Below are 904795 nucleotides of genomic sequence, written 5' to 3'. Positions count from 1 at the left end.
CTTGACTTCTATTTCCAACTTGATATGTGGACATTTTCTTTTAATATGTAATTAGACTTGGTAATGTAGCTGTCCTGTTGACAGAGCAAACTCTCCTAACAGTCAGAGTGGCCAACTTCCAGATGTCAGAAGAGTTCACAGTGTAATTCCAGCTGTGGTGGTGTGTGTGTTTGTAGTGACTAGGAAAACCTCAGCAAGCATTATCTCCTAACAACTCCATGATTGGTGGGGAAGGTGTTGAAAGATCTGACTTCATTTGCATGTTCTTTCTTGCACAGAGGGAAATGAAGGCATATCTATGCCTCTACCACTGTGCTGCAGGAACAGATGGTTATGTTTCCTCGATGTCTTTGGTAGAGAAGGGATGGGTGGCCATGAACTTGTGACAAGTGGATCTTAACATTTACAAAGAAACAATAATGCATCCTAACAAATTAGATTCTGCAGATTTCCACTTGTCCCAGTTGTTTGTTCATTGATAATTGCTGGTCAAGTCTTTTCCACAATGATCCACGAAGAGACACCTAAGTGTCTTTCATCTACCAGATTTACAGTGACCTCCCCAGAATGATAAAAAAGACATGGATAGGAAAAGACATTCTACACATATTGCTACTGTCCATCCATCCCACAATAGCCTTTAATTTCTCACTCTTCTTTAAATAAATTGGTATTTCTTATTCCAGAAAATGATTTATCTTCCTGTTTTTCTCTACTAGGTTGAATGGCATCATTATCAAGAGGATGAATGCCAGCTGCTTGACTTCCAGGATGAATGATTTTGGGAAAGTTGCATAATTAAGCCTCTTTTGCAAATGGTATTACTAATAGTATCTACCCTCAAAGAATATTTCTGGAGATGAAATGAAAGTATGCATATATATCTCACATGTGGGCTCTGTTCACTGAATGTTAGTTATCAACATTTATTATTGTTACGATCATTATCAACAAACCTGAAGTCACTGGAGCTAATTCAAAAATTTATTTATAGAACTGTGCAATTGGTAATAAAATATAAAAACATAAGTATGATAACCAGAAAATAATCTCAGAAAGACAAGGAGAAATCTTTTTTTTTTATTATCGTACTTCTCTTTTCAATGGCCTCAATGTTAGGGACAGGTGATATTAGAGAGGGTAAGACAAGTGAGAGGAAAGGAAAGGAAGAGGGAAAAAATTAAAAAGGAGATGAGAAAGTTGAAAGGAAATTCCACATGTAGGGAATAAGAAAGAAGAGGTGAAAGAACATAATTATAAAGCCACATTCTTATCACTTCCTTCCCAAACCAGCAGCTTCTCTGACAGTTTCAGTTAATGAGACGTTAGATTCCTGTTCATACATTTTTGAAATTTTCCTGAATACTTTCCTACTGCTAGGATTTTAACTGTGTCACTGCCAAACTTGAAAACCCTTCTAGCTAGCCAAAGCCCATCTAACCTTGACTCTATTCAAAGTGCTCTGACTTCTTAGACTCCACAGGTCAAGGTTGGTTAATAGAATACATTTCAGATACTCTCATCCATTGCCTGGTAATGGCCACTAACATTGCTAAGTTGAAAAGATTTCCAAGTCCATGTCTGGGTTCAACAGGAAAGAATAACTCATCTTATACCTATCGCAAGCATGAGAATTGAAAGTAAAGCTTTGAAGGTTATGTGTTGCTGACCCTCTTGTGAGCTTTACCATGGATATGGTTGCTTTAGCTGCTTATGAATTCCATGTCTTGCCTTGAGTTCACTCTGTACAAGATTATTTCACCTACACCCAAAACTTTTTGAGGAATTCAAAGGAAAGGTTTTTTTTCTCTTTTATTAACAATTCCACATGAACACTTTACATGCTGTAAACGCTTGGTAATTATGTGTTGAGTGATTGACATTCAGGAGCAGAAATAAGGTGTGTGAGTGAACAGAGGCAGGCCACAAGACATTTCTTTTTCTCTAGAAATTTTGCCCTCTAAACACCCAGAATGCAAGCCCCCACCAATTCCTGTGGTGCTTTTCAAAGAAAGATAGTCAAACATTTTCCATACATGTGAAGAAGGATGTGTCTAGCACAGTCTGCAGAAGATTGGTTTTTGAAATACAGAATTATTCAATTTGTATAGTTCAGTATCATTATCTCTGTCCTGTAAAACATTAGAAAGGGCAAGCTGGAAACAGCAGACTTATTGAATGGAAACACATGTCTACTCATCGCCACAGGAATTACATTAAAAAGGGTGTTCAAAGCCAGTGTACACAAGGGTTTAGAGTTGAAAAATATCACAGCTAGGTTGGAAAGAGTGATTATTTCCAGTGCTGCTATTCAACTTTCCTTTTCCCCATTGCTGCCCTCACTGGGTTCATGAAAAAGCCACAAAACACCTGACAGGGAAGGGAGTGCTGTTAGTAAGTATGAACAATTATGGCAACTTCAGGAAGGTCTGGACATAGCGAAGGGACAGGCTCAGTGTTGGGCTATACAGAGTGAGGAAGTATTTGTGTGTGTGTGTTAGAAGATGTAGATGGTATCAGTTTAATTGCCTCAATTTCTCAAGACTTGCTAATTTAGAGCAACCCAGAAAGGGGCAGAGGTACTCGCCCATCACATGAGCGCCAAGCTGTTGCTTGAGTTGTGCTGACAAGAGCTCATGGCCAGAGGAACATGGCTGTCCACACTGAAGGACATGAAACAGATTAACATCCGACTGACTTGACCAAGGTTTGCCAGTCTGAGCTTGTTGATATTTCAGGCCAGATGAGTCTTTTTTAGAGTTAGGGGCTATTCTGTGTAATGTAGGATGCTTGGCACATCTTTGGCCTCTACCTATACAACACTGGTAGCACACACTCTTTTTTTTTTTTTTTTTTTTTTTTTTGTGGCCAATGAACTCAGGGCTTTTCATTCTGGCTACATCCCTTGTCTTATTGATTGATTGATTGATTGATTGAAATAAACAAATGAAGTTTCATGAAGTTTCCTGGGCTGGATGTCTTCCTTTTCTTATTGCTGAGACAAAATTCTCAACACCCAGTGTTAAAGGAGGAAAGGTTTATTGGTCTTGCAGTTCATAGAGGTTTCCATTCATAGTTTGGCTGGCTCCAAGCCAGGGTGACATCACAGAGGAGAAATAGTTCATGGCAAAGCAGGCCAGGCAGAAGGCATCAAGCAAGCAACAAGACTGCAGCAGTCCTTTTGTTCCTTATATTCGTATCCAGGCTGCCTGCCCATAGCCATCACTGATCCAAGCATTACACAGCCTAGATTCAACTACCTCCAAAAAGCCCCAGCTATGATCACATGCGGTTTTGGGGGGACATCCAGACACAGCCAAAACACTGGGTTTGATCTTGTGATCCTCCTGTCTCAGCTTCTAAGAGTGCTGGGTTTAGAGGAGCATGCCACCACACCCAACTTAGCAGCACCCACTCTTAATTTTGACAAACAAGTTGACTCTAGTTATTGCCAAATGTCCACTGAGGTCAAAATCACCTTAAGAATCATTGGACCAGATATTTCTCCTTTAGTTCCTTAAGGTTGAAAGAGACATCCAATCAACACAGGACCCCTTGGTGATAAAGCTTCACAAATTACATGTACATGAGAACCTTGCATTCTGTCACTCAACCCAGCCTGAAGAGAAATTTGTATCTGTCCCAAGTCATAATTGTGTTAAACATTTTTTAGTGTATTAAATACTTTCAAAGAATATAGGATTTTAATTTTGAAACATATCAGTTTACATTAATCAGAGTGTTTTTATGTAGACAAATATATATATAAACACACAGTATAACCATAAATTACAGAAAATCTGACAGTATTACTAAATTGGAAATAACTCTATATAATAAATGAAAACACAAAAATATATTATAGAATAAGTATGCCCCTTACCAAATACTTTTTGGATTGTTATAAATTAGAAAAAAGGAGAAATACATGCAGTGGGAGTTAGACATAGAGTACATTCTACCTGTCAAAATAAACTAGTACAAAGAGATTTATAAATAATGTTGCTCAATGTTGTTATTAATCTGGATTTACTAACATCTTAACTGAGAAAGATGAGGAAAAACTAATAAAATCCCCGTAGGCATTAACTAAATGACAAAATAATGTTGAAGATACACTGTGTCTCAAGATTTCAGTCAAAAGCTTTATAATTTTCATTACTGGGCACTCCTATTTGTTTACAAGTTGGCTACTACTCATTAACCTACTAGATAGATGTGGTGTGAACAGAGAACAAAGACAGACAAATGACTTTAAGGAAGCTTTCCAATTCACTGATGCATTTCCTCCATATAAAGATGAGCATTTAATCAGATTGTTTTTGCCAAGTAAATTCACTATTAATTTGACAGGACTAAGGTTTGAATAAAGGTTGTAATAAGTGTAGTTCTTATCATCGGGTGGTAAAAAAGAGAAACACACCAAGTTGCCTCGCCATTATACTTAGATCATTTAACTAAGTAGTAATTCTATTCAATTCAGTCATGATATTGTTCTTTCCCACTCTAAAAGCAAGAGTTTTTCTATCCAACTTAAATTTTTTCTCAAACTCCTGACAGCTCCCTTGGCTAATAGTTTAAAGTATTTCATTCTTTCTCATGGCAGAAGAAAGGCTTCCTACTTCATTTGATAAAATAGTGACTTCTTTTATTCTTAATGTGTTTGGTATTTTGCTTGATAACCATGTATCAGCAATAAAAATCAATCCTGGGCTGAATTGGCATTCTGTTTACACTTCTGCTTACTGTAAAAGGTCATTTCTTATTGTGGAAATCTCTCCCATGTCCATTGGTATCTGTGGAGGATTGGTCCCAAAACCCTCCAGTCCAAGTTGCAGATACCCAAAAGTTCCTTTCTATAAAATGGAAATATTATTTTCACAGAACCTATGCATCCTCTTGTGTACATCAAATCATCTCTAGTTTACTTATAATACCTAAAACAATGTAAATGCTACATATATAGTTGTTATACTGTGTTTTAAAGAAATGATGTGAAGAAAAAAGTGTACATGTTCAATACAGATGCAATTCTTTTTAATATTTCTGAACTCTAGTTTGTTGAATCTGTGGACACAGAACCCACTTATACTGAGGGCTGACTATACTGGCCTATGAAAGCACTCATGAGGTCTGCTATATGTCCAAAATGTAGCCAGTCAAAATTTTATCCAAATCAGGCACTACTATACTCTTGAAAACATGAAGTATTGTAGTTTACTAATTGAAATGAAAGTCTTGCATGAGTTTATACCTGCAGTCAAGTGACAGGAGCTGCAAACAAATATTTCCAATTTAACTCAAAGGATACAGCTCTATAACCCACCAGAGGCAGTGAGTTCCTTGCACTGTGTTACTGCATTTTGGACACAAATTCTGTTAGCATTTAGCTCATTGTATTGTCACCATTTATTTTCGTATCTTTCTCCCCATAACAGACTATTATTAGGAACCCCTTAAACATTACTGGAAACCTCTGCAGTAGGCTCCAGTCTCCTGCCCAGTGTATGGTTCAAGGCTGAAGAAAAACCTAAAAGACAGAAATAAGAGACAAAGAAACCAGGGAGCCAGGATGGCCAATGATGTTGCAAGCAGCAAAGGTGCTGGTCTGTCCAAGGCTTGTAAAGGACAAGACAAAGCATTCTTGAATTAGGAACAGAATAGACAAAACATATGGTTGCAATTAGAACATTGTCCTTCTAGTTAAGAAGTTTTAGTTGTGAGAATGGAATTTGGGTGTGAGTTATTCTGATCTTGGCATGTAGGCCATGGCCAGACTCATTTCTATAAACAAGCCAATTGAGGGGTTAACTCTTTACAGCCTGCGTTGCTTACAGCCTGCTTTGGGGATAATCAATATTGCAGTCTCCTGAAGACTATGAACTACTTGAAGGTAATAAATACAACTTAGTCATTGGTGTAGCTCTTCCAGCCTCTCTTCATACTACTTGGAATATAGTAGAAATACAATAATTTGTCCAGTGTCCATCTTCTCTCCTAGACTGTAAATAGGGGCCGGATGTTGATAATAACATTTGCCTACATGATGCTTAAAATGTATCATATTTAAATGTGTTGGTGAGAAAAATGTAAACTTTATATGGAATCACAAAAACCTGAATTGCCAAAGCTATCTTGAGCAAAAAAGAACAAAGCCAGAGTAATTATGCTGCTTGACTTCAAAGCATACTATAAACCAGTAGTAATCAAAACAGCATGGTGTTACACAAAAACAGACACACAGACCCGTGGAACAGAACAGACAATTTAGAAGTAAAGTCATGCATTTAGTTCCAATTGATTTTTGACCAAGGTGCTAAAAACAAGCATTAGAGAAAGGACAGGTTTTTTTTTTTTTTTTACCAATAAATGGTGCTAGGTCTAAATAATAACACTATATATGATAGGGTTGGTATTCAGAATATACAAGCACTGAAAAATCTTAGTAACAAACAACTTGATTAAAAAATGGGCAATAGTTTTAAAGAGACATTTCTCAAAGGAAGACATACAAATGTCTGTAGTACATTAAAAATTCTTATTATCAGTAATCACCAAGGAAATGTAAAGCAAAACCACAGTGAGATATCACCCCACCGCAGTAAAAATGGCTGGTATAAAGCAAGACTACAGATAAGTGCTGGGGAGACGTGGAGGCAAGGGAACCTTTGAACACTGTTTTGGGGAGTTCTAGTACAGCCATCATGGAAAACAGTATGGAGGTTCCTAACAAAATTAAATATAGAACTGCCATATGATCCAGCAATCCATGTTGGGTATATATCCAAAGGGAATGAAATCAGTATGTTGAAGACATCTGCACTCCCATATTCACTGAAGCACCATTAATGATAACCAAAAAAAGGAAATAAATTAAGTGTTCATAAACTGATCAATGGATAAAGAACATGTACCTATACTCAGCAAACTATTATTCAGCCATAATAATCCTGTCATTTGCAGTAACATGGATGGAATGGGAGATAATTCTGCTAAATGAAATAAGACAGATACACAAGTACTCCATGATTTCACTCATAGGTAGAATCTAGAAAAAGTTGATTTAATTAAAGTTGAGAGCAGAATAGTTACCAGAAGCCAGAGAGAGTATGAGGGAGTGTGGGAGAGGAATGAAAAAGATTAATCAATGTATATTCAGTTACAGTTCAATAGGAGCAAGAAGTTCTGGTGTGCCATTGTACACAGGGTATTTGTATATAACAATAACATGCTGTTCATTATGAAAAGCTATGGGAAAGGAGTTTTGAAAATTTTTACCATGAATAAATGATAAATATTTGAGAAGATAACTGTTTAATCTGATTTAAATATGCAATGTATACATGTATTAGAACATGGCATGTTAACCCATTAATATGTACATTTTAATGTTTTAATATGTATGTTAAAAATAAATTTTAAAAGACAATAAAATTAAACTTAAGTTTAAGCTAAAAAATGTTTTAAGAGTCCCATGGAGGACAATGTGTTGGTGAAATTATATCCTACATAATATTCAGACCATCATATGAAGTATGTATAAGTACAATCTCATTTTAGAACAGAGAAAGCTGATAAGAGATTAAGTAATCTGCCCAAACTGATTCAGCTGTGAAGTGACAGAGCTAGGGCTTGAGGCCAGGCAGTTGGGCTCAGAAGCAAGTATTTATCATTATGCTTTATTATACTACACATCAGGGTCCTCAACAGTATGTAGTGAATGGATACAAGAAGGAAAGAAGAAAAAAATGAATGAGGAAAGGAGCAAATTCACAAGGAATATAATATTTTAAAAAGTTTTTTGAGTAGCTGAGTAGAATCTAATTGCTACTGCCACACCAAAGGAAAGAAAGAAAGCTTCTACATGCCACAGTTTATAGTATCTAAATGGTTATAGTTTTAATAGTTATTAAAGTAGTAATCTTGAATAATTCTCTGTGGCACATATACAAAGTAAACAATCACAATATAATTAATTTAATGAACTTAATATAATATTAAGGGAAAACAAAAGTGAATATGAAGCAGCACATATCAGCACTATCCAATAGAAATATTATGAGAAGGTATAAGTCACATTTGTAATTTTAAATATATTAGAAGCCACATTTAATAAGAGTTGAACAAATTAGTGAATTTCAATAATTTAACCCAAAGTAGCTAATGTTATTTAACATGCAATAAAAATAAAAATTATATAATATTTTATATTTTAAAAATAATGAATAAATGAAATCTATAGTAAATCTTGGTATGTCTCAAAAAAAGACTATTCAAATTTCAAAAGCTTAGTCTCCTATATGTCCATTGACAGATGAATGAATAAAGAAAATTTGGTATTTACACATAATAGAATACTACTCAGCCATAAAGAAGGATAATTTTGTATCATTTGTAGGAAAATGGATCCATATTGAAATCATACTATTAAGTGAAAAGGTGTGGCTTCTTTTGTATGAGAAACCCAAAGCATAAAAAATTTAAAGAGCAAAATAAAACATAGACAATAGAAAATAGGGATTTAGATCCTTAGTAAATGGGAAGGGGATCTAGAGATGGGAAAGGCGGAGAGGGAAAGGGAAATACAAATAATTAAGATGTGTTATATACAAATGTACACATACCAATTCCCTGTAATGACTGTAATCATTTTGTACTACAAATTTGTACTAATAAAAATTATAAATAAGCATCATGCGCTTAGTTGCCATAGGTGGTTAGTGGCTATAATCTTGGACAGGACAGTTATATAGCATGATTCCCATTAAACGCAACTGGTTAGCTCTCTGTTTCTGTTTCCATATAAAAAGTGTTGGCAGGAAACACACTTATATGTTTCTTAAAACTTATCTTCAGATTGAAAAGATTACAGTGTTTTTTTACAGAGCTATTACAATTAAAATACAACATCTTAAAGCAAACAGGATGCAGAAAAAGCAATGGCAAGAAGGAACTTTTTAGCTGTAAATGCATACTTAAAAGAAAGAAGGTATCAAATCAACATTTGTTGACTGTAAACCACAAAGAACTAGAAAAAGAACAGCAAAGTAAACTGGCAGACAGAAGAAAATAAAAAGATGAGAGTAGAGATAAACAAAAATAGGAAATAAAAACAATAGAGAAAAAGCAATAAAGCCAACAAGTGATTCTTAGAACAGATATGTAAAACTGATAGACTTTTAATCTGATTCATTCAGGAAGAGAGGGGAAAGAAGAGAGAACGGAGATTGAAGTTACTCAAGTAAGAAAGCAGGAGAACATTACTACTTATTTTACTGAAATAAAAAGAATTAAAAGAGAATGCCATGAATAACTGTACACCAAACAAGCTAGATAACTCAGGTGAAATGTAAATATTCCTAGAAAGATACATGCAAGATACTAAAACTGGCTGATGAAGAAATAGAAAATCTGAATGTACAAGTTTTAAGTTGTAAGAAGATTGAGTCAATAATCAGAAACCATCCACAAAGAAAAACTTGGAATTAGATGCCTTCACTGTTGAATTTGACAAGCAATTTAGAAAGAATTAATTATAATTATTCTCAGACTCTTCAAAGAATTGAAGAGGAGGGAATACTTCATAGCTTCAAATGAGGACAGCATTACTCAGACTCCAATGTCAGACAAAGATAATATAAAAAACCAAGAAACAAACTACAGGCTAATTTCCCTTCCATGTATTAGTCCAAAAATTCTCAACAAAATACCAGCAAACAAAATTCAATAGTATATTAAGAAGGGAGTTTCTTCCTGATATACAAGCATGGTTATACATACAAAAATTGATAGGTGTAATATGTTACAATGACAGAATGAAAAAAACCACATGATCATTTCAAATTGATTCAGACAAAGTGTTTGGTAAAGTTCAATACCTGTTCATGATGAAAGCATTCAGTGCAATAAGAGTAGAAAAGAACTCCCTTCCATAAAATGAAGACCATATGAAAAACCTGTAATTGACTCTATACTCAGTGGTGAAAAACGGAATCTTTTCTCCATGGCTGCATTTGCCACTTCTGTTCAATATAGCACAGGAAGTCTAGTCAGAGCAATTAGGCAAGGAAAAAAATCCCATATATTTGAAAGAAAAAAAGTAATCTCTACTTTCAGACGTGGTTTTATACAAAGAAAATCCTAATGATTCTTCAGGGAAAAAAACCTGTTAGTGCAAATAAATCAATTCAGGAAAGGTGTAGGATACAAAATCAGCCAAGACACTGGATGCATTTCTATGCATTAGTAGTGAACAATCCAAATGGGAAATTAAAAAAAAATGATGTTTACCATAATCTCCAGAAAGGCATTTAGGAATGAGTTAACCATGGAGACAAAAGGCTTGCACACTGAGAACTCAACATTGCTGAAGGAGGGCTGGGGATTTAGCTCAGTGGCACCACACCTGCCTCACTAGTACAAGGTCCTGAGTTCAATCCCCAGTACCAACAATAAAAACATTGCTGAAAGAAAATTAATGAATACATAAACAAATGGAGAACATTCCATGTTCATGAATTGGGATAATAATATTCTGAATGGACTCATGAACAATAGTGTCAAGATGAAAGTATTAGCCAATACAATCTACAAAGTCCATGCTATTCTTTTTTTCCTGTGCTATTCTTATGAAAATCATAATAGAGAGTTTTGGAGAAAAGGAACTCTCATCTTAAAATTCATATGGAATTTCCAGGGACTCCAAATAGCCAATAGGAGGAAGGGTTCAATAAAATAAAAAGCTGGTTCTTCTGGGAAAAAATTTAATAAAACTGATAAGCTTCTATTAAGACTATTAAAATGGAAGAATACAGAAGAACAATATTGGAAATGAAATTGGAGATATTATTACAAATATTGCTGATATTAAAAAAGATATGAAATACTATAAAAATCTTATGCTGAGAAATTTGAAAAATTAGAATAAATTAATTTCTCAGAACCCACAAAATATACAAACTCAACCAAGATGAAATATATACTCTCAATAGTTTTATAACAACAAATTGAAATTATAGTTTAAAACCACAAAAATGAAATTTCCAGATCTTGATTGTTTCACTGGAGAATTCATTGAATGATTTGGAGAAAAGTACCAATTTTATACAGTCTGTTTCAGAAAATAGATTAGAAAGAATCACTCCCCAAATCATTTTATCTGCTAAAACCAGATAAAGACAGTAAAATATAAAAAGTTGTAAACAAATCTCCCTCAAAGGTTTAGATATAAAAATACTTCAGGAAATATTTGCAATTTATAATCATTTCTTACAACTGCATGTGAATCTATAATTGTCCCCAAATGTTTCATTTAAAATAAATAGAAATCTTCTATTCAGCATTGTCATAATCAGAACAATGAAAAAAGAAAAAGAAATAAAAGGCATCCAAATTGGAAAGGAAGACGTTACATAGTCTATTTGCTGATGACAAAATCATTCATACAGAAAACTGCAGACTCTAAGAAAAAAATATTTAGAACTAATAAGTGAATTCAGTAAAGTTTCAGGATAGAAAATTAATACACAACAATCAATTACATTTTTATGTACTGAAAGCAAATTATCTGCAAAAGAATTAAGAATAAGTCTAATTTATAACAGCATCAAAAAGACAACTGGGCATGGTGGCAAATGCCTGTAATCTCAGCATTCTGGAATGCAGAGGAGGATTATAAATTTTAGCCCAGCCTGGCCCATTTAAGGACTTAGCAAGAGTCTATCAAGAAGAAAAAGAAAGAAAGAAGAAAGAAAGGAAGCAAGCAAGCATGCAAGCAAGCAAGCAAGCAAGCAAGCAAACCAGATAGACAGAGGAAATAAATTAAGTCTGTACCTTATCCTATATATAAAAATTAACTCCAATAGATTAAATACTTAAATATAAGGTCTCAGGCCAGATATCTAAATGTAAGGTAAGCTCCTAGAAGATGTACATGGGGCAAAGTTCCTTGATGTTGGTGGTGACAACGTTATTTTAGGTACAACACCAAAAGCATAGGCAACAAAAGCAAAAGTAAGTAGCCAGGATTCTATGAAACAAAAACCTTCCCACATGGCGATGGGAACAAACAACAAAATGAAAAGACAACCTGTGCAATTGAGGAATATATTTGTAACCATATATCTAATAAGGGGTTCATATCTGGAAGGTATAGGAAACAAAGACAAAAGACCTGCAAAAAAGATAATAAAACTAAACAAAATGAAAACAACACCCCAAACCAACCAAACAAAAACCCAATTGATAAATAGGCATGAGACCTGAATAAACATTTTTTTCTAAGGAAGACACATGAATGGCCAACCAATATTTGAAAAATGCTTAGTATTGTTAATCAAAAAAGTTCAGGACCACGATTATTTTATTATTATTACCTTATAGCTATTAGGATAGTTATTCTAAACAATTAAAATGATTGCAAGTATTGGGGAGGTCATGGAGAAAAACAACCCTTACATATTGTATAGGAATACAAATTAGTACAACCATTATGAAAACAACATGGAAGCTTCTCAGAAATGAAAATTAGGGACATTCAAGATGACAGAATAGAAATGCCCAGCACTCCCCTCCTCCTCCACAAAGGAACACCACAGTAATAGGTGAATACCTGAATTTTGAGGTGAGTAACTATGGGAAAACACAGTAAACCAAGAGAGAAATAGAAACCTTCTAAGATTTAGAGATCTGGGATGACATCTAGAAAGATAAACAAAACACCAGGACAACTGCTATCCTGGCTTCTCTGCTGAAAGAGGGAGAGACTGTGCTTTGCAAAATGTAAAAGGGAGATTCCTAGCAAACTTTAAGTGTCGAAGCTGACAATCCTAGCTGCTGAAAAGTTTCACAGTGCTCAAAGCCTTGCAGTCCAGTCATGTAATCAATTTGAAATCTGAAAGGTACCTTTATTCTGGGAAAGGACTTCATATTATATTGCAGCAAACCCACAGGGTGCTGAAGCTGATTTTGGCTGGTCTAGGGTCAGAAACCCCTGCAGATTCCCACCTCTGGGATCCACGGACATTTCTCTGTACTAGCTCAGGGGTAGGTACCTTGGGAACTGAACATAACCCAGCAGAGTGAATATAACCCAAGCCAGCCGGGTGCTCTGCCCTGTAGGGGACAGGAATTGTAACATGGAGGAGAACAGAAGGCACTGCCTTTAAGCATCAGAGGTCAGGGTGATTTTATTCTTAAACCAGATGTATGTGCATCAATTTATAATAGATAGATCTTGGGAACAGCATATATGTCCATCAACAGATGAATGGCTGAGGAAAATGTAGTATTTACACACAATGGAATACTATACTACTCTGCCATAAAGATAAATTTGGATTCCTAGATAAATGGACGCAGCTTCCGAATATAATGTTAAGTGAAATAAGGCAGACACATAAATTTAAATATTGCATGGTTTCTTCATATGAGAAACTCAAAGTATATACTGTGTATATAAATGAGAAGCAAAATAGAAGACAGATAAATAAGAAGTGGGAAGATATTCAGATGATTCCCCAATTACCTATTCTATTGTTTCAAAAATATTTTAAATATATATGCTAATTCATTTAATTTATACTACTAGTTTCTCTTAGTTTGTTGAAAAGAAAGTTTTTGTTAATACCTGTTTATTTTCTTCTTTGTAACAGCATTTTTTGTCAATGTCTTGTACTCTCAGTAACTACTTTGAAGATAATAAGTGGTATATTAACTATTGTTATTCTCTTATTATTTTCTTATGAAATTTTGTATTATTTGTTCATTGAAAAGGATGCCCATAAGTGTGCACATGGATTCAGACCTGCACCAGAACTGCAGACAGGCACCTGTATGGTTCCCTTTACCTCTCTCCCGAGGACATGGTTGGGTGCCTGTCACTGACACACTGAAAGGGAAAGCTATGACACCTGATGCTGTGCCACCCATGGAAACCTGCTGAGGGGCCTTGAGCAACACCATACTCTCAGGCATCACTCACCTACTCCCATGTACACAAGGCCAAAGGGGCTGAGAGGAACTTTGCTTGGCTCCAGCAGTTCCCATGCTCCTGGGCATGACATACAACTGAAGGGGTTAGGAGAAAAGCCACAGCTTTAGCTACAGGCATGGGCTACCACCAATGGCAGAGAGGAACACTGAAATACCACTGCCACCACACCTATTCAGTTCCTGCTACCACCTTGTCCCTGCATGAGGGGTGGGTGTGAGTACCAGAGAGTACTGTGATTCCTGACACTTCCTCTTCCCCTGCATCCTCTGGGTCTCCACTATGGCCTAGTTGGAGGACAAGTACATCAGGGCCCTTACTCCTATTGTAGGAGTAGTGACACAGTGAATATCTCATAGCCAGTTATGTGCATTACACTTGCTTGAGCCTCCACAGTGTTTCCTTCTTAGGTGCTCCACAAAGACAGTGGGTCTCTTCTGCCCCACCACAGTATATAATATGCCCAAACTTGTTATGCCTCAAAAAGTTGTGAGGAGATGACATTATGATGTCTAGTTGAACAAAATCAACAATGCATAATAAAATAATACCCCAGGACATGTCTTCAGAAGAGGATAGGCCAACCTCATAAAAAGTAGTAGAAATATAATTGATACATCAGATCCCAATGGAAGAATAGAAGAAATAAAGTAGCATGATTTCTCCAAAAGAACACAATTACTTTCTAGCAAGAGATCCCAAAGAAATTGAAATGGATGAAATGTCTGATAGAGAATTTAAAAATAGTAAGTATAAAAAGGCTCAACAGATTCAAACAGATAAATTACTTTAGGAGGATAATGTAGGATATGAATATCAAATTCAATAGAGATTTTGCAAAAGAATGAAATACAAATCTTGAAAATAAAGACATTAATAAGAAAGCAAAAATTGAATGGAAAGCCTCAACAAGTGGAAGAAAGAATATATGAATTTAAAGAAAGGTCTTTTGAAAAAATCAGATAGATAGACAGCAGATTTCTCAGCAGAAACCCTACAAGCTAGGAGGGAATGAAATGACATATTCTGAGTCCTGAAAAAAAAATAACTACCAACCAAGAATGCTATACCTAGCAAGGATACTCTTCAGAAATAAAGGAAAAATAAAGACCTCTCAAAATAAGTAAAAACTGATGGAATTCATGAACACTAGACCAGCCTTGAAGATGCTTAAGGGAATCCTATCACCAGGAGCAAAAGGAGTTAATTACCAGCATGAAAACATGTGAAAGCATAAATCTTACTAGAAGAGCAGATACACAGAAGATACTAGAAGGAAAATAGGATAAAATGAAACATTATCAAAAATGTTTCATTAAGATACAAAAATGAATGAGAGGAAGAACAAAGAATATTCAAAGCAATAAGAAAATCAACAAAATCATGGGAGATAAATCCTTACCTTACATACTAAGTGTTGTGTATGACAAACCCAGAGACAACATCACACTAAATGTGAAAAAGCTGAAAACACTGCCTCAAAGTTTTGTAACAAGACAAGAGTATCCACTCTCATCCTTCTTGTTCACTATAGTACTGGGAGTTCTAGAGCAATAAGGAAGATGAAGAAATAAAAGGTAGGGCCGGGGATTTTGCTCAGTGGTTCCACTGCCTGCCTTGAAAGCGCAAGGTCTCGAGTTCGATCCCTGGTACCAAACAACAAAAAACAAAACAGAACAAAAAAACTAAAAGGTATATACAGATAGGAAGAGACAAAGTCCAATTATCCCTCTTTGCTAATGAGATGATTCTATATGTAGTAAAACCTAAAGACTACACCAAAAGACTCCTAGAACTGATATACAAGTTCAGAAAAGTCCATATATATAAACCAGTAGCTCTTTTACATACTAATAATATACTTGCTAAGAAAAAATCATGAAAGCAAGTCCATTCACTATAATTACAAAAACAAAACAAAAAGGAGAACACACAAACTCTTCTATGGATGAATTTAATCAAGGAAGTGAAAGAAGGCTACAATGAAAGTTATGAAACACCGATTAAAGAAATTGAAGAAAAATAGAAGGACCTCCCATGTATATAGTTTGGAAGAATCAATCTTGTTAAAATAGTCGTCTTACTTAAGGCCATTTGCAGATTCAATGCAATTTCTATTAAAATACCAATGATAGTCTTTGCAGAACTAGAAAAAACCCTAAAGTTTATATAGAAGAAAAAGACCCCAAATAGTCAAAACAACCTTGAGCAAAAGAACAAAGCTGGAGGCATTACGATACTTCAATTCAAAATATACAACAGAACTTTACTAACCAAAATAACATGTTACTGGCAAAAATGCAACACACAGACCAACAGAAGAGAGTAGAGTTCAGAAATAAACACAGGTATCTATAATGAACTGGACTTCAAGAAATGTGCCATAAAACATACACTGGACCTCTTTAATAAAGCATGCTGGCCGGAGATTTAGCTCAGTGGTCCCGGCGCCTGCTTCACAAGTGCAAGGACCCGAGTTCGATCCTCGGTACCAAAAAAACAAAAAAACAAAAAAACAAAACAAGCATGCTGGGAAACCTGGATAGCCACATGCAGAAGATGTAAAATCTATACTTATCTCTTGCTCTGCACAAGAATCAAGTCAAAATGGATCAAAGGCTAAATCTAAGACTTGAAACTACCTAACTAGTAGAAGAAAGTATAAGGGAAATACTTCATGATATTGGTACAGATAATGATTTTCTAGATAGAACTCTAGAATCATAGGAAACAAAAGCAAAACTTTACAAATGAGATTACATCAGACTAAAAATCTTCTGCATAGCAAAAGAAAATAATCAACAGAGTGAAGGGACATTCCACAGAATGGGAGAAAATATTTGCCAACTATCCATCTGACAGGGCATTAATATCCTGAAACTATAAGGAACATAAAATCTTAACAAAAAACCACCAAATATTCCAATAAAAATGGTCACATAGCAAGGCATGGTGTCATGCACCATGTAATCTAGCTACTTAGGAGTTAAGAGTTAAGGCAGGAGGATTGGGAATTTGAGGGGCCAGCCCGGAGAACATAGATCCATTGTTAAAACAAACAACAACAACAACCCCCCCCCCGCAAAAAACCCCAAACTAAACCAAAACAATAAACCCCACAAAGTTTCAAATTATTTGAATACACATTTTTCAAAAGAGGAAATAATTTTATATGGAAAATAATGCTGAATATCATTAGCCATCAGGGAGATGCAAATCACTATAATGAGACATCATCTCATCCCAGTTTTAATAGTTATTATATATGCAAACAATATTGGTGAGGCTATGGAAAAAAGAGAATTCTTTTATATTTTGGGTTGGTATGTAAAATAGTCACTCTGGAGAATAGTATGGAGATTCCTCAAAAATCTAAAAACAGATCTAGCACAGGATCAAGCTATTCCATGTCTGGGTATATATCTAAAGAAAATGAAATCAGCATACCACATATATCTATATGCCTATGTTTACTGCAGCCCTATTCACAAATAGCTATGATACAGAATCAGCCCAAATGCCCATTGACAAATGGATAAAGAAAATGTGACATATACATATATATTCCATATAGATCTATGTCCACATATGTCCATATATCATATAAATATATATAATATCCTTATACATGTATCAGTCAGCCATTAAGATGCATGAAAATCTCATTTGCATCAAAATGAATGGAACTAAAGAACATTATGTTAAATGAAATAAACTAGACCCTAGAAGACAAATATAATGTATTTTCTCTTATATGCAGAGGCTAAAAACAAAGTTAACCTGAATGTAGAATAAGGATTAATAGAATTTTAAAAAATTGTATTGGGCTGAGCTTGGCTAAAGGGTCATTGGGTTTGATCACTGCACACCATATGCATGTATGGAAATGTCAAACTGAACTTGCTTAATATAGATAAGATAAAAATAAGGATCCAACAGCTTGGACCTCATCCTACTAAAATGCTTTTGCACACAAAAAAATCACCAACAGAGTGAAGAGACAACCCACAGAGTGGAAAAAATTTTAGCCAGTAGCCCCTCAGATAAAGGACTATCTAGAAGATACAAAGAATTGAAAAAATCAGAACCCCCAAATTTAAAGACCCAATCCAAAAATGGGTTTCTGAAATGAACAGACACTTCTCAGATAGAATACAAACAGCAAATAAAAATAAGAAAAAATGTACAACATCACTGGTCATCTGAGAGATGCAAATTAAAACAACGCTGAGATTCCATCTCACTTCAGAAAGAATAGCTGCTATCAATAAATGCTAGCAAGGATGTGGAGAAAAAGAAACCCTGTTCCATCGTTGGTGGGAGTGCAGACTGGTACAACAAATTGTGGAAACCAGTTCGGAGATTCTTCAAAAAACTAGGATTAGAAGTTCCATTTGACCCAGCTATTCTCCTGGTGGATATCTTACCAAAAGAATTAAAAGAAACATACCACAGCAATATATGTGGACCCATGCTTATAGAGACACAGTTTGTAATAGCTAAATCTTGGAAACAACTCAAATGCCCATCAACTGATGAATGGATAAAAAAGATGTGGGTTTTTTTTTATACAATGAAGTACCACTCAGCCATAAAGAAAGATAACCTTAAAACATTTATAGCTAAATGAATGCAACTTGAGATTGTACTCTTAAGTGAAATAAATCATACACATATGTGTAAATATTGCATTGTCTCTCTTGTGTGAGAAACCTGAAAGGGTAAATAAGGACCAAAATGTATAATAGATAATATGAAATAGGAAGAAACTGTTCAAAAGGAAAAGGAAAATGTGAACGGGGAGGGGGGAAAAAGGAAGGGCAAATAAAAAAACAAGAAAAGAAGGGAAAAAGTAGAAACAAGCGTTTGTAAATAACAAGGGGAGGGAAGGTTAAGTGGGGAGCGGACTGCAAGAAAAAGAGGAATCAAGATATACCATGTACAGGTACAAATTCCCTGTGAAGAATGTGATTGTTATGTATATTTAACTTGTACCAATAAAAATAATTAAAAAATAAGAAAACAAAAATTGAAATATCATGTGATCCAGCAATCTCACTTCTGGGTATATATCCAGATGAAATAAAATTAGGATATTGAATAGATATCTGTACTCCCATGGTCATTGCAGCATTCTTTATTCACAATAGCCAAGTTATGGAAATAACCTAAGTATCCATTAGCAGATGAATGGATAAAGAAAATGTGGGGACCCTCCACACACACTTGGAGGGAGGGACAGAGAAAGGGAAGGAGGAAAGGAGAAAAGGATCAACAGATTATTTAGCTTTAAAAATGAAGGAAATCTTGCCATTTGTGACAAGGATGAATCTGGAGGACATTATGCTAAATGAGAAAAACCAGACAAAGAAAGACAAATAAAAATGGTCTCACTTATACATATAATCTTGAAAAAAGTTGAATAGAAGCAAAGAGGAAAACAGTATTTGCCAGGGCCTGGGGAATGGGGGAAAGGGGAGAGGTTAGTTAAATACTATTAACTGTCTCTTATACGATGAATAATTTCTGGAGAAATGATGTACAGTGTGGTGACTATGGTTAATAACAATGTATTACTTTCTTGTAACTTGCTGAGGAAGTAGCTTTTACATTTTATTATTGAGAAAGAAAAGGGGTGACTATGTGAAGTGATGCATGTTGATTAGCTTGACTGTAGTTCATGATATACATATATATCAAAATCATGTTGTACACCTTAAATATATACATCTTTGTCTGTCATTTATGACTCAATAATCTAAGAAAAATAACTGGTAAATATATTTTTCAAAAAAAGATGAAACTTCATGAAAAAGGAGAGAAAATGGGGAGATAATGGGAAGAAAATCATCCAATGTTGCCCAACATTTCCAAAGAGAAAGAGCCCATGAATACCACTAACATTTGACCAAGTAGAGAGTCTCTCCCAAGACTAATATGTACTCTATTCTCAATTGTCTTTGAAATGCCCCAGGTTTTACAATAATGATACTATGATAAGGAAATTCACGGGCAAGTTATTAAAAGAGAAATCCAAAAACAGCATGAATCAGATTCTTATTGCCATAATTGTAAATATAGTAATCCATTTGATGCCACATTTTGGGATAAGTTAAAGAGCTCATTGAGCTGCATACAAGGAAGCACTTGAGTTTATAGAAGTTTCTATTAAGACCTGAATATTTCTGGATATTTTACATACCTGTTCCCCCACTGATTTAATCACATGTAGGGACCAAAACAAAATAAAAAAATAGGTATAAAGCCACTCTGCTATGACTATATGATTGCTCATTACTACAAGAATGTTCTTAGACTTGAGGACAGGAGTACTCATTGTCTTGGTGGCCTTTGAGTCACTGTCTCCTGCCCTTTGAGTTTGAGGGACATGAGTATCACAAAGTCAGTAAAAATCCCAGAAAACAAAACAAAACCCTGAAGCAGAAGTGGGAGAAGGCACATCTAAGTGCAACATAGTTAAAGTTTAACCAATTGGAAACTAAACCTTTTAGTGATTCCTAGGCTAAAGAGTCATCCTTCCATTTAGCTATAAATGTCTCTAGTTTCTCATTCTTTATGGCTGAGTAGAACTCCATTTTATAAAAAAACCCCACATCTTCTTTATCTAGTTTCCAGTTGATGGGCACTTGGGCTGTTTCCAAGCTTTAGCGATTACAAACTGTGTCGCAATAAACATGGGTACACATATATCTCTGTGGTATGATTCTTTTAATTCTTTTGGGAAGATACCCAGCAGGAGAATAGCTGGGTCAAATGGGACCTCTAGCCCTAGTTCTTTGAGTATCTCCGTAGTGATTTCCACAGTGGTTGCACCAGTCTGCACTCCCACCAACAATGGAGAAGGGTTCCTTAAGTGAAATAAATAGGACACACATGTGTAAATACCGAATAGTTTCTCTAGTGTGAGAAACTGAAAGTGTAAATAAGAGCTAAAATGAATAATTCACATTTGAAATAGGAAAAGGTCCAAAGGTGTAGGGGTGGTGGGGTGGGGGGAAGGGGAAAGGGAAGAAGGGAAAGGAAAAATTATGAGAAAAGAAAACAAAATGGAAATGAAATCTATATAAATAGGGAAGGGTGGAGGGGGTGAAGGGTACACGGGTAATGCGGAAAAAAGTAAGAACCAAGATACATCATGTACAGGTACAAGCACCCAATGATAAATATAAACGTATTGTATACCTAAAATGTACCAATAAAAGAATTTAAAAAAAAAAGAGTCATCCTTCCCTGGAAACATGAGAAGTGCAGCCATTTCAGCTGTGAAAGCAAAGACCTTTGGAAAGCATTTTTAATGAGATCTGTATTTACAAAGTATATAGAATTCAGGAATAAAAGCTTAAAAAGAAAAAATCTAAATCTTCCAAGGTTCCACAGTGAAGCAAAAAACAATATCAAATAAACATTCAGTTCAACAATACAGAAAGAACAGCAAAACTATTGACAATAAGTTTTAAAGGGTTAAGATTAAAGTAGAAATCAATGACAAAGCACAAAAGGAGACTTGAGAGAAAACTACAAGATGTATGGAAAAGAACCAAGAAAATAGACTAAATTTTCACTAGTTTGAACTTAAGAGAGACAACTTTAGAAGTAGAGAAAGCTTATAATTAAATTTGAAGATTTTTAAATTATGAAAATTTTCTGAATAAAGTTCATGTCTATTTAAAAATCTAGGTTAAATGAATGAGTAAAGCGGAGTCAGTTAACAAAGCTGATTTAAGAGCAGCATACTCACAGAGTCCAAAAGCATACAAAAAAATCTACACCCTAAAAAGAAACAGAAAAAAAAATATTACATTAGAGCATCTATAAAACTATTTTATATGTCTCAGAGCATATATAAAGATAGTGCTATATGGGACTATGTCCTCCTCAGTATTCATATATTAAATACTTAACCTCTAATTCAATTAAATTTGGAGATTTGGCCTTTGAGAAGCATTCAAGATTTAAGGGCGGCACTAATCCATTAGGACTGGTGACTTTATAAGAGACACCAGAAGCTCTTTATTCTCTTCATCTTCCCTTTCTTCGATCAATGTCCATCTGTATCATGTAAAGATACAGTGAGAAGACAACTGCTCAACTAGGAAAAAAGCCCTCATCAGAAACTGAATCATCTTGTACCTTGATTGTGGACTTCTCAGCTCCAGAACTGTGAGAAATACAGTACATTTGTTGTTTAAGCCATTCAGTCTTGGTATTTTGCTATGGCAACCTGAGCCAACTAGTACAAATGAAAACCAGCACAATTCATTCTTATCCAAATAACAAAATATTAATTCCAAAACCTGCTAATTACCCAAAGTTATGGACTAATCTCCTTATGTTTTTAAAACCCAAAGATGGGCTGGGACTGTAATTCAGTGGTACAATGCTTGCCTTGGAATGCAATCCCCTGAACCACAAAAATAAAAAAAAGAAAAACAAAAAAACTCCCCAAAACCTCAAACAAAATAAAAACCCCCAAAGAAATATTGTCAAATGAATTCAGTAAAACATTCAAAGAATTAACATGACATTGTAGTGTTTATGTGAGAGTAAGAATGATTCACAGTGGTAATTTTTCTGATCTAATACGAATATGAATGGGATAGAAAAGGGATTGAAATTTATTCTGTAAAAGGTCAATAATATGTTAGCCTTTATTAGAAAAATAGCTTTGGTTCCAAGTACTAAACTCTGCTACTGTAGCACAAAAGCAGCCTTAGATAATATGTAATTGAATGGGTATGGCTGTGTTCTAAGATAACTATATAAACAACCTCTGGGTCTAGGAGAAATAAAGGATTTCATATACTTAGATGTTAAAGAGAGATTTGGTAATACTGAACATATGATATTGTAAATAGGAATCTAAGCAAAATGATGAATAGAATCAATTTCATACAAAACAGTTTTCTTTTACCGGGAAACATAAGAAAAGTCATTAAAGTTAGGAGAAAAGTTACTGACTACTAGTATTGTTATTATTCAGTTTTGCTCTAGAGGTCTTAGTCAAACCTGTAAGACAAAAATAAAGAACAACTGCTCTGATAGAAAAGTCAGCTTTAACACTTTTCTATTCTAAAATGCAAGAAAATCTAATGAAAGATGATTAGCACAAACACAGATTTGAATTGTGCAGTTAGATAAAAGATAAATATACAGAATATCAATAGTATTCTTCTTTATAAAAATTGAAATGAAAAGGTTCCCAAGCAACATCATTCTTCTAAACAACAACTCAGCCTGGCTAGTGACAGGCCTCAGGGAAAGGAAGCATAGACTGCTGTGAGAGGGTGTTAGGGATGAGAGGTGGTGGGATGCATAAAGAAACAACAATTAAATTGCACTGAAGAATGTAAAGAAGCCATCAGTGAAGGGAAATCTATTTGGTTTCCCTGGATGGAAGATTTGGTCAGTGTAAGGATGCTTAGTCTCTGATAAAATCAGAAAAGCATGATATTTACCAGTAAAATCATTCATTATCCAACAAGTAATTACTCTAGTCACTCTTCCAGAAGCTTGGCTTCATAAAAGAATAACATGGCCAAAGTTCCTGTCCTTGTAAGGATTACTTTCTAGTTAGGCAACAGAAGTATATAAACCCCAACAATGTTTTAGGAGGAAGGGAAGAGTGATCAATAGTTTAGGAGCAGTCAAAGGGAACACTGGATTGCAATTTTAAGTAGAAGGGTTGTACTGAGGAGGTGACATTTAAGATAAAGCCTGGAGACAGTGAAGGAAGGAACCATGAGGACATTTGGAAATCACTACCATGGCTCTAAGGGATGAAGAATTAGAATAAGGAACACAGGTAAGCATTCCGAATCCATTCAGGTCATGGAGGCAGCCAAGACAGCACAACTAACAACACACATGAAAGCAGACTTCCAGAACTTCTTCAAAGACCCAAGAACAATGGGATAGGTGTGTTTAAAGCAAGGGCAAATACTTTGATGAGGAATAATGTTACCTAGGAAAGAAAAAATTTGGTTATATGTAAACTATAGTAGTGAAGCTCAGAAACAGAGCACCCACAATACTTGGGACAAATATTTAAGAAATTTGTTTCTAACCAGATTATTTTCTATCTTTGAAGACAATAGCACAACAATCTTAGATTGAAAGTTCAGAAAGGATACTACATGTGAATCAGTCCTGAAACAACACACACACACACACACACACACACACAAACATACACAACTACAAATGAAGTAAAACCTGGAAATGAATTTGTCATGGTGTAAGAGTAATTAGCATAGAAATAAATAAATAGGGATTTTATATAATTGTTGATGTAGTAAAAATAGAAAGCTAAATTAAAAATAAATCTCGAAAGAAAAGATTTTTAATATTTAAAAAATCATCTAATTTATAGCCACTGAAGGCAATGGGTACAGAAAAAGTATAAAAGTATACTTAATGACTCATCTATTCAGAGCTAGACAATTTCTTTTTATTTTCATTGTTGCAAAATTTCTAACAATGGCTTCTTTTTGTATTAAAACTCACCATTAAGGGGTAGGATGGAAGTCTGAGGAGTTATAGTATGTCTTAACATTTTCTTTATGAAAATTTCAGTCATTTTCTAGAAGTCATATAAACACCCATGACTATACAACAGATTTAATACAACCAAATATTTCAGTGTTTTTATTTCCCCTTGCACTGGTAATTATGATAGATTATGTGCTGTGTATTCACTACTGTTTTTCTAGTACATTTACTAAGTGAGTTAGAAGTACAGGAATTTTTACAAATCATAAACAACAGAAATAATGTTCAATATTTAGGTATGGTTTATTATCAGTGCAAAGGTCCACTGGAAAAACAAATAGAAGGTAGGACTGCGAGAACTGGCTGCTGGTACTGTTTTTTCCTTCTGAGTTCAACCCATATAAAAGGTGTGGCTAACACCTATACAAGAAACATCTATAAAAACAGCAGTCTATAAGCATCTATAAAAATAGCAATAAACAGAAGATGTCTGGATGAGGTTTGCTTTTTTAAACTCATGAGACCAAAAAGCAGTTGTCTCTGAATAGTTGTAGGTAAAAGATCAAGGGATGGAGTTTTTCAAATTCTACCGGTTTTCAAGGAAACACTTCTTTGGGGAAAAGCAGCTTCATACTGAACAGAAGCAAACTTCTGACAGTCTTTTAACAAATAAAGAGAGACGTTAGGTCGAGTTCATATAGAAAAGAACATCACTTGGAAAAGTATAATTTATACAGTCATCCCTTGGTTTCTGCTGGGGGGTTGGTTCTAGGAACTCACATGGATACCACAATCCTCAAATGCTCACATCTCTTATATGACCTGTGCAATCCTCCTTTATACTTTAAATCATACCTAGCTGACTTACAATATCTAACAAGAAGGAAATGCTATGTAAATAGGTGTTATACTGTGTTGCTTTGGGAATAATGGCAAGAATTTTAAAAGTTTGTAAATGCTTGGTACAAATGTAAATTTTTTCTACCTATTTTTGATCTGTGGTTGTTTGAATTAGTGGATGTGGAACTCATGGATGTGGAGGGCCAGACAAATGCACCTTAAAAAGGAGTGCTATTCCTGATTCTATAAATGACAATTAAATCATTTTAATACGTGAAAAGCGGCATTTATTTTGAGATATCTGGATCTGAAAAACAGAACCCTATATTATGAGATTTGCAAGCCTCAAGACTCATCCTAGGAAATTTGAGAGCATTGCAGCAGAAATGAGAAGGCCAGATTTAGTCTGGCTCTTCCTGGTGTTGGTTACAGTGCCTTTCAGAGTCCTGGTTTCTTTGTCCCTCTCACTATTTTTCAGAGATCCCTCAGAACTCCACTGAGCACATATCAATGCACAGTATTGGAGAACAGCCCGGGGTGGTGTCCAAGTAATTTTAGTTCATTCTTGATTTTCCCACAGGGTGGCTGTGATACTGTGGGTATTCCTCTAATCTCTGCTTTTCAGTGTTCCCTTCTGCAAAGAGGGCCATAATTCCTATTTTATAGGCATAGGTGGAATAAAAATATGCATATTTCATGTTCTATATTCTGATATTTAGAGGCTCAGTAATTTAATCTTCTTCTCTTTTTTATCTGAAGGAAAATGTTCTTTAAAAACCAATAATAATAAAAGTTGGCTTATTATTATGTGAGTCATTTAGCTATTACCTACAGTATTCAGGAGATACATATTATTCTCATAGTACTGATCAGGAAACTGAGACTGGAAGGGAAAAGCAACTTGTTCAAATAGCAAATAGAAGTACACAATTTCTGTTATATGCCATGTCTAATTTATTCCCAAGCTCAACTTTTAATCACTATCATTTAATGCCTTTATAATTATCTACATATGTAAGATGTTTTACATACACTATATATTTTACCTAAAAATCACCCTATTACAATAAAGCCTTAATTTTCCTTTCCTGGTTTTAATTGAAGTGACTAGTTTAGTGACACGTAAGGATGGTTCCTTAGAGAGTTAGAACAATCATAAGCCTCCAAGGAATCAGTAAATGGTGAAGTTTGTCAAAAGGTAAAATATTACAAAGGCAGTTGCTATTAGTTTTTAAATAATTGCCAGATCCTAGTTCTGTCAGCATAAAGCTTCATATATATTCTGTCTAATTTGATGGGTGTGAACTTCAAAAAGAGATTGAATCTTTTTAGTTTTTATCTCAAAGATAATTAGTATTGAAATATAGAGGAGGGGAATAAATCATGAATGCTGTTATTTCAAAGACATTTCCTTCTACTTGATCTGATTTGCTAGATATCTTGATTCATAAAGTAAAATCCTGTCTGTATGCAACTTTTGTATATTTTGCTCAGAAAAACCATTCTAATATTTTAGCCTTTTGATGGTAATTTCCAAAGTCCCATCTCCTCTTATTTGGCAATGATGGCTTCTAATCTCATGAGTATAAACAACAAATAAGAGAATGTGGTAAAATTGAGAACTACAGGAGGTCAAAGATGAAGTGAGAGATTTTTTTCCTCTATAAGCCTGAGAGAAAGTGAGTTCAGTTCTGCTTGCCACAGTGAAAGCCCAGCAGCCACTCTAGGTTTTTCTTGTGGCTTCGTTATGTGAGCTGAAGCGCTCACTGGCCTAGAAATGACATTGAGAAACTGTATGTCTCTGTTTGTTAGTTTCAAATGTGATATTACCCAGTATAGCAATTCTCACATCTGGGTAGTGCTTAGATAAGTGAAATAAACATCTGTTTATAAAACCCCAAATTTACCTTAAAGGCCTAAATTTTTTAGTGGAAAGCCCTACCTCTAGCAAAATTTCTACTTGTGTTCATGTCCAGAAGCTCTCCAGAGGGGCCAAGTGGATTTCTCACTTGTGGCTTTCTAAAGAATTATTCCTGACACCATTCGTGTATTTGTTTCTACCAATCAATATCAATAATAAAACACTTAATTGAATAATGTCCTTATTTTGTCAGTCCTGTTGGATTCACAAGCCACGTACAAAGTGCTTTTATTTGGGTTCTATAGTAGTCAAGGAAAGGAAAGGGCCTATATTTCTTTGGAAAAATTTCCATCTTTTCCAAACCGCAGACTCTCACTGCATATCTTTTAATAAAACATTTCTAAACCTGACCAAACTGCTGGAAAGAAATTTGTAATGAAAGGTTGCCTTTGTATCACTTCCCATTTTTTACCTCATTACTATGACAAAAAGTGTATTAGTGTCTGAACATTTCATCAGTTCTGAGAACTGTAGCTGTAGGCAGTTCATAAAATGGAAATTGGTGACTCTTTTGTCTTATTTGCATGTTTGCCACACCCACATTTGTTTAATTTGCATTGCAAATTACCACTCACTTTTTATGTGCACTTGGTATATTGGGAGGGGGTGAAGGAGCTTGGGGGGCCATGAGAGAATTGCTTTCCTATGTTTCCCAACTGATTTGGGTGTTTTGTTTTTTTTCTGCAATAGAAGAAAACTAAAACACTGCAAAATATTAAATTATTCTAAAATAATATCTTATATACCCTTGTCCACTGTCATTGGCATTTATAGATTATCTCCCAAAATTCATTCTAGGGCTGCACTGAATGAATTATCTCCCTGTATGGTTCAGTAGCAGAATCATTGCCTAGTAGCCTACTTGAAGTATTTGTGTGGAAAAAAATTTCATCATTCAAGGTGAAATTGACCTGGGAGATTATGGTGGCAACTCTAAACAACTCATTTTGTTTTCTTTTCCTTGTGTTAGACTCTATGCAAATAGGTAGGGACCACAAAGACCTGCACAACTATTTCTTAACACAAAGTGCTGTTTTGGCTCAGCAAAGATTCTTCTGTAGGACAGCAAACAATCATCTTGACATCTGGACTATTTTCTATGTGAGATAGGCCTTGTGAAAGTGTTCAAGTCTCCTTTAAAAAAAGCACATATATCCAAACACAAACATTGACATTAACTGTCCTGATGGCCTGGGAAGGGATGTTAACTGATTCATAGGCCAGTCGATGGGACTGTAGCAGGCACCAAATCCACGTTCTCTTAAGAACAGATCTCCTTTGCTTGTTCTCAAGGGTAGACCAAGAGCTTCTCTGTTAGAACATAGATGACAGTGACTCACCTTTCTGTCAACAAGGGAGTTCTGAGCACCTTGGAATTACCATGGCAGATGAGAACAGAATTGATATATGCTAATAAATATCAAAAAAAGTGGTGACCAATCCTGTGATTTTTCACTTCAGCAAACCTTCAAAAGGGAGGATAATCCACCAAAGTAAGGTCTTCTTTAAACATCATGAGTGGACTAATCACACTGAGGGGATTGGATCAGGTGCTCATGTTTTGGATAGATATGAACCTAGTATTTATGTTGATATTTGGAAAATAATTTTAAAATAGAGTCTATTCTGGATCCTTCCCCAGTCTACCTCTGTCCCTTCATGAAGGCAGAAAACTTATTTAACAGTTGGTCTACATTTACTGGAGGACTGAGACTCTGGTGTACCCAAGGTCACCGCAGGAAATACAGATGATCCTCAAAGGAATTACATCATGGTGGAAAAGGAAAAGCCTTACACTCAGTGATAATTAATGAACAATTATGTTTTATGAATATTTTAGGAGATCACTAGATTCTGAAGCAGCCAAAAATATTTCACAGAGTAGAAGGAATTAAGCTTTAAAGTAAAATAGAATTTAAGAAGGCATTTTATCCATCTGTCTCTTTTTATACTTAGCTGGTTACACTCTTATGTTTCTACATGTTTCTCTCTCCTCATGGAAAAGGAAACCTCAAACTTTGTGAGCATCAGAATCATCTGGGGAGTGAGCACATTAGAAGAGCAGACTTGGCATTCTCTCTATCATTCTATGCTTTCTTATATCCAGAAACAGGTCAGAGTCTTTCCATGGGTTATTTCCTCTTTAGAAGATAGTCAGAGATTGTACAGAGTAAAAATTTGTCCTCTGGTGAACATTTAGAAATATTAGTTTATCTCATTCACAACCATGGCATTGGAAATGGAACTAGGATTTAGATAAAGATGGGGACTCTGGGTTGGTAACTTGGGCAGCCTGCACAGAGCTGGAGAAGGGCTGCTGCTGAGAGCAAGGGAACATGAGCTAACTGTGGACAGTTGGAACAGGGAGCCAGGGGGAAGAAGGAGGGGAATTTGGTAAACAAGTCCACCCTGGGAGTGTGAACACTGTAGGATTTGGATCCTGTAGGCTTTGGATCCTGATTCTGTCACACTCGTACCATGAGAATCTGCAGATTCCTCAGCTTCTCTGAACATGACATTGATATAAGCAATATTCAATCACAAGAGTCATCATGCATGTTAAATAATTTAACATCTATCAGACTTAGTTGGAATAAAGTCAATCAGACTTTGTGCATTTATTTTAAAAACAACAACTATTCCATATCATTGCTTATATTCATTGTCTTAATGTTTTTAAATGGCATCTATTGCATATATTTTTGACTTGTGATATTATAAAAATTTTCTAAATGGAGGAAATTAAGAATTGATCTAAGTATATAAAGTGTTGGAAATGTTAATTAGCTTGATTTCAATAATCATTTCACAACTTATGTGTATCTCAAAACACAATGGTTTATACCTTAAATGTATATGATTTTGTTAATTATACTCAGTAAAAAATTTTAAAATTTAAATAAAAATGAGTATAATTTCTTGGGGTTTATACTGAAAGATCTTGGTTCTTAGGAATCTACATTTTGAAAGCATTCCTGGTACCTGTGACACCGATGAAAACTGAGCTACAATTTGGAAAATGGTGCATATACTCTGAGGATTTTCATGCTGCAAATACAATATCTTATTCTTTTGGGAGTCTCCAGTAGCAAGTACAGTGCATGGCACACTGCAGGTGGCCAATAAACATGTGGTGGATGAATGAAAAGATCAACCTTATACTAGCATTTCTCAACCTCAATACCGTCGACATTTTGGACTAAGTCATTCTTTGTTGTGGGAACTATCCTGATCACGGTAGGATGTTTAGGAGCTTCACTGATCTCCACCCACTAGATGCTAGAAGTATTTGTCAGTTGTGACAACCCATAACGTCACCAGGCATTATCAAGTGTCACCTGTGGGCCAAGTCACTTTGTTTGAACCAGTTTCATAGACTGATGCAGTAGCATAAGGAAAGACCTCTAGTGCATTGTGTGACACCTAATATACATTAAATAAACATTTATACCATCACTTAAAACACTGCTATTGCTGAAAACCATTTTGTATGTTGAATTTTAAAAATGACCTTCAGATGAATTAGAGAAAGCTGAGATTGGAGTTTTAACAGAGAGGATGGTCCTGCAGCCTTCTTTTAAGGCTACATAATTATTTGCTCCTTCAGAATAGTTATCTGAGTATAGGGATAAGAAAAAAATTTAATTTGATTTTAAGCATCCTTAGTGGAAATCTGGCCCTTAATTAAAAAAAATGTTATGTGTTATAATTTATCAGTGTGATTCCCATTAAATCTGTGAGAAGTCAATGAATAAATCCATACTCAAGACTTGAAAATGTAACCTTGGATGAGATCCACTTGTTATATTCATGAGTATTTATAATGATTGCCTGTACATGGACACATTTCTCTCTTCTCTCTCAAGAAATTTAAAGCCACAAATATTTAGCAAAAGGAACTCACTTTGTCAAGAAATCAAATAGGAAAATGAGATTTTAAAAAGTGCCAAAAATGTTCTCTGCACTCTGTTATTTAAACATGTAGCTACTCTGACCTTCAACCAAACAATGGACTTTCCCTGTGGTCAAGTAACTGGAATTAAGTAACTGTGTGCTCTTCTGCATCTTTGGAGAAGCCCAGAATTAGCAATCTCACAGAAGTGCACATGAGTTGGTAATATTTCATACTGAATTCTTCCTTGTACCTGGGATTCAAAGTGATAAATTGGAACTTTGGTAAGATAGATAAAATCAATACTCAACAGAGAATTTAACCTGCATTCTGCCCACATTGTACCACAAGTGTAGCAAAGCAACAGTGATGTCAGTGGCTACAATACCGCTAAACAATACACAATCCTACTACAAGCACTGTCACTACCACTACACTCTTCTACTTCACAACTTTTATTACTACACAGTCAAAGCAACCACCATTACTACTATGTTGCCATGACAGCAAGGGACACAGTGATAACAACTATATCACTATTACTCTTCCTCCTCTTCTTCTTCCTCCTTTCCTTCCTCTACTTCTAGAAAAGTAGAGTTTACCATATTTTATGAACTTCACAACAATCCTTTGAGATAAGTCATATAAAGCCATCTTTCAAAACAGAACCTTAGAGTCTGATTAATGTGCTCATTGAATGCAGTTTTTGGTGACAAGGGGTGCATTCATGGCGGACCTCTGGATTCCTGGTTCAGTGACACGCTGCCGAAAATGGACTCAATAGTCTATAAACAGGTCCCTCTATTGCTGTCAGAAGTATGCATACTTGTATTATGTGGGCTCAGGCCAGCATGGCCTAACAGCGACACAGAACTTAATGTTCAAATGTATCCTCATCCTCCAGGTTCCCATGGGGATGGCTGGCTGGAGCTGAGCCTCAAGCCAACAGGTGATGATTGAATTTGACCAATAGGTCAAGGTTGAGATCAGAATCCTCAGCATCAAGACTGACTATGAAGTAGAATATTTTTAATTAAAATTTGCCCGCTTTTTTGAGGTTCAAAAACGATGACTTTGGAAACATTAAGTTAGATATCCTTCAATATAGTAACGTAAGACTGAGGAAGGATTAAGTGAGAAGAATGAATTCAGACCTGTTTGTAAATAGCAGAATTGTGAATGACAACAATGTGCAGTAACAGTTGTGTATAATGGCCAAAAACAGGATGACATTTATATGCCCATCACAAAGGACTCATTAAATAAAACCATGAAACCTCCCTAAAACATCATACTGTACAGCCACTAAAATGATGTGTAATTCTATATCAACACAGGATAACATTCATTTGACAGAATATGCCAAGATGTGGCACCTTGGTGCATAAACTTAATTCTTTCTATGATTCTAGTTGTAAACTGAACTGGATGATAAATGAGTCAAATTTGCCCATGAGGTCAACATTGAACCTAACCATTGAACTTGATTTCATTCTTATCCAATTTGGTTTGTGACCAGAATCATGGAAAGAATTAAGTTCATGAACTGAGGTATCACTGTATAGCATAATCCATTAAAAAATATCCTCAATCTCCTCATTTCTCCAAGTTTATAAGAGACAATGAAAACCAAAATATAAATCATTGTTAGCTCTTAGAAGTGGGATTAAACTTCATTTTTTGTTTTCATATAAATTTCAAATAAGCAGAAAAATATAAAGCAGTCTCTAATTTGGAGAAAATTAAGATGCAGAGGACTACACATGCACACACACACACATATATAATAGTGATATAGAATTTGAAATTATTTTCCATCTCAAGTTTGTAAATTGTGTGTTGATTTAATTTGCATGCCATGGTAGAAAACCAGGCCTCTTCTTTTAAAAAACCCAAATCTATCTTGTCAGGAATGTTATTTGTTAGCTTTGATTCTGAATAACTGGTGGTTTCTCACTAAAGACCAATTCTCCCTGAAGGAGACGGGCTAAACCAGCAGGTGCAAAAGGACTCCTCATAAGTTAGAACAGAGCTCATGTGAATGTCACCAGAGTAAGTGCCAAGCTTCAAAGAGAATGACCTTGAAGAAAATAATGCTTATTTGAACATATACTTTCTAAATTACAAGCTAGGAAAAGTATTATTATATTCTGTGTCATATAAGTGACAAAGAAAGAATAGTCTATGCCATTTTTAGTATTAGCTTTATGTAATTTTCAAATTAAATCCTTCCCATCTTTGGTTTTGCCTCTCAGACCTGATTTGCCTTGCTGATCCATTTTACTCCATCCTTTTCTTCTTTGAGAAAAGTGCATCCAGGGCTCATCCTTTCCTAGAGGCCTGGAGGCATTTTAATAGCACCAGTCAACAAATGAGCTTAATTGATTCTGTTGGCCCTCATTTACGCAGGGATAGGCAGGAGCTGCTGTCTCAGTTCTCTTCTGCCAATTATCATTTTTGGAAGAATGCATTTCCACCTGATATTATTTGTGGAAGGAATATTCATCTTTATATTATTCAATGTATATTGATCATTAGACTACAAGCATCCCCAAAAGGCAGGTTTCCCAAACTCTCCTTGTATTTTTGCTAGAACACCATTTTGTAATTTATGGTAGCTTCTTTCCAAATAGTTTGCATGGTTTTCAAATACTTTCTCACCCCCTCCAGACCACCCCCTCCACCCTGCTAGTGTGTGAGAAAGAAGGAAAATATATATTTATAAGAGGATTAAGATCTAGCCTGAGGTTGATATCAAACTGCGGTCCAACAGGAAAGCAAAACACTTTTCTGAGATGCCTTGACAGGTTTGTTGCTCTGGCCATTTTCTCAGGCTGCCAGGACTCAACTAGTTAGTGTCCTTGCTAGGTCAGTGCAAACACATTTCTCAAAACACTGCCCAGTGCTGGAGATGTTATCCTGTCCAACCTGTTCCAACACAAACACAGAGCTTCTCATCTTCGGCCTGTTTCTTGCTGTCCCACCACGTCCCTTGCCATTAACACCACTTGGGTCACCTTCCCAAATGGCTCTTGCCACCTTTTCGCTTCTCAAACACCAATACCTCCTGCTCAACACTTTTAGTTAATAACCTTGCTGTTTCCTTATCTGAGAGAATTAAAGCAGCAGCAAGAAAACTTCCATAAACCCTGCCTCCCTGTCCACATTGACTCACCTTAAGGCAGGTGGACCAACACACTCTGTCTTCCTTCTTGCCACTGTAGGGAAACTATCTTAAGTTGCTTCTCAAAGGCATGACCTCTGCATGTGCACAAGAACCCACCTCTCCCCCATGCTCCAACACACGTGACTTAACTGTCTTCCCCCATGCCTATATCATCAGTTCTTCCCACTCGACTAGATTGTTCCCAGCTGTGTGGGAAACAGGGCTTTTTCTGCCACCTTCCCACAGTTTTCCTTGATTTTCTTTCTCTTTGCAGTTAAAGCTTCTTTTTTCTGCTTCCCTTTAGCAAATGTCTAAGAATTGTGTAGGCTAATGGTCTCCACTCCTCTTTTGAATTTAACCAACTAGTTTTTATCTTGAATTTTATCTAGGCCTTTTAACTGAAACTAACCAGCTAACTACCATACACTTCCCCTTTTTTCCTCCCAGATGCTTGGCTGCACACATGACTACTTGCTGTTAGTCTGGAGATAGAACCTGAAAATTAAGTTGATTCTATGCCTGATGATTTTTTTTGCCCTAGGGGGAGGGGTACCCTAAAACTTCTTTTTTTTCAGTTTTTATTTTATATTAGCATATATTTGCATTACACACTGATTATACTTCTTGTGGGGAGTTGGTACATGTGTACAACATTATCAATTATTTTTCTCATCCCCTATACCTCCCTCTTTCTTCTTCCTTCTATCTCTTAGTTCCCTTTCCATGTGAGAAAGAGCTCCCTATTTCCTATTCTCTATCTTTTATTTTGCTTTTCATTTATATTTTGGGTTTCTCATATAAGAGAAACCATGCATTATGTAGGTTTGTGTGTCTGATTTATTTCACTTAACATTATGGTCTTAAGGTGCATCCATTTTCTTACAAATGACTCAAGCTTATCCTTCTCTATGGCAAGGTGGTAGTATTTCATTGTGTATAAACACCATATTTTCTTTATTCATCTATTGATGGGCATATAGGCCACTTCCAAGAGTTAGCTATTATGAATTGTGCTGCTATAAACATAGATATGCATGTATCACTGTAATATGATGTCGTTAAATCTTTCAGGAAGATACTAGAAGAGGAATAGCTGGGTAAAATGGAATTTCTAGTTTTAGTTTTTGAAGACTCTCCATGCTGATTTCTGTAGTGGTTTTATTAGTTTACATTCCCATCAACAATGTAGAGTTTCTTTTTCCCTGCAGGCTCTCCCACATTTGATATTATTTGATTTCTTAATAATATCCATTCTTTCTGGAGTAAGACGGAATCTCAATGTTGTTTTAACTTTCATTTTTCTGTGGCCAGCACTGTTGAAAAACTTTTCACATATTTATCAATCATTTGTAGTTGTTCTTCTGAGAAGTTTCTCTTTATTTCAGGTGCCCATTTTTGATTGATTCTTCTATTTTGGAGGGTCTAATTGTTTTCAGTTCTTTATTAGATATTAGCCCTCAGTTTGAGGCATGGCTGGCAATGTTTTTTTTCCCATTCTGTAGTTTGTCTCTTCTGCTGTTTGTTCTGTCTGCTCTGCTGTTTGTCACCCTGCTGGTTGTTTCCTTTGATGCTCTGAAGAATTTAATTTGATATAATCCCATTTGTTGATTCTTGGTACTATTTCTTGTGCAAATTGGGGTTCTTTTCAGAAAGTCCTTGCCTATGCCTGTCTTCAAGACTTTTACTATTTTATCTTCCAGCAAGTTAAATGTTTGTTTTAATATTTAGATCTTTGGTCCATTTCAATTTTAATTTAGTGCAAGGTGAAAGATATGGGTCTAGAGTCAATCCTCTGCATGTAGACAGTCAATTTTCCTAGAATAATTTATTAAAGATACTTCCTTTCCTCTCATGTGTGTTTTTGGCTCCTTCTGTCAAAGATTAAATAGCTGAATATGTCTGAATTATCCTTTGTTCCATTCCATTGATCCTCATGTCTGTTTTTGTGCCAGTATCATGCTATTTTTAGTACTGTAGGTTTGTAATATAACTTGAAATCCTCTTGCTTTGCTCTTATTACCCAAGATTGCTTTTGCTCTTCTGGGTCCTTCTGGTTCCATATGAATTTTAGATTGCTTTCTCCAGTTCTGTGAAGAATGTTGGTGGTATTTTGATTGGGATTGCATTAAATTTGGATATCAGTTTTGGAAGTGTGCCCATTTTGATTATACCAGTTCTGCCTATCCAGGAACAAGCGATATCTTTCCATTTTCTGATGGTGATCTTCTTTTTTCAGATTACTGTAGTTTTTATTGTAGAGGTCTTTCACTTCCTTGGTTAGGTTAATTCCTAAGTATTTAAGTTTTCTTGATGCTATTGTAAATGGTATAGGTTCCTTAATTTCTTTATTAGTGAGTTTGTTATTGGTGTAGAGGAATACTATTAATTTTTGTGTGTTGATTTTGTATCCTGTTACATTGCTGAGTTTGGTCATTAATTCTAGGTGTCTTTTGGTTTAATTTTTTGGGTCTTCTATGTAGAGAATCATGTTGTCTGAAAATAATAATAATTTGACATCTTCTTTTCCTGTACATATCCCTTTTATTTCTTTGTCTTGCCTGATTGCTCTGGCTAATGTTTCAAGTACTATATTGAATAGGAGTGGTGATAGTGAATATCCTTGTCTAATTTCTTATTTTAGAAGATAAGCTTTAGCTTCTCTCCAAGTAATATGATGCTAGCAGTAGGGTTGTTATAAATGGCTTTTATCAGGTTGAGATAAGTTTCTTCTATACCTATTTTCTTTAGGTTTTTTAAAAATCATGAATGGATGTTGGATTTTGGAAAAGGCTTTTTCTGTATCTATTGAGATGATCATGTGATTTTTCCTCCTTCCTTCTGTTTATATGATATATTACATTTCTTGATTTACATATGTTGAACCATCCTTATATCCATGAAGTGACGTCTACTTAGTCATACTGTTTGATATTGTCGATAATTTGTTGTATTCTGTTTGCGAGTATCTTGCTGAGGATTTTGCATCTCTGTTCATTAGGACACTTGGTCTGTAGTTTTCATTTTTTGGTTGGATCCTTGTTGGGTTTTGGAAGCAAAGTAATGCTAGCTTTCAGAGATGACTTTGGGAGTAGTCCTTCCCTTTTAATTTCATTAAAGTGTTTGGGGAATATTGGCATTAGATCTTCCCTAAAGGTCTTGTAGAGTTTGGCAATGAATCCATCAGGATCAGGGCTTTTCTTAGTTGATAGATTTTTTTTTCAATTACTGCTTTAATATCATTGCCTGTCATTGGATTATTTGTGGTTTTTATATCTTGGTTCAGTTTTTATAATTAATATGTATCTAGGAATCTACCCATATTTTAAGTAGTTGCTGATAATCTTCTGATTTTGGCAGTGTCCACTGTGGTTTTGCCTTTTGTATTTCTAAGTGCACTAATTTGGGTCTTTCTTTCCCTTTTTTGGTAGGTTGGCTGGTTTTGTTTACTTTGTTTATTCTTTCAAAGAACCAGGTCTTAGATTCTTTGATTTCTTGCATTGTTTTTGAAGTCTCAATTTCACTGATTTCTGTTCTGATCTTCATAATTTCCTTCCTTGGACTAGCTTCAGCTTTGAATTATTCTTGTTTTTGTAGGATCTTGAGGTGTATCATTTTAGGTTATTTATTTAGGCTACTCTGTTTTTCTGATGTGGGCATTCACATCCCTCTTAAAACTGATTTCATTAGGTTCTAGTGTGTTGTACTGGCATTATTATTTAATTCTAGGTACTTTCTTATTTCCTCCTTCATTTCTCCTGTGACCCATTGATTATTCAAGAGTATACTCTTTATTGTTTGCATAATTTCTGTGATTTGTTTTGCCCTTGATTGTCTGATAATATGCGTGGTATAATTTTGATTCTTTTGCATTTACATAAGCATAGTTTATTTGTTTCATGTGCTCCTGAAAAGAATGTGTTTTCTGTTGTTGCAGGCAACACTACATAGATATCTATTAAATCCATTTTTTAGAAAGTGTGGTTCAACTCTGATATTTGTTTGTTGTTTTTTTTCCAGTTGAACTTTCTATTTGTGATAGTGGAGTATTGAGGTCCCCCATTATAACATATTGGTGTTTTATGAACTTTTGCATCCACTAAAGTTTGTTTTATGAATTTGGATGTGCCACTGTTTGGTGCATATGTTTATAATTGTTATCTCTTCCTGTTTAACTGTTCTTTTGACCAATTGTTCTTTTAATCTTCTTTGCCTCTTCTGATAAGTTTTGGCTTAAAGTCCAGTTTGTCTGAAGATGGTGTAGCTACTCTTGATTGTTTTGGGGTTCTGTTATGGTTTCCTATCCTTGTATTTTCAGTCTATGAATTTCCCTGTGGGTTAAATGTGTTTCTTGTATACAAAATGCCATTGGATTTTGTTTCTTGATCTATTCTACCTACCTTTTGATTGGGAAATTGAGACAATTTACATTGAAAGTTATTGCTGAGAGGTATTGACTTATTCTTGTTGCTGGATTATTTTCCTGTTGCTGATTCCCTTTCTTTCCTTTTACTTAACTGTTCATGCTTTATGGTATGTTCATTTTATTGGACCTTTTGGCACTGTTAACTTCATTTCTTGGCTGGAAGTTGTTTTCTTCTCAGGTTAGAAATGCTTCATAACATGGCCTTTATGGCTTAGGTTGAGAAGCCTGCTGTAATTCTGATGGGTTTTCCTTCAAAAGTAATTTATCACTTTTCTCTAACAGTTTTTAAGATTCTGTTCTTGTGATGGACTTCTGGGATTTTGATTATGATATGCTGTGGAGAGATTTTTTTCTGATAGTTGCTATTCGGGATTCTACATGCCTCATTTAACTATATTTTAAATTCTTTTCTGATATTTGGAAATTTTGCTATTATTTTCGTAAACAGGTTTTTTAATGCCATTTTTTCCTGTCCTCTGATTTTTCACCAATTCCAATTAATCTTAGATTAGTCTTCTTTGCTAATCATCTAGCAGCTAGTCTTGCTAATCATCTAAGAGCTAATCTTTTTTGCTAGTCATCTAACAGCTGTTGGATCCAATTTTCATGTTCTTTTAGGTATCTTTTAAGGTATCTCTTTTTAAGGTATTTTTCGCTAAGTTGTCAGTGACAATAGCCCTGTCTTGTAGTTCTGACGCTGTCTTCACATCTCCTGAATTTCTGCTTGGAACCTTTTTTCATTCTTTTCTATACTGGACATTCATGTTTTATATCATTTTATTTAGCTCAGTTATCTCTGTATTAGTGTTTTCTGTAGACTTGCTAATCATTTTGTTTATTAGGTCCATTATCTATTTGGTTATGTCTTCTTTGAACTCACCAAGCATTTTATTGATCGTTTAAAATATTCCCTTCTGTTATTCTTTTGAATAATTCTGCTGTTTGGTTTTTTTATTTCCTCTTTCTTGATGCCCCATGGATGAGTTTTGGTGGAGTTGGAAGTTTTTGGAGGCATTCTGATAGCTTGTCTTTTCATTTGCTTGTTTCTTTGTGCTGAAGCATATAGAAAACTTTGTTGCTAGAATGGAGATCTCTTCAGTTAGTGTCTGCTTTTTAGTGTTGTACTCTGGGCATGGCTATCCATAGGGTTTTACCTTTGTTCCAGAATCTAACCACCTCTGTTTATTTGTGAGGATAAGCTGCAGTGTTTTTGACTTAGTACCCAGTTCTCCAGAAATGGGCTGCCACATTGCTTATGACACCAAAATAATCCAGATATTGGTATACAGAGAAAACTAATTGCTAGCAACACCTATGTCACCTAGCTAAAGTAACAAAATCAGCAAAAATAATAGTGTCAATGACAGACTGTATATTGACATACTCTAATAACCAATAATGTATCACCCTTAACCATAAAAAGAGATCTACTGTTATTGTATAAGCACTTAGACAAACCAAATACTGATTTACAGTAAAAATTTACTAAATGGAATGACTTTATTTCCACTAAAACAGAATAGTATTCAACAGTAATAGCATAGAGTTAACTATCTTAAAATTCATAAAGCTTAATGGTTACACTAGTAAAGGTAAAGGGTTTGGGAAACTGGAGAATGAGAGAAATAAGATTTGAAGTATTAATCAATGGAAGATGAGAAAGAGAGAGAAGAATGAGCTGCAGGATCCTATTGAAGAGTAAAAGGAAATTAATAGTATTAGATAACAGTATCAGAAAACAATGAAGAAAAAGAAGAAAAAGAAAGAAAAAACAAAAAGCAAAATAAAGGAAAGCAAAATATTAGAAGAGAAATAAGTTAAAAGGAGAAAAGATAGGAGAAATCCCCCCCAGCTCCCCCAAAAAACTAGTGAAGGAAAAATAAAGTGAAAAAAATTGAGCCCATTAAAAAAAATTCACTGGTTTCTTTACAGAATCTGTAGACTTGGAATCCAGCAATTAATGATTTTCTCAATATAGATTTATGTCCTGTGGGTCTGTGAGGTACCCTCCCTGGTCCAGGGGCCACTCTGGACACCACAGATGGCCAATGATTCAAGCTGAAGCATGTCCTTGCCTTCACTGGTGAATGGGAAAAGAAACCAGTCCTGTGGCATCTGCTGCATGTAGGCTATGGGGCAGGAGTTCAAGCAGATTGTTGGACTTAATGCCAACACCTTCAGATCCAGTCTCTTTAAAAGCCACACTTGCCAGATCTAGTTTCTTACTTTAGCAGGTAGAGCTCATGTCCTTCCTGGCCCGAGATTAAACTTCTCAAGAGATCTGTGTCCAGCCTGTGCATTCTCTGGGTCTGTCTTCTGTCACCCAGTCAGTGCGGGAGGGTAATACTGGAAGCCCCGAAATGGAGTTGTTCTGCATCTCAGTTTTACACAATGCCTTCCCAACATAGAGGCTGATTAAATTGCCTCTCTGGCAATATGGGATATACTGTACTAGGGTTTTTCTCCAACTCTAGTAAAACCTCATGCTGTTTTTGTAGTTTGCAATAGCCATGGACTTTTCTTGAGGCTAGTGCTGCAGCCAGGTCCATTAGTTCTCCCTGGACCTGCCAACTCTCCAGGGCTTACCTTTTCTCCTGGGATTTTGGCCACTTCTGCGATCAGATTGGCTGGTTGGTTGGCATCAGTGCTGCCTGGTGCCACGGGGAAACAGAACACAGTGGGCTTGGAGTTAGTGGTTGGCTGTGGTCAGGGTGAAGAATCCATGGGTGTAAAATCCATGGACATATAGTTGCCCCTTGGTGAATACAGTGTGGGGAGTGCCTAATAATTCTTTACGGTAATGCTTCTAAAAGGGTTCAGGAACCAGAGACAGAGAATCCTAAATGATTATATAGTGGTAAGCTGGGAAGAGTTAAACCACTCAAATACCTTGACTGGGTCAATGGTTTTGAATCTGGGGCAACTTTCCCTGCAGGGGACATTTGGCAATGTTTGAAGATATATTTGGTTGTACAACTTGGAGGGAGCAGTACTATAGGCATCTGGTTGATACAGTGCAGGGATATTATTAAATAGCCTACAATGCATAGGGAGCTCTAGTAAAGAATTATCTGGCTCTAAATAACCATAGTGGAGAGGGTTGGAACCTTCAGTCAGGCTAGGTGGTCCCAGCCCTTGGATGACTTCTCATGTCTTGGTCCAAACAAGAAGCTTGGTAAACATTTACAGAGGGAGAACAAAAGGTAAGAACCAAAGAGAACATTGTTTTAGGAGTAATTATACTGACCTCTGGGCTCAGCTCTGCCTTTAATTATATGTCCTTGATTGTATTGTTTATTTATTCTATTTGATTATATTACTTATTCATTCTATTTGGATTATTATGGACTGAAGTCTTTTTCTCAAATTCCTATGAAGTCCCCAATGTGACTATGTTTGCAGATAGGGTCTTTGAAGAAGTAATTATGGTTAAATGAAGTCATAAAGTGAGGTTCTAGCTGATAGAACCTTTGGAAAGTACATGAAGAGTCCTCTCACAGAGAGGAAAAACCACGTGAGGCCACAGTGAGAAGGTGCCACCTGCAAACTAGACTGAAAGGCTTCACTGCAAAGCAACCCTGCTGGCTCCCTGACCTTGGACTGGCAAGCTTTAGAGCTGTGAGAAAATGAAGTCTGCTGCTTAAGCCCTGTAGTCTGGGGTGTTTGTGATGGCACCCCAAGGCAGACTTTAAGTGGACTTTACTGTTCATGCTGCCCAAACTGCTCCGCTTTCCTCTCAGAACATCTTCTTGGTTCCTTTTTGGGAATCACCATTACTCTTGCATCACTGCCTGGATCTCTTTTAGAGTAGACTTCACCTTCTGATTCAGATGGGTGATCTATGGCCTGGGCTTAGTCAATCAGAGCACCCTGTTCCCTTGTCCACAGTAAGTAAAACCAAGCCAGTAGAAGTTATGAGTGTTCATTGCATCTACCCAGCTTAGACAATGTGATCCTGAAGCTGTCAGATGTCTTCTCATGACAGCTTAATACTGAAGAAAGTACTAAGGGAGGGAGAATAACTGAGTCCTTGCAATGTTTAAACCTCTACATCTAGCTTTACATGATGGGCAGGTGGAAAGGAGTCACAGGCATTTTTATTTATAAGAGTGAATAAATTTTCCATATCCACTTAAGTCTGTTTTATTCTTTTACACTTGCAACAAAGCAAATACCACTTCTAATTTCCTTGAATATAAAATAGGAAGGCAGATTTGCCTTACAACTAAGAAACTGTTGGATGCCCCAGACTAAATCATATAGAAGAGCAGATAGTTAACTGATAATGATGATCACATGCAAATTGAAACTTTTTCCTCAAAGAGCTACTGATCATGAATCAAATTTCAGGAATATTGTGTGGATCACAAGTCACCCTAAGACTTCCTTCTGGTGAAGTTTAAATTTGAAACATAAGGGTATTTATTACATTGCAAGACACTGAAGTTCTGGTAGTACAGCAAGAAGACAGGGAGGTGAAGAAATGTAACTGTAAGCTAGTCTTTAATGCATGCAGGCTAGCTGGCTTTGCTGATGAAATCAGGCATTACATACATGTCATGATAAACCCAGTGTAAAAGGAGGGGTTATAGTTCCTAGGAGAAGACAGTCATAATTCAGAGGTAGTAAAAAAAAAATAACACTAGGGCCATAAGGAGATTTTCTTCGAATGTCTACATACATTCCATGTAACCTAATTTAGGCAATGTCATGAGTCAGAACAGATCCCCATCAGATCTGGCATGCTTGTCATAACATGGCATTTGAATAGAAGACATGCCTTCCCAAGAGAAATTCCCGCTAAGGAGCTGTGTTGCTTAATGGGGTTTAAAGATTCCAGTTAAATTTCAGGGCTTGTTTGCATGAAATTTACATTAGAAAAAGCAACTGTTGGCTGAGCTCCCTTTAAAGGGAAATAGGCTTTCTCCAGGCAAGGATTCAAAGGGGTTGGCCTCCACTGCTGTCATTAGCTGACAAGGGTAATATTCACTTTATGAGAGAAAGGAGGCAAGCCTTGGGTTTAATGTGGAATTACAGATAGAGTTTTCTAGAAGCTACCAAAGTTTAAGTTACTTCAGAAGTGACTTGGGATTATTTCTGACAGTGGTTGCATTCATGGTGTCACTGAGATGATGGGCCATCAGATTCTCATGGGATTTGGAAATGGGACACAGAGGTAGCTCGGTTAGTATGTGGTCATTGTTTTTTTTTTTTTTTCTTGAATTTGGAACCTGTAAATTTTAACAGAGATAAGCTAAGCAGGTCTCAATCTTTTATCACAATTTGCTTTGAAGCCTTTGGAACAGGCTCTAAATAAGTGAGGGACCCAGTAAGCATAAAAACTCTAGCCCATGCTTTCCAGGGAAGATTCTTTAACAGGCGATGATTTCAAAACTAATCAGTATTAGGAGAAAAGAGTAAAACTAATAATCTCACCCACTTCATTTCAAAATTTCATCTTTACATTTTCTTCATCTAGGCTAGACATTTTCAAATGATAGTCACTTCTTCAGGAAATAGTGTTTGAAATGTAATGTAGAGAAATTAATAAAAATTTACCCAAGTGGGGACCTGGTCCCTAGGTCACCAGTTGTGCTGAAAACACCGAATCAGCCCTCTGCAGACAGGCAGGTCAGCGGACGCAGTCCTGAGGTTGTCAGTGGCACTGAAAACACTGAATCAGCCCATGCCCTGGCAGCATTCCACTGCCCCCCCACCCCCGGTCCTTAGGCCTTGTCTCTGTACAGCTACCTGGTTCCACACTACAAAGATGCAGAGGACACTGGACCACCAGACCACTGTACTGGAGCTAATCAAGTTCTCAGCACTTAAAGAATTCCTGCCCAGAGGTAGGGGCTTCTGAGCCACCATCCCACTGCTCCTGGTCCAGAGGAAGGGGCTTCCAGGCCGCCAACTGACCTGCCACTCCCAGCCCAGAGGAACGGGCCTTCAGACTACCATCCCTACCACTGCTCTCGGCCCCTGGCCCACCTCTCCCAGCTCAGAGGAGGTGAACCGCGCAGGTGCCAACATCACCACCCCCCTGCCCTCCTGCACAGCCAGTAGAAATGAGAAAACATGTAAATAAGTCTCAAAACCAGACTTACAGATCACCTACAGCAACCCCAAAGGGAAATGAGATGGAACACTCTGATACTCAGCCACCTGGACCCACTGAACTGGCAACAAAAGGGAATCTGGAAAAAATGAAATCAGAAATAATTTCTCAGATAAAGGAGAAATTGTGCTCTTAGTGCAAGACATGATCAATAAATCTAGAGAGGAGCTCAGGAACATGATGGAATCCCAACATAGGAAACAAATGGAATCCATAAAACAGATGCAAATAGATTTCCAGGACATGAAAAACTCCATTGAAAGTCTACACAGCAGAATGAGCCAATGTGAGGACAGAATTTCAGATATAGAAGATAAGATTATAATTAATGACCAGGAAAAGAAAAATTGTTTCAAAATTATAAGGGAATACAAGAAATCAATCCAGCAGCTGCTAGATGATGCAAAGAAGAATAACATAAGACTGATCGGAGTCAATGAAGAAACAGGAGAGAGTGCAGATGACATAAAAAAACTCTTCAAAGAAGTAATGGCAGAAAACGTCCCAAGCAGGGGAAAAGAGCTTGACATACAGATAAGTGAGGCATAGAGGATTCCAAATAGCCTTGATCAAAAAAAATCTACACATAGGCATATAATTGTTAAGATTCCAGAAACTCAACAGAAGAACAAAGTTCTACAAGCAGTTAGAGAAAAGAAACAAACCACATACAAAGGAAAGCCCATCAGAATCACAGCAGACTTCACAACACAAACCATCAAGGCAAGAAGAGCTTGGAAGTGGGGGACCTCAACACCCCACTGTCACAAATAGATCAAATAGACAAAAATAAGTAATGAAATACTAGAACTCAATCAAACTCTTGAACAAATGAACTTAACAGATGTTTACAGACTCTTCCACCCCACAAAATCAGAATACACATTCTTCTCAGCTGCACATGGGTCATTCTCAAAAATAGACCACATACTCACACATAGAACATGTTTAAGTAAGTGCAAAGGAATTGAAGTTATCCCCTCTATATTATCAGACCATAGTGTGATGAAATTGGAGATCCATAGCAAAAGAAACTCAAAAAATTTCATAAACACATGGAAAGTGAACAACACACTTCTCAATAACCAATGGGTCACAGAGGAAATTAAAGAAGAAATCAGACAGTTCCTTCAATTAAATGACAATGACAATGCAACATATCAGAATCTATGGGACACAATGAAAGCAGTCTTACAAGAGAAATTCATAGCAGTGAATACGCATATTAGGAAAACAGAATGAGCCCAATTAAACAACCTGATGCTGAACCTCAAGTTTCTAGAAAAACAAGAGCAGAACAAACCCAGAGCTCATACAAGGGAGGAAATTATAAAGATCAGAGGAGAAATCAATGCAATGGAAACTAAGAAAATGATACAAAAAAAATCAGTGAAGGCAAGAGTTGGTTCTTTGAAAGAATCAACAAAATTGACAAACCCTTAGCCAACCTTACCAGAAAAAGGAAAGAAAAGGCCCAAATCCATGCAATTAGGAATGAAAAGGGTGAAATTACAATAGACCCAGCAGAAATCCAGAGGATCATCAATACCTTCTTCCAGAACCTATATGCCAAGAAGATAGAAAACACAGAAGAAATGGACAAATTCCTAGATACATATGAATTACCAAAGTTGAATGAAGACCTAAATATTCTAAATGACCCAATATCAACCAATGAAATTGAAAACATAATTAAAAACTTACCAACTAAGAAAAGCCCAGGCCCTGATGGCTTCACTGCTGAATTCTACAAGACATTTAGAGAGGAACTACTGCCGCTGCTGTTTCAATTCTTCAATGAAATTGAAAGGGAAGCAAAATTCATTCCTGGAAGCAAGCATCACCTTGATCCCCAAAGCAGAGAAAGACCCAACCGAAAAGGAGAACTATAGGCCAATCTCACTAATGAACATAGATGCAAAAATCCTTAATAAGATACTGGCAAATAGAATGCAGAAGATTATCAAGAAGATCATACATCCTGATCAAGTGGGATTCATCCCAGGGATGCAAGGATGGTTCAACATATGCAAATCAATCAATGTAATACATTAGATCAATAGAGCCAAGAACAAAAATCACTTGATTATCTCCATAGACACAGAAAAAGCATTTGACAAAATCCAACATGCATTTATGATAAAAACCCTACAAAAAATGGGAATAGATGGTCTCTACCTCAAACTGATAGAAGCCATCTATGAAAAACAGCCAATATCATACTAAATGGGCAAAAACTGAAATCCTTCACACTAAAATCAAGGACAAGAAAAGGATGTCCACTATCACCACTCTTGTTCAATATAGTTCTGGAAACATTAGCCACAGCAATTAGGCAAGAGAAAGAATTAAAAGGAATAAATGTAGGTAATGAAGAAGTCAAATTGTCATTATTTGCAGATGACATGATACTCTATATAGAAGACCCCAAGAACTCCACCAAAAGTCTTCTAGACTTCATAACCAAATTCAGTCAAGTAGCTGGTTACAAGGTCAACACACAAAAATCAATAGCTTTCCTCTACACAAATGACAGACTCACTGAGAGAGAAATAGGGCAAATAATTCCTTTCACAATAGCATCCAAAAAACTGAAATACCTAGGAATCATCCTAACTAACGGAATCAAAGACCTCTTCTCTGAAAACTATGGCACTCTGAAAAGAGAGATTGAAGAGGATATCAGAAAATGGACATCCCCTGCTCCTGGATAGGAAGGATTAATATAGTGAAAATGGCCATACTTCCAAAACTGCTATATAGATTTAATGCAATTCCAATTGAGATCCCAGCAGCATACTTCATAGACCTTGAGAAAACAATCCAAAAATTCATTTGGAACAAGAAGAGACCCAGAATAGCAAAAGCAATTCTGGGTAACAGAGACATGGCAGGGGGTATCACAATCCCCAACCTGCAAACATACTACAAAGCTACTGTGATAACAACAGCATGGTACTGGCAAAGAAACAGACTTGAGGACCAGTGGAACAGATTAGAAGATACAGAAACATGCCAGACACACTCAGCCATCTCATCTTCAATAAAGGAGCCAAACACCCTCACTGGAGGAAAGATAGCCTCTTTAATAAATGGTGCTAGATAAATTGGCTTTCAGATTGCCAAAGATTAAAACTAGACCCATATCTCTTGCCATGAACTAAACTAAAATCAAAATGGATTAAAGATCTAAATATTAAAATAGAAATTCTGAACCAGTTGGAACAGAGCTTAGGTAGAACTCTTGAAGACATCGGTGTAGGAATATATTTTATGAACAAAACCTCAGTTGCCTGTGAACTAGCACAAACAATCAACAAATGGGATCTCTTCTTATTAAAAAGCTTCTGCACAGGGCCAGGGATTTAGCTCAGTGGTTTCACCACCTGCTGCGCAAGCGCAAGGACCCGACTTCAATCCCCAGTACCCCCCCAAAAATGCTTCTGCACAGCAAGAGAAACCAGCAGTGTGAAGAGACAACCCACAATGTGGGAAAAAATCTTCACCTGCTTTTCCTCAGGCAAAGGTCTACTATCTCGAATCTATAAAGAAAAAAAGATCAGACCTCCCAAATTTAAAGACCCAATCCAAAAATGGGCATCTGAAATGAACATATACTTCTCAGACAAAGAAGTAGAAATAGCAAATAAATACATGAAAAAATGTTCAACATTACTGGTCACAGGTGATCCTTGGATTGAGTCAGTATTCAAGTAATTTATTATTCCTATGGACACATTTTTCAAAGTTTACTTTGCAGTTAAGTACTGAGACAAAGATATTTTTTTCACATCAGGAAAAATTTGTGAATGAAATGAAACCTCTCATTAGTGACTATTTTCTAAATTCTTGTGAAGCTTGACAGCAGATCATTTAGACTTTGTGCTTAACACAACTTCCTTTGCCTTCTTTACTTACCTACTGGTATCTCTTTTACATCCCTGGTTAGATATACTTCTTAAAGGCCATTTTAGAGACAGTGCTGGTCAGACCTTCTGGAAGAAAACATAGGTACGGTAGAGGAGAAAGAAGTAGCCCCAGGCAGCCAGGCGTAGCTAGAACCTTCATAACTAGATAAAGTGAGGCACTCCCTGTATCCCTTACTCAGTGTGACAGGTAAGGAGGAAGTATTTTTGTTGTAAAGATATGGTTTAGCTCTGAGGGTTTCAGGATGACTGAACATTTTTTGGTTGACAGTGTAACCACTTTACAACTAGCCAGAATAGCTGTGGTCAGCCTCTTAGGTATATGTAAATGGTGGTGGCAGCTTGGCCACTGGTGCCCATATTTAGTAAATTAGCCTGGGTTGGTCCCAGTGGCATTTGAATGGCAGCTACCAGTCTCTCTTGGGATGAGAAATCTGTTTCAAACACAGGTAATTTCACCCCAAGGCTATTTTTAGAAATACTTTTAGTATATGTGTTGCCGAAGCAAGGACAATTTTCAGAAATACTTAAGCGAGGGTTTATTAATCAGCAGTCTTGTTTTTGTTGGAAATGAAAGACATCCAATTCAGTCTGGGTTAAACATAAAAAATCCTTAGGAAGTCACAGATCAACTGGCTTACAGAATAGGTGAATTCAGGGTATCTGCTGTCATCAGTCTCAGCTTAGCTTTGCTTTCTTCTGTGTGACTTTTTTTGTTTCCAATAGGCCTTTTTGTCATGGTGACTCCAGGATTATATTCCACATACAACCACCAGTTCTAGCAAAAAGGGAACTTCCCCATTCCCAGTAGTTCCAGCAGTATTCCTGAGGTGGATTCACAAAGGCTTTATTTGGATAATGGTTAATAAACTCACTGGGCAGACAGAAAATATGTTCTTTCCTAGAATCAGGTGTGTGTGTGTGTGTGTGTGTGTGCGTGTGTGTGTGTGTGTGTGTGTGTGTGTGTGTGTGTGTGTGTGTGTGTGAGAGAGAGAGAGAGAGAGAGAGAGAGAGAGGTCATCAGCCCCAAGGGGAATCCCCAGACAGAGTGAAGAAATACTGACTTCTTAAGGGAGAAGCAAATGCTATTACAAGAAGAGAGGCTAGGTAGGCAAAACCATTGTATTCTGGTATTTGCCACAAGGAGACCCCTGCAAAGTATGCCCTTCCCATTTAGGTACATAAGAGCTGGTAAGCATCCAGATGAGACATAAATGCTCACATATCTTCATTCATGCCCAAAGGTTACCTAAATGTGGATTGGTCAGTTGGGACTTCTTAAATTGACCAGGATGAGGCTAGATTGGAAGGGACTCTGCAAAAGGAAGGGAGACAAATCACCTTTATGGAGCACCTATCAAATAGCTATCAATTTCACATATGGTTTATTCTCTTTTTATGATGCTTCTCCAAGGCAACTCTTACTATTCTCACTTAATATGGAGACAAATGACAATAATAATAATTATAATAATAATGCAACAAAAATCTGTTCATGGTTACACAGCTAATGAGAATTTAGTTCTCGTCTTCAACTTAATATATTATGTTCAGGTTTATGTGACTGTATAAATTGGCAACTCAGCTGTCTCATGTTTGGTGGTCAGGGTTGGTCACAGCCTGAGACTGAAATGGATTATTGTTCTTGATATATTTTATGTGAGTTGGTTATTTGTGTCTCTTAGACCACTTGGGCTGCTAGCAAAAACACCATAGGTGATGTAGTTTGAACAACAGACATTTATTTGTCATAGTCTTGGAGGCTGAGAAATCAAAGATCAAGGTTCCATTGTGCTTGGATTCTTGGTGAGGGGCCTTTTCTTGATTTTCAGATAGCCACCTTCTTATTGTATCCTCAAAGCGTGGAGAGCAAGTAACCTCTAGTCAGTTCCTTTTCCCCCTCCTTTTTTCAGTTTTTTGAGACAAGGCCTCATTATGCTGTCCAGGGTGAACTTGATCCCACTTTGCAGCCCAGGCTGGGCTCCAACTTGCAATCCTCCTACCTCAGCCTCCTGAGTTCTGGGATTTCAGGTGTGTATCACCACATCTGGCCAGTTCCTCTTCTTAGGGATAACTAATACCATCATGGAAACTCTCTTCTCATGACCTCATCAAAACCTAGTGCTTTTCCAAAGCCTTACCTCTAAATGCCAATGAATTGAGGGATAGAGTGCTGAGAGAAGAATACAGCAAATATGCAGGACAAAACCTTATCTTCCCCTTCCATCCTACCTCTCCTTAATTCCTGGTCATTTATTCTCTTATCCTTTCCCCTGTCCTACATACTTGCCTGCCTTATTTCTCTTTGTCAAACCATGAAAGGATTTTCTTTTGGAAAAATATATCTCTCATATTCTCTCTCTTCTTCCCTCCCTCTGGACCTCTGAATTCAGGCATCCTTTGGCAGTCCTGCTGTGTCAACTAAGAAAAGAGAGTACAAGGTCCAGAGGCTGTCTTTGTTCCTATCTCCTTTGATACTCACACCTTGTAGCCAGTGGAGGCATAGGGCTCATCCTCTCCTTTACTCATATTAATACATCTTAAGATTTTTGAACCAGTAATAATTATGAGTAGGATCCACAATTAACTTCCCCAAATAAAGAAGGAGGGCACAAAGCCACCCAACCTCAATTTGATATAAAGCTCTATTTGGCACTGATTGAGAGTAACAAGCTTAAGAAGTTAGCTGGCTGGGCTGAGCAGATTAATAACTTGCCTTGAGTTATTGACTGAGCTTCATCTAGAAATAAATCCTGCCTGATCTCTTGGTACAAGCCATGAGATTATTTCATCCAGTCTCGAGGCAAGGATTTTTTGCCTTGTATTTGAGCAGCAAAATGACTCTGACTAAGGCATATTTTTTGTGTATCTCAGAGTTTGGCGAATTTATGAATTAGGACCACAGGAGAAAGACAGCTTGCTCACTATCCTAGAAATTTTATTATCAAACAGTGTATGATTAAGCTAGAGCCATGGTTCTCAGGCTGTGAGCAGTTTTCCTGTCCTTCCTCTCCTCATGAGGAGAGATTTTTGATCATCACAACTAAGAGGAAGGAGTGCTACTGCCATATAGTGAATGGGTAGAGACCAGGAATGCTAAAACATTCTACAATGCACAAGACATCCTCACAACAAAGAGTTACCTTCCTCAAAATGCTTACAGTGCTGAGGTTAAAAAATCACAAGGACAGCTATAAGTAACCAAAGGTGATACCCAGCCTTCCAGTCAGGTAGACTATTTTCTTGTACTTAACATAGGCAATGCCCCTCTTTGGCAGAGACTGTTGCTGAAGAACTTATTTTTTGGGTTACTTTTTGATTGCTGCTGTAGTGAATTACCATGAACTCAGTGGCTTGCATACTACAGCTTTATTATCTGAAGGTCAGAAATATCTCTATATCATTTCTGGAAGAAATAAAGGAGAAACTGTTGCTTGCCTTTCTTGGATTCTAAAAGCTGTCAACATTCTTTGGCTTGTGGCTCTCTTCCATCCTCAGGGTGAGTAATCTCATCACTCACTTACTTATATCACATCTTTCTTCAACAGCTCTCCTGATTTCATCTTGTAAGGATCCTTGTGATGACATTGAGTCTACCTGGATAGTCCAGGTCGTGACTGTCTCAGGATATTTAACTTAATCACATCTGTGAAATTGCTTTTGGCATATAAAGGTCACATTGCATGGGTTTTGGGGACAGGACACGGACATCTTTGAGGGACCATAATTTTACCTCCTACTAACAGTCCTCTTCCTCTGCTAGAAGAACCCATAGCCTTGCCCTGTTTTCTGTAACATCTCATTTTTCAAAATCTGCTGTACTATTAGAATCCTGTTGCTAAAGAAAAATAAAAATCAGTTCTAGAAAATAAAAGGAAACAACAGCGCTCATCAACCTAGAAGAAAGACTGTTTTCTTAGGAAGTTCCTGGCCACTTGCTGAAGTGACTACCCTAATTCCACATAAAGATAAATACATGAATAGATACAATTTTAAGATCCCAAGAAGATAAGAAAGTTGAGCTATTCTTTTGGGCCATCCTCATCCTCATCCTCATTTCTTCTCCTTCTCCTCCTCTTTCTTCCCTCTTCCTCCTCTTTCTCTTCTTTTTCTCCTTCTCCTTCTCCTTCTCCTTCTCCCTCTTCTCTTCCTTCTTTGTGGTACTAGAGATTGAACCCAGAGCAATTGTACTGAGCTATAAGCTGGCCCTTTTATATTTATATTTATATTTATATTTTTATTTTTATTTTGAGACAAGGTCTTCCTAAGTCTCCAAGTTTCCTAGACTGGGCTTGAATTTGCTATCTTATCTTAATTTCTCAGAGTGCTACTGCACCTGGCTTATTTCTTCTTTATGTGCATAGATTAGCATTAAATGAAGTCTTATTTTTTAAATGTGAATTTCTCATCTTTGTACCCTCAACCCCATTTAGCCCAGATTTCTAGGAATACCACTACCATTGTGGGTCTAGATCTATGTCAGTATCTAACTCATTCTTGCTTGATGCTGGACCTGAAGCTTATACTGAAACTAAATTTCTTATGGATTTGGTATTTATTGCATTGTTTGGATATTTTCATAAGTACATTGTGCTTTGGAGTGTAAAAGTGGGTACCAAAGAAATATTACACATTCTCCCACATTTTAAGGAACTTAAAATGCATTTAACCCCACCTAAAGGTTTGGAAATTAGACAAAGAAAGTTCAAAGATATTGAGTGACTATTTATGAAGATATGGAGTGATTATCTTGAAAGAAAACACTAAGTTAGAAAGTTACACACACACATATTTTTCTTATACTGAGGACCCAGAAGGGATTTTCCATGATCTTTCCCATTGGGCTGTCTTTTCTCAGATATTTCCCTAATAGCATGGCTTCAATTTTCCCCAGCTCTAAAAAATTACATCTCTACCTAGATGAGACATTGTGCAAAGAAAACAAAAGTAATTCCTCCTCTAGTTGAGCCTTTGAGTCCTAATATTTCTCATCTGGCTTCTCCCTAGAGAGGGAACACAATGTGTGACCTCAGTGTGGACCCCACTTTAGCCCCTTTCAAGCAGTAGAAACTTTGGAACAAATTTTTACTTACTCTCTCCTAAGTTCAGCTCTCTTATTTGTAAAAGTGGTTAGTTAGGGTCCAACTAATTCACTTTATAAAGACAAAAAAGTAAATTAAAATAAAAATGATGGATGTATAATGGGTGATGGATGACTAAAATCATTCCTTCCCATTATCCCCTGATTATCAGACACCCTACTTCCACATGGACATTTCTGACACACTGCAGTTATCTTCTAGGTGTCTTGGTCACTGTCTCTTTACTGGGAAGACATACCTGACACCTGCAACTTGAAGGAAGAGAGGTTTACTTTGTCTCATGTTTTCAGTCCATGGTTGGCTGTGTCCAAGGCAAGAAGGCATTGTGGGAGGGTCTGGCAGAGGGGAAGCTGTTCATGTCATGGCAGCCAAGAAGAAGAGAGAGGGAAGGGAGGACCTGGGGAAGCAGATAGACTATTTTAGGTCCCTTCCCCAGTGGCCTGCCGCTAACTAGGCACCACCTCCTACCAGCATATTCAGCTATGGATATATTCATCAGTGGATTAATCCATCAGTGAGTACAGCACCCCCATGATTCAATTATCTCCACAAAGCCCCATCTATGAACACATGAGTCTTTTGGGGGACATTTTAGATCTAATCCATATCATATTCTTTATCTCCCTCATGGCCCAGAAGGAGCTTAACATGTGGACAAGTTACAGTTCTCCACTCTTTATAGTTCATATTTGGAATAACTTTTTTCAATGACTTTTGTCCTATAACTGGATGCTATAAAAGCCTCTGCTTTTTTATTGCCTGAATGAGTATCTTCTGGAAAGTGCTGACTCTGCAGTTTTAAAAACCAGTTACTAAAGGAATAATTTTTCACCTTGGCAACAATCCCCTCATTTATAGAGAGCACACAGTGCTGGCCACACCACCAATTGGGAGCTTTAAAAACTCACCACTCCATTCTCATAACTTCCATTTGGAATCTTTTTCCTGAGAGGAAGAAATGGTATCAATGATTTGATCAACTTCATGCTTCTAAAAAATTTGAATCTTGACATTTTCACTTTATGTTTCAGTATTTATGTTATTTTGAGTTGGTGGGCAATTAGAGCTTGAGATATGAAGTTAAGGAGAGATAAATTTGAATACCAGCTCTACAAATTCTTTACTGTGAGGCTTTGAGCAGGATGCTTAACCTTTCTGCAGAGTGGGGATTGCAAGAGAACCTCTCTAATAGGATTATTATGAGGCATCTCATAATACTTAATATAGTGCCTAGTATATGCATTATTGTCATTGCCATTATTACTATTACCATTATTATTTATTATTACCATACTTACGTACTTCATTGTCTTATAATCAGGATAAATTTAGCTGTGAAATGTACAGTGTTTAGCATAGAGTAGGGCACAGTAAGTTCTTAGTAAATGACAAATTTATTATTTTAAAGTTTTATAGATATTAACATATCTAATCCTTATAGTAACCCTTAGTATTGATTCTATTTTCCCATTTAATAGATGGATTCACTGAAAACTACATGATGAATATCTTGTTCAAAGTCACATAGGTATTAAGGTGGCAAAGCTGGTAGCTAAACCCAGGCAATTATTATGCTGATGGCCATTTTATATCATTCAGATACAAGATTTTAGTCCATCTAACATCTGTCACAAAAATGCCTTGGTGTGTCATTCAAGTCATGGCCATACCAAAAAAAACAGTTAAATTATCTACAGTAACGCCAGATAAATGAGATTATAAAAATATTTCTGGGTTTCATATGTTCTTCTTCTTCCAAGGCAGGCTACAATCTAGACAAGATAGGAAGTAAAAATCCTTAATAACTGTGCCTCCAGTATGAGTCAGCCACAGATTAAACATGGTTGGCAATGGATGAGACACTGCTGATTTTAGCAGACATATTTGCTAGTGAGATTGACTGAAGCTTTTAATTGTTCTTCTGGCAATTTAAAAAATTAATTAACAGCAGCCTCACCCCCTTAAGAAGAAAATAGGCCTTGCCAAGGAAAACATGGTTAAGAAACACAGCTTCTAATATGAAGCTGAAACACAAGATTATGTGATGCTGCTGACCAAACCTGCTCGAGTCAGGAGAGATGGAGAGAATTCGCAGGGTCAGTGGAAGTCAGCAGGTGGATGACTGAGTTCACAGCCTAGACACTGTTTCTTGGAAAGACCTCTCCTGGCTTAAGGCAGTTTTCTCTGTGTATATCCACTGCATTTCCCAGGCAGTGGTGAGCAGTGAGCAGCCACAATGGATGGATTCAACCCTATTAATCCTTTTTTTTCCCTCCAGAAACTGTTTATTGGGCTACAAAATCTTGTCACAAATTTTTAAAGACTACCTTCTGTGATTAAGGGGATTAACAGTAAGAAAATAACAATGATAAAAATTTAAAAACAAGCAAACAAAAAACCCTCAGCCCACAACCATAGTATCAAACCTGGACATTATCTTTTCAATCACAGAGAAAATAACTGAAATTGCATATAAAGTAATAATAATGAGAACATTGTACGTATTCCCTATCTATGATTTAGCCTTTGCTAAACAATGCTCAGAGGAAACTTTTATACTTTTTCATATATAAATACATACATACAAAGAAAATATAAAAAGAACAAAAGCAAATAATTTTAAGTAATGACAAGTAGAAACTGAATCAAAGCAATCAATTTAAAACGGAAAAAGTACTGTATCTCAAAACATTTTCAATTTTCCAAAAAGTCATGTCTCCGAAAATCCAAAAACACAAATTTTTTAAAGAAACTAATGAATTTAAATAGTGTAACATTTTTATGTTTACAGGAAACACTATTTAAAAAGGAACTTGTTTACTTCATGAAAATATTCTGACTGCTACATTTACCAAAACTACATGAATAAATCAAAGTACTGTGACTACATGCACACATCTGAATCACTGATATTTTCATTTTATAATTACAGACTAAAGTTAATTCTTACCTTTTTGCTATTTGATTTTCAAGATGTTTAATTTTTTCTAATAACTCTTTCTCAACAACTTCTCTCTCCAATTTAAATTCTTTTAGGGCAGTCTGAATAGCTTCATCTTTTTCACAATTAAGGTTCTGAATTAACTGTTCTCTCTCTTGCTCATAGCTCATAACCAATTTCTCTTTGTCTTTCTCCAAGTTTTGTATAATTGCTTCATATTTCTCTTGTTGGGTGAATTTTTCATCTTTTTGCTTTTCAAGAACACACAATTCTGAATCCAATTTATTCTGCGGTTCAACTATTTGTTCTTTTAGGTTTTTTCCTATTTCAAATGCTTGGTGATGCAAAGATGTTACTCTGTCTAATTCAGCTTTAAGTTTGCCGGATTCTTCTTCGTGTCTACTAATTAACTCTGAAATGCACTGATCCTTTTCAATTGTCATTAAAGTTCTTAGCTCTGCTAAGGCCACCTGATAATTTTCATTATTATCATGAATCTTTTGGTTTAATTGACTTATCTCTGTTCTCAAGTTCTCCGTTTCTTTTTCAAGAAGAGATTTCAATGTTTCTTTCTGCTGCATTCTGCTTTCTTCCAGCAACATTTTTATTTCATCAGTTTCTGCTTCCTTCAATGCAAGCTCAACCTCTAACTTACACCTCATGTCTGACAAATCAGAAATCTTGAGTTTTAATTCCTGCAGCTGCTGTTCTTTTTCATGGATAGCTATGGCCTGAGATTCTTGTAGCTGATCAATTCTTTGTTGATTTTCCTGTTTTAATTTCTCCTAAGAAATTTTGTGGTCTGTCATAACTTTCTCAAACTCCTGTGTGTGCCTGACATGCAATGTGTCCTCTAATTCCTTTAGGTGGCTTTGCTCTAAACACTGAAGTTCTGCCCTCAATACCTCGATCTTCTCATCATTTTCAACATGAAGCTTTTTCAAGTCTTCTAACACAACCTCTCGTGACTGCTTCAGTTCACTAATTTCGCAAAAGGCATCCATGAGTCAAGCATCCCCTCAGTCGGCTTCTTCCCCATGGACAGAAAATGCAGCAGGAATTACAACTACTACCTCACCGATAACTCCCCCTCCACTCATTGTTCAGGGTCCCTTGTGTCCTGCAGTTTGTCCCTTAGAAGAATTATCTCCAGATAGCATTGATGCACATACATCTGATTTTGAAACTATACTCCATCCAAACATTGAACAAACTATTCACCAAGTTTCTTTAGACTTAGTTTCATTAGCAGAAAGTCCTGAGTCAGATTTTATTTCTGCGGTGAATGAGTTTGTGATAGAAGAAAACTTATCATCTCCTAATCCTATAAGTGATCCCCAAAGTCCAGAAATGATGGTGGAATCATTTTATTCATCAGTTATCAATGCGATAGATAGTAGACGTATGCAAGATACAAATACAAGTGGTAAAGAGGATTTTGGAGATCATGCTTCTCTGAGTGTCCAGTTGGAAAAACGTAGAGTTGTTGCCCAAGATTCTCATTTCAGTATACAAACCATTAAGGAAGATCTTTGCCATTTCAAAACATTTGTACAAAAAGAACAATGTGACTTCTCAAATTCTTTAAAATGTACAGCGATAGAAATAAGCATTATTGAAAAAGTAAAATGTTCCCTGGAAATAACACTTAAAGAAAAGCATCAAAAAGAACTACAGTCTTTGAAAACTGAATATGAAGGTAAAATTAATGTATTAATTAAGGAGAGTGAAGAAAATGAAAACAAAATTAAAAAACTGAAAGGAGACTTGGTATATTTTGAGGAAGTATTACAAAATAAAGATAATGAATTTGCTTTGGTTAAACATGAAAAAGAAGCTGTCATCTCCCTGCAGAATGAAAAGGATCAGAAGTTGTTGGAGATGGAAAACACAATGCACACTCAAAACCCTATTATTCTTTTTTTTTTTTTTTTTGGTACCGGGGATCGAACTTGGGACCTTGTGCTTGCGAGGCAGGCGCCGGAACCACTGAGCTAAATCCCTGGCCCAAAACCCTATTATTCTTAAGGGATATTATTTATTAAGCAGTTAACATGAATTGGTGTCTTTCCAAACTCTTCTCATTGAGTTTTTATAGCAGCCACTAAAGGAGGTAGTACTGTTTCACTATTTTACAGATGAAGAAATTGTGTCAGAACAGCTTGAATTGCAAGCCCTATGTCTTTAATATATTTTAAATTTATTTTTCCATTAGCATATTTTCCTATTTAAATTGTTTCTATTGACATATAATATTTGTTCATATTTATGAAGTACAGTATGTTATTTTGATTCACCTATTTATGGGTAGTGATCAACTCGGGCTTAATCAGCATATCCATAACCCTAAACTTATAATTACTTTATGGTGAGTACATTCAAAATCCCCTCTCTGAAGTATTTTGAGATATGCATTAGAATATGTATTATTGTGAATTATATTCTGGTTTGCCATAGAACACCAGAATTTATTTCTCCTATCTAATTATAGTATTATACCCATTGACCAACTTCTCTTACCGGCCTTCTCTTTTCCCCAGGCTCAGGAAATCACTCTTCTACTCTCAAATTCTATGAAATCAGTTTTTCAGAATGCAGCAGAGTCAGGATACAAACCCAGGTGTACACAACACATAGCAGAGTCAGGATGGAAGCCCAGATCTGCTTAACTCTGTTACCCAATGGTCTTATGAGGCATGATCAGAATATAGAATGAAAAGTTAAATGAAAAAATAGTACAGTGAAAGACATATTGCCATGAATCCCTCTCCTCCTCCTCAGTTTGAACACACTTACCCTTTATTCTTGCCACTCTTTGAAGCATTTTCAAATTCCTCTTTTTTGTCTTTATGAGGTACAATAAAAAATTCTGGTGAATGCTACTGTCCAGTGCCATCCAATGGAATGACAGGCTTATAAAAACATTATTATGTGTCATGTCCTTCTCTACCTATTCACCAGATCTGGCATTGTTAACTTCTAGATCTTCCCCAAAGTCAACATGACCATGAAAGGTAAACATTTTGAGTTGGCTCAGGACATCAAGGCAGCCATGACAGGACGACTAAAGACACTCGCAAAAGAGGACTTTAGACGTTGGAAAATGGCAAGAAGGATGGGATAATAAAGGAGAGGGAAAATTTTGAAGCTCATTAATGGCAATGTGCTTTTTACTGTAACAAATTTTAAAAAACCTTAAAACATTAATCATACTGTTCAATTAGACCTTATATTCCTCGGCTACAGGGCAGCCAAGTATAGAAAGAAACAGACCAGAAGTATTTTGGTCAGATCAGAGATCTAAGGGAAGGCACCTTGGTTTCCTCATTTCTTCAAGGAGGTGTTTATGTACAAAATATTGATTCTTAGTCTTTTTGTCTTTTATCAGATGTTCTGAGGAACCAAATATCATAATGTAAGTGAACATGTTATATTAGAGGGTTATAAACAGGGTTATATTTGAGGTGACTCATCTAACTTTCCATTACGTATTAGAACAAAATATTTAAGCCTATATGAACAATACAAAAACCAAATGGGGAAGGTATGTAGATTGATTCTTGGTACTTACCATTCCAGAATAATGGTACTTAGGTTAAGACAGCTGATTTTTTATCAACTTACTGTACCTAACACCAGTTATTTTCCAACTTTGGTGTGCACCAGAGTCATTCAGGGGGCCTTGCCAAAATGCAGATTGCTGGGTTCTAGAACAGAGTTCTGTATCAGGAAGTTTGGGGTGGGGGCCCAGGAATCTGCATTTCTAGTTAGTTTTTCGGTCATGCTGACTTAGCTGGCAGGGGGGCCACACATTGGAAACCACTCATCCAGAGACTATAGAATTTTTTAGGTAAGGCTTGATTGAAAGACTAATATCATGGACATACAAACTGCTTCCCATCTCCGTGTTCTCATACATGCAGAATTTTCTTCAACTTTGGGCTCTGCAATAAAGCCTACTTCACTATAATAGTAACAGTATTTTTAAAGCAGTATCAGATTCCATTTCATCACACTACATTTTTTAGGGGACAAGAAGATTTAAGGTTAATGTTCCTTCCCTACCCTGAAATACAATGGCTAAGAAGGACTGAGGGATGAATTCTCCAAAGACAAATGAAAGAATCTGATTCTTGGTGGGACTGGGTTGAAATACATGTGGAAAATATTAACAAAATGTTCCTACAATTTTCCAACATGCTGAGATCCCTTTATGAAGCAGTATTGAGGCCAGAGAGAGTCCTTGCCTTCCCAGTTCTTTTGGAATATGAATACTTTTAGGAGACATTCTTGGCTCCTTTCAGATTCTAGCTATGTGTAAGTAGAGTCTTGCTCTACTCTCCTCAGTTATTAATTAGATAGTATACACTCAGGATAAATTTCATCTCTTTCTACTTACACAGTTCCATAGCATGAAGAAAAAAAGACATCTTAAGAAATGACAAGATGACCATTTTTAACCCTGAAGTTGCAGCCATGATGACCTACTAGAGGCTGAGTATAAAGGGAACTCATTGCATAGATCTGAATAATTATTCAGGCAACAGATATCCTTGTCTTGAATATCATGTACTTGTTTACAGTGCATCTTACTGGTGTGCCTGTGAGCTCTGTTAGTGTGGGAGCAGATTACACAGGGACATGAATACTAGGAGAAAGACAGTCAGGTCCCTGGAGGTCATTCTGGAAGATTATTACTACATAGTATGAAACTATGTCCAAGATGAACACTTAGCTAGCTCAGGATGGTAGGCACAGGATGCTTTTGATGGTTTTGGTTTTATGGATGTGTGCAGTCCTACATACATGCACATGTACATGCTCTTTCTGAAAGGACATCTAACAAATGAATAACAGAGATGTCCTCTGCAGTGGGCATTAGGGAACAAAGGCTGTTGGGTAGAAAGGTAATGACTTTTATATTTCATTTTGTATACTCTGATGGATGTATTCACATTTAGCCAATGTTTAGTGAAAAAAAAAGAACTAAAAAATACCCTTCATCTTACTTTGTTAAAAAAAATAAATCCGAGTACTAGAGCTAAAACTTCAGGACATACCCTAGAAACAGTTATTCAAACTTGAACCTAACATATATCCATGCTTTAAAAAAGCAAGCTAGTGTTAGAATTTGCTCCTGCTTCTTTTTTCCTTAAGATTAATAACTCACTATAAGTTAGACAGTATGTTTTATGTATAAAGTAGTCTTCCAAAGCAATGGCTTACTTGAAGAGTTAATATCTTTGTGGTAATGCACAGAAATTTGGAAGTTGAAGTTGGAAGTGCAGGAAAATACGTGGTGTCATCAATAGCAAATGTGTTCAGTAGGCAGAAATAACAAAGAAACATAATGAGCTCCATATTTCACTTTTAGAGGAACAACTTCTTTTATGTCACCGAAGGTATTTAAAATGCTCCCAGTTGATACTGCTTTTGTCTTGAGACAAAGCAGCCTATGATTACAAAATGGCAAAGTTGTTTGCAAACAAGGAACAAACTTTGTTCCCTGAAATGATTCACTGAAAGTTTAGAGTGTTTTCTTTCAAAGAAAAAGTGAGACTTTTAAAAATTAGCTAAGACAATTAGTTAGCAGAAACAATAACAGTTCATTATTTAGGACTGAAGGTTTAGAATCAAATGGGGCTCATGTAGATCACTAGAGAAAAGTGGAAAACAGCAAATGTTTTCTCCACTTGTGATCACTCACAGCCAAGCAGACGTACCCATGTATCACCAATGATTGTGGTGAGCAAAGTTTTTTAAATTTGCCAATTCATGGTGTGATCGATATGCAGCTCAGGACACATGTGATTCACAAGGATAACATCCAGACCAGTCAGTTCCCTTTCCATAAAATAAGTCCATAGAAGACATGCCTGGAATTCTCAGCAATATCAAATTACTGTGGTTGCTAAAACTTACTTTCCCTGCCCATACTTACCATGACACAAACTTTTTAAGGCAGTTTATGAAGGCATCAGTCACTGGGTCAGATTTTGAATATTTCTAAGCTAGAACACAGTTGGTGTTTTGTGCCAACCAGTGTATGGTTGAAAGTGCTTGTTTCCTAGGTATTTTTTCCAAGTTGAGATGTATTTCCTTAAAAGATCTCGAAATCTTAATCTCTGGTTCCTGTGAGTATGGTCTTGTTTGGAAATAAGATCTTTGCATATGCCATAAAGTTGATATGAGATGACTCACATTAAAGTGGGACCAAAATTCAATGACTGGTTATAAAGTGAGGGACACTGAAGGCCAGAGAAGGCACAGAGTAGAAGGCCATTTGAAGATGGAGGCAGAGTTCGAGGGACACAACTGTGAGCCAAAGATCACCTAGGATTTCCTGTAATTCCTAGAAGAGCAGAAGAGGCTAAGAAGGACTCTTTCCTTCTAAAGCCTTCAGAGAGCTATGACTTGCTGTTACCTTAATTTTCGACTTACAGCTTCCAGAACTATGAGACAATATATTATTGCTGTTTTGAAATTTAGTTTGTGGTTCTTTGTTACAGCAGCCCTAGATAACTAATCCATACATCAATAATTGTGGAGTCTATGGAAAAATGATTTTAAGGATTGATAGGTATTGGTAATAACAGATTTCTTTAGCCAAAAATTTTAACAAGGAGGAAATCACGGATTTTATTTAAAAAATGTTTAGGGTTTGTGACATAAAATTAGCTAAATACCTTCTTCCTAGAAGGTAGGTTGAAGATATCAGGCACCTTAACTCATTGATTATCACAACAACTCCATGAAGTTGGGTAATATTACTCTCTCCAATTTTGAGATGAAGAAACTGAGGGGCAGAATGCTTAAGTGACTTGTATCACTGATGGGAGCTGTGGAACTATGATTCAAAGCCAGGCAGTTGTGCCCAGAACTTGGACTGTCCTAACATATAAAGAGCACCAAGAACATGTCAATTCTCCCTAAGTAGCAGCAAAAGCTGTTCATATGCTGAAGATCCATAGGATATGTGTGCAATGGAAAATGACCACCAACCTGGACACTCTCCAGCTGGGAGTATTTCAGGATTCAAGCAGTTTAGGAGCTTAAGGAAAATTAACTGATGTCATTATCATTGGCTTCCGGGGGTGGCAGACACATTCAAAGAACTGAATAATAAAATTATTTTTATGAGTAAATAGTCCCCCTTGGAATCATTCTCTTTTTATCCTTCAGGACTTGAGATTAGGACAGAGGCACATATTGGCTAGTGACAAATACAGTCTGACAAAAGCCTAAGGAAAATCTACCCCAGCAAATGGAAGAAGGAGTAAAATTAATGAGCTGTGAGACATGAAGGGGAGCTGTGAAGAAATGGCTGTGAGTCATGGCATGTTGTCAGAAAGGTGGGTTTGTCTTTTTGAAAAAAACAAATGGCATCAAAGGAGTCAGGGACCTTGACACAGAACCAAGGGATACAGTTATGGGAAAAGAAAAATGAGAAATGGCCAGTCCCAAGCACTTCAAAAATTCACGCTTTCAGAGAAAAAGTGGGTGGACCACTGCAGAGGAGGCAGAGATAATGCTTTTGGTGTCAGAAGATCAAAGTCTGCTTTCCTATAGATGACTTTGCTTCTTATTTCATTCAGAACATAAGAGCAATTAAACAACAATTCCCTTCTACTTCCCCCACCAAACCCACTGCCCTGTACCCATTCATTTTCCTTCCTTCTGAGTACCTGGAATAAACTATTCCTTCTTGTATTTTGTCCCTCTGCTGTTGCTCACAGTGGTATTCCTGCTTATCCCTTCTGGGAATTTCCTTCTCTTTCTCTTTTGTATTATTAATGTTTTATTCTTTGTAGGATAAATTATTACTATGAGGAATTTTTTCCCTCCTTAAAATGTAACTCCCTCCAGCCACAACTGCAAACTGCCTTTCTTTCCCCTTTATAGGAAAATTGAAGAATTATTTAGACCCCCCTTTCCACTTCTTTACCTCCCATCTATCTTGAAAACACTCCAATCATGCTTTTATTTGGATCATTCCACCGAATTATTCTTGTCAAGTTGGCAATGACTCTGTCTTGCCAAATCTACTGATTCCCTCTCTGTCCTCATCTTGTTCGATCTCTCAGCACATTGACATCACTTATCACTCCTTTAAAACCTTTGCACTGGTTTTCCAGGGTACCAAACTCACTTGTATTTTTCTTCTATATCCCTGGAAGCTCCTCAATTTCCTTTGTTTCCTTCTTTTCTCTCTGACCTCTAATGTTAGGGGCTTGGAACTCTTTTCTTCTCTCTACATTTTTCTTTAAGAAAGCGACTCATCTGTGTCATGTCTATAAGTTTTTCCCCCCACATTTGTGTCTGTAGTGCTGACCTCTTCCTTGAGAAATAAGCTCATATACAGAATTGATTCCTTAATACTCTTTAGCTGTCCAATAGAAATCCTGTGCACATCTTAGGTAAAACAGAGCTTTTATTTTTATTCATTCTGTACCACCAGACCTGCTCATGCAGGTTGGGTTCTCTGGAAGTAGATATGGACTTGCAATTAGGTATGCAGAATACTTATTAGAGATCAGTATCTGTGGATGGTGAGGGTGAGAAACAGGGTAAAGAAGAGGGAGAATTTGTGAGGATTTAGACCAACAAAGTCTTGAATCTCTCCATGGAGAGCTCTGGAGTGCATATGACCTACTAGATTTGTTTCAGGTTGTGTACAAACAGCCAGGTCCCCTGCATCCATCACTGAATGTGGGCTTTCCTGGGAACAGTGAGGTCTTGGATGTGGTAGTGCTGTACAGCTGAGCAAACCACAAAGGCACCTGTAGTTGGAGGCTGTATCTCTGATTCCACGTCTTTGTCATCACTACAGCCACTTTGGGTCACTTAACTATTTTCCAGAGCATATCACCTCTGTGCCTTACTTTAACATGCAGTACTTTCTGAGTCCAAGTATTGTGCTAACTTTGGTTTTCACCCTAAGCTCCAAGTATTCATTGAATAACTTTAGGACAATTTTTTTCCCTTCTTTATGTTCATAATCTCTGCAATGCTACTGCCTATTGTGTTCTAATTGAAAGACATATTTAAGGGACCATTTATGACACTGGACCTATGTGATTTTGAAGGTCATTATGTTTAGAAATATTCAGTCTATATATAAAAATAAGCAGAAAATAAATCCAAGAAATTAATGATATACAGGAGTCTCTATCAGTATCTTAAACTAGAAATGATGAAGATCTTTCAGTTTAGGTTTTCCTCAATGATACTTGGTTTTTCAATGTAAAGCATTTGAAAAACATGGTGGAGATTTGTATGTAAGATGATTCTCTATTTTCTGAATGCTGAATTTAGGGAAAAATACCCTATCTCATGTTCAGTCACACGCTTTAAGTCTATACAAAAGCAGATAGATAGCACTGTCATAATGGTTAAAGTAAATCTTATTTTATATACTACAGTCAATACTTGCAGGCCCAAACAACAAAACTGTTTTTCTTCAAAGCATCTTGAGAAAATCTTCCATTCTGTCTCTCCTGTACTTCATTTTCTACATAAACCTCCTTTTGAAAACACAAGCACCTCATGGTAAAAGTGACAGACCTTTAATTCCAGGCACAAACTTTGGATTCCATTACCTATAGGTTCAAGAAACCAATTTCATATGATATAACCCAATTTTACAGAATCTGGCCTGTCCTCCTCTCTCCTGGGATCGGTTTCCTCACTCAGGATATTCATATTATCTTCTCAAATCAAGAAGTAATAATGAGAGTGCTTGGGGGCACTCTTGACTGTAGCACATGTCTCTGAAGCCCCCATGGAGTGCATCTGACTCCAGTAAGATTTATGGCTATTTCTGCCACTTCACAATTTTTCAAGACCTTAGAAATTGATGAATATAGATTTGAGTCATGGAAATGTCACCTAGACATGTCCTTGATTAGTAAGTTTTATTTTCAAAAGTTCAACCAATGGAAACCTTTTAAAGCTATTCTTTACTTTTTGAAGCTTTCCATCAAAAGAGATAATGTTGCTACTTGTGTTTAATTACTGCCCTTTTGCCAAATTCATTTGGCTTGCTATTATGAAGAACGTAAAAGTAGCACCATGAAGAGGAAAAGGTAATGTAGTCATACTTTATCCCATGACCCACCAAGCTGGCTTGAGATTACATGGACCCTGGCCTGGCATGACTCAGGACACTGCTATATCATCTTTTTTCTACACAACTTATCCCCCACTTAAATCCTTTCCATAATATCTTTTGGTCTAAAATATTAAAAACCTCAGTAATTATTACAAAGCAATAGCAAGACAAGGAGTATCTTATTACTTATTGCTATCTTTTATGTCTCAGGATATATTTAAGTGATTTATCTAGATTATATCCTGGTGAGATGGATATAGTGATTAACTCCATTTTCCAGATGAGGAAGCTGAGGCTTAAAGAAGCTGAGGGACTTCGTAGACAAAGCTGTTCAAGTGGAGGGCTTGGTGAAATTTATGCTTTTAGCCTCTTTTTATACCACCCCATTTTCAGCTAAAATGTACCTAGTAGATTCTCTAATGTTACTGACTCGTTTTCAGGACACAGAAGAAATGTCCAGAGAAGTAAGTGACTCATGTGAAGTTATACACTATCTGACCCTGGATTATAGTCTTGATTCTTCTCATTTAAGTCTGATGGTCCTGCCTTCAGCATGATTAGAGTTCTGGAGGATAAAGGACTCATCACTCTGACTGACTTTAGACTCAAAGGAAACTGATTTGAAATTGTAATGTGCAGCCAGAGAAAGAGAGGAGAGAGGGAGAGAGGGAGAGAGGGAGAAAAAGAAATGGTTAGCTCCAGTTACTTTTAGTTCATCCCCATCATGCCAAGTTGGCAATCTTTAGCCTATACAAAGTGCTTTCATTGACTTAATGTCTATTGTTTGGGTAAGACTCAGGAGGAAATCTTTTTTATTCAATTATCTTCCAAGGCTTTGCTCTAAATTTATTCCACATGCTTGTTTGGAAAGTGAGACCAACAGGGTCACTATGATATATTTTGAGTTATTTTGCATGCTGCATCTTAATGTTTATTATGCAAGGATGCACAAAATGTTCTTTTTCCATTCAAACTTCACCTTATCATTTATCTATCTATCTGCCTATCTACCTACATATCTTTTAAAATCTATTATCTAATCTGCAGTTATGTTTGTCTTTCTGTAATAACCAAATAAGAAGAGAAATTCATACACCAAAACAAGCATGATAAAATAACAGCTTCTCTTGCAGAGCAAAGAAATGACTTTTTGTGTACTCTGGTTCAACTATTTTGTAGGCTTTTTCTGAAGCATTGTATTGAACTTGATGCAGAATTTCAGAACAATTTCTAAGATTGACTGCCGAACCTACAAATTAGTAAAATTAACAGGAACAGTTACTCCATGCAGTGGTGGCAAAAGAGAGGCAATTGAGCAAAGTATGCCACAGACTTTCATCTACAAAACTCTTGGAACAGATTGCCTGGCTGAAGTTTTGATTCTTATTTACCATGGTATTAATGCATACTATTTTTTCATGGATGGAAAACAAATGATTGTGTTGAAGAATAATTTGCCACCTCTCCTAGCAGAGTTTGACAGAACTATTCAAAGCTATGTGATCAATGAATTATTTATAAGCTACAATGCTAACATCTCACAGCAATGCTATTGTTAAGGGTCTGTCAGCCTTTCCAATAGGTCCTGCCCCTTTTCCTGCCCCAAGCATGGATCACTTGCCCATTCTAAATTGTAACAAGTGGAAACTTGGTGGAAGGAATGACATTTTATTTAAAAATCAACAATGTCTCTGTAGATAGCAAAGAAAATTGCCCTTGCCCCAGTCACATTTAAATTCTCAGGGACACAAAATTTGGAGGTAGGGGAGTTAGAATGAGAATATATTTTATCAAAATAAGGACCAAGATGGTTTATTATCGAGGAGATGATACAATATGTTTTTATATAAGATTTAAGATAAAATGAATACAGTCATGGTGTGTGGACCAAATGAATGGTTTGATGAGCTCATGCACTATCTTTTTCACATTTATTGGGGTCATTGTCCCCTGTCAGAGCCAGATCTATCCCTAGAAGATCCCTAAATGGCATATCCTAACATTTCTATTTTAAATTACCCTAAACTGCCCAGCATATTACTTGTAAATTGCAGCTCTATTACAGCCCCCTTTGCTGCTGAACCTTGCTTAGCCACCCACACCTAACTTCTCTTCTTTTCAGTGCAATAGTTTTATCGAGAATGCATCTCACTACCCCCATTTTATAAGAAAAACAAACAAGTTTCTAATAGTAATAGCCAGATCTGGAAGCAGTGTCTAAATCCTACTTCAAATCAGTTTAACAGCTGTTTCAGGCTCTGTGGAAACAGTGGGAGAGCAAGGTATTTCTACAGTCTTCAATTAGCTCACCAGGCCACCACTAAATATCTGCATTTTTAAGCACCTATTTTTTTAAAGCATAAAGTGCCTAGTCCAAGCCCCCAAAATCACCTTGCTCAATAAAATAGGAAGAAATAGGATTTGGACAGACAGGCTGTGATTTGGAAACTTGATTTAAAAAAATAGTCACTGTGCCTTAGAGTGAATTGATTTCCCCCACTGCCTCCAATTCCTAGTAAGTCCATACCATACCTTAAACAATCAACATCTCCTACTTGGACTATTGCAATAGCATCTTAACTCAGAGGGGCCCAAGCATGGAATTCTTGAGGGTCTTTGAATTTTGATGGAAAAAAATTCTTCATTTTTCCCAGCCCCTGACTGAAATTGAGCAGTTTCTTTAACTACTCCTATAAGTAGCAAACTATTACTCTAAGTAGAATCTGTGTCTTGTTACCAAGAGAAATCATAGAAAATTTTGTTCATAACAGAGGCTGAAAGATATCTTGAAATGATACTTACGCTCATCAAGTCTTTGAAATGATGGTAAAGTCACCACTAGATTCTGTTATTTAATGGCTTTATAAAGAAATGTATATTCCCAAGTGGCAGTTCCTCTGAATATTTTATAATCATCTGTACATTTTTTGGGTAAAATTATACCCATTTTCCAGAGAAAGGGCCAGATGCCAAAGGAGCACAAAAGGTACTTACTTACTGGTACTGTTCTTACTGGTTTCCACACTTTTACTGCACTCTGTAGTGTGTACTCAATGCAATTCTCTCAGTGATTCTTGTCAGAGATTCACCATATCATACTCTCCCCAGCTTCTACCCTGGACGGGGCTGAAATCTATAGAGTCCTTGCCTTGCTATAGACAAGATCCTGTGTGGTCTGCCCTTACCTTCTCTAACTTCTCACATCTCATCTGCCGCATCTCCCCTCAGTTGTCACTCCACTTGGGACCTTTAGGCTGATCTGTCTGCCTTTCCTTTGCAGTGGCTTTTCACTCTGGATTGAAATCGTGTCCAGCTTATCCTCTTGGTGCCATCACTACTCTGCTCAAAGTCACTGCATTAAAGGAACTTCACCTTATTTAAAATATTACTCCAGTCACTTTTTCCTCAATTTGCCTATTTTCTTTATTGTTTTTTTACCATCAACATATAACATTGATCTCTTTCACTCGATATCAAAGACTCAAGATGTATAAAAAATGAGTAAGTATTACACAAGGAAATGAACAGACAGTAAATGTACAGGTAAGACACAGCAATGGGAGGCCCAGGTGCCAAGTCAAAGAGTATTCAAGGCTACTTGCTATTTCCCCGGGGACTCCTCCTGCCACAGAGAAAATTAAGGTGATTTGCATGGTTTGACAATAGGTTAGGTAATTTTACCCTGGTCCTCAGCAAGGGGAATTCTGGGACTTCTGAGCAAAATCAGCATATAGGCTGAGAGAATGAGGCCTGAGGTTATTGAACTGGGGCTACTATATAATCTCTCAAAAGGCCCATGTTTCTCAACTGCAAAATGGAGATAAGAACACTACCTCATCCCCAGGGAAGTGTAAGGGTAAAATGAAATAAGGCAAGTAAAGCATTTAGCCCAGTGCCCAATATGTGGTGAGTGCTCAGTAATGGTTGTTGTCACTTTTATTGTTTTCATTATAGGACTACATCATCTGTCTTCACTGCTGTAAAGCTTTAGCTAGGACCGCTTTACTTGGGTGCCCACAAAAGTCTTTTCAGGACTTGTGAGTCCCCTTAAATTAAATGCCAGTATTTTTTGACATAAGAATATCTAGGTTTTTCTAGAAATAAAAGGCTGATGAACTCCTCTCCTATTGCCCCACTACCACCACACCACTGAGGTCTGGCGTTAAGAGGAATATCTAGGTGAGTCTTAGAGAACGACATGGAAATTGATGCAGAAATCCACTGTATCAACAAAGATGATTCTCAGTTTAACTCAGAGACTAGGAAAAATTCTTGTCGGCATTGGAGCAAATATAGAATACAGAGGTAAATATTTGTGAACTTAAAAGAGAAAATGCTAGAGTTCAGAGGAATTTCCACCATGGAGGCTTAGAACAATGATCTTTCCTCCTTGCTTGGTAAAGGATCACTCATGGCTGCTACTGAGTGTTGGTGATGGGAACTAATTATTATAAAAATCTAAGAAGCAACAGTAGTGCTTGAATTTTGGTGTGCATAAAAATTCTCTCTGTGTTAAAATGTCTCGAGATTCTGGTTCAGCATGTGAGACTCAAAAATCTCTTTAAAAATAAGTACATTAAGGAATTCTGAGACAGGTGATGCAAGGTCCAATTTTAAAAGGATGGGTTAAAAAGAAAGCTATTAAAATACAAGTCTCTCAGTATATCTCTTCCTAGCTCACCAACTTATCAGGTTTGAAGACCGTAAGGCTATAGGGTTGACTCTTTACATAGCAATTGAGGTAAATTTTATGAAGTATCTTTTGCATCTAAAGTGTTGGAGACCTGTGTAGTAATGAGAGGCTAACTAACCCTTACAAATCTTTGTCATTTCCTCCCTGGGGACCTGGCTCAAATCTCCTGTATTTTCTTTCATTCATAGCTTTTTTGTTTGTTTGTTTTGCTATAGGGGATTGAACTTCACACTGGGCTACATTCCCAGCTCCTTTTGTTTTTTTTCATTTAAAAAAATTTGGGACAAGGTCTTGCTATGTCACTAAGTTCAACCAGTGATTCTCCTACTTTAGCTTCCTCAAATGCTGTGATTACAGGGGTGTGCCACTATGACCAGGTGTCATCCTCCCATCCAATTTTTTATCCTGGCATACCTTTTGCTCTGTCTAGGAAACCCCAGGTAGGTTCTGAGTTGTCTCCTAGAATCATGGATTTGAAGGAAGACCAACTCTGAAAATGCAATCAAAGAAGCAAAATAATGTGTGGTAGATTATTATTTAACAGAAAATCACTTGCTCTCCTCCTTCAACCTCCACAGGGGTAGGGTATTTATATTGGCTATGGCTTAGTGATTTATTTCACTCATGGAAAATGGAAAGCAGTTAGAGTTTGCAAGTTCCATGTTTATTTGGCAACTGTTTTTACATTTGTATTCATTTCTCTATAGATTAGTTTTCTGTGTTTGCTACCACAAATTTTATAAATTTGATCTTTAAAAAAACAGAAATTTTCTCATTTTTTTTCAGGTTAGAAATATAAAAGCAAGGTGTCAACAGGCTGTATTCCCTCAAAGCCTCTAAGAACAAATCACTCCTTATCTCTTCTACCTTCCTGTGGCTCAGGGGTCACTTGGCTTGTGGTTGCCTAACTCCAATTTTTGTTTCCTTACTCACATGGCCTTCTCCCTTGTGACACTTTCTACTCTATGTTTTATAAGGACCTCTGGTCATTGGATTTAGGGCCCATCTGAATTACAAATGATAATTTCATCTTTGCATCCTGAAATTAATTTCATCTAAAAGGCCTTGTCTTAGTCAACTTGGGCTCCTATGATAAAATACTACACTCTGGGTACTTACACAGTTTTTCTCTCATAGTTCTAGAGCTCAGGAAGTCCAAGATCAAGATTCTAGCAGGTACTAAGTCTGGTGAGGTCTTTTCACTGATTCACATATAGTCACCTTCTTCTGTTCTCACATGATGGACAGAGAAATGGGTCTGGTCTGTTCTTTTTGTTATTGGACACCAACACCATCACTGGAACTCTACTATCATTTAAACCAAACTGTATCTCAAAGACTCAACCTTCAAGTACCATCATACTAGGAATTAGGGCTTCTACATCTGAATTTTGTGGAACATAAATATTCAGCAGGCCTTTTTTCCAAATAAGGTTACCTTTATAGCTTTCAGGAATTAGGAATGGACATGTCATTTTGGTGCCTACCATTTACCTCACTGTGTTCTATAAACTTCTGACTTCTACAATGGGAAGAATGTACCCCAGTTCTTCAGTCTAAGCCTGTACTGACTAAAACTCAAGCCATAGCCTGAAGCAGAGCACACAGTTGATTTGCCAAATTTAAGCAAAAGTGTGAGCTTACTACTTCACAAAGTTATGAGGAGCCTACTGATTCCTTTCTGGTGACAGGACTGTATAAACTATAGCACTGATGTAGCAGCAGGTAAGATGTGATTGTTTTATGGAAGTTATTAGGGAAGCTGGTTTTGGGTTGCTGTAAGAGATAATTTACCCCCAGACTCACTTTAGAACATTCATCCTGCCCGGGAACTCACATACAATGATATGGCTGCCAATTTGAAGAGAGTTGGGGAGAGAGAAGTGATTTTAGTGTTCCTTCCTCAATAAAGTAACCCACAATTGCAAGTGGTGATGACTCCTTTGGGTGTTTTACATTTTTATTTCCAGCAAAAAAAGACTTTTTGGAATCTGGTGAAATGTACCTTGCTATGGAACACCTTTAGCTGAATATATACCATACCTGGTTCAGCAATAAGAAAGGAGTTATTAGTCAGTTTAGGGGAGGTAATGGATGAGACTGAAAAACAAGTTTGCCACCAAGCACAGAGAAGACAAAATATAGGAACAGTGCCGGCACTCAGTATGGGAATAAAATTAGCCTCACTCACAACCCATGGTGTTTGCACATGGATAAACTTAAATACATTTTCTCATTTTCACAGCAACTTGTACAAGTAGCTGTTGCTGAGTTTCTGAACTGAATAAAGAGTCAGTTTTGGTTCAACGTTGTGTATCCAATGCCTGGTGTCAAGCCTGCTACTGAAGTATGTGCTCAATAAGTATTACATGACACAGGGGTACTGGAATGATTCTCTTAAAATGCAGGACAGATAATATCATTCCTTTGCTCAAAGCCTTTCAATGGCTCCCATTTCACTGAGGGATAAACTAAAAATCCTTTCAGTGCTTTTCAAAGCTTTGCATGGTCTGACTCTGAGCTCATATTCTAATCTCATTCACTCACTTTTACTCTACATCTCTCTCATTCTTCCCAATTTTCACAGTTCTCCTGCTTCTCAAACTCCACAACATAATCTTGTCTCTGGTCCTCTGCACTTCCCAGTCACTCTGTCTATATGGTTCTTCCCCTAGATATCTGCATGGCTAATTTCCCCATATCTTTATGATCTCACTCAGATGTTTTCCTTTCTTTTAGGCCGTGACCTCCATATATAAATTGCAATGTCCATCTCATCTCTTAACACTTCTTGCTTCCACTCATGTTTTAAATTTTTCCTTTGCTCTTACTCCAATCTAACAATTGATGTTGATATATTTCTTTCTTTCTTTCTCTCTAGCCAAGATATAAACTCCCTCATCAGAAGAGATTCTTATGGCTTTTCTTTATTGTTATATCTTAAAATAGTGCCTGGCTCAAAGTAGTTATGCTATAAATATTCATTAAATGAATGAAAACGTGACAGTTTGTGCCACACATTGGGTGATTCCATTGACAAAAAAGTTCACCTTGGCTATGAATGCTATTGTCACAACTTAGGACCAGAAATTTCTCTGCAAAACTCACCTGAAAGGCATGCTAGTGTTAACAGAGGTCCAAGGTGTGCAGGAGATAATTCTTCAAGTTATTTGTGATTATCTAACCTCTACAGGTGGGATACACTATGCTAATGTGCAGGAGAAAGGTAGCTAGCATGGCTGACTCAGTACTACAGATCAGTATACAACTTTGTACTGGTCAATAGGAAACAGCCAGATGCATGTTGTGATTTATTAAGCATGTCTTCATAATTAAGGTAAAATAGTTGGTGCAGTAGATTTTCCCTGCCTACTGCCTGAGTCTTACAAGGAAAAAATTAGTGAGAAATTAGCTTCTCAGTTTCTGATGAACTGGTTTGAGGGAGGGACTGGTAAAAAGCTTATTCTTTTCTGGCAGAGAGAAGTAGAGTTACCTCATAGTTCTAAGCTTTGGGACAGATTGTACCTGCATATTCTCCATTTTAACCAGCCATTAGAGTTAATCCCTAAAAACTAACGCTAGCTTTTTGGGCTCTCTCTTGGATTGAAAATATGAGGGTTCAAGTCAGTTGTTTAAAACTGTCATTAATATAGGATTCTTCATAAACAAACCAATCCTTAGGAGAAGGAAACTGGAACCTTGTAGATCTTGATGAGTGTACTCTATGCTGGATGCAGGCACAAGAGAAGAGAGGAGGGCACTGAGACGCTAGCTTTGTCTTTGTCTTTTTCTGTTATATACACATCCAGATAGTCATTGAATAGGCTTTCTTGAAGGTTGGGATTAAAGAATAATTAAATCTGGTAAAATAAATGAAAGAGCTAGAGAGAACTCAAATACACTGTAAACAAAAGTAATCTTAAAGTGATAAAAATACAGGTGTATAAAATGAGCAGGGATGTTGCATACAAAAGGAATATTCCACCATATTATATCTTGGGGCATAGACAGGTGGTTGGAACCTGGGGAAATGAAAAAGCTTATAGTTAGTGAATATTGGCAGTGCATAGGCAATGTGAATTATACACATTATTTAATATAATTCTCATGGTAACTTTGTTAAGTAGCCCATGTCATCCCATTTTATCGATAACCATCAGAGGGTTTGTGTTAGTTACTTTTCACTGCTGAGACAAAATACCCGACACTCAAAGTTAAAAGAGGAAATGTTTTTTGGCTTTCAGTTTGTAGAGGTTTTAGTCCATAATCAGCTGGCTCCAAGGCAGGGATGTCAAACAGACATCACAGAAGAGAAACAACATGGTAACAAGGGCAAAAGCAACAAGGGATGTTAACAGTCTCTTTCTGCTCCTTTCATCTTATTCAGACTACCGGGATTAGGGCGGTGCCAAACCAATCACTCACATGTAGTGGTTTAGTAATCACATGGCCTTAATCCTAGGATCGCACATTCCAGATTTAGCTACCTTTGAAAAAGACTGCATGAGGCTTTGGGGGGACATCTAGACACAAGTCACAGCAGGGTTTATATAGCATGGTTTTATATATAATGATTAAGTTAACAGAAATCTTTAACAAATAGAAAATAGTTTCATAAAAAGTTAGGTAGCTGGTTTGAATTCAGAGTTGGAAGATATAGAGCCATAGTATGCACCTGAATCTTTCTCTTCTTAAGTTCTTTTTGCTTTACCCCATTACTACATTGGCAGTGTGAGAGAATTGAATTGAATACACCTCAAAAATATAATACTATGTACAAAATTGCTCATTTTAAAACTCATTCACCAAAGGTAGCATTACTGGAAAACTTAAAGTTTCAAAAAGCATTTCTGGATAAATTTATTTCTTACCTATATCTTTATGCATACTTTATTTGACTCTCCATCCAAATAATATTCCACACAATATTTTCTATCTCCAAGCCTTTTGGTGGGCACTGTTCTTATCACATAAGATGCTTCAATTCTCATATACAAGAATACATATTTTCCAAACTCAGAAAATGTTTCCTTTCTTTGAAACTATCTTATATTTACTCAGAAAATTTATACTCCATGTTGGGGAAAAAAACTTATTCTGATTTATTTCTATATATCACAGTAAGCATTGGGAACATGGTAACAAAATGGCAGTATGAAAACAGATCACAGTGCTACATCCAATAAGACCTAAAAGCCAGATCTGCTTTTAAAGAAAGATTTCAGTAATATCCTATATCAGCACCTCAGAGAGCATTCATGCCTACTGAAATCCCAGTAGGACAGAAACCACTGGCATTCCTTTGCATAACATCTGTGCATACCCTTCCAAAGATGCTCTCATTTGCTATTTAACAGACACAAGTACAATATACAAGACAATTTACAAAGTTGGAATACTTTACCTTATATTCATTGAGCAATATTTTGGCTGTCAAGGCTCTTGTCAACACATGATATGGAATTCAGAGGAATGCTCTTCTCCCAAAAGCAGAAAAGGAATCTTTGTAGACTGGAATTACAAATGCATAGAAAACAGAGGAGCTGGGTTACAGTTCTGGGTATATCACTCTAGAAAAGTCAATTTAAATAAGTGTCAATGTCCTCATTTGTAAACAAATCAATTGTATTTTCTCTGCCTACATTGTAGGATAATTTTGACAATCATTTAAGAACATATAAATGTACTGATCACTACACAACTATAGTTAAAATTTTTTGCTAAAGTGACAAAAATCTGTAGCTTTTGTTGGGACCATTTTAATTCTATAAAACCCAGTATAGACTGACAATCAATTCAGCAGGCAGCTTTAATTATATGACAGAAGATATTTATCACTAATTATATATCTTTTAAGTAAGTTATTGTCTTATTTATAAAGTTGCCTATCTACTAGTAGTACTATGAGGTTAAAATTTTCAAAAGTTCTTTTTTAAGGATTTAAATACATCACAGACAAGCTGAGGGGGAAAATAATTCCATGTTCAATGTGGTTATTGCTCCTTAGGGTCAGCATTTAAGACTCTGACTTGAAAACCTTAACAGAAGATGAAATTATGCTAACTAAGGTAATGGGAATTTATGCAGCTAAGTGGAAGAATTGTGTGTGTGTGTGTGTGTGTTTGTGTAGGGGATGCTTCCTGGAGCAGCTCCTCATTCTGGTAAAAAATACATACAGAAAATGACAAAAGTTTTCTACTCTATGAAAATATCTTTAAAAGGCCTATTTCCCTCTCTGCTTGGGGAATAGAGAAAGCTGTTTTGAAGACTCTGAAGGATTTCTCAGAGGTCTGAAGTCAACAGATGCTCCACTGCACCCTCGCTCTCATGCATAAATCTTCATTTCCAAGCATGTACACCCTCTGCAATGCTCTTTGGGACTTACTTTCCCTTTTAAGCCTGCCTGCCTGAAGACAACTATGCATTTTGTACAGAAAGTATCATTCCTCTGTACTGCTCCTTCACTGTTGCTTCTCCCATGGAAAGGGGAATATTAATGTTATCGGTCAGATTCTAGGGTACTTTAGGGCAAATTTATTCATGGATTGGTCACTGAAAATTAAGAGGTTATACATATGGTTTTGAAGTACCAAAACTCTTAAAGTTTAACACTAAATTAGACTTTGAATGAACTAAAGAAATATTTAAATCTTCAAACCTTCTTCTAATATTTACCTCAGATCTACAGAACTGTATCCTTCTTAATAGTAACATATTGATCGGTAAGCAGTAATTTTCTTGTTTTTCTTTCTATCCCCTGATAACTGACTTTGATTTTTTCCTTTATTTATACCTTTAGATCTGAGATCTTATTACTGCCCAATATAAACAAGTCCCTATATGTGAAAGGTGGATAAAAATAATTCTTTACTTATGTAGAATTTCATACTTTTGAAGTTTTATTATTGAGTGGCAAAGACTTTATTCTTCTATCTTTGAAGTATTAAATACTGAGCCATCTCAGTACTCTATTTCTACCTGTTCTGCCATAAAAACATGAACACTGATAGTTTTGGGCTTAGAAAATTAATAGAAGTGGGTTGGGGACTTATCATTTTGGAATTTACAAATTCATGGGAACACCTTCCTCTCTGAGTCTCAGGGGGTAGGACTTCACTTGGTTCTCATGGCAGAAGATATAACACGTAAGTACATTCTGCCAGTCTTCTTTTAGGAAATGACTAGTAGGGAGGGGGCATATGTAATTTAATAGAAACACAATTGGCTATAGCTCTCTCTCTACTCCTCTCTCTTCTTGAACTTGCTCTTAAGACAATTCAGTAGGCTTGGAGCCTGAGATTCTGAATTTCTAACCAGCTCTCAGAAGAAGCAGATTCTCGTCTGGGTGCCACCCACAAGGACAGCTGTAAACTACCATGCTTCAGTCCAGCCTGCCAGGTGAGTGCAGTCATCTGGTAGGGTAGTAGGTATAGTCAGCCCTCTGTCTCTCTTCAGCTTCTCTCTCTTGCATGAAGCTTTCTCTTCCCCAAAGCTCTCTGTGGAGCAGGTGACTGTGAAAGCAGGTAGAATATTCTGTTGTTATGGTTTAGAAAGAGAATTTCTCCCAAAAGTCACATGTGTTGAGAGGTGGGGCTTTGGGAAGATGATTGGATCACAGGGGCACTAGCTAAATGTGTTAGGGGGTAAAGCTTAGTTGGAAAAGGTGCGTCAGTGGGGGTGTGCATTTGGAGGGTATATCTCTCTCCTCCACTCCTCTGTTTCCTCTCTGATACCTGGCTGCCATGAGGAGAGAAACTTTCTTCTGCTGCACCTTTCCACCATGTCATTTCTGCCTTGGGGCCAGCCAACCATGGACTAATCCCCTCAAATTGTGAGTCAAATTAAACCTCTCCTCCTTTAAGCTCTGGGTTTCAGATAGCTTGTCCCAGTGACAGGAAAGCTGAGTAATAAATTTGACACAAGTAGTACATTTATTCTTCAAAGTGTTACCAGTATTTTTACCAAAAGTCTTATTAATTTTCTTAATAAAAGAGCAATGGTGAAATACTCTCCAGAAGATGGTGGCTGGTGGCCAGAAGGGTGCAACTGTCACCTTTATTCTGTGCCCCTCAACTTGTGTTTAAGTATCTTAGGATATCCAGTCTCTATGAAAGCCATCATAAATTAGCCTGATGATGATTTTGGAGTCTCCTGTGCAGGGAATAGTAAGAACCTTTTAAAATTAATGACACCTGAATTAAAATAACAAATGGAAACTAAACAAAGCTGCAGAGGTTCATTAGCCTGTGCAACAAGGCAGGCAGGCAGGGAGATGGAGAGTTATTTGAATTGGGTCAAGGAACAAAGCAGGTTTTGTTAAATGTCTGTTCCTTGGTATTAGTAATAATTCTGATTTGTATTCTTTTATGGGATGGTTCTTCCATAAACACTACTGAATATTTCCTATGTGAATATTTCACACTACATGATGTACTGTGGGGATAACAAAGATAAACAAGACAAGTGCTTGCTTTCCAGAGATCTAAATGTATGCCAGAGCTAACATATTAGCAACTAGATTTGAAAGGATTCATTAGAGGCCATTTATGTATGTGTCCAACAAATATTCATTAAGCCATTACCATGTGACAGGCAAAGTGGTGATGCTATAAATGTAATCCTTCCTTCCATGGAGCAACGTTAAACAGCCAGTTACATCATTAACCAATGCAATGACAAATTAATATAAGTGCCATGAAAGCTAGATGGGCTACAAGGAAGCAATCAGAGACCTAGTTGACAATGAGATCAGAGAGAATTTCTCTGAGGAAGGGACATTTCTTCAGAGATTCTAAAGGATGAAGAGGAGTTTTCTAAGTAAAGAGAGAGGAAGAACAGTTTAGGAAGAAAGTATAGTCTGTGCTAAGGCCTGGAGGCAGAATATTTTCAGGCACTCAAAGCAAGCTAGGATGGCCAGATGATCCCAAGGGTCAGGGCGTGGGGGAAGAGAGAGAGAGAGAGAGAGAGAGAGAGAGAGAGAGAGAGAGAGAGAGAGAGAGAGAGAGAGAGAGAGGAGTAATATAAGGCTGGACAAGAAGGCAGGGGAAAGCTCATCTTAAAACCCCCTGTTGGACTCTTTACAGAGTCTGTATTTTCTTCTAAATGCAGTGAGAAAGCCCTAATCCAATTTGCATTTTGAGGAGCTGGCTACAACTAAAGTTACCTTTGGAAACAAATTGGGAGTTGGAGGTATAGCTTAGTGGTAGAATCTTGCCTAGCATGCACAAGGCCTTGAGTTTCATCCTAGCAACACACACACGTACACATAAATACACACACACACACACACACACACACACACACTTGGTCAGAATGTTTCATTCATTTATTTGACAATTTTCTACTAATTACCTCTAACATGCTGGACCCTGGAGATACAAAAGCCCCCTCACTTCCTCATCTCTTCTTTTTCTCCCTGTTTTCCTGAGATGCTAAGTTGCTTCTGTGTTCCGGGCACCCTGCCCAAGGCTTGCAGATATTTCTTTTGGATGGAGGCCTTTTATATACACACACCCTTTGTTGGAGCCAATCCACTTTTCATTAACATCTTTACTGGGATATCATGAGATGGTGCCTCCTACACATGCTTATCTCTACTATTAATAACCAACAACTCCATTGTTTTTCTCTATATTCTAAAGTGCCCTGAAATGATATAGCTTAAGGTAAAATTTTACAGTAAGTCTTCTAGCAAAAAAAGTAGGTTTTAGAGATGACCTAAAATCTTGCTATTCTTTTGGGTAAGAGCAATGTTGGGGAATTTGAGTTTTCACCCCTATTTCTCTATTTATAAATTGTCGCTTTGGGAAGAATGTTTATTGTTCTCATGTATAAAGTGGAGGCATTGAATTAGATGATCTCTAAATCTCTACTCAACTATAAGTTTATTTTGGGAAAGTGAATAGGAGATTTGGAATCAAAGGAATGGGTACTTCTGATCATGTGAGCCAAGTTACTTGATACTTCTGAAACAGATTCCTCATTTGAAAGTGAAGACATAAATGCTACCATCTAGAATTATAAACCCAACACTGAAAATAATGCCTGGCACTAATAGGAAGAAAAAAACTATTTTGTAATGAAAAAATATGTTTCTCCCTTGTGAAGACTAAAGGACATTAAACGTGTCAAAGAAATTTGAAAACTATATAACTCTGTCCAATACTAGTTTATATACTCATTATGAACTCAATTTGTATTATTAAAAATAGCTAGTTTTCCTGAGTTCTGGGCTGAGCATGGCTTTTTATCCAGCATTATTTGTTAAAATGATGATGTATCTCTAAATTCTCTAGCATACTATAAAACAGTAGAAAGTGATGCTGGAAAAAAAATGAGAGTGTGTGCCCTTTAAGAGCTATTAAACTTCCCATCAGAAAGCCAGAAACTCAGAGGGAGTCCAAAATAGCAACTTCTGCATAACCAGGCAAATAATGAGCTACATTTAAGAGCTGGCAATCCATTCTTAACATGCCTACAAAATAAACTAAACAGGGAAAGAAAAGCAGCCTTGGCTGACACTTCCCTGTAAGATAACTTTTTTCATCATCTTTAACACTTCTAATTTCCAGGCAACAGTTGCTTAATATGGGCTTGCAGGTTCCATATGAGAATGACAAGTACTTTAAAGCATGAAAGTTGCCTTGACTGCAGAGTTTTCATCTCTGGTTGAAATTTCCTTGAAATGATGCTTTGATTTCAGCCAGTCAGTGTTATCTAAATGCTAGGATGGCTGTTCATTCTCATCCCCAGCCCTCATTCTACCATTCTACTTTCCCAACCCTGCTTTCCTATTCTTGAGAGGGTTGCAGGAGGAACCAGCTGTGGTTCAGTTTGGCTTTGAAGTTCAGTAGACTTCCCATGTTTCCCATGAATGATTTTTCTCATTGAGAGTTACTTTGAGCTTGAGGTAGGGTTCAATGTTTTCAGAAGACTAAAAAAAAATTCCCTCAGGAGTGTGATATAAAGAAAGAACATTGCCTTCTTATTTCTGCTCCAGTTCATCCATCTAGAAGGCAGGCCAGTGGGAAGGCTGGAACAAAGGCTAGGGTAAATTAGCACACTGGTTCCAATATTCACTATTTATATATTGTGCCAGGAGTACTGCGGGTGGCCCCACAGAGCGAGAAAAGACAAAGATGCCTATGAGTAAAAAGGACATGGTAGACAAAACAAAGCTTTTTCCTCAGCAGATATTTTATTAGTAAGAATAGCAGCAATACCAGTAACAACAAGGCAACTGTCATCTGAGTGCCTACTATGTACCAGGTATACAACCTCCATCATATATGTTGACTAATTTATTCTTAAAAAAACTATGTGATATTCAGAGTGGAAGAAATGGAGATGAAGGGAGGTTCAGTCATTTGTCTAAAGTTATTTAATTAAGATCACAGACCTGGGATTCAAACCTATGTTTATCATAGTTGATACCCTTTCCATTTCATCATGTGATAGAGTATCAAGAAAGATAAAAAAATAAAAAGAATAGAAGGAAAACAATAGAAACAAAGTTTTGTAAATGGTGAGGGGAAGAAGGATTGAAGAAAAGAAGGGGAATGGGAAAGAATTAAGATATATTATGTACATGTACAAATTCCCTACGATGCATATGATCATTATGTATGTCAAAAATGCATGAATAATATTATTTTTAAAAAAAGAAAAAGAAAAGGGGGAAAAAAGAAAGATCTTGTGACCAGTAATTATGTCAGCTAGAATGAATTAGAAATGCCCAGTAGATTAATAAAGTACAGTTCTGTGTGTTCTGAGAGGGTGAGAGACTTGGATTTTTTTGATTTGATCTTTCAAGATGTTCCAGTTCCTCAAACCAGGAAATGATTAAAATAATTTTGTACATTTAGCTATCTGCACAACAATGTAAGTTATAAAAACTCATCACACTGGGCCAGGGGTTTAGCTCAGTGGTTCTGCCACCTGCCTCGCAAGCGGAAGGACCCGAGTTTGATTCCCGGTGCCAAAACAACAAAAAGAACAAAACAAAACAAAACAAAAAAAATACTGCTTTTGGGCAGGGAATTTAGCTCAGTAGATTCACTGCCTGCTGCGCAAGCGCAAGGGCCCGAGTTCGATCTCTGGTACCAAAAATAAATAAATAAATAAATAAATAAATAAATAAATAAAAAACTCATCACACTTTTGCTTGGAGCACACATAGGTAAGTACAGACACACACAGACACACGCACACACACACACCCCCATCTACTTTTACTAGTCTTCCATTAAAAAAATGCTTGTGTGCCCCAAAAGTGGAAAGAACGTAATCTTAGTAATAAGCTAGTTCTTTAAATGGAGAAGTGTGACTTTTTGAAAAAAAATTTTAATTTGTCTCCTATAGAAGGTGACATCATTACACTATGATGTCATCAAATCCTATGGGGCTTGATTTCACTTCCCACAGATGCTTACTATGGACAGTTAATTGTATTTGTTAATAAATTTATTTTACTCAACCTTTCATAAGCTTAACTAGATACTATTATTCTATAGGTTGAGGTAAAGCTTAAGGCATCATTTTTTTTTTTTTTTGGTACAGGGATCGAACTTGGGTCCTTGCGCTTGCCAGGTAGGTGGTGCCACCGAGCTAAATCCTCAGTTTAAGGCATCTTTTTTTTGGGGGGGGGTACTGGGGCTCGAACTCAGGACCTTGTGCCTGCAAGGCAGGCGGTGGAACCACTGAACTAAATCCCTGGCCCCTTAAGGCATCTTTTTAATGTGTCTACATCTCTAACTTTCAGCACAGTGTCTGAAATAAAAAATTCACTGAGGACAATACTGAGGCAAAGAGACAATGAAAGAGTTATTTATTTGAGGTTTTTCTGAGTTTAGCAGAAAAATAAGAATCGTGATGGAGGTGGGGCGTACACATATTTATCTTTAGGCTGTATTTGACCTAACCTTTTCCAGTTCCACCTCTGTATCCAGATCTATTCCATCAACTCTTCAAGCAGATGAAAGTTAAGGATTCTCAATGGTGATGTGGCACAGTCTCTGGGCAGGTGGGGATTTCAGCCACCACCCGTTTTTCACATTTGTTTCACATTTTCTGAGTAAATATAAGAGTTTCAAAGAAAGGAAATATTTTCTGAGTTTGGAAAATATGTATTCTTGTATATGAGAATTGAAGCATCTTATGTGATAAGAACAGTGCCCACCAAAAGGCTTGGGGATAGAAAATATTGTGTGGAATATTATTTGGATGGAGAGTCAAATAAAACATACATAGTTAAAGTTGTAGGTAAGAAGTACATTTATCCAGAAACGCTTCTTGAAACTGTGAGCTTTCTAGTGATGACATCTAGGAATTTTGTAGTTATGTTAAATGATGAATGGTTTGAATGTTCAACAATTTACATATAATAGATTCTTTTTTTGTTTCTTTTTCTCTTAGAGTTCCTCAAACTATGATCAACATACAATTATAGAGCTGTATACACAAAATCATGAACTTGAATTTTGGGTATTTTTTGCAAACTTTTCATGCATTTTTGATCAGTTAAAATTTTCTGAGATCCACACATCATGACTTTAAATGATGTATCTTTTTCCTTCCAATAAAAAATTTACACCATGAATCACTGAGCTTAAATAAAATTGGACTTGGAACTTTACTCATAAGTAGAGGAGCTATTGATACTTGGTTTGGGTGACCCAGCAAGCTCAGGAAACAATTATGAAATTCAGTCTAAGAATTTGAAAGAAATGAGAAAAGAAACTTTAAATTTGTATCTATGGTGGTGTATTAGTCAGCTCTGGCCACAATAATGCCTTATAATTACTCTCAGGCTCAGTGGCTTAAAGTAACAATTAGTTATGCTCATGCACTTGGGTCAGTGGGTCAGGTGATCTAGGATATGATCATCTGGGAAGCTGAGCTTGCCCCCAGGCTTTGGGTAGGACTCAGATTTTTTTTTGTAGACCAAGGTGAAAGAGCAAGAGGAATTATTTGGAGTAAGTGCTTTTCTTGCAAGACAGTAAGCCCACTCATGAAAGCACAATTCTAGTTTATAATTGTATAATACTCACTAACTCACTCCGTATCATCAAAACAGGTCACAGGGCCAAATAGAAAGTTGAGAATTGAGAAAAACATTCCAACTGTCACAAGGTCATGGAAAAGGTTGGATATATAATTCTACTGCAGATGGGTAATAATTTATGCTACCCCAGGGAACATGTACAAATATATCACGGGAAGAAGGATTTTGGAAGATAAAATGAACAGAATTATGGTTGGTGGGGTAAGTTCTCCAGTTTGCTGGAGAACATCATTCTCCAAGGCAGTGATTTGATTTTTTTCCATTAAATTTTACTTGTATTCCTAGATCTGGGTTCTGGTGGCCACTTCACCACTCACTTCGCCATAGCCAACATATGGCATATAGGTAGACAGGGAATAGAGATTCACTAGCACACCATGGAAGTCCCAATTCTTTCTAATTACTATGATATAGCTCCAAAATAGAGCACTGAGAACTCAAGATAAGTTTCTTTATACAACTGGGCATCAGTTTCTGTATTGGTGAAACAGGTTTATTAATAGTGTATATTTTATAGGATTATTGAGAATGATAAGACACTGGAGCTAAAGCACTTGCTGTAAGTCTCAATAAATGCATTTCTTCTTAGAAATACTAGAACAACTTTCAGGAAGTATATCCAATACATGGATAATAGAGGATGAATGTGAACCTTACATAGCAAAGTCAGGATGATGGAAGGAGGAAGAATATCTGAATAGTAATTTAAGTGATATTGTCTGAGAATAGAGCAAAAGTGGATGCTAGAATACAGGATCTCAGTTTAGCGTGGCAGGTAAATATTAGCAGCTCCCCATTTCTGCAGTGCATCACTATTTTTTTGTTAGTCTCATGGTTACTTCAGGGAACATTTGCTGAACATGTTGTCAGAGACTTCTTTGAAGAACGAATAGCATTTGGAAGCACTGTTCATTGGATCTCCCAACTCCATACTTTATTTTGCTATGCCCTGAGCTTCCATTAGAATCTTGGAATGTGTTTCTCTGAATTTAGAAGCATCACTCTGGGAAATCACACACCTCTCTGGACATAGATGCCTCTTAGGAAATATCAGAGCTTTTTTAGATTTTGAAAAATTTTGAACGAATGCTAGCTGGGAGTTTTATGAAGTGACAATATCACAGACCATGTGCTACTATCACAGGAGCAATTATTGTCATTTGAAATAAAAATCAGGAATACAGGTAAACTTCGTATTTTGTTAAATCTCAAAAGGGATGCTATGGACTCTTCGCATATCTACCTTCCAATTCTGATGTGTACAATTACTGTGTACAATTAATTTTTGTTTCAACAAAGTGCTTATATTATAATAATTTCAATCAGATAGAAAGTTTTGATGGGTGAGGTTTAGGAAGCCCTGTAGCACAGAGATAACTTGCTGTAGTAAGAAGAGACTAATCATGACATGAAAGTCAGTATCAAGAAAAATCTCAAGCTTCTTGGACTATTCAAGAACTTTGGTTGAATTTATTATAGAGGTTAACCAAAGGGTTAATCAAGGAATTAATTTCTTCTAAAACAGTCTGCACTTGGTTGGAGGACAATCAACGGAGAGTATAAGACTATGGTTGTTTTGTCAGACACCAAGAAGATCCTATTGTAACACAATTTTATTGTAATTACTAGATTTATTGTTGCCTCAATCTCTTAATGCTGTAATGTGGGGGTCACAATTTCTGGTACTTAAGTTTGAGAATGACTAACTTAGTCCCATAGTACCTTATTCTTCAAATGCTATTGGGGACAGAAGGTCAGTGTTTACTGAATGAGTGGGAATCGAACATCTTTGTGCTCATCTCAGTTTCTCAGGATGGTTTTGGGATTCAAAGAAGCACAGAAACATCTGAGAGATGGCAAGTTTGTAATCTTCTCATATTAGAAAGTTGGGAAGGAGTAATGACAGGAAATCAAATGGTCTAAAAACCATATAGAATAATATGCAGCTAACAAAATTTTCTATATGCAAGGGTGTGAAGGGGTAGAATACCAGTGATTGAATACATATGTGTTGAACAAATCAATCAGTCAATGAATAAATAGCCTTTATCATATATTGTGGGCTGAATATGTATCACTTATGCTGTTTAAGGAGGAAGACATCATTGTGCCAATTTGTCCATTATACATTTTAAAACTAGTAATAAAATAATGTGCCCAATATGAGCAAGTAAGCGGTACAGTGGGATTTGAGCTCCGATCTATCTAATGACCAAAGCACAATTATTATATTTTAGGACAAAAACTATAGGTCTATTTATTACAGATGAGCCAAAATTTATCCTTTAAAAAGATCAAACATGGTTATGTCCTTCTCTGACTAAAACTCTGGATTATGTTTCCATTTTTCAGAGAATGAGGCTCAAACTCCTGACCTGAATGAGATGCTTCATATAATCCTGCCTCTGTCTGACTCTGGCTCTTCATCTTTTTGCATTGGAGTCTTTTTTGTTTTTCTAACCAAGAAAGTTTATGCTGGCCCATCTGTCTAGAATGTTCTTTCTCCAAATTATTCCAGATATCTACACTAGTACTACCTTTTAGGAAGATACTCAGTGGTTAATTTAATTATATGTTTTATTTCCTGACATCATTGTCTTATTTACTCATTGAAATTAGTGTTTCTATATTGTTTATTGTCTCTCACCTTCAGTATGTGAGTTCCAAAAATCTTCTCAGTGTTATTACCATAGTCATAGTCCCTAAAACAATACCTGACACATAGTAGGTAGTCAACTGATAGTTGTTAAATGAGTGAACAAATTCTTTCTTTGAGGCAAAGACTGAGTACTGTGTATCATTATGAAAATAGTTCTTTTGTCTGGAAGACTGATGATATCTTGCAGGGTAAGGAGGTGAAAAATAATATCTGGGTGAAATGTTGTCATTTTATAAAAGCACAAGATTGATCAAGAAACATAACCCCCCAGGCTGTAAGAACAAGGCAGCAAAAAGATGAAGTTGAAATGCAGAATTGAAAAGGTTGAAAATTTGTGGTCATATTCTCACTGGTCAGGTTAAATTTCATGACCTCAAAATGGTGCAGGTAAAAATGAATTTTGGCCAAAGTTAGCTGATGACAAATTTGGCCACAGGGTTACAAGGCAGGGACAATTTAAATGTAAACAACCTTCCACAGTGAGGACAGCATCCTAAATGTGAGTGTGATTCCAATGCAACATTCTAAAGGGCTACACCAACTTTGGCCAGACACAGGGCTTTACATGTCTCAGGCTAGGCTGGAACCACTGTGGTATTCAGCATATGTCACCTGACCATCAATCTGTGAACTTTCAGCACTACCAAGCTTTAGAAGATGACAAATCAATTCCCACCTAGCTTCCCATCCCAAGGTTAAGGCATCTCTGAGGAACCATCTCCAAGCATCTGATATAGTTTGGAATTTAACAGTTATTGTTTTAGGTTAGAAGTATAATCTAATGAAGTGTGCAGTAATATCCTGCAGTGAGCACCTGAACGTTAATCTGCCTGGAACAGGGGAATGGATCTCAGCTGACCTTGTCATCTATATTAAATTTAACACTCCCAGTGAACACATTTCAAGCAGCCCACCTCAAATGGATGGGATCTATTTCGATTTTCATTCTTCCTCCTAATCATTTAATACAGTCAAGTAACTCAAGGGGCCTTGGTACAAATCAGCAGTGCTGCTCCCTGTTCCCAGCTAAGGGCCAGTGTATGACATAGCTAGAAACTGACCTTCATACAACACCTCTCTATTCCTACGACTGATCCCAATTCCAGGAGGTAACGGAGAAAGCCAACAGTTTATTCTCCCCCAAGTGATACCTCTCCCCCCAGCCCATGGAGCCCTGACAGATGTAGGAGCTGTGAGAGATGGGGACTGGCAACATCTGCTTTCTTTCGTAATTAGAGCCAAACTGCTCTGGGAAGTAATTTAGTGCTGTGGGGCAACATTATGCAGTAGTTTCTGGTTCCATATTTTGTACAGCATAGTGAGTAAGACATAATTCAACAGTGATCATTTTCCAAGAGGAGGTGGTTACTGCCAAGAGGTAAGAAATAGGATTTCTTTTCTCAAGATCCAGGCATGAGTTCTACTTCTGCAGTCTTTTGCAATCCCCATTTGAAATGTTCAGCTTAGCTATTTTTATACCACACCAAAGGAAAGATTAGATAATTATTTAACTAACATTTTTTCAGAGAGAGTTGAACAGTCCAGGCCTCAGAAAAGGAGCTTCTTATATCAGCTCTATTGAGAACCATGTATAGTAGTATTCCCCATATGTTGAAGGATACATTCCAAGACTCCCTGTGGATGCCTGAAACCACAGATAGTAGCAAATCCCATATATGTTATATGCGTTTTCCTATACACACATATCTGGAGATAAATTTTCACCTTCTCTTTTAGAGAAACAACTTTACAGCTTCCTTTTGGCATATCCAAATTGCCAACATCACTACTCTTGTGCTTTGGGGCCATGACTAAGTGTTGTAAGGGTTACTTGAGCTGTGTGATGATAATCTGATAACCAAGAGGGCCCCTAAGTGGCTATTGTACAGGTAGTGTAAACATGTGGATACATTAGACAAAGGTATGATTCACATACTGGGTGGATTGGAGGTACAGTGGGAGAGTTCATCAATTTAAAACACATAAACTGTTTATTTCTGGAATATTTCATTTGATATTTTTTGACTGCTATTGATGAAAGCTAACTGAAACCATGGGAAGTAAAACTATGAACAAGGGCAGGGCTATAATATTAATATAGAAAATGCAATGGACAACTTTGGGCAAAATACTCCATTTAGATTTTGAAGGTATATGATATTCTTTTTATACAAATCAGAGTAAAATAGATTGACTAAAAGTACTTCTTTTCTCCTGATATAATTAACATAGTTTTACTCTCGTGAAACAACTCAAAAAGACAGCAAAAATATGGCAAAATGTCACCTCCTGTGCTAGATATCACTGCTAAGTCTCACAAAACACAGCATGTTACAGATGAAAAGACTCAGAGAGGCTAAGTGACTGGCCAAAGTCCAACAGTTGCTCTGTGGCAGCATTAGGACTTAAAGTGCAGTCTTTTTCACTTTAAAATCTCAGTTGTTCTCCCAACATCCATCTACTTTCAATCTTTGGGGTTCCCCCTTCTAGCAGAGGTCAACTCCCTAAACCAGTAAGCTGTGTCCAGGGGCTCTGAAGTAACCTTCTGAGATATGACCACTTGGTGCATCAGTCATTAGAGTGCTTCGAGGATCATCTCTGTACGTTGTGGATGCACATGAGAATGGCTGTCATGTCCATTCTAGTCACCATTTTATTCATTATTTTGTGCCTTGGAAGTAGTAAGTGCTTAATAAGTAGGTAAATGCATAAATAAATAAACAGATAAATAAAGAGTCCATACATATAGAGTTTAAATTATCTTCCTAAACAGGTAGAAGTTAGATGATCACATCTAGGGAAGCCACACATCAACAGCAAGAAGAAATCAAGGCTATCCCCAATACAGAGACTTTGCTCTGGCTGTCTCCATTGCTTGGAAATTTTTTTCTACAAATCCTTGACTGCTTGGTTCCTTCTCTGCCTTTATTTTATTATTTTTATTTTTTTCTGGTACCAGGGATCCAATTCAGGACCTTCTGCTTGCCAGGCTGGCGCAGTGCCACTAAACTAAATCCCCCACCCCTCTGCCTTTAGACTATATCATCACTGTCATCGCCTCAGAGATGCTTTCTTCACTCCTATCTGGAGATTACTTCAAATCTAGCCACAGTTTGTCTCTTACTCTGATTTATTGTTTTGATAGAGCTCACCATGAAGACTATCTGGGTTATTCATTCATATATTTGTTTCTTTCTTTGCATATTGTTCATTACACACCTTTAGAATGCCAGTTGGCATCCTGGTTGTTTTCACTACCATATCCCTTGTACCTAGAGACACAACAGGCCCTTAATAATTGTTTCTTAAATAATGAGTAAAACCAAGGAAAATGGGCTCAAGCCAGAACTTCAGAGGTGAAGGTCCAAGAGAAGGGTTGAGGTCTATGATGCTGAAGATTAATTAATACAACAGTGAATAGCTGACCCATCTAAAGCTTACCTACATGGTTTTCTTGAAGTTGGGGAACCTGCACTTATCCTATACCTTTCTTAGAATTAGCTTCCACACTTGCACAGATTTTGCATGAGCTGAACTATTCTTATCATTTGGATCTTCAAATTACTCTTTAGTAATTGAACACAAAAGTGTGATAGAATAGACGCTGTATTTCTCTTTACTTCAATTCCATGGCTAAGACACTCAATTGATCTTTAGTTAAAGAGAAATTGGAAGTATTTCTTAGGAGACACAATGTGTTCTTGTCCCTGGACTTCAGGAAGGCACCATGTGCCCGGATTGCTCCATCTAGGATCATCATTCTTTCTGGTCATTGTTACTATTCCGGATCCTTTTGGTTTTCTTTAAGATAAATTTGCATTTATGCTGGACCATCACTCCCATGTGACATAGGAAGAAACAGAGGTCTGAGGTTCCCATGTGATAGAGGAAGAAATGGAAGAAGGCCTGGCCCACAGTGACACAGCTGGAAAGTGACATTGGAGGAATATGGATCAAGGTTAATCTGACTTTAGGTGTCACCTTTTTCTACATCCACATGTAATGGGAAGCTTATGCTTGCCCAAGGCTGCTCTTTGTGTCTTAGCCACAGTGACAACCAGAAACTAGGGTGTCGTCACCCAGCTTTACTCTATTTTTTTTCTTTTTGAAAATACAAGAGGAAGGGGGGAGGGGGGAGGATAGTGAAGGGAATTAAAATAAAAGGAAGCAAGTTGGTTTATGTACACGTACCCACTCCCCAAGATGACTGTGAAATGCATGTACTGAAAACATGTACTAATAAAAAATACAATTGTAGGGGATTCTTTTTTTTCCATTAGCCTTAAGCTTCCTAACAGCAGAGGCATTTATATATGGAAAACTGTGTAGCAAGGATGCCGTGTGTGTGTGTCCGTGTGTGTATGTGTGTAGCGTTAAATGACTAAAAGGCCCCAACGTTTAATAGTCCAAAGGTAGTTTGATAACTTTCTGCTGGTGTGAGTCACCCCAGAGCACTCCAAAATCAGCAGCTGGCTCCCCATGGAAGGGGCCCACTCTTGTCATTTCCACACCTTGTTCCCCACCCAGATGGATGGCTTCATCTTCCACTTCTGCCACCAAGCTGCCTTTCTTCCCACAGGATTCCATAACTGAGCCTGATCAAAGTAAATCTGATGCAGGCTGGCTGGGCTGTCTCATTTTAGTGCAGGAAATACCACTGTCCATCATTGTTCAGGTTTTTTCTGGGAAGGGCTGCAGGTTCAGAGGACAGTCTGTCATTTTCTAAAAGGCACATTCTGCTCTTCAAGGCAAGAAGGCAGATTTGTCCGAACTCAGACTACACTTGCAATAATTTTTCTGAATTTTAACAGGTTACAAAAAAATGAGAATGTGTCAATAGCATATCACTCACACAAAGTGAATTGATAATAATAATTGCCAGGGGTAGAACTATCATTACTGTCATTTATCAAACAGTTATTAAATGCCATATTGCACTTAACATTACCTCTCTTCATTCTTGGATCAGTTCTCTGAAGTATTGCTGTTATCTTCATTTTCCAGAGACTCAGAGATGTTAAGGAATATGACCAAAGCCACAGCTAGTAAGTTGTAGAAGTAGACTTGAACTCTGTAGAACTTCTGCTTTTAGGAAGTTTAAGGCTAATAATTCTTTAATGGGGGCTTTTTTGCTTCCTCAGGGTCATTTGACAATGTCTGGAGACATTTAAAAAATTAATTCTTTATTTTTATTTTTTATTAATATGTAATAATTGCACATATTTATAGGCTACAATGTGATACAACACATACTGATCAATCTGCATAATTAACATTCCCTATCCTTACCATTTCACTATGTTTGGAGCCTTTTTCTAGTTCTTCATGAAATACATAATAGGTTATTGTGAACCATAATCTTCCCACTGTGCTGTGAAACACACAGCTATTCTTCCTATCTAACTGTGTTTTGGTGCCCATTTTCTTTTTTTTTTTTTGGTACCGGGGATCAAACTCGGGTCCTTGAGCTTGCACAGCAGGCGGCGAAACCACTGAGCTAAATCCTCAGTCCTTGGGGTCCATTTTCTAATCTTGCTCTATTCCCCTTTACTTGCCTCTAGTAATCAGTCTACATGCAATTTGGCTTTTATTTTAGTTTCCACATGTAAGAGAGGGCATGTGGTAATTCTTCTTCAATTTCTGACTTATTTCCCTTAACACAATATCCTCCAGTTCTGTCCACTTTTCAACAAATGACAGAATTTTACTCTTTTTGTACCAGAATAATATTTCGTTGTGTATATATACACCATGTTTTCTTTATCCATTCATCCATTGGTGGGCACCTAGGTTGATTCCATGTTATGGGTATTGTGAATAATGCTGCAATAAATATAATAGTACAAATATTTCTTTGCCAATTTTATTTCCTTTGGATATATACCCAGAAATGGGATAGATGGTATTATGGCTTATATCTAGATGTCCCTCCGAAGCCTCATGAGCTCACAGGTGGGGAATTTGGGAGGTGACTGGATGAGTGTATATTCTATCCTGGGTGTGTGATACTGGATTATCCCACTGATGGGTGTATAGCTAGGTGTGATGTTGGGAGATGATTCCTGGTGGGAAGGGATGGGTTACCTGTGGGTGTTACCTGGAATGGTATATAACCTTCCTTCTAGCTTCATCTCTCTACACTGCCTTTTGCCTGCCATGCATGAACAAGCCTCCTCTACCATGCTCCTCTGTCATATTGCCCTGCCTTGGAGGCAGCTATGGACTGAAACGTCTACAAACTCTGAGCCAAAGTAAATCTCTCTTCCCTTAACTTGTGGGTATTGCGTATTTTGCCCCAGCAATGAGAAAGTAACTAAGACAGATGAATCATATGGTCGATTGATTATTAGCGTTTTGAAGAACCTCCCTACTGTCCTCCATGATAACTACTAATTTACTGTACAATCACACAAGCAGTGCCCGAGTGTTCCCTTTCCTGCACATTCTCATCAACGTTTGTTATTTCTTTGTCTTGTTTGATAACAGCCATTCTAACTGGGGTGGGATGATGTCATTCTACTTCTGATTTACATTTCCTTAATGGCTAATGATATTGAGCATTTTTAATGTATTTGTTGAGTATTAGTATTTACTTTTTGAGAAATAACTATATAATTTGCTCATTGTTAAATGTTTTTTGTTGAGTTTGTTGAGTTCCTCATATATTGTGTTCCTTGTACAGTAATACGAGTTCCTCATATATTAATCCTTGGCCAGATGAGTAGTTTATAGTCATTTTCTCTCATTTTTAAAAGTTTTCTTTTCATTCTGCTGATTGCTTTCTTTGTTGTGCAGAGCTGCTTAGTTTGATGTATTTCCATTTGTCTATTTATGCTTTTGATGCTTGAACTTTGGGAACTTTGTTATAAAAGCATTGGTTGTGCTGATATCTTGACCTTTCCACCATGTTTTTTTCTTAGTATTTCATAGTTTCATGTCATATATTTAGGTTGGATCCATTTTGATATGAATTTTGTATAGAATGAGAAATAGGAGCCAAGTTTCAGTTTTCCATATGTGAATATTAAGTGTGTTCACCACTACTTATTGAAGAGACTCTCCTTTCTTGAGTGTATGTTTTTGGCATCTTTGTTAAGAATAAATTGATTGGAGCTGTGTGGGTGTATTTCTAGGATCTCTATTCTGTTCTATTGATCCCTGTGTCAGTTTTTATGCCAGTACCATGTTGTTTTGGCTACATTGACTCTAGTATATCTTGAAATCAGACATTATGATCCATCTTGCTTTGTTCTTTTTGCTTAAGATTATTTTGGCTGTTTGAGACCTCTTGTGCTTGCATATGAAATTTAGATTTTTTTTCCTGATTCTGTGAAGAATGCCACTCTATTTTGTTGAGGATTGCAATGAGTCTGAAAATTTCTTTGGATGGCATGGATGTTTTAACAATATTAATTTTTCCAACTTATGAACATGAGAGATCTTTCCAATTTTCTTGTTTTAGTCACTTTTTAAAAATTGGTGCTTTGTAATTTTCATGGTACAATTTTTTACTTCCTTAGTTAAATTTATTCCTAGTTTCATTTTTGAAGATATAGTGAGTGGAACTTCTTTCATGATTTCTTTCTCAGCAAGTTTATTATTGGTATATAACAATACTATTAATATTTGAATATTGATTTTATATTGGGCTACTTCACTCCATTTCTATTTGTATGTTCTTTATTTTTTTCTTTTGCTTGACTGCTCTGGCTAAAACTTCCCATATATTGTGAATAAGAGTAGCAAGAATGGACATCTTGTGTTTTCTAGATCTTAGAGGAAAGAAATGCTTTCAGTTTTTCTTCATTCAGTATGATGTTGGCTATGGTTTTGTCATTTATAGCATTTATTATGTTAGGTGGATTTCGTCTGTAGTTAATTTGTTCAGTTTTTTAAAATCATAAAGTGATGTAGAATTTTATCAACCCCCTTTTCTGCATCTATTGAGATAATCATGAGTTTTATTCTTTATTCTGCTGATGTGATACTTTACATTTGTTGATTTGCATTAGTTGAATCATTCTTGCATCCATGGGATGAAACCAGGGTGAGTAATCTTTTTTTTGTACTGGGGATCAAACTCGGGACCTTGTGCTTGTGAGGCAGGTGGCAGAACCACTGAGCTAAATCCTTGGCCCATGATGAGTAATCTTTTTGATGTTCTGTTGGATCTGTTGGATTCAGTTTGCTAGAGTTTTGTTAGGATTTTTGCATCTGTGTTCCTCAGGGAGATTGGTCAACAGTTTTATTTTTTCTTGTTTGTCCTTGTCTTGCTATCAGGGCAATACTAACTTCATAGCATGAGTTTGGAAGAATCTCTCCCATTTAAATTTTCTGGAACAGTGGTTGAGAGGAGCTAGCTATTCCTTGAAAGTTTGGGAGATTTCAGCAGTAAAGCCATCTGGCCTTTGGTGTTTCTGTGTTAGGAAAATTTTTACTACTAATTCAATCTCCTTACTCATTATTTTACAAAAGTTTTAGATCTATAAAGAATTTGTAAAGGTAATACAGACAGTCACCACATCCAGTTTGCCCGAATGTTAGCATCTCTCATGTTAATAATCAGTATAGTACATTCATAGAAATGAAGGGAGTGATATTAATAAAGTATTACAAATTCTCTGCTTTTTTCAGATTGAGTTACTTCTACCTGATCTCCTTTTTCTTTTCTGGGAACTCATCTAGGACAAATATTCTTTTCATCTGTCTCCTTAGGCTTCTCTTGGCCATGACAGTTTTTCAGGTTTTCCCTGTGTTTTGATGACCTTGACAATGTTGATGAGTACTGGTACAGATGTTTTGTAGAATGTCCCTCAATTTGGATTTGTCTGATGCTCTTCCCACAATTAGATTTGGGTTATCAGTTCTGGAAGGAAGACCATGGAAGTAAAGTGCTGTTCTCATCACATCATATCAAGGGCACATACTGTCAACACAACTTATCATTGCTGATGTTGCCCTTGATCACTTCTCTGAGGTTACATTTATCAGGTCTTTCTACTGGAAAATTACTATTTTTATCCCTTCTTTCCATACTGCACACTTTGGAAGGAAGTCACTATGTGTCACTCACACATATTACATATCACCTACTTGATAGCTGAGTGTCTACATAAATTATTTGGAATTATTTTGAACTGAGGTTTATCTATTATCTCGATTTATTTAATTATTCAATCATTTGTTTATATTAGTATGGACTCATGAATACTTATTTTATACTTCGTATTATGATTGAACGTTAATTTGTTATTCAAATTGCATCGCTTTGGTCATTGGGAATTTTTTCAATTGGCTCCTGTGTCCCTTTGATGTGTTGATTGATTTTATGAGGTTGTGTATTTTGATAACTTCTTTCTTTCTGACACTATAAGATGTACAAAACTCATCTTGCATATTCCATACACTCCCATAAAATCAGCTAGCTCTCTGAAAACGTATTCAATCATCATGTTTTGGGGAAGATACTACGGGAATTTTCTGGGTAAGGACAGGTACACTGTAGGACACCTCCCGGCTCTGAGCAAAGAATTATCTGGATGAAACTGTCATTCTTGAGAAAACTTGCTCTGTTCTCAGATACAAGTTAAAATGTGTCACCTTGGTAATTACTATCTAGTTTTTATCCAATTTTTTTTGGCAAAAATGTAGGAAAAGTGGATACACAATCCAGGGACATCATACCATGTTCTACTCAGAGTTAAAATCATCAGCCTAAATGACTTAAGATTCTTTTTTAATTTGTGTGAATGTTTGTCTCTACTTGCAGGAAGTAGGAATCATAATTGACAAAAGAGGAAGGGTTTTTAAAGTAATGAATATAAGACAGAAGGAGTGTTGAGCAAAACTATGGATTCAACCTTTTCTAAATTAACATTAAAAGTGGACAAGTCCCATTATGTTTACCTCTTTACCTCCTAGCAAACTCTCTTTGCTATGAAGTGGTAAAATTGCTTTCCAATCCTTTTCTGTAGAAGGATATTTTAGAATACACCCTGGAGAAATTATGTGGCTCAAAAATATAACACAGTCCATGGTGAGAGGAGCTGATCTGTAGCTTTTCTCTGTCTTCCCTTGATTAAGTGTACTTTTATACTGAACAACCATGACTGCCTTGTTTTTGTTGTCACAAGTCTCTGATACTTGTTCACATCCCTTTTTTGTTTGTAATTGATTTTCACATTAAAATAATTTTCAGCAAGTAGAGCTTGTATGTTTTCTATGCATTCATTCTGTTTTGGGAAAAGAATATGTAATTTATCCTTCTTACTTTTACTACTCCTGAGAGAACATGCAAATTCTTGTAAACAAGAGAATAAAAGAACAAACCTATGAATGAAGACAAAGCTAGGTCATTCAGAGAAAGTCAGTGCTTATGATATATGCTAATTCAATCTCTGGGACATCCAAGCATGTCCTTAGTGGACTGAGACAGATTCAGAGAGAGTGAATTACCATCTAATGTGGATTTGCTTTCTCCTGACCCTCACTCAACACACATAGTGATTCATGGTTGGGAGGCAGCCATGTGCAGGGGAAAGGCAGTGGGATTTGATAAATATCTAGTACTGGCTCAGTCAGTGCCTGATTGTGTGGCCCAGGTCCAGTCACTTAATCTCTTTGAGTTCCTGGATGCTTATTCATATAAGGAGGTTAATGTTAGCTACTTTATAGAGTTGTGAGGAGTAATGAAATGGTGAATATAAAGTACTACTCACAGTGCTACATATTGTAGATGTTACACTGATCAGATACACCTCTCTATACACACAAGTACACTGACAGGATAATTAAGAGAGAAACATTTAAGAGAGAAAGAGTGACGCTCAGACAAGGTATTCACTGCTGTTGATCTTGGTTTCTTTATTTATAAATGCTAAAGTGGGAAAAGATGATTTTTAAATTTTCAGAGTTGCTAAAATCCTAAAATTCTATGATTTTATTAAATATGCATTGAAATAATGAACATTAGCTACTTATCACACCCACACTACTACTACTACTACTACTACTACTACTACTACTACAGGGATGTCTATAGGTCATAGATTTTACCCATTCTTATGGTGCCTCCAAATGAAGTGCTCAGGGAAAATGCCCAAATTCCCTACTGATCCTCTCTCTTTGTAATTCATTTTTTGTCTTTCTCTATTCAGGAGACTTGAGGATGAAGATCTGGGAAAGGGCAAAGAAGGGCAGTCCAGGAAGGCTCAGTTGAAAAAGGAGTATTTAGTGAGAGGTTCTTTTGATCTTCACAGTGAAGACATGGAAAAAATGAAGGGGAGGTTTGTGGAGAGCTGGTGGGGTGGTGTATGTGGGAGGGGTAAGCAGTAGGCAAATGAGAGCTCTGTGGAGTTCCAGGCATAAGGAGGGAAGAAGAAATGGGACGCAATAAATGTTGAAAGTTTCTTGTTGGAGCTTTTGAATTGTCTTAAGTATTTCAATTTAATATGGAAGAACCTTTTGAGCTTTCAAGCCACCTATGGAATGGTCTGCTCTGTTTCCACTTGGATATCTAATGAGCATATTAACATAACCCATCCCAAACCAAATCCCAAATCTTTTCCCCAGGACAGCTTTTTTCACCATTTTTTCTAAGTTACTTGAGGGCAATTTGATCCTTTGAATGGCTCAGGCAAAGTCTTAGAGTCCACTTTACTGTAATTTTTCTTCCATACTCATATATATACAATATGAAATTGTGGTCAGTGTTATTGTCAAATAACCAAGCAGAATCCTATCTTTTTGCATCCCTTGCATGCTACCACCTTGTCCAAATCATCCTAACCTCTTGCCTGCAAGACTGCAAGAGCTCCTGGTTGTTTTCCCTGTTTGTACCCTGGGGCACCAGCCAGAGTGTGAGGGTTAACATATGACTCAGTGACTATCATCTCACTGCTCAAAACCTTTCAATAGCTCCTTATTCCATGCACAGTGTGATGGTTGCTTTTATGTGACAATACAGTATATGGGATTATATCAAACTCAAAAGTTTCTGCACAGCAAAGGAAATGGTCAACAGAGGAAAGAGACAATGTATGGATTGGGAAAATATATTTGCGAACCATACCTGTGATAAGGAGTTAATACTCAAAACATAATGAACATATAGAACTCAATATTAAGAAAACAAATAACAGCTGGAAAAATGAACAATGTACCTAAATGGCAAATAAGTATATGAAAAAGATGTTCAGCATCACTAACCATTAGGGAAAGGCAAATTAAAATCATAATGAGATATAACTTTATATCTGTTAAAATAGTTATTATAAAAAAAGATGAAAGAAAACAAGTATTAGTAAAGATTTTATGGAAAGCTAAGTTAGTATAGCAACAATGGAAAACAATATGTAAGTTCCTCTAAAATAAAATCAGAACTACCATGACCCAGAAATCCTGCTACAGGGTACTGTGGTACCTCGGTTCAGTTCACAAACTCAATTCTTTCCATAATTCTGGTTGTAAGCTGAACTGGCAGAGAACTGAAACAAAGTTCCTCATAAGGTCAACATTGAACCTAACCATTGAAATTTGATTTGGTTCTTGTCCAACTCGTTTTTGACCTGAGTGATGGAAAGAATCGAGACTCAGATACCACTCGCTGTACATATCCAAAGGAAATGAAGTCGGTATCTTGAAGATATATTTGCACCATCATGTTTATTGCAGAATTATTCATAATACCCAAGATATGGAATCAATCTAAGTGTACATAAAGAGATAGATGATAAAGAAAATATATTATATACACAATGGGATATTATTCAGTCTTCAAGGGAAGGAAATCCTGTCATTTAAAAATATGTTCTTATTTTTAATTGACACATAGTAATTGTACATATTTAAGGGGAACAGTGTGACATTTCCACTCATACATACAATGTTCAATAATCAGACCTGATAACTGGCATATTTGTCACCTCAGACATATATCACTTTTTGTGATATATGTCAAACCCCTTCTCTGCTAGCTAGAAAATCCTGTTATTTGTGACAACATGAATGGAAGGACATCATGTTAAGTGAAATAAACCGATACAGAAAGACAAATCCTGCATGATTTCACTTGTATGCAGACTAAAAAATTAATCAAAGTTAGCTTGGCATGGAGACTCATGCCTATAATCCTAGGACTTTGGGAGGCCAAGGCAGGGGAACTGCACTGGGCAATTTAGTGACATAGAAACCACACTGTTTTCTAAGTAAGTAAGTAAGTAAATAAACAAATGGCTTATGTAGTTCAGTGTAAAGACCCTGAGTTCAATCCCTAGTACCACAAGAAAAAGAAAAAAAATAGAGAAAAAATGTCAAACTCATAGAAACAGAATAAAATATGGATTAATTACTAAAAGTCTGGGGGATAGAGCAGCTGGGGAGATAGTGGTCAAAGGACACAAAATTTCAACTAGGCAAAAGTAATAAGTTTAATAGATCTACAACATCATAATAAGTATAGATAATAACAATATAGTGTAGTGATGGTGAACCTTTTAGAGCTTTCAATGATACAAACAGCCTGCTGTGGCATGTGTGGCACAGATTTGCCACCAATGATATCTAATAGCGCACACTCAAAAATTGCTAAAAGAGTGATATTAAGTGTTCTTATCATTAAAAAAAGATAACTATGTGAGGTAAAGCATGTGCGAAATAGTTTAATTTAGCCATTCCACAATATACACATTCATCAAAGCATCATGTTGTACACCCTAGATACATATACAAATTTTCATGCTGATTACAAAAATGGTGTCATCCTGACCAGGTCAAGGAGTACTCACATATTGTCATGCACAACATCATGACATTTGGTCAGTGAGGGACTGAATACATGATGGTGGTCCTCTAAAAGTGTTTGACCTAGCAACTCCATAGTCATCTTGGTTTGTGGAAGGACCTTGATGTTCACACATAACAAAATTGCCAGATAATGCATTTCTCAGGATGTATTCACTATTAAGCAACAAATGATTATATTTAGGAAGACATGATTCTGGTGCGTCAGTGAATATTTTTGGGTAGGTTTAACACTTTAGTGGGTAAACTGAGTAAAGCAAGTTGCCCCTATTAATGTGGGTGGGTTTCATTCAATCAGTTGAAGGCCTGAATAAAATACCTTCCCCCAAATAAGTCAGAAATCTTCCTACCTGGCTCTTTGAGCTTGGATGTTTGCTTTTATTTTCTTGGTTTTTTTCATTTTGTTTGTTTTCCTATCTTAGGGCTTGAGTTGAAATATCAACTTTCCCTGGGTGTTGAGCCTGCTGATCTCAAACTGGACCTGAAGTATTTTGGGGGTTTTCTTGGCTCTCCAGCCTGCTGGTGGCAGATCTTGGGACTTGTCAGCTTCCATAATCATATAACTCAGTTCTTGCTCTCTCTCTCTCTCTCTCTCTCTCTCTCTCTCTCTCTCTCTCTCTCTCTCTGTCTGTCTTTTTCTCTCTCACACACACATACACACGCTGTCTGTTTCTCTGGCGAACTCTACCTCTTATGCAAATTAAATGTAAGATTGTTGCAATGGTGTCAAAGGCCCTTATCTTCACCTTTCTAACTGCTCATTCCTTTGGTCCAAGAGGCGGTAAACTTCCCTGTACACAGACCTGATTTTATGATTAGAATATGAGTGGGACACCGCCTCACCCTCACTACCCACTTATGTGTTGTCTGTGGCTGCTTTCCTACCATAATGGTAGAGGTGAGTGGTGAGACGGAGACTGTATGGTGCTCAAAACTGAAAAGCTTTTACTCTGGTTCTTTATAGAAAGAGACTGTTGAGCTTTGCTAGAGGATCATACTGGCTGCTTGGCAGTTTTCTGTACCTCTATGCCTAGAGCTCCTTCTTCCACCTCAGTGCCTTTGCACTTGCTGTTCCCGCCATCTAGGAAGTTTTTCCCTCTTATATCTGCGTGACTCATTCCTTCACCTCTGTGGTAGGTATGGTAGGGTGTCAACAACTTTAATGGCTTGGGAGCTACCTGAGGAATTGGTAGATCACACTGCTGGCTATGTCTGGGTAGATCATGGAGGTGTGGTCTTGGTGTCTATGTTTGGCCCCTTGCCCCTTCCTCTCTGGCACTCTCCCCCATCAGCTCCCCAGGTGCCATGAATTAAGCATCTGGTGCTCCACTATGCCTTTCCTGCATGATTTTCTGCCTCAGAGCCAGCCAACTATGACTGAATCTGTTGAAATTGTGTGCTAAATTAAACCGCTCCTCCTTTAAGTTGTGAGTGTTAGGTATTGTCAGCCAGCAATGAGAAAGCTGACAGATACAACCTCCTTCAGGTTTGGGTCCAAAGTCACCATGTTAGAGAAGTCCTCTACTCTCAGTACTCCCAAGTCCTCTTTCTCGCTGTTTTTCTCGGTATTGCTGATCATGTCTCTCCTATTACATATTTTACTTATTTTGATTATTATCTGTATTTCCCCACTCAGTGCAAATTCCTGAGACTTTGTTTGTTAACATGTCATTGTACGTAGAGTAGTAGCTAGCACAGAAATGTGGAATGATTGAAGAAATCCATCATAACCTCTTTCTAGACAATTTCACTGTGCTTCTTGAACAAGATGTCATGGGCTGAAGCCCACAAATACAGGTTCACTAGGGCTTTACATGTTTATCTAGCCATGTTACTTTACATGGAATCACATTAATGTAACAGAAGTCAAACAAAATATAATAGAAGCATATACCATTTCCTCGAGACTTTAAACAAGGAGCAGATGCTTTGGTCACCACAAAATTTCCCTTTACTCTTTTTGTGACAAATCTCCCACTCTCATAAGCATGTGAGTTCCTTTGCTTACTCCCTTGCTCTTTGACTTTCCCTGAAATGACCATATTTGCTTTCTCTGGTCTTATTATCTTCTGATCCCCTTCTATTTGCTCAGACCATCTCAATCTAATCCTTTAATTCCATTTAGCAAATAGGAATGAAAAGAATGAAAAAGAGAGATCAACCTCTGGCATAGAGGTTGTGGATAAAAATAAGTTCACCTAGGAATTTTAAACACCTCCCAAGAGCCTGCTGGGCAATTTTGAACCTCTGCTCCTCCTCACTGAAGCATACATTCCTGGGTTTACATGGTGGGAATGAATGGGGGTTGTGGGGGATTTTGTGAACTTTCTCTGAGATCTTCCATTATATTCTTATTTAACTACCTGTGCAGTATGAACCAACATATTTTTGTACCTCTTTCCTGAATGCACTATCACACTCCTATATATTGATGTAAATACAGATAAAGATTTAGTTGATACATACAATCATCCCTTGGTATGTAAGGCTGGTTGGTTGCAGGGCCCCTCAAAGACACCAAGATCTGCAGAGACTCTAGTCCCTTATATAAAGTGTGATAATATTTGCATATAACATATGGACATCTTCTGGTTAGATGTGGCGACACAATACTTGACACCAACAGCTTAAAGGAGGAGAGGTTTAATTTGGCTCATGGTTTCAGGAAATTTGACCAATGATTGGGTGACTCCAAGGCAAAAATATCATGGCAGAAGAGTATGGTGGAGCAAAGATACTTAGTTCATGGCAGTCAGAAAGTAGAGCAGGGGAACAGTGCCGAGAGGAAAGGACAGGGAACAGATATAATACATGACTTAATTACTTCCCTCCTCACTGAGACAAAATACCCAACACTCACAATTTAAAGGAAGAGAGGTTCAAGTTTCAATCCATGTTCAGTTGGTTCCAAGGAAGGATGACATGGCAGAGGAGCGTGGAAGAGGAGAGTTCCTCATGGCATGGCAGTCAGGAAGCAGAGAGAAGGGGAGGAGCCTAGAAGGGACATGAACCCTTCCTGGCCATTCTCTCAGTGACCTACCTCTTCTGACCAGACCCTACCTCCCAACAACAAGTCAACTCTACTGCTCCCATAATCCAATTTTCTTCCCCCAAAACCCCCCACATCTGAGCACATGAGGCTCTTGGGGGATACCTAGACATAAACCATAATATGCTGCCCCAAAGACTCATGCACATCCCTTTATGTGAAATGCATTTAGTCACCTCCAGGAGTTGCCAAAGCCCTAACAGTTTCAGCATTGCCAAAACGTTCAAGTTCAAAATCTCCACTGAGACTTACCACAAATTCTTAGCTGTGAACCTATGTAGAAATCAAAAGAAAGTTAAACATTGCTAACATACAAAGACACAGGGAGGAGGAATAGGGGGATAGATAGCAAGACTAAAACCCAGAGAGCAAACATTAAATCCTGTAGTTTCATATCAGCACCCAGGGCAAGCGGTGATAAGATGTGAACTCCAAAGGGATTGGGCAGTCCCTATCCTATACTGTTGGCTACAGTTGCAGCTCTCATAGCTTATCTCCTGGGTTGGCTTTGCTCACTCCTTGCAGCTTTCCTCAAATGTTCCGTATTCCTCGCTTCTCTGTCTTTCTGAAGTCTTTTGATCCAACTCTGCCTCCTATGAATATATCAACTATAGTGCCCCCTGCAACCAACCACCTTCCAAAAGCCCTATGAATGCATGAAGCTCTTGGGGGGACATCTGGGACATCTAGCTATAAACCAGAAAACTACCCAAGGTCATGCCTCTGTGACCCACACAGATACACCCAGAAGTGTGCCCCACCAATCCCCTAGGCAACTTCCAAGCCAATCAAGTTGACCTAATGAAGCTTAACTCCCCTATCATCTCATGCAAATCACCTCTGTAATCTATGGATTACTTATACATAATCATCTCTAGATTACTTATAATATCTAATGCAATATGAGTGCCATGGAAAATAGTTGTTACAGTGTATTATTTAGGGAATAATGATGAGAGAATCTGTACAAGTTCAGTGTAGTCATAATCTTTCTTAATATTCTCTGTCTATAGTTTGTTGAATATGGATGCAAAACACACAGATATGGAGGGCTTACTGCATATATGTATATGTCTATATATGTATATGTGTATGTATATGTATATATGTATCCTCAAATATTGATCAGCTTGTGTGATGAATCTATACTGTCAGTAGTAGAAAACACATTCCAACTTCCCATGTGCTTCTTTTGGTCCTTGTTGATTTATTTTAAGAAACTTGACTAAAATTGGTTTAAGCAAAAAGAAATTTGTTGGCTTACACAAGTAAGTATGTGAGATGACCAAGGTTCTAACTAACTAAAATAACCCCCAGTTTCTTCTGAACTATCCCGGGGAGACTAACCAAGTTCTAGGTAATAAATGCTGTGGGTGTCCTGTCCATATTTTCCTTTAGCTTTATTTCAGAAAAGCAAGTCTTAGCACCTGTGTCTCTTTTCAATAGGTCACCTTTTGGTACCTGAAACATCTATTGTGTTGAGGCTTAGGGCAGGCCAGAAGCACCAGTGAATCAACACCCCTTGGAGCATCCCTCAACCAGAGACTGGCAGGCTTGGGGTACTCTTGTGTATTGGCCTGACTCCTTGGTTTACCATCCTCTTCTGGGCTGACACTGAGGCTCTGGTTCTGCACAGGCTCCCAGAGTTCCCCAGCAAGATTATGGTTCCATTCTCTTCAACTGGAACCTGCTCGATAACACAAACTTTATTGCTGTCTTATCTTTTCCCTCCTTCCCTACCCATGTTTCCTGAAATCAATTCTTAAATAAACCATTTAGACTCAAGTCTTTGTCTCTGGGTCTACTTCTGGGAGATTCTTCTTGACTGGATGTGTCACAAACTTTATCTGAGTGGACAAATTGGGATCACTTTTCCAGCTCTGTACCAGCCACTGAGACTAAAAGGACTATATGTTTTCTAGTTAATTTCTTTCCCCATGGGGCCAAGGTTCCAAGGGACTAAGGGTAGGGGTGATGATGGTTCCTAAAGAACATCAAGGAAATCCTATGTAGCCCAGAAAACAAAACCAACAGTTTGTAACAATGGTCACCATTTCCTATGTCTGCCAAATCTTCATTGTGTGCATCTATTTGCAAGTTCATATTTTGGGTGTCATTTATCACATCTAAGGGCCAGAGAAGATTTCTTTAGTGCAGATTAACTAGATTAAGGTTGGTAGACTATGACCTACTGGCCAAATCCAGATGCTCACTATTTTGTATAAATAAAGTTTTATTTGAACCTAGCTATGCCCCTTTATCTATCATCTTTGCCTGTGTTAATGCTATAACCTTGAGTAGTTACAACAGAGACCTTATAACCCACAAAACCTGAGACATTTATTCTCTGCCGCTTTACAGAAAGGTTTTGCCAACTCCTGACCTAAACAGTGACCACTTTGATTTCTAGAAGTTGTCTCTTAGTTTCTAAGGCAGCACATGAAGAATTGGTATTCTTAGCTCTTTGCACTGCATTTCTGTTCCTCTATAGCTACCTATATCTGAGGGGTAGCACTGGAGCAAATGGCAGTTAATTTACTAAATCAAACTTGCCATACATCCTTAAGCAAAACTATGCATTGAATCACATAACCCTCCAGGAAATCTTTTCAGCAACTCAGTACGCATGGTACTGCTAATGGAATACACTTAATACAAAATGCAACTCTAGCTCTTCAAAACAGAGTTGTCACAAGTATGATTAATTCATTGAAATTGCTGATTTTTGGCCAGAAATAATGAGTTACTAAGTGGCCAATATTGGTGGGTTACCAACCAAAGTGAAAACCCCAGGTGTGCAAAAATTAACCTGTTTATTTAATCTAGTTCTTTTCAGGATCTTTTTGGTCTAATTGAGAGATTTTTGCTAAGCTACTTCTGGGTTAAAAGTTAATGCCATTCAAAAGATACCCTACAACCATTCTGAAGTTCTCTGATCAGTCCTGGTTTTAAATGTTCAGGGGCCAACATAATTCCCATAAGATGTCACTGGAGAGCCAAGTCCAGAACTTTGTCCTTTGCTGGAGTTTTTTTGGTCTGGAACTTGTCTTGCCTGAGACTGGGATGTGCTACCTTGTCTCTGATGGCACTTGACCTTTCATGGCTTGTGGTCATTGGATTCTAGTTCCTCTATTCTCTGAGATGTTTAAGATTCTGATCATCAGACCCTCAGGTTATTCTCCATCCTCTGTATCCTTGCCTCTAGCTTTATTCAGATTGTTCAGCCCAACCTCAGTCTATCTGGGATTTTCTTAGAGGGTTGATTACTATCCCTTACCATGGAAGATATGAATTACTCTTCCCTAATACCTTGCTTCCAGCTCTATAAGACTACTAATGTCTGAAGTTTGAAACAGAATAGACAAATTATCAATCCTCTCTCTTCCATGATCCCTAAATTGAGAGTTTCCTCTCTCCATCACCAGGATGTGGGAGATAGAGTAAATGGCTCCTGTACTGTCTCTTGTCTCTTCTTATCCAAATTATTTTCTGCATCTCCATCTTAGAGGATATTTTATAGATTCTAGGGAAAGTCAGGAAACATCTTTTTTGCTTACTCTATCATTTGGAGGTCAAGGTGGCTACTTTGTTCTTAGCAGTAAGCTCTCTCTTCTGCAATGGTGTTAATCCATTTGGTTGCCAAAGGGCAACAGTCAGCAGCTATGGAGGTAGGAAGTAGCTCTTCAGCAAACACTCTGAAATGTTCTTCTGCCATATGGTGTAATAGGGTGTTGCTGACATCCAGAAAAGGCAAAGGGTTGTCTTTAGTGGTAATTATAGTCATAATTTCTTGCAAGTCTTATGCTAAGCTTTTTGTAAACATTATCTTATCTATTTTTGACAAATCCCTTTAGGATAGGTGTACTTATAATCTCTATGGGGGTGGGAGATAACTTTAAGAAGATTGAGTGAGCTCATTTAAACAAGACCACATAACCTCTAAATGGCAGAGATGGGGCTTAATGCCTAGTTTCTGGCTTTCTCACAGGTGTTCTACTTACTTAGTGGCACTCTCTCCTCAGTGATACTAAGATCTCTCTCTCTCTCTCTCCCTCCCTCCCCCAGCTTTTGCAAAGAGACTTTGGGGTTTTCTGCAAGACCTGCAGATGGTTCTCCCTGATGTAAGAATAGCATCTCTTTCAATTGTGGGATTCATATATGTCTGCATTTTAAACCACCAATTAATCAGTGGTGATAATAGCATCCATCTTTACGGACCTGGATGTGGTGCTTTCCAGGTAGAAAGTTCCCAAGTGATGCACGACCGAAGAAGCCAGGCATCACCAGAAGGAGAACTTCACCTCTTACAGACTGTGTCTCACTCTTGATATTGTCAAAGCTTGGAAGCATTCCTTTAGTAAAATAAATGCATTTGGTTAAAATGACTACAAAACCATCATCTCATAATAGGTAAATCAGTGATCTTCAAATATTTCATCTTCCTTCCATCCACCCACACATTCACTCAATGTTCAGTGAATTCCTGCTGTATATATGGTTCAGTCACATTGCCTTAGGAAAGGTTTCATTTGATTAGGTGAGGAAATGTAAAGAACTAGTTTTAAAGTAATATGATAAATTCAAAAGCAACATGATATGAATAAAGGGCTATGTGAGGGAACCAAGGAAAAGAGAAACTATTGTTTGTGGACATTCTCATGGAAAAGTTAGAGAAGGCAATGTTCCCAGAAAAAGCTGACAAACTAGTATAGAAGTTAAAAACATGAGTGTGGTCAACTCTCCAAAAATGTCTCTACTCTCATCCCTGGGGCTTGTTAACTTATGTGGCAAAGGGCTTTTTGCATGTGAATCAATTAAGTCTTAAATTTATCTTGGATTATCCAGGTGAGCTCAATATAATAAAAAATATTCTTTAAAAGGAAGCCAAGAAGGTCAAAGTCAGACAAAGTGATGCAATAATGACAGCAGAATCAGACAGAGGAAGAGAGAAGAATGGGGAGAGAAAGGAAGGACAGGCAGAGGGCAGGAGGGAGAGAGAGAGGGAGGGAGGGGAGGGAGAGAAAATTTGTTGAGATGGAATGCTGCTGGCTTTCAAAACAGAAGAAAGGGCTACAAACTAGGAAACACAAATAGTCCCAGAAGGTATAAAAGTCAAGGAAACAGACTTTCTTTTAGAACTTCAAAAGGAAGGCAGCTGTGATGATGGCTAAGGTAGAGTGTCAACTTGATTGGCTTTGAGATTTGGCCCAGAGGATTGGTGGCACAAAATTCTGGGTGTCATGGAAGCGTGATCTTGGGGGTCTATATGTGGTCCCTCCTTCCTTCCAATCTGGCATTATTCCTCTGCTCTGCTTTCTGGATGCCATAAAATAAGCCACTTTGCTTCACCATGCCTTTCTGCCATGATGTTTCTGCTTTGGAGCTAGCTGATCATAGACTCAATCCTCGGAAACTGTGAGTCACACTCAACCGCTTCTCCTTTAAGTTGAGATGTTCTGTATTATGGCCAGCAAAAGAAGAGCTGACTAATGCAGAAGCCCTACTGACACCTCGATTATGGCCCACTGAAATTTTATATTCCTGACTTTTAGAACTGTAAGATCCTAAATTTACATTGCTTTAAGGTACTAAGTTTGTGGTGATTTTTCATAGTATTGACAGGAAACTAATACAAGTACTTTGGAGTTATAGTGCCTTAGTTTGAATTCTGACTCCACCACTTCTGGGACATACAATCCTGATATATGCATATGTACTTCACTGAGCTCCATTTTGGCAAGCCCAAGAGAGTCCTTCTTAGCTTAATTATAGTGCCACGTCATAGAGTTGTTGATCTCTGTAGTGCTGGACATAGGATGTGAATTTAACAAATATAAACTAATAAGGTGACCGCAGACTAAAGCATTGAAGGCTCAATAGGCACATTCTAGTCATCGAGAAGAATATATTTAAGTCATTCCTGGGCACAGTGAAGACTTTGTGATGGCTACAATAGTCATGCTGGGTGGGAAGAAGGCAGTTACTAGACTGAAGTAGTGAGAGAGCAACAGAATATGAATACATTGAACATAATCTTAAAGGGTTTCACCTTTATTCTATTGGCTATGAAGCCATGAGTGACCCTTAAGTGAGGGAAGTCTTGATGATTAGGGTTATTAAAAGATATGGTTCTTTTGCTGGTAAACAGTAAAGGAATGGAGAAGTTTTGAGTGCAAGAAATAAGAATGTCAGATGTTCTTCAGTCTTACAGTGATCATCATCATCATCATCATCATCATCATCATCATCATCAAAAGCAAATATTTCTTAAGGGTGTATATTGTACCTGGCTCAGTCTTACTGGTTTTCCAAGGTTGTCTAATTTAATAATCTTAACAAACTTATTATTCAGTATATTATTAGCCTCAATAGGCAGAAGGAATATGTGTACTTCAGACAAATTAAGAGATTTTCCCAAGGTTTGGCAAGTAAGTAGATTAATCCATTGATGAGTCTATGGCCAAATGTGCTGCTAGGAAGGGGGGCAGTGGGGCCTGGTTGGAGGAAGATCACTGGGGCATGACATGGAAAGGTAAGCTCTTATCCCAGGCTCCTTTCTTCTCTCTGTGTTTCCTGGCAGCCATGGAGTGAGCAGCCTTCTTCTTCCATGCCCTCATGCCATTCCATTTCTGCTTTGGAGTCAACCAACCATGGACCAAATCCTCTACTAACAAACATTATTTTCTTCCCCCATGTTGGCTGGTTTACAACACTAACCTGCAACTAACTTCATGATGTCACTTCATAAGAGCATGGTCTCATCTTAAAATAACTAATAAACACCTACCTGAATGGTAGATATGACCCAAAGAATCTATCATCTCAGACATTCAGATCTATTTTTGTATGCTGATCTCAGCCTTTTCCTGAGATCTGAGCATTCTATTTCTAAACATTTTCATCAGTTTTGAAATAAGAGGGAGTTACCTATTGATTAGCATGCCAGAGCATCCAAAGTGACTTTCCCCTTTTAACAGTCCTGTTGCTGAGACTCAATATCTCACACTCACAACTTAAATGATGAGAGATTTATCTGGGCTCATGGTTGTCAGAGGATTTTTCCAAATACATCGGGCTTTTATGGAACACTTTAGATCTAAAACATAACACCTCTATTCTGGGCTTTTGCTAGCGTTCATTTCTTCCCATCTCCACTATTGCCCCTCTGTTTTGGGCTCCATCATGTTTCTCTTGGATTGGGATCATTGCCTTGTAATGGGCGTAACTGCTTCTACCCTTCTGTGTTTGCTCCTATCATCTATTTTCAATAAAACAGCCAGAGTGATTTTATTAAAGGAAATCAGATCGTATCATTCTGTTCAATACCCTTCCATGGCTGGGATCTCAGTTGGAGTAAAAATCTAAGCTACTATTTATCCACAGTCCCCAAGTAATTGGTTTCCATTCTAACCTTCTCTCTCCCTTTGCTTTTCCTCATTCATTTTGCTGATGACATATAGCTCTTTCTTGTCTCTTTGATCTTTCTCAGATTTACCAGGCATGCACTGACTTTGGGCTTTGGCATCTGCTACTTACTCTGTCTGGAATGCCCTCCTTTCAGGTACTGTCATTGTTAGTACCATCATTTCATCAGGGTTTTTTCTTAAGAATCACCCTATGAGGCCATGTGCATCCACTTGACCTAAAACTTCAACTCCCATCAACTGTTGTTGCACGTTGTTCTTTCTTGCTTCCAGTTATACTTTACTTATTTATTGTTTGCCACTCATTTCTCCTATTAAAAAATAACTCTACAAGGGTAGGAATCTTGATCTGTTTTTTCAATTTTGAACCCTCACTGTCTTGAAGAGTACCTAATGATAAAATGTTGCTAAAAATGGCCGAAGCATGAATAAGTGTATGGGCAAACATTTAACAGAAAAACGGACACAGAGTCAAGAGAAGAGCTGAAGACTTGTGTGAGAGACTTTTCATGAAAGGTATTGGACTAGCCTGGGAAGGAGCTGACTTTATAGAGTCGAGGAAGATAAAACATGTATGAAATATTACATAGAAACTAAAAACAAGAGAGGTTGTGATACATATACTAACATGGAACAATCTATAAGATATACAGTGAAGTAAATTTGAAAATCCTTTCAAATGTTAAAAGCAGAAAAGCCCTTGTACCTCATGGAATATATAAAACCAAAATCCAGCCTATAAACCCATGGGTTGCTGACTGACCTGGTATTTGCATAGTTTGGAGGTAGGCAGTAGCATTAGGAAGAGTGCAAGGGGCTTTAGGCTTTCCTTTACACATTCTATTGCTTGAATAATTTTTTTCAGGGAATATGTTCCTGAAATGCATAGGTAAAAGTGTGGCAAAAATAAATGAATTGGAGAAACTTGGAGTGAAATAGGGATTCAAGGAATATTTGTTGAATAAAGGAATGAGTTTTAATTGAATGAATATTTCAGTGTTCAAGTGAATAAATGAATTTATGGATTCGTGTATTTCCAGTTCACTTCTTGTGCTTTGTGTAGAGGCAAGGATATAGTTGGAGAACTTCTAGGGCTCCCATAATAGGCCCTGATATTATGTCCTATAAAACTCACAGTCCACAACCCTCACATCTTGTTCATTATTATCCATTGTTACAACATCAGTACTGGAATATCTGTTAAAACATCAGAGTTTTGGAATAAAGCCAATTTTACCTAATCTGTAAGTCTTTAGTTTGGATCATTTTTTGGCTAAATATACTACTGGAAAGCTTAAAATGATATTTAGTTATTTCTACATTTGATGCCAACCTTAAGTGGGGCATGGGGCCATGAATATTTATTCACATAAAATCTAATTGTCAAGGCATGAGCTGCTTTGTAGGCTCAATATATCAAGCCTTTTGTAGAATAAGCATTTTAAATATTTTTTAGATTTTGCAAAAATCTATTGTTCAATGGCCTCTTTGCAAAGAAGCAAAACAAAATACATGCACATCTGTGTCCTTGTGGAAAGAGGAGACCGTGCTCACCTTTGCTTTCAAATGCTATTTATTTAATAAGACTGTAAATTTTAAGTGGACCTCAACAGTAGTGTCTAAAGCACTCATTATTGTTTAGAATACCCCCCAATCAAGCTTTAGTACTTGTCCCATGTGGTTTCACAAAATAGCCTATTTATCATCATCAATATAAATCTCATTAAAAACACACATTAGGCCTCCATCTGTACCTTGTGTTCTGGTGCTATTCCAAAAAAATTTGGTGAAAAAGAAGGCAAAAACATAAGCTTGAGATGTTTTTTCAAAGTCTCTACTGAGATTTCTTTAAATACGTGTACTATTTTATACTCCTACATATCGATTTTTTTCTGTTTATAAAAGGTTTCACTTTCTGCTCAATTGATTTTCTAATTTGATTTTTCAAAAAAGTGTTTGTAGCTCACATTTCACCATTTTAAGCTAGAGTTGCCATTGTCACATGGGAATTTCTTGGGGCTTTAATTGAGGTTAGATTTAACTGCGTTGAACACTATTTAAAATAAATATGAGATCATGGCTATTTGGCATTGACTATCCATGAGAAAATATTCTACTATAATATGTAAACTACTCAATATTTTCTTATTATACTAAAAAGTGTGAATTAAATTATAACATAATGAGAAACTGGCAGTTTGAAATCATTCCAAAGGTGGCAAATCTTCACCAGTGAATGAAGTTTTTCAGGTGTTGTGAAAAACTTCAGAGTGGTTTGTGCCTTGAAGCTTTCTTCCAGTAACCAAAAAAAAAAAAAAGGGCCCCAAACTAACATGAATAGCTAAGCATTTCATCTTTGAAGCAGCTTATTGAATTAATAAGACAAGTCAATTAATGTACTGCTCTGTTGCTTTGGGATAAAACAAGAAAATGAAAAAATGTGGAGCTGTTTACCATACTGGGATCAAGCAACTAGAAAGACTGAATAAAATATTTTCCTTTCTCCAAGTCTCCTGCAGTGGATTCAATTGTATACCTCCCAATTCTATATGCTGAAGCCCTTTCCCCAGCGTGATGGCTCCCCTCAGTCCCTCCCTGTCTTCCCCTCTACGTGTAGGCTCTGGGTCCTGTTGATAGGGAAAATAATAGAATAGGGGCCTCATTAGGTCTCCCGACTGGAAAGAGTTAAAAACAAACTTTACTAGGGAGATTCCCCTGGGAAATAGGTCAAGGACTGGGATAGTGCAAGAGAGAACCAGATAAAGAAAGGCACCAAATGGCCTTGGGACTTGCACCAAGAGACCAAAAAAAAAAAGAGCTAACAGGCAGGAGACAGAGAGAAAGCCAACTGCACAAACGATAAGCCACTCCACCTCCAATGGAATATAGAGAACACAGAGTGGGCAGGGGGACTAACTTTAAGGCAGTATGTCCTCACACTTATGCACTAATATATATAAATGCATGTGTATTCACTCTAGAGTCACTATATTATTCACTCTAGGCCTATTATAGAGTACAATAGATAGCCACATGCCCCCTCACTAACTAAGTTAACCATGAATAAGACACCCCCTTGCCAAGTATATACTTACCCCAAAGATAAGGCCTTAAAAGGACAAGTAAACAAACAGAGAGAAGCTGCACGTAGAGCATGGGAAGAAATGATGTTAGGCAGCCAATCCAGTTATCGCAAACCTTAGTTAGGGGAGAAGGGTCTCTACTCCCTTATAAAAGCAGCCAGGATCAAAGGCTCACCATCTGTCCATCTTTCTGGAGCCCCCTACTCTGATTCTTCCTTATCAGGGTAGCTATCTATCTTCTCCTTCCCCTCCTTCCTTTTCCTCTTTAAAAACAAAGTGTCTCTGTTTTGTTAAACTTTGTCTCTTTAATTTTTTATTGGGACTGAGTTTACAATCCTGGTGGGCTGTTTGGACATCAGAACAGCAGTGCTCATCCCCCAGCTGTGATACCCAGCAAATGAGGACACAGCAAGGAGGTGGCACGTACAAGCCAAGGACTGAGTCCTCATCGGGAACTGAATTGGCCAGCGTCTTGATCTAGGATTTTCCAGTGTCCAGAACTGTGAGGGAATACAGTTTTCTCTTTTTTAAGCTAACCAGACTGTGGTTTCGCCTCATGCATTCTGGGTGTAGTAATACAGCTTCCAGCTGTCTTCTGTGTACAGTCCTTGGGAGAGCATAATGCCTGGCATGGGCTGGGTATTCCTTTACTTTTCCTTCCTGAGGACAGAACTGGACTCTCTTCCTAGGCTTCCTTTCAGGTAGGTGAGACTATCAGTCAGAGATCTGCTTCCTGGCATATGGACAGGTGTTTTTCATGCCACATCTATACTTGTCCCTCTACACCTCTAGAATGGCTTCTATGCTTGCTTTTCATTCCTTGCTTGCAAGCAGAGGCTCAGTGTAAGATCCTGGCCCAGAAATGGCAGAGCCTTCAAGACATTTTTAGCTTAGAATCCATGGATCTCTTTGTTTATGAGTGAAATTCAAGAAACTCTTGAGGAAAACAATACAACGGTGTTTTCAGAAAATGTAAATGTAGCATTTTTTCCTACTACGAATTTAGGCAAATAACCACCATGACATTGGCATCACTCATGGCTGCCATGTAGACAAGTTACAGATACTTCATATCAGTAGTTGCAGATGTTTGCAAATATTTTTACACTCAAGACTGCTTTAAAATTATGAGTTATGAAACCTCCCACTGGATTTTGTCATTTAATGTTTTCAGAAAGAAGCATATATATCACTATCTCTCAAATTTTTTAAAAATATTTGATTACTGAGTTTCAGTGCAATTTTCTTTAAATTCTATGTGTTTTATTTTATGCACTTTGAGACTATTTTCCTGAAAAGGAGGTGGATAGATTTCAGCAGACTGCCTCCCAAAAGCTTATGACAGAAAGAGGTTAAGAAGCTTGGTGGCAGATGGAAAGAACTTGTGACAGTGTGATACTAGGGAAAAAGAAGTATTTGTTGGGCTGACCGACTGAAAACTTGAAAGTGTTAGTCATGGATGTTAGTCTTCCCAAGGAGAAATGTCCTCACCTTCTAAGGCAAGGAGTGGTAAACCTTTTCTTTAAAGTACAGGTAGTAAATATTTTGGGCTTTGTGGGTCCCACAGTCTCTGTTTCAACTATTCAGTTTGGCTATGGCAGTGTGAAAGCAAACAAAGATGATACATAAATGAATATACACCTTCTTGGAGACAATGCTGAATGGCAATCTGAAGTAATTCTGCTACATGATTTGTTTCAGTTTACCTGTACATTGTCTTAAATTTTTTAAATTAATTTCAAATGTTTAAAAATAGTGAGATTTCACTGAAAAAGTAAATACGATGACAATACAGAATATTTTTATAGCGTTACCATCAGCTACATCATAGGGACAGGGCTTTTTTACACTTGGAAAACTTGTTCTTCTGTTTAGTTACAGTCTACCATTTCTAAACATCTTATATATGACTATGTTGGCCACATATTATGGTTTAGATCTGACTGTTTCCCCAAAATCTTGTGTTTGGAAGATGAGTGGATCGTGGGGTGCTAGACCCAACAGTGGATCCATTCATTGCTGAGTTCCAGAGCTGAATGTGCTGTTAGGAGATAGGGACTGTTTGGAGTTGAGTCACTGGAGGTGTGACTTAGAAAAATGTATTCTTGTCCTGGCTCCTCTCTTTCCTCTCTGGTCCTGGCTGCTATATGATGAAGAGTTTCCCTCTGCCAGATCCTTCTACGTGTGGTTTCTGCCTTGGAGTCATCCAACCATGGACTGAAACCATGAACCAAAATAAACTTTTCCTTCTCAAATTGCAGGTGTCAGGTATTTGGTCCCAATGATGAGAAAATGACTAAAACAGACTCAGACAACATGTAATTAAAAGTATTCACCCTGTAGAAATTCAAGCTTTGGTCCCTATGTGAAGCATTTGTTCAGAAAAATATTTTATACTCTGCACTGTTCTTCTCAAACTTGCAAGTAAGTGGCATGTTCTCAGATGCAAGCAATCTGTTCTGTCATGAACTCTATCAGAGGTCTTCAAATTGTGCTTGTACACCAAATCTTACCTGCTGCTTTTGTAATTTTGCAAATCCACTGTTCTGGAATATAGCCCTGTCCATTTGCTTATGAATTGTCTATGGCTTCTTACATACTCTAGTGGCTGAGTTCACTAGTCTAAATAATATCTGGTCCTTTCCAGAAAATGTTTGCTTACCTATGATGTACATGTTTGGTGTAAGAATTTATATACATAGACAGGTGCTAAGCTATCACTGATTTTTATTTTTACCTTTTCATTCAGATGTTTCACATCATTGTGACATCCAACTACTTCTTTGTAGTCCACTACACAATCAGCCTGTCCCCTGGGAGAGAAGCACTTCAGTAGGAGGGAACAATGTGGATAGATATCATTGTCATGTGCTACTTGTTCACTGAAATACCTTTGCCTTCATGTGGATTTGAATCATGATAATTTTTTAGTTAAAATTGTTTCTTTAAAGAGTCATTAAGAGAAACATTTTATATCATCTTATTACATAAATGTTACCTTGTTGGAGAACAAAATTATTACTTGATTTTTCAGCAAATCCCTACTTACTTCCAACCTCATTCAGCTATATAGTGTAATAGAAACTATGATGGAAGAAAATAGCTAATGGCTGGGGAGCATTAGACCATTTTAAACATCACTATTGCAGCTAATATTCTTGAAACATGCTTACAGTATTATGTTCATTTTATGCCTCCAGCCTGAAGGAAAAAAGATCCAGTTCATAGGGTCAGAAAAAAACACTTAACATTGGTAAGGTATCTGTCAAGGTTTCCTCCTAGGAAAAAGTTAGTCTGTTTAGACACACAAAAATGTTTTAAAATCTTTTCTTTCACCCCTGTTTTTTCCCTAATTCCACTCAACCATCCCCGGCTTGTTAAAATAAGATTTTTTAAACTCTGAATTACTTATGTAGAACACATTCTCAGTCTTCCTACAGGCTGGAGAAAGAACATTTTGTTGATCTTCATGCACTGTGGGTCTAATCCAAAGAAAATACACGTATCATACCCTATAATATTCCATACCATGGAAATGTTCTATATAAAGGGGTATCTATATAAAGGGTTAGCATGCATGAGTCTGTATGTTTGATCACCAGCACCACAAAAACAAACAAAAAGAATAATTATAAGGGATTAACAAGAGTAATAAGAAGAGGGATTACATGGTTCAACCTTATTAAGACATGGTGTGAAGAACCCTGAAATCAGAGACCTGATACATCATCACAGCTTTTTTGTCAAGAAGTCCTGGTGACCCCGGTGAACCTCTGCTGACCTGTCTTCTATAACGGTGGGCCTCACCATCCACTATCTGAATGCTGACCTCCAGTATAGTTAAGACTTTGAAGGTGCCAAAATGAGATAAAAGAGTGATCTTAAGGAATTCTACAAAGTCAGCGGTTCTTTAATTGGCTGAAAAGGAAGCTCCTAGGATTCTTATTGGAATTATTTTTTCTACTTTGCTTTCAAAAGTTTCTGCTAAAGCCTCAAAAAGTTCCAGTTGGCCAAAGATGGGGGCAATGTGAACATCACTTAGGATAATAAGCACAAAAGAGTAAAAGAGATCAACTATGTTTAATTCTATAAAATAATAATGACCCTAAAATTCCTTGGTCACTTTGGAATTTGCTGAGGAAACACTTCAATATTTTGAAAGCTTATAAACCAAGAGAATGAACATTTATCATGCCTTCTGATAGAATATGTACCTCTAGATAATGATATGGTAAAATTTCTCTTTCAAAAAGTATCTAGCTAAAGAACAAAGAAGGAGTGATAGCATTTAAAATATTACCATTTGCAACCGATATAAAATTTGTGTATTTCAGCAATGATCCTCAACTGATAACATCATGAAAAGAGACAAGATGAAGTCTTACCTAAATAAACAAAGAATAAACCTGTGTAAATCCGTACAAATATCTAGATCTACCTACTAACTTACAGGAAATTCTAGAGACAAGAGAAGATTGCAAATAAAACCAAGGAGATGTAATTCACAAAATGCTGACTTTATGAAAACTGGATAAAGATAACTCACTTCTAAAGAAAATTTTCAAGGAAATTTTTAAAAAATGAGAGACAGAAGAAAACCAATACATTAAAAAAGATATAAAGGACATATCAGCCAATGATAATGTAAAGAAATTGTTTGGATTCTGACTCAAGCAACTTACTGAAAAATAAGGCAATCAGGTTATTGCAAGTATCACTGACTTGATAGTTGCTCTACTGATGACTTTTTGTCAATTATTTGTTTTGATAATTGCATTATGGTTTAAAAAATCTTATAGTCTGATATATTTACAGATTATTAGATTTGCTTTAAGATAATCTGGGGTGGGAGGATGTAGCAATGGGTAAAACATGATAGACTGAGGGCTAGTACTTGTTGAAGATGAGTGATGGGTACAAAAATATTCTCTGTGTAATTCTATCTACTTTTGTTTATGTTTGAAACTTTCCATAATAAAATGGTTGAAAAAAAGAAGTAAGAGTTCTGGCATGAAACAAGTAATGAAAGTAGAAACCCTCACTTACGTTCAAAGGCTTTGTTCTTAGAGCTACAGTGTAAGGGCAGAGTGTGGAGTAAGGGCCAAACTGCATCACTTCTCTACCAAATGGTTAAATTAAATTTGATCAGTCCACTCTGAAAGCCACACAACTTTAAAGCTGTCTCAGTAAAATCCATGTGACAGACACACGTCATTGAAATCTGTTAAAAATCTCAGAGTTTGTTTTAAAAAGCCCCAAAGTAATAAACACCATTTTCTTGCAAATTGAAAGACTATCCTCAAATAGACTTTCAGCCTATCTTTGGTTCCTTTAATAGTGTGCTTTACTGACTCAAATCTATGACTATTTTGTAGATAAAATCTTGACAAAATGTGAAGTGCTCAATTAGAAAGCTGGAATTCACTTTAAAGTGATAATTATATGAAATATATATATGATAAAGTGATAATTATATTTATATATATTTATATATATTTATATATATTTATATTATTTATATATTTATATATATTTTTATATATAAAATATATAATTTATATATATAAAGAGATAATTATATGTTCAAATTAAAATATTTGATAGAAAACAGTTTTTTTACTTCCAGTTGTGGAATTTCTAGTGCTTCGGTTTTCAAATGGAATTATCATGGAAAAATATGACATGTCATTAATCCTACTATAGCATTTAATTTTTTTCTATGGTATTCAGAAGAACAAGAAGAAGGGCATTTTAACATAAAATACCTTCTCCTCTCTTTGGTACTGTGGTCAATGTTTAAACTGAATAATTTTTTTTTATATTAAATTCTTTTATTGGCACATTTTAGGTACACAACACAACTATATTTCTCATTGGGAATTGTACCTTTACATGATGCATCTTGGTTCTTATTTTTTCCCCATTCCCAGCCCTCCCTTCACCCCCTCCACCCTTCCCTATTTACAAAGACTTTATTTCCATTTTTTCCATTTCTCATCATTTTTCCTTTTCCTTCTTTCCTTTCCCCTGCCCCTCCCAATACCCCTACCCCTTTGGACCTTTTCTTCCTTTTTTGCATTATCGATTATTCATTCTAATCATTGGTACATTTTAGGTATACAATATAATGACATTCATCATTGGAAATTTGCAACTTTACATAGTCTCTCTTGGTTCTTATTTTTCACCCTTGCCCAGCCCTCCCTTCAACCCCTCCAGTCCTCCCTATTTACAAAGATTTTGTTCCTATTTTTCCATTTTCTCCTATTAATCCCATTCCCTTCTATCCTTTCCCCTAGTCCTCCCACTTCTTTCCCCTTTGCCCCTTTTCTTCCTATTTCACATTACCTATTATACCTTTTAGTCCTTATTTACACTTTCAGTTTCTCACACCAGAGAAACTATTTGGTATTTATACATGTGTGTCCTATTTATTTCACTTAAGAGTATTGCCTCAATGTGCATCCACTTAGCTATAAATGTCTCTAATTTCCCATTTTTTATGGCTGAGTAGTACCCCATTTTATAAAAAACCCACATTTTCTTTATCCAGTCTCCAGTTGATGGGCATTTGGGCTGTTTCCAAGTTTTAGCTATCACAAACTGTGCTGCTATGAACATGGGCGCACATATGTCACTGTGGTATGATTCTTTTAATTCTTTGGGGAAGATCCCCAGCAGTGGAATAGCTGGGTCAAATGGGACTTTCAGTCCTAGTTCTTTGAGGTATCTCCATACTGATTTCCACAGGGGTTGCACCAGTCTACACTCCCACCAGCAGTGGAGCAGGGTTCCTCTTTCCCCGTAGACCCGCCAGAATTTGATATTGGTTGATTTCAGGATAGTGGTCATTCTTTCTGGAGTGAGGTGGAATCTCAGCATTGTTTTCATTTGCATCTCTCAAATGACCAAGGATGTTGAACATTTTTTCATGTATTTATTTACTATTTCTACTTTTTTGTCTGAGAAATGTCTGTTCATTTCAGATGTCCATTTTTGGATTGGGTCTTTAAATTTGGGAGGTCTGATTTTTTTAAGTTCTTTATAGATTTGAGATAGTAGACTTTTGTCTGAGGAAGAGCAGGTGAAGATTTTTTCCCACATTGTGGGTTGTCTCTTCACACTGCTGATGGTTTCTCTTGCTGTGCAGAAGGTTTTTAACAAGAAGAGATCCCACTTGTTGATTGTTTGTGCTAGTTCACGGGCTACTGAGGTTTTGTTCATAAAATCCTTTCCTACACCGATGTCTTCAAGGGTTCTACCTAAACTCTGTTCCAACTGGTTCAGAGTTTCTATTTTAACATTTAGATCTTTAATCCATTTTGATTTTAGTTTAGTGAATGGTGAGAGATATAGGTCTAGTTTTAATCTTTGGCAAGTTGAAGCCCAATTTTTCCAGCACCATTTATTAAAGAGGGTATCTTTCCTCCAGTGAGGGGGTTTGGCTCCTTTATCAAAGATGAGATGGCTGAGTGTGTCTGGCATTGTTTCTGCATCTTCTAATCTGTTCCACTGGTCCTCAGGTCTGTTTCTTTGCCAGTACCATGCTGTTGTTATCACAGTAGCTTTGTAGTATAGTTGCAAGTTGGGGATTGTGATACCCCCTGCCATGTCTCTGTTACCCAGAATTGCTTTTGCTATTCTGGGTCTCTTCTTGTTCCAAGTGAATTTTTGGATTGTTTTCTCAAGGTCCGTGAAGTATGCTGCTGGGATTTCAATTGGAATTGCATTAAATCTATATGGAAGTTTTGGAAGTATGGCCATTTTCACTATATTAATCCTTCCCACCCAGGAGCAGGGGATGTCTGTCCATTTTCTGATATCATCTTCAATCTCTCTTTTCAGAGTGCCATAGTTTTCAGAGAAGAGGTCTTTGATTTCTTTCATTAGATTGATTCCTAGGTATTTCAGTTTTCTGGATGCTATTGTGAAAGGAATTATTTGTCCTATCTCTCTCTCAGTGAGTCTGTCATTCGTGTAGAGGAAAACTATTGATTTTTGTGGGTTGACCTTGTAAGCAGCTACTTGACTGAATTTGGTTATGAAGTCTAGAAGACTTTTGGTGGAGTTCTTGGGGTCTTCTATATAGAGTATCATGTCATCTGCAAATAATGACAATTTGGCTTCTTTATTTCCTATCTTTATTCATTTTATTTCTTTCTCTTGTCTAATTGCCATGGCTAATGTTTCCAGAACTATATTGACCAAGAGTGGTGATAGTGGACATCCTTGTCTTGTTCCTGATTTTCGTGTGAAGGATTTCAGTTTTGGACCATTTAGTATGATATTGGCTGTTGGTTTTTCATAGATGGCTTCTATCAGTTTGAGGTAGAGACCATCTATTCCAATTTTTTGTAGGGTTTTTATCATAAATGCATGTTGGATTTTGTCAAATGCTTTTTCTGTGTCTATGGAGATAATCATATGGTTTTTGTCCTTGGCTCTATTGATATAGTGTATCACATCGATTCATTTGTGTATGTTGAACCATCCCTGCATCATGGGGATGAATCCCACTTGATCAGGGTGTATGATCTTCTTGATGATCTTCTGCATTCTCTTTGCCATTATCTTATTAAGGATTTTTGCATCTATGTTCATTAGTGAGATTGGCCTATAGTTCTGCTTTCTGCTTGGGTCTGTCTCTGCTTTGGAGATCAAGGTGATGATTGCTTCCAGGAATGAATTTGGGAGTATTGCTTCCCTTTCAATTTCATTGAAGAGTTTAAACAGTAGTGGCAGTAGTTCCTCTTTAAATGTCTTGTCGAATTCAGCAGTGAAGCCATCAGGGCATGGGCTTTTCTTAGTTGGTAAGTTTTAATTACATTTTCAATTTCATTGGTTGATATTGGGTTGTTCAGAATTTTTAGGTCTTCTTCGTTCAACTTTGGTAATTCATATGTATCTAGGAATCCGTCCATTTCTTCTGTGTTGTCCATCTTATTGGCGTATAGGTTCTGGAAGTAGGTATTGATGATCTTCTGAATTTCTGCTGGGTCTCTTGTAATTTCACCCTTTTCATTCCTAATTGCATGGATTTGGGCCTTTTCTTTCCTTTTTCTGATAAGGTTGGCTAAGGGTTTGTCAATTTTGTTGATTCTTTCAAAGAACCAACTCTTGGCTTCATTGATTTTTTTGTATCGTCTCTTAGTCTCCATTGCATTGATTTCTCTTCTGATCTTTATAATTTCCTCCCTTGTATGAGCTCTGGGGTTGTCCTGCTCTTCTTTTTCTAGAAGCTTGAGGTTCAGCATCAAGTTAATTGGGCTCGCTCTGTTGTCTTAATATGCATATTCACTGCTATGAATTTCCCTTGTAAGACTGCTTTCATTGTGTCCACTAGATTCCGATATGTTGTACTGACATTGTCATTTAATTGAAGGAACTGTCTGATTTCTTCTTTAATTTCCTCTCTGACCCATTGGTTATTCCGAAGTGTGTTGTTCAATTTCCATGTGTTTATGAAATTTTTTGAGTTTCTTTTGCTATGGATCTCCAATTTCATCGCACTATGGTCTGATAATGTACAGGGGATAACTTCAATTCCTTTGCACTTACTTAAACATGTTCTATGTGTGAGTATGTGGTCTGTTTAGGAGAATGACCCATGTGTAGCTGAGAAGAACATGTATTCTGATTCTGTGGGGTGGAAGACTCTGTAAACATCTATTAAATTTATTTGTTCAAGAGTTCACTTGAGTTCTAGTATTTCATTACTTATTTTTTGTCTAGTTGATCTATTTGTGACAGTGGGGTGTTGAGATCCCCCACTACAATTGTATTAGTGCATATATGACTTTTCATGTCCGTTAGTATTTGTTTTATATAGTTGGGTGCACTAGTGTTTGGTCCATAGATATTTATAATTGTCATCTCTTCCTCTTCGATTGTTCCCTTTACAAGGATGTAGTGTCCTTCTTCATCTCTCTTAATCAGTGTTGGTTTGAAATCTACTTGATCTGCAAAGAGGATAGCTACTCCTGCTTTTTTCAGGTTCCTGTCGCATGGAGTATTGATTTCCACCCTTTAACTTTCAGTCTGTGAGTTTCATTTTGAATTAAGTGTGTTTCTTGTATGCAGCATATTGTTGGATATGGAATGGATCTTGACCCATTCTGCCAGTCTATTTCTTTTGATTGGTGAATTGAGGCCATTAACGTTGATGGATATAACTGAAATGTATTGACTTGTCATTGCCATGACTTTTTCTTTTTGTTGGGTTCTCCCCCTTTACATTTAATTTCTTGTCATGCCAGATGGGTTCATTCTGCTTTGCTTCCTGGGGTTGTGATCCTCAATACTTGTTCCTAGGATACTGTGTAAAATTCTTTGGAGTGCTGGTTTGGTATTCATGATGTTCCTAAGGTGCTCTTTTTCATGAAAGTATCTTTTTTCTCCATCAATTTTGTAAGATAATTTTGCAGGGTACATCAATCTGGGTTGCAGGGTGTTTTCTTTTAGGGCTTGGAATATGTCACTCCAAGCTCTTCTTGCCTTGATGGTTTGTGTTGAGAAGTCTGCTGTGATTCTGATGGGCTTTCCTTTGTATTTGATTTGTTTCTTTTCTCTAACTGCTTGTAGAACTTTGTTCTTCTGTTGAGTTTCTGCAATCTTAATAATTGTATGCCTATGTGTAGATTTTTTTTGCTCAAGGCTATTTGGAGTCCTATATGCCTCACTTATCTGTATGTCAAGCTCTTTTCCCCTGCTTGAGAAGTTTTCTGCCATTATTTCTGTGAAGAGATTTTTTTATGTCATCTCCACTGTCTCCTGTTTCTTCATTGACTCCAATCAGTCTTATGTTATTCTTCTTTGCATCATCTAGCAGCTTCTGGATTGATTTCTCATGTTCCCTTATAATTTTGCAGCAGTTTTTCTTTTCCTGGTCACTAATTGCAATCTTATCTTCTATATCTGAAATTCTGTCCTCACACTGGCTCATTCTGCTATGTAGACTTTCAATGGAGTTTTTCATCTCCTGGAAATCTATTTGCATCTGTTTTATGGATTCCATTTTTTTCTTCTGTTGGGATTCCATCATGTTCCTGAGCTCCTCTCTAGATTTATTAATCATGTCTTGCACTAAGGGCACAATTTCTCCTGTTATCTGAGAAATTATTTCTGATTTCATTTTTTCCAGATCCCCTTTTGTTGCTAGCTCAGTGGGTCCAGGTGGTTGAGTATCAGAGGGTTCCATCTCATTTCCCTTTGGGGTTGCTGTAGGTGATCTGGAAGTCTGGTTTTGAGACTTAATAATGTGTTTTCTCATTTCGACTTGGGGGGGGGGGACTGTTGGTGCCTGCACGGATTACCTCCTCTGAGCTGGGAGCGGTGGGACAGGGACTGGGAGCAGTGGTAGGGATGATGGCCCAAAAGCCCTTTCCTCTCTGCTGGGAGCAGTGGGACGTTGGCTCAGAAGCCCCTACCTCTGGGCCGGGAGTGGTGGGACTCAGTACAGTGGTCTTGGTCTGGTGTCCTCTGTGTCTTTGTAGTGTGGAACCAGCTGGCTGTACAGAGGAGTGGGGTGTGTGTGTGTGTGTGTGTGTGTGTGTGTGTGTCCAGTGGATTGTTGCCTGGGCGCTGGCTGATTCGAGGTGTTCCGCATGAGTCGGGACCTCTGTAGGGCGTGCACAGACCTGCCTGTCTGCAGGGTGCTGATTCGGCATGTTGAATAATTTTCTTATCAAAATTCCATCCCGTGAATGGCAATGTCCACCAGAGGATTCAGAGAGCATTCCTGGTGTGATATTGGCGGTGACCAGCATGCTGGGATGTTACTTTTAGGAAAGTCTGGGCTGTATTGCTCACCTCTTTTATGTTACTCTGGGGACATATTTTATTTTTCAAAAGAATACCAATGAAAATTAAAGATGTTCAGAATTTTGGACTCTCCTTGAAACCACTAGAGAACACCTTGTGTGTGCCAAAACTTGGATTAGGAATCAGTGTCTTAGTCCTGGTTTTCAGCCCTCAGCACTTATAAGGGGCCAATTAATGAAAAGAAAAATGGAAAAGATTCTGCTGTTGTTAGTGACTCCAGCAGCACACTGTGCTTCTGTAATTTTGCAAGCACTCAGCTACTTCTGTTTGCATTTGAAGCCATCCTCATGGCTTGAGGCCCTCTTAGCTGCTGTTCTAAATGAAAAAAAAAGTAAGTATAAAAATTTTTTGAGGAACAAAAACATCTAGCCCTGATAACTCTTCCTAAGTAGCACAGAAGTTTTTTTTCCTTTCCTTCCAAATCCTTTACCTGGAAACATCAGTACTGAACTTCTCTTCCTTGAGAAATTCATTATTGAACTTCAAGGACATCTGCAAATTCAAAGAAATGCTGTGCACCCTAACCATAGGTACTCAGCAGCAAACTGCAAATCCTCCAAGTGTTTCTAAGCTCCCTGCATGAGACAGCATTCTGTATTGCTGTCTTAAGAGCAGAATTTGAGGCCCTGGAGAGGAAGGTGTAGGGAGCAACTGACACAGCTAGAATTGTCCTTGAAGCAGTCTCTAAGTGGTAGCACTTTGGAACTTCAGTAAGTTGAGGGGTGAAATAATTGTATGTTTTAATTTTTGCCTTGTAGAAGCCTGTAGTCCTCAACAATTTCAATACTTACCTTTGAAGGCCATATGGAAATCATGGCAGGAACTGTGGGTTGTCACAGCAGTTGTGGGGTTCTAGTACTACTGGGGAAAATGCAATATGTTCTAAAGTGAATGATACATTTCTGCTCAAGGGAGAATCAGTTGCTGAGCCACTGAATTGTTCATCTTTCATTGAACATGAATATAAGTGCAAGACCTACTTATAATGATATGAACCCTGAAATGAATTCGGTTTGCAAAGAATAATTTTAAAAATCAACCAATACTTGATATACTATAAATTTTATCCTTTAAATATATAGTTTGATAGTATCAAGTATATTTGCAAGATGGTGCCAATATTACACTCTCTAATTCTATAATTTTTTCATCTCCCCCAAACAAACAATTTGCAGTCATTCCTCACCTCCCTGTCTCTTGAGGTACTAGAAATTAATCCACTTCCTATCTCTAGAGACTTGTTACTCCTAGGCATTTTATATAAATGGAATGCAATAATATGTGATCCTTTGCATGGCTTTTTTCACTCAGCATGATGTTGTTTTCTTTTGGCAATGTGTGTGTCTTTTATTTCTCTGCTTATCTTATAATAATACCTGAATACAAGTGGTAAGAGCAGGTATCTTTGCTTCGTTCATTTCCACATTTCTTTTAAACTTTAAAAGAACATCTAATCATTCTTTTTCTTTGTATATGCTTTTATTGGTACATTTTAGGTGTACAATATAATGGCATTCATCATTGGAAATTTGCACCTTTACATAATCTCTCTTGGTTCTTATTTTTCCCTTTCCCCTGCCCTTCCTTCAACCCCTCCATCCCTCCCTATTTACAAAGACTTTGTTTCCATTTTTTCATTTTCTCATATTAATTCCATTCCCTTCTTTCCTTTCCCCTAACCCTCCCACTTCTCCTTCCCCTTTGCCCCTTTTCTTCCTATTTCACATTATCTATTATACCTTTTAGTCCTTATTTACACTTTCAGTTTCTCACACTAGAGAAACTATTCCGTATTTACATGTGTGTGTCCTATTTATTTCACTTAAGAGTAGTGCCCCAATGTACATCTATTTGGCAATGAATGTCTCTAATTTCTCATTTTTGATGGCTGAGTAGTACTCCATTTTATTAAAAAAACACATTTTCTTTATCCAGTCTTCAGTTGATGGACATTTGGGCTGTTTCTAAGTTTTAGCTATTAAAAACTGCACTGCTATGAACATGGGTGCACATATATCACTGTGGTATGATTCTTTTAATTCTTTGGGGAAGATCCCTAGCAGTGGAATAGCTGCATCAAATGGAACTTCTAGTCCTAGTTCTTTGAGGTATCTCCATACTGATTTCAACAGTGGCTGCACCAGTCTACACTCCCACCAGCAGTGGAGCAGGGTTCCTCTTTCCCCACAGCCCCGCCAGCATTTGTTATTGGTTGATTTCATGATAGCAGCCATTCTTTCTGGAGTGAAGTGGAATCAGCATTGTTTTCATTTGCATCTCTCAAATGACCAGTGATGTTGAACATTTTTTCATATGTTTATTTGCCATTTCTAATTCTTTGTGTGAGAAATGTCTGTTCATTTCAGATGCCCATTTTTGGATTGGGTCTTTAAATTTAGGAGGTCTGATTTTTTTAAGTTCTTTATAGATTTGACATAGTAGACCTTTGTCTGAGGGACCGCTGGTGAAAATTTTTTCCCAGATTGTGTGTTGTCTCTTCCCATTGCTGGTGGTTTCTCTTGCTGTGCAGAAGCTTTTTAATAAGAAGAGATCCCACTTGTTGATTGTTTGTGCTAGTTCACGGGCAACGGAGGTTTTGTTTATAAAATCTTTTCCTACACCGATGTCTTCAAGAGTTCTACCTAATCTCTGTTCCAGATAGTTCAGCCCTTCTGTTTTTATATTTAGATCTTTAATCCATTTCCATTTTAGTTTAGTGCATGGTGAGAGATATAGGTCTACTTTTAGTTTTTGGCAAGTTGAAACCCAATTTCTCCAGCAGCATTTATTAAAGAGGCTATCTTTCTTCCAGTGAGGGTGCTTGGCTCCTTTGTCAAAAATGAGGTGGTTGGGTGGCTGGCGTTATTTCTGCATCTTCTAATCTGTTCCACTTGTCCTCAGGTCTGTTTCTTTGCCAGTACCATGCTGTTTTTATTGCAGTAGCTTTGTAGCATAGTTTCAAGTTGTGGGTTATAATACCCGCTGCCATGTCTCTGATACTTAGAATTGCTTTTGATATTCTGGGTCTCTTCTTGTTCCAAATGAAGTTTTGATTGTTTTCTCAAGGTCCATAAAGTATGCTTCTGGGATTTCAATTGGGATTACATTGAATCTATATAGCAGTTTTGAAAGTATGGCCATTTTCACTATGTTGATCCTTCCTACCCAGGAGCAGGGAATGTCTGTCCATTTTCTTATATCATCTTCAATCTCTCTTTTCAGAGTGCCATAGTTTTCAGAGAAGAGGTCTTTGATTTATTTTGTTAGGTTGATTCCTGGATATTTCAGTTTTTTGGATGCTATTGTGAAAGGAATTATTTGCTCTCTTTCTCTCTCAGTGAGTCTGTCATTGGTGTAGAAGAAAGCTATTGATTTTTGTGTGTTAACCTTGTAACCAGCTACTTGACTGAATTTGGTTATTAAGTCTAGAAGACTTTTGGTGGAGTTCTTGGGGTCTTCTATATAGAGTATCATGTCCTCTGCAAATAATGACAATTTGACTTCTTCATTTCCTATCTTTATTCCTTTTATTTCTTTCTCTTGTCTAATTGCCATGGCTAATGTTTCCAGAACTATATTGACCAAGAGTGGTGATAGTGGACATCCTTGTCTTGTTCCTGATTTTCGTGTGAAGGATTTCAGTTTTGGACCATTTAGTATGATATTGGCTGTTGGTTTTTCATAGATGGCTTCTATCAGTTTGAGGTAGAGACCATCTATTCCAATTTTTTGTAGGGTTTTTATCATAAATGCATGTTGGATTTTGTCAAATGCTTTTTCTGCATCTATGGTGATAATCATGTGGTTTTTGTCCTTGGCTCTATTGATATAGTGTATTACATTGATTGATTTGTTTATATTGAACCATCCCTGCATCATGGGGATGAATCCCACTTGATCAGGGTGTATGATCTTCTTGATGATCTTCTGCATTCTGTTTGCCATTATCTTATTAAGGAATTTTGCATCTATGTTTATTAGTGAGATTGGCCTATGGTTCTCTTTTTCATTTGAGTCTTTCTCTGCTTTGGGGATCAAGGTGATGCTTGCTTCCAGGAATGAATTTGGAAGTATTGCTTCCCTTTCAATTTCATTGAAGAGTTTAAACAGTAGTGGCAGTAGTTTCTCTTTAAATGTCTTGTAGAATTCAGCTGTGAAGCCATCAGGACCTGGGCTTTTCTTGGTTGGTATTAATTATATTTTCAGTTTCATTGATTGATATTGGGTCATTTAGAATTTTTAGGTCTTCTTCATTCAACTTTGGTAATTCATATGTATCTAGGAATCTGTCCATTTCTTCTGTGTTTTCTATCTTATTGGTATATAGGTTCTGGAAGTAGGTATTGATGATCCTCTGGATTTCTGCTGGGTCTGTTGTAATTTCACCCTTTTCATTCCTAATTGCATGGATTTGGGCCTTTTCTTTCCTTTTTCTGATAAGGCTGGCTAAGGGTTTGTCAATTTTGTTGATTCTTTTGAAAAACCAACTCTTGGCTTCATTGATATTTTGTATTGTTTTCTTAGTCTCCATTGCATTGATTTCTGCCCTGATCTTTATAATTTCCTCCCTCGTATGAGCTTTGGGTTTTTCCTGCTCTTTTCTTTCTAGAAGCTTGAGTTTCAGCATCAGGTTGTTTAATTGGGCTCACTCTGTTTTCCTAATGTGAGTATTCACTGCTATGAATTTCCCTCATAAGACTGCTTTCATTGTGTGCCCTAGATTCTGATATGTTGTGTTGTCATTGTCATTTATTTGAAGGAATTGTCTGATTTCTTCTTTAACTTCCTCTGTGACCCATTGGTTATTCAGAAGTGTGTTGTTCAATTTCCATGTGTTTATGAAGTTTTTGCAGTTTCTTTTGCTATGGATCTCCAATTTCATTGCACTATGGTCTGCTGATATACAGGTTATAACTTTAATTTCTTTGCACTTACCTAAATATGTTCTGTGAGTGAGTATGTGGTCTATTTTGGAGAATGATCCATGTGCAGGTGAAAAGAATGTGTATTCTAATTTTGTGGAGTGAAACACTCTGTAAACATCTGTTAAGTTCATTTGTTCAAGAGTTTGATTGAGTTCTAGTATTTCATTGCTTGTTTTTTGTCTAATTGATCTAACTATTTGTGACAATGGAGTATTAAGGTCCTCTCACTACTATTGTATTAGTGCTTATATGGTTTTTCATGTCCATTAGTATTTGTTTTATATAGTTGGGTGCACTAGTGTTTGGTGCATAGATATTTATGATTGTCATCTCTTCCTCCTGGATTATTCCCTTTACAAGCATATAGTGTCCTTCTTTGTCTCTCTTAATCAGTGTGGGTTTGAAATCCACTTGGTCTGCAAATAGGATAGCTACTCCTGCTTTTTTTTGGGTTCCCGTCACATGGAGTATTGTTTTCCACCCTTTAACTTTCAGTGTATGAGTTTCTTTTTGAATTAAGTGTGTTTCTTGTATGCAGCATATTGTTGGATTTTGCTTCTTGACCCATTCTGCCAGTCTATTTCTTTGGATTGTTGATTTGAGACCATTAACATTGATGGTTATAACTGATATGTATTGAGTTATCATTGTCATGACTTTTTCTTTTTGTTTGGTCCTCCTCCTTTGCTTTTAATTTCTTGTCGTGCCCAGTGGATTCATTCTGCTTTGGTTCCTGGGGTTATGATCCTTGTTGTCTTTTCCTAGGATTTTATCTAAAATTTTTTGGAGTGCTCATTTGGTATTCATGAAATTCCTAAGGTGCTCTTTGTCATGAAAGTATCTCATTTCACCATCAGTTTTAATAGATAGTTTTGCAGGTTACATCAATCTGGGTTGGAGGCTGTTTTCATTTAGGGCTTATAATACTTCACTCCAAGCTCTTCTTGCCTTGATGGTTTGTGTTGAGAAGTCTGCTATGATTCTGATGGGCTTTCCTTTATATGTGGTTTGTTTCTTTTCTCTAACTGCTTGTAGAACTTTGTTCTTCTTTTGGGTTTCTGGAATCTTAACAATTATATGCCTATATGTAGATTTCTTTTTGATCAAAGCTAGTTGAAGTCCTATATGCCTCACTTATGTATATGTCAGGTTCTTTTCCCCTGCTTGGGAAGTTTTCTGCAATCACTTCTGTGAACAGTTTTTCTATGTCATCTCCACTCTCTCCTGTTTCTTCATTGACTCCAATTAGCCTTATGTTCTTTTTTGCATCTTCTAGCAGCTGCTGGATTGATTTCTCATGGTCCCTTACAATTTTAAAGAATTTTTTTCTTTTCCTGGTCACTAATTGGAATCTTATCTTCTATATCTGAAATTCTGTCTTCACATTGGCCCATTCTGCTGCAATAGACTTTCAATGGAGTTTTTAATCTCCTGGAAGTCTGTTTGCATCTGTTTTGTGGATTCAATTTGTTTCCTATGTTGGCATTCCATCATGTTCCGCTAGTCTATTTTTTTTTAATCTGTATCCTCTCTAGATTTATTAATCGTGTCTTGCACTATGGACACAATCTCTGCTGTTATGTGAGAAATTATTTCTGATTTGATTTTTTCCAGGTCCTCTTTTGTTGGTTGTTTGGGGAGTCCAGGTTGTTGAGTATCAGAGTATTCCATCTCGTTTTCCTTTGGGGTTGCTGTAGGTGATCTGGAAGTCTGGTTCTGAGGCTTGTTTACCTGTCTTCTCATTTCAATGGCAGAGGGTGGGGGAGGTGTTCCTGGTGCCCGCAAGGCTCCCTTCCTCTTTACTGGGAGCTGTGGAAGCCTCCTCCTGGCTGCTAGCTGTGGCACCCTGACCTTGAAATCTCCTCTGGGCTGGGAGAAGTGGCTTGCCAACCCAGAGACCTCTTCCATCCTGGGAGCTGTGGCATGCCTCCCTGGAAGCCTCCTCCAGGCTGGAAGCTGCACCACATCTACTCAGAAGCCTCCTCCTGGCTGGGAGCTGTGGCATGCTGACCTCTAATTCTCCTCTGGGCTGGGAGACATGGCACACCAACCCAGAGGCCTCTTCCATGCTTGTAACTGTTCAGTATAATGTTTTAAAGTTTATTCATATTGTATCATGTGTCAGCACCTCATTCCTGTTTGTGGGTGACTAAAATTACCCCCTATGGATATGTCACATTTTCCTTTCTTCATTTATTGTTTGAAAGGTGTTTGTGCTAGCATAATTGCTGATATATACTAAAATAAAGAATGAAACTACCAAATAAACTACCATTGAGAAAAACACTGTACTGCTTTTGTTCTGAATTTAATTAAGAATTAGTCATCATTTTAGGAAATTACATTATCAAGAGTACCATGACTTGTGGATTTGAGTCACCAGTAAACTAACTTGTCTTAGTCTGGATATATAGATGTTAGACTTTAGGGCAAGCCTGCAGTGAAGTCACCTGGTGGAGAGGTGCCCCTCTTACACAGGGCCCATCATTCCTTGGTGGCATCTGTGTACACACATAAGTGGTCTGAGCCTCTTGGTGTTTGGGGCAAGTGATGTGCACATTGGTGTTGGATCTGGGTAAATTTGCCATGATGATAAATTAACTAACAATGGCCATTGCACGTTTGATTTACTGGTGCTTATACCTGCCTAATAATTTTACCAGCATAAGAAAAAGAAAACTTACAACAGTATGAAGGAATGCCTGATGCATACTTTAGATAGCCCTGGAAAGAGTGTTGAGACTCTAAGTAATATGTTAAAATGGGAATGTGAGATTGAGTTGAGAGATTTTTGCCTAGAAGAATTTTCATTAAATATATATCCTACTATTCACATATATGTTATTGGGTTAAAAAATCTAATATATAATTATTTAATATCTATAACTTGATAAAGCATTATTTATAAAGGTATCAGAGACATCTCTGACTAAAACATTCAGTCACCTGCTTATTTTTACATTTTTTAAATAACTTCATGCCTTCAATCATTTTGTAATTTGGGGCAATTTATTTTTGGCCATTTTGTTTTTGATCTGCTTCCCTGTTATCAAACTTTTGGCTGGTTTATTCTTACAGTTATAGTTGTATAAGATTAAATACTTCTGAAATTTCCTTGCCATTTTTTCATAACAAAGAAATGTTGATTTATCATAAATTGCTCTGAGTCCAAGTCATTTCCATCATCATCTTCCTATTGATGTTACTGACTGTTAGAGATGGAGTTGGCTTGCCCCACGTACCCCCTCCTAACTTACTCTGGAGAAACAGAAGTCTCTGAAACTGGGGAGAGGACCTATTTTTGCTGGTGAGTAAGGCTTTGTGGGCAGGTAAGAGACATCTGTAGGTCCAGCCAAGCAGCCTGGCTCTAGGCAGTTTGGGTTGCTCTTCAGAGTTTAAGAGTTTTCTGTGTCATAAGAATCTGACATTAGAGAATATCTGTAATTCCATTTTCATTATATCAATAAGAAACCCAGCTCAGAGACGCACAAATCCTGAGAAGGGAATATGGCTTAGGATGAATTTTTCTGTAGCTCTCCTAGCAGTTCTTCTGGGCTGAGCTTGAATATTTTGAATGACAAGGAACTCACTGCGTAATGAAGAAAGCCTGCTGAATGGTTTATTCTTACATTAAATAGAAACATGCTTAGTTATAAACTCTGTGCACTCTTTAGAAACGATTTAATTCCTCTTCTAATGATAGGCCTTTTAATATTTAAATGCAATTCTCTTTTAATATTTAAATCCACTTGTTCTCTTTCCATGAATCTAAACATCATGTCCTTAAACTGTTTCTAATTATCTCAATGCTTTTGTGGGCCTATTTACTTCAACATGTTTCCATTATGCAAGGTGGTCAACTACCACTTGGATAGTAGATCATCTGCAAAATCAGTCTATATGAAATATCAACATTCTCTTTCACATGGCTGATAATAAGGAATTGTGCAAAGGGTGGGGATTTAGCTCAGTGGTGCCACTGACTGCCTCACAAGCACAAGGTCCCGAGTTCGATCCCTGGTACAAAAAAAAAAAATTGTGCAAAACAGGGTGAGGAAAGAAGCCAGGATTCTGCTACTGAAAATCTTTCTCAAGGATACGATTAGCCCATGAATTAGAAACATATGATTATGGCTATCACTATGGCTATGAGCCCACATAATTTTTCTTTACCACTATCCAGTCTTCTGCATAATATTAACAGGTGTCAGCAACCTTTTCTTGTATGGGGTCAGACAATAAATATTTCAACTTTCAGAGCTTTTGCAACTATTCAACTGCTATAGGAGTGCAAAACAGCTAGGGCTGATTTGTGAACAAGTGGCTGTATTTGAATCAAACTTGCTAAAGTGTAAAGCCAATCTATTATACTAATTATTTTTAAAAAATACTTTAGCCTTGTTAAAAACAAAAACCACAAAATATAAATAAGGTGCAAATTAAAAGACAGATAATGGAAGCAGGGAGATAAATCTTTCTCAAATAAGAAGGGGATCAAGGGATGTAGAGAGGGAGGGTAGAGAGGAGGGGAACAGGATAAAAAACAGAATTAAGATATGTTATGTAAATGTATCAACTCCATTATATAATCATTATGTATTGCAAACATATACTAATAAAAAAATTTTAAAATAAGTTCAATGAAGAGGTGTCTGGTATGATTTTTTTCTTAGTGAATCCAAGTGGGTTACTGGTAATTACTATTCCCCTAGTGATTCACAAAAATTTCCTTAATAAACAAACAGCTGTCAAATCTTGCCCTGGGTTGATGTCAGGCCCACTGGATTATAGTTTTCAGGAACCACTTCTTTTTAGTAATTGAAACTATATTTAACCAATTCCAACTCCTAGGACCTCTCCCAGGTCACTCAAAATTAGTGGCAATGTCTGGGCATTTAGCTCAATGGTTTCACTGTCTTCTGCGCAAGCGCAAGGACCCGAGTTTGATCCCTGGTACCAAAAAAAAAAAAAAAAAAAAAAAAAAAGAAATTAACTGGCATTGGTGTGGCAATTTTAGGATTACTGTTTTTCTTTGGTATTGGAATTATAATTCCTCTCACGCAGGGAATAATGTGCTGGAACCTGCTCTCCCTGGCCCATGGAAGCTGACTGTATGCGTCTCTCCTCAACTCTATTTTGGTCTCTAGAAATCGGCTGTGGTGGGAGTATTTATACCACAGATACCAATCAGCAGGACAGATCAGAGCCCCTGCCCCTTCACTGTACCCAGGATAAGTGAATCATTGAGGACTGCTAGCTGCTTTCTTACAAATCTCTTCCCCATCTTGACTTTACTTTTCTCTTAACAATATTCCTTCCAGGCATTTTAGCCAAAAGAAATTTTTATTGACACAGAAAACAGAAACAACACAACTTGAAAAAACAAAACAAAACTGACTTCTCTGTAGCCCACAAGTTACTGGATTGAGACAGGAAGTTTGTTTCTTCCTTGTTTTTTCTTGCTTTGAACACAGCTACATAAAACTTTTTAGGTTGGTCTTAGTATTTCTGGAAAGCCATAAGTCACTGGGAGAACTTAACTGTACTAACTGTACTTTTAGTAGTCTCTGTCACTCTCCTATATAGTTTTTCTGATTTGCCTTTGCTAAGTCTTTTGCCTATGTCTTCTGAACTGGTTCTTTGGCTAACTCACCATTTTCCCACATTGTGATCCTTTGCTGTTGCCTTGCAGGATGCCAATTCTAATAACAAATTTGAGAAGTTTAAGAGACTCCCTAAGTTAGGACTGACAATCAGAGATTTTTACTCAATGCACTTAACTTACTAGGATATCATATTTGCTTTACCATTTGGTAAAAGAACACGTGACAAATTTGAAGCCACCTCATTAGTAATTTGAACTTTGTTCACTGACAATAAACCTGGTTCCCACCATAGTAGACTGAATCCAATGAAACTAAAGCCCTCTCACTCACTTACCTCCGAGATGTGCAGCAGTCATTGATGGTCATGGATAATTAGGTGCACTGGATAGCAATCAATGGAGGTAGCTCAGACCTGATCCTACGTTACTAGCTTCTCTTTGAAAGAAACGGCATCACTCGCCATTCTGTCCTCAGGCTGTGCCAAGGTAAGTGTCCTGGATAGGTTCCTAACCAGTATAAAAACCTTTCTGTTCCCAGCAATTCTACTTATATTCTCTTCAGTCTCCTGCCTATTTTGGAAAAAGTGATCTTCTTTTTATTTTTTATTGGTACCGGGGATCAAACTCGGGACCTTGTGCTTGTGAGACAAGCAATGGAACCACTGAAGCTAAATCCCCAGCCCAACAGTGATCCTCTTTAAAATACTGCCTTGGGTGCACCCTTCTATAGAAGACACAAGGACAAAGATTTCACTGCAAAGAGTTTTTTGAGAGATGAATTCAGGAAATAATGGTAAGGAAGACAGGAGATAAAGGAAACCAGTAAGTAAGGTGTAGGTTTCTGAGCAGGCTATGGATTTGATTAACTATGCCTCACTTGGGACTTTTTGAAGACTGAACAAAATTGTACTATTCAATATGATAGCCACTGGTCACATGTAGCTTGAATTAAAATTTTAAAATTAAACAAAAGTAAAAGCCAGTTCTTACACCACAGTTACAGTATGTAGTGTTCAACAGCAGCTTGTGCCAAATGGCTACCATTTTGACAGTTGCAAAATGTTCCACTGTATAGCTCAGGTGTAGAACACCCCCTTGGAGTTGCCCATCCGGGAGCAAAAAAACCTGGAGAATTTATACATTAATCTCACCTGTCAGTGGTCAGTGACTGCTCTCCTCATTTGTTATCACATATCTCATTCTCTCTATACAGATACAAGAACATACAGGATAGGGATGGACAAAATAGTGTCTGCAGGAAATATAAATCAGTTGTGCCACTCCCTGTTTGCAAAACCCTTTTAATGGATCCCTACTACACTCCCAATGGAACCTAAACTCTTTATCATGGCCTACATGACCTCGTGATCTCATGATCTGACTTCAAGATTACTTCCCCAATCTTCTGCCTCTTGGCTCTCCATTACTCTGCTTTGGTATCAAACCGAGAGGCTTTCCCTAGGTTTTGCAAACCCATCCAGTTCTTCCTTGATGAGGGCCTTGGCACATACTGCTCTGTCTCCCTGTTACAACCCCACCTCCTCACCCTCTACACACTGCCACCCTAGGTCTCTGCATGGCCACTCCCTGCTGTCCTCTAATTCTCAAACTCAATGTTCTCTGAACGCAAGACCTAAAGTTAGTGTTTTCCTACTATTATGTACTTTCTTGGCTCCTTTTGAAATGCTTATATCATGACTTGTGATCATTTATTCATTTCTATTTCCATCTATTACCTCTAGAACTGCTTCTGACACACAGTGAGTACTGAACAGATATTTTTTTCTTGGATGAATAAGTGAATGAATGAATGAATGAATGGAGGCAATATTTACCAATAAGATGGGGGTAAGATAGGACATGAAAGGTTATACTTCTGTAGAAATATAAGGAGGACATGTGAATGTTCTTGGCCAATTAGCCTAAATGACTAGCATCTGCTAGTCACTCACACATAAGTAGAGTGACCATGACATTGTGTGTAGCTGCTGATAATCATCTTACACACCAGATGCCTCAGGTCATTAGTAATTCATGTCTGGAAAAACTGGATACCAGAAGGGTGAGTTCTCCAACATGCAACTGCCTGCCCATGTCAGTAGCACTCAAGTGTGTGTTATACTGGTTTTTTTTCCCCCAGTGGTTTAAAAACACTGGTAATGGTGCTAACAGATGGAGAACTGTACAAACTCATCAAAGATCTTAGACTTCAGGCATTCGTGAAATAAGATTTTGGCTGTTTATCCAAATGTGTTTGCCTTGATAGGATAGAGCTGACACAGGGAGTTTCTAGGTGACGCCGTAGTCACAGCAATCTGAGAATAATAATAAAGACTGTTATTTATGGCTTTATATTTCTAAAACAGTTACACTATTTCTTCAGTCCTCCCATAACCATTATACTTTGTATAATGATCTCTATTTTCAGACATGAATGCTGAAAGATTGCAAGCTTTTCTAACAAGTCAAAGTTAAAAGCAAAGACACAGGGACTTGACCATTTAGGGGAATTCTTTGGCTTACAGTTCTTGGACTCTTTTAGGGTATATGCAGTGTCTTTTGAGCCTCAGATAGGAAAGGGAGAGTACTGGTGGTCTGCAACTTCCAGGATCTCTACCCTCACCATGGTATGCTTAGGCATCACAGGTAGCCCTGCTTAACTAACTTGTGTGGCATGGCTAGCTCCTATAGAAATATATGCCTTTTATGACATGTTTTAGAACTTCACCTGAACGAGTTATAATTTAAAATTTTATTCACAGTTTACTAATAGCAAGAAGCCACTTTCAACACATACTGCATGGCCACATATTCATATGCCTTGATGTAATTGTTTAGAAACAGTGTCTCATGAAGCATCTGGAGGACCTTGTGCTTTCGAGGCAGGCACTGGAACCACTGAACTAAATCCCTAGCTCTGAGGTTTTCTTTAAGATATGAACATGAGTCTCTTCTTGAGTTATAGCTTTTCTAAGTAGGTGGGAATTGGTGTTGGAAAACTATCACTGGGTCTATGAATATGGTCAATTGACTGGCATCCTGGTTTTTGGGATTGGTGATTGGTTATTCTATTTAAATAATGAAGCAAGGTATTCAAATAAACATGCAGAAATTTAATATTTCAAAAAAAGAGTGGGTTACCTAAATAAATAAGTAAGTAAGTAAATAAATAAATAAATAAGGGCCAGTATGGACTATAATGTGAGCATGTTCATGACATGCACTGGAATATCTCTGAGCTTGTAAAAAAGGGGAAATCTCTGGCCTACTGAACCTAAATTATCTAATAGGGAATTTATTGTAGTGGTGTGTGTGTGTAATTTACCCTGAAGTATGAGCTTGATTCTGTTTGATCGCTTTTATGTTACTCCCATGAATCCCAAGAAATTAGATTCTATCACTGTTGCCACTTGTCTCAACTTCCCATATTCCTTAGTGGTGACTTTTATCATTTTTTTGGATTTTTAAAATAAATTGAGATGGCTTGAGTCCTACAATTTACTAAACACCAACTTGGTTCTGAGGAGCAAACCTTATTAGCTTTGGAAATGGGACTGTTAAGCTTAATTAAAAATGAAAGCCTTACTGAGACATGATATTTAACCTTCCAGGAAGGAATGCATAGCCTATTCAAGTGAGGAATGTGGTAGATCTCCTCATATAAACAATTTTATTCTCTCCAAAAGTTTTTGTACCAGTGCCAATGGCAAGGTGACACTACATATTGTGCTATGAAATCACTACATTGTGAAAGTTACACTGCATTCTATGGTGAAAAGATGTTGAATTGTGTATTGATGAAATAATTTTTCAACACTAAATAATATAATAAAGATCCAAGTAGTAAACTTCTTAGTGTGCTTTTAAAATCCATTAAGAGAAAATCTATTCTCCCCCAAAGTCAACAAATTTACTTTACTCTACTTAAAATTCTCTACCTTAAAAAATGAACCGTATTTCCCTTTTTACCAGGAGATCTTTGGATAAAGCTCTTTGCATTTGCTCTAATTATGTTACAACATTATTCACTGTACTGCATCAATATTAGTCATACCAGACTGAGTTCTTTATTACCAGAAATAAGTAGTATAAATTTTTGCACTATAAATGTTCAGATTCAATAGGCAGATGGTAGCTACTGAATTCCTCAAACTACAGCAAGTTAAATTAAAACACAATTTGATGGTTCACACATTTGTGTAAAGGATTTGGATATATCCAAATTGAATTTAATGACATTTACAAATATTTGGACTGTCTTATTGGATGGTTGTTTCATTCTGCTGTGGGCTTTCTTCCCTTGTTTCTTTTTCTAGGTCTTTCAAGGGAGGTGATTGCATGAATTGATCAATGGGAAGTGAGCTCACAGATGTAGCCCTTTACATTATTTCTTTTATTGACTTACAGCTTCTGCTTACAGGACAGGAAAAGGTGTGAGTACCACATACTGTGAGTTATGTGCAGTGTCTGTATGTGTAAGGCCTTAGGAAAGAGAGCAGTCTTCTTCCTTCTCATGGGGTTTTCATTTGGGATTAATGCTTTTAAAAGATGACTCCAAGAAATATTAATCTCATAGTAAAGTCCATGTATTCAGAAAATTTTGGACAATAATAGGGCTTACAGCCCTTTAACTGGAAGTAGTTAATCTAATTTTAAGAATCTGAGGAAATTTTTTGTAAAAATCTAGATTTCTGGTTGTCTTAAAAAATTGAAGATATGACACTGCAATGACTGTATCCTCACCTGGAAATAAATTCTTGTAGTTTCTCATTACACTTAGCATGTACTTTTCATTAGCATCGTGACCCCCCATGTGCATAAATGCATAGACTCTGGGGGCTTTTTACTTGACCCTCTTATTGTAGTCTTTCTTAAAGATATAGTACATATATCTTTTGGTATATTAATTCTCCCAGCAAACATTTCTATTTTGTTTTGTTTAAAAATTTTACAAATCACATGTGATAGTAGAATTTTTCCCTGCACGTTTTGAGATATACTGTTTTAGACAACTCTTTGGGTTTATGATTTTAATTTTAATCCAAAGTTCACAGATGGAATTTGTAATATATTTCTTGATATATGGGTCTTGGCTGCAAATTCAGAAAATTTTGATTTTCTCATATGAATTTTATGCTACCTTCTTGGCACATATTTATGAAAGTAGAAGCCTAGATTTTACAATCAAGATTCTATTTCCATCTCTGGATGCTTTCAAAGGCCTTCAAAATACAGAATCAATTTTTCTGGTTAGGGTGTTTACACATTCAATCAGACTTCAGGTTATCTTAGGAGAGATGAAGGAGTCTCTCAATTTTACCTGAGGTTTAATATTTAAAAAGTCCAGACTTTGGGACCTCATTTTGCTGCTGATCTAATAAGAGGCCCTAGCAATGCACATACCAGAGAACAGGTTTTGGAGAAAAAGATATACTTGTAAGTGATATGATAAGTGATAGGAATGTAAAGTACCATTATAATTTCCCCTTGAAAACAAGAACTTAAGACATCGTCTTATAAGCATCAGCTGAGTAAGTAAAAAAAAAAAAGCAATGGATTATTTTTTTTTGGAGGGGTGAACCCCATATGTATCATCTCAATGAAACCTGTGGAAGCCCAATAATAGGATTGGACATTTAATTTTGCTGGCTGAGGACACTGAAGTTACGGTAATGAACTTACAGTTTTCAAAATATTAGGATTTGAAATAGCAGCTATGGTGGAAGCAAAGACCTTGTGCAAGAAGTTCTGGTTAAATGCAAGTTTCTGAACAGAGTCTTTCCTGGATTTGATTAAAGCAATTCAGAAAGAACAAATGGCAAATAAATAGGACAAGTAGGTTTAGAAAGAAGTTATTTACCACTTTAATAGGGCTGTCCAACATTTGGTCACATTGATCATTCTGAGACCTAATTGCTTTCATAGCCTTCCTATCTCACCAGAAGAGATCTGAATACTCTAGGAAAAAGCAAATCAAACATAGAAAGAGGTGCCATGGTAAGACTTGTTGCTACAGCACTATGTCATTAACGAAGCCAGACTTTGGATTTAATCAGAGGACATTTCTGCAGTCTAGGACAGCTATACAAAGCCCTAAGACATTGTATTTACAGGACTTATTAATATAGGATCTACATCCTACCATAACTCTGCCAGAGTCTTAATAGCATGGTGGAGCAGTTCCCTCAAGAATCCTCATTTTCTTATCTGTGGAAAAGCTAGTAGTTCTAAAAATATTTTCCTGGAAGAGGTTAGAATGGTTATTATATATCAATTGAATATAAAGTATGGGTATGTAAGCCAAGCTTGCATGCTAATATTGCACATGGTAGAAAACAAGAAAAGAGGATGATGTGCTTCCTTGGGCCATTTGGTAGAAACTAAAGGAAGCTCTGATTCAGTGTCTTGATGTCTCAGATTCCAGGAGTCCACCTGCAGCTGGCCTTCCAGTGTCCACACCATGTTGAATTCTCACAAGGTCACGTATCTTCCTCATCAAAGGAAAAAGAAACAATGAACAGAACAAAACTGACAAAACATCCAGAACTAAAAGGGCTACACCAGCCTTCTCACATTGTGGTATTGTTCATTTCTTGAAGAGAATATATAATATTTCAAAATATTATATGTACATATATTTCAAATGGTACAAAGGAACTGTAGATCCAAATTAGAAGATAGCCAATCATTCTTCATGATCCCAAAAGCTTCACTGAGAAAATGCTTTCGTAAACCACTTCCCACGGTGTCACCAAAAACTCTTGAGTCTTCTTGCTATGGGGATGTTTCGTTACACACAGTAATCGCACTGATTATCTGGTAACCAGTCAAAGTGCAAATAAGTATTCCATTTGGCTTGTCAATGTATAAGATGTTTTAAATTCTCAAAATGTACTTTCCACAGGTTGTTTTTTTTTCTTTGCTATATAACAAATGCTTCTGTTAGGTTCTTGGGTGAATCTGAAATCAAAGAAAGAAAGACATTTCAGGGATAAAAGTACAAAATGACACAAAAGGTGTAACTATGCAGAAAATGAAGATACCTTGAATTTTTAAGATGTTGCTTCTTTCAGATGATCTGAAGTCAAAAATCTTAAAGTTTAGAGTAGTAATTCTCAAGTGGTGATTGAGGTACATGAATAGGCCCTATATTTTCATCCATGCATTAAATTAATTTTTGCCAAAACTGAGGAGAAAGATTCTTAGAGCAACATCTATCTAGAACTGGCTTCATGGGCATGTATCCTATCTGTCTTAAAAAGGGTCTGTACTTGGTTCAATGCCCTGCCATTGCTGTCTTGAACTTATTAATAATTTTTAGTAAGTTATCTTCATTTTCATTTCATATTGCACTCTGTGAATTTTGTAGTCATTTCGTGTTCATATGATGAGAATTTGAAGTGAGTATGTCCTCATATGGCTTTATTTATTTAGACTATTGTAAGACTTTAAGAAATGGCAAAAATGTCACTTCTCAGGTTAGACCACATCTGTGTAGGACAAAGGATACTTTTGTAAGGTTAGAAGCAGTTCTGCTCAATGACACAGTACTAGTGTGATCAAGAGCATTGTAGAGTACTCTTTATTCACTGCAGTGTGGATCCAAAGACTCAATCATTCAGGTTGCATCATGGACCAAGCTGCTCATGGTTTAGAGCATAAATGGTGATTCAAGTGGAAGTATGGCCTCTACTCAAGAGTTCTAGGAAATACAGTGCTTTCTTTATTATCTCTTAATTCTTTTTAGAAATTGAGTGTTCTGAGTATAGAGATAGAAGCCCATTTAAAGTTTTTGGGGCTAAGCAGGAATTATAGTAAGAGTTGATGTTCAAAAGTTGTTTAGCCCAGGAACCGAGTGTATGAGCATCTCTGTACATTCAACTTTCTTATCTTTGCCTTAAAAATAATAGGTCCTTCCAAACCTTAGTTGACTACATTCCAGTGGTCATCACTTTTGGATTACACTGTCTTCTTTTTCACCAAATGGAGAAAGTGAAACTTACTAAACTGTATTGAAATTGTCTTTCTTTTATCTCTGTTCCATCAATTTCTGCCCACCCTAGGCCCTCTTCTGATTGAAAGACCAAGAGCTCCCTCATGTCCACTATCACATCCTCAGGATATTCATACACTGAATCTAGACAGTAGAGACTTGAACATATTTACTGATGAAAGAAATGAATGAGTTCACTTAGATCCAGGGGTAATTTTGGCAGTATAGACTGGTTTGTTTTTCTTTCTACAATTCTCTAAATCTATCAATATTTGCTGTGTTTTTAAATGTCTCTTCCTTATTTTTAAATTCTTTTTCTTTTTCAATAGCAATTGATACTATCTTTTTAGATCTCTCTTTCTTAGCATTTCAGGATTGCAAAGTTATAGGTGCATAGAACATTTGAGACCTTGTAGAATTTTGAGTGAAGAAGCTGGGATATGTCAAAGCTGGTATTTTGCCCTTTCAGCAACATTAAAAACATCAGGGTGATTAGAATAGGTTTGTGCCATCAGAGTCATCATCAGGGAGGAGAGACCTAGGAAAATATGGACAAATTGTGATAGATATGTGTTGGACAATTACATAAAACTGATTTGACCAGACAGCTATTCTGATTAACTGGCAATCTGACATCTGCTAACTCCACCTTTTAGGAAATGGAATTTGAGCTTACATTGTGCACTTATTGTTGATTTTCTCACTTGCCTGAGAAATGTTCGTGTCTCATCCCTGAAGCAAATCCAAAGATATTAGATAGCTTCCAAGGTATCATACCACAATATCAGAACACAATATGTTCTGCTATTTTAATCTGATAATTTTTCTTTTCAAGTGACTTTGACTTTTTTCATCTCATCCCCTTATTCTTGTTCCTAAATAGCTGATGTTCAATTTTTCAAAGGAATTATTGCATCATTGTCAAATAACTTATTTTCTCTGAACCTTGAGGAAGTCTTTCCAAATTTAGCTATTATTTCTGAGTATGCAAGGTACACATGTGCTCTTGAAGACATGGGATAGATCCTCCTCAGCTTTTCAAATTCTCTATTTGATATATTATTTTAAAGAAAAAAGCAAATTGGTATTGAAAAATATAGGGAAACATGAGTAGTCAGTACTGAGCTAGCCTTGCTACTCACTACCAACAAAATAATTGAATGGTCAAGCAGAGATGGGGTTTAAAATTCAGCCATGAATCTTCACCCAGAGAAACTTAGCTTCTCCCTAGGAAGGTGTATAATACTGGCTTTATTCTACTTTAGACTGGGTTTTGGAAATTTTTGCAAAAATGACCATTCCTTTCTCCAGGGTGGCATGGAGGAGTTTGCCTCTTCTTTTTAATGTTTATTCTTCAATATTTTCCTTTGCCTAATTCCTCTCTTTTCTTATTCTTTTTTCAGGTTACATTGTCATCTAGATCCAACATCTCCAACAGTTTCCTTTGATAGAGGCTTATTACCCAGGCCAGGCTACATTTCAGGGTATCTGACAGTTTAGATGAAAAACTGAATTTCTACTCTCCACCCTCCTTAAAAATGATATTTTAAGTTAGATCACACATTGAAGCATCTATTGTTTATCTACATTTGGAAGATTCCTGAGAATTTTTTCTTTGGATGATGTTTTTGAAAGTAATATACCAAATAGAAAGGTTTTGAAAAATCTTTTATTTTACAGGGAAAGAGAATGAAGTCCTAGGAAGCTTTCTGGCAATTATTTTTACCTTGGAGTTAGTTAAAAAAATAACAGTATGAAAGAAACTCTCAATTGTCATTTTAACAATCTGGGTGTGTTTATTCAGCCTTTTAATTTTTTCTTTCTCTGTTTTTTTCTGAGAGTACCCTTTTGAATCAGTCTTCCACATATGAACAAAAAGAGATGGTTTTCTTTGTTTTTTCTTTGTAGCACTTCAAGAACAGAACAATAAAAATATATGACTCAATAATTAAAGTACATCTGTGAACTAAACTATTCTTAAAGTTAAATTGCTAGAGTCAATATTTGAAGTGTGTAGGCATACATGTGTTTTGATAGGAAAGTATACATGGTAGTGCAAGAAAAACTAATATAAAGCCTACTCCCAAAGCCTATGATTTAAGAAATGGTGTTAGCCTGCCAACGGTATGAGTGGATGCCTCCTCTATGCATCATCTGGAATTAATTCATGCCTTTTATGTCTAATAGTCATTATATTGTAAACTTCTTGGGAAAATTGGGTGAAAAATATATGTCAGGACTAGTGTTTGAGTCCTCTCAAGGATTAAGAGTATGCTCTTTTCCTTCTCTTTTCCTTCTCTAACTTGAGAATTCTTAGGTGACAAATGCACTGGCTGTAGAGCTGTCTCTTATTTCCTCACTTGAAACAGATGCACATGTCATAATGGGTACATCCTCTGCTCACACTGACTCCACATAATTTATTCCTCTTGTACACTCAACTCCCTGGGTTGCACTCAGTCCACCCAGGGTAGTAGCCAACAACGCATCTACTCTCTATTGCTGTGATCAGATTCTGTACAACACTTATGTGATGCTGGAAAATGACTTGGGTGTGTTTATAACATGCCCAATGGTTTTAAAATAGAATCTACAGAGGGCAAATAATAAAAAGCAACATAGGTCACAGAAAAGTAGCATGGAAAATTTCTGGATTTGTTCATTTTTGGGCTTGTTTTTGTTTCTTTATTTCTGAGTTTATGGTCTACCTTCTAAAGAGTCTTCTAGTTGGTACTCTTAGACTATCCCAGATTTAAATCTTGAAATAATTTAATGTACATTAATTTTCTTTAGTGAGTTTTAGATCTGGAGACACCTTCAGAAAAAGATGATCAGTTACTGATTGGAATAGGGAATGGAGATTTGATAGAGAACACATCACCAACATGTTTAAAACAATGGTGGTTGGGTTCCAAGTATATTGGCCATAATTATGAATAGCTTAATAAAATAAACTGATTTGTGAGGAAATCTTCAAATTATTTGGTAAAATCATTTTCAGGCAATAACCAAAGGAAATCTGATATCATTTACTAGCTAATTAAAATTGGTTTCTGTGGGTAAGTGGCACAAGCTAATTTCTGAGTTCTGACTTCTATAGATGTTTCACTGAAGTGAAATATAACAATCCACCCTGAGAGACTGAGGCACTTGCAGATATATACATGTTAACAAGCCAGGGTGCCTCAGAAATCTTTCTTGGCTGCAGGCCAGGGAGATATGGCCATTTGCTGTCTAGTGTGGTCAAAATATAGGCAACTAAATTGAACATTAAACTGTTTCCACTAATTTTGCATGTGGAAAAATGTGTTTTATGTAGTGTTAGGTGGTATTATTTTTATTTTTTGTATCACAAAGCTTTAATAACTAATTTTATTTATTGAAAAAATTATACCAAAAAGAAAGATCAGGTAAGATTCATGATACAGGAATTGGAATCAAAGAAGCTCTTTTATATTTCAGTCACTTTTTGTGTAAACTAAAATTCAAGATCCTGAGATTTGTAACTGGTGAAGAGTGCTTTAAAAAAATGTCCAGCAAATCAAAACATACACACACATATACCCACATATTGCAGAGCTGATATTCAGGTGGTACACACACATATAACCATACTAATTGTTAAAATGTTGTATTAGTGGATAAATAGTAGCTGCCTTAAGTGTCCCACAGTCCTCCCTACCCCTACCTCCTTTATTATTCCTAGAGCGTCCAGTCTCTGTAGGGTTAATAACTGGCCTAGCTGGGCCTCTGCATCCTGGCCCACCATCACGGCAACCATTCTGATGGGTTATACAGCCTTATCCTACAGGCTGTTGTATATTTTGAAGATCACTGCTGATTTAACCAGAGAAATAAAGCAATGCTTATATACTTCACAGAAACATTTTCACTTCTGTAAAAGATCACCAATGATTTCCTTTAAAGAAATTTTAGAAAATGCTGTACTCGTGTGCAGACACTTCCAGCAAACCATCTGGGTGGATTAGGCAAGACTCTTACTTAATGATCATTCTGAGCACCATAGATGTTGGATTTATTTATGAATCTGCTCAGTACAGAAAAGCTAAGTTCAATTTCTAATTTACTCATGGATGGACCCTGATCTGCACTGGTAAGAATGTTTTCTTCTAGGAAAATTCTTTCTCCTTTCCCATTCACAGCTTCTCTAGATAATGCTTGCACAACACCAAGATGAATAATACAGTCTGTAACAGGCACAAGACATTTGAAGTGAGGGAACTTACTCTTGTGGTCTTGATTTTGTTGCCAGTAGCACACATCCATCCAGAATTATCAGGAAGTGTCTTGCATTCTTCTCCCTCTAGGCAGGGCTCCATCTCACACCACCATTTCCCGATCACTATGGAAGCTGTGCAAAAACAGGACACAACTCTGTTTTCAACTCATTCAAACAAATCTGGACACAGATGCTATGTCTCATGCAGGTTTTAATGTTCTTTGAAGTACACTAGCTCCACTTTCATCTTCCATGACTGCGTAAGAAAATGTTATTAAGAAAAATAGAGTTTCAGTCTCACAATGCAAATGTAATCATCTGGTTTCATGAAGCAACGTCTTGTCCAAAATCGAGTTATAGGATGAAAACATGTGAAGTGGGGAAACTTTCTTTTGGGTTTTCAGGAACTTTTGCATCAGTTTTTGTAGATCAGGGATTTTATGTTATTTCTGTTTAGTGAAAAGGACAAAGAAGCTCAGTGCTCTTCAGAAGGACTGAGGCATTTTCTTCAGAATGTCTAGTCTATCCACCCAGCATTAGAGTTTATCCCTTAGCTTTGGGCCTTGGAGAATTTCAAAGGCCTACCAAAAAGAAAAATGCATTGACTGAAAGTATAAAAGCAACACTGCAAAGTAAAAATCAAGAGAATTGATAAATGAAAATATTTCTTTACAGTCAAAGTGTAGTTAATATGGGTTGTAGTTTCTTTTTCATGTTTAATGTGGTATGGGTGGAACTACTACAATTTGAGCCTTCCCTTAAGCAGCACTGCTTTCCAGGGTGATATTAAGGATGAACACATTTGAAAAATGGCAGAGTTTAGTGTATTTACAGCACACTTTTCTTTTTTTATTTATTTACAAAATTTCACCACATAATAATTACCTTTTTAAAAAAATCTGTATTGGTCCAATAAAGACCATAAGGGTAACTTCTTCAGCCTATAAAAGATGCCTTAGTACCAGTGGTCCCAGGTTTGTTTCTGCAAATTAAAATCTGACTGCAAAGCCCATATATAGTTTCTAGATATAATGAGATACAGTCATTTTGAAGCACAACAATCTAATTAGATTGGCAGGCAACAATGGAGGACCAAAGCAGTCTCTCAACCTCTATATGAGGTGTACGTGAGCCTTCCAGTTACTTCCTGCTAGCTGTACTCCCCCTGTACAAAGGAGTCACCAGGTCATCCCATGATGCCAAATGTGGCTCCTCTGGAAAAACAATGGGACCAGTCAGGAGGTGAGTAAGACATGGTATAGCACACTTTTCTTGATAATCAGATTTTATAAAACCAGTGACTGGAGTCACTCTATACAAATCAAGAAGCTCTACATCGTCTTTAATCTCCTGAATGAAAAATTATTTCCACAAGTATTCATTTCTGCAGCTACTCAAAGTGTTAACTCTTCAGAAATCTACTGGGGCCATTCCATTTGGAATCCTCAAAATGGCAGCCAGTGTATATTCTATGATACTTTCCTATTGGCAGTCTTGATGGTGATGCTGGAATCTAGCTCTTTAGGTACTTACCCCTCACCCTCCCTTTCTAAATATGAATGTCCTCCATGAAGTTTGAGTCTTATAGTGATAAAAAATGACAACTTTTAATGTCACAGAGAATTAATATTAAGGTGGAATGGGGTAAACCCTGCAGTTAAGCAAGAATACTTTAAAATTCTCTGTCCATCTTGCATTCATTAAAGGGAGCAGACTGCTAGCTTAAAAGCAGAATGGTTTACATATCCAGACATCTTCCTGCATGTAAGTTTTCCTTTTTCTGTACTTCTTTACTTCAATCTTTCCCTTCCTTAGCACTTCGTGCTCCCTACTCTTTGCTTTAAGTAAAATTACTATGCTGGATTATATAGGCAAAGACACGTGTACTCTTTTATGTCAATTTAGGAACATTTTCAGTGGTAATTTTGCCATATTTAATTTTATTTCATAAGTGAAACAAACCAAAATGTGTAAAATTCCACTTCATTGGACATGGTAAGCAAGTATAGGAGGTAAAATTTTGTAAAGAGTTCCTTTCATGTGTAACATATATGATACTTGTATGGAACACACAGCAATATCAAAAGACACAAATCCTCTACCATGTACAAAATGATTATGAGAGTTTTACTTTTTTTCAACATTAGGGCTCTGTCTCTGAGTATGGAGTAGGATAAGATTCTCGTCACGGATAAAAGATCTTATTTATGTGAATGAATAGGTGACAATATTAAATAAGAGAAGCAAGTGTTTTGGTCTTTGGAAAGACAGTATTGAGAGGGAATTAAAAAATAGTAAAGCTTCTGGCAACGTGAGATAAAAAAAAAATTCAGGATTTGGTGTTGTTTATTGAAAACCTATAAACTGCAGCACCCTTTTGGCTGGTGCTTAATCAGAATAGTCTTGTCACATTTACTACCAATTCTGATGCTTATCCCTTAAAACCTACTTAGTATTTTAGTATTGCTGCCCTGAATCTAAACCATCAGGGATGGGAACCCTCTGATCTTTGCTCTGAGGGGAAAGAGGCTTTCCCAATAACTCTTTAATTTAGCACGTTGTCACTGTTTTTTCAGGGAGGCGTTACAGTAATAAGCGCCAGCCATTGGGGTCAGCCTTCATATTTTTTGCCTCTTTCTAAAGATCTCTGATCTTTCTCCTCCTTTGAGCTGCTCTTTGCCCTCTTGAAACTAACCTACTTTATTATAAGCTAACAAAGCAGTTTCCTTTCCTCTTAGGCATTAATATCTCCTAAATGAAAATCGAGTCAGTATTGAAAAGAAAAAAAAAGACTCCAAACCACATATGACATTTAATTCAAAATTGTAAAGATTCACTGGGTCATAGGGGGAAAAAGGCTTTCTAAGAATAAAAGTTTCCCCAGACCTGCTTATAATATCTAAAAATTCCTATTACAGTTTCTTCTTTTAAACTTAGTTTAATGATTTGGCACTACTCTGCTTTTTAGAATTGAGTTTATTCTCCCACTATTGCTTTTCTAAAGATGCTATTAGATCAACTTTGCTTCAGATTTATGCATTGCACAATCATCATAGCTCTTTATGTTTTAGATCAACCAAGTATTTAGCTTTCTTATAAACTCATATTTACTGGAGTATCTTTTAAATGATTCATAAAGAATTTCACAGTTCCCTCCTCTTTTTCCAAACTGGAAGCTAGTTAAAACCTTCAGATTATTGGAAGAGAAATGATTTGTTAGATTTCATAAAATGCGTTAACATCAATGTTCTTTCACTGATTTTATAATTTCTCTCGTGGAAATGTAGTAAGAAAAGTGTAAATATAAATCGTTCTTAAATATCTCAAATTATAAGTCAATGAAATAATAAAAGTTGTTGACTAACATTTATTGAATGTCTCTGATGTATTTAGGTATTTTAGATGTATTACTTCAATCTGCACAGATCCCTATAAAATTATTATTATTATTAAGAGTTTACTTTAAGGATGAGGAAACTAAAGCCCAACAGGTTAAATTTTTCAGTACAGGAATTAACACTAGAATGCAGGCTAACTTAACTGCAAAGCCTGTTTTGCACTGTTACAATGCTAAGTTATTCTAGTTTTGTGTTCAGTATTCAGCGAACTTAAAAAATATTATTGGCTGCTGAGCAAATTGATTCTCTCTGCTGTAGGACTATTGAAAATAAATTTCATGTCAAACTTAAATACTTACAGAAAATAAAAACATGTAGTTGCTTGAGAAATTAATTTTTAAAAATTGAGTAAGAGTCAGTTTATCACACTTGCTTTTTTTCCTAGTTAGAGCGACACATTGCTTGATTCCATTAGTTATAGCATTTTAATAGCTATTCCTACAAGTGAACAATTTTGAGAACCATAAGAAACTTGTGAAGCGATGCATAACTGCTACAAGGACTAAGAACTCAATTAAATATCAGCCATAGGAAACAACTTTTTCTTATCCATAGTGGTTATGAGAGAAGATCTTTAAGGTTCCTTTTAGCCCTGGAATTCTGGGATTTGTTCTACGAATGCATGTGTAGGAAATATCTGGTCTTCAACCCTTTCAAGAACATTCATCTTTCCATGAGAGATTCTTAAAATCACTAAAGTCACTTTAATCATGAGTCTTGATTTCTCCCTTGCACCAAGTCATATTGCTATACAGCAAAAGACAGACTGTAAGAGAAGAATCAACTCATCTTTTGTCATAAATTGTAAAGAGGGCAGAAAGCCTTATTTTTTAAATTATTACTGTTGCTCACTTACCGGGCATTTTCCAATGGAAATGCAGCAAGATACTAGTAATAAGCAATGGGTATAATAAATACAGCAAGTAAACATTATATTGATCAAGACTTACAGTCTTGTTTTATCATTTCAATGGACAATGCTTGAGTCTCACATTAGCAAATGTTTATCAAAGCATTTCTTGATTTACCAAGAGTGCTCAAAAGAAGTGCATGATATAGCCCCTGCCCTCCATGGTTACGATTTATTTAAGTTTCTCTACAGGGGCGCTGTTGACATTCTGGCATGAATAACAATAATAAAGAATAAGTGAGCAAAATGATCCTCTAGTAAGCAAATATGTTCCTGTGTGAAAGAGCAGGGTCATACTGGGGAGCAGAAAGAAGAAAACCTTAGGAAGATTGAGAAAAATCTTGAAATTAAGAAGCTTTGCAGTTTGTTTTTGAGAGAATGGTTAGTCACTGAAAAGTCTATCCAGAGCCAATGAGCAAAAGGAAGACATGATTAAAGGATGCTTGGGAAAGATGCATTTGGTAGTGGTATGTGAGACAAAGGAAGAAGCAAGTTGCATAAATGTCGGTGAAGTGCCACTGCATTCAAATAGAGAAGTTGTGAGGTCTGGATTTGGGGTTCCTGCAGTAGAACTGCAAGATAGAGCTGAAAATGACACCAGGAATATGGAGGAAACACTGAGGCCAGAAATTGAACCATTTCAAGTATAACTCTCCTGGCACCAGACTCATGCGTCTGTTACCTAGGCCTATGCAGGCAGAGTTCACACTATGCTCATCTCTGAGTGGCACAGATGGCTCAACACAGGGTCCTAACTCATGAATAAATGAATGAATGAATAAAAAAGAAACAGTGAAGGGTTGTGAGGATTACATGAAAAAAATGCATTCAAAGCACAAGGTAGAATGAGGTATTCGGTAAATGTTCGATAAATATTAGTATCATCATCTTCATTTGTGTTATCATTTTTATAAATCTAAAGAAAAAATTCCTCTACACATAAAAGGCAATTCTTCACAAAGTTAGAGTAAACCATTGTTCTTCGATATTCTGCCAAACTCTCAGCTTGCTTCTATGACTGATAAGAGTTTGAGCATAAATTAAATAGTTGAACATATGAATGCATTCATGTTCCCAGAAGTAGGTTATCAGTACATCAATCAAGACAAATTTCAGACCTTATTTTGGTACAAGCTGTCATACAATCTAATGCAATGATGAGGACTCCATTAGAGGCACAGGACAGCTCTGCAGTTTTGATATGTGCACAGGTTCTTAAAACAGCTGCTACAGTGCTTTTCTTCAAAGGACCTGCAGTGACTTCCTGTGTATTATTGTTTTCATTAAAGTAAACAAAAAGGCATTGAATACAGTTCCTGTCGTTATCCTAACTTCTTTCCTATGACACACATTTAAAAATACCTTCCAGTTTGGAAGTATCATGCATCAGTTAAGTCTTTAAGTTTTATGATATGTGATAAAAGATACGTGATATATGACATGTATGTTTTAGAGGGTAACATCTTAATGTTACCACTTATTACTAGTATGGCTTTGGAAAATTGCTTAGTTTGAAACTCAATTTCCTTAATTATAAATGGAATTATAAAAACCACAACTAGATATTGTGAATTGTAGATAAGAGACTTAGCACAATGACTAATAAACTTGTATTCAATATATAGTGCTTACTATTCTTATCTATGCATCCATTATCCATCTGTTTATGCATCCATCTAACTACCTTTATCCAGAGTTAAAATCTTACTTTCCATTCAAGTTTATATTAATTATGGGATGCATACATTTATTATTTTTTTACAGTTTAGGTTGTATTTCTCTCTAGGATCTGCAACGTATCTCCGAGACATACATGGAATTAATGGCTGATGATAGGATTTACTCACATTGCCTTCCTTCTACAAGTTCTATTCTAGCACTTTTCAAATAGAGGCAGTTTTACTTTCATAGGGGTATAACTAACAGCAAGGACTGTGAAACAGGTAGGATTTAAACTGAGAATGTAAGTGTGACACAATTTCTGTGAGAGGTAGTTTTCTTTGAAGATATTTGGAGAAAAATGTTGTCTTTCAGGCATTCAAAAACTATTCATTAACTCCTGTGCTGAACATAAAACAGAGACACGGTTCCCATCTTACAGCCACCCAAAAATCTCACGTGGGGGCTATACATTGTATGTAAAGACAAGTAATATACAATGACAGATTTAGATGCATAAAAAATATAACATCCTATAAGGGAAAATAATAAGTGGATCTGATTTAGATTATTGGAGTGGTAGTTGTAAGAGGATTTTTTATTAATAAAGTAACTTGAACACTAAGAAGTTTAAATTATTTCATACTACAGAGGGTTCAACACAGGGGTTCTAGAGACTTTTGGTAACTCAGGGGAGCAGTCCAAATTCTTGCCAATAGTATGAGTTTTCTTAGCCAGGTGTGGTGGTGATCCTGTAATCCCAGAACTCTGAGAGGCTAAAGCAAGAGGATTGTAAACTTGAGCCTAGCTTGGGCAACTTAGCTATTTAGGGAGACCATGTCTCAAAATAATAAAATAAAATAAAATAAAATAAAATAAAATATTGTATATAAAGAACTGGGGATGTAGCTCAGTGTGTAAAGACCCTGAGTTCAATCTCCAATACTACAAAACAAACAAACAAAAATTCTTGGGCAGGAAACCAGCACCAGAGTCTGAATTTACTATGCACTCTGTGTGTTAACTCTATCAAGTTTACTTATAGGCCCAAATACCAGACATTGGTCAGCTTTCACTGGATGGATGGTTTTATTTCAGAATTAAATCCAGCTAAATGTGTTTCTGGATTTGTGCAGGTACATGATTTGCAATAAATGGCTCAGAGGAATACAAAGAACTATGTATACTAAATACATTTCCTACTGTATATCCCCTGTATCTTCAAGTTTAACATTCTGCATTCAAAGTATTTAACAGTAAGCCTAAAGTTTACTGTCAATGAAAATTTTTAATTTTGCTGAGGCACAAACCTTTCCAACATTCTTCATTTTGCCAATAATGGAATATATTACATTTTTCTTTCCCAATTCTAAAAGTAATACATATTCTTTTTCTAACATTCAGGGAATACAAATAGATATCAAAAGGGGAATAAACATTATGCATGACCCTATTTGATAGAGGCACAGTGTTATATTTGGGTATGTTTTCTTACAACTTTAGAAATGACTCCTTGGAGGAACATATTGGTATAAAAGAATTTTCTCAATTTTAAAAAAGAATTCATGAGGATACTATTAGATTCCATAGTATCATTTTTGCTAAAATTGCTACAGATTTACCATAATCAAATAATGTCAGTTAAGTACTCTTTCCTCTTTTCATATGTAAAGTATCACTTGCATAGCTATTGATATATTAAAATATCACTTTTGGTTTATTCTGCTTTGCAACTGATCTCAAATATTAAATTATGCCCAGAAAATTTCTGGCATTGAGTTCATTTGCAGAGCTAGCATTCACAGTGTTGGCAGTAATGGGAAAGTGGTACACTGATTGTAAGGTCTTTCATTTTAATCTCACTTCCACTAGAGAAGATTGATATAAATAAAATTTAAATAGAAAACACATTTCAGATGCCAGCAGTGAAAAAGACTTTGTCAGCCTAATGAAAAGGTATCAATTTTCTCTACTTTATTCAATAAATTGTGAGCCATTTTCTAAATGGATTAGATTAAAGGAAAGTTCAAACTCCCAGGGAGATGCTCTTGGCACTGATGGAGACTTTAGACAAGGCAGAAAGAACAGGGCACGAAAACCTCTTAGGCCACTTTAGATCTATAAAAATTGATACCAATGAGGACAGAAGTGTCTCTCACCTTAGGTTCACCTATTGCCCAAGAAGCCAAATCCTGGAGAATTGAATGAGACACACTGTTCCTCTTATTTTATTAGGATGTCTTGGGTGGCTGAATGAATTACAACTGAGAACATGGAAACATTGGGAGGGCTGAGGTCTGGATAAAGTCTCCTGGCTCTCAGCTACACATGCCTGTCTCACAGACACTTGTGAATGTGTTAACACAGACATTTGATAAAAGAAGAGAACAACATGTTATAATACTATTGTGTTCATGTAGTCTCTGGAGGAGACTGGTGCCTTTGGGTTTGTTGTAATTAATTTATCTTCAGAAAACATACTTTGATTTTCATGTGAAGATAAAATGTATAAGCCATGATCACAGAGCACTCAGATCTAATTTGATGTGTGTGTGTTTGAAATAGCACAATGATTTGTGGCTTGGTCATTTCTGTGACTTGACAAGAAGCACCTCATATCTCTTTGGAAGGACTATACATTTGTCCGTTAACTCCTTGAGGAGAAAAAAGCAACAGTCAGTCCATTTCTTTTTTTTTTTTTTCTACACAAAGCCATGTACTTAACAAGGTCACTTATTTTTTAGTATTTCATTTTTGATTAACATATATTAATCACACATGTAAATAAGCTCACAGTCTCATAGTAACTACTCTCTTTTTTTTTTTTTTTTTTTGCTTTGCTATGTCTGGGCTGTTTAGTAGTGTTTAGTTTTACTTATCAGAAAATATTTATAGGTCCTTGGCTGTAGTTCTTCTAACTGTTTAATACAGTATAGGCAGTTTGAGCTGTATAAAATCATACCCGAGGTTTCACCTATGGATTTAAAAGTAAATGAGGAAATGAGTTATCCATGGTTACACTGAATACTTAATCTCAATAATACCAAATACTTACTTTAAACAATCAGAATAAATGCATAGAAAGTGCCAATAAACAAAAAAAGAAAGCTTACAATAGTGGGACATTGCAAATTATTTTGTTCTTGTCAATAATGGCATCAAAAAAAAAATCCAAAGGAGAACAGGAATATAAATGTAGGAATGTTTTATTTCTGCAAAAAGTTTAGAATCATAGTTCCACTGCCTTGAGCCACACATCACCAACTTTTCCAGCTGAATTTCATGGCTATCAGTTAGCCAAATTGAGAGCAAGATGTAGTGCTTTACCAAAATTCAACAGTAAGACCTAGCCACAACACTACGTATCTGGTGGCCAAGGCTACTTTGAAGATGGGAGAGTTGCAGTAGTCATGGTGGCTTGAAAACTTAACCAGCAGTAGTGACTTAGTAATGCTGATTAACTTTTAATTTGTGTATTTATATACCTTTATGTAGGGTGATACTAATTTTTCATTTTCAGATTGCAAAAAAGCAGATATGCTTCTCATCTGCAAATCTCTCCACAATCACCCCTTTGAAAAGTGACTTTTCTTCTCCTCTCATGGGTCTCTTTCCCAAGCCCATGTAACTGGTTTTTGTTATATTCCTTGATTGGCCAATAAGACCTTAGCATATGCACATAAGAAAAGGTTTGAAAGTGCTTTTTGGAGTTCTAAGCAGACCACAACAAAGGGTAATGAGGATCAGAGAGTAGTTATCCTACTGTGGGCCTTCCTGGATTAGTCTGCCAACCATCAGACATGTGACTGTGGCCATCCTAGACCAGAAGAAACCGTCCAGGCAACACACTGAATCATGAAAAACAATTGTTTTGTTCCGTTAAGCAATTCCGTATAAGATGTGTTATGCATCCAAATACAAGTGAGAAGATATCCTTTCAAAATGAATATGCAAAGAAAACATAGATGTCTGGAAATAGTAAACAAAACCCAAACAGTCACATCAATAATAGACTCAAATAGCAAAACACTGGATGTATGCATATAATTTAGTACACTGGATTATTATTAAAAGTTCTACTTTAGTATTTATATTTTTGTAGGATATTTAATTTCAATCAAATTTAAATATGACATTTATCAACTATTGCTTCTCAAAGCACTGATGTCAGAATTAAGCAATTAATGGCTGGGCATTTTTAGGGTTTTTTTTTTTTTTTGGTACCGGGGATTGAACTCGGGACCTTGCGCTTGAGAGGCAGGCGCTGGAACCACTGAGCTAAATCCCCGGCCCTGACTGGGCATTTTTAAATGGCATCTTGATCACTAGCTACTCACTTACTGGTTAAAGAAGATACTTTTCTTTTCTAATCATGGTGACCCTAAGAAATTATAAACCTAATTAACACAAGGGGCAAAAATCTGCAAACTGGTATGCAGATTCTGTTTTATTATCTTTCATGGTGATTTTTGATAATTGAAATCACTTGCCAATGTTTACAAATAAGATTTTACATTAAAATTTAGATTTTGGGTTTGGTAAAAGAATGAAGAATCTAGTCACATTGGAGCTGCATGTCCTAATCCTAATTGAGCATTGCTTTTTTGTTTGAACGAGGTTGACGTTGTCCAGTTTGCCACAGTCTCCACCTCTCTTTAATGTCCCCGGCACTCATTCATCCCATAGATGCACAGACACTTCTTGCAAGGTGCTTTAGTGTCCCAAATCTGGCTCAGTGCTGCCTCTGACACATTACTCCAATTGACTGGAATGAAACCTGAACAGCTTCTCTTGCTTAATCCAGCCAATCTGAATGGCATCCCATTCTCTGAACCCTTATTACTGCTTTGCAACTTCTTACAGGTGGCTCTCACTGACTACACTGCTCTGTCATTAGACCACTGGGTATAGACCCCTCACTTCTTACAACCTCAACCCAAATGTTTTCTCTCATTGAGAATTTGTAGTAAAGGAAATGAGCAATACCTGATCTAACAAGTTAGATGGAAGAACACTGGCAGACATCACACAAAAGCCATCTATCAACACTCCACAGCTAAATTCTCAAAGCTTTCTAGAAAAAAAAAATCTATAAATAACTGGAATCTTTTTGATACTTCTAGTTGAGTTATTCAACTAGAGTAGTTATTCACTACTACATTTATCCTGCAACATGAGTAAACAAATTGCACTGTGCCTAAACTGTCTAAAGGCTTTTGTTACTCTTCTGTCCTTTGGGAGTCTACTTTGTGTCTCTGTTCCTTGACTTGGTCTACCACTGACTCTTATGTAGGAAAAAGCAATTTGCATGAGAAATAACTAAAAAGCAGGACAAAACTAAAGATTTTCTTGACCATTTCTGCATTTGATCAAATTTAACTTTTCTTCTTTTATGTCTTTATGGTATTATGTTCTCATTTCTTCATATATTTTAACTGTTTTGTTCTCTGACTACCTTCACACTAAACTTCTGGAGGCAGGGGATTGTACATTTACAGTTGTGTGTTTAAGGTGCCAAGCAGAGTCCCTTAAAGAGAATTTGTGGCCAGAACTCTAAGCTACAGAAAAGCCATTCCCTGACCACTTCCCCAGTGATACTTCCTGTTCCAGAAGCTAGAGATAAAAATAATTTCATTGCAGCTGAGGTCAGACATATGATCCAATTCTGGTCTCTGAGAGTAAGCAAAGGTCTGCTAAAGAGGGTGCTCTGGAAAAGATTTTGATTTTCTCAGAAAAATGAAGTTACTGTGGGCTTGGTCCTCAATCCTCCTGCTTCCAGTATTGAATGTATCTGTGAAAGGGTTACAAGCTGTGATCAAGTAATATGGCAAGGGTGTAAAGTTTTTAAATTATTATATTAAAAGATATTGCCATTACTCTCTCAAAATACTCTGACTTGCTTTGAATACACTTATCCCATGGATCTTGCTATTTTCTGAAGCAGTTTACAGTTCTGTCAAAGAAAAGCATCATAGATTTCTGTCAAATAAAAGCATCCTCATCCACCTTATTCAGTGGATCTGTTCTTCCCTAAAGTCAAAATGGCCATGAATGGTAAACATTTTGAATCAGTTCAGGATATTAAAGCAGCCATGACAACACAACTAGAGGTACTCATGAAAAAGGACTTCTAGAACTCCTTCAGAAAGTGGCAACATCCATGGGATAAGTGTGTTGGAAGCAAGAAAGAGTATTTTGAAGGGGTGTGTCTTTTACTGTAATACATTTATTGAAAATTTTAAATATTCACTGAATATTTTGATGATGCTACATAAATGCCATCTGTAACTACTATAGCCATCATAAAGGAAAGCTCAGTAAAATGCCAGCACTTAATGTTATTGAGCCCATATTAACTATCAATACCTCTGCAATTCTTGTTATACAAGAAAAATCAACTCCTATTTTTTCAGTACTGCAGTTGGGCATCCTGCTACTTGTTGCCTAATTGAATCCTATGTGGCACTAAAGACATTCAGTAAACATTTGAGGATCCACTGAATAAATGAATGAATCCAGATGTTCAATGGCAACAAGGCCAGATCACTGCCATTTTCTCCCCACTTAGTATGAATATTCACAATGATTCAGGAAGGATTTTCTTTTACATTAAAATTCAGTTGAGTGGTTGCCAATGCTGAGAGTGGCTTTCTATCCTTATTATTTGCATCTCCACTCTGCATGCACAATCACATTGTCCTCAGCATACCAGATGCAGAAGAAGCAGAGCTGGCCCGGCTGTATGTAAATTAGGCATTTTCCTGAAACACTTCGGGGTCAGTGGTGATGTTGGGTTTTCTTAATTACAATCCAGATCTGCTCATGATGGATAATACTAATTGCTATGGTCTAGAGAAGCTAAATTCAATTTTGCTAAGCTATTAAGATTCATTTGGATGTCTCAGTATGAATGTGGCAGAAGAGGAAAACAGGAATTGCTGTCTCGGTGAAGAATTTCCTGAGGCTTGCTGTAGCACATAGAAGAATCTGGGAGAGAGCTGCAAAGCAACCATCAATAGTAAAGGGGAAAATAGCAACTAAAGGGAAGGCTGCTAATGTGTGCTGTTTGTTTACAGTTCTTTTCTGTCCTGCCAGTGGCAGGTTGAAATCTACTTCTACTTGAGGTTGAGCCACAAGGAAAGAGACTGAAAACTCTTTGTGAATTCATATTATTTGCAGAGAAGACAGGTCTTAGGAAATTCTTTTTCCTTCCTTATGTTCTGAATTTTCAAGCTGGCTCTAGCCCAAGTGGCAAGCTCAAAAAAGATTTTCATTTCACTTTCTGAGATGACAACTTTTCTCAAAGAAAAACACAAACATCATATAGCCTTATGGTAAATTCTGAGTAAAGAAAAGTTGCTTTATATTATAGGAGTTTTTTGGGCTATAAGATTTTTTTCTCTGCAAGAAGGAATGCAGCAACATTCCTTTTTTCAAGGATGAATCTTATTATGCAACTCATCTTGAGTAATGTTCTCTCTCAATTCAGAAAGGCAACTCATATAAAATATTTAAGTCCATGTTTTAGATGGAATGTTTATGTCTCTCCTCATCTCCCAAAATCCTGCCCTTGAAAACCTAACCTGCAATGTGAATGTTGGGAGGTGGGGCCCTTGGAAAGCAATTAAGTCATGAGAGTAGAACCTTCATGAATAGGAGGAGTGCCCCTACAGAAGAGACCACAGAGAGACTTTTCTGCTCTCTGCCATTTGAGGATACAATAAGAGATTGGCAGTCAGCAAACCAGAAAATGCCCTTACCAACTATGTTAGTACTATGTCCCAGTCTTCCAGCCTCTAGAACTGTGAAAATAAATTTCTGTTGTTTATAAGCCACAGTAATTCACTATAGCTTCCCAGACTAAGCAAGGCAGCCCCTTGTACAAACAAATCATTTCTGAAATGCATCCTACTAGGCAATGTAGTTGATACAAAACTATGACATCAGCATTAGCAATTATCTTAGTCCATTTGGATTCTAAAACAAAATATTGACTGGATAGTTTATAAACTACAGAATTTTGTTTTTCACAATTCTGGAGACTTGGAAGTCGAAGATTAAAGCACTGGTACATTCATTATTTGGTGAGGGTGTCTATCCTAGCTCACAGATGGCATCTTCTTTTTTTTTTTTTTTGTATTAAATTCTTTTCTTGGTACATTGTAGGTATACAACACAATTACATTTCTCATTGGGAATTGTACCTTTATATAATGCATCTTGGTTCTTATGTTTTCGCCATTCCTAGCCCTCCCTTCACCCCCTCCACCCTTCCCTATTTACAAAGACTTTATTTCCATTTTTTCCATTTCTCATCATTTTTTCCTTTCCCTTCTTTCCTTTCCCCTGCCCCTCCCACTACTCCTACCCCTTTGGACCTTTTCTTCCTATTTTACATTATCGATTATTCATTCTAATCATTGGTACATTTTAGGTATACAACATAATGACATTCATCATTGGAAATTTGCACCTTTCCATAGTCTCTCTTGGTTCTTATTTTTCACCTTTGCCCAGCCCTCCCTTTAACCCCTCCAGTCCTCCCTATTTACAAAGATTTTGTTTCTATTTTTCCATTTTCTCCTATTAATCCCATTCCCTTCTATCCTTTCCCCTAGCCCTCCCACTTCCTTCCCCTTTGCCCCTTTTCTTCCTATTTCACATGACCTGTTATACATTTAGTCCTTATTTACACTTTCCATTTCTCACACCAGAGAAACTATTCGGTATTTACACATCTGTGTCCTCTTTATTTCACTTAAGAGTATGGCCTCAATGTGCATCCACTTAGCTATAAATGTCTCTAATTTCTCATTTTTTATGGTTGAGTAGTACTCCATTTTATAAAAAAACCACATCTTCTTTATCCGGTCTCCAGTTGATGGGCATTTGGGCTGTTTCCAAGTTTTAGCTATCACAAACTGCGCTGCTATGAACATGGGTGCACATATATCACTGCATCTTCTTATTGTGTCTTCATATGGCAGAAGGGGACATGGTGGCTCCTCGAGGCCTCTTTTATAAGGGCACTAATTCCATCCAGAAGGCTCCTCCCACAGTCCAATCATCTCCAAGACTCATATTTCCTAATATCAGCGCTTTGCTGATTTTTAAATAGATGAACTTGGCGAGGGGGCACATTTAGAGCACAGCAGCCCTTTCTACCTTGTATTTTAGACCAAAGAGCTCACCGTCTGGATATATGTAGATCCATGTGGCAACTGTATTATTTGAAAATGGAGGAATGACATATTTAAAGTGGAATTTAGACTTTTCATTTGTGTTAACTGTTAAAATAATTGCCCAAGAGACAGGCTTTATGAATAAATAAAAATTAATCTGGAAACAGTTTTGCACTTATCTGCCATACTGGCTTCCCCAGCAATAATTCTTCTTCCCTCTAACAGGAGTACTTGGGTTTACCTTTGGGGAAACAACTTGTTCTCACTTTCAGTTCTTGTGGCCATGTGACCTAGTCCCAGCCTCTTTGAATTTTCCTTCTGCCCCTTGTCTTGGTAATTGGATCACATGTGAAAGAAACCAGTCAAAGAATCAGTTTTGAGACCTGGATTGGCTATTTTTGGAAGCAGCAGCTCTTTTTTTTCTGAGGTCGCTAAACTGGTAAACTGTAAATTTGAGCATCCATGGTCCCCAGAGAGTGGTCTGCTTGAGAGTTAAGTTAGCACACCAGAAAGCACAGTCAAGAGATGGTTTCCAAAAGATTAATTCTTGAGCTCTGCTGGACTATCAGATTCTAGGGGTATTTGAAGCTAAATTGACATTTGAATTTTTTATTTGAAAGCTAATAGATTTTCTGTTTTATTTAAAGTAATTTAGCACCTTCACAACTAACAATGGAAAGAGGTCTGATTAATATAATCATTACAAGATTTTGATGCAAATAATAATATACATTGTGGATTTTGAGAGCTTGTCATCTGAAACAAATTGATTTATTTCTTTATTACTCACTTCCCCATAGACAAACATCTGTTGTATAAATTTCTTCAATGGCAAATCATTAAAGTGTTGTTATCAAAAGTGGAATCACTGGAATCAGAAATTCCAATCCTGCTTCTCCTGTGTGATCCTGTGTAAAGCATTAACTTCTTTTTGCCTCTGTTTCTTATATCCCTAAAATGGGAGTACGTACCTTGCTTAAAGAAGTATATGATTAAGAGATTAATATACCATAAAATCCAAGATCAATGTCTGGTAAAGTAAGTACTCAATAATCTGCCACTGTTATTATTACTGTACAAGTAGTCATTAGTAATTAGTAATCAATAACCATTAGCTGACTTTATCCAAATATATTCCAGTAGAGTTCAGTTTAACACAAATGTACTACATTCTTGGTACTATGTTGGGGCCAAAGACAAATTGAATACATTTCAGTGCATGCCTTTAAGGAGCAAATAGTATAATTTAATTTGCAATCAATGTGTTCAGTTCAATGATAAAATGTTCCATACTTTGAAATCATAACAGTTGTGGAGCACTTACTGGGGGCCAGGCACTGTAATAAATTGCACTGGCTCTGTAATTTAAATCCTGCTAAATGTCCTGATTGTAGGTATGAATACTGTCCTTTTTTAGGAAGAAGGAAACCAAAACAAAGGAAAGCCACATAACTACCCATGTTCACACAATAAGAATCAGGTATCAGCCAAAGTAAACCATCTCCAGACATGACCAGAGAGTGGAAAAGTGATGCCTGTGAGAAGTGCTGAAGGACAAGCAGGAACTTGCAAAGTTGGCAAAGTAGATATGGGTCATTTTACTGGAGGTAAAGGGTGTGCACAATCCATAGGTGTGACCTAGAATGTCATATCCCAGCCAATATCAATGGTTAGGCATTTTGGGAGGATCAATAGGTTTGTCTGTAAGTCAGTCTGGTAGGTGAGATTGACATATATTAGGTATTGTAGTATTTGATCAGAATCTTCCTAATTAACGAGGCTCTACACAAATGTGATTGCTGTGGCAAACCAAAATGCAATGAGGATTGTGGAAATGATCCCTTCTGACTGGGAGCAGTTCTCTCCTATCTCAGGCCATATTGTTTCTCCATCAGATGAATTTCCCCTCCTGGGTCATGGTTCTGCACTTATAATGTGCAACTGAGTAGTTGGTGCTGTACATGAATTAATTCCCTCGACAGGAGCAAGTGGTCTGTCCTCATCAAATCCTTTCTTCTGTGCAGATCTCTGTCAGATGATGCCTGGGGGGATGGTGGTTCACTATTTGGATTGTTTATGTAGCTACAGGTCACACAGCTTTTCTCTGAACCCATGTCACAAAAGAAACTGTGGATTCTTGGTTTATAAACAAGGAATCTGGGCAAAAGAAATTCCATAAACCATAAATGAAGCCAAGATCTCCACCTGAGTTTCAAAACACAGGGTAGTTTCACTTCTATGCTACAAATAGAAAACTGATACAATTTGCTCAATGGTCAGACAAAAACAAATACAACAAAAAAGTTACCAATTCTAGATGGATACTGTCATCCTCCTAATGTGAAGTTCTTAGCATGCTTTAAAAAACTGGAGATGAACACGATTTAGAGAGTTATTAAATACAGCATATGATAGTACCAAACTGAGATTGCTTTCTTAAATACTTCAGAAGATACTGAAGGGAATTGAGAAAGGAGCAATTTATCTACTCTTGTCTTCACTGTTATTTAGGGCTACCTCTATTATTAGCTCAAACAATGCTATTTATTATCAGTGGCATTAATAGGAATAGTAGGAATGACCGCTATACCCTGAACACAGTGATGCACTTCTTTTGTGTCTTACGGTACTCTTTTCATTGCCTCTCCTAGGAGCAAGAGAAAGAAAGAGCTAGTGTTCTTCTTTGATGCCGCACAATATCCAAGATCACTTTTATTCAGATCAAATTTAAGAACTAGAAAAAAAATTTTAAGAACTAGACATACTAATTGAAAAGATACAGAAACGAAAATGTCAAATATGAAAGAGCTACACCATTCAGAGCTCAAGTTTTCCAGCTGGCATTCACAAAAAATGTAGAAACTCAGGCTAACATTTCTTGAAGGACAGGTCTGTTTCAAAAGTGTTTCCATGATGAAAAGCACCAGACTGAGAAGCCATCAGTCTAGTATTTTAAGACACATTTAATCTCAGAATTTCGAAGACAGCTACGAGTAACTGAATGTCCAGGAAAAAATATTAAGCAATCACATTTTATCAGTAATGACCAATAAAAGAAAAAGCTAACCTCAGCCCTAAATTCTATTATGAAGGTAGGTTGAGCAACTCCAATATTGCTTAAAGGACTGATGGCCTTGAATGCTCTGCATTCTGAGGGCAATAAATTTCAGAGATGAAAGACAAAAGAGTATGCTATTGCAAGGAGGCATAGAAGCACTCTTTCAAGTGAACAGAGACCAAACCATATCTGTTTTTACTGATCAAAGTGAAACTGTGAATTGTACTGGGGAATTAAGAACCAGTGCTGGTGGCAAATAATACTTGGTTCCTACATATTTTAAACTCCTTAGGCTATTACATTTTATGTCACTCACAAAGTCAGTGCAGGTTTCAAGAGTAGCTCATGTCCATAGTTTGAGGCTTCATTAGGAAAGGAGAAGTTGATAACGTTTGTTGAGAAAACATTAAATGCTTCATACACGGTGCTTTGTCTAATGCTTGCAGCAACCTTGGGAAGGTTATTACTGTCCACATTTTATAGAGAGGAAAAAGAAGGCTCAGATGTTCATTAATTAGGTTAAGATAGTGAATGGCAGGGTTTGAGGTTCAGGCTTTTATGAGTCCCATATTTTGGTCTTTCTAATTCTGCTGTTAATTCTATATATCCTAGAATTTGCTCTCTGGTCTTCTGGTACCTATGCTCTAATTTTCCTTTAGGAAACTGGTCTACCCAAAGTGTTAGCAGATGCTTCACATGGAGCTAACTCAAACCCTTGGAAGTAGATGTGGTCACATGACCAAGCTTGTCCAATCAGATCTCTCCATATTTTTGTAGTTTAAAGACCATGGCAAAATAAAATTTAGCTACCCCTTCCATTGTACAGTACCATTTTTCTTCTCTTGAGCCTGGGATGGCCTTAGGGACTTACTTGTCCATTAGATTGCATTCAAAGGGACATTTAGGATTTTTAAAAATAGATAATTAAATGACTTTCAGTTTTCACTCATGCTTTTTGGAAACTTTCCTCTGGGAATCCTAAGCCATCCTGGAAGAAGTCTAACTACCCTGAGACTATCATACTAGAAAGCATATAACAGGTGGATGCCACAGTTGATAATTCTAGCCAACCTCTTCAATCCTGGGTAAATGTACCATCTCAGACCTTTCAGACCAGTCCAACTACCAGATGAGTTCCATGAGACAGCTCTCTCAGTGCCATGAGGAACAGAAGAATTACTCTGCCAAATCTCATACAAATTACTAATAAAATCATGAGATGTGATGAAATGGTTGCTTTAAGCCACTGAGTTTTGGAGGTCTCGTGTAGCAATTAACAACTGGACCAATCTCTTTGGCCACAAGGACTGATTGAAAAATGGGCTTGTGACGTGAGCCAGTCAATGATTTCCAGTTCTAGGATTTTTGCTAATGATATTGAGAAAAAAGTTTCTTTCTTTTTATTGCTGATTTGGTGAAATATAAAACAGGGATTGATGGAGGTATTTTTATTACTATTTGTGCCCAACTTGTTTGAGATGGAAGCTAATATAGAACAAAGGAAAGATGGGGTGGGGAGAGAGAAAGAGAGAGACATACCTACTGATGTCTGAAGACAGCCATTGCCTGGGTCTTTTATTTTATAGCCAAAATTTTTTTTTAAATCAGTTGAAGTTTGTTTCTTGCCACTGAAGAAATTTCAACCAAGTAAAAACTATATTAAGTGGACAAAGGTGAAATGAGATGAAAAATATAAACAATGAAATGAAGCCTCTCTATGCACATATAATTGTACATATGGACTTAATTAATTATATCAAAGATATTGTTTCACAGTTGGAGTCATACAAGAACAACAAAAAAGGAAAAACTGAAAGTCATATATGAAAACATTTTTCCAGAGCTATATGAAAGGCTTTCAATTCAAGGTCATTTTTTTCTTTTCCAAGTGTACTTCTATAAGTGACTAAATATTTATATCACCCAGAATTCACATATTAAAATCCTTGACCTTCAAGATGATAGCATTAGGAAGTGGGACTTTTGGGAGGCAATCAGGCCATGAATATGAAGTCCTCATGAAGGGATTAGTGCCCTTACAAAAGAGACTCCAGGGAGATCGATCCCTTGGCCTCTCACTGGGTGATTGGAGTAAGAAGATGGCTACCTCTGAGGAAGCTACTCCTCACCAGATGCTGAATCTCCTGGTACCTTGACCTTGAACTTCCCAGCTTCTAGAACTGTGGAAAATAAATTATTATTGTTGATAACCCTCCCAGTTTAGGGTATTTTATCCTAGTAGCCCCAACGGACTAAGACATCTTCCAAATAAACACATGTACAGATACATTATTTGATCAAAAGTTATCGGGGAAGAAAACAAACAGAATAATATGATGGTCAAAACCATTAGTTCAGTGTAAAATGAGAACCATACTTGTTTTGCTCCTTCACAGATTGGTTATTTCTTGTTTGTTTTGAGTCTGGGTCTTCCTGTGTTTCCCAGATTGGACTTCAAACTCCTGCAAGCAGTTCACTTGCCTTGGCCTCCAGAGCAGTGTGCCATGTGTCACGGAGGCTGACTTTTCAAAACAAAATTAAATAAATTAACATTTTGGGATACAATAGAATCAGGAAAGTAAAGCCATGTTAGGGCTCACAGTTTTGGGGGACTCACTTGGCTATACAAGTCTACCAACTAGGCAGAACTCTGTGTAGCAGAAAAGGTGGACATGATTCCTCAAGTTGATGCCAAACATGCCCAATGCAATTTTGTCAAATACAGGGGTTATTAGTCACATGTGGCTATTTACATTTAAATTAATTAAAATAAAGTGCAATTACCATTCAGCTCCTCAATCACACCAGCCACATTTCCAGGGTAAAACAGCTACATGTTAGTGGGTACAACATTGGACAATGCAGAAGGGAATATTTCCATCACTGCAGAAAGTATCGTTGGACAGCACTGGTCTAATAGTATATCTGTTATTTCACCTTTTGGCATCTATTAGCCATTATGTGGTACAAACCCACCTGCTCCTACCCTAGCAGCACTCTCCTCTCTAAAGGAGTTGGCAGCGTTGGCCTCCACATTCCTTCTCTTAAGTTTACCACTGTGGAGATACCCAGATGAATGTAGAATGGAATCAAATGCAGACTTGGCTTCTGATCCCATGTCTGCCACTGATGGCGGTGAGAACTCCAGCCAATCAAGCCATAATCCCAAGCCCAGAGTCTCATCTGTAGAGTGGGTCTGCCACTGATGTCACACAGGTGTTGGTGGAAGTGTACAGGGATCATCTATGCTTTGTGCAACGGTTGAGATTGACAAAATTCTAAAATGGTGAAATTATTTTCTAAAGAGGAATTCCCCAAGATTAAAATTTAAAAGATAACAATATAATCAAGATCATGAACTCTAAAAGCAGATAGAATAGTTTCTGTTTCTTTATTTAAATCTCACTTTTAGTCATTTACTAGTCATAAGATCTTGGTAAAATATTAAGCCCTTTTAACCTTATTTTCTTCCTAAATTGATGCCCACCTAATAGTGATGGTGTGCTAAGTAAAGAAGGTAATGTGTTCCTAAGTATTAGGAATGTTGCACAGGACTGGACTAAGAACTACCCTTCTTAGCCTTGGCCTCCCTCTTGCAAGGGCTTCAGTCAACACATAAGCCAGATGGTTATAGAAGCAGATCTGTACTTTGTATGGACGTTAGGTAGAGAGAACTGCCGAAACCTATGGACAGGAGCATCTAATTGTTTTTAAGAAGTATATTTTTCTAAGCCAGCTGTGCATTAATCTTCATATTGATAAATTACTTACGACTTTTAAAAGCTTATAAATTATGCTTTTAAAAGAGTATAAGTTTTTTAAAGCATCTCAGCTCTTCTTTGTGAGGAACAAATCTAAGTCTAAAATGATGAAAGGAATAGAATCAATATGTGATAAATCAATAGGCCTATTCATGGATGAGCTCCTCTTTGGGCACATGAGGTGATTAAGCAAGTGGTTAAGAACTTCAACTGTGCTTGGCAAGGTTTAGATTTAAGAGAACTTAATCAAGTTGTTCAGCGTTCTGTAAACCTTGGTGTTCTTATTCATTAAATAGGAATAATCATAGTGCTTCAACCTCAGAGGGGTATTGAGGGATTATATAGAAATATGGCTATTATAGCTAATATAGAAAGACCTGAGGACCTGTCATATGTAAATACTATATCCATATGCAAACATATCCATACACAAATACTATACTTGCAAATACTGTATAGATATGTAAATGTATGTGCACTATGTGCAAATACATTTGCACCTGTATAAATGCATATGAACTATATACATATGTAAATATGTGATCAATGATAAGTGATAATGACCATTACTGATATTATGTAGAACAACTCTTGCTGTTACAAGCATTTAATTAAATATTAGATATCACTCATTATCTACTGTAATTTTAAAATATATATTTGGTTTTAATTTGAATAAATAAATGATATCGAGAGTTATAATAAAGACAGATAAGTAATTTCAGTAGATTAAGTTTATCTATGTTAACTAAGAGTACCAGAAAAATGTTAAAAGATCATAAGCTTGGTGAATATTAATCTGTATTTAATTAATACTTTTAAAACTTAAAGCTATGTGGAAATCTTTCTTACCAAATCACTTTCAATATTTACTTTGTATGAAATTACTTGGCGTTATATCACAGCATGAAACACTCATATTTACCCAGCTCACATCGCATTGCCTCAATTCAATTAAATTCAGGTTTTTATTGTTCTGATGTAAGAAAAAATGGTTACCTTTTCCAGTGTATTTCTAACGAAGGTCTAGAAGGAATTAGTTATTTCAGCTCATCTCCTGGCAGAAATATATGATTGGAAACCCACTGAAGCTATGAAGATAATTAACTTAATAACATTTTGTGGCAACTGCATTTGGTAATAGTATTGTTTTCACATCTATTTCTTCATGTTTAAATTTATCATAGCAAGATGCTGAGCCTTATTTCCATATTTATTGCCACTCAGATATTTATACTATATGTTTATTTAAAAAACAGCAATTCATATAATCTTGCATGTGCAAAGCAAATGAAATACGATCACAAAAGATATGAGTTTGTTCCCCTTTCAGGGACAAAAAAATAGCTAGCATAGTGGAAAGATACATTTGCATTTGAATCTTCTTAATACACTCTGGAAAATCAATACTATAGATACCTGACCTTCCTCTTGTTCTTTTGAATAATCAAGAACAGGCTGAAATCAAAAGGTATAAAATCTTAAGGATTGGAACGAGCTCACTGGTTTATATCAGGAGGCAAATTTCCAACATACATAAAAAGTATCTGTTTTTTGTATTTTAATTTTTGTTGTGTCCACTTTTTTCTTTACTGTGTAAAATGATACAGTGGGAAGAACATTGAATTGGGCAACAAAATTCCCCAGGGTAAGTCTGTACTCTGTTGCTAATTAATGTGTCACTTTGTTAGTCTTATTAACCTTTTCTGAGTCTCAGTTTTCCTAAAAAGTATGCAATCTCTAAGTTTAAAATACAATATAAAATTTAGTAATACTGTGTCAACAGCTGTGGGCATAGATGGCTGAAACATGCAACTGGGAAATGTGATTACGTTGCACGTGGTCAATCAGGAGTGGCATAGGATGGATGCAAGTCATTCTTCAGGGGACAGACCAGCGAAGTCATGCTTCCTGTACCACAAGGTGGTAGGAACCAGGCTGAATTATCACTTCAGAATTTTCCACTTTCTGCAGTTTGAGCACTGGGGACACAGTGTGGCCAAAGCACTCTCCATTATCTTCCTGGAATTACTCGGAATTCAGTGGTGTAAGTTTAAGGGGACAGAAGAAGTCTAGCTACTACCTTTAATCAAATTTGTTTGCCTAAGCTCATTACCTACCTGGTAACCATGTAACCTAAATTAAAAGGCATGCTAATGTATTTAACTTTTTTATATAATATTTCTCCATCATTTTATTTGTACATATTTATGAGGTATAGTGAGATATTTGATACATGTATATAGCGAGTAATGATCAAATCAAATCAAATCAAAGTACTTAGCATTTCCATCTTCTTCAATGTCTGTTTTGTACTTTGGTTATTGAGATAGGGTCTCTATGTAGCTCAGGTTGGCCTTGAACTCACAGTCCTCCTGCCTCAGCTTCCTGAGTCCTGGAATTACAAGCAGGTACCACCAGGCCCAGCTCCCTTAAATATTTTTTAAGTTTTGTGATTAACACATGGTTCATAACTCTTTGACTTGCTAAACACTTTTTTAAACACTAGACATTTTGGTCAAACACTTGAAAGGATTAAATGATTCTGTCCCTGCAGATATTTCAGAACCGGTACATCCTCCAAAATGTTGCCACCATTTGAACAGTATAAATGTTTTAGGGTGCACTCTGCCATATCCTCAGGAGGTAGTCCTCCCTTGTTCCCTTTAGCACACTCTGGCCTTCGGGATCTGCTTGATACAATGTGATTCTTCTTACCTTTTCTTCCTTCTAGCAAATTCTCTTCTTAACATTGCACCCCCGCCCCAATTTTACAATCTGGCAGTGTTTTCCTGCTGCTTTGGTTTTTGAGTAGATATTCACCTCTCATATAGCAGGAATAATTTGTATTCCTTGATCATAATTTGATCCCATTGAAGGGATATTTTATACCTGTGTACCATATGACGTGGTTGAAACCACTATCCTTGGGATTTGCTATCCTCCTAGAGACTTTTTCTTTTCTAGGTATTGATACATTTGTCGATGCAGAGACAGGGGACCATTGTTCTTACTAGCTGAACTGTCAAAAGGTTGGAGGATAAATTTGTAGGGACTAGGAAAGTATTGATAAAAACAATTTACACTGTGTAGAAGATTTCTTTTTCCACTGGTGAGACTGAGTCAGAGGTGAGGACATAATATTGGCGATGACGGAGACAGCTGTAGCTCTCTTGCACCTGGGCTCCTGAGCGGATGAGGTGAGGCTAATCAAATCAGCTGGAGGTCCTAGTGCACTCACTGCAGGAGTAGTGTGGCTGTCATGCTTGGATCCTGGTTGCAGCCCTAGGTGAGAGGCTCCAGTGTCTAGGGAGGCCCCTCACAGTGCTGTGGCAGGCAAGAGCATACTGTCTGCTCTGGGAACAATTTGTGCTTGGAGCAATTCAGGTTAGGATGCTGGGAGCCCTGCTGGTTTTCAAAACAAAGGCCTTGCCAGCAGCTTCTCTGCTCAATCTGGGGAGCTGGACAAGGGCAACTTGGAGTTGTAGGAAAGATCCTTCTGCAGTAATGCCTATGGCAGACTAAGGGAGATACAAACTCCATGGCTGGAAAGATCTATTGTTTGCTTTTTATTTACTTGTACACAAATTAAACAAAAATGTGGTTATTAATCTTTTCTTGTCCCTTCACTACAGATTTATGCTTTAAATATGTAACTCTCAAAAGTATCAATTAAATATACACTAAAATTCATTTATGTACATTGCATTCCTTTTTTAGTCTAAGTGATAAAATTTTTGTACGAATTATATGATGATGATAATTAAGGTCTTTGTTATCATCATGATGATCACCATTTTTTTAACTTAATAATTCTTTCAGCTTTGAACATTTAGTTCAAATAGAAAAACAAATCAATGAGGGCTGTTTTGCTGGATCCCTTTCCAGAATATGTATTTTCAGAAAATGTTGCCTCTAAATGGAAACATATAAAGTTGACATAAGAAATCTTGCCTCCCAGGAATGATTCTTGGAATGATTTTTTTTTAAACCTCTGAGGTAAAATTTACTTAACACAAACTCACCCTTTCAACCATTTAAAAGTACACAATACAGTAGCTTTCAGTATATTCACAAGACATGACCCTCCCAGTCTAGTCCTAGAACATTTTCACAATCCCCACAGAAAACTCTGTACCCATTAAGCACCGTATTTCCCTGGTAACCATTTGTCTTCTTTCTACATGGCTTCACTGTTCTGGATATTTTATATAAATGAAGCCATACAATACATGGCCTTTTCCATCTGGCTTCTTTCACAATGAATGTTTTTAAACTTCATATTACAGCATGTATCAAGATCTCATTCTTTGCTGAATAATATTTCATTGCATGGATACATTCTATGCTATCTATCTACCCACTGAAGAACATTTAATTTGTTTCCACAATTTAACTACAATGAATAATGTTGTTGTGCATAACTGTGTAAGAATGTTGGTTTGAACACAGGTTTTAATTCTTTTGAGTCTTGGAATGAGTTTTAGGCTTATTTGTATGTTTTCTGTTGGGAAAAACTCTAGATGTGGTCGAGACTACTTAAGACTACATGAAAGGTTTTGCATATTTCGCTGTATCAAGAGAGATGCTTTATTTGAGAAAGGGATATGGTAGATGGAAGTGCACAGGAATAGAGGAGTAAGGAAGGGAGAATCAATTACACAGGTAAAGGAACCCAGGACCTCTGAAGAAGGCTTGATTTATCCTTAATTTGCTGTTCTAACAGTGTTTAGCAAGCATCTACTTGCCTCTGATTACTACTAGTATGACTACCTACATTTATCTGTGTTTCCAGGAGCATGTTCATTTTCTACCCAGTTATTCAGTGTTTAGTAATCCATCAACTATTGAACATGATTAGGATATTGATGTTAAATTCAAAATATTTGGTTATAGTATCCCAAAGTCTGGAAACAAGTATTTTGCTTTATTCTGTGTGTCTAAAGTACAATAAGAAGACTCAAATTTATTTTTCCTAATAGAAAATAAAAGGAGTATTTAAAGCCTAACCTAGAAAATGAAGTTAAAAAAAGGATTACTGTGAGGGTCAGGTTACAAAATGTATTTAAATTATTTAGAACATTGCTTTTAGTCAACAATTGTGATGGTTAAGCTTGATTGTTAACTTGATTGGATTAAGAGATTCCTGGAGAGATGGATGAATCACAGTGGTGCTATATTCATGATTGGATTAAGTGGGAACTGGCTATCAGGAGGAAGGTCAATTGGGGCATCCTTTAGAGGGTCTGTTTCTCATGGCACTCTTACTCTTCCCCTGCTTTCTGGTTCCTGGCTACCATGAAATGAACAGCTTTGCTTTGCCATACCCTTCTGCTATGATCTTTCTGCATTGGAGCCAAGTAACCATAGACTGAATCCTCTAAAACTATGAGTCAAATTACATCTCTCTACCTTTAAATTGCTGATATTAGGTATTTGTTCAAGCAATGTGAAAGCTGACCAATTCAACCATTATATCATTATTATGACTCATTCAATATATAATAGCAAAAGTGAGGTTTTAAAAAGTTAATCAAAGAATGCCATCACTTGCTTAAAGTTCTTCAGTGCTTTTGCATTTTTCTGAATCAGAAAAGAATGCCCTCAGGCACTGCCTGAATGATTTGGGTTTTAACTTTCTTTTTGGTACCGGGGAGCGAACTCTGGACCTTGTGCTTTCCAGGTGGGTGCCTGAACCACTGAGCTAAATCCCCGGCCCTGGGTTTTAACGTTCCATATGCTTGTAAACCACATTTTTTGATAGATTTGTCTTTCTAATCATACTTCTCTATTTTGTGTCTATACATTTTTTTTTTCTTTTGTCTAGTTCCTTCTCTTGTGGAACTTGGCTTCCATACTAATTTCTCATAGATATGTCTCTTGCTGAAGAAGAACCTTCCTGTTACTTTCTATTTCTACTACTTTTCACTAAAGTCAAATTATGGCCTAATTGTAACATGCAATTATTTTATCTACTTACTTCTTGTTTAATTTTGTCTATCCTCCCAACTTTCTTGAAGAGACCTGCTCATCCTACTCACTCTTATAATTTTTGTATTTTTCATACTCTAAATTTTTGATATATATATATATATTTATTAAATACTGTACTCTCTAAAGTAAATATCCAAATAGCTTTTGCATTTCTGGAAAGCAGAGTTAAATGAGTATTTTATAAGTATTATTTTATAAAATATTGTGGGACTGCAAAACTTTGTAATCATAAAACTCCCCTAACCCCAATTGTGATTGAATGTGAGTTAATGGTTAAAGATGCTTGTTAGTTCTGGGCCACAAGATAAAGTCTGTAACAAACATAAAGTTCCTAAGTGAATTACCCATCTCCTTGTTTGTCCGAAACCGATGTTTCGGACATAGCTATCTATAAGACAATCTGCAAACATCTTTTGACCATCAACATTTTTTCTCTTTTCTGTAAGTTCTGCTTGCTAACTTCCCCTGCAACCCCCTATAAAAACAGCCTCAGACTCTGAGCCAGTTGCCTCCCTAAGCTACTTTGCTTTGAGAGTGCTGTCTGGCCAGACTAATAAAGGTCTGTTTTACTTTCCAACTTGTCCGGTGTGTTCCTTCCCGGGTGTTCTTCGCTGCAGTCAGCTCCTCAGAGCATTTGGTAAGGCCCTTGGTCTTACAAATATAATGATGGATATTATAATTTCTCTTATTTTAATCACATTTTAAAACTATTTCTTTGCATATTTTATGCCTCTTCATTCCTTAAAGGATTTGAAATGAATTCTAACAAGCTTTGGTCATGGCTTGAAATCACTTAAGACATGTTTTTAATTTTGCGGTATTTATTTTATATAGTAATTCAAGTTTAAGTAGAGTCAGAAAAATTAAGAATAAAAATATCTAAATTATTTGGAGAATCCCAGCTTCCTAGAGACATTTTCCTTCTTTTGGCAGCCGAATCCCAATTCTCTTTAGAAAATCATCCCATTCCTACTCTCCAACCATGACCTTGTGCTTTTGTCTTGGCCATGCAAATCAAGCTCTTCTTGTTGTGGTGATTACTTAAAATAGGAGTTCGCAAACTTTTCTTTCTGTGACAGCCTACATAGTTAAGTACTTTGGCCTTGTAGGCCACGTGCTGTCTGTCTTATGTGCTCAACTTTCTCATTATATTCTGAAAGCAGCACAGACAATAGACTAACAAACGGGCATGGCTGTGCTCCAATACAACTTTATTTAAACTGGCAGTGGACAGCATTGGTCTGTGGGTTACTGGATTCTGGCTTAATGTACTGCTTCTAGCAGAATTCTGGTTACTGATGTGCAACAAGTTCAGAAACTTAATGGATTTAGAACATTCTATAGTAATTTGACAGAGTAATTTTATGCCAGTGAAGTCTAATAATAAGGAATTTGAACTTATATTTTGTAAGTCTTCCTTTTCATTCCATTTTCATGTTAATTTATTTTTTATTATATTTTAGCAATGTAGTGGTTCATGACAGACTGGATATTAAAAAATAATAATGAAAAGGTCCTGCATGTTGGAGAGCTGAAAAGCATAATATGGCATAAGCTCAGCCAATCAGCCCAGGTCAAGCTGATCCCAACACTTGTCTTCAGAGACATGCTTTCCCACTGGCACTTAAACCCAGGAAAACATGAGCTTGGAGCTGTCTGAGGTCACCTCAAAGAACGAAGGAAAGAAGCCAATATATTGAAGGGCACAACCAAGAGACAGGATAGTTTGAGCAGAAATGACACCCTTCGAGATTATGCTGTAAAAAACCTGTAGCTTACTCCTTAATGTTTACTTGGTATTTCTCCAACTAAAATGTTTGTCTCTCACCTTCACTCATATATAAGCCCAAAACTCCCTCCCACCTATCTCTGACACTTATAACCAAGAGAATTCTAATAAACATACATTTTTTCTTCCTTTTACTTCCACTGTCTTATTTACCAGAAATATCACCTCCTTTATTCAGACATATATTTCCACAACTAAAAAGGAATGGCTTTTACCAAATAATAATTCCTTAGTTCTCTTAGAATTAAAATACATTTTATTTCTATTTTTTTATGGTTAAGTCAAAGGTATTTATGTTTTAAACTTAAAATATTAATTGAGGATTAATTTAGTTTCAGTATGTATTTAAGAGAAACAAGGAAAGAAAGAAAGAAGAAAGGAAGAGAAGGCAAGCTCCAAACAATAGACAAAAATACACAAAATATCCCCTTTCCTGAAAATTCAAGGTTCAGTTAAATCATGACATTGCCAAAATATATTAAAATGATTTGAATGTGTCCATAAAGAGTACTTTAAAAATTAAAATATAAAGAGTTTCCATGGAAAATACTGCCCCGGATTTTTGTTATTCATGTCACTTTGGCCCTGACATATAAAACAAGTAGCTTAGTATAAATGAAAATTCTGCACCTCAAAAGATATTTTAATACTCAGGCTATCTGATGAGTGTTAGATGTCTTTGACTATTTCTACAGTTCCATTTCAATAATGTGCAGTTGACTACTTTAGCCTATATGAGGATACAGAGAAAAGATTGTTGCAAAAGTAGAAGAGAGAAAATTTACTTCCAGGCTCTAGCCAATACATGTCAAAAATCCCTTTTGCTAGAGACAGGCTTTCAAGGCTTCTTTTCCCAGCAAGTGTTAAAAATTCTCTCCCCAAAGTCCCTGGAGATCACTTCAGTCAATCTCTCTGGCAGCCTCCCCTCTTGCTTCAGAGATTTCCTTCTGTATGGTGGGCACTAAAATAGTTTTCTTTCCCCACCAGAAAATAAAAGCCCTGCAAAAAATGTTTGTCAGAATTTTTATGATTCAAAATAGTTTCTTTTCTAATTCACCACTTGAATCATCTTTCAAAGGAAAATTGGCTGTAATAATCATATTTTCAGTGAGGATTAGACTTGGCATTCTTTTTTTTTTTGGTACCGGGGATCGAACTCAGGTCCTTGCACTTGCAAGGCAGGCGACAGAACCACTGAGCTAAATCTCTGGCCCTAGACTTGGCATTCTTCAAAAAGAAATTTCTTTAGAGATGTGCAGCTATGTGGGCCCACTGAGTCAAAACATGTTTTCTAATTTCATATTCATATTTGCACAGGCATTGTTCTCAGGCCTTACCACCGATGTCACCACCCTGTGACATGTGGATTCAATGATTACAAAGTAATAATCATTACTATAGAGGACTCCTTCCTCTCTAGTACTCTAGGACTCTAGATACTTTTCATATTTTTGATTCTCACCACCGTCCCATGAAGTAGACGGTATACTTGTACCCATTTTATTGATGAGTAAAGAGTGGCACAGAGAAATTATGTATACAGGGTCATACAACAACAAATAATTGCTGAGCCAGGATCAAACTCTGATCCAGAATGTCTTGACTGTCTCATAGTACTAAGCACTGAATGTCAGGCCAGTGTTGGTGAACAGTGCCCTTGCTACCAAGCAAAGGATTGGAAATTGAAGTCATCTATCCTCACAGAGTAGCATCAGATCCAAATGGATCCTTTAGAAAAGTTCAAAGCAATTAAATAGCTGCCAATAAGGAATTATTATTTGATATTGCTGACTCAGGAGCATTTACCTGCATCCATAGCACCACACCCTAGTGGGAGCTATTCTTTCTTCTGAGCTACAGCTATTTCTTCTGACATGCTTGCCTCTCCATTCTTTCTCTGCACATAGTTAGAGCCCTCTTAAAAAAAACTCATTTTGACTGTGTCACTCCCCTATTTGGAAGGCTTTATTTACTGTTTTCTAAATACTCCAAGGATGAAGTAGAAGAAGAAGAAGAATCTTCTTCTGAGTGTGGAAGGTCCTTTGTGAGAAGCCTTGTCCACCTTCCCCAGCTCCATGCCAGTTTGCTTTCCACCCAGCACATGCTCTCTACTTTCATTTTTTTGGGGAAAGAACCATGTTCAAAAACTGGCTCAGCACATTAGCACAGGCTGCTTCTTCTGCCACCAATACTCCACTTCTGCCAGGGTTGCAACCACCCTGTTGCTTCCACCCACCAGCTGAGTTACTACATATTTCTACTTAGCCCTTCCTTAGTTCTTAGCTTGGCCAGAAGGACTTTCTTGATACTTCCCAATCCCAGATCATATTAGACTCCTCTAATGTATACAAGCATAGCCACATCTTACACCTCTCTTTTTTACAGTATTCTTACCCTTACAGTCACTTGATTAATACTACCTGCACCCCTTTCTATAGCTTTAGTTTCTATAATACTTATGGTCTGCCACATTCCTGACTGTAGTTATTGAATGAATGAATGGATATATGTTAATGAATTAAAACTGTGTTACTTTTAAGAGACTTAGAGATGACAAAGGACCTAGAAAATATTGTGAAAGTTTGATTACTTGCTAGAGCACTGGAAAAGTTTACTTAAGGACACTGACAACTGGAAGATGAGTGTTACTATAAAAATAGCTAATATATACCTCCTGCTTACTACAGTACAAAACATTGTTCTAAACACAACAAAGTGGCCTTTTTGGGATTTTGTTTGCCCATTTTTTTAAATGAAGGCTAAATCAAAGATCTCTCTTCCCTAATCTGGAAACAGATTCAGGAAGCAATAGCATCAACATTAGCAGTAGTATTGTAGGTGGTAATGTGATGATGATGATGATGATGATGATGATGATGATGATGATGATGATGTGTTGTGGTGATGCCATCTCATATGTGTGTTCTTTACATGTAATATAATCCTATGTAGTCCTAACAACATTCTGTGAGATATCTAAAATTATTCACACTATACACCATACAGTTAAAGAAACAAGAGGGACTGAGGAATGGACTCAGAAGGGTAAAGTAACTGTCTAAATATAAATAGGTAATAAGGGCAGATCCAGGACTTGCACTGACCTAGTCTGATGATTGAGAGCCCTCATTTTTTACCACTGTGCTTGACAACATCTTTTCCAGTTATCTACTGTTTTAAATTTAGTGGCTCAAAACTACAACACGATCTTGCTTCCAAGCTTTCCTGAGGTTGTAGCCAGGTGAAAGAGAAGGGCAAGTCATCTGAAGCTCCCACTGTGGTGGGCATCCAACATGGCCTGCTTGCAGGACTGGCAGTTGGTGCTGCTATGGGGTGGGCTGCCTATTAAGTACCTACACACATCTTCAGAATTATTGGGCTTCTGACATCAAGGTTGGATTTTGACAGGGGTCTCCCAATGGGAGCATTCTAATATATTGAAGGAAATGACAAGGCTTCTTATGACCTAGCCAGGTCAAGGGGAAGCAGAATTAAATTCAAACACTTGATAAGAACTTCAGCATCTATACACACAGAGGGAAAGCATTGATATACCCCATTTAGGCAACTATCCATCACAGAATTGTATTTCTTTTGTTAATTTATCCACACTTTGTACTGATTCTCTGTAATGCACATGATGCTGGGTAAGGAGAAAGGCCTTGCTACTCTCCTTGCATGTCCCACAGGGAATGACTTCAAGCTTCCTTTACATAAATAGTAGACACAGGGTATTTGATTTGAGAAGGTCTGTTGCTTGTTTTTATTTGCTCCAGGGAAAGAAGGTTCACTATCATTCTATTTCAAGAGGCAAGTAGGAAAATCCTGCAGAATAAACAGGAGCACTTCAAAGGATGTCTCTTAAACCTCTGTCCACAGAGATCACTTTCCCCTTTAAGCCTGTGAAGGAAGTTTGTTTGGCACTGACTAACTTGCTTTAATGTAAATTCCTTCCTTGGTTTCCTTTCTTTCTTGATCCATCTGTGAGCTATGGGAGCAAGTGTCTTTGGACCCTCACAATCAAACCTGAGTTGCTTTAGATATCTGTCTTCGGGCTATGCCTCCAGCAAGTTGGGCTCTGGATGGGATTTGAAGTATGCGCCTTAATGCAAAATGATCGAGAATGGTAGTTGGCAAGTGAGTTGAAATATTCAGTGGAGAAATTAGGGTCAAGTTCAAATATGCACCATGTATATATTGCAGTGTAACTTAAAACAACTAAATGTACATTTGTTTGCCAATTTTTAAGTGTAAGGCCAAGGAATTTTCTTTGTTTTTTTTTTGGTACCAGGGATAGAACTCAGGTCCTTGCGCTTGTGCAGCAGGCGGCGAAACCATTGAGCTAAATCCCTGGGCCCCCCAAGGAGTTTTCTTGTTAAGAGTTCATATATCAAGGTCTCAAGTAGTCAGTCATTCTTGCATAAATCACATTTACTATGCAATGCATTTGATGCCTTGTTTTGATTTCTTTGAAGTTAAAAAGAGCAAAATGAGAGTTTAAGGGGGAGCACAGAATACTTCCATTTGTTTTCAAAATGATTTTGTACTCCTGAAAAATTGATGTTTCTGTATTACCTAAGATTCCCAGAGTATTTAACTATTTTTTCTTCTCCTTCTCATATTTTATTAATTTATGTAATATTTAACAAATTATGTATTTTGATACCAGGTGCCCAGATAATACATGTTAGGAAACCATGTATCTTGCTAAGTATAAATACAATTCTTGAGAACAGAAATAGTACTTAGATGACCTAGAAAGAAGACTCCTCAAAAAGTCGCACAGCCTGGGGGTCTCCATGGGGTTATTACAGAGAAGCGTAGGGCATCATTAGTCTGGTGTTTTGGTTGGAAATCTGTTAAAGAGCTTTCACTGTGTTCTTTCATTTTTCACTTTGTTATCACTTAATTTCATAGAAAACTACATTGTCTACTGTCAAGAAGAGAATCCAGACTTTCAACATGATTATTTTGGTAAAGTTCTATTAAATCCAAGCCTAGTTTAGTAAAAAAAAATACATATCATTTTAAAGGCATGTTCTATAGGCCAGGCACTGTTATAAGTGCTTTACATGCTTAATCTAATTTTATCTTTTATAACAGCCCTATGAGGTAGTATTTCAAATATGACTTGCAATGGGCTGCTAGTGCAAAAATAGTAGGGACTGAGAATAAAGTTTAATTTTCTGGTAAGCAAAATGACTTGGAAAACAGTACAGGTCTTGTGTCATGAGGTATTCACCAACCATCTGTGACTTTCACTTTCAATATTAATGCATGGTCCAGGATGACTATTGGAGACCTCACAACTGTTTTCTGGCAGCAAGTGATGGAAGTAAGGAAATTTCTCTAGAAGATTAACATAGGTCTAGAACTTACAGGCTATGCTTGTTGGTCAGGAAGACTGTGCTATACGTGTTCCACTGTGTAATTTGGTACTTAGTATACTATCTGGATTCTCTTATGGAGGATAAAGATATTGGGGATCAAACAGCTGAGCAGGAGCCACATTTCTCCTTCCTATCTCTGCTTTAAAAAGGAGGGAGGAGAGGCTTATTAAGGTCAAGATATTGATTTCTAAAGTAGCAAATGACAGGTCTGAAGTGTTATATTTAACTCTTATAACCAGACCTAGTGAATTGGTATTATCAGTCCTTATATTCAGGAAACTTGGAGAGGTTAAACTCATAAACACATAGCTAATAAGACCACAGACTGGAGAATGATCCTGGTTTAGCACCTTCCAAACTGGAAGCTCCTAGCCAATCTGCCTCTCAGACTCACTTGGTACTGTGAGGGCAGAGTCAGCATGGATTCCTGATGCTGCCCCAGGGAGTGGACCTTGGTATAGGAAAACAACACACACTTACTAAAACCATGTTTCATCACCCTAAAATCTGCTTTCATACTTGCTGATCACTCATTGGCCAAAATTTGCCAAATAATAAAAATTACCTAAGCTTATTCATTAAAACAAAAGAATCCTCCCATTCATTAGGATGGTTACTATTAAAAAGAAAAACTGCAGAAAAATAATTTTGATGTGGATGTGGAGAAACTGGAACCATTGTGCACAGTTGGTGGGAAAGTAAAAAATGGTACAGCTTCTGTAGAAAACAATATGAAGGTTCTTCAAACAATTAAAAATAGAAGTGCTATATGATCCAGAAATTCTATTTCTCAGAATATATCCAAGGGGATTTAAAGCAAGGACTTAAAGAGACATTTGTATCCCCATGTTCATTACAGCATAATTCACAATAGCCAGCAGGTAGAAGCAACCCCAAGTATCAATCAGCAAATGTTTAAACAAAATACACCCCGCAAACACATAATGGTGTATTGTTCAGCCATAAAAAGGAAAGAAATTCTAACACATGCTACAACAGGTATTAAACTAGAGAACATTCTACTAAGTGAAATGAGGCAGACACACAAAGATAAATACCAAATTATTCCACTTATATTTGAATACCTGTCGTAGTCAAGTTTATAGACATAGAAAGTAGAATTGTGTTTGCTGAGGGGCAGGGGAAAATGAAAGAAGCTGTTTAATGACGTATAGATTTAGTCTTGAAAGAGGACAAGAGTTCTGGAGCCTGCCAACAATAAGAATATATATACTTAGCACTGTCCAGTGAACTGTACATTTGAAAATGGTGAAGATTACACATTTTATGGTATGTGTGTTTTGCAGTTAATAATAATAAGAATAAAATTTCTAGTTATTCTTCAAGATTATACTTAGTAAGTCTAGGGTGGATCCAAAAATATACGTATTAAAAACTGTCCTAGCTTTCCTGATGATTGGGTTAATGTGAGAAGTTTACCATTTACATAACTTAAATCAGTGCTTTGTCTTTTAATATTGAGTGCATAGAGATCTTAAGGTTGAAAATGTCTTCCTACATTACATTTTTTGGTGTTTCCTTACAACAGAAAGAAAAAAATGAAACTACAAAATATTGCTTATCCTTGATATTCTGGGTTTTTTTCCTACAAAATAAACATGAAAACATCACAATGAAACATTCATTCAAAGTGCAAAGTTACTTATCTTGAACTTTCAGGATTAAAAATTCATCCATAAAAAAGTCAGGACTGAAAAATTACAATAAAACAACAGAGAATTTGAGCATATTCTCTTTCCTAATTCATCCCTTGTTTTTTTTCTTCCATTTGTGGAGAAATCAGATGAATTCAGGGGGAAATGAAGGAATGCAGGCTGAGAAGTGGCTCACTCAGAAACTTTCTCTGTATTCTGGCTTCCTTGGAATTTGCTCCCCTAACTCGTAGAAAAGAAAGCCTTGGTCATAGAGAAACCTCCACTGAGTATTTTGAAAAACATTAATGTAAAGAAACTAATGGCCTTAGAAAAGGGCCAATGGAAAGCAATGCTTCTTAACTTATAGAGGCTCAATTACAATAGAAAAGAGAGTTCTTACAAAGCTCTTAGTCTTTATATGGAGCAATTATAACTAGGGACCCATGTAGACCAGTCTTCTGTTATAGGGTTGCAATGTTGAGAACAAAAAATATCTCATCCTCTAATTTCTATTTTCATTTCTGGATGCATGTTTTAATTCTGTGTTTAGGGTTGATAGTGTATTGATGTGGAAGGGCATAGAGACTAAGTGAATAAAAATACATACATTGAGAGTGTGTTCTCAAATATTTTTGATGTAGATTATCAGCATAAATTGATATAGACCAGAACTTCTTTAGGCTTCAGAATCAGCTGGAATGCTTGCTAAAATGCATACTGCTAGGACACACATTCAGAGATATTGATTAGGCAGGGCTAGAGAGGGTCCTGGGAACTTGCATTTTTTAAGTTTCCCAGGTGGTGCTGACATGGCTTATCCAAAAGACAACCACCTGTACAACACCAAACCAGTTAGAAAGCCAGTCTAGAATGCTGGGAATCACACACTTTTAGTCAAAGGGTCTTTGTATAAACATAGATGTTGTTGAGGATCCTTGGTAATTTACCTATTGATATATATGGACATTTACTGAGTAGAAATCAAGACAGACAAATATTAAAAATATTTCATCTAAATATAATCATAATAATCTCTACATGTGAGCATAAATAACATGTTTAAATGAAAAATAATTATGTTTTCTAAGACAAAAATCAACAGTAGCAAAGACAGTGGCTGCTGGTTGTGATATTTAGACTTCTCTAATGTGTGGCTTAATGTAAAGAAACAAACTGAATTCCGCAATCTGTTGTGATATGTTATTTTGTTTGAAGTGTACAAAAAAACCTGTCCTCGTGCAGATATTTAGGAGGAAGATGGAGAAATCTATATGATATTATAGTAGTAAGATAATTGTGAATATTCTTTTTTGATATTAAAAACTCAGAGTATCAGTTTATTGAAGTTTAATTGCAGTGTAGCATTGGCATCAAACAATGAACTTTTCACACTAAGATATTTGAAAATCCACTGGTCTATTTTGTACTTTGAATGATATTATATCGATGCAAGATTTTATAATATCAGGAATTATTCACTGAAAATTATTAGTTCAGAGAGTCATGAATGTTGACATATTTCATTGTATAATATAAAAAAGGGCTTTTTAAAAATCTTGCTACACATCATAGAAAAGTCTTCAATATTAAGAATCTCAATCTAAAGTTTTCCAAAATTTTAATTTTTCACTTGAAAGCTTGAGCTTTATTACTGGTAACAAATGGCAATCTCACTTTGTTTGTTTTTCTTTTCATGATTTATATTTTATTTCATTAATATTTTCTTTTTAACTTTATTGGGATATTTTAGGTATACATTACTACGATCACATTCATCATTGAGAATTTGTACTTATACATGATATATCTTAGTTTATGTTTTCTCCCATTCCCCTTTCTTCCCTTCTACTCCTCCACCCCTCCATATTTACAAAAGCTTTGCTTCTCTTTTTTTCCTTCTTTTCTCATATTTTTTCTTTTCCTTCTTTCCTTTCCCCCACTCCCCCTACTTCCCTTTCCCCTTTGAACCATTGCTTCCTATTTTGCATTACCTATTATACATTTTGATCTTCATCTACACTTTCAGTTTCTCATACTGGAGAGATAATTCAATATTTAACCATGTATGTCCTTTTTATTTCACTTAAAAGTATGGCCTCAATGTGCATCCATTTAGCTATAAATGTCTCTAGTTTCTCATTCTTTATGGCTGAGTAGTACTCCATTTTATTTTTTAAAAAACACATCTTTATCCAGTCACCAGTTGATGGGCACTTGGGCTGTTTCCAATATTTAGGTATTATAAACTGTGCCACTCTAAACATGGTTGTGCATATATCACTGTGGCATGATGCTTTTTATTATTTTGGGAAGATATCCAGCAGGGGAATAGCTGGGTCAAATAAGACTTCTAATTCTAGTGTTTTGAGGAATCTCCACACTAATTTCCACAATGGTTGTATCAGTCTACACTCCCACCAACAGTGGAGAAGTGCTCCTTCTCCCTCACAATCCAGCCAGCATTTGTTATTGGTTGATTTCTTGATAGCAGCCATTCTTTCTAGAGTGAGATAGAATCTCAGTGTTTTCATTTGCATCTCTTGAATGACCAGTGATGAACATTTTTTTATATGTTTATTTGCTGTTTCTACTTCTTCATCTGAGAAATGTCTGTTCATTTCAGATGACCATTTTTGGATTGGGTCTTTAAATTTGGGGGGGGCATAATGATGTTTTGAAGTTCTTTATATATTCTAGATAGTAGACCTTTGTCTGAGAAACAGCTAATGAAATTTTTTTTTTCCCCACCTTGTGGGTTGTATCTTCACTCTGTTGGTAGTTTCTCTTGCTGTTGAGAAGCTTTTTATTAAGATGGGATCCCAGTTGTTGATTCTTTGTGCTAATTCCCATGTGATTGAGGTTTTGTTCATGAAGTCTTTTCCTACACCAATGTCTTCAAGAGGTCTACCTACCCTATCTTCTGGCAGGTTTAGTGTTTCTGTTTTAATATTTAGATCTTTGATCTACTTTGATTTTAGTTTAGTACATGGTGAGAGATATGGGTGTGCTTTTGATGTTTGGGAAGTTGAAAACCAATTTTTACAGACTATTAAGGAGGCTATCTTTTCTCCAGTGAGGCTGTTTGGCTCCTTTGTCAAAGATGAGGTGGCTGAGTATGTCTGGACTTGTTTCTTCATCTTCTAATCTATTCCAGTGATCTTTGGGTCTAGTTCTTTGCCAGTACCATGCTATATTTATCACAGTAGCTTTATAGTATAGTTTCAAATTGGGGTTTTTTGTTTGTTTTTTAGAAAACACCTGGCAAATATCCAATCTGAATACCTACCATTTATCAATTTTTGATTAAAGTAAACATGGTGTTCCACTGTCTAATTTGTTATTTTATCAATTATAATACAGGTGCCTCACATTTTGTCACTTGAAATATTTGTGTGCTCAAGGGTCTAGATTAAGCAAAATTAATATTTTTCATCAAATTATTAGTGAGATTCTCAAGAAAATGGGCATTGTTTTATTTTATTGCAAGTATGTAGATGGGAACAATACGATGGGCAGTATGTTTTGGTACCATTGTCTTGATTTCCTCTAAGGGAATGGCAGTTCTAGCCATCGCTGCCTTTGCACCACAAATGTCAATACCACGGGGGAAATAAAAGAATATTTTATTATTTTTTGAAAACAAATTTGAACAAGCAGACCTTCTACAAGAATCTTGGAAACCACCAGGGCACATGGACAACACTTAAGGAGCTGCTATTCTAGAAAACAACGTAATGCAGATCTTGAAAATCACATTGCAAATGGCCTGCAGTTGTATTTTCTTTGGTTATCACATGGATTAAAAATTCAATTGAATTAGCTGTAAACACTTAATAAGCAGGAGATTCCATTTTGAAGTCTGGACTCTTCTTTTTAGCTCATAGAATGTAATGTATTGGCTCTTCATTCCTTCATGGTAATAATCAGCATTCGCTACCCTTTTCATGAGGCAGGCTCCATCTAAATTGCTGAAATTCCATTTACTTGATTTCATTCATTACTTGTATCTTTTGTTATAGTTTGAGTCTGGAGTATTTCCAAAAGTACTCTGTATTAAATATTTGGTCTCCAGCCTGTGGTGATACTGGGAGGTGGTAGAAACATCAGGAGCTAGTGACTAGGGAAAGAAGTTAGGTCACTGGGGGCTTGCCCTTGAACAGGATATTGGGACTATGGCCCCACCTTCTTATTCTATTTCTCAGGCCCCATGAGTTGAGCAGCCTTCTCTACCACACTCTTCACCATGATGTACTGTGCTGCCAGACCCACTGCAACAGGGCCAAGCAACAATGGACTGAAACCTCTGAAGCTGTGAGCAAAAATAAATCTCTTCTTCTTTTTTTTTTTTTTTTTTTGGTACCAGGGGTCAAACTCAGGACCTTTTGCTTGCCAGGCAGGCACAGTGCCACTGAGCTAACTCTCTGACCTCTAAGGAATTTTTCACAGAGATGGAAAGCTAACATACTTTCTTTGGTACGAAACAATTTGAGTCTGAAAATTCTGGTATTATACTCATACCTTCTTACTTAACTGCTTTGAAACTTGCCAAATTTGGTACTTGACACATTTTGACAAGAAAATTTTGTCCTAGTAGTCATCATTTGCTTGATACTCTCTGCAAGCTAGAACTTGTCTGGTGTCAATTGCCTTGTGACTCACTCCCTTTCCAGCCATAACAATTTGTTTTGTACTTGTCATTTTTGGTACTTGTTATGCCATCTGGGACCAATTAACAACAAGTACCGAGGCATCACTGGAAATAAAATGATGAAAATCAAACACTTTGAGTTACACGTACAGGAATTAAAATCCTAACTCTTCTGTCCACTAACAATGTGGTTTTGAAGTTAGCTCAATCTTCCTTAAACTCAGTTTTCTTATACTCCAAATAGAGATATAGTAAGAAACTTGTGAGGATTAATGTGGATTATTAAAGTACTTAGCTCAGAGCCTGTCACCTCTATAAGTACAAAATAAACATTAACTTTGTTAGTGATGGCAATGATAACAAAGCCATGTACTCTATGTTCACAGAATCTTTATGAAGTGTGTGATCCCATTTTAGAGATAAGGAAAACAAGGCACAGGAACGTCAAACAAGTTTCCCTGGATCACACAATCAAAAACAGTAATACCCCTAATATCACCACTAGTGATGTGTTGAAAGCTTGGTCCCCAGAACATGATCAGAGTTAGTCAAACCTTTAAGGAGTAAGACCTCACTGGAGGAAGTCATTGGAAGGGGATATTGGGACCTTATGTCCTTCTTTCTCTTTTTGCCTTTTGGTTGGCATAAAGTGAGCAGTTTCCTCTGTCACATGCTTCCATTATGACATGCTACTTTGTCACAGGCCCAAAAGCAACAGAGCCAACTGACCGTGATGTGAAACATCTGAAACCATGAACCAAAATAAACTTTTATTTCTTATAAGGCAGTTTCTCTCAGGTATTTTGTTACAATAGCAGAAGTCTACTTACCACAAATGTATTCCCTACATTGTTCTCCAGAATAGCAGATGAGATAACAGAGCCATGTAGCGTATTGCTCTCTCCATGTTGCTGATATTATGTAATTATCTCATGTTCTTCAATTCATTTTGTCTTTATAAAACCCCGTGATGGAGGTAATTTATTGCCATATACACATGGAACAAATGAGGCACCTGGAATTTAAGGAATTTGCTCCAGATCAACAGTAGAGCTTGGATATGAACATAGGGCTCCAAAGTTTTGTTCTGAGCCCCAAGTACTGTCTTCCATGAACAATGCCAATAGGTGATGAAAAATGGCTACATCATCTCTATGGGTCACTGTGATTACAGTAGCTTGTGGGTGGGCAATGATAAGAGGAAATCTAACCTACTTATCCAGGCCGTTGGCTGTCACATCACACAGATGCTTCTGTGGAAATCATCCAATGTGCACCAATAAAAAGAACAACCAGAAACATCCACAACATTCTAAATGTTTCAATAAAATGAATTTATAATTTATCTCACCACCCTTTTTGGTAGAGAAAACAGTTTGACACTGACAGAAATGTCAACATTTATAGAAATAAACACACAATTCCACCTTCACAAATATGCCACAATTTTTGAATCATATAACAAAGCATAATTAACTGGTTTTGAAAAATTAAAAGACTATGAACATGGTTATTTTCTCTTTTGTCAAAGCTAGAGGTTTTAAATAATGAAGGACATTCATAGTATGTTTAAATAAATAAAAGATCTTGTTGCTTTCTGGCTGTAATTAGAGCCACCTGAACTCTGCTATAAAGTACTATCAAATTTCCTAAAGCCTTTCCTGACAATATAATATCTGGGATTTAACTCAAATTTCTAGGCAACTGACATTTTCTCTTATTTGCAATTAAATTCTGAAGTTTTCAAACACTGTCTGACCCATCCTAACATTTCCATTTTTCACAAGTTTCAGAATCACTTTGAGAATGACCTTCTTGGGTTAATTGGGTCCCAAAGGGTCTATCCTTTCTGCTATTATATTTCATTTAGTCCTTAGTTTACTGTCAAAATCTAATGGAAACAAAACAACATAATCGAATCATATTTAGTTTTAAACAGTTTCAAAAATAAGCATAACAAAATTACATAGGTGACACCAAAATGGTTCAGAAATGTCGTGGAATGCACTGATCAAGAGGAGAAAATGCCAAGCAGTCAGATTGAAAGTGGCTTAGTCATTTTGCCAAATGTTCCCAGGTCAAGCCATCTGGGTAATTAACTCAATCCTTACCTTTTTATGAGAATTATTGGGGTGTTAACAATATCAAACAAGGGTTCATTACACAGACTGAGAGGTTATCATTGTTAAAAGCTTTGTCAGGTGACATGTATTGGATAAGCATAATGCATTATCTCTTACAACTACCATATAAAAAGTATGTAAGCTTCCCCATTTTATAGAAAACCAAGGCTTAGGAAGACTAACAAACTTTCTATAAATACAGAGATAGTAAATGGTAGGTTTGAGATTTGAACTCAAGTCTGTTTGATCTCATAAACCAGGCTTTGCTGATTTTGGAGGCATTGTTCAGATCAAGGGCCGCAAATGGAGAGGCCCAGAACCATGCAGGTGCCCTGAACTTGTGAACACGGTCATGTGACCACAGGGAGTTCCCAGGTGCCCCCACACAGGAAAAATTGGAAATTGCATGCTCTATCTGACTGCTTTTAAACCTAAAGATCTGAAAAACACCATGCAGGAAAATAAAAATAGTCACTTTGCTCTCTCAGTTTTCTAGTTTGCTGCTCTCATGTAGAACAAAATCATGCAAAAACAGTCCCACCAACATGGGTTTCTTGTGTCATTTTCAGATTGTTTAGGCAGCTGAAATTCGTTTTAAGGAAATTATCAATGAAGGACATAAATATTTTTGAAAATGGGTTAAACTTTCTTGTAAAAAGTAATGTTTAGAATGAAGTCAGTGATTCCAAGAACTCTTGAATACTTGCAAAAGTTTTTATTATAGAAAGATACACACTTTAATATTAAAATCTCCCAGGAATTATAGTTCAAAGTGCTAAACAATGATGAGCTACCCTGAGGCAAGTATCCAGTGAAGAGATTTGAGTAACTGGGTATCCAGATTTAATTGACTTGATATAGTATTCTTCATCAGGGATACACAAAGCCTTTTTTTTTTGTATATCCTTTTATTGGTACATTTTAGGTGTATAATATAATGACATTTATCATTGGAAATATGCACCTTTACATACTCTCTTGGTTCTTATTTTTCCCCCTTCCCCTGACCTCCCTTCAACCCCTCCATCCCTCCCTATTTACAAAGACATTGTTTCTTTTTTTTCATTTTCTCATATTAATTCCATTCCCTTCTTTTCTTTCCCCTACCCTTCCCCTTCCCCTTCCCCTTTACCCCATTTCTTCCTATTTCACAATTATCTATTATAACTTTTAGTCCTTATTTACACTTTCAGTTTCTCACACCAGAGAAACTATTCAGTATTTACACATGTGTGTCCTATTTATTTCACTTAAGAGTATTGCCTCAATGTGCATCCATTTAGCAATAAATGTCTCTAATTTCTCATTTTTGATGGCTGATCAGTACTCCATTTTAGAAAAAAAACACATTTTCTTTATCCAGCCTCCAGTTGATGGGCATTTGGGCTGCTTCCAAGTTTTAGCTATTACAAACTGTGCTTAAAAAACCCAAAAAACAAACTGTGCTGCTATGAACATGGGTGCACATATATCACTGTGGTATGATTCTTTTAAATCTTTGGGGAAGATCCCCAGCAGTGGAATAGCGGGTTCAAATGGGACTTCCAGTCCTAGTTCTTTGAGGTACCTCCATACTGATTTCCACAGTGGTTGCACCAGTCTACACTCCCACCAGCAGTGGAGCAGGGTTCTTCTTTCCCCACAGCCCCACCAACATTTGTTATTGGTTGATTTTATGATAGCAGCCATTTTTTCTGGAGTGAGGTGGAATCTTAGCATTGTTTTCATTTGCATCTCTCGAATGACCAGTGATGTTGAATATTTTTTTCATATGTTTATTTGCCATTTCTACTTCTTTGTGTGAGAAATCTCTGTTCATTTCAGATGCCCATTTTTGGATTGGGTCTTTAAATTTGGGAGCTCTGATCTTTTTAAGTTCTTTATAGATTCTAGATAGTAGACCTTTGTCTGAGGGACAGCTGGTGAAAATTTTTTCCCAGATTGTGTGTTGTCTCTTCACACTGCTGGTGGTTTCTCTTGCTGTCCAGAAACTTTTTAGTAAGAAGAGATCCCACTTGTTGATTGTTTGTGCTAGTTCATGGACAACTGAGGTTTTGTTCAGAAAATCTTTTCCTACACCAATGTCTTCAAGAGTTCTACCTAACCTTTGTTCCAGCCCACAGTCTTTCATTGTAACTGAAATTTACTTGCTTTTATTGAAATGTCAAGAGAAAGGGAAGAATTAAGATGTCTTACATGCATTCTGGTAAAGCATGATGACTGGGTTTTCAAATTGCATGGAGCAGCCTAGTAAAATTCCATCAAGTACAGTAGGCTTTTTTTTTTTTTTTTGGTACCAGGGATCGAACTCGGGTCCTTGCGCTTGCAGAGCAGGCGGTGAAACCACTGAGCTAAATCCCCGGCCCAAGTACACTAGGCTTATCTAAATCCTGACTTTGTCAGTAGGGGCAAAAAATGGATTAACTGATTTTTTTTACTAATTCTCTAAGGAAGTCAGTGGCAAAGTGGAAAAAACATTTAGAATTATTTAGGGAACTTACATAAGTAATGTAGATGGGGTATGTGACTTAACACAAACAAGTAGTTATTTTGAAAACAACTGGCTGGAAATTAGTTAAACATCTGGCAAAATCTGTGGGCAGGTTGATGGCATTTATTTTTCTCTCACAGTTGGCTTTATTATAATAAGGTATTATAGTTGACCACCAAAAGAAATTGTGCAGCCTGTAAGCTTACCTGTTGAAATCATCAAGAAGAGGAAAGACACAGTTATTTGTGTCTTTAGCAGCTGGGGAGGCTGGAGGCTGTAGTCACCACTGAGCTCTTTCGTGTCTGCTTTGCTTGAACAGATATGGTCACAGACACCTCCTTGAAATTCCAATAATTTCCCTTCCTATGCCAGAGCACATGTTGCCATGGAAGGTAATCAAGGCCTGGGTTAAAATAGCCCTAGTTATGATTCTGGCCTTGGAATTAAACCTTAGCAAGCAAATTGTTTTCTTTTTCCCTGAGAAGATTTTTAAATCCAATTTATTTGAGATTTCTATTTAAATTGAAAATTCTGTAGCATCTCATGCAAAGTGAAATCAATCTCTTTAGAAATAGCGGGGAGGAGAAGGAAGAAGGGAAAAATGTGGGCCAAGTGTATGTAGATTAAAACTTGCTTCTTCAAAGCTTTTGAAATATGACAAACTACCTCTGTCTGTAAGATTAATGATGGATCCTGGGAAAGAAGCCCTCTGTTTAACTGCTTTCCTGGTTGCCTAATAAGCATCTCAGACTTAATATGTCTAAACCCAAACTCTTCATTCTGCTTCTGCCTAACTCTTTCAACCCTTGGCTTTACTCATTCAGAAAATGGAACCCACAATTTAGCTACTTAAGCCAACCCTTGGAAATCATCTCTGACTCCTCTCTTCATCTTACTCCCCAAATTCCATTCATAGGACTTTATCTCTATAGCATGCCCCAAATTAATCCTATTTGTCCAAGACCCTGGAATAGCCTCCTATCTGATCCTCTTGCATCTGTTCTTACTCTGGAGATTTCATTACCTGTTTAGTAGTCACAGTGATCTTTCTAGAACCCCACTGTCCAAAATAGGAGCCACTAGACATATGGAACTTCTAAGCCCTAAAAAGGTATTTCTTAAGAAGATGTATAAAATATGCACTGCATTAAAAAATTTAATATAAAGAAAAAAGAAGGTAAAATATCTTATTAATAATTTTTATATTGATTATACGGTAAAATGACAGTCTTTCAAAAGCATTTAGATTAAGAAAATTTATAAATTAACCCCACTTGCATTCTGCTCTTTATTTAAATACAAATACTACAAAATTTAAAATTATAGGCATGGCCTGGCCCTCCTCCTGTGTTCCTCTGTAAACTCCAGGGTCCAGTGTTGCTGGCCTTTTGTCTGGTTTTTAGAACCACAAAAGGCATAGTCCTCCTAAAATCTTTGCTCTTGCTGTTCTCTGTGCTCTGAAAGCTTCTGTGCCAGGCATTCACCTGTCAGGGCCCAAGAGAGTCTTTTTTCAGAGAGGTTTTCTCCAAAGCAGCTCAGCTAAAGTGAACCCCTGACTTCTCTAGCCACATCATCCTGTCTCCCCTTCTTCATAGCAATCAGAATTTCCTAACATCTTACTCTTCATTTGTTTCCTGCCTCTTCCTCTACTTCCACCAACTGCAGCTGGGACAAAAGTCCCGCTAGGGGAGAGGGGAGGGTGAGATCCACATAGCTTCACAATTGGAGGCTACAACTAAGCACATAGCATGTGTGCAGCAAATATTTACTGAGTGGCTCACTGAACAATGGGCTTAGCAATCAATGGAATATTACAGAGATCAGGGTATGAATTGTCTGTGATTGATTTCCTGGTACATGGTTTCAATTGACTAGTTTTGAAAGATATCAGTTGAGCCCTTTTGCTCATGAAGCCAAAATTATTTGTCTCATTACAGAAAATGTACAAGGGGTGAATGAAAAATAGTCTGTTTAAATTTAAAAACATTACAGTGAAAGACAAACTGTCTTTAATTCCCCTCAAAATACTCCCACCTACTTTGAATACACTTTTCCCATTGTTCTCACCACCTTCTGCAGCAGTTCTGGAAGTCCTCTTTCCTGCTTGTTTTTACAAGGTGTGATCAAATATGGTGAATATAGCTGAGTACTGGCCAATGGAAGAGCAGATTTGTGAAAACATCAGGGTGTGCCTATATCCACCTTATTCACTAAATCTGGCACAGTTCAACTTCTGGCTCTTCTCCGAAGTCAAAATGACCATGAAAGATAAACACTTTTAATTGAGTCAAGACACTGAGGTAGCCAGGAGAGCACAAATAAAGACACTCACAAAAAGAGGACTTCCAGAACTGCTTCAGAAAGTGGTAACAACCATAGAATAGGTGTATTTGAAACAAGGGAGAGTATTCTGAAGGGGATTAATGGCAAAATGTCTTTTACTATAATACACTTTTAAAATTTAAACATTCAATATTTTTAATATATTGCGCATCAATGGTTGCAATATGTACTTATCATATCTATAGTTTGAAAAGTTATACAAGATTCTTTATGAGCTGGGCCTTGGCTTCATTAACTCAACAGTGCAAGAATAGGACTATCTCTGGGATCTGTCAAGTCCAGGGCCTTAGCCCACCACAACAGGATCTAGTTAATTTCCATTCTTCTAGTCCCTTGTGTCAGCTCAAATCCAGAAGGATTTTCTGCTTGCAGTGGAAGCAGGGCTTCCAGGAGCTCTCAGAGCTGTAAGCCTCCAGAAATCTCAGAGAAACTCTGTGCTAAGAAATCTAATTGTCAGTAGCTGTTGCTTCATATAGAAAATAAAGAATGCATAAGTTTTGTAAGAATTCCTATAACTGTCCAAGTGGACCATATACCCACCCTTGATCCTGGCCTGCCAGGCCAGAAGAAAGTGGTGTTTCATTGGGCTCAAAACAAGGTTAACTGTCAGCCTGTTAAGTGACATATCTGCAGACAGTTCTACCAAAAGGTAGAGAGTAGGGGAAGGGCTTTTCCTGAAAAAAAATCGGGATTTTGTTACCAGGAGAAGCAGGAAACAATAGCTGTGGGGAGAATCTGGTGGATTTCTGCTACCTCGTCCTTTACAATTCATTTGAAATGTCATCTTCTTTTGTCTGTTTTCACTGACTCCTTATCCACTGTTCATAGTGATTTCTTTACCCATCCTGTCCCCTGAAGTCCCTTGTTTTTCCTCTTCATCAGGACTGGCCATACCACAGGGTAATAATTGCTCTGCTTGCCTGTCTCCTGAGGTGGCCCCCTCCTCCTCCTCTTCCTCCTCTTCCTCCCTTCTTCCCCTCTCCTCCTCCTCCCCTTCCCCCCTTTTCCTTTTCTTCTTTCTTTCTTTCTTTCCTTTTTTTTTTTTTTGCTGTACTGTGGATTGAACCTAGAGACTTCACACTGAGCTTTTTCTCAACACTTTCTTCAATTTTTAATTTTGAGATAGGGTCTTTATAAGTTGCTAAGTTGCTAAGTTGCCCAGGCTGGGCCTGAACTTTCAGCCCTGCCCTCAACCTTTCTTTTGTGTGTCTGCAGGATTCAAATGCAGCACTTAGTATGCAGGAGGTGTTCAATAAATACTGATGAATAGATGCTAGACTCACTCTTTTCTTGAGTACAGGATAACTGTAGAAAAGTTGCATTTTAGGAATATTACTCTGGTAATGACTTATAGGGTAAATCTGGGAAGACTGAAGCTGATAGTCACTATCTTCTGGAGTGAAATCAAGAGAGAGGAGAAGCTGGAACACATCCAGAAATTCTCTTTTTATATGAATGATCTAGAAACAAATTTCTAAATAATAATAATAAAATCAATATATTTAGTATTAATATTAATTTAAAAATTTATTATTGGTGGAGGTGGTATTGCAAACTGAAACCATTTATTATTTGTATGGGAGCTACATTTTGAGAGCCACTAATTTAGGTCAAATATCTCATTTTTCAAAAGATATAATCCAGGCCCAGAGAAGAAAAAGACTTCTCTCAAATAAAATTAGCTAATATTACAGCTGAAAATGAGGCAAATGATAATTTGAGGGCTCTTCCCTAAAGTGGAGATATGTGTGTTTGTATAAGCACATGGGTGAGTATGAGTGTGTGTGTGTGTCTGTGTGTGTGTGTGTGTGTCTTCAACCTATGAAGCATCTATTACCCCATATGGAGGTTATAATGCTGCCTCTCAGTCCCTATGATTTCAATGAACTTGATATTGTGCCATGTGCAGAGACTATTATATGAAATAAAACCTGCAAATACTTTCAAAATTGGCCTAAAGTCTCTGATTGAGCATGTTCATTTTCCAGAAACTATCTTACAAATATATTCTCATGTTATACCAAGTTATCAAGTGGAGATCTTTATTCCAGCATTGTTTTAATAATAGCAAAAGCACCTAAAATTCCATCAGAAAAGACTGTTTAATTGGATTAGTAGACACATAATTTTAGTCTTCTTTACACTAAAACTTCATTACATGATTTAAAAACATTTGTCTTTTAATGGAATCTTATGTAACCATTTCAATAAAAAGAGACATGTATTGACATCCCTCAAAATCTTGCTGAACTCTCACTTGAAACACTGTTAAAAACCTTAAGACCTAAGAAATGAGAAAAGAAGAGATATAAAAAATGTCTAGAGCTGTCATGTATATAGAGTAGCTAACTATGTATGCACGAACATATACCTACCACACATGAAATAAGTGTGTGTATGAAATTGCCATTTGGTATATATGTCAGTACATATGTGAGTATTAAGAAACTATGTAGAGCTAAATGTTTAATGAAATTAAACATTTTTTTGAAACCTCCTACATTACTGAAGTGTAAAATTAGTCATTTGCCTATATGACATGTATGTACACTTTCCTGGAAACAGTTCAATCATATTAACATTTTTTGATTACTTGTACACTTGCATGTTACAGTTCTGGTTGTTCTTATGTTAATTTTTTAAAAAGTGATGTTTGAAAGTGGAACAGACATTGAAAACAACTTGTAATAAGATCTTACAGTCTATAGGTTCAATCGACACAAATTTATATTTATCCATTTATTTCATAGATTATAAACTCCCATGACACAGAGATGATTCCATTATGAGGAAAAGGTGAGTCATTCAGCTTTTAGAAACTTATGAAAAGTGATATTCATTGAAAAAGAACTTCAGACTCTGAGCCCGACTAAAAGTAATCTTTACTTGTACTTTTTTCTTACTTCATTTTATGTCACAGAAGTTGCTGAATGTTTTATCTCAAACAAATTGCTGAAAGTCTTCCAGATCTCTCATTTAGGAAAAGCCTGCTGACTTTCTTGCTAGGAACATGAGCAGACCAAATAAATATGCACAGGTGTGTTGAGCACATTATAAGCATCACTGAGAATTCTTCTCAACTCCTCTGTCAACTTGCCACATCATGTTCCGATTTGTTAAACAAAGAGAGTGGCAAAGTTGAGAATACCTAATGAGGCAGCCAGTGCTTCTGCTGCCACCTCTGAGAATTTGAGAGTCACAGAGAATACGTTTGCTCATACCTCCAGCATCAGTCTTGGTCTCTGATCTTACTCTGCACTAAAATTTCACTCAATCATTTAAAACCTCTTACCTTTTTCTGGTGGGTAAAACACAAGATCCAAGTTTCTTGTAAATAGATGAATGATCCCATCACTGATGGTCCATACTCCTTATTCTAAACTCAAACTAAAATGACAAAGAGATACTTTTACAAATCCAACTAGAGGATTTGTTTATCTTACAAAGAAATGGTAAGAGTCTTTGGAAAACTGGTTGTGTTTTCTAAAATTAAAAAACATATATATTCTTTGACCTAGAAATTTCACTTAGCTTTTTATCCAACAGAAATACATATATATATATATATATATATTTGCTCAGAGATGCATACGTATAAAAATGTCTATGAAAGTATTTTTCATAATAGGCCCAAACTAGAAGGCATTTGAATACCTAGCAAAAGTAGAATAAAAGAAGTGGTACATTTATCCTAAACACCACTAGCAACAAAAACCAATTATTTTATGTAACACTATGGATGAATTTTACAAATTAAGTTTTCAAAAATACATAAAAGAGCATATACTGTAGAATTTTGCTGTTTAATTTGCAATACAAAAAAAGAAGACTAGTATGCAGTGTCAGAAGTCAGGCTGGTAGATATCCTCGGGGGAGAGTGGAAGTTCAAAGAAGCATAAGGGACTTTCTGGGATTTTTTTTTTCTTAAATTCTTTAATTGGTACATTTTAGGTATACAACACAGTTACATTTTTCATTGGGAACTTGTACCTTTACATAATGCATCTTGGTTCTTATTTTTTCCCCATTCCTAGCGCTCCCTTCCCTATTTACCAAGTCTTTATTTCCATTTTTTCCATTTCTCATCATTTTTCCTTTCCCTTCTTTCCTTTCCCTTGCCCCTCCCACTACCCCTACCCCTTTGGACCTTTTCTTCCTATTTTACGTTATCGATTATTCATTCTAATCATTGATACATTTTAGGTATACAATATAATGACAACCATCATTGGAAATTTGCAACTTTACATAGTCTCTCTTGGTTCTTATTTTTCACCCTTGCCCAGGCTGCCCTCCAACCCCTCCATTCCTCCCTATTTACAAAGATTTTGTTCCTATTTTTCCATTCTCTCATATTAATTCCATTCCCTTCTTTCCTTACCCCTACCCCTCCCACTTCACCTTCCTCTTTGTCCCTTTTCTTCCTATTTCACATTACCTATTATACGTTTTAGTCCTTATTTACACTTTCAGTTTCTCACACCAGAGAAACTATTTGGTATTTATACATGTGTGTCCTATTTATTTCACTTAAGAGTATCGCCTCAATGTGCATCCACTTAGCTATAAATGTCTCAAATTCTCATTTTTATGTCTGACTAGTACTCCATTTTATAAAAAAACAAACAAAGAAAAAAACAACAACAAAAAACCCACATTTTCTTTATCCAGTCTTTATCCAGTCTCCAGTTGATGGGCATTTGGGCTGTTTCCAAGTTTTAGCTATTACAAACTGTGCTGCTATGAACATGGGTGCACACGTATCACTGTGGTATGATTCTTTTAATTCTTTGGGGAAGATCCCCAGTGGAGGAATAGCGGGTTCAAATAGGACTTCCAGTCCTAGTTCTTTGAGGTATCTCCATACTGATTTCCACAGTGCTTGCACCAGTCTACACTCCCACCAGCAGTGGAGCAGGGTTCCTCTTTCCCCACAGCCCCACCAGCATTTGTTATTGGTTGATTTCATGATAGCAGCCATTCTTTCTGGAGTGAGGTGGAATCTCAGCATTGTTTTCATTTGCATCTCTTGAATGACCAGTGATGTTGAACATTTTTTCATGTATTTATTTGCTGTTTCTACTTCTTTGTGTGAGAAATGTCTGTTCATTTCAGATGCCCATTTTTGGATTGGGTCTTTAAATTTGGGAGGTCTGATCTTTTTAAGTTCTTTATAGATTCGAGATAGTAGACCTTTGTCTGAGGAAGAGCAGGTGAAGATTTTTTCCCACATTGTGGGTTGTCTCTTCACACTCCTGGTGGTTTCTCTTGCTGTGCAGAAGCCTTTTAATAAGAAGAGATCCCACTTGTTGATTGTTTTTGCTAGTTCACGGGCAACTGAGCTTTTGTTCATAAAATCTTTTCCTACAACAATGTCTTCAAGAGCTCTACCTAACCTCTGTTCCAACTGGTTCAGTGTTTCTATTTTAATATTTAGATCTTTAATCCATTTCCATTTTAGTTTAGAGCATGGCAAGAGATATACGTCTAATTTTAATCTTTGGCAAGTTGAAACCCAATTTGTCCAGCACCATTTATTAAAGAGGCTATCTTTCCTCTAGTGAGGGCGTTTAGCACCTTTACCGAAGATGAGATGGCTGAGTGTGTCTGGTGTTGTTTCTGCATCTTCTAATCTGTTCCACTGGTCCTCAAGTCTGTTTCTTTGCCAGTACCATGCTGTTGTTATCACAGTAGCTTTGTAGTAGAGTTGCAAGTTGGGGATTGTGATACCCCCTGCCATGTCTCTGTTACCCAGAATTGCTTTTGCTATTCTGGGTCTCTTCTTGTTCCAAATGAATTTTTGGATTGTTTTCTCAAGTTCTGTGAAGTATGCTGCTAGGATCTCAATTGGAATTGCATTAAATCTACATAGCAGTTTTGGAAGTATGGCCATTTTCACTATATTAATCCTTCCTATCCAGGAGCAGGGGATGTCTGTCTATTTTCTGATATCCTCTTCAATCTCTCTTTTCAAGTGCTATAGTTTTCAGAGAAGAGGTCTTTGATTTCTTTCATTAGGTTGATTCCTAGGTATTTCAGTTTTCTGGATGTTATTGTGAAAGGAATTGTTTGCCCTATTTCTCTCTCAGTGAGTCTGTTGTTCGTGTAGAGGAAAGCTATTGATTTTTGTGTGTTGACCTTGTAACCAGCTACTTGACTGAATTTGGTTATTAAGTCTAGAAGACTTTTGGTGGAGTTCTTGGGGTCTTCTATATAGAGTATCATGTCATCTGTAAATAATGACAATTTGACTTCTTCATTTCCTATCTTTATTCCTTTTATTTCTTTCTCTTGTCTAATTGCCGTGGCTAATGTTTCCAGAACTATATTGAACAAGAGTGGTGATAGTGGACATCCTTGTCTTGTTTTTGATTTTAATGTGAAGGATTTCAGTTTTGACCATTTAGTATGATATCAGCTGTTGGTTTTTCATAGATGGCTTTTGTCAGTTTGAGGTAGAGACCAACTATTCCAATTTTTTCTAGGGTTTCTATCATAAATGCATAATGGATTTTGTCAAATGCTTTTTCTGTGTCTATGGAGATAATCATATGGTTTTTGTCCTTGGCTATATTGATATAGTGTATTACATTGATGGATTTGCACATATTGAAGCATCCCTGCATCCCTGGGATAAATTGCCCTTGAATAGGATGCATGATCTTCTTGATGATCTTCTGCATTGTATTTGCCAGTATCTTATTAAGGATTTTTGCATCTATGTTCATTAGTGAGATTGGCCTATAGTTCTCCTTTTTGATTGGGTCTTTCTCTGCTTTGGGGATCAAGGTGGTGCTTGCTTCCAGGAATGAATTTGGGAGTATTGCTTCCCTTTCAATTTCATTGAAGAGTTTAAACAGCAGTGGCAGTAATTCCTATCTAAATGTCTTGTAGAATTCATCAGTAAAGCCATCAAGCCCAGGCTTTTGTTAGTTGATAAGCTTTTTATTATGTTTTCAATTTCATTGGTTGATATTGGGTTGTTTAGAATTTTTAGGTCTTCTTCGTTCAACTTTGTTAGTTCTTATATATCTAGGAATCTGTCCACTTCTGTGTTTTCTATCTCATTGACGTATATGTTCTGGAAGTAGGTATTGATGATCCTCTGGATTTCTGCTGGGTCTGTTGTAATTTCACCCTTTTCATTCCTATTTGCATGGATTTGGACCTTTTCCTTCCTTTTTCTGATAAGGTTGGCTAAGGGTTTGTCAATTTTGTTGATCCTTCCAAAGAACCAACTCTTAGGTTCATTGATTTTCTGTATCGTTCTCTTAGTCTCCATTGCATTGATTTCTCCTCTGATCTTTATAATTTCCTCCCTTGTATGAGCTTTGGGTTTGTCCTGTTCTTCTTTTTCTAGAAGCTTGAGGTTCAGCATCAGGTTGTTTAGTTGAGCTTGTTCTGTTTTCCTAATATGCATATTCACTGCTATGAATTTCCCTTTTAAAAATGCTTTCATTGTGTCCCATAGATTCTGATATTTTGTATTGTCATTGTTGTTTAATTGAAGGAAATGTCTGATTTCTTCTTTAATTTCCTCTGAGACCTACTGGTTATTCAGAAGTGTGTTGTTCAATTTCCACGTGATTATGAAATTTTTCCAATTTCTTTTGCTATGGATCTCCAATTTCAACACACTATGGTCTGATAATATACAGGGGATAACTTCAATTCCTTTGCACTTACTTAAAAATGTTGTATGCATGAGTATGTGGTCTATTTTGGAGAATGATCATGTGCAGCTGAGAAGAATGTGTATTCTGATTTTATGGGGTGGAAGACTCTGTAAACATCTGTTAAGTTCATTTGTTCAAGAGTTCGATTGAGTTCTAGTATTTCATTACTTATTTTTTGTCTAGTTGATCTGTCTATTTGTGACAGTGGGGTGTTGAGGTCCCCCACTACAATTGTATTAGTGCATATATGACTTTTCATGTCCATTAGTATTTGTTTTATATAGTTGGGTGCACTAGTGTTTGGTGCATAGATATTTATGATTGTCATCTCTTCCTCTTGGATTGTCCCCTTTACAGGCATGTAATGTCCTTCTTTGTCTCTCTTAATCAGTGTTGGTTTGAAATCTACTTGATCTGCAAAGAGGATAGCTACTCCTGCTATTTTTCAAGTTCTCATCGCATGGAGTATTGTTTTCCACCCTTTAACTTTCAGTCTGTGAGTTTCATTTTGAATTAAGTGTGTTTCTTGAATGTAGCATATTGCTGGATTTTGCTTCGAGACCCATTCTGCCAGTCTATTTCTTTATATTAGTGAATTGGGACCATTAACATTGATGGTTATATCTGAAATGTACTGACTTATCATTGCCATGACTTTTTCTTTTTGTTGGGTTCTCCCCCTTTACATTTAATTTCTTGTCATGCCAGATGGGTTCATTCTGCTTTGCTTCCTGGGGTTGTGATCCTCAATGTCTGTTCCTAGGATATTGTGTAAAATGTTTTGGAGTGCTGTTTTGGTATTCCTGAAGTTTCTAAGGTGCTTTTTGTCATGAAAGTATCTAATTTTTCCATCAATTTTGAAAGATAGTTTTGCAGGGCGCATGAATCTGTGTTGGAGGCTGTTTTCTTTTAGGGCTTGGAACATTTCACTCCAAGCTCTTCTTGCCTTGATGGTTTGTGTTGAGAAGTCTGCTGTGATTCTGATGGGCTTTCCTTTGTATATGATTTTTTTCTTTTCTCTAACTGCTTGTAGAACTTTGTTCTTCTGTTGAGTTTCTGGAATCTTAACAATTATATGCCTATGAGAAAATTTTTTTAATCAAGGCTATTTGGAGTCCTATATGCCTCACTTATCTGTATGACAAGTTCTTTTCCCCTGCTTGGGAAGTTTTCTGCCATTACTTCTGTGAAGAGTTTTTTTTATGTCATCTGCAGTCTCTCCTGTTTCTTCTTTGACTCCAATCAGTCTTATGTTATTCTTCTTTGCATCATCTAGCAGCTGCTGGATTGGTTTCTCATGTTCCTTTATAATTTTGAAGCAATTTTTTTTTCCTGGTCACTAATTGCAATCCTATCTTCTGTATCTGAAATTCTGTCCTCACACTGGCTCATTCTGCTGTGTAGACTTTCAGTGGAGTTTTTCATCTCCTGGAAATCTCTTTGCATCTGTTTTATGGATTCCATTTGTTTCCTATGTTGGGATTCCATCATGTTCCTCAGCTCCTCTCTAGATTTATTAATCATGTCTTTCACTATGAGCACAATCTCTGCTGTTATTTGTGAAATTGTTTCTGATTTCATTTTTTCCAGATCCTCTTTTGTTGCCATTTCAGTGGGTCCAGGTGGTGAGTATAAGAGTGTTCCATCTCATTTCCCTTTGGGGTTACTGTAGGTGATCTGAAAGTCTAGTTTTGAGACTTATTTATGTGTCTTGTCATTTCAACTGGTGGTGGTGGGGGGTGCTCGGCTCACCTCTTCTGAGCTGGGAGAAGTGGGACGGGCCAGGAGCAGCGGGAGGGATGGTGGCCCAAAATCCCTTTCCTCTGGGCTGAGAGTGGTGGGAGGGATGGTGGCCAGGAAGCCCCTTCCTCTGGACCAGGAGCAGTGGTACAGTGTCTCAGAAGCCCCTTCCTCTAGGCCGGGAGTGGCGGGCTGCATGGTGGCCCAGAAGCCCCTTCATCTGGACCAGGAGCAGTGGGATGGTGGCTCAGAAGCCTCTGGGATGTTAATGCTCTGTTCCATCATCTAGGTGTCAGACACATGAGCGGATTCACTTTGTGTAAATTCCAGGACTGTTTTATATACTACTACAGTATACATTAATAAATATCACAAAATAACATTAGGTATTGTGATAGACAGCTTATTTCATCTTACTACCAATATTAGAGATAGAAATGATAACTAATATCAGTATAGTATTTTAAAACATTTGGCTTCTGTGAATTTGAAAGCATGCATATTAGAAAACAATCTACTAAAGGTTTAATTTTAGTAAGACCTCAGATCATTACATATATTTTAGCCTCAACTGTTGAATAAGCTACAGATACCTGACTGTGAGGTTATTTTAAGTCAATTTGAAAAAAATATATATTTATTGGACTTCTGTTGGCATTTGAAACTATTCATTATTACTCCGTAATATGAGATAAATAAGAATGGAATAAAATCTAAGAAATTTAAACCTAATTTTTCGTACCATTTTGTATCACCCCCAATTCAGGGCCTGTCCTCTCCATTTTCAAAGACTAGTTGAGTTCCATGCTTTCCAGGAGTAATCTTTGTGACAAACAGGATGGGCCCCAAGGCCTTTTCTCACTATTGAATGGCTGCAGGTTTCAGAAGACTACAGCTATTTCAGACTTAACAGCTTAAGGTCAGGCCTCTTGAAATGAGAAGCCAGCATTTAAAAAGTGGCTCTGAGAGTGAGACCAGAATCTTTTCACCCCTGACCCTGAGAAAGAAAAATTTTCAATTCTAACATCTAGGGTGAACTCCAAGAACTGGAAACTCTTTGATAAGGAAGTAGGACCTCAGCTAATCAGTTCAGCAGATCTCATCTCAGCTGTGAGAAACTCTCCACCTTTCTTATATCCAATAGGAAAAACACAGCTATACTGAAAAAACTAGCCAAATTAATCCAATAAACAAAACTTTGAATCCCAGAAATCAGAGTTATCTTTGCCACATTGATTACCTTTCTTATGCTACATTTTTCCTGCTTTACTAGAGACTATATTGTAAGTGATGATTTATTAGGCTCACTTTGTTTTAGTCTCTTGTATGTCTTTCTGTGGCAGTCTCCTGTCTAAATCTGCTTCTTATGGATAAGTAATAGAAATGCTTGGGAATACAGTTAAGGAGATAATTTTCAGGGACCTGAAACCAAGACTCAGGACTTGTAATACTGCAGTGGAAATGTGGCCTTTTGACAATCACTGCTCTGCAGAATATGCATTTAACTATCTCATGTTACTGGAGACTGAGTCTTCACTGTGATTCCATATGTTACCAAACTTGACCCTGCTGCTTTCTAACAGTCGACTTCCAAATCTTCTGGATGCAGGTCAAGTCCTGACATCTAGAGGGTTGCTCCTAGGGGTAGAATAACCAACTTCCATAGTTTTCAATAATGGAGCACAGCTGTGGAAATCAACACTTAAGGCAGAGCTTCACATTCTCAAATGGATGAGTGGACAAGTGCTACATTTCTATTGCAACCCCTGTTCCTGGCACCTTCAGAGAGAGAAGCATCCAGTGCAGTGGTGAAAACAGAGACTCTGGGAGCATATACACTTATATCCTGAGTAATTTAAGTAATCTTGGTTTGGTCACTTAATTTCTCTAGGCTTTGCTTCATTTGTCTATACACAGAATGAATAATAACTATGTACTAATATTATAGATAGAAAACAGCTTTGTAAATTGTTCAGGAAATGCTTTGGCACTTAAAGTGTAGTGAAGGCTTGACACATTATTTAAAGTGATATACTTTCTCATAAATGTACCATTTAATACTCTAAACTAATTTACTTAGCTCATGGTGACCTTCTTCTCCTTCAAGATTTTCTGCTTCAAAAAATATTTTTCTAGTACATTTCATGTTTTAGGCACTTAGCCCCTGAGAATGTAGCGTAGAACAAGTTAGAAGAGGTTGCACCTAATGTGAAGATTATCTATCAGTGGAGAAGAGGTAAAGAGTAAAAAAGTATATAAATAAATAAATTTGTTACAAATTATGATAGAGAAAGAAAAACAATGCCACCAGTAATGCTATTTGACAGAATAATTAGGGATGGGGAATGAGTACGATAATGAAGTAGGGAGGCTATTCAGAAGTCTGTTGTGAGCATGTAGCAAATTGGTAATCCAAGTAGTCACACTGGGAATGATATTTTATTTGAATGAAGCTACTTACTTGTACCAGGCCTAGCACAGCAGGTTGCAAAACTTGAGGATCACTCTCTCAGGTACTCATTTCTCCTTTGACCAGTTCTAGTTGAGCAGGAGGCAAACCAAACAACAAGACTGCTGCCATCTGATGGCAAGTTGTAGTTTGCAAACAATGCTACCTATTAATAAAATAACTAAATAAATGATAAATGTAAAATGCAAGAATTAATGGCTTGGATTGTCTGTCATTAAAACATGTTATAATCATCATCATAATAAATCCTGTTCATACCCTTTTACATTTCCAAAAACTTAGGATTTTATTTCCTAGAATCCCATTCCCTATATGCTTTCTAGTTAAATACAGTCAAAAAGAGGAATTTAAGTGATATTTGGAAGGTAGAAGATAAATAGAAACCATTATTTTCCATTGGATGTTTCAAGTAGGTGGTTCAGGTCAACATTTCCCAGAGCTACTGAGGATTCCCAAGTAGCTGAGATAAGGGGCAGTGGTTTGTTTTATCACCCACGGGTTCTTGAGAAAATCAATCACTTTGATCTTGAAAGCAGCTGGGACCACTGGCTATGATGTGTTTGTGATTACTTCATGGTTTCTTGAAAGTGGTCTCCTAACCATTTCCTTACTTCTTCTACCTTAGCCCTCATGTCAGTTTGTAATTGCTATATTAAAAGTTCAACTAATAAAACATCTAGACTGGCTTTTATTTTTCTGTTCAAATGTAGACTAATGTACTATTCCTCATTTCTTCTTTAGTCAAAGAAATTCATTAGAAAAGTAGAAATTCTTGCGACTAATAGTTACCACTTACTGAAGACTTCTGGTGTTCCAAGCTTTGAACTGAAATATGTATTGCATTTTTTAAAAATGAAGATTATTGTGTATTTACATGCAATTATAGGAAAGAATATAAAGGGATCTCATGTACTAATTACCTAATTTCTGCCCATAGTTAATATTTTGTACCCTATCTCAGACAAGATTTTAACATTACAATCTGCTGATCTTACTCAGATATCCCCAGTTTTACTCATGTGTGTGTATTTAATTTGTTCCATGTTGTAGGCTTGTGTATGCACCACCATAGTCAAGTTACCAATTCCATCAGCAAGGACTCTACATTTACTTTTTTTTAAATTAAATTCTTTTATTGGTACATTGTAGGTATACAACACAGTTACATTTCTCATTGGGAATTGTACCTTTACATAATGCATCTTGGTTCTTATTTTTTCCCCATTCCTAGCTCTCCCTTCACCCCCTCCACTCTTCCCTATTTACAAAGACTTTATTTCCATTTTTTCCATTTCTCATCATTTTTTCCTTTCCCTTCTTTCCTTTCCCCTGCCCCTCCCACTACTCCTACCCCTTTGGACCTTTTCTTCCTATTTTACATTATCGATTATTCATTCTAATCATTGGTACATTTTAGGTATACAATATAATGACATTCATCATTGGAAATTTGCACCTTTACATAGTCTCTCTTGGTTCTTATTTTTCACCCTTGCCCAGCCCTCCCTTCAACCCCTCCAGTCCTCCCTATTTACAAAGATTTTGTTCCTATTTTTCCACTTTCTCATATTAATCCCATTCCCTTCTATCCTTTCCCCTAGCCCTCCCACTTCCTTCCCCTTTGCCCCTTTTCTTCCTATTTCACATTACCTATTATACATTTAGTCCTTATTTACACTTTCAGTTTCTCACACCAGTGAAACTATCTGGTATTTATACATGTGTGTCCTATTTATTTCACTTAAGAGTATTGCCTCAATGTGCATCCACTTAGCTATAAATGTCTCTAATTTCTCATTTTTTATGGTTGAGTAGTACTCCATTTTATAAAAAAACCACATTTTCTTTATCCAGTCTCCAGTTGATGGGTATTTGGGCTGTTTCCAAGTTTTAGCTATTACAAACTGTGCTGCTATGAACATGGTTGCACATATATTACTGTGGTATGATTCTTTTAATTCTTTGGGGAAGATCCCCAAGTGGAGGAATAGCGGGTTCAAATGGGACTTCCAGTCCTAGTTCTTTGAGGTATCTCCATACTGATTTCCACAGTGGTTGCACAGTCTACACTCCCACCAGCAGTGGAGCAGGGTTCCTCTTTCCCCACAGCCCCACCAGCATTTGTTATTGGTTGATTTCATGATAGCAGCCATTCTTTCTGGAGTGAGGTGGAATCTCAGCATTGTTTTCATTTGCATCTCTTGAATGACCAGTGATGTTGAACATTTTTTCATGTATTTATTTGCTGTTTCTACTTCTTTGTGTGAGAAATGTCTGTTCATTTCAGATGTCCATTTTTGGATTGGGTCTTTAAATTTGGGAGGTCTGATCTTTTTAAGTTCTTTATAGATTCGAGATAGTAGACCTTTGTCTGAGGAAGAGCAGGTGAAGATTTTTTCCCACATTGTGGGTTGTCTCTTCACACTCCTGGTGGTTTCTCTTGCTGTGCAGAAACTACATTTACTTTTAAAGTTCAATCTGTAGAGTGTATCTTAATTTTCTAGATAAAAATCTGACACTTAGACAGCTTTAGTCACTGGTCAAAGGCTTTTCAGTTAATAAGGATCACAACCAGAAACTGGATATAACTTTACTAAGATCAAAGCCAGTGGCCCAGCCAGTAGTTGAGTGGAGCCACTGAAACTCCCAGTGTCTCACTGAACATTTCTGACTTTTCAAGAGAAAAAATAAGAGAAGAATTGTTGAATGTGAGGAATCAACGATGGATAAAGTATATTTTTCTATGAATGGATAAGGAACCTCCTCTAAGGGTTCCCTATTAAATTCCTTCTTTCAACATCCTATAATGTTAAAACAAAGCCTACAAATACATGTATACTGAACATAGTTTTCTCTCAGAACAACTAAGCCCTTTCTGTCTCTCATCTTAACAACTGCCTGAGAAGGAACCTCAGTTTATATCTTTGTGGCACATTAATTTCTTCTTTCTTTTCTCTGACTTTCGAGTGGAACAACTGCTTTGACAAGGAATCGTTTGACACAATGTGGAATTCATTTCTTACTAAAAATGATGTAACTATTGATGAGTTGGCAGTTTTTAAAGTCATGCAGGCAGCAAACATATGTCTTTTTTAGAACCCAGATTGAAAGTTAATGGAAAAATGCTGGTAATGTAGGCTCTGAGTGGGATGACAATAGCCAGTGAAGGAAGAAGTCTCATAAATCTCAACAGTATTGCCAGTTCCCGGCTACTGATAGTAATAGGGGTCTAGGAGAGCACAAATACTGTAATTGAAATTCACTGATAATCTAAAAACTTCATTTTATCCAATTGTTTCAGTGCCCTCCTGGGCCAAACTCTTGACAGGAATGGATAGCAAGTAGTCAATGTGACTGATCTGTGTTTCATTTTCTCCTTCCATTCTTGGCACAACCTAGCAGTGGAGGTGCTCACCTTGGGGACAAGAAAAATTCAGGAAGTAGAGCCTGTCACTTAGAAGGCTGGAGAGCAGCCTAGCTCATATTTTGCTAATAGAGAACCCCAATTTAGACTTTTGATGATGTCTCTATGTAAAGTTTTGAACACATAGTATCAGAATCACGATGTAGGACTGGAAGACAAATATGTTCTTCATGAGCATTTCAATTTTTATGCCATTTTTGGATTGACACCTTCCTACTTTAGGTCCCACGAATGAATATTTCATCTCTTACTATTATGGTGTGAATAACATAGTTACACTCTTTATCTCATTTTAAGTTAAAAGCTTAAATTTATCAAATATAAGTCATTAAAATATAAATGTCTTTTGAGAGACTTAAATTCTTTTATTGTTACATTTTAGGTATATAATAAGTTTACATTTATCATTGGGTGCTTGTACCTGTATGTGATGTATTTTTGACCCAGGTATTCCCCTGCTGGGTATCTTCCCAAAAGAATTAAAAGAATCATACCACAGTGATATATGTTCACCCATGTTCATAGAGGCACAATTTGTAATAGCTAAAGGTTGGAAACAGCCCAAGTGTCCATCAACTGGAAACTGGATATGATAATTTGAAATGGGAAGAAAAGGTCCAAAGGGGTAGGGGAAGTGACAGGGGAAGGGGAAAGGAAAGGAGGGAAAGGAAAAATTATGAGAAAAGGAAAAAACGTAAACAAAGTCTTTGTAAATAGGGAAGGGGGGAGGGGATGAAGGGAGCTCAGGAAATGGGGAAAAAATAAGTCCTTAAAAATGTTTTCTAAAAATTGGTGTCATTGTCTCTTTTGTGCTGCTATAAAATAATATCACTGGCTAGTTAATTGATAAAAAGTAGAAATTTATTTTCTCATAGTTCTAGATACTCAGAAGTCTAAGATCAAGGCACTGGCATCTACAAGGACTTTCTTACTATTTCCTCTGGAAAGAAGGAATGATGGGTCTTAAAAATACTTAAAAACAAACAAACAAACAAAGAAAAAAGTTCTGAGAAACAATAATAAGAAGAAAGGGCCCCTAGCTTGCTCTTTCACATGGAGCCCTCATGACATAACAACACCTCACTAGGTCCCACCTCCCAACACTGTTGCATTGAACATTAAATTTTCAATACATGAATTTTGTGGGACAATTTAAACAATAGCAATCTGTTTCAGAATCTCTTAAGTTTTAACATACCAAAATCTTCCAAAAGTGGAAGTGGCTTGTGGCATTGACTTTAGAGGGATTGGATAATGATATAGTGATATCACAGTAAGATAAAGTTATCTTTACAAAAGACAGAGGCTGCTCATTAAACTTTATTATAATATGTATAATATCTCAACTTTTCCCAATTTTTGGGTCAGTGACAAAGATTCTCCTATTGCCCAACTCAACACAGATATTCCTGAACTGATTTTTAACTGGGTCTGACTTCTACACTTCTGGTTTGACTCTGCATTGTCTTGTCTCTGCAGCAAGAATCCTTGGCATCTAATCAGGCTTTTCAACCTGTACCGTCTCCCAAGTGGTGTCTGATCTCCTGACCTACCTTCAGTAATAATCTTGTTGGACTGGTTTCGCCAGAATCTCCCCCTATATCTGATGTTTTCTTTTGGTAATTTTCTATTCACAGACTCCCATTTTGCTCCTTGGCTATACATTCCCACTTGCCCATACTGTGTGGGGGGTTGAGCCCAGTCTCTCTTGCTTACTGCAAGAAACCATTACAGTGGTCTCTACTCCTGTTGTCATGACTACCCTTGAATAATGTCTTTGGTACCATCTTCAACAAGTGTCATGTTTCCTTAATATCATCTACCCATAACCATGGTCTTAATATGATCATTCCTGGTCATTAAGCTAGTATTAAAATAAAAAGATTGAAATTAAGAAATGCAAGGGTCCAGGAAGACTTGAAAAATATAAATAGTTTGGCTGACATTATTCATCATCAGGATAAATTAGTAGTTCAACATTAGGACTGGAGTGATAGATAACTGGAGAAACTGAAGGGTTCATATTGGAACCTAATATTTCAAACAGTGTCCAAGGGATGTTGTCTTTTATAAGTCATCTACTTTCTCTCAACATCAGAAAGATGGCAATGGTAATGTTTATATTTTGGGGTTGCTATAATTTAAGAGCAAAGATATTTATTGTATAGTTAGGATAGGCTGGGTTATACCATGAGAACAAACAATCTTCAAATCTCAACATCTTAAAACAAAGGTTTATTTCTCACTTGCATGGCCACTGTAGGTTTGTTGGGGTTTCTCTTGTATGTCGCTGCTGTTTCTACTTTGGGAATTACAGACACAGAACAGCCACCATCTGAAACATCCTAGAAGCTTTCTGTATGGATTCAGATCAGCAAGTAAAGCTTTATGGAGCAGTGAAGCACAGCACTCCATTCACACCTTACCCAATGCCAAGAATGTCAGAAAATGCAAAAAGCTATCCTGTGCCCAGAAGTACAGGGAGTAGCAGGTAGTTCAAGTGCAGAGCTTGAGACATTCAACAAATGGTTATAACTACCATACCACTTATACAACACAATAAACTTTCAATGGACTGAACATTGCCTGTGCTTTGATGTATCTATGGCTGAGAGACTTCTTGCTATCCCCCTCCTCCTTCAATATATTATCTTCTTCTTTTAGTAATAAACTTCTCTAATTTTAGCTAGATATATAATTTCCTGGCAAAAAGACAATATTTTCTATCTATGGGTACTCTTATGACTAAGTTAGAGCATATGAAAAGTATTGGAAGTAAATGGTTGTCCTTATAGGAAAAGCCACATTCTTCTGTCTTTCTTCTTTTCTGGTGGTAGGAATACAAATCTGGTGGCTTGAACTGCAGGAGCCACCTTATCCCATGAAGTACCTTTGGAATAGCATTCACAAATGGTGAAGACAGATGGGCCACCATCGTAGTCCTGGAATATGTGCATCTAAATTTTAACTTGAGACATTAACTTCTAAGTTATTTAAATAATGGCTACTTTGGATTGCACTGCTCTTTTGGCTTTCTATTGACAAGAATTGGACAGGGCTAGCAATTTACCCACAGGAGCATCATTTAGAATACATTTGGATGCAAGTAATACAATATAGAAATCAATAATTGCTTAAGTACTAAAAACACTTAGATGTGGATGGGTCCATTGTTTTGATGATCAATAAATTCAGACTTTTTTCATCTTTCTAATTGCGATCATCAGCAGGTTGGGCTTGGCCACTGTGGTTACAAGATGACCACTGCAAGCTTGTTATCCCTCACAGTACTCAAGGCATGAAGAAAACAGAGGCTCCCTGTCCTGTTTTTATCAGGATTCAATAACCTCTACAGAAGTTTATCATTACTCTCTACTCCTCTCCCCTACCACTTTCACCATAATGGACGTTTTTTTTTTTTTTTCTCATTACCTAGAAGAAGCTATGAGCCCACCCCTAAACCAATCACTGACAAAGGGGACTGGGACTACTTTATATGGCTTAAGATGTCATAACTCATTTCTGGGGCTTCCCTTTCCCAAGCATGTTGCTTCTGAAATAAAATCAGGCTTCCACATGTCAAAGAAGGGAGTAAATTGTCTGCTTCTGCAGTTAAAGTATCTCTTTGATTATTCCTTTCTTTCTACACTTAGCAAGTCTTGTAGTCCCATGTTTGATGAGTATATGGAAGTGCCACATGATAGGATAGAGAGAAAGGATATTACTTTTCTGCCTCTCATTCAACCTTCAATTTATTCCTAGCAGCAGACATTGGCTGCATTGCTTTTGGAACAAATTCTGTAATGTTACTGATCTCACTAAGGAGCTCCCATCACTTGGGTGACAGCATCTATGCACACCTTGACTGTTCTACAAAGCTCCCCACTCTAGGATTCTAGCTTTTGGCAGCTGCATATCTCATCCCACTCTCTTCTCTCATCAAAGGGACTTCCTACTATTCTCTACAAATCATCTCTTTCCCACATTGAAGATTTCATTGCTCTCCAGTATATTTTATCAGACTGGCTCCTTCTTGTTCACTTAGCTCTCACTTCCAGTGTACCTTGCTGGAGAGATGATCCTTGACCATTCAGTCTAAAGGAGGGCCCTCTGCTCTACCTCATTATCCCATTACCGGGGTTTGTTTTCCTTCAGATAATCTTATGTTATGCATTTATAATTTTTAGATTCATATTCACTATTCTGTCTCATCAGAGTACAAGGTGAACAAAAGTTTCAATCTTGTTTTCTTTATATATTTCCAGCAAATAGACTAGTACCTGGCATGTAATAGTAGGTGCTCAACAAATGAACAAAACTGAGTGGTGGTGGTATTCTTAGATTATCCCTGCTTGACTAAAGGAAGTGGCAAGAAATCAATTTTCCTTTCCTTATCAAAATGAAATAACATCCTACTTCATCAAGAGTGGGCTGACTCAAATCTATATAGGGTCAGGTAAAAGATAGTTATTTTAAAATAAAGTGAAAAGTATAAACCTATTCACTCACTTAATGAATGGTACTGTTTTGTCACTACAGTAATGGGACTGAATTTGTCTTAAACCTGATAATCTTTTTTATCTGGGTAAGAGTTTGCATCTTATTCAAGATGGCTGAGCAAAAGGCACTAAATTTGTTATTAAGCTGTGGTCTGTGTCTCAGGAGAAATGAAACAAGGAGAAATAAGCTGAATGCCACTATCTTCCTCCAATAAAACAAAAATAATAAAAATACTTAATTTTAACTTCACCCAGTTTCAAATGGCAGAACTTGTTCTTGAATATCTGGACATGCTCAATTTAGAACTCAGGACATAGACTCAAGATTCAATGTGGAGATGAAAAGAGAATTTACATGTGACAAAGATGGAGTAGAAAATCAACACAGTTCAACAGGGAAAGATAGCTGGGGCAGATCTAGAGAGAAAACCAAGCTGATTATATAACTACAATTACATTTGCATGTCAACAAAAAAGGCTAAAAAGAAGAACTGATGAAAATGAAACCTTTTGATATATACCTTGTGTCTGCTTGAGTTGCAAGTGGGTTGCTTCAACTCTGAGATGAAATGGTGTTTTTTATTTTAAATTATGCTCCAGGAAATAGATGCTTGCTAAATAACTTCTTTAACTTTTCTCTGGCATCTATTGATTATATCCATAGAAATTAAAAGGAGAAGGCAATTAAGTTTAAAATTTAATGGCGTTCTGCTGCTGTTAATTTACTGGCTGACTTGATCAATGCGTCACCCTGGATAGAAATCTATGCCCCCACCATGTGGCAGAAAACTCTATGATGCCCTTTCAGCTAAAATTATAATAATCATGAGTAACCAGAGAACTAAGAATTAGGTATCACACTAAGATGTGTGAGTATTACCACAGTTGCCTGTGACAATTTGGTCCATATATTTTAAAGAGGCCGCTGAAATGGAAACTAACAAAGCTTTGAAGTTGTTTTGTTTACCTTAGTACTTTCCAAATTTGGAATTCACTAAATGGCACATATACCATACTCACAACAAAAGGTAAATTTCTTCACCAATGAGAGCTAAAATATATATGTGCAAAGGAATTTCATTTTGCTTGTCAGGCAATGAAATGGAGCATTGTGTCTTAATTTAATCTGGGAAATGCCTGATTACTCTCAAAGGAGATTATGCCACTGAACATAAGACATTAGCAGACTAGGTAAACCTAAGGCTTAATCAGTTTATTCTATAACAATGAGCTCTCCTCATGAAATGTTTTAAAATAAAACTTGTGGTAATTAGTTATAATTATAATTAACTAGAATATCCTCCTTCCCGTAGAATGTTATCTGGGATCAGTTAGCTATTAACTTTACCTAATTTTTACTTCTTTGAAATTATAGTTTCTAAAAAATTAAGTGTGGGTATATATTTATAAATACTTGCAAAAGAGAAAAATACAAAGAAAAGCAAAAATATTTTCTTTATAACCTTTCTTCCCTTATTTCTTGTCATTGTGTGGAGAATTTTCCCATAATATTAAGAATCATATATTTTAACAGTCAAAATTTATTCTATCTTATCACTACCTCATTGCCTTGCAATCCATTGCTTCTGCCACACCTTCTTTGAAAAATAAACCATGGTTCTAAGAGGTGATTGCTTCTTTTCCTCAAAGTCATTAATGTGTTGTCCATTAACAGCCAAAAGTGCTTCCAGAAAGCTGAATGTGAACTGAGAAGAGGACCAGAATGTGAGCAGAGAGGGACATATCTACTGCCTTGTGCTGAGACACAGGACAGTGTATCTGGGATTCCACCCTGATGAGGAAGGGTATGTAGGGGTCACCCTCCAGGCCACAAATCTCTCCTGAGAACAGAATACCACACCCAGGCCAGGTTTTCTTGGCTTTTGACATCATGAGGATATGCCAGAAGCTATGTACACTGTTTAGCACTAGAGTTTCCATTGTTAGGGAAACTGATCAAAGCCCCAGTCCCTCTTCAAGCTGTCACTCCCACTAAGATTCAGTGATTCCAAGCAGCTGGAAACAGATTGGATGCTGGTAGGGAAAAAAGATAAAATTGTATCACAGCCAGTCCTACTTGCTAAAAACCTTTGCATGAGATTTGTACATATGAGCAGTGTAATTGGTCTGAGCTCTTTCAGACCATCCTGGATAAGTGATTTATACTCTTTATCATCCCTAACTTGAGCCCTGACAGCAGTTATTCTTTATCTATTTATATCTTGGACTTTAGAGAAAGATTTCACTTTAAGATGTGTTCTACTTTTGCATATAGTTCTTTCTAAAAATTTCTTTTTCTAGTATAGTAATCCTCCAACTGTGGTCCCCAGACCAGCTGCAGCTTACAGACCTTAGAAATTTGCTACAAATGCAAGTGATTGGGCCCCAGCTCAGGTCTGTGGATTGAACCTCTGGCAGGGGAGAGATTGGAGGCAGCAACCTGTGTAACAAGCTGCTCCAGGATCCTTGGCATTGTGTGGGTGAATATTTATTCTCTCTTCCTTTGGGCTACAGTCTGGGGAAAGGTGAAGAGGGTGCTTTAAATCTGGGACACAAAGAAGAGTAGGCAAACATACTCCCAGAGATTTTGCCTCTGAACACAATATCTAAAAATACAGTTCACATGCTTTTATTAGGACAGGTATGCTCCTGCTGGTACCTAAAAGTCTCTTTTCCCTGGACTTGAGTGATGGTGTTAAAAACATAAAATTCCTAGGGGCCAGAGATTTAGCTCAGTGGCACCATGCCTGCCTCACAAGCACAAGGTCCTGAGTTTGATCCCCATTACCACCAAAAAAACCAAATCCCTCTATTCCTCATGAATCAAAATTCCTCATGAATCAACCAGAACCCCCAAGAAGTGGGTATTGAGAGGAAAAATAAAATCTGCCAAGGGCAGGGATGACTTCAGTATCAGATGCTCTGAGAAGGGAGGGATGCTCTAAAGCTTTCTTCCAAAGTTGGAATTCTGAGCTTTGGAAATGTACATTTTGTCCCATCCTCTCTTTACTGGACTCATTCCACTGAATATTTACTGTAGGGAGGAAAGACACATACACACACACACAGATAAATAGCCCCCCCCATGCACACACATGTGCACGCTCACACATACACGTGTCATTCTTCCTTTTCTTCTGAGATGAAAAGAAGCTATTTCTTACACTCACTGAGAGATTGATTGTTGAAACAATCTTAAAATGACTCTTTCAGTGACGATGGCAATTATATATCTCTCAAGGTCCAGTAAAGGGCCTGAGTGTGTTTTCCTTGCTTTTTCCTAAATAATAGAACAGCGGTTAGGTTACTCTGTGAAACTGAACAAACTAACGAATATTGAAAGCAAAACATACATTTAAGGATAATAAGCGCATCCTCCTTACTTTCCAGAGCTTCAGTTATCTCTGATTACACATGAAGAGTTTACTTTTTCAATAGCTCTGATTTCACTGGGAACATTATTTCATGAGCATTTGACTGGGCATCTTAAAATGAATGTTTTATGTAGGCAAATAGGGAATTAGGGGAAAAGCAGCAATAAGATTTCTTTGCATTGATCTTATCACTCATTCCAAAGATGAGATAATTGTATCAATTGCTAAGGCATACATTCAGCTCCCATAAAACTAGTATTAGTTCCATTTATTTTAGCCTCAGAACCAGGATTTAGTTATATTTACTCAATTCTCAGAACCTATATTTTGTAAAAACAAACATTTATGTTTGAATCATTTCTTACTTCTCCTAGTGCATTAAAAGATCAAGAGAACAAAAATATTATGCCTTTGAAATGAATTGCTACATAAAAATTTTGTTTCTTTTTACCATACAGATTCTGAACTGAAGATCAAAGTATAATAAGAAATTTTCAATAATTTCAAGTTCTCCTATTATTGCAAAGTATTTTTATATTTTTATTTTTAAATGGTGTTAATGCTTATTGTCCAACAGGTGAAGAAATTAATACTTGCAGTATATACTGTGGTGTACACTTAGATTCATCTTCCCCCACCTTAGGAAAAGATAGACATTCTCTCAGCTCCTGGAATGGCTATGAGCTCCCTGGGAATTGTTCCCAGCCTGGAGAGAGCTTTCTCACTCAGAAGGAACCCCTTTCCATGGTGTGTCTTGCATTCAAAAACCAGCACATGCGGGGACATAATGGCCTGGATTTCTTGTCAGAGAGAACAGCTCCGAAGGGCTATCCTTTTGCGCTCCTCTGAGGTTCTGCTGTGAGTGCATCTCAGCCCAACTTCTTCTTCCCACCCCTGACTCCTTGGCCCCCCTCTCCCACAGATGTTGATCCCAAGGAAGTTACTCAGTAAGGCTCCTGCAAAAATATCTGTTTTAGTCTGTTTCTCAGAGAATCTGCCCCAAATATAGAATTTGATTTATGCTCAGGTTTATCCTTTTCTAAAGGAATAAGCTATGGAGGTAAACAATTGAAAATAAAAATTTCTAATAATGAGTTTCTTATCCAAGCAGTGATCTTCATATGAAGTTGTATTTTAATACATAAGACATCTCGAAATAAAACAGTAGTTGTCTCAGTGGAATTCATTCCCTGTTGCAAATCTGCTGAGTCTGTTTGGGAAGAGCAGGGTGAATGATAATAATAATATTGGGTTCTGAGTTGATGATTTGGGGGATACCTCTTGACTCCCTAAGCTCTTCTAGAAATTACAAAATAGTAGGCAGGTAAACGATCCCTGTAAAAAGCAAGCTATCATGCTGGCTTACCAAATATTCATGTACTAATTCATAAAATATGCTGTCATAGTAGAACAAGATCAGATGATTAAAATGCTTAGTGATTAATCTCCTTACCTGAGTGATATAAGCTATTTCAAAACATGGTTTATGAGACAAAATCATCAGAATCACCCAAGACACCTGCTTAAAATGTAGATTCTTGGACCTCATATGTACAATCTAAAAAAGTTAAAAGCATAATATAGAAAGTGGAATTGGGGTTACTAGAGGGTGAGGATAGGAATATTAGAAGGAGGTTAGTCAAAAAAAAAATCCAGTGAGATAAAAGGAATAAGTTCAAGAGATCTATTGTGAAATATGGTGACTGTTATATCACTGAGAGTAAATTTCTTATAATAAAAACATGGTAAGTTTGTGAGGTGATGCATTTTAACTGTTTCACAATGTATACATATTTCAAAACAACATGATATACACGATAAATATATATAAATCTTGGCAGTTAAAAGATGAATACCAAGAAAACTACAGATTGTTGGTTCCTATCCCAGAATCTCAGGGGTTGACCTTGGGGACAGAGCATTTTAAGTAAATATTTAAAAAAAATAATTATTACACAAATTATACTGAAGAGTTGCAGAGTAGAGTAGTTGTAGGGACTCAGGAAGGGAGACAAAGTTCTGAGATAGCAAGTAATATGGACCAGCAGACACAAAAACAGAAATTGTCAAGAAGAGCTCAGGTAAGGATGGATGGATAAACTGGTTTTTACATAGAATTTAAATAGTTCAAGATTTCCAGCTAGAAGCTCAGGACTGGGGTTGGAGATATGGAGTCCTGTATTAATCCAGCGGTGAGGCTGAAAAAAGCAAGATACAGGACATATATATATGCAGAGCCTTCAGCTTCCAAGTTCACAGCTCTGGGGCAAGGCTGTTTGAAATAGTTGACCCTGAGATCTAAGACAGCAGGAAGGACATCAAGGCCACTAGGTACTGATAGACTGGTGAAATAGAGGGGTCAAAAGGCTCACAATCATAGTACAATGAAATTCAGTAGAAGCAACTGAAAGGATGCAGTGAAAAGAACAAAGTTTAAAGACAGGCAAGAACATTTGAGAAATTCAATACATATTGTGACCCTATTTCTCGTAAAGACAATGCTAGCAAACCTGGAAAAGTAGCCACTATCCTCCTATAATACCTGTTGACTACAGCAGATCTCATATTTTGGAGTTGCAGAATGTTCATTTAACAACACAGGAACCCTTGCTGCTACTATCAATGTACAAATTGATAAAGGTGCCCTATTGGTACAGAACATCTATTAACCTGCTTCAACTTCCAAGGGATATGCAAAAAATTAATTTCACATTTCATTCCCTCCCTGTAAGCCTTTATTTACTCAGATACCCCTGAGAGTGAAGTTTGGATTTCCAGCTGAGTGTCAAGGTGAGAGTCCACATAAGCTACTGCTTCGTTATCAATAAAAAGCATGCCAAGGATTATAGGGAACATGAATGGCTTGACTACAACATAAACCTGTAGCTTATTGTCATTTGAATCATGAGGTTGATGAATAACATCCCAGGAATAATGAATATTCAGTCTGACAAATAGTTCTTACAATTTTGGCATATTTCTGTTTGTCAAATTATTCCTATGCCAGATGCTTACACAAAATCTGTTGCTGGTTGCCAAATGGCCTAGCTACACATTTTCTCATTAGATGGGATTGATATTCCATGCAGAGAATGTATTAACCATAATTAAGGACCAAGAGATTCTTATTTTCATTCTGTACCTGCAATGCCTGTTGCCTCTCCACACCTTCTCTTACCTGCAGGTTCAAGGCTACTTCTAGCCCATGCTTCACATCTTGTGACTCCAGAATACTGCTGAGCTGCTGAAGACAGCATTACAGCTTGCATTTTGATCAGAACAAGAGGGAAAGTTGGCTTGAAGAAGAGTTGCATCTATAACATGCACCATTTCTGTCCTTTTTGAAACACGTTGCATTTTCTGATTGCAGACATTTTTACAACCTAATACAGGACCTGTCAGTACCCCGTGCAAATTATATAAGGGCAATGAATCTGCAATGGCTCCCTTGTCAAGACAGAGAGTTTGGAGCATTACCTCTGACCCACTCAAATCCCATCATTTTTACAAAGAATTAAAATATCTTGAGTCTAAAATTCAAGTTAGCAAGTGCTTATGTCTCTAGAGTTTAATCCATTTCTTTTCAATCTTAGTGAAATAAAGCAATGCCATAGCAATAAGGAAGAAAAAAGGTCTGAGTATCTAGCTTTGTGTAGCGTTTCAAATGAATACATGTTATCATTCAAAAAGGCAAGTAGATGAGCCCATGATTGACAACTATAGCATTCAACACTTACAATTCCCTCTTCAGGGATATTCAGAATTGATTGAAAAAGAATGCAGTGTTTAGGAACTACTCAGGGGTACTTTCAATAAAATGCTTTAAATAATGATTGTCCAAAGCTTGCTAGACACTTTGTAAATGTCAGAAACACATTAAATATGTTAAATGGGCATGTTCAATATCTAGAAAACAACACAAGTGATTTGCAATCAATTTCACACATGCTCAGGAATGTCTCCCTGATGGAAGACAAAAACGGCCTTTTTGACCGGGGCATACCAATCCCAAGTTTTCATTTTGGTATGGTATTTAAATTCACATGTCTGTTCAACACTCGGTGTGGCACATTTTCTGGCGTTGGGTGAGGGTAAGATACATGCTGTGAGGCTGACTAAAAGCCTCATATCCAATATGTCTTCTGTGGCTGAATATGTATATTAGTCAACTTTTCTGTTATTGGGACAAAATACCCTATACCTACAGCTTAAACGACAGGTTGAATTTGGCTCACATTTTGGGGGGGTTCACTCTACGGCCAGCTGGATCCAAGGAAGAAGCAGCATGATAGAGGGGCATGGCAGAGGAAAGCTGCTAACCTCATGGCAGGCAGGAAACGGAGGGCAAAGGAAGGAGCCAGAGACAAGAACATACACTTCCAGATCAAGCCCCCAGTGACACACCTATAATCAAGCCCTACCTCCCCAAAGCATACAGTATTCAGCTACTGAACTCTTCAAATAATTAATCCACTGATCTGATGGCTACAATGCCCCCGTGATCTAATCACCTTCTACACAAGAGACTTTAGAGAGACATTTTAGACCTAAGCTTTGACAGTAAGAATTGTAGTAGACATGTCAAAGGTGGAGTTAAGGAGAGGGCAACTCAGCCACTTAAGGTTAAGTTCCCACTCCTGACAACCACTTTGTGTCTTTCAAGGTCCTCATGTGCCCTCCTCTTCCCCATCTCCACTCTACCATTGTAGAGACATTGAAGGCCCTTGGGCCCTTCATTTCCTCTGAGCTCATCAGTTCTTCATGTGGTCTCTCATTCTTTCTTGGTGACCATTTGAACTGGTCCCTCGTAAGTCATCTGCATTCCTTCTCCATTACCCTTTTACTACGTGTCCATATATGACCTGGAGAACTGTGATAAAGAAATTACACTAAGCTCAGCTTTCATCATAAAATGTGTGGTTTGCAACCTCAGTTAGGCTTCGAGAACTATCTTTTAACCCATTCATTTGTATCATCTACTCCTTTCTTCACTTTGGAATGGTCATTGTCTGTTCCAAACCTCCTCCTCTCTCTTCAAGTCTGTGCAACCTTTTCTCTTAGCTCAGGCCTGTGTCCCCTGTTTCATGGAGAGTGAGATCTGTCAGCATGGCCTGTGTCCTTTCCGTCTGGTATCTTTATATGTCTTCATACCTGTGCACACCCCCACTTCTGCTTTTCTTGTTTTAGAGGTAGAGTTTTAGTCCTTTTTTCAAAGTCAATACTTCTGTGCTTAGAGCATCTTAAGTACTCAATACATGCTTGCTGACAGTACAGATAAGGAGAGAAAGTAAAAGGAATATGATTTGGGGGATAAAGATCCAGTGACCTTCATTTTCTTTGTGATGTTTGAGTCTCTCCAGTGCCATCTATTCTTCCCTGTTTGAGGCATCATTCAATTGGTCATTTACTTTCTCCTGTATTCTACTGACAGCTTCCCTTTGGTTTTAGAAATATGTTTTATATTTCACTCTTTAGGTATCTGTCAATTTTTTTCTTCCTCATAATCAACCTTCAGATATATTCATTTAGCAAACACTTATGGAGGCCTGAAGGACTATGAGACATGGTGGTACAAAGAGTTGCCTAGGCTTACAGTATTCTTTCTGTGTTGTCTAGTGAATGCCTGAGAAGGATGGCCAGATACAATTTTTCATTTACATTTGGAAAGGGCCTCCTCCTTAGATTAGATATTGACACAATAGACATTACCTGCGTTACTCTACTTGTTACCCTCCACATTCTGAAAAGACAGCTTAATAGCAATAGAGTTAAGGGCCTAGATTCTGAAGCTAGACTGACTAATTTAAAATGTTTGGCTCCATTACTTGTGTTTCCTTAGGAAAGTTGTATAACTTTTCTGTCACTCAGTCTTTCTGTAAATGGTGGTAACCAAGAAACCTATCTATAAGATTGCTGTTTTAAGTGAGCTAATATGTACAGAACACAGAACTCTGCTTGGTATGTAGTGTTACATAATCCTTATTATTATCTAGTATTGTCCTCATGACTTCCCTGAAATTCACCAAGGTCAACAATGAATTTCAAATTTCCTAAATGAATAGATCCTCCTCTTTTAGTCCCTTCTTACATTTAGCACTTCTTAGAAATCTACTTCTTTGGTTTCCATATTCCCTCATCTCTGGATTCTTTTCACTCTTCTCTGGTTGTTGTTTTTCCCTATGTCCACTTTGTGGGGTCTCCTACTTACATGCACTGTGCCCTGGGGATTTGCCCATAAGTGCTCTTGAACTTCAGACTCTGTGAAGTAGAATTCATCCTCAAGGCCTTACCTACTAACAATGACTAGTTGAATTCATACATTTAATGAAGGTATCGCTGCTGATTTCAGGCTACATGTTCAACTTTCTTCTCAATACTGCTACTACATGTCCCAATGCTACCCCCACACAACATGTTGAAAAGTCATTCTAATTTCTTCATTGTAAATTCACTTTGGTTTCTTATTCCCTTAGTTGGCTGAACCACCACCGGCCTCCAAGTACAAACTAGAAACCAGGAAAATCATTCATTTTATCATTGAAGTTCATGAATAATGAATTACTATAGCATCCTATACAGTGAAAGCTTACCCATGGTTACATGATTGTTGGATTTTTCGAGCACATCTCTCCTTTTCATCATCAGGACTACAGTTTTAGCTCCTACTCTTATTATTCTTTGCCTGGATCATGGCAATCCTATTTTCCCTGTCTCCAGTTTTGTCCTGGAAAACTCATCTTCTATGAGTTTGTTGGTCCATACTGTGTCTGGCATCAGGGGCTTCAAACTCAAAGATCAAGTTCTAAGCAAGTTATGTGGGTGGGGGAAATCATCTAGGATAAGAAAGGAAATACCATCTCTTTTGCTTTTCTTGAAATTCACGAACATTTTGGCCTTTCACTTTTTTTTACTTTTGGTCCAGACATAAGTACAGAGAAATATTTCCTTACTGCAAAAAAAGTGCTATAATAATAAATGGCCATATAAGTTGGGCTCTGTGTTGGCAAGGAACTAGGCAGTAGTAGGATTATGACTCCTGGAGAGCTGTGTCCAGTCCAAATGGGGCATCACTCCTCAGCTCTGGTCAATAGAGACTATGTGTGATATAGACTTGAAAATGTTGGATCTTTCAGAAGTTTTTGTTTGTTTGTTTTACAGATTGTATTTTAGTGATTTTTAAATATAAGAATAGCATTAAAAATTTAATATATAAGCCAAACACCACATGTGTAAGCTAGATATTTTTTCAGAAAGTCATCAATTTATAATTTCTTTCTAAAACACAAATGTGGTCATGTAATTTATCTATTCAGAAGACATTAAAATATCCCTTTCCCTACAGAACGCTGCCCAAGATTCTGAACACTGTTCAAGATTCTGAACATTGCCCAAGATTCCGAACGCTGTTCAAGATTTTAAACACAATGGGTAAGATTTCCTGAGTTCTAGTCCTTATGTCTCCCTTTTCAATCTCTCAAGGCTCAAAAAATCTTTCACTTCTCCAGGAGTTCATATTCTGGAAATGTTGAAAGGAGTCTCATTTCCTATGTACACAGCCCATATTTTGCTTTTGGGCTATTATGGCATTCCTCTAATGGTAGTGTTATGGTTTATTATCTAAAATGTTCTTAAATCTCATGTGTTCAGAAGTGGGGTTTTTGGAAGGTAATCAGATCATGAAGTTTTTACACTCATGAACTCCATTGAGGAGTTCATAGCTAAATGTGCTATTAGGAGATGGGGCCTTGTTGGAAGAATTGTAGCACTGAGGGCATGCCTGAAAAGAGTATATATTCCTCCCCAACTCTTTCCTTTGTTCTCTGCTTCTTGGTTGACATGGGTTGAGCTGGCTTTTCGTTACTATGTTCTTCTACCTTGGTTCTGCCTTGCAATGGGGTCATTGGCAACTGTGAGCCAAGCAAATCTCTCCTCCTTTAAGTTATGAGTGCTGGGTATTTTATCCTAGTGGCAGGACAGGAATTGATAACTTTCTAACTTCTGTTCAACCCTTTGCATCTTAGGGTATCGCCTCCCACAAAAAGCCTTTTATGACTCTTCTCTGTGGCTCATTCTTTCCCTGTATTTCCTTCACTATCTTGGGGCCATACGACTTTCTTTCCCACAACAAACTCTAGACCTTTGAAGGTAAACACTTGCGACACTTATACCTTAGCCCTGAGCCTGTCCTAGTGGGGTCACAGAGTAACTAGCCAAGAAAGTTGTTGTCGTCATTATTGTAAATGGCATGGATGGAAGCTGGGTAAAATAACAAGTGACTCAACTTCGTATATCACTATCTGGCCGCTTTTCTACTAATCATCCAAGTCTCAGAATGAGTAAAAGCTCACAGAACCATTCCAATCTAGTTATTTTTTTTTAATATCAGGTCTGTAAGTGAGGTTGATTCTCACTTTACAAAGAAAATAAAAACTCAAGAGGTATTATTCAGGTTATACAATTACAGAGAACTTACTAAATTCCCTCTGCCTTTCATATCTACTTTTCTTTTCACAACATAAGAGGTACTTGAAATGTAGTTCAAAGTTTCAGCGGGTAGAATTCAGTGCATCTGTGACTTTAAATGGGGAAAAGTTACATCTTTCCTTTCATTAACCTTTAAGTGAAATTTAGCATCTCCTTCAAATTATGTAAGAAGGCAACAAACCACATTAGAATAAGCAGTAGCTATGACTGTCAAAAATAGAAATCATAATACTCTTCATATAATGATATAGTCATTGTGCAGTCATTGAAATATTGTTTATGTTCTTCATTATTTCAAAACCTTAGCTGCTATTAGACTCACTAATGGATCTTGTTATTTACTGTATTAATAAAGAAGCATACACACACATTCTCTTATAAATTTACATGTAAAGTATTTTTGAAAGCTGGATTTAAATATGATTTTCTTAGTTCCCTATGTATTTCATTTTATGTCTTTAAAAACATTATTCTGAGATAGTGTTTGTAGGCCTTATAATAACACTGTGACGCTCCATGGAGGAAACAGTTTAAGCAGCCCTGAGAATTCCTTCCCCTTTGGTCCTTTCTTCAGAAATGCACACTGGGGATAGTGATATCTGCTACACACCCGTAACTCTGTCTGGCAGAAATGCTCCCACCCTCTGCAGTCACATCTCAGCTCTACTCCTTAATAATACTGAATGTGTGCATGTGGACAAATCATGTATGTGCCTTACTTGCCTCATTTGTACCTATCCTATAGGACAGTCGCAAGAATAACCAAGTTAATATATTTAAAATGCTTAGTAAGTTATGTTAAAATGCTGGTAAGTTGTGTTACATATGTTGATTCTTTTGGTTACTCCTTATAGAATTCTTTCTTTTTAAGGTAGGACATAGCTTCAGAATCCTTCTCAACACTGGAATTGCAATTGCCCCTAACAATTGACTAGAATTGACTTAGGAGATGGAAAATATTTGACAGCCTTTTCAGTATGTGGGCTTGGGCATGTCTCTCTAAGATTCTGAGTTACAGCCGTCTCTGTAAATTTAGATGCCTTTAAAAAAAACTTCAACTATCCTATACACACACCTAGGTATTGTCTACATCTTTGGAATGAACTTTGGCTTGCTAATGATCATATCAGACACTAGAGAACTTAGAAGCAATGGTCAGAGGAGTCTGGAACAAGGGTGTTTTCTGTAGACAAGAGACTCTCTGAGGGAAGTAGTGGGCCCAGGGGAAGTGAAATAGCATGGAGAATCTAGTAAGCAAATCTAGAAAATATAGGGAAGGAAATGAGCAGGGGTTAGGTGGACTGGCCCACAGTTTAGTTGTTAGTTTGTGGTTCAGTTCTGCCTTTGGCGATCACTAGTTGGATGAACTTGAGCAAGTCATTTCTCAGTTTCCCTCCTTACAGAATAATGTTACCACTAATCTTACAAAGCTGCCAGGATGTGTGTTGGGGCTGGGAAAGATAAATGCCTACAACAGTACATGGCATATTTATGGATGTTAAACAAATGCTAATTTCCTTTCCTTTACTCACTTTTTTTTTTCAGCATGGATCCTCATTCCAATATAATGCAAATTCTTTCAACAGTCCTTATTCAAACAGTGACAGCAAATGATCCAACACTACCAAAGAGAATCTGATTTTTCAACTTTCACAATCATACAAACATAGAAACCTAATGGGCAGATAATTGATGCCCCTAAGGTACAGAACAGTGATCACAGCCAAGAAGTCACCAGAGTGACAACGACCTCTCCTTTCTGCTGAGTCCACTTCACTAAAGATGACCTCATTAAGCAGCAATTGTATTCAGATTATTTGGCTGTGTGAAAATGACACTTTGTTTCACTTGTGCTTCAGATGCAGATGAGCTAGTGCATCTAATTAACTGTATGTGGCAGTGAACCATTCATCACAGTGATGGAGCCACTGTGTCACCTCAAAAAGGGAAGTTAACCACTATGTCTTTTCTGGGAGTGATAGGTCTGAGATGAAAGCTGACTTTGTGATTCTTTTTGGACATAAGTCTTCTATCCATCTAGTAGAAATTGGGTACTGAAGTGTGTAATTCAAGTCCTTTTAATTTTCAGTCTTTAATGACAGGCATATATAAATGATTTGTTCTTATAATTGAATGTGCTGCTGGTGAGCTTGTAGCTAATCCCTAAGTCAAGGTAATGGCAGGAATTTATGTGAGGTTCAGATGGAGGGGAAGGACCTGAGCTTCTTACTGGCATCTTCTGCACTCATTTCCCTATTCTTTAGCCAGGGATCGGCTAACTTTCTGGACAGGAACAGATATAATTTTTGGCTTTGTGGGCCATCTATTTTCTATCATGACTATTCATGCCTGTTGTTGTAGTGTAAAAGAAGTCATGGGCAATGCACAGATAAATAAGTGTGGATGTATTCCAATAAACTTTAAAGAAACAAGAAGTGGGCTAGACTGGGTATGCAGGCTATAGTTTCCAAACTTCCGCTTTAGGCTAGTGGTTCAGAGAGTGTGGTATTAGCATTGGAAAATCATTTAGAAATGCAATTTTTTTGGTCCTAGTCCTACACCTACTGAATTAAAAAAACCTTGGGGACAAAATCCAGAAATCAGTCAATCTCTCTTTTCTGTCTGTCTATCTGTCTGCCTGCCTGTCTGTCTTTTTTGTACTAGAAATTGAATACACACCCTTTGCACTGAGCTGTATCCACGTCTTTTTCTTTAAATATTTTATTAAAATTTTGAGACATGTCTTAAGAAGCTCTCTAGGTGATTCTGATGCATACAAATTAATGTTAAGAATCACTGATCCAGGCCAAGGAGCTATACTTCTCACCCAAGCAGGAGAATTACTTGCTACCCAGTTTACAGCTAGAACTCAGTTCAAAAAAATTTTCATGCTCCACGTTAATTTCAATGTCTGCAATTGAATCAGTATATATTTGTTCAATATAAATTATCCATGGTGAATTCCTCAGAGAAAATTAGTTTGCTCATACTTCATTGCATAGATCATTTGTTCATTTGTTGAATGATTAAAATAATAATCTTGTAAAGCAGATAATCCCTCAGTGCTAGTTTCTACAAAGGTATATATCCTACCATTACACAAATCTGTATCAAACTGTGAACTATTAGAAGACTTTCTTCTAAATGGATTAGAGTGGTTGATGACACTTTCTTAAAATGCAAAATGAAAATGGCAGAAATAGAAAATGTACCATACATAATCTGCAGAGCAGATGCCACAGTAAATTAGCTCAATTTGCAGAAAAACAAATAAAATGCTCAAAATGCAAAGTTTATAAAATACAAAGTTCCTTACATATGTAAATATCAGAATGAACACAGATTATGGGCTACCAACATCAAGATAACTTTTCACACTCCTTTTAAATTTCTGAACTATTACTGATAAGTTAAATAAATTTATCCCTTAACAAAACAACCCTGTAAAGTAGGTACTACTGTTGGTAGTTTATATATAAGAAAATGTGACATTCAGAATACATAAGACTAACACCTGAAATTATAGAGTTTGGAAATGGTAAAGGAAAAAGAGGTAGTAGCAACAGCATTTTATATTACACATATATTTCTGAAAATATTTTAAGGGAGTTATAGTGCAATTTTCTGTGTTGAAGGTGTGGACTCTCTTCCACGGTGTACCACCATTATGAAAAGCCCAGGCAACGGCCCATTTCCCACTCTCCTTTGAGTTAGCCAACTGCACATCAATAGAAATAACACATCACACAGGATGAGAGAGCAAAGAAAGCAAACAGAGAATTATTTCTAGGGTGTAACACTGGATGTGATCATTGCCAAGTAGAAGTTGTGGTGGGAAAAATTAGACCAATAGTCCTCTGAGTGATTAAGGAAACTATGTTGTCCAGATAACAAATTTAGATTTAAAAAAACATTTCACTCTGGACCCCTAACTTTATATTTATATTTACAAGGCAAAGCCACAAAATGGAACAATTGAGACTCCGTGAAAAAAAATCACCACATGGAGGAGAGCCATCTGCCACTCTAGTGCACCTGAAGCAGTTTTCCTGTGAATGGGGAGTGAATTTCTATTGAATTTCTATTTCAGTTTTTAGGAAAGCTTACCTGTGAGGTATTTAATCCATTTTTCTCCAGGTACTAACATCTATTTCTGATTTCAGTCAGACTAGCTGAGTATTGATGCCAGTGCTGGGTCATTTTGAGTACACGATCTCTGGAATTACTTGCACTGAATTGTGAGCCGCCATCAGCTCACAATGAGAAATGTTGGCAAAGCATTCCATGAATCTTGTGCATCTGCAGTACAGATTCCTCTCCTTCTCTTCTTCTTTGCCTCCCTCCCCCCCGCCCCTTTCTTTAGGCAGCATGCACAGGACTTGGGTGTTGGGCTGTGATGAGACTATTACTAGTTTACACACCATCTTCTTTACCTAAACCTAGAGATATTTCTCTCTAGTGCAGTACCAGGAGTAGCTGTTTCTCTCCTAAGCAACTGTCTAGATAAACCTGGGAACATTCTTAGCCTTATAACCAATCTTGTTTCCCTCTTTGCACTGCCTGTTAGAAAGCTTAATGTCAAATTAGTGGTACACTGCTGGCATTTCTATAGCTCCCGATGGTGTCTTCTTAGCATGCAAGTTCCCTTCATGCCTTCTTTAAGCCCCCTACCTCCTCCATCCTGGCTTCATTCATGTCTATATTGCATTTTATCTTGACCTTGCTGTGTGGAATGCATTCATACAAGTTACCTTTAATCTTTTGGGAACATTTATAAGTGAAAAGTGAAACAACTTTCAGCACCACCTAGGGTTACCTAATGGAGTGGGCAGAATCTGGACAGCAGATGTGGACTTGGGTCTATCTGCCAAAGAGAGCCCAGATGTCACAAAGAAGAGCACCTGACTCCCTGAACGCCAGGGATTATTAATGCTCAATGGCTGCTGTTCATTTCTAAAGCTCTATGATGATTGAATCTCAGCTTTTCACAGAGACATCTGTTAGTTCCACGTGTAAGCTAAATTCAAATCAGAGCCCAAGTGTTGGAATGGACTCTGAGTCATCCTTTAATTTACTCTGTTTTGAACATTAACACCTGGTTTGCCTCACCTGCCTGGGGACTGTTACTAGATGATCAATTAATGAACATTTGCTCAAATTTAAACATCAGCCTGCAGCTTAAGAAAGTAATTTGGCCCCGACTTACTTTTGTAAATTTTTTCTCTATTATTCTCCAAGGTATGAGCCAAACTAATTGGTGTCTTTGGAACATTCCTTGTGATTTCCATCCCTTCTGTCCCTTTTTTCCCTATTAACTTCACCCAATTCAAGAACACTAACTAACATTTATCAGACACTCACATTCTAGGTATTTGCAAATCACTTTACTTATTAACTTATTTTATCCTTCCATTAATCAAATCAGGTAGGTATTATTATTAATATTATTCTCACTTTACACATAAGGAATGGAGGGCAGAAGATAAGAGCTGAATTCCTTTCATGTCCACAGTGTGTTTTATCTTTATCTTGCTGTGTTGGAAATACACTTATAAGTCACCTTTAATGCATTAAGAAACATTTACAAATAAAAAATTAAAGAACAGAGATAATTCTGTTTCCAGAACAAGCTAAAATTTCAGGCCATTCTTTCATATTCTCTGGTCTTACACCCTTGGTTCTCAACACTGGCTACATCTTAGTTTCCTTATGAAGTGCTTAAAAATGTAAATATCGGCCAGGGATTTAGCTTGGTGGTTGGTGGTTTCACTACCTGCCTTGCAAGCACAAGGGCCTGAGTTCAATCCCCGTACAAAAAAAAAAATGTAAATATCTCGGCCCCACCCTAGCCCAATTAAATAAAAAAGGAGTGTGGCAGTGTGGCTAAGATCCTCATATTTTTAGGATCCTCCCTAGGTGATTCTAATGTGCAGCCTGGGAGGAGATTCACCATACTCTCCCATGCTCCTACCTTGAAGTGCTTCCTCTCTCTCTTTCTCTCTCTCTCTCTCTCTCTCTCTCTGTTAGGACATCTTAGTTCCAGTGTTTCTCTTTCCATCAATACAGTTAACCCTTTCCTTACCATAGTGATCCCTGGTGCAACACTCAAAAGTCTCTTCAAGAACCTTGGAACATTGTTCTTGACCTTTTAAGTATGTTCAGCACAGGGCTTCACAGTTATGTAGCTGGTAAGATACTAGAGTTTCCCTTGGGAGGCTCTTGCCCTTCCATAATTTTACTTTCAATTTTTGCCAGTGAAATTGTACTATAACTCTGCTGACCTAAATATTAGAGCATTGACCTACAAGTCAAAATTGACCTGTAACATTCCTGGCACTTTTGGGGTTTGTATTTGTTCAAAATAAGGGCCCAAGAACAATGAAGGGTAGTTATAAATTAGAATCAATTTAATCAGTATGCTAGGTAATAATGCAGCCACAGGTCTAATCATGCCGTTTATGTGCACAAACCCTTTCCATGACCACCTCTGTTGGTCTTGTACAGAATTTCAATGCCTCACCAAAGTTGCCAGGAGGCTGCATGAGCTTGGTCTCCATGACCACTCCAGTCCCAACTCTTTTCAGATCATGCCACACTCTACCCAAGCACAATGAACCTCTTCCTGTTTTGTGGATTCACCATGCTCCCTACTGTTGACTCAGTACTTTTGCATATGCTATTCTTCCCGTCCTTGATGTTCAATTCCACCTTCTTAACTTGTCAATTGAAGTTCCAGTTTGATTATTACTTCAGCTGGGAAACCATCTCTTCCCACTCTTTCCTTTATGGTTTAATACTTTTACCTCTGCTCTTGGCACCCAGAACTCATTCTCATAACTGGTCATGTCCCACAGTTTTGAAATCACTCATTACCTCCCATCTGTCCTTGACCTCACACTTTCTGAAGCAGGAACTGTGTGCAATCTCTGATATTCAGCATGAAAGAGGATGAGAGAGGATTATGTAGGCACACATCTGTAATCCCAGCACTCCGGGAGGCCAAGGCAAGTAGACTGCAAGTGTGAGACCAGCATGGGCAATTTAGTGTCTTAGTGAGACCCTGTCTCAAAAAATAATAATAGTAAAGAATGAGTATCTGTAAAATGAATGTTCTGACATGGACATTTGTTGAATCTTTTATGTATCATTTTTGGTTTAGACAGGGGGTGGTATTAGACACATTTCTCTTGAATCTCACAGATCCTTCAAGACAAATTCCCCAAAGATGACAACTTTCAGACAAATGGTGTTAAATCTGAAACGTATACCAAAATTCTGTCAGTCAGTTAGCAGACTGGGGAAGTAATCTTTAGATTTGCTCCATTTGAATAATTACTGGGTATATTGAACAATTCTACTTTGATCAAAAGTTGTATGTACATTCATCCTGTTTTGTGTTTGGTTTCCACCTAGAACATCAGGAACAGTTAGAGATAGACTATGTCTGCTCAAGGTCTTCTTTTTTGTTTTCAACATAATGAAAGAAAAGTTCTCAGATTAAGAACACAAGAAAGGACATAAATAATGTCAAGCTCTTCACTCTACTTTCAGATGCTTTAAAGCAGGGGATCTGAAGATGTTCTATGGTCAGTTCTGATTATGCTCAAGTTCTTCTAAGTAGCATTCAAGAGGATGCTTACACTACCTCTATTTCTTGTAACAGATCCGAGATAGAAGAGGCTCTACTGAGATAGAAAGGATGAATCTTGTTCACACTGGTCCTTTAATTGCTTTAAAAAGCACCACCACACCAGCCTCCAAGTTACCACATCACAATACCAGCGACATAAAAGTAACACAAAGTAAACACTTGAGTGTATTAATTTCAGATTATAGAAATGCTCAAAAGTGTTCATTGCCAATTTAATTTTGTTTATAGAGATTATTGCTTTTATGTATTTACAAGATACCTGAGTTTTGATTGATCCCATGTGGAACAAACCTTCATCTTTCCCACAATGTCCCCTTGAGAAAAATTAGAGTATATATTTCAGTTGAGTCTGTAGAAAAATATTCTCTCATTGGATAGTCTCACTGACTCTCTAATGTGGTATTCTTTTCATTTGCTGTTGGCAGATGAGGAAACTGTAGTCCCAGGAGAATAACATGCCGAAGGACATATTACTCATAAGTGGCAAAACTAGGGCAGAAATCCAGGGCTCTGTATGCTCCCAGCTGCTGAGATTCTATATTGGCCCAGGAAGCTCCCAGTGTCTATTTGAAAATGAATTCAGTCTCAGCACCTTATATGAGTATGCCTTTCAGATTGCTGAAGCCAACAGTGTGACCTTGTGCAAGTCTTTTCTCATATCAAGGCCCAGATTTTTCAGTGAAATGGAAAAATAATCATATTACTTTTCTTATGCATTGTTATTTAAAAATTAAATATTACAATAGCAGTAACATTTTCTTTGAGTGTCTGACACATAGTCAAGGCCCAACACCTCTTAGTTCCTATAGTTATAATTTTTCCATAAGGGATGCTGAAGACAGTAGAGAATTTCTACAGTATACATGTCACTCACCCAAGGAAAGGTTGCATTCCTATAAATTTAGATTGACCCGCATGTGCTTAGAAGTTATTATTCATGATCTCTGTTATTATCTATACATTAATCTCTCTTTGTACTGGGTAACTCTTCTCACCAATGCTATCCAGTGAAACAAACATAAACCCTCTTAATAGTGACTCAAGGGGAAAGGAATATTATTGTGAGGATATAGGAGAGTCATGGAATCCAATGGCAGAGATTGCTCTTTAGTAGGCCTCTAGAGTGTGTGAAATTCAGATGGACACATAGATGAAGAAATACAGTATGAAAAAGTGGTGTTCATCCTATTACCAAGTCCTTCCCCTTAAAATCTTTAAGTGCATGGGTTTGGAAAATGTTATAAGAAAGCCACATGTACACTTGAGAAGATGGAGAAACATCATTAAGTTTTTCAAACTATTCATATGTATAAATTTCTACACAGGTCCTAGAAGGGAACACTCACTTTACTACTTTGTTACATGAAGTTATCACAAACTTCTACACAGAAACATACCAATATCCTCAGCATCTTCTAATGCTGTGGCAGAAGGACAAGGCTATAGATTTTTCTAGCATTGTGAAGTAATTCACAAGCCATGCTCTTTATTCATAAGGACAGGACATTAATAACACAGTACCCTGAAATCTTGCTTTATCTAGGCTGGGGCCTAGTTAGAGGGATGAAGAGCTGACTCCTTAGATTTAAACAACAGTTTTTCTCCATTCTGGAAAAAAATGGAATTGATTAAAAGTGCTCTCATATCAGAGGAGACCAGGTCTGTAAAAACACCTGAGCTCTATGGAGATAAATGGGAACCAATGACTTTGGGACTATATTTGGGAAATTTCTTCACTGGGATTTGGGATTATGTGTAACCAAATTTATGTCAGCTAGATAACTGACAAGGATTTGGGGTGTCCTGTACCATGACCAGCCCCCCCCCATCCCACATGTGCTGCCCACCCCCTATATGTGGTGACAGATATTTGTGCCTCCCAATTTGCTATGTAGCCCAAATGACTACATGCATGGATTTAACAATGGGATTTGATATATTTAGATCCCTGTATATGCACTAATTATAATTTCAAATACAGTTTTACCATGGAAATGAGATCAGAACTCTCAGATTCCCTACATGATATCTAAGTTTATGAATATGAGACTGATGAGAAAATTCATGGGATTAAATATCTAAGAACTGTTACTAAATAAAATCACTGCAAAAATGCATATAATTTGTATTGTTTTCCAAACATTCAGTTTCACTACAAAATTTCCTAGTTTTCATCTTCCCTTTTGGGGAGTCAAATGGAGAACAGCGGTGAACTAACTGAGTTTGTAAGCTGTTTGTCACTGAGTAGGCTTACTTCATACGAATGAGATGCAATTTGTCTCTTCTCCCTCCTTAAGACTGGCTATTGCCAAATTTTTCATCTCTGCCTATTTGATAAATGACACATTGCATTTCAATGTTTAATTTACATTTCTTTATTTGGATGACATTGAACATTTTTTCCATGTTTATCAGCTATGATTGTTTTTTTTTTAGTGAATTATTTAAAATACTGCCTTAAAACAGGCTCAACCATTCTATTACCATATCATATGATATCATTTGGATTTATGAAGTTTTACCTATGTTTATCTATAGGCCTCTGTGTGTCTAGATATTTTCTGTGAGGACAGGCAGGAATCTGATAACAAGTGTTCCTTCAGGCAGTTATGATATGAGAAGGTTGGTGGGAAGGGGAAGACATGGGGAGTTACTTTGCTTTTATTCTTTGCTTGCTGAGTTTTGTATGCACACACTTCTTTGTTAAAAGTTTTTATTGACAATAACTGTACATGTTTGTGGGGTACGATGTAATGTTTCAATGTATATTTACAGTGTAGAATATATGCATACATTTCTATTTACATCAGATTAAATATATTACTTTTATACTGGAGAGTACTTTTAAAAAAAAGTTAATTTTCTTATTGGCTTGAGAGGAGGAAGAAATTACTATGTGAGCCAGGTGCTATGTATTTTCACTGTCTAGGAATCAGGGAGGTAGCATCAATGTGCCAGAGCCCTCTGTGATAATAAGAAATAGTGCAGCCTCCGGGAATCTGGGACATCCCATCCAAAGGCATACAAATTGAAATTTTCCAGTTCTCTGTTATCCTAGGGAACAGGTTTGATTTTGATTTTTGTTTGGGTGCTGTCAATTGGAAATTGCTGCTCTTGTGAGGCAGAGAAAAGAGGAGGAAGACGTCCACTATTAGATAAAAAAGAACACATAACAACCGAATTTCTACTTTTTTCATTATGAGAAGGAATGGATACAGAGACAGACTTTCTACTAGATGTTATCAGAAGCTCTTTCTGTTCCTCTGTATCTTTCCTCTCCTTCTGCTTAGGAATGCAGGCATGGATCCTAAACATACCTGGTCAGATTTAGGTGCCAAGCCAGGACCACATGCTGTTTCAAAAGAGAATTTACATATAATTAAAAATTATGCCTGAAAAAAATCACCATTTTATTAATGCTGCTGTAGAAGACTCCCTTCTAATAAGAATAATCTTCTTTCAGAAATGCTAGATTTCCTTTCCCAGGAAGCCAGCTGAGCCCAGCATCCTATCTATTAAGCAAGCTGGAGTCTGTTTTGAAAGAATAAGGCAACTTTTAAAAATGGGAGAGAAGGGACTGTAGACCACTATTGTGGCATGTGCCCCTATCTGCCACAACAATTAATTACCATGGTACCCCATTGCGTGGTGACGACAAGTAACAAATGGCAGAACGAAACAGGCCATCTTCTCTCTCCCCTAAAATGCTTAATATATGTGAATAAAAACAAGGACTCAAGCCTTTTCATACTATGTTTATTCTGGAAGGTCTCTAAATGCAGTTGAGCCTGCCATGTCAGAGAGATACTATAAAGCACATTACTACTGGGATCACTTGTGCACATTTGGCCAGCAGGTCTTAGGAAAAGCCCTGAGCGTTGGGTGCGAGAACTGTCAGTTGAGCTTAGAAGACCTAAAAGTCATTCCTGAAAAACAAAAACAAAACTAAAAACAAACCGCTCTATGTACTCTATAGCTTCATGACCCAAAGTAAAAATATTTGAGAAATACTATAAGTTCTATCAGTTACTTGTCTGCCAAACTTCTCAGAGCCTTTGGTATGCTATCATGCTTTGGAAGGCTAAGAAGGAGCTATTGAAGGCAATGTTTCTTATACAAAACTCATTCTGTTTTTGGTATGGGGAATTGAACTCGGGGCCTTGCACTTGCCAGGCAGGTGCTGTGCTGCTGAGCTACATTCCCAGCCCATAAAACTCATATTATTCTGTGGGAAACTGTTGCTGAAGTCCAAATTTCATTCTATTTTCAGAACTTTTCCTCTACCATGGCTATCTCTAGGGAGTATGATGATCCACAAAAATTTATCATGCTTTTTCCAAAGGCTCAATCTTGAGAAAGCTTTTACAGAGATTCTGATTCTGGAATCTTACATAGCTAAATTTAAAAAATTAAAATCTATGAGATAAATTGTATTTTCTTAATTGTTGTAAACTGCGAGACTGAATACAAAGAGTTCCTTGGTGAAATGAATCAAGCCACTTTATGGGTAGATGTGCTGATGCTCCTTGTAAGTGACTACTGATTGATCTCCCTTTCACTGCTTTTTTTCTCTTATCCTCTCCTGCCCTGCTCTCTGTGTGTCCCCGCCTCCCACTCCCTGTCTCTTCTCACTGTCTGGCTTCCTGGGTGTGAATCTTTGTGTAACTCTTTTGCTCTCATTCTAGTGGCTTAAATGCAATGACCCAGTAGCAATATAGTACGGGGTTTTTCCTCATGAAAATAATGAGGAATATGATGATATTTTCATTATATTAACTAATACCTTTTGAGAACTGAAATTTTAATTGGCATGAAAGACCTGTAAGCTCACTTCTTTACACTACTCACTGTGATTGGTGATTCAGTGTACGAAGTCAAGAATGCCAAGGAAAAATTGCTAGAGATCCGTCACTGAAATGGTCATCACTCAGCCAGAAAGAAATGGAAGACTTAGGAACTTATTATGTAGATTTGTACTAATTAGAGTGAGGATAAAATGCACAGTGTATTAAAGATTTCCCCCACTAACCAAGAGTTGATATTTTTCCCACATATCTGTCCAAGTTAAAAATAGATATACATTACAGACAATAAATTTGAAATAGAGAAAATTGCATGAAAATGTCACTGTAAAACTGACATTTTAGTCCCATCCACCCTGCTTCATGCTTTAAAAATAAAACTCCAACTATTCTAGAAAACTGAAAGTATTGTTTACAAAAATGCTTCTAATTACTCTGTGACAATGACCTTGGAAAGCTCGAAAAAGAAGAGGCAGGTATTGCTCAAAATGCTAGATGCTTCTCTAAGTACATGGTTGGATTTTCTTCCCTGCTCCCCCCAGATATTTTGCATCTTACAAGAAAACCTTTGGAATTTAAAGTGTGTTTATGTCAGATACTCCTTTGCTTGTACTTGATAAATGGGGCCCTGTGGACTTTCATAGCCTACTCTAACTTTCTGAGTACACCATTGCTGATTGCATGATTTTCAGTCAATCATCAAATCTCTCTGTACCTCAGTTTCCTGATAAATAAAATGGAACTAATAGGAGTATATACCTTAAAGGACGGGGTTAGAATTAAGCGAATGTACAGACTTGGAAGATTGGTGTACAATAAGCCTTAAGAAAAAGTTAACCATTATTATTATCATTATCATTACTATTAGTTATATAATAGTATTAGTTACATTCTATTCATTCAAAAATTTGTGATTGGTACTATCTTTAATTTATAGATCAATTAAAATCATTGGGCATTTAGCTCAGTGGCGCCATGCCTGCCTCTCAAGCACAAGGTCCTGAGTTTGATCCCCGGTACCAGAAAAAAAAATCATAAAACATAACTTCACAACTGCCCTAGAAATTTATTTTCATTGCTGTGTATCATTTTCTTGAAAAAAATTCCTACCTTAAATAGATATGTTTGAATTCATCATTCTTATGTTTATAAATATTTATCTGATTTTAACTTTCAGTCCCTGAGAAGTAATTGTAGGCAATTAAAAAAAAGAACGTTTCTGACACAGTACTCCTTCATCTTACCAATTTGCAGGCCTAAGAAGATCCTATCAGCTAATTTATCATCTGGCTTTCTCCGACATAACCCCGTCCTAAACCTTGGTGACCTTATCATTCATGCAGAGGGCTCTTTCCAGTGTTCCCACACCTAGGTGCTGTACCTCATTCTGTCTCGTGAGTTCCCCTTCCTCTCTGCCTCGCCACTCTTGCCCATCGCGTTGATTGGGCAGCAGAGTAGGATGTGGTGGCCTAAGGTTCTGAGGAAGAAAGTGCTAAAGGGAGCGGAAGCAGCACTGTGCTGGCCTGGAGGCAGCAAGGAGCAACAGCCCTAGCTCAGGCAGGGCTGGTCTGAGGCCCTGAGAGGAGAGGCAGTCCTGACTAGGGACGACAGGGCAACTGCTTGAGAGAGCCAGGAAGTCACTGAGAGGAGAGGCGGAGGAGGTGGGTGGTTCTGTGAGGAGTTGAAGATACTGAGTAGAGTCCACAAACCACGGCCAAATGCAGCCAGCTTCCTCTTACACTGGGGAATTAAGAACAGCTGCTATACTTAACACTTGTATAGTTAAGTTTATTTAAATGAGTACCTCCAGGGTACCTTTGATTCTGAGGTAAACAGAGATGAAGGCCACAGCCACATTGCTCCTCAGGGTCCACGGGTCAAACTGCAGGAGGAGACCTGGATGGAGTAGGGATACGGAAATATCCCTCTTCATTATACTGTCTTTGACATGCTTGTATCACTCATAGTTATTACAGTGGAATAGACATTAATTACCCATTCACTGATTCACCCTGATGTATTTTTAAATATTTCATTTCAGAGGTGTTGCTTATATGGTAGATCAAACAATAAAAATGTAAGACACTGAAAAAAAAATGAACATTATATTTTTAGTTGGTCTCAATCAAAGATACCTTGTATGGAGCCCAACTGACTTGTAGAATAAGTAATAATTAGAGTGTTACAACATTTCTGCTAGAAGAGTACCAGGTGCAGGTACATGGTATAATGATTTTTATAAATATAAATGACTTTCAGAATTTAAGTTGGTGAATATATATTTTATTGTTTTATCAGGTAATAGAATGCCATTTAAAAATAAATAGCCACTACTTAAACATTTCTCTAAATGTATACTTTTGGATACATTGCTAAAATTTTTATCCTAAAATTTTGTGCCATTTTACATAATATGGTGTGAGATTTTGAATCTTAAAGCAATTCAATATATGTTTCTTTTAAAAGCATAGCTATTCCTCTGTCTTTGAAAACACTACAGAAGTCAACTTACCTAGAATTTTGGAGGAAAGCAAATAATAATTGGAATACTTGTCATTGGAAATGCACAAGATAAGACAGACTATGTTTAGGACAAATGGAGTATATGTATGTATGCACTGTCAGCAGCTGTCATGTAGAAAGGCTGGTGTTTTTTGTGTAGGAAATTAAGGTAAGAGAATACAGAAAGAGTGCAATTGTGCCCAAATAGAAAAGGGAGTTAAATAAATGGTAGTGTATTTACCCTGAAAATCCTATCCAACCATTAATAATAATTTTTTAAGAATACTAATTAACTTGGAAATATTTACCATGTATTAAGTGATATAAGCCATCAATAAACCAGTACTACAGCATTTTGGTTGATATGGAACCAAACTGCAAAAAAATGCCTCTGTGTAAACACTGTCCATACTTATTGATAAGATAATAAACTTAGTGAGCACTGGAGGCATTGTGCAAAACACATCATATACATGATTTTCATGTTTTTTACCACAGCCTTATTAAGTAGAAGTGATATTCTCATTTTACAGATGATGAAACTGAGGTTAGGAAGCACCTGTGCCTTGTCCAAAGACATTTTATTAATAGGTACAGATGAAAGTCCTCTCACTGTGTCCAGTTTTTCAATCCATGATTTTAATAGTTATGTTGAAATTGTTAATTTATCTTCATACTTTATCTTTATTTTGCATGTAGCTATCTAGGCCACAAAAAAAATGTTGATCATAGCAACGTGTAGCCATGCCCATACATAGCAACATATTTAAGTTGGAAGAATGTTCTGTTATCAGAAAAATAAACAATCAGCATGAAACTGATAAATATGCTTTATTGGCTTTTGTTTGGAAGATAGAGGCTATAATCTTCTTATTTGAATCAACTACATCTATGAGTACAGAATTTTCAAAATCAAATAAAATTGTTCTAAGAATAAAATATTACTATTATGTGGCTCAACTTCTACTATAAACTTGGGGCCATGTGCCATTTCCCTTTTGCCAGCATTGATAATCCATTGCTGTCTGTGTCTTGAATCCAAAATCTGAAGGCAATCCTATTTCTAGATCATTAGAGATAAAAATGAACTGGAGACAAAATGGAGATTTATAGTTAACAGCCTCAGTGCTTTCTTTGGCAAAGAGCAAGACAAACCATCATGGTTTTATGTTTCATAATGCTTGTTGGCTTCTAGGGCCAAGACTTCCCTCCTGCAAGGGAGTAAAATGGCTTTTCTAGTCCATCTGCCTGCCTTCCCTGCCTTAGTGGTGACTCATGGTGTGACTTTGATGTAGAACAAGCAAATAATCTTCATGTAACTTTCTCAGCCTCAACATTATTGAGATTTGAGTTGGGTAATTCTTTGTGGAGATGGTAGGTGGGTTGTCCTGAACGTTGTGGGATGTTCAGTAGCATTCCTGGCCTCTACTCACTAGATACCAGTAGCACTCCCTCAGTTTGATGAGCTTGACAAATGTTTAGATTTCAAATGTCTCCAGATGTCACCAAATTTCATCTAGGAGAAACTTCTCCAGTGGAAAACCACAGCTCACAATGTATTCCCACACTTGGCTTTTCACACCCTTTTAAAAATAGCTTGACCTTCCTGTGCAGCAGAACGGACAGCTGTGCCTGCCACGTGAGCTCGTCCCTCTGGCTGTGGTTGACTGGGTAAAGGTTGACGTGTTAAGCCAAGGTGAGCCAATGGCATTCCATCTTCTCAGAAAATGTATTTATGACACAGTACCTGAATCAAATATATCTGGGGCCTGAAGTTGCACTATAATGCCAAGTGAGAGTCATACCATGGAGATAAAAACTTTACACCTGTCTCTAATTCATAAGAACAAAGAAAATGAGATGACAGCTGGCTAAAGAATTTAAGAATCCCATGAATTTGGCTGAATTTCCCATAAATGGTTGAGTAGGATTTCTCTATTTTCTTAAAATAACTGCTGCTTTATTTGCCCTAGCTTGAATGTGCTTCTCTTTCTAATCATCTTAGTTCATAATGAAAATACATAACACAAGATAATCTAGAAAGCATCCTTGCTCAAATATGCTTCCCTCCTAGAAGAAGGAGAATGGAGACTCTCCTGGGCCAAGAGTCTTAGGTCCTAAGGTCTGCTTTGTGGCCCAGTGCAAATGAATTATTTCTCTGAATTCCAATTTCCTCACTGAAGAACTTGAAGATGAAATCACACCCACTTCTAAGTTATGATAAAGATGGAGATAGAGATTTTTAGTTCCTTTGAACCATGAGCTAGTTCACTTTTTGACACTGGTGCATAAAATTGCCTTAAAAGTGATGGCCAAGATTTGATAATAAAGTCCGTCATTCTGGGTTCGAGTCAGTTGATCTATGACTTGCCAACCATGAGAGCAAAGGGACACTATTTAACTCTCTTCAGCCTCTCAGATTCTTTATGTTTGAGATGGGAGGGAAAGCATATCTCCTGGAGTAATCCCCAATGATACCTCTTGCTGATCATCAAGTGCTGGCGTCCCATCCCCACACTAAATAGAGTTGACTGGAGTAACAATGCAATGGTGTAGAAATCATGAGGTGTAACTTATGAGGCTTGAAATGCAGGACATTTTGTGGGGTTTGTATTGTTTTCTGGAACTATTCACTTTGAGGAAAGCCAATCATCACATTTTAAGTACACCAAATTCCTTGGTCCATGTGGCAAAGAACACAGGCCACCTGCCAATATCGATGTGAATGAGCCATCCTGAAATTATTCTCCAGCACCAGCCAGACCTTTGGGTTTTGACTGCATCTATATGAGACCCTGAGTCAGAGCCTCCCAGATAAGCTAGATTTTTGATCAACATAAACTGTGAGATAATATTTGCTGGTAAGTTTGGGGGTGATTTTCTATCAGATAACTAATATATTGCTTTATAGGATTGTTTACAGGCTTAGATAAAATAATACTTGAGATATATTCAGCACACAGCCTGGCACATGGTTTATCCAAAGCACCCAGAGTGGTACCTGTCATATAATGAGAGCTCATTAAACACCTTTTGAATGAATGTGAAGTATTGTTATCTTTACTATTACTATCTTCATTATATATAGCTTAAATCTAAAATCACTTCCCAATGGGATGGACCTTCAAATTTTTCAACTCAAAAAATTTCTCTCTCTAAAAAATGTTGAAATTGAGATATTTAAAAGCTAAAAAGTCAGATGTTTGAGTCCATTTTGTGCTGATATAACAGAATACTTCCGACTTGGTAACTTGCAATAAACAGAAACTTGTTGGCATACAGTTTTAGGGGTTGTCAAGTTCAAGATCAAGCAAGACAACAGCACCGCTGAGAGTCTTGTAGCTGCATTGTCCCTTGCAGAAGGCTCAAGGGCAAGGTGAAAGAGGTGAGCTCAGCCTTCTCTATGGCATTGATCTCACTCACGAGGGTGGAACCCTCATGGCTCAGTCACCTCCCAACACTGCCATCATGGCACATTAATTTTAATGAGTTTTAAAGGGTTCATTCATATTTAGCACTTGAGAAACAAGAATTTGAAGTTTTTGCTGAAGGCTAGCATGTATGACCTTCTAGTACTCTGGTTGTACCTTGTGCTTTACCCTGAACTGTATTTACTTTGAATAAGAAAACACTGCATGCATCATGAGCATGTAAAGCCAGGTACTCACCATCAACACAGGAAGGCCGGTTTCTGGTTGTTCCAGCGACTTTCCCAGGTAGACAGGAGCACTTCACTGTTTGTGACCGCTCCTCTATGCGATTCTTGTTACAACATCTGTGTGCTGCTATCACTTCACATGTCCCTCCTTCTGGCAAGACAGAAAGAAAAGGAACATTATTAGAAATAATGCAGTGGGCATTTAGGCCTGTGGAAGTATATGTAGAGTACCTAGTAAAAAGGATAGAGATTAGACAAATAGTTCCCAGGAAGGATAATTATTGAGGGGCTGTCTTGTGTAGGGATGATCTTGGAGAAGACAAACACTACCATGCTATCCTCCCAAAGCAGCAGAAGATACCAATGAATAGCCTAAAAGATGCGACCGTCCTGGACTGTATATATCAAGAGGCAAAAAAGCAGTGTATGCCTACACAAAAAGCACCACAAAAAGATATTATCTGATCTAAATTTGTGATATTTTGAGAGCTTTCATCTGTGATATCTTGGCATGGAAGATTCTCTGAAGTCCAATAATGACAACCTATATCCCAGTGATATAAACCCCACAGTGGCAAGAAAAATGCCTAAAAATCAGTTCTCCCTCCCACTGTCTGTCCACACTCAAGGTAACTAATCTGAAAATCTAGGCAGAGGTCAGTTGTCAGATGCAGATCACACCTACAAATGAAAGAAAGAGTTGCTAGAGAAAATGAGTTTTAAACATTGTCTCAAATTGTGGGCTCAGGTGTATGACTGCATACATTGTTGTAGTTCCTTTGCACACTCATCAACACTTATTAGCAACCTCTACTACAACCCACACAAGTGAGCTGCTGCGTTGGGGTCAATGCTGCTAAGCACTCAGGTAGGGATTTCCGATCTGAAGAAAATCTGCTTGGCTAGGTCTCCAGGGATACAAACGATAGCTGCATGTGGCCAGAAGCCAAGCATGAACTTCCCAGAATCAAGACTTGAATTTAGAGAGAATGATTTTCATTTGACCAAAATGGGCCCCAAACATTTATGATTCTTGGCATTTAGAAGTCAGTTGGCAGAAACTCAGCAAACGTGTTAAACAGCCACTATATACAAGTTACTGTGTTATAAACTGTAAGGGATATGACTGCTATTCATGTGCACAGAGGTATATATGGAGATTCAAGAAACTCTGGGAAGGAGGTAAGGAGGGAGGGAGAAGAACAGAAGACTTAAAACAGCCTCATCCCATTCCCTGAGAACTCACGGTACAGTTCAGTGGTTTTCCATGCAGAGGGAGCAGCTGGGATTTTGCTGTGTCTTCCCAACAATATTTGGTAGGTTTGGGACCATGTTTTATTGTTATCAGTGGCAGTGGTGGGTGGCATCTTGTGGGTAGAGAGCAAGGGATGATAATTGAACATCTCATGATGCTAGGAAAACCTTACCCAGCATAGAAGGATCTGGCTCAAATTTCAAAAATATTGAGACTCAAAAATTCTGGTCTCTTACAAAAGACATTTTCTTCCTATTTCACAATATCAATTGGGGAAAGGAAAGAAGGGAAAAGAAAAAATATGAGAAAAGGAAAAGCATGGAAACAAAGTCTTTGTAAATAGAGAAGCATGGAGGGCGTGAAGGGAGGGCAGGGCAATGGGGAAAAAATAAGAACCAAGATACATCATGTAAAGGTACAAGATCCCAATGAGGAATGTAACTGTACTGTGTACCTAAAATGCACCAATAAACTAAATGGAAAAAAATTCTGGTCTCTTACAAAAGAAACATGTCCAAGAGTCTCTGATTTCAGGTAGACTAATTCTGTCTCTCAATCTGACAGAAGAGTGTGACTTTCAGATTAGTTTGGTTTGGTTTGGATCTCAGCTCCTTTATTTACTGAGTGCCTTACTTTCTTATTCTGTAAAATAGGACTAATAATAGCATCTGTAGCATAGGGCTGCTTAGGTATAAACTGAGGGAACACATGGACAGGGTCTTACCAAGTCTGACAAATGATTAAGAGTCTCTAACATGCTACCTATGACAGCTATATCAGTCATAGCAAGTATTTCTTTGTAGATGCTATTCAGGAACTTGGCAAATATGATTTCTCCTGGAACATTCTTACCTACCTCCAATTCCCTCACTCCAACATACACACACACACACACACACACACACACACACAAATAAATTTGTCCAGTTACCTCCCTCTTGAGCTCAATGTAAAGGTTAGTTCCTTAGAGAATGTTCTCTCCCTTCTAACTTCCTTCATTCTGTCAACCCCAGCATATGTCCTTGTACTTAGCTGATCATGTCTATGCCCACAGCCAAACTGTAAGGTTGCTCAGGATGAGGGTCATGGGTGTTCTCACAGCCTTACCATCAACCACTGCTGTAGGAGCTCCACAATGCTTGGTGGAATTACTAGATGAATTAACTAAAATGAATACAGCCAGATAAGCACCAAGTGCTGTGGAGATACATGGAATGGGAGACCCCTCCTTTCTGAAGAATCAGGATGGTTTCTTAGTCGACAGATGGGGTTTTAATGGTTACTGAAAAAGGGAACAGATTTCACTAATATGAGAGTCTGAAGCACTTTAAAAAAACTTTTTCTTTTTGGTACTGGGGATCGAACTCGGGACCTTGTGCTTGTGAGGCAGGCAGCAGAACCACTGAGCTAAATCCCTGGCCCAAAGACTTTTATTTTTGAATAGTTTTAGAATTTCAGAAAATGTTTGAAGATAGTACTGAGAGTCCCCAAGTATGCCACGCTCCATTATTTACTATTTTAATTTCTTGGCATTAAAATATTTAGTATGGTACATCTGTTACAAATGAATTTATATTTATTCATTATTATGAATTAAACTGTAGGTGTTGGTCAACTTTCTTTAGTTTTTATCTTTTTCTGTTCTAGGAGCTCATCAAAAGTACCACAATACATTCAGTTGTCTGATATTCTTAGGCTTCTTTTGGCTATAGCATATTCTCAAACATTCCTTGCTTTTTCTTGCTTTTTGATGATTTTTACAGTTTGGGGGAATACTGGTAGAGTATTCTGTAAAATGACTTCCAATTGGAATTTGTCTTTTTTCAGGAGTAGACTGAGGTTATGTGCTTTTGGAGGACGACCATAGAGAAAAAAATCTTATTTTACATAATATCACATAATATTACATTTCAGATAGTATCAAAGGTACATACTATTCATGAGGCTTATCCCTGTTGACGTTGATCTTGGACAACTGGCTGGCATAGTACTTGTTCAATTTCTTCATTATAAAGTCACTTTTCTCCTGCTGTTTTCAACAGTGTACTCTTTGGAAGGAAGTTACCTTGTGCAGCCAACATTGAAGGGGTGAGAAATTATACTCTACCTTTTCCAGACTGTAGTATCTCCTAAAATTATTTAGAGCTCTTCTGCATGAAAGATGTTTCCTTTTCTTCATCTTTTCACTTATTCATTTATTTATATCAATATGAACTTGTGGATATTTATCTTATATCTTAAATTATAATCCAACAGTAGATTAACGTTGTTGTTCAAAAGGTTCCAGCTTTGACTATTTTATGATCTCCTTCAGTTAGTTTCCATGTCCCTTTGCCACACCCTAATCATTGTGGGTTGGTTCTGTTACTAGCACTTAATTTTTGGCCCTTTAAGATGCTCCAGACTCATCTTCTTATGCATTTCCTGGTCCTATTCTAGAATCAGTCATTCTTTACAATGGTGGTCAGTGAATTAAAAAGATATTCCAGAGTAGATGAAACTGAAGTTTCTTGCACATGTGAGAGAGAATTAAATTGGAGAGCGTTTCCTTCTCCAGGGATAATACTCACAATTGCAAGGAAGGCTGAATAATGATTTCAGAGCCAAAGACTGGTATGACTTGGGTCTTGCTATTGGGCCACCACACTGGCAGGTATGCATAGGAGAGTTTGGAGAAGTGCAGAGTAGCAAATAAGAAGAAATAAATGGCCATCAAAAAATGCTGAGCAGGAAGTAAGAAGGCTTGAACTTGGGTTGTAGGAGAATACCTCATTATGTCCATACACACAGCACTGGGATTAGAGTTAATGGGAAAAGACTAATCACATATTACACTCTAACCCAGACACTTGCAAACAAGTTTCTTTAGCTTGTCATTGTCAGGTACAATTGTCTTCAGTCAAATCAGTAATAGCTAGTTCTACACTTCATGAAAATATTATTAATTTTAAAGTCATCACTTGGCTGTAATACAAGACTAGAGCAACCTTTATGATTGAAAATATCACAAGGCATGTGAAAGTTCCTATAACACATTTTGAATGTTATTTGACATATGGTCAAGCCAGTAAATGCAATGGCAGATATTGCAGATCACCTGAGTTCTTGTAGCACACTGACACATAAGGACACCCAGATAGCCACTGGGGAACGGAAGGTTGTTCCTCATGGCATAAGCCACATGAACATTTTTGTGCTATTCTCAGAGCCTACTTCCATTTACTCAGCTCTCATCTGGGTGCTGGACACTATGCCTAGCACTTTACCTACATCAATTACAAATGTCCCCATGACTTTATAAGACATTGCCTTCACTTGTAGATGAAAAGCAGTGGCTCAGAAACATTGAATAACTTGCCCAGGGTCACACAAGTATAACTCTGATATATTAGATTCCAAAACTTTCTGATCTTGTCACAAGTGATCATTCCTTGTTGATGGAAAACTTATGAAAAGAAATCTGGCATGTTGCTTAGGAATGGTTATCAAAGCTAAGTATCCAAGCTGCTCTTTTCCCTACCAGAGTGTCTCTGACCTCATATGCTACCCCTTTCTTCTTGTTTCCTCCAGGGACAATGGTCACCCTGCTGGCCATTGCTGTAACATGCCAGACACAATCCCTTCCTAAGGCTTTGGTATTACCTGGGACACTCTGGCTCACTCTCTAAATTCTTCATCTTTGCATAAATATTACTTCATCAGAGGCACAGTTGGTCATTCTATTTAAATACAGTGGACCCTCAAGTTATGACTGACCTGACATATGAACAACTTGGATTAATTAGGTTAATGGAAGATTCATCTGCCTCTTGTTATCTATGACATATACCCAGGTAAACATCCAGCTCTTAGCTGCATTGACTTACAACCAACTTGAGCTACAACCAGCCCTCGGGAATTGATTAAGTTTGTAAGTCAAGGGCCCACTGTAAATCGTAAGTTCCTCAGCTGACACTTAAGAACTCCCTTACTTTGGTCTCCATATCCCGCCCCCCCTTTCCAGCGCACTTAATTTAAAATGTAGCATGTAATTTACTCATTTACTATACTTATTGTCTGTGTGTCCTGTATTGGAATGTAAACTCCTCAAGAACAGAGATTTCTATGGTTTCATATATTAAATGATGTCTTCCATTTTATAAAGATTTAAAAAGGCTTTTAACAGACACTTCATTTAATCTTCAATACTGTTTAAAGATAGAAATGGAACTGTTTTTATCATTCACATTTTCTAGTAAGCATGTACATTTAGAGCAAGTACATAGCAATATAGTTAATGTTGATAATAGTATTAAATGAGTTAAGCATTTATTACATTTTCCCATGTGCATAACACCATAGTAAATATATTGTAAACCTTAGACTCATTTTAATTTTTATTAGTACATATTTATAATAAATAATGTTTACAATCCTCATGTGGAGTTGGTACATGTACATAACATCTCTTAATTCCTTTTTTCATCTCCTTTCCCTCCTCTCCCTACTCCCTCCCTCCATGTCTTGATTCCCTTCCTCTTTGAGAAAGATCCTACTATCTGTCTTTTATTTTGCTTTTTATTTATAGTTTTGGTTTCTTCTACAAGAGAAAGCATGTGATATTTAAGCTTATGTGTCTGATTTATTTCACTTAACATTATGGTCTCAAAGTGTGTCTATTTTCCTACAAATGAGTCAAGCTTATCTTTATGGTAGAGTTCTACTCCATTCTGTGTAAATACTATATTTTCTTTATGCATTAATCTGTTCATGGACATATAATCTGCTTCCAATATTTACCTTTATGAATTGTGAGACAGAACACTCAACACCTAAAGTTAAAGGAGGAAAGGTTTATTTTGGCTCGCAGTTTTTAGAGGGTTCACTCCATAATTGGCTGACTCCAAGATAGAGTGGTATCACAGAGAGGAATTGCAGAGGAGAATAAATAGTTCATGGCACAGAAGGCAAAGGGAGGAAGCAGCAAAAGCAGCAAGCAGTGAAGAAGTAGTGGCAGCAGCACCAGCAGCAGTAGCAGTCTGCCTCTCCATTTTTTTTTTTTTTTTTTGTGGTATTGGAGATCAAACTCAGGACTTTACGCTTGCCAGGCAGGTGTGGTGCCACTGAGCTACATCCCTGGCCTTGGCCTCTCCTTTTTATCCCTTCCAGGCTACCCCTCCCCTTTGGATGGTGACACCCACACCCAGGCTAGGCCTTCCCATAATCCATACCCAAAACTATGCCAAACCAATCAACGGACTAATTTAATAATCACATATCCTTAATCCCAGCACCACACACTTAATCCCAGCATCACACACCCTAGATTGAGCCACCTCTGAAAAGCCTCACCTATGATTTCATAAGACTTTGAGGGGATACCTAGATATAAGCCTTAAAACATAGTATTGCAGGGGCTGGAGATTTAGCTCAGTGGTTTCGCCGCCTGCTGCGCAAGCGCGCAAGGAACCGAGTTCGATCCCCGGTACCAAAAAAAACAAACAAAAAACCCCATAGTATTGCACTAGTTTGCATTACTAACAAAAACATCAAAGTGTTACTTTTCTACTGCAGCCTCATCAGCATTTGTTATTATTTGATTTTTTGATGATGACCATTCTTGTTGGCATAAGATGGAATGTCAATGTTGTTTTAATTTGCATTTCTTAATGGCCAGAAATATTAAGCATTTCTTCATGTATTTATTGGCCATTTGCACTTCTTTTTCCATGAAGTATGCATTTCACTTTCCCATTTTTTAAATTGGGTCTTTTATTTTGGGGGTTTAAGTTTTCGAGTTCTTTATATAGTCTAGATATTAGCCCAGCCCAATGAGATTATAATTATACTCACTTTATAGAAGCAACATCTGAGACCAACAATGACTTAAAGATGATCAAAACATATACAGTGAATATTTCAATAAAATAGTTACAATGAAAGGTATATTTCTAATAATCTGTCTTTCTCTCTCTCTCTCTGTATTTATTTTTTATTTTTTTGAGACAAGATCTCACTATGCAGTTCAGGCTGGCCTTGTACTCAGTTTGTAGGTCAGGCTAGCCTGGAACTCATGGTAATCCTCCTGACTCAACCTCCTGAGTGCTGGGATTACAGGCCTATGCCACCATGCCTGGCCTCCCACTAATCTCTTGCAAAAAACTCTCCCTTGCCTCAAAACACTTATCCAATTGTTCTTGCCACTTTTTGAAGCAGTTTACACTTTATGATTCTGGCAATTTCTGTCAAATAAAAACATTATGGTGTGTCCTCCTCCCACCTTATTCACTGGATCTGATACCATATGAATTCTGGCTCTTCCTCCAAATCAAAATGACCACAAAAGAAAATTTTTTGAATCCATTTAGAGCACTGGGGCAGTCACAATAAAAGAACTAAAGACATTCACAAAAAATGACTTCCAGAACTTCTTCAGAGAGCAGCAAAAATAAGAGGATAAGTGTGTTCAAAGTGAGAGGGAGTATTTTGAGTGGTATTAGTGGCAATATGTCTTTTACCATAATGAATTAAAAGAACTTAACATTCACTGTATTTTTGATCATACCTTGTTAAAATCTTACCCACATTTTACCTACCAAGTCCCTGGCAACATCGAGAGTAGACCTAAGATCCTCTGACCCCATATATATTGCTTGTTTCCCATCTTGCCCTGGTAAAATGTGCTACCATTTTTCCAGAAAGGGGAGGAGAGCTCAGTGACTGGAAATTGAGAAGTGACCTATTTTTAATAAAACTCTGTATATAACAAAGTCAGTGACCCTAGGCTACATCATCCTTAGACTCACAGGTGATAGATTTGAACACAGGAATGCAGGAAGGTTTTGCTCTAAATAAAAAGATCTTTTGGTGTTGATAACTATGGCTTCAGTTACACCTGCTGCTTGGGTACACGGATGCATGGTCCTCACCAGGTCCACACATGGAGGGGAGCCTCCCAGGGCCCAACATTTTGAAGGTCTGATTGATTCATCAAACTGACATCTCTTAATTCCAAAGGTTTATATTTTTTAGTGACCTAGCCACTGTCAATCAGAACAATTTAATTTTTCAATCTAGCCTGTGACCATGGCTTCTGTTGACAAAATGAAAATATTTTGACAAAATGAAAATATTTCCTTGACAGGAAAAGGCTCATTGATAAGTGTAATCCTTTGTTCTTAGGTTATGCTTTGTGGGGCTCTGTGGATTACTTGAGGGGCCTCAGTTATCTTCAGTGGAGGAAAATTCACTGATATTCTAGTTATTTATTTTTAACGTGCAGTATAATTGTTTATTCTTCAAAGTGATCCCTCTGCTAGAAAAAAATGAAAACTGTACTTATCTGATTATCTGCTCTATAAATCTACTATTAAATTACAAATATTTGATGGATAGGCATGGGATGTAACTGGCAAGGTTAGATGTCTAGTATAGTACAGAAGCTTATAAAACATACCCCCCCCCCAGACTGTTTCTGTATTTTTTACCTCTTGGCTATATCTGGAGCCCATATTTACTTTTTCCCACTCAAAATACAGTGAGAAATTGGTCAAATTCAGTGAAAATAAAATTCCAGATTCCTATTTTAATCACAAGAGAGTATTTCTAAAGACTCTAGAAGTTACTGTAATTACTTATTTACTATTGTGCTTATCATCTGGCTGCTTGGAAACAGAGAGGAAACCAAAACTTGCCCCCAATAAAAAGGAAGAGTTAGGTTTGTCATAACCCTTTCTGGAAACTAACAATCTGTACCCTTTAATCTATTTTACTTGTGTTTTAAGGATTACTTAGTAAACCACCCTTTCAAACCTAAGAAACTATTCTTTCAAAATCATAGCAGTAATATTAGTCAAATAATGCATTGCAGGCCTCTTATTTGGCATCAATGCCAATCTATTCCTAAATTTTATCTCAATCTAAGTCAAAATGATTTTAAGATGATCTATGCCTTCTCAAAGCAGAGCTGTTTAAGGGCTCAGAAAACTGAGCCTTTCTTTTTTGCTTATAGATTATCTGGAAAATAGCTGCTTCTGGATTTCACCCAGCATCTACCTATCTAGCAAATAAGACAGATGAGGTACCTATTATAAATAATGGTAGAAGATGTGGCAGGAAGAACACCAATATGAATTTTGTCTGTGCTATTCAGATTTTCCAGATTATTAGTCCTGTCATCACTTTGTAAAAAACACATCTAAGATAATATATCAGTAAGAAATTAGCCTTATAGCCTTTGCCTAGATCTACACAGCATCCTATTGTTGTTTTCTGATTAGGACATACATCAAGTAATTATTTGACTAATGTAGGCAAATAGGAAAAAGTTAGATGTGCTAGTTGCACAACAAATACTAGTTCTCACTCTCCATCAAGTCTCCAAAATAGTCCCCTTGCATCTCTTTCCTTGTACCTATGTTTGTACAGGTGGAAGGGAAAGTTCACTGTAAGGAAGCTCCACCGGGCATCATTCTGATTCCCCATTTACTCTTTCTCTTGGGTTTGTCAGAGACCTGAGTACATTATCAAACTTACTTTTAACAGGAAAAGTAAGTTTCTAATATCCGGGAAGGATTAAAAAGACAGCATTTCAAGATTATTTCTGGCAGCAGCAACTCTTGCTGAAGTGGAGAAGTTAAAAAAATGACAAGCCCAATATGCTCCTAGCAATGATCCCTCCTTCCCAGCTCAATGCATCACTGTCTCACCCTATACAATTGCAGAAATACAAGGAAGATGAATTGCTAAGGATGATGTTTCTTTTAAAAAGGCTCTCCTCTGATGACAATTACGTACTTTGATAGAAAGAGAAGGATGAAGTTAGGAAAGATTGCCAGGTTCATGGCCAGAAACTGAAGGTTGGCATCATAAACCAGAGTTCTTCCTCAGACTGGATATACAATAAACACACTTTATGCAAACCAACTGGATCATTCTGGGCAACAGATCGGGTCACTTGTCTACAATGAGCACCTGTGAGAAGTTGCTAGTGTCTAGTCCTCCTCTGCCAAGGAATTGGACTTTTAGTAGTATATTTTGGTGTTGAGTTCATGTCCAAGGCTAAACATAGACAAGCAATTAAAAGTTATCACAACAGCAGGTTTTCTGGGAAAGAAGAAACTATGCTAGGGGAGTTCATATGTTGAAATGTAGATAATTGCCTTAAAAATAAAACAAAAAGGAACATAAGTCTGAGCCCCATATTTGCCCTGTATTGCATATGTACTTGGCGAATGCACATGCATGTGCATGTGTGCCTGTGTGCCTGTGTGCTTGTGTGTGTATGTTCCTGTATTCATCATTCAGGTTTTCCGGTGACCTTCCTGAACCATCTTGCAAATTACATTCTCTTGTTATGTGATTTTTCACCTCACACAATTCTTCCAAATGATATTCATATTGCATGATTTATAATTTTTAAATACTATCTCACTGTTTCCAAAAAAAGGAAAGAAGAGCAATTGTTCTGTTTCACCAGTGTTCTCCCAGTACTAACCTTGGAATCTGGTACATGTTTGGTCCATAAATATTTGTTGAATGAAAGTTTTCTTCATGGACTAACTTTTTACCATTGTGGTAGTTGAACTCAATTGTGTCAACTGGATTGGCTTGGGGTCAGCTAGGGGATTGGTAAGACAGACTTCTGATTGTGTCTAGAGGCATGACTTTGGGCCTATATCTGGTCTCTTACTCCTTTATCTCTGGCACTGTTTTCCTGATCTGTTTCCTGGCTGCCATGAACTAAGCACCTTTCTGTCATGATGTTTCTGCCTTAGAAACTGTGTCCCAGCTAACCATGGACTGAATCTCCTGAAATTGTGAGCCAAATTAAATCTCTCCTCCTTTAAATTACAAATGTTGGGTATTGTGTCCAAGTTAAAAGAACACTGATCAATACAACCCTCATTTCATATCCTCCTAGAAAACTTAACTTTGTGTTTATAGCATGACTCCTAAGTGGAAGTTTTGGTTCATTTCCTGGTCACCTTGTTTGGCTAGACCCTGCATCATAGCAGCTAGCACATCTTGGTTACTTCACTATCTCTAGTGCATTCAGTCACAGTAGAAACTGATACATCCATTAAATGACTGAATGATTACATGACTGTATGATGGAAAGAAGAAAGCAGGGGAAGAAGCAGAGGAAGGAAGAAAGAAGAGATAGAACATAGAAAAACAAAAGAATAGAAAGAACAATAGGAGAAGAAAGATTGACTATAAATTATTACTCTTTATGGAACATTTCCTGAGTATTCATTATGTGTTCTCTTTTGAAGAGGAACTTGAATGATAAATGTGTCTTGTGAAAAGAAGTGACCTTCCAATGCTCCTTCTAGAAAAATTAATTTAAAACTTTGGTTTTTGGGTGAACCCAAAACATATAAAAGAAAAGCTCTGCATTCCAAGTGAAATAATGTAAAAAAGAAATACCAATTAACATAGCTGTAAGAAAACATTAGTTCTTATTAATAGTCAAGAAAGGATCTATGTTTATATCTAAAGGCAAATTTTGGAGGAAAGGAATAAAACATAAATTAAGGAATGTAAAGAGTAGCATGACTATTGGTATTTTTGCATTGTGGCTTTGTTGCAAGTGATTCCTTTCTTTAAAAGCTATAATATGTAAGAAAAAGTACAGACTTTTTGAGGTTCATTTTTATAGAACTTCTTAATCAAGACCTTAAAAATAGCTCTCTTGGAATCTATTGTAGCGGATGTCAGAAATGCATATTTAAGACTGTGTTAAAAATGCTTTATTGACCCAATGGACTGGAAAGAAGCTCTAAGCATCTTTGTCTGTAAATCATTGACAAGATAGACACTAATGGATCTTTAAGCATGTTTTGGTCGAACAGGGAAAAATGGCTGCTTGATTTGTTTATGCTTGATATTAAACAAATAAGCACTTTCTTCTAGGGCTCTGGGGTATGTAGAAGATAGACAAATGTGGAAAAAGAAAAGAATTCTGGACAGGACAGGCATGTTTGAGGCAATATAACATAATAGGTAACAGCATATCTTCAAGAAGCTGGCTGCCAAGATTCAAGTACTGGATCTCCTGTTTCCTATTATTTTTCACCCCACACTTTAGGTTTTCATCTTTAAAATGTGCATGATATTATCAACTGTATAGGGTTGTTCTGAAGATGAGATTGGTATGTGATTTAAGTAAGTATAGGTCAAGGGAGTATGATAATGCTTGATTCGGGGTAGGCATTACAAATCTCTGATGTTACTAACACTATTGGAATTATTATCTTTGACTAAATCTGGATTATTGGATTATTCCTCTTTTCATCAACATGGACTATTACTCACACCTATCATTCTACTCTTATCTCAGGCACATGACTGAGTCAGCTACATTTAGATATTAATATCCACCTGAATAAGATTGCTAAACATAAGGTATTATTACAATCAACACAATTCTTACCCAGGTGTCTTTTTTATTTTTTAAAAGAAGTAAATAGAATCTACATTAGATATGTTGAAACTCCATTTCAGAAATCAATTTTTAATAAGTGCTCTACTGACATGGAAATAAATTTTTCTCAAAGATGCACAAATAAGATTATAAGAAAACATCTTTAATTTTTTTCTGCCTTTCAATACTTGAGAACATTTATTCCTTTTCAACAAGGAGGACTCAGAACTAGGGATGGCAATCTCAGTAATTGGTTGGACATCAAATTGCTTGTTAAAATAAGGGTGAGAATATAACATAGCCATCTTCCTATCTCTGGCCTCACATATGCTTATCTGATCTATACTTGCCTTCAATACATTGCCAAAAATTGCAATCTTAGAAATGACTTACTGCCAAACATGGAAGACATCCAAAGGCTGGATAGCTGCTAAACAACTAGAGGGGAAGCTTCTACTTCCAAGTGTGGCGTTCACTCTAGAAATCCATGTATGTCTCTGGAAGCTGAATCACAGCATAAGTGATCTAAAATAAATAAATTGTTTTCTACTACTGTGATTAGGACATGAAATGAAATGAGGCTTAGAAAATAGCTATGACTGCTGTTCAGCTCTAAACGGAACCACTTTCAGTCTAAATCTTCATAAGATCTTCCTTAGCCTTATATTAAATGAAGCTATTTGGTCCAGCAAAGCAATGGTCAGACTTTCCTTCTTCATTGTGGAAAGCCAGACATCATATGAAAATTTCTAGAACAAGATCAGTGATTTTATTTTATATAATCAACTTTTCTGGCTTTATTAATTTTCCTAGAATTATATGAAATGCTGACATGATAGTTTGAATATACTAATATTGAAATGATAGCTCAAATAATCAGCATCATTTGGATTACTACTGGTATGTGGATAATTGAGCGCAATTTGTAATCTCTAAGTCTAGGCCCTTTTTAAATAAATCTCTATCATAAGAGATGTTGTGAGCATTTTATATCACATATGAAAAATAATACATCAAGCAGCACACAGCAGGCGTATAATAATTAGCCATAATTCTTGCCATTATTGATATAAAAAAATTAAACCCAACTTCAAAGACACTGCTGGAGGGGGGGGATATCTGACATGAGTTCTGGTGGAAGGACAGAATTAAGAAACATAGAAAGTAGGTACATTTCCCTTCCTGGGTCCAGGACCCTCCTGTTAAAGGCCCAAATGTCTAAACTATTTGTGCAGTGGTAAACATCTAATGTGCTGGATTCATGTTTCATCTACTGAACTCTTCATTTTTGTTCTTTGTTTCTTTAAGACACGTATTTAATGGCATACAAATGTGAATACAAGTTAAGAAGGAAGGCCAACAATAATTAAAAACTTTAAACATCTCTTTAAATATAATTCTTCTATTTTCCTTCCTGGTAAGAATGATAGATGTTAAGAGAAACATGAAAAGTGAATGACAAGTATCTTTTTGGAAACATTAAAGTGCAGCCAACAAAATAAAGAAAACAGTGTGATTATACCAAATCTATCACCTCTAAACCATAACTACATTATGACATATTTTTCTCTCCAGCTAAATGGAAAATATGCCTATAGGAGAACATGGCTAAGTTTGTTCAAGTGCAAAGACAAGGTTAAAACAAAATTTGAGATGACAGGGGAAAAGTGACTATAAAACATCAATTCCCCAAAAGAGGCATGCTCAGTTTAGGACTAATACCCATTGGTGAGTCCTCTTGCTGAGTCACAAAGTGGATCTTAAATTGCAAGTCCTTTTTGTGGTACTCGTGGGGAGACCACATACAAATCCATAGACATTATGTTTTATTTTCATTTATGGGGTTGATAACTAGCAAACTCCTAAGTGAATTATTAAAGATTTTGCAAATCTGTGATACAAACACTAACATTAATATTTTTCAAGTGTTTACCAAACGTGTCTACCAAATTCTACATGTAAGGGTTTTGTGAGGAAGTGTGGACCCTATAGTGTTAATGGCTGAGATTTTTTAAGTCTCAGAGGGTACATGCCTGGTAAGATGGGTAAGAGCATATTGTTTGAGATTAGATTTTGGAGCCAGTCTTACTAGGCTTTAACACTGTGTCCATTCTTAATTAGCCTTAGGAAGATCATTTAAATTTTCTTGTCTTAGTTTTCTCATCTGTGAAGTGTAGAAAATACTAGAACTATATGAGATTTATTGTGAGTATACAAGTATGAACACAGGCAAGGCACTTAGAATGGTGGAGAAAGATTAAAAACAATGCAAATATTTGCTGTTGATATTGTTGTTAGTGTTATTACTAGCCATCAGTGCTGCATGACTGTCTCTTCTCCTCTAGGGCGTGTGGCATTTCTTTGCCCCATTTTGGGAGGAAGAGCTATGTGACTGTGGCTAGTCAACTAGTGTTAATGGAAATGACATATTATCATCATGCTGAGATTTACATTCCTGTGTAAGACCCTCTGCAGTCTCTTCCTGCTTGTGTGCTGGCCAGCAATATTTTAGATCAGTGGTCTGCAAGCTTTTTCTGGAAAGGTCCAGATTGTAAATACTTTTAGCTTTGTGTGTCATCTGTTAGGGGAAGCTACCAAACTCTACTGTTGTATCTTGAAAGTAGCTATAAACCATGCATAAACAAATGAGTATCACTGTATGTTAATAAAAATTTTTTATGGAAACAGAAACTTGAGTTTCAAGTAATTTTGATATGTCGTAAATAATCTCTTTTGGATTCTTCTCAGCCATTTACAAATTTAAAGATGTTTCTAAGTTTTTGAGCCATACAGATCCGATGGTGAGCCCAATTCTGCCTATAGGCCATCATTTGCTGCTCTCTATTTCAGATTATGCCTTCTCCAGGAGTTCTTGTCCCTGAATAACTCCTAAAAAAACAGAAACATTGCTACATCACAGTAGGTATGATGTATGGTCAAGCAATAAATCTTTGCTGTTTTAAGCCAATGAAACATGTTTTTTTCTTGTTGCTGCAACAGCCTTACCCATGTACTCTATTAATTTTTAAGATGATGAGAGTGAAAGAGGTGCTTTAGAGTTTTAACAGTGCTTAAGTAACTTAACAAATATATTTAATTAAAATGTTGATGACGGGGTGCAGACATCTCTAAGGCTTTTGTCTAGTAAAATATAGTCTTTCAAATCTTTGCCCTCTGTGAAAAACTAAACTAACTAAACAATTCTGCTCAATTTCTGACTCTACACAGGTACCTCGTCTAAGCCAGTAGTCTGGCCTTTGTCATCTTGGTATTTTATTGGTTTGGCTGAGAGGCAATAATAAAAGTATATATTTATATTGTGAGATTGTGCTTCACATCCACAGCCAGAAAACACACATTTAAGGGAAAAGAAGTCAAACAGAAACTCTGATTTGTGTTACACATTGCAGAAGTCATTAACTATGACTCAGGTAGAAAAACTTATTACTTCTCTTTTTGACAGTGATGACAATTTAATAGTATTTGACTCCACTGAGTTGCATACAGCATCCAGAGGCATTGAAAGAGACTGTTTATCAAGATGATAAACAAGGTTTCATTTCCTCCCTGGCTGCACGGATGTGATCAGAAGTCTAAGATCATCTGAATTCACTTAGCCTGGCCATCAGGCAGACACTGAGCTACTGGGGACCATCTGTGCTTGAGATGAGCTCCCTTTAATGGACCCCTTCTGAGCTTTTCTGCAGAAACAGAGGCACATCTGCATAAGCGCAGGCACACAGGGGCACTTAGGGTGGACTTGGGGTCAGATGGAAGAATGTTAGTTACATTAGGAGCCCTGCTTTCTGAGAATCCCATATGCACTAATTTCAAAATGTAGAGCTAGTTTTGCCTGCTGGGTGGGGTACCTATTTTAAAGCAGGTTGGTGGTTAAATTGAACCAGACACAATCCTATCTCAAATGCCATTTCCTCAGGTAAGCCTCCCCTCCCCTCCTGATTAGATCAGTTACACCCCTGTTCCTATCATTTGAAACTCTCAAGTGCACAGGAACTACATTTCAGCATATTTACAGCTACAATTCTATATGTGTTTATGCAATATTGTTTTTTATGACTGTCTGTTTCCTCTAAGAAAGGAAAAAGCCTGATAAAGTAGTGGCCATGTCTGTGTTCATAGATCATGTTATCTTAGGTGCCCAGCACAATGCCTGACTATGGGAATCACTGTTGCCAACATAAGATAATGTCCCTTGGTATTCATGTGGAATTGGTTCCAGAATCCCTAAGGACACTAAAATCTGCAGATGCTCAATTCCTTATATAACATGGTTATCCTCTTATACATTGTAAATCATATCTAGTTACTTATAATGCTAATGAAATGTAAATGCCATGTAAATAGCAGTTATACTGTATTGTTTAGGAAATAATGTTAAGAAAAAATTCTGCTCATATTCTATATGGATGCATTTTAAAAATACTGGTCCCAATTTGGTAGAATCTATGGATGCAGAACCCATAAATACAGAAGGCTGACTCTACTTACTCTTTTTCCACATGGCTAGAACACTCATATGCCTAGGCATTCAAAAATACTTTTCTGTGCTCCTCAGAGCTATGGATGAATACCTGAAAATTGTTATCAATGGGATAACATAAAATTCTGCTGAGGTTATTCAATAAGACTGCATTTTTGACACAGTTACTTTCCCTAACTATTTACCACTTTTGCTTCTCCCTGTCTGAAATTCAGGCTGGATGGCTGGAGCTAAAGTAGCAATTTTCTGTCAATGAGAGAAACAAGACCAAAGAAAAAGGCAGAGAAGTACAAACTTTAACCCTGATAGGATTGGGCCACCAAGCAATGTCAGCAACCCTCAACCTGTAAATATTCTATTGCATGAGAAAAAATAAACTGCCTATCAATTTATTTAATCCATCATTCCAGTGGGAGTTCCTATTAAATACAATCAGTACAATCTGACACACTGGCACATATTAAAATGAAGGGGGGTGCTTTGGAGATCTACTCAGAGAATCAAGACAGAGGGAGTAAAGTCCTTTCTTTCAAAGTAGAAAGTAATAAATGTCTTTTAAGTGTAAGAAGCATTGCTGAGGGATTCTGAGGAATCACAAGACACTACTTTCATAGTAATGCATCAGTGAAGACATGTTGGAGTAAAAGTATTTGACCCAAATCCTTGAAGCCCATCAAATATGATGAGTTCAGTGATGGTGGAGATGGATATTTTATGTAGGAAGAAAGTTAGGCAAATGTTCAAGGATGAACTTGTCACTTTCAAAATGAGGTTATATTATATTGCAAAGATGATACAATGTCACTCTCATGATTATTCATCTACAGCTATATCACTTTGTGTCTTTAATCACTTTCTCATTGCTGGACAAAATACCCAAAACTCTGACCTTAAAGAAGGAAATCCTTACTCAAGTCATGGTTTTAGAGGCTTCAGTCCATAGCTGGCTGGCTCCAAAGCAAAAATGGTATGGTGGAAGGGCCTGGGCAAAGAAAACCTCATGTCATGGTAGCCAGGAAGAAGAGCACAAATGGAGATGTCAGGGTGGGTTGGGGGGAATACACCCTTTCAGATCATATTCCTTGTGACCTGCCTCCAACCAGGCCTCTCCTAACAGCACATTTAGCTATGGCTCCATCAACAAATTAATGAACTGATAGAATACAGTGCCCCCATGATCCAATCAACTTCCAAAAGCCGAACCTCTGAACACATGAGTCTTTGGGGGAATATTTCAAATCTAAATCACAACATCTTGTAAATATGCATTAAACAGATTCTCCATTGCTGACATTGAAAAAGTAAGCTGTAACACTTTGCAGATATGTGCATGTGGCAAGCAACTACAGGTAGCCTTTAAGAGCCCCATTGACCCTGGCCAACAGCCAGGAAGAAAATAAGGATGTCAGTCATAAATTTACAAGGAGAAGAATTCCAACAATCATGAGAGGAAGCTTGGAAGTGTACACTTTATTTCCTTAGGTGGGCATCTGATAAGTTCACGGCCTGACCCCAAACTTGGATTGCAGCCTGGAAATACCACAAGCAGAAGACTTCTTTAAATCATGTGCAGACTCTGACCTGGAGGCATTATGAACTGACAAATGTGTATTGTTTTTAGCTGCTAGGTCTGTGGTAATTTGTTATGTAGATAACTAATACAGTGCTTACCCAAATCTGGGTGTCGGTAATACCATTTTTATTTGTTGTATTTCTCCCAAAATATTTAGTTAGGGATGAGTTAGGGAACTTCTGTGTAAAAACATTCAGTAAGTTAGATATTTAAGTCTAGTTACCCAAGGCATCTTCCAAGAATAAATAGTTTTTATATGATTTTTATAACTATACAAACAGATTTCACAAGTCTGTTCAAGGATGAAAAGAATTTATAACTGCTACTTTACTCAGCCTAACTCTTTTTCTGTAGGGTTTACTGGGTTTCAAGAGTGGTCAGTTGTATATCAGGTTTGGAGTAAGTAGCGGAAAAAAACCAAATATTTGTTGCAAATCTCCCTCATGCAGACTTATTTTCTAGGAATGCATTGTGGTGTTGTGATTATCCAGAGGGTGCTTGGGTAGAATATGGGCTTCACGTTTTATAACTGGCAAATTTCAACCCATCAAGATTCCTGAAACTAAATTTTGTTGTCTGTGAAATAGGAATAAAGATGGTTATCACTGTATATATTTAAAACCCCTAGTTATTGTTTGTCTATGTCTTATTCCCTCTTCTGGTTGAAAGAATATCCAGTTTCCTTTGGAAAGAGATCCCCTCACTTTCAATCTAGCCAGTGTGTATGAACAAGGGCTCCATGGGTGGGAGTGAGACTTGTACATGGCCAAACAGCATGATCTTTCCCCAGCCACAAAGAGTGTTTCTAAGATGGTCTTCTGATCCAGGTTGGTGTAATAAGACTAAACCTGAGGGGTATGTAGAAATATGGGTTAAAAGAAGCTTTGTTTCTGTTCATCTTGAGAATGTGAGGTGACCTTTGGAGGGATTCTGTGTGAGACTGAGCTGACAAAGAGAAAAGTGATGGAGGAGACTGAGCCTTGTGAATCCTTTGAGCTTCTAGATTTAGTGCTGGTAGTTCTATCGCTGAAATTTTCACTTAAGTGTACATATAAAGTCTTTTCCTAATATTTTATTTGCTTAATACATTTGGAATTAGGCCTTGAGTAGTTATGAAGGTTGATTCTCATAAAGCATTTAACATAATGCCTAAAATGTTGTTGTTTCTATTATTGTTACTAATATTATATGCATTGTTATAAAATGATTGAAATTTTATTATGGTAGCATGTATATGGGCTGTAAGAATTATTAACTATCTCTAAATTTATTGAGAGCAACTGTGAAAAATAATTGGAGAGCGATTTCCTAAGACTTCTACTACAGGCAAAGTCCTAAGAGCCCAACATATTGATTCCTAGCAATTGATAGTTAAACAATCAGTTGAACTGACTCACAGTTAACTGCATGGTTAGTCTCTGTTGTTAGTAAGAAATTCAAGATAGCAGACACAGGAAATGACTGGCAAGATACTACAGTGAAGTCCCGGGGGCTCTATCATCTGCTAAAAATGGGTTCATATTTCCTCTCTAAAACTCAAAGGTCATGTAATGTGGGTGTATGTCTTAAACTCTGAGCTTTGTAAAAGGGGGTTATAAGAGCACTTTCTTCATAATTGTGAAGAATCAATAGAGTAATAAACATGAACTGTTTAGTCCAGCCTGACTCAGATGATCAAATTTTGTAGTCATTATCACTTTTGATGCTTTAGTTATATTGACTGTCATGAATAAACTAATTTAACTCTAAAGCGATATGAATTAGACCTTTACATTTTTATGGCCAAAAATATCTATTAACTATCATTTCAGAAATTTAGAGGCAATGTGTAGAAATGAGTAATTTGGACATTAATTTGGCTAGATTAAATGAGAGAGAAAATTCCTACCTAATCTAAAAGAATGCAAAATTTAAAACATTAAATTTACTTCTGTAGGTAAGTCATAATTAAGGGATGAGCAACTCTGCAGTGAGATGCCTAGAAGAAAATAAACATTATTTCTTGGGTGGATGTCAGTTTGTCAGCCAGCACTTGATGAGTGATAATCTGATGAGGAGAATATTGTTATGAAAGTTTTGAGTTCCCTGAAGAAACATTCGTGTAAGTTAATGACTATAATGAAATAACACTAGGGAAAAGCTGAACAGAAAGCACATACATTTAAAGCTAAGGCTAAAATTTCCTTCTTCACAGCAAATTATATTCAGGTTAATGGGGTTAAGGTGGGAAGTGGAGCAATTGAGGAGACCCAGTTGGCTTGGATTAAGCTTCCACTGCAGTCAATAATGCATGAAAGTCACTTGGAGAGAGGCTGTTCTGTGCAGTGACTGGAAATGTGAGGTCTTCGTGAAAAGTTTTAGAGAAAAAATACCTTCCTCTTTTTTTCCACTTAAGGTTTGCTTGGTAAATAAAGAGGTTTTTCCCTGCATAAAATGATAAGTAGTTCAGTACAGCTGGAGATTATAGTGCTAGGGTCAAATGAGGAGAAGGTGATGTTAGAAAAGACAATAAGGGAAGGAGTGAAAGATAATCTGGTATCAATTCACAGTGGAGCTTTAAATACATCTTAAAATATTATCAGTGTATTCAAAGGGCAATGAGCAGCTTTAGAAAGATTTTAACAGGTAAAACAATATGATTAAAGCATCATTTTAACAAAATTTCTTAAATTTCTTTGGAAAATTGTTACCCCTTCCCTAGGCATATAACCAAGTATAATGAGTGTATCTATCCAAAAAGCATACAAATATATTCACAGAATCTTTATTCATTACAGTTTCAAACTGGAAGTAACTCAGATGTTCATCAACAGCAGAACTAAATTGAAATGTTTTTATATCATAATAATGTACAGCAATGAAATGAAAGCCATCTACTGCTACATGCAACAAAATCAACAAAAAAAGCCAGATACCAAAGAGAATATAGTATATAAATGAATTTTAATAAAAGAGTTTTTTTTTTTTTTAAAAAAAGACCAATCCAAAATTAGAAGTTAGGACAGTGGTTTCCTTATGTATTAGTCAGCTTTGTCATTGATGCCACAAATTACCCAACACCAACAATTTAAAGTAATAGAGCTTTATTTGGCTCCCAGTTCCCACTCAGACACCCTCAGAAGTGTACTTTACTAATCCCTGAGTGACTCCAAAGCCAATCAAGTTGACAATCCAGTTTAACTATCACAGCTTGGAAGAGGTAGTAGTGACTGGGAGGGTTCCCAGGGATACTTCCATATTGGTGATAATTTTGAGGCTCTTTGTGTGGGTTATATTGTCATGAGTCCGGTTAATGAAAAATCACTAAAATGTGTACTTATGACTTGAATGATTTTCTCAATGTACATTATATTGCAACTTTAAAAAGATTATTTGAAAATGAAGCAAACAACAGGGTTCCTACCTATAAGATCCCCAGCTCAATAGGGTTGTCACTCCAAATTTTAAAATGAACAAAAACAAAATCTTCATTTATAACAAAGAAGTATAAAGTAAATTGAAAAATATTTTTCTCCAGTAAGCCAAACAATAAAGAAGGCTAATATCCAAAGTTGGTGAGGATATGTAGAAACAGACAAATTTAAACACACCTGAAGGGAATATCAACTGAAATTTTAAAATATGATTTGGACCAGACACTTTCACTATTGTTCAAACCTTTAAAGAACTACTAACTCATTCATACTTAAGTATTCCAAAAATAAAAGAAGAAGCAATTCTTTCAAACATATTCTAGGAAGATAGCATTACCCCAACACCAAAAGCAGATAAAGACATAACAACAAAATAAAGAAAGCTACAGATTCATATTGTTGATAAACATAGCCCTGAATAAAACACTATGAAATTAAATGTAAAAGCATATTAAAATTATTCACCATGATCAAATGAGAGTCATCTAAAGGAATGAAAGTATGGTGCAACATCAATAGATAAATAACTGTAAATCAGCAAAACTGTATGATCTTCTCAAGAGATTCTTTCAACAAATTCAATGCAAAACCATCTCTACATGGTAAAAATACTGAACAAATTAGGAACAGAGAAAACATAACACAACAAAAGCTGTTTGTAATAAGTCAATAGGTAATATTGTACTGAATGAGGAAAAACTGAAAGCTTTCTCTGGAACAAGACAAGAATACCCACTTTCACCACTTTTATTAAAGTAGTGCTGGAAGTCCTAGCCAGAGGAATTAGGTACGAGAAAGGAATAACAGACACCCAAATTGGAAAATAGAAGTCAAATTGTCACTGTTCACAGATGACAAGATCTTACATATAGAAAACCCCAAAGACTCCACCAAAAATGAATAGAACAAGTGGATTTAGTTGTATGATACAAAATTAATATACAAAAGTCAGTAGCATTGCTATCTGCCAATAGGGAATCATTTGAAATTGAAACCAAGAAAGCAACCCTACCAACAATGGCCATCAAAACATTAAATATCTAGGAATAAGCTTAAAAAAAGAAGCGTGAGATCTCTAGAATTAAAATTATCAAGCACCGATGAAAGAAATTAAAGAGAGCATAGGAAATTTTAAAAGACATCCTGTGTTCATGGATTGGAAGAATCAATATTGTTAAAATGTCTATACTATCCAAAACAATCTATAGATTCAATGCAAACTCTATTAAAATACTAATGAAATTCAAAGAACTAAGAAAAAAATCCTAAAATTTATATGTTACTACAAAATCTTGAGCAAAAGGAACAAGAAAGCATTCTGCTACCTGACTACAAAACATACTACAAAGCAGTAATAATCAAAACAGCACATAAATGCAGATGCAGAGACCAATAGAATAGAATAGAGAGCCTAGGAAAGAGCCAAACATGTATAGCCACTTGATTTGAGACAAAGATGATACGGATATGCACTGGGTAAAGCATAGTCTTCTCAGGAAATGATGTTGGGAAAAAATGGATTATCCCATGCAGAAGAAAATTAGCTCCCCCATCTTTCATCAGTTACAGAAACCAACTCAAAATGGATTAAAGACTTAAATGTAAGGCCTGAAACTATAAAACTACTAAAAAAATAAGGAAATTCTTTGAAACATTGGAACGGGCAAGAATTTTTTTGGACATAACCACAAAAATACAATAAACAAAGGCAAAGAAGACAAATGGGATATCAAATTAAGAAGCTTTTGTACAGCAAAAGGAATAATCAACAGAGTGAAGAGAAAGAATGAGAAGTGACAGCACCTACAGAATGGGAGAAAATATTTGTAGGTTACTTGTGTACATCTGACAGAGGATTAATATCTAGAATATGTAAGCTATTTCAAAAACTCAATAGCCAAAAAACCCTGATAAATCAATTTTAAAAATGATCAGTAAAACTGTAAAGATAATCTTCAAGAATCTTCAAAACACACATGATATTTATATTGCATGTATATATATTCAAAGGGAGTGAAATGAGTATGTCAAAGGCATATTCACACTGCCATGTTCATTGCAGCACTAATCACAATAGCCAGAAAATGGAAACAACCTAAATGTCCATCAATTAATGAATGGAATTCTAAAATGCAGTGTATATATACACAATGGAATACTATTTGGCGTTAAAAAGAACGAAATTCTGTGATTTGTAATAGTATGGATATTACTGGAGATCACTGTGTAATAGCTGTTGTTTTAACTTGAGTAAGAAATGCCCAGCTTATAGGCTTGGCCATAGTTCTGGGTATAACTGAATCCTGGATGTGCATGGCACCAAACAATAAGCTTGTACCCTGAATGGAATAAAAATGTAGAGAAGGAAATCTCACTTCTCTTTCTTCAGAGGAGCTTCAGCCTTTGCCATTGCCTCAGACATCCATCTCCTGGCTTCCAGCTCAGACTCTTCAGCTCCCACCTATCAGGTTTCTGAAACGGACTTGCACAGGACTCTTCAGTGGGCTCCAGACCTGTGGGCCTTTTGTACTCATCCAGACCTGACTCTGCAGGTGCCCATTACAAGCTTACCTTATAAATCTATATACACGTACCTCCGAATATATATCTTATATTAAGCCCATTTCTCCAGTGAGCACTGACTGATATACTACATTAAACAAAATAAGCGAGGCTCAGAAAGACAAGAATTCCATGACCTCATTTATATGTGGAACTTAAAAAGTTGATCCCATAGTGTTGAAAACAGAACAGTGGTTCCCAGATTCTGGAGTGATTAAGGCTGGGGACGTATGGGGAGAAGTTAGTTAGTGGGTACTCAATTATGGTTAGGAGTAAGAAGTTCTGGTGTTCTATTGCACACTAGGGTTATGACTTGTAACAAAAACATACAGTTCATTTTAAAAGGTGGAAGAAAGAACTTTGAAATATTTCATTTCTAAAAATGATAAATGCCTGAGAATATAGATATATTTAACCTGATTTAAACATTATACAATGTATATATGCTTCAAATATCATGATTCCACTAATATGTACAACGTTTATGCTTTTATATAACTTTTTATTTGAAAAAAAATGTAGGTTTTGCCAACTAGCACACAATTATCCTTTAAGAGGACAACTTTGTATTTTCAAAGGTTATGCTTATAAGTTGACATCCTAGAAAACATACCTGGACAATCTCTATTCTGTATCAAGGGAAACTTGTATAATGTTGTGAAATATAGATATATTTACTTACATTTTTATTTTAAAAATGTATTTAATTAAAGTGTAATAACAAAAATATAATTTGGCAGTATTTACCAATATTTTATTCAGCATGCCCTTTGACTCAGCGATACTAATTCTAAAAGCCTCTTCTAATGAGATCCTTGCAAATGCATACAGAGCTGGATGTACCAGATATTCAGTGTAGCCTTGTTCATAGCAGACAGAAAAATGTGATGGTTACTAAAGGTGATATAAGAAATGAATACAATATTTGTCGTCAGTCATGAAGAAGCCAGGCTAATAAAAAGTTTTTTTTATGTGGCCACAGTTTCCTCTGGTAAAAACCAAAAACCAAAAGCATGGGCTTAGAAAGTCTTGTCAAGTACTTACCGTATTTAATTGTAAATGGGGTCATTTATAAATCTGTGCAAAGCAAGTCAGACTCACACAAGTCTATACAAGGAACACTGATGGAAAGTAGAGATTGTCTAGGTGTGTTTTCCAGAATATTAACCTACAAGCATAACCTTTGAAAAGACTGAATTGTCCATAGAAACGTAGGCCATGTACTAGTTGGCAAATTCCACTGTTTGATTTTTAATTAAAAGGTTACTGTACTTTTAACCCATAGTCAGAGGTAGTTTTCTTATTTTATGTAAACACATTTCACAAGAAAAGTACAAATAAAAGAACTTGCATCATACTTCACTAATTTTCACACAAAATTCTTTTCCAAACCATCCATGCACAATGACTCTCTTGGGCCAGTTTCCCAGATAAATACCATTCACAATGCCAAAAATTACAACCTATTTGTGTATGAAACAGTTTTGAAGTAAAACTAGGCACTGATGGGTAATTACACAGAGATCTCTCTTCTACTGCGTAGAATTGTTGGGTAATTATTAAGGTTTAGAAAAACCATTCAAAAGGCCCCTTCTGCTACTAAAGCTTATATTCAAAAGCCACTCAATGGTCATGAACTCCTGAAAAAGAAGAATGTCTTTTGAAGAGTGATTTGGTCCAGTACAGCTGGCAGTTTCAGAGTTTTGAACCCAAAGGTGTCCAAAGCAATTTAGCACAGTAAAGATCCACTGGACAAATTATCCAAATCTGTAGATACTGGTGATTTGTTAGGGACAGCAGGTAAACAGGAGTCTGGTGGTAAGATCCAAAGAGAAATTCATAGGTATAATAATGAGGTAAATACAACAAAAGAGAAGTAATAGAGATAAATCTTAGATATAACATATTAGAGGAAAAAAGAAGTACAGATCTAAAAGAGGCTTGATTTAAAATGAAGATATTTTAAAAATGAGAGAGGCTTATGCCAGTGGCTTCAGAATAAAGCCTCAAGCCTCTCTGTGAAGTGGTTACTAAAATTGCTAATATGTTTTTGAGTTTCACTAGTATAAGTTTATTGTCTACAGCAAACAGTTTAGAGTATAACCATATTTTCTCTTTAAATCCATACTACCTTCTTACAAATGTAAAATTTAAACCTAGTGATTGTAATATGCGGTCTTTCAGGGCCACGTCCCTCACAAACTCCTTTAAGGTTCATTATTTTTCTGCATGGCTATGGTAGCTAGTTTTCTTACTGTACTTTTTTGTAATTTGTGTTGACAAGAAGAGTTTTACTTTTCTTTCTAAAAATAATGTTACACTGAATACTGAATTTGTTTTTAAAAACTTTATAGAATATGCTTATTATGAGATTAGTGTTTAACATTCATAAATTAATATGAGGATATGTTACCTAAACTTCACGAATTTTATGTTTAATGATATAGTGAGAAAGAGTTAAAAAGTTTTAATGAATATAGTGTATTTTCTATGAAAATCTAGAGCTGAATGGAGTGTATAGTATTGATGACCTTTCAATGCCAAGGTTTCAGAAAACAACCATATATTTTTTCAGTTAAAAAAATAAAGGCTGTTTCTGTTTGTTTGTTGTCACTATTAGAAACTGTGTACTCCTGAATACCCCATAAGAAATTTCTTGACTAGTGCAGAGAATTCTTTCAAATGATATCCTGAGAGGAGAAAGAAGAGTTACTAAATGAGAACAAAATCTGAAAAAACAGATCCACCTAATACATCCTCCTGTTTTTATCTCCTCAGCACCTATCATGGTACCTGACCTGATACAGAGTTCTCAGTAAATGTTTGTTGAAGGTTGAACAAAAAATAAACTCATGCCAAGATTTTCCATTGAAATTACTTCTGCGGTACACTAGCATAAATTTCCATGCACATAAGTTGCCTGGATAGCACTATGTAATATTTAAAAGCCATAAATAAATGCACATTAGGCTTTATACACATATTTAATCAACAGCACCAAAAACAAGCTTTTATATAACTGGAGAACTCCCAATGTCACTGAACAGTGCAACAATTTCTCAGTTTCTAGAAAAGTCTCCTTTTGAAAACTGAACTGCAGACTATGATTTTTGAGTCTAACATGGAGAATGCCAGATCTATGAGAAACTTAAATATCACTGGAAGTGTAACGTCTAGATTTATAGTCCCAGCATTTTTAGGTCTGCTTTCAGTCAACAGGAAACAGCTTTTTGAGGGTGTAGATTTGTCATTCATTCCATAACACTCTTCTAGTACTTTAGGGCTTCATTCTTCAAAAAATGTCTCTCTATAGATGCCAATAAAGTAATATTGAGGCTCAGAGTACATGAATTTAATTTATGGCTTTACAAAGACAATTGGGAGCATACTAGCAATCTAGATGTAGGGCAAGAGTATGTATTTCCATATCAAACCAATATATACACAAGAGAGTGATCTTTCTTTCTAACCTAAAGAATCTTGCAAATTGATCTCATGGGAACTTTTTCCTAGGACCTAATTCTCATGTATATATTTCAGAAATGAATCAAAGGGAAATGGAATCATCTCAAACAAAATAAACATTTGGGAGGCAAGGCTCTGGATACACATATTTCAACAGACTCTAGACTCACTAGCTACAGAGAAGACATCCAAGAGGCCAACAGAGAAGAAAGCCACAGTCTGCAAAATGAATTCATCTGCTACACAGCTGGCCTTCTGCAGGCAACTCTGTGGGGGAGGGCAAAGAATTCCCTCCAGGAGATGGTTCTTAGAAATATGGTGGTAGTAAAATATATTGATAGCCAGGCCATTCTCACCCAGGATTGTCAGGTAGATTATGTGCATAACATCTTACATGCGTCCTCAGTGCAGGTGAAAAGGAACTGATTGTTGGATGTGGACTTTTCAAATATGTGCTCTTGGTGCCTGACACCTAAGAGATTAGAGATGAAGAAAACTATAACTAATTGCCCACCCATCACCACATATCATCAAAGAACTAACCTCATCTGAGACAGGTGATCAGGAATGTTGGTTCTGGAGTCAGACCACTAGGTTCGAGTTTCAGCTTTGTTTGTTGTTAGTTGTCTGACTTTGGACACTTTACTGAAAAACTCTTGAGTTTTTGCCTCCTCATATGAAAAGCAATGATTACAATAGTGCCTACCTAGTGTTATTGCCAGAAAACATTCTTCATATTGTGAGGACTCATAACACACTGTCTTATTTATAGTAAAGGTCAGCAAAGTTTTTCTTTGAAGGGCCAAAAATAAATGTTTGAGGCTTTGGGGGCCATGTGAACTGTCAGAGCTATTCAACATGCCTTGTGGCACAAACGTGGCCACAGATGTTATGTAAATAAGTGGGTAACTGTGCTTCAATAGGACTTTTTATAACAGGAGGAGAGCTCAATTTGGCTCATAGGCTGTAAATTACACTGGTTTGTAGACATGCTTGATAATTATATTATGAATAAGCCCAATCATAGTAAATATTTAACATTGCTTACAATATGCCATAATCAACACTAAGTGTTTCACATAGCTTAATTTATTCAGTTTTCAACTTCTGAGTTAGGAACAGGCACTATCTCCATATTAACAAGATGAATCAGGCTCAGAAACCTTAACCTACGCAAAGCAACACTGCTAATAAGCCAAAAAGTAAGAATTTGAATTCAGGTCCTTAGGCTTTCAATTCTATTTTCTAAGCCACTCATTATGACTTCATTACCTACTAATAGCTTGGCTTAGTGAGGACTTTAGGATTTAAACAACACGGTTGCTTGTATAGTTACTAGATTTTCTTTAAATAACAAGATTTTCCTATCTATGGGAAATGATTCAAAGAAGAGTTATTCTCCCATTCCTCACAACAGCCTAGAAACTTGCATTATCTCATTTAATCCTTAATTCCAATGGGAAAACTCAGAAAGGTATTTCATTTCTGTTAGACAGGTAAGGAACTTGAAGTTCAAAGATGTTAACTGTCTGGTCCAAGGTCACATCATTCATAAATTATAGAGCTAAGATAGAATCCCAAGATATCAGATTCCCAGCTTTAAATGTCGAGGCCTTAAACTCTGCACTGAAATATCCCCTTTCCACTCAGAAATGTTATATAATTGATAGAGGCCGAGGACTTGGGCCTTAAAAGCCTACATCTTGATTAATTTTAAAGACCCCTGCAGGAGGGTTAACAGGTCAAAGACTAGTAGAAAGACCACAAGACAAATGAAAGATAAAGTTTGGAACAAAGTGAAGGTCAAGGAAAAAGATCCTTGAATTAAGGTAGAGTTTCTCAAACACTCACTGTGTAGCGCTTGTATATTAGTCAGTTTTCCCTTCACTGGGACGCAAAACCCAACACCTATGATTTAAAGGTGGAAGGAAAGATTGGGATTCAGTCCTTGTTTGGCTAGCTCCAAAGCAGAAACATCATGGCAAAAAGCATGGCAGAGTAAAGATGCTTAGTTCAAAGTGGCAGAGAAGAACAGAGGAAGAGTGTCAGCAGGAAGAGGGTTCAGGGACCATGTATAATACTCAAGCTCATCTCTTCATGACCCACCGAGAAACAACCAAAAATGTGCTCCACCAATCCCCTGGGCGCCCCCTAAGCTAATCAAATCCACCCTAACTGCCACGTCTTGGTATTATCCAAAAATGTATAGATATTTGGTCTGTTTTTCCAAAGATCTTCAGTTATACTGGACTGAGGTGGAGCTAAAAGCAGAAACTTCTCTCTTGACTATACATAGAATCAAGGGCTTTTATATATTAAAATACAAAAAATGATCTAGAGTAATGATTTCAAATGTGACTACAAATTTGAACCACTTATATATTTAAAGTACTTAGCACAGTCTAATATATAGAGAATATTTAAAAATATTCATTAAGAATACTAAGAATAATAAAACAGACTTTATAACTCTAATAGTGAGTTGAACCAAGGAAAATGATTCATAGTGGTCCTTGGAAATCATATATAAATTAATCTGATATTGAATTTTCTGAGACACTCAAGGTGATTTGGCTTATTTATGTATAGAACATACGGAACATAACTTCCTTAAGGTTAAAGACAACATCTGATTCATCTCCATTTATTTTGCTCAGTGACTTGTACAGAGTGAAGATGTCAATATATACTTTTTGAATTGACTCCAAATCATAGTTAAGTCATGACCTATGATTCTAATCAACTATATTTTAATCAAAGTAGGTATAGTATTGAGTCTCAAGGTAATAGAAATTCCCTACAGGTATTGTCATATAATAACATCATTCTAGATTATGATGCACAATAGAAACCAGTCTTGTTTGGAACAAAAGTAAGCCCTTACCCTTGATGAGAAGAGCTGTTCAGCCAGCTGAGTGACAAACAGGAAGTAAGAAAGCTGTTTGGAAGGATTAGAGTTTGGGTAGAAACACAGAAAAAAATCTGGCAGAATTATATGCAAAGAGAAGAATCTTTCTATACAAAGATTTTGTTGAGATAAGATCAGCACCAGATAAATTTATACTCAAATACAATTATTCTAAAATGTGATTAGCCTATGGGGACTTGAAGATTCCATCACCAGGACAGAAGTGTATTTGGAGAATGCTTTTCTCTTACTTTTACACTGGAGGATGATTTGCAGGCAGGGAGATAAAAGATGTTGAAAGTAATGTGATCCATAAAGAATGTATAGAGACAGAGTGTCTGAGATCACTGAGATAATATGAAAAGGCTAAGCTGGAGTTCCTGGTAGGGATGGGGCCATCTATCTCACAAGAAACCATAAGAAGTAACTTAACCAGGAAACCTGGAAAGAAGCAGCTTTCATCAGTACAAAATCAGGTGAATGTTAGTGTGATGCAGGCACAGTGTGGCAAGTTTTAGAGACACATAGTGTGGGGTGACAGGATGTGAAATGGTTATAGGTGTTTCTAAGAATCAGTTTATACATACTCGAAGAGCCAGTGTATTGTAATAAGTATTGATCTGCTAAAATCTTTGCAATCAGTAACATCTCACCTTAAATTATACCTCTGCATTTGATTGTATGCAGTAGAGATATTTTTCTTCTTATCAGTACATAGAGGCAGTAGTAAAAGGCAGGTGAAGTGGTTAACTTCCTCAGAACCTATTTCTCCCCAGCCTCCTCTTCTTTGCAGAAACAACCATGTTTAGCTCTACTCTATCCATTTAATTACTGTGCAAGCAGACAGGTTCAGAAAATATGACTCTGCCTCACACCCCCTGGCCTCAGTGGATGGCTCATGACTGGGCAATGGACCCAAACTGGGCCCAAAGGGATTGGTATTCCCATATCCATCTGACAAGTGTCTTAAATAACAGGATATAGTCATAGAAGTTGTGGACAGCTATGTTTAACATGTGGGTTGAGGTGCAGTATTGAGAATAACACCATGTTCCATCTATTTTTAAGTCTCAGATGCCTCCTGCCCTAAGGTTCTAGGAGACACTGTATTTCCTTGTAATAAATTTCCTTCTTGAGTTTTATTCTTGCCCAAGTGGGTTTCTATTCCTGTCAAATAAAAGCCTGAACTAATACAGAAATGGATCTAGCTGTTTGCAAGATCCATTCCCTTTTACTTGTGAGGAAGAGGCCTAACAAAATGAATGTTTTCTAGGCAGAGTGACCCAAGTTTTCAGTTTGATTACTGATAAGCATTTCCCTCACACTGGAGTTAGATTTGAAAATGTGGTCTAAAATTAAGATTGGCATATCTGGTCTTCCAGATGGTGACTTGTATCTTGAAGGAAAATGAAATGACTTCCGTCTCTCAGGGTAGCTCTGACATCAACATTTATTACACAGCCAACTAGAGTGTGCTGGTGGCTGCTGGGTAAAACACGCTCAAAAGGCATTGTTTGTCAAGGCCTTCGATGAGACAAACAAAGCTGATATATGGATGGGGGTATAATAAAAAGTGTAGAAGGGTGAGAGCTGATAACCTGGATTTAAATCTTCCTTTTCTTTAAATAGCTTGAGTCACTCTCCCTGTTCCTATTTGGACGAAGCCAACAGAATGATTTAAAATTCAGAATATACTTTTGGAGTTAACTAGACACATTCAAATCTCACTCCTGCCACTGCTAATTGCATGACTTTAACTCAGTTACTCATGTTCTCTGAGCCTCAGTTTTCTCCTCTGCACAAAGAAAATTACACTATGTTTCTGTTTCACAGGATTATAGTAAAAATATCTCAAGGGCTGGGAACATACTCCAATATAGTTACCATTCTTAAGCCAGATCAATCTAGATTTTAATTTATAAATAAATTAATTAATGTAGTAATTCATTTCAGGAGTATTTTTCCCCCTATGGCTATTCCATGCCAGGCCCCATTTTAGGGTTTAAAATTGTATCAGTCAAAAGAAGTGACACCTAGGTCTTCACCTTGCCTTTGATTCTGGAATATCAGAGACATTCAACAAAGGTGACAAAGGATCAAATTTCAGGCTTTGCAGACAACATCCTGAAAGGTCCTGACTGACCAGTAGAGGCCTCTCTGTTGGCCACCATTTTAAATGCAATGGTCCTATGCACATTTCTTCACACACCTGTATAAAGGTTTAGCCATCTGGGCAATTTTCTACTGGTCACAATTTACAGGACTATGATCTGGATCTTCACAGTAGTCTTGTATTCAATAAATGGCAGTGAAGGTGACCTTTCATCCCAGCATGGCTGCACCTGTGGGACCCGTGAAGTTCTGGCGACGAGGCACAGACCAGGTACAGACCAGGTACAAAGGGATCAGGTGTCAGTATCTCTGAAGAGAGACAAAGTGTCATGGAAAACTCTGGGACAACCATTATTTTCAATCCTTACACTGCCTTTTCTATAGAGCAGCAGGGGCAGAAGCTGTCTGTGTTTAAGAAAACTACCAGATATTGGTGATTGTTGGAGAAACAGGATGTGGGAAAAGCATGCAGATTCCTCAGTACCTGGCAGAAGCTGGCTGGACAGCTGAAGGAAGAGTGGTCGGAGTGACCCAGCCTCGCAGAGTGGCTGGTGTGACAGTTGCAGGGAGAGTAGCTGAAGAAAAGGGTGCAGTACTGGGCCATGAGGTGGGCTACTACATCTGATTGAATGACTGTACCGACCCACTGGCTACAAGAATTAAGTTTCTTACTGATGGAATGCTGGTCAGAGAAATGATGGTTGATCCTTTGTTAACAAAATATAGTGTCATCGTGTTGGACGAAGCCCATGAGAGGATCTTGTACACTGACATTGCCATTGGCTTGCTCAAGAAGATTCAGAAAAAGTGGGGAGATCTTCGACTGACTGTGGCTTCAGCCACTCTAGATGCAGAGAAATTTCTTCAGGATTTCTTCAGGATTTCTTTAATCAGAATGAAACCAGTGACCCAACCAGGGATATTTGTGTGATCCTTACAGTGGAAGGGCAAACATTTCCAGTGAACATCTTTTATCTGCAAAGTCCTATTCCAGATTATATCAAATCAGCTGCGGAAACTGTGGTGAAAATTCACCAGATAAAGAGGGAGATGCAGACATATTAGCCTTCCTTACTGTCCAGGAAGAAGTAGAAACTGTTGCGTCTATGCTGATTGAGCAGGCCCGAGCGCTACCTTGCACTGGGACGAAGAAACACCTCTGAGTGCTCCCTATTATGCAGGACTGCCTTCGTTTGAGCAAATGAAAGTGTTTGAGAGGGTATCACACAGTGTGAGGAAGGTGATAGTGGCCACCAAAGTGGCAGAAACCTCCATTACAATCAGTGGCATTGTGTATGTGATTGACTGTGGCTTTGGGAAGCTTTGAGCCTACAATCTCAGGACAGCTATTGAGTGCTTGTTGGTGGTACCCGTGCCCCAGGCATCAGCCAACCAGCGAGCAGAACGTGGTGGGCTCAACTGCTCGGGAAAGCGTTATCACCTTTATACAGAGGAAGCCTTTGACAAGTTGCCTCAGTCCACTGTTCCTGAGATGCAGCACAGCGATTTGGCCCCTGTTATGCTGCAGCTGAAAGCCCTAGGAATTGACAATGTCCTCAAGTTCCACTTCATGTTGCCCCTTCCAGCACAGTCAATGGTTCAAGCTTTGGAGTTACTCAATTCTTGGGAGGTCTGGACAAAGACTGTCACCTTACTGAATCCCTTGGTATGAGAATAGCAGAGTTTCCTTTGAATCTCATGTTTGCCAAAATGCTGCTTGAATCAGAAAATTTTGGCTGTTCTCAAGAAATTCTGAGCATTGCAGCCATGATGCAGATCCAGAATATCTTTGTGATCCCTTCAAACCAGAAGTCTCAGGCAATCCAAATGCACCGATAATTTGCTGTGGAGAATGATCACCTCACCATGCTCAACATGCATGAGGTGTTTAACAAACACAATAAAAACTCCCAATGGTGTTAGGAACATTTCCTGAATTACAAGGGTCTTGTCAGAGTTTCGACCATGAGAGAACAGTTGAAAAAGCTGCTTGTCAAGTTTCAGGTACCCAAGAAGTCTAGTGAAGGTGATCCAGATCCAGTCCTGAGGTGTGTTGTTTCTGGATTCTTTGCAAATGCAGAATGAAAACGGTTTCATTCTACTGGAGCTTATAGGACCATCCGTGACGATCATGAGCTGCACATCCACCCGGCATCAGTCCTGTACACAGAGAAGCCATTTCGCTGGGTTGTCTACAATGAAGTTATACAGACCTCTAAGTATTACATGGGAGATGTGACTGCCATCAAATCTGCTTGGCCATTGGAGCCAGCTCCGCACTTTTATCAATAAGGAATGCACCTGTCCCTGCAAGCCGAGAGGGCCAAGGTCCAGGACCAGTGAGCAAGTGCAGGTGTGGCTGCTGGGGCTGCTTGGTGTCCCCTGCTCCATGCTGCCCTGGCTAAACTGGCACAGCTCGTGTGGAACCTGCAGAAGCCCCGGAATGGGTGCAGCCGGCTCATCGACCCCTTTCTTCCTGCTCTCCTCAGCATTTGCAGTCCTTGCTGGGATCCCAGAGGAGCCTGTGTGGACAGGCGTCCTGCACTGCACCCAGGTAGAGTGCGAGTGGGCTGGGCCGTGCTCTTGGCTCACTGACCCAGCATGCCACTTCAACAGGTGCACTGGGCTGCCCAGTTCCAGGAAGGAGGAGGAAAGTTAGCCTCTCTGAGAGCCAACTTGCGAGATGCACAGTGTGGGTGGAGACAGGGTGAGCTGGGCTGGCTTTGCGTTCCCTGCTGTAGCTATGGCTGTGTTGGCCAATGCCAGGCACACACAGCATGTATCTTCGAAGGCAGGAGGCCTTGGAAACGCTGGAGATTTCTGCCAAGATCATGAAGGATGAAGTCTGTCAGGCACAAGGGCTCCCAAACCAAGCAGCTTCTGTGTCCTCTGCCCCGTCCCTGCCTATCTGCAGCCAGTAGACTTTCAAAGGACTGGTGGCCCACGGGAAGGATTGCACTCTGTCCTGATTCACCAAGGATCTGTCCTTCCCAAGTGGACTTAGCATTCTGAGTACAATGCAGTGTTCTGGTGCCACTAGCTGAGCACTGGTGAAAGCTTTTCCACTCTGACCCCATGGGGGGGGGGTGCCTTCTTAGCAGGAATTCACTCCAGTTTAGATGCTCTAAACTTCTGCAGCTCAGGACCATAACTCAGTCATACAGTATTTGTCTTTTGTTTGTTGGCCTGCGTTCTTGCAAGAACACACAGGGCAGCCCTTCCAGCAGGCACCGATTTGCCCCAGGGCTGCTTTGCTGCCATGATGATTACATTTCAGCACATGATGAGGCAAATTCTTCCCTTCACTCTTTCAGTGACATTCATTTTAAATATAAGTAGCTTGAAAGTTTATTTTTGTACTTGTTTTAGTTTGGATGTGCCGCTTTTGGCACCAAACCTGTATGTTATTTTTATTTTCATTTTATAAACACGTAAATAGCAGTGATAACTTCTTAATAATAGTAAACCTTTATACCTAAGAAAAATGTATCCCCCCCCAAAGAAATGGCAGTGAAAACTTGCAATTTAAAACTGGCAGGATACATTAACTGTGAACTTTACATATTCGGGGATCATCTTTTTCTCCACTGAGATTGAAGTCAAACAAATCCTTTTCTATTTTCAGTGGGAGGTTTGCCTGAGGACAGATTGGGGGCCCTGCACACTGGCTTCCTTTATAAACTTCAATAGTTTTTCAAATAAATTTCGTATTTTCCAGCAGAATCCTGGGCTCAGCTTCTTGTTGAGGGCTATTCTTTTGCTCCTTTCACTTCTTTTTTAAAAAACACCAATTTCATCAGTGCTGAATTTATTTTTTCTATCTGATTGGTTGTGCTATTTCATTTTATTAATTCAGTCTTTGTTATGTGTAGGTTTTTGCAGTTTATTCCCAAACTGTATTTTGCCAATTCAACTTTCACTGGCCTCTATCTTTTCATTAGTCCCTCTTTTTGGGGGATTAATGTAAGAGCCAGCATCAAATTATGTTGAGATTGAAAACAAGATGAGAGTAAGTAATGGTAATCCCTAAGAAACTGAATATCCCTACAGAACAGAAGCTGTAAAAGTGGGATTGGCCTAGGGAGGCCTCTATCTGACAATGCTGCATTATGCCCTGAAATTTCTTCACCTGCAATTTCGAATCACTTGCAGGTTCCCATAGGAGGCTATATGTCATGTGATTAGTGATTAGTACAAGTGGCATTTTGAACGCATGCCTAGAGAAGTACCAAAGATTGGTAGCTCATCTTCCAACTCACTTGGCTGTCTTCATCAAAGTGCTCATTAGCTCAGGGTTTGGGCCTCTATGCTGTCAGTTTCCAGGAGTCTGGATCAACACTCATGATTCTTTTGTCTTTTACTGTACATTTTCAACTGTCACTCAAACATTATGTTGCCACCAGGGTCAAGAGGAGCCCCAAGAATGCAAGGTTAAGTTTTCTGGAGATTCCTGGTGAGTTAGCCACCCCAAAACAGCAAACACTATCCTTGTCATACTTAAAAAACAAAACAAATACATGATAACTACCTTCTGTAATCCTTTATATGCTTACTTTCAACCTGTAGAGTTATCCTTACTGAATTATAGATTATTATACTAATTTCTCTTTGTGGTTAGAGAGAGGAAAAAAACTAATATAAAATAGCTAAAGGTAGGAAAAGGCAAAACAATAGTTAGGAAGGTTATACACCAAAATATCTTCTTTGAGCCAGAAGAGTCAATCAAATGATGATCACTACTTAAATTGATAGATTATTTTTTCCCCTTCCACTGGACAAAGTTAGCCTTCATGAGCCCTCATTGCCAGAAATAAGAGCTTCCTGGAAGGTATCTTGGCACTGGGTAAAAAGGAGTAAAGGTTGTTGTTAAGCATCAATTCTCAGCTCATCTGGCCTTTTTTTCTGGTACTCTCAATTATGGGCCCTATATCATTAAAATAAAAATTTAAAAAGCAGAAAATGCAAAGGATGTTTAACAAAAAAATCAAAACAGCTCTTCTCCAATTTTCTAAGGGTACCGTAGTTTTGTGGCTTTTATATGTGGTTTCATAATGAAATTTAGAATTCTTCTTTTAACATTACTTTTTTTTTCTGTCATGTGAGTAATAAAAGAATTCATTCATCATATTTGTATTATCTCTTTCCTTAAGTAGTCAATGATTCATTTTGATTTTTTTGCAATAAAATGTCAGTCATTTCTTTCACTTTAGTTAAATTCAGGCTGCAAGATGTTTTTAAAATTATGAATATTATGTATTTTGAAACAAATATCTAAATATTCATTGAGTCCTTACAGTGTTTTGAACACATATAGGTGGTCTTGTTTTCTATTATCTTAGGAAGGATTTCTCTTGTCTTTTGAAGGTGTGACAGTTATATCTTGATAAGAAACCTGGATTTATTCCTAATAAGAACATGCAATGTACACACAATTATAAAAAAGGGAGCTCTTGTTTAACAAGAAGAGTATTTGAGGGGTAATGTAAGAGCCAGCACCAAATTACACTGAGATTGAAAACAACATGAGAGTGGGTGATGGTAATCCCTAAGAAACTGAGTATTCCTATAGAACAAAAGCTGTAAAAGTAGGATTGGCCCAGTGAGGAAGATCATTCAGAAACAGGAAGCATAATGTTGTCTTTGAACTGCGATTACTGTGGTTTATAACCAATGCAGTGTCATGGTTGATAGCACTAATTTTAAATTTTCAGTCTCTTAAATATTTTCCTAATTTTAATGATTTAAAAAAATAGAAATATATAAATATATACTATAATATATATACTATATACTGTGCATAATATATATTATATATAAATATATATATACACACTATATAGTATATCAGTATATATCACTCTCCCCTTACACACATGTCCTGGATGTAACATGGAATAATTCAGAAAGAAAATAGCAGGATAGAAATATGGATATAAATGATGAATTCAAAATATAGTCTTGCATGATGCTGTCTTGCTTCAAAATAGTACCTAACTCCATGGATTTGTTGCCACCCCCCTTGGATCTAGATGAGGATGAGCTGGAAAAGATATTGGTGGAAAGATGAAATGGGAATTTATTTTATATTCTCTTTCCTCTTTGACCTGTGCAAATAAGTAAATTTAAAAATAATGCTGAGGAATTGAAGGAGGACATGAGAAAGATAATCTAGAATCACCATGTTTTTCTTTTGTTCCTCTCCATTATGAAAAACATTACAAATTTCAAGCTGGTCTGTGGCTAGTGGATAGCCTGTGTGATGGCTAATTGTGATTTTCAACTTGACTGGATTAAGAGATGCCTAGAAAATTATTAAAGCACATTTTAGGGTGTGTCTGTGAGGGTGTGCAAAGATTACTGATATGTGGGTCAGCAAACTGAGGGGAAAGAACGACTCTTGTTGTGGGTGGTATCATTCGATATGACTCCTGCTGGAGTGAAAGAACAAAGAAGTTGACTCGCATTTAAAAAGCTCCATTCTGCTTTACCAGACTCATCTTCGGCTATTTCCATTGCCTTTGGACTCCAACTTCTTTAGCCTTTTAACACAGACTAACTGTAGCTGCTCTCCAGGGAGTCTCCAGACCTTTAGTCTCTGACTGGTGTTGCCTCCTTGATCCTTGTTGTTTTATGGCTCCATCTTCTCTTGAGAGGCAACTGGAACCTCTGGCTCTTGATTGTGCAGACAGCTATTGTGGAGTCTCCTGACTCTGACCCTTTATAAGCTTACCTAATAAATTTCCTTGTATAATTTTACATACATACATACATACATACATACATTCTACGCATTCTGTTCCTGTGGAAAACCCTATTACAGCCTGAGATTTCAGGTAGCTGTTTGATGTTCTGTATGATGAAGTTCCTCTTTTCTTAGAGTAGGTCAGTTCTGTGGACCAGAGATATATAAGATCTTTTAGGCCCATTAACAATTATTCTGTGGTCTAGTGGCATTATAGTTATGATCTCAAAGATGATCTTTCAATGGGAACTGAGAAATACTCTCTTTCCTGGACCAAACTCTGCACTGCTTAGCACTTCCCTTCTTTACAAATTCTAAGAATAATGAGTGATCAGAGAAAATCTATTTTAATCTAATGTTAATTCACTAGGTTTACCTCATAAATTTAGTTTTTGAGAGATTATGATACAGTAGTAAAATTGAGCATATTTCAAAGACTGTACAAATTGTCTGTAACTTAGGGGGATTCTTAGGTTTTTTGCTCGAGGATGTGGACAAAATGAAAATTCCAGGCAATTAACTGGCAGAATTGCATGTATATTTACACATAGAATGGGTTATTTTTCATTGTAATTAGCTTTTAGGGCATTACTCAGGATTCAAATAAATGTATGGGAATATGTACATATAAATAAACTGTTTGCATTTGAGTTAATTTGCTTTACTACTAGATATAGGCAGCAGCTAAATGAGCCATTAATGTTGAACATTAGTTTATGACAATAGAACCACCCCTCAATGTTTTTCTGTCTCCATCCTACAATCTGCCTTATTTGCATTTTATATTCCATTTTTAACCTTGGCTGAACACAAGAGTTATCTGTGAAATTTATAAGAAATAAAAAATAAGCAATTAGATGCATGGATCCTATCACAGTGAGCCTAATATTTTATCTAGGGCATGCTTGGTTTAGATTTCTTTAAAATATTCTCAGGTGATTTAATGAATGAGGTAGTGCATCATTCTTATGGTTTAGATCTAAATTGTCCTCAAATATCCTATGTATTGGAAGGTGATTGGATCATGGGGCCACTAAAGCTGACTTGCTGTTAAGAGGTGGGGCCTGGCTGGAGTTGGGTCACTTGGGAGCATGACCTGGAAAGGTATATTCTTGTCCCCAGCCCTTCTCTTCTCTCTCTGCTTCCTGGCTGCCATAGTTTGAACACCTTTTCTTCCCCAGTGACCCACTGCCATCTTGTTTCTGCCTTGGAGCCAGCTGACTGTGGTCTGAAACCATGGGCCAAAATAAACCTGTCTTCCATTACATTGTGGGTGTTAGATATTTTTGTCCTAGCAATGAGAAAGTTACTAGGACAACTAGTGAATTGCCATATGAGTTTCACCAGATTTTAGGATCATCATTTTGATGAACATTGCTCTTCCAGCCCTGTCTCCTTACCTACAGGTGACTTGTGTTGACCTTGAGTGCTAATGCTTCGCCCAATCAGACTTTGAAGGACATTGAAAACTGGTACTAATCCAGAGGGGAAAAAAGTTTATTGATCTGATTTTTCTTTCTTTTTGCCCCATTTTAATAACACTACTGAAGCATTATTAAAGCTTATTTTTTATTTTTTTATTGTAATTAGCTTTTAGGGCATCACTAGAGATGGTTTTACACACTTTGCAAGATAGCTGTAAGGGGGTGCTAAGTGGATGAGAATTACTGCAGAATAGCATGGGTCATTTATGGAATTCTGATTTTCTGTGGGGGAACTAGATCACATTGCTTTCTGAGAACTTTCTGTTCCAGAAATACCCACATATAGCTTCATATGTGACTAAAAAAGTACACAACAGCACCATTTGTGTGCTGTTCAAGGTCCAAAGTGCTTATGTGATGCAATTCACTAAATCCTTACAATTACCTTGTAAAGGAGATAACATCACCATAACAAGATGAAGTTAACTTCAGGTTAACTAGAAGCTTTGATTGTGTCACAGTCAGTGCCTGCTGTGTAATCATTGACAGAGAAATAGAATACAAATGCCTCTCAACATTATCAGGCTTTTGAGATAGGATTCCTGGCTTTTCATTCTAATCTTGGTTCTAATAATAAGCATAGGATCTATTTATTGAGCCTAAACTATTCACCAGGCGCTTTCCTAAACACATCATATTCATTAATTCCTTTAATCTCCACAAATCCAAGATGAGTGAAATTACACTTTTTGATCTATAGAAGAGAAAATTTGGGGTTAGAAAACTTAAATAATTTGTCCAAAATTGGGCTTGAACTGCTTGAACTTGAAACCTCTGTTGTGAAGCTCTGCCCTATACTGTTTGCCTGAGGAAAAGGGTTAAGTTCATATGCATCTACTACTTACGGGGCTTCATGGTTCTTCATGGAGTGAAGTTCCTGTCTCAACTCTAGATATTTCTACTTAAGAACCAACACTACCTTGTGTAATGGTTGAAACAGACACTTGGTTGAAGCATATTCTAGGAGAACCATGAACTGCCATTTTACACACATTTCATAGTGCCCTCTGTCCCTTCTGGAAGTCAGGATTTCAAGAAATTTCATTTTATGTTCACCTCTGTGATAATTCTATCAGGTTTAGCCACCACTGTATGAGATAAGAAAGGACACTCACCCATGTTTATTTGAAGGGCCCTTTCAAATATGAGTCCTCCCCATCTGTGATTTTTTTTGGTCAACATCCCTTCTCTCCTTTTATGGTCAAAATGTCTTGTCTCACATATTCTGTGGTTTCAACATCCAAGACACGTCTTGTCTTCTGAAATTTGGAATTTCCAAAAATACCTAAGGTATGGACATACCTTCATGATGGCCATGATGCTTGCACTAGAAGTCACATATGACTTGGTTTAAACTCCTCTGAGTAGCAATATTGATTCATAAACAGCAATAGGTAGAGTGGCCCCCAGTGGGATTGACATTCAGACAAATAGACATTCAAAACCTAGATCTATCATTGACTATCTGTGTGAGTTTATGAAAGCTATTGAGACTCTTAGGAATGAACCTTAGTTTTCTCCTCTCCAAAAGGAAGCTCAGCATACTTCACTGAATAGTTCATAAGACAACGCATACAAAATCTTAAACACAGTGCTTCTTAGTGTATATGAGCTGTTCCAATTAAGACAATGTACTTATTATACCTTGCCTACCTTCACCCTCAACAAAGGATTCTTTCAGCTATATGATCAAAGCCAAGTGCATTAGCTCCTTTATAGGAAAGCAGATTTTCATCCCAAATAAAGGACCCATGCAGCAGACTCCACAGGCTGATGTCTGAGTTCAAATCTCTCTTTCGCTAACTTCCAGGGAGTATGACCTTTGATAAATTATACAACATTTTTGTGCTTAACTTTCTCATTTATAAAATGAGGATAAATATAGTATCCACATCATAGGGATATTGTAAAGATTTAAAAGTTTATGTGAGAGTTAAAATATTAGAAGGCCTAAGAAGCATGTCTGACACACACTAAGCAGTATTGCAGTGTGAGATGTGCTGGTGGTTATTTCAGTAATATCCCCTACTAGGAATCACTAAAAGTGCTTGTGCAGATTAACTAGCCTCTTTCTGAGAAATCCTTACACAGCAAGTCTTATTGGAAGCTCAGGGATGTGTAAGGATGTGTACAATAAATAAATAGTACAGAATATTCTTAAAGACAGCTCCCCTCATCCTAATTATGGATTTAAAGCTGTATCTGGAGACAGAAACACAGCCTATAATTGCACTTAACTCTGAGTTCACTTTTTCTTGACACTGCCCCTAACCCCAGAGGGTAAATTTCTCAGCTTTTCCCTGTGAACAATTACTCTCAAACATACTGTGCAATCTTCATTTCTGAGCCTGCTAACCTCTAGCAGCTCATGCTTTCAAGCCACCCAAATTCATCAGCTGCAAACAGTGTTTCATGGCATGTTGAGCAGACGGAGGCAATGTGACCCCTGAGCCTCTGCAGAGTAGGGACATGGATATAAATGTTGGCCCCATTATAACCTTGAAAAATTCAGTGTGGCTGCCTGTCTCTAAGTTTGGGACCCTATAAAGGAAAAAGCTGTAATTTGCATTCCAGTTGGATGTACTGGCAGATTTCATTGGTTATTCTAGGCAAGCAAATGAGCCAGTGCATAATTGTTTACTTTAAAAAGAACCTAGATGGGTCTTCTAAAATAATAAAGCAGAAGGCATTTTAAAAATTGCAAAAGTTTTTCTTATCTCTGTTTCTTTCAATACCTTCTCAGCAAATGGGTTCTGGAACAAATGGTATTTTGTAGTTGTTTTGGGTAGGACAATAAAGCCTAAAGACCAAGAGTATGTGGTTTGGACTCAGAATTCCCATTTTTTAATCAACTAGGTATTAGGCCTTAGAAAAGTTACCAGCTTCCATTGGGACTTGTTTCATTACTATCAAGTAGTGGTGACCTTATCTACCCCATAACATTTGCTCCAAAAACTCAAGAAATAACATAGAAATTATATAATGCCACCCATGGATAGCTGGGCTCATTTTCTCTACTTTGAAGTTGCTTCCTTTCCATTGCCACAGGAGCAAATCTCATTATCCACTAAGATTCAAATCCTTCCTTCTTCTCACTCTTCTCAAATTAACATGACGAGCACCTACTATGTGTCAGGCACGTATTCCAACACCAACTCTCAAGCTTGGTAATAACATAAGCCAGGGATTAAGTAGAAATTATAAACTAGTGAAAAAAGTAATATCAGGAATTCTTTGTTAGCTAATTAATGATACTATCCAAAATAGAAAAGAGTTTGTTTCAAACAATTTTTGACCCAGAACAGTTGAACTGTATTAGAAAGAGTCCGCAGGGCAGGCTTTACATTATTCAAATGGAGAAGCAAACTGATTTGGGATTAAAGTGGTTTAAAATCACTTATATCCTCATTTTATTCCTCATTATTTACTGACATATACCCTATGTTTGATTTCAAAGTTAAGTGCATTTGAAATTACACACGTGTAGATTCTACTTCCTACATGTATTGTCTCTTACCTGGTGATCACCCACCATTCACTTGCCTCCCTGATTTTTGGCCCCATCTGCTTATAGAAAAGCTCTCAGACAGCTTACTATAATGTAATCCCTCCTTACAAATGCCCTGTGGCTGTGCATTCACTACAGAAATGATTTACCTGCACTGATATTCTATTCCCGTAAGGAAGTAAAACTCTGTTTTGTTCTGGGTTTTTTTGCAAACAAATAAAAGTCTGATTTTACCTATGTTGTCTTGATCCTAAAATGTCATTTGTTGCTCATCATTTTGTGAGAGTTCTGCTCCTTGCTCCAGGTTCACCCCAAATGCTGCCATGTCTACCATGAAAAGTTTGCCTATCTCCAGCAGAGGTAATAATGGTGTCTGTATTATTACAGTATTTGTGTAGACTTCCATGAGAGTTGGTACCCCAGCCACCAAGCAGTTAATTGAGGCTTGTGAATGGCCAGGGAAGAAACCACATTTCCATCCTCCCCAGAAACCAGCACAGAAGTTTGCACACTGAAAATATTTCCAACAGGTATATGTTAAATTAAAGCCACAAACTTTATACCAGTAAAATCTAGCCCAGTGTTATAATTTGATTTGTTTCCTCCACTGGATAGCTATTCTATTATTTAAAATCATTTAGTGCTAAACTGGGAACTGGCCAGACTGGTTAGTAAATGAATGACATAATGTTAATACACAGTTTATTGATTTTAGAATTATACACTGGCTCTGTGAACTCAAGTAAATTCATTACCCTTTTAGACACACAATGTCATCTGTAAAATGGGAATAAAATACACCTCAGAGATTTCTGCATCACAAGTTATATTAGTCACTTTCTTATCATGGAAACAAAATACCTGACAGCTACAATTTAAAAGAGGAGAGGTTTATTTGAGCTCATAGTTTCAGTGGGTTCAGTCCATGGTTAACTGGCTCTAAGGTAGAAACTGCATGATGGAAGGGCATGGGAAGAGCAAAGCTCTTCACCACATGGCAGCCAGGAAGCAGAGCAGAAGGGAGGAGGCAGAAAGAAGAATACACCCTTCTAGATCATATGACCCATCCCCTTTGGCCAGGCCCCCCCTCCAAACATGAGACTCAGGGGACATTTTAGATCTAAACCATAACACAATTATATAATGTGCAAAATCATTTATACAATGGGTTACAAGTAGTACATGCTGTGACATACAGGTTCTCTCTTGCTCTTTTATTCTCCTCATTCTCTGTCCATCTATTGTGGTACATTTAACCCTGTTTCTTCTTGTCCAAAACTTCTTGTCCAATACATATGGACTTCCCTCTTATATAATAATTCTTTAAGTATTAGAAGAGTATCACAAGATCAGTCATCATATGACAGAAATTAATTTGAGTTTTTGGCAAGATGGTATTTTGCCTTCTTCTCTTGCATAATATTGTAGCACACTAATTCATCATAATAGAAAAGATATAACAATTATTTCTAGTGAATATTAAACTTAGTGATTTGAAAGCTTCTCATTGGCTCTTTCTAATATACAATAAATAATTGATATTAATAAATTTTAGTTTTCATTAGAGTATAATAAGACTTTTTTTCACAGTTGCAGTATGTTGACAGCATGCTAATGTATGGTTCAGTGATTTCTATTTCTGTATAAAATGTGAACATTTCCATATGAATCAGTGATTTTAGCATTGTTGTATCTTCATGTGAGGCCAAGCTGTGAATTTAAATAGAAGCATATGTCATACTTATGTATATAGACAGTATTTCAAGTGACTAACTATGACAATATTAGGGGTACCAATTTGAAATTTTCAACCCACAGAGTGAGCATTTGTGATTGTTACAAAAAACAAAAAGGCCATACTAAATGATACAGCCATTGAATAGTTAATATGGTAGTTTTTTTTCCTTCTACCCTGGCCCCTTTACCTGTAAATGGGTGACAAGTGAAGTTGCCATCTCATTCTGTGAACAAACCTTGATTAGGTATGCCAAAAACAGTACATGGATGCCAGTACTGTCACATATTATGGCCATCACTAGGCAAACAGCCTCATAGATAAGATAAACACCTATCTTCTGCTAACTATTTAAATTGTCAGTCACAAAAGCCTTGCATTTATTGAAGTGATTGCTCAAAAAGGCAGTGATTAGTGGTGTATCAAAGGGTTGGCCAAATGTGGGGCTCTATGAAGAGATGTAGAATAAACATTATCTGCCAAGTCACCATGACATTTAGCATTAGCAGGTATGGAACTGAAGTACTATTAAAGTTAGTTATTTATTCTCGTTTTTCAAGAGGGGAGATCTCTACCAATATTGCAATCCTAGCTGAAAATAATAAAGTGGTAAACACTGATCCTGATAAACATAAATTATGACCTAAAATCCACCACTGTGTAATGGTGAACCCACAAACCTATGTAATGTAAGAACTTATAAGAAAGGAAAGATTTGTATTTTCTTATTCAATTTATTCATGTTTTCTTACTATGTCTCATATCAAGGTCCTCACTGATAGATTCTACACCATGGCTCCTTATGACAATAGAAAGTCAGTTCCTGGGATGGAAAAATTTATCTCCCTTGACATTAAAATAAAGGTTAGCCCCTACCATTATTTACTATTCTAAATACTAACGACACAGTATTTAGTGGTTGTCTTTTTTTTTTCTTGGTACTGGGAATCAAACCTAGGAGTATTCTACCTCTGAACTACATATTCAACCCCTTTTATTGTTTTGTTTTCAGACAAGGTCTCACTAAATTGTCTAGAATGGCTGTGAACTTGCAGTTTTCCTGCCTCAGCCTTCTGAGTGTCTGGGATTACAGGTTATGGGTCACCATGCCCAGCTTGGTGGATGTCTTAGTTTTCTAATGGCTGTTGTAACAAGTTTGTGAAAACTTGGGGGCTTAAAACACCACAAATTCATTGTTTTAGTTCTGTATTTCAGAAATTTGGCATGAGTTTTATTAAGCTAAAATCAAGAGATTAGAAGGGTTATGTACCTTCCTGGAAGGTTTTCCTGTTTCCTTGCCTTTTCTGCCCTTTGAGACTCCCCATATTACTTAGCTTATGGCCTACAGCCAGCAAGGGAAGGTTGAGTCCTTCCTTCACCACATCACTCTAGTATTCTCTTCTGCCCCCTTTTCATTTTCAAGGATCTTTGTCAGTGATGGAGAAACTTTGAGACACAAGTGCCCAAACTGCAACCCCTAACCCACTTATTTATTGCAAAGTGCCAATACTGTAATTAAAACTGAGGTTTTAATTTAGAAAAAACAACTCATACATTAACATTTTTTGTCCTAAAAGAAAAACAAATAACATGCGTGCCATTGGTTTGCCTCCCCTGCTCTAGGCCAATCCATACAAGCCAGGATAATCTCCCTATATTAAAGTCAACTGACCAACAACCTTAATTATATCTGTGCTTCTGCTTAACATTTGTTTTCCATGTAAAATTAAATATCCATAGATTCTGGGAATTAGGAGGTAGATGTTTCTGAGGGAGTCAGTGGCGAATCCCAGAGTTATCAGAATCTGCCCTATAATTTCTGATAAATGTGGTTTTAAAGATATTTGTCTTTTGGTACAGAACATATGGGAAGAACTTCACATACTTGCCAACCAATTCATGCAAGAAAAAGGCTTTTTGTTGAAGTGGTGAGACCTAGACATTTGCTAGTGGTGGATTAGCCATAATCTTAACAGAAGAGGATACTCAATTACTTCCATTCATTGAAGTCACTTATGCTTTAGACAGGATTAAATCTCTTAGGCAGATTGAGGTCTAGAAGCAGAAAATCAATTCAGAACACTCAGTGGATGATGAGAATTTAAAATATCAGTCATGAGAGAATTATTGTCATCTCCATCATGCTAATGTAACCATAACAATATTGTTAAAACATGCCACAAAAGCTCTGTAATTTTGAAGACGGTATGATTTTTAAAAGAGAGGCAGGGTTCATTTACCAGCTTTCACTCCAGGTGATGAGGAAGAAGAGGAGACTAGAAATTATGGAGGAGAGAAGAGGCCAATCAGGACAGAACTTAGGTGAGTCCAAGTTGTGCAGTGCTTATTAAGAAAACACCTTAACTAGAAGGTCATTAAGATGAGATAGCTCCAATATCTTAAACTGAAAACAAAGAAAAGTCCAAAATAAATAGCAAAATGAAACTTCAGCTCAGTCATTCAAAAACCACCAACTGAATTCTCACTAGGAATTTCCACTGTAATCAATCAAATATATTTTCTTTGTCCTGATTCTGGAAACATCTTGCAGTACTTTTCTTCTCCCTCTTTCCCTATGGAAGGCTTAGGAGTTTAAGTCTGATGTTGTTGGATTCATGAAGTCCTGTCTGCTCAAATAAACAGAATATATTTTATGTGACTAATTTTATCTTTTAATCGAGGGGGTAATGAGACATCCATATAATGGAATATTACTCAACCATCCAAAATGGAGTGATATGATCCAGCATCTGATAGAGTCCCCCAGCCCTGGCTCCTCATCCTCAGGTAAGCTCCTTGCTCTCCCTCAGCTTCAATGTCTTGGTTAAGATTTGGAGATCATGATTAGAAGTGGGACCCTGTCTCAGGTTGACTAAAGTATTAGTGAGGTAACTGATATAAATATCTTAGTACCTGTATTTGGTATTATAATTTTGAATATTATTATTACCTTATGGAGAACAGAAAGATATCTAGGTTTTAAAAGTAAGAATATTTAAAACACAGAACAGTTCCATTTCTCCATAAAAGCAATTTAAAATTATATACACAGTATTTATATAAGCATAGAAAGATGTCTGAAAGCACTCATACCCAATTGTTAATTTTTTTTTTTTTTGGTACTGGGGATTGAACTTGGGACCTTGCACTTGCGAGGTAGGCGGCAGAACCACTGAGCTGAATCCCTGGCCCTATACCCAATTGTTAACAGTGATTTTAGGAGTAAGATTGGATACAGGTATCTCTAACTTCTACTACTGTGATAAGAGTAAACAGCTCTGTTGAATAGTGACTCCCTGAAAAAAAACAACACCAAAACAATCTGCCAACAAGACAATTTATTTAACAAATACATAATATTTGGTGGGGACTGCAGCAAACCATATGAACCAACATGTAAATGTATCTAAGTATTTTTTTGTGTGTAGCATTTGAAGACTTTCATAAACTTTTCTCAGTGAATCATCTTTTAAAGATAAATCCTTTCTCTGATTTCCAAGAACCTTAATCTAACATAAAGAAGTCATCTCCCTCATAGCTGATAACTTGGGAACCCAAGCACATGTATCAAGGAATCCACAGGCTCAAGAACATTTACATCCCCAGGTAGGACCTAAACATGCTGTCATCCCATCTTCTGGCTACATGCTGTAAAACAAATAACAACAGGAACTTGGAAAGAATGAGATTGCTAACATCTCCTGTGTACGTAGAAGTGTAGTCTCAGCAACACTTCTCTAACTAACCAATTGCTTATTTAAAGGCAATTTTCCACATGGCTGGGTTAACAGGGAAACACTACATTTACTAGTGTGGGAATATCTATTTTTACAACAGAAGGGCTAGAAACCATCTAGAATAAATGTTCATGTAGTGTTTTTAGGAATTAAACAATAAAATGAAACAAAAAATGACTGATGGTTCTCTATGAGCCAAGTGTGCTCCACCTGCATCCAATCCTAGTTATCTTCCAAGAACAAACAGACCCTGCACCTTCGCTGCAGGCATCTATCAATAAAAAATGATAACAAATATATACATAATGAGCACTTGGTTTGCTTCAAGATGGATAAGGTCATACCAGAGTAAGTTGCTGAGAAGAAATCTTTCTCGGTCAATCTGCCCGTTTAGAAGATTTACCTTCTTTCAGTTGTACAAATAGTTACTGAATTCTTGTGTGTTCTGTACACTTCTGGGAGACATTGAAGAAACAAATGTTATGCATACAAGTTTTGTCTCCTGAGGTCTGACAATGTTACTGATCAGAGGATGCACATACACCTCATCTTTATCTCTTTGTGATACAGGGCTCAGTTGTCATCCCCACAGATTTTGCTCACAAGGAAGCTAGGCTGGAAGCTCAATTATGAAACACCTGGTAGTAGAAAGACTGGGGTCCAAATACTACTTGTGACCATGCCTGAGAATGGACTGTTAATCTAAACACCTAAATTTTCAAAAACACTTTACCTGTAAAATAGCTTTAAGGGTAAAATGAGATTACACAATAATACACTTAGCAAAATATCCATATGTATGTTCAAATATGTAATATTCCACATTACTGTTTATAAACTGTTTTAGTATTAGAATTAAATGAGACAATGTGTATAAGGAGTTCATCTCAACATTCAACTATCAATTTTGGAATGATCTTGTACTTTAGCTTGCTGCCTCCACATATTTCCTTTCCTGCAGCTGAAAGAAAGAACCAAATATCTGTGCACCCCACCTTGTGTCACATGCTAAATCTGAACTTTGTACCTTTCTACTCATAATCACCCGTTGGGGCAAGTTTCAGTGATCCAGATATAAAAAGTGAGGCTCAGAAGCAGGGCTTTGCCTGGGTGAGCAAGAGTCTGCAACCCAGAAGTCCCTGGCAAGTGTTTCACACTCAGTCACCCTGACTCAGTGCGCTGACCTTGCCCAAGCACTGGGCTTGGAAATGCACTGTAGGACCTCCTTCTACAATGGTACCTTTCCATCTAACCTTCGGCTAAGATGGAAGTAGTCTAGATCTGCGCTGTCTGAGAAAGTGCCCATACCCAGGTGTGGCTCTTGCTATCAGTGCTTGAAATGTGGCTAGTATAACTGAAGAGCTGAATGTGAAATTTTAAATGTTATTTCTAAGTTTCTATTTTTAAATTTTTATTTATTTATTTTCCCCACATCATCTATTAGTGCATATTTGTTGTATAGATTAATGAATTTCATTTCTGCAGGATAACATACTTTAATTATTCTCCCTCCTGAACCCCTTTTCTTCTCCTCTCCCTTAGCTTCACATTTGGTGGGGGCTGGGGGGTCTCAATGTGTTTTGGTCATATCCTTTTAAATGGTCACATGCAGTTTCTGGCTACCCATTTGGACAGCAGCTTGATAACATCCTTAGCCACACTCATGGAGCCATTGCTTAAACACCATGAATGGCAGGTTGCTCATCACCTTACAAACAGCCTATTCCATTGCTTTCTATCTCTGAACATTAGAAAACCCATTATGATGTTAAACTACCATCTGTTTCTCCCTAACTTTTACTTACTTGGTCTGAATGTTTCCCTGGAGCCACATAAAGCATGCTCAATCAATTTCATAAAACAGTATGTGCCCATATTCTTTACTATGTGCAAATGTTGACAGTTAGGAAGCATTCTAAGCTTGGGATTTTTATGAGGCTACTGTGGGGATTCAGCACCCTGTGTGATGATGGGATGGTGGTGATAATAATCATTCCTATATGTCAGGCACTTACTATGTGCCCAGTATTAGTAGATAGGTTTCCCATTTATTGTCTCATGTACTAACCATAATAACCCAGTATCCATAACCAACTTTATGAAAGTGGAACTAAGACAGATGGAAGGTTAAGAAATGGGCAATAGTCATGCTTCTCTGAAGATATGAAGCCAGAATTTGAAACTGAGTGGTTTGACCTTAACACCTATTTTCATAGTTGTGCTCCATTCTGATTGCCGAAGACCAGAGTCAAAGAAACCCCCAAATAGCACCATATTGACCAGGGGCTAGGAGTTCAGAAGTCCCACACTCAGTAAGAGAGAACTGCAAGAGAGATTCTCATAGACCCAGGCTACCAGATCCTTACACTTCCTGCAGAGCCCTGATCTGGTGAGCAAATAACATGTATCAGATGCCCACAATGACAGGAATAGGAAAACAGGTTCTTGCCCAGAGATTTCAACCCCAGATGCCTGTGGGGTCACGAAAATCACAGAAAGGACCAAAGTGTGTTGGTTCTTTAAATACACTATTTTTATTGGTTCATGTTCATTTTTTCTGGGAATATGCAGTTCTTTCAAACTGCCTTTTCATTTCTGATTTTTTTTCGAGTAGTATCAGTGTAATCAATGCTCCAGTGCCCCTTACCTATATCACAAGAGGATATGTTAAGTAATGGCAGTGGCTGTCACTTGCCCCATTTTGCAGGGGCAATAGAGAGTTGAGGAGACTAAGGCAAAGTGAAAGGTATATGCTGTGTCTAATGGGGCAACAGCTATTCAGTGCTGGCTGGCCCAGAGTACATGGGAAGACAGGAAGTTTGCCACCAGAGTATCTAAATTTTCAAGAGAAGTATGAAATCTATGTCTTCTATGAAAACTACTGTACTTTTAAAAGACTAAAAATTAATTCAAATTGAAATATCACTCTGTTCTAAAAGTATTACAGAATACTACATTGGATGTTGGAATGATAAGAGGAAATAGTGCAAATAAAATGTGAAGTTTAGTTAAAAAAAAAAAGTCTAATAAAAAGCCAGGTCAGTGATGTAGGGCTATAATACTAACACTGAGGGAGGCTGAGGTGGGAGGATTGTGAGTTTAAGGCCATTCTGGGAAAATCTCAAATGAGAGAGAGAGGGAGAGGGAGAAGGAGAGAACCAGGACTGTAGCTCAGTGGTAGAATATCCCTGGTTTAATCCTCAATACCATCAAAGCAGTAAGGAAAGAAGGAAGGAAGGGAGGGAGGGAGGAGCTGGATAAAGGATCCCATGACCCAAACTCACAGGTCAGTTAGTACATATGTAGCCCACAATCTACTAATATTCTGATTCAGTCCAAATACATTTAATGACCAGAAAGCTGGTGCCTGGAGATCAAAAATACATTGCTTAAAGTCATACAAAGCAATCACAAAATTTTGTCTAAATGCTCCATTTGTTATTGCTCAGGCCAGGGCTGATTAATTCTAGAATTGCAATAGAACTTTCTCTTTCTTAGTTCATACTGGAATAAAGCAAACCTTCTGGCTTTTGCTTGTGAAGTTCATCACAGTGGTAAGACATTGTATGACTGCAATGCTGTGTGACCTCACTGTTGATGAAGATGCTTCTTCTTCTTCTTCCTTCCCCTCTGACCTCCTCCCCTATTCTCTATTAAGAGCTGGATTTTTCTCTTCATTGCCTTTTTCTGAATATTTAGAGTTTTCTTCTGTTGTTCCCTACTTCCCCACAGCCACTGTGGCATGAAAATCAGATTATACAGCAAATAGTGGTTATGAATACAAAGCAATGTGCTTATCCATAAAACTAGTTCAGAAACACCTGATCCATTAAAGCATCAAAACCTTTTCAAACCATCAAATAAGAATTATTTCTAGAGCACTCATGGCACAGTGGCCATATGATGTGTTTGTGCAGCAGAGCATGAAATGGTAAGATGAGGATGCCCTGTAATGGCTAATAAGACATATAAGGTGTGATTGACAAATACAGTGAATGCTTAAATTTAAAAAAATTATTAAGTAAAAGACACATTGCCCTTAACCCCTCCCCTCAGTACTCTCCCTTGCTTCAAACACACTCATCCCATTGACCTACGTTGTCCTAGCCACTTTCTGAAGCAATTCTGAAAGTTGTCTTTCCTGAATGTATTTAGTTACACTGCTGTGGCTGCCTCAATGTCTTGAATCTATTCAAAATGTTTACCTTTCATGGTCATTTTGACTTTGGGGAAGAGCCAGAAGCCAGAAATTACATGGTGCCAGATCCAGTGAATAAGATGGATGAGAACACACTGTAATGTTTATGTACCTGCCTTTCTATTGGATGACACTCAGGAGCAGTGGTCACCACGTCTTGATCACACATTATAAAGATATGGGTGAGAGAAGACTTCTAGAACTGCTTCAGAGAGCAGAAGGAATGATGGGATGACTGTGTGTGAAGTGCATGTGTGGGTATTTTGAGGGGGATTAATGGCAATGGGTCTTTCACTGTAATAAATTTTTGAAAATTTAAACATTCACTAAAGATTACTAAATATATTAGAAGAGAAATCTGGAAGGTTATGTCTGTCCTTCCCTAAGAAACAGACAAGGAAGCCCATTTTCACAATGTGACTCTAAGGATCTTAGAGTACTAGAGGAGGCTGAAAGAAAGGAAAGTTATAGACTTCTTGTTAGTCCACAGATAAAGCAAAATCCACTGAAGTTTGGGTGAGTTGCATGTGGGAGACAAAAGAGCGACAAGTCAGCGCCTGTGATGAAACCAGCAGAGAAGTGTGACAAATCTGTGGAGTGGGTTTTTTTCTGCTTTGGGAATGATTCAAGGACAGGGAATGGAGTAATCTCTGTTGCAAATGGGCACAATTTTATGGGGACAGAGATGCATTTTCCAAGTGTGGTGTTTTACTACTGGGGCAATTCGGCCACCTTGCTCTTTGACTCTGAGTTAGATGTGATCTGAACAGAAGACTGAGGGAGATTCTGAGGGCAGCCGTGCACCCTCTGAAGGTCATCCCGAGCAGAGGTTGTAAGAGACAGATGGGACTCCAGGTGGCCCTCACTGTCCCCTGTTCCATTTCCAGATCTCTCTCCCAATTTCAGGCTTAGGTGGTTGTCAGGGTCTCTAGGCTACCACCAGAGTCTAGGACTACAGCCTTCCAGATTTCTCCTCTAGCTTTCCTTTGCCATCTCGTGGTGTCAGAGACACACATGTCTGCTTTTCTGTTGTGCCATGACAGCTCCTCCTGTCCATTTAATACCTGTGCTTACAAAATGTTTGGAGACTTTTCTTAGATCTCTTAGCTGCTTCAGACCCTCACTTCCCCAGCTTCCTCTGTAATTGTGCAGTCCCATTCCTTTTCTTTTTTTTTTTTTTTGTACCAGGAATCAAACTCAGGGCCTCGTCCTTTCCAGGCAGGTGTGGCACCCCTGAGCTCCATCCCCAGCCCTGCAGTCCAATTCTAATTGAACATTTTGTTGCTTAATGCTGTTAGGATTCCTTCTTCAGTGGGAGAGACTGAATGTGAGGTCCCCAAACAGAAAGTATTGTTGAGCTGAAGACAAATTAAGAGGACATAGATGAAACAGAGCTCCCTGCCTTCCCTCTGTGTACCTGAAAATAGGGAAAAGTTTTACAAAGACAAAAGGTATCCACCCTACCCACCTCTACCAGGAAGAATGGAGGTTAACCACAGCAGACAGTGCTAACCTAGAGAGGAAGGATACCAGAGGGATCTATGTGAACACACCTACTCAGTAGCCTTTACCACCATTTCTTTTTAGTTCTTTTTTTTTTTTTGGTACCGCGGATTGAACTCGGAACTTTGTGCTTGCCAGGCAGGTGGCAGCACCACCGAGCTAAATCCCCGGCCCCAATTAGCCTTTTCTTCAAGCCCTCCCCCTACACTGCCTCTCACAGAGCTCAAAGTCCTTTTCCTCTGTCATTTTTTAAAAAATTTGCTGTTCCTTGTTGAACATGCTGTATAAGCTGGAATCAAAATCACCTCTTTGAGAATTACTCATTCTTTGGGTGTCTCCTGTGTATATAAGAAATCTGCATGTAGATAAGTTCCTGTTTTCCTCTTGTTAGTCTGTCTTTTGTAATTACATCCTTTCCAACTAGGCACCTATAGGTGGGGACTACATGGAGATAAACCCCTGTGTCTAGTGAATCTGGTTGATGCACTAAGCAACTGTCTCACATGACATTTTCCCAACTTTATCTGATCCCAGTGGCCCCTTGGTTGTTTACTGAAAACAGATTCTCAGGACCCATGCCAGGCTCAGTGGATTGAAAAGTTTAGGACAGGGGCTGAGATCCTGCACTTTTAACCAACCCTGGTGACTCTTGCCATTAGATCCCTTTGGCTACCATTGCTTTCCCACAGCTATTCTTACCTTGGGTGCACACTGGACCCACCAGGGCACTAGCAATAACAGTGTCTCCAGAGATGCACATTTAGTTGCTCTGGAGCATCAGGAATTTAAAGAGCTCTTGGTGTGATGTCACTGTTCAGCTAAGGGTGGGAGGCCCTACTCTACTAGAGTACAGGTGAGCCATCTATTACAAGAGGATACTTTTCTTCTACTTCACTAACAAAATGTGTCAGCTCTATATGTTCCAGCGTAGGAATTTTGTCATAGAATTTCAAAGTCAATATTTCAACTATAAGAGTTCTTGGTGGTCTTTAAGCCCACCTCACATTTCTGCTCTCTGGTTTGAATACTGAGACCAGAGAAGTGAAGTGGCTAGTCCAACATCACACAGCTAGTTATTAGAAGACCCAGCATGGAGCTCTCTCTGACAAAGATAAGCATCCTTTTATCTTATCTACACTTAATTGGTTCTGAAATAAATGTTCCTACATGTAATTGACTCTGTTCTGAAGATGTATCCTGCTGCTTTTCTTTTAAAAAGAAATTTAAACTACATCCAATAAACTAACAGGAAGTATAATTATGCACTTGTTTTATAGGAGCAGTTTAGCAAATTTTACTTGACATAAGAAACATCTTGGGCCCTTTAAAAAAATGCCAGATCTTGGAAGGCTCATTCAGGAAATCTGAGTGTGTGTGTGTTGGGGTGGAGGTTGGAATCTGTGATTGTAATCCATTCATAAGAAGGTATCTCTTCCCTCACCCCTCATAATTTTGGTACAAACAGTCCAGGGACCATACCTGGAGAAGCTCTGTCCTGTCATTTGATCCTTAACACAGGTGTTGCATCTTGCTCCTAACATATAGAATGCAATATTCAGTACTGAGCTTTTCCAAATCTGTCCAGAATGTTAAACTCTCAGCTCTTCTAGGTCAGGGATTACATACACAGATCCTAACACAGTGCTCAAATGAGAAAAGCCATTTTAACCACTTACTGAGTATATATTGATTGTTTTATGTCTGTAGTCTTGCTTTCCATATTTTTGCCCATCCTAGTTTTTCAGCAGATGTTTTAGGGAAATTAGTGTACGTGTGTGTGGCTAATAGGTACATAAAATATCAATTATTTTGCATATGCATGGTTCAGTTTATGTCAGAGTTATCAAGTTGAGACCCTATACAGGTCAGAGGAGTATTACTAACTAATCCAGTAGACTGGCTTGTGAGTTCATAGAGAGTAGTGGAGGCTGTGTCAAACTTTACAGGTCATGAGTGTCTAAAAATAACTATTGTGAAGTACATATCACAGCTCCTATAATCTCAGCATTTGGGAAGTAAGGCAGGAGGATTGGAAGTTAAAGGTGAGTCTGGGAAAGAGTGAGACTGTCTCAAAAACAAAAAAAAACAGTTGTTAATTAGCTCAGAACTATTATGGTGGCATGGGAACATGGACAGGGAGGTACTGATCTTTTGGTCATCCTTTTTTACCCTCTCCCTCATACAGGAAAAGCTTATGATCTGGATTAGGGGAAGTAATCTAAGACTGGAGGCCAATTCCAGTGCTCCACCTGTTTTGACAAATAGAGTTTTCTATTTTATTTTTAAATTAGTTTCATTGGTACATTTTAGGTATACTATATAATGACATTCATCACTGGAAATTTGCACCTTTACATAATCTCTCTTGGTTCTTATGTTTTCCCCATTCCTGTGCCCTCCTTTCAACCCCTCCATCCCTCCCTATTTACAAAGACTTTGTTTCCATTGTTTCATTTTCTCATAATAATTCCATTCCCTTCTTTCCTTCCCCTACCCCTCCCACTTCCCCTTTGCCCCTTTTTTTTCTATTTCACATTATCTATTATACCTTTTAGTCCTTATTTACACTTTCAGTTTCTCACAGTAGACTATTTGGTATTTACACAAGTGTGTCCTATTTAGTTCGCTTAAGACTATGGCCCCAATGTACATCCATTTAGCTATAAATGTCTCTAATTTCTCATTTTTTATGACTGAGTAGTACTCCATTTTATAAAAAAAACCCCCACATTTTCTTTATCCAGTCTCCATTTGATGGGCGTTTGGTCTGCGTCCAAGTTTTAGCTATTACAAATTGTGCTGCTATGATCATGGGTGCACATATATCACTGTGGTGTGATTCTTGTAATTCTTTGGGGAAGATACCTAGCAAGGGAATAGCTGGGTCAAATGGGACTTCCAGTCCTAGTTCTTTGAGGTATCTCCATACTGATTTCTACAGTAGTTGCACCAGTCTACACTCCCACCAGCAGTGGAGCAGGGTTCCTCTTTCCCCACAGCCCCACCAACATTTGTTATTGGTTGATTTCATGATAGCAGCCATTCTTTCTGGAGTGAGGTGTAATCTCAGTGTTGTTTTCATTTGCATCTCTTGAATAACCAGTGATGTTGAACATTTTGTCACATGTTTATTTGCTATTTCTACTTCTTTTTGTGAGAAAAGTCTGTTCATTTCAGATGCCCATTTTTGGATTGGGTCTTTAAATTTGGGAGGTCTGATTTTTTAAAGTTCTTTATAGATTCGAGATAGTAGACAATTGTCTGAGGAATGGCAGTTTAAAATTTTTTCTTACATTGTGGGTTGTCTCTTCACACTGTTGGTGGTTTCTCTTGCTGTGCAGAAGCTTTTTAGTAAGAAGAGATCCTGCTTGTTGATTGTTTGTGCTAGTTCACAGGCAACTGAGGATTCGTTCATAAAATCTTTTCCTAAACCAATGTCTTCAAGAGTTCTACCTAATCTATGCTCCAGGTGGTTCAGCATTTCTATTTTAATATTTAGATCTTTAATCCATTTCGAGTTTAGTTTATTGCATGGTGAGAGATATAGGTCTAGTTTTAATCTCTGTGAAGTTGAAACCCAAGTTTTCCAGCACCAGTTATTAAAGAGGCTATCTTTCCTCCAGTGAAGGTGTTTAGCTCCTTTGTCAAAGATGAGGTGGCTGAATATGTCTGGAGTTGTTTCTGCATCTTCTAATCTGTTCCACTGGCCCTCAGGTCTGTTTCTTTGCCAGTACCATGCTGTTTTAATCACAGTGGCTTTGTAGTATAGTTTCAAGGTGGGTGTTGTGATACCCCCTGCCATGTCTCTGTTACCTAGAATTGCTTTTGCCATCCCAGTTCTCTTCTTGTTCCAAATGAATTTTTGGATTGTTTTCTCAAGGTCCATGAAGTATGCCACTGGGATTTCAATTGGGATTGTATTGAATCTATATAGCAGTTTTGGAAGTATGGCCATTTTCACTATATTAATCCTTCCTACCCAGGAGCAGGTGATGTCTTTCCATTTTCTTATATCCTCTTCAATCTCTCTTTTCAGAGTGCTATAGTTTTCAGAAAAAAGGTCTTTGATTTCTTTTGTTAGGTTGATTGCTAGGTATTTCAGTTTTTTGGATGCTATCGTGAAAGGAATTGTTTGCCCTATTTCTCTCTCAGTGAGTCTGTCATTGGTGTAGAGGAAAGCTATTGATTTTTGTGTGTTGACCTTGTATCCAGCTACTTTACTAAATTTGGTTATCAAGTGTAAAAGACTTTTGGTGGAGTTCTTGGCATCTTCTATATAGAGCAGCATGGCATCTGCAAATAATGACAATTTGACTTTTTCATTTCCTATCTTTATTTCTCTTATTTCTTTCTCTTGTCTAATTCCTGTGGCTAATGTTTCCAAGACTATATTGAACAGGAGTGGTGATAGCGAACAGCTTTGTCTTGTTCTTGATTTTAGTGTGAAGGATTTCAGTTTCTGACCATTTAGTATGATATTGACTGTTGGTTTTTCATAGATGGCTTTTATCAACTTGAAGTAGAGACAATCTATTTCAAATTTTTGTAGGGTTTTTATCATAAATGCATGTTGGATTTTGTCGAATGCTTTTTCTGCATCTATTGAGATGATCATATGGTTTTTGTCCTTGGCTCTATTGATACAGTGTATTACATTGATTGATTTGTATATGTTGAACCATCCCTGCATCCCTGGGATGAATCCCACTTGGTCAGGGTGTATGATCTTCTTGATGATCTTCTGCATTCTGTTTGCCAGTATCTTATTAAGGATTTTTGCATCTATGTTCATTAGAGAGATTGGCCTATAGTCCTCTTTTTTGGTTGGGTATTTCTCTGCTTTGGGGATGAAAGTGATACTTGCTTCCCTTTCAATTTCACTGAAGAGTTTAAACAATAGTGGCAGTAGTTGCTCTCTAAATGTCTTGTAGAATTCAGCAGTGAAGCCATCAGGACCCAGGCTTTTCTTAGTTAGTAAGTTTTTAATTACATTTTCAATTTCAATGGTTGATATTGGCTTGTTTAGAATTTTTAGGTCTTCTTCTTTCAACTTTGGTAATTCATACTTATCTAGGAATCTGTCCATTTCTTCTGTGTTTTCCATCCTATTGGTGTATAGGTTTTTGGAAGTAGGTATTGATAATTCTCTGGATTTCTGCTGGATCTGTTGTAATTTCACTCTTCTCATTCCTAGTTGCATGGATTTGGGCCTTTTCTTTCCTTTTTCTGATAAGGTTGGCCAAGGGTTTGTCCATTTTTTTATTCTTTTGAAGAACCAACTCTTGGCTTCTTTAATTTTTGTATTGTTCTCTTAGTCTCCATTGAACTGATTTCTGCTCTGATCTTTATTGATGATCCTCTGGATTTCTGCTGGGTCTGTTGTAATTTCACCCTTTTCATTCCTAATTGCATGGATTTGGGCCTTTTCTTTCCTTTTTCTGATAAGGTTAGCTAAGGGTTTGCCAATTTTTTTATTCTTTTGAAGAATCAACTCTTGGCTTCATTAATTTTTTGTATTGTTCTCTTAGTCTCCATTGAATTGATTTCTGCTCTGATCTTCATAATTTCCTCCCTTGTATGAACATTGGGTTTGTCATTCTCTTCTTTTTCTAGGAGCTTGAGGTTCAGCATCAGGTTGTTTAATTGGGCTTGCTCTGTTTTCCTAATATGCATATTCACTGCTATGAATTTCCCTCGTAAGACTGCTTTCATTGTGTCCCATAGATTCCAATATGTTGTACTGTCATTTTCAATTAATTGTAGGAACTGTCTGATTTCTTCTTTAATTTCCTCTGTGACCCATTGGTTATTCAGAAGTGTGTTGTTCAATTTCCATGTGTTTATGAAATTCTTGTGGTTTCTTTTGCTATTGAACTCCAATTTCATCACACTATGGTCTGATAATATACAGGGGATAACTTCAATTCCTTTGCACTTCCTTAAACATGTTCTATGAGTGAGTATGTGGTCTATTTTGGGGAACGACCCATGTGCAGCTGAAAAGAATGTGTGTTCTGATTTTGTGGGGTGAAACACTCTGTAAACATCTGTTAAGTTCATTTGTTCAAGAGTTTGATTGAGTTCTAGTATTTCATTACTTATTTTTAGTCTAGTTGATCTCTCTATTTTTAACAGTGGAGTATTGAGGTCCCCCACTACTATTGTATTAGTGGTTATTTGATTTTTCATGTCTGTTAGTATTTGTTTTATATAGTTGGGTGCACTAGTGTTTGGTGCATATATGTTTATGATTGTCATCTCTTCCTCTTGGATCATTCCCATTACAAGGATGTAGTGTCCTTCTTTGTCTCTCTTAATCAGTGTGGGTTTGAAATCCACTTGGTCTGCAAATAGGATAGCTACTCCTGCTTTTTTTTGGGTTCCTGTCACATGGAGTATTGTTTTCCACCCTTCATCTTTCAATCTATGAGTTTCTTTTTGAATTAAGTATGTTTCTTGTATATAGCATATTGTTGGATCTTTCTTCTTGACCCATTCTGCCAGTCTACTTCTTTAGATTGGTGAATTGAGACCATTAACATTGATGGTTATAACTGATATATATTGACTTATCATTGCCATGACTTTTCCGTTTTGTTGGATTCTCCCCCTTTGCATTTAATTTCTTGTCATGCCCAATGAGTTCATCTTTCTGGCCTTCCTGGGGTTGTAATCCTCATTTTCTTTTCCTAGGATATTGTCTAAAACTTTTTGGAGTTCTGGTTTTGTATTCACAAAGTTCCTAAGATGCTCTTTGTCATGAAAGTATGTTATTTCTCCATCAATTTGGAAAGACAGTTTTGCAGGGTACGTCAATCTGGGTTGGAGGCTGTTTTCCTTTAGGGATTGGAATACATCACTCCAAGCTCTTCTTGCCTTGAGGGTTTGCATTGAGAAGTCTGCTGTGATTCTGATGGGCTTTCCTTTGTATGTGATTTGTTTCTTTTCTCTAACTTCTTGTAGAATTTTGTTCTTCTTTTGGGTTTCTGGAATATTAACTATTATATGCCTATTTGTAGATTTGTTTTTTTTGATCAAGGCTAGTTGGAGTCCTATATGCCTCACCTATCTGTATGTCAAGTTCTTTTCCCCTGCTTGGGAAGTTTTCTGCCATCACTTCTGTGAGCAGTTTTTGTTTTTTCTAGTCTGCCCTCTCTCCTGTTTCTTCATTCACTCCGATCAGTCTTATGTTATTCTTGTTTGCATTGTCTAGAAGCTGCTGGATTGATTTCTCATGGTCCTTTGCTCAAATAGAGTTTTCTTGAACATAGCCACACCTGTTTATTTACACATTATGTTGCTTTCTCCCTATGACTACAGAGTTAACTATTTGTGACAGAGAGCTTTGGCCTCCTAAGCCTAGAATATTTACTATTTGTCCCTTTACAGATAAAATTTGATTGTCCCTAATTTAAATTTTGTGAATGTGTGATAAATGTTAAAATGTCAGTTCAAAATTTTTTTTTAAATCCCATATCTACATAAATTAAATATGCAAATGAAACATGTACATGAACCAATTCCCCAAGATGAAAGTAATTTTTTCTGTTATTTTAGTTTTTATTAGTATTTTTTTTTTTTTGTACCGGGGATCGAACTCAGGTCCTTGTGCTTGCGCAGCAGGCGGTGAAACCACTGAGCTAAATCCCCAGCCCTATTAGTAAATTTTTGCAGTACATAATGACTACATTTATCACAGGGAGTTGGTACATGTACATAACACAATTCAATTCTTTTTCATTCCCTACCCCTTCCATTCCTCTCTGCTCCTTCCAACTCTTGGTCTCTTTCCCATTTTCAAAAGCTCTATTTTCCATTTTTTTCTTCAGTTCTTATTTTTTCCATCTCCTTTCCCTCCTCTCTTCCCCTTCCCTTTACTTCCTGTTCCCATCCCCATTTAAAAAGATCTTCCTATTTCCTATTATCTACCTTTTACTTTGCTTTTCATTTATATTTGGATTTTCTCATATAGAAGAGGTCATAATATAGTTAAGCTTGTTTGTTTTATTTATTTCACTTAATATTGTGGCCTCAAGGTACATCCATTTACCTTCAGATGCCTCAAGTTTATCCTTCTTTATGGCAGAGTAGTATTCTATTGTGTATAAATACATATTTTAAAAATCCATTCATCTGTTGATGGGCATGTAGCCTATTTCCAAGATTTAGTGATTATAAATTTTTCTGCTATAAACATGGGTATGCATATATCACTGTAATATGACGACTTTAACTATTTTGGGAAAATATCTAGAAGGAGAATAGCTAGGTCAAATGGAATTTCTATTTTTAGCTTTTTGAGGAATCTTCATACAGGTTTCCACAGTGGTTATACAAGTTTATATTACCACCAACAATGTAGAAATATTCCTTTCTTCCCTACAGGCTTCCCAGTATTTTTTATTTTTTGATTTCTTGGTGGTAACCATTCAGGACCTAATTCTCTGCTGAATTCTACAAGAACTTCAGAGAAAGTCCAGCACCAATACCCCTCAAACTCTTTAATGCAATTGAAAGGCAAAGAGTACTCTCAAAATCATTCTTGTAAGCTACCATGACCCTGATTCCAAAACCAGACAAGGATCCAACCAAAAAGATAATTATAGGACAATCTCTCTAATGAACATAGATACAAAAATCATCAATAAGATATTGGCAAACAATGCAACAAATCATCAAAAAGACCATACCCCATGACCAAGTAGACTTCATCCCAGGGGTGCAAGAATAGTTCAACATGCAAATCAATAAATAAAATCCACCACATAATCAGAAGTGAAGATAAAAATTACATTTAATATATATCACAAACATATACCAACTATTAAAAAAAGAATCTCACACTGAAGAACTAAACAGCCATTACACTTTACTCTCTTGTCTATGTGGGTGGGATATGATTCCACAGAGTATAGCAGAAATGGCATACTTATTTCTGTAGCACCTTTCATAACAGAATATCATATCCTGAAAAATAGGCACTTAAGCACTGTGATAGTTCAAAAAATTTTCAACAATTAGAAACTACTTTGGTGATGGAAAAATACTAAAAAGCAGGCACAAATGACTTCAGATTTGCAGGCACCAAAGGCTAATTAAAATTCTAAAACTTGAAAAAACCCTCAAAGAAGAAGTAAAGTCTACATAACAGACCCTGTGGAAAAATACATCTCAAATTTCATGATGCCTTTGGGAAATTAGCAAAATTTTCTAGATACATGGGGAATAATGCTGAAAAAGTTTCCAGAAAAAAAAAATGTATCAGTTTTCCTACAAAGAAGCAAGAAGCAAATTGATATCAGTCTTTTACTAAAGGTTTTGACTTAGAAAATCTAGTTTATTTTAGAAGCAAAGTCTTCCTGAATGTTTATCAACCGGGCTTTAAAATTATTAAAAGGCATTTCTGGGCTGGGAATTTAGCTCAGTGGTGCCAACATCTGCCCAGCAAGCACAAGGTCTTGAGTTCAATCCCTGGTACCAAAAAACAAACAAACAAACAAACAAAAAACAAAAATAAAAAAGGCATTTCTATTGCTTCTGTCCAAAACCTTTATTTTTATATGATCTTTCTACAGTGATTTTTCAAACCATGCTACTTTTCATGAAGGATCGTGATACTTGTAGCTGTGAAGAGATTGTAGTAATTCATTCTTACATTTAATGTTGAGTTTTAAAAATTGCTTTCAGATATTTTTTGGATGGAAGAGGGAGAGAAGAAAGAAAGGAGCTTGGGCTGAAATATTTCAGAACTGTAACAAGATGGAAAACTTTCATAATTCACTGGGGTTTCAGGAGCAAACTTAAACTTAACTAATAGCTCAGGGGGTGAAAAAGCCTGATTTGAGTCTTATAGCCTAAATGCCCCTTCTTCTAACCTTTCAAATGCATCTGCAGGAATAAAACTAGAAAAACAGGTCTCAGGGAATTCACAAACAGTATTCCATACCCCAAATTTCCAACTCAAGAAAGCATATGAATCCGATGAAATATACTTTGTTTTTTAAGAAGCCCAAGCAATTCGGTAGTAGAAGGTAATTTGGATATATGCTATTTCTTAATATGTACTCCAGCTTAGAATTTAGGATGTATTCATAATCATCAAGTAAAAGGATAAACAAAAATAAAAATAATGCTAGTTAGTATAGACTCACTACATACTCAGCTCTGCAGAGAGCACTTTACATACATTATCTCCTTTAATTCTTACGAGGGCTCATTTCAAGGCTAGAGAGGTTAAGTTACTTGCTCCCAATAACATAGACAGCGAGCAGATGAGGCCAGAAGCCAAAGCACCTGCTGTTAGCACATTCACTTTACACTAACACCCTGAAAAGAGTCTGCTTTACAGAAAAGCCCTGAAAACACCAAGGAATTGGCATCGTGTAATTAGTAAATGACAGCCTCAGAAACTAAAACAGGTCTCCTGATTTGAGCAGCTTTTCCGTAATGCCGTCTCATTCCACACCTGAAAATCTCACACCCAGTTATTTCAAATGGAGAGGGATCCAGAGAAAGTCTTCACTGCAGCAAAGCTGCTCAGAGTCATTACCAGGGCTGAGTTGCAGAGAAAGCTACAAGGAGAGGCCCAAAAGTGAACCCTTTCAGTAGGCAGATCATGAGAGCCTGTTACTGGAATATTCACTGTGATTAGAAAGTAATCTGTTGCCTCCACTGTTAAAAAAAGGTATGTCAATATTAGGGATTTCAGAGAGGGAAACAGAGAACTGCAGTCTTGTGAATCCGAGGGGGACCCAGTGCTGGACCTGATATTATAAAGAAGGCTTTACGCAGTCATTCATTTATACATTAGGGCTGCAGCGAGCAGTGGCAGAGTAACAGAATCTCAGGGTCTGAAATAGGTACCGTCTGATCTATCACAAAATAAGATTGCTAAGCACCATTCTAGACAAATGTTAACAGTGAGGGATAGGAGGTATGATGGTGTTATCTCACAGGGAAACCATTTCCAGCAGGATCTGAAGCAGGAAGTAAGATTTCCCACAGCAACACCAGAATAAAAATTTGGCTGAGGTAGGAGCATTGCAAGTTTGAGCCTAGCCTGAGGAACTTAGTAACTTAATGAGAACTTGTCTTAAAATTTAAAAAAAGTAAAAAGGGCTGGGATATAGCTCAGCATGAAGGACTTGGGTTTAATCCCAGTACCACACACATACACACAAAATTCATAATAGGCAAATTATGACAGACTATATGCCCATCAAGAAATGAATAGATAAAGGAAATGAAACATATATACACAGTGGAGTACTACTCAGCCATAAAGAAGGATACATTTGAATCATTTTTTAGGAAAATGGATGGATCTTAAGACCACAAGCGTTAGTGAAAAAAACCAGCTATAGAGTTAAATATCTCATTTTTTATAGCAGAAACTGAAATATAGATAATTTAAAGAGCTAAATAAAAGAGATATAGTAGGAAACAGGAGGTAGACTTTTTGGAAATTGGAAGGGAATCTGGAAGAAGAGGGAGAGGAGAAAGTAAGGGGGGAGTAAAATGAGCCAGATGCAATATGTACCAATTTCCCAAAATGAATACAATTATTATGCATCATAAACATAAACTACTAAAAAATTTTTAAAGAGCCCACTAAACCCTATTCAGTAAAAAGGAAATTCTGGAGGATATCTGGTCTCAGTAGGTCTAGAGAGAACAGGGAGAGGAAATACACAGGACTTGTGGTATCATTCAAGGCTATTAATAGGAAATTAGACAACTAGTATTTGAAGAGTATGTTAAAGTGAAGAAAACCTTTCACAAAAACTCCACTGTGGAGATAATACTTTCTGCAAAACATTAAGAACATTTCAGAGAAATATGATGTATAATAGTAACTGTGACTCAAGAGATGGACAGCACAAAGCAGGTACCAGGAGATAAGAGCAGGATTCTCTAACACAGGAGACAGAACCAGTGTAAAGAAACTTCCCAAGGTAAGGAAGAGAACTAGTCCTCCTGCAGAAAGCTCAGAGACACTTGGAAGTGACCTAATGCACATTTTGAATCCTGATACTCCCTCATTCCATCAGCCCTCCAGTTTTACCAGTTGCCTGTCTTCATCCCAGCATGGTAATTGTTTTTTTCAGATGTGCCTTTAATCACAGCATTATGGGAGCCTGAGGCGAGTGGACTGCAAGTTTCAGCCCAGCAGGGCAACTTAGTGTCTTAGTGAGACCCTGTCTCAAAATAAAAAAGGGCTTGGGATGTAGCTTTGTGCGAAGGTCCTGAGTTCAATCCCCAGTACCACAAACAAACAAAGATTTTTCTCTCGTGAGAGGGAAAGAAGTTGGGAAGCTCTGGGTATTTCTCATTATTTAAGACTACAGAACAAGCCTGGTCAGGAAATATAAATTTATGCAAGCTACTTTGTGTCTTGAAATCTCCAAGACTGCTTTGGCATTTAAATGAGTTAACATAAATAATTAAACTCTGTGTACAACAATAGTCAAACAAAAGGCTCAGAAAAATGTTAGCAAGCATTTTCAATCAACCCTTCTGTTATCTTCGTAACAACATTGAGTTAAAGGACTCTTTTAAGTACTGTTCCATGGAAAAGATACTTGAGCTGGTAGTTCCCTTTGTGTCTATGGCAGTTACGATTTGGGGGCTCAGGGAAGGGAAATGTCAAGTAAATAGCATTCTCCATTGAATACTAACATACCAAACCTGATTCCATCTGGGTGGATGGCTCACTCCTCTAATGATTCTAAATGTTTTATCTTCTCAATTCAACAAAACTAATTCACATGCAGTTGGTGAGGTTCCAAGGAAACTGTGTATAAAGAATATTGGCTAAATAGCCATCCAATCCTTCTAGAAAATTCCTAGGCAACATTGCAATTGGCTAGTACAGCCAGGCATATAACTTAACAACTTGGTTTTTGGGGGGTCAGTCTTTTCGTTGTGCCCGAGAGAGCGCATATTCCATGAGGAAGCGTCCTCTCTATATCTTCTGATTCACACTTTCCTGTCACCCCCTCAAAAATGTAATATAAATTTCTAACAGCATACATCTGATTTTCCAGAATCCTCATTTAAACAACAAAATTCACCACTACACGTTGCAAATGCAACACTTTTAGTGCAGGCTTGTTTTTTACTTTTAGCTGTAAGATTATTTTTTCCAGGCAGGAGCAAAAGCTTGAATGAGATGGTGTCTGTCTGCATTAACGAAATGGTGGAATGTGCTCTCCTGGGTCTCCTTGTCAAACTGAAATGTCACTCCACTGTTCTTATCAACAGATTGTGGATTTCTCACGTTTTTCCTTGACTTCTTATACTCTTAGTGTGGTTAATCCCTTTTCTATTTTCCTTGAGTCAGAGGATTTTCCTGTGTAAAAGAGCAGTTCTCTTTTTATATTCATGGTTATCTTTGGACGCTGCATCTTAGCAAAGAAGCAGGGGAAACAGTAATGGCTGGGAGCCGTGGGCCAGTGGGATACACATAGCAGTGGACCTGTCCTCCTCCCAGATTTCGACTTCCAGGCCTCATTGCCTCGACCAGGCAGAGATTGTCTCTAGTCCAGTTGCTCACTTTGTTCCAATCCCTGGGGACTTCTGCCTTGATGACAATTCTGTGGGGGGTTTAGCCGAAAGCAGGGTGTTTCCAGAGATTAATAATGGGTCTGGTCCAAAATGATGCTGTATTCTAGGCCTTGGATGCAGACTGTTAGCAAAGGCTGGCATTTATTAGTCTCCATCTGATACCAACCTTCAGGAACGAAGCCCTAGATTTTACTTTTTTTAACTTGACGGCTGTCAAGGAACTTAAATCAATTTATTTATCACTCTTGTAGTCAGTGCCTAAGAGCACAAGTCCTGGTGTTGGTTATTCTGTGTTACCTTCACCTCTCTGTATCCATGAAATAGAAATAATAAAAGAACCTAACTCTGGGATATTTGAAAATTAAATAATAATGTAAAACAATACAGTGTCTAGCAGCTGAAGTCTCTATAGACATTTTTAACTACCCTGTCCTTCTGTTACTAGGTGGGTAAAGCTCAACTAAAACCCAGAAGCAGAAACTAAGTATCCTAGCACAAACCACACAGAGATGGGCAAAATCAGGGCTAGAATCCAGGTTCTTTGCTATCCAGTTCAATCTGATCAATTTAGTGGAACAAGAATAGTTAACTGCAATGCTAATGAATCAGTCCTAAAAAATACTTCATGTTACAGTTGGTTCACACATGTACTTTTCCTCTAGGATTCCTTGATGAGACTAAAGGAAGGCACTTAGAGACAGGTAGATTTGAGCTTGTGATTTATTTCCACAAATGCATAATTTTGACCGTGTATCCCCAAACTTCATAAAGGTTATGTGGTACATAAGTGCAAATGACACCCAAACAATATTTAACTTTTCATTTCTTAAGTATTTAGTTCAAGTACCTTAGTAGACATTTTTATATGAATAATTTCTCAGCTATTTAAAAATAACATATGATCTGAAACATAAATATTATAAAACATGTCACATTTTATATATATTAATAATATAAATATATGAAGTATTATCAAATATAATAAAAATATATCATGAAAATATACAGCTCAAGAGGCTTAGGCACTAGGATAACAAGTTCTAGGCCAAAGTGGGAAACTTCATGAGACCCTGTCTTAAAATAAAAATAAAAAAGGGCTGAGGATGTAGCTAAGTACAAAGGCCCTAAATTCAATCCCCAGTACCACCTAAAAAATATTTATATATATATACACACACACACATATATATATATATACACACATATATATATATATATATAATAAAATGTTGCTACACAACTTCTTAATGTTGGAAACAGATCAGGCAGCAGCAATTTATTTCTTGTTCTACATTTATTTTTGCATTGTAGAAGATACTAATGACATCAATTGCTAAAAACATCATAAAAATTATGTGGCAAAAAGCACAAGGATATGGAATTTGAAAATTAAATTATCTTAAACTAGGAGGTGGCTCAGTGCCTAACAGATGCTGAGTATCAGTGAGTCTTCTAGGAAATTTAGTCTCCTGTGGGCTTCTGTGAAAGCATTATATTTCCCAGGGGTGACCTGGCACACAGTTTGAGAACCACAGGAATAGTGTCAACCTCCTTATCTTTACCTGTAAGCCTGGAAAATTACTATTACATATAACATTTGTAAGGAAAAATTCAAGAGTAAAACTACCAAGCACAGAACATTCAGCCTCAGTCTGTAGTGTGGATAATAATCATGACTTCCTGTTTGTTTGTTTTTTTAATGTAAATTATTGGATCCCTATCTCTAGAAACTATGACTCAGTAAGGTTGGAAAGTGTCCTAGGAACCTGCATTTTAAATCTCATCAGGAATTTTATATGTAGGTAGTCTGAAGGCTACACTTGCAGAAAAGCTGTTTAAGATGTAATATTTATTTATTTGGGATATATTAAAATGCCAGCATTTTAGGAAAGAGCGCTAACCTATGATATTTTCTTCTGAATGTGTAATAAATACAAAAACTCAAAGTTATTCCAGTGTCTTACTAAGTAAGTTTCTTTTATCTAATTCCTTAAGTAATCAATCTATAGATTCTCTCCTGCCCCTACACAGGCCATTGAAAGGACTCTGTTAAAGCAACTAACCTATAGGAAATTTAATCTTTGAAAAAAATGGTTTTGAGAGGAAAGAAAAAGATACTTGATGTGTGTGAAGAATCTGCTATTACATCTTAAAGGCTGCACTGTATAAAGTGAAATTATTGTTATTAAATTCCCACAGATTACAAGGTAGCAGCAACTCATATTGTAAAGGCCAGATTGGGCCTTTGTGATGTCTAACTTGCTAAGCTCAGGGAAGGAGAATTTGCCTCTTGAAGGATATTTGCCTACAGCGTAATACCAGTAATGGAAATAATATCAGATCATATAAAGTTGAGGCTTTTATTCTCCACAGAACTGAGAAATGATGAGAGAAGCACTCTGGGAATTTTCCTCTTAGATTAAATATTTGAATCATGACTGTCTGAGACAATCACATTCAGCTTCAAAATTACTTTGCTATCTCAAGCATGCTGAGAATAAAAGACTCTTTCGGTATCACAATTAAGACATAAAAATCTTATTTTCTGTGGGATTTGTACAGTTAAGAAAAGAGAAAAAATATCTAAGTGGTACTTAATGTTTTAGTTAAATTTAACCAGCTCCATTTTCCAGCAAAGATACAGGATAAACAAGTTCACAAACTTTCCCAACTCACTAAAGTTACTTTGGCAAAGCTCTCATCAGTTCTAAGCAAAATCAGACAAGAGAAAAAAAGCAAAAGCTCACTGGGCAAAACCAATTTGTTGTTCTTCATTAAGGCGGCAAACCTTAGGTTTTCTAGCACCTTCTCCTGTTCACTAAAAGCTGGCTTGGGTCTCACATTTCACTGATAACTCACGGAGGCCTTGGGGGATGGGGCAGATCTTTGTGGGTTTAATTCTCCATATCTTATTTTTGCCAGAGTTAGTGATCATTTGCAATGGAGGCCACACAGGAAAAAATAGTGAAATGGATAAGGAAACAGAACACCCATGTGTAGTTCGGCTATTCTATTCATATTTTGCTGGCCTTAGGGAAGGATAATTGCCAGCTGAAGATGCAATTTCTTCAGCAAATCCCCTCCCCTAAATGTGCTCCCACACAACTGCCAAGTCCCAATGCCACCAGCTCCAAAACCACCGTGGTGGTCCAGGCCTTTTTGAAGACTGTAGTTTTAGTCAACTGTATTTTCAGTCAACTGTATTTTCACTCTACATATCCCTGTTTTCCCTGTTAAGCTCCAGGCAAACCTAGTGACTGGATTTTTTAGTGTGTACTCTAGTCCTCTATCTCTGTGACTTCTCTTATTCTAGAAGGCTAGTTCACTCTTTCTGAACGTCTATGTATCAACATCAAGCCCATGAGTTAATGCTATCTCTTCTAGCAAGGCTTCCTTATCTTTCAGTGCCTCCACTGCAGAAATACCTGTTTTCTTTTCTTTTGCTCTACATAAAAGCCATCAATTATACTCTTATTATTCTAAATATAACCACACTTTTGCAATGGTATGACTCAGCTAAAATACTACTATGTTTCTGAATATTTAGTTACCACTTTTGTTCTAAACATACCTCTACCAAATATGGCACCAAAAATAGCTTTTAATAAAGAGACTTTTTGAACATTTTCTTCCCATTTCCCAATATCTGTTATATATTTTGGTCCTTATTTGCACTTTCAGTCTCTCACGCTAGAGAAATAATGCAGTATGTAAGCATGTGTGTCTAATTTATTTTACTTAAAGCATACAGGGGAAAGGAAGGTGGAGAAAAGGAAGGAAGGGACAAGAAAAAAAAGAATGGAAGGAAAAACATGAAAACAAAACTTTGGTAAATAAAGATGGGAAGAGGGGTTGAAGGGAGGGAAGGGGAATGGGAACAAAGAAGCCTCAAGATATATCATGTATAGGTATAAATTCCCTATGATGAATGTTACCATTATGTATGTCTAAAATGTACCAAAAATATAAAGGCAAAAAAGAGAAAAAAATAAAGAGCTTTTTCAGTAATAAAAATGTCCTTTATTTCTCTTGTGGTGTATAAAATATCTTCAGAGAATGAATGAGCCTTACTTTTGCTGTTCTCTGTCAAACTTAGTTGGCCATTTTCATCCACATTGCCATAATCATTGTTTTTTAACTTTTACTTTATTAGTACATTTTGAAGTACATAGTGATTAAATTCATTATGGAGAGTTCAAACATGTACATAACACATCTTACTTTATTCCCTTTCGCTTCACTTCCTCCCTACTCCCTCCAACTCTTGGTCCCCTTGCCTTTTCCAAAAGATACATCTCATTGTTTCCTATTAGCTGTCTTTTAATTTGCTCTTTAATTTATTTATACTGTGGGTTTCTCATATAAGAGAAACCATATGATATTTAAGCTTTATGTCCGATTTATTTCACTTAACAGTATGGTCTCTAGATGTATCCATTTTCCTATGAATAACTCCAATTTATCCTTTATAGGAAAGCAGTACTCCATTGTATATAAATACCACATTTCCTTTATTCATTCATCCTTTGATAGATATGTAGGCTACTTCCAAGATTTAGCTATTATGAGTCACGTTGCTATAAACATGGGTGTGCCTATATCACTGTAACATATCTTCAACTCTTTTGGGAAGATACCTTAGAAGGGAAATAGCTGGGTTGAATGGAATTTCTAGTTTTAGTTTTTGAGGAATCCCTATACTGATTTTTATAATAGTTGTAGTAGTTTACATTCCCACCAACAATTTTTCCTACAGTCTCACCAGCATTTGTTATTATTTTATTTCATCTTGCTAGCCATTCTTTCTGAACTATGATAGGATCTCAGTGCTGTTTTAATTTGCTTTTTTTCTAAAGTTAAGAGCTATAGGATTATTTTTAAATTGTAATCATGACTTATATTGAGCCCTTTTCTTTAATAATGCAAGTCTCTCTTTCTTCATGGCTATATTTTCTGTGGAAAAAATGTTAAAATGATAGAATAATGAGTCACATAATAAAATTTTGGTATACTTTGTAGACAATTACAGTTTTTTAATGCTGTGTTCAGAATGCAGTGCATTTTTAAACAGTGAGAAGAAAAAAGAAGGCCAACTCTGGTAGATTTATCTTTTCTGCACCTCTTTACATGGCCAACCTCCCCCATTATCATTTTCCATCCTTCTCATCACACTGATGTCTGTGTTGTCCGTAAGACTTGCTATAGCCAGTAGGATGTAGGTGGGATTGACAGTGCACTTCTTCTAGTCCAAGTTCTCTGGAGGTATTGTATAATTGCTTTGAATATGATTATGCTACTCTTATGAAAAGAGTCTCCCATAAGTTGCTTCCATTCAGCCTGAGCCCCAGAATGTGAGGCACGTACATCTTAGTCCATTTGCGGTTGCTATGAGAAAATATTTGAGGCTGAGTAATTTATAAGCAAGACAGGTTTATTTAGCTTAAAGGCTTATTTGTTTCTGGAGACTGTAAGTCCAAGTTTTGGCAGCCATATCTGGTAAGGGCACATGCTCCTCCATGCATGGCAGAGAAGGAGGGCAAGCAGGCCTGTGCTGAAGAAGGAAGGGAATGAGAAGCTGATGCATTTAGTAGTAATTAATCCAATCCTATGAAAGTCAGAGCTCATGCACAGCCACAAAACAGGATTGACCTATTCTTGAGGCCTCTACCCATGACCCCAAAACCTTCTACTAGGCCCCACTTCTCAAAACTGCCACCTTGCAATATTAAGCTGATGTTTTTGCCAGAACAAGCCATTTTCAAACCATAGCATTGGTCCAGACTTGAATCCAACCACAGCCCAAACAAGCCTAACTGAGATCAACAAAACTCCAGGAAAATCACCGACTCATGAGTAAGTAATAAAAGATATTGTTAGGTCAATAAGTTTTAGGGTAATTTGTTATACAACAGTAATGTAGCAATAGCTGAGTAATACAATTATCAGACCTCAAGAAGTGGAAATGTGAAACTTTCTTCATATTAGCTTATACATAAATTAGCCTTGTAGAGGTTTTGGACTCAGAAGGCAAAGTTTTAAATCCTGAGTCAATTATTTAAAATCCCTGTAGACCAAGTTTTGTCATCTATGAAAAATGGACAATAATACTTCACAAGTTTCTGGTGAGAACTGAGAAACTTATGTACCTAAAATGGCCCATTACAAAGGGCTTAACATAAAATGTAGTATGTAATAAAAAATGGTAGCTATATGTATTTGTTTCATTAGAAATAAATTTATTGAACATTTACAGTTAACAAAAGCACTAATACTAACTGAATTGTAGCAGAGAAACTACAGAGCACATTTTTGGTTCAGAGTTAGAAATCACTTATAAAACAAAACCACCTGCAAGGCAACATATTCAGTATTGACTGTAGAACATAGCCAAGGGCAACTGCTTTGGAATTCAACACAGGTTTGGAACAGGGATTTATTTTTTGAACACCGATCAGCACTGACCATATCAAAAAGGCTGTGTGAAATTTGATGGATGAGTTCCATTACTTAGGTATAAATTAAGGCATGGCCTCATCCAAGTGTTGTTAACAACAAGCACTAAAGATCCATAACAGGTAGCACTGAACTCACTAGGGAGAAGAGTTTTTAACATAAACTTGTACAGCAAAAAAACAAATAACCACATCACTAAATGAACTCCAAGCTAAAGAACCTTAAGCTCTGTGCTTGAACACAGGCTAATCTAATCTGACAGAAACCCACTAAGTGATTAGAAAACTCAACCATGTGGTCTTCAGTGAGCTAATGAAATTGGTTGGGGACTTAGTATCTCAGATATGCCACGCTGCTCTTTTTTTAGACAGAAAAACAAAGCAAATAGAAAACAATGTGAAATTTAGGTGGATGTGTATCTCACTTACAAAGCAAGGATTCCCTTAGAAGTGACAATGTGCCCATCCTTGTGTCTTTCAGATACAACTTCATGATTCCTTAAAAAATATAATAGTTAAACCTCATCAGGGGGCTGGATATTATAAGTGTTCCTAACACTAACACACACATATACACAATAAACGAAGCAAAAAAAACGACAAAGGGATACAGAACACTTTTGGAAATGTTAGATACTACCTGAATTGTGGTGATAGTAACATGATTATGAATATTTGTGTGTCCAAACTCAACAAATTTTATACATTAATTATGAGCAGTTTTGGTATACCACTGCAGGTTTGGATATAGTAATTATACCTCAATAAAGCCGGGGGGAGAGTCATACTTCAACTAATCTAAACTGTCAAACACTAGAAGACATAGAATCACCTGGAAAGACTGTTTAAAATGCACATTCTGTTCAGTTGCTAGGTATTCTGATTCGGCAGTGAGGAGTGCACAGTAGGGCTTTACTTTTTACCCTCATACCTGCCAGGTGATTCTCAGGCCATATGAGTATCATACTTTCAGAACTATTGAACTAAGCTTAACAGGCAGTCACAAATTGTGGTCTGTGGCCAGCCATTTATTTTCTCACTTTATTTGATGGTTTAAAAAAGTAGAAATGTTCCTGTCAGGTATTCAGGCTCCTGGATTTTCTTAAAAGTTAAGAAGACAGGATAATTCTGCATGATAAGAGTGCACTGAAGTGAATAGTGGCTGAAAAGGTTGAGAGGATCCTGAAAGCATGAAAGTAAGAGACTAAAGAAGGGACTGAGAACATCAGGTCAGAGTCAAGATGTTCAGGATACTGAATTCTAGTGCACATGGCATCATAATAATCATAGCCAGCATTTAATCAGAGGTCAGCACGCAAGGACCTCTGATAGATCCTTTGCCTACAATGCCTTCATATGAAACAGCTTTACTGTTGCTGGACACAATAGCTGACATGTGCAACTTAAAGGAGAGGAGGTTTTATTTGGCTTACCTTTTTTTTTGATTCCCTTTGTTTTTTGGTACCAGGGATCGAACTCGGGTCATTGCGCTTGCGCAGGAGGCGGTGAAACCACTGAGCTAAATCCCTGGCCCTTGTCTTACCTTTTAAGGGGATTCAATCTATGGTAGATTGGCTCCAAAGCAGAAACTTCATGGTAGAAGGGCGTGATGGACTAAAGCTGCTTAATTTGTGGCAGCTTGAAAGTAGAGCAGGGAAAGAACACCAGAGAGGATGGGAAGGACCAGATGTAGACCCGAAGACCACATTTTCATGACTCACCCAGACATATCCAGAAGTGTGCTCTTCCCTTGAGCAGATCCCAGGGGCAATCAAGTTGATACTCTACCCTAACCATCACAACCTCTAACCCTCAAAATAGCCCAACAAAGCTGATATTATGTTCTTTATTGTAAAATCAGAAAGTCTGTGATCAGAGTAATTAAATATTTTACCCAAGGCCACACAGCTGGGAAAGGATAGTGCTGAACTTCAACCTGATATTGGTCTGGCTCCAAGGCTTCCCTTTGTCAATGGTCCAGCACTTTTCCAACTCAATATTAAGGAGGAATATAAGTGTAGAACAAATTCTCCGAGAAGTGGGTTCTGATGTAGTAATTACAAAAACAGTTTACACATCAAAGCCTGGCAAAGCAGCTAAAGAATTTTTCAGAAATAAATTTCCTATGTCACTAGAAACATCATGGGACTTTCTTCCTTTCTAAGGACACCTTTATTTGAACAAATAATTCAAAGACAAATTGATATTTATCCTAGCTTTTGCCACTATCCATCATTTATCCAATAATTTTTCTGAATCAATGGAAATTCTTGTAGCAAGTGGACTCACTGACCAACCAAACTTGGAATATTATCTTAGGTGTTTTCTGATGCTGTTATGTGGGAATATGAGTGAATAAAAATATATCTTACATTTTGTAAGGCATTCTGTAATTTCAAAAAATTAGTTCCCTTTGTGCCCATAGCCATTGGAATAGCTTGGAAATCTGTTATTTGGCACCCAAGTCAATTGTAATTTAACTAAAATAGGTAAAAATATTCTTTATAAAATCATACATATAGTTATGCATATAGAAAATTGAATCTCATTGTCATTTCTCAGGGTTCAAAATGGGCAGTAGTAGAAAAATGCAGAAAGCGTAGGCTTCTAGACTTGATATTCCCATCCCTGGAAAACAAAGTAATTATTACATTTTAAACCTGTAGCTCTCTGCTTATTAAATAAAGGAGTTGGTAATATCTCTTACAGTTTTTCAGCTCAAAACTCCATCAATCTATAAGAATTATTAGCTTATTATAAGGGGAGAAAGAAAAAGCACACAAAACTCTCTTATAAGTCAAAGGTACGCGCCTAAAACCGCTATGCAATCATGTTTCTTGTGAAAAACCATCAGAGTCACATGACAATGGCCTATGTATGGTCCCTCCTTGTGACAAGTTGCTAAGGTTCACTAATACAAGTTGAGTGTCTCTTACCTGAAATGCTAAGGACAAGAAGTGCTCTGGACTTGGGAGATTTCCTGATTTTGTAATTGCATGTATGTACTACATGGCGAAATATCTTGGAAGAGATGGGCCCCAAATTTAAAAACAAGTATAATTTGTGTTTCATATACACCTTAGGTGCATAGCATGATAGTAATTTTATACAATATTTTTATAAAAATAATTTTGTGCTTGAAACAAAATTTTCATGGTATGGAATTTTCCACTTGTGATCTCAGATTGGAACTCAAAATGTTTCAGATTTGGGGGCATTTTGGAGTTTGGATTAGTGATGCTGAATATATAGAGGATCGTACTTTTCTCCTTCTTTGATGTTAGGTGTGCTCAAAGGGCTAGTTCCAGCCAATGAAATGTGATCTTTATCACATGTGACACCTTTAGGTCAAAATATTGAATTCTGGGGCTCAATTTCCCAACACACTTTTTTCTCCATCCATTAGAAGTTACATCACCAAGATGGCAGGTCCTCCTTGATATGGTCCCTGTATAGCTGAGCATCTCACTGACTACAGGAGACACATATATAAGTTGGACATACAGCATGAATAAGACACAGAGCATGAGTGTCAAAATCTTGTGACCTCAGCCTTGCTTTCTTATCAGAAAAAATCAAAGTGTGGCGCATGATGTAACAGTATGGGTATCCCTTGGGAACTTGTTTAAAATATAAAATTTCAGGTCTATCCTGTGTTAGGGGCTTGCTTTTAACAAAGTCACCGGGTGATCTATATACACAAAAATGCTGGAGAAACACTGAGAGTCTGTTCTGATTTATTCAGTACTTAAATAACTCTGTTCAATGCAGATATATTTACATAATCTAGCTTTCCTTAGCAATCTCTATTTGAGGATCTTCTTCAACATATTCTAAAGCTGTCTCACAAATCTGACAAATGTAACAAAGAAATAATTGAAATATGTTATGTCAGCACTGCATCAACTTCCACACACTAATAAAATTTTTTTCTTTTCTTATCTTAATGAGTTAATAGAGGGAATCACATATAAAAGCAGCCCTTCTCATACAAATTTCTTTTTTTAGTATATGTATACAGTGTGAAATCAAGCTCCTTAACAAATCCATCACTTCACAGTTTCCATTGTGTATGTGTGCGCATGGATTGGTGTGTGTGCTGAGAATATTTAAGATCTATTGTTTTAGAAAGTTTTAAGTATGCAATAAATTATTACTAATTACAGAATCCATGATGCACTGGGCCTTCAGAACTTGCTCATGTTTTAACTGGAAGTTTATACCCTTACACTGAAATCTCCCGTTTCCCAACCTCTTGATCCTTGGTAACCACCCTACTATTATGTTTCTTTGACTTTGACTCAGAGTCTATGTATAAATGAGGTCACATAAGATTTGTCTTTTTTGTGGCTGACTTATTTTATTAGTCAAATATGCTAGAGGTGATTTCATAATATTCTCCACGTTCATTCATTTTTTTGCAAGTGGCAGGATTTCCTTCTTTTGTAATTCAAATAATGTTTCATTGTGTATATAATCACATTTTATTTATTAATTTACTATCAGGGGACACTTCAGTTAATTCCATATCTTGTCTACTGTAAATAACGCTGTATGGAATGTGAGAGTACAGATACCTAAGCTACTGATTTGGTGTTTTGTGGATATATAGCTAAAAGTGGGATTGCTGAATCATAAAGTAATTTTATTTTTAATTTCTTGAGGAAGGAACCTCCATACTATTCTCCATAATGACGGCATTAACTTGCATTCCCTCCAACAGTAGGAAGGAGATCCCTTTTTTCTCTACATTCTCACCCACACTTACCTTATAATTATTTAATAGTAGTCACTCTAATGGATATGAAGGGAAATCTCATTGAAATATCTCATTGTATAACCTTGATGATGAGTGATATTGAGCACAATTTTATACACCTGTTGGCCGTTTGTGTTTCTTCCTTTTGCCAATTTTTAAATTCTTTTTTATTGGTATTGAATTGTATAAATTCTTCATGTTTTGGATATTAATCAAATATCTTCTTCCATTCTGTAGGTTTGGGGCTATCTTCTCCCATGGTTTAGGGTATTATTTCATATTCTTTTCTTTTTTCTTTTGTTGTGCAGAAGCTTTCAAGTTTCATCTGCTTATTTGGCTTTATTGCCTATGCTTTAGGTATCAAATAAAAAAATTCTTGCCGAAACCAATGTCTTGGAGCTTTCCTCCATGTTTTTGTCTAGGCCTTTTATAAATTCAGGTCTTACATTTAGATTTTTAGTGCATTTTGAGTTGATTTTTGTATATGGTGTATGATACAGATGCAATTTTATTATTATTATTTCTAGCAAGTGAACATTTGGTTTCTCTATATATTCTGGTCATAGGTTATATGCATTGTAAATATGGTCTGTTAAGGACTACTTTTCATTTTAATGATGTCATTTAAAGTTCTAAATTTTGATGGAATCTCATTTATCAATTTTTTTCTTTTATACATCATGTATTTGTATCCTAGGTAGTTCTTGCCTACCCTGAATTCATAAACATTTTCCCTTACAATTTCTTCTTAAAGTTTTATACTTTTAGGCTTTCTTATTTACGTTCATAGATCCCTTCAAGTTATTTTCATGTATGGAAAAAAAGGGTTGAGGTTAAGTTTTTTTATATGGATACCAGGTGTTCTAGTGCCGTTTGCTGAAAACACTATCTCCTCCTTGGCTCTTGAATTGAGTTTATATTCTATAAAATGCTAATGTTAAATAATCTTTCAAAACTCAGTAGACCATATATGTGTGGTTCTAGTTCTAGATTCTCTGTTTTATTCAAATGATCTATATGTCTTTCCTTACACCAACACTGCCTTGATTACTGTAGCTTTAGAAGAAGTCTTAAAATTAGGTGCTAAACATCTTCCAACACTGTTTTTGTTTTTGTTTTTGTTTTTAACTTTTCTAGGTCCTTTGTACTCCTACATAACTTTTAAATTTCAATATCCAATTCTTTACTTATAGCAAGTATACACAGACCTGAATTTTCATATATACCTTGTGTTTTCTAATCCTGCTAAATTCAAGTAGAAGTTCTAGGGGCTCCTAGAGATTTCTTAGGGTTTTCTCAACACAATTTATTGAACTGACTATCTCTTCTCCATTGTGTATTCTCAGTGCCCTCCTTTCTTGCAGATTAGTTGACTATAAATACTCAGGTTTATTTCTGGGCATTGTATCTATGGATCTATTTTGGGCCCATAGCTTTGTAATATAACTTGAAATCAGGGCATATTATGCCTCCACCTTTGTTCTTCTTATTAGTTTGCTTTGGTTATTCAGTCTTGTGGTTCTGTATGAAGCAGACAAATTTTTTAATCATCACTTTGAAGATGAGCGATTTTTGACTCCAAATTATCACAATGAACATGTCTCTCTGTAAGAAAGGGGGATGAGCTTTAGTGCCCAACTTATATTGTAATTTTTAAAAATGTACAGTTACCTCATTTATTTATTAAATAAGTATTTCTCTAGTACTTACTATGTGCCTACATTATTATTTTATGGTGGTAAAGTTCACAGAACATAGAAACCACCATTTGAAGTGAAATTCAGTGACATGACTATTTTCATAGCACCATGAAACCATTACCACTGTTTAGTTTAAGAACATTTTCATTAATTCAAAAAAAAACTCTACACTTTTAAACAATTATTCTTCATCCTTCCATCTCTATTGCCCTTGGCAAACACTAGTCTATTTTCTGTCTCTGTGGACTTCATGTCTTTATCCTAGATATTCCACAGAAATGGAATCATATAATAGGTAGCCTTTGTGATTAGCTTTTTTTTAGTGAGCACTATGATATTTAGGTTCATTCATCTTATACAATGCATCTACTTAAACTGTTTTCTGACTGAACATTAATCAGGTGATTAATTATCAGGTGATTTTTATTGTTTTCAACTTTTGGCCATTGTGAGTGGTGTTGTTATGAGCATTCTTTTCAAGTTTTATCAGAATACTTGCTGTCGATTCTTTAAGGAGTAGACAATTATTTTTAAACTGTGAGAAAAACACACAGGAAATATAAAAATCTGCTAAAGAAGGGCTACTTTAGCATCTAGATCTATATTAGGATGTAATCTGTAGCTTCTTTTTGGTTAATTACCAAAAATGCACGGGCAAAGCCAATTTTATATAAAAGAGAATTACACCAACTCACTACATAAATGGTACTGATAGATGGGCCAGAGAATACACTGCCATTCTTTGAACCCCTGGATCCAGCTCTGCCTGCAGTTATATACACTGGGATACTTCAGAGACTTGAATTTGTGTATGAACATGTGTGTGTGTGTGTGTATACATATATATATATTTACATATATATATAGAAGTGTATATATATTTACTTAGCTTGAATCAGTATATTATCATCTATAGCTTAAAAAGTCAAAGCTAATGCAAATTTTAACACAAAACAGGTAAATTAACATGTTTGTATAATTCTGAATTAATGAGGAATGAGAAACCTACCAGACTTTCCAACTCTGGGCTCAGAAACTTCACAAACATGATAGAGATTATCCAAACACAGCCACAAACTATCAGTGATTCACCTGTTCCCAACTTTACCCATATAAAACTACTCTGAAATTATAGGGTTAACCAGTAGCTGGAACTCAGAACCTGTGCCTGGAGTTTACAGAAGTCCAGAGGTCAACACATGTGGTAGACAGCATTAAAAGAAAATGACACAGCAAAGGCACCGAGTTTTCTATGATTAATGCAAAAAGGCTCTGGTATTGAAGAACTATGGCTCCTGTGCTGCAAGGCCAGTCCCCAAGCTGTCCTGAAGCATTACCACATAAGTGACAGAATGTCTTAGAATGGCTGTACTGGCACAGATGATCTGAAAGGGACAAACTTTGGAAGCACAGGCACCAAAACCAATAGATTTATCAATAAGAGTGACTATAAACAAGAGTGTGTTCTACCTCTCTAAGGAGAACTCTGATGAAGTGACTAAGGATGAAAATATCATTAGAGTGTTAGTAATATCATGAGGTTATACTTTTTCCATTTTGCACATAGCTTAGAATCAACCTCCCATTTGACTTTTTTCTTGACTTTTATTTCATTACATACCATCAGTCCTCTGGTTTTATCACTAATCTGCTTTCTTCTTAGTTTTCAAGCTGTTATGGTTTACATCTAGATGTCCCCTAAGAGTATCATGTGCTTATAGATGGGGTTTGAGGAGATAATTGTGTCCTGGGGGTGTGATACTCATTAGTGGATTAGTCCACTGATAAATTTATAGCTAGATGTTATGTTGAGAACTCAAGCATGATTGGAGGAGGTGTATCACTGAGAGTGTGGACTGGAAGGGTGTATCTATCTCTTCCTTCTGACTGCCATGCTATGAGTGTTTCTCCTCCACCATGCCACCCTTCTGTGGAGCCAGCTAATCTTGGACTGAAACTTCTATAAACTGTGAGTCAAAATAAATCTTTCCTCCTTTAACTTGTGAGTGTTGGGTATTTTGTCCCAGTGACAAGAAAGTAACAAAGACATAAGCCATTGTTTCCTGTCATTTAGTTCTAACTTCAAATTCATGTTCATCTCTTTCTGCTTTTTAGAGACACAAGGCTATGTATTCATTCATTAAATGTAAGGAGTTTATTCTCTAAAATGAGTTTAAAAATGAAGAACATATAGATCTCAAGTTATATATGAATAGATGCTCAGTCAAAGTGAATTCCAGAATAAAGTACACATTAAATCCAAATAGGCACTGTATCTAGGCTTCAAGTTAGTCTGCTAGCTTGTGCAACTTCCAGGAAAATGCTGTAAACAATTTGTAATAATCCACCATGTATTTGTTTTTCCTGCTCAGAAAACATCCAAAATGCTTAGAGTAGCTTCCTGGCCCAGCAGACACTCCTCAGCAATTTTAGCTCAAGAGGCTTTACAACTGTGTAATAACTAGTTTTCCCAAACACAAATCTGAAACTAAATAGAATCATCAAGAGGAAGAGACTGTCCTCCAGAAACTGGGGCGGGAATTGCCGTGTTCAATAAAAATTGCTTCTTACCCAAAATCAAAAGCAATTTTGTAAAATTGGTAATTTCAGCACTCCACATAGCCCAATCCAGGGACTGGGGAAAGTAACCATGAGAACAGCACAAAATCCTAGTTGATCACCAACAGCTGATTCATGAAAAGTACTTGGAAAATATAAAAGGGTGACTAGCTTTCCAATTGAGCAAGATGGGAAACACGAGATCCTTCATCCTACCAAAAGGTAACATCTTTTTTATAACAATGGATTCTAGATCAATATCAATCAAGATGAAGAGTGAACATGTCCTTGAAGATACCATATTTAGGTTAACACCCCTATAATCAATTAATCTCAATACTAAGCCACCTCCCTTTAAAACTTTCCTTATTTTATAAGATGCTAGGCATCTTATAATAATTAAAGGATTTTGAATGTGTCTGGTGTGTAGAACATCTGTTTATTTCTCCTGATAGAGTCTGATAATGGAGTATGACAGCTTATGTCTTGCTTTAATTCAGCCATTTGAAAAACTTTCTTCAATTAAAAAGCCTTATTATTTATGGGAGGTTGAAGAATTTTGTGAATTTTGTTTAATTATAAAGAAATAATAGTGAATTATGCAATGGGTAATTAATGCAACTAAGGTTGAGTAGTTATTTTGTGCCTAGAACTGAGCCAAAGATTTATATGAATTAATTCATTTAATATTTTCAAGAAGCCTATGAAGTTAATACTGGCCTGAGCATTTTATTGGTAAAGTAATTAAAACTTGGGCTGGGCATGTAGCTCAGTGGCACAATATCTGCCTGGCAAACTCGAGGTCCTGAGTTCAATCCCTGGTAACAAAAAAAAAAAAGAGAGAGAGGATTAAGGTTTAGAGATGTTTAGTATTTTGATCATAATTTCATGCTTCTGATAAGTGCTGAGGCTCTTACTTGAATTTGTCTAATGTTGAAAAGCCTTACTTCCTAACTCATACATACTTCCTAATTCACAGAGAATTGTCTCTCTTCATTTGTATACCAGCTGTGTGAAGAGACAACCTACAATGTGGGAAAAAATCTTCACCTGCCCTTCCTCAGACAAAGGTCTACTATCTCGAATCTATAAAGAACTTAAAAAGATCAGACCTCCCAAATTTAAAGACCCAATCCAAAAATGGGCATTTGAAATGAACAGACATTTCTCAGACAAAGAAGTAGAAATAGCAAATAAATACATGAAAAAATGTTCAACATCACTGGTCATTGAAGAGATGCAAATGAAAACAACGCTGAGATTCCATCTCACTCCAGAAAGAATGGCTGCTATCATGAAATCAATCAGTAACAAATGCTGGTGGGGCTGTGGGGAAAGAGGAACCCTGCTCCCCTGCTGGTGGAAGTGTAGACTGGTGCAACCACTGTGGAAATCAGTATGGAGATACCTCAAAGAGCTAGGACTGGAAGTCCCATTTGACCCTGCTATTCCACTGCTGGGGATCTTCCCCAAAGCATTAAAAGAATCATACCACAGTGATATATGTGTGCCCATGTTCATAGCAGCACAGTTTGTGATAACTAAAAACTGGAAACAGCCCAAATGCCCATCAACTGGAGACTGGATAAAGAAAATGTGGGTTTTTTTTTTATAAAGTGGAGAACTACTCAGCCATAAAAAATGAGAAATTAGGGACATTTATAGCTAAGTAGTTTTAAGCATTTGTAAAATATATTTTTTGCTAAAACTAAATGATCAGATTTGAAAATGGGAAGAAAGTGTTCAAATGGGAATGAGAACAAGGGAAGGGGAGAGAGGAAGGAAGGAGAGAAGGGAGGAAGGGAGGGAGGGAGAAGAAAAACGTGAAAATAGAAGAATAGAATGGAAACAAAGCTTTTGTACATAGGGAGGGGAAGTGGCTTGAGGGGGAGGGGAATGGAAGAAAAAAGGCAGGATGTACCATGTACAGGTGCAAATTCCCTATGATGAGTGTTATCGGTATGTATGCCTAAAATGTACTAATGTTTTGGTATAAAAAATTTTTTTTGAAATACTCTTTCTGTTAATATCTAAATACATCCAAGAGAGGCAGCACTTTGGCAATGAAATTTAGTTTTAGAACTTGGAAATCCTGTATTTAAAGTAATATGGTTGAATGCTTTATAGAGGATTTTGGGTATATTTCTTTTGGGGCTTATATCTGGATGTCTCCCCAAAATCTCATGTGCTCATAGGTGGGGCTTTTGGAAGGTGACTGAGCTAGGGCTATGTGATATTCATCACTGGATTAGTCCACTGATGGTTTTCTAGCTGGGTGTAATGTTGAGAGGGAAAGTCTGTCCGCATAGCCTTGGAGAGGGTATAGCATTCCTCCTCCCTTGATGGCTTCTGCTTCCTGTTTCTTGCTGCCATGTCTCTTTCTCCTCTGCCACGCCGCCTACCTTGGAGTCAGCTGACTATGGACTGAAACCTCTACAAACTGTGAACCAAAATAAACCTGTCCTCCTTTAACTTGTAAGTATAGGGCATTTTGTCACAGTAATAAGAAAGTAACTAAGAAAATCACATAATATCTCTCAATCTCTGTTTCTTCATGTTTTCCAAGGAAATAATAATTCTTTCTCTCCAGTACTGTGAGGATTAATGGGATAGTGTTCAGAGAAATCTCTGGTATTATTTTTATCAAATAATAAGGACATTTTAAAATCTAGTTTTATTTTCTTCTGCCATTATTACTCTTTACTTAAAGGTTTTATACCCTTTCAAACATCAGATTTTGATTTTAATGGCTAAAGGGCAACACAGGACACACAGGACCATGCAGGGCAACAGAAAAGATATATTGAAGGTACACCCATAGACAAACAGCCCTATGATTGATGGGAATGTACTGATCATTTGAATGGTAAATACTAACATGGCAGTGTTAGGACAAATGAACCTAGCCATTTCCCCATTGTTCTTTTTCTATGCATTCTGTTACAATTCCTCCCCACCTAAGCTTAATTTACAAAGATAATTATCAATGGAATAAATCAAAGGCTGCCGTAAACAAAGCTAATTTGAAAAAAACTACAAATATTTTGGAGTTTCAAACGTGTGATAACAGAAAAACTTCGATTGGTTTTATTTAGCAATAACATCAGTCAAAAGCATAACCTGCATACTGTATCACCACTCTGGAAATTTCAATTTCTTGTTTCTCATTTGAAAACAAGAAAACAAATAGCTTCAGAAAAACACAGTTGGGACTCAGTGAATTCCACTAAGTTTTAAAAATTTATTTTCTCTTTGAATTGCCAATTTCTTAGATTCTCAGATATGTTTACTTGTTCTGAATCCATTTTGAATACTCTCCTAAAATGGCTAAGACTAAGTAATGTTCCCATCTCTGCCCTGTAATGAGCCTCACATGTAACAGCTCCCAGTCACAGAGGAGCGGCTGAGGATTGGGGATCTGGGTTCAAATTAGTGATTTATCACAAGCAAGCTCTATGTCATTGGGAAGATTCTTTAGCCACTGTCAAATCATAGATTCTTCACTCACACAAAAACAAAGCAGGCTTAGAAGAGCTTGAGAGTTACAAGAACTGAGTAATGGATGAGAAATGGAACACATGCGGTTATTACAATTAACACAACTACAGATCTTGAAATTTCAACGGTTCTTCTGAAAGCCCACTGTCATTGCAGCTTCTGTGGAGTTGGAGGAGATTTCCTAGGTTACCCATAGCTTTCTCCTTGACTTTATGGGCCATGAAAACTGTGTAAAGAAGATTTAATTGATTTGGAACATAATGCTTGCACAGCAATGACAGTGCTCAGTAGAATCACTGTCATAACTGCTAATGCACACATGCACTATTTTCTTGGTACCTAGAACTGCCCTAAAATCGTTACATAGATTTGCATAGTGCCCACATTATAGCAACCCTAAGAGGCAGATACATTACCACCATTAATTTATAGAGAAGAAAGAAATTGATGAGCCCTGAAGTCACACAGTCAGTATGGGGGTGGGGGGTCTAAGAACCAAACTCTGACTGACTCCTTTTTTGTTTTTCTTGTACTGGGGATTGAACCCAGGGCCTTTTCATTGAGCTAAATCTACATCCTCTTTTAAGTTGAGATATGTTCTTTCTAAGTTACCCAGGTTTGGCTCAACCTTGGGATCCTCCTTTTTAGCTTCCCAGAGTGCTATGATTACAGATGGGCACCATCATGCATAGCTCTGAACCTGTGTGTAACCACAGTGCTAAACAGGGAATTATATGTGTTTCATGCTTTTTCCCCCTTAAAATTCATGACACAGATATCTAGGGCCATTAAGTTATTTTCCTAGGGCTGCATGTCTAGTTAGGGTCAAAGATTCCTGACCAGACCCTTGTATCCACAATTGCCATGATTCGCAAGCTTTTGGATTTTGTGACTCGTTAGGTTATAGATAGAGTGCATACACCTACACGGCTCCCTGGCTGGTGTCAGCTGGAGCAGTGCTGATTCTAACAGCTAGATCAGTGGTGGTGAACCTGTGGCACACATGCCACAGCCAACTGTTTGTTATCATTGCAAGCTCTAAAAGGTTTGCTATCACTGAGCTAGACCATGATATTCTCCTTATGAAGATAAATACAGAATACAAATACGTATTATACAAAGCTACTCTGTGTGATGACAGTGACAAAGAAAGACCATTCTCTAATCATGTCTGCATACAGACAATACCAAGGACTTGGTTCAAACTCTAAAAGTAACCAAACCTCCCTTTATCTTGTCTAATGAAGTACTGTTATTTCTTTATTAATTATTGTGTTAGCAGCACTGTTTTTCCCATCTACTTATTAAAATTGAAAAATATCAATCATAGAATTGTTCTTACTTTCTGAAATTACCCAATCCAGAGCAAAACCACCCAAATTGCCTGACAAGCCAAATCCTATGAGAGACCCTTCCCCATACCTCCTGTGACTCCCAATCCTTTCCAGGCATGCTGCCCCTTCTGGTACCAGTCAGAAAATCCAACGATTATTGGCAACCATTGTGTTTCTGGTATTCTTCGGCATTCTTTGGCTGTTATGTAATTTTCAAATACAATTTAAATGAAGTTTCTTCAGATTACCACTACTGCCTATGGCCAGAATTTCTAAAAGAAAATGTATTTATCAGCAAAACATATTGAGAAAATAATCTCAAAACCAAACAGCAAACAAAACAAAACCTATAAAACTATGTATGGTCAATATTCACAATTTAGCTTTATGAAAAAATTTCTATGTTGTTCTTATTTTTCTTTATTTTGGTATAGTGAGATCTTTGAGACAGCCTTGCTTTAGGAATTCTAAAGTTTATATAGTTTGGAAATGACAGATTCTTTAAGAAAAATACAAAATAAAGTGAGAACATTGATGTTTACTGATAATAAATGCAAGAATTCATGGGGTCTTGGATACATAGATACTCTCTCTCTTTTTTGCTATCTCTTTCGGTATTTTATCAGAAACGGTCAGATGAAAAAGATTTCTGATTGCAATCTGGCTTCTCTTTCTCAGTCAGAACACAGGGGCCAGGGCATGCAGAGGGCCCAGAGTTTCATTGTTTCATAGTAAATCCAAGTGCTGTAAACATTGACTCCAGTAAACATTAACTTATGTTGGTTCTGAGAATTATTTTTCAAGAAATGAATTACAACTAATCTCATAGGTTAAAAAGTAAATAAGAATTTGTATTGTTAGGTTCCTCTCATTGTCATCCTGTTGACTATTCTTCCCCCTTCCCTTTCACTTTAAGACGACTATATGCATTTCAGCCTTGAAAGATAATTTTGAGGTTAGAAACTATCTAGTTACACATATAAGGATGTTCACTTTGTTTTGGACAGAAAATTGTTGATCACTGACCTGAAATTAACACTGATGCTCTTCCTTTTGTCATAAAACTCAGAATTTTATTTTGTTTGGTTTGGGTTCTAACCCCCTTAATTTTTCTTTGCAATTGTGTTGGCTCCTATTTCCTAGCTCCTCAACCCATTCCCTAGCTCTGGTCACTTCAACCTATTCATTTCACTGAATTTTGTACAGCTGGCTGGGTCTGCAGGTGGCAGCTAATGTATTGGACAGTTGGCTGCATAAATCCTGCTTCATGTCATCTGGAGAAAGCAGTATTTTCTGGGAACAGGGTCATTTCACCTGGACTTAAAGCATGTGGGCCTGGGTATACCAAAGCTGGGTTGACAATGAGAGATGATTCTTGGCAAAGTCACACCAGAATTTTATGTAAGATTAAGTTTTCAAAACATCTTTTAAAATAAGCACCGGTAACTCTTCCCAGTAATTATGACCATAGAAAACAGCCAATGCTAATTTTCCTGAGGACAGTTTGTTGTATGGGGAGGAACTTGATGCTTAATGGTTGCCTAAAGTTTGTCTTTATGTGAATTTGCTTGAGCAAGATATGTGGTCTTTCCAAAAGTGGGGTTCCTAGTAAAATGGAGACAACTGCACTGACATTTTACAAGTTTGAGAATTAATTGACGTAATGACTCTGATTTTCTTGAATGAAGTATGTGTCTTTCAGAGTATCTGATCATTTTGAGAGGAATAATACAATTTGCACAAAGCCAGAAAATCTTAATGAAGTGTTAATTTTATTCAAGAATTGAGTTTTAAATACTTTAAGTAGCACATTTCAAAACTATTTTATATTAAAATAGTTATTATGGAGGTTAAAACAAAATATGTATGCTTTCTATGAAGATATTTTTAGTATAAGACCTTAGAAAAGGTGTACTTAAGTAGGTAATTTTTAACTTATAGCTCCAGACCCATGAAACTAGAAGCTTTCTTAGCAATTAGGAATACTTTGGTATAAAATATAACTATGTAAAATTTTGTATTTATAAAGTGATCTGTGAGATTTTGGAACAATCTTCACGTACATAGAGCTATGGAAAAAGATCTATTTCGGAATGTAGAGAGCTGAAATGCATGAGAACTTATTTTAAAATGCAAATAAATCTTTATGAATGATATTAGCCAGAGAGATAAGAAAGGGATTTTCATATTTAAGACCTTTCAGAAAACCTTAGATATTGCAGTTGGCTAGAATATCCTTTTAAACAGCAAACAATTATCCTACTGTGGATAATTTTCACTGCCTCAAAGTCCAGATGGAGATAAGTGAATTGTCAGAGAGAATAAAACTGAGAAGGTAAGGTGGGAGGAGGTGATAGGAATGGAGAAGGGAAGAGAGAGGAGGGTCTTGGTCAGAAGAAGGTAAGTCAGAAATAATGGTTTCCAGATAGTTAAATACTTAGCTTGTAACCTGAAAAGTCCTAGCATTTTAAAGTTTTAGTCTTGTCTTATTATAGGCCATTCTTATCTAATGATTCTTACACAAAGCAGAGTGATTAAAAAACATCCTTAGTGGGCCAGGGATTTAGCTCAGTGGTTCTCCCACCTGCCTCACAAGCGCAAGTTCCTGAGTTTGATCCCAGGTAGTCCCCCAATCATTAGTACTTGCTTTTTTATATATTTAAAACTTCTATTCACTGATTTATTAACATGCTTTTCCTTTCCTCTTTCTTTTTCTCTACATCGAGGGAAATATTAATTAAAACTATCTCAAAGGAGGAGCCAATAGCTAACTTATTGAGCACTTATTATGTGCCAGGCAAATGCCTATCTAGTCTTACAATTAATCTATAAAGTAGGTGCTTTCATGATGTCCATTTTATAGGTATAACCAAGAAAAGTAATAAGAATAGTACCTAATGTAGAGGGTTTCCTATGGCCCAGATGATGTTCTAAGATTTTTCTGTGTGTTAAATTCATACACCTCAATAACACTACGAAGTAGGCAATATTTATGCCTTATTTGATAGAAAAGGAGACCTAAGCAAAGATATGTCCATGGACTTGCCCTTCTCATACAGCTAGAATAGGCAGATCAGATATGTGGACCCTGACAGTTTGGCTTTGGAGCCCATACTGGTAACTGTAGTCTGTATGGCCCCAAGGGAGAAGAAAGGCTAGAACTTCTACTCAAAGCTGTAGGCACAGCTAAAGGGCCAGGCCTTCTTCAGCTTCTTCCTTGTACCGTTTTTGTTTCTTTGGGAAGAGGGGGGCTAATCTGACAGGAGACTCTGGGAGCAAGATCGCTTCCTTGGCTTCCCCTCAAGGACCAGGGCATACGCTGCCTCTGCTCATGAGGCTGCTCTGTGGAGCAACCTAGAGTTTTAGGAGAACATTAACAGGCTCTGCACCCTGACTTTCATCAGTCAGAAAGCTGATTACAAAAGTGAGAGAAAAGCTTTAAAGCTAAAAAGGAGACAAGGACAGGTAGTGCCAGGGAGCACCCCCTGGCCCTCAGTGGAGGGAGCTTCACTGAGGCCTCTGTTAGAGGCCAGCAGCAGAAAGTGAATCCCTAGCCAGCCCCTCCAGTGGAATCTAGGATCAGGCAGGAGATCCTGATCAAGTCCCATCAGCTCTTGCCCCTGGCTAAATATGCAGTCTGCAGCCACTACTATTCACTGCTCCAAGAGAAGGAGGAGGATAACTAGTGAGTCTGAAGATAGGAATACTCTGGACCTACACTGCCTGTCCTTCCAGCTCACAGGGAAACACACAAAGAAGCCAGACTGTGGCCACATCCTCGAGACTTTTTCTCAAATTAGCCATGACAGTAAAAGAAAGCAAAAATATTATTTCAATCTTCATTTGTGTCACTTATACCATCTTTAAACTGACTTGGATTTTACCGGGGAAAGAAAAAGGGCTGGATTAGTTATTGTGCTTGACTCCCATCTCAGATGGCAAAATGTATGGTTAAATTTTAACAATGGAAGGATTTGTTTAGCTCTGTTACACACATACACACACACACACACACTCACACACTCAAATTGCAAATGAAGTATTCAGGTAAAATCATTTTAGAAGAAACACTGTTTCAGTAGTGTTCTCATTACTTGCCTTATCAAAGCTAACAACCATTGTAGTGTTACTATGAAAATAACCAATTATTTTTATGATAATGAAGACTTTAAATAGCTCAGTAGGATAAATTAGATCTGAACCATGGCTTAGCTATTTTTTTCCATCTTTGGAATACTAAAATGGAATGAAAGATTTAATCCTTCTAATGTAGAAACATCTCTTTTGAACTTCAAAGAAAAAAAAAAACAAACTCCTCATGCTATTTTGAGGCTGATGAATTAATTTTTGGATGGGGTTATGAAAAAGTGATTTTTACCTAGGAGACAAAGTCCAGAATAAATTTAACTTAGCCCAAGTCCTTAATGGTAAAATTGTAGGCATTAGTAATATGTGTCTATGTGACAATATTGGACAAAACTTGAGCAATAAACCATTAGGGGAGAGTTTAGATGGAACCTTTAGGGCAGAGTTTCTCAACCTGGAATTAGTGAGCTTTGGGACCTGATAGTTGGGGATGATTACTATCCTGTGTAATGTAAGGTGCATCCTTAGCTTCACCCCATGAGATTTCAGCAGCTCCCTCAACCCCTGGGTCCTTGATTAGGACAAGCATGCTCTCAGACATTGCCGAATGTCCCCCAGGTAGGTATGGGAAGGGAGGGGGTGAAATAGCCCCAACTGAGATTTACTGTTCTAGAGATTTGGAGATAGCTCACTTACATTACTGGTGATTACTGTAGTGATTTCCCATTACATTTGTTGAATTAGTTCAATGTTAGCTTGAAAGAAAGTCACATACAGTAAACTGGATTCTCCTAGTATAAAAGTTAAACCAAAGAATTAAATCCCTTTATGGGATTAAACAATTTTATAGCTATTTTTCATATGTCCTTAAAGTCCTTAAAGTGAACCAAATTTTAATTTCAGTGCTCCCAACAGGACCTAAGATACATCAAATAATTTCTAAAAGACATATGTTAAGGAGAAAGGGAAAAGGAAGATAAAGAATAATTTCTAAAGAAAATGCTATATTGGCCGGGGATTTAGCTCACTGATTCTGCCGCCTGCCTTGCAAGAGCAAGGTCTCGAGTTTGATCCCTGGTACCAAAAAAAGAAAAAAACAAACAAAGAAAGAAAATACTGTATTAGATATCCACATTGGAGTAATTTCTTTAAAAAGTGGACATTTATTAGTGTAACAAATTTTGTTTCTAGCCATGAATTTAAATATTGGGATTCATTTATTTTGTTAGTAGATACATTGCATGGTGCATCTTTATTGAAGATCATCACTGAAAGGCTTAAATTCCATTAATTCTCAGGCAAATAAGCCTACTTAGAACAGATGACCTTAAAATCTTTTAAGTAATTACAAGGGGAGAACTAGGTTTCATGTAAAACACATTTCTCAAACAGTTCAATAAAGATTTATCCTCTCCTGTAATTCCTAATGGAAACTAGGAACAAAAAGCAAATTAACACTAAAGGAGAAAGAAAAATGTAATGAGAAATCAAAACAGTAGCGCTTTAGATGGAAAGTCAGGAGAGTTGCAGCCTAGTCAGGGCTGTACCAATATGTCATTCTGTTGTTATGGGCATCCTTTGTTTAGCAGTACAACTGTCAGACTCAATGAGTTTAAAAATCCCTTAGACCTCCATGATTTATGATTCTATAAATGAATGTCTGCCAGCATATTATCTTCATTTAAGTGTAGAGGCTTCCAATACCTACAAGTAATGACCCAAGGATATTTATATGAGGGAATGTGGTTCCAGAACTCCTCACCCAAATACTCAGATTCAAAGATGCTCAAGCTCCTTCTGTAAAATGGCAAAGCATTTGTGTGTAACCTACAAACAACTTCTTGTGCTTTAAATCAATCATTAGTAGATCAGTTTTAATACCTAATAAAATGCTATATAAGTAGTTGTTACGCTCCACTTCTATGGGAATGATGACAAGAAATTACTTTGTATATGTTTAGTACAGGTGCAATTTAAAAAAATGTTTTCAAACTGCATTGGTTGAATCCGAGGATACAGAACCTGAGGATATGGAAGCCCAACCATATTTTTCACAAAATGCAATCATCAAAAATTGCTCTTGGTAGTCAGAGAGGAAGAAACATACAGTACATCCTGTTGTCCAAGGGGAATGATCTGCCTTGGTATTGGAGGTCTTATCACTGAGAAGTGCTCAATTGATCAATGATCAATGTGTCTGTGCCTTTGTGTTTGTGTGTGAGTATAAAAATTTCTCTTACTGACAAATTGGTTGGTGACATCTCCTGTAAACCTAGCTGAACAACTTAATTCATCCATATCCTCAACTAGAGATGACTTCAGGGCTGTAGCCAAGCAGGTGCAAAGGAGCCCAGGTTGAGTGCTGAATGCTCTGTGATCCTCATATTGATGCCAAGCACATTGCAAGCCCTTGGGTCCCAGCCCTGTTGTAAGGGGATTTCCTGGCTCCCAGGTACATATTTGGGTCTGTAGTCTCCAGCAAGTTTCCTTATACCTGGAAAACTACAACACTAAATGGTAAATCAAAATTGAAAAGAAAAAAATCATGATGAATCAAAAGGAAGACAAAGAGAGGGTTCAAGGGGAAAGATGAAGTTTTACATTTTCGTAATGCTGAAAGTACTTTTTTCTTATTTTCTGAATAAAAAGAATCCTATTTTCCTTTTGTGCTGGGCTGTATGAGTAAGTTAACTGACCCTATAATCAATATATGTATTGGATATTTACAATGTCGTAGGCATTGTGCTAGGTACAACAGACCTGACAATGAATGAAACAAAATCTATTCCTGGCTTTGGGGAGTTGTCAATGACTTTATCAATACCTGCTTTCAATCCCTGGTACTCTTTCTAGACTACAGAGATATTCCCTATGTGTTAGTGAGGAATTAGCAAAATCAGTTTATGTTAGCTTGAATCATTAGCTTACTAAGTATTCTAGTTTTCATTTCTGGGTGTCCCTTCTAGTGGCAGGCATGTACACCTTCTCCCCTAGTGGACTGAGGAGTGGCCATGTGACTTGTTTTAGCCCACAAAATGTGTACTTGAGGAGCTAGGACAGCTCACTAGGTCTTTTTCCTTCTGCTGAAGTGACTGACAATTTTCTAAGGAGAATTGATTCCATTAGTGTGAGTCCCAGGGAGGAAGGTATTGGAGATAAAGTTACAGCTGACATATATCCTAAGTGAGAAGCAAACTTTTGTTGTGGCAAGTGACTGAGATAGGAGTTGGTTGTTATTGCAGCATACTGTAATCTTTTCTCATTCATTCACCAATCGATGACATTTTGGGGATAGGAATCTATAGAATACCCAGAGAAGTAACACAAAGGATGAAATCTATTAATACATAATGTCCATCACTATATCCAGAAAATAAAATCTTTTTAATGGGTCACTAGAACTCTTTTCTCTACTATTCAACTTCTCATTCATCATTTCTCTATCCATTCCCTTATCCAGTCCCTAAGCTCATCATCAAATTGCTTATACTCTTCAATTAATATGTATCTAGTTTGGCTTGGCTGGCACTGACTATTTAAATATTAAGTTTGTTCTGGATCACCAGCACTGAAGTGAAAAAAATAAAGTGAGAAGTAACGGAGGTATAAGACTATACTTCCATCAATCAATACACTCTAGATATTTTCATTCATTAACTATGCTGTCTTCTTTCTTTGTATCTTAGAAAAGTGGATCAAGAAGTAACCAAAGCCACTGAATTTAAATATTGATACATAGTTTTACTTCAGTGGCTCATTCCATGAATGTCTATTGAGACCTAATATATGTGGGCACTGTTGAAAACACTAAATCCCCCAGTACCTTAATACAGCATGAGGAATGGAGTGCATCATCAATAAATATTCACTTAAACAATGGGACACCAGTGAAGTTGGTATGGACCCAAACCACTTCGTATCTTTTCTAGATCTATCCCTTTTCCTTGTCCAAAAGGAAATATCAATAAAGGAGAGAGAGAAAATCCAAACCTTTGTGGTTAGTGACTTAAAGGGCAGAACATTATGAAAACTCTAAACAGTGTTATAAACTGATTATATACTAGACTTAAATCTATAGTAACATGAAGCAGCATTGGTGAAGAATTAGTTCTGTTTCCCTTCTGCTTGAGTATATATCCTGAGATATTTGTGGTCAGCTGAATTTTCCAAACCACTGCAATTTTATTTAACAAATTTGATCATTCCTAAAGGAGGGAGTTCTTGCTGGTGGAGTGAACCTCCACTCCCAGGTATTGTTGGATTTTTTAACTTGACAACTCAGTTCATAAAATGCATACTTAAAATAAACCATTTCAATATGTGCATTAGTATAGTTATGGAACAAAATAGTCCTTACTCAGCTTAGATTAGTGAATCCCTCGTTTAATTACAACTGGAAAGGTTAGAAACTTTTTATCATACACACATATTCTCTGGGAATTATCTGGCTTTGAAATATAATTAATCATCCTCTGTCATGCTTTCATTATTTGCAGTGCTCTCCAGAGCCCTTGCTTTCATCTGTCTTCATTCATATTCCTCTGGCTTTCCTCTTCACTGTTACCACAAGACCTCAGGTGAATTTTGTCGACTGCTCAGAAATGACAGGATATTGTTAAACTCATTTGTCAACTCACATTATCAGCTCACAAACACAAGATCTCTGCATATGTTTAGCCTTTTCCATATACAGAAATTGAAGTATTAACATGGATGGCATCTGTCAATGTTGACAAAAATTAAATTTCAAGACTCCTGTAAATAATAAAGCAGTCATATAAAGATTATTCCTCTGGAGCAGAAACTACCAGTAAACATGATTTGCATACTGTGCCTACAGCTGTTTCAACAGGCGCTGTTTGTTGCGCTTCATTAAAATGATTTGATTTATCAGATTCTAGGATAGTTGAAAGATTGTATATAGAACTATTAAAGAAAGTTTAGCAAAATTTTTGATGTTAGAGCTATATCTATGTGGCATAAAAAGAATAAAGGGAATTGATTAATGTATCTTTGGGAGACATCATCAGGGTTCAAAGACTTGGAAATCCATCATTATTTCAATTCTGAAACAATATTCTGTCCCAGAAAAGCCCCTGACATGTTCCAGGCAGAGCTGGGAGGACATAGGAGGGCTCACATATTCATTCAGGACTCCAGGTAACCTAATGTGGTGGTCTTCCATCCCAGCCGGACAGGACCACATCAAGGATATGTTCACCAGTCCAGGAACTTTTTAACTTGTCCCTAACAAGTTTTGTCTGAAACTGATTTGATAGTTCTACAGTTCCCTTATAGTACAGTTTAGGGCTTATACCATCACCTTCCTGTTAGAAATCAAAAATTTTTCTTGCTCAGTGAGACCAGCTAGTGGTACATGGGCTGGCATTCTCTCCTCCAGGAGAAACACAGCTAACTTTTCTTATAAAAATAATTATAATCTATTTTTTAATGATTTCTAGAGAATAATTTTAAGATTTCTTTTTATGCAATTCCTTTTCATCTGAGAATAAAGCCTTTTTAATGTCTCACTGATGATTTTTTAATGTATTTTATTCTTTTTTCCCTTATTCAATGTTGACATGTACATCTCATAATTAGTATCTTTATAAACATCCCAAGACACAAGAGTAACCAGAAAACATCAAACTTTAGTCAAATTTTAAAGCAATAGAATTGAGCGTTCCTTTAAATATTGTTTGAGGCATTTTAGTGCTGAAATTGCTCATTTTACTTTGTGCTTATGGGGCCAGGCTGAACTTCTTGCATCACAGGCCATACATTCAACAAGAACATTTAAGAGTTTGAACATAAAAGCACCTGCTAAATGTGTCCACAAATGAGGCATTGCTATATGCACAAGAGTGACTCTCATTGATTGACCAGCAGACCCCACAAATAGTGATCTTTGAGTATGTGTAGACATACAAACATATGCATGGTAGAGCGATGCTTTCTTTCAAAAATGAGTCCCATCAAAAGAAAAATTTGCCAGCCCTCTTTATCTTTTTCAGTGATTTGTGATTGACAACAACTTTTGGAATATGTGTAGCAGGAGATCAGAGTATAAGAGATTAGCAAGTGACAGGAATGATTATGTATTGGTGGCCTGCTTGGCTGTAACTTTACTGAAAAAGGCAGCTATCAAGTCCCTGTATGAATAGGCATCCTAATAACTCTCAGCTCTGAGCGTATGATCAGCCCCTCAAGGACAGGAGCAGGTGTTCCTATTTGCATTTTATCAAGAAATGTACACTTGCTGACTCACCTACATAGCAATGACTGCTGCCTAATTGGAGCAGGTGTTCAATACAGAGGGCAGTTTCCTGCTTCCTAGGCAAAGAAACAAACATCAAGATGAACACCAAAATCCTAAGTCCTAGGGAAATAAAACAGAAGTCCTACCCAGGGGCACTTGGACATTTACTTTAGGCAGTGTAACGAGGGTGGTGGTTTTGATTTAGTGTTAAAGAAAAATTTCCTCCTCATAGCTATACATGAATCTGTAGTCAAACTTTGCAGAATATTTGTTATTACTTTAAGTTAAAATTCATACCCCATGGACTTCTATGAAAACTGACTTTAATCCCAGGGCCTGACAGTCTAGGCCCATCAGAGCAGTCCATGCCCAATCGTAGTAATTCATTGAGGCAAAAGACCTAAATCCACTTAGTGCTAAACAGAATAGACTATTTTCATGAGAGTTATATACAATTGTCTAGCTTGTATACTGCAGAAAGGCATTACATCTGAAGGGCATAATTCCCATTAAAATATTATCATAAACTAGGGATTTTGGTGCATTCTTGTAAGCCCAACACTAAGGGAAGTTGAGGCAGAAAGACTGTAAGTTCAAGCCTAGCTTGCACAACTTAGTAACTTAGTGAGACCCTGACTCAAAACAAAAATTTTTTAAAAAGGCTGGAGATGTAGAGGACATAGGTTCAATCTCTAGTGCCACCAGAAAAAAATAGACCTTCATTAATTTGACACATTTTATTATTTTGTCATAAAATCGCCAATCCCAAAATAGGTGATTTATATATTTACTTGAATAAATCTTTTTTTTTGGTACCAGGGTTCAAACTCAGGACCTTCATGCTTGTGAGGCAGGCATGGCACCACTGAGCTAAATCCCCAGCCTTAATAAATTCTTAGGGAAGATCATGGCAAGATGTCTTATTCCAAGAAAATTGGTGCATTACGACAATTTTGTAACAGAAAGTAAAAACCATTGTTCTAATAAATTTTATGTAGATCCTTATGCTTTGACTTAAGAAGGATACACATATTTAAGAATTAAGATACCACATAATTAGCATCATAAAAGATAGCATGTGATTCTAAGCCAGGAGCTTCAAAAGCAGATTCTGGGATGTAAAACAATGCTACACTTTTAAAACTATTTGATTTCAAATGTGCAGATTCTGGAATGTAAGACAATACTCTAAAAAGTACCTGCTTTCAAAAGTATTTGTTTAGTAATAATTTGGTATAATGTTATAAGGGACATTAATGAAGTATGTTGTAAGCAATATGATGAGCAACCATATTTACCACCAAAAGCAAATTTTAAAAAATGAGGTGTTTTTAAAAAAAATATACAGTGAAAACTACATAAATTTCAAAATCTACTACCTTTAAAATTGACTCCTCCAGAATAGAAAACATTAGACTCATTCAAATATAAATATCATGATTATATCATTTATGATTAACAAAATTTTAAAATGTAATTTGAAAAACTTCAATGAACATTAGCTACTTCAATAATGTAAACTATAGACTTGAAATTTACCAAGAAACACAGTCATGTATTACTGAGATATTGTACATGAGAAATTAAAACATACATAGTTCCTTGATATTTGGAGTGTTTTGTTGAAGTACTAAAATATCCCTAGGAATAATTCACCAGAAAACTTTCCAGATATTTTTGTTTAAAAACATTTAGAACATATTTAATTTAATTGGTATTGGTCACTACTCAGAACTGCAGCTTCTCAAAATTAAAGTGAAAAGTATTAAAGTCTTCATCATCCCCTGAAAGACAGCAGAGGCCATGATTTGATTGTTGGTACAAACAAAATTTGAAGCTATCATATTTTTATATCCCTGAAAAAAAGTGTGATTATTTTATAAATAGTTAACATAAGTGACTTTGAGTTCTTAATTTATATTATTAAAATGTACATATTCTACTATATTCTAATAATCTGACATGTATAATTTTGTGGAGTGCTTCATATGCTTCAATAAGAACGATTGATAAATAAATCACCTGCTCTGAAAATTTCCTTAAGAAGGGACACCCTTTTTTAATCTGAACAAATATGCCATCTGGTCTGGCAATAGACTCGAGTACTGGGGAAGCTTCTGTCCTCCTTCCTACTGACATGAGAGAGAATCTGTGATGCCCGGAGGTGCTGGAATCACCAACCTGCAGTGGTCGCACCAAGGAAGTGGAGTATGAAAATTAGGAGAAACACAGTCCCGGTGATATGATTTGAGGATTATATTGAGTCATCTTCCTGATTTGTTCAATTTGCTGGGCTGCTACATTTTTCTTTATTTTATTATATATTTTTGCTTGATAAATTTTAGGTGGCAATTTCTTCCACTGCTAACCAAACAATTCTCAAGTATACAAACTCCAAGGAAAGTATTCATTCATAGAGAGCCATTTCTAAGGGCCAGGGGGAAAGACAGTGCAGTACTTAGGTGAACTTGTCTTTGGGTCTCCCCAGTGTAAATGTTCTGGACTTCTCTCCACATTGGTATGTAATGGTTAATGACATGGCTTTGTCATGGGAATAATACGGGTTCAAATGCTTTTGGGCCTCTTACTAATGCTATGGTAGGATCCATGTGAGGGTTAACTGAGGTAATTTAGGTATAGTATTTTGGTTTTAGAAGGTGACCAATAAATGATAACCATGGTTACTTATCTTCCTTCCTCTGTCAAGGGTGTATCTTTTTGTATACTGTGATTATTTCACTTTTGAATTTTACATTCATCATTATATTCCATAAGTGTTTCTTGAGTATGAAATATATACTTTGTATGTTCTAGACTGAGAATTCAGGGGTGAGCAGTATAAACATAGCAGTTTCCCTACTTTCACAGAGTTTATGTCAAGGTGGGTAAAAATGAATAAACAAACAAGTAAACTGTTGAAGAATGAGAAGCAGTAAGACAATAAAACAAGGGTGAGGAATTCAGAATGCCAGGAACAAGGGTCACCTTCCACTGGGAGGACTTTGGAATTTAGGTGTAAGTAATGAGGAAGAATTACCCTGTCTTGAGAGCATTTCAGGTCAAAGTTACAGGAGCTGGAGCTGAAAGCAGGTTGACACTCTAGGGCTGAAGCAAGACTCCTTGGTAGAAACACACAGGAAGCAAGGTGACAAAGACTAGAGTAGTAGGCAGGAAAATCATGAGAGCCATGTAGGATAAAGTACTAAATTAAGATACTATTCTAGTACAACCAGTGTTTTCCAACTACCTTATGCTTTTAGGAGTGTGTATGTGTGTGAGTGTGGCAGGGGGAGAAGAGGAGGGGAGGGGAAGCAAGAAGGAAGAGAGAAAAAACAGAAAACAGAAGAAGGGGAGGGAGTGAGAGAAAATATGAATGAATTGGGGGCAGGTGCTGTTGCTTACAACTGCAGTAGCACTCTATTTTTCTGTGACCTTGACAAGCATAGGTTCAAAAACATTGGAAAATTATCCATTGTCTTTTTTTTTTCTTTTTGAGGGGTGATGAAAACAACACAGCTATTGTGGAAGCCGGAGTGAATCTGTGTAGTTTTACATGAACAAACTGGCCAATAAGAAGCTTTTCTTTTTGAGCTGGTTATAAAGTCATCTACTTACTATACTATCCATTCTGATTAACGGGTTTGTGCAAGAGACAGCAAATTCACTTGGAAAGGTAGGTGTGAGGGTAGGGAAACATTAGTAGAAGTACTCATGGTTTTTATAATTCATGAATGTAAGTAGCTCTTTAAAAAAAACTAAAATAAAAGAGCAGTCTAGGGATGGTAGCATTTTAATGAAGACAGAATGCAACAGGTAAAGCAGAATTCGGGATGTCAAGCAGTATATGCAAGACAATTACCTCAGGAATAAACACTTCTGGGTGACTGAATTCTCAAACTATTATTGTTTTGTAAGTCATAGATTTTAGTACCTAAATGTTCCATCATTTTGAAGTTGATTTTCAAATTTAGAAGTCAATTTCCATTCGTAGCATATGATTAGTACTATGCTTGTTATATGAAGAAATTATTACACAATTTAATTCACTACTTGGCAATGATACTGAATTCTATTGAAAATATATAATTATTGTGAAATATATGTTAAAGCTAAAATAGTCATATTAGAACCAATGAAGTGACCAGGGCAATTATGAGTCTCTGGTACACTGATTAGCCATTTCTTATGCATCTCTATGTAGCCTCAGCCCTGACCTCAGCCTCACCTCTCACACAGAATTCACCCCTCATTATGTCTTTCCAATCTTTGGATGCCTCTCTCCCATGAAATCTTAAATCCTCCAGATAAAACTAATATCTAAGTCAAGAAAGAACTGTGGGGCACGCTTCGGATCTCCAGCCCTAGCTAGGTACACGGTCGTATGCCTGTATGATCCCAACACTCAGGAAGGCTGAGGGAGGAGGATCACCAGTTAGAGCTCTGTCATAAGATTTAACAAAACCTTGTCACAAAATTTAAAATAGGGGAGGGTGTATGTCTTGGGTCCTCTGTACTTAAACAAAACAAAACAAACAACAAAGAGCCAAAAACAAACAACGAAATTCCTATCCTTTCAATAACTTTTCCCTATACCGTTAAATAAAAGTAAAAAACATATTATAGAGACAAAATATAACTATTCCTCCAGGGAAAAAATAAAGGCAACATTTTAGCAAAGAGAAAAAAAAGAAAAAAATAAAACTTGACAAAGTGTTACATCTAGTAAATTTGAGAAAACATATTATTCATATGTGGAGGTGATTGTTACTCCTGAATGTTGTAGATGTTAATGATCCAAATCTCATATTGTTGAAACTGTAGAATTTGGAGCTACTCTGTATAGAAATATATGACCACTCTAGACTGGCAATGGGATACTAATACAATACATTCAAACTGTCTTATTTTTAATTCTAATGTTGGGCAAACATTTTTATGCAAGCTGACACAAGTAATACCCAACTTTTGAATATAGTGAAGTACAAATAAATAGACTAAGTAAGTTTTTTCATCATTTTACTACAAAATGGTCTTTAGTCTAACAAAATATGGAATGAGAAATAATAATTTTAGGCACATTGCATTTTGCTGGGCAATGCATTAAACTCCTATCATACATTATCTCAATTACATTACTATTCTTAGGATTTTACTGATCAAGAAACAGAAGTCCATAGAATTGAAATGGCTTTTGAGAGTCATGTGCTGAGCCCAATATTTGGCTAATTCTTATTGGATCCAAAGAGTGCTTTGTAAAACCACCAAAGAATGCTCTCTTGCATTTGAAAAAGATGAAAGAAAATGTTTTAAGCATTTGCACCATAAAAAGTGGTAATCTACAATAATAATGATAGTTTTTGTGGAGACATAATTATACCCTAATTTAAACCTTCCACAATGTATACATACATAATAAAGTGATAAAAAAAAAGAAAACTAAGCCAAAAGTGTTTTTGGACATAACATGAAATGAGGTTGGTGTTAGAATATGTACACTGTATAGAAAGGTCTACTGTACCTCATTCCACTCCTGCCCTTGTGGAATAAACACCAAGCACCAAGGACAGCAACCCAGTTGGTCTGACTATTATCTGGCTGGAAAGAACCTGGGGGAAAAATGACTCTGCCTGGGACAGATTTCCACATGAAATGTTCCACAAATAAGATGCAGCTTGTCTGGGGTCTGGATCAATACAGATATGGACCTCATATTTGTATGAGACCAAATTTAAACCATCTGGTCAAAATATATTTTTTGCAACATGTAATTTAAATGTAAACACACAAAACCACAAGTGGATGTTTGAATTTAAAACGAATGTTTATGCATGTATGAAAACTAAACTAGGCAAACTCTTTGGGTTGGTATCCAAAACTTGGATATTTCAAAGTTAATAGCAGCCTGATAATTATTGTCATTTAATTAAAATTTTGCAAGGTCAAACCCAAAGAGAGACTTGTTATTTTCCCATAGGCACTAAGCTCACTAAGGGAGGGAGAAATACCCACCTGGTTAAGAGGAGGTACAAAAGTATAATGTGATATTACTTTAAAGAAATATAGCTACCTATATATAGACCATGAAAATCTCTCACTAGATGATTATCAGGTACCATTTTTGTAGTCTTCTTTTAGAAGCTGGATTATCTGTGAAACTGAAATTTCATAGATTATATTTTCTCTGTGAAAACAATATCGAACATCTAACCTTTGTAGGAAGTCATGTGCATTTCTTCTTTTAAACCATCAAATAGCTTTAATTAGTAACTTGTCCTTATTCATTTTGTTGAAACTTTAAATCCACACTTCAACACACAGAATATTATTCTATGAGCTCTGTTATTCATTTAATACTCGGAATTACTTTATATGATTATTATCAACATTTAACATGAAGAAATGAAGTATGGAGCCAACTCAAAATTTGCACCTACAGTTCCCACATCTAGAAAATCAAGGAGCAGAGTGTGAACCAGCCTTTTACCTCCTGAGTTTGTGATCTTAATAACTCACAGCTGCCTCTCAGTATTATATATTTTCTCCTTCCAATATTCACATATTCATTATAATTATAAAGTAGCTGTGCCAGGCATGGTGGTCCATGCCTATAATCCCAGCACTTTTAGAGCCTGAAGCAGGAGAATGCAAGTTTGAGCCCAGGCTCCACAACTTAGGGACTTAGCAAGACACTGTCTTGGAAAAAAAAAAAAAAAAAGAACTGGGGATATAGCTTAGTGGGAATGCCCTAGGTTCCTAGATTCAATTCCCAGTAAAATAAACAAACAAAGCAAAGAAACAAACCAAAAAGGCAAAACCTTCTGACCCCTTCAGATCCTCACTCACACTCAAGACTTATTGTACTTACTTACTTTGACTAGGAAATTTATTAGGGTCTTCCTAACAGAAACTCTTAAAGTTCTCCAGTGTTCATCACATCCTTCTAGAAAATTTTTTTCTTGGAATTTTTCTTTTCCCTAAGACATAGTTATAGTTTGAATTATGCCCTCTTCTCCAAAGATTTGGTGAACTCCAAACACATGGTACCTGTGCATGTGACTTTACTTGGAAATAAAGTCTTTGCTGATGTAATCAATTTAAGATCAGTTCTTTAGGCTGTGATCCAATACGGCTATACCAAGAAACATTGGGAAAAGACACAAACACCATCATTTGACATAGACAGACACTAGGTTATGCCTTTCCAAGCCAAGGGACACCAAGGACAGATCATTATCACTGGATGTTAAAAAGGCAAGAAAGGCTTCTGCCCAGAGTCTCACAGGGACCATGGCTCTGCCAACACAATGATTTTAGACTTTCAGCCTCCAGAACTCTTGGGAAATAATGTGTGTGTGTGTGTGTGTGTGTGTGTGTGTGTGTGTGTGTGTTTGTGTGTGCATGCAAAGTCATTACATTTGTGTTACTTCATTTTTGGAATCCTAAGATCTAATATAATCTTTCATATTTTATTTTTACTGCAAGAATGTACAGTAAAAGGTAAAATGCAGAAATCCTGATGGAGTAGCTACTATGTGTTTTACTTGGTGATGTTTTTCTTGCCTAGCCCCAGCACACAAAACCAATGAAAAAAACCAACCAACCTACCACAGAAACCTTCCTTGGCCAATATACTTTCTGGTAACTTCACTTTTACTTCTTACCAACTGATGAAATAATTAATTTTGCAACCCAAAGGAATTTTATTTACTTCTTTCTCCATGTTAAAACTCTAACATTTCCAAGTCACTCTTTCCCTTCTCTTAGTAATTTTTTTGTATTCTTAAACAATTTTTTGTAATCTGAAATAATGTTATACTGAATTTATTCTAGTTCCTGGCTATCACAGAAGTAATTATCACTGTATCATTAGCGCAAATTCTGGGAACAATGTATTATGTTCGAACTTTATGGCCATCTCAATATTTGGAAGGACGGAGGACACACTGTAGATCCAAAATACACACCTCATGCAGATTACTTAGAAAAAAAGATATATATGTTGGAAAAATTGGTCACAGTACAAAGATAAAATGATTGCCAGAAATACCTTTTTACTCTGTTCAAATATAAAGAAAACTTCAAAAGAGGATTTTTATCTGTGGAAAGAAATTTGCATGTATTGACTTGGGCTTTAACAAATAAAACACTATAGTATTTGAATTTTGGATAGTTTACTCTAAATGCAAGCTTCTTCACATATGCTCATAACAGGCATATATCATTTAAATCACACAGCTATTGAATATTTTCTACTTTAATATGCGACAGAATGAAAATACGGTTAGAATACTTCCACATGCTTTTAGATACTTTCATTTTGCCATATTTAAATATCCAATTTCAGATTTCTATCATTTTGAAATAGCTCTGCCTTACTCTTTGTGGGCAAAACTATTACTGTGCACTTCAATTTTCGACTAATGTAATGTCTACCTTTGTTAAACAGGCACCATACTGAAGGTGCAGCCCTAATATTTGAAATTCTAGTAAGTATATTTCCAGTACAACACAAGAAAATAATCTTTTGTCTTTTTATTTTTCTCTTAAAATTTTTTGTTTTATTTTGTTTTGAGATAAGGGGAAGAACTGTGTTTGTTTTTAACTGCTTTTCAAATACATGTCCCAAATCAATTACTTTTTGTAAGAACTTTTCCTCTTTAGGATATTATCTTGAATTCTTCTTAAGAATTTTCATAGCAATGAAAGTTGTATCAAAATGTATTTCCTTGTCCCCTCTTTCAAAAATAAACAGGCCATTTTGAACTATTATGTTAGGGTCCTCCTTTCCAAAATTTCTCTCCATTATATGCTACCGTTTGGAGGGATCTTCATTAAAGCTATGAATTTGATCAAAAGCATTGTGGTTCTAGAAGCATAGTGTGAGAAAACAAATGCTTGTTTCTTGACAGAAGTAACATAATTCTATGGCCTGAACCTGTCTCCTAAAGTTCTCCTGTTGGTAACTTAATCCCCAATGCAACAGTGATTGAAGGGGGAATTGTTATTGGGATAATTAGGTCATTACAGCTCTGACCTCCTCAATGGATTAAGGTCATCATCTTAAAGTAAATTATCACAGGAATGGATTCTTGATGAAAAGTTGACTTCAGCCCTATCCTCCTCCCTCTCAAACATGGCTGTGCTGTCCTGCCCCTTCCACCAAAGAATGATGCAGTACAAAGTCCTTGCTCAGCTCCTAGGCCCTCAGTCTTGGACTTCTCAGCATCCAGAATTACCAGGTCTCAGGTACTCTGTTATAGCAGCACAGAATGGACTGAGATAGAAATAATCTGGAAATACTTGTGTGTATAGCTCATTCTACAGTAGAAGTACTTTCACTCAATATGTCTCATCAGATTCTTACAATAATTCCAATATAGAAGTGGTCAATATTTACTGAGCATTTACTATATACTAGGTACCTTACCAGCTATTTTGAAGGCAATATGTAGCTAGCACAACTGTCTTATGATGTAGATTAATAACACTTTTTCCATTTTCAAAATTAGAAAACTGAAGTACAAAGGTGGAAGTGGTTTATCAAAGAACATATAAACCAATGAGTAGTAGAGCTGAGAGAGAATTTAGGTACTTTGAGTCAGGAATATATTTTGAGTCTGAATTATTGTTTCCACTTTTATAAATGCAGAAACTGAGTCTTACAGAGGATTATTTTCCTTACTGGTTTATACAGATAAGGTAGCACATGTCTGAGTGAAGCTGACAATTTTGGTTCCTTAGACTTCTGGTCAGGTGGCCTTTCCTGCAGGCTAGACTACTTTCTCTGTCCCATTCATTCAAAAGTATGTATTGGCCTCTTCTATCCACCAGATATTGTTCTAAATGCTGGGATACAACAGTAAAAACATAGGCAAAGTCTCTTTTCTCTTGGAATTTTCATTTTCATGTGTGAGGGTAAATGAGTAAGTGAACAGATCTTCAAAGAAAATAGAGTGATGTATAAGTGGATGGAAAGCACATTGTCTATCAGCTTTCAGTACATGAACTCTGTTCCTTCCTCAGGAAGTTAACTGTCATTTGGAAATTATCTATGTGAAGAGGTCATGGTGACTTGATTGGAGAGACTAGGGATTCTTTGAGGGGGAAGAGCCATCTAGGACATGTGTATAGTGTTTGATATGTAAGTACTACTCAATACATATTCACTTAATTTAAGTGTCTTTCTAGGGAACTCTTGTATTTTCTATACCAGTTGGGCTGACCTAGAAATAAAGATCTCTCTCTCTCTCTCTCTCTCTCTCTCTCTCTCTCTCTTTCTCTCTCTCTCGTATTGTTATTAATGACTTAAGGCTTAATGTAATTATTACTTTGGCCTTTCAAATCCCAGCTAAAAATATTTATCTCTTTACATTATGGTAAAAGAAAGCATGTGATCTTTGGCTGTGGTCATTGGATAGATCTTACATAGGTTTAAATTTGTATTAACTAAATATGTATCCAAAGAGAAATTATGGTGTAAGTTCTGAATACTTCTTGTTTATTGTAAAAAAAAAAGATAAAATACTTCTCGTGAACAAAAAGTGAACTAGGATAAAATGAACTAGGACTACAATGCTGAGCAAACCAATGAGCTAAGAGAATACAAATATAAATGAACTAAAACTATAAAGCTGAATAAACTTACTATTAAAAGTCTGTAAAATATGTACATTTATTGGACACTATTATTCTGAAACATAACCTCTCTTGAATTGGCTTGGGCAGTTCAGTGATGTTTTTTCTTGCTTTTTCATCTATGAGGCAGCTGTCAATCATCTCACAGACTTCTGACAGTTTTGGGGACTTGCTGAGTTTCCAATGCAAGTGTTCTTTCAGTTGTGACCCCATTATTGTAAATAGTTCAGATGGTGCTCTCTGATTTAAAAAAATCCATCTCTCCAGTGCAGAGGTGTATTCCTCTGCTTTACCTTGCCTGGCCCTAGCCAGGGTGCCACATTGCCCCTCACCTCACCATCAGGTGGACTTGCTTGAGATTACCATTCATATTTGGACTTTTACTGAGCTTCACTTAAATTCCCCTTTTACTGAATTCTTTAGTTTTACTTCTCTTGAGCTTTAAGGAAATTCCTGTTCAGTGAGATATTTTTCATCCTCTTCTTTTAATGTAGTGACTCAAAGTTTGTGCGAGTAAATTTAAGCTGAAGGGGACAGTACACACCTATAAAAAGAAGGAGGAGGCTTTTGATGGGAGGCTGTGAAATGGTGTCTAGCATAAATTAAGGGAAGACAGGTGCAGAACAATTTATACAGTAGGGTAAATTTTATGTAAGGAGGATGAAAATAAAAATACATATTAATTTGGCTTGTATTTCTTAGAAGAATTAGTGGGAGGAAGATAGTAAAAGTGACTATTTATAGAGCAAGGAACAAAATGCATGGGCTAGGATTAGGATTTAAAAGTTTCATTGACTATCTTTCAATATTATTTTGATACTTTCTTTAAGTAAGATGTTATAAATTTTGGTGGTACTGACAGAAATTCACACATGACATATTATCCCACAGGTATATATCCAAAAATGTGCATGTAACAATTGGAGAAAACCAGGGGTAGGGAGTAGTTAAAGGAAGAGAAGTTACCTCCTCATCTGTCTAAACTGATAGAAAATGACTATGGCTAAAGGCAGAGAAAAAAATCTTTAAGTCTAAAACATTTTTATCTTCTGAAGTTGTCAGAAATTATAACTATATTGACTACAAAAGGCATTAAAAATAGAAAGATCTTTTTGAGTAAAAAATAAATAATTGGAAAAATGCTGGACCTATTGAGCTTGTTGTAATAGCTGCTTAAATTGTTTCAAAAGTAGATAAAAATATCAATTCACAAGGAGGAAAGCAAAGTAAATATATAGAAGGTATATAGAAATACTCTAAATAGAGAAGATCCCAAAGTCTGCAAAAAATAGAATATCACAAAACCCCCTAACATCAGAAGAGGAAATTGTTGTAGAATTTCTAATTCATTAAATAATTTCTGAAAGTGACCAGTAATATTGATTACACCACCATAGTCAATCATAAATACAAATAAAAGGAAATATATAAAATTGAATTTCTAATACAAAATAATTGTCAAGAGAATTGCCTATTAGAGTCACTAGTATAATGTTTGAAAGATAAAGATAATTATGCTACATGTCAGATTTATGGAATCAGAGTCTCCAGAAATAGGTTTGGGGGATAGGGGACCCATCATTTAATTTATTATAAATTTTTCCAAGGACTCAGGATGAGAATCCAGAATTGAATGTGACTGCTCTGCAGACTAAAGAAGAAAGTTCTGTGCCAATTCTCGGCTTGCTTATCAGATTAAAAGTAAGCTAGTTATGATTTAAGTGGTACTCACAATCTTAGCCAAAGAAGAGGAATACCCTGTTGGAATGGGTATTTACAGTACTTTGATCACTATGTATGACACCCTGCCAGATCCCACAGGATTTCACCCTTCCTACCTACCCTGGGCCATTTTTGGCCATCATCCTGGTTACTGTCCAAGCTCTAGCAACATGACTTGCCTTGAGTTTCTTGGATGTATTTTGCCACCTTCTGCCTCAGTGCTCCAGCACATGCTGTTCCATCTAAGTAGAAGGCCCACACCTTTCCCTCTGTGGCTTGGTTAACTCTTTTTCATACTTCCTGGAACACAGTATCTGATACTCACAACTTAAAGGAGGAGAGGTTTAATTTGGTATACCACGGTTATGGTATTCAGTCCATGGCTGGCTGGCTCCAAGGCAGAGTCATCATGATGGAAGGGCATGATGGAACAAAGCTGCTCAACCCATGGAAGCCAGGAAGTGGAGAGAAAAGGTAGGAGTCAGGCAAGGAACATTTACCTTCTGAGGGCACACACCCAGGGATACACCTCCTCCAATCAGGTCCCATTTTCTAATAGTACACTTAGCTATGAAGTAAGTCATTGGTAGAGCAATCCACTGATAAATATAGCGCCCCCATGATCCAATTGTCTTCCACCTCTAAAAACATTGAGTCTTTTGAGGGACATTCTAAATCTAAACCCTTTGGGTTGGGGTTTCAGTTCAATAAGAGAAGCCTTCTTGACCTCTCCAGTTAGGTCATTTCCTAACCAAACCCTCCAATATCACTATACCTTCCAACTTTATATGCTATTCATTACTGTCAAGTTTTTCCACTTGGTTCATTGATCAGTTTTCCCCAGTGTTTGAGTTTATTCACCACTATATGCCAAGCACTGAGGACAGGGTTTAGACATGGGAAGTATTCAATAAATATTAGGTATATTAACATAAAGTCAAGCAGATAGATAACTTGTTTGTTGAAATGAGAAGTGCATCTATCTAGACAAGAAGTCAATTCAACAGGGACCTAAGAGCCAGTTACTTGAAAGCCAATGGGGGAGATCTCTTGTAAGTAAATGCCTTTTGGAGTCCTTAAAAATCACTTGGTACCTCATATTCTTCGTAAAGATAATCTGAATAAATTATTTTTATATTCCTGTGGCTGCTTAACATGAACACACCTGGATAGATTTTTATTAACTTTCAAGGGTACATTTGGGATTATATAACCTAAAGAGAGATTTTGAAGCATATGTGACAGAAATTCATTTAGAGGTCTCTTGGGAACAATTCAGCCCAACAGGGAATAATTCTCCAGAGAGGCTAAAACTGAAATTCACAAAGATATATAAGGGGAGAAACATGTCACATGTTTTAAAAGGCAGCAGATAGAATGGGAGGCATGGGTGTCAACTATGAAGCTAAACAAAATCAGAAGGGTGTGGGACCAAGATTGCTGGTACTGCTTTGTGGCAGTCACACAGGCCTGGCTAAGAAGTCACTATGTACCTTTACTAACTCCAACAAGCAATAATGGGGCTCATGCTCCAAAAAGGACCAATTTAACATCTTATCAATATACAATCAGACCCCTTGAAGTTGCATAGCATGATCTTTTTCATCTACACTGATTTTTATTGCAAAAATAATGCATGTCTTCCCAGCTCAAAATTGGAACAATGGAGAAGTCTAGGGAATAAAACTGGAAAGTCTTTCTTTTCCATCCCTCTCTGTGGGGGTAAACGCTCTTGACAAGTTTGTTTGTATCTTTTCTTTCTACACACATGTACGATACACTCATATGATGTACACCGTACACACACACACACACACCACTGTGCCATGTTGCCTCTTAAACTTTTAAAAAGTCTATTTTTAATTTAAAAATACATCTTAGAACTTATAACCAAGATAAAAGCACTGAATTTCCTAACAGGAAATATGGAAAAGAATTGCTTTAAAAAGCTACCAACCCACTGCCTCCTAACTTTAGGATTTAAAATCATCATTGGCAATAAAGGAGACAATTTCCTTCTGTTCCACAAATGTTGTAGAATCTGATTCAAAAGCCCTAAATAATTAATTCTTTCCATATTATTAACTTTAAAATACATTATATTTACATTTCATTTTACAGCTTACTGGGCCCTTTCATTTTGTGACAAATTTATAGGATTAGAGAACTCAGGGGAGAAAATAATGGCTTAGAGAAGGTAAGCGGGCTGGATGAAGATACACAGTAACTAAATGGGAGACACAGGATTGAAACTTAGAATGGCTGATTCTAAATTGAGGTTCTCTCCTATAAATTTATGCTATCTAATAGAATAACCAGTAGATTTATGTGGCTCCTGTACCCACGAAGTGTGATTGTATGACTCAGGAACTATATTTTCAATTTCATTTAAGTTAAATGTCAATTAAAATTGGAAATAGCATGAAATATTTTTTTTCTCTAGGTGTGACCCAATTGTTTTCCCAGAACTGCATTTTTTGTACTGCTGAAAATTTAGTTTCAGAATATTGTTTTTCAAAAATCACACTGGATTTTGAAGAGTTTGTAGAAAAATATAAACACAAAACATCCAATTAATAAATTTTTATATCAATTACATCTTGAGATCTTATTTTGGATATATTGGGATAAAGAAAATTGTAGTTACAGTTCATTTAACCTTTCAAAACACTGCTATGTGAAAAAAAATTTTAAATTGCATATAGTGTTTATTTTACTTATAGTGGGCAGTATTTTTTGAATTATAATCTCCTATGAATTCCTTGGCCACTGTAAGAATTGTTGTTCTTTAGTGCATAATTTGATGCTTCACAATATTCTGAAGTATTTCTTAAAATAAAGAGGACCTAGGCCTGTGTCAGATCAGAGGCAATTTTGTTAACTGCTCAGCACATGTTTTAGTAATGTTCCTCTGAGTACATTTTACTGCAAATGAACAAAATATCCTAAATCTTAATCAATAACTTTGCAGAGAGATTCTGTGTGCTTTGATCAGGTTTTGTTCTTCATGTTTTTGACAAGGTTTGCATTTCTCCCTGACCTCGTTCATAAGGGGCTAGAAGGAGCAGTCTCTTTGTGGGCCTCAAAATAAAATGAAAAGGGCCTTTCCCACCATGATTCTTGACCTGAAAATTACTCTTTACTTTCCCCCATAGCCTCGAAAAACCAGTTTCTTTACCCTGACTTCCAATCCTGCTGAAAGGCCTAAGAAACTAAATAGGATTGCAAGATACCATGCTAGATCCTGTCAAATGAAAGACACCATGCCAACTCTTATTATATGAAGTATCTCATTTAATCTTCATGGAGACACAAGGTTGCAGATGCCACTATGAGTCATGGGTCTGGCCAGGGTTAAATAGCCTGCCCGTGATCACAAACCTGAAAGGAAGAAAGGATGGATTTTGAGAGCTTGTTTGTCTGATCCTGACATGATATCTACAATGGTGTTACCTGCGAGACAATCATTTGCAGTAGAGGTTCTCAATCTGGGAGCTTGGGTGAAGGTCAGAAAGTATACGATGTTACTGGATGATGAGATCCTGACGTTATTGTACTAAGTTGTCAGCATAGGACTATTCCCTCAGGAGAGGGTCTATCAAATTCATTATACTATTGAAGTACCCCATCAACCATGACTGGTTAAACAACTATGATTTACAAAGAAGTAAATCTTCTACTGAACTTTATTTTTAGTTCCCAGATAGAAGCTGTTAGTACCAACCTGAAACATTTAAAATAGAGAGAGAGAGAAAGTCATCCTTTCACGTGAACAATTTAAAGAAGGTGCACAATTGAACCAGTCTTTTTGGGAATTCCTGGGAAAAATGAAGGGAGGTAATCAACAAAATTCTTAAGATAACCTGCAAATGGGAGTGAAGAAGTGATTGTTTTTCCTACCAGATTGCATAAGACCAGAAAGAGTAGAGGAAAAAGATTATAAAACACTTACATGATACCCAAACCACAGGCATATGAGAATCTCGAGTTTTGGAACAGTTCTGAGATGACGTATGAGAAATGAACAAAAGAAGATCAAGCAGAAAAGCCATCAAGAAGATGTACAGAAAGGAGGACAGAACCTTGGTCCTTTAAATCTCTGGGTAGGTGAGATTAAATAACTGCACATAACTATAAAGAATTATACATACAGATATTAAATGACTGTGGTCTAAGTATGCTTAAAGGATAGAGTATACAACATTTGATGTACATGTGTGGGGAAAAAACAGAAGTGATGTGTAAGGTCGATTTGGTTGGGAGAAAAGATGGTGATGAAAGTATATGACAAGAATGAAAATTGAGGCCATCTCTTCATAAATGTATAAATTTAGCTCTAAAATTTTTTCAAAGTAAACTTATAGGAATGCTTTCCTGAAATTGTTAGAATCCGTAAAGTGTTACAAGCCAACTTCTTTAAGGATCTCAAAGAGCTTTTCCTCCAAGTATCAAGTTCCTACCCCAGTGTACTCCTTTTTTTCCTCTTCATTCTTGCTGGGTCTTTCTCCAGGCAGGCTGGCTTCCTTGAGTCATCTCAGACATATCATATCCATCCTCTTGTGTGCAAATATAGCTCAATTGTCTAATTTCCCTTTCAAATCCCACTCAGATGAAGGGCCTTCTCCTCTCAAACACCTTCTGAAAAATGCTCAAATCCTTCCTTCTTCACCTCCCTCCAGAATGGTTTTTGCAACCTTGTATATAACCCTGTGGTTTAATTATTTTATGAACTGGTATAAAATTATTTCATGTATGCAGCTACTTCCCCTATATTTGTATGGGAAAATATTGTATGCCTGGTATCATATTACATTTGCACTAGAATATGAGTTTTATGGCAGCTGACCAACAATTCTCTAAATAAGTAGGTATTTGTTTGGAAGGAAGTATATAACTTGTGGTTTTAAGGGTATAAACATCATTTTGGTTCATAATACAGTATCTTTTTTCTTTATTATCATTCACTAAACACGCACATATACAAAAATTAAAATTATTCAAAGAAAAGCAATGCAAGGGAAAAAACTACCATAATATTCAAACATAACAATTCAACCAGAGCAAAACTGAAAAGTGCTTAAACATTTTTCCATATAATTAAAAAAAATTTCAAGCATTAACAAGACATCAAAGGATGTGATTTGTTTTCGAAAGATTTTCAAAACTAACATTGAACAAATAGTGGTCTGAAAAAAAAATTCGAATTAGCTAGTAGACTCCACATAGGCCAATTTTTAAAAAAATTTAAATTTCAATACAGTCATGTGACACGTGATGGAAATATAATCTGAGAAACATGTTATTAGGCAATTTCATCCATGTGTATCCCAAAATACCACAAAAGAGGGCCAACTTCTAAGTGCAAACTGAGAAGGTATATGTCAATCATCTGTGATGGGCCCTTGATATTATCCAAATACGCAGTTAAACATGAGATACATGAGGCTACCACTGGAATAGCAGCATACTGTTTTATAGTAAACTCTTTTATGTAAGTAGGATTATGCCCTAAAGGATGAAAAGCACAGCATGTTATGGTAAGTACCTAAAACAGTAACAGTCATTTATAGCACTATCGAATACTGTGTACTGTACATAGTTGTATTTCTTCTGGAAACACACCCTTCTCTCCTTTGATTTCAGTGACTCTTCCTTCCCCACCCACTGATGAGCTCCAGTCTAGTCTCTATCTACATCTCTTCCTATAGTTTTAAACACAATCTATATACAGATTCTTTCCAGATTCCAGCCTGTAACTCTGATCTCTCCCCTTCCCTCCTGCCACTCCTACCCCTTTGAACCTTTTCTTCATATTTCAAATTATCAATTATTCACTTTAATCATTTTAATCCTTAATTACACTTTCAGTTTCTCACACTAGATAAACTATTTGGTATTTACACATGTGTGTCCTATTTATTTCACTTAAGAGTATGGCCTCAACATGCATCCATTTAGATATAAATGTCTCTAGTTTCTTGTTCTTTATGGCTGAGTAGTACTCCATTGTATAAAAAAACCCACATCTTCTTTATCCAGTTTCCAGTTGATGGGCACTTGGGCTGTTTCCAAACTTTAGCAATTACAAACTGTCCTGCTACAAACATGGGTGCACATATATCACTGTGGTATGATTCTTTTAATTCTTTGGGGAAGATACCCAGCAGGGGGATAGCTGGGTCAAATGTGACCTCTAGCCCTAGTTCTTTGAGGTATCTCCTCATTGATTTCCACAGCAGTTGCACCAGTCTGCACTCCCACCAAAAATGGAGAAGGGTTCCTTTCTCCCCACACCCCTGCCAGCATTTGTTATTAGATGATTTCTAAATAGCAGCCATTCTTTCTGGGGTGAGGTGGAATCTCAGTGTTGTTTTTATCTGCATCTCTCAAATAACCAGTGACGTTGAACATTTTTTCATATATTTATTTGCTGCTTTTATTTATTCATCTGAGAAATGTCTGTTCATTTCAGATGCCGATTTTTGAATTGGGTCTTTGAATTTGTGGGGTCTGATTTTTTCAGTTCTTTATATATTCTAGATAGTAGCCCTTTGTCTGAGGTACAGCTGCTGAAAATTTTTTCACACAGTGTAGATTGTCGCTTAGCTCTGTTGGTGGTTTCTCTTGCGGTGCAGAAGCTTTTTTTTGTGTACTGGGGATCAAACTTGGGACCTTGTGCTTGCAAGGCAGGTGGCAGAACCACTGAGCTAAATCCCTGGCCCTAGTGCAGAAGCTTTTTAATGAGATGAGATCCCAGTTGTTGATTCTTTGTGCTAGTTCCCATGCTACTGAGGTTTTGTTCATAAAGTCTTTTCCTATCCCAATGTCTTCATGAGTTCTACCTAACTTATCTTCCAGCGAATTTAGTGTTTGTGTCTTAATATTTAGATCTTTAATCCACCTCGATCTTAATACAGTATCTTAATATTCCTCGGACATGATTCACATTACTTTATAGGGAATGAATAGGTTATGTTGGCTTTGTACGCCTTTAGTGTATGGAGTATATATCCTTCCATGCCCCAGCTCTCTCTTTTTACAAAATAACTTATTTTCACCAGATTCTTTCAACAGTCATGCTTAAAGTGGTTAGAAGTGTGCTTCTGAAGGTAGATAAACTTTGGTCAAAATCAGTCTCTACCTTTTGATTGGGTATTTAGTCTTGGGCAAAGCTCTAGGACTGTTGTTTTAAAATGAGATCAGCAATACTGCCCACCTCATAGTGTTACTGAAAATTTGTGGACGTTAAATGAGACCATGCCCATAAAGAGTTTGACAAGCCACTAGCCTTGTAAAAAGTACTCTATATTATATAAGGAGCTACAACATTATTCTCAAAAGTACCTCCCAGATCCACTAATTGCTCTTCCTACATTGCTGGTTGTGTCTAATGCTAAGTAGACAACATCTTATAATTCATCATGACTCTGGTTTTAAGTATCTCTTATTCTATTAAAGTAATAAAGAAAACTTCAAAGAGAACTAAAGTTATTTCAGTTCAATAATTATATATTGATCCAAGAGTCCTGTCAGATCCAGAACTAACATTTTTAAAAAAATTTCTATGGGCCAGTTCCTGTTGTAATCCTTTTACATCCCTCATTTTTATTTTGATGTTTGCGATGACCCTAAGACTGTTAATTTCTCCATTCTACAGATTAAAAAAAACTTAACAGGCTGACATAAAATATATAAGGACTTACAGCTCTTAAATTGAAAGTGAGTTAGATCTTGAAAAATAAATTTGTTTTAGAAAAAAAGATTAAAATCTATTTTGAGTTGCAGTTCAGATTTACCTATTTGTAGTTGACAATATGAGTAATTTCTTCTTTTAAATTATTTCCCACATGTGGATCAAGGGTTACAAATTAATAGTTAAACACATTGGGGGAGTGCTTTCTTTTTAAAGCACCAATATAGATATAAATTAAATAAATTAGATATACCTTTGACTTATGTGCAAAGAAGAGAATTGGTACAATATTAAAGAGTTTTTAACTACTGGATAGTCAAGTAATTAGGAAACTGTCAAAGCTTGTTATGTTATCTTGTAGCAGTTGGTGTTCAGAGTATTTCTTGCTGCTCCTGGTCTGAATGGGATGTCGTTAATATGCGGCTTTAGTCAACAAAGGTTCAAAGGAGACAATTTAATTATGACTCAGTAACTTCTTAATTTTCAATTATTATGACACAGGGGAACTGCCCTTGAGAAAGGGCAGTTAAAAGACATTTTACAAGTTGCATAAAATTGTAGAAATAGACAAATTTGAGTGAGAATAATGTTCACTGTGTTTCTTCAGTGCTGCAGTAAGGCAATAGAGTCTCTGCTGTGCCCTATGTATTGACATGTATACACACATACATATGTGATGTACTAACATGGTATAAGTTGAACAACAGTAAAGATTATTCCATAGATCACTAACACTAATGTTGTGGTCTGTTAACAGGACTTTCTGGCAGAATGCTTGAATGGAAAAATAATTGAGAAATATTGGGCTAAATTAAGCTAAAGAAGTACTTTTTTTCCTGTGGAATTTCTGAGAAAGACAAGTAATGTGTAAAATACAGGGAGCTAGTGCTAAATTATTTGACCAGAGAAGCTTTATATTTCTCCATGATACTAGAGTTCAGTGGAATATTCCCCTGATTATGTTGGCAAAATAGATGAAAATCTGTAGCTTGGAGTCAAGATATGTAGTGGTTCTAGTTCTAGCACTTATTATTATTTTTTTATCACGGGCAATCCACTGATTCACTCATTCATTTATTCATCTCTACCTACATGATTCAACTCAAACTTAACCTGAGAAAAATGGAATTATTCCCTTTACTCCACGAAATCTTTTCTTTACCTGTCTTTCTGCTCAGTCTTAATAGTGCCATCACTCACTCAGTTGCTCAAGAACCAAAGATAAACTCTTAATTTCTTTTTCCCTCATCATCTACAGTTTATTCATCTGAGAAATTTGAAGGCTCAACTTCTCAAATATATCTCATATCCAATCATTATTTTCTGTTTTCACTGCTACCACCCAGATTTTCCATAATCACATCATCTAAACTATTGGAATAGAATGTTCTGAATGTTCTCCCTGCTTCAACTTTTGTCCATCTTTTATGAACATCCAGAGAGGTGTCTATTTATATTAATAAATTAGCTCATACCAAGTATCTTCTAAAAGGCTTTCTATGGCTTTCACAAACACCAAAATAAGTTTCTGAGTGAGTATAAATATAACTATGAAGGACATGCAGTAAAGCTTCTACAAAGGAACAGTGCCTTTCCAGTACTACCTACATTCACAACCTTGGAATAAGATGATTTTTTAAAAAAATAGGACACAAAAAACATTAACCATCAAAAAAAGATTAATAAATTGAACTACAGTAAAATGAAGAGCTTCTAGTCATCAAAATACACTATTAAAAATGAACTACAACTCACATAGTGGGCTTTTATAAACAATGGGAGAAGATTCAAAGTAATATATATGTATATATATGTATGGAATGTATATAAATAATATCCATAAAGCAATACAAATAGCTGAGACAATGCAATAGAATACATATTGGCTAGATACATGAACCAGCTCCTTAAAAATGTACTGTTTTTTTTTACTATGGTAATGATTATACACTTTGTGAAAATTCACTGTGCTCCAATTTATGGTATGTGGTTTCCACTTTAATAAACATTATAAAAGTTTACATATCCAAATACCTCAAGACATGAGCTAACTTCCTTGGAGACTGAAGTAACTTGGCCTAGTTTCAATACTTAGTTATTGCTACAACGATCTTCACAAAACTAGTCATTTTTTTTCTTTGAAAAGATAGGCATATTTCATTTTTCCCCTACAGGGTAGTACAAGCTGAACATTTTTGAATAACAATTGCATGATTATATAAAACCCTAGCTCCCCCTTATCATGAAGCAGTCATTAATAAGTCATTGAATCTGCCCATACAGTAGCATTTATACAGATGGAAGCCTCACTGTTGCGTTTTGCATAAAATGAATAAACAAAGAATCAAAGAGCAAGGAATATTAATATTTTAAGTATGATATTTAATTTGAAAAGCAGAACAGGGAGACATTAGCATTGAAAGCAGAGAGGGAAAAATGTCTGGATGAGAAATGGAGGGTAGACGTCATTAAAAATGTGGGCTAGGTAAGAATACAAATAAAAGGAATTCTGGTCTTACTTGACAAACAGCTGCACTAACTGGGTGCAAATAGTGACATCATCTTTTATGGGCCATTCTTCAAGAAGCAGAGTCAATGAGATGGAAGTTTCCCAGAGTCAATCTGCATTTTATGTGCCTTATTTCTGTATTTGCTGACTCCTTTGGATTCTTGATAAATAGGAGCCAAGGGTAGCGTCGCCTTAGGAAAGCCCCTTCAAAAACTCTGTGTTTTTCTTGATACTTGTGGCAAGGTTAGGGGTCATATATGGACCCAGAACAAAGGTTTTCAAAGCAGAAGGAGAAGCAGCAGGTGTGGAAGAGTTATTACTTCCCAGAGCATATTTGTCTGTTTCTGCTAACTTTGGATCTGAAAAAGCCATGAACTTTCAGCCACACAAGAGAGGGGGGTATGATCCATGACCATCTAGCAAAGTATGAACTGAATAAGGCTTCAGAACCCAAGAAGAGGGCTCTGCTCACAGGGCTCTCCATGGGCTCATGCACAGTGACTGTGAAAATGCCAGCTGAAAAATAGGGTTGCAATCATTTTAGGGTTCACAAAAACTTAAAAGAAAAAAAAAACAGCCCCAGCCAGGTGAATAAAAACTCCATCATAAAAAAAAGTCCTGAAGATGTGAGAAGGGAGCCTGGAGACATTTCAAATGTCCTTCATTCCAGCAAATAAGCAGATATAATTAGATTTCACAAATAGGCCTGGCTTCAGGGCACAGTGAGGGAAGGATAAACACTCCTAATTGCAAGTTTTTACGTTGGGCAACACAGTCTGGGAAACATCCACAATTGAAATAATTCCCTTGGATATATTTTTAAAACATTTAAAATGCATATGGAAACACCAGGAGATATCTTCAAAGCCACCAAAAGAAAGGATCCAAAACCGAGGTCCTTGGGACTGAAGATGTGCTAAGATAATGCTCACAGGTTGTTCCACTGGCCAGGTCCATGGTTCTGGACTTGTAGTGACAGAAAGTGGTGCTTAATGCTTCCTACCCCCAAAAAGTCCTAGGAAAAATTCTCATTGCCCCAGTGTGATTTTCACGTACTATCACTTCAACCCAAAATGAAACGCATCTGTTTGCTCATGGAGCAGTGTGGGGAATAGCAAAGGTCAGAGCAATACAGCTGCCATTAAAACAAAGTAGCTCAATTAGGTTTTCATAGTTGGTAGGTGAGGAATGAAGGGCAAAGAGGAGGCTGCGTCTCGTGTAATGGGGTGATAATAGGGGCCTAATTTGGGCTGCTCCATTCCACTTTGGCTTGTGTCATTTTTTCTATTACACACAGCTTTTCAGGAAGGTGATAATTCAATTCAAGAGTAAGGAAAAATAAAAGGAAAGTAAATTAACTTTGGATTGAGACTTGGCAAGTAGGTTCTTCACTTGAGCATGCAGAGCCCCCCCCCCCAAATATGAAAGTAGATCACATTTAAATCTGAGTCAGAGAACTGACTGTTCTCTAGCATTTTTCTTTGCACCATGCTTGACTGCGCAGACCTGGCCCTGCTGCTGCTGAGTTTTCCCCTACTGGAAATACAAGGAACCTCTATTCTAACAGCACCAAGAATAGGCTTGTTAAAAGCAGGTTGCCAAGGGGCCTGACTTTCCTGCTAAGATGGTCTCCTTGAAAAGTTACACCAGTACAAAGACTAGAGAGCACATCTGTAGTGGATTAATTAGTGGTCAACTTGTAACGCCCAGCTGAACTGAATCAGTGTGGTCTGGGTGTGGAGGATCCACCTGAGGATTATTGTCAATAGCCATAAAAACAGAACTGGAGGGGAAGATCCATCATGGCCTGTTGATTTTCTAGGAGAAGCTTGCTGTGGGTGGTTTTCCTAAAGGGAAGTAGGCTGTTCTTGTCTGAGGAAGAGCTTGGGGCCTCACTGTCACTGGGAATGGGTGCTGTTTTCTTTTTGTTTTGTTTTTTTTGTATTAAATTCTTTTATTGGTACATTGTAGGTATACAACACAATTACATTTCTCATTGGGAATTGTACCTTTACATAATGCATCTTGGTTCTTATTTTTTCCCCATTCCCAGCCCTCCCTTCACGCCCTCCACCCTTCCCTATTTACAAAGACTTTATTTCCATTTTTTCCATTTCTCATCATTTTTCCTTTCCCTTCTTTCCTTTCCTCTGCCCCTCCCACTCCCCCTACCCCTTTGGACCTTTTCTTCCTATTTTACATTATCGATTATTCATTCTAATCATTGGTACATTTTAGGTATACAATATAATGACATTCATCATTGGAAATTTGGCTGCTGTTTTCGTCAGGGGAGCTCTGATCTTCACCATGAGCATCACTTCCTTGCTTCAATGTGGATCCCTCAGCTAGGTGGCACAAATCCTTCATCTCACTGGCATAGGTTTTCTGGCTTCCACCACTGGCCTTTGGGTCTTCCAGGTGCAGGTCCTCAATATGGACAAGCATGAGACATTGCTGTGGGCTCTAGGCCACTGGCTGAACTCTTGGAGGACATTGCCTTGAACTCTAAGCCTTGAGCCGGACTTGTGCGGGACATTGCTGTGGAATCCAGGCCCTCAGCTGGATTCTTAGGGCCCATAGTGTGTGGTAAATCTCTTGCACTTCTTTGCATTTGACTTTTGGGGTAATTGTCATAAAATGATCCCATACACTGTGTTCCGTAGTAAGTGTATTCATTTGCCAAAACCCTGAATACAACAGCATCTCCACTTTTCCTCACTACCTCTTCTTTTTTCTTACCCTGGAGTTAATGCTCAATGCTTTAACTGCTTTATACTGTATTATGTTTAGAGCACTTTATGCTTAGCCCCTAATAGTCCACAGGTAGGATCCAGGAAGATAACAACAATTACCTCACAGTAGTGCAATACCAGTCCCAAGAAAGTAGGTGCACAGATAATATTTGCTGAATGAAATTCAAAAGATGAATTTTGCAATTCTCAATTTTCTTGAGTTTTCTTGTCTTTTTTCCTACTACTGGTTTCTCATTAATCTTTCTTAGTATCTGCAGATGTGTCCAATGTGGCCCACAAGCTATTTGCCCTCTTTTTTCAATGTTATGATAAAACTATATAAAAAGGAAGTCTTGTGAAGTATGCTCAAGACAATTCCTTTTCATTCAATGGAGCCCAGGGAAACCAAATGGCTATACACTCCTGAGGGTCTTTAATTCCTTTGTCTACTCTCTTGAGTGTTCAATCTGCAGCTTCTGCTGGCTCTCTTGTCTCCCCTAAATATTCTCCTAATTTGACCTCTTTCAAACCCAGAGCTGCAACCATGGGAACTGGAGTTCTTCACATCTCTCTTTCTAGGCAAGAACTCCGTGAAGAGCTCAGTGAGACCCATATAAACAATTTCTTCTTAGATGGCCCATTTGGACCTCACACTCTGTTTCCAAAAATAGACTCATTAATACACTTGTCATCCTACTCTGATGCTGGTCTATTATTTTGTGCCGTATATTTCAGACTCATAAATTTGGCTTTACTCCTAATATTCAACATTCACCTATTCTTGTTTCATCCCTTTGCTTTCACTTTCTAGGTTGAAAAAGTTAATGCAAATCCCATGCTATCGTTTTACCCTGACTCACAATACCATGACACACTGAGAAATATCATTTCAGTTTTTATAATTCAAAACACAAAATCTACATAAATTGTACTTGATTGATAAATCTCAAATAATTTTTATTCAGTGATTCCTCTTACTCCTGATTTTTGTGCCACATATTTATTGAAGAAACTGGGTATTCAGAACATTTTTCATATAAAGTCACTAATTTCCTGTAATTATTTTTACTGTATGTTAATTTCTTCTAGTATAATATATTGGTTATTTTTATTTTTGAGGTTTATAGTAAAATCTATAGACATTAAAATCACACCTTCAAGAAATTATATATATGCACATTAAATATAGGCAGGATCAGATCAATATTTATAACATTTTAATCCATCTAGAGAGTTCCTGTTTGCTCTGACTAGGTAAACACTATTCTGATTTCTATCAGCATAGATTGATTTTTAACTATTCTTGTAAATGGAATTATATAGTATAACACTTTTGTGCCTTCTTTCATTCAATAGAGTGTTTTTGAGTTTTATCCTATATTATTGAATGTATTTCTACTTTTTCTTTTTTTCTTTTTATTGTACGGTTTTCTATTGTATAAACATTTTACTGTATAATTCATTGACCTATTCCCCTGTTGGTGGACATTTGAGTAGGTTTTGATTTTGTATACCTCTCATAATGGTGCTAAAGCAATCCTTGTACAATCTTTTTGTCTTTTATTTATTTATTTTTTGGTACCGAGGATCGAACTTGGGACCTTGCACTTGAGAGGCAGGCAGCAAAACCACTGAGCTAAATCCCCGGCCCTTGTACAATCTTTTTGAAGACATATATTCTTCTAGCCTATATCAGTAGGGTTTTACGCATTTTTCAGAGATTGCCAAACAATTTTCTAAAGATGTTCTATGATTGAATGCCATTTGATATTTTCACCAGCAAAGATTGAGAGTTCTAGTTTTTCCATATTATTTTTTAATATTTAAGAATGTAAATTTAATCATTTGAATACATCCTTGGAGTACATAATATTTACATGCATTTTAGAGAGTAGGTACATGGATTTAACATTTTCTTTCCCTTCCCTTCCTCACTCACCACCCTCCCTCAGTTCTAGATCCTCTTACCCCATCTCATCATCATTACTAATACTATTATCATCAGGCATTGTAGCAGGCTGTGGCTGATGATCACTGTCAGTTTGAGGCCAGCTTGGGCTACATAGTGAGATTAAGGCCAGTTTGAACTGGATAGTCCAGAACCTGTCTCCAACCCCCCCATCCTCTAAAATATTATTGTTTTTAAAATATTATCATTACTTAGTACATATTTGCAGCAGATGAAGATTACATTCATTGTGGGTAATTTGTACACATATATGACATGGTACCAGGGATCGAACTCAGAACTTTGTGCTTGTGAGGCAGGCACTAGAACCACTGAGCTAAATCCCCAGCCCTTACTGCGATTTTAAAACAAAGAAAAGCCTTCATTTGTAACAATGTGGATTAAATGAGGTCATTAGGTGAAATATGTGAGGCATAGACAAAGATTTATCGTTATTTGTTTTTAGCATTTAAAACTGACAGCTTTACAGAAGCAGAGAGAGGTTAGTGACTGTTGCCATGTGTCGGGGTGGGGAAGTTGAGATATGTTAAAGAAAGCCCAGTGTTTCTCTTGAGTACAAAAAATTGGCATAAATCCTACAGTGACTACAGTGAATAATGCAATGCCGCACTGAATTACAATTTGCTAAGTTTTCAGTCTTCTCCCATATATCCAAAAGATAATTGTGTTAGGTGATACAAATGCTACCTAGGAAGAATGTGATAATAATTTCACAGTATAAACATAACAACATTGTACTGTGCACTTTCAATATATGATTTTGCTATTTTTGTTTCATGAAATCAATTAAATTTAGCAAAAATAATGACTATGGTTTCATGTATGTCCAAAGAGTCTCTCCTTTCTTCAATTTTTACAAATGCAATTTAGTTTGCACTTTATTTCTGAAAGTATTTATATTTGATTCACTGAAAATGTAAAATGGTTTTTTATCATTTGTAAACAATTGACATTATCACATTCTGACTGACAGTTGTTATATATGTGTTCAAAAAACTTTCTACAATTTAAAAGCACTGAAGCTTTTTTTCTGATTTAATTAACATGTTTTCGAGTTGTATCCATTTTTCAACAAACATCTTTAATTTATCTTTTATAGCCAACTAATATTATGTCATGTATAGATAACATATTTTCTTCATCTATTTGTTAATGAGTCTGTATAATGAAAGAGAGATAGCTCTTCGGCAAATGGGAAGGGGATCAGGAGATCAAGAGTGGGAGGAGGAGGCAGAAGAAGGGGATGTAGTTTTTCCATATTATTACCAATGCTTAATATTATCAGTCTTTTAAATTCTAGCCATTCTGATAGATGTGTACTACTAGCATTTTTAATTTACAGAGCCCTGAAAAAGATCAAGAATCACTTAACAACTTTCAAAAGTGTTAAGGCGTAAGCCAGAACTCATTCTTCAAAGTGATATTTTCTGAAATCAATAAAAGTTTAGTTAAGGATGGTGAAGCTTAAAAACAGACAGAAAGAGATCCACATTTTAGAATATTTTGGCTGATGTGGACATCCATACAGATTCAATATAGTGTACCCCTGCGAGGTCAAGGTTCAGAGTTTGTAGCCTCAGTCATTCGCAGATTTTTCCTTAGAATTTAACTAATAATTATTCCTGGAAACCCCTGCAATTTCACATAAACCACAATTTTCCTCAGCAATTTTTTTTTGTGTGTGTGTAGCCAAAAAAAAAGTAGCCAATCCGAGAGCGTTATCCAGTTCTTGTTGCTGATTGGCTGCTGCCCTGTAACCCATGTGGGCAGATGCACCAACATGCCTGCATCAGTTTGCTGTACTGCTTTTAGCTATCTCCAGTGTCCTCGGTTTTGTTCTTCTTAAAGCCCTGAGATCCCTAGGATGTCGCCAAAATGCCCTGCATCTTCAAAGGTTTATTAGTACAGTATTTTCTTAAATTAAATTACATAACTGCAGGAAACATAACATATTTAGGGTTTAAACTATAAAACTAGGCATTTATAGGCATTTTTCTGACCATATCTGAAATTTGTGGTTTTTCACAATTCACAGAACACAACCCTTGTGAATTTCAGGGGTCCACAGTATCAAAAGCCTAATGACAACCTGGTCAATGTGGATAGCAACACATAGAGCACTAGGCATTCTCCCTAGCACAAAACTTCAGATCTAGACCTCTGTTTTAAGTCAATACAGCCTTTTATTTATTCCATCGACCCAACTTAACTTGACTGGCTATACAAAACTGTACCGCCATGTATCTGGGAGGAATCACGTACTCAGTGAATATTTTGTAAATTGTACAGCCATCCAGTGTGTAAAAGGAAGGCAAGTGCACATGAAAACACCAGGGTGCTCTTACAGCCAGGAGTGATCACCCTTTCCCCAGTCCTCCTTTGTAGTATGGGATGGGCTTTGGGAACAGATGATCTGAGAGAGGAAGTAATATTTTCCTAAGTACTTAACAATATGCCAGGCATGTGCTCAGACCTTTCGTGCAGTCTTAAATCTAAAATACTTCAGGGTAATTTTATTGCTCCATTTTACTGAGAATTGTGGCTCACGGGCATTTGGGAGATTTTACTCCTAGTGTCCAGGTCAAAATACTTCCAAGAATATAGCATGCCATGGAGTTGTATCTTATGAGAAGGACGGAGAATTTATTAAAGATTATATAAAAATTATGAAAAATAATCTAAAAATCCTTAGAATCTCCCAGAAGTTGCACATACATGGCCTGGTGTAGACAACCCTAAGCAGTATTACATAGTTGTAGGACAGCTTGAGAATCCCTAAATTAAAAACAACCCCCGCCCCCAATCATGCAGATTCAGGGCCATCTCTGTGTTTTGTGACTATTCTCAGACCTCTCATGGGGAACAGGCACAGCAGAACAGTCTCAAACCCTGCTACTTGTGTGCAGGGTTACTCATTTACTATAAGTATTACTTTTCCTATAATCATAGAGCTCATTACCTACACTGTTCTCATGAGTTTATACATAGAATTACAGCTTCAAGGAAAAAGGTCATCCTCCAAAATGAGCCCCAAAGTAAAATATACATTCAACATGATTCCTTGGTATTCCTATTGTATTATGAACAAAACAAATCTGGGGATATTTAAGATATGTGAATAAAGTACTAGTATGTGGCAGGACAAGAAAGGAAACCCAGTTCAGCTAATTGCAAGTTTAACGTTGAAGGCCCTTTGTGTGAATCATCTGACCAATGATTTAACCAGGGCAAACCTAGAACTTGATATACTCTGGATCTTCTCACTGAAATAAAAGGTGGGGGAACTTACTCTCAACATCACTGGGTACACTGGGCATATGCTTGACTCACAGGGGAATGAAAGCTATTTCTCCCCTCCACAGACAAGCTGCTTTACGAGTGTTTCTCTCAGCTGTGATTCTGCTCTGAAACTTGGGATGAGCAGCACAGGAATGTTCTCTGGTTTATATCCAGGTTGTGAACTCCATCAGCCTGTTCCCTCTATATGCCCTTCCCTCGCACTCAAGAAAGCACATCAGAACACAAAGTAGGTGAGATGACGTTATCTGAGGAATCTTGAAAATTCTTAGTTTTGTATTAGGAAGTGAGGTAGTCATTGTCTTTTAACTGTTGTTACTGGTTTTAGAGATTATTTTTTGTGACATATCCATGACTTATCAGAATGTTGAGAGTCTCTAGTTTTATAAAATATAGCACCCATTCCTATGACAGTGATACTCCATTTGGACTTTAAACAGGCAAACATGAGTCCTTTGAGATAAACTAAAGAAGAAAGAATAGGTTCAGATTTCTTAAGTTCAAGTCTCAGCTCTATTTTGGACAACTCTCAGACTTTGAAAAACATAAACTTTTTAAGCCTCACTTGCCTCATCTGTAAAATGAGGATGATATGCCTACTGACCAAGGCTACAGTGAAGACAATAAAATACATGCAACATGCTCACGGTGCCTAACATATAGAAAGTGTTAGATATGTGGAATAAGATAATAGAGGATAAACCATAAACAATTAGGGAGCAAAGGTTGACAAAACCTTCCATTTTATGTCATTAAGAAACAGTTTTTCCACATTGAAAAGGCAGCCTATGTATTGGAAACACTTTAAAATACTTTTCACTGCCCCGACACACCAAGGAGTAGTTGAAATTAGGAGAAGAAAATTGAGTAATCTCAGATGAGTGGTTTTAAAGTTTCACAAGATAGAGTCAGAAGAGATTTCTGTACAGGGAGATGCCCACAGCTTTGCTTTATGTTATCCCAGGAGAGGGTACATAACCTAGTCTCCAAGATAATGAGTGTTGGAGCTAGAGGAGAAGTGTATGATTCCCAGTTGTACAATTTACGTGCTGTGTAATCCTACATAAGTCATTGAACTCTAAAATGGGTGTACTAGCTACATACAGTAAGTCCCCGATTTATGAATGCTTGAGTTACGAAATTTCACAGATAGGAACGGACCTCACATTATGACTATTCCTAATGTGAACAAATCACAAAAGTAGCTTATGTGTGTGCCAGACATTGTCACAGTTATGCTGCTATGTGCTCACTGTACAGTGCTGCACAATGGTGTACAGTAGTCCAGTGTAGTTGGGGACTAACTGCATTTGTGTGTGTGTGTTTGGTTATTTTATACTTTACGTTGTATATTTGTGTCAGAGGTATATAAAACTTGCTTTATTGGACTTATGAATAAGTCTGACTTATGAACGTTCTCTTGGAGCAAGAGTTCTCCTGGAACTCGTTCGTAAGTCAGGGACTTACTATACTCCATAAGATAGTTAGTTGGGAGGATTGTGCACAAATATGTGTACTAAAAACAGGGCCTGATCCACAGTATTTGATACCTGGTGTCCATGATTATGATCTTCAGAAATGGAAACAAAAACAGACCAAAGTGATTCCACTCCCTTCTGTAGATCAGAAATAATTGATAATTTATCCTAAGAAATCAAAGAAGTAGAACAATGGTGCCACAATTACATCCACTATGTGAAGTGGTGTGAGCAAGACAAAAACATCCCATTGAAGAAAACATGCAAATTCATCCACTCCAACAGAGCCTTCACATCTAATAAAAGGCCCCCATGCCTTTTCTGAATTTTAAAACTGTTCACAGATGCTGAATGAACAATGGCCAATATCATTAAAGAATCTGCATATGAAATCTAAAGTTGATTGCAATTCACCTACAGTGCTTTAAATAGAATCAAATGTCACAACTGCATTCTTCTGATCTTCCTTTTACAATAGTAGTATATGCTTCATTAGGATGTTTGATATGGAAATTGGTGCCCAGAAAAATCAAAACATCTTAAATAACTGATTTTAGAGCTTGAGATCACAGCAGGTTTTTAGCATTCTTGATTTTAAAAACACTAAAAATAAAATCTTAATACTGTATGAAGATAATCTCAAGGGCAACGTGGTGTAATGAAAATCTCACTGAATCAGAAAATAAGGATTCTAATCTTATATCATTTGTTTTTGTGCAACTTTAAGTTCTTTTGTAAAGAATAAGGCAATCAATTAATATCCATTCTTACTTTTACTCTCCCCAAGAGCCATATTTTACTTATCTATAAAACCTTAATTAAAATATTTACCATACCTATCATATAGGCCTGTTGTATGAATCAAAGTGAACAATGCACTGTATGTAAAAATTTAGTGTATATCCTATAAACCATTCTATGAGAAATTATATGGATTTTCTTTTTTTCTCAAAATAAAAGAAGACAGTTTATTTGAAGATGTGGAAGGAGGAAAAGAGATGATGAACAGGTACTTTGGATGAGTGGGGAGAATTCAAAAGTGAATTGCTCCTGTATGGATTTCTTTTCCATAGAAATATTACAAAAAATAAGAAATAAGTTAAATATTATCATCACATTCATCAACACCATCATAACTACAATTTATTAAATATCCCACCATTTCATTCTTTAGTGTGTCCATAATAGTGATACAGTTATTATAACTATTTACTTATCAGAATATTGAAGATCAGAGAGGATAGGCTAATTGAGCAACAACAAAAAACAGATATGAGCCAAGATCTGAAGTTAGAAGTATACTATTGAAATTTCTTTCCGATTTCTAATACAACTTAAGCAAAGTGAATCTCCACCTGTATTAATTACTTTCCTGTCACTAAAACAAAATACCTGATATACACAACTTAAATGAAGAGAGGTTTATTTTTGCTCATAGTTTCAAAGGGCTCAGTCCACTTTTGGCTGGTCCAAGGTAGAAACAACATGGTAGAAGGGCATGGTGGAGGAAAGCTGCTTAACCTATGGTGTCCAGGATGCAGAGAAAGAAGGAGCTAAGGATAAGAAGACACACTTCCAGGACCGGGGATTTAGCTCAGTGGTTTCTCCGCCTGCTGCGCAAGCGCAAGGACCCAAGTGCAATCCCCGGTACCAAAAAAAAAAGAATACACGCTTCCAGGTCATGTCTCCAGTGATCCACCTCTTCCAACAAGTTCCCACCCCCTAATAGCACATTCAGCTAGGAACTCATCAGTAGATCAAACCACTGATGAGCATGGCGCCCCCATAATCCAATCACCTTCCAAAAGCCCCACCCTCTGAACACATGAGATTTTGGGGGGACTTTTTAGATCTAAACCATAACACTATCTTTGTAATTCTTTCCAATCATAAAAACTTGTAATCCATATTTTAAACGCATGAGGGTGAAATAGTTTGGGTTTCCTTTCCTTTGCACCAAAATCTTTCTAGCCAACCTACTATTCAGAAAAGTGGAAAAAAATAATCAAGAGTCTACTCAATGCATCATCAATTCCTTTAAAATTGGAGATAGGATTGCTCTGTAATGATATGAGGCTTCACATTTATATCATGCTTCTCTTTAACTATTATGTTATCCTGCCTTCAAGTCACTCTTTATCCTAATTCACTTGCCAAGGTTTAATCATCAAGACATAGAATACTGAGACTGCCTTACAAGGAAGCACAAAAGAAGGTATCACTAACTTTGTAACTTACAGAGTGATTACCAGCTAAGGTTGTTAAAAGGATCAATGGTATTGAAAGAATGAGTTGTGGTGAGCAGAATATTAATCATTGAAAAATGTGATGGAAAATTACAGTACTGTAAAGGTCATTGCTGCAAGATGTCATAGTTCCTCCTTCTGAAAGTTTATTTTTTATGTTCGATTATTGTTTTTTCTTCTCCATCACTCTGTTTTCTCAAGTGGTTCTGTCATAATCGTAATGACAACAAATAGCAAAATCCACCAAAGGGAAAACATATCATTTACATTGTTATTGTTATACAACTTTACATCCTCTGTAGAAGCCTATATAGGAGAATTTGGGAACACTAGAATGCTGTACAACACCACCTTTGGCACATTACTTAAAATGCAAAATCCTACAGTTGTACATCATTAAAACTACTAATTGAAATTCTGTCAAAGTTCAGTAAAGAAAACGTTATGGTTCTCTAGGTGGCATTCATTTCCTCATTGTCATACATACTGTGTAATAAAGACTGTGCTGTGTAATACTTCCAACCCTAGCTAATAACTGGGAATGAACCGTGTGCAAAGCCCACAATATACTTAATTTTACATACAAAATCAAAATCATTTCCTTGACAGTTGTAGACTTTTGAGATTTCTATTTAAAATAGGCAATTTCCCATTGAGAAAATGTTTTGAATTTGGCTTTCAGGAGGGAGAATATAGAAAAGGGGAAGAATTGTTTTTCTTCTCTAACTTTCTGTAATAGTGACTTGTTATTATGTCCATTTCTTTCATTGGATTATCAGATTTAAAGAGGTAGGGTCAACATTTGATTCATCTCTTTGTGTTCTACAGTATGTAGTGTAAAATGTTAAAGCAAACAGATATGCCTTGATAAAAAAGACATTTATAGCTAAATAGATGCACATTGAGGCAATACTTTTAAGTGAAATAAATAGGACACACATGTGTAAATACTGAATAGTTTCTCTAGTGTGAGAAACTGAAAGTGTAAATAAGGACTAAAATGTATAATACATAATGTGAAATAGGAAGAAAAGGGGCAAAGGGGAAGGAGAAGTAGGGGGGTGGGGGAAAGAAAAGAGGGGAATAGAATTAATATGAGAAAAAGAAAAAATGGAAACAAAGTCTTTGTAGATAGGGAAGGGTGGAGGAGTTGAAGGGAGGGCATGGCAATGGGGAAAAAATAAGAACCAAGATGGATTATGTAAAGGTGCAAATTTCCAATGATGAATGTCATTATATTGTATACCTTGAATGTACCAATAAAAGTTTTAAAAATGGATGATGTGGGAGTAAAAGGAGAACACAGGATTACACAACTGGACTCCTGCACAACATCTGTAGCATATAAAGTCAGGGCTACTTGTCTGTGGTCCATAAGTGCCATAACAACTGTCTAAAGAATAGATACTCAATCACTCCCCAATACTCTCATGCAATACAATTTCTCACCACAGGGTCCAAAAGTTTAAATTTTCATAAAAGTTCCTTGCTTAAAATATTTTTCAGCAAGTCTGGCTCTGGTCTATAGAATGATATTTAGGAAATTTTGTGTTTAAGGGGAGGCTTTTATTCTAGGACAGACGTGCCCAATTAGTTTCACTTCATGAGCTTACTCTGACTAGCAGTGGCCATTGAGGACCCAGATACTCAAATTTGTTTATGAACTGGCAGTGTCCTCAGGACACTGTTAGGACTCGTTAGGAAAACTGTGTCTCAGGCCTTGTAGCAGATGTGCTGAACCAAAACTCATATCTGAACATGATACTTAGTGACTTGTATGCACATGGAAGTCTGGAAGTACTGGTCCAGAATAGTTTGGTTCTGGACAGGTTTATGGATAGATAGCAACATTGTCAGTAACAACATCATGTAAATGCTGGTTAGAAATGCAGGATCTTAGGTTCCACTGCAGACTTATTGAATGGGAATCTATAGGCCGTAGGGCTCAGGAATGTGTTTTAACAAGCTCTCATGATGATATTTAGGTTTGCTAAAGTTTGAGAATCTGAGAATCACTAGTCTGAAGCATTGAGCTGAGAAGAGCTGCAGGGGTTCACCTGGGCTTACTCTGAAAGGGTGATTTATCAATGAATACTGTTCACCCAGGTGCAAAACAGCATGATGGCACTCCTGTTACATATTTACTATCTCTGCTGTGGGAAACCTGACTCATGGCTAGGACGCATTAGAACACAATACACAGGACTTTTGGAGAAACCAAAATTGCAAACAGGAAGAGATCTAAAAGGTAAGCAACAGTAACAAATGAGGATAGTAGTGAAACAAAGTGTAGATAAAACAAGTGTTAAATATATTGGTAGTTGTTGAAACTGAGTGGTGAGTAATGGTAAATCATTATGCTAGTCTTTTTACTTTGCAGTACAGCAGTCCCCCCTTACCTGTAGAGGAAACATTCCAAAATGCTCAGTAGATGCCTATAACTGCAAATAGTACTAAACTCTATGTGTACCATGATTTTCCTATAAATTCATACCTATGCATCTGGCAAGATGGGACAGTTTGGCAATTGTGATATGCTTACTGTATGGGTGATTACAAAATTATTTCTAAGTGATTATAACAAAATGTATTGGCCTAAAATTTGTCAGAGATATAGTTTGTTGAAAAAAGGAGAGGTTTATCATCCCTTTTAATAAAAAGAAAAAAAACAAGCTGTGTCTCGCTCCAAATACATAGGAACTGTCTGGAAGTCTAATATAGAACATTAGTGCTTACCTTAGAGAAGGGGGCAAGGAAGATGTCTACTTTTGGGAGGATGCCCATCAGTTTTAATTAGTACAGATTTGTACCCTTCTTTTTAGCTTTTATGTTTTGTAATACATGGGACACAGTCCCAACCAATGAAATATAAATGGGTGTCATTAGGAAAACTCTTAGTAAGCTTGCTTATGGGATCAGTTTTGAGTGGCCCCTGCCTTTTTTCTCTGCCCTCTTCTTTCACAATTTGGAACCTGGACAAATACTGAGAAAGGGAAAGCCTCTGTGGAAATTTTTGAGCTTAGTTTCATGTTTAGAAATGGCACAAAAGAAAGGCAGAAGAAGCTGGGTCCCAATAAAGGTGTATATGCTCCATTGGCCTTGAATATTTCTCTTTCAAGATTCTTATACTAATTAGATTGTGCCCTTAACATTTAAGTCAATATTTTGTAAGTTTCTGTCACTTACCACCAAACAATTTCCAGCCAAAGCATTACTGAATCATCCAGGTATGTGGATATATATGAGGTACTTTGTACATCTTGTTCATATGCATTCCCAGCCTTAGCACACTGCCTTGCACATAATTTTCTGAAAGAGTAAATGAATCTATAAAAGAGTAATGTACATAGTTATCTTTAGATTGTAGGATGGATGATTTTAATTTCCTTATGTATACTTGCCTATATTCCTTGAATATTTAACATTGGAAAGAAAACCAATAAAGCTATTTTTAGAATTACTAAAACTGTACAAACTTGATGAAGTGGAACTGTGTACCACAGATTTCAATACACTGCAAATCAAACCGTTCTCTCCCTCTCCCTCCTACCACAAACTATTTAAAATATAGAATAAAATCCTTATAAAACTCAATATATAAGATAAGTATTAGTCTGATTTCCCATCAGAATTATAAAGGAGGTTTACTAGACAATTATATTATGTATTTATAAAGAAAAACCAAGAAACTGGTTTCTTTTACATTGATGGATGTCTTAACACAAACCATAAAATTTAATAAAAAAAAAAGCAATCTTTGTTTTCTACTGCTAAGAATTCATGTATGATGTACAGTATTTCAGTTCAGAGGACATATTTATCAAATCTCTTGGAGAAACTTTCTACACAAATCAACTGCAAATCTTTTGTTTTTTGTTTTTTGTTTTTTGTGTTTTTTTTGCTTAAATTTTTTTATTGGTACATTTTAGGTATACAGTACGTTTAGATTCATCATTGCGTGCTTGTACCTGTACATGATGTATCTTGGTTCTTATTTTTTCCCCGCTACCTGTGCGATCCTCACCCTTCCACCCCTCCCTATTTACATACTTCGTTGACTGGAAACCTTTTGGGGGCACAACATCAACTTTTGCGACATTTAGGAAGTGACGTTGCATTAATACTTTCATACCAGTGGCCTTGATAAGGGGATTTGACAATGTTTGGAGACATTGTGGATTGTTACAACTGGGGAATACCAACAGTATCTACTGGGTAGGGGCAGGGACACTGCTAAGCAAGCCCAGGGTGTTTCCCACAACAAGGAACTACTCACCCCAAAATGTTAATGCTACTGCTATGGTTTAGATCTAAAATTTCCCCACCAAGTGTCATGTTTGGAAGGTGATTGGATCATTGTGGTGCTATGTTCACCAGTAGATTCATTCATTGATGAGTTCCATAGCTGAATGTGCTGTTACGGGGTGGGGCCTGGTTGGAGGTGGGTCATGGAGAGAGGGACCTAGAAAGGTGTATTCTAGTCCCCAGCTTCTCTATTCCCACTCTGCTTCTTGGCTGCCATGGGTGGAGCAGCTCTCCTCTGCCATGCTATCCCTCTGTGTTATTTCTGCCTCAAAGCCAGGAGATCCTAAATTGAAAGCATGAGCCCAAATGAACTTCTCTTTCATTAAGTTGCAAGTATTGGGCATTTTGTCCCAGTGACAAGAAAGTAGCTAAGACACCTACCAGTGTTGAGAAACCTTGCTTTGCACTATTTTCTTCCACTTCTCTTGTGTAGACTGTAGCTATCTTTACAAATGGTTTGGCTATTTTGACTTTTTGGTTTTTGTAAATTGGACTATTAAAAATAATTGGCTAACACAATTTCAAAGTGTCAGCCCCCGCCCTGCCCCAGCCTTAGAATTTTATTAGTAAATATATAGACACTTTATTTTAAAGAATGTCTTTGTTTGACAAATGCTGAGTCTAATACTAAGTACTGCACAGTACCTCATTACTAGACAGTATGTTGGCCATGAATTTACAGAAGTGAGTGGGGCGATAACGTCCTTTAGTTCAGTTACTCACTGACTAGAGCAACAGCAAAAGGTTTTAGCTCCTGAGAGGCAACAGGCCCTGACAGAGGTCACATTTTGGGGCAGTCCATATTTGTGACTTTTTCTGCTGACCACTGGTATGGCCCATTATCCATTCCCTACTTCTGCTTATCATATAAACAGCATGCTCCTGCTTCCTGCTCTTTGCCCTGTTTACTTTTATGCTTGAAATACCCTTTCTTTAAATCTCTTCACTGCTGGCTCTTTTGTGCCACTCAGGTCTCTGCTCAAATGTCATCTCCCCAGAGAGGATATTATGGATCACCCTGACTGTTGTCACCTTTCAACTTTCTCTATCCTGTTCTTCCATTTCAAATCCTTTGTTTGAAATTATCTTGCTTTCCTGTTTAGTGTTTTTCACTCCAACAGTGGCTTTTAATGACTTTTGGGGGAAAAGACCTGTCATCTCTCAAGGCCGGGGATGATGTGATATTCCCGGACACAGGTTTCTTACTTAAAAGCCTCTTTCCTTCCTTTTTCTTCCGGCCACACTATTCCTTCTCAGCTGCATCACCAGAGCATACTCTCTCTGACTCTACGTAGAACACTCTGTTTCTCCCTTTCTTGGCTAATAACTACCCAACCTCCAACGCTTATCTTCAAATGTGTCTTTTTCCACTAACCATTGATATAGCCCTTTACACTTCTCCCCAAGATTACTTACACTTTTCAATTATTTGCTTCTTTTGGTTGCTTTCTCTTTTGCTTAAGCCCTCTAATGACAAAATCGCCTTCCAATTCACTGCCATCATTCCAGAGCTGGCCATAATTCCTTCCTTATAAGTGTACAATATATTCAGGACTGAATATATGTATCAGGACTGAGACTGATTTTTAAAAATAAAATCCAATTAAACATATAATTGAAACTTTATCTTGACTGTTTTCCCAAGAAATCTTAGTTTTATAGAGCCCCACATCATGCTTGTGAAATTTGTGTGGTCTACATTAATTCTGCAACAATAACAAAATGATGCGAAAAAAAAAGTCCTTTGCTAAAGGAGTAGTTTCTAGAGACAATAACTACACAAGAGAGGAAAATAAAAAGAGAATGCAAAAATAACTATTAATAATATAATCAGATTAAATCAGAATATAATGAAATATCTGACTAAGTCTAGACATATACACACACACTCACCCTCACAGAGCTATATGGTAAAAAATAAAGTGCAAACACCAAAACCTTTCACTTCTTTTGTGAGATCTTGATGGTAAGATTTATGGATGCTGTATCTATGTGGGCTCCCAAAGTTTTCCCAATGGAAAATATTGCTTCCTACAGCAATTCAGGCAAAGTCTTAGAGCAGGCTAAGCAGGCCATGTACTGTCCTTGAGGATATTAGTTGCAGAACGATTTTTGCAAACCACACTGTGAAGCTCACATTGATCTGCCGGCAGTGTTTGATTCTGCAGGCAGAAATGAACCTTGGCTTTCTCTTGGATGTACTGGCATCCCACACTATTTTTTTTTCTTCTATTAATTTACTGTTTTTCTCTGAAACCACTAAGAGAAATATTGGAGGAGGTTCAGAGAATTTTCTTCTTCTAATCCCTCATTTAACAAAACTTTCCTTGTAGTTACTTTTAATCTTTTGTACTTCCTCATGAAAACCAGCATCCTATACTTTATGTTCATAATCTGGATTTATGAAATTTATGGTCTGAAGGTGGAATCAAAAATGCATTTGTGTGTGGACTGAATGGGCTGCTTTGAAGCCACCCCAAGTGTAAAATAGAGAAGATAATCCATTTCAAGTCCTGCCAACTCCCACAGTTCTCAGTATGACTTGCACTAATTTTTTATTTCTTTGGCTGCTAATCTTCTGTGTCCCTACTTTATGTCTAGGAAGCTGTTCAGGACATATCATGGCATCCTAGCAAAGCCGCATGAATTTAATGAAAGCTGGTCTGGCTTAGGGACAATAATAAACTAGAAAAAAATGTAGATATAAGAGAGTTTTTAGACACTATCCTTTTTTGACACAGACAGTGAAACCGAGACCCAAGGATTTAATTAGAAGTTTGAATAAGATATACAGCTGGGAATAAGGCTAGAATATTCTTCTTGGCCTTACACTGTTACCTCCCAGTTTAGCCCTCCATCTTCTCTGTGTTTCTCTAGCAGTTTCCCCACTAGTCTCTCTGCTTGCATTTTTATATACTCCAATCTGTTTCTTGATAGTACCAACAAGCATTTTAAGTCATAATTCACAGCACTTTAGTCTTGTGCATCAATGTCTTAATGCACACAGTACAACACAGTCTCTCGACAACAGTCTGTAAGGTCTCGTATGATATGGCCTCTTCTTTTCTCCAAGCATGTCTCACATCACTTTCTCTTCATCACTCACTAGACTTCAGTCATTCTTGCCATTTAGTCATTCAAATATATCCAGATATTACTTTCTCTTGCTTTTCCCTCTGATTAAAATGCTCTTGTTTTCTGTTTTGCACGCTTACATACTTTTTCTTCTAGATCTTAGCTCATCACCTTCTTTAGAGGTCTTTATACTTAAAATGAGGCTTTTCCCATTAGAAATATATGTGGGCTTTCTTTACTCCATAGCATGTAGCATAGTTTGTAATTATTTATTTCTATGTTACAGACTTTCATTCTCTCCCCCCAACTAAAATATAATCTCTATGTTTAGCACAGAACTGGGAGAAAGACCATTAGTTTATCATTGTAGAATAATGAATGGGACTAATTCAAAACTCTGATCCTCCAACCCAATACACATGTGAAGGTATAAAGATGAAATATTAAAAGAACTGAAATTTTAATACTTTAGCCCATATAATACTTGTTAAATACAAAGATTTAATACTTCACTAGATCATTGCTTGGCCTGATTTTAAGGTTATCTTTGGCTTGAAAATATTTAGAATGTCCTTACAATGCATGAAAAACAAAAGCTACTGAAATGTTTTACTGAGAATCCAAGGTCCTATTTGAATCTTTTATTCTGTAGATGAAGAAACTAGAGCTTAGGCAGATGAATTACCACAAGTGGCCCAAAACCTGTTCACTCTCTTAACCGAACACCTAAGCTTTTAAAAAGAATTCAGTTTCTCAAAAATAGAACAAAAATGATATCTTGCCTAATTTACATTGAATGTTGTATTCTGTTGATTGCATTCCCACACACTGAGTTGAATAGCCACATTCTTACCTACTGCCATTTTTTTGTGCGACTATAACAGGACATGCCCCAGGTTACATGTTTCATGGCTTTTATCTCATTTTGTCCCTGTATTTTAATCTTTGAAGAGATAAGGAAACTGAGGTGTTAGAAGCTAATCAGGTAGGGCCACCCAGGTAGGAAAAGGCCAGACAAGAGAATGCTCAGATAGGTGCTGAAGTTTCATGCTTGCTACCACCCTGCCTTCCTACTTGGAGTTCTGAGAGTCATTGGCCAGGATATTGTGTTTAATTATAAAACAGCAGCTTTTACCAACTGAGAATATGGCTCTTTTATGTAAAGTGATTTTTATCTTTGGCAGAAAGCAATTGCAATACAAAGTCATGTTTCACTTTGCTTGGAGCTTGGATCTCTATATACATCTCTGTAAGTCAATAGGATTAAGGAAGGAGAGCTTCCCCCTAAGCATTTGGTGCTCAGTGCAAAGGGCTGTACACTTGGAAATCACTTAACTGCATTTCAATCATGTCACTGAAACCCTCTGGCTGGCATCACAACCTTGTTTCTCAGGTAAATAAGCTTATTGCATATATTTTAATGTATGTGTGTGTAAAAGAGATAGAGAGGCAGAGACAGAGAAACAGAGAAAGATAAAGACATAAACAGAGAAAGGTGGAAAATAACAGTCAAAATATAGGTAGCTATTATCCAAATGTCTCCATCACCCCAATTATCTGAACTATTAACTCTTTGGAAACTTAAAGGTATTTTCCAAAAACCCCTTGCTTGTGGTAGAGATCAGAGTGCTGCTCATAGGTTAGAGCAAAATGTGGACTCTATCCCTTGTCCAAACTTTTAAAAAGAATATATGACCTTTATTTTATTTGACTTTTAGATTGTAAATTGTTTTCCTACACAACATCTACTCTTTCTACTTTTTGGAAAAACAGCCTAGTTTTACTATAAAACTAATCCTTGTGGCATCCTGTTATGTGGGTTGGCCGAATTGATATGGCTCCCGAGCCTGGCTAATTAAAGGTAACAACTGGGGACCACAAAGCTGGTTATTGGATGTGAATGTGACAAGGAAGGCCTAGAATCCTTGACCCCAGAACTACTGTGGGTACAGCTGGGGAGCAGGAGCTCTGTGTTTCACTGGAATTTCTGAAGTACTGGGAAAGAGCCCTGATGTAATGATTAGTGGCCACCTCCTTGGGAAATCTTTCCTGAAAATGAAACCAATTTAGAAGAAAACACCACCAGGAGATGGGAAGGGAAAAAAGGGTAAGAGGAGATAAGATGTGGTATGTATCCTGTCATGTCTCAAACCATCTATATTCTTGTATGCTTCAGTTACTTAACCCAACATATTACATTTCGTTTTTTTTTTTTTTTGCTTAAGGAGCAATTTATTTGTGCTCCTGTCATTTTCTGCAAAGACTTGACTAATTTATATTGGAAATCAATGTTTTTAAGAAGTTTTCAATAGAAACAATAAATTCAGTTATCATTTTATCTCAGTGAGCTAAATTTCTAAAAAGCTCAAAATGCTAATTGATCCATCCCTAGTTTGCTTCATAAAATTTTAAATTGAGAGTTGATTTTTCCTATGGTTTAATCCATTTTCCCTCTCATCACTGCTAGTGGCTTAGTCTGCCAGACTCCAGGAAGTGAAGCTTCTTGTGACATTATCTTTTGTGCTCCCATCCAGAAGATCAGCTCTAATGCAGGAAGCTCCAGGCCAGGAGGAAGAGGATGGATGGTTGGAGGGGTCTTTTGGTAATCCCAGGTTAGATCATCATCCTTGGCACACAGATAACCTGGTTCTTGTGATAAATCCTTTATTCTCACAAGGAGCCATTCCAAAGTGACTGGGCCCTCCAGGGGAATCAGTGCTGCCCCAAATATCAAGACCCTTGAGAATACAATGTGAATTGTGTAGCATTTGGTCCACAAAAACTACATATTTTCTAATTCCACAATAAGCAAAGTGAGAGAATTTGTAATATTCTTTCATCTTACTGGATGCAAACACATCAAATATAACGAGTCATCACAAAAACATATAATCATGCAGCATTTCCAAACCCTGTGTTCTGGCATAGGTTAACCCTGTCACAAGGTCCCGCCACAGCTCTAGAAGGTGACTACAACTTATTTTAAGCAGGGGATTAGAGAAGTTAAGGAAATAGCCTGAGAATGGGATAGAGCAAGATTGAAATCTTCTGCCAGAATCCAGAGGATTGGGCCATCTCAACTCCATGGCACAATAATAGACTACACTTGGCTCTGCTTCGCCTGCAGCACAGGGAAAGGGGCACAATCTTCCCAGGGTCAGTGTAGGAATTATTTTACCAAGTGCAATTCTCAGCAACAGTCTCCAGCATGACTTTTGGCTGTGTTAAAACAGGCTATTTCTAGTAGCACTAGGAATATGCAGATCATTGTCTAGAAATGCCTCAAAGTGTTTGTTCCAGTCAGCAGCAACATTGTTACCCACAACTTTGAGAGAAAGGCCAAATCTCAGATTCCACCTTACACCTATTGAATTAGAAGGTGTATCTTTAACAAAGCCCCCCAAATAATTTGCATGCATATTAAAATTTGGGACAGGTTAGTCTTGAGCAGAGTATCAAAGTGTGGTCCTTGGATAGGCAGCATTGGCAAGGGCATGTATTACAGGGGTGGAAAAAAAAGGAAAGGAAAGAAGAGAAGAGAAGAAATTTGGCAAAGAAGGGAAAAGAGAAAGAAAGAAACATCTGCATGAGTTGGAAATTCTTATCTGGCGGATGTAATGGAGTATCAGGACTAATGTTAGTTCAATCAGGCAAGACAGCTTAGGTGTAATGTGTTAGTGTCAGCTACTCTGAAAGTTTACATCTTTTTAAATCATCATGTTAACCCAACTGAGTAGTTTATTTCTACCAGCAGAAAAGAACAGGGAGGACGTGAATTAAGTGACTTTAGCAGCCCCTATAGCACATGCATGAGGAAAACTTGAAAATGTCAGTCAGGCAAAAGGTGGATATTTTTATGTTTCTGGAAGAAAATCAAAGGGCTTCATTTGACCCTCTTCTCCTGGTGTCAAAGTGTCTGGCCTCTACCCATGACTCATTCATTCTTGTCCTTTCTTTTCCTTTCACCTTTCATTTCCTTCATCATATTTTCTCCCAGTGGGGGAAATGATGATAATACCCATCACAGAGAGGTCAGATATTTCAGGGACTAATATCTAGCTGACAATTGAGCCACCCACCTCCTTCCTCCACTTCTCAGCTCCCACAATGGGTAGAATCATGAAGGCCAGGCATTTCTGGTCTCTGGTTTGTATCTGCTATACCTCAAAATGTCAAATTTTAGGCAATATCTTAAAATAGTCTTTCTACCTTTCAACTCTGATGGTGCTCTCTCCCCTCTTATTTTCTCATCTCCAGAGGAAGGTATTCATTTTTAGAATATTATTTTTCAGAGCCAAAACTTCAATCCTTTTTACAGAATAAGGAAGACTCATAATGATAGTCAAAAACCTCAGAACTTTATTTTGGGGGCTGGCATTATAAAAAGAGTATGATAGTATGATTCTGAAAACACACCTCACCTCTTCACACCTCTTAAACAGAGTCAGACAAATAAAGAACAAATAAAATGCACTTTCTGAGTGGCCAGTGGCATGGAACAACTGCTCTTCTAATGAGCTCATGATAAATAAAACACCAGAATTAAGTTATTTTTTCTAGTACATATTTCCATTTGCATCTAGCAGGTCTTAATATTATGTGACAGTTGCCTTGCAGAGATCTGTCATGTGTTCATAAACTTACCCTTAAGGACTACTTATATCAAGAAATAAGAGGAGTTAAAGAAAATGCACTCAAAGGAAAAGGAAAGCTCAAACTGAAAAATTACAACAAAGAGTATCAAGTTGGTATCTTTTATTACGCTTAAATATTTAAAAAGGAAATCCTTCAAACAACATGTGCAAAGTAGAACAAAATTTCCAGGAGTAGATAAATAAATCTTAATGTAATGTATAATTTTTTCATAAAGAAAAGTCCCTGACAATTTCCCACATAAATTCACTTACATCACCAATAAAAAGAATTTTTACCTATAGATAGGGTGGGATTGTTGTCATGACTACTAGGTACACAGGCATGGGGAACCTCAAGATACACCTGAAATTTTGGCTTCACATTTGATTTTTGTTACAATCATGTGAGTTTCTTGAGGTTTTGAATCTCAGTCTCCTTGACTGAAATGGTGACAACATATTCACCGTGGCCTAAGACTGTTTTGATTGAACAAATTTATGCATCCGTGTTTAGCATTTAAATATGCATTCAGTATGTCTTTAATTTTATATATAATAATAATATAAAATAATATATATTTATGTGTATATATTATGTGTTTACATTTATCACATGTAAGTGTATATAATATGCAGCCATATAAGAAGTATATCTATATTTAATAAAATATTCAAAAATAATGAGCATATGTATTTATGGGGCACAATGTAGAAGTTAGATGTGTTTACAATGTAAAACAACTAAAGCAAGCTAATTAACACAGTAAGTCTCGTCCGGGTGTTCATGGACAGTTTACACAAATGGGTGAATAAACTTGGCTTAGTGTGAAGAGAAACTTTTTTCCCTGGGGAAAAGGTTCATTTGCATGTTGGATAACTATCACTGGGAAATCTGTTTTCATTGGGATTCAAAGCCCCCTGCACCTTTGGAAGTATCTGGACCAGAAACTGGAGTATATTAGTCCACAGAAGCCTCCTTTGCTTGACTGAGCCCGAGAGTGGATTTGCCTCATTAAAGACCAGTCAGTCAGGATGCATAACTTTAAATTATGGTAACAAGCCAATTAAAGCCACACGGATATTCCTGGGAATCAGGCAGCATTCTCCAGAGAGGTGGACTGCAAAAAGCAGAAAACAGCCTTGATTGATGGGCAGCTAGATTTTTTGACATTCCTTTACCCACCCTCTCCGTGTCCCCAAGCTGACGTGAACTGGACCTTTCTTTGGTCTCACCATGGACCCCTGGTTGTGTGCCTTCTGGAATGTTCTATGCTCCCAATCTGCATCAAATAGCTTGCAGCCCTATCTTCTAGAAATGCAGTTTCCAATCTGAAACATAACTTGGTAGAGGAAGAATAAATGATACTGTGTACCTCAGAGAAGCAGAAAGATCAATCTACTTTGTGTGTGTGAAAACTCTTGTAAACCACTAAAAAAATGTCAGTACTATAAGGGATAATAGTAAAGGAGAGTCAGAGATTGACATAGGGGAGTCTCCTTCGCACTAACTCTTTTGGATGAATACAGCAGCCCTGTTTCTCATAAAACCTTCCTTTTCCAGACACATGTGACCCAGGGCTCTTCAATTAAAAACACTTTCTATCTCTGTCTAATTCTCTTAAGCTAGAGATCAAACTTCATTCCCCACCAACTGCCCCTTTATTACAGTTTGTAAAAGTTTAAATGACCTTCTTGGCTGTAAATTAAATTGTACTACATGAGAAAGAAGACATTCCACTTCTGTCTTAATTCAGCTCCAACACTGACCATTTTTCTTTAATGGTATCCTTGTCATAGGTTTTTTTTGGGTGGGGGGCGGTTGTCTAAGAAGGAAATGTTCTGTGTTCTAAAGGACAGCAGCTTGGCATGGGCGAGAAGAGTAAAGAATTTGTTGACCATGTCCAAGAAGCCTTGTCCAATAGTATTCTTCCTTTTAGAAATACAAGACTCTGGCACTCCACCGAATATATAACTTTTTAACCATGTCATTGTTTTCTTTTCACAATGGATATTTTTTCTTAAATCCATTTAAAATCCAACAGATTTATTATTCATAAATACATTTCTGTGCATTATAGCTACTTCCCAAACCATGAAGACTCTATCCAATTTCCACTAATTTCCATGGATGCAATTTCATTTACTCATTTTATCCAGTATACAAAAGTCTACCTTTTTGTCAGCAGTCAGTAGAAAAAGAGAATCTTAAGGTTCTCCAAAAGACCAAAAGAAAATCATCAATATCAAACTTTTTAAAACAATAAAAATTTCATTTTTTTGAAAAGATATTTACAGGCTGAAATTCAAGTTCTACATTGTCATCATTGTAATTGTACCAGAGGACTAGGAAAGAAGAAATATTTTATCATAAAATATTTGTGACTAAGAAAATATTGTTTGCTTTTAAATAAATAGATGTGGCAGAGAAACAAATATGCTTAAATATGACCATTTTCATACATACATAAAATATACATATAAGGAACAAAGGAAAAATACATTTAAGCATCAGAATGACTCTAGCAGTGCTTGCACAAAGTTGTTGTAAAACAAAGCTAAGATTACTCTCTTATCCACTGACTACATGTAATTTTTTCTTCTTAATACTCAAATCAGGTACCTCCAGGTATAAGCTGTTTAAGATGATATGCCACAGCTGAGAAGTGTCCTAGAGGAACAGCCCAGTGCTCCCAAGGCCTGGCACTTTAATTAGCTACACCACAGCCATGAAGCCCAGAGGTAAAGAGGTGACAGTTTCTGTGGTACTGGATGGTTCAAAGACCATGGGAATGATGGGACATGAGTGTCTTGGGTTATGAGCCTCACAAAGACCAGCTGTTTCCAACGACCTGAAAGCTCTGCATTTCTGGTTCGTGTGTTCTTTCTCAGAACTAGGGAAGAACTCAGTTTTGGCTTCACAGTGCAGTCATGCCCCAGGAAATTTCCTCCAGAGTGGGACAGATAAAAACATCTTTATGAGGTTTTCGAATTTATAGGAATTCCCACTGGGAACATCAAGTGTGAAGCAGCCAAACAGCACCAGGAGTCAAAAGCTGATCTTGGTAGGATGATGGGGAAGTGTGCTAAATTATCTTTAATTAACAAATGAGTTACCCTTGATGATGGGTAGTCATTTTCACATGAAAGTTCTCTCAAATTAGGTTGATGTTGGAAATAGCAGGGCCAGAGCCCCTTTGGAATACTCAGTGAGAAAGCTGTGGTTAGACTTCCTAGCAAGAAATGATTAAGATGAAGAAAAAGAAATCAACACATATTAATAATGGCACAGGGAAATTAAATAGAAAATAGAAATCTAAGTGATCAGAGCCTCAAAAAGGGGTTTTGATGAAACTCTTTTGAAAGTGCTTCCAAATTAGACGGAACTTTGACGAGGTGAAAATAAAACTTGAGATTATGGAAATTATACTAAACTGAATGCATATCTTGCTTTGCCAATCAAGCAAAGTATGAGTTTCTAAATTTAATACTATATAAAATGTTCCAATTTGTGCATACATTTTCATACAAACATGCTAATTCTGCATAGAGAGATATGTTGCACAGAAAGCTTAATGATTATCAATAAAACCTTAACAGGCATTATTTATACATGGCTTTTTGTTATTGCAAATTTCCTATTTCTGTCAGATAAAGTTCTACATGGTCAAATTATGGTCTTGAAAGAACAACATATAATTAATTGTCCATCGTTAACATGTGCTTTAAACAATTTAAAAGGACTTTGTCAAAAGTTTTTCTCTCTGTTACATTATTTCCATAAACACTTTTATGAGCTGTGTTAAGCTCAAAATAGATAATGCCAGTTTATTGTGATGCTAATAAATTCTAAGGATTACTTCAAAAGGATCCCACTAAAAAGCTTTTGAGAGTGTGTTATATTCTACCAGTCATTACCTATCTGCCCTTTGTCATGTGAAGTTTTATAAATTAACAGGTATAGTCTGGACATGATTGCTTCCATCTTTTCTGGGATGAGTGTAAGGAAACAACTGGCCAATGAAACTTGGAGACACATAAATAGATGATGGATGGGAAAAGAGGGTAAGGATGGAGCTTGGCCAGTTTCTGAACTTCAGTAGTCTGTGTGGATAATATTTACCATATCTGCAGATGACTAGGAGCATTGTTTACTTTTTTAAATCTACTTAATTTTGACCTAAGTAATTATATACCAGAAAAGAAAGTTTCAGAAAGCTAAACATTTGGGAAATTACTCTTATTTTTAAGTAGAAGATAAATGTTAATATCCATTCAAGTAAATGCATAATTTCAAAATAAATGTTTGTCTACATATGGTAGACATATGGTGATCCTAAAATCTCCTTGTGCACCTCACTCCAGGAAACGCATATCTACAAGTGTTGCAAAAAGACATTGAGACCAGAGGAGGTGGTGTGCCCAACATTGCTTCTGGCCTAGGACAGATTGTAGGTGACAATGTACTGTACTCAAAGGCAGGTGACATAGGGTTCTGATCCTGTACTCACTTGCCATAACACTATGAACAAGTGATCCAAGGGCTCTCTGCTTTGGACTCTTTTTCGGTAAAGTGAGGTAATAGGATTAAATCTTTATCATCCCATTCAGAGCCAAATGGCAGTAGCTTCATGACTACAACCAAGTCGATGGGCCTCAGAATCCTCATAAAAATGTTTTCTCAAAGCATCTGTCCAACCTACTAAGCAGGATTACAGTCAAATATTTAGTAAAATAAATTTGGTATATGTTCCATGAAAAATATGATAGAACATAAAGTTGGTAAGAGATTAAACAGTGACTACTGTGTCAGATAATGGCAAATCATAGCGAAGTTTCTGATATCAGATATACTGCTATAGTCCATAGAAATATATTTTTATTAATTTCTAGGGGTCAAAATTCTGTGTGCAGAACATTAGTGTCACTGAATAGAATCAAACTCCTATCCTTATGAGCAATACTTTAAGAACATCTATTTTCCTGATGTTCCGGAAATGCCAGGATGTATCAGTGGGCTGTCTTCCTAGATTGATGTAATGACTTAATATCCAAATAACAGCATAAATGTTTTCAATAAAACTGCAGAAATAGTTAAAACTTCATAGGGTTAAAATACATGCAACATAAAATGTTGTATCATCCTTTGGCCATGACATCCAGTTTGATCACACTATCCAATCTGTGGGTTATATTCCTGACCCAGAATTTAGGGTTTGGGTAGTCACTGGATAGCAAATCATCATGGCAGGGAATATCAGGAATACAAACTAAAAAATTTAATTAGCAAATGGAAAAGAGCCCCTAAACTAGATTGTATTCAGGTCAACTTGATAAACCCCTTTGTTCACTTAGAAATGGGGCAGAGTTTCTCAGACTTAGTCCACGCAGATCACAAGTGATTTTATATAAAGGAACAAATCATCCTGTAAATGTCAGACTTTGAGCAGGTAGGTGATAAAATTTTATTTTGTCTATCATTTTCTTGTGAAGGGACATCTCAGTGGAACTAAATCCTTTTTCTTCTTTATTTTGCATCTTAATGTATGGAGTTCTGCAAATGTAGTTATTCAACTAAAAAGATTAATCTGAAAAAGAAAATAAAACTTTAAAATATGCAGTTAAATCCCTAATAGCAATTTTGTTTAGGCTGTTGTATTAGTCAGCTCTTCATTACCTTAACAAAATACCCGAGGCAGGCTAACTTGTAAAGAGGTTTATTTGAACATAGCTTTAAAAGCTCAGGAGCAAATGGCATGGTGTGGGTTCTAGTGAGGGATAACCCAATCTTGGCTATGTCACCTCAGGGCAATAGTGGAATGAATGCAGGAGCCAGGAGTCACATTGCCAGAGAGGAAGTCAGGTAGGTGAATGGAGAGAAGCCCAGGATTTTATTGCAACCCTTTCAAGAGAACTACCAATGGATCCATATAATATACCTTAATCCCTTCCTAGGGCAAGGCCCCCAGTAACCTAAGAATTTCTTCTAGCCTCCACCTTTTAGAAGTTCCTTTGGCTCCCACATCACCACACTGGGGCCCAAGCTCTCAGGACCTAGATCCTTGGAGAACAAACCAAATCCAAACCACAGCAGAGATCATCATAGATATTCTAACACCTTTCCATTCCAAATGCAGTCCAAAGGTCTGCGGCAGTATCTCGGGCTTTTTAGAAATTATGAGTTTCAGACCCATACCATAGTGCCTGAGTTCAACTATCTTCAGTTTATTAGTGTTCCCAGATGATTTGAGAATCCTTGCCTCAGCAAGTTGATGTGAATCCTGGCATCCTGCTTTGACTCTAAGTTACTGTGCAGATATTGTTGACTAGAATCCACCAGAACCTGAGATGTCAGTGTCAAGAGATGGAATTTTAAATAATTTGAAAAATGCTGTTTGTCAGGTTCCTAAGCCAGTAGATGAAGAGAGAATAAAGGATGTCCTAGCATATTTCTAATAGAGTTCATTTCCAATCCTGCTCAAAGAGAGAAAGCAAACTTGGAAAAATGTAGAAAAACACATTCAACCTACTGATACTTTAACATGGACCAAATGGGTGGACTAGAAAGTTTCCAACATTATACGTAAGTATTTATATTCATTGTAAGACTCTGAAAAACAACACCATTAGAAGCTGGTTTTCATATGCAGTGTCATTAGCATTCTCTAGATTTTTGAGTCGAAAACATTCTCTTAGATTCACCATGGCAACCACTCAGTTAAATAGGACAACTATAGTCATGACACAGTTTCTTATTCTGAAAAATATAATTATTTACATTATACACATTGAAACCCCTCACAAAACTGTGAAAATAGGTAGGAGGGTGGAGGTATGATTAGGGAAATGATTAAAGTATCTCATGTACATTTACAAATCTGCCAAAATGAAACCCATTAATCTGTATAATTAACATCCACTAATAAAATATGTGGAACAAAGTAATTATTCAGGAGCAAATAGAAAGTTGATTGTACATTTTTTTGAAAGGGAGAGACAGGGATGATATAGCCTAGTAGTAGTTCTCAGAATAGTCAACTATGTGCCATGTTTGAATCTTGACCAATCAGAACCAATACATTGTATTAACTTGAGCTACGACAGCTGTATACAACTAGTGAATGCTGACTAAAGTTCAGCCCTGGTTCCCAAACCAAGATGGCCACTCATAAAGAATCATTTTATTTTGTAATAATTTTATATTTGTAGCACGTTTCAAAGATACTTTACAGAGCTCTTACACATATTTTACCTAGATTCCTTATATGACTATAGCATATTTGTCAGAACTAAGACATGAACACTGGTACATTACTACCAACTAAACTTTATTTAGATTTCACCAATTCTTTTCTTTTTTTCCTTTTTCTGTCACAAGATCAGACGTTGCATTTAGCACCTCTGTGTCTTTCATCTCCTCTGATTTATGAGTTTCTCAATCCTCATGTTTCATAAATTGAGATTTTGGAAGAGGTAACTTATAGCATGTTTCTGAAATTGGATTTATCTGATACTTCCTCATAATTAGACCAGGATTGTGAATTTGGGGGAGAACAACACAGAGATAAAATGACTTTCTTACTCCATGTCATATCAGGGATAAATGAGAACCCTTGTCATTAGTTACCTTGATCACTGCGTGAAAGTGGTGTCTTTTAGATTCTCTGTTGTAATGTTACCATTTCTTTTCCATTCCCACTTCCATACTCTTTTTAGGAAGCAAGTCACTAAGTTCAGCACATCCACTAGGGGAAGGTTAGGTAGGTTTTAGGGAGATGTAACAGTCCTTTTTCTGCCCAGTGCATAAAGAAATCACCATTGTAAATGGGTGATGCCAATGGTAATTAACTCAAAAGGTTATTGTGAGGAGTAAATAAATTCATAGTTGGTATGCATTTGGCCCAATGCTTGTCACATAGTAACTGTTCATTTGTTGAAATAGCCATTGATTCAACAACTACTCTTTGAGCATCAACCATATTTAAGGCATTCTAGCAGGAGTCAAGGTTCAGTGTTTAAAAAACAAAAACAAAAACCTGTCATAGTTTCTACCTTTATGAAGTTAGTTGTCTTTTGCAGAAGACAGATGTTAAACAAAGAAATAGAAAACATAATGTCAAATTACGACAAGTTAAACCAAGGGAAAGTTAGTATTTCATGTTGGAAATGAGATTAATGATGGTGGAGGACTAAACTGAATACTGAAGTCTAATGGCTGGCTTCAAAGAAGTACTGCTTAAGATAGTTGTGTTAGCTGAGATCTGAAGAATGAGCACCAATGAGTGACAGAACGTGTGAGTGGAAGATACCCCATGTAGTAGAGCATGTGCAAATGCCTTGTACCTGCAAAGAACATCATGTATTCAAGGATCAGCAATAAGAATGGTATCCCCAGAGCAGTATGAGTGAAGAGAGATGTGAGTTGAAACTCAAGTGGGAAGCAGAAAGTCGCTGTTTTGATGCTTTCTGTTTATCTATGAGTGATGTGAAACATGGGAGTGACATGAAGGAATCTCATTGGCTGCAAAATGGAAAAAATTGGATGGGGGTAAACATATGTGGGAAATGTTTGCCGTGCTTAGTACAATGGATTTGGGGAGAGATGGTAGCAGTAGAAACAGAGAAGAGAAGATGCACTGATTGATAAACTTTTATATAAAAATTCTTGTAAGCTTCTCCCATATTACATAGGTTTGTGTTGTAACTACTCCTCTAGCCTTTTAACTGTAGTCATATTAGCTGTTCTTCTGTCCCCTACTGTCTATATAACATTGTGTTCAATGTCATAGCTATGTACATTAAACTCTGTACATAAAATATGCATTAAGAAATTCAAAAATAGAAAGAAGGGGAAGGGAAGTGAAACAGATTCTGTGATATGTATATGTACCAATTCCCCATGATGAATGGATTTATTATATATCACAAATATATACTGATAAAAATGAGCAACAACAACAAAGTCAAAAATAATGTCACTAACAGAGTGCTTTCAATGCCACCTTTATCTCTTAAGGCAAATCCTTGTGACTTTTAATACAGAATGCTACTGATTTTCTAAATTAGAGAAATTATTCTCTCATAAAGAATGTAACACCTATCACCATGGATCAAGCAGCATTCAAACTGTAAATTTATAGTGCAATGAAGGGAGACGGGTACTATTATTTCTCCTACTTTACAGATATGGCAACTAAGGCAGGAGCATGTGAGGTAGCTGAATGCTGGTCTTGGACTCACTGCCAGGATGTTGAGAGAACCCTCAGGACTGAGAAAGTGGTATTTCTTCTGAGGCTTAAACACTTTTTGAAAAAAATATATCTAGAAAAATGTAGAAACTCTTCAGCAAATAAGCATAGGGCCTCCTGTCTGACTCATCCAAGACCAAGTAAGAATAAAAATCTTTTTATTCTACTCTCACACCTAAGAGGATTACTATAATGCCTCAATTTAAAGATACCTGAAATCAACTCTAATGTTAGAATCAATATTTGGAAAATGTTTTAAAGCAATTTTCTGACTGATAAATAGTATCTACTGCAGTGCTTAGAGTTAGGATTCTAAAAGGGAACAAGTGTTAGATTCATGAACAAATTAATTCATTAATAAATTATCAATAGATTGATTCATTAGCCCCTCTTCTATTAATTAAAAATACGTTTGTAAAAACTTAGATCTCAGTTTATTACAACTTTCACTGTTTCTTGGCCAGAGAAAGTGGACTTGTCTTTCACTTCCTATCAGCCTGTTTCTAAACTTCAGACACCTTAATTAATATCTTCAGAAAAGACAAAATCCCAAGAAGCTCAGGGTCTTTTAAACAAATAAATTGTTATCTCTCATAAACCAATCAGGAAAGCAAATAAATTTTAAAAAACATAAAGGTCTAGTTCACGGACTTTAGACTCCTTGTGCTATGGCCATTGACCTTCACAGCCCCTTAAGGGACATATAGACAATAGTTAGCTCCAAATACCAGAAATAAAGCAGGGTACAAGTCCTTTTCCAGTGTCATATTTAAGGAAAAATAGTGATGATTGTTGATATTATATCAAAAACTTATATTGGTTCACCATAGAATTGGTGAATGTTTTTCATTATTTAGATTTAATTATTACTATGATCAGTGCCAAAACAATAAATGTAAATGGATAATTTTGTCTACATAAGACATAAATCATATTTACAAAACAGAAGGTTGTAAGCCAAACTTAATAAATGAAAAAGAATCATATTTAATAGAAGGTCATTTGAGAACTAAAAGGTGATCTTTATTCCTTCTCTATCTATTCACATTTCTCAGATTGGATCTTTTCACTTTAATCTAATCATTTGGGGCTGTACATGACCTGAAGATGAATGAATACTCTTCATCTGTTTCACTAGCATTTATTTGATTTATTGCTTCCTTTTTGGCAAAATAAATGGCCACTCTTTGGAATGGTTTCCTTTACTTTCTACTGTTAGCCAAATGTCTTTTGAGTGACAAGCAATTCATTACAAAATTCATTTCCTCCCCACTTTTTCAATGAGGCCAAGTGGCTGCCACTTCCAGGCCTAGTTTTAGCTGAAATATCAAATTACTTTTCCTGTGTATTATACTATGTAAACTGGCACTATGGGTTTGACTTACTGTTGACAGGATTAATTTGATGTTCTCTGATCAATCACATTACTCTATTCTTTCTTGGTAGAGTCAGACATGAACACACTTGAAGATTACTTTCAGAAAACAGTCTTAATCATGGTAGACCTTCTGCAAAAAGCTATAGTTCTTTATAATATTCCTATATATTTTTCACTTCCTTCATGATGTAATGACTCCTCATCAAAGTATCTCCTTGTTTCCCATCTGCATAGATTCCAGCAGCATTATTTAGAAAGTGGCCTCCTTAATTAAAGCCTCCCTTCCCACCATGAAGGAATATGAAAACGTGTTATGCCAAAGACTTATACAAATGATAGCATAAGTATCTTCTTCCCAGGTTTAAAAATAATTCTGAGGTTTGACTAGATTTTAGGTGAACATTAGCTGACATTAATGAAAAAGAACACTGGAATGTTCCACCTTTACTAGCAATCAGTCTTTCTAAGTGACTCCATCCTGTTGTATCTGATTTTTATACTTACAAGTAATTGGTTTTATTGTTTCCATACCATAACCTGATATGCATTGAATTCTATTTTTTTAGCTCTTACTTGTGTTAAAAACAAATGTCAGGTATGAACCACACTCATTTATCAATATGTATATATAAATTCCTGAAGAATTTTCAGAACCCCAAAGAAATGATCCCCTGGTCAATAATAGAGATTTTCCAATTATATTTGTAGACTTGAAAGGTAAGATAGAATTAAGTCAAAGCACAGTTTCCACATGATAGTGATGTTTGATTTGAAATTTTATGTCATATAGTAATGGCCTTCAATTGGCAACAACTTGTATTTTAAGAGGTTTCAAAAAAAAGGGTTCAACTTCAGAACCTTGTTATTTATAACTGGATACCTATTTTAACATTCCAATGATTAATCAAAAACCTGATCTTCTAACTTAGTATCACTGGTTAAGAAAAATATCATAATAAAATTCTCTCCAACAGATTTCAGAAAAGTAAGTCTTGTGCTCTATAATATTGGTATCAGTTATCTTCCAGAAAGTTGAAGCATGTTCCAAGCATCATCTGCATTACAGGTCTCTAACTAAGATGGAGAGACAGAATATCAGCACATGATCATTAAATAGCAATGCAAAGGAATAGGTGACTATAGTCTTCTACTATGCAATAAGTTGTGCACAAAGTCAGAAACTAGTGAAATGGAGTGAGAAGTGACGTCCAAAGAGTGTCAGTGATGGTTTCACCCAGGAATGAAACTTGAAGTAGGACCTAAGTGATGGATGGGATTCCATGACAGTAGAAAACTGGATAGACCATTTGGGAAGAACTAATGTGCACAAGGACAGGGAGAAAGGATCCTAAAGGCACCAGGCTTCTCAAACAGAAAAGGCTTTATCACGCCGTCTACTGGTGAGGAGGCCAGAAGCTGATGCTCGTTTACCTTCCCCCTACTGGAGAAATTTGCAGGGTGGGAGAAGGAAACAGCTTCTGGTTGGTTGGATTACAAAAAGGAGATCATGTTTATTTTCAGGGAGAGATATGTTCTGCCCATGAGGATTTTGAATTTGTGTCATCATTGACCAGAAAATCTGATCTGGCTTTTTCTGTTCCTCTTGATTCTTAAAAAAAATCAGCTTCCAAACTCTAAAAATAATTAATGAAACACCTGGAGGCTTTTCCTGGAAGACAATTTAAGGAATGTATGTCCAGGGCTTAGCTAATTTCACATGTTTAACTTGACTAGCCTAGTAACTTGCCAGGTATACAGCAGGAATTAAAATCAGGAACCTAAAATGGTAAACTTTATCAAGTGCCTTCTATGTCCAGTGATTTTTTCTAAATGGTTTTGCATATATTAGTTCACTTAATCACCACGGTAGATTGCAGGTCACCACCTTGGGACGTTTGGGGATGTAGAGGGCTGGGAATGGAGAAGCAGGCTGGCAGGAGATTGTTGAGGGTTCAAAAATCCTGGGAGCAACAGTAGACAAAACTTGGAGCTTGAATAGCTACCAGAGCAATGGAAAAGAAATGATGCACCTAGCAAGCTTTTGGAGGGTAGAGATTTGTGGAGAGTTAGATTAAAGAATGAGATAAGAAATCAGCCAGAAGAGATTTGGGGAGGGGCTCTTAACGGAAGAAAGGAGCTAGTTTTGAGGGCTGGGCTTATTTTTCAAGGCAATGTCACTGCACATATCCTTGGAATTACTTATTGAATGATAAACCCTACTGTGATTATAAATGATAAAGCCTTGAAGTTGCAAATACCCCAATGAGAACTCCACCTATGAGGGATCCACATGCATAATATCAATTAGTTGCTTAAGATCTCTATAGCTTAATTTTCCTGGCAGGTAAAATATACCACTCCTGTGCAATTACTGCACGTGTCTTCCTTTGTCCTCAGTAAGAAATCCAGAATCTTTAACTGGTATACAGTTCCTTGCTACCCTGTTCCAGCTTATGTCCCTCGAACCCCTCTCAGCTGAAGGACTGATCGGTTCCCGGAGGCCATGCTCTATTCTTCACAAACACCTCCTCCTTGTGACCTTTGCACATCATTATTCTATTGACGGGAATACTTTTCCTTCATTTAGCTCTCTGCTTAGATAGCAGCTCTCTGACCATTTTTCCTCATCTTCCTTTACCTTATCCCTCCATTTGTCTTTCTCCTCTTCTAAAACACTAGACTTTGTTTTCTGCTTTGCTGTATCCATAGCACCTGCCTGGCGTAGATTAGGGTGATGTGATTCAAGAAATATTTACTGCAAAATATGCATATATGGAATGAAAATGACAAAAGAAGGAAATAAGAAAATTCCTAAAAGAGGTATGTAGAATAAATAAAAAATATGGTCTAGCACTTAGCACCCACCCATAGCAAATTTTTTTTAAAGTAGCCAGTAAGGATAGGAAAATCTCAAATGGTAGCATGGACCTGAGGGAGATACCTGGAGTTTGGTGTCTGAGTTGTGAACAAACCTCTGGCATCTTGGTCTGTACCCATGGTCACCGTGACACTTTTGAGGGCCTTTCGGCTGAATTCTTGGGGAGTCTTTTGAATGTTATCCAGTGAGAAGCTGGTTGGCGACACTGGTACATTATAAACTAACCATTTGCTTTCTTTTGTTTTCTTGCTTAAACCTAATCTGAAAGCTGCCATTTATTGCTGTTTTGCTAATAAATTAGAGATTTGGGAATAATATGGTATAATACTAAAAGCAATATAAAGCTGCAAGAAAGCAAATGCCATTTCTATCATATGTATCACAGTTATTTAAAAAATTACCATCACATTACCATAATAAGAGAAATGGGTTCCTTTTATGATATTTTATGTAATTATAGCCTTTATGAATAGTAATTGACTTGAAAATAGGTCCTTGTCCTGCAGGGTCAGGCACCAGGGAAGAAGAAAATTGCTACAAAAATAATTCAAGGATTACTTAGGCTCACCCAACTTGGCTAGAAAATTCATTTTCTTCTTTGAATTCCCAAATCCTCACTGAAGCAATTTTTGTTTTGCCTTAGGGGCTGGTCAGCTGAAAACAAAATAATGGTTGGAAATTGTAAAGTATGTTAGATACTTTGTAACTGACTACTTGAATGGTTTGGGAACAGAGCTAGTCTCCTGAGAATAGGAAATATCATGGGTTAGCCCTAGGAAGTCTAGAAAGATAAGATGAGGCTACTCTCAGGACAAAATATGGACCACAGGCAGGGGGAGTGTGGTCAAAAGACCCAAGCTGAACAAGAAGACTTTATGTCTGAGTGGGTCAAATGGTCCTCAGAGGGGACTTCTCGTCCTCCCTTTCCTTTGGCTTTCAGAGCTCTCCTTACTCACAGACCGATCTTTCCCTTTCGGTGCTTTCCATGTCCAACTTGGCCAGGAGGTGGTGGAATATACCAGTGTGGTTTTGTCTCCTGAGCAACTATTTCCCCTTTCTAGTAACAGAATCTCAGTTTTCTCACACCCCTCTCCTTGTATGCTCTTTGATACTAGAGAGGAAGAACAAATCTCAAAACATAGTAACTATGATCCTTTTAAGAATGGACTTAGGACCCAAACCAAGTCATCATGACTTAGCATCAGAAACACCCTGGAAATCCATTGATTCCCAAGTGGTTTGCTGGTAAGCAGGCTTAACCCTGGAAACATGGAAGCCATGCTGATATGTTAGGAAGGATCTGTCTAGTCATGAAGACTCTTCATGACTGATGCTTTCCTCCTCACTTCTGGATATGGCTAGCTCCTCGATTATTTTAGTCATTTGAGCTAAAACATTTCTTTTGATACTTAAGACTATTTGGGTTTTCTGAAGCCAAGTGGCTTGTGTGTGTGTGTGTGATATCTTCTGACTAGGTATACCAACTTTAATAAGACATTTACTTTGATGGCTGGTTAATTTACAAACTCTTTTTCTTTCTAGGTGATTTACTTCATTCTTAATCTTTTCTCAATAATTTTAAATTATTTCTAGAAACATTAAGTCTAAGGTCAATTAAAGCCTTCTTGCCACTAATGATCTACAGTTACATAGTTTTACCAAGTGTTTCACTTTAGTGGTTCTTAATAGTTTTGTATTAACCAAACTGGGAATTTCTTAAATTTATAAAATAAGTATCCCCAACCTCAGTTGCAAATATATTCTTATATTGTAGCCAAGGCAAATTATTATTGGAAATTAATATAATCAGCCAGGCTTAGTGACGCAAGCCTATAATCCTGGCTGCTCTGGAGGATGAGGCAGGAGGATAACCTGTTTCAGGCCAGCCTTGACAACTTCATGAGACCCTCTCTCAAAATAAAACTTAAGAAGGGCTGAGGATGTAGCTGGGTGGTAGAATGCTGTTCTAGCGCATGTGAGGCTAGGAGGCTCAATCCTCAGGGCTCTGTTGTACAACAATGAGCACGTAGTTGACATCACATTTTATACTTGGAAATCATTAGAAGGTTGGATTTTATATGTTTTGCCATAATAAAAACATAAATGATGTTTAAGGAAAAAAATCAATATGATGAATATTTTAGCTTTTGTTTTTAACAAGCAGGTACTGAAAGTCATTTTAGCTTTTCTTATTTTAACAAACATTTGGCCTACTTTTAAAGTCCAAGTCTTAAAAAAATCTTAAAAAAGAGATTTTTCCCCTTAACAGTTTTGCCACTAAGTACTCCAGATGGGTCTATCTCAATTTTACCCGTTGGCCACTAGTGGTTTGCTATTCAAATTTTCTTCAGTTTATAAGGAATATGAGCCATGGCAGAGGAAATTATATCACTTTTCCAAATTTGCACTACATTATTAGCAAGGTCAGAATTTCTGCTCATTTCTACACAAATGAAGAGACAGGGTGATCAGGCTGATTCTTGCACCCAGCAGAATGATGAGAGCTTCAGGCCCAGGATGCCCATAGGACTTGTTTTAGGCATCCAACAAAGAAACTTCTCCTTTCACATTCTGTGACAGGATCATCAGTTCTTTTGTTATTCAAAAAAACATACATATGATATTCTTTTCTCCTATGTGGGTTTGCATTCAGATCATGGTGAAAAGGAACTTGCAAAAATGAAAAGAAATGAGAAAGTGCAAATAAAATTGATAGGAGCAGGTATGGAGAGGGATAAAACATGACTGCCCTCCCAGCCATAGGGCACCTGGGACCCTTTTGTGCATGATGCTAAACAGCCTGTCACCTACAGGTCCCTCAGCATACCTATAGCATCAGGGACTTCAGGTAGCTTTAGGCAAAAAGCACTGTGAACCTGACAAGGTTCCTAACTAAAGCTGTCCATTTAAGGAGTTCTGCTGGAGTTCACCAGAGCTGAAAGTAGGATAGGTGTTGGTTCTGGTGACATTTGTGGACAAGAAAAATATAATATTTTACATGCTTTTCCTTGTAAAGCAAGAAGAGAATGAGTTAGAAATTTCACAACAAAAAGATAGAGGAATTCCTCTAAAAAATGCACATAAAAAAGATTTATTTTGTATCTAAAAGAATAATCCAGGTGGATTTCTTTAACACAGCAACATTTTCTGTTTCTAATGATATTGATCTTTCAGGCAAGAGAGAAGAGAGAAGAGAGAGAGAGAGTCAGGTAAGGTAGATAGGGTAGTTATAGGTATTAATAATAGCAATATATTAGTTCAGATTCATTGAAGTTTAATATGAGTCAGGTAGGTAGATAATCATGTTGTGTAATTTTATTTCATTCTAACATCAACCCCAAGGGATAAGACTCACTATCATAAGACATGGAAACTGAGGTACAAAGAATGTCTCTAAGTGGCAGGGCCAGGTGTTGAACATAAGCAGCCCATTTCCACATTCTAACCTTTATTGTCTTTCTGAATATACAAATTTATCTATTTTACCCTTATTTTACATATAGCAAATATATGACTTTGCCCACTTTCAAATATTTTAGTCTTCTTATTATAGCTAAGACTTGAACCAGTCAGTTTGAGCAGAAACAGAGCTGTGATGTTGCCTTCCTATCAAGCATTGAAACTCATATTTCTTGGATTGGACATATTACTTTGTCATATGGAAAGTCCTTTTACTCTATTATTTCATTTCCTATTTCCAAGAGACCAGTGAGGGCTGTAGTTATTTCCTCACTTTATAAAGAAAACACTATGACTCAAGGAGGGAAAGTGGATTAGACATGATTATTCAAGTTTCTTCATTTTTGATCCACTTTTGTATTCCTGGAGACCACTGAGAAGGTCTCTTTAGACACAATACAGGCAATAGGTATCTAGTGTGTGGGAATGGTGCTTGAGGGTGCACTTGAGGACTGGAAGCATAGTAGTTTGTTCACTAACGTACAAGCTCTGGAGGTGTGGAAGCAGGAACTACATAACAGATAGAAGAGAGTATCAGATGTGTTCATGTTGCAGACAGAACAAGGAACAAAACACAGAGTCCTCATCTTCCAGGAGCTTACTTTATTAGAGACTCTTGTATCACACTAACTTTTGCTCAAGCAATCAGCCCTTTCCTATGGTTTTTGTAAAAGACCGACATACTTTTCTCTTTCTTCTAGAAAACCAGCTCACACATTTCACAAACAAGAAAACAATAAATTCTAGTCCCAAAGAGCAAAGCATTCATTTTCTTTGTGATCTATACTCTCAAGATGGGTACATTTAGAATTGGAGGCTGCTCAAGGTCATTATACAAGTCATCAGTAGAGACAGCAAAGCAATTCGTCTTTGGATTTTTGCTCAATCCATGAGATTTTTCTATTTGCAAAAGGTGACTAAGTATCAAATGTCTATGAAAGAAAGTAGAACTATGGTAAAATCCTATCAGGCCCCCTCCAAGCACTATATGGTAACCCGTGACCCTTTTGTTCATTTGGCTTTAATATGCAAAATCTAAGCAAGCATCCATGAAATGAAAAGCATCACATTAGAAATATATGTAAATTGAAGGTATAACATGTAAATCACAAAGAAATCATTACTACAGGTTAATGTTCAGGAAAATAGCCTATCAAGATGTTTAAAAGGAATTAGAGACTCAATAAATAAGGAAACTCATCCTTAGCTGCATGACCTTTGTTAAAAACCAGCATGACTCTGTAAGAAATTCTGTAAAAACAAACACAGTAAAAAAGATCAAAACTGTTGGATGCTCCAGCTGTAACTACAATTGACATTACAAAGAGTATTGTCAAAAACTGATTCTGAATGAAGACTACCACTTTGTTTTCTAAAGTGGTTATAGATGATATGGCATATGCCTAGATACATTTCATCATCTGTTTACAGACTTCTAGTTGAAATCTCAAGATGGAGAAACATTTTAAGCATATGTCAAAGAGGTCATCAACCCTGATTATGCAACATAATAAGGCCTTGATAGATTTAAAGCCTTGATTCTAAACTTCCTTTGGTAAGAAAGTATTTTACTGTTAAGCATGTCATGGCTTTCAAGACAGATGCACATAATTTCTAATTCTGGCTTTGTATCACACTTTATTTGTGATGCTGGGAAAATCACTTAATTTTTCTAAAACTTAGTTTTCATACTTCTAAAATGAAGATAGTAATGCTGCCCACATGTGTTGTTTTTTCTGCAGAAATAAATGGCTTATAACACAGATAAAGTGCTTGGAAGAACACCTTGTGAAAAATATGGGTATGAAGATTCCTAATTATTATTATGTAGGGCACATAATTCATCTGAGGGCTATATAAACTTTAAAAACCATAAAATTCAATGGAGGAGGAATAATCTCAGTGAGTAGTGCTTGAGTAATTGGACATCTACAGGTACAAGAGATAAATTTAAACACAAACCTTTTATCTCATTCAAAAGTTACCTAAAAAAATCATGGGCTTAAATATAAGAGTAAAATTTATTTTAAAAATTTCTAGGAAATTTTCAAGATCAAGGACTACTGGGACTTGACACCAATACAACAATCAGTGAAATTAAAAAATGATAAATTGGATCTCATCAAAATTAAGATCTATGGCTCTGAAAAAAAAAGACTCTTAAGAGGATGAAAAATTGAAGACTGAAAGAAAATATTTGCAAATCACATTATGTTCATGGATTTGAATCTAGAAAAGATAAAGATGTCTTAACACTCACCATTAAAAAACAATTAATCAGATTATAAAATGGACCAAAAAAGAACCCATGGATTGATACTTTATTGAAGAAGATACACTATGGCAAATAAGCACATGAAAAGAGATCCAATATTATTAGCCATTAGGGAAATGCAAAGTTAAACCACAACGAGTTTTCACTGCACATCTATTACAATGGTGAAATAATAACTATTATAGTAATCACACATACAGGCACTTATGAAAGCAGTTTGGCAGTTCCCTAAGAAACTACAAATGGACTTACCATATGATTCAGAAATTGTACAGTTGCGCAGAATGTCCATGGTCTTTATTCGCAATAACTGATAACTGGAAAGCACTTCAGTGTCCTTCAGTTGTTGATGACTAAATAAACTGTGGCATATCCATAATTATTACTCGGCAGTAAAAAGGAATTTTGTGGACACAAGTTGGATGAACCTCAAAAATTTATGCTGCGTGAAAAATGCCAATATCAAAAGGTTATGTACTATATGATCGCACTTATATAATATTTATGGAATAACACAATTATAGAGAGGGAATAGAGGTTAATGATTTTTAGAGGCTTAATGGGGAGGGATGGGTGTGACTTTGGGGCCCTGATACGTTAAGTGTCTTTATTGTGGTGGGAAGTTAATGAAGTTACATGTGATAAAACATAGATCTACAGACACTCAGACAAACACATGCAGAGAAGTGCAAGTATAAATGGTAAAATTTGAATAGATCTCTGGATTATGACAATGTCAACTTCCTGAAAATGATACTGTAATTTACTCATGCCTGATATTTACAGTCAGAAAGGCTTTGTAGAGGGGACAAGAAACATCTCAGTATCCTTCTTTGCAACTTCCTGTGAATCTATAATTATTTAAAAATAAAAAGCAAAAGAAATCATGCTGATTTTAGTATTTCACATATTCTCTCTCAAAGCCCTTGACATTATGGCAAGTTCCACAGGGAAATTTGAAGCTCACTGCTGTGTTTATGGTGTGACTATGACATATGATTTGGTGCCAATCCCCTCCCAGATCTAGGTGTCAGCCAAAATCCAGGGAAGATTAACAATCACAAAATCACATAATCCATCAAGATAAATTTATCTTTTCTCTCCTGTATGCTCAGGAGATTAATTATCAATTTAAAACACTTCCTTGGAAATGGAAAATGTAGGTTATTCCTCACACTTCTTCCAAAGCGTACACACACATATCTCACATCATTTAAGACTCACCATATGCTAAGTGTTATACACGACACATCTAGTTGTAGATATGCTATGTAGTCTGAATCAAAATTACAGTTTATATAACAGTATATGCCTGCATTTAATTCTCACCAACAATACTTAAGTAGGGGGAAAAAGACATTTTCAGTTCAGAAATTTACTTTGTGATGTTAGATAAATCACTTCAACTCTTAAAATAGTTTTAAATACAGTAATTAAACTAGGTAGTGTTAAAGATGCTACCCATAATTAAATAAGAGCTAATTACAAAGAGTAAAACTTAACCAGGCAAAAGTGCGAGAGATGTATTACACTTAATGTGTAGTAAAACCTCATTAATTCAGACACCACTTATTTGGAACTTGCCATCACTCACTTTTCTATTTTTTAGACAAAGTTTCATTATATAGTTCAGACTGGCCTTGAACTCACTATGTAGCCTAGGCTGGCCTTGAACTCACAGCAATTCCCCTGCCTTAGCCTCTTAAGTGCTGGGATTATAGGCATGTGCCACCAAGCCTGGTAGTATGGCTGTTTTACATACAACTTTTTAAAATGTTTCTTTAAGAAAAGAAGCATTTACCACCTAAACAAATGGTGCAAAAAAGAGACTAAGAAGAATTTTTAAACAGAGAAAACGTTTTGAAGTATCATTAAGTACTGTAGAAGTTCTTATTATGTGCAAAAATGGAAAGCTTATTTAGAAATCATTCTTATCTATCCATTGAGTCTTAGGAGGACTTAGGACACTGCCAACAAGCAGTGCAGAAGCACAGGTAAACTGTAACAAAAGAGCTCCCTAAACGTACTCGTTTCAAAGCAAGCCTTTCCAAACTTCAGTCTGGACACCTGTAAAGTATCCTCAGTTTACTGACCTAGTCTTAGGCTGTATTACTGCAGACTGAGGCAGGGCAGAGGGATAGGACAATGCCCAGGACTAACTGGGTTAGAAAAGAAAATTAATATAACAAAGAGTAAAACAAAATCTCAGAAATAAAATTTAATGTATCATTGAATCATTACTTTGAAAAATGGCACCATTTCCCAGTTACAGATTTTTAAGATGTCTTTGTCACACTCTATGCTTCCTGTTGGTCTTGCTTTTGGCTTTGGCTCCAAAATCAAATGGAAGTTTTGGGTTTTGGGTTCTGCTGAGGATGAACACTAACTCATTTGAACCTAGAGTGATGCCAAGAAATCTGCCACCCCTTTCCTCTGCCCATCACGTGGTCATTGCATCACAGAGCAGAAGCAGAGCTGGACCATTGCTCTACAGGGAGTCATGAAGAGGAATGGTGATTGTCTTATGGGAAGTAAAGATGCAACAGTGTCCCACCCCATGGCACCAAGTGCCTTCAAACACCCATGGAAAAGCAGAATTCATATGAGGGCTGAGTTTGCTGACTTTGTGTTCTGTGTTTCACTCTCTTTTCATTAATTCATTTATAAGCTGAAGAAGAAAGTCTTTAAGAGTCTCAAAAAGTCGGGGACTTCCCAATATAATTTCTTCTGTCACGTGTTGAGTCCTGAGAGTTTTAAATCCAAATGTCACAGAAAACATCAACAGAGGGCAATTGTACCTTCAGGGTATTTGGAAAAGTAACACTGAAATAAAAACTCACTTATCTTGTAATCTTTCTAAGGAGGATACAGCAACAAAAGTTTTATAGGAAGTAATTATTCTAACTGGTAATTTTGTATTATTTTGCAACTCCACCTCTTCTCTTTCACCTTCAGATAATGGACCTTAACCACTATGAAGACATAAACATTTCATACTCCAGTTTCACATGGGCAAACCAAAAAATATTCCGTGAAGATTTTTATTTTTTGAGGTGTAATTTTCCTCCCCTCTCAATAAAGAAAAATTTGAGAACATCTACTGTACACCTAATTTTATACCCTCACATCTTTCTTTGACAGAGATAAGTATGACCAAAACTCAGAATTACTTAATGCTTCTTACCATTCTGAGACCATGGTTAAGTTGCTTTCTGTCTCTGTGTGACAAAGCCTAGACTGATAAATGGAGGCATATCTGCTTTTCCCCTTGGCAGTGCAAATCACCGAGGGAATTTATATGAGTTATTTGAAAAAGGGTCTTAGTAAAAAGGTGAAGCAGCTTCAGAAGGCATGCTGATCTCTAAAGAACAGAAAGAAAGCAAGACTTTCTTCTACAACTCCTTGCTCAACTTTCTCCTTTCCAAAGGGGAATGATATACAATGGCCCAGATTCCAGGACATACTATGTCTGTGTCACAAAATAGTCTGTTTATTAGTGAGATTGTTGTGTGGTTCAAGGTCATGCAACTGTGACACAGATGTGAGCATGGTGCTGTGCTCTGTGCAGCTAGGGTGATAAGGAAGGAGAGAGTATGCCTCTTCCATCTTCTGGCACTGTCATTCCACGCCCGTGTGGCTGATGAATGATAATAGCTTGTGATCTGCCCTTGTGTCTAGGAGAGAGGGAAGAGTCCCCCACTTGGCCTGATGATACCATTGCCTCATCATTTATAAGAGTTTTGACTTGCTCAGGTTCACATTCTGGGCTACTGTGCTTTCTTAAGAAACTTCCCTTGTTTATTATTGCTGTCCTAAGTGGACCCCACAAGTGGGGTGGAATATTTAGGAAGAAGATACGAATCAATGGCATAACATAGGGGTAAGAGGATCCCATTATCTCTACTATTTTTAAAAGCAGATTAGAGAGATCACTGACTAATCCCTCTTTATACACAAACTTGGACAGTCTCTTCAACTCTCTGATACTCTGATGCCTCATTTCTAAGATCACCCAATATACAAAAGAGCTGCTGTCAGCATCAGATTTCAGAATATGTAAGAAAGCCTTTCAATGGCAAAATACTATTTATTTATAAGGTGCTATAATATACTTAAAAGGCAAGTCCACTTCCAATGAAACCATCTGTCTTATCTATAAATGTGTCCATAAGGTTGTCATGGGAACATGGGGGCTGAAAATGGTTCTGACTAGTTGAGGGATGCACTGGATCAGTTGGCTGTTTGCTCTAAATGGCACAAAAGGAGCAGATGGATTTCTTCCTTCCCTCTCACTAAACCTGCTAAGTATTTTGGCAACTAAGTCTCTGAGAGATTAGGAGTTAAACTAAGAAGTACTTGAACTTGTCTGACTTCATAGCTATCAGGAAGCATGAACCCATCTTGAAATGTTGTTAGTATCATAACCATGATGGTAGTTTTACTAGTTTTGTTTTGTAAAACAGGGTGGAGCAGGGTGGGGGGATAGAATTTGTGCAGAATTTCATGGAGTTCTCTTTGATAATGGGTGGAAAATTGGAAATACAATATTCTCTTATCAATATCAGGGGAAAAAAGAGTGGCACTTGTTTAGTAAAAACTGAAAGCTCAATACAACTAAGAAATGAAAACTTCTTTGATTATAGATAAACATCTGATTTCATATTCAGGACTCCTGAATTTCAACAATGTATCAATAAACTTTCTGATATTATCTCCTCAGTGCTATAGTAAATCTTGCCCTTAATTTCTTCTTTATTACATTTATTAATAATAACTCTCCAAAAAGAAAGATGAGGTAAAAGGGAGGGAAAGAAAACTAAGATTCCTTGCTGCATATTTGATTGACATAACCATAAAAGTTAATTTTGGTCCAAGTAAGAATAAAAACACACACTCCTACATGACTCAAGTTTGTGCTTTACAAAATTACTCTCTGGTAAAAATTTAATATGCAAAAGGCAATATTTAGCTAAAGTCTTTCCATCTGGCAAAATCTTCTTGGAAATTAGACTAAATCTATAAATAAGAAAAAACTGGGATACTTTTTAAAGTCTTCACCCTAAAAGAACTCCACAGAGCTTTAATTTCTATGTTTCAAACATAAATATTGATCTGAAGTAAACTAACCTTAATCCATGGATTGCAATGCTCATTAATATAGTAACATTCTCTGTTCACATAAACATTCTCTTACAAAATTATGTGTGCATTGATTAAGACTATGGAGGGAAGAATATTAGGCAAAGGTGAGGGAGGTAGATTAGTATCACAAATGCCTAATATGTCCATGTTTCTTCAAAGACATTACAAAATATTTAATCATCAGCCATCAGTTTGGCAAAGGAAGTGAAAAACGATTCTGCCTTTCCTTTGGTGTTTAGTTAGTTTCTACCAGCTTTTGCTTAAACAGTCTCATTTAACCCCCTACCAAGTTGTCATTATCAGAAGAATGACATCTTCAAGAATAACTTGAATTAATAGGTCACAAAATTATTCTGCATGCAAAATTAAAGCTTCATTTCTTTACAATTCACCTGAAGAAAACCTATAAAGTGAAGGTGGATTCCTGTTGCCAGATCTGATGTGTGATAACACACTGCCAATCCCTCTTCAGAGAAAATCTTGAATTTTCTTTATCTTGTGCATGTAACCAGTAAGGCAAATTTCCTGGTGAAATAAAGAAGTTTCATGAAATTGGATAAGGTCTAAATGTCAAGATGAGGCAGAAAATATTCTTAGTTGCCTAATGCCAACCTAGAGTTAGTGGCTGCTCCTTATATCTGCTAGGTTCTGATTCTTAATAGCCAGTCTCTTGATAATCCAATTTGCTGATCACATAATTCTTTATATTTAACTTCTTGTTCCAATCCCTGTGTAGTTTCTTTTATGGTTGGACTGTGATTAATTCAACATCTTTGGATATAGTTTTACTTTTTAAAGTAAGGAATATATTTTTAATTAAGAAAAAACTTACAATGTTACAACAAGCTAAACATGTATAAGGGAAGTACCAGTCCTAGTGATATGCTTATTACGTGATAATCTGCTTTTAATTTGTCACATCTGGAGATGTCATGAGTTAGCTTTATTAACAGAAGAATTCACACGTATAGGTTTAGTGTCTTAGTTACTTTTCTTGTTACTGAGACAAAATACCTGAAACCCAAAGACAAAGGAGGAAAAGTTTATTTCAGCTCACAGTTTGTGAAGGTTTCAGTCCATAATTGGCTGGCTGCAAGGTAGGGTGGCGTGGCAGAGGGGCATGACAGAGGAAAAACTGTTCATGGCAGGCAGAAGGCAGCAAGAGCAGCAAGCAAAAAGCAGTGACTACAGCAGCCCTTTCTTTCTCTTATATTTCTGTCCTTTATATACCCTTAGGGCTGGTAACATTCACATCCAGAATGGGACAACCTTAATCCTAGCATCACACTGTGAATCAATCCCAGTATCATATCCCTAATCCTAGCATCATCCTAGATCCAGCCACTTCCCAAAAGCATCACCTATGACTGCATAAGGCTTTGGGGGACAGCTAGACACAAGTCATAATGTTTAGTTACCCATTTGTGCCTGATATATGAGTAGCACTTAAAACTAAACAAGTGAATGCATTTTCTAACAGATGAGCATGTTATTGCTATGGCCTGAATATTTTTGTGTTTCACCAATATTTATACATTGAAATCTTAACTCCACAATGTGAGGCCACAGCATGGAGACACCATCTATGAAGCAGAAAGCAGGGACCACCAGACAGAATCTGCTGGTGCCTTGATCTTGGACTTCCAGCCTCCAGAAGTGTAAGAGACAAATTTCTGTTATCTACAATCTACCTGGTTTATGACACATAATTTTTTAAACAGCCTGAACCAGCTAAGACAGCTACTATCTTATAATGTTAACATGTGCCAGTAATATAATTCAGTGTTTTACTGATTAGTGGCCATAATCTAATCTTTATTAGAGCTGTTAATTCATGTCAGAGATCCCTGTTGAGGCCACTATAATTCTAACACACTCTTTATAGCTCCTGCTGATATCCTGTCAATAACCATCCACAAAGGACTCCTAGATCTCCATCTAGGAGAAAGTGCTACTTCTCCCAGTATAACTCAGCTGAGACTTGTGAGGAAGTCATTTCAGTGTTGCATCATTTCCCTGAAGCCATGCTTATGTGACCAGACAGGGACAGTCTAATGCATATTTAGTTTCTAAAATAATTAAAACTCACTTTAAGATGTACATTTCCCTGTGAAGAATATTAACTCATTCTGAATTGAAAGACTGTATTTAAAATATTTGGGTCAACAGAGATATTTTCAACCTCACTGTATCATTTTTCCCATCATGTGCTTGGTTAATACCTGTCTCCTTGGATCTATTAATAACTCTGCATATTTTATAAAGATAACTTGATCACAGAACACATTATAAAATAATAAAATGGAAGTGAGTTTAAGTGATCTTAGCCCAATTTTCTGCTTTTTATGAGTATTCCATTTCCTAATCACACTAATGACATTGATTTATAGATTCCTATTGAATGAGCTATTTGTTGATATATATTTTTAAGTAAGATTTATTCAAATGAAACTATAATCAAAACAGTCTGAGTTGCTGCTTTAAACACAGAGCTTAGCACATTATCAAGGAATTAGAAGTATAACTATTTAAATGGCTCCAGAATATCCACCTTTTTTGGATAAAGTGATCCTTTTCCCTTTGTTCTACCCTATTAGCTATGAGCTTTTGAGTGTTCAGACTTTATGGAGCATCAATTGAATAAAAAAGTTAGATTGATACAGAAAGGTAATGCCATGGCAATTTTACTGTTAATAATTGCAGCAATATGTTAATCAAGGTTTCTAGTTGCAGATGCCAATATCCAAATTCAGATAAGCTTAGACAAATAATAGTACTTGTCATATAAAGAATCAACTGTAGTTTTAGCTGCTATGAATACAATGGAAACAAAGTTATTCCCTTAAAGGATCTCAGTGCATAAGAACATAACTTCCAAGATACTTTCCATTACTAATGTGGTGAGATATGGTGAATATGGGATGTAGTCATCCCTAGCTGAAAAGAAGTCATTGGTTGAAATAAAATAAAATAAAATTACTGTCTAACTAGGTAAACCTAAAATCTCTCCTGAAGTCACGATTTTTGAAAGAGTAAAATAGCTATCACCACTCCAGAGCAGCAATGAACTTCTTTGCCTTAAAGTAAGATGAGAACGCATATTTGCCTCTAAGAATGAGACTTTCAAAACTCCCGGGAATGTGTATGTGTGTGCATGTGTGTGCACACTCACACATCCATGCACATACAAGGTGGTGGAGGGGCTCAGGAATGATTTAAATGCTTACTAAAGAGAATAAAATTCAGCTATGCTCATCATTCATTCATTCAAGTTATTTACTAAGTGCAGACTCTGTGACAAGGAGTCACAGTGAGTTGCATGAAATAGGCTCTCAAGCTCCATCGGGTTAAATTAAAAGATACCTTCCCTCCCACTTTGCTCTAGCCATGTGATATTTAGGGACTGAATAGTGAGGGGAACTCTGTAAGTACTTCAAATACAAATTACCTTGGGTTTTGTGTGTGTTAGGTATTTTCCTCTTTTTTTCCTTTTCTTTTTCTTTTTTTTTTTGTTTTTAGCTTCTTAAGACTGAGAATAAATGGGAGGAAAATGTGGGCAGGGATGACTACATCTCTGAACGCCAAGAGGAGCTTGGTGGGCTGGGTGAAAAGTTGTGAAAAGGAAACCCAGAACAGTGTCACTTGTGAATGAATTGGAAGCCAATATTTCTGGAAATAGAAAAATGGAAATTGTGGCTGCACAGTCTGTTGGAAGAACTAGTGCTTTTCCATACTTTAATCACACCCAGAGTTGATGAATCCTAAATACTCTCTTTTGGGTTAGCATTAACAATTTTATTTCTGAAGGAGATCATCAACACATGAAGGTGGCATTTTTGTTGCTCCCTCACCCCTCATATGTGTATATATATATATATATATATATATCTTCAGGAGATTTATTGTGAAAAAGAGCCTAAATCTGTTTGGTTGGAATCCTGCCATGGCAGCAACTTCCCTTTGAGAACACTGTCGACTTCTCTCATTGCCCACGAAGTCAGTATCTAGCTTCTTTCTGTAGGAGGCCAATTCCAAATTCAGCTTCCAAACACCTGCCACTGCTGTTCTTTGATTGCATTCTCAATTGCCATAGTGGAGGATCTGTTCAAGCAATCACCACCCCAGCTGAAAACCCATAGAAATCTCAGCTGCTGTATGATCTGTGTATATTCCCCCATCTAGTGAAGTTCCATGGAACACAGTGATATCCAGCAAAACCAGCCTCAGAGCAGTGAGCAAAGGGATGAACAGCAGCCACCTCTTGGCTTAAATGCCATCACCTCCCCTTCTTCCCTGCCACTTCCAGTCTTCATCTCTTCTCTCTGCTTCATTTATTCTCATCAGTAAAATGGAAATGACTTAGTGTTTTAGATGTAAAGAAATAGAGTAAACATAAAGTTAATTGTAGGGAGTTTCCTTTTCATATATATATATATATATATATATATATATATATATATATAATCTGTCCCATGAAAACACAAGATCCCTCAGGACTGGACAGTTTCTTCAGGATTTTGTAATCCTGGGAGTTCTAATATAGAGGTACTTCATGAATTCTTGCTATGTTGGTTAAAACTTATGACTTTTCAAATCTATAGAGACAGAAAGTAGATTAGTAGTTGCTCAGGGCTGAGGAGAAGAAGGATTGATTGAAAATGAACACAGGAAGCCTTTTCATTATGATGGAAATGTGCTAAAATTGGATTAGTGATGAGGGTCGCACACTCTGTATGTTTACTAAAAACATTAACACTGTATGTGTAATAAAAAGATCATTAAATTTTACCTTTGAAACAAATGGATTTTGTGGTATATAAATTATACGTCAATAAGCTATTAGTAAAAGTAAGATGGATTAAAGGGTGGATAGATTGATATACAGGTAGTAAAGCAAATATAGTAAAATATAAATTGTACAACCCAGCTGTTGATAATGGATGTTTGTTGTATCATGTTTCTACTTTTTGGGGCTATTTTAAATGTTTATAGTAAAATGTCATAGAAAATACATATGTATAAAATATTTATCTTTAGGTTGGTGAGAATTATGGAACCTTTCACTTTGTATACCTCTATGTAAATATGTAAATATACACATAATTAAAGAAACAAAAGTAGAAATAAACTCAAATGCTTGCTGTTTGATAAAAGTATGACAAATATTCTAAAATTAATGTGGTTAAAGAACATTCAGTAAATAGTGAATGGATGGTTAAATAGTTACTTAACATACCATCATTGTATGCCTTTGCATACAGCACGATATTTAATTGTCATAAACAGCTGACTGAGACAGGTGTTATAAATCTCTCCATTACACAGAAGAAGAAACTGAGTCTTAAGGGGGTTAAAATGCACATATAAATGGAGGAGTTGGAATGTGAAACAGATCTGTGTAAAGCTAATACCCTCCTCCCTCACCCACCAAAAAAAAAAAAAATGAATCAATGGAAAAAACCCTCAACTGACAAAGTTATAATGACCTTGGCCATGCTAGAGTTCCATCCTATATTTTAACATTAAAAAACAATTTGTTTCTTTTGGTAAAGAAAAAGCAAAAGTGTCTTGTGCTACCAATTTGGTTACTGTGGGATATTGCAGTCCACCTCAGCCACTTCCCAGTAAGAAGAGGTAAGAAGTGTCATTTAAACAGAGAAGAGTAGCAGATATGTTTTCTATTTTAGGATAAGATAGTCTACAAGGATCCACAGGTTTTCAGTGTGCATGTAAGGATGTGTTATATGTGTTTATTTCACAGATGAAACTGTTGTTGTTGAATATTAAATATATCATAAAGAGACATAGAAAATCATAGTTATGTTTTTCAATGCAGAACACCAGTGAGGAAATTTTCACTGCAACTTCCAAATCTACTCTAACACAACATGTTGCCAAGATCCCTGAGCTTACTTGATTCAAAAAATTTCAAGTCAGTAGCTATGATTTCTTGAATTTCATAAAAACCTAGCGACCTGCTTATCTAAAGTTGAGTAAGATGCCTTATTTTCAGGGTAGTGAGTGGCCAGGGCAAAAGGAGGAAAAATAAGTGGGAAACCATCTTGGGCAAAATGCATTTTCCAGAGAAAATACCTTATTTTTTAATACCCCCACCGCCACACACATATACCCCAAGCTCCCCTTCTTCTGCCTTCTGCCAATTCTTCAATCCTACATCTTTGAATAAGCGTTCAGTGTAAGTACAGGAGGGGTGCCGTTTTGGACTGTTTCCCTTGCAAATTCAACAATAGATCAGATAGTTTCATTCTAGTCTTGGAATATTTCCCAGGGCAGGTTTTTCTAAGAAGCAAAAATGTGCTGCTTTCTAGTTGATGAAACTTGGATATATAGAGAATAAGTAAGTTCTGAGCTCTATACTAGGCATAAGTATTACAGATACTAAAGGGAATAAACCTAGTACTTAAAACAGTTATTGTAGTAGAGATGGGCAGGTGAGAGAATCAATTACTAACTAGTTAAGCAAAAGCAAATGTAAGAAATTGAAGTACACAGCCATATGATGCTGCTATATGAAACAGAAAATACAAAGTAATAAGGCATTTTCTATAGAAATAATTATGAGTCTGATTATCAGGGCAGATATACTAGCTAATATTTATCAAGAGCTCATATTACACCAGGTGATGTGATATAATGCTTTGCATGTATGATCTCATTTTATCTTTATAACAGCCCACTGCTTTTATTTTTATTTTTTAGTTTTAGTAACTGCTTTTATTTTCACTATTTGTGCAAATAAGCAAACCTTAAGTGCATCTGCTAGAATAGGCTGTTTTCATCCTGGAGTCACAGCTGCAAGTTAGATGCTTATGCACTGCCAACCTGTCTCAAAGTTCAACTCTTAGCTGTTTTCTCCACAAGGTGGCCTCCAGAATAAAGTATATATTCAACTTCAAGACACAGCCAATGATAAAAGATTTCCTTCTGGGGAATCACTTTTCACTTATAATGTGCAGATCTTGCTCTATGGAACATCTGTGGTGGGAAAAAGAATCATTTTAATAAAATGAAAAACCCCAGATGCTCCCAATATTGGGTGATGAATTCACACCCTTGTTTGGAATTCACCAAGGATTTAAACCAAATCTGCAGAGAAAGACTTAGTATCTCTGACCAAAGTTGGGAGAAAAAAGAAAATAAAAAAGAAAAGAAATATCCCAACACTTAATGATACAGAATTAATCCACATTATATTGTCCATCTTCCATTAAGCCTTTTACTTCATTTCTCTCCTTTCATTTGGTGGTCTTTTGTGATTAAATGTTACCCTTCTCCAATTCCTGTGTTCTGTCCCCAATTCCTGTGTGGAGGCTGGCCACATAGGAAATGGTGTTTGGAGTTAGCTATACTCATCCTGCAGGTTTACCTGGATGTGGGCTGTCTCCAACTCAGCAAGGCTTAAAAAGGATGGGCTGAATTCCAGCCCCTGTAATTATGTTCTAATTTATCTTTATTCTCCTCTTCATGTAATGTTCTTAATATGACTGAAAGCATAATTTCATTGCTTTTGGGGAGGACAGGAAATTAATGAATGTACTATGAGATGACATAATGATGTATGATTTATTTTTAGTTCTACTCCTGTTAGATGAAACCTACACAGAGATTGCTAGGATACAAGCTAATCTTTACATGTGTATATATTTTCTATATAAGCATTTTGGTATAAGTTAGACTTACTGTAAATGTTTTCCTCTTGTGAAGGAGGAGGAGAAGGGGAAGAGGTGAAGAGTGAAGAGGAGGAGGGGGAAGAGAGGAAAGAAAAGAAGGGAAGGAGAAACAGGAGGAGGAGAAGATGAAATCTTGAAATGTTTAAAGACCAGTCAGTCTGCATCAGTATAGGACATCCTGACTCTGGAGTTTCAGCAGATCTTTGTTCTCTATGTGTGATTCTGGGTCCCCAGAATCAGAAACATTTTTTGAATAATAGAGGCCAAATTAGCTTCTTTTCTGTGCCCTGCATCTCCTAAAACAAAGGTGGGTACTTGCTATTTTTCTGTACTTCTTGTGGCACTTATGGGTAGTTGCTGCCTTTGCTAGAATTTGTTTTCCTGTGTGTGTACTTGGTGAGCTTGGTAGAATATAGGGAATATGGCCTCGGGGACAAGAGGTGAGCTGGAAACCCTCCCACCTCTGAGAATTATTGGTTTTGTGACTTGGGCCAAACCATTTCGGAGCTTTGGTTTTTCAGACTTCAAAGCAAAAGATAATAATTCATGCTATGGTCATGAATCTTAGGCCAGTTGAGAGTTTTAAGAACTATAGTAAACATGGAAATGTCTTATAAAATCTATACAATGGGAGTTAACAAGGACAAGAGGAAAGCAAGGAGAAGGAGAAGCAATGATTAGGTCTCCTCTCTCCAGTCATATTACAAGCTTCTTGAGGTCAAGGATAATACGGTTAAAGTTTTATTTTTGCTATTCTCTTGTCCCTTCTAGGACAAGACTAGGACTCCCATCATAGGAATGGGAGTTAACTGGAGGTAGGGTGAGAGGAGAGCAGGTTAAACATTGTGAAGTGGCAATTCACACGTGCATCCAAACTTGGGCCCGTAAGAAACATGAGTGGTTCATTTGAATTTAAAAGAAACCCTGTGGTTATGAAAATATGGTTGTTCCTCTGCCTTTGGGAAGGGGCATGAAAACATGGGAGACACTTGAAATGGCAGCCTGCCTCTGAACAAACAGCACTTACACAAGCCGCACAATCATTTCATTTTTAATTGTGTGATCAAGAAGTTCTAAAGGACAGCAGGGAAAGGTGAGCCCTTGAGAATGAGGAAAATCACAACATTTTCCCATCAATCAGTCAGTCTTTGTTTGAACATAAGCAAGTTAAACTCTGAAAGTGGAACGTGAATTTCAGTTCTTCTGATGACTGCACATAGAATGAGCATTTTCATATAAACACTCGTTTTGTGAAACAATACATTTTTCAGTCATGTTTCAGTATATGCTATAAAATTATATGTAACAACTTCTTATCTCTCATGGTTTTCAAAACATTTTTTGTTGATTATGTGCATTTGATGCTTACAGCTGTCCAGAGATGTGAACACTATTATTGCTTTCTTTTCACAGATGAGTTATTCGAGGCTTAGAAACAGCAAGAAGTTTGCTTACAATTCTTCAAGTTGGCCAAATAAGAATAAAAATAAAGAGGAATTCAAGAGGTGGCAATTCAGGCTTTGAGAAATTAAGGAAATTTCCTAAGACCTCAGAGCTAGTAAGTAATAAATACAGGGATTAGAACCCAAGCAGCTGACTCCACATCCTGCTGCTTTCCTACCCTCCTGATTCCTACTCTACCTGTTGGATTTCTAGACAGGGCTTGATTGACACATAGTAAGTGCTCAGGAAATAGATAGTTTCTGTTGTTATATGCATCTGTGAGCTGAAGTAGTAGAGAAAGCAGGGATGAGGAGAGGAGATAAGACCTTTCCAAGGTCACCAGCTAGCCCTCCCTCTGTGGCAACATATTGCCACCATAGGTAGAAACTATCAGGCAATCTATTTTGACTATCGGTCTCAGTGGATTACTTTGGTATAACTTTATTTTAAATAGATGACTCTGTATATGTTATTATGAATATGTAGGCACAGGATTTCGATGAGTTATTATAGGTTGCTGAAAACTTCCCATTCATATCTCCCATTGAACATGAAACTACACTAGGTTTAAACTCAGGGAAATAAACTATTACTGAATTAACTAATGAAATGCTGCAAGCCAAAGGTTTTGGAAATATAAAATACCAAAAAGTGTAGCTACAGGCCTACTTGCTGACTGCCTTCTCCCACCATCCTGACTGCAAATCTATAATCTCTCCTTTTACTATTCACTCTATTCTATCTTTCAGAAGTTATTTGGGGCAAATGCTTAATTGCAAAGATGGGGAAACTGAGGCCCAGAATAATGAAAGGAGCTGCCCACAATGACAGCCTATGAACCTCAAGTGAGATGAAAGCCATAGCCAAAAGATTTGCAAAACATATGCTCAAAGTTAGTACTGATTAATGGATCTCTAGACTGTCAGAGTTTGCCACCAAAATTAAATTAATTTGGCAGCCCTTTGGCTTATGTTGAAAAAAATTTTTAAAGAAAAAGATTAGAATTACATTTTCTGTGATTTCCTCCAGCACTTCCTGAGTCCTTAACCTTGAAGTAAACCAGAAGGGTGGGGAGTGAAAGGTCAGAGGACAGAGAGGGCGAAACCTTCCTGGAGGACATGTCAGTATTAGTGTTATTCTTAATTCTTTCTATGAGCATCAACACTTCAATTTGCCTACATCTACAGTCACTGAAAGTAATTTGTACATGCATTTAAACCTTTCCAAAATATTTTAGGTTTTATGTTAACTGTGGGCAGCAAACTAGAAAACATTGGTCAAGGAAAGAGATATAAAACACACCAAAATACTAGCAGTGTCCCAATACTTGCATAGTTGATGGCTATGAAGTCTGTGCTCAATAAATTTTATTCTCATTAACTGCATTCTGGCCAAAGAAAACAGTAGATTAAGGTTGAGTCAAATTAATATATTTGGTGTTGAGAGATACACATAAACATGGCCATGGGCCCTGGCAGACAATTTTAAATGCAGAAGTTAAAATAAAATATAGTGACACCCAAGAAGTTTATGTTATTTTTTTATGCAGTGCTGGGGACTAAACCCAGGGCCCTGCGTATGCTAAACGAGCACTCTACCATATAATTTTCCTTGGGGACTTATTAAATTATTATTTAGGCTCTTCCAAGTTACCAAAGGTAAATTACCAGGTTTATCAAATGTTTCCACATACATTTAATCTTGTGATGGGAAATCTCTGCCAGTATGTAAGCTGGAGTTCTCATTCAGATTTTTAAAAATAAATGAATGTTTATTATACACCGTGTTATTCAATAGTATCATCCAATATTTACCACCAAGGAAACAAAGTTCTTCCCTCAAGGAAATAACACTGATTATTAATTAATGGCCTCCATTCCTCAGAAAGAGAATGAGTAAGGTGTATTTTAGAGCAACAGTTCTCAATTAGAATGAATGCTTAATGGCCCAAATGCCCATCGACTGGAAACTGGATAAAGAAGATGTGGTTTTTTTATAAAATGGAGTACTACTCAGCCATAAAGAATGAGCAACTAGAGACATTTATAGCTAAATGGATGCATATTGAGGCCATACTCTTAAGTGAAATAAGTAGGACACACATGTGTAAATTCCGAATAGTTTCTCTAGTGTGAGAAATTGAAAGTGTAAATAAGGATGAAAATGATTAAAATGAATAATTGATAATTTGAAATAAGAAAAGGTCCAAGGGTTTGGGGATGGTACAAGGGAAAGGGGAAAGGGGAGAAGGGAAAGTAAAAAATTATGAGAAAAAAAAATGGACTCAAACTCTGTATAGATAGGGAAGGGTGGAGGGGGTGAAGGGTGCACAGGTAATGTGAGAAAAAAATAAAAACTAAGATGCATCATGTTCTGGTACAAACACCCAATGATAAAAGTAAATGTATTTTATACCTAAAATATACTAATAAATATATATGTTTTTAAAAAAAGAATGAATGTTTAAAATGTCTCCTTGAGAGGAAATGAAGACCCTGCAGAGATAAACTCTGGAAAATTAATTCAACCAAATTAATTTATCAAATGCATATCGAACACCTGCCAGGTAGAAAAAAATGTAGAATGAGAACCAGAGGGTAAGTGGAAATGAAAATAAAGAGAAACATTTCCACACTCATTATAGGACTCAGAAGGTATCAGGCAAGGAGATAACAGGGTCTCAGATTACATTACTTTTAATTCTCAAAGAAAGATAGAACCATTGTGGATATGGGAAGAACAATACACTGCTTTTCTATCTGGCATGAAATTCATCTTGTGAAAAAACTACTACTCAAAGGTAGATATCCTTCTCAAGGACATCAGGCAAGGTTTGCCAAAGGGCAAGATAAACTACACCAGCCTCTGTTCCTCAAGCTTCTTCTCCTTTAAAATCTTGTTGTATTGCACATGTTAACTTTTAACTGTAAATCAGAACAAGCTTTCTTTTTTGTTCCTCTCACCTTCAATAGACTCATGAAAGTAAAATGAAAAAGAGGATTTGGAGCCTGTTCATCACAAAAGTTATGCATCTTGAGGGAATAAGTGCTCGGCAGTTGGCTCCAAAATGCCTTCCTGATGCCACTCCCTATTATACTTCTATGTGCAACAAACAGCCCTGGATTTTATTCTACTACATGAATAGCACCAATGTTGGATGTTCAAATTATGTTGCAAAATGCTATGATTCTTAGTGGTGTACCTGAAGGGACTCAAACAATCAAAACAGCACAGATCACATCCTATTCATTGTGAGCTGTATTCATTGAGAATCTCCCCATGATACCTGAGTCATTCTCTTCTCTCCTCTTAGATTCCTGGCTAATTAAAATACTACTCTCTCTTCTTTCAAATGATTTTCAAAATCATCAAAGTATTTTCACTTTCTGAATCTTTTGGTCTTTTACTCCAGCTGCTCTAGTGCTTCCATCTGTTTTGGGGTAGAAGAGGAGTATTGGAACAAAAAATACTTTTGAAAGAGAAAGGCAACTTTTTGCTTCTGACATTTACAAAAAATGACATAAAACAGTAGCCTTACAAACCAAGGTATTTCCTTAAGAAAATATAACCTAAATTATTTTATTTTTTATTTAATTTATCAAGAGGCAATTTAATCCCTTTTTCATAGAATTTTCCATCAGGAGATCCAGACAAGAGGAATATAGGGGGTAATCCCTCCCCCGACACACACACCTTTTAAGGCTCTATAAGATTATGGCAAGGAAAAAAGAAGAAAAGAACAAAATTCAGTCCAAATTTTACTCACTTTAGGACAAACTCTAATGAGTGAAGTTAACTAAGTGAGTTTAAGACAAAAAGGGTGGGTAATTATTACTGGTAGGAGATGGTCTCTGGACTGTTTCTCACATCACAGCAAGGCCACAGTGCAGCATGTGGCAGGCAGAGGGAAGCACTGAGGCTTCCACTCCAGGAAGCACTAAGACCAACCATAGAACCTTTGCATAGGACCAGCAGCTGCCAAAGAGCTCAGTAGGGGGATCCTGGCAGGGGTGTTGCGCAAGAAAATGGCCCTTGCCCTGGAGTACACAGCATCTCAGGTAATCTGGGTCTGTGGCCGTCACAGGCACTCCTCAGAGGCAGCTGTAGTGCTAGAGATGATAATAGGTTGTGTCAACCACAGAGCACAAAGGACTCCAGGGAGGATGAAACAGATCTGGGAGAGAACCAAGTTTCTCCCTCCGAAAATGAGTTTTGCAAGGGAGAAATGAAGAAAGGGAAGGACCCCAAAATCACAACCCATCTTTTCCACAGACAGGAGACCTGGATCCCTGCAACCACATACCCAGTTGCCATTTTGAAGAAGATCCTTTGGGATCCTTTGGGATCCTTTGGATGGAAATCTAAGAGGATAATGATTTTTTTTCTTAGATATGCTGATCACTTTTAATTCAAGAGCTTGAACTCTCCATAAGGAGACTGTTGTGAACTAAAGATCAGACAGAGTTGTAAACTGGATTGGACATTGACCAGCACCCACTTTTCCCTTCATTAATGAGTAAAGGACTCCAGAAAAAAACCATGTTAATTCCAGATAGATTAAAGAAGGGCATGTTCAATTTATAATGAGCACTAAATCCATTATCTTCCTTTGCTCCAGCCTCAGCCCAAATATCCCCTCCATCTTTGAGATTTAATTCAGTTTGAATTAATCATGTTCTTGTCTGAGATCCATAAGACCTCAATTTACTTTAGAACTGACTTCATTCAGCTGTGTATTGTAGGCAATATTTACATATCTTTGTTACAAAATTATGAACTCCTTGAGCTCACCTATCCCAGTGATCATATAAAATTTATTTCTTATTGAACTAATGAACTAACTGAATTTAGAAGCTATAGAACATTCTTTTCTAATTAAAAATGTTTGTTTCAAAGGCCTAATCCACGCTCTACTGCAACTACAGTTCATATTGTGAACTGCATAATTAAGTAGGGGCATATAAAGCTCATAAACCAATTTATTATATTAAATTCTCACAGGATAGGAGAGGACAAAACCTTCCTTTGCATTGTAACTGTTATAGCTATTAGGTTTTTTTGGGGGGGTTCACTCTCTACAGGTGTCTCCTGATTTTTCTGAAAACAAGCTGTAATCCCCAAACACTTAACCAGGGCCGAGTCAAACCTGGTACCCATCTGTGACAGGCAGAATTTAGGATGGTCTCCAGTGTTTCTGAACTCTGGTATAAGTGCCCTGTAGAATCTCCTCCCTTTGAGTGTAGGTAGGAACAGTAAATATGAAAGCATAACATTCATTTGATTAGGCTGCTAATCAAGGTAACTTTGAGTTAACAAAAAGAGATTGTCCGGAGGATGATCATTATCTAATCAGTTGAGCTGTTCAATAGGCCCAAGCATCAGAGACATGCTCTCTGGAAGGCTTGGAAGAAAACAAACAGCCATGTCTGATAAAAGGGGGTGCCCTGAGGGGCTGAGAATGACGCCTCCTGGCCAGCAGCCAGCAATAAAACTGTTTAATGAATCTATATGTAGAGGGAGGACTAGCATAGCAGTTTATAAAGACATCTGTGTTTATATACAATTGCTCTTGGTACACTTAAAAAGGTGGGGTAATACAGTGCTGTACCATCATTATTTTCTATATGCTGTGCTTTCTAAACTATGATATTCAATAATGTCCATATTAGTAAACTACATATACAAGTGGATTTAACTCCAATGTGTTTTGTTTTATTATTGTATTAGTTCTTGTCAAATTAAAATACTTACAAAATGTCTTTGGGTTATAAGAAAACTTGTTCAGGAGGGGAATATGAATGCATTTCTCACTGTCAGGGAATGCCTAAGATTTATTTTTTTAAGATACAATAGCTGCAGCCATATTTCCCTAGTGATAAAAAGAAATCCCCTTAGTAATCCTTACAGAATCCTAAAGGGCTAAAAAGCAATGAAGAGGATTTCTAATGGTAAGTTATAAATCCTTTTAGAGAACATCTTGGTTTAAAATAATTTCAAAAAAAAAGAATACTTAGGAATTGGGTAGTACTATTTAGAAATCCTTCAGCAATATGAAGGACACTTGAAAGGATTTCACTTTCAGAGCTGAGAAGATGAAATGCAGTTATGTTTGTGGTGGTCATGGGCAGCAAGAAGTTAAAGTCATCAGAGAAACAACTGTGGACTCTGGGGCTTTGTGGGAATTCAGTAGTCATTTATTGATTCTAACTAAGTCCAGATTCCTCTGTATCAGCTGTAACTAGCAGAGCTCTCATTGCCTCAAAAGTCAATGTATTTATCCCTCAGAATAATTAAATAAAAATTTAACTGGGTGTAAATGCATGTGAGCTTTGTCCTCTGACATTCCAGGGAAAAAGTTATAACTTTCTTCTATCTGGAGGTACTTCTAATGTTTAAAGATAGCTGATAGTATTATTAACTTTCATAGATTAGAATCAGGCATCAGATATGAAAAAAGACCTAATGATATAGGATATAAAGACAATAGTCTGATGAGTACAGTCAGATCAGTATTCCATTCAAAAGGGCAGATGTCACTCATTCCTCTCCATTCGTGGTGACTTGAGGATGAATTACAACCAACCAGAAATCTGAACTATCAAGAATAAAATGCTCTCTTTTAAAAGCTATAATATAGTTCATTAATACATACTAAAAATTATATTTGCTCCTCCTAAAAACACGATCACATCAAACCATGCTATAGTCTGAGGCTTTAAAGTATCGGTTATGTCTTAAAGCTATCTTTGATGGTTAACCTTGATTGTATCAACTTGACTGGCTTGAGAGGCACCCTGGAGATTGGGGGCGCACACTCCTGAGTATGTTTGGATGAGTCATGAAGGCAGACTTTGGGAACCATATGTCACTCCTCACCCCTCCCTCTCAGGAACTCTGTCCTTGCTCTGATTCCTGGGTGCCATAAAGTAAGCTTTGCTCTGCCTCATGCCACTCTGCCATGATGTTCCTGCCAGGGAGCCAGCTGACCTTGGACTAAAGTCCCTGAAACCATGGGCTAAATTAGACCTCCCCTTTAAGTTGTCCCTATAGGGTATTGTGTCCCAGCAATGAGAAAGCTGACTAATGTACTATCTGTCAATGAATGTTAAGAAGACAATGTGAAATCTACATCTATTTAAATACATACACATGGAAAACTAAGGGCCATTCATTGAATTCCTGCAACTATAACCTGAAAATCATAGATTTAATTAAATCTAAAAAAATTTAGACATAAAATCTTGTGCAGTGCTGATAAATCTCCAGAAAATATGAAAAGATCTATCTGCCATAAAGATATAAAGAGAAGGGGCTTAGGGTGTACTTCAGTGATAGGACAGTTAAATAGCATGCATGAGGTCTTATTCTATAAAGATAAAAATTTAAAGATAAAAATCTAGAGACAAGGTAAATGCTTTGAACACTCTTCCGAGAAAGGCACACAAATAAATATAATTTAGTATAAAATTTTATAGGTTCTCCTATTCATTTTACTCAAATTTAAATATGCCTGAAAATAATAATGATAGTGTTAAAAAGCTAACATATTAGGCAATAATACAGGTTACAGTGAAGACTAAGTGAGATAAGTGCACTTATTTAAGAAAGTTAGAAGATCAAAATAAATCATACTTGTAAAAAATGCATTATCTTAATTATCACACCAAACTTCTAACTGAAAAACAAATTATTTTAGAACAGTTTTAGATTTACAGAAAAGCTATGAAGATAGTCCAGAGATTTCATGTGCCTCACAGCCAGTTTCCTTTGCTATTAATATTTTATATTAGCATGTATACTTGTTGCAAGCAAAGACTCAAGAGCAATGAATAACTATTAACTAAAGCCCATACTTTACTTAGATTGCCTTGTTTTTTACCTATTGTCTTTTTGTTGTTGTTGTTCTAGGTTCCCACGGCATACACCCCACTACATTTAGTCATCTATATCTCATTAGTCTTTTGGCTGTGATCATTTCTCACACATTTCTTGCTTTTGATGACCTTGAAAAATAATTTGTAGACCACTGCTCAATTTATATTTTTATAGTATTTCTCTCATGATTACATTATAGGATTATGGGCAGAGATTAAGTATTATTTTCATCTCATTACATCAAAGTACATACTATCAACATGAGCCATCATGGTCATGGTTATATTGTCTTCAATAAATTGGCTAAGGTAATACTTGTCAGGTTTCTCTGCTAAAAAGTTACTCTCTCCCCTATTCCTTCCCATTCCGTATGCTTTGGAAGAAAGTTGCTATTGGAGAGTGAGAAGCTGTGCTCCATCTCTTTGTGTAGATATTTATCTTTTTGGAAATTTTCTGCATGATAGATTTATCTATTCTCCAACTATCTATTTTTTCAACAATTTCTTTTCCTCATTGTGAACTCCTGGGTATTTATTTTATATTTTTGTCTATAATCCAGTACTACTTTGTTTTCTAGTTCATTGTTCCAGTTTCTGGCTATTGAGAGATCTTTGAATTGGCTCCTAGTACCCTTCAAATCCATTGTGAGGTGTTGTTTGTTTTTGAGCACTTCCTTATCTCATGGTACTAAAAAGTGATACAGGCCTATTTTGTATATTTTATATATTTTTGTGTATTTCCTACCCCATTCCTAGAAATACTTTTCTCCTAGGGTCCTTGGTGCCTTTTATTGCAGAATAGTATTAGAAACCAAGATCTGTGCACAGGTTTTCTCACTGCTACTTTAAGGAAATACATATGTTTGTGTCGCAATCCATGTTTATACACTTTTATCCTATACTCCTGTGGGATACAGCTCTATCAGCTAGGCTACAGTGCTTATGTACAGTTTGTTTTCATTTAATTTCACAGTCTACACTTATTTCCAAACTTATTTAAGCCAGCATTGTTCCCGCACTCTCTTTTTTTGAAGTGGTGTTATGTATTTTAATACAGTTAGTTTGGTGTCTTCCTTCCTTCTTTCCTTCCTTCCTTCCTTCCTTCCTTCCTTCCTTCCTTCCTTCCTTCCTCCCTTCCTCCCTCTCTCTCTTTCTTTCCTTCTTTCCTTCTTCCTTTTCTTCCTTCTTTTCTTTTCTAACTTCTCTCTTTCTTTCCTTCATTTTTTGCTTATTCTGTATTTATTTAAAAATTTGCATATATTAAGTTCAATCTATGTGCAACAAAGAAAAACAAATTGTAACAAAAGCATAATGTCATGTGTCACTAATTACAATGTTATAATAGTTCATTGCTTGATAACCCTTCATGCATCATCTATTTAATCCTGCCTCCTACTGACACTCTGGCAACCACTTATCTTTTTACCTTTTTGCATTTTGCACAATGTTTTACAGTTGGAGTTATTCAACATGTAGCTCTTTCAGACTGGCTTCTTTCTATAAGTAATATACATTCAATTTTCCTGCATCCCCTTTCTTTCTTTCTTTCTTTCTTTTTCTTTCTTTCTTTCTTTCTTTCTTTCTTTCTCTCTTTCTTTCTTTCATGATTTTCTTATTAGCTCATTTCTCTTTATGGCTGAATAATATCCACTGTATGGATATACCATTATTATACTGTATATATGGCCATACCATATATATGGATATACTGTATATTATAATACTATGTGTTTATTCATTCACTGAAATACATCTTGGTTGCTTTTACCTTGGAATGATTATGAATTAGGCTGTTATAAACATGGATGTGCAGAGTTTTGTGTGAACATAGTCATTCAGATTAGTTTAGAAATATCTAGGAGTGTGATACTTAGATCTCAGTGTAAAATTACATTTAGCTTTGTACAAAACTGACAAATTGTCCTCCAAAGTAGCTGCACCATTTTTTATTACCACCAGCCATGAACAAGATTTTCTGTAGCTCTTCATTCCTTTTAGCATTTGGTATTATAAGTTTTAAAGATTTTAACCATTCTAATGGTACATTGCTCTTTATCAGATAGGTGTTTTGCACACATTTCTTCTTGGTAAATGCCTTATATTGTCATTCTCTTAATGCTGTCTTTCATAGAGCAAAAGTTTTTGATTTTAACCAAGTCTAATTTTTCAATTTTTTCATGGCACATGCTTCTGATGTTACATCTAAAAACATATCTCCAAACACAAAATCACTCAGATTTCAACAACACTGTAGTTTTCAGATGGAATACCTGGGATGTGATGAGAAGAGGGTCAAGATAACATAGCATGGATTTTTATACAGATGAACTGACCTCCAAACATTATATTCTTACCATATTTTTAATGCCTCTTGAGAACAATGCTGTACGCAGATTAAATGAGACAATGCATGGCTAGTGCTTGGGGCATGTTGAATATGATTAGTAGCCTTGATTTAATTTACAATCACACTAATTCATACTAAAACCTCCTTGGTGCACTGGGCTAATGAAGCTTCACTGAATTTAAAGTAGTTTTATGGAACTTTATATTGATATGATTAAATAATATATAAATCTAAAAGACCTTTAGTATGGTATATACACTTTCTATAAAAGCTATAACCTTTTTCTTAATAAGACAGCTGGACTAAGATTTTAGAGAAGTTCCCACTCACTCTCTTGAGTCTTGTTCTTTTTCACCATCAAAAGAAAACATTTGACACCTATTATGTATTAATAATATTCAATGTATTCTCTTATGAATGCAATAAATACACAGAGTTTATATGAGAGGAGATGAGTGTATCTTGTGGAACATACTGTGAAGGCAGGCTACAGGTGCTCATGAAAACTTCTAATATTTTTGAACTTTTACAATGTGCTACATGTAGTACCTAGCACTTGATAGCACATAATGTCTTACTTTAACCTCTGTTATTATATTATTATTATTGTTATTATTATTATTATTATTATTCAGAGCTCAACACTGGATTGGTTTAATATGCAAGTAATATTATTTCAAGTGTGCTTGTCAAGTTCAGGATATGACTGTCTTCCATGCTAACTAGAAAGCATGAGAAGGATAGACAAAAGCATTTGGATAATTTTGAATGCTGAATCATTATTGGCATGTGTCGAGGAAAAAACTAACAGCCCAGCTGATCTATTCTAACAAACTAATGCAAGGAACCAATGTTAATCTGTTTGACTAGAATACCCAGAATCAATTAAGAAACAGCTTCCATACAAACCAGTAATATATCACAGCAGATACACACTCACAGCTGATACAGGGACCAATAGTACTTATTTTGAAGTGAACTCTTCTCTATGTAGTCATTTCTTTGCGTGTTGAATAATACCTACCTTCAGTTAAGACTGGCAAAAATCAAAATTTTTTAAGAAAGTCAAGGTTGAATTGATTCACTACAAGAAGAATGTGCTAATGGCTCTAGTGGCTTTAGACAGAAATTTCCTGCTAGCTCCAAGGAAAAGAAGATTTCAGGTGGGCACACCTCCCATCTTAAACATTAACTGTGGGTATAATTCTTAAATTGGAGGTTATTTTATATTGAGATGTGGCATGTGACTTACAATTTCCTGATCGAATTACCCTGATCATGTCAGTTGGGCCGTCTTGGGTGGGTATGAGATTGATGAAATCCACAGGATTGATGATATTTCCCCTAATATTTAGTATTTTTTACACCCAATTCCCAGTCCTTTAGCCTTCTAGAGAATTTGGGAGTGTAAAATCAAGGGTAAAGGAAAAGAAAGGTATGACTTGGTAATAGCACCCAGATTTTTTTCTGAGATATTAAATCTCCTAGATTCATTAGCTCTGCCTCGAGATTTATATTAATCAGAATGATGCAAAAAGGAAAAGAAAAGAATGTTGGAGTTTATTCATTACAGAAGTGACAATTTGACAGAAATGTGCAATAGATATTGCCTCTCAACTCCTGGACAGATGTTGACTTTTTTCCCCCCTAAAAGTTTTTGTTTTCAGCATTGCTTTCAATTTCTTAAATCTCCTGGTAGTTGTCCAATAAATTCATTTTTTACTTACATTAACTGGAGTTGGTTTCTTCTTTCCTGGTATCAAAATGTTACAACTGATTATATCACCCAACAGAATCAGGTACTAGTTTCAGATGAAGTACAAATAAATTAATCTCTCTGGGCATATGTTATATTTTTTTCTCTCTTGAGTAACTTTTTAGAAGCAAGTTAGGGCTGATGAGCCAAGAGAAGGGTTAATGAGAGAGAAGGTGGAAAATTCTGAGATTTTCTTAAAAAGACAAATGGCAGCTTAGTGTGTGCCAGTGCAGAGCCATGGGAAGATGCTCGCATGGGCCTGAAATGAACAACCGTTTAGCAGCCACTCCCTTTTTAACCCCACTCATTGTTGCCTCAACTTCTCCCTTTGGGTGGCCTCATTTACATATATTTTTTTTTCAAAAAGTGATTGATGTATTATATGGTAACACCAAGAAAAGGAAATCCAGGTAAGGCACAATTCTGAAAAGAGGAAGAACTGAGAAAATGTAAGAAATGTGTGAATGGGTCCACGATGCATAGGTGATTCATTTCAAAAATCTATTGGTAAAAGAAAAGAAGAATAATTGCATAATGGAAGGAGGAAGATGTCTTATTTGAAAGCTAAAGACATTTGGACCCATAGAAAGACAAAAAGAAGAATGAAGATAAGAGCAATAGAACTTGATCATCCATTTCTTACATAGTAGCACAACTGATCAGCTCCAAGCATAAAGAATGTCATGTTGCTTCTCAACTAAAAACTTCTCAGTGGCTCCAATTGTACTGAGAATTGACCCATAGGAAACTATGTATCGGTCTCCAATCTCATCTCTTGTCCCTCTGCCCCAACTTATTCTGCTTTAGTCACATGGGTCTTTTTGCAGCTTTTGCACAGATCAAGCAATTTTCCTAATAGCTCCTGCCCTTGTACTTTCCTCTGTCTAATTTATTCCTCCCATTCCCTAAAGCCTTCCATATTAACTCACAGTTCTCAGTTAAGCATTTTCAAATACAGTCACTCCTTGGTACTTGACAGCTTTGAAAATTATTGAATAGGGTTCTTGATGCATTATGATGTGAAAATTTTGTTTCAGTACTCATTCTTTATCCCTGTACTCACTTGACATGCAAGCTAGAATTTGTCAGCATTCACTGCCCCCGTTTCCAATGAAAACAATTTGGTACTCATTGAACTCAGTGCCCTCCAGGCCCCACCATGTCTTCAGACGATGCCAACCACTGGAATCTTTTTAACTGCATCCTCATGAGATGATGCCATGAGATGGAACCACCAGCCAACCCAGTCCTGAAATGTTCGCCCACGGAAACCAGGTGAGCTAATACTATGTCTTATTATTTTAGCTGCTACATTTTGAGTGTAATTTGTTGTACAGCAGTAGATAATCAATATACTATCTCCCATCACCTGCAATATAGTATTAATCCCAAAGAAAAGGTAACTAGCTGTCTCAGCAATAGCAGTAATAGTAAGGTGCCTGTTACTTGAATGGGACTGAGGAGAATGAATACATGTGTAAGGAAGAGGATTATTGGTTATTTATAGTCCTCACACTGAGAAGTTGCAACAGCAGAGAGAGCATCAAAACTGATTTCTCTCATTTTGTGAGGGCTCAGGTTAAATAGAGCTGACAGGGCAGAACTTTAAGAGGGTTCAATCTCTGTTAGTTAGGTAATCCTGGAAGATACGATCACCCAGGAAAACAAGTCCCAAGTCTACACTCATCAGACTTTACCTGAATGAGTGAGCAGCACACAAAACCACAGAATGCAAGAGGGCCTAATGCATGTGTATTAATGCTGATAATTATGGTTATGATACCTAATCTCTCACTCTGGTCCCCAAAGGCATTTTTATAGCCAACGTTCATTCTAAAGCAAAGACCCTAAGAATCAGGCTTGAGAGAGGTTTCCTTACTTCAGATATTTTTGATGAAGCCTTCTAAGATAGATTTCATTGTCTTCAGGTCCTAATAACTGAATCACACTTCTAAGGTAAAATGAATGGAAGGTGTTAAATAATAGAAAAATCTTTAAAAATATTACTTGGTGGTAATAAAAGAGACAGTTTCAATTATTTTCTCTTTCTTTCTCTCAAACACAAGCTCATTACAAATCCAGGGCAGCAAAAAGAAAGAAAAAATAGATTTGTGATGGAATTTGGTGCTTTCAAATTGTGTTTAACCATGCTTAGGAAAAAAATAATATTGACATTGATGAGATTAAAAGGTAGGCACACAATTTCAGTCAGCCACTATAGGCTGCACATCTATTCATTTGGATTATGAATTTTTGAATTTCAATCTCTCAGACAATAAATTATACATAAATTGTGTTTGTTTTTATGCCTCTTATTATAGTTATATCTGTATTATAAAACAAGAAAAAACAAGTTCTGTAACAACAAACATGAACAATATAAAGAAAAAATTCTTGGAGATAGGGCAATATTTGTTGATAGAATGATAGGTTCAACAATTCAAAATATCAGAGCATACAACTGTAATTTTGAATTAACATCTAAACACATTGGAAGCCAGAAAAGCAGGGGCTGAAACTGCAGAGAGCAGACGTATAATATAATAATATATGTGGGAGATAGAAAATAAACTGGTTAAGGAGCAAGAAGGGACAATGATAATATGATATGCCACACTCTAAACTTAATTGCCTAGAGAATCACAACATTTCTGTGTTGCTTTCCATTTGTTAAGAAGCCACATTATCCATTTTTGCATAACAGTCTTAGAAATTACCAATATATAATGTCATATTCCTCATAGAGGATTAGGCATGTTCCAGGGTGTATTAGTTTTCTATTGCTGCATAACAAACTATCACAAATCTAATTGCTTAAAATAACACACACTTATCATCTCACATGGGTCTGGGCTCTGGCACATTCCAGCTGGGTTCTCTGCTCAGGGTTTCTCAGGGTTGAAATCAAGGTATCAGCTGGGTATGTCCACATTTGGAGACCTGATTAGGCAAAGATATGCTTCCAAATTCCCTTGGGATGTTAGCACAATTAATCTTCTAGCATTTGTATGGCTGCAGTCTCCCTCTCCCTCTCCCTTGCTATGGCACCTTGTCCATGAAATGGCAGTTGTTATATTAAAGCAGGCAGGGGGCATCTCGGCAGCTCAAAGCTTCTCACACCTTTGGACATGAATTTTAAAGGGCTCACCAGAAAAGGCCCACAGGCACTCAGCAAGAGGAGAATTATTCAAAGCCCACCACAGACTGGGAATTTTAGGAGCATATAGTTTGGTGTCAATTCTGCACCCAAGGGTAGCTTGAGCTACAGGCATGTGCATATGACCAGAAGGCCTGGCTTGCTCCTTCTTTCCTTTTATTCCTGTAATGAGATAAGCCTCTCGGCGCTCTGAGAAGATGGAGGCAAAAATATTGTTTGGGCAAACTAACACTACTTTCTTCTCTAAAAGAGAAAGAGACTCTACTGGCTCTAAATTTGGGTCAGAAATCAGTAAAGATCCGTGTTGGGGCCAATCCTTTGAAGAAAGAAACCAGCCTGTGTAGCTTTGTCTATGTTGGTGACTTAAACAAGATAAAATGCTGTGGCACAAAAAGGAGCCAGATATTGCTCTAAATTTAATAAGACCCATGTACACAAAAATGGACTCCAGATATTTCTCACCAAAGGAACAGCTGTGCCCAGACACGTTTCACCAACTCAGCCACTATAATCACTTGGTTGAAAGAAATGGAATCTTAGCTAAACTATCTATCCAATTAGTGTTGTGAGCTAACAGGCTACAAATGTATGGTGAGCTTTGCTCACACCACATAAAAAACGATGAGGTTTCTTTGGCACACAAATCATAGATGAAAGAAAGAGACAGCTCCCAAACCTCTCTACCCTTCCTACAGCAGTGATTGGCATATTACATCTTACCACAAAAAAATGTGTACTTTCTAAAATATAACTCAGTCTTCTCATATTTTGTACATCAGAGATAAAAAGGGACAAACTTTATATTCAACTGAAAGTACTTTCTATTTCTAAAAGCCTTTGAGTTTATTGTGACTCCATTGCTACTAGGAAATAGCATCTAAGTGCCAAAATTATAGAATATGATGCATGATAAAAGGAAGTGTTATCATTTACTAGCTGTGTAGGCTTGACAAAGAATTTCATTTCTGCCTTTCTCTTCTGTAAAATGGGAATAATAGAAGTATCTATCTTTTAGAGTTGTGTTTGTCAAATGTGAAATACAGAGTCTGACATATGGTAAAGCATTAGTAAATGTTAATATGTACTACAACTGCTATTACTACTACTGCTGCTGGTACTATCAGAATAAAAATTTTAATGCCCTAGAATTGTTGACAACAAATGTTTCTCAATTAGTAGTTCTTAAATCTTTGCGTACATCAAATAACACCTGGTAAATATGATATACATGTAAATACCGAACAGTTTCTCTAGTGTGAGAAACTGAGAGTGTAAACAAGGACTAAAAGGTATAATAGATAATGTGAAATAGGAAGAAAAGGAGCAAAGGGGAAGGGGAAATGGGAGGGCTAGGGGAAAGGAAAGAAGGGAATGGAATTAATACGAGAAAAGGAAAAAATGGAAACAAAGTCTTTGTAAATAGGGAGGGGTGGAGGGGTTGAAGGGAGGGCAGGGGAAGGGGAAAAAAATAAGAACCAAGAGAGAGTATGTAAAGGTGCAAATTTCCAATGATGAATGTCACATTATATTGTATACCTAAAATGTACCGATAAAATTAATTTTAAAAAATCACCTGGTAAGGCTGATTAAACAGATTCTGAGACTCATCCCCAGAACTACCGATCAATAATTCTGGGATGGGTCCCTGAAAATGGATATGACACACTCACAATCTCTGCTTATTGTGAACTTAGCCACTTCAGCAAGATAGTCAGTCCAAGTAGTTATGTGATATCCTACTGCACAAGTTTATACAGACTTCTTATGATCTATATAAATAGCACAAAGTTCAATTAACTATGACATGTTGAATATCATTTAATTTGGCAAACACTGGAAAGCATGGTAGGTTATATCTTAAATCTTGCTTAAAAAGTAGAAAAATTTCAGATGACAGTTAATTTATGGATAATAATTATTGAGAGATAGTCTTCAAAAGAAGCAGAATCCTCAAATTTTTGTTTTTTCTTAGGTAATTTGGGGCTAAAGATACTACTAAAACTACTCATCATACAATTTGGTAACTGGTTACAGTACAGACATGTAGCCCAGGGTGATCCAATGGAATACAAGCCCAGAATATTGCTTGGAACCAAGTGACAAGGAAACGATGTTTTCTTGAATTGTAAGTAATCAATGTGACAGAATGTAAATCCAAAGCTGTTGGTACTTCCTTTGATTGTCAGGTAACATCAACCCAAAGGAGAGGAGGGCTCAGAGTTGGAGGCTGATTCATGATGATGCAGAATAAGGGGTTTGAATGAGCCTGAAGCCATGATGTCACTGGTCTTTTAATTCTTATATTGCTGGCAATAAATCCTCCTTTTTGTTCAAGCCAGTTTAAACTGATTTTTTTATTCATAAAGGGCTATGAATTATATCAAATGGAAATTGCTGTTTTTTTAAAAAACACAAGAAACTATCTGCATATACTTGACAACATTTTATGACAAATCAGAGACATTAAGGAAGGGAAATAGAATTTTAATATCTATCTCATTTTGAGGTTGTCACCAGTTTATTATCTGTCGGCCATTAATTGTCATTTTACCTACTCTTTTTTGAGAAAGAATCATATTGTCTACATTGACATAGAAGTAAATTCAAATCAGCCATTATTATAGTTTTTAATAAACACAAAGTGTACCTCATTTCTACTGTTATGTTAGACATAGTTTAAAACCCACCCCAAATTATTTTTTATTCACCAAAGACTGTTGACTACTCATGTATAAATCTATGTTTTTAAAGTAAAGCATACAAAAAATACATACAGTCATTCAAATCTCCACATGACAAATGGAGTGATAAAGAAAGTTTGGGCTGTGTCATTAGTTACTGGGTGACTATGTCAGGGTGACTGTATTTTTTACTTCTATTATAATAGATCCCAAAAATTATATCCACAGAATGTTTTCCCATGTCTCCTGAAAGCTCTATTAACTAAAGAGAAAAATCTGTACAATAGTTAATATTTTGCCGCCAAATACATTTTCTTCTTAGTGTGAAGAGGGCCAATTCTTTCATTAATCGCTCTTTTTCCTTCATCTCTTCTTAGGTGAATGGCAATTGTGGTTTTCTGTGACACAGTTTGCAATCATTCATACTTATAATCTGTTCCTATGGGAAGTCACATCAATTGCAAACGAATGTAGGAATTTGAAGAAAAATAATCTAAGAACATCTCTAGTCATTCTCATTCTAAAATCATGCTAATTCTGCCTTTGTATCATTGTAGTAACAGCTACAAAATACTAATGGAAGTGTCCTGCTATTGAGCTCCAAATATGCACATTTTATAGGTGAAGAAGTGAGACTCAGAGATGAGATGCCTTGCCTAGAGCCACTGACATCTGATGGACACCTAGCTCTATATTCTTTGTATTCCTCATATTCCTTCACAGTAATTTTACCTCTTCAAGAACTCAGAACAGCTCTAGGATAGCCCAATGTATCCTAGCTGGATAAGAGAGACTGTTACAACAGATTGTGAAATGAACGCAGACAGAGCCTGCCTCCTTCCAATAATTTCCATTGAATTTATTGTCTAAGAGCTTCAGCTCATAAAGCACAAACCCCTGTATTGAATAGGTTTGAAATCATTTCTGGAAAGAGTGTGATGTCTAAAAACCATCTGTATCTTCCTTCACATAATCCTTGTGCTGCAGTGTTAAGTGACGGTTCATTTACCTGGGCTTACTCAGGTTGTAGAATTCCAATGCGTTACACGTAAGGTCAGTTTTATATTGCCTGTGGAACTGTAACTAGCCACTCTAAATTCTGTAATAGCATACAATTTACTAAATGGGAATAGTTATGCTTGAAATGAAAGCAAAAAGGGGGAAGTGGGTTTATAGGCCATCTGGGAAGCCAATTGATACAATGAGAACAGATTCTAGACTAGAAAATTGAGGCCTTTGGTTATCTCAGAGGTTAGTCATTAGCTTGGTGGATGACCTTGAGCAAATCACTTCAGCCTTAAAAATTTCAGTTTAGTCCCTAAGGGCTTTGGAAAAGTCTTCCAACAAACTCAGTTAGAGATCTGTATAGAAAGCATGGTAGAAAAGATGCAATGGATATATGAGCATCTGTGGTTTTAATCTGTCCTTCCTTTGGGGATCTGACACTTTTTTTCAGTCCAGGTGAATTCCATGGTGGGAGCAACTTGGTTATCCCTTCCTGAAACCAGTAAAGACATGATTCAAACCAATCTCTCAGACTATCCCTTCTTTTCTGATGGACACAGTTCTTGGTTCAGAGCCGAATATGTCTTCAAAAAGGGCCGATCAGGGTCACTTTTGGAAAGTCACATGGAAAGAGGAAATGGTAAAAGAGCCAATCTTTCCAGGAATCCTGAAAGGCCAATGTAAAGTCTGGACCCTCCTGTAATCATCTTTGCTACCAGGGAAAGAGTTCTTGCCTAAGCATTAAGCCAGCCCAAAGGAAAGCAGAGAAGAAAAATGAAAAAAAATCTGTTTTCTAGTTCTATATGTTAGAGGCTTGGAAATTACCATTTCATTCAAACAACAAGTAAAAACCTCAACTCTCTGAAAAATAAATAAATAATTTCTGGTTCATAAGAGAAGTGAGGTCACAGGGAAAACTTTCATGCTCAAAACTGGACAGAAAAAAACAGTAAATAGAAACACACACACACACACACACACACACACACACACAGAGTAGAAACCTCCCCAGGATCCAAGGTCAGGGTAGGAAAACCTTAACTGTAAGTGATGAATTGCTGGGAGGTCTATGTGGACAAATCTGAGAGTTAAAAACTCCAGGGGGAAGCAGTCATAGGGAAACTCCACTCCCTTTTATGAGTTTTACCCAAGTTATCACACTGAATATTAGAGAAAGGCCCCCTTGTGCTTCCAGCAGATAGAAGGGGAAAAGGTACCATTCTGAAATATGCCAGAACACTCTGTTTGTAACAAGTCCATCTTCAGAAGAAGTTCATTAACTAGGCCTAACCTGATAGGATTTCTCAGAGCCTAACTGACTTGGAAGCAGTAAAATTCCAGCTCCAGCCAGAGCTAGATTTCCATTTGAGAGAAGGAAAATCCCCAACTCCAGCTCACTCTAATCAACCAAGCTGGGAGAATAAAACTGAAGTTCACAGTCAGAAGTATATGCTCACAAAAATACTGAGACCCAATCTTAGGACTACAGAATGCCTCCTCTCTCCCCACCCTTTACCTTTGCATTGGTAAAGACCCATTTGAAGCAATTACTTCTGTCTTGTACATTATGCCTGGCTATGAACAAAAAATTACAAAACATATTAAAAGGCAAATAACAGTTTAAAGAAAGGAAGACTAGAACCAGACACAGCAAGGATGCTAGAATTATCAGACAAGGAACTTAGGACAACTATGACTAACATGCTAAGGGCTCTAATAGGTAAAAACAACTGCAAAAACAGATGAGCACCCAGTACTCTGGGAGGATGAGGCAGGAGATTCAAGAGTTCAAGCACAACCTGGATAATTTAGTGACTTAGTGATACCCGGTCTCAAAATAAAAAGTAAAAAAAGCACTGGTGGTATATTTTAGTGTGAAGGCCCTGTGTGTGCAATCCCCAGTACCATTAAAAGAAGACAAATAGCTCATAGAGGTGGAGAGATGGAAATTCTAAGAAAAAAAACCCCAAAAATGCTACATATAAAAAACACAGTAACAGAAAGGATGAATACCTCTGATGGGCCCATTAATAGGCTGGCCATAGCTGAGGAAAGAAACTCTAAGCTTGGAAATAACTTGATAGAATTCTTCAAAACTGAGAAGCAAGGAGAAGCAGGACTGGAGTAAAAAGAACAGAATTTATAAGAACCATGGGTCATCCAAAACAAGAATAATATTCATATAATGGAAATGCACAAAAAAGAGAGAAGGGAGCAGAAGAAATATTCAAAACAACAATGACTGTGAATTTACTTTAAATAATGTCAAACATGAAATTTTAGATCCAGGGAGCTCCAAGAACCAAACTGGATGTGTGTGTGTGTGTGTGTGTGTGTGTGTGTGTGCGTGTTAAGTGTAGGAGACACCTTAACAAATAAATGCATCATTTCAAACTACAGAAAAACAAAGATAAAATCCTGAAATAAGCTAAGAAAAACAAACAAACAAACCAACCCTACCTATAGAGGAGCAAAAATAAGAATTACATCAACTTCTCAAAACCCATACAAGCAAGAAGAAAGAGGAGTGAGGTATTGAAAGTACTGGGCAAAAATATTAATCTGCATCTTGTGCAATTATCCTTTAAAAGTGAAAGAGAAAGGCTTTTCTCAAATGCAAATGAAGAGAATTTGGACCTGCTTTACACAAAACATTAAAAGATGTTCCTTGAAGAGAAAAAACATAACAAAGATTAGAAGCTCTATAAAGGAAGGAAGAGAACAGATGAAAAAATAAGTGAACATAAAATTAAAATTTATATTATTCTTTATTGAACTAGCAGATAACAACTTGTTCCAAATACAATAGCCACAATGTTTTCAGTTATGTGTGCTTCTGTACATATCATGTATAAAGCATATAATACATCTGTATGTATAAAAAAATTACAGAAACGATACAAAGTATGGGAAGGGGAGAATTAGGAATCCTTTCTCAAAGAAATAAAAGGAATAAAGATAGGAAACAAAGAAGTTAAATTGTCATTATTTGCAGAGGACATGACACTCTATATAGAAGACCCCAATAAATCCACCAAAAGTCTTCTAGACTTAATAACCAAATTCACTGGAGTAGCTGGATACAAGGTCAACACACAAAAATCAGTAGCTTTCCTGTACACTAACAACAGACTCACTGAGAGAGAGAAATAGGGCAAACAATTCCTTTCACAATAGCATCCAAAAAAATGAAATATCTAAGAATCAACCTAATGAAAGAAATCAAAGACCTTTACTATGAAAAGAATAGTACTCTGAATAAAGAGATTGAAGAGGATATCTGAAAAAGGACAAACACCCCCTGGTCCTGGGTAGGAAGAACCAACATAGTGAAAATGGCCATACTTCCAAAACTACTATATAGATTCAATGCAAATCCAATTGAAATTTCAGCAGCATACTGCACGGACATTGAGAAAACAATCCAAAAATTCATTTGGAACAAGAAGAGACCCAGAATAGCAAAAGCAATTCTAGGTAACAGAGACATGGAAGGGGGTATCACAACACCACCTTGAAACTATACTACAAAGCCACTGTTATAAAAACAGCATGGTACAGGTAAAGAAACAGACCTGAGGATGATTGGAACAGATTAGAAGATACAGAAACAACTCCAGACACACTCAGCCATCTCATCTTTGACAAAGGAGCCAAACACCCTCACTGGAGGAAAGATAGCCTCTTTAATAAATGGTGCTGGATAAATTGGGTTTCAACTTGCCAGAGATTAAAACTGGACCTATATCTCTCACCATGCACCAAACTAAAATCTAAATGGATTAAAGATCTAAATATTAAAACAGAAATGCTAACCTAGCTGGAAGAGAGGTTAGGTAGAGCTCTTGAAGACACTGGTGTAGGAAAAAATTTCATAAACAAAACCTCAGTTTCGCATGAACTAGCACAAAGAGTCAACAAGTGGGATTCCTTATTAAAAAGCTTCCAGGGCTGGGGATTTAGCTCAGTGGTTCCACCACCTGCTTTGCAAGCACAACGTCCTGAGTTCGATCCCTGGTACCAAAACCAAAACCAAAAAAAGCTTCTGCACAGCAAGAGAAACCACCAACAGTATGAAGAGACAACCCACAATGTGGGAATAATTTTTTACCAGCTGTTCCTCAGACAAAGGTCTACTATTTAGAATCTATAAAGAACCTAAAAAAAATCAGACCTCACTAATTTAAAGACCCCATCCAAAAATGGGCATCTGAAATGAACAGACATTTCTCAGACAAAGAAGTAGGAATAACAAATAAACATATGAAAAAATGTTCAAAATCACTGATCATTTGAGAGATGCAAATGAAAACAATGCTGAGATTCCACCTCACCCCAGAAAGAAAGTCTGCTAACATGAAATCAACCAATAACAAATGCTAGTGGGGCTGTGGGGAAGAGGGAAACCTGCTCCATTGTTGATGGGAGTGTAGACTGATACAACCACTACTGGTTTGACCCAGCTATTTCCCTACTAAATATTTTCCCCAAAGAATTAAAAGAATCATACTACAGTGATATATGTGCACCCATGTTCATAGCAGCACAGTTTGTAATAGTTAAAACTTGGAAACAGCTCAAATGCTCATCAACTGGAGACTGGATAAAGAAAATGTGTTTTTTTTAATGGAGTACTACTCAGCCATAAAAAGTGAGAAACTAAAGACATTCATAGCTAAATGAATGCACACTGAGGCCATACTCTTAAGTGAAACAAATAGGACACACATGTGTAGATACAGAATAGTTTCTCTGGTGCGAGAACCTGAAAGTGTAAATGGGGATCAAAAGGCATGATAGATAATTGTGAAATAGGAAGAGAAGGTCCAAAGGGGAAGAGGAAGTGGGAGGGGTGGAGGAAAGGAAAGAAGGGAATGGAATTAATATGAGAAATGGAAAAAATGGAAACAAAGTCTTTGTAAATAGGGAAGGATGGAGGGGTTGAAGGGAGGGCAGGGGTATGGGGAAAAAATAAGAACCAAGAGAGATTATGTAAAGGTGCAAATTTCCAAAGATGAATGTCATTATATTGTATACCTTAAATGTACCAATAAAATTAATTTTAAAAAGAAAAGAAAGGAATCCCTTTTCATAAGGTACTCATGCTACTCATAAAGCACTATAGTGTTACTTGAAATTGAGCTTTTTTAGTTGTAAATATACATTGCAAGCTACAGGATAACTACTAAAAACAAAATTAAAAAGAAGTGTAACTAATATACATAGTTGTGTTAAGAAAGGAGAGAAAATGGAATTTTAAAATGCTCAATTAAATTAACTAAAGGCAGAAAAATAGTGGAAGATGAAAACAAGAACAAAGACCATGGGCAACCAATAAGAAAGTGTAACAAATATAATCAAAACTAGTCCAGTGATATCAATAATCACTTTGAATAACAATGGTCTAAATGTACCAAGTGAAAGACAGATTATCAGCATGAATAAAAAAACCACACCCAACTACATGTTGTCAACAAGGAGCCCATTTTATATATAAAAACATATATAGATGAAAAATGAAAGGATAGTGGGATGGAGAGAGTCTGTTTAACAGATATAGAGGTGAATTGGATAGGAGGAATAACTTCTAATGTTCTATAGTACACTAGGATAACTGGAAATAAAAAATTGAATATTTCAAATAGCTAGTGGGGAAAAGTTTGAATATTTCCATCACAAATAAATGATAAATGTTTGAGGTGATGGATGTGCTAATAACCATGATCTGATTGCTACACCTTGTATACATCTATTGAAATATGATACTGTGCCCTGTTAATATGCACAATTATTATTGTCAATTAAAAATTTTAAAACTTAGGTGAAAATTTATGGAGAAATATAACATGCCAACAATAATGCAAAGCAAATGGAAGTAGCCATATTAATACCAGACAGACTGGATATTAAAGCAAATAAAGTTGTCAAGGATATAAAATGACATTTTATACTAATAAAGGAGTTAACTATCTAACAAGATAATAAACTATATCATGCATATGCCTGCCAACAAAGCCTTAAAATACATAGGTAAAAACTGAAAACTGCAAAGAACAAAAGATGAATCCACTAATATAGTTTAAGATTTATACACTACTTTCTCAGAAATAGAAAGACTAATGTTATGGCTTGTGTCTAGATGTCTCCCCAAAACCTTATGCAGTCTTAGGAAAGAAGGTGGCTGAAGTTTTTATTTTTCAGAGGTGGCTGAATCTAGACTATGTGATTGATTCATCATGCAATGCTAGGATTAAGGGTGCTAGAATTAAGGTGGATGATTACTAAATAAATCCATTGATTGGTTTGGCACTGTCCTAATCCCGGTAGCTTGGATACAATATAAGTGACAGAAAGAAGCCTGTCTTATCCCTTTCCCTGTTGCTGTGCTACCCTCTGCCCACCATGAACTGTTTTCTGTGATGCCATCCTGCCTTGGACCCAGCCAATTATGAACTGAAACCTCTAGAAACTATGAGCTAAATAAATCTTTCCCCCTGAACTTTGGGTGTTGGGTATTTTGTCTTAGTCATGAGAAAAGTAATTAAGACAACCAAGCAAGCAGAAAATCAGTAAGTATATGGGTGAATTCAACAACATCATCAATGAACTGGATAAAGTTGACACCTGTAGACTACTTCACCCAATAACAGCAGAATACATAGGTTTTTCAAGTTCACATGGAAGAGTCACCATGCTACATCACATACTGGACCATTAAATATACCTTCACGGTCGGGGATTTAGCTCAGTGGTGCCTCTGCCTGCCTCGCAAGTGCAAGGTCCTGAGTTCGATCTCCAGTACCAAAAAAATAAATTAAATGAATAAATAAAACTTCACAAATTTAAAAGAATAGAAATCATTAAAAGTTGGCTGTGAAGCAAAAATGGAATGAAACTAGAAATCAATAACAAAGATAACTGGAAAATCCCCAAATACATGGAGATTTAACTATTTATTTACACTAAGATAGATCCCCAGCCCTTCTTAATTTAATTTTACATTTATTGTGAGACAGTTCTCACTAAGTTGCTAAGGTGCCCAGGCTGGGCTTGAACTTGCAATCCTCCTGTTTCAGCCTGCCAGAGTTCTGGGATTACAGCCAGGTGACATTATACATGGATAACAACCTAGTTTTAAACAACATGTGGACCACAGAAGAAATCTGAAATGATTTAAATTTAAAGACAAAAAATTAAAAATATTTTGAACTAAATTAAATAAATAAAAGGAAAGGAAAATACACCTTATTAAAATTTGTGTGATACAGCAGAAGTTGTGATAAGAAAAAAATGTATGCCACTGAATGCACATATTAGAAAAAGAGAAAGTTTCCAAATCATGCATCTAAGCCTCTGCCTTAGGAAATGAGTACAAGAGGAGTAAGTTAAATTCAAAGAAAGTAGAAGAAAGAAATACTAAAAGTTAGCAGAAATGAATGGAATTGAAAATCAATACAGAAAACTTGATGTAACCAAAAGCTGATTTGAGAAAAAAACAAACAAACAAAAACCTCTGGCTGGCTAACTGAAGAGAGAAGGTGTAAGGAGAAAGAGAAAGAGAAGAGAGAGAGAGAGAGAGAGAGAGAGAGAGAATAAGAATGAGTAGCAGTGGGACTCTAAGAACACAAGGGTTGTTCAACAATTAAAAGCACAATAATCCATCACATCAACAAGTTAAAGAAGAAAAATCACATGATCATACAAGAGATGCAGAAAAACCATTTCACAAAATCCAGCACCCACTAATGATAAAACTTTATCAGTGAACTAAGAATATCTTCCCCTTGATAAAGAATATCTATAGAAAAATCTATAGCTAACATTATACTTACTGGTATTAAACTAGAAGCTTTCCTACTAGAATAACACAAGGCTGTCCCCTTTCACCTCAGAACAGCTTTTCAACACTGTATTAACTGTATTAGTAGTACTAAGTAATGGAATAAGACAAGACAAGATATACTGATTAAACAGGAAGAAATATGACATGATTGTCTATGGAAAAATCTAAAATAATTGAACAAAAACAAAACAAGCAAACAAACAAAAACCCAACCTAGAATAACTGATTGTAGCAAGTTTGCAGGATACAAGGTAAATATGCAAAAGTCAATCACTTTCATATATACCAACAATGAAAAGATATAATTTTTTTTTTTTGGTACCAGGGATAGAACTCGGGACCGTGTGCTTGTGACGCAGGTGCTGGAACCACTGAGCTAAATCCCCGGCCCAAAAAGGTATAATTTTAAATTAAAACCATAACACTATTTACATTAGCACCCTCAAAAATTAAATGCTTTAGTATAATACACATCACCTATATGAAGATAACAAAAATTGTGCTAAAAAGTCAGAGCAAACAATAAATGGAGAGAAATCCCATATTCATGGATAGGGAGATTCAATTTTGTGAAGACACCAGTTCATCTCAAGTTGATCTATCAATTCAATACAGTCACCATTGAAATCCCAGTCAGTTATTTTGTAGACAATGATGAGTTGATTCCAAAGTGTATATAGAGAAGCAAAAGACCCACAACAGCCAACACAATAGTAAAAGAGAAAAAGTTGAAACTCTGATCTATCTGCTCTCAAGATTTACTATACAGCTTTACTGTAGCAACAAAGACAGTATGATATTGGTGAAAGAACAAACAAATCCAGTGGAACAGATCAGAGATTTTTATAAAATAGACCCATAGATATAGGCAATTCGACTTTGACAAAGGACAAAGATGACACAGTAGAGAAAAGACAGTTCTTTCAAGAAACGATACTGAAACAATTGTACATTCACTTGTTTAAAAAAAAACTCTAGGTGTATGGCTTATATCCATCACAAACATGAACTCACAATGGATCACAAAATGTAAAATACTGAACTCCTACAAGGTAATGTAGGAGAAAATCCTGGTGACATTGGGTTTGGCAATGACTTTTTGGATAGTAACATCAAAGGCATAATCTATGAAAAAAAATTGCTAACTTGATTAAACCTAAAAAGTTTTGCTCTGCAAAAGGCCCCGTGAAAAGAACAAAAAGATAAACAAAAGAATGAGGAAATTTATTCATAAGAGACATATTTGATAAATGGCTTTTTTCCTATATAGAAAAAATTAAAATTAAACAAGAAAATAAACAACCTGATTTTAAAATAGGCCAAAGATCTAACCAGACACCTCACCCAAGAAGATAAATATACAGCAAATAAACCTATGATAACATGGTCTACATAATGTCTCATCAGGGAGATGCAAATTAAAACAATGAAATATTACTACATACATATTAGAATGGCCGAAATCAGGAACACTAACAACTCTAAATGCTGACTAGAAGGTGGAGAAACAGGATTCTTATTCATTGCTGATGGGAATGTCAAATGGTACAGCCACTTTGGAAAAAAGTCTGAGGGATTCTTACAAAATGAAACATATTCTTACCATAAGATCCAGCAATTATACTCTTGCGTCTTTACCCAAAGGAAATGAAAACTACATCCACAGAAAAACCTCCACACAGATGTTTCTAGCATCTTAATTAATAATTGCCAAGATTTAGAAGCAATCAAGATGTCCTTTAGGTATATGGAAAAAAATACTGATAATTATTGAGTAATAAAAAGAAATAAGTTGCAGAGCCATGAAAAGACCTGAAAGAAACTTATTGCACATTACTAAGTGAAAGAAGCCAGTCTGAAAGGCTACAGACTCCATTATTTCAACTATAAGAGATTCTGGAAAAGGGAAAACCTTGGAGAAAAACATTTTTAAAGACTAATATAAAATTTATATTAAATTCATTGAATGAGTATTGAAGGAACAATTTTATATGCTAAGCCTGAGGAGGCAGTAATAAATATAACAGATAACAATCCCTCTACCCTACAGAGCTTATATTCTAGCAGGGCTAGAGTTACCTTAACTACATCTAATTCCAGTCTCAGAAACATTCAACTCACCTGTATTAAGGAATAATTAAATCCAGAATGAAAAGTGACACTATATAATTTACAGATCTCAGCTTTCCAAATGCTTTTTATTTTTCGCCAATGAATTTGGTACCAAGTTTATCATCAGAGCCTGAAGGTACAATATCTGATAAGTTTTGAAGCAAGGGCTCCTTCTTGCTGTTTTGACAAAGATCTATTTATGCCTTGTCTGCTTGTACTTTTCTGTAGGAGATAATTTTGAGTAGTCCCTGTCAACTAAGGTTAGATTTAATAGAACCACCTGTCAAACATAAAAACAAAAAGAAGCACTGACATTTCCTTCTTTATAATTAGAGGTTGCTATTGATATGGAGAAAGAAGATGCCACGGTCCTGAATTGTCTGCTGCCTGATGGAATGCTCACTGCAGTTCTCCAAACTCAGAGGAGTTTGTCCTGAATGAACTGTCATAAAACCTGCCAAGTAAAAATTTGATAATTCCTAAAGATAAATGTAATCCAATAAAGGCATACACTGCATACCAGACCCATTTATTTCCTCTTAAATTTCACCATTTTATTAAGAAAAGCAATAAAATATGCTTAGAGAATACATATTTCAGCAATTCATATTTCAGCAGAACATAAAATGTTTCGTTTGTGAACTAGGATATTTTTCATGTACTCTGCTGGCAAATCATTCTAAATAAACTGGTGTACAGATGATCTCTAACATGGTAAATTATACTTTGCCTTCTGTTGGTGACTATATATATTCATCAATTGCTGCTGAAGTGTAAAGCACAATTGTTGGCCTTGTAGAAGAAAGTGACACCTATTGAGGCTGTGACAAATTATCTAATATACTGGACATTTCATATGCTTTCCTGTCCTGGAGCTCTCTCTGCACATTCTCCTAGAAAGAAAATAGCACCTTCCCTTCTGAAATCCATTCTGTACAGTTTGGTGAGGCTACCTCCAATTGCTCCAGCCAGAAGCTTGGGCCTGTATTTTCTGATCAAATGATCCAATCCCCTTGGTCAAAATACTTGGTTCAGTTGTTAGTAAATGACTCACACTGGTCTAATTAAAGTTCTTCTTTGGACTGCTCTAAAGGAATCATGATGAAGGGCCATTGAGCAGTGGCAGATATTGGCCACCATGTCTAGCATGTTGTAAGAGTCAGTCTGTGAGATGCACTGAGATAGAAAGCATTGACAACAGAAATTGAAGTCTTGGTTCCAGTCACAAATCCCAGAAAAACCAAGTAGTAAAAGGAATGAGAGACAAAAAGATGACATTATTTTCCTCCTTCTATGCAACTACACTAACCTCCTTTCATATTTTTTCTTACTGTAATTTGAACTGCATTTCCTAAGCTAAAAGAATGCTGGATCTGTAATTCTAGCACTCTGGGAGGCTGAAACAGAAGAATCACAATTCCAAGCCCAGTCTGGGGAACTTAACAAGACCCTGTCTAAAAATTATAAAAAGGCCCAGGGATATAGCTCCATGCAAAGGACCTGGGTTCATTCCCCAGTGTGGCAAAAAAGCACAGTAAGCAACAGATGAAACAAAAAACAAATTTAGATATCACGTAAGTAGCATCCAAGCTGACCCATGTATAGATTGATTGACTCCTAGATTCACTCATCCATCTGAACACTCACAGAACACCTACATGTCACAGACATTGGGAAAAATAAGACACAATCTCTGAAGTAGTTCACTGTGCAGAAGGAAAGGCAGACATACCAAAAAAAGCTTTTATAATACAACGCGACAGGAACTTCATTGTGGTGTGCAGAATAACTTGAGGATTCAGCATCTGAGAGAGTTCTCCTGGAGGCTGAGACAATTAGGAAAAGCTTCCAAGAGGACTGGGGTGCAGAACAATGAACTAAATATAAGCTGCCCATTGGTAGAAGAATATTATTACTACTTTTGAGAGCTTAGGGGAAAGTACAAGTTATATGAACAGAGGAATATTAGGGCTCAATAGGAGCTGTTTATTTACAGATGAGAAGGCCAGAATTGTGTCCCTGACCCTTTACCAGCTTCTACACATCACATTTTACCACTTACTACACATCTGTCCTTGGATGAGGGCCATTTTCCCCAAAACCTCAGCTCTATGACCTCTGACTCATCTTCTAAGAACCTAGTGTCTCTGAAACTCTAGGCATTCCTGATGCTATTGAAATCAGAAGAAGAGAGAAGATATTTTTAGATTTGTGAATGATGGCTGACATAGGGCCACACTTTCATATCAGTGGATTTTATCCCAAACCATTTATCAAAACCTGTTATTTCCAGGATTGATGGTAGGAGCTAAGGGAAATACAGAGACACATATAATATAGATCTGTCTAAAAGACAGAGGAAAAAAAGAAAAATCAAACATCATAACAATTCTAATAAAAAATGGGAATCTCTGTGGCCTTAAACAGTCATACACAATTTGGTTATACTAGGCATGGTTAAGAGCAGGGTGGTTCAACCTCAGCACTAGTGCCATCTTGGGCTGGATGATTTTCTTCTGTGAGATGGCTATTCAATGCATTATAAGATATTAAACAGCAGCCCTGGGTCCTGATCTAGCTGCTTTCTAGATGCTAGTAGTACCCCAATTTGTGACAAGCAAAAACATCTTCAGATATTACTAAATGTCCCCTAGATGGACAATCACTCCTAGTTGAGAACCATAAGTCTAGTGGCATCAATATTTAGAAACAGAATGGTTATAACCTAGATTTCTAGTTAAGATGTGGTCACAGTCTTATATATAATAAACTCCTGAATTTCAACTATTGAGCTAGGATGTGGATAGCTCCAGAAATTTATAGCAGTCTTCTGGGAAGAGAGGTAGTATAGAGGCACCAGCTGCTTTATGTCTCCCCAGGGCATGGACTTACTCCTTGAGGGTTGGGAAGGAAGTTAAGAGATTTAACTAGTAACTTAGAACACCTATTTTTATATTTAAGCACATGTACATATATTACAAAGTAACCCAAAATTAGCACAAGTCTTGAAAGAACATTTTCAAATGCTGTTGGCTATTTAAGGCTATAGTCACAACTCTTTCAGGCATACGTTTCTTCTCCACTGATATTAAGAGAATATTAAAGAACCACATGAGGACCCAAACATGGATTGGCAAATGAGGAACACATCTGCTTTGAGCAGGATTGTAGGAGACACAATGGCCATAATTAAAAACTGACAATTACAGAGAAATCTGTGAGAAGACAAATACTGTAGGGTAATGCCATGTGAGACTGTTACAGAGGCCACATGGGTGGTAAAATAATATACCAAGACGAGGGTAAAGATAAATACAAGATTTTATTTAGATCAGAGTACACTGTCATGCGGGACAGTGGGTAAGTCAAAGGGAGGTCTGTACACAGGAACAGGGGCAGTGTTGTATTGAAAATGAAAAAGTGTGGAATGGAAAGAAGGAATGCGTTGGACCCACCAAGGATACGGGAAGGTTAGGAAGGATGTGACCATGTTTCCTTTGTCTCCTTTGAACCGGGGAAGCGCATCATCCCTAGAGCAAGATATGGGCCAGGGTGATGGGTCAATGGAACAGCCAGGCTTGTTAGAGAAAGGAACACCTCTGGCTCTTCTGCTGCAAGTTTTTAAAATATTTCATCTTGAAGCAGAGTAAGTGATTCTTATGTAGGGCTGAATGGAGGCTACAATTGCATCTCTCTCATTACTTAACATTCCAGAGTTAATAGTGATAATAATCGTGACAACACAATCACACCTGTAACCAGCAGTTTCTACATGCCAGCCTCTATGCTGCACACATTACACAGAAAATCTCACATGAAGCCTAAGAGACAGCTACTCATGTCATTGACATTTTAAAGGTGAGGAAACAGATTTCACACATTGAAGTGCTTTGCCCCAGGTTGCACAGATACTGTGCTAGTTTTCCAGGGCTTCCATAGTAAAGTACCACGACCTAAATGGCTTACGACAGCAGAGTTAGTCTCTCAAAATTCTGGCGACTATAGTCCAAAACTACATTCATTCTTACATGGATATTATGTGCCCTCTCCCACCCTCCCCTGCCCTAAATACTCCTATTGCTTGATCATTTAATTTAGTTCAAGATTTTTAGTACAATGTATCTTTCATAATGATAGCACGGCATTTGCTATTTAACCAGTTGTCATCAGATTGCCATTAGGACATCTGTAAAGAAAACTGGTTATTCTAATCCTTTAAAAATATTCATGATGGCTATAGAATTAAGATATTACACACTAGAAAAATATAAGTGGTGACATCAAGGGAGACTTCCATTTCATGACATATTAGCCACCAAGGCAGACTGGATTGCTCCAGTGGCTCACTTTCTCGCTGCACTTTCCCCCTACGTTATGTGCCGTGGTAGTGACTCTCCTTACTGGAGGCAGAGTAGGCACCCCTACAACAATGATTTGCACTAGACCATGTTACTTGCTTTTATCAGTGGACAGAAATGATAGTGTTTCAATTCAAAGCCATGGTTTCAAGAAGTACTGTGAGCTCTCTTGAGCTTCTGTCCCTTGTCATGGAAAGAACATGTGCCAGATAGACTTTAATATTTCAACTTGAGTCATGGAAGAAAGATACAATCAATAAATGTTTGCCATTATAAGAAACTCGGCCTTGGGGTTTCTTGTTACACAGCACTAGAAGACTGAATATAGATACATTCAGAAGAGTTCTGCTTATTTTTGCCACCCAGCTTTAGAGCATAAGTTTACACTTGGAAAAAAGATAGTTTCTCTATGTAAAAATAATATTTTCCTGTTGATTCATATAATAGTTCCAGAGATGTTTTTGCCTGCGGAAAATGCTGTCTTCCATATGATAATTGAGAGCCACATGTCCAAGAAGGCAGCAGAAAAATCCACTATTCTTGTCCTTGGGAATGCTCATTGGATATAGATGTGGTATGACTTGATTGTCTTCCTGTTGTTTGTTCATTTTACGCTTCAAAGGTAACTGATTTGGAAATATATTTAACTTGATCCCTTTCTTCACAGTTTTAGAAACCTTTTCAACACAAAAATCATAACTCTTTGAATGGTTGGGAAGTATTTAAAATAAAAATAAAGTATCTCTCTTACCATATCCCATCCCCTAAATGCAACAGTTAATAACATGGTAGGTAGAATTAAGATTTTTCTTAATCTGTTATTTTCTGGCTTAAACTGGAGTTTATTTTCTGTTTATGAGGAAGAGGCAGGTGCTGTGATCAATCCTCATATTTAGTGCACTTTAATAGTTTCCAGCCTATATAGGATAAAGATCATCATCTTCACCTAGCCTGCCTTGCAAGCGCAAGGTCCTGAGTTTGATCCCCAGTACCCAAAAAATATATATAATCATCTTACTAAAGTTTAAGTAGGGCCAGGGATTTAGCTCAGTGGTTCCAGCACCTGCCGTGCAAGCATAGGGTCCTGAGTTCGATCCCTGGTACTGAAAAAAAGAAAGTTTAAGAAACAACCATGATCCAGGTATAATGAGACATTCCTGTAAATCCCTCATTCTGGGAGGCTGAGACAGGAGGATCACAACTCCTAGCCTGGCCACGGCAACTTAGGGAGACACTGTCTCAAAATAAAACATAAAAAGTGTGTGTGGGGGGATGTTGTTGTTCAGTACAAAGGTATGAGTTCAATCCCCAGTACTGAAAGAAAAGTAGACCACCGTGATCTGCCCCTGCCCACCAATTGGGCCCATATTGAGATGCTCTGCACTTTGTAGTCTTTGCTTTGTAGCCATCTTTGTAGCCTCTGTATGCACATTTTCACACTCTTTCCCAGCTCCATCTCAGAGTAAATTCATAGTCAAGCTTCCTATCTCAGATTATCCATCATGCCTTTTGGGACTCCTCTTATTTCGTTAGATTAGATAGAGACCATTCTAGTTGCTTTCAGAGCCCCTTTTACTACCCTAGCAAATCACTCATCAACATTTTAATCACATTGGCTTACTATTCTTTGCAGTGATATCTAGGACAGCAAGAGGTGTATCACTTGCCCCTTTACAGCTAACTTATAATGGTCACTCAATATATAGCTGTAGGGATAGAAGCAAAGAGAGCTCTCACAGCTTAAAAGACAAGAACTACTTCAGAATGAAAGCCAGTGGCTAGTGATACATGCACTCAGGACTTGAAAAGAAAAGAGAATTGAAGCACAAGCAAAATTCAAAATGTAGAGACAGGTCATTCTTTCACTAAGAATTTACCTACTAGTGGTTGAAGCCAAGGAAATGACTATTGCCTTCAACAGCTATTCTGACATTGAAGAATTAACTAAAATAACATCAGATCATGTCTAGGGTAATGACTATATCAATCAGGGCTCCCAAATTACCCACTGTGAAAATTCCATCCCTGCTATCATGTGGCTCATGGGTTTGTGTTTATACTAAGCACATGAAATAGTTTACTTATTATGTCGTGATCTTAAGCTAAGTAGCAACCATATTTTTCAAAGTCCTTTCTCCTTTTCCTTGATTCTACTGTCTTTGCCGTAATTAAAAATTATGTTAACTATAGAAATAGGGCAAGGTGATGACTAAAATCCAGTTTACTAGTATGATATTTGACTACCCATAAACATTTCCTGAAATATTTCACTCTATCAATTTGATACATAATTGGTTAAAGCCAAACCAATTGAGAAACACAGAAAGCAAAAATAATTTGATAATTTCATTAGTGTACTAAGTTTCAGGTCCAATTTACCTGCTAACGTGATTTGCTTTATTCTGCCTATAATCCTTGTTTTCCACTGCTTGAACAAACTTAACAGATGTTTCAACAATAGACCCTATCTGTCCTGTGGAAAACTGTAAACTAATGATACCTGGAGTACAAACTCAGTTCATTGTTTTATAATTGAGGATTTCATAGGGAAGTTACTAGAAAAGAAAGTAAATTACATGGAAGAATGTGTTTATATTGTGTTTACTGTGGAACTTAAAAAACGGGAAAACAGAATAAAGGTAGATCTACTATGGACTCGTCAGAAGAGACCACTGACTTCATCCTTTTCTTCAGACAGGACTTCCTGGAGATCTCCTGTGAAATCTTTATCATACTCCAGCTGAATCAGAATCTATGGATTCAACCAGTCATGCAGATGAGGGTCTTAAGGTCCCTAAAATGTGACTGACACAAAATAGGTAGTACTAGGACATCAAATGGAGGTGAGAGATATGTGATAAAATTGTGTCCTAGGATATTTATTTTGTTTATTTAATTCATGCTCTGGTCTCATTAGAAGCTCACAGTATTTTGTTAGAGGAAGCCTCAGATACACATTTAATTATAAATAAAGGAAAATTTTATTTTTTCCCTGGTCCTGATGGTACAGTAGGTAAACAAAATTAGCAGCCCACATGGTTAATTTCCTGTTCTGGTCTCATAAACTACTCCCAAAACATATATGTTTATTTAGCACAGCCAGAGGCTAAGGCGGTGACCCTCAATTTTGATGTGCAGCAGAATCACATAGGTATCTGATAAAAATGCAGATGTCCCTACTGATGCAGAGCAGAAACAGGAAGATTAGGACTCAGCCTGGAATTCACATGTTTTACCCATTTCATAAATGATCCCGAGGGAAGTGGGCTGAAGAACATATTTTGAGAAATCTAGAGCAATGTGGAGGTAATGTTGGGGCTCAGAAACTGATCCCCTAAAGCATGGTGCTTTGGCATGCAAAGTACTTTGAACTGAAAGAAAGCAGGCCTCAGCAACTCAGTTTCTTTCTGCCCCTTTCTGGCCCCTTTTTCTTCCTGCTCTCCTTTTTCCCTCAAGGCAGGCCATAGAAATAAGTGTTCCTCTTCTCAAGGCAGGCCATAGAAATTAGAACCTTTTTTTACCCCAAATCAGCCATGAAACCTAGAAATATTACTCTAACTTTCCTCTGCACTTCTGTGTAAGATTTGGCCAGAAAAACTTCTCTGATCTAACGCAACTGATAGTAGGTTGTAAGACCTTTACTCCGGAAGGGGTCCTGCCCCAAACCTGGCAGGAAGCAATGCCCCACTGAGAGTCCAAGAAGAATTTGGTCAGGCAGGTCCCACTGGATTTCTCCCACCTCAGTCTGCTAGCCTTAGATCAGACCCTTTCTGTCTGATCACATTTCAGCATGGCTGCCCATGCTTTGTGGAACCTAATAATAATGGATCCTTCTTCCTAGGATTTTAGGTCTTCATTTCTGAAGGCTCCTGTTTCATGTAAAACCTTGATTAAATAAATCTATTATGCTTTTCTCTTGTAAACTTTTTTTTTTAACAAATGAAGTATCAGTTATGACCTTTATAGTGGGTAGAAAAGTGTCATGCCTTTGGACCCTTATAGCAGATCCTTATAGGGTAATTTTCCCATTTCAGTACCATATCCTGCTTATAGAAAACAAATCTCACAGAAATCAATTTCAAGTGGATGAGTTAAACCATCTTCAGGAAGACTTGGAAACATTTTCCTGGTGACATGTTCCTATCACCTGAAAACTTACTCAAAAATGTTTCAGCCTCCTAGTATCAGAAAAGCCGCTAGTCTACTCTGCCATAAATGGAAGATAAGCTCTGATTTAATTAATCTTTTCTTTCACTACAGGGTAATGTAGACATAAAAGAAGCTTTTGGTGGCTGACAATGAATCTTGAAGGGAAGAAGATGACAAAATGTTAGAATTTGTTAGTATCTCTTTCTGACACCATTCAAGGGAAGAAGCAGGCTGATTCCACATGACTAATAGCAGTTCTTTTGACAGAATCTCCCACAAGTAGAGAAAGACAATTCATTCATCCACAGTAGCTTGATATAAATATCTGTGACGTTCACCAGCTTCATTTGCTCTAATTCATCCTTACCAAGCAGACTTCTTCTCTCTAGCTGGGTCTTTAAAGTTCACTCATGCAACCAGAAGAAATTCCTCTGCACCAGTGACTAACAATGCCAGTGGTGACAATAAGAATTACAGCAGTGAAGGCAGCTATATTAATGGCAGCTCCCTTTGTGTCAGGCACAAGGCCCTTATCCTGTATTATTTAATTTTGTATTCAAAATGTCTGGTGAGGGAAGTATAATTATTATGCTCATTTTAGCAATGGAGAAACTGAGGTTTAGAGAAATTCAATAATTTGAACAAAGGCCATCTAGTAATTAGACAAATTTTGATTCAAGTAATTTTTATGTGAATCCAGATCTTATCCACTGTATTTCTTATTTTGCTCCCCCTTCCTTAATAAAGTACAAGTTGTTAGCTCCCATGATGAACTTCTAGAGGGCCAAGAGAGTGGGTGGTTCTCACTGAGGTCAGGAAGGCAAGGGAGGTAGAGCATATTTGGCAAATATGATTGGGCAGTCATATTTGATATGTGCAAACTGGTGACTCACTCGGAACTCACATTTAAATAGGGAGTATACGAATCAGAGATAATGACAATGGGGACAAGGTTGGATGCTATTAAAGAACACTTGGAAGCAACATTGAAAGAAAAAGTTGCTCTCTCTGGCTACATTTCATGTGCAAGGAAACGTGGCGTGTGGGTAAGGTTGCTCAATTGCAAGAGCCACGAGTGGGACAGATAATGCTAGTGACTGTGTCCAGTGCTTTATTCTTTGTCTTTCCTTGTGAATATGCCATGTGCCTAGCCATTGTGAGCGCGACAATGAACAAGACATGGCCCCTACCTTCACAGAATTTCCACTCTGTGATTCTAGATTCCAAAATCGTAGATCACTCTTCCAGGTCTGTCTTTGGTGTAAATAAAGATAACAATCACTTCCAGATACCCAGTTTGAAAGTCTGACTGTGTGGAGCTGATGGCCAGAACCTAGATCTAGAAAGGCTCAAGAAGGTCACAAGGCCTCCCCTTTCTCCGGCATACTCCCAGACCCCACTGCAGGAGAAGGAGAGAGAAATGGCAGGCTCAACCAATAACCAAATAATAATAACCAACCTAAAGGACCATGACATGAAATGATGGTTGGCATCAAAAAGTCACAATTCCTTACCCACCATTGTTTGTCCTCATGGCAAAAGAGCATGAAATTCAGATTTTTAAAAAATACCATCATTTCTATTTAATACACTTAATTCTTTTTAATTTTTGCAGTATTTGGTATTGAACCCAGGGTCTTTGTACTGAGCTACATCCTCGGTCCTTTTCAATATTTTTTTCAATCTTCAGACAAATTCTTGGTAAATTTTAAGTTGCTAAGCTGGGTTCAAACATACAATCCTCCTGCCTCAGCCTCCCAGAATGCTGGGATTACTGTATGCTCCTTCTTTTTTTTTTTGTAAAACTTAAGGTTGTTTCCAGAAATATAACATAGATACAAGAGATACAGTACTAGCTCTTATTGGCTACTTATACTTAAAAATAGAATTATATAATAGCTTTTAAATATATATGAGGATGCAGGGTTCAAATGCTGTGCAAGAAAAATACACTTTCAATCACAGAATAGAAGAAAAAGGAAAAGAATCCATTTTTAAAATTCTTTGTTAAAGCCAATGACAATTTAAAATTATAATCTAACAAGTGATATAAGGGAATCAACCTTGCAAACTTACTCCTACTGAGACCCAAGAAAGTTAGGCAGTTTGGAATTTAGAGTTCTCTAACTTAGGATTTCTTAACAAGTAGGAAAAATTCACTGAGAAGCTTGACTACATTAGAGTAAAAACTTCTATTCACTTTAAAAGCAAGCAAGCAAATACCCTTAAGAAAATGACAAGAAAAATCCACAGAACAGAATATTCAACACAAATAACAACAGTCTTTTATTCAGAGTATAAAAGAACTTGTAGAAATCAATAAGAAAAAGTAAGACAATCCAGTAGAAAAATGGGCAAGATTCTGAAGCAGAAACTACAAAACAGAATATGCCAGTGACCAATAATTACATGTACAAGTGTTCAACTTCATTAGTAATTAATAAAATGCAAATTAAAGCCACACTGCCACCACAACAATCACTCCAATGGTAAAAATTAAACAGACAGAACCAAGTGCTGCTAAGAATATGAAGATAAAGAATTCTTGTACACTCCTTTTGGCCTATGTATAAGCATGCATAGCATGTTGCAAAACTGCATGGCATTTTCTACTAAAGCTAAGCAATGCTTTGCACATAAGGGCTCTAAATTCCACTGAGAAGGAATACATGGCAAGTGCTCCCCAAGCACAAAAAACAAAAGTTCATGACATTGTTATTTGTAACAGCTCAAATTGAAAAGCAATGTTACAGAGGATTTCTAAAAATTGTTGTGCAATCATTTCATGCAATGATGAATTACCTTACCCAACATAACCAATTTCACAAACATACTATTGAACAAATAAAATTACAGTTTATCAGAGCATCCCATAAAGTTCAAAAGTACACAAAGTTAATGTATAAGACTAAAAAGATAACCTTTAGTCAGGGCTTGGGGTGAGGAGAAGCTTCACTAAAAATTCTTCCTAGTTCCTGATATATATATTTTTTAATCTATTTGTGTTCAGTTTCTGGTAATTCATTAAGTCATACATTTATGACTTGTGCAGGCTTTCTTTGCATGCTGCACTTTCTTAAACACAAATTTTTAAAAGACCCCTTTGAGAGGGTGTTTACAAACAGAAAGTTATGTGGGGAGTAGACAAAGAGCCCATCTTCATGTTTTCTTCCATATCCACACCAAATAATAATAGGCAAAGTGAATTCAGTAGGAACCTCAGCATTGCCAAAGTACTTGCAATTTCCATGAAAGTTTGGCAGTAACAAAAAGTGAAGACTTAAACATGGGATGAGTATCTAGGAACAGCAAATTGGCTTGACTCATTGTTTTCACAAGTTTCACACATTTTTAAGAATCTGCTAATTATTCACAGAGGAAAGAAGGACAAATGATTTTCAGGAGCATTTATGGGCTAGGCTCATGGTGTGTTTTGATGAGGCTAACTCAGAGAGGTGAGAAATTAATATGCCATTGCAGAAACCTTCAGTTTCTTCAGAAGTCTGAAGCAATTAAACATCTGGAGTATGTAAACAAGAGCCTAGCACAAATTGATGTTGAATGAATGAATGAGAGGTAGAAAAGAGGGAAGGAAATGGCCCAGGTAAGTTAGGTGCCTGAATGAAGGAGGAAGTTATGAGGAATTAATAATGATTCCTATCTTCAGGTGAGGATGGGACAAAGTTTTTCAGTCATGGGAATAAATCTGACCCAAAATCCAAGTCATGAAACAGATAAAAGCTGAATTGCTCTGGTTAAACCAAGTAATAAGAAACCGAAGTCTTGCTATCTTAGTAATTGATGCCTCCAAAGACTTTTTAGAAGCATCTATTATATATAGAAAGATCAATCTATTGACAATTCTAAAGCATATTTTTCTTCAATATTAGAGAGAATTAAATTTATTAAATCCATAATTTTCAAAACTGAAAATCCATGATAGCACTAAAACTATTATCATAAATGTGATAAATTGGTACATTTATTAACATATATTTGTTGCACACCTACTATGTGTCTGCCACTATGCAAGGAAGAGGTGAGATTCACAAAGGTTAAAAAAAAAAGAAAATGGCTTAATCTCAGTTTTTAAATCCTAATAAGCATATGTTTTTACCAGAGATTCTATTATTATTTTAGTACAAGGGATTTAAATTAAACTTTGGAGAACAAATCACTTGGATGTTTGAAACAGCATGAAAACTGAAAGACATGTTCAACTTACAGCCTTGGGTTCCAGCTGCTCTGAGTATTTCCAGGGAAAAAGGGAGTAGTAATCCACAGATTGTTTAAAAATCCTGCAACAGCTTCTAATTACCCCATAACAAAATGATCCTCAAGCTGATATCAAATAGAACCCGAAGGGTAGTGAAGGCACTGAACACATGAATTGTATGATGAAAGGTTGTTTGATTTTCAGCTTTATTTCCAAGGAGAAAGGTCCATGCTGGTGAGTTGACTGCCTTACTGGCAAGTGCTCTCCTCCTTTGTGTGTGTGTGGGTGGGGGGCAAGGTACTGAGATTGAAAACAGGGCCTTCACACTGAGCTGCATCCCCTGTCCTTTTGAAATTTTTCTTTTGAAACAGGGCCTCACTAATTCACTAAGTTGTGCAAGTTGGTCTTGAAGCTGCAGTCCTCCTGCCTTCACTTCCCCAAGTTCTGGGATTATAGGTATAAGCCACCACACCCAGATATTCTCCCTTTTTGACAAAAAGATTTGTTGTTCAATATCGTCCACAGGCAACAAATCTGAACTAGAATTTGACATTATTTTATTTCAATGTAGACTGTTTTAAAAGTGATCTATTTATATTAGATGCTGCTGCTATTAAATAGATGTAAAAGTAAAACATTTTCTTTTAAGATAAATTCATTTAAGAAAAGAATCGAATAGATTTAAGGCAACATGTAAGTAATAGCACAAGTAGCATCCAGGGTCATAAACCATAAAAAGTGTTATGAAAATACACAAGAATAGAAAACACAGACTTACAACATACTTTAGTTTCCAGCTCATGTCTAGCCTCTTCCAAGCCACCAAATTCTACTCTCTTTTCTAGCCATTAAGGATTTCTATGTTTCACATACACTCTGTGTTATGAGCTGTGACAAATGAGATTTGTTCTACTTGGAAATGTTCTTTCCCTTTCTCTCCCCCTCTGTGCCCTCCCTCACCTGGTGCTTAGTCATTTTCCAAGGGAACCTCCATTGTTACTTCAGAGATGCCTCTCTTGCTGCCTCCCATGAGAACTTGTTTCCCCAGCTATGTGGGTTCACTGAGTCCTTGCTCAGGTGCCAAGATCATGAGAATAGGGACTTTCCCACAACTGTCAGGGTACAGTTGCTGTCATGTAGTGGAGTTAAATATTTATCAATTTAAATTGAATAGAGTAAAAAATAGCATTCCACACACAGAGGTTATCAACTAAGGAATTGCCAAAACATAGACTCATAATTTTCTAAGTGTGGAGCTCTGCAAGGTTCATCAAACCTCATGTTTGCTTTTCTGGAGAACTTAGGATGTCTTGAAATTGCTATCATGTAACTTCTCGGTGTGATTCATTTCATCACCATATCCATCCTCTGTCAATCATCTGAATTATTATAAATGTTTTTGTTGACTCTATCATTTAATTCTTTACTCACTGAAATTTTTAGGGAAAACAGCATAAAATGCCTCTTCTGATGTCCAGTTCCTCTCTGAGGGATATGAATGTAAAATGTCCTATCAACATCCTAGAGAAAAGCAGCTTAATGTTTAGTGTTTGGATAGGAGGTTGCAGTTTATGGTTTGGGTTACAGATTAGAAGCAATTATATTAAATTCTGATGAAGGGCAATATCTTTTTTGAGCATATTAGTTTTGCATTACAGAAAACCAAGGTTAGCACATTATCCCTCATTGTGGTTATCTCTGAAGCACATGGCATTATATGATACACTTGTGCATTCATTTTCCCTGATATGGTAACTACAGTTACAGTTTTGTATGCATGGATTCCCATTCTCAGAGCAAAATGAAAACTATAGAATGGACTCTGATCTAAATAAAATGTGCTTAGTAGAAAATGTGCTGTCTTCATCTCTGTATTACCAGAGTGGATTGGCAATTGCCACATAGGAAATGATGAAATAGACAGTTCCTACATTCAGGAGGGGTGCATGAACAGAAAGCTGTGTTCCAAGAGGACTGTGCAGGTTGGGGAACAATCAAATAACCTTGTCTTTGATGGTTGAGGGCAGCCAATACATAATCATAAAAGATAAACAGCATCCAGTAGAGTCTTCTAAATCATGATAGTTCCAATCAGAAAGTCTTTATTATATAGAAATATAGTTTTTCTCAAAATTGGAATAGGGCCAAGTTATTAACATGCACCTCACTTTATACCTCACTAGAGACAATATATCTGAAGCATAATAAGTTGCTGGAGTGCTCCAATGCATGATAATGTAAGGCTTCTACTTCATTATTTCTTAATGTTATGACATTGCTGTCCAATCCTGGGGCATAATGAGGAACTCGAGATCTTATATTATTACTTAATGAAGTTCAATTAAGTATCATTAACCTTTGATCTACTTCTCATACTTGATGCACAATGAGCAGTCCTGGGAAAACTTTAAAAGGTGAACTTGGGCTAGATTAGTCAATTGATTTTTTGAAGTTAAACGCCCCCCAACCCAGTATTTTCACCTGAAACAATGAGGTAGGTGATGCTATTGATTGACAATAAAACTACACACATATACCTCAGGTCAAATGTATTGAATATTGCAAGGATTTCAGGATGGGATAATTATTTGAGAGAGCTGGTTGAACCAACTAATAGTAAACACAGTTTTGATGATTTATTGCTTCAACATTTTATCTATGAATCTCCTGAACCTAGACACAAGTTATATTTCATTTCACTTCTGAGTTAATCTCACTGTGTTAGTTACTTTTCTCTCCTTGATGGAACAAAACACACGACACCCAAAAGTTAAGGAAGAAAAAGTTTATTTAGTTCACAGTTTCTAGTCCATAATTGGCTGGCTCCAAGGTAGGGTGGCAAAGCAGACAGATATTGCAGAAAAGGAAGAGTTCATGGTGGGCAGAAGGTACCAAAGCAAGCAATCAAGGGACAAGACAAGCTTCTTTCTGTCCCTTATATTGTATCCAGGCTACCAGGATTACAGCAGTGCCAAACCAATCAGTGGACTGATTTAATAATCACCCATGCTTAATCCTAGGACCTTTAATCCTAGCATTGTGAGATGAATCAATCACACACTTGAGATTCAGCCACCTCTGAAAAAGTTAAACCTATGACTGCACGAGGCTTTAGGGGAGCATCTATACACAAGCTGTCATACTCACCCATACATATTGCCATCATATGCATAAAATATACACACAACACCCATAAAGTTTGATATTATTACCAAGTAAAAAACTAAATTGTCTTAAATTGCTAATAAATGTACACCACAAATAAAGTAATGTGTCTTACATAAGGTTTACAAAATGGAAGGTTTATATAAAGAGAAGGTTATCGCTTCTCGGCCTTTTGGCTAAGATCAAGTATATAAAGAGAAGGTTTAAGGGCTGTAAGACACCATTAAAATATGCATGTGAATATTATTAAGAAATTTATAATGAAGGCTAAGAATGTAGCTTAGTGGTAGAGGGCTTCTCTAGCATGTGTGGTGTGAGGCCTTTCGATCAATCCCTGGTACTCCCTCCCCACAAAAAACACCTCTAAAATGGTATTTAATGTTATTCAGGTAAATTTGAAAAATTCACTATTTTATTGGAATGGAGGAAATTAAGTAATCATAAAAGCACAAGCTGAAGCAAGAACCTAGCACTAGTAATTCCTAATTCCTATTTCTCATATTTGAATATGTTAAATTGTTGGAGTAGTCATGAACAAAATACTAATACATTATATGTAGTATTTATAATGTAAATGTCACAACTCAGAAACTGAAGACACTACACAGTGAATTCCACATCTCATTCATTTTTACCTCCAACCTATGCACAAGAACTCGTTCAACACAGAGGTTTTTATAAAGCTTAATGCATCAATAATTGAATGGGACTATTTTCCAACTGAGAAAGAGGTATCAAGTAATCTACTAAGGGTCACACAGTTTATCAGTACAGATGCACATCTAGATCTTTGAAGACTGTTTTCTCCCTGGTCAGCTTCTCTCCTAACTTAGATATCACCCTGGTTCACAGATTAAGGAGATGCAGCTCCATTCTTCCTGTTGTACCAAAGAAAACTATTCCCAGTCCCCTCCTTTTGGAGTGTGGCATTCTGAGATTTTTTTACAGTTTTCTAATGTTTTTGATGCTAATACACACTTTTGATAATCAAAGTATTTGAAAATGCATCTGAAGAGATTTTAAAAAACAATATATTGCAGTGCAGAAGCTTCTTAATAAGATGAAATCCCAGTTGTTGATTCTTTCTGCTAGTTCCCGTGCTGCTGAGGTTTTGTTCATGAAGTCTTTTCCTATGCCAATGTCTTCAAGAGTTCTACCTAACTTATCTTCCAGCAAGTTTAGTGTTTCTGTCTTAATGTTTAGATCTTTAATCCACTTAGATCTTAGTTTAGTGCATGGTGACAGGTATGGGTCTAGTTTTAATCTTTGGCAGGTTGAAATCCAGTTTTTCCAACACCATTTATTAAATAGGCTATCTTTCCTCCAATGATGGTGGTTGGCTCCTTTGTCAAAGATGAGGTGGCTGAGCATGTCTGGAGTTGTTTCTGGATCTTCTAATCTATTCCACTGATCCTCAGGTCTGTTCCTTTGCCAGTACCATACTGATTTTATCACAGTAGCTTTGTAGTATAGTTTCAAGTTGGGGATTGTGATATCCCCAGCCATGTCTCTGTTGCTTAGAATTGCTTTAGCTATTCTAGGTCTCTTATGGTTCCAAACGAACTTTTGGATTGTTCTGTGAAGTATATTGTTGGAATTTCAATTGGCACTCCATTGAATCTATATAGTAGTTTTGGAAGTATGGCCATTTTCACTATATTGGTTCTTCCTACCCAGGAGCAAGGGATGCCTTTCCATTTTCTTGTATCCTCTTAGATCTCTTTTTTCAGAGTGCTGTAGTTTTCAGTGCAGAGTTCTTTTCCTTTCTTGGTTAGATTGATTCCTAGATATTTCATTTTTTTAGAAAATGTGTTTTTTAAAATAAAATGGAGTACTACTCATCCATAAAGAATGAAAAACTAGAGTCATTTATAGCTAAATGGATGCATATGGAGGCCATACTCTTAAGTGAAATAAATAGGACACACATGTGTAAATACCAATAGTTTCTCTAGTGTGAGAAACTGATAGTGTAAACAAGAGTTAAAATGATTAAAATGAATAATTGGTAATTTGAAATAGGAAAAAAGATCCAAAGATGAAGGAGTGAAGGGAGGGGAAGGGGAAAGGAAAAGACAGAAAAGGAAAAACCATGAGAAAAGAAAAAAAATGGAAATGAAATCTATGTAAATAGGGAAGGGTGAAGGGGGTGAAGGGCACACAGGTAATGGGGGAAAAAAAAGAATCAAGATATATCATGTACATGTACAAGCACCCAATGATAAATATAAATGAATTGTATACCTAAAATGTACCAATAAAATGTACCAATAAAAAACAAACAAACAAACAAAAAACCCAATATATTATGTGTTGCTTAACAATAAGGAAATGTGCTGAGCATTGTAATTTTATGTTGTTTCGTGATTGTGAGAGTATCATAACTTATATTTCTGCAAGTCTGTATGGCACAGAACGAGTCGACATAGCTTCTAGGTGCAGTCAAAAGATGCAATAAACATAAGATCTGTAAAGCTGCTGCTGCCATAACACTCTACTACTATACAATAAAATTTTGTATAAATTATCTTAGTATCAAAAATACTGATGAAAAGTATAGTATAATAAATGTATAGAACAGTAATATAACAGTTTATCATCATTTTCAAGAAGTTTGTACTGTATCTAATTGTGCTATACTTTCACATGATTGGAAGGAAGTGCAGTAGATTGTTTAAACAAGCTTCATTATGAACACGAGTATGTGTGATATAGCACTATGATGCCTACAATGTCTCTAAGTGGTAGGAATTTTTTAGCTCCATTATAATATTATGGGGCATCCATTGTATATGTGGTTCATAATTGACCAAAATGTCATTATGTATCTCAAGACTGTATTTTAAAAATAATAACCATATAAACAACATACTATAGTATAGCAGTCTCTCATACTATAGAATAATATACTATAGTTGACTCACCGTGTGCTCTTAATTTATTTCATAGTTATTGAGTAGCTCTAATAACATCTGTTGCTCTATAACTGCATTATGGGAAAAGAAAATTTCACTGCCTTTATGTGGAATCATGAGGAAAATTTCTAATGTGTTCTAGTCAGTGCAACATCTTTCTCTGGAGTAGTGCATATAATTTATCAACTGCTGTGTAACAAGTTATTCTAACATCTAATAGCTTAATGTACTGTTCCTGTGAGTCAGGAATATGGGTACAATTTTGCTGGGTTCTCTACCTCTGGGTCTCTAACAAAGCTGCAATGGAGATACTGGTCCAGGGCTGTAGTCTCCACTCTAAGCTCAACAACTCTGTTCATTCATGTACTTGGCAGGATTCAGTTCTGGTAGGTTTTTGAAGCAAGGGCCTTAGTTCTACAGGGGTTGTTGGCCTGTACTGTGTGTGCTACTCCCACCCCACCCCCAACCTGGCCCCTTGTTTCCTGAAAGCAAGTAGAAAAGGCAAAGAGAACATCAACAGGGTAGAAGTCTCAATCTTCTATGACCTAATCTGAGAAGTGCCAGGCATCACTTCTGCTCTATTCCATATCTTTTTTATTTAAGAAGAAAGTCACTAGGTCCAACTCACACAAAGAGAGATGGACAAGGACAGAAAAACTAGAAGAGGATCACTAGGGACCATTTTGGAAACTGCTTCCCAAGTAGGTGATGTTACTGTTCTGATGATCACACACTTAAAAGGCTACAGAAGCCAGGCAAGTACTGTAAATTAATGAAACTTATGAGATGCTATGAAAAATAAGGAGTGGCAGGACTTATGATAAACAAAGGAGCCTGTACCGCCTCTAGAAGGAATGGATTTTACTTGGCTATGGTTGATTTTTGGCAACCGGGATTTTTTAAAGAAATGGAAACTCTGCAGAAACAACTCCAGACACTCAGCCATCTCATCTTCGACAGGGGACCCAAACACCCTCAATGGAGGAAAGATAACCTCTTTAATAAATGGTGCTGGAAAAGTTGGGTTTGAACTTGCCAAAGACTAAAACTAGACCTGTATATCTCACCATGCACTAAACTAAAATCGAAATAGATTAAAGATCTAAATATTAAAATAGAAATGCTGAACTGGCTGGAACAGAGGGTAGGTAGAACTCTTGAAGACACTGGTGTAGGAAAAGATTTTATGAACAAAACCTCAGTTGCCCGTGAACTAGCACAAACATTCAACAAGTGTAATCTTTTATTAAAAAGCTTCTGCACCACAAGAGAGACCACCAGCAATGTGAAGAGACAACCCAGAATGTGGGAAAAACTTTTCACCAGGTGTTTCTCCGACAAAGGTCTATTATCAAGAATCTATAAAGAACTTAAAAAAATCAGACCTCCCAAATTTAAAAACCCAATACAAAAATGGGCATCTGAAATGAACAGATATTTCTCAGACAAAGAAGTAGAAATAGAAAATAAATACATGAAAAAATGTTCAACATCACTGGTCATTTGAGAGATGCAAATGAAAACAATGCTGAGATTCCACCTCACCCCAGAAAGAATGGCTGCTAACATGAAATCAACCAGTAACAAATGCTGACAGGGCTGTGGGGAAAGAGGAACCCTGCTCCACTGCTGGTGGGAGTATAGACTGGTGCAACCACTGTAGAAATCAGTATGGAGATATCTCAAAGGACTAGGACTGGAAGTCCCAGCTGAGCCAGCTATTCCCCTGCTGGGTATCTTCCCCAAAGAATTAAAAGAATCACACCACAGTGATACATGTGCACCCATGTTTATAGCAACACAATTTGTAATAGCTAAAAGTTGGAAGCAGCCCAATTGCCCATCAACTGGAGACTGGATGAAGAAAATGTGTTTTTTATACAATGGAGTACTACAAAGCCATAAAAAATGAAAAATTAGAGACATTTATAGCTAAATGGATGCACACTGAGGCAATACTCTTAAGTGAAATAAATAGGACACACATGTGAATACTGAATAGTTTCTCTAGTGTGAGAAACTGAAAGTGTAAATAAGGACTAAAAGGTATAACAAATAATGTGAAATAGGGAGAAAAGGTACAAAGAGGAAGAGGAAATAGGAGGGGTAGGGGAAAGGAAAGAAGGAAATGGAATTAATATGAGAAATGGAAAAAAATGGAAACAAAGTCTTTGTAAATAGGGAGGGGTGGAGGGGTTGAAGGAAGGCAGGGGAAGGGGGAAAAATAAGAACCAAGAGAGATTATGTAAAGGTGCAAATTTCCAATGATGAATATCATTATATTGTATACCTAAAATGTACCAATAAAATAAAATTTTTTTAAAAAATGGAAAATCTGTTATGTTAAATCGAGTGGAACAACATGGCCTGCTTATAGGTCCTTATAAAGGACCTTTGTAGCATACTTTATCTCTGAGTTGCTACAAGCTATCCAGCTCCTCCATCATTTCAGTTTGCAACCAAAACACCCAACCCACTATAAGTCTGACAGTTATAATTAAAATATGACATCTTTTAGTAAGTATCTTGTACAGGTATTAAACTTTGGTGTACTCAGGTTGATTTGCTTATAGTGTTTGCCTATAATAATTTCTTTGCACACACACACACAGACACACACACAGACACACACACACACACACACACAAACTAGTCAGAAAGATGGCAATCCTAATTTCAAGAGCATTATTCAAGCTAAGTAGCCTTTTTTGACTTCAAATCCAATTCAATGGAAGCTACTTTCCAATCTCCATGTGTGTATCCTCCAACTCATTTGTTTGATAATTAATAAATGGAAAATTCTAGCATTGTGAGTTCAATCAAGAAGAGACAAATGGCTAATATTTCCTTGGAAACTTTACAGAGAATACATTTTCTGTATTCTCTAGGGCTGGAGTTGCAAATAGAATGTCCTTGAATAAGGCACTAGATAAGAGCTTATTATTACATTATCATTTAATAATTTAGCGATACACAGAAAGCAAAAAAGAATACCCTCCATTCAATTTTTACAACTGCTCTAAAAATACAGGTCAATGTGAAATGAGCAAAATAGAAAAATCAACAAAATAAACAAGAGCAACAGGGTATTAACCAAAAAAATTCTAATGAGGGTCTGAATTCCACTTTCATTCTGTGATATTTATACACTTAAATCAAGTTCTGAAGGTGATGTACCAATACAGGATTGAAACAAAACTAAAAATATTTTCTACCTAGAGAGGAGAAAATCAGGGAAATATGCTGATAAGCTAAACGTCCTTGAGTTTTAAATTAAAAAAATACCAAAAGTAAATTTTTTGTGCAGGGAAAGTGGGGAGATGTAAAATATAGCTTTTCTGGAAGTGACCAAGTTATGACTCAATGAAATTATGAATGATGATATGCAGTTTGAAATAGCAGTAATGCAGTCTTGAATGGTTCTGCTATACAAAGCAGCTCTTACCCACCAGAAAAGTGACTAAGAACACCACTCCCTCTTTTCTTTGATAGGTTGATGATGAAAACATCTTACATCTCAGAATTCATCAGGGAACACACAGATGATAAAATGTCCCCAGACACAGGTGTTAGGAAGTTCCCTTGAGTTGGCCAGGCGCCTCACTGACACACTAGTGACTTTCTTCAAGCCATTCTCCAGAGGCCTCCTTGAAGAAACTTCTTAAATTGTACGCATTTCATCATCTCTTCTAGGGCTTCTTACTATGTTCTAAATGGAACCAAAACTCCTTACATGAAGCACAAAGCCTGTGCTACTTTGTCCCTCCCACCTTTTCAAGCCGATCATATCATTCTGTATCACCTGCCTTATGATGCAGCCAACTGCCTTTTTTCCTATCCTTGACAATACCAAGCTCTTTTCCCCTTGGGGGATCTGATCTTTTAGCCCGAAATATATTTTTTCTGAGCTAGTCTTTCAGCCACTCTTTATCTGTTAGGCCTCAGATTTATAGATGCCTGCTCTTGGAAGCTTCCTTGAACACTCTGAATTAACGCTCCTATCCATCTCCATATTGTTAATTTCTATTTTAATCCATTGTTTGCTTCTTTCCTAAAAATGTATGATTATTTTATTTGTCTGGTAACTTCTTGAATCTGCTTTGTCCACTAGGATTATGCTGATCCTAATCACCAATGCACCCAGCATCAAATCAGAGTGGTTAGTGCAGTGGAAATGACTGTTTACAGAATGTGATCAACCCATACAGTGAACATTTAAATTTTAAAAGTCTTCATTATAGAAAAAGACACAATGTCATTAATTCCCCTCTAATTATTCCTTGCTTCAACCACACTTACCCCATTGTTCTTGCCACTTTCTGAAGCAGTTCTCTGGAATTCCTCTTTCATAAATCTCTTTAGTTGCCCTGTTTTGTCTGCCTCTATGCCCTGAATGAATTAAAAACATTTATCTTTCATGGCTATTTTGACTTTACAGAAGAGTCAGAAGTCTTATGGTGTCAGATCTACGGAATAGGTGAATTGAGGACATGCTGCAATGTTATCACAAGCCTGCCTTTCCATTGAATGGTATTTGGCAGCAGCCCTCACTGTATTTTTTAATTACACGTCATAAAGACATATTCATGAAAGAGGACTTCAAGAACTGCTTCAGAAAGTGGTAAGAATGATGGGATAAATGTGTTCCAAGTGACGGGGAGTATTTTGAATGGGATTAATGGCAGTGTGTCTTTTACTTTTAAAAAAGTTTTAACACCAACCCGGATATTTTGATCACTCTGTGTATGGTGTATATGTTTCATCAATGAGTGAATATATAAATAAATGACAAATTAAAAAGCCATTTCAATCAGACCACTGCAAGCTTCTCATAATAATAGCTACCATATGCTAGGTCTTATGCTTGGAAGGTTATCTTTTCAAACTTTATAACAAGCCACTGTATATATCATCTTATTAGAGAAACTGAAGCTCAAAGGCATGGAGTCATTTGTCCAAAACCCAGACAGATAGTAAAAGCAGCAGAAAGAGTGTTTGAACCCAATTTTGTCTTGTTCAAGAGTCCCAGTGTGTAATTATATATTACATACATATAAGTAGTAAATACCTTGCTGAAAATCAAGAGTTTCTAATTATTTAGATTGGGACAACATTTTAGATAACTGCCTAAAATCACATTTGAACTTGCACCCAAGAGACAATGTATCTAATCACAAATTGATTTAATAAGAGTTCACTCTTGATTACTGCAGCCAGAAACCTCAAGACGGCAAGTCTGTGCAAAAGAGCAAAGTGAGATCAAAGGATCTGAAGAATTATGGAATCCTAGAATATTTTCAGTTGGGTCCACTCCGTAGTAGCTAGCCCTGTGGCTACATCTAAGAGAAGTCAAATGTGAATAGAAGTTTTCTAAAAGAGCTGGATCTAGAGCTTTCTGAGAATTGATGTTGATTTACAAACTAAATATCCCAGAACATTTTGAGTCATGTGCCTTGATGTCTACTTGACAGAAATATACAGGCAACTAAGGAATTTGCTACATCCTACACTGATGAAATATTACCATTTCTGCCTAATTAGAATGACTCTTTTTCCATTTTAATTGAATCCCTGTGCACATTTGTCCCCCTTCATGTAATATATAAAGGGGCACCATCTGAGTTACTGTAATATTTACAGTTTGAGTAGGGTCTTTGAAGACACTGGTGAAAATGCCAGATCTTGATGATTATCAGTCCATAAAACATCTTAATTCAAATGCCACCAAGAATCAGATGAGCAGTATAACGATTCATAAACAGCCAAATCAATTCCCCCCCCCCATTCCTCTCAGATCTGGCAAACAATTTACTCCCAGGTTGAGATTTTGTGCTGAGTTTCATCCCAGAGTACAACTTTACAGCAGAGTTATAAACCCCGAAATTGCTGATGCAGCCTTAATTATAGCTATGCTGGTTACATCGTCCTAATGAACTCTTTGCTATTTTATGTGACCTGGATATCCCAGAAGGATCATTGTGTAAATATACAAATGCATTGGTCAGTGTTTAGTGGGATATTTTTGGAATGGAGAAGTGGTAATTATATATGAACATGCATGCAAATATAAATTACGTAAATTCTAATGACTATGATATCAAAATGAAATAACACTTGTCATTATAGAAAATGTTTCAAATAATGCAAACATGCCCAATTTTAAAAATGCATCAAGTTTAAAAGGGAGACTAAATGAACTGTAAATTCTTCTTATATTTATACTGTTTCCTCTATTGCCATAGACAACAATTCAGCTTCAAACAAAAATACCAACTACCATTTTTAAGTTCCATGAAAACTAGTACTTCAACGTGATGTGCTTGAGAAGCACAATCCAGTTAAAGTTCAATTTCATTCTATTGATCTGGAGTGGAGCCTTTCTGAATTTTTCACAAGCTCCTTGTTCATATTATCATTTGTACAGGAATTTCTGTAAGATGGGCGTGAGGGAAGGGCAAAGATATCAATTCCCCAAGATGATTGTACAGTAATTTTTATGTATATATTATGTAATATGTTTGTGATACATTTATATATGTGAGGTTTTGGTTACCCTTATACTGTTTTTATAGCATTCAGAAAAAACTACTTTGAAAATATACTGAGTGACAGATTCACAGAGAAATATGTATCTTTTTGAAAGTTGGAGATATGCTATTTTAAAAATTAAATGTCCTACAATTTTGTTATCTATGTATTCTGTCAGTGGTGGTCCTAGTGTTGTTTTAAAACCCACAAAACTTCTGGAAATTTATGACTTTACAAATGAAGGGAGTGGTTCTAAAGCAGTATGAAGAAAGGCAGACAACCAATATGACACACTATGTTGTTAGCTGAGGAGCAGGACCCTGAAAAACATCAGTCAGTTCCAGAAGACAAAAAGCAAGCAAGAGTGCAAATGCTTGTAGTTTATAGCTCCATTCTCTAAATGAACTCTGTGAGGAAGATAAACCTTAGCTTTTGCCAAGTTGTGTGAGTGTTCGAAGTTTTCAAATAATCCTTATATATAAATGCATGAACCCCTTATATATTTCCCTTATATATTTAAAATCTACTAAAGATAAAAGAAGACAGTTTTCCATATGGTGTCTTTATGGTTCTCTTTATTTTCTTTCAAATAATATAAAATGACTGAGTATGTTTGCTATGACTTGAGTTCTCCAAAGTGCATGTCCTGAAACCTTGATGCCCAGTTCAGCTGTGTTGGGCACTGGGGCCTAATGAGAGGTATTTGGGTCATGAGAGTGCTCCCTTCCTAAAAGAATTAAACCCACCACATGAGAGGGCTTCTCTAATGAAGGGATGAGTTGCCCCTGACTTAGTCACTTTTTTTATTGCTAGGACAAAACACCAGACCCTCACAACTTAAAGGAGGAGAAGATTATTTCAGTCCTCAGTTGGCAGGCTCCAAGGCAGAATGGCATGGCACAGGGTCATGGCAGGAGAATAGCTGCTTACCTCATAAAGTAAGCAGAGAGAAGAGGCACAAGGGAGACCAATACATACTGCTCCAGGCCACTTAGAATCAGGCTCCACCTCCTAACATCATATTAGCTGTATACTCACCTCCTAAAGCCCCATCTATGAATGCATGAGGCTTTTGGGGTGGGGAATCTAGATCTAAATCACAAGACATCCACCCTTTCTGCAACTGCAAAATGTAGCAAGAAGGCCTTCACCAGGTCAAGGCCTGGCACATTGATCTTGGGCTTCTCAGCCTCCAGAACTGTGAGGAAATCAATCTCTGGTCTCTATAAATTACTCAGTTGGTGGTATTTTGTTACAGCAACACAAAAGGTATATGGTTATGGAGAACCTTTCAGATCTTTCAGTGATACCGAACAGCCTGATGCAGCACAGGTGCCATAGGATCACCACCTCTGGACTAAGACAGTGTTTTTTTCCAGCATAAGGATATTCTTTACCTTTAAGAAAAGTTTGAGGAACTTTGAAAGATGGAGTGAGGATTGGCTTAAGAGCTACAGTCTTTGAGCTCAGGATGAGAAAAATATCACATATGGAATATTAGGCTACATTCTATGAAGAGAGCTCTTAATTTATACTCTGAAAACAAACCAAAGATATCCAAAAAGCAATAAGCGTAAGACACTGCTTTTAATAAGCATAGTAGATTTTCTCAAAAGATGTAGCTGTATTTAAATGTCCCAAGGTTCAAAAATCAACCACCAAAAATAAGAAGAGGCCACATAAGCGCAATATAGAAATGAATATATCCTGTCATATTTATTGGATGAATTACATCTTGAACTTATTGGAAAACACATATATTTCTGGGTGTAAACTGCAAAGTGGTTTTTGAATGACTTGTGTGATTCACAACTTTAACATTATATCAGGTGAAATGGCAGTGATATAGCAACACACACTCTAACTGGAATTCTATCCACTTAAAGTTCACAATAATGTAGTTTATATTTTACCTCTGAAGAACGATGCAATTGTGTTGAGAAAGGGGGTAATGGAGAAGCTTCAAGGTAAACATTTAAAAGTCATAAAGGATTGGATTTAAATAAAAGGGACTTTAGAGGGATACAGCTGAAAGATACTTCAGAAATCATTCCGGAAAACATTGTATGCTATGTAAAATAGATAAAATTAGATTTATTCTGGTTGAGGTGGTTCTGCTTTCTTGACCTCTTATATTTTCCCCATCATTTTCTACCCTTTACAAATCCCAAAAATGATATTCTGGAGCAAATTCCTGGACTAATTGAATCCCCACATTTTACCCTAGAGAATGAAATGACACATATATTTGCCATTCAGAACTGTAGCTAGAATTCCAGCTGGATTCTTCTTAATGCCCAGCAGCACCGTATCTTGACACTATACTGTCCTAATTGATGACTGGGTGTTGTCATTGAGATTTTTAGTTGAAGCAACTTTTCTCAATGTAAATACCTGAGCTATGATTTTGTAGCTTTGTTCTGGCCCCTGAATTCAGATTATTATACTTAATACAACTTTCTATGTTTCTAATGGCATATAATGTAAGAGACATTAAACAATTAAATAAATTGAAAAGCATCATGTGTTCTTGATCAAATGGCTCATTAGGATAGTAATACTCTCCAAATTGACCTGTAGATTCAATGCAACTGATCTTACAAATCATTAAAATTGAAAAACATCCTAAAATTCACATGGATGTGCAAGGGAGCAGAATAACTAAAATAATCTTGGAAAAAAACATGTTTGGAAGGTCTCCCAATTTGATACTAACTACCAAGCTACACTTATCATGACAGTGTGTGACCATGGTGTCATAGAGAGTGGATGATTGCTTGGAGATAAGACTTGGTGCTGTCAGTGGGAGGGCCCAGAGGGGCTAGCTCAACCAGGAGCACCCAGCATTAGGGAGACTCTCAGGAGAAGCCCAAGGCAAGAATTCTCTGGCTTTTATTTAGAATATGTGTAAGTAAAAAGAGCAGAAGAAAGGCAGTTTGGACAAGGAGCTATCTCAAGGCTAGGCATTTTTTCTTGGGTAAAGAGGAAGGACAACAGCCAGACATGCTTCACTAATCTGAACTTTTTGCTGTTTAATCATTCACTTCTCACAGAGCCTGTGTGCTTTTGCCCTACAGTTTAACCACTCACTCTTGGCCAAGTCCCCCACAAGTGTGTTTTGGCATAGGGCCCTTCTTTGTTCCTAGTAACAATGTTTGTTTAAGGTCTGTTTTTCCATATAATAATATAGCAGCTCCAGATCTCTTTAGATTCCCCCAAATAAAAGACCCAATCAAAAATGGGCAACCAAAATGAATAAACACTTCTCAGAAGAAGAAGTACAAATGATCAATAAATACATGAAAAAATGTTCATCATCCCTGGCCATCAGGGAAATGCAAATCCAAACTACATTAAGATACCATTTTACCCCAGGAAGAATAGCTAGCTTCAAAAAATCTAATAATAGCAAATGCTGGTGAGGATGTGGAGAAAAAAGAAACTCTTCTATATTGTTAGTGAGAATGTAAACTATTACAGCCACTATGGAAATCAGTGTGGAGATTCCTCCAAAAACTAAAAATAGAAATTTCATTTGATCCAGCTATCTGCCTTCTAGATATCTTTCCAAAAGAGTTAAAAATCATCATATTTCAGGGACACATGCCTACCCATGTTTATAGAAGCACAGGTTGTTTTTCGTACCGGGGATCGAACTCAGGTCTTTGTGCTTGCGCACCAGGCAGCAAAACCGCTAAGCTAAATCCCAGGCCCAGTATAGAAGCACAATTTATAATAGCTACATCTCAGAAATAGTGTATATGTCCATTAACAAATAAAATAGATAAGGAAAATATGGTATTTACACACAATCGAGTACTATACTGTCATGAAGAAAGATAAACTCAAAGTATTCATAGGTAAATGGATGCAACTTGAGAACATAAAATTAAGTAAAATAAGTTAGATACACAAGGTTACATATTTCATGGTCTTACTTACATGAAAAAGTATATATGGAGAGGAAAATGCAAAGAGGATAAATAGGAAGTAGAGGAAAGTTCAAATTCTTCAATTACCTATTCCATTGTTTCAAAAATATTTTGATATATTATGCTAATTTGTTTCACTTATACTACTAGTTTAACTTAGTTCATTGAAAAGAAAGTTTTGTGATATTATCTGTTTCTTTAGTCTTTTTGGTCTATGTCTTGTACTCTGGGTAACTACTTTGAAGATAATGATACACAGTGTATTAGCTATTATTATTCACTTATCATTTTATTTTTTCACAAAATAAAAAAAGATATGGGATTAAGACATGAAAAATAAGAGGCATTATTCTTTCTACACACTTGCATAGTATTTGCTGTTGCTGCTCCTTTTTGTTACTGTTTGTTGGTTTAATGAGTGTCCTGAGTGAATTTGTAACATCTGCATTAGTGTGTGTGTTGCTGTGTGTGTTTGGGGGGGGTGATTATATCCATGGAGGTCTCTGCTTGATTAGCTTGGAGGTCAACTATTGATTGGACGACAGTTTCCTTAAATGACTTGAACCAATCAGTTGCTCAGACTTTGCTAAGGGGCAGGTGTTTACTGGCAACTCCTCAGTGTTCTGGTAGTGTAAGATTAAGACTTTGACTTAGTCTTCACTTTTTGCTTTGTGCTCAGCCTCATTAGCCAGAGGTTAAAACTCTGGGCCTTCTCAGTTTATCTCTGGGCATGAGCACAGCCCTGCACAAATATGTTATTTTCTAAGTTCCCAGAAACACTTTCGAGCATTTCTGCTCAGTGGCCCACTTTTTCCTTTGAAGATTTTTGGTCGTCCCTTTTCTTGTTTATCTCATCTGTATCACTGCCTTAGAGAGCTGTAATGCTAAACAACTGCATTACCCCGGGGATATGGCTGTTTGCACAGAAAGATCCAAGTCACATCATATAAAACAAGCCCTGAAAATGGGGCAGGGAGGTACTGACCAAGCAGTTCAGGGAAACTTCTCTGGGGATGGGACTTTTAGGAAGCCCTCATACTCTTTCTGTCCCTCTGATAGCTGCTGTACCACTGGTTTTCACATCTACCATGGCTGCAGGGTACTAGTTTCAACAGTTACTGTAGACCTGGGAAAAGGATAGTACAAATGAGGCAAGTTAAAATGACATAAATCCTGCTCTTCTTATTGATATTAAATTACTTTTCCTGAATAAATGCTTCACAGATTGTTATGTCTTTAATTTCCAGGGCTTTATAAAAGTTAATGTTGAGAATTTCGCAAGACTCTTGGCTTTTACAGAAAACCAGGTTTTGGGGGTCCTTCCTCCACTACCCTGGAAGGGCTTCCAAAAAAAGTTCTTTCTTAACCTTGGTAGCACTCTACCTTTTCATTTGTAACTGGCATTCTTTGTCATTATCAGCACATCAAGCCTTCCACCCATCTGTCCAATGAAGGCAGCCAGCCTTTGATCTTTGACGTATTTGCCACACATGGAAGTTGCCTTTTTCTACCTCTGTACCATAATTGCTCTCCTAAAACCTATTTATAAATTAACTCATCTAAAAAGACCAATGGAGTGAGATACAGACTCATGTCTGTCATGGAGTTTGGCATGCAAATAATTTGAATCTTTCATTTGTCAGAATTCTACCTTTGATAGAAATATTCTATATGGGACATATGGCATATTTGAAATGCTTGGGACCAGAAGTATTTAATTTTTTGAGGTTTGTTAATATTGCATTTCTTTGAATAAATATTTGAGTGATGGACCCCAGCTCTAAATATTGAACTTCATTTATGTTTCACAAATACCTTTATACATAGCCTAAAGGTAATTTTATACCATAGTATAATTTTATACAATATTTTTAGTGCACCTGAATTTTGACTGCAGCTGGTCACAGAGATCAAGTGGAATTACATTTATAGCATCACATTAATGCTCAAAAATGTTTCAAATTGTATAACATTTTGGATTTTGAATTAGGGATGCACAATATGTTCTTGTTATTCAGTGCCAAATACCCCAATGCCCCAGACTCATTAGTTTAAAACAATGATTATTATTTATTTGCCATAAAAACCTCTCTACCAAAGAGGTACTTAGTAGCCAGGCATGGTGGTACATGTTGGTAATCTCAGCATTCTGAGAGGCTGAGGCAGGAGGATCACAAATTCTAGACCAGCCTGGGCAACTTAGTGACTTAATAAGACCATGTCTCAAAAAAACAAAAAATAAACAAAGAGGTGTTGTAGCTCAGTGCAAGGGCCCTGGGTTCAATATGCAGCCTGAGGTGGGGGGAGTGCAGGGGGAATTGAGACTGAATTAGGATAATGTGGTCAAGCAGCTATTGCATGGTTTCTGTGAGAAAAGAAATTGAAGCAGTTTCATTGGAAGACTTCAGCTCAGATTCCCTCATTTTGCAGTTAGATATTGACTGGGTCTGGAAGATCCTCTTCCAAGGTGACAAAGCTGGAAGCTTGGTGCTGACTTTGTATCAGGAGCCCAACTATTCTACAAATGGGTGCTATAAAGAGGGTTGGTAGAGTGTCATCGTGACATGGCAACTGGCATCTTTCAGAATGAGTGATCCAAAACAAAATAAGGAAAAAAACTCCAGTGTCTTTTATGAGCAAAGTTTGAAAGTTGCACGTTGTCACATTTGGTATAGTTTATTGGTCCTACAAGGCCAGCCTTATTTCAGGGTGAAAAAGTAACAAATTCATGGAAGCATGAATCATTTGAGAATATCTTGGAGGCTAACTACTACAGTATCTATTTTGCCTGAAACTGTTCAGGCTATACGGATTTATAAACATGGCCATCAGAAAGGAATGTTACTGAATTCCAATAACAATACTACTGCAGATAACTGATGTATCAAAAATGAAAGAAAGATGATATGCTTTGAAAATTCTGGAATTGCATCCAGCTTCCAGAACAGGAGTTTAGATAGAGAAGGACTCTCAAATATGATTGAGAAATCAGAAAACAATTGTCTATTTTTTAAATTCTGAATTAGTTCCTTTTCAGATGTAAAGGAAAATATGTTTATTAGATTTATAAGATAAAAAAAGGATTTAGATCCCTTGAAGAGAGAGTATGTAAAAAAACTTGCAAACTCCTATAGGCAAGACAATCTTAAAATGATCAATTTAATTTTTATGTAAATCATTGATATTAAAATTTATTGATAACAGTTTCAAACTTCTATCAGAATCTAAGGAAAAGCTTATGATTGCTAAATTTCACCTTTCCTAGACAGACATGGAGATTAACCACATATTGTTGTATGACCAACTGACATCTAAATTATAACTGTTTTTGAAAAAGTAAAGTTGTATAGCTCTCAACTGCTTGCTTTGAAAGCTGGAGGAGATATATACATTCATATCTATGTCTATCCACCTACATAAATATATATAATATACATAATGTATATAATAAAAAATAAAACATTTCCTAAACAAAGATAAAAATACAGAGAACACAACACAGGCCAATGACATTGAAAGTGACCTTGAGATATTTTTTCTGTGCATCTTCTTAAGATATGTTTACATGACTTTTCTTTTCTTCAGTTTTCATTCTTCATGGTACATAATGGTTACATTCCTTGTGGGGAGTTGGTACATGTACATAAGGCATTTTAATTATTTTTTATCTCCTTCCTCTCTCCTGTTCCCCTCCCTTCATCTCTTGATCACCTTCCCATTTGAAAAAGGTCTATCTCCCTATATCCTATTCTCTATCTTTTATTTTGCTCTTTATTTTTATTTTGGGTTTCTCATGTAAGAGAAACTGTGTAATATGTAAGCTTGTAGAGATCTGAAAATTTTATTAAATATTTCACCCTGAAATAGATGTTCTTTGGTATAGTGGTTCTCAAATTTTTGTATGAGAAAGAGTTCTCCAGTGCTTCTGTTAAAAATATAAATTAATGCTTGACCTTTATGGTTAAGAGTGGTCAACTGAGTGAGCCCCCAAATCTGCATTTTAACTCCTGTGGGGTGATTCTGAAGCTGTTATCTAAGACAAAGCTTTGAGGAGTAGACTAAGACTGTGTGACTACATCGGATTTATGCTTCCAGAGCATAAAGGGAACGTCCAGTGTTTGACTTGGGTGTCCTGAGTGCATGTCCCAGCCACAGCACTGACCAGACTTATGACCTTGGGAAATTCACTGTATCTCCCTGGGATTCCTGTCAACAGGGTGAAAATTCTTGTCTTTTCTTGGATAGTGCTGAAGTGGAAAAGAAGCAGCATTTGCAAAAGATGTATAAACCTTAAAGCTCCAAAACCAATATTCAGGATATTCCTACAGCAGAGGCATCTGCCAGTGGTGGCCAATCCATATCCTTGATTTTTATCCATCTGAAGATGTTCACTGCATGTCGCTCTGTAAGGCTGCAGGGTGATGAGCTTCCTCTGGCCCTTACTTGCCTATAAGGGGATTTCAGGACTCATAAACAGGCAATTAAACCTCCAGCCTCTTCCTGAGAGCTCTGCCCTCCATTTGCTTCCCAGAACTTTCCTCTGATGATTAAATTGGCACCTCTAAAGGAAAATGTTCCCCTTTTATCCACCAGGGACGGGTGCTTCTCCCATTATAGGCTTCACAAGGGAGCAGAAAGGCAGGCTTTGCTGGGTCTTACACACTGTTAATTTTTAATGTAGAATGTCACACTTTGCTGGCTTCCTTTAGGAACTGAATGTGCTGCAGGCCTCTCATTTGCTATGTGACACATCCCTTTTGGCTGCTCTAGAAAGGTGGCTTTACCTTATTAGTGGGCTCAAAATGGCAAACTATTACCATCTAAATAAGAGGACACTGCTTAATTCTGGTCATTGTAAGGGAAAATTGTAGCCTGAAAAAAAAAAAACCTCAAATGGATGACAAGCTGATCAATGACAGTTTGGCTGGCTGACAAGAAAGGGGAAAGAAGCACTCTAACAGGAGGCACCAACCTCTATGGTGCGGAAAGGGAATTGAGAAAGGAGGAGCTTAATAATGGGCTGAAAATCTGCCATATTTAAAAACCATAGGTGTCCCCCATGTCCATAGGATAGCAGAGCCTTGGTCCTGGCAAATTAAACCTTCATAATTCAAGTTCCAACTCACCAGTCCAGTCTCCGAGTTCTGGCCACATTAATTCAGTATATGGAATGTACTATTGTCCTTATGCCTTTGCTTATAAATTGCCCTGTTCCATCTGGCATTGCTACTTCCCCTCACACCACTTTTCACTTTCCTATACAGTTCAATGTCAGGGTGGATGAGTTCGCTAGATCCTACAGTGAGAGTCTTCAGTTCTCCATGAGCCCGTATGCCACACAAATATTTTCCCTCTTGCACTACTTGTTTTACATAATTATTTTAATTCAAGTTCCCAAATATTTACTGACTACAGGTACTGTATTGTTCCAAGTACTGTACTGGACCCTGGGAATAAAGCAGTAAGCAACATAAAGTCGATGGCCTTCTAAGCTTAATTATTCATAGATTGCCTACCTTTCCTGGAGACAAGAGGGCAGGGTCTTGTGTGTAATCCATAGATATATTCTGACATCCTGGAGAGTATTTAATTAATCAGTATTTGTTGAGTAAATAGGCCTTCATATTAATACTAAATTTTACTATAGAATGCTGTTCAGTTATGTTTTGTGTAACAGACTTCTTGCAATTTTCAGGTAGAGGTCTTTTTAAAATTGTTTTTTATTTTGGTACCAGGGATTGAACTCAGGTCCTTCCACTTGCGAGGCAGGTGGCAGAACCACTGAGCTAAATCCCCAGCCCATTAGAGGTCATTTCTTTTTTACCTTTTGCATCTACAGAGCAGAGCAAAATACCTGGTCTGGAGCAGATGCTCACAAGTGAATAAAACTATCTAAGCTTATTACTCTAGCTATGTCTGTGTGCTTTATATTCAGAAGCTGGGTGGCCAAGCTAGACAAATACTCATCCCAAGAGATCTCATAATCAAAGTGCTACCCTAAGAAGTTTTTCTCTCATTATAGTACTTTATATAGAACTGAAAAGGGAAAGAATCTATGTGTATGGGGCTTTGCTGCTATTGATTGGCAATTTTTTCTGGTAACAGAAAAGGCTCTAGAGGTTCCCACCTTATGCCATAGGAAGTGTTACAAATTTATCAATATTTTTATTCTTAGAGGTGTTGTGTCTACTGTCACTCATCAGGTAGAAGGTGAGATTCTTCAGTTGCAACAATTGTGGTTCTCTATGCACAAAATGACACAGACATCTGGGTTATCATCCATTTTCACATTCTCTGTGGCCTGCTGCACTTCAGCCTGACCTTTATTCTCTTGAACAATAGTGCAAAGAGTTGACATATAATAGGCACTCTTTGTTCATTTATAATATAAAAGTAAGTGGGCTCAAATAAGTAGTGGTATACAGAAGCATTTAAATGATTAACTTTAAACATATTTATGGAGTTTTTTGAGAAAAATACATTCCTAAAATGACATGCCTCGGAGGACATTCAAAAGAGTTTACACAGTCCCCAAGTATGTGCTACAGTGAGGAAAATAATTGATACGGTCATCATCCAGATGGGTGGGAAAAGCAGAATTGTGTGAAAAAATACTTTGCAAATAATCCAGAAAGTGAGTAATCATATGTGAAAATCTGAGCTAATTCTGAACACTAGATACTAAATTTTCCCACATAGCCACTTCATGTGCACATAGTTTGTAGATAGGTAGCAAAGAGAATGAATGTAGTAGATGATGTGAAAAACTGGGTAAGAGCAAAGACAGATGAAATGGAGAGAGAGAATGTAGCAACAAAGAAGAGATTCTGCAAAAAAGGAAAATACGTTGAGTTTACAAAAAATAGGAACATTGTACATAATACACCCATGGAAATTACCCAAAAGGGAAAGGAACTCTCCATTTAAAATCTGCCCCAAATCTAACACTTCATCTTGGAAGTGTCAGCACTCCAGGTGATAGCATAAATTACAATGTCTTAGAGGCCTTTTTCAGAATTTTCCTTCAGTATTTGTAAATTCCACAATAACTCACATACATTAAATAGTGTACCTAGAGATTCTGTTTGAAAAAGTACCATTCAGAAGCAAGACCTCCTGTGTCAATTTTCTACCCCAAGTGAATGTTTATGGCCAAATTAGACACCCTGGAAGTAGAGATTGTAATAGAGGTGCTGACTCAGCAGTGAATTGCAGAATGGCAATGGGATGCTATTTTAATGATGTCAGAGCTGTGCTACATCTTTCCTGAGATTAGTATATCTGTTAAAAAAATTTTTAAAGAACGTTTAGCTAAAGAATTTTTCCAGTGGTCAGCACAAAGGACATTTCTGAAGAAAGGGGAAGATAGGGAGTTGAAAATCAGGAGATTTAAAAGAGATTACACAGTTTATAGACCAGACCAAAGAGTTTAAACTGTGTAAGTCTACCTGAGAGTCTTTCTTTTGCCTAACTTCTCAAAAAAAGTTTAGAACAACTTCCTGGTAGACTCTGACCAGCTTACATAAGCCTTTCCAATCTTCCACTGGATCATCCAGTTTATTAGCCAAACCTCATCTCTTCAATTAGCTCACCCTTAAGAAATGTAATCAGCCAAGTACTTGTGATGCCCTCATGATAAAGATTCAGTTCTTACCTTCAAAAATCCCACCATTTTGAAGGGGACACAAGTGAACACAGATAGAACTTTCAGTCCAGAGTGAATTATGCAATGATAGAAAAGAGGTGAAAGAACTCTGGGAACACAGAGAAGAGACACCTGCCTCTGGTTTGGTAATGTCAATGAAAGGAAAGGTTTAAGCCTTAGATAAAGGGTTGACTCCACCTTTAGCATGCTTTTCTAGAATAGTGAACACAATCAGACTTTTTATCAGACATTAAAACCAGCTTAATGCCTATATATGGTCAGAAGCATGGAATGAAATACAGCAAGTATAGCCAAGATTATAGAGCAAGGCCATCTCACAGTTTATATGGAAATAATGTTGACTGATCCCAGACCAGGGGGTTGCCCACTGTATTCAGGTGGAGTTATCCTGTGACTTTTCGAAATTCAGCAATACTTAGTTAAAATCCAACTAATATATTGGAAAAGGCTGATCAATACCCAAAGAACAGCCCTTCAGAAGATCACACAAAAAGAAAAATAAATTGCTGTGCCCTTGAAAGAAAAGCTACTTTTATTTAAGTTAATAAAGCTTTATTTGTTCTCTACCTCTTAAGTTTACAGAAATTAAAAGTCTTGACTATTTGTCTTTTGCCAACATGAATTTAAAAGTGGTTTAAAAAAAATCTCATTAACATTGTGCTTTTTTTTCTGTCCCAAGCTGATTCAATACAAAACAGATTACCTCCTGTCTGTGCCACTAAAGTGCACATAAATATTTCACAAACCAATTTATCTAAAAATTTTGTCATTCTTCATTCTGAGTCTGGACACAGAATGCAGTATAAAGTACTTTAGGTTTTTCAGATAACATAATCAGAGAGGCAACAGAGTATTGTATTTCCTCTTTTGTTTCTTGTCTGTGCTTAAAATATTCCTCTTGAAGTATTTTCAGAATTTTAGTATGTCAAATTTATGTACACACAGATAATGAGACTCCAAGAAAATACTTAATTTAGGTAATTTAATAAAATACTGATGGAGTCCACAAAATTGAGTCATAGGGAAAAGACAGAATAAACTTAATTTTACTGACTCAGGTAGTAAGTAAGGTAGCCTCAGAGTGGTCTAGAACAAACACATCCAGAGAAGAGTTCCAGAATCATTGAGACTGAAGTAAAAGTAAGGAAAGTGAAGTTAATGGTCTTTTGCTATTTTGTTGCTCAAGATTTCTATGAAAAATCTGTTGCCCCTAGACTAGTGACTGGCAAATTTTTTCTGTAAAGGGCTCAATAGTAAAGAATTTCTGCTTTGTGGCTATACATCCTTTGTTGTTCCTGTCCAACTCTGCTGATGCAGAGCAAATTCAACTGTTTATAACCAACAGTAACAGCATGAGCATGGCTGTATTCCAATAAAACTTTATTGACAAAAACAGGTGATGGGCCGGATTTGGCCCACAAGGCTGTAATTTTGTTGACTCTTGTAGTAGAGGATTAAAAACCATGGATCTCAAGTAAGAAACCAAAACAGATAAAGGCATATTGGTCACTCTAAGAAGGAAAGATCAAATCTTTATGCCAACATGATCAGGTACCAGTAAGGAAGGCAGCTTAAGAAAGGAAATTACGAACTAAAAGTGATGTCTAAATGGGCTTTAACTCTAAAATCTTGGCTTTGCAATCAATGCTATTTTTAGGTTATTTGCTAGTAGAATGATATAAGAAAGTAAATATTTCTACCTTAACTACCATATTATAAATTTGAAAATAAGGCAATGTATATTTGAAGTATTTTACAAAACTATGGAATGCTAAACAAATAGGTGGAATATTATTATTAATGGATTCTTCATAGGCAGTTGGGTTCTACTACCAAATTCTGGGCTCCATAGTTTCTGATTCAGCAGGTTTGAATGGGATCTAAAACTTTGCATTTATAATAATTTCAGAGGATGCTGACACTGCTAGTCTAGAGATCATTCCTTGAGAATTCCTTCTGTCCTCTATGAAAACAGAGCACAAATACAGTGGCTGAAGTGGAATTTCAAACCATAAAATTGAGGGTCACATACAGATTTTAGTCTTACATACAACAAGCATATGTTATTTTTTTGGTACAGTACATCATCGCATTATACATTGTACAGGGAAAAAGGTATATTCCTATGCTAAAGATAAATATTGTTTTGTAGCTTCTTAACAGATACAGAGAAAGATATTTGGATTGCCTTGGCATCTGAGTGTTGCCATAACATTATGTACACATATAGTATATAGTTATGAAGAGTTTCAAACAAAAGCATTTAAAGGCATGGCTCAGATTATATTTTTATGATGTGGAGCTAAACAGATAGTGTCACTCATACCTAAGCCATGGCACTTGTGATTCGGCCCACGTGAAGTTTTATCCCTGGCTAGTTTTGGAGAGGTAGGGTGAACTCTGGGCTTAGACAGTCTAGGCAGAACTCTCCTCTCCTAGCCCTGAGTAGGCAGTGAAAGTCAATTCTAAGCAAAAGCACAGGCTCTAGAATCTGGCCAACTGAATGGAAATGCTGTCCATACTTTTGTAGGACTATGTGATGGTAGGAAAATTATTTAGGCCATCTGAGTCTTGAAAAAACTGGCTAATGAAACAAAAGTTTACTAGGTGATAGATACTATTCTCATTATTTTGCAGATGTTACAACATTTAATTCTCATAAAATCTGTGAAGTTTATACTATGATTATATTCTCAGAAATCAAAACTGAGGAATGAAGAGATTAACCATCTTCTGAAGACTCAACGAGAAAGGGCTATTAACCCAGGTGTTTTGGCTTGAAAGCCCATAATCAAATCAAAATCTATATTACAGAGTCAACAATTTATAGCCCTGTAGCCAAATCAAGACCCAGACAGCTCTTTGTAAACAGTTTTCTTGAGACATAGCCACACTCACTCATTTACATATTGTCTATGCTGCTTTCACTCTGTGCGCTAGAGTTGTATAATTAGAAGAGGCCCTTTTACAAAGCCTTAAATAATTACTATTGATCCCTTAATAGAAAATATTCAGTGTCCACTGCTCTAAATGGCTCTACAATTGGCTGTCATGGTTATCTGGCAAACTACTCTGTTTACTTTAGCACAGACTTCTTCAGTCTAAAATAAGGTCACACCTCTGAACTTGAAGAATCTTAAGAGTTTTCCCTTTCTGGTATACATACAAGTTCCGAGAAAAGAGTCACTAATATTTCTTTATATTATCTGACAGCAGAATTTCTGGTGTATTTTGACTTTGAAATTCTCCTGTTGACACCATGAAGAACTAGTCCTCCAGGTTGTACAATTTGAGAAATCCTAACAGGCCCAACCAGCTGCCGCATCCAAAATGGAGAAACATTGCTTAAGATCCCATTGCTAGTGAGGTCAGAAGGGGACTTGCATCAGCTCTGACCTCAGCATGAGCTCCTTCCATGTGGCCCACTATCACTCTTAGGTTGTTTTCACTCATATGGCTTGCTTGTGTCTACCAAATCTTCCTTCTTTCAACAAGTCTGTGAAGCCTTGGAGACCAAATTTCATATCCTTATCTCTGCTCCCAGAAAATTTCATAATGTTCTTATGATTGTAGGCCTGAGTGACTGCTTGTTGAATGAATAAATGATTCAACAAAAGCTTTGCCTTTTTGCAGTATTTTTGAAAATGATGATAATGCTTATTATGTCAAAGGCATATCCTCCTGCAGTCACCATCTTGCATGGTTAACTTCAATTTAAGATGCAGATTTTTCCTAGTCAAACTATGAGTTTCTCTCCTATCTCTGTATATGTAAAATGCATCTCCTAATATAATATATAATACACACATGTATATATGATGGTATAACCTATTTATTTAAATTACATAAAATAAAGAGAACTTACTTTGTAAAAGATAAAGAAAAATATGAAAATACAAAAATAAAGCTGGGAGGAAGAATAATTTAATGTGGTTGCCAATTCCTGAGATCCTAACAAATTGAGACCACCTCATTTCAGAGTGTGACTCTAGCACTGAATGGCATATTTTTATGTTCTATGCTTCCTACTAAAGCCAGTGACTTCACCTTAGTTAAGGTGAAGAATGACTAAGTTTTCTAATCTTAAAAACTTGGCTAGGCAGGACTTTCTGACTGATGTGACCTCATATCCATCTCCAAAGTAGCATAAATATAGTCACAATATATCTAGTATCTATGAGATCAAGATTCAATAAAGAGTAATTTACATCAACTTTGTGAGTAATTCATAAAATTTATACTTTATAAATTGAATTTGAAATTAACTCCTGTAGAAAATACCGTTCTACTATACTCTGTGTTCCACATGTCTACTGGGGTTATAAATATGAGGCAGGGATTTCTAAAGTTTTCTGAGAAGTTAGGCGCCTGGACCACCCAACATAGTGGACAGACACTTCTGAATTGCCAATGTCACCAAGAAATTTCAGCAATATAATGAAGCATGACAGTGTAAAAGCTTTGCTGAAATCCAAAACCCATTTCCTATTAATCTGTGACTGTCGGGAGGCCTAGCCAAGCCATTTTATTAAGGCCCCAATTTGGGGGCTGCTTTCCAGGGACAGATTTTGTAACAGGGTAGAGTGAAGCCTCATCACAGATTTTAATTTCCACTGATTCTAACACCAAGGTATTTGATCTCTGGAACTTGTTAAACCTAAGGATGAGAGGATGGATCAAAAGAGAAGGGACCTGAAATGTGAAGCTCCCCAGGTTTCACACCTGTTTCCCATGGGCAGAGAACAAATTTTTCATCATTGTACCTCAAGTCCTTTAAACTAAGGAGCTCTGTTTGTTAATAAAAGAAGCAAAGGTGATGGCTATCTATCCTCCAAGCCATTTATCATGCCAAAGACAGGTCTAAAATGAAATATGCAGCCAGAGCTATTTGTCGATAAACTGAAGGATGCCAACCCTATTTGCAAATGACTAAAGAGACCACAGGTGAGTTTTTATTATCTTGGTTAAATAAATGGGAAACAAAACCTGGGAGATGAGACCATAGGATTTCTTAGTCATTTCTATTGATCAGAAGACAGCTCCAAAAAGACTGAAAACTATTTAAAAATAAACAAGCTGTATTTTTCTTGTCTGCTTGTGTAGGTTCCAAGCAAGTTTTTTCTTCTCCTCTGTTCTATAGTAGTTAGAGAATTAGTTTCCAATAAAGAAATGGCTAACTTATCAGATGTTATTGATACAACTGTGATTGCCTTTATTGCAGTGATTTTTTTATATATCCTGGCAGTAGTCTACCTCCTGATTTAAGATCATAAACCTATAAAAGTCTCCTATCTGCCACTCATCATGGACCTGAGCTTGGATTTCTACAGGGGGTGCAAGAACATGTTTTAAAGCACAAAAGCAGTAAACAAAAATAGTGAAAAGCCCCAAAAATAAATATAACAAGTAATAATTTTCCCAGATCTTTTCTGAATACAGTATCCATCAAAGTGCTTCCACTCCATGCTGACTGTTCACGATGTCAGCTGAATTAAAATGAAAGGGGTAGACAAGGAAGCCCCAGGACACACAAAGTTTTGTGAAAATTGCCGAAAAGAACTTGAGAACTATTTTCCCAGGGTTTATAAAGGCACCAAAGCTTATGGTTGTTGAAGGAATTAGGATATCTGATTCTAACCCATCTTCTTCATTTGCTAACTAAAAATAGATGATACAAAGTGCAGGGAAGTAACATGACCTCTCTATGGCTCAATTTTTCATATACAAAATGGGGATATTAATAACTATTTAAAGTTAAGGGTGATATAAGTCAAAGGTAGTACAAGACTACAAAGATGAAGATGGTGATGATGTTTAACATTTTAAAGTCCTATTCACTATCCCTTGTTATAGCTCAAATGTATGTCACTGGTTTGATTCCTCTTTTGCATACAATACAGGTGAAACAGGACCATATTAATGGGTGACTTAGTGGTTCAACAGATATTATGCGAAGCAATGCTGACATACTTTTTCATTCAGGGGCACAATAGCCATATTATCCATTTCTGTTTTGCAGATGAGGATGCTGGGGCCTGGCAAAGTCATTCAATTTAAGGAAAGCATCACCCTAAAGAAGGGTCAAATCTGGGGAGAGGCAAACAACCAAGTAAAGAACAATGTCTAGCTGATTTCAAAGCTGATGCTTATGACCACCAAGCCACACTGACTGTAACTTCAGTTCACATGCCTAGCTTTGGATCTGCTTCCCTTCTTGCTTCCAGAGACCTTGGTAGCAGCCTGACAGTCAAAAGTGCAGAGATGCAGTGATCCCTGGCCTCAGAGTCTCTGTTGTTCTCTGGATCTGACCTCAGAGTCACAGATCTTCCTCCTGAATTCTGCCTTGGTGTACCCAATTTGGTGCTGAATTTGCCCTATCTCATATATCAGTCTATTCTGCCATTGCTTTTAGTCTCTTCGAAAGAACTCCAGCGTCAGAAACGGTACCCTTGGGCCAAATGCAGCCCGCTTGACCCTGAGGTTTTGACCACCTGGTTCTTAAAGGAGGGGGAGGGGAGAAAGTAATAACCAAATTAATGCTACCACCTGCCTGTGGTAGCTGTTGTGTTCCTGACTGCTACCAGGTGTTACACCTGCAGGCTTGGATCAATTAATAATTGTAACCACAGCTTAATGCTATTAATTATATAACTTTAAGGTGTTCAACTTAAATACCCTGAAATTACATCATGAAACTGGTTTATAATAGAAGATTTCAAAATACAAGAAAGTTATGAATATATTTTGTGTAAGTATTTTGTTCAGGCTTGGATCATTTTCAGTCTTCATTTCTTGTTCATGTCCAACTATTTTCATCCTCCCGTTATCAATGAAATGACTTGTCAACTTTTCATTTGTGGCCCAAGCCTGATAATGGGATAGCTGTTCCTCCCTTAGAATATAAGGGAAGATAACTTTCCCTGTGGGCCACACTGTGACAGGTATTCTGTAATGCACAGGAGAGTGGAATGGAGTATACTATCGGGTCACAGATTTGGGTTTGAGTTCTAGTTCTGATGTTAAATGATTAGGCAAGTATTAACTTCTCTTGTCTTCCATTTCCTTGTCTGTAAAATAGGGATCATGTGAATGTTGGAAAAAGAAAGACAGAATGTACATGCCGATCGACACTGTGCCTGGCACAAAGCAACTGTTTGATAACTCTTCTGCTAACCATCACTCTCTGCTAATCTTCACACAGGTCAAAAGACTGCTGAATTTTCTACTGAGATCCTTGCGTGGTAACAGCCACCCTACTACTGACCAGGTAGTTCATTGTGATGTGGTTACTAACAAACTAGGATTTTGAGTCTGCTTTACATGTGTTTTCATCATGGATTTCACCAAATGTGGTTATGTCTAATGACTACTAATGTAACTTCTTTACATCTCAGTTTCTACACCATAAAATGGAGAAGTGTTCCTACCTCACAGGATTGGTTTGATGATTAATTGCAATAAGGCAGGAGTTTGACACAAGTAACCCATGGAATTCATATATGCCAACTTTTACTTATGGAATAATTTATTGAAATTCTGGTTTGTATTTTTCCCTTGATATTTCCTGCTTATCTTCATTCCACAGAAGTAATCAAATCTCAATAATGACTCCAGTAAGGAATCCCCAGTAATGATTGTAGCAGGAGTTGGCTGTTCACAGAACCCATTTCCTTCTCTTGAGTACTCAAAGATTACCATTACAAGTCTTTCTTGCAATAAGCATGGGATGTTTCAGAACTAGCTTGTGGAATATGGGCAGAAGTGTGTGCCCAACTCTCAGGCCTCTAAAACCCTTTGGATGATCTGTCATACTCTTTCTCTTTGCTCCCTTGCTGACTGAACACAGAGGATGCAGAAGGGGAAACTAAAGATGTCTTAGAGAATACTGGCACAAAAGGATAAGAGTATCCAGGATCCTGAATGCCACATAAAGAGTCACTAGCTAAATATGCAACAAGACTAGGATAAGATTAAGAAATAAATTTGTGTGATATTAAATCACTAAAAATTGGATGCTGTTTATTAGATCACTGGCATTAATTACACTTATTTATCCAATCCATGATGTAGAATTTGTCAACAGCTCTAAAAGGTAGATTCTATAAAATGGATTTACAGGACTTAATGGGAATAAAAAATGTAATGGACTCATATCTAAATTTGTGCATAGCCTTATTAATGCAAAAAATTTTATTTTCCATGTAACAATTCAGGAAACATGTAGGCAATAATAATTACAAAGGCAAGTATTTCTCATATGGGTTGTTTTGATGAATAATTCAGGGAGTCACATGACAGTATTCTCTCACTCAAGGAAAATGTCAAGGTTGGAGTGGCTGTTTCTTATCCATGAGAATACCATAGATTCATCAGAGTGACATGTGAATATTAGCCACCCCATAAAGTTCTCTCTGCAAATATAAGTGATGCTAATATGTGGAGGTGTGAAATAAATAAAACATGAACAAATAAAATAAAGCAGGCTTGGAGAGCTCAATTCCAAAGCCCTTCAGTGTAGAACAGAGTTTCTCAAATTCCACCTCAATAACAATTTCATCTCTATCCATATCTTCCAGCTTTCCCAACAAAATCCCATTTTCTTCACTCTCATCGTACCAACTTTTGAGATTTTGATCACTATCTTACTGCTTTTCCAACACTGCAGCAGTTTCTAACTGGCCCTTGAAATTATCTGTGACCTATCATAAACCATTTATTTCAATGATTTGAAGCATTTGAGAAATAAACCCATTAGAACACTAATTAGGTCTGATTATAAACAGTTAGGTATTGATCTATATAGAAACACACCTGGTAAGACACTGGCTCACATTAGATTGGGCACCCTTTAAAAATGTTTGCTAAGAAAATTAGGCTATATCTCATCACCTAGGGGAAAATGATAGCTGCGTTATGATCAAAGGGTGTAACTCACTTTATCTGTACACAGATGAGAAGGAAATCCATTGATTTGTCTGCCCAACATCCATTCCCTCTACTTACAGTATTATGATCCAACTTTCCTTTACAAACCAAACATCCCTTACTCAGTTGATACAGTTCATTAGTGCATAGTTGATTCCATCTTCCATTCTTTTCTCCCTCCTGTTCCAGGGTCATGGCTAGGATCCAAGTTTATCCAGAGCACACTATACCTCTGGCTTCTATTAGGTTCAGAGAGATTATGGTAGTAATCTGAGCCCAAGTCTCTAGGATTCTGAGGGAATTGTGTTGAAATATTTGCTCTTATCATTCTAAAATCTAACCTAGCAGAATATAATCTTGAAGCTGGTAAATGAGGACCACCTCATCACCACCGTGGAAGTGATTGCTTTAAGAGTGAAGCCAAGACAAAAGAGAGATGAGGCAAAACTATAAAGAGAAAAGAAAGATATTCATGGTGATTGTGTTTGAGTACCTGGATCCAGTTGCATTTTTTCATAGGTATATAAACTACCTTTTATGCTTCAGACAATTGGGTTTCTCTAAAAACACCAAATCTTATATTATGGGGCTGAGTTAACTGATAGCTTCAGGGACAGACATTTATGGAGGTGATATTTTCAGTCACCATTTGCTTTTATCCATCTAGAACTGTACTGCTCCCTGACTTTCACCACTATTTTAAAACACTACCATTGTAGTTACCATTGTATTTAAAGAACTTCTCAAAAAATCATAGGTTTTTACCTGACTAAAAATTATACAGATACCTGAGAGGGCTGGCAAAATTAGATTCCTATGCCCTACACCTGGAGGTAGTGATTTAGGCAAACTTTTGAGCATTCCACAAACCAGTATTCTGAACAAGCAGCCTATGTGTTTCAGATATGTGTAATGACATGCAGATAAAGAGTACCAGAGAAGGAGCAGAACTCTGGGATTGAGATGAACAAAAGAATTTCCAATCCTGTTTCTGCTGCTTGCAAAACTATACATTGGACAAATTACTTAATCTATGTTTGCCACAGGTCCCTAGTTCATAAAAGACGGTAATAATGCCATCATAGTGGGCTTTGAAAAATGTTTGTAAATAATTCAGTACTGTGACGATTACTGTATAAGTGCAGCTCTACTGAAAGGTATCTATTGCTAATTCATCTACATAAATTAGCTTCTCAGATAAACTAATTATTACTCATTAGGATCTAGGAACTCCTAACACCTCATAACAATGAGACACAGGATACATAAGATTTGGTGTGGAAATGAAGCAGTAGATGCTATTCCTCAGCCCAACCAATGTTCTGATGTACAAAGGAAAGGGCAATACCACAAGAAAAATAATTCAAAAAGCAAAGCCCTTCTACCTTACATTTATATCTTGCCTAAAGTCACTTGGGTCATTATTTATTAATACAACTTTAGTCCTTATACAGAACACTTTTGGCTTAAATGTAGGGGTGAATAAGGTATGGAAAGGGGCTTGTATCACTAATTATTCTGGGGCTTGTATGACAGGTAAAGCTGTACAAAGGAAGGTGTAAATGGTGAAAACTGTACGGAGAATGAAGAGGGTATGTGCATACAAAGTGAAATTCTGTGCGGCACTGTAATAGGAAAGACAACTTTGAAAGATGGCCCTCCTGGGTTTAAATCAGAGAAGCCTCATTTACTAGGTGAACCATCATGTCTTTGAGTCACTTAGCTTCTTTAGACTTTGGTTCTCAGTGTGTAAATTGAGGAAAATGAAGACAATCTCATCAGATCGTGTTGAAGGCTCAATGACATGAATGATGCAACATGTTGAATAGAATACTGGGCATACAGTTAATGCTCAAAATAGTAGCCATATTATGATTTAATTATGTTGATGGTTTTACTGGAGATACTGTTCTTTTAAAAAGCTGACAAGGTGAAGATACATTTTTGCAGAAAGGCATACAAGTCATTTCATGTTTTTATAGACCAGACAGTGAAAAGAGGAGCAATCAGATATCACCCAACCTGTCAGCTACTAAAGGTGGAAAATAAAGAAGAAAACCGAAGGTTAAAACAAGCACTTTCTTCCAGTATATCCTTATAAAACGTAACTTCCTAGAACGGACCTTTGCCTTTGGACATGGTGAAGCAGTTAGAATTCACCAGCACCTTTCATGGTTCTGATACAAAGTAATCTGCAGCATCTACTTCCAATATCCATTGTGTACTGATTTGCCTTTGCTGTCATAATAGTTGCAAAAAAATCAATTCCACAATTTTCTTCTTTTTCCAAACTGCCCTGGGCTTTGGCTGATAAAGCAGTGATTTAAATCAATGGCTGAGATAGGAATTTGAATATGTTCTTAAAGGATAATCACTAGGCTCCTACTTGAGTACATGTATTTTTAACAGAATTTCTCAGCTTCTGGGTGTGGTAATTAAACAGAGAGGTGTAAGAAATATAAAAAGTGGAAACAGAAAGTCAATTTCATTTGTTTCTGTATCTTAGATAACTGCAGGTGTGTGTTAATGAATTACAGGACTGGTAAAATAAAATTAAAGGCAGCTGCGTGTGTTTACAAAACTGCAGCCGCAAATTACAGGTATCAGTAGCATCCATAATTCATCCATAATTGACAATTTTCATATTACTGGATAAAGAATCAAGTCATGCAGATGATTACAGTATTTGCCTCTCAGCACTAGAGACCTTCCTTCATTACCCATGCAGCATCTCAAATGAAATAAATACAGTTTTGCAGGTAGAATACAACCTAGAGACAAAGGACCAAAATATTGAAGACAAATCCACTTCTGGCCCCATCTTCCAACCCTTTTACCTCAAGTGCCCCATCAAAGAAGAAGTGAGATTACATCCAAGATCACAACATACAAACTGGGTTGAGTTTTGACACTTTGGCCTAAATCTAGAAACCTGAGCTAAGTTTCTTAAGATTCTTTTCCTCAATTTCTTCATCTATTACACAAGACAAAAACCTTACTTACAGGGTTAAGTTTAATTAAGTTACGATTAACTGACTTAATGCAGATAACATATTTTGAGTAATGGCACTAAGTAAGCAGTTAGTGAATGCTTACTAACATCTCCAAGCCTCAATTTCTTCAACCATAAAATGAGGGCAAAAGCATTGCTAACCACATAATATCATCAGGAAAATGAGAAGAGATAATGCAAGAAAGTGCTTAGCTAATTCCAGGCAAACAGTAACACTGATAATCTAGTTAGTAATAGGCATGGTGATAGCAGCAACTATACCTCAAATTGACAGAATCAACTAATGTTACTAATTTTTTCAAAAGCATATGATGTACACAAGTCCCAAGTCATGGGCTTCTAGTTTGCTTGGAAGAATTTGTTTTTTCATTTCAGTATTCTGTATTCCAGTTCAAAATGATGCAGACAGGACTAGAGATTAGATTTTATCAGGCATCTTTTGCTTGAATAAATTTAATCTTAATAATGAAATAAAAATCCCTTGTATTAAGGGATGTTTGTATGAAGAAGAGAGACCCCTTGCCCTACTTCCCTGAGGAGGGCCGGGCAGAACTGCATCTGGACTCCTTGGCAGCTTGAGGAGAATGGGTCAGGAGGCTGCTTTTGGAAGCTGCCGGGGTTGGGAGGAAAGCTGAACACAACAGGGGTGTAATCCAGACGGAGCTGAGAAGCTCCAAGGATACAGGCCAAACCCTTTTCCGAAAATTTGTGACCTTGCCCAGAACCAGCTTTCTCAAGTGCCCACCATTTCCCAGATGAGATGTCTGATACTATTTCATTTGCCATCACTGAGGTTTAGGAAGGCAGAACACTCCAAATACATTGCAACAGTAAAGCTAAATTTCTGAGACAAACTATCTGTATACACATCAAAGTTTATTGCCCATTAATTAATGAGGGAGCTGCCAAACAGAATAAGCTCATTCAAAATGATCTAGGAGACGGAAGTTAAATGCATAATGCTTCTTCAAGGTATAGATTGCTTTGTTACTTAAAGTGGTCACTTGAGATTATATTTTTATCAATGGAATGGTAAATTTGAGGCACAATATATAGCTATGTTCAGGCACAGACTCATTAGTCAGAAAACAACAGGTAATCTACAAGAGAGGCAAATGATAAACAAATTGATCTGTATTATTAATTAGACAAATGAGGTAACAAAGCTTCTCCTGCCTCTTCCACACAGAACCAATTAGCACTCAGGAACTGGGTACAGGTCAAATACAAGAATACTGGCAGAATTAAAGTTCTGCTTTGTTTCAAACAAATTTTTGCAGCATATAATCAAAGATGGCCAAACAACTTACTTAATTCTCTGAAAGGGAGATGATAGTTTCCTTTCACAATAATAAAAATATGTCTTAATATTTATATGTGTTTCACACAGCATTTTACCAAGTGAGATTTTTTTTCTCAGCCCAGGGACTCATTTAATTTTCACAGCATGTTTGAGAAGTAGGCAGGGCAGGTATAGCACCATAATCTGCACAAAGAACATAACACCTTGACAAGTGAAATATCTCACCTCAAAGCCTACCATTAAGAGGATGAAAGAGACAGGAGCAGAAGTCATGTCTGGTACAGCTAGGAAAATGTTTCGCTTTCAAATATTTCAAGTATTTCAAGAAAAGTTTCTGTGGTCAGAACCAGAGTAGACACAGGTGGTCATGTGTGCTGTAGTAGGAGTTTGGAGGGGTGTTTTGTATTATCTTTGGGGTGGTCGGGTAGTTATGTGGTCACAAAAGGACACATGAAGGCTCAGGACAGCAGTTTGTCATACAGAGAGTCCCTGACCTATGTAGTTCACAATTTTTCAACTTTACAATGATGTGAAAGTGGTACACATCCATTAGAAACAATATGTTTAGTTTTGAATTTTGATCTTTCCTATGATAACCTCTCATGATGGCAGGCAGGGGTGGCAAGCCACAGCTCCCAGTCAACCACACAATCACAAGGGAAATTCCTGGAACTTTGCAGGGCACTGGGTTGTGAGTGTTTTTAGATAAAGGTATTCACTAAATTACATGAGATATTCAATACTTTATTATAAAATAGGCTTTGTGTTCAATCATTTTGCCCAGATGTAAGCTAGCTTAAGTATTCTGAGCAGGTTTAAGGAAGACAAGGTTGAGCTATGGTATTGGGTGGGTTACATATATTAAATACATTTTCTACATACTGTTATTTCAGCCAACAGTGGGATCTAGAACTCACAATTGTCCTCACAGGTCCTAGAGACCAAACGCCCAGGATGCTCCACAGAGTCAGTTGGGAAAACACTAGGGTGGCCATGAGCCAGAAGACAGAGTAGGAGGTTGTGGGGCAGTGAGCCCCATGAACTTTATTGGGATTTTCTTGGGAATGGCAGGGCAGGTTTTAGGACAGCTAGCTTAAATAATTTGGGACAGCTTTAATATATAGGAGTGGGCCCCCATTGTTTGGCACCTGGCCTGGGAGGAACCAGGGAGAGGAATGCTGCCCCTTGGGTGTGCAGGCAGGTAGAGGAGATCTGGGTCAGGGTTGTGAGTTTACAGATGGAAGGGGTGGGTGGCTGAGTGCTTGCTGTCTCTAAGAACTGGCTTTCCTAGGTGGGGTAGCCTCACTCCAGCTGGTAGTGTTTTTAAGATGTCAAGACAATGTAACATACAGAAAATAGAACGATTTATACAAGGGATATTCAAAGGTCCTTGTGGTCTTTTTTTATCCAATTTGTCAGCTTGGGTCCCCAAATTCCTAGGTGAAATTAATTACTTGAATCTGCTAAAGCAAGAAATATATTGTATAAATACAGTCCTAAACCTTCAGGAGATCAACATGTGCATATAATCAACAATATGTTATCAGATGTGCTATTTCACCTACCCAGTCTATCCCTAATTCTGTAAGAATTTCACACCACTATTCCTAGGAGTCCTAACTTCAACTACACACTGGAATCACCTAGAGAGAAAATTTTTCTGGAGACAGAGTCTTGTTATGTAGTTCAGGCTGGACTTGAATTCTTTATACATTCTGTGATCCTTCTTGCCTGGGCCTTTCAAGTACTGGGATTACAGATATGTGCCACCACACCCAGTTGGAGATATTTTAAAAACTATCCCAGTGCAGGTCTTACTCCTGAGTCTGATGTAGTGTAAAGGCAATTGAAAATAATCCACAGGAAATTCTAGATTAAACCATGTAAACCATTATTTTTGGTTTTAATAATAGGGACTTAGAGCTCAATATATTCATGCATTATGTGGATTCCCCAAAATGGGGAGTTATGGTTTGGAGGGTATGGTAAATTTACCGGGTATGACCAGAAACTATGGTGAATGTTTAAATTATTTAAAATGAACACAATAAGAGACATCTTGCCACTATTTCCTCTCCAAATATTCCCCCCTTCTTCAAACACAGTTATGGGTCTTGCCACTTCCTGAAGAAGTTCTGAAAGTCCTCTTCTTTTGTTATACTATCATGGCTCCTCAGTGTCCTGAATTGATTCACAATGTTTTAGTGTTCATGATCATTCTGACTTTGAGGAAGAGCCAAAAGTCGCACAGTGGCACATTTGGTGGGTGAATAAGACAGAAGAAGATGCACCATAATGTTTTTATGCACCTGTCTTTCCATTGCGTGGCACTTGGCAACAGCATGCACTATATTTTTTATCACAACTCATAAATACACTCATAATAAAGGATTTCAGGAACTGCTTCAGAAAGTGGCAAGAGTAATAGGATAAGTATGTTCAAAGAGAGGGGGAGGATTTTGAGGGCAATTAATGGCAAATTGTTTTTTAATGTAGTAATTTTAAAAATTTAAACATTCACTGTATATTTTGATCACAGCTTGTAATTTATCCAAGGTGCTTTGGGTGTAGAATATTGCCTGGAATTCTTCTTTTACACTGAGCTCTGAATTCTGGGAGAAGGATAGGGATTTTTGTGTGGGATTTGATCTTCATTAAGAGCCAAAGAAAGCTCTTCCTGAGCAGGACAGTGTCTACAGAAAAATGTGCTAAAAACAACCGCTTAGTGTAGAAACTTTATACCCATGGGGTGTTCTCACCGCAGGCTCATCAGCATTCCAGGAGCTTGTCAGAAGCCCAGAATCTCAGGTCTCACCTCACACCCAGTCCACCAGAATCTGCGCTTGGACAAGATCCCTATAAGAGTCATATGCATATTAAATTTTAAGAGGCAGTGCTCTACTCCACCGTTTTTTTCAAGCTTTTCCCAGAGTTTAATCCTGGCATGGAGGAACCCTCTACAGTGGGTGAACAGCAGGTTTTTCCACACACATATTCACCACTGCACTAAAAGGCTGTAAAAGCCAGGGTTTTCATGGGCTGCCCCACCTCAAGAGGTACCTGTCACATGGAGCAAAAAGTGACAGTGTCCCTTAGAGTTTGTAAACCAAAGAAATATTTTCAAATAGACATTATACTGTGTGGGAGGCAGAACTTTTTTTTCCTTTATGCCTTTTCTCTCTTACCTTCCCAATCTCCCTCATTCTCTTCTCCATCTCCAAAAAGTCCAAGGCATAATCATTAGTTCTGTCAACATGCTTTAAGGAATTCAAGTTCATGAGGAATAATTAACACTTTTTGAACATTTACTAAAGTCTAGGAATCTCGATGCCACTTACAGTCATTATTTTATATTATCATTGTGACAACTCTCTAACATGTGGTTTAGTTTCATTACCATTTTTTACTGAGGAAATTGAGGTGCCTGTAGGTTTATAAAAAAAACTGTGCTGAAGCTCAAGGTCAAAGAGCATGAGGATGAAAGTAACAGACGGTGAGATTTGACCCTAAATCTATCTCAAGGCACCAAGTTCTTTAATACAGAAAAACTATGCTAAGAATGTCTGTAGAATAGACAATGGAGGTGAAAAATTAGAGAAGCCATTATGAATCATATTTGAAGAGAGAAATTAATGTAAAAAGTATAATCAGAGTGTATTCTTAGGCTTTTGACCAGTTTGAAATAACCAGATTGGTGAAATACATAATTGCAACATGATTACAATTCTTAACTATAATAACAAATAATTAACATGATCATTTTGAAATCTGCAAATAGCTACAATCTTCCCAACCAACAGGTACAGATCAGGACCTGAAGAATAAAAGATGGTACACCTTTCAGTTGGTTAGTTCAGCTGGGACATACAGCATACAGCAAATAAGAAGGATCATGGAAATGAACTGATAAAACAACAATAACAAAATTTAGAAAATGCCTTCCAAGAATTTTTCACACTTTAGCAGACGCTCAGTTCTAACAAATGGTGGATTCTGGTACCTAAGAGCACAGAAATTATTTTTCTTCAGCTCTTAAATTTGACTTTTTTTCCTCTCAAAAAAAAAAGACTTTCTGCCAAGTTTTCTCAAAAACAAAAAGAACTCAAAAAAAGTCTCCTCCAGGCCTCCTGCTGGCATAAAGGGCAGGCTGGATAATAAGGCTGCCTGTCCAGCACAATCATCAGTATGGGCCCGGAGGGACAGGGATGGGGGGAATTACACCAGCTTATGTGTAAAGGGTAGCCTCTAGTTCTAGGGCCAGCCAAGGATCTTACAAGGTCATTGTGTCTGATCCTTGGTCTCCTCATCTTTATCCATTAGTTGGGAACTTTATAGAACAAAACTCATTCTGTTTTAGGGAATCCTGAGAAGCAAGTTTTTCTATAGATCAACAGCAGAAAACACTTCTCAAATTTTACTGTTAGATATCTATTCTTAACCTTGGTTTAGCTCCATGGTTCTCAACTGTAGGTGATTCTTTTCCCTCCCTACTCCCAGCCAGGGGACAGCTGGCCATGCCTGAAGATATTTTTGGTTGTTGCAATGGGGAAGGGAATGTTACTACTATTATCTAGTAGGTCTAGGCCAGCAATGATGCTGAAATCCCTGTAGTACTCAAGATGGTCCTTGTAACAAAGAATTATGTGGCCTCTAAGTTAATATGCTGAGGTTGGCAAACTTTACAGAAGAGATCTCCTTTTTGCAGCATGCTGTCGTATTGGTAGACAGTAGATAATATGATCTGTGTGAATGCCACATTCTCCCTACCTTGGGCTAAATTTCTTATGATTCAGGAATATATTTCTTCATAATCCAATGTAGAACCCTTATTTATAGTTAGAATGGCTTAACTCTCTACTGACTAGCTATTCTTAGTTACTAGGAGTTACCATAAATGTAGAAACCATGTATGATTAATCTCTCTTCTCCCAGGACCAACCACATCAATAGCATACAATAGATACTTAATGCATATTTTACATCTCTCTATATATACATTGAAGTCACCTAGCTATATAAAACCAACAAGATGGATTTTCACACACACACACAAAAACGAAGCATGTACATGAGATGGTCTACCTTAAAGTTGCAGGCCATTGTGTATACTTGATATTGCTGGAGTCCCCAAGTGCAACATCTTAAACAAATGGACAATTTTCCTGTGTAGTTGAAGCCAAGGAGTCTTTGTAGCTATTAATCAGGCATAATATGTTATATATATGAAGATGCTGAAGATCTGAAAAGAATAGTGGTTTCCCAAGTAAGTCTTACAGTTGAAATCATGCTGGCGGATTCTCCAAATTGTGGGTACAGCTTTGCTTTCCACAAAGGCAAACCTGTTTAGTTACACAATGGTCCATTCTGGAAAAGAGCCTCCTTGGAGAATATCTGGAAAAGAATCAGAGCTGAGCAATTCATGGCATAAGGTATCGTTAAAGTGCTCTTGGAAAGCTACCAACTACCACTGTCACAGACACAACCCATTTCTGTTTTAACAGGAACTTCTTTAGCCCATCCTGTTAGAGTAGGAAGTTTTGCCAACTTCCTTTAGACTTTAATTGATAACACACAAATCTGTTGCCACAGATGGTTAGGTGGGCAGCATCTGAAACTGAGGTCTGGAGAAAGGCTTCCCACCCCCAGTAAATGCAAGAACGTTCAAGGAGAATAGTTGCACAGTGCACCATGGAAACAGAATTAAGGGAAGAACTCTGAGATCTACACTAAAGCATAAGAAATCTAGATTAAAGTTTCTTGTGCATGAAGAAGGTTACAGGTACCCAGCTTGCCTTTCTACCACATAAAATAAGGCTGTATGGTTTTGATTAGCTTGTATAAGATCTTAGGCAACCTATTTAACTTCTCTGGGTCCACTTTTCCCCACACTCAATAGAAATTGATATTAATACCATCCTTTTGAGATCCACAGAAGCATAAATGAGATATGAAGCAATTTTTATTAACTACAGTAAGTCCCCAACTTACAAACAAATCTGTTTCAGGAAAGTTTGAAAGTCAGATTCATTGGTAAGCCCAATAAAATGAGGCTTATACACCTTTGACACAAATATACCACTGCTTTTCTGCTTGCTTCTGTACATCCTGGGCTCTGATTGAGCACTGTACAACTGTACACTGTCGCACTGTACAGAAAGCACACAGCAGCACAACCGTGACAATGTCCAGCAGACACGTGAGCTACTTCCACAATTTGTTTGCATCTAGGAATGTTTGTAATGCGAGGTCTGTTCCTATCTGTGAATGTACGTTAAATCAGGAACTTGAATGTATGTTAAGTCAGAAACTTACTGTATTAACATTTCCTCATTTATGAAACAAATCTCTCATGGAGAGATTTCTATTCTCCTTGTCTTATAAGACTTCATTCTTTCCTAAGATGAGATCAGGATCTAAGTAGTTTGGCTCACGTGAAGGTGGAGGTGGAAGAATAGAACTAACATTCCAGAAGTTTAGTGACCTAAGGATCTTCAGATACTACAAGTAGACTTACAATGTGCCAAGTGTTTACAAGAAGGTAAAAGTGACCCAGGAGGGAAAATATCTCAGAATAGAGATAAATTTGCTGAATTGATCTCTTTCAGAAGCAAGTAACTGAAAGTCATCTGAAACTGTCATAAGGAATAAATAGGAAGACATTTGTGGACCCTTATCATAGGCAAGAATCCAGTTTATTTAAAAAAAATCATCAGAAGTGTGTCTTCCTATCTCTCCATTTTGCTTTCTTTTGTACTTGCTTTGCTCTTATTAAGTCTTTCTAAGCGGTGGCCCCACGGATCTCTAAATCTACATCCTCTGACTGTCAAGGCCTGTAGACTAAAACCTAGGTTCCCCCTAACTCTATATAAGTATCTGGCTTTAGTTTGTTTTGGTCAGGCCTGGGCCATATGTCTGTTCTTGCAGACAGGACCACATTTGAGTGAAAGACTAAAAGGACACAGAAGTAATCAGCAAAAGGCAGTATAGATGCCAGTAATCCAAAAATAGAAGCAACCACTGTTCTTGCTGACCACCCAAGTTCTGTTTCTTGACAAAGGCCTTACCTATCTCCTTCCTTCCTGTCATGTCAACTGAGCAGTTATAATATTGAGTTGAGCAAAGCTGAAAATGAGAGCATATTATATATAGCTGGGTTGGAAAAAATTTTGTGAGCTATTTGAGTCTTATTAAAAACTTATCCACCTTAGAAATAGGTACCATGGGCAATTTGGCTGCCCGAGAAATGTGGCTCTCAGAAGTTTGTGTGAGCCAGTGACTTCCAGCTCTCCTTTTATTAGCTTTAGACTCCAAAGCTAAAGTTATCAAAGCAAAAGTGAGACACTAGCTTGAGTAAAATGCTCTAAGCATAAATTTATGTTATGATAACTCCACGGGTAGATAGAAATTCGAATTTCATGTGAGATATTTCAGCTATTTCTCCCTCCAAGATGGGTTTGGTGTATATTTTCTTATATTCTTGGGTCCTCCACTCCAACTGAGAGTGAATGAATTTTGATTTTTTTTTTGGTACCAGGTACTCAGGACTTGCAAAGCAGGTGTGGCATCACTGAGCTAAATCGCTGGCCCTCCAGAGTGAGTGAATTTTAAGAATGAGAGGGTACCATATACATGGTTTTCAGAAACAGGGCAGGAAAGGGGTTAAGTGCTGAGATTTTTGAAAACAGGCAGAATAGGCTCCAAAACCATAGGGAAATTATTTAACTGTCCTGAGATATTTGCTGTTCTATTTATTAAAGCTGGTGGCTATACTGACGACTGCTCACTGAACAGTTTTAATGTACTTGCTCTAAATGCTTTATGTTGATTAGTGTGCTGAATTCTCATTCCCAACTCCATGAGGCAGGCACCATTAGGACCTCCATTTTACAGTTGGTATCACAAAAGGTCTAAGAACTTAACTAAATTTGTAACTTAAGTGGCAAGAAAGTAGTCAGTACAGAGACTTGCACATACTAAGCACTAAAAAAATATCTGCAGCAGAAAAAGAGTTGATGATATATGCATTTCCTCGACTAAGAAATGTAAAATCCCAATGTAGTGGACATCCTTCAGGATAACTGAGGAAAAGACATAATTCTATTTGGAATGTGTAGTAGTTCATCTTGGGAGAGTTTTCTGAAGGGGAAGTTTTGCTTTCATGTTTTAGTAAGAGAACATCACCTCAGCTCTCCCTGACAAAGGTCCAGTCTTCTTCCTTAAGTTTTAAGAGTATGTCTCCTTTACATGCTTTGATTGAGCTAGGCCACTTGTCTCCAAGCCAACTGCATTTTCTGATTCTACTTTGATAATCAATGTCAGTGCTATTGTCATCAAACTATTCTGATAATTTTGTGACAGCCTGAAAGAAAAGACCAGTTTAATGTCTATCTATTATGTATTATTCTCTGCAGTTAGAGTTGCAAGAATGAAATTAAGCCAAATGAACCTTGGGAAAGCCAACCTGGATGATGCATCTTATTGATGGAGTACTTATTTAAAATTTCATAAGGATCATTTCTTTAATTTGACCATTTCTCCATGGGTTACATACTATTTTTATCTGCATTTTGCAATAAAGAAAACTAAGGTTTATTGAGGGACTTGCCTCATGGCTGCATACAGAGGTAAGCAGGGGAGCCAGCTAATAAGGAGGACTTTATACTCTTTACCACTATATTCTCAACTTCCCAGGTTGTCTTGAGTTGAGATTCAGCAGGGGACAAGTGCAGGTAAGTAAGATGATGCTTTCTATTGATTAGAAGGGATTTCTACATCAGACTTCAGGCTTAATCAAAATGCAAAACCCAGAGGTAGCATGATAGCATGTCCTCAACTTTTTCATAACCCTAGGGTTTCTAGGTCATGAAAAAGTTCTTGAAGCCCAATAAATCTAGTTTATTCTATAGAATGATGCAATCTAAACATCCCAATTACAGTAAGCAATTTTGTATACTTATTTTTTAAAGAAATGGCCACAGAATCTGTCTTTATCATAACAAGACTCACTGTGCCCACAGTGAATCAATATTTCCTCATAATGTTACTTGTTTCCCACTGAATTCCTGGCAAATTCTACAGAGGAAAGCAATACTTACAGTACATTATTACTTTGGTGTTTGGTGGAGAATTATTCATTCCCACATATTATTGAAACTGTGTTCACTTTAGAGAACCTATTTCCTACTCTAAATTCCAACAGTGTATATTTCTTCTCTTACTGCTATTTAAACACACAAGTAATTTCTTGTTAATTGACCTGGTATTTGGCATGTCAAGTTTTGCACATGTTCTTAGAAACGAACATTACATATAATAATGGATGTAACAACACAGTAGAAATCTATTTCTTTATAGAATTCCTTAACAATTAAAATATGCTGGTAGTTACTAGGCTTCATCAATACAAATCTAATAGGGCCAAAACAGTCTGCCTCTTTTTATACACAATGCCCGTAATTCACAAAGCAGGGAAATTGTCACATACTGGTTCATTCAGTTTCTCCCTTTGACGGTGGTATTTACAATCCCAAAGCCACTAGTCCTGGCAACTTCCAGAAATGTTACAAATATCCCAACTCTACCCTGGAAAGATTTGCAATGATTCAGTTCCCAACTAAACGCAACCCACTGTCACAGAAACCAATTCTTGATAATAACAAGCAATAAGAGAACCACTATCAATACTATCAAATACATGCTACTGCTATGTGCTTAGTACTGTGCTAAATGCTTTGGACTGCTCGTCTCATACAGTGTTCTTGTGTAAGAAGTTCTTATCTCACATATGAGAAAACAGAAACACTTAGATGGTAAACAACTTTCCCTTTGTTCAATTAACTTGCTCATAAGTGACAGAGCTAGGATTCCAATCCAACTTTGCTTAATTCCAGAGCATATATCTTACCAATTGGTTTACCATTTCCTTTATAAACAGAATGGCAAAAGAAAATCAACCTTGGCAACAAACACTTCATGCTTATTATTAATATAGAACAGTGGTGGTGAACCCATTGCACATGTGCTGCAGCTGGCTGTTTGTTATCAATGAAAACTCTAAGAGTTTTGCCATCACTGATATATACAGCACTCCTGGCAACTTTTACCTGTGAAAAGTCATGATCCCATGACTCCCATGGTGAGGCTCATTTTGCACTGGATCTTACATGCTTCAGACCACAAATGAACATTAACTCTACTCTTAAGCCATTGGCCACTACTTTTCACATGGCTCTGCTCAACTGGACAGCAGCTAGAGAGATTAAGGGGCATGCATGCACATTCCGTGAATAGTAAACATCTCTATAACTCTGTTCAGCACCCCTAAGTAGGAAGAGACCTACTGGGTTACCCTATATATTGGGCATCTGTACATATATTCCAATAGTTATTTTCAAGTTTATTGCTCTTATTTTTGGGAAGTAAATCTCTGCTCATTGAATCCATATTTTTTCATACTAAATAGAAGCTTAATTGCATGCGTTAGCAATTAGGATATTTGATAACAACAAAATACCTTTGATAAAGATAACTATAGAGTAGCAAGAAATGGATTTGAATATTTTCAGTTCTTTCATGCTACCAGCATTAATATTTCTTCCTAAAAAACACAGATCCTATTTTCTCTCAGTAATTTTAGTGGGAAAACACCAAGGGTAAGAGCCAGCCTTTACTGTTTTAAGCCTTCACTTTCTGACCACAACTGACCAATACAACTACAGGTCCAAAAGGCATCCTTATCAGGCAGGAACTTGTTATGATAGGCATCTTTTCTTTTTCCTGTCTCTTTTTCACTTAAATATAGGGACAAGATTTTAGTGTAAGAAAAACTACTACATCCATCAATTTACTGGTGTTCATTTCACTTGTTTTTTGCCCACTCCAGGTATCCATCAACTTTCTAGAGCTTTCTATAGAGCAGTATTACATGGCTCCACCCCTGCCTGCTCTTGTTATTTCTAGGTATATTGTGGTCTGTAATATACTTTCTTCATTTGAAATCAAATTCTCTTTTTCTGAATAGAATGTGATGTTATAAACTATTTTAAAAAGCCAGAGTATTGCAGGAAGGTCAACACCTACTCCAGGCTTGCTCTTTCATTTAATTATAAAATTGAAGCAATGATTAAAAAAAAAACATGATTTGGGGAGGGAAAAAACACATGGCATTTATACAAATAGTTTGAAGTGACTGCATGTTTAAGGTTTCTTTGGTATTCTTTGTTTTTCTATTCAAAGGAGTCTCTTCATTTACTATGTGCGTTGAACAAAGATTACAAAGTACTCCTATTTCTAGGCTTTGAGAAGACAGTTTAGAAAATAATATTCCCCTAGCATAATGGAAAAATCATTCTGGTGTGCTCAGTCTTCTTTCTGAAATTTATATCTTTGAAAACACTGTGCTGAGGAGTTTCCCCCGCAGCCGCATCTCCTAGGTCTGAGCGGCTGTTAACAGTGCTTAATAAACAGGTAAAGAGGAGACTCAATTATCCTTTGAAATCTCAACAAGCCACTGGGCTAAAACATAGTAAGCATCAACTGTGATACAGATTGATCCAAATCATGTCTCATCAGGATGCTCACTGATGGGAAAAAGGATACAGAGTGCAAAGTGAATTTTAATCATTCCCTTTTGACCTGTATCCATCCAAAATGAGAGAAATTCAGAAAATGAAAGTAAAAAAGAAATAAAAGAAAAATTTACACTCTTTCCTTGGCATCTGTGGTCCTTTCCCCTTTTCCATCTAGGAGCTCAAGCCTACATATTGCACTTCCTTTCCAATATGTTTGGTTTAAAGAGAGAGAAAGAGAGAATGTGCCCTGTGAAGAGGTTGCCATGGAGAAGACACTGCAGGTAAAGAATAGTTACTACAGCAAAGTGGCATGCAACTTGTCAGCAGAAATGCCACTGTGGGTGCAGAGCAGATAGCATTCCTGCCCCTACACTTGTGAATGCAATATGATTGTGCTAGGCTCCAGAAAAGACTTTGTTCTTTTGCAGTCATCCCTTGCTTTACAGAAGAGCTGCAGCCTGACTCAATGGATATAAGTCACAGAAAACTTCAAACAGAAATGTAGTGGCAATCCTTTGGTCAAAGCTTGTCTCCTCCTATATAGAGTTTCTACATAAGGGGTTTACTTATAGTGGTAGAAACTTGGAGAATTCAACTCCTGACTCTTCCACTGTAACAAAAATCAAACGCCATGATCTGGTCTTAGTCATGTCTTCCCTTATTCTTGAAAAGAAGTACTAGTCAAAATAAGAGGAATACCTACAAGCTCATCTTTCTGAATGAAGTCTTACCTGTTTTCTTGGCAGGCTAAAAATTATTTAAGAGTATGTAAGTTAACTTAAGTTCATTTATAGGGTTCAGCAAAACTACTCCCGTTTTAATGAAAAGGAGTATATATATATATATATATATATATATATATATGCCCATGAAACACACACACACACACACACACACACACACACGCTGATACGTATGCAACGTCGATCTTCATCATACCTATGATTGCTTAAGTGTAAAATGGAAAGGAGATAGATTCAAAGTAATGAGAAAACAGTAATCGGTATTAGATAATAGCTGTTTAAACAAACTGTATTCAAGTTCAAATGGTCAGATTCTTAAAGAAACAGTTTCCAACTTTGAGCACGTAACAGATATGAGTGACATTTATCAAGCATATATTATATTCCAAGCATAAGGCCAGATCTTTTATATTCATAACTTCAATTGGTCCTCAAAGTAACTCTAGGAAATTGTGCTTCACAAGCAAGAAAATAGAGGTTAGAGTTGTTTAGTAACTTGTCTATTTATTCTACTATACTACAGCCAGCCCAAGGGCTTGCAGACTCTAGAGTCTGCTGCTTCTCCCATATTGCCTGGAAATGAAGAAATGCCCAAAATTCAAATGCAGGACCTCCGACATATACAGCAAATGCCCTACCACCAAGTACTGGGACAATGTCAGAGAAGAGATCAGAGACTTTGATTGACCAGAGCTAGCTACACTGGACATGTATTGTGGCAGATACTGTTGGATGACTATCCCAAATCCATCCTCCCCTCCTCTTCACAAATGCATGACAAGGTACTGCACCAAAACCTGCCTTGGCCTGGCTCTCTTATAGATGTCACATATGTGGCCAGTGAGACGTAATCAGAAGCTGTTAGCCAAGGTCAGCAAGGCATTTACAAGGGTCTCATTTGGCTGTGATGTATCCTCTTTGCTTTCCCCCCTGCCTGGCTCTTCCTGTCTAGAATATCAACTGAAGGGCTGAAGGTGAGCTGTAATTCACAATCATGGAGAGACTCAGCAGATAGAAATGACACATGAAGTAACTCCAGATGTCTCTTCAAGTTCAAACATCATTTCTTGTAAAAGAAAAACTATGCCTGTTTTCTTGAAGCTACTATTTGATGGGCATTCTGTTTCGTGAAGGCAAAACTAGCCCTAGCTGAAACTTATATGTTGTTAGAATAAGAAAGAAAAGGAGGCAGGACCATATCCTTGTCTTTTCAATAATGGCACTTCCTGGGGATGAGAAACCTGCCTCCTATGCCTTCTTTTTATATATCCCAACACCTCATTGTATGCCAGATAAACAGCATGAAGTCTGCATGACTTGCTTACTTAAATCAGCAGATATTTCAGAAGAAGCACTTAGAATCTAAGTCTCCCTTTCTGGATGTCAGTTTTTCAAAGCCAAACCCAATTTAAATACTTTAAGGAAATGTATTGTGGCCAGACTCCAGCAGGCCCCTGACACTGACTGGCAGTAAGAACCAACTGTTCTTACACCTGATCAAAATAACAACCCAGAATTACATTTGTCTCTCTAAATGACAATGGCTAACGAAGGAGCGACATGGATTTCTAAATAATTGCAGTTGGCAAAGAAAGAGCTCCAGTCTTCCCTGAGTATCTTTGGGGATTTAATCTAGGACCCCCACTGATCTAAAATCCACTGAAATTTACATTCCTTAAATAAAGTAACTTATGTACACCCTCCAGTAACTTTACACCATCTCTAGATTACTTACAATACATAATGCAATGTAAATGCCATGTAAAATTGTTGTACTGTATTGTTTAGGAAACAATGACATGAAAAGCCTGTATGTGCCTCACACAGATACAATTATTTAATATGTTCAGTTTGTTGGTTGACTCTGTGGATATAGAATTCACAGACAAACTGTGTGACTATATATATCTCAGAGGCCCTTTCAAAAACTCATTAAGAATTTGAATGCAGCTTGAGCTTTGGTTCTCCTGATTAAACTCCCTCCTACCTTTCAGGACTTCCTGTACACTGTTCCCTTTCAGGGCATTGAAATGGAATGGAATGGTTCCTGTGGAATCTCCAACCTCCCCTCTGCCTTACTGCCTAGGTTCATCCTTCCCTATTCCACAAACCATTCTAGAGAGCTTTCCTCTTCAACATGTAATGCTCTTTAAAGCCACATCTCCCTGCTTATAAACAGGAACACACTGCATACCAGCCACTTCTGGTTATTGGGAAGACCAGGTGACACCATGGATGACTGTACTTGGTGTAGCATTGGCTACCTGAGCTGAGCTGTGCTCAGACAGCAATTGTTAGTGGCTCAATCAAGACAATTCCACAGGCTCAACCTTGTTATCTCCCTTTACTGCAGTCAGCGAATCAACCCACCAGTGGTGGCCCTTCTCCTTTTCACTGCCAACTCTCATCCCTGTTCTGAGGTCCAGCCCTACTTCTACACTTTCACTTGATCTTAGCCAAAAGGCCGAGAAGCGATTACTTCTACACTTTCTATGAAGACCCCAGAATGTCTCCATGTTTGGAAGTCCCTTTTCCCCAAGGGTCTGTCCAGCCCCTTGTGTCTTCACTATCTCTTCATCCTGTGAATCATGCCCCCTTCACAAGGTTTGAAGGTTTTTGAAGGCAAAGATCATCTCCTCAACTTCATTGAATCTTGTGTGCTGGTATGAACACCTGTGTCCGGTAAGCTTTTGTTAAGTGAAGGCAATTTGATTGTTTGCTTTGGGAAATACTTTTTTTTAACGGAGGCAAAGATGCTTTATAAAGAGGAAGCTGAAACATATGATCTAAAGAAATGTCAGCATTTGCTGTTTCCCACGTCACATTTTTTAGTACTTAGTAGATGTCAGAGCCTGAGTTAAATGTTGACATCTGCTGCTTCTCTACAAATGTGGAGGTTTTATAATTATTCCTATTTCACTGAGGCACAGCATCTAGTAATAAACCAAGTCCTCAGCTGGTAACTGGCAAAGCCAGGATTCCTGTTCAGGCTTTTGCACTCTAAAAACTGAATTCTAAGTACCAGTTCTGGAGATTCTAAGTCCTGAGCCTTGAATGCTGAAGCATATATGTAGTTTGGCCCCCAGGAGCAACGCTTTTATTTCACCTTAACTCAGCCTACTCAGCAGCTAAGAAATGGACTCATTCTTCGTGCATTCAGTGGCTCACAGCAACAGCTGAAAAGTTTGCCTAATGTACGAGGGAGCTGCACTAATGACAGCTGGAGACTAACAGAGGGCAGAGGCATAGAAAGAACAATAAAGATGCAAGAAGGACAAGATGTGGAGGTAATTAAGCTGCACTCTTTCTCCCTCTAGGGAGAACAGAAGTCAGCTAATTGGCCAGGTTAAGCAGGTCTGACAGCTACCTTAGTGCCAGACTCTCGCCCGCGCGAGTGTGCGCATGTGTGTGTGTATCTAGAGAGGACTATGGAGAGATGGTATTATACATTACCCAGAATACAAGAGAACATGGGAACTCCTGAGGGGAGCTATGGCACAGTCACTTATAAGTAAGAAAAATAACCACTACCTCGTCGCGGTTTCAGAGATCACAAGGGTGACCAGTGACATAAGGTTCAAGCGTCTCCCTGGAGAACAGAGCTTACCATTAGGAATTAGCTAATCATTAGGATTTCATTACCTAAAAATACTTGACATAAGCCTGGTATGCACCAGGCCCTGTGCCATCACAAGCATGCACTGTTGAATGGTTAGAGCAGGTCTCTGCCTTTACATGGGAAAGATGGATGACAGACGAGGCAACTAATTGAGGAACAGGAGAATAACTGCATTGCAGAAAAATACTGCACTGAGATATAAATGGTCAATGAAGAGACCATAACCAGAGAGGACATGGAGGTATTTCACAGCAGGTGACCTGTCAGCCAGAATGTCCAGATGGGGAAGCAGCCATCCTTGCCAACTGCTTGTGAGGAGACAGCCTTTCAGGCAAATGGACCCAGATGTGCAAACACCCTGAGGTAGAAAATAATTTGACATGCTTCAGGGAGAGAAAAGTGGCCAGAACATAGCATCTCAGGGAAACTGAGATGAGAAGACATTAGACAGTGTGCAAGAGATGGAAGGGCTTGATTTGATAGGCATAAATTCAGATTTTGCTGGAAGAAAAGAGAAGTTTTAAACATGAGGAGAAAGAGCCCTGTACGGTGCCTTGGAGAATGCTTGGCTGCAGGATTGGGAAGAAAGGTCAGTGCAACAGAGGAGAAGCAGGGAGATGTCAAGAAGGCTGCAGTGGTGGCCGAGGTGGTTTGGGTGTGTGTGGAAACAACAGAAATGGAAGTAAGTCAAAAGGTTTGAGTTGTGTTTTGGAGAAAAAAATCATATGTGCCTTCTGCCCCAAGGCTTCACTGCCCCAGATGTCAGCAGCTAACTGTTCCTGTGTCTGAAATTCATAGAATTAAATAATTTAAAAGGTAGTGAGTTATGTTTAACACTAATTCAAGAAAAAGATTTTAGGTAGTTTTGCTCCCAGCTTCAGCTTCATAAGTGGATGCCTACATTGCTGTGGGCTAACTCTAACTTCACTGAGGCTCAGTGGCTCTGCACTCCAGGGGCATTATGAGAAATTAATCAGAAACACATAAAAGTCTGTAAGGCCCCATGCTCCTATTTCTTACACTGAAACATGGTTTATAAATTGTTGCTCAAAAAAATATGGAAAAAAGCATTTCATAGTCAAAGATCTACAGGCTTCTCTCTTGCAGGACTTATCAGAGCTTTTAATGAGTTAATGTGTATGGGGGTCTTTAATAGTATGCTGTCTCAAATTTATTTCAAGAAGGAACTTTTTCTTTTAGGCTATTGGTTATATCTCTAACGGGACCCAGTTTGGCAAGCACTGTATTACAGAGATGTAACTATTGCTGAGACACCAGGTAATCTTTTAGAAGGACTTTTGAATTGAAACTTAAAAACCTTCCAGCATAAGAATCTATTGCAGACTTATCATTATCACTGGTTTGGAGAAGAATGATGAGGTTGAAAAGCCACCATCTTTCCGAAGTACCAAGGCATAAGCATAAGTCACAGAATGAAGTGGAAAAGGACACTCAGATTTGAATCCACACAAGAATCCTGTGAGGTAGTCATCAGCACTCCCTCTGCAAAGATCAGAAACCACACCAGGAAGAGGTGGTGTATTGTGTGCAAGTTCAAACAATTGAAAAATGAGCGAGGAGTCCTGTGCTTCTCTATACTGTGCCAGATGGCTCTTATGTGGCTCTTGCTTGCCAGACAGCAATTCTTGCAGGAGTGTGGCTTTTATTCTAATACTAATCACAAGGGGCAGCAGAGAGCAGCACAGGTCAGGCAAGTTCTTCAGTCCTGGCTTCACCACTTAGCAACTCTATGATAAGAAAGGGTTAACCTCCCTGAGCCCTAACTCCCTTATTGCACCAGACAGATGACAACATTTCCCCTACCCACACTGAGGTCTGTCATGTGGATGAAGTGGGAAAACAGCACTCAGGCATTTGGCCCAGCTCCTGACAGCTCAGGAGCCCCTATTAAATGTTGAGACTTGTCTATTAATTTTATTCAACATAACCCACAGAAGTTGGAGTTATTCTAGGGAAATGATCTTCTGAGGGGACATTTAGGACTCAAACATGACAAAGAGGTTTGCCTCTTTCAGAGTGTTGGCATTATTTATTCTCATGTATTAATTCAAGTTTAAATGACAGAGGGCAGAAGTCATACAGTAAATCTCTAAAGACTACTTGGTTCCAGAGATCAGCTTTTAATAACAGAGTTTCTATTGTATAGTTCCCTGGAAGCACTTGGTTTGGAATCAACTCCCTGCGCCTGAGTAACATGAGGAAAATTGGAATTCTAGTGAGAGACAAGAACTTGGCTCCTGACAGGTAAATGATTCCCAGGGCACCACTTGAAGTAGCAAAGATCTCTCCACAGAGCACATCCACACTGCATGAGGTAGGTGAAGGAGCGGTGAGGACGAGCTTCACTGCTGCAAATGTGAGAGAGAAGCAGGAGTGACATTTGTGCATGTGCGTGTAGGGAGTCTGATCTGACTGCAAATAAAGCTCCCAATTTCAAGCCACACCTCATTCTTGCTGTACATAAATCTGCAGGATGCCAGTTTTTGACCTTTAATGCCCAACATCATTTTGCTCACATTCCCTTTGTGAGTTGCTTGTCTCCTTAATGAAATTGTTGCCTGGCTAATAAAGTTGTGGTTGAAGTCCTGCCTCCTACCCATTAACCCTTGGGATCTGTGCACAATTTTCTACTCATTACACTCTGAAATCCTTCAACAGTGGCATGGAGGGTCTGGCCTAGAACTGAATCTGAATAGACTCTTGATGAGTTTAAATTGGAAAATAAGATGCTAGAAAGGGGTGGAGGGACTGAAGGGAGGGGAGGGGAATGGGGAAAAATAAGAAACAAGAGAGATTATATAAAGGTACAAATTTCCAATGATGAATGTCATTATATTCGATACCTAAAATGTACCAATAAAATTAATTTTTTTTAAAAAAGATGCTAGATTATTATAAAAACCACATGGAACTAAGTATGTGGCCTCTGGAATCAGGCTGTCTCTCATGGTTTAGATCTAGTGTCTGAAAAAGTCTCGTGTTCAGGGGTAAAGATTTCAGAAGGTGATTGGATCATAGGGGGACTGTACTCATCAGTGGATTAATCTGTCAATGCATTCATAGCTGATTGTGCTGTTAGGAGGTGGGCCTGGTTAGAGGAGGAGCATCATCAGAGTGTAAGTTTGGAGGGTGTATCCCTTGCTCTGTTTCTTAATGCTCTCTCTGTTTCTTGGCTGCCATGGGTTGAGAAGCTTTCCTCCACAAGCTCTTCTGTCATGTTATTTCTGCTTTGGAGGTAGCCAGCCATGGACTGAACCCACTGAAATCATGAACAAAATAAACCTCTCCTTAAGTTATATGTGTGTCCAGTATTTGGATCTAGTGATGACAAAGCTGATTAATACATTGTCTGAGTTTTCGTCTGGCCTATTTGTATTATTAATTGTGCAGTATGTTCAAGTCTGTTTCTCCATCTTTTCAAGCCTGTTTCATTACCAGTGGTAATGGTGATAACAGTGGTGATAATGGTTATGGTAGTGATGGTGGTGGTGGTGATGGTGGTGATAACATTTGTGGTGATGGTGAGGGTGGTAGTAATTACAATTATGGCCAGTGTTTATCATAGTCATGAGCTCTACTTCTTTTTAACCCTCAAAACTACTCACTGATGTAGGGTAGGTATCTGTTATGGCTTGTGTCTAGATGTCCCTCCAAAGCTTCATGCAGTCATAGATGGGGCTTTTTCAGAGGTGGCTGTATCTAGAATGTGTGGTGCTAGGATTGATTCATGGTACAATGCTAGAGTAGAGGCTACTAGGATTAACGGTGTGAGTCCTACTGGCCCTAAATAGCCTGGATAGTATATAATGGATAGAAAAAGCTGTGGTTGTCTCTTGCTTGCTTGCTTGGCTACCTTCTGCCTACCATGAACTCTTTCTCCTCTGTGATTCTCATCTGCCATGCCACCCTGCCTTGGAGCCAGCTGATTATGGACTGAAACCTCTACAAACTGTGAGCTAAATAAACCTTTCCCCTTTTAACTTTGGGTGCTGGATATTTTGTCTCAGCAATGAGAGACAAGTAACTAAGACATACATTCCTATTACTATTATTATAATCACTATAATAATTCAAATTTTTGAATTTACATTTATACTAATTGTTCTTGCAGTGATGCCTCTGATACACATTTTATATTTTCAGGCTATGTAGTAATAATCAGGCGCTCTAAATAAATATCAAAAAGCACTACGTTTATCAGATTCTGCAAATCAAATAATCTAAAACTCAAATTTCAGCCCTTTAAAAGATGGAAATTCTGCATCCCATTTCACTGACATGTTCATCCAAACTGCTGCTTGTTAATGAAGTAGGATCATACCAAAACAGTGAAAGAATATCCCACATTGTGAAATCAGCTAGGACAGGGGGCAATAGTATTATATTAGCAAGTGAGGCTGTGGTCACTTGAACCCCTACATGACGTGATGTTCCTCTGATGATAGCTTCTCTCCCATGGTGTACTACTGCCCCATAATGTAGCCTAGATTACATCTGCTCTCTAAGTTCCCTCTTATAAGGTGTGTATCAACCAGATCATCCTTTTCAATTAGCCATAGATAGTCCAGGGCCCAGAACAGAGGATCAGCAAGTGTTTGGTGATATGTAGAACTTTCATATCCTCAAAGATACATGTTTTTGGAAAGCCTGAGAACCATCATATCCACCAATTTTATTTCCCCTCTTCAGGACTATAGAGGAAACTGAAAGCTTTCCAGGACTAAAGATGGAAGTAATCAGATAAGAAGAGTCCTCCAAGGAAAACTTTGTCACCATCTTGCCATGCTCCTAGTATAGCATTTGGTTAATAAAACTGAACAATACCCAAATGACTGCACATTATCACATTCCTAGCAGCATGCTCATTCATTCCTAACCAACTCATTCATTCCTCCATCAGTCACCAATGCCCATAAGTTGCCAGATTCTGTGGTTTGACACTGAGAAAGGAGGTAGGCCAGGCCAAATGGAGTTTGCACAAAAATCCTGGGTCCTAATTAGCATATTAGGGTAGCTTATGTTTTAATTTGGGTCACCAGAATTCAGAGCCTCAGACAGGATTAGCTGCAGCTCGTTTATTTGTAAAATGATTCCAGGATGCAAGAGTGAGGCAACAGGAAGATGGATGTTCAGTGTGATTGCAAAATACAGTAAATACCTAAATTTAAAAATAAATTACTACAGTAAAAGATATATTGCCACTAATCCCTCTCAAAATACTTGCCTCTCTTCTAATACATTTATCCCATCATTCTGGCCACTTTCTGAAGCAGTTCTGGAAATCCTCTTTTGTAAGTGTCTTTAGTTGCATTGTTGTAGCTGCCTCATGTCCTGACTGAATTAAAAACATTTCCCTTTCATGGTTTGACTTTGGAGAAAATCAAGAAGTCACACTGTGCCAGATCCAGTGAATAAAGCACATCAGGACACGACACACTGTAATGTTTTTATGAGTGCCTTTCCCTAGGATGGCACTCAGAAGAAGCATTCACCATATTTTTTTATCACACCTTGCAAATGGGGACTTCCAGAACTGCTTCAAAAAGTGCCAAGAATGAGAAGATGAGTGTATATGAAGTATGGGGGAATATTTTGAGGGGATAGTGTGTCTTTTACTGTAATAATTTTTTTAAATGTAAACATCATATAATATGATGACCCTTTGAAAATGCAGGGGTGAAGGGAATAAAATGGCGCATGCTGTAGGCAGCAGGGCTTACTGAGAATCCACTGGGAGCATCTTAAAAGTAGTCTGAGAATTTTCCCCCTCAAGATAGGAGTCTAGAGCATTGCCTACCAACTTTTGCCTTGCCAGTCTGGAGTGCTCTTGGCTACACCTCCACGCACACTGCGTCAGTTCCTTGGTGTTGGAAAAGGCTCACAGAAGAAAGCCAGTTGCAGCACTCCCGAGGCAGGTGCTGCATGGATAAAGTTCTGGTCAGCCCCTCAAGACCCTGTCTTTCACAGGTGTGGCTCCCAGAAGTCAGTTGAGGGATTATGATGGAGGTCATGGAGACCACAGTGACAGACATTCTCTTAACAATCATTTAATGAGGGCCTGCCCCACCACCACCATGCGCAAGTCCTGAGCTAGAATTTCTATCTGAGCTTCTGTCTTCTGGCTTCCAAATCTTAGATTTTACACTCATTCAACCAGGTTCCATGTTCTCTAGCACTTTTACCTCACAGCCACAAATCAAATAACCAAGTGTATGACGAGATTCCTTCCTAAGTTTTAAATGCTAATTTTTGAAACAATAACAACATTAGTAATAATAATAACAACAAAAACAAGGACAGCAGCACACATACCCCTCTCTCTATTCTAATGTTTTGCAAACATCAGCTCTTTTAATTCTCACACAGTGCTTTAAACGTGGAAAGCACTAGCTACTCTCAATTATTTTCCCCATATGCTCAATAGGAGGAACTCAGACCACCCCCTTTTTTTCCAGAACTTGGAACTGAATGCTGGGCCTTTGCACTGAGCTACATCTCTAGCCTACTTTTTATAGTTTTTTATTCTGAGGCAGTGTCTTGCTAAGTCACTAAGTCCAGGCTCAGCCTCAGACTTGCAATTTTCCTGTCTCAGCATTCCAGAGTGCTGGGATTACAAGCCTGGGCCACTACACTGGGTTGGGACTGACTCTTAACTTAGAGGTTCTTGGCTCCATTTAAGAATTAAAATGCTTGGGCTTGGGAGTGTAGCTGAGTGATAGAACACTTGCCTTCCATGCTTAAAGCCCCAAGTTCCGTCTCCAGCACCACACACACACACACACACACACACACACACAATGTGAACAATATGTGAGTGGACTTCCCTCGCAAGTGCACATATACCCACTATTTTATACACAGCCCCCTCACAACTCACTGACATCTCTATGGGCCACACTAGGAGAGGTATTTCTAGGCAGACCCTGTGGACATCTCCCTTGTACTACCCACTTCATAGGAAATCTTACCCAAGGAAGTTTTTCAGAAATTATGGAGCGATCAGAGGCTGCACCAATTGCTAAAAAATAAGAATGGAAAAGAAAAGCTTTTTTTAGCCCCTGCTAATTATAAAACCCTAGTGAACATTAAGTGGCGAGGCTTACAGCCAGCACAGTTAAAATTTTAATTAATGAAGCTGAAGGAAACATTAGCTTATTAAAAACAAAAACAACAACAACAACCCCCAAACCTTTTGACCATGAAGAATAACATAGGTCAGCAAATCAGTAAATACTGCAAGGATGTCAACATTAAATAACTACAGATCCTCACCCCTAACATTATCCAACTATCCAATTTAAGGAAATTTTGACAAAACCCAAGGGATTTCAAGAAAGTGACAGGTAAGATTTCAATGAATCAAATTCACTTTTCTGAAAAAAAAATTGGTCTTTATAAGAAGTATAAAAGCAGTCAGTGTAGACAGTCTCCTTTTGTAGCTGGTTAAGGAAGCAAAGATACCCATAGCAGCAGAACAAACCATCATTTTTGTTATTAAATCCACAACCAAACTTCAAGTGAATAACTGCAGAATTTACCAATATTTCCACTAGAGACAACCTAAAGCCAGTTGGTCATTAAATGCAATGTTAAGCCAAGCCACTGTGTTAACTACCAAGAGATGAAATCATGCCAAGTGAAAGAGATACAACAATTTAATGAAAACTATCCAGGACAGAACTTCTGCCATTTCAGACAATGAAAGAGTCCCACTGAACCTGGAAATCACTAGGCACATGTCTGTCTGATATGAAGTCTTAAGAAATTCCATACAGGCAAAGTTCTATAGTATTTCAAGAGGCCCTTTGGGATCAGGCAAAGTTCTACAAGAGTGAATGAGAAATGACAGTTTTCCTTCTCTCCCCATTTTCCTTATCAGTGTGCTTCAACCATCTCTTTCTGTTAGACAGCATTCCCCTTCCCAGGCACTGTGGGAAATATTTAAACTAAGTAAGCTTTTGGAAAACCCTCAAATTGCATCCTACAGTGCATGCTTCCTGTGCACCCTTTTCCCTGGATCCTCTTCCCTCCTCTTCTCATCTGCACTCAAAATGGATCTTAGCACCTAAAGAGATGAACCCGAGAATAAGCTTGATGGAGCACTGCCAGGGAAGAATTCATGTATTTTCCTATGATAAGTGGAAGCACGTGCAAGAGCTGTCTGGTCGGGGGGAAGGAGACAGGGAGAAGGGAAGAAAGGAAAGGAACAAGCTGCGAAAAGGAAAAGGCTTTAAAACCTTTTATTCCCTTTACCACAATTCCCAATGGGTTACCCCTTCTTTAGACAGTTAGGAAAAGTTAGTGTGTGCATAATATTTTATATTTATGCATACGTAAAATATAATATACACATATATAAATGACATGAGGCAAGTTGGTGAGAGCAACTGAAATCATAATATTAAAATAAATAAATCCACCCCCCTTATTTCAAGTTCTGTTTCTGGAATTAGAAGAAACTTGCTGTTTTCTAGGTTTTGCCTTTTACAACAAACTTATAAATTATGACAATGTCAAACTATGAGCCTTAGCTTTACATTGGTTTTCATTAGAACATGGTCCTAAATTCACATTTAATTCATTTATTAACTCATTCTCTCTCTCTCTGTAGAGGAATAAGTGTTCCTGTCATGGGAATTGCTTAAGTTGTCCATTACTTTTTGCTCCATATAATCTTTTCATTCTATTACCATCATCTCATCTATAATTTTTATCCAGTCTGTATGACTCCTCAAACATATGTGATTATGTAATTTTTCATAATTGACATTACACAAAAGACAGAAAAGCCTCTGGCTGAGTGTGTTTATAAACATATGAAGTTTACACATTAGAAGGATTGCTCCTTCCTAGTATTAGCATCATTGCCCAGGGGGACAGAAAAGACTACCTGTGAACTGTGGCAAATCCTCAAAAATCGTTAAGAAAGTCAAAGTATACAGAAAGCCACATAAGTGAATAATATTTAAAAATAGTTGCATCAGAGACTTGGACAGAGAAGGCACATGATGAAATTTAATTCTTGAGTTACGTGGAATGAGGCTTGAATCCTAGATTCATAGCTTATTAGCAGATCTCAGATCCCCTCCAGGTGAAATGGAGATTAAAAGAGAACTACCTCGTGGGATACTTGAAAATATAAAAGGAATATAATTAAGGGCTTAGCAGAGTGCTTGGTTCATAGAGTATATTGGGAACTCTATAATGTTAGTTGATATCATTAGTAGATATGAAGGACTTTAATGCAGACATAAATATCCTACAATTTGTCTTGCCTCTGTTTCCAGATGACTTCCTGCAGTTCACATAGCTAAGAATCACACTTCAAGTTCCAGAGAGAAGGGTACTCCCTTTTGGGTTCATTGTTAATTGCTAAGAGATTGCAGCATAGGCTATATTTTGATTGCTCTGTATGAAAAAGGTATAATACTGAACAAAACAGTAAGGTGTATGCATTTATCTTAGTATTTTTACATTTAACCCTGAACACTGCCTCATTTTGGAAGAATTGATAGACTCATAATTATTGAATTGGGGACATTGTGTAAAACGTACTATTCCAGCTGCTTGATTCACACTCCAAACACATACTGTTCTTATTTGGCTATAGCCCGTACATTCAGTTCAAGTGTTCTTCAAAAATCTTGTTAGTGAACTTCAGATTTCTTGGAACACCAAAAAAATAAGCCTGCATATGTGTAAGAAAGATTCACTGACTGATAGAATAATGAATTCTGCCAGGGTTGTTAAAAATACAGGGAACTCACATTATTTTCTTTTTATAATATTTAATTTTTGATTCAGAATGTCCTAAGTTCACCCATAGGAGGCCCCAGCTCTGATGAGGAACACATATAGTATGAAATATATCTATAGATATAGATATACAAACACAAACACATTTACATTTAAAAAGTCTAAAGCAAAATGTGTCCTATGAATAATTAGGATAAAATACATTGTAAAAAACCATTTTCTAGTCTGCATTGAAGCATTATTAGCAAAAGAACTAAAAGCATACTTTTTCTTTATTAATACTTGGGAAAATGTATACCCTGGATTATTATCCCAATACTATTACTGACTCAGTAGTGGACATTCACTGAGATAAAGTAAAAAACTACTATTAAGAAAGAAGAATCTATGTAGGACTCCATGTAGGATTTGAATCTATGATTTAGCTCTTTATCTAAGTTGTGTAAGAAGTTCTTAAATTACCTTTAATTCACTTTTTAGGTATGTGTTTATAAAAACTGCAACCAGACAGTCACATCTCTAAATTTGACAGAGGCCTGGGGAAATGTATGTTTACTTGTAGGGCTTCAGATAATCTTTTTTCTCCTAGAGGAACAAAGTCCCTGGAGAAGATTCTTTTACCATGGGTTCTAGAATAATGATGCCCAAAACATGTGGAAAAGTGAGTTTCATCCTGAAAATTCAGGTACATGATTTCTGTTGCATGGAAACATGAAAATGGGCAGGGCCACTGAGCATTCTCTACCACAGCCCATACCCATCAACTGTTGAGGACATCACAGGAAGGAAGAATGAACTGAAAATCCTAGAAGACATTTGGAAACAAATGTTCCCTATCCCATTTCTTTCAACCTAAATTGGTAGTTCTCAAACTTTAGTATACCTGAAATTCATTTTTATACAGTTGCGAGAAACTATGCATATATAAAACTGTATGGGTGACCCCAAAGAGCCAACACAATCCTGAAAAAGAAGGATAAAGTTGGTGGTCTCGCACTTCCTAATTTCAACTTATTAAAAAGCTACAATAATAAAAGCAGTGTGATACTGGCATAAAGAGACAATTAGCTCAGTGGAGTAAAATAGAGAGATCAGATGTAAACCCTCACACATGTGGTCAAATGATCTTTAACATCAGTGCCAAGATCATTTAATGTGAAAAAACAATGTTTTCAACAAATGATGTTGGGAGAGCTGGAAATCCACATGCAAAGGAATGGAGCTGAACCCCTACCTTATATCATAGATAAGAACTAATTCAAAGTGAATAAAAAACCTGAACTTAAGTACTTCAAAGTAAACATAGGGGAAATGCTTCATGACAATGCATTTAGCAACAATTTCTTGGATATGACACCAAAAGCACTGACAACGTGAAAATTTAAAACTATGTCTCAAACAGTACAATTGACAGAGAATGAAAAAGCAACTTGTGCAATGGGAGAAAATGTTTTCAGAACCTTCACTAATCTACAAGAAAACCAAATATCTCAATGAAAAAAGGGCAGACTTGAAGAGACATTTTTCCAAAGAAGATATACGCTGTGAACAAGCACATGAAAATGTATCATGAGATCCACCCTCTTCTTTTATGATAGCTACTATCAAAAAAACAAACTAAACGTCTCAGAAAATAACAAATGTTGGTGGAGAAACTGGAACCTTTCTGCACTGTTGATGAGAATGCAAAGTAATGTAGTCTCTATGGAAAATAGTACAATGATTTCTCAAAAAATTAATAGAATTGCTATATGATCCAGGAATCTTACTTCTAGTTTATAGCCAAAAGAATGAAAGCAGGATCTCCAAAGGATATAGTACACCAGTGTTATTCATAGCATTATTCATAATAGTAAAATGGTGGAACAAATCAAGCTGGTGAATGGGTAAATAAAGGCAGTACACACACACAATGGAATATTATTCAGACCTAACGTAGAAAGAAATCCTTCCATATGTTAATGAACCTTGACAACATTATGCAAAATGAAATAAGCCACACACACACAAAGACAAATACTACATGAGTCCACTAACATCAGGTACACAGATTAGACACAGAAAGTAGAATGGCAGTTTCTAGGGGATGGGGGAAAAGTAAAATGGGAAGTGATTATTAAATTGTTGCTTCAGTTTTGCAAGATGAAAACATTCTGGATATTGGGTGTACAGCCATGTGAATATACTGAACACTTAAAAACTGAAATACATAAAAAGGGTAAAATGGCAAATTTGATGTTATGCATCTTTTACCACAATTTTTAAAATTGTGTATAGATCACTTGAATAAAAATCAAAGGTAATTTTGACTATATGAAAAGTTTCATTATGCAGTAATAAAATCTTTAAAAGTAACTGTTCTACTAAGAGATGTGATTCTATCATATTTTCTGGTTTCTTGTTATCAAGTATTCGATTTATAAACCAATATAATTATAAGGAATTGTAAACATCAATAACTTAGATTTTCTAGTTACTGAAGATAAAAAAGACCAACTCTTGTTTAAAGAAATATCCCATTGACTAAGACTAGATAAGATAGATAGTTTATGGAATTCAAATTTAGAGAGCAATTCACAGTGCTACCTACTAACTATTGAAAGATACTGTACTTTGCCACCAGATGCTAACAACCTATTATTAAAGCAAACTGAGTATTATAACGAATTATACCTGTCAGTCTCATACACCATATTCCATTCTTATTAACTTGGTTTTCCATTTAATATGTAATCTGATACACTATTGCTACTCTTCTGAGAATGAAAGAGTGCTCTAAAAAATCTCATACTATGCAATTAATGTGTTCCTGAGAAGTTGTTCATAAATTGATTCTTATACTCCCATATCTCTTTGTACTTTAACATAACCAAAACCCCAGATTGGCTCCAGGGAAAATGAAAGGCACTTAATAAGGCAATGAGGGGAGAAAGTTTCCAAGGAGAGACCACAGTGTAATAAAACAATTAATTAAGGGTAATGTGCAAAAAGAAACTTATTTAAGCAAAAGAGAGTTGCTCCGAGATGCTAATAAATGATTATTTGATTCAACAGTCAATAGTAATGGAAAAGCATTACATGCTAGCCATTCTTCAAATCAGGAATAAGCACACAGTTTCTGTAAAGGAGCAGATAGCAAATATTTTAGGCTTTGTAGGCCAAAGGGCCTTGTTGCCACCTACTCAGCTCTGCCAGTTACTGTAATGTGAAAGCAGCAAAAGATAATATGGAAATCAATGGACAACACAGTGTTAAAAAAACAAAAAAACAAAAAATCCCAAAACTTTATTTATAAAAAAGCCAGGCAGGTGGATGTATCTAGCCCCTAGGCCATAGGTCCCAACTTTTGTTCTGTATATTAGAAGACAGTGGTGAACTAGGCCCAGGGGTCTTTATTTTCTGAAGCTTTTATCCTGGAAGTCAGGAGAAGGAAAAACAGGCAGAAATAATGAAGTAAGTGGCATATGATATTGACATGGAGCTACCTACCTCCTTTTAGATACTGATTATTCCAACTCTCCAAACTAATGGCTTTCAAACCTGGCAATTCAACAGATTTCCAGGGGGATTTGTTAACATTCAGATTCCAGGGCCACTTCTGGGAAAAGACATGATTCATCAGGCCTAAAGTAGGGCTTGGGAAGCATAACTTCTTAAAACTACACCTTAATTTTTAATTGACACATAGTAATTGTACATATTTGTGTGTTAGAGCTTGACATTTCATATATATCATGTACAATGATCAGATCAGGGTAATTGGCATGCCTGTCACCTTGGACATAGAACATTTCTTTGTGTTAGAAACATTCAAAATCCATGCTACTCGCTATTCTGAAATATTTGATTAATTTTTGTCAACCATAGTTACCGTAACAAGCTATAGAACATTAGCAGTTATTCCTCCTGTCTAAATGCACATAATACCCATCAACCATCCTCTCTTTATCCTTCCCTCTCCAACATCCTTCCCAATCTCTGATAACCACTATTTTATTCCCTACTTTTTTGAGATCAAATTTTTAGCTCCCATATATAAGTCTTTCTGCATCTCACATTTCACAACATAATGCTCTTAGGAAAATACAATTATTAAAAAGTTTTCCAAGGAGACCTCCATTCTTATAAGTATAATTAATAATAATTAGATTATTGGCAGAAAAATAGCAAACTGGAGTTAATGATCTATTAATATATTGGCTTCTTCTAAGTACAAAGGGGGATGGAGGAAGTTATATTGGAAAGGAGCAGCCAAGATCCTTGGAGAACACTGCCAGGATTTTATTTCTTTACCTGAGTGGTACTTATGTGATGCTTGGTTATGTGGTAATTTATTAGCTAATAAAATTTTGTTTTGTGTTTTCAGAAATGTGCATGTGAAATGACAGGGGTGATTAAGATATTAACTCTTCACATAGGTTAAAAAAAAGGGACATACATTTCCATTATGTGTATAATGTAAATTCCATGTGAGTCTTTAAGGATTTCTCAGACAGATATGTGTCTATCAAAGGGTAGTCATACATATCATCACTAGAAGATAGTTCATTCCCAGTTTGTTTTACCAGGAATGTTTCATGGTGACAATAGTACATGTATTTCAAACAATTATGTTATCCTTAGATACATTGATCAGGCTTTGAATTAGATAAACAATCTTATCAAAAATATTAGATGAGGGAGCAGCACATGTGAATAAAGTGATTAGCATTCTGCTGCACTTTCTGCTGTCAGTCTAAATGTAATATAGAGAGACACACCTTCAGCATGACTGAAACTTCCCATGGAGCAAGGAGCAGAGCACTCTGGGGTCCCTTAGCTGAAGTGAGTTTCTACCCAAATCACATTAAAACCTCAATCTGTTTATCAAATATCATTTCTCACTAATTCAAGGACTCATGATTCAGGCTATGTATCAAACTACTGTGTTAACATTCTACTGTAACATTCAACATGCAGAATGCTAAAAAGGACTTAGAGATATCTGGAAAACTCATTATTTTGCTTCATAGTCAAAAGAGTAGTGGTAACAACAAGGGATAATAACATGCTGGTTGTGTTTCTGGGAAGAGATTCATAACTACTGCTCAAATTCCCATGATCCCTCTCTGTCCCTTTAATATCTTCGCTGTAGCATACAATATGGTAGAGGAAGCATACAACACATAATTGTGCTAGTTAATGAGCTACCACATGCCGAAGTCTCATGTAGTATCACTCAGGTCAAGAAATAAAATCTTGCCACCATTCCAGAAGGATCCTTGTTGCCACTTTCCAACTGTAACTTCACTCCTTATGTAACCACTATACTTAGTTTTATTTTTATTACCTTCTTGTATTTTATATTTTTATCTCTTATGAAGTATAAAACACAATACAGTTGACTTTCACCTCTTTTTAAAACTAATTTCATATACTTGGAATAATAAAGTATGCATTCTTTAACTTGACTTTCTCTCATATTCACCAAATACAGTTAACCATGTTACTGCTTTTAACTATGATTTGTTGTATAGTATTTCATTATATAAACATATTATTTATTCATTTCATAGTTGTTACACATTTGGGTTGTTTCACATTTATGACTACTATAAATAATGGTAATATAAATATTCTTCTATGTTTCTTAGAATACAAATGCACATGTTTCTTTTATAATATATGCCAGGTGTGGTCAAAGAGTATGCGTAATGTTTAAATTAAAAATTAAAAATTAATTATAATGAAAGACAGACTGCCATTAATCCCCTTCAGAAGACTCCCCCCTTGCTTTGAACATATGTATCCCATCATTCTTGTCACTTTCTGAAATAGTTATGAAAGTCATCTTTTGTGTTTCTTTTTGTGGCTGCCTTGATGTCCTGAACTGATTAAAAATACTTTAGGTGATTTCTGTTGAATGAAAGTATTATAGTGATTCTTCATCTGCCTTATTCACAGAATCTGGCACCATGTAACTTCTGGCTCTTCCTTAAAGTCAAAATGAATATGAAAGGTAAACGTTCTTAATCCACTCAGTGCATGGAGGCAGCCATGTTACAATGTAACTAAAGATATTCATGTTTCCGGTTTGTTGTTGACAGTCAAGAATGTCTTAATTATTAATAGTGCTTTGTGTTTCCATAATAAATTTTAAAATCAGCTCACCAAGTTCTAAAAATATAGCTTCTTAGGATATTGATACCCAACTTGAAACATAAAAACCTAATTTGAGGATAATTGATACCTTTATGATTAAATATTCCAAATCTATAAATATGGCAGATTTTATAAGTAAGTCTTTTTACTTTCTCTGAAAAATACTTTATCATTTTATTCATATAGACATTTCACATATTTTATAAATGAATTCTTAGTATTTATTTTTATGACATTATAGAAATAGTTAAAATTTATTTTTTGTGTTTATTTCTTGCACATAGAAATTTACTTGACTTTTATATTTACCTATCCAGCAACCTCCCTAATATTAATTATTTTAACATCGGCCAACCATGACTATATTATTTCTGCATCATCAATCTTTGTATTTTTATTGCATTACAAAACTACTTAGGTCGATGATACAATATTGAAACATCATGTTTACAGCAGGCATTCTTATATTAGTCCTGAATTCAAAGTGGGAGTGGAGTTCAATATTTAACCATTAGCTGTAATACACATGAATGTCTATGGTCAATATGATATTTCAGATTAAGGAAATTCTTATTGTTATTCTTAAGAATTTCTAAACTATGAAATAGCATTTAATTTTATCCAACACTTTTTCTGCAATAGTTGAAATTATTCCTTTATTTTTGTTAATGTGGCATAGTGCATTTAAAAAGCAACCAACTCTAAGGGAATTTGAATCTCTGAGTAAGCCCTACTTGGTACAGGGCATAGGTAGATTCAGTTTGCTGATACTGGCTTAGGATTGTTACAGGTATACTCATGGATGAGACTGCCCTACAATTTTTCTTTCCTGTATTTTCCTTTTTGGATTTTGCTGAGATAGGCTGCTAGTCAGGGGTAACAATCACCCACTGCTGAAGGCAGTGCTGTCTGTCTCTTCTCTGTGTGCGTAAATCATGAGTCCATCTAGTGCTTGGTTGTGTTGTTTTTTCCTTGGTGATTTTGATACCAAGATATAGCAGGTAGAAGTATTCAAACTTTTCCTAACAATAGGCAACAGATGTCAGCTGATCAATAATGCTTTTGTGAAGCATTTTTTCTTATTTTTGTACTGAAATAATCATCTAAAAAATAATTGGCTTTTAAATGGACCATTCAATGCAATTATTGATGTGTTGTGTTTAAATAAACTACTACCTTATTAAATGTATGAAATCTGTCCTGTTGTCATCTCTCTCTCTCTCTTTCTGTGTTCTATTAATCTTTACTATTTTTAAGGATTATAATTTGTTCTTGAAAATTTTAGTACTTACCCTAAAGATTAAAATATGTGTTTGTGTGTGTGAGTGTGTGTGTGTGTCTTGCTGAGAATTACACTCAGAGTGTCTCACATCCTAAGCATGCACTTTACCACTGAGCTACATCCCCAGCAACCTGCCCTGCCTTTCAGGCAGTGTTTCACTAAGTCACTAAGTTGTACAGGTGAGTCTAAAACTCACAATCCTTCCGCATTACCTTCCTAGAAACTGTTATTCTAACATACAAACTTCTTACCTGGCCCTCAATACACTCTATGATTTGGTCTCTGTTTTCTCTCTAGACATATTGGAATAATTTTTATTCTATGAATGATTACAACTATTTCCTGCCTTAGTTTGTGCCCATAGTTCCCTTCGACCAGAAAGAATTTTCTGTGGCACACCTAATGGCTGGCTCTTCTGGTCACGCAGCTTCTCCTCCCGTGTCCCTTTCCTAAGGGTCCCTCATTCATCTTCCCAGCTGAAGCCCTCTTCCCTCAGCAGCTCTCTTGTGCAATACTCTATTGAATTTTGTCCAGAGCAGTTAACATTCTGCACTATTCTTTTTATTCTATGCAAAAAAATCTCAGTCAGAGATAATCTGAATAATCTCTTTTATCCTGATATGGAAAAGAGTGACTGAAAAATGGCATAATTGATTACCAAATGCCATCAACACAAAGAAAGAGATAACTCATAAAAGGCACAGTGCTGGTGCGTAGAAGATCGTCTAAATTGACTTATGCTGAAACTGAGACTACAAAGCTCTGGGTATCATATGCAAATCACTAATTCAGTCATGGGTTTATTCATTCATCCTTCATACAGCAGCCTAATTTTCTTCCCTTTTATCCCTCATTCCATATCTTCAATTTGCTGTCACCCAATTTCCTTCTCAAGAAATTGTTTCTTTTTCCAACCAAGAGTTTAATTGTAATAATAAGGGATATCCACAGAAGCAAATTAGTAATTGATTATAAAATGCAAACTGTAATACAGGAAAGCTAAAAAACCAAAATATTCATCAACAGAGGGTCAGCTAAGTATATTTTCATGGAAGAAGCTAATGATAAATTATCAGTTAAAAATTATAGAAAAGGATATATAATATGATATAGCTTTTATTTTAAAATATCTCTCTGTACATACACAGGTATATATACATAAGTTACCTTGATAGAGTAAAATTGAGTGTGGGTAAAGACTATTATTTTTATTTCTACACCTTATTTTGTCTTATTTACTTTACACGGTTTTTATAACAAAAGGCTAGCTAAGCTACTCAGAAATTTTAAATATCATATCCTGTTCAATTTTGATCATTTCACTTAGGCATATTTTTATATCTTTAATCAGTAATGACTGCTCGCAAAGTGTCAAAAGTTACTGATATTCTGGTAAAGCTTTATGCTGTCTAGATTAATTTGTTCTCATTTCATGACTAGTTTGGCAAGCACAGGAACCTGAATCCCAGGGCCCTCACCAACCAAACATGTGCGTCCCACCCTTTTTACAACCATGGAACTCAATGCTAGAGTGCTTCCTAATGCTTAAATCTTCAGGCCATTTCCTTACCCCCACCTCCACCCCCACACGCATGCGCACAACTTAAATAGCAACATCCCTTCCACCTCCTTATCTTTTATTTTATTGCTTTGAACAGTCAGATAGAAAAGTTATGAACATTTTTGGCCTTACTTTTTGTCTTAAGACCTACTGATGCTTTAGAAAAAACATTTTTAATACAATTCAGTTGAAGTGGTTTACCACATTCAAAATCAGCTCTCACAGCCCCTGTCTGAAAAAGTTTCTACATTTTATGAGATGAAATAAACTCTTTGGGAGACATAAATAATAAGCAATCCTATATTATTTGATACATCCGTCCCATAGGGTTGTACAATTATCTAAAAAAGGTGATTTTACTTTTGCTAATGCAAAGTCCTTGAAAACATTTGATCGAATATATTGGGACATAGTATTCTATATTTAAAGTTAATCTTTGTATATGATGTGAAATATGGGTAGAATGCTTTTGCATATAGATTTCAAATTGCTGCAGCAACATTTCTTCAATCTACTTTTGCTTTTATCAGCATGTAATTTTTGTTTTTAAAAGTTAGACATAAAACTTTTCCTTTGGTATTTTTTAAATGCTTTTCAAAAAGGCATAGCTGAGAATACAAGATTAGATACCAAAAACTGTGATCAAATTAGGCCCACCATGTTTCTCAAGTGACAACTGCCTTATGTACTACACTGCATCCCTTGAGCCATATCTGATCCTCATATCCTGTCTAAGTCATTTGGAAATTCATCTGTGATAACCTTCAGATTAGACCTGGTTTGCATAGGGAGACAGCTGAAATTCAAGAGAAAGTCAACTTCCTGCAAAGAAACTTTGAACCATCTGATCGAGGTAGGAACATATTACTTTGCTACCTCCATGTATAGAGTTGAGCCTCTATGTGAGTGAAGAAAAGGTACAAATATGGGGATTTTAATATTAAATATTTAGTAGGAAAAATATATTTTTCACATGAACTTTGGTATTTATGTTTTCCCATTTTAAATCTACCTCAGAGCAAAAACTGAATATAAATTCTGATTTTACCACAAACTCTTCAATTTTTGTAGGATTCTGTTTCTTTTTATTTAGTAAATTTGATAAAGATAATTTTTGCTTAAAGAGTAGCCATAGAATTGATATGACTTAACTTTGATTTTGTGATTTTTTTAAAAAAATCAATTCAAATGTCAATAAAAGAAAATATGCTTTTTTAACTGGTCAAGGACTTTAGAGACCCTAGATTATTTTGGTACAACTGTATTTTTGTCCATTTGGAAAGTCTCAAAAATTCAAGACTGTAGGGTATTATTAGAATATGTATTAACATGTACTTCAGTTTGGATAAATTATTTGGTGCAGAGGTTATCAAACTTTTCCAAAAATAAAGAATGAGATAGAAATTATTTTAGTCTTTGTACATCACATACTCTATCACTACTACTGAACTCTGCTGTTGTAGTGCAAAAGGATCCACAACCAATACATAAACAAATGAGCTTGGTTGTATTCTAATAAAACTTTATTTGCAAAAACAAGCTGTGGGCCAAATTAGACTCCAGGCTACAATTTGATAAATGTGGTCTCTTTCCAATAAGAAAAAAATTCATTTAAAGGCAAATTGTATAAAAATAAATTAAAATTAAAGATAATTCATTGCACTTATAGATGAGTTCTTTATATATTCTAAGAATGTAATTTTAGCTGTAATATAAAAAGGACCCATTTTTCCTGTTAATATATTTTATAATTTTATAAATATATTCCTCATTTAAAATTCTATATTCTATAAATATTTGAAAAGATAATAATGACATAAATGAATGATGTAAAAATTCTTAAAGAACCTGTCCTCGGAATTATTTGATCTAAGTTTAATACTTCAGTGATTAGCTAAATAAATGCAGCAGATGCATTTTAATCTGAATGTTGGCAATCTCCCAATTCTCTTAATGACCAGAATAGGAGACTGATATAAAGGGGCTACTGAGTCCAGAATGTGACAATTATAAGAATAGAAGAATAGATATTAATTATTATACATAAGATGGTCTAATATTCAACTCCAAATTTCTGTAGTGCATGGGAGACACGTGAAAGATACATCAGTAAATTAGGTTAACAAAAGGCACATGCATATAAGTGGGAATTTTAAGCCAATGAGAGGACTGAGGATGTAGTTTGGTCACAGTGTCCTTGCCTAACTTGTATGAAACCCTGCATTCAATCTTGAGTTCTGCACAAACAACAACAAAATTGACAAATAATGTTTAAGCCAATGAGAAGGAAATTATCTGAAGACCTGAGCTCAAGCGCTGCCCTTCCCTGCCCCTTATTAATTTTGAAGTTTGGGAAAATCACTTATATTCTGGGTTGTAATCATGTATGTGGTAGTAGAAAAAGTATCTATTTAATGAAGATTGAATGACATGGTCCCCATAAGGTGCTCATGAGAGAACCTAGCTCATAGAAAAGAGTCAATGCTGTTGGTACTCACTATTATTTGATGATGGTATGCTTATAGCTTGGCAGATTCATGGAATTCTAAAATTTTTCCACTTAATAATTCACAACCAATGACTGGATAATGAGATGAATATGTAGAGAAATATTAATTTCTACTAGTGAATAATACTGATGTCGCAATATGCCCCCAAAATTATTCACATTTCAGCAAAAATTCAACATCTAAACCAAAAGAATGAATCACTAAGACTGGAATTGCTGTAACATGTAGTTAATAAGCATGTTTGAAAACAAGGAAATCAACCATTAAACACACTTACTCCTTAAACTTTAAGCATATTTTACTCAAATATATAAGGCCATCCCTTCCTGCTATTTCCCCTCCACTAACTCCTAATGGGTGACCATTAACAGATGTAACCAAGCCTGACCCAACACTTGAAGATCTGAAGCAAGAGGACAAATGGAAACCCCCACCTCCTCTCTCCCTGCTCCCACCCCTGGTTCCAGCTTGCACTGTGGAGGACTGAGCACGTGATTGTGAGGGCCCAGAGCCCTACTCTCTGATAGTGTCCACACTTAAGTTACTCCATGTAGCCATATCCTAGCATCTTTTCTGATCTTTAGAGGGTGAACTCATGAAAGAGATAATCTGGAAACAGGTTCAAGGCCACTTGTACTGAGAATCCTAGGGTCTCCAGTGCCCAGAGCACAGGGTGGTTCTAGAATGACACAGCCTTGGACCAAGGATTCCAAACCCATGAGGAGGAGTACAAGCAGAAGAGAATCAGAGCTGGGCCCCCAAGTGCAAGACATGGACCAGGGCACATTGGCCTACATCTATGGACAGCATAGAATACAAGTAACTAAAGAGAAATGCAAGAACCAGAGAGGTTCAGTGACTTCCCTCCTGACAAATGATAAAGGTCAATAGTCATCTGAGATCACTTGCAAGTTCAACATATTGCTCCTGTCTTCTCAGAAATGTATTAATAAATTTCTGATTATCATACTACAAAACAATAAGTTGACTAATTTTTTATAGGAGTTCGGATCTGAGACTCAGCCCCCATGATCCAGTGTAAAAAAAAAATAATGAGAGCCCACTTCCTATGCATATGATTACATAACTGATATTAAGCCTTCTACCTGGTTCTCCTGTTAGAGAAGTGTAAAAATCCTGCTATACAGGATTATATATATATAATTGAATGGTTAGAAAAAGAGCTCCAGGATGTTGCAAAATTGTAATATTATAGTTACCTGAAAGGCAGATAATTAAATGGTAGTAAAACAGCAGTCTTTTAAATCCCAAGCACAGGGTGAAAAATTGAAAAGTGGCTTTAGAACTTTCATCATAGAAAAGTTTACAGCTTTCTAAACTTTGAGAGTTGTGTTACCCTTAGAGCTAAAACCAACCTTGATGTTTCTACCTACAGTGACTTAGAGCAGGGAAGAAGAAAGGAAGTATCACCATTGAATCCAAAAGCAGGATGTAACTTCCAGGGTTGAAATGTCAAAAAGCTAACAGGAACTCTAATTCTTCTAATTTTATTGTTACAAAAAGTTTTTTTAAGTCCATACTGTATGTTTTCCTTGGCAAAGTCCTTGATTTTAAAATTGGCCTGACCCTACCCCTACCCCTACCTCGAAATAGAATCCAGGTCTACTTAGCACTCTTTGTGCAAGTTTCTCTACCTAGAACCATCCACTCTGAGTTCTGTGTGAACCTGGCCTCTGGAAAGATGCTTATGGGGTAACTGACTACATAAGCATCAGGAGCATCATCTATAGCTAAAGAAAATTCTTGGACTACTGTAAAGTTGCTGGAGTCTTTGTAGAGGACATTGTGACATAGCTTTATGTGATAATGCCTGAAATCCCCAGGAGAAATCATTCCAATGTAATGTAGAAGCAATCTTTCTCAGTTGAATTTCTCAGTTGTACTTCTCAGTCTTAGTTTTCTCATAAGACCTAGGAAGTGCTACTTTGTGGGCTCTCTGTGTGGGTTCTCCTGCCTTCACTTCAAACGTAGAAGCTATGCCTGTTGAATAATCTCTGACTTGGCAGTCAGTCTTTGAGGTAGTGCCTCCCTTGAAGATCTGATCTCTCCTTTTTCCTGTGGCTAAGACAAGGGTCTAAACTTTGATTGCCTATCTTAGATGGGCAAGGGCTGGGTAGGTGTGAAACAAGCACACCTCATTTCCTAGCCTCTTGTTCTGGCTTATGGCTTTGCATCTTCTGAACTAGGCTACACTGATCTATGTTTTTCCTATACTGTTTCCTTGAATGGAAGCTTAAGGGAAGAAATGGAATCACACTCAACCTAGGTGTCAAAGTATAATGTCTGAACCACAAAAAAAATATTCAAGAAATATCCTTTTGTTGAGGAATAGTTTGTTTTCAGTTCATTAGATCACTGGAATAATCATGAACAATAATAAAACATGCTCAGGATTGTGTTGAACTGTTTGCAGCCTAAATAGACATGAAAGCTCTATTGACAAACAGTGGCTGATACTAAATTTGGAATTGGGATCCAGAAAGTAAAGAATCCATCCCATGCTCTATTCCCTCTCCTTCAAGTCCCATGCTAAACCAAGACCAGATTTCTTCATATTCCATAGCCCTGGCCATCTCCCTCTATCACAGCACTTACTACCCTCCCTTCTCATAATCCCGGTGCATGTCTGCCTCTCCCTGCTTCCCTACTACATGTTCCTTCATGGTAGAGATCCCACCGTATGACTTGCTCAGTGCTCTGCATATAACCAGTGGCAATGAATATGGATGAAGAGATGAACCAAACACTGGTCTTTTAGGCAAACACAAACATCTTAGCTTTTAGAAGCTAAGATTGAGAAGCTAGTACCCTTAAACATTTATTTTTATTCTTTCCATTTTATATCTTTGGAAACAAGCACAGGGAGGGGCACTGGCTTGTCCCAAATCACAAGCTAGGAAGTAGCTCAGCAGAATAGACAATTCTGCCCCTGCTTAAGGAAATACCAGCCATTTAGATGCTTGAAATAGAAACATTTTTTTAAAAAGTCACATTTTAAAATGTCTTGAGTTGGGAGGTTGCTCTTTTTGGTTTTATTTTCTATTTGATGCATTCAGCTATTGACTTCCATCATGATTCCATTAAGACACTGAATCCAATTCAAAGTTTCATTTGAAAGCAATAGATAGTATATTTTGTGCAGTGAGAACCCAAATGATCCTTTGAGGTCAATGGAAATTACAAGTATTGACTGCCAAACATGGGCCGGTCATCAAGAACATCCTGTGCATAACTTCCCATATTACACACAAACAAACTGAGGCTTGGTAGGGATAACCTGATAGTGCTTTCATGCCTAGAAAATGGGGAAGTCAGATCTGGACCCACATTTACCTTACAATGCAGGCCATGCTGTGGTCTATAACATTGTGAGAATTTTCCTTTTGAGAGTTCGCACCTTGCCTTTTTATTCCCATCCCCAGAGGAAATCAGTCCGGTATTATGTCTTTCTATGATTTTTTGAGTAATCTTTTTATCATAAACCTTACTTTACTTTATTTGATATACATTTATTCAAAAAGTATACATTGAACAATTTTTAAGAGTCAGGCATTGGACATAGCAGTGAGCAAGACAGAAAAAAATATCCAACTTGCCAGGCTATAAACTACATACAAGCTGGGGACGTGTTTGTCTTTCTCCCTCTCCTATTATGAATGAACAAATGAGACAAGATCATATGGATTAAGATCCTTGGATAACTGCTTAAAGACAATGGAATATAAGCCCAAGTTGTACATAAAGATACTTTTTATTCAAAGCTCATTTTAGGAAAGAAAAGAAATGCTTAAAATTCATGTGCCATGTGGTGAACGTAGAACCAAATGCAGACGGTAAAGGAAAACAAACAGAGATAATCCTTTATTTTGTTTACTTTAACATAAGTAGAAACTAATTGCTCTTCAACCTGAACATAATTTTGTGGCCTTGAGGCTGAAAGGTGTTCATTTCAAATAAATGTTATTACAGGAAAGAAATGTGGTGTGTAAACGCTGATGTTAATGAAGCTGAGATTCTATAATTATAATCACAAGAAACCCAACCCTGGGTTATAGTTCCCCTTGCTTGTGGGTTGGGTGATCATTTTTCTTCTGATCTGATCTTGCCGAACAAAGAGACAGGAAATGCATCTATGGCAACAAAAGACACGATTCTTTTGCTTTAATAAGCAAGATCCTTGAGCACCTGTTATTAAATCCCTCGGCTCACAGGAGAACATTGTAGATGGAAGGGAACATTTAGTGAAAGAAGTACAGTATGTATTCACTATGATCCCCAGACACCATCTTACCTACTGAGGGAGCCCCAGGGTACACACCTGCTGGATGGTAATGAGATGCTTTCAAAAACCTTCCACTCCATCTGACTGCTCTCTACCATGACCTATGACAATAACTTTCTTAAAATCTCTCACTTCTAATCCATACAAAAGTGCTTTATGATTTCAACTCTCTTAAGGTGTTGCGTGTGCGTGTGTGTGTGCATGCGTGCGTGTGTGTGTGTAGTGTTACCCAGACATTCTCCATGTTAATGAGAGTGTCTCTTTTGTTAGACATCAAGGCACTATAACAGGAGTTAATTTAACCTAGAGTGTAAGAGTACAGGTTTTGTTGTTCCAAATCCCAGCTCTGCTGATGTTATAATTTGTCCGACCTTGGAGAAGTTACATAACCTGTCAGAGCCTTTGTTTTCTCAGCTGGAACATTTGACTAATAATGCTCCTAACTTACAGCTTTGTTAAAAGACCAAAATAAGATAACATGTCCGAAGCAATTTTAGTAAAGAATTCCTGAAATCAGCTCTACTATTCTGGCAAGTCATTTAGCCTCGCTGAGCCCAGTATCCTGACCTGTAAAATGGGATCTAAAAGTATTGCCATGATCAAATTATTTAGTAAGTGGAAAGTGCCTAACAGTTTTTGAGATATAGTAAGTGCTCCATAAGTGTTATCTATCAGTACTATTTTTATGAGTATCATCAACATTATCATCATCATCATCATCATCATCATCATCATCATCATCATCAGAGCTTGTCAAAGTCAGCAACAATGCCTTAAAAATATTTTCTCAGCCCAGATCTTGGGGAGCTAAAAGTATTTTTTAATTATCTGTGAATGAATATTATGGGAATTTGGAGATAAAGTCCCTACTGAATAAATACATGCCATCATTGCAAATGAATTCTTATTTAAAATAATGAGTTATTAAGCCCATAATATGAAAAACTATATTCCAGCCCCAAAATACAAAGCTTTTCAAGCCTAAATGTCCACAAGTTTGAATAGCACCTGATGGAGGTATTTCATTGCAAGAATATCTCTGAATACTACTTTTCAAATTAATTATTTTAAAAAAACTGTTTTAAATGGTAAAACCACTCAAATGAAACTTGGGCATCTATTTCCATTTAAACTGATATCAAAATCAAAGAAACCTATCCTCATGGATTGTAACAAAGTAGAAAACTTGTGAGCAGCTGAGTTTGGAAACTAAGAGCTATATCAAACTCAGGCAGAACAGGAGTGTTCAGGGAACTGTGACACACTTTGAAAAACAGCCAATCAGATCTTTACTGCTTGTAAACAAAAGACCAGATGTTACCTGCTAAAGGCCAAGTCACCAAAGGGCCTCTGAGAGGGTCACAGCTCACTTCGTGTGATAGGTGGCAGTTACCTGCAACAGTTATTCTACAAACCCATACTAGCCAGGAAAATTGATCAACAGAAGCTAAAAAAACTTCTAATTATGGTTAAGGATCAAGTCTATGTTTGCTTACTTTTCTCTCTCTTTTTTTACTTTTCACATCACTCTATAGGTGACACCTAGGCAAGTAAAACAGGAAAGCCAATAACATGTGATATTCTAGAAACACCATCAAGGAGGTACCATAATCTATTTCACAGATGAGGATTTTAAGGCTCATGGGAATTAAATAATTGCCCAGAATTTGGCAAGGCGGTGCATGGCTGTAATCCCAGAACTCTGGAAGGCTGACACAGGAGGATTGCAATTTCAAGTTCATGCTGGGACACTTACTGACTTAGCAAAAAGATAAATTAAAAAGTAAAAGGCCATAGATGTAGCTCATAGCAAAGGCTCTAGGTTCAATCTCCAGTATTGCGAAAAATAAAATTAAAACAATAATTTGCTCAATATGGCATAGCTTGTAACTGACACAGCCAAGATTAGAAGAATTATCTCCTTCCTTCTCTACTTCCATAAGAACTGGCACATGCCTCATACAGGCTGTAACTGGAGCACCTGACGTTTCCTAAGCATTTAACAAGAAATAGTAAGATTATTCACTTTCCCACTTATATACATAAGGTTTTGCTTTCTTTTTGTAACTGTCCTAACCTGGGTATAGGTGAGTCTGTTATTTTTACCCATTCATTTAACAAATAAATGAGTCCCAACAGTGTTCTTGGCACTAAACATACATCAGTGAATAAAATAGATATACCCTTGTTGACCTTATATTCTAATAGAAGAAGTGAGCCAGTACACAATAAACTCAATATATAAACAAATTGTTTACCATTTCAGAGAAAGATTCATTGGCTCAAAGGAGATGAATAATTTAAACATCCATAAACACACCAAAGTTGGAAATCATGACTGGATGGAATTACAGTTTTGATAGGTATAATATTTCTGAAAATATTAAACTGATGTAGTTTTCATTCATCTTTAATCAGGATACCCTCGGGCTCCCCTATTCTAATGGGGTTCAGTGCTTCAGAGAAAGAGCAGGCATCATCTAGAATAACAAAATTCTTACTTCGTGCTTACTGTCAAATTAGATTTATTTTGAATCCATAACAAGAGAAAAGTTCTTATAGTCAGGCATTGTCAAAGGAGGAAATGAAACGTACAAACTCCAAAAATCTACCTTCCCATATCAAGAGAAAGGCCTGATGACTATGTCCATGGGATGTTTCTATATATCACTGATAGGGGGGTGATGTATCAAATGCACATGAATTTAACATGATTTGGTTGAAACCCAAGAAGATTTCCTCAGACAACAGGAGCCATAAGGCCAAGGTATGAGGTGGACAGGGAGAGTAGAAAGGGAGCTATTATGGGCAAAGGAACAGTTTCATCATTGTGAATTTGAGGGACATATTCAGAAAGATGCTCAGTGACCAGGTTGGACAAGAATGATCTCAATGGAGGCCAACAAGAACCCAGGGGACAATCCAGCTGTGTTCTCACTCCAGGTTTCTTTTCTCTACATCATGAGTACAAAAAGCTTCTTTTTGTTTTTTAAAACACTACGCCATATTGAATTTTGAGGAGAAAAATTTTGAGAGGAAATAAACATAATCAAAAGTGAATTTCAATGACTAATTTGAATGATTATTTTTCCAAGAGACCAAGCAAATTTGAAAAAGACTGTTTAAAATGAGCACAAAATAAAATAAAATACTTAAAAATTAAGCTTAAGACAATAATGTAAGTGAGTTGTACTGTGTAAATCTTGATCCTTGAGTTAATGGACTACTAACCTGGCCATTATGATTTATTCTGTCTTAGTCTCTATGCAAGATCCAGCAAATTTCATTTTGGCACACTTGAAGAGAACAATGACAATTCTGGTAGGTATCCAGATATCAAGTGTTTCTGTTTATGACTTCTGAGAGTTGTTGCTTGGAAGAAGAAGTGTTCTTTTGCTTATTGATGAGCCTGTGAACCCTTTGAAGAGAAGTGCTTAATAAGCTCCACAAAAGATTCACCTGAGATAGTGGGAAGAATTTACTGGTAGTGTATGACTCCATTTTCTTCCCCATTTTTTGTTCTCTTGTACCAAGAGGTCTCTCACTAGTCGAAAACTTTTCTTTGAATAAGTAAAATCTCTCCCCACATTGGTGTCTATTCACTCCAAAGTATTCCAAGATATCCTCCATGCAAAACTTATGTCACTGTCATCTTACCAGAACCTTTCTCTCAAATTATCACTTAGGCTTCTACATCTTTCTGACATTTTTTCCCTGACAAGTTAGTATTGGCTAAGCTGTTTTCCTCATCCTCTGTATTTATGGTTTAGCAGGTTTTAACCCAAGTCTTGTATCAGCAGTTCTATCTGTGATGAAATCTTTAGGTCTCAGAAAAAGGGCCTGTGTTTCATTCATCAGTGCCCTCAAGCCAAGGACTAATAAGAACACCTTGAGTTGCATAATGTTCGGTGCGTGGACTTGTCGCAATGAGGGCCAGTTCATACTATCAGGCCTGTGGTAAGCTGAGGCTGGAGTGGAGTGTTAGAAAGAGTTCATATAGGGTCTGGGCTTCTGTTAGGTGACTCAGGAGATAGTTCAAGGAAACGGGACTTTGCTGTGGATGGGACACTGTGGGGAATCTGGCATAATTCGACGATGGGTATCAATAATCCTTAACTAGTAGATGAGAACACAGCACAAGGCTAAAACTGATTGGTAAGGAAGCAACAGGTGCCTGTAGTAACCATTACAGGTTGGTGCTTTTCACCATTTGGACCATTCTCAGGCTGTGTGCAATCTGTGTGCAGAAGTGATTATAGAATCCCTTCATCCATCACACTCAGAGTGGCCTCAGTTGATGTTTATGTTCTTTGAAGCATTCATGTTCAATAGGAGAACATGAAGGCCAGCTGTCATGTGTGAGTCGGGCTCCTACCTCTGGACGGTTTCTCACCTCACTAGGCTCATTCTGCCAGTCATCTGTGGTTTATTGGTTCCAGGAGACATGATGATTACCAAACACAACAAGCACCAAACAAATTTATTTGACCGAAAGGGTCATGAGTCATGAGGCAATGACAGACAAGTTTTAGCATGTGCATTGAGTAGCATTATGGCTTCTACCTAGATGTCCCCTCAAAATTGCATGTGCTCATAGGTGGGGCTTCTCAGAGGTGGCTGGATCTAGAGTGTGAGAATGTGGATTAAGAGTGTGATACTGTGAATAAGAGTACGTGGTACTGGATTAGTCCACTAATTGTTCTATCATAGTTCTGGGTGTAGGTTGTGGGAAGCCCCGATCTGGGTGTGAGAGGCACCACCCAAAAGGCTTTGTAGCCTGGATAGAATAAAAAGGAAAGGGAGGCTTGTTTGCTGCTCACTGCTGCCTGCCTGCTCTGTCATGGACAATTTCCCCTCTGTGATGCCCCTCTGCCATGCCACCCTGCCTTGGAGCTAGCTGACTCTGGACTTCTGCGAACTGAAACTTCTACAAACTGTGAGCTGAAATAAACTTTTCCTCCTTTAACTTTGGCTATCAGGTATTTAGCCTCAGCAATGAGAAAAATATCTAAGACAAGTACCAAACAAACTATTAGTATGGGACAAAATTTTCACATAAAAATGTGTCCAGTACCAAATTTGACAAATTTCAAAGCAGTCAAGGACCAAGGGATTACTGTACTTTATCAAATTGGATGACTATTAAATTCATGGGTTTACTCACATGATGTGTCATTTCTTCTTTATGTTAGAAAATAAGCTCTATGAAGACAAATACCACATGTCATTTCCCCATGATTGTGTGACAAGTAGCTGCTCAATACCAAAGGAAAAAAGCATTCAGCAGAGGGAGGAATCTTAGGTCTCAAATCAAAGCACTGGACAGGTAATAGTAGATAGAAGGCAGCCAATTAAGACTTACTGTTTTTGAGATATTCCATCAGTTCTCAAAGCTAGCAATAAAGGGGTAGTTCTTCACTGTACTGTTTGTTTCAGATAAACTGCCATGCTGTCTAAAATGCCCAATTAAATTGTTAAGTTGTCCAGGCTGGACTTTAACATGGGATTCTTTGGAGATGAAGCAGGTGATTCATGGGAGATGGGAGGTTTAGAAAAAGGGTGTAAAGGAATTGAAAACAATCAAGACATGTTATCACTTCCCCAAAATGAACATAACTATTGTGTTTTGCAAACATACACTAATAAATGTTTAATTCTAAAACAATAAAATAAAATGCCCAGTTATCAATTATCCATTATTCCTAGAGAAAAGCCTGTGAATGTCCTGGATGATCACAAGGAAAGTTTAGGGAAGCCACACTTTCTATAATCATTTTATAGAGAAAATCACCCAGTAAAGATTGTCCAGCTGATTAGAACAGTAGAGAACAAAAAGTATTCCACTTCATGAAAGCTATCTGAAACATTTATCAGACTTGATTTTAAGACATTTAGTAGTTATCTGATTATATTTAACTCATATTGGATTATATTGAAGAATAATATTTTTTCTACGAATATGAACAAATAGGATGTGTTTGCTTGGTTGATTGTTTCTCTTAGATAGAAACATTTTGAAAGAAGGCAGATTTGGGCTTAGAGAAGTAAAACTCTTAATCACATGGATCTTCAGTAGCATCACCTTGAATATCCTGATTTTGCTCTGACCAATTTTTTGGAAATGCATATATCTCACCTGGAGAGATTAATTGATTTTCACACCCAAATAAAAATCATCCAGCCTCTCTCAGTGCCAGTTTCCCAGACGCCGTAGAAACAGTAGTGAAGAGGAGATGCAATTTTTTCCCCTCTGGGGTAATAGTCACAAAGGAAAGCTAACAGGGAATAAGGAATTACTAGTGAGCTGAGTGTATAAAAAGAGGGGAAAGTGCTGCAGGGTATATGCAGAAGGCCTATCCAGCCCTAGAGGAACACAATTAGAGGGGGAGAGAACAGAACAAATAGCATCAACTAAGATGTCTGAGTGTTTTTACAGTTGTGGTTTGAAATCTTGCATCTGTAATTCTAAAGATACCAAATATTAATGTAAAATGAATTATCAATATCTTTGTTGTAATACTATACAATGGTTTTGCAAGTTACCACTGGAAGAAACTGGGCAAAGGGTGCATAGGACCTCTCTGTATTATTTCTTACAAATGCATGTGAATATACCAGTATCTAAAAATAAATGTATTTTTCTTAAAAAACTGAAACATATGCCTTCCAGGGATTGGTTTCTTTAACGCATTGGAGAGAAGAATCTTGGATTATCAACCAATAACAACTCAGCCATCAACTCCATAACCACTGAAATTCTCAGCTATTAGGATAGGTGGCTCATGTTACTCCTCAGAGCTTTGACAACTGAATAAATGAGCAAATTCTTAGTAGGTAGAAGAGCACAAGCTGTTAACCTCAACTGCAAAGTCTTGGTCAATATAGTGAAATATTCACTGAGTGTTTAAGAGGGGCTCTGAGGAGGTCAGCCTACCAATTTCATTTTCCATGATCACACATAGAATATGTGCTTGTATGAGTCACAAGCATATTTTAAAACTAAAAATTGCAATTCAAGCCAGGATTGTTATTTTCTGTCTTTAATATTTTATTGTTTATTCATAACAAGGTCTTGCTCAGACATAGAGGGACCATGTAAATACAGTTGTTTGAATTATTAAATGGATACTCTCTGAGCACCTCAAGGACTGCACACATATTTCTAGTCAACATTTCCATTTAGGCAAGAAGGGTCAAGACCATATTCCAAACACAAAGATTGGAGTTGGCACAGTTAACTTTGGTAGGACCCTGGGAATCTAATCATGGCTTGGTTTTCCCTGGAAGGTGTAGTTAATAACCATTTATCAAACATCTATTGTAAATAAATGTTTTATTTTCTTCTATAACCTCCACATCTTATCCTCTAGCCAGATAAATGTACTTCATCTTCTCCAAGATGGATGAAGCCTCTGAATTGTGCAAAACCAAGATGGTGACCACCCTTCTCACATACCTCCCACTACATCCTTTGCATGTCCTTATGGAAACCTCAGTGTCCTCTACACCAAAGGTATAGAGCAGTTGGATAGTGAACAACAACAACCTGTCTAATTTCTCAGGTCAAGAACTGTAAAGTCATTCTAAACATCTCCTTCCCTCTCACCCTACATCCTAGCTATCAGAATATCTAATCAGCTCTACCTTCTGAGACAGCCAGGGTGTGACTCTTGCTCACCATCTCTAGGGACACCACCAGAATTTCTCACCTTGTCAACTTAATAGCCTTCCAATTAGTCTTTCCACTTCCACATTTGGCTTTCAACAGTGTACTCACACAAAGTGAAAATATTGAAAGTTTTATATAACAAATCATTCCTTGGCTCAAAGCTCTAGTATTTCTTGTTTTGTCATCCCTATCTCTTACCTTTCCTTTGATAGATGGCATCCATAGTCAAAAGAGGATACCTAACCATTTCAGGGTTAAGTTCCAACAGAAATGATGAAGATCACACCTGTTTAAAATTGCTATATTTATAAATCTAAGAAATTTCTAGCAATATGCTCTCATTTTATGGAGTTGGAAACAGAAGCTCAGGAATATTTGATGATCTCCAAAGGTCAAGTAGATAATAAGGAGCTGAGCTCAGTTTCATATTGAAGATTCACTGCCTCCGCCTACCTGGTTGCTATGTGTCAAAACCACAATGATCAATTAAACCAAAATTGACAGAAAGATAAATTCTTTGTTTTCCCTAATACCATCAGTTCATTGTGGTTGTAAAGATTTTCAGGTGATACACTGCTTTATCATTTTTCAGTTAAAGTTGTGTAGGCTATGGATGTTCTGTGTGTAGATATTGTTATTTCCATATTTCTGATTATGGGGGCCAGGGATTTAGCTCAGTGGTTCCGCCGCCTGCCTTGCAAACACAAGGTCCCGAGTTCGATCCCTGGTACCAAGAAAAAAAAAAAGCTGCTCAGCATATTTCTGATTATGAAGACTGTCTCAGCAAAAACAACAGCTGTTATTCAAGACTAAATTTAAATGATTTTGTTTTATTATATGTCATAAAACATAAAAATAGAAACATGAGCTACTCCCTAGCATGGTTGAAGACACAGAACATAGCATATAGTATCAGTTCAAGAGATATGTATTGAAAGAAATCAATGAATGTTATTAAATCACAGAAATATTTATAATAGAAAAATATTAGAAACAATGTGTGTGCCATAGTAAAGGATTAGATACACAATTTATGGAACATTTATACAATGAAATAAAATTTCTGTAAAATAGAGTATATTTACTTTCATGGAAAACATTCAAAGTATTTTCTGATTGATTACAAAGTAGAAACTTTATGCTTCATATAACTAACATAACATTATTTTAAATGGATGGATGTATGAATGTTTGGACAGACAAACAGAAGGGAAGAAGAAAGGAAGCAGGAGAAAAGGAAGACAAAAATAAGCCTTCTGGATATTGTTTAACATGTTTTCTCTAGGTGATAGTTACATATAATCTATTTTTATGTTTTGTGTTAATAAAATAATTACTTATATTCGTATTGATTACTGTTTTTAAAAGTATCTAGCACAGATAAGCAAATGTTATTGGCAATCTCATGTCCTCTAAATAAGAAGCAAAACATCAAAAGAAATTGTATTCTTTTACCACCATCACTAAGAAAAAACTCTCCAAACAAAATTAACATATATTTCCTAGCATTTGCAACTATTGTTTCTAAAGGATTTCTACTGACATATTTGGACATGAGAGCTTTATGGATTTTGCAAGTCAGATTCAATTCCTTTCTAAATGCAATTCCCTTACAACAGTAGGTATCCAATGATAACTAAGCAGGGTTATTTCAACAACCTATAAATATTTCATAGTGTGCAAAAAGCCACAACTACCAAATTCTAAAATGTCTGCAAACATGCAAGATTTTTGGTTCCAAGAATGTAATTATTGTCTTGGGACTTGTTGGGTGTCTTGTTAAAGACCTTTTTCATTTTGATAAAACCATGATCTTGCAGGGAGAGTGATGCTCTAACACATCATGTTAACCTCAGTCCTGATCAAGGGAAAAGATTCTTTTTGTAAATCATTTAAGAACACTACTTGAAGCATTTTGTTATCTATTAGCATCAAAGAATATCTGATCACCAAGCTACTGAAAAAATGAGTATGTAATACAACAGGCTATTTTGACACAAATTTCACAACTTAGAAATCATTGTTTATTGGCAAGAAGCTACCCTCCCACTTTAGACTACACTAACAGTAAAGTAACAAAGTAAGTATTGCTATCACGTCTTTCTTTCTCTTAATTCTCATTGCAGAAAAAAAAAGACTGGCTTTTTTTTTTTTAAGTAACGAAGATTGAACTTAGGGCCTTCACAGTGAGTTACATTTCCAGGCATTTTAAAATTGTTATTTAAAGACAAGATTTCAGTAAGCCACTTAGTTGTCCAGGCGGGGCTCAAACTTGTGATCATCCTGCCTCAGCCTCCCAGAGTGCTGGGATTACAGGCATGCACCATCATGTCCAGCTCATGAAGAATTTTGTAAACAACAAGAACACCAGCAGTTCAGAATTTTGAAATCAGAAGGTGAAATTATATTCATAATGCTTTTTTACACATTTGATTGGTCTGGTTTTAGGATATGTGAAAATAGAAAGATAAAAATGGTGTTTTAATACACAACAATCAGTGACTCTTCCAAAAATCGGGCAGCATAGGCATGTATCATACCTAGCCCCTGCTGCTGAAATCAGAGGGCAAAAAGAAACATATGACTTGCAAGTTGTGGTGCATGACCCGGTAAACAACATGTATCTCCAACAAGGTCCACGTAGACCTTGGATTCTGCAGTTACTGACTCCTGACACAGGTTAGACACTGTCCTGGATGAGCCAATGACCAATCCTCTCAGCAACTTGCAGAATATTCTGGAAGTGTTTGTGATCCTGCAACACTTTGAGAGAGGAAAACAAGTGACTAGGTTGTTTTCATTCTGGATCAATAGACAAATCAGAACGTCAGGTAACCTGAGCTTCTGCATGCTTTTGCCAGTGCCTGGCCAGTTAAGTATTTACGGGTGGGCTGTGCTTTCTCTAAACAGAGAAAAGTCCTTCAGGGCAAGAAGGAGAATGCTGGATTTTGTCAAGCATCAGATGTTGAACATCAAGACCGATAGCTAAAACTGTCAGAGCTGGACATGGGGGCTCAGACACGGCTGTACATTGTGCTGTAGTCTCCTTACTTCAGGTGTGGAAAGAGATTCTGAAAAATATATCAGAAGAGTATCAAAGTCCTCACTTTGGAGGAGTTTATTGAAAACGCACTCCACTACAGAATATTCTTTACCTAGTCACCAAATGGCTAGATATTTACAGAGAATTCTAAATGTTTGACAAATCTTAGATGGCTGAAATAGGTAGACACACTCTGGAGTGGATAAGACTTGGAAAAAAGTCACTTGGTCTCTCTGTAGAAGGACCATAATAATCTTCAGACTTTTATAAGGTTTGGAGTGACAATAACCTTCAAGAGCCATATTTGACAACTTACTAGGAAACTCTGTGATGTTTAATAACACAGCCACATTTAATCTTGAGAAAAACTACTAAAATGCCCTTTTTAATTTAGACCCGATCATGTACCTTGGTATTGCTGAAAATTTGACCCTTTGTGTAGTAACCCTACAAGTCACTGCTTAAAAGATGAAAATCACCATGGAATAATGGAAGAAATACTGGGCACTGTTCATCCTTCTCAGAGACTCCAAATGGGTATGTTATGGTTTAGATCTAAAATGCCCCTTCAAGTCTCCTGAATTGAGACGTGGGGCTTTTGGAAGGTGAGTGGATCAAGGGGACATTCTACTCTTCAGTGGAACTCATTGATGAGTTCCTAGCTGAATGTATTGTTAGGAGGTAAAGCTTGCTTAGAGTTGAGTCACTGGACACATAACCTAGAAGGATTTATTCTCTTGCATGTCTCCTTTCTTCTTTCTCTCTTTGCTTCCTGGCTGCCATGAGCTGAGGAGTTTCCCTCCACCGTGACCTTCCATCATACTGTTTTTTTTATGAAGCCAGTCAACTATCAACTGAACAGTCTAAAATTGTGAGTTAAAGTAAGCCTCTCCTCCTTTAATTTGTGAATGTTGGGTAAATTGTTTCAGCAAAAGTGACTAATACAACATGCTTCCATATGAAAGGTTGGACAAACCATTTGGGGCAAGAGAAATGGTCCCCAGTCATCTTCATTTCCCATGAACATCAACAGTGGTGCCCTGTCCGTTCACAGATTCCCCAGACCACCCAGCCCTCTGGCAATGAACACCCACACATTTGTGGCCATTTACAAGACTGTTCTGTGCCACTAAAAGATACATTCAACCAAGTTTAGAATAAAAAAACCTAACAGATTATCTGTAATCTCACTGCTCACAAATAATCATCATTTTGGAGTGTTCCTATCCAGATATATGCATTTTGATGTATAATTTTATTTTAAATGACTTTCACATAAAATCTATAGAAAACAGGCAATTAAAATCCAGATAATTTGAGCAAAGGCAAAAGTAATTATTACCTAAAATGTTTAACAATCTAGAAATTAGTAGATTAGGGTTGGAGGTTTGATACAGCTAAATGCCTCAATTAATTTCCTTGCAGCTCAGAATGCATTCTGTGTCTAGATAGAGGCCTCTGATTTTAGAGGCATTCTCTCATTTGGTATGTGCATGACATAAGGCATGACCTTCATACTCTTGCATTTGGGCTCTTTTATGCTGATGAACACTTTGCAACTACTAAGAAAGGAGTGAAATGGAAGTCTATGAACTTCATTAATATTAAATATTAATTCCTTACAGATTAAGATACAACTTTCTATTAAATGTTAAATGCATTCTTACAGCATCCCTGAAGGGCAGCTAGGATACCTCCTCCTTATTTATGGAAAAGTAGATAAACCACCAGGGGCAGTGGCTTTCTCAATGTCAAACAGGAGTTTTATGAGGAATGACAAGCTAGGCCTTGAGAGCTCTAATGCTCCAACTCTCTCAATTCACTCCTCCTGCATTTTCCAGATGCTTCCAGAACAATCAAAACCATGCCAGTCTCTGAGGACACAACATTAATACAATTTGTTCCCACCTTCAAGGTCCTCACTGTATAACCGGACTGGTAGATATAAACTAATTATAGCACAACAGAAAAATAAAATCATCATCACCACCAACAACACAGAGTATTCTTTGGTACAACCTTGAATTTTTTCATTGTTCAAACAACTAAAATAGTTTACATTATAGTTAACATTATGGTTATAAAATTATTTTAAGAACAAACATGAGAAATAAATGAATTACAAAGTAATAGAAAGACTCTTTATGGCTCTTAAGTTTTTGTGAGGGCTCCCTTAGAAGTTTGCTTTATTAAACTTTCATTCCCAAAGACACCTAGACCAGGAGTGAAAACTCCAGGGTTCAGGTTCTAGCTTTTCCATTCCTCTTTACCAAGAATGCTTAAATAACAACAAAACAAAAACAAGAAAAATCTCAGTATTTCTATGATGCTCATCTAATTCTGCTGATAGAGATTTTTTATAGATGATTGGGATGGATATTTGTTTACTTTGAAAGATAAAGCTTCTTAGTCCATCACCATTAGTATTGACATTGGCTTTATTCCTTTATCCCCTTGAGACACTCAGGAAATGTCTATAGGTGAGAAGGCTGACTTACTTAGGAAATCTCTTAATTACTGATTCTTCACAATGTATAATAAAACCGTATTTACCTTTAACATCTCCTTTGTTAAAGACCTTGGGACTTGAAATAGTGTGATACAAAAACAATTCATTATAGTTCCACTGAAGTAGACTTTTTATTATGGAATTCAATGTAATATCCTGGTTATATTTTCAATATTCTTATCACAGATTAAAGGTTGATTTCTGAATCAGCTTATAAAAAAGGAACAAAGTCACTAAAGGTGATTAATAGACTATCAGGCTTATAGTAAAACTCAAAGTCCGAGATGTCTCGGACTTCAATAGAAACCAAAAAGCAGCTACATTTACCCCTGGTACCATTTAGCACGTGCATCCAGGTTGGCAGGCAATAACTGTGTAGGACCAACTGTGGCTAGTCCCAATGCAATATTCTGCATAGAAAATAGATTCAAACTTTTAAATACTGTTCTAATAACAATATTTGTTCACTCTAGATCAAGCTTTTGTGGTCCTACCTTCTCTAAAAGTCATATCAAGGTGCTTATCATGAACATTTTCAACTGTCAGTTTTCTAGAAAAGGCCAATTACCCAGTGTTCCAGGAACTAACGGTACAACACAATCATCTTGCTGCAACAATTCTGGGGGAATCAGAAATAAAACGCTGTATATGTTGAAAACTTGCTTGGGGTGGCAAATAAAAAGATTCCTAAATAAGATGTTTTCAAGATTCAAGGAGCAGTTTTCAAGATTTAAGACTGGAGCAATTTACCCAAAGAAAATATCTATGGTAGTTATAAGTCCAGGAGTCAGGTAGACCATAGAACACATTATTATTTCACCTCTCTGAGTCTCAGTTTTTTAATATGTAAGATACGGGTAATAACCCTTTTTTACAGAGTTAGGGTTATAAGTTGTTTTGGTTTAGACCTAAAATGTTCCCTAAAAGTTTCATGTGTTCAGAATAGGGATTTTTAGAAGCTGATGAGTTCATAGCTAAAAGTGTTGCTAGAAAGTAGAGCGCGGTTAGAGGTGAGTCACACGGAGTATGATCTGGAAGGATGTATTCTTATCCCTGCCTTCTTTCCTGGCTGTGATGGGTTGAACCACTTTCCTCCACCACACCTTTTCCCTGTGCTATTTCTACTTTACTGGCCAGGCATAGACTGAAGCTTCTGAAATCATGATCTAAAACAAGCCTTTCCTCCTTTAATTTGTGGATGTTGGGTATTTTGCTCCAGCAAAAGGAATGTGATAATACACAGCCTTGCCATATGGTTTACACACATCATTTTCAATTTAGTCTCATCATATCTCTTTAAGTACTTTTATCTTCATCATTTTACTAACAAGGAAACGGACACCTCAAGAATGTAAGTACTTGCCCAAGGTTCTGTAACAGGAAATAGCAGCATGGGATGTATTCCCAGGAATTTGAACTTGAGTATCAATGTTTTCAATTAAACTTTTTTATAGTCTTGAATGTATACAGTTTCTAACACGTAGAAAACATTTACTAAATATACATCATCATCATCATCATCATCATCATCACCATCACCATCAGTACTTCCACCACTACCTGTAGCCAATAGAATAATTGCTTCTACCATGGATATGATTATGCCTCAGGATGTGACATTTGTTTTTAAAACATGGAAACATTTAACTTTCAACAGAATTTTCTAACCAATTTTATTGGATGGTTTAAAATTAGTATGCTATGTGTTGCTGAGGACAGCTTTCCAAGAAAATATGGTCACACAAGTAGGGCTATTTTTATTCCTATTTCCATGTTCTCTTTAGCTTCAAGGTAAAAAGGAAAGAAAACTGGGGGGAAGACCTATTTCTAATATTGAAAAATGAGAATCACCATGGAGCACTGGAGAAGTCCACTTACTCCATCCCAGAAACCTGGCAGTTAATGTCTGGTTCTGTCATGGACCTGAGGTAAAACTAGAAATGCATCGCTCAGCCTCAGACCTCCTTTTCTTACATATAATAAAATGTCAGGTTTCTTCTAACTGTAATATTCTATAAATCTACAGAATTTTCTTCTTATAATAAAGCCACAGATGTAAGTAATTCTCTAAGAAGCCCACAACAAGTAGAAAAGTAGACCCTAAGGAGAACTTTTCTTCTGGTTTATCTACTTATTTTTGTAATTAAACAAAAACAGGGATAGCCTCCCTAGAAATTTCCTTTGGAAACCTGGAATTCAAGTGCAGGTGATTGCACACTGTATTTCCTGTTCAGAAATCATTCTAATGAGCCAGAGGTAGAGTGCATTTTTCTAATTCAGGAAAATTTCACTGGAGTTCTTTGTATCCTAACATAAACTTATTAACGTTGAAAACTGTATGCTCAAATTAACACTTCATTGAATGACTTCTATGGGAAGTGCTTTTTGAAATTTACCAGTTTTCTCTTTATATATTTAACCATGTGTTCCAAAGTTCAGACACTCATCTCTCGACTTTAGAAGCGCAATGTCCACCTGTATGTAGATACTTTGCTGGGAACATTTCATGGGTACCACAAACCCCACAGTCTCAAACTCAATAAATCTTTAAAATTTCTTCCACTTTATCTCATTGTCACTGTCATTTTCCTAATTACAAGACCAAAACCCAGCTCTTTGTTTCCCACTTCTCTCTCTTCTTCATAATCTCTCTTTGCAATATCCAGAACTGTCAGTTTTTGTCTCCTAAACATTTCTTAACTATCTTTCTCTCCATCTACCATGGTTTGAATGGGCCCTCCTCCCAATTTCCTGTATTGGAAACTTAATCCCCAAATTCATATATGAATGGTATATGGAGGGGCCCTCTTTGGGTATTTAAGATTAATGAGGTCCTGAAGGTGGAGCCCTCACAGTGTCAGTAGTGGTTTCATAAGAACAGGAAATGGCCCAAGCTGGCATCTTTGCTCTGTCTTGCCATGTGATGCCGTTGGTATGTTATAATGTGACAAGAAGGCCCTCACCACATGCCAAGCAGATCCTATGCTATGGTCTTGGAGTTAACCGCTGGAACCATAAGCCAAATAAACTTTGATTCTTTATGAATGACCCAGTCTCAAGTATTTTGTTGATAGCAACAGAAAATGGAATGAGGTGCCACCCTTGTTCTCCCCTTCCACCACCTACCACTTGGACCACTGTAGTCCCTCTAACTAGTCACTGCCCTCTAGTCTTCTGTCCCTTAAATCTATGTTCTCCATCTTCTCCATAGTGACAACTAAAACAGCACCCTTTCCTGTTAATGACTCACCATCACTTTAAAAACCATGATATAGAACTCAAGGACCTTTGCATCCTGACTTCAACCTATGTCTCTAGTCTCACATCACATACTTTGTCCTAAAGCAGCTGAGGCTGCTTCTTTTGGCCATGTCTTCTGTGCTGAAAAAGCCTCCTGCTATTGCTACATCTGCTTGTTCACCTTGCTGGCTCTTCCTCATGCTTTAAAAGCCTCATTTCAAGGATTATACCCTTCAGGAACAAAAGTATAAAAAGAGCAATTTAAACAGAAACCACAATGTTTCAGTCCATATTCTTAAAAAATTGAAGATATCAACTTACTTCATTCTTGTAATGAGTAGATGATTAAGTATTATTTCTATTCTTATTTTGTGGATGAGAAACAAAGTCATGAAAAGGCCCAAGTAACACAACTACCAAGCGGTGCAGTTTGCATGGGAACTCAGGCTTCTGGGCTGGAGAGTTTTGCTATAATCCACCCATCACATCTCCTCCATGGGGTCTTCCCTGATTTTTCCCATCACTTCATTTACTCTACTGTTGAGACACAGTTACTGGCAGAACTAGATCCCCTGATTTTCATCCCAGAAATTTATCTGTTATGGGACATAAACACCATCATGTCACAAAATACAGTCCCAGCAATACCTTCAATAGAATATTCTAGTATGAGTGTTAAAAACTGGAGAGTTAGAATTACTTCCTCTCTTAAAATCATCCAAAAAATGCAAAGGTGTGTACCTGATTCCACGTTTACTATACTACAGTAGGACTCTTTACTACTGACTACCCTAGAGTACAGTCTATATAACCAATAGGGAAGAGTTACCTGGCAATGTATATGTGGTGCTTAGTCTCACATAGTACAGTAAATGCTCAAAAATATTTGCCCCTACTATTTTTATGCTTGTCCTTTTTACTATTTAATACAGAAAGAGTAAACAAGATCTAACAAATTTTCTATTCACTAAGAAAAAAGATAGAAAAAGAGAAATTGCAAACCATACTACTAGGTTCATAACACACAAGGTCTTTTTTAATCAGACAAAGAATAATTTGGGAGGAAATAAGAAGTTTGTGGTTTCCAGTTCCATGTGCTTTGGGGTTTGTATTAGGTAAACCATGGGGGAAGAAAAGACGCATATATATTTTTATTTGAGCAGCTCTGTTCCTGAGAAGAGTGGCGCCTACTGAAGTAACATGACCCCAAGTACAGGAATTAGGATGATGAAAGATATAAAAGCTGAGAGCCATCAGCATTGTCATACTATGCAGTTTCAGGCCTCAGAACAGCAGAAATAGCCACTAACAGAAACAAGAGGAATCTGCCTGTGTAGAAAGTAAATGTCTGACTCTGGAAAAGAGGATCTACAAGAAAATTAGCATCATGAGGAAAGCATTCAAGTCCTTCCCAGACAAAATGACATCAGATTATATAACTTCAAAATCCTGCTTTTTATCATATTTCTGACTTTATATGCAATACCTATTGAAAACAGTTATTTAATGTATGTGTCATCTAACAGTCAATCTGAATTATTTAAGTCAGAAGTTTTTGCCTGTTGTGCATTTGTTCATAATGTCCAGCTCAAGGTGATCCAGTGATGTGTTTTCTTCAAGCGGGGAAGGCAGTACAGTCACAGCGGGAATGGCAAAGAGGGCAGATGTCAAAGGAAGCAACAAGAACTGTGATGCAGGACACAAAAGAGCAGCCATACCTTTCTTCACAGTTTTGTTTAAGCATTTCATAATTCTTTTATTAGAAAAATGATTCTTTTGTTTATGTTTCCAATGATGAATGTCATTATATTGTACACCTAAAATGTACAATAAAATAAAATTTTAAAACAATTCATGCAATAGAATATAAATTTTTGGTTGTAAAAAAATAGCACAGAACAGACAATACATAAATACTTGATGAATGGAAAGAAAAAGAGGGAGAGAAGGAAGAAAGAAAGGGAGGAGAGAAAAAAGGTAAGGAGACAGAGGAGGAGAGAGAAGAAAGTTGGCTAAGATGATCACAATGTCTACCAACTTACAAGTAAAATTAATGAAAATCCCAAATTGCAATGACAACACCATAAAAATAATTTTGTAAAACCACATCTTACCACAAAACGATGAGTGTCTACTATGTGTCAGGCACATGTGTTACTTCCTAAACCTAAGAGCTTCTGTGAGCTCTAAAAGCCATGTACTTCAGTATACAAAAACAAGATATGCTAAAGGCTCAGTGCCGCCCATTTAAAGGATATTTAAGAACATAAGCTCACCACAATTTTAAAATGTAAACCAGTAAAAATAGTCAATAGTTAGCCATTATTGCAAAAGTATAATATAAAATATATGGAAACAGTTGGCATATTCCGACAGAAATACAGCATTCCAAATGAGGGACAGTAGTGCTTTTCTTTGTGAAAGATAGTCTGTAATAAGAGAATTGCATCCAATTTTATGTCCAGTAGACAACGACCAACTTGTTAATTTTGTTTTTTGGCAAATATTCTCTGAGCACTCAGACAATGCTGTATTTTTTCTAGATGCTGTTAATAAACATGAACATGATAACCACATTCCATATTCTCATGGAGCCTCCAGTCTTGTAGGGTGAAAGACATTAAACTTTTAATTGAAATGTAATTGCTAATGGCAAATAGAGGAGTATGAAATGAGGAAGTAGTATCAAGAGAGTTAGTGAACTAATATGAATATATGTTACGAAGAATGGATGAAAACTTGTGTGTTTTTCCTGGAGAGAATTAGAAAGATCATAAAAATGTTCTATAACAATTAAATGTGCAAATTCTTATGTTAGACAAATTTGGGATAGCCACAGAATGCAAAACAAGGACCAAAATGTGGCTGTCACAAGGAAGTAGGGTTAAGGTTAATGGGAAGAAAGATAATTTCATTGCTGACCTTCAAATTCAAATCCTTGCCACTTTTATGAAGATAGTTTATTTTACTATCTGGCTGTATACCAGCTTTTTCAAATCAAATCCAAAAAGTCTGTTTCCAAGTTATTCTTTGGTGAGTTGGCTGTCTTGCCACATCAGAGTCTCTGTAGCATTAACTACTTTTTATTTTATTGTGCTTCAAAATCCCATGCCTCAAGGAAACTTGTCACTATTCCACCCTGACAGAGGTCCAGGGACATTGTCTTATAAACTCCCCAGAATTCCCTTCCTCTAGTTCTTACTCAGTAGTCTGTTTACATTCTTCTCTGCCTTGAATTCATCGGAACTCACTCGCACATTGTCTTACCTCAGTTTACTGTAACCTCCTAATGCCTTTTTATAATCTTACCATATTCCTAGAATCAACTAGAAGTCTTATCTCCTGAAAATCAGGAATTAAATCTGTGCAATCAGCTCTCCCTATGAAATATTTAACTAATTTAGGGTCAGTGTTTCAATCTACCTACCTACCTTGTATGAGACAAGGGTGCTGCTCAGCTCTTTGCAACCTGGGTTTTTATCTATTACATTTTCCAGAAACATCTGGCTTACATATCATTCCTGCTCTGCTGAGAGAGTAAAAGTAGTAACAATTTTTAGGTAGAAATTAATTCGGAAGAAGAAATGGAATATTAATTTATATCTATAGAAAAGTGTCATTTATTTATTCCTTAAACAACATTTATTGAGCACCTACCACATGCCAAGCATCATTCTAGAAACTGGGAATATAATAATGGGCCAAAGAAAACTTTCTCTGCTCTTGTGGTGCTAATCCTCTATGTTGGCAAAAAAGGGAGTGTTGGGCCGGGGATTTAGCTCAGTGGTTTCGCCGCCTGCTGTGCAAGTGCAAGGACCCAAGTTCGATCCCCGGTACCAAAAAAAAAAAAAAAAAAGGGGGACTGTACGTACGTACATACACATTTCACACACCTGTACAGCTTTATGGACACATAAGAAAATGTAAATATTTAGATATAATTTGATAAGTTTTTATGAATGTGAACACCTGTAAAACTAATATCACCATCAAGATAATTTCTTCCAGCCCTTTATGATTTCTCTGTCCAACCCCGTTCCAAATAACTATCAATCTTCTAACATTTTTATTTGTAGTTTCTAGTTTATATAAATGAAATTATAAAGCATGTGCACATTTCATCTGTCATAATTATCTTGAGATTCATACATGTTGTTGTACATATCAACAGTTTATTTCTTTTTATTGTTGAGTAGTACATCCTTAGATGCTAATAGTCAAGAATTACTATAAATCATGTCCACAGTTTCATCCACATACTGAAGAACATTTGAATTGTTTGCAGTTTCATGCTAATACAAATAAGGAAGTAGATAGACAATATGAATATGTACAGATATATGGATGGTATATATTATATATCTATATCTACATCTCTATATACACAAACGCATACAAATTCCTGCTAGATTAAATCAAACACTCATATATGTCTCCACTCAGAAGGTGTACTCTCCAGCATTTTCATAGGCTCTCTTGTAAATTCTAAGTGGAAAGGGGTTGACAGCAACAGATTTGAGAGGCTGGGAATAAGATTCAAGCATTAGGTAAGAAATTTTGCTCAATAATCTCAATAGCATCTTTAAAAAAAGAGAAAAGACATTTGGCTCTTCTCAACTGCTCATTAGATGCCTTTATAATATGTTTTCAAAGCACCTAATACATTGCTTATCACAGTAATTTGCCCCCAGTTTAGTCAGGAATATCTCCCAGAGCTCCAAGATCACAGATACTGATTTATGTGATTAGATAAAAATGCATTTTGCAATCATCATAGGAAAGTCCCATGAAAAACAATGCAAAACAAAACTCCTACAACATACCAAGAGAGCAATCAAAACTGAAAAACAGTGTACTCAGTGAAAAATCAGTTACAATGGACATACACAGGTAGGCGCTCTCTGTCCCTGGGAGAGGCAGAAGTATTCTGATCTCCCTGCTGAATTTGAAAGATGTTGTGGCAGACAGGCAGGTCCTGAGTTGCACAGAACATGCCAAATCAGCCCGCTGCAGACAGGCAGGTCTGTGCACGCCCTACCGAGGTCCTGAGTCACGTGGAAGACACCGAATCACCCCAGTGCAGACAGGCAGCCACCTGATTCCACACTACAAAGACGCAGAGGACACCAGACCACCAGATCAAGGTACTGAGTCCCACTGTTCCCGGCCCAGAGGTAGGGGCTTCTGAGCCGGCGTCCCACTGCTCCTGGCCCAGAGGAAGGGGTTTCCCAGCCACCATCCCTCCAGCTACTCCCAGCCCACAGGAAAGGGCTTTAGGGTCACCATCCCTACCGCTGCTCCCGGCCCCTGTCCCACCTCACCCAGCTCAGTGTAGGTAACCTGTGCAGGCACTAATAGGCCCCCATCCCAGTCAAAATGAGAAAACACATAAATAAGTCTCAAAACCAGACTTCCAGATCACCTACAGCAACCCCAAAGGGAAATGAGATGGAACACTCTGATACTCAACCACCTGGACCCACTGAACTGGCAACAAAAGGGGATCTGGAAAAAAATGAAATCAGAAATAATTTCTCAGATAACAGGAGAAATTGTGCCCCTAGTGCAAGACATGATTAATAAATCTAGAGAGGACCTGAGGAACATGATGGAATCCCAACATAAGAAACAAATGGAATCCATAAAACAGATGCAAATAGATTTCCAGGACATGAAAAACTCCATTGAAAGTCTACACAGCAGAATGAGCCAATGTGAGGACCGAATTTCAGATATAGAAGATAAGATTGCAATTAGTGACCAGGAAAAGAAAACTTGCTTCAAAATTATAAGGGAACATGAGAAATCAATCCAGCAGCTGCTAGATGATGCAAAGAAGAATAACATAAGACTGATTGGAGTCAATGAAGAAACAGGAGATAGTGCAGATGACATAAAAAATCTCTTCACAGAAATAATGGCAGAAAACTTCCCAAGCAGGGGAAAAGAGCTTGACATACAGATAAGTGAGGCATATAGGATTCCAAATAGCCTTGATCAAAAAAAATCTACACATAGGCATATAATTGTTAAGATTCCAGAAACACAACAGAAGAACAAAGTTCTCCAAGCAGTCAGAGAAAAGAAACAAATCACATACAAAGGAAAGCCCATCAGAATCACAGCAGACTTCTCAACACAAACCATCAAGGCAAGAAGAGCTTGGAGTGACATATTAATAGTCCTAAAAGAACACAGCCTCCAACCCAGATTGATGTACCCTGCAAAACTATCTTTCAAAATGAATGGAGAAATAAGATACTTTCATGACAAAGAGCACCTTAGGAACTTCCTGAATACCAAACCAGCACTCCAAAGAATTTTACACAATATCCTAGGAACAGACATTGAGGATCACAACCCCAGGGAGCAAAGCAGAATGAACCCATCTGGCATGACAAGAAATTAAATGTAAAGGAGGAGAACCCAACAAAAAGAAAAAGTCATGGCAATGACAACTCACTATGTTTCAGTTATAACCATCAATGTTAATGGTCTCAATTCACCAATCAAAAGAAATAGACTGGCAGAATGGGTCAAGAAGCAAAATCCAACAATATGCTGCATACAAGAAACACACTTAATTCAAAAGGAAACTCATAGACTGAAAGTTAAAGGGTGGAAAACAATACTCCATGCGACAGGAACCCGAAAAAAAGCAGGAGTAGCTATTCTTTTTGCAGATAAAGTAGATTTCAAACCAACACTGATTAAGAGAGACAAAGAAGGACACTACATCCTTGTAAAGGGAAGAATCCAAGAGGAAGAGATGACAATCATAAATATCTATGCACCAAACACTAGTGAACCCAACTATATAAAACAAATACTAACGGACATGAAAAGTCATATATGCACTAATACAATTGTAGTGGGGGACCTCAACACCCCACTGTCACAAATAGATAGATCACTTGACTAAAAATAAGTAATGAAATACTAGAACTCAATCGAACTCTTGAACAAATGAATTTAACAGATGTTTACAGAGTCTTCCACCCCACAAAATCAGAATACACATTCTTCTCAGCTGCACATGGGTCATTCTCAAAAATAGACCACATACTCACACATAGAACATGTTTAAGTAAGTGCAAAGGAATTGAAGTTATCCCCTGTATATTATCAGACCATAGTGCGATGAAATTGGATGAAATTAGCAAAAGAAACTCAACAAATTTCATAAACATGTGGAAATTGAACAACACTCTTCTAGATAATCAATGGGTCACAGAGGAAATTAAAGAAGAAATCAGACAGTTCTTTCAATTAAATGACAATGACAATACAACATATCGGAATCTATGGGACACAATGAAAGCAGTTTTATGAGGGAAATTCATAGCAGTGAATACGCATATTAGGAAAACAGAATGAGCCCAATTAAACAACCTGATGCTGAACCTCAAGCTTCTAGAAAAAGAAGAGCAGGACAACCCCAGAGCTCATACAAGGGAGGAAATTATAAAGATTAGAGGAGAAATCAATGCAATGGAGACTAAGAGAACGATACAAAAAATCAATGAAGCCAAGAGTTGGTTCTTCGAAAGAATCAACAAAATTGACAAACCTTTAGCCAACCTTGTCAGAAAAAGGAAAGAAAAGGCCCAAATCCATGCAATTAGGAATGAAAAGGGTGAAACTACAACAGACCCAGCAGAAATCCAGAGGATCATCAATACCTACTTCCAGAACCTATACGCCAATATGATGGACAACACAGAAGAAATGGACAGATTCCTGTGGAGAGCGGTGTTAGCCATAGAGGATCCATGTTTAATCTTACCCTCCATAATATAGAGCAAGGAGACTATGTTATGAGGAACCACGTACTTGCCGAATTAGATTGCCCTGGAACGTGATGAACGTTCTGTAAGCCCGAGAAACAAGAAAGCCCATGAGGGTGGGGAATTCCCAAAGAACTGGTAAACAACGAAGCAGGTGTTTTGGATACAGGTCATGGTTAATGACCTAACTCACTGAGTGTATAAAAGAGAGGTGAAAATAAACTTGCTTGCTCAGTCTTGGGAGCCCTCCCGACTCTATCTCTGTGTCTTTCTTTTTCCTTAAGCTTGGTCTTTGTGAGCCCTCTAGTCTCTCTGTTTCTTCTTTCTCAATCCTCATATCCCCACTCAGGTCTTGTTCGACAGGTTGCGGCCGGACCATGACAGATTCCTAGATACATATGAATTACCAAAGTTGAACGAAGAAGACCTAAAAATTCTGAACAACCCAATATCAACCAATGAAACTGAAAATGTAATTAAAAACTTATCAACTAAGAAAATCCCGGGCCCTGATGGCTTCACTGCTGAATTCTACAAGACATTTAGAGAGGAACTGCTGCCACTGCTGTTTAAACTCTTCAGTGAAATTGAAAGGGAAGCAATACTCCCAAATTCATTCCTGGAAGCAAGCATCACCTTGATCCTCAAAGCAGAGAAAGACCCAACTGAAAAAGAGAACTATAGGCCAATCTCACTAATGAACATAGATGCAAAAATCCTTAATAAGATAATGGCAAACAGAATGCAAAAGATCATCAAGAAGATCATACATCCTGATCAAGTGGGATTCATCCCAGGGATGCAGGCATGGTTCAATATACAAAAATCAATTAATGTTATACACTATCAATAGAGCCAAGGACAAAAACCATATGATTATCTCCATAGACGCAGAAAAAGCATTTGACAAAATACAACATGCATTTATGATAAAAACCCTTCAAAAAATTGGAATAGATGGTCTCTACCTCAATCTGATGAAAGCCATCTATGAAAACCAACAGCCAATATCATACTAAATGGTCAAAAACTGAAATCCTTCACACTAAAATCAGGAACAAGACAAGGATGTCCACTATCACCACTCTTGTTCAATATAGTTCTGGAAACATTAGCCATGGCAATTAGACAAGAGAAAGAAATAAAAGGAATAAAGATAGGTAATGAAGAAGTCAAATTGTCATTATTTGTCGATGACATGATACTCTATATAGAAGACCCCAAGAACTCCACCAAAAGTCTTCTAGACTTAATAACCAAATTCAGTCAAGTAGCTGGTTACAAGGTCAACACACAAAAATCAATAGCTTTCCTCTACACCAATGACTCACTGAGAGAGAAATAGGGCAAATAATTCCTTTCACAATAGCATCCAAAAAACTGAAATACCTAGGAATCATCCTAAGGAAAGAAATCAAAGACCTCTTCCCTGAAAACTATGGCACTCTGAAAAGAGAGATTGAAGATGATATCAGAAAATGGACACACATCCCCTGCTCCTGAGTAGGAAGGATTAATATAGTGAAAATGGCCATCCTTCCAAAACTGCTATATAGATTTAATGCAATTCCAATTGAGATCCCAGCAGCATACTTCATAGACCTCGAGAAAACAATCTAGAAATTCATTTGGAGCAAGAAGAGACCCAGAGTAGCAAAAGCAATTCTAGGTAACAGAGACATGGAAGGGGGTATCACAATCCCCAACCTGCAACTCTACTACAAAGCACTGTGATAAAAACAGCATGGTACTGGCAAAGAAACAGACTTGAGGACCAGTGGAACAGATTAGAAGATGCAGAAACAATGCCAGACACACTCAGCCATCTCATCTTCGACAAAGGAGCCAAACCCCCTCACTGGAGGTAAGATAGCCTCTTTAATAAATGGTGCTGGAAAAACTGGGCTTCAAACTTGCCAAAGATTAAAACTAGACCTATATCTCTCACCATGCACTAAACTAAAATCAAAATGGATTAAAGATCTAAATATTAAAATAGAAACTCTGAACCAGTTGGAACAGAGGTTAGGTAAAACCCTTGAAGACATTGGTGTAGGAAAAGATGTTATGAACAAAACCTCAGTTGCCTGTGAACTAGCACAAACAATCAACAAATGGGATCTCTTCTTATTAAAAGGCTTCTGCACAGCAAGAGAAACCACCACTAGTGTGAAGAGACAATCCACAATGTGGGGAAAAAGCTTCACCTGCTCTTCCTCAGACAAAGGTCTACTGTCTTGAATCTATAAAGAACTTCAAAAGATCAGACTTCCCAAATTTAAAGACCCAATCCAAAAATGGGCATCTGAAATGAACAGACATTTCTCAGACAAAGAAGTAGAAATAGCAAATAAATCCATGAAAAAATGTTCAACATCACTGGTCATTCGAGAGATGCAAATGAAAACAACGCTGAGATTCCACCTCACTCCAGAAAGAATGGCTGCTATCATGAAATCAACCAATAACAAATGGTGGTGTGGCTGTGGGGAAAGAGGAACCCTGCTCCACTGCTGGTGGGAGTGTAGACTGGTGCAAGCACTGTGGAAATCAGTATGGAGATACCTCAAAGAACTAGGACTGGAAGTCCCATTTGACCCTGCTATTCCACTGCTGGGGATCTTCCCCAAAGAATTAAAAGAATCATACCACAGTGATATATGTGCACCCATGTTCATAGCAGTGCAGTTTGTAATAGCTAAAACTTGGAAACAGCCCAAATGCCCATCAATTGGAGACTGGAAAAAGAAAATGTGGTTTTTTAATAAAATGGAGTACTACTCAGCCATAAAAAATGAGAAATTAGAGACATTTATAGCTAAGTGGATGCACATTGAGGCAATACTCTGAAGTGAAATAAATAGGACACAGATGTATAAATACCAAATAGTTTCTCTGGTGTGAGAAATTGAAAGTGTAAATAAGGACTAAATGTATAATAAGTAATGTGAAATAGGAAGAAAAGTGGCAAAGGGGAAGGAGGTGGGAGGGGTAGGGGAAAGGATAGAAAGGAATGGGATTAATATGCAAAAATGGAAAAATAGGAAGAAAATCTTTGTAAATAGGGAGGACTGGAGGGGTTGAAGGGAGGGCTGGGCAAGGGTGAAAAATAAGAACCAAGAGAGACTATGTAAAGGTGCAAATTTCCAATGATGAATGTCATTATATTGTATACCTAAAATGTACCAATGATTAGAGTGAATAATCGATAATGTAAAATAGGAAGAAAAGGTCCAAATGGGAGGGGCAGGGGAAAGGAAAGAAGGGAAAGGAAAAAATGATGAGAAATGGAAAAAATGGAAATAAAGTGTTCATAAATAGGGAAGGGTGGAGGGCATGAAGGGAGGGCTAGGAATGGGGAAAAAATAAGAACTAAGATGCATTATATAAAGGTATAATTCCCAATGAGAAATGTAATTGTGTTGTATACCTACAATGTACCAATAAAAGAATTTAATACAAAAAAAAAAGTTGTAATTTGGATAACAGATTATGCAAACTAACTGAATTCATAATCAAAGGAAATCACTTGTAAGGACAAAGTCCATATAGCTTTAGCCATGATTCTGTCTTCCTTCGTAGGTTTTGGTTTACCCATATCTCTGGGAGACATCTCAGCACCCACTATGGAAAGGATGATAAGCTAAAAAGTACATACCAAAACAATTATTTTTTTCTTCAAAAATGAAGATTTTTTCAGAAAGATAAGAGTTTAAATGAAAACATAGAGTGCTGGAACATATTCTCAATCTTACTAAATTTACAACATGAGAAATTTTTCTTTAAAAGTATATAATGGCAGAAATCACCACAGTAGTAGATTTCTCAGGCAGAAAATGACTACAAAAAAAAAAATACACAAAACACAAAATGTCCAAGGAATTAAGACACTTTCTTGGACAAGTTATGTGACAATAAAATATTAATATGTGCTCATCTGTCATGTGTTAATTAGCAGAATAAGCTGTAGGAAGTCCGGATTACCATGCAAATGTTAATTAGGTCATAATTTATGTTAAGCATTTCTAAGTTTAGGAGCACTGTGTCTCATTTAGCAGCAGTTGAACTTTAGAAATAATTTGCATGTGCAACTGCTCGGTTTCAATTTTAATATGACAGTCGCTTCATTTTAATAAATACAAGAAACTGCATTTCAATAACAGCAAATTCAGAAGTAATTTGGTCACAGCCAGAGCTTTTCCTTAGATATGGGAACTGTCCTTTCATCACCAGTCAGGTTAAAAAATAATCTGCAGGAAATACTTTTTCTAAAAGACCTAAGAAGCAGGGTGTGCACTTTGGGAAGTTAAAGCAGGAGGATTGAAGTTGTAGCCCAGCCCGAGAAGTTCAGCAAATTAATGAGACTCTGTCTCCAAAGAAAAAGAATGTCTGCTATCAAGAAGTCAATCAATAGCAAATGGTGGCAGGGCTGTGGGGAGAAAGGAACCCTTCTCTACTTCTGGTGGGAGTGTAGACTGGCACAACCACTGTAGAAATCACTATGGAGATACCTCAAAGAACTAGGACTAGAGGTCCCATTGGGCCCAGCTATTGCCTTGGTGGGTATCCTCCCAAAAGAATTAAAAGAATCATACCACAGTGATATATGTGCACCATGTTTATAGCAGCACAGTTTATAATATCTAAAACTTGGAAACAGCCCAGCTGCCCATCAACTGGAGAATGGATAAAGAAAATGTTTTTTTTTAATAAAATGGAATACTGCTCAGCCATAAAGAATGAGAAACGACAGACATTTAAGCTAAATGGATGCACATTGAGGCGATACTCTTAAGTGAAATGAATAGGACACACATGTGTAAATACCAAACAGTTTCTCTGGTGTGAGAAACTGAAAATATAAATAAGGATCAAAATGTATAATAGATAATTTAAAATGGGAAGAAAAGGTTCAAAGAGGAAGGGGAAGTGGGAGGGGTTGGGAAAAGGAAAGAAGGGAACAGAATTAATATGAGAAAATGAAAAAATGGAAACAAAGTCTTTGTAAATAGGGAGGGATGGAGGGGTTGAAGGGAGGGCAGGAAAGGGGGAAAAAAATAAGAACCAAGATATATTACATAAAGTACAAATTCCCAATAATTAATGTCAGCATATTGTATACCTAAAATGTATCAATAAAATTAATGAATAAAAGAAGTTTAAAAGGGTTCTGGGGATATAGCTCAATACACAGGCCCTGAAATTGATCCTGAATACTAGGGGCAATGTGGGGGTGAGAACCAAGAGAGTCCTTCTAGATACCCAGCTTTTTCTTTTCTTTTTTTTTTTGAGAAAATTTGCCCCTAGCTGATATCCACACCCTCAAGTTTGGCCATTTTTCTGTCCCATTGATTTCTGCAGTTACTTCTGTAGGTCAGATTGCCACAGACTCAACCACACAGCAACATTTGGCCAGTTCTCTCCCACTCCCATCCTGTTTTTATATATTTGACTTTCATTTTTTAAAAAGTCTTTAACTTTTCAAGTTCAATTTTTGCCCTGTTTCAGAACAGTAAATGATACCAGCCACTACTCTGAAATCCCTATGAGCCCTTGAAAACTGGGATTGGAAAGGTAAGAAGTCCTTACCTCAAGAAAACTTCAGAAAGGAGGACAATTCTTGGGTCTTCAGGTTTGTGTGAAGCTTTTTATTTATAGCTACATTGATTAGAGCAAGCTTTTTCACTCTTCTTGGGCCATGAAACACTTTGGTGGTCTGGTGAAACCAGTGGATCCCCTCCCAGAAAAATGTTCATAAACCTTAAAATTAAATACAGGGAACCAGGTTTGGTGGTGCATGTCTGTAATCCTACACTCTGGGAGGCAGGGGCAGGATGATTACAAGTTTAAACCTGAAATAGGCAATTTAGGAATTTAGCAACTTTGCAATCTCAAAATAAAAAAATAAATTAAAATAAAAAGGGATGGGGATGTAGCTCAGTGCAAAGGCCCTGGACTCACTTTCCAGTACAACAAATAAATAAATAAAAGATTGAACACAAAACTGTAGTAAAATATTGCGTTTAAAGTACATGATGTCATTATGTATGCACTTTTTTATAAATGCACTGAAGTACCTGACCCAGGAGTAGGTCTGCTGGCTACTGTGAGGGAGAAGCTCCACAGTAAGCCTAATTGATATTTCACCCTGTTTGCATCTGAACAGGACGAAAGTACGGTATTCTTATTGGTGGCACAATCACTGAACTTTAAAAAGATTGTTTTTATCAATGGTTCACTAATGTAAAATTTTGCATTTTCATCATGAAACATAACATTTAGAAAGAAAATCATCTCTCTACTCTCAAAAGACATCATCATTTTCTACTTCCTGTCCATGTGTACACATTGTTTAAAGATATTTGTGATCACAGTGCATGCTAAATGTATTGTATCTTCAATGGTTTTCTATCACCAGGAGCAGGAATATTTAAAATATATTTGGAGAGACCCTCATCAGCTCCAGAAAGGGAGCACAGCTTCAGTGACTGGGGCACAGGTAACCCCAGCCCCCACCATCCAGCAGCTCTAAGTTTGTTTTACATATGGGCTTCCAAATAAGCTTTGATTGACAACTTTTCTTTTTAATGTGAGTTTGCTGCCAACATTTAAAAATCCTGACTTAAAAATAAAATCCCAGATTTCAAACTTCTCTCAGGCAAAGCTGGCACAGTGTTTAGACATAGCAGTCACCCACTGGAGCTGAGCCTAATTTTTATTTGGATACAGTGGTCCTCATTCCAAATTCATTTTTCCTTATAGGTTGCTTGTCTGCTCTCTGTGAGCAGTTGAGTTGGCAACCACCCACTAGATAATAAAACACCTCCTTCTTGGCTTGTCACTTAAGGCTCAACAACTCATTCTTTCAACTATGAAACTGCTTTGTGAGCTTCTTGTATCACCATTGTCTCAGTACAGGAATTGGTAACTTTTCCTACCATGAGGCTTTACTTCCCCTCATAGAACATATTAGAATTGCTTCTCCACTACCTTTCTTCTCTTAACAAAGCTGTATGTATACTTCAGACCATAATTCAAATACTCTCTCTGCAATTAATATTTATATATATTTCCAACTGAAATGTCTTCCTCCACTCTTAGGTGTAACTAGCAGAGGATAGGGATCTCAACAGTTTGTCAGGATGAAACTGAGGGTCTTAAATATATATAGAAAGTCATCAGTGCCTTGTTGATTTGATTTGAGCTAGTCATTGTTGATGTTTTGTATTTGGTGCTTATTTGTTTAGTGTTCATTTCCTCAAGATCATATTATTCTCCAGAAGTCACACAATAGTCTTTCAGAACCTGTACATTATACATGAAAAAAAGCTGGCTTATTTAACCATATTTCTGGCATCTCCTGAAAATATTTGTACAGAATCACTATGTTGGGTCTGAATCCCCATATGGCAACTATTGGCTGAAACTGAGTAGAGCCACCTCCTTCAATAGAAATATCTGAGCTCCAGTCATGCCTGGACCCTTTCTAATTTTGTTGATGTAAATACTATTCCTAGTTGGACCTCGTATGCCTACACTAATTCCCATTGGCTTTTAGCTGTTCTCAGCAAGAAACTACTCCATGGTGCTGAACTTAATCCTGTTTCTCAGGACTTCTGCATTTCCCATTCTCCTTGAGGGATACAAACTGAATTAAATGTGGAATTCTTGATATAAAAGTCTATACAGAGAAATTTATCAAACACTATATTTTTTGAAAAAGTTTATTTATGTCCTTTTCACAATCAAGATGCAAAACCCAACTCTCAACCTGAGACTTAATAAATTTCCCTCTCGAACTCTGATATATACCATCTGCACATGGCATTGATGAGACAGGCAGATCACACATGGAATGCCGTGGAGCTTTCTACTGGGAAGAGTTCTACTGTATTTTTACTGGCTGCTATGCACTCAGCTTAAGCAGATACTTACTTCCTATAGCTATATAAACAAAGCTAAGAAAAAGATTTAGAGAAAGAGAAAGAAAATAGAGAGAGAGATGCAGCATGCTCTAAAGGAGAGCAGACAGACAGAACAAACATGAACCCATGTCAAACTACTATGGGATCAAGTTGAGACATCCATCCAGCAAGATGGTATGCAGCAGTGAGGACTTGAAGAATCCACATGTTCATTATATAGAATCTACTCACTAAGAACAGCAATCAAAAGGCAGCTAATTGAATTATCCATGAGCCCATTTAAAGAAGAAATATTGCTCAATAAAATTATACAGCCTCTTTCTATCCCCCCCGCAACTCTTTTATCTTTTCTCTAGGGCACATGTACCTGATATCCATGACAAAGATCCTCAGTATTTCAGAGAACTGACCAGTGTCTTCACATTCGCCAGGCCCAGAAAAATATCATTCATAAGCAAATAAGAAGTTTACTATAAAAACACAATATAGGAAATTCTAGCAAAGAGCTCACAATTTGCTGGTCTAGAATAGTCCCAGAACTTGTCTCCTTTGGATAAAATTGTACCATTCTGTCTTTATTTCTTCAAGTAAAGGCCTATGGCTTCAAGCACTGTATTTTAAAATAAAAATATCCACCCTGGGGTAAAACTTGAACATGCATTAGTCATGTGTAAACCAAGCAGCTACCTGTACGTATTCTCTCCAACAGAACCAGCAGACGTAAGAGCCACAGTGAAGGGGCAATGGGCAATTGGGGTGGCTGTGCCTGTGCAATAACACAGTAGAAGTCAGGAAAGCACCAACTGCAGTGATCATGAGGGTACTGGAAACTTAGGAAGCTGACAACTCCAAAAGGAGAAGGAGATTCTAAAAGATTCTCTTCTTCTCTTCCCTTCTCTTCTCCTCTCCTCTCCTCTCCTCTCCTCTCCTCCCCTCCCCTCCCCTCCCCTCCTCTCCCCCCCTCACAAAATAGCAGTGACAGGCTTTTGAGACATTGAAGCATGTAGCTTGCAGAAAAATCAACATGGAAGTATCAAAGATGAACTTCTCTTCTGTGGTGTTTAGGGTGGAGCATCAACTTCATTGGCTTTGGTATCCTGGGGATTGGTGGAATACATGTCTGTGTGTCTGGGTGGGTCATGGAGGTATGACCTTGGGGTCTATACCATACATCTTTGTCACCGTTCCCCTGTTCAGCTTTCTGGCCATCATGAACTGAGCAGCTTTGCTCACCCATGACCATCTGCCATGACATTCCTGCCTTGGATCCAGCTGACCATAGACTGAATACCCTAACATCATGAGTCAAATAAACTTCTACTGCTTTAAATTGTGGGTGTCAGACCTTGTGCCTCAGCAAGGAGAAAGCTGATTACATCTTCCTTCCCAGTTTTGCTCTTGTGAGTCTTGAGTACCAAAGGAACAAATCCCCTGGGCATTCAGGAGCAACTCCACATTTGAGCTTCAGGAGTGAGATGCAAATTCTTGGCCAATTCACAGCCAGTTCCCCAGGCAGGTAGCCAGGAATCAGCCTAGGGAGCCCCATGGCCTCTCAGGAACAGACTTATTTGCACCCAGCAATTTAGACTCTGGTGCTTCCCTAAGTAAAAACAATTACATTCACTCTACCACTGCACTTAGGTTAATAATTCCCTACAGAGTCAGTAAATCAAAGAAGCACACTTTGCAAAAGATCTTATTTCCGCTGAATCTTTAATTCATTCAGTTAGGGCTGGCCCTTGGCTAAACTGTGGACTAGATAAAGATTATCCTCAGGACCTTTTGTCTCAGTTTGGCTCATTATATACAAGGCCCCGTATGTCATTGGCCCCAAATCCTCAGATGCTCCAGTCCCTTGTGTAAAATGGGATAGTATTTGTGCAGAACTTATGTACATCCTCTCATATGCATTAAATTGTCTCTAGATTATTTAAAATACCTAATACAATGTAAATGCTATGTAAATAGTTGCTGTGCTGTACTGTTTATGAAATAATGGCAAGAAAAAAATCTGTGTTAGCATGGATGCAATTATTTTTCTCAGATATTTTCAATTCTCCATTGTTTGAATCCATGGATGTGGAACACACAGATATGGAGAACTGATTGTAATGAGTGCCACTTGCTGCCAGGGAGGTGCAGATTTTCCAAGTCCCTCACCCGAGTCTATGGTGTCTATGCAGCAATTTTCCTTTTGCTCTCCAAACTCACTTGTCCTGTGGCTTCCTCTCTTAGTGATTGATTATCTATATTTTCCTGTAACTTATTAGAAGGTAGAAAAGTAATCTCTGGGGCAAAACTTCCTGAGTACAAATCTCACCTCTGCCAGTTACTACTACCTCTGTGACCTTGCACAAGTTATTTGACCCCACTGCCTCAGTTTCTTCATCACTAAAATCAGTGTCAATCCTACAGGTGGATGTGAGGAACAAACGTGTTTTTGTATGGGACTGGCCAAGCACTCAGTAAGTGTAAGTATTATCACCACTGTTATAAACGACACCTGGTACAATGGACCTCCCAACACATGGTCGACTTCCTCAACCCATCAGCATGAATATTCTCCAATCCTTTTTCTCAGCCCCTGGAGGAAATACGAGGACACATGAAAGGAGGTACTCTGCAGTCATTCATACTATGAAAGTGATAGGAACACTAAATTATCACCCATTTAGAATGTGGGGATTTTAGGTACAATAGCAAACTTCTCCACAATTTACTCCCATCTTCAGCAATCACTACATGACTTCTGATCCCCAAACTCCTTAATTTATGACATTTTTCTGCCATGAAAATTCATCCTGATAAGCAGTTAGTGAGTAAACCCAGAAATACAGTAACCATAGAGAGCATTTCTTACAGCCTGTTCATTTCAAAACAGTCTAACTGCAAAGTTTCTAAAAGTCTGAAAACAAGTATCAGTACACAGCTCTGTTCAGCAGAAAGCAGGAAGTTGCACTCTGAAACATTACTAAATGTGTGTTGCTCTTTATGTTCCATTATTTAAGAATATTTTCCCTTTACCATTGGAATTTAGCAATTATTCCCTGGCATTGTCAATAATAAGAGTCAAAAAGAGCTAGGGTTTGGGTTGTGTCCAATCTCAGATGTACCTATGAATAGCTGAAACTTTGTGAACATTCAATGTTCTAAGACTCAATGTGTCTCTCTGAAAAATGATGGACAAAACAAAGAGAAAAACAATCTCACAAAATTGACTCAAGTTCAACATATTCCAAGGTCACCTAGTAGATGTTTGAAACTATGAATAGTACTGACCTCTATATACTATATTTTTCCTATAAATATATAACTGTGATGTTTAATTTATACATTAGGCATAGTAAGAAATTAAGAATAATTATAACAATATATTACAATAAAAATGACTTAAAATTTAAGAATTGTTTATTCTTGGAATTTTCCTTTAATATTTTCGACCACCGTTGACTTCAGGTTACTGAAATAATAGAAAGCAGAACCACTGATAATGGTTCTTCTGCATACATGAGAACGCCTCGTAAATGGTGTGATCATCACAAGCATAAAGATCATTGCTGTTATTCTGCAATCACAATCCTATCATATGCCAAAAAGTCTCTGAAATGCATTACAAAGACTATCTTGCTTAATGCTTGTAATAATAATCTATGATACATACCATGATTATCCCTATGCTACAGATGAGGAAATCAAGGTCAAGAGGATGTGACAGACTGCACAATCTCTGTGGCACCCGAGAGACAGTGGCAATGGCTATTGGGGTGGAAATGGCACTGGATAGTTGTACCAGTAACACCAAGGAGCAGAGAGAAGAAAATGGCACACTGAAGTGCATTAAAAACCAACCAAGAGCACAGTTAGAAAGCCAGAAGTTCTCAATAGCACCATACAAAGAGACTCATCTCCTTCAGGATGATGGAAGATCAGGCTGAAAAGCAGGGAGAAAACTAATGAGGAAAGAACTTTAGAGAATCTTTAGTAACAGCCCTACCAAACCTGCTAAGTCAAAGCACTGACAAAGATGGGGGATGCTGAGATACAGGATAGAGACATTTGGGCAAAGGCACTCGACTCTCAAATGCTTAGCTCTCTGAGATTTCAGATGTTACCCACACACAACTGGTGGAAGACAGCAATGTTGTCCTGCTTAAAGCAGGAGCATCCCATAGGGATAAGGTTTTGCAAGCTGATACTTGCCTTCCCCAAGATCTGCTCCATGTTCCAATAATCGGGTCAAATTTCAACATGGTTTGACTACAGACATAAAGACTCTGCTGCAGGGAGAAAAAAAAAAATCATTCAATAACAACATTTCAGGCATGGCTTGTAGGTATATGCAGAAACTGAGACAACATTCCTGGTAGTGGATCTTAAGGTCTACACACCTTGGGACTGGAGAGGAGAAGAACACACAGTACCCATCTGGATAAGGGAGAGTTTATTGATATGGAGGCACTCAACACATGGGCAAGCCAAGAACACTAAAAATGTAACAGCCCCTCCTTCTATACCCCCAACCCATGACTTTGAGGAAGAGTTGGTACATAAATACCCTCACTGCTTAGTCTCTTTGGGTGGTGTGTAGCTAAGGTGTGTATTTTGTGCATTTTTCCATGAGGATTAAGCTCCTATTACCCATGGTTTGTCAATGAACCCTTTTGTGACTGCTTTCCCTTCCTTTTCCCACCCTCACCTCTTCCTAAAAATGTTTCCCTCACCACCCAAGGAAAATGCTGACTCCCAAATTCTTGTTGAAGGATCTGCTTGTGGGAGCCCAAACCAAGGCACGAAGGTTAATACTTCATTATTAAGTCTTAAGAAAATTCGTTAACATTTTAAAAAATGGAAGAGAGAAATACATTTAGTATCAGATTAAGAATTTTTAAAATTTTATTTTTTAGTACTTGTGTGTCCTACATAATGTTTACATTTCTTGTGGGAAGTTGGTACCTGTACATAACACATCTTAATTCCTTTTTATCCACTTTCTCTTCCCTCCCTGCTCTATGAACCCACCTCTTGACCCCCTTGCTTTTGGTTTTGATTTTGTACATGTTTACAGTACGGTACATGCTTACTTACAGTCCTTCTTTGCAGTTGGTACATAAACAAAACACATCCCAGTTCCTTTTTTCATCCCCTGCCAAATAATGTAACAAGTGCTATAACTCTAGATCTTAGTTCGGTATCTGAATCAAAGTTGATACTTATTAAATATATATAGAATAAGTGAGTAAACAAATAAATGGTATGATTAACACTGACAACATGTTAACTCAGAGTATGGTAAACTTTGTCTGTAAAAGACAAAATAGTACATATTTCAGGTCTTTTACAGAATTCAGTGTCTAATCTCTGTTGCTATAGTAACAAAGTAGTCATCAGTCATAGACCACGTGTAACAGGTGAATACAGCCTTTTTAAAAAATGAAACCAAGCAACAGGCCACATTGGGGCACAGTTCACCAATGTCTGATACAATAAAACAAATTAAAACCTTATCAAAACTTCAAATAATTTTCTGATGATTATTTAGGTACTTTTTAAAACATTTTTTAAAAATTGATGCTATCATTTTTGGTGAACTCACTTTGCTGGAAGTTTTGTTTAATAATTGGGTGACCTTAAACCACACAAATTATTGTGAAATAAAATGTTACACAATGAAGAACAGTGACAGATCCCACAGCTTGAATAGAAAGAAAGCAAATATAACAATTCTCTTTTATGAATGGATTTGCTTGCTACAGTTTCAGTTATAAGCAGTCAATTATAGTCCAAAATATTAACTGAATATATAGGATTTAGTTCTATACACAGTTTCAGGGATCAATTGAGGATCTTGGAAGGGAGTCTAGGTATAAGAGGGTGCTGTTTTCTGTACATTAAAATATGTGTATGAATATTTGGGAAGAGAAATACAAAGAGATAGATTAGCCTAGAAAGTAAATTTGGTTTTACCACGTTGAGTTCTCACTGTGTGCCTGGTTTTGTTTTCATTACTACTGGAAAAAGAAAGGGTAGAATCTACTAGTATCCTATTCTTATGTATTGAATGTTGGCATTTCTCACACATGAGAAATGGTCTTCAATATGGTCAGTTAAAATCTGCATAGGCATTCTATGAGGAATGATACTTTACATAACTTCTAGTGGGATTATCCTTGTCTGTTAACACTCAAGGAATTTCCCTCTCTTGCCAGCTACCCTCTTCAATAACACATTGCTTCATTTTTGCCATTGTGATCATCATATCTGGAATGGTTACGTATTTGCAAATTCTTTGTGCTATTGTTCCGAAAAGGTATGAAGACTTTGAAGTAGACCAGGGATGGCTCCTGTAGACTGACAGATGATGGCTAGTGGACACTCCAGAGATAATTTGATTGCATATCCCTTTAATTCTTTCACCAGTCAATTTTGTCTCTCTAAGGAGAAAAAAGTTAAATTGTGAAGGATGCTGGTGAAGTAGATGCAAACATTTCCTGTCCAGAGCAAGTCGATGATTCCTTTCTTGGCAATGAAAATGAGCACTGCTGGTTAGACCGTATAAACCTTTGGAAGTCCAATTCTCAGTCAAATCAAATCTAAAATATTACTGCCCTCTCATTAATTAATGACTCCAGCGAAATCTTTGATGAGTATTCATTTTGTATTTGTGTGAGTCATGATTTTATCCTTTTGAAAATTGCCCTTTAACACTAGACAAAAGATTCAATCAGACTGAACCAGATAGGAAATTTTGTTTGTTCAGTGTTATTCCAGACACATCGTGGGATCTCAATATATATTTGTTGGAAGAATGAATAAATAAATTAACAAATAAGATGAATGGAGATGATCAAACCAGATGTAAACCAGAAGATAAACCCAACTAGAGAATAACGTTCAGAAATCCCTTGTAAGAATATGCAAGTTGTACACTGAACAGCCAAAATGCCATGTCTGAGTTATATGATGTCCTTTTCAGAATATTCCCTTATTCAATGATCTATATTGGCTAGAGAAAGGTGACAAAGAATTAAAAGACATTAGAAGTCTCACAGGAGTCATGGAAATGAGAGGATATGCAGGTAAAAGTTGAGCAACAAAATATGGTGTTATTAAGGAGGAATTTTTGATGGATTTGGCCCACTAAGAGCAATTTTAAATTGAAAATTCTCTAACAAATTCATGTGTCATGTTAAGAGAAGATCTCAGTATTTAGAAATAAGAGAAAGAAGAGGTCATGGTGATTTTTTGACATTAAAGGGCTGTTAACAATCATTCCAGTGTGGTGAAATTCAATGCAGACAGCATGTTCAGTGGGAATATTCCATTTCAAAAATCAGGCTGTCATAATATTGAGAGTTAAACAGGTATAAATAATAGCTTTGCACACTTTTCATTGCCAGACACCTCAGTAATTTATGGAGAAAAGACTTCCTAAATCACAACAAAGATGAGGGTTTCGGGAGGCTGTCCTCTGTCAGCTCAAATTGTCCTAGATCGATAGAAAGATACAGAATGCAAAGGATATCATTTGTATTGTTAAAACAATTCTTCAACATTTTAAATTGTTTTAGAAGAAAATAAATTACATGGTTTTGCCAATGAGGCACCCGGTGTGTGTTTTTAAATGATAGAGTCATTCAGAAAAATAACACTCTACACCTACATCTAGTTATCCTGACAAAATATTTCCAGGCATCTTTTCAGAGACTGTGATCAAGGAAAATCATGATGATAATTTATCAGTCGTGTGAGATATTATGACATACAGTACCAAACATTGGAGGTCAAAAGTTCAAAAGTAACACATCTTGTCTAAACTAGGGTTCCTCAACCTGGTTACAAAACTAGATAGCAGGCCACACTGGACCAAATTCATGCCAATTTGGGACAAGACAAATCCTGTTGTACGGGCCAGTATGGAACTGTCCTGTGATTTATAGGTTGCTCAGAAGCATTGCTGGCCTCTACCCATGACATGCCAATAGCCCCTTCTTCCTTAATGAGGATAACCAAAAAAACTCCAGGAATTGCCAAGTGTCCCCTGAAGGGCAAAATGACACCCTGGTTAAAAACCTTCACCTAAATCCCTAAGGTTATAAGTTATTCAAATGTAACTAGTAAATATCTGTGCCAGATTTGAATACTAGAAAGAAGCATTGAATTTCCTCTCACAGAATTCCAATGGATTTTGTCCCAAAAAAGTAGCAGTCAAAATCTAAATAAATGTAATAGAAATATTTATTTAGCTCTCATGTGTCAGACACTATGCCAAACCTAGAACATGTAGTAAGCTGTCCAATATCCCACAGCAGCCCTTTGAGATAGTTTTACTCATTTCCATTTCATAGGTGAGAAAACTGATAGAATAAATGTTTTATATGAAGTTATCAAAGTAGAAAGTCAAAGTTAGATTCAAAACCAGGCAGACTGACATAGACTCTAATGTCTATACCCTAAGAAATAAATACTGTTTTATCTCATGTTTTACAGCTCTTGAAAAAGATGCTTTGGCTCCATAGCCAAGAATGACAAGAGGGTCAAGTCCAGCCTACAGCCCATTTTAGAGAATGAAGTTTTAGGTAAACATCCACATTTATTTATTTACACATTGTCTATGGCTGCTGGAACACTGCAGTAGTGAGCTGTGTAGTCCTAGCAAAGCAGGTGGGCTTGCAAAGATGGAAAGAATCATCCTTTGTCTTTTACAGAAAACACTTTTTGTTGACCTCTGCCTTGAAAGCTGACAAACTGGCTCATGAAATGGGAAATGTAAAGCTTGAACTTGGGCCTTGTCCATTTCTGGACCCAGGCTCTTGGCCACAGGGCTGTGTTGCTGCTTTTTTCCTCTCAAGTTCCAAGTTTCCCATGTGGTAACCAATTTGAGAATGCATCTTTTTTTTTTTTTTTCCAATAATGAGGACCTAGAACTTTGCACTAAGTTACAACCCCAGTCCTTAGTTATTTTTTTTTATTTTGAGATGAGGTCTTGCTAAATTGCTAAGTTTCACAGGCTAGGCTCAAACTTGCAATCCTTCTGCCTCAAATGCATTCTTTATTGGCTTTCTCTCCTTGTCTGTGTTACTTCCCTGCTTCCCAACCTATGTTCCCTGGAATTATCCCCAAAATAAACTATATGTACTTGAATTCTTATCTCAAAGTCTATCAAGATATTTCAGGTTTTACAGGCAAGAAAACCAAGGCCCATGGAAGAGATGTGACTGGCCCTAAATCACACAGCATGAAACTTGTGGTTCAAATTTGGACCAGAACATCTGGCTCCAGAGTTTAGACTCTTAACCAAACCATTTGCATGGAACAACCATTCATGAGATCATGTGAGTATTCCTGTTTCCATTTTTTTATTTTGGTACCGGGGATTGAACTCGGGACCTTGCACTTGCCAGGCAGGCAGCAGCACCACTGAGCTAAATCCCTGGCCCTTGTTTCCATTTTTATACTGAGCAGGAAAAACAGAAAACATGAACACCATCTCTGAGAGTTTACTCAAGGATTCATGAAAGTCATCGAGGGGAAAAATCCACACAGAGGATGCTTCTCTCGGCTCTTTCTCCTTCCCACCTAGGAAGGATATGTGTTCTGCTACAATGACAGGCAATTTCTGTGGCACCAACTAAGAGAGAGAGAGAGAATAAACTTCCCTCCCTCTAGTTTTAGAAATTGACATCTCTATGCTCCTCTTGCTTGTGTTGCACCAATGGCTCCAACTCTGAGTATTCCCCCAAGCTCCGGGCAAATAGGGTTACAATTTCCTCCTCCTAGTTAGTAATAGATATGAAAACTCTGTCCAGATTCCATTACTGGGATTTGGAAGCCATATGGGGCCAGCAACACAAATCACATTTCTATTCCTCCTCTGTGTGGGAAAACAAGCAGACTATCATTCTCTTTTCTCTTAGGGATTAACAAAACCACATATTTGATTGATACACTGCTACTCTAATTCTTCATTCACAGCCCACAGTCCTCATATATTGGGAGGCACTGAAATCATTTTGCTTGTCACATATGCAATACATCCTGCCTGGTGCCTGAGCAAGAGCTACTTCCAAGGGAAAAAGTTCTCCTTCAACAGACTCGTCTGACTCACCTCTACCCCAGGCATTATAGGCAAAGATATGGGGTTTATTTTCTTTTGATAGCCTATATACTATGAAAAGAAAATTTCTAAGAACATCAATGGTCTTCAAAAGAAAAAGTGAGGAATTAAGTCAGGGTCACTGCATGTAGTTCCACACTGAATTGCTTCTTCCTAGAATTGTGCAGTGAAAAATTCACCCAGTGGTGTGTGGCAGCCCTACCTAAGCCCCTCATCAAGGTCCATGAACTCTACTTTTACCTTTCTTGCCCAAGACATTCTTCTAATAACAGATATTATATTATATTATTTAGTGTTAATGATTTTTTGAGAGAGTATGAGAATTCTTCTACTTCTATTTGGCAGGAGATTACTCAACTAACAAGAGTTAAAATTCATAATGGAGAAAGGAAAAATAATTTAGGATTTTCTAGCTGAGTGACTCCATGATGCCTGGCCCCGGGTTGATTTCTATATAATTATTTCTCTTGGTTAGGAGATGGCTCTAGCATTGCACCCCACAAACACCTGACCACCTTCCCTTGAGATGGAGGTTGAGAGGTCCTTGCAGTGACTGAGCCTCTCTCTCTTCCAGTATAATAATAGAGTCAGATCTTCTGAAATTTCTGAAATCCCAAAGGCTATCACTTATTTGTTAGCAGCCAATACCTGGGATCTTACTCAAGTCTGGTTGGAATGTTCCTTGGTCCATGTATTTAAGTCTTTCCCACATGTCCCCATTCCCCATTTAAATGACTTCATTCAGTCTCTGTCCCTTATAACCACACAGCTCAGCCAACCCACTTGGCTGTTCCCAGAGTTGAATCCAGTTGAAATCCAGTGAAACTACAAGGGACACTCCAACAAAATAAAACTCATACTTTCATTCCAGAGATGAGGATTTCTATCCTCATTAAAAGCAGCTGCTACCCATATAAAGTGAACTTTCCCATGGGGCCTGCCACGAAAATTCAGTTGTTTACAATGGCATTCCTTTGCAGTGAAGCTCTTCTTAAGTTTATTTGTTTTTCTCATATTTTCAGTGGGTTTCATTTCAACTTGGGGATTGTTTTGAACTGTCTCATGTCTTAGTGCAGGAATGTGGGCCTAAGGCAACATGGGAAGATCTGAATAACAGCTTCTTACATGTAAAGTGCCTGTTCCCCATGACCTATCCTAGATTTAATTTCAGGAAAGACAATTGCTCTCACTGTATGCTTCATAATCATCACATATGTAGGAGCCATAGTTTGCTAACCTTTATGGAAACACGGATAACTAAGGAGGCAAAGCTTGATGCCTTTAAATATTAAAATAATTTTTAATACATACTGCACTAGAGGAACTAATGAATCAAAAACTTCATCCAAACCTTCATTAAGCACAGTGCCCAAATTACAGTGCCACTTCTGATGCAAGTGATATATAATATATATCTATATCTATATCTATATTTATTTGTTTGTATGTTCGAGACAGGGTCTCACTTTGTAGTTCAGGCTGGCTCTGAACTCACTATGTAGCCCGGGCGGGCCTCGAACTCGTGGAGATCCTCCTGCCTCAGCCATGTGTGATACTAGTTACCAAGGATAAGTCAACATCATTAGGTTAAACTTTATTATAGATATGGGAAAGTAGCTTATACATACAGCACCACACCACTCAGCATCTGGGCTCAGCCTATTGGCATTCAAGACTCAGCTCTGCCACTTTTTGGTTGCCTAGCCAACTAGGTTACTTAATCTCTCTGATCCTTGGTCTACTTCTAAATTCAATTGGTGTATCTTTCATATACAGTGCTGTGGATTAAATGAAGTAATCCATAGACCATTCTTACCATGATACTTGGACATGGTGAGCACTCAGATAATATTTATTGTCATCAAATAAACAATATTCTCAACATTGATTTTAAGAGTAAGACACCAGCTTGGACAATTTTGCTAATTCATTTGTAGGGCTTTTATTTATAACCAATCAATTGATTTAAAAGTTGAAAATGTATCCTTATAAAGAGGGTAGTTATGAGATAGTGTTTTTGTTTGTTTTTTTTGTTTTTGGTACTGGGGATCGAACTTAGGACCTTGCACTTGCAAGGCAGGCGCTGGGACCACTGAGCTAAATACCTGGTTTGAGATAGTGTTTTAATAATGGAAAAATTTTTCAGATAAAATTCAAGTTAACATTTTCTGGGATTAATGGAACAACAATAGCTCTAAGGGTCTGGCTAGCCATGTCTTTGTTCTGAGGATGAATAATCTTATGCTCCTACAATCAGAGTCACTGAAACATAACCTTATCATACAAGCCACAATGCCAAAAATATTACCTAGATCTGTGTTCCAATTTTCCACGTAGTACAGAAACTAATAAAGATATGGATTGGTTGCAAATTTTGAAAACCACTGCCCAAATATCTATATTGCATCCAACACTATGGTTGCAAAAGTGAATATTTTTAGTGGGAATATGGCTTACATTGATTGAATAAGAGGAAAATGAAGAAATTACTATAAATCTAAGGGTAGCTGTAAACCTATTGAGACAAACATGCTGCCAAAGAGGCAAAATAATTAAAACGTGCCCCTAAACTAAGTCCCAAAACTTTAGTAATTAATTGAGGACAGGAGCTCTAGAACACTTCTTCAGATTATTTACAGCTCATAACCATTTGTGAATGAAACCTTCTCAAGGATGCAAGATATTCTCCCTGCGAGACTTTACTCCTTTGTTAATTCTGGTACTTGAATTGCAAAATGGAATAAAGCTGGGGAAAAAAATGAACCTAATGAAATGACTGGAAAGCTGAAAAGGATTTAATAGATTATCTAATAGCACACTGATAAATACACAATCATTTGTGCCTTCACTATCTCTCCAGGGTAATTTTAGGTGGAACCAGCCAAGCAAGGACCTTTTCTTCAAAGTCTTGGATAAGCTCACTGTCTTATTCTTTTAAAATGTAGGATGACTATTACCAATGAATCCAGGCTGAAACTTAAATCTGAAGACTTCATAGTTTATCTAACAAAAAAATAACACTTGGCTTATACAGATGATTTTCTTTAGCCAATGGAACTATGGGCAAAAGGCACGTCGCACCATTTCCAAGCCTGGGTCTTCTCAGGTCTCTTGTAGTATTTTTGCTCTCTTGCTCTGTTGCTATTCCATGAAAAGAGCTTTCTTAGGTAGCTTGTGTTCTTCAACATGCACCAGACAAGGAGACACGTGGAACAGATCCAGCCAGTTAAGATCAGCTGATTTAAACTTCCATAAGTGAGCGAGGATATACTGTATACTTGAAGTCAACCACCAGAAGCCTGCAAAAGAAGTTGAAATATTCTATGCCCTGAGATTATATGGCTATTTGTTACACCACAGTAGCTGAATGATAATTTATGATCAATATGATGATGAAAATTACTATTAAATAACTTTTCCACCAGGCATTTTGCCACTTTAAGTCCAATCCTCATAACATTTCTGCCCCAAGATTATTATTGTTACCATATTAGAGACTAGTAATTGAGATCCATACAATTCTTAAAAATTTTTCCAAGGTCTAATATTTAGTAAAGGGCTAATTTGTGATTTGAACTTTGATCCAACTCTAAAATTCACATTCTTTAATACCACACTTACTCCCTGTTCATCTTTTATTTAAGTGTTGATATCAATAAGAAGTGTGAAAATGGGACAGTAGCAGGGGATGAAGGCAGGGAGGTGACCAGAGGCTGTGTTACCAAGGCCTTGTTGGTCACAGAAAGTTCTGAGTTTTCTATGAGCAAAATGAAGGATCATAAAATGGGTTAATATATTTTCATTCAAAATGTGTTTATGGTTGAACACGGTGGCTCATGCCTATAATCCCAGCATTTGTGAGGCTGAGGCAGGAAGATTACTGTGAGGCCAGCCTGGACTATACAGTCAGTTCAAAGCCAGACTAAGGTACATAGAAGACCCTATGCAAAAAAAAAAAAAAAAAAGTCAAATCCTGACACTGAGCATTGAGTGTTGAATTGCAAACATTCTTGTTTGAATGGAAAGGTAGTCTGGATGATGAGAAAGGGGGTTCTAGGTCAGAAAGCAGGAATGACTTTTTCTTGTAGAATCCCACATATGTCCCTTAGAAATAGCCTTCTACAAAATAAATGCTACTGTCTACAAAGTTTGCAGGTTTTGACTGGTAAGTAGGATCCAAGGATCTATAGAATGACCTTATATTAAATGAATCTTGGGAAAAAACCAAAAGTTTAAATCCTGCAAGCAGCCTCAGTCTCTTTTGGATTCAGGGGAAAAAAGGGCAAATCTCCAGCCTCACTTTTAGATTCCAGAGAAAAAGAACTCATAAAGAATTCTATGAATAATGAACTCACTTTTTTATTTTCCATGTTGTGACTTCAGGTTTTTCTTCAGCAGAAAAATCAAACTACTTTGAAGAATTCTGATACATATTAAGGGAAATTAATTTAGTTTCTAAAATAGACTAAATGCTTTTGTGTTTGGTCTGGCTATTCTTTTAATCATCTTTCTGGAAAACACATATTCAAATAAGTATATATATGTATATATAAATATATATATAAGTATATAGCATATATAAATATATATAGCAAAAATAAATATAGACAGCAAAAATAAAGCTCTTGAATAGAGTAATTTCTTTAATACTAAGTAGTATTATTCCATTTGAATAGTTCTTTACATTTGAAGGGAATTCCTAAAGCAAGTTAACCTTAAAAGCAATTCTTCTCCTATCTCAAATAGAAAACCTTATAGAGGATCTAGGTGGATTTCAAATGATCAAAAATGAGAAGTTGGGAGAACACCATGTTAACAATTCCATATTTCCCTTCAATATCACCACCCTCAACTTCAAATAAATTGTACCAGAGTCACAAAGTAAATGGGGAGACCAAAGATAGGATCTGCTAGCTTATCACATAAAGTGCTATGTTCTCCATATACTGTACTAACACATCAAATCAATAGCACAGTATTAATGGTGATTGAAATGAAAATTAATGTATACTTGAAAGTTTAAGAAACTTAGCCAGCATCAGCAGCACCTGCATCTCTCAACTCTTAAGTAAAAGCTATTAAAAATAATATCATTCTTGGACACACATGTGAGACCTACAGAAAACACACACCCACAGGCCACGTACAGCTTGGTGCTCTATCCGAACATAAATATACAGAGTTCAAAGTTCTCAATTAAATTAAAATAATATCTACTGTGTGTAAGTCAAAGAAATGTCATCACTAGACAAATATGAAGGATTCACTAGACAAATGTAAAGGATTATTATGCTGATAAATAATTGGGGTTATTGCACATTACTTAGTTTCCCAAATATGAATATAAGGCTATAAGTACAGTATCCTGTTGACTCAAGGCATTTAACATAAATTAAGATAGAAGAAGAAATGTTATAAAACTGGGATTTAGGGTGGAGGGAAAAATCTATGGCAAGGCTTCATGTGGCTAGATCTACCATTTTCTCCAGAAAAGTAGGATGTCTAGATTTTACTACATTTTTTAAGTAATGGCAAGGAATTCAAAAATTTTGAACAATATGATAATAATATTAATAGCATCTAGCATGTACTCTTTGCATTCTTCTGTCTAGATCAATGACTTTTAAACCCTGCTATGTGAAAGACCAAGGACCAGGGTGAGTCTTGGGGAATGAGGTCTGTGCTGAACAAGCCATGCCCTCGTGCTTCCTCTCTGCCCTTGTTTCACTGAATAAGCCGAATTTTATCTTTTATATATTGAACTTCTAGATAAGATGAATTTGAATTAGAGAGTTATATTCTTGTAAGAAGTTGAGGAAACACTGGTTTGTAGTAAGAAAAATGCTAGGGAACTTGGGCTTTGCCCATTTTGCATGGGAAGCTGTGGCTCACTGTCCTGTTTCCTCACACAGCCCCAGTACCTGGCACACTGTCTACCATAACAGACACTCAACAGGTGCTTTTCAATGACTGCATAGAGTCATGAGCAAATATTAGGTTTTAAATCTTTTTCACCCATGTTCATTTTTTGAAGTGTTCTATATCTGAGTTATTCCTATCAGGAAAATGGAAGATAAAATATTTCCTCCACAAGGATAGAGCAAAGATGCTTGAATTAATCTGCATGAATGGCTTAATGTTCTCAATAAGAAAGTTCTGAGCAGCCTATATGTGTGCTCTCTCACTTTAATCCATGCACAAACTCTTGGAGAGTACAAATACTAACTTTGCTAAACCAAATCAGTAGGTTCCATCATTTTTATCAGGTAATTTTACATGCAAGAAAGATGTTTTCTGTAAGAGCATCTCAACAGAGAGTCTACTGAGAATGAGAACAGTCATGCAAGGTAAGGGACAAGGAACTGAAATGTTAAAAAAGCCTTATGGGTTTTCTTTGGGGGGGTACCGGGGATCAAACTTGGGTCCTTGTGCTTACACAGCAGGCAATGAAACCACTGAGCTAAATCCCTGGCCCAAAGCTTTTTGTTTTTGAATAACAAACTTTCATAGTGAGGCACATGCCTTTATAACTTCTAGCCATATTACTTGCAAATATTATGCCATTTTCTAAAATAATTTAATGTGATAATTAATTTGAACAGTTGTAGCAATGATACTACCTTAATGCAATATTTGAAATAATGCTCCATTACCCTAGAGTTGTGTAATCCATAATGTGCAGAGGTTGAGGACACTGGAATCCTCCCTGATGATGTATGTGTGATTAATGAAAATCAGAATTTCCAAAATGGGAAGGAATTGGCAATAGCTGAAATAATTTTTATCTTATAAAAATTAGTTGGACAAATAAAATTTATGTAAATGTAAATTTTAAACGACTACAACAAAGTTTCTTAAAAGCTAGTGCTCATCGAATCTCCTGGAAGACTTGTTAAACAGATGGGTAAAGTCTCACCCTCCAGAGTTTGACTTGCCAGCTGTGGGAGTAGGGAGGGACCAAGAATGTACAATGGCTGACCAAAAATTAAGGTACACACATTGCCATTAATCTTCCTCAAGATGCTCCCTCTTGATTCAAACACACTTATCTTATCATTCCTGTCACTTTTTGAAACAGTTCTGGAAGTCTTTTTGGTGAGTCTCATAATAAGGTGTGCACAAAAATACAGTAAATGCTTTCTGCCAAGTGTCAACCAACAGAAAAGCAGGCTGGTAATAATTTTACAGTGTGTCACCATACACCCTATTCACCTTATCTGGCACCATGTGACTTCTGCCTCTTCCCCAAAGAAAAAATGACAATGAACGATAAAATTTTTGTATTGACCTAAGACACAGAGGAAGCTAGAACACTTCAATTAAAAACAGCAAAGATTCCCAGAACTACTTCTGAAAGTGGCAAGAATGATGGGATAAATGTGTTTGAAGCAAGGGGTGAGGAGTATTTTGAGGGGGATTAATGGCAATGTGTCTTTTACTGTAATAATTTAAAAAATTTAAACATTTACTATATTTTGTGATCATACTTTGTACATGTTGAGGAGGTCTCCAGCTGATTCTGAAGCTAATAGTAGATGTCCATACTTAAAACACTGAATTAAGGGACATCATAATATCCTTGTCAAAATGAAGCTCTAATGGCTATTGGAGGATGACTAACCCACCATCAGAGCAACAAAAAAAATTAATATTTGGTCAGGTTTAATGAAGACCCTTTCCTGGCCATACCGTTTGCGTTGCAGCTTCAGAATCATTAAGTCCCTGAGTGGCCTTCTTGATGCTACTCAGTTGACATCCATTGATAGGAGCAGTGACCTCCTCTTGGAGAAAGATGCAGAGTGACAGCCTTGCACTGTGTATGAGAAAGGCCAGAGAGTGTTGCAAGGCAATTAAGGTGATGAACTGACCTAGCAGCAGGGGAGACTGAAATGGAACCAAATTGTTTCTAGCAGAACTGAACTGTGGAGAGGTGAGCAGATATGTTGTAATAGAGTATTTTTCACCCAAAATAGAATCCAGTTAAAAACATTAAAAGATCATTTGAATATTTTCTTCAAAACACTCAATAAAATACAATCACTGGTGCACAAGAATTCATACACGAAGATGCTGTAATGAACACCCTGCCCCTATTCTTGCAGAAGTCTCTGCTACTGCACACCACAGCTTTCGGCTACAGGCACTGGAGCTGGTTGAGGACTTCCTACAAACATGGATGCAGGAACAACCTTGGCCCACTCACAGGGCAGGTCAGAACTGTACAGAATGATGTCCCTAAGACCCAGCCCACAGCTGATGACAAGCCAGAGGTAGTGGATTAATATCCTGGTTTACTCACTCCTCAAATGGAACTTCTCTGAGGAACGTTCTGTACAGGCCCCAAGAAGGCATTAGTGGGACTGAGTTCCCATTGATCATCTTCCCTTCCAAGTCTCACTTCCCCATTCCCCTTGGGCATATCTTAAGATCACCAATCACCTTTCAACTAAACCATCTGCATACAAATCTTTGTATTTAGGTCTGCATCTGGTGTAATTCAGCTGTTCACCAAAGCTTTGTTTAAAATAGCAAGAAAGAAAAAGAAGTTGTTCATCATGCATATACATTACATAAAAACCTAGAAAATGATGTAGGAATATTCAAAACAAACTGATAATAATGACTCTGTATGCACAGTAAGATGGCTGTTAAAGAATACTCATAACTAATCTGTAAGGTTTTCATTTCTATATGGTGAATATATTCATGGATTATTCTATAATAATTATTACAACAATTAAAAGTATGCATAATCCCTAACATTGATATGAATGAAATTACTCATGGGTGCTCCTATTAAAAAATATTCTTTACAGCCTAACATTCCAACAATATAAGTTAAGCAAATGAATTATGCTATATTCAGAGAATAAGAAATCATGCAGCACAACAGTGATTATTAAGCAAACAATACTGAAGTAGGGATGCTGGATGGCAGGGCCTAGATATAGAAGAGAGGATGAGGGAAGCATGGTTCCTGCTCTCCTAGAGTTTAGTCTCCTGGAAGAGGAAGACACTGGAGCACAATCCTGTGCAATATGAGTTATATATAAGCCATAATGCAGGTAGATATGATATATCAATAGAAAAAATAAGCTACTGAACAAAAGATAAAATAGCATTTCATTTTTATGAAAATAAATATATCAGGTATTTATGCTTTGGCAAGGAGATGAGAGGTTATTTAGTGAAAAGGTAGCACTAGTGACTGCTAGATAGTAAGATTTATTCAAAACCTTTTGGATTAATATCTCCAAGGAAAAAGAATTATTGCTTATTTTCATAATTTTAATGTACCTTTTTTCTGTAAGCATTGACCCTGTGGAAAGTTTTTTTAAGATGCCCTATACTACAAATCACTTGTAGTTCTGGAAATATGACTACCTTCACTGCAGAGACCACAGATCAACATGGCACCCATCTGGGCATCTTTCACATCTGCCACTGACATTGACTGAGCTCTTGCCAGAGTCCATTCTCTGTGCCACATGCCATGGATTCAGCTGTGAGCAGAGAGGGCCATGCTCCTGGCCTCAGAGAGCTTTCAATGCAGGAAAGAATAGATTAGGCAAAGTGTTTGGTAAATTATTATGCTGACAATAGAGATTTTCCAGCTGGTTACACAGTAATTAGCACCTCCCAACAACTTTGGCTAATGAGTCCTTCAATATAAAACTTTGATATTCAAAAGGTTTTGATGATTTGCCTCAAATTTTCCAGTTCTCTTCTTACCCATCACCCTCTCAAAACGACTCATTGAATAAACATAGGGAAGATATTTCAGGCTGGGTTACCTGTTGTTTTTATATATGACAATGATGGTCTTGATAAAATAGGATACAGTATTCAAAAGAGCACATTAAACTAAAAGTACTGTAGGCAAAACTCAGCCTTGCTATGGAATTTCCTAATGCTTCTTTCTGTTGGACTGTTAATGGTATGATCGGTTGAGAATCATGTATGATACAATAATTCACATAATATCAGGCTTTTATGCAATTATGTGGAAAGATACTTTGTGGTTTTCTTTGTCTTTCTTTTCCTCACTCTCTGTCTCAGAGTGAAAGAAAGACCACACAATTTTCTTTGGTTGCATTCCCACTTGCACAGAATGGCAGACGGTGAGAATATATTTTCTTCCTCTGTTTTCCTGTCTGGCCATAAGATGCTTAAAAAGGATTTGCTTAAATTGAGCCTCCAGAGCAGTAAAATATATCTTGCCAAAGTCCTCTCTCTACCTTGCCTCTGGAGTGATATTTCTAAAATGCAAATCTTACTGTGTCTCTTCCCTGCCAAAAACCATTTAAAGGGGCCCTTTCCACCTACCAAAGGAAAAGATTAAAATATTTACAGGCTGAATATTTTTCCACTAAAACTGAAAATAATTTTACTGACTCCCATGCATGATCTGTATTTCTTCCAAAATGGATTACCTCCTTTATTGAGTAGAAGAATGTCATTGGAAAAAATTGAAACTGCAGTTTAGATATAAAATGTTAATATCCAGACATTTTTGAAAAGCAAAAATGGAAAAAGAGGGTTGCTTTCAAATCCTTCAAACTGAAACTAGATTGTAGGCCTGGGCAGAGTCATGAGCCCTGTGATCTGTAGGTTCCTCATCTCAGGTTTGCAAGACAGAAGCATAAATTCCTTTGCATGATCACAAGGTCCTGTGAATCTGGACCTCACCTCTTTAGTGTCATCTCCAATACAACTCCTTTATATGTCACCCTCCAGCAATTCTGCACTACTCAGATTTCTCCAAACACACTGTGCTTGTTTGTGCTCCAGTGCTTTTCTCGTTGTTCTTTCTTCTGCCTGGCAACTTTCTTCCACCCTTCTCCCCCCAGACAAAATAAAATTTGCTCTTCAAGAACAGCACTGTTGTCACCATTTCTCTTTGTTCTTCCTGGACCTCCTTGAGGAAGAAATTAATCATAATTCTCTGTAATCACTGCAATCATGATGCTACGTCTAGCCATCACATATCTCTCTGCTCCACTAGACCATAGGCTTCTGGGGGCAAGACTTACCACTTTTTCATTAATTCCTGGCTCATGATTCAGTACATAGATGGTATTAGGTAAGTGTTCAGTAAGTCAGTAGTGCACCAATGAAAAAATAAGTGAATATCATCAATGTGGTAGGAAAATACTGTTGATCTTCAGTTGGCCATAGACCAGGAGGATCTCCTTATTAGAAGAAATAGTTTTATTATAAATTTTAAATTTTTTTGACTCTTGAGAATCATACCAACAAATTGGAGGAATTGCCCTCATAGTCGATATCTGTTTGGGGATCCACAGAGTCACCTTCACACTATAACATTTTCTAAAAAGAAAGAGGCCAATGGCCAGGGATTTAGCTCAGTGGTTTCATCACCTGCTACACAAGTGCAAGGACCTGAGTTCGATTCCCGGTACCAAAAAATTAAAAAATAAAAAGAAAGAGGCCAAGATTTAGAGCAAGGCAGACAGAAGAGTAACAGAGGAGTTAAGTGGTTTGTCTTTACAGGTAATTGTGCAACAATTACTGAAGAAGGGGGATTTACCAACCCCTATCTGAACATCACCTGAAACTAAACATGATACATTCAGGAATTGGTGGGTTTATAGACAGTTTTATCCAATTCAAAATATAGCAGATCGAAATAAAGACAGGTGACAGATTTCCTGGCATTACGCAAAGCACATGTAATGTTGAATCAGTTTGCAAAAGATGCCAGTAAACCTTTTTTGTTTTATGTTATTCAGTATTTTAAAATTTACTTTAAACTCATTCTTTTTGATAAGCTGTCCTATGAGTTTTGAAAAATTCATACAGTCATGTAACCACTGCCATTATCACAATCTACTGAATTTCCATCAACCCTCAAGCTTCCTTGTATGGCCCCTTTCTAGTCTCAACCACAGACCTTGGAACACTGGTAAGTTTTCTGCCCCAAGAATTTTGTATTTTCCAGAATGCCGTATAAGTGAATCCATGCGGGATGTGGTCTCAGAGTTTTCCATAGCTTTTTCATAGTCTTTCTAGCTTCTTTCATTTAGCATAATGTAGTTGAGACTCCACCATGTTGTTGCTTGTTTGCTCCACTTTATTCCTGCTGCTCTATTGTGTGACCAGACCACAGCTTGTTCATCTATTCACCCATTACAGTACATTTAGAGTGCTTTTAGTTCTTAGTGATTATGAACAGAGCCTACATAAATATTCATGTACTGTTTTTATGTGAACATAAATTTCATTTCTCCTGGGCAAATACCTAGCACTAGGAATGCTGAGTCATATAATAAGTATATGTTTAATTTGGTAAGAAACTGGAAAACCGTTTTCTGAGTAATTGTATCATTTTTAGTTAACATAGGATTGTTTAACATCCTTGCCAGTAGTTGGTATTGTCAGGGTTTTATTTTATTTTATTTTGGATTTTTCCATTCTAGTCAGAGAATCTTTGAGATGGGACTCCTGGGAATACAGGAGTGGATTTTTAAATACAGGGTGGATTTTTAAATAGATAAAAAAGAATTATGCATAACACAGGAAAATAAGCTTGTCTTAATGATACATTTAAAATAGAAGATATTCTTTTCCCAAATAAATTAAATATTTACATAATACAAGCAAAAGTGTGTAAAAATATACATCTTAGTTTTCAGAGGACAAGAGTATTGATTATTGGTGAAAAAGAAAGTTTATACTAAGTGAGTAATGCCTCATCATTTCATATAAGAAAAATCATCAGGCTGGTAAAACCACAAACAGAATTGTGCCACAAATGTCTGCAATTAAATGTCTAAATGCAGACCATAAAGCAGAGGAATATTTGGTTTCTTAAAATGTACCCCTGATAAGGCAAGATGTAAGAAATGAATTATAATTAAAATTCAGGACAATAAAAATCCATTGTATCAAAGCCTTACCTGTAAATGTTACCTCAGAAGCAAATGATCAGGAAGAAAGAAAGAATTTTGAGCAAATTTGAAGATGCCTCTCACCTGAGAACCGCTGCAAGAATGGATGTGTAAACAATAATGAATAGATAATACACTTGCTTTGAAATGCAGATTTTTAAAACTTTTCTCTTTTTAGTATCAGACATTTTCCAGTCCACATATTTAGCTCACCATTCATCCCAGAATTTCAGTTCTTACCAGTGCTTAAGTGCTCCCAATCTTGCTCTCCTATAACACGTTGTGTGGAGTGGAGCAGGAGATCCTCAGACCCTACATCCTGGAATAGAAAGTGTGTCTATTTGCCAAGCAAGGACACAAAAGAACAATAATACTGTCTTCATTGTCAATTCAGAGTAATACAAATAGTAGAAGCAGAAAACATCTGCTGCAATAGTCTCAGTAAAAGTAGAGTCCATTCCAGGTAGCATCTAAGAGCATGAAGTCTAGGCAGCTCAGGCTCAAACCCCTCTTGCTACTTGTGAGGCATCTACCATAGCCAGGAAAGTTATGAATTGTATTGCAGGCTTCCCTCAAGTAAAATGAAGTCAACAATAGAAGTACCATATAGGCTTACGTCAAGGACTAAAATTAATTTATGCAAGCAAAGATAATAGAGTAATGCCTGGAACATAAGTGTTGCATGTGAGTTGTTATTACTTTCAAGTTTTTTATTATAATTAACATTATCATATGTCCAATTGAGGAAGTATTTGAGAGAATCTATTTTCTTTCTTGCTAATATCATATACCTTTTAATCCCTATTAGGTACCATTTATTTGGCTCAATTTATAAATTAACCTATAAGCCTTGGACACTAGAGGTAGTGATAGGTTAGCAAATACGCAGTGCCTTTCCTATGAAGGACGCCACTCTCTCCAGTTTGTAAATCACATATGAACAGTCATTTCACAATGAGTATGCTTGCTCCTGACTACATATATTGCCTTGCTTATCTTTATTTTTTTACTTTTTTGGTACTGGGGATCGAACTCCAGACCTTGCACTTGCAAGGCAGGAGCTGGAACAGCTGAGCTAAATCCCCGGCCCGTGCCTTGCTTACCAAGTATGATCAAGTTCTGTTTTATTTTATGGCGATACTCTGCCCACATAGACTTATCTGAAAGTAACTGAAAGGTGATATTGTATAGAAAATTCAATGATAATGTCTATTTGTTCATCATATTTAACCCAAGGGAGATTGCAAGTTGTGCTTTCAGCATTTATGAGCTGAAAAAGATGTCCTCCAATACAGATTTTTTGACAGGAAAAACACATAGTCCAGTTCCATTTTTCAAAGACAACTGCCTTCTTTTTAAAAATGCATTATATGCTAATATTTTTATTCTGTTCATAAGAATGAAGCATCCAACATAGACTTAATTCAGCCATTCATTAACTTATACTTTTATAACATGTTGGTTAGTATGTGTATAAAATATTGCTAATCAAAGGGGTATTGAAATTAAATGAAGAATGTTCTTTTTTAAAAAAGAAATGTCTAAAGCTGGGTATGGCAACACATTCTTATAGTCCCAGTACTCAAGAGGCTGAGGCAGGAAGATTGTTGAGAGTTTGAGTCCAGTCTGGGCTACATAGTGAGTTCAAGCCCAGCCTGGACTACACAGTCAGAACTTGCCTCAAAAAAAAAAAAAAACAGAGAGAGAGAGAAATTTAATATGAAATGCAGTCAAGTCAGGAGCTAAATTCCTTCATTTTGAGTGTCTTTTAAAAATGCAAAAAACAAAACAAAAAACAGTGAAAATATTAACCGAATGCTCCTAAAAGAAAGATATAAAGAGGAATAATTTTAAGGTAAATTATTCCAGATATGTTAGGTGCTGAAAGTCAAAGTACAGTCCCCAACTGTGAGGACAGAGAGAAGGTGAAGATTGGAACAGCTAAGCAGGTTGGCAGAGAAGGAGGTGGGTATAAAACTGCAACACAGAAAAATGTTGAGTCTCCACTTCCATACAACAGAACAGCAACTAGGTCAATGGGAAAATGTGGAAAATTGCAAGAGATGTTATCTGTGCTCATGGAAAATTGAAGGCAATTTAACTACTTTTTCATTATTGTAAAAGTGTTTCACAACTAAGCATTACTTTCTCAAATGACGGTTAAGTACATATATTTTCCATCGAGCATACAGAAATAAATGTTTTTTCCTCTGACTTAATTTTGAGAGAAATGAAGGAATATTTCAGATAGGATGGGATAGGAAAGGACTGGAGAACTGGAGGGCTTGAGAGAGGGAATAAGGGTAAATGAAAGAAAACAGAAGGGCAAAAAGAGAAAAAAAAAATATATATATATATATAGTGAATTTATAAATGCCATTAGCCTCCATATTAATATATACTTTCCATAGATTCGATTAACCCAACTTGAAAATACTCAAAAAACATAATAAAAATAATTATACAATAAAAAAATACAAATGTTAAAATACAGCATAACAACTATTTACATAGTATTAGATATTATGAGTTATGTAGAGATAATTTAAAGTACATGAGAGGACATGCATAGGTTATACGCAAATACTATACCATTTTATATAAGGGATTTGAGCATCTACAGATTTAGGTATCCATGGGGATCCTGAAACCAATCCCCCTCCTATAACAAGGGACAACTACACTAACATTCCCATTGGTTCTTGAGTGTATGGGTCCTAAGGAAGATCCTCTTATCCTGCTGGGAAGGCTGGCAGGAAGGTTAAGATCAAGAGGAAGAAGTTTCTGTACTTAAAAAATGGTTCAGGGTTCCTCTCAGGGAAAATGGGAGTCTGGAAGGGAAGAAATAGACATAAAGGAGGAGGAGTGGGTAGGCAGAGGAGAAGGTGGCTGGCATAACAGTGTTTGGAGTTTAGAAAAACATAGATGGCACAAGGGCAGTTGCAGGGAAGATGGGACTGGATTGTGGAAGGCAGGATTGTAGTAAATTTTTGTTCCATGTGACAAGGTGTAATGCTCTCACTCACATGCTACCTCTGCAACACTGTCAACAAAGTCTACTTACCCTCTAAAAGTTTTGCCCTTGGATTGATGTTTAAGTGTATTAGTGGGATGACATGGTTGTAAAGCTCTTTGAGTTTATTTTATTTTATTTATTTACTTATTGTGGTACTGAGGATTGAACCTAGGGCCTTCACACTGAACTATATCACAGTCTTTTTTAATTGTTTTGTTTTGTTTTTAAGGCAGAGTCTTGCTAAGTTACCTATACTAGGGTTGAATTTGCAATCCTCCTGCCTAAGCCTTCCAGAGTGCTAGGATTACAGGCACGTGCCACCAGCCCTGGCTCAAGATGAAGACTTTTGCTTGGGGACTAGATGCCTAGGAGTTATCTGGTAGGAAGGGTAGCAGGATGAAGGCATAGGAATGAAGAATTGAAACAAGAGTAGACTAAATTTGCTGATAATTGATTATTAGAGCATCTTTGCTTGCACATTAACTCTCTGTATTTTAGTGCACTTGCTAACATAGTGAGAATATTTGTCTACCTCTTAAAACATGGCAACTATTAAAAAATGCATGTTAGAGCTGCAGCTAACAAACCTCATATAGATCAGATAAGCTTTTGGTTTGTTCTGCAGAGATAATGCTGCCCAAATCTGAAACAGTCCAAAAGGACATGAAAGTACAAGGGATGAGACTTGAGATGAAAAACATGAGAAAATTTCACAAAAGAAAATTACCAAGACTCAGATTTCAGTGTGTCCTATAAGTAAACATGTAAATAAACCCTGGGATTTAGAGAAGGAAAATCTATAAGAAGATTCAAAGAGGTACAATTTAGAGATTAAGTATAAAAACCATGTCCCCTTGAATCTGGCTTGTTTTATCTCAATAGGACAGGACTTAAGCTGTATTTAGATTAGAACTGAAAGTAGAAGCCACAGGAAAGAGAATAGAAGACACAAGTCCTGGAGTCTAACCTTTTGACTTAAATAGTATAGCTCTGTGCTATTTGGGATGGGTAATAAAGCCTAAAATTGTTTCAACAATACTAGTTAGATTGCTTGTTTAGCTTGTTTTCCATCCTTTTCCATTATTGGCCCCACTCTGCTAGGCTTGGGGTTTAATGGCCAGCCTGCCACACAAGGACAACACAGGAAATAGAAATGACTGTTTTCATACTTCTTCTAGGCCTGCTCCTCTGCTATTACCTCCACACAACAGGTCTTCCACAATTCCTTTAGCTTGGCATCATTATTCTTTCCTATTCCCTACTTTTATTCAACTCACTTCACCTTGTCTTACATTTTTAAGCACTACCCACTGTTTTGATGTTAAAGTCTGCTTTTATTCATCAGCTCCTCTGGCACCTATCAGCATTAGCACAGCATCCCACAGAAATGCTTGTAGCATGAAATGAAAATCTATGTGGGACAAAAAATTGGTCATGAGACATCCCACAAGGAAATTACTTCAACTTCAGTCTGTCAATATGGATGATACCAGGCCCAATCTATACTGAATATTTATCCCTTCCCAATAATGATTATATTAAAATATTCCAAACTGAGAGATGTAAGTTTCTACTCTTCAATAAGTAAATATTTTTTCCTGGAAAAAATATTGAGAATTGATTCTGAAGAATTTCTCAGTTGAGATAGGAAGCAATTCCGAAGTTTGGAACTTACCTGCCAAATAGGAACAATGTATTTTAGATGTTTGACCATCTCATAAGCCACAATATTATCTTTGTCGGTGCAATTCTTTCTGGTTTTGAAGCTAAGCTCTTATAATTCTTGTAATGTAATATATGAGATGATTTGTGGTCTTTCTCTAAAACCATTAAAAAGGGAAACATTCTTTCTCTTCTTAAGAAGGATACATTTCTGCCTAGGATAGCTATTAGGAGCAAACAATCAGCATCTTATTTGGGAAATCTCTCAGGCAAAATGTACTATATAAAAGATAGATAGCTTAAAATATCATTAAGTGTGTGCTGGTCAAAACTTGTTTTATCTTTATAGCTTGTTTTACTGATAAGACTTTACTATTTGCCATTATTAATAATGTTATCCATTTTACGTCCAGTTATATTCATTCTCTTGATATTTTAAGTGTATTCTCTTATTTCTTCATCTCACAAAACATCAAATTAACGTTCTGAAAAGAAGTTAATTAGAGGAACTTAGAAGGGCACATTTAGCTCATGCTTGATGGAAAGCTGATCCCAGGTGGCATTGAAGTTCTGATCATGTAGCCAGCAAGCACTCAAGTAACTAGTGAGTAACTGGTTAGACCAGGAAATGAAGGTTTAACTTTTTAATTATTTCATTTAAATTTCAAAACTGATACTTGATTTTCTTTCTGGAAAACTTTCCAGTACGATTGAAACAACTCAAATGTGTGAACTGATTTTTTCAACTGTAAATTTTATAAAATCTCATTGCAGATCAAATGTTTCTGATGAAAGTTGAGTGTCTGAATTGAGAAGGCTGTCAGTGTAAAACACATAACAGGTGGAAATGAATTAGTACAAGTAAAATAAAGCTAAACATCTCATTAATAATTCTTTTGATTACACATACATTTGGAGTGGGTTGAATAATGGCCCCCCCAAAATATGTCTACATCACCTAATACTAATGTTAATCATCAGAATACTACCTTACATAATAATTTGGTGAATGCCTTAATTGGTATGCTAATTAGCTCTCTCATTGCTAGGACCCAATACCACAATTTAAAGGAAAGGAGGTTTAGTTTCAGGAACTTTAGTCCATGGTCAGCAGGCTCCAAGGCAGAAAGATCATGGCAGAAGGACAGGGCAGAGTAAACTGTTCAGTTCATGGAGGGAAGCAGAGCAGGAAGTAACACCAGAAAGTAAAGGGCAAGGGACCAGATACAATACCCAAGGTCACATCTCCATGACCCACCAACCACATGGAGTAAACTTTACTAATCACCTAAGTGGCTCCAAAGCCAGTCAAGCTGACAATTGAGCTTAACTAGCACACTTGGCCAAAACAAAAAGAAGTGATGAAAAATCTTAAGAGAAGTTTATCCAGATTAGGTGCCCTTAAATCCAAGGAGAAGTGTCCCTTCTTAAGAGTGAAAATAAGGGAGATTTGACAGAAGAGGAATGGACACTGTGGCCAAAGAGGCAGAGATAAGAGTGAGGAAGAGGCCAAGACAAGAACACCAGCAACCAGAAGAGACAAAGAGGGGACTGATTTTTCCCTTGAGCCTCTAGCTGAAAGTTTCAGCTGACAACTTGATTTTAGACATCTGTTCTCCTTAATACTGAGGAAATACGTTTGTATTATTTTAAGACATGCAATTTGTGCTAAATTGTTACTATCAGCCATAAGATATATTTTAAAATAGTATTTTGCATATATTGGGTTAAAATCATATTTTGATTTTTTAACTTTTGAAACTGTGGCTACTAAAAATTTATAAATTACGTATGCCTCACATTTTCTCTGTTGCACCATATTCTCTAAAATAATCTGTTAGAAATCATTTATCTTTCAAATAATATTTTTCCTGGAATTTCTATGTCTTAGTTCACATATATAAGAAGAAACTTAAACCACTTTTTAAATTCACAAATCGAAGAAGTGTTAGCATGCTGTCACTTCCCCTGGAACTTGTGGTAATACTCAATTCATGTTTAGGAATTAATTTATTAATTCTTACGGATTTCTTTATTCATTCAAAAACATTAAGCTGGGAATTATAGTTGATACACCGAATGAAAATATTGAAATTTCTAAGGTTTCTAATAAGATGAAATGAAGATTGAAATCTAAAGAGATAGAAAGTAACAAGGACCCATGTGGGTCCAAATAGCCAGCTGTAAAAGCAGAGATTGAGGAGAAGTGACTCCACTGTGGCATGTGTGAAAGGGACCTGGGGGTCTTCACTGATGGTGAGCTCAATGTGAGCTGGCAGAGTGACACAGCTGCAAGGAAGCTATTGGCACCTTGTGCTCTTTAAATAAAAATCAGAATTCCACAAGAAATAGGCCTGTCCTAGTCTACAGCTGAACCACATATATGACAATCAATAGCCTGGAAAAGGGATGATGATTCACTGACTATGGTTTAGACCTAAGATGGCCCCCAAATCTTCATGTGTTTGGATTATGGATGTGTGATAGCTGACTTGCTGTTGGAGGTAGGGTCTGGTCAAAGGTGGTAGGTCACTGGGGGTGTGGCCTGGAAGGTATATCTCCTTTCCCAGACCTTCCCTTCACTCTTCGCTTCCTGGTTCACAAGAAGAGAGCGTCTTTTCTTCATCAGACCCTGCCACTATGCCTTCCCGCCTTAGAGCCAAAACAGGAGCCGGGATAAACCTCTCCTCCTTTAAGTTGCAAGTGTCAGGTATTTTGTCACAGCAATGGGAAAAGTGACTAAGACACTGGATCCTCACATTTGAATGACTCTTCTTTGGAAGATATGTTGAGCTGGCTCTATGACTTACCACAGGCTAAAACTAACACTATTATTCTTCTGTTGCCCCAAATTCTTCAAGATTCAGGTAAGCGTTAGAGAGAGAAAAAAAATCGACTTTCAGCTACCCAGTATTAAAATAGTCTACACATCTTAGAGGAATCTCTCAAGAAAGTACCCTTTATGAAATCAGAGAAGGTTGTTACTTTCTATGATGGTTAACCTTAATTGTTAACTTGACTGAAAATATTTTTAAAAAAGAGATTCATGGAAAGGATCATGGGACATTATACCCACCAATGGATTGATTTACTATGGTTCACAGCTAAATGTGCTGTTATAAAGTGAGGTCGTCCAGTTGGAGGTGAGCCACTGGGGTCTGCCTTTGGAGGGTATATCTCTTCCCCTGTGCTCTGATTCTCAGCCACCATGAACTAAGCAGCTTTGTTGCTCTGTGCACTTCTGCCATGATGTCTCTGCCTTGGAACCCAGCCAACAAAGGACTGGAACCTCTGAAATGATAAGTCAAATAAAGTTTACCTCCTTTAAGTTGTTGCTGTCAAGTATTTTGTCTCAGCACAACAGGAAATTGACCGGTACACTTTCCCTAAGAATCATCTCCCAAGGTAACTATACACTCCTTTCCAGAAAGAAGGTGCACATAAGTGGGTGTATGACAGTGGTCAGAAATATAGACTGTTGATTCAGACCACCTGGATCAAATCCTAGCTGTGTCATTTACTGGCTATGTGATGCTAGAAAAATTACTTACAGCTTCTTATTTCCTTATCTGAAAAATTAGACAATAAAACTTCCTACCTTCATCGGTTCCTATCAAATAGTATAAATAGTATAGATGGGTGAGGGTGAGGGTATGAGAGTACACCTATGAATGTGCATGCAGGTCTTGGAGTCCAGTAAGGGATAAAGGCTGTGTAAGATTTAAACACTATTACATTGGGAGGAAAAGACCTTTAAATCTGAAATTCTTTCTTTTAGAAGTCCTCTGCATTTAAAAGTCATATGACCTTGCCATTTGAATTTCTGCTAGAGAACTGGGAGAAAATGGATCTTCTGGGTGGAAATGTGATTCGACACCATTGTTGAGCATCAAATTTGCCTTCTGCATACTCTGTTGCATTTCCCTGCTTATTCGGCTTGATGGACCAGTAACCTCACCCTCATATGGATTTGGCAGTGAATCAGCCCCTGTACGCATTCCCATGATCATTAGAATCCTGCTAGTTCAGGGGCCAGGATCACAAAAGCCAGTTCAAACGAGAGTGAATTTCATTTTCAGCAAAGAGTCGATAGCTAGGAGGGAAGGATAAGTGCAAAATTAAATACATTTGATAAGAAATGGAAGAAAAGGTCTACATCTCATAAGGTCTTAGAATTTCATTTATTCATTTATTTAGTCAACAAATACTTATTAGGAGCCTCCTATTTGCCCTGTGATATATCAGAGATCAAAAGTGATGGAATCTCTGCCCTTGTAGAACTTAATGTTCTAGTAGAGAAAGACAAACAAAAAATTTAATAAATAAGTGAATTCTAGTACATTAAAAAACAGAAAATACACTGAAAAGCAGAAGAGCAGAATGAGGTGCTGTCAAGTTCTGAGAGGAAGGTGGAATAAAAAATCAATAAAGATGGGCTAGAGATATAGTCAATGTAGGATGCTTACTTAGCATGTACAACACCCTGGGCTCAATTCTCAGTGACACACACACACACACACACACACACAAACACACCAACAAAGGGGCCTAGGGATCTCACAGAGGTGATATTTGAGGCAGACTTGAAGGGGCTGAGAACATCTAGCATGTAAATATGGGGAAAGTGTTGCAGTTGGAGCCGGAGACAATGAACCCAAAAGTGTTTGTCTTTGAAAGGGCAGAAAGCAGGTTAGATGTGGATAGAGGAGTTAGCCAAGAGACCACCACAAAACGAAGTCACAATGATAATGAGTTAATAGCTAGGGAAACACATTGTCTTGGACCCAGTGTAAGGACTTTGGCTCTTAACCTGAGAGAAATATGAATGCATTAAGGGTTTTGGACCAATAAGGGACAAAGTCTAACTTCCAATTTTACTATTGTGCCCTCTGTTTAGAGAAGAGACTACAAGGGAAAGCAGATACCAGCAAGAGCTTCTGAATTACTCACCACAGAGAAACAGTGGTTTGTCCCAGGGTAACAGCTGTGGAGGTGGTGAGAAGTGACCAGAGTCTGGGTACACTGTGGATTTAGGGGAAAATAGCTATAATGGTAATTCTAATGTGAACTCTGAGAGAAAGAGAAAAGTTTAGGCAATTCCATGGTTTGGGACATGATGAATGAGAAGACTAGAGCTGTCATTCACTGTAATGAAGAAAGATATGAATGGAAGTGGTTTAGGACAGGGGTAGATGAATATTATGATTAAATTAATTTTGTCTAGGTCACAGAAAGAAGCCATACCAAATCTCAGCACATCCTAAAATAATAAGTAGCAAAGAATCCAACATGTGAATCAACAACCATTTGGTAGGAGATGTCTTGAGACAAATGAAGTAGCCAATGAAAGGGTCCAAGGAAAGCTTAGTTTAGATGGTTGCTAAGGTAAATTCCAACTCTTTCCTAATGAATATTATTTTAAAATACCTTAATGTATGAAGTACCCTGTGTGTGTGTGTGTGTGTGTGTGTGTGTGTGTGTGTGTGTAGCAAGGAGATAGTCTAGAGAATCCTTTAAAATGTTGACAAAAATAATTGCCTCAGCCTTATTCTACTCCTACAAGATGGGAGGTCAAATATAAAGCTGCATTTCACAGAACAAAACCTGATATGTACACGTTGTCTTCCTGAACTCTCCACAGGAAAACAGCACTTGGTAATGATATTTGTGACACATAGATTTATTGGTGGATCAAACTAGTGTTCCTGTTCTTTTTCCTCTTCCTGCAGCCTCACAATGGTGGATTGCAGCTTTTTCTGCTCTGCCCATCAGCACTGCTTTTTGTAAGGTAATAAGGAAAAACTCTGTTCATTAAATAAGATCAGTCAGGAATCCTTATTCTCCCTAAAACAACTTTTCTTCAGCCAAGGTCACTATGCATTATAAGAGCACTTAATTAAAGGAAGGAGGAAAGCAATAATATTACCGTGTTCCTAGGGTTTGAAAATAAGTCATTTAGCACCTAAAATTGCAATGTTCTCTACTATCACTGTTTTCCTAGCTTCATTAATTTTTTTCCTCCAAGGTCAGCATCCACCCATACAAGCCTTTGTCTCCTGCTGTCATCAAAGCATTTACATGCATTAATCCATGACAACTGGGTGCATTTGATCCATAACTGATTTCTCTGCCTGCCAACTAGGAGGTAGAGTTCTAGAAATGAAAAGAAGAAATATCCAATATAATAAAAAAAATCACCTACTTCCTAAGTAGGTGCTGTAAAATTCCATCTAAAGTAAGCCACAGCATCCTAGATAATGTAGTATCAGATACTTTGACCATTTATTCCCAAGTAGAATAAGTGTGGCAGTCAGGTCATAGATTAGACTCACAAAAATGAGAAGGTGAAGGAAAGAAAAGGAAGAGAGTGAGCAAATGGGAGCATTTGCCCTTTGCTATTGGAAAGAATCTCAATAGAGAAAAGGACAGGAGCACACACAGCCTCAAAAGTTGGCATCACATTAAATCAAAGGAGAAGCAGGGTCATGTGACATCCATTCATTGAAAAGACACCTATACAAAAACAAAGCAAAACCACCTAGATTTTAGATAGAAAATACAAGAACACATAGCAGTATAGGTGAAGAACATAAACTGGGATGAATCCTGTGGACATTTAGGTACCACTGTTTTTATCAGTATATGCTTGGGTTTCTTCCTTTAGGTTCCTTTGTATTTGTGGTGCCTCAGATTCAATCACTGGATTATCCCCTCCTTTAGTATATCATTTTTTTTCTTTCTTTATAGAAAAGTAACTGAAGTTTCTGGAGCCTCATCCAGATACAGATATAAATCAAGATATCTGAACTTGGGTATCTTAGCTGGATACTATGACAAAGGAAATATCATTTCTTAACCACTAAGGTACATTATGGCCATGATAAAAATTGTTTACCAAACATTTCTTATTGCCTGCCTTCTGAAAACATGGCTGTACTTCATGGTCCCATGACATTTGGGTTCAGTCATGTGACCAGGTCTGGTCAATGAGTTGTAAGCAGAAGTGACTTGGGATACCTCCAGATTGCAGCATATATTTGCTGATGATAAACCCTCCAAAACCCTTTTTTATACCACGATGAACAAACCTATTTCAATTAGATGCTGCTCTGAATTCTGTAAGTAGCTCAGACTTTAGCCAACCTCAGAAAGAGGACAGTAGCACTAACAAGATATGCACTTTTGTTGTCCTTAGCCTTTGAGATTAGGAGTGATTTGTGACCATGACCTTTTTTTTCTTGACAGACCTTTATTTCCATCATAATACTGTCCCTCTCCACTAAAAGTAATGATACTAGCAGAGGCAAAGTTTCTTTATTGTAATCATTAGAAAGCAGGGGATCTAGAACCAGACTGCCCTATTTCAAATCCTAGCTTCACTATGTTGGGCAAATTACTTAAGCCCCTGAGTCTTATGTCCCTCACTGGTAAAAAGAAGAGAAGATTAACTACCTCATAGTAGTAGTACAGAGATTAAAGAAGCAATATGTAAGGCTTAGCACACTGACAGGCACACAATAATTTTTAGTGAAAATATTAATTTAATATATATGTAAATCTTTTTCTTCCAAAGTTAGCTTCTTCTCTGCCTCCTGCTGTCTCTGAAGCATGTGCATGTAGTTTGCAATAACAAAGCAATGTCTTTCCTTGATCTTCTGAGTTTTCTAGCATACCTTACTTTCTGCCTCCTGACCAAAAGGAATACTAGCATCTTTATGGAGAATTCCTTTTTGCCTGAACTCTATACTTTACTCTCAGTACAGTCTACTATGACTTCTTCTGGTCTTATTTGAACCATTGTTTTTTCCTGGCATCCATGACCCAAATCCTAGACACTTCTCCCACCAACTCATGGAGAGAGAAAGGAAGGATGAATGAATGGCCATGTAGTTTCCCAGAGGCCATACTAGGAAGGAAGGATGTCTGCTTTTTATTGATGCAACACTGGATATGAGATTACAAATACTATGGGAATCTTCCACTTCCAAATGTTCTATTATGATGACAACTTTCCCACATTAGTATTTTAATATTGCTTTTATTTGATGAATAATACTGTAACTGGTAGAAAGAACTTTACACCAGATCTTATTCACATAAACAAGTACATCAATATGGCTTTCTGCTTACGATAATAATAAACTACCCTGACTTGTTTTTAACAATTTAATTAAATACAATTAACTCTAGTTTGTTTTGGCAGCCTATTAATGTTACAATTGAATATAAATAGACTCATGAAAAGATTATAATTAATAAATCCTTTACACTACTGTAAAATTACTCAGATGTTCTGCTTGCCAGAGATACTTAAGAGCATTTTTGAAGTATGGTAATGAGCAAAGTAAAAAAAAAGATAATGAACTTTTATCAAAGAAGTCAGTAAGGCTTCTACACACCTTTTGACCTCTTCAATAGTGAGCTAGTGCCTGTTGAGTATAGCTCTTAGGAGACTTTGAAACATTAATTGCAAAGTTATGGCCATCTTATATCTTTAATCTATAGTGTTTAACTGTACAGGTTATCCTCTTATGCTAGATCAAAATCTCTAGAGTCTTGAAATAGAAAAAACAGGCCACTGACACCTCTTTTTAAATTTTTTTCATTCTATCTAATCTCAAAACATTAGATACTATGTTACTTAGGTAGTTCTTAATATACAAAGATATTGTTTTCTACTGGGAATAGAAAACGTAGAACAGTTAGCTGAAAGACATAAATGGTATGCTGAGATAAGTCATGTGGATCCTTAGATACCATTGTATTTATCAACGGATTCCTGGTTGTCTCCTTTTAGTAGTTGAGTCCTATAACAAAGGAGAGATAGATTAAGAAACAACAAATTTAACAAAAAGAAAATGGGCTGGAGGTATAGCACAGTGGTAGAGCATGTATTTAGCAAGTGTGAAGCTCTGCGTTCAATCCTCAGCACTTGAAAATATAATAAAAATAAATAAAAAGAACACTTGAGGAAGTATAAATAGATGATATAAGATTTCATGCTGTTTTAATAAAGTTACAATAGAGTTACATTCCCATATGAGAGTCAGAAAACAGCCAGGCTAATATTTGTACTGTTTCCATTTAATCAGTTATTGGCCAATTCCTTAAATTAGCCAAAATTCCCTATTAGTTGGCATCACACAGATACCACTAAATTTCTTGACTAGAGCTCTTCAGTAGTATATAATTACATAAACAACATGCTGTTGGGCTGGGGATTTAGCTCAGTGGTTCTGCCACTTGCCTCCTAAGTGCAAGGACCCGAGTTCAATCCTCAGTACCAAAAATTAAAAAAAAATAAAACACGCTATTGGAAAAAGAATACTGTACATTTTGACCTGTTCATACTGACTTAGAACTCATGGCCAACTATCATATAGCTCAGAATAGAAATTAAACATAAAATCTTTTTCCTATACCAATTATATGGGTTTTATTATCAGAAGACACAGATGCAATCATGAGAGAATAACTAAGTCTGAGTTGTAAAATTTCTATGTACATCTATTTTACACAATAAAATATTATGAGTATAAGAGTATTAAGCAGTCTATCATATCTTTGCTCTGATATTCATATATTTATAAAACAATGCATTAAAATACCATGCACTGAACACCTACTGTGCAGTAGAGAACTCAGAGTTTATTCCCTACTCATGCTTGCAACATAGGGATTTTAAACAGGGATCACTGTTCAGTAGGTGAAGGCATGGAGAGTTACACTGACTTACACTAAGAGCAAATAAATGTAATAATGATAGGGATGGGAATACCTGGTTTATCTCCTACACTGTGCTGTCCATTTCCCTAATAATTCCTTAAGACAAATTACTGGCAACAATGAGGGTGAGGTTGGGTAAAAGACCTACAATCAAATCAACTCTTTAACCTGATTCCCAAGAATGTAAGTAAATGTTACCCTTATTGGATACCTACCCTATTTCAGGAATCATACTAAGTACATAACAAATATTAGCTTATTCTATCATTTAAATCATTACTTTCAAATGAATAGCATGGCCCATTGTACAACTGAATTATAGAAAAAAGTAGCCTAGATCAGGAATTGATAACATCTCAAAACTAAACAAGTCCATGTTCACATGGCAAGTGGGGGATGATTATTCTCAGGATAGTTGTTGTAATTGTTTTTGGAATCATTCCTGTTTCCTTTAATAACTCAATGACTGGAGTATTAGAGTTAGGAGGATGCAGAGGTTGAACCTGGGTTCACATAAAACATGCCGTGATTGATTAGCAATATCTACAACAGAGAGAATGGACTGAGTGACACGAACTTGTCATCACTAACCAGGGGGATATTTTTAGATCCAAGGAAGGCATTTATTTTGCTAATGACAGGAATTGGAAAGGAGATTTCTAGTATGATTGTACAAGCAATTTTTACCTGTTATTGTGTTACAAGTCTAGCAAGGTTTATTTGAAAGACAGCAAATTCAATATTTTAGCAAAAAGCACTACTGCAAATGATCAAATCACTTACCAGAAAGGTCAGTCCACTTTACAATACTCTACATAATTTATAAAGTCTCAATGTGATAAATGCCAAAAAATCTTATCAAAAAAGTTAAATTGTAGTTGGAGAGAATTCTTTTCCAGTGTGAATAATTTATAACTCCTTTGTAAGTCTAACAGAAAATCTACATGAACACCAAGTCTAATAAATGCAGATTTATCCTATGCTACTGTTGCCCTGTATGGAGCACAAAAAGTCTCCAAATTCTGAAGAAAAATTTATCAGAAAGCAGTATCCCTGTAAAAAGTATTTGCAAACGAGGGACTGTTCAGTCAAAAAGGAATGAAAGCATGTGTCCAGCTAGGCTTGTCTGTATAGCAAAATAAATACTGCAGCATTACTCAGCCACTGTACTCAAAACCACCCCATGATATACACCAACCAAACAAGATGCCTGTTATGGTTTAGATCAGAGGATCTCCAAAAAGCCTTATATGTTTAGAAGGTGATTGGATCATGGGGGCACTATACTCATCAGTGGATTAATCCACTAATTAGTTTAGCAGCTTAGTGTCTGTTAGGAGGTAGTACCTGGTTAGAGGTGGGTATTATGGTTTATATCTGGACTTCTCCCAAGAACCTCATCCACTCATAGACAGGGCTTTTAGAAGGTGATTGGATTGTGGGATTTATAGCTGACTTGCTGTTAGGAGGTAGGGTCTGGTCAGAAGATGTGGGTCACTGAGGGTATGGTCTGGAAAGGTATATCACCCTCCCCAGCTCCTCTGGAGTCTCTCTGTTTCTCTTCCACCATGCCCCTGTGCCATGCTGTCCTGCCTTGAAACCAGCTGACCATGGACTGAAACGTCTACAAACTGTGTGCCAAAGTAAACTTTTCTTCCCTTAAACTGGGAGTTTCATCCCAGTGATAAAGAAAGTGACTAAGACCAAGGGTCACTGAAGGCATAACCTCAAAGTGTATATCTCCCTCTCTTTGTCTTCTCTTATCTCTCTTGTTCCTGGTGGCCATAATATGAGCTTTCCTCCAAGCCAGGTCCTTCCACCATGCTATTTCTTCATTTGAGTCTGCCAAGCACACACTGAAACTTTAGAAAATGTGAGGCAAAATAAACCTCTCCTCCTTTAAGTTTTGTTAAAATTTTGTTCTGGTGATGAGAAAGTCCCTAAGAGAGTGTCCAAGATATAGACACCTGACTAAAGTAGAACAGTGCTCCTCAACATAGTAACCTATTGCGTCTTTTCAGCCACTCAACACCACCTTGCTGATATTCATAAAAATAGTCCTTTCATATGATGGAAGGGGCCCTGAACTGAGAGTACACAACAACCTACATTTTCTTCTCACCATTATCATTTACTATCCTCATTTTGATGTGATTGTTTGATGGGATAACAGGGGCCTTAGAGGGCTCTGTTGCAGATCAAATGTCATGCTGCAGCTTAAGAAACATCTTACATTGGGGCCTGTACATAGCAGGCACTGAGTATAATGAGCCATAGTCAAAAGCTGGAAAAATCCCCAGCTTGCTCTCTCAAGCAAGATGGCCTTGATCAAGTCGACGAATTTATTTTTGTACATGTTCTTCATGTCTTCAATGATAAACTGGGAAAATTTCTACCTCACAAGGTTATTATGAGGACTATGCAAAATATACACTGTTTGGGATCATTTATTCATTCATTTATTCATTCAGCAAGTACTTATTTATCCTCACTGTGTGCCAGCCAGACTATCAGGTACACTAGGCTCACAGATCTGGTGAGGAAATCAACATTGAAACAGTGAGTATAACAAATTATCCTTTCTATTATTGAAAGTGTAATTCTTTGATTCTAATAGGTGGTCAATAAACATTTGTGAATTCAGGCATTAAATTTGTTGTATGTTAAAAATAAAAATTAATCTCTGCTGGCTTTGAGTTAGAAACATGTGGCTTCCTTTAATAAACAGACATTTAAATTGACACAAGTGATGTATTTTGTCTTTTACTGCACAAAGATAAGATTAATGCAAAAGTGTGAATGCCTCACAGGGCTCAGTGTACAATTCTTACATCTTTGATAATTGACTGCCTTGTTTCATTGTGACACTGGAGCTCTTTGCTTCCATCTTGCCTAATTCTCCATCTGTGATCACCAGTGTCATCAAGACAGCTTTTGGAATGTAAAACAGTAACTTGGAAGGAGGCGTGGGCCCCTATAATTGGAATAATGCAAATGTTTTTTAAATGGGGCATCACCTCCAGCCTTCCAGGGCCAATGCCCCCCTTATCCCTGAGCCACCCCTAAGTCTGTACTTGTGCTAGTCCAGGTTGAATAGGCCATCCTTGATCTTTTCCTACCAGACAACTCTTCAAAACCCAACACAAAATCACTCCTCAACGTGAGGGCTTTCTGAGTCTTCTCTGCTAAGAATGAATGGCTTCCTGCTTTTTGATTGCACAGCCACTGTTCAGGTAGAACTCATATCACTGGAAGGTGTGTATCTTAGACACAGAGTTAGATAAGAATGGAGAGAGGAACCCAATCTTCCTAGAAATAATACAAAGAAATTTGTGTAACTGTCAGAAGTCAATAGAATTGTCTAAACAGTGCTATCTTAAGAAGTACTATCTAGTAGTCATGAATGGCTCTTTGAATTTAATTACAATTTAGTTTTTTCTTTTAATGAAAAGAATAGTATTGTGGCATGCTTGCTTTATTCATTCATTTATTTATTTATTTTAACATTATTTTTGGATAAAAGAGGGATTCTGGAAATGGTTAGCCTGTTAGCTGCATGGGGGGTGGTCATAGTCTCCACTTGCATGCTGGTGTCAATTAACTGACAGGCAGTACCTGGAGAAAGATTGAAAAAGATTCTGAAACCACATCCAGGATGTGCAGGAAAATTCACTGTTATTGATTATGTAGGCCTGTGATAGGTAGAAGGCTGGAAATTGGCAACATGCACACTATAATTTTTTCTTCCTTCTAAACAACCCTGGGAGCTGCTGTCAAAAATGTTGCCCTATAAATGTTCACCCACTGACCTCAATTCCCATGCACCTCTCAGGACATGGAATCCTGTCCTGCATTTTCAGCATGAAGCTACCAAACCAATTGAATTTAATAAGACCTCATCTGAAGAGCTTCTACATAGCATGTTCTCATCTCTTTTATTATTCTATTTCAGAAAAGGGCTTTATTTTTTTACAACCACATCTATTTTTTTAATTCAGAGTTCTATGAAGGCTGACGTCTATGTACAGTTTTTTTTTGTTTTTTTTTTTATAAAAGTGGCATTCAAACTTTGCTGGCCATAGCACACTAAAGAGGTAAAAGAATCCAATTCTTATTTGTTTCTGCTTCCCAGTAGAAAAATCCTTAGGTGATAAATTCTTGGAAGAAGCATTTTTGAATCACTAATTATTTTTATAAAATAAGACAAATCCATTCACCTGCTCTTTCATTATATAACAATTCCTATGGACATAAAAATAAAAGAAAAACATTATAATCATAAGACTGTGTTGCAGAAGTTCATAGCTCATATTTAAAAAGTCACATGCAAATGTCACATATAAGCAAACTTGAAGGTGATTATCTATACTATGTTTTAGCAATAAGAATATAGATGAATCATTTCTGAACCGCAATTCAGTAATGACTCAGTCTTCAGAAAATCTGAAATACAAAATATGTAAACATGTGTCACTCAAACTATAGGGTTAACTAAACATCTCACAGAAAACTTCATCAATAATGAGGAAACTAAACAAACACTAATTTATAATTAAAAAGCAAGAACCACAGCAATTGAAAATCACTCACAATTTAAAACAACACCTCGTGATACACTGATAACAAATTATCCTTCCTAAAACTGGCTAAATTCTAATTATTTGCATGCAAGAACTTTGCTATGTTTCCAAGAGCTGGCAGCCAATTTTCTTAGTAGAATACTCAACTAAGAAAGCTCAGCAAACCTTAGTTATATGTCATTTCCAGTAGAATGATAACTTAGTTGGTTTACTAACAAATGGCTTTTATTCTTATATAAAATGAATCCACATGAAATCTTAAATCATTTGCCTGAAAGAAAAAAAAGAAAAGAAACCCTGGGTTTCAAGACATATTTATAACCCACTAGTGGGCTGCATACTAGATTTTGAGAACTTTAATAAAGCATTAAATTAAGAGTTTTATATAGGCATTACTGTGTTGCCTGATACTTCTCTGTTTTATTACATTTACTGATTACTTTTTCTCTGAACCTTAATCTAACAGAAAATTAATTGATTTTTAGCTGAAATTTAAATGAGACCTCTGATTAGAACACTGTCTTCATTTTATAAAATTTCTGTGTTTACTGGCGTCTTAGTGATACAATTCAATTCAGCAACCTGTAAGAGGCTCAGATTCACAATGTTGTAGTCTGTTGGCCTAACTTGGGGTAAGACTAAAGTGTGAGCATAATTTAAATCAGGCCGAGATAGAGGTGCCTAAACTATCCTCTTTGGGCCTCCCTATACTTACTCCTTTCATGCTGCTCATATAAAGATATTTGATGAATTTATTAGGACTTATAAAATGCTGAAGCTGGAGATAATCTCCTCTGAGATTATGCACAATCTGTGAGTGGGACAGAGCCTGAAGTCAGGTTTTGCTTGGCCCTCCCCTGACTTCTGCAAGGTAAAGAAATCATACATAAAATTTTAAGTTTCTGGTTTGCCTTGAGATATTAGATGATTTACCCACATTGGGCTTATCTCAGGTAGAGGTAAGGATACACTGTCCCCTCTAAATATGTACTGTATATGCTCTTGGATTGCCACAGTCTTCAACAATTCTTAATGCTTGGCCCCTAAGCTGGCTCAATATATTTTTGTTACCATGTAGGTCTTGCCTTGCCCACCAGAAAGATTTTAAATAGTTTCAGCTAAAAGCCTTTTTAAGTATTCAAAGGTAATTTTTGTGCTGAATCTTGATGTATTAAACAGATAAAATGAATAAATCAGTTATCTGGGCCATTTAAAGCTTCATTATTTGACAGACTATACATCATGGATTAAATACATGGATCATCTTTTTGGAGCTAAGGGGCAATAAGAACATCACTGATTTCTTTCATTGCCTCATCTGGATCCTTGCAATTTGATAATTTAGATGAGAGCCTGTCAGATACAGCCTCTGACTCCTACTCTGGTGCTCATCCATCATTATCATTAGACATTAATATGCTCCTTTCCTACTAAGAGTTGAATTTTAGAGGACATAAAGTTCTTGCTTCACTAAATCCAGTGTGATAAGCAAATATTTATTGAATTCCTACTCAATATTTTTCCATGGGAAGTAGGTCCTACTGGTCTTTTGGCCATAATCCAGGACACATGGTTAATTTCAGGTGCATTAGATCACTTGCCCCCAACACTGTATGGTGATTCACCTAAACCCAGGAGCTGACATTCCATATTCATTTCAAAGAATGTGACTCAATCTGTCCATTCTCCATCCACACAAGGGAGAAATAAGAAAAACCCCATAGATGTATGGAGACTCAGTTAACTTGAACTTATTACTGAATGACATGGAGGCACCCTACAAGAGAAAGTGCAGCAATAATAAATGCAGCGGGTAATAGTATCAGTAGAACAATGGCCACACCTGAGGATGTAGGTGTTCTGTGTTCCTGGGCATAGGGTAAGACTTGAGTGGACCCCTTCCCCCATGAAGGAAGGGTCCACTTAATGAATAAGTAGATTGCTCAGCATTCAATCCATCTTCTAAGAGAAAATCTTTGATTATACCATTGCTTTCCCCCCCCTCTGGACCTTTATGACATAAAGTTGGGGAAGCAGAAAGAAATAATAGGCCAAGAGAGTTCCCTATCTGCTTTGAGGACATTATATTTGGGGGATTCAATTAGTTTGCATACACTGTTGACAAAAGAATTCATCTTTCTTTACCCTAAAGAAAGGAAAAATTGTTCATCCAGTCTTATGTCCTTTCTGTTACAAAGATAAAATGAATTTTTCTATTGGTTTCAAAAGATTTGAAATGTAAAAGGCCTTTAGCTATTTGCTGAGCAAATCTTCCTTTTCAGTCTCTCAAACCACCCTTGTAAGAACTTTTAAAACTATTGGTGGGGTGGCCCATATTGCAACTAAAAATCCTTAGGGAACATTTATAAATATATGTTCCCTACTTATAATGTACCCATAAATATACTTGCTAAAGTATAAAAATTGTATTATTTTTCATGAATATTGAATAGAGTTAAATATCTACATTATATACCCATAAATGCATATGTTACACTGATCATTTAATGTTATTATCACTCTCCATTTGAGATACAAATTGTAAATACACACTCACACAAATACCTATATACCATTACATTCACTTACCTAAACATTCATACACCTAAACATTCACACACAAGTAGTAACACCAAAGGAAGAGTATCAGATTCCAACAGAACATTCTTTCTCTGCTTAATAATTTAACACGTGTTTTCTGAGCACTTACTACAAATCAAGTACCTTAGTAATAGTGAGAAATTTAAGGGTGAATAGCACAGGATTCCACATTACTTTGGCCCACATTTCTTAATGCATGTGATGTGAATAGATACTGTAGATGTTGCCTGAATAAAAACAGTTTAGAAAATTTTAGTTAAATCAAATCAAGTTTCTTATCTGCAAATCTTTCCAGAACCTTCATACATTTACCCTCACTGCAAAATTCCAAAAAGTGAACATACCACACATCCGTGCTTTCCCAGTAATCAATATTTTTCACAAGGAGAATCTTGAGGGGAGAGTTTTTATGAAGTATAATTTGAGAAATGCTGGCCTAAACATTTTATTACATTGAGGCTCTAAGAAGGAAAGGGCCTTATGATATTTTCTTATTTATATTCTCTTATTTTTTTCTTCATCTGGAAATGGTGATAGATCTCTAACTTTACAATTGAAGCTCTCTATAGATAATATTTTAAGCTTTTTATTAAAACCAATATATGCTCAGAGCAAGAGTAAATAAAAAATACAAAATTATAGTAATTAAGAAGTGTAGTTCATTCCAGTCCTTTCACTAGATTTAACTAGTATTTTCTAAAGGATGTTTACCTCCTTTTTGACATTTTTTGTGCATGTGCAAATATGATTTTTTTCTCAAAAAATAATTTTGAAGCAGAGTATTCTGTTCATTGTTTTCCTCACACAGTATATCTTGGACACTTTTCCATATGACCATACATAAACATATCTCATCCTTTGTAATGGCTTCCCTGAATCCCATTGAGTGGAGTTATGCTATGATTTATTTTACCAACCCCATTTTGATGGAGATGAAACTGATCTCATTTTTTGACATTAAAACCATTGTTGCAATGACTATACCTTAACATACATAAATCTTTTCACATTTTCCAATATTTTTTTACTTTATGTATCTAGAAATGGAACTGTGTGTTAAGATTTACACATTTCATGCTTTGAGAGTCATTGCCAAATTGTTTTTGAAAAATGGCACAACAGTTTTGGTGCCCTCAAAAGCTGAGATTTTGGAAGCAGGGTTTAAACTTGAAACAGGTTTTTTTAGAAGAGTTCAAATCATCATTTTAAACTTTAAGAAATTAGCAGTTGAAAATTAATGTTCATATGTGCCACTTCTAAATATTTTTGTTTGGAGTGTGGTATCACACTATTTTCCTTAACTATGAATTGAAGCAGTAGGCTTGAGCTCAAATCAGTACCCACTTAATACAGAACTATAACCGTTTTCTTAAAAGTTCATGGGCTGACAGGAGAAATTTATTTTCATCCCTACTTTGTTTTGATATTTTAAGATTTATCAAATGTCCATAGCTGCACTCTGACTTTAGGATGAGGTCAATATCATCCATCAGATGATCAATGGATTATTACTATCCCCAGTTTACACAAAATAACAACCTGTCTGCTCTAATCTTTAGACCAATTCACTATGCTTAGCGACCTCACTTGGGTAGGAATTGTTAAAAAGCCAATATGCAACCACAGTTGTACACACTATTTCTTTTATATTAAAAGTATAAAACAACCCTTAACTGTAATGCATCTTGGTATTCTAATGCATATTCCTTAAGTCATTTTCTAAAAAGTAGTGTTGAATGGAAAGGTAAAAATAAATGTAAGGTGTCTAGGCATATTTCTGAGTTATTTAACAAAAAATACCGTATTTTAAAGTAGATGGTGATGTTCAGTATATAATAATGAAGTCATAAATGAGTACTTCTAACATACATAGTTTGCTTAATATAGCTTTAAATCTTGTCAAGTATAAATTATATAGACAATTCTATTCAGTGTAATCTTTTTATATATCATTTTCATATAACCCCGTCAATAAAATAGCAGTGACTGAAGAATAAATGATTCATTAGATACTTATAACTTCTTGTCTCTTGTAATTTATCTATGCAATTTTAAATTACAAAAGAATCCTGAGGACTCTTTTCTTGCTAAAGAATTTTGAGATAATCCATGTTTTATTAAGTTTCAAGGACACCCCACACACACCAACCCACACACCCAAAATTAAGTAACCATTAAAACACCTGTCATAATTTATATTTCCATAAAGGCAAACAACTCAAATTAAAAGCTACATTTGGCAATTTCATCCTTTTTTTCCCCTGTTCACAAACACTGGTAATTATAAAGAGTTGAAGCTGTCTATTTTAATTACCTGAAACAATAGGAATACCACTTTTAAATTATCATTGTTCAGTCTGTCTTATTTAAATTCAGTGTCCTTGCTATGGCTTTAGTATGAAAAAAATAAAAAAGAGGAAGAGGCACAGATATTCTTCAAGTTGTTATGGTAACTTCCTACATCGTTCCTCAAATAAAAACATGATCTAGCCAAATACTAAATTATCAAAATTATATATCTGTTAATCCATAGCACATTTTACTCATTTATGTAATTTTAAAACTCACTTTCATTTGATTGACTATTTTAATCTTCCTTAACTAGTGAGTAACTGAAAATAAATGGTGCATTCCTAATACTATAAATATGAAAAATAGGAAGTACTTAGAGACTGCAGGCGAATACATTAAAACCAGTCCATTTTCTAGTTAGCATATTCTCATTCTGTTTTGTGTATAAACCCACTGCACTGAGAAGACAGATCACAAATTCATGGCCTCACAAAAATACTGTTCCAATTTCATGTATGACAGCAGAAATTGGCCTAAATCTCTAACCATTTCCCCTAACGGACCCTGGCTGGCTGATGCCATCCAGGTGCAGCCCAGTCTGAAAGAGGGGAACATTGCTTCAAATTCCACTCATCTGTCAATGTAGTGGATTATTTCCTGAAAGACTGAAATTGGCTGCTCGTGACTGGAACACTGTCAGTCTTACTGTAGAAGGGACAGGAGAGCTGTCTGGAAGGGGCTGGCGGGAGGTGGAGGGGCAGCCATTCCTTAGCAGGTGAGGGGCAGCTGTAAAGCCTTCATCTCCCCCTGTTCAGGGGCCCAAGTGAGAAATTTGTCATTTTGCACATTTCCTGGATACTTGGTATGCAGGCGGAGTCTGCCTGCTCTTGCTTTATGAAGGGGGTGATTTTTCAAGTTTAGGCAAATGTAGCAAAGCTCAGGGTCTGCTGGTGTCTCATTTTTTTTCATCATGTCACTTGTTTTAACCGATTGAGAAAATGAGATTATGCTTTTTCCTTTTTGCTCATTTATCCAGCTATTTATTTATTTATTTGCTCATTTAGGGGTGGATTGTCACAGATAACTGGCCCTGATTTCTCTCTTGTTTTCATACACATTTCATTAGTGTCCCTGAAGATTTAAGACCCACAAAGAAAAACGTCACAGCTCTCATCAGAAAAAGCATATTCTTACCCTTAAAATAAAAACAGAAGATTGTATTAAGGAGTCTGGCTGAAATAATCAAGAATATTGCTATGACCAAGATCTATCACTTTAATCTTTGCAGTTATTGCCCCCAAAACCCAAGAAAGTTGAATAATCGTATTACCCAAAACCATCGGACTTTCAGCTTAATATAATTTTAATCTCTTTGCATCTAAAAAGGGATATTTATAGTTTCTTCTTTTCAGCAATGGAGCAAAGATGGGTCTCCAACATGTAAGCACTTGGAGCTGAAATTGATTTCAATGCTACAGTTTATGGGGTATCCGAAGTACAGTTTGACTATGCATTGCTTGGTAATAAGTAAATTCTGAGACAACAGAAAAAATAAACATAGAATTTAATTTCAGTCAGAACCCAATATGAATTTCAGTTTAAAAATACGATATTTTAATAGTAATCTCTAGAAAGACATAAATTTATTACCCATAACAGCCATGACCTCCCACCAAAAAACATACATTAACTGATTACTAGAGACAATCTACATGAAAGCTTTTTGCAAACTGAAGTGGACTATTGCCGGATTACACACATAGAGGATAAAATAACACCCACAGCATCTGGTGGTATGTTCTAGCCATGTAGCACCTGATTTAAAAAGAAACAACAGCAAAGGAGAAAAACCAACTAGGGTCCTATCCTGGTTGTGTAGATTAAAACTGGAGTCATTCAACATCCGACTTGCAGGTTGTCATCCATTAAATGGGACATCAGTAATTCCTGATATTTATGAAGAACTTTACAGTTTGCAAATACTTTCTTGGAAGTTAATTTATTTATATCCCCAACACATTTCCAAATGGAGAAATAAGCTCAGGGAAGAAAAGCCACTGGGCCAAGGTCATGTCATGTTAAGTGACAGACTTAAAATATGCTGTCCTCACCAGTTCTACCTCTGTCTCCTCTCAGAATGGGTTTGTAGCTCGAGTGAGTCCATGTGTTCCATAACTTGGAAGTTTTCACAAATTACACGAGTATTACATGATTCATGCCCCGCCCCCCCCCGAGGTTACTTGGCCTGGCCATTTTTCCCTCCCGTAGACACAGCACTGGAGGGGAAATCAGGAACAGCTACTGGCTTTTCTGCCTAAGACAAGTTAACCAAGCCCTCGGAATTTCCCTTTCCAGAGGCGAAGGAGCTGGGCACTACATCCACTTTCATAGGGACTTAACTAAATAGCGTGAATTAACCCTGAGAACCCTGTCTGAACTACTTACATTAGTAGGTGTTTTCATTATGAATTCTTATTGTTGAGATACACAAAGAAGGCAGATCTTCCACAGTATTTGTATGACTGCAGGAACATTTCTTGGTGAACAAATTGGTGATTAAGTGATTGAAGGTAAAACAGGGACACAGGGATCCCCAAATCCACGGTTGTGTTCCCTCCATCACGCCAGGCTCTGGACACAGGACGCACAAATACAAGCGGGCAGCAGAGACAGCGCGGTTTCCATGCCCACCTGCAGGGGCACCCGCGCCCCCTCGCCTTCATTCCCTGACCCAGGGTTGGGGAAGGAAGTGGGCTGGGGACCCGGGCGCACAGGCCGCTGACGCCCTGCGCTTCAGCCTGGGTGGTTCGCTCTGGACCGCAGCCTGGAGCCCGCGCAGAGGGACGGGGCTGCACCACGCTCGCGAGCCTGCCCCAGACTGGAAGCTGAGCCCGCCCTGGAGACAGCGAGGGGGACCGGGAGGTGGCTCCGAGGACGGTGCTGTGGAGCCCCCGACTGGTGCTCAGGCCTGCCCCAGAGCCAGGGAGAGACCGGGCCGTGGACCCCGGACCCGCAGCAGAAAGAAGCAGGGCGGATACAAGGACAGCGAGGGATTTGCAGGGGGGTTGAAGGGCCCCAGCTCTTCAGAACTGACGACCTTCGGGAACTCAGCGCAACTGGTCCCCAGAGGCTGAACTTGACCACCAGAAGCAGGGAGGGGGTGGGGGGAGGGGATGGAGTGAGAGGATTCGAAGACCCCAGCTAAAGGGAACGCGGAAGGAAATCCTCCTGGGAAGGCAAGCACAATAGAACTGGGAGGAACTGGAATAAGAAAACCGGACAACGCTCCAAGGAGGAGAGAAAAATCTACCCCGAAGAGAAAAGCCAGCAAAGGATAAGAAATATGCTTTAAATGGGCAGACAACGAAAGCAAAATGAGTCCAGAACTAAAAATTCTATGTAGGAAAAACAAAAAATAATGACGAGAAGAAATTTTTTCCTAAAACTGCCAAAAAGGAGAACAAAAATAAAAAAGAATTTAGAAAGGAAACGAGGAAGAGAGAGAGAAACAAAAGAAAAAGCTACTGAACATGCTAGAAGAACAGAAAGTGAAGGGAGAAAAGAAAGAAGGCCAATTAAATCAGACAAGAAATAGTAAGTCACTTTTGAATTTCTTTTTCATTGACAACTTCTAAAGTTAGTTTGAGGACTAACATCTGTAACACAATCCTTAGCCTCATCGAAACTGATGTTATAGTATCTGCACTAGGTGAGAGCATTCCAGAAGTAAACATGCAAAGATAATACCCTCCCCCCCCAAAAAATCCTCAAGTCTTAAAAGTTATCTACCACCTTTTGCAGAATGTTGTGCTATTGGCCAAAGCATGCATAAATAACAAAAGACTTCTATTTATCCAGGTATGTGGAAGGGTGTGGAGGGGTCGCTTAGAGAAAGCCACTTTTTGGAGAAATAAATAGAAAGACCTCTAAGGCATTTTCATATACTCTCCTGCCCCCAGAGCTCCCAGCCAACAATATGTCTTGAGACTCAAAGGCCAGCTGCCCACACTGTAGCACTTTCTGTCACTTGCACTCGGCCATCTGTTAAGGAGACAGGGGTGAACGTGGAGGAGGCTGCAGTGAGCCAGCCCCGCCTTACCTGGTCTGTGCAGGTGGTGCTGTTGGAAGGTATGCTGAAGCGACCCATGACAGAGCAGCATCGCACAAGCACTTATCCACAAGTACAGGACCCAGGACATTGCAGAGACCATTGCCATTCTCTAAAGAGAACATGAGACACAAAAGGTCACCCCTGGTTTCAAACCCCCAGCTCAGTCAGCCCCACTGATGAAGAAAGGGAGGTCTCAGACGTCATGTTCCTTTGCTACTTGGCTGGTGAGAAATAACGATCCAGCAGAGGTCATGCCAGGAACTGGAATTGAGGCAAAACCCTTTCCAGAAGATCATAAATGCATTTTTTAAATTCTGCAAAATAAAATTCCAAGGATTGCCAAAATACAAAAATAAAGTTTCTGTTAATTAGGCAGTTGGAAACATTACATGCCAACTAAAAACCTGACTTTACACAATGATCTGAAAACTATAGTTATCTCAGGAATTGAAAAGCTGCAGACTCTGGTTCATTCTAACTTCATTGCAAGTCTGACATAAGCCTGAAAGGAGAAAGTGGGTTCTTTTTTTTTTTTTAATTCTACAGTCATGAATTTTTAATCTCAATGCTGTCTTCTAAACTAAGTAATCATTTCTCAGAGGCATGTTGTCATCCGATATATCTGATCTTTCTGGCTGGACTTAAAATCAGAAAGAATTATCTTCAGCCAGAATGAGTTTCAGATGTAAGATCTATGCATCTATCCTAGAGCCTGCTGTAATTTACAATACTGCTTTGCCTCCTAAGGTTCCATTGTGGCATTTGCTGTATGGGAGTGATGAATATGCATATACAGGTGGTGCATGTATTTATGGATGAACATATACCTTTTCTCAGGCACTGAAACTTTGACACTCTTATCTGTACCTATGAGAATCTTAGGAGCTACAGAGGCTCAACTGCGCTACATATTGTCCAATTTCTCAAACAACACCTTATGCTGCATTTCATATTGCCAAATTAATCAAACTTGAAGCTTCATCCTCACTCAGCCAGTGATTGGAGGCATTTTCTACACAAGAATCTGGTTAACTATATGCTTTTCTCTTAAGCAAAGAGGGCAGTGGAAACAAGATTGTCTCTTGTTTTCCTTTCCACTGCCAAATGATACCCTTCAATAATTGCAACTATACATTGAAAACGTGCTAGTGACCTCCCAGGGTAGCCTCATTCTTTATTCAAAATTGGCACTCTTAAAAAAACTATGATGCTCAGAAAGCAAAAATATACATTATACACATATATTTATGCACATGATACAGGATAATTTGTGGGTTTTAGAAGTGAGATAGAGGGTTTGGGGACTATAATAGACAAATAGTGATAATTATAATTAAGCACAAAGTAGAAAAACATTGTTTTCAATAGCATGGTGCCATTGGTACCCTCTTGGTGATTCAGAGGGACCACTCTCTAATTACTTTCACTGCCCACTGTTTACTTTTGTGTATAGCAGACTTTACTTCATTCTTTTCAGAACTATTGGGATAACATAAATGCATTCTCCTCCACAGAGGAAAAATAGCAACACCCCTCCTGTGACTTCTACAATGAATGCATTTTAGGGCCTTTTCAGAGTACCCTGCAAATTACAGAAAGACAAACAGAGATGATCAAGTGATCGGCATGCATTTCCTGCAAGAGAATCACTGCTAAAATGCACTAAGAATTAATCAAAACTTTAAAAAAATCCCACCACAATGAAAACTTAACTGTTATTCAATGACTCTGCTTTCTTTTGCTTGTTTCTTTACCCACATAGATCTTAGCCCTCAAAAAAATTATTGTGACTTGACATTTATATTTTCCTTTTTTTCTCTCTTCGCATTTAACTTTCTTTAATTCTCAGCATTACTTCTGAGCCTCCTGCCTATCTCTCTCTGTGCTCACTCTCTACAGAGAGGTAGTTCCGATGTTAGTGTTTTCCCCCAAATAATACATCCAGCCTTGAACAGTTCCCTAGACAGGGCTGAGTATGTTTCAAATCTGCTTTCTGGATCTTAAATCTTTAAAGAGGCTTCTTACCTGAAAAATCCAGCCAAGAGCAGAGTACTCTATTAGTGTTCATTGGAAAGATCTAACACTTTTTAAAATCCATCTATGTCACAGTTATGAGATTTTAAAAAAAGAGCTTCCCAACAATCTTCTTTATCAGGAATAAAAAAATGTTTTTCTCTCCGATCCTATTTCCACAGTAAAGAAGACATCAGGTTCATTCAGACCGTATTGTCAGAAAAGGAGCCAACATTTGAGGGGTGGAAACCTTGTCATTTTCACCTTTAAATCATCTCCTGGCGTCACCTCTGCCTGACGAGACCTTTGAAGTGATGGTGAGATAATGTGCAGCTTCCTGATGAGAATCAGTTTATAGTCACCAATGGACCATCCCCACTCCGTGCCTTCACAGCAGAGTTAGGCAGGGAAATGTAAGAGCTGGGCTGCTATACGGTGCTGTAAGTAGCAGTAGTCTGTTTCAATACATCCCTCCTCTCTAAAGTATCACATGTCTTAAAGTGACATTACCTCCTATTACAGTGCCTGTGAATTCTAATATCTGTCCCTAACTCTTAAAGAACTCAAGCAGTGCTTTAACTCTATATTGCCTGATGTATTATGTTAGAGCATTTTCTGATTCTATTCATTTGCCAAAGCAGTAAAGAAAGAAAGGAGAAACAAAAGAAAAAAATACTTCGCAAAATATTGATAGTGTTAATGGGTGTTAGGCTTCTAACAGTAAATAGGAAAATGAAATGTATGCTATTTATTACCTCTTAATGTTCTTTCAGTCTGTAAGTTAACAAAAACTATCATTAGCCTTATACTAATTTAATTCTCTTTGTTAATTTTGCTAAATCTTGGAATAGAATATATTGGGGATACAATAGAGACATTTATGATTTTAAACCCCCAAAACCTTCCAAGTTTTTTGAACAGGTTTAATATGTCGTCTTCAGCACCAGACTGAGATTTAATGAAGAAATATGCTCAAGATTCTTGTTTTTAAATATTTTGCTTTCCCTAAAATAACATACTGGGATAGAGAGAAGAAACATTTGAAAGGTCAGTCTTGTTTCTAATACTATGGTTTGAATCCTTCCTCCTTTAGAAATATAGTGTGATTGTACTTAAACTTCAAAGATGCATGTAAGGTGACCTACTTTTCATTTATAGATTGCACTAGTACTAATTCTCTGCAATAATCATTCAGTTGCTTCACATATCACTTGTAAAACACCTACTATGTGATAGATTCTTGCAACAGAGCAGAAAGCATGATCAAATTGATCCTCACTATCACAGATCATATTGTCTAGTCTTTTATATTATTTTTAAAACTGGGGTAGTTCTCCTAATTTTCTTCCCTTAAAAACTTTTCAAAATTTCTTAGGATATTCTCTTCCCCTTTGCAGAGATTATAAAGAAGGTTCAGTGCTGTTGTGCATCTTTGGAAACTATTATCTTTTCTTGTGTTACACAGGGTGAAACAGAAGGAGGTCCTCATTACTCATTATTTTTCCCATTGGCTATTCACACTGTACAAAACAAATTAAGAGATCTTTGTAACATAACAATTGTTCATCAAAACTTGGAAATAAATAAATTTCAAAATTACAGTAAATATTAATCTAAGACTAATCTCAGAAAGCCATAGTTCTACTTGGTGTTGCATATTTCATTTCTGTAGTTCATTACTATTCTTAGTGTGCGTATTTAGAAAGTTTACACTAAGTGTGTAGTACAAGGCACAAATAATAACCACAACAGCAGCAGATACTGCTTACCAAACCTTCACTATGTGCTAGTTCTATTCTATACTATGTCTTGTAAAGTATAATTTCATCATTTTTACTAATCCCTTAAGATGAATAGTATTATTATTTCTATCTCTCCAATGCGAAACATGGGACAAAGAAAGAATAGCCGAAGAACTTATTCAAGATAACTGAGTTATGGAGAGATAAAGCAGATTTCAAACCCATATGATCTGGCTGAAAAGCTCATTTCTTTTATTGATTGACTGATTGCATTTGGGGATAAACCCCAGGGATTCACATGCACCCCTCGCCAAAGAGTCTGTCTTGTAAACAGTGAGTTAAAGTACTTTATAGAAAAAATAATTTTTAAAAAATCTACCACTATACTGTCTTATTTCTTTAACATTAAAACAGTCACAAAAATTGCTATTCATTTATTCAAGAGGCATATATTACTTTAGGCATTTGAAATATACAAGTGGGTAAGATAGTCTTATCCTATGATTAGTTATTATTTTTCTGGTATGCTAATTAATTAAAATTAAAATTAAATTCACATTTGCTAATAAAGGCTATCATTTTGAAAAAGTAGCCATTATATATTTTACTTCTAGGAGTCAAATTAATTTAACTACAACTCACTTCAATTTAATAAACTTAGAGCATCAACTCATGATTTGTGTTCAGGGCACTGGGACAGGCATTGTTGAAAATATTTTAAAATGAAAACCAAAAACCCAAAAGTGGAAAAATAGTTCTTAAGTGATGTTCTTGAGGCAAGACTTGCAATACAGTTCTATTGTTTTTCCTTCCAAATACCTTGTAGTTCACTGCATTGTTACCAGTGATCATCAGCAAATACTGAACTTTAAGGTCATTTAGTCCATTTTCCCAACCAGAACAAAACTACTTTCACATTTTTAGAGAAGTTGAGCTTTCCATCTTCTGACCATAGTAGGATTGCATATATTGATCTTTTTACGGTTAGATGAACCATAAATTTCTGGTCAATGGGATGTCAGCAGAAATAGTATCACTTTGAGGCAGGAACATTTAATTGTTGAAAGAATACCTCTAGATCTCTCTGAGCCTGGTGTGGTGGTGCATACCTGTAATACCAGGACTCTCATTACAGCCCAGCCTAGGCAATTTAACAACTCAGCAAGACCTATCTCAAAATAAAAAAAAAAAATTTTAAGGGCCAGGGAGGTAGCTCAGTGCAAAGGCCCTAGAGTCAATCCCCAGTACAAACAAGAAGACATTACAGATTTCTCTGATTCTGAAACACAGACTAGCGGCATGATTGGCTTGGATCAATAAATGACTACAGTGAGCATAAGTTTTCCTTCTCTCTCACCAACCCATAATGGCTGTACACATTAAGTAAGAAAGAGTTTGTTATTGCAGCATAACCTCATCTATCCTGACTGATAAAGGCTTTAACCTATATTATACATTTCTTAATTGAAGTGTTATATTCCACTCACTTGTCTAAGCTATAAAGAGATTAAAATTCTCTTCACAGAACCCACTGCAGTAGAAATTTATTGGAAATTTTTGACCAGGACAGCGATAAGTCCAAGGCACTGATTATTTCATTGGAATCCCCTTAGGGTTCTTATAAGCCAGGACTTACAAGCTGATCATGTGGCCCATGTTTATGCTCTGTTCTGCCACTTTGTCATGGCAACACAATGTCTGAAAGATAAAGGACTACAGCGTCATTGTTTTAGCCATCTCAGTTCATGAATTTCTGATACTTCAAGCATTTGGGTGTTTTAGTCATGTTCCAGCCCAAACTCTTAAACACACACATTTCGAATACAGTATAATTTATCTACATGCACATAAGAAAATCCTTTTCACTGGAACTTCTCCCATAGAGACCCATATTCAGGAGAAAGACTTCAGAAAGGTAATTGGGGCTGTTAAAGTTTTTAAAAAGTCCAAGTGGTTAAACAACCAAGAACCTTCAGCAAACTACCCTGCATAACAACAAGTGGGGATAGGGTAAGAAAGGATAGCAGTGTAATGGGGTGGAAACTGGAGGGAGGAAAGCAATGATGGGGCAGAGACACTAGAGGCTGAGGGAACAAAGGAATGAAGAGAACAGAAATGTCCAATTGTACTAGTTGTGGAGTATGCTTGTCACTCCAAATGATTATAAATGTCTTTAAAAATGAAAACAACCTCACTTTTACTTGGTATGATTAAATTACTTAGAAAGCCCAAGGAAGGACCTGAATCCTGAATCTAGCCGCAAGTATTACCATGCATTTACTCAAGGAGAGAAAGTCCCTTATTCCCTTTATTACTACACTTCTCATTTCTTCTTATGAGAAATGAAAGTTCAGCGTTGAGTATTTAACCTAGTGGTATTGTTTGCCTAACGCAATCCAGCTCTGAGTTCAATACATAGCACCAGAAAAGAAAAATTGAAAAAACAAAAATGAAAGCTGTCCTTAGCTCAGTTTAACAACAAACCAATTAATAAATTGGATAATTTGATTCACAAATGTGCAGGAAAAAAATGTGAAACATACAAAATTTTATGTCTATGCATATTTCTAAATTTAAAAACAACTAAAAGAATTTAAATAAATTACATCTGTACTAAGAAATATGCCAAATTTCAGTCCAATGCAGAGGCTTAGATGTACACCATTAAAATCAGCTCCAAGTATTTCTTGAAATAACACATTTTGGTTGTGATTTCACAGCTCTGACATTTTTTTTTCTTGTTCCATCTCAATTGACTAATGAAAATGGTGACATTAAATAAAAGGATCATTGACATGGCACCTTATGTGGAATTCATGTATATTCTGTATCATTCAAGCCCTGTTCCTTTTCTCTACAGTAATTTGGGCTGTCCGTCAGTCAGTTCACAGTGTCTATTTTAAAACCCAAATGATGTGAAGGTAATATGCCTTTTCCCTTGGCTAAGTAGTAATGCTACCCCATCTTTCTCCCAGAGCCTAATTTCATAAATCATTTGTGTTGCAGATTTTCTTTCCTAGGACCATGGAAATTCCATCTACCATAAAGTCCTAGCCTGTGCCCCATAAGTAACATGCAGTAGCATCTCTAACTTGTATGTCTTATCTTTGGTGCCTAAATAAAACATATATACTTGCTTATTTATTTCCCTAGTCTGTACCTTATCTTGTTTCAAAGTATACCTAAGCTAAGAAGAGGAAATGGATGATGAAAATAAAGCAGAGGAAGCATAACAAGAAAATGTGAGTTGATATTGGTGATTATGATGCAAATATATAAATACTTATTTTTTGGGAGAGATGGACCTCTTTTTTAATGCCAAGCACTGGCAAGACCTTTACATGTAGTGTCTCACTTAATACTTACAAAAATGCTAATAAATCCATATTACAATGATCTCTATTTTAAGGGTGAGAAAACAAATTTCAAAGAAATTAACTGATTGAACTAATGTTATACTTCTAAGAAGACTGAAGAACTATGACTCATATTCTTCTAACTCCCACAACCTAAGCACTACACAACCAAATTTTAGGCAAACAATATTAGGAAGAATGAATAAATTTTAACTCATAAAAGATCAAATTAGTAAAGTAAGATAAATCAGATATGAAATGAGAACATGATAGGCAAATCATCAAGTGATATAGGAAAGAACTATTTTGACTCCAAGCTTCCCAGCAGCAACAGTGAAGAAGATAAAAATTATCACCTCAAAACCTAAGATTAAAAAAAAAACACAAAGTAAAATTCAGGACAAAACAAATAAAAATGGAAACAACAAAAACAAAAACAGCCAGCCACTCAGCCACTCCTTAAAAAAGAATAAAAATAATCAATAATAACATAGAATGAGCACACAATCAGAAAGAGGCCCAATCATTTGTTATAAAACTTGATACTAAATTCTGTGACTTCATTCTGGATCTGCAAAGCAGAGTTTTTAGTACCTGTAAGGAAAAGAGAATGAAAGACAAGATTTTTTTTTAAGGGTAGAAGAAAAGATAACCTTCATGTAGGAGTCTCATTCTTCACCTCCTCCAGTCTATCTCTATAATCACTTTATCAACTATAATTCCTCATTGCTTATCTGTCTTGTAGCCAGAAGAAAAGAAAGAAGAAGGTCATTTCTTTTGTTCTTCCACTCCTGATTTCCATATTCTCCTTTTAGGACAGAAAAAAGTTGAAATCACGATAGATTCACCTCCTCTCTGGTCATAGTAAATACACTATTATGCCAGAGACCAAGATGTCTCTTTGTCAAAAGGATATGCAGTCAAATACTCTACCACTGAGTTGTACCCCTTATCACAAGGATATGAATATATATTATAAGCATATAAATGTCATGAAAATGATTGCTTTAGTGATAAAAATAATAGCATGATTTCTTTGTTTCATAAAAATCTCAGATCTGTAGTTGATCTGAGATCAGACATTCCCACCAATTCTGAGCTAACAAATAATGATTTGGCTAAAAGTGACTCCTTATCACCAGCTTCCCCATGAACATCCTGCTAACTCTATTTCCTGTCCATACCTCAACTCTATCAATTGTTTCCTTCTATGCTCAGACATCCCTGCCCTGCCACCATCCCCTTTTGCCTTTTACTGCTTAGGCAGTGTCTTCCTAAATAGTTCACTTCTCCAAGAGTGTGCACCTCCCACCCATGTCTTCCCCACTCTGTAGCCACAGGGGACATATTTGAGACACATGATGATCATATAATTCTTGTTATTCAAAACGTTTTGATGATTTCCCATTAAGCTTGAAATCTAGTCCAAATTCATGACCATGGCTTACAAGGCTCTGCATGAGCTGTCCCCTCTCTAATTCTCTAGCCTCATCTCTTATAGACACTGTCACTTTTGGCTCTTCTTTTGGGTCCCTTCTGAATGGAAGAGGAAAACTCTCCATCTCAAAAGTCTTCTCTAGCACTTCAGACAAGAGCAGGGTACTACGTTATTCACTTTTATAGTCCCTAGGATTTCACCTCTCTAGCCTAACTACCACTGTAAACAGCCATTTCTGGAGTTACCTGTTCCATGTCTGATTTAGCTCCTTACTGGAATGACCCTGAGCACAAGGAGGACAAGTATCTTGTTCATTGTTGCATCTTCAAAATCTAATATACTGTCTGGAATATAGTACACACTGAAATATTTGAATGAATAAATGAATAATAATAAATGAATCAAGAATAAAATACTAATTTGTCATCAGGATGGCATGCATAATGAACTGTTTTTTATAGGAATGAGTTGATTTTGTGACCCTTTCCAACAACCTCTGCTAAATCTTTTGGTGACCAATACATTCATTTATGAAGTGGTGACACAAATTTAGGGTGACTGCCTTGTCTGGGGTTAGTCTTGCTATGACACTAAGTAAAGGAAATTGGTACATACATTGTTTAAATCCATGCCTACCTGGTCTAAATTTGTAGTAGACTTTTTTGCTAGAAAAAAATTAATGAAAATGTTCTGGATTTTCAGTTCTGGTTTTCGGTATTTAATATACAAATATGACCTAGTGATAGAGTTCTCAGCTGAGCCCTGAAGAATGAAAAAGCCTACAAATGATAAAAATCAAAAGAAAATACTATACTTAGAATTTCATTGTATTGAACCTAGAAGAGACTCCCACATTGTTTTAATTTAGCCTCTTTCTTTTGGGGGAGACAAGAAGACCTAAGGATAGGAAAGAAGCATACTCGAGGGCACACAGCAAGCTAACTAGTATGAGTGACATTAGAATATAACTTTCCCAGTTAATACCTTTTTCTCCCCCTTCCTCCCCTTCCCTCCATCACCCTCCTCTCTCTGACACAACACTATCTAGTAGAACTTCTACAGCACTGAAAATATTTGTATTTCTGCTGTTCAAGTTGGTAGACACCATCCACGTGCAGCTATTAGGTATTTGAAGTATGTGGCTAGTGCAACCAAGAAACTAAATATTTAATTCTATTTAATTTTAACTAATTTAAATACTCACATTACTGCAGTGGAAAACACAGCTCGAGTACATACCAGTTAGGCCAAGAAAAACAAAATTTGTGACATGGAATAATTTTCAGTAAGCTAGAAGAAAGATCGGTAAATTACCTGATAGTAACTGGTTTGGTTTGAGTGTCTCCAACCACACTCGCTTTGAAATTTAATCCCCATTGTGAGATACTGTATTAAGAAGTGGGTCTACTTGGAACTCTTAAGAGTTGATTGGGTCAAATGGATTAATCTACTTGGAAATAAACAGGCTAGTAGATTATCTTGAATGGTCTGTTACAAATAGTTTGGCTCTTTCTTCTTTATGTTCTCTTCTTGCCAGGTAATGCCTTTGACACCCCAGAACCCTAAAAATTCCCCACCACCAAGAAAGCCTTTGCCATATATGGGTCCCTTGATCTTCTAGCTCCAGCCTCTAGAACCATATGAATAAACCTTTATTCATTATAAATTAGCCAGTTTGTAGTGTTCAGTTACAGTTGGATGAAACAAACTAAGATAGTAACCTTCTAAGATCTGGATAACATAGATGGAGCTAGGATCCATTTGGATACAATTAACAGAGAAACAGTCACTGAAAAATTGTTTTTAACTGGAGAAAACAGTAAAATGAATGGTTTCTTAGAGGTTGACAGCCCACAGGTGGCGCTAGCCTCCAGGTGGTTTTGATTTGGCAATTCCCTCATAACCTACCAAGGACTTAACTCTTGACTCTTACATGCAATTACTTCTGAGGTGTCTGTTTATTCTAAGGCAGGCTCCTCAGGTTGAAGCCTCATCACTAACAGGTGTCTAAGCTGTGTCCTTCTTCATCCACCACATGAGTTTTGGTGGAAACATTCAAATCATAGTTACTATCAAGTAAGTCAAGAGCTTTCTTCCCACTTGCTGAAAATTATTCCATGTCATGGGCTTTGTTTTTCTTAACTTTTCTGGTATATCCTAGAGCTATGCTTTCCAATACAGTAGCCACTAGCCAAATGCAGCTACCTAAATTTAAATAAATAATGAGAAGAGAAAGGATTGTTTTGAGATGCTCTCTGACCTAAGCAAGATTATTATATTCTGGCCTCCTCTAGCAAACCTTTCTGTATCTCTTTAGCTTGCTAGCACTTGAATCACCTGCCCCTCCTTAAGCCAGTCATTTGGCCAAGAGAAAACACCACATAGTGAGGCTTACAGATCCACTCTAAATTAAGGAAGAAACCAGCTTGGCCCAAATGAGATGTATGGGGTGAGAGAAATGTGGTATACAATGAAAAGTAGGATAAGAAAAAGGGAACAGATATTGAAGACACAATACAGTGATGACCAAAGCTTGTAGGATTTTCATATACTTTTGAGAGATAATTGTGAGATGAATACAAGTGCACCTGATACACTGTAAGTCTTCCTAGTTTTGAAGTTAAATTCAATATCGATGCTGTAATTAACATTTTGCTCAGAATTTTAAGATATTCTTTCACTTCTCCACACTTGTGAAAATTCAACTCGATCTGAAACACCTTTGCTTCTTCCTCCATTTCCACCTACCATTCCCCTTTCTTTTCCTGCTAACTCAACTCAGTTTTCTAGATTTGGTCCTTATATGTCATTCTCTAGGGAGCATTGCTTAGCTTCATATGTCTTAGTTAAACACCCCTCCTCTATGTGCGCATACAGTAGCAGCTGTAGCTGATATATAATCTACTTCTCTCTGCCTTTGTCTATTCCTTGTCTCTCCACTAGGCTATTTTTATATCCAGATCCTCAGGCAAAGCATCATGCCTTTCCAATCCTCAAACATTATGCTCTTCTTGACTTAAATCTTTTGTACACCAGGTTTTGTCTTTTTCTAGAACATTCTTTCATCATGCTTGGCCCAGATGACAATTTAGCATTCTGGTTTCATTGAGACTTTTCCTTATTCTATCATTCATTGCTTAGGAACGTGGATTGTTTTCACAATGGGCAGGATGTAATGCCTGCTTGTTTTAACACCACAGACCATAATACCCAGCATAAATTGACAGACACTCATATTTTCAATTTAATATCATGTTTTTCCTCCCTACCCAACCACATAGTCACGATGCTCCAATCATCTAGTCTTCTCTCGCTAATTTATCCAGGTATTCATTCAACAAGCATTCAGTAAACAAAGTGCAGAGATTGGAACTTAATAATTTATTAAGATAGTCATTGTCCTGTTTCAAACACTGTAAATGCCTTCCAGATTCAGAACTTTTGAACAAATTATAAGCTTCTGATTCATACATCACTACGTATGAAATATATATCCCTTCTGGTAATATCCCTGGCACATAGTAGGTGTTCAATTATAATTTATAGAATACATGAATAAATGAATGTGTAAATGAATGAACATAGTCACTTCCCATTTATTCATGTTTTAGACATTTTACAAATTTGCAGCAAGATTCTAAGCAAGCGGTTGGCAGTGGGCTGAACAGGGGGAGGCCAGGAAGAATTTCTGATGATGTGTCTGCATGTGTATGGGTGTCTGTGTGGGAATGTGAGTCTGAGAATGCCTAAATGTGCTTTGCCAATTACATCCCATTGCCAGAGGGACAGGCTTTTTGCATTGCTCCTTGTTTTCTCTTCACCACCACTTTGTTCCTTTCTTCAAACACACCATATTGACAGTAGGCCTTCCCCACTCTTGGCTTCCACCCTCACATTCAGAGTTTCTTTTTTTTCTAGTACTGTAATGGAGAGCATGTGGTAACTCTAGGAGTCCCAGCTGAGAGAGTAGGGTCTAGCAGTTTAGACCAGAGGAGAAGAGTATTGTAAAATGGGCTTCCAAGGAAACCTTGGACATTACTAAAAGGGGAGAAGAACCCACTTGAGCTTGCCTATACTCAGATCCCTTAAAGTAGAGGTCCTCATTCTTAGCAAAGAATTACAGTAATCTGAGGAGTTCTTAAAATTCTCAATGCTAAGGCCCCATGCTAGATCAAGTAAATCAGGATCTCTGAGGTAAGACTCAGCCAACAGTATTTTTCAAAGCTCCCTAAGCAGTTCCAGTATGTAGCCAAGTTTGAAAACCAATGCACTAAACACAAAAACTTACTGTGCTAGGTCTCTTGTCACTATAGAAACATCAAAAATACCTGAAATTTCTTGTTAATTAGTTGCCAACTAAAAGGCACATGCTACATGTTTAACAAATTTAAGGTTAGCCCAATATAGGCATCTTTACTGAATGCTTACTATGTGGTTGGTATCATATAAAAATGTTTCATTAATACTTTTTTTAGTTCTTATTCAACTGCACAGGTTACATGAAAGTTAAGTGTTCTAAGGAACATCTAGTAGATTTCCAGGTTGTCTACCCTTCAGATTTCAATCATCTGAACTCAGTCATCTTGCTGAGCTAACCTTGGTTCTAGGAGTCTGTCCTATGACTCAGGGAAGGCATTTTCTCTGGCTGTGACAATAGATGTGAAAAAAAAGTCAGTTTGGGCCAAGGATAAGCAAGTACAGGTTTCAGGGGTCTCTTGAAAAGACATCTTTCACTTGTCTAAGGTAGCTTCAGGAAGTAATTTTCAGTTTTCATCCAAACTTGGACTAGGAGTCATCAGCACTTGGATGGAGACCTCACCTTACCATGAGACTGATGCCATGGAAAGCACATGAACAAGAGGGGAAAATGTCCTTTGCTGGAACAAGCCAACCCGTAAAGTTTAGTCAATCCTAGACTAACTTTGTTAGAGGTTAAGACAATTTGATTTGGGCTTTCTGTTACTTACAACTCAATAAAAAATTAATAGAACTTCAGGAGACAGCCTATGATGATAGAAATATAAGACTAAAGGCCTTCCAAAGGTTATTTAATCTCAACTCTCATTTTACAATTAAAAAGATTAGCACTCAAAGACCCGAAGTGACTTATACAAGATAACCCCATCTATCTGGTCCCATAGTCTTAGAGTTGGGCCTTTATCTTAGGGTTCCTCATTGCCACCCCATTGCTTATTCCACTGAACTACAGAATTATCTTTATTGAGAACATTTACTTTAATTTTCTAGTGTGCTAACTTAGCTTTAATGACCCTGATCTTTGAAAGGTCTTTGCATTTCCTTGGAAGGTACTTTCTCTAGAAATAGACACTCACACCCCTCTCTCAAAAAGATGTACCCCCAACCTATAGATACCATTTGATTTTTAAATGTAGGAATCATGAAATAATATGTAAAGCTGTTGAAAATATAAATCACACAACTCACCCCCCCCAAGAAAAAATTTAAAATTCTACCCAGCTAGGCTGCTTCAGTAAATGATGTTGCTGAATATATAAAATACTTGGATCTAAATTTAAAAATGCTCCCCCCTCCCCTTGATTAACCAGATTGTCCCCTCCCCTATATATAGGAACGCTATGTGCCTGAGCCCACTTGCCATCTGTCACCACATTTTCCAAACTTCTCTTCCACCCCCTCCTCTTACACAATTTTTATCACATAAAAATATTAGATTTCAGGGATTTGTATAATTTCATCAAATTTTCTAAGCCAAGTAAAAATAGAGGAAGTGCTGGTATATAATACCAACTCACTCTTGGAGTGGCCAACACACATTCATGGCAGCCAATAGTAGCCTTTAGCAGAATTTATATAGCCAGGAGTACCAAGAGTAAGACTTTTCCCTTATTAAGACATTCCATATTAGGAATTTTCAGGTGTTCCCCATATCACAGAGAGTAATTTGGATAATTTCCAGATGTTTCTGATTCATGTAGCATCATATTGCTTTGTGTATTATCTTTCATAAAGTTTTGTAAATTTTCTCAAATCACTGCAAAAACACTTATAAGCCAACTAGGGATTTTCCATGTTCCTACTTCCCTCTCATAGTTTGGAGATGAATTTTAACTAGCTAAAAACATAGTATCTCTACTCACCTAAAGGCTTAAACTAGAAACTAAAGAGTCTTCCTTGTTTGTTTTATTTCCTACTTCACACATACAATCATAAAAAATTCCAGCCAATGGTTTTGTTTCTGAACCCAAAGGAATATCCAGGGAGATTGCCTTTGAAGCATCAAGTTTATTATACAATGAAGATTTGTTGGGGATGGTTCTCTAAAGTCTTTCTTATTTTTCTACATATGCAGGAGAATGCAGGTGTGCAATGAGCATCCTGTTGAGTCTACCGTACCTCCAACTTTCTCCCATGTTTCTCTCTGGTGGTCTTGAAGGGCTTATCAAGTCATAGTGTTATTCTCTGATCACAGGGAAGTCATGTAACTGGGGCCTGACCTGTCAGGAATGTTCATGTTTTGTCAGCAGAGACTAGTCCAAGTGCAGTTACATTACCAAGGAAGAACACTGAGGAGAAATTTACTTCCTTTGCAGTACAGACATAAAGCTACTGGTGGCTATTCCTATCTATGAGAAAAAGAAAAAAAACATTATATATATTATATATATTTATATGTATTATATATATTTATATATATTTATATATTATATATAAATATATATAAAATATATAAATATATATATAATATATATATATGGCAGCAGAGAATACAATCACATCCACAAGTGAAAGAAAAAATCTGGGGCTCAAAGATGGAAATGGAGAAAGGGAGAGGAGGATAAGAAAGTCTAAATCATGGTTGTAAACTATAATCTGCCTCCCATTTTTAAAGTAAAGTCATTTATTTCTGTGTAATCTGTTGCCACTTTTATGGTACATTAAGAGAGTAGTTGAAACAGATTGTGTACCTATTGAGTATGCCCCAAGGAGGACCCATTAGGTACATTGTCCTAAAAGATAATTACAATTTAATGAAGGACTAGAGATACAAATATATATATATATATATATATATATATATATATATATATATATGTAGCACAATAAATAATAGAAATAAAGACAAAACATGAAATAAAAAGAACACATAAATCTAACAAAATAACAATGCTAACATTGATAGTAATACTCCTGATAAGGGCAACTACCATTTCTTGATTGTAAAGTAGCACTATGTTGCTACCTTACGTATATTGTGATGCTTCCTCCAAAAACGTAGCCAAGTAAGGATAGAATAAGTTTTGCTATAATAACAAGCAATCCCAATAGCTCAAGCTACATATCCAGGGTGGGTCAATAGGAGCCTCTGCTTTATTGTAGTCAGCCAAGACCTCTGAATGGTGGAGGCTCTTTCACAACATGCTTCCACATTTGCCTCACTCAAGGAAGGAACCTTGGCAGTCACACACTGCCTCTAACACATCAATTTCAGTCACATTCCATTAACCAAAATAAGTTGCATAATCTTGCCTACACTGGAACTGCTGGTGCAAAGTAATGTTGTAATATGTTTAGAAGGTCAAGAGCTAGCAATATTTAGGAAATACAATGAATGTTTATCCAAATAAATATTATTAGTTTTTACTTTTCCGGTGAGAGAATGTGGGATGAAAAGTTAGGAGACTTCCTCCAGGCTGTAAGCTAATAAGCAACAGCGTTTGAATTGAGTTCAAGTCAGTATGAATCTAAATCCCAAGATCTTTTATCTTGCACCATGTCAGTGTCCTTGCACATCAGCTGTGTGTTGGATGGTTGAATGGAATCATAGGTTTACATGATGAAGGACCAAATAAGAGATTTAAAACGTTGAGGTTTGATGAGCAGGGAAATAATGAGCCCTTTAGTCTTTTAATAAAGTCATTTACATTATATAAGCAGTAATACTTAAGAAGGCTATGGATGATGGTTTTAAATAGAAGTTGGCTTGGGATGCGTAGGGGGAAGTAGTACTATAAAAACTGGAATGAGATAAAGGGCAAAAGGATAGAAGGAAAGAGGAGGGAGAAATGAGCAGTTGGAAGGAAGGTTTTAGGTGGAGACCTCTCCTGTTCTTGAGTACCTTAAGTATAATTCTTTCCTAAAAGGTTCAGGTTCAAATATTTATGAGACAGAGTTACTATTCCTTTTAGAGGCTTGTCAAGTGTTAAAGAGGAGGAAAAATCTGTTTGTGAAGGGAGTTTACAGTATACTTAAAGTTTATTTTAAAAATAAATAGGACTTGATAGATAGGGCAATAAACAACAGGCCCCATCAGTAACCTGCTAGGAGCACTAACAGAAAGCAGCTGTGGACTGCAAGGAGCCAGAAATAAGAATGAAGGGTGCCTCAAAGAGGCACAGGGACATCCACAAACAAAGAAGATATTTGCAATGCAGAATCTCCAGCCCAAGTTACTCTGTCATGAACACACTCACAGTTTATGTGGAATACACCCACACAGGTAAAATCACATCTGAATCAGATGTCGCTGGCTCCATTTGCATTGAATTCCAGATCTTCTTTTAGCTTGAAATTATGACACAGTATACAAAATTGGTGAGATTCTTTAGAGAATGGCAATAACATACAGATATTAAATTTTGTATGTGTTTAATAATTAGGAAGTATATGTGCCCAAACGAGTTTACTTTCTCAAAATATATTACTTTATTATTTGTATTTATTAATGTATTAATATGTGTATTAATTTATTAAGTACACACTGACATGACTATTCTATGTGAGTACTACATCATGGGCAGGATTAAAGGAGCTGAAGATGCATGCATGAAGAAAAGAAATAATGTTTACCTTTACAGAAGTGCGTATTTTGGTGGAGGAGGAAGATGAGGAAGTAAATGAACAAAGTGATTAAAGATAGGAATAAATGATATAAACCTATGAAATGATTTCATTGAAAACCTAGGGGGCAAGGAGTGGGATTGACTTAAGATAGTAGTTAAAGAGCCCTTTGCAAAGGATGATGACCTTCGAACTGCAGCCTAAAAGTAATAAGCTGACCATGCAATGACAAAATATAATATATATGTGGGCCTGTTTCAATTAATAAAGACTTTTCTTTCTAGAGACAAAACTATATTTGAGCTGAGTTACAAAGCTCATTGGATTGGGATTTAAGTCTCTGTTCTACCACTTAATAGCTGTGTGCCCTTAAGCTAGCCACATAAGTTTCATGAAACTGGATTTCGTCATCTGTGAAATGTATGGGTTAGGCTGGAGGATCTCTAAGGCCTCCTGTAGTACTGCAAATTTATGCCACTTCCTCTCCTGTTCCCTCTTCATGTGCACACACTTCCCCATTTGTATGCTCTGTTTTCTCCCTGGTATGTGCATACACAAACATACACATACCCCACACACAAGTCATCTGTAAGTCTATTTTCCAGTTGCTGTCAGGAATAGACCCTGGACAAAATAAGAAATGCTTATTTCATATGATTTGAAGATAAGTCAAAACCACCCTACTCATGGTTGGCCCCTTCTGAAAGTTACTTTTCCTGAAATACCACATTAGCTATTCCAGAAAGTTCCCTGAGGACAAATGTGATTGCCTTATCTTAAAGGATACACTTGTCTTTCCTTCTCAAACTGTCACTGATACTCCAAACATGCCTAATTCTTCCACCATACTTTCCTCTGAACACAGTCAAACTGCATTTGATTAGACCAGAATACACCTCACTCAAAGAAGGTCCAACATGAGCTGTCCACTGACCTAGAAAATGCTGGGGAAAGATGAGGCAGGCAGGCCAACAGGTACGTTTCCAATGAATCTGGATTTGGGAAATATTGGTTAGGTTAGTAACAGGGCCAAAAAACTAAGGACACATAAAAGGCTGCTACAGCGTAATGAAGAGAAAGCATTAGCAGAGTCTGTGGACTCTGAGTCTATTGAGTCTCCCAAGGAGGTCTGTGTTAGTTACTGTTCTCTCACTGCTGAGACAAAATACCCAACACCCAAAGTTAAAGGGGGAAAGGTTTATTTAACTCACGGTTTGTATAAGGTTCAGTCCATAATCAGCTGGCTCCAAAGCAGAGTGGCACATGGCAGAAGTTCATCACAGAGGAGAAACAGTTCATGGCACCCATCTGGTAGCAAAAGCAACAAGGGACCTTACAGCATTTTTCTGCCCTTTTATCTCATCCAGACTACTGGGATTAAGGCAGTGCCAAACCAATCACTCATGTGTAGTGGTTTAGTAATCACATGGCCTTAATCCCAGCATCACACATTCCAGATTTAGCCACCTCTGAAAAAGAAAGCCCCACCTCATCTGCATGAGGCTTTAGGGGGACATCTAAACACAAGCCATAACAAGGTCTGAAACCAGATGTGCTTTCCAGTTTCCTCTTCCACGGCACTACAGGATTTCCAGCCACTATTCCTATGAAATTTCTTTGTGTCCTATCAACAATCCCTTTTTTACCTGGGTTAGGATAACTGGAGAGCTTTCTGTTAAATTGAACTCACTGAAAAAAAGGGAGGGAACTCACTAAACAAATAAGATCAACTCCATGGAGCGGCTAATGGTGGCTGGATTTAGAAATAGAAGTAATAAATGCAAATGGGGGAAAGGCTCCACTTTCAGAAAATAGAGGTCAGATAGCTATGAGCTGCTGGCACAAGAGGATATAAATGGTCCCTGCAATAGGAAATTATGTCTAGAAAACATGAAGAGTAAGGTAGAGGTGAAGGGTGCCCAAAGTTGATCTGGGAGGATCTAAAAAAGCCTGAGATAGGAGAATTTGACCTACAATTTTGCTAATGAGGAGTATTCAACTCCATAGGAAATAGACACAAATCTCTCAAGCATGTTTACCTTCCCCTTCTTCCATTTGCCTCCCACCACTGCAGTTTATATGGAGTAAATAGTAATAGTAGATTAAGTTGTGGGGACTTGAAATTTTCATTCAGGTACCACATAGGAAGACCTTTTCTTTTTTCTTTCTTTTTTTTTTTTTTGATTGGGTTTGTGTAAATGATTTATTCATAACCTACCTGTATAACCATGGAAATGACTCTCCTTATTGGGTTTAATCCAAACAAAATCCACTCCCAAAAGTACACATTGGAGGTCTTGGGTTGAAGGTGGAGGTGTTCTCCCAAAATAAGCTGCGATGTTCCTACACCTGTCCGCAGAGCCTCACACACTCCCAAGCCGCCTCTGGGAGGTGACTGCCTCATGGGCAAGGTACACCTGGGTTGTCAGGAGGTGGGATCTGGGCTGAGAGAAATCGCCTGGTTCAGGGCCTGGAAGTCTTCATCTCGCTGCCTCTGCTTCCTGGACTCTGCTTTCTGTCTGCCAGGCCCCTCTGCCATGCCGCGCTGCCTTCGAGCTGCTGACTAGGGACTGAAACCTCTACAAAGTGCAAGCTGAGATAAACCTCTCCTCGTTTAACTTGTGTGTGTCCGGTATCGTGTCTCGGTGACCAAGTCACTCCCCTCGAGGTCCTGCCCTTGACACATGCACGGCACATGAGTGACACCTCTCGGGGGCAGGTCCAACCTTGGCTCTTGGGGAGGTTCTGGAGATGCGGTGGGGCAGCCCCCTGTGAGTCCTGGATGGGTCTAGGCCCCTGTCCAAGGTGTGTGGTCAAAAACAGTAGGGTGTGAGGGTGCAGGAGTGGGGCTGCCTGTGTCCGACGCTCTCAACAAGGCGCCGACAGCTTCCCAGCCGGACCCGTGCCCACCTCAGCCTGAGGGTGTGGGCCCACCTGAGCCACACTAGAGCTCCTGACCTGGCAAGACCAGTGGGGTCCTGATCCTTCCACGAGGTCTAGAAAGGCTCGATCGGTCTCTGGGAGGGTCTGACTCCCCTGGTGCTCAGCCATCACACAGTGCCCAGTCATGTCCTGTCCTCGTGGAATTTCTTCCACAGCTAGCAAGTGCGGTCCATTGTGACCTCACTTGTGTGTAGGGCTGTCTTAGTCTTCAAGCTGCAGACCTTCTGCCCCAAGACCTGTGCTGCTTTGCTGATCTCAAGACATTGACAATATTGCTTGCTGTCTGCTCAGGGCCTGATCATCTCCATGGCAAAAGCCTTTGGCCATTCATACCCGTGTCCATCCGTTGCCTCGGCCTTTCTCTGCAGCCATAGCAAGTGTCCTAGCAGAGGTTATTCAGCCTTAGTAAGTCCACTTTAGCTTGCTCCTTTTCAGGAAGACCTTTTCTGCTAGGCATTCCATACAGGCTTGCAAGGTATGATCTAAAAAAAAGGTGAATTTTTACCTTTTTAAAAAAATATCATAGTAAAAGATGCATTGCCATTAATTCCCTCTAAAAATAAGCCCCACTGCTTTGAACATACTTGATGGCATTGACCTTGCCAATTTTGGAAGCAGTTCTGAAAGTCTTCTTCGGTGTCTTTAGTTGCACTGTCCTGGCTGACTTGATATACTGAATTGATTCAAAACATTTATCTCTCATGGTCGTTTTTCCTTAGGAAAAGAGCCAGAAGTCACACAGTTCCGGATCCAGTGACTAAGATGGATGAGGACACACTATAATGTTTTCATAAGCCTGCCTTTCCATTGGATTGTATTTGGCAGCAGCATCCACTGTATTTTTTATCACACCTCATAAAGACATACAAGAAAACTTCCAGAACTGCTTCAGAAAGTGGCAAGAGCAACAAGGAAGTGTGTTCCAAGGGAGGGGAAGTATCTTCAGAGGGATTAATCAGAATGTCTTTTACTATAATAAATTTAAAAAAAAAACAAAAAACAAACAAACAAAAAAAAAACCCTAAATATTCACTGTATTTTTTGATCACCCATTGTCATCTCTAAAGGGTAAGTCTGTGTTCTGTGGCTATAACAAAATACTACAGACTGGGTAGTTAGCTCAGAAAATAAATGCTTCAGTTCATACTGACCAGCTGAGTAGTCATGGAGGTAACATCTGGTGAGCGTCTTCATGCCATCCTAACATGGTGGCAGGGGAAAGGGCAATGAGTGAGTGCAAAAGAGAAAGCACAACGGTGGACTCAATTTTATAACAACCACACTTGCAAAATCTAATACCTCCTGTGATAATGGGATTAATCTGTTCAGGAGGGCTGCATACTCCTGGCCAAATCACTTCTGATTAGGCCTCACTGGGAATCATGCTTCAAACACCACAAATTTGAAGGACACATCCAGACCACAGTGGCTCCCTTCTTCCTTTCTGCTCCTGCAGTGTAATCCTTTAAAAGACTTTCTTAATTCTAAGGCTTATGCTCCTCAATTTAGGTATTATGGGTAGGCAAATCAAGCTCCTCATTTTTGAGAAGGAGGCAAGGAGTGATCATCCAATAGGCACTTCCAACTACCATCTGTGAAAAGTCTGTAAAGCATTCATTTGCATAATACATGGGAACTCCGTTAAAATACGGCACACTGTTACAAGAAGGTAGAAGAATTCTAAGTCAAATTATTCTCCTTGTGAAATAGTTCCACTAGTACTGGCACCAAAGCAGAGTTCTTCTGTATTGATTTAAATTTAAAAATCCATGGCTGGAAGAATTACTGAATAGATGCTAAACCTAGTTTCGTCCAAGGATGTAGACATGTTGTGAAGTTATAACCACAGCAATGTTGAGCAAAGGTCACTGAGCAGAGAGATGCCCGTTTGGACAGAACATCTTCCCTGCTCTAGGGTAAGCAAGGACAGAGCAGCAATCGGTTTCTAAAAGCAGGCACTGTGTGCCATCCATAATGTAGACCTATATATCTGACCTGAAAAGGCCACCACTGTTGTTGCCAGAATGGAAAAATGCATATCAAATACTTTACCTGTAAGAAAAGATCTTTATGTGTAGTCAGAAGTGGGCCGGCAAACTGACATCTTGACAGCCTGCTGGCGAGGCTAGCAAAGGGTATGGAGACTTTTCATTTTTCTCTGCCTTGGTCTCTAAAATACAAGGACATCTTTGTGCTAAAATGGATACTTTGTTGGTTTGTCTTAGAATTTTCAAGTTCATGTAATTATTCTCACAGCTTAAATCCTGATTGTTGCTAGAGGTGTGGCTTTTTAATTGACCAGGTTAGCAAAGACCACGGTTGCTATTTACTGATCATTTGAGTAGCCACCCACTGTCCAAATTTTGATGATCAGTGAGGGGAAATTCAAAGGACAGGGGAGATGGAAGCTGGTTTCCTATCTTCATCATTTTAATTAATCTAGTCTAATAAAGCAACTTGAATCACCAGCAAACAGCTTAAATTTGATGGTTGAAGTCTTCTTATTGAAAAGCTAGCCCTGGAAATAATTTTAGGAAGTATTTTTAATAGTTTTGGTCCAACTCAGTACAGAGTGTTCAACCAGGGGTGGAAAAGCTTATAAATGGTTTTCTTTCCCAAGCAGCCTGAGTAACAGCCACTCCTATATCATACTTCTTCTGAGACAGATGGTGAGAACACAGTTTGCTGTTCAGTTTCAAGCCACTGCTGTCTTTTATAAGCAACATGGTTAAGCATGCTGTGAAAGAGAACGGCCATTCTGCTGGTTTTTAACACTGGAATGAAACTTCATGCTTTATTATTATGGCTCACTATCCTAAAGTGTTTTGTGAAACTTACCTTAAATTTGCCATCCCAGATTCATAACTGCTAAAACTTAAGATGAGCTCCTAAAAATAAATACATGAGAAGTTTTCTGCGGCATTCCTGACACAATTGTCCACCTCTTGTTATGTGTAGGAGTTCACATTTTCAGAACTCTGATTCATACTATTTTTGTGGTTCCATCTTTTTAAACCCATGATGCCACAAAAGAGAAGCAAAGATCTGCCAAACTCTCAAATATACCACATCTGGATTTTTGTTTCTTTTAATAGACTTTTTGAGTGTGCACAGTAGTCCTCCCACTGTGCTAAACGCTGGATTGCTTATTTGTGTTAGTCACACAATACCAAAAGATGAATGCTATTTCATACATGAGAAAATACTCTTGAGTTTGATAGCTTTCCCAAAATCATGACTCATAAACTGCAAAGCACAAATATGAGGTGAAGTCTCACAATCTAACCTACTTTGCTAAGCAGTTCCTTCATTGAATTCCATTACTCAGGGTGATGTTTAAACACTAGCTTTAGTGACAAAACCTAAGCGATGGTAGCTTTTTGTCTTTGAAATTTCATTTTGATGAATTTCCACTTGGCCACTAATCACCTGTATTATTTTGTGCCTAGCTGAGGTGAAAGGACATTGGCTTTCTTTGCGATTTATACAAAGCCAATTCTAGTGGCCCCTGCCTCATGACAAGGGTGGATGTGGTGCAACTATGCACTTTCCCATACTCAACCTCTTTACAGAGCAAATCTCAGAAGTGCAGAGGCTTTCTCCTACATCCCAAGCTTGGAGCTCAGAGCTTTATGCTTAGATATTCATGTATTTGTTGAATGAATAAAAGAGTGAATGATCAGTGGTATCATAATCCAAAGACAAGCGATCTCATCTTACTTTGTGTCTTGCTTTGCCTAAGTATACTTCTGATATAGATCCTTTTCTGGATCCTCGCTACCAGTTAACACAGCAATATCCCCAGCTCCAAAGGTTTCCCTAGAGTCTTTCCCTGGTAGAGAGCCCTGACCATCTAGATCCCTGCCAATAATTTCAGAATGAATTTAACTCTCCTTATGTGGTACTTTAGTTCTGTATGTAGCTATTCTGTAGGACATTTAAAAAATAGGGATTACTTTTGTGCTTTAAATTTAAAATAAATGACCTGACTTCTTACCAAGAAAATGATGTTGTTAATGGTCTAGCATTTTCATTCATTCAACAAGTATTTATGAAACCACTATTGTGTGCCAGGGATGCTGTAAAAGCTGAGAATATAGTAAGGATGAAAAGAAAATGGACAAGATTTTGTGCTTTTTTTCTAACTCAAATTCCAGTGGAGAGAGTCAAATGGCAAATGAAATAGATCAGTAAAACATCAGGTGTGCTAGGAGGTAGCACAAAAGTGGGGTAGGCAATGAGAAAGTCAGGGTCCAATTTTAAATAGAGTGGATATTACAGGTTGAATTGTGCCCTCCTCCAAAAGGTATGGTGTAGTTCTATTTCTCAGCACTTCAAATTGGGATCTTGCTGTTGCCGATGCACTCAGTTAAGATGAAATAATTCTAGAGTAGGGTGGGCTCTGGATTCAGTGTAGTGTCCTTCTGAGAGTGAAGGCAAATGGGGAAAACACCAGGTGATGATAGAGGTGGAGTCTGGAGTAATATCACTATTAGCAAAAAGAAACCACAGATTTCTGGCCACTACTAAAAGCTAGGAAGAGGTAAGGAAGGATTCTACCTAGCATCTTGGAAGGAAAGTAACCTCTGCTGCACCTTGATTTGAGACTTCTAGTCTCCAGAACAATGGAAATGTGTGTTGTTTTAAGTGATCCAGTTTATGGTCCTTTGAAATAGCAACCATACAAAATGAGTATAGTGGGCAAGGAGTCCTCAACTGTAGGCACAGTGTCAGAGAAAGGATCTCAATTTGGCGATGAAGCCACAAGTGGTTATCTGGGAAGTAACAGTGTCAATAAGTGTCAATAAGAATAGCAATAAGGTCCTAAAGTAGAAATTAACTTAACACAGAAGCCAGACTCGCTGGGATAAAGTGAAACAGCAGTTGATAAAGTGAAAGGGTGAACAAGGTAAAATACCATGGGTTTCTGTAAAACAAGAGTGCTCAAACTGGCAAGGCATCATAATGACCTAGGGGACTTGTTAACACTGAGACTTCCAGGCTGACTCTCAGCATCTCCGGTTGATTTAGTCAATCTAGGGCCAGGGACTGTGAATGTACTCATACTGCTATTGCCGATCCAGGGAAAACATGTTGAGAACGATTGTTGTAAGGCTTTATAGTGACTGTCTTTTTCAAATTGGCTAAAGGCTTTTAGAGGGTTAGAACAGGGGAAGAATGTAAGCTCATTTTTATTTCAGTAGGGCATTGGGCCTGTTATGTAGAGAATAGACTGTAGGGGTGAAGGTTGGAAACAAAGAGTCCAGGCATGAGGATATTATGGTAAAAAGGGCACAGTGTGGGGCAACTATTTAAAAGTAGAGGTGAGCTTGTATGTGCAGCATATGAGCCAGGATTTCTTGGAGAGGGAGGAGGAGAAGTTGGGTTAGTTCACAGAAAACAAGTCTCTAAAGAAGAGATTTGATCTACTTGGTACCTTGAAAGCTTAGCATTCTTAGAGAACAGCACTTACTTAATGTGAGTTCTGGCTTCTAAGTGGCACCAGTTCTCCTTCCACTCACCAATTCAGCAATCAAGCACATGTTACGTCTTGGAATTTTTAATGAATCACTGGGCCATCCCTTGGAGATGATTTCCTGAATAGCTGTAGGAGAAAAGGGTGCTTTCTTTTTTTCCATTAAGTTTATTGGTACATTTTAGGTATACAATACAGTTACTTTCATCATTGGGATCTTGTACCTTTACATCATGTATCTTGATTCTTTATTTTTTCCCCATTGCCCTGCCCTCCCTTCAACTCCTCCTCCCTTCCCTATTTACAAAGACTTTGTTTCCATTTTTTCCTTTTCTCATTTTTTCTTTTCCCTTCTTTCCTTTCCCCTACTCTTATACTTTCATTTCACCCTAACACCAACTAATACTCCTATGAATCTTAGAGTTTTTGTTCATTAGCTAATGAGGACTCTAGATTGCACAATGTGTTAAAATTCTCAGACCATTCTCAAAGTGACATTTAAGAGGGTTCTGAAATGGGAAAAATATATGTTTCATTTTCTATACAGCCTAGATCTTATAGTAAAAGAAATTTCCAAATAGAAGAATAAAGTAAAACACTACAATCAAAATGATTGAAAAAGTACTATTTGGAAGAGAACAATATGTTCAACCTCTAAAGCATTTGCTATCTATTAACATGTTCTCTTGTCACTCTGTGGGTGCTGTTACCTTCCTATTGATCTGTCATCATCTTGACAGCATGCTCATGACTTGTACACAGACCATTCCAAAAATATAATGCTTTTATTTTGTGACTGTTTGAAAAACATTGTGAATTTTATGTTTTGGGTTTTAGGAATACCTTGGTTTCAAAGAAGTATGTTCCGTTTAACCCAAATCTTGGAGAAAGATACAGTCCTGTGACTATTTTCCAAAGGATAAAAAAGGTGGAGAGAAATCTTCAAACTCTTACTTAGACCACTGAAGTACTAACATACTACATCATTAACTGTGTGAATGTGAGCAAAAATTAACTTCTCTGTTCCTAGTTTTCCATATTAGTCAATTAAAGCTAATCAAGGCTTCTATAAGCTCTAGAATTAGCCTATTTAAGTTGTATCCTTGTGTGCTAGATTTTTGGAACTGAGCTTTGAACATGCTAAGTACATGTCCTACCACTGATGTACACCTTAGCCCCCCTTTTTACCTTTAAAGGAGAGGAGTTATTTTATTTTACATCCTCTGTGATTTTAAACTGAGAACCCTAATTCAAATCCTGTAGAGGCTATACTAGTAGTGTAAATGAGGGAAGCAGGTTAACAGCAATGAATTCCTATCTCTAAAAAATAAGTACTAAACTCATGCATGTGCCTAAAAAGAGAAATTTCAGTAAAACATTCATAATAGCTCAAAAGAGGTAGACAGGCAAACACTATAAGAATACTAACAGGACAAGACAAACCCATCTCTCGAAGGAGCCTTAGCCAGCTGCAATCTGAACTTAGGTTTATGGATTTTCTATATAAATAAATTTAAGCTTCTATCAGTTTATCTTCTTGATACTAATCCACACACACACAGAAATTGGGATGAATTGTCAGCAATTTGGGGATGGTCTGAGCAAAACTTTTAAGGTATGTTCTGCATCTCACATTGGATTTTCTACCAACAAGCCAGAGGAGGAAAAATCCTTGTGTAATTTATTTGAGGGATCTTCTGAGAAGCAGGAAAGAGGGAAGGAAAATGCCAATAAAGCTACATTATTGAACTGGTGATGACTGGAAGCAACTCAGCTCATTCCCACTTGCATCCTCTGACAGCCATGTGGAATAGCTTCAGAAGAGTCCCTCTAAAAGCCAGAGAAATTGAGACATGTATCAGTAGATTCTCATCTGGCAGTGGTTGAGATTTGCCATGGGTATCATCTCTCTTGCATATGAAAACTGTTTATGACTCTAGAAGAAATCTGGAAGCAAAAGCGGAGAGATGCTGGGGCCATTGGAGGTGGATACTGCCAGTGTTACAGGAACAATCCACTACATCTACATCTGCAATTACCAGCAGAACACCAAAGCCAAACCAAACCAAAACAAAAACATAAAAAACTCCATGCATATCTATAAAAATCTCCAAAGTTACGTGTGCAAAATTAGAGTCTGTCAGAGATAAGATGTCACCCTTCAGAACAACTAGAACTGAAGTAGAAAGAATCTATGAATTTTCCAAATGAGAGAGAAAAGCTATCATCACAATGTCATCATGGCCAGCACTGTTGCATCTTGACTGTGTAGTACCGTTCTTTGTTTTGCATGTGTCTGTTCATTCCTACAACCACTCATGTCACAGATGCAATTTTTTAATTTTTCAATATTATTATTCTTTATTATTTTTAATAGTACATGTTTGCAATATATAATTATTACATTTGTCATGGGGAAATTTGTACATGTGCATAACACATCTTAATTCTTTTTTTTTTGTCCCCTTCCTCTCCCCTCCCTGATCCCTCCAACTCTTATTCCTCTTCCTATTTGGAAAAGCTCTATTTCCATTTTTTTCTTCAATTCTTTTTTCTTCATCATTTTTCCTTTCCCTCCTTTATGCCTGCCTTCATCTCTTGTTCATTTTCTCATTTGAAAATTATCTCCGCATTTCCTACAATCTATCATTTATTTTGCTCTTTATTCTTCATTTTTCGTAAGAAAACTAGTAATTAAGAAGATTAAGTTTCAAAACTTTATTATACAAAAGGAACAAACACTAACTGTTCTTCAAATAGATGCCCAAACCAAAAGTCATAGGTAACTTGAGTATTAAACACTGATTTGCAGCAAGCTCCTTTGCACATGGGCACCCCTAGTGAGTATTTCTGAGCTATGTGCTGTAATTATATACTTATTCAATTATGGTTTATAATCTTGCTTTGCTTTCCTCCATCAATTCTATCATTCATTTATTGAACATATATAATGCCAACAGAAGAGAAGCCTCAGGGGAATAAGTAGAAGAACAAGTGTACTATTTCAGGATTAGAGAGGTTACAGACAAAAAATTTGCTTTCTCAGTTAAAATTCATCCATAGTTGTCTCATTAGTACTGTCAATTGAAGAACTCTTTGGATATAACACCATACTATTCAAAAATATTTTACACTAAATGTATTTTACAAAATACTGGCTTATGATTTTCTTATTCTCTTCAGCAACAATCAGCACACTAGAAAGTAACAAATGAATTTTTCTGAAAATCTAATCAAATTCTCTGGGTAAACAGGACTCTTGTTAGAAACATCTCATGGGTACTGAACTTTGAAGAAGCCTGCCTACTGTGTATTATAAGATCCAGACCTATAAAACAAGTGTTTATTCATGTATACCTGAAGAGAAATTCACATTAAAGGGAATTATTTTCTAAAACAGAATTTTTCTCTCCTACTGAGTGTCACCATTGTGGAGGTTTCTCACAGAAGCAGGTGCTTGCAATTCATGACCTCAAAAACCATTGCTAGAGAACCAAAGACTTGCAGGCCTCCTGCAGAGATCTTCCTTCTCTTTCAGGGAACTAATGACACCCCCACCCTCTGCCCTCTAGGTTTCCTATATATAAAGACTCTGAATACTAAGGGGAAAAGAAGGGAAAATCAGGTAGAGAATGGAAAAGGAACTGCTGAAAAAATAATGAGCAAAGTTATATCATGTCACAGTGCATATTTTTACTTTGATTCATGTAATTTTATTTAGGCAGGTTGGTTGAGTGGGTAAACGCGGGCATGGTCAAAGGAGTCCCAGTAGGTGAAACAATTTGAAATCCTGTTAATGATACCAAACCAAACTGTTAAAAATAAAAACCTTTGCTACCTGGTAATTAAGACTTTCATCCACCTAGATTGCTACCATTTTCTTCACTGTTCTTTATACATCTCCTTGTGATTTGAGTTTCAATTACATCTCAACAAGAAAGACTTTGTTAAACTTGTCAATTCTATTCTATTAGTTAACTAGCTAATTCAATTTTTTAAAATATGAAATCATACTGAGAAGCAGATATGCACACTGTCACAGAAATTATTTGTATGTTGCTTAAAAATGTTAAAGTGATAAAATAGAAAAGAAAAAGTACACACCTCGAATTTGTAGGCATAAATGGGTTTAGGTGCAATATGAGTTTGGTTTGTACAACCTATTAACATACTGTCAGAGAGTCCAGTGTTTTGCTTCTTTCTTATTTTTCTGAGATGGTTTTAATTTTCAAATCATATGGTTCTAACTGTCCAAAAAATATTTGCAAATGAGTTTTTTTTCTTTAAATCAGAGCTTACAGCAGTGAATTCTTAGCTGCTCAGTAATTTAAATAGAAGATGGTTAAGAAGATGTGTAAATATTTGTGGAGGATTATGTGCAGAACATCGAGTTTCTCCATTTTTCATGGTAAAATAATGAGGGGTAAATGGACAATGGATATCTTAAGATTTCTGCTGGGTCCTCAAAACCTCTGTGACAATCCTGATATTTTATGTCAAACTGTGAGCATATGTATATATGCACATTTTTCTGGGGATGAGGTTCATATCTTTCATCAAATTCTCAAAGATCTGGGACATTGCCCATAGCATATACACACAAAAGTATTATAAGAGAAAGCAAACAATCTTTCACAGATGGTTTGATCTTTCATTACTTTGGTTGATTTGCTCTTGAGTGTTGAACTACTAGCCTTCATTGCACAGTACCACAAAGTCATTCATTCTGTCATACCTTAAGCTCCATCAGTCTCTATATAGAATGTTCTTCTCACAAAGCTCCATCAGTCTCTATATAGAATGTTCTTCTCACAAACACTTGGACAGCGTCCATGTTTTAGACATAGCACTTGTTTTTAGTACTACCAAGGAGCACTATACCACTGAGCTATATTCCCACCGCTTTTCCCTTTTCATTATGAGAGAGGATTTCCCTAAGTTATCCAGGCTGGAGTTGAATTTGTAATCCTCCTTCCTCAGCTTCCTGGGTAGCTGGGATTATAGGCAGGCACCACTGTGCCAAGCTACATAAAGCCATTCCGAGGAAACACTTGGATATTCATTTTTACTTTGAATGGCAGGAGATTTAGTAACAAGAGTGGCATCTAGCAACTGTTCCAGGCCATGTAATTTGCTGATCTAATTTTATCCTGAGATGTAATGGTTTTTCTAACCTCATGCTCAACTCTCTCAAATATTTATCTTATTCTTCTGGGTCTTACGTATTTTTATAAACTGCTTCAAATTCCAATGCAAATTGAAATCATAAGTAAAAGCTCCTTGTCAGAAAAATTAAACTCAGAGCAATTCTATCCTTTTCACCTTGACCTTATTTTATTTTTCCTCATAGCACTTATAACTAACTAGATCTCAGTATATTGCATATCAATTGGTTGATGACTTTTATCTGTTACTCCAACAGAAAAAGGTAAACACTGTTGTGCCAGAGATACTATGGAACATGTCCAGTTTTGTATCCTTATAGCCTGGAACACAGTCCAGCCCCAAGAGGGCCCAGTCCTGTGAACTTAGTCACTTGAGTGAGTGACCAATGGGTCCACAGAGCCCAGCCAGCTAACTCTCTTCTCTGTGCTGATTTGATTCCTTTTGATGAATTTTTGAAATTTTCCAGATAGAATCACATTTAAGTTTTGCAATCTCCTAAATTTAGACAGAAATTCATTCTATATACATGAATGTTCCCATTTAAATAACAATATAATTCTTAGCACTTGTTTTAAGTGATTCTAAAAGGAGGAAATCATTGGAGGAAAGAATTTTATAATTGGAAATCTGGGTACATTTTAGCAAAGCTAATGGATACATATTTATTTTTCTGTGGAGCAACATTTCTATAATGCTATGAAAGGAACTTTTATTAAACTTTTAAGGATATTCAAAACAAGGCTTCTTTTATGTTTCTAAAGAAAATTTACATACTATTTGTAGGCATACACCAACTTGAGCTTCATGGCCCCTAAATCATCATTTATACATTCTCGGTGTTCAGCAAAGAACAAAATATGTGTCCCATAGAATTTGTGGTTTGTTTTAAGGACACATGAGAGTGCAATTGAGAACCATGCAATTCATAACAAATTCAATCTAGACAAGACAGTATACCATTAAATGCAGCTCCGCCTATTTCTCCTTCCCACAAGAGACTGAAGAATTGAAGTCATTCACTCAAATATGAAATTCATGAAACACTTTAATTCTATGATAGCCATACACCAAGGAACAGAAAAATCACTTCATCTCATAGCATTTGAGAGACCCCAGGCAAATGTAAACAGTAGATGCTGTTAGACATTAAGGATTCATTACAAGTACTAAACAACTAAACTAAAAATCCACTGATTTATTTGAAATTCCACAGGATTCTGGTAGGAGATTTATTAAATTATTTACCAAACTTCAACAGGAAAAATTACCATTTATTGAGTCTGAATATAATGCTTATCTAGGCTTATTTATTTCACAGTATGGCTTATATTAAGTGATAAAATACTTGGTTAAAAAAAAAAGCCAGTGTCTACCATTAATTCACCACTAGTGATCCATTTTAATATAAGACTGCAGTGTGTCTCTGAGCTGACTCACTGGTGATTAAACATTCCTAAGATTTTGTGAGATTTACCTGCTGTCAATGAATCTTGTCTGGGTTCCAGAGACCAAGATTTGGTATTTATTCATAGAGAACAGTCTCTGTCTACCAAAATCCTTGCAGAAACTCCCTACATAATTCCATCATAACTGTTTCCACATGATTCATCTTCAAAACTTTCTGAATACACATCACAAGTACTGGATACTATTCTTAAGTGAGTTTGTGCAAAATATTTATTTACAAATTGTATAGAGTTACACATGTGTGTCTGTACATATACCTAGATATTGTGAGCATCTGTTCATCCAGACATTATGTGCATCTCTATGTACACACATATTGCAAGCATTTGTTCTCATGGTGAAATGGAAGCAGAGAAATAGGATTTACCTAGGTAAGTCTGAATAGCATGAAGAGGATGGGCTGTATAGCACTAGTTGTGACACACACCACCATGAAGAAAAAGGATCCAACAGCACTACTGGAAGACAATAAGGTAACTTTTGTATTTCCTTGTGGATAAATAAAGCCTCTTAGGTGATCACTGAGTATAATAATATTGTAAGCTATATAAATGAGAACACACTGATCTAAAGCAAGACCTGTGGCTACTAAGACTTGGTGACAGGGGAGGTGGGACGAAGTTGAATACAGAGATGAATCACAAGGAGTCTGTCTTTGTGATAAAGCCTAGTTGCATCAGGGCTCTAAGTGAAAAAAGGTAAGTAGAAGGCAAGTGAAAGGCAAAGAGATTTGCAGTGGCTATTGTGCTGGCTTTCACATTGTAGATTGGGACAACAGGCCACAAAGCATGGAGAGCCTCTTCAGCTGACACCTTGATGTTTAGCCCAGTGAAACATCTGATGTAGTGAACTAGAAGAAAAACAACATTTGAAACCATTAAATTTGTGGTAATCTGTTACAATAGCAATAGTAAACTAATAGATCCATTCTTATCAGGAATAGATTCATTTCATGTAAATTTCCTAGAACTAGCCTATGCAGTAAAATAGAAATATTTTTATTTGTCCACTTGTCATTCTGCTTCCCATTCTCCTGGTTTAGGATTCAGTGATTTATGTATTTGTGGGGGGGGGGGGTGATTGTTGTTCTTTGTTTCCCTAACGAGAAGGATCCAAAGAACTAATGACATTTCCAAATCAAATTTGACTGTTCAAATCATTAAGCCCAGTAGAACTCATGCTACTATAAATTATGTAAGATAAATTTTTAAAACTTTAACAATACATGGAGTTGATTTCTTCATTTAATTAGTAAGCAATTAAATTAATTGATTTCCTTTTACCTGATTCTAAAGTTATTTTACTACATTAATACTGGAACTATCAAACTAAAGAAAACTGAGATTGGTTTGATAATTTCATGATTCTGATGGGAGATGAAGTTAAACTCTGATAGTGTTTCTAGACTGAGAAGAAATATAGTCACTTTCACAGTCCATTCACGTTCTGTCCCTGCGTGCTCCTTCAGGCAATTTACATGTCCCTCAAGGAATTGTGCCTATGTGATTTGTACAACATTAATTTCTCATTGTCCATTTTTGCCCCACTGAGACTGAGCACATCAAGGGCCTCCCTGAGATCTCTGCCAGGGCTTTATCACCACCAAACTTGGGCTAACTCCTTTCCTTAGTGGCATTTGAACACCAATAAAGTCTAGAACTAGTAAGGTACCTTTCAATCACCTACATCCAAAACTTACCAAAAAGCGATAACTTGTGCATGGTTTTCAACTTCTTCCATTTCACCACTTTGCTTTAGGAGCAAAACAGAAAAGGAAAGAGCACAAGTTTGGGGATCAAGCTTCAGTTTGTATGGTAACTTTCAGTTCACCTAATGTGTGATCTTGGACAAGTAATTCCACCTCATCAATCTCCTATTTTTCTGTCCATGCCATGGGAACAAAGCAGTATTTATTTTAGTCACTTTTTATGGGAATTAAATGAGATTTTTATCTTCAGAGCCCTGGCTAGAAGAAATTTCTTGATAAAATACCACTATTATACTTTTTGTATTGTTCATTGTTTATTGGTACATTTTAGGAATACATTATGATTGCATACATCATTGCAAATTTGGACCTGTACATGATATATCTTGGTTATTGTTTTTTCCCATTCCCCTTCCCTCCCTTCCAACCTTCCACCCCTCTTTACATACAAAAGCTTTGTTTCCATTCTTCCTTTTTCTAGTTTTTTTCTTTCCCTTCTTTCCTTTCCCCCATGTCTCCCCCTAGTACCCTTTCCCCTTTGGACCTTTTCTTCCTATTTTACAATATTAATTATACATTTTGGTCCTCATTGACATTTTCAGTTTCTCACACCAGAGAAACAATTTAGTATTTATACATGTGTATCTTATCTATTTCATTTAAGAGTATGGTCTCAAGATCCATCCATTTAGCAATAAATGTGTCTAGTTTGTCATTCTTTATGGCCGAGTAGTACTCCATATTGCATATTAAAAAATAAAGCAACGTATCTTTATCCAGTCACCAGTTGATCAGCATTTGGGCTGTTTTCAAGATTTAGCTATTACAAACTGTCCCACTATAAACATGGATGCACATATATCACTGTGGTATGATTCTTTAATTCTTTTTGGAAGATATCCAGCAGGGAATAGCTAGGCCAAATGGGACCTCTAATCCTAGTTTTTTGAGAAATTTCCACACTGATTTCCACAGTAGTTGTAACAGTCTGCAGTCCCACCAACAGTGAAGAAGGGTTCTTTTTCCCCCCAGCCCTGTCAGCATTTGTCATTGGTTGATTTCTTGATAGCAGCCATTCTTTCTGGAGTGAGGTGGAATCTCAGCATTGCTTTCATTTGCATATCTTTAATGACGAGTGATGTTGAACATTTTTTCATATGTTTATTTGCTGCTTCTACTTGTTCATCTGAGAAATGTCTGTTCATTTCAGATGCCCATTTTTTGATTGGGTCTTTAAATTTGGAGGGGTCTTTTTTTTTAAGTTCTTTATATATTCTACATAGTAGTCTCCTGTCTGAGGAACAACCTGTAATTTTTTTCCCCATTGTGGGTTGTCTCTTCATTCTGTTGGTGGTTTCTCTTGCTGTGGAGAAGCTTTTTAATAAGATGAGATCTGAGCTCCCCTCCTCCATCCCAGGCTCCTAGGGCAGTGAAGCTGAGCTGGTCCCAGCACCCAGAAGGAAGCTCCCCTGCTGCCATCCCAAGCTCCTGGGGCAGAGACGGTGAGCCACGTGGGCACCAGAAGCACAGCCCCCCCTCACCGTGGAAATGAGAAGACACATAAACAAGCCTCAAAAACAGACTTCCAGATCACCTACAGCAACCCCAAAGGGAAACGAGGTGGAACACTCTGATACTCAACTACCTGGACTCTCTGAACTGGTAACAAAACAGGATCTGGGAAAAATGAAATCAGAAATAATTACTCAGATGACAGCAAAGATTTTGCTCATGGTGCAGACATGATTAATAAATCTACAGAGGACACAGATAAAAAAAATAGAGGATCTGAGGAACATGATGGAATCCCAACATAGGAAACAAATGGAATCCATAAAACAGATACAAACATATTTCCAAGAGATTAAAAACTCCATCAAAAGTCTGCACAGTAGAATGAACCAATGTGAGGATAGAATTTCAGATATAGAAGATGAGATTGCAATTAGTGAGGAGGAAAAGAAAAATTGCTTTAAAATTGTAAGGGAACATGAGAAATCAATCCAGCAGCTGCTAGACGATGCAAAGAAGAATAACATAAGACTGATTGGAGTCAATGAAGAAAGAGGAGAGAGTGCAGATGACATAAAAAAAACTGTTCACAGAAGTGATGGCAGAAAACTTCCCAAGCAGGGGAAAAGAACTTGACATAAAGATAAGTGAGGCATGTAGGACTCCAGCTAGCCTTAATCAAAAAAAAAAATCTACACATAGGTATATAATAGTTAGGATTCCAGAAATCCAACAGAAGAACTAAATTCTACAATCAGTGAGAGATAAGAAACAAATCACATACAAAGGAAAGCCCATTTAGAATCACAGCAGACTTCTCAATGCAAGCCCTCAAGGCAAGAAGAGCTTGGAGTGATGTATTTCAAGCCCTAAAGGAAAACAGCCTCCAACCCAGATTGATGTACCCTGCAAAACTATCTTTCAAAATTGATGGAGAAATAAGATACTTTCATGATAAAGAGCACCTCAGGAACTTTATGAATACCAAACCAGCACTCCAAAAAATTTTAGACAATACCCTAGGAAAAGGCAATGAGGATCACAACCCCAGGAAGCACAGCAGAATGAATCCATTGGGTGTGACAAATTAAACGGAAAGGGGGAGAATCCAACAAAAAGAAAAAGTCATGACAAGGCTTTTAAAACTTTTAACTTCATCTTCCTAATGAGTGTATAATTCAACCTTATTATTGTACCGATCAGTATTTTTCTGATTCTAGAATTGCACACCTTTCCTTGTGCTATTCTGGCTATTTATCATCTTCTTATGTCTACATTTTAATTGGGTTGTCTATTAATGAGCTCTAAGAATTCTTTATATATTCTGGTCATAGCTTATATGCATTGGAAATATGGTATGTTTAAGGGCTACTTTTCGTTTTAATGGTGTCATTTAAAGTTCTAAATTTTGATAGAATCTCATTTATCAATTTTTTTTTCTTTTTAACACCATGTTTTTTGTAACCTAGGTAGTTCTTGCCTACCCTGAATTCATAAACATTTTCCCTTATAATTTCTTCTTAAAGTTTCATACTTTTAGGCTTTCTTATTTAGGTTCATAGATCCCTTCAAGTTATTTTCATGTATGAAAAAAAGGGTTGAGGTTAATTTTTTATATATGGATACCAGGTGTTCTAGTGCTGTTTGCTGAAGACACTATCTCTTCCTCAGCTCTTGATTCGAGTTTATATTCTGTAAAATGCTAATGTTAAATAATCTTTCAAAACTCCGTGGACCACATATGTATGGTTCTATTTCTAGATTCTCTGTTTTATTCCAATGATCTATATGTCTTTCCTTACACCAACACTGCCTTGATTACTGTAGCTTTAGAAGAAGTCTTAAAATTGGGTGCTAAACATCTTCCAACACTGTTTTTGTTCTTGTTTTTGGCTTTTCTGGGTCCTTTGTACTCCTACATAACTTTTAAATTTCAATATCCAGTTCTTCATTTATAGCAAGTATACACAGACCTGAATTTTTATATATACCTTGTGTTCTCTAATCCTGCTAAATTCAAGTACAAGTTCTAGGAGCTCCTAGAGATTTCTTAGTATTTTCTCTCTAGATGATCATTTCATCTGCATATAAAGATTTTGCTTCTGCCATGCCATTCCTATCCTAGTTGTGTCATTTTATTTCCAGACTATTTTGGTTTAGACCCATGTTTCAAAGTCTAATGGACAGATGAAGAGTAGGCATATATGCCCTTGTTCCCTACTTTAGGGAGAAAGCATTGTATCGTCTCCATTCATAGAAGGAGATTTCGTTGGAAGTATGGAGTACATGTCTTTGATCTGTTGAGAAGGTCCTGTTCTACTTCTAGTCTCCTGATAGCTTTTACCATGAACAGCTGTAGAATTTAGTAAAATACTCTTTCTCCAACTAGTGACAGGATCATATGGCTTTCTCCTTTCCTCTGTTAAAATGATTACTTTTGGGAGTGAATCTTCCAATGCTGAACCAACACTGCCATCCCTATAATAAAACCACTTTCTACATACTGCCAGATCTGACTTCTAAGAGTTGGTTTTGTTAAACAAATTTCTATCTATGTTCATACTTTTTTCTTCTATTAGCTTTATCCAGTTTTAAGATTAACACAATGTTGATTTCCTAAAATGAGGGGAGAAGTGTTCTTTCTTTTTTCTGCTTTAAATGTTTGATATAATTTATCAGTTAAAATGTTTATGAGCCTGCTGTTTTTATATAGGTAGGTTTTCAAGCTAGGAATATACTTTCTTTAATAGGTGCTATTCAAATTTTATATTTCCTCCAGAGTTAGTTTCATTAATTTGTCTTCCAAGTTACTTCTTAGAAATTGTCAAATTTATTTCAAAACAGATTTTTGTAATATGCTTTCTATATCCTTTTAAATTCTGTAAAATCTGTGGTAATGTCTCCTAGATCTTAATATTGTAATTTTAAAAATGTATAACTGATATTGTGTAACAGGAAGAAAAGGTCTAAAAGAGCAGGGGAATTGGGAGGGGTAGGGAAAGGGAAAAAAGGGAAAGGAAAAAATATGAGAAGAGGAAAAAAAAATGGAAACAAGGTCTTTGCAAATAGGGAAGGGTGGTTAGCATGAAGGGAGGGCAAGGGAAGGGGAAAAAAATAAGAACCAAGATACTCATGTAATGGTACAAGATCCCAAAGATGAATGTAACTGTATTTTATACCTAAAATGTACCAATAAAGTTATTGGGAAAAAAATCAAAAAAAAAAAAAAGCTGAGATCCCACTTGTTGATTCTTTGTGCTAGTTCCCATAGAACTGAGGTTTTGTTCATAAAGTCTTTTCCTATGCCAATCTCTTCAAGAGTTCTACCTAATCTATCTTCTAGAAGGTTTAGTGTTGCTGTTTTAATATTTATATCTTTGATTCATTTCAGTTTTAGTTTAGTGCATGGTGAGAGATATGGATCTAGTTTTAATCTTTGGCAAGTTGAAACCCAATTTTTCCAGCACCATTTATTAAAGAGGCTATTTTTCCTCCAGTGAGTATGGTTGGCTCCTTTGTCAAAGATGAGGTGGCTGAAGATGTCTGGAGTTGTTTCTGCACCTTCTAATCTGTTCCAGAGATCTTTGGATCTATTTCTTTGCCAGTACTATGATGTTTTTATCATGGTAGTTTTGCATTGCTGTTTCAAGATAGAGACTGTGATACCCCATGCCTTGTCTTTGTTGTCCAGAATTTATTTTGCTATTCTGGATCTCTTCTGGTTCCAAATAAATTTGTGGATTATTTTCTCTAGTTCTGTGAAATATGTTGATGGAATTTCAATCAGGACCACATTGAATCTATATAGCTGTTTTGGAAGTGTGGCCATTTTCACTATATTTATTCTTCCTACCCAAGAACAAAGGATGTCTTCCATTTTGTGATATTTTCTTCAATCTCTTTTTTCAGAGTGCTGTATTTTTCAGACTAGAGGTCTTTTTCTTCCTTCCTTAGATTGATTCCTAGGTATTTCATTTTCTTGGAAGCTATTGTTATAGGAGTTGTTTCCCAGTTCCTCTCTCAATAAGTCTGTTGTGTAGGTACAGGAAGATTATTGATTTTGAGTGTTGATTTGTATCCAGCTACTCTACTGAATTTGGTTATTAAGTCTAGAAGACTTTGTTGGAGTTTTTGAGGTCTTCTGTATGAGTATCATGTCATCTGCAAATAATAACAATTTAATTTCTTCATTTCTTATCTTTATTCCTTTTATTTCTTTCTGTTGTTTAATTGCCATAGCTAATGTTTCCAGAACTATATTGAAGAGGAGTGGTGATAGTGGATATCCTTATCTTGTTCCTGATTTTAGCATAAAAGATTTCAGTATCTGACCATTTAGTATAATGTTGGTTGTTGGTTTTTCATAAATGGCTTTTATCAGGTTGAGATAAAGACCATCTATTCCAATATTCTGTAGCATTTTTATCATGAATCGGTGTTGGATTTTGTTGAATGCTTTTTCTGCATCTATTAAGATGGTCATATGGTTTTTGTCCTTGACTCTATTAATATAGAGTATTACATTTATTGATTTACATATGTTGAGACATCCCTGCATGCCTGGGATGAATCCCAATTGGTCAGGGTGTGTGATCTTCTTGATGATTTTCTGCATTTTGTTTGCCAGGTTTTTTTTTGAGGCTTTTTTTTTGCATTCACGTTCATTAGGGAGATTGGCCTGTAATTCTCTTTTTTAGTTGGGTCTTTCTCTGCTTTGGGGATCAAGGTGATGCTTGCTTCCAGGAATGAATTTGAAAGTATTGCTTCCCTTTTAGTTTCATTAAAGTTTGAGCAGTAGTGTCATTAGCTTTTCTTTAAATTTCTTGTAGAATTCAGCAATGAACCCATCAGGACCTGGGCTTTTCTTAATTGGCAAGTTTTTAGTTACATTTTCAATTTTTTTGATTGATATTGGGTTGTTTGGAATTTTTAGATCTTCATTCAATTTTGGTAATTCATATGCATCTAGAAATCTGTCTGTTTCTTCTGTGTTTTTCATCCTATTGGAGTACAGGTTCTCACGGTAGGTATTGATGATCTTCAGGATTTCTGGTGGATCTGTTGTAATTTCACTCTTTTCATTTCTAATTGCTGGGATTTGGCCTTTTCTTTCCTATTTTGGTAAGGTTGGCTAAAGGTTTGCCAATTTTGTTTATCTTTTGAGGAACCAACTCTTTGATTTGTTGATTTTTTTTATCATTCTCTTAGTCTCCATTGTACTGATTTCTGCTCTGATCTTTATAATTTCCTCCTTTGTACAAGCTTTGAGTTTGTCTTGCTCTTCTTTTTCTAGAAGTGTGAGGTTCAGCACTAAGTCATTTACTTGAGCTCACTCTGTTTTCCTAATATGGGTATTTACTGCTATGAATTTGCCCCATAGGACTGCTTTCATTGTGTTCCATAAACTCTGATATGTTATATTGGCATTGTCATTTAATTATAGAAACTGTGTAATTTCTTCTTTAATTTTCTCTGTGAACTTCTGGTTGTTCAGGAAGGTGTTGTTCAATTTCCATGTGTTTATGAAGTTCTTGTGGTTTCTTTTGCTTTTGATATCCAATTTTATTGCACTATCATCTGATAATATACAGGGGATTACTTGAATTCCTTTGTAGTTATCTAAACAAGTTCTATGAGCTAGCATGTGCTCTGTTTTGGAGAACAAAACAGAGTGTGCAGCTTAGAGGAATATGTGTTTTGATTTTGTGGGGAGGAACACTCTGTGTCCATTTGCCCAAGTGTTTGGTTCAGTTCTAGTATTTTGTTATTTTTTGTCTAATTTATCTATCTATTTGTGACAGTGGGGTATTTAGGCCCCCCACTAAAATTGTATTACTGTTTATTCAATTTTTTAATGTCCATTGATATTAGTTTTATATAGTTAGCTATGTTAGTATTTGATGCATATATATTTTTGATTATGATCTCTTGGGTTTTTCCCTTTAGAAGGATGTAGTGACCTTCTTTGTCTTCTGAATTAGTCTTGGTTTGAAATCCACTTTGTTGGCAAATAGGATAGCTACTCTTGCTTTCCTTCAGGTTCCTATCACATGGAGTATTGTTTTCCAGCCTTTGACTTTCAGTCTATAAATTAAGTGTGTTTCTTTTATGCAGCATATGGTTAGATCTTTCTTTTTGACCATTCTGCCATTCTATTTCTTTTGATTGGTGAATTGATTCCATTAACATTGATGGTTTTAATATATATATTGACTTATCCTTGCTGTGATCTTTTCCTGTTGGATTTTTTTCCCCCTTTGCATTTAATTTCTTGCTTTGCCTGATGGATTCATTCTGTTTGGCTTCATGGAGTTGTGACCTTCATTGTCTTTTCCTAGGATATTGTTTAGAATATGTTGGAGTGCTGGTTTTGTATTCAGGAAGTGCCTCAGGTGTTCTTTGTCATGAAATTATCTTATTTCTCCATTGATTTTGAAAGACAGTTTTGCAGGATACATCAATCTGGGTTGGAGGTTGCTTTCTTGCAGAGCTTGAAGTACTTTACTCCAGGGTCTCCTTGACTTGAGGGTTTTGTTGAGAAGTCTGCTGCGATTCTGATGGGCTTTTTCATTTGTATGTGATTTGTTTCTTTTCTCTAACTGCTTTTAATTTTTCATTCTTGTGTTGGATTTTTGGAATCTTGACTACTATATGCCTAGGTGTAAATTTTTTTTGATCATGGATAATTGGAATTCTATGTGCCTCACTTATTTTTATGTCAAATTATTTTTTCCTGTTTGGGAAGTTTTCTGCAATTACTTCTGGGAAAAGTTTATTTATGTTTTTTGCACTATCTCCTACTCCTTCATTGACTCCAGTTGATCTTAAATTATTCTTTTTTTCATTATCTAGTGGCGGTTGGACTGATTCCTCATGATCCTTTGCTACTTTTAAGAAATCTTTCTTTTCCTATTCTTTAACCACAATCCTGTCTTCTATTCTGAAATTCTGTCTTCACAGTCACTTGTTCTCCTGCAGAAACTTTCAATGAAATTTTAAATTTCTTGAATATCTGCTCATATGGGTTTCATGTTTTCCAATTCTTTTTATGCTGGGCATTCATGGTTTCCATCATTTCCTTCAGCTCCTCTATATTTTTATCTGTGTCTGCTCTAGAGTCATTAATCATGTCTTTCATTGTGGTCACCATCTTTGTTGTTATCTGAGAAATTATTTCTGATTTCATTTTTTCCAGAGCCTCTTTCATCTGTTTTGTTATTTCTCTTGTTTCCAGTTTAGGGAGTCCAGGTGGTTGACTTTCAGATTGTTCCATCTCATTGTCCCCTGGATTTGCCTTTGATGATCTGGAAAAGTCTGGGTTTGTGTCTTGTTTAAGTGTCTTCTCATTTATTTTTCTTTTTGTTGTTGATGTTTTTGGTTTAATTCCAGGGTAGATGCTTATATATTGCTTATTGTGAGTATCTTTATTGCTGGTATTTCAAACCCTTAGGGAATAGCTACTTCTCATATTGTCTTCCAGGTACAATTGGCCTTTGGATTTTGAGTCTGTAATGGCCCTTAGACAATCTCAGTCTTGTTATACCAGGAAGAAAACTGACTAGAACAATCACATCACCTTGGCCAAAGTAGTACAATCAGCACCAACAACAGCATCAAACACAGACTAGAAAATGACAAACTGTGGTAACTATTAATCTACAACCTTTGATTACATGAACTAGGTTTGTAATTATATCTAGAACAACAAGAAATATGTTTGCAGTAAATAAGTCCTTCAATATAGCAAATTTGCCCTCTGGGAGAAGATTTAAAAGGAGTTGGGGGTGGTAGAGAAATAGAAAGAGAGGGAAAGGTTAGAAGTAAGGCTAGAGGACATAGGAAGATCTTGAAAACTTTGGGAAACTGGTGAAGATAGGAGGAAAAGAGAGAAGGAAGGAACAAAATCAAGAACAGAACAAACTAACAGCAATAGGAAAATTAGAAACCATATTCTTGGTCCTATAAAAATAAGAACAATTGAGAAAAAACAAAACAGAACAAAAACAGTAACAAGAAAGGCAAGAAATGAGGAAGAAAAAAGAAAAGGAAAGAAAAGGAAAAGAAATATCCTCTTTAAGGCAAGTCTCTATCATCCTGGTGGAAAACGGGCAGTGTACAGATCTGTGTCAACTGATCTCAGGGAGCCAGCCATAGTCCATTGAAGTTCAGGCTGGTTTCTGGCTGTGTGGCTGGAATTGAGCTCCCTGACCTCCTTCAGCTTTGAAATCTGCATGGTTCTACTGCAGGTTCAAGCTGCCCTTCCACCGCAGCAAGTCTGGGTTCCATGGTAGGAGGTGTTGACCCCAACTCACCAGACACTGCAGTCCAGCCACTGCAGTCCATTGCACCTTTATCTCAGTGACGCTTTATTCTCTCAGTGGGCTTCAATTCTCAACAACAAGCCTCAGAAAGTCCCTGTCTCTGTTGCTCTCCACTCTGTCATCTTTCTGAGCTCAGAACAATGGCCTTTTTGGACTCTGCCATGAAAAGACCACTATTATTCATCTATGTCTTAAATAACTATTTTAGAATAAAACATATTACTCATCTTTGGGTGACAATCTTCATCCATTAACCAAGGGAATTTGAATAGATCATAAATCTATCATTTCCTCTCTAGTGGTGAAATTCTACAATTCCAAGAATAATAGAAATATAAAGCATAAAGTTCCAAAAATGAAGTAATAGTTAGATAAAAGGATATTGGCAGATGGAATTGCATTTTCATATGCTTCTATAACTGTCTTTTATTAATAATCATTCCAATACTAGCTATGAAATTCTATTGTGCTATAGATCATGCAAGAATATATTAGTTTGTAAAGTATCTTCAGTCAAAAGAAAATAAAAGCCAATATTTGTTGTTTACTCTATCACAGAAACTTCTAAGTTTCTTCTATGTTTTAATTCATCTGGTTCTTGAAAGAACCTGATACACACAGGTACACACCCACCCACCCACACACACACCACATCTCACATCACACCATACACAATAGATGAGAAAGCTTGGGAAGAACTTGTCAAATGTAATTGTTCAATGCAATTTTACTTTAACATTAGGTTCTGTTTTTGTAGAATAGTGATGCATACCTGTAATCCCAGCACTGGAGCGGCTGAGACAGGAAGATCGTTGTGAGTTTAAGGCCAGCCTCGGCTGCATGGTCAGTTTGAGACCAGCTTGAACTATACAGTGAGACTTTGTCTCAAAAAACAAAACAAAACAAAAAGATAAAATTGATTTTAACTCTAACTCTCTCCTCTACCTTTATACTATTTTTTAAAAGACAACACACCACTCTTAGAACACACCTGAGGTTCCAGCACTCAGGACGCTGAGCCAGGAGGATTGCAAGTTCAAGGCCAGCCTGAACTCACATACAGTGAGATTCTGTCTCAAAAAAAAAAAAGGAAAGAAAGAAAACACTTCTGAAATTCTCACCTAAAAGTGATTTTAAATAGAAGTTTTCATAAATTTTTAAGTTATGTTTTTATGCTAAGTATAAGAAATAAAGAGATGATTATATTATAATGAGACTTAAGTACTAGCAGAAAACTTTTAATCACTTTAAGAGGGAAAATATCAGATAAAGAGTAAAATACAAAGCTATGTTCAAGAAAAATGAAAGCTCTACAGCAGTGCTATTCAATGAAAGTAAAATGTGAGGTACATATATGAGCCATGTATATCATTTTATATTTTCTACAGAACATTAAAGGAATTTTTTAAACAGGTGAAATTAATTTTTATGATATGTTAAACACACTACAATTTTAAAACTGTTAATGGAATAGTTTGCATTTTTTTAAAAAATAAACTTTTAATGACATAAGAATTTACATATGGATCTTGTATAACATAATGTTTTGAAGGATATAAACATTATGATAGGGTTGAAGTGACCTAATTACTTTATGCATTAGCTCACGTATTTATCATTTTTCTGTAGTGAGAACTCTTGATTCTCATTGTGATTTTAATTTTCATCTCATTGATAACTAGTTATGTTGGCCATTTGTATGATCTCTTTTGAGAAATGTCTGTTCAGATATTTAGCCAAGTTTTAACTGGGTTGTTTTCTTGCTATTGAGTGGTTTGTGTTTTTAATTGTATTTTGGAATCAGCCTTTTATCAGATGCATGGTTTGCAAATACATTCTCTCATTTCCTAGATCAGCACTTGGCCTGCTGATTGTTTTCTGTGCTTTCTGTAAGTACATTCTTCCTGTCATATTAAATTTTTAAAATTCAGTACATGTTTGATAAACAGAATATCTCAATTCAGACTGTAAGTCTCAAATCAGACAATTCATACATTTCAAGTACTTTACTTAAATAATAAAATTAAAAAATTATTCAATGTAAACCATCAACTGTTACATAATTATCAAGTTTACCTAATAATTTCTCTTTATTTCACCTAGTGAACAAAATTAGATCTTTGCTTCTAAAGAATTTCAAGAAGAGAAGAAGGCAAACAAGAAGAAAATAGATTTATATTTCTAGGAGATACATGAAATAGGGGTATAGTGTAGACAAAGGAAAAGTTGCTTTGACTATATTATCATAATAAATCATATCAATGTTTTATGTCAATAGTTAGATAAACTAAAGAAATATATCATCAAAATGCAAGAAATTCTAAGAAATGAGTGTTTACTATCATTAGTGTGACTAAAAGCAATTCACTCATTATAGATGAGTGTATCATAAACATGAAGTTCTCTTCCATGTATGAGTATACAATTATATATTAAGGTATGCTAGAAAGTATTTAAGAAAAAAAGCATGCAGATAAAGAAGTAAATTAATTACTCTTCATCTCAATGAAATTTTAATTTTCAATTTTTATTAATTTTTAATTGACACAAACAATTGTACATATTTTGGGGGTATAATGTGACATTTCAATTCATGTACATGATGTCTAATGATGAAATCAGGGTAAGCTATTATTTCTTTGACATTTGTTATTTCTTTGTGTTAGAAACATTCAAAATCTACTAGCATTTTGTAATATTCAATTATTTATTTTCAAATAGTGGATTAACTAACTTATAAAAAGTTTTTAAAAATCTTTATTAGTCAAAATAAAGCAGAGATCATACTTGATTACAATAGCATATAATAAAGCTCTACTTCAAAAAATGATAAACAGGCAAAGAATTATATACTTAAGGACAAAGTATCCTTCATTCTTTGGTTTGGTTTGCTTAAAGGACTTTCCTACTTAAATTATTTCATAGAATCCCAATATGTAAATCAAACTAAAGTGATATTTTATTAAGTTAAGCTAATTTATATTAAAGGTTATATTTTCTGATTAAAGTCCACTATTGAAAATATAGTATTTATCAATTAAAATATTTAAAATAACTTTATTACCAGGTGTGAGGGTATCATTATCTTTGTGTGTATATCCTTACATGTAAATGGCTAGCATTAGGATTAACCATATGAAACAGCTAATATTGCCCAATTTTAACCAGTAAAAATGGCAGTATATTACACTATACACTAATAATAATCATAATTTTTTGTGTTTCTTAAACATACCTGCTTGTGATCTTTCAATTCTCTTTCATGTATAAGATCCAGAAACTTGAAACAGATACTCTGAAGTTTGTTTCAAAGTTTAATCACCAGTAAAATCAAGAATTTACTCACACACTCTATCATAAAAGTAAAAGTCAGATAACCAAAACTCAATAAGTGTTTCATTGAAGGATCTGACCTCACTAGAAGATACTTGAAAGGATATAGGTCAAGCAGAAGGAAAATCATATCACATGGAAGATCTGAATTGCAAGGATTGTGAGGAAAGATATTGACACCGATAGTGTAAAATATAATAATATTTATATTATTTGTCTATATATTTATATATTATTGTCTAGTTTGGGATGGATTAAAATTAAAATACTGGATAATAGTATTATTTCAACTGGGAGTAAGATGATCTGTGTAAAACTACCATAGATCATGTATTATTCTGCAGGAGGGTATAAGCATTGATGAGCCTAAGGCAACATCAAGCAAGGCAGGCATATTACAATAGCTTGGGTAATTACTAAAGCAGACATATCACATGTAACTTCCAAACAAATATAGGGATATAATGGAATTAGAGAGAAATCCTTCCACAATCTAAAATACAGGACAAAAGAAGGAAAAAGTAGGGGAAAAGGAATATTACAAATGACAGCAATAAATATTAATACATTAGAAAGCATATGAATGTGAATGAGTTAAACTCTCTAGTAGTTTAGCTTTACTAGATTGTCATACTTGTTTTTTTAAAAATCCAATAATTATATCCTATTTATAGAATGTAAAACAATAAGGCCTCAGAGGGATTTCAATCAGTTGTTGTCTAAAACAATGAAGGACACATCAGATAAATAACAGCTTAAAGAAAATGGATGTAGCAATAATACTAGATAAAGCAGATGTTAAGACAAAAGGAATGTATGGAAATAGTAATATTTTAATCCAAAGTATAATCATAGTTTAATTAACTAAGATGGTATAAAATTCTAAAGTAGTACAAATCTAAAAACATAATCCAAAATACATAAAGTGAAAAAAGACAACTACAAAGTGAAAAGTGAGTTCACCATGACAATGAGAGAATCATATAACCATTACACAAACACAAAAAGATCTAAAGGAATACAGAAAATTTAACCACACAAGGAGAAACCTGCAGCTAATATATCCAATCTCCACATAGTCTACTTAGTTTCCCTGCCCTTGTTGCGAGAAGAATGGGGAGAAAACACAGTACAGCTCTCCGTTTCCACAGATTTGTCTAGTCTCCTGCTGATAGAGATGACAGAAAAGGTGTGGGAATGACGAAGGCACAGGCAGGTTTTATCAAGCCTCACATGGATACCCTTGATGATTCCCATTAGAAGAAAGAGTACAGAGTATCCCAATTCCATGAAAAGTACAGTCCAATTCCACCATCAGGAATGCTTAAAATAGCTAAATCCCTTCAAAACAGGAGAATGCCCATACATGTCCTACAAGCTTGAGTCACTACATGACCTACTCTTCTGCCCTTAGGAGGACTATGCCCAAAGGCCTTTGCTGGCATTCTTTTGAGTTTTTGCTCTCACTTGCCTGATTTTCATCAACGAAATAAGCACGCCTGAAATTTAACACAAGAACACTGTGCAATCCCCAGTCTCACTGTGAGAACACTCATGCAATTCCTAATCATTAATATGTCCAAGAATTTTAAAGCACTGTACATGTATGAAAATTGTGTGTGTGTGTGTGCACACACACGTGTTGAGGAAGGGGGATGGGTGGTATTCTAACTTCTGCACTAAGAGTCTGTTAACCTGGCTACAAAAGTTAGGTGTCAATAATTTCATTGTGTTCAAAACTGTTTCACATGTTTTATCAAAGTGTTTATTGGTTTTTATTAAATTTTTAGGTAGCTAGAAATAAAACCAAAGTTAAATGTACTGTGAAGTAAATGTACTGAAGCACTTTTAGTAGAGCACAGTTAAGAAAATCCCCCATCTGTGACACAGAAGATAATTGCTACATTGATACTTAGAAACACAGGAAAAGCAGAATCAATTCACATGGGGCATGTCCTACTAATAAATGCAAACCAGCCTCCTATACTTAGTCAAAATGTAGGCACTATGGGTTGTACTCCTAAAATTAAGAATATAATCTCAAAATATGCACAAATTGCAAAATCTGCATAACCAGGACCCCCTCCCACTTTCCTCTCCCTCTCTTCCTTTTCCTCTTTCCCTCTTTTTCTTTCTCTCCAAAGCTCATTGTGGTTAAGGGTTAAGTAAAATTTTCTGCCAAAATTTATTCTATTAACTGATGGGTTTATTAATTCAGCAAATAATTTTCAAACTTCTACCACATGTCAGGCAGCATTGTATACAATAGAGCAGCAACAATGAAGAAAATAGCAAGATTTCTATTCTTGTGATTACATTCTAATTCAGGAGACAAAAAAATCATATTAAAAGAAAGAATGAATGAATGAGATAATTTCAAAGAATGCCTAATTCCTTGAAGTAAATAAAGTGAGACTATGTGCTAGATGCAATTTCTCAACCTCAAAACTTTTGACATTGTAACAGATAATCTTTTTATGGGTGGGCTCTGCTGTGCATTTGAGGATGCTTAGAGCATCCTTGGTCTCAATCCAGCAGATGCGGTAGCCTCTCCTTCCCAGTTGTGACAATCAAAAACATCTCCAGAAATTGCCAAGTATTGTCTGGTGGGCAATAGTACCAAGTGACTGAACATAGGTGTTCTTGTTGTTGTTGTTGTTGCTGCTACTGCTGTTGTCTGATGGTCAGCGAAGGACTCTTGGATGAAAATGGAAAAAGAAAACAGAACTGATGATGAACTTAGATTTCCCAGGGAACAGACAAAAGATTTCTGCAGTTGGAGCACAGAGATCAAGTAGAAAATGTGATTAGAGGCACAGAAAGAGCCAGATTGCAGGGACCCAGTTAGTCCATGATAAAGAGCTTCTTCTTTCTTCTTTTTTTCAGTGTGATGAGAAGTTCAGATGAAGGAGAAAACTTTTGATTAGTAACAAACTGACAAATGCTTCTAACTCTACCCTTAAAAGTGGACAAGCTTGGACTTTTATAGGCTGGAGTGAAAGACAGAAGTACTCAGATGTGCATAAGGAGATCAGAGTTGATACATCCTGGCTTGGAGGGTGGGCAGAGGCTGCAGAGAAAGAGGAGTTCAGACTTGTCAGAAATGTAGGGACTACTGGTGGAGGAAGGAACCTTTGATAATCCTCTCCCATGTTGACTACCATTGGGAAAAGTACTCAGAAGAGCCCTCTCAAGGACAGTGTGTCCTAATGCCATACGCAGCAGCTGTGAACTGTGATACCCACTGTGCGAGTCCTGACTCTGGCTCAGCCCCAATCAGGCCCCCTTGAGAGAAAGGGCCCAAAGCCAGGTACAGCCCAAGGTACCTAACAGAACCAGATGGACATGCCAAGGACTGGCAACTAACAGTGCAAAGTCTATGGTGTGACTTTAAAATGTTCTCATTAGAGGTTTACAGAGTCAACCCTTTCAGACAAAGGCAAACAAGGACAGCTGACTTTAAGTTATTATTCCAACACCCTCATTGTTGTGTTATTGCTAACTTCCCTTAAGCACTAGAGTGTGTAAGCCCTTGTTCTAAGTTCTTTCCACCCACTTTCTCACTTAAATCTTCTGAAAAATCCTATAAATTACTTTATTTGCAGCATTTTTAATAAAAGGGCAGATGTCCTATTACTTGCTCATGAAATCTGAAACCCAAGCAATCTGACCTAAGTCAAGTATCTTCATCACTACATAATACTCAGATATTAATAACAGTAGGTTTTGTATTCTGCTCAGATGAAGCAATTGGCAAAGAGGAAATCCCTTTCCAAAGTCATACCAAGCCAATTATGAATAATTTGAGGAATAATTATTAATAAATTACTAGCCTTAGAACACCAGCTAGTACCAGATGACCGTTTTATGCACTTTATATGAATGACCTGGTTTAATCTTCACAAAAATCTATGAGAAAAGTCTTAGTAGTTACCCCATTTTACAGATGAAAAATCTAACATTTCAGAATTGTAAGTATGTTGCCCAAAGGCACACCATCAGTAATGGTGGAATTGAAATGTAATTCAGGTGAAGTGTCAGGCTTTCAGTCTGTATTAGTTACTTTCTTGTAGCTGAAACAAAATACACCTAAGGCCCACAATTTAAAAATGAGCAGATCATTGCTTCTTGGTCTTTCAGCTAAGATCAAGGTAAAAATGAGGGGATTATTTAGGGTCATGGTTTTTAGAGGATTCAGTTCATGGTTGGCTATAAGGCAGAAACAGCAAGGCAGAGGGGCATGAGAGAGGAAAATTACTCACGCCCTGGCAGCCAGGAAACAGAGACCAAAGGAAAGAACTAGGGGGGAGAACACACCCTTCCAGGTCATCCCCCCCAGTGACTCATCTCCAACTAGGCCCCACCTCCTAATAGCACCTGCAGCTACTGAACTCACCAGCCCTAAATCCACTGATAGTGCTTCCATGATCCAGTCCCATCCAAACACAAGAGACTTTTGGGGTACATTTTAGATCTAAACCATAACATACCTTGACACTAAATCATTGAACCCAATTCTTTTCTAGCACAGAACATGTTTAGGAACTCATATAATTTTATTTGGTAAAAATAAAATGAATAATTCAAAATAATGTCACAAACAAGGACATCTGATAACATTTTAAACAGAGGGAATCCTTTGAAATCTTCCGTGATTTTCTCTTAGTGCAGAAGTTTTAAAGAAAGTACAGTTAAGTTCATTCATCAATTTATTTCACATGAGTTAATTTCCACATAAGCATATGGATAAAGGATTTGGTTTATCCAGTCTGTAATCTTTCATACACTAGTTAGTGAATTCACATATCACTAATGTACCTTAGGTAAGTATTTCTCCCAACTCCATCTACACCTTCACCTTCAGATCTTCCAACCACTGTTTGAGAAGTCAGCAAAGACTAAAGCTCCAGATAGCCACCGACAGAATCTGTATATTTGTCTGAGGTCTAGCAGCTGACAGAGATGATAGACAGCTATATGTCTGCATGGTGGCAGACTTCCTGTGGTACCAAGGTAAAGTAAGAGATTGGCCCAAACTGCTGGACATATGTTTTGTTGAAAAGCTCTATTCTCTAGCATGAAAATTTTAGGTATTAAAAAACAAATGTGAAGTCTTGAAAGAAAGCCAGGATTTGGCATCAGAAATGTCATATTTGAGTTCTCTTGAAAAATACAAGCCTTGTGGTCCCAGGAAAGTCACTAGAATCAATGTAAGAATGGTTCTCCATTATGCAGGGAAGCAAAATAACAGTGACCCTGGCCATCTGGCAGGTTGTAGGGGGGATCAATAAGACAATATGTGCATGAGTGGTTTAGGGCTATACAATAGTCTAACAACAAAGGAAGACATTCACAATATAGAGACCAAACAGCTAGTTACAAAATTGGCTCTTTAATGACTTAGGGATAGTGTAACTCTTTTCTATCTTGAGGACTTTTTTGTCAGTGGCAGCATGTTCTGAAGCAGAACTGATTCAAGTCAACATGTTCTAGAGATAAAGGGGACACAAACCCAACGTAATTAAAGTATTTATGCTTTTGGCAGCTGTGCAAGATACAAACTGAAAATTCTCTAAGTTTTAAGGCATTAAATCTAACCTGTCTAGATACAACCAGTGGGTATGAGATGTGTTTTGCAGAGTAACTATCTGTGAAAATTTTAATATCAATAAAAATTATTACTATAGCAATAGTAGCTCATCTATAAGTCTATACTTTTGCAAACAAAATACTCTCAAGACTCATAGGCTTAAAACAAATTTATTTATTCTCAGTTCTCTAACAGTGTATCAGCTGAGTATGGACTCATCAAGGCTGGGCTCAGCTAGGCCTACTTCAATCTAGGCCTACTCAGCTACTTCAAATGGCAGGCCTACTTTGGCTTAGATTCTCATAGTGGTTTGGGCTTGTGTGTGTTCATTCTGGGGAAGGAGGTAGCAGCTACTTGGGGACAAATCATTTTCAGAACAATGAGAGAGAAAAGAAAGCATTTGTATAAGGATACTGCAGGCCTCTGATCTAATCTAAATCTCACTCTCTTGCTTTATGAACGAGCACCTGTATATTAAGAGCTTTACCCTGATTCTTTCATATAATCTTTGCAACAACTTGAGAAATAGGGTTCTTTTGAATCTTCTTTTAATAGAGAAGACCAAGCAAAGAGGAGAAACTTTCTAATATTCTGCAGCTAGCAATGGTTGAATCAGGATTTCAGGGAGGTAGTGGCATTCCACATCCTACCATGTTTGCCAGTACATTCTACTGACTGTTTTAAATCCTTAAATAAACACTCTAATTAAATGAAGTTGGTTTCAGTGTTGACTATATCTGGGGTCCCATATATGACATTTCAAATACATATGAATTTTGTTTTATTTATATTATGGTTTATTTTCTATGTACAAGCATCCATAACATGTAGCTATTTCATGATGCTTAATAAAATAAATACAAGTGAATCTAACCATCCAGGATCTTTATATGCTTCTTCTTTGTCTGAACTTCCTGTCTCCTCCTTGAAGGTCACCATTATCTTAAATTTTATATTCATTATTCTATTTCATTCTAAAACAGATTTAACATATATGTCCGTATGAAACAATTTTGCTTGGTTGGACCCTCAATTGTGTTATCATATGTATCCCTGTTATTGGTCTATAATAGCATATTAAGTGAATAAATCACAATATATCAATTATTTTGCAAATGAATATCGGATTGCTTTTAACATTTGCTATTATATATAATGTTTCTATGAACAATGTCACTAGCTATTTATGAAAGTCCCTGCAATACTAGATGCTTAGCAATAATTTATATTGTCAGACCCTATAATTTAAGGAGAGTAAAATAATATTTTAGCAGGACCTTAATATGCACTTCCCTGCTTACTACAAAGACTTAGAGTATTTTCATAAGGTAATTCACCATGTTTGTTCTCTCTTCTGTAAGCTACTTATTCATGACCATTGCCAATTTTCCTAATTGTTTCTCTTCCTTTTTGAGTCATATCAGTTAGGTAAATATTTACATTGAATATTTACATAAACTTTGTCCATTATTTATGATATATATATATAATTAACAATAATTGTCTTCTCTTTCTGTTATTTTTACAAATACTGGAAGGACTTGTCAAAAGTTTCCCACTATGATTGTTTGGGTTGATTAGTAAAGCCCTCCAAATTTGCATCTACCCAAAAGCAGTGAATGTGATCTTGTTTGGAAACAGTGTCTTTGCAAATGTAATCAAGTTAGGCTAAGATCACGTTAGATTGGAATGGACCTCAAATCCAATTAATGGCATCTTATAAGAAAATTAGGGCAAAAGGACAGAGGAGATGGAAAAGACTTCCATGTGACAAAGGAAGCAGACCCTGGCATGATGCAATTGCAACCAGAAAACACCAAGGATTTCTGGCAGATATCAGAAGCAGGAAGCTGAAATGAAAAGTTCTACTCTAGAGCATTTGGAGGAGGCATGGGTCTGTCAGCACTAATCCCAGCCTTCCAGCTTCCTGAACTAGAAGGGACTACATTCCTAATCTATAGGTTACCCAGTTTGAACATTATAAAATCTTTTAAAATCTTGGAACTATAAAGATAATCTAAAAGCTCGAAGTACAGTACTTGCCTTCACACTGAAGTTTTTAATTAAGCAATTAGTGATTTTTTTACGGTCACGAGGTAAAGATCCTAGATTCCATTGCTCTTTTTGTTTCTTTTCATTTTAATAATAAATTGTTCCAGGACCATTTATTGAAAGTTTCATTTGTTCTTTATAAACTTATAATCAAAGTGCCATATAAGTGTGGGTTTCAGTTTAGGAATTTTGAGTCTGTTCCATTTGTCAATTTACCTGTCACACTAATGTGTTCTAAGTGTTGTAACTTTATTGTAGTTCTCATCTGGTAATGTGAATCCTTTCAGTTTTCTCTTCTCCATTTGTTTTTCTCAGAAATCTCTTGGTTATTGCTTGATATTTGATTATCCATTAAAATTTAAAAGCAGTTTATAAATTTCCTCTTACATGTCTGTTGGTATTTTAATTGAAATTTCATTTAACCTATAGATCAATGTGGAAGAATAACAATTTTTATAATATTAAGCCTTTGTAGTCATAAAATAATTATTTTGATTTATTTACTTTTCTATTACATCTTTAAATAAAATACTAAGGTGCTACAATTTTTTCCATAAATCTTGCACATTAAATATTATGTGCATTCCTAAGTACCATACTTACTCTGTTAATATATCTTTTCAAAACAATGTTTCATAAAATCTGCTTGATGTATATAAAATGCAAATTTTGATTGCTAATATTACATCTATCTACCTGTTTAAAGTTTACTGTTATTTTGACCTATTTATGTATGCCCTTTAATTTTCTATATGGACAATTACATGTCAGAAAATAATGACAAATTGGTTTCTTCCTTTTCATCCATTACGTTTTTTTATTCTCTTTCTTTCCTTAATACACTGCCTGGGACCTCCAGTACAATGTTGTATTATACTAGTAAAAATGAGCTGTTATAGTTTGTGTCTAGATATCCCCCCAAAGCCTCATGCAGTCATCAGTGGGGCTTTTTCAGAGATGGCAGGATCTAGAGTGTGTGACTCTGGAATTGATTCATGGTACAATGCTAGGCTCAAGGGCTCTGGGATTAAGGGTGTGAGTGCTCCCCATCCTAAGTAGCCTGGATAAGATAAAAGGGGCAGAAATATACTGTTGATGCCCCTTGTTGCTTTTGCTACCTTATGCATGCCATGAACTGTTCTCCTCTATGATGCTCTTCTGCCAAGCCACATTGCCTTGGAGCTGGCTGATTATGGACTGAAACCTCTACAAACTGTAAATTAAATAAACATTTTTCCCTTTAACTTTGAGTATTGGGTATTTTGTCTCAGCAATGAAAGAAAAGTAACTAGACAAAATTTGGTGCCACTAGTGAGGTCATTGCTGTGACTGTCTGGCCATGTGGTTCAGGAGTCTTTGGGAATGGCTTATGGGAAGAGTTTCAAAAGGTTCAGAGCTGCTGGCTAAAAATGCAGAGCTGGAAAGCCTTAGGCTGTACTTCATGGGAGATTGTGGTAAGAGCTCAGAAGACTAGAAAACTGATAGAAATCCTGCCCTACTAAAGACCAGCTTCGAAAGGCTGGTATCAGAAGGACTGTATTAGCTGTTGGATTCCAGACAATGTGTGTTATACCATAGCAAAAAGTTTGTTTGTATTTTTCTTGTGCCCCAAGACTTTGCCTGAGACTAAGATTAAGGGGAACAGACTAATTGATCTTGCAGAAGAAGCTTTAAGGCAGTCTAATGTTGTGGTGGCATGATTACTGTTGGGAACATTTAGCCAGATTTATGTTCAGAATCAAAAGCAAAGAGCCAAGCAGAATAATTTAAAATGTTTTGAGCTTGACCAGAAGGGAAGCTCTAGTAAAGCTGTGACTGTGAAGCTAAAGTAAAGGAGATCTAGATTTCTGAGAAGGAACAGAACAGAAACAATGGCCTGAGGGCATCAAAAGAAGCAGCAAGACTTCACCCTTTGCAGCCTCCAAATTCCAAAAGTGAAAGACTTTACTTTGAGAAGAGAGTCCTAGAGCACCATGTTTCAGAATAGCAACAGCCTAGGGAAGTTGTTCTTCAGGATTTGATTCATAGGGACTGGATCCCTAGATCCAAGAGAGAAGGAAACTTGGCTATTGCTCCAGCTGGCAGCAGACTTTGGCATCATCCACGTGATGTTGGTTTTAGGTGCATGCAGAATGAAAGAGTTGGGAGGTCAGGAAAGCTTTCAGTCAGCTTTCAGAAGGCCTGGGAGGCCAGGCAGTGTGCCCCTGAGAAGGCAGTAGTGAGTGTAAAGCCAAAGGTGCAGTGAAAGCCCCAGAAGTTTGGAGAAGCCAGTTATATGGATCATTCAAGGAAAGCTGCAAGGAGTGAGCAAAGCCAGCAAAAGAAAGAAGCCAAGGGAGATACAACCACCAGTAGGGCTGTAGGGGCAGAGCCTCCCAAACCCATTGGAGTTCACAATGTGTCACACATTGCCGGGGATGCTGGAAGTGGAACTGTGGAATTTAATGTTTGCCCTACTAGATTTTGGACTTGCTTTGGTCATTTTCCTTTGTATTCCCCTGTTTGTAGCTGTTGAAATAGAAATGTCTGTCTTGTGCCATTGAATGTTGGAAGTGTTTAACTTTCTTTTCATTTGTATAGGGACTTGCAGCTAAGAGTTTGCCTTAAATCTCAAAGGAGACATGGGACTTGGACTTTTCAGCTATCCTGAATCTTTTTAGGGCTTTGGCAACTCTTGGAGATGGACTAAATTCCTTTTGCATAAAGGAATATGCATGAGTCTTTGGTGGGTCAGGGGCAGAATGTTATGGCTTGTGTTTAGATGTCCTCCCAAAGACTCATGCAGTCATAAGTGGGGCTTTTTCAGAGGTGGCTGGATCTAGAGTATATATGACTCTGGAATTGATTCATGGTGCAATGTTGGGCTCAAGGGCACTAGAATAAAGAGTGTGAGTGCTACCTATCCTATGTAGCCTGGGTAAGATAAAAGGGGCAGAAAGACACATGTCTCTTGTTGCTTTTGCTACCTTATGCGCACCATGAACTGCTCTCTGTGATGCCCCTCTGCCAAGCCACATTGCCTTGGAGTCAGCAGATTGTGGACTGAAACCTCTGCAAATTGGGAGCTAAACAAACCTTTCCCCTTTATCTTTGGGTGTCAGGTATTTTTGTCTCAACAATGAGACAGAAGTAAGACATAAACATACAGTATTTGTCTAGTTCCTATTTTAAAGATAATGCTTTGACTCTTAAATATGGCATGGTTTTTCTTAATATGAGAAACTCAAAGTGTAAAAATGAGCAAATAAAAGATAGGAGTAAAATAAAAGATAGGAAAGTAATGAGGTAGCTCTTTCTCTAATAATTCTTGAGTTAATTTTTTCTGTAAATTGTTATATGCATGAACCACATAACTGTTTTCTTGTACAGTCCTAACATGATGCTGCCAAGAGTTTTAATTTCTGTAGGCATTTTTGGTAGTCTTTAATAGATTAAACAAATTCTTTTCTACTTACAATTTGATTAAAATTTTATTATAAAGGAATATGGAATATATTTAGTGCTTATTTGAATTCTGTTCAAATTATGTGGTTTTAATCTTTAAATACATTAATGTTGAAAATTTGTGAATAAACTTTCAACGCTAGTTCACTTCTGAATTCCTAGTATAAATTCAACTTAGTTTTTGATGCATTGCCTTTGTATAGATTTAGTTTTATCTTGCTAATATGTGTCTCCATTTATATTTATATTTATTAGTGGAATCGCCTCTTTTTCCCATTTTGGATTTTAAAGTGGAATTGTGGAATAGTCTTTCCTTTTGTATTCTATAAAATAATTCACATGAAATTGGATTTTTTTCCCCTTAAAAATGTTGTAGAGGGCTGGGGATTTAGCTCAGTGGTGCCGCCACCTACCCTGCAAGCACAAGGTCCTGAGTTGGATCCCTGGTACTGAAAAAAAAAAAATGTTGTAGAATTTACCAGCAAAGCATCTGAGTCCTTTTCTTTCCTGGTGTGAAGAAAGAAATTTATAAATTATACAAGATTTGAATAATGCAATTAATCAGCTGAAACTATAAAAGATAGACACTAAAGCTAGTGTTTAACAACTAGATAAGCCACAGTCTTCTTAAGCCAATGTGCAACTTGTGTAAAATTTTACCATTTTCTAATCCAAAACCTAAGGCTTGACTGCTTTTAATGAACCAGCAACATTGAAGAGATTAATTTTAAATCTGTTGGCTACTTGTCAAGCTTTGCAATGAATAAGAAAACTATAAATTTCATACTTTGAGTTAGACTTGTAAGTACTGTACTGTAATTCTAATAATTTTTACTTTAAATATTTAAGACCACTTTGTCAAGTCCATAATGTTTAGAATTACTATAGCTTCCTAATAAGTTGAGGCTTTCGATTTTATTTAATGACATTTTTATCCGTAATATTTTTTCTCTTTTTATTAGTACATCTTTATAGTACTTAATGTTTACATTCCTTATGGGGAATTGGCACATGTACATAATGCATCTTAATTTCTTTTTTTTCATCCTCTTTTCCTTCCCTTCCTCTTCCCTTCATCCATCTCTTAATCTTCTTCCTTATTTTTGTACATGTTTGCAACACATAGTGTTTACACTCCTTGTGTGGACTTGGTACATGCACAAAACCCATCTTAATTCCTTTTTTCATCCTCTTTTCCTGCACCATGATACTGTAATGTTAAGTGAAATAAATCAGAAACACAAGTTTAAATATTGCATGGCTTCTCTAATATGAGAAACTCAAAGTATAAATAAAGAGCAAAATAAAATATAGATGACAGGAAGAAAGGAAGTAGATCTTTCTCTAATAATTTGTGAGTTAAATTTTTCTGTAAACCTTTATATGCATAAACCATATAACTGTGTTTCCTTGTACAGTCCTAACATAAAAGAGCTTCCTACACCGAACACAAAAGTAGACATTTTTGTCAAACATCTTTTTAATAATTTCCCTCTTGTTCATTTTTATTTCTTTATATATTTCATACAGTAATTCTTATATTTTACTTCTGATATTCCTGTATCAAATAATTAGGGGCTCAGTTTGATTTATTGTTTGTTGGCTTTTGTTAACTCTCATGCATGGTAGTCTGTGAAGTCCTATTACTTGGCCTTACTGAATTGGGAACCTGATATATGTGGGGGGAGACTATAAAAGACAATTTTCCACTAGGGAGGATTTGCTTTTGCTGAGAACCAGGGCATAGTGCTAGCCTGGGACAACCTACAACTTCAGGAAACTGAAGGCTTAATCTAGGAATTTCAGGTTTCGCTCATCTAATTATACTTGTGAAATCTAGAGATAAAATACAAATATATACATATACATAATCTCTGCTAATATATCAGTTGCTCCTTCTAAAGCAATGTGATGTGGGAGTGTGACAATGACCAAGTGACCACACCTGCTGAAACCAGGTAAAGTGATCTTAATAAGCATTAGAAGTTATAATTTTTCTCCAAACTTTCAATTTTTTTGTTCAAATCTTTTTAAATTGCCTTATTTTTCATCATAACTGTATAGAGAATTGAAAAAATAGTGATACTCAGGTATATTTTTAATTGAAAAAAATTGTAAAAATTTATCATGTACAACATGTTGTTTTAAAGTACATATAAATACTGCAATGACTAAATCATACTTACAACAGATACCTTACAGAATATAATTATTCTTATTTTGATGAGAAGTGAACTAATATATATTAAGTAGGCTACTGCACAAATTAAACTATCTAGAGACATTGAAAGTTAAGGTGTGCTGTGAATTGAATCCCCCAAAATTCATAGGTTGAAATCTTGAAACCTCAATATGACTGTATTTGGAAATATGGATTTTATTTTTATAACTTTTTATTTATTTATTTGCAGTGGTAAGAATCAAATTCAGAGCCTTGCACATGCTAGGTAAGCACTCTACCATTGAGCTACATTTTCAGCCCAAGGTGGCTTTTAGAAGGTTCTTAAAAGTTTAATGAAGTCATATGGGTGGGTCTTATCCAACAGGACTTGTAGTTTCATACAAACAGTGATTGCTCTCTCTCTTTTCCTTTCTCTGTCTTTGTCTCACTCCCCCCCTCCGCATTTACACCAAGAAGAGATCATATAAACACATAGATGATTATGATAGTATAAATACAAATAAACACATAGTGAGATGTTATGGTTTGTGTTTAGATGTTTCCCCCAAAGCCTCATGTGGTCATAAGTGGCTGAATCTAAGAGTGTGTGATGTTGGGATTAAGAGTGTGTAATTACTAAATTGGTACAATGATTGGTGTGTGTGGTACCCCCCTATACACGCACACACACACACACACACACACACACACACACACACACACACACTGGCAGTCTGTAAAATGAAAGGGGCAGAAAAACTTTGTTAAGTCCCCCTTGTCGGCTTTGCTGGTTCTGCTGAGATGAACTGTTGGCCCTCTGTCAAGCCACTATGCCATGGAGTCAGCCGATTGTGGATTGAAACCTCTAGAAAATGTGAGGCAAATAAACTTTTTCCCCTTTAACTTTGGGTGTCAGATATTTTGTCTCAGCAACAAGAGAAAAGTAACTGAGACAGATGGCAACTACTTACAAGCTAAGAGAAGAGGCCTTAAAATGAAATCTAACCACCTAGTACCTTGATCTTGGATGTCCATGCCTTCAGAATTGTGAGAAACAATTGTTTGTTATTTCATATTCTCATTGTGTAATGGTTTATGGTAGCCAAAACTGACTAAGATGTTTTATTTATTTCTTTTTATATTAGTTAAAACACAGGACCTTATCAGGAATAGCTAACAATGCTTACTTTTCTGTTATAATTGAACTGATGATCCTGAGCCAGATATTTTTTATGCCTTGGCAAACTGTCATACCCCTTTCAAAATTTGAATTGGCTCCCTGAATTTTATAGTTTCAGATTTCAATGCCATGAAATATCTCTGAGATTTCTAATGTGGGGTTTTTACAGATGTCACTTCTGGGCATCTGTCTTTTCCTTTCAATCACTTTCCTCATTTATGTGAATAAGTTCACCTCCACTAAGTTCCTCGGGCTTTACATCTAGTGTCTCTCAAACTGTGATGGTGTCCACATCCCAACAGCAAAAACTTTTTCTCTCATTTCACTTCATTCAATTTGAGTTTCACCCAACACTTTTGGTTATCCATCTCCCATCATCCTCTTTATTGGCTGATTCCTGCTTTGACTTATTTACTTTCATAGAATACTGCATGGTTCCATCACTAGGAAACAAGAAGCAACACAGGTACTTCTGTTGCTGTCTGCACCTAATCTGAATAAGGGCACAGTGGTCAATCACCAACAGGCTTTGAGAGAAGACACATGATTGGCCACTGACAATAACGCCTATCTCTTGCTTATTTAGTAAACAACTAGTAAATATTGAACTTGTCATAATTGTAGTTAATCTTCTGCAGTAACTGAATATTGAACTGTGTTGTTAGAGAGCCACAATTATTTAACTTGGTGATGAAAATTTGTGCATGTTAGTGCCATAGAAAACAAAAGATTAATGTTTTGATCTTTATCATTTAGATAGGTTAAAGGAGAGCAACTCTTTTGTTTTATAGTTTAACGCCTACATCTGAAACCTATTACTATGTTACATAGACAAATTACTTATTCTAATCTCTTTGAGTCTCTGTAACCTCATTTGTAAAATAGAACGATTAACTATATTTTACATTGTTTTTTTTCTGTTTATCATCCACTGTACACTTATTATACACTAACTAGGATGTTAGCATACATGTCATACATATATCATACAAGTCAGTATGATAAATGCTTAGTAAACATTTATAATAATTAAGAAATGGAAATCACCTGATAAATAAGTAGAGAAAATGTGATATATATAGATCTGTGATATATATATACACACATACATTCATATATATATATATACATAAATATATATATATATAATGGAATACTATTCAGCCACAGACAGGATTAAGCCCTGTGATTTGCAATAATATGGATGGAATTAGAGGAGACTATGTTAAGTAAAATAAGCTAGGCACAGAAAGACAAATCCCCACTACCTAATTCATACCTGAGAACTAAAAATATTGATCTCACAGGAACTCCAAAAGAGTAGAATAAGGATTACCAGAGGCTAAGAAGTGTACAGGGGAGAGAGAGATGGGGAAGGATTGATTATGTGGTACTAAGTTACAGTTACTTGGGAACAAAAGATTCTGGCATGTTAGTGAACAGGAGAATAACTATAGATAGTGATGGTGCACTGTATATTTCAAAAAAGGTTGGACAGATTTTGAATGTCTTCATCACGAATAAATGATAACAGTTTAAAGAGATAGATGTGCTTACTTTAATTTGAATATCACATAATATATACAATGTGTATCAAAGCCTTAAGTGATCCCCATAAATATGTACAATTTTTATGTGATGATTTAAAAACCAAAAGAAAAATCACATTTACTATCTCTTTTCCTTTGGGGATGTTAGTGCCCATATTTGTCAATAAATGATTCTTTAATTTTCTCTAGAGATGGTGGATATATTTTTTAAATATTCTGCTTATACCACTATTCATTCCCAAATTAGAATACACTGTTAAGAAAAATCATAACCAAGACAAGCAGGTCTGCACACATGCTACCAAGGTCCCGAGGCATGCAGAACACGCAGATTCAGCCTGCACCCCAGCAATAATCCACTGGACCCCCACCCCTGCTAATCTGTACAGTCACATGGTTCCACACTACAAAGACACAGAGGACACCGGACCACCAGACCACAGTACTGAGTTCCACTGCTCCCAGCCCAGAGGTAGGGGCTTCTGAGCTGCTGTCCCACTGCTCCTGGTCCAGAGGAAGGGGCTTCCCAGACACCATCCCTCCCTCGGCTCCCAGCCCAGAGGATAGGGCTTTTGGACCACCTTCTGTCCTGCCACTCCTGGACCAGAGGAAGGGGCTTCCCGGCAACCATCCCTCCCACTGCTCCCAGCCCACAGGAAAGGGCTTTGGGGCTACCATCCCTACCACAGCTCCCGGCCCCTGTCTGACCTCTCCCAGCTCAGAGGAGGTAATCTGTGCAGGCACTAACAGCCCCCCACCCCAGTCGAAATGAGAAAACACGTAAATAAGTCTCAAAATCAGACTTCCAGATCACCTATAGCTACCCCAAAGGGAAATGAGATGGAACACTCTGATACTCAACCACCTGGACCCACTGAACTGGCAACAAAAGGGGATCTGGAAAAAATGAAATCAGAAATAATTTCTCAGATAACAGGAGAAATTGGGCCCCTAGTGCAAGACATGATTAATAAATCTAGAGAGGAGCTCAGGAACATGATGGAATCCCAACTTAGGAAACAAATGGAATCCATAAAACAGATGTAAATAGATTTCCAGGACATGAAAAGCTCCATTGAAAGTCTACACAGCAGAATGAGCCAATGTGAGGACAGAATTTCAGATATAGAAGATAAGATTGCAATTAGTGACCAGGAAAAGAAAAATTGCTTCAAAATTATAAGGGATCATGAGAAATCAATCCAGCAGCTGCTACATGATGCAAAGAAGAATAACATAAGACTGATTGGGCTCAATGAAAACACAGAAGAGAGTGGAGATGACATAAAAAATCTCTTCACAGAAATAATGGCAGAAAACTTCCCAAACAGGGGAAAAGAGCTTGACATACAGATAAGTGAGGCATATAGGACTCCAAATAGCCTTGATCAAAAAAAATCTACACATCGGCATATAATTATTAAGATTCCAGAAACTCAACAGAAGAACAAAGTTCTCCAAGCAGTCAGAGAAAAGAAACAAATCACATACAAAGGAAAGCCCATCAGAATCACAGCAGACTTCTCAACACAAACCATCAAGGCAAGAAGAGCTTGCTTGGAGTGACATATTCCAAGCCCTAAAAGAAAAAAACCTCCAACCCAGATTGATTTACCCTGCAAAACTATCTTTCAAAATGGATGGAGAAATGAGATACTTTCATGACAAAGAGCACCTTAAGAACTTCCTGAATACCAAAGCAGCACTCCAAAGAATTTTACACAATATCCTAGGAACAGACATTGAGGATCACAACCCCAGGAAGCAAAGCAGAATGAACCCATCTGGCATGACAAGAAATTAAATGTAAAGGAGGGAGAACCCAGCAAAAAGAAAAAGTCATGGCAATGACAAGTCAATACATTTCAGTTATAACCATCAATGTTAATGGTCTCAATTCACCAATCAAAAGAAATAGACTGGCAGAATGGGTCAAGAAGCAAAATCCAACAATATGCTGCATTCAAGAAACACACTTCACTCAAAAGGAAACTCATAGACTGAAAGTTAAAGGGTGGAAAACAATACTCCATGCAACAGGAACCCAAAAAAAAGCAGGAGTAGTTATTCTTTTGGCAGATAAAGCAGATTTCAAACCAACACTGATTAAGAGAGACAAAGAAGGACACTACATCCTTGTAAAGGGAAAAATCCAAGAGGAAGAGATGACAATCATAAATATCTATGCACCAAACACTAGTGCACCCAACTATATAAAACAACTATTAACGAACATGAAAAGTCCTATATGCACTAATACAATTGTAGTGGAGGACCTCAACACCCCACTGTCACAAATAGATAGATCAACTAGACTAAAAATAAGTAAAGAAATACTAGAACTCAATCGAACTCTTGAACAAATGAACTTAACAGATGTTTACAGAGTCTTCCACCCCACAAAATCAGAATACACATTCTTCTCAGCTGCACATGGGTCATTCCTCAAAATAGAACACATACTCACATATAGAACATGTTTAAGAAAGTGCAAAGGACTTGAAGTTATCCCCTGTATATTATCAGACCATAGTGCAATGAAATTGGAGATCCATAGCAAAAGAAACTCAAAAACTTTCATAAACACATGGAAATTGAACAACACACTTCTCAATAACCAATGGGTCACAGAGGAAATTAAAGAAGAAATCAGACAGTTCCTTCAATTAAATGACAATGATAATACAACATATTGGAATCTATGGGACACAATGAAAGCAGTCTTATGAGGGAAATTCATAGCAGTGAATACACATACTAGGAAAACAGAATGAGCCCAATTAAACAACCTGATGCTGAACCTCAAGCTTCCAGAAAAAGAGAAGGACAACCCCAAAGCTCATACAAGGGTGGAAATTATAAAGATCAGAGGAGAAATCAATGCAATGGAGACTAAGAGAATGATATAAAAAATAAATGAGGCCAAGAGTTGGTTCTTCAAAAGAATCAACAATATTGAGAAATCCTTAGCCAACCCTATCAGAAAAAGGAAAGAAAAGGCCCAAATCCATGCAATTAGGAATGAAAAGGGTGAAATGACAACAGACCCAGCAGAAATCCAGAGGATCATCAATACCTACTTCCAGAACCTATATGCCAATAAGATGGACAACACAGAAGAAATGGACAGATTCCTAGATACATATGAATTATCAAAGTTGAATGAAGAAGACCTAAAAATTCTGAACAACCCAATATCAACCAATGAAATTGAAATTATAATTAAAAACTTATCAACTAAGAAAAGCCCAGGGCCTGATGGCTTTACTGCTGAATTCTAGAAGACATTTAGAGAGGAACTGCTACCACTACTGTTTAAACTCTTCAATGAAATTGAAAGGGAAGCAATACTCCCAAATTCTTTCCTGGAAGCAAGCATCACCTTGATCCCCAAAGAAGGGAAAGACCCAATCAAAAAGGAGAACTATAGGCCAATCTCACTAATGAACATACAGGCAAAAATCCTTAATAAAATACTGGCAAACAGAATGCAGAAGATCATCAAGAAGATCATACACCCTGATCAAATGGGATTCAACCCAGGGATGCAGGGATGGTTCAACATATGCAAATCAATCAAATGTAATACACTATATAAATAGAGCCAAGGACAAAAACCATATGATTATCTCCATAGATGCTGAAAAAGCATTTGACAAAATCCAACATGCATTTATGATAAAAACCCTACAAAAAATTGGAATAGATAGTCTCGACCTCAAACTGATAGAAGCCATCTATGAAAAATCAACAGCCAATATCATACTAAATGGTCAAAAACTGAAATCCTTCACACTAAAATCAGGAACAAGACAAGGATGTCCACTATCACCACTCTTGTTCAATATAGTTCTGGAAACATTAGCCATGGCAATTAGACAAGAGAAAGAAATAAAAGGAATAAAGATAGGGAATGAAGAAGTCAAATTGTCATTATTTGCAGATGACATGATACTCTATATAGAAGATCCCAAGAACTCCACCAAAAGTCTTCTAGACTTAATAACCAAATTCAGTCAAGTAGCTGGTTACAAGGTCAACACACAAAAATCAATAGCTTTCCTCTACACCAATGACAGACTCACTGAGAGAGAAATAAGGCAAATAATTCCTTTTACAATAGCATCCAAAAAACTAAAATACCTAAGAACCAACCTAACGAAAGAAATCAAAGACCTCTTCTCTGAAAACTATGGCACTCTGAAAAGAGAGATTGAAGATGATATCAGAAAATGGACAGACATCCCCCGCTCGTGGGTAGGAAGGATTAATATAGTGAAAATGGCCATCCTTCCAAAACTGTTATATAGATTTAATGCAATTCCAATTGAGATCCCAGCAGCATACTTCATAGACCTTGAGAAAAAAATCCAAAAATTCATTTGGAACAAGAAGAGACCCAGAATAGCAAAAGCTTTTGTAGGTAACAGAGACATGGCAGGGGGTATCACAATCCCCAACCTGCAACTCTACTACAAAGTTACTGTGATAAAAACAGCATGGTACTGGCAAAGAAACAGGCTTGAGGACCAGTGGAACAGATTAGAAGATGCAGAAACAACGCCAGACACACTCAGCCATCTCATCTTTGACAAAGGAGCCAAACACCCTCACTGGAGGAAAGATAGCCTCTTTAATAAATGGTGCTGGAAAAATTAGGCTTCAACTTGCCAAAGATTAAAACTAGACCTATATCTCTCACCATGCACTAAACTAAAATCAAAATGGATTAAAGATCTAAATATTGAAATAGAAAATCTGAACCAGTTGGAACAGAGGTTAGGTAGAACCTTTGAAGACATCGGTGTAGGAAAAGATGTTATGAACAAAAGCTCAGTTGCCCATGAACTAGCACAAACAATCAACAAGTGGGATCTCTTCTTATTAAAAGGCTTCTGCACAGCAAGAGAAAACACCAGCAGTGTGAAGAGACAACCCACAATGTGGGAAAACATCTTCACCTGCTCTTCCTCAGACAAAGGTCTACTATCTCGAATCTATAAAGAACTTAAAAAGATCAAACCTCCCAAATTTAAAGACCCAATCCGAAAATGGGCATCTGAAATGAACAGACATTTCTCAGACAAGGAAGTAGAAATAGCAAATAAATACATGAAAAAATGTTCAACATCACTGGTCATTCGAGAGATGCAAATGAAAACAACGCTGAGATTCCACTTCACTCCAGAAAGAATGGCTGCTATCATGAAATCAACCAATAACAAATGCTGGCGGGGCTGTGGGGAAAGAGGAACCCTGCTCCACTGCTGGTGGGAGTGCAGACTGGTTCAAGCACTGTGGAAATCAGTATGGAGATACCTCAAAGAACTAGGACTGGAAGTCCCATTTGATCCTGCTATTCCACTTCTGGGGATCTTCCCCAAAGAATTAAAAGAATCTTGCCACAGTGATATATGTGCACCCATGTTCATAGCAGCACAGTTTGTAATAGCTAAAACTTGGAAACAGCCCAAATACCCATCAACTGGAGACTGGATCAAGAAAATGTGGTTTTTTTTATAAAATGGAGCACTACTCAGCCATAAAAAATGAGAAATTAGAGACATTTATAGCTATGTGGATGCACATTGAGGTGATACTCTTAAGTGAAATAAATAGGACACACTTGTATAAATACCAAATAATTTCTCTGGTGTGAGAAACTGAAAATGTAAATAAGGACTAAATGGATAATAGGTAATGTGAAATAGGAAGAAAAGGGGCAAAGGGGAAGGAAGTGGGAGGGCTAGGGGAAAGGATAGAAGGGAATGGGATTAATATGAGAAAATGGAAAAATAGGAACAAAATCTTTGTAAATAGGGAGGACTGGAGGGGTTGAAGGGAGGGCTGGGCAAGGGTGAAAAATAAGAACCAAGAGAGACTATGTAAAGGTGCAAATTTCCAATGATGAATGTCATTATATTGTATACCTAAAATGTACCAATGATTAGAATGAATAATCGATAATGTAAAATAGGAAGCAAAGGTCCAAAGGGGTAGGGGTAGTGGGAGGGGCAGGGGAAAGGAAAGAAGGGAAAGGAAAAATGATGAGAAATGGAAAAAATGGAAATAAAGTCTTTGTAAATAGGGAAGGGTGGAGGGGGTGAAGGGAGGTCTAGGAATGGGGAAAAAATAAGAACCAAGATGCATTATGTAAAGGTACAATTCCCAATGAGAAATGTAATTGTGCTGTATACCTAAAATGTACCAATAAAAGAATTTAATAAAAAAAATTAAAATAAAAGAAATATCATAACCTGCATATGAATATGAAGTATCTTTTCAAATAGTTTATTTTAACGAATAATTACAATAACTGGTGGTTAAACTGTATATGGTTTAATACTTCTTATGACTTTTCTTTTAAGGTCACTGGAAATTAGCCAATTCATATAATCAAGTCAAAATAATTAATATTATTCCAAAGGACCATGCTAAGATTGATACAAGTTTTTGTATTGCAACACAATGCTTACAACTGAGAAGTACCGACTTTTAAAGTTCTACCATCACTGATTTTGTAGAGAGATACTATCTTTCTGTAATTTCTCTCATTTTAACTTTTTCTTATCTGTTCATAATTTAGTGGGGTAATTCTCAATTGTGCTATTATATATTTCATAAATTTTAGGTCCTAAAGCAAATACTGATGAGAACTTTAATTCTTCAAAAATCTCATGCTCTAAAAAGACTTAATATTTTGAAAGATACTTTATCTTTTGAGATGCAAAAAGATATTGGCACAAAGAGATTGGCTTATTCTTTGAGGCATAAACTGCAAAAATAAAACTACAGGTGTATCTTCCAAACAGAATTGTGGCAAAAAACTATAGTGTGCAAGACTGCTTTGAAATGATTCTTTCATAATTTTAATCAGAACTTAGTCCTATTTAGGAAGGAAAGCCAAAGTGACTTGGTCACTTTAGACAAATAAATTATTGTTTTGGCTTTAAATGTTTTTTAATGATGTGAACATAGGGTAATCATTTCTAATGGTTTGAAAAGATAATGGAGAAGATCAAAGAATAAACACAAACCAGTTACCATCCCTTTGAATTTAAATTATAAGTATTCTATCCTATTTTCACAAAAATAATTTAGTATAATTCTATTAAGAACAGTTCTGTCTAATCATGAAGTTTATTTTAATAATTACCTTATTAGAGTTATTAACCCAGAACCTTGAGATTATATGTATTTACTAAAGGAAGCTTTAATCATCACAATGCTTTAGGTAACAGAGAACCATACTGGCTAAAATAAAAGAGATGAAAAGTACCAAGAATTAGGAACTCATATACTTCTGATATGAAGAATTAGCAAACATTTTTGAAGACTACATTTTCTACCAAAGATGTAGAATATGCATAATCCATTACCTCAAATCTCCATTTTTAGATATATCCACAATAAAAATGTGACATGTATTCATGTGAAGATGCAATATTAAGGTATTCAGAGCAGCATTATTCTGAATAGCCTCACACCAGGGAACTATCCAAATATTCATCCCAGGAAAATGGATCAATGGTGATATTAATGCATTACAAGAAGAATGAACCACTTCATAGATTAACCTTTCAAACATTATGTTGAATAAAAGAAGTCAGACACACAGAGAATATAATTTGATTATATGAAATACTATGTAGGCAAAAGTCAATCTATAATATCAAAAGTCCAAATAGTGGTCTGGGAGTGGGAGTTTGTATACGGAAAGACGAATGAGAAGACTCACAAATAGCAGGCTTATTTGTGAGTGTTGTTCACACAGCTGTATTCAGTTTGTGAAAATACATTGAGCTATCCACTTTTGTGTATACACTTCCTGAAAATTATAACTCAATAAAAATTTAGCAGAGAGGGGCCGGGGATTTAGCTCAGTTGTTCTACTGCCTGCCCCACAAGCTCAAGGATCAGAGAGAAATAAAAACAGCATGCTTGTGAGATCATTTTGTTTGCTCACTTCAACTTATATACTGTTTTCACATTAACTTTATATCAACAGCTAAATGTACTTAATAACAAAACAATCATCTTCCTTTTAGCATATTTTTAATTAACTAGTGATTCATTCATAAAACAAACCAAAACCTACTTCTACAAAACATCTTTGTACTAATATGGTCATTGGCATGTCACTTGTTTTCTTGATGGGTTAAAGCAGATTAATACACCTAAAGATTATAGAATACATGTTTTATACTCCTCTTTAGAGAGCCATTTAATCACAGACATTAAAAATTTCAGATAATACAATATACTGTAGTTAACTGAATTTAGTTTCTGAGGATTAGAGTCAGAACTTTGCTTGTAAAATAAAAGGTATACAGAGTCAAAATTATCCTGAAGAATTTCCAGTTCCACATTGGCACTGAGAGACTGGATGATAGCTTGCAGTCCATACAAGGTAGACAATTTTTCCTTTGGCATTAATTTGATCACTTTTTCTCTGAACATGAAGCTGCCTTGCATTTAGAGCCATATTACTAAAAGAAAACAAAATTATCACACTCAAATCAGCCTGAGATTGTCATTAACTAGGGTAAAAGCAACATTATGGTCAGTATTCCTATAGGACATATACTCATTAGGTAAAGTGATCACTTGGATCACCTGTCCTATTTAAATTATTTTCTCTTTCATTCTCTCCCAAACCCCCTCCCAGGTCCCAGTGTAGTAGACCCATAATTGAATTTACAAAAAGTAATTCCAAACATCATAGGACTGTATCACACTAAAAACATTTAAAAGCCCAGATTTTATACCCACACAGGTATAGAGTCAGGATAGGACTTACTATGAATTTAAGAGCCTTAGTATAGTCACCTGAAAAATGGGAATGACATGTATTTTACATTGTAATGGTAAACATATAAGAAACATGTAAGAGATAAATGTATATAGAATGCCTATATCTAGCATATCCTAAATACTCAGTAAATAAAATTATTATGTGGTAGAATGCAAAAACAAATAAAAGAATTATGATACATTACAAAAACATTTAAAATGAATTACTCTGCTAAACTATTTGCAAAAATAATTTTTAACAAAATACATTCATTTCACCTGAGGGTCCTTCCTGCAAAGTTTAAGAACATATGGTCATAGTGCACCCCTTCCAAGACCTTTCCCCTAACACAGCTCTGACAGCACCATCAGCAGGGCTTCTCTTTCCAAGATTCTTGGATCTGGGCTGGTGGGCACATTTGGCCAGCAGGAGGCAGCACAATGGACCAAGTGCCTGTTCTGTTCAGGGGTCTTTCGAAGCCATGTGTTTTCACTGTCTCTGTGTTCAGCAGTCATGAGAATAACTCGGGCTAGCCCGAAAAGGTGACAGCAATCAGGTCACTCAGCCTAATTGTTCCAGCTGAGGTCCCAGACACATATCAGTCCAACAGCAATCAGCAGAGCCAGCCCACAGTTCTGCTGTGGCCACTCAATAACTAACCACAGAACACAAGGAAGACTAGCCATCACTAGAAATGTCTGGCATAACTATCCGCCAAACATAAGCTTACTAAGTCAATATAGTTTGGTGATTTTTTTATCCAACCATACCTAACTGATAGATTGTATATTTTCTCATCAACGCTTTCAAATTTTCTTTTAACCATAAACATTAGTTGCAATTTGAAATTCAGAGATTGTAGAATTCCTCCGTGTTATATAATATGTTCAAACATTCCATAAACTCCAATGAGTCATATATATGCAAAAGTCTATAGCTGATTGCATAAAATGTCTCTCCTTGTCTCACATCACAATCTTCTACATTTCTTCTATAATGATGCTCTTATAGATCTACAGTAACAAGGCTGATATTTAGACCCTAATGTCCAATGTAACCTGGCCATTTTCTATCTGTCACATTGTAAATATTTAAACAGCATATGTAAGAGAGATTCTAGCCAAGGCAGTGGGTAAACACACCTTACTTCAAATTTGGCACATGAATGGGAGACATCTATTTGAGGAATTAGCTTTAAATACCAGCATAGTATTGTGAATAGTAACATAGGAGAATGCACTTTTAAATTTCTTCTTAAATAGGTAAAAATGGACATGTAGTGGTAATTAAATTTGTCTTCTATCCCTGTCCCATTCTATAGGATATATCATTGCCAGTTAGTTAACCTTCCACAGATATTGTATTTTTAATGCATATTTTATATATTTGCAAAAATGCATATGTATGTATATTTGTATATATGTATATTCCTGCTTCTTTTCTGAGCTTTTCTCAGAAGTCTTGTCATATCAGGATGTAGAGATTTTAAGACAGAGAGATGTGCCATGAGATGACCCATGTCAAGATATTCAGAGGGTCATACTAATGAGTGACTGTGATGGCCAGTTGTGCTGTGTCTAGAAGACTGTTAAGAGCTTCAGATTTTCTCTCCAACTTTCAAATTTTTATTCCTTTCACCAAAGAGAGAAACAGAGTACAATTGCCAGAAACTTAGAAGGTCATTAGAAACCACATGTCCCCTCTTTTTGAATCAACATTTGGTGAATCCATCTTATGGCCTTATCCTGCAATAGAAAAGGATTTGAGTAAAAATTCAGCCTTCAAATTTGAAAAGGCAGAGAGAACTAGGCTTCATTCTGGATGATAGTCTTTTAAGGGTTTAATTCTTTGTTTAAAAAGGTACTTTATTGTCTTAATGATATTAGCCATTATTTATTTAAAAGTCTTATACTTTTTAGGAATACGTTATGTGAGGAATCAAGCTATATCCTTAAAAGAAAATTAGATGCTTAAAAAAATAGATGCTCAGAAAAGCAGCTGTACTACCAAGTGTCAGAAAGTGTGATTTATAGACCCAAAGTCCAGAAATAATTAGTTCATGCAGGAGGTGATCTTGCAGATGGAAGTCCCGTGTGCAAGGATTAAAGGCCATATCTACTCAAAAGTCAAGTCTGTACCCTAAGGACTCTGCATCTTTTAGAGGAACATTTATGAGTCAATGATTCCCCTTCTCAAAATCACCCATAAAAATATAGTAATATACCACAAACATACCTAAATTCCTTTTAGCATCAAGTACCCCCCAAAACACAGCATTTAATTCCTAAGTTTCTAAAACAGTTTTCAGTCTATATTATATATTGAAGAAATAGGATTTTGGGGTAGTTGCTTTATTTTTTACTTTGCCACCTACTTCTGATGACTTTAGCTAAGCCCTGAAGATATAAAGTCGATAAAATTGTACCAAGTTATTATAAGAAATCAAACCTGCAGTTCTTTTTTTAATGATCAGATTAAATTCAGGGTACATTTCCTATCATAAGAATTGCAAAGTACTTAAAATCTGGGACAGATTTTTTTCAGCATTGTAACAAGAACTAATGTGGGAGGAAGGAGAGGAGGCAGCGGAAGTAAAGGAAAGAAGGAGGAAGAAGGAGAACTGGAGAGAGGGTAAAAAAAGCAGGGGAGATAGAGGGATGAAAGGGAGGACAGAAGGGCAGAAGGGAGGAGGGGCAGAAGGAAAGGAGTGAGCCAACCGAGACAGGATCCTCAAAACTCAATGTTTCCATGAAGAGGCAGTTCTATTAAAGATAGACCCTTAGCTTGCTCGAGAATGAGAAGACATTCTCTCCAGACTTAAATTGGAAGATGACTGTATCTGCTGGATTTATCACCTATGAGGCAGCAAATCTTCTTAGAATACCAACAAGTGGGCTTCAGAGAATTATGTACTGAGGACACAACGATGGCTATAAAAATAAATAAAAAGGTTTGGTTTTATTTCTCACTGGAAGAGAGCCTGTAAAACACGGAACTTTTTCAAAAGAAAAGTCAGATGCAAAACCTCCATCTAAGGAAACTAACTTGAACATCCGGGGAGGTGGGAGTAGAAAACTGTTCACACTATTTTTTCTCCTCCATTATATTTTCTCTTCCTGATAATTTTGGGAATAACATCATATTCTGTACCCCTCCAGCTATTGCTAATGCTCTGAACTTTCTGTTCTTGCCTGGCAGGGATCCATCAATCCATCATCTTTCCACTATTAAATCTATTTCTCAATATGGGTCCCTTGAGTAAGAATTACTCAGTTACACATAAAATATAACCCTCCACTAGAGGGACATATTTTTATCTCAGTATTCAGAGAGTTGCCTTTTTAACATGCTCCAATGTTAACAGAGGTTACACTCATCACCATTCAGTAGGAGACTATAATTTAGAAATCTTCTCTCCGTTTGGTAAATAGGGATAACTTCTATTAACATAAAATGAGAATTATGCAACTTAGAGGATGCGATAACAGATCCTTTAGTTTAATCTAATAGTGAAAGTTGTAACTTCTCCATATAGTGGAGTCTCCTCTGAACTCATATCAGCATCTAAGGAAACACTATTTTAACCCTGACAGTTTTAGCCCAGAATGAAAATAGGGAAGGAAAAATTAGAAGCAACTCTGTACCAAGTCTGCATGTTGCTAGTGTCAGTGAACCCCCTCATTCTTTATTTTATTCATTTATTTTCTGGTGCTGAGGTCCAAACCCTGGACCTCACCCATGCCGAGCAAGTATTGTATCACTGAGTTACAACTCTATGCTTCATCTTTTATTCTCTATAATGACTTGTTGTGCTTCACAATAAGAAAAATTCACTTTGTTAGAATATACTTGACTTTCGTGATACATACTTTTTTCTCATCTCTTATTGCTGCTTACACATGAGTCTGATAAAGCTTTTACTCCAAATCCTTACTTGACTATAAATCAATATAAATGCAAATACATTTTGACATTACACATTTGACAAGATATAAATGCAAATTTGGGCATGTATCAGGTGTTTAACAAAGACTACAATATTTAAACAATTCTGATAAAAAAGAATTTTTGTATTATTGGAAAATCTCAGCATATCCAAGTAGTGTGTTATACGTATTATTTAAGAATCACCTTAAATTCTAGTATTTTCTAACTAATATGATAGATAAGTTTTTTAAAGTCCTATTATCTATATCATCTGCAGGAAAAATTAATATTAAACCCAGCCAGCAGTGGAGTACATAAAGTTATCAAAGCACTTTATCATAATAGTTCATTCAGATGAAGAACGTTTCCCAAGAAAACCCACATGTGGAATGTAACTGGTGTGGGGGATCCAGTTAAAAAAGATGGCAGACAGAATTGTGAGGTACTAAAATGGATAACTTTCATCAAGGAATGTATTTTTTTCTTTAAAATATGCTCACTAATGACTTACTTATTTTGGTTGTAGATATATTTTTAACAAGTTATTTCATTGCACCATACATTACAAATTATTAATTATAATGGGAAAGGGGACTGTTAAGGCACACTTTTGTCAAGAAGTGGTATCTAATATTAAAGAAAAGGACAGGAAATAATATAACATCTGATACAAATATTCAAAAAATATAGCTCTTTGGATCTGTAAGGGCACCTCAAGGCATCTTTGTTGTCTGCATGGTTTACTAATGATTAAAAAAAATTAATCCTAAATATCTTACACAGAACATGAAATTCTGTTCAAAATATTATTTAAAAGTTGGACACATGGTGCACGCTGATAGTCTCAGGATTCTGGGACACTGAGTCAGGAAGATTGCTAGTTTGAGGTCAGCCTAGGCACCTTAGTGAGACCCTATCAATAAACATATAAACAAACAAACAAACACACAAAAAGGGCCAGGGATAGGGCTCAGTGCAAAGGCCAAGGATTTAATCCCCAGCACTACAAACAACAACAAAACTAAGATGGCAGAGAAAGCTATAATCCACTGTTGAAAGCCTTTCATTTTATGGTTAAGTTTGTTGTTTGATCACAAAAGAGATAACTATAGTTGAGCAAGTTACCTATCAGAGCTCAGACTTCCCAAGGTGAGAAGATAAGCTAGGTTATTGTGTATGCTTTGAATATGAAGTATTGGGAATCAATTTCGTTTAACTAATATTGAGCCTTTACTTTAGATAAGACACTGGATGAAGATAGTGTATTTGGAAGGAAGAACTTATTATGTATATTACATTGCTAATCCGTTCAGTTTAATTAATCCAATCATTAACGACAAGGACTTTTAGAAATTTTTGACACCTATGTCTTATACATCCTTCCTCACCCTATCAAAGCAGTTTCTACAAGGAAAATGGATTATAGTAATAACAACAGTAATAACAGTACAAGCTAAGTTTCAGGCACTGTTCTGAGGCCTTTAGATATGTGCTATTTCATTTAATATGAAATATGTATTATTTCATTTAATCTTTACATTTTCAAAAGAAAGACAAGCATAGTAACTATGCTTCATAGTTAGTAAGTGGTAGAAGCAGGATTCAAATGCCAAAAGTTTTTAAGGAGAGGAGGCTTATCAACCTGTTCACAGGCTAGAATTTATAAAGAGCCTATAAATGAACTGTTGTAGCTATCATGAACACCAGTTATGATAGATTTACAGCTGTCTCCATGGTGTGGCTAAGTTTAAAGAAATATGTAAAAATCTCCAAATATTACAGGATTTGTATTGCCCATCAATAGTTCAAATGCAAACTGCACTAATGTGTCTGAATTTCAGCAATCTCAGATTATTTTGTATGTAATGGCCTAAGAACATTATCTTATAAATCTAGCTCACCACAGAATATTCAAAATTGACCACCCTTAAGGAATATATCATGAAAATTAACATTTTAAGTAAATAAGAAAATATAAACAATAGCCAATAAAAACAATTTTGTGCATAAAAAAGATTTTTGCTTAAAACCAGTGGTTGAAATGCTGAAATCTTTTAGTTGTAAATAGCAGAAATCCAACTCAAACTAGATTAGGCAAAGCAGATGTTGAGAACATATTTTATTCACTCATAAACTAGAAAGTCACAGGATCACCTCTCCAGAAGAACAAAGTCCATGGGACTGTGCTATACTCGGTTTTAAACTCTGCTCTTGGCGTATAGACTTCTTCTCAGGCTGGCTTTTTCAAGGCACAGGAAACAGCAAGTAACTCCCAACATTCACCATCATTGCTGAGGTGCCAGGTCTCAGATAAGTTTCTGATTGCCTGGCTTGGATTCAGAGCCTGTCTTAGTTATTTTCTCATCACTGGGACACAATATCCAACATCCACAGTTTAAGGAAGGAGAGGTTTATTTTGTCTCAGAGTTTGTAGAGATTTCAGTCTTTGCTGGCTCGAGTTAGCATGACATGGCAGACGGACATAGCAGAGGAGAAACAGCTCATGTCCTGGCAGTGGAAAACAGAGAGAGAGAGAGATCAAAGGAGGGGGGAAGGGAGATAGATCCTTCCAGGCCATAGATCCAGTGACCCACTTCCTCCAAGCGGGCTTCACCTCCCAATATCACATTTAGCTATAAACTCATCAGTTGACTAATCATGCTGTCATGATCCGATCACTTCTCAAAGCCCCACCTATGAGCACATAAGGCTTTGAGGGGGCATCTAGATGTAAACCAGAACGGGGTCTTCCTTACCTAGTCAGTGTTGTCTAGGGTTCAGTGCCCGTGTAGGATAAACTGCCTCACTGGGACCCCATAGACTGGGGAAAAGCCAGTTGCCCATAGGAAAACAGAATATTTTGGTATACAAATAAAAGGTGCTTTGGACGGCCCAAGCAGCATTAAATTCCTACCTTAATGCACATTCCTCCTTGTGAAAATCTCAGATTTCATCAATGGCAACAACAACTATTTTGTACCGAAGACTAATTATGTGTCAAGCATTTGTTAACCATTTCATATGCCTCATTTGTGGGTAGGATAGAAGAAATGAAGATAGGTAGGAGGGCGAAGGATTTAGCTCAGTGGTTCCACCGCCTGCCTCACAAGTGCAAGGTCCCAAGTTCAATCCATGGTACAAAAAAAAAAAAGTTAGGAAAGAGATAAGGAAACTAGAGTTCTAAGGCATTACCACTATGAAGTCATTATATTTTAATTGTTTATAAGCTTCATTGAGGTATAATCTATATATAATAAAATGTGAAAGCACAGCTCAGTGAATTTTTATGAAAGTACATAACCGTGTAACTACCACCTGTGTAAGACAGAGATTTCCTTCATCTCAGCAAGTTTTGTATTGGCCTTTTCCCATCAACTCCTTCTTATCCCTGCCATTCTTTATAATGATGTTCTTCTATGTTGAGAATTGTCTGTGTTGTTTCATGTACCAGTAATTTGTTTATTTTTATTGCTGAATAACATTCAGTTGTTTAGTTATACCATATTTTGGTTATCCATTCCATCCAGTTCATGAGAATTTTGGTTTACTCTAGTATTTTGATGTTACAAATAGTCCTGTGATGAATATTCATATTCATAGCAGTATGATAACTGCAAGAGTAGTTATATGTTTCATTTTTCTTGGCTAGATACCCAGGAAAGGGACTGATGAGTTATAAAAGGAAGCATTTTTCAAATCTGTAGGAAATTGCCAAAATGGCTGTGATATTTTGGCATTTCCACCAGCAATGAATGACAATTGCAATGACTTTACATCTTTACCAACACTTAGTATCCTGAGCCTTTTTTAAATTGTAGCCATTCTACTGGGTACTCAGTGATTATTCTTTGTGAATTTAATTTCCATTTCCTACTGACCAATTACATGGGATATATAATATGTTTACAAGCGCTCATATATCTTCCTCAGTAAAGTGTTTGTTCTAATACTTGCCCATTTTTTTATTGTGCTGTATATTTTCTTGCAGTGTGAAAGTTCTTTATATGTTCTAAATATAAGTTCATAATCAGATATATGGTTTTGCAAATATTTTCTACCTACCTCTCAATCTCCTTTTCCTTAAGTCTTTCAAAGAAAAAAATTAAAATTATTGATAAAGTCCAATTTATTAATTTCTGGTACATTCTTTTTGTATCATACTTAGGAAATCTTTGGCATAATTTTAGATTTCACATTTAGGTTTAAAATTCATTTCCATTTATTTTGTGAAGGATATAAAATAAAGGTTGACATCAGCCCATACAGATATTGAAGTATATTACTTTTTTATTGCTGCTATAGTAAATTAATGTTTACAAATAATGGTTATAAAGGACTTGAACTTATTTACCATTTCTTTCAACAAAATTAATATGTTTAGGGCCGGGGATTTAGCTCAGTGGTTCTGGCTCCTGCCTCGCAAGCCCAAGGTCCCGAGTTTGGCCCCTGGTACCAAAAAAAAACGTATTTATTGCTTATTTTGTTTTTAATATCCCCAAAACCCAATATCAGAATTTGATACACAAACATATATTTATTGAAGTCATATTATTTTTCTCATAAGTAACATTTTATCTCTATATCTTATTACAAATTAAATAATGGAAATATCTTATTGTACATCTTAATCAAATTACTTATATTACCTATTTGATTTTACTTTCTTAATATTCTTTTGATTGACACATAAAAACTGTACACATTTGTGAGATAAAATAAGATGCATTGATTATATAATGATATATAAGGGTGATAAGGGCAATTATCATATCCACAACCACAAAGTTTTATCATTTGAGTACCTCCAAAATCCATTTTGAGATGTATAATGTATTATTGTAAACTTTATTCACACTACTGCACAACAGAAAACCAAAACTTACTCTTTTTCTCTTCCTATACATTGTTACAAATTTGTTACCTTACAGCTCTATAAATTAAAAAAAATCTAACAAGGTCTCACAAAATCATGATGAAGGTCTGAGTCCTTCCGGGACTCTAGAGGAGAACCTATTACCTTGCCTTTCTAGATTTTGGAGGCTGGACTCATTCCATGTCTTGTGGTCCCCTTCCTCCATCTTTAAAGCCAGAAATATGGAGCCCTACCTCTCACACTCTGCCTTCTCTCTCTCTGTATCTTATGCCTCCCTCTTCTCCTTTTAGAGACATTTGTGATTATACTGGGCCCATCTAGATAATCCAATATTCCAATGTAAATAATTAGCAAATTTAATTCCATCTTCATCCTCAATTTCTCTTTGCCTTGTCACCAACAATAGTCCCAGGTTCTGTGGACTATAATATAGATGGTTTTTGGAGTGAGAGAACATAATTTTAACCATCACATCAACTGTACTAGCCCCATGCTGGAAAGACTACTTTTTTCCATTGAACTAACTTGTCACTTCTGATGGAAGTCAATTCACTGTTGTTGCATGGATTTACTTCTGAATGCTACTCTGTTGCTCTGATCTGCCTATTTTTTCAATAAGACCACACTGGCTTATTCACTGTAGATTTGTACTATCTTGAAATCAGTTAGTGTAAGTTTTAAGCTTTCTTATTTTTCAATATCATTTGTAAATTACAGGTCTTTTGTATTTCCATATAAAGTTTTGAAATGATTTGTCATTTTCTGCACAAATCCTTATGGAATTTTCCAGGAATTGTATGAGACCTGTGTATTAATTAGAGAGGGGACATACTGACAGTGCTGAGATTTTAGATCTGTGAACTTGGTGTCTTTCCTTACAGGTTTTCTTTATCTTAGTAATGTTTTATAATGTTCAGTATGATGGTATTGCACATATTTGTTAAATTATTACTTAAAGCTCTATTTTTGTGCCATTTTAAATGCGTTTGTACTTCTAATTTTACTCTCCAGTTGTTTGTAAGTTGTCCTAGGTATAGGGTGCAGTTTTTTCATGTATATTGACCTCATGCCCTGTGGAGTTAGAAATTCACTTGTTCTAGTAGCTTTTGAAATACATTTCCAAGGGTTTTCTACATACACGGCAATGTCATCTGCCAATGAAGACAATTTTCTTCTATTTTTTTCCTAATCTGGATGCATTTTATTTCTTTTTCTTTTCTTATTCCACTGACTTGGATCTCTGGGACAGTTTTTGTACAGTTTTAGACAGATATGCTAAAAATAGATATTTTTTCAGATATTACAGATACAAGATTAAATGCATTTAGTCTTTTATTGAGTATGTTTACTACAGATTTTTTGTAAATGACCTTTACCAAGGTGAGAAAGTATTTTCCTAATGTTAGTTTCCTGATGTGTTTATCATGAATGAATGTCAAATTTGTTATTTTTTTCTCCTACTATGAGATGACCAAAGAGTTTTTCTTCTTTATCCTACTATTAATATGATAAATTGCATTAACTAGGATTTGAATGTTAAGCATCTTGCTCATAATAAACTATTCTTTTATGTAATGTTCTGGTTTAAAATGAATAATTGATAATTTGAAATAGGAAAAGGTCCAAAGGTGTAGGGGTGGTAGAAGGGGAAGGGGAAAGGAAAGAAGGGAAAGAAAAAATTATGAGCAAAGAAAAAAAATTGAAACAAAATCTATGTAAATAGGGAAGGGTAGAGGGGGTGAAGGGCGCACAGGTAATGGGGAAAAAAATAAGAACTAAGATACATCAGGTTAAGGTACAAGCACTCAATGATAAATGTAAATGTATTGTATACCTAAAATATACCAATAAAAGAATTTAAGTTAAAATGTAAATGTAGATTATATATTGTAGTGACTCTGGGATATTATGGTAAACATTGATTTGTTTGTTTTAATTACTTATGTATTTTTGTTCTAGTAGACAGTTTAATAGATGTAGACTCAAAGTGTGACAATAGTCTCACTCATTATAGGCAGCAATTGCATCTTGTCTGGCTTGATCCTAAGAGTTTCCTATGCTTGCATAGCTCGGCTGTCACCCAAGCAGCTGGCAAGACACTGTATTAGTGTTTTTCTGTTCATGTTCTCTGTGGTTCTTTAGTTTCTAGTTTTCCTTCAAATTTCCAGTTGTTTTTCTGGGCACAATTCTATCTACCTGACATCTCAATCAGTATAGTTCTGCTTTCTGTATGTGGAAGCTCTGTGTCATTTGAAGAAAACAATAAAAAATGCAGTGAAGTCATGAACGTTACCAGCAGCTATTCTGAATTTTAAGGATGGTTGACTCTTGCTTCTATTTCATTTCTTCCTGGGATTCCTATTCCATGCATATGGGGTTCCTATTCCATGCCTATTCCCTGCTCAGCCATGGAACTGGAGAGAGTTTGTGCTTGGCATTTTACTTACTCCAGTACTTCTATAGCTCTTTCACTTCCAAAATATCTTTAAAGGTCCAAATTTCTATGCTCTGACTATTATCATCTGCTCCTTCAAATTGGTAAGGCAGGTTGGAGTTTTTATTATGGGAAATCATAACATACAACAGCCATAAAGTGTTATCACATACATAGCTCAACATGTCCATTGCTACATACAGACTACTAAATAGCTGATCCTTCACCACAAGAAACCTTTTGTTGCCCTCTTATAACCATATCCACCCACTTTCCTCCCAACTCCAGCCCTTCTTAACTCCTGAAAATCCCTAATTTCTATTCCATTTCAAGACTTGTCATTTTCAAAATGTTGTATGAAAAGAACTGTATGTTACATAACCTTCTGGAATTGACTTTGTTTCAGTTGATCCATTTATTCAGAGAGTCATCCAAATTATGATGTATATCATAGGTGTTTCATTATTGTTGCTGAATAGTATTCCATGAAACAAATATACCATATTTATTTAGCCAGTCACCTGCTAAGGCACATCTGTGGGGAGTCTAGCTGTTACTTATTATGGCTCAAGCTCTTGTGAACACTTGCATATAGGCTTCTGTGTGAACAAAGGTTTTCATTGTTCTGAGATCAAGGTCCAGCAGTATAATTGTTGGGTTATATGACAATTACATGATTAGTTTTAAAAGGAACTATCTAACTGTTTTCCAGAGTAATTGTATTTCTCACTGCACCAGCAAAAATGGTACATTTTCTTCATGTCCTAATGAGAACTAGATATTGTTACTATTCTTTTTCCTTTTAATTTAAACCATTTTGTGTAGTGTTATATCATTGTATTTTCTTCATTGATCCTTTTCTAGAATATATCAAGGAGTCTTAAAATAACCTTAGCAACCAGTAGAAAGTGGGTTAAAGACATAGAGAAATATTTTACTGAAGAAGACATACAGATGGAAGATTTTAGATGTGAATTTTTTAAAGTTGTTTCTGTAGGGAGAATTACCAAACATCTTCATGTGACCATTTTGCTATATGCACTCTTGTACCTTTTCATGGTCATGGTCATTTTTATTATGTAAATAAAATGCTAAAATTAATTAGTGGCAAATATGTATTGCATAAGTATTAGGTAAAATGGAATTCCACAGTATATTTTAATATTGCATGATTAGAAACACTAGCCGGCTTTGTGTAGATAAAAGACCAGACATACCAAATTTATTGGGGTTTATGCCAATAGATATAAAAAAATACAGTGATTATCTTTGATAATAGCAACACGAGTAATTTCTATTTCTTTTTTATTTCTTTGTACTAATAGATAATGAGGAAGTTAGCTTCTATACTTATTAAATTATTTAGAATTTTATTAGGTTGCAATTCAATTATTATTAAAAATGTGTTTCTCAAAGAGGTTAATGAAAATTTCAACCTGAATTTTATTCATAGTTTCAAGAAATTCTATCTATTCTTTGTATTCAGCTTTCACAAGATAATATATTTTCATAACTCTTCTGAAGTTACAAGTAAGTTTATATAAGAAGAGGTTATGGATTTTTTATATTAATCAAGCTAGGTAATGATTCCTATTACATTGAGTGGTGTCATCCATACAAATAAAATGCATATAACATATTATTAAATAGAGTAACACCTCATAAATAATCTGAGGAAGTTTGAATTACACTTTTTTTCTTAAATTCTTTTATTGGTACATTTTAGGTATACAATACATTTACATTTATCATTGGTTGCTTGTACCTGTACATGATGTATCTTGGTTCTTATGTTTTTCAACATTACCTGTGCGCCCTTCACCCCCTCCACCCTTCCCTATTTACAAAGACTTTGTTTCCATTTTTTCCTTTTCTCACAATTTTTCCTTTCCTTTCTTTCCTTTCCGCTTCCCCTCCCACTTCCTCTATCCCTTTAGAACGTTTCTTCCTATTTCAAATTATCAATTACTTGTTTTAATCCTTATTTACACTAGAGAAACTATTCAGTATTTACACATGTGTGTCCTATTTATTTCACTTAAGAGTATGGCCTCTGGGCCGGGGATTTAGCTCAGTGGTTTCGCCGCCTGCCTTGCAAGCGCAAGGGCCCAAGTTCGATCCTCGGTACCAAAAAAAGTATGGCCTCAATATGCATCCATTTAGCTATAAATGTCTCCAGTTTCTCTTTCTTTATGGCTGAGTAGAACTCCATTTTATAAAAAAAACAAAACAAAACAAAAAAAACCCACACATGTTCTTTATCCAGTTTCTGTTGTTTCCAAACTTTAGCTATTACAAACTGTGCCACTATAAACATGGGTGCACATATATCACTGTAGTATGATTCTTTTAATTCTTTTGGGAAGATACCCAGCAGGGGAATAGCTAGGTCAAATGGGACCTCTAGCCCTAGTTCTTTGAAGTATCTCCATACTGATTTTGATAGTGGTTGCATCAGTCTGCACTCACAAGAACAATGGAAAAGGGTTCCTTTCTCCCCACACCCCCGCCAGCATTTGTTATTGGTTGATTTCATGATAACAGCCATTCTTTCTGGGGTGAGGTGGAATCTCACTGTTGTTTTCATTTGCATCTCTCAAATGACCAGTGATGTTGAACATTTTCTATATGTTTATTTGCTGCTTTTACTTCTTTGTCTGAGAAATATCTGTTCATTTCAGATGCCCATTTTTGAATTGGGTCTTTGAATTTTGGGGATCTGATTTTTTTTTGAGTTCTTTATATATTCTAGATACTAGTCCTTTGTCTGAGGTACAGCTGCTAAAATTTTTTTTCCCACATCGTAGGTTGTCTCTAAGCTCTGTTGGTGGTTTCTCTTGAAGTGCTGAAGTTTTTAATTCACTGCCTTTTTTTTTTTTTTTTTTTTGTACTGGGGGATTGAACTCGGGTCCTTGTGCTTGCAAGACAGGCAGCAGAAACACTGAGCTAAATCCCCAGCCCAGAAGCTTTTTAATAAGATGAGGTCCCAGTTGTTGATTCCTTATGCTAGTTCCCATGCTACTGAGGTTTTGTTCATAAAGACTTTTTGTATGCCAATGTCTTCAAGATTTCTACCTAACATCTTCCAGGAAGTTTAGTGTTTCTGTTTAAATATTTAGATCTTTAATCCACTTTGATCTCAGTTTAGTGCATGGTGATAGATATGGGTCTAGTTTTAATCTTTGGCAGATTGAAATACAGTTTTTCCAACACCATTTATTAAAGAAGCTATCTTTCCTCCAGTGAGGATGGTTGGCTCCTTTGTCAAAGATGACATAGCTGAATATGTCTGGAGTTGTTTCTATATCTTCTAGTTTATTCTACTGATCCTTGAGTCTGTTTCTTTGCCAGTACCATTCTGTTTTTATGACAGTGACTTTGTAGTATAGTTTCAAGTTGAGGATTGTTTATACACCCTGCCATGTCTCTGTTGCCTAGAATTGCTTTTGCTCTTCTAGGTCTCTTATGGTTCCAAACAAATTTTTGGATTGTTTTCTCTAGCTCTGTGAAATATATTGTTGGGATTTCAATCAGCATTGCATTAAATCTATACAGTAGTATTGGAAGCATGCTCATTTTCACAGTATTCGTTCTTCCTACCCAGGAACAAGGGATGTCTTTCCATTTTCTTATATCCTCTTCGATCTCCTTTTTCAGAGTGCTGTAGTTTTCAGTGTAAAGGTCTTTTGCTTCCTTTGTTAGACTGATTCCTAGATATTTCAATTTTTTTGGATGCTATTGTGAAAGGAATTATTTCCCTCATTTCTCGCTCAGTGAGTCTGTTATTTGTGTACAAGAAGGCTATTGATTTTTGAGTGTTGACCTTGTATCCAGCTACTCTACTGAATGTGTCAATTATGTATAGAAGTCTTTCGGTGGAGTACTTTGGGTCTTCTATGTAGAGTATAATATCGTCAGCAAATAATGACCATTTATTTTCTTCCTTTCTTATCTTTATTCCTTTTATTTCTTTCTCTTTTCTAATTGCTGTGGCTAATGTTTCCAGAACTATATTGAACAGGAGTGTTGATAGTGGACATCCTTGTCTTGTTCCTGATTTTAGTGTGAAAATTTTTAGTTTTTGACCATTTAGTATGATGTTGGCTGTTGGTTTTTCATAGATAGATTAATGAGGTTGAGATAAAGACCTTCTATTCCAATTTTTTGTAGGGTTTTTTTTTTTTATCATGAATGGGTGTTAGATTTTGTCCATTGCTTTTTCTTCATCTATTGAGATGATCATATGGTTTTTGTCCTTGGCTCTCTTAAAATAGTGTATTACAATTATTGATTTACATATGTTGAACCATCCTTGCATCCCTGGGATAAATCTGACTTGGTCAGGATATATGATCTTCTTGATGACCCTCTCTATTCTCTTTGCCAGTATCTTATTGAGGATTTTTGCATCTGTGTTCATAAGGGAGATTTGCCTGTAGTTCTATTTTTGGTTTGGGTCTTTCCCTGGTTTTGCAATCAAAGTAACACTTGCTCCCAGGAATTAATTTGGAAGTATTGCATTCCTTTCAATTTCACTGAAGAGTCTAAAGAATAATGGTGATAGTTCTTCTCTAAATGTCTTGTAGAATTCAGCAGTGAAGCCATCAGGACCTGGGCTTTTCTGTGTTGGTAAATTTTTTATTATGTTTTCAATTTCACTGATTGTAATTGGGGTGTTTAGAATTTTTATATCTTCTTCGTTTAGCTTTGGCAATTCATATGTATCTAGGAATCTGTCCATTTCTTCTGCGCTTTCCATTTTATTAGACTACAGGTTCTTGAAGTAGGTATTGATGATCCTCTGGATTTCTGTTGGATCTGTTGTGACTTCACCTTTTTCATTCTTAATTGCATGGATTTGAGCCTTTTCTTTCCTTTTTTTTGATAAGGATGGCTAAGGGTTTATCAATTTTATTTATTCTTTCAAAAAACCAACTCTTCAATTCATTGATTTTTTTGTATCATTCTCTTAGTCTCCATTGCATTGATTTCTGCTCTGATCTTTATAATTTCCTCTCTTGTAGGAGCTTTGGGTTTTTTCATGCTCTTCTTTTTCTAGGAGTTTGAGGTTCTACATTAGATTGTTTATTTATGCTCTCTCTGTTTTCCTAATATGGGCATTCACTGCTATGGATGTTCCTCATAGAACTGATTTCACTGTGACCCATAAATTCCTGTATGTTGTACTAGCATTATCATTGCCTTGTAGAAACTATCTAATTTCTTCTTTAATTTCCTCTGTGACCCATTGGTTGTTCAGGGGCATCTTATTCAATTTCCATGTGTTTGTGGGGGTTTCGCGGTTTCTTATGGTATTGATCTCCAATTTTATTACACTACGGTCTGATAATGTACAGGGGATAACTTCAATTCTTTTTTATTTACTTAAACACGTCCTATGAACTAGCATGTGGTCTATTTTGGAGAATGACCCATATGCACCTGAAAAGAATGTATATTCTGATTTTGTGGGGTGGAATACTCTGTGGACATCTATTAAGTCCATTTGTTCAAAAACTTGATTCAGTTCTAGAATTTCATTGTTGATATTTTGGCTACATGATCTGTCTATTTGTAACACTGGGGTGTTGGGGTTCCCAAGTACAATTGTATTAGTGCTTATTTGGTTTTTCATGTCCATTAGTATGTGTTTTGTATAGTTGGGGGCATTCGTATTTGGCGCATATATATTTATGATTGTCATTTCTTCCTCTTGGATTGTTCCCTTCATAAGGATGTAATGACCATCTTTGTCTCTCTTAATTAGTTTTGGTTTGAAATCTACTTTGTCTGCATATAAAATTGCTACTCCTGCTTTTTTCCAAGTTCTTGTCACATGGAAAACTGTTTTCCATCCATTTACTTTCAGTCTATGAATTTCTTTTTGAATTAGGTGTGTTTCTTGTATACAGCATATTGTTGGATTTTGTTTCTTAATCCATTCTGCCACTCTAATTCTTTTGATTGGCGAATTGAGGTCATTAACATTGATAGTTATAATTGATAAATATTGATTCATCCTTGTCATGATGTTTTGCTGTTGTTGGCTCTTTTATGTTTTATTTTTCCCCCTTTCCCTTCAGTTTCTTGCCTTGTCTTGTGGCTTCGCTCCATTCAGCCTCATGGAGTTGTGACCTTCATTATCTTTTTCTAGGATATTGTTTAGAATTGTTTGGAGTGCTGGTTTGGTGTTCACGAAATTTCTCAGGTATTCTTTGTCATGGAAGTATCTAATTTCCCCATCGATTTTGAAAGATAATTTTTCAGGATTCAACCATCTAGGTTGGAAGTTATTTTCTTTTAGGGCTTGAAATACTTCTCTCCAGGCTGTCCTTGACTTGAGGGTTTGTGTTGAGAAGTCTGCTGTGATTCGAATGGCCTTTCCATTGTAGGTGATTTGTTTCTTTTCTCTACTTGTAGAATTTTGTTCTTCTGTTGGGTTTCTGGGATCTTGACTATTATATGTCTAGGTGTAGATTTTTTTGATCATAGCTAGTTGGAGTTCTATATTCCTCACTTATCTGTATGTCTAATTCTCCACCTCTGTCTGGGAAGTTTTCTACTATTACTTCTGTGAACAGTTTTTATGTCATTTGTACTTTCTCCTGCTTTTTCATCAACTCCTATCAGTCTTATGTTATTCTATTTTGCAGCATCTAGCTTCTGCTGGATTGATTTCTCATGGTCCCTTACTATTTTGAAGAAATCTCTGTTTTCATGGTCACTAACCTCAGTCCTGTCATCTATATATGATATTCTATGTTCACATTCACTCAATCTGCTGTGAATACTTTCAGTGGAGTTTTTAATCTCCTGTATATCTGTTTGAATCTGTTTCATGGATTCCATTTCTTTCCTATCTTGGGCATTCATGATTTCCATTTCTTTCTTATGCTGGGCATTCATGGCTTTCAGCATGGTCCTGGGCTCATCTATTTTTTTTTTATCTCTTTCTGTTCTTGAGTCTCTAATCATGTCTTTCACTGTGCTCACCATCTCTGTAATTATGTGGGAAATTACTTGTTTTAAATTTTTCTAGAGTGTCATTCATTTGTTGTTGTTTTTTTACTTCCTGTGCTATCAGTTCAGGGTGTCCAGGTGGTTGATTATCATATTTTTCCACCTCATTTCCCCCAGAATTTGTTTTTGGTGAGCTGGAAGTCTGGGTTTGTGTCCTTTCAAGATGTCTTCTCATTTTTATTTCTGTTGTTGGTGCTGTTTTTTGCTTTACTTCCTGGGCTGAAACTTCAGAATTTCTTATTGTGTATCTTTATTACTTGTGTTTAGAGTCCCTCTGGAGTGATTGCTTCTCAGAGATATCTTTCAGCTGTAGCTAGACTTTTTAGGGTTTGAGTCTCTAGTAACTCTTAGGCAATCTCATTTTCAGTATACCAGGGAGGCCAACTGATTACATCAATCACCACACCTTAGCCCATTTGACACAATCAGCATCAACAATAGCATCAAACATAGCTTAGAAAATGACAATTTTTGGTAGCAGTTAATTTGTCATCTTTAACTGCACAAGCTAGATCAAAATCTAGGGCCAACCCAAAATATGTTTTTAATAAGTAGACCCTTCAATATGGCAAATTTTCCCTTTGGGGTAAGGATTTAGAAGAGGTTGGGGAGGGAGGGATAGAGAGATAGAGGGAAAGGGAAAGGTTAGAGGTGAGGCTAGAAGACACAGGAAGATCACGCAAATTGTGGGAATCTGTTGAAGACAGGAGGAAAAGACAGTGAAAGAACAGAGACCATTACAGAACAAACTGACAACAAGAGGGAAGTTAGGAATTGTATTCACCTTCCAATAATAGTGACAGCCAAGAGGACACAGAGAGAAACAATTCAAAATGGGACAGGTATAGGAACAAAGAGGGAGAGAAATATAGAGCCAGGAGGGAGAGAGACAGAGAGAAAAAAAGAAAAGAAAAAAATATATATATAAACAAAACAAAACCAAGAAAAAGTTCTCCCTCAGGATATGTCTCTGCTGTCCTTCTAGACAGTGTGGGCAGCAGTGTACAGGTCTAAGTCAATTAGTCTCAGCAAGCCAGCTGTAGTCTACCGATATTCAGGTTGATTTCTGTCTGCAAGGTCCAAGTTGAGGTCCCTGACCTCCTGCAGGATTAAACTCTGCAAGATTCTATTGCAGGTTCCAGCTGTCCTCCCCTCTAAGCGAGTCTGGGCTTCTATGGGAGGTGCTGATCCCAACAACTTACTAACCATGATGGTCCAGTGTGCTTTTATTGAAGAGTTTTTCTTCACTTTCCCAGTGGGCTTCAATTTTCATTGAGGAGCTTCAGAGAGGTCCTCTCTGTTGTTCACTTCTGCTCTATCTTCTGGGGCTCATAACCATGGCCTATATGTTCCCCCTGGTCCCTCTCCTGTGTGGATTCAGATACCGAGTGGCCTGAGCAGCATGGTCCAGTGGTGCTGCCGCATCCTGCGGGATGGGTTCCAGTGTGGGTGATGGCTGCTGGTGTCCAAGGGACCCGTCTGAATTACATCTTAAAGTAAGGACTTCAAGCATAATCTCCTAAGAGAACATACAATTAATAAAGAGAATATGGAATCTGATAAAATATGATGAATATTGTCCAAATATGAAGAATATTTTGAGTTGAAAGACTTTTAATTTCACATATAATAAATAAAACTTAAGTGATAAACTAAATGTTATGGATATTTAAGCAAAATCTGTTAGCATAAGATGGGCCCAAGAAAATATTTTTAATTTGCTAAAGTTACTGAGTCAATTAGGATTTTCTATAAATGCAGCTGTACATTCTAGATTGGCTTAGCCAAATCCACAAAATCTGTTTAATTTTTAAATTTTTCTTTCCAGGACCAATAGAGCAATCTGTTCTTCCTAAAATATCAGCAAATCCATCAATTAAATTCAGTCTGTTAGACTCAATTCTTATGTACAATATCTATGAAAGTTTTGAGGTCAAATTCATAAAACTTTTTAAAGACCTATTCATAATTAAAAGAGGAGTAAAAGTGACTTATGAGATAATCAAGCCATTCCCACACTAGAATTAAAAAATTCTGAAATCTCTAGGTAGACAATATAAACCTTTCATCTTCACCATAAGGCCATTAACATTTAAAAAATTAGGAGGATTAGCATTTTATGTAGCAAGTAACTTTTTCTGATACTAACATCCATACATCAAGTCCAGGAGCCCATGTTTTAGGCTGATTTCACATGCCTGTCTTGAAAGTGGCCTAAGATTACTTTTAAGAGCATTCTTTTTGTCTAGAATATAGAGCTAGAGAGAAAAATCTTCAGGGTACAATATTAATAATTAGTATACTGATGATTAGTGTATTATTAAGAGCTCATAAATCAGAAGTTCAAGTCATGAATACTGCAATCACTCCACTAACACATATGCTCCTAAAAACAGAGTAAGCCATAATGAGGGAATTAAAAGGGGGTCATTTTAATAATTTATACGTTATTCATTTCCCATTGGTTTTCATAACAAACAACTGGAAGGAAATGAGCTGCCAAAGAAAACTTACAGCAAAGTAATCTAGGGGCTGGGATGAAATCAGAGAGGAAGAAATATTTTATTAGTGCTGAAAATTCTGTCCCTACAAGATAGAGAGTAGTGGACTGGATGTGGGAGAACTGGTTTTCCTTCTAAGTTCACAGAGGATAAGAGTTAGGGATTTCACTTACTGTGTCTAAAAGGCATTTTAAGTTATTCAGCAGGAACTAAAACTGGCAAAATGGTTACACTGATGCTGCAGACCTCAGAAAGTCCCTCAAAGATTTCTCAGCAGTCAATATCCTTAATTTCTTTCATCTAGTAGAATGTTAGTTTCCGCTTTAGGGGTCTTATTTTAATTTGAAAACATCCCGTTTAACATGGGTATGTGTGATGAGTTTATGCCAGAGGAGTTGCCCTCACTTGGTGCTATTTCCATTTTGGAAATTGCTGATGAACCAGGTACATGTTAGATTTTGATGGAAATACCCAGAGGACTGCTTGAAAGGTGGTACGCATCAGTATAAAGTCTCTGAGTCGTTTCTTCTTTTTTTCTCCCAATGGCATATTTTGCAGGGATCAATGTGGAAGATTGGGAACACACAAGGCCCACTCGCATAAAAAAAATTTTATGTCTTGGTGTGCCTAGTGCTCTAATCACAAACATTTTTATGTCACCCTCCCAACACTGATGCGTATTGGTCTAAAGCTAGCATCCCCATAACATACAACACACACAGTTGGTTCACTCCTTCCCACACACTGGCACTATAACCTGTAGACAAATGGACATCCCTGGCTGTACTGTTAGTTACAATTCATTGCTAGCTTAAGATAAAATCTGTTATTTTTATAAGTTTTCAGAGAAATGGCCTGGGTTATAGAGTGAATGTTTGTGTTCCCACAAAAATTAATATGCAGAAACCGTAACCCTCACTTGATGGTATTTGGAGACAGGGCCTTTGAGAAATAAATAGATTGAGATGAAGTAGTGGGGCTGGGCCTTGATGGGACTTCTTCCCTTATAAAAGGAAGAGCAAATATGAGGCTCATTTATTCTCTCTGTTTCTCTCTCTCTCTCTCTCTCTCTCTCTCTCTTTTGGGGGTGAGTACCAAGAATCAAACTCAGAACCTTGCTCTTGCCACTGAGCTACATCCCAGCCCCCTCCTTCTTCTCTTGATGCGTACATGAAAGGAGGCCCTCACCAAGAACCCTATGATACTGGAAGTTTGATCTTGGACTTCTAGCCTCCAGAACCACAAGAAACAAATGTATGCCATCCACACCACCCAGCCTATATAATTCCTTATGGTAGCCAAAACCAAGAAAGATCAGTACAGGTTTTATTTATGTTTGAAATTAATGAAAATTCAAAATTAAACATTGTCTGTAACTATTCAATTCCGTTAGGGAAAAAAAATGTCCTCACGTTAAAGGATGTGTAAGCACTAGAAAGAGTGAGTGAGGGAAAAGAAGGAAGTGAGTTGGGGAAGAAGGGGAAAGCAAGGCAGGGTATTTTATGCCAAGTTGTTCAGCTTCCCAAAAGAACATAGCACCATTACTGAGTTTTTAAGAAGCCACCTGGAAAAGCTAAGTCTAAGAACTCCAAGGGGCACAGCTGTAATATTTCATCTGCTGGCTCCCTCCCCTCCCCTCTGACGTAGTGCTCAAAGTTCTCCCTGTGGACTATTAGGTTGTGGCACAGGGCCTCTGGGTATCTCCTGGGAAGCCAGAGCCCGGTGGATCCAGACCTAGGGACTGGAATTACTGGAGCTCCAGCAACAGAGAAAACAATAAGTCTAGGCCATCATCTGGCTTTTGCCCCCAGGGTAGGGCCACCTACAAGATTGTTAGAACCAAAACAGAAGCCTCCTATGAAGCTGTTTGAACAGGAAGTGGGCCAAGTAATTGAATACAAAGTGAGGGGTAAGGGAGACTGGGAAGGTATGAAATTACAAATAAACTGGGTCCAGCGCCCTCTCCTCCCTCCCTTAGCAATGGAGCCACTTAAAAATTATATGGTTCATTCTCACAGACTCAAGTCAATGTATCTTGGAGTAAGATAACTATATGATTATATGGCAACAAGAGGCAGTCACACTATTTTTTGGCCAATTTAAACTCTATATAGAGAAAATTGCAACAAGATTTCAGCAGCTGTGTTGACATTTGGGACTTTTGACCCTCCAAACTCATTCCACAAATCTGATCAGTGTGAGGCAAGCATTTCTGTTTATGATGGCTGAGCGTGAGACATGGCTGCTTAGAAGCAGCGGATAGATGCAAATGATTTCTGCTGCTATCCTATTTTTTTTTTAAAGTTGCAGACATTGAAATCTAAAGCAACAGGTAACATTCTGCACAAAATATGTTCCACCAGCTGGTGCCTCTAGTTAATCCCCTATTACAATTGTTTTACTTCCAAGGCTCTCCAGGGTCTGGCTGGGCAAATGACTATTTGTGCCATGCCTGTGATCACTTTTCTAGCTGTGCTTGTACTGACTCTGCCTTCTTCTGCTCAAATGTATTCGTCCTTAAACTTTCCTTTGTATGTGAACAACTCACTGGCTTAGAGATATGTGTCCCTATTTGTGTGTCTGTCTCAGATTTCTAGCTTCCTGCATGAATCCATCTTTTGTGGAATCAAGAGCCTAATCTCTATTTTTAAATAATAGCGAAGAAGCTTCTGGGGGCAGTGACAGCAAAGAAAATGACACTGAAATGATTTTTTTTAATATATTTCAGGTTGAAAGGGCTTCTCAAGGGCATGAACCATTCCTTGCTTAGCTTAGCATCCTTAGTACCTATGCCACAATCTGCAGTGCTCAAAGTGCTCTAGAAATATCCATTGAATAAATGTTTGACCCAAAACAAGGTGAAGAAGATTGGCCCTACAAGGCACAAACTTAGAATAGTGAGGGAAGGACTATATTTCTTCATTATAAAGTTACTTGGAATATTATGTAAAATACAGCCACATGAATAAACAGCATAGAAGTTATAAGAATGGCAATTTTGTTTTCAAAAGCATATCATCGTGAAAATATAAGCACACAAAAAGATATGTAAAGAAAAATATTCAAAGAACATGCAGACAGGTGGGGTCATGCTTGCCTATAATCTCAACACTGAGGAGGTGGAGGTAAGAGGATGATGAGTTCGAGACTAGCCTGAGGTACATAGATATTGAGCACAAACCAGCCTAAATTACATAGCAAGGTTCTGTCTCAAAGAGAGAAAAGAAAATACAGAAAAATGCAAGCAATAGGCATCTGTGGCCAATAGGATTATAGGTAATTTTTTCATATTCTTTATATTTTCTAAAATGAACATGTATTATAATATATAATTCAAAAGGTGATGTTTACCCAGAATTAAACAAAGGAAAAAGAATAAGAAATAGTCATTTTATATATCAAGGATAAGATAGGATATATCTAACACAATAGTAGTGTGCTCACCATCATGATCATCCTGTAATGTACAGGGCAGCAAGTTGAGGCAGAGTAAACTCTCTGTCTAGAATATCCTTCTGCTATATGGTTTCCTAAAATCCCCATATCTTCATCATGATTGGTGAAGATGGAAGAAACTCTTCAAAGAATCATAGAGTGAGTATTTGGGGCAAATGTTGGTTCAGCCTCTGCTCCTTACAAGCCCAGGCAAAAAGATACTCAGTCTCCATAAACAGAACTCTGTTGTTCCATGGGTAGAAAGTAATGTTTTATTCTGCATTTCAAATCCTTGCTCTAGGAAACTTTTTAAAACCTCTTCCTTATTTTTTTTTTTCAAATCTTTCATCACATGAAACCAAACCAGACGACTGGAATGGCTGTAAGAAGCAGTCTCTATGATGTTCAGCCAAGGCTTTCAATGGGCACCCATTTTGGTCCCCAAGGAACACTTAGCACTACCTGAAAACATTTTTGGTTGTCACAACTGGAGAGGAAGGTGGATGCTACAGGGAGGTGCCCAGCATTCTACAATATGCCAAATAGCTCACACAACAGAATTTAAAAGGTTGATTGAAATACATGGTGTATGTTTAAATTTTTTAAAAAATTATTACAGTAAAAGACACATTGCCATTAATCCCCTCCAAAAAAAAAAAATACCCCTCTGTCTTCAAACACATTTATCTCATCATTCTTGCCACTTTCTGAAGCAATTCTAGAAGCCCTCATTCCTGAGTGTATTTATGATGGGTGATAAAAATACAGTGAATCCTGCTGCCCAGTACCATCCAACAAAAGCCAAGCTCACAGAAACATTATGATGTGCACTCATTCACCTTATTCACTGGATTTAGCATTGTGCGACTTCTGGCTTTTCTACAAAGTCAAAATGATTATAAAAATTAAATGTTTTAAATCAATTTAAGGCATGGAAGCAGCAAAGATAATGCATCTAAAGACCCAAAAGAGGACTTCTAGAAGTGCTTCCAAAAGTGGCAAGATAGGATAAGTGTGTTTCAGAGGATCAATGTCAATGTGTCTTTTATTGTAATATATTTTTTAAAATTTAAATGTTTATTGTTTTTAATCATTACCTCATATTTGACCCAAAATGCTGATGATGAGGTCAATAAACATTGCCTTAGACTATGAAAGAACAAAACTAACTTATGGGATTCCTACCTCTGCAACCAGCAGGTGACTGTGTCACTGAGAAACCATAATGAAAGCAATCAATTCCAGGGATTGAGACAGGAATAAGAAAACTATTGCCATCCTACCTCTTGGTTTTGGAGCTACATCCTGCTTCCTACAACCACAATGCCAGGAAAAGAAAGTGGATCTCCTTTACCCTAGCTTGATATAAGAATCTGAAAACTACTCACTAGAGCATGTTGAAAGAAGACTCAAGGCTCCCCCTTGGGTGCCTGTAGGGAGAGAAGATAGAAGTTAGGAAAGTGTGCCTCCACTTGATTTCTGCCTTCTGAATTCTTCTCTGGATCACCTGGTTGGCACAATGTAAATTAAGGGATATTGGCAAAAAACAACCTCTTGATATTACAATTTTGCACTTATAAATGAAAGTTAAAATAGGTGTCGACTGAGTTACTTTCCTATGTCTACTATGATATTATATTTAAATACAGTCAGTGTCCCACACCAGACCATTTATCATTTCTGCCCTTGTCATTTCTGAATTCTTTGTCTAATTAATCTCTCAATTGGCTGGGTTTAGCTTTTGAGATATTTCTCCCCCATCAAGGCCTCAAAGGCTCTACATTTCCTGATTGGTTCTTGACACTTTCTCTCTGGAACTCATTAGAAAGAAATCAAACTTGTCTTGGTAACATGCCTTTGAGTGGTGTCTTCTTTCTTCCTCAAACTACTCTTTTTGCTTTCCAGCATGACATGTCACTATGGAAAAGTCTGAGGCTAAAAGATTTCTTCCTCCAAATACACAACTTTCTTCTACCTGGAAACCTGAAGAATAAAATATGCTCCTAAAACAGTCAATGTGTACTTGATCCCCACACATATTTCTTTCTTCATTTCAGGGATTCTTTTGTGTCATATCTTTGAAGGCTTTTAAAATTTATTTATTTATTTGCTTGTTTCTTTATTTGCTTTGAGGAGGATGTTCATCTCAAAGAGACCACATTTTCTTATTGTATCTGTTCTTCAATGGCATTGTTTCAGGACTAGATTTGTTTCCTCTGGTCTGCAAATCACTCTACTGTTTTGGTAACTAATATATGAAAAATGCTAGAATCAACAGAATACATTTATGGAGAAAAAGTTGATATGCTTCCTCCCACTGTGTCTTTTGGTCTCCGCTGTTTGTTAACTCTTTCTTGCTCTGCAAAGGTAGTCCCAAAGCTTCTCTGATCCCTTTGCAGTCACAAAAACATATCCTGCTTTGGTGATTTAGCTCCTCAATTTAGGTTATTGTGGTACTTAGATTCTAATATATCATTTATACAAGTATGTTGCAGCAATAATTGAAGCCTTTAAAAAATGGCTGCTATATTAGTATTTGTCTTAGTTACTTTTTTGTCACTGGGGCAAAATACCTGACTCCCACAACTTAAAGGAGGAGAGGTTTATTTTGGCTCACAGTTTCAGTCCATGGTTGACTGGCTTCAGTGGAAAAATGCCATGGTAGAACAACATGGCAGAGGAAAGCTGTTGAACCCATGGCAGCCAGGAAGCAGAGAGAGAAGGGAGGATCTGAGGATAAGAATATACTTTTCTAGGTCACACCCTCAGGGACCCACCTCTAAACAGACCCTACCTCCTAACAGCACATTCAGCTACTAAACTCATTACTGAATGATTTAACTAATGAGTATGGCACCCTCATAATCCAATTACTTTTCATACACTTTAGACATTTGGGGGAACACTGGGGATCTAAACTGTAACAGTATTCTATTGCTGTTCTAAAAATTACCACAATGACAGTGGCTTAAAACAACACAAATTTATTATCTCATAGCTCTGCAGGTTAGGAGTCAAATGTGGGTGTTGCTGAGATAAAATCAAAATTTTAGTTGATAGAGCTTGAATCATTTTGGGAGGCTGATGAGAAGCTCAAATGTGGGGGACTTCTTATTGAATACACTGTAAGTCATGGTGACTTGCCCTCCTCTGACCAGCAAAGACCAATCAGACCTTCACCCCCAAGTATTTGTATTTTAAGAAGACTAAGTCAAGATTAGAATCCACCTGAGTGAGGAGTGATTGTGTTACAGTTCAGGACACCTGAAATGATTGGTCTTTGACTCCTAGATGACTGGTGTTGGGAGCCATTCTACATAATTTTGGGGAAAAAAATCATCTCACAATTAAATTATGATTAGGGATGTATGAGGCCTAGTCTTCTTGCCTGTGCGTCCACTATGACATGCCAAAACATAACCCCATTTTGCCTCTGGTCACAGCTGAGGCCTCAATGGTCCTCTGATGCTGTGATGCTCAATGGCAATATTACATCTGCTGAAGACATTCTTTTCTTTGAGAACTTAGTAGTAATACAAAAAGAGAAAGGTTTCACCTGGGGAGGGACAAATTCCTTATCAGCTTAACTTATCCCACCTACCATTGTAAGAATGTTTTTTGCTCATCTTAGTGTCCTAATCAACATAAAATCCCCATTGACCTAAAATCCTCATCAGCATAGGATTACCACCACCCTCTGAGTCATCTGACACTTCCTCCAATTATAAAGATTATAAAATCCTCATCAATTTAGGATTATCACCACCCTCTAAGTCATCTGATACTCCTTGTGAACCCAATAAATAGTAGCAAGCTCACAGTGCCTTTTGTCTTTGCTGCCCAGAGCAGCACTGATAAGGCCCAAAACCCAGCTTTTTCTCTGAGTCTCAGTTCATGTCTTTATTGTTTAATTAGCCCTGTGCTGTTGTGACTCACAGGAGACCAGGACTCACTTCAGGGGTTCTGCTAACATCTCCCCTGATTGCTGGCTTTCCTGAGTGCTCACCTCTTCTCTTGACTCTTTGCGCTATCTATATCTTATCTTTCTGAGAATTTCTTTGATTTTCTTTTTCTTTTTGTGTTTTACCCACATTAGCCATAACCTATTTCTGTTGCTTTCTACCAAATAATCCTAACTGATACCTAGGGTTAATGTTAAACAAAGTAAAGGGGGAGGCCTTTAAATACTAATTCTACACTGTTGGTTTCATAGTCTAGTGGTGTTTCTGTGACATATTAAATGCTAAGTCTCCCAGATCAATAATATCTTAATAAACTACAATAGTTCATTTTGCCTCACTCAGGGAAGAATTCATTTTGTTAGGAGAAGCCAGTGAAAGAAGGATAACTAATAAAAATTCAGGGCTTCCTTACAGTGATTTAGGTTTTTGCTGAGTTTGAAATTTTATGCCAATACTCCATGGGTCACTGATTTAGACAAATTAAAGGCATAAATCATATGAAAGCTGTAATTGCCAGAGAGGTTTAGTTTTCACTTCATATTTATAAAATCTATTTGTTTTGCTCTATTTTATTGCCTCGGCTTTACCTATTTTTGTTGTTATGCTAAAACAGTTTATTTTTTGGAATATCCATTAATCTATGCTTTGCTTAGAAACTCTACTGAACCATAGTTTGGGTATGCTGGACTTTACCAGTTTTCCCCATAGCAGTAACACCTTTAAAAGAGAAGCTAGTTTTCCAACTGCAGAATATTATCAATCTATGAAAAAATCCTCTAGGGGAGTGTTAATAAGTATTTAGCCAGTATATTAAAATATGGAACTATTCTTTGAAAGTATTTTTCATTAATAATTAATTATAAATCATGGCTACTTTATTAATCTATTGGACATTTATTATATACTTGGTAAGGACAATATTAAATTTAATTTTCAAAGTGACTCTGTGATTTAGGAATTCATTATTCTCAATTTATAGATAAGGAAACTAGAACTTAGAGACTGTGACATGCTTCAGATTCATACAGAGGCAGAGCTAGGATTTGAAACCAAGTCTGAATGACTTAAAATTAACAAATCTAATTTGAAACTGAATATTTGGGGATTTACTGTGGCCCTGTAGAGCCTTTGTTAAATCAGGAAATGACAGGGAGTGATCAAGTACCCCTCTAAAAGCAAGGCTTATGATACTCTGTCCTCCATGCTATTATGGAGTTGAATCCATTGGCAATTCCAAAAATCATCCTTTTCTTGACTAAATCATATTCATGAAAGAACAAAAATAAAGCTAAATAACAGAACTTGATATCTGGGATAACTCCTAGTACAGCTCATCCTTTCATTTCCTGTAGGATGATTGTAAATATAAGTTTATATATACATTCCTCTCAGTATTTTATGGGTATTTGTGTTTGTACCGTATCTACAGATTTGTACATTTGAGCACAGTAGACTCTGAATGCAGAACACTTGTGATCTGATTCTGGCTCCTTCATTTACTAGTTGTTTGGCTGTGCAACAATTAGTTTTACTGCTCTTTACACATGCATCTATTTATAAAGAGTATCATAAATAAAGAAAGAAAAGGGTATCATAGTAGAACCAACTGTACAAAGTTTTGGAAGACAACGCTCAAAAAGCACTTGTAAAAGTTCTTCACCTATAGTAGATGTTTGATAAATGCTAGTCATCATTTTTATTTTGTACATAAACTAAGGTGTGAATCTCAAATTTTCAAAAGATTGAAAAAAGTACCCTCAAAAAATGACTCCCTCAATACCCTACCGAGGTCCTGAGTCAGGCAGAAGACACTGAATCACCCCACTGCAGACAGGCAGCCACCTGGTTCCACACTACAAAGACACAGAGGACACCAGACCACCAGACCAAGGTACTGAGTCCTGCTGTTACCGGCCCAGAGGGAGGGGCTTCTGAGCCACCATCCCACTGCTCCTGGACCAGAAGAAGGGACTTCCTGGCAACCATCTCTCCCGATGCTCCCAGCCCACAGGAAAGGGCTTTGGGGCCACCATCCCTACCACAGCTCCCGGCCCCTGTCCCATCTCTCCCAGCTCAGAGGAGGTAATCTGTGCAGGTGCTAACAGCCCCCCACCCAAGTCAAAATGAGAAAACACATAAATAAGTCTCAAAACCAGACTTCCAGATCACCTACAGCAACCCCAAAGGGAAATGAGATGGAACACTCTGATACTCAACCACCTGGACCCACTGAACTGGCAACAAAAGGGGATTTGGAAAAAATGAAATCAGAAATAACTTCTCAGATGACAGGAGAAACTGTGCCCCTAGTGCAAGACATGATTAATAAATCTAGAGAGGAGCTCAGGAACATGATGGGATCCCAACATAAGAAACAAATGGAATCCATAAAACATGCAGATAGATTTCCAGGACATGAAAAACTCCACTGAAAGTCTATACAGCAGAATGAGCCAATGTGAGGATAGAATTTCAGATATAGAAGATAAGATTGCAATTAGTGACCAGGAAAAGAAAAATTGCTTCAAAATTATAAGGGATCATGAGAAATCAATCCAGCAGCTGCTACATGATGCAAAGAAGAATAACATAAGACTGATTGGGCTCAATGAAGAAACAGGAGAGAGTAGAGTTGACATAAAAAATCTCTTCACAGAAATAATGGCAGAAAACTTCCCAAACAGGGGAAAAGAGCTTGACATACAGATAAGTGAGGCATATAGGATTCCAAATAGCCTTGATCAAAAAAAATCTACACATAGGCATATAATTGTTAAGATTCCAGAAACTCAACAGAAGAACAAAGTTCTCCAAGCAGTCAGAGAAAAGAAACAAATCACACACAAAGGCAAGCCCATCAGAATCACAGCAGACTTCTCAACACAAACCATCAAGGCAAGAAGAGCTTGCTTAGAGTGACATATTCCAAGTCCTAAAAGAAAACAGCCTCCAACCCAGATTGATTTACCCTGCAAAACTATCTTTCAAAATGGATGGAGAAATAAGACACTTTCATGACAAAGAGCACCTTAGGAACTTTGTGAATACCAAACCAGCACTCCAAAGAATTTTACACAATATCTTAGGAACAGACATTGAGGGTCACAACGCCAAGAAGAAAAGCAGAATGAACCCATCTGGCATGACAAGAAATTAAATGTAAAGGGGGAGAACCCAACAAAAACAAACAGTCATGGCAATGACAACTCAATATGTTTCAGTTATAACCATCAACATTAATGGTCTCAGTTCACCAATCAAAAGAAATAGACTGGCAGAATGGGTCAAGAAGCAAAATCCAACAATATGCTGCATTCAAGAAACACACTTCATTCAAAAGGAAACTCATAGACTGAAAGTTAAAGGGTGGAAAACAATACTCCATGTGACAGGAACCCCCAAAAAAGCAGGAGTAGCTATCCTCTTGGCAGATCAAGTAGATTTCAAACCAACACTGATTAAGAGAGATGAAGAAGGACACTACATCCTTGTAAAGGGAACAATCCAAGAGGAAGAGATGACAATCATAAATATCTATGCACCAAACACTAGTGCACCTAACTATATAAAACAAATACTAACGGACATGAAAAGTCATATATGCACTGATACAATTGTAGTGGGGGACCTCAACACCCCACTGTCACAAATAGATAGATCAACTAGACAAAAAATAAGTAATGAAATACTAGAACTCAATCGAACTCTTGAACAAATGAACTTAACAGATGTTTACAGAGTCTTCCACCCCACAAAATCACATTCTTCTCAGCTGCACATGGGTCATTCCCCAAAATAGACCACATACTCACACATAGAACATGTTTAAGTAAGTGCAAAGGAATTGAAGTTATCCCCTGTAGATTATCAGACCATAGTGCGATGAAATTGGAGATCCATAGCAAAAGAAACTCAAAAAATTTCATAAACACATGGAAATTGAACAACACACTTCTGAATAAACAATGGGTCACAGAGGAAATTAAAGAAGAAATCAGACAGTTCCTTTAATTAAATGACAATGACAATACAACATATCGGAATCTATGGGACACAATGAAAGCAGTCTTATGAGGGAAATTCATAGCAGTGAATATGCATATTAGGAAAACAGAGCAAGCCCAATTAAACAACCTGATGCTGAACTTCAAGCTTCTAGAAAAAGAAGAGCAGGACAACCCCAAAGCTCATACAAAGGAGGAAGTTATAAAGATCAGAGGAGAAATCAATGCAATGGAGATTAAGAGAACTATACAAAAAATCAATGAAGCCAAGAGGTGGTTCTTCGAAAGAATCAATAAAATTGAAAATGCTTAGCCAACCTTGTCAGAAAAAGGAAAGAAAAGGCCCAAATCCATGCAATTAGGAATGAAAAGGGTGAAATGACAACAGACCCAGCAGAAATCCAGAGGATCATCAATACCTACTTCCAGAACCTATATGCCAATAAGATGGACAACACAGAAGAAATGGACATATTCCTACATACATATGAATTACCAAAGTTGAATGAAGAAGACCTAAAAATTCTGAACAACCCAATATCAACCAATGAAATTGAAAATATAATTAAAAACTTATCAACTAAGAAAAGCCCAGGCCCTGATGGCTTCACTGCTGAATTCTACAAGACACTTAGAGAGGAACTACTGCCATTACTGTTTAAACTCTTCAATGAAATTGAAAGGGAAGCAATACTCCCAAATTCATTCCTGGAAACTAGCATCATCTTGATCCCCAAAGCAGAGAAAGACCCAACTGAAAAAGAGAACTATAGGCCAATCTCACTAATGAACATAGATGCAAAAATCCTTAATAAGATACTGGCAAACAGAATGCAGAAGATTATCAAGAAGATCATACACCCTGATAAAGTGAGATTCATCCCAGGGATGCAGGGATGGTTCAATATAAGAAAATCAATAAATGTAATACACTATACCAATAGAGCCAAGGACAAATACCATATGATTATCTCCAAAGATGCAGAAAAAGCATTTGACAAAATCCAACATGCATTTATGATAAAAATCCTACAAAAAATTGGAATAGATGGTCTCTACCTCAAACTGATAGAAGCCATCTATGAAAAACCAACAGCCAGTATCATACTCAATGGTCAAAAACTGAAATCCTTCACACTAAAATCAGGAACAAGACAAGGATGTCTGCTATCACCACTCTTGTTCAATATAGTTCTGGAAACATTAGCCATGGCAATTAGACAAGAGAAAGAAATAAAAGGAACAAAGATAGGGAATGAAGAAGTCAAATTGTCATTATTTGCAGATGACATGATACTCTATATAGAAGACCCCAAGAACTCCACCAAAAGTCTTCTAGACTTAATAACCAAATTCAGTCAAGTAGCTGGTTACAAGGTCAACACACAAAAATCAATAGCTTTCCTCTACACCAATGACAGACTCACTGAGAGAGAAATAGGGCAAATAATTCCTTTCACAATAGCATCCAAAAAACTAAAATACCTAAGAACCAACCTAACGAAAGAAATCAAAGACCTCTTCTCTGAAAACTATGGCACTCTGAAAAGAGAGATTGAAGATGATATCAGAAAATGGACAGACATCCCCTGCTCCTGGGTAGGAAGGATTAATATAGTGAAAATGGCCATCCTTCCAAAACTGCTATATAGATTTAATGCAATTCCAATTGAGATCCCAGCAGCATACTTCATAGACCTTGAGAAAAAAATCCAAAAAATCATTTGGAACAAGAAGAGACCCAGAATACCAAAAGCAATTCTAGGTAACAGAGACATGGCAGGGGGTATCACAATCCAAAACCTGAAACTATACTACAAAGCTACTGTGATAAAAATAGCATGGTACTGGCAAAGAAACAGACTTGGGGACCAGTGGAACAGATTAGAAGATGCAGAAACAATGCCAGACACACTCAGCCATCTCATCTTTGACAAAGGAGCCAAACCCTCTCACTGGAGGAAAGATAGCCTCTTTAATAAATGGTGCTGGAAAAATTGGGTTTCAACTTGCCAAAGTTTAAAACTAGACCTGTATCTCTCACCATGCACTAAACTAAAATCAAAATGAATTAAAGATCTAAATATTGAAATAGAAACTCTGAACCAGTTGGAACAGAGGTTAGGTAGAACCCTTGAAGACATTGGTGTAGGAAAAGATTTTATGAACAAAACCTCAGTTGCCCGTGAACTAGCACAAACAATCAACAAATGGGATCTCTTCTTATTAAAAGGCTTCTGCACAGCAAGAGAAAACACCAGCAGTGTGAAGAGACAACTCACAATGTGGGAAAAAATCTTCACCTGTTCTTCCTCAGACAAAGGTCTACTATCTCGAATCTATAAAGAACTTAAAAAGATCAAACCTCCCAAATTTAAAGACCCAATCCAAAAATGGACATCTGAAATGAACAGACATTTCTCAGACAAAGAAGTAGAAATAGCAAATAAATACATGAAAAACTGTTCAACATCACTGGTCATTCGAGAGATGCAAATGAAAACAATGCTGAGATTCCACCTCACTCCAGAAAGAATGGCTGCTATCATGAAATCAACCAATAACAAATGGTGGTGTGGCTGTGGGGAAAGAGGAACCCTGCTCCACTGCTGGTGGGAGTGTAGACTGGTGCAAGCACTGTGGAAATCAGTATGGAGATACCTCAAAGAACTAGGACTGGAAGTCCCATTTGACCCTGCTATTCCACTTCTGGGGATCTTCCCCAAAGAATGAAAAGAATCATATCACAGTGACATATGTGTACCCATGTTCATAGTAGCGCAGTTTGTAATAGCTAAAACTTGGAAACAGCCCAAATGCCCATCAACTGGAGACTGGATAAAGAAAATGTGGTTTTTTTATAAAATGGAGTACTACTCAGCCATAAAAAATGAGAAATTGGAGACATTTATAGTTAAGTGGATGCACATTAAGGCCATCCTCTTAAGTGAAATAAATAGGACACACATGAATAAATACTGAATAGTTTCTCTGGTGTGAGAAACTGAAAGTGTAAATAAGGACTAAATGTATAATAGGTAATGTGAAATAGGAAGAAAAGGGGCAAAGGGGAAGGAAGTGGGAGGGCTAGGGGAAAGGATAGAAGGGAATGGGATTAATATGAGAAAATGGAAAAATAGGAACAAAATCTTTGTAAATAGGGAGGACTGGAGGGGTTGAAGGGAGGGCTGGGCAAGGGTGAAAAAGAAGAACCGAGAGAGACTATGTAAAGGTGCAAATTTCCAATGATGAATGTCATTATATTGTATACCTAAAATGTACCAATGATTAGAATGAATAATCGATAATGTAAAATAGGAAGAATAGGTCCAAGGGGGCAGGGGTAGTGGGAGGGGCAGGGGAAAGGAAGGAAGGGAAAGGAAAAATGATGAGAAATAGAAGAAATGAAAATAAAGTCTTTGTAAATAGGAAAGGGTGGAGGGGGTGAAGGGAGGGCTAGGAATGGGGAAAAAATAAGAACCAAGATGCATTATGTAAAGGTACAATTCCCAATGAGAAATGTAATTGTGTTGTATACCTACAATGTACCAATAAAAGAATTTAATACAAAAAAAAATGACTCCCACATTTTTACCCCAATAAAATAAAATTTAATCCCAGGAAAATAATCACTATATACACTTAACCTATTGAACTAGTGATGGTGAACCTGTTAAAGCTTTCAATGAGACAAACAGTCTGCCAGGGTACATGTGCCATAGGTTTGCCACCACTCTGTTAAACTAATGTAGCAGGTAGTTTAAACTACGTTTTACAGCGATGTAATCCCCAAATTTCATTGACTTGCAAAAAACAGTTTTATTTCTGGGTTACACTTCACATCTTTGTCAATAGACAGAGAAAGAAGAAGCTGGGAGCATGTCACCTCATGCACGCTATCACTGAAGGAGCGGTCTATGTCTGGGACTCTACTGGCCTCATAGAAGAAGAAGGGGACACTGAAGTATCGTGACTTTTAAAGATTCTGCTAGGTGGAAAGCAACACACTTCATTTTCATTTACATTTTACTTAACAAATCAAGTTACATGGCCTAGCTTAACTTCAAAGGCTTGTAAATTTATAATCATCCCACAGGGAGGAGGAGAAAACATTTTGAAGAATAATATTTCTACTGTATTTAATATTAATTATTGAGTAGCATATGCATGTAAAGCTTCATTGTACTTGCTTAGATATATATATCTCATCATCACAAAATCCATGCAAGATAGATTTTTTTGTTTCTTCTCTATAAATGAGAAATCTTATACACAGAAAAGTTTCATTTATTCAAGTACAATCCTCTGTAGTAAACTCAGTAGTGGGTTTTGTACCTCACTGGATGTATAGTGATGGCCAGGAGAGTTGTGATCTTGACATTCAATAAATTTGAGATTAGCAGGGGAGGTTATTTAACAAATAATTACTTGACTGTAATTGTGATAAACACTCAAAGAAGTATAAGATGCGATGAAAATAAATGCAGAGAAGGTAAAAGAAATTTTCTCTGAGAAAATTATCTTGAAGCAGAAATTTGAGTGATGAGCTAGCCATCAGGACAAACTCCAAGGTGGAATTTTTGCACAAAGGGCCCAAGGAAAGAAATAAAACAGTTCTGACTTCATAGCAGCGTGGTCACATGATTAACAGAAGCATGTCAGAAGTCTCAGGTGAAGGATGCAGGTTTTCTTAAGCCCTTATACACTGACTGTGTCAGTTCAATGAAGGGCTAAGGAGAGGTGCCAGCTCCCAACTGTTCATTTTCCTAGAAGTGTGCTGGGCCAAGGTTGGGTAGATGCACTGCAGGTGGGAAAATCATGTTTCTACCATGGAGCCCAGGCTCCTCCCTCTTCATCGTCCAGAGACCAAGGAAAGAGGAGAGGTCAGAAAGAGAAAGGGAGGAAACAAACCAAGTCTACTGGAGAAAAGTACTTTGAAAATCTCAGCAGGGATTCGTGAAGTACCTAAGCTGAAGTCCCTGATTGGGAGGCCTCTGAATGGAGGCACCTGGATGAGGGACACAGATGCACCCATAAGCTGGACCACGGTGGCCTGAGTTTCTAACTTTCTCCCTCCTGGAAACTTTCACGCATGGCTTGTGTACCAAGTCTAGCAGAGGTAAAACAGCTTCCCCTTAGGAGATTTGCTAGGCAGTCTTCAAAGTTGCCCATGGTTGGGGCTGAAAGATCACAATTAGGATTTTTGCTTGGAATGGAGTCCTCAGTATTCAGTCAGAGCTACATTTTGGGGCTTATATTGGTCCCATGAAGTTTTTCAGACTTAGAATTAAGAATTACAGCAATATGGGCCGGAGATTTAGCTCAGTGGTTTCGCTGCCTACTGCGCAAGCGCAAGGAACCAAGTTCGATCCCCGGTACCAAAAAAAAAAAAAAAAAAAAAAAAAAAAAAGAATTATAGCAATATAACTGGCAGGGGCCCTGTTTGTCAGTCTCATTTATGGTGTGTGTGTGTGCATGTGTCTGTGTGTCTTTTTTTTTTTAATACAAGCTTCTGCTTCATCTCAGTGGTTTTGGACATTGATGATTGCCTGTGTGGAAGTAGCTGCCAGCAACCCCAGCACCTGTTCTCCCTCTCCCTGAACTTGAACTCAGGACCTCCAATGTGCTAGACAAACACCCTACCGCTGAGCTACATCCCCAGCCATCAAGCCCAGGAACTGCCTAAGTTTAAGTCAAAGTGAATTTCCCTGGAATATTAACACTCTAGTCCTCTAAGGTTTTAGCTCTACTGCACCTTACTTAAATAAAGACTCTAGCAGGTCAATAAAACTGAGCTGAGATTAGATAGTAGCTCAAGATAAGAATGGAAGACAGAAAGGACAAGGTCAATATGTAGGAAAACCTGCCAGGGTCATAGAGGTGAATCAACAGGTAGTAAAAACTAAAAGTCAAGAGTAGCTGATTCCAAAGCCACGGTCAGCCGATGAGCCAAACAAAAACAACAAAAAATCCCTGAAGATTATGGTACTCAGGTATAATGGCTTAGATCTAGAATGTCCCCCAAATCTTATCTGTTCAGTTATTATGTTTCACTTTCAGATAATTAGATCATGTGTGCTCTAACTCCATAAGTGGATTAATCCATTAGTAAATTCATATTTTGATAGGATTACTGGGAGATGATAAAAATGGGGGGGGTGCTAGTTGAAGGGAGTGAATCATGGGGGTGTGGCCTTGGTTACTATATCTGATCCCTGGCCCCTTCTTTGACTCTTTCCCTTTCTCTGCTTCCTGGCTGCCGTGAAGTAAGTAGCTTTCTTCCACAGGGATTCCACCTCACTGAGGGCCTAGAAGCAAAGCAGCAAAGTAACTGTGGACTGAAACCTCTAAAGTCAAAATAAACCTTTCCTCCTTTAAATTGTGTATGCCAGGTATTTTGTCCCAACAACTGAAAAGTGACTAATACATCAGGAATCTGTTTTGATATTTTGGAAACATGCCTAGGAGAAATTGCTAATATTAACCATAGTTGTCAAGAATGGAGGAAATGTTTGCTTTGGGTTCTGGAAGAAAATTTTGATCTTTTGGTCAGAACAATGGAGAACAAAACTTGCAGGGCTATTGAGATGGTGGGTGATGACAGACGGGAGCTAGTGGTCCATCAGTGAATACAGTAGTCTATCAGTGCAGATGTGTCAAATACCCTCTTCCAACATTTAGCCCTTTCATGTAACATAATGAGGAGAAAAGTAAATCTGAGTCGATGATACATCTGCTCATAAACTTCCATTTGTTAAATATGAAGCAAAGTTCTGAAAGCCATAAAACAGGGTGAACAGTTGTGTATTTGTATTAAAATATCATTTAGATAAGCAATAACCAGCTATCCGAGTAAAGGAACATCTGCGATATTATCATGCTATTTCTGGCTGAGTCATCTCATGCTGGGAGAAAACCCAGGGAAATGTAGTTATCACTTGTGGTGTTCTTAATTGAGTTAAGAAAGGGATCTGGGGTGGTTTTTTTCTCCCCCCCCCCCCAAGATTAGGGGCTAGAGATGCAACAGGTATTATTTAAAATAAATTTTTAGCTGATTGTAACAGTTTACTCCAAATCTAGCCTTGCCACCAATGTAAAAATAAAATAATTAAGGCCTCCCCTGGTAATTCTTGGACTAAAATGTAAGCTCACATGGTCTTGTCATCTGCCTCTGTCATTTGCCTTTTTGAAAGAATTTTTTTGTTTGACCTTTTAATGGAAATATAGAACATCAGGCACATTATAGAATGATGTTTCCTAGGTTCTTACCTCAAGAAAGCTTAATAGGCAAAACTCCCTCCATAATATAAAATACTTACTAATTTATTAAACACACATCTTGGGAAGGGATAAGCCCCACCAAGACACTAATTGTATTGAATTATATTCCATAGAATGAAGATATTGCATTCCAATAAGAAGCCCTAGAATTAATATACTGTTAATCTCTCATTATATAGATGACAAAATGTACTCACAGAAATGAAATCACCTTGTGCACCTAATTGGAGTAAGAATCATAAGTTATAGATAAGGTCCCATCATGCATGGATTAAACATTAGATTTTCAGTCTTGAGCAAAAATCATCTTAAGCCTCAATCTACTCACCTCTAAAAGGGGAAGAACATTGCAGAATCTTGTCTTATATGGCTCCTGCATAAAATCAATGAGATAATATATTTGACCTGCTAGGCCACAGCAGTCTGCTTATCTGTGTTCCTCATTATCAGGAGCATTAGAGCTAGAGATAAAATAGAACTGAGATAACCAGTGTTTTAACACCATCTCACTCCTACATATACAGGACAAGAAAGAAGGAAAGACAAAGAATCCTAGGTGTAAAAACATTTTGTCAATTTTCCAAGTGTATCTATCCAGCTCATAAAAAGCATACCAATATACCTAAGGCTGTCTACCATTTAAATCACAAGTTTTAATCAGAATCTTCACTAATACAAGTAATGCAAAGAACAAGGCAATGTTAACCTGAAGAGTGACAGAGAAAAGACCTGGGTATATCAGATGACCCTCCAACTCAGGAATAGGTACTTTCATTCTCAGTCCTCAGGAGGTAAATCTTGTCAGCTGGCACTGGGTTTTAGCAGAGCCACATCTTTTATATTCGGAAAGTCTGATTCACAAATGCCTTAATATCCCCACATCCCACTGAAAAGTGCAATGCCCAAAAGCCATTTGTAGGTGTAAATTCAGAGACAGACATACAGATATGATACAGGATAACTTTTAAAGACACTGATGTCTGTATTAGATATGGAGATCCCTTTGAGCATTACCTACCAAACAGAGAAATACAAAATAAATAGCTGGTGATGTAACACTTTAAGTAGGGTAAACTATAGTCATCAACATAAATTTGTTATTTAATAATATATGCTATAACTCTACAATTTTATCTATATCAATCAAACAGTACTTTAGAGACATAAAACATTAAATAATTCATTGTGAACATTAAAAGCTCAGAAAGGTTGTTTTACTCTTAGTACATTGTTCTTATTTAAATATAAAGTACCTGACACAAACACATAATAAAGATAAACCTTTCTTCCATACTCACCCCTTATGCACCAAATTGATCTTCATGAAAGCTTTATAAAGTGGGAATGCAATGTTATTTTACCTTCATTTTCTATATTGTATAGAAACAACTACTTTTCAGTATTAATGGTATTCATTGGCACACAGTAGTAATGCCTCCAGGAATGTGCACCATAACAGCTTTGTTTGCTTCCCAAATGGTGGCTTCTTTTTAGACACATTATCCAAAATTATTCCAAGCTTTGATTCCCTGGAATCTCTCCTAAAAACCTTTGGTGGGTGTCTTAGTTACTTTTCTTGATGCTGAGATAAAATACCCAACACCCACAATTTAAAGGAGGAAAAGTTTATTTTAGCTCATAGTCTATAGAGGTTTCTGTCCATAGTCAGCTGGCTCCAAGGCAGGGCACTATGGGAGAAAGGCATCACAAAAGAGAAACAGTCCATGGAAGATCAGCAGAAAGCAGTAAGTAGCAGTGATGCAATAGCAGCAAGCCTCCATTTCCCTCTATCTCATCCAGGCTACTAGCCTTTTGGGTGGTGCCATCCACACCCAGAGGGGCCCTTCCCATTATCCACACTCAGAACTATTTTAAACCAATTTAGTTATTACATACCCTTAATCCCAGTACCACACATTCATGATCCAGCCATCTCCACAAATTCTCACCTATGAACACATGAGACTTTGGGGGAACATCTAGATACAGACCATAACACTGTGGAAGAGACAGTACATATCTTTTTGGTTTAAATGAGTTCTTACCAGATATTGACTTCAACTCTTTTTATAATGCTTGCCAGATGTCCTCCAGCCTTTCAAATTCTAAGAACCATACACATTATAAGGTCTCCCTGCTCATCTCATGCCATAGCCCAGTGTCAGAAACAGATGATTCTATCAACAAAGCAACTTGAGCATCAAGTTGGCTAAAATGAATCACATGTATGTGAAAACGTAGAATATCTGTAAAATGTCACTGTAAGGCATTTGGAGTCAGTTGCTGATATCCATGAAAACTTGTTGTGAGTAACAACAATGTCACTAGCACATATCATATAGACACTCATGGTTCAGTTTGTAAGTGTAATTTTGGGCTTCTATTTTTGTAAATGTGTTATTTAACATCATTCAAGAACCCATTTGTCATCCTCAATTATGGTTTACATTAGAATTTATATTGATTGGTTTTTGATTGACTCTGAACTCTTTGTCCAGGGACAAAAAAAAAAGTAATTTCCATGAAAAATTTCCATTAGTTACTTTCTGTGCTGTTTAAAATATACTTTTAAAAAATGCAGGACTGGGGATTTAGCTCAGTGGTTTGGCCGCCTGCTGCGCAAGCGCAAGGACCGAAGTTCAATCCCCGGTACCCCCCAAAAAATGCATGCTTTAATGATGACTGGGGCCACAGCCATTTTTAACTACACCTAACCTCTTGCTATTGAATTGGGTGAGTAAAAATAATGTAAGGTTTACATGTAATCTAAAATAATTTAAGACCCATAGTTGCCAGTTTGCATTAATGTTTTACTAAGTCTAAATTATGTTCCCAGTAATACAGCTTTTAGTTTGTATTACCTCAAAGTATTCAAATTTATATTTATACCAAATTTTTAAAAAACATGGACCAATCTACCATTTCTCCACATATGGTATGGAATTGCCTGGAGGTTCTTGCCAACCGTAGGTTTCTCTTCCATATTGGGAAACAACATGAACACAACTTTGGAAAAAACCCTGGGGAGCAATATAGGGGCTTGTCTGGCTGCTTCTTGAGACTTCCTCAGTTGAGGCCACCATCACCTCACCAGAGGACCACTGCAGCTCTCCAAGCTGTCTTTCTGCCTTCATTAGGGCTTCCCCAATGTATCTGCCATGCTAGGTTCAGGTTTTTTTCCCTAATGAAAACCTCATGTTATTACTCTGTCCGCTGCCCATCTTGACTTTTCATTACCCTCAGAATAATGGAATCCAAGATGCTTCTCTGGCTTTCAAAGCCTTTTGAAACCAGGCTCCAGCATCACTGAATACCCCTTCAGTCTTAGTTTGTGATTATACCCTTTTTCTGTCTCTGTTTTCCCCAGGCTTTCCCATTCACCCATTGCATCCTAACACCAAACTGCACAAAGCCATGATCTACACCAGGCCATGATCTTTTCTTCAGCTTGAAAAGAGCTTCACACTTTCTTGTCCCTTTACATGGTACAGTTTTATATTATTCCTGTACATTTCATCTACCAATTTTTACCTATCCTGAGGTCTCTGTTTATCTATAACTTCACCACCAGCAACAACCAACCTACCCTGGAACAGCTACATATAACTACCCTGACTTATCCAACCATTTATCTCACTGTCATAAGAAACCTTGTGCTTTTCTGGAAACCTTATTGGATGAAGTATTCCCCTAGGGTGGGTTCAAACTCTGTCTTATTTGCAAAGGAATCTCTAGTGCTTACTATATTGCCTACCACTTATTGCTCAGCATATAAATATTATTTGTCAATTAAGTGAAGAGGTAGATAGACAAATGAATGTTTGGGAGTAATAGAACAGGACAGATGAGAATGGATAAGAAGTGCCAGATGTGAAAAATGTAACAGGGGACTGGATGTGAAGACTGGTGGTAGAGTGCTTGCTTAGCATGAGCAAGGACCTAGGTTTGATCCCCAGTTCTGCATTAAAAAAAAAAACATAATAGTAATTCAGTCATCTGGGTATGAGAATCAAAGAACAATATATTTAACAACACAATCTATCAAGGCATAGTTCTAAGGAGAAAAATTGTCCATACTTTCAAGTTACCTCTACAAGGTGCCATAAAGTCTGGAAATACAAATAATATTTTATTTTCTATAAATTAAAGATTTCTTTGATGACATTATACAAGAAAAATAATACCGATACATTTGTCTATCTTTCTAGCCTTTAGGGATACCCATAGATTCAAATAGTCTACAATGTAGCTTTCACAATCACTGGCTCCAGTTTCTGCCTGAGAGTTCTGCCTGGGGACAGTGTAGCCCTTTACTCAGGGAAAGGAGAGAATGAGATCATGGGAACAGGTGGTCGGGAATCTCTCATTCATCTGGAGCAGGCGCCCAAGACAGACTTCCTCCATCAACAAGCTTTCCCCACCCCCTTCCTCTAGAGGGTCCCGGTGACTCTCTGACAGAGCACACTGCCCCAAAGTAAGGTCTTCACTGGCAGATAGAACTACTTTCAAAGCCTAGTGGGAGCAGTGTCACCTGTGGGCCTCAGTTTCCTCATATGTAAAGTGAAATTAATAAAGGGTTTTTAAAGAAATTTGAGATAATTCTTTTGTTTGTTTGTTTACGAAGTTACCTCTCCATCTAAACTTTTTTAATTAATTAATTTATTTTATTTTATTTTATTTGGTACCAGGGATCAAACTCTGGACCTTGCACTTGTGAGGCAGGCACCAGAACTACTGAGCTAAATCCCCAGCCCCGTGAGATAATTCTTTTTTGTATATTTTGGGAAGTTCTTTTTTACATCCCTTTTTATTAGTGCATGTTGGTTATACAAGTTCATGTGTTTCATTACGGCAGATTAATATAGGCACATAATATACTTTAATCATTTCATCCCACACAGCCCAACCTGTATCCTGCCTTATCCCCTGGTTTCACATTTGGGGGTTTCAAAACATATTTTGATGATATTCCCTCCACTACTCATCCTTATACCCCTTTCGACCTAATTCCCTTCCTCTTGTCTAATAGGAGTTTCCCTTCTATCTTCTTGATGTCTTATTTCGATTCTACATACTGGGGAGAACATACAATATTTGTCTGAGTTTGGCTTATTTCACTAGACATAATGATCACCAAATTCATCTGTTTTCCAGCAAATGACACAATTTTTCTTCTTTATGGCTGAATAATACTCCATTGTATACATACACCATATTTTCTTTATCCATTCATCTGTTCACATATATCTAGGCTGGTTCCATAGTTTAGCTATTGTGAATTGTGCTGCAATAAACATTAATGTGTTGATATCTCCATAATATGCTGACTTTAATTCTTTCAGGTACATACTGAAGAGTGGTATAGCTAGATCAAATGGTATCTCTATTTTTAATTTTTTTGGAAGAACTTACATACTTACATTTACATCATGGCTGTGCTAATTTATATTCTCAACAGCAGTGTAGAAGGGTTCCTTTTCACTCACATCCTCTCTAGCATTTGTTATTCTTTGGTTTTGGATTTGGTTTGGTATGTTTTTTTGAGACAAGTTCTCACTATGTAGTAAGCTGGCCTTGAACTCCCTGTGCAGCCTAGGCTGATCGAGAACTCATGGCAATTCTCCTGCCTCAGGCTCCCAAGTGCTGGAATTACAGGCCTGTGCCACTGTGCTCAGCTATTTGTATTCTTGATGATAGCCATTCTGACTGGAGTGAGACAGAATCTTAATGTGGTTTTAATTTGAATTTCCCTATTGACTAAAGATGTTGAACATTTTTTCGCATACTTTTTGGTCATTTGTACTTCCTTTGAGAAGTGTTCAAAATTCATTTGCCCATTTATTGGTTGGGCTATTTGATTTTTTGAATTATTTATATATTGTAGATATTAATCCTTTGTCAGAGAAATAGCATGCAAAGATGAGATATAATTATCTAGATTTTTGAGCTGGCTTCAATTGGTCTGCCTTCATTCCTCAGGCAGTTTGGCCATCACAAGGAACAAACTTCACACACCACCACCTATCTCTGTGCTCCAGGCCCCCTCCTTCAGGCATCATTCTTTTTAATGTTACTAATAGTTTTCAACTGGGCACTTTCTTGGCTCCCAACTTATGCTTATCATTTGTGTCCTGTGTTTTCCTCCTTCTTAGTTACCCACATGCTTTCCCTAAAACAAACACTTCCTGATGTCCAAACCTCACACACTGCTTTCCATACCCACATCAAATTTATACAGCATTCCTAGCCTGGTAAGTGGGTTTGTTCCCTGGTGTTGTGGCCACCATAAAGAAAAGTCCATCAGCAAGCAGTGATTTCCCCTGTATTTTATATACCTTATTTAAAACTCTATGTAACTCAAGAGTAAAGGAATAATATGGAAGAAAAAAACTGGTTAAAAGACTTGCCTACCTAGAAATCAGGAAAGTTATTGGTCACAGAATAGGGGCAGAAAGGGGAAAAAAAATCCAGAAATTTCCCATGGTAAAAGAGAAAATACAGTATATCAAGGAAACAATTCCTGTATGAAAATGTGAAAATTAAATTTGCATATAAACACCTAAACTTACACACACATTTCTGTTAACGGTAGCTACCTTTGAGGAAGGAATAGTCACATTAACATCCTATGCTGCTTACTACATTTGTTACTTTTGCAATGCGTTACTGTTATTATTTAAAACAAAAGAAAAGTATCATGGTGAATTCTTCAGTAAATATAGAGACCATCATCTATTCATAGGCTTTTTGCTCTAAGCCTGAAAATCTTTCTAAAGATTCTTAGTTTTATAATTTGCAAAGCAAGATCATCACTTTGAGACACTGTACTGTATATCAGTTTCTTTAAAAATAACATTTCTAGATCAAATATTAAATTCTTGGGCTTTTCATTAATGTTTTGAACATTTCAAAATTGTGGATTATACTTCCCCTTTTCAAAGGAAAATCACTCTTTGCCTCTGCTGCAGTTAGAGCAAGAAACATATTCCTCTCCAAATTGCCTTTTTATTTTTTACTGTTGTGTTACAGCACAACCTTCTGTGTATAGCATACAAATGATAGGTGGTAAAGATATTGTGGGCTTGCATGCATAATAAATATGGTTCTATTTGAGTAGTTGGTGAGTATTTCATAATACAAGAGTAGAAAATGGGACAATTTAAATATTTTGGGAGATTTCAATACATATTCACTGTGCATACATATACATATTTACATGCCATTTTTAACACTCTTATTTATAAGCAAATAGCCAAACAGGCAATTATTTGTATGTGGGCCAATGTGACACAGTCAATGGTTTGGAAAATATAGGCTAGTTAACAAACTCATTACTGTAAAATAGGAAATGCAGAGAAGGTCTAACAACTATTTGAGACATAGGCAACTGAAGATAGAATATTCTCCTCAAAATGAAATTTAGGAGCTACGTCTAGATATAAGTCTTCTCATTTTTGTAATGTTTTAAGAGAACATGTAAATATGAAACATTTGAAAAAGCCTATTATTAGAGTAAATGTGACTCCATACCTCTCTGTAAAAGATACTGGGAAATTGAGACTAATATATTTCTTGTGATTTCATTTTAATTCAAGGAATGTTATGTCAGTTGAGCTGTAGCAGCTAATGCAGTAGTTATTTGAATCACAAATGGTAATACCTGTAGAGAGTCGTCAAATAAACCTAAGGAGCTCTTACATGAATGACAGAGTCCCTGTAGAAGTCAAGTATTTGAACTGACTCAACAGAAGCAAGCACAGGAAACACAGACACAGTGAGGGTTGGGTTGCTTTGGCCAGTTAAGGTGTCGTGGGTAAGTGACAGATGCCGCCAGCACTGCATCACTGCCCAGCCGGGCAACACAGTGAATGGAAAGGACTAATCTACAATTTGCATTCTCTTTTCAGTCCATCAACAGAACATTATTAAAACCAGTCAGTCAAAACCCATTAGAACAACACTCACGTATGAAACAATGCCCAGGTCTGGTTGTTCTCCATTTTTATGCACTGCTACAGGACTATAAATATTCATAGTAATGTAACTGAAAATTATTGAAGTGAGAAAAAAGAGAAACAGGGAAGCCATTTGCTTCAATTCATAAACAGCATCTGTTGGGAAGTTATTCATAGATTGCTTCAGGGCCTGCTGAGCAGCAAGCCCACAGAAAAGGATGCCATTGCGAGCAAATTGGCGCAAACTGCATGGAGATGCTATTAGACATGATTCACTGACAGACAGAAAGAATGATCAGGCACTGGGTTGTTTTATGTGTGCTTTTATCACTGGGATACAGAACTACCCTCCGGCCAAAGTCTCTCACAGTTCAAATTAGACCAGCAACCTTCTGAGTGTATCAGGCCTGACTAGTGGTGAGGGGAAGTTAAGGAAAGCAGCCACTCTCCACGTCGTGGAACTTGTTCATCTGCCTGCACCTCAGGCCACAGCAAATCCTTCCTGTGCAACCTGGCAGACCTGGGTGTCCCTGGTAATACACTGTCCATCTAAAATTAAACATTAAAGGGAAATGTTCTAGAAGGTGAACACTCAATCAGTGGTGTACTATCCCTGAAAGGAGTTCGTGGAATGCTCACCACATACCAAAGTGATGCTAAGAAGAAACATTAGCAGGCAACTCTTTCCAATCTGGCATGGTACCCAAGTCCTATTTCATCAAAAACCAGATTTATGGCTTCTTAGTCAAACCCCAAATTCAGTTCAAAGAAAATAAACACAGCAAGAGCTTTCAAATGTGAAATGATCATGAATAAAATAGATGGGTGATTTAGTAACTGTTTTTATTTGTATATTGATTTATGTGTTTGTGGTTAAAAGGCATCTTTGAGACTGAGAAAGGCAATGTTTATCTTGAATTTGGGGTGCATTTTGGCAATGTGAGTCTCATCCATTTCAGGTTGAACCAATTCATCAATCTTAATATCACTAAAGGGGATGTGTCTCTATATAAGGCAATCGAAGAGGTTTACCCTTCCCCATGAAAGACTCTTGCACATGCAGCACACACACACACACACACACACACACACACAGCCTAAATTACATCAGGCCTTAAGACCTAATAACCACTTTATAAAAAAAGAATATACATTCACACGATGGAAATACCATCGGCAAGCTTCATATTATAGAAAAGTACAAGATAAGTGACCAAATTTCCCCAAGAAATAAATACAAAGAAAATAAAGAAGGTGGGGAAAGATAGGAGGATATAGACTAAAAGAGACTCAAGGTTTACCAAGTAAATGCAGTATGTAGTTATTATTTGAATTCTTATTTGAATGAACCAATTGTTTGATTTTCAAGAGAAAAATGAATAAATTAAATATACATATGCATACATAATTTTAAAGTTGACTGGATACTGATAGTTTTAATAAATTACTATTGATTTTTTATATAATAATAGTATTGTGGTTATAGTTTCAAATAGTCATTTATGAGACACATACAGAAGTATGGACTTCAAAGTAATCTAGTCAGAGATGGGAAGAACAGATGAAAAGAATTTCAAGATTTGACAATTATTGAAGGTAGGTCATGGAAACAATGCAATATGTTTAGTCAATCATCCCTACTTTTTGCTGTCTTTCATGATAGTTTTATAATATCATTTAACTTAGTGTTTTGTACTCCACTGGCTTAGAAGTGATTATCTTCAGAAATTTTACAAGCCTGATAGTAAACTATTGGTAATTAAAAATCAGCCATGGTGGGCATATTTACACCATGAAAATCAGTTAATGCTACAAATCAAGACTTTTATTATTATTACTATTATTATGAAGAATTGATGGAACATTAGCACTCTACTGTTTGTGACTCAATGCCTAAAGCACAGAATTGTACATCTAGTTAAGAAAACATTCTCAGCAGTAGAAGAAGCTGGCTTTTTAGCCTAGATTCCTCTCTCACCTGTTTTTAGTTGCTTGGAATTCCACAAGCATGGCAATCTATGGCAATCCCACACTTCAACATTCTACCTGAGCTTCAATCCTTCCTTCCTTCAGTAAGTCCTTGATGTTTCTTCTTTATCAAAACTTACCTAGCCTGTGACCCCTTTCCCATATAACTTACTATGATGCAAACCAATGCTCAGAAGTCGAGATTAGCTGATTCTAGATAAGTATGAAGAAGCCTGAATTTTTTCAAATTGATTTTCTTTGGAAATTCCTAGTCTTTTAGCAGGTTTTGTATTCTACACCTCTTAATTCTATACTTAAGCATTTGGGGGATAATACTATGGATTAAACCCAGGCCCTTCACACTGAGCTATATACCCAGCCATTTTTAATTATTTTTATTGGAACAAGGTCTCATTAAGTTGACCAGGTTGGACTTAAACTTTCTATCCTCTGGCTTCTGCCTCTCAGAGTTATGGAATTGCCAGCCTGTACACCATGTAGGCATTCAATCTTTTATACACACTAGTTTATTTTTGATAGTGACTATGCATTACGTAAAAAGTAAGTCCTCATTAATACATTGTCTTATTAAATCCCACAAATTAATAAATGTATGAGCTAATGAATGAGGTGGAACTATCCTCCTCTGGTAATTAAGAAGGAGAAAGAGAAAGTGAGAGAGAAAGATAGAAAGAGATATGAATTGCCTTAATTAAGGGCACTTGTCTAGTTAGAGATAAACTCAAGACCAAAGCCTCTGGAATATTTTCTATCACATTTCAAAAATCTTTCTACAGAATCAGTAGTTCATTGTTTGTAAACATGCAATAGGTTTGGATAAATGTGGATCACAAAAGAAAGAAATCTTAAAGGGTCTCTTTTCCCTTTCCTGCACTTAAGGGTATGAAGACCTATCTATAAGCATTTATTATTAAGTGCCTATGTAACAAATGCAGTGCATGATAGATTCTGACAGGAAAATGAAAACATCCCAGATTTTATGAAAAAGAGATGTTGGCTCCCTTAATTTGTAGTTAGCTTGGAATGCCAAAAGGGTGTGTTTTGTTTGAAATACTGTGATTTGCAAAATTATGTGGTTGTTATTCCTGCTTTCTTCATGCATTCCAAGAGAAGCCATGCCAACTTACTCAAGAGCTATTTAGAAGGCAAGTGCTGTTGTGCCGTTAACATCTAAATTTACTAGTTTGCAACCTTCTCAAACCAAATGAGTAAAACAATCACATCAGTACTTGTGGCTTCCTTCTGCCATTCTTTGACTATTACCCATAAGTTGGATCCTGAAACTGAGAAAATGGCCAGATGTGTGTGGGGAGGGGGACAAAATGTGATTTTCATGTTAATGCTAAACGAAAAGGACATATTCTGCCCCTGTGTGCTCTTGGCATTAATTTGAGTAGAAATTAAGTGATCCTAATTGCTCATTAATCCCACTCTCTGTTTTTGTTTGTGCATTCCTATATTTTATTACTGACCACCTGCTAACTGTCACTGATAAGCCCTTGGGATATGACAGTGAAAGACCTCGACCCCAGAAACTCATAGGCACATGAAAGGGAGACTGATCAGTAATGACCCAAGTACATAGAGGAGGGCATAAAAGGCTGTAAGAAGGCCATGGACCAATGTAATCAATGGAAACACACAGGGGCAGCTCACCTGGAGCCCATGTACAAAGAAATATTTTTTTTTTTTTTGGTACCAGCGATTGAACTCGGGTCCTTGTGCTTTCAAGGCAAGTGGTGAAACCATTGAGCTAAATCCCCAGCCCCTCAAAGAAATATTTTTAAAGGCTGAGACATCTCAGCCAAAGCAGAAAACATGTGATTGAACTGGGAGGAGACACTGCAGACACTGGGAACATCATATATGCCAAGATGGGGAAGATACTAACCTGAGATAGTTTGATTCAGTACGACTGAAGTAAAATCCAGAAAAATGTAATTTTGTCAATTATCTCAAAGAGATTCTTATGGAAATGACTAAAAATGTTGACAAAGTCAACAGCAACGCAATAGTGTCAACCAGTTCAGAATGAGACCATTCTGGAAATGTTTGAAAATTTGTCTCCAGTATTCACAGAGCACCATTTATGTCCTCTTCTTAAGCCACTTTGATTACTTATCTACTGTATGTAAATATTGGTAGGCTAAAATGGCAGCCTACAATGTCAGGCAGACAGGACAACTACCAAGGCAGAGACAATGCAGGCATGTGGTATAAATAAGAAATATAGCACAAGGTATACTGGGCAAAAAGAGGGCCTTCTGGGCTGCAAGATGACAAACTAGGACCAGAAGTAAGAATGGAACAGGTGGGAGGGTAAAAGCTTTTTAGGTAATTGAGGTTTATAGTTCAAAGGCTGGCTTGAATGTAGGTTGTCTACTTCCTGGCATGGCATTCAGCAAGTGACATGACTTCTCTCTGCTTTATTTGCTGTGTAAGATGGAAATAATAATAATTTAATTTGGCATGACTACTATACAAAGTAATCCATTGGGTAAAATGCTTACAGGGCCAGGTGCATAGCATGTATTCACTAAATATTATTGAATATAAAATTAAAGTGAGATATTATTACTTCATTCTCTTGTGGGCTCCTAGTTTTCCCACAACCTCAGTGAATATTTCTCAAGTGAGATTTAAAGTACCATATCCATAGAGTCACTGCTCTCAGCTGCAAGATCCTCAAGAGACCATTTATTTTAGCTCTGTATTCAGAGTATGGTGACAAGGACCGAGATTTTGGAACTGTATGTATCCAAGTTTGAATCCTGCCTCATAATTATTAACTGTTAAGCCTGTAAATATTCTGCAATTCTCCTAGGTTTGGTTTCTTCATAATCCAAGAAATGACTTTTTAAAAGACATCAATTAATTCACTCAAAATTATGAAGCATTTACTATGTGTGAGAAATTTTTCTAGGATCTGAGGTTCAGCAATAGATAAAATGAAAATAATAGATAAATAAAGAAAGGTAGATGTATCCCTTCCCTAGGGCTCTGTAACATATTACTACAAACTGGGCACCTTAAAACAACAGAAATTTCTTCCAGAGGCTAAAAGTCTGAATTCAGGGTATCCATGGGGCCATCTTTCCTCCAGAGGCTCTGGGAAAGTATCTTTGCACACTTCCTTTAGTTTCCAGTGGCTGCCAGCCATCCTGCTTTTTCCCTGCCTGTAGACACATCATTCTAATCTTTTCCTATGTGGTCCCAAAACATTGTCTCAGTGTGTCAAAATTTCACTCATCTTAAAGGACACCAGTCATTGGATTTAGAAGATACCAGTTGTTGGTTCACACTAATTCAATATGAATTCATCCTAATGATTATATTTGAGAAAACTCAATTTCCAAATAAGGTCACATTCACAGGTATGTTGGTGTAGAACTTGAAAATATCTTTTTAGGGAACAGAATTTAACCCATGATAGTAAGTTATGGACAACCTGACCAGGTAATGTCTGTCAGCTCATCCCAAGATCATGCTTGCCAGGAGGCTCTCAGTGAATGATAGCTAACCTAGGAAACATATTCTGCTCACATTGTACATATGAGGGCATTGAAGTGGCCTTGTTCACCAAGATCACAAAATCAATATAAAAGAAACTAGAATCCTGGTCAAATAGCTTCTCATAGAAGGAAAGTCATCTCCAAGTAGGAATACTCTCTCCCAAAAGGGTTCTCATATACCTTAGAGCTCCTTTTTAAAAAGTAGGTGTTAAGTGAACAATCATTATTTTAAATAATTACATATTTATTTCAATGTAGGTTAAAAGAACTATTATGTACACATAAAAACCATGATTTCACAGATAAGACTAATGATGAGCTTAACATAGAGTCGCCATTCAAAATATAGTGAGTAAGTTGATAGAAAAATTGAGAAAAGTGTTGGTAAGTAATATATCAAAAATGCTGAAATACTTGGGTGATGCAAGGTTCAGAAATGCCATCCTGCCATGTATTAATTCTTTGTTCATCCTGTCAAACAAACTAGCATTCCTGGCTGTATGTTCATTATGGATCCAACAAAATACAAAGAAATTCTACAACTGGAATATTGAACATGAAAACTAATATGCATCATATCAGCCACCTGTTTAAATGAGTCAAGCTCAGTTTCAAAACTTACCATAAAACCATAACAATCACAATTTTGTAGTAATGTCATAAGATTATACATGCAAACCAATGGGATAGTGAAAATCCAGAAATATACTCATACATATAGGACTACCTGATTTTCAACTAGGGTAACATGACAATTCAATTGAGAGAGAATGGTCTTTTAAACAAATGATGCTGAGACAATTGAAAACTCCACATTATATAAAAATTAAAAAATAAATTGTATGTTTGACGTAGGCATATTATTTACACTTGTGTGTGTGTCTGTGTGTGTGTGTGTGTCTGTGTGTGTACTTCATTCTGGGAGTCATCTTTTTCTATTTTGATATCTTTTTATCTATTTTTTTTAGATGTTTGTACCTTCAGTGTCATAGTTAATAAAACATTGCCTAATACACAGTCACAAAGCTTTACAACTGTGTTTTTCTTCTAAGCATTTTTAGTTTTAGCTCTTACATGTGGGTCTTTGATCCATTTTGAGTTTACTTCATAAAGCATTGTCTCAGTTTTTGCTCACCTCGGAGTGAATTAATTTTGTCATATTTTTCTAGGAAGTTTTGATGAATTCTGGGTGTGAGTCTTTTTCTTCAAACATATTGACAATGTTATCCAACATGCTCTAGCCTTCATTATTTCTAATGAGAAACCAGTTAATATTTTAATTCATTCACCTTAATTATACAGAATAATGGGTTTTAATCTGAACATTTTTATACATACACAAAATATACTTTGACCATATCTTTCCCCACATCCCTATTCTCCAAACTCCCTCTTCCCTCCCTCAATCCACTTTCTCTTCTGTAATACTCTCCCTCTACTTTTACATCAGCTGTCTTTTTTCTTCTTTCTAGATTTCACAAATAAGAAAAACACTTGATACTTTTCTGAATCTGGCTTATTTCACCTAACATGAAGATCTCTAGTTCCAACCATTTTCCTACAAATGACATGATTTTATTCTACATTATACATGAATAATACTCCCATATGTATGTATACTACATTTTCTTTATTCATTCATGGCTGATGGGCACATACACTTGTCCCTTTCATGGGCTATTATGAACATATCACAATAAACATGGGTATTCAGATATTTCTATAGTAATCTGACTTTGATTCATTTGGGTATATGGCAAGGAGTGGTATAGCTGGTATAGCAGTGGAAAACTGGGGTACAAATACTATATGATAGTTCTACTTTTAATTTTTTTAGGAATCTCCATACTGATTTCCATGGTGGCTATACTAATTTACAGTCCTACCAACAGTATATAAAGGCTCCTTTTTCCCTGTATCTTTGCCATTATATATGATGTTTTGTGTTCTTGATGATAGCAATTCTGAATGGAGTGAGATGGAATCTCAACATAGTTTTTATTTGCATTTTCCTGATGGATGAAGATGTTAAATCTATTGGCCATTTGTACTTCTTCTGAAAAGTGTCTATTCAGTTTATTCAACCATTTATTGATTGGATTACTTGTCCTTTTGGTATTAATTTATTTTCAATTTTTTTATATATTCTGGATATTAACCTTCTGCCTGAAGAATAGCTGACAAAGATTTTCTCCCATTCTGTAGTCTGTCTCTTAGCTCTGATATCTGATACCTTTGCTGTGAAGCTCTTTAATTTGATGCAATCCCATTTGTTGATCTTGCTGTGGTTTTCTGAGCTATTGGAGTCCTACTTGGGAAATCATTGCCTATACTTACATCTTGAAGTGTTTCCCCTATGTTTTCCTCTAATAACTTCAAAGTTTCAGCAATCACAGTTAGGTCCTCAATCTCTTTTAACTTAATTTTTGTAAATATGGGAGATAGAGATTTAGTTTCAATCTTCTGTAGGTGGATAACCAGTTTGTCTAGCACCATTTGTTAAACAGACTGTCTTCACTCCAGTGTGTTTTTTGCTCCTTTCTTTTGGGTTTACTTCTGGGTTCTCTATTCTATTGCATTAGTCTCTATGTCTATTTTTATACCAACACCATGCTGTTTTTGTTACAAGTTCTCTACAGTATATTTTGAAATCTAACATATATATGGTATATATATGTATATATACCATATATATGTGTGTGTATATATGATGGAGACAACTCAAACTGAATCAAAATCAGTTTACTTTATTTGCTCAGAATTGCCTTGGCTATTTGGAGTCCTCTGTGTGTTCACATGAATTTTAAGTTTTCTCTGAAGAATGGCTTTGGTGTTTTCATGGGGATTGCACTGAGTCTCTAGATCATTTTTCATTATATGGCCATTTAAACACTATTAATTCTCCCAACCCATGAACATGGAAGGTCTTTCCATCTTCTGATGTGTTTTCCAATTTCTTTCTTCTGTGCTTTATAATTTTCTTTGTAGATGTCCTTCATTGGTTAAGTCTTTTCCTGGACATGTTATTTTTTTAGACTTTTGTGAATTGTATTTTCTTGACTTCTTTTTACAATGAGTTTATTACTGGAATATACAAAAACTACTGTTTTCTGTATGCTGATTTAGTATACTGCTATTTTGCTTACTGTATCAGTTCTAAGAGTCTTTTGTGGACTCTTCAGATTTTTCAATTTACAGAATGACGTCTGCAAATAAGGACAATTGAACTTCTTCCTTTCCTTCTTGTATCCCTTTTATTCCTTTCTTTAATGTGATTTCTCTAGTTAAGCTTTCCAATTATATCTTGAATAAAAGTGGTGAGAATGAACACTCTTGACATCTTCCAGATTTAAGAAGAAATATTTTCAAGTTTTCACCATTCAGTATGACATAGGTTATGGGTTTGTCATATAGAACTTTTATTATGTTGAGGAAACGTCCTTCTATATCTAGTATTTTCAGGGCTGATATCATGAAAGGATGTCAGATTTCATCAAAGGCTTTTACTGCATCTATTAGATGACCATGTGATTTCTATCCTTGATTCTATTTGTGTGATGTATTACATTTATCGATTATCATGTTTGATCATTCTTGCACTGCTGAAATGAAACCCACTTGATCATAGTGTATGACCTTTTTAACGTGTTGCTGAATTTGATTTGTAAGTATTTTATTGAGGATATTTGTATCTACATTGACCAAGATTATTGGTCTCTAGTTTGTTATTGTGCCTTTATCTTATTTTGGTACCAAGATGATATTGGCTTTGTAGAATGCATTTATAAGTGTTCATTCCTTTTCTTTTCCATGAATTAATGAGGATTGGTGTTAATTCTTCCCATAGGTCTGATAAAATTCAGCAGTCAGAAACAAAATCGGCATTAAAAAATCAATAGCTTTTCTCTGTACTAATAATGAACTAACTGAAAAAGAAATCAGGAAAGCAATTCCATTCACAATACTACCCCCCCCATTAACATATCTAGGAAGGAAATACTTCATACAATAAAAATTATAGTAAAAAAATAAATTGAAGACACTATAAGATGGAAAGACCTCCCATGTTTATTGGGTTGCAGAATGTTGTTAAAGTGACCATATTACCAAAAGGAATATACAGATTCAATGCAATCTCCACCAAAATTTCAATGACATTCTTCTCAGAAGTAGAAAATAGAATCCAAAACTTCATATGGATATACAAAAAAAAACAAAACAGGATAACCAAAGCAATCTTAAGGTGAGGGGACCACAACTTCTGATTTTAAATTATATTACAAAGCCATAGTAACAAAAAGACTGTGTTAGTAGCACAGAAATAGACACATAGACCAATGGAACAGAATAGAGGGCACAGAAACAAAACAATGCAATTAAGCTATTTGATTCTCTACAAACCAAAAGTATATGTTAGAGAAAAGATAGTCTCTGAACAGATGGTGCTGGGAAAACTGGATAGTCCTATGCAGATTGAAATTAGATCTCTATCTCCCTGTGCAAAAATAATTCAAAATGGATCAAAGACCCTTATATAAGACCTAGAACTTTGACACAACTAGAAGAAAACATAGAGGAAACCACTGAAACCATAGCCAAAAGCAAAGACTTACTGAAGAGGATTCTAGTAGCAAAGGAAATAATTTTTAAAAATCAACAAATGGGGCTACATCAAATTTAAAAGGGTTTGCAAGCAAGGGAAATAGCAGAGTGAAGAGACAAGGTATAGAAGAGGCAAAAAATCTGCTAGCTCCTTTTCTTTTCTTTTTTTTTTTTTGGTACCAGGGATCGAACTCAGGACCTTGAACTTATGAGGCAGGAGGCAGAACCACTTAGCTAAATCCCCAGCCCTGCCAGTTCTTTTTCTGACAGAAGAGTAATACTTAGAATATGTAAAGAATTAATAGAACATACAACAAACTCAAAAAACTTAAGACCAAAAATCAAATAGCCCAATTAATAAATGGGCAAATGAACCAAATAGACACTTTCCAAAGGAAGTAAAAATAGCCAGTAAGTATATAAAAATGCTCAATATATTTAGTCATTAGGAAAATGCAATCAAAACTACATTGAAATCCCATCTCATTCGAGGCAGAATGGCTATCATCAAAAGTAGGTAAAATAGAAAAAAACAAATGCTGATGAGGATGTGGGAAAAAGGAGACTTTTCTACACTGCTGGTGGAAATGCAAATTAGTACACTCACTATGGAAATCAATGTAAAAATTCCTCAAAAAACTAAACGTAAAACAAAACAAAAAATGTACCATATTATCCAGTTATACCATTCCTTCAGAATACCAACAGATTTCTCAGCAGAAGCTCTAATGATTGTCTTTCAAGAATATCTTTCACCCAGTCAGTGCAGCAGGGTTTCCCCAGGGACCCTAAATTGTGGTTGTTCTATGAATTCTGATCTCAAGTAGCTCAGTCTCAAAAGTAAGCCCCTCTCAAGATGGCTCTTGGTCACTGCACTCCAAGATAAGTAAGGCAAATGCTGCAGTGGATTTCTTCTTGAAAAATATTCTGCCATACAGGAGGAATAACTTTCAGACAAAATCTCTGTGCTGAATTTACAGCCTGCAATACCTGTGGGTTTCTTCTGTGGCTAGGGCTGCTGGTCCATTTTCTTTATCATTAGGCTGCCAACAGTCTCTGAGCTTACCTTGTATTTGTCATGTTGGGTTCCCCTTCCCCACAGAGGGGTGGGGTTGATGTAGTGGATGATTTCACACTTTCCTTTGAGTTGCTTTCTGCTTCTCTGTGCTTTTAAGCGTTCTTATCACCTCTTTCTTGATTCTTGGAGCTCTTCCTCTTATTTATCTCTTAGGAATATAGTTCCTCCTTTCAGACTCTAACTCTTCTCACTCACAAAATCATACAAAGGATATTTCTATTCCGCTATCTTATCTAGAAAACTCACACTATGACTGAGGATCCCTTGTAAGTGATGAATCATTTTCCTCTTGCTTATTTCAAGAGTTTGTGTTTGCTTTTGGCTTTCAGTTTGGCTGTGATTTATTTTGTGGGACTCCCTTTAAATTTATCACAATTGGAACTCAGTGAGCTTATGAGATGTACAGAGAAATATTTTCATCAAATTTATGACATTTCATCCATTATTTTTTCAAATCTTTTTACATCTTCTCCCCTTCATCTTCTGAGGTTCCCATCATATTTCTCTGACAAGATAACTTTTATTCACCTATTTTCAAGTTCAATTGTTCTTTATTCCACCTGCACAAATTTGTTCTTTATGCACAATAATGAGTTTTCTCTTTCAGTTAATGTATTTTTCAACTCCAGGATTTCTATTTAGCAGTATTTAAAAATAATTTCTCTATCTACATTAGTAGCCTTTATTTATTAAGAAATTATTTTCATACTTTCCTTTAATTTTCTAAGCATGTTTGCTTTAGTTTTAAAGTGATGCATTTTTAAAAATAGCTGATTTGGACCAGGTGTGGTGGCACACACCTGTAATTCCAGCACTTGGGAAGCTAAGGCAGGAAAATCACCACAAGTTCAAGGCCAGCCTGGACTACACAGCAAGACTCTGTCTCAAAGAAAATATAGCTGATTTATAATCTTTGTCCTTAGTCAAACATTTCAAGTTTCCTTAGGTCCAGTTTCCACCAATTGCTTTTGCAGTAAATAAACAATATTTTGTGGGAGTTTTGTTTGCTTTTCCATTCCTACTAAAATTTTTGTTGAAAAGTACACATTTTAAATAATGAGAAAACTCTGAAAATCAAATGTCCCCTTCCCAGTGTTTGTTGTTATTGTTTATTATTGTTTGTTTAGTAAATTTTCTGAACTAATTTTGTACAATCTGTGTTTTTGTCTTATTTAGTCAATAAAACAAATGCCCAGCTAGCTTAGTAGTTGGAATAATTGAACAGATATTTTCTTAAAAGCCTGAAAGCAACAGGTGCCCCTGTCTTTGTTGAGGAACTGTAGGACACATGCTGAACCTTCTGTCAGCTAGTTGACAACGCCTTAATCGTTTCTTGGTACTTACACAGAATGTCAAGATCAATCAGAAGTGAAAGCTTAGAATATTTATCAGTCTTGCCAGAGCATGCATACAGCCCTGGCCATACATATAGGCACACACACACACACACACACACACACACACACACACACACACATATATATATAGCCTTCTACATTCCTAGGAATATGTTGGACTTTTTCAAAGCTTTCATAGACTTTTCATTCCCCACCCCACCCCCCAGCTTTTGTATTTTTAGGTTTAGCTGTCCTATTATTGGTCCCAATTTTATTTACTATTTCAGGCAGCTATATAGTTAAACACTGGCCTCTAAATCCTTTTTTTTAATGTTCCCAAGAAAAATAATTTCACTTGATGATACATAAATCAGATCAAATAAAGATACTATTGCAAGTAGAGTCTTCCCAGGAACTGCCGTACAGGCCAAATAATAACAATTCTAAGCAAATGAGACTTTGTGGGAACTTCACCACATTCTGCCTACTCTAGTAAGTACCACATTGCTGGATTTTTGCCCTGTTGTGGCATGCTGGTTTTAAGAGCTGGAGCTATGGTACTATGAAGGGGAATGGGTGGAGCAAGTTAAAGTGCAACAACAATTCACATGTCCTGTGGAATAAATGCTACCCCGGGGCCGGAGATTAAGCTCAGTGGTTTTGCCGCCTGCTGCGCAAGCGCAAGGACCCAAATTCAATCCCCGGTACCAAAAAAAATTAAAAGTTCCATAAATGCTACCCCAGCTTGGTCTAAGCCTTTAGTTAATTCCCAATAATCTGAAAAAGTTAGTTATGACCTTCTTCTCTGCCAGTTTTCTCATTGCTTTTATGGAGGAGAGAACTTTCGGAAGTCTTTACTCATCATTTTCAGTGCTATTACCTCTGTCTCCGAATGCAGGGTTGGTTTACAGCCTGCACTGTAAACGCATCCCCTCATTCCTTTATCTATTTATTTTCCTTCCCTTAGTTTATTCCCAGAAAATAACAAGTGTCAAGGTTAATTTATTTTCATTTGGTAGCTATTTTTCTAAAGAAACAAAGTTGCTCTTGTTGTTTTAATCAACTCATAAATATTATTAAATGTAGAGATTAATCAAAGATACTGAAGTCCCATTAAGATCTGATGGTGAAATGCTGCTATGTACTCAATAAGCTTTACCTGCAAAATTTAAAAACTGTTACCTGTTACAAACTGAAGTTATCAGTGAATCATTTAAATCCTGAGGTTTTTATTACCAAGACCAAGATGTCTATGTAAACTTGAGATTTATTTTGTAGTTCGTTTCTAAAATGTATAGTCAATGATGTGTTATAGCAAAAGTACCATTCCTAGTTCTTTTATATGCCCCTTCTGGTCAGACTTAACCTGTCTCTCACTATTTCTCCAAAATGGGTGGAGCAAGTTAAATTCTAAATTCTGCCTGAGGAAAGGAAAAGCATTTTCTCCTGCCAGAAACAGCCAAGATGCTGCAAAGGCAACAGCTGGCCAGAAGTGTTTTTCTCCCTTCCCGTGGAGCAAGCCATAGATAGAAGTGAATCATTATGTTTCTAGGTGAGAATCCCAGATTGGTAATTCTTTGGATTTTATTTAACTACTTTTGTTTGAAGAACATTAGCATATCATTTCTCTATAGCATTTTACAGAGCATAACCAGAAATTCGTCTCACCAAATACAATGATGAAAATTATTTCAATTGAGGCTACTATGATAACATTAACACAAAACTCATAGCATGGTACTTTATTATAATTAACCCACAAAACAAGACATAATTTAGGGATAGTTATGGCTCAGAGGTCTCAAAGGCAGTTGGGAAATGGGAACTTGTGTTTTACCATAAGAATTATTCAGTAGATAGAAACTTAATGTTTCAAATTTGCCCAGCTTTGGGTCACATTAAAAAAATTTTTACCACTAATTACCCAAATATTTATGGTTTAGGGACTTTGTATTTTTGGTTTTTCATCTTAAAATAAAATGTTAACAGAATTGTTTGTTGGTTTTTTTAAACCATCGTTTTGAAAAAGTGCCCTACCCTCTATCTCAACTGGTGAATGGCGCAGGCATTTCTTAACAGCCTGGTGAGGAGTGAAGGCTGTTCTAATCTGCCAAATTCAAGGTCACTGATACAAATGGTGACTGCTCCAGAGGACACATCTTTCTGTCTCCAACTGTGCCCTGCAACATCTGGCTGGGACAGAAACTCACAGATACCTTGTTCACTGCTGCAGAAAGACCTGAATGATATGGGTCTGGGGAAGGAAACACATATCTCAGTGACTGGCCACTTACTTTAATTCAAGAGAGAGAGAAGGAAGCAATAACCTTGCTCCTAATGTGAATTCCAAGGAGGGAATAAAATAAATTGCTTCTACTCTAGACAGACCACGATTAAGCTATACAAATAGTGGTCAATTAAATTAGATTACACTTGTAAAGTGCTTGGCACTAGGGCCTGACACATAGTAAGGCTTCCTGTAAATTCTAGTGGCAATTAATAATAAATCATATTCTAAACTACTTAGCAATGTTTTGCATGAATTTAGAATTCCAGTGGAAAAGATGGCCTCAGTGAAAAGATATCAGAAAAAGAGCTATTTGTAAACAACTCTGGGCATCATGTAATATGTGACATGTTTGGAGGTTGGGTGTTCAGTTTCTAAACATTTATGGACATTCTGTGGTTATGTTTGGGGAAGACAGTTAGGATAGTAGTAACTTTGGAAATGAGGAGTTTAAAGGAGTAAGTAATGAAGATAAAAGGTAAAATGTAAAATGTCTGCCATCTACCTCCTTCATGGGCATAATGGAAAGTCAATGAACCAAAATATTTGACCCTAAACAACTATGGATGAAGTAATAGGATACTACTTTGTCTCAATATCCTTTGTGTAAGAGTCTTCAGTTAATTTCTACATTGAGATTCATTTAGAGAAAATCATTGTTTTTATAGATTAATATATCTGCTTGCTATTTCCAGAAATCACACTGATTCATTTGGCATCTTTTTTCATTGTTGCTGCCTTAGCAGCTTTAGAGTTATACCTGAATTTATCACCCAGGTGGGTAAAATCTGCACAGCCGACATGTGGTGTGCTAAAAACATCAACTCCTCCTGACTTTTTCAGACAATTTTGAATGTCTTTGAAGATGCTTTCAGTATATAGAGGTAGAAAAATAGCATAAGATAACATTTATAAGAGAGCTATGTTCCATAACAGGTTAAGTGTTATTCACATTCAGAAATCTAGGGTTCAGATATATTACTTCCCACCAGTTACCTGTCTGTTTAGCTTTCCTACATGCCATGATCTTTCTTGGTTGGCCTTTGTTCCTGTGCTTTGCCTGGTGGGTATACTTTCCCCCTTTCTCTCCTCTTACCTCAGTCATTAGTTAAAACCCAAGTTACACATCTTTGGCCCATCCTTTGTCTATACACAGCTCACATTAATCACTATATTTCTGTCTTTCCAATGATAATGAATAGATCAGACTAAGTGGCCCTAGATTGCCTCATCAAAACAAAATGCTTTTGCTCCTGGAACTTGTATTAGAACTGTTTGAGGAAGAGAAACTCTTCCTGCTAAGCCTAGGGCTTTCTGTTTGTCATATGACACCCAAGAGAAAGAAATTGCCTGAAATTAACATCAGCACCAAGGAAGAAAGGCTCAAGAGAGAGAGATGACATGTACCTTTGAGCATTTAGAGCCAATCATGTCTGAAGCCATATACCAAAAGGGACTTTTTAGCTATGTTTTGTAATAAATTACCTTACCTTGTCTGTTATATGGAGTAGCACTTCCCTCATTTGCTGCTAAAAGTCTACAACACACAATTCCAGTGTGCTCAGTGCCAAGAATTTTATAGTGACCTAGGAAAATGTAGTTCCTTCTTCATGGAGTTAAAATTCTTGTGAATGAGTGATACCAAGGAGACAATTAGTCATCATTACTGTTGACTAGATAAATGCAGGGGCTGTGGGAGCACGCAGCAGGTGTCTCTGGCCCAAAGTAGGGATGCCCAGGAGAAGACTTCCCAGAGAAGAAAGCATCAGATGAGTTCCTTGACTACTGTTCTTTGGGAATGAAATTAAAGGTGTTATATTTATATCTAAAACTGAGAACACAGTAATAATGGTGATGTCTAGCCACAGGTACCATCATTATAACTCTAAAATTATAACTTCTCCTTAAAATTCCCACCCAGTAAGATGTCATCCCTTCATTCTATTTTAATAGCTAAATTTGCATTATTCATGATTATTGCTTCAAAAACATAGATTATCCCAGCTGTTCAGCCATCATATATATAGTTTCCAACCCCACCACCCACTCCCAATCAGAATTTTGGCCATGGCCCCAGTTGAGAGATAACACATAAACGTTAAATACTATAACAATCTGTGGTAGAAGGGAAAAAAATTCAGCAACTGACAGTGCTGCAAAATTGTAGCCAACAAAACAAAAATACTTCAAGTGCCTATTTTTTTAAGTGATGTATGCTGACATAGCAATTCCCTGATAGGTTTAGTAAACCCATCAAAAAAACTGATGGAATGAACTCTATAAAACCTTTTCATGGCTTTTTTTCCCTGAGAAAATAAAGTCTGGATTTGAAATATAGATATAGGTAGATATATATCAAACTAGAGTTGTAAGAACTGACCATTTTTAACCTTTAGCTAAAAATTTCAAATAAAGGAACGATAATATTAGAATGTTCAATTTCTAGTGTTGGAGTTTTTCTCCAGGCCACACATTCTTTGGTAGTTAAGTACAAAAGGGTTCATGAAGAATTGAACTCTAAGAGATCCAGGGTGGAATGTTATCAAGTTGTCCTTCAAAACACCTGTATAAAGAGTGACTTCAAAATGAGAAAGTACAGAAGAGGAGGGGGACATGCTATAATACAGAATCATGCTAAAGTTCCTTTCGATTGCAACATTTAAAATTTAGAGAAGTATTTGAGAAATAGATTGGCAGTGGTTGGGCTGGTCAGATGTGATGACCAGTGTATGGGACAATGCTTAATGACTGTTGCCTGCTCTTATTTATGCCCTTGGGTAGTCCCTCCCCAAAATGAGTAATGCTGGTCTGCAAAATCAATGCTATCACCAAAAATGACATCTGAGGCTTAAAAAAAGATCTTATGGCTTCTGTCTTTCTCCTTTTTGGGTCAGTCACTCAGGGAACATCAACCACCATAACATGAGGACGTGCAAGCAGCTCTCTGCCATAGGCCAAGTGGGGAAGAACTAAGGCCTCCCTTCTACTTGCCAGTTGTGTGAGAATGAGCCACCTCGGAATCAGATGCTCTGGGCTGTGTCAAGCCTATCGAAGGCTGCAGACCTGGAAGACAGTTTGATTTCGAACTCATGAGATTCCCCTAGCCTAACTGTCTAGCTAAGCTACTCCAGGATTCCGGATCCCTAGAAGCCATGAGATAAAAAATAAATATTATTGTATAAGGCCACTATGTTTGGGGGATAAGTTGTTTTGCAATGGTTGATAGCTAATTTATTAAGCAGATGACCCAATAGCACTTTGTAATTCTTTTTTTTTCCCTATTAACTTTATTGGTACATTTTAGGTATACAATACAGTTACATTCATCATTGGGATCTTGTACCTTTACATGAGTATCTTGGTTCTTATATTTTTCCCCCTTCCCTTGCCCTCCCTTCAACCCCTCCACCATTCCCTATTTGCAAAGATCTTGTTTCCATTTTTTTCCTCTTCTCATATTTTTTCCTTTCCCTTTTTTCCCTTCCCCTACCCCTCCCAGTTCCCCTGCTCTTTTAGACCTTTTCTTCTTGTTACAAAATATCAGTTATACATTTTTTAAATTACAATATTAAGATCTAGGAGACATTACCACAGCTTTTACAGAATTTAAAAGGATATAGAAAGCATATTACAAAAATCTTTTTAGAAATAAATTTGACAACTTCTAAGAAGTAACTTGGAAGACAAATTAATGAAACTAACTCTGGAGGAAATAGAAAATTTGAATAGCACTTATTAAAAAAAGTATATTCCTAGCTTGAAAACCTACCTATATGACAACAGCAGGCTCATAAACATTTTAACTGATAAATATATCAAACAATTAAAGGAGAAAAAAGAAAGAACACTTCTCCCCTCATTTTAGGAACTCAACATTGTGCTAATCCTAAAACTGGATAAAAATAATAGAAGAAAAAAGTATGAACATAGATAGAAATTTGTTTAACAAAACAAACTCTTAGAACTCAGATCTGGCAGGATGTAGAAAGTGGTTTTGTTATAGGGATGGCAGTGTTGGTTCAGCATTGGAAGATCTACCCCCAAAAGTCATCATTTAATCAGAGGAAAGGTAAAAGCCATATGATCCTGTCACTAGTTGGAGAAAAAGTATTGGACTAAATTCTACAGCTATTCATGGTAAAAGAGATCAGGACACTAGAAGTAGAACAGAAACTTCTCAACAGATTAAAGACATGTACTCCATACTTCCAGCGAGAACGCCTTATATGAATGGAGAAGATACAATGCTTTCTCCTTAAAGTGGGGAACAAGGACAGATATGTTTACTCTTTATCTGTCCATTAAACTTTGAAACCTAGTCCCCACCAAAATAGTCTGGCAATAAAATAACACAACTAGGATAGGATTGGCACAGCAGAAGCAAAATCTTTATATGTAGGTGAAATGATCATCCACAGAGAAAATACTAAGAAATCTCTAGGAGCCCCTAGAACTTGTACTTGAATTTAGCAGGATTAGAAAACACAAGGTATATATAAAAATTCAGGTCTGTGTATACTTGCTATAAATGAAGAATTGGATATTGAAATTTAAAAGTTATGTAGGAGTACAAAGGACCTAGAAAAGTTAAAAACAAAAACAAAAACAGTGTTGGAAGATGTTTAGTACCTAATTTTAAGACTTCTTCTAAAGCTACAGTAATCGAGGCAGTGCTGGTATAAGGAAAGACATATAGATCATTTGAATAAAACAGAGAATCTAGAAATAGAACCACTCATATATGGTCCACTGAGTTTTGAAAGATTATTTAACATTAGCATTTTATAGAATATAAACTCAATTCAAGAGCCGAGGAGGAGATAGTGTTTTCAGCAAACGGCACTAGAACACCTGGTATCCATATATAAAAAATTAACCTCAATCCTTTTTTTCCATACAGAAAATAACTTGAAGGGATCTATGAACGTAAATAAGAAAGCCTAAAAGTATAAAACTTTAAGAAGAAATTATAAGGGAAAATATTTATGAATTCAGGGTAGGCAAGAACTACCTAGGATACAAAAAACATGATGTATAAAAGAAAAAAATGATAAATGGGATTTCATCAAAATTTAGAACTTTAAATGACATCATTAAAATGAAAAGTAGTCCTTAAACAGACCATATTTACAATGCATATAACCTATGAGCGGAATATATAAAGAATTCTTAGAGCTCATTAATAGATAACCCAATTAAAATGTAGACATAAGAAGATGATAAATAGCCAGCACAACACAAGGAAAGGTGTGCAACTCTAGAATCAGAAAAATACTAATCAGTACAATAATAAGATTGAATTATACACTCATTAGGGAGATGAAGTTAAAAGTTTTAAAAGCCTTGTCATAACCTTTTCTTTTTGTTGGATTCTCCCCATTTGCATTTAATTTGTCACCCCCAGTGGATTCATTCTGCTGGGTTTTCTGGGGTTGTGATCCTCATTGCCTTTTCCTAGAGTATTGTCTAAAATTTTTTGGAGTGCCGGTTTGGTATTCATGAAGTTCCTGAGGTGCTCTTTATCATGAAAGTATCTTACTTCTCCCTCAATTTTGAAAGATAGTTTTGCAGGGTACGTCAGTCTGGGTTGGAGGCTGTTTTCCTTTAGGGCTTGAAATACATCACTCCAAGCTCTTCTTGCCTTGAGAGTTTGCATTGAGAAGTCTACTGTGATTCTGATGGGCTTCCTTTGTATGTGATTTGTTTCTTTTCTCTCACTGTTGTAGAATTTTGTTCTTCTATTGGATTTGTGGAATCCTAACTATTATATGCCTATGTGTAGATTTTTTTTTATTAAGGCTAGCTGGAGTCCTATATGCCTCATTTATCTGTATGTCAAGTTCTTTTCCCCTGCTTGGGAAGTTTTCTGCCATTACTTCTGTGAAGAGTTTTTTTATGTCATCTGCACTCTCTCCTCTTTCTTCATTGATTCCAATCAGTCTTATGTTATTCTTCTTTGCATCGTCTAGCAGCTGCTGGATTGATTTCTCATGTTCCCTTACAATTTTAAAGCAATTTTTCTTTTCCTCCTCACTAATTGCAATCTCATCTTCTATATCTGAAATTCTATCCTCACATTGGTTCATTGTGCTGTGCAGACTTTCGCTGTAGTTTTTAATCTCTTGGAAATCTGTTTGTATCTGTTTTATGGATTCCATTTCTTTCCTATGTTGGGATTCCATCATGTTCCTCGGATCCTCTATTTTTTTTATCTGTGTCCTCTCTAGATTTTTTAATCATGTCTTGCACCATGAACAAAATCTTTGCTGTTATCTGAGTAATTATTTCTGATTTCATTTTTCCCAGATCCTCTTTTGTTGCCAGTTCAGAGAGTCCAGGTGGTTGAGTATCAGAGTGTTCCATCTTGTTTCCCTTTGGGGTTGCTGTAGGTGATCTGGAAGTCTGTTTTTGTGGCTCGGCCGAGGGCAGGGGCGGCCTGCAGGGCAGGCTGGCATGGGCTGGGGGAGTGCTGAGGGTCACCGCGGGCGCCAGGCGCTGCCACCTTCCAAGGTCATGTCTGGGGAGGGACCTCCACTTTGTAATTCTTTAGACTGTAAAGCAATTATTTATTTGATAGAAAACAAACATTTATTGTTCAAATATTCCTCAATGCTGATTACTGTTAGAAAGCCTGTAATAGTCTTGCAATGGCCTATTCATTTCAAGTGTTATATTTGAAAGAACTTAAGTCCAGAGGCATCGGTACCTCTTTTCAGAACATATTTCATTGCAGGGCACACTGGCACAGTGGAAAAACAGCACCTATTCCATCTGCACTGAATCGTTTGGGAAAAGATACTCACACTTACTCATGTGCTCAGAATGTCTCTCTGCACCTTTACCTTGGAGAAATTGTGAAGTAACAAAATGGGAAAAGACTATAAACATCCTTAAATCCAATTCCTCTTCAACATACAGCCACATATTCCTCAAACCAAAGCCAGAACACTTTTAGTGACAGCAATTCATTATCAAAATTCATTCACAACTCTAAAACAAATGTTTTTAAGTTAAAGTGTCTTCCTCCTCTGAATTCCAAATACTGACCTCAAACAATTACTCCTTTTTCTCTCTAAACCATCCTTTATATATGTGAAGAAAAGATTACCTGAGTTTTCTTTTACACAGGAGAAAGTATCTAGTAATAACTATTACTTACAAAACATGATTCAGCTCCTGACATGGTTGATATTTTTTCTCTAAACTTGCCCCAATTTCTCTATAATCAGAGCCCATCAACTACTAGCCTGCAGGTCTGTGGATCCTGTGTGTGTGTGTGTGTGTGTGTGTGTGTGTATTTGAATTGGGATACTTTCTCATATAGTGTGCTCTTTCCAGTCCCTAACAATCCCTCAACTCCTTCCATTCATAAAAATAAGTTCACTTCACCCTTTTCTCCCCTATTTGCTCCACCCCAGAACACAATAAATATTTGACCTATGGTAGGTTACAACTGCTGCAGCTCCTGCGCCATATACTATTTTCAGAAAGCTTCCTATGATTACTATCAAGGCAAAACCAGAGCTTAGGTGTATTAAGTTTAGATATCTATTAAGAATTTCTTGATGCCTCATACCAAGAACTACATTAAATAATATAGGAAATAGATAATCAGTTCATATCCCAAGGCCAGGAGGTATGCCTGCCTTATTCATCCTCATCCACTTGCATAGAATGTAAAACACAATAACTGTACAATACATGTGGGGCAGAGGGAAGAATGCAGGTAGTCATGTTGTTCTGAGAGATGAAATTAATAATCAATAAAGTTCCATTGATAAAATACAAGCAATAAATGCTTGAGAAATGTAAGTAGGAGGAAGATGTCTAAATCTTGATTTATCAAAAGAAGGAACATGGAAGGATGTGAATTCCCCACTATGAGAACCACTTTGAAGAACACCCACTGTGAGTGTTTGGTCAGTGCCTGACAACAGCCACCTACTCTTATTTTGTGCCCCTGTGTTGGGCACCTTAAGAACTGGAAAATAGTTGTTGTTGTTTACGGTATGATTTAGTGATGTTATAAATTTGGGAGAGGTAGATCCAAGCTCTTTTTACCTTTCTATTAAGGAAAAAGTTATAGTGGGTCAAAAATGTAGGCAGTGAATGGCTCTCAGTAAGGAATGTTAGGGGAAAATAAATAATCCATAGCACACCTCAAGAGGCCTATCTTTATTGTTTGTTTCATGGTACACATATCCTGCAAGCCTCAAGTAGAAGAATTACTTCTCTAAATATCAGCCAACAGGGGGACAAAAGCCAGCACACAATGGCACTCAACTTTTTAATTCCAGCGACAGCTAAAACACCATTAAACTGTACTTCAAATCTTTGAAGTATTAAAAAGTTCAGTCAGAAAATAGTATATGGCCACATATCCAATTTAATAACTACTTCAGTTCCCTCTCTGTGTAGGTGAGAAGACATTCAGAGTACAAAGGAATGATGCTGGAAGATATAAAGACCCCAAGTAAAGGGACAAACCTTTCAGAGCAAGTTAAAAGGAATAGAGAAGTCATTACCTCCTCTTCCCACTTCATTGTCATTATCCAATCATATCAAACATTCTGGAGAGGCAGTAGAGATTCTTGATTTACAATATCAGCTTCCTCTCAGTAGGCCTCTATGCTGCAACCTCCAAACTGTTGTCTTAGTTCAACCACCCAATGTCTGTAACTCTCAGTGTTCTCATCTAAAAATGCAGGTAAGGACTGGGATTTAGCTCAGTGGTTTCGCCACCTGCTGCGCAAGCGCAAGTTTAATCCGAGTTTGATCCCTAGTACCAAAAAAAAAAAAAAAATTGCAGGTAACCATAGCGTATACCTCAAAGTTCTTAAAAGGATTAAATTAAGTGATACATAGTATCATGATTACTCCTAACCATTTGTTGAGAGTTTATCATGCGCCAAGCTCATAGCTAAGTGGCACATTGTCTTTTATAATCATAGCAATAATGTTTCCTTTGCCAATACACAGGTTATACAAGAAGAGACACATTTAAGGGAGGATGATGTTAAAATTTATGTATGATATGTGGAATTTTAGGTCTTAACAGGCCATGGGAAGAGAGAAAAAAAACGGATGGTCTCCATATCTCTCAACAAAATCTCCAGTGCTCCTTGGATAAAAAATCCCATCCCCAAATTTAAGGCCTTGTCCACCAGTCATTAACATCCACTCTATTGAATGAGTGAGTGTCTCAGGGCCTTTACTCAAGGTCACAACTTTTATTTAAGCAGCTACATTTTATAATCAGTTCTTGTTGTCATCTGATACTTCTATTGTTTCCCATCACGAAAGGATTTGAATTCAGATCATTCTTGTATAATTCTTGGATCTTTGATGTCTTTTGACTTTTATTGTTATCAGAACTAATCTCAAGGGAATTCTCCACTGTTTGAGTTTATCCCATTCAGTTTTCATTTTGATTTTAGCATTTTTACCTTAGCTCCACCTTCCAACTTTGATATAACTATTATATTGTAAAAAGGTCTTTCATGACTTGCTTTAAGCCAAAGAAACAAGCCACAAAAGAAACCCAAACACACACAAAAAAATTATTCACCTTTTATTTAAAGAATATGGAGAAGACTTTCTACCATTATCTTGAATAAAACAACTCTCATATCATGTCTATATGATCTCAGACATTACCCAAAGCACAGAACTAACACACTGTTTATGTCACTCTGCTCGATGAAATACCTGTCACTAGCTCTATGTATTGGGTACTTTAATTCTCAGGGTACAAGAGAAAATTTACAAAAAAGAAATACAAGGAAATTACAAGTGATTATTTGCTACTGTTAGAGAAGATATACAGTTACATTGTAACAAGTTGGCTTCAGGGATTCCCTTATTTGGAAGTCTAACTTCTCACGCAAAGTGATATCCAGTGACTACAGCCAGAAATTGCCAATCAAAGCCTTATTTCATGATAAGGTTCACAAGCCATTCCTGTGCAACCTTAAACTTGTAAAATTAACTGTACTTTGGACATACTGGAGGCTTTTATGCCATTAAGTGCTGTGACCATGTATTATGATATGTTAGCTTGATTTGATCAAAAAATAGCTAGCAGATTTCCTAGCACACCATTCTGAGTGTTTCCATGGAGATGATTGGCAGGTAGACCAGCAAACTATGTGGGGAAGATGCACCCCAGTTGTAGATAGGACTAATCAATAGGCTTGTAGCCTGGACAGAAAAAAAGGGGAAGAAGATTGTTCATCCATTTTTTTAAAATAACTTTATTATCAAACACAAACACATAGAAAAATTAAAAACATTCAAAGAAGAACAATGCAAGGGAAAAAAAACTATGACAATATTCAAATACACTAGAACTCAACCAAAACAAAACTGAAAAGCAATTAAAGATTTCTCCATATAACTTAAAAAAGCATCTCAAGAACCAACAAGATACCAGAGGATATAATTTGTTTCAGAAAGATCCCCCAAACCAACACTGAACAAATAGTGGTCTGGAAAAAAACTCCAGTTAGCTAGCACATGCCACATAAGCCAAGCTTTTCCCAAATTTAAATTTCAATACAATGATATGACACAGGATGGAAACACAATCCAAGAAATATATTATAAGGCAATTTCATTCATGTGTATCCTTAATTACACTTTCAGTTTCTCACACTAGAGAAACTATTCGGTATTTACATGTGTGTCCTATTTATTTTACTTAAGAGGATGGCCTCAACGTGCATCCATTTAGCTATAAATGTCTCTAGTTTCTCATACTTTATGGCTGAGTGGTAATCCATTTTATAAAAAATACCACATCTTCTTTAACCAGTTTCCAGTTAATGGGCAGTTGGGCTGTTTCAAAGCTTTTGCTATTATGAAATGTGCCGCTATAAACATGGGTGCACATATATTGCTGTGGTACGATTCTTTTATTTCTTTGGGGAAGATATCCAGCAGGGGGATAGCTGGGTCAAATGGGATCTCTAAGCCTAATTCTTTGAGGTATCTCCATACTGATTTCCACAGTGGTTGCACCAGTCTGCACTCCCACCAACAATGGAGAAGGGTTCCTTTCTCCCCACACCCTGCTAGCATTTGTTATTGGATGATTCTTAATAGCAGCCATTCTTTCTGGGGTGAGGTGGAACCTTGGTGTTGTTTTCATCTGCATCTCTCAAATAACCAGTGATGCTGAACATTTTTTCATATATTTATTTGCTGCTTTTACTTCTTTGTCTGAGAAATGTCTGTTCATTTCAGATGCCCATTTTTGGATTGGGTCTTTGAATTTGGGGGGTCTGATTTTTTTCAGTTCTTTGTATATTCTAGATAGTAGTCCTTTGTCTGAGGTACACTTGCTGAAAATTTTTTCCCACATTGTAGGTTGTCTCTTGGCTTTGTGGGTGGTTTCTCTTGCAGTGCAGAAGCTTTTTAATAATATAAGATCCCAGTTGTTGACTCTTTGTGCAAGTTCCCATGCCACTGAGGTTTTGTTCCTAAAATCTTTTCCTATACCAATGTCTTCAAGAGTTCAACCTAACTTATCTTCCAGCAAATTTAGTGTTTCTGTCTTAATATTTTAATCTTTAATCCACTTCTATCTTAATTTAGTGCATGGTAATAGGTATGGGTCTAGTTTTAATCTTTGGCAGGTTGAAATCCAGTTTTTCCAACACCCTTTATTAAATAGGCTATCTTTCCTGCAATGAGGATTGTTGGCTCCTTTGTCAAAGATGAGGTGGCTGAGCATATCTGTAGTCATTTCTGCATCTTCTAATCTATTCCACTGATCCTCAGGTCTGTTTCTTTGCCAGTGCCATGCTGTTTTTATCACAGTAGCTTTGTAGTATAATTTCAAGTTGGGGATTGTAATATCCCCAGCCATATCTCTGTTGCCCTAAAATTTTTTTGCTATTCTAGGTCTTTTCTGGTTCCAAATGAATTTTCGGATTGTTTTCTTTAATTCTGTGAAATATATTGTTGGAATTTCAATTGGCATTGCATTAAACCTATACAATAGTTTTGGAAGTATGGCCATTTTCACTATATTGGTTCTTCCTATCCGGGAACAAGAGATGTCTTTCCATTTTCTTATATCCTCCTCAATCTCCTTTATCAAAGAGCTATAGCTTTCAGTGTAGAGGTCTTTTGCTTCATTTGTTAGGTTGATTCCTAGATATTTCATTTTTTTGGATGCTATTGTAAAAGGAATTGTTTCCCTAATTTCTCTCAGTGAGTCTATTATTTGTATATGAAAAGGTTGTTGTTTTTTGAGTGTTGACCTTATATCCAGCTACTCTTCTGAATCTTTCAATTAAGTCTAGAAGTCGTTTTTTTTCAAAATAAATATATTTTATATTAAAAGTACATGAAAGACTAAATTTTTGCATAAATTACTTGATTGCATTCCAGTAACTCAGCATATGCTTTCACAATTATAAAGATGTTAAAAATTTCCAGATAGATAAATGATATACAACATCATAATCATAAAATACTGCATATATTTTACAGTGGTAAAAATAATGAAATAGCAAGGTCACACTATGAATGACACCAAATATACAAAATATATCATTTAAGTCACATAAAAAACCTCATTTGTGAAATAAACTGGAATTAAATGTTAGTAAAGGTGAAGGAAGTACAGGGACTAAAACAACTCTTAAGTATTGTATAGGTTATAAATTTTTTTGCATATCCTTTTATTGGTACATTTTAGGTGTACAATATAATGACATTCATCATTGGAAATATGCACCTTTACATAATTTCGTGTTTCTTAATTTTTTCCCCTTCCCCTGCCCTCCCTTCAAGGGTCTAGAAGTCTTTTGGCAGAGTATTTTGGATCTTTATACTATATAAAGTATCATATCATCAGCAAATAATGACGGTTTAACTCCTTCCTTTCCTATTTTTATTCTTTTTATTTCTTTCTCTTTTCTAGTTGCTGTGGCTAATGTTTCGAGAACAATATTAAACAAGAGTGGTGATAGTGGGCATCCTTGTCTTGTTCCTGATTTTAGAGTGAAAATTTTCAGTTTTTGACCATTTAGTATGATGTTGGTATGTTCACCCATTTTTTTAAGAATCCTGGTATTCATGAGCAGGAACATTCTTTGCTGCCACTGCCTTTGACATCAGTCTCCAACTTCTTCAGTCTTCCAACACAGACTGGCACCAGCAAATCTCCAGTGAACTTCCAGGATTTGATCTTGGAATGGTGCTGCATCCTTGATTTCTCTTGTTCTATGGCTTCCATCTTCTTGGGCTGAGCAGCTACTGGATCCTCTGGCTGTCCAGGATGCAGACAGCCATTATGGGCTCTCCCATCTCTGATCCTGCAAACCTACCTTAAAAATACCCTTGTATAGTTATACATATATATTCTACTGATTCTATTCCTCTAGAAAATCTGAACTAAAACAAATATATACTGCTTTGCCTCATATACCCTGATACAAGAAATGAAGTGAGAGGATTTATCAAGAACTGTTTAGAAGTAATTTTTCATCATTCAAAAAATTTTATGTGAATTCTTAAAAACCAGTAACTCTTTATATGGAAGCAACAGTATCCATTTTCTGTAGGATAGCAAAGGACTGTGTCTACAGGGACTATGTATGTAAGGACCAAAATTATTTGAAGTGTAACTCACATAACTCACTACATACTGAGAAAGTCATGAGTAGGCTATAAATATGCATTAGTTGTAAAATTTTAGTCAGTAAAATTTACATGTAGAGCATATCAAAGTTCTTTTATAAACTTAGAGAAAAATAAATTCCTAGTAGTTTTTGTCTATGAATTATGAATTTCAGAGACGTTTCAGGTCAAAGTTTATTATAGGCTACCTTTTTAGAAATCCGCATGGACTTCTAAATGTTTCCTTGGCTAATTCCCATAACACCTTGTAGAAAACAGAACCTGACAAATCTTTTAGTTTATCCTTTTTTCTAAAAGCTTTTATTTATGATTTTTTTCTGCAGTCTTTATCCTAGAATGCATCCAGGGTCAGCTGCTGTCTACATCTTTGGGCTTAAAGGAAAATAGCCAGGTTTTGTACATAGTGCCATCCAGGTTTGACTTAGAACTCAACATTTCTTTAACTCTATGACCTTTGACTCATTAGTTAGATTCTCTGAGCCTCAGTTTCCTAGCCAGTAAAATGGGGATTGAAAGAAATGGTCTTAGAATGTGAACTTTCAAATATTCTAATAAGGGTTAACTCTTTTTCCTTTAGGAAATCAGAAGATTAATTCTAAAAATCTCACTTACAGGCATCATTCCTAGTTTAGGATCCTGATTTTAAGGGAAAAGTTTCAAGGAAATCTTTGTGTCAACTGTGAGAGAGTAAGAAGAGAAAAGTTTTCAAAAACAAGAAGGAAGAAAAGGTAGCAGTGCAAAGAATTACTTTATAAATACTCCAGCATGTTAGAATCTGATGCTAGGGACAACTACTTTAAAAGACCAAGGATCATCCAGGCAGATCTAGGGTGCACAGTCCTGGACTGATCACTTGGAGCGGCACTGCTCACATGCAGTGGAAGTTCTGGGAGATCAGCCATCAACCTCATTACCAACTGCCTTGCCATCGCTGAAGGAAGGCCCTTCTAGCTGACTTCCCTGGAAAACCAAAAGAACAACATGTGACCTATGACCAGCTTATAGGAGTGAGAATGATTTATGAAAAATGCCTTGGAAAACCTCATTTGGTCCAAGTGATGCCCCATGGTTATATATCTCAATTTCTCAGGGGACTGGAAAGTCAATCAAATGGTAATAAGATGCTAAGTACTAATTAGGGTGAAGGTGGAAATTTTCTCTGTGCTTGTGGAGTATGTTGAGTGAAGTTGATCTGAATAAAACCAACACCTTCATTTGGGATTAGTGATTATGTATCATTTATTAATCCTTGGATCATTGGGTTCATAAGAAAATTATTAAGAGTAGTGCCTTATGTTAAGTACTCAGGATTGTGAGAATTCAAAATGGCAGCTAAGTTAGTATCCCATTATCACAGCTGCCATGCCTCCTTACATTATCAGAGCACTAGGAAAGAGAGGCAGAAATAAGAAAGGTGGCTTGATAGCAGTGTCCTCCGTACCTTGCAGGAGATAGCCCAGGATCATTGAAAAATCCCAGAATGTACAAAAGAGACCATGAGGCTATCACAAGAAAAGATGTCTCAGTGTTGTGTACTTTTGACCTGAAAATAAACTTGGTATTATCTAATTCAAACATGCCCTTATCAACAGATCTACAAACAGTGCCCAGAGTTTAGGTTTCCAAAGATATTTTCAATAAGTAATTGCCTAGAAGTAAGGTGCATGATATATATAGTACTGACTTTTGCCAGCCTAAATCTGAGACCTTTTTTACTCTCAAGAATCAATTCCATTGAAAGGTTTTTAAAAAATCAAAGTGTATCCATCAAGATACTTTTAGATTTGCAAGTAAATACCTACACAAATTGAATGAAGTAGAGAATTTATTTATTGATCTAATTGACATGCCTTAGGTAGAACAGCTTTAAGTAATAAAGGATTCAGATGCTCAAACATCGTCAGAACTTGGTTTTCCCCTCTTAGCTTCATTTCCTTTGAGTTAACCTCTTCTGTTGGGACTATGTTTCCCCCATTAGCTTCATTTCCTCTGGGTTAGCTTTTCTTGGACAGGGTCTTTCCTCTGAATAAAAGTCAGGGCAGCTGCCCTACTTGAAGGATCACCTCACTTTCACAACATTTAGGCCAAAAGCCTCAACAGTGAGTATCTTTGCCTGTCTTGGGCCTTGTACCCTTCCTTGAGGCAAGGTCACCCTTTATTACCAAGAAGATGGTCTATGCTGACTTCCCTGGCCTGAGTCACATAGTTATTCTTGCTGACGGAAAAGCATTCCATTATTATACAAATGAAATGAATGAGATGGGGCATTATCACTCAAACAAATTGGGATGCTAGTTGGCAAGAAGAACAAAATGGAAATAGATGCAGAGCAAGCAGAAATAACAAATGCCTACTAAAACCACTGTTATGAGAATATAGGGAATGAATGGACAAAACTCAAAAATAAATTCAAAGTTCTTCAAGATACACTATTATTGTTTTTAGAAAACAGGCAACTGTCCAACTCTTAAAGCACTTCTGCAGAATGCAAAAGGTCAGAGACCTGCAGACTCTAGTCTCTCATCTCTCTTTAGAGACTTACACATAATCAAGCATTTACAGTTAAATTGTGGTTCTCTTACTATCTTAATGACCAGCTTTATGCAATGAGATTGGTCACTTCATCGATCTTATTCAGTTATAAGAACAATTCCAAACATCAAATTGACCTTTCTAGTCTAGGATTTTTTAAATTTCTAGACAATGTCTACTTCAATCTCATTTATGGTTTTCTCAACCTTTTTTTTCTGCATTCTTTTTTACTCTTCTCATATATATCTTCACAGACACACAAACGCACGAAAATATGCATATGTGACAGGTGTGATCAAAAACTACAGTGAATGCCTAAATTTTTAACAATTTATGACATTGTCATTAATTCCTTTTAAAATACTCACCTTCTCTTTGAATATACATATCCCATCATTCTTGCTTTCTGAAGCAGTTCTGGACATTCTCTTTGTGTCCTTATTTACACTGTCAAGCTTGCCTCAATGTTCTGACTCAATTAAAAACATTTATCTTGACACCAAAGAAGCCGAATCTGCCCGCTGCAGACAGGCAGGTCTGTGCACGCCCTATCGAGGTCCTGAGTCACACCAAAGAAGCTGAATCAGCCCCCTGCAGAAAGGCAGGTCTGCGCACGTCCTGCCCAGGTCCCGAGTCACAGGGAAGACACCGAATCAGCCCATGCCCCGGCAACAATCCACTGGACCCCCAACCCCCTGCTCCTCTGTACAGCCACCTGGTTCCACACTACAAAGACACGGAGGACACCAGACCACCAGACCACGGTACTGAGTCCTGCTGCTCCCGGCCCAGAGGGAGGGGCTTCTGAGATGCCGTCCCACTGTTCCTGGACCAGAGGAAGGGGCTTCCAGGCCAACATCCCTCCTGCTGCTCCCAGCCCACAGGAAAGGGCTTTGGGGTCACCATCCCTACTGCTGCTCCCGGCCCCTGTCCCACCTCTCCCAGCTCAGAGGACATAATCCGTGCAGGTGCCAACAGCCCCCCCCCCAGTCGAAACGAGAAAACACATAAATAAGTCTCAAAACCAGACTTCCAGATCACCTACAGCAACCCCAAAGGGAAATGAGATGGAGCCCTCTGATACTCAAACACCTGGACCCACTGAACTGGCAACAAAAGGGGATCTGGAAAAAATGAAATCAGAAATAATTTCTCAGATAACAGGAGAACTTGTGCCCCTAGTGCAAGATATGATTAATAAATCTAGAGAGGAGCTCAGGAACATGATGGAATCCCAACATAAGAAACAAATGGAATCCATAAAACAGATGCAAACAGATTTCCAGGACATGAAAAACTCCACTGAAAGTCTACACAGCAGAATGAGCCAATGTGAGGACAGAATTTCAGATATAGAAGATAAGATTGCAATTAGTGACCAGGAAAAGAAAAATTGCTTCAAAATTATAAGGGAACATGAGAAATCAATCCAGCAGCTGCTAGATGATGCAAAGAAGAATAACATAAGACTGATTGGGCTCAATGAAGAAACAGGAGAGAGTAGAGTTGACATAAAAAATCTCTTCACAGAAATAATGGCAGAAAACTTCCCAAGCAGGGGAAAAGAGCTTGACATACAGATAAGTGAGGCATATAGGACTCCAAATAGCCTTGATCAAAAAAAATCTACACATAGGCATATAATTGTTAAGATTCCAGAAACACAACAAAACAAAGTTCTCCAAGCAGTCAGAAAAAAGAAACAAATCACATACAAAGGAAAGCCCATCAGAGTCACAGCAGACTTCTCAACACAAACCATCAAGGCAAGAAGAGCTTGGAGTGACATATTCCAAGCCCTAAAAGAAAACAACCTCCAACCCAGATTGATTTACCCTGCAAAACTATCTTTCAAAATGGATGGAGAAATGAGATACTTTCATGACAAAGAGCACCTTAAGAACTTCCTGAATACCAAAGCAGCACTCCAAAGAATTTTACACAATATCCTAGGAACAGACATTGAGGATCACAACCCCAGGAAGAAAAGTAGAATGAACCCATCTGGCATGACAAGAAATTAAATGTAAAGGGGGAGAACCGAACAAAAAGAAAAAGTCATGGCAATGACAAGTCAATACGTTTCAGTTATAACCATCAATGTTAATGGTCTCAATTCACCAATCAAAAGAAATAGACTGGCAGAATGGGTCATGAAATGAAATCCAACAATATGCTGCATACAAGAACACACTTAATTCAAAAGGAAACTCATAGACTGAAAGTTAAAGGGTGGAAAACAATACTCCATGCAACAGGAACCCAAAAAAAAGCAGGAGTAGCTATCCTCTTTGCAGATCAAGTAGATTTCAAACCAACACTGATTAAGAGAGATGAAGAAGGACACTACATCCTTGTAAAGGGAAGAATCCAAGAGGAAGAGATGACAATCATAAATATCTATGCACCAAACACTAGTGCACCCAACTATATAAAACAAATATTAACGGACATGAAAAGTCATATATGCACTGATACAATTGTAGTGGGGGACCTCAACACCCCACTGTCAAAAATAGATAGATCAACTAGACTAAAAATAAGTAAAGAAATACTAGAACTCAATCGAACTCTTGAACAAATGAACTTAACAGAGGTTTACAGAGTCTTCCACCACACAAAATCAGAATACACATCCTTCTCAGCTGCACATAGGTCATTGCCCAAAATAGACCACATACTCACACATAGAACGTGTTCAAGTAAGTGCAAAGGAATTGAAGTTATCCCCTGTATATTTTCAGAACATAGTGCAATGAAATTGGAGATCCATAGCAAAAGAAACTCAAAAAATTTCATAAACATGTGGAAATTGAACAACACACTTCGGAATAACCAATGGGTCACAGAGGAAATTAAAGAAGAAATCAGACAGTTCTTTCAATTAAATGACAATGACAATACAACATATCAGAATCTATGGGACACAATGAAAGCAGTCTTACAAGGGAAATTCATAGCAGTGAATATACATATTAGGAAAACAGAGGGAGCCCAATTAAACAACCTGATGCTGAACCTCAAGCTTCTAGAAAAAGAACAGGACAACCCCAGAGCTCATACAAGGGAGGAAACTATAAAGATCACAGGAGAAATCAATGCAATGGAGACTAAGAGAACTATACAAAAAATCAATGAAGCCAAGAGGTGGTTCTTCAAAAGAATCAACAAAATTGTTAAACCCTTAGCCAACCTAGTCAGAAAAAGGAAAGAAAAGGCCCAAATCCATGCAATTAGGAATGAAATGGGTGAAATGACAACAGACCCAGCAGAAATCCAGATGATCATCAATACCTACCTCCAGAACCTATATGCCAATAAGATGGACAACACAGAAGAAATGGACATACTCCTACATACATATGAATTACCAAAGTTGAATGGAGAAGACATAAAAATTCTGAACAACCCAATAGCAACCAATGAAATTAAAAATATAATTAAAAACTTATCAACTAAGAAAAGCCCAGGCCCTGATGGCTTCACTGCTGAATTCTACAAGATATTTAGAGAGGAACTGCTGGCACTACTGTTTAAACTCTTCAATGAAATTGAAAGGGAAGCAATACTCCCAAATTCTTTCCTGGAAGCAAGCATCACCTTGATCCCCAAAGCAGAGAAAGACCCAACTGAAAAGGAGAACTATAAGCCAATCTCACTAATGAACATACATGCAAAAATTCTTAATAAGATAATGGCAAATAGAATGCAGAAGATCATCAAGAAGATCATACACCCTGATCAAGTGGGATTCAACCCAGGGATGAAGCGATGGTTCAACATATGCAAATCAATCAAATGTAATACACTATATCAATAGAGCCAAGGACAAAAACCATATGATTATCTCCATAGACGCTGAAAAAGCATTTGACAAAATCCAACATGCATTTATGATAAAAACCCTACAAAAAATTGGAATAGATAGTCTCTACCTCAAACTGATAGAAGCCATCTATGAAAAACCAACAGCCAATATCATACTAAATGGTCAAAAACTGAAATCCTTCACACTCAAATCAGGAACAAGACAAGGATGTCCACTATCATCACTCTTGTTCAATATAGTTCTGGAAACATTAGCCATGGCAATTAGACAAGAGAAAGAAATTAAAGGAACAAAGATAGGACATGAAGAAGTCAAATTGTCATTATTTGCAGATGACATGATACTCTATATAGAAGACCCCAAGAACTCCACCAAAAGTCTTCTAGACTTAATAACCAAATTCAGTCAAGTAGCTGCTTACAAGGTCAACACACAAAAATCAATAGCTTTCCTCTACACCAATGACAGACTCACTGAGAGAGAAATAGGGCACATAATTCCTTTTACAATAGCATCCAAAAAACTGAAATACCTAGGAATCATCCTAATAAGAGAAATCAAAGACCTCTTCTCTGAAAACTATGGCACTCTGAAAAGAGAGATTGAAGATGACATCAGAAAATGGACAGACATCCCCTGCTCCTGGGTAGGAAGGATTAATATAGTGAAAATGGCCATACTTCCAAAACTGCTATATAGATTTAATGCAATTCCAATTGAGATCCCAGCAGCATACTTCATGGACCTTGAGAAAACAATCCAAAAATTCATTTGGAACAAGAAGAGACCCAGAATACCAAAAGCAATTCTAGGTAACAGAGACATGGCAGGGGGTATCACAATCCCCAACCTGCAACTCTACTACAAAGCTACTGTGATAAAAACAGCATGGTACTGGCAAAGAAACAGACTTGAGGACCAGTGGAACAGATTAGAAGATGCAGAAACACCAGACACACTCGGCCATCTCATCTTTGATAAAGGAGCCAAACCCCCTCACTGGAGGAAAGATAGCCTCTTTAATAAATGGTGTTGGAAAAATTGGGCTTCAACTTGCCAAAGATTAAAACTAGACCTATATCTTTCACCATGCACTAAACTAAAATCAAAATGGATTAAAGATCTAAATATTCAAATAGAAACTCTGAACCAGTTGGAACAGAGGTTAGGTAGAACCCTTGAAGACATTGGTGTAGGAAAAGATTTTATGAACAAAACCTCAGTAGCCCGTGAACTAGCACAAACAATCAACAAGTGGGATCTCTTCTTATTAAAAGGCTTCTGCAAAGCAAGAGAAATCACCAGCAGTGTGAAGAGACAATCCACAATGTGGGAAAAAATCTTCACCTGCTCTTCCTCAGACAAAGGTCTACTATCTCCAATCTACAAAGAACTAAAAAAGATCAGACCTCCCAAATTTAAAGACTCAATCCAAAAATGGGCAACTGAAATGAACAGACATTTCTCAGACAAAGAAGTAGAAATAGCAAATAAATACATGAAAAAATGTTCAACATCACTGGTCATTCGAGAGATGCAAATGAAAACAATCTTGAGATTCCATTTCACTCCAGAAAGAATGGCTGCTATCATGAAATCAACCAATAACAAATGCTGGTGGGGCTGTAGGGAAAGAGGAACCCTGTTCCACTGCTAGTGGGAGTATAGACTGGTGCAAGCACTGTGGAAATCAGTATGGAGATACCTCAAAGAACTAGGACTGGAAGTCCCATTTGACCCCGCTCTTCCACTGCTGGGGATCTTCCCCAAAGAATTAAAAGAATCTTGCCACAGTGATATATGTGTACCCATGTTCATAGCAGCACAGTTTGTAATAGCTAAAACTTGGAAACAGCCCAAATGCCCATCAACTGGAGACTGGAAAAAGAAAATGTGGTTTTTTATAAAATGGAGTATTACTCTGCCATAAAAAAATGAGAAATTAGAGACATTTATAGTTAAGTGGATGCACACTGAGGCGAAACTCTTATGTGAAATAAATAGGACACACATGTATAAACACCAAATAGTTTCTCTGGTGTGAGAAACTGAAAGTGTAAATAAGGACTAAATGTATAATAGGTAATGTGAAATAGGAAGAAAAGGGGCAAAGGGGAAGGAAGTGGGAGGGCTAGGGGAAAGGATAGAAGGGAATGGGATTAATATGAGAAAATGGAAAAATAGGAACAAAATCTTTGTAAATAGGGAGGACTGGAGGGGTTGAAGGGAGGGCTGGGCAAGGGTGAAAAATAAGAACCGAGAGAGACTATGTAAAGGTGCAAATTTCCAATGATGAGTGTCATTATATTTTATACCTAAAATGTACCAATGATTAGAATGAATAATCAATAACGCAAAATAGGAAGAAAAGGTCCAAAGGGGTAGGGATAGTGGGAGGGGCAGGGGAAAAGAAAGAAGGGAAAGAAAAAATGCTGAGAAATGGAAATAAAGTCTTTGTAAATAGGGAAGGGTGGAGGGGGTGAAGGGAGGGCTGGGAATGGGGGAAAAATAAGAACCAAGATGCATTATGTAAAGGTACAGTTCCCAATGAGAAATGTAATTGTGTTGTATACCTAAAATGTACCAATAAAAGAATTTAATTAAAAACAAACAAATAAACATTTATCTTTAGTGACCAGTTTGATTTTGGGGAAGAAGCAGAAGCTGCACAGTGCCAAATCTAGTGATTAAGGTGGACAAGGACACACTGTAATGTTTCTATGAGCCTTTCATTTGGATGGTCCTCAGCAGAACCATTCACCATATCTTTTTAAATCATACTTGTAAAGACACTTTAAGGGGGTATTGGCAATGTAATTTTATCATAACAATTTTTAAATTTAAACATTAATTATATATTTTAATCATCCCTTGTGTATATGTGTATGTGTGCTTATATACATCAAAACATTGAATTTTCAAGTGCACATTCACCTTTATTTTACCACAAATGAAGATCCTGATTAAATTTTATGCTATTCCACTTATCCAAAAAACATCTAAGTTCCACACACTTGGCCACACCACAAGCCAAAGAGAATCCTTGTTCTCATGTACTTTACATGACAATTGTACCTCCTATTTGTGCTTCTTTGTCTGCTCCTGGTCACACTTGTGGCCACCAAACTAAAAATGGCTTTTCAGAGCACACTACCTGGTTAAATCTTCCCAACTCATTAAGCAAGGTAGAACAAGTTCTATTGACCCCATTGTACAGATATCATGGGACAGAGCAGTAAAGTGTGACCATTAATTCAAAGTAAATATCTACCCATAATACAAAAGATAGTATTTTGAGCTTTTGAAATTCTGTCAGTTACTAATATTAATATGGGCACTAACCTCACATGTCCGGTTAGGGACATCAATAAATAAAATTAGCAACCAATGAAATTAGCAGAAACAAAGCAGGAAGTTAGTGTTGAAACAGTGAATTTCTGACCTACATCTGCTGTCCTTATACTTACATGACTATTCCCCACCACAGATGATATGACCTGAACTCTTCCTCCAAGGATGAGGCACCAACAACAAAAGAAAACCTCACATGAACGCCTGTGACACAAGGTGGGCCCCAAATGGGGTCTGTCCTTCCAAATAAAGACAATGCTGCTTCTTTACAATGGACCTTCCTGACACCAGCTCCACCAGCCACCTCTACTGTGTAATACTGGACTGATGAGTCATCATCCATGCAATGAGATGTGATGAATTTGGATAGGATAGTGTAAGATAGGAGGTAACTCAGCTTCCATCTGAGGCAGGCCGGTTCCAAAACAATGCTCCTACCCATCTGTTATGCTGGCTCTCACCTAAGAAGCCCTTCCCAAAGGAAAAGTACAATGCCCAACAGAAAAATATCATTAGCCCAAATGAAAGATATTAAGTTGTGGAAATTATAAACAATTTACAGAATCCTGATAACTATTTACAATACACCACAGATAGGAAACAGTCTTCAGAATAGATAAGAACTGTTACAAATGGAGTTAGAAAAAGTGATTCAAAGTTATTAACAAGCAAAGTGGATACACAGTAGTCAATTTTTTTTTTAAATTCAACTTTAGCAAGCAAGACCTTACAAATTAAACTAATAATGGTGTAGCATTTCATCCTCCTTAAATAGGGGGAAATAACCACACAAAGTTTTGATAACTATGTATGCTTCCAGAAATTATGCAGTTGCTGCAAGTACTTTTGAGAACAATTTGGCAACAGATCTGTAATTTTAAAAGGGGCATAATAATCTATAATCCAACAATTCTATTTCTGTGTAAAGCCTATAGAGATTCTTGTACTATAGCCCAGAAAACTATTCAAGAATGTTTATATCAGCATGCATGAACTTATGTTACAAACAAACTAAACATCCATCAGTAGCAAAAGAGATCATTAAGATGGAATGCAATGGAATTTAAAATTAAAAAGCTATGCCTATGTGATTTAATATAGACAGATATCAAAAACATGATCCCAAATGAAAAGAATATATTGTAGATGGTTATATACGGCACAGCATATTATAATTTTTGAATATTTTAACACAAAAACAATACAATACACATGTCACATATATGTGTGTATATATGTAAATACTGAAATAGAAAAAAAACTTCTAGATAAATACTTTCTTGCAATAAAAATCTAGAAAAGCCGGGGATTTAGCTCAGTGGTTCTGCCACCTGCCTCGCAAGTACAAGGTCCCAACTTCAGTCACCGGGAACAACAACAAAAAAATCTAGAAATATACATTCCTCAGAATAGGTTAGGAAATGAGGTATCAATCAGTAGGGCTTAAAGGAATGTCAAACTTACTGTGATACCTTGTTTCTTTTACATTAAAAATTATAGAACAAGACTAACAAAAACATATCTTTGTCAAGGTGAATATTTTAACATTTGTGACACAATTTTCTATATTTTACATTTTTATATTTTCCAAAATTTAAAACAGAAGGTAAAACACAAACTCTCTCAATGCTTCCTACTTCCCATCTCCAACTCTTCTTCATTCTTCACTGGATAGTCTCAGGTTGGCAGAAGAACATAATGTTTAAGAACAGGATTCTGGAATTTGAAACCCTTCAACTCAATGTTAAGCTGGAGTAACTACCTACTAGATAACTACCTCTGGGCAAGGCAGTTAACTGTGCTCTGCCATAATATCATATATAAAAAGGAAAATACCAATAGTGTATGGGGTGTAGGGTTGTTGAAGGGAACAGACAAGATGACTCAGGAAAAATAGTACAGAAATTGGCACTGGTATTTATGGTCTCAATGATTAGTGGTAAAGCAAGAGGGCTCAGTGGGTGGTAACTCGTCCAGGGGCAACTGCTGAGCCAGAGCCTATGCCCACCTGACAAAGCCACTCAGGTTTCCAGCCCCTAAAAACAGCCACAGCTCACTCATCTTGGCAGCTTCTATGTGGACTGTCCCTATCCATAGCAGGTGCTTTATCACTACTGAACCAAATCACTCCTACTCAGACAAGCAGAAGTGAAGGCAACAGTGGGTTCTGTGAAGAAAGAAAACATTAGTGTATACATCTGAGCATTACTTATTTGGAATTATTTTCTTCAATAAATATTTACAAGCCAGATGTAGTGGTGTATGCCTGTAATTCCAGCACTCTGAGAGTCTGAGGCAGAAGAAGCCCAAATTCAAGCCCACCCTTGGTAACCTAGTGATACCTTGTCTCAAAAATATAAATAAACAAATTGTTTAACATCTCTCAAGTACTAGAGCTACTCAAAGTAGCTCTGCAACATCACCCTGGGACTTATTAGAAATGCAAAACTTGGTTCCTTCCCAGGCCCACAAAGTTAAAATCTATCTTTAACAAAATCTCTAGGTGATATATATTTAAAGTTAAAGAAGCACAAGTGTATAGGTTTAGCCACCCAAACCAAGAAATATTGTACTTTTGATTTTTCTTTTTAAGGAACTGTCTGAGCTTAAATGCTAGCTCTGCCATTACTAAATGACTTTCGATCAAGTGAGCTAGTTTGCCTAAATCTTCGTTTTTCTTATCTGCAAATTGGAATGTAAGTACCTACATCATAGTCTTGTAAAAACTGCAAGAACTGTTCACCTACACATGCTCAACATAGCTATGAGGCTACGTTTTGGGTTAGTCTGTCATTAATGCTAACATTTGAAAGAAGTCAAAATTAGCAAAATGGAAGCATGGAAAGAAGAAAGGGCAGGAGCTTATTTAGAGGGAAAGATTAAGACAAATGAAAAATGATACATGAGGTTCAATGGTAACAGAATAGGGAAAAGTGGGGAAGCTGAGAAAAGTTTATTGCAGATTCAACCTGAAACAGATTTACAACCCCTATCCTTTTCTACTTCTGCTCTAAAAACTAATGCCAATGGGTCTTTCATTTTCATCCCTTAAAAATGGTGGTGGTGGTTTTGATGTTATGGATTTCATGTTTTATTTTTAAATGCTTTTCAACTAAAAAAAAATAAGTGTGTGTAAATATGACAGGATTTGCTCTCTTCTCCTTTCCAGCACAAGCAATATACCTGAAGAACCAGATAATGTCTACATTATTCTCTCAGGTCTGCTCTCTCCCTGATTGCTTGATGTTCTGTTCACATCAGTCTGTGAAACCCAGGAGGATTTTAACCACCGTTCTCTCACCTGGATCATCCCCCACACTTACCTGCTGCAGTCTGCACTATACAATTTAGTGAAGAGGAAGTAGTTCTAAAATAAAATTTCTGGGTTCCATCACTCCCAGCCCAGAGGTAGGGGCTTCTGGGCCACCTTTCCACTGCTCCCAGCTCAGAGGAAGTGAGCCAAGCAGGTGCCAACAACACCCCCAACCCCAGGTTGAAATGAGAAGACATGAAAACAAGTCTCAAAACCAGACTTCCATATCACCTACAGCAACCCCAAAGGGAAATGAGATGGAACACTCTGATACTTAATGACCTGGACTCCCTGAACTGGCAACAAAAGGGGATCTGGAAAAAATGAAATCAGAAATAATTTCTCAGATAACAGCAGAGATTGTGCCGATAGTGTAAGACATGATTAATAAATTGAGAGAGAAGCTGAGGAACATGATGGAATCTCAACATAGGAAACAAATGGAATCCATAAAACAGATGCAAATAGATTTCCAGGAGATGAAAAACTCCATTGAAAGTCTACACAGCAGAATGAGCCAATGTGAGGACAGAATTTCAGATATAGAAGATAAGATTGCAATTAGTGACCAGGAAAAGAAAAATTGCTTCAAAATTATAAGGGATCATGAGAAATCAATCCAGCAGCTGCTAGATGATGCAAAGAAGAATAACATAAGACTGATTGGAGTCAATGAAGAAATAGAAGACAGTGCAGATGAAATTAAAAAAACTGTTCACGGAAGTGATGGCAGAAAACTTCCCAAGCAGGAGAAAAGAACTTCACATACAGATAAGTAAGGCACAGAGGACTCCAACTAGCCATGATAAAAAAAAATCTACACATAGGCATATAATTGTTAAGATTCCAGAAACTCAACAGAAGAACAAAGTTTTACAAGCAATGAGAGAAAAGAAACAAATCACATACAAAGGAAAGCCCATCAGAATCACAGCAGAATTCTCAATGCAAACCCTCAAGGCAAGAAGAGCTTGGAGTGACTTATTTCAAGCACTAAAGGAAAACAGCCTCCAACCCAGATTGATATACCCTGCAAAACTATCTTTCAAAATTGATGGAGAAATAAAATACTTTCATGACAAAGAGTCCCTTAGGAACTTTATCAATACCAAACCAGCACTGCAAAAAATTTTAGAAAATATCCTAGGAAAAGATAAAGAGGATCACAACCCCAGGAAGCACAGCAGAAAGAACCCATCAGGTGAGACAAGAAATTAAATGTAAAGGGGGAGAATCCAACAAAAAGAAAAAGTCATGACAATGATAGGTCAATATTATCAGTTATAACAATCAATGTTAATGGTCTCAATTCACCAATCAAAAGAAATAGATTGGCAGAATGGGTCAAGAAGCAAAAATCCAACAATATGCTGCATACAAGAAACACACTTAATTCAAAAAGGAACTCATAGACTGAAAATTAAAGGGTGGAAAACAATACTACATGTGACAGTAACCAAAAAAAAAAAATCAGGAGTAGCTATCCTCTTTGCAGATCAAGTGGATTTCAAACCAACACTGATTAAGAGAGACAAAGAAGGATACTACATCCTTGTAAATGGAACAATCCAACAGGAAGAGATGACAATCATAAATATCTATGCACCAAACACTAGTGCACCCAACTATATAAAACAAATAGTAATGGGCATAAAAAGTCATATATGCACTAATGCAATTGTAGCAGAGGACCTCAATACCCAACTGTTACAAATAGAGAGATCAACTAGACAAAAAATAAGTAATGAAATACTAGAACTCAATCAAATTCTTGAACAAATGAACTTAACAGATGTCTACAGAGTGTTCTACCCCACAAAATCAGAATGTACATTCTTTTCAGCCGCACATGAGCTGTTCTCCAAAATAGACCACATACTCACTCATAGAAAATGTTTAAGTAAGTGCAAAGGAATTGAAGTTATCCCCTGTATATTATCAGACCATAGTGCTATGAAATTGGAGATCAATAGCAAAAGAAACCACAAAAATTTTATAAACACATGGAAATTGAACAACACACTTCTGAATAACTAATGGGTCACAGAGGAAATTAAAGAAGAAATCAGACAGTTCTTTCATTTAAATGACAATGACAATACAACATATCAGAATCTATAGGACACAATGAAAGCAGTCTTACAAGGGAAATTCATAGCAATGAATACACATATTAGGAAAAAAGAGCAAGCCCAATTAAACAACCTGATGCTGAACCTCAAGCTTCTAGAAAAAGAAGAGCAGGACAAATCCAAAGCTCATTCAAGGGAGGAAATTATAAAGATCAGAGAAGAAATCAATTCAGTGGAAACTAAGAGAATGGTACAAAAAATTGATGAAGCCAAGAGTTGGTTCTTCAAAAGAATAAACAAAATTTACAAACCCTTAGCCAACCTTATCAAAAAAGGAAAGGAAGGCCCAAATCCACGCAATTAGGAATGAAAAGGGTGAAATTACAATAAACCCAATGGAAGTCCAGAAGATCATCAATACCTACTTCCAGAACCTATACACCAATAAGATGGACAACACAGAAGAAATGGACAAATTCCCAGATACGTATGAATTACCAAAATTGAACTAAGAAGACCTAAAATTTCTAAACAACCCAATACCAAGTAATGAAATTGAAAATGTAATTAAAAACTTATCAACTAAGAAAAGCCCGGGCCCTGATGGCTTCACTGCTGTATTCTACAAGACATTTAGAGAGGAACTACTGCCACTACTGTTTAAACTCTTCAATGAAATTGAAAGGGGAGCAATACTCCTGAATTCATTCTTGGAAGCGAGCATCACCTTGATCCCCAAAGCAGAGAAGGACCCAATTGAAAAAGAGAAGTATAGGCCAATCTCACTAATATACATAGATGCAAAAATTCTTAATAAGATACTGGCAAATAGAATGCAGAATATCATTAAAAAGATCATATACCTCGACCAAGTAGGATTCATCCCAGGCATGCAGGGATGCTTCAACATATGCAAATCAATCAATGTAATACAGTATATCAATAGAGTCAAGGACGGAAACAATATGATTATCTCCATAGACGCAGAAAAAGCATTTGACAAAATCCAACACGCACTTATGATAAAAGCCCTACAAAAAATTGGAATAGATGGTCTCTACCTCAAACTGATAAAAGCCATCAATGAAAAACCAACAGCCGGTATCATATTAAATGGTCAAAAACTGAAATCCTTCATGCTAAAATCAGGAACAAGACAAGGATGTCCACTATCACCACTCTTGTTCAATATAGTTTTGAAAATATTAGCCATGGCAATTACACAAGAGAACAAAATAAAAGGAATAAAGATAGGAAATGAAGAAGTCAAATTGTCATTATTTGCAGATAACATGATACCTATATAGAATACCCCAAGAACGGCATGAATAATATTCTAGACTTAATAACTAAATTCAGTAGAGTAGCTGGATACAAGGTCAACACACAAAAATCAATAGCTTTCCTCTACATGAACAGACTCACTGAGACAGAAATAGGGCAAATAATTCCTTTCACAATAGCATCCAAAAAACTGAAATACCTAGAAATCAACCTAACAAAAGAAATCAAAGAACTTTTCCCTGAAAACTATAACACTCTTAAAAGAGAGATTGAAAATGATATCAGAAAATAGAAAGACATCCCCTGCTCCTGGGTAGAAAGGATCAATATAGTGAAAATGGTCATACTTCCAAAACTGCTATATAGATTCAATGCAATGCCAATAGAAATCCCAGAAGCATGCTTCATGGACCTTGAGAAAACAATGCAAAAATTCATTTGGAACAAGAAGAAACCTAGAATAGCAAAAGCAATTCTAGGTAACAGAGACATGGCAGGGGGTATCACAACCCCCAATTTGAAACTATACTACAAAACTACTGTAATACAAACAGCATGGTACTGGCAAAGAAACAGACCTGAGGACCAGTGGAACAGATTAGAAGATGCAGAAACAACTCCAGATACACTTAGCCATCTCATCTTCCATAAAGGTGCCAAACACCCTCATTGGAGGAAAGATAGCCTCTTTAATAAATGGTGTTGGAAAAATTGGGTTTCAACTTGTCAAAGATTAAAACTAGACTATATCTCTCACCATGCACTAAACTAAAATTGAAATTGATAAAATATATAAATATTAAAAATAGAAACACTGAATCAGCTGGAACAGAGGTTAGGTAGAATTCTTGAAGACATTGGTGTATAAAAAGATTTTATGAACAAAACCTCAGTTGCCCATGAACTAGCACAAACTATCAACAAGTGGGATCTCTTCTTATTAAAAATCTTCTGCACAGCAAGAGAAACCACCAGCACTGTGAAGAGACACTCCACAATGTGGGGAAAAAATCTTCACCTGCTGTTCCTCAGACAAAGGTCTATTATCGAGAATCTATAAAGAACTTAAAAAGATCAGATGTCCCAAATTTAAAGATGCAACCCGCAAATGGGCATCTGAAATGAACAGACATTTCTCAAACAAAGAAGTAGAAATAGCAAATAAATATATGAAAAAATGTTCAGCATCACTGATCATTGGAGAGACGCAAATGAAAACAACACTGAGATTCCACTTCGCTCCAGAAAGAATGGCTGCTATCATGAAATCAACCAATAACAAATGCTGGCGGGGCTGTGAGGAAAGAGGAACCCTGCTCCACTGCTGGTGGGAGTGTAGACTGGTGCAACCACTGTGGAAATCAGTATGGATATACCTCAAAGAACTAGGACTGGAAGTCCCATTTGACCCAGCTACGCCTCTGCTGGGTATCTTTCCCAAAGAATTAAAAGTATTATACCACAGTAATATATGTGTACCCATATTTATAGCAGCACAATTTGTAATAGCTAAAACTTGGAAGCAGCCCAAATGCCTATCAACTGGAGACTGGATAAAGAAAATATTGTGGTTCTTTTTAATAAAATGGAGTACTACTCAGCCATAAAAAATGAGAAATTAGAGACATTTATAGCTAAATGAATACACATTGAGGTGATACTGTTAACTGAAATAAAGAGGACACACATATGTAAATACCAAATTGTTTTTCTAGTGTGAGAAACTGAAAGTGTAAATAAGGACTAAAAGGTATAATAGACAATGTGAAATAGGAAGAAAAGGGACAAGGGGAAGAGGAAGTGGGGAGGGTAGGGGAAAGGAAAGAAGGGAATAGAATTAATATGAGAAAATGAAAAAATGGAAACAAAGTCTTTGTAAATAGGAGGGATAGAGGGGTTGAAGGGAGGGCAGGAGAAGGGGGAAAAATAAGAACCAAGAGAGATTACATAAAGGTGCAAATTTCCAATGAAAAAGTAAATAAATAAATAACAATTCTGGTGTTATCTCACTGGTTAAAATCACTAATAATAGTTGGCCATCACTTTTCAGATATGGGTGAGAAATCTACCCTTTTTCATAAGCTTAGCTTCCAAGATTTTACTGCAAAATTTATTCCCCCCACCCCTACCCCATCATCATCATCCTTTTAGTTCCTGAGTTCTCCAGCCCACGTACCTACTTACATGGACAAACTTCTGCCGGGACTTTCCAGCCCAGGCCTCCACAACACTCTTCAGAGCCCACTCAAAGTACAGCAGCTTCAATGAAGCCTCTACAGGAGACCCCAGGTCCACTTTAGATCAGAGTATTTGCCTTGTAGCTATGAGTGCAATAATGTTTTCTTTTTGAATATTGCCTCAGTTTTATTGCTTAAACCCATTGTCAACTGTGTCTGCTCATTCTCACTCACAGTGAATTACTCGCTTTTATGAATTATGACTGAAAATTTCTCTTTCTCACTCCACAGAAAGGTGGCCTGGACTTTAACCTACAATCTGCTTTCTGTTTTTCAGTGTTCGTTCTTTTTCTGAGCTCTGAGGATGCCCCTGACTTTGAGAAGGATTTGTTTCCACATTTAAAATGGTTTTTATTATATTTCCCTCAATGTTTGGGGCAGTTTGACACTGGAGAACCTCTCATTTGTAGTTACCAAAGAATATATGAATGTTCTTATTCCATCATTTAAGAAAATTTGTCTATTTTACCATAGTGTAATCTCCATGAAAAAAGGCAGTGTATGTGTTGCAGCTCATCACCATCCCGTTTTTGTAACCAATGTCTGGGACAGAGTGGGTGACCCCAAAATATTTTCTGAATGAATGATCAGATCAGAGTCAGAGTGTCTTGCCGAATAGCAGGCTGATAACATTTTACCAAAGGCAATATGACAAATTCCAAGATGTTCAACATTCTCCCAGGCCCTGGCAGATGAAAGCCTCAGAGTCTTTGATCACCACCAAATGTCTCTCTCCCACTAGTCTGTCATTAATCTTTAATGCATTTTCACTCCATCCATCCTACACTTAGGTTTCCATATTATTCATTAATTCTGACATCATCAGACTGAATTACTTTGAGGTTCAAGGCACTAGAATTCTCTCTTCAAATACCAAAGGCACACTGTTTAAAAGACAGGCATAATTTCTGCCCACAAGATTTTGTGTAACAATATTACCAATTAGTTCCTTGTACCATCCACATAAATTGCCTACTAGTCATCAGTTTAAGGGATTAACTGACCATGAAAATATGGAGAGGCATAAAATTCAAACACAGATGGAGTTAAGGCCCCTTCACTTGTTTCTCCTTGGGAGCAAACTTCTTTATATTTTAATTATATTGCATCATTTGAATAAAAATTACAAAGTTGGTTTAAGATTTTTATCCCTGGATCTTCCTCAATTTATTTGTTCTTTGCCATCTGGGATCAGCCAGTCTTTCTTCAGAGATTTCACAGAAGGAGGCAGATGTTAGAAGGTAAATGTTAGAACTCCAGCTGCTTTTTCCATCCTTATCTTTTTACCTCAGAGAAATCAACCATGGCAGAATTCTCCTTGACAGATGAAAGAAACAAACTTATATGAGCTGTGGACAAAGTCAGAATGCTGGTCATAGGAGATTCCTTAAAGATCCTCTAAGTCCACTGAAATTTGGGAACATAAATAAGGCAAAATCTATTAGGCAGGGTCCAAGCAGAAAAAAAATGACACAGTCAAATAGAAGATTGCAGAGAGTTTTTAGAGGGATTACACAGGTTGTGAGAAAACCATGAAACCTGTAACTAGGCCCTGGTGTTTCTGCCCACTGATCCGTCACCACTCTTTGGCTGGAAGGGGCAAAGAGAGAACAGTTGCCATAACTTAGAAGGAGAGAGACATGGACACAGCCACCTTTCAAGGAGATGTGACTTTTGGTGAAGGGAATAAACCAGACTAAAGCAGTCCCCTTAAAAAAGACCCAAAGGAACAAAATACCCCAACTTGTCACTAGCTCCATGGGTTCACTGACTTATGCTGGAAATCACACACAACCAATGGGAACTAGTAAAGAGGGAGAGCTTATTAGACTCACACAAGATACAGCGAGATGCCCTATAGACAGAGCAGCCCAGGAAAAACATCAAAGAAGGCTACCCCACAAACAGGGCAGCCCCATGGTTGGGATGCAGTGAAATTATATGTATTTTCTACAAAAGCACTGGCATATGGACATGGAGTGCGGTAGTCACATACTATCTGTGCAAGAATAAGAAGCTATCATTGAGTGTGCATGTGTGCTTTTGTACTTGACCTTATTTTGCATACACCAGTGCCCCCCACACATTTGAGTGTCTCTTTTAGCATGTAAATAAGGGTCTCACTTACCTTTAGTCAGGTTTCTGGGGCAAAATCAACTCATACTGGACTGAGATCATGCCTGCTTTCATCTTAAGCAAAGAATGACGTGAGGAATGGTGACAGGATCAGGTCTGAGATCTTTCTGCTTCTACTTCAAGCAATGGAAAGGGGTAAGGTTGGTGCAAAGGTTGTTTGCATTCAGAGGAATGTGTTTTTCTCATCAGTCACCAGCTGCCACACCTTAGTCATCAGCTGTCAAAATTAACCCTGTTTCTTCTGCTTCAACTTTCCTTTCTTCTTCCCTCCCTGCATCTTGCCAGGGCTTCCCACAAGCTCACTCCAGGGGAATCCAGCAATCAAAGAAGTTCTTCAAGGAATCTGAAGTGTTTGGTTTTCTAACAAAAGAGCATGGTGAAAAAAACGAGTGCAAATCTGGATGACAAAACAAGATATTCAATACAAGAGGGATCAGACACATTTAGGGGAAAGTCTTTAAAACAGAACCAGGAATATACCCTGCCCCTTCTGAAATAGAACCATAGCACCAAGATCAAAAGCACTTGAATTTTGAAAAGACTGCACAATTTGGATACACACCTATGATAAGAAATAGCTGTCATTTTTAGCTTAAACCCATAACTTTAACCTTTATTTTGGTTCTCGGTGGCCCAACACAGTTATAAATTTCAATGATGAAAATTTGTCTTTATAGCACTAATATCAAGTTTCATTGATTATCCAAAAATGGGGAAGTTTAGCAATCCAAGTTGTTTATTTTTCCTATGCCTTGGTGCATGATAGGCAAGCCCTCTAACCCTGAACTCACCCCCAGTCCAACAACAACACAGGTTTTCAACATGGGCAAATATCCTGGTCACTCTAATATTTCTGTGCCATAAATTTAACTTTTATATACTTATTGGTTGTAAATAGCCTGTACTATGATATTCCAAGGGTCCATCTTGTACTCTAGCTACCCAGAACTTCTCCAATCAAGCAACCAAAGAGTTAGGACTTACACATACACTCTAGCATTGAATCTGATTAGATCATCTGAATGCCACTTTGAAGTTTTCAACAAAAGACTTACTCTTCAAAAATACTCTTATTTCTTAACCAGAAATTTCAAATTGTGAAATTGATAGTTTGTGGAAGCATTGTTAATGAACCCAACAGCTGATGACTATTATAGGAAAGATAAAAATATCATAATCCTCCAGTTGGTTTGATTCCAAGTTAAGTGCAGTGAATTATGCATCTTTTCTCTACATCAGTTTTTCATATCAAAACTCAGTGCTGGGCTAGGGATTCAGCTCAGTGGCACCGCTCCTGCTTCGCAAGTGCAAGATCCTGAGTTCAATCCTCAGTACAAAAAAACAAAACAAAAAACTTAGTACCTATCAAGTTTGAGTATAAAACCACACAGAGGAGTAGAAATCCAAGAAGCATCTGCAGGCAGAGTCCCACACGCAAACTCAGCTCTCTCTGCACAAGCTTGCTGACCTTGGTCAAGGTGTGTAAACTCCGGGCTTCAGGTTCTTTATCACTTGAAGATTAAAAAGCTAAACAAATAAAAAGCTCCCTTAGTAATGTTTCTGTACACTATGTCAAAAATGGACCTCATGCTGTGACTGGTCAGTTAAGAAGAACAAAGAAAGGAAGAAAAATGGAAAAGAAAAAACAGTAAACTTAAAATGATCAGAAAATATTTAGATCTTTAATCCATTTCAATTTTAGTTTAGTACATGGTGAGAAATATTGGTCTAGTTTTAATCTTTGGCAAGTTGAAACTCAATTTTTCCAGCACCATTTATTAAAGACGCTATCTTTCCAAACCCTAAACTGGCTGGAAGAGAGGATAGGAAGAACTCTTGAAGACATTGGCATAGGAAAGATTTCATGAACAAAACCTCAGTTTCATGTGATCTAGCACAAAGAATCAACAAGTGGGATCTCTTCTTATTAAAAAACTTTTGCACAGCAAGAGAAACCACCAACAGTGTGAGGAGACAACCCACAATATGGGAAAAACTTTTTATCAGCTGTTCCTCAGATAAAGGTCTACTATCTAGAATCTATAAAGAACTTTAAAAAGTCAGACCTCCCAAATTTAAAGACCCAATCCAAAAATGGGCATCTGAAATGAACAGACATTTTCTCACACAAAGAAGTAGAAATAGCAAATAAACATATGAAAAAATGTTCAACATCACTGGTCATTTGAGAGATGGTCATTTGAGAGCAAATGAAAACAATGCTGAGATTCCACCTCACCCAGAAAGAATAGCGGCTATCATGAAATCAACCAATAAAGGCTGTCAGGGCCATGGGGAAAAAGGAACCCTTCTCCACTGTTGGTGGTAGTGTAAACTGATGCAACCACTGTGGAAATCAGTATGGAGATACCGCAAAGAACTAGGATTAGAGGTTCCATTTGACCCAGCTATTTCCCTGCTGGGTATCTTCCCCAAAGAATTAAAAGAATCATACCACAGTGATATATGTGCACCCATGTTTATAGCAGCACAGTTTGTAATAGCTAAAGCTTGGAAACAGCCCATTTTCCCATCAACTGGAGACTGGATAAAGAAAATGTTGGGTTTTTTTCTAAAATGGAGTACTACTCAGCCATAAAGAATGAGAAATTAGAGACATTTATATCTAAATGGATGCACATTGAGGTTATACTCTTATGTGAAATAAACAGGACACATGTGTAAATACCAAATATTTTCTCTGGATCAAAATGTATAATAGATAATGTGAAATAGGAAGAAAAGGGGCAAAGGGGAAGGGGAAGTAAGAGGGAGAGGGGAAAGAAAAGAAGGGAATGGAATTAATATGAGAAAAAGAAAAATTGGAAACAAAGTCTTTGTAAATAGAGAGAGATGAAGGGGTTGAAGGGAGGGCAGGGGAATGGGGGAAAAAACAAGGATCAAGATATATTATGTAAAGGTACAAATCTCCAATGATGAATGTCAGCATATTGTATACCTAAAATGTACCAATAAAATTATTTTAAAAATTTTTAAAACAATCAGAAAAAAAATAAAAATAGGATATTCTGATGTATAATCATGTAAGTAAAACTCTTGCTACCTACAAAGCTGTTAGGTTTCACCACATGCCTAGGTAGCAGCTTTGCACGTAATAATTCCCCCAGAGATCTTAACAGGTAATATTTTTAAACCCATCATGCTAGAAAAAAGACTAAGTTGAACTTTTTGTCCCATTATCATAAACAAGACTTTTAAAAACTGCTTATTAGTCAATCACAGCCTATTTCAGACAAGACAGAAAATGTCAGTGTACTGATTTATTCATAGAAGACTCTTGTAAAACTTAAATATAGAGAATGGTACATTTCCTTCAAACCTCTATGTTCATCTGAATTTGCCAAGTTCTAGAATGCTAACATGCCAGAAAGGGTCAGTCTCCTAAGTGTTTTAAAGATTTGTGAGGAAAGCTATTGATTTCTACTTCTGAAAGACTTTGCTTATATGTTTATTAACATGATTGACATCAAAGTCACTTGTGCCTCTACAATTCTGGTTTGAAAAAGAAAGCTTCTTTCTCAGGCAGCTGCAGGTTGAATCACAAGATTTGGGTCCTTCTGACTCTTTTCTATCCCCAAAGGAGGTACATTTTACCTCTAACCCTCCTCTGATCTCAGAAATTGGCTGCATGAAACCCAGCACTGTACTATTTAATGAAGACAACTATAGCAGGAAGAATGAGATACAATTCACTGACTCTTTCAAGAACAGAATAAGTGGAAAGTGTGAAAAATAAAATAAAGCAATGATTTTCTGTTTGTGAAAACATATTAACTTTGTTTCCTGTATTTTAGGGCAGGTGGAAAACTCATTGCTCTGACTCACTTTTATCTATAAAGAAATCAAGAGTCCCCCAGAGCTTGTGCCTCCTAATCTCAGTCACCCTGCTCTGCAAGCACAGGAGGAGCACTTTGCCACTGCCCCCACTTGTCAGAAAGGCCTTCTTATAAGGTGCTGTTGTTAACAATGTCTGCTTATTAGAAAGGCAGAATTGGGAGCTTTACCCAACTCTAGAATTAGAAATGTGGCTGTTTTTACAAGTTCTTTAGATGATTCTGATTCATCCTCCAGTTCTACTCCACATTTTAAAAATATACCTGATAAAAAGTAGCTGGGATATTATTTTTCAATCACTGCTTCTAGCTACTGAAATGGATAATCTTTAATCTTGGACTTCTAGCTCTTTAATCTTGGACTTCTAGCCCCCCAGAACGGTGAGAAAATCCCCTTCTGATACTTAAACCACCCAATCAATGGTACAAGGTTAAGACAAATATCTGTTATTTCAATAGGCACCACAGGTGATTCCTTCACACCAGTAAGTGTAGATAAATGCTCACCCTACTTCCTGTGCAGGTGTGATCTTCAGAACAGATTCCCCAAGGCTGAACCCCGAATCAGAGCATGCCTTCCCACAAAATTCCCAGTAACTAAGATGCAGTCAAATTTGAGAAGCATTGCCCTACACCGTGGTATAGAATTGCCATATTTAGCAAATAAACATTTGCAATATTTGGGAAATATTTTTCTATATACACACACATGAGTACTTATATTAATACTAAAATATTCATTGTTTATCTGAAGTTCAAATTTACCTGAGGGTTCTGTACTTTGCAACCCTACCACAGCAGCCTCTTCAGGGCAGAGTACATCAACAGAATGACATCAGGACAAGATAGTCAAAGACTCAACCTTGGTTTCTTAAAAGCAGCCTTTAAGATTGTGCATTTCTTTTCTCCAAATTGAGTAATGTAATGACACTGAAAAGCACTGACATTTCCATTAGTTGAAAGAATAGCAAATCTAGGCGATTGTATCTAATGTTCAAGTACCACAATTTCTCACTGGAAACATCTATATCACTCCTCACCCTTAAAGTTGACAGCTTGTTTTCTGGAAGGAAGACCTGAGTTCAGTGTTCCTCATCACCCAAACAGTCTCAGAAGTATCACATGGTTATTTGTTGTGATGGCACCGTATTTCTCAAAGTTAAATTGCAAGCTATTTATTTGGTTGCTTCTACAAAAATCACAGAAGAATAGCACTGGAATACTCACAATTATGTGACTTTAAACTGGTCTTAAAGTAATATAATACAAAATAGTTACTATTTATAGCCCATTTATTAAATGCCCAGAATAATTTATATTCTTTCAAAGAAATCTCCCAAAAAAGTAGGTATGATTATTTCATTTTCATACCAACAACATGGCTAATCCTAAGTAAAACTTAATATCTGCTTCACACTGGGCTAAAGTAATTTACTGCATTTGTTCATTCTGTCTTCTCACTGATCCTCTATGGTAAATGTTACTATCTGCACCATTTTAAAGATAAGGTACATTATTGTCCCAAAGTTCACACAAGTAATAAATATTTGAGCTGAGATTTGAACCAAAAAAGTATCTCCAAAGGCCTTGCTGTTCATTACTGACTCATTTGCTCAAGGAGCAACTTGTAATCAAAGAATTTAGCCTTTTCCCAGATATTTGATCCCAAGTCTGTCCTTTTAAATGCCATGCTTTATGTGAGAAAATCGGAAGCTTTAGGTGTCTGAGGGGCCAGGTGATAGTCTCACAACGACAGCTGACACACTCAGCACTAAGACTATGCTGAAGAGCTGGTTCAAACATTTTTCTCCTATATCAATAGCAGATAGATAGGAGACAACAAATTAAAGTCACTTGACGATTCCTGTTTGCCATGAGTGATCAACTGAGCCTCAGTTGGATCAGAACTAGACTGGGAAAAATAACCAAGGAGGGACACGTAGAAATGTGTCTCCCATGTAAGAGTACAAAGACTAACATTTCCAGAGTATTGGAATTTATTAAAACATATTTATTAATTTACTCAACAAGCTTATATTGAATGCTATTTGCCAAGCATTCATCTACTTTCTAGATAGGTGGGCCTGGCTTCAAAGGAATGGCAAAGAAACATACTTCACATACACCTCTTTGATCACAATGGGAAATATCCCTTGTACAACACCACATGGTAGTAAAAACTTCTTACTCTAGGAATTTTTTAATTTGCAAATCAATTAGAGTATCTTTTCATTTAAATTTTACTATGATGTTCCATATATATTTTTGTATTGTTTCAGCTACTCACTCAGCTGTGGGCAAATTACTTAACCTTTCTGAGCCTCAATTTCCTCATTTATAAAGTATGAATACAAAAATATCTGGCACATAGAACAGTTGTAAGGATTGAGTTGTGTGTATTCAGAAGGTTCCCTGGTACATATTAATCCTTATCAAGTGGTACCTATTGCTGATGTTCCCAGATAAGACTTTTTTCAAAAATGGTGCTTGAGCCTCCTAAGTCAAAATATCATGACACCTAGAAGAAAAGTAGATTCCTGAGCCTCATGTACAGATTCAGAATCTCTAGTTATTACAAGCATTCCTGCATCTCCAACTGATTCTCAAGCACGTGAATGTTTGAAAACATCCCCACTTCTCAGTGGCAGTACTTTTACTGCCCAGCAGTGTATAAGACAGGCAGACCCATCAACAAAGACAGTCCCTTGCACCTGCCAAAGTGACAAGTGGGATAAAGTCTTAGTGGTTTTCCAAGGTAACAAGTTACCCTTAGTAATAGACAGACCAGGACTTTATCACAGACCTCTGACTGTGAAGGTGTGTTCTTACCCCACCTGCAGGAATACAAACTGACCCAAGACATACTCATCTGCGTTTGAAGACGGAGCGGAAGGAAGTTTTCTAAGATGTCTTTCTTTCCACAGCTAAACTGAAGTCATCTTTTCCATTAAACAAGACTGTCATTTCTGGAAGTTTCCTACCATGAGGAAACTTTGTACTGCACAGTGGACACCCGGTGGCTGTTGGAAAGATGGGGCCACCCAAATCAGTTGCCTGCCCTATGGAGCCTGGCTTCAGCACAGCCAACTGCTGCAGGCTAAGGGCTCACAACCAGGATGGCACTTTTGGCTTAACAATTCACATCTAAGAACTTTCTTTACAACAGGAGGTTTGATGTTCAGAAGGGGAGAAGATTAACCTCTCATGCTCTGCAACATCAGAATTAAAGGGTAGAGAAGAGGAAGTAGAACAGATAGTCTGTTCTGAATTGATAGGCGCCAAAGAGGCTCAAGAATGAAGTTCATAACTAGTCTTTGATTGAATCCTAATTTGAAAAAAAATACTGAAAAATCCAGGTAACTAGGAAACAGATTATGTGTTAGAAGACAATAGGGAATCATACATAATTTGCCATGTATGATGAAGGTAGGATGGCCATACAGGGATGTATAGTGGACCTGGTTACAACCGGCCTGACATATGAACAACTTGGGTTAAATAGGTTAATGGAAGATTCATCTGCCTCTTGTTATCTATAGCGTGTACCCAAGTAAACATCCAGATATCAGGTGTACTGATTTACACCCACCATGAGTTACAACCAGCCCCCAGGAACTGATCGAGTTCATAAATGAAGGGTCCACTGTATCTTCACTTTTGAGACATCCCACAGTAGTAGAGCAAAAATATCATGATAGATACTCCATTTTTGAGTACTTAAGAAAAACATAGCTAAAGCAAATGTCAGGCTAAATACATATGATCAAGATATATGTATATGTATATATGTATTCTTTATGTTAATCCTTTCTTTTCTGTTGACTTGAAGTATTTTATAATAAAAAGAAAAATTTTTTAAAGTGAATAGGACATTTAGAGTCCTGCAATTCTATTTCTGGAGATACATCAGTATTTATTTGTTTATTTTAAAAATGTGCCAAACAATAGGAAAATATTTAGCTAAGTGTTTAGGTTGACTATTGCAGGGTTATATGTAATAGATAAATTTTTTTAAAAAATTAAATAGCCAACAATTAGAAGCCACTAAATAAATCATAGTTTATGTTTAGTGGAGGGATGTATATCCTATAAACATGATATTACAGGTATCTGTGTCCAAAGTCATAAAGATCTCCAAGTTTATTATTGGAAAAAAGCAAATACATATACTTTACAGCATGCATGCTGGATTTTTGAAAATAACATTTTGTAAAATTTATATACATTAATAGGTTATTTTTCAGCCACTGGGCCATATGATAAGGTTAATTATAATCTCTATTTTCCAAACTGGAAAGTAAAGCAACTTGTCTGAGATCATGTAGCCACAAGAGCTAGAGCTAAGATTCAAACCCAGATCTGTGGGATTTTCAGCTTGAAGCCCTTACTCTGGACAGTCCTCCGCCTAAGCAGATGGCAGGACTCCACTCTAACACGCCAATACTGGTTCTGGTTGTGTAGTGGAATGGTAGGTAATTTTTCTGGTATGTTTCTCTTTGTTTTTTCTTTTTTCTTTTTTCCGTTTTTCTATAATATATATTATCCAGAGCTCTTTTTTTATAGCTTGGGAGCAAATAATTTTTTAAAAGATGGAGGAAAATGAAGCAATGTGATGCATTTTCCAGATCTGGGCACAGACATCTGCTATCCTCTGGCTATGTCATGCTGTCTGCTTCCTCTGCTCAAACCCCAGGAAACTGTTTCTAACTACCTGCTCTAAATTTCTCTCTGTGTTTTTTTGTACCTAGCTTAACTCACAGCCCAATCTGTCTAATCTTGTCAAGTCTTCTTGCCTTGACAAACTTCCCTTGCCATATTCACTACTATGTTGTAGAGTGTATTTTCCAAAGAGAACAATATCTTCCATCACACATGCTTCTCTTCATTTGTGTCTTTGTCACTCCCCCATCAAGAGGTGGCTTCTATATATCCCTTTCCCTCTGACCTGTGCCATTTTGTGACCATCCCTATCAATAGAGAGTGACAGAAGTGATTCTAAAGAACATCCTAGGCTAGATCATAAAAGGTGATACATCTGAACCTCATTGTTTCTCTCAGGGAATACTTTCTCTTGGAACTCAGCTACCGTGCTGTGCTGAAGCCTGAGACACAAAGAGAAGCCATGTGAAGGGGTTTCATCCAGCAGTCTCAGCTGAGGTCTTATGAGTGAGGAAAAATAAGATAAGTGAGATGACTCTGACCCAAGAATTATCTGAATCAGATGCACCTACATGAATGATCTCATAAAAACTATGATAGATAATAATAAATTACTATTTTTGCATCACCAAGTTTGATATAGTTTATTATATAGCCATATATAGGTAACTGATACAGACTTGGACAGTACACTATAGTTTGTAAGGCATTTTTACATTCATTCTCATATAATCCTTGCTTATAATCTTATAATTATAGATAATAAGATCCTTTCGTGGTAAAAAAACTCCTGGAGTTTGAGGAATTTGAATTCTGGGGTTATAAATGTCAGAGACCTGAGTCATATACTTGTTAGTATTATAATCTTAAATACTTTGGTTTTGACTCAGTTTCTTCATCTATAAAATGGGTGTAACAATATTACCAACCATAGTAGTGGGTTGTCTAATATATGTGAAGTTGTTAGCACTACCCCAGGTCAGTAGGTCCTTCCAAAACCTCTGAGACATCATTGACTCCTTCTCTTAATTTCTCACATTTAACCAAACTTCAGCATATTCTAGAACCTCCTGCATCAGAACACATGGAGAATTCTTCATGATTTTTTCCAATTTCTGCTAGTTCAACCTGTGTCCTCGGCCTCTTTCATGAGGGCAACTGTCCCTGTGGTCTCCCTGCTCTGCCTTTGCTTCCATACGAATCCATTTTCATTACAATTGCATAAATAATCATGAAATTAGTTTGTGTTGTACATCTTAAAATCTCCCAGGCTCCCTATTACACACAGAGCAAATGACAAAGTTCTAGCATGAAGCCAGGCCTAAGTGCACCATCTGGCCTACTTTTGTCTTTCACTTCATCTCCTTCAACTCTTTCCCCTTTGTCACTCCCCTTCCATCTTCCCAGTCTATTGAGTCCTTCCAAAATATGCCAGGCCTGTTCAAGTCTCAGATCCTTTGCTTTTATTGTTCCCTTTAACTGGAAGATATTTTCCCCCAGGCCTCCACCAGGCCCACTCCCTCTCCCCCTTGAAGACTAATCAAATGGTAGATTTTACTGAGGCTTTCTAGGGCCATCACATTGGGAACTGCTATCTTCCCATGCCCCAGAATTCCCTACTCCCTCCCTAACGTCTACTTTTATTATAGTGCTCATCATCATCAAATATGCCAAATACTTGAATTTGTTATTTTTCTATAAGAACCTATGCCTAATGACAGTAGTTTCCTAAGAACAGAGATTTTTGCCAATTTCATTAAGAGCCAGAATCTAAAAAGGAATCTGGGGCAAAGATGTTCGATAAATATGTGTTAATCATGAATGATATTGAACAAATGGTAAAATAAGTCATATTATTAGGATTAAAACCTAAGTGTCCTGACTTCCACCTTTCTATCCACTGTGGTGGGTTAAATAGTGGCTTCCCCATAAGACTATGCCTGAGTTCTAACCCTCAGAACTTGTGAAAGTGACTTTGTTTGGTGAAAGGATCTTTGCAGATATAAGTAAGTTATGGAACTAAGATGAGATTATTCTGAATTTAGAGTGGGTCCTAAATCCAATGATAGGTATCCTTTTAAGAAGAGAAGACACAGAGAGACAGAGGGAAAGAAGGTGTCAAAAGAAAGCAGAGATTGGTGTGACTGCAAACCAAGAAACACCAAGAGATACAAGCCAGCCAGCAGAAACTAAGAGCCACACATGGAACAGATTCTCCATCAGAGCCTGCAGAGGGAACCGGCCCTGCCAATCCCTTAATTTGGGACTATGAAAGATTAGCTTTCTGCTATAAGCAGTCAAGTTTGTCATAACAGCCCCAGCAAACTAATGTATCCATTGTGCCCTCAAGTCTCCTTAAATGCTGAACTGGTCTCCAACATGCCCCAATGATCTGGACTTGACCTTCTTCTGGCAATACCCTCATTGTGAAGCATGCCCCTTTCCTGAGTGGACAGGCACCCTGTTGGCCACCTCTCAGCCTGGCCTCTGGTCTCAACACTTCCCGTCCTGACTATGGGTCAGTGCTTCTGTGCATTGCTGATAAGGCTTCTTGGTCCGGTCTCTGTTTGTATTTCCATTCTCCATTTCCAGACCTAAGGGGGCTGGTGGCAATACAGCATCCTAAGCCAGAACACTTGCTCCTCCGAATCCCTGTCTGTCTATAACGCTGGCTGGAAATCACCTGGGGCTCCATCCCTGCTGGTGATCTCACCACCCTGCTGGAACCCTCTGCCCAGACTGCATTAATACACTGCTGGAAGTACCTTCGATTCCTGTAACTTTTCCCAGTCTGATGTCTACTGTGATGTTTAATTTATGTTGTAAGAAATAAAAGCACACTCCTTCCTCCTTAAAATGTTTACATCAGCTAAGATCTCACACTAGTGTTCCTGTACCATGGAGACAAAAATGGAGGAGGGAGATTTTCTTTCTTAATCCAGAAAAGTTTAGCAATATCCTCCTCCAAACAGGTAGGAGCAATATCCTTGACAAATCCCCAGTGGATGAATGCTACTTACACACATAGGTGAGCTTCAAATCCCCTTTCCTCTTGGCCTCCAAATATGTATAAAATAATGAAGGGTTTATTCCATGTGTAAATCACTACACTGCTTGCCCCTTCAAAGGCACCGTGGGGGGATTATTTAAATAGCTTGTGCTTAACCTGCACACAGAGACTGGCAACTATGCAGATGGACTTTCAAATGTCTTTTGTGTCTTGTTAATCAGTGTGCCACACTCAATCCTCACCTTTCCTTATGCAGCAAGTCTTCCCTTAACCCAGGCAGGATGAGAGAGGGAGAACCAGCTCCTTCCTGCCATTCTTTACTCATTCACTGAGCAGTAAGAAAAAAAAGAACAACAGAATTCTCAACAACTCTTCAAAGGGAAAATCTTTATCTGTTTGAAGAGGCATGGGCTAAGAAAAATAATTTTTGTCGAGACTGAAGAATTTCAAAAACTAATTTCAAAAATAAAAACAAAGCACAAAACAAATTTCCAAAACAAAAACAAAGTACAAAAACAAATTGCATTCAATTGAACAGGCACGCTTTGAGCACTTCTATGTAACTACTGTGGGAGGTTCAAGAAAGCCCTTCTCCTTTGGATGCAAGTTTTCAAGGACAAGGGTCTTTATCTATGCTCACTGCAGTCTCTCCAGGGCTTCAAGTGGCCCTGGAACATGATAAATGTTCAATAAATACAGGCTACATGTTGAATCCTTGGGGAAGTAAGCAACTGGGGATTCTGAGAAAACTTCACACGGTGTTCTAACATGTCCAAGTAGCCAGGCCTTTGGGGGAGGATCTAGTCTATGTCTGATTTTTTAAATGATAACAATCACAAACACTTATTGCTCAGCGGCAGGCACTGAGTTGATCACTCTAGATTCACTTTCCTATTTAATCCTATCACTATCATCTTTATATGAGGAGGAAGAAAGTAACTAAGATAACACAGCTTGTGAATGCCCTAGCCAGAATTCAGATGCAAGTCTCTGAGGCAGAGGCCTAACTCTAACTCTGTGCTATACCATCACCTTCTATAGTTCAGCAAAGCAAAATACCCTAATTTACAGAGCTAGAAAGCTACATAGAGAGTTTAGACTGGGCACTGCTGGATTCCTAACCCAATGTTTCTTCCACAACACCATGCTGCCTTTTATCACTAGCAAAACCAGAAATATTTAAATTTTAGTGCTTCACTAAAAAAAGTGTTTTCTCATCTTGATGGTCTTCCACTTGGTACTGAGAAATAAATTTGGTTGGTGCCTCTAAAGAAAAAAACTTTAAATAAAAATTATTTGTTGTCACGTAAAAAATTCAACCAGTTTAAAATATTAATGTAGTGTTTATCTACTGCCTTTCTTCCAGGAACTGAAAGAGTTTAATATAGCTCATTAATTCTTAGACTATTTCTGTGAGAGAAGAAAGTAAGCATCATTATCTATATTTTAATAGGAGGAAACTGAAGCATAGAACCAATTGCAAAGTCGGGAAATGAGCAAATTTAGATTCTAAGCCAAATGTGAAAAAACATGGTTGCTAAGTCAAGCAATTTGCTGGGATATTTGCTGAGTATGGATCACTTTGATTGGGTATGGTGGTCCCTGTTATATACAGATCCCTCTAAGAAGATGCTGTTATAGCTTTAGCCAGTGAGCCCTGTAATGTATTGCAATTTTTGTAAAGTAAAAAAATTTTTAAAAGTCATTCTCAAATTTGACAATATGCAATGTGATGAAAACATGATGTTTAAATAAAAAATATTTATTACAGTAAAAATACATTATAATTAATTTCCCTCAAAATACCCCCCTCAATTCAAACACACTTATCCCATCATTCTTGGCAGTGTATATTTTACTGTAGTTAAGTTTTAAAATTTAAACATTTGCCATAAATTTAGATCATCACATAATCAGCAAGATGGAGAAAATATAAATTGCTGAGCTTCACCCCCAGAGCTTTTCTTTTAGTAGAGCTGAGATGTGGCCAAGATTCCACATTTTTTACACATCCACAAGTGATACCAAGGCTACTGGTCCATGGATCACAATTTAAAAACCACTCTTCAAAAGTGGCCTGCCCTTACAGATAGACCTATACCTGGGAACCACTCAGACCCTGGAACTTTAGCCAAGGTTTGAATCCTGGCACTGTCACTTACCAGATAAGTGACCAGTAATACTTTACATAATTAGTTTCATTGTATTTTAATTTTTCCTTTTGAAAAAATAAGATAATAATTTTATACAGTATGTGGCAGACAGAAAGTGCTCAGTGATTGCTAGCAACCTTCCCTGATGCTACAGAAAGCCTCACTAACAAGGCATCTTAAATTAGTCCCTTCCAAGAGGTTGGTCAGTCCCCAGGGAAATGAACATCAGGCAGAAATCTTAATTAGGCGAATGATCATGAAACTCACAGGGCCTGAGACTTTGATCAACAGGGAATATTGCTTTAGGATATGAACTCACAAGACTTGCTTTAAAAGTTCTATTAGCAAGGGTAGAGACTTTGATACATAGCCAAAGAATTCAGTAACAAATTATCAAAATTTAATGATGCTGGCAAGTATAACTACCTGTGATGGAGGTGCATTTAAGAATACTTAGTCTGAATCTTAACAAAAGAGATTTTTCTCCCTTCCTAGGTTGCACCCAGAAGATAGAGTGCTGTGTACGTGCTAAATGATTATAGGATGTTGAAAGTTTTACCCAAGTTTCTATGATTCTTCGAGAAAAATAGGGGACTTATTCTCTGGGTCTATACCAAATCTCTTGAAATCTTTTTTGCCTACCCCTTGCAAGGCAAAGAGGAGAACATTATCTAAATAACATGTGAAATGTCCGTTTTAAGTAATTCATGGACCTCATGTTCCCCACCTGCCTCTGGTGCTTTATGCACGTGAGCAGATAATGCTATGGATAATGTGATGGGCAGACAGTGTTCATTCAGCATCTCACCAATGTCCAGTCCCAGGCTCTCCCCACATCCTCTCCTCCTCCAGCCTTAGGGTGGGTGTACACTCTTTCCTAGATCACCACAACAGGGTGTCAGTCACACAGCTCAGCAGCCTGTGCAAAAACCACCTCCCCTCCAGAGTTCATAAATGGGCCCTAATTGTACAGTAAACCTATCTTAGTGGCTCCTAATAATAACACATCTGCATAACCATACCCATCTGTAGCTCCTTCCCATTTAATCTGGGCCAGCCTTAATAGTCACTAAAATGTCACTGAAATGATGAAATGCCTATTTCATGGCCTGAGTCTTTAAAAAAGTATAGCATCCTCTGTTTTTGCATGTTGGGGAAGCCAATTGTCATGCAAGATCTGACTATCCTGTGCTAAGTCCACCCAATTTATACAGTCTCATGCAGAGGTGAACTGAGACTTAACCCAGGAAATCCAGGCACTCTGTCAGCCAACAAGAAAGTGGATCTCCCAGACTGGGTTAAAAGGCCCTCACTGATATGATTTGGGAGCAAATACTACACAAAATGGCTACTGTTGAAAGCTACTTCATTAAACAGCAGATAACTAAAAGAGCTAACTAGAAGAACTTCCCCTTGATGCTCAGATAACATATGCTTTGCAAAAGTTCATCTTGATATGGTCTTACCCAGCCCAGGATTATGTCCTAGTGCTCTACAAAATGTATTGATTATAAATAAACCATTATGCATATGTTACCTGATACTTCTTACTTACTAATGATAGTTTTCTTTTACTATTTTATTCTCATTTTTTTAAAACTTGATTTTTTATATTAAGGAAGAATCACAAGAGGAAATTTCCCTTTTTGATTTTCATCCTGGTAGTCCAATAATATGGGGCTCACATTGAAGTACCTCTCACGTTCATTTTTGTCATAAGACCATAAGAGAGAAAAACTAGGAAGTGCAAAGGTGATGAATTGGCCAGATATTTTCTTGTGTATTTAAAACTGTGGGCACCTCAATGCATTTGGGGGCTGCTGATAACAGGTACAAACTGCACAATGATGCAGCCCATCCACCAGCCTCATGTCACATACCTCGGCAGAACTATACATTTCTATAGGTGATGGAGACAACTATGCACAGTCAACATTTCTAACATTTTATATTAATGCCTTTCATTTTTACTACTGGTCTTTCCGATGAGAGAGAAAGTTGCAAAATACAAAAGTACAGATGAGCAAGTCATTCCAATGTGAAACTTCTGTTAAGACTGAATTATGTTCTCTTTCAAACTCTGAGTGAAAACTCAGACACATCCAGGTGTAACATCTAGAGACTTCTTGTAAAAGAGTATTAATTCTCTTCTGAGCCATTTCTTCAGATTTCACATTCCCTCTAAATCTTTCTTCTTCCCAGAGAATGACAGGTTGTTACAAATGTTGACTGAACGGAGGAGACTAGAATCTGCACTAAGGTTGTGTGTTTACCTTTGCAGTAGTGGGGTTTTCAAAACTTCTGTAAACAGGTATTTTCACCTGATGAAATGTTTCATGGGAATTCAATACAGAGAAGCACATACCTACAAGGGAAACAAATGTTGTTTACATAGTACAATTTTCTTCTGTTGCCCACAGGGAGGTAAACAACATTGGGAAGAGACTTGTGTTTGGAGTACATTTAATCTATGTCTTCCTGGGTATGTTTTTGCATGTTGTACTCTCAGTTTCCCCCATCTTCACAAAGAAAATAAAATATATTCCCCATGAATGAAGCAAGATAGATGAATTCTTTGGAAAACCATGTTGACACAAACTCTATGGAGATAAACACTAACATAATAACATTATTGCTGTTATTATAATCTTCATAATCACATAAAAATATTAACAACTACCATCACTGATATTCTGGGTTTTAGTTGTCGGATTGATTGTTTTTATCCTTACTGCAATAGTAGTTGGATTATCTTTTTTAAAAATTAATTTTATTGGTACATTTTAGGTAAAAATATAATGACATTCATCACTGGGAATTTACACCTTTATGTAATCTATCTTGGTTATTTTTCTCCTATTCCCCTGCATAGTTGGATCTCCTCTGTACTATTTAGCTTTTCTGTTACTGGGGCAAAATACCTGGAATATATTAATTAAAGAAGGAAATGTTCATTTTGGCTCATGATTTCAGAAGTTTCAGTCCATGGTTGACTGGCTCCAAGGCAGAAACATCAGGCAGAAGGGTGAAGTGGAGGAAAGCTGCTCACCTCACGGCAGCCAGGGAACACAGAGAGCAAGAAAGAGGCAGAGGAAGCACATACCCTTCAAAGGCATGGCCCCAGAGAACTCCTTTCTCCAGCAAAACATTACCTCCTAACAGCACATTCAACCATGAACTCATAAATGGCTTAATCCACAGATGAATATAGTACTCCAGTGACCCAGTCGTCTTCCAAAAGCCCCACCTCAGAACATATGAGTCTCTTTAATCCAAACCATAGCATCCTTCTTTCACACACAATACAGAGGAATTGTAAGGTTAAATGCAATCATCTTAGAGTGTATTACTGAGTCCTTTAGCTCTCTACTCGTGCAAGCAGTGCTGACTCAAGGACCCAAGTGCTTTAGCCAGGGCTTTAGAACCCAGTACATTTTATTCCTTTCGTGTCTATCTCTAAACATGATGGAGATGTGATTGCTATCCTGCCCCTCAAAAAGTCCCTCAGCCAGCTCTGATCATCTCCCACCTCTCCTGTCCTTCTACTTTGCCATGTGGAGACCTTCTTTGATTCTCTAGGAGCTCCACTAGCTCATGCAGTGGGAAAAACCTCAGCCTATCATACATGAACACTTGTGGCTCAAATAGCTGTTTCTTACTGAGGCAAGTGCTTTCTAAAAGCACTTTCTTCTTACATGATTTCTAGAAGATTCCTTGGAAAGTTATCAGGGAGATTGAAACCCATCTGTCTATAGTAGTAACCCACTCATTAATAATTCCTTTAATGGGTTTTGCTCCATCCCTTCCCTAGCCATGCCTGTTTCTTCCCTTGAGGTTCCTGGTTTTCTTTCCAAATAAATAAGCCAAAGACCTTGTCTCAAGGTCTTCTTGTGGAAGATTCCAACTAAGACTTCACAAAAAAAATCTGGGATGAATGTACCTGACTTACTGAGACTGTCATTAGCCCATGCTCAGAATGCAAGATCACTCTTGCCAGGATAAATGAGTGTCTGACATTTTCAGGTTCTGTTATGAAAATAATCATACCAGCCCTGCTTTTGTAGCATCTCTGTTTTCTATATTCCCCAAGCAGCAGAAATCTTCTTATGTATGTATACTAAATATTGAAAAATGCCTACTACTCAGAATTTCTTTTATCAACAGAAGGAAGTATACCTAACTTTGTTTTCTAGTGGGATATAAATATATTTTGTAAAAATTTAAGCATCATGTTCATCTCTAATGTATGGGTCTCAAAATCTGTTTACCAGCCCTCATAGTCTCTCAGATCCCTTATGCTCATGAGATTTTGGATATTTTCTAATCTGTTCTTAGATTCAAACAGCAGACCCACTTTGTGTTAACCCAAATTCTAGAAAAACAAATTGAGACACTACCTTTGGCTCTCTACTTGCCTGCAATCTACTTAAGACAATTGTATGCATAAGTGTCTCCAATATAAGATGAGCTCTGGCTAAGGCCGTAATGCAGATACAAAGGGGGATATACTGGAAAAAGAAAAAACTTGTTTCCAATGGGGGATCAGGAGCAGACTAGGCACTTAGCCATTCATAAAGTTAGACTTTTTATCTCTAGTTGTCATCTCCTAGAGGTACACAACATGACCAGTAAAAGTATAAGAACTAATTTGAAAAAGTGCAAAAATTGTTTTGAGCCCCACAAACAACCTGTAGTTGCAAATGTGTCTACGCGAGCAACATGATGTGTTATGTATTACAGAGAGCTCCTGCAGGAAATTGTGCACAGTATGTCCCTAATTAAGTGCGAGGTCAGGGCAGGTTTAAGTAGGGAAGATAGTCCTGTTCTTGATACAGTGGTGAGACTCTGGCAGGATAACAAGTCAGTTCAAGAGATTCGTATCCATGGTCATAGCTCATTCTTGGGGAGAAGCAGCTTTGATTCAAAAAAGCAGAGATGACCCATCCTGCTGTAGTGATAGTTTCTCTTTTTTACTAGTCATAGTTGAGAAGCAAGATAACAGAAGCTGGTTTCCTAAAATGCTGTAGCATTACTTATCTATGCATTTTTACCCATAGCCCATCATCAGGTCTCCAGTCAGTGGTAAAACTATGGGGATTCTGTCACTCCCATATGCACTACCATTCTCTCCCACCTATTGCTACTATTACTTGGCTACTTTAAGATATCAGTACTATTTGGGTTTTTGTCATCTGATCTGCTTGTCTACAGCCAACCATTTTCTCTTTGTGACCCAAACTACTTTCTGCTGCTGAGATTACCTTTCTGAAGCCTGATTTCAATAATTAAATAGTTGTAACAGAGATTGTATAACACACAAAATGTAAAATATTTGCTATATAATCCTTACAGAGAAAAACTGCCAAACCCTACTCTGTATCACAGAAGTGTCTGAAGGATTAAATATAGTAATACATGAAATCACTAGTGTATCAGACACATTGTAAATGCTTAGTAAATGTGAGCTATAATAGTTATCATTATTATTTTAGAATTTCTCTTCACTGTCCTTCATGTAATCAACTCAACCAATAATCAGCACTCCCTGTTCCTTTTATTCAACATAATGCCAATGCTTGGAGCATACTGAAAGTGTTCAGTCAATAAACCACTCCTTACCACAAAATACATTCCCCACAAAGAAGAAACTTGAGAATCATGACACTGAAGCCTTATCTAGTTTTCCTTCTCCTATGCCTCTAGCTGTCTACTAGATAATTCCACTTCAATGTCCAGTCCTCCAATAAAGTCTATTCTTGTATCTTCTTTTCCAAATGTACTTTTCCTTATGAATTTCAAATCCTTATCAAATGCACTACGATTAATGCAGTATGGAACCAAACTTAAAGTTTTAGAGAATTTTGTAACTCAGAAAACATTAGAATTATGGCCTTTTTCAGCCAGAAGAGAACCATAAAGTTCAGCTGTCTTATTTTTTATAAAGCAGACATTTCTTTTCCTCATTATGGGTATCAGTTTGTAAGTTTGTAGCTAAAATGTATTTATTTTTCCTCTTAACTGTTTTTTTACACATCTATCCACTCATATATCTGCACTCTTTTCATGCAAACATTCACTCCAGTGTTCACTTCTTCATCATTTATTTGTTCTCCTGATATTTATTGAACATTATTCAGTGGTAGGCATCAAGCAAAGTACTACAGATATGACAATAAAACTCAGCACTTACCATGCAAATTTACAATAAATATTTATGGAACTAAATGTTCATTTAAAATAATGAAAACTAGGCCGGGGATTTAGCTCAGTGGTTCCAACACCTGCCTCACAAACACAAGGACCTGAGTTCAATCCCCAGTACCAAAAAATAAAATAAAATAATGAAAACTAAAGTCTGATAATAGTACTCAGATTTGAGATGAATGGGCCTCCTCTAACACATATTCCTCCCATGATTTCTGTCTCACCACAGACTCCAAGCCATTGGGCCAATTGATCATAGGCTGGAATTCCTGAAATTGTGAGCCAAAATAAAACTTTTTCTCTTTATAAGTTGATTAGTTTAAGTATTTATTATGGTAACAGAAAACTGACTAAGATAACAAGTGTTCACTGTTGTTTTAAGCCAATATTAGAGTAATTTTTTTGCAGTAATAAATAATTGATATGGTAATAATGATGATGATGGTGATGATGACATATATACCTACCATAAGCAATAGATGATAATTCACATAATACACTTTGCCACAGCCTAAAGTAAGAGGAAAGATTAAATCAAAATTAGATATGAATAATGGAGGTAATAGTCATATGCAGCCTATCTTAAATGTAAGATTTCTCATTTTATGGAGCAACTTAAGGGAATTATGTTGTCTAGAAAACTCTTTGAAGAAACCATCTTTAGAGTCCAAATACTCTAACAGTTCATATGAAGCTACCCCTTTATAACTCTCACTTATCTTCCCAAATTATTAACTCTGCCAAAAGAGAACTTATATTTTGTATATTCTACCTCCAAACATGTTACTTCTTACTTCTCATCTCAGACTCCCTACATATTTCAAACCTTAACGTGGTCAGATTCCACATACAGATGAAGCCATGAGTGAAGTTCTCAAGGGTGGAAGTATTAATTACTCAAACTAGGACATTAGATGATGGTCAAAAACAATCTAGGAGAGAAATGCAGGAATATACTAGCCAGCTTTAAAAACTTGAAAACTAAAAACAAAGCAAACAAAACACCACAAACCTTATAAAGTAAATACTTTGGATAATGACAAAACTAACAATGTTACTAAAGATAAAGCATTTGCAAACCATATGCCAGCTAAGAAGTTAATGTCCAAAATATATAAGGAACACACACAGGAATAACCCATTAAGACATGAGCAAAGTACCTGAATAGACTTTTCTCTAAAAAAGATATACAAATGGCCAACATGTATAGGAAAACATGCTCAGCATCATTAGCCATCAAAGAAATAAAAATCAAAACCACAATGAGATATTACCTCATATCTGCTATGATGGCTACTACCAGAAAGACAAGATAACAAAGGTCCGTAAGGGGCTGGGGATTTAGCTCAGTGGTTTTACCGCTTGCTGCGCAAGCGCAAGGACCTGAGTTCTATCCCCAGTACCAAAAAAAAAAGGTCGGTAAGGGTGTGGAGAAAAGGGAATCCTTATACATGTTTGGTGGGAATGTGACATTGATGGTATCATTAAAGAACATAGTGGAGGAGTTTCCTCACAAAACCAAAACTAGAAATACCATATAACCCAGCAGTCTTTCTTCGAAGTATATACACAAAAAATGTAATCAGCATATGATTTCTACTTTGATGTTCATTGTAACATTATTTACAATAGCCATGATAGGTAAACCATTAAGTGTCAGTGGATGACTACATGAAGAAATTGTGACATGCATAACACACATAGGCATGTATGCACACACAATATTCTAATATTATTTAACCTTAAAATATCCTCTCATCTGTGGCAACATGGATGAAACTGGAAGTCTGTTGTTAAATAAGACAGACTCTGATAATCAGTATTAGATGTACAATCTAAGAAAAGCCTTGAAGTACATAGAGAAAGAGAATAGAACAGTGGTTACCAGAGGCAGGGTACAAGGTGAAATGGGGGAATATATATCAAAAGGTATAAAGTTGCACCCATAGGACTAATAAGTCTAGAGATCAAATGTACAGTGGCATGAGGATTATAGTTTATAACATTGTATTCTATACAGGAAATTTGTATTATATATGATAATTTATCATATGCTGGAAATTTACTGATAGAGTAGATTTTAAGCAACCTTGTCACATACAAAAGTTAACTATGTAAGATGATGGATATGTTGATTAGGTTGATTATGGGAAACATTTTACTATCTGTATAAAAACATCATATATACTTTAAATATATATGGTTAAATATGGACAGTTAAAATAAAACACACACACAAGACACAAGCGCTAAGCCTTCAGCCCAGTTTGTTTTTTTGGCGATTCAAAATCTACTTGGTATTTGTTTCCTTTTCTAGAAGAGAAAGAAAACAGGGAAGAATTTGGATATTATAAACCATTAAATTTCATAAAGTAATTATTTGGGGAAAGTACTGTGAAAAAAGTAACTTTTTTGTGAAACAATCAGATACTGATGCATTTGTGGCTGAGATTTTGTAAAGAGTACGTCCAGAATCAGTGGACTAAAAGGTTATATGTTGGTTACTAAAAATACTTCGGTAATTAAGATGCTTAAAGTAATGCATAATTAGAAGCAAGAGACAGCCTAAGCATTTCCTTGCAATGTAATAATTTAGTATCAAAGAGATAACGGACTCTTCCACTATTATCCAAGTTAATGTTGGAATCAGTCAGTAGAACAGGAAAAAAGTAAGAGAGGAGCTCTGCAAACAACAATCCAGTGTTAGAGATGGCTTCCTCGAAAGGACAACATGTTAAGCATGAACAAAACTTTCAACTAGGGTTCGGTTGAGACTATGAGCTGCAGATGGAGCCACAAAGTGGAAGGCCAGAACACACGTTCCCACACATAATCTCTAAATTGAAATGGCTGAGAAAGAAACATGTGCTATATCACTGAGATTTTTATTACAGTAGTTAACATTTCTTAGCTGACAGAAACATAGGCACAGCAATGTGACTGCATGTCCAAGGTCTCACAGTCCATTAAGGGCACAGCAATCCTGTTCTCTTTCTACCTAAAGATATGGCTGTATTTCCAGGAGATTTCATCCTGTTCTTTCTCTTTTTTTTTTTCAAACCAATTTGTAAAGGTTTTTGTTTGCAAGTAACCATTTGTTCCCTCTCCTAGTGTACCTGAGGTAAATATAAAAACTTCATTAAATGACCATGACCTTAAACCTAGTAATTACATAATAAAATTACAATGGCAACTATCCAAGAGCATTTAAAGCAGCTTCATATTATGGCACATTCAGATAAATGAAGTAGCATTGCTTAAGTGTCCAATGCCTACGTACTAATAGGTAAGGACAGCCTGACATGACACAAGCATAGAGCTCTGTAGCTTTAACAGTAAGAATTTTATGTACTTACCCAAGGCTCTCTCCTCCCCCACACCAATTGTTCTGCTCAAAATTTAATTATATGGGATTTTCTTACTTTAACAATCTCACAATGTAGGGCATAGTGTCTTTAAATACAGTCCTAAATAGAAACCCTAATAAATCACTGTTTTGGACAATAGCCATGTCTCCAGTATAAATTGGAATGGAAGATAAATGATTCTGCAGGGGGGACATTCACCTAAATAGGCTTATCCTCAAGAACAATGCCAGTCTCCTTCCTGGGTTATAGGGATATTATGAAATCTCCAGAGAACTTGGGAAGTCAAGATGGCAGTAAAGTGACACCAGGTCCTTCCTATATTGAATACCCATGCCTAGGCTAATGTTGACCAACAGTCAAGGATATTAAACACAAAAGACTAAGCCATGGAGATATCACCAGGCATATACATATTTTTTAGGTGAGGCAAAGGCCAAGATAGAAACATAAATTCTTATCTGGGAAGAATAAGTCAGCAAATAAAAGCCAAGCGTGGGGGCACAAATACAGATTTAGGAGAAACAAAAGGAATCTTGGACTTGAGGCCCCCAAGCACAAATAGTCAGAAGAGAGAGAGACAGCTAGGAAAGTAGAGGAGAGTAAAGAAGAGGGAATTTAAGTTTTGAAATATCTCAGTTCAAAATGTAATTTTGCTACACTCTGATGACTACTGGGGTGTTACCTTGCCTTTCTAATCTTAATCTTTCATTTCTAATACAGAAATACAAAGTTTCATCTGATAGGAGTCTATGCTAAACTGCCAAATCTAATCAGCAAAGAGAGAGAGAAAAGAAACTTTGTTCAGGGCATGAGTTCTGCTAGCCATAATAACAACAGCTGTGTACTCCCCGGGCCTGTACTGTGTCTCTGGCACCCACGGACTAAATAAAGAAAAAGTGAGTATATTGGTATTCTGAAGGTATCTCTCAGTTTTATGCAGCATGAACCCAAAAGAAACCATTTACTTAACCAGGTATGAGGAGAAAAAACAGCAATGAACCCCTATACCTGGTAGTGCTGTAGTTTTTGAGAGGGAGAATTCTCAGGAGTATTTTTGACTACTCATAATTTTCTTCTAATACTCTTGAGAACCCAACTACTAAGTAAGATGCAACTCTACTATTATACAATAATAATGGTAACAATACCTGAGACCCCTACTCACTAGGCTCATGGAGGAGCCTAGTAAGATTAAAGAACAGAATGGTGCTCTGCATAATAACACTGTAGAATGGAAATACTAGGTGAAAGCAACTTGAAGAGTTATCTGATTCTACATACTAGCACAGCATCTTAGATTGAACTCTGTTGTGTAACATAACAATAGTGCAATGTTTCTTTAGTTACTTAACACAAAGAATTTCTAAAGCTGAAATATTGGAAATGGTAAGACCCAAAGAACAGGAAAATTAGCCATGGAAGGAAATGTCTGTTATTCATTCCATCAACTAGCTAGTCTTGTAGCAGTATCAACATCCTCATCTGGTCTCTGTGGTTTTTGTCAATAGAGACGCTCACAAACAATGAAAAGTTGTTGCTGTCGTTCTTAAGCTTGTAAGCAATTATCCAATACTGTTGGTGAGGCATTTTGCAATCCACTGACACAACTGGTGAGTCACTGCTAAAGCACTATAGGTCAATGGAGCCACTTTCAGTTTTGATATCCAACACACACACACACACACACACACACACACACAAAATTTAAAAATAAAATAATCAAAGAAGCTGCTTCACACATGTCAGGTCAAGTGAGGGGTATCCACCTGTATGTTGTATGATGTTGGGTAGGTCATTTGCCCTCTCTGCGGCCTGCTCCTCAACTGTTAACTAATGTCAGCCTAGCATCTCAGACTTAAGAGGTACACAGTGGCTCTTTGATTCCCACCCTAATGGTTGTGCTGCAGTCTTATCCATATAAATGTGATCTCCCTATTCCCTACTAAGACAAAAACTTAGGAGTGGTCTTTGATCTTCCTTCTAACACTTCCTAACATCCAAACATCACCAGGTCCTGTAAGTTCTGTTTCCAAAATAAAAGTCAATTCCAGTCATTTCTGTCCACCTCTACTTCCATCAGCCTACCTTGCACCACCATAACTTTTTTGGAACTTAGCACCCTACCCGGTTTATGTCCGGGCATGCCTCTGCATCTATAAAGCTGTTTGTTTTCTTTCCATTCCCATTAGCATAAAATCCATATTCCTTTACCATGCCTCACAGAAAAAGTGTGGTTATTCTAACTACTGCCTACTTCTCTGACTTCATTTTGTACACTTTCCCCATCATTCATTACTCTTCTCCTTCTGTTCCCCATACACACCAAACTGTTTCCCAACTGAGATCTTTGCCATTGTTCTTTCTTCTGTCTGGAATGCTTTTGTAGCCACCTCATTCTCATCCTCCAAAACTCAGTCACCTCTTCAGAAAAGGCTTCCCAGACCACCATCTCTAAAAGCCTTCAGGGGATTGTATATCCCAACCATTCCAGTCCTTTCTAGAAATCACTTCAGTCTGTAATTATCTCATGTATTTATTTGATAGTTTTCTCACCTGCTAGAAAGTACTTTTCATCAGCTCTAGGGACCTAATTATCACTTTGCACTCAGCATGTGACACACAGAAAGTGTTTGATAAGTATTTCCAACTAAATAAATGTTGGAAGAGAGACACTGGGGAAACTGGGTGGCTTGTATGTATAGAAAGATGAAATTCTCAAGGGTAATTTTGGCTCTTATCATTTCCCCCCATATATTTAAAACCCAATTTCTAGGTAAATGATCTCCAGTGTAATCATAGCTACATAAGGTCTCTTAGGGCCACATGGAAATTGAATAACATTAAAATACATAAAAGGCACTTTTAAAAATATACAGTATTATGAAAATTTTATTCGTATGAATTTTATTACCTATTATATTTTGACTGCTGGTATATCTTCTTATATAAAATCCTAGTACAGAACACAATAATCAATATCTATATTAGAGTTTGACAGATTTGAAAGTAAGGAACAGAAAACACTTCTCAACCTGAATATATATTTTACATACATACATTATATATATTTTATAATATATATATATATCTTTCTAGAAATCCATCCAACTAATCAAAACCTGGACTTTATTTCTTTGTGATTCTCTTAGCTCTCCTCTCTTTTCCCTGCTGGCTTCATCCTTAAGCTACCAGTGAAAAGTGTCTCATATTTTCACCATGACAATGTCCTTTGCCAAGGAGGCATCTTTCCCAATCAAAAGACCTCTGCCACCATCCTCCCCAGTCTCATTTATTTACACTGAGTCCTATGCTCTGTCCCAGGTAATTCTTTTTCCAGGAATAGCTGGCCATGGGAGGCCTAGGCTCTACCCCAGGTGCTGCCAAGAGAAAGGAAACAAATCAGATCCATCCTGAAGATGGAGACAGGATCCCTGTCACTGAAGTATATTCTGTGACAAGGGGGAAATGTAAATACCTAAGGGTAAATCAGGCAGGAAGGAACAAATGTTTTCTGGGTAGGAAGAAACCATATCCACTTCATTTGTTAAAGTTAAATAGCTAAAGATAAGTAAAGCCCTTAGACAATAACTGTAATAAGAAACAATGCTAAGTAACATTAACAGATGGTTTACTGTGGCAAAATTATAAGTTAGCCTATCTTTCTAAATAAAATTATAGAAATTTAGTCAAAGAAGAACAAACAGCAAACCAAAGAAAAGAATACAGTCTTGTGTAAACTATTTTGTAGATTGTTTATTTAACCTTAAATTAGGTACTTTGTATTTTCCACCTAGATTTTGGCCAATCAATATGTTTAAGCATTTACACAAAGAAAGATGCAATTAAAAATAATGCAGGAGTCATTAAGTCTAAAGTGCAGCTTCCTCTAAGAGCCTGGAAGATGTTTTAGCTTTCCATTGCTGTGACAAAATACCTTAGAATAAACAAGAACTTTAAGGAAGAAAGATATATTTTGGCTCACAGATGCAGAGGTTTTAGTCCATGGCACTTGGCTTCTTTGCTTCTAGGCCTGTGGTGAGGCAGAACATCATGGTGAAGAGCATAACATGGGGCAAACCCATTCATCTTACTATGGACAGGAGGCAGAAAGAGTGGAGGAAGAAGTGGAGGGGAACAAAATATACCCTTCAAAGACATAGCCTCAGGGACTTGCTTCCTCCAACTGGCCCCCCTCTTAAAAGCTATGAACTTATTCATCTATGAACTCATTAGTGGACTGATGAGGTCAGAGTCCTTATGATGCAGCCACTTCCCAAAGGCCCCACCTTTGAATATTTCTGCATTGGGGGTCAAGCCTTCAATGCGTAAGTTTTGGGGGATATATTTGCTAGTTAAACCAAAATAAAAGCTAACAATTTCAATGTACAACAGCAACATTCAATGAATATCATCACTAAATTAGTTAACTACTAATATGTAAATGCAATATAAATATTTATACATAGTCTGTTTATACAAAAATGGAAATATTAAATAACTGGTTGACTACAGCAGTGTTTAAAGAGCCTGATCATTAGTATCACACAAAATATCATTTGAATCCTTGCTCTGGGATTGCTCTTTATCTGGGGGATTTGGGGAAATTTATTAATACTCCCTTAGTTTCAGTCTCTTCACCTACAAAATGTACCTCTCTTTTTGGGATATTGTTAAGGTTGAATACAATGAGCTGATACAAATAATTGCTGCCACTATGTCTGGAAGATTGTAAGCAGAGTACTCTCCCCTTCTTCATGAGAGATGTGTTCCGAGTCCTCAAGGGGATGTCTGAAACCATAGATAATACCAAATCCTGTCTACAGGATTTTCCTATACATATACACCTATGAGAAGCTTTGACTTATAAATTAAGCATGGTAAGAAATAACAAGAGCAATGGTAAAATAGAACTTTATAAAAATACACTACAATAAAAGTTACATGAAAGCGCTTTCTGTCTTTCTTTCAGAATATCTTACTGTGCTGTTCTCAGCTTTATTCTTGTGATGATGTGAGATAATAGAGTGCCTATGGGCTGGACAGGGTAGGAAGGTGTGAGATTTCATCATGCAACTCAGAATGGTGCACAATTTAAAACAAATGAATTGTTTATTTCTGGAATTGTCCATTTAATATTTTCATACCACATTTGATGGCTTGTAATTGAAATAGCGGAAAATGAAATCACTGATGTGGGGGAATACTGTGCTCGAAAAAAGTTAGTTATTGTTAAAATCTCCATCCTCTATGATTTAATTTTATTAAAATTGATCTTAGTCTTAAGGGAAGAATAGAATACAGAAAAATAAAAAGGAGAGATGATTGCTGATGTAGTCACACATTAAACTTAGAAACTTAGTAAGCAACCCGACTGGGTGAGGGGGACATTCTAGTAATAATAGATGGTATTTGTATAGCACCATCCCAATAAATCCTCTTATTTATCATTTAAATAGCTATCAGGGCCGGGGATTATAGCTTGTGGTTCCAGTGCCTGCCTAGCAAGCACAAGGTCCCAAGTTCGATCCCCGGTACCAAAAAAAAGCTATTATCTCCCCTCACTCTCATCTTCAACCTACTTCAAACAGGGCTTTTTAAAGAAACAGACAAACTGAGGCTGGAAGTTGCATACCAAATCCTGCTTTACAACGACATTGTGCTTTCTAGGCCATAACATGCCTCTTCCTATTTGTTATTGAAATTCAAGAAAAGAGCACAATACATAGCTTCTTAAAGATGCCCATGAATAGCTGCTGGATTGGGTGAATAGAGTAAAAATAAATACATTAAAAATAAAATGATTTGTTTGTAGCATGACTATAAACAGCAACAATAGAACTTAATGAGTTCTCAGGTATGGTATCTTCCTTTTCCATCTTTGCTTTAGTATTTCTGATGGTTCCCCATTCTTTATGTGAAGGAATCACAGAAGAGAAAATTGGTAAGGAGCACATTTGGAGAGTACAATGGTCAGAAGTCCAGATGAATCCCTAAGCGAGCCACACACAGAGTCCTCTGAGTCAGCACAGTACAACTGAGTAGCAAGTAGAACTGGGCAAGCCCCAGTTCCTGTTCTTGCACTTCTCTGTGACCCCGAATAAGTTACTGAACCTCCCAGTACTTCATTGCCTTCATCTCTGAAAAGGGCATGTAAAGCTCAGAATGATGGAACAGTCCTCCAGTCCCAACATTGTGGGAGGCTGAGGCATGAGGACAGCAAATTTGATCCCAGCCTGGGCAACTTAGCAACTTATTGAGATCCTGTCTCAAAAAACAAATTAAAATGGTAAGGAATGGCACAGTGTGAAGGCCCTACATTCCTTTGTAATATTAGATAGAAGGAGGGAGGGTGGGGTGGGGGGGAGAGGGGGGAAAGAAGGAAGAAAGGAAAAGGGGTATACAATAGCTTTTATCTCATAGAATTGTAAAGATTTAGTGCAATTATGAATGGAGGACCTGTCTTTTAGAATTTTGCAGTAATTTCTTTGGGATCACATTTGACTGTATGCAACTCATCATCCTGCTCCTCCCACATCAGACACTTTCATATTTGCTTTTCCAGCTCTAGGAACTGTGCACTCACAAAGAAGGAGTGTATGGGATTCCTGCTCCACTGAAATCCCTACGGGGAAACAATCACCCGACTCAGTCCATGAGTCAAACCCAGGGAAATGGCTACTCTTCAATTTCCAAGAGTCTGATATTCAGGACTTGCCCGAGTATCAGCCTTTACAGTTTGCACTGGGATCCACTGCAAAATTGATGGGGCTTCTTATTTCAATTGTATTAAATTTTTCAAGACAGTAAAAGTAGAGCATTAAGCCATGTTTAGAGTCCTTCTGAACACATGCAAAGGGTGTGACCCTGAAGCCACCGGGCTGGTACATTAAACATCCTGCTTCTACTTCCCCCAAATTCCTTTAATGTGGATATGTAACATATATTATCTATCTATCTATCTATCTATCATCATCATCATCTATCTATAACAGATGTATATGTCTAATATACATGAAATACTCTATATTATGAGGATTCTACTGCTACAAATTCATTGCCTATGTAATCATCTTTCTGCTTCCCCTCCCCAAATACCTGGCTGAAAACTTTTATATTTCCTTTGATTTTTGCGTTAAACTTGTTTTGCATTCTGGTATCCAACTACCTGGATTCAAATTTGGATTCACTCTTTCTAGCCTATATGAAAATAGCCATGATGCTTAACTTTGCTTCTGTTTTCTTAACTGAAAATTGAGGAGTGATAATAACAACAACTGACCTGTGGATTAGAGAAACTAATAATTTTAAAGTTTAAGAGTAGTATCTAACATAGTGATTCTCAACTTGGGCTGCACATTAGAATTGTCAGGGAAGCTGTTTAAAACTTCCACTGCCTGGGCCCCATCGTGACCAATTCAATCATAGACTTTAAGGGTCCGGTTAGGACATTAGAAGTTTTTAAAAGTTCCCCTTGGGGATTCTAGTAAACTGGAAAGTTGTACACCACTAGACCTGTGTATGGTAAATGCCCAATTCAGTGTTGACTAATTATTGTTACACAATGTAGTTAAAGAAGTAAACATGTTATAGTTCAGATCCTCCCTTGGATCTACTTTGCATCTGGCTCCTTTCTCCCATTCCTATCTGCTTTGATCCAGCATGTACCTGCAACCAATATAAATCAAAACCAAAGATATCTTGAGGTGCTCCCATGGAAACAAAGGTGCCTGTGAATACAGGTCTTCCTGTTAATCCAGGGATGAGAGAGGAAGTGTCAACCTCTCCAACAGGGGTCCTTCCTTTGATATCAGGGTGGGGTATATTCTAAAAGCTCTGCACACTGCAGGTTTCGGAGGACAAGGAAGATTTCAGTCAAGTCACCAGTCCCTAAATAATGCAAAGCAAAGAGAAACAAGGCAATGTGAGCATGTTAATTTCTCAACCTTATATTTCTCTTCAATGTGGATACCATCTTTTTGCAAATGCCCTTTTGTCATATTTATGATGATGACACATTCATTAAGAATACAGTAGCTCATTTGCAACATGACCTGAAAAATATTGAATGTTCTAGCCTACATTTAATTCCAAGGTAACTAAAATCATTTGTGTTTCTTAGTAACCAGAAAGGGTTTGGATTGCATAAAGCTTAAAATAGTACAGCCTTTCTGACTCGTCCATCACAATCAATTCTCCAGCCAAGATCTAGACCAGATTTGAAACAGGTAGGAGCTGAAGGTCATGAACAGCTACTTCACTGAAATCACAGGACCATCTCCTCCCACTAAATTGGGGCACAGAGTAACAGACCAAGACTACTGGAACTCAAACATAAAGCCTCACATGTGGAAATTCTCCAAGACTCAAGTCCCAACACCCAATTGTTGAGTATGTGCTACAATTCCAGAGACTGTGAGACTAAGAGAAAGGAGCAGATACTACCCTCAAACTACTTACACTATAGCTAGGTATCCAAATCCGAAATACTGGAAAATAAAACTTCTAAAAGATATTACAGAATAACATTGGTACAAAGGACAAAAGCAGTGTAGTCAAGACAGCATTTTTAATTAGTTGTGTAACCACTGTAAGCCCTAAAATTAATTTAGTAAGTTAAGACCACATTTCTTTTCAGGATAGATTGACTTGGACTAGATCAGTGTACTTTCCTTTCAGTGAGGTAAATTGTTAGGAGCATGTATTATTCTCTAAAATTTTCTTTTACTTGTTTATATTCATGTGTGTGCATATTAGATTAAGATATAAAATGGAATTTTTGCTATGGTTCAAGTCCCTCCCCCCAAAAAGGAAATTAATGTTATTAAAGATAGCGTCCCATCAGAGAGAGTTTACAAGTGCCCAGGACAAATCCATCCCTTAGAAACTGGCCAAACTTGGGTCTTGTTCCTCTTGTCCCATGGTTCAAAAAATAATGTTTTAAAAAGTACTAGTTGATAACCAACAGTTAAAATTCAGGAAGTTCCATATTTTTAAAATACAGGTGTTTAGCTTCTCTTCAAATAGCAGAACAATTGAAAATAATGTGTCTGTCTTATCAAAGGCCAGAATAAAACCCCTAAAAATTTTTCTTCCAAAAACTGAAACAGTCTAATAGGTAAATTGAATCAATCCATTCCTGCATTATTCTCAACCTGTGGATCCTTTTTGACAGTGATTTTGACCTGCCATGTGTTTTTGCCTCAATCTACCTTTCTGGCCTTACCACTCACCCACTTTCTTTTCCCATCAAAGTACAGGGAAAACTTAGCCAAGAATATTTTTTGCAAATTCTCTGGATATAGTACTTTTTGGGCACTGAAGACTTTTTGATAGGCAAAATTTTTGTTGGTGCAAATTCAAATATGTAAGCCTTCCAGAAAGTTTTGCTGTATCTTCATTTATTTCCTGGTAGTTCCTATCCCTGAATTATTCTAGTAAATTGTACCTCTCTACCAGTCCTTGCAGTACTCATAATTCTTCTTTATTTAACAGCCTCTGTTTCCTTGGGTAGGTCATTAGCTCCCTCAATTCAAAAAACATGTCCCATTTGTCTCTGCTTTACCCACCCATTACTCAGGCCAGCAAATTGCACAAACCAGACACTTCACAATTGTTTGAAAAACTAGATTACAAAAGACTTCAATTTAATGTTATTTATTACAGCGTTGTTTCAAACAGCAAAAAAGGAAAAGAAAAGAATCCAACTGTCCATCAACTAAGCTTGAATGAATCATTACAATACCTCTACATGATGGAATATTTTGCAACTATTAAATATTATTTATATCTATTTTTGACATGTAGAAAAATTTTCATGGCACATTGCTAAGTAAGAAAGAAACTTCCAAAGCCACAGAGAAAACATTATTCAAACATTTTGTCATTTCTATTATGAAAAAGATCAGAAAAGATTAATTCATTCACCACACAAATATTTACTGACTGCCTTACTATGAGCCAGGAATTATTCTAAGATCTGTATATATAAGATTAAACTAGGTAAAATTTCTATGAGCACGAAGTTTACATTCTAGCGGAGGGGTAAGTACTTTACAGATAATTCTTATCTGTAAGATAAGAAGTGCAACAAAGAAAAATAAAACAAAGCTGAGCATAGTGGTGCACACTGGTAATCCCAGCACTCAAGAGGCTGAGGCAGGGGGATCATGGTGAGATTGAGTCCAGCCTAGGCTACATACTGACTTCAAGCCCACCCTGAACTACATAGCAAGACCTTGTCAAAAGAAAGAAAGAAAGAAAGAAAGAAAGAAAGAAAGAAAGAAAGAAAGAAAGAATAAATAATGATAAGACTGATGATGTGGGGAACATTTCTATATTAAACAGGGTGGTTAGGAAATAAGTCTAATGAGGGGTTATTTTCCTCCAGAATCCTAAATGAGGTAAGAGAATAAGCCACATAGTCATCTACAGAAAGAAAATTCTAGTCAGAGAATAGAAAGTACAAAGTATTGGAATACAAATGTTCTCAGTGTAGAAGGGTAGAGTATGTAAAAGGAGATGTGGTACTGGATGAGGTCAAAGAAAGAATGGTGTGAAATTATTACATATATTACACTATATTAGTATGAAGTCATTTATTTAATGCATTATAAAAGAGTTATATTTTTATTCTGAATAGAGAAAGGCTTCCAGGGGCTGTTCAAACCCTTGGATACCTATGAGGGGGAACAATGATGAATAAAGAGAAAAAGAGACAATAGTCGAGATGCAAGGGAACTGGGGAAGTCTGCTTCTAGTGGACAGACTCAACAATTTCCACAGTTGAGCCACTGTTATTAGCCAATAAGAAGCATATGGGGAGGACATCATGAGCCATTCATGGGAAAATACAGTTGAAATGATAATTTGAAAAATAAAGAACAGATTAAACTTTTACAAGGGGAGTGTGTGAAAAGAAACAGGTTCTTCCCTATATCCGGATGCTTGCAAAGTTAATAAAAAACTGGCATTCCTTATGTTGTCCTCAGCAGATGTTATCTTGGCATGGGAGTACTGTGATTAGGAGCATTCTCCATACAGTGAGAAAAAACACAGTTTTTCGTATGTTTTTCAGTTTCACGAGCCAATCACATTAGCTTCAGAACTGTAATAATTCCTCACATAACCTGGTCCCCAACAAGAGGCAACTGACAGGTTTTATATAAATAATTATAGTTTGATAGTGGACATGGTAAATGTGAGAGAACTATTGGACCTCCACATAGGAAGCAGACAGTTGGATACGTGATCTAGAGTTCAGGAGTGAAGTGTAGGATGCATTTAGATTTGGGATCACATATAAATGGTATTTAAATCAATTTTTAAATGAATGTGGATATCAAAGGGATATGAGGATAGAGTTTGGTGGTGCAACATTATAGGGGAGGGATAAGAAGATGAGGAAAGTTAAGCTAAGTTTCTGGAAATGCAGAGATCTCTGAGGAAGAAAGGTAAAGGAGTGTGTCACAGGAGGGAAGTCCAGTGACAAAGTATACTACTTTCAAAAAGGCAACAGATAAACTTTGTCAAATCCTGGGAGGGGTAGAATAAGAGGAGGACTGGGACTTGTCCACTAAATTTTGTGACAAGATGATAACTGGTAACTTGAATAAATGCAGTCTCGGAAGAATGACAGGGACAAAAGTCAGAATAAATTAGGCTCTTGAGAAAATGAGAAGGCAGGGCTGACAGTGAGTTTTACAACCCTCTCAAAGCCTTTTTGAAATTTAGAAATATGAGAAAAATTGGGATGGAATCTAAAAACAACTAGCCTATTGCACACATAAATTCCAATGTTATAAAAGATAAAGACTGAGAAAAAGTTCTGCGTTGAAAAAAACCAGCGAAACAATTGCACATAATTGGTGATTGATCCAGGATTGGGAAAAATTGAATATAAAGAAAGTTATTAAAACAATTGATAAAATTTGAATATGAACTGTATGTTAATCAAGAGTATTGTATCAATCCTTGATTTCCCAAATTTAATCACTAAATATTGGTTAGTTATGAGAGGTCCTTATACTTTAGAAGCAAACTCTGAAGTACTCCTGATTATAGGATTATAATAGACACAAATTTTCAAACTATTCAGAAACAAATATTAGTATGTATACATATTCACATAGATGCATATATGTGTATATATGTATCTATAAAGAACAGATGTGCATACAGAATATATACATGTAGAATATAGAATATCCACATATAGAATCTGAGTGAAGGGTATATGGGAGTTCTTTGTATCATTCTTACAACCTTTCTATAATTTTGAAATTATTTGACAATAAAACATTTTTGTAAATGTGAACAGTGTTTATTTCTAGGTAATTAAATAACATACTTTTATTTTATCCTTATCTCTATTTTATTATTTTTTCCAAAACAAACAAGGATCACTTGTATAAAAACATACAAATTTTTTAATGAAGAGAAATTATACCAATTAAAACTTTCAACCACCCAAAATAGAAAGATTTTAATGATCTTGGTAAATATTAATTTATGAGAAATATTCATCTAAATTTTTGAAATTACAGAACAAGTTTTGTAATAGACCCTTTATGGTGAAAAAATATACCATGCATAATGTCTTATGGGCCAATGTTTTGGTGTCAACGAAGAGGTTTACAAATGGGTTTAAGTATTTTCTTGTTAATTGTGATAAAGCATCAAATAAACTGTTGATGTTCAGTTTTTATTAATTCCTTTGGCACAGCCTCTTGGAGGGCTTGATTATCCTTAAAAGAGAAATCTCAAAAAGAAACTCACTGTGTCCTTCAGTGGCTCTGAAAAATACCTGTAGAGAACGTGAAAGAATGGGAGAATTAGGGTACTCATAGAAGTGTTAGAAGCTCCTCACTACAGAAAATCTGACTTCACACCCCAAGCTAGGAAAAGGAGTTTTTCATTAACACAATATGTATTTGACAGACTCAGTAGCTACTTGTTGATTAATTGGCAAGAAAGGAAGGGAAGTTTATATGAGAGACAACTTGACTTTGGGAGATACAGAATATAAAGGCCATAGGGTTAGGAGAATGAGTGTATTTTTTTATAAGTATCAGTTTATCTAATAAGAAGGATAGATAATATTGCTGACCACAAGTCTTACAATGTTTTATTGACTTAACAGCCAAATGAAAAAGAAAAATGAAGCAAGTGTCAAGAAGGTTGAATTATAATAATTTTGCTACCAAGATTTGTGATTCAGTTGAAATAAGTCATTTAAGTTCTGCCTTTAAAAATAACTGTAGAGGTATTTAAGGGAATAATTTTAAATATTATGTTTTGAAGATGTAATAAATGAAGATTTATTAATACATATATCTCAGGTTCAGGTAGCATGGCAAACTAACCTAATTGACTCTCTTGATTAAAAGTAAATAAAAATAAATATAATTATAAAAATCCACTTTAATGTGTCAATAAATTAGCAATATGATAAAAAATGTGTAAAGGGCTAAAGTTAAGAGAAACAAGACCCTAATCAGGTAAGCAAACTCCAAAATTCACTCTTACCCTGAGGGCATCTTCTGACCCCAAAATTTGGATTTTGATTTTCACGTCTATGGAGGGAGTGAATACACACACACAAAAAAATCTTTAAGAGTGCTAGGTTGAATAAAGATTCTATGTACATACCTGGGGCCTAAAAACTTATACCTATAATGAGATAAAAATCAAATTGGACCTCTTAGAAATAAAAAATAAAATTAGGTCACTAGATCTTACTTTTGGGTGGAAATAAGGGGAAAATATCTAAAATTAAGAAGGAAGAAAAGAGAACCCAAAAGAAAAAAAAAAGTAAGGAAAGACATAGACAGAGACAGAGAGATAACAAGAACAAGAAGAACAAGATGGAGGAGGACATGGGAGAGGAGGAGGAAGAGGAGAAGGAAAAGGAGGAGGAAGAGGAAGGAGAAAGGAAGGAAGGAGGAAAAGGAGAGGAGAGAAGGGAAAGGAAGGGAAAGGAGGGAAGGGAAGGGAAGATAAGGGAAGGGGAGGGGAGGGAAGGGGAAGGAGAGAGACAGGGAAGGAAGAAAGAAAGGTGGGAAGGAAACAAGGAGAAGGTAAAATTTGCATCTGATAAACAGTTAAAATATATACTTTCTCAAAAGATATCATCTGTAATAACCCTAAAAAATCACTTTAACCAAGGATATATAAAGAACTTAACAACAAAGATCCATAAAACTTTTATTAATAAGAAGACTCAATATTGTAAAGATATTACTTCTTCCCAAATTTATCTACATATTCAATCTCCCCCACAGGTGTTGCTTTGAAACTTGACATGAAGACTGTGAGATGTAAATAACAGGGCAGAGACCAAGAATAGACAAAACAGGAAGCACATAGCAAGATATTTTACTTTGCCAGATAACAAGAGTTACTATAAAAACTTAAGATCTAAGATGTGATGATATAGATCCAGGATAGGTGAATGGAGTGATTTAACAGTATCTGGAACCCAGAAACATACCCGCACATATATGGAAGTTTGATTGGAAAATTACTGGGAAATGTGGCTTTTTCTATAAAGAGAGCTAAAACAATGAAATTGAAGCCCCAATTTACACACAAAAATCCTATATGAATTAAAGACCTAGATGTAAACAACAAAGGTAAAGGAACTTTAGAAACAATGTAGAAAAATATCATTATTGCATTCAAGGAATCACATATTTATTTATGTAGTTGACTATGGATCAAGAAAGGATGTCTTTTAAAATAACAGATATAAAAACTAAAGAAATTTAAAAAAGAGTTAAATTCAATTACATTAAAATTAGAAGCCTCTGTTCATTAAATGATTTTATGTAGCAGAAAGTATGGGTCTTCCCAAATATCCCTGTACTCCTCTGTATTTCTCAGTCTTCCTTGTATTAGACAGGGGGGTTTGGGGGGGGAGTCGTTACCAGATGTGACTTAGATAGTAGTAATATAGGCCAGTTCCAGATTTAGCACCTAAAAACAACCTGTAAAGTTGTCTAGCTCACTTTTCTTACCAAAGCAATGTTGAAGGCCATAAATTTTCCAAGGCATAGCTACAAACAGCAAACTTTGTTACTTCACAGAAATGTGAGCTTTGTTTGTAGGACAGGGCCTATTGTATTCTGATGAACAAATACAATAGAGAAAGTGACAACCACAAAGTGGAGAAGACATTTGAAGTGCATATAATTGGCAAATGACTAGGATTAAATATATCTTTCAAATTCCTATGAATTAACAAGAAAAGGACAAACATCCCGATTAAAAAATAGACAAAGGACATGAAAAACCTCTTACATAATGGCCAGCAAACATATAAAGAGATATCCATTATCTTTAGCAAATAAGAAAATGATACTTCATCATTTTCATACCCATCTATATGGCAAAAATTTTAAAGGTCTTATACTACCTAGTCTCAACACAAATGTAGAACTGTAATAATTCTTACCTATTACTAATGGAAATGTAAGTCAATATAACTACTTGGAAAACACCTTAGCATTGTCTAATAAATGTAATAAAGCTCATACACTTTAGCCCAGGAAATCTGCTCCTAGATACACATTCTAGAGAAGTGCTGTCTAGTGCTGTTGCTGCTGCTGCTGAAAATGTTATACAACCTGGTTTTGCAACATGGTAGCCACTTTTGACATGTAGCTATTGAGCACCCAGAATGTGACTAATGTGACAAAGGACATGAATAGAGTTATTTAAATTCTTTTTCATTTTAATTTAAATATTCACATAAGTTAGTGGCTCTGTATTAGATATCACAGACCTAGTAAAACCCTTGTACATCAGTAATAAGAGATTATTCATAGCAATATTATTTGAAATATTCTTTAAAAGAACTAAGCTACTTCTACTTCTAGAAAAATACAGTAAATATGTTCTTACACGTAAAATCATGAAATGAATATATGCATATATATATTCATCATGAACAGTAAAAAGAAAAAGGCAAATTGACTAGGTAGAATCTAGGAACTTGAAAACTGACCAGTAATATGTACTGTGAGTGTTCTTTTTGCCTCATCTATACCAGACTTGAAATTGGAGAATTTAACAATTCAAAAATGCCAATGAAAACAGATTAAATATGTCATTCCCCCAAATTCTTCTCTCTCTGTAGTCAAAGTAGCAGAACAAAAGGAATATAATAAGCCCAAAGACATTTAGACTATCCTTAATACTGTAGGAAAAGAACAGTGGCTCCAACCCATTTATACTATCAAAAATCAAGCAGACACTAAACCTTCAGCCTTTTGATGCTATAAAGAGGAGCATCAGTGGAGGACCTCACAGAATTCCACGTAAGGAGCCTGGACATCCCCGTCCATCCAGAAGCAATGAGGTGCCTCCCTATCTCACCACGGGGATGATGTCCAGGGAGACCTAGTGGAGGACCATGATGATCTCTGTCACCTAGCATTAATAAGGTCATCCTCACTACAATGAGTACCACGTGGGGAGCCAAAATTTCTTCTCACATCCATCAAGACACACATAGGTATCAATAGAGGCTGAGTGGGAAACGCTGAGTTCTCAGTTCTATGTCCCTTCATTTGTCTGTGGAATAGTGCTAGAAAAACCAAGCTAAAACAGAAGGATCAAGATTCTGGCTCATAAAATAAACAACATTGCTCAGATTTCAAACAGAACACATTCACTCACTAGCCCAAACTCAGAAGGATTTCAAAATGAATGAAAAAAAATAACAGATGCCAATATCAAGATGACAAAGCAATCAGATTTATGTGGCAAAAAATTCAAAGGACCATAATACAAATGCTTCAGCAAGCACTTATAAGCATGCTTAGAACAAATGAAAAGAAATAGAAGTCTCAGCAAAACAATCAAAGACATAAAAAACCTAAAATTTTAGAACTTGAAAATATAGGGCTAGGGATTTAGCTCAGTGCCACCAGACTTGCCTCACAAGGGCAAGGTCCTGAGTCTGATACCCCTGTACCAGAAAAAAAAAAAAGAAAAAATATAATACAGTAAAAACTCAATGGATGAGCTCAATATAAAAATGAAGAGGGGGAGGAAGTAATCAATAAAGATAAAACAGTGCAAATTATCTATTCTAAACAAAAGAAAGAAATAAACTAAAAATTCAACCAAATGAATAATCCCCATGGACTTCTGTAACTATAAAAATAATCTAACATTCATTTCATTGGAATGAGATGAAGAAAAATACAAGCATAAATATTCAAATAACTAATACCTAAAAACTTGCTCAATTTACCAAGAGGTGAAAGCTTATAGATTCAAGAAGCTACACAAACCTTAAATAGGATAAACTAAAAATTTTTTACAACCCAGAACACATAGTAACAAAACATGTCAAAATTAAAGAAAAATAAACCTTTAATCTACTAAAGATAAAATACATTATCTGTAAGAGGAAAGTAATCTGAAGGACTGCAGATTTCTTGTCAGAAACCATGGAAGTCAGGAGGAATTGGCACAGCACTTTTCAAGTGATGAAAGAAAAGCTCTGTCCATATAATCACTGAAAATCTCTCTCAGAAATGAAGAAGAAATTAAGATACTCTCAAATGAAGAAAAAGTAAAAACTTAGAAAGAGAGAAGCTATTCCTCAAGAATGGCTAAAAGAAGCTCTAAACAGAAAAGAACTAGAAAATTAAGGAAAGCCAGAGTTTCAAAAAGGAGGGGGAAATACACCAAGTAAAAATAGAGATAAATACAACAGGCTTTCCCAAATTTCCTGCTGAGTTTCCTAAATTATATTTAATGGTTGAAGTAAGAATTGTAACACTGATACAATAGTTTTACAAGTATGTAGAGGAGAAATTTAGAAAATTATATTATAAATGGAAGAGGTTAAAGCAGCATAAATGAGGTCAAGTGCCTATATATCATTAACTGACAAAATGATTACATCATTTAAAAAACTTATCTTCAAAACATTAACAAAATGCATATAGAAGTGGATATATTAATAATATTAATAATAAAGTAGACTGCAGAGAAAATGACCAAAAACATAGAGGGACATTACATAATAACAAAATGTAAATCCAATAAGAGGACTAGCAATCCCAAATGTGTATGTACAAAATAACAGAGCTACAAAATATGTAAACAAAATAAAAACTGATAAAGCCACAATTATAACTATAGATTCCAATACCTTTCTCTCAACAGAACAATTAGACAAAAATTAGAAAATGTACAAAAGATCTCAACAATACCATCAACCAATAGAATCCAATCAACATTTGTAGTAGAATATATAGCATGTAAACCAACTTAATATTGGTCTAACATTACCTTAATTTGCCAGAAATTTCAAGTGGCATAAGCATTTAATTTTTATACTGATAACATGGCGAAGATACTGATCCTTTTGTTGTTTTTATTAGTTCCCATTTGTACTCCCAATGAGGAAGACACACTGTATATATACTCTTTGTGTGATGCTGTACAATGTCAATCAAATAAACTGAGGGGAAAAGCCACTATGAGAAACCCAAAAGTTGACTTGTAACATTTGTGCTGATAACATGAGAGAAGACCTAACATGGGAAAGGAAATGTTAATTCTAATGTGGTCACTAGGAAAGACAGTAGGATTTCTGAAGCAAAGTATTTCAGGTATGCGTTGTGGGGGGAAAAAAAGGTTATGCATCATCTCTAAGTATTAAAAAGGTCAAAAATCCACCTTCTGAGAGAATGTGCTTAGTACAGCCTTGGTTAGATCCTCAGCACCGTAAAACAACACCAAAACCTTTTTTTTTTTTTTTTTTTTGATTGTTTGGAAGGTGAAAAGCTATTTGTCCAAGCATCAGTAATACACTGATAATGAAGTTTTGCTTCCCGTAGAACCAAAATACTCTCTGAGAGCACAAAACTAGCTGGCTGGTTCTTGGTATACATCAGTGATGCTTCTACCCATTAGCAGAAATAGCATCATATTTCCTGCACATCAAATTTGCAATTTCTTTCAAAAATATATTGGGTTTCTATATGCATATTCATAAAATGAAAATAATGTAATTGGTTGGCACTCTGGGACTGCAGAAAAAAAGTATATATCTAAGGGTTGAAGAAAAAGAGCAGGAAAAAAAAAGAAAAAGAGCAGGGCAAAAATAAAAAGGATTTAAAGCACACTCTAGGTCTCCGGGAAGAGCAGGAATGTACAGATGTTCACAGTGCAGCTGTGCTTGCAAAAAATGATGGCTTTTGTATTCAGGAACTTATAGCATGAACTTGAAAATGCCAGTTGCCTGACCCAGATGGTGGAGACATTGACGTCTGCCAGTGCAGAGCTGAAGATGTGCTTGGATGCCTGCTGGCTGGGATTCAGCCAGGGAGACAGCAGTGGTGCTGGGAATGAGAGTGAGGTATCTGATCTTCCCTAACAGAGGTGCCCTTCACATCAGGGTCCATGCCTGCACAGGTGGTAGTAGCAGTGTGTAGAAAAGCTGGGGAATAACTGGGCTGTTCTTTCTGTGTCTCCAAATTCCACTCACTACATTTTTGTTGTATTTTTGTTTGTTTGTAATAGATGTAGAAGACATCATTTATTCCCCAGCTGCTTCCCTGCCATGATCTGAGGCAGCAGTGGCTGTATTCTTCTTCCAAGGCCACAGCAGTTGTTGAGCAGCAGTAGCTACTCCCTGCTATTGCTAGCTATAGGGTACTTCACCATTCTTTGCTGATTTCTCTTAACACTGCCATACCTATGTAATGTTTATCTTGTAAAATTTAACTCAGTAATTTCATTTGAGCATTTGACCTGTTTCCTGACAGGACCCTAACTTAGATAATGCACTTGTCCTGGCTAGTAAATGAGTTCCAGAAAAGCAATTTGAAAAGGAGGAGGAAGAGCAGAAGCAATGCTAGGAGAGAAAACTTCAAGACAACATGCTGTTTGCGGTCCTTGGCTGTCCTCTAGGAAATCAGCAATGCTGCTTGAGCCATCTGGCTGAGGTTACAATGCTGCATAAATTAAGAAAATGACATTGGGTATCATTGGGAGCTTGGAGATGAGAGGTGGCATGAAGTCACAGAAAGAATATAGGCTTTCAGGATCACACAGACCTTGCCAGTTCTCTTACTCAGTACCTGTATTCCCCAGAGAAAGTGAGATATGTCTGAGCCTCCCCCTTGTTTTTTTCATTTATTCAAAAAGAGAAAAAATTCATATCTTGGGGATTTTATGTGATGATTAATTATTAAAGTGTATAGGACAAGGTCCAACTGCAGGAAGCTGGATCAATGTTAGTTCCCTTCTTCCTCTCTGCTTTCAAGCAATAGGACACATGCAGAAAGCCAAAATCTTGGAAAGTAGAGGCCTATAGAGTAGAAAAGTATTCAGAAGCATGATGGTGCGGGACTGGTACTTTGCTGATAAGAGGCTGTGATACACCATGGAAGGTCCACTGCACTGACATCAGACCTGATTAAGGTATAGACTACCCAAAATGCCAGTTGACTTTATGCAACACACTTGCCCTCTGTGAGTCCAGTAGCCTATCAGTAAAGTGAAGCATTTGGTCTGATCAGGTCTTCCTAAGGTATTGGTTACAATCTAGAAGTAAGAAGGAGAATAGAGCCTCATGAGGAGAGCATGCGTCTCACCAACTTCCAAAAGGAAATGACAGAAGGCAGTAAAATTAATAGCAATGCATTAAATTACCTATGACAGAAATAATGCACTGGCAGATCATAAATGGTTATATTTGCAGATGTGTTTTGTTTGACTTATGCAGTGGTATTTTAAAATTTCACATTATTTAACAACTTTTAAAGTCAGGAGGTAGCACATAAAAATTCAGATTACCAGTTCTTTTGAATATCTGACCATACTCCCTCATTTGCCACACTACTTCCTACAGAGTGATAGTAACCAAATCTCTGTAACTGCTGTCACACACGCAGAAGCTGAGTCCTTCCACTGGCTACAGTCTTCACCAGCCCCTTTCACTCACGTATGTTACGTGACAGTCTCTTGAGAATGGAGGGCTCCATATCTATCAAATTAAGAAATATAGATCACTTTATTAATGGTTCTGCAATAGTAAAAAGGACACCTTTTTATTTTGATTAAATAGAAAATATACATAAGAACCAACAGTACATTATCATACTACAACTGATAATTGATACAAACAAGTCAGTGACACCATCTTTGCTGGCAAGAATTGGATTGTGACCCTTCTACATTATTGATCACTTTGGTGAGGGAAGCAGCCATATTATTTTGAAAACTAGATAATAAGAAGGAAAATTCAAAAGATGTATTCTATCTTGGTTACATAAGCTCTTTTTCTTTCTTAGTAATAGCTGATGAGGGAGAACTTCACTTTTCGCAGTTCAGTGAATAAATGCAAAGGAATTTAGGGATGAAATTTAGAAAAGGAATGATAGAATAGGGTGTCGTCATTTTGTAACAACTGATAAAATGATGACTTTGATATGCATAAACTGTCATTAACTCAAAAAAGGTCAGGAAAAGCCAGTTTGCAATGGATTTTTTTTTTTTATATACCGGGGATTGACTCAGGACCTCATACTTACCTGGCAGGCTCTGTGCCACTGAGCTACATCCCAGGCCCTGTAATGGATTCTTGATGGATATACTACCTACAAAGAATTCTTACTAACAACAAAGCAAAACTGAATCTAATGAACTCTCTAATTTTAAAAACATCTCCTATCCCTTCAAAATATGAAAGAGGAACTCATATCATATCGTGAGAATGCAAATAGCAAAATTTGAAAACCTAGGAAAACTTCCATTAATTCAACAAGTAAATACTAAAGAAAAAGTAAAAGAAGGAGGTGATAATCTTTGGATTAAAAAAAATGGTAATAGGGCCGAGGATTTAGCTTAGCGGTTCCGGTGCCTGCCTTTCAAGTGCAAGGTCCAGAGTTCGATCCTCGGTACCAAAAAAAGAAAATGGTAATAGAAAATCACCTCTATCTTAACATATTCTCAGAACCCCCTGCTATCCACAACTGCAACAAAGTTATTCATCATTACAATCAATTAACCTACATTGACACATCATTATCACCCAAAGTCCATAGTTTACGCTAGGGATCACTCTTGGTATTGTACATTCTGTGGGTTTAGACAAATGTATAAAGACATGTACTATTAAAGTATCACACAAAATAGTTTTGCTGCTCTATCCATACTCTGACTATTTATCCTTCTCTCCCACCTAACCTCTGGCAATTATTTACTATCTCCACTGTGTGCCTTTTTCAAAAGTGATAGACTTGGAATCATAAATGTGTAGGTTTTCATATTGGCTTCTCTTACTTAGTAATATGCAGTTAAGTTTCCTCCATGTCTTTTCATGGTTTGATAGCTCACATCTTTTTAGCTCTATAGTTTATTTATCCAATCACCTCCTGAAGGGCTTATAGGTTGCTTCAAAGTTTGCACAACAAAAATAAAGCTGCTGTAAACATTTCTCTGCAGTTATTTGTGTGGCCATGGAAAGTTGGAGCCAAGGGGAGTGTGGTTGCAAGATACATTGGTTCCATTATAAAGAAGCCAAGTACTTTGCATTGGGACAATAGGAAATATGCCTTGAGGGCATCTCAGGAATTGGCCCCTTCCCACCCATCACAGGATCAGGGCTGCCTAGGGAATTATATCACCAATTTCAGGAGTTCAGCTATCCAGACATGAAAGGCCACTGAAGCCATAGTCCACTGGGGTCTAACTACTACTTGGGCCCATGGTAGACCTTGCCATTACACGTGTGGTACTGGTTTTTCAAGTATGCAGACTGTAGAAAATATGGGCTTATGGAGGCTTCCACCCAGATTTCAAAGGAAGGCCTCAGAGGTCAAGCAAAAATGTGTGACAAGGTCACAGTAACCCTTGAGAGGACAATTTGAGAAACTCTGAGACTGAATCTGCAGGTAAAATGGAGACCTAGGAAGTTGAAGATACCAGAAGTGTGGGCTATCTGCCAAGGAAAGCCATAGGCAGAGAAGAGAGCCACCCCCACAAAAAGGCCATGTGGAAGGCAACAAACAAGGCCATAGGGTTCCTTTGGAGTTCATATTCCATCATCACTTGCCCTGGGTATTAGACATGGAGCTACAGGATTTAATGTTTGCATTGCTGGTTTTTGGTCTTGCTTGGGTCTGCTTCTTTTCTATTCCCCTATTCTTACCTTTTGCAATAGAATGTTTCCCCTGTGCCATTGTATGTTGAAGTATTTAACTTTCTTTTTGATTTTTTGTAGGGGCTCATAGCTAAGAGTTTGCTGAACACTTGGAGAATTTGGACTTGGACTTTTAAACAATGCTGGAACTTTGAGACTTTGGTGACTTTAGAGATGGACTAAATGCATTTTGTATGATATAAACATGAGCCTTTTGGGAGCCAGAGGTAAAATATTATTCTTTAAATCTAACATGTACCCCCAAAGTTGAATGTGTTCAGAGATGGGGCTTTTGGAAGGTGATTGGATCATGAAGTCACTCTACTCAACTGTGGATCAATCCATTGCTGATTCATAAAATTGAACGTGCTATTAGGAGGTAGAACCTAGTTGGAGAAGCTAGATTACCAAGGGCATGGCTTTGGAGAGTTTCTTTCTCTCTCTCTCTCTCTCTCTTTCTCTCTGTCTCTCTCTGCCCCTCTCCTAGAAATCTTATCCACAAAATTGGTTCTGGCAATATTTGAGTACATTAAAAAAATGAATCCCTAACCACTAAAATAAAATGCATTGCTTCATGTATCTCTTTAAATCAGCTTGCCTTTAACCACTGATAGGTGTGTCATGCTTTGTATAATATGGTCCTAGCTTGAGTGATGGCCCAATCATGGACAGAGGTGCAGATTCCTAGCCACCTAAAAAACCTTAAGTCATATTATACCTCCTTGCCTTTGCTCTATCGGAACACAAGGGGTAAAATTAAAACCTCTTGTGGCTCAATGTAGTTATAGTGCAAATTCCCAATAGTCTCAAGAATTCAATTGCTATCTTAGCTGTCCATCAAATGGGGGAGGTATCAATACATGTTTACTTCTTGAGAAATGTTTCATAACTCTAACTTAAAGAGCTGTTACTTTGGATTCATTTTGTTTTTAATTTATCTGTGAGGGAAACCGCATGTAGTGATCATAGAGGATGATGTTTCACTTTTGAATGGTGTCATGTAACAATCAAAGTACATATGAATGTGGCAATCATACGTGGAAATCTAACCACACCTTAGTGTCTTAGTTTCTCTTTTACCTCCTAGACTGAGTTTTCTCTCCATGGACCAGTGCTTCAGAGAACTTGAGGGGGAAATAAAAGAAGAAAAACGTGAAATTTTGTGTTCTCATTAAATCTTATTGAACTTGAAAAATGACAATTCTCTGTTTCTTTGATCACAACAATACAATAAGACCAGCAGCTGAGTGATCAGAAAAAAATAAATGCAACAATAAATTAGCTGTGTATAATAATCATCATTAAAACCTGAACATTTAGTTCTGATGACCCAATAAAATCTGAAATATATGTAAGGAAATGCTTCTGAAAATCAAATTTCTATTGAACTTTGGAACTTTATAAGAAGAAACCAGGAAGATGTCTATAAATGCATCAGGATTTAAATGAGCCCTAAAATAATGAACATCAATTTTCAATTTTTTAGGCTATTTTATATTTTAAAAATTCAGTGAAGGTTGCAATATCACTTCTTTGATACAAAAAAATTATTTTCTGTAGACAGTGCAACATAAAACAAAAGTGTTTTTATTACCAGTAGCAATGATGTGACAGGCCTGACAAATGTGAGTTTAAGATTCCTTTTGTTTTGGGCATCCCTTCACACTTATTTTCAAGATATTAATAGATTCTGCCCATTTGACTAGCCATCATTTAATAGTGTCATTTGGTCTGAAATGACAAAAAAGTAAAATGTTCTTAAATGTCCAATTTTTCTCTTTTCCTGAGTTGCTAATGACTACGAGTAATATCTTTTATTCATGTTTTCTGAGTGATGAAATGGTCATTGCCAAATGATGAATATCCAACAGAGATGTTTTCATTTAACACTCCTGAACAAAACTGCACCAGGAACCTGGTGGCCCTGTTTTTTGGGGAACTTGGATTGATAGGTAAATTCTTCCAACTGAGTGGAACTTAAATACTCCTGTGAAGCCTCAGTGAGCATAGGAGGCCTGTTACAAATCGGTTTGCTTATAGGTTAATTAGTGTGATGAAGACCAAAGCTTCCTTTTGCTGACATTTCTTCAACTGGGGAGGTTTCAAAAATGGTGACAGCTGGGAGCCTAAATATAAATAATTAATGATAAAATAATTCATGCCTTTCTAAGCAACCTTTTTTTTTTTAAAGTTATGTAATCATATTTGAAACAACACATAAGAGCCACATTAGAGAATCTCTGGGTTGGTTGCCATGAATTTTGAAATATGAATAAGCCACTCAGATCCCTCGATGTATCTGCTAGGTTGATTTAAATCTTACTATTTTGACTTGCCCCTTGGTGAAGTGTGACTTTTTAAAAAATTTATAAACAGTCACAAAGAGACATTAAGCATATCAGAGCTTATACAGACCAATACTTATTATTATAATTTCTTTCTTTCTTTTTCTCTTTCCTTCTTTTGTTCATTCTTTTATTTTGTTTCTTTCTTACAGTTTCAACGGTGTGCTAAGCCCTGTCCTACACATATACAGAACAATGCTGAAAAAATAGATCTCCTCTTCTACAAATCAGTACCAATGATGATTTCAATAATAGGCAGATTCACATAATGAGAGAGTGGATGAAAGGGATGGAAGAGCAGGGTGCTACTTTAGATAGAAGTACCAGCGAGGACAACCATGTCCAAGAGCAGTGGTACCCAATGATCATTTGCTGGTCCAGCAGCATCTGCATGGCCTGAAATTCCGATAGAAATGCAGACTCTCAAGCCCCACTACTGACTTATTGAACCAGAAACTAGAAGTGAGTAGAGCTGTCTGATTTTAACAAAGACACCCCACACCCCATACCACCAACCAGGCGATTCTGACGCACTTTTGCAATATGGATGGGACAGTCTGCCCTATTGATCAGAGTTCTCCCACCGCACACCCCTTAGCTCTCCAGTTTCTTTTCCTCTTCACAGGAGGGACAAAATTCTCAAAGAGTATAATTCCTTTTCTCAGAATCTGTCCTAATCCTACTTCAAACAAGTTTACATCCACACTACCACATCAAAACTGCTTGTGCCAAAGTCACCAATGACTTAATGAAGCTAAATCTGAAAGATTTAGGCTTCATCTCACTTAAGTTATTCACAGCATTTGACATCAAATATACCTTTCTGTTTGGGGAACCTCCATCCCTTCACCATCTCCCTCGTTATTATCAGCTCCATTCCTTCCCCTTTATCTGCTCTATCTGTAAACATTGCACACCCTCAGAATTTCATCTAGGACCTCTCATCAGCCCTGTCACTTCCTTGATGATATATCATTGAGATTCATGAGAAAAAACCATCCACATGCTTTCAACTCCAAACTTAGATTTCTATCTTTGGCTTTTCCCAAAACCACAAATACACTCTTTCCATGCAACTTTCTACTCATAGATTTGTTTATCCATATCCCCTCCCTACGAATTGGCAGCAATGATTGATTTTGCTAACTACTTTACATCCAGTTCCTAGAACAGAGTCTGACACATAATAAATTTTATAATATGTATTTATGGAAATAATTTAATGCATTAGGTCTCTGATCAAATATCTACTTTGATAGTGTGGACTAATCCTTTCAAAACAGCTTCTTATATTCCCACTTTCTACCCTATCACTCTTTTTTCTGGTACTTGGGATTGAACCCAGGGATTTCACACTGAGCTATATCCCCAGCCCTTTTTATTTTTTGTTATGAGTCAGGGTCTCACTAAATCTTATAACAGGTTAGACTCTGAGGGATACATCTCAAATATTTTCAGTACAAACGTAGAAAGAAATAAGAAGTACTTCTCTAAGCTCTCTGGATTTTATACTACTTCATCTTTATATCAAATATCAGAGGAAGATATCACCATGCTATTTTTGAGGCTATCAGAGATAGGCAAAACTAATAACTTGTCCAAGATCATTTAGAAAGCAAATCATAAACCCCAGGTCAAACTCTAAATCCACTCTCTTTCCCTCACATTGCTTTACAGGGAAACCACCCAAAAAGAATGGATCTCTTCACATGATACCCTAATTTGATTATTTTTAAGTCAATAATCAAGACAGTCTTTATAGCTAGACGTCTCTATAATTTTACTGCTATTTTAAGAGAAGAATTCAATATTTTAACCCAAATAAATGATTTTAAAAATTAGACTTCTGGAAAAAATGTATTTTGGAAAATAGGTCTTTCACTGCCTTTAATGATTCCCATCTTGGGACTACTGTCCAGTGGAGGTAGTATTGAACTTGAAGTCTACGTCTGCCACAAATTTGACTTTCTAATGAATCATGTCATGTCTCTGGATGGCAATTTTCTCATCTAAAAAGTGAAGATAATTCTATTCAAAGAATGACAGAGTAATCATAATCACAATCAGTATGCTACCCTATCTGTTGTCACTTCAGCTTTACTGCCATGGCCTTCTGTGGTGCCCCCTACACTGCACAGGAGAAATCAGAATTACAAATTTCAGAATTCCTTTCTTGGATTGGGTCCAGGTTGGAATCTGCCAGTACACATATGAGTACCTAATTTGGGAAGTTGAAGGAGAAGCTACTTATTACCTCCAAGGGTCACCACAGCAAGTCAGTTTGGAGCACTTCAGGGCACTCTCCTGGGCAGCCCCTGCATTAGATCTAGTGGCAACTGAGGCGGTAGGAGATGCGTTTTGGAAACTCCCTTCCCATGTCAAGGCCAGCTTTGCAGGGGAGCGGGGCTTGCCTAAGCTCTTGAGAATGATAGCAGCTGGAAGTGGATGTCCAGAGCCCACCAAATCAAGTATGGAGGTTGTGATGATTCAAAAGGACTTTATTTCCTCATGCTTCCAAGAATCACATAAGCCTCCATTTCCATAACTTGAATTTCTTTAAACTTAGAATATTCAGAGTAGCAATGAAATCCGAATCAGAAATGGTTTAACTACCTATGCATGCTGAGTACTTTTCAGGGGCTGAGCACAGTGTACCATCTCACTGAACCTGACAGCAGCCCTGAGAGATAGATACTATTAGGTAATTTAACTCAGAAGGAAACCAAGGCCTAGAAGAATAACTTGCCCTGAGTCACAGGGGCACCAAGTGAGGGTTAAATAAGAGCATTATAAACTGCAAAATCCTGGACTGATGAAAGAGATACAGCTATATATTTTCTCCTGGCAGAATTTCCCACAAAGAATGTGAACAAACTCTCTCTTTTTTTCCAAGGACAGAACCTTTAGTGTTTCTCTGCTCTAAGTTTTCTCAGTCTGGCATTTTGGGCTGTGAAATTATTTCTGGGGGCTGGATTGTGACTCAGGTGCAGTGGCTACTATGTGTATTGTAGGATGTTGGAGTCTTCCTGTTCAGGGGCTGGAGCTGTGACGGCCATCGAGTGAGTCTCCCTTGGGACACCCTGACTAGCGTCTATGTTTTCTGACAGCAGCCAGGCCCTGCAGAGGAGTACAGGCTTTTCAAAACCTAAAAAAGTGCTGAACAGTATTGTGTTTAGTATAAAAACACTAAACCTACCTACAACAAAAGATATGAAAAGATTTGTACAAGTTGTTCACATTCATTATTCCAAGAAAGTCAACTGGAGCAGCAGAAGAGATGTTGAACCTTTCATAAATGTGTTTCTGCTGTGATTGAACTTATCAGACTGAGCAAAATTTACTCTTCCAAATATTTTTATCAATCATAATTAAACATGAGGAAATATTAATACATCCATATATGCAGACCCTAAGGTGGGCAAAATGAAGGAGACCAAAATTAAGCCCATAAAGTTCCTGCCCAAAGCCACCAATCCTTTCTGCAAAGTTTAGGAGGTCTAAAATGCAAGCTTATGGTTGGAAGTTCTAGCAATGGGCACCTAAGGCCATGGGCCTTAAAAAAACACCTAGAAACTAAGGCTGAATGCATTGTTGGCTTGCACCCCAGCATACTCTAGTCAACCTCTTTTTTATTTATTTGTACCCCATCCTCCCATTTACTGCAACCTAAATCATGGACAACAGGACCTTTATTTCCATACCCAAAGAGCAAAAATTCCCTTCCCTTACCTACTCCACTGTCTCTGTTCCTGAAAGAGCACAAAAAAAGTCTTTTCTTCAGTGGAAATAAAAGATAATGAAGATTGTTTATGCTCCCTCTTTCATATAACAATATCAAAAACTACAGTGGTACCATCCTTTGAATTAAGGTTTATATCAACTCTGAAAAACTTTAAATACCCAGGACAATGTTTTTAGAAATATTCAGTTAGCTTTAGAGCTAAGTGAACAAAAATTACTGAGATCCACACCAGGAATACTGGATCTGAATATGCAGGTTGGGCCAGTGGTGGTGTCAAAATCTGATTTTAAACAAATAATCAGGGAGATGTTTTTACACAGCAAGTATAGTAATATGCAGTATGCATTCAATGAATATTTTTAGCCATGTTGAATTGATTCAGATGAAAAGCAAGTGAATATTTCCTTGAATGCTAAAGTATAAAGAGATGTCAAGTAGAAAAAAGTATAATTTTTTCAAGCTTGGCATTTCCTTTCTGTAAACTTCTGTGATTTGGGTAAAAGCAGAGAAGCTTTCAAATTAAAGAGTAGTGTGAAAGGCCTTTAGAAATGGGTATGACTTTCATCTTGGCAAATTATTCCACATTTGGCAAAAAATTTAACATTAAGTACTTGAGAGTTCAATCCATTGTACCCCTCAGTTCACTGTACATGACTTCAGGATTTAAGGCTAACATCCAGGCAAACTATTTGTCAACTTTGTTCCTCCGAGAAATGTCGGAGAGCAAATGATTATTAAAAACATCACCAGAAGGTCATTTTATAACCTTCCTAATTTCATTTGAGAGTCTCTAAATTTTCTTCCTCCTGGATGTCTGCCTACAGCAATCAAAGCATCTCAGTGCCAGCCAGGTGAAGGGGATTGACATGTGAACATACTTCTAAGAGCACCTGAGCTTTCAAGTTTAAAGTCACTGAAAGTTTAAGCCACGTTCAAACCCAGAAGGGATGTGCTTGGAATGGTGACTTGCAGGGGGAGATAGCAATGTAACTCTAAACAAACTCTTAAGGGAGACAACTAACACAACTGTGTGGTGACTGGAGCACACAGCAACCAGAGGAAAATAAGTCTAAAACAGTAAATAAACATTAATTAGTCTTTATAAGAAGGTAAATTTATACCTAAAGAATGAAATTTTTGGAAAACAGTACATTAAAGGCTTCATTTTAAATTATAAATTTTCATCTAAGGAGAAAATTGTCTTAAAGGCTCCATTTTATTACTCAGCACTATTTTCACTTTATGGAATATTTTGCATTATATTTTAATTAAAGTTATAATTACAGAACTAAATATAATTAGCTTCTTTCTTCAAAAGAAATTGGAAGTGAACTTACTTTATTAAATTTTCAATTTGTTTCCTGCAGTGTTACATAGTTTATTCTAATTAATTGAAGGAAAGCTCATAAATATTTTATCAACATGGGGATGTGATTTAAAATTCAAGAATTTTCCTCTTATTTTTAAATATTATGCCCCTTAATTTTTGATTGTGCTCAGATGGATGCCGATGCAGTAGAAGCCCCTTATTATGTTCTTTATTGACCTGATACTTAGCATCCAAGTTAGCTGCAGCATTTTTTTCTCCATTATATTTGCATTTGTGTCAGCATTTTGAAGTCATCCCAAAAGAGGAAAGAAAATTGTCAGACTTTATTCATCTTTCCTGAGTAGATACAACAGTGGGCCCCATGATATCTCTGTCACTTCCTTCCCTCCCAGCCCTGATAAAATAGAAGTTCCACAGGACAGGAACCCCATGTGTTTTCTGACTGTCCATCCACGGCACTGAAAACAGCAACCTCCAAAAAACCAAGTGTTCCAAAAACATTTGTTGAGTCAATAAATGGACCTAGAATTCCCAAAATGTGTCCCCATGAAGACTATTCTGAATGATGTTTACAGCAAACATTCTTTCAAAAACTTCCACATGAAGTATGACAGCATAGGTTCTTGATATAAAGAGGTCCAAGATGATCAAAAACATAATAACATCCATATTTATTTGAAAGGGAATACATTTTCCCTCCTCTCATCTCATGAGACTGGTATTCTGCAGAATATACACTGGGAAATGCTGCTGTATGTCTTAATGGCCTTAGAAAAAATTTTAACATTAAGTGCTTAAGAGCACATCAGTTGCAGCCCTCAGTTCTTTGTGTAGTATCATCACTGGTCCTGGGGCCAGGTCATAATGTGACCCACTGGTGGATCAGTCAGTTCCCCTTTAACTCCACTCCCTTCTGCTTTCTCCATAGGCAACCATATTACTGTGTTTAAGGTGTATCTTTTTGTGCATATATATTCTTGTGATAGGCTAGGAAAGGAGTTGAGGGCATACAGGAAAAAGTAGCATTTCTGAATATTCTGAGTATTTCTATATACAGATTTAATTCTTTCAAACCATCAATCTTCCACATATTAATGAGTAAATAAACAAGAATGGAAGGAAAAGTAATAAAACCAAAAGCAAACTGAACTACATGAATTTAATTTTATTTCAAATAAATTCAATAATCGAAAGAAAAGAAAAGAAACAATGAGAAGGAAAAAGGCAGGCAAAAAGAAAATGAAAGGGGGAAGAAAAGAAAAGAAGGAAGGAATTGAGTATACAATTTTAGTTTGAAGCAGACTGGAATGGGAAGAGACAAATACTATAAATAAACCCTGAACTATTTCTAATAAATTTGGGTTTTGTAACGGTGTGAGCAAATTTGGAAAACCATTTTAGATGTGTTATAGGGTTGAGAAAATTAATAAATTTGGGCACCAGGATTCTCAATGAAAAGGAATATACATACAACTACAAATGAGAAATAACAAAGGCCCTAAAAGAATGGTTTAGAAATTGTGAGTATTGGTGTGAATTCATCATTTCAAATATATGTATTTGCATGTGTGCATGTTTAAGCATACAAATATTATGCAAGTATGTATACATAAATACATGTTTGTAAATATGTGTGTATCTTCTAGCTGTGCCACATTCCAATAGCAATGAGAATACCTAGTGCATAAGAGTTTGGTATCTAGTGCTATTCCCACAGAAAAGAACCATAACTCTTTGGAAAAATGGCTGACTCCAGGTCTTGGATGAATAGTATAAGATAAGCCTGGAACATCTTGATATGCTATCAAGTAAATGCTCAAAGAATTGACGGGGGGGGGGCACGCCCAAGATTGCAGAAGGCAGCTTAAAGACCCTTCTATCAATCAATTATGAGACAATTTCAGCATCAACATATTTATTTACAGTACCCTATTAAGAACCTTTTTTGGCAAAAAGGTATTCATTATCCCATACGGAAGGGGCAGAAAGAGAGAGAGAAAGAGGGGGGGCTGAAAGGGATCTTTTTTACAGTAGATGCCATGTGGAAGGAGTACTGAGTTAGAAAATCAGAAATTTGCAGCCATTGTAGTAAAGATTGTATCAGGCAAGATTTATGAATAAATGCTAAGGGGAAATTTGATGAGGAGTAGAATATGTGTATGCTATTAACGTGACTCCCTCACAGACTGTTTATATCATGAAAGGGAAAACAGTAACTATACAGTGGAGAAATTAGACAACACCTTGACCAAGTGAACAAAATTAACACTGACAATTAGCAACAGATGCGTGTCCTACATCCAGATATGACACTCTGAGAGGGCTAGGCCATCACCTATGCAGCGTTCTGGCCAAGAAAGTATAGCCTGAATCTAATCATGAAGAAACACTAGACAAAACCTAAATGAAGAGTGTTCTATTAAAACAAATGGCTGTGGAGGAGGACAGTACTTTTTAAATTCTCGATATTTTAAAGAAGCAAAGAAAGGCTGTGAAGGAAAACAGATGTGACAACTGAGAGAAAAACCTGATTTTAGACAGGATCATGTAGTGGAGGAGGGAAAACTCTGTAAAAGACACCTTTGAGTCAGCTAATTAATTTGCAAGATGATAAAATTTGGTCAATATAAATGTATGAAGTAGAGAACTGCACCTTGATCATATAAAAGCATATCCCTATTCTAAGGAAGTATACTGTGAAATATTTTAAATAGCTATGATGAATATAAATTATCATCAAGTTGGTCAGAAAATGAAAATGTTAAGGGGATGAGAGAGGGAGAAAGAGAGACAGCACACATTCCAGTGATAAAAAGAAAGGAAATAAAATATTAACTAGAGTCTATAGGTGTTTTTTACTCATATTCTTTCATGAAAATATTGTATTTATATTACAATTTTCTACATTATTCTATCCTATACTTATTTGAAGTTATTTTTAAATATAATTTTTTAAATTTGAGAGTATTTTAAAGGATTGGTCTTTCTAGAATACTGATAATATTGAAGCAGGTGATGTACACAGAAAGGGTGAGCATTTTATTGTTTCCTTTTTATATAGTTGAAATTTTCAATAATAAAGTGCTTTTCTGATTTTCCAAAATAGTTTGACTTGTCACTTTTTTTATTTAAATGGATGCTTTCAAGCATTGACCATTGGCTATTTGGAAGAGATTCACATGGGAGATAACCCAAACTCCCTGGCATTGGGCAGGTGAATGTCCAAACCACACAATATTTGTCTTTAAAGCTTCAGCTTGTATAGTCCTCCAGAGCCATCTAGACCAACAGTGACGCCCTAGCTGTTGTTTATGTCTCATTTAAGCTCTTTAATAAATCTCTCCTCTCCCTCCTCTCTCTTGTTAATATTCTGTCTCCTCTCCTCTTCCCTTGATTAGTCTTCCTTTGCCTTCCCCTCTCCTCCCTTCTTTTTCCTCTCTCTCTCTCTCTCTCTCTCTCTCTCTCTCTCAGACAACCCCTCCCCTCCCTTCTCCCCCACCCCCCCGACAATTTGCTCCTTTTGGACAGTATGATAAAATAGAACCTCTTCTGGCTTCCTTTTCTCCAAGTTTTTTTTAACTTGTTTTCTTCCATAATTTTCCATCCTTTTATTAGCCTCTGGTTAAAATTACCTTATACAAGTACAGCCTTACTATGCCTTCCAAAACACTATCACATACACAATATCATGTTATCTACAGCCATCCTGTGAACAGGAACACATATACCCTGGCCACCTGGACCACCAAGGATCATGGAGAGGGGAGGGGCGAGGCCAGAGTCAGGGGAGCATCAATTGGAACACAACATATTTCTTCTCCGCCATGCCTCATCCAGTTGATCGCACACTACATTGTGAAGTCAGAGAACAACTGCAAATTATTCATGGCCCATGCCTATTAAGAGTTTCTGGTAAGCTTTTAAATAAGAGCCCAAGGCTTATTTTAGCTTCTGATCCACTCCAACACCCGCATCATTTTCTGCTGTAACTATGCATAGCCTGGTTTCCCAGTCTTGGAACTGTGTCTTTTGTGCTCATCCATATTGACTTCACTTACATATGAAATATTTACATGTGTTTATCACTTTGTCATCATTTAGCACAGCATCTGTTTGCCAAAAATGAGTCAGGCCCAAGCCACAGCAGCTGTGGGACTGGCAATGGATCTCTAAAAGAAAGGGGAAACTGGTTCAGGGTAGATTCTCTTACAATCAGGTGGCCTTAGTCATTGTTACCTGGAATTTCATTATCCTATGCTCCCCAATATGTTTTGCACATTTCCCTCCAATTCAGACTTAAACAATTTGAGGGATATGGGGATCAGCTTTTATTGTCCCAGTGGCTATGAGCACAATGTCATGGAAAGGGAAATGACTTCCACAATGTCAGAGTTGAGCCCAGGATGGCCCAACTCTCAGGCCTTTGGTCTCAGTAAGCATGCTGAGTCATATCATTAAACCAGTGTCAGAGCCTGATATCAACTTAAAATAACAGCTGCTATTTAATGTGTTTAAGTATTAATATAGATATATAAAAGACTGTTAAATAAAATGTTTTCTGAGACTGCTAGAAACCAACTAAAGTCACAAAGGCTACAGATAATTCCTTATTCACAAAGGCAGATTGTTGAACCGGTCCTCTGACCCCACATCTTGCTGTCTCATCCAACCCATATAAACAGAAGAGTTAAGAAGTTAAGAGAGGCTGAGTCAGGATGATTGTTGGTCCAACGACTGTTCCACAAACCAAGAGAAGAATGTTTTCAAGCAGGGGTTGAAGGCTGATTGTAACAAAAGGACACTGTTTCTCATTACCTAGTAGACTGTCAAGCTCTACAGAAAATCTAAGTATTCTGCATCCTACCTCCCATCACCACACCCAACACAGATCTCAATAGAAAATTCCTGAAAGCATTTAATAGCTTGTTCTTAAACTTTGGGAGCATGTGAAGAACAAGACGCTGTGAGTCTCTTCCTGTCTGAAGTTTTCTGAAGACAGAAGTCTAGCTGGTACCAACATCAACAGAAAAAGGACAGGGACATGGTGGTACCAGCTTGCCTGTCAAGCCTGCCATGCATCCCACATAACAAGAATCTCACCCAACTCAGGCCTTCCTGCTGGGACCACTCCTGAGGGGAGCAGAGACTGCCCAGCAGAAACAAGCTGTGCTCAGCACCTGATCAGCACCTCCAAGCCCTCAAGCAATGGGAGATGAGCGTTACTGAACAATTGCCCTATTTTAGATCAAGTTCCCTAAAGACATACTGAGAAAAAGATTCAGGAGTATGACATCTAGTGATGGAGAAGTCTCAGAATCTGTAAAAGAAAGAATGAAACAAAATAGAGAAGGAAAAAGAGCCAAGCTCCAGTCTTGCTCTGACCCACCGGTGGAGGAAGGCTCTGGAACATAAACTGTCCAGAGGAATTGCCCATGGTTGAGGCAAAGGTCTGGCTTCTTGTATTTTCTATATCAATTATTCATTGGTTATTGGCAAATGGAATGAGAGGCTAGGCTTAACCCAAGACAATTCTCAGGAGAAGGGACCCTCAGAGCTAACTAGGGGATGTATGTCTTAGATCAGTCAAGGAAATCCATTTGTGGAGCCAACAGCCTCTACTCTATGGAATTTCATCTAGAGAGCATGGTCTAAGGAATATTTCACAGGACACTGCAGAGAGAGATGGAGTCCTGTTGCTCACAGTAATGATTTGCTCAAAACACAGGTTTTACTGATTTTTATTTCTTGGTTTTTTTCCCCCATTTCTTTACTAATACTACCCCAAATACTTCCCAGACAGACTGACTACACCCACAATCTTCTCTCAGGGTCCGCTGTGGAGGGAAACCAGAACAAAGTGATTATGACAATGAAATTATTCTCATCACTGAGAGTTACAAGATGTGATTAAAAAATACAGTGAATGTTTAAATTTTCAAAACTTATCAGTAAAAGACACATTGCCATTAATGCACCTCCAATACAACCTTCTCATTTTGAACACACTTATCCTTCTTGCCAATTTCTAGCACCATTCTGGAAGTTCTCTTTCATGAGAGTCTTTAGTTACACTGTTGCAGCTGCTTCAATGTCTTGAATCATTTCGAAATGTTTACTTTTCAGGGTCATTTTGACTTTAAGCAAGAGCCAGAAGTCACATGGTAACTAAGTAAATAAGGTGGATGTGGACACACTGTAATGTTTTTATGAGACTCTCTTTGGCACCAGCAAAACCGTATTTTTGATCATACCTTGTAAAGACATGAAAGAGAAACTCCAGAAATGCTTCAGGAACATAACAAGGGCAATGGGATACTTGTGTTCAAAGCGAGAGGATTATTTTGATGGAAATTAATGGTAAAATAGCTTTTACTGAAATAAATATTTTTAATTTAAATGTTCACCGTGTATTTTTATCAACTTCATACCTACAGCCCTAGGCTCCAATGAGGTTATCTTAGGGAGCAAGGAATGGAAAATTGTGTTGGGAGAAAAAAAAGAAAGAAGCTAGCTCTTTCCTGCTTATACCTCCATGAAATTTAGGTTGTTTAATATATTGACACCTGTTTGTTATCTTATTTAATTCTCACAACCACTTTCTGAAATGAGTGCAATTATCTTCATTTTATAAAAACACATAGAGGCTGAGAGAAAGAATGGAGGCTGCCCAAAGTCTCCCCTCCAAGATTCAAGTTCACCTAATTTGATTCCACAGCCAACAAATATCCTTATTCACTTCACCACACAGCCTTCCTTAAGGTTTTAGAAGTGTGACATAGCTATTCATTTACTTCTTTCTAAAATTAAAGGTAGAGATCCTAAGACAACTCAGGACAGTGGTGGTGAGTAAACGTTTTCTATGATAAAGGGGTGCATTTTTCCTTTTCTCATATCACCAGGGAGATGAAAAGGGCAGATAGCATGTTCTGTTGTTAAACTGACAATGTTATTGATATTCTCCAAATTATTACCAGAAACACCCAGCATTCACATGTTTTATTTAAGGCAGTTCTTGCATTGTTTGGACATTACATTATTTATGTCAAAAACAGTGTATTGGGTGAGCATTTATTAACCCAGTAACATTTATTAGTTACAACCAAGCAGTTTTAAGACCAGGGTAAAAGATTGAAAAAAGGAGGAGGGATAACCCAATATCATCTCTCTGGCACTCTCCCTGACATATTGAGATTGTGTTCAAGTTATAAAACTAAATTCCCAACGTTTGCTCTATAGGGTTGACACAGCTCCCCAGGCAACCAGCTACTAGGAATGGTTGTTAAATCAGCCAGGTAAACAAGAAGATGTCAACTGCTGTTTTTGTGCAGGAAGCCATGCTATATGGTGATAGGAGCAATTCAAGCATTGGTATCAGTAGCCTTTGAATTAAACTAGGCACTGCCTATGTAATTTACACTACTTACGTTCCTTAAGACTCATTTCCCCAAATAAAAATTAGAAACAGTAACAGCAGCTACCTGGTAGGGTTTAGAAAAGATTACCAATGATCAGGTTACATGGTATCTCACCAGAGTAAGCATATAGATATATTTTATCTATAAACAATAAAAAATATTTGTGTGGTTAGTATAAGATTATATTGACAAAAATAAGCATAGTTCATTTTGCAAAGTCATGGCCTTTGTATTTCTACTCTTAAGCACACTATACTTTCCTGAAGGCCACCAGTAAAATGGCCATGAGGAGGTTTAGCTAGCAAAGTTCACAGGGCAGTGCACATTGGGATGGCTATGCTATTGGCATTGCTTAACTGGAACTAGACTACTTATACTGATCCCCTATATGGGGCCTACTGGGGATTAACCTTGCACCCTGAGAAAGGGACTACAAACACAGTGGAGAAAGAATATATGTTGATCTAGAGTGCTATAAACTTACATTACCATGAATCTGGAATGTCAGCTTGAGTCAAGAGGAGGGAAGCATCAAATGAATTATACAGGCCTGCTCCAAGAAGTGGCAATAAAACAGAGAAGTACCCTTGGCCATTCCATATTTCCTTGATGCCACATAAATTTAATGCAAGAATTTTATCTTAATATTTCCCCATTGTCAGCCTCCTTATTCTTCCTGCTATGTGATTTAGAATTTTTTTTATTTAATATCTATTTATTGAGTGCTTGCCTCTTTATCTAGAAGTCTCTCTAAGATGTTATCAAGATGTAAGTGCAAGCTACAAAGATGATTGCCAGAGATCTGTCAGCAAATTAAATTGTTTTCCTGTTATAAATGATGGACAATGGGCAGGTTAAAATACATCTATTAAACATTGTATGTAATTACTTTCTAACCAGTATCATTACTTTGTGTAAATTAAAACTATCAACTGATGTCATGGATACTCTTTGAAAATGTTAATACTAGAAAGGACATGGAAAGTCATCATCCATTACTTTGCTGAACACACAATGTTGATTGGTTGTGTATATTGGGGGCATACTTACTTCAAATGAAATGATCAAGCCTCCCAGAGAATTCTGAAGCCCATTATTTTCCCAAATGAGGGATGGCAGAAATGCTCATATAAGCTATGAGCATAATTGATCATGGTGCTTTTGTTCATTAAATGTTGATACCACCTCAGAATCCTTCTCAACCCAGAACTCTAGGAAATTCCTTTCCATATCAAGGTGGGCACATGTAATTGTATCTATCAAACATATGATAATCCTTCTCAGTATGTTGGTTCTACCTGTCTGGGAACCAAGGATATCTTTCCGTTTTCCTCTTCAATCTCCTTTTTTAGAGTATTATAGTTTTCACTCTAGAGGTCTTTCACCTCCTTGGTTAGGTTAATTCCTAAGTTTTTCATCTTTTTTGATGTTATTGTGAAAAGTGTTGTTTCCCCAATTTCTCTCTCAGTGTTTGTTATTGGTGTACAGGAATGCTATTGATTTTTGAGTGTTGACTTTGTATCCTGCTATGCTACCAAATATGATTATTAATTCTAGGAGTCCGTTAGAGTTTTGGGGGTCTTTTATATAGAGAAACATGTCATCAGCAAGTAATGATAATTTAGCTTCTTCCTTTCCTATACATATTCATTTTATTTCTTTCTCTTGTCTGTTTTGGCTAACGTTTCAAGAACTATGTTGAATAGGAGTGATGATAGTGGGAATTCTTGTTTCTGATTTTAAAGTGAATGTTTTCTGCTTTTTTCCATTTAGGATGGTGTTGGCTGTTGTTTTGTCATAGATGACTTTTATCAGATTGAGGTAAAGACCCTCTATTCAAATTTTCTTTAGGATTTTTATTATGAATGGATGTTGGATTTTTCAAATGCTTTTTCTGTATCTATTGAGATGATCATGCTTTTGTTCTTGCTTCTGTTAATGTGATATATTACATTTATTGATTTGTGCATGTTGAACCATCCCTGGATCTCTGGAATAAATCCTACTTGGTCATGATGTGTAATATTTGTGATGATTTCCTGCATTCTGTTCACCAGTATCTTATTGAGATTTTTGTATCTATGATCATTAAAGATATTGGCCTATAGTTCTCAGGTTTTTTTGAGGCGGGTTGGATCTTTTGCTAGTTTTGGTATCAGGGTAATGCTTGCTTCCAGAAATGACTTTGGGAGTACTGTTTCCTTTTCAATTTCATTAATGAGTTCGAGGAGTACTGGAATTAGATCTTCTTTAAGTTCTTGTAGAAATTGGCAGTGAATCTCTCATGACCTGGGCCTTTCATAGTTGATAGGTATTTTTTTGTTTGGTTGTTTTTAGTTTTTTGTTTCTTGTTTGTTTGTTTTTTTACTTCTTCAATTTCATTGACTAATATTGGATTATTCCAGACTTTTATCTTCTTGATTCAGCTTTGGTAATTCATATGTATCTAGGAATCAGTCCATTTCTTATGAATTTTCCATTTTATTAGAGTACAAATTCTCAAAGTAGTTACTGATGATCTTCTGGATTTCTGCAGAATCTGTTGTGATTTCATCCTTTAGTGTTGAAAACAACTATCCAAAGTTTTGCATCAGGCATAAGAGAAAGAAGAGAAACTCAAAATTACTACAGGAAGATAATGGTGTTTACTTTGTACCATCAAAAAAAGTTAATATTTTAGGCTGTTACATTCAGCTTTTAAAGGCTTAGTGCTCTCATCTTTTTTGTCATGAATACAGATATGAACAAATTTTTACTGTAACTATGCTTGTAAGACAGTATCATCATCTGCCCCATGTTTCATAAACAGTAAAAATACCAAAAATTCAAGAATCTTTAATGTCTCTATTACTTTGAAACATACACAGAATTGTGTGTATGTGTGTGTGTTTCACATTGACATATGAGGAGGCAAAAAGGCAGACATTACAAAACAAGGATTTTGGAACCCAATAGATCATTGCTTAAATCCCATAGTGGTTCCATTAACTCTCTAGGTTAATGACACCATGGAAGTCATGCCACACACACACCCTATCCTGTCTCTTCATCCATTTGTGTGGCTGTTTTCATGTAACACACATAGCACACATCCTACGCAAGAGCTTTGCCAAACTCTCAGCAAGGAAACTGGCACATGGAAGGAACTCAATAAATGGAGACATAATAAAAATATTATCATTATAGTTATGATTATATTTTTATACCCTAAGCCACTCTCCCTCTACCATTACTCTCCCTCATCCAATAGTCTATAATGAACCATGACAGATGGAAGATATCATTAAGTGCTGGTGAAAGTGTGAGCTGAGGGTCTCTTCAAGTAATGCCTGTATAGAAATTGATAATGTCTTTTGGATCAACTTTATGAATGAGTCTAATAAATCCATTTAGTTAATAAATACACCTGATGATCTGTTCCTCATTTACCAATTAGAGATAAAACATACTTCTTCTGCAGGCTTATTTTGAGGGCTGTATATAATATATATAATTTCTCAGCACTGCTCCTAGCACAGAGCAAACATTCAAAAAATGGTAGCTGTAACTGGAAATGTTACAATTAATCATATGTATTTATTGGTCCCAGGATGAGAACAATTATTAAAATTAATCTTTATTTCCAAAGTGTCTTCTGAAGGGACATAATGAAAGTTTGATACTTTTGTTCTTGGCATTCCCCTTGCTGCCTATCCTGTCCTGTTCACACAGGCAGTTCCAGGACATCAAAGCAGGTGTGGGAAAGTCAAGAATCTCAAGGGAGTTTCTAGCGAGTTTAAGTGGCATGAGTTCCAAGCAGCTGTTTAAGTACACAAGAATTCATGCATCAAGTGGCTGTTCAACTCAAAGTGAATTAGATCTTTGATCCTTTATATTTCTTCTTTAATCCCCATGGCTTTGATTTTAAGTAGCACTGGTTCATGTAGAATTTTAACAAAGACTTCTCTGAAAATCCAAAAGAACTATACTCTCTGTTATTATATAGCCTCTTTTATGACCTTATTATATAGAGAGGTTTAGTTAAACAGATTTTTCTCTTCTCCAAATTAGTATAGAACATACTTTATTTTTTTATCTCAGCAAGGTTTCTAAAATCCTTCTGACACTGTGATTCATTTAGCTCAATGAGAATTCCATGAACAGAAGATAAACTATAATATTAAAAAAGAGAAGTGGAAGCATAAAGTGGTACAGACACACTGGAAAACAGTTCGGCAGCTTCCTAAGAAAATTAAACATGCAGCTAGCATATGACCCAGCAGTTGCACAACTGGAGAAACTTCCAGAGAAAGGAAAATTTATGTTCACAAAAACTCTTGTGTGAATATTCATAGCATTTTAAGAACAAAAACCTGAAATCAGCCAGGTTTTCTTCAACAGTTGACTGATTTAATAAATGTGAGAAATACAAACCATGGAATCTATTCCATTGGATAAGACTTAGCAATGAAAGAAACAAACTGTCAATATAAGCAAGAATGTAGAAGAGTTTCAGAGAATTATACTGTGCAACAAAAGTAAATCCCAAAGGGTACATCATGTTGATTCTTTCTATATAACATCTTTGAAATGACAAAAATGAAAGACAGATTAGTTGCTGTGAGGAGTTAGAGACTGGTAAAAGAATGGAGACGGCAGGGGATGTAGATGTAATTATATCATAACAGATGCCTTAGATCTTGACTATCATGGTGGATACAAGAACATAAATGTGGCTAGATTGTATAGAATTTATTTTATTTTTAATATAAATACACACAGTGAGTATAAATAAACCTGTGAAAATCTGAGTAAGATTATTGGATTTTAGTGAGTATCCTAGTTATTCTAATTTTGTAAAATGTTACCACTGAAAGAAACTGAGGAAAATATGCATTAGATCTTTCTGTATTATTCTTTCTAATTGTATCTTGGTTTAAAATATCATTTAAAAAATCAGTTTTCAATTAGAAGAAAGATGAAAGAAGCCAATAGAAATAAAAAAGAACTTTACATAATATCAGTACTGAAAAAATAATAAAATTCAAACCTATGGAAAATTCTTGAATTATTACCTAGGAATGCTTAACCCTTATTTACTTGAACCAAGAAAATTTGCCTCCTACTGTCATTAGTAATGGTTTTCCTAATTTGAAAAATTCTTCTTAACATTCAAATGGAATCTCTTTTTTAAAAATGAACATCCATGTATCCTACTCTGAGACATGTGGTAACCCTGCAAAATTTTAAAGACAGTTACATTTATTGCTCTGAATTGTCTTTGCTTTATGATAAATATGCTGTTACTTTCCTTCATATATTATATGAGGGTTTTGGTGAGGGTGTTTTGCTTTTTCTCCATCCTAAATCACCAATTTTCTTTTAAAGTATATGTCAATCACCTTTCTATCACTGTGACCAAATACCTGATACACACAATTAAAAGAGGAAAGTTTTGTTTTAGCTCACTGTTTTGGAGTTTTCAGTCCATGGTCAGCTGACTCCAAGGCAAAAATATCATGCCAGAAAGGTATGGCAAAGGAAAGCTGCACAATTCACTGGCAGCCAGGAAGCAGAAAAGGCAAGAAGAATTAGAGAGAAAGGAAGGAGCTGGGGATAAGAAAACATCCTTCCAAGCTAGATATGCTTGCCCAAGTCTATAATCTCAGCACTCCAAGAGGCTGAGGCAAGAGGATTGCAAGTTCAAGCTCAGCTTGGACAACTTAGTGACTTACCAAGACTGTGTCTCAAAATAAAAAGTAAAAACAGGCTGGAATATAGTTCATTTCCAAAGCCCTGGGATTGATTCCCAGTCAGTACTGAAAAAAATACATCCTTCCCGGTCACACCCCCCCCCACACACTCCAACAAGGCCCTCTCTCCTAACAGCACATTCAGCTATAAACTCACCAATGGATTGATTCATTAATAAGGTTAAAACCTGTGATCTAATCACCTTCCAAAAAGCCTCACCTCTGAACAAATGAATCTTTTGAGAGAAAATTTTTATCCAATTTATAACAAAATGATAATGGTGTTCTAAGTGTAATATAAATAGCAGAGAAGAGAGAGGCTATGGTTGTCAAAGGTTCAGGATGAGGAGAGTAAGGGAAGTAGCACTAGTTATATAAAGGCATCTAAAAGTAGGATTCTTGGTGGAATGTTTTGTAGATTGACTGTGTCAATGTCCATATCTTGGTTATAACCTTGTGCTTTAATTTACAAGATACTACTATTGAAAGAAATGAGTAAAGGTACACAGGACCTCTTTGTGTTATTTCTTAAATCTGCATATTTTTAAATAGTTTAAAATGATAGAGAGAGAGACAGAGAAATCCAAATTCTAAGCTGTCTCAAATGGCTAAGTACTTGGTAAAACAAAGCAAAACAATCATACTCCAAACAACTGTGAGTAGGTCACAACTGCATGTTAATATCTTCAAGTAAATAAGCTGAAGTGGTTTGTGCTATGGGTCAAATTGCATGCCAAAGAAGAAGTGACCTAAGTCTTCCAGCATCTGAATATTTGGTAAAGTATGCATATTTATTTATTACATTGTTTTTATATTTTGGCTCTCCAAAATTATATCCCAGAACACTAAAAGCCTTGAATCTTCCTTAACTGTTCTCTTTCTTTTATACTTCATGCCCAATCTGTCAACAAATTCTGATGGCTCTGCCTTTAAAATATACAGAATCAAGGGCCAGGGATTTAGCTCAGTGGTTCCACTGCCTGCCTCCAAGCGGAAGGACCTGAGTTTGATCCCCAGTACCAAAAAATATATATGTGTGTGTATATATATATATATATATATATATATAAAATCCAAGTACTTTGTCATTAACTCCACCACTACCAAAAGCTCTCTCCTGGATTGTTTTAGTAGCCTCATAAACAATGGCCACCATCTCCCCCTTCTTCTACAGTGCATTTACAACACAGAAGCCCCAGTGATCCTTTAAAACATGTCAAATTATGACATCCATCTCTTCAAAACCCTTTCGTAGCTTCCAAGCACAAACATATACCACCATGGTAGTGTAAGACCAAGGGCCTTACCAAATGCTCCGAGGAGCTGACTGCAGCGAAGAACACCTGGGAAGGAACACACCGGACAAGTTGGAAAGTAAAACAGACCTTTATTAGTCTGGCCAGAAAGCACTCCCAAAGCAAAGTAGCTTAGAGAGGCAACTGGCTCAGAGTCCGAGGCTGTTTTTATAGGGGGTTGCAGGGGAAGTTAGCAAGTAGAACTTACAGAAAAGAGAAAAAAATGTTGATGGCCAAAAGATATTTGCAGATTGTCTTATAGATAGCTGTGTCCAGAACATCAGTTTCGGGCAAACAAGGAGATGGGTAATTCACTTAGGAACTCTATGTTTGTTACAGATTTTTTCTAGTGTCCCAGAACTAACAAGCACATTTTAACCATTAACTCACAATCAGTCACTATGTTGGGGCTTGAGTGGAGCTTTTATGATTACAGAGTTATGCAGTCCCACAGTAGAAGTAAACATCCTTGCCAGTTCTTTCCAGGTTCCACATTAGCTGAATCTCACTTTGCTTCTTCTACTTTATATTCTTCTATTTTCCCTTCCTTCATTCTTCAGCTTCAGCTTCATTAGTCTCTTGTGTGATGCTTGAATCTGCCCCATGGCCTTTGCACTGGCTGTTCCCTCTATTTTGGATGCCTTTCCTTAAGATATTTATCAGTCTAACTCCACAACTTCCACATGTTTGCTTGAATGCTACCTTTCCATAAAATCTTTGTGCTTTTCTCTGCTCATTTTTTTTCTGTAGACTTTAACACCATCCATATAATACTTATCTTGTTTCAGTCTCACCATTAAGTGCATATTTTATTCACTAGCACCAAGAATATTGCCTAGCACATAGAGGGCACTTGACTATTTATTGAAAAAAACTAAATAAGTAATTGAAATGAATAAGGCAGATCCACAATAGGAAATATTGGTCAGAAATTTTGAGGAAATTATCTTCCTTTAAGTCCGAGATCACAGACAATCTATTCTGTTTGTACTTTTCTACAATGTACAGCTGCTTCACCAAATCATAATCTCCTACACATCACCCTCTACTCCATTTTTATTCTAATAGCTCCCTATATGGTTTGTCTTCTAGACAAAATTAGAAGCTCAAGAGTAAATACCATATTCTTGCTCTTTTTAACCCTCCACCATTACTGGCAGAGAACCACAAATGATTTATCATTCCCATCCTTGGTTTTTGTGATCCCTCTTACAGTCTTCTTACTTGATATAGTTTTTCATAATATATTTTAATCTAATAATGATTATGTCTCTTTTTCAAATGCAGTGGAGTGTTAATGGCACTCTGGCTGCTCAAGGATTTTCAATGAAATGATTGAATATAGCCTTTTACCACTCATCCCACTAACTAACGTTTCCCGAGGTAGAATATGCTACTCTTGGAAGGTAAGGGCTGTCACCATGAATATGTAAGTCATGAGTGAAGGTGGCTTCATTGGAAAGTTTGCCATTAGAGAACAGGAAAATGTTTTGCAGCCCACAGAAACAAGGAAAGTTTCTATTAAATTCTTCTGGCTGTAGGGCTTCTACTTTGCCATGCATAATGACTGAAGCAGCTGTTTTCTGCTAGACTTTAGAAATGCAGATTTGAAGAATTCATTTTTGAGCAAATCAGAAACTTATCTTTTTATCTGGCTGTTTCTATCCTTAAATGTCACTCTGAGTTTAAAGCTCTTGAAAATTGTTTTATGTAGAGTCCTTAGAGATAAGTTTGTGTATTGCAAATGTGGTTTGTATAGCATTGAGTTTGAAGAAAAGGACTAGGGCAGTAAGAAAAGCTATAGGGAATGAAAATTCACAGAGGAGATTCTACTGATATAAAAGAGGGCAGGCAAGAAAAAAACAAATTGTATTTTTGTGAAAGATAATAAAATACAGTAAATGCTTGAGGGAAAACCCTAAAACTCAAGTGTTCCAGCCTCTTCCTGCTACACAGGTAAGAATTTCTTCCCCAAATGGTGGAACTGGGGTCATAGACTGGTTAAAGACAGGGATACTCAACCTCAACATAATAATAGCAATGGCAACAATAATGTCTTTTATTATGTTTCATAAGTTACTGGAAATAGCTTTTCTAATTTACATTACCACTTCCTTTAAAATCATTATCATGGCTACTTAGGTTGAAGGCTCATTGAAACCATATGGAAAGGTCATGCCTCCAGAGCTCACCCACCTACAGTCCTGGGGGACAGTCCAGCAACTGCCCCCTGTAGCTCAACCAAACCAGCCAGCCCTGAAAACTAGCTGGATGGCCTCACTCACCTTCCCATGCCCCAGGAGGTACCTGAGCATCTTAAAGCAGTCAGGAGAAAACAGAAAACAGTCAGGTGACCCTATTCACCTGTCCATTATCCCAGAAGCAGTCAGATGACTCTTCCCACCTACCCTATGCCCTTGGAGGCAGATGAGCAGCCTACCATAAGCATGGCCCACAAATGGCCCTAGAAGCATCTGGGGAGCTTGTGCTCAGAAGTTCAACCTATAAGCCTATGAGAAGCAAATTGGAAGTACCATCTACCCACTCTTGGTCCGAGAAGCAGTTGGGCAGCTCATCAGTAAGAGGTTGGCCACTGGAGACCCTACAAAGTCACTGACATACTCCTCAGACACTGAAAGGCACTCACTTTGTAGCTACTGGTGCAGACTTGCCCCCATGCAGCCCTCAGGCACTAACAGACTCTACTGCCTTATTGACTGAACACATAAGACCTGGGCCCATCAAAGCAGCCCCATCCCTGCACAGCCCTGGGAAAATGACAGGTATCACACCTCTGCTGCCATGCAAGCCCCCCACTGCATAGGCCCTCCATAGAGACACCTCCTCTATGCACCCCACACCATACCCAGAGCCACCAGTGAACCCAACCCATGTTAAGAAGTTGCAGCACAATCCCATGACCTCTGCAGCCATTGAGACACCTGCAGACAATGCCAGTGTTGAATGTAGCTGAAGAAGTTACATAGACACTAAACTAAAGGATCTACCTAAAATCAAAGCCAACACAATCTATCCAATAGGCATCTTTGGGCACATAACTGTAGAAAGACTTTTGCAACAAAAGCTACCCTATAAAATTAGTAGAGGCATCTGACCACATGCAGAAATATCAACATAAGAATACAGGAAGCATGAAAAACAAGATTACATGAAACCTCAATTGTACATAGCAATAGACCTCAAAGGAAAGAAAATCAACAAATTCTTTGACAACAAATTTAAAATAATCTTTCAAAGGAAACAATGAGATAAATAGAATACAGACAAAAAGTTAAACAAAAACAGGAAAATAATTTATGATATGAATGAGAAATATAGCAAAGAGAAATCATAAAAACAAATCAAACAGAAATCTTGGAGCAAAAGAACTCAATAAATAAAATTTTTAAATATAGTTTAAAGCTTCAACAGAAGACTAGATTGAGAAGAAAATTTTTGCTATTCAAAGAGAGTGTTTTTAAATAACCCAGTCAAACCAAAATATATTTTATAAAAGATATAGAGATATAAATATAGATCATACTTAAGACAGATATTTAAAAGAATTAATGCACCTTCAGACCATAATGTTAAATGAAATAAATCAGACACTGAAGCTTAAATAACCCATGATTTCTCTTATATGAGAAACAAAAATTACAAATATAGAGCAAAATAAAAATAGATGATAAGTGGGGAAATAGATCTTTCCAATATGGGAAAAGGATCAAGAAATGGAGGGAGGGGGAGTGTGCAGAAGGAAAGTGGATGAAAAAAAGAAATTAAGATGTGCTACATACATGTACCAACTCCACACAAGGAATGTAAACATTATATACTGCAAACAGATACTAATAAAAAATAACTTAAAAATGAAGAAAGTCTGTGAAACCTTTAGGCTACTAATAATCAAATAGCAAATAAATATTTACATTACCAGAAGGATAACAGAAGGGAAAAGCCATAGAAAAATATTTCAATGAAATAATTGCTGAAAAGCCTTCATAGATATTGGGAAAGATATGGACATCGAGGCCCAGGAAGCCCAAAGGTTCCCTAATAAATATCACTAAAAATATCCTCAATATTTTTGTCAACCTGCCAAAAATACATGGCAAAGAGACAATTCTTCACATAGCAAAAGAAAAACATCAAGTCATACATAAGTCTATCCATACTAAATCTCAATCTAGGAGAAAATGGAGTAGTATAATCCAACATCCTGAAAGAAATACTACCAAGAATATCATACCCAACAAAACTATCCTACAGAAATATAAAAGAAATAAAATCTTCCAATACAAATAAAAACTGAGGGAATTCATCACCACATACTGGTGACATCAGAAATATTTCAGGGACTCCTACATTAACACTGAAAGAATGGTAACTACCATGAAGAAAACATGCAAAAGTATAAAACTCACTACTAGAGCAAATACACAAAAGAGAAAAAAAAGAAAAGAAAATCAAAACTTATGACTACAGAAAACTACCAAACCACAAAAATGATAATTAAGACACAATGAAAAGAAAAAAGTATATATAAAACAAACTTAAAAATTCAACAAAATGACTAAAGTGCATTTTTACTTATGAATAATAACTCAATTGAGTTGGGATGTAGCTCAGTGATACTACATGTGCTTATCAAGCATAAGAACCTCGTTTTGATCCACAGCACTACAGAACAAAATAAACATATAGACTGGCTGAATGGATAAAAACATCAAAATCCAACTATATGTTGCCTACAAGAAACATCACCAATAAAGACATATATAACCTGTAAGCAAAGGGATGAAAAATAGTATGCCATGCAAATGGAAACCACAAGCAAGTAGGAGTAGCAATAATTATATGATGTAAAATAGATTCTAAGTCAAAAACTGTAAAAAGACAAAGAGGGTCACTTTTCAACAAAAGGAAATGAAATTGTAAATACTGTACATATGCACCCAACATTGGAGCAATCAATAATATAAACCAAATATTATTAAATGATATCTAGAATATATAAGGACCTCAGACAACTCAATTAAAAATGATTAAGTGACCTGAATAGATATTTCTCAATCGAAGATACACAAATGACCAATAAGTGTATGAAAAAGTACTCAACATCACTAATCATCAAGGAAATGCAAATCAAAACTGTAACAAAATTTCCTCTTACTCTACTAAAAATGGCTATTACTATATTAAAAAGCCAAGATAAGTGCTAGTGAGAACTTGGAGGAAGGAAAACACTTGCACTGTTCATGAGAGTGTAAATTAGTATGGCCATTATGAAAAACACTATGGTGTTTCTCAAAAACTAGAAAAAGAATGATCACATGATCCAGCAACCCCACTACTGGGTATAAATCCAAAGGGATAGAAATCAGTATGGTGAAGAGACATCTGTACCCTATGTTTATTGCATCCAAGATAGGGAATCAACCTAGGCTAGCATCAATAAGAAAACACAGAAGAAAATAGAGTGAATTATTCATCCATAAAAAATTCACCTTGTAGTTTTGCTTCATAAAACTCCCTTGAGAAGTGGGGTGCAGCAGCAACCCACTTTCCAGGCCCCCTCCTGTCTCTCTTAGACAGAAGCTATCTTTCTATCAATGAACATTTTCTACTCTTAAAAAAAGAATGAAATTCTACAATTTGCAACAACATGGAAAAAACTGGAGGAAATTATTGTTAAATGAAATAAGTCAAGAAGGAAAGACAAATACTGCATGTTCTGACTTATATGTGGAAGCTGCAAAGTTGATCTTATAGAAGTAGACAATAAAATAGTGGTTACCAGAGACTAGGTAGAGGGAGCATAGAGATAGGATGCATAATAGGTATATAGGTACAATTGGATAGGAGAAATAACTTGGAATGTTCTATAGAACAGTAGGATAACTATGGTTGAGAACAACTATTTAAATATTTCAAAAAACCTGTTGTGAGGATTTTGAATATTTCCAACACAAAGTCATAAATGTCTGAGGTAATAGATATGCCAGTTACTCTGATCTCACCACTATACTTTGTATGAATGTACTGAAATATCACACCGTACCCAATAAATATGTACAATTGCTATGTGTCAATTAAAATATATCTTTAAAAGCAGTACTGATGAGCTAATTCAATAAAACTACAAGATCCATTAACATACAAAATCATTTGCATCTCTATATACTTTTTTTTAAGAGAAGAAAAAATTTATTGGGAGGTAAAAAAGCTTCTGTGTAAGAGAGACAGAAGGGGAACTGGAAAGTGGGTTGCCTGTCCACCTCACTTTTCAATTTTATACAGCAAAGCCATGTGGTGAGGTGGGTACAAAGTGGGACAAAACTATAAGACCCAATGGAAATTTACAAGGTGGGCATGAGGTGGGACAAAACCATGACCAACCAATAAGATTACAAGTACAGTCACCCAGGTAATATTGATTAAATGGGGATCAAATGGAGGGAGCAAGTCACATAGCCAGCATACAAGGATTTTCAGTAAGGGTGGAGGTCAGGGATATTTTCTGGAGAGGCTGGGTTAAGACCTTGACTCCCCACCCAGGTGATTGATACCTATTTAGAATATCAATCACTGCTATTTATCCCCAGTGGAAGCACAAGAGTATGTCTTTTCTCTCCTTTTACAATTCTGGCCTTCAGTGAATGTGTCTTAATAGTCCTCCATATTGGCTCCTTGCTGTGTTGGCTCCTGGAGGGCTGGTCCTGTTTAACTGCACACAAGATATCTAATTAACTTATCTATCAGCAATATTCCCCCCTCTGAAGAAGTACCCCTAACTTCTGTGAGGGGGCAAAGGGCAAAGACCATTGTGGCTACTTCCAGCTGAAGAGGGTCGTAGTTGTGATCAGCAGTTAGAGTCACTCTACAGGGAGTCTATCTAAAGGCCCTTGATAGGTGCCAGGCATTGTCATCTTGGTAGCCATATAGCTTTGAGTCTGGAGGAGACAAAGCCAAAGAAACACAAAGTAACACATTATTACATGGGCCAAACTATAAGGTCAACAGGATTGCTATGAATATAGCCAATAAGGGTTTTCACTGAGAGGAACTAGTAATAGCCCCCCACAAAGAGAATAAGGAGAATGTCCAGGGGACTTCAGAATCCAACATAGAAGTTGTATTGTATAGTTTAGCAGTTATGAGCTGTTTACAAGGTCGATCTGGTGAATCCTTGTAAAAGAAGTCTAGCACATTTGTCATTGGTTCCATTTGTATGACTGCTTGGAGTTTGGCAGCTTGTAGGCAAAAATAAACACAACTTTTAAGAAATTAGAGCATGTATAATCTAAGCATGAGCACACTAGAATGGAAGGGCAGATTGGGGAGAAAGTTGTACATAGAAATTGAAATAGTGATTGTAACCTGCTGGCTCTTAGATTCTTTTATTGATAAAGTTTATGTATAAGTCTGAAACTTTGTTATAAATCTCTCTAGTTTTAGCTGTAAGAAGATAAGAGACAGTTTGAAGAACAAATCTTGCATGAGAAATTTAAAACTCTAGCTGAGCTCTTAGAGATTTTACCATAGTTTTTTCCTAATGATCCGTAACTGTGGTCAACTACTGGTATAACTAGAAACTGCCAGAAGGGGTCAGTGACTGAAGCCCCTTTTTATATCTAGCTTTATTACTATGGCATTATTTTATTAAGATCAAGAGCCACAGGTAGTATTTTAGCATGACACTCATGATGATATCTTCTTTGTAACACTTACATGTCTATCTTAGTACAGAATAGTCTTTCAGTCAAGCACCTTTATCTGATCACAAGACATTAAATGACATAAAGAAAACTTATTTGTTATCATTTAGTGGGATGCCATCTAAAGAGAACATAAATATTGGCCTTTAAATGTATCTTAGGAGTTCATAATGTCTAGCCTCTAATTTCAGTGTGACATTGTTCCAACTGTTTGGTGATTGAGCATCCCTAAATGTGGTGACACATATAACATACATCACATAAGTTTTTAAGATAGCTATTATTTGACTGTTTTTTTCATGTTGACTTGACATGTACCTGTTATCAAAGTAGCTGAATGTAAGAGAAAGGCAGATATCTGAGTCAAAAAAGATCATTACCATAAACAATGTCTTAGAAGACCTGTACACCCAAAAGGCATGAATGATAATTAGTGCACCATGAAATAACAATGAGTATCAGTTACATGAAACCCTTTGTCCCTTAATTTTGTTTTGTATCAAGAACATTTTAAATAAAACTTTCTTTTCCCACAGAAATGACCAATGTATACCATGACCAATGTATACATATCAAAATGATATGTTTAGCAATGTATTTCCCACAAGGCTATGGAAATTATTGGGGTCTTCTTTGTGAGCAAAGGCTGTAATAAATTTTTCTAGGCTGCTGCTCCTTTATTTACCAAGGGGGGTCCAGTCCTGTAGTTTTCCTGAGCCCAAGAGTCTTTATTTAATTAGCTTAACAAAATTTTAGATGACCTATGAGAGCCAGATCATAACAATTAACACATTATTTTTGACCAATAAAAGATTCCTGATACTATACATAGAAAACAATATATAATGTATTTGTAAAATCAGTTGACCCTGGTACCAAAAAAACCCCCAAAAAACAACAACAACAACAAAAGTTGACATTATTTGGATCATCTGGCAGCCTGGGGGAACCATGTCTTTAATTATATTTATCTATAAGCCAACTTGAGTTATAGGCAAACATCTTAAAAAATCCAAAATTCCAAAAGAAAGAAGCTCAAACATAACAGCTGTACATGTTGTAACAAATTGAACAGACAGACACACACACACACATAAGACAACTTGTTTGTAAACCAGAGTGCACTCAGATGTATTTGCCCAAGTTGAATTATAATAACTTTGATAATTTTTAGGTTTGTAACTAAAAATAAGCCTAGCCACAACTTTATAGATCAACTAACAGAGACCTCTTGTAATAAGGATCAAAAGGAATAAAAATTTTCTACACCTGTGGAAGAAAAGACCATTTTAAAATGGGCCCTAAACTGATGGTTTATCTGAATGGAATACCCAGCTATACAGGCTTCTCATTGTTGCTTTGATAACCATAGTTGTTTGATAGCCACATTTAATTGTTCCCTCTAAAGGAACAGACTATTAAAGGTAATTTTAACTATCTCAGTGGGGGTCTGCTCAGGCCAAGTTTGAATGTAGAAGAGACTAGGTGACACTCTTTGGAGCTAAGAATGAATTTCAAACAGTAAGAAAAGAAGGCCTGCCAAGGCTCCAACATGCTGTGCTGCAGAGGTCTACCTATGACAGTTTTCCCATTTTGAAAAAAAAAAAAAGGAAAAGAAGGCATCCCTGTCTATGCCTCTTGTTCTGTGCCCAATCTAAAGTGTCCCTTAGACTTATCCAGTTCCAGTGGCGGCTGACTAGAGATGCAAGGAAGTGGCCAGAGCCAGGTTAGTTGTTTTTACCATTCTATAATTTTATCAGAAGGCTGAAAGAAAAATCTGGACTAAAAGTTTTACATTTATCTTTTGAGAGTTTCATGATTAAATCTAGACCACTTTTCTATATGGCCCAGTGATAAATGAAGGTCACTTTTACTCTGGAAGGATTCCAGGGAGGGGAAACTCACCATTCTGGAAGCTTTATCTTGAAATTCAGCAGCCACAGAAAAGGGAAGTGCCTTGGATCAAACTGCATTATTACTCAGGAGCAGGGGAGTGGACAAGGAACAGAAGTGTTCCTTTAAGCATGGCACAAGAACTAAATCTTAACCATCTCAGGTGTAGAAGGACAATTAAGATCAGGAGCTCTTCCAGAATTGATCTGCAGTCCTTAGCAAAACATGTCTCCAGAGACAAAAGCTATGATTGACTCCCACTGCATTGCCAAGCAGAAAAATCAAATGAATAAGCAAAGAAGCCAAATAGCTGCTTTTCTGCCTCTTGAAAGAGAATGAAAGTGTTCTAACTATATTGTTTAGGTGTTACCCTTTTAATGAATTACTCTAAATCTATAATATCTAATTTATGATTGAAATACCTACAGGTCTTTGAGCAGCTCCCTGATGTTAGAAACACTCCCAAAGCCACATCTCACCTTTTAATAACATACAAACTAAAATGGTGTTCTGTAGTTAGGCACTTAGAAGTACTTGTTTGAACTTCGAGAGTGCAGTCTGGAAATGAGGTCCCCAGGTCTCTGTGTCTTGGGTTTTTCTATAAGATAATAGAAGAGTCATGAAATCTCACTATATCCTGCTATCTGAAGGCCACAAAAGCCTGTAATTTCCAGGAGATTCCTTAGCTGTTTTAGAGTCTTGGGCTATGGAAAGGAAAGAATTGGTTTAATTTTCTTCCCCCAGTCTTTGGGTTCCCTTAGATATAATAAGATCTAAATATTTTACCTCAAGGCTGCAAAGTTGTACCTTAAATATAGAAATATTATAACCCCTGTCTCTTGGAAAATTCAGCAGAAGCAGATATCTTGGCCAGAAAGCTCTTCTGAGGGGCCACATGACAGCATACCATCTACATATAGCAAGACTGTGAATTGGGAAAAACAATAGTATTTCCTTTTATCAAATCAGGATTTTAAAAAATCAGGATATAGGGATGTCCCATTTTCCTGATAGATAGTTGACAATTTAAAATAATTGAAGGACTTAGTTCTCATGTTTCTTAGAGCTTCAAGAATACATGCCTGAAAATGTCTTTTATTTAATCTCCTATCTGATTGGCAGGCCATTGGGGATCTTGTATAAGAACTGTTTGTGTTCTAGTAGAAACCAGTTGTTCCCCTGGCTGCCTGTCTTTTTGAGCTTCCAAAATTAAAATATCTGTCTCTATATGTAGTAGCAGCTTATAATACTACTTGTCTCTCATTAGAAATCAATGTTTGATTTAAGAGCAACATTACATCTTTTTAATCTAGTCCATAGGTCTGAGTAAGTCCTCTAAAGACCTCAATGTACATATTAGGGTCATCTGAAAACTTTTAAGTCTCATTTGATCTGTCTAAGATTACTGAGAGGAAAAGACACATGAACACAGGGAGTCCCATATTTTCCATTTACTTCCTGCAAGGGATATTGTCTTTGAGGGACCTCAACAATTTAGCTAAGAATGGATATAGCCTCGTAGAAATTAATTATGGCTGGCTTAGAAATTCCACCCTCAGCACCTGATGGTAAAGGCTGAAAGTTGTCTTGGAGACTGTTCTCAGGTTCTAAAGGGTGAGGAGTACCCTCGGGTTTAGGGGTACTGAATGTCTTAAAGGTGAGGTGTCTCTCATTTTTATATCCCACATTTACATTTGAACACAAGCAAGAATTACTTCTAAGTGTAAAGAAAATCTCAACATAAGATGATTTTGACCATTTTCTCTCTTTTACAGTATAATTCTAATTGTGAGATAGCATCAGAGTACATTCCTTTGTGTACTTGGCTTTAGAGATAGGCACACCACGTGTGGGTGTAGAGAAATACTAAATTGCTCCTTAATATATTCCAAAGGAGTAAGAGGTTTAGATGTGGAGTTCCAATTTGAAACAAGAGAAACAAATATGGCACCCTATAAGCTTCTGCTTGATTCTTGTGTCTCCTAGGGCAGCCCTGGGGCATCCCCCAAGGATTATACCACTCCAGGGTAGGTAGCCACTGTCTGGAGAGAGAACTAGGAAATAAAACCAGACAGGACTATCTACCCTTTACCAGCATTCGATCTTATCTTCCTCAGGGAACTCATATCCTTACTCCAGTAGATACTCTCAAAGCACAAGTTACAATTGACTTTAGCCATAACAATCATGTTTAGAGAAGGAAGTATTGATAGCATATCAAGAGGTTTAAACCACTGCTTTCTAGTTGCTTGAGAGAGAAGAAAATAGGTCAACAGTCAAATTAGGGCACTTTTCTTGCAAAAGAGATCACCTCCAGAGATTGTTCAGAGATTTTGCCCTGGGCCCTAGGGCAGTGAAAGCTCTGAGAAATTTCTGTTATCTATCCAGTCATTTAGGCAACTTTTATTAGCAAGACAAGGGTACTCCTTTAAGGTCCATTTTAAATTCACTAAGTATTTCAAGCTCATAGGTCCTCATAGCAGCCACAATCCACATATTAAAGGCACCTTTATAAACTTCCTATGCACATGCATAAAAGAAGAGAAAGGCTGACCAAAATAGTCCCATATTCTATTTAGCATGTAAAATCACAAATGCAAGTTACTGATTGTTATTTTCCCTAGTGTAAGACAAAACAGTTGTTTTGAGTTGCCTTAGTCTGACTTTGTGGAAGAAGGAGTGGTCTGACTTACAAGGGATTTTCAAATGAACTCCCAACAAGTTGGAGAAAAGTTTAAGGGGAGTTTTTAACTCACTATCAGAGAGGAAAAGCCCAAATAAAGCTCAAGCTGGTTAACCATCCCAAAAAAATTACCCTACAGCATTTTATAAGTCCACAGTCAAAGTTCCAAAGTCCATAATCAGAAAAGGCATTTTTCTCCCCTACACACATAAATGATGAAGACCATCCCTAGGAGGGGGAGAGAACTTTCAGGTAGTTTTAATCTATCAAAGATTTGATTTTTTTACATTTGTCTACAGGTCTGTCTTACTAGTAGTAGAGAAAGCAGTCCAAACCTGTAGCTCAACTCAATGGAGGCTTGAGAAAGGGCTCTGATGGCATTGTTTCAGATTACTCTGAGAGAGAGGATATCTGATGATCACTGACAGAATTCCCCTTTCACCTCACTGAAGAGTCCAGATAGGAACAAGATGTGGAGATTTTCTGCTGATTACCCAGATGGGCTGTCAGGAGATAGTTTCTTCTAAAAGACCTTTGGGTATCTGCCAGAGGGTAGCCCCAGCCATGACCCCTCAGTTGTCACCTCAGTTTCTGCTAGTTCCACACAATCAGAGGTCTGTCTCTGAATGGAACCCAATTGCCTATCTGGTCAACATTCTACCTGCCATTGGTGTCAATGGGAGTGGGGATTCACCAGAGGGCAACTGGAGAAACCTGTCCTCTGCTTTGATAGTGGCAACTGCCCTAAAAGCAATTACTAGCTGGCAGAATAACCACCATTTGGCATTCTATAAGGAACAGATAAAAGCCTGAACTGTTTTTATTTGAGATGATTTCCTAAGAGACCCATTTTACAAAATTTTAAAGCAACTAAGTCCAAATGCAACACATACAAAACAAGAATAAAACATAATTTTAACAAAAGACAATGCATAAGAAAAACAAGAAATTTGCAATTATTTAAAACACACAACTTAAAATTGACACTTTTGAAACAAAAGCCAAAACAAAGGCCAGATTTATATGAAACAAAAAAACAGAATCTATGAAACAAATGTCCAGAGCCTATGAAACAAAAGTTACAATCTCTGAAGCAAAAACACCAAATTTAGAACACATGGAACAAAACCAAACTGTTACCTCTGACCAGTAATCTTGGTGGAACCTCCAAAATGATATAGGGGTAAGAGATGTAACTCCCAAACCTACTAGATATCCAAAACATGAGTTCATGTTCTCTAAAATTGAAGAATGAATTCTAGGAACAATGGAGGTTAAGAGTAGGAAAAATTTATTGGGAGAAAGAAAGCTTCTGCCTAAGAGAGACAGAAGAAGGACCAGAAAGTGGGTTGCACTGCATCTCTATATAATAAACCATACAGAAAGATTTTAAAATCTCATTTACAGTAGCATCAAAAATAATAAAACACTTAGGAAAAAACTTAATTAAAGAGGTGTACTACTTGTGCGTGATTTTTCAAAATTTACAACACTGATAAAGAAAATAATGAAGACGTAAATAAATGGAAAGTCAGACCATGTTTATGTATTGGAAAACTTAATATTGTTAAAATGTCCATACTACCAAAACCTATCTACAGATTTGATACAATTTTTATCAAAATCCCAACAGCATGTTGTACCTAAATAGAAAAAAAAAATCTTACAATTCATTTAGACTGAATATTGTTGCTTTTAACCAAAGCCTATCCCTAACCTGAATTGGCAGGTTTCAGAGTAAGATTACAAATAGAGGCCCATGTATCATATATCTAGATATTTAAATATCACATAGTAAGGAATCTATTTTTATGTTCTCTCTTTCACACTGACAAGTATATCCTTATAAAGCCTGAAAAATCAGGTTTATATTTGGAATTCTCACAGTCCTTGGGATTCTGAAGCTGGAAGTGATAGCCTGGATTAGAGACTCTCTAGCTCCCAGCACTGAATTTATGTTCTGGAAGAAAGGTATACATGTCCCATGTAGTCATCTCTCTGGCCCTTTGAACTCTTCATCCTCAGGAGGGACACAGGTAGGCCCTCAAAAGCATAAAGCCCAGGGCTCCTCTGACCAAGACCTCACATATAACATGACACATGTGTTATGGGGAAACTTCTGTCTTCTACAGAACAATACATTAAAAATAACATCATGGTTGGAAAAATATGATTAGAATTACTAAAATCAATTTAGTAGTATAACCAATTCACTTTTTAAAAAGTGAAGAAAAAATAAGAAAACCTCCAAAACAGCAATTGTCACCTTGAAGGAGAATGTAAATAGCTCAAGAAGGCAACTCAGGATGATGCCTTAGAGAAATTAGAAATAAACTGGAAACAGTAAAATGCAAATGAATTCCTGTGGGTGCTGAGACAATCCAGATGGAAAGGGGGTCCTGTGCCAGTAGGGCTACAGTTCAGGTGAGCATGAGAGGAAGTCAGCCTTCTATAAGACAAAGGCAGTGCATGACTTTGGAGAGGAGGTTGAATGCAGATCGGGGCATTCATTTTTTTTCATTTTCTTAAAAGTAGAGTTGAAAAGTCTCCTGCACACACAGCAGATGAACTAAAGGATTTTCTCAATTTACTAACAGTTCTAAGTCTACTCCCTTCATCACATCTTCACTGCCTAAGAAAAAGCACAAACGACTCCAACTTCACTTTTATTTTGCACTGGTATTGTTTCCTGTTTAGAACCACAAGAGAACTATTACCATCATATAAACACATGTAGAAGTAGAACAACTCATTTACCTTTGTTACTAAAGTAATTTTTGTTGATAATTCTTGAAAAAATGATGTCTCTTCACCATACTGATTTTATTACTCAATGAAAAAGTAGGGCTTCATAGCACATGAATACAATCCAAACTATTTCCTACTCCTTGTTGAAGTCCTCCTCCAAACATCTACTATTCTTTCATGCTTTCCATATTGATGCAAACTTAAAGTGATCTGAAAGATTTCAAGACTGTAGCTCCTACAACCTCATTACATCCTCTTTCTGATGTCTTCATTATTTATCATTGTATTAACTCCTTCAGGGCAAAATTTAGTTTGAATTCATCCTTCTACAGGCCACTGCACTTTCTCCAGGACTTGGCTATGACAAGTGTTTAATAAAGGCTTTAGCAAACAAATAAAATCAAGAAGCTGGAAGCAATGATTCTCTGCTCAAACTTAATCTTGAATAAAGAATATTAAATGATGATCCTTGTTTTTGTTATATACCAATTCTGTAACTGCCCCTTGAGAGTCTGAATGAGATTACCAAAACATAGACAAAATACAAGACAACAATAATCATTTATTTTTTAGAAAATCAGGCAGGAGCTGAGTGCCTAGTGTACATTAGCTCACTACATTACTGTCCTAGGAATAAATGGTAGTACTCTTATTTTGTAAATAAAGAAGCTGATGTTAAGAGAGGTTAAATTATTTGTCCAAAAGAGCATGCTCAGTGGAAATGCAAGAACATACTGGTGCATCCTCCGAGTCTCAATTTATTCACCTAGAAATTCAAGTCAAATATTTTCCCTGAAGACCTCACAGAAACATTGTGAAGTTGAGTGAACATCAAAAAGCCTAAGAAGATATTAACTTCTGACATTTGCAAAGAATATTAGAACTTTTTAAAGTGCTTCCACAGGCATCAAGCATTAAAAAGCCCTAAAGTTTTGTGCAAATGAGAAATATTATTAATCTCTTAGGCTGTTTCTAACCCCTTACACTTTTTAGGCACTACAAGGTAATAGTAGTAACAATAGTAATAATAATATAACCTAATCTTGGTGCTAAGAGCTGTACACTGATTGTCTTATTCTAAGAGAAAAAAGAAATTAGTATTTGTAATAATACACTTTAAAAGAAATATATAAAAATGAAGAAATGTGCATAACTTGCTTTTAGAACATTAATATATCAGAATTTAAATATCTACAAAACTACCTTGCAAAATAATATAACCTATTTCCTAACAAAATTCACCCAAGATTCCTTATGATTACAACACTTTGTAGAATTCAGTGAATGATAATCTACAATACAGAATGTTGGGAGTGATGCTTTAAAGTTGAATAAATTGGGCAAATTATGTCCTCTAGAACATCATGCACAGAAAACACCTAGCTAGATTCTCTTGAAAAATTATATACATGTCAATCATTCATTCAAGAATGTCTTAATTGGGCTAACAATGATAAGGCTATTGAATTATACATTTGCAAGTCAAATATTTGTAAATAAAATGGTATTTGCATATGCGAGTTAAGACAATTAATCTTTAAAGGAGCTCTAAAATTAATAGCTTTATTTGACAACAACCAAAATACAAATTATCCTTCTAACTGCATGATAAGTTAATATTTTTAGGTATCAAATTTTTTCAATGATAATACATTAGATTTTCATAATAGATCTTATTTTTCAAAGCCAGTTTTAGATTTACAGGAAACTGAACAGGTAGTACAGTGAGTTCAACATACCATCCCTACTTAATCTCCACATATTCCCACCCCCATTGATTGCATTTGTCAGAATTAATAAACTGGTATTGATACACTGCTAGTAACTAAATCCCATACTTTATTCTCATTGCCTTAATTTTTGCCTAATGCTTTTTTTTTCCTGTTCCAGGATACCATGTCACATTTACTTGTCCAGTGTCCTTAGACTCCTCTTTGCTAAGATGATATCTCAGACTTTGTTTTGTTGACCTTGACAGTTTCAAAGCATACAGCATATTTTAGAATGTCTACCAATTTGATCTTTGTACGATATATTTCTCACGATTATTCTGAGTTTTTGAGCTGCGGGGAGTAATACCAAAAAAGGTGAAGCATCATTTCCATTATATCATATTAAGTGTACATGATTTATAACTATTGACATTGACCTTGATAACCGAGCTGAAGAAAAGGATTTTCAGATTTCTCTGCTGTAAAGTAATTCCTTTTCTACCATGTTTTATACTGTGCTTTGCAGATGGAAGTCACTATGCATTGCCCATGCTAAAAGGCATAGAGATTTATAGTCCCATTTTCTACTTTGGATTATAATCTAATGTTACATTATTTATTTATTTTCCTCAAAGTATTCCATTCTTGGTCATTGGAAGCTCTATCAGATAGTTCCTATGTTTTCTTGACATACCACCATCAATATGGCTTTTATTTTTACCTACTTGCTTATTTCCCAGCCCTAGAAGATGCTCCAGAACCATCTTGTATATTTTCTATCCCTAGCATACAATCACTATTTCTCCAAGGAGCCCTTGTTCCTTTTTTATTAAATACTATTACAAACTAACATCTGGGTTTAAAATAAGCTAGGCATACACCTTGTAACTGGAGTGTCATTTCTTATAGGCTCCCGAACCTGAAAGAGCAAAGAAATATACATATACATATGCTCATATATATTTTGTATATGTATTTTCACATATCTATAAATATTTTGAATATGAAACCACCTGCATATATACAAAATGTGATCAAAGCATCCAGTGTTTTAATTTTTCAAAAATATATTACAGACTTTGTTTCCATTTTTTTTTCTGTCTCATAATTTTTCCTTTCCTTTCTTCCCTTTCCCCTTCCCCTCCCACCACCCCTCCACCTTTGGACCTTTTCCTATTTCAAATTATCAATTATTTGTTTTAATCATTTTCATCCTTATTTACACTTTCAGATTCTCACACTAGTTTAAAACAATATGTAAAATTCACATGGAAGAGAAAAAGCTTGATAATAGCCAAGATTCTCCTGAAGCAGATAAATAAAGCAAAGGTCAAAAAAAATGTATTACAGTAAGACACATTGCCATTAATCCCCTTTGAAATACTCCTTTTTACTTTGAATACACTTATCCCATATTCTTGAAACTTTCTGAAGCAATTCTGAAAGTCCTTTACTGTAAGTTTTTCAGTTGTGCTGTCATGGCTTCCTCAGTGTCCTGAATTGATTCAAAATATTTACCTTTCATGGTCATTTTGACTTTCAGAAAGAGCCGAATTTGCACAGTGCCAGATCCGCTGATAAGATGGATGAGGACACATCATAATGTTCTTATTTGACAGAAATTGTCAGGGCTGGGGATTTAGCTCAGTGGCACTATGCCTGCCCCACAAATACAAGGCCCTGATTTCTATCCCTGGTACTGGAAAAGAAAAAAGAAAAAGAAAAAGAAATTGTCATAAAAAAGAAAATGTCATAAACATTGTCTTTGCATATGATCGTCATTAGTATACTTTATTGAGTGAGTTATGTGTTTGGATCTTTTATTCCTTATGTAGAGTTCTTTGTGTAACTTTTTGCATCTATGTTAATTAGAGAGACTAGCCTGTATTTCATCCTTCAATTGAGGCCTTTTCTGGTTTTGGAATCAGGGTAATTCTAACTTCTAGGAATGACTTTGGGAGTATTCCTTCCCCTCTTATTTCATTAAAGAGTTTGAGGAGTATTGGTGTTACATCTTTCCTAAACTTCTTGAAGAATTTGGCAGTGAATCCATCAGGACCTGAGCTTTTCTTATTTGGTAGATGTTTTATTGTTTCTTCAATTTCATTGCCTATTATTGGGTTGTTTAGAGTTTTTATATCTTATTGGTTCAGTTTTAGTAATGTGTATGTATTTAGGAATTGACCCATTTTTTCTGAATTCCCTATTAGAATACACTTTCTCAAAGTAGCTACTTTATGATTTTTTTTTCATTTCTAATTGCCTTAACTTGGGTTTATTCTTTCTTTCTTTCTTTCTTTCTTTTTTTTATAAGATTGACTAGAGTTTTTCTATTCTAGTTATTCTTTTTAAAAAAAACAGCTCTTTGATTCATTGATTCTTTGTATTTTTTAGTCTCAATTTCATTAATTTCTGCTCTGATCTTTATAATTTCCTTTCTTATACTTGCTTTGGACTTGAATTTTTCCTGTTCTTCTACCACCTTGGGGTGAATCATTAGGTTATTTGGACTCACTCTGATTTTTTTTCTGATGTCTGATATGGGGTTCACAGCTATAAACTTCCCTCTTAGGACTGCTTTCATTATTCCCATATGTTCTAGTGTGTTGCACTGTCATTATCATTTGATTTTAGGAACTGTATAATTTCTTCTTTGATTTCTCCTATAACCCATTGATTATTCAAAAGAGTATTACTTGGTTTTCATGCATTTGTATAATTTCTATGGTGTTTTTTTCCAATGATATCTAGTTTCATTGCATTATGATCTAATATTATGCATGGGGTAATTTCAATTCTTTCCCAACTATGTATGTATGGTTTATGGGCTAACATGTCATCTATTTTGGAGAAAGTCCAATGTGATACTGAGAAGAACATGTTGTTCTGTTGTTGGATGGAACATTCTGTAGATATCTAATAAGTATATTTGTGTGAACATTTGGTTCAACTCTGTTATTTCTTTGTTGATATTTTTGTCTGGTTTATCTGTCCATTCTATTTGTGACACTGGAGTATTGAGGTCCTCCACTATAATTGTGATGGTGTTTATATGATATATCATGTCCAGTAGTGTTTGTTTTATGAAATTGGCTGTGCCATTGTTTGGAGCATCTGTGTTTATAGTTGTTATCAATTCCTATTGAATTATTTCCTTAAACAATATGCAGTGACCTTCTTTGCCTCTTCTGATCAGTTTTGGATTGAAGTCCACTTTGCATGAAAATAAGATAGCTATTCCTGTTTATTTTCAGCCTCCCATTACATGGAATATTGTTTTCCAATTTTGAAAGATAGTTTTGCAACATATGTAAGTCTGGGTTAGAAGTTGTTTTCTTTGAGGCTTGTAACACTACACTCCAAGATTTCCTGCCCTTTAAAGTTTGTGTTGAGAAATATGCTGTAATTCTAATGGGTTTACCTTTATAAGTGGTTTGTTGCTTTTCTCTAACAACTTTTAAGACTCTGTCCCTGAGCTGGACCTCTGAGATTTTGACTATGATGTGTTGTGTAAAAGTCTTTTTTGATGATAGCTATTTGGTGTTCTATATGCCTCACTTATCCACATGTTTACATCTTTCCTATATTTTGGAAAGTTTTCTGCTATTATTTCTGTTAACAAGTTTTTCATGCCATTTGTGCTTCTTCCAATTTTTCACTAACTCCAATTAACCTTTGATTAGTAATCTTTGCATCATCTAGCAACTGCTGGATCCATTTCTTATGTTTTCTTGCAATGTTTAAGGTCTCTCTGAATAATTAGTCTCTAACAGCACTTCTGTCTTCTAGTTCTGAAACTTTGTCCTCACATCAGTTGCCTCCGCTGCCCATACTTTCAGTAGAATTTTTGACCTCCTGGATTTCTGTTTGGAACCATTTCATGAACAGTAATTCTTTGCTAAACTGGTCATTCATGTTTTGTATTGTTTTTTTTAGCTCATCGAAATTGTATTAGTATATTTTGTAAGGTCCCTGATCATTTTGTTAATTATAGCCATCATCTGTTTAATTATATCTTCTTTGAGCTTGCCAAGCACTTGATAATCTGCTTTTAATCTCCTCTGTTATTCTCCAAAATAATTCAGCTGTGTGACTTTTTATTTCCTCCCACCTTGATGCCCAATGGATTGGCTTTGGGGGAGTGGGAGTTAGGAGATGTTGCCTTGATTTCTCATGTTTCTATTATTTTTTGTTTGTTTGGTTTTGTGCTAAAGTTTGCAGGTGCTTATGGCGGAAAAACGCTGTTGCTAGTATGGAGATCTGTAATTAGTATGTGCTTTTCAGTGATGCACTCAGTGTGGATTACTATTGGTCTTTACCTCAGTCAAAAGATGTGATCACTTCTGTTAATTGGGGAGCAGAGGATGCAGTATAATTGGCCAAGCATCCAGTTCTCCAGGGAAAGACTCTAGTGTTGTGAATGACACAAAGGTAATGCAGGCATTGGCATACATAAAAAACCTATTAGTAGCAATGACTATGCTATCCTAGCAATAGCAAGTAAATCAGCAACAATAATATCAAAAGATAAACTTGATATTGACACACCAAAAGAACCAATAATGTGCCACCTTTAACCATAGAAAAGAAATACATAATTATTAGTGTAAATGTTAAGATAATCAAATATTGACATACAGTAAATATCTACTACATCCAATATCTATAGCACCACTAACAATAGAGAGAATTCAATAGTAACAACAAGAATTAATAATCTAAAGATTAATAAAGTTAAATTATTATACTAGTAAAGCTAGAGGGGAAATGGGAGAATGAAAGAGGAAAAATTTGAAATATTAAATAATGGAAGATGAAAAGGAGAAAAGAGATAAAGGATCATATTAAGAAATAGAAGGATATTAACAAAATTAGATAAAGGTAATAGAACAAGAAAAAGAAGATAAAGGAAAAAAGAAAGAAAAATGGACAATAAAAACAAAAGAATTTAATAGAAAAAGAAAGAAGAGAAAAAGGAAAGAAAAACAAAACAAAAAAATCCCAAACTCCAAAAAAAAAAAGAAAAAAACCAATGAGAGGGAAAAAAAATGAGTCCAGAAAAATAAAAAATATATATTTTTTTGTATGAGTGTTTTCTTTCTAGGCTCTGTGGTTTTGGGACCCAGAAAGTAATAGTTTTCTCTGACTGGGTTTACAACCTGTGTTTGTGAGGTGCACACGCCACCCCCCACAGTTCTAGCAGCCCCTCTTGTCCATTGACCCCAAGCTATGGCAGCCATCCAAGCTGAGGCATGTCCTTGCTCACACTGGTAGATGAGGAAAGCAGTCAGACTTCTGACCTCTGCTTCATGTAGGCAGCATGGCAAAGGTCCAAGCAGCCTGCTATATTGACCAAATTTTCAGACTCAAGTGTTTCTGAGTGCAACACAAGTCCTTCCTGATTTATCACAATGGAGAGTGAGGATGAATACTTCCTAGCTTGAGATTAAACTTCTCAGTCTATGTCTAGCCCATTCCTCACTCCTGACTCCCATACCTATCTCTCACCCAGTCACTTTGGTGAGGTTACACTGGCAACTCTGAAGTAAATTTGTTTCACAGTTTTTCTGAGTCTCAGTCTTAAATGATCAATCCCTTCCCAAAATAGTGCCTGATTAAACATGTTCTGGTGATATGGCAAGTGCTGCTTCTATTTCCTCTCCAACTGTTGCCTGCCATGTGGACAGAATCACCTCAGAGCAAAACCTCATGCTTTGTTTGCAGTTCACAATAGCTGTAGACTCCTCTTGAGGTGAGCAACACCACCTGATCTAGCATTTCTCCCTGGAGCTCCTGGTCCTGGAGGCTCACCTTCTGTCCATGAAAACAAGTTTCCCTTCCCAGGAGCCAAGGTAAACCATCAGACTGCTTCATTCTTTTTTCTGCATAGAAGTCCTTTCCCCCAATTTTTCTGTAGCTTCTAATTTTCCTGTTAATTCCTTCCAAATTCCTGGAGATATTGTTTTCCTGTGTTCCAAGTTGCTACTTTCCAGATATCTGGACTCTGGGTCTTGGAAAGGCCAAATTTTGCTGTTGATTGTTATTCTGCCATTTTGATTCTCCTGTATAACTTTTTATGTCTTGGATTCAACTCCTCTATTGGACATGTTTGGAAAATATTTTCTCTCATTATGTGACTTGTCTTCTCATTAGTTTAAATGCCTCTCACAGAGTACAAACTTTTAAATTTAATAAAGTACAATGTATCAGCTCTTTCTTTCACACTATGATTTTAATATTGTAAATAATTCATATAATTAATTCCTTAAATATTTTAAAGAATCCTCCAGTAAAACTAGCTGTACTTGCTTTCTGTTTTGAAAGACAACTCTTTATGTATTGATTTTTTCATTAAATATAAATCTGATCATATAGTCTATTCTTTTTTCATGAGTGCTGATGATTTATGTTTTTCAAGGAATTGGTCCATTTAATCTAAATTTTAAAAATTGTCAGAATCCATTTGTTTGCAATATATGTATTACCTTTTTAATGTCCATTGGATCAGTAAACCCAATGAGCTATCTTTCTATTCTGATATTGTAGTTTCTCTTCTCCTTTTTAACTTGGCTAGCCTACCCACAAGTTAGCAATTCCTTTGATCTTTTCAATGAACCACCCTTTTGTTTTGTGGACTTTCTTTGTTAATTGCTTGTTTTTAATTTAATTGATTTCTACTCAGATTTTTATTATATCTTTTCTTCTCCATACTTTAGACTCAAATTGCTCTTCTTTATTTTCCGTAGTTTATTTCTATTACTGATTTTAGATCCTCCTTTTTTAAAAATTTTTTTTCTGTACTGTGGATCAAACTCAGGACCTTGTGCTTGTGAGGCAGGCATGGTGCTATTGAGCTAAATCCTGGGCCTGCTCCTTCTTTTCTAATACAAACATTGATGTAATAAATTTCCTAATAAACTCTGTTTTATAGTATCCCATAAATTTTGATGTATATATTCATTTAGTATACAGTATTTTTGAACTTCCTTTGAGACTTCTTTGACCAAAGTGTTATTTCAAAGTAAGTTGTTTAATATCCAAATACTTTAGAATATTATGTTTCTTTTTGCTGCTGATTTCTAATTTAATCACCTGTAGCCTAAGAACACACTTTGTCTTTCTATTCTTTTAAATTTGTAAAGGTGGGATCTTGGGCCCAGAATCTGATCTATCTTAATGAATGTTCCATGTGAACTTGAGAAAAATGATTATATTGCCATTATTTGATTAACTATTCTATAAACATCAATTAGATTGTGTTCTCTGATGGTGATATTAAAATTCAACTATATCCTGATGTTTTTCTTGCTGGATTTATTAACTCCTGAAAGAGGTGTTGAAATTTCCAACATAAATAGTAGACTTGCCTATTTCTCCTTGTAGTTGTTTAAGTTTTTGCCTCTTGTATTTTGTTGCTCTGTGGCCATCTGCGTACACATTAAGGATTTATGTCTTTCTGATAGTTTTCTCCTAAATTGTTATTTAAGACCAAATTTAATTCCTAATCTATTTTTCCAGAGACTGCTCTATATAAAATTGATACAATTATTCCAATTTTTCTTAAAATAGTGTTAGAATACTGAATTTTTCTCCATCCCTTTATTTTAATTTATGTGCCTGTCTGTCTTTATATTTAAATGGGATTTCTTTTCTGCCATAATACCGTGATTATCTCTGTCTTCTATTTAATTATACCATTCATATTTATCATGAATACTGATATCATATCTGCATGTTTGTCACTATTTTCCATTTGTTCCACTGTTCCTCATTTCTGCTGATATCTTCTCCTTTCTTTTTGTCCTTTTCTGAATTAAGCAAATTTTTTAATTAATTTAATTGGTACATTTAGGTATACAATATAATGACATTCATCATTGCAAAATTGCACTTTTACATAATCTCTCTTGATTCCTGTTTTTCCCCATTCCCCTGCCCTCCCTTCAAGCCCTTCATCCCTTCCTATTTACAAAGACTTTGATTCCATTTTTTCATTTTCTCATATTAATTCCATTCCCTTCTTTCTTTCCCCTACCCCTCCCACTTCCCCTTCCCCTTTGCCTCATTCCTTCCTATTTCACATTATCTATTATACCATTTAGTCCTTATTTACACTTTCAATTTCTCACACTAGAGAAACTATTTGGTATTTACACATAGGTGTCCTATTTATTACACTTAAGAACATGGCCTCAATGTGCATCCATTTGGCTAAAAATGTCTCTAATTTCTCATTCTTTATGGCTGAGTAGTGCTCCATTTTATTTTTTTAAAAACCCAACATTTTCTTTATCCAGTCTCCAGTTGATGGCCAGTTGGGCTGCTTCCAAGCTCTAGCTATTACAAATTGTGCTGCTATGAATATAGGTGCACATATATCAGTGTGGTATCATCCCTTTAATTATTTGGGGAAGATACCCAGCAGGGAAATAGCTGGGTCAAATGGGACTTCCAGTCCTGTGGGAAATTCTAGAATTTAGTTATCTAGTTTTAAGAATTGATCACAAGAAATTAGTTAACTGAGAAAATTAAGAAGTTGTTTCTGGGAATTTCCACAAGTCTGTTTGTTAAAAGAATTCCACAAAACTTTAAGAGACATTGTAAAACTTTTACAGGAGAAAAACAGGTTTTCCTAGTTTTCTTAGAAACCATTGTCTAGGGTCAGAGGACCACAACCCAATGACTCTACAGGTGGTGAGAGAGGTATGACTCACTATGTACATCTGTGATGTTTGCGATGGATCAGTGGGCTTGATTTCTACTGAAGTTGCCCTGCTTTCTTGATACCATCTGATAAGAAGAGGGCTGCAGTGTGCTTTTAGATGCATGGGATTGGTGAACAGAAAAGAGGGACTTGTAAATTCGCCTGTAGCTTTTATGAGTCACATAAATCACTGCTTAACTCCAGAGGTTAAAACCAAAAAGACAATAGCCAGAATAACTAAGCTGCTTTCCTACATGTATAAAACCCTTACTTCTTTCCTTTGTGATTGTCAGACAATGTCAGGAGAATAAACTGCTGTTCATCCCAAAGGCTGTCTCCTTTTCTTTCTTTAAAGGTCAGTGCTCTCTGGGATCTCTGGTCTCCCTCTAGAGAGACCACCCACACAGTCCTACTTCTTTGACATAACTCCATACTGATTTCCTCACTAGTTGCCACAGTCTACACTCCCACCAGCCGTGGAGCAGGGTTCCTCTTTCCCCACAGCCCCACCAGCATTTGTTATTGATTGATTTCATGATAGCAGCCATTCTTTCTGGGATCAGGTGGAATCTCAGCATTTTTTTCATTTGCATCTCTCCAATGACCATTGATGTTGAACATTTTTTTCATATGTTTATTTGCTATTTCTACTTCTTAGTCTGAGACATGTCTGTTGATTTCATTGCATGGGGTCTTTAAACTTGGGAGGTCTAATTTTTTTAAGTTCTTTATAGATTCTAGATAGTAGACATTTGTCTGAGGGACAGCTGATGAAAATTTTTTCCCAGATTGTGGGTTGCCTCTTCACACTTTTGGGGGTTTCTCTTGCTGTGCAGAAGCCTTTTAAAAAGAAGAGATCCCACTTGTTGATTGTTTGTGCTAGTTCAGGAGCAACTGAGGTTTTGTTCATAAAATCTTTTTCTACACCAAGGTCCTCAAGAGTTCTCCCTAACCTCTGTTCCAGCCAGTGCAGTGCTTCTGCTTTAATATTCAGATCTTTAATCCATTTCAATTTTAGTTTAGTGCATGGTGAGAGATATAGGTCTAGTTTTAATCTTTGGCAAGTTGAAACCCAATTTTTCCAGCACCATTTATTTAAGAGGCTATTTTTCCTCCGGTGAAGGTGTTTGGCTCCTTTCTCAAAGATGAGGTGGCTGACTGTCTGGAGTAAGGATGTTTGGCTAGTTTGTCAAAGATGAGATGGCTGAGTGTGTTCTGCATCTTCTAATCTGTTCCACTGGTCCTCAGGTCTGTTTCTTTGCCAGTACCATGCTGTTTTTATCACAGTAACTTTGTAGTATAATTTCAAATTGGGGGTTGTGATACTCCCTGCTATGTCTCTGTTAATTCTAGGTCTCTTTTTTTTTAATGAATTTTTGGATTGTTTTCTCAAAGTCCATGAAGTATGAGGATGAGATTTCAATTGGGATTGCATTGAATCTATATAGCAGTTTTGGAAGTATGGCCATTTTCACAATGTTGATTCTTCCTACCCAGGAGCAGGGGATATCTGTCCATTTTCTGATATCATCTTCAGTCTCTCTTTTCAGAGTGCTATAGTTTTCAGAGAAGAGGTCTTTGATTTCTTTTGTTAGGTTGATTTCTATGTATTTCAGTTTTTTGGATGCTATTGTGAAAAGGATTGTTTGCCCTATTTCTCTCTCGGTGAGTCTGTTGTTCTTGTAGAGGAAAGCTATTGATTTTTGTGTGTTGACCTTGTATCCAGCTACTTAATGGAATTTGGTTATTAAGTCTAGAAGACTTTTGGTGGACTCCTTGGGGTCTTCTACATAGAATATCATGTCATCTGCAAATAATGACAATTTAACTTCTTCATTTACTATCTTTATTCCTTTATTCCTTTCTCATGTCTAATTGCTGTGGCTGTTTCCAAGACTATATTGAACAGGAGTAGTGATAGTAGACATCCTTGTCTTGTTCCTGATTTTAGTGTGAAGGATTTCAGTTTTTGCCCATTAAGTATGATATTGGCTGTTGGTTTTTCATAGATGGCTTTTATCAGATTGATGTAGAGACCATCTATTCCATTTTTCTTATAGGGTATTTATCATAAATGCATGTTGGATTTTGTCAATTGCCTTTTCTGCATCTATTGAAATGATCATATGGCTTTTGTCCTTGGCTCTATTGATATAGTGTATTACACTGATTGATTTGTGTATGTTGAACCATCCCTGCACCCCTGGGATAAATCCCACTTGGTCAGGGTGTATGATCTTCTTGATGATCTTCTCCATTCTATTTGCCAGTATCTTATTAAGGATTTTTGTATCTATGTTTATTAGTGAGATTGGCCATACCTCTATTTTTCAGTTGGGTCTTTCTCTGCTTTGGGGAACAAGGTGATGTGTGCTTCCCAGAATGAATTAAGGAGTATTGCTTCCCTTTCAATTTCATTGAAGAGTTTAAACAGTAGTGGCAGTAGTTCCTCTCTAAATATCTTGTAGAATTTTGCAGTAGGGCCATCAGGACCCAGACTTTTCTTAGTTGGTAAGATTTTAATTATGTTTTCAATTTCATTGATTGATATCAGGTTGTTTAGAATTTTTAGGTCTTCTTTGTTCAATTTTGGTAATATATACATATCTAGGTATCTGTCCATTTCTTCTGTGTTTTCCATCTTATTGGCATATAGTTTGTCAAAGTAGGTATTTATCCTCTGGATTTCTACTGGGTCTCTTGTAATTTTACCCTTTTCATTCTTAATTTCATGGATTTGGGCCTTTTCTTTCATTTTTCTGATAAGGTTAGCTAAGGGTTTGTTAAATTTTTTTATTCTTTTGAAGAACCAAGTCCTGGCTTCATTGATTTTTTTATCCTTCTCTTAGTCTCCATTGCATTGACTTCTGGTCTGATCTTTATAATTTCCTCTGCTGTATGAGATTTGGGTTTGTCCTACTCTTCTTTTTCTAGAAACTTGATGTTCACCATCAGCCTGTTTAACTGGGCTTGCTTTGTGTGTTCATGGAGTATTGTTTTTCACCCTATAACTTTCAGTCTATGAGTTTCTTTTTGCATTGTGTGTTTCTTGTATGCAGCATACTGTTGGATCCTGCTTCTTGACCCATTCTGCCAGTCTATTTCTTTTGATTTGTGAATTGAGACCATTAACATTGATGGTTATAACTGATACATACTGACTTATCATTGTCATGACCTTTTCTTTTTGTTGGATTCTCCCCATTTGCATTTAATTTCTTGTAGTAGCCAATGGATTCATTCTGCTGTGCTTCCTGGGTTTGTGATCCTTGTTTTCTTTTCCTAGGATATTGTCTAAAGTTTTTTGGAGTGCTGGTTTGGTATACATGAAGTTTCTAAATTGCTCTTTGTCATGAAAGTATTTTATTTCTCCATCAATTTTGAAAGATAGTTTTGCAGGGTACATCAATCTGGGTTGGAGGCTGTTTTCCTTTAGTGCTTGAAATATGTCACTCCAAGCTCTTCTTGACTTGAGTGTTTGTGTTGAGAAGTCTGCTGTGATTCCTGATAGGTTTTTCCTTTGTATGTGATTTGTTTCTTTTCTCTAACTGCTTGTAGAATTTTGTTCTTCTATTGGGTTTCTGGAGTCTTAACTATGCCTATGTGTAGATTTTTTTTTATCAAGGCTAGTTAGAGTCCTATATGCCTCACTTATCTGTATGTCAAGTTCTTTTCCCTTGCTTGGGACATTTTCTGCCATTATTTCTGTGAACAATTTTTTTGTGTCATTTTTCATTATGTCCCATTTCTTCCTTGATTCTGATCAGTCTGATGTTATTCTTCTTTGCATCATCTACTACCTGCTGGATTGATTTATCATGGTCCCTTACTATTTTAAAGAAATTTTTCTTTTAATGGTCACTAATTGCAATTTTATCTTCTTTATCTGAAATTCTGTCCTCCCATTGGCTCATTCTGCTGCGTAAACTTTCAGTGGAGTTTTTAATCTTCTAGAAATCTTTTGAATCTGTTTTATGGATTCCAGTTGTTTCCTATATTGGGATCCGTCATGTTCCTCAGCTCCCCTTTTTTTAATCTGTGTCCTATCTAGATTTATTAATCATGTCTTACTCTATAGGCACAACCTCTGCTGTTATCTGAGAAATTATTCCTGAATTCACTTTTTCCAGAACCTCTTTTGTTGCCAGTTCAGGGAGTACAGATGTTTGAGTATCAGATTGTTCCATATCATTTTCCTTTGAGGTTGCCTTAGGTGATCTGGAAGTCTGGTTTTGAGACTTGTCTAAGTATCTTCTCATTTCAATAGATGCAGCCTCTTGTGCCTTTGTTGAGGCAACTTTTTGCTCACTCAGTGGTCTTCAATTTTCAGCAAGCCACAAAGCATTCTTTTCTCTGCCACTGACTGGTACATCAATTCCTGGTTTCAGAGTGGTGGCCTTCTAGATCCCTGAGCTGACCTGTTGTCTGGGTGGGCTTCTGGCTGGGGCCTGTGCACATTCAGGATGGTATCTAGGTGTGCCTTTGGCTAGGACCCCTATGTACCTATTGTCTGGGATGGTCTTTGGCTGAGGGCTGTGCACCCCAGTTCCTATTGTTGGCAAGCTTCTGGCTAGGGTCTTGTGCACTTGCTGATGGTATGGGGCAAGCCTCTGGCTGTTGCTTGTGCACCTGTGCAGCTCTTTTCCAGGCAGGCCCTTGGCTTGGGCCAGTGTGCCCAAGCCCCTGGGGTTGGGGCAGAGCCCTGGCTGGGATCTGCTTGCAGCCGCACCACTCTGGTCCACACCACTGCTCCCCCAACTAAGGTGGTGTGGTGTGCCTTTATTGTAGAGAATTTCTTCACTTTTTCATTGGCCTCAATTTTCCAACAAGGAGCCTCAAAGAGGCCTTCTTTCTGTTGTTCACTTCCGCTCTATCTTCTGGAGCTCAAAACAATATCCCTTATGACCCCTGCAACTCTACATTGTGGATGCAGGTAATAGCTCGGCACAGCCATGGGGGGGGTACATATGGCTCACCTCCTTGGTGCTGGGGAGCACTCTGCTCCTCGGCACTCAAGAGTAGTGGTACATGGCCCAAGAGGCTCACCAATTGAGCAAATTTTAAGATTTTATTTTCTTTCCTTTCTCAGCATATCAATTAAACTTCTTTCCTTAACTTTAAAACATTTTCTTATAGTTTGCAATATATATTTCAGTTATTCACATTTAATTAACATTTCAGCACTTCCTAGGTAGTGTAGGTAACTTACTGCAGAATATTCCAATTCCTACCTTAGTCTCTTATAACATTGCTGTCATTTGTATCACTTACCTATATGCTATAATATTTTACTTTCATGCAATGTTACTCAAAAATTTCTCCTTTATTTATATGGGTCCAAGTTACTGACCTATACAATTTTTATTCTTTCTGATGAACTAGTTTTAACATTATTGTATAGTAGGTCTACTGGTGACAGTTTCACTTAATATTTCTTTGAGAAAAATCTTTATTTCTTTTTTTTTTCAAGGATAATTCCACTGAATATAGAATATACCATTAGAATTTTCTTTCAGCATTTAAATACTCTACTTGTTTGCATAGATTTTGACAATAAATTTGGTATAATTTCTAATTTTTTCTTCCATTAGGTCAGTCCCTCCCCTTACTACAACTTCTTTTAACATTATCTCTGTGTATTGTATTTCCTCCAGTTGAATATAATATGGTTAGGTGTACCTTTTTGGTATTTATGATGCTAAGAATACTCTGAGATTTCTGGATTTATGTCTATCATTAATTTTGGCAAATTACTGATCATGATACAGTCACCCCTCCATATCTGTGGGCTCCACATCCATGAATTCAACTAATCATGGATCAAAGAAATTTTGGGAAAAAATTATATCTGTACTGAATATGTACTGCCTTTATTTTCTTGTCATTGTTTCCTTTGAAATACAGTCCACCAGCTATATACATAACATTTGCATTATTTAGGTATTCTAACCATCTAGAGGTGATTTAAAATATAGAGGAGGATATATGTAGATTATATGCAATTATTAAGCCATTTTATATAAAAAATTTATCCATAGATTTTTATATTCACAAGGGTCCTGGATCCAATCACCCATAGATACCAAGGGACAAATACTTTTTCTGCTACTCTCTCTCTCCCCCTTTAAGTATTCTAATTGTTCATATGTTTTACCTTCTTAAATTGCTCTATCACTTTTATAAGATCTTTTGGTTTTTAATATCTTTTTGTCTTTGTACAATTTGTACAGTTATGCAATGCTTAGCTCCAGGAAAACATCCTAAGAAATGTATCATTAGGTGATTTTACTGTGGTGTAAACATTGAGTGTACTTGCCCAAACTAAAATGGCTCTGATGTCACTAAGATACATAATCTTATGGAATTACTGCCATATATATTACATATTTTTGGCCAAACCTCATTATCCTGTGCATGACTGTATTTTTTGCAAAGTTTTTATTGACATATCTTGAAGTTCACTGGTTCTTCCTTTATACATATTCAGACTGATGATGATTTCATGAAAGGTATTTTTCATTTCTGTTACAGCATTTTTTTGCTTGAATTCTTTTATTGGTACATTTCAGATATACAATATGTTTATATTTATCATTGGGTGCTTATACCTGTACATGGTGTATCTTGGTTCTTATTTTTTCCCCATTATGTGCCCTTCTCCCCCTCCACCCTTCCCTATTTTCATAGACTTTGTTTCCATTTTTTCTTTTCTCATAATTTTTCCTTTCCCTTCTTTGCTTTCCCCTTCCTCTCCCACTTCCCCTATCCCTTTGGATCTTGTCTTCCTATTTCAAATTATCAATTATTCAGTTTAATCCTTATTTACACATTCAGTTTCTCACACTAGAGAAACTATTCAGTATTTACACATGTGTCCTATTTACTTCACTTAAGAACATGGTCTCAATATGCATCCATTTACCTATAAATCTCTCTAGTTTCTCATTCATTATAGTGGAATAGTACTCTATTTAAAAAAAAAAACACACATCTTCTTTATCCAGTTTCCAATTGATAGGCAGTTGGGCTGCTTCCAAGCTCTAGCTATTACAAATTGTGCTGCTATGAACATGGGTTCACATACATCAGTGTGGTATGATTCTTTTAATTCTTTGGGGAAGATACCCAGCAGGGAAATAGCTGGATCAAATGGAACTTCCAGTCCTGTTTCTTTGAAGTATCTCCGTACTGATTTTGACACTGGTTGCAACAGTCTGCATTCACACTGAAAATGGAGAAGAGTCCCTTTCTCCTCACAGCATGGCCAGAATTTGTTATTTGTTGATTTCATGATAGCAGCCATTCTTTCTGGGGTGAGATGGAATCAGAGTTGTTTTCATCTCCATCTCTTGAATGAGCAGTGATGTTGAACATTTTTTTCATACATTTATTTGCTGCTGTTAATTCTTTGTCTGAGAAATGTCTGTTAATTTCAGATGCCCACTTTTGAATTGGGTTTATGAATTTGGGGGGGTCTGATTTTTTTTCAGTTCTTTATATATTCTAGATAGTAGTCCTTTGTCTGAGGTACAGCTGCTAAAAAGATTTTCCCACATTGTAGGTTGTCTCTTAGCTCTGTTGGTGGTTTCTCTTGCAGTGAAGAAGCTTTTTAATAAGATGAGATCCCAGTTGTTGATTCTTTGTGGTAGTTCCCATGCTACTGAGGTTTTGTTCTTAAAATCTTTTCCTAATCCAATGTCTTCAAGAGTTCTACCTAACTTATCTTCCAGGAAGTTTAGTATTTCTGTATTAATATTTAGATCTTTAATCCACTTCGATCTTAGTTTAGTGCTTGATGATAGATATGGGTCTAATTTAAATCTTTGGCAGGTTGAAATCCAGTTTTTCCAACACCATTTATTAAAGAGGCTATCTTTCCTCCACTGAGAGTGATTGGCTCCTTTGTCAGAGATGAGGTGGCTGAGTATGTCTGAAGTTGTTTCTGCATCTTCTAATCTATTCCACTGATCCTCAGGTCTGGTTTTTTGCTAGTACCATGCTGTTTTTATCACAGTAGCTTTGTAATATAGTTTCAAGTTGGGGATTGTGATACCCCCAGCATTGTCTCTGTTGCTTAGAATTGCTTTTGCTATTCTAGGTCTCTTCTGCCTCCAAATTAATTTTTCCATTGTTTTCTCTAGTTCTGTGAAGTATATTGTTGGAATTTCAATCAGCATTGCATTAAATCTATGTAGTAGTTTTGGAAGTATGGCCATTTTCACTACATTGGTTCTTCCTACTCAGGAGCAAGGAATGTCTTTCCATTTTCTTATATCCACTTTGATCTCTTTTTTCAGAGTGCTGTAGTTTTCATTGTAGTGGTCTTTTGTTTCCTTTGTTTGATTGATTCCTAGATACTTCATTTTCAGGATGTTATTAAAAAAGGAATTGTTTCCCTAATTTCTCTCTCAGTGAGTCTATTTGTGTGTAAGAAGGCTATTGTTTCTTGAGTGTTGACCTTGTATGCAGCTACTCTACTGAATCTGTCAATTAAGTCTAGAAGTCTTTTGGCCAAGTTTTTGGGTCTTCTATGGAAAGTATTATATTGTTAGCAAATAATGACAGTTTAACTTCTTCCTTTCCTATCTTTATTCCTTTTATTTCTTTCTCTTTTCTAACTGCTGTGGCTAATGTTTCCAGAACTATATTGAACAGGAGTGGTGATAGTGGGCATCCTTGTCTTGTTCCTGATTTTAGCGTGAAAGTTTTCAGTTTTTGACCATTTAGTATGATGTTGGGTGTTGGTTTTTCATAGATATCCTTAATCAGGTTGAGATAAAGACCTTCTATTCCAATTTTCTGTAGCATTTTTATCATGAATGGGTGTTGGATTTTGTAAAATGCCTTTTCTGCATCTATTGAGATGATCATGTGGTTTTTGTCCTTGACTCTGTTAATATAGTACATTACATTTATTGATTTACAGATGTTGAACCATCCTTGCATCCCTGGGATAAATCTGACTTAGTCAGGGTGTATGATCTTCTTGATGACCCTCTGTATTCTGTTTGCCAGTATCTTGTTGAGGATTTTTGCATCTATGTTCATTAAGGAGATTGGCCTGTAGTTCCCTTTTTGGTTGAATCTTTCCCTGGTTTTGGAATCAAAGTAACACTTGCTTCCAGGAATGAATTTGGAAGTATTGCTTCCCTTTCAATTTCTTTTATGAGTTTAAAGAGTAATGGCAATAGTTCTTCTTTAAATGTCTTGTAGAATTCAGCAGTGAAGCCATCAGGACCTGGGATTTTCTTTATTGTTAAATTTTTTATTACATTTTCAATTTCATTCATTGTAATTGTGGTGTTTAGAATTTCTATAGCTTCTTCATTTAACTTTGGCAATTTGTATGTATCTAGGAATCTGTCCATTTCTTCTGTGTTTTCCATTTTATTAGATTATAGGTTCTCGAAGTAGGTATTGATGATCCTCTGGATTTCTGCTGGGTCTGTTGTGACTTCACATTTTCTGTTCTTAATTTCATGGATTTGTGCCTTTTCTTTCCTTCTTTTGATATGGTTAGCTAAAGGCTTATCAATTTTATTTATTCTTTTGAAAAAACAACTCTTCAATTCATTGACTTTTTTGTATCATTCTCTTAGTCTCCATTGCATTGATTTCTGCTCTGATTTTTATAATTTCCTCTCTTGTATGAGCTTT

The 904795-nt window shown here is 36.8% G+C and overlaps 1 protein-coding gene, 1 long non-coding RNA gene and 1 pseudogene across 3 annotated transcripts; 2 read left to right on the top strand and 1 right to left on the bottom strand.

The window, feature by feature from the left end:
• Positions 1-143899: 143899 nt before the first annotated feature.
• Tafa1 (TAFA chemokine like family member 1) lies at positions 143900-634937 on the bottom strand. Of its 2 annotated transcripts, none has more exons than XM_004854175.4 (5): positions 634761-634937; positions 632724-632844; positions 248984-249124; positions 150300-150424; positions 143900-145019 (listed from the first exon to the last, which is right to left on the bottom strand). In XM_004854175.4, the coding sequence occupies exons 2-5, from the start codon at positions 632839-632841 to the stop codon at positions 145002-145004; spliced, it is 402 nt and encodes a 133-aa protein (XP_004854232.1). In that variant the 5' UTR covers positions 632842-632844; positions 634761-634937; the 3' UTR covers positions 143900-145001. The 2 variants fall into 2 exon arrangements, with proteins under 2 accessions (XP_004854232.1, XP_004854233.1); XM_004854176.4 differs by having other exon boundaries at positions 248984-249121.
• On the top strand, positions 282390-284512 carry LOC101714305 (putative ATP-dependent RNA helicase DHX35 pseudogene; annotated as a pseudogene).
• LOC147826356 (uncharacterized) lies at positions 631370-639634 on the top strand. Its single transcript, XR_015439494.1, has 2 exons — positions 631370-632218; positions 634931-639634. It is a non-coding gene; the product is annotated as an uncharacterized LOC147826356 (long non-coding RNA).
• Positions 639635-904795: the final 265161 nt, after the last annotated feature.

The sequence above is a fragment of the Heterocephalus glaber genome, unplaced genomic scaffold, assembly GCF_053883595.1.
Source record: "Heterocephalus glaber isolate CG9 unplaced genomic scaffold, H.glaber_assembly_v1.0 deba00001472, whole genome shotgun sequence".
Classification (NCBI taxonomy): Eukaryota; Metazoa; Chordata; class Mammalia; order Rodentia; family Bathyergidae; genus Heterocephalus; species Heterocephalus glaber.
This window is presented reverse-complemented; position numbering and strand designations above follow the sequence as displayed.

Bases quoted from the DNA above. Each gene is read 5' to 3' on its own strand.
- Tafa1 (XM_004854175.4), bottom strand. From the start codon at position 632,841: ATGGCAATGGTCTCTGCAATGTCCTGGGTCCTGTACTTGTGGATAAGT. The intron at 249,125-632,723 runs GTAAGGCGGGGC...CTGTCTTGCCAG, and splicing joins GCACCACCTGCACAGACCAG to AAGGAGGGACATGTGAAGTG. The intron at 150,425-248,983 runs GTGAGTACCTGG...GTTTTTGCACAG, and splicing joins CCGGCCTTCCTGTGTTGATG to CTTCCATAGTGATCGGGAAA.